The sequence below is a fragment of the Heterobasidion irregulare genome (genome assembly GCF_000320585.1).
Source record: "Heterobasidion irregulare TC 32-1 unplaced genomic scaffold scaffold_01, whole genome shotgun sequence".
NCBI lineage: Eukaryota > Fungi > Basidiomycota > Agaricomycetes > Russulales > Bondarzewiaceae > Heterobasidion > Heterobasidion irregulare.
The window spans coordinates 2,593,675-3,591,957 of record NW_009258197.1 but is presented as its reverse complement, the minus strand read 5'-3'; the positions used below and the strand labels follow the sequence as shown (position 1 = coordinate 3,591,957).

The following is a 998,283-nucleotide window of genomic DNA, read 5'->3' as shown; positions in this document are numbered from 1 at the left end:
TCGCCATTGTAAACGCATTTTTTGAACTCCGCTTGAACCTTGTCGTCGCTATCCTGCGAGCTAAGGCGAAAACACTGACACAGACAAGAGCTTCGCTCCATAACACCTAATCATCATTGTGATACCAGAGTCTAGCAAAACAAAGTCATCAAGATCCACTGCATATGCCATTATCCAATGTTATCGAAGCTGAACAGTAGATGGTGGGCTTGTGGTGTATCTGCGGTGGACTTATCCGTGCTGGCTGCATGGAGGCAGATCGTGATTGAAGCTCCGCTTATATCAAGTGCGTGGGTTCACCAAGTCATAGATGGTCTTATGGTTCTGTAAGATTTCTAGTTTCAAATCTAAAACAAGGTTCGACTCCGATTTATTAATCTAGAACTGCTCCAATACCTGTGGAAATGCATCCACTATGGAATCTGTTACTTGACGTGAGTCAGATTCTTTTGTTGTCCCGATTCGGATATCAGACTGAAGGTATCTTCTTCCTCTCGTTTTTTGAACATTCAGGGTTGCTCACACAGGTTTGGGGAATCATTCACCGGTTTAAATCTCTCTGACCCTTGTTCTAGTCGACACACGCACCGGCTTTTCTGTGAAGGTATTCAAAGCGAATATCTGATTGATTCGAAATCAACTTACGCAAAATTTGCAGTTGTACGTCGAACTTTACTCTGTATAACAAGCTACAACTCTTTGTGCAACAGCTGCCAGGATTATCTATGGTTTTATTCCATGTGGGCGTCACACAGCGACATTCAGGAAATCATATTATCACTACTGACGCGCCAAGTTATAGGGGGGGTGCAATTCTCTTTACCACTGCAATCAATGCAATCTTGGTCCTCCGACTTTATGCCCTTTTTGGACAAAGTTTCAGAGGCAAGTGGGAACTAGTAAATTCTTCGAATCACACACCTCCCTGACTCATTATTCGATAGTATTGGCAATTTTGATTGCAATCCTTACCAGTAAGCATTGATATGATTGATATCTTCTTACTGTCAACTCATCCAACTAACTGTATCCGCAGTCGAATTTGTAGTACGTACCTTTCAGTCTTGAATATACATTCGAAGAAGCTCACTCTTCGTGAAGACTGAGTTTTACATTTCCTTCAAGATCGGCTTGGTGACACAGGAAACCGCATTCGTTGCTCCACCCGGTGTTCCTTTGCCTGGCTGCCTGGCAACTGCCCCTACTCACTTCACACTGGCATCATGGTTAGTCAAGTAATCCCTTGAATCTGTGCACATCCTTTTCCCGTTTTCTTCTTCTAAATAAAATTTCACTTGAACAGGATCCCATGTTTGATAGCGGCTAGTGAGTCCATTCACAGTCTTGATGATTTTTATCTTGGTGTTGATTCCGCACAGCGATATTTTTCCTCATGGCCGCCTACATGATGCTTCAAAGTCTGGCTGATATGCGTAGAGGTGGAATTAGCTGGAGTATTTGGAATCAACATTCAAACTCTCGGATTTCCATTCATTGCTCACAGCCGATCCCAGCGTCCTCGATGATCCCGACTTTGCCCTTCTCGACTCCGTGGTGAAGGAGACGCTGCGCTTGTCCATTCTTCCTAGCACCGTGCGACAGGTACTGCACGACACCACGATCATCGGAGGAAACGGGCAGGAGTACCGCATCTACAAAGGGGAAGGCGTGTTAGTGGACGTTCGCGGCATGCATCTCGATTCGGACTATTTCCCTGATCCTGAAAGTTTCAAAGCGGATCGCTTCACGAACATCAAAGGGTACGGGGAACACAATGGTATGAAAACTCTGGTTCCTTGGGGAGGGGGCATGTATATGGTCGGTGTTCAAGCTCATTCCATGTTATGTGCGGCGCGACTGACTTCGTTGTAGTGCAAAGGACGAACTTTTGCTCAACACATGATCAAGATGTTTCTGATCATGTGTTTCCATCTGTATGACATCGACATGCATCCGAAGTCTTCCCCTCCTGCGGCGTCATCGGCGAAATCTATCTCAGTTGTTCGTCCTGATAGCGCGCTTAAGATTCGCCTTCGAAAACGACAGCTGTGATTTGAAGAAGCTTTGGTTGTGAGGTGAGCCGTGCTTACAATTCAAAATATGTTTATACTGTCCTGAGTTCATTGACATACGCGATTTTCAAGCCGAGATATGGATTTATGGCCATGTGCGCTTGATTGCAGTGTTATATGTACACTAGCATAGATGTGTTCGTTATTTGTTCCATGTGGAATGAAAGAGCACAAAATGAGAACCTGTAGATAGCACAGTCCTGAAAGCCGTATCAGCATTTCAGACTCTCATACTGAGTGCAAAGGTTTGACATACCAATAAGTATGAGGAAATTCATTGAGAGACTCAGATCGTACAGTAGACGCTCGAAACTGAACTAAATATCAGGTGAAACCTGGTGGTAAAAGATGGTGCACGATACGCGCCTCGTATCCACATTCGGTGAGCTCGTGCGACAAATCTCCAAATGAGATGGTCCACTTCCTGATTGAATTTTCAGAACAACGACGACGAGGTGGTGCGGGGATCAGGAAGATCACGTTCGCTTGCGTTTGAGCGTTTGAGCGCCTGAGCTCGAGCGCAGCAGCTGGATTGACGACTCGACAAGCTAGTGTGACAAATGAGAGGGAGCACTGTCCAATTCAACTTGAAAAGGCACTCACGACGGTGGTTGACGAAGTGAATAGACAAGGGAGGAGTACCGCTGAAGAAAAGAGGGTAGCAGAACATAAAATACAGACCCAAACCTCACAAATACAATGACAGACAAAGAAATCAATCCACCCTCTGCCGCTTCTCTCGTTCATGTACCACACCTAGCTCTCTAGACCGTGAACGCGATCTTCGCTTCTCCTTCCATCGCCTGTCGATGTCCTCACCATCTCTGGCCTGTTCTCTTCTGGGCGACCTCCCCTTGTTGTCGCCTCTCCAACCCTGCCCCCTCCCGTCATATCTATTGCTATCCCCCCTTCCGCCCTTAGCGTTCGTCAGTGTAGCAGCATTCGCGCCCGTTCCAGGCCGTCCCGGGGGCAGTCCAGTATTTTGCGGGCAATCTAAAACACAAGTGCCAATGAGCGTCAAGAAGCGCGCGCGAACAAACTACGTTACCTTTCTTGAGATGCGGCCCTCCGCAAAGAAAGCATCCGTTCCCTTCCGTGCCTTTTCCGCCGACTTTGACGGATCCAGCACCACCAAATCCCCCATTCCCTGCTGTGGTATCCTGGTCCAACAGATGCGTGTACTTTGTCCGCCCACGCTTCCCGAAGTTCTTCACCTGCATGACTGATGGGAGTGCCGACACGTCAACTGTCGACTCTGTTTTCTCAGTGAAGTCATGACGCTTCAATATTTCTTGATCCTAGGACCCAAATGCCCGCGAAGCACATTGCTGTGTTCAAACCCAGGAGTGGAAGACTGGGCAGAGAACGCACCTGATGGAAAGCACCCTTGTGCCAATATTTCTGTAGAAATACCTGCTGGCCTTTGGGCTTCTCGTCCCGCAGCTTCTGCGCGCGCTCTAGATCCTCCTTCATCCGCTGCTCCTCCGGCATTGCACGTCGACGCTCAATCTCCTCGCGCTCCAGCTCACGCGCCACCTCCGCCTCCTTGTCTCGCTTGATCCGCGCAAGCTCACGCAGACGCCATGCCTCGAACTCCGCCACCGGATCGAGCCCGTCCGTATCGTCGACTTCGGGAACCTCGTCTTCTTTTTGCTCTGCCATGAGAGCACGCGCTGTTATGAGATAGTCGACAGTGTCAGAAACAGTAGGGCGCACTTTCAGCTAATTCCCGACGAATACTATCTGCGACCATATCATGGCTCTGTTTTCGACGCTCTTCTGCCTCCAGCTCTTTTTTCTTTGTGGCCTCTTCGCTGTCGAGAGCTATGGCCTCTTTCTCAGAGACTGTGACACGACCGCGTCTATGAGAAATATGGAATCTAAGTGTACATATCATGGAAATATGATGAGACATACTTCGGCACAAAGACAGGTCGGAACTGTACTTTAGGTGCCTCTTCCTCCGATTCTTGTGACGAGCTTCCATCCGTTTGCGTACCATCCTCATCCTCATCCTCGTCTTCATCCTCATTCTCTTCCTCATCCTCTTCATCGTCCTCTCCCTCTGTCTTCCTGACCTCCTCTCGCCCGCCAAGAAGCACCTTTCCCTCCTTTGAGATGTTCACGTCCCGCAACGCGACGCTCATCTTGGTCACCGGCTTTCTCGTGGCGATCGCGCCCTCGTCATCGATATCCCTTCCGAGAAACTGCTCACCAGACATAGGGACATCCTCCTCCTCCTGGACCTCCTGCTCTTCCGCGTCCTCATCGTCGGATGAAGGTAGCTCTGCCGCTCCCTTGGGAGCTTTACCCTTCCAGTAACGACCTACTGGCCTTGCAGGACGCGGTGCCTGATTCCGAGCAACCCCAGACATCCTGATTAAGAGGTCGATTCTAAGAGAGTGGGCGAGGGAAGAGGGACTGAAGAGTGGCGGCAGCTCGTCGAGGCGGGCCCGGAAGATGCCGGGCGCAAGCGGCGTGCGGGACTGGCTGGCAGACTCTCTTCCTCCTCCTCGTCACGGCTGCACCATGTTCGCTGCGCTCCGCCGACTGCGAACGCTCAACGGCCCGCTGATACGCTTCAACACCACCGCAGCCGCTGCCCAGCAGCCAACCCCCCCGCCAGCCGCACCCAGCAGCTCACCCTCAGACGCAGACGCGACCGCCTCCGCGAAAAAGCGAAGACGGCCCCGCAAAAAATACGCCAGGCAGCGTCCCTCCATCACCCTCGAGCGACCGCGCGATTGGTGCCGCCCCGTCGCGCCGGGCGTGCTTCCCGCGTACGACGAGGCGCTGCGCTACATTGCCGTCGACTCGCGCAGCATCAAGCACGAGGCCCAGGCGCTCGCGGCGACCCTCGACGGCGGCAGCGTCCCGGCCGACGAGGCGCAAGACGCGCGCGCGCGCCTGGAGACACTTGAGATCATGTCCGAGGTGAACCTCCCGTGGGTCAGGTGGAAGGCCGCGAACGGAATGGGTGAGTCGCCGTGCCGCCTCTGCTGCAGCTGCGAGCTTTCGCCCTGATGACGTGCAGCGGACTTGAAGAAGCCCGTCTACAGGCACCTCGTCGAGAAGAGGTGGAGGGAGGACGGCGCGCTCGATCTTTTGGTTCGTTTTTTTTGGCTTGTTGCTTTTGCCGATCGAGTTGTGTTCTCACACTTGGGGCTGTCAGATGGAGCGTATTCACCAGATGAACGTCGTCCCCGATCTGATTCCAGACCTCCGCCCCGGATTTGACCTCCGCATCACGTTCCCCGAGCCCCCGCCCGAGAGCGTGTACCTCCGCACGCGTGTCAAGCGGCGCTACGTAGCCATCGAGCCCGGTATCTTCCTGCACAACGAGCAGGTGCGCGCCCCGCCCCACACCCGTCCATCGCAGCTCACGTTTGTGCGTCCATAGACCAAGAAGGCGCCGCGGCTCTACACAACCGTATTCCACACAGACGAGAGACTGTACACTATGATGCTAGTCGACCCAGGTCAGGCGCATCTCCCCCTCTCCCGCACTCCCCGCTCATACACTCTTCTCACAGATGTCCCGGACGAGGAAACCCGGTCGTTCACGACCTACCTCCACTGGCTCCAGTACGCCCCGCCATCCACCTTCCCCCGTGCCCACTGACACCCTCCCAGCCCGAACATCAGCCTCTCCAGCGGCGCGCCGACGCCCCTCCCGCTGACGGCCACGCACACGCCCTATGTCCCGCCGCACCCCGCGCAGGGCACGCCCTACCACCGCTACGTCCTGCTCTTCCTCCCACAGGCGTCCCCGACCGAGCGCATCCGCGTCCCGCAGCTCGAGCGCCGCGGGTTCAACGTGCGCGAGTTCGCGCAGACGCACGGACTCCAGCTCGAGGGCGGCGCCGCGCACATGTGGCGCGCGGTGTGGGACGAGGAGGCCGCGCGCGTGTGGGACCAGGTGCTCAGTGAGTGTCGCCGCTCCCTCTCCCTCGCGGCGTCCGCGCGCTCACGATCTCTTCTTTTGCGCGTCTCGCAGAGGTGCCCCAGCCGCGCTTCGGGCACCTGCCGAGGCCGGACCCATACGCGGAGGTCAAGAGCAAGGGCAAGTACATCGCGTAGCGCGCGCCAAGCCGCCTCGTTAATCTACACGCTTCCTACGCTGTTATTATACTACTACTTTGCCCGCCTCGCGCGGAGCGTTCTTCAACCAATAAATCTCCAAAATAAGGTAGGAACGAGCGCAGAGCAAGATGGGGTATCAAGAGACGTGTGTGCAGACGAGACAGCGAGACCAAATCACAGCCCCGAGAGAGGGGGTAAACAAACGTGCAGTATGCGAATCCGACCGCCGCCGCCGCCGCCGCCGCTACTTGAACTTTTCCTTGTATATCCACGCCAGCCCGACGTCGCTCGCGCCCTGGGCGACCTGCATGCGCGCGGTGAGAACGCACGGGATCGCGGAGCGGGGAGAGAAAAGCAACGTACCGCGTCGCGGTACCACTTGGCGGCCTCCTTGCGGTCCTTCTTGCAGCCCTTGCCGTTCGCGAGGCAGAACGCGAGCTCCTGCTGGGCGTCCGCGTCCCCGAGCTTCGCCGCGACCTGAAAGTAGCTCTGCACGCACGCACGCACGCACGTCAAAAGAGGTGAATGAGCCCCCGTGCGCGCACGGACGGACGGACGGACGGATAGGCAGACGGAAGGGACGGGACGCACCACGGCCATCTTCTGGTCCTTCTTCACGCCCCAGCCCTGGAAGAAGCACTGCCCGACCTCGTAGATCGCGAGCACGAGCTCGGAGCGGATGGCGGTGGTGTCCATGCCCTGGCGCGCGCGCTCGAGGTCGTCGACCGCGCTCTCCGCCGCGCGGCGCAGCCACGCGAACCCCTGCCGCTCGTTCTTCGCGCACCCCCAGCCGTGGCGCAGCGCGAGCCCCCACATGAGCATCCCGACGCCGCTCCCGCCCGGCAGCGTCGCGCTCTGCTCGAAGCACGCAGCGGATTCGGCGAGCCGGTTTGCTTCGTGGTGCTGGATCCCGAGCTGGAGGTAGTCCTCGGCCGTGCGCGGGTTGACCGTATTTGGCGCGGGCGCGAGCGCCGTGCGCGGGGGGGAGGGCGCGGGCGGGGCTGGGGGCGCGCCGGGGACGCGGAGCGTGTCGGTTGTCGGGGAGGGGACGGGGGTCTCGAGCTGATAGTACGAGTAGGAAGAGTAGAGACTCCCGGTGGGGGAGGTTGGAGGCGGTGGCGGGTCGCGGGAGAGGGTGATGGTCTGGGTGAGGGAGAAGTTGGTCGATGCTGGGGAGAGCGGGCTCGTGGGTGCTGGTTCGGAGAGGGGTGATCTTGGAGAGGGGGAGCGCGAGGTGGGGGCCGCAAATGAGGGTTCTTGAGGGCCCGCAGTAGGAGAGGGCGATGCGAGCGGCGAGCGCACGCGCGACAACGGCGTGGGGCCGCTCCGGCTTGCGGAATGGGGATCCAAAGGAGGCGCAGCCTGCATAGACTGGAATGTGCGGGCGCCAGACGCGCCCGTCGTCGGGGGCGTCCGGTACCCGTTGCGCTCCAGCACCATGCGCTTGTTATCGTCCGAGGACGGACGGACGGGCCGCGAGTAGTTGACGCCGTACGGGAGGGCAGACGGCGTGCGGCCGCTCGAGGAAAGCGAGGGGGTGACGTAGGACGCGGCCAGGGAGCGCGTGTCGCTGGTGTCTGCGGAGGATATGACGACGGTCGGGACGGACCTGGAGCTGTCTGCCTGGGGCATGCCGGTGAACGCGAAGGGGTCGACGTGCTGACTGTCGCTGCTGCGCCGGGGGCGGCCGTACTCCTGCTCCTGCTCCTGCGGGCGTGTCTCGGCAGGGCGGTAGCCGTCGAGCGAGGGGCGGTAGTCGGTGTACATCGACGGGATGCCGACGAAGGGGTCGCCTGGCTGTCTGCCCTGGTGCGCAGCACGCCCCGCAGACGGCTCGGGGTTATAGCGGGAGTCCGCAGAGCGGGGCGGGGTCGGGTGCATGCCGGCGCGGTACTGGGGCGAGACGGTCGCGCTCGAGTAGATGCTGTCGGCGTCGTTGTAGTAGATGTCCTGGCTGTCGTCGCCGGCTATCGAGGACGACGATTTGTTCAGCAGGTCGAGGGTGGTTGCGGTGGTCGCGGTGGAGCTCCGGAACTGGGTGTGCAGCAGCGGCGAGGAGGGGGGTCTTCCCTGACGCCTGCGCGGAGGGGTGCTGGTCTGTGCCGTGTAGGCTGCATCGTGGTCTATCACTGCGGCTTCAGCGTGTGATGACGATTCGCCAAGTCGAGAATTGGCTGAGAGCGAGGCTGGTGGTCTGCGCCGTGAGGAGGTGCGGCGGACGAGAGAATCGAGTGGGGAGGAGTGCTGGAGATGCTGGATGGGCTGGCGGCCGTAGTCGGTCATCGTCGTGAGCGTTGGCGAGGAAGCGTCGATGGAAATCGTTTAACGAGCGTCGGGGACGCCAAGGCCGTTGCGACCATCACTTATTTATTTATTTTACACCCGCAAGTCCCACCACAGTTCGACCGTGAGAAACTGGAGCGCGACGCGCCGACGTCGATCAAGACTTGTCGACCGACCTGCATCGACCAGGGAAAGTCAATCCATGGCGCCGCGTGAGCAAGGTTAGCATCGACTCTGCGCGGCGCTCGTGCCAGAAGTCAAGGGTACGCGTTCCCCCAGACAGAACCCCCCGCTGAACACGATGCGGTATCGACGAACACCGCCGGCTCCTTGCCTATGACTCAAGAGCAACTTTCATTCTAGGCTATAATTCTCAGGCTACTCATGTCAAGGGCCGCGGCTAGCCGCCATCGTTCGCAAGTTCCTGAAGATCCGTGTATATAATGCCATGATGCGTCCCAGTCTCAAGCTTGTACGTAGATATCGGCGCCTCTCACCAGCCCAGGCGCATCACCTCGCTCTCCATGCTCTCGTCCCACTCATAACCCAATGCAGGCGACTCTCCACCCCTCTCCACTATCGTAGTCGTCGTCGTCGTCGTCGTCGTCATCGTCGCCGTCGGCCCTGACCGCCTCCTCTCCTGCAGGCTCCTCCGCAGCGCAGACTCGTTTCTCGGCTCGCTCACACACGGCGCGTCCCCCCCGCCCGCGCCGGCGAGCCCGAGCTGCTGCGGCAGCACCAGCGGCCGCAGCCCCTTTGACTGCCGCCGCTCGGTGCACAGCGACGCCACCGACGTCCGCGGCGACGACTCGGGCGTGAAAAACGCGCGCGCGAGCGACCGCAGGTACTCCTTGTCCAGCAGCTCCTCCGCCTCCGCGATCGCCGCGACGCTCGCGCGCGCGACTCCCGTCCCCGGCGCGGCCTTGCTCTTCGCGCGCGCGGGGAGGGACGCAACGGACGCGGTGCGCGCGGGGCAAGCGACGGACGCGTGCCTCGTCGTCGCCGCCGCCACCGCCGCCGCGTCCGCATTGGACTTCCTGCGGCTCGGCGACGGCGCGCGCGCGTCGTACATCGACACGACGTACACGTTCACGCGCGACTTGCCCGCCTTGGCGCGCGGCGTCCGCGTCTCGCCCGTCCTGCGGCGCCTGTGGCGCGCGCGCGCGTACGCCGCCAGGTCGTAGATGTCCGCGAACGGGCCGGGCTCGGCGCGCGCGGTATAGTACGACTCGCCGTGCGTCGCGAACGGGTCGGGGGCCGTGCGGGCGCCCTGGTGCGCAGCGGCTGCGGCTGCGGCTGCGGCGGTGGCGGAGGGGGCGTGCGGGCCCCAGACGGCGTCAGAGATGCGGCGGAGGGCGGGGGCGCCGGCGAAGAGGGGTGAGCGGGGGCTGAGAGCGGTGGAGAGCGTGCGGAGGGGGTCGGCGGCGGTGAAGAGGCGTGCGCCGCGGAAGCCGCGCCGTTGGGCGAGCGCGCCGAGGTCGGCGTCGGACGTGGTGGCCGTGACGAGCTCGGCGATGGCGTATAGGTCGTTCGCGTCTGGGTACGGGGTGCTCGGATCGAGCGGTGTTTCGGGCGAGAAGGCGAGCGAGACGGTCGAGGGCGTGTTGGTGGTGTACGAGAGGGCGGGCGTCGGCGCGGAAGAGGACAGAGGCGGGAAGAGGGAGAGTGAGCCGCCGGATAGGCGCTGGCTGAAGCGGGACGCGGGCGGGGGAACGAGTCGCGGGGACGGCGGTCTGCCGCGCTCGCTCGCCGGTTCGCGCCCGCCGGTCGTGTGCCCCGTCGGCGGGGGCACCACGAGGAAGCGTGAGTCCGGCGGGACGGGCTCGGGCTCGGGCTGCGCGGCGGGGGCCTTGTGCAGGGCGGTGGACGAGGACGAGAAGCGGGCCTTGAAGGTGAACTTGCGCATGTTCGGCTGGGACTTGGACTTGTGCCGCAGGTCGCGCGCGAGGCCTGGGCGCTTGCGCGTGCCGTTCTCCGCTGTGCGCGCCGCGTTGGGTGCGGCGGCGGCGGCGGCGGCGTCAGCGGCGGGAGGGACGGCCGCGGTGTGCGGTTGGCGCGGGTTCCGGGCGTGTGCGTCTGCGTGTGCGTCTGCGGGGGGCTCGGGCGGGGAGGGCAGGAGGGAGGCGGCGCGGAGCCATAAGGAGCGGAAAAAGGAGCGGAGGTCTGGCTGCGGCATGTGCGCGGCGCTGGTCGCGGGCGGGGGACTCGTAAGGACAGTAACCAGTTGGCGGGAGAGATGGGGCCTGCACCGGCGCGTCGCGTCCAAGCATGATACCGCCGCCCCGCTGGGCACCGCCGCTTCCACATCGGGCCACCGCGGCCGGTGCGTCGGTACTCGAAGCACTCTCGCTCTCGTTTCCCTGTGCGAACAGGGAGTGTGGAACCAAGTCTCTCTTTCATTCAGGTTCACCGGGCAACGCACGACGGCATGTTATGCTAAGATCGTTGCCAGCGATGTCTACGTCTCGTGTCCTCCGAGATCTATAAGTTCGTGATGACGTCGTACATACTCGTTCAGAGCCACCGAGATCGGAAGCAGACAACAGTGAGATTGCACATGGAGTCGCAGGTGATAGTACAGAAAAGCAAGCGCGCGCGCCACATACCACATACACAGAAGAGAGCAGAGCGGAAAACGAAGCTGGCAAACTGCACGCACGCACAAACGCGGCGGGCCCCTCATTTGACGATCGGGTTCACGCCGCGCGCAGAGAGGTAGTTCTTCGCGGCGCTGGAGGACTGTCGGCGGGTCAGGTCTGCCAAGCGAGTGCGGCGCGCACGCGAGATCGAGGACGCACCAGGCCCTTGATCAGCTCGTAGATGCTTTTGTCGTGGTATCGCAGCCCGGTCACGGGGTCGGTGTAGGGAGCCTGTGGAGCATCAGCGACCCAGGCGAAGAGCAGAAGCGGGACGGGACTTGCCTCGAGGCCGGTGATGTCGCAGTAGTGCTTCTGGGGCAGCACGGAGGGTGGCGCCTCGATGGACAGGTCTAAGAGCCCACGCATCAGACGCACACGGCAACGACGGCGAACGAGAACAGGCGACGACGTACACGATGGGAGGTCTTCGTCCGCAAGCGCATCCGCGTCCGGCGGGCCGGCGCCGCCCTCGCCGTCGACGTCCATCGCCTGCTCCCGCTGCAGCCGCCTGCGCTCCCGCTCCTGGCGCTCGCGCTCGCGCTCCTGCCCGAGCATCGTCTTCACGTTCTTTGCGCGCCTGTTCACGTTCTTCGCGTAGCCCGGGTTCTTGAACGGGCGCGGGCTGCTGAGGTAGGACAGCTGCACCGAGAGCGTCTGCGTATCGGGGCTGGGGGTGAGCGCGCGGGCGCGGGGCGGAGGGAGTACGCACGGGTGCTTGGGGCGTCGCGGATCCCTCGTTGCTCGTCGACGGGACGACGGCTTTTCGCCTTGATCCACCCTTGGGCGGCCTGTGTGAGGAGTCGGCAGGGCGTGAGTGCGGGACGGGCGGGGTGTGCAGGGAGGGCAGACGAACATGGTGTGGTTGAGAGGCGTGTGGAGATAAGATAAGATCATGCGACGAGGCTTTCGGAGACTGAACATTCTGTACTTCCGTCTGAGTTTCTGGCAACAACATTCAGAGTACATTCAGTGTCTTCACTGCATCTGCTTCCGCACGCTCCTCTAGTGCTCTCATTGGTTGTATCGATGACACGCATTCCCCTCCCGTACCCTCAGCACGCGCTCCCTCTGCATCCGCGACGTCTGCGTTTGAGTGTGTAGGTGCAGCGTAGTGATCCACATCAAAAGCAACCCCTCATCCCAGTCAGAACGACTGTCCGGATGCGTAAGGACTGTGGAAGTGTGACCTTTAAGAAGGATATTGGGAGGCCCGAGGAGCAGGAAAGCATCTAGGTATGTTTGTTATCTCGGTTGGCCTGATCTTTTCGCTCACCTCCGTGTACTCCCTATCCCTCCAACCAAGACATACTGATGGTTCATCGGCCTCTATTTCTATGGAAGATAATAACATCAGCTCTTCAAAGACTGTCGATATTGGTATGTTGACGCTTCTCCACTCTGCTCTCATAGTTGAAGTCTTGAACGTTGCGTGCTCGCCTTGTTTGCCCGGCTCACCGTGACCGGGTTGCATTTCGTATTGTCCTGCCCGTTTCGCACCGGCAATATCCTGATAGCGTCAGAAACGCCCCGGAGAATGCTCGCATGCACTGAGTGCGAACTCGGCTTGCTTGGCTGCTGCGCGGATGTGACGAGCGAATTCTGACGTGCGGCTGGGCGGGTTCGGTATCGCGTTTAAGCCCTCAGTTTTGATTCTAGAGACTCGGCGAGGTGTGCAATGAAAGATATCAATAAAACAAGTGAGGTCGAAAATCTGGCGTTGAGGAGAAGAAGGTGGACGCATCGCATGCACTCTAGAAAATTCGCTGATAAGCATTTGCCAACGCAGCAAAAGAGACAAATCTCATTGTCGACTCTCGCCGACCATCCGACTGGGTCAGATAGTCCCGAATCTGGGGCCCCAAGTGGCAACTTTGCACCAGCGAATAGTAAACAAACCCATCTTTGACACGCCGCGTGGCAAGCTGCTTTTGGTCCCCCTAGTTGTGGACATAGGGGCCTTGTTTTCCCTTATGCTGCCAGAAACGACGGGAGTACTGCCCGCTGAACCTATGGCTAGGGTCAATGAATCGGAAGACAGCTCGCCGCTCAATCTACTGTGTCAAGTGGCGCAGACCCTATCGATGGTGAGTTTGGAGACGGCGTTTTTGCATACACAGGCCTCTCGTCTGACTCGATGCTCGCAGGCCTTAGCGAAGCTTCGGTGTGCTTATCTCGGCTGATATGCCAAATATACACACCCTTTGATTGGTGCCTATATTCGCAGTGACACAAAGTTCGCTGTCTAAAAGCCAAAATTATATTGTCTCCTCAGGCCTCTGGCCTCAGGTTCATCGATGAACTTCTATGGAGTTTCCTTGACGTCAAGAAGGTTATATGGCCTTTGATTCCATCCCTCGTTCTTCTAAGGTTGAGATCGGACATACTTATTCCAGCGTTTGCTTCCGATCCCGATTCGCGTTGTCACTCCTTAACAAATTGGACACAGAAGCATTACTTGGTCAGGTTGTTCTGCATTACTAAAGTCCTTTGGAAACTCGAAGCTAACCAGATATAGGGCGCAGTATTTCCGCAGACTGATTTCTCGAATATATATAATGCTGGAATCTAGCCGCACTTGAAGCACGCTGCGCTGCGACCTCTTACTGCTTGCCTCTTACCTCCCCAAATTCGACATTGGTCTGTCGTCGTCTTTGTGACTGTTCTGGTCCACTTATACTCCTACATTTTAGCAATGGCGTTTTCGTTGACTTCTCGCACAATCATACTCGAAGGCAGCATACTAAAGGCCCACTGTCGCAACCTCCAAGGCTTCTGGGTTCCATCCACTATTGATCTCGATAGGCATCTCGGAAACATCGATGGCTCTTTTAACATGAGTGGGACGAATTTCTCCCGGTCTGCTGAATCTGTACGCTTGGTCGGCACCATCATCACTGCATCTCTTATCCGCCAGGATTCGAAGAGGTTACAAGCCACTCTCGATCTCAATGTTTGCATTCAGAACATCGATGGTCAACTTCGGTTTAAAAAGCCGTAAGTCGTCCGTTTCCGACTCAGATGGTCTTGTCGTAACCTACTGATCACTGTCCTGAATAGACGTGACTCGCTTCTCCTGTCGTCTTCCTGCCTGCTTCTTGATGGAACTCGACTGAAGGGATTATGCCTTGGTATGGACGGGAAGATGCACGCGTCCGAGATTGATCTTAACGATCATTACGGGAATTCGAATGGAGAGTTCAAATCAGGCGACAAATCTTTCGTCTATACCGCCCGCAATCTTTCGCTTCACCTCACCACTAAATCAATCACCTTACGTGCCGAGTTGAGGGGCTGGGACAGTCAATATAAACAAGCAGAAGTCGACTTGTCCATATGTATAGTGAACCACTATGGGGGCTTGGTATTTGTGAAACAGTAAGTCACGCATCTCGCAGCCTCAAGGTGATGCATGGTTATTAACTATCGCAGTGATGGATGGTTTGACCGTGACGGGTTTTTCGCTTCATTCTTCGAAAAACTGCCGGTGGTGGGATTCATCGTCGCTGCTCTGCAATTTGCAGCTGGAAATGAGGTGTGTCTCATGGTCTTTTTGCGGGAGGACTTTTTGGGGCGTATCGGAGATCCTGATATTGATGTAGGACCATGCCGCTCGTGCTATCGCCTACTGTGCCAACTCTACCACGGTTATGGTCGGCATTACTATTGGTACATGTCTGGGAGGACCGATTGGTGCAATGATAAGAGCGGGTCTTGCGACGCCTATCGGAATCCTAGCCGAAATGGCTCTAGCTGGTTATCTTGTCCATGATCCTCGCTTGAAAGCGCAATTCGAGGAAGCTACCATCGGGCGGTTCTTGTACGAGTCCCTGCGTAACGCACTTGGCACCGGTGCCGCGGCGTACTTTGCAGCGTGGCTTGCTCACGCGATGGAAGGGCCAATTCAGGCTGCGTTAGGTGAAGTTTCCAAGATTTCGAAGGTAGCTGGAGAGGTGGTTGTGAATTTTGCAACGTACGCGATGTTGAAAAAGTACGTCTCTGAAGAAATCAATTGTTCCGATACTGAAGTCACATTTGATATAGGGTCCTCAATGCTCTTAAAGGTGGGAGTCCACTTGAAGAATGGAAAGAGGTCGAGGAAAGGGTCGCAATGGTAGAACATCTTGCATCGCATAAGAAGGGCATTGTCGGACAACATCGTCCAGTTTGTTTCTAATCAAGATGTTGGATGGCAATCTCCCACTTATGTTGGCTATTTGTGTAGAAAGCTGACAAATGTTAGCAATATCAGCGTTCTGCGCAGGCTCCTACCCACCACCGTGTCGAGGGCAAGGGAATGACTATTACTATGATAAAATAACGGAAAACATATGAGAAAACGTATGGCAAATAAATGACGTGATGAAAGAGCATTTTGAACCTTCATCCTCGAGCAATCCCAAGCCCTCCCCATTGGCGGCTGGCACAAAACATATACAAACACGCGCCAGCCATAGAAGACTTCCGCAAACTATCGCCTGCTTGTCGATTCAAATGTTGTATCGCATGCGCGGTGCTGAGAAGATTTGGCGACTGGTTGTCTTTGTACAGGGTTGGACAGCTGATTTCCCACTGCCTGTCCAAGGATAGCACTATATAACCTCGTGCACCAATGTATCGCACGGCACTCGTTTCCTTCCACTATCATCTAAAGAGACTCGTCCAACCACCCCCATTTGACCTATGTCTTCTGTGCCAAGCAAAGCTTCCGACTATGTCGTTCGAGAGGGTGCAACGGAGGAAGCACGGTGGGCACCACATACTTCTCGCCCTACCACTTTGCAAAACACATCTCAACGGTGCGGTCGCCCGCGCCCCCACGACCGCCACATAGGCTGGAACGCCAATACGCCATGATGAAACGGGTCTTCGGACGCACGTCCCCCGTCCCGCCCACCGTCGACCTCTCCCGCCTGTCGACCGTGCTGGACGTCGGCGCGGGCACCTGCGCATGGACGCTCGACCTCGCGCGCCAGCTTGAGATCCAGCCGCGCCTCGCGAATGCCTCGGTGCGCCTGTATGCGTGCGACCTCTCGCTCGCGAAGTTCCCGCCGCGGCAGGCCACCGACGCGCTCGGCATCACGGTGTTCGAGCAGGACGCGACGCAGGCGTTCCCCGCGGCGCTGCTGGGGACGTGCGACCTCGTGCACGCGAGCCTGCTCGTCGGCGCGCTGACTGCGGACGGATGGCGCGCGGCGCTGGGGAGCTATCGGGACTTGCTGAGTGAGTCCGCGCGTGCACGTGCGTAGGCTGTAGGGTTGAGGTGATGACGGCCGCCGTGGTACAGAGCCGGGCGGGACGCTGATCCTCTCGGAAATGGACGCGATGGTGTACACGGAGGCATGTCCTCCTCCTGCGGTCCGGAGCCTCGAGCGGGATGCCGAAGAGTGTATGGACGGCACGACCTGGCGGCACAAGCTGAACACCTTCTGGGCCACATTCGGCCTCTCGAGGGGACTCATGCCGTAGTGAGCCCGAGCTTTATTCCTCCGTTCCTGACGAGTGACGCGCTCTCGTATGGGACCGCAGCATCACGCTGCACCTGGCCTCCCTCCTCGAGGCCGCCTCGTTCGAGACGCCCGTCTGCCGATCGTACATCTCGCCGCTCGGCAGACTCTGCAGGCATCACAAGGGCGCGGACGGCGGCTCCCTCGCGAGCGAGGAAGAGTTCACTCTGAGCGGCTCGGAGATCCTGTTTGGGTCTCTGATCCAGGCTGCGTTCGAGCGGGGCGTGCTGGAGGCGCCGAGGGGCACGAGGATCACCACGGAAGAAGGGAGGGATGCGCTGCTCGAGGAGATTATCGACGGGTTGAGGGAGGAAGGCGGGTGTACTGTTTGGTCTGAGTTCGTGGCGAGGAAGATGTGAGGTAAGTCGAGTCGTGCCGATCCATCGCTGAGTATTCGATATTTGAGGTGAAGATGGGTCTTCACGCTTGTGTCATTATGTAGGCTGTTCTATGTATTTTATTATTGAATCCAGTTTATTGTCTGATCAGGGTAACAGAACCCTATGCTAGACATTACATAGACTAAGGACCATCCTCATCTCCCTACGTATCCGACTCCGCCTCCGAACCAGCTTCGGTCGATGAAGAATTGAGTGACTGAGTGTCGACAGGCCCGTTTGTATGAAGGAGGTAGGCTCGGTCGGGTATGATGCTCGCTCGCTTGCACGGCTGTTCTATGTATTTGTTGGTAACACAACATGCACACCGGAGCGTGGCTTCGAAGTTTTTGTCGCACACGGTTCTGAGCACCGACGATAGAAAATTCGCTCGGAGAGAGGGAATAGCTGAAGGGCGTCTCGCTGTTGATCATGGTCGTATTCTCGGCGTTGCTCCGCCCTGGAGGACAATCAGGAGCATGAAGTTCAATCTGTGTGCATCACAGTACGGATCGCCGTAACAGACTGCGCTGATGCTGGATACAATCGGGATGGTCTGCGTGGGGGTCTCATCGAGCGTCGCGCAGGTGATGCCGGACAACGCATTCAGGATGGCATAGACGATCGACGCGTTTGCAACTCGAGCGGCGAGCACAGCAGAGCGACTCGGAACGATCCAAGACAAGATCCCCCGGTTGTTGCCCGACCGCTATGACACTGGCCATTGTTCGTCGGTGGCGCGCGTCCGAAGCTCGTCTGCAGTCTTGGATCTCGTAGCGGGCCAGTCAAGCGTTTTGGCCGATAATGCGTAGACCAGGAGATATCGATCTAGGCCGTACATTCCAATACAAGAGGCGCGCCGCGCGACCGACTACCACTAGCTTGCTCACTGATACAGAATATCGCATTGGTACTACGGAGACATCAGGAAACGCGTGAGACGGAACTACATCGCGGACTCGAAGTTGATGGGATTCACACGAGCCTCGCAAAACCTGGATAGAGGAAGGAGAAGGATACACCACTCCCTTGGTAGTACGCGGGGGTTCAATAACATCCTGAAGCGAGGCACGGGTGAAAGAGACTGGAACAATCTAAGTGAAGGCCACTTGTCAGCGCAGGCTCACGTTCACGACAATTAGACTGACCTAAATCGTAGCATACATGCAGCCCTCCACAACACAACCTACCTCCGCTGCGTCGCGAGCAACAGCGGCGAATCCTCCAGCTCGGGACGCTTCGGGATGCCCCGCCCCATCAACGGGGACTCGGCGGATCGGCGGGGCAGCATAGCGATCGGCCGCGGGTCTGTCCTGTCGACGGGCGTGTCGTCCCAAGCGGGCAGGCCCGCCGTCGGGCTCGACGACGGCTGGAAGCCGCTGCTCGTGTCATCGTACAAAGCGTTCGCGGCGCTCGACGGCGCGTGGAGACGGCGCGGGAAGAGGGGTTTCGACGGCGTCGAGAACGGGCCGGTGGTGGGTATGCGCCCGGCCCACAGCGCGCTGCCGCCTTTTGGCGTCGCGAACGGCGCGCCGAAGCGGATCCCGCGCGAGGGCGTCGACGTCGGGTCAAACGGCGAGTCGTGCGGCTGAAACGGGTCGATCGCGTCCGGGGTCGTGTAAATCTGGACCCGGTGCGTCGATGTGCGCGGCGTGGACGGACCGTGGCGGGAGCTGTCGCCCCACGAGGAGCGCGTAGAGAGCTCGGTGCCGTCGCGGTTGTTCGTGGGCGTGGTAGGCGGGCGCGATGGGGCCCACGAAACGATGGGAGAGTCTGTCAGCGCGCCCTGGTAAAAAAGCGGGTCGTACGCGTGCCTCCGCGCCGCCACCGACGGATCGACGGTCGTCATCAGGATCATGGTCGGGTCGACAGGGCCATAGTCGTCGGCGCGAAGGCGCTCGGCCACACATCGGTGGCAGAACCACGGGTCCTCTTCCTGGCCGAGCTCGGAGATGTCTTTGACGCCGATGCATTCGAGATGGTACCACGTCCTGCACTCGTCGCACTGGACCAGCTCGCGACCATCGTCACGACCGTGGCAGACACAGACCACCTCATCTTCCGGAGTGTGTACGTCCATGCCCAGTTGGCGGCCGCTCGCCAGAGCGCGCACGCACCTCTTCGAGAGAAGCACCGCGCGGGCATCGGCAGGGTCGCATGGATTGAACACGAGCTTCCGCCCGCCTTCGTCCACAACCATCGCCTCCTCCTTTTCCTCCTCGCTCTCGTCTTCGTCACTCCCCGTCTCAAAGAAGCGCGCGATCGTCTTCATCCGCTCCGCGTGCTCTAGCTGTTCCCGCTCCCGCCGCTCGAACGTCCGCAGATACCACGGAAACTCCGAATCCGGCCAATCTGGCGCGAGCGCATCCCGCTCTGTCTCTCGTGCCTCTTCCTTCCACCTCCCCTTCCCACGCATCTTTCCGCTTCCCGCCTGCGCGCCCCTCCGCTTCCTCCGCCCGCCTCGTCTGCGCGTCGGAGAGTGGCCCAAGTCCTCTATCAGCTCCGGCAGCTCCTCTGCAGTCATATCCAGCAGCACGCGACCCTTCCCCTCCACCTCCACAGGATGCAGCGTGCGCTTCCGTGCGCCGTCCTCCCGCTCGAACGCCTCCAGCCGCCTCCGCTTCCGCAGCGCTTTGTCGCTACTATCCCCTTCCGCAGCCTCGGCCTCGGCCGGGATCGCAGAAGAAGACCCCGGGGGGCCTGGCGTGACGAAATTTGCCCACTCGAGCGCGCGGGACGCCGACACACGCTGCGGCGTTCGCGGCGGCTCGACAGACATCGCAGCCGCCGACGGACTGCCTGTGCTCCCGTATCCGCTGTACCCGCCCGCCATCAGCCGCTCTTCGAAGCTCTCCTCGCTCGTCTCGTGGATGCCCCACAGCTCTAGGCGCCGCCCGCGCACCGGCGTCTCGGTGATCCCGAGCCCGGGATCAGCAGAAGAGGCAGCAGCGGCGTCCGCAGGCGGGAGTGTGCGTCTAGCGCGGCGGAGGTACTCTGGACGGCGTGCTTCGGACTCGCGCATCTGGGCGGCAAGCGCGCGCGCATGCTCAGCGCGGATGCGGTCGATCTCACCGCCTGGGGGGCGGTCGGAAAGATCGGTTGCGGTGATTCGAGACGGGAATGGAGGAGTATTCGGGACTTGGATGGTCGAGCTCTCCGTGGGGGCTGGTCGAGGAGTGAATGGAGAAGACAATCGGGAGTGAGAATGGGGTGGCGAGACGGGGTCTCGATTTTGAGAGAACGGTTCTTGGAGAGATATAGATAGATCCGTCTTGATGGCACTGCTGCCGTTGGTGCTGCTGAGAGTGTGGTCATGTAAGCACGGCGTCATCGCTAAAAAGAAACTTGGCTGCTAACCCGAGGGGCAGTTGGGGAGTTTTGGGGGACGATGAACGTATTCTGGGGACAAACGTGCAGTTAGCATGTTGCTTAAACGTAATGCGAGCTCTTGCATATCTCCTTGTAACACCGTGCGAATGAGCAAGACGAGATCAGAGGTACTCACAAGTTTGCGGGCGTAGGATTCATAGACAAGGTGTTTATTCGCTTTCGCGAGGACATAGGGCTATGAGTGGTTTGATTCGGGGTAGATCTTCGATAGGAGATAATCATTGACATACCTTGAGTCGGGCGTGATCATCTGGCCTGATTGTGAAGCGGACGACGGGTCAAAATGTGGCCGCGAGAACTGGCCAGCGGACGAGGACGAAAGTGCGGAGGGCAGCATCCTGGGCAGTCTGGAAGATGAGACCGGGCGAGACGGTCGAGATTGAAATAATAGACGTACGGCTGGTGTGTCGGGGAGTGCTGATTGCCGTTCATGTATGGGGCGAGGTTGTTCGGGCTGAGGAGACGAGAATGAATCAGCATTGGGATGCGACGGGATCCCCGAGTTGTTCACTAATGGGAACGGGCTTCGGTCGGCTTCATCCGGGCTCACATACAACCCGTCTTCTAATTCTCGCATTGTAGAAAGTAGACAGAGTGCTCCCTGACCGATATGACGATGGGCTCGAGAAAAGACGCAGACTCACCTTAAAGGGGTGGGTAAATGGGCCACTCTGTTTAGACCGAACACCTGCCGCGAGCCATCGAGATGTGCTCTGTACAACCCGTCCATCCGCGCACGACAGAATCGATGAGCTTGGCAGATGTATGCCCAAAGAGATCCAACTCACTCGGGCGTCGACACGGTCTCAAGACCGCTGGGCTGACTGCTATTCTGCAGCGACTCGGAGAGGGCGTTTGAGGGGTCAGAGCGAGTGTCTGTATCGATATGCATAGCTGGTGTTTTGCAGAACGAGAATGGGGAGGATAAGGGGTTGGATTGAGATTGGGACGTCATGGGCGCAGACATGAGCGGGGGTGTCGCGGATGAACGTGCTCAGTGATAAGCTTGCGCGTCGGAGTCGGTGCAGGTAGTGTTTTGGGGTGAGCAAGCAGCCGGGGAGGAGGAAAGAGCAGCGGTGGCAAGCGAGGAGGAGGAGGAGGAGGAGGAGGAGGAGGAGGAGGAGGAGGAGAAGGAGGACAGAGAGGGTGTTTATATCGAAGTCAAGGTGAACGAGATCTCACTAATACAAGCCCTGGTTTCAGCCCAGTCCGTGGACCTTCGGGATAGCCGTGGGAGGCGGACCAATTAACAGCGGACCTCCTCGTTTTTGATCGCCGTCAGCTCCTGTTGACCTCCCTGGCCATGCAGCAACATGACGAGATCCGCGCCCTCGAGTTCTACAGCGGCATAGGCACGTCCGCGAGCTCGCTTCTCGACTATTCCAAAGTCCACGGCACTGACATTTTTTCTACGTTGCGTTCTAGGCGGGCTCCATCTTGCGCTGGAACGGAGCACCATTCGGGGAAAGGTCGTGCGCGCCTTTGACTGGGACCAGACTGCCTGCCAAGTCTACAGCGCGAACCGCGGTGCGGATGTCGTCCAAAAGGTGCAGTATATGATATATTTTCTATTCAGTTGAATCGGCTATTTTGGACCTTTTATTTGGGACCATCATGGACCAACAATGAGCTGTCTAATTTGCATTTGTCACCGCCGCTTCTGATGATCCTGATCTCTACATCCGAATATCCTGACACATCGTCTCTCTGCTTCTGAACAGGTCGATATCTCGACACTGGGGGCGGCCGAGCTGGCGCGGTACGCAGCTGATCTATGGTTGCTGTCGCCGTCCTGCCAGCCGTATACGGTACTGAACCCCCTCGCGAAGGGCGCGGCGGACCCCCGCGCGCGGTCTTTCTTGCACCTCGTAGAGAATGTGCTACCGCCGCTCGTCGCGTCCGGTGCCCACCCGCACTACCTGCTCATCGAGAACGTCGCAGGATTCGAGGTGCTGCCGACATCCATAGGCTTTGTTTCTGATTTGCTGAGATGCGCCGTCCTCACCTCAGACGTCGAGCACGAGGCAAGTGCTACTACAAACGCTCAAGGGCCTCGGATACGCCACGCTCGAGCTGCTCTTGACGCCATTGCAGCTCGGCATCCCGAACTCGCGCCTCCGGTATTACCTGCTCGCCAAAATGGCACCACTGACATTCAAGTTCCCTGCGGACGGCGAGCCTGAGCGCGATCGCGTATGGCGGCATATTCCCGGGCGCGGTGCAGACTGGGTGGATCCCCGAAACGGCGCGCCCGAAGGCGTGGAGAACCCCGTCGATGACGTGGGGAGCTATTTGGACATCGACGATGCAGAGGAGCTCGAGGACCAACGGCACCAGCACGCGATACCAGACAAGGTGCTGGAGAAGTGGGGCCGGTTGTTCGACATCGTGGTGCCGTCAGCACGCAGAACGTGCTGTTTCACGCGAGGTGCGTGGGTTATATGTGAACAGTGTATTCATCGAATTTTGGATTGACTCTACACGTCATACGCTCTCAATGTACATGCGTGTGTTAGGCTATACCCAGCTCGTTGAGCGGGCGGGATCGGTTTTGCAGGAGAACGAAGCCCTTGATGTAAGAACAAATTTTCATAAGCCTCGAACGCTGATGAATCTGGGCCCGCTTATTATGTAGACCACGGCGACGTTTGACTCGTTCTTGCGCGCCCAGGCGGCGGAAATTCCAGGAGCGGTTACGCTTCTGCATCCGCTGCGGCTCCGTTATTTCTCGCCCAAGGAGCTGTTGCGGCTGTTTTACTTCGAGAGCTGCAAGGATGGCGGGGAAGGGGTATTTCAGTGGCCAGAGAGGGTGTCGAGGAAGAGCCAGTACCGGCTGATAGGGAACAGTGTGAATGTGCGGGTTGTGCGGGAGCTAATAGACTTTCTGTTTGAGTGACTTTGGCTGGATATACGAGGGTCCTCCAATTGCCTGCTTTAGCTAGGCTGGTAGTCCGGGCCTTAACGGAACCCTTAATGTGCTACATAGTATATGGGGCTACATTCTCGTCTTTTCTTCAGCCGCCACTGGCCTTATGCCGCGTGGGATATAGATGCATTGGTTTATAAATAAAAAAAAGACTCGGGGGCGTGTGGAAGCAACGTGGACAAGCTCGGCGCGGAACGGGAAAAGCCGGGAACGTTGCATAAGTGCCGTCGGCGCGCAAATTGCTGGCTGACCACCGACCACCACCATCTCTCCCCACTCACCCACTCGCCCACGATTGCGCTCTACCTCGCCCTACCCCCTCAACTGGTCTTCTGTGCGAGCAGAGGATTCATGCTTCGACCCCCAATCACTGTCCCAGCAGTCCAGCGTTTCTTGCATCCCAACATATTTCCCTCAGCAGTCAGCCACCTTTCGTCTTTCTTGCCCTGGGATGCGTCCCGCTGACGTGCTCCTTTGCGCTTGCCACACAGCGTTGAAACCCGCCCAGCATGGCCTCCGGAGTCGTTAATATTCGTCGCGACGTCGATGACAAGTTCTACCGCTACCGGTGCGTAATCCCACGCTGCTGCCGCACGCCCACGGCGCTGCACAGCATGCATACCTGCATGCGTAGCTGACCTATTCCGCTCCCCTTCGCTTCATGTAGCATGCCACTTCTTCTCACGAAGATCGAAGGCAAAGGCAACGGCATCAAAACCGTGATCCCCAACATGTCCGACGTAGCGCGCGCACTTTCCCGCCCGCCCACCTACCCGACCAAATTCTTCGGCTCTGAGCTCGGTGCGCAGACGACCGTCGACGAGAAGAACGACCGTTACATCGTCAATGGCGCGCACGATGCCGCCCGCCTCCGCGAGCTCCTCGATGCGTTCATCGACAAGTTCGTGCTGTGCGGCGCGTGCAAGAACCCGGAGACGGACCTCATCCTGACCAAGGCCGAGATGATCGTGCGCGACTGCAAGGCATGTGGCGAGCGCAGCAGTGTCGACATGCGCCATCGCCTCACGACGTACATTATCAAGAATCCGCCGAAAAAGAAAGGCAAAGGGAAGAAGAATGGCGAGCACGCGGAGGCACCTGCAGTGCCCGGCGAGGCAAACGGCGCGGGTGACGGCGAGAATATGGAAGGTGAAGAGGAGGACGAGCTCACGAAGCGCATCAAGGCGGAGGCAGCCGAGTTGAACAGTGAGGCAGCGGTCCTAGCGAAGGAAGATTGGTCGGCGGACACTTCGCCCGACGCTGTCAAGGCGCGCGTGGTCGCGCTGCAGGGAGCCATGGCAACCATGTCGGTCGGCGGTGACGACGACAGCGACGAAGACGCAGACAGCCCATACGCGCAGCTGGGGCGATGGGCGGAGGTCAACCACGACGTCAGTGCAGTCGATGTGTACAAGAAGGTTCAGGAGCTTGGGATCGAGAAGAAGCACAAGGCAGTGCAGGTGCTCGCACAGGCGCTGTTCACAGAGAACGTGGTCGCGGAGATCACCAAGTACAACCCTGTATTCGTGAAGGTTCGTGCGTTTACTTTGTTTCTTAAACCTTGATGCTGACAGTGTTGTTCGCAGATGGTTACGTCGGAGAAGCACCAGAAGTCGCTGCTGGGAGGGATCGAGCGGCTTGTGGGGATGATGCACCCCGAGCTGATCCCTGCGATCCCCAAGATCTTGATGGCATTCTACCAGGCGGATATCTTGGACGAGGAGGTAGTGCAGCAGTGGGGCACGCACGTCAGCAAGAAGTACGTGGACAAGGAAACGAGCAAGAAGGTGCGCAAGGCGAGCGAGCCGTTCTTGAAGGTTAGTGTTCATCATATCCCTTGTCGATCGGGATTATGGCTGGTTGGCTGACGGTCGTTGGTTTTGCAGTGGTTGGACGAAGCTGAGGACGATGAGGAGGACGACGAAGACGAGGAGTAGAACCCCTGTCGTTTCATTTGTATACTATCGAAATTGTTTGTATATATATCTGGGCAATGCCAGGTGGTGATTGTAGCCCCCCTCTCTGCAGCTGGAAGATGTCCGCTCGTGGGTCATGCAGATTTCATAAGACGGAAGTCATGTCGATGTTGTGGGCGTCAGGTGGTGCTGAGGTGGGTGGGCTGACCCCGCAATTGCGGGGTAAATGGATTGTACGTGAGTGCCGGATAGCCGGTTCGGAGCGGTTCGGTCGCTGTGCGCGGCTTATAATCAACGCTTGACTATGCCTCATGCCGCCCGAATTCTTAGCTCTCCGTCGCATCCCACAGAACATACCCTAACTCGTTGCAGGAGACTGATCCCTTCCTAGACATGCCTCGCCCTCAGGAGAGAGTGTTTATCATCGGCGCGGGATGCACGGCGTTTATCAAGGTGCGTTGGACCCCAACGTTTTTTCCACTGCGATGTCATGGGCTGAGAATGGGTTTCTTTCTTTCTTTTGCTGTAGCCAAGGGGATTACGTTCGACGAATGATGTGAGTGACGTCTAGGAGTGCTTTCCAAGAGGTCCCTAGTCTGATGGCATTTATCTATAGATGGGTCTGGAGGCTGCAACCAAGGCGCTCCTCGACGCTGGTATGAGCCTTGCATAGGAGCTGGACGAAGGAAGGCTGATGGTTGGCATGTCAGGTATCACTTATGACCACATCGAACACGCGTTTGCGGGCTACTGCTACGGCGACTCCACCAGCGGCCAAGTGAGCGCCGTTCCCATGCGCAGCAGTAACTTCGCTCACAGAGTAACTGAATGCACCGTCTCCGTGTCCAGGCGGCGCTGTACAACCTCGGGCTGACCGGCATCCCCGTCACCAACGTGAACAACAACTGCTCGACGGGGAGCACCGCGCTGCTGCACGCCGCGAACCTCATCCGCGGCGGCCTCGCGCGCTGCACGCTCGCGCTCGGCTTTGAGCGCATGGCGCCCGGGAGCCTCGGCTCGCACTGGCCGGACCGCGAGAACCCGATGCAGGCGCTGAACGCGGCGGACGCGCGCGCGGAGGCGAGGCTGGGCAAGAATCACGGGCCTGGGGCGCCGCGGATGTTTTCGAACGGGGCGCAGGAGTATTTTGAGCTGTATGGGGGCGATATCACGCATCTGGCGAAGATTGGTGAGTGGGAGGGCTCTGGAGTGATGATGGGGAGGGCGCTGATCGAGTCGTGGGCGGCGCGCAGCGTCGAAGAATCATAAGCATTCCGTGAACAATCCGTACTCCCAATTTCGCGACGGGTGGTCGGAGGAGCAAGTACTCAATGCGCAGAAGATCACGAACCAGTTGACGAAGTATATGTGTAGCCCGACATCGGTAGGTCTATCCGGGATACAATATTTTGGTCGTTGTCACGATGCTCACTGCGGAGCTGGACAGGACGGCGCGGCGTGCTGCATCGTCGCCTCGGAGGACTTCGTGCATGAGCACGGGCTCGAGAACCAGGCGATCGAGATCGTCGCCCAGGCGCTGACGACGGACGGCCCGGACGCGTTCGACGGGAAGAGCGCGATGGACGTCGTCGGGTACGGTATGTCGAAGCGGTGTGCGGATGCGGTGTTCAAGCAGGCTGGGTTTGGGGAGGGCGAGGGCCGGGATCTGGTCGGTGTCGTCGAGTTGCACGATTGCTTTGCTGCGAACGAGGTGCGTTTCTGGATTGGGTGCTCTGCCTTTGTTGGGTGGGGAACTTACGGGGAGTGCGCAGCTCATCACGTACCCTGCGCTTGGCCTGTGCTCGCTCGAGGACGCGTACAAGTTTGTTGAACGCGCTGATAACACCGTGAGTTGTGAATTGTATCATGAAGCGATTTGGCTGGGCTCACTCGAGCGGCAGTATGGCGGCAAGTACGTTGTCAATCCCAGCGGCGGGCTCGAAGCGAAGGGCCATCCTCTGGGCGCGACCGGCGTCGGAATGCATTTCTATATCGCGAGTGAGCACGCTTTTCTTGACCACCGACGTTCGAGTGACTGACCTTCCCCTGCAGTGCAGCTGCGTAACTGTAAGTGTCCACACCTGGATCTTTATATTAATCCTCTGACGTTGCTGGTATGCGCGCAGGGGCAGGCCCGATGCAGGCTCCGGGGCTGTTCGATATCCCAGATAAGCGCGGGAAGTATGGGTTGGTGCACAACGTTGGCCTCGGCGGGGCTGTGGTCGTCAGCCTTCTCCGCCGACCAGAATTCTATAAGGAGGGAGGGAAGGACGGTAGGGATCGGTGCGTACCTCTACGTCACCTGCGCGCGCTGGGGCGCCGTTTCTTCTGGCGATCTAAACTTTGTGCTGACGGGGGGCTGTGTTATGATAGGTTGGGCTACAATCACGCACATGTTTGCAAGCCTATCACGCGGAGCGATTTTGACAAGGCGAAGGCGAAGAGCACCTCGGAGCAAGTGTTGCAGTTCGCAAAGCTGTAAGCACTGAGATGTAGGATCGGTTTTGGACCTTCCAAGTGTATGATCGGCTACCGAATGTCATCAATATGTGTAAGATTGGAAGATGATCGATTGGTTTCGCATGATCGAAATGTGGATGGCACGCTTCTTACAGCACGATCAGGACACGCGTCCGAGAAGGCGTCAGGACTGATTATCGCTACGCGAGATGGGACGCTTTGGCGACTTAAAAGTGGGACCTCAAAGCTTCCACGCCATGTTTCGTCCGCATTCGACAGGTTCCGTCCAGCCGTCTCCATCCATTTGCTCGACATGTGGTCGAATTACTCACGGCGAGATCTAGATCAGAGGCGGCGTACCTCAGCTGAGCGCACTGAATTACCGGAATTCACCGGGATTGCGTCCGATTCAACTGGGACCTCGAATCATTGTTTGCCATCGGCTGTATTTGTCTCCTTTTTGTCTCCATCTCATTCATAAATATGTGTCTATCTTGTTGACGACTGACCTGATCTTTCCAACAGAAACATGATCCGACCGTGCGGTAACCGTATCATGTCGGTGTCCTTGTTGTAGTAGCTATGGGCACATGTCATCTTTCGTGAATTTACCTGTTATCCGCTACACCCCTACCTGGCTGCTGACGCTCGGCGCCCTTGTTCTCAGTTGCCTTTTTTGATGTCACTTGCGCGAGCGTGCGCAGCCCCCCTCTCGATAAAATCACATCTCCCCCGCTTCTGACAGCGATCCATGGCAGCTCGGCTCTTCTCCGCCGTGTCCAAGAGCTAGATGCTCCCCTTAACCCTGTATCGCCCCCCGAACGCGTTGTGCCCCCCGGCAAGGCGTCGCCGTCACGTGGAAAGGCTGCCTCCGCGCACTCGCCGCCACTATAAATTCGGAGCCGTGCGTGGACCCGTATTCTTCCTGCTGACCATCACCACACACTTACCCCCCAGCTCTAAGTAAACAAGTCACTTGGAACGATGACAACTTTATACTATTCCGGATATGAAGCGACCTCAAATTACGCGTCGCAGGTATGCCTGACCGTGCTCCATTTATGTTGCCTAACATGTGGCTTAACTGCAATGTGTGGCATCAGTGGTCAGACGACCCTATGGACGTATACTATGGCGAAGACACCTCGTCATGGGCATATGCGTCTCAACGCATTGCTATTGAACAGGACGCGGTTATGTGGCATGCCACCTCCTTCGCTGACACACGAAGCCCGCCACCCGCATACGGTGTCCTGGTCGACGAGGACGAGGATCGCGAGTACGGATACGAGTACCGCCAACCTCAATTCGAGAACGCCTTGGAGGCGCTCCCGCCGCGCGCGCCGTCGCCGCCACCCCACGATGTCACACGCGAACCAGAGGACACGCGCGTGGTGCACGTCCTCATCCCTGCCTTTCGTGGCATGCGCGTCTCGGACGCGGATTCCGACGCCACCTGCACCCCAAAAACGAAGCGGCGCGACGTCGCGCGTACCAAGGCCCAGGACGCGATGCGGCTCAAAATCGCGAAGCAGCGCGGGGCACACGCGCACCCCCGCCCTCGCCCGAGCTCGCCACCCACCCCATCCCACCCCACCCCCCGCCCAGCCCGGCGCACCAAGGACGCCTGGGCGCGCCCCAGCACTCCGGCTACCCCCTCCCCCACCTACACATACAGCCGTCCTACCTCCTCCCTTCACACACCCTCGCCAGCTTCCTCCATATCCAGCGATCTGCAGACGCCACCCGCGGCTGCGCGCGAGAGAGTGCCCACGATCGTGGTGCCCGGGGGGAGGTCTGTGGCGTGGGCCGCGACGCAACTGGGCCACATGAGCCTGATCCCCGTGGAGCAGGATGGAGAGAGTGAAGATGAGGAGCCGGGAGCGGTGGCGTGGACTTCCACGCGCAAGTGGAAGGGTGAATGCAGGATGGTGTCGCCGCCCGACGCCGGGTCGGACCGCACGGACTCGGAGGATGAGGGCGACCGCAAGCCGGTGATCCTGCGCGTCAGCAAAGAGCAGAGGAGAAAGGCGATGGAAGAGGCACGCGCGGAAAGGGAGGAGAAGGAGGCGAGACGGAAGGCGCGCGCAGAGAGGCGGGCGGCGATGATGGCGGCGCGGAAGGCGGAGAGCGCGCGCGAACAATTGGAGAGCGCGCTCAATGCGATTGAGGGGTTGGATAGACCGCCGCATCGCAAGCATAGGAGGGCGGAGCGGGAGGGGTTGATGGTGATGCCGTATCGGCGGGGGGAGACCGTGACACGGCTTGAGAACATGAAGAAGCGGATCGCGTTGGAGTTGCAGGTGCGATAGACGTGGGATCGCAGGTGAGGACGAGTTTTGATAGGTGGGCGAGTGAGTGTGCGTACTCGACTGTTTGTCTTATTTTATTTTTTTCATTTTTTGTGTTTCATTTATTCCATCTCTCTCACTCTCACATAGCTGTTTCCGTAGCTCATCACCAGGCATATCTCGCATACCACGCGGGATGGGTTGGGTTGTTCTCTTGATATTAGGGTGACGTTGTTCACCCGCTGTATTGGTTACTTTCTCTCTCCCGGTCGTTTCCTCTGGCCCTCGTGTTTCTCATTTTCCCCCATCTTCTTTATCGCGCTATCTTGCTGTCTCGCTGTCTCGCTTTGTTACTCTATCAGTCATTGCTTTCATAGTCACTTATCGTTTAAGTAACCTACGGTACATGGTACATTTACTGGCATCGCAGCACGTACAGCATCGGGGGGGATCCGAAGTGCTTGGGCCCCCAATCAAATATTTTCCGTATTCGTCATTCTGGTGAATGGTCCAAAGCGCAGCGTTCGATGGTCGTCCACAGTATACCTACGAAAGTAACACAGCTGAGCGCTGATGAACGTTGAACAGCGCCCCCAATAGGTCTCGCCGGGGAAGTAAGATGAATCGCACGCGTTGTACACGTGAGCCAATGACACGATCACGTGCGGGCGAACCACTCTGCCGACAGGTGCCGACTAGAATACGATCGACGAGGGACGCGTCGAGTGCGATGCGACTTTCTCCAGGAGCAGTATTCGTACGTTATCACCGAGGGGGGCAGATGCATGACTGTCTCGGCCCCCGTATTAGCAGACATCATGTCTCGGATCATGGCATGCAAATCACAGCCAGAGCGGAAGGCATCCTTGATGAGGGGGGTTTGAGAGGCATGTGAGGACGTAGGACGGGTTTCGTCTCGTTTCTTACGGAGGACTCCATATGATTATTGGAGGAGTCGCCGCAGGAGCGGCCGTAGATAATTGTTGCGGTCACAAAAGAGATGTAGGACGGATGAAAGGGCGGGCACTGGGCAGCCACCAAGGGAGGGGCCACGTGGCGAGGACGCTAGCCAAAGTTTGGATCGCAGACGCTCTTGACCCGCTCAGCCTGCGCCCATCTCTTCCTCCCTCCTTCTCCTCGCTGTCCCCGACGTGGTCAGTGCAATACGGCTTACACTGTTGCTGCCGCTGCTCCACGTCCTCTCGCACCTCTCGTCATCTCTTTCACAAGCCCTGCTCCACGGATTGCTCTTGACTACCGCTGGCATACCCTGCTTTTCTCTGATCTTTCTCTTCGCCTGCTCGCCCTCGGCATTTTCAGATACTAATTGAGCTTTGCTGCTCTCATACCACACGCAATGACTACCCAGCACCGACACCAGCTCTCCCGGCTGCAGATACCTGGCCCCTCCTTCCACTCCCAGCAGCCCATGCAGCCCGTCTACTCTCCGGGACTCCCCACCGCGATACAGCACAGCTTTCACCCGCCCGTATTCAACCCACAGTCTGCCCTCCAGACCCCCATGCAGGCCGCGTTCTTCCAGGCGCCCCCCGGTGCCCCCGGTCGCCCGACGCACAGACAGCACCCGAGTCTGGCGCTTGCGGCCATGGGTGTTCACCCCCCTCCGGGTATTCCCATGACCCCCCTCGGTCAGGGCCAGTTCCCGCCTGGCATCATGCTGGGGGCGGGCCAGCCCTACGGCCAGCCATTCGTACCCAGGCGACGCCAACCGAGCGTGAGTATCGGTGGGCCCCCAAAGGCGCAGCTTGGCGGTCCGGGCAAAAATCATCGCCCTGTATCCCCTACCGCCGCCTCTGCCCCCGCAGCGGCAGCGGCTCCTGCAGCTGCGCCCCAAAAGAAGAAGGGCACGGTGTCGTTTCCGAAAGAGACGATATCGGGGAAGGACGGCGAGCCTGCGACTCGCGCGCCGTGGGCGCGTACACCGATTCCCACCCATCTCATCCCTGTGCATCCTGAAGTGGAAATGGTCGAGCTCACAACCGCCGAGGTGTACCCTCCCGATTATTGGAGATACGAAATACCTGCTACCGTCGATGTATTTCTCCCTGGAAAGGTGCAGCCGCTTCGGTCAATCTCATATGACGTGCTTCACTCACATCTTAATTCCTTAACGTCAAATGCGTTCTACAGGCCGCTTGGGATGATCTGAAGCAGCGTGTCATTGAAGAGAAGTTGGAGAAGTTGGGTGTGGAAAAGGGAGCTGGCAACTTCAGCAGCATACCTAACATACACGCTCCCCACGCCCGTGCTGCCTCGGTGTGTACAGTGCATGCTCTGCACGTGTCATTCACAGGCTAATGTGCTATTGCTTTTGTCAGATCTCTTCGCCTGCCGACCCCGCATTGCTATTGTTCAAACTGAATAAGCTCCAGGCGGCGCAGAGCGCATCTGCGACACAATCCGCCTCGACGTCACCCCAGCCGCCCTTCAGTACCTCACCGAACTCACAGTTACCGCCTCGCTTCCAAGGCAGACACGGGCAGAGTCTCTCGCTCGCGCAGCCTCCCTCGTTCCAGTCGGCGCCGTACAGTGCAGTCGCGTCGTTCAATCCGTTCGGCCCGAATGCCATCCTCGGCTCTGATGCCATCTTTCCACCCACGGCGAATATGGATAGCTCTGCCAAGTCTGATCCTGGCGCGCCGACCGAGCAGTCGCTTGCGCCCCCGGTACTCCCCTTGCGCGCGGACAGCCGCCCTGATTTTGTGCGCGGATTTGGAATCGACATTCCGGAAGAAGAAGAGCCGCTGGAGGACGAAGGTGCGGCAGATATTTCTCGTGCTGCGGACGAAACGCTAGACATGAGCTTGGACGAGGGACGTGTGGAGGTGGAACACGTGGACGAGGATGGAGAGGATCAGGGAAGTGTCACCACTGCCCCGCTCAGCCGCCTGCACTCGCGGCATGTGTCGCGTCTGTCGGCTGCCCTATCGCTTTTATCTGTGGGCGGTCTGGCCGATGCACCTCTAAATGGAGGGCACACGGATGATCGCAACTTAGGGCCGGACGTTGATGATCTTGATAGGGAAGCAGTGGGCGAATGGACAGGCTCTGAGGACCTACGCACCGGCGCAGAGACGACCGAGGACGAGGTACGTAATAGCCCTTCACGCGACAAACATGTGTTCGAGCGGCCTTTGTTCTGCAGGAGAGCATCGGGGAGTGGTCCAATCCATCTGATGAAGAGCGCGCGCGGCAGGCGCGTGTTCAGAGGCGGGTCTTGCGCAAATCTCAGCACGAGATACAGACGCCACGCCGCTTGCCCAATTTCCCTCATCCCCCGCACACCACTCCATACGACCTACTTAACAACAGCAACAGCAACACAATCCGTGAAGACGACATGCTTTCCAATCCGAGTGAAGAAGAAGGTCACCATCGCGCACCGCGTGCGGGTGTACATGGGCAGGGGAATCTGGACGAGGACATCGCCTACGCCAGACCATTGACAGGCTCCAGTGGTAATGCTTCTCGACCTCTTCCAGCTGTGCCTCCCTCACGGCCCATCTCAGCTCAGTTCTCGCTCCATGACCCCGCGCTCGCGCATTCCCGCCGCACGTCTGAGCAGTTCGCGTACCTTGCCTTGCATGCTCAACAGCAGCAGCAATCCGCGCCACCTGTCCCACCCATTCCCATCCAGGCGCCAATCCCGAAGCGTGAGGCTCTCAACCCTCTCGCGAAGCCATTCGTGTTTGGCTCTGCGCGTGGCAGCTCTGGATCTTGGTCTGTTGGCACCTTTGGCCCGGCGTCGGCGTCGGCGTCAGCCTCACCTGCGCACCAGCTGTCAATGTCCAACGGGAGCACGCCCGGCCACGAGCGTGCGCCGTCGCTCGGGAAGCCGCTCAACGCCACGGCAGCTGAGTTCAAGCCAGGTCAATTCACGTTCCGGGTGCCGACGAATATTCCGCCGATCCTGTCTCAGCCGGCGCTCTTGCAACCATCGTTGTCGCCTGCTATGCACACGGTCCCAGGGTCGCGCCCGCTGCCGTCACCGCCTGTAATAGTTACTTCTGTCCGGGCGACACAAGGGCGGGAGAAGCGGCAGCGCCGTGCGTCCGACACGTCGATGGAGCGCTCAGATGACGAGGAAGAGGACGAGGAAGAGAATAGCAGAGACATCGACAACATGACCTCCTTCAAGTTCCCCGCAGATTCGCCCCAGAGCACGCGACGGTCGGTGCCGGCGTCGCCTGTACAGAGGCACGTCGCGATAGACGCATTCGCGCGGCCGTATGGGCTGCCTGCTCGTGCCGCGCACGAGACCGCGCCGCAGAATGTGCACCCGCCGATGAGTCATAACCAGAGCCCCGACGAATTCGTAGAGAGCCCGGAAGGCGACGACGGTCAGAGTGCTATTGGCGATCAGGACTACGCGAACAACGGCATGGTGCGCGAGAAGGAGCTCCCAATTCCACCTTCAATGAAAGCACGGCGCGCGCCCATCCCTCTGGACTTCAAGCACCCCGTGTCGACGAACACGGTGCCTGCGGGATTATTCAAGGCGCTCGCGAACGCGGACGATGAGCGCACGCGCCGCTCGGTACGCTCGCGGCTCAGCTCGCGCGAGATATTCGAGCACGTGTCGCGGCCGTCGCTCGACGACCTCAACATGCCCGCGATATCGCGCAAGGCGTCCGGGACGCGGCTCGTCACCGATCCCGGGCGGTGGGACACGCCGCACCAGCGCAAGGACGTATTCGTGCCCCCGCTGAAGCCACGCCGGCGGTCGTCGTTGCCGCAACTCCGCAGCAGCTCGTCGATCTCTGGCGACTCGCTGCCTGCGGTGAGCATCTCGCGACGGTTGGAGATGCAGCAGTTCGAAGACAGGCTGGAGGCGCTATTGGACGAGAAGATTGAGAGCATACGATTGGAGATGCAGGAGCAGCGCTTGACATCGGACGGGACGTTGAACCCGTCGACGGAGGCGATGATCAACGAGGTGGTGTCGCTCTTCCGGGCACAATTGCAGGAGTCGGCCGCAAGGGGGTTGGACGACAGTCAGATGGATGCGCGGGGAGAGCTCGACTTCCAGCTTGTGAAGGACATTGTCGAACAGGGCCACGCGGATGCGCGCACGATGATGCACCAGGACTTGTCGGAGATCATGCGTCGGTTCGACTCGCAGACCCGCGAGAGTCAGGCATCGACGTCGTTCAACGTTCAGGGCGCCATCGAGGAGTTCCACAACAGGACCGTCAAGACCGTCATTAACAGCATCTCGCAGCTGGCTGCGCGCCTGGAAAGCATGGAGCGCGCGCGGACGCCGCACGGTGTTCCTGCGTTCGATCGCGAGGGTCTGGTCCGCGAGCTGCTCTCGGCGCTCTTGCCGCACATTTCCGTTCTGCGCGCCGAGCCGATTGATTATGAAACGCTCACGAATCAGCTCACGCAGGCCGTCAAGCCGCACATTTCGCAGCTCATCGACCTTGCATCGGACAAGCGGGAAACGGCGGGCCTCATAGTTGACAGGCTCATTCCCATCTTGCCGACGATATACCCACCGACGAATATCCCGGATACCAATGCTATAATTTCGCAGATCACGAATGAGGTGCGCAAGATTGTTGCGCCTGTCGACGCGCACGAGATCAAGGAGCAGGTGTCGGATCTCGTCGTCGAGCGGCTCGATTCGCGCCTCGCCGTGCGTGACCGGGTACTGGACAGTCTTCCAGGCAAGGTCGCAGATAACGTGGGGCAGCTGCTGGAGCCTGTGCGGGATGTGGCGGCGCAGATGGGTGCGTTGTCGCAGGGCCTCGCGTCGCAGACACGTGACTTGTCGTCTATACACCATGACGTGCTCGGCCTACTTTCTGACTTACCAGCCCGTTTGAGCGCCGCGACGGATGCGTTGGGTGTGGCACAAGCTGAAATGCGCTCGAGTGTCCCCGCTTCGGTGCAAAATCCTGCTGCCTACCTCAACATCTCCCAAATTGAATCTACGGTCAGCACACTTGCCAGCAGCCAACAGACACTCGAGGACAAGAATCAAGAATTGCTGGCACTCAACAAGGACATGCTCGCTCAGTTGAAGGCATTGCCAGAGACTTTGGCTGCCACCACGAAGGCGGTGTACGACACGCGCGCAGAGCTCCTTACGCGCGTGGCCTTGAAGCAAGACTTCGAGGAGGTACGCAGGTTGATGTCATCAAATTCGGATTCGCAGGTGCAGCTCGCAAAGGCGCGCGCCGCGCACGGTTCGATACGGGCAGAAAAGGACGTGCTCGCGGAACGTGTGGTGGCATCTGAGGCAGAGCGCGATCGACTGCGGGTGCAGGTGGACGAACTCCAGGCGAGCATCATCACGCGTGCCACGGAGGCGACAGCCGCGGAGGTGAAGAACGCCGAGCTGGAGGAGGCGCTCTCGCAGGCCTTGGGGCGGCTGAAGACGGCTGACGTTGCGACGCAGACGCAACACGAGCGGATCCTCGAGCTGGAAAGGGCGAACCGCGATGCTGCTGCGGAGGCACTGGGATTCAGAAACCAGGTTCGTGTATGCTCTATATGCTCATCTCTTTCTCACTCACTCATGTTTCCTCACAGCTCCAAACACTGGAGATGCGGGCAGGCTTCGCTGAACATGAGAAGGAAGCTGCTGTGCACGCTTTGGAGTCCCTTCAGAGAGAACACGACATCGTGCTCTCGCAGGAAGTTCACTGGGACGATCTTCGTCGTATGGCTGAGCAAGTTGAGACGCTCTCGCATCTCGTCAGCCACAACAACGAGCCAGAACTCAAGGACCTCCGGCGCATCCGCGATCGCAGCAAAGTATTGGAGGGCGAGTACGCTGCGCTGCAGAGGCGTTTCAAGGACCAGGAAAATAAGGCTACCAGCAGTGACCGCGCCGCCTCTGCTGCACGCCACAGCCTCACTCAGGCACAGCAGCGCTCGGCCGAGTGGGAGAAGCGCGCCAAGGAATACGAATCTGAGCTGGCAGAGACGCGCTCTATGTTCGATCAAGTCGAGGACAAGCATATGCAGCTGGATGCGGAACACTCTTTGGTGAAGCTGCAGCTTGAAGAAAAGGAGGCCGACGAGCGGCTGGCTCAGGTCAGTTTTTATCGACATCTGAATTTCGCACGGTGCTCATGTCCTTCATAGGACCGCGAGCACAAGCTTCGTGATCAAGTAGCGATGCTCGAATCGAAGATGGCTCGTCTCCAGGCTGAGGTAGACAAAGCCAAGAAAGCCGTCGCCGCACACTCACCTCCACGCCCGGACTCGCGAGCAAGCACCGTGTACCCTAGTCGTGCACCGACACCGACGGCGAACGGTCGCCCCGTCTCACGCGCTCTCAGTAGTATGAGCAAGCGCACAAACACTCCGCCACAAACATCGGTGTGGGATTCCATGCATGCACCGTCGGCGCGGCGGTACCCGAATCTCGGTCCCGGAACGCCAAAGGCTCGCCCGATGCATACAGGGCAGTCGTATTATCGCCCACAGATGGGTTCGCCGACACCCAGCGTCGTATCAGTGACGCCCACACAACGTGAAGACGGCTGGTGGTCATAGAAATTGAAGTACTGACTATTCGACTCGTTAATTTTTTCCTCCCATCTCTGACCAGGTATTTGAACGGATCTCCCTGGATGCTCTCGACTTATGCTACGTAATCTTCCATCCTCTTATTTTTGTCTATATCAAGGCTCGCTGCTCTTCCACCTTTCTTTTTGCTTACCCTTCTCGTCTCGACTCCAATCGCATTGTCCGTGCTGCATATACATCCCAACCCACACTTTTCCACTTGATGCATATACATCAGGGTTGATTTCTATACCCCCATTTGTTGCAACATCCATGATATTACTGTACACTTGGGAGGATTGAAATGCTCTGCCTATTTTGTTTTTCGAAGCCCAATACCAAACCATTTACTGATCACCATCGCTCTCTGATACCATACAAATTACGGTTGACTGAATTCCTCGAATCATGATATTGCCTCGCATCGAACTTGACTCCAAATATCGTGCTAACAAAGACAGGTAACATGTAAAGAAGAGTGTGTGAGGCCGCTTGCAAGTGAAAGAACAATGAGAACACAGTGCAATGGGTCGTAGGACATGAATATCGACCACCTAAGACAAAAGGCTCACAAGAAGATTTGCGATGATTAGTGTTTGCAAACCAAATCTGCATAAGGAGGTGAGCGTATGGGTGGGATCCCTTTTTATGTCCTTCTGGATTTCCTCAATCCCTTCCGCTTCACGTTTTCTGAATGTTGAGAAAGTCACGCCGTGTTCATACTATCGTGTGTGTAGACGACGGTAAAGCTGCCTGTCTTGTGGGGATCGCCAATGGGATATAAACTGCTCTGAAAAATTCTGAAGGAATAGTGAACTTGCTTCCTTGTTCTGATGGTGCCGCACTCAGCCTTGAACGATCAGGTGGGATAACACGGGTCTTCGGTGAACACTACAAGCATATACATTGACGAAGGCATATAGATTTGCGGAAGAGGATACTGGGACCACAAAAAGGGGCATGGTAGTGGGCACGATGGACGAGGATCTAGAGTAGACGGCATGGGCTTGGAGCAAGAGACGGATTCAACACACTCTGGTGAGGTCAATGGAAGAGGGGCCACGTACACACATACAGGTTGCCAACATTGGTATGACAGCCATCTTGTCATCTGCGCGCATGCTCTACCTGCTCCCACATCGTGCACCAGTTCGCACCGTAATCAACGATGCATCGGGCCATGCACAATACACTTGCTATTTTAAAATACCACCGAATGGTAGTTGTTAGAAAGATAACCCGCAGATGCACTGTAAGTATGGGACACAACAATATGAGGAAATTGCCCGTGATCACTTCCCGAGATCCCAATCATTATGGTCGACGACGGAAAGTTCCTTGTGCTACCAGGTTCTGCTGTAGGCCTGGAATACCCTCGATCGGCTCGGTCCGTACACTCGCAGCTCACAAAACCAAGAGGTCAGTGCAACGAAAAAGCCACCGGCCCAGAGATCACATCAAGGATGCTTTCTTCGAACCTTCATCCAAGAGTGATCTCAGGTATTAAAAGGCTGTATTGGTTCATATATCTGGTCATCGAGCCACCGTTCCAAGCGCTCTCCAATACTGCTCGATCTGCCAAGACGCTCCGACGTCGCATATGCCAAGTGGGAATAGCAGTAGTGGATGGACCAAAACAAGCCTGATCGAGGCCAAAGTCATTCCCTACATGATCCAGGTTCGACAGGCCAACACGGCCCAACAGCCAGTTAGCCTCTCGAGGCTGCGGCTCCGGTGGAATGACCGCAGCCCTATACGGCATTTGCACTAGTGAACTGTTAGCTAGCATTACACCGAGGAACGTACGTCTCTGTAGATTGTCGCATGAACCCTGCGACGAGGCCGAGCGCCGAACCAAAGGACTCTTCTCACAAGCAGTCTGTCAGATACACAGCAGAAACCGGGCCCGCACGCGCCCCGAAAAGAGAGCGTGCTTACTGGCTAGCGAACGTACACGTTCGACACGCGACCATCGGCGTCGGTCCCACGACCTCTCCCATGCTGGTTGGAGGAACAGAAGCCGGACACAGTCAGAAGCCAAGAACACTGCGCAGGCACCCGCCGCCCGATGCGCTCCTCAGCGCGCGTCGTTCGAAACCTTACCTCTCCACACACCCCTTCGCTCATTCATCGCACGAAGGGCATCTCGAAAAGATGCCACGGCGACGCGACCCTCGCAACACACCCTGGCGGTCCCGTGGACGGTCCCTGTCCATTCCCACATCGAGTTCTTCCCGAGACGCGGAAGCGCTGAGGCAGTTTCTCTGCTCCGACCGGCCTCAGACAGAAACCATGGCGCGAGACAGAACAGAAAGGACAGAGCAAAAATGGGCCGCGTGTCCACACATACACACGCGCTTATGCCCCCGGTACGCAAGAATCAGCATCTGACAACCCCCTGCCTATACCCACATCGGTGCTGATCAGTAAATTACCTGTCCACAATACAAACACACCCTGCCCAGAGCCCGACGACCGGCCCCGAAGAAACTCAATCATCGAAACGCACTGCGCAACACCCACGCGTCGGTCGCTCGCAGAGGCCGCCAGCGGGACGCGAATCAGCAGCATGATAGCCGCCGTCTGGCGTCTGCTGGCATCAGATGCGCCTGCTCCGATGTGCTTTACGGAGCCGCGCGCGCCCCATGGGGCAACGGTGCCCAGTGCGGGCATCTGCGATCTCGCGCTTTTCTTTTAAGCTTTTCGGCGGGAGCGAAGCTCGGATCGGGAAATGCCACGCCACCGAGTGCGCCACCGGAGAGCGAGCGGGTGGGTGCCTCGGAGATGGGAGCCACTCACTGCTTGTGGTCTGATGCATGCTTTTTGATCGTTTGATGCAATGTGCTGGCGGATGGGGTGGGCGTCGGAGAGATGTGGATGTGGCTGATGGAGATCCGTCTGGGGATAGACCTGATCCGTGATCCGTGTGCGTCTGATAAGCTGAGGAAACGGAGCCAGTGAGCCCACTGGAGCGCACAGGCGCATTATTGATCGGAACCAGCGCGCGGCCTCGACGCAAATCTGTCCTCTTGCTTGTCAGCTCCGCGCGCGCGCGCAGATGAACGGATCCTCACCCACAGAGATGCGCGACGCGCTCGCGATCATCAACGTCTGCGGCCCAGGATCCATTTGGCCATATTCACAGAGCGCGATGCAAGCGTGCGAGACGGCTCCTACAAACAGCGCGGAGCAGAGTCGCCCAGCCCCGCATAGACGAGCCCCAACTCCACGGGCTTGGACGCGCCGGAGCGGGCATGGACAAAGATCCGAGGCCGCACGCCGTGCAACAGCGCATGTATCCCACCGCTTTGCGCTGCACCGTCGGACGGCTGTGTGCGCCGCAACATAGCACACGACCGGCAGAGATCTGGAGATGGGCCCGACGCGTCGAGCTCAGCCCTCGAGCGGCCGCAACGTGTCGTCGTCAGCGGGCGAAGAAGCGCTTGAATTTCGTCTTGAGAATCCGGAGAGGACCAGGATCACGATGTGGGATCACTGGGATGACGAATTCGGAAGGGCGTGGCAATCGTGCGTGCAGTTGCGCCCTGAAAGCTGTACAGGTCCAGCACCCGATTGTGGTGGCCAATACCGTCTGAAGTACGAGATGATACTCTGGCCTTCGACCCTGTGCAAGAGCAAGTATGGCGAGATCACCGACCACACTTGTGCGCCACCACATCTGTAGCTCCTTGAAGCGAGCACACCAGTCAGCAGATGGCTATTTTATATCGAACAGGGCATGAGAGTTTACCCAGTACGTACAGCACGCGCCCAGCACATATACTTACGCTAGCCCACATCGCTGCCCATTCGCAGATACTGCAAGGACACTCGACGCCCAGAGGCGATTCGCGAAGCCTGCCTAGACGCGCCGTGTACAGCGTGCCGTGGGAGGACGCCCAAAGAGGTAACCCCACGTTGCAGGCCCATGTGCGCAATGCGATCTTCGCGCGAGGAGTCGTCGAGCAACCCTCGGTCGCCAGCTCACGTTTGGGCGTGCCGAGGCACCCAGATCAACGATGTTGCTACAGCGGAAGGGGGGCCTTGGGGGAATGTGCTGCGAGCCGCCCGTGTAGATGGGAGGCGGAATGTGCCGCGAAGCGCCCGACCAACCGACTTGAACCACGCGCAGGGCCGCGTTGCGTGCGAGATCCGCCTGGGATGGACAGGTACGGGGAAGTAGGATGGAGGTGGCCCTAGCAGGTTCGCGGCATCAGCGCCTCCGCGTCTGCGTGCAGTGGGCGGATATGCGTGTTCCGCGGATGTCGGCCGTGAGTCAATGGACGCGTCGGTGGGTGGCGCATAGGACGCGACGACGGCAGCATGTGGGTCTGACAAGCGGGCGAAGCAGCGTCGACGGTTCCCGTGAGAGGCGAACTCTAACCAGGGGCGCGCCCAAATGCGACTGCCCGCAACGCGCTAGCGTGTGCGGAAATGGCAAGTCGGATGCGGCCTGTGGGTCGAGCAGGGCGGTTACGAGAACGCGCGCGGCCGCTGCTCGTGCGCAGGGTGTCAGTGTCTTCGAGAGTCGTGGCGAGGACGACGATCGCATCGTCGAAGTTGCACAGCTGCCAGCGACGGGCGTGTGTTTCGAGGACGCCGCGGACAGAGACGGGAGAGAGGACGCAGATGCGCACGCGTTTAGGTTTCCCCCTCGACCAGGATTGGGATGGCGCGCGGCGCGCACGACCGCTCTAGGGGCGTCGTTCGCAGTGGAGCGGCATCTGTTGGATAGTGCAGAGACAGCAGCCGTGCAGACAAGAAGCGCTGCCGGCCGTCCACACGTGGCCACAGCCAATGCGGGGAGGCCCCTACGCTCGCCGGTGAATCAAACTCTAAGTGCAGACGACAAGGCCCGGCGTGGGAGAGCAGGGCCGCACATGCGCGTGATCCGGATGGACTCCTGCGCACAAGTATGGGCGCGCCGAGGACATTGGGCAGCGCTGCGCCAGTGGCGTCGAACAAAGTTCGATGCGCCGTGGACGCTAATCATCACGGTGATTGGCCTCGAAATAGAGACCAGCTCGACCTGGACTTCGCAGGGTCGCACGATGGTCGTGGCGACGTGCACAAGAACGACTGCGTTCTTCTGCGTTGCTGGCTCGACGCGGTCTTGGGCCCGCTCTGGATCTATCGGCACGGCAAGAACGGAGCGGCAGCGAAACAAGCTACACACGCTTCGCCCAATTGGACCACCGGCGATCAAAAGGCGTCGGTCTGCGTCGGTGCGGTGCGAAATCACGCGCCAACGTCGCGCCCCGAATCGAATGAGCTCGAGAGCAGTTGACAGCGAAGCGACAACAGCAGGCGGGCGTTGAGTTCAATCGGTCGGATTGGGCACGCAGACGTCTGCGGGGCCGTGCGCGCATCACAACACAGACAGGTCAGAAGGGAGGATCAGGGCTCTCGCTGGCAGGACCATGCATGAGGTTGCACAAAGTGCTGTACTGTATCTTGATCTTTGATCCGCGGGCAGCGAGTCGGAGTCTCCCCAGCAACATATTGCACAGAACAAACCAACAGGGATTTGCTTTAGAGAAAGAGAAGAAGAAGAACACGATCGTCCCCATCCTGGTCTCAACGTGCACTGCTATTGGAGCCTGCTGCGAGCACCGGATGCACGAATATCGAATGGTACTCAGGTGATCCGGTACCGACAAGCGACGAATCACCAGGACCAAGAGAAAACTAGAAGACATTCATGCGGGACCTGCAGGCAGCCAAAGACGGTCACGACTGCCCCCAAAAAAAAGAGAAAAAAAAAAGCCTGTCCAGTAGCTTCCAGTAGGAACGCGAAGAAAACACATGGATGCGCGATCCTGTGCCGCGCAGTGCCGTATCCGCGATTCGGAATTGTTGAACTTTGCCTGGTGGGTTCCAGGCACGCACGCTCATTCGCTCGCAGTTGCCCATTGGCAGCCCCGCGTTTTCCCCAGCGGGGCTCGCGTCCCCACCGCTCTCGGTACCGCACCGCCCGCGCTCCCCGGCATGGGCATGCGGAATTCATGGATGCCCTTTGCCCTCTCAAGGGCATACACGTATATACGCGGTCCCATCAGGCGCATCAGCAAATCTGCGAGTAAAGTATATGTGCGGAAATACTCCGTACGTCGGGGGTCACAGGGCCAATCTCAGGCGAGTGCTCCCTGTGATATTCTGCTTGTTCCCGGTGTGCGCACTGCAGCCGCGCACGCTCAGAGTGCGTCAGACGAGGCAGGGCCGTCAACATTCCCCGTTGTGGCCGACACTTTCTCCGAGGCTCGTGCGTGCGCGTGCACGCAAAGGGGAAACCTAACTCGCCGACGCCGCCAAAAACAGACCCATCGAGCACAGACGCGTCCAATTACGGACCACTTCGCGAGGCGTGAGCCGGCGCGAGTGCCAATCGGCGACATGGACGAAGAAATCCCAAGACTGAGCGTGTTCAGCAGCGGATCGTCGAACGGGAGGGGCTTGTCGGGCAACGCCGACTAACTGTGCGACGCGTTCAGCGCAGAGGGACGCGAAGGGGCGCAGGGACGGGCGATCGGGGCGCCGATACGGTTTGCGACGATGAAATGCCGAAACCTTGTCGGGCGTGAGCGTGCAGCTACCCAACGCGTCCGCATGCACACGCACCCACTGGTCCCTGCGCTTCCCTGCCGCGAGCGGATTCGTAAGCGTCGACGTGGGGGGGCGTCCGGGCGGAGAAGGAGAAGGAGAGTCGGGCGTTGGAAGGAAGGAAGGCTGACTCAACTGAGTGTGCGGGTGTCCGCTCGTGGGCGTCCCTGCACCGTTTTGGGCCGTAAGCAGCGTACGCTGGCGGCTTGCGCGTCGGCCTGGCCGGTAAGTGTCAACTGCTCACGAGCGCAGAGAGAAAGAGAAGACACGCACCGCGTCGCTTCGGTTGAGGGTCTCGACGGCCTCGCGCGACATCCTCGAACCTTGCCCTCCCATCGAGCGCCTCGCCCCATCAACGCCCCCCTCCCCCTCCCGATGCCCCCGCTGTCGAACAGCCTATACATGGTAGATGCGCCTCATCGCCCATCTGCCAACCCCAAGCGCGTGCATGTACATACGGAGTCGTCCAACCGCGTCGTTCTCTATGATTTCTCCCCGTCCTAGGACGCACCGCGCACTCCACGGTGCTTGGGTCTGACACCTCTAAACCTGAAAGATCGCGCGAAGCAGAAGGGAGCAAGGCCAGCGAGGGGGAGGGTGGGTGCGCAGGTGGAGTCTTGCGTTCCCCAGCGGGCCATAGTGTTCGGAACTCGGACCTGGCGCTGCAGCTCTTCGCGCACTAACATGGACCCACCCCGGCCGCGGGCCCCCGCTTGTACAAGCTCACTTACTACGAGCGCACCGACATCATCGCTGAACCCGGCCGCGTCCAGATCGCGTCGATGAGACCGCGATTTGCCTCGCAATTGCAATGCCATGGTCCGCCCGGAGAAGACGCGCGCTCGCCCTGGCTCGCTCCTTTCGAGTTCGCGCATCTGCGCGCTGGACGTCTTTGTTAGCCCGCGCCTTCTGCTTCTATTCCTCGCAGACTCGCGACGTCAGCCGTCCAGCGAGATGGGCGCCTCGCACTGCGTCCGGCTGCTCACTAATCGACAGTTCGCCTGCCTGACCACATTCCAATCACGCCCGGCCGTCCTCTGCGCGCGAGTTTCTGATTCGACGTCGCGGACGTCTATGGGCGTCGACGAGCGTCATCCTTTGTTACTTCTCGAAGCTCGGGCGCCCGGTATGACACGATGGACTGACGTATCGGGGGAGGATGGCCACAGTGTGCGCTCGCGGCCGTTCGGGGCAAAGATCTGGAGGATCGTTACGGCAGGGAGACGGGTCGGAGACATGGAACACAGACGTACGGCAAGTAATGTGGCCCTTTGTGAGTGGCTGCTCGTGGCGTGTTTCCGGGATCGACACGAGCTCGGCACTCGGTGGTATCACGTTCCCTTTGTGGCGTCAAGCGTGGGCATGGAGTGGGCACGGTCATTGCATGGACGCAACACCCGGGTGGTACGAGCGACGATGCTCGCTTTGCACAGGAAGCTCCACTAGGTAAAGATCGAATATCTGCCACGCTCGGGCTGGACGCGCATCCTACCTCGTCGAGCTCCGCTCCGCCCCAGCTGCACCGCACCGCCTCGCACTCGGCTGACCGACTGACAGCGCCCTCGATCGTCGCGCGCAGCACCGGCCGACCCTCGTTATTCCACGACACCGCACGGTCTGATCAACCGCGACATTGCACCGCACGCCCGACACCCGCGGCGGCGTCTCTGTTTTCCTGTGGCGGCTGGCGGTTTTTCGTCCGATCGACGTCGGTATGTACATTGGAGGCTGAACATGCAGCCTGGTTTCCGAGAGGTTCCAAGTCTGAGCATTAAGGGGAGTTCAAGGGGCCGAGGATAATTGCAGAAGGAGGCCGGGGCGAACTAGGGTGAGCTGCGCACGCGGTGGGGGCGGGGTAGTGAGTCTGCGCGGTCCTTCTTTGGTGCCTGCGCATCGATGCGGGCTTGGGAAGTGCTTGTGAGCGAATCTGGTCTGGCATCTCAGGTTCTCGGCTGGCTGGCGGCTGGCGGCTGGTCGAACCTCGCCTGGGCGACGTCGATCGACTCGGCACCGGTGGCCTCGTACGTCTGCGAACTGCGAACCCCAGCAGGTAGCAGGCTGCGCGTCGTTCGACGACTCTTCTCGACGACTGCGTCGTGTCACGAGTGCAACGTCGACGGCGCCCCCTGTACTCATTATTCACAAATAGGGGCCGGTGTGGCACATGTCCTCTTCTACGTCCTTGATGTTCTAGGATGTCATCCAAGCAGCCCTGGCGATGGCCATCATATCATATCGCATCTCATCGCATCGGTGCATCTTTACATACTTGCAGCGACGGCAAGCGTCGACCGCACGCGCGCGAATCAGAAGGAAGCGCGCGCGCGCGACGCTTCTTCGCATTTATTACGCTCGTCCCCAGAGTCGGTTATGTATGTATGTATGTACGTGCGTAAATCGAATCGGACGGAGTGCGGAGAAAGGAATGTGGTCGCTCACGTGTACATGCTGCACTATGCTATATGGCTGCGGGCGGGCGGCGGGGTGAGGCTGAGGCGGTGGTGCTGGCGTGGGCGACAGCTGTGCGACGTTCGCCGCGCCGTACCGAAGAAAATGAACGCGCATCGTCGCGTCCACGGAGCTTGGTAGCTTGGTGCACCAGCGATCACGCTGAGGAAGGAAGAGAGGGAAAAATAAAAGACAGGAGTCGTACCAGACCGCCGAGCTAGCGCGAGTGGATCAGGGGCGCGAGCGACAGCGGCGCACGCAGGCAGCGATCGACGACGATCGGCATGCGCGCGCACAGGCTGCACCTAGCTGCAGGTTGGTGATCGTATAATAGAGTCCCGCCGCGGCCACCGCCGCGTGCACGCGCACGGCCAATGCGCAGGCGGCACGCGGCACGTCGCGGCACAGGCGGCAGTGGCGGCGGCGGGCGGCGTGCGCAGCCAATTGGGCACCGCGGAGTACATAAGCGGGCACGCGCCACCGCGACGATTTTTGACTTGGCGATCGCCTAGGGGGGGTCAAGATCTGTGCTCGCTGCGTTTCATGCTGGCTCTCTTGATTTTTTTTTCTCTGATGTTTTTCCTGCGTACCACAAGGAGCGCAAATGATATTCGGTGGGTCAGAGGCTATCAAAGGCTCTAAGCGTTTTTCATTTTGTGTAGGGCGACGGCTAATGTGGGTGTGGTCCGCATCGCATCGTCAGGGGCGCGGGGAGAGGTTGAGAAGTCTGGCCAAGCGTAAGGGGGGGCACTTAATTTTGCGTCGCTGATCGTCGGGAACGGGGCCGGTGATCCCGATGGCGCAGCGCACGCTGGCCCATGCTCATAGGCCCACGCGCGCGCGACGTGCGTCGCGCGATGCGCCAGGGGGGTCGTCAGCGTTTGGCCCTTAGCTAGGTCGATGGAGGGGGCGTGGCGACGTGGCGACGTGGCGACGGGACGCGTGGTCGCGCGGGCAGACCTGGGTGGACGTAAGAGCGTCGAGGGGCGTACGTACGTGGACGCCGGGCTTGGGCTGGCGCATCAGTTTTGTTGGGGGGGCGCGAAGGCGAAGGCTGGGGCGACGACGGCGAGGCCGCGCGCTAGCCAGAATGGGAGTCCGCGGACGTGCGCGCGGGCGTCGTGTGCGAGGAGGCTCGAGGCGCGGGCTGGGGCTGGGGGCGTCTCGAATTCGCGGGGCACAATGGACGGCCGTGGATTCGCCGGGGGCAAGTGGACCGTGGCGCGGACGCGGACAGCCAATGATCGGTAGGGGAGACAACGAAGACCAATAGGGGAGGGGAGAGGGCCGGGCCGGGGGGTGTTGTGGCATGTTTGCCGCGTATGTTGTGTGTGCATTCCTTGTGGGATGAAGACGTGGCGGGGAGTTTAGCCGAGCGCGATCGATGGGTGGACAGGGGCTGGAGGATGTGGGATGGAGGAGGCGGGGGCGGACGATCGTCGGTGGAGGCGGGGGTGTCGGGGGACGAGTAGGCGCGGATCGGGTGGACGACAGGGAGGGAGGGAGGAGGGAAGGCTGGAGTGGGGAGGAGGGCCAGGGAGGGCAGGAGGGGTTGGGGGGCCGTGGCTGTTTTGGAAGGCTGGAGTGATCCGGATGGAAGTGGAGGAGTGGGTGGCTGGACGGCTCGAAAGGGTTCTGCCAGGGGCTCCGGGTGGACGGCGCACGGGAGCAGTTGCTGTGGCCACGGCGCCGAACTGCGGGAGGATCTGAGGGCGGCGGTGTGTTGGGTATAAAGCACAGAGCACCCGCTCCTCCTCCTCCTCCCACAGCCATGGCCTCCCCCGAACCCCTCCTCTCCCGCCCCATCGTTCCCGCCGTCGGCCAGCTCAGGGCTGCAATCCGCTCCCTCGACTCCCTCCACCCCGCCCCCGGTATGTCTCCCGCCTCCCCCGCCTCCCTTCCCGCCGCCATCGCGTGGCTCACCGGCTCGCGCCTAGTCCCCCGCTCCTCCCCCTCCTCGTCCTCCCTCCCCTCCCTCTCCGACGACGCCTCTTCTGCCACATCGTCGTCCCCCTCTTCTACCCCGCCCTCTGCCCTCGCCTCCCTTGCTTCCCTCCAGGCAGCCGATGCCACTCCTATCCGCCCGAACGAGCATCTCGCCGTCTTTCTCCCAAAGACCCACTGGAAGGTTCGATCGCGTCTTTTCTTCACTGTCTTTCAACTCGTCCTGACACAATCTTTTCCCAGTCCGACTCCCAGGCTTCATACTGCGAAACGTTTCTATGCCACAAGAAGTTCTCCGTCTTTGAGCGTAGACACGTAAGTCCCTCTTCCCCCTCGTCCCTTTCGTGTTCGCTCACGTACGCCCCTTCAGCACTGTCGCAAATGTGGTGGCATCTTCTGTCACAACTGCTCCTCTCGCACGACTGCCCTCCTCGACACCTCAACCCTCTCTTTCCTCTATCCTCCACGAAACGTCTCCATCTTCACTTACGCATCCCCAGAGTCCCCCGTATCCGATTCACGTGTCTGCGACGCCTGCTACGACATCATCTACGCCTGCCCAACCCCACGCTCGCCCCCTGTAATTAAACCTGCCCTGCCAGCACCTATCTCCGTTCGTACTTCCCCTGTCCGCTCTCGCAACAGCTCCACCTCTCGTAGCAGTTCCGTCCTCCTCACTCCCCCTGACGGACAGACCTTGCCTCCTGCTATTCGTCGTCGCCCGGCTCCTCGCAGACACATGACTCTCCCCGCTGTCCCCAATCCCCCCTCTGAGCCCGAGATCTACCTTCCCCAGGCCCCTGTTCCCACCAACGACCTCGATGCGTACCCCCTCCGCATCAAAAGCGAGGTCTGCAAGCGCAACGGCGGTGGACGTTGGACACCAAAACGTCTGCCGGTTGACGTAGCCGCTCGGGTCGCAGGAAGGAAGGCTGTGTACGAGCTGGAGATGGAGCGCGAGGAGGAGGAGATCCGAAGGGAACGCCTCAATCCCGTCATCAAGGACGGAGGTGCGTTCATCATTTCTGCTCGTGTGCTTGGACCACACGCTGATGGCCCCTGGCCCTCTTCAGACTTCCAATACCGCGCACCGCGCGAATTCCAGCCTAGTTCACCTGGCGGGCCGTATGTCCTGTCGACGTTCTGATTCACTTGTTCTGTTATCGCATGCACTGCTATCGACACTATCACCTGCGACACCCTATACACCCTCCTGTCGCTCTTCCCAGGGTCTGTCTCACCCGAACCTTTCTCCCGTATCTTATTGTGCATATATATCTCCCGTCATGCCCCCAACCCACTCGCCTCCTCGTTCTGTTGCACATATGTTATCTTATGCGCTCTCCTGTCGTACATGCTCCCCCCCTCCCTTGTCCCCCCTTTCCCTGTCCTCCCCGCGCACTGTTCATACGTATACCTTGTTGCTTGTTGCTATACCTGTCTGTTCTGCTATACCTGTTATTTGTTCTCGTCCACTCCTGTTGTGTTTATAATTCCCGATGCTCCATAGGAGGGTGTCGCGGTCGGGACCAAGAGGGTCCCTATATCTCTCTGTTCTCATCTCCCTATCCTTTTCCCTCTCCATGCTCGTTGAGTCCCCCTTGCTTGCTTGTTCCGTCTGCTTCTTTCTCACTACTTATTTACTTATCCCCTGTGTCTTACTCTTCCCAGAGGGAGACCCCCCGGTCTCTTGCCACATTTGGGTACTTAGCTAGGCATCCCTGCGTATAATCGATATAGAGATCATTGGTTCTGACACTCTGTTCGCGTACGCGCTGGCTGGCCGATGACATGACCGGTCTCGAACGCGTGGGAACGCCTAGTGACGAAGCAGGACGTCTCCGCGGTCATAGCTGGCCGCCCAGGCACGCGCGAGCGTCGCGATGCGGATAAGCAGCATTAATTGGTGCGTCCGGGGATAAAGTTGAGCGTTGGGCGCCTGCAGGCGCCCTACGAGCGCGTGACGCTGCAGCGCTGAATTTGGAATTGGAGGCGTGGTGCGTCTTTGATGCCACTCTGATGCCCCGTTTGGAGGGATCGGCTTTGCGCTTTTTACCTCTTTTTACGTGCTGCGTCGCGAGATTCGATGCGCCTCGAGCTCCAGCGGCGCCGCCGGTGAGCACGGCATCGTGCCACGCGGCGGAGGCTGCTCGGGTGGCTTTTTCCTTCCTCCCGGTGCGTTCTATTACTCAGATGCTTGCTTGCTGCTTGGTCCGTGTGCTGTTGATGCGTACGTAGGACTTCCCCTGGTCGTTGATGCGGGTGAACAGATGATCGATCGATGGGGCGATGGGGGGCGATGGCTGGCGATGGCAGATGGCAGATGGCAGATGGCAGATGGCGGGCGGGCGATGGGTGCAGTGATAATAGGGCCGTCAGTGTGGGACGATGATGCGGATGGGACTGGGCGATGGCGGGCCTTGCGTCAGTGCCGTGCCGTGCCATCAGCTAGAGGCCTATGAGGCCTATGAGGCCTTGAGGTCTTGAGGTCGGGCGATGGATATCTGGATATCGCGATGGGTTGGTGGCGCTCGCAGAGACTCGAAGTTAAAGTAAGTCGTGGTGAGTCTGTGCCGTTCAATGTTCTGTCACTCGCGTGCACGCTGCTGCCGGCGTCCACCTCCCCATCTCTAGCTCAAGGTGGGTTCAGCTTCCTTTGCCGTCTTCCATCGCGCGCGCGGCTTCGATGGTGCTTCGCGGGCTGCACTTCGCGGGGCGTGTACACACGTCCTCGTATTCGCACTCGCACTCGTGCTCATTGGCTCGAGAATCCGCGCGCGTTCTTCCTGCTATTGATGAAAACCGAGCCTCCCGAGACGCGAAGCTCGCAAGGATCGATGCGGCCGCGCCGTCCATCTCCGACCCGCGCGTTCCTTCCCTTCGGGCGGGGTCGTCAGCCGTCGACGGGCTCGCGGAGGCCCGTGCACGCTCCGGGTGAAGCCACGGCAATAGGTGCGTGCGTGCAGGTCGGCGCGCGTTCGGCCGACGCGTCTCGTGCAGAGACTGAAGGACAATCGCGATGATATGTAGTAAGCAAACCAAAGTGCTGCAGCCACTGTGCGTTGGGCTATTGTGAGTGCTCGGCCAACGTCAGTCATGTCTGATGTGTCGTCGCGTCTCTGGGCCTCAGCGGCCTCGTGTCTCGCATTAATGAACCCACAATTGGCTACGAGTCCGTTTATTGGAGCGGTGGGTACGGTAATACGCAGCAGCCAATTGCGGCGCCCCGAATCACCTGCCGTTCTATGAGGAAATCATGCGCGAGACGAGTAGACGGACAAGCGGGCAGGGAGCAGGACGCGAGGCGAAGAGGCATCTCAGTTTGCGACTAGACTCCAGAGGGCCCCAGCAGCTCCAGCAGGCGATTCGCGAATAAGCATGCATGTAAACCATTGAATTGAAATAGGCGCATAAATGGGAATATCGTGATATTGAGCGCCCCTCTGCCCTCGCACCAGAAGCGAGCGCGTCTGCCCCGACTCGCGATGCACGCTGATGCGCGTCGCGTTGCCCTGGGTGCGAGGGACCGAGACTGTAGTGCGGTGTGTGCTCGTGCGGCGCGATAGGTGCTTACCGCACGGTGTGGCCAGGGCGGCGGGCGGAACAGGCTCGCGATGGCAGGATCGGGCGAGGGACGCGTTTCAGGTGTGCGGCGGCGCGTATCACGACGGCGGCGACGTGGACGCCTGTGGTGGAGGGAGCGGCAGTGTGGAGGAGGACCTGGATCAGATGCAGCGGAGTCGGGGCTGTATCTTGGTTACTTGATGAGATCCTGCTCGCGTGAGGTAGACGGGCTGGCGAGTTGTTGGGATCACTGAACGCGATGGGTTGGGAGGATGGGTGATTGTTCTCCTCTCCGATTCGTCGCTCGGCGGCCCGAGTCAGCTTCCTCCAGCCCGCCCGCCCCGCCAGCCCACGTTGGCCTTTGCGCCCACATCCATCATCCAATCCAATTGAGTGCCCATTGCCGCTGTTGGACGATCCTCTTCATTCCTCTTCCCGCACGCGCCACGCGCCGAGGACTTTGAGCATGATGGTACGATCGTCTGACGGTCATTCCCACGTTCTTCGCGCGTGCGCTCACCATCGCACAGAACGGTACGTCGACGTCCCAGCTCCATTGCCGGCCCTGACCAGCGCAGCGTCTAACCTAATTCCCAGTCCGGCTTCTCCTTTGTCGTGGGGTCTGAGTCGCCGTCGCCGTCGACGTCGCGTCGCAGAAGTGCAAGACGCGCTCGCGCTTCTCGAAGCCTGCCATTCCAGTTCCGTTGGAGCAGCCAATCTTACGTGGCGTCGACTTCGGTTCCCTTCGAGCTGTGCGATTGCGCCGTGCGCGGTTCATGAATGGCAGGGGTGGGAGATCCAGCTTTCGAAAGGTCGGGCGTGTCTGGACACGTTCTGGCCGCGTCTCACAGTGCTTGTCCGCTTGCTCGCATTTGCATTTGCGGTGATCTATGAACTGCTGGCTTATTTCTAGATGAACCTAGTCCACTCGATGCCACGGCACGACGGCGAACGTCCTCGGAGGGAAGAGACACGCATGCACATGGCTCTCTGCGCTTCCTTTCCGAATCTTCAATATATCGAATCTTGACGCTGCCACCACCGGCACCACCACCACTCTCCCTTGCCGAAATTCATCTGCTTTCAGATTGATTCAGGTTCGAATTTATCAGCATTCTGCGCGGCACATATCTCGCCTGTGCGTGCCGACACGGAACGGCAATGAAATGTCGACAGGCTTGCGACACCGTTCGCGCTGCGCGAGGCGAGACAAGGTCCTCCAAGGCGCTACGCACCTAGCGATATCCGGCGGTGCCGGTGACTTCAGAAACCGTTGACGACGCGCTGACCGACTGCTGACCGGCTCCCTTGAAGCAAAAGGCGCCCGGCTGTCTAATTTTTGATCAACGGGCTTCCAGATCCAGCCACTTTTGGGAGAGCCTCAAGCAACGACGTGCAACTGGGCAGGGGCCCGATGTGCCTGCGCTCGTGCTTGTCAGAGAAAGGTCACCGGCACGTATTGTCTTAACTCGCCGTAAACATTCCTCACTTCAATATCAGTGTCTCTCAGTTCTTAGTCGCAGTGACGTATATCTGGCGACCCACTCACTCAGCGTGCCTCGTCTAACTGCATTTTCTTCCGAGATTCGACGGCACTCGATGGCCACAAACTTTATGTATTCGCAGGTCCCGGTTGCTTGTCAATCTTACTCTTCGGGCATGATCACCTCCGCATATATCAGGCGTGCGTGGGTGGAGAATGGACCCACATGCGGCCGCCGTAGATTTCAAGCGATTCACTTATGGTAATAGCCCGAGCGTCGACCGACATGCGCGGAGCATGGACGCACTGACACCGCGCTTACCTCTCGCCTGCTCTCGAAATCACGTACTGCAGCATTTATGGTGTGTGCGTGACACGCTTGTCGCTCGGAAAGATCGAGATGGGTAAGACGTTCTGCTCTTTCTTTCGCTTGCAGCACGATCGACAGCCCGGGCTGCAGCATGTCAATCGTATTCATTCGCGGAACAGTCCAGTGAGCCCAATGCGTGCAGCTCGAAGACCCCGTTGCATAACTCTAACGCTGCTCAGCCAGTGCCAGCGCCCTCCTTCCAGCGTTCTCCTATTTCACTCTATGCAGTACTTCGCCTTCCACCTTCGTATTAGCCTCACTATCGTGTTGAGAGACACGATCTCAGGTCGCTTGTGGGAATCGCAGAAACGTGTTCCTTCCTATCCGGGCTCCCTGTGCCGCCACGCCGCGACGCGCGTGCCCTCTGAAGGCGCAAAGCTGCTTCTCCAGCAGGACATCGGGTTCGCTGCTGTCGATCAGCATCATCGTGCACTTTCCCCTGCCTCCCGGTGTTGGTCGCTAGCTGCCCAACAGCGTGCGTGTGCGCGCGTGTGGACTAACTAGGCAGTAAGACCGTGCGATGCGTCATGCCCGCGGCGCAGCGTCTGCCTCTTCTTTTATTCGCACTGGCCCACAACGCCTCGATGGGCAAAGACCGACTTGCTTTGTTCGTGATCGTGGATCACGACTTCTGGGGCTACAGCGAGTATGAACGCAGCGTGGCTGGCTCATCTGCGGAGCTCCAACCTGCGCTGCCGATATGTCGAAGTGACGCTGTGATGATGCTAGTGATCGAATGCTGCATGCTTAGCATGATATCCTATGATATCACACGAGCAGGACAGAGCCCCGCGTGGCCAGGGCCCGAGTACGCGTCAGCTTGCACGTTTCCTCTGTCTATCCCCAACATGACCGCACAGGTCTTTGTTTCAGCAGCCAGCTCCTATCGTAGTTGCTCTCGCCCTCTCCACCCCAGGACCAGCAGCACACAGCTATTCACGCCCCCTGCCATCTAAAGACACCCTCCATCTCATAGCATTGACACGTTGCCTGTTGTCTCCGGCTTCTAAGCTCCAGCCTCATGTCGCAGATAGATATGACTCGAGCTAGAATCTCCCTGGGGCACGGTACTAAATCGTAAGCTTATATCCTCATGCATCTACCCCTGCCATGATGCTATGCCATTTCTTTGGGCGCAGCGGTCTCGGATCTTGGTAGAGCGCGCCTTGCGGAGGCTTTGGCAGCCCAGCCATCCGCATCAAGTCAGTCCGCGTCCCCGATGCTGCTTTGTCTAATATGTTGCTGCATGGGTCTTTCAGAAGTCGACGGCATCAGCAAAAGGCCCAGTGTCGTTCTTGCTGCTCCTTTTTCGCAGTGCAGCCTCTAGATATCGATCGCGCTTTACTCGCTCCTCTACATACTGCACGTCCCGATTTTAACGTTCGCCCGCCTGTGCTGCCTGTCTGTGTCTATATCCATATCTTTGTATGCCCGGTCGAGCGGTCGGACGCCCGATTCGACATCCAGAGGCGTTTGTGCGCCTACCCCTCCACTCGCGTGTGAACGCGCTCTGACCCACGCGCGCCCCTGCCGACCCGCAAAGCAAATGCTATCTCACCTGAACCTCGCAATTTCCCTTTCTCGCGGCTTTCCCGGCTTCCATTCTTCCACGCCGTCATCGATTAAGATTCTAGCTGGACGCGCCGCGCCGCGTGGCCGTGGTTCGTCCGTTCTGAGCCCTCATCTCTTGCTGGCTTCCGCTACCATTCCACCTGCCTGCATTGGATCCCGGCATTGCTGGCATAATGAAATGCTTTGCCAGAACAGGCGTGAGGAACACCCAGCGCCGCTGTCTCTCTATGCCCTCGCTCGCTCCGCGCATCAGCTCGCGCGGGCTGGTGGTAGGTTGGGATCACTGTTTACATCACGCTAGGTCCGAGCTTGGACGCGGGAGCTATGTTCGGGCTGGAGCACCAACAGCGGAGCGTTCGCGTTTCTGATACAGTGTACGTATATTACCCCATGGAGGTGTGTGTGCGTCTATCATTCGTGCTGAACAGCGCCTGGAGCCGTGGAACTCTTGCATCTCTCCGCCCGTCGTCAGCATCTCGGGGATCACCCGTCTAGCACTCAGCGTATCATAGATCACTGCGCGCACATGCGCGCGCATCAGAGGCGGATCTCTCCGTCAGGCTTGCGGTATTTCTGATACGCGCCGACGCTGTCGCCTAGCAAAGCAGCTGTGATTAACATCGTACGGCGGCAGAGTCACCATCATCTGTTGGCTACCATCTGCTGTGTCTTTCTGGCTTCACTGAGGCTTTCTCTTGTGATGCCGTCTGTTAGAGGCTCGAAAGACGCGTGAAGCTTATCGGGGGCGGTGTGTCAGGTTTCCGTGATGGTGTTTAGAAGTTCTATGTCTCTACCAGAACGGACGATGGTGGAGACTCGGAGACGGGCGGGAGAAGACTTCATGCACATGTGTGCGTCGTCGAGCAAGCGCTCGAGGCTTCGGATTGTACACGGGCGCAAAATGCGAGTCTTTCTCTGTGCACGATGTTGCTAAGCCTGCGAACATGGCCTTCCGTTTGAACTTCGCCTTCCCTTTCCTCGCTCCCCTTCTTCCACAATCGGGTCTCGTGCGGCGTTCACGCGTATACGGGTGTGCTCTGCCTATTCTTAGCGTGTGGGGCGATAATCGGGTGCCTTTTCTTGTAATGACTTCATTTACAGTCTTTCCACCCCCGCTTAACAGCTGCTCTATTGGGCGGCGCCAGCATCAGCGTCAGAAATGGATCTGTATCCTGTCTGTGGCGTTGTTCCCATGTCATCTCTCGCATTGCTGGAACGGAGCCAAGACGTACAGCAGCGCAGAGCGATGTCTGATGATGCACACCATTGGCGGATGCGCTGTCTGTCCCACCTCGACTTTCTTATCTCGACGACGCGCTGCCATCAGGTGGCCTGATGATCCTGATGGTCCTGATGGTCCTGATGCAGACGACGAGGAAGAACGCTCAGCGATTGGCCTAGACGAGGAGTGGGCAAGCTCAGACGCCGACACCATGTGCGCGGGCCTTGCGCACCAAAAGCGCGTCGACGCATAGCGCATTGGCTCCGTCGAAGAGTTTCGCATGGGCCTTGCCCCTCGCCCCACAGCCTCCACGGACGGTGCCCCTATCTTGACACGTTCACTCATGTTCGACAACCTGCGCAGAACGGAAGCAAAATGAGGAAGAGCTTACGCGATCGAGCTCGGTCGCCCGATTGGGACGATGGCGGGGTGACGCCTGGACGTCAGCTGCCAGCCTTCGGTGACAGACCAGCGTCGATGTCGGGAGTGTCGGCGTCCAAATCTGTCCTGCTCGTTTAGAAGCACGCGGGAGCGTCACGCGTGGCTGTCGTCCGTGCGGGGTGCCCAGAATGCCGACGCGCTCTGCTGTCCATCGAGCCATCATCGGCGACAGCGTCCTTGACGCCCTCTCGTGAACGTCCCCGCCTTGTTGCTATGACTCTGACCTGCTGGTGATGCTGCGTTTGTTCGACGTTCGGCAGCTCTTCTTTGGTCTAGCAAAATCTCTGACGGGGGTTTGTGCCTACCTCTGGAGTAAGTCGCGGGCTTTGCCGTCGTGCAGCTTGAGTCTTCTTTCGGGTTTTAACACTGCGCTCGATACTTTCTCCCGAGTCCATACCGCCACCGCTCTCTAGTGTCTTGGGAATCGGACACTTCGCTCTTGCTTTTGTCTAACGTCATCTGCAGCTTCCGTGGTGCTTCATTTGGCTAGTTTGAAGTTCTTAGGTCGTACTTGCATGGGATTTTCCTCTCTAGTGCTCGGATGTGCTTGGACGCTGTGCAATCGACGCCATCGATGCAATCAACTTGGGTAGAGCATTTCTCATCTCTCTCTCATCAGTAGCTCAAGCTGCAGGCAAAATGCCAGAGTCCTGGTCAACAGGCGCCAGTTGTAAGGCGCACTTCCTTCCTTACACTTGTCGTACCAGAGATCCAAGTCAGGGAGCGACGTTGTTTGGAATGCTTCGCTTTTCGCTCAACACACGTCTGCCTGGACCCTTTGCTCTTCTCGGAAGGCAAAAAAGGAGATGTCGCGACCAGACTAGGTGCACTGGTTGGTCGACGTGATCACGAGGTTGCACAGCCGTATCACGGCGAGATCTTGGATGGAGTGAGACAGTGCACGGCCCGGCACCTTACCTCCATCCATTGTTCTCAGAGTCAAAAACATCCAGGTTCAGCTCGACTGTGGATTCTTGGAATGACGAACCTTTCGAGAAGTCGTAGAAAACAACCATGACGATGCTTGCTGCTGGATCACATCATATAGGTTGCTCAGGGTGCAGTGTCCATGTGCGTGTTCCCAGTATACTTCTAATAGAACCAATGAGAATCTCAGGATTTCTTACGGCTTGTGTGCCATGTGGGCACGCTTGCTGCGATAGCCGACGCACAATCGAAGTCACTGTGGTATGTAGCCGTATATGCAATGCGTTTGAATTATAGAATCGACCTGATCATGCAGCCGCTTGGCAGCGTGGGCTTGTGGCACCACAACGTCACTTTCGCTCAAGTCCGGCGCGCACCGCCCGCCTGTCCCTTAGGCTTCGTCAGTGCCCTGGTCGACTTCAACCAGTTCAATGTTAAGGAAAACGCTTTCAGATATCTCTCCCGTGCCGCCAGCGTGGAACGATACTATCATGCGAGTCCCGAGCCCCGTATTGTCGATGTGGATCTATGTGTATTTTGGAAGAGAGGGGTTGGACGGACGAGAAGTGTGTACGCTACGCTACCGTAGGTGTGGGCCGCGTCTTCGCCTTCGCTTCGTCTATTGTATCTGCGCGTCGGACACCCGGCGAGGGTCTGGAGGGGCCCATCCAGCCAGAAATTCGAGGGTGGCTATCGGGGTGTGTGGGATGTCATGTCAGGTGGGCCGCGCGTGATTCACATGCCGGGAGCGTGTTCTGGTCGAAGACGACTTCGACTGATGGTTTGTAAGTGCAGCGAGTCGATGGCTGGCGGACGGACGACGGACGAGCCGTCTCCCCGCGCCCGTCCTTCTGTATGCGACTCCTCATTGAAGAAGGCCTCGAGTCGTCGAGTCCTTCGACGCGCGGGGTCGAGGATCCCTCGGAGCGGGGTAATGCAGTATCGATGGGATGAAGATCGATGTTGGGTGTTCTGACGTCATCTGACTTGGCCATCCGCAACGACGCGAAGGCTTCGCGGCGAGGCAGGAGGTGGGCTTTTCGGGGACGGGCTGACCTCATGATCCAGTGCAGGACATGCCGTGCTGGCCACGCAGAATGAAGAGGTGGACCTGGCGGTGAGTAGGCGTGCGCGGCGTCGACGAGGGGGCAGGTGGGCAGGTCTCAGCTGAGTCGACGGTACGTACATCGTATAGCCGCCCGCTCTCGTGGCCACCGCAGGCTGGGCTTCTTGCTGGGGCACAAAGCGCTCACATGCGATGGCGTAGTTGCATGATCGATCCGACACAAGCTACTTAGCCTCGAGGGGGCACAGTCGACTCGTGGCCCCCGGACCGATGCGCAACGAGTGTGAACATGCCTCAAAGCCTATCCTGGTCGATCGGGCCCACCAGGAGGAACAACGCCTTGATGTCATCTACTGACAATGCTGATGCCGACGTCAGCATGGGTAGTAAAGACTAGGTACGTGTGTGTCATGGGTCATGAGCACCCTGAGGACGACACGATCCAAAGTGTCGTGCTGGTCTCGGGGAAACATTGAAGAGAGTGGAGATCTGCGGAGAGCGGGACACGGAGCTCAGTCGACCGTCTACAATGGCGAACGACTGAATTACGGCCAAATTCATACAGGGTCTTGCATAATTTTCGAGAGAGTTGCATCGGAGAAAAACCGGGTTCCTGAACCAAGACTTGCCTAACTGGGCACCATGGGCCGGGATGATCGGCAAAACCTTGTCACACTCTCATGGCTCAGGGCTATTGCTTTGAGCACATTGTGTGCTCACCTTTTTGTAGTACTTTATTCAACTTTACCATGTCTACACCTATTCATTATTGAATTTGAGAGCTAATTATTGACTGGCACTATCAAAGACAGCAGTAGAGAGTGATTGTCACAGGTGGGTCACACAGGGGGGTCCGGTGCTTTTTTCTTATATCCACAATGAAGCACTCAGGAACCTATTTTTTTCTGGCGCGACTCTCTCAAAAATTATGCAAGACCCTGTAACGATGGACCTCAACAAGAAATAATATGCTTAGCAAAATGGGTCGGCGCGGGAATATTTTGGCTATAGCCGGTAGCTGCTGATATCTCCACTTGCTGTTTGCTCTCCCTCTCCTCAGTCGTATGCTGTCTGGATTTCAAATTTGACACTCTGACTAAGCCTGTTTTTCCGAAGCTAGGGCTTATCGTTATGAATCTGGCTGTAGGTCTACCTGCAGAGAGCGGGACATGGAGCTATAGGTAAAGTAAGTACAGGTCTGGTAAGTAGCTAAGGGACCACTTAGCTCAGTTGACTGTCTGTGATAGTGAATAACTGAGAAGAGTGAGACAACACTATTGAAAACAATATGCTCTCATAGCCTAATTAGGAAATGGGTAAGGGCAGTGGAGCAAAGGAGTGTGAGGTAATAAAGGAGTGTAGGAGTAATATAAGTAAATCAGTAAGGGATAAGGGGATCATATATTAACAAACATGAAAGAAGTTGGTGTAGTAGAAATAAAGAAGTTCTCAGAGTTGACCACATATAGAGAATAGTGGCTCAGTACTTAGTATATGACTCCATCATGCTTGCATTATCTAGAGCAAGCAAGAATGGTCTATCTTTTGATCAAGAAAAACAAGGCTCTAGGGATACACATGTGAATGGTCTTAATTATTGCCTCAGACAAAGTCTATGATCTTAGATAGGTAAAAATCTTATTCTTCTCCTTTATTAGGAATCTGACTGCCAAGACCTAGCTTTCACTAGAAGTATCTAGAGATAGCTGGTAATGACTCAATATTTTGGTCTCAGCTTGTGTAGATAATCCAAGCTTAATTCTTTCCAAAATAGGATAGTGGCTCTAGTTGAGTCTTGCAAGGCAAGGCAAATGTCTCTCAAGACATTATTATCTATGATTAGAGATAGCTCTAGAGTTATATTGTAAGATAATAGTAAACACAAAGCAAAGCATAAAATAGCTTGCTTATTATAGCTCTTTACTTCATCTGATGATTTTAAAAGGAAAGTTTGAAATTATCACAATATCAAAATCATTACAAGCTATACTAGAGTATACTATAGAATTGAGGACCCTTTGTATAAGAGCAAAGGGCCTGCAATAGAAAAGACAAAACTAGCACTGAATATGAGTAAAGGAGAGGACATATGAAACTAGTGCTAGAATAATAAGCCTATGCTTATTTTAATGAGCATGAGTGGAGAAAATGATTAGTAGTGGCAAGATAAGCCTATGCTTATCTTATACTAGCATGCATAGAGATGGTAGGAAAAGGACAGGCTTGTACTTATCTCAGATAAGTGTGGGCAGAGATAGTGGATAATAGTAGCAGTGTGATAAGATAAGATAAGGCCATACTCATCTTATATAAGCATGGATAAGGATAGATGAGTAAAAATAGAGGAGGAAGAACAGGCACTCATCTTGTATAAGCATAGGCAGAGATAGTTAGTAGGGATAGGAAAATGAGACAAGGTCACACTTGTCTTATATAAGTATGGGTATTAATGACAACCTTCCATTATTAGGCACTTGCTCTACTATCCTAAGAGTGTGGTGGAAGTTGGAGGTAAAACCAGCTTAAAGCTGGGGATGTATTGCCCACTATACTACTATATATATACTACTTGCCCTAAGCACAGACCATATAGATTAAGGACAAGTAGGTATATATTAGATGATTATTCAAGAGAGTGTGCCTAAATATGGAATATAGGAAAGTATTACATGAGTAAGACACATGAGTGACTAGCACATAATGATATAATTAAGTAAGAAGGAAAAAAGAAACATATGAATTTATAAATAAGTTATAACAATAGGCAGAAATATATGAGCAGTAGTAATAGAGAGATAAGAAGAGATGTGCCCATGCTCATCTTATATAAACATGGACAAAGATGGTTAGTAGTGGTGGTAGTATGAGCAATAAGGGGACAAGACAAGACAAGATAAGATAAGATTATGCTTATCTTGTACAAGTATGGGCAATAGTGGTAGTAGGTGGCAGTAATAGGGAAAAGAGCAAGTAAGTGGAAGCACAAGCTGCTAGTAATATGGTAGTGGCATATGCTAACATATGCTATTGCCATGTCAATGATTGTATATGCTGCTCTGTCTCTTGCTCTCACCACTTGTCAAAAAAAATAAACCTTGATAATAAACCCTTATAATAGATTATAAGGCCTTGATGTTATAAAACCCTTATAATACATTATAAGAAAGGAGATAGGATATTATGATGCCATCACAATGAGGATTACAATTGGATTGGTAATTTCAATTATGATTCTAGGCTGATATTTATTATAATGAGTTATAATGCTGATTTTAATATGAGTCATTATAAGATCAGGATCCTGACATAATAGAACCACAAAAGTATCTGGCCATAGCTAATTTAGTAAGCTTGCTTGTTTATTAGTAGTGCTAACTAGCTAACTTACTTACTTTACTTACTATGATACTGGTGCTTACTTACTTTACTTACTGTGGTACTTACTTACTTTACTTACCATGATACTGACTTACTTTACTTACCATGATGCTGACTTACTTTACTTATAGTGTTATTTACTTATAGAGCTTACAAAAGTCTACTACTGAGGTACTTACTATAGATTGATATTTGTACAGGCCAGAAATCAAACCTAAGTCATCTAGGTGCTACTGAGTTTGTATATGTACATTGTTATAATAAAACTGCTCTGCCAAAGAGCCATTTTTAGTTAGCCTATGTTTTTAAATATATTATAAAAAACTAAGCTACCATACAGCATGTAATAATCTCAATGTACATGCATAAAGATATTGTCCATGAGATCCAAGAAATTGATTAAGGATTCTTAAGAGCACTTTATTGATATGTCACAATCTATATATAAAACATAGTCTATATAAAAATGCTAAGATAATACACGAACCTTCATGGATTACTCTCTACCTGCCTATTTCTCTAAGGCTCTACATGATTATGTTGAGTAGACAGCTCTTACAGATGGCATAGTGGGAGCCTTGCTTTTTGCTAGTCTCTTCTTCTTTGAACCTTTATTTTCTGGATCTTGCAAGGCTGAGGGATGACTGCCATTGATAGGCTGAAGAGTAGGAATAGGCAGCACTGTAGCAGCCTGTCCTATACTAGATTGGTGGCAGCTGGCATTTAGAGATGTGATCATGGGTAGTGGAAGCATATTAATTGGAGGCAGTGCTATAAACTGCATAGGACATTGCATAGTAGTAGTAGCAGCAGCTATGGATATAGCAATAAGAGTAGTGATGTTAGGAGTACTTGTAGTAGGTGGTATAGCGGCATGCTATGCACTAGCTAGTAGGTGCATGATGGTAGGGTACATAGCTGCTAGAAGCCCACTATTTTTATTCTTCTTGCTATCTCTATTGTCAAACCTGCTGTTGTCTGTACTATAAGGGTCATCTTTTACTTTTTCAGCATCCTTGTCATTATTACCCTTGTCACCTATCTCACTATCCTAGTCTTCATCCTTAACACCAACCTCTCTATTGTCTCTAGTCTCACTGCCAATACTCTTTCTATACACTATAAAATTATCATTAGCAAGTTACATCTTCATCAATAATACTGATATGCCACTCCCAACTTGCTAGCCTCTATTGACAGAAATAGCCAATATTGAATTTGCTTATATGGTGGTTGAAAGAACATGCTAGTTCAAGTATACAAGTGTTGCATTAATAGTGGGACAAGTAGCATACAGAGGAGGATTCCCTTACGAGGATTGAATTTTGTTTTGTAGTTGATATTATTAGCATGCTGTCTATTTTTGTTGAAATAGAAATCTGTTGAAGAAAGAAAAAGTGCCTACATAATATTAGGAAGGCTATGCAATTGGACATATAATATTTAAACTTTACCATGATTGATGCAAAAACAATGGCACCTGGGGTAAGTATAATAATACCCTATTTCTATGTAACAGACAGTGTTTCTATAACCTTTATAGGTATAGAGCCATCTATGGCCATAGAGTTAGGGCCAAGGAGACTAATATAAAGGATCTAGAAAAAGGAATCAAAAAGGTTAGCCAGTGGCCCAGAACAATTTAGGAATAAGAGATATATGTACCCAAACAATAACCTCTAATCTAAATAAAAAAGAAATGTTGAAAGTATAAGGAGGAAATAATACCACAGCTAGTTCAGGAAATTCCTTAAGGCCAAACAGAATAGCAAGGAGCACTTAAGTGAAGGGTATGGATTTGTGGCTGTAGCCATCTTTAAGAAAACCACTGTCAATATTAGAAAATATCCTAATGATGAAGGCGTGCAATTTTATAATAGTGCTTGAGTATTGAGCAATAAGAGCTTTATTGAACTTTGTACTCCAGAGTCAAAATGTGAATTAAGAGTGAAAAATAAGGACAAACCTTTTGTGCAAAGGCATTATAGCCCATCATCATGGTATGGAGGTTCTGGGGAATAAAATTATAGAGGTCAGCCACAATGTCCTATTGGATGGCAAGCTACAATCCACAGCATTTATTGCTAGTTGCTGCTATAACAGGACAAGGTCATTTAAAGAAATTCTAATTGACCTACAGCTATTCTATTATACTCAACTTATGGCTGAGCTGCTTGATCTCCTTATTATGCTCTGTGGTCACATTCCTGCTACTACCACTTTGTCATTGCTTAGGCTGCTTGGAATACAGGGTTACAAGTTCTAGCTCTGCCTTGTGTAGCTTTATTCAAAGCCTTACTATTATTAGTTGAGCATTTTGGATGACCTTGGTAACAGATAAATCATGTCAGTTCAAGAAAAATGATCCACTTACAGCAAGATATTCTTCAGCTATTGCAAATGCCCTATGATTGTGGAGCACATTTGCATCATCTGAATTAGGTACATTGATATCCTTATCCAAAAATTGCTCTACCTTAGTGAGGTGAATTTCTTCCTGTTCCATAGCACTGATGAGAAGGAAGGTGTTACGAAACGCCTTACCTATGCTTACCTACTTTTCTCACCTTCTTGATAAGGACTCGTAGGACCTTTCTCCCGACTATACCTCGCGTTCCTGCTTCATTGATACTTGGTCCGTGCATCTGCTTGTACATATTTATAGATACTACGGCGCAGTGTGGAAGCCTTAGGCTATTCACTTCTGTCCAATCTAAGAACTGCTGTTCACACAGTCTTCTCTGATTCTGAGACATTAGTCTGATCAGTCCCGATCATCCTCTCTAATCCTCTCATATTATTTGTGGCCTAGGATCCTCTCGTCCCGAACAGCCGTTTGTGACATCTGGATAGCCCTCTCCACACACAATCCTACTCCACCTTTTTTCCTTGCAGCAGAACACCGGCTAGATACATACGGTGCTAGGCAGTCCCAAAAGACAAGCGTCCGTCGACCGTAGTAGTTACTATACACTTCGAGCGAACGGTTGGACGATTCCACTTCAGTGTGGGTCGTTTCAGGTTGTAGAATACTTCTATCTGGTAATCAACCCAGTGGAGGTATGACCGAAACAACTGCACTCGACGTTACGTATGGTACTATACCAGAAGCAGAAATACTGTACCCGGCCAGAACGAGCTGCTGTTGCCTTGACCCTCGAACCTTGATCAGGTCGAGACTAGCGCGGGCTCTTTGATCCAACAAGATGACTTCCAAAGGTTCAGGAAGGAGCGTAGGGCGAGTTCCACACGGAACCGACTACCTGAAACACTCCGACACATTTGTCCATTTCGGACAACCGATCAGAAGAACATCCAAGGGAAATTGGGTTTACGTAGGAGGACAGAACAGCGGAAAAACAGTCGACGCCCCGCTAGTACCCTGGGAAGACAGGAAGGCACCCCTCAGAACCGTAGATTCCCCCATCCGAACAAAACCGGTTCTATCACCGATCGATATTCCCAAAGAAGATATTGAAGAAACCCCAATTCCCGCGGGAGTATTAACCCCGGTCGACGAAGAAGACCCGGAACCTATAGCAGGGCCGAGTCAGCCAAACCCAAACCCAAATCCACAACCGAACCCTCCACCAACAACAGACACCACAGACAACGAAGACGAAATGTCGGACAGAGGAAACAAACCGAAAGATTTCGATGGCACAAGGTCAAAGTACAGAGAATGGATATATGAATGTCACATGTACATTCTCGCCAACCCGACCAAGTACGACACCGATAAGGATAAAACCCTGATGGTGTTGTCATACATGAGGGAAGGAACGGCATCACTCTTCGCTCAGAAATATTACTTCGACAGGGAACTTCGAGAATACAAGGCAACAGAAACAAGAAAAACATGGGGAACATTCAAGGACTTCCTGAAAGAACTGGCCGCCGCATTCAAAGATGAAAGTCTCGAACAGAAGGCGAGACAAAAACTATTCACAATGAGAATGGGAAAGCGGTCAGCAGACGAGTTTGTCACGGACTACCTCATGACGGCAGGAGAAAGTGGATTCGATCTCGAATCCACCGTCGACTACTTCCGTCGCGCCATACACCCGGAGATCCTCAAACAAATTTACAGACTCCCTGACATGCCGACGACAATGGACGATTGGGTAAAATACACCCGAAGGTTCGATAATCAATGGAGAGAGTTGCAGAGCATAAAAAGTTCCGTACCCTCCGCTGCTGTTCGATCCAGCAACCCTTTCCGCTACAACTCATCCAACGCTCCATCCTCCATGAATAACTCCGTCGTCCCCATGGCCGTAGACTCAGTCCGAACAACCCTCACAGACGAGGAACGCAACCGCCTCAGAATGGAGGGTGGGTGCTTTTACTGTTGCCAGAAAGGACATATGGCCAACCAATGCCCTGTCAGGGGTTCGTCTAGGGTACATGAAGGGTCAGCTAGATATGTTCAACAGAGTAGTGGAACGATGGGGAACCGCTCGGCTCAGACCGGCGGTAGGATGGGAGGCGGAGGAAGCGGCTATGGCCGAACGTTCTCGACAGGAGCTTCAAGCAGTCCTCAAAGAGGCGCTACGACGCAAGGTAGAAGCGTGGCGACGACTAACCCATTCCGAGCCCGACTCGCAGCTCGCCAGGCCCACGCACCCAGACCGGATGCGCCTGTATGTGAGACGGAGCCTGAGATTAGCCGAGAAGAGATCCAGAGGGTCATCAGGAAGATGAGGTGGGACGAACAAGAAGCACTTCTTCAAGAGTTAAGCGAGATAAGCAAGAAGAAGAAATCGGATTTTTAAATAGGCCTACGGCTCCGGTGTACCGTAGACCCGCTCCAGACCCTCCTGTAAAAACATTTGTACGACTCACAAAATCCAATCAGAAATCGTCTATGCGAATAAACGTGCATCTAAAACACAGGAAAGGAACCACCAAAGCCAGAGTGTTAATCGATTCAGGAGCGGAAGGACTTCTCATCGATAAGCAATTCTGCCTCAACAATGACATACCAACACAGAAAATCGACAAACCTATCCCTGTGTTTAACGTAGACGGCACAGCCAATGACGGAGGAAAAATCACCGACAAAGTCTGCGCGCTTATGAGAATAACAAACGAAGAAGGCGACTATCACGACGAACAATGCGAACTATTAGCCGCTAACCTAGGAGGCGAAAATATAATCCTAGGAACAGACTGGCTACATGAACATAACCCGCAAATCAATTGGGTAAAAAACAGCCTCACATTTTCAAACTGCGCCACCACGTGCCTAGTCAGCCGACCTAAGTTCACCATACAAGCGCTATTGTCTGTCTGGCAAAGAAAAAATAGAACGGTTGGGTATTTCAGGATAGAAGATAGCCCAGAAGAAGACGAAATCGAGGACACCTTCTTTTCCGAATTCTATGAGGAATGGTATTATCAAGACCCGCTAGAAGTACATCCCCTTGAAGCGATTCATATTGGCTCCGTCGGAAATAAGTCGCAACAACTAGCAGAAAAGGCAAACAAGGCAAAAACGGAACGACCTATCGAGGAAATAGTTCCAGCGTACGTCCTCAAACGATTTGCCAAAATCTTTAGCCAAGAAGCTTCGCAGCGACTCCCAGAACACTCGCAATGGGATCATAAAATCGATATGAAACCAGGGTGGGAACCGACGGGATGTAAACTATACCCATTAACCGAAGAAGAGGAAGATCAGTTGCATGAAATGCTCCAAGAACACCTAAAGCGAGGGACCATTCGGATATCTAAATCACCGCAAGCATCACCCTTTTTCTTCGTAAAAAAGAAAGAAGGAAGCCTACGACCGGTTCAAGACTACCGAAGACTGAACGAATGGACCATAAAAAACAAATACCCGCTACCCCTAATTGACGACGTAATAAGAACCATCGCCAAATCAAAGGCGAGAATCTTCTCCAAATTCGATGTCAAATGGGGATACAACAACATCCGCATCGCCAAAGGAGATGAATGGAAAACAGCCTTCATGACTAAATTTGGTCTGTTCGAATGCCTCGTAATGTTCTTCGGTCTCTGCAACTCACCTGCGACCTTCCAAACGATGATGAATATCATCTTCCACGACCTCATCGTGGCACGGGTCCTAGCAGTCTACATGGACGACATTTTGGTATTCACCAAAACCATCGAAGAACATCGCCGCATCACGACCCAAGTCATGCAAATACTCTTGGACAATGACTTATTCCTGAAGCCCTCCAAATGCACTTTCGAAACGGACACAGTTGAATATCTCGGATTTATTATTTCCGCGGACAACATATCCATGGACCCCGTCAAGGTCGATGGAATCGCCGCCTGGCCAACCCCGAAGAACCTGAAAGAAGTGCAATCCTTCTTAGGCTTTGGAAACTTCTATCGAAGGTTTATTAAAGACTTCGCCGCTACGGCCCGACCCCTCAACGACCTTACGAAGAAAGACGTCCCATTCGAATGGACTCCCGAAAGGAATGATGCATTTGAACGACTGAAGCACTGTTTCACATCGACTCCCGTCCTTGTCTATCCGGACGGTAATCGCCCATTCCGTCTTGAGACCGATGCATCAGACTTCGCTTCGGGAGCCATCCTATCACAAGAAACGCCCAACGACGGATGGCACCCCGTCGCTTACCTGTCCAAATCATTTAACGCGGCCGAACAGAATTACGACATCTTCGATAAGGAACTACTTGCTGTCATACACGCCCTGGATCACTGGCGCGTATACCTTGAAGGTGCACGGCACCCATTCGAGATCTGGTCCGATCACAAGAACCTTCTATACTTCTCTACGGCGAGGACCCTCTCTCGCCGTCAAGCACGTTGGTCCCTCTTCCTCTCCCACTTCGATTTCACCCTCGTCCACAAACCGGGCATTACCCACCGACCCGATGCTCTGTCCCGGCGTCCAGACCTGAAAGAGGGGGTAAAATTCGACAACGAAAACCAGGTACTACTACAACCTCAAATATTCGTCAAAAGTGCAACGGGACGAGGAACAATCGAAATGCTTGACAGCCAGCTGAGACGAAAGCTAAGAGAAGTCATAGCCAAAGATAAAGAAGTAACAGATGCGATGGAACTTATCAAAGCATCCGGACCCAGAGCACTTTCAAAAGGCCTACAAGAATGGAACTATGAAGACGATCTCATCTGGCACAGGGGAAAAATATACGTTCCACCAGACGACGGACTTAAAAGACAAATCACGAAAATGTACCACGATTCACCAGCAGCGGGACACCCGGGAAGATGGAAGACCTATGTCCTAGTGTCCGATAACTTCTGGTGGCCAGGAATGTCCACGTTCATAAAAGAGTACGTAACAGGATGTGCAACATGTCAATACACCAAGAATATTACACACCCCACACGCACTCCGCTCATTCCTAACGAAATACCAGAAGGACCCTGGCAGACAGTCACTATGGACTTCATTACGGATCTTCCACAAGTTGGACCATATAACGCAATACACGTAACAGTGGACAGAAGCACTAAAGGAGTCGTCTACACTCCGTGTGACAAAACCATAGATGCAGAAGGAACGGCCGACCTCTACATGAAAAACGTCTGGAGACGATTTGGACTCCCACAAAAGATCATCTCTGACAGAGGTCCACAATTTGCCGCTCGATTCACAAGAGAACTATGGAAGAAGCTAGGAGTCACGACAGCGTTATCAACCGCTTATCATCCCGAAACAGACGGTGAAACGGAAAGAGTAAATCAAGAGTTAGAACAATATCTACGAGCGTTCTGCAATTACGAACAAACGAATTGGCCTGAACTATTACCATACGCTGAATTCGCACACAACGTAAGGGAACACTCAGCCACGCACCAATTACCGTTTGAACTCATGTACGGCTACAACCCGACCTTTGTACCCCAGATCGCACCAAGGTCCGACATCCCCGGAGTGGAGCTAAGGCTGGAAAGGTTAGACCAACTCCGAAAAGAAACGAAGGCCAGCTTGGAAGTTGCGGCAGAACTAATGAAAAGAAAAACCGCTGAGAACGAAGTCAAACTAGAAGCAGGACAGAAAGTTTGGCTTTCGGGAAAAAACATTACCACCACACATCCAAAGGACAAACTAGCCCCTAAATTACACGGACCATTCCAAATAGAAGAAAAACTAGGGCCAATTACGTACCGATTAAAGCTCCCACCGACATGGAAAATACACCCCGTGTTCCATGCCTCCCTACTTATACCATATAAAGAAACAATAGCCCACGGCCCCAACTACAAACAGCCGCCACCTGACCTGATCGAGGGACAAGAGGAGTACGAAATAGAAAATATCCTCGACAGAAGGAAACGAGGATGGGGATATCAATACTTAGTACATTAGAAAGGATATCCGAGCTCGGCCGACGAATGGATCACAAGGGCAGATCTGGGGAACGCCAAAGAACTTTTGGAAGCCTTTGATCAAAGGCGTAACGCTCTGCCTCTACGAGAGGCCCTCATAAACATGGAATCACTAAAGCGCGAAACGTATAAAAACCCCAATTCGATCCTTGCGATCCCTCCAGCATTCTGACCACTCATTTCCAATCCACCCTCGAACAAACATGTCCTCCGACAACTCCCCCTCATCTGCTGAAAACACCCTCGTCAACGAACCAGCCTCGCTCCCTAGTTACCTCCGCTCTCCCACCGTATCAGAAGCAGGAGACTTCGAAGCCATACTCTACAACCAAGACGTTCCCATGCTCAGCGCGAGGGGACAAGAGTATCAAAGGTATCAGGCTCAACTCGACGCTGACGAGGCAGAAGAAGCAGCTGCGGCGCAAACCCCCAGATCCCCCGTCATAGATATATCCACATCATCGTCATCTTCCCCCTCGCCACCCCCTCTAATTCATGAAGCTAACGAAGGCGTCGTCTTCCCGGACAGGGAGACTTACCTCACAACTCCCGTCGCGTACATGATGGGACTTATTGAGGGGACGCCTAACACAGAGTTCGTGTCAGGACCGACTAGGCCGGAGATTCAGAGGGCGTTAGAGATCTTGGAAGAGGAAAGAAGTTTCGTTCGACACGCACAGCGAGCCCTACAGATCCGAGAGGGCACGATCATCGCCCGTATTAATGCTGGAGAGCGAAAACTCATGGGCTTGCAGAACCTTTGAGATTCCTTTCATCCTGCCGACGACCCCACCCCCTCTACCGAGTATCACATGCCTACCACGGCTGTGGTATCTCGTGCCTCGTCTTCGGCCTCAAATGGCGCTCCGCTTCGCCCAATGCCGGGGACTTACCCTACAAGGACTGACAGGGAGCGAGACGTCTATCGGTTCGCACAAGTCTCCCCCCGTTATCACATCATCCCCGCGCGTCTTGGCCTCGTCCGCTCTTCGACACGAACCCAACCTCCCCTCCCCTTCACTGAATACGACTCTAGCGAGTCCGACACCGCGCCCATTATACTCCGTCCTCGTGGAGCCTAGAAAGCGACAGACGCCCTCGTCTGGTATGACGTAAAACTGCCGGGGCAAACGACGGTTCGAATCCGTTGGGCCGGTACCCACTGCCATGATGAGAAGAGGGACTCGGCTCTAGAACGCAGTCCCCGCGTGGTTGGTAACGAGGTGGGGTATCATGACGTCCGTACTCAAGGGCTATTGCGTCATGACTCGACTGTGGGCAGCGAGAATTGGTGCCCTAAATATTATTTTGTATGACATGGCTCACGTGCATTGCTTATGTTTTTCCTGGACTATTACTTACCGTCTCTGGCACTGACGGCCTAGAGGGGGGGGTAATGTTACGAAACGCCTTACCTATGCTTACCTACTTTTCTCACCTTCTTGATAAGGACTCGTAGGACCTTTCTCCCGACTATACCTCGCGTTCCTGCTTCATTGATACTTGGTCCGTGCATCTGCTTGTACATATTTATAGATACTACGGCGCAGTGTGGAAGCCTTAGGCTATCCGCTTCTGTCCAATCTAAGAACTGCTGTTCACACAGTCTTCTCTGATTCTGAGACATTAGTCTGATCAGTCCCGATCATCCTCTCTAATCCTCTCATATTATTTGTGGCCTAGGATCCTCTTGTCCCGAACAGCCGTTCGTGACAGAAGGTAAGTGAGCTAGATGTGGAAAGGCTGCATGACTGACTATTTGAATATATTGCCTTGAGGGGAACTACAGGCAAAGGCATGTAGGTGTGTTATCCAAATCAATTATGCATATGTTGTGTCCTCAGGTGTTATCTTGATCAATGTCCATTTAAGAAGTCAACCCTTACAGGCCTTACCTAAGCAAGCTTAAGTGGGCACACATGATCATTGGTAAGTGGTTAATTTCTTTCTTTCACATATTATTTAGTTCTGTATCTAATGGAATAGCTAGTAGATTCAAAGGTTATCATATGAACACCTAGTCCAAGCTATTATAGGCCTGTCCATATTCTACCATTCCTGCTACCATCTCATCCTTACTAGTACCCTACTCTAGAATACCTTCCCAAGCTCTAGGTGCTGCACAACTTTGCCTTGCCCAAGATCTTCAATTCTATCAAGTTGTTCAATAAGTGGGATAATACCCCATTCACAAACTCTAGCACTGGTAACAAGATCAAGCTAAATAAACAAGAGGTACTGCTCATTACCTGCTACTTGCATAAGGTTCTCCATCTCTTCCTCTTGCACTATCTTGAGTAGACCATTGAGTCAGAGCTGTCCAACAAGGTCTTTATAGTAAGGGTGGGCATGCTATAAATACAGCTGTACAAGTAGAGGAAGAAGTACATAATGATTGTGGATGGAAAAGACAGCAAGTAAGCTTGATGCTAATAACTGAGATTGCACAAGGGTACATCCTTATCCCATCCTCCCATTCTATCCAAGTCATGCATCTTACCCTACCCTATTATATCTAGGATGTTTAACTTATGAGCACCCACCTCCCTGCTCTTGCCTGATTAGTTTCTAATGACCATACTTGAAAAGGTCAAAACTTCAACAAGATCATGCTGTGCATATACTTGCAGTTTATGGAGAAAAAAACATACTAATGGTAGCATATATACAAGGTGCTGCCCTTTCTTTTCTCTTTCTTTTTTGTTTTTCTCCTACCTTGACACTGTGGGCTTATAATCATGTAGGTACTCCAACTGCTTGAGTACCTCATCAAGCATAGTAGCAAGCACATTGTTGATTGTTATAAGCTGCTTATTCAATAACCCCAAGAATAAGAGGTTTCTCCCTAGGTTGCTTGATAAGGAAGAGTGGAATGATAGTCTCAATTGTATGTGCAGTACAGAAGTGAATGGTATTGCAGATGGGGATAGTGCTAGGGCTATTCAGGGAGTGTCCTACAGTAGGAAGACTATAGGGTAATGAAAGAGAATAGGCTAAAGATCCTTAGCCTATTCTATGGGCCTCTTATACTACTTTGGAAAGGGTGTGAGAATCCTGTATATATATACTATAGGTATTCTCTAAGTTGTTACTCTCTAAGAATGACTACTCTTCCAATAAAGAGGGCAAAGGGCTCTGTTTCCTATAGGTATATATGTATAAGCCTATGTTGGCCATCTGTGCATTGTCCTATAATACTTGACCAGTGACAGGTGCATCCACTGGGAGTGGATAAGCAAGGATAATACCTGTACCTTAGTGTACACCTTAGGATATGAGGCCACCTAATAGTTGTGATGATCCCATCAAAATAGACCACCATAAAGGCCTAATGAGTGTGATCATAAAAATACCCCCTTTCTATGTCCTATTCATCTAGTAGAACAATGCTATATACTCTATTACTATTTCATATATGATTTGCTTTTTTAATCCAATGTTGTAGACATCTGGAAAACCACCCCTTTGTATTAAGCTCTAATTAGTTCTATTTATGCATAATTAAGAATGATTAGGATTAGACATTTTTAGCTTACCCCCCCTCTAAACCTGTTCTAATTAGACATAATTTTCCTAAATTAGGAATCACTAGGATTGATTATAACTTGAAATTTCGGAAAAACCATAATAAATCAAGCATCACAGTTCCCATAGCCTTCTTATAGAGTCATGTCTATTAGAACACTAGTTCAATACCTAAACACAGAATATACCTTATAACAAACTTGCCTTCTGCCAGAGTTGAACCAACAACCTCATGTATGCAAGCACCTGAGACAGATGCTCTAAGCCACTAAGCCACAAGGTCTAAGATATGAACTTGGTAATCTAAATAAGTAGACATAATATAGGCAACCTCAACATCTCTGATTTTATTTAACATTTATCTTTCCTCTATCTTATAAATAAATAGGTCAATAAATACCTAAAAAGTCAGGTCTTTCAGGATTTAGTTTAAACACCAGCTAAGAAGATAACAAACCAATGGAAAATCAATAATACACTTTATATAGGATAAAAATAAATTATGGCACTTATACAATTTGGACTGAGAATGTGTAAAACTATGATTGAGTATAATATTCAATGGGACTCTACTAGTATAGACAATGCTACCTGAATTTGCAAATTTGATCAAAAACATGATTATGAATAATCAAGATCCAATAAGAGAGAAGGGTTTTCCAAATAGCCACTAATGAGGTAAAGGGTGGGGACAAGGGTATATGTATAGCATGCCTATATAAAAATAAGCACAAGATTGTTAGAGGTGATCTTAATATGCTTAATGCATATATTTCCTATATGGCAGGCAAATATATCATTCTGGCACCACATACCAATATGACTGTCTTTTCCACAGCCTAATAGCTAGAGGAAAACACCAAGTTTGAGCATCTTTTGTATAACAAGGCAATAAACAATATAAATAGTGCTAAAAATTGTAATATCAATAGTGATGATGATTGTGTGCTGCACAAGACAGTATTAGCCAATATGCTAATAGACTAGGTCTATAAGGCTGCATATAGCATATCCCTAAGTCCAACCCACATGTTGTATCCTATAATGACCAGTAACAGGCATTGGCTAACAATGACAACTTTGTTGATCTTGTGTGCAAGGACAAGGTACCTAGGTCTTCATAGCCTCTTGTGGCAGCTGCCAAGCTGCCAACAAAATGGCTGGGGGCATCAATGCACATTTCTCTATCCCTTATAAAAGCAGCTGGAAAATCAGCAAAAGAGCTATAAGATAATGGTATAGGCATATATGAAGGAGAGTAATATGCTGAAATAGTATAGAATGTGCCACATCTTTACCTTCTCACTGATAGAGCAGTAGTACTTACTATTTCCTACTAATAATTAAAGACTTCTTAGTATAGAATTAGTGCTAATATCATGAAATTAGAACCCAATCCAATGCTCACAATGTGTTGCTCCCAATTAGGAAATTAGATACTTTTAGATACTATTAACACTTTTAGATACTTTGAGACACTATTAGATATAATCTGGAGCTAATACAAGGGGGTGTTTTACCAGATGGAATGCTCCTAGTTTCTCAAGCTAGGTCATCTAAACCAGTTTGGCATCCTAGTATAGTGTCAAGAAAGGTGTATGAATGTAAATAGTAGTTGGATAAGTAAAAACTCATTCATGTGGGTTTTAGTCTATGTCATCATTTTCCCCCTCCTTTTCTAAGGACCAAACCTTAGTGTTTCTAAGATAGTTGTTCTATCCTTATGATTGTTGTTTCCTCTTGATGATAGTGCCATAGGGTTCACAGACAAGTAGGTTGATTACTTTACAAAAACTTAGGCCTACTTCTCCAAACTGGCATATATAACTATCCTGAGTAGTATTGCTCCCATATACTGAGCTCATCTCTGGTGAGGTTCTAGCCAATCCCAAGCAGTATTGCTCCTACATGGTGAGCTTATCTCTAGTGAGTTTGAGGCAAGGATATGAAGAGAATTAGATTTGAAGGGTACAGTAAGGAGAGAGGAGGAGTCTAACTCCTTCTTTAGCACTGCCTAATTACATGCACAAATAGACATCAAGACCACAAATGATTTATTAGTCAGGGTCACATAGAGTATATCCATAATAGTAGTTTTACTTCCTTCTGGAAGATCTCTAGTTTAACATTATGGCAAACAATTATGACTTTTGCTATTATGATGTAGTTTATATTAAGGTCATTTGTGACCTTTGTTATCATTAACATGGAACATTTGTAAATAAAGATGTTTCCGTATGCCAGATCATTCATTGGTGATGTGCATAGGGCCATAGACCAGACTTTGCTTTGCTAGATCCCACTGAGGCATAACGGGAATGGTTTATGCTATATCAAATCAGATAACTTATCATCTCAAGATTTAGAGACCACTTAGTTTAACACCATAAGGTAGATGACTGCTATTGTCTGACTATTATCCCTGAGTTATGATAAATGTGTCCCCCTAAGGATGAGGGTATTTTACTATCATTTCAGACTTGATTAACATATTTTTGTCAAAAATAATATTGATTGATAATCTCTGTGGAAAAAGAGACAGTAGTTTAATGTCATTCTGGATATGATGTTATTTCACTCCTGAAATGACATTTTATAATCCCTATGCATAAAAGAACAGTAGTTTAAAGTCAAAGTTATTGCAGACTGATTGATGATCAAGGTTATGGCCATTAATCACAACTTCTATTTAGTGAGGAGTGGGTAGTTTAGTGTCATTTTGGATGTATGCTGTCGTCTTGTGATTAATATGCCACCATATGATTCCTGTTTGTAAAGAGAAGGTAGTTTAAAGTCATTGTAGATGCTATGATGTCATCTTGTGATTTAAGATGATCCCATATGATCCCAATAAAGGAATGATAGTTTAAGGTTATTATGGATGTGTTCTGCTACAAATATTATAGCAAAACAATGGCTAGTTTAACAGTATCCTAGATGTGAAGGTGGGAAAGACATTAAGGTAAATGGTCAGTTTTTGTTGTTCTTCCACAATGAGAGACAATAGAGTCATGTGATCTAGTCACCTTGACTAGATGCTTAACTTGAGGCATATGTCTTAGTTGCCTTCTGACTAGGTCTTGGAGTGGAATTTCTTGTACTTTAGCTCTAAGACTAGACTAGGCATGCTATGAGGAAAAGCTGGTTTCTCTATATCCCTAGACTCCTCACTTGGATTTGAACTAAGATAACCTGATATTCTTTTAAGGAAAAGTGGTAGAATATTGAAGCACTTTGACTGCTTATAGGCAGGGTTTTGTAATATGGATGCTCAATGCCCATGCTTCACTAGAATACAACCACACTTCATGGGTTTATGGTAGTTGAATGTCATCTCAGACAGGGATAGTTTAATATCATTTCAAATAATGACTAGTTTTTCATTGTTGCAGATGCCTAGTAGTTTATAGTTATTGCAGACCAAGCCTTTGATAGTTTTACATCGTTCCAGATATGTTTTTAACCTTGTATTGCTATTAGGGCAATCATATTTTAGCAGAGGGATGGCCTTTACTATCTTATGTGTTAGAATCCCCTGATGTGGAAACAATCCTGTAAAACCAGAGATCCAAAGTGGGATGTCCAAATACTAGTCAGACCTTGACTGTGAGGGTCACTTTACTAAGTTATGCACCATAAATAGTCTTGGACCTTGGACTTGTACTAGTTATGTATAGGAACCTTTATCATACCAAAACAAAGGAGCCAACTTGTTGATACCCAGAGTATATCAAATTATAGAGAGTTCCCTAATATGGAAAAAACCCTGTAAAACTGGAAATCTAAATAGGATGCCTGAATTATCTATTAGATTAACCCCTTGACAGTGAGGGTGTAGAAATTCCATGCATATATTGCTATGTAAAATATGCCTGATATTGTACCATGTTCTTCCATTACAGGAATATGGGATGGTGGTTAGGTACTTCCCCTGCCTTCTTTTCTTTTCACAGTTTTAAGACATGCAAGTCCAATAGTTTTGATATTGTTTTGGATGTGGGTAGTTTAACATTGGTTTCAGATGAGGGTATATAGTTTAACATTATAAGGGATAATCATAGTTTTCAGTTGTTGTGGACCAGAGACTATAGTTTTAGGTCATTTAAGACTAAGCCTTTTAATAAGGCAACTTGTTCATAAAACTAGTAATGATATGATGGGGGTCCTTTCCTCTCTATTGCTATTATTTTCCTTGGGTAAGGAGTTCCTCAACTTCCTTACCCCTTTTCTACCTTTGTTACCACCATTCTTAGTAGTTATTGCCATGGTACCCATCTCTGCCCTTGTCAGGTCAGCAGTATGGGTCTGCATCATCATAATTTCTGGGGTCATCTAGTGCATCCTATGTGCCAAGTTCAGATTGAGTCTAGAAGCAATCTCTTCAAGTTTTCAAGTTAGTGCAGCAAGCTCATCAATTGTTTTGAGGATTTGAGCCCTTATCTGCGTAAAGTCAATGAGTAATAGCAGGTGCTCCATCTCATTGTCAAACATTCTTGCTAGTATGCACTCTATAGCAGTAGGGTGTCTGGGTTCCTTTGGTTTGTCTATCTTCATTTCTTTGAGAGACAGGCAGTTTCTCCTTATTGGTATTCCAAGTAGTATAAGGAACATCTTGTACTCTATGATGGGGAGTTAGGGGCTCCTATTTGACATATGAAGTATTTATAATTGTGGAGGAGGTTATTCCATGGCTAAATGTGGAATCCCATTAGAACCTGGAGTAGGTGTAGAGTGTTCCTCATAGTGAGGGGGTACAGTCTAGGTAACAATGTGGAAAGGATTAGTTTAGTGTGGTATAACAGGTCTAAGCTCTCCTAGAAAGAGAAGAGCTAGAAGGAGATCTTGGTTAACATACTGGATAAATTCATTAGAGTGGATAAGGAGGGCTTGTAGCCTTCTATCATTGTCTTTGTACCAGGATATAGTATCAGGATTGGTTTCAAGGGTGGGCTATCTAATTTGTTGACTCGCACTAGCCAATTGTTAAGGTACATTGTTATTCTCATTCCCTAGTTGTCCTGCCAAGAATTTAGCAAGGCATTGGAGTGCCATGGCAGTGGCCATTTGTATTACTATGGAGATGGTGTTTTGCTAGAGGAGAGTGTCTGCATGTCTTTCCAGTTCTCTGGGATAAGGATCTGAACCACTAATAAGTCTTTTCATAGCAGTGGAAATCTGTCTGCCAAGCAATACTGGCAGCTGTGAAGTTTCTAATAGAACTAGAACTGGGTAAGCCATTCCATGGCCTAATTGTTGACTTCCACTTCTTGGATGTAGTCCCTGGGTGTTCCTATTCTAGGAGGCGTCATGATTCTAGTAAGAGGTAGAACTTGAATTGTAGATCCACTAGGATTGTTAGGGTCTCTATCATTAGTGCCTTCATTCAGTAGTGGACTTTGGAAGTTTTTTCCATGTAGTTGCTTCTTGGTCATCATCCTTTTTTTTCTCTTGAACTCCTCATAATCTCTAGTGTCATTATCCAAGAAGCTGTTAAGATGTTTGGTAAGGATGGCAATGGCAGTGTCGGGCTTTGGTTGTGTCAAGCTTTCCCCTTTATTAGGTTGTCTAATGTCTGAATTTGTGACCATAAGAACAATGTCAGGCAAGGAGTTTCTTGAGGGAAATAAAGTGGGAGTATTATTGTAAAGAAGCATGTATGTGATTGAGGATGGGAAGAGAGGTGTGGTGAGTGGAGATGCTGGATATAGAGGGTGGTTTCTTGTCTCTTTATATCTTTATGATCTGGTCAACATGAGATGGAGTTTGTTAGGGTACTGGTCATGGAAATCTTTTAATGCTTCTTCTGCTGTTCCTTTTAGGAGGGTATAGGGTTCCTAGGTATTGTCAGCTTTAGGGTACCCTTTCTATTTGACCAGATATTTGGTTCCACATCCTTGTTGTTTCAAGTCCAAGATTATTTTTACTTCATAATGTTCTTTGTCATTTAATACCTCTAGTAGTGGTTTGACAAAGTTTGTTCCATGTGCTTCCATTTCCCAATATTTAGTGAGCATGGTGTTACGAAACGCCTTGCTTATGTTTACCTACTTTTCTCACCTTCTTGATAAGGACTCGTAGGACCTTTCTCCCGACCATACCTCGCGTTCCCGCTCCATTGATACTTGGTCCGTGCTCCTGTTTGTACATATTTATAGATACTGCAGCGCAGGGTGGAAGCCTTAGGCTATCCACTTCTATCCAATCTAAGGACTGCTGTTCATACAGTCTCCTCTGATTCCAAGGCATTAGTCTGATCAGTCCCTGGACTCCTTCTAAACTCTTTAGTATTGTTTGTGGCCTAGGATCTCCTCGTCTTGAACAGCCGTTTGTGACATCTGGATAGCCTCTCTTCACACAAATCTTACTCCACCCTTTTCTTGTAGCAGAACACTGGCTAGTTACACACGGCGCTAGGCAGTCCCAAAAGACAAGCGTCCGTCGACCGTAATAGTTACTATACACTTCGAGCGAACGATTGGATGATTCCACTTTAGTGTAGGTCGTTTCAGGTTGTAGAATACTTTTATCTGGTAATCAACCCAGTGGAGGTACAACTGAAACAATTGCACTCGACGTTACGTATGGTACTATACCAGAAGCAGAAATACTGTACCCGGCTAAGAAAAGCTGCTGTTGCCTTGACTCTTGAACCTTGATCAGGTCGAGACTAGCGCGGGCTCTTTGATCTAACAAGACGACTTCCCAAGGCCTAGGAAGACACGTAGGGCGAGTTCCGCACGGAACCAACTACTTGAAATACTCCGACACATACGTCCACTTCGGAAAACCTATTAGAAGAACCTCCAAAGGAAACTGGATCTACGTAGGAGGACAGAATAGCGGAAAAACAGTTGACGCCCCGCTAGTACCCTGGGAAGATTGGAAAGCACCCCTCAGAACTGTTGACTCCCCCACCCGAACGAGACCTGTCTTATCACCAGTCGATATCCCTAAAGAAGATATCGAAGACACCCCAATTCCTGCAGGAGTATTAACCCCAATCGACAAAGAAGACCCGGAACCTGTAGCAGGACCAAGTCAACCGAATCCGAACACGAATCCAAATCCACGACCAAACCCCTTACCAATTACAGGAACCACAGACGACGAAGACGAAATGTCGGATAAAGGAAATAAGCCGAAAGACTTCAATGGCACGAGGTCAAAATACAAAGAATGGATCTACGAATGTCACATGTACATTCTAACCAACCCAACCAAGTATGACACCGACAAGGATAAAACCTTAATGGTATTATCATACATGAGAGAAGGAACGGCATCGCTCTTTGCCCAGAAATATTACTTCGACAGGGAACTTCGAGAATACAAAGCAACGGAAACCAAAAAAACATGGGGAACGTTCAAAGACTTCTTAAAAGAATTAGCCGCCACATTCAAAGATGAAAGTCTCGAACAGAAGGCAAGACAGAAACTATTTACGATGAGAATGGGAAAACGATTAGCAGACGAGTTCGTCACGGACTACCTCATGACAGCGGGAGAAAGCGGATTCGATCTCAAATCCACCGTCAATTATTTCCGCCGAGCCATACACCCGGAGATTCTCAAACAAATCTACAGACTCCCTGATATGCCAACGACCATGGACGATTAGGTAAAATACACCCGAAGATTCGATAACCAATGGAGGAAACTACAGAGCATAAAAAGCTCCGTACCCTCTACCGCCATTCGACCAAACAATCCCTTCCATTACAACTCCTCCAACACTCCATCATCTATGAACAACTCCGTCGTCCCCATGGCCGTAGATACAGTCCGAACGACCCTTACAGACGAAGAGCGCAACCGCCTCAGGATGGAGGGTGGGTGCTTTTACTGTTGCCAGAAAGGACATATGGCAAATCAATGCTCTGTCAGGGGTTCATCTAGGGTATATGAAGGGTCAGCTGGACATGTTCAACAGAGTAGTGGAATGGTGGGGAACTGCTCGGCTCAGGCCAGCAGCAGGATGGGAGGCGGAGGAAGTGGCTATGGCCGAGCATTCTCAACAGGAACTCCAAGCAGTACTCAGGGAGGCACTGCGATGCAAGGTAGAAGCATGGCGACGACTAACCCATTCCGAGCCAGACTCGCAGCTCGCCAAGCCCACGCATCCGGACCAGATGTGCTTGTACGTGAGAAGGAGCCTGAGATTAGCCAAGAAGAGATCCAAAAGGTCATAGGAAAGATGAGATGGGATGAATAGGAAGCACTCCTTCAGGAGTTGAATAAAATGAGCAAGCAGAAAGAATCGGATTTTTAAATAGGCCTACAGCTCCGGTGTACCATAGACCTACTTCAAACTCCCCTGTAAAAACATTCATACAGCTTACCAAATCCAATCGGAAATCGTCTATGAGGATAAACGTGCATCTGAATCATAAGGAAGGAACCACCGAAGCCCGAGTATTGATTGATTCAGGAGCCGAAGGGCTTCTCATCAACAAACAGTTCTGCTTAAACAACAACATATCAATGCAGAAAATCAACAAACCTATCCCTGTGTTTAACGTGGACGGAACAGCCAATGATGGAGGAAAAATCACCGACAAAGCCTGCCTGCTTATGAGAATGACAAACGAAGAAGGCGATTATCACGACGAATGATGTGAACTATTAGCCGCCAACTTAGGAGGAGAAAGCGTAATCCTAGGAACGGATTGGCTACACGAACATAACCCGCAAATCAATTGGGTAAAGAACAGTCTTACGTTCTCCACCTGCACCACCACGTGTCTAGTCAGCCGACCTAAATTCACCATACAGGCACTAGCGCCCACCCAGCAGAAAAGAAACAGAACAGTTGGGTATTCCAGAATAGAAGATGATTTGGAAGAAGATGAAACTGAAGATACCTTCTTTTCCAAATTCTATGAAGAATGGTATTACCAAGATCCACTAGAAGTGCATCCCCTCGAAGCAATTCACATCGGCTCCATCGGAAACAAGTCACAACAACTGGCAGAAAAAGCGAACAAAACCAAAACGGAACGACCTATTGAGGAAATAGTCCTGGCATACGTTCTTAAACGATTCGCCAAAATCTTCAGCCAGGAGGCTTCGCAACGACTCCCAGAACATTCACAATGGGACCATAAAATCGACATGAAACCAGGATGGGAACCGACGGGATGTAAGTTATATCCCCTGACAGAAGAAGAAGAAGACCAGCTACACAAAATGCTTCAAGAACATTTGAAGCAAGGAACCATTAAAATATCCAAATCCCCACAAGTGTCACCCTTCTTCTTCGTAAAAAAGAAGGAAGGAAGCTTACGGCCAGTTTAAGACTATCGGAAACTGAACGAGTGGACGATAAAAAATAAATACCCACTACCCCTAATTGATAATGTAATATGAACCATTGCCAAATCGAAAGCAAGGATCTTCTCCAAATTCGACGTAAATTGAGGGTATAACAACATTCGCGTAGCAGAAGGTGACGAATGGAAAACAACCTTCATGACTAAATTTGGCCTGTTCGAATGCCTTGTGATGTTCTTTAGTCTTTGCAATTCACCTGCCACTTTCCAAACTATGATGAACATCATCTTCCATGACCTCATTGTTGCGCAGGTCCTTGCAGTCTACATGGATGACATCTTGGTGTTTACAAAGACCATAGAAGAGCACAGATGCATAATAACCCAAGTCATGCAAATACTCTTGGACAATGATTTATTCCTCAAACCTTCCAAGTGCACCTTCGAGACAGACACAGTCAAATACCTTGGGTTCATCATTTCCGTGGATAATATATCCATGGACCCGGTCAAGGTCGATGGAATCGCCGCCTGGCCAACCCCGAAGAACCTGAAAGAAGTACAGTCCTTCCTCGGCTTTGGAAACTTCTATCGCAGATTCATCGAAGACTTCGCGACCATGGCCCGACCTCTCAACGACCTCACAAAGAAGGATGTACCATTTGAATGGACTCACAAGACAAACAAGGCCTTTGAACGATTGAAGCATTGCTTCACATCCACTCCCGTCCTCATTTACCCAGACGGTAATTGCCCATTCCGCCTTGAGACCGATGTGTCAGACTTCGCTTCTGGCGCCATCCTCTCACAAGAAACGCCCAATGACGGATGGCACCCTGTCACTTACCTGTCCAAATCTTTCAATGCGGCCGAGCGGAATTACAATATCTTCAATAAGGAGTTACTTGCTGTCATATATGCCCTTCATCACTGGCGTGTATACCTCGAAGGTGCATGACACCCGTTCGAGATCTGGTCCGACCACAAGAACCTCCTGTACTTCTCTACTGCGAGAACTCTTTCCCACCGCCAAGCACATTGGTCACTCTTCCTCTCCCGCTTTGACTTCACCCTCGTCCACAAACCGGGCATTACCCACCAGCCCGATTGCTCTGTCCAGGCGTCCAGACCTAAAAGAGGGGGTAAAATCTGACAACAAAGATCAGGTGTTACTACAACCCCAAATGTTCGTCAAAAGCGCAATAGGACGAGGAACAATTAAAATGCTTGACAACCAGCTGAGACGAAAGTTAAAAGAAGTCACGGCCAAAGATAAAGAAGTAATGGACGCAATGGAGCTTATCAAAGCATCAGGACCTAGAGCACTCTCAAAAGGCTTACAAGAGTGGAATTACAAAGACGACCTCATCTGGCATAGAGGGAAAATATACATTCCACCAAACAACGAACTTAAAAGACAAATCACAAAAATATATCACGATTCACCAGCAACTGGACATCCAGGAAGATGGAAAACCTATGTCCTAGTGTCAGACAACTTCTGGTGGCCAGGAATGTCCACATTCATAAAGGAATACGTAACAGGATGCGCAACGTGTCAAAATACCAAAAACATTACGCACCCCACATGCACCCCGCTCATTCCAAACGAAATACCAGAAGGACCCTGGCAAACAGTCACAATGGACTTCATCACGGATCTTCCCCAAGTAGGACTGTACAATGCCATTCACGTGACAGTAGACAGAAGCACCAAGGGTGTTGTTTACACCCCATGTGATAAAACCATAGACGCCAAAGGAACCGCTGACCTCTATATGAAAAACATCTGGAAACAATATGGACTTCCAAAGAAGATTGTATCTGATAGAGGTCCACAATTCGCGGCCAGATTTACAAAGGAACTATGGAAAAAGCTAGGAGTAACAACAGCACTATCAACCACCTACCACCCAGAAACAGATGGAGAAACAGAAAGAGTCAATCAAGAGCTAGAACAGTACCTACGAGCATTCTGCAACTACGAACAAACGAATTGGCCCGAATTATTGCCATATGCAGAATTCGCACACAACGTCAGGGAACATTCAGCAACTCACCAATCACTGTTTGAACTCATGTATGGCTATAACCCAACCTTTGTACCTCCTATCACACCGAGATCCGACATCCCAGGCGTAGAACAAAGGTTGGAAAGGCTAGAACAATTACGGCAAGAAACGAAGGCCAGCCTAGAAGTTGCAGCTGAACTAATGAAAAGAAAAACAGCCGAAAACGAAGTCAAATTAGAAGCAGGACAGAAAGTTTGGCTATCGGGAAAAAACATCACCACCATGCACCCAAAAGACAAACTAGCCCCGAAACTACATGGACCATTCGAAATAGAAAGCAAACTAGGACCGGTAACGTACAAATTAAAGCTTCCGCCAACATGGAAAATACACCCCGTATTCCACGCCTCATTAATCTTACCCTATCAAGAAACAGCCGCACATGGCCCCAACTTTGAACAACCACCACCTGACCTCATAGATGGACAGGAGGAATACAAAGTCGAAGAAATTCTTGATAAGAGGAAATGAGGACGTGGGTATCAATACCTAGTGCACTGGAAAGGATACCCGAGCTCCGCGGTGATGAGCATGCACCCGCGCTAGGGTCCGAGGGAGGTATTCGTGAAGCTTTGGGGAGATACCGAACAGCGCTCGACAAGTACCGAAGACGCCGACTATTACCGAACACGGTCGGTCCCTACCCGACCGACGACAAGCCACCGAAGGACGTTCGGCAGCACTTGGGTCAGTTCGCCCACACTTCACGTACTTACCATGACCGCATAGGAGTGTTACGATAAGTGTTTACGAGATCGGAGCCAGTATTCCGTATCGGCCGATGTCCTCCGTGAGTCGGTCGGTCCTTATCGTTTATCTTCCCGACTTCCGCATGGTCGGTCAAACGCGATCTTGCACCATTGCTTGGCCACCCTGGTCGTACGATACCTCTTCTTTATTTTTCATTGGCTCTCCAACGCCTGTTCCTGCTACCTACGCTCGGGCGACGGATCCCGAACGTTCGGGATTTCGACATCACTGACTACCTTTTACCTTATCACCTTCGGAACCCATATGGACATCTCACCTACCTTCTTATCTTCTCTGATCGCTGGGGCTTGGCGCCCATTCGACATCTACTCTCATTTCTTGTTTAATATTTTACTTAGGGGCTCTGTTTACTATAAAAACCTACATACAACTCTGGAATAAACCAGCTTTCGCACCCCACAGTTCAGAGCTCATTCGCACTCGTCTCAACCATCGAAATCGTCTTCGTCGACTTCCGAAAAACTTGTCATCCTCGTCGTTCGGCCTCATTCGCGTTCGTACTCGTCTCTTCGCTCGTACCCCCCCGTCCTCCCTCGTATATTGTCAGAGTCCCGTGTGGCTCTTGAAGCACGTAGTTGTCGGTCGCGACACTACCTTCTCATTACCGACCGCATCGCCGACACGACCGACCGAACGTTCGGTCGGTGTTCGGCGCAGTCCCGAAACCGTTCGGGCGCTATAATCTCACACTCCCCGATTGCTTCTCAGTACGCCTTCAATTTCTAAAGTCATCACTTACAATTCCTTGTGTATCAGATACTAGCTCCAGCACCCCTGCCTTAGAGGTTGTTTTAGTGTTGTGCTCGGCACTTAGAGCCACCTCTAGCGTAACATTTTGGAGCCCACCGCGAGGGGTTAGTATTCAAAATTACCTCAAGGAATCTACGTCGCTCGTCCCGACCAACAGCGGAGCGCGAAGAACGACAAACAGTTATCGATAGCTTCAATACTCAGGAAACATCTGCCGACCGAAGTTTGTTCGGAGACGCCGATATAGTCCCAGAACACTTATCCCACCATCACTACCTTGATCTCGAATCCTCGCCATCGCTCTCACCACCACCCGACTCCACTTTCTTCTTAACCCCACCTTCGTCGCCGAACCGATCGTTACTCCCACCGATTTCCCCTATCCTCGACCTTGCACTCTTAGAACAATCACCCCCGTCTCCTATCCCATCTCTCCACGACTCCATCTCTCCGTTAATCCCACGCAGCCCCGTCTTCTGGACGCCGACCATCCGACCGACTTCACTAGAACGCTCCTTCGAACCAGCGACTCCATCCCCGATCACCTTAGAAAACAATACCTTCTCCCCCACCTTTGACTTTCTCACTATGGCGACCCCATCCATGCCCGCTCGTGGAGATCGAACGGCCCCGACCTTTGACCCCCATCAACCCCGCGAATTGAGACGATATTTCTCCGATCTGGACTTCCACTTCGTTCGGTCTGCGGTAGTGGACGAACAAGAAAGAAAGAAACACGCTTGCCGATTCCTAGATGTCGACACCTGTGAGCTTTGGGAATCGCTCACCACTTTCACCGACGCCACGAAGACCTTCAAGGAGTTCTGCGAAGAGGTCTACAGGCTATACCCCGGATCGGAGGAAGAACGCAAATGGTCGGTATCGGATATGGACAAGCTAGTCGGCGAAACGAGCAGGGTCGGCATCTTGTCTCTCAGCGAACTCGGCGACTATCATCGGCGATTCCTGGCGATCACGGTATTCCTCCTCAGCAAGGCACGGATCTCGGTCGCCGAACAAGGACGCGCCTTCGCTAGAGGATTCCAACCGGAGCTATGGGCAAGAATCTCTCAACGTCTACAACTCAAGTTCCCCGATCATTTCCCAGACGACCCATACAACCTCCAAGACATCCACGACGCGGCCCGATTCGTCTTGCACGGCACCACGTCCGCCTACAGCACGATCCCTACCGACATCTCTCGAGCAGCCCCCGCCGCGCCGCCCACCAACGCGATCAAGGCCGAAGACCTGGCGACCATGTTCGAACGGCTCACCGACACCTTTGTCAAGGCCATCACAGCTCAGGGGACAACCAGGCCAGCCGATCGACCATCCCGACAGCCAGGACAAGGCGGCGACAACTGCATGTTCTGCGGCAGTCCCGAACACTTCATGCGCGCCTGTCCCGAGGTCACCGAATACATTCGGATCGGCAAATGCAAGAGGAATATCGAGGGGAAGGTGGTATTGTCAAGTGGGGCATTCGTACCGAGAGAAATCACGGGTAGTAACCTGAAGGACCGAGTTGACGAATGGCATCGCAGGAATCCAGGCCAGTTGGCGACCGGACAGATGATGTTTACGGTAAACGCGGTGCCGACTCACCCGATGACGATAGCCTCCCGTCACGATTCACCCTCATTGCTGGATGTCACCCCAACTTACCAACTCACCGACGTCCAGCGAATCGCGAGCCTCGAACGCGAACTATTCGCGCTCCGAACGCGGGGCGCAAGGGCACGCGAAATGGCGCAGGCAGGACGTTCGGCACCTACCCCTTCACCGGCCCCCGAACGACGAGCGAGGACCGAAACTCCCGAACCCGAACCCCGACCGACCACCCCGACTCAGCGACCGCCCCCGGTACCAGCCAAGGACGATGCTCCGATCCACCCATATGCCAAAGCCCAGGACGCCACCTATGCACCGCCACACGACCGCAACATGGGAGCCCCGGCGAAGATACCATCGGCAAAGAAGGACGCTCCGGCCTACAAAACCACGGCGCCGATCTACGACGAGAAGGTAGCAGCTGAGGTCTACAACAGGGCAATGGCCACTCAGGTGACGCTTACCCAGCGCGAACTACTCTCTCTCTCCGCCGAAGTCCGTTCACAGGTCAGGGAAGCCACGTCGGCACGCCAATCGCCTGCCAGAGACGCCAGCAATGTTCGGACCTTCTACCAAGATGCCGATCTACCCTATGCCATCGACAACCTCGAACCACCGACTCGACCGACCGTCTCCTCCTTCGTCAATGTCCTGCACCAACCGGAAACACCCCCGCCGGGCGCGATCATCATCCCCGACATGTACGAAACGTACCTGAAGAATCTACAGCCCGGTCAGGTTCCTCAGCCATTGATAGTTGCTAAAGAATCGTCTGCCCTAAGGTCTATTGTTCCCCTCGTCGATCATCAGCAGGAAGTCGAATGCGTCATCGACCCGGGTTCACAAGTCATTGCCATGTCGGAAGGCATTTGCAACGAACTGGCGCTCATCTACGACCCCGAAATCGTCCTCAATATGCAGTCGGCGAACGGCGAAATCGACCGATCCTTGGGCCTGGCACGCAACGTGCCATTCCTCATCGGCGACATCACCCTGTACCTCCAAGTCCACATCATTCGGAACCCCGCCTATGACGTTCTCCTCGGTCGGCCATTCGACATCCTCACCGAAAGTATCGTCAAAAATTATTCAAACGAAGACCAGACGATCACCATCAGCGACCCGAACACGGGACGACGAGCCACCATTCCGACGATCAGACGAGGACCCCCTCGAGTCCTTCACCGAAGACAAGCGGGTTTTCGCGACTCGATGAATTGATCCGAGATCAAGGAGAAGTTGCACTGATCATTTCCACCGATCATGATACCCCCAATTTCCCACTTATCGAAGCGTCCTCAGATTTCCATTCTCCATTTCCCTCTCGTCGCGATCTCTGTCTCAAGTACATTATGGCCTCCGATTTGGGGCCCGAAAATCATCTCAAAAACAATCTCGATTCCGATATGTTGTCCTTATTCTCCTCATTCGTTCCCGGTTCTCTCCATTCCACTAATATCGCCGACCCGGTCGCCATTTTCGCCGCCAAGCGCAAGTACAAACCGGTCGCACAGAAAACACGACCAGTCTTGGCCGACCTCCCCGAACAGTTCCGAATCGTTCGGAACATCCTCGGTGACCCTCTCGCTGCCCTTCCGACGCTGACACCGAACCCCCCACCCTTCACGCCGACCGGCAGATACACAGCCGAACGACGCGACCTCATCGACAAAGTCCACTCGGACGACTTCCTTTGGCCGGCCGAACGACAGCTCATGCACCATTTCATGTGTCTACAAGAGATGGGATTTGCCTGGGACGATTCGGAACGCGGACGTTTCCGCGAGGATTTCTTTCCTCCAGTCAATATGCCGGTGGTCGAACACAAGCCCTGGGTTCAACGCAACATTCCGATTCCACCAGGCATCTACGACGAAGTGTGCCGACTTATCAAAACCAAGATCGCCGCTGGAGTCTATGAGCCGTCGAATTCGTCCTACCGATCGCGCTGGTTTACAGTCGTCAAGAAGACGAATAGCACCTCCACTGGCACCAAACTCCGAATCGTTCACAGCCTCGAACCCTTGAACGCCGTCACCATCCAGCATTCAGGTGTGCCCCCATATACCGATCAGATCGCTGAACAGTTTGCAGCTCGCGCTTGTGGCGGCATTCTGGATCTCTATGTCGGCTATGACGAACGAGGGCTCGCCGAATCATCTCGCGACTTCACCACGTTCCAGACCCCATTCGGCGCCCACCAACTCGTCACCCTGCCCATGGGATGGACAAATTCGGTCCCGATCTTCCACGACGACGTCACCCACATCCTCCAGCCAGAAATTCCAGACACCACCATTCCGTTCATCGACGATGTCCCGATTCGGGGCCCACCGACCCGATACGAAATTCCGAACGGCGGGTTCGAGACGCACCCCGACAACCCCGGCATACGACGATTTGTGTGGGAACACTTTCAAGGCCTCAATCGGGTGGTTCAGCGGATGAAGTACAGCGGAGGAACATTTTCGGGACACAAGGCGACACTCTGCGCAGCTGAAATCACGGTGGTTGGCCATCGCTGCACGTACGAAGGAAGATTACCCGACGAATCTAGGGTAGAGTCAATTATGAAGTGGGGACCTTGCAGGGATCTCTCAGATGTTCGGGCATTTTTGGGGACGATCGGTGTCGTTCGGATCTTCATTCGGAATTTTGCACACAGGGCGCATGCACTGACAATGTTAACACGCAAAGATTTTCCATTCGTGTTCGGCCCAGACCAGATAGCGGCCCAGGACGACCTCCGGTCGGCGCTTCTCGAATCGCCAGCCCTTCGGCCGATCGACTATGGGTCGGCAGCCAACGTCATCCTCGCCGTCGATACCTCACAAATCGCGGTCGGCTTCCACCTCTGTCAATGTGCGCTCGACAATCCCCGGGTTCGGTACTATGCCCGATTCGGCTCCATCACCCTTAACGACCGCGAATCGCGATTCTCCCAACCCAAGCTCGAACTCTACGGCCTCTTTCGCGCCCTCCGATCGCTCAAAATGTACCTCATCGGCGTTCGGAACCTGATAGTCGAAGTAGACGCACGCTACATCAAGGGCATGCTCACTAACCCGGATCTCGAACCCAGCGCTAGCATCAATCGGTGGATCGTCTCCATCCTCACCTTCCATTTCACACTTGTCCACGTCCCCGGCACCTCTCACGGCCCCGATGGACTCTCCCGACGACCACCACAACCCTCCGATCGACCCGAACCCGAAGACGACTTTGACGACTGGATCGACAATCTCTATGGCTTCCTCCATCAGATCAACAACACGTTCCCCACCTCCAACTCAACTTCGACCACCGCCATCTTCACCTCCTCGCTCGTAGGCGACCCCTCGACCGATACCGACTCCGACGACGAAGGCCCGACCATCGACTATTCGGATATCCCAAGATCGCAGAAAGCTTTGGAAGCCGAGGAACGCCTATGGTTGGTCCGCGACTGGCACCGAACATTGGTTCGGCCCCCTTCTCTCTCCAACTCCGAATATGCCACCTTCCTGCGATATTGCACTGAGTTCTTCATCGCAGCTGACAAGCTATGGAGAAAAGACTCGCACGGTCGACACAAGATCGTTGCAGCCCCCTCTAGTCGGATCACAATTCTCACTGCCGCCCACGACGACGTTGCTCACAAGGGATTCTACGCCACGACCGCCTTGGTCGCCGAACGCTTCTGGTGGCCGCACATGAGGCAAGACATTTCCTGGTTTGTTCGGACATGTCACCTTTGCCAGATTCGCCAGACTCGCAACGTCCTCATTCCCCCGACCGTCGCCACGCCTGCACCACTTTTCGCAAAGATGTATATGGACACTATGCATATGCCGACCGCTGGTGGTTTCAAGTATCTCGTTCAAGGCCGCTGTTCGGTATCGCACTACCCCGAATTCCGCATGCTCCGACGCGAAACAAGCTCAGCCCTCGCCGACTGGATCTTCGAGGATATCATGTGCCGATGGGGAACACTGGTAGAGATCGTCTCCGACAACGGACCAGCATTCGTCAAGGCGCTCGACCAGTTAGCGAAAAAGTACCACGTTCGGCACATCCGTATTTCGGGCTACAATTCCCGCGCCAACGGCATCGCCGAACGACCTCACTTCGACGTTCGGCAGGCTCTGTTCAAAACCGTTGATGGAGATCAGGCCAAGTGGAATCGTGCAGCTCATTTCGTATTCTGGGCTGATCGCATTACCGTTCGGCGCCGAATGGGTTGCTCGCCATACTTCGCAGCGACCGGAACCCATCCCCTTCTCCCCCTCGACATCGCCGAAGCCACCTACCTCCTGCCACCGCCGACCACAACCCTCAGCACCACCGACCTCATCGCCCGACGTGCCATAGCCTTGCAGAAACGCCGATCAGACCTCGCCCACCTTCGCAGCTCAGTAGTCGGCGCCCGTGTCCAGGCCGCCGTCCGATTCGAACAACAGCATTCGGCCACCCTTCGCGACTTCAATTTCCACCGAGGCTCGCTTGTCCTGATGCGCAACACAGCCATAGAGAAGGCACTCAATCGGAAGATGCGTCCACGGTATTTAGGGCCATTGCTAGTAATTTCTAGGAATTGGGGAGGGGCGTATATTTTGGCCGAACTCGACGGATCGGTCTTTGACCGGCCAGTGGCGGCATTCCGCATTATTCCTTATTTTGCTCGCAGGTCTCTGAAGCTCGCCGACATTGAAGCCCTCCTCGACATCTCACAAGAACGCCTTCGGGCCATGGAAGAATCCCGATCGAGCAACGACGATGCCGAAGACGACGATGCCGACGAGGAGAATACTGACACCAGCTCCATCCGATCAGCAGAAGACGACGATGCGGGGTCGGCGACTTCTGACTAGACCCACCCTCCCACCCTTCGCTCTCTTTGGTCGGTGACTGGGGACAGTCATGATTTCAGTAGGGAGGAGGATGCACAGATATACCCATTCCTTATTTCACCTATTCGTCACAGACATGGACTGACACCCAAGCATTTCCACATCTCTTAGTACTTTTGCTGCCGACCGATCGCCGACCGAATAGTCGGCACTCATTTTCCCCATCACTCCTTCAAGTACCAAGCCGCATTGAAGACTTCTTCCGATTTGCGCAAAACCATAGGGTTTTATGCCTGTGATGACATACTGAGGCTTCCCCTAAGATTCCAGTTTATTGTCTTCATTTCTGCCGAACGCTTCGCTTACAAGTACATTCACACACAGTCATTTCGCCGACCGATTTCCCGAGACGACACCTCTAGTCTTCGCCGAACGTCACATTTCATCCAGGACAGTTTTTTTTTCTTTTATTTACATTCTAACTACTGTACAAGGGCCTGAATTCATTCGCTGGGTACAAAATCCCCCGACTCGGACATCGCCGAACCTTCCGACTGCGACGAATCCTCGACCATCACCATGTCCGAAGTCGCAGGACCCGAACGCGCTTCGAGGGACTCTAGCTCGGCCTGCCACATCGCGATCGAACGCGCCAGAAAGGCACGCGAACCCTCGGCAACGGCAATCCGGTACCGAATCTCAGAAGCGATGCCTTGCGCAACGGTCGGCAACAGACGGGAAGAGTTGGAAAGGGAGGGAATGACGGACGGACGGGAGCGAGGAGGATGAGAAGAGGAAGGGACAGCCTGGGTGGTCACCAGCAGGCGCTTCACCGGCTTCCTGGTCCGAGCGGCTGTACAAATCGCGATGAGCCCCTCCAAAACTTTACCGAACGACAACTTACCTTTGTTTTGCGCGATGCTGTCCCCGACCGACCGTTCGGGAACAAGCACCTCCACCCTACGTCTCTTTGTTGGGCGGGATGGCCCCTCCTCCACCGACTTTTCGATCGACTTCGCCTTACTAGCCGACTTCGCCTTCCCGGTAGACTTCCCCTTCCCCTTCGACGCCCCCTTTCCCTTGTCTTTTGATGTCCACCCAGGCTGGAAACTGCAACCCTTCCGCTCCCCGGCGCATTTGATACACGATACTTGGCCGGGCCTCAGGTAGCAACGGAACGCCCTGGTGGTGAAGTTGTCGGCGCAGCGATGACAGGCATAGTCAGCCTAGAAACGAAAGAAGATCAGTATCAGGACGAGGCGGCAAGAGGGAGGGGACGTACCAAGACATCACCAGGAAGTAGTCCAGGAGGATCCTCAAGAACCTTACCAGCGCCGTTCCGTTCCACCGGGGGACGAACCGTCGACATTCGGCCTGTGCCAGGACCTAGAGGAAGCACAACCCGCCCAGCAGTCGGCGTCTGTTGGCGCGCGAACTCGACGATAACAGCAGCGGCCGATTTCTTGCCCTTCGCATCGGTCGGGGCGGTGGACGCGACCAGATCCACGCTCATTCGGTTCATAGCGGCGGTCGCGGAGGCGAGTTCAGGATCGGCGATTGGAGACCCGGGACGAGAAAGCGAGTCGGCGACGGAAGGAGCGGGATGGGAAGAGGACACGACGGGAGCGGAAGGAGAGGGAGAGCGAAGAAAAAGGGGGAAGGGTAGGACGGACTCTGCTTCTAGGGCGGCCATTTGACGGTCCCCTTCTTCCGGATCCATCGATCCATCGAACATGGCCTCCACCAAGGCCTCCCGGCGCCGCTGACGATCATCTTCGGCGATACGCAAGGCAGCAGCAGCCCGCGCTGCCTCAGCCTCCTCAGCCTCGCGTTCGGCAATGGCGACCCGTGCCGATTCCTCCTCCAGGGCCTGTGCTTCGGCCGCTTGTCGCTGTTGCTGCGTCGCAAAGTGCGCCGCCCGTTGCGGTAGGATACGCGTTCCCCAGGCCAGCCAGTCATCGGTGGCCATGTGGTCGAGGCCATGCTCGGCCTCGGTGATCCAGTCGGCGAGTTCGGGAAGGTCTTGCCCACGCGCTGAGCGATCTAAAACAGCCTGAAAAGACGTCAGCGAGCAGCAGGGACAAGAGAAAAGAGCCGACTTACCACTCGCTTGGCGAAACCTCTCGCCCAGGCCTCGTAGTCCTCGTATTCGGCGGCACCATCCGGAAGGGAGAGCATATACTCTCCGAGTTTCGTCTTCAGGGCGGAGAGGAGGGCTGACATGTCGGAAGAGACGAAGGAATTGAGCGGTAGGCAAGCGGCGATGAGGGACTTGGTCGCTGGAGAATCAACGATCGGCACGTGACTGTGGTCACCTGACAAAGCCACGAGCCACTGCGCGCGGCAGTAATTGCGATACGCGCCACCGCGCCTTGCCGACACGCTCTCACGCCACCGTCTAGTTGGGACACGCTAGGCTTTAGCCACTTCCTCACCTAATCAGTTGCCACGCCACAGGACTTTGCCGACTCAGCCCCGGTCTCTCTTGCGCGCCGACCCGGTTCTTTCTACGACATCTCTTTGCCGATTATTCACCTGTGCCACATCCCTCCCACGCACCCACTCCTTTCCACGCCACCGCTCATAGCCGATCTTTTTCCCACGAAACTTGCCACACCGCTCCATTTTCCACGCCACAGCTATTCTTTCCACGCTATCGCTTGTTACCAACTCTTTCCCACATCCACGCCACCACATTTTCTACACCATTTTTTTCCCGCTCCGACTCATAGCCGACGACCACTGACTGAGGACAGTCAGGATTTCAGTAGGGAGGAGATGATGAGCATGCACCCGCGCTAGGGTCCGAGGGAGGTATTCGTGAAGCTTTGGGGAGATACCGAACAGCGCTCGACAAGTACCGAAGACGCCGACTATTACCAAACACGGTCGGTCCCTACCCGACCGACGACAAGCCACCGAAGGACGTTCGGCAGCACTTGGGTCAGTTCGCCCACACTTCACGTACTTACCATGACCGCATAGGAGTGTTACGATAAGTGTTTACGAGATCGGAGCCAGTATTCCGTATCGGCCGATGTCCTCCGTGAGTCGGTCGGTCCTTATCGTTTATCTTCCCGACTTCCGCATGGTCGGTCAAACGCGATCTTGCACCATTGCTTGGCCACCCTGGTCGTACGATACCTCTTCTTTATTTTTCATTGGCTCTCCAACGCCTGTTCCTGCTACCTACGCTCGGGCGACGGATCCCGAACGTTCGGGATTTCGACATCACTGATTACCTTTTACCTTATCACCTTCGGAACCCATATGGACATCTCACCTACCTTCTTATCTTCTCTGATCGCTGGGGCTTGGCGCCCATTCGACATCTACTCTCATTTCTTGTTTAATATTTTACTTAGGGGCTCTGTTTACTATAAAAACCTACATACAACTCTGGAATAAACCAGCTTTCGCACCCCACAGTTCAGAGCTCATTCGCACTCGTCTCAACCATCGAAATCGTCTTCGTCGACTTCCGAAAAACTTGTCATCCTCGTCGTTCGGCCTCATTCGCGTTCGTACTCGTCTCTTCGCTCGTACCCCCCCGTCCTCCCTCGTATATTGTCAGAGTCCCGTGTGGCTCTTGAAGCACGTAGTTGTCGGTCGCGACACTACCTTCTCATTACCGACCGCATCGCCGACACGACCGACCGAACGTTCGGTCGGTGTTCGGCGCAGTCCCGAAACCGTTCGGGCGCTATAATCTCACACTCCCCGATTGCTTCTCAGTACGCCTTCAATTTCTAAAGTCATCACTTACAATTCCTTGTGTATCAGATACTAGCTCCAGCACCCCTGCCTTAGAGGTTGTTTTAGTGTTGTGCTCGGCACTTAGAGCCACCTCTAGCGTAACAGCGGATGAATGGGTCACAAGAGCAAACCTAGGGAATGCTAAAGAACTTTTAGAAGCATATGATGCGCGACATCATAACTTACCACTACGAGCAGCTCTCGCAAACATCAAACAAACAAAGTCCGAAATGTATAAAAACCCGAATTCAATTGTTGCAATTCCCTCATCCCTTCAATCGCTTATTCACTCCCCCAACAAACATGTCTTCCAGCGAATCCATATACCTCTCCTCTGAAGACACTCTCGTCGAACGACCTTACGAAGAAACACCTTCCACGGAACCCTCTATTCCCTCGACCCCCAAGATGTCTATAGTAGAAGAACGATCCGTACCATGGGACACAGATGAAGAACAAGTAGCGCAGGAAGCAGAAGAAGGATTCAGCGAGTATCTGGAGGTACTGGACGAGGACAAACGACGACAAGACGAGATGATCAGACAACTCACAGAGGACTTTGACAGACCCTCACCTTCCCGCTCTCCCTCTCCACCACCCCTTATCCGCACACAGAGCGAGGGGATCATATTCCCCGATAGAGAGACATACCTGACGACTTTTATTGCTTACATTATGGGACTCATCGAAGGAACACCAAACACTGAGTTTGTGTCAGGGCCCACACGACCAGAGATACAAAGGGCATTAGAGATTTTGGAAGAGGAAAGGAGCTTTGTCCAACATGCACAAAGGGCTCTGCAGATTCGGGAAGGAATACTCATTGCCCGTATCAATGCGGGCGAGAGAAGACTTATGGGTTTGAATCAAACTCCACACCTCCAAGACTCTTTTCATCCCGCTGATGACATCACCCCCGTCACTGAATATCACATGCCTACCACAGCTGTGGTATCTTGTGCCTCGTCTTCGGCCTCAAATGGAGCACCGCTTCGCCCAATGCCGGGGGCTTATCCCATGGAATGCAGCAGGGGAAGAGATATTTATAGATTCGCGCAGATTTCACCCTGCTACCACGTCATACCCGCGCGACTGGGAGTAATCCACTCCACTACCCGAACTTGACCTCCCCTCCCCTTCGTCGAGTATGACTCCAGCGAGTCCGACACCCAGCCCATCGTCCTCCGCCCTCGAGGTGCTTGAAGAACGAGATGATGACGTCTGGTACGACGTAAAACTGCTGGGGCAAACGACGGTTCGAATCCATTGGGCCGGTACCCACTGCCATAATGAGACGAGGGACTCGGTTTCAGAACGCAGTTCCCGCATGGTTGGTAACAAGGTGGGGTATCATGACGTCCGTACTCAAAAGCTATCGCGTCATGACTCGACTGTGGGCAGCGAGAATCTGTGCCCTAAGTATTATTTTGTATGACTCAGTTTACACGCATTGCTTATGTTTTTTTTCCTGGACTATTACTTACCGTCTCTGGCACTGACGGCCTAGAGGGTAGGGTAATGTTACGAAACACCTTGCTTATGTTTACCTACTTTTCTCACCTTCTTGATAAGGACTCGTAGGACCTTTCTCCCGACCATACCTCGCATTCCCGCTCCATTGATACTTGGTCCGTGCTCCTGTTTGTACATATTTATAGATACTGCAGCGCAGGGTGGAAGCCTTAGGCTATCCACTTCTATCCAATCTAAGGACTGCTGTTCATACAGTCTCCTCTGATTCCAAGGCATTAGTCTGATCAGTCCCTGGACTCCTTCTAAACTCTTTAGTATTGTTTGTGGCCTAGGATTTCCTCGTCTTGAACAGCCGTTTATGACATATGGTATCATGGAATATAAGGTTTATTTTCTAGTAATGTAGAATTAGTAGTTTGTATACTAATAATCCAACTTTGGCTAGAATTTTGAAAGGGCCATATCTTCTAGGGGTGAGTTTGAATTTGGGGTGTGTTATCTAAATATAGGTTTTTTCTAGCCATACTTGGTCCTCTTCTTCCCACTGGAGAAGTTTCTTGTTAATGTCCTGGTCTTTGGCATATTGCACCACTATTTATAAGCTAGCTGCAGCTTTTTCCTGTACTTGTGTAATCATCCATATGCATTCAGCTACTGTAGGTACCTTTGTCTCCAGTACTGTGTCTACTAAATAAGAAGGGTTAAAACTGTAGAGTGTTTCAAACAGTGATTTTCTAGTAGTGGAATGCTTCCATGTATTGTAGGAGAATTCTGCAAATGGCAACAGGTCCACCTAATTGTCTTGGTGGTAGTTGCAGAATGTTCTTAGAAACTGTCTGATTTCTTGGTTTACCCATTTTATTTCTCTTGTTTGAGGATAGTAGGCCATACTAAGTGCTATGGTAATGCCTAATTGTTTTCATAGTTCCTGTGTGAATTTGGCTGTAAATTGGGGGCCACATTCTGACACTGTCTTGGTTAGTAACCCATGCCTGTTGAAAATGTTATTTTGGAAGAGGCTGGTCATTTCTTCCACTGTAATGGTTTTCTTGCACAGAGTAATTATTATTCCTTTTGATAGCCCTTGATCAACCACCACATTGATTGAGTTGAAACTCTTGCTCTTGGATAAGTTTATGACAAAATCCATAGAGATAAAGCACCATGGCATATTAGTGGTTTCTAAGAGATGAATGGGTGGTCATGCTCAGTGTGTCAGGTTCTTCATGGATTGGCATGTAGCATACCCATTAATATAGTTGTGGACAAACTTGGTCATTTTCTGCCACTAGTAGTGTTGTTGTACTAATTCCAAGGTTTTAGCTTTTCCAGGATGTCTTATGGCTAGTGTGTTGTGATGTGTTTTGATAATAGTCCTTCAAATCAGGTCATCTTTTGGGATGTATATATAGCTGTTTTGTCTGGTAATTTTATTAAAGTGTGTCCATTTTTCTAAATCTCCTTTCATTGCTTAGAGGCCATCCCATAGTAACTTGGTAAGGGCCACATTAGGTAGTAGGTCATATTCTGACCATGAGTATTGGATGAGGGAGATAAGGTCTGAAGGGACAACTTTTGTTCATTTGACATGCATATTTTGGCTTGGTTTTGCTAGTGTTTCACTTGAATTGTTGAAAAGTCTGGCTAAGAGTAAAATTTGAGCTTTTTTGTCAAAAATCCACCCTCTGACTCAGATCTGGATGCCTAGACAGAGCATTGGAATAGTTGGTTAATCTAGCTTTATAGCTAAGCATAAAGTCAAATCTGCTCAAGTATAAGCACTAATGGATGTGTCTTTATGATAGGTCATGGGCTGTTTTAGAGTGTTCCAGATTTTTATGGTCCATCCAGATTTTAAAGAAGTGTTGAGCTTCTTTAAGGTAGTGATTCCAGTGTTCTAGGACTTTGATGATAGTGAATAGTTCACAGTCATAGATGTTATAGTTTTGTTCTGCCAGTGAGAACAAGCTAGAAAAATATGCCACAGGGTGCCAGTCACTATCTGTGCCTTCTTACAGAAGCAGGGCTCCATAAGCAATTAGTAATATATCTATTATAAGTCTGTACGGGTATATTAGGTCTAGGTAGTTTAGGACAGGTTGACTAATAAAGGCTTTTTTAAGTGTTCAAAAGCTTCTTGGCATTTGTTAGTCCAGTTCTATTTTTCATTATTTTAGTGAGGTTATGCAGGGGTCAGGCAATAAGTAAGAATTTATCAATAAATTACTTGTAGAAATTCACAAGACCTAAAAAAAGAGTAGATATTGCAAACTATGCATGGAATAAGCTAGTTTTTTTGGAAATGGTGTAACTGAGGTAGTTCAACTTTTTCTTATAGAACTTGTATTTTTCTGGTTTAAGGTAAAGGTCATTGTTGCTTAGGATTTGGAAAACTTGGTCAATAATGTGAATGTGTTCTGCCATAGATTGGGAGAAGATAAGAATGTCATCTACATCTGGAAAACCACCCCTTTGTATTAAGCTCTAATTATTTCTATTTATGCATAATTAAGAATGATTAGGATTAGACATTTTTAGCTTACCCCCCCTCTAAACCTGTTCTAATTAGACATAATTTTCCTAAATTAGGAATCACTAGGATTGATTATAACTTGAAATTTCGGAAAAATCATAATAAATCAAGCATCACAGTTCCCATAGCCTTCTTATAGAGTCATGTCTATTAGAACACTAGTTCAATACCTAAACACAGAATATACCTTATAACAAACTTGCCTTCTGCCAGAGTTGAACCAACAACCTCATGTATGCAAGCACCTGAGACAGATGCTCTAAGCCACTAAGCCACAAGGTCTAAGATATGAACTTGGTAATCTAAATAAGTAGACATAATATAGGCAACCTCAACATCTCTGATTTTATTTAACATTTATCTTTCCTCTATCTCATGAATAAATAGGTCAATAAATACCTAAAAAGTCAGGTCTTTTAGGATTTAGTTTAAACACCAGCTAATAAGATAATAAACCAGTGGAAAATCAATAATACACTTTATATAGGATAAAAATAAATTATGGCACTTATACAATTTGGACTGAGAATGTGTAAAACTATGATGGAGTGTAATACTCAATGGGACTCTAATAGTATAGACAATGCTGCCTGAATTTGCAAATTTGATCAAAAACATGATTATAAATAATCAAGATCCAATAAGAGAGAAGGGTTTTCCAAATAGCCACTAGTGAGGTAGAGGGTGGGGACAAGAGTATATGTATGGCATGCCTATATATAAATAAGCACAAGATTGTTAGAGGTGATCTTAATATGCTTAATGCATATATTTCCTATATGGCAGGCAAATATATCATTCTGGCACCACATACTAATATGACTGTCTTTTCCACAGCCTAATAGCTAGAGAAAAACACCAAGTTTGAGCATCTTTTGTATAACAAGGAAATAAACAATATAAATAGTGCTAAAAATTGTAATATCAATAGTGATGATGATTGTGTACTGCACAAGACAGTATTAGCCACTATACTAATAGACAAGGTCTATAAGGCTGCATATAGCATATCCCTAAGTCCAACCCACATATTGTGTCCTATAATGACCAGTAGCAGTCATTAGCTAACAATAACAACTTGAATGATCTTGTGTGCAAGGACAAGGTACCTAGGTCTTCATAGCCTCTTGTGGCAGCTGCCAAGCTGCCAACAAAGTGGCTGGGGGCATCAATGCACATTTCTCTATCCCTTATAAAAGCAGCTGGAAAATCAGCAAAAGAGCTATAAGATAATGGTATAGGCATATATGAAGGAGAGTAATATGCTGAAATAGTATAGAATGTGCCACATCTTTACCTTCTTATTGATAGAGCAGTAGTACTTACTATTTCCTACTAATAATTAAAGACTTCTTAATATAGAATTAGTGCTAATATCATGAAATTGAAACCCAATCCAATGCTCACAATGTTATGCTCCCAATTAGGAAATTAGATACTTTTAGATACTATTAACACTTTTAGATACTTTGAGACACTATTAGATATAATCCGGAGCTAATACAAGGGGGTGTTTTTCCGGGTATAGGACCTTTCTCCTGACTCTTCCTCACATTCTTAATCTATTGCTACTTAGTCTGTGCTCTTACTTGTATATATTTATAGCAGCTGCAGCGCAGCAGGAAAGCCTTAGACTATTCACTTCTGTCTAATCTAGGAACTGCTGTTAACCAGTCTTCTCTGATTCAAAGGCACTAGTCTGATTAGCTCAAACCCTTTGCATTTCACTCCATCTACACCATTATCAATCCAGTGGCCTAGGATCCCCTCATCCCAAACAGCCATTTGTAATACCTCATATATACAAGCATCTGGGACAGATGCTCTAAGCCACTAAGCCATAAGAGTCTAATATATTAATTTAGTAATCTAAATAAGTAACCATAATATACGCAACCTCAACATCTCAAATTTTATTCAACATTTATCTTTCCTCTATCTTATAAATAAATAGGTCAATAAATACCCAAAAAATCAGGTCTTTCAGGATTTATTTTAAACTAGCTAAGAAGATATAAACTAATGGAAAATAAATAATACACTTTATATAGAATAAAAACAAATTATATATCTGGAAAAACACCCCCTTGTATTAGCTCCGGATTATATCTAATAGTGTCTCAAAGTATCTAAAAGTGTTAATAGTATCTAAAAGTATCTAATTTCCTAATTGGGAGCATAACATTGTGAGCATTGGATTGGGTTTCAATTTCATGATATTAGCACTAATTCTATATTAAGAAGTCTTTAATTATTAGTAGGAAATAGTAAGTACTACTGCTCTATCAATAAGAAGGTAAAGATGTGGCACATTCTATACTATTTCAGCATATTACTCTCCTTCATATATGCCTATACCATTATCTTATAGCTCTTTTGCTGATTTTCCAGCTGCTTTTATAAGGGATAGAGAAATGTGCATTGATGCCCCCAGCCACTTTGTTGGCAGCTTGGCAGCTGCCACAAGAGGCTATGAAGACCTAGGTACCTTGTCCTTGCACACAAGATCATTCAAGTTGTTATTGTTAGCTAATGACTGCTACTGGTCATTATAGGACACAATATGTGGGTTGGACTTAGGGATATGCTATATGCAGCCTTATAGACCTTGTCTATTAGTATAGTGGCTAATACTGTCTTGTGCAGTACACAATCATCATCACTATTGATATTACAATTTTTAGCACTATTTATATTGTTTATTTCCTTGTTATACAAAAGATGCTCAAACTTGGTGTTTTTCTCTAGCTATTAGGCTGTGGAAAAGACAGTCATATTAGTATGTGGTGCCAGAATGATATATTTGCCTGCCATATAGGAAATATATGCATTAAGCATATTAAGATCACCTCTAACAATCTTGTGCTTATTTATATATAGGCATGCCATACATATACTCTTGTCCCCACCCTCTACCTCACTAGTGGCTATTTGGAAAACCCTTCTCTCTTATTGGATCTTGATTATTTATAATCATGTTTTTGATCAAATTTGCAAATTCAGGCAGCATTGTCTATACTATTAGAGTCCCATTGAGTATTACACTCCATCATAGTTTTACACATTCTCAGTCCAAATTGTATAAGTGCCATAATTTATTTTTATCCTATATAAAGTGTATTATTGATTTTCCACTGGTTTATTATCTTATTAGCTGGTGTTTAAACTAAATCCTAAAAGACCTGACTTTTTAGGTATTTATTGACCTATTTATTCATGAGATAGAGGAAAGATAAATGTTAAATAAAATCAGAGATGTTGAGGTTGCCTATATTATGTCTACTTATTTAGATTACCAAGTTCATATCTTAGACCTTGTGGCTTAGTGGCTTAGAGCATCTGTCTCAGGTGCTTGCATACATGAGGTTGTTGGTTCAACTCTGGCAGAAGGCAAGTTTGTTATAAGGTATATTCTGTGTTTAGGTATTGAACTAGTGTTCTAATAGACATGACTCTATAAGAAGGCTATGGGAACTGTGATGCTTGATTTATTATGATTTTTCCGAAATTTCAAGTTATAATCAATCCTAGTGATTCCTAATTTAGGAAAATTATGTCTAATTAGAACAGGTTTAGAGGGGGGGTAAGCTAAAAATGTCTAATCCTAATCATTCTTAATTATGCATAAATAGAAATAATTAGAGCTTAATACAAAGGGGTGGTTTTCCAGATGAACTCATGGTTAGGGATTTCTTTAATGAGTCCCATTAGGTAGGATACAGACATTGTAAAACAGGTTTCTCTATTAGAGAAGATAATGCCAGATGATGTTTAATAAAACAATAGTAGTAGAGAAAAGGATAAGTTGGTAGATTTAGCAATATTTCAGGGATATGGGATAGATGGTTGGACAGCATAGTCAATAGATTGGAAGTAACATACTATCTGTTCTTCAGCTATCAGTGTCTTATAATATTCATCTTTAATAAGCGTGCCAGATATACTTCTTTCTCTGAGTTAGACCACCTATTATTCTTATTGGGCCTATTTGGGTCATTCTTCTCTTATAGGTTCCCTATTTCATTAAGGTAGTTTATCTTAGTGCCATTTAGTTCCCATATCAGTATTCCTTCTTATGTTTTATTCTATATTTGCCTCATTGAGAGCTTCTTCTTCTACTACTATACAAAGAAGGTTCTTTCTTTTTTTGAAGACATCAGATTTAGTAAAGGGGAAAGGACAGGGCATAGTTTGTATAGAGCAGTTAATTATAGTAGAAAAGGATAGAATAGATGTGGAAGAAGCTGTAGTTTATTCAAAGTCTAACATAGTAAAGAGAGGCAAGACTAGATAAGAAGTTTTTAGAAGTATAGGAAGTTCAGATAAATAAGAGGATTAAGAGGATTAAGTTGGAGATTTTATATATTTTTTGATTTGTTTGTCTGATGTTTGTTAGTGTTGTTCTTAGTAAAATGATGGATAGGTGTTTTACATTTTAGGCTTCTACTAGTTCTTTGGTATTTACTAGGTTTGTCCTTATGATCTACTTGTTTGATGAGTCTAGATATCCTATTTATTATACTAGGTACTAATATCTGTGGCCTCATTTTTTCTTATTAAGGATTTCTTTAACTTTATATTCTTTTGGGCCCTCAACAAGGTTAGGAGGTGATTTTTCAAAGTTTAGACCATAGGCATTTGTTTCTTAATATAAAGTGAGGAGAGAAGCATAGAATACATAATGTATCTTCTATATTGGTAAAAGCTTTAGTTTGACTGTTATAGGTCCTAGCTTTTTTTCAATAAGGAATGGTCTATGTAGTTTTGGGGCTAGTTTGTCTTTTAAATGAGTTGTCATAATATTCTTTTCAGAAGGCCAGACTTTTGAACCTTTTTCAAGGCTAACCTTGGTTTTTGTAGTCTTCTTCTTTATTAACTCTGCCACAACTTTTAGGCTAGCTTTTATTTTTTCTCTTACCTAAGCTAATTTTTCTATCCTCTATTCTATACTAGAAATGCCTAACCTTGGTTTGATTTGTGGTACAAAGAAAAGGCTGGATCTATTGGAACAGCAATTAGTGTATTATAGAGTATTTGTATATATTATATACAAATTCCATATAGAAAAGAAGTTCTGGCCAATTTTTTTCATAGTTATAGAAGGCTCTAAGGTATTGTTTGGGTTTTTGGTTAACTCTTTCTATTTCTCTATCTGTTTCTAAATAGTATATGATGCTTAGCACAGTAGTAACTTCTAACTTCCTCCAAAGTTTTCTAGTAAATTTAGCGGTGAATTGTGGTCCTCTATTTGATATGATTTTTTCTAATAGTCCATATTATTTCCAAATATTTTTTATGTGGAGGTCAGCCACCTCTTCTATGTCTATAGTTTTGTATATAGTATATATATAATCCCTTTTGTGCTTTTGTCTACTATCACATGAATAAAGTTGTAAGGTTCCATTTATAGTAAGTCTGTAATAAAGTTCATTATGATTATTTGCCAAGGGCCTTTAGGTATTTTATTTGGTATTAGTAAACTTATATAGGGTATATGATGTTTTTAGTATTCTGGCATATTGTACATCCTATTATATAGTCTTTGACAATATGGACATTTCTAGCTACTAGAAGTTATTGGAGATTAGAATATAAGTCTTTTATTTTCCTGGGTGTCTAGTTGTGATAGAGTTATGGTATGTCTTAACTATGTTTTTTTTTAGGTTATTATTAGATGGTACATATATTTTCCCTTGGTACTAATACTCTTGGTTCCAATGCTTTTATGATGTCTATTACTTTTGTTACTTTGTCTCTTACTGTTACTCCCTTTAGCTTCAGTCGAGGTTGTTTGTCTATTAGTTTAATTATGCCTTGTCCTATTGTTCTTTTAATGAATAATTACAGATTTAGCAATGTTTGGTTTGTGTTATCCAATTTCACTCCTCATTTTAGGTTAGATACCAAAACAGAGTATTAGGGTGGTGGATAATACTGGGTTTATAAACTAATGTAAAATTGAACTAAGAGACTATTAGGCTTGTTGGCAGAATAGGGTTCTTAAAGTAGAGAAGTATGAGAGGTATTTGTGATTAGACTGGATTTCGAAGGGCCAGTGGGCACCTTTAAGACATACATGCTAATATTCAAGAGAGTGAATAATAGTGAAAATTTCTTTATCAAAGATGTTTTAATTATATTTAGCTATATTAAAGAATTTTAATAGGTAAGCAATTAAGTGCCATCCATTACTTAGTATTTCTTATAAGAGAATTGCACCAGATGCAAAGTCTGAGGCATCTGTCTTAAGCTAGAATAGATGTTTATAGTTGGAGTAGATAAGAATAAGTGAGGAGATAAGGGCTTATTTGAGAAGTATAAATGCCTAATAGTATAAATCAGTCTAAATAAATAGGGCATCTTTTTTTATTAGATCATTTAGGGGTCAAGCAAGTATGGCAGAGTCTTAAATAAATCTTTTATAAAAGTTTCCAAAGCTAAAAAAGAAATGGGATTTTTTCAGAGTAGTTAGAGTAGGCTATACAGAAATGCCATTGATTTTTACAGGGTATATAGCAATGTAATTAGCTGAGATGATAAATCCAAGGTATTCAACTATATCAACTTCAAAGTGACATTTTATTAGTTTGAGAAAAAGGCCATTGTCTAATAGGATCTACATAACTTAAATAATAACTTAGTAATATTCTTTGATTGTTTTGGTAGATACCAGAATATTATCTATATAGACAATAATAACTTGGGCAATAATAAGTTCATGGAAGATTGTGCTTATTATGGTTTGTAATATTGCTAGAGAGTTGCAAAGCCTAAAAAACATAATAAAACATTTATAAAGGCCATATTTGGTTAAAAAGGCTATCTACCATTCATTTTCTTTAGTTATATAAATATTATTATAACCCTATTTGATATTAAACTTAGAAAAGATTCTTATACTAGACTTGGCAATGGTTCTTATGATACTATTAATCAGGAATAAGAGGTATTTGTTTTTTTATAGTTTATTTGTTTAGCCAATAGTAGTTCTGGACAGATCCAAGATTACTTTCTTTCTTTTTCACAAAAAAGAATAAGAATGCTTATAGTGGTTTAAATATGCAAATAGTACCTTATTTTAGATGTTCTTATATGATTTTGTAAATTTTCTTATCTTTATATTCTGTTAAGAGGTATAATTTGCATTCTTTTAGTTCCTAGCCCAAAGTTTCATATCAATATAGTGGTTCTATAAATTATATTATGGTAGTTGTTGAGATACTTCTTGACTAAAAACTATCACAAAGTGTTTGAGAATATACTTGGGAATAATTTCTTTTATTATGCATATATTCTTTTGCTTGTTAGCCTCTTCTACTTGTTCCTGAGATTTGCTGTAAGTAGGCTAGAGATAAATTGTTCTGTCAAGGTTTGTTTTAAAAAAGCCTTTGTTATATCTATTTTCATATAACATTACAAGGAACTCATTAATTTATCTGGAAAACCCTTCTCTTTTATTAAATCATAATTATACATAACTATTGACAATACTAATTAGTGCTAATTATAATGTATTTTATCTAATTATTGATAAACATAATCATGATCAAATCTACAAATCAACCTAATACTGTCTATACTACTAGAGTCTTTTAAGAAAGCACTATCCTAATTGCTATGTTATATATTCAAATTTTAGATGGAATAAGTACCATAAATATTTTTTCCTAATATAAAGTGTATTCTCAATGTTATATTAGTTTTTGGTAGTAGTATCTGATATCTAGACTCATATTTTGAAAGCCTTAGTTTTCAGGGTATTTATCAACTTACTTATGAATAAAAAAATAAGAGACAAATATAGAATGAAACCAAATATATTAAAACTGTCTAAAATGTATCCACATATTTGAATTACTAAGCTAAGTAAGTTAGACCTTACGATTTAGTGGTTTAAAGTATCTTGCTAGAGTGCTTATATATATAAGGTTGTGGTTTTATTATGATCATGGTCTGCCAAGGTCGTTTGAGGCCTAGTCTAATTAGTAACTAATTATTACAAGTACTAGGCAGTGCCATTTACGGCACAGACATCATGGTCTAGGGTATAATTCTTAGGTCATTAATACCTAGTGGATATCATTATTGCTAGTTAAGTATTAGGAGATATATTCCAGAAGAAGTATCATGGAAGTGTTAACTACTACTTCATAAGGGAACCTGTCTTATTGGAACTCCTAGGTCAAAAGGAGACAATTGAGGAAGTACAAGAGTAGGTGCTAAGAAAAAGCAGCAGCCATTAGAAAATTCCTAGAGGAAGTATTAGAATTCTCATGACCTCCCAAAGTAATATAAAAGGCCCATAGAATAGGCTAAGGATCTCTAGTCTATTTTCTTTATTCACTAGAGTCTTAAAACTATAGTATTTCATCTTCTAATAGTACCTCTTTGTTTAATATTATTACTTAATGATACTAATACTATTGCCTTCTAGTATTGCTCAATACATACTATCTTCTTCAATATACACTTGTATAGCTAAGATCATTATTTTACCCTTCTTTATTGTGTTACCTAGGGAAAACCCTCTTATTCTTGTGATTACCAAATAAGCAGTTTATAACAGTTTTAACTTTAGCTTAGGGCAGGTTTATTGTAAAGTACAATTTTAGGTATAGATATTTAACTAATAGTCTTTGTAGCTAAGCTTTATCTAAAAGTGATAGATAACTGTAGTACTAGCAAGTAACCCTAATGCTTGGTTGGGTATTCTTTTCTGGAAAATTTGAATGGAAAATATGTATAATTAAAGCTAATTATGCATAATTCAAGATACTTAGCCTTTATAAGCTATAAATAAATAAAAAAGGAAGCTAAAAATTCATAATGATAATAAGTGGAAATTCTATATAACTATAGAGAATTTAAGCATAATCAAGGATGTGATTTTTTTAGATATTTCTTTTATATTATCATACTCTAGAAGTCCTTCTAGTTTGTCTTCTATTATCATATAATCAACCACTTTCCTTGGTCCAAGTCAGGTAAGTTTTTTCACAGATATAATAAGCTTTGGTTTGCTAATAATATAAAATAATGAATATAATACAAAGGCTAGGTAATTATCTACCTAATTAATTTGAGGGTTGTGTTTATGTAACTAGTCAGTTTCTAGGATGATGTTTTTTTCTTACAAGTTTATTGCTAGGGATTCATATTATCTATTATGGTAATCTCTTTTGGTATTGGTGATCATTATCTGTAGACATGCTTTGGTTATAATAGCTCCTTTATAATTAGCTAAGCCATCTATGTTGAAAATAAGGATTGGTACTAGTATTTCCTTGAGTTTTATTCCTTTGCCATGACAGAATCATTTGTTAATGAGTCTCTTCACTCCTTAGTCAGTTAGTATTTTTGCTTCAGTATTTTCATTTTTGTGTTTTAGCTAAATATTTATGTACATAGAAGATTTTTGATTTGATTTTGTGAGCTGTATAGATAATAGTACATATGAGAAGTAAGAAGATCCATTATATACTGATGATACAGATTATACTAAAGATTTGTGTCTAATTCTTTTCTTTTACTTTCTCTACTTAAGGCCTATAGTAGTGCTTCTTATTGAATCTAAGCTTTCCTACAAACATTTGGATCTTTTCTCAGCTAACCTTAGGCTTCTCCTAATATATAGCTATATTCTCACTAGGTAAGTTGGTTTGCTAAGCAATAAGTCTAGCCCAGAATGGGTTAGTTATTGCTATGCTTTTACTTTCTAAGTTGCTTTCTTACTACTATCTTGAGTGCATACTAAGAATGCTTTTTCATTGTTACTTTCTCATACAAATCCTAGCTTTTTTTATCTTAGTAAAAGGGATATAGAGTTAATTAACTATTATGGGTATAACAGAGTTATTTATACTAGCAGAAGATTGGAAAAGTTGTATTAGAAGGGATTGTTCTACTATGGTATGACTATGGGCATAAAGCTTTTTATACTTTGAAGCTCACTTAATTGGTTGTCAAAGCATTAGATATACTTTATCTAGTCTACTACCATTGCAAGCATGTTTAGGAGTTAGTAGATTTGTTTGAGGATTTCCAGGTATATTGCTTGGTAGAAATAATTAATTATGGATTCCATATCAAATCTGCTTTTTACCACAGTAAGTTAGAAATCTGCAACAAAGTTATCCATGGTTTTTTTTCCTATCTTTATAGTGAACAGTTTCTGCCATGTTTTTTGTTTGATTCCTTTATTCTTGAAGACCTTAGTAAGTTTTTCTAGAAAGTTAGAGAATTTGCCTCATATAAGTTTTATTTCTCCTGCTTTCTAGGTCCTGAGTTCTCAATTATAGTAGTATCTTTAAATGTATATTGAGGTGGTTCTTTTCCTCATATATGATAGTACAAACAGGATCTTAGCTTTGTCATCTGTGAATTTGATAAAATTAGCAATAATATACATATGGCATCTATAGATCCATTTCCTATACTTGCTTCTTGTTCTATTATAGCCTTTTGGTTTATTGAGTTTGTCCAACATATTATTAGAGTCATCAGAGTCATTAGGTAGGGTTATAACTAGAGCTAGAGCTAGATTTGAGGACAGAGACAGAGGTAGACATGCTAGTGGTAGTATGGGTTTTAGTCTGCTAGGTCTAGAGATTAGTAGTTTAGGAGGTATCGGTGGATTGTTCAGGTAGTCCCAGATTTTCTTTATTAATTGGTATCACAGCTTCTTTAGGGATAATTTCTTTGACAATATTTTTTAGTGGGATAGCTACTAGTCTTTGTTACAGTTCCTGTAATGGGGTTCTAGTAATTAGGAAAGGTGCCATTTGTATTGGTGTTCTCCTATCCTTCTAGGCTACTAATGGAGTATCTACTTATTTCTCACTTTTAACTCCTCCTATATATATATATTCAATTTTCTTTTGATGTTCATCTGATTGGTTGTCCTTAGTATATATGATATTATAGATGGTTTCAATAGTTGGTTCTGTATAGAACTCATCCTTTTACTTTTCTTCCTTTATTTTTGAAAGTTGTGGTAGATAATCTTAGAGGCATATTGGAAGCCTGTGCTAGTCTCAATTTGATTATAATTGAGGGCCAAGGTAGTATCAGCTTTTTCTAGTAAATCCTAATATGTAGTTTGTATATAATATTAGATGTGATTATGTTGGTTGTATCTTAGCTAGTTTGATTATTAGACAGAGATATTCTACAACCTAAAATAATCCATAGTGAACTTGTATTGTATAATTATTCCTTTGAAGTATATAGTAACCAATATAGTCAATAATAACCTATCTTTTGGAACTGTCTAGTACTATATGTATAAAGTCAGTGTTCTGCTCGAAGGGCATAAAGAAGAATTCAAAGAATGATTAAAAGAGACATGTTTGTAGAGTAAGTTTTTATAGAGTGGAGAGGCTATTTAGATCTTATAAACAACTTTGAGTAACAAAAAGACCTAGGCCATAAAAACAAAGAGATAAGAGCATATAAGTTGATAAAGAGGTCAGATAGGTTGATTAGACGAATAAATCAAACTAAAAAAGACTTGCAAATAGCAATTTCTAGATTGGACAAAAGTAGATAGCCTAAAGCTTTCCTACTATACATAATATATACAAATATATACAAGTAGATACATAGACCAAATAACTATAGAGTAGGAATATGAGGTATTAACTTGAGAAGGGTCTAATATATTCCTATATAGAAGATAAGAAAATATATGTAGGTAAGTAAGTTTGTAACAGACATTAATACTGCATTGGATATAGATTTTGGTGAAAAATATCCTTTTGGTAATATAGACATTAATAATATATTCAATAACAAATAAGAGAAATTTACTATTACCAATTATTCCATACTCAGATGCCTAAAATTGTCTTTAAAGTTTTGCAAAGTCTATTATGAATTCGAGAGGGGAAACAAGGCCTATCTCTTATAAAGAAACCTAAGGCTAGCTAAATGTCAGTTGCATAATATCTTTATGGATACCATCAAAAGATATCTAAAGGTTTTTATATACTCACAATTTCTAGAAACCTATGCCATAAAAGACCAAGGTTAGAGGGTAATATATAGTACTAGGAGCTCTGGTGTAGGTGGCTATGCAGTGGTGAGCAAGACTATAAAAGGGTTAGTAGAGTTAGACTAACGCCCTATATAAATAGGGGCTTTTAGAGGTAGGATATAACTATGCCCATAAGTATACAAGAGCTGCCCATCTCCTAGATTGAGTGCCAGACTTTGTTCTAAGATTTTAGGTAGCATAATAACCTTATTGGCAGCATTGTAGGCCTAGTATTAAAATAGGCTAAGTAGGAGAGCATTGGATATGCATTGATATAAGGATTAATAGACAAAGTCCCCACTAGGAGTCACAAGAGCATACTAGGCAAGCTACTTATCGCATCAATCTTAAAGACTGCTGCCTAAGAGAACACTAGGCAAAGATGTGGGTATATAGAGCTCAAATAGATTATATATCCCTAAGAATGAAAGAGAGGACTCTTTGCTAGAACTAGGTAGAGTGTAGGTGTGTTAAAGGTCACTTGGATGCTATAATGCCCAATCTAACACTGATTGAGTGCTATAACCCTATTAGCAATCAGGGCAGATATTGTCCTTCTTTTATAAAAGAGAACATGGGGCTTGATTATTGTGTCTTTAGGAAGAACCAGTATAAACAACACTACTAGGTAATCATATACATTCAAAGAATTAGGTCTTCAAAAAGACCTAATATAGTGGTCTCAGTTAGTGCTTAAAAGAGGGTATGTGATTAGATGGGTAAGTATTTCATCTTAGTATCATTGTAACCTAGTGAGAGCACTATAATAGGATTTTTGTAAAACTAGTCAGGTCCATAGGTTAGTCAACAATAATTGAATAATATACAGAGAATACCCAACTTACATTGGTAACAAATCAACTATGTTCATAACTTGTTCTTATCTGACATGTTATTTTGTGGCCTTATAGCTTAGTATATGCATACTGTCTTCTAGAACTGATGGAGCATTCCTATAGGCTCCTTAACAGTCTTGTTAGAATTAGCCAACTAATGTGTGATGTGGTCAGACAACTATTCAGTAACAGCCACAGAGCCTACTATCTAGTTTACCTTTTCTATATGCTAGCTAATAATATGGTCTAATATCACCTAGCTACAAGAAAGCCTAGGGTTTTCAAATACAATGGATTCTTATTGTTCATTGTACTAGGTCAATAATAGATTATGCAACTCCTCTTATTCCACCTTTGTGTAATAAACGGACAAGACTTTTGACTCTAAGTTACTAAGAGTTGAAAGAAAAAAATAAAGGATAAGACATAGCTACCAAGGTAAGATAATAATTCTTAAATCTGAGCCTAATCGTTAATAGATAGTAAACCAACAGGAGCATTGTCAAAAGTCCAGCATAAACAAGTACTATAACAAAGCCCCTCTTAAAGTTTTGGATAGCAAACTCTGCCCTTTCCACTTTATAGCATGTTGTATATTATTCTCATTCTCTAACCTATCTAAATCACTCACAACTAGACTAATTTAGAGACCTAGAATAGCAAGATTTATTCAAAAGTATTAGCATGTAAAGTTCCATAAGCATGTTCTAGAAATAGAGCACTTGACATAGGTACACTGATATACTAGCAATGACTCTGTATATGAAAATACAACACAAAACATAAAACACACTACTAAACATGGGGTAGGTAGAGAGTTGACTTTACTAGAATATTAAAGGACCTTTTTAAGTTGTAAGATGAGGTACAAGATATATACTGCTAGATATTAAGATTATTAAACAAAGTAATATGAGCATATGTGAGACATATGTGTATAATTAACAAGGATGCTCTTGGTAAGCCAAGATAACACAATAATAGTCTCATGTAGTACAAGGTAATGTACTATAGATTAAGGTCATAAGCAACCAAGTTGACTTTAAGGGTAGCAACAAAGGCTTTGATAACAGAGGCAACAAAAGAAGCAATAATAAGTTTAGCAAGATGAGGACAATGTTGATAAGAAGCAATATGAGCAATATCTTCTTGTGAAGTTGAGCTCTAAGTGGAGGGGTATTTGAAACTGGTATATTACAGTATTATAGGTGGGTATTTATAGTAAATTGAAATAAGTAGAGTGAGCATAAGATTATAAAATAAAGTAAAAGTAATATTATGCCAAAACTATAACATTAAGAAATAAACAAAATCATACATAAAAATACTTATAGACTACAAAGTTCTATTATGCTATAGTCAAAGAACAAAGAGATATTTTATAAAGAATATAGTAGAAAGATAAGGTAAACTTGGCAAGAAATAAGAAGGAGTGGATCACAAGACTTATACTATTGGGCACATACAATAAGCTTACTATAATATCATGCTATAGAGCTGCTTATAGGACTATCTATATAATTGATGCTTAAGGTACATATAGTAGGTGCTTAGTATATTGCATACCTCTTGAGCCTACCATTATTAACTAGAGCTTGAGTAGCAATATTTTAATGCTTGCTAATGAGTATTATCTCAATCTAGAGTGATGGTGTATCATATGATTTTATTTCCAAGAGATACAGTATATCTAGATATTTATGCTCTTAGTTATTATCATTACTGACTAGAACAGCATACTAATTTTCTATAAGAATTCTCCTTTCCTCACCCACTACTAATAGGAGAGACTTTAAAAATTCTTTCATTTACTAAATGCACAAATCTCTTTGGCTTTGTTCATGCTAAGCCCTATCATTATTTATTAGATATGAGCAATTTTTTGTGTTCTTTCTTCTTGTTTTTCTTTATTACTATCTTTTTCTTTTTGTATAGTGTGCATTATATGATATCTTGGCTAAAATCTTTTTCAGGATAGGAGAGGGAATCACTATTTGGATTGAGAGAAGCATCTATGCCTTATATGCCTAGGTTTTTTATAATAGAAGCATTTGTCTTTTTTGACAAGTCAATTTCTTTTTTTAGGTATAAGCTTCTTAAAGTAAGTGTGGATAGCATTAGCCTTTATTTTTGCTATGTCTATATTTATACATATTGAGATTTTTTTTCTTAATATAGAGATATAAAGTTTGAGTAATCATTGCTTGGGATAAAGACTTAACCTCTACCTGATTGAAAATTGTATGCTTAGGTTTCTTCAATGTGTATAGCTTTATGTTATTTGGCTTTAGATACTAGTTTGTCTTATGTATTGCTTTCTGTAGGGTCCTAATAGATTCCTTTTACTAATTCCTATTCAAGGCCTTTCAAGAAGTGTATCTTTTTGGTTTCCAGGTCCGCTTTAGCTAGTTTGGTGATTTGCTTGAAGAGCTAGAGATATGCATTGAAGGATTCTTTTCTTTGGTTTATTCTGGCCAGTTTGTCTCTAACATCTGCTTGCTTGTTAAATTCTTTAAAATTTATAGAGATTTTCTTATGGACTAAGGTCTTCCCTACTACTTCTTTCCATATGTATAAGTCCCAGTTGTCTTCTATGTTTCCAGCTTTAATAAAGTTTCTTGACCAAATGCTAGCCAATTCTTACTTCATATAAGATAGAGCATAAGTAATCTTAGTGAATTTATCTGGAAAATCCTTTTTATGAGCAAGGATCATTAGGTTGATTTTATAAAGGAACTGCTTACCCTTTTTCTCTGTAGAGATCATCAATCAATATTATTTTTGACAAAAATATGTTGATCAAGTCTAAAATAATGGTAAACTACCCTCATCATTAGAGAGCAACATCTATTGTAATCAAGGATAACAGTTAGACAATAGCAGTTGCCTACTTCATAGTGTTAAAATAAGCAGTCTTTAAATCTTGAGACAATATAAGTTATCCAGTTTAATATAGCATAAATCATTTCTATTATGCCTCAGTGGAATCTGGCAAAGTGAAGTCTAGTCTATGGCCCTATACACATTACTGACAAATGATCCAGTGTGCAAAAATACCTTCTTTTACAGATACTCCATAATAATGATAAAGAAGGTCTGAAACAACCTTAATATAAACTACCAAATGACAGCAAAAGTTGCCTCATCCATTACAGTTAAACTAGGGGACTTCTGGAATGAAGTAAAACTACCATTATGAATATACTCTACACAATCCCAACCAATAAATCATCTGTGGTCTTGATGTCTATTCTTGCATACAAATAAGCAATGCTTGGAAAAGGAGTCAGACTCCTTCTCTTTTCTCACTGTGCTGTTTAAGTCTAATTCTCTTCACATCCTTATCTTAAACCCAACACTACATGTGGTATTCCCCACTATAGGCCTACGCTTGTGACAAATAAACTCTAAATGCTGATTTGACCTCACTAGAGATAAGCTCACCATATAGGAGCAATACTACTTGGAATGATTATACATACCTTGGTCATCTAGAGAAGTAGGCCTAAGCCTTTGTAAAGCAATCAACCTACTTGTCTATGGACTCCATTCAGCACTGTCACCAAGAGGAAACAACAATCATGAGGATAGAACAATTATCCCAGAAACACTGAGGTTTGGCCCTCAGAGAAGGAAGAAGAAAAAATTGATGACACAAGCTAGAACCCACACAAATGAGTTTTTACTTATATCCAACCACCATTTGCATTCATACATCTTTCTTAACACTATACTAGAACACCAAACTAGTTTCGATGACCTAACTTAAGAAACCAAGAGCATTCCACAATAAAGCCAAGGGGTGAAGAGCATTCTACAAGGTGTAGGCTTGAAACTTTTGTGTGCCAACAAACAAACAGCTCAATAGGGATAAATAACTTCTTGGAAGACACATCTGGTTGATATATTGTTGGATCAAGAAAGCAAATTATATATAGAATGGTAATAAAGACAAGCAAGGCTTATTGTCCTACTAGGCAAACAGGATGTCGAAAGAGGATATTATTATAATTACGGCTTATCAGGCCTGTACAGTGGTCTATCTCATACAATCATCATAACTATCAAGTGGCCTCACATTATGAGGCATATATTATGATATAGATATTATCCTTGGTTATCCACTCCAAGCAGATGCACCCATTGCTGGTCAAGTATTATAGGGCATTGTATGGATGGCTGACACAGACTTATACATATATACTCATAGGGAACAGAGCTTCTTGCCTTTCTCATCAGAAGGAGACAAGTGTAAAACTAAGAGTAGTTGTTCTTAGAGAGTAACAACTCAGAAAATACCCAAAGTATATATATACAAGATTCTCACACCTTTTCCAAAGTAGTATAAGAGGCCCATGGAATAGGCTAAGGATCTTTAGTCTATTCTCTTCATTCTATTAGAGTCTTTATACTGCAACCTTTATTTTATAGTGATCTTCGAAATACTGTCCTTTGTTCAACTATAGTCTCCCTGCTGTACACTATCTGCAATAATATTGGCTCCTGTGCTATATATATAATCCAGACCATCATTCCACTCTTCCTCATTAAGCAACCTAGGAAAGAACATCCTACTCTCAGTATTATTGAACAAGCAATTTATAACAGTTGCTCGATGAGAAAGAGTGGATATGTTGTTTGTGGCCGTTCTAATTAATGTGGGATGTATGCCATATGTGCGCCACAATATGGACTCATTGATAACTTGCCCCTATAGCTAGGAGTGGCCCTACAGCCATTCCTAGAGTGGATATATTGCATTCTTTCTCCTTTTAGACACTTCTCACTTTCATTTCACCTTATCTCACTTTATTTTAGTTACTTTAATAGGAAGACCAGGTCAGGGTGGTCCTATATGATGCCATTAACACTCTAGACTTACCTATAGGTAGAGCTTTTGACTGTTTTATAAGGTAGACCACCTTTAATAACCTGTTGATGTCATACTTTTTTTATTTTGTTTCTTATTATTTTGTGTAGCTTAAATACCTATGGTCTGTGGTCCAGAGGGTAAGAGTCTTAGTAGATACAAAGAACAGAGGGGAGCGCACCTGTGGTCCAGAGGGTAAGAGTCTGAAGAAAGAATCACCCTCGGACCATGGGTATTTAAGCTACACAGAACAATAAGAAACGAAAAAGGAAGATATGACATCAATGGGTCATTACAGGCAAAACACCTTACAAAGCGGTCAAAAGCTCCACCTGGAGGTCGGTCCGGAGTGTTAATGACATCACACAGGACCACCTCAACCGGCTAATCTGGTGAAACAACTAAAACAAGGTGAGACAAGGTGAAAAAAAAGTGAGACAGTCCAAATGGAGAAAGAAAGCAATATACCCGCTCTGGGAACGGCTGTAGGGCCGCTCCAAGCTGTAGAGGCGAGTAATCAATGAGTCCCAAAGGTGGCACCCATGTGGCATGGATGCCACATCAACCAGAACGGCCACAAACAACACACCCTCTTGATTGCACGCCTTTACAGCGTCCAAAACACCCTCCTAATGCGGCAGATCCTCTAGTCCCATCAAACTGCAGCAAATCTTCACCTTCTCAGATGGAACAGCCTTCGTCAGGATGTCCGCAGCGTTGTCCGCAGTAGGAATGTAGGCTGGCGCAATCACACCAGCCTCTACCTGGTCCCTGAGCCAAAAGAAACGAAGATCAAGATGCTTCATGTGCCCATGGTGCTCTGGATTCTTGCTAACTGCAACAGCCGACTGGTTATCGACGCGGAGAATCGATGCCTCAGACAGGGAGTAGCCAAGTTCAGTTAGCAAATTGCGCATCCAGACAATCTCCCGGCCCGCCTCAACGGCAGCAATGAATTCGGCCTCTGTGGTCGACTGTGCAACCAGTCCCTGAAGCTTGGAGCTCCAGCTGATCGCTCCAGAGCCAATGCGCAACACATATCCACTCGTGGACCGTCCATTGTCCGGGTTGCCTGCATGATCAGCATCACAGAACGAGGTAAAGAGCTCCTTGGAGTCGGTGGGACCATAGACGAGTCGATAATCCAGGGTGCCTCTCAGATAGCGAAACAGATGCTTCACAGCCTTCCAGTGCGCAATCCCAGGATTTGAGTTGAAACGGCATAGAACAGAGACGGTGTGGGCGATGTCAGGACGAGTGGCGAGTGCAAGGAACAGCAGGGAACCGACAGCAGAGATGTAGGGAACCTTCTTCATGTACTCCTTGTCCTCAGTCGATACAGGAGCCATGGAGACAGAGAGATTGGTGCCAGGGACCATGGGGGTCTTCACAGGGGTCGACTCGGCCTGTCCGTAACGCTCCAGCATGTCTAGGATGTATTGGCGCTGGGAGAGCATCAGGCGACGATTGGGGCGATCCCTCGCAATCTCTATACCAAGAAGAGCGGTGGTGGGCCCCAAATTGCGAAGCTTGAACGACCTAGAGAGCTCAACAACAAGATCATTGAGCAGGGACAAGGAATTCAACGCAAAAGTGCAGTCATCCACAAAGACAGGCAGAATGACCTTGACCTGATCCTTGGCATAGATATAGATGCTGTTGTCAGGGTAGATCGCCTTGAATCCCATGCGCTCCAGTACCGCCTTGAGCTTCTTGTACCACAGCCGACTTGCCTGCTTCAACCCATACAAGCCCTTCATCAAGCGGCTCAGGTCCTCCCTGCTCAAATCCTTCAGGCTGCTCCATGTAGACCACAGTATCCAGATCGCCATTGATGAACGCATGGGAGATGTCGACAGAGCGCAGGTGAAAGTCCTCGAGGGCAGAGAGAGCAAGGATGGCGCGAATGGCTGCAAACTTGGCTGTGGGGGCGAATGTCTCGAAGTAATCAAACCCAGGGCGCTGACTGAAGCCCTTGGCGACGAGACGAGCCTTGTAGCGCTCGACAGAGCCATCCGTGTTATGCTTCACCTTGAAAACCCAACGAGAACCAATTGCCTTGCAGCCCTCAGGGAGTAGAACAATGTCCCAGGTGCGATTCCAAGCATGAGCCTCCATCTCTTCCTCTGCCGCCTTCTGCCACTCATCTGCGTCAGGGCGCTTCATTGCCTGACGATACGTCGAGGGCTCAGCCTTTTCAGCACCAGAGGTGAACAGGGCACGCTCGACTTCAGCCAGAAATGCGTCCTCAACAATGGGTTCCATCTCTGCCTCTCCAGAAGCATCAGGGGCGTCCTCAGCAGTGTCCGAATGAGCATCATTGTCTGCAGACAGTGTCCTAACCTTCCACCATTCCCCAGGAGCGCGACGAGTACGAGTGGAGCGTCGAGTAACAGATGGGCCTGGTTCAGGGGTAGCAGAGCGATTCCTGGAGCGCGTTCTAAGAGCAGGAGGTGGCGCTGGAATGATAGGAGGGGGAGCATCAGGAGGGACAACAACAGGAGCAAGAGGTAGAGGAGGTGCTGGGTCTGCCACAGGATGATCCTGATCGATGGGAGCATCTTCTAGATGACCAGCAGGAGGAGGAGTATCTGCTTCCCCCCCCCCCAGAACCGGCACCGGATCCACATCTGCATCCCAAAGACTGAACAGAGACGAAGGAGGAGGGGTGGCAGACTGGGTGTTAGCATCAAAGTTGCGAGTCCCAGGGAAGAATCGCTCATCAAAGTCTGCCCTTTCCGAAATGATGACCTTCTGAGTCACAGGATTGTAGAACTTCCACGCCTTGTAGCCCTCAGGATACCCAATAAACACGCACTTCTCCATATGCGATCCAAATCCATCCCTTTTGTCCCTCTGCACATGCACATAAGCCAAGCAGCCCCAGACCCGCAAGTGCGAAACGTCCGGCTTCTTCCCATGGACCATCTCAAATGGTGTCTTGCCCTTCAGGGTGGATGTCCAGAGTCGATTCCAGACGTGCACATAAGCGGCCAGAGCCTCGCCCCAGAAAGCAAGCGGCAAATGCAATTCAGAGAGCATGGCAGTGAGGGCCTCCATGATAGTGCGATTGGCACGCTCTGCCACGCCGTTCTGCTGTGGCCGATTGCGCGCCGTGTGCCTCCTAGCGATTCCATGCTCCAAACAAAACGAGTCCCAGGCATTGGACATGTACTCTCCTCCCTTGTCATCCTGCAAAGCCAAAATGCGCTGTCCAGTCAGGTTCTCCACATAGGCCTTGTAGCGCTTGAAAGCCTCAAACGCGTCGCTCTTCAAGCGCAGGACATAGACCACCTTGAGCTTGGTGAACTCATCAATGAAGGTGATCCAGTAGCGCATTCCAGAGTGAGTGGCGACAGGGAGAGGACCATGGAGATCAGAGTGGACGAGTTCAAGCGGTTTGGAGGTCACAGAGCCAGTGGAGGGGAAGGGGTGAGCGTGCATCTTGCCAGAGAGACAGGGCTCGCACACAGGGTCAGGCTGCACATCCGAATCGAGCTGTAGACCAGTAACGAGTTGTTCCTTCACCATCTTCTGCACTCCAGCATGGTGGTGGTGGCAGAGACGACGATGCCACAGGGACAAGTCAAGAGGGAGAGTAGAAGCGGCACCAGCAGACTGCAAAACAACGGTGGATGTGGTCCCTTGAAGATATGCGTTGTTGGAACCATCAGGAACGATTGCCATGAACCACACTGCACCATCCCGGGAGAAATGCATCGAAGATCCTTCTATTAGCACAGAGAAGTGCTTGTGCTGAGTCAAATACAGCACAGACAGGAGATTACAACCGAGATCAGGGACATGCAGGACGTTTGAGAACTCCACAGACTGCGCCCTCTTGCCTCCAACAACCGGATTGAACACCACAGTCCCAATACCAGCAGAATAGATGACAGACGAGTCTGCAAGACGAATGGGGACGACAAAGGGACGATAGTTGCGAAGCCAGTGGCGATGGGGCGTCATATGAGAGGTCGCACCTGTGTCCGCATTCCAATCAAGGTCAGTGACGAGTGAGGGGGCTGTGGATGAAGGGGATGGAGCAGGGGAACGAAAACTTGCATTGCCTGCAAACTGCATGGGACCAGAGGCTTCAGGGGCCTGAACCGAGTGGGCCTGCTGTGGCTTGGACTTCTTCAGCTCCTCATTGATCCTCTTGAAGCACCTGTCATCAGTGTGGCCAGTGGCACCGCAGAAGTCGCACTTGTACTGCTTCCTGGGTGGCCTAGAACGTCTGTAGGAGGTGGAGGAAGAGGTGGAGGACGAAGGAAAGGATGCCACAAGGGCCTGTGCAGAGTCTGTGGGATCAGAACGACGCGCACGATTCAAATCCTCGCGCCTGAACGCGTCCTCGAGCTTGGAGCGAGACAAGACGTCCATGAGACTGAGGGAGGAGCGGAAGGTGTCAAACTCGGAGGGAAGAGACCACAAGAGGGCCATGCAAGTGAGCTCCTCGTCCTGCTTCTTGAGATCGAAGCCAGAGTCGCGGAGGTTCTTCAAGACGCGCATAGACTCGTCGACACGATGAATGAGGGACTGGAGGGACTCATCGTTGTGCTTCTTGATCGAAAAGAGGTCCTCCATCGCGTTGAAACGCGATCCAGCAGACTTCTTATTGAACTGCTCCTCTAGTTTGGTCCAAATGGCAATGGGGTCGTCCTCAATGCCATCCAAGACGCCTCTGAACTGCTCCTCAACTGATAGTAAGAGCGCACCAGCAGCCTTCTGAGCATTCCTCTTCCACTCTGCCACCTCCCTTGCCTCAGCAGGCTTCTCCTTTGTGCCAACAGGGGCTGTCTCATCACCAGAGACTAGAAGCCACAGGCCTTTGAGACGAAGCCAGGCCTTGATCTCCTTGGACCAGGAAGGATAGTTGCGATTATTGAGAGGGGAGACAGAAGGGAGAGCGAATGAGGGGTCAGACATGGTGTGGCACGAGTGGCACAAGGAGGGAAAGGTGTTGGAAGCGATGTGGGACGATGGGAAAGGCAGGGAAAGCAATGGGGAAGATGTGGCAGCAATGGGGTGTGGCCAGAAAGGAGTGGCACAGCAGATGGGAGACCAGAAAGTGTGGATAAAACGATGTAGAGCAAAGTCGCTAGAGCTCAGGGCCCATAACCTGTTAAGCGCAGTGACAACGAAGCGACTGGCACAGAGAGAGTGCCAAAAAGAAGCTCTATAACGACAGGACTGTGGTCCAGAGGGTAAGAGTCTGAGGAAAGAATCGCCCTCGGACCACGGGTATTTAAGCTACACAAAACAATAAGAAACAAAATAGGAAGGCATGACATCAACGGGTCATTACAGGTGAAACACCTTACAAAGCGGTCAAAAGCTCCACCTGGAGGTCGGTCCGGAGTGTCAATGACATCACACAGGACTGCCTCAGCCGGCTAACCTAGTGAAACAACTGAAACAAGGTGAGACAAGGTGAAAACAAAGTGAGACAGTCCAAATGGAGAAAGAAAGCAATATACCCGCTCTGGGAACGGCTGTAGGGCCGCTCCCGGCTGTAGAGGCGAGTAATCAATGAGTCCCAAAGGGGGCACCCATGTGGCATCCATGCCACATCAACCAGAACGGCCAAAAACAACATTGTGACCAGTGGGAGCTGAGTGTTGTGGAAGGACGAAATGCACATTCTGAGACATGTTAGGGGCCCGGCCTCTCGTGGAGGCGGAAGGCCAGGCATGGGAGGGGCGGGGCGAGACAACTCGCACTCCGCCCAAGGAGTTAGGATAGTGGGTGGTAAACCACTCTTTCTGATGTTGGTGGGCGTAGAAGGTGCAGTCCCAGCTGGAGGCTCTGTGCGCTCCGCTGCAATTGGCACATTTCGGGGGGTAGGGGCACTGCATCCCCTCAGGCATGGGTTCGGCACCGTGGCAGCATTTGGCTTAGCCCTGGTGGAGATGGGTGTTGTGTGGACCACCCGCAGTGGTTGCAACGGTCATCGGACTGGCAACACGGGGCAGCGTGGCCCCACCTAAGGTAGATAGTACAGAGCCTTACCATCTTCCTCCCTTTGATCATAAATGGGCGGAGATAGTGGTTGTAGAAATGGACAGGTTGTTTCAGAGCACCCCGTCTTGCTGAACGTGCCCCATTGTCATGGAAGTCGACAAACAGGGTACCTGTGTGCATCCCATTGTGGGTGAGGAGGCAGGGGTTATTGAACACAGTGACAATGGAGCGACTGGCACAGAGAGAGTTGTTGAGTGCAGTGATAATGGAGCGACTGGCACAGAGAGAGTGCCAAAAAGAAGCTCTATAACGATAGGACTGTGGTCCAGAGGGTAAGAGTCTGAGGAAAGAATCGCCCTCGGACCACGGGTATTTAAGCTACACAGAACAATAAGAAATGAAATAGGAAGGTATGACATCAACAGGTCATTACAGGTGAAATACCTTACAAAGTGGTCACAAGCTCCACCTAGAGGTCGGTCCGGAGTGTCAATGACATTACACAGGACCGCCTCAGCCGGCTAACCTGGTGAAACAACTAAAACAAGGTGAGACAGTCCAAATGGAGAAAGAAAGCAATATACCCGCTCTGGGAATGGCTGTAGGGCCGCTCCCAGCTGTAGAGGCAAGTAATCAATGAGTCCCAAAGGTGGCACCCATATGGCATCCATGCCACATCAACCAAAACAGCCACAAACAACAAGAGTGCCCAAAGGAAGCTTCATAACGACAGGACTGTGGTCCAGAAGGTAAGAGTCTAAGTAGATACAAAAAACAAAAGGGAGCGCACCTGTGGTCCAGAGGGTAAGAGTCTGAGAAAAGAATCGCCCTCGGACCATGGGTATTTAAGCTACACCAAACAATAAGAAATAAAATAGGAAGGTATGACATCAATAGGTCATTACAGGTGAAATACCTTACAAAGTGGTCACAAGCTCCACCTGGAGGTCGGTCCGGAGTGTCAATGACATTACACAGGACCGCCTCAGCTGGCTAACCTGGTGAAACAGCTAAAACAAGGTGAGACAGTCCAAATAGAGAAAGAAAGCAATATACCCGCTCTGGGAATGGCTGTAGGGCCGCTCCCAGCTGTAGAGGCGAGTAATCAATGAGTCCCAAAGGTGGCACCCATGTGGCATGGATGCCATATCAACCAGAACGGCCACAAACAACAGGGGGGGGGGAGGGGGGGCAGGCCATCTCGATGCCTTCCTAGAAGGGATCGCTGGCGAGGCACCTGATATAGTCTTCCATAGTGATAGGGGTGCTGTCAAGCTGCTGCGAGGGGACCTTGCGGAACATGACAGATGACATAATATGGGGGCGGGCAAGGACAATGTTGTCTCTCGTGACTGTGAGAAACCTATCGGGCAGTACATTCTAGGTAAGGTTCAAGGCGTCCTCAGTGGAAGGGGAGGTAAATTGGAAGGAGATCCTCCCATTGGACCTTGCACTGCAACACTCTATACAGAGGTCAATGGACAGGGCGCGCAGGCGCGCATTGAGTTGTGACATTAGATCATGGATGTTAATAGCGGCCAGGTGTAGCCTAAACCGCCTAAAGAAGGTGGTGACTATGCGGTTGGCCCCTTTTGGAAGGGATGTGCGTTGCCGTTTGTTTGTGTGCATCTCCGTGATGTGCTGCTGCATATTGAAGAGGTCTGAGAAGGGAAGGTCAGGGAATGCTGAGGACAGGTGCAAAAGAGTTTCAGCTGCATTCCCGTTTGTTGAGACAGAGCAGGTGGATAGGGACCTTGTGGTGGGGCATTTGCTACGGCCGACCAATGTGGGTCATGCTGCTACCTGCGCGTAGGAGCGTGGAGTGGGGGCTGGCTGCTCCTCTGTCATTATGGCAGACAGGATGCGGGCCGGGATAGCCTGGATCAATTGTGGTTGGGCGAGTGGCGGTGCCGCATATTAGGGGGCAAGAGGGGGTGAGGGGGGCCTCACCATGTTCGCGAGGGAGGCACACCCTGCGAGGGCCTTGTTGATGAGTTACCTTAGTATGTGCCTTATAAACAAGCATATATAGCACTTACGATCATTGTTTAACAGGTGTGTGCATGCCACTACAAGACCCATGAACAGTGCAGGCAATCCAAGCAGCTGCACCTCCTTGCACTCCTTTCTACTATACAGCACTGTCTAGCTGCCCTTGACCTACATGTGTATTTGCATAATTCAATGCTAAATAGCACATCCACGTCATCATGTGTAATGCTCTCATATATTAGCTTATTTAGATGGAATGGGGCTAGGTTATCTGTTTGTATAAGTTAATGACTGAAAGTAATATTGTCATTCCATGACAATCATGACTAATCTTCAAAATCCAGTGCATCCCTCTTATTTTTCCCAGCCTTAGCTAATGCAAGTAATTCCCTTATTACCTTGCTATGTCACCATTTAGGTGTCCAAATTTGCAAACCAAACCCACAAATACACTTCTAGAGTTACTTAATTATTGCATAGCTATAAGCATATAGTATGGCACTATACATGCAAATCTATTCCTTAATGCTGCAAAGATACATTTGGAAAGAGACTAATTTAAGGAATAGGTAAATCTTGAGGATGATTTTGCTAATGTAATTTAGTAATCTAAATAAATATACATAATATAGGCAATCTCAACATCTCTGATTTTATTTAATATTTATCTTTTCTTTGTCTTATAAATAAACAGGTCAATAAATACCCAAGAAGGCAGGTCTTTCAGGATTTAGTTTAAACACTAGCTAAGAAAATAATAAAATAATGGAAAATAAATAATATAATTTATCTAGGGTAAAAACAAATTATGGCACTTACACAATTCAGATTGAGAATGTGTAAAACTATGGTTAAGTATAATATTCAATAGAACTCTACTAGTATAGACAATGCTACCTTAATTTGCAAATTTGATCAAAAACATGATTATAAATAATTAGCCATAATTGGCTCAAATTAGTATCATTAATAATTATCAATAATTAAGATCTAATAAGAGAAAGGGGTTTTCCAAATGGCCACTAGTAAGGTAGAGGATAAAGACAAGGGTATATATATATATAGCATGTCTATATAAAAATAAGCACAAGATTATTGGAGGTAATCTTTATATGCTTAATGCACATATTTCTTATATCACAGGCAAATATATTATTTTTGCACCATATACCAATATGACTGTCTTCTCCATAGCCTAATAGCTAGAGGAAAATACCAAGTTTGAGCATCTTTTATATAATAAGGTAATAAACAATATGGATAATGCTAAAAATTATAATATTAATAGTAATGATAATTGTGTGCTATATAAGACAGTATCAACCACTGCACTAATAGACAATGTCTGCAAGGCTACATATAGCACATTTCTAAGCCCAACCCACATATTGTGTCCTAGATTGACTAATAGCAGGCATTGGCTGACAATGACAACTTTAATAATCTTGTGTGCAAGACTAAGGTACTGAGGTTTTTATAGCCTCTTGTGGCAGCTGCCAAGCTGCCAACAAAGTGGCTGGGGGCATCAATCCACATTTTTCTCTTTCTATATCCCTTGTAAAGACAGCTAGAAAGTCAGCAGAAGAGCTATAAGATAATGGTGCAGGCATATATAAAGGAGAGTAATGTGCTGAAATAGCATAGAATATACCATATCTTTACCCTCTCACTGATAGGGCAGTAGTACTTACTATTTCCTACTATTAATTAAAGACTTCTTGGTATAGAATTAGTGCTAATATCATAAAATTAGAATCCAATCCAATACTCACAATATGTTGCTCCCAATTAGGAAATTAGATACTTTTAGATGCTATTAATACTTTTAGATACTTTTAGATGCTATTGAATATAATCCAGAGCTAATACAAGAGGGTGGTTTTCTAGATAGAGGTACTACTACCAATTCTATTAGCATGACTGAGCCTGTCAGAGTCATGGCTATCCTGACTTTTTCTGTACTTACCACTTGTTATGGGGAATTCTAAGACCTAATAACAACTTGCATCAACACTAAGGCATGCTATTACATATGACCCTACAAAGAAGAAATGAAGGATTTTGTTAGTATTACTCCTAAACCTATTACTGTTACAGATAGCAGAATCTTCATGGCAGCTGGACATAGGAACCTAAGGGTGGAGATCCCTAACAACAAGGGTAAAACATCCTCCATTATCCTATAAGATATGCTCTATGCCCCTGGCATAATATTTACTCTATTACTAGTTCTGTGCACAGACAAGAACAGCTGTGCTATATCATTCAGAGGGGGATAAGCCATAATTTAGAATTTCAATAACTACTAGATTGGCTATGTGCCTCTTATCACTGGGCTCTATACTTTTATGAGCCAGTGCAGGGTTCCCTTACAGGTCAATGTGGCTGCAAGCAAAGCAGTCACACTTATGCTAGCTTAGTTGTACTAGTGGTTAGATCATATTGGCACTTGACAATGCAAGGAACTTGTCCATAAGGGACTCATCCATTAAATCATACTAGTCCCTGTGGCTGATGGTAATAAGGATGGCAATGAGTAGTATAAGGCATGTACATATGCAAAAATCCACCACATACCATTTTTATAGGAGAGTTCAACTCTGCATGCCACAAACTATGGTGGACAATGCCACACTAATATATGGGGTCCCACACAGATACTGTCAATTGGGAGTGCACTATATTTCCTATCATACCTAGATGAAGAAACCATAAAGTTAGCCACAAAGTTTTAGAAGACAAAGGCAGAAACACTTACCTCATACCACACTTATAAGAAGTAGGTGGAAGTGCACCATGGCACATGCATCAGTGTTCTTCAGTCAGACCATGGTAGTGAGTATACCTGAAAAGAATTTAATGGCCATCTTGCAAGTCATGGGACATATTATAAGTTAACTGTCCATAACTCACCATAGCAGAATGGACACACCAAATGTCTAAATAGCATACTTGTTAGCTGTGCCATTGCAATGCTCTTAGATGCAGGTCTTCCAAACTACCTATGGGCAAAGGCAATTGGCCATTATGTTTGGATCTAGGACAGAACTAGAACCTGTTCACTCAAGGGAATGACTCTTCTCAAGGCCACAATAGGCAAGAAGCCAGATCTCCAGAACCTGCATAAGTAGGGTTGCAAGATTTGGGTCAAAATTGATGGGCAGAAGGAGCTGAGCCTAAAGGGGGATGAGGTCTGCTTTGTCAGATACAATATCACTAGAAAAGGCTATTATATCTACTAGCTATGGCAAACAATGTGTCAGTATTGAGCAGAACATCATTTTTATAGAGGAGGGATATCCCAATGCTGCAGATGCAACCATTTAGGTCAAGGGGGAGCCCAGGCCACATGACATTCCAAACATCCCACTTGTACTATGTCCAGATGCCTTATCATTATCTATGCTGTTTGCAATGTCTCCTACATTATTCACAATGCTCTTTGTATGTGCACTATTGCCTGTGCCATTCACGGCTGATTTGCACCTATCTAGCCCTCGAAACTCTAACTATGGGGAGGAACTCATTGAGAGGGAGCATCCAGATATCCTAGTGATGCCTTAGAATGCTCCTGGCATCCCTGTGCCTCTGGATTTGATCCCTGTTGCATCCTAGAATGCCCCTATCACTGCTGCCAATGCTTCTAATAATGAGATATTGATCTACAAGCACCAAAGACATCTCTATCAAAATATGTGGCTGTCTAAGTACATGCAACACCTTGAATAAGGGAAACATGTTGCAACTGGCCTTCTGAGGTCCCTCTTTCCAATAGCAGGTCTTGCAGCTAGTCTAAGTATAGTAGAGTTGAGTACCACACAGACAAAGGACAAGGATAATGCAGAAAAAGAGGAGGGACATACAGCTTTTGAGCACATAATGGCTATAAGTATGGGAGCAGACCCTGAACCTGGAAATTTTGAGAAAGCATGCTATAGAAAGGATTGGCCAAAGTGGAAGATAGCAATTCTTGAGGAACTGGCCATAATCAACCACTTTGGCACCTACATCCTTGTTGACTAGCTATCCCTAGGTATCAATATTGCTGGCAGCAAGCTCATTTTTAGAAAAAAAGCATGACACAAAGGGCAATATCACCAAATACAAAGTCTGGCTTATTGCACAGGGCTTTATCCAGGTCCTAGGACTTGGTTACACTAACACCTTTGTGCTAGCCAGCAAACTTAAGTCCTTGCATGTCCTGCTTGTACTTATGGCCTATAAAAACTAGAAGGTCAACCCGATAGATGTTAAAAATGCCTACTTCAACAAAGAGCTCAAAGAGGAGATTTATATAAAGCAACCACCAGGCTTTGCAAAACCAGATAAAGAATATAAGGTGTGTCTGCTCTACAAAACTATTTATGGCCTCAAGCAGTTGGGACATTGCTTTTTCAAAGCTAAAGCTCATGTACTGCTTTGTTAACTGTAGCATCTTTTGGTGCTGACTCAAAAATGGTATCATCATAGTCATAGCTTTAGTGGATAACCTGGTGATCTTTATAAGCTTGAGATAACATCACGAGAAAATCAAGGAGGGACTAAAGCAGATCTTTAAAATAATAGATCTCAGTCCAATCCACCAGTTACTTAGCATTGAGATCAAGCAAGACAGGCAGGCCTATACTCTTTTACTCTTACAGACTGCATGCATCAACATGGTCATTATGCTAATGAGCACTCCACCTTTCTAAGCACTAAGACCCTATTTTTGCAGTTCCACAAGCACTAGTGCACTAACCTTAGAGAGTACCCCAAATACTACCAGATAGCCCTACAGCCTAGAGTAATTCCCTCTGATATCCACTATGACCTTAGCATTATAGTATCAGGCTAACATGGTCTTTTTTTGTGTCTCATATTCATTACCTTGCATGATCTCACTCATCCCCATGCATATCACATGATAACATTGAGCCCTCTGCACCCACAAAGACCTTGCCAAGCTCTCACTATATGCTTTACAAGCATTGACCACAAGGTACTATAAGCAGCTCCATAATACAATGTTATAGCAAGCTTTATTATATGCACTTATTGGGTAGTACAGGTCCTATTCTCTATTTTCCCTCCACCTTTCTAAAGTTTACCTCATCTTACTACTAATATGCTAGAGGCATTTCTAAGTGCTGAGCACAATACCAAAACAACCTCTAGAGCAGGGGTACCTAGAGCTAGTATCTGATATACAAGGAACTGCCAGTGATGACTTTATAAATTGAAGGTGCACTGAGAAGCAATTAGGAGTGTGAGATTTAGAACACCTGAATAGTTTTGGGACTGTACCGAACACCAACCAAATATTTGGTTGGTCATGTCAGAGATTCAGTTAGTAACAAGAAGGTAGCATTGTAATTGATAACTACATGCTTCAAGAGCCACATAGGACTCTGACAATATATGAGAGAGGACAAGGGGTATGAGTAAAGAGATGAGTACAAATGTGAACAAGGCTAAATGACAAGAATAACAAGTTTTCGGGAGTTAACAAAGATGATTTCAATGGTTGAGATAAGTACAAATGAGCTCTGAACTGTGGGGTGTGAAATCTGGTTTATTCCAGAGTTGTATGTAGGTTTTTATAGTAAACAGAGCCCCTCAGTAAAATATCAAACAAGAAATAAGAGTAAATGTTGAATGAGTGCCAAGCCATAGTGAACAGAAAAGATAAGAAGGTAGGTGAGATGTCTATATGGGTTCCAAAGGTGATAGTGTAAAAGTTAATCAGCAATGGCAAAATTCTGAACATTTGGGATTTGTTGCCTAAGTGTAAGTAGCAGAAATATGTGTTGGCAAGCTAATAAAAATAAAAAAGAAGTAATGTATGACCAGGGTGGCCAAGTAATGGTGCAAAATTGCATTTAACTAACTATATGGAAGTTGGGAAGTATAAGCAATAAAGACTGACCGACTCACAGAGAACATTGGCTAACATAAAATACTAGCTCCAATCTTGTCAAAACCTATTGTAATACTCTTGTGTGGTCATGGTAAGTATGTGAAGTATGGGCAAACTGACCCAAGTGTTGCTAAATATCATTTGGTAGGTTGTGGTTGGTCAGTTTGGGAACCGACCCTGTTCGGTACAAGTTGGCATCTTCAGTACTCATCTAGTACGGTTCAGTATCTCCCAAAAGCTTTTTGAATACCTCTTTCGGACCCTTCCTTGGACCCTAGCTCAGGTACATGCTCACCACGATCCAGCTCTAAATAGCCTATACTATATATAGGGGAGCTAAGCTTTTTAGAAGATTAGCTCATTCACTTTGTATATATCTTGATCTTTGCACTGTGCCCAGCATCTAGCCCCTTCAGCCCATGCTTCATGGACCCTACCAGATCTATAGAACCATACTCAGTCTGATGAAGCACTGGACTTATCTCAAAGCTCTTACCATCCTCTTCTGCCTTCAACTTACCAAGGACTTGCCATTTACCAAGTCATCCATTGGAACCTATTGAAAGACATCTGTTGCATCAGAGAGAATCTCCTGATACCCAACAAACATCGCCCTGTTGTTAATTAACATCTTCTCTACTTATTCAAGGATCAAATTGACAATAATCAAGACTTCCTAGTACAAGCCCAAAAATATATAATAGTCTTTATCCATTGGGCTGTAACTATTAGCCTAGGGAACCCTTCTTAGTGCATTAAGTGCACATGACCAGCCTAGCAGCTTAACACTTAAATGAGCTTTTTATTCTCTGTCCTAACAAATCTTAAAATGACCTACTCTCCAATAACTAGCAGAGGTAGCTTAATAGATACTAGAAGAAAGATATCAAAGAACAATTACCACTATCTAAATTAACTAGGTGATTAACAAAGGAATCATCAGACTGGGAGCCACTATCCTAGTCATTCTTCAAAAATATCAGCCAGAACTAATACCACTGCCAGATACTCAGTAATAGGATGAGTATACACTAGAGTAGCCATTTACAAGCTACAACAAGTACAAGATTACTTCTCCAACTTTGACAGAAGAATCAGATTCCCGTTTTGGAGGCTTTGCTTCATCAATAAACCTAGGACACTAGTCTCCATGATTGGAGATCTAGGACTCAACTTTATTTATACCAGGAATACTGTTGATGTCAACAATAGAAGACTAAACCACTTCCCACAAGAACACATTGCAGTGCTTAGGAAGCACCTCACCAAGGACATTGATTCAGAAGGAATCAGACAGGAACTTATTGAACATGGTCAGCAGAGGAACAAATATGCCATCATTATCTTTTGGACCTACACCCTCTTGAACTAGGACACACTGGATCCTACTAGATACTCACCCTACAAAACTGAAATCTCTGGAACCATATTAGTTATCAGAAGAGGAGAGTTTACCCACAAAACTTATTATTTCAGAAACTTTATCATAGGACAAACCTTTGATAAGATCCTTATGTTTCTGAACCAAGTCAATAATAGAATTAACAAAATTATCCAAAGAGAGCCCATACTCCAACAAGGACTTAGGGCTGGAAAAAGACACAAGATCCCCTTTTACTTCACAGAATAAACAATTGAGCCAAAAATCCAGAAGGGATAATCACCCCTATACCACAACAATCCAATCTACATCTTTGAACACTTACCTGAAGACATTGACCCTGACACCATTTATCATGATAAGGAGAACAGGCACTTCTACCATAACAGAATCCTCTTGGGATTCTATACCAATAACAGAAAGGGGGAATTCTATAACAAACCATTTCTCAGAAAGAAAATTCATGCTATATCTGACTTATAGACAACTAAGCTTACAGACATCATTAGAGAGCTCAAATGACTTAAGCCTAAATCACCAACAAATAGGCATTGTAACTTACCAAGACCACATGTATATAACATACCTTGGGAAACAGCTAGTGGAAGTTGACTCTCTTGAAGAAACACGCCCACTACATCCCCAATACAAGAAACCTCTTTCTAAGCAAGCTTCAGAACTCCTTCATCAGTTAAAAGCCCCTAGAAAGAGCATACTCAAGAACCAGATTTAGGTGGAAAGCCTTCTGACAATCAGCAGCCCCCAGCCAGTGAAATGTCAACAAATACTAGAAATTCTGAGTCCAAAGAACTGGCTATAGCCAAACCCACTCTTTTTGATGGAAATAGGAAACAAACTGAGCAGTTCCTCTATGAAATTGACCTAATGATTCTTGCCAGGAAACACAACTTCCTAGATGAGTTTACCAAGATTGCTCATGCACTATCCTACATAAAAGGAGGATCAGCTAGAATATTGTCAAGGAACTTTACTAAAAGAAGAAACTCAAATGACAACTGGGACTTATATACATGGAAACCAATACATGACATGACCTCAGTCCACCAGAAAATCTCTACAGACTTTGAGGAGTTTGACAAGACAGCAGATGCCAAAGACAAGCTGGCTAGGATCAACCAAGGGAAGGCCTTTAATGCATACCTTCAGCTATTTGAGCAAATTGCCAAACTAGCAAGGGTTGATCTTGAAACCAAGAAGATGCACTTCTTGAGAGGCCTTAAATAAGAACTAACCAGAGAAATTTATCAAGACCCAGCTACACAAACTACCTAAGATGAACTAGTGGCCAAGGCCAAGAGACATAAAACAATGCACATAGAAGAAATGCAAGCATGAGACCTTAGGCAAGAGAAATATCAAGTCTTTACCCCAAGCAATTACTATTCAAACTTTGCCCTGCAACTGTGTCAAGAACAGGAGTCACAATATGTCCCAATAGATGTGGATGCTGCAAAAATGAATGTCGATGCCATCCACTTTAAGAAACTTATACCAGAAGAAAAAAATCAACTTGCCAAAGAAAGAAAGTGCTTCTATTGTGGAAAGCCTGGGCACATGGCATGCAGATGCCTCTTTCAACCTAAACAAAGATTCCCTTCACCTTTAAGAGGAAGGTTCTTTCCAAGACCCCACATGATGAGGGCTGTAGAAGAACAAGAAGAAGGAGGTAACAATGAAGAGCAAGAAAAAGGCAAACAAAGAGTGGCCCACATCTAACAAATGATGGTAGGGCTCAGTTTTGATAAAATTGCTGAAGTCCACACTTTTAGTGAATTGAAGAATTTTTAAGGTCTCTTCCACCAGCAACAAATGTCAAGAATAGGATTCTTAAAGGAAACCAGTATGCTCCCCTGGCCAGCAATGACACTGATCAAGAGCATAGACATCCAGATATATTGTATCTCTCTGAAATAAAATCATATGATGTACCATCACTTTAGATCAAGACAGAACTTATAGGCAAGAATCAGAAGGCTGCTACACAGGCTCTAGTTGACAGCAGAGCAACAGGAATATTCATGCATTCCAACTTCATGGAAAAGTATCAAATCTATAAATAGAAAATACCCCACCCCATACTAGTTAACACAGTCTAGAACACAAAATTCAAAGAAAGACCCATTACAAGATTTGTAGAACTAAAACTACAAGTTCTAGGCAAACAAGGGGAAATACACACTGAATTGGCAAAATTTCATATAGCTGAAATTGGGAAAGAAGATGTTATTTTAGAAACTGACTGGTTGTTAGAGCACAACCCAGAAGTCAACTGGCATACCTATGGATTACATTTTACTAGATGCCCACTATCCTGCCAAATCAAAAGAGGACTAATTAAAGCTAAAAAAGCTTTTAAGTAACTAGGACATCAAGAACCAGAAATACAGTGCATGATAGCAGTACCATGAAAGAGTAACTACTCAATCCCATTGCAGAAGCCAGGAAAAGCATAGCCAGGCCAGAAAGTGGGAAATACTAAAGTACCACATCTGCAGATAATACCTAAAATCCAAGGTTCATAACCTAAAGAAACAAAACTGGAGTACTACCTCAGGACCCAAGCCAAGCATTATACGGCACTCAGATGGGCCAAAGAAAAAACTTAAGAAGCTAGTGAACCATGATCAGCACTACCTTCTACAAATCTAGACAAAGATAAAGTATACCTTATTAGATGCCTAGACACAGGGCAATTAGAAGCCTTAGAGCTATACAATGACAAAGATGAAGGATTTGACATCCATCATGCAGAAACCTCTACCACTAATATACCAGCATGGAAAGTGGAACCTGCCAAAACAGTGGTAGGCAAACAGACAAAGCACACCAATTCACAAAAATTGGCAGAAGAAGCTTCAAAAGGAAAACCTGAACTATCCTTTGAAGAAATCATCCCCAAAGAATACTAGGAGTATAGGAAGGTTTTTGAAGGCTGAAAACCAGAAAAATTACCACCTAAATAACCTTGGGATCACAAGATAAAACTCAAAGATGAGACAGAATACCCACTCAGGCCCAAGTTATACAGCCTCAGCCCTATGGAACAAGAAGAACTCAAGAAGTTTATTGACAAAAGTCTCAAGAAGGGATTTATTAGAGAATCCAAATCACACATGACATCCCCATTCTTCTTCATTAAAAAGAAAAATAGAAAACTATGGCCAGTAATGGACTACTGGAAGCTCAACAAAATAACAATCAAGAACAAGTACCTGCTACTAATTATTTAAGAGTTACTAGATCTCTCAATAGATGTGGAATATTTCTCGCTAGTGAACATCAATACAGGATATAACAACATACTCATCAATGAAAAGGACATCCACAAAGCAGCATTTGCAACAAACTTGGAAATGTATGAACCACTGGTGATGTATTTTGGCCTAACCAACTCATCAGCAACATTCCAAACAATGATGAACTTGTTTTTTTAAAAACCTGATATATGCTGGAAAAGTGGCAATCTATATGGATGACATCTTGGTGTTTTCAAAGACTATGGAGGAACACATCAAAACAATGCAACAGGCTTTACAGATTTTATAGGATAATGACTTATACCTGCAACTATCAAAGTGTCATTTTCACAGGAAGAAATTTGATTATTTGGGATACATCATATCCCATGAATACCTGGAAATAGACCTAATTAAAATAGCCAGTATTACAGACCGGCCAACACTACCTAAAGTTAAGGAAGTCCAATTGTTTTTAGGATTCTGCATCATAGATTTATCAAGGACTACTCAAAAATAGCTAGGCTACTATATAAATTAACATAGAAGGAACACAGCTGGGATTCACCAGCATGTGAAGAAGCATTCCAAGCACTCAAGAAGACATTCATATCATCCCTAGTGCTTGTCATGCCAGAAACTAGGAATCCCTTCTGCATTGAATATGATGCCTCCAACTTTGCCTCTGGAGCAGTATTATCACAAATTGCCCAGATAAAAAATGGCACCCTTGCACCTATATTTCCAAATCACTCTCACCCACAGAATGCAACTATCCAATCTATGACAAAGAGTTGCTAGCAGTTGTTCGGGCCTTTAAAGCTTGGCAACATTACTTGGAGGGCGCCAAGAACCTGGTAGATGTCTAGATGGACCATAAGAACCTGGAATAGTTCTGTTTAAGCCAAAAGTTGAACCATTAGCAAGCTCAATTTTGACTATAAATTTATGCATAAGGTAAGAGTTACCAATAAATCCAACAGTCTGTCATAGCAACCAGACCATAAAGAGGCAGTGGAATTTGACAATTCAGGTGAAATGCTCTTGGAACCCAAACTTTTCACAGACATCAATGAAATTACCACAGAAGAAGAATTGGACCCTTACAGGTTATGGTATATCAGAGCCACAGGATGAGGAGGGGTCACTATAATTAATGAAGACCTTACAAAATAAATCACAGAGGCAAACCAGAAAGACAAGTGGCTAATCAAAACTCTAGCCAAAGTCAAGGAATTAGGACCTTGCAGCATAAAGAAAGGCCTACAGGAATAGAACAACAAAGAAAAACTTGTTCAACATAGAGGAAAAATCTACATTATCCAAAATAAATAACTTTGTCAAGAAATAATCAAGATAAATCATGACAATCTAGCAGTAGGACATCTAAGACAAAGAGGAACTCTAGCCTCAGTAAGACAAGAATTTACTTGGCTTGGAATATCAAACACAGTCTACCAATATATGGAAGGATGTGCAATCTGCCAATCCACCAAAAATAATACACACCTGACCATGGTCCCCCTCCAACCAATAGAAATTCCAGACTGGCCTTTTGGAATAATCACCATGGACTTTATTACAGATCTACCCAAGTTATAAGGATTTAACTCACTCTATGTGGTAACAGACAAATTCACTCAAGCAATGATAGTTACCCCATGTCTGAAAACCATTGACTCAGATGGAATGGTGCAACTACTACTAGACCACACTTGAAGAAGATATAGACTACCCAATAAAATCATATCGGATAGAAAAACACAATTTGTATCAAAAATAGCACAAGCCTTACTCAAGGAACTTGGAATCAAAAAGGCACTCAGCACAGCTTATCACCCACAGATAGACAACACTACTAAATGAATAAATCAAGAACTGGAGCAATATTTCAGAGCCTTTTGCAACTTGTCATAGGACAACTAGGCAACCCTGATTCTTTATGCAGAATATGCCTACAACACACATCAGCATTCAGCCACAAAGAAGTCACTATTTGAACTTCTACATGAATACTAACTGAGAGCATATCCAGCCACCATAGAAAACACAAATGTCCCCACTACCAATGCTCATCTTGAAGCTCTGCAACGTGCTAGGAAAAAAGCATAAGCCAGCCTCAAAATTGCAGCCAAAGCCATAAGAATATAATACGACTGTTTTGGAACAGACTTATTGCCCTTTAAGAAAGGAGACCAAGTATGGTTAGATGGAGAACATATCTATACAGACTACCCCTCAGAAAAACTAAGATCCAAATGCTTTGGGCCATTCAAGATTATTGACACTATTGGAATAGTTAATTTCAAGTTAAAACTGCTCCACAGCTGGCAGTAAATCCATGGTGTCTTCCATGCTAGTCAACTCACACCCCACAATGAGAATACAGTCTATGGGCCCAACTACCCTAAACTGGCCCTAGACCTGATCGAAGGGCAAGAATAATTTGAGGTTAAGAAGATTATCGGAGCTCAATACTTTAGATAATAAAAGACCCCATAGTACCTAATTAAATGGAAAGGTTATCTTGAATTAGATAACTCTTGGAAATTAGCAGTAAATGTCATTAATGCCAAGGAAGCTATTATGGAGTTTTACTAAAGATATCCCTCCACAGTTAAAGGAATGGAAGCATTGATCTTAGCCTTAATAATTGAACTAGAATATAATCGAGCAGTTAGAGAAGATCAAATCAAGAAAAAGCTCCAGACACACCCAATTAGAAAGAGCTCCAATCTATAGGACTAGGAATCCCATAGATCAAAGAAGCCCTAGACAATTAGATCAAAAAAAATCAAATCAAGAAGAAGCTCCTAAGAATCCCCATTGAGAGGACGCTTATTGCTATAGGATTTGAAGCACCAAAAATAATAAAAGCAGTGCAGAAACAAGCCAAGAAACTGAATGAAGCTAGAACCAAGGAAAAACTCAGGAACAATCCAATCAGAAAAAAGCTTCTTTCTGCAGGATTGAAAGTCCCTCAGATTATGGAAGAAGTTAACAAATGGATTGCTCAATTCAAAAAGCGATCCTTAGCATAGAATAGCACCCCAGATTTGGCGCCACAAATATACCATCAAGCAAACAGGAAGGCAACCACAGACACTTTATCAAACAAGGCCTAAGTGGGAAGCTCTTGGAGGATGCCCAAACACAAACCAATAGATAGCCCAAACTGGCATACTCAAGCATATTAAGAACTGCAAAGACAGATGAACCACGGTTTAGCATGGCCAAGCAAAAGATAGTAGATTATGAACAGAACCACTAGAACAGATAGCACACAATACACAATCTTTGCTAATACTACTATTCTTACCCTAATCTAAGCATTTGCTGCACCACTGTCACTACTCACTCAAAACTCAGAGGAAAGGAACTTATAAAGGAATAGTCATTAAGACCCAACCTTCTCCTTAACTCTTCAAACCACTTTTTCTCTACAAAGATATGACTTCCTCTTTACTTTCCTATCTCCTCAATGGCGCCATTTCCCTATCCCCACTTTCCCTGCCAGTGCCAGAACCCTTCCATGTCCTTCCTATGACCGACATCCACAACACCTTCCCCTATCCCTAAGCAGACCCTTTCCCCAGGACCGGCTTCCCCCCATCCCTGAATTTGATGATATGGGTCAGCCCATCTCTTGCTCTACAAGCCCTCCATATGACCCAGAACATGTAGCATGTGAGCATGAAGTGCATTACATGGTCAACATGCTATTGCCTTAACCTACGCTACTGTCCTCGCTGAACCACTGGCAGAATGGTGCATTTGCCTTGGAACAAGTCTGGCCTCCACTTCCAGCTCCCCTACTGATATGCTAGTGGTGCCTCTAAGTGCAAAACACACCCAAGAAACACCCTTACAAGCATAGGTAGGCAGGAGCTGTTATAGTATGCAAAAAACTATAACTTGTGCAACAACCAATAAGGGAGCATACTAAAAGTGTTTAGAGTATAGCAAACAAACAACTCCAAAATCAAAATATTCGATGTCGCACTTGCACATTGTTAGGCATCAAATAGTGACGGTAGAATAGAGGGCAGAATATCTGACTAGAAGGAAGAAAAGGGAAACGACCTAGAAGAGAAAGGACATTTAATTCCGATTTTCTACATATTTTTCGAGTATTTTACCACTTAAACTGGATTCCCTATCCTTTTTCATACTTATAATTTGCTTTTGGGACAGATTCCAGAGCCTAGGGTCTATTTCAAAAACGGCTAGACCATGGCAAGACAATAAGGAATGGAAAGAAAGCAGTGGAATCTGGTAGAATAGAGAGGAACTTTAGTGGAAGGATGGAGAATGTCTAGGAAAAGGGCAAGGTCTAGGCCATTCCAAGCTAAAAGGAGGGGAAGGTTATGAGCAGTTCTGAAGGAAGCTGAAGGAACATTCTACCACATTCTGAGTCTTTTCTTTTGCTTTCCTTTCTGTTCCTCTGCTTTCCTCCCTATTCTTTTTATTTCTACAGCATTCTTTGTGACTCACAATGACTCTACTCAGCCTGTATATACTAGGAAGGAGATTCCCACTTGAAATAGTATATAAGGAGGCTGATTGTCCTGCTTCAGGCAGAGACCATCTCTCCCTCTTACTTTTACTCAGTTAGTTAGTGCCAGTCAATACGTTCTTTGAGTGATATCAGTTGGAGATAAGCTGCAAGACTTGTAGGGATACTAGACGGACTAGTAGCTCGCCTTTAATCTGTGTAGCACCTCAGCAACTTGAATCACAAAGTTCTTAAGCCTCTCCTCATTATTCTCAACATTTACGGAGTATTGTCCTTGTTAGTGGTCCGGCACCACTTTAGAAATTCGCTAAATAGCTCAGGATATTCTCATCGTTGGTTATAACTGTGACCAACATCTGTGTATCGTGCCAACACCAGAAGGTATCATTTAGAATAGCAATCAAACGAACACTAGGTATATTCGGAAAAACAGGAAACCCTGATCGTATCTAGGAGTGAAACCATTCCTCACTGCGACATTGGTGAGTCAGTTGGTCAGTCAGTTGGTTGGTTGGTTGAGCAGTGTTTGATTGGGATTTTATTGGGATGCAAAGAGGAGGGAATGGGTGCAAGGCCATACTAGACACTGGCAGAGGATGACAAACTAGATGAGAGGGAGAGAGCAAGATGACAAGGGCTCTAATAGAGGGCTATAGAGGGCTACAATTGAATGCAACAACACAAACAAAGGGGCAAAACACAAACAAGGGTCAGAATGCAATAACTCAAAGTCTTATAGACACAAGTGCACAAATGGAATCAGAATGAGGGGGGAGCCAAAGCTGATGTATTGCAAGGCCATAGGTGTCCTTTTATAGTAAATCCAAATAGGTATAAGATAAGGAGATTGGCAGAGGCATAGAGCAATTAAAAATGTGTGCCAAGAGCAATCAAAGGTAAAAAAGATAAGGGAGTGATGTTGCAAACACTATAAAATAAGAAGCAATAACTCTAAAGTCTAAATAAGTGGAGAGATTGCCAAGATGAGTCCATATGGACCTGGAAATGGAAACCACATGCCACATGGGTAAACCATTTAGAAACTTGGGAGCTCTGAAGATAACAAAGGATAGGTCAACAGAAGGCATAAGGATGATAAGAAATAGAAAGACAGATCCATTCTGAGTCAACAAAGTGTTCAGCCACCTCTAATTTGGGACACCAAAGCCAACCAATGTGCTAACCATGTAAAGCATGCCGAACTGATCGGCAATTGGCTGTGACAGTCTATGAAGAGCCCTTAATGCTGAGAGTGATGATAGATGGATAAGATGACTATAAACAGCTCCAAACAACTGTGCGGAGGTCTAAATGAAAGGTTGGCACCTGACAAATAGCTGAGATTGCTGAAAAGATCGGAATTGGTCAGTCCTAAGTATGCCAAATGGTCAAAGAATACTAAAAAGCTGCAAAAGTGGAGTATTGGTGCCTGAAGAACACTTATGCTTATTACCACTCTTTCCCCCTTCCCTCATATTACTGCCACCTACTGCCAAGACTAGTATCTGCTAGGAGTGTGACCAACAAGGACATCTCCTTGCCAACTACCCTATCAAGCACATCCGCTGCCATCCCAATATTACTACTTAGAACTTCATGCACAACTACAATGCATACTATAAATTGGTTGACCTACTTTAGATATAGATGAACTATGTCATGGAAAATTTTGGATATTACAGGGCAGATTTGGGAAATGATGATTGACAATGCCAACTAGGAAAGACACCTGGTACACCACAACACCACAACCCTGTCATAGATATGACCCATCTCTAGGAACTCCCAACCACCAACTATGCTAACATCATATGCCAACAGCAAGTGTAAAAGAAAGGGTAGTGTTAGGGCTGCATCCTAACATATACTTTGCACATAGACAGAAGGAAAGGTTAGGTGTCTCATCCTTGACTAAATGTTGATGACTAGGACTATGGCTTGACACGTGTCTAGGCATGTGACTTAGGACATGGTCATGAGCTACACACATGACTTAGACTCAGACTGTTTACTAATTACATGCTAATGTATGAATGCTTACAACATTATGACTTGCCCTTCTCTCCCCCTTCTATATTGTTTACTAATGTCGATTGTGATCAAGCTTTATTTGATATTGCTATAGACAGACATTTGATATACTTACTATATATGGCTACATCAAGGAGCTGCAGGGTATGAACTATGACTGCAGATTACCTAGCAATCAGAAGCAGAGACCATATGTCCATTCAGCCCTAAATAGGCTGTACTGCACCTGGCATCTAGCTCCTTCAGCCCATGCTTCATGAACTCTGCCAGATCCATAGAACCATACTCAGTCTGATGAAGCACTGGACTTATCTCAAAGCTCTTACCATTCTCTTCTGCCTTTAACCTACCAAGGACTTGCCACTTACCAAGTCATCCATTGGAACCTATTGGAAGTCATCTATTGTATCGGAGAGAATCTCCTGGTACTCAACGAACATTGCCATGTTATCAATTAATATCTCTACTTATTCAAGGATCAGATTGACAGTAATCAAGACTTCCTAGTACAAGCCCAAAGATATATAATAGTCTTTATCCATTAGGCTATAACTATTAGCCTAGGGAACCCTTCTTAGTGTATTAAGTACATATGACCAGCCTAGCGGCTTGACACATGCTTTGAAGGAAGCTTTCAAGCTTGCTGCATTTCTTGCTAACATCTTTGGCACACCTCATACAATATCTATTCTACTATTTTGCAACAACCAGTCTGCAATTGCACTTGCATGTAACAATGCTTTTTATGCCTAAACAAAATATATTGATATCTATTATCACTTTACTTGCAAGGCCATTGATAAGGGCTACATTACTCTTGTCTACTACCCAACTAATAAGATAGTTGCTAATATCTTCACAAAGGCACTCTTACACCTGAAGATAGAGAAGATGGTTATACTCTTAGGGCTTTATGCAGTTTGAGGGAGAGTGTTGAGATTTACTATAGTGACAAACATGCATGAAGGCACAATGGTATGTTTTCAACTTCAAATGGACTATTATGTCATATGTTACCAGTTTCCTTTTATGGACTTACTTGGATCTGTTATCTTATAGAGTTAACACCTTAGTACTATATAGTTCCTATTTACACTCCAAATACACTATCATTACTATATATTTGTCATTATCAAGCACTTTAGTCATTGTCTATACATACTAAGATGAGCTACTATACTATTCATACCTCTGTAGACCTTTTACTAGCTTATTATAGTCACTTGTTTGCTCACACTTCTATTAGGTACTTATAATATATATTAGTTGTTGTCCATTAATCATATTGCTCTGGAACCTAATAAGATCTTTGTTATATGTGACACAAGCAACTAACAGACTAGTGCCATGCTCTCTTGTGGTCCTGTATAGGAATCAGCATGACCTATTATGTTTGACTCCCAATAACTGTCTGGGGCCTAGCTCAACTATTTTATACATGAAAAGGAGTTGCTTACAACTATCTAAGCATGCAAACAGTGGTAGTGTGATTTAGTAGGTGCCTCCCTTATTATCTCCACCAATTACTACATACTCAAATATTTTCACATATAACACAATCTTCCTAGTGGCAACTCTGCTAGTAGAAATTCTTGGCCCAATATGATTTCATCATTGAATATGTGCCCAGCACTAACAATATGTTTACTAACATGCTCTCTCATCTACTAGCTGATCCACTGTTTTCTGTTCCTACTGTTCCTATACTATCAGTACTAGATTCCTTACCTACTATGCTTGTTGCCCTCATACTTGCCATTTCTTTGAATCCTACCTTTTTATTGAACATATACAATATATTATCCATAGCCTTATTTATAATAAAAGCACTATGAAACTTGGCTTTTATATCTAGCACAATGATGTATAATAGTCTACTATTACTCAGGTCTTACATGGTACTGCCAGATATCCTGTGCCTATATAAGTGCTTCTTTTGCATTGCCCACAATAGTCTTGGCCATTTTGGCACCAACAAGTCATATTCTACATTACATAGCTCCTTCTATTGGATAAACATGTGCTATAATACTGAAATGGCTCTATAACAAAACCTCTCAGTTTCCTACATTCATTGCCCAGCCTTAAGGATTGTGAAAACAGCATAGCCATTAATTTCATAGGGCCCCTACTAAAAGAGTACAGTTTTAATGCCATTAAAATGTTTACAGACTAGGCTAGCACTAATATTTGTATCGTCCTTACTCACACAAGATGTTATAGCAGAAAAATTTGCTGTGCTTTTTTTTGAACATTAGTATACCAAAAATGGTCTGCGATTGGAGATTGTGTCCAATTGAGATAAGTTGTTCTTATCTTGCTTCTAGGCTTCCCTCTACAAGCTAATGGATATAAAGCTCAAGCTGTCTGCCTTTTTCCATTCATAAATAGATAGTTCCAGTGAATATATAAACAAGACATTAAATCAATGTCTTTACTTCTATGTTAACTATATCTAGAAAGGATGGATATGAGCTTTGCTCTTAGTGTATTTCTATCTGATGAATACTATAAACACCTCCACTAGTGTCTCCTCATTCATGCTTAGAATGGGCTATTTATTCTATATCCTACCACCACTTTTGCTATTGCCACAATCTACCTTACCAACTATATCTGATACTTGTGCTCAATCAATGGTGGCCCACATACTAGATATTGCCTAATTAGCTATAGATACACTTGTAGCTGCAAAGGTCATACAAGCTAACATGGTGAACTAGTATTATATTCCTGAATGCACCTACTATATTGGCAACAGAGTATACCTATCAACAATGCATTGCTAGCATCATTACAGAGTAGCTGGTTGAGCTCACATAGCCAAATTCATGCCTTATTTTGATGGTCCCTATACCATAATATGTGCTAACCATATATGCAATATCTATACTCTTAATATCCCTAACATACCATATAATGCCTATTTATCCTGAATGACTCTATGTATTTCTCCAACCATCAGCTCATTTGTTCTGGCTCTATTATTGATGAGTCTGGAATCACCAAGTGGGAAGTATAAGATATTATTAACAAGCAGCAACATAGCTACAAAATACAATACCTTGTGTATTGACAAGGCTGGGATTTTGAGAATATGTGGTAGCCTCTTATGGCCAGCATGTCCAATTCTGCCCTATTATAGCATTAGCAATAGCATGGGTATATGGCCTCCTAATTTTTTGCATAGTCTTGGGTAGCCTCCCTCTTTTCCCTTGCTTTATATGTTGCTCTAACCCTGTTCTCTAATATACTATGTCCCCTATGCCTGTTAGCTGCCCTTATACCCCTGGCCCTTCTAGCTGTGCAAACAAATCTATCTCTACTCTATGCACACCTCTTGTATACCTACTATCCTTATATCTGTTGGTTGCCTACTTATTTAAATCTCTAGCTATGTCACTGTTCTTTTTTAAGACATAGAAGAGTGTAAGCCTAGGCTTACCAACAACATACCACTAGCCTTCTACTTTAGGTTATTTACTTCCATTATCCATCTTAATACTTATATAATATATTGTGTTTTATTACCACCTTAATACTTATACTTATATTCTACTCATAATACTTATAATTCCACACATATTCACAGACACTTGTACATGATTCTCTGAGACTACCTTATAAGGCCCTATACCATTGACTTTAGATAGTCAGTTTACACCATCTCTTTTTTCTCTCTTGTCTCTTGGCTCTAGAACAAATTCCATATTTGGAGCTATTATATATGCTTCACTCTAAGTGTCTGGTGTATGATACCCTTTCACTATAATAATATGGCACACTTGCTTGGAAGTAGAATGACCAATTAGACACATATAAACAAATAGTCTAATTGACCTATTTTTGATGTATAGACATAATAAGCCAGTGAAATTTGGACAGGTAAATTGATGCTCTCTAAAAAGAGCACTATCAGAAAATAGGTATTATTTAGGATTAATGTACTAGAGTGTAACTAAGTTATATAACTGGTACAATTGTAATGGAGAACAAAAGATAAGGTAGATAGGTAGTAAGTTAGAGAGGAAGAGTCATAGTCTATTGGCAAAAGTGGTGAGTTGGCTATGTAAGAGTGCCTGTAAAAGAATAGAATCTTTGCAAATATATATCTTGAAGGCATCCAAGCTCTAGCAATCAAGTGCTTGTTTTTGGTTATTCAGCCACCCTATTAATGTGAAGAAGGTTACACTATCTAAGTGCAGAGAGTGCTTAATAAAGGAAGCAGACAAGTATGCATACAGATAGGAGAGAAATCATGAGTATATAGAAACAGACCCATTTTTACATAGCCAAAGTGATAGTTGCACTAGGTGGTAAATATTATAAAAGGCTAAGTACCAAAGAAACCAGCTGTGTAGATTAGAGGCACCATAGTAGTGAGCAATAAGAATAGTGCTACTATTGAAGAAGTTAGCTTTGTGTTTCAAGAGAGTGTACAAAAATGTCTAGAGTATGAGTGATATAGAACTATGTTTAATAAGTTTCTGATAGTCCTAAAGATCTATGTTATTAGGGTATGTTAGCTTTCTAAGATGGTAGAGGCCAGAGAAGCCACAAAGTGTTAGCATTATAAATAGAATATTATTGTGGTATGGGAAAGAGTATGAATTTATAAGTAGATATTTGGAAAAATCACACTCTTAATTATGCTTCAATTCTTTACAATTACATAGAATTTCCACTTATTATTATGATGAATTTTTAGCTTACTCCCCCTTTTTTTATCTATAGCTTATAAAGGCTAAATTATGTTGAATTATGCATAATTAGCTCTAATTATATATAATTTCTATTCAAATTTTCCAAAAAAAAAACTTAATCAAGCACTAGGATTACTTGCTAGTACTATGGTTATCCACAACTTTTGAATAGAGCCTAGCTATAAAGACTATTAGTTAAATATTTATATCTAAAATTATATTTTATAACATACCTGCCTTAAGCTAGAGCTGAACCTACAACCTCATGCCTGTAAGTACTCTAACAAAATGCTTTAAACCACTAAGTTATAAGGTCTAACTTATTTAGCTCAGTAATTCTAATATATAGACACATTTTGGATAGTCTCAACATATTTGGTTCTATTCCATATCAATCTCTTATTTCTTTTATTTATAAGTAAATTAATAAATATCCTAAAAAATAAGGCTTTTAGAATATAAGTCTAGATACCAGATACTACTATCAAAAACTAATAAAACATTGAGAATGCACTCTATATTAGAGAAGAATATCTATAGTACCCACTTAATCTGAAATTTAGGTATGTAAATAGCAATTAGGACAGTGCTTTTTTATAAGACTCTAGTAGTCTAGATAGTATTATATTAATTTTCAGATTTGGCCATGATTATAATTGTTGATAATTAGATAAAATACATCATAATTGGCACTGATTAGCATTGTTAATAATTATATATAATTATAATTGAATAAGAGAAAAGGGTTTTCTAGATAGAAGCAAGGTCTTGAGAAATAGTAATTCCTTTTGACTTGTCAGTATGCTAAGGTGTTTATGAGTGCTAGCCAAGGTTCATAAGACAAGTGTAGATACACAAACAGTCTGGATATAAGGGAAATAAGGCTCAAGCTAGTTGCAAATGCCCAAAAGGTATGAGGCAACCAAGTGTGGTTGGATATAGTAGTATATATAGGTGGTATAAAAGAAGAAAGTATTGGTAGTAGGTTTAATTAGGAGATTATAAAGCTTGTAAAATATTATATAATATTGTAAGGCAGATAGGTATGTAGCATATGTCAAGAGTTTAATAGACAAGTCAAGAACAATGGTATATTTACAGACAAGGTACTCTTTGATCTGGGCTATCTGCATAGGCTGCCTAGATGAGTAGGAAGCTGTTGTTATTAGAGTGCAGCCTTTAGTGTATCCTAATGGGGTTTAAATAGAGTAGTGGACACACTTGGCATATGCTACAATACAATATCAAATATGTGCTAAAAGATTACATCCACAACATAATTATGCTTGCCTGAGATGTAAAATACCTATAGGTCAATCTTAGAGGTTCAAAGGAGAACTTGTATCACAGACAACAAAATGAGATTATAAGTAACAGATGATGTACATAACAAGTTGAACATCTAGACTGTGTTTAGGCTATTAGTAAAAATAGCAAGATAATATGGTAGGGAGGGGAATACAAATGCCCAGTGTAAGGAAAACAGGACCATCAGGGCTTTGTACCAAAAGATGCCAGCATACAGAATAGCAATAGGTATGTCAGCTACAAAAGCTAGACAATATGTAGGACACTGAAAACTGAGTTCTATAAGTAAGGTATCATAGTATAAGCTTAGTGTGGCATTGAAAGGGCTCTATATACAAGCATACAGCATATATATACTAATCTAAGCTTCAAATATATTGGCAAACTATGAGAGATCTTTTATTACCTAATAATTGACGTAAATCAATTGATTTCTTTGAGACTTGCCAAATATCTTAATATAAGAGGACTCGAGAGCTATGCATATAAGTAGGGCCATGTTCAGTGCCTAATTGATCTAGCTAATCATGTGTTGCCACTCTATAAGCTAACAGCAGTGGCTAGTAGTGTTAGCAAGAAAGGATTATATGTGATTAATAAGAGCTGCCCTAGCTACATGATCTAGCAAGATAATCATGTTGCAAGAATCAACATAGAACCCAATGGCTCTTGTTTTGGCTTCTTGTTAGGAAGTCTAATCTCATCTTATAGCTAGAGCAGCTACACTTGCTTTTATAGATAGTAAGAGTTGTATGAAGCATAATATGTAAGACAAAGGTATAAGTCATTAGGGAAAGAGCCATCAATATAGGCAAGAAGATCACAAATAAGTTTGATCTAGATGGTGATCTATATGACCAAGCTTATGAAGGTATACTATATCTTGCTTATAGCCTAATTGCCAAAGTTGTTACAGTGGTCAACAAGGTGGATGCCACTTACTATAACAACCTAGCAGAGCTGCTAGAGAGGATGCAAGGATACTTAATAATAGGCCTAAGAAATATCTAACTTAAAAAGCTAGAGCAGAATATTGCCACAAGTATACTAAGCAGCCAAGAGATTATGACCCAGATCCTGGATATTATCAAGCTAAGTAGTTATTGATTCTTGTGGAACTACTATGTTAAGGTTAAAGGGACTAGTAGAATAGTCAATGACCATATACAGTTTTATAGAATTTAGTTTTGGGACTATATGTATAGACATACTAGTCATCAAGGAAATTACTCTCTTATATTATGCTCTAATTAGTTTTATTTATGCCTATGAAGAATAATTAGGATTAGAGATCATTTGCTTAACCCCCTTCTAAACCTGTTCTAATTACACATAATTTTCCTGAATTAAAAATTATTAGGATTGATTATAACTTGTAATTTTGGAAAAAATAGTAATAAATCAAGCATTACAGTTTTTATAGCCTTCTGATAGAATCATGTCTATTAGAGCACTAGCTAAATACCTAAACACAAAATATACCTTATAACAAACTTGTTTTTTGCCAGAGTTAAAACAACAACCTTATATATACAAGCACCTGAAACAAATGATCTAAGCTACTAGGCCACAAGGCCTAATATATTAACTTGGTAATCTAAATAAGTAAACATAATATAAGCAATCTTAATATCTCTAATTTTATTCAATATTTATCTTTTCTCTATCTTATATAAAGATAGGTCAATAAATACCCAAAAAGTCAGGTATTTTAGGATTTAGTTTAAATACTAGCTAAGAAGATGAAAACTAATTAAAAATAAACAATACACTTTATATAGGGTAAAAACAAATTATAGTACTTACATAATCTGGATTTAGAATGTGTGAAACTATGATTGAGTGTAATATTCAATAGGACACTACTAGTATAAACAATGCTACCTTAATTTGCAAATTTGATCAAAAACATAATTATAAATAATTGGCCATAATTAGCTCAAATTAGTATTATTAATAATTAGGATCCAATAAGAGAGAGGGGTTTTCCAAATGTTATGATCACAACTTATTGGGTTTTTATAGTGGTCTATACTGATATGATCATCACAACTATCAGGTGGCCTTATACCCTGAGGCTTATACTCAGGTACAGATATTATCCTTGGTCATCCATTGCAGTGGGCATCCTTTCCCACCTTATAAACTACTTACATATGGGCATAGAGCTTCTTGTCCTCTTAGTCAGAAGAAGACAAGCAAAAAAGCAAGAGTAGTCATTCTGAGAGAGAAACAACTTAGAAAATACCTATGAGTACATATACAGGATTCTCATGCCCTTTCCTAAAGTAGTATAAAAGGCCTATAGAATAGGCTAACATTCTTTAGTCTATTCTCTTCGTTTTATCGTAGTCTTCAAACCACAGTCTTTGTTCTACTGCAGTCCTCACACTGTAGTCTTTGTATTATGCAGTCTTCCTACTGCACACCCCTTATTCCTATTGCCATTGCTGCAATACATATCTGGCTCCTATGCTGCATATACAGTTGAAACCATTGTTTTACTCTTCCTTCATAAGCGGCCTAGGAAAGAACCTCCTACTCTTGGAATTATCAAACAAGCAGTTCATAACACCAAATGGCTACTAGTAAAGTATAAGGTAGGAACAAGGGTACATGTATAGCATACATGTATATAAATAAGCATAAGATTGTTGGAGATAATTTTCATATGCTTGGTATGCATATTTTCTGTAAAACAGGCAATAATATCACTCTAGCACCATATACCAACATGACTGTCTTTTTTACAGCCCAATAGCTAGAAGACAATACCAAGTTTGAGCATCTTCAATATAATAAGGCAATAGACAATACAGACAACACTAAAGATTATGATACCAATGGCAATAATGATTGTGCACCATACAAGACAGTATTGACCACTGCACTAATGGATAAGGTCTGTGAGGCCATATATAACATGTTCCTAAGCCTGACTTGTATATTGTATTCTATATTGACTAGCAGTAGGCACTGGCTAACAATGACAACTTCAGTGACCTTGTATGCAAGATTAAGGTACTAAGGTCTTTATAGCCTCTTATGATGACTGCCAAGCTACTAACAAAGTAGCTAGGGGCATTAATGTACATCCCTCTCTTTCTATGTCCCCTGTAAAAGCAGCTAGAAAGCTAGCAAAAGAGCTACAAGGTAACAGTATAGGCATACATAAAAGAGAACAATATGCTAAAGCAGCATATAATATGCCACATCTATACCTTTTCACTGATAGAGCAGTAGTACTTACTATTTCCTGCTGCTAATTAAAGGCTTCTTGGTATGGAATTAGTGCTAATATTATGAAATTAGAAATTGTCTTTTCAGCCATAGAAAGAGGTAGTTCCAAATTTGGAAATCCAACCCAATGCTTATAATGTGTTGCTTTCAATTAGGAAATTAAATACTTTTAGATGCTATTGACACTTTTAGATACTTTTGGATACTATTAGATATAATCCAGAGCTGATACAAGAGAGTAGTTTCCCAGATATAAAATATACACCTTTGTCTAAAAACAATGTTAAATTACCCATATTTAGAACAATATCAAAACTATTGGACCCACATGTTTTAAAACTATGAAATAAAAAGAAGATAGGAAAAGTACCTAACTGCTATTTCATATTGTATTATGACATAGCATGCCTTGTCACATAGCAGCATATATATAATAAGAGTGGTTTTATACTCTTACGATCAAAGGGTTAATCTGATAGATAATCAGGTATCCTATTTGGATTCCTAGTTTTACAAGGTTTTTATAATATTAGGAAACTCTTAATGGTTATTATTCAAGGTATTGACAAGCTATGCCTCACTTGGTACACAAGGCATATCATACTGGTGCTAGCAGTCTCAAGTCCAAGGTTATTTAAGATATATAACTCAGTGAAGTGAATTCTCACTGTCAAGGTCTAACAGGTATTTTGGACATTCTACTTTTAGTTTTATAGGGTTATTTCTGTATTAGGGGGCCCTTAATACTGATACAAGGATTAGTGGGAGCTGTACCCTACTAAGATACATTTAGGAAATGCTCCTCTTGTATTAAGCTCTAATTATTAATAATTTTATGAAATTTTACTAAAATAGCCCTAGCAATTTTTTGCTTATTCCTCCCTTTATTTAGCTAATTATAGCTAATTAAAGCTCATTAGCTGGATAGATTGTTAGAAAAATAGAATTTATTGTAGTGTCATTATTTCTTGCTATTATCACAATCTGTAACCTACAAATATCTATAAAGGTCACTATTTGAATATTTAAAGCTAAAGTCTTATCTCATAAAGAACTTGCCCTTGGCTAGAGTTGAACATACAATCTCATAGCTACATACTCCAAATAGATACTCTAAGCCACTTAGCCATAAGATCTAATATCTTGGTAATTCAAATATGTTCATATAATTTAAGCAATCTCAATATTTCTAATCCTATTACTCACTCATTTTTGATCTATTTCTAATCAATAAATATTCAAAAATTAGGGCTTTCATAATCTTAATTTACATACCAAATAAGAATATGATATGCTAAACAAAAATAAAGAATACACTCTATGTAGGGTAAAAAAATATTTTGGTACTCATATCATTTGGATTTAGAGTCTGTATTATTGTACTTAGGTTGTAGATTTTAAGTAAACTCTAGAATCATAATCAACATGGTATTTATTGTTAATTTGATTATAAATATAATCATGGATAATTATTCATAATTCATCCCAATTATCTTAGATGAGCATTATTAATCATTAGGTATAATTTGGATCTAATACAAGGAAGGGGTTTTCTAGATAACTATATATACTAAGAAGTAATAGTTTATCAACAGATGAAAATAGGGCTAAAAAGTGATCAAGCTATTCTTTCTTATAGCATTAGGCATTAAGAAATTCAAAGGCTTTAGATAAGATATTATGCTATAGCATGGACTTATCCCATGTATTAGAAAAACCCATTGAAAGAGGTATCAGCAAAAGCCAAAAGCCAGCTTAAAAACCCAATAGGACAGAATTAATAAGTAGTCAGTTTAGGTAACTGGAAAGAAGAGACTCAAAACACAGAATGTTAATTGGGGTTACAATATTAAAGAGAGTAGGATTGGCAAAAATAGTGCAGCAAGCAACATCATTTAGAAATTTAGAGACAGATGGCCTGGTAATATACTAGAGGCATCTCTGGATACTGTCATGAACTGCTGTTTAAGATGAGGAATCCTAGGCCACAAACAATACACTAGGGAACTGAGAGGATGATTGGGAATAATCAGACTTGTGTCTTAGAATCAGAGAAGACTGTTGTAAACAGCAGTTCTTAGATTGGACAGAAGTGGATAGCCTAAGGCTTCCACACTGTGCTGCAGTTCCTATAAATACATTCAGGCAAGAGCATGGACCAAGTAACAATGGATCAGGAGCACGAGGTAGAGTCGGGAGAAAGGTCCTACAAGTCCTTATATGGACGATGGGAAAAACGAGTAACATAAGCAAGGCGTTTTGTAACATTACCCCCTCCTCTAGCCCATCAGTGCTAGAGACGGTGATGAGCATGCACCCATGCTAGGGTCTGAGGGAGGTATTTGGGAAGCTTTTGGGAGATACCAAACAGTGCTCGACAAGTACCAAAGATGCCGACTTGCACCGAACATGGTCGGTCCCTGCCTGACCAACGACAAGCCACCGAAGGATGTTTGACAGCACTTGAGTCAGTTCGCCCACACTTCACATACTCACCATGACCACACAAGAGTGTTACAATAGGTGTTTACGAGATCGGAGCCAGTATTTTGTATCGGCCAATGTCCTCCGTGAGTCGGTCGGTCCTTATCACTTATCTTCCCGACTTCCACATGGTTGGTCAAACGTGATCTTGCACCATTACTTGGCCACCCTGATCATACGATACCTCTTCTTTATTTTTCATTGGTTCTCCAACGCCTGTTCCGTCTACCTACGCTCAGGCGATGGATCCCGAACATTCGGGATTTCGCCATAGCTGATTAACTTTTACCTTGTCACCTTTGGAACCCATATGGACATCTCACCTACCTTCTTATCTTCTCTAATCACTAAGGCTTGGTGCCCATTTGACATCTACTCTCATTTCTTGTTTAATATTTTACTTAGGGGCTCTGTTTACTATAAAAACCTACATACAACTCTGGAATAAACCAGCTTTCACACCCCACAGCTCAGAGCTCATTCGCACTTGTCCCAACCATTGAAATCATCTCCATTGACTCCCGAAAACTTGTCATCTTTGTCATTCGGCCTTGTTCACGTTTGTACTTATCTCTTTGCTCGTACACTTCGTCCTCCCTCCTGTATATTGTCAGAGTCCCGTGTGGCTCTTGAAGCATGTAGTTGTTGGTCGCAACACTACCTCCTCATTACCAACCAAATTGCCGACATGACCGACCGAACATTCAGTCGGCGTTCGGTGCAGTTCCGAAACTATTTGGTCGCTATAATCTCACACTCATCGCTTCTGCTCCAGTGTGCCATTGATTTCTAAAGTCCTCACTAACGATTCCTTGTGTATCAGATACTAGCTCTAGCCCCCCCTGCATTAGAGGTTGTTTTGGTATTGTGCTCGGCACTTAGAACTACCTCTAGTGTATCAACAGTAAGTAAGAGTCTAAGAAAAACATAAGCAATGCGTGTAGTTCGAGTCATAGAGCACATGAGAAAATAATATCTAGGGCACAAGTTCCTGCTGCCCACTGTCGAGTCATGACGCGATAGCCCTTGAGTATGGACGTCATGATACACTACCTTGCTAGAACTACGTGGGGACTTTGTCCTAGAGCCAAGTCCCTCTTCTCATTGTGGCAGTGGTTGCCAGCCCAATGGAGTCAAACCGTCCTTTGCCCTGGCAGTTTTATGTCGTACCAGACGAGGGCATCTTTATGCCTCAAGCTCCTTGAGGGCGGGGGATGACGGGTTGGGTGTCAGACTCGCTAGAGTCGTACTTAGTAAAGGGGAGAGGAGGTCGAGTTTGGGTGGATGAACGGACTATGCCAAGCCGTGCGGGGATGATGTGATAGCGGGGGGAGATCTGTGCAAACCTATAAACATCTTTCCCTCTGATGGGTCCCATGGTATAAGTCCCCAGCATTGGGCGAAGCAGTGCGCCATTTGATGCCAAAGATGAGGCATGAGATACCACAGCCGTGGTAGGCACGTGATACTCAGTGATGGGGGTAATGTCATCAGCGGGGTGAAAGAAGTCATGGAGGTGCATAGGTTGGTTCAGTCCTATGAGCCTCCTTTTGCCTGCATTGATGCGGGCGATGAGGGTTCCCTTTCTGATCTGCAAAGCCCTCTGCATATGCCAGACAAAAGCCCTTTCTTCTTCCAAGATCTCCAGTGCTCTTTGTATTTCCAGTCGCGTCGGTCCCGACATAAACTCGGTGTTTGGTGTGCCTTCAATGAGCCCCATCATATAGGCTACAGGAGTTGTTAGGTATATTTCTCTGTCGGGGAAGATGATCCCTTCATCTACTTTATGGATCAGGAGAGGGGGAGAAGGTGAATGGGAAGGTGAGGTTGTTGGTGGCATCATTATGTCTACTACTTGGGGGAAAGGAGGGTTAAGGGTGCATGCGACAGCCGCTTCTTCTGCTGCATTCGTGTCGACTCGGGCTTGGTATCTCCTATCAATTTCCTCTTGTTCATCTGCTAGCTCTCTCATACTCATCATGGGTCATCCTCTGCCCAGTCCTGCCTGCTCATATATTTCTGCTATCTGTTCATTAGTGAGGGATGATTCAGAAGAAGGGGAAGTCTGCATAGACCAGTTGACGAGGGTGTTCTTGACAGAAGAGAGGTAGAAGGATCTATTGGAGGACATGCTTATTGAAAGGAGGTTTGTTGTAAAATGGGAGGAGTGATTGGAGTGATGGTGGGATTACAAGGATTGAGTTTGAGTTTTTATACACTTTGGGTTTTATTTGTTCGATGTTTGCAAGGGCTGCTTGTAGTAGCAAGTTGTGGTGTCATGTGTCGTACGCTTCCAAAAGTTCTTTGGCATTCCCTAGGTTTGCCCTCATGATCCATTCATTTGCGGAGTCTGGGTACCCTTTCCAACATATCAGGTATTGGTACCCATGCCCTCGCTTCCTTTTGTCAAGAATTTCCTCAACTTTGTACTCTTCCTGCCCTTCTATTAGGTTAGGTGGTGGTTGTTCAAAGTTGGGGCCATGGGCAACTGTTTCTTGATAAGGTGTAATTGAAGAAGCATGGAACACGGGGTGTATTTTCTATGTGGGTAGGAGCTTTAGTCGATACGTTACTGGTCCTAGCTTTTTTTCTATTTCAAATAGTCTGTGTAACTTAGGGGCTAGTTTGTCCTTTGGGTGTGTGGTGTTTATATTTTTTCCTGAGAGCCAAACTTTCTGTCCTGCTTCTAGTTTGACTTCATTCTTGGCTGTTTTCCTTTTCATTAGATCTGCCGCGACTTCTAGGCTAGCTTTAGTCTCTTCTCATAGCTGTTCTAGCCTTTCTAGTCTCTGTTCTACACCAAGGATGTCAGATCTTGGCATTATTTGGGGTGCAAAGGACAGGTTGTAGCCATACATGAGTTTGAACAGAGATTGATGTGTAGCTGAGTGTTCTCTTATGTTATGTGCGAACTCTGCATATGGCAATAGTTCTGGCCAGTTCGTCTGCTCATAGTTACAGAACGCTCACAGGTATTGTTCTAATTCTTGATTGACTTGTTCTATTTCTCCATCTGTTTCTGAGTGGTATGCCATAGACAAGGCCATTGTTATTCCTAGCTTCCTCCATAGTTCTTTTGTGAATCTTGCGGTGAATTGCAGTCCTCTATCGGAAATGATCTTTCTTGGAAGTCTATATCATTTCCAGATGTTTTTCATGTAGAGGTCAGCTGTTCCTTCCGCGTCTATGGTTTTGGTGCATAGGGTGTAGACAACTCCTTTGGTGCTTCTGTCTACTGTTACGTGTATCGCATCATACAGCCCAACTCGGGAAAGATCCATAATGAAGTCCATAGTGACTGTCTGCCAGGGTCCTTCCGGTACTTTGTTTGGAATGAGTGGAGCATGCGTGGGATGTGTGACATTTTTTGTGTTTTGGCATGTTGCGCATTCTGTTACATATTCCTTTACAAACGTGGATATTCCTGGCCACCAAAAGTTATCCAATACTAAGACATAGGTCTTCCATTGCCCTGGATGTCCGGTGGTGGGCGAGTCATAGTACATTTTTGTTATCCTTTGTCTGAGTTCATTATCAGGCGGGACATATATTTTTCCTTTGTGCCAGATGAGGTCATTTTTGTAGTTCCATTCTTGTAGTCCTTTTGAAAGTACTCTGGGTCCCAATGCTTTAATAAGCTCCATTGCTTCTGTTACTTTTTTGTCTTTAGCTGTGACTTCCTTTAGCTTTTGTTTTAGCTGCTTATCTAGCATTTCAATCGTGCCTTTTCCTGTTGTGCTTTTGATGAACATTTGGGGTTTCAGTAAAACCTGGTCTTTGTTATCTATTTTATCCCTTCTTTTAGGTCTGGATGCCTGGACAGAGCATCCGGTCAATGGGAGACCCCAGGTTTGTGTACGAGTGTGAAATCAAAGCATGATAGGAAAAAGGACCATTGTGCTTGTCTTTGGGATAGAGTTCTTGCGGTGGAGAAATATAGAAGGTTTTTGTGATTGGACCATATTTTAAATGGGTGTCTTGTCCCTTCAAGGTAAACCTGCCAGTGATCGAGGGCATGTATTATGGCAAGTAGTTCTTTGTCAAAGATATCATAGTTTTGTTCAGCAGCATTGAAGAATTTTGATAGGTAGGCTACCGGGTGCTACCCATCGTTGGGAGTTTCTTGTGACAGAATAGCACCTGACGCAAAGTCTGATGCGTCGGTCTCAAGTCGGAAGGAGCAGTCACTATTGGGGTAAATGGGTACTGGTGTGGAGGTGAAGCAGTTTTTTAAGTTCTCAAAGGCTTCATTATGTTTGTTGGTCCAAATAAATGGTACATCTTTCTTTGTCAAGTCATTCAGAGGTTGTGCCGTTGTTGCAAAGTCTTCAATAAATCTTCTGTAGAAGTTTCTGAATCCGAGGAATGACTGTACTTCCTTCAGGTTCTTTGGCGTTAGCTATGCGGCAATTCCTTCGATTTTGACCAGGTCCATGGATATGTTGTCCGCAGAGATAATAAACCCAAGGTATTTAACTGTGTCCGTTTCGAAGGTGTATTTTGAGGGTTTTAAGAATAGGTTGTTGTCTAAGAGTATCTGCATAACTTGCGTTGTCACCCGCCGATGTTCTTCTTTGGTTTTTGTGAATACCAAGATGTCATCCATGTATACTGCCAGGACTTATGCAACAATGAGGTCGTGGAATATTATGTTCATCATGGTTTGGAATGTGGCAGGTGAGTTGCAAAGACCGAAGAACATGACTAAGCATTCAAATAGGCCAAACTTGGTCATAAAGGCCATTTTCCATTTGTCTCCTTCTGCTATATGGACATTGTTATATCCCTATTTGACATCAAATTTAGAGAAGATCCTTGTTTTTGATTTTGCGATGGTTCCTATTATGTCATCAATCAGGGGTAGTGGGTATTTGTTTTTTATCGTCTATTTGTTCAATCTTCAATAATCTTGAACCAGTCATAAATCCCTTTCTTTTTTCTTCACAAAGAAAAAAGGTGACACTTGTGGGGATTTGGATATTCTGATGGTTCCCCATTTCAGGTGTTCCTAAAGCATTTCATGCAGCTTGTCTTCTTCTTCTTCTGTTAGAGGGTATAGTTTACACCCCGTCAGTTCCCATCCCAGTTTCATATTGATTTTGTGGTCCCATTGTGAGTGTTCCGGGAGTCATTGCGAAGCTTCCTGGCTGAAGATTTTAGTGAATCATTTGAGGACATATGCTGGGACTATTTCTTCAATGGGTCGTTCTACCTTTTTTTTGTTCGCCATTTCTGCTAGTTTTTGTAACTTGTTTCCAATTGACCCGATGTAGATTGCTTCGAGTGGGTGCATCTTGAGCGGATCTTGGCAATACCATTCCTCATAGAATTTGGAGAAGAAGGTCTTGTCTGCTTCTTCTTCCAGTTCTTCTTCTATCCTAGAATATTTGACTGTTTTTTTGCTTCTTTGTTGTGGGAGCAGTTGCGCCTATATGGTAAACTCAGGCCAGCTGACTAGACACTTTGTGGCACAAGTCAAAAACATAAGACTATTTTTTACCCAATTGATTTGTAGGTTGTGTTCATGTAGCCAGTCCATTCCTATGATTATATTTTCTCCTCCTAGGTTAGCGGCCAGCAGCTTACATTGCTCATTGTGGTAGTCTTCTTCTTTGTTCATTATCCTCATTAGTAGGCAGGCTTTGTCTATGATTTTTCCTCCTTCATTGGCTGTTCTGTCTACGTTAAATACTGGAATGGGTCTGTTAATTTTCTGCACTGGTATCTTCTTTTCCAGGCAGAATTGTTTGTCAATGAGGAGGTTCTGGAGCGGGTCTATGGTACACCAGGGTCATAGACCTCTTTAAAAATCTGATTCCTTTCTCTTGCTTCCCTCGCTAAGCTCTTGTAGGAGCACTTCTTGCTTGTCCTATCTTAGTCTTCCTATGACCCTTTGGATCTCTTCTCAGCTAATCTCATGCTCCTCCTGACATACAGGCTCATCCAGCCCAGGTGCATAGGCCTGGCAAGCTGCAAGTCTGGCTCTGAACAGGTTAGTCGTCGCCACGCCTCTATTCTGGATCATAGTGCTTCTCTCATTACTGCCCTAAGCTCTTGCCAAGAACACTCAGCCATAGCCTCCTCTTCCTGTTGCCATCCTTCCACCGGCCTGAGCCGGGTGGTTCCCCATCTTTCCATCACCCTATTAAACATGTCCAGCTGACCCTTCATGTACCCTAGACAAATCCCTAGCAAGGCATTGGTTTGCTATATGTTCTTTTTGACAGTAGTAAAAACACCCACCCTCCATTCGTAACCTGTTTTGTTCTTCGTTGGTCAAGGCTGTGCGGACCATGTCTATGGCCATTGGGATGACGGAGTTATTCATAGAAGAAGGGGCGTTTGACGAGTTGTAGCGAAAGGGGTTGTTCTGTCAAACGATGGTGGAGGGTATGGAGCTTTTTATACTTTGCAGCTCTCTCCATTGGTTGTCAAATCTATGGGTATATTTTACCCAATCGTCCATGGTAGTCGGCATTTCCAGTAGCCGATAGATTTGTTTGAGAATTTCCAGGTGTATGGCTCGGTGGAAATAATCAATGGTGGATTCTAGATTGAATCCACTTTCTCCAGCTGTTATAAGGTAGTCTGTGACGAAATCATCTGCCGTTCGTTTTCCCATTCTCATGGTGAACATCTTCTGCCTCGCCTTTTGTTCAAGGCCCTTGTCTTTGAATGCAGTAGCTAGTTCCTTTAGAAATGCTTTGAACATTCCCCATGCTACTTTGGTCTCCGTTGCTTTGTATTCTTGGAGTTCTCTGTCAAAGTAATATTTTTGGGTGAACAGTGCAGCCGTTCCTTCTCTTATGTATGACAAGACTAGCAGCGTCTTGTTCATGTCCATATCGTATTTTGTTGGATTGGCCAAGATATACATATGGCATCTGTAGATCCATTCTCAGTACTTTGTCCTTGTTCCGTCAAAGTCCTTCAGTTTGTTTCCTTTGTCAGACATTTCATCTTCGTTGTCCGTGGTTCCTGTGTTGTTTGATGGGTTTGGGTTTGGGTCTGGGTATTTTGGGTCGCTTGGTCCTGCTATTGGTTCTGGGTCTTCTTCGTCGACTGGAGTTAATACTCCTATTGGGATGACTGTCTCTTCAATGTCTTTTTTTGGGATATTGATTGGTGGTAGGATGTGTTTGGTTTGTGTGGGGGTAGTGACTGTTCTGAGGGGTGCCTTCCTGTCTTCCCAGGCTACTAGCGGGGCATTAACGGTTTTTCCACTGTCCTGTCCTCCTACATAAACCCAGTTTCCTTTCGAGGTTCTCCTGATGTTCTGTCCAAAGTGGACGAATGTGTCCAAGTGCTGCAGGTAGTCGGTTCCATGTGGAACTCGCCTTACGCTTCTTCCTAAGCTTTTGGAAGTTGTCTTGATTTGATCAAAAGAGCCCGCACTAGTCTCGACCTGATCAAGGTTCGAGGGTCAAGGCAACAGCAGCTCTTCCTGGCTGGGTACAGTAGTTTCTACTTCTAGTATAGTATCATATGTAACATTGAGTGCAATTGTTTTGGTTATACCTCCACTGGGTTGATTACCAGATAGAGATATTCTACAACCTGAAATGACCCACACCAAAGTGGAATTGTCCAATCGTTCGCTCAAAGTGTATAGTAACTATTACGGTCGACGGACGCTTGTCTTTTGGGACTGCCTAGCGCTGTATGTAAATAGCTAGTGTTCTGCTGCAAAAGAAAAATAGAAACAGGGTGTGGAATAGGATTGTGAAGAGGCTATCCAGATGTCATGAATGGCTGTTCGAGATGAGGAAATCCTAGGCCACAAACAATACACTAGGGAACTGAGAGGATGATTGGGACTAATCAGACTAGTGTCTTAGAATCAGAGAAAACTGTTGTGAACAGCAGTTTTTAGATTGGATAAAAGTGGATAGCCTAAGGCTTCCACACTGCGCCGCAGTTCCTATAAATATATTCAGGCAAAAGCATAGACCAAGTAACAATGGATCAGGAGTGTGAGATAGTGTCAGGAGAAAGATCCTATGAGTCCTTATATGGACGATGGAAAAAATGAGTAACATAAGCAAGGCGTTTCGTAACAGATACTATGCATAATACCAAAACCACCTCTAAGATAAAATAGGCAGGACCTAGTATCTAAGGCACAAGAAATCATTAGTATAGACTTTAAAAGGCTAAGGTGTACTAAAAATAAGGCAGGGATAGTAGAGTTAAAGTACCCAAATAGTTTAGGACTATACCAAAGATTAATTAAATGTTTGGTTAATAACTGCAAGTGACTAATCAGTAGTAATAAAATAGTATCACAATCAATAACTACATACTTCAAAAGCTATATAGAGTTCTAACAAGATATAAGAAAAAATGAAGGTGACTAAGTGAATGATGTATAAACATAAACAAAGTCTAAATAACAATAGAAATAAGGTTAAGGGCAAGCAAAGGTGATTTCAATAGTTGAAATAAGTGCAAATAAGTTCTGAACTGTAGAGTGCTAAAAGCTACTCTATTCCAGAGTTGTGTGTAGGTTTTTATAGTAACAGGAGCCTCTAAGTAAAATATTGAACAAGAAATAAGAGTAAGTGCCAAATGGACACCAAGACCTAGCAAGTACCAAAGATAAGAAGATAGGAGAAATATTTATATAGATTTCAAAGGTGATAAGATAAAAGTCTATCAAAGATAATAAAATCCCAAATGATTAGTGTCCAGCATTTGAGCATAAGTAGCAAGAATATATGTTCCAAAGCCAATAAAATGAAATAAAGAGTAAATGTGCATCTTGTATGGTTAAGCAATAGTACAAGATTGTGTTCAACTAAACTATATGATGATTGTAAAGATAAGTGATAAGAACTAACTAGTAATAGATAATATCAGTTGATTGGCCTGTCTAGTCCCAATACTGTAATAGGATATTGTAAGGCTTTTGTGATGACTTTTATGTAGCAGTAAGCACATGAACTGTATACAAACTGACTAAGCTACTGCTAAACATTCTGTAGTGGTTTGCTGTTATTTAGGTCAAGGCTAATCATCTTTAGCCTGGGCTAGCATTTTTGGTACTCATCTAGAGTCATTTGGCTCCTATTCCAAAGCTCTCCAACTACTTTTCTTAGACCCTAGAGTAGATGCATGCTCATTACTAGATAATATAGGTATGGTCTCTATTGCCATAGCTGAGGGTATAATAGTAATTTTATGGTCTTTTCATAGCATACTATAGAACAACCATAAATGTTTACTTGTGCATATTATAAACATCTTGCTTAGTACCCAAGCATATGGGCCAAGTGTAGTCAATGGCTATATAAGTGCTAGCCTGACAATTAGAGCAGATATGGTGGAAGTGATAGTTGCTATAAATATTGTAGGCTCTAGTATTGAAACAATAGTATATCTCAGCAGACTATCCTCTCACTCCTTGTGTTTTTGAAGGTGTTGATATAGATGTAGCTCCCTTGTTTCTAATAAAAAGGTATAAAGATCACTAAAGAAATCTATAAGAAGTGTATTATTCCAACAAGTAACATAGGCATAAATGCTTTGTTGTAATTGATGATATGAGAAGTAAGAAAAGACTAGATAAACAAAAATGTCTAGGAGATATATTGCATATATACAGAGAGTTTGTCAGCTCTGTATAAGTAGAGATATCAGACAACTCTAGTATATCTATCCCAAGCCATCACTCATTCATCTTAGTTAGAGATAGTCTAGTTAACTTTGATACCCTTTATATGGAGTTCAATTCTATCTACCAATGTCTTGATTTGTGTGTTGGTAGTCCCAGTAGAATAGTGGCTTGTAAGAATTTTGTTAAAGTTGATATATTTGTGGAGAATAATATTCTTTTAGCATTTAGCAGGAAAGTCAGGGCAGTTATACTATGATAAGATATGACATTTGATGTACTTATAATCCTGGCTATAGTTTTCCTTGAGTCTAAGGGTAAAATAAATGTACCTGTTGACTAAGGGTTAATTCTTAAAATTTTCTGGCTTAGGAGTAAAAGGAATAAATTATCAACTTGTCTCTTTTCTTAGATGTCAACCCTATTCTCTTCCTCTTTATCATTACTATATGGTTATTTTGATCTGAGCTCAAGCCTAAACACAAGGGAAGGGATTGTGTTAGTATCAATAGGGCTACATTTTCAAGCATGCTCATCAACAGATTTTTTACCCACTAGTTGACCATTAGCAATGCTATAAACAGTGATATCCTATTAATTAATAGGATAGATTTGCCTTCTGGCATTATTGTAGGCAGGGATAGCACTATTGGTAATTACCACAGTCCAGGTTTGATCAATGTCCTCAAGTTGGGCAAAGAACTTGTTATAGGTATGGTTCTTCTATGCTATTATAAGAACTTGCTATAGGCACAGCTCTTCTATGCTGTTGTGAGAACATGTTCAGGATCTTCTACTCCAGCAGCATTAAGAATGTTAAGGAGATTGTATAAGGCAGTGGCCTTAGCACTTCTCCCTATTATATATTCCTTAATGATTAACTCACATACTTGAACTGTGTCACTGTTGAAGGCTAAGACATATTGGATTTGCTCAGATTGCTGGGTCTGAGAATTATTACTAATGGCAGTAGCAGAAGCTACATGGTCTGACATTGAGTAGAAAGATAGGAGTATGAATAACTGAATAGTAAGCTCTTGTATTGTATGTATAATGTACCTAGTATGATTATTACAAGGTTAGGAGCTATGTAGTTGCATACCTTGCTGCTTATATTGCTCTTACCATGACAAGAGCTGTCTTACATACTTATGTTATCCATGGCCAGATCAGTTATAACAAGAGTGGCTGCATTTTTATCACAGATCATATTGTATGGTATATGTGGCACTAATTCCATAGTAGCAAGTAAAGGCAGCTCAGAGTGGCTTATATGAGAGCACTGAAGCAATATGTGTCTTATACAAAAGCTATAGCTGCAAGCCATGAACAAGAGATGAGTGCTCCTTGTAAATTAAGAGTTGGATAATTAAACTAATGCAAACCTTGTTTTAAACCTAATTAATCACAAATAAGAGTGTAAAACCTTTCATATTTGGGCTTTTATAGCTATTTGCAAAATGATAGTCCTCTTAAACTGGAATACATGTCCGTGAGTTGATATTGACATTATGACATGCCTAGAACTTGCCTTAATCAGGCTTTATGTTTCTTATGCTGCTTACATATCTAGATATTCTCTATAGTTATTTTTATGATACTTTGTCAGGCCTGTGAGTAGTACTTAATATTTGAAAATGGCTTAGTCTGATTTTTTTATTGCTTTAGCAACATAAGAGCCCTATGTGATTTGCATAGTCTAAATATGAAAGTCTGTAGTGTCAGAGATTTAGTTGGTGCCTAGGTTTGCTCATATAGCAGTTATATAGCTATATAAACCACAAGCTCTTTCTATGGAGAGGAATCAAGGATATGTGTTATTAAGTCTCACTAATAGCCATAATAGAAGTGCATAAGATCTGAGGAAACTAGCCTCATCTAGACTCTAGTAGCTATGCAAAAATTGGTATATATAGCTATTCATAGTACTATATGTTTGGATTTGAGTAGACTATTGTTTTGCAAATAGCTTTAATATGGCAGAGAGCCATACTTATATAAACAAGGATGTTCTTACCAGAAATAAAGCTAGTAAAACCCAGTGAAAATATCCTCAAATATAAATAAATATGGTCAAATATGAGCTATATATACAACTATAAGCAAGGATATTTGACTATATGCATTTCCAGTCTGGAAATTGGCCATGCTCTAGAATACTATCAATTGTAGACAGATACTCAAATTTCTACTCTATCCTATTTGATAGCATTCAATGTAAAGCATATGCAGTCATATGTTAGCTATTATGTACAGATGTAAATGACATTAGGCACAAACAAATGCTGGTAATCACTATCAAATATGGTTGAATACACTAATACTAGTAAATACCAGTGAATACTAATAAATACCAATGAATACAGATCCAGCATTACATTTGTTTATACTTTCTATTTCTCCCATATCTCCTATTCCCACCACTTGTCCCACTTATTCTATTGCTCATTGTCCCACTTGTCTCACTCACTTTATTGCTCATTCTATCACTCATCCTTTCACCCCTCCTACCACTTCTTCTGCCATTCCTTGTCCCACTCATCCTACTACTCCCCTCCCTACCCCCCCTACTATCACTTCTGCTACTACTCTTGCTATTATCCCATACCTCTTCCAAATATGGCCACCATCCAGGTTATGTCCTCTTATAAAGAGGGTAGGGATTGAAGACAATGATAGGCCATTTAATAGGCATCAACCAAGGACTAGTAAGATATGTGGAGCATGAGGCTACCAAAGATGTAACACCTAGGCCACCTATCATCTTGTTAATCTCATCTTGGACCTAGTGAGCAAAGAAAAGAACAGAAAATAAACTACTTACTCTTTGTATGACAGGTGCACCTTGGTATGTACCTAGAAGAGGCTTATAACTAGGATAGTGCCATTAGTAGTAGTGATAGTAGTAGTGGCACTTGGTAACTGCTAGATTAGTAAGAGTGGCTAGTAGAGCAGGATTTTGAGTGTGAAGAGGGTAGAGGTAATGGCAGGGATAAGCATCAGCAAGAAAAAGATAGTGGTCTAGGAAGGCAAGAGTAAGGGCATGGACATAGACTGCTTAGATAATATAGAGGAGGATTAGTGTCACAAAGACAACATAGTACCATACACTGATGCTCCCCACCCCCAACTCTGACCTTATCCACATAAAGCCCCATATTAAAACACTTCTAGTTGATTTGTATAATCAGTACCCCAATCTTTGTGTCCACTGCTGACCACTAGATTACCACCACCTCATCCTCAATGTGCTTTTGCATATATAATCTCTAGCAACTTCTATAAACTGTGCTTCTGCCCACTCTGCCCACTCCTGCTTACACTCCCTAGCTTGTTATACTCTTGCCCCACCCCACTTACCATCTACCCTATCCAAATTTGTGCCTATACCTACTCTATACACAAGATCCTATACCAGAACCTCTACCATTATGTCCACTATAAGCACACCTACCCAGTTATTTAGTATAATAGCATACATAAGCCTCCACTCTTCCACAATTACCACATCTAACACTGCATATAGTAGCACATTATCTCTATATACCTTATACTACTTAAACTCTGTCTGCCTACTCTAGTGCACTACTGTGAGCACCCCACATAGTAGGCCCCCCTTATGCCTATGTATTTGTAGTCTTAGTGTAGCAATACATCTGGAAAAACCTCCTCTTTTAATTAGATCTAATTATTCAAATTACTAATCTGAGCTGATCAGAATATATTATCCATAATCAACTTTATAATCAAATCTGCAAGTAAAGATGACATTGTCTATACTACTATAGTCTTATTGGAATCTATAATCCAATTACAATTTTACACATTCCAAATCCAAATTGTATAAGTGCTACAATCTTATTTTTACTATATTCTTTATTTTTTATTAGTTCACTATATTATTGTCTAGTGCCCAAATTCAAATATTAGCCCTAATTTTTAGGGCATTTATTAACCTCTTTATATATAAAATAGATAAAAGATAAATGTGTAAGAAAATCAGAAATGTTGAGATTGCCTTATTCATATCAACATATTTAGGTTACCAGGTAAATAATCTAGACCTTGTGGCTTAGTAGTTTAGAGCACTGGTCCAGAGTGTATAGGTATAAGGTCATTGGTTCAATTCTAGTAATGGGCAAGTTTATAGTAAGGTATGACTTTAGTTTGATTAGTAAGCTCTATAGATACTCTATGATTAGAGGTATAGTAGTAGTAGAAAACCCATAGAGGTAGGTTGGTTGATATTTTTCCAAAAATCCATATAATAAATAAGCTTTAATCAGCTCTAATTAGATCTTATAATTTCAGGATTAGAGAGGGGGTAAGCTAGAAATCCTTAATGGTGATTGGTAAAAATATAGCTATATTTATGCTTAACTATGGTTAATTTGATATAGAGCTTTTCCCTAATGACTAATAGCATAACAAGCACCTTGCTCTACATAGGGCTTATTCCACATAGACACTATGCCTATATAGCAGGGAATATTGCCTACAGCCCACTGAACTATGTGCTAAAGCTTAAGCCAAGCCTGTGCCTGTCTAACACATCTGCAGTAGGATATACAGAGCTAGAGGGGTGTTCTATAACATTAGCCATTGACCTTGCCCTCCTCTTTGTTATTGGCCAACTCTACTTCAATCTTTTCTATGTACATGCTCCTAGCCATATGTATGGCAAGCTTAAGAATCTTACCTAGGAAGCACATATTGTTTTGTATATAATTAATAATGTTGACCTAGTTGAGAACTGTGCACAACTTAAGCACACTGAACATTAAGTTGTCAAGGATGTGTAGAAGGTCAATGCCCTTATAGGACTATTATTGGTAAGTCAATGGAAATTCTTAAGCAAACTTACTTACTATATTGACACAAGTTGGAAGTGCTTGGGTGCTCCATAGCTAATTTTTGCATCTATATTCTACTAAGAAGAGGGGGTTATACTTAAGGATACAAAAGTAGGTTGTGATATATATCTACTAATAACCCAATAAGACAACATGAAGTGAATATGATTTTGCCAAATATGAGCAAATAACATGCCTTATACCACCCTACATTATTGTTGTTATTAGCTATTATACTCATACCTATCACCTACTTTATGTATATCCTTAACTTACTCATACATGCCATATGCATGTTGTATCATCTGTATATGGCCTATGTAACCCTCATAATGTGCACACCTAGCACTAACTTATGTGTACATGCCTATGCCCATCCACACTATAAGATTACACATGCATACCCATACCCACTACCTATGTTTACCACTCATGCATATATGGCCCACACTATATATACTACCAACTTATTTACCCACACCTACTGCCCATAGGTTATACTATCTATGCATGACCCAGACTACTCTTATTTATACATATATACTACCCATATATATACACACTATCAAATTATTTGCCTATGCTTACTATCTATATAAAGGTTATGCCACTTACTTATAGCCTGCACTATCGATACATGTATATGCCCAATGCCCACTACACATTCCTACCACCTATGGCAAACTCATATATGTATGCCTACTGATCACTCACACATATATGCCCATTTTTTATATACAGGTCACACTGCCTATATATGGCTCATGCCACCTTTACACAAGCCCAACCACACTTGCACAAGCATTAGCTACCCTATATAGACTATTACTCATATATGGCCTATACCACACTCTTACCACCCCCATTATACCCACATAGTATCTGCCATACTTGCTGCCCCTGTTCTTACTAATATACAGGCTTCTACTATGCATGTCTATACAGCCACACTAATAGCATCTTAAATGGCTTCTAATAATTTATGATAGAATATATCCTATTTTTAATATATTTTGAGATTATCCAAACAAGTTTATGTTTTGAGTTTAAAATCCCCATCTCATAACTTGGGTTTTGCATAATTGTGCACCTTTGTCCTTTGATATTGATATTCTAATAAAAAGTAATACCATGATTTTAAACAAATAGAATAAAATAAAAAAAGAAGCAGAGAGTAAAGCATAAAAAAGAGTTTTATCACATGCTATGCAACTATATTTGCCTATATGGGTTGTAAAATAGGCCTTACTAATACTCAACAATATCACATGGTATAACTTAGTAATGATAGTTAGTAACAGTTCAGTGATAGATAATAGCTAACTAAGAGTTATTCAACAAAATAAGAGGGTACAATTATAAGACAATTCAATAATGTATAGTAACACAAAGACAATTCTGAATAATACTATTGGTATTAAAAACTAGGTTTGCCTAAGTGGTGAGAATTAGTAAAGAGCTCTTATATAAAGCTACTATCTCTAGACCATCGTTGAATAGTAGACTAGTAGTGAACAGCCACTATATCTTCTTCCATACTAAAGCAGCTGTCTCATAAATATTAGAGAGGTTTATATATGTATTTAGAATAACTATGTATTCTTTAAGACTTGTAAAAGCAGCACATAGAGTGGAAGAGAGAAAATAAAGGTAAATATAGATCTCTACCATATCTAAGAGTCTAGATCCCAAAGATTCCCTACTCTAAACCTCATATAAAAAATAAATTGGGAGATATATATAAGTATACATTCTGTGGAAAAAATCTGGGGTGGTCAGTAGGGAACTTATGCTCAAAATATCACCTTGATAAAAGAGGCTCAAAAGAAAGTAAGCAGACTAACTTTGGCCTTTGAAGAGGTGACTTTTTGAAGCTCTGATATGTATAAGTGGCAGACCTTGTAAGCTATAAGCTATCAGACTTCTAATCAGCATACATGACTTAGTGTGACTAAGTGCCCAGTTTAATAGTTCAACTCTAGGGTCTATACCATTTTTTAACTCTCTTTCATCAGTCACTACCTGATGCTTTTTCCTCTCCTTTAATAATTACAAGAAAATCAATGTAGTAAAATTCAGACAATATTTCAGGTATGTACATAAAATTTATAGTGGTTAGAGAGGCTATAGGAGCTAGGTGGCTTAAATGCCTAAACCCTATTCAACTATGGTCTAGGGATAGTATTGGGGTGCACTTTAATCCCTTAAGCTGAAATTTCATTGGAATCTCACTCACATTTTCCTCTTTTGAATCTGTTTCTAGAACCTTCCTTATATAGGTGTATTCTGAGGTTTGCAAGATTTCTCACGGAAACATGACTCCATTTGCACATAATACACCAAGCTTTCTCTCATTGCCACCATAGGCCTAGGCAAGCTGGCAGCTAGTATTAGGTAATAATGGGTTATTTATCCTAGTATTTACTCATATTTGTGTGATATCCCACATACTTCATTGCCTATCTCCTTGAAGACAAAGCTCTGATTCAAGATTTGGAGACCACAATTAATTCAGAAAATCACTTCTTACAAAAATTGTGGGAGCCGATTTCTCGAAAATGTGCTATGGCTGGAGGAGTTTACAAATGTAATGCTTTTCTCTGCCAAAGTGACACTCCTTGATCACGTGATGTTGTCGAGTATGAGTGAGGCCTACCTTAGTAGCCGCGTGCCGACGCGTATTCGCCAGGACTCGTTCACATTCGTTTACATTCGAGGGCGTTTTCACTGGGAGTAAAGACCTGCTCCCTACGGAATCAGGAATAACATGGGTAACATTATTACCCGCATCTCCCTTGCTCTCCGACTTCTTGTTGAACTCGATGAAGAATACCACGCCGTTGAAGCGCGCTTGAAGCATTCTCCTGGCTTGCCTGTCGCCAACCCCACAGTGCCACTCTGGACGGTCCCGCCATCGCCCATCGCGAAGCATCGCCCAGATGCGCTTCCCCGCCACGCAGATGTGGTTATCATTGGGTCCGGCATCACTGGGACATCTGTCGCGCGCACGCTGCTCGATCATGCATCCGAACGTGAAGAAAAGGGATCCGCGAGAAACGCTGACAGGCTCAGCGTCGTGATGCTAGAGGCGCGCGATGTTTGTTCAGGTGCTACAGGGCGGTTAGTTCCCTCGTACTCTCTTGTCGCAAAAGATTCCGTATGATTTACAATCCTCCACATAACCTGCTGGCGCTCTTCTTCAACGGAGTGACGCGGTCTCCTCTTAAGTCTAATCCATTGATGTAGGAATGGCGGACATATCAACCCGCCCCTCTTCCATGATTTTCCCGAGCTCGAATCACGTCACGGACTTGACGTCGCCCGTCAAATCATCCGCTTTCGCCTCGCGCACCTGCCTGCGCTCAGGCGCGTTGCTGAAGAAGAAGACGCGTTCGAGATCAGCCAGATCCGCGATGTCGAGAGCCTCGACGTTCATTACGAGCGGGCAACATTTGAGAAGGCCGTGGCGGCGCTGAACGTCTGGAAGAAGGACATGCCGGACGAGTCGCAGGGGGTGTATGTGTTGGAAGGCGGGGAAGCCATACAGGTGAGTGTCAAGGACCGCTGTGACCGTGTAACACCGCTTGTATTCTATACACTGCTTGTGCATTGGACTCAGTCGCCCTTTGTATGCAGCGATACATCTGTCTTGTACCTTTGTTTGCTGACCAACGTAACCAACCTATTTCAGAAGTTCGGTCTCGCATTACAAACGGTGGGATGCATCGTCACCCCCGCAGGCGCCGCGCACCCCTACCGTCTCGTCACATCTATCCTCTCCAACCTCCTCAAACGCTACCCGACTAAGTAAGCCATGCAATGAACTGACCTTTATACACGACATGTGCCAATGGTGCGCTACACCCGCTCAGTTTCCATCTGTCGACCCAAACGCCATGCACGCACATCGACGCGCCTTCGGCGACAACCCCCCTCTACACCGTCCATACGTCGCAAGGAACGTTAACGACGCCGCACATCGTGCACGCGACGAATGGGTGGACGCCTCACCTGCTCGCCCCCCTACGAACCAAGATCCTACCCGTACGCGGACTGATGTCTGCACAGCGCCCGGGCCAATCCCTCTCGACCCACAGCACACACCATGGCGCGCGCTCGCACATCTTCTACGCCGGACCCACCGGATACGACTACCTCACGCAGCTCCCCTTGGGCGAGCACGAGCTCATGTTCGGCGGCGGCGCGGCGCAAGGCGGACGGACGATCCTGCCCGAGGTGGGCAACGCCGACGATAGCGGATACAACATGGCGATCGCAAGCCACATATCGGGCGCCCTCCCGGAGTATTTCGGCGCGGACCACTGGGGCCGGGAGGGCACGCCGCAGGAGGACAATGACGCACAGGTCATGTGGAGGCGGGGAAGGGTCAAGGGGCTGTGGACCGGGATTCTGGGGATATCGGTGGACGGGCTGCCATGGGTGGGCCGCGTGCCTGAGAAAGTCTCTGGGCGGAGAGCGCCTTCGGGCGCCGCTGTGTCTGGCCCGAAGACAGGGACAGAGCTGGAGGGCGCACCACCGCCGATGACGCCACCAGGGGAGTGGATGTCGGCGGGCTACTCTGGGGAAGGAATGGTGAACGCCTGGATGTGCGGGCGCGCGCTGGCGTGCATGATGCTCGGCCGAGAGGCAGAGCGCGAGGCGCGGTTGAGAGAATGGTTCCCTGACGTGATGCGCGTCACGGAGAAGCGATGGCGCAAAGCATCGCTCGAAGATTTTGCTAGTCGTTTCTGATAGTGGGTTGTGCGTCTGATAAATGTAGGTTGTGCATATGCGCTTTGATTTATCTTATATAGGAATTATATGCTTCACTGATGCAAGCAGAAAGAAGGCGGACATCAATATAGCTGAGGATGGATTTATCACCGGCACTGAATACAATCAGATGTAAAGGCAGATGAGTAAACCCCAGGGAATTCGGGAGGATTGCGGAATCCGGATGCGCATCAGACCCTGCATGTGAGGAAGGTTGTTCTTTTTTGGCGTTTCTGCCGGGCGCGACTAGATTCTGATGCATGCTGGAAGCGAACTATGTCCAGATCCATCCAAGTACATGCCATGGCATTCGGCATCGATCAGAGACTGGCAACGTGCAAGCAAGGATGTAGAAGAATTGCAGGGATGAATGATGGCTTGGGCGGAACGCGGGAAGCGAGCTGGAGGAGGGTGTGAGCGGAGTCCAGAGTGGGGGAGATCCATGGGGATTGGAGCACGGGCAAGTGCACACGGCAACTGAGCACAGCTGGGTGAACATGGAGTGGAGCGGTTGCGAGCCACGCGATAAGGCCTAAGGGTTGGGTAAGAGGGTGTAAGGGCAAGAACACTCAAACCCGGCGAAACCTGCAGCTTGCAGGGTGTAGGATCGGTGGGTGTCAGCTTCAGGTTGGGTGCGCGGCAGGGCAGCTTGCGCGGTGTAAATAAAGGGCTTTGCGACTCGAAGGCCAACGTTGATGGTGGCGCAAGTCGGCAGCAGTGTCAGTTCATATTCTCGATCTGCCGCGCCGCGCAACGCTGCAACAGTGCAACACCCCAAACCGCTCTTGCGACGACTGCAGAGGCAACGATCAAGCCCCCCGTCGACCACGCACCCGTGCTGTCGGCGACAACAGATACGCGCGAACCGTCGAGGACAGCGAGGAGAGAGGCCAAGGGAGGCCGATACGGTCCGTGTGATTTGTTGTTGTTTGGGCAGGATACTTATGCCATCAACGGTCGTTGCTGCGTCGTCCTCGCTGCTCGTCCTCCTCTCTCCACACACTCCCTTACCCTCCTCCTCGATCTTGCCCTCCCTGCGTGCCGTAAAGACCAGCGGCGGGGCCCTCCAGACCACACCCCTGCTTTTCCCAATTCCGGTCTGTTCTCGTCGTGCGTGTGCTTGCCCACCTAATTGTTCGGCCTTCTGATCAACATCCGCGTCTCGCTTCGTTTCCCGCCTTTCCCAGTCGACAGTCACTAGTCCATGGCCGTTCTCGCTCCTCACGACTGGCACCCACCTAGAGATCATACCATGGATGCCCCTTCTCCGAATTCTTCAAACCCTTCCGTCCCTCGCCAGCGTTCTTCCCCAGCCAACGATCCTTCCCCATCCCCATCCCCGATCCCTACCCAACACTCCCAACCTTATCCTTACCCGGTGCAGCAACAGCAGGCCGGCTGGAATGCCCAGGCCCAGCCATTTTACCCCTCCTTTTATCAAAATCCTCACCAGCAACCCTATCCCATTCACCCTCACCCCAGCCACCCGTCCCAAGGCCAGATGCCTCCGCAGGGGGCCTACTTCGACCCCAACGCCCAATTCGCCCAATGGGCATACCAGCAAATGATGTTCAATGCACAGCAGCAGGCCCTCTCTCACGTCCCACAAGCTCCCTCGCCTCTATCTCAACGCGGTCGGTCTTCCAGCACCAGCGCGCCCGGCGAGTACTTCACCCAAAATCCGATGCCCGGTTTCAACGCGTTTCCCAGCGGTACCCCGCCACCTCACCCCAGCCAGCTCCCTCAATCCTACCGCAACAACCCCCCTGCGCAAGCACAGTACGATGGCTTCCATCCGTATCGGCGCCCAAACCAGAGACAGGGTTCTTACAACCCCGAGCCCCCACCATCGAATGGTCCCAGTGACTGGCGGGGACCCGGGGCATTTCAACCCCCCTACGCCCGTGCGGACGCTGCCGGCTCGTCCACGTCTGTCAACTCTACCTCGAGTCAACCTGGAGGCTCACGGCAACGCACCAGCAGTTTGCAAGGGTCCACCACCGGCAGTGCCGGCAACAGCGGCAGCGTGCGCAGTCGCAATCCGCCTCCGCCGGTTCACACGTCAGGCTCAGGCAATAGTACTCGTGGTGGACCTGGTTCCAGCCCCACCACCTCCAGCCCCGTCGTCCCCAGGCCACATCATCGTAACCCGTCCTCCTCCTCATCGTCATCAACGGGCACCGCCGCGCGTCCCCCCACCACCAGTATTGCACCGTCCGGCTCGTCCGCACCTGTCGCCCGTCCTGTCCGGCCGTCCCCCTTATCTCAAGGCAATATTACCGCTGCGGATAAACGCAAATCGCGCGATGACAGCGATCTCGCGGCGATGATGGAGCCAATCCCTTCCCAGAACATGCTCCGCAGTGGAGGGCTGAAGGGTCGACTGCGACGCGCTCTCTCTCTCAGTGCTGCGCAGGCAATGCACGAGGAGGAAAGTGACATCGCCGACTCCAAATCTGCATCGCATCCTAACGGGGCGGGATCGACGGCGTCAGGCTCAGTCGGGGGCTCAGCGTCTCCATCGCTGTCGGTTGCGCCCGACGCTGGCGACGCTGGTTCAACAGCTACCCGAAAGAAGAAGAAGTCGCGTACCGCGCTATTCAACTCTCGGCTCAATGCCTCGACCGATAACATATCTCTGTCTTCCACAATGTCCTCAGCCTCGGTCGTCATCCGCAAGCTTGGTTCCATCGGCAAGCTCGCTCGACGCAACTCCATCGCAGGGATTACGTCACTCTTCAAGGACAAGAAGGACAAGGAAGACGCGGAAGGAAGCGGTAAGAAGAGCAAGAAGAAAAAGGGCGACAAGGGCGAGGCTGCCGAAGCGAGCGTTTCCCATGTCACCGCGGAGCTCGACCGCTCAGGCAGTGAGTGGAGCGCCGAGCTCAACGGGTTGAGCCCGGCGGCGAAGCTAGCCCGACAGCATACGCTCAAGTCTAACGCGGAAGCAGCGGCAAGGGCCAAGGCTGTTGAGGAGGAGGCGGCGTCGGCAGCTCAGGCCGCCGAACATGTTCCAACGACGTGGGAGAAAAACACTACATCGAGGCATGGTGAGTCGCCGGCTCGGGCGGGCGGGTACCGCGTGAACGAGGAGGGCATGCGTGTGATCGTGGAGGACGACGACTCGGCCAGCGAAGGTGAAAGTGCACATGATTATTCATCCCATCTGGATGGCTGGGACGACGAGGACTGGAATCATATCGAAGAGGACGACGAAGACCTCACCATCCGGCAAGGACTCGAGCGCACGAGCTTTGGCTCCGAGGGTGAGACGGAACCATGGGCAGTCAACGTGCGTCGAAGCCTGGAGAGGAGCAAGACCCCTGCTAAGGGCATCCTCAAAAGTAGGATCCAAGATCACATGTAATTTGTGCTTATGTCTGATGTTGTCTTATCAGACGCAGACAAGTATGACCAGCATTCTTTCATGGGCTCAATGTCGGGCAGCGCTCGTGGACGGTCCAACTCCTACAACTCTCCTGCCGCTCAACAGTCGGAGCTTGGCCCCTTGGCCCGCATTCCATCACCTGACCCAGACCACATTGATGGGCTCCATAGGCATCCCTCTCATTCGTCGGCACATTCGAAAGATCCGTCTTCGAACACAATGCCCTTCGTTCCATCCTTTTCCTTTGACGGGACGGACTCGCCGGGGCAGATGTCCGATGCGGAGGACTCGCCGCGGCCTCAGCCTGAAAAGACGCTGTTTAACCACCCGAACCTCAATTCTTCCGCGCCAGCTTTGTCGACCATGCTCGGTAATACGCCTACCCTGTCCCATCGCTCAGCAACTGCCCCCTCTAAAAGGTTGGCGTTCGCGAGTAACCTTTCCGTTTATGACACGTTCCCGGCCACCGTGTACGATCGTCGGAGCGAGCCTGCTACATGGAGCAGGCTCACCCCTGCCCTCGCGCAGCGCATCAAGGAAGAACTCAATTCATACAAGATGGAAGAGATGGAAGTGCATGCCGCTAGTCGGATTCAGTGAGCACCCTTCACGTTCCCTCCCCAACGTCTTGCTGACCGCCGTGCCTATGACTTCTCTCTCGCAGCACCCAGTTCTTTGTCTGACACCTTGGTTTTGCTTTCGTTTATGTTATCACTTTCTTCGGCTTCGCACCGGCAATACTTCCTGTCCATGATCACGATTCTGTCCCGCTCTCTCCAGTCCCCATTTCTGACTACGTCATCCAATCCCCCCCCCCCCCTCGTTACCCCTCCCCCTCCCCCTCCCCTCACCGGCATACCTCTGCAGAGCACAAATCCTACAATTTTTTTGTCACCTTCGGCCCAGATATCCCCGTGATCTTCCATCTCAATCGAACCTATACCCTTTCAATTGTAATTCTAATGACACACAGTCATTTCGCTCGCTCCCTTCCGTGCGCATCGCTGCACCGTACATCAGCCAATCTCACTCACGCTCCTTTGCCTACGAGTCAATCTTGGACGGACTATGATTCCCAGTCAATATCAATCCTCTGAGGGGTCTTCTTCCCCGTCATGCTCCCTATCGACCTCCATTGTTCAACTACGTTGACCATGCTTTCTTTTACTTGTCGACTTTCTCGCTCATTTGATGGTTTCTTCTTTATCTCATCTTTTCTTTTGCATTGCAACCATAGTGGTGGGACGGGTTTTTTTTGGTGCATAGTGCATCACAGAGTTTGGTAACAAAGTTCTCATCTTGAGGAATGATCAGCATGTTCTCTGGATCGGACAATAGTTTATAACATATCTAGCAACAATACTTATATCAATGCTGTTATTCTACATGACTGCGAGGAGAGGCACGCTAGATAGTACGACGAATGCAGCCTTCGCAATGACATTAGAAGGACAAGGTTTACAAGAAAATGCATGGTCGAAATCAATCATAAGACGGCGAGGAGCTGTAAGCGTTCTTGCGGCCCGACGACGACGACCCGTTCTGGTAGGATGGACTCGATGGCGACCAATGTGGCGAGGTTGGGCTGTACGCGGGCGAGGCGGGAGCTGCACGCTGTCAGATAAGCAGTTGTAAGTTCGTGGCAGTGACTCACAATAAGCAGGTGCTGAATGAAAGCATGATTGTCAGCATGAAAGAACATGATAGCAAAATAAATGCACTCACACGCGGGAGAATAGGCGGGAGAAGTGGGAGCTAGAATACTACATTAGCAGATGCTATGCACAGACCATCTCAAACTCACAGTATTTTGGAGACGATGGTGAAGTCGGCGATGTTGGCGAATACTTTGGGGAGGATGGTGACATTTGTGCTGGAGCTTGAGGTAGGTTAGCATCACAGAATATGTGGAGTAAATGATATTCTTACAAGCTGGTGGCGAGGTTGAAGAGTAGACAAAGACAGATCAGCGTCGAGCATTGATTGATTCAAATTATACTTACTAGGAGAGTCTAGATACAACACGAATCAGCGGTCGTTTTTTCGCAATAGACAGAATGACTTACAGCGAGGAGAAGCTGGGCTGAAGGAAGGACTCGTAGGAGAATATCGAGGTGAAGTTGGGCTGAAAGATGGTGATTGTGGACTGTATCGAGGTGAGGTTGGAGAAAATGAAGGCGATGTGGGTGAATAGCGGGGACTGGTCGGTGAATATCCGGGAGAGGTTAAATTGAGACCAGGCGACGTTGGGGAGTAAGTGGGCGAGGTGGGCGCTCTACGAGGATCATAGAATGGAGATGTGGCACCGTATGGCGAAGTGCCTAGTGGGGATGTACCTCCACCATGGAATGGCGACTGCGGCATGTAGGGTGACGTAGGTGAATAGACGTTCGGTGAACTAGGACTGTAACCCGGAGCCGCGGGGGACATCCCTCCAGCACCAAGAGGACTGACACCAAATCCACGATAGGTGTAGTTCGTGGACTCGTCACGATTCCCTGCCAGTGGAGAGAATGCAGCCGTCTCGCCTTTGAACGATCCATCCTGCGACCAAGTTGGAGAGTTGCTGTCGTAGGGCGTCATTGCCACCTGTCCCGGCGTCATTCCATCGTCAACATGAGCGGCAAGCATACTCTGCATAGGCAAGCTTGGGTCGACGATGACGTCCTTTAACATGTCGATGTCCAACGCGACCTCGAAAGCACCCGTGCCCATGGGAGCCATTTGGCCGAACATGACGTTCTCAGCGATACCATGACAGTCATCCCGTTCTCCTACAGCCGCTGCCTCCATCAAGATCTCCACCGTCTCCTCGAAAGACGACCTCATCAACGCTCCCGTGTCTGCGCGATTGATACCATGTCGTGTGATGGCCATGAGATGTCCGCGGTGCGTCATCAAGTCACAAAGGAGGGCGAGGTGACGATAGTTCACGTAGGAACCATCGAACTCGATCACTCCACGCAACTCCTTCATGATCGCAGCACGAGCGGCCTCGATTCCAAGGACATTAAACACCTCGACGCAGCTATTCGAATAGGTGCGCGTGAAGTCGACACCGTCCAAGCACATCACGTTCTTCAAATTGACACCGTCCGTCTCCAGCACCCACTCCTTTTCTTGGCGTGCCTCGATGTTACCTTCATGGTCGATGATTACCTTGTCGTGTTCCAACAAGAAAACACGATCAATGCCCTTCATTCCACGCAGACTGACAGAGTTCAACATCGTGTTCTCCAGCTGTCGAAGGAAGATGTCCTCTTCGATGGTCTCCATACCGTCCTCATCCTTGTCTGCCCCACCTAGTATACGACAACGAATGACGAGTTTCTCCGAGTTGTCTTCACTCCAGATGACGAAAAGATCGGTTTTGAAACTCTCTGCAATCCTCCCTGCCACAAACTCCATGGTCAATTTTCTATCGATCATTTTTGCACGGTCCAGTTCCAGACGAAGCAACCAAGGCGACTGTAGGTGTAACTTAGATTCGACTTCATCATCGGGAATGGCGAAGAAGGCCTCGACGAATAATCGGTCCTCTTCGATGATTGTGGAGCTCGGATCCGGATCGTACCAGATCTCGACAGCGGCTGTGATGGTCCGTAAAGAAGTGTATGCCAACTCCTGTTGGACATCCTTTGCCTTGAAGCGGTCCTTCGCAATCTCTGGTTGGAGGTAGACAGAAAGCGATGGCGTTTTGATATTCGTCGCCACATTGATGATCTCCTTTAGACGTGGAACACCAAGCGTGACGTTCTTACTGGACACACCAGCATAATGGAATGTATTGAGTGTCATCTGTGTCGCTGGCTCTCCGATAGACTGAGCAGCTAGCGTTCCGCACATCTCGCCGGGGTTGGCAACAGATTGGTTAAACTTTGCCTCGACTTCGCCCAAGACCCAGTCGAATGCCTCTCGCGTGAGATGATATCTCTCCAAAACCCGTCGGGTGGCAAACGTCGCACGCAGATGCATGCGGAAGTTGAGCGTGGCATTGTCCTGGGCCTCTAAGCTCAGAGGATCATCACCACGTACGATGACTAAACGATTCGAGAGCTTCTGGACAGCCTCGATGATGTACGCAGGCTCGAGATCGCTAGGCTTCCGTCGATCGATGTGGAAGATTTGCATCGCATTTTGGACGATACGTTGCAGATTGACCGGAAGATAATGGGGAATGGTGGGATCCTGTTGGGGGAAGATGAATTCCCGAAGGACGCGACGGTCTTCGAGTAACTGCTGATATTCCTCGTCCAACTTCATCTGTAGCTCAGGTGAGCTGTCGTCAATCCCAATCTGGAGTGCTCCTGGCTGGAAGCGAGTTGATGGATCCATAACGTCCACCCGGTAATTGCGGTCGAAGTCTTTATCATTGAGGCCATACGTATCGATGTGCTGTCGCTCGATGAAAGCACCGTCCATGCCGTCCTCTCCGTAGACGAACTGGACCAGATCGCCCAAGGAATTACGAACAGTACCGTCATAATTGACCATGACATCCTCCAGTGCTTTGACGAGACGACGCTGAATGTATCCCGTTTCAGCAGTCTTCACAGCAGTATCGATAAGACCTTCACGACCAGCCATGGCGTGGAAGAAGAACTCTTGCGGCGTGAGCCCACGAAGATACGAGTTTTCCACGAATCCGCGGGCCTCGGGACTGTAGTCGTCCTTCGTGAAATGAGGTAGTGTCCGATGCCGGAAGCCAAAGGGTATACGCCGTCCTTCAACAGATTGTTGCCCGACACAGACGGACATCTGAGAGATATTGATGAAGGACCCCTTCGAACCCGCAACCACCATTTGCTTGACGTTGTTGTCTTCTTTCAAGTTCTTCTGCGCGTACTGGCCGGACGTATCACGAGCCAGGTTGAGCTCTCGCTCGACTCGACTCTCGAAAGATTCACGGATGGTCATACCAGGTGCGGCTTTGAGCCGGGCATGACTGGCGTCATCAATGATCTGCTGGACATTAGTCTTCCTCTCTGCAATATGCTGTGTGATGTATGCCATCGTTCCCTTATCAGCGATCGTGTCACCGATGCCTATGCTGAAGCCGTTATGGAATAGCCAGAAATTGACGACAGTTTGGAGCCCAGTGAAGAGCGTCCGCGTGGCCTCTGGACCTTTCTCCCGGAATACGACGTGGACCAATCCTCCCTGAGATGCTCCGACTGTCTTCTTCTCGACAATGCCGTAGATGATCTCGCCGTTCTCGATCATCATCCCGTCATCAAACACGGGGTTGAATGTCTTCGAATCTGACGACCTCTGGATATTTATTCCTCTCGGAATTGTCATGCTAAGAATCTGCTTGCCGGTCCAAAGAGGTTTTGGCTTAATGATAGCAGGGATAGGGACAGAGCCATCCCAATCGGGTACCCATAGAAGGATGTTCTGGACTTGATTCCAGTCCAAGAAAGTGTCACGGAGCGTGAACTTGCGAACACCACAAAGCGTGTCCTGGACGATACCCATAACGGGCTTGTTCGCTTGTGGCGAGATTATCTAGATAGAAGGTCAGTCATTGAACGATATGTTTGAAAGAAGAGACATGCCTGCCGTGGGACCCAGGCAATTTGACTGAGTTCAGCTCGTGTCTCTTCACTTTGAGGTACACTAGCAGAGAATGAAAATTTGAGATCTCTTGAAGATATGGATAGTTTATTTTTTAACATACTGCATGTTCATCTCGTCGCCGTCGAAATCGGCATTGTAAGGGGGCGTCACAGAAAGATTCAAGCGGAAAGCTGATATGAAAAGAACATTTAGAATAGAATAATTCTGTGCAAATTGTCAACTTACTTGAATACGGCATCAACCGTACTCGATGGCTCATCATACTCATTTTATGTAGTGACGGCTGTCGATTGAACAAGACAAAGCTGGAGGAGGGTTAGGATGAGCCGGTCAACCGGCTGAAAACGTTGAGAAAACTCACTCTCCGTTCTTGAGATGTCGTTCTACGATCCATCCGAACTGCAAAAATGTATCTGCGCGTTTGTTGTACCGCAGATCAATGCGTTCATTAGTATCTCTGACCACATAACGCGCTCCAGGATACGTTGAAGGGCCATTGCGCACGAGCTCTTGAAGATATTCGATGTTATAAGGCGTGACTGTAGTGACAAACTATCAACAAACCGCACGGGTAGAAATGACAGAAACAACCGTACCTCGTTCGGGGTAGGTCAAAGTCATTGCAATGCTCTTCGGTACACCAACTTCGTCGAGTTCCAGATTAGGATCACCTGTAATGACCGTCCTTGCGGAGAAGTCCACACGCTTTCCCATCAGGTTGCCACGCAAGCGGCCTTCCTTTCCCTTCAATCGGGCACGAATAGCCTTTACAGGGCGACCTGACTTTTGCAAAGCTTGCGGGATACCGGCAATGTCGTTGTCCATATACGTGGCAACGTGGAACTAGAGTGACGGATCAGTATCAGAACCCGATTGTATGCGGAATGCTATGAACCTGCAATAGCTGTTCGAACTCTGTGATGACATGAGCAGGTGCACCCTCTTGTTCACATCGACGAACGTTGGCGGATGCTTTAATGATATCGCCGAGCTTGTACGTGAGATCATCTTCGCTCCGCATCGCACCTCCATCAACAGCGATACTAGGCCGTACAGGGGGTGGCGGAACAGGCATGACTGTCAAGATCATCCACTCAGGGCGAGCGTACTCATCCGAAAGGCCAAGCAGATGCAAATCCGAATCGGAGATCTTCTTCAATGTATTGTAAACCTCTGAAGCGGTGAAAAGTCTTTTGTCCGGCTGCAGTGACTTAATCTCCTGAAAGTGTCACGCGTTAACAGCGATGTCAAAAAATGATACTCTTTCACCTGACCTCATCATCGTCCTTTGACCTCTTGTACTGGAGGAACAGCTTCAGTCCTTCTTTTCTCACCTGCGGCTGGGTGTGCCCACAACCGCCGTGTCCTTTCTTGTGCTCTTCGCTGTCCCCGCCTTCCCCTTCTTCCTTCGGTTCGTCTGGCTCGCAGATCATCTTACCTTTGCAATGACCCCATACGATGGACATGCGGGCCTTCGGATCACGCACATGCCGGATCTTGTCAGCGAAATTGGGATCCGTCTTACAACCAGACATCACAATTCACAGGCGAACAGCGGAAAGCAAAAAATGAGTAAAGGGTCAGCAAGGGTGTGTATGATGTGATCCAGCCTCGACTACCACCCCAAGGGAACAAAAAAAAAAAACAATATACACAAAAAGGTGGGCAATGAACATTGAGATTCAAAGTGCTAGCCGGGCCTGAGCCACTCAAGCTGCGTCACAGCGAGGGCCGCCCAGCAGTCCAACACAACAGTGCTGCCGGTATCGGCAAACGACTGCATATGGATACGTTTTCGCACTCCTCGCTCAGCCCCCATTTCACCACACAGCTGCGCGTCCAACCAGCACCGAGCGCATAAAGGTCAACGCGGCGATCAAGCGATCGAAAACGCGCGTCAACCACGCCACGGGTAGAAGAACGCCTCGCTTGTCGAGGAGCTAACGCAGTGTGGGTTTGGGGTTCTCCGTGTGATATGGAGAGAGCCCCCAGAAAATTGGGTGGTGGGGTGCGAAGCAAGTAGAGGGAAAAGACACACGACTCACGATGTCGGCTTTCAATTTTCCACAATTTACACAGATACTCTCCAGAATTTTCTTAACCTTCACGATAAACCCTATGGCATGGATTTATTTTGTTATGTCTCGTCAATAGAAAACGTTGAGTGGACACACCTGGATGAAAGACAGGCCTGGCCAACTCTATATGACCAAAATGACCTGGACACTCCGACATCCCCTCTCCACATGTCTGGCACTTAAAGTTCCGGTCGATGGTGCCAAGACGAGGGTCCATCAAGCCTCCCATCTTTGGCTTATGCGTGGCTTCGTCCATAACTTCGGGATGTTCAATCTTAGCTACGGAATACGCTTTCTGCAACTCAAAGTTAGAACACTGAGTGGATAGAGAATATATTGCTCACAATCTCTTCGGGCGAAAGAATACCGAACTGTACCTCCTTCACTTTGCGGATGGGCGCTGCCGAATGGGAAAACTGATGGCCCAACATGACTGAGAGGGGATGCTGTCGAGTAACAGGACAAGGTGTGGCTCTTTTGAGTAAAACAAGTCAAAAGCAAGGCAGGGATATAGAACAAGGCAGGGGAGGGAAACGGAGCGGTTCTGAGGAGTTGACCGCGGTTTTGTCGAGGAAGAAGGCCAAGAAGAATAGATAGACCGACTGCAGTCGCTACCAGATGGTATTGAGGCCCCTGTCTTTCAGCAGAAGTACAGAAGGGCTGTAGGAGTGTCTTGGGCGACGATCGGAGAAGAGGGAGTGAAAAACACGGGGAACACGCCGACGAGCAGCGACGACAAGGTGGTTGTTGAGGAACAACCGACAATGCTGAGCAGGTCCAAACTCCGACTCAATTACTCATTCGGTGCCGCCACCCCCGCCGACACTGCAGTCATCCCAAGTCTCGCAGCTCCCTTCATCTGTCTCGGCTCATCCTTCGGACTCTACCCACCCTTGCTTTATTCTCGCTCTAAGTGTACCTGCATCTCTTCTCTGATAATGTCCACGATTAGCAGCTGGCTGTGGGGCACATCCCAGCTTGACGATGCCGTCGGTACGTTGCTCGAGTTCTTCGCCCTCACGGTTTGATCCATCTCCGCCCCAGACAGAGCGACCTCGGAGCTCCTGCCCGCAGGTTCGGAAGACATCGCTCTCAACCTCGAAATATGCGACCAAATACGCTCAAAAAGCGCTCAACCCAAAGACGCTATGCGCGCACTCAAACGTCGGCTGAACCACAAGAATCCCAACGTACAACTGTTGGCGCTGAGTGTTTGTGCACTCACTCTCATAATCCCTTTCGTCTTTCACCATTAACCCGTTCATCCTTTAGCTAACCGACGTATGCCTCAAGAATGGTGGCGATCACTTCCTTAGTGAAATTGCTTCGAGGGAGTTCATGGACAACCTGGTGTCTATCCTGCACAGCCATGCCTTAAATCGTGACGTTAGGGATAAGACCTTGCGTTATATTCAATCTTGGGCTCTTGCATTCGAGGGCAAACCTAGCCTCAGCTATGCTGGCCAAGTCTACAAGACCCTCCAAGGTGAAGGTAAACAGTCCAAATTCATCCTCGGTGACGTAACTCTGATGTCCCCCAGGATTTAGCTTTCCTCCCGAAAGTTTGGCTTCTGCCAGCTCGGCCATGGTGGATACTCAAACTGCACCAGAGTGGATCGACTCGGATGTCTGTCTCCGATGTCGGACGTCCTTCAGCTTTACGAATCGCAAGCATCACTGTCGGAACTGTGGCCAAGTCTTCGATCAGCAATGTTCATCAAAGTCACTCCCTTTACCGCACTTTGGCATCACGCAGGAAGTCCGAGTATGTGATGGGTGTTATACCAAGCTAACGAGGCACAAGGACCAGGGGTAAGCATACTTCATCAGCCTCAATGCCACAGTGATAAACTATGTACAGTCTGGGCTCAGAGAGCAAGCGTCACCGTTCGTCCCATAGTGTGGGGAGTGTCCGACATCGTTCGACACGCGATCTTGCGGATGCAGAGCTTCAGCGCGCCATTCAACTCTCGCTTGAGGAAGTGAACGGTCACGGTCAGCATGGTCGCCCTGGCTATGTTCCTTATCGGCCAGATGCGTCTTCGTGGCAGGTTTCTGAGCCTCCCCTCGTGGATCGAAATACGCGACCGTTAGGGCAGGACGATGAAGAAGACCCTGACCTCAAAGCCGCGATCGAGGCTAGTCTCCGGGAAGCTAGTGGACCGAAACCAAGTGCCCCCGTCGTTGTTGAATCTTCACGCGGCGATACGACGCCTTTCGCATACTCCGGTGCTGGCTATTCACAATCATACCCTCCTACGACTGCCTTGGTACCAGCGCTACCTAATTATGACCTTGAGCCTTTGGAGGCCGACACGATCTTGACTTTCAGTCAAACAGTAGAGCAAGTACAGCAGCAAGGCGGACGAGATATGTCTCGCTATCCCGCGGTGACTCAGCTGTTTGATAAGGCTAACAGTTTGCGGCCGAAGTTGGCCATGAGTTTAGATGATACTGGGAGGAAAGAAGGTATGTCTGGCGCTTTTACGTCTCAGCCGATTGTTAACATCAACAATGTAGGAATGCTTGCGGAGATGAATGACAAGCTTTCGCAAGCTGTTAAGCTGTATGATAAAATACTAACTGAGCAATTGTCTCGTCCCTACCGAGCAGCGCCAGTGGCACCACCTCCACACCAATCTTCTTTCGCTTCTATTGAACCATCATATAGTCAATGGAGCCCTGCGCCCCAACAGACACCGCTTCCTCCGCGCACTAATTACGCTCCTCAGATGCAACAAGCCGCGTCTGTTTATCACCCTTCGGTTTCGCAAGTTTACTGGCCATCAGCTAGCACTCCTTCAGCCGAGCAATCCTTCACTCACCATCAACAAAGATCCCCCCAAGCATGGTCACAATATACCGAACCGCAGGGTATTTCACAACCGCCAGTCCTTCAACTCCCCACAAGTCCTGCTTCTGCTCACCCACAACCGGTCGCTCTGCATAATGCATATGACGCAGATGTGCAACAGTCTTACCAGACGAGAGCCACTCACCCTTCCCAACGGGAACCGTCCCAGTTACCTCAATCTTCGCCTCCCGTCCGCCACAACACCACCCAGGTGTACGCTGCTCCATCTCATCCTCCTGCCCAATTCACCCTCTCGCGAGCCAACACAGTTTTGCAACCCATTCAACAGCAGTATGCCCCCGTCGACCCCACTCCTCTACCTCATTTCCCCGCCGTGCCAACGGCACCTCCTCAGGAAGTGTATTCACCGTATAGCTCGAGCGTTTCTTCTGGTGTAGAGCAGACTGAAAGAAAAGAGGCTCTCTTGATTGAGTTTTAGATGGACTGTGTGTATACTTCGTGGACTTTGTATAAAGATGACTGGCTAGTGCACCGGTGGCTCTATTTATGTGCGACGTCTAAACATTTATGCAGAATATGGTTCAGTTTTCAGACTAATATTGAAATTAGCTGTTCAGCGCTTGGCACGGAAGACCAGCCCAACTTTGATCAAGCGATGCACAGGAATATTCTCTACACAACGTAGTATGTAAGGTGTATGGAAGCAATTGTGAGGTAGATACAAATTATCTGAGTGCCAGAGGGTTTCGGCCACTCAGAGATCAGGGGGTTAAAGAATGGGATAACGTAGCAGACTGTCACGAACGGCTGTTCGAGACAAGGAGATCCTAGGCCACAAACAATACTGAAGAGTTTTAGAAGGAGTCGAGGGACTGATCAGACTAATGTCTTGGAATCAGAGGAGACTGTATGAACAGCAGTCCTTAGATTGGACAGAAGTGGATAGCCTAAGGCTTCCACCCTGCGCCGCAGTATCTATAAATATGTACAAACAGGAGCACGGACCAAGTATCAATGGAGCGGGAATGCGAGGTATGGTCGGGAGAAAGGTCCTACAAGTCCTTATCAAGAAGGTGAGAAAAGTAGGTAAACATAAGCAAGGTGTTTCATAACATTACCCCCCCCTCTAGGCCGTCAGTGCCAGAGACGGTAAGTAATAGTCCAGGAAAAACATAAGCAATGCGTGTAAACCGAGTCATACAAAATAATACTTAGGGCACAGATTCTCGCTGCCCACAGTCAAGTCATGATGCGATAGCCCTTGAGTACGGACATCATGATACCCCACCTCGTTACCAACCATGCGGGGACTGCATTCTAGAGCCGAGTCCCTCGTCTCATCATGGCAGTGGGTACCGGCCCAACGGATTTGAACTGTCGTTTGCCCCGGCAGTTTTATGTCATACTGGACGTCAGCATCTCGTTCTTCAAGCACCTTGAGGGCGGAGGATGATGGGTTGGGTGTCGGACTTGCTGGAGTCATATTCGACGAAGGGGAGGGGAGGTCGGGTTCAGGTAGAGGAGTGGATTACTCCCAGCCACGTGGGTATGACGTGGTAGCAAGGTGAAATCTGCGCGAATCTGTAGGTATCCCTTCCCCTGCCACGTTCCATGGGATAAGCCCCCGGCATTGGGCGAAGCGGTACTCCATTTGAGGCCGAAGACGAGGCACAAGATACCACAGCCGTGGTAGGCATGTGATATTCAGTGACAGGGGTAATGTCATTGGCGGGATGAAAGGAGTCTTGGAGGCATGTAGTTTGATTCAAACCCATAAGCCTTCTCTCTCCCGCATTGATTCGGGCGATGAGTGTTCCTTCCCGGATCTGCAGAGCCCTCTGTGCATGTCGGACAAAGCTCCTCTCCTCTTCCAAAATCTCTAACGCCCTTTGTATCTCTGGTTGTGTGGGTCCTGACACAAACTCAGTGTTCGGTGTTCCTTCGATGAGTCCCATCATGTAGGCGACGGGAGTCGTCAGGTACGTCTCTCTATCGGGGAATATGATCCCCTTGCTCTGTGTGCAGATAAGGGGTGGTGGAGAGGGAGAGCGGGAAGGTGAGGGTCTGTCGAAGTCTTCTGTGAGTCGTCTGATCATCTCGTCTTCTCGTCGTTCGTTCTCGTCCAGTCCCTCCAGATACTCGCTGAATCCTTCTTCTGCTTTCCGCGCTGCTTGCTCTTCATCCATGTCCCATGGTACAGATCGTTCTTCTACTATAGACATCTCGGGAGTCGAGGGAATAGAGGGTTCAGTGGAGGGTGTTTCTTTGTAAGGTCGTTCGATGAGAGTGTCTTTAGAGGAGAGGTAGATGGATCCGCTGGAAGACATGCTTGCTGGGGGAGTGAATAAGCGATTGAAGGGATGAGGGAATTGCAATGATTGAATTTGGGTTTTTATACATTTCGGACTTTGTTTATTTGATGTTTGCGAGAGCTGCTCGTAGTGGTAAGTTATGATGTTGCGCATCATATGCTTCTAAAAGTTCTTTAGCATTCCCTAGGTTTGCTCTTGTGACCCATTCATCTGCGGAGCTCGGGTATCCTTTCCAGTGTACTAGGTATTGATACCCGCGTCCTCGTTTTCTCTTGTCAAGAATTTCTTCGACTTCGTATTCCTCCTGTCCATCTATGAGGTCAGGTGGTGGTTGTTCAAAGTTGGGGCCATGTGCGGCTGTTTCTTGATAAGGTAAGATTAATGAGGCGTGGAATACGGGGTGTATTTTCCACGTTGGCGGAAGCTTTAATTTGTACGTCACCAGTCCTAGTTTGCTTTCTATTTCAAATGGTCCATGCAGTTTCGGGGCTAGTTTGTCTTTTGGGTGCATGGTGGTGATATTTTTTCCCGATAGCCAAACTTTCTGTCCTGCTTCTAATTTGACTTCGTTTTTGGCTGTTTTCCTCTTCATTAGTTCAGCTGCAACTTCTAGGCTGGCCTTTGTTTCTTGCCGTAATTGTTCTAGCCTTTCCAACCTTTGTTCTACGCCTGGGATGTCGGATCTCGGCATGATCGGAGGTACGAAGGTTGGATTATAGCCATACATGAGTTCAAACAGTGATTGGTGAGTTGCTGAATGTTCCCTGACATTGTGTGCAAATTCTGCGTATGGCAATAATTCAGGCCAATTCGTTTGTTCATAGTTGCAGAATGCTCGTAGGTACTGTTCTAGCTCTTGATTGACTCTTTCTGTTTCTCCATCTGTTTCTGGGTGGTAGGTGGTTGATAGTGCTGTTGTTACTCCTAGCTTTTTCCATAGTTCCTTTGTGAATCTGGCCGCAAATTGTAGACCTCTATTGGATACGATCTTCCTTGGAAGTCCGTATTGTTTCCAGATGTTTTTCATATAAAGGTCAGCGGTTCCTTCGGCATCTATGGTTTTATCACATGGGGTGTAAACAACGCCCTTGGTGCTTCTGTCTACCGTTACGTGAATGGCGTTATACGGTCCTACTTGGGGAAGATCCGTAATGAAGTCCATTGTGACTGTTTGCCAGGGTCTTTCTGGTATTTCATTTGGAATAAGCGGGGTGCGTGTGGGATGCGTGATGTTTTTGGTATATTGACATGTTGCGCATCCCGTTACGTATTCCTTTATGAATGTGGACATTCCTGGCCACCAGAAGTTGTCTGATACTAGGACATAGGTCTTCCATCTTCCTAGGTGTCCAGCTGCTGGTGAATCATGGTACATTTTTGTGATTTGTCTTTTAAGTTCATCGTCTGGCGGAACGTATATTTTTCCTCTATGCCAGATAAGGTTGTCTTTGTAATTCCACTCTTGTAAGCCTTTTGAGAGTGCTCTAGGTCCTGATGCTTTGATAAGCTCCATTGCTTCCGTTACTTCTCTATCTTTAGCCATAACTTCTTTTAGCTTTCGTCCCAGCTGGCTGTCAAGCATTTCAACTGTTCTTCGTCCTGTCACACTTTTAACAAACATTTGGGGTTGTAGTATCACCTGATCTTTGTTGTCGGATTTTACCCCCTCTTTTAGGTCTGGACACCTGGACAGAGCATCGGGTTGGTGGGTAATGCCTGGTTTGTGGACGAGGGTGAAGTCGAAGTGGGAGAGGAAGAGTGACCAACGTGCTTGGCGGCGGGAAAGAGTTCTTGCAGTAGAGAAGTACAGGAGGTTCTTGTGGTCGGACCAAATCTTGAACGGGTGTCGTGCACCTTCGAGGTACACGCGCCAGTGATCGAGGGCATGTATAACAGCAAGTAGCTCCTTATCAAAGATATCGTAATTCCGCTTGGCCGCATTGAAAGATTTGGACAGGTAAGCGACAGGGTGCCATCCATCGTTAGGTGTTTCTTGCGATAGAATGGCGCCAGAGGCAAAGTCCGATGCATCAGTCTCAAGGCGGAATGGGTGATTACCGTCTGGGTAGATAAGGACGGGAGTAGATGTGAAGCAATGCTTCAACTGTTCAAAGGCTTCGTTCTATTCATGAGTCCACTCAAATGGTACATCCTTCTTTGTGAGGTCGTTGAGAGGTCGGGCCGTGGTAGCAAAGTCTTCGATGAATCTGCGATAGAAGTTTCCAAAGCCGAGGAAAGACTGTACGTCTCTCAGGTTCTTCGGGGTTGGCCAGGCGGCGATTCCATCAACCTTGACCAGGTCCATGGATATATTGTCCGTGGAAATGATAAATCCAAGGTATTCGACTGTGTCTGTTTCAAAGGTACATTTAGAAGGCTTCAGGAACAAGTCGTTGTCCAAAAGTATTTGCATGACCTGGGTTGTCACGCGCCTATGTTCTTCAATGGTCTTTGTGAACACCAGGATGTCATCCATGTAGACTGCAAGGACTTGCGCAACAATGAGGTCATGGAAGATGATGTTCATCATAGTTTGAAAGGTGGCGGGCAAGTTGCAAAGACCAAAGAACATTACAAGGCATTCAAACAGGCCGAATTTAGTCATGAAGGCTGTCTTCCATTCGTCACCTTCTGCTATTTTAACATTGTTATACCCTCATTTGACATCAAACTTGGAGAAGATCCTTGCTTTTGATTTGGCAATGGTTCTTATTACGTCATCAATCAGGGGCAGTGGGTATTTGTTTTTTATTGTCCACTCATTCAGTCTCCGATAATCTTGAACCGGTCATAGGCTTCCTTCCTTCTTTTTTATGAAGAAGAAGGGTGATGCTTGTGGGGATTTGGATATTCTAATGGTTCCCCGCTTCAAGTGTTCTTGAAGCATCTCGTGTAGCTGGTCCTCTTCTTCTTCTGTCAAGGGGTATAGCTTACATCCCGTCGGTTCCCATCCTGGTTTCATATCGATTTTATGGTCCCATCGTGAATGTTCTGGAAGTCATTGCAAAGCTTCCTGGCTGAAGATTTTGGCGAATCGTTTAAGAATGTATGCCGGGACTATTTCCTCAATAGGTCATTCCATTTTTGTTTTGTTTGCTTTTTCTGCCAGTTGTTGTGACTTGTTTCCAATGGAACCAATGTGAATTGCTTCGAGGGGATGCACTTCTAGTGGATCTTGGTAATACCATTCTTCGTAGAATTCGGAAAAGAAGGTATCTTCAGTTTCATCTTCTTCCAAATCATCTTCTATTCTGGAGTACCCAACTGTTCTGTTTTTTCTTTGCTGGGTAGGCGCTAATGCTTGTATGGTGAACTTAGGTTGGCTGACTAGGCACGTGGTAGCGCAAGTTAAAAACGTGAGACTATTCTTTACCCAGTTGATTTGTGGGTTATGTTCATGTAGCCAATCCGTTCCTAGGATTATATTTTCTCCTCCTAGGTTAGCGGCCAGTAGTTTGCATTGTTCGTCGTGATAATCGCCTTCTTTGTTTGTCATTCTCATAAGCAGGCAGGCTTTGTCGGTGATTTTTCCTCCATCATTGGCTGTTCCGTCCACATTAAACACAGGGATAGGTTTGTTGATTTTCTGCATCAGTATGTTATTGTCCAAACAAAATTGTTTGTCAATGAGAAGCCCTTCTGCTCCTGAATTGATTAATACTCGGGCTTCGGTGGTTCCTTCTTTGTGTTTCAAGTGCACGTTTATCCTCATAGATGATTTCTGATTGGATTTAGTAAGCTGTATGAATATTTTTACAGGAGGATTTGGAGTGGGTCTACAGTACACCGGAGCCGTAGGCCTATTTAAAAATCCGATTCTTTCCGCTTGCTTATCTCGCTTAACTCCTGAAGGAGTGCTTCCTGCTCGTCCCATCTCATCTTTCCTATAACCCTTTGGATCTCTTCTCGGCTAATCTCAGGCTCCTCCTCATGTACAGGCGCATCCGGTCCGGGTGCGTGGGCTTGGCAAGCTGCGAGTCTGGCCCGGAATGGGTTAGTCGTCGCCATGCTTCTACCTTGCGCCGTAGTGCCTCCCTGAGTACTGCCTGGAGTTCCTGCCAAGAATGCTTGGCCATAGCCGCTTCCTCCGCCTCCCATCCTGCTGCCGGCCTGAGCCGAGTGGTTCCCCATCGTTCTACTACCCTGTTGAACATGTCCAGTTGACCCTTCATATACCCTAGACGAACCCCTGACAGGGCATTGATTTGCCATGTGTCCTTTCTGGCGACAGTAAAAGCACCCACCCTCCATCCTGAGGCGGTTGCGCTCTTCATCTGTAAGGGTTGTTCAGACTGTATCTACGGCCATGGGGATGACAGAGTTGTTCATAGATGACGGAGCATTAGAGGAGTTGTAATGGAAGGGGTTGTTTGGTCGAACAGCAGCAGAGGGTACGGAGCTTTTTATGCTCTGTAGCTCCCTTCATTGGTTATCAAATCTTCGGGTGTATTTTACCCAATCATCCATGGTTGTTGGCATATCAGGGAGTCTGTAGATTTGTTTGAGAATTTCCGGGTGTATGGCTCAGCGGAAATAATCAACGGTAGATTCGAGATCAAATCCACTTTCTCCTGCTGTCATGAGGTAGTCCATGACGAACTCGTCCGCTGATTGCTTTCCCATTCTCATTGTGAATAATTTCTGTCTCGCCTTCTGTTTGAGACTTTCATCTTTGAATGCGGTGGCTAATTCTTTCAAGAAGTCTTTGAACGTTCCCCATGTTTTTTTGGTTTCCGTTGCTTTGTATTCCCGGAGCTCTCTGTCAAAGTAGTATTTTTGTGCAAACAGTGAAGCTGTTCCTTCCCTCATATATGACAGGACCATGAGTGTCTTGTTCATGTCCGAGTCGTACTTGGTCGGATTGGCTAGAATGTACATATGACATTCATAGATCCATTCTTTGTACTTTGACCTTGTTCCATCGAAGTCTTTCAGCTTATTTCCTTTATCTGATATTTTGTCTTCGTTGTCTGTGGTTCTTGTGATCAGTAAGGGGTTTGGTTGTGGATTTGGATTTGGGTCTGGATTCGGTTAACTCGGTCCTGCTACAAGCTCTGGGTCTTCTTCGTCGATTGGGGTTAATACTCCTGCGGGAATTGGGGTGTCTTTGATATCTTCTTTAGGGATATCGACTAGTGATAAGACGGGTCTCGTTTGGGTGGGGGAGTCAATGGTTCTGAGGGGTGCTTTCCTATCTTCCCAGGGTACTAGCGGGGCGTCAACTGTTTTTCCGCTATTCTGTCCTCCTACGTAGACCCAATTTCCCTTGGAAGTTCTTCTGATGGGTTGTCCAAAGTGGACAAATGTATCTGCGTGTTTCAGGTAGTCGGTTCCGTGTGGAACTCGCCCTACGTGTCTTCCTAAACCTTGGGAAGTTGTCTTGTTAGATCAAAGAGCCTGTGCTAGTCTCGACCTGATCAAGGTTCGAGGGTCAAGGCAACAGCAGCTCTTCCTAGTCGGGTATAGTATTTCTGCTTTTGGTATAGTACCGTACGTAATGTCGAGTGCAATTGTTTCAGTCGTACCTCCACTGGGTTGATTACCAGATAGAAGTATTCTACAACCTGAAACGACCCACACCAAAGTGGAATCGTCCAATTGTTCACTCGAAGTGTATAGTAACTATTATGGTCAATGGATGTTTGTCTTTTGGGACTGCCTAACGCCGTATGTAACTAGCCAGTGTTCTGCTGCAAGGAAAGGGTGGAGTAGGATTTGTGTGGAGAGAGGCTATCCAGATGTCACAAACGGCTGTTCGAGACAAGGAGATCCTAGGCCACAAACAATACTGAAGAGTTTTAGAAGGAGTCGAGGGACTGATCAGACTAATGTCTTAGAATCAGAGGAGACTGTGTGAACAGCAGTCCTTAGATTGGACAGAAGTGGATAGCCTAAGGCTTCCACCCTGTGCCACAGTATCTATAAATATGTACAAACAGGAGCACGGACCAAGTATCAATGGAGCAGGAATGCGAGGTATGGTCGGGAGAAAGGTCCTACGAGTCCTTATCAAGAAGGTGAGAAAAGTAGGTAAACATAAGCAAGGCGTTTCGTAACACAGACTATACAATAACACATAAGTGATAGTGAAATGCCGGATGATAACTCTGGCAGAGGTCAATCCTAGTCAACCTCCGTTGGAAGAAGGCTTCGAGGTACCAGAACGATAATCGAAGCGCTGATGCATGTTATCCGGATGAAACTCGATAGGTGGTTTTGCTGTACTAGGACCTGGGCGTAAACTATCGGTGAAGTCAGAAATTGGAAGCATGAGGAAGACACGATATATATGATAGGGTTGGAGAGGGTGAAAGCTCTCAACGACTCAAGTGTCGGTGCCAACATATACAGCTTAATCACCATGATGATTGTATGCTTACCTGGCCGTGGGATCACGGCGCATGCGGTATTTAATACAAATCCCGAGGAAGCGGTGACCATATTGTTCCCATTTCTTATCAGGTTCATCAGCATCGTCGCCATCCAAGGCATCTTTGAAACCGGCGAGGTCTAAGGTAATGGATCAGAGCCATGAAGGCACATCGCGCATTCGCGACCTACCTTCTGGAAGGATGAAACTCAACGCTTGAAGAGTCCCATCACCAAGTATCTCTTCCGCATCGACACCGTCATTTTCCGATATCTAGATGTATGCAGCAGTAAGTCGTGATCAGTTGTTCTTGAGCCATCAAACACTCCACCTGCAACCGAAGGTCCTTGAGCTCTCCGTAACAGCCCATAGCAGGACCCATAGAGTCTGTATGCAAGACAGCCCGTGTAGCCGCAGATCGAGGCGGGGGCCAAACAGACGACGCTGGGCCGGCCACATTATTGGTCTGTTCTACTTCATCGATGGGATCGTCTTCCAGGTCCTGATTTGGACCATTCCTCCTGGCGCGAGGGGCCTGACCTTTCTTAGAGGCGGGCTTTCGCCCAGTCTTCTGCGATGTGCGGAACTTCATAATGACTCGGGAGCCGACTCTCAAATAGTCGCGGTACGTTGGTCCCAACTTGGAATGTTGCTTAATATACAGCAGAGTAATGAATGCTAATAGACACACCGTTGTATAGGTTACAGGATAACCCCCATTGTTCGTTTCTGTTATAGATGCAAAAACCTGAAGACTGCTCAAGTGGTCGAATATGCGTTCAATGCGAGCTAATGGCAGATTCTTGCCAGCACCATAAGAGTCAAATCTGTTCAGTTTCTTGGCCAGGAACTCTTTCTTCGCGGAACCTTTGAAGACGTCAATAGCTTGAGGGCGCGTGATGTTGATCCTGCTTTTCTGCACCTCCTCCATCATATGAATGAGCGAAATTGCAGTCTCGGTCACATCTTCCGCGGTTGCTGGTATCGTAGATGTACAGTTATCGCAGGTGCCGCCGCAGTGCTGGGGATCGAATTGCTCGTCGAAATGTTTCAGCAACAGGACTCGACGGCAGTCGACATCATTTAAGCAGAATTGGATGACCTCTTGCATTTCGTTGATTTGACGTCGTTTATCCTCTGCCCCCAAGTCTTCGTTCTCGCGAATACGGTTGAAGTGAGATTGGCAATCGCCCCATGAGTAGTCTTTTTAAAATTTGATGATCAGTAGTATCAAGACTCGAGCAATAAATACTCGTACAGAGGATGCAGTCAGCAGGCTTTCCATCTCGACCGGCACGCCCGGTCTCTTGATAATACCTTGATGTAAAAAACGTCAGTAGACCGACCTTATTAGAACAACAATACAGACCCTATCAAAGTTGACGGGACGTCATAGTGAAGAACAAACCGAACTAAAAAAAATGTAAGAGAGAACAGTGAAACCCGCTGAAATTTTTGTCTACCATTTGCGTGATTGATGCCCATGCCAAACGCGATCTGTTGTGGATTTAGCCGGTGAATTCACAGTCTAGAGGATAAATCAAAACGTACTGTTCCCACGATAACATCTGTGCGACCATTCTTCCATGATTGCAAGACGTGCCTCTTGTCTTTTTCCGTCATTTTGGCATGAAAATGCTTAGCCTCGATGCCTTGCCCCCGAAGATCAGATGCAACCTTTTCGCACTTGTCCCTACCATTGCAGTAGATGACACCGCATTGCTTCGGATGTTCGTTCTGAATGTACTGGATTGCCGCTTTCGTGGTGTTGCTAGGCTTGCCACGCACAGTGTAACGAAGGTTGGCCCGATTGAAAGACTGCGATAAGAGAACGTAGCTTTTAAGTCCAAGCTGGTCCGCGACGTCTTTTTGAACTGAGGGGGTGGCAGAAGCGGTTAATGCTATGATGGGTACGTTTGGAAATGACTTTCTCAGGGTCCCCAGATTGATGTACTATAAGGCAGAGAACTTGAGTCGATGCTGACTACAACAGAAGCGAGTGGCATACTGAACCACGAAAATCACGTCCCCAGGTCGAGACTAGATGTGCCTCGTCAATTACGAACCTTGCTAACTCGTTTGCAGCGTGCAATTTCTCCATAGTCTTCATCATACTGTCGCTGGCTTGGAGCTTTTCTGGGGTGATGTACACCAGTCGCGGCTTCTCGCCTTGCCCGTTCAACCTATTGGTGGCTCGAATCCTTTCATCGGCTGCCATGTCACCTGTGAAGAGCACAACATCAACATGTTTTTCTTCGAGCTCCTTGACTTGATCCAGCATGAGCGCAATGAGAGGCGATATCACGAAGGTGACGCCCTGGGTCTTGCCGTTCCCACAAATAGCAGGTAATTGATAACATAAACTCTTCCCTCCACCTGTGGGCATCAAGACAAAGACATCTCTGCCATTTAACGTCGCAAGGACAGCTTCTAGTTGGTTCTTCCGAAAAGATGTTAGGCCGTAAGTCGTTTTGAGGACGTTCATAACTTCAGGATAGAGCGGATCAGTTTTTGGATCGTATCCTAGGGTCGTGTGGATCCCAGCAGAACGGGATTGGGAATCGAGAGGAGCTGGAGCAAATACAGGCGGCGATCGAGCTAGGGGTTTATATGGGAACGGTTCAGGAGGGGGTAATTGAAAGGAAGAAGACAGTGCAGGAGTAGATCGACGAGCAGGAACAGCAAGAGCACTTCGCGCAGGGACATCTTCCACCAGTGTAGGTTCATCGGGCTGGAAACTTCCCCATAATTCGTCGTCGCTCTCGATGATTTGAACCTCTTCCTTGTCATCATCCAGGTGGATGATATCCGATTCGTCGGTCAAGGGGGCTGCCGCAAAAAATTTGCTTCTGCTCACAATGCCACCGGTGTGTGAAGCTCCGGTATACATAGGCACGGAAGAACCAGACGAAGCATCGTCGACGGCCATACTGATAAGTGCAGGGGTAACGCCCCTTGTGGACTTGAGAAGAGATTGTATGGCTGCCGACCGCTGTTCTAGAAGTTGACTCGAATGGGGTAAGCATAGAAAAAGACTTTTGAAGGGAAAGACGACACACAGGATTGCCTCGATGATAACGATGTCGTGTTCTTCACTGACCCCCAGAGTGTAATCCAGTTTATCTCTGCGCAACCTCTCTGCATACGCATAATTAGACTTATAAAGAGAACGCAATCTATCGTCAGACAACTAATGTGTGCAATTCATGCTATATCAGCAATGAGTGTGCGAAGGGTAGAGACGAGACTTGCCGCCTGGAGGTCTGAATGATCATTGCAGCGAACAGCGGCCATCGTGCCCTCAGTTGCGCCACAAGCAGAGGTCTGCGATACGAGTGTACTCGAAGGGGTAGTAGGTGCGGTGATCTGGCGTTCCTTTCCTTTGCCCTTTTGATTCACGAGGACCTTTTCCTTATTACTTACAAAAAAAGTCCTCTGTCGCTTGGGCGAGATGGGTGGAGGAAGGTTCGCGTCCGAAGAAGTACGTTTGACAGAACGATTACGCATTGGACTGATGGGAGGAGAGTCGTTGGATGACAATATCTCGATGCAGTCGTTACTAGAAGCGGTACGCAGAGGAGCTAGCGCCGGAGTGGTGGGTTTGGCACGACCAAACCCCGGAGTGGAGAACGCCGGAAGCGATGTGGGAGGCGCTTTCCGGACTATGGATACAGCTTTTAAATTAGTGGTGACAGTATGACCCAACGCTACACACCTGGACCGGAGGCGGATGATGCAACCTTAGCAGGCTTAAATTTAGAAGACTAGGTGAGAGCATCAGATGAAGGGCTAAGGTTGAGAGCTTGTTTATGCCGACCTTATTTGTACTAGAGGGTGTCGCCGACATGGCTTGTGAAGCAGGGCCGGAGGCAGTCTTGCTAGCTGCTCTACGCTGCAGAGTGTCAAGATTATTCCTTGGCTGTGACATAGTTCCTCTACTATTGCCCCCTGCGTCGTTTCATGTACTGATACGCTGCACTTCGAAGACGATTAATAGCGTGGTCACCAGTGAATGTGATTCGATAATGTCAGAACAAGCTGGAAGGTGAAGTAGACTTCAACTTAGTGTCTGAACCGATAGATATAAGTGAGGAGAAGGGTATATATCCACTAGCGGGTGAAGAGGTCTCAGGGCCTGGAGATGGTGGTCAAAGGGATATTCAATGTCGCGACTTGAGGCCTCAGGTCTCGGTGAATGATATGTGAAAGCGATGTTCCCCATCCAATTACCAGGTTGAGATGCAACTGCGCCACAGACGCGATCTTTGCTTTTGTTTGCGTGGCACTCGTTCACAAGATCGTGGCTCGGCAATGCTGCTTCCAGACTCCAGTTGCGAGAGTAGACCATGTCGAGCAACATCCTCGTCTCCACTCACCTATCCTCTCTTTACTCACCTTCTCAAGTCCCGACCATATCAATTCACACATCCAGACGGAATACTCCACTACCGCCTTCTCGAAAAAACTCAGATCCTGCAGAGCATGCCTTGTCTTCATCTCTCTTCAACTCACCCGAGACTGGAACCATACTAGTCCGCCTAATCCACGACGGCCTCATTCTTGAACTAGTATCGCTTACTACGAATGTACCACCGATTCGCTTCGTCTTCCCCTCCCCCGTATCCCCATCCCCATCCGTCTTTCTCTTTGAATCTCGCGAGCTCCATCTGCTCGCAGTCACTACGTTCGGCTCCCTTTACCGTCTCGTGCTGCCCATTCGTGGCGGGACCCAGTTATGGAGTGAACAGATGTCTAATAATTGGTGCCGCGAGTACCAAATCAAAAATATGCAGGAAGCTACCCCGGGGATCGTCCAGGTTCAGGGCCCGCATTGCGTCGCTATTGCTCTTCACAATGGTTCATTGATACGACTCGATACCGACTTCATAGGAGACAATTCGCTTGATGGTGAGCCATGTGATAGCTGGAGTTCATCGTTTTTTCCCGCTCACACATCTGCTCGAAGACCAGTGGACAGAATCGCTGTTCCACCACACCTCATTCCTCTCTTCCCTCGCCTCATTTCTACCTGGCCACCAAGGCTCTGATGAAGGCTCTCACGTTGTATCCATCTGCAGCCACCCCCAACCGACTGACATGGGCCACATATGGACGCTCTCTAGGGATCGTACCCTCCGACTGTGGACCGCCCGGAGCGGCTGTGTTTCAACGAGAACGCTTCCCTCATCTTCTAGCAATGGAAGAGAAACAGCGCCCTTGCCTGGTTCATCAACGACAGGGAAAGCTACTGTTTTTCTTGACCCCGAACCTCAGAAGCTTTTGTCTGCATTTTCTGTTAAAGCGCAGTCCGAGGGTTTATATGTACTCGTCTTTATCCCAACACCTTCCTCTACGGTCTCTGGAGGTTTCTTCCAACTGTTCACAGCCGCTAACGATTCACTCTCGCTAGTCGAGACCATTGAAAGCCCCAAGGACAGTGTCCATTGCCACCTCCAAGATTTCTTCGTTGCCGAAGGGCGCTTATATACGCTGTGGGACTGTCAAGCCCGTTCTAGTGTCCACAGTCTCGACCTGCCCTTGTCCGATCATGACAATATCTCGGACAATATTCCAAACTGGCACACAGCAGCTTATCCTCCCGAGTCTGAATTGACGCCAACGTATCTAGACGAATTGCTCCTCTCTCCTGGGTCAATGACCGATAAATTCTTCTCTGCAATTATGCAACCTGGTGTCTTCTCCCCACTCACCCTTCGGACGGCGATTGATCAATATACGGACGCGTGCCTCTCCCTTCCTGGGGCCCCTGCACCACAACTAACGTCATCGTATGCCTCTGTTGCAGATAATATCACAGCAGTCGTAGGCTGCACCGTCAGCTTGTCGAAAGATCCTCTCACGGGCGCGCCTTTGTACGACCAGTACTGGATCAGCCTAAAACGTGATTGGGAGGGCTTCATAGCCAGGTGCCGGGAAATTGAGCGCAGCGCTCGATGGCCGCTCGCAATCGGCGTTGGAAACCCCGATGTGGGGGAAGTGGTGGTAATTGAACGTGAGCGAGCGGGTATACTCGCGCAAGAAGACCTGGCTCTTCAACTGCATCGCGCACTCTGCTCTGGAGTACCTCTGGAACCACTGTACGCTTTATCTGAAATCGCGTGGACTTTGCGCTCGAAACTCGGCGCTCGTCTTGTACAGATCCTCGAGGGTGACATCCATGGCCTCGTGCATGAAGAGATCGCATTTTCTCTCGCAGATGTCATTCACAATAAGGCACAACACTCCATAGAGGACATCGACGAAGGGTTGGAAAGTTGGATTTTGGGCGGCTTACAGAGTATCGACGATCTTGATGCTGCTACTCGACTCGTACTTGATATCGTTGGAGGATTCGATACAATCATCAAACGTGAGGAGGAAGACACAAGAAATCTACCACGGGCCACATGCAAATGGGCGCTTGGTTTGACCACTGCATATTTGACCTACACCATTCATGCTCGCTATGAGTTCAGCATTTGCTTGATCATCCTCATCTTCTTCCTCTCTGAAGAACTACCACAATGGGATCCTAGCCTTCTTGCCGAAATTTTCGCCGTGTTTCGTGGTGTCGCCATGTTGCGCTATACGAGCCAACAGTCCTCTGGAAACGGAGTCCCTTCAACAGCGGGCAGTCGAGGATCATTCAACCCCGATGACATCGTTTCACGTCTGCATAGCCTCGAGGTTTCTCGTGGTAGTACGACTTTCGCGAGTAATTCGCTCCTGCACAACATGTTAGCACGACTTGGTAGCAGTGGACTGTCCCTCCCGGGTGCTGCACATGAATTCTTGGATCGGACGGGCCTGCTTCAAGATACGTCGCCTGCCCATGCGTCGATGTTGAACGTCATATGGTGTGACCACCTAAGGCTGATGGGCAACTTCGATGCCGCACGAGAAATGCTCGAGTGGTTGCCAAGGACGCCAGCTGTCATGTACGTATGGGCACGGTTGTGGTTGAATGTTGGACGAGACGAGGATGCTGCAACTGCATTCGACAGCATTGCCGGCAGCTTTGGTCAGTGCGGCGCTTCAATATATATATATATCGATTCTTTTCTCACCAGTTTTTGCCAGGCCCCAATAACGCACTCTCCTATGAGGATTCCGGCGCTCTGCAGGCTGTTCTACCGGGAGCTAAGCTATTTGATTCCGACTTTGGCTTCTATGTTCACGCCTCCGCCCTCTTCAAGTCAGAGTCTCTGATCAAGCATGACATTCACTTTTCCCGCTTGGCTTTGTCAGTTGCACCTCCAGAATGGGAGACGGCGGAGTTGTGGTATTGTGTGATCAAGGGCTCGATCGACCTAGGCTACTATGATGATGCGTACAGTGCTCTTATGTCCGCTCCACACGACAGATTGTTTGTTTTTTCTGATCATTGGTGTGAGCATGCTTACTGATGATCATCATAGGAAGCGGGATTGTATACGCCAGCTAGTCTATCGCATGTGTGAAGAGCATGCTATCGAACAGCTTGTGTCATTCAATTTCGGCAAAATCGTGGATGAGGTTGAGGAGTCTCTCTCGTTCAAGGCTCGCAATGCAGATCCCCAAGTAAGGCCCTTCTATTCGAGGATCTTATATACATGGTATATTTCACGCGGCGACTACCGGAAAGGTATGTTCGCTCGCTCCTCTCTTGTTTTAAATGCTGAGTATTCCTTAGCCGCTCTTGTGATGTACCAACGGGCAACGAAGTTGTCAACCGTGACAACCGATCTATCGCAGTTCATATCAATTGTGGAGCAGCAGTTGGAGGCCTATGCTGTCTCTATGAACGCGCTAAGTCTTCTGGATCAGAAGAACGCGTGGATCGTTCTACCTATATCTTCCGAAACCAGCCAGCCAGCTCACAAACGGAGAAAACTCACAAAGCACATCCCTGAAACTTCTTTTTCTAACGGCAAACGGGACTCTGAAATTGTCGAACTTTCGGACATTGTGTACGAGTATACTTTGTTGTCGGCAAGACTTGAGCTTATCCGGAGAGATGGTTCTTTGCTTCCTACGAGCGGTGAGCAAGTCTGTTCGACTGCTCCTTGATTCCGTTACTTATGCCCAATTATTTGTAGAAGTCTTGTTGTCGCCATCATCGGTCGTGCTACGATTGGCACAAGCCAATCGATTCAATACGGCCATGGCAACTGCACGAATCCTCCAGGTAGACATGACAGATACCTTCTCACTTTTGACCCGACAATGTCTACGGCTGTCTCACAGCCCTGATGCAGTACTGTATGCAAAAAATCGTTTGTTTTGTCTAGTTTCCTCTCATATTTCACCAACAGGTCGGAGGACACGTCTGACTGGCTGCTCACGGACAAAGTAACTTCATGGCCCGGCACGCCTGCTGACCGCGGCTGGCGATACCTCAAACAGTGTCTAAAGTGTCACGATAGCGCTGAGACAGACATGAGCTACTCAAAGGTTGTCTTTGAGACGATACTGAGTTTCGACAGATCCTCTCCGCCACCGTGGCTTGTACAGTCCATAGAGGTGAAGATTTACCCGTTCTTGCCTCTCATTATCTCATCCTTGTAACAGGAATTTCATCCTGACTGGCTCATTCGGATATACTTTCGGTTTGGAATCTTTGAGTCTGTGCTTGATCACACGACATCCCTGATTCGGACTGTAAGTTCAATTTTTGCTCTGACTGCATTCTCTGATTCGCTTTCGCATGCAGGAGGACACTATGCTGTCTCGCAACCCACCAAAAACTGCGATGTCTACATGGCTACCGTACACCTTAATTGACCAGGTTTTGGTTGCCACTGCAGATGAATCGAGCCTATCTGCTCGAGCGCAGGCCCTTCGGCAAATTTTGCATACCGAGTTGTCGAACCGGACCAAACGCATGCAGAAACTCAGCCAGTTGTAATGAGTTATAATGAGTTCCCTTGAATCGTTTTTCGACTTGGGGATATATCCCTGCGTTGCTGGTTCTATTGCACGTTTGTTTGTTCGCTATTGCTTATACTTTAAGACGCTAGGAGTACAGGCTCCTACCCATCACCATGTCGAGGGCAAGGGTCTATTACTATGAGGAAACATAAAAAAACATATGACAAAACATATGACAAATAGATGACGTAATGAAGCAACATTTTGAACCTTATTCCTCGAGCAATCCCAAGCCCTCTCCATCGGCGGCTGGCAGGACCCCCGACAATCCCGCCAGAGGTATGTTTGGCGAAAAGGGGTAAACTACCGGACTTTTTTCGGGGCCTGCGGCCCTCTTTGACTACCGGGAATTAATCAGACCTTGAGTACAGGCCCTCCCGCTACCGGAGATATGATCAGACCTCCAAAAATCGGAAAAAAATCATGAGAAATCAAAAAAAAATCGCGTGATAGCACGATACATGTCAGGAATGCGGCGGACCTATCACGAAGTGCGTATAGTAGAGAACTAGTCCGTATCTTGTGCATCTTCCACCACTTTAGGCGACCGACCCTCAATCTCTTTGATGGTGCTCTCGATGCTCTCCCTCTTTCCCTTCAATGCTTTGTAGTACTCGTAGTCTTGTAGTGAAATAGCTATATTTTGGCCCAGCGGTGTGGGATTTGCCAGGAGAGCGGCAAGAAACGAGCTCGGTTTAATGAGCTTGAAAGTCGATACTTTGAGGCCTGTAGCGTGACGCATGGTTGATGAGAATTGACGTGCCGCAAAAGGCTTGAATAGCTGTGCAGCTATATAGGACACGGCCGAGATGTTCGAGGAATCAGTCACCCAGCTGTGGGGACTGTTCTTACCAGTCGATTTTGCGTAGATAGAGAGCACTGTTAACCAACACGTGAGTAAACAGATTGCAAGGAGGTTCAGAAGATAATAGACCTACCCTGAGCAAGCCAGATCTCTCGATTGTGGAAGACAAACCCGAAGGATGCCCCGGCACTAAGCTCAACATCATTACCTTGTTCCAAGGTATGACTTGCTTGCACAAGTGGAAGTGCCGGTGTGATATTGGCATTCTCTACGAAAGACGGCAGTTTATGCTTACGACAAATCGTCCTCCTTTGCATCTGCATCTGCGAGAAGTTAGCACACCTCACAACCAACGGATACGACGGAGAATCAACACTTACCTTCTTAGCTTTACTTGTAGAGACCTCGGCGGCATTTGCTGCTGCACCTGGCGCTGGTTCTTGGGCAGGTAATCCGTTGATGTGTCCTTGTCGTCCGCCAGGAGCTGGATGCCGCCACCTCGTCATGCGCTCCAAACCTGTACCTATGCCCCGATCTTCCCGAATCTTGAGAATTTCGTTGTACTGCCGCAGCAGTGCTTGCCGTTCTGATTCCTCCGGTGCCCGTGTCTTGCCCTTGCCCTGGGAACGAATGCCCTTGTCGGCTTGGATAGTCTGGTGAGCATCTCGAAGCTTGACCATCGTCGAGAAGTCGATAGTGGTGTAACGTTTGGCTGAAGATGTGTGCTGATTCGGGTCGTCGACAGCTGACAGACACTCCGCTAATGCTTCACCAAGCGCCGCAGCATCCCGCTTATACATCTGAGGAGGGTCTTCTGGAAGAGTTTGTCTTGAAATGAATCTACGTGAATAGAACACATCAGGAGAGAGTACCTGTAACTCACATATCCATGGTGTTCTGAACCGCGAGAGCCGTAGCAGCATATGCTAGGGAATTGACCTGCTGATCTTCTTGGACCGATGTGACTTCGTCTTCTAGGAACTCCATGGCGGATAGGAGTTGGTGCATTTCTGACTCTGTTCCGGTGGCATCCAATATTCCATCTAACGTATCATCACTGTCTGTAGAATCTTCAATTTTATCGTCGGTATCGCTGTCAGAATCTGGGTGCAATAGATGTGTAGCAAGGCCGTCGTGGTGAGAGTTAAGATCTGGATTGAACCATGATCTAACAGAGGGTAGACGAGGGACGAGAGCTTGATGGGTGCGAAGGTTGTCGGCTCCGAGAACCTCCCAGAGAGAGTGCGCTTCCTCGAAGGCCGCATTTGCTGCACGCTGGATTTCTGCGTCAGTTGGGTATGTCGCCAGAGCCCCCAGATTGATTTGACGGCTGTCAGTATAGGTATGATTATATCCGTTAGCACGAGCCTTGCCATCGGAGCTTTCTGAAAAGAAAAAATGTTCGCGCAGACGGACATTGAGCTTTGGTACCATATAATGAAATTCTTCAAGCGTGAAATCCTTGACTATCTGTCGACAGATCCCAAAGACGTGCTCGCAAGTGGCCGTGGAGAGAAGCCAAGGGAGGAGAGGGTAGACAGTACCATCAAAATAGTCACGATAGATGATGATGAGCTGGAGCAGAGCGCGCGTTGCAAAACGAATGATATCGCATGCTTCATGGGACAAGAGATGCTTTCCTTTTTGATAGCCAGCAGAATCCAAGAAATCTTCCCAAGCCTCCATAAAAAAATGTGCACGAAGCACCATGTGCGCGCGCTCGATCAATGTGAGGTGACGATTTTCGTAGGCATCTACGAGGTCACCAAAAACGAATACATATATGATGGGTCCCACCCACTCAGGCCGGTTTTTGACCATCCACTCGAGCGTATGCGATGAAAAGAATCGTGTGGCAGCATTGTCATCCTGCCGGTCGGTCTTCTCGACATCCCTGTTGTACAACGTACCATCGATTGCTTGCGCTACCTCTCGGAAGTGACAGTATAATACTGGAAAGTTGCCTAGGGTCAACAACCGCGCACCCGAGTAAGTATTGTTCCGAAGGGTTTTTCGCAGATGTGGCGGATCCTGGACCATTGCTATTGGGCGTCGTTGAGTCCCAAACCGCGAAATCCGAAGGTCTAGATCTCGACCTGAAGTGTTATTGGGATGGCGTATGATGTATGAATGAGTGCCTGTGGCTGTGTTACAGAATAGTCGTTGAAGCGAGCGCTCGGTCCCTGTTCCGTCGGCAGCATAAGAGACTACCTTGATGTCTTGTTTGAGCAGCCCATCAACAATTTCAAGGAGGTAAGGAAGTAAATCCTTGGCTGAAAGGCTGTCTGTAATACCAAGGGCAGCAGTGACAATGGCAGGGATGTTCGGCATTGGCACTTGTACACACCACACTCGAATCTAGGTATATCAGAGACCCTGGTTTTAATGTGATCTAGCGTACCACTGCAATAAAACTGACCTTCGTAGCCTTTTCGATCTCTCCTCGACGTATGGCATTGGTGAGGATGTTGGGTTCGGTCAAGAGCCTCGGAGGTCCGACACCTCCTACAACATAGTAATTACCGTCATGATCAAGATATGGCCGTAGAGCGGGCAGAAGTTTGGTGTCATCGCATGAGAGTCCAACAGGGCCTTTCCATCCGAGTTTGTCAAGATAATCCTTGATGAGCTTTGGTGTGCGGTCGGTGATACCAACTGGAAATCTTGCCTCAATGGCTCGATGCCTCCTAAGTGATAGAGTAATGAGAATTATGAGTAATGTGCAAAGAAGACAACATACTGGAGAGTCCGAGGGTCAGGAAGTGGTAGTGAATGTCGGATGGCCTGATATGCACGAGGGCTGTGAATATTGATGATGTGCGCAAACTGTACGACGTCGGGTGCATATCTGAATCCCTGCATTCCAATGCTTCGCAATTCTCTGTCCTTTTTTTGAACCATGGCGCTCACGAGATCGACAAAGACACTCTCATTGTCAAATGTGCCTTCTGTCACACCCTTCGCAAACAAGATGCATGGGCTAGAAGGATCCTGTAACAACGATAAGCTTTGAATAAGAGCAGCACGAAGATATACAAATCACACCTTTTTGAAGGCCGTGATGAGAGCTTGGATACCATGTGTTCTGCTCCATACTTCGACCGCACGAGCATCTGAGTCTGTATGTACAAGCGGTGTGAATTTACGGTTTCTGTCATCGGGAATAGGAAGCGATGAAGCTGTCTTAAAGGCAGCAATTTCAAGGATTGCCATGCATGAGGCGCATGCAGGAAGGCGAGCCTCCTTGATGTTCTTAGATACACGAACCAAGTTCAAACATGAAGTCGATACGACTCGCTCTAGGTCATGATGATTCTGCCATTGGTGTTGAGTGCGCTGCACCAATCGCACATTTTTCTTTGTGGCATCTGAGAGTTTTGAGTAGCCTTGAACCGAAGGATAGATCTCCTTCGTGATCTGGGACCACGACGGTCCTCCGCCACCTGATGCACGCGAGCGAGCAAGATATTTCTCAACTGCCGGAAAGTGCTGTGCTCGTAGACCAGGACATGGACGATCAATCAAGGGAGAAGCTTCTGATGAGGATTTTGGAGTGGGGGCAAAGTAGAGTGTCAATGGATGTGATCCACCGCTAGAGGGCAGAGTTTTGTGGGGTCCAGTGCATGGACGTTGTTTGTTCGTCCCTTTCACATGATTTTTGAAGGCAACCGTATTATATGGCTCCCTCATCTCAAGTTGACGACCACAGGGGAAGTGAGTGACGAAACGAACCTGCCATGGGTCCTCTGGAGTTACTCGAGGAAACACTGCCCTTGGATCAAGCTCGAGGATTGATTGTCGGAACTTCTCCCACTTGCGCAGATTCAAGACAAAACTATGGTCATTCAGAGACTGATTGACAAGACGAGTGTGAGTTTGGGTATTTGTGCTGCGCAGAGTGTTCATTTCGAGATCCCCATTGCGTGGGCGCTTCGTGTGGGAAGAGGCCGCGTGTCCTGAACTGGCTTCCCTCCCAGGTTGTGCTGCGGTGGATGCGCTCCGTGTGCGTTTCTTTGCTATTTCTTCGTTTTCTTGCTGATCTATTTGAACACCAGATGTCTCTTGCAACACCTGTCCCTTCCGAGCAAAGAAGTCATCAATCGTCAAGTGTTCCCGGCGCTTTGAGGCCCTGGTGAGTGTATTTTGAGCAGGACTGTGCGCAACAAGTGGTGATGTCGAATTTATAGTTGAAGATGAATCTCGTCCACCAATTACATTGTCGAGGGATGTCGTTGTGGATGTCGGGTGGGTCACAGTAGTCAGCTCATTGTCAGATAGCCAAGAGGCTTGCGATGGTTCCCAGTCAATATCGTCCTCAGATGTCTGCTCCCAAGTACGTTCCTGGTCTTCCCCTGCATCTGTATGGATCTGACGAGGTACGAGTTCTTCAAGCCTATCTTTTTCTGTGCCTTGAAGATTTGTATCTGCTGCGAGCGCCACAAGTGACACTGGATTCAGTGCTTCTTGACCGGGGGTGTCAATCTGCAGACACGATGCCAAGTTGAGATGGTGTCGAGAGCATGACAAGGTAAGTGCTCACCAATTCCAAGTGCAAGTCTACCAAACGACTGAACCAAACCAGTCGTTCTATGGCAGGCGGCACATCCTCCATCACAAAGCTTTTCAAGATAGCATAATGGATCGTGCTCGCAGCATAAAACCCACAGGATGTCCAATCGGGTTGATCAGCGTGGAACAGGGTGTCACCCATCCACTTGAATGTTCCCCCCAGTCGCGCCTCCGCCCACCACTGCACTTTGCGCACGATTTCGGCAGGGACTATGAAGCCTTGGTGATACAAGCTATCACCTGCAGGTCTGGTTCAGTCTTTGTTTCTTAAGATGATGCAAATGTGTAGATTTACCACTAACTATAGTATTCTCTTTACAGCACACTTGCATTGCGATAAAATGCTTCTCTTTTGCCAAAAACACCGGAAAGACCAAGCGGCGGTTTTCCGAACGTAGTGTCTGCTCCAGCTTATTGAGGAACCGCGGCGATGGTGATGAAGAGTAATAGGTCCGGTTCTTGGCCTTTTCGAGCTCATTCCAAAACTCGAGGCCCACGACGGTAACTTGCGCATCAACGTTCTCAGTTGACACTTTTTTGGCGACCCAATGGGCCATCATGTCGACAATAGCTGTACTGACCATTCTATTGGACAGGATTATCGCAAAATCTGCCGTACATGAATATGTCGAAGCACCGGGGATAGGAGTGGTAGCCGACCAGGAAAGGGTCCTCAGTTGAGTCGCGACCGATCGAGTGGTATTGCTGAATGGCTGATTCAACACCCATCTTTCAGCATCTTCCCATGCCCTCTGCTTTTCGAGAATTCGATCCATCTTGCGCCAGTATGTGACTGTCCATAAAGGCAGTCGCGCCCCTAGGTATCGTGGATCCTGAACCGCCTGTGCACCATCAAGGATGGCTTGACTAGCTAGTTTCACAGCGGCATGAATGAACTCTCGGTGTGGGATACTTCTATCAGACAAACAAGATGCTGATACATTTGGCAGGTCAGGTCGGAAGATGGTGCTTGCAGGCTGCTCTACGATGCTGTAATCTTGGTATGGTAAAGGGAGTTGAATGAACTGATGTATGGTAAGATGATCTCGAGGCAAGAGGTCAACTGCGTGGTGGTTGGGGATCTGCATGTGGTTGTCGATGTATGCCTGGAGCTCGGGAGGAATATCAATAGGGTTGGCAGGAAATTTTTGGCCAACACCGATCCATTGCTTAACATCCAGTGTAGGGATCTCGTCATCGTCAAGAATCAAGACTTCCATTCTGAGGTAAAGAAGCTGAGAAGCTGCGAAGCTGCGAGATGAGCGAGGCGATATAGGGTGTTGTGCAATGTGACGGACGCGAAGTGGGTTATGATGATTAAGGCAAACTTCATTGTACAGAATTTTGGCTAAAATCACAGTAAATATGGAGTATATTTTTTGTTTGAACCAGATTCTGACTACCGGAACTGTATCATACCTTACCGAAATGGGCAAAACTACCGGGAAATAGCATAGACCTATGGTCCCAAAATGGGCCTCTACACTACCGGAAATTTTCAGAGCTGCGGCGCTACGCGCCGCACCACTACCGTGGGAAAAACATACCTCTGGCGGGATTGTCGGGGGTCCTCGGCTGGCACAGAACATATACAAACACGCGCCACCCGGAAGATTCACCGGCGTCAGCCACAGAAGACCGGCCGCGCGCGAGATTTAGATCATTAGTAATGCGAGTGCGTGACATCATGAAATTTACTGAGTTGCACTTGGGGCTCTGGGCCAAAGATTTGAAGGGTTGAATAATGATATACAACACAATGGCTTTAAAAAGTCACTACAGGCCTCAAATGTCAGGGGTATAACTTGATTGCAAAGTGAATGCCAGAGCAAAAGGCAATAATCACTGGTTATATAGCACTGGTGAGGACATAAATAAATTAATGTGTTAGTGTAGTGGTTATGTTGCCACAATAAAATTTTACCCACTCACGAGGTCGCAAGTTCGAACCTGGCGTGATTTCTCTTTTGATCGGGTATGCTCCCTTCCTATATGATTCATCAAAAGCCTCAGTGCTTCCATTCTCATGAGACAGAATTAATAGTTTAAATAAAACATATATAATCATGCCAGGTTCAAACTTGCAACCTTGTGAGTGGGTAAAATTTTATTGTGGCAACATAACCACTACACTAACACATTAATTTATTTATGTCCTCACCAGTGCTATATAACCAGTGATTATTGCCTTTTGCTCTGGCATTCACTTTGCAATCAAGTTATACCCCTGACATTTGAGGCCTGTAGTGACTTTTTAAAGCCATTGTGTTGTATATCATTATTCAACCCTTCAAATCTTTGGCCCAGAGCCCCAAGTGCAACTCAGTAAATTTCATGATGTCACGCACTCGCATTACTAATGATCTAAATCTCGCGCGCGGCCGGTCTTCTGTGGCTGACGCCGGTGAATCTTCCGGGTGGCGCGTGTTTGTATATGTTCTGTGCCAGCCGCCGATGGAGAGGGCTTGGGATTGCTCGAGGAATAAGGTTCAAAATGTTGCTTCATTACGTCATCTATTTGTCATATGTTTTGTCATATGTTTTTTTATATTTCCTCATAGTAATAGACCCTTGCCCTCGACATGGTGATGGGTAGGAGCCTGCTAGGAGTAATGTATCTGACTATTGCTCACAATCAACGCAGTCATGAGTCTGTCAATTTTACAGTCTGCACAAGTGGCACAAAGACTATAAGGGAAGTGGGCTCTCTTCCATGAGAGTTCACAGGTGTAGGAGTCTATGCCGATGTCAAGACAGGTCAAAGCCAGAGAATCTAATCTGAACTTGTGGAGGAAGGAAATAGACACAGGAGAACTGGAAGACACTGGTCACTGCATTTAATCTGGCGTACCGGGCCAATAGTCATGCAGTCATAACTACCCTCCTTGCGCGCGAAATTTCAATGTTGCATAAATTCGATTTATGTGCAAACGAACTGTCGTGTAAGTATCAATTTCGAAGTCAGAGACTGACATCGAGGGCCACAACAATCTCTCTTTGGAAACGCTCGATATACGCTGCAAATTCGTCAATAGGGAGTGCCGAGTAGTCAAGGGCTTGCGCGAGCTGCTGGCGAAGCTGGCTCAAACAAGAGAGCGTAAGTGCGAATGCTTGAGGTAAGATGAATAGTCAAGATGGGAGCATTATTCACTCTGAGCAAAGCCTTTCGGCGAGCTGTGATCTTGGTAGAGTCACTCTTGTCATGACGTTGTGCTTCAAGCCTTGCTAAGCAGCTTGCGACTGAGTTGCTTTCCTCCAACACGTCTTTAGGCAAGTCTGCAAGGCGTGCGAGTTCGATCCCTGCGTGATTGTCAGTAGGTGCTTGTGTGTCAATATATAGTGCGGAGCGGAACCGTAGTGCCCCATGTTCTCGAGGATTCCATCAACTATTCTGTACATTGAATAGTGAGAATGGAACTGGATAAGAGATGAATCAATGCCGGAAGACTTTCTTGTATTGGAACACCATCCCAAAATTCGAACTTGAACGTCGACTTTTCTGAGTAACGTCAGAGTTATTGTAAAGCGCTGTACGTCGTAGATAGACCCTTACTTGAACCGAGAGATGCAGGCTAGTATACCATCGGAATAAATTAGCCATTTGGCGCTGAAACAAAGATTGAACGCACTTAACAACTGAAGGTTGTCGCGAAAGTGTGATTGACAACTGATGAAAATGCCTGCAAATGCAGATGAGCGTTAGAGCTTTGAAAGTTTGGACAACGAAAGATCCCAGGCTTCACGTCGCAAAAAATACAAAACACTGTTTGTATGGTCGACAATAAGTCAAAGTGATGGATATAAACCTCTTTGAACAGAGACAGACCTTTTTCTTGATCAAAGCTTCAGCGATTGCGTGCGAAATACCAACACCCTCTTTCGGAGAGGTCCCTCGGCCCAATTCATCGATCAAAACCAGCGAGTCAGAGTCTGCGAGTCCTAATATCATCGCAGAGGATGCCATTTCGTTGGCAAATGTGCTCAAATTTTTCTCCATGTCATCGTCATTTGAAAGACGAGTGAGAAGGGAATTATAAATCCTGGTGAAGTTGATATCATCCAGATCAAAGACAAAGGCGAGTTGCCTTACCGGAAGCTGGCATATTCGGCAGGGACAAAACATCCGCACATAGCCATGATCGTCAGAAGACCAATTTGTCTGAGATAGGTACTTTTTCCTGTTTCATGGGTCTGAGAATAACGACACTACATGATAATCATGGCAGCTCTGAATTTATTGACTCGCCTGACATACTAAAGCAGAGTTAGTCAAGACATTTCACTCCAACGAACGAAACATACTTGGGTCCCTGCACGATTTGGAAAGCAGATGACTCGCAGCAGTAAACATCGTTAGGCACGAGTATCCCGGATGATTGGACACCCTCAAGTATTGGATGCCGTCCAGCTTTGATGGCAAGCGTGTCCGTGAACTCAGGCCGGACTACAACGGAGTTTTGAGTGACCGTGGGTGCCAGATGGAATACTCCTCACTATAGTGCCGCACTGACACAGACACAAGAATCAGGACTTGCCGGTTAAGAAGACTGAGAACAGCTCACAGATTGAGATGTGGGCAAATGACCAAAGCATATCCAGAAGAGCGACCTAACAAATGACATTATTGTAGGTCAAAAGTTGGATTGACGTAGTAGATCTCACAGCTTCAGAGGCTTTGTACAAAGCCCCAATGTCACGAAGAGCCTCAATGACGAGGCCATGTATTGTCCTGATCGAAACTTGAGCGTCGTTGTCATAACCCAAACAAAATGATGGACAAACGCATCACTCAGAAGGAAGGTCTCATCCAGGGCATCCTTCATCCGTGAGTTCCTTTTTTTCTGTCGCAAGTCTTGGTCAATGGAATACGATGTTGCATGCACAATGAAACTCACCAACTCCATGCTACTGAAAATCCACTTGCCTTTCTTCAGGTTCGCGTCGATGAAGCCGATTGGAAGTTTTCCGTCGACGTAATTATTTCCGATCGTAAACACAAACCCAGAGCCCTGATATATCAGCATCAACGGAAGGTCATACTTCTCAACCAGAGCGCGTTGCAAGGCATAGATATCTCCAACGTTTTCTTTGTACGTTTCGCGAGCAACGTCCAAAAGGGGATTCCGATTGGCCTAGGAAAAATCAGCCATGCGTTAAGGGTCTACATAATTCTCACCTTGACTGCATATACGCGAGCGTTAACGGCACCGATCCCACCCTGCAACAAGATGAGATAACCAAGATATAGGGTAGTTCCTAGAATAATTGACCTTGTAAGGGCTTGCATCCTCATTCAAGCTATCGCACACGAGCGCTTCTATCGTAGCAAGCCTGTCATCAGAGATCATCTATAAAGAGTATTGACTCTAATCTCGGTTCACCAGCTCTCGGTCATAAGACATGCTCACCTCGCATATAATTTGAAGTAATTCGCTGCGGCTTCCAACTAATGCTTTCTGCAGCGCAGGCAAACTTTTCACCAAATTTCGAAGATTGAGCAGTTGAGAGACACGGTTACTCGCCGCCTTGGCTGTATTGATAGTTCTGGTATCGGATGCAGCGAGCTAGAATGGCAATTGTCATTCAGCCTCACATATCGCTGAGAAGAACGGACTTGCCATTGAGATCAACTTATCGAAATCCATTTTATTTATCTGCTTCAGAGCGTCTTTGACTTGAATGAAGAGTGATTCTGATCCAACGAGCTCTGCGACAGGTCAGAATTCATCCCGACGTTGCGAGATTAAGGGGCACATCACCTTCAACAACATCTAGCCGGGCATCAATGGTTGCTTGCACTGATTCTCGGCGTTAAAGCCAACAACGGATTGATGAGTGGTGAGATCTACCTGTGATAGGCGCCAGTATTGCAGCACGCAGAGACCTGCTAGCCATAGCGGTGTAGGTGTGGTTAAGTATCCTTTGGGTCCTTGAGCACAGAAACTACCTAATGGCCGATAAATAGACAAGCGTACCCGAATAATGAGTGAGGCGACTTCTTCCAGGTCATGTTTTCAACGAGCTCGAGATTACGAGCAGTTTCCGGGTCTATCAACATGGTTCCGTGAGGAGGCATGAAACGGATCCGAAGCGTATTTGCGGCAAAACGGGTGTTGAGTTTCATCTCGGCGTATTTGAAGAGCGCTGATGCAGCGGACAGCGCATAGTATCTAGATAGAGATTCAGATTTGTTCTTCTTCAAAAAAAATGGCGCATATATTCACTTGTTCGAGGCAGCAAGAAGAGTAGCGGCCCGCTCATCATCCTCAACACAAAGCTGACTGATGAAATTGAGGCCTAGTAGCAATTTCAACGTGAAGAATCAAACCAGAGAACTTCCAAACTCACCAACGTCCTCATTGAAATATTTTCGAAGAACGGGCTCGACGGGGACACTTAAAAATTCGTTCTGTATGCATTGCACGAGCAATGAGGTTTCAATCACTTTTTTGCCTGACGTCACAGTAAGGGACGAGTCCGTCGCAGACAGAAAGGTGTCAGGCACAAGGACGAGGGAAGGTGTATGCAGATGCATTTGGTGCAGTGTCTTCACATACGTCTGACAATCTGCGAGCTGACCCGGTATTCAGGTGAACCAAAACATCTCAAGGAGTTTGAAACACAGCATTTGACTGACCTGAACAAGCATCACTCTTCCTGTATCCCTGTCTAAGGCAGCCAAGCCGACTTCGCGAGAAACTCCGCGACCCTCCAGGACTGCGATGATAAAGCTGCCTTCATGTCGCGTCGATGCTGCTGTAGTTGGACGAGCGGTTCCGGGGCGAGACTGGGTTGTCCTTGGGCGGGCTGCTGTTGGGCGGGCTGCTGACGCTGTCAAGGATTGACCCGTCCATGGGCGAGAAGTACCAGCCCTTGACTGCGGTGTCGCAGAACGCGTAGAATTATACGCAGACCAAGGTCGAGACATTTACTGTTGAAGCACAATGGAAAAGATGTGCAACGGCGAGCGAGACACAAACGGAGGTCTAGCGCAGCGGAGTGTTCGGTTCGGTTCAGTGACAAAGAAAAGGTCCCGAAGCGTCAACGTACATATTAAGGCGCGTTTGACGCGTTGTTTGTGCGTTGTGTGGTGTTATGTGTCCCAAATTCCTACGCACCCACTCACTCAAACTGGAGTCGATTATCGAAGAAGAAATTTGTTTAGGTCGTCGACGCACGCTTGATCCACAATAATGTATCTCTAACCACGCTGTAGAATAATAGTGTAGTGCCCGAACTCATCCTGAAGCGACTGCATTCCTTACAGATTCATTTATAAATTCAATGATGAAAAACCACTCAACCTTCAGCCGAAAAGTCTCACGCGGATCCCATCCCACGCCCGCTTTCGTTCGGCTGCAGCCTGGCCGTCGCCGAGCACAGACTTGTTCTCAATGGCTCTGCGGCTGAGATATGGCATGACCTGCATGATGATGGGATATATTCATGTGAGTTGAAATGTTCCTGTCGGAGTATGGGACACGCGCGCACCTCTGACAAGGCCCCGTACGGGACATACTTGATCACGAACGGCGAGGACGATCTCGTTTTATCGACAAGATAGTCCGTGAGCGCATCGCTCATGCCTAAGAGCGAATCGTTGTCAACACCCTCCCATAGAACAAAACACATCTAAGCAATTGGCTCACCAAAAAGCTGCGCCAACGTCACCCTCTCTGTTGCCTCGTCACGGATCCTGACAACCTCGCGCGCGCCCTCTGTCTCGCGATGCGCGAGTCCGTGTCGTACGAGCTCGTCCAAAATCAAGTTGCAGCTGTCCCAGTTGTGCGAGCCGAACAGCACGCCGACGGTCGGCGGCGCGCCCGCGCCCGCGACGCCGGCAACATCATCATGGATCGCGGAGACGAGGAGGCGCGCACATGCGTTGTAGCAGCGATCCGTGTCGGGCTTGGATGGCCAGACGGGCGGATGAGGGTCGGGGGAGATGGAGAGCGAGTGGCTATTGCGACGGGGTCTGGTGCCGGAGACGGAAGACGAGGCAGCGGCAGCGGCATGAGCGGAGGTTTCGAGGGGATGGTAGGCGCCCCGGACGAGCTTCACGCCGAAAGCATAATTGCCGGCTTTAGCATCTGCAAGGGACTGTTGGAGATATTCGATGTTCCTGGAAAGGAGGATGTCAGAAAAGAGGTTCAAGTGCAAGATCCGGGCAGGATTAAAGGGTAACGCACCGACGGAGGTAGGCTTGGAATGTCGCATAAACGAGCGGTCGTACAGGAGTTGATTCGATCAAAGCGCGTTTCGGAAGCGCGTTGAACTCCCGCATGAGGGATAGCGTGACTGCGTCGATGGCGGGCTGCAGAGAATGGGCCCCGGTTGGTGAAGTAGTGCGATGAGAGTATGAGATGGGAACTATACTTGATACCAACTGTTCCTTGGAGTTAGTACGTGGAGGAACACGAGCATCGTGAGACTAAACTTGCCTATGCTCCGCGTCGATGATGATCCGGATGCCCCGCTCCTGAGCGCGTGCACATATTTTGACCAGATCCAAGTGAAGGTCCTTGATGTCGACAACGTCCTGTTCCGTTAAAGGTGACTCCGAGGGGAGCTTGCTCACAGCCAGACAGTCCATGTCGGACGCGCGCGGACATCCGGGGAACGCGATGGCTGGAGATAGGGCAGGCCGGGTCTTGGTGAGGTGCACAGAAAAACGGGTGAGAGCTTGCGCATCCGGAAGCAAGGCGGTCTGCAAAGAGCACAAACGAACCGAACGGATCTACAATGTGTGTATCAAAGGATGTATGGTGCTTACAAGCTTGACAGCGACCCACGTCCTTCTTCCTGCCGCGGTGGAGGATGATCCGGACGCGTGACGGTCTTCAAAATCGGCTGCGACGTCGATCGACCGGATCATTTCCTGTACAATGCGCTTATGGACCGGGACGGACGGCTTGTGGCCTTGGCCTGCGGCCTCATGTTCGTCCACCTCGACGCTGTAAGCGAAGAGAGCGCCCTTGTTTTCAGCACGGAATTGTTCTAGTAAGGGTACGCATTCGTGAGCCGTCTCGCCTCCCACGAACTGTACGATCGCGCGTGAATGCTGTGATGGGCTTGAATTAAGATGACACGCTTACCTGCGCAAAGAAGGTCCGACGAACGAATCCCTCAGTGACCTGTTTGAGACCTGGGACAGAGGAAAAGAAGGAAAGCATGGTCGGGGACCAGTCGACGAGGGTGGGGAAGGAGCACATCGTGTAGACGACATACGATCTCATCAGCGTCGAAAGAGGCGTCTGAGAGGTCTTTGAGGACACCTTTGCGCCTGCTTGCGCATCATCTGCATAGAGGGGTGCAATGGTATGTCCTATGAACAACGAGGCCCCGAGTACACCACCAGAGAGTAGGCCGAGTCGCATCCATCGATGAGATCGGAGAGTTGTCGGCGGCGAGGACGCCTTGAGACCTCTCGCGAGAGGTATCGTGGGGTAGACACGTCTGAGGAGACGTAAAGACATGAGGGGGCACTGGAGGGAGCGAGGGCCATCGCGGGAGGGATTTATATAGGGCAGGGGATGATAGCAGGTCGGTGTCCGGAGCCATGTCCGATCGCCTGCCCAAAAGAGCATCTCTCATCGCACTCTCTGCACCGGCACCACTCCCAATGTCAAAACGGAAGCAAGACGACCCAACCAACAACGACGACAGCGACGGCGAAGACATCGTGCGTATTTTCTCTGCCGTTCTTACAGCTCCATCCTTCCTGCTCATCGTTCCCACCACTAGTAGAACCTTGTCAACGTCGACTTTGAGTTTTTCGACCCCAATCCGGATGTCGACTTCATCGCCCTCAAGCGGCTCATCCTCCAGCTCTTCCAGACAGATGCAGAGCTCTTCCATCCCGACCAGCTCGCCGACCTCATCCTGTCCCAGCCCCTCGTTGGCTCTACCGTAAAAACAGACGGTCGCGAGACTGATCCGTATGCCTTCCTCACCGTGCTTAATATGCACGTCCACCAAGTCAGTATCACTCCTCCTCTCAACTTCCTTGACTGTACGATCATTTTTTTTTTTTTGTCTCAGAATCACCCGTCCATAAAAGCGTTGATCGAGTACGCCCTCGCCAAGTCTGCAAACAACATTCCCCTCCACTCGACACTCCAAAACATCCTAGGCAGTGCTGGCCTCGCATCCTCCAACCACGCCGGCTTCATCTTCTGCGAGCGCCTCGTCAACATGCCTGTCCAAGTCATCCCACACATGTACCGCATGCTAGTCGACGAAATAAAATGGGCCGTTGAGGAGGTCCGTCTTTCTTCCGTGATCTGCCTTGCCTTCCCACCCTCGCCTCTGCTTGTCCATGACTGACATCCGATTAACTTTCGGATTTCAGGATGAGCCCTACGTATTCACTCATTTCCTGATATTCTCGCGGACATACCGAATGTCCGCTGAAGAGCAGGCCGAGCTACAGGCCGCCGCGCCCCAGGCAAAGCGCCCGCGCAAATCTCTCCCCACCTCGTCCGCCGGGGGCGTCTTTTCGTTCCATCACGAAGACGAGCTCACGCAGCAGGTACGAAGGGCCATCGATCTGATCATTGAAACTTGAATTGAAACCATCACTCTCGGTCCAGGTCGCTCTGCATACGCTAGACTACACGTTCACCGGGGCGCCGCCGCGAGAGAAAGATTCGTTTGGTCTGGATGTGGGTGGCCGCATGATGCTTGTCCCCGCAGAGCAGCTCCCCGGGCTTGTCGCTCGCATGGCTGAGGTGTACGCCGTGCCGTCATGACAGGGTCATATGTATGTACTGTGCACTGTTGGATTCTCAGTCAAGTAGAGGCTTTTTGTAGCTCAAATGAAACGGCGCCGTGAGGAAGCGGCAAGTAAATAGAATAAACCTAAGCTGGATGTACACGCAGATCTCAAAACAGAATACAAAGACAAGGAGAACGGTATTGGGGTATCCGACACTGCGCGCTCCTCCAGGAACAGCCAGGAACAGCGAGAAGCCCTCTCAGAAAATTTGGGTTGTTGCATAGCTCATCACCGCGCGCCGAGACCCATCTTCAGTAGCGCACCAACGATGTCGACGTCGTCCCACCGCTTGTTTCCGTCCTCGGCGTCTGCGGTCGCTTTCTTCCGCTGGATGTACGCGAGCGTGTTGCGGAAGTGGCGCGTGATCATCTCTGGCGTCTGCACGCCCTCAAGCAGCCCCGGCGGTGCGCGCTGTGAGGGATGCACGTCTGGCGATGAGATGCTGTCGATGCTCGCTGTGATCAGCTCGACAAGGGAGTTGACAAATTTGGGCGTCACCTGGGACGGAAGATTAGATTCCCATGTTCAGAGACGAGAGATATAGCGTGGAGAAGTACACGTACAGCTGGCGCATTTCGGTCGAGGTAGAACAGGTATTGATCCAAGGTATCGACATACAACTGGATCGTGACAATCTCCTCAGTAGCGGAGTTTGCGATCCGGAGCGACTTCTGTAAGCATTCCAGCACGCGTTTGCTGTCTTGAAGAGGATACTAAGGCGGTAATATGGTGAGTCCACACGAGGAAACGCACTAAACATCATGGCTCACGGATTTCGCGTTCTCTGGGCCCTCCTCCTTCGGCACGGGCGACTTTTCCGGCTCTTCCTTCTCCGCTCCCTCCACCACGAGCTGGACTTCCTGCCACCACATGTGGCTCGCAAGATGTACCGCGGACGCTTGATGCGGCTTCTTTAAAAGCTTTGCGCCGTGGAGCGCTGCCTTGGTGATGAGCGTGTCGTAGTTGTCGACACCGAACACCTTAGCGCCCTGCAGCGTGCCGATGATAAGCGCGATCGCCTGCAGCTGCGCGCGCGACTCGGATATGCTCTCCTCGTACACGGTGAACGCCTCCACGTACAGATCGTACGTCAAGTCCTCGAACTCACACTCGTCTGCGATCTGGGCCGCCAGAAGGAACAGCCGCAGCGCGATCGACGGCGCTTCGACTTGGTTCGCAAGGATGCTGATGAGCTGGCGGATGAACTTCAGGATCGTTGACACTTTTGCCTCCCAGTCCTCCTCCTGAAGTTGTTTTGATCATGAAGTCAGCCTAAACGAATCGAGGAGAGATGAGAAGGCCACGCACGAGATGTTCACGGATCTTGTATCGACGGCAAAGTTTGATTGATGAGGTGATGAGAGCAGGGAAAGTGAAGCGCATGCGCTCGCCGCCCGCTTCGAAGTGTCTCCGCGCAGTTTGTAGGAGCTGATTGAGACAAAAATGACGTTAGATGGAAAGAGAAAGTATGGTGGGTTTTTAATACTTCAAACTGTGTGCTTAGTGACTCTGCTCTGAACAGATGCACCATCCGTGCAAGCCAACCTTGCTCCTCTGCCAAGTCCTCTCTCTCAGCACCGTATGGCCCATGCCTTCGCTGATCCTTTACAACTGCAGGCCCGGTGCTGCCGATCCCGACGCCAGCGTCTTGTTGTTCTTTGATCAGTACATGGCACAGCTCGAGAATACCGTTCACGTCCTCTGGTGCCTCGATGACGGTTTCATTCTTGAGCACCGAAGACACGATTGAGTGAGCGAGGGTACGTCGAGTGGAGAAGGTTTGGAGGTTGAGGAGGGGAACATAGTGAGTGAGCGCAAGCAATGTGAGAACGGACTGGTAGGAATTGATGGGGGCAACGAGAAGAGCAGCTAGGTTGGTTGTCGTCTGTTGGCTGTGAAGGTCTGGGCTGCAGACACTATCAGATACAGGAAAAGTATGACTAATGCCTCTTCCTACCTATCCTCGAACTCCTTAATCTTATCTCGAGCGAATCCAAGGACTTGGTCAACATACTCCAGACGGTCAGGATAACAGCTAAGGGAAAGGTTGGTGAGTGACACAAGGAGCGCGGTAACATCCTGGATTGACAAGTCTGGTCGAGCCTGTAGGGTAAGGTATAAAACGGCGAAAAGAATATGGTAGGGTAGAGCTCACCTTGATTAACTGAACTACCTGTTCCCAGAACACCTCAAACAGCTTCACGTCCTCTGGCACGCCTCTGAACTTCCGGACTTGGACGATGGTCTCCTTCTCCTTGCCTTTATCTGCTTTCTCCGAGTCATTTACCTCTACCGCGTCATCTGTTCCGTTTGTGCCGTTCGTGGATTGCACAACGACAGGTGTCGCAGGACTGGTAGGAGACCTCCAGGCATCAGCCTCCGTAGTGAGTTCGCCCACCGGGCTGGTAGGGTTTCCGTTCTCTCTTGTGCGCGCCCTTTGAACTTTCACCCTCTCAGCGAGACGTCGAGCCGCTGCCTCCTCCTGGCGTTTAGTCTCCTCTGGATCCTCATTTTCGGCTTCACGAGCGGCATACGCAGCGAGGCGATCAATAAGGGCGATGACAATCTGCTTGATGTTGACTTTGGGTTGTAATTGAGCAGTTGCAGATAGGAACGGCCCCAGTGTGTGCAGGTGAAAGTCGTCGGTAAACACCTTGTTCGGTATGCAAAGGTAAGGTTTGATTGAGAGGAGATAGGTCTGTACACACCTGGATGACCACTTCCATCAAATATTCTTGTGCAATCACGTCCTTACACTGGACCACTTGCTCCAGAACCGCAGGGAGTATTGTCCGTTGATACAGATCCAAATCGACACCGTCAAGCTGGCTCAGTCGGACAAGGTTGGTGCCGACCAGAATTCGAAGTTCCCGGCGCTCCATCTCGCGCTTTTCCCGATCGCGCGAGTGACCTTGGTGTTGTAGGCGGACCCAGAGCTTGTTCATTTCAATGAAGTTAGTGAGGACGAAGCTGATGGAGTCCTCTAGATTTCCAGTGGGCCTATAATAGATTTATGAGAAAGCGACAATGAGAGAACGTATAGGCCATACCCAGAGTCTAGTCCTATTGGTAAATGATCCCTTGTTTGCCCGCTCAAGTAGTGGCGCAGGAAGAGACCACGGATGGGATGCAGCACACCCCGAGACATCTCCATCATGTCCTTCATAATTTCCTTGACTGGGGCGTCGGGGACAGACATGTAGACTGAGCCGACGGTGATCATGAGATACAGGCGTGGTACAATGTTGCCGGCATATTGTACAAGCTCGTACAGGTCGGCGAGATGGTGCCGTGACTGGGTGTGTGCGTCATACAGATAATTCGAGAGGTGACGGAGAGCATCAAACACAGCCATATCTAATATAACATGCGTTCAGTAAGGGTCGTTCATAAAACAGAGGGACGAACAGAGTTCATAATATTGCTTCGGCGACAATGAGGACGTCCGCAGCTCTGCCAGCATTAGACTGGCACTCTTAAGCGCATCCATGAGCTGATCCAGTTCCTGTAAGCATAAAGATACGAGAATTAAATGCTCTCCTTTTCTCTATTTCATGCAACAGACACTGAATGCTACAATATGAGGTGAATTGACGCACCAGATGTCTCTTCATCTGCTGGACCTGTATTTTGACAGTGCTAAGAGCCTCGCTGAGCAGTTTGCCCTCCTCCATGACCATGTCCACCATTCAGGAGTATTTTCAGACGATGCGCACGCGCTCGTAGATGAGGAAGAGGGAGGTGGGAGCAGGGGATGAGGAGATATGAGCCTGTTCGCCTTTGGATGCAGAGGTCATGACGGTACCGTTGCGTATTTGGACACGAATTTCCTATATAGGCAACTTGCATTTGTCTTTCAAACCGAATCTCCGAGATCTGCTGTCCCATTAGCACTGTTAGCACGCAGACTACGTCTACTCTCCACGTCGATACCATGTCCACGGCCACCGCAAGAGCAGAGGCTCGTCGCAAAGCAATCCTGAACAGAGGCGCGGACAGACTTTCCAAACTCACGACCTCCGCTCGAGGCGAAGACGCCCCTGCTTTCGTTCACGATGGTGCCGTCGTACGTTTGACTTCCGCAGGATAACCTCTGACTTAGCATGAACGCAGATCCTCCGCTCCCCTCTTTACCTCTTACTCCGAGACCCAACCTAGATAGTTTTTTAGGAGAGGACTCTCCACGACCGCCGACCGCCGCTTCCAGGTCATCATCGCGCACCATACCAGATCCACACACGTCACCGTTCGGGGCCGCTGCCTTAAGCAGCACACCTCCAGATCCCTCGGTATGGTCGGAACAGCAGCAGCAGCAACTTCTGCGTGCTTTACTTGGTAGCACAGAACCTCCTTTGTCGTCTGATGATGCCCCTCCACTAGACGACCCCTTGCTGACCCTCGTGTCTTCCTTGGCCAAGGGTGTGCCCAACGGGCCTGGAAGCGATCCTGCTCTACCTTCATTCCCTATGGAACAGCCGAAATCGCGGGTAGAAAGGTTCATGCCCATTGTTCATGTGGTGGCCATGTGGTGTCTGGTTGCGTTTTTTGTAATATGGCAGGAGCCTCAAGCATTTTATGCTCAGACCTCGTCTGTGGTGTTGCAAGGCGGTCTCATGAGACGGTGGGCATCTCTGGGCAAGAGCCCCGTCTCCGCGGACATATGGACCGTCCAAGCTGTGGTGCGTTCTTCACGTGTCAGAATGTTCATAAAACTGAGCAATTACCCATAGCCTTTCTTTTGGGCATTCGTTTCCCTAGAAATTATGTTACATTCATTGCGCATATTTTCTGGCTCAGTGCGTGTCACTTCTATCGACTTATAAACACTTCTAATCATTTTTTTCCAGAATAAAGCGCAGCCACCTATGCTGGTCTCGCTTGCCTTACCTTTTCTCCCAAAATCTCTTTCAGCTGCTATCATACATGGACTTAAGTATCTTCACATGACGGGGAGGCTCCTTGATGACCTTGCTACTATAGTTGTGACTCTTGGGTTTCTCGTGGCCATCTCAGCTTACACTATAGTAATGTGAGATTAACGTAGTTTTCCTATTACTCATGAGTGGAAAACATGGTGACATTAGTGCGATGTGCATTCGAGAGCAAGCTTAGAATAACCGAATAATGGAATATGCTATGGGAGGACAGCGGCGGCACCTGTTTTTGCGCTGTTCAAAAACGGTAAAGGAGACGAGGGCGATGATGAGCGAAATTTTGATGGTTCATCGACGATGGGCAGGCCGGATGCTTCACGCTCAGCTTTCCATCGCGTCCACGACGCTCCTCCAGCAGCTTCCATCAGTTCCTTAAATATGTTCGAGGACCACTTGTCTTCTAGATCGAATGTTCGCGTTTTCCCATCACCTGTGCCATCATAAGAGACGGTCAGATGAGTATGCAACATTTGAGAAGGAGATATGAAACATACGGAATTCGAGCACCATCTCGGGCTTCCAAGTGTCTCCAACAGTCCTCGGAAGTTTGCTGACCTCAATGCTCAAGTTTGGATTCGCATACCGTATGCGGGGCATATCCTCTTTCAAGAAATGTCTAGAATATTGTGTATGATCAAAAACAGGAAGATTGGATAGCATGCTAGGTCGACGCACCGCGCGCCGAAATGGTCATTCCTGGCAGCCAGCGTCAACTTCAAGTTCTTTAATCCTGCCAGATGAGGTCTTGGTGCCTTATTTAGATGAAGCAGAATTTGTGAAAGACGTGAAGGGCCTGGTACTCCTCTTGGTCCCTTGCGAGCCATTGCGGATCTGGTAACGAACGCAGAGGTACGGGCGCTCGGAATGCAGACGGTTGTTTGGACTTGTTAGGATCGGAAGACTGCCTCCTACTAGCTCCTACTGCTTCGGGCTACCGGCAACCTCCTCATAGAAGACCATCGTTCTATTATCACGGTCGCCTTCATTATGGATCAAGATGATTCTTTGGTCAGGCGTAGGCCTCGACGCAGCACAGCGGGCAACCGGTACGCCTATGACCTTGGAACATCGGCGCTGTGTAGCTGATTGGGCTGCAGGATGGAGGCGGCCTTGGCTGAGCTTGCTCTAGAAGATGCAAATCAAGAGGCAGAAGAGGACAATGACTTTGTGATCGAGAAGGGTACGCAGTAGCACGCCTTCGGGACGGGGATATCACGTCTCTGACTTTCTATGTAGATGAGGAGGATGTATTTGGATCCGACTTCGAAAGCACGGACGACGAAGCAATCCAGGCTCTTGATGGCGGAGAATATGCTGTTCAATACGACGAACAGAAAGAGAGGAGGGTGAAATATACCTCGTATCAATCATACATTGACTGCAAACACTGACGATGATTCAGGTCGCCCGTTCACGATTAGAAAGAGTGACCGCAGCTGCTCATGCTCGTCAAAAGGTCACCTTCAACCCCATGGCTTACGAGGAGACTCCAGCAACCGAAAAACTTTCTGCGCTAGAGAAACGAAAGCGTCGGGTCTCATTAGGCGTAGCCGTTGATGCAGAGACAGGAAAGGTTATCAGGAACTCAAAGAGGCAAAGCCAACGAACGCATACCGTGGCAAACACATCTGCCACGTTCAACAGAATGATGGATGCAGAAGAGAAAAAAGTATGCCTTGCTATACATCCTTCGTCAATCTGGGTGTCGATGATCATCAATCTCAGTCCACCACTCCGAAGAAGGCCAAGGCTAAACTTCGCGCCTTAAACCAAGAGGAACTGATAGCCCGTGCGCTTGACATGGAGGAAGGTAACATGATCGATCACAGGGATTACCTTCGAAACGAGGAGGAGAAACGAAAACGTGCCCACGTTACCCGGACGGTCATCGAGGGCCCTCTATTGAGGTGGATCAGCAAACGCGAAGAACTCGCTGTTATTGTGGATCCGCCGGCTGTATCCAGTGACCCCGGCCATCATGCTAGCCAAGGGCAAACACTTGGCGACTCGTTGGATTCCACGTTAATTACTAACACGTCCCATGCACCGTATAGCTCTACAGGCCCATCACAATCTTCTGGTAAGACACGTTGCTTGCACTGACCATTCTACTATAACATTTGTTGTGACAGCATCTCCCTTTCAACCGTCCATATCTCACGCAACCGCCCGTCCTGTATCCCCTCTAGCCAGCTCATCATCTCACAGTAACCTTTCAAAGGTTGAGACGAAAGAAACAGTCGCAAAAAACTATGTTATACATGAAATACCGCGATCTAAGGATGGATCGAAACCGTCGTGGAGGGAGACCATGGCAGCAATGTTTGGCGACACAGTCAAATGGGATGAATTAAAAGTCTACACCAACAAAGGCCGACCTCTATGTACGAGTCTGCTTCGTTTTCTGTCTACTGTCCCATTATCTGAAATCATCTCTAGGCCGGCCCGTACAAAATTGTCTTATCACCGGCCTTCCAGCAAAGTATCTCGACCCGCGAACCAATGTACCTTATGCAACTGTCGACGCATATATCATCCTCACGAAGATTCTAAATCATGAGTTTGTATGGAGCAGAACTCTTGGATGTTATGTGTCCAACGAGTTCACAAACCTCCAAGATACTCGGCGGGAGAAGCGAAGACGTATTGACTCGACCGAGAGTGCCATGGACGTAGACGTTCATTGATATCTCGTATGCGTGTAGGGAAGCGCGTGTATCAACGGATACCTGTGTTCTAGTATGCACTGTCGAGCTTGTATCTGCGCATTCAAATTCATTCATTGGTGAGGTTTGCTTTAATTGAGCCACACAACCAATCTTGCTCAATGTCGATGTCGACAATTGTGAGGGAAACACCGATGCAATTTCCGAAATACGATTGCTCTAAACCCGTTCTTATGCTAGGCCATCACCGTCCCTGGAGGATTCTAATCAATCCGACGAAAGTAACTTTACGTTTTCCGGACAAGCATGAAAGACAGCCTCGCGAAAAACCATTGCTGTTCAAATCTAATACCCTTTCCATGTGCATTGCCGTGCAGGTTGCAGACCGCTCAAGCTCCAAGCAATACCAAAATGACTGTAATCAGCTCATTTGCCGACCTTCGTGGGTTCGAAGGTGAGGTACCGACCAGGTTCTTGTTGTATTGCTCGATCAGCCACCTCCTGTTCGATCTGCCGACGGTAAGCTTTTTCTTCTTCGTGACTAGGGCAACTTGGGGCAACCTCCTTGAAAGCCTCCGACGAGCTCCCACTGCTTGTCTCGACGATCATGAGATCCTCCCTTCCGATGCGATAGACTAACGAAATCTTAGTGCTTCGGTCTCAATCCACCTCTCGGGGGAATGCTTTTCAAACTCATTTCAAATCAGCAGTTCAAAACCAACGCCCATGTGTGTAGATTCGAATCAGAAACTGAAGCTCGCGCTTTTGATGAATATAATCCGAGTAAATGAGGGCTCGTACAAAAACACTTATCGAGGCATACAACACATCGCTACATCTTCGTTACATCTGTCTGCTTATCGTCTCGGTGCACACCTCGTCCTTCACTCTCATGCTCCTACCAGATCGTTCAGTTCGACACCCCACTGTGATGACTTGCGCAACTCTGCTAATAACGTGTCGAACCGGGACGATGTGCCTGCGCTGCTGATCTTGCTGAGTGCAGCAATGGCGCGGAGCGTGCTGCGCTGCAGCTCCGCCGCCCGTTCGAGTTCTTGCTTGACAGTGTCTTTGCCGATGTTTGGCCCCTTCATGGAGGCCTCCAGCAGGGGCGTCACCTCGTTTAGGTGCTGAGCGACGGCCGTCGGCGCGATCTGCGAGAGGCGGAAGAGCATCATGTGGCAGATGACTTTGATCTCATCCGAGTTATCTGCCAGCCCCACTAGGACATGCGAAATGAATTCAGTCAGGTCTATCTTCGACAAGCAAGTGTCGAGCTGAAGAAAATGGATGAAGGTGAGAACATTGAATTTCATACAGGCAAAAATAGTACTCACAAGTGTATACAGCGTTTCATACGCAGTCTTCCGCGCTTCGAGGCCGTCATCAACCTTGTGCGTCCAAGGGCCCATCTGAACAACACGAATGAGGTCAGGCTTCAATGCCGTTTCCTTATACAGCGTGGGCAGAAGAGTAGGAAGATGGTCGCGAATAAGATGGGGCTTCGTGCGGGCAGCTGCGTTGAATGCGGACAGGGCAAGCCGACGAACGTTCTGCAGCAAGGATGTTACCATTCTGAAACGAATCGATATAATATCGCCTTACCAGATCTTCATCAAGCATCAGTGACAAGAAGTCAAGGATATGCGGTGCAATCACTTCGTCGTAAGATTGTGACGGCTCAGCAAAAGTGTAGCGAACAGCAGACAAAACTGTTGCCCTCGTTGTGGCTTTCTCATCACGTAGTCGGGCCTGAGGGATAAATTAAGATATATCAATGTCAAGCGATCACCTCTACAGGGCCAGCCACTTACATGGATCTGAGGCAAGTATCGTGCAGGATGCATAGTGATCAGCTTCCCGATACAAGCTGCCGCAACGTTCCGGGTACTTTCTTCCGCGTTCTCAGAATTTTCAAACAGGGGACCCCATAGCAACTCGGTGATATTCTCGAGCTGACCGTGAGATGTATATGTCACAACTTCCTTCAAAGCATGCAATGCCAATAACCGTTTTTGATCATCAAGCTCCACGATTTTGACAAGAGCAGGGAGGAAGTGATGGAGATTTCCGACCGCAATGTTACCTGCAAAATCACATTAAACGTCGAGACCAGTATCCAAAATGTGACACCTACCGGACGCAAAGGATGCAGCAAAACGGACTTCTTCCTGCTCCGCATTAAACTCCTCAATAGCTCTGTTGAAGACATCTTGCTGAGGTGACATGTCGCTACATGTTTTGTCAAGAGTTTTCTGAGAACAGTGAATCGAATATACACATACATAAATCGGCCCACTTCTCCAAGGACGAGGAAACTGAGTACAACGCGCGATGGTGTTGCCTTCGACGAACTCTGTAAGCAGTATGAGTCACACACCAGATAGACAAGAATGATGTGGATTGGACCTTGATATGTCTTGAGAACTCGGCGATAGCACCAGCAGCCACACCATGGGCGCTCTTGACCACTTGGGCTACACATTTCGCAACGTTCGGAAGGGATACCTCACTTTTTGGTGCATTGTCCACCGAGCTCACAAGGGACGGGAGAACGTGTACTGCGATTTGCGAATCTGCTTCCACCAGAGTAGAAAAGAAAGACAGCAAAGCGTCGAGAGCGGCACCGGAGAGTAGCGGTGAGCGTGCGATGGCGTAGATATCTTTGAGGACTTCACGTTCAACTTCTGGGAACGTGACCTTTGGAGAAGATTGCAACAAAAGTGCAAGAATAGACAATGATTGTGACAAAAGGGAAATATCGGAAGTTGAGAGGTAAGACTTGAGTTGGGGTACAAGGACAACGGGAAGATCTGTGGGTACAGTCTCGTATCTATAGTGTCTGTTGGTGGCATCATCTTCATGAAGGAGATATCAACACTTACTGAGCAATGAGGACAGACAAACACTCGAACAGCTCGACTTTTCCGGCCCTTCCACTTCTCTTCAAAAGAGTCAAAGCCCACTCCACACTGTCGTTGATCCACTGGACTCCAACATCAACATCAGCAGCAACTTTAGCTACTGCCTTCACAGCGTTGTCCGTCCTTCCAGAGGTCCTGCAAATATACTCCCATTCTTTTTTATCCTTGCCCTTAACGACGTCTGTCGCGCAAATCCACAGATCCGCTATCACATCCTCAGCAGCAGCTCGTACCTCCGCATCCGTATCGTTTTTGCTCAGCCGTTGGATAGCTTCCGAGTAAACGGATTCGACCCAATCCTGGTTCTTGACGGGTTTCATTGCATTCAAGAGAGAAGAGAACAAACGGAACGTTTCGGAGGCTACACGAGGGTGTCGCTCGCCTAAAGCCTTTTGCAAAGCTGGTGTCAAGGTTGACAAAAATCCAGTGAAAGTAGGTGGCGGGTGTGTATAAAAGAACAAGGACAGAAATTGGAGACATGAGATGTGCAATGTGGCTGTGGAGTTCGTGGGGGGTTGAGACAACACCGACTTGGAGATCGTAACAATTGCGGCTGTCTGGTTGGAAAGGCAGCCAGGAAGCGCATTCAGCAACGTCCGAAGAAGAGCAAAAGCAGCCTGCAGGGTGACAGGGGACGTTTTCGGCGGCTTTAGCTGGTTCAAGAGGGCCTTCGCCAGAGAGGGAACCTGTGACTGCAGAAGACTATATGCGTTATCCTCGACGCTTAGCTCCCCTTCATCGCGCTTCCGCTTGACGCCTACGGCATCCTTGGACTGCGGTCCGCCGGCATATACACTAGTTTGCGTCAACAATGCAACGTACGTTGCCCATACCTCTAATCGGACCGTCTCTTCACGGTCACCGAAACGAGATATTAGGACGGGAGAAACCTCTTTGTAAAGTGAGATCAAAAGCTCTGGTCGTGTGCCAATGATAGCACCAAGGAGTTTGGTCGCAGAACGGCGAATCTTGTAAGAGGTATCCTCTTCATCCGAGTACCTGTTTGAGGAATCGTTGTACAGAGCCTGAGAGAGGATCGAAGAATACTCACTCATCGTCCAATTCAGCATCTTCATCGTCAGCATCCTCTGCCATTTCCTCGTCTTCGTCAACATCTCCTGTATAGTTCTGTGACGAGGGTGAGCACAGAAGTTAGAATTGATAGACTGAGCTGCTCACCGGATCGTACTTGATGAATTGGTTGGCCGCTTGAATGATGTTCGAGAGGAAGGGTGTTACTTCAGCTGGGCATTTCAAAACCAACGCATCCAGTGCCTGATATCTAGACATTAGATGTCATCCCATGCTGCGCGTACGCAGTAACTTCACCTGTAGCGATCCTTCACGAATCTCGTCATCATCCCTTCGAAGTGCATTGAGAATACCGGGCACGATGTCATTCGATGCGACTGCAACCAATTGGGGTGAAGCGCGCGCGATGGCCGCCACGAACTGGACAGTGGTCCTCTGTTTCTCCACGTTCGCAGAAGGTGCGAGATTAGGGCCAATTTCGGAAGCTGAAAGCGCGGCAAAGATCTGTGGCGAAGAAAGTGGAATAAAATGTGCAATGGTTGTGATGGCACGTTTGCGAACAGCAGGACGAGGATGGGATAGTAGAGGAGCTAGAATTTGTACGGGTGACGGTTCGATATTCAATTTGGCCACAAAAGTCGGGAAGCGAGTGACGAGGATGGAAAGAATAGATAATGATTCTATGAGTGTTTCGGGAGTCGTTTCGGACTGTAGAAATGACTGTGTCAGAACTCAAAGATTGAGAGATTTCATTGACGCGTACACTCGATCCTTGTGAGAGAAGTTTGGGGATGAGCTTTGCACATGCCATGGGTGCAATGGCTCCATCCTGCGGCAATTCGGATGTGATCGTTTTCAATGCTTGTGAAAATGTTATAAGTTGAGTGATAGGTAAAGCGTATTCTAGAATAGAACGGACCTAATCCCGCAATATCTCGCAATTCTTCATCCTTACTAGAAGTGAATTGGATCAGATTATCCACGACGAACTCCATCTGTGATTCACGGATGATCTTGATAAGCTGACCCAAACTGTACGAGAATCAGTTGGATATTGGAAGCAAGCGAAAGCAAACACACCACTTCACAGCTTGATTCTTGACTTCAGAAATCTTGTCTTCTACCAGGCTCAAGACTTGCCGGAGAACCTTCATCTCCATGGCCTCGTCTCCAAAATAAGACTGTGGATCTGCTTTGATCTCCTTCATCAGATCGCTCAGACCCATATATCTGTACAATGGCATAGCTTGAGTCCGGACAGACGCGTCTCGATCGACACCCTTGGTACACACCGAAAATCCTGGTCTTGCGATTGCATCTGAACGAGTTATTGCTCAATGACAATTGACGGCATGATATATTCTAGATACCTTTTCGATGAATCCATTCATGAGATACGTTTTCGTCATGACGAAGCAGAGGAAGCGGAAGAAGAGAAAGGAAATGAAGGTGGAAGTGGGAGTGGCGTGCGCGGATGAAAGGAGTCGTCGCGTGAGCGAATTCTGTGCGATTCTGCGTACGTGATCGCTCCTGATTCAATCTCGGTCGCGTCTTGTCGCGCCCAGGTCGCGTCCATCGACGCAGTCCTCAGCCAAAATCCAAGCGCTAGAACGCTGCGCAGCGTCCAGATATGTCCAGTACGAGGCATATGTACGAGCGGCCAACCTCTGACGTATTCCATTGACGTATATTTAGAGGTCGCTTCTGAGATTCCAAGCTTCAAAATACACTAGCGAATGCAATATATTACAACATCAACCAAAATTTCCCTACTGATCTTTACTCAAAGCCAGCCAGCCTCCCTCAATAATTTTCTTGTTCGTGATGTGTGGGGCTTGAGCTCTCCGTTCAACGGGGCAAAGTATCTTCGTATGTTCTTGTTACTCTTTCGGAAGACCACCGCGTAAAACAGGCCATCCTTCTACGAACCAAAACAATGCGGCGTCAGCATGTAAAGGAAAGAGGTGCAGGGAAGGCAAACCTGTCTTGTCATCCCCTTCTTCGTATGCTGGCCGGATACTTTTCCGCAATACCAGATATCGCCTTCCGACTTCACCCAGACAGCATCGCCTGACTGAAAGAGAAACTAGGCTCAGTACGGGTGCCTCCTGACGGCCTGATCAAGCATCCGGGAAGAAATCACCGACTTTGAAAGTATAGGGCCACGGCTCATCGAGATCGTCTGGACCAGGCTCGGCGTCATCATCCGATTCCTCGCCATCGCTTGAGACGGTCTCGTAGTCTGTCACATTTGACGAGTCGTTCTCGCTCGGGCTGAGAGTGTCGACCCCATATGGGCTCGATTCACGACCGACGTCACCTGCCCCACTCGATGCAGATGTCTCATCACTATCATATGCACGAGACGCTGTTGCTATCTTGCTATTGCGAGCTTTCGAGGAAAGACCTCGTGTGGAATGCGTTACGTTGCTCATCGTCAATCGAACAGAGGAAGGGGGAGAAGGCAAAAGATGAGCTCGTCGTAGTAGGGGAGGAGCAAATTGAAGAATGTGTTCCAGATAGTAGATCTTGGTGTTGTTGCAAGATGGCAGGACCGGCAGCTCTTTATATACACAAGGGCCGGCGTCCTAGACCTAATCCAGTGGAACAGGCCGAGAATTCGACGCATTGGCCTGTGATCAACAACAGGGCATCGCATCGCCCCACAAGTCTAACAAGAAGGTCGGGAAGAGTCTCTTTTAAGGAAACAATAACGAAGACTGGCCAGAGCGGAAAGATGGCAAGTATCGACCATCCATCCCTGGAATGATGAACCTTGCTCAGCCCCCGATGCTATGGCAGGTTGCCCGTCTTCAAAACAGGACACTGCAGTTCATGTCTTAGGAAAGCTAGGAAAGCATGAGCGTCGACGAGCGTCTCCTCGTCACTGCACTCACGAGCCATTCCTGTTGTGATTCTCACAATACTTGAGGCCTTGAGGTGTGAAGAGCCCCGATATCGATCAAGACAACGAGGCCGATACAAAGAGACCTGATCAGATTGACTCGTGGTCAGTTGTCTACAGTTGTACGCGAACAAGCGCACCGTGGGAACTTATACCGTTCTTATTTGAACGACTAAGTCGTTATGGTGTCAGTGGAAACAACAAGAATCAACCTCAACATGCATTCTTTTGTGTAAGTTACAATAGACCTGCTCTATTAGACACCCCTTAGTCAGTTGACGATGCCACAAGGGGGAAAGCCAATCAGGAGATACCTGAATGGCCATAAACGGAAAGTATAATGAGAGAAAAGGCAGACGGCACTGACCTCCGATATACAAGGGTATGGGACAATACAAAACAGAGGTTGTGCAGAATGAAAATAAAAACAAAGTGTCTGGAACTAGATGTGTCATCGTTTGTTCATGCCAATCTGGTTATAATCGAGGGTCTATTAATTCGTTATGCCCCATCGTTCCCTGAGAACAAAGTCAATGAGAGAAATATAAGAATGGCTGATCTACATACCGCTCTCCTTTGTCCAATCATCGTGCCTCTTGATGTCCTCCTCATTCACCGTCGGTCGTACATTGTCCAAGGATTTTAAAAAGTCTGCGAAACGCAGTGGAGGTTCCTGTAGTTCCTCGCTGCCAATGTCGTTCCAGCTTTTCTCCACAGCATCTGGATCCCCAGGAGAGCATGGCGTCCATTGCAGCACGTTGGGATCCGACTTCGAGGGCACTTGCTTGAAATGTGTCGCGGACAAAACTTTCCGGACAGGCTGCATGAGAGCATCTCGTACGACGATGGCAATATCAGAACCAGAGTACCTGTTGCACCCATGCCTCAGCCTCCTCCTGATATATATAATAACACGGTCAACACATACCCCTCAGAGTTATGCGCAAGTGTGCGATAATCCTTCTGCGAGAGCTCACACGGCGTAGACCCAACGTGAATCTCAAACATGCGTTTCCTCGCCTCAAGGCCAGGAAGTGGGATGTAGATTCGTTTCTCGAAACTATACAGGCGGTCAATAACATTTCAATGGTCGCACACTCTGAGAGTGACGCACCGACGCTTAATAGCAGGATCCAGTTGCCATGGGATATTCGTCGCACCAAGGACGAGCACACCTGTATCATCGTGTCCAACGCCATCCATCTGAACCAAGAACTCCGTCTTGATTCGGCGCGAGCCCTCCGACTCGCCCTCATTTCGTGAGCCCGCGAGCGAATCGACCTCGTCGATGAATATAATTGCAGGTTTCGACTCCCTTGCCATCTGGAACAGCTGCTTCACCAACCTGTCCTCGTCAAAGTCAGTCGCTTAAACATGTCCGCAGCAAACTCCGACAACGACCGTAATCGCGACCGGCAACCCAGAACATACACTCACCTTTCTGAATCTCCCTGCCATTTGCTAACGAGATCACTAGAGCTGACGCTGAAGAAAGTGCTCTTGGCCTCGGTCGCGACTGCCTTGGCGAGGTAACTCTTGCCTGTGCCTGGTGGGCCGTATAGCAGGATGCCGCGCCAGGGTGTGCGCTTCCCGGTAAATAGGTGCGGAAACTTGATCGGCAGGATGACCGCCTCCTTGAGCGACTCTTTCGCGCCCTCGAGCCCAGCAACGTCGTCCCAGCGCACGTTCGGTCTGTCGACCAATATTGCGCCCGTCAGCCCTGCGCGTAGCTTCTTCACCTCCGGGTCCTCGTCTCCACCATCTTCGTCTTTCCTGCCATCGAGATTCTGTCAGCACGCGCAGTGGCTTGCGAGCGAGATATGACAGAGGGCTCACTTCTTTCCCCCGGCCCCGATCCCGCCATTAGCGACCCCATTCGCACCCACAGCTTTCCTCGCTCGCTGCTCGTCCGCGTTCGCTAGATGAACCTTGAGTGTCTCCGCACGGCTTAGGTATTCTCCGATCTTGGACCGAATGAGCGTCTTTGATCGTTCGTTCTTCTCATCTGGTCATCGCAACGCAACGCGCGACTGGCGCTTCAGTAAGTGGGCCCCCATGGAATATCACGGCAGTGAGAGTGCACACACATTTCAGCCCAAGCATGAAGTAGTCCAGCGCATTCTGGTACTGCCTGTAAGCCTCGGGATAGTTCTGCTTCTGGTCCTCGTCGATGGCACGCTGCACGAGCTCGACTGCGCGCTATGCGCATACCAGGGAGTAGATCAGCGCGTTGTACTTTCAGCTTTTTGAAGTACCCACATCTATGTTTGTCCCAGACATGATGGAGATCGTGCAAGAAGCGGCACAGGGAGATTGATCAAGTGGAGGTGTCGAACAACAGTGCACAGACTAGTTTGTCCCTGTTAGGAATGGAACGATCCACGGTCAATTCCCGCAGCTTGATCAAACACACCAAGCACAAACGAATAGCGTTCGCCATCCAGGCCACGCTCGCCTTCCCTTCCAAGCCCCACGTTCTCCATTTGCATTTGCAAGTTGTTCATCCTAATGTTGCCAGAAACCGACACTGCGACAATCATTATGACGGGAGCTCTTTCCTACGCTATGTCTGCAATTCTGGATATCAGATCTTATTTACAGGCAGTCTAGGTAAACCTATTCAACCCATTTTGGATAATACTGGCAAACGAACGAACGAATATAGATGGCTGTGTCAGAGGTTATACATGCGCCACACAATGGTAGCTTGCTTGATTTTTGGACGAGGCCACTAAGCGATGGACAGATCCCTGAAGCAACCGGATCTCTTCTCGTATCTGACTGATCAATTTCCTTCTCATCAGCACGACTCGCACAAGCTTGCATAGTTGTAGATAGTTGTTTGGCCCTTCGGGACGGGTTATGAGCAACGTTGACGGCCAGTTGTAGCCCTCAGAAGCTCTTCAACACTCTTTCGACGTGATGGACCTATGGTCAGGAGCTTGTTGAACTGAAGACTGCCTTTGCTCGTCACACAAGGTTCGATGCGCTCTGGACCTTCATGGACTCTCGTCAATGAAGGGTGTCATGGTATCTAGACATTGGAATCGTGATCAGCGACTACGCTCGGCAACGCCAGGTGTCCGCACTATCTCCACTCATCAAAAAAGCCCATTCGACAGACACGCAAGCCGACAGGAAGGTACGACTTAACATGGTGCTGCGCCAGACAAAACACTAGCTGTGACCAGTGGCACAGCGAAGCCAGGTGTATCTCCGCATCATGTCTCCCTCGCTCTTCCCTCCGTGTATATCTAGTTCATGGCTTGCTCGTCTTCGTGGACACTACCACGGAGATGCGCGCGGTGCCGAAGGGACGGGAGGAGGTTTGTCACTGGGCGCTGCCTTCTGCTTGGAGGCCTCTGCATCGCTGATGTCGAGACATGTGTGAACTCGGCAGGAGCGCCACCGTGCAAGCTCTGGCGCTGACTGGCTAGATCCTTATCGCCGGCTCATCGCGCACGGAACTTGAAGAAGTTGAAACGGACCCGTCAGTCATTCCAACGCGCCCAAATTCGGACTACAAACGTGCGCGCGGTGATGAGTGCTGAAGTGATCGCCCTGACAGCGGCCCATCGAGCGCCCAGCCATGTACAACCGCTGCCGACTTTGCAGGGGTAATCACCATCTGTCATCATTCAAATAGTACGTTTCACTAGTGACTACATATCGCACAACCTCCGACCGCTGGATGTCGCAGGGACTCCAAAAAAATTGCCGACCGTACTGTGCAGTTCCGACCCCTAACTTATCAGCTTTCCTTCTCGTGGTCGTCAGACGAAGACGTACATAGGCATAGGCATAGAATCAGTTTCCTACTACAACAATGTCTGTCCTATACGCAAAATACAACCCAAACAAATATACCTGATGCTGCACTACCGATACGAGAAAGAAACAAAACAATGCGGTCGTATGAAGAAACACGCATTCCTGCAGATGCAAATTGATGGATCGAGATCGTTCGTTTCGTAAAAAAGCAGATTATATATCTGGATGACATTTCCTGGCATAATTAAGAAAAATTGGCGCGCGCCGAACCGTCCACGACGTCGCCGATCCCTCGAGGGCGGGGGTCGCGCACACGTACACACGCACGTAGGGGAATAGGGGTGGGGGGGCCGGCGAGTCATGGCCGACTCTGGCTGACTGGCGACCGCGGAGGAGTCGGGAGCCAACTACTAGAAGATCAAGTACAATCGAACGAGGCGAGGCGAAGGTTAAGCAAAACGAAACACCGGAACAGAGAGGAGAGAAAAAAACATGCGCGTGCTAAGGAGACAAAGGGAGCACCTGCCGCTCGACCGGCGCAGGGCGCTACGCAAAACAACTGAAGAAACACACGACGGGAATCCCGCCAAAAAAAGAATCAGAGTCCGAGTCCGACCGTAAGAGGCGCATCGTCCGACCGTCCTACTAATGCAGTGTCAGAGAGCCTGGACCTGCGCCTGGGCTAGGGACTGCGCGTGTACGTGCACGTGCGCTGGCGACGGCACGGCGTGGCAGACCTCGATGCTCTCTGTCCATGCATGTTGCATACACTCCTCGATGAGCGCGCGCTGCTTCGGATCGGGCTCGAGCATGCGCCGGATGAGCGGGCGGCACATACGCGGCGACAGGTTGTTGATCGTTGGCGGGCACGCGGTCTGCTGCGGATTGGCGCACGCGGCAGTGTACGCGGCGTAGAGCGCATCAGTCTGCTGCGCGACGCGCCACGGCAGCTCCTGGAAGTACAGGCAGTAGTACACAACACCAACGGCCCAGATGTCGACGAGGCGGGCGTCGTATGCTAGGTCAGAACAAGAGCAGAGACATTAGGCGCATGCCAGCGAGGACAGCCCACTGGGCTTACGTTTATTGAGGAACTGCTCTGGGGCGATGTAAGGTTCGCTCCCGCAGAGCCCCGTCGACATGTGTATGGTCGCCTCCCATGGCAAGCGGTACACGGTCGATGCGCCATAGTCCCCGATCTAACAAGATGGTTAAAAATTGTGGCAACAGAGCGGACAGAGAATGAAGGCACCTTCAAGTGACCCTTGGTGTCGAAGAATAAGTTCTCCGGTTTGATGTCGCGATGGGCTACACCTTGACTATGTAGATACGAGACGCCACATAGGATCTGCTTGAAGCAGCACTCGATCTCACTGGGTGACATATGGCCTTTCTTGATCGCTGCATATAGGTCGCCCCCGGGGCAAAACTCCATCACTTCGCACCAGTGCTGATTCTCATCTTGCACGAGATCGACGGTCTCGACGACGTTGATATGATGCAGTGTCGACGAAATGCAAAACTCGGCGGTCAGTTTCTTGACATATTCTTTTTCTGTCTCGTTCTTTCGCCTTTTGCGGAACTCCTGTTTCGAGTTATATATGTATGAAGAGACTCGAGAGCCAGGGGACGAACCTTGACGGCATACAATTTCTCCTCGGTTCTGTCCCATTTGTGAGCCAGGCGCACCACGGATGTGGCGCCCTTCCCGATGGCGACTCTTTCGCAGGTGCCGTACTTCTTCAACAAGCTGACGGTGGACTCTCCTCCAGTAGTCGACCGCGCACCTCCACCCTCCGAGTCCGACTTCTTACTGCTGGCCGTAGACCGGGCCGAGGACTTGCGCGCTAGTTTGGGACCAGACGCCAACAGTTCCTTGAGAGTGAACTTGTGGCCGCCGGTATCAGAGTGAACTGAGGGAGGACCCTTGGGACGCGGAGGCTCAACCGGGGTCGCGGGGGCCAGGGGAGTGTGAGCGCCCTTCTTCGAAAGCTTCTGAAACGCATGGGGTGTAACCTTGAGGAGAGATGCGTTGTCGGGCTTTGGGCCAGACATGCTGGGCGCTCGACTGGGGGCCTGGCTGGGCGGGCGAGTGGAGGGGAGGCTCCAGCCTCCACTCTCGGTAGGGGAGGGTGAGTCAGCGGGAGAGGGTGTTGACGATCCGGGAGTGGAGACAGAGCCATTGGCGACGGGAAGCACGAGCTTCTTGAGGCTGTCGACGGTGTGTCCAGGTTCCTTCCGATGTGATTTTGCGTCCGGCGGAGGGAGGGGGATGGAGGAGGAATGGGAGGGTGCGAGAGGAGGGTGCAAGCCGCTGGCGGGGTAAGCGGGATCGTGCTTGCGAGGGGAGGAGGGGACTGACGAAGCGGGGGTAGTGCGCTTCGCGGTGGAGGAGCCGTTGGGGTGCGACTTGTTCTGAGGGATAGGGGATTTAGATAGACGGGGTGATGGGGAGGATAAGTCACCGAGGGGTGGCTTATCCAAGCCGTCTAAACTCTCGCCCTCGTCGGAGGGTTGCGGTGCGTCGACGGCATCGGACACGGTCATGATGGAGTCGATGAATGTGGGGAGAGGGTGCGGATGGAGATGAGGATGGAGATGGCGATGGAGACGAGGAGAGGTGGGGACAGACTTGAGCAGCAGCGAGCGAGGGTAGATCGATGGGTGGGTCGGAGGTGCAGAGGAGGTGCTGCGTGGGGGTGCTGTCTATAGGGATATGGATATCATGACGGCGACGGGTGGGAGGGACGGTGGACGGTGCGGCGGACGGGGTTGGATCGGGGGGCGGGACACGGGGCTTGAGGGCAGCGAGCGGGCAGGACCCCGACGCTATCGCCCGTTGGGGAGAGGCTCTCGAGGAGAAGAAGGGAGTGAAGCAGAGGCGAGGGCGAGAGAGAGAAGCTCGAGAGGCCCGGTCCAAGTGGCTGCCTGCCCCTTCTTCAACCCACCAAAAGATTAGGTAACCCGCTTTCTCACCCGATCAGCCACAAGTCCTCTGCCACTCCCGTGGCCACCCACGCCACTCCTCTCCCTTCCCCCGCCGGTCCCCGGACGTTGACCCTTCAGCTGAGCAAGCTCCCTTCCCCGTCCTCCCCTCGGCCTCTCCGGCTTTCCCTTTTTGCTCCGAGCCCCTCGCCTTATCAGACACGAGGCCCTGCACTCCGTGCCCCTCGTGACGCAACGCCCTGCATCCCCACCGCCATCCCAGCGCATCCCAGCGCATCCCAGCCGCTCTCGCAGCCAGCACCTGCCACCTCCTCGTACCCTTTTTGGGCCTCTCGATCATCAGAACAGAACGACCCACTCGTCCACACGCCCTCGCTTGGCCTCCACTCTGGGCAATTCCACGACGACTCCCTGGCCAGCCAGCCAGCCAGCCAGCCAGCCAGCACACGGCATCTTTGAAATACAAGGATTTTATGTGTCTCTGACTTCCTACCTTCTTCCGAGGCGTTGTGGTTTGGCCTTCGATGATTCGCCCCATCCCAATCAAGCCTTGACTCTTGTCCTCAAACGCAGCAGAATATATCCCGAAGCGCTATCAATAACTCAAAACAGACCACACGCTGGCTCCTCTTCAGGCTGTTCTCGACCGCCGCAATGCAGTAATGTACGTACACCGCGAAATGAGGCGCAGGCCGCCGTGAATCAATTAGGTAGACTTTTGACACCTTGCGGCGATCGTTCGTCCGTGCAATACATGAAAATTATCGCGCGCCACAATTTCCATATTTCAGTCTCTGCTCCCGGCCAAAGCCGAAGTGTCCACGCAAGAACTGTAACAGTTGTGGCTGATAAGGTTCGGTGGCTTAGATTACGTAATGAATACGCGCACGGGCATCGTGCTTGGTAGTATAGGTCCCCTCCATCGACCGTAAACCCCCCTCAAGAACAAGGTCAGCCCGTTCACGCACCTTTTCTTACCGCCAGGCTCACCCTCCGCTAGACAACCGACGATGGTCAACCTTCGCTCGCAAAAGCGGCTTGCCGCATCCGTCGCCGGAGTCGGCAAGCGAAAAATTTGGCTCGACCCCAACGAGCAGTCTGAGATTGGCAACGCCAACTCGCGGACGCACGTAAAGAAGCTCATCAAGGACGGTCGCATCATCGTGAAGCCCACCGTCGTTCACTCGCGCGCACGCACACTCGACCTCCTTGCCGCGAAGCGCAAGGGCCGGCACACGGGTGTCGGTAAGCGAAAGGGTACCAGCGAGGCGAGGATGCCCAGCAAAGTGCTGTGGATGAGGAGACAGCGGGTGTTGAGGCGGTTGCTCCGGAAGTACCGTGAGGCGGGCAAGATCGACAAGCATCTGTGAGTCTTGTGTCCATATCTCGACATCTCTATGGTCATTCATCTCCCTTCCTATCGTGTCGTGTGTAGCTACCACTCGCTCTACCAGAAGTCGAAGGGTAACGTCTTCAAGAACAAGCGCGTGCTTATGGAGTACATCCACAAAGCCAAGGCTGAGAAGTCCCGTACAAAGGTCCTCACCGACCAGATGGAGGCGCGCCGTGTCAAGAACAAGGTACGTCTCATCCTCGTCCTTTTTCGATCTATTTCTCACATCGCGGACACGGAAACAGGCTGCCCGGGAACGTCGTGCCACCCGTGTTGCGGAGAAGAGGCAGGGTATCTTGGCTGTCGAGCACGTCGAGGCCAAGGAGTGATTATGATTTTTCTTTTGTCTTCCTTGTATCCTATGATATGCCGCATGCATCCACCCACACAATATCACGCCAGGCCCGGTCATGCTCGCATATAGTCTCCGTTTGCTTTGAGATGATTCGCACATTCTACTCGCACCTTATGGATGTTCAGGTTCTCGATCGTCGTGATTGTCGAAGCACGCATAGAGGCTTTGTGAAAGGCCGACGTTGTCCTACGCTATGTTTCGATTGTCTTTGTCGAAAGTATACAGTAAGAACACGGAAGCTATGATCATGTTTACCCCCACAACACTTGTCAAGGACCAACTGCGGCGCCGTCAGAGCCAGTGTCCACTCGACCTCGTGAAAATAATACGCTACTACTAGTAGGCCTCGCCACCGCCAGCAACGGCTTACGAACGTTGCGCTCCCGCGATCATGAACCCAGACAGCCAGCCGATTCACGTCGTCAAGAAGAACGGAGCAGACCGTACGTGTTCTCCACGTTCCACCCCTTCAGCACCGCAATTCTCTCACATGCCATCATTATATATGGTCTGCCAAATTGCTCTCAATGCTTCTAACCCGACATTTTGCATTTGTGTACGCAATGTGATGGACTAATCATGCGGCTTCCGCACGCCAGTCCTCGTACAGATCGTCGAGCGCCGCGCGGGCCAGGTGTACGTGCACTACGTCGACGCCGACAAGCGGCTAGACGAGTGGATCCCCGACACCAAGGTGCGGCTCAAATCGAAGTCGAAGTCGGCCTCGCCCTCGCGCGGCAGCAATGGCAACGGCAACGGCGCCGGCTACAGAAACAGGAACAGCGCAGGTAAGGACGGCGGCGACAACGGTGCTGGGAATGGGGCTGCCGCCGCCGAGGGCGGCGGGAGCAACGGGCGCAAGCGCCGCCGGGGTCGCTCGCCCGCGGTTCGGGAGGGCGATGGGCCTGGACTTCAGCATGGCGTTGCGGATGAATTTGGGGGCGACCAGCCGGACGAAAAGCCCTTGAATATCGTCGAGCCCGTAGTGACCGCATCGACGTCCACGTTGGCGGAGGCGGTGGCATCAGGGCCATCCGTGCCACCGGCGCGCGCGGCGAGTTCATCGAAGTTGAAGAAGTCAAAGGGCCTGCAGCGCAACAAGGACATGACGGAGGAGGAGTTTGATATTCAGCACCACAAGCAGATCACTGCCCGGCGGAACTTTGACAAGGTCAACTTTGGGCATTGGCAGATCAAGACGTGGTGCGTCCCGCCCGCTCTCTGAATTGTACTTTCGCTGGTTTATTCGCTCGTATTCGCCTAATTCTATGCTATTGAACGTCTGTTGATCATATGCGTTCTATTCCCCACGCGTGCCCGCCGCAGGTATTTCTCCCCGTATCCGCTCATCGAGACCGAGGACGACGCACCGACACCGAGCGCGAGTGCCAGCGGGCCAGTCGATAACACCTCCACCACGTCGGCGTCCGCACCGGCGCGCATTGCAGGGGTCGCGCGCGCGACGATCCGCTCACACGGGAGGACGTCGGACCTTCTTGCGGGAGGGCTCGGGCGCGAGCACTCGGGGCCCGGGGAGCGGAGCACGCTGTGGGTGTGCGACCGGTGTTTCAAGTATATGGCGGATGGGACGGCTTGGGAGGCTCACATCGTGCGTGTCGAATTTTTCTCATTCCTTCTATTTTCAGGGCCTTTTTCTTTCTTCCTGCTTGTCAAATTTTACACCCAAATTTCTTTCTGTTCTGTTCTTCTATTATGATCTCGGTCTTGGCAGCGGGCAGCTGACCGGTGCTAGATGTGCAGAAACGGTGCCCGCGGAAGCATCCGCCAGGAAGGAAGGTGTACCAGCGCGGTGCACACACGATCTGGGAGGTCGACGGCGCGAAGGAGAAGGTGCGCAGATCTTCTCGCTTCCTCGATCGTGTCGACTGATCGGGCTGGCCTGTCAGCTCTATTGCCAGAACCTATCCTTGTTCGGGAAGCTATTCATTGATATTAAGACCCTCTTTTTCGACTGCGATAACTGTGTGTTGCGATTTCGCTTCCTGCCTCGCTCTGCGCGCGGTTGACAATTCGCTCGCAGTTCTGTTCTACCTCCTGACGGACGCGGATTCGCAGCGAGACCATGTACTGGGATTCTTTTCGAAGGTATCTTTCTTGCAATCTCCCAGCGCATGGCCTTCTTTCGACACGCCCTTCCCAGGAAAAGGTCTCATACGACGACTACAACCTCGCGTGCATAATCGTCCTCCCGCCATACCAGCGCAAGGGCTATGGGATGCTCATGATCGAATTTAGTGCGCACGATCCAAAATTGTCAACCCCTTGACCAGCAACAACGTCATTTCCGGGCGTTCATCTGACCTTCTGACTGTCACCAGGCTACGAGCTGTCTCGACGCGCAGGCCGTGTGGGCACTCCAGAACGGCCTCTGTCCGACCTAGGGCTGCGCAGCTACCTTACCTATTGGGTATCAACTCTGCTCAGGTTCCTCCAGTGCGCCCTGCTTCCCCCTTGAACTCTCATACTCTTCGGTTTACTCACGCGCGGTCTCGGACCGCAGACGCCTGCTCTCCGTATTACCCCCCGAGCTTCCAAGGGTCGCCGGCCTTCCCCGCCCACCCGATCTCGCCCAACGCACCCCGTCCGCGGACGGGGACGAAGGAATGCCGAGGCTCAAGCGGCGGCGGCCGACCAAAGGCTGGGACGGTGAAGTGGAAGCCTCCGACTCCGCCTCGGTCACGCCGCACGCGCTTCCGTCACCGCCCTCGTTCGAGAGCCTTCGGCAGGTCGTGACGACGGCGAACGCGGACGGGAGCGCGACGACGCACGTCATCGTGCGGTGCACACTTGCGGAGCTCGCGCGCGCGACGAATCTGCGCGTGGACGACGCGGCGTTCGCGCTGAACGAGTGCGGGCTGCTGCTTCGGCGGCGGGCGAGCGAGGGAGACGAGAGCGCCGCGGGCGGTGGGAGCGGCGAGACGGTCGTCGTGTCGCGAGAGATGGTAGACGCGGTCGCGAAGGCGCGGAACGTGAAAAAGATGTGTATGGACCTGGCGCATGTGCTGTTGTAGCCCGGATCACCTCACAGCTTGCGAGGCTCGTACCCTGCACGTGTTGTATATCTCTATTTATCGCTCATTGTGAATTGATGTCGGTCCACTTGTGATCTTCTCTATCAAGGGCAGCATGTGTCCTATCGGAGGGCCCTGTCATCGGGTCGACGGGGTAGACTAGTATGGACTTGGGCATGGGTCGTTGCAGACGAGATATTCAAAGAGCATGCGGTTCAGCGATTGCCTCGTCCAGGGCACGGGCGCGCTCTTTCACAGTCCAAGCGCCTCAAATCCGCAGCCTGGGCGGCCCGAGACTCGAAATGGGCGATGGTCATGCTTGTGAGCGATGTTCAGCGCGCGCCACCACCAGTGAAGGCCCTGTCCTTGCAATGCAGCAAAGTTACATTGCACCCTGGAGTCGCCCGTGTCCCCATTTGGTGGACACAAAGGTCAGCTACATAGAATTGGGATGATTTCGGGCTCTTCGTGGTTTCAAATGTGCACTAGGGGTCATTCCATACAATTAAAATATGATGCGGGCTTTCGAGCGATCCTGATGTTTAAGAAAGTAGTATGACGTCATTCCAGACGGTTGTTTGGCAAGAGCTTCTGAAATAAACAAACGCTCGTAGCCGTGCCACGGGGCCAGCGTCAGTTCACGGTGGCGTTCAGCAATATACTTACAGTACATTCCGTCTGTACATTCGATCGCGCTCCATTCTCCGTGTAATGTTCTAGTCGCGACCATGTCGACCAACTCGCTCCCCTTCTCGGAATTCGAGTCCCTGCTGCCCAAGCTGCTCACCGTCTTGGAGCTCACGCAGCATCCAGAGGGCATCGCCACCCAAGAGGCCAGACAGAGGCTTCTCCAAGCTGTCCGTCTCGGGCCCGTCTAGCCCTTCTTATAACTGCGGAACGATGACCTGACGCTTCTGTCGTATCACAGACTAAAGACTTCAAAGCATCTTTGAACCACGCGAAGGAGCTCGCGAACGCCTTGCCAGGCGGTGAGCTGCTGATCAAGGAGCAGGACGAGGTCATCGCCATGCTGGGGAGATTGAGGGACAGAAAAAGGTTGGGATATTCTTCCGTCCTGTGGTCTCGAAGCGCTCACATGTGTCCAGAGAGCAGCTGGCCCAGTTCTCGAGCAGAGAGATCAGCGCGTCTATTAGTGTGAGCCAGAGCATGGCCATAGAAGTCGACTCGACGGCTTCTACGCCTGCATGATGTACAATATTATCTTATTTTAATCCCACACGTCGTTGTGGCGATTTGGATTCAGACCGATTGACTGCATCCCATGTTTTCCAATACCTTTCAGGGCTGTTGGTCCGTCTCCACTTGCCCATTCTTGCTGATCTCCACACCCTCCTCGAAACCTCCACATCGCCGCAGCCTGCACCGCCGGACGGGATAAGGTCTACACCAGGCAGAGCCTGCACCACGCTCTCTCCACCGCCGCCGCTCGTTCTCCACCTCCACCCTCCTCACTTTTTTTGTTAACCATGCTGAGCTTATCACCCCCAACCCTAAGCGCCCTCGCCGAATTCTCAGACCTCCTCGCGCGCGAATCCTCGTCCGCGCTGCACGTCGCCTGGATCAGCCCCGGCCCGAGCGACGTGTACGGCCCCGGCGACGTCATCGTCGGCAAGTGGCAGAGCGAGCAGAAGGTCGTCTCGCCCTCGTTCCGCCTCTGCTCCGGCGCGCACGGCGGGTGCGGCGACACGGTGTGGCCCGCGGTCGCAGAGAGCGCGGGGTCCTACGTCATATCTGTGTGAGTCCCCGCGCGGCTGCGATCACGGAATTCGACGTGCTCACGCTCGCGGATCCGCGCGTGCGTGCGTGCAGGACGGTGCCGAACGTGACGGCCGACATGGGGCTGTACCTGCAGATGAAGGACGACTTTGGACACACGGCCTCCTCGCCGACCTTCAACCTCAGTCGTGAGCCCACCTCGCCTCTTCACATCTGACACCCTCTACGTCCTCGCTCACCCCTCCCCCGCAGCCTCCCCACAAGCGGTAGCAGCAGCACCGCCCAACCCATCTCCTAGCACCTCCACCTCCGGATCCCCATCCAACGCCCCACCCGCCTCTCCCCCCGCCGCACACCCGACCCCGACCCCGGCGCCTTCCCCAAACGCGAACGCGAACCCCGCCTCCCAGCTCGCACCCGCAAGCCACCGCGCGCCCCCCGTCGCCGCGCTCGCCGTCCCCCTCGCGCTCGCCGGCCTCGTCCTCCTCGCCGCGTCCGTCCTCGCGATCCACCACCACCGCGCCCTCGCCGCCTCGCGCGCGCGCGACGCCCGCATCCTCCGCCGCGCCTCTACCACCTCCACCACCTCGTCCTCGTCCTCGTCCTCGTTCTCTTCCTCGTCTGCGGGCGCAGCATCGACGGACAAACGCGGGCTCGACCTCGCCGGCACCCACATCGGCAGACTCCACGCGACGCCCGCAGCATCGGCACCGGCACCGGCACCAGCGCCAGACGCCGACGCCGACGCCGACGTCGAGAAGGCCCTCCTCGTCGACGCGCTCCTCGCAAGCTGCCGCGCGCACGCGGGCACCGTCCACACCGTCCACGCCGTCCACGCCAACACGCAGCAGCAGCAGCAGCAGCAGCAGCGGCTGCGGCCTCCCTTCCTCCCGACTGCCCCGCCCCGCCACGACTCCGCACCGCGCGAGCGCACGCGCCAGCCCTTCGCGCAGGCCTACCGCGCCGCCGCCCCTCCACCGTCGTCGTCGTCCTCGTCCTCGACAGCAGCAGCAGCAGCAGCAGCAGGTGGAAGAGGAAGAAGAAGAGGAGGAGGGGGAGAAAGAAGAGGAAGGACGCCCTCGCCTCCGTCCGTCACGTCCTCCCTGCTCCCCTCCTACCTCCCCTCGCCCGCATTCTCCCACTCCAAATTAGGCGAATACGACGACGAAGACCACGAAGACCACGATGGCCACGACGGCCACGAACACGACCATGACGGCCACCATGACCACCACGTAGAACACGAGCGCGAGCTCCTCCAGCCCCTCCCCCTCCTCCACGTGCGCCCTCCAGCGCCCGCGAGCCGTCCCTCGTTCCCGTCCTCGGCGTCCTCGTCCTTCGCGTCCTTCGCGTCCGACCGCGACAAGCCGCTGCCGCTGTCGCTGCCGTCCGAGTCCCAGAGCGAGCTATACGCGGCTGTCGCCAAGGCCCTGGGGAGCGAGCCAAGTGCAGGTCGGTAGAGCATACGACCGCACCGACCCTCGATGCGCCACTGCCATGAATTTCTATGTACATGAACCGATCAGCGGGGTGTTGGAAATTTAGACCTGCTCAAGCATTTCCCATCTCATCGGCGCTCACTGGTGTATGGTGGATTCCTAGTACCGTATACAGCCCAAGAAATGTATTGTACATTATCACCCTCCATGGGACATCTCGCACGATCATACAGACGACAGGGACGTGTATAAACCAGAACAAAGTACAACAACAACAGGTTACAACAGGATGGAGGACAAATTTGGTAAACCACAACAAGCGTCGAAACAAACGAAGCGCAAAAGGAAGCAAAAATCTAAGTGACTAATGTAAGTAGTACGGATAATTCGAAGGTGAATAGAGAAGCATAAAGTAGGGTATATACTAAGTAGTGGACAGCGATCAGAACAGAAAGGATACTGCAATGGCGGAAATGACCACGGGAAAAAAAAAGCTCATGATGGTGGTACAACAGTAGATAAAACACGATGGTATAAGTAGGATATGGTGTGTGAAGAAGGGAAGAAGGGAGAGGAAAAAAGCGACGAAAAAAATCTAGAAATATATGGAACGGCAGGTTCGTCTCAACTGGAGTCGTACCACTCACTCGGCGCCATCGACGGCATCCCCAGCAATGGCACACCTTCACCTACGCCTCTCCCACCCGCACGCCTGACGATATCCCTCAGCGTTACCGGTGTCCGCGCCTCCATCACCAGGAGACAATGGCCCGCCTCCACACCTTCCCCGCGCTCGTCCTCAAGCTCATCACCCCTGTCCTCGTAGACAGACGACGCGCAGACGATCCGCCCACTCTTCAGCGGCGGCACTCCTTCCAAGCCCAGCGCGCTACCGACGCCGTCAGAAAGTTGTCTCTGTCTCCTGCTGTGCCGCATTGAGTGCCGAGGAAATGATCCGGGAATCCGGAACGGGCCGAGCTTGGCGCTGCTGTCCGAATCATCTTCGCCTTCGTCCTCATCGTCCCCGTCCTCTCCATTTACCCCGCCTAGAGCCTTCATGCTACCGACGACGGCAAGTCCGCTGGGCCTCAATCCTCTCAACACCATCTCCACGCCGCCCCTGCGTCCTTCCACGACTCGCGCCTCCACCCTTCCCACATCGGGTCCCGACCTGGACATCGGGCCAATCACGACTTGCCCTGCTTCTCCTTCCTCACATTCCTGCCTCAGGGCGCCCCAGCTCCGTGCGCCGACGACCAAGCGTTTTCCACGCGAGAGTTCAAGGGACGTAGGCAGTGTCAGAATGCGCTGGCCGTCTTGCACGGCGTAGAAGGATCTCTCAACGTCCTCTGGTCTGTCCTCCTCCACATCCAAGTCTGTTGCTGAGGTAGGCCTCGACCGCGCGCTGTAGAATGTGTCACGCACACCCGAGTCCTCGTCCCTCTCCACGCACAGATCGGGAGACGATAGGGCTGCATTAGTGGAGTGCGTGCAGGAAAGAGATGGCGATGTCGTGTTCGTCGCGTTCCCATCGAGCGTCGTCGCCGATGTGATTGTCAATAGCGATGACCGCGTCGACTCGCTCGTGCTCTCGCTCGACGTGACGATGTTCCTCCTCCTCCTTGTGCGCACCTAGAAACCGACGAAGCGAATGCATCAGTCTACTGGGTCATCGTAGCCAGCGGCGACACGTACCTCGACGTCCGCAAAGTCGGGCTCGACTTCTGAATCCGGCATAACGTCTCCCGCCTTCTCCATGCCTTCGATCCTCTCTCCAAGCACGCTGACGAACCCAACGCCGGCGCCGATCGCTGCCTGGACCGCCTCGATGCCCTCTCCCATCTCTATCTCGACATCCACATCGTCTTCGCTCGTGCTCAACTTGCCCCCGGTCGACAAATACAACGATCCTCCGACAGGCAGCCCCACAAAGCCATGTGGCCGCTCGGCCTTGAGCAGCACGCCTCGCCTGCGCCTCGTTGACGACCGAGACTGAGGGTGCGACTGCGCGCCGCCAAGAAGCCTATCCTCCCTCCTCAGCCGTGGCTTGCCGTGTCCGCCTCTGCGCGCGCCGCTCTCTTTCCGCGTTCTTGTCCCCCCTGACAGGTGCCGCACGCGCGGTAGAGGCGTGGGCGGGAGGGGGCCGTTGGGCGGGGGAGAGATGGGTGGCGGAAAGGCAGGGGGCGGGCCTGGAGGGGGCGTGGTGAGCGTGACGGTGAGACTGAGGCGTCTGTTTTCGTCCGTTGTGTCGTGCTGGGCTGGCGGGAGGGGAAAGGTAAGGGACATGGCTGGGGAGGATGACGGAAAGGAGACAGGCGGGTGTGCGAGCTTGAACGCAGACGAGTCGGAGCTGCCAATACCACGCGCCATTGTCGGACGGACGGACATGCGAGGCGTCGAATGCGAGTGGACGAGATGCCTCTCCGCTAGAGAGGGAAGGAGGAGGCCGCCGGCATCCTGTTGGGACTTGCGCTTTGCCTCGAAGCGAGGTGCGTCCTGGCCAGTGATGACGAGCATGCCTCGACGGAAGGGGTCGTGTTCCGGAGCGAGTGCGTGAGCGAGAGCGTCTGTGCGCGCATATGGGTCAAGAAAGGCGTCTGCCAGGGGCGAGGTGGGGGAGGGGGAAGGAGCAGGGGAGGACGAAGAGCAGGACAGGGCGGGGGTGGCGAGAGCTTCGGAGGGCGAGGGCGAGTGGAAGCCTGTGAAAACGTTCAGCCTCGAACGCAGGATGGAATTTGGGCTGGAGCGGGAGGAGGGCTGCTTTGAATGGTCGGGTATATGCTATGGCGAGTGCGCGTGAGAAGGAAGAGTCGGAGAGGACGAGGGACGGAGGGGGAACGTACGGGACGCGGGGTCGAGTCGGAGGCGGTGGACCTGGGAGAGTTGTTTGGGGTTGCGGCGGGGATGGGTGGAGGAGTGCGGGGAGCGAGGAAGGGGGCGTGGGGACTGGGGATGCGAACGCGGAGGCGCGAGGGCGTGCTTGGCGGGGAGTCGTCGTGGCTGTCGCTGTCGAAGAAGGAGTGGAGCGAGGGCTGGTGTGGGTGACGCGGGGGCGAGGCGGGCTTGAAGGAGATGCGGCTGAGCGAGCGCGTCGTGAAGGCGGGGGTGGGCGCGCGCGGAGGCATGAACGCGGACGGGGCGTGGGACACGGTCGCAGAAACAGAGGCGAAGTTGGAGGCGGTGGTGGAGGCGGTGGACGGGCGGTGGACAGCGTCGTGCACGTGCGACTTGACCTTGCGGAGGAGGGAGAGGGCGGAGTGGCGGGAGCGGCGGGGGCTGTTTCCCGTGTCGAGGACGTCGCCGTCGTCGTCGTCGTCGTCGTCTTCGAACACCGAGTGGGAGGGGGACACGGAGGCGGACGGCGGGTCGGTGTGTGGGAGATGGCCGAGGCCGAGGTCTGTGCGGCCGACCGAGTCGAAGGAGGCGGAGACGAGGTGTGTGAACTCCTCGAGGGAAAACACGGGGCTCTTCGCAGCGGCAGCGGGCATGGCTCAGACGCAGACTTGGACTGGGAGGAGACCCGGCGGCGAGGACGGGCTATAAGTACGCGGCGGGGGTCTGCGCCGGAGATCGCGCCCCCGGATCTGCACCGAGCCTCCGTCGCCCCATTCGGCCCCGATCCTCCTCGCAGTCCCGACCTTCCTGTCCGACCTGCCACTTCCACTGTCACTCTCCTTGCCGCTTCTGGCCTCGCTCCTTCCCTGCCCCCTTCTCTCTTCCCCTGCTTCCCAGTACCCCCAACCCCCAGTATCCCTACATGACTGCGCGACATACATATTGGTACGCGTTCCCCCCACACGAATGGGCCGAACAGATGTGGCGCTGGGACATGGAGCGCGGTAGTAGCAGCAGCCTAGCACCTGCGACTCCGAGCATCCGCAATCAATCGTCATCAATCCGCGCAGAGTCGCCTCTCTGTCTCACGTCACCCTAAGTACCAGTCCCGCAACAGACACAGACAGACATCTCGACGATCTGCGCACCCCCGTCTTCTGCTTCTGCTTCTGCTTCCCCATCCCCTCCTCAGCTAAATTCAAAGGAAAAACAAAGTGCATATCATCTGCGTACTACTACCGCCGGCCTAATGCGCAATTAGACCATACTCGTCTATCGCACTTCCTCGCTATGCGCCTCTCTCTGCTGTCCTCTCAGGCTCTCTCGCAGGGCGCGTGCGCGCACGTACGCACACCCGAGGACAGGCGTAGTCGTGCATTTGACGACCCTGGCGTGACGACATCTGTCTAGAGCAGCTGCCGTCCTAGCTTTCCCGATATCGACCAACGTACCCTCCATCCGACTTCCCATCTCCTCATCAACGCATATACGACGTGCGTGCATACCGTGCAACCATATCTACCAGGGCGCAGCACGAATACACATGCTACAAGCGCCCATCACCAACACACCTTCTAAAAGGACCCAACATGATAGTACCCCCACCCCATCTCCCCCCACCCGCACTCCCAACACCCCAAAAAACGCCTCGACGCTTGACGCCTGAAGGCCAAACACACAAAACGCCAGCCAAGACGCAATGAAGATCAGGGCCCCTCCCCGGGACCTCCGAATCCCCTACCCTACCAGACGCTACCTCCCTTCATCGATGATCGCCGAACGCACCCCCTCCGGCTCAATTCACGATCCCCGCCTCGACGTCGACGCGCCCGCACTCAGCGCGATCGACGGCGAGCACCGAGCAGCGGCGGAAGCAAAAAAAAAAAAAAACTGAGACTCCATGGCGGGCCACTATTACGTAACGCTTTCCCGACCTCCCCGACCGACCTGTCTATCGAGATCCGAGATCCGCGACCCGCCGAGACCGAGAATCGACGCCGGATCGAGATCGCGGGTGGCTTCTGACGCGCCTTCGTGCTCGCAATCCAACGCGTGCGCGCGCGCGCGCTAACTCTCTCGCATCTCGAGCTCAGCTGCTCGGTCAGAGGTGCACGGTCGTCTACTCGTTCTCGCCGCGTCGCTGTGCGTCAGCGGACGATGCCGACCCCGCCCGTGCCCCCGTGTACGCGCCGGGTGCGAAGGAACCTCTGAACGCGGCGCGCGCATGGGTCGAATGCTCCCCGGGCAGGCTTTGAACAAATGCACATCTCAATCGAAGCCCCCAGACTCCAGAGCCCAAAAGACCCGTTGCCCGTCGCCCGTCGCCCGTCGCCCACCTGACGAAGACTCGGAGCCTCGGACTCGGACTCGGACTCGGACTCGGACGAAGATCGAGGTCGCGCGCCGCCCACCTGCCCACCCGCCCACCCGCTCCTGCCTGCCTCTCCTCTCTCTACGCGATGCTCTCCTCGACGTCGTTGACCGCCGAGCACCCTCTCCACGACTCGAGCGTGCAGCCCGCGAACCACCAGGACCTCGCCATCTCGGCAGCCAGCCTACCCGCAAACCAGCCAACCAGCCTGCCAGTCAATCAGCCAGCCAGCCAGCCAACCGCACGCCAATCACTCGCCCACCACGACTCGACCCGACCCGACACGACACGACACGACGCGACGCGACGCGACATGAACATCAACACGGTACGATATGATACGATGCGCGCGCGCGCAGATCAGATCGAAGATCGCACGACCCGCGCTTTCTCTCGTCGACCTATTGATGTCAGCCACTCGATCCAAGTAAGTTACCTCGACGCGGGAGTAAACCGAGGACGTAATTAACTTGTAATTAACGAACACCGGAACCCAATCGAGATCTCCGATCTGCGAGATCCAAGATCCGATACTCACGCGTATCGCTCCCGTATTACACTCATTCACTACCTACTCACGATTGAATTTACCGTACGCGCGACGATTGATTGAATGCACGACGGTCAGCACACGCTCAAAGACGCAGCGCGGCGATCTGCACGAAACGCGATACGACGATGATCTGAAATTCGAGACGAGGGCGCGACGCCGTACACACAACCGAGTGCCGGTGGCTAGAGAGACGCTAAAGCTAAATCGCATCGGGAGGAGTGACAGAGACGTAACCGGTACTGGTAAAGATGGAGGTACACACAGACAAGTACACGACGAATGACAGGCTCTAATAAACTAAAATGCTCGTGGCTCTACAGTACTAGTACAGTATGGGGTCCGCGTCCGTAATAAAATACCGACTAACTAAAATAATACAGCCGTCGACGAACGGAGGATGATAGGGGGTAGCCAAGAACAGAGGGAACACATTGCAACACCACGCCGAGGAGAGTCCGAAGAAGAGGTGTCCGAAAATATGAGAGAGAGAACCAAAACCCGCGGGAGACCTGCTCGCCACAGCGACCACTACCAGCCCCCGTCGCCGCTGCTCGCGCTCCCGCTGCTGCCCACGCTACTGTCCCCCACCCACCCCGCCGTCGTCCTCGCCACCTCCCGCTTCCCAGCCCCCGTCCCCGCCCGCCTCCAAAAGCTCCCATAGCACCCGGGCACACCCTCGTCCCCCTCCACCCACCACCGCCCCGCCGCCCTCTTCTCGTCCCTCCCCGCCCCGGGCTTACGCACCGTGTACCCGATACCCCTTCCCGCCGTCCACACCCCCGCACCGAGTCCCAGCCCCGGGCTGCCCTCCCCTGCGCCTGCGCCTCCATCTGCACCTCCGCCTGCGCCGCCGTCGAACCCGACCGCGCACGGCCCCCCGACGCTGCCGATCTCCTTCAGCCGCCGCGTCAGCTTCCCCACTGCCCCGCTGCCCATCCGTGCCTTCGCCTTCGCCGACCGCATCTGCAGCTCCAGCTCCAGCGACACCGTGCTCCACCGGAACGTCGCGTCCGCGCGCTTCCCTGCGCCCTCCACCACCGCCATCCGCCTCGCGTTCGTGTTCTCCCGCCCGAGCCCCTCCACCCTGCTCATCGTCGCGGGCGCAGCCGCAGCCCTAGCGCCAGCGCCAACCCCAACCACACGCCCGTCCAGATCCAGTCCCCAGCCCGCTTCCTCCCGCGCCTCCACCACAGACGCGTACCCCGACTCCCCGCCCCACGACCACCCCCTACCCGCGCCCGCCCCCATGCTCACGCTCGACCCCGGCCGCCGCTTCTGCAGCTTCCGCCGCCTCCGGCGCGCCATCACCCCCGACCCCACCGAATCAGCGTGCCACAGCCCCGTCCGCGACCCGGCCGTCTCGCCGTCGCCGTTCTCGTCCCCGTCGGTCGACACCGCCGTATGCGCGGAGAACCCGCCGGGACCGAGGCCCATCCCGAGTCCCACGCACTGGCTGCTAGAAAATCTGTCCCGTGTCCTGTCCCCGCCGCGCGCGAGCAGCACCGGGATCGGGAGCGCCAGCGCGCCTTCCAGGCTCATCAGCTCGTCCGCCGCTTCGTCTTCATCCTCCTCCTCGTCCTCCTCACCGCCGCTCTCGCGACGTCGATGACGCTCTCGATCCCGACTCCGGCCCCCCTCCGACTCGTCCACCCACACCCCAAACTCATCCACCCCCGAAGCCTCCACCGCCTCTCCGCTCACCCCGCTCACCCCCTCTCCCTGCATCACCTCCCTCAACGCCGCGTCCGACAAGAACGACGGGCTCGCCCCAAACACGTCCTGCACCCGCCGCGTGCTGCGCCGCGCGGACGCGCTCGCCCTGATGACGCCGGGCAGCGCGCGCACGCTCCCGAGCTGCGGCATCGACGCCGACGCCGGCAACGACACCGACACCGACGCAGGCGGCGACGGGTTCCGCGGCCTCTCCATCTCCACCTCCATCTCCATCTCCATCTCCCGCCCGCGCGCCTGCTCGCCCTCCCTACCAGCGTCGTCCTGCACCTGCAGCCCTGCCATCATCCCCGCCCGGTCCAGAGACACCGACATCGGCCTCGACCCCGCCCTCCTCGCGCGCACCGCACGCCCCAGCACCGCCGGCGTATGCGTGTGCGAGCTCGAGCTCGAGCTCCCGCCCGAGCTCAGCCCCGCACTGACAACCCCGTCGCCGTCGCCGTCGCCGTGCGCGCTCGATCCCGTCCGCACGCTGAGGCCGGACGACGAGCCGCGGATGGACAGCTCAGACACCGGCTTCGGCTTCGGCTTGACGCGATACTTCGCTGGCTGGGCCAGGGGCGAAGGCGGGTGCCACGGCGACGCGAGGGTCGGCTGGGACGTCGGCGGCGGCGTGAACAACGCGGTCACGATCGACGCCGAGGTTGCAGTGGCGATGGTGGCCGATGTCGACGTCGACATCGACACCATCGCAGCCGGTTTCGTGCCCGTCGAGCTCATTCTGGACGAAGAAGCCCCCATGGGCGGCGCTGCACGGGCATCGGTTCCTTCATCGTCGGCACCCAGATCGAGGTTCCATTCTCTGCATAACACAGAACGGCTCAAATCGGAAGCCAGGCAAAGCCAGGTGAAACACGCACACATCGTCGAAAAACGCATGCCCCCTCACGCGTTCAAAATCTGCCCTCTTCGACGGGTTCCGCTCGAGGCACTGCACCGCACCGGCGCGTCAGAAACAACGACGTCACAGTGCCGGAATATCTCAAAGACAACGCGCACCTCCTCGACCAACCCCTTGACCGCTCCTTGCGCGATGTCCTCCGAACCACCACCCATCGCATCATCGGGCACCGGCCCCTTCAAAATCCGCGCGCGCATCGTTGCCGACGAGATCCTCCCCGCCCCGCGCTCACTCCTGCCAACGAAGGGATGCTAACACGTGCGTCATCAATACCAGCACTCCAAAAGCCAGACACGGAGAAAAGAAGGAACACAAAAAGTAAGTAAAGAAGATTCACCTGACCCCACGCCATCCAGCCAACCACGACACCATAGGCCCACCAGTCGACTTCGAGCCCGTGCGCCCACCCAAGCAGCACCTCCGGCGCCTCCTCCCACTCCCGCTCGCCCTCGTCTCGCGAGGGCGCCTCCCGCTCCACGGCGTCCAGTCCCAGCCCGAGGAGCGCCACGTCCCCCGCGGGCAATACCACGCTATCCCGACGCCCGCCGCGCGGCACAGCGCCCGTCGTGGACCCAGGGTCGACGCAGCACCTTCCCCGCACCGCGCGGTCCAAGCCCGCGATGCGTACGTGTCCGTCGGGAAGCACGAGCACGTGTGCGGGGCACAGCGCGTGATGAACGATGTCGAGCGCGTGCAGGGCTGCGAGGCCAGACGCCTGTGTGCGGTAGTTACGAAAGTCAGTCGGTGCCAGTGATGTAGATAGAGTGTAACACGCACGATCTCCCGCGTCCAGAGGCGCAGAATCGCCATACCCCCACCCCCTGCAGTCACAGGCCCGTGCGCCGCCATATGCGCTCGCAGCGTGGTGTACTCGTCCCTCAACCCGAGGCCCCCGTCCCCCTGCTCGCAACGAAGCGCGAACACGACGTGGAGGAAGGGCCTGCGGCGTGCGGGGAGAGATGCAAGGAAGTGTAGGACCTCGCTGTCTGCGAGGCGCGCCCGGCTCTGTGTCTGTGAACGAACTGTGGACGCCGCTTGGGATGGTCCCTCGACCCGACCGAGTCTCTTTTCAGCATTCGGTGAGTGAACTAGGGAGGCGGTGCGGACGGCACGGAAGGAGGTGAGCGATGCGGGGCGCAAGTCCAGATCGGAACGACTGCGCGCATGCAGGTCGGGGTGTTTCGGCGTGATCACCATGACCTCCTACATGCGCAAGGGCCGTGAACACATGAATTCCCAAATCTTGACAGAACGAAAAAGACCCACGTCGACGTCGTCGTCCTCCCACTCTGAATCGACGTCCCTGATATCGCTCACCTGCTGCACGTGCGTACGCACCAACGAAACAGACGTGAAGCGTCAGCGAACCCGCAGATAGGGGCCAGACAAAAGCGGGGGGTAACGCACGTCGATGTAGAAGCTGATGTCGCGCACGATCTCCGCCGCGGCGCCGCGGATGTCGGGGCTGGAGCGCACGGTCATAGGCGGGCTCGCGAGCGCGAGCAGCGCCTCCGCGTGTTCCTGTGCGCGGGCGAACCGCGCGGCGTCTTCGTCGCGCCTATATTCGTCGCCGCGCTCGCGGTCGTGCGCAGGCAGATGATAGATCGAGGGCTCGCGCTCGAGGTCGTGCGCCCGCCCCGCCTCCCCGTCCGGCTCGGCGTTGAGCTCGAGGAACGTAGAGAACGACTCCTGCGCGCGCCCGAAACGGACCAGTCAGTCAGCGCAGCGCACAAGTCCCAAGTCAGCGAGCCCGGAGGAGGGGGCGGGGGACGCACGGAGAAGGGCACGGTATCGAACGTGTCGGGGTCCAGGAGCGGGGTCGCGAGGTCGTACGGGGACGGGTGCGGGTATGGGTACGTGTGGCGCTTCGTCTTGGGGCCCCAAGACGCGCTGGGGTGCGGCGACTCGGGCGGGGAGAGCAGCGCGTGGGCGGGCGGGGCGAGCGAGTGCCGGTGCGCGTGCGCGTGGGCGGGTGGGCGGGGATCCTGATGCGACGCCGCATCGGAATGTGCGAGCGGGCCAGGCGCGCGGAGAGGGATGCGTGAGCGGCGCGCGGGCGCGGGCGCAAGTGGCATAGCTCGGGCGAGTTCAAGCCGTGTACACTGCGTAATATTCGCGGCGAGATCAGAGTCGCGCACCGCGGCGTGAACAAACAAAAAACAGGGAAAGAAAGAAAGAAAGAAAGAGCGGGCGAAAGAGAGAGGCGGGCAGAGAGAGAGGCAGAGACCGTCGAACCTTCAGCACGCGACCGTCGACGACGGTGACACTGGGGCCGCGGCTGGGCAGGAAGAGCACGCCCGATCCGTGGCGAGCCGCCGCCCACTGCCCAGCGTCCCAGCGTCCCAGCGTCCCAGCTCGACCCAGCCGCAGCGGCAGCCGTCCCCGAGACCCCCGCCCGCGTCCAGATCGAGCACGGTCGCGCGCAGGAGGATCGAGCAGGGCCCGCAAGTGTCGTCGAAGCGTCGTGCCAGTGTCGCGCCCCTCCACGAAGCTCGCAAACTCTGCCCGCCCGTCGCCCGCTCGACGTCCGTCGGTCCACGCACAGAACAGGCTCCATTCGGTCACCGATCCAATCCGCCATTGCTCTCAATTTGGCAGCCGCAGAGGAGGCATGCGCGACGCCCGTGCGACGTACGTTGTCAATGTCACGATCAAACTTGGAGTTCCGCGATACCTTCGGTCCGCGCGGCCCGCGTCCACACTTGACTTGGTACTACGAAATAACCTCCGAGTCCCGTCACTCCGAGACAACGCAGCAAGTCTATGATTCCATCTCCTCCTGGGCCAAAGTACACCTTGGTGAGTCGCAATGAAAAAAAAAACGTGAGCAATAGCAGATCCCATAATATACATTAGTACAAGATATCCCGGAGCATCGTCAACCGCCTGCTAGAGCCCACCTTCGCTACCCAGCCTAGCATGTGGAAACAAAAACAAAAACAAACATCAACTCACAGAAAGAGAAAAGATGTAACAGAGGCCCGAGATGGTATGACTAGATCGACCCGCTACATCCTACAACAACACCAACGACAACAACAACGCCCACGACGACGACAACAACAACAAGATCCCACGTCCGTTCACATTCACACCCACACACACCCATAGATCGTCCGTCACCACGTCTCCGGCCTGTAGGCAAAGCAAGTCGCGCACGCCGCCATCAGCAAACCTCACGCTCAAGCAAGGTACCACCACTCACCCAAACGGCTTCCCCCCGACCGGGATCGTGATCAGCGGCAGCGCCAGCTGGTCCGCCGTATCCATGTACACCGTGTTCCCCCACCAGCTCTCGATCGTGTCTCGCCCGATCGAGCCCGACCGCGGATACTGCAGGCTGCGTCCCCGCCGCGCGCATCAGATCAGATCGATCCCCAACTTGTGAGACGCTAACACGCAGGCACGCACCAGAAAAACACCAGCAGCGTCCCAATCGCCGTCCCGCAATCGAGCGCCGCGGACAACACATCTACGCGCGCGTTCAGGCAGGACCATCAAGTCAGCGCAGGGTCAAGCACCCGTCAGGGACGCGGTCGGACGGCGCGGGCGGACTCACAGTTGTATTTTGCCCACCAGCTAAAATGGCGCTTCCGCACGAGGTAGTTGAAGATGAACCCCGCGACCGCCCACGGGATGTAGTTCACCGCCGTTGCGGGCGGGATGAAGCTCGTGCCCGACAGGATCACCGGTACGCTGATGGAGGATACCAGGAGCGGCAAGTCAAGGTGAAACACGGCGAGACGGGAGAGAGATCAGCGAACGCTCGAGGGAACGGTGTACACGAACCGGGGCGCGACTCACTTGACGTAGCGGAAGAAGCTGCTCGGCCAGCGCTTGTTGATGAGCCATGCCAGCATGGGCGCAACAGCGCCGACGAGGAAAAACCACGTGAGCCCTATCGTACACGCCGTCCAGCTCGTCTCAGCCCCATGCGACAAACGTCAAAATTTATGTTTGAGCGAAGCGACTGACCGCTGGAAAGCATAGAATTTCCGATCAGATCCCGCTGACACCATCGGATCAGGAAGGAAGGCGTCACTCACTGATAAATCTGCCCCGACGAGAACTGTCTCTCTGGTCCAACGGCGCCTACGCGCAGACACCCATCGTCAACGATGTGATAAGCGAACGAGCAGACAGACGCACCCCAAACTATACTCGCGACAAAGAACGTCTCCGTGTTCGCACACACGAACCTGTCGCATCCAACCGTCAATAACCCCGGATCTGACCATGACGCGAGACAGCTCCACTCACATGTCCTTCTGGTCCGGCGTGCAAATCCCATCGATATGTCCTAGCATCCTACGCACGCGGGGACGCACCATGAGCATAACGTCAACACGGAGCCCTGGACGGAGAGAGAGAGAAAGTCAGACAAACCAATGTTGCACGCCGAGCTGTACCGTGCCGGCAACAGCTGTGGCAATGATCTAGCGGACGATTGAACATGAGCAATCACTAGGGGAGAGGCACGAGGTATCTGCTCACTTGACACCAGAACATCGTTCGTGGAGGAACCTTCATGTAATGCCCCAGCTTCACATCAGAGGTATACTGCAGCGCCTGCACCATCATCTACACAAACCTTATCAGATCAGCACTCAAATCCACCACGACCTCTTCCCCAAACCAAATCTGTGCGCAGCGGGAGAAAGCGAACACTCACGATATACCCGTACGTCTTGAACAGCATCATGGCCAACGGCTTGCCGGGGAGCGCATAGCCGACAATGAGCTCCGTGATGACGTTCAGCCCGATCTGCTGGTTCGTGATCGCCTGGATCATGCCCAGCGGGATGATGTAGAACGCCGCGATGAGCAGCGCGAGGAAGAGCGCCCAGATCGGCATCTGCGTGGGCCAAACCTCGACCACGACCGCGCTCATGATGAACATGACCACTGGGGGACGCGCGAGAAGCGGCGTAAGCGTCAGGCGGGAGAGACCGGGGGCCAAGGAAGACACGCACCGAAAATGCACATGTACCACCACTCAGGGACTGTTCGCGATTGCAGTCAGCGTGCAGACTCGGTATCACTTCCCAGGCGAATACACGTACCGGCTTTGTACCGTGCCATGAGCCTCGCGTGGACATCCGGCTGCTCATGCAGTGACCTCCGTGCCTGCGTCCATATCTGCTTCCGGAAGTACAATACCGAATGCACGAGCGTCGCCGTGATACTGGCGAAGCTCATGCCGTACGCGATAGCAAACGTCATCCTATAAACGGGCGCGACCGCAAGCCCCGTCGGTAAGATCGGTCACGAAATGGAATCACCAGAGCGAGCAGCACAAAGGACGCACGAGAGGAAGAGCGGGCTGTAGCTTTTGTATCCTTCGACGTCAAGGGTTCCGTCCGGCATGAGGATGCGCGAGACGTTGTATTCGCGTCCCGTATTGTCGAACGACAGTCGGGACATCATCCTGACCGTGACGCATCAGCTCTCCCCATCGGACCGATGAAAAGCGGTATCACTCACGGCATATACGTCGCATACCACACGTTCAAGTACTGCGTAATGTCTCAGAAATGGATCAAGGGTCTATATGGAGTAACACAAAACGCACGTAGAGCACCGGAGTGATGATCCCTGCAAAGATCCAGGGTAGTGGGTAATCTGTAACGCTCCATAATTTCGGCTTACTCACAGAAGAAAAAAACGAATCCGATCAGGACATTCGCTTCGGCCCACCCTGCACGCGTGGTATGTCAGCCTTCACGCACGACACCGTCGGTCAGATCGGCCAGGGACATACAAGGCGTGGCCAGCCTAGTGCCGACGGACCATCTGTCAGCGTCATGACACGCAAGGGATCTAACAACGGGAGCAGACTTACGGACTGCTTATGTAGGCAATATTGTTCCAGTCGAACGTGAGGATGGACATGCCTATCATGTTGACAGAGTTATACCCACCATAGCAAAACAGCGGAATGATCACTAACCGAGTCCAGAGCTGTAGCCGAACAGCTGGTTGATTTTCTGTAAACACGCGGAACGTGCGCTTTAGTGGAGTCTACACAAGCTAAAGGGTCATGCTGACGACTGAAATAGAGCGATGAACACACAATGAGGTGATGCTTGTCTATGAGTATCGACGGAAAAGGGAGACATACTGTTATTAGGTCTGATCCATGTCACCTACATACCCCGATCCGATGTAGAATACAAGTTTTGTTCAGCACGCCGACTCGGGTCATCAAGCATGCTACCACTCACCCAGGAGAACGTAGATAACGCCGTAAATAGATAACCAGGGAATATATCTGTACATGTGGCCCAGAGTCACGTCTCGCGTCAGGGACATCGGTGGCGCCGGCACCCAACTAGGTCACTCACACCAAATCATGGCCGCACAAAAGCCGTAAAGGAAAAAGCGCTCGCGGCTCATGCCGTAGTGCTTGCCATATGCTGCGTATTGCTGCGAATGGAGGGTGTTGAAAAGGGCACACGAGACCAGATTCGATGGCCATACTGATTTGGGCAAGGGGATCGTGCACAGCGTGATTATCAGGAGCCAACTTGCAAGACAAGTCCAGCAACTTACTCATCGATGGTGGGGAAACCAGGAACCGCTTGACGATGCCGCCGAGGGAGAATCCGATCAGCTGGGTAGATATGACGAGCATCCATTGGTAAAGAAAAGACCAGTTCTGCCCATAGTAGACGCGCTGCACAGCCAACACGTCGGTCTGAATGAGCGCCACTATCAGTAAGAAACCTAAGGACAATGGGTTCGATTCAGCACGTACGGCGTAGGCACTCGTCGACCCGACCGTGGCCATGATAGTAATCACGACATGTTCTTTGAGAGTGAACGGGCCAGGATTGAGGGAGACGCCGAAGATTTTGACGGATGGAAACAACCGAGCCCAGGCTTTGCCCAGAGGAAACGACAGCAGTTGTGCAACCAACTGAAAAGACGTGTCCGTTAAGATCCCCAAAAGCAACGGGCACCTGGCGACAGAAGCAAGAGAATTCTGTATCAAAGACTCACCGAGCCGATCGTTATGCTCGGATATCGGAAGTTCATGAATTGGTTGAGTCCTGGGATGAGAATTGACCACAGAAGCCCGATGGTCCAGGCGCGGATGGTGTTGACGGGCATGCTCATGTCGTCAGTATTTGAGACGGCGGCGCGCACTTCGGGATAAGGCGACTCGTCCTCCCATTCTGTATGTCGCGACGCATCCGAACATGAGGCTGACCCGGAGCGCTGATGATGTGTAGAAGAACACCCACCTAGGCTGTCCTCCGAAGCAAAGTCGATGTTCGGGTCGTCAAACTCCGACTCTTTCTCGACCACGTCCTCCACCTTCATCGCACGTCAATGATCACCGCCAACACTCGCAAAAACGGCGTGCTCACCACTACTCGATAAGGTGGGTGTCGATTGAGAGACGTCGCAGCTTCATAGAAAGATAAAAGGCTCACCGTCCTCCGCGCCCTCTGTCCCCTTCCATTTGGACTGAAAATTAGCGTCTCCTTCCTCGATCTCTCCCGGCTGCTGCTCCATGCTGAGCAGCTCTACAGAATTTTCAGCAATCGTCGGAGGTCGTGTGAAGTGGAGTCGTGGGGATTGTGCATGCAATGGCTCGTCGTCCGCAATCGGTGGGGTCGTGGTGGGTATCGCTGTGGTTGTGTGCGACGACGGGAGGTACGGAGGGGAGGACGACGGGGGAGTGCGATAGGCGGATCCGGGAAGCGACGATATAAGAGAGCAGTCGGGGCGGGGATCACACCTAAGCGCGCACATTTCATCAGGCACTCGTCAGGGGCACTTGTCCATAAAAATGGCTCTCTCTCCCTCGCCCCGTCGTAGCCCGTCGTCCGCTCCCCGTCTCCATCAACCCCGTCGGACGAATGCTGTCCGTCGACGTCGTCTAGCAGCATCGCCTGGCAGTCAGCATCGGGATCGCGATGGGAGCTGCAGCGCGACAATTTGATGCGAGTCTCCAAATCCATTCCACGCTGCTTTCCGGTTTGCCAAGGAAATCGCCTCATGCGGCCCTATATCATCCGAAAAGTCGCGCAACAGCGAGCTACTAGCCTGATACGTCTCTGCTCCCGAAGCCCAACTCTCACAAACTCCCGAATCCTCACAGCAGAGGACGTTTCTCTCAGACATGATTGAGATTGCATATTTTAAAAGACGGTGATGGTGAGTACATGATTTCCTGATTGGGTGCTTTCGCTGCAACCCGCCAACCGCTCGGCCAGTTGGCGCGCACAGCATCTTCCACAGAGTGGACAGCGAGGCGCTCTGTGCCCGCGACTTCCATATGCGATTCGCCTCGGTGTGCAGATGTGGATGTAGAATAATACAGTGGGTGCTTGCATATGCAAACTTTGCGGACCCGCGTGTTCACCGTAATCATTCGACGGACTTTGCAAGCAAAGCCCCAGAATGCTGACGCGCCTTCAGGCCGCGACGACTGACGGACAAGATGCTAGGGCAGATGCAATCAACAAATCCATCGCTCGAGATCTGCACATGTGGATTCTGAAGAGTAGACGCTGCCTCCGACGATAATCGGCCCAAAAAGAAAATGGTCAGCCGGCCCCAGATGAGCGCCTTGTCTACAGGTCCTTTGCCCAGCGCAGACCCGCTCTCGAAGACGAGCAGACTCTCGGCTGAACGGTCCCTTTTCCTTCATTCCCCGCCAGATGTCCTCCAGAGCCTCGACAGCCATAGTATTCCCCTCAGACGTCTCAAACGTCGCACGAGCAGCTTCTGAGGATCCACACCACAAAAGTTTAAATTTTACCAAATGAGCAGTCTTCTCATCAAAAGCATGGACTGTGCTCACACAATAGCCCCACGACAGCACCTCTGCACATACTCCGGTCTGAGAATACGGCGACATCATCTCTCTCCGCGTCAGCCTCTATCAACTAACAACCCGTCGCGGCCCATTGGCCATAGCTGGACGTGGTCTAGCAGACCTCACCGAGCGCCTTCATTATGCGTCAGTACCCGCAGCAGATAGAGGCGCGACTAGGTGCAGAGATAACCCGTCCCAAACGAGTCCTTACAGACCGCCATCCTCACCAAGAAGATCCCCGGCAATGTGGCCGTCTCATGAAAAGGATTTTGCAAAAACCGTCATACAATTTCGAGTCGGCCTCGAGTCAAGATCTGATTGACTCCTAAGAGCAGATATACATATCAAAGGTAAGAGAATGCTGGAGAATATGCGGCTCTCGCAACCCCTGCAGAAATGGGAGAAACTTCGTGATGTCGATGCACACTTCGGAAAGCTGTGCAACTGCGGACTTCGAGATGATGGACTGTGGACTCGTATTATCGAAGTCAGTGTCGCGCCTGTAACCCCGAATCTGACTGACCCCTCAAAAAAATCTCGTGAAAAAAAAACGGCACACAGTGCATAGCCCTGATTTTCTAATCACGCCGCTCCAAAAACGTCTTACGACGACCCGCACTTCCCCGCACGTGTCGACTTTCTTCGCGAGATAAAAATCAAACCTGCAGCTCGTATGCACGGTATGACCTGGTACGAGACGATTTGCTACGATGCTACATACTAAGCAGGTTACAGTTATCAATATATATTGTCTGTTATCATCGATATCTAGAAATCGCAATTTCACAAGCGATAAGATGTGCTCAGGTGCCTGCAGATATCTGCCCTGGTTTCACAGCGCCGCCGAGGTCGACAGGACCGCCCAGTCTCGACCGCTCCTGTCCAATAGCGCCTAACTCGTTCTGTCTCTGTCTGTCACCAGATAAAACAAAGCCAATCGGACCGATCAGGGGCACATATGAAGCTCCGATGTACGTTGATTGACCATGTACGCACGCATGCTCACAAACAGTTTCAGTCATCATTTACGCTCACAACTCAATTCAGAAACGCGACTGTCCCCCCGCCGCAGTTCGCAGCCTGAATTTCCTGTGTCTGCCGCCCGATCTGTACATGGTATGGCCTGTAAGCATGTCAAGACACAAAGGCGAGAACTGATGAGGCGCCTGTGCAAGTAATTAAACAACTGGCCCTGTCGAGTGCATCCAAACCTGGACCCTGGACATTACTCACGCTACCTAACACTACGGAGGCTCCCGGAGTTCTTCCCTCGGAAGCAGGAGCGTGCCAACTTAGCGTTGATAGATGGCTAGGGACTGGGCGGAGACTCGCAGCCATCGATGATGCTTCGTCCTCCCCGAGCGAGCCTGCGTGTAAGTAAGCGGCTGTCATTTCCCGAATTGAGGAGCTGAAACGCTGGCCGTGATCAGTTATGCACGCTAGTGATCGACCCCGAACCTTCTTCGGTGGCTTGAACGAGTGTCCCAGACGCATTCAATAGAATGTCATATATGCATGCAGTCCAGAGACCCACCTTGCTTCGAATACGAAGCAGACATCATTCCGCTCTTCGGCACTGGTATCATTATCGAAATCGGCTTGTGTCGGTCTCTTTTAACGACTCGCACACAATCATGTCACCATCGACCGACGAGAATGGCTCGTGGGCACGATTCGACCTGAGATTGGCGAGCTAAAAATCGACCGTTATCGGTCGAGTCGGAGCATCCCTCGTCCGCTTCTCCCTCGTGCTCTTATATTAACGCGCCCACACAAAGAATTTCTGGACGCACGGGAAGCACGCAAGCAGCGCATTGCGCCCGAGAAGCTCTTCAACTCCATCGACGTCACGTCGCCCGCACGACCGTGGATTCACCGACGTGGCCCCTCCAACAACATTGATAGCGCACGTCGAACCCGTCCACGTCCACGTCCAGAACTAGAGTCGAGATCGTGGCGATTCGTCCACCGCCGATCTGATAAAACCCTCGCCGACATCCGTTCATTGAAAGCATACGCCGCAATGGAATCAGACGGCGGCAGAATTCGAAGCGTCGACGCGCCTTCGACGCTCAATGAAGCATAGTTCACGATGCTGTGTGATGCCGTTCCTTGCCGATTGATACTAATATACCAAGGGCCGTGCTCTCGAAGCCCGGACGTCTCGAAACGACCCTCATTACGATTATGGACCTACAGTAGACAAGAACGTGCTTCGCAAGCCTAGGCGGGTATATATAGACGAACGACAGCCACCGAAAGCTAAAAAGGACAACAGATATACAACATATTATGCAGACGAAGCGATAACACATACTTAGACAAACGAAGTCAACGCAGAGCGTACTATCAGATCAGATCAAAGCGCAGAGTCAAACCCAGTAGTACAAAAACAGAATAAAGACGTAATCGCGTAGAGCAGCGCGATGGGGATCGGAGCGAACAGTATCGTGAATCAGGAAGGTATACAAGAAACGGGGTTTTCGTCAGTCGTCATATCAATTTCGTCGAGTGATCCGTCCAATCGCATCACGGTGGGCGCCGCCTATCGGCCTGGAGCACACACGAGAAGGCCTGCGGTCGTGGACAACCAGAGCGGTCGAATCGCGTTGAAGCCCACCGACACCGCATCAGAAGAGCACCAACCTTCCCACCGTCATACTCGTATTCATCACATCTTTCCCCAATAAGCCCGGGCCCGGTAGCCTCCCCTTCCAGCCCGACGGATGATAGGGATTCAATGGAGAATTCTGTTCGTACGAGTCACGCTCTTCCCACGCGTCTTGGTCGCGGAAGGGGAATACTGGTCCGAGCGGGACGGGGCACGCGACAGGGTACGGCGAGAGGTTGAAGCGCTTAAGACTGGGTGGGACCCATTGGACGGGCGAGGGCGCGCGGCGGCGGCGCTTGGTCGATCTGCCTGGCGAGCCGGACGACGACGGCGAGCCGACCGAGCCGACCGAGCCGCCGGCAGCCTCGATGGTGGAAGTGCGCACGCGTGTGCGGGAAGAGGGGGACTCGCGTTGCTGCGCGAGAGGGGACGCGACTGCAGCCGCCGGAGCAGGGGAGACGGAGGCATTTGGCGGGGACGCGGAAGCATCTGGCGGCGCGGATGCGGATGCCGGGGGGTTGGCATTCGCGTCGGGGCCTCGACCGCCGTTGATGAGTCTAAGGACGCATCTGCGGATGTGCCGATTCAGGTTGGAGGGGACGCCGAATCGCCGCCCACAAGTATCACAGGCGTAGGCTGGGGATCGCGCTCGCGTTCAGGGTCTGATGACTTAGATGACGCGGACTCGAGATGACGAACCTTTTTCGCCGGTGTGCACCAACATGTGCTGTGATTTGGAAGGTAAAGTCAGTTGTGAATCGGGTGTGGAGAGGGACTGGGACGGGGATCGGCACCTTTTTCAAAGTGCTTGGGCGATCGAAGCTCTTATGACACATCCAGCAAGCGTGTCGCTTATGTCGAACGCGCTGGGACGTTTGAGCCTCGCCTTCTCCTGGATTGTCGTCGAACGAGGCAGGAGGCAGGGGTGGGGGTGGGGGTGGGGGTGGAGCGGGAGGTGGTGGGAGGTGGTGTTGGGGCGGGATGGCCATTGTAGAAGGGAGAGCGGGGTTGGGATGGGGAGGAGGCAAAGGATTGTGGGGTGGATTATAATGGCTCGCGGTGGGAAGGGTTGCGAGTTGCGGCGACCAATACGATACAGAGGGGAGGCTGCCTTGTGAATACGACGCGTGATCGTAGCGCTCGATGGAGAGGGAGGATCCCTGTGCGAAGCGGGGCTCGTGGAGGAGGGGATCCTGTGGATAGCCCCTGTGCGTCGAGGGCGCGTGGTAAGAAGGGTGGAGGTAGTGGGAGTCGGCCATGGACACCACGGAGGCTTGCGATAATTAGGAAATAATGGGAGGCGGGCGGGCTCAGGGCTTATATATATTAACGCAGCGTTCAGCACAGATTGGCACAGATGACCCGTTGTGATCGATCCCACACCGGAGATCTCGCTGACTTGAATTCCTCTTCGAGGCAACGAATCGGCTACAATATCCCCTTTCCCAGGCTCGACTCTCCCTCCCTCTTCCATTGCGTCGTCGTCCTCGTCTCTGTATGGCCAAATGAGCAGCGATCCGGGCCCTCCCCACCCGCCGCCCCTTTGACTGCTCCTCCGGCTGCTCTCTCTCCAATACTACTACTAATCCTTTGCACAACACGTCCCTGCTCTGCGCTCAGCACCGCCTCGGGTCGATGGCACACCTCTACCCCTCGCCGCGTGCCCCGATTGGCTCCCAATTCTCGGCAGTCACAAGGCCAACACGCGCCCGGCTCCATGCACACGTTCCGATCCAATCACGTCACACATATTTATATGCCTCGCGCAGACTCAGCCAGACCCAGCGTTTTCTCCTTCCCGACATCGTCCGACATCCTGTCCTATCGCATACCTTGCCTTTAGCGCGCGAATGACGTGTCGCGGTAATAACACAACATCCCTTCAGACTCACTCAGTGCGAGTGATAGTCTGCTGCAGTTCAGAGTCCTCTGCGACTTATGCGGGCACATGAGACAGCCAGTCATCATCTGTCACTCAGCAGAGCATCCCGAAACGGTAAAAGAATGGCCCGTTCCACTGCCAGCGGCCGGCTGGACGTGCACAGCATGCGAGCCAGAATGATTCTTTCATTTACTCTCAGTCCCTTCATGCTTGTACCATCAGCTTGGTGGCGTTTACCCAATAGCGAGCGCCCATCAGCATGAGATTCGTTACTTCAGCCCATGTATCTCGCCTTCTTCGCCGCGAATGGCAGCCACCTCGGTGCAGCTGATCCCGCACCTTCGACACGCTCCAAGAAGACAGTGGGGAAGTGCGGTAAGAAGTGTCCCGCATCTCATCGCATCAAACGCCCGTGGCGGCTGGCCTTGATATCCTAGATGAGAAGATCTGGTGCCCAGACAAATTGCAAAGAGCCAAATTCAAGAAGCACCCAACCTCGGGGCGGCTAGAGGCGACCCCACATCTCAATTCCTGTCAAACTGCGCTGAAACACGGGAGAGAGTCCATCTGCTGAACGTGCGACCAAGAAGTCCTCGACGGCCTGCATGTAGTTCGCAGTCTGAATGAGCGAAGACAAGACAATAGAATGCTTAACCAGTAGTGAGTATAGAGCTCCCGAGCTCGGTGGATGAAACATCGACATGTCAATGGCTTCCATTCCTGTTGCCCTTCTGGCGACCGAGTGCCGGCGGTCTTGCGAAAGACCGCCCGAGACAATTCTGATTGATAGGTTGAGAGAAGATCGTTCAGACCTTTCCTCCATATCTGTCAAACAGCTATCAGTGTGCGTGCGAATGATGCGGGGGAGAGACAAACATAGTGGCGAGTATTTGAAATGGCGCGCGCACAGCGGCGTTGTTTGTGCGTTATTATTTTCAGAAGCTCTAGCCAAACAAGGAACAAACACCCTCCGACTCTGCGCGTCGAAGAGAGCGATTACCTCAGCCGTGGTTTTGTCAAGTCGAGTATGCCGGTAACAGCAGCGCAAAAGACCGCTATCGAGGGGGTCCTCAAAGCCATCACTGGGCTCACGAGCTCTAAGAAAAAACGACAGTTTGCGGAAATGTTCTTGGAGTTGGTGGATCGAGAGTCCTGGGCAGACTACTATGAGGTGCGTCCCGCTGCCAGTCCTATCGCGAACACATGTTCATAGAGCGCGTTGTCGAAGGTCATCCCGGAACCGAGATCTCTCAACGGCATCTCCGAAAAATTGAGGGCGAACAAATACAAGGATGCGTTGCAGGTGTACGAGGACCTGACGCTTGTGTTCCTCAACGCGCTCTACTACAATGAGCCGAGTAGTCAGATCGCCAAGGACGCACAAACGCTCAAGGTGAGTGATTGAAGCACAGGATCGTCGCCAGACCGCGCATGACCGAATCCTGCATATAGGCTTTGTTGGCCACGGAGTGGAGGCAGCACGCCGTCCTGCCCGCACCGCCCGAATCACCTCCACAATCGTCTGCCCAGAAACAGCACGCGGGCACTGGATCATCCGTAGCACCAGCACCTCCCGCAGTGGCAGCTGTAGCCGAGTCTGCAGCCGCAGTCGCACCTACACCATCTCCGGCGACAGTCTCCACACCTGCCACAATTACGCCCGCCCCTGCGCTGGTTCCAGCCCCAACCCTCGCTCCTGTAGCAGTGCTACCAAAGCCTACCTTGACCAAGTCCCCTCAGCGGCCCTTGACCCCTGACATCGAAATAGATGTGGGAGGGACGCCCGAGCCAGAGAGTATGGGCGTCGGCGAGCCGATGGCGCGTGATGTAGATGGTGATGCGATCGTGCAGCAATTGGAGCGCGGACTGCCACGCTGGGAAGGGCTGGCGGACGTTGCTTGGATGGCGCATGGCACTGCGGACCGGTGGTTGGAGGTCGTGTTGGCGATCAAAAGCCACAAGGATATCATGTAAGACGTGCTCTCTGAACTCTGATCGTCCAGAAGTTGACCCTGCGTGGTAGAGGCAATCGGTTGTCCGTTGCCTTGGAAGCCGTTCCGGAGGAGTCGACAATTCCCTATCTCTCGTACAATGTGAGTTTGACCATCTACTTCTCCAAGTGATCTTCTGACTTCGTAGGACAGTTTCCTCTTTCGCTTAAACTCATCGAGGTATGTCCCTGAGGATCCCTCATAGGAGCTATGTGATACTAGAGCGAGTTAATACGCTCTTCAGACTCGTGCTCGCAGTAAAGGTTACGACTCAGCTAAAGCCTTCGATAGAGAGATGATACAGCTGTTCGAAAAGGCTCGCAAATGGCATGATCCGGGCTCCGAAGCCTACGGACGGGTCCTTCTTCTCCAGGTAAACACACGTCTTCCCACAACATGCGGCTTCCTAACCCAGACGTCTTTCAGCGCCTGTATCAAGCAATCACGTCGCCAAATCCCCCCGCAGGGCCTCCATACGCATCCGCCACGAACTTTGCTTCCCTTCCTGCTGGCCCGGGCACTGCTCGGCCTTTGCACTCCTCTGACTCTGAGAAGCAGCCCGGCGTGACGACATTCCGGGTCTCTACAAAGGACAAGACGTTCGTAGACGAGGTTCAATACAAGGGCTGGACCATCAGACTTGCTGATTGGCTACATCTGAGCAACCCAGACGACCCTGCTAAGCCAATTATAGCTCAAGTGTTCAAGTGTTACGTTTCAGATGAGCCGTCAGTTTGTATCACACTCGATGGCATACTGTCACGCTAAACGTCTTCGTCAACCGCAGTTCAAAACGGGGCCAGCCGGGCGTGTCAGTTTGTTGGTATTACAGGCCGGAACAAACCTTCCACCCCGCGCACCGTCAATTCTGGGAAGGCGAGGTTTTCAAGACCAGTACGCAACCCCTATTTGCCTTCCCCCTGATCCTCCCTCAGCTCACCTCCCCCTTTCTCTCCGTCTTCTGCAGGCCATTTTGCAGATCACCCAGTCGAGGACATCATCGAGAAAATCGCCTGCCAGTTCACCGCCCGACATATTCGCGGACGGCCACGCCCGCCATATTGGTACCTGGGTTGGCCCTTATACGTGTGTGATTCGCGGTACAATGACCGTGAACGCATCTTCGTCAAAATCAAGAATTGGAACTCTTGCGTGCCCGAGGAAGTGCGCAAGTCGACGGAATTCATGCCTATATACCCGTTTGAGCGTCCCGTCCACCCGCGTCTGTTCGCCAGCCCGTTCTTGCAGGGCAAACTCAAGGGCCCCGGAGGCATCGGCGATTCCGTGGAGAAGGTAGAGGGTGAAAAGGTGGAGGGTGGTGGGACTGGGCGCAAGCGCTCAAAGAAGAGCCATCCGTCTGCTACTGATATCTCTGGCCCGAGCAAAGGCCTGTACGTTGGGATTCCAGGGACCAATATCACCTCTGCGACTCCAGCCATGGGATCGCTTGGAGGCTACTCTTCATACGCCGGTCAATACGGCCTTCCTTTGCAAGGACAGCGCGCGCAGAGCACACAACCTCGGCCGACGGAAGACAGGTCGATTGTCACCGCTGCTGGTGGGCTTGCCGCCCTTGGCAACTCCATCACGATAGAAAAGCTGCCTCCGGAGACCGGTACGTCCAGTCCTCGTTTGGGCCTCTAAGCTCTCGATAAATTGACTGTCGAGGGGCACATAGCGAGACACTTCGATCGCGACCCGGAGACAAACGAAGTGCTCTGGTTCTCTGCGCCCCCTATCAACGTCGCACATCAACGTGCGCCGACTTACAGCTTGAAGTACCTGCATTGGCTCGCTACAAAACGAAAGCGATCAGCACAGGGTGCCAACGCAACGGACGATGACCAGGAGGGCGGGCCTGCGCAGAAGAAGCAACGAGCTCGTCCCACAGTGTCCGAGTCAATAAATGCGCTTTGGGCTGATCTTCAGCTGGACGCGAGCAGTTGATCTACGCAAGAGGTAATGGAAGTCTTTGCCTTTGCTAATGGCTCCACTCGACGTAACTTATTCGCAGATGCTTGTCATGTACCTTACCTTTCGCGCTGTCTCATCCCAATGTGCTTAATATATACCACTTGTTGTATACCGCGTTCGGGTCGTGACAGAGCCAGCAACAGTTAAGTCGTCTTGGTCGTCGGCGATTCGCACTTTCCTAAGACCGGGGCTCCCACGGCGGTTCAATTGCCACCTTGGGACGCGGATGCCCGAGCGTGTCCATGCCGTGCTAACAAAAGTAAGTCCAGGTCTCAGAGCTTCGCTATCTTGATCGGCGAATAATCGATTCATGCAGATATCTTATGTAAAGTGTGCGCAATTCGACCCAAGGGCCGCTGCCAGCCTTCAGAACACTTCCTGTTACTGCCGGCTCTCAGATCCCAGATGCCCCACAGACTGTCGATGTCTTTGCTTTTTCTCGAGAACAGCGACCGACACCTCATAGACCGGAAGAGATACGAACGAGCTCCCGAGTCGCCGACACATCCGACCATCAAGCATCAAGCCCCCTCTTTCGCAAGTTTCCGCCAAAGCTGGAGTTAATTACAAGATGAGCTGAAGGCATCTTGCCCTTCTCAATATTTCATGGCTCCATGGCTCTTCTATTTAATCAACTCGGAATTCACGCACAACTACGCTGTGACGTTGTACACTCTGGAAGTCGACTGTCTCCATGTATCAGATGATCGTCTCACGGTCGCTATGCCGAAGTACAAAAGCGGTAGGCTCTCATGTTCCACGTCAAGTCGATGTCAAGTTGATCATGACAATCTTCCCGAAAGCGTTCACAGAGTCTTTACGAGGCCCCGCAATTGCATTGTATCTTCACAAAAGTCACCCCTTCCGCTGACATTCGGTTCGTTGTTTGCGTTCAAGATCGATAGCTATTGGATCTTCGATGCATACGTCAGACATCATGACCATCAATTGGGGAAATTCATTTTTGGCAGCCTACGACCGGGTCACGGCGCGCACTTGACGGGAATAATGAACCCATATAGACAGCTTGAGATCCTATTCCTGCCTCGATCTCCGGCATTAAAGCCTACACACACGAAGTCGAAGCAAAGCTTGGTGGAGAAGTTGATTCACCCAATTCATCAGTTATTAAACTATCCATAGTAGTATGAAATTGCTTATTTGACATGAGTTTATTTCTCAGATATGATACTCTAGACGGAGATAGTGTCCCAACGCTCTCTATGAGAAGAGTCCGAGAAAAAAAAGTAGTACATTCAGGGTCCGCACCTGCCTTGCGCTGTTTCACTTTGTAAATTTATTGAAGAACTTGCTACCCGCTGTAATAAAAATCAGTTCACGAGCGGTAAGGCAAGACGAGGTGGAGAAAAAAAATACTTTTTGTGATTCCCTCAAATCCTCTCTCAACCTGTCGTCTTCGCTCTTGTCCAGCAAACCTATCGACGGCGCCCCATGCGAGATTCAGGGGACCTGCAGGTTGTGCTGGGGCAGTGGGGTAGGCAGTCGGCCGCGGCGGGGGTTGGGCACTATGTACACCTATGGCCAGAAAGGTGTAAATGAAGCAGTAACTTGTGACATATGTGAAAGCTCACGAGGAGGCATTGACGGTGGAGGCGATGGAGTAGGAAATGTGCTGTGATTAGGCGAATGGGGTTGAGTGTACCCATAATTCAATCCAGAGTCTCCATAGCCGCTCCTACCGGCATCAAAGCTGGGATTAAAGCCGTAGCCGCTTCCAGCAAGTGATATATCAGCCTGTGGAAACTGTATCTCGGCCCCAAAACCACCGGGCATATTGGAGGCTGACCCGGGGATACTGTACGTGCTTTGATCCGGGTATGGCTGTTGATGCGGGTAGGTCGACTGAGGATGTGGAGCCTGTGATGCTCCGCCCCACTCGGGGGGTGGCCAGATGGGTTGCTGACGGGACCATGCGCCGTCGGTGGGCGGTAGCTCGGGGATAGGTATCGAAGGGCCGGCAGAGTGATCATGGTGCACGGGACGAGATGGGGGAAGGGGTGGAGGGCCGGCAATAGACGATGGACGAGATGATTGATGAACAGGCGGAGGCCCATCAGGATGAATACGAGGTGGAGGGATTGGAGGTGGGGAGAAGCTCTGTCGGGACAAATCGTCTGCCAGGACTGAGACGAGATCGACAGCGTGAGGACGGGAATTGCGCGGTAAGGCAGGAGGGCCTGCAGGTCGAGTGGCGAGCGGCGGCGCAGGACGTCCAGTAGGAATCGACTGCGTCCCCGAGTCTGCTTCTATGCTGTACGGCGGAGGTGGGAGCTCGTCGCCCTCTTTGGTCTGCTCGACGCTTACCAGCCATTGCTCATACGATTGTCCATTCCCTGCTTCCTGCCCCAAGCCAGAACCAGAGCCCGACGCAACGCCAGAGCCGGAAGATTGACCGAGCTCGTACTTAGGCCTCGTGCCCCACCAGTCTCTCAGCTCCTTCTCTGGAAAGTCCTCCACAATCTCCCTCTGGCCCTTGAATCCTTCAGCTGCCATCCCAGCGATGCGCATGTACCAATCACTCGGAAGGTCATACCCGTCCTCGTCAAGTGCCATTAATCGAAACCTTCCTTCCTCATCATGCGGAAGCTGGCGCTTATGGGAGACAACAGGGATGAAATTTGTCCCTTCATCGTACTCATCCCACATCGCCCCATACACAATTTTAGCCCCGTAACGTCGCGCATTGTAGAGCTGCCGCCACAGGAACCGACCTCCTTGCCGCGGTGCACCGTTGAATGCCCATTTACCTTGGGACATATTGAGTGCCTGAGACAGGTATGCATTCAGCTATTTGAAGGACCCGCTGCCTGTTGATCAACTCACCGATCCACCTGGATGCACGACTGGCACATAATCCACATGCCTCCCCTTTTGCTTCTCCCAATTCTCGATGAACTCCACATCTCCTTTGATGCGATCTTCCGCAAAACCATCCGCACTTTGTTGATCTGAATATCTTCCAATTGTCCACGGCGAGATAGCATCAAAGGACTCTATCCACGTCGGCACAAACTCAGGGTTCCGGTCAGCGTCGGACTGAGACGACCGCCAATGCGCAGGTGTGCCAGCCATTATGTAGGCACCTCCTGGCGTCGTGCTGCGCAAGTAATCCGTAACGGCCCGTAATTGTTCAGGTGTGTGGTTGCTGTCAGCGAACCCAAAGCCTGTGATAGCGATGATATGAGCTGTAAGTAAGAATGAAAGCTGGAAGGCTCCCTACCCCAAATTGCTATGACTGGTTTCCCATTCTCTCGTAGATAATTAGGACTATCTAGCACGCGCTGATCATAGAGAAGGTGATTCCAATCTTCTTCTATAATTTTCTGAACTCTGTCGGGCTGGACACCGGCAACGTCATACCTTTAGGAATGTTAGCATGCAACCCGAAAGGCCTCGAAGGCGTGATATGACAATGCATAGACAGTTTCCACGACTAGGGCCGGACAATGAGACTCACATTATGGCAAAGACTCGTCCTTCCTTCTCCGCAGATTCCTTGACGCGATCCCCCACTTCATCTCTAATCTTCCGAATCCCTTCGTTGCCTTGCTCCATGTCGCATTGTCCGACAAAGCGTTGCAAAAACGCGCCATCGATTCCGTTCTGCGCCATCCAGTGGAAATGCCTACACTATAAATCAGAGATGACATGATGGGTTCGACAAGATGTAGACCAATACCTTTGCACAGTCTTCGGGTGTCGGGACGAGAAGATGAAAGCTTGGTCTCCATTGGCGTGGGTGAAGCCGGGCGCAGGGTATAGCTCGGACGCGGAATACTCCGATGTATCAGGCCACAGATCGACATTGATATTCCCTCCGTCGGGCACAGGGTACGTGAACCAGTGCAGCCAGCCGTGGTGGCCTGCAAGGAAGGGTGAGTAGTTATGATGCGAATACTCGAGCCATCACTCACCTGGACCGACAGGCTCGCCATCGCCGTGGCAGGTGAACCTGAGGGCAAGAGGTCGATTGATATCGGAGATGTTTGAGAGAGATGTAACTCACCATCCTTGATACCCAACCAGAAACTTGTTCTGAATTGTCGAAGGATCTGATCTACGAAGATTCAGCCCATACACACCCTTTAATGTCGAGCTCTGGTACTTACCTCACGATATTGTTTTCCGTTGATAGAGCGGGTGGCATAGGAGTCTTGTGTAACGTTACGAACGTTTCACGCGTTTGTGATGGTGATGGGCGCTAAGACAAACCCTTGGACGAGGGGCTGTGGCCTGAACTCATGACGATTTATAAATAACTCTGTGCTTTCCGTTTCCGATGGCTGTGAAATGACAGAAGCTGAACCTGAACCTGAAAGGACGTGATGAGGCGTGTACTTGAGGAAGTTGTTCGACATAACGAACGCCTGGGGTAGTTGCTCTCATCTGCCAGTATTATGACGAATTCTCACAAGAAGCAAACACGCTCGGTGACTGTCGGTGACCAGAGGCGACGCTAGGCGACGATTACTCAAATTCTGCTAGTGCCAACAAATCAGAGCTCTTCAAATCCAGTGTCATCACTCCCACTGAGGGCTCCCAATCATCTGCGCTTCGGACGTAGGCAGCAGCGCCGAGAGAAATCGCAGAAGGACGGAGTTTGCCGAACAAGGTGCCGCCTTGTCTCTCTCTTGGCGGGGGCCTTGCTGACGACCATGGAGGCCATCGCAAACGACCTTGCTAAATACCTCGTTCATCGTCTCGAACAGTGAGCGCTGATGGTATCCATACTTTTCTCATGTACAAACAGCTAACTCAAACTTCTTCCGATGGTTGTGCAGTATATCTCTCGATGCACGGCTCCTCGTTGGAATTACGGGCATCCCTGCTTCTGGGAAGTCCACGCTCGCCGAACTAGTCACTGAGAAAATAAATGCATTGCTCGAACATGCCGTCACTGCTGAACAGCATAGTATCAGTAGTGGCGAATCTTCATCTGACAACGACGGTCCTTCTTCGAGTACTCCTACGCTCAGCGCGATCCTTGTAGGGCTCGATGGATGGCACCTTACTCGAGCTCAACTCGATGCATTCCCTGATCCCAAGCTTGCACACGATAGACGTGGAACTCACTGGACATTTGACGGCCCGGCCTATGTGTCATTTGTTAAATCTCTCCGTCGTCCTCTCAGTGAATTTACATATTCTACATCAGTGATCACCGCACCTTCCTTTGACCATGCCCTGAAGGATCCGACACCTCATGCCGTCAGTATCCTTCCACAGCACAGAATCGTTCTCATAGAGGGATTGTACACATTTCTATCTATTGCTCCGTGGGCGGAGGCTGGGATGTTGCTTGACGAACGCTGGTACATTCAGTTGGATGCCGAAGAGGCTTCTAGGAGGCTCGTCAAGAGACATGTATCAACTGGGGTTGCGAAGGATATGGAGGAGGCCCTGTGGAGATCGGAACAGAATGACATGCCAAGTACGTCTGGGCATAGACCACCCACTTGTCCTATCACACCTTCCCATGATGATAACCTTCGGATATTTTACAGATGGTAAATTTCTGATAGCAAACATGCTCGAGCCCACCAGGGTAATTCAAAGCATAGATGACGTTGTTTTTGCACCCCCACAGTGAAATATACCTCATTCTCCTGATAGATCTGGAGATGTTCTCGCCATCAGGCGATCGAAGCATTGTCATTGTCTATTCCGACAATTCAGCGTATGTATACCTCTGAAGCTTGGATCCCTGATATTGAGGGACGCTGTCCTTCAGCTGTTTGCTTTCTGCGTATGCGGCCGGCCCGACGTGTCCTAGTGACCAACGAAGTCCCTGGTTTGTTCTTTTTTTGCATCCGCCCCTCTACTGGCATAGTGCTCTGACCATGTGGCGCACTTTCGGTAACGTTTTTCGTGGCATCCTATGCAAGTGCTTCTGTGGTAGGCGCCGGCCTGGCCTTCTTTCACCTTCGTAACTTCGCATTTACTCCGCCAAATCAGTGAATTCCCGGCGCATATGACAATTTACATCTTGTACCACATGTACCCCTCGGACCGCCAAGGTTGTTGGCATCAGTACTTAAGCAGAGTGCTCGAGAAATCCTCTGCCAATCCGTGCTGCCGAACAAGGTAAATGCGCTTTCTCATCTCTATTCTCGCATTTTTTCCGCTCTCGGGATTTGCGCTTTCCCCGCCCTCTTCGCGCACTTCTCCACCCTCTGGTGCAAAGATCGTGCGAATCAATACTACCACTTCGGGGGAATATGCTACTCTTGCGGCGGCGGTAGCGGCGCTGCCCTCGGATTCGTCCTCCCAGATCATTTTCATTTATCCTGGAACGTACAATGGGCAGGTCAATATTCAGCGCTCGGGGCCTGTCACGGTGCGCGTTGCTCCAACATGATTTTGATGGTCATTAGACTGAATCTATTTCTTCTACCGTATGCATAGCTTCTTGGTTATACGACAGACCCAGGTAACTACTCTGCGAACCAGGTTAATTTGGTCGCCTCGGTTCCAGCCTCTACTGCGGGGTCCAACGACGCGTCCGGTACCTTGCGCATCCACACAAACGGGGCTAAGATATACAATATCAACATTCGGAACAACTTCGGACAGGGCTCTCAAGCGATTGCTCTGAGCCAGTACGGCAACCAAGTCGGCGTGTACGCATGTGGGCTGTTTGGGTTCCAAGACACGCTGCTCGCGAATCAGGGGACGCAGGTGTACCTACAAAGTTATATTGAAGGAGCAACCGATTTTATTTTCGGCAGACTTGGTTGGTTGAAGTGGCATCTAGGTCGCGTTCTCGACTGACAGTCCTTTTCGTCGATTCACGACAGGTCAGGCGTATTTTGAAGGAAACACCATTGGTGTGAAGAGTAACGGCTGGGTCACCGCGTCAGGAAGAGAAGCCGACAATGTGGCCATATGTGCGTCTCTGGGTCCTGCGTGCTAGGTCCATCTCTGTATAACGAGATTTCGCCCTGGCAGACGTCTTCAACCGTAACAATATCATCCTCGCTCCCAACCCCGGCTCGACGAGCGCGATTTATCTGGGCCGTCCATGGGGAGGTACGCCGACTGTCCATCGAGCATTCTCTGTTTCCCATCCTTCCCGTTCACAGATTATGCTCGCGTGATTTTCAAAAACACCTACGTCACGGCGCCACTCAACAAGGGAATCTGGTCCATCTGGAATACAGGCGACGAGCGAACAGACAACGTTCTTTTCGCTGATTACAACACGACCGGTCCTGGTGTCCCGAGTGGCGCCTCGCGGCCCAGCTTCGTGACGGTGTTCAACGCAAGCCAGGCGTCGGCTTACAACATATCTACTGCGGTTGGAAGTTCGTCATGGGTAGACGCAAATTATTTGTTCTGAGGCAGATGAAAAGACATACGCTTCGCCCTCGGGCGGACTGTTCACGATCAGAAGAAAAGAATGTTGTCTCAACTTGTCTACAAAATGCTCTTAATCCGAAAGGCCGACATTCACTTTTCGTCATGGGGGCGGAATTCCAGTCTTGTTATGATATTGTCAGTTATACATGCATGTGTGTCCGGCTTCATAATCATTACATATTGTCGAGGCTCGAGGGCATACCTGGCTCTACCATGAAGATGGTCTACAGATATCAACATCTAAAGTCAGGCCAAGCAACGTACACGCTGTTTGAGTGCTTACCCGAAGGTTTGTCCAGGCGCGAGCTGCTGTACTGGCGTCCCGAGGTTGTCCGCACCAGTAAACGGGACTGTATTACCCCACCAGCTCTGGATGTTGGTCAAGCCAATCTGTGAGATACCAGGCGGTCAGGTTTGATCTAACACAATTTGCAGCGCCTTCAAGAAAACTCACCGTTCCGTTCTTGGGGAATTCGAGACTGTAAATCGTTAGAACTACAGAAACAGACAAGCAAGTAGGAGTCTATGACGCACGTGAAAAATATCACGAGGATGGATACGGCGAGGCCAGAATCCAATGCCGCGGATAACACGTCTATTGCGACCAGATGAGCCTACGTTCCCTAAAAGCTATGAGGCAGTGCTCACAGTTATACTTCGTCCACCAAGAGAAATGGCGCCTGCAACAGAATGTGTTTGAGAAACACGTTCGCGAAGCCGATGCGTGAGCGCGAGTCGCTGCTTACTTCCTAATGACATATTGGAATATGAATCCAACGATGCTAAAGGGGCGTCTGTCAGATTTGGGGTTTGTATAGATGCTAGAGCTGCTCACGCCCAAGGCACGTAGTTGATCGCAGTGGCAGGAGGGATTAGGCCAGTGCCGTTGAAGATCACCGGGCTAACAAGGTAGATGCTCCTGGTAAGCTAAGGCATGTAGTATTACAGCAGGATTGCTTACAAGCTGTGGACAAAAGTTGAACGCCTTTAACGTGATGATTTTATCGATACACTTACTTGATATATTTAAGAATACTGTTCGGCCACTTCTTTGTGATGACCCACGGGATAGCTGGCGCGATGGCGCCGACCAGGAAGAAATACAGGAGCGCTATTTCATGACATGAGAAATCAATCCCGCCGACAACGCACCCTTCAACTCACGACTACAAAGGGCTCAGTCAGGCAACCGTCTAAACAAAAGCGGAAAACACTTACTAGTAAGTCTGGCCCTTGGAGAATTGAAGGGCTGGGCCAATGACACCTGAGATATATAGGGCACCGTCAGATGCTGTGCAGATTTGCTAGAATAAAACATGTCACCCCAGATAATGGACGCTGTTCCAAACACCTCAGTACTGGGACATATAAATCTGGCACGACCGCATGAGACTCTATCAGAATCTAGAGCAATTCACAGCCGCACCCATCTTTTTGCTCCGGTGAACACATGTCCCTTCGACGACAAGCATGAGTCAGCGTTCCGAGGCCCAAAGGCACCAACGGTGCAAGGGACATCTTACGGGATATTAGTGAACATCCATGCCTGAACCCCCAGTTGGACGGTGCCAGCAATTATTGTCGCGACCACTTGAGACCAGAACATCGGTTTGGGCGATATCTTCATGTAGTGACCGAGTTTGAAATCTGAGGCAAAAGTCAAGGCTTGCGCCATTGTCTGTCCGAGCGAGGTCAGTATGCTTCAGCCCGCCAAGGAATATGAAGGACATACGATGTATCCCCACGTCTTGAACATCATCATAGCGATGGGACGGCCAGGAAGAGCATAGCTTTTGTCAAAACAAAGGTCAGCGATAGAGTATTCTGCGAGCAGTCGACCATCGGACATACCCTATGATCAGCTCGGTAATGACGCTACAGAGATTGCGTGAACCGAAGTCAGACTCAAAACATGTCGACCATAACGCCCGAACGCTCACTTCAACCCAATTTGCTGGTTTGTGATGGCCTGAATCATACCGACCGGAATCACGTAGGTAAACGCTAAAAATAGGCCCTGGTCAATGACCTCGGAATTGCTTCATGGACATAGGACATACCGATAACGAGGGCAAGCACGAAGGCCCATACTGGCATCTCAGTGGGCCACGCCTCGATACTAATAATACCAAAGACGAACATGGACAAAAAGACGATAAGATACCACCATTCAGGAACTGTCCCAGCCCACGGGCACAGATCAATGAGGTTCCTGGGAACGAAGGGAGCCGCGTACCTTGAGGATATCGCGACATGAGTCGAGCGTGGACATCGGGTTGCTCGCTGAGCGAGCGACGCGATTGCACCCAGATCTGCTTCCGGAAGTAGAGCAAGGCGTGCATGAGGGTTGCTGAGTCGAGATTGGTCAGAGGAGAAATGGAACCAAAAGCACAAGTCATACCGGTGATCGAGGCGAACGAAAGCCTTCATAATCAGATGCTTCAGTGCTGCAATATACGCCGAGGCAACGGATATCTCTTACCCATATGACATCGCAAATGTCGTGCTAGCACCGCAGGCACCGATAAGCTTGTAAGTCGCGTGCAAAGAGCAAGAGCAGGACTGACGAGAGGAACAGAGGGCTATACGCATGATAGGCCTCAAGGTTGATGGTGGAGTCGGCGTTGAGAATACGCGAGACGTTGTATGTGTTTAACTGATTATCGTATGATGTTCGTGAAGAGATCCTGTGTGAAAGGGAGTGTGAGGTCGCTTGCGCTTCTGAAGCTCGCGCAGACTACTCACGGCATGAAGGCGCTGAACCACGTGTTCGTAAACTGCGGGAGGTTCGGTGAGAATATCCATGGAAAGTGGTAGAAGTGGGCCACGGACGTAGATAATAGGCGTGATGATCCCTGATGATTTCAACTTAGATGATACAAAGCCGTACAATCAAAAATGACTCACAGAAGAACAAGATGAAACCGCCAAATATGTTGGCTTCAGCCCACCCTATGTCAGCTGGGTTAGCGTCGTCGTATCATGCGTGCAACAAATAAACCATACATGGCGTCGCAAGAGGAGATCCGATGTAGCTGCGATGATGTCGTAAGGTTTCAAAAATCATAAAGCCTGCAACTCAACGCACGCGATCTGACTCCAATCAAACGTGACGACCGACATGCCCTAGAAAATTCCAGTCATGATCAAAACGGGATATACGATATCAATGTGGTGTCATTGTACCAAACCATGGACGTATCTTTAGGAGCCAGGTCAGCGACGAATTGTCTCCGATCGGAGAATATAATCACTCACCCAAACAACTGAGAGATAGCTGCTCCGTAGGGAGATCATAAGCGTGTGTAAAAATCATCATGGGAAATCGCGCACTGGTATCTTCTGGTCGAATCCAGGTAACCCAGGAAAAGAACGACAGTGCCTGGACTAGATATCGACGGCATCATGAGTGCGTGCAAAAGAATCATGGGATGATGTTTTTTACAGAGGTACCCGGGGATGAAATCTGGCAAAAACCGTATTGAAAAAAAATCAAGGCGATGGATAGTTATTTTGAAGCTTACACCAGGAAAACGACGCAAGGAAGCCGAACACGAAGAACCTCTCACGGCTGATGCCTCCACGGTTGCCGATACCTGCATACTGCTGCGAATGCAGCGTATTGAAGAGTGCGCAGCTGACCAGATTCGCGGGCCAGATCATGGACGGTGGGGAGACAAGGAACCTCCTTGCGATGCCTCCAATGGAGAAACCGATCAGCTGGGTGGACATTACCACCATCCACTGGTCTAATGGCGAGGATATAAGGTTTGGCCAATATCACTGGAGAGACAAATAAAATACATACAAATAAAGTTGTATTGCTGGTTATAATAAACCCGCTGAACGGCTATGATATCCGTCTGAAATTCCCAATCGCCAATGAGGGATTCGTTGTCGTTTTTCAGATAAGAGTATTCTTAGATGAACACTCACCGCATACGCAGAACCAGAACCGACGGATGCCATGATCTATCAACAAGTTAAACAAGCCAAACCTCGCTATCGCAGTGAACCCACTATACCCACCGTGATAAGGACATGTTCCTTCACCGAGAAAGGCCCAGGATTGAGCGACGTCCCAAAAATGCGCCACGCGGGAACGTAGGCGGCCCACGCACGACCGATGGGGAAACTCAACAGCTGCGCCACGATACCGCCAATGTTCACGGATGGGAACCGGAAGAAGAAGAACTGGTTCAGCCCAGGGATGAGGATCGCCCAGATGAGGCCGATGACCCAGGTGCGCAGCGTCGACACGGGCATGGTCGGGTCGTCCGTGTTGGCGACGGCGGACCGCACCTCGGGGTACGGTGATTCGTCGTCGAGATCGACGAGGTGGGCCTTGTCGAGGTTCGGGTCGTCGAATATGGCGCCTGACATCTCCTGCGCAACATCGTCAACGAAGTCATTGTAGAACTCTCACACTATCTAGCACTGACCTCGACGAACATCGCCGCTGTGTGGCCATGCCGTGTTGAATACCCGTCAGAAACGAGCACAGGAGCAAAACTCACTGTCAACGGCGTCCAAGCCGAGTTCTTCCTCCTTCTCATTGCGGAGCGAAGGGCTGTCTTTGCGTTCGGGTTCAATAGACACTGATGAGTCGGCCATGATGGATGGACGAAACGCTAGCAGCGTATCCAAACCCACCCCACCTTCCTATACGACTTTAAATGACGCAGGAAGCTCGTCTACGGAGCGTGGAACTCCCCGTCGGACTGAACCGCTTGAGCATCCACTCGTGCCTAGACAGAAGGACGGCCGTGGACGGCTCCAGTATGAGGTTTCCGAGAATGAACCTTGTGCGCACACGAGAGAGGAATGAAACGATGGCTAGATATAGAACACCGATGTGCGCCGTTCATGTGAAGGCAAGGCCTGTCTATGCATGATCGAATGGGCATCCATTCCGATGTTCCCAAGCCTGTTCCGAGAAGATGGATGGCAGCTGAGACGGAGGGGAGGAGATGAACGAGAAGAACAGCATGTATCAACTGGTGTGGTATGAGACACACCTACTATCTGTATCAGCAGATTGCGTGGGCTGAAAGGGAAAACACACAGACTGTGCACCGCGCCAAGTGTGCTATAGAAAGCGCGGCATCCTAGAGACACAGCACATTGAATGAGTTGGTAAAAACAGATAAATTCATCATCTGTTCTGCTGATGACAATGGCCTGCGCCATGAGCGTAGGCGGCAAACCGTGATTCTATCATTCGGTATTGCTCAGCTATGGTCTCGTTAAAGTCGCCGTGAAGAAAAGTACAGCGCAAAAGGAAAAGTGTTCTCGTTTGCTGCGCGAGCCCCGATATCGGCATCGAGTTCCACGTGTGGAGGGCGCATATCAGGCCACAGTGAGGGCCCTCGCGCCGAGCGACAGCCTCGGTGACGGTTCCGCGTGCGACGACGGCGGTGCTCGCGAACGGAGACGCGCCGGGAGACGGAGGGAAACAGAAATAACACGCTCACGTGAGCGACGTGTCGAGAGGCTGTTCCCACGCGCGTGGGTCTGCTCTGCATCTCTGCGGCCACTGTTCAGTTCCTGCTGAGACTCTCCCTCTCCCCGTTCTCTTCTTATCGCGTCCGCCGCTATTCCAGGAGATCCTCCGCGCGGAAAGCAAAATTCGGTTCTCAGGTCCTGTCGATCTCAACAATCAGCCTTCCGCGATCTGTCTGCCCTGCAGGGCTCGCGCTCTCCAGATCATGTCTCCCTCGCTGCGCTTGGCTCCCGTATCTCTCCCGTACAGACGTCTCGTCATGCTCGTGCTCTCTGTCCTCTTCGCTATCTTTCTGTTCCTAAGTACGACAGCGTGGTCTTCGCCGTCCGACTTGGCTCTCGCACGCCACCCCTGGCACACGAGCACCCAGCTCGACGCACCTGGTGTTCCGGATCCTCCCCCAGCCCGCGACAAGGCAGCAAACCCCGCGCTATCGCCCGCTATCTCCGATTCTGGCGTGGAGCGCGGCCACTCTGGGGCGCTGGGCGTCATGTCGCGCATCTATGTCGTCTCTCTTCCCCACCGCGCAGACAGGCGGGTGCAGATGGACCAGCTGGAGCGCGCACTCGGCCTGAACTGGACCTATGTGGACGCCATCGACGCAGACGACCCGCTTATCGCGAACGTCATGGACCAGGTACGCACCCTGCGCAACAACGTCGTCCTCAGCGCCGTCCCCTCCCTAGACGAGCTCAGCCCCCCCGCCGCGCCCATCAAGCCCACCTTCAGCTGGCCCGAAAACATCGACTCGCAAGCCAGCTCGGACGCCCTGTTGGAACCCGCCGGCTCTGACATCTGGACTCTCTCTGCTCTCTTCGGGCCTCTCGAACCCTATTTCCCCGGCGAAACGCCCGAACGATTCTCGCCCTCGGCGCGCCTGCAAGACCCGACCCGCCAACCGTCCGACCCGCCCCCAGACCTCGCCTGCACCGCGGACAACGACCTGCTCGCGCCCCTCGCGCCAGAGCACCCCGCGCACATGCTGCTCACGCCCGCCCGGATCGCATGCTGGCACTCGCACCTCCAAGTCATCCGCGCGATCGCGAATGGCAACGACGACGGCCCCGCGCTCGTCCTCGAGGACGACATCGACATGGAATGGGACACCCAAGCCCGCCTCGCCGCCCTCTGGAGCGCGCTCCCCGCCGCCTGGGACATCGTCTACCTAGGTGACCGTCCATCCCATCCGCGCTCTCATCCTCGCTCCTCGCGCATACACGCTCACCGGGGGAGTCGACAGGACACTGCTGGTCGGACGAAACGCAGCTCCCCGCCCTCCGCCGGGGCCCCTCCGCCTCCCTGCACCCCTCCGCCGCGCCCAAGTGCACGCACGCGTACGCGCTCTCGCGCCGCGGCGCGCGGCGCGCGCTGCTCCACCTGCGGCACCCGCCGTTCGCCTACTCGCGCGCGATCGACCAGGCGCTCGCGTGGCTCGTGCGCAGCGGCCGGCTGCGCGCGTTCAGCGTCGTGCCGCCGGTCGTCGTCCAGCGCAAGGACTCGAGCAGCGACGTCATGCCCGGCCGCGGGAGCGAGTGGCGGCAGGGGCTGGACAACGGGGTCCTGGACTCGATGAGGTCGCGGGGGGCAGAAAGCCGCCGTCAGCTGTAGCGGCGTGCGCGCGGCGCTTTTGTGTGTGGGTACTATTATTGGACATTATGTTACATTTTTTGGCAGTATGGCGGGCGATTCGTGGTGGGTGCAAGAGTACATGAGGGAAGAAAATCGAGAGAGCGTACAGAGATCGCGAGAGCGGGCGGATGCGGGGTATACGAACAAAGCGGGAGGTATATGGTGTGCGCGGCGAACAAGGCCGGCTCTAACCACCGTTCGTCGGCGGTGGGGCCACCTTTCTCTCCGCGGTGACTGTTGCGAGGCAAACAAAGATCAGCCGCCAGAGGGCGCGTGTCGGGCAGGACGGGTAAGAGGAACGAGCACGCACCCCACGGTCTGCGGTCCATCGGGCACTGCTGCTTCGACGCCGGCGTCCCGATCCACTTGAGCAGACAGTGCATATGAAAGACGTGGCTGCACTCGCCCCAGACTGCAATGCGCGCGCGAGCGAAGACGGGCGGACGGGCGGGCGGACGGACGGGTCAGCAAAGGGGCGCGGCGAGGGGCGCGCGGGGGAGAGCGGCACTCACTGAGCGGACAGTCGTCGCCGGGGACCTTGCACGACGGACAGCAGCCCTCGAACGGCACGCGGCAGATCCCGCACACGTCCTCCTCCTCCGCCGCGTCCCCCGCCTTGCCCGTGTCCCACTGCCACTGCGCGATCGCGTGCCACTGCCGGACGTGCACCTTCATGCTCGCGTGTGCGTGCGTGTGCGTGCGTGCGCGTATGTGTATGTGAGTGTGAGTGTGAGTTTGAGTGTGAGTGTGAGTGTGAGTGCCCCTCTTGGTGCGTATGTCTCTCGTGCGGGTGTGCGTCTGCGCGTCTCTCCGCCGACGCGCTGTGATCGTCGTCTGATCTACTTCGAGCCGTCAAATCCTCAGCCTCAGATGGCACTGTAGCTCCTTCTCTGTCGTGCGTGCGTCAATGCAGGCCGCGCTGGGCGATAGCAAGCGAGCAAGCAGGGTAGGAGGGCGGGAGGGCGGGAAGGAGGGAATCACGCGTCACGGGACAAGGCTCGTTGAGCGAGACGCGTCGAGCTGTTTACGCGTGTGTACGCGTACTGACAACCGCCCCGCCCAGCTCTCCTCGGAGGCCCTCGAAGACGGAAGATCCGCCCGGCTCTCACGTCCTCGCACCTTCCCTTCGCGAAGTGACGCTCGAAAGCTCGAAGCGTTCCTATACTCGTACAGTACTGCGCGAAGCTCGAAGAGCGCTCGTTCTCCGTCTATCGATACGTGTACAGTAGCAAATACAACTATAGTAGTAGTGGCGGCGGCGGCGGCGGCGGCGGCGGCACCAGCTGAGCTCAGGGCAGGGCAGCCCCGACCTGAGCTAACCCTCCAAACTCTAAGTCCCTCGTCTTTGTGTCGAATCCATCACTCGATTCGACCAGACCCGCCCGGCGCCGCCATCCGCCGACGAGCGCGCCCGATCCACTCTTTTTCGTCCGTCCAGCCAGCCAGCCGACCGACCTCTCTCTACCCCGACCGACGACCGACGCCCCGCTAGCTGCCTTGCCGAGCCTTGCCTTCGTTCTCGTTCTGGGCCTCCGGCATGCTAATAGATACTAGACAGTGGACACCGCGTCGCGCACCACAGCAAGGAACGCCAAAACAGACGGTGCCAGACAGACAGACAGACAGACGGACGGACAGACAGACAGACATGTAGACACGCAAACATAAACGGAAACACCACAAACAGAGGCACGGAAACAGACACTAACCAACAACCACAGGCAGAGAAAGAAAGAAAGTAAGAAAGAAAGAAAGGTAGAAAGACAAGTGTCACTGCGAGCCTGAAAATGAGCTAGTAAAAAAAAGAGCCGCGGGCGTCAACATATTACAGCGTGAGACGGACGAACGGACGGAGGAGAACGCGAACGAGTCCCGAGCGACGATACCGGGAATAGACCCGCGCGACATGGGGCATACAAATCGCAGAACCAAGCGAAACAAACGGCCAGCAAAGAAAAGAAAAGATAACAAAAGAAAAGAGAGTCACATCAGCATTCGACGGAGCACACGCACACGCGCGTCGCGATTTCGTACAGCATATACATAGGTTCGATGTAGATATGGGAGCAGCCAGGACCAGTGGGAAAAAAAAAAAATAGAGCGTGACGAGCACAGCACGGCGGACAGCAAGCGGCGGGCAACCAAGACAGCATGTCTACGCAAGGCAAGACGAGGCGAGACGACGAGGCGAGGGAGAAGGAGGGAGGGGTCTTGATAGGCTGTATGTATGTTGAGACGGCCGTAGTCGGTGGGCACTTTGGCAGCGTGGGCGTGGCAGCGTGGGCGGGCATGGCGGCGGCGGCGGCGGCGGCGCGAAGGCGGCAGGTGTGATGGCGGCAGGTGTGATGACGGCAGGTGTGGTGGCGGCAGGTGTGGTGGCGGCAGGTGTGGTGGCGGCGTGCAGGTGTGTGAAGTGGCGAAGGACGGCGGGAGCGAAAGAAACAGAGACCAAATGGCAAAACCAGAGGAGGAAAAACGCAGCGCGCTCGGCCGGCGCAAACCAGTCGCGTCTAACCGGGACCCCGTGCACGCACGCGTTCGCGCAGGCGTCGCGTATCGCGCGGGCTTTATTGCTGGTCGTACGCGGGGCCCTGCAGCGACGCCATCCAGATGCGCGTCTTGTACAGCCTGCACGTGCACGCCGCACCCGCGCCGGACGAGTCAGCAAACGCAGACGCAAGTTGCGGACGACGAGAGGGAGAAGCCGCGCACCGAAACAGCTCCCGCACGAGCTCCCGAAAATCGATCCTCTTCTCCGCCACGAAATAAAACGTCAGCTTGCGCCGGTCCCTGCGCGCGAGCAACCGATCGATCAGCAACGCGCCCCCGGCAGGACTGGACATAGACGCGCGCGCGCACGCGCGACTCACCACTGGTACTCCGCGTCGATGACCTCCATCGGCAGCTTCTTCTGGCGCACTTTCGTCTGGCACAGCTGCAGCGCCTTCATTTCGTCCTGGATCTTCGCCGCCAGCAGCCTGCGCGCGCCGCCGCCGAGCGAGCGGAACCCCAAAACGCAAAGATTCCATCAGCGCTCGCGTCCTCTAAGCATACGACGAAGACACGGGGAGGGAGAGAGAGAGAGACAGAGAGGAATATGAACGCACTGCGTGTCCTGCGGCTGCGCCTTTCCATAAATCATCTTCGGATTGATCTCCTTCTTCCCCGCCCCGCCCGCGCTCCCCCCAGGACTCAACGGCGCCCCTCCTTCTCCCCCTCCCCCTCCCCCACCCGCACCCCCACTCCCAAACCCCGCCCGCGCAACCTGCTCCCGCTGAAACGCCTCCACCTGCGCAAGCGTAATCGTATCGTTCACCACCGTCCCCAAGTCCTTCCCGCGGTCCGCCTCCACGATCACGAGGTCCCCCGCGCGCACGTCCAGCCCCGCCTCCGTCGCGTAGAACAGGTCCGTCCGCCCCGCCTTGAACTCCACGATGTACAGCGGGCACGAGGCCGGCACGGCGTGCAGCGGCACGCCCTTGCCCAGCTCGTGCGCGTACGCGCCCGGCCCCGCGCCCGCGTCAGAGGGCCGCCGCTGGATCGGCGACGAGAACATGCTTTGTTGTTGTTGGTGCTGCTGCTGCTGGTGGTGCATCCCCCGCGCGCCGCCAGGCGAGATCGGCGCGGCGAGCGCCGCGCGCGCGTACCCCGACACGGGGCCCTCGTTCAGCGCCTGCTGCGACAGATACTGGATGCCCTGGCCAGGGATGAACCGCGCCGTCAAGTTCCCGTCCCCCGCGCCGCCGCCGCCGCCGCCGCCGCCAAAGTACTCCGCCGCCGCATATTCGCGCTGCCCGCGCGACGGGCTGCTTCCCTGGTCGCTCGGAGACCCACGCGCGTGCTGCTGCCGCGCCGCTGCCGACGAGAACCCGCCCGCGCCCGCGCCCGCGCCGCCACCCCCGCCCGGGATGGACAAGTTCAGCGGGGAGTACAGCCCCGCGCCCGCGCGCTCCGACGCCGACGGCGGGCTGCGCGAGAGCGGCGCGTAGATCGGGAGGGACAACGGCTGGCTTGGGGGCGCGACGGACGCGAGGGGGCCGGGGCCGTCTTTCGCGCCTAGACTGAGGAGCCCGAGGTCGTCCGCGAGGTCCTCGTCCGTGAGCAGCAGCCCGCCGCCGCCGCCGCCGCCGCCGCTGCTGCGCGCGTGGCCGTACGCCGCCTGCGCGAAGGGGCGCGCGGGCTCCTCGGGGCTGTCGATGCCCGGCGCGTGGAAGCCGACGATGCCGCGGCGCGGCTGGACGACGCTGACGCTGTGGCGGCGGCTGGTCGTGCCGCTCCCGCCGCCGCCGTTCTCGTCGCGGGGCGGGTTCATGCCCGCCCAGAGCTCGCGAAAGGCGGAGCCGTCGTCGAGCAGGATCTGGCCGACGTCGCGCACAAAGGGGCTCATGTTGGAGATGTCGATGCTGGAGTAGCCGTTGCCGGCGCCACCGGCGGCGCCGAGGCCGTGGCCGTAGGTGTTGCCGCCGACGGGGATGGGGCCGGACGGGGACGAGGAAAAGGCGTTGGAGGGGGAGCGGGCGAGGGTGCCGAGGGAGCCGTAGCGGCTGCTGCCCGGGGGCTTGAGGTCGGCGTAGCGAGGTCCGGCAGGGATGTTGAGGGGGTTGGACGCGAGACCGCTCTCGGCCCAGCTGCCCAGGCCAGAAGATGCGTAAATCTGGCTGCCGATGGGGGCGGGCCGGGTGGTGGCGAGGGACTGGGAGCGGCTGCGGGTGAGGTCCGCGGCGTAGGAGCGGCCGCGGGCGGGGAGGGAGGGGGGGAGGTAGCGCTCGTCGTAGGTGTCGGACATGGCCTCGGACTCGTCGTCCTCGAAGGTGGAGGCGAATGTGCGGGACTCGCGGAGGGCGGAGAGGCTGCCCTGGAGGGAGGTGGCGGAGAAGGAGGAGCTGCGGGTGGGGACGGACTGGGGCAGGCCTTGGAAGGTGCCGGGGCTGAGGGCGGAGGGGAAGCGTTGCTGCTGCTGCTGCTGGACCAGCCACGGGGAGCCGGAGGTGCGGCCGAGGCTGGGGGAGTGGGCCTGCGGGGAGGAGAGGAAGGGCTGGTGGGAGGAGGAGCGCGGGGGCTGGCTGGCTGCTCTCTCGCGGAGGGAGGCGGGGCCGGAGGGGTCGGAGGGCTGGACGGAGACGAAGCGATTCCTGCGATCTGCGTCATCGGACGGCTGGCGGCGCAGGGCGTCGGACTGGGGCATCATGGCGGGGGACGGGACGAGGGGACGAGGCGGGTGAGGGTTGCGAAGCGTGGCCAGGACGGGACGGGACGGGACGTGGGGAGAACGGGGATGGAAGTGGGGGGTGGGGGTGGGGGTGGGGAGCAGGGCGGGGGAGCAGCGAAGGACGAGTCACGGCTCTTATTTTTGTGGTGTATCGGGAGAGTGTGTATAATCTAGACTGTATTGAGCAAACCAGCGGCGGGGGGGAGGCACGGTCGCGATGCGGGGGCGGGGGGAGGGAACGCACAGAATACAGATGTGGATGTTCGTGAGAGGTCGTGTACTGTGTCGCACGTGCAGGTCTAGTAGTCGGGCAGGGTCTAGAGGACGGAGGGGGCGAGGGTGGGACGGTCGTCTATGGGGAGGAGAGGAGAGAGGACGCGGGGGAGGAGACCATCCCAGCCGGCGCTTGCCCCCACGGCCAGCTGATCTCCCCTGCGCGCCGTCCCCTCGGCTCCCCTCCCGAGCCCCTTTCGGCCCCCCCGATCAACCCCCGACGCCCCCGCCCGGCGCACGCATACGCACCCTCACACTGCTAGTACGCGGCACGACGACCGGCGCACACGGCCGCCCGCCCTGCCCGCGCCCGCCGCGCGAACCACCGAACGCTCCCACCCCATCCCCACCCCACCGCATGACGCCCCCGCGTCACGGGGCCGACGGCGCTTGTAAACCCGCGTCGCGCGCCCCTTCATACACACAACACATACACTTCCTCGGTCCGACCCCGCGCGCGCGAATAACCACGTACGTACTCGCACGCACGCACGCACGCACGCTCGCTCGCGATCTTCGCGCTTCCCATCCACCCGCGCGCCCGCACGCAAGCGAATGAATACCGCACACACGCCCACTGTATCGTACACACACGCAACGCAACGCGTCTATCCAAGTACTGGCTCACACGTCGAACACCACCTCCATCGCCCGAAACGCAGTGTTCCCCGGCCACACCTTCACCGGCACCTCGCACTCCACCGTCTCCACCCGCACCGCCCGCCACCCCTCCTCCCCCGCACCCAGGTCCACCTCCCCATCCCCACCCTCGCCCCCATCTCCTTCCCCGTCCCCACCCCCGTCCGACCCCTCGTCCCCGTCGTGAAACCCACCCTCCGACGGCCCAAGGAACGCAGACGCAAAAAACGCAGCCCACGACGTCTTCCCCGCCGCCGCCCCTCTCTCCCCTCCCACCTTCGCCCCCGGCGCCTCCGCCTCCGCCGGCACCGGCACCGGCCCAGCCTCCAGATGCTCCAGCGGCGCAATCCCCCGCGTCGGCACCCACGAGCTGCCCCACTCCCCGCGCGGCCCGTCCCTCACGAGCTGCTTCACCCGCGCGCCCTCGATCCCCGCCCGCGCGTCGGGCGCAGCAACCGCCACCAGCAGGCACAGCCGCACCTTCCACTCCAAGCCCCCGCTCCCGCGTCGTGCGCCCTCGGGGTCCCCGAGCGCGAGCCCGAACGCGGGCGACGCGTCGGGCGGGATGTCCAGCGCGAACGTCGTCCGCAGCGCGCTCGCGACGAACGCGGCGTGGTGCTCCGCGTGCACCCGCCGCAGGTGCCGCGCGTCCGACCCGCCCGACAGCCCCGCGGGCAGCGCCTCGTGCGCCTCCAGCGCGGCCGACAGCTGCAACGAACCGCGTCCCCGCGTCAGCCACGAGGAGGACCCGCGCGCGCGCATGGACGCACACACACACGCACACACACGCACACACGCACCTTGAGCACCCGCGCGCGCCCCGCGCGCTCGTTCAGCTCCACGACGCCCAGCACCGTCTCCCCGAGGCGGTACGCCGCCTTGGTGAACGTCAGCACCGCGACCTTCACCCCGTCCTTGTTCACGTCGTACGACACCTTCTTCGGCACCCGCGTCAGCACCTCCACCGCCTCCCGGCACCCCTGCAGCGTCGCGCCCTCTTCGCGCTCGGGGCTGGGGCCGTCGCCGTCGCCGAGCAAAGGGAGCCCCGCGCGCGACGACGGCAGCGACGGCAGCGATGAGATCGCACCCGGCGTCGAGTGCAGGAGCCGCAGCGCGTACTCGCGCAGGTCCGCGATGGACCCCTTTTCGCGCGCGGCCGGAGCTGCGCCACGCCCTCGTCAGCGCCAGCGCCAGCGCACACGACCAGCGAAAACGACCCACATTGAAAATCCACCGCCCCCGCCCCCGCCCCCGCCCCCGCTCCCGCGTCCCCGCTCGCACCCGCGCGGGTCTCCACCACCTTCGCCTGCGGCCGCTCGCCCGCCGGCGCCGCGAACCGCATGAGATCGTACGGCGCCTGCGGCGTGTCCACTGCGTATACGCGCGCGCGCGATCAGTCAGCTCCGCGGCCACAACGCAACGAGACGCGACGGGGAGAGACGGCGCTCACCGGAGACGTGGTTGTACACCCTGATGGGCACCTTCATGACCCTGCTGTTGCTGCTCGCCCCGCTCGCCGGCGTGCCCTGCCCCCCCGCACCCGCGCCCGCGCCCGCGCCCAAGCCCGCGCGACACGTCCCGACCGACAGCTGGTACGTGAACTTGACCGTGCGGCCCTTATACGTCGGCGGCAAGTGCGCCGGCAGCCCGACGCTGTACGTATCTGCGCCACAGCCGCACCGCCGTCGTCAGAACACGCGACGGGCAACGGTAACCCGCGGGGAGCACTCACAGCTGCGCGACTCGCCCGGCGCGAGCGTCAGGTCCACCGCCAGCATCGCAGGCGGCACCTCGAACACCGGCACGGGCGTCTCCGGGTCCCACTCCTCCGTCTGCGGCACCCCGAGCCCCAGCCCGACCGCGCCCACGCCCACGCCCCCAAGCGCGTACGTCGACGTGCGCGCCCTGTGACCCGGGCGGAATCCACTGCTGCCACCGCCGCCGCCGCCCAACGTCGGCGACGCCGAAGCGGGCGCAGGCGCGGGCGACGCGAACGCGGGCGAGAGGAACGAAAATAGGCTCGCGGAGAGCGACGCGCTGCGCGCGTGCGGCGGCCTCCGCGCGCGGCCGTGCTGCTGCTGGTGCTGCAGCGACTGCGACTGCGACTGCGACTGCGCCAGCGGGCCGCCGGGCGGGGACGCGTCGGCGCCCTGGAGGGAGGACGTGATGTCCATGCTGCCGCCGCCGATGGGCGCGCGGCGGACGATGCGCGAGCGGAGGGCCATGAGCGCGGGGGCGCGGGCGGCGAGGGGCGGGGGCGCGAGGGTCGCGGTGCCGATGAGCTGGACGTAGGCGTATAGGACGAGCTCGCTGTGCGGCGGCGCGAAGGTCGTGCGGGCGGCGGGGGCGGTCGGCGGGGGGTCGAGGTTGGCATTGGCGGGTTTGGTGGTGGTGGGGAGGCGGGAGGGCGCGGGGTTGGGGGGCGGGCCGTGGCCGAGGCCGAGGAGGGAGGGGGCGCGCGGGGCGGGGGGTGCGCGGGGTGGGTAGGAGTGGGGTTCGAAGGGGGTGGTTTTGTGCGCGGTGGCGAGGGGGGAGAAGGGCGGCGGGGAGGGGGAGACGACGGTGGGGGTGGGCGGGATGAGGACGGGGGTGGGCGTTATCGGGGAGTTGGTCTCGGTGATGGTGTCGAGGGAAACGGAGAAGGACGACACGGAGGCGCTCTTGGGGATCGGGGGCTGCTGCTGCTGCTGCTGGGAGTCCAAGTCGACGGGGAGAGGGAGCTGTGCGTCGAGCACGGAGGGCTTGCGCGCGTGGGGGTGGTTGAGCGGCAAAGACGAGGCGCGGGCGAGCGGGGAGGATATGCGGGGCGAGGTGGGGTCTTGCGCAGGCGGGCGTGGTCAGTGCGCCCGGCACGGCGCGAATAGAAAACTGTATCGGTAGAGCACTCACTGAGCACCCGTCTCTCGTCTGAGCGGCGGGCGAGGACGGGCGAAAGTCGCTTGGCGTCGTCGGCCGCGCGGGTCTGCTCCTGCGGGAGGATGTGGACGGACAGCGACTTGCCCTGCACGCGGCGCTTGGCGTCGCGCGGCAGGACCTGCGGGAGCTCGTCCGCGCCCTTGGGAGCCCTCGCGACGCCGATAAGGCCCTTCCTGGCGGGGAGCTCCGCGGCGGCGGCGCCTGGCTTGGGGACGGCGGCCGAGGCGGAGCGCAGGAGGCCCGGGGAGGTCGGGGGGCGGGCGAGCGGGGCTGAGCTGACGGAGTGGGCGCTGCGCTTGTGGGTGTGGGTGTGGGTGCGGGGCGCGGGGGCGGACTGGGGGGAGCGGGTGTTTGTGATGGATATGGTCACGGAGAAGGGCTCGCCGGCGAAGTACGAGGACTGGGAGGGCGTGACGACGACGCGGAGGGCGGTGTCGGGGTCGGGGTCTGCGTTGGCGGCGGCTGGTGCGGACATGGTGGTGGTGGTGGTGGTGGGGGAGTGAGAGGGGACGAGGGCGGCAAGAGACTCGCAGGAGAAGCCGGGGCCTGGATGGGAGCGTCGCGGGACCGGCTGAAGAGGGGCGGCAGAGTTCTCACAGGGGCCCGGCGACGTCGAGCGCGGTTCTCATGCTCTCTCAAAGCGCTGCCCGTCGAGTCTGCGCGATGCCGTCGTATCACGCTTTACGTGGCCACAGTGCGCCCGGGCCCTCCTCGGCGGATCGACGCGAGAACACACGGGACTGATCAGGGTTTTCTCAGTCGACACGCCCGCTGCAGTCGTCTCACGCGCCTGCCACGGCTGCTGGCTGAAGCCTCGCCCCGATTGCCAATTCCGTTGTTTGGCAACACCCTCCGATCCAAACAACCGCTGTGGCGTGCCTCCCGCCGCGTTGCAAGCCCTAACCTAATAGCTACCACCGACCACCACCGACCACCACCGACCCTCACCCCCGCACCTCCTCAACATCAATGGAGCTCGGATCCCACTTCTCCGCAAAACTCGAGCCCTTCGTCCTCATGGCGAAATCCGCCAAGGGCGCAGCGGCCGCCAAGCTCGTCCAGGACGCCACCTCCGCCCCAGGCGTATACGTCTTCGCAGAGCTGCTCGACGCCCCCGGCGTCCAAGAAGTGCGTCGCGCGCTGCTCTCCCCCTCTCTCGCGTCCGTCCCATAATCCCGCACCCAGCTGTCGACCAGCGCCCAGCACGCCCCGTTCCACGCCCTGCTCCAGCTGTTCGCGTACAAGACCTACATCGACTACCTCCGTTGAGTCGCTCCCAGCCCTCTCCGCCGCTAGCACCCCATCTGATCTCGCGACTCGCGCACGGCAGAGCACAAAGACCAACTCCCGCCCCTGTCGCCGGCGCAGATCACAAAGCTCAAACACCTCTCCCTCATCTCCTTCGCAATGGAACGCCGCGTCCGTCCACCCTCCGCCCATTCACCCACCGTCTCACTCCATCCGACCTGACCATCGTCCCTAGATCCTGCCCTACACGGACCTCCTCCAGGCCCTCCAGATATCGACGATTCGCGAGCTCGAAGACCTCATCATCGACGCCATCTACCTCGACCTCCTCCGCGGCAAGCTCGACCAGAAGGAGCAGCAGTTCGAGGTCGAGTACACCATGGGCCGCGACATCGAGGCGGACAAGATTGGCTCGCTCCTGCAGGCGCTCGAAGACTGGTCTGCACCCTCTCCCGCACATTCTCCCTCTTTCTCCTTCCTCACCCCTCTTCATCCTCTCGATCATCTCGCCTTTCCCCGCCGCGCGACAGGTCCTCGACCACATCCTCCGTCCTCACCGCGCTCGACGCCAAGCTCTCCTCGCTCGCCTCCGAAGCCGTCGCGCGCGCGTCCCAGGACGCGGAGCACGACCGCATCCTCGCCGCCACCCTCAAGGAGGTCCTCGACCAGCGCGCCGAGAACAGGATCGCGCAGAACAAGCGCACGGGGTACCCCCGCAGGGACGACGACCGGATGGACGTCGACGAGCCCGAGAGCCTCAAGCCCAGGAACCGCAAGTGCGTGCGCCTCTCCCGACGCCTCACCCTCCCTCTCTCTCCCAAAATCTTGCCGGGTTGACTGCTGACTCGCGCACCTGTGCGTTATCGCCAGAACGCCCCTAGAACCCCTGTTCAAGCCGCGCAGCAGCAAGCGCAATCGCTTCTGATCGCTGTCCTCGACACCCTTCGTACGGAGAGAGCAGGACGTCGGGATCGGGCGTTGGCAGAGGGTTCCCTCCTTGTCTGTATTCATGGCTGCATTTCCACGCTTTCACGCATCTTCGCATATCTTTGTACACTACGCGGCGCTGCCGGTCGAACCAGAACCAGTTGTAGAATCCCTTCGATCTGAGTACTGTACTGTAGAGCGTGCACGTCGTTAACTTATGAAAAGGAGCTCGCTCATGGCCTGGAACCGTGGCCCTGGCCCACGCGCTGTCTCCTCGCACACCCGCCCTCGACCCCTCTCCCACACCCGCAACCAACGCCCCCTCCAAACCCGCACACACACACCGAACACCCAACCCCATCGCTGCCAGCCACCGCGCACCGCGCACCGCAACGCAAGCATGCAGCCCGTCCTCCTGCGCTTCGCGCCCTCCCCCACGGGCGCACTCCACCTCGGCGGCCTCCGCACCGCCCTCTTCAACCACGTCTTCGCGCGGAAGCACGGCGGGCGCTGGATCCTCCGCATCGAGGACACCGACGCGGTACGTGCGCCCCGCCCACTTCCCACTTCCCCCTTGTCTGTTGACCGTCGACCGCATCCGACTCGCTCGTTGCTGACGCGCGCGCTCGATTCTGTGTGCGCCGCGCGCTGCTGCTGCTGCTGCTGTAGACCCGCGCGGTGCCCGGCGCTGTGGAGGGCATACGCGAGATGTTGGGCTGGGCGGGGCTGGAGTACGACTTTGGTGCGTTGCGCGCTCGTTCCGTCGTTCGAAGTCGCTCACGGCTCGCTCGCGCAGGGCCTGGCAAGCATGGCCCGCACGGCCCCTACTTCCAGGTGCGCACCGCCGTCGCTCGTGGCCGCCTCTGAACTTAGGATCGTCTGACGCCCCACGCCCAGTCCGAGCGGCTCGACCTCTACCACTTCTACGCCAAGAAGCTCCTCGACGTGCGTCCCTCTCTCATTTACACGCACACACGATTGCTCAACGACGTCGGTCGGTCGGATGTTTGGATTCGCCAGTCAGGACACGCGTACCGCTGCTTCTGCTCGCCCGACCACCTGGCGGCGACGCGCGAGCGCCTCGCGCGCGCCGGCATGAACACGACGTACGACAAGGCGTGCTTGAACCTGACTGAAGAGGAGGTCGCGCGGCGCGTGCGCGCGGGCGAGAAGTCCATCGTTCGCCTCAACGTACGTCCCGTCCCGCCCAGCAGCCCTTCCCACTCGCCCCCTGCACCATCTGCACGCTCTTCGCGCGCGCGCACTCACCCGCGCCGGACTAGGACTCGAACCTCCCCCGCCGCACGACGCCGCCCGATCTTATCTTCGGGCACCTCCGCGACGCGCACGCGTCCCTCCCCACCGACCCTGTCCTCCTCAAGTCCGACCTCTTCCCGACGTACCACCTCGCGTCCGTCGTGGATGACTTCGAGATGGGCATCACGCACGTCCTGCGCGGCGAGGTGCGCCCGTCCTCCCCCCTCCCCTCTTCTTCCCTCTCCCTTCTCCCCCCTTCCCCACCCACCCCCACGCGCGCATGCCGAACACGCATCTCCTGACCGAGACCCGCCCCACGACAGGAATGGCTCCCGTCGCTCCCCCTCCACCTCGACCTGTACGCCTCCCTCGCGCTCGACCCGCCCAAGTTCGCGCACCTCCCGCTGCTCCTCAACGCAGACGGCACGAAGATGTCGAAGCGCAAGGGCGACGTCCAAGTCGAAGACTACATGGTGCGTTCCCTCCTGCGCGCTCCGGAACAGACGACTGAAGCCCCGCGCCGGTTCCAGCGACGCGGGTGGGAGCCGGGCGCGATCCTAAACTGGCTCGCGCTCGCCGGCTGGGGCGTCCACTCGCACGCGCAGCCAGCGCCGGCACCTGATTCCGAAACGCCCCCTCCTACCTCCACTCCGCCTCCACCTCCGCCGCCTCCACCTTCTCCTTCCGCGTCTTCTTCGTCCCCGCGCACTGCAGCCCCGGATAGCACCACCATTCTATCCCTCCCCGAAATAATCGCCCAGGTCCGTCCATCCGCCGCCGCCTCCGCCCGCCCACCCCTATCTCCCCGCGCTGCGTCCCTCGCGCCTGTCCCCTCGCGCCCCCTGATCCTGACCCTGATCCCCGCCAACAGTTCGACCTCGCCGCGCTAACCCACCGCCGCACCGTCCTCGATCCGGCCAAATTAGAGTACATCAACAAACACCACCTCATGCGCGCGTGGGCCACGGACGCCGGCCTGCAGAGCCTCGCCGAGCGCGCGCGCCCCCTCGTCGTGAGCGCGTTCCCGCAAAGGTGAGATGCACGCCCCACTCCACAGGACCCAGGGCGCGCGCGCCCGCTGTCGCTGACGCTGGCCCTTCTTTGTCCCGCGCGCTCGCTCGCTCGCACGCTCGCTCGCACGCACGCGACCTCCCAGCCAACACGCGTCCATTCCACACATCAAGGACGCCATCCTCGTCCTGCAGGTACGCGCTCCGGCCCCCGCCCCGCTCTTCCGCGCTTCCATCTCTGACCCCGCGCCCACGTCCCGCCCCAGGGCCGCCTCGCGAACATCCACGAGCTCCCCACATCCGCGCCCTACTTCTTCACCGCGCCCGCGTGGACGTCCCCCGAGGCGCGCGCCATGATCAACTCCACGTCCGCCGCCGACTACCGCGCCGTCCTCGCGGCGGCCCTCCGCCGGCTCGCGCCCGACGCGCCCGACGCGCCGGCGTGGGACGCAGTCGCCGTCGCCTCCGCGCTGCACGACGAGAACGCCAAGTCCGGCATGCGGCCCAAGGCGTTCATGACGGCGCTGCGGCACGCGCTCAGCGCTATGAAGGTGCGTGCGCCTTTGCTCCCAACCTCCTCGGAGCCCGGCGGCGCTCGCTCGTTTACCCACTCACCCTTTGTTCCGCGCCAGAGCGGGCCAAGCGTCCCGGAGATTATGTGCACGCTGGGTCGCGAGAGGACGGTTGCGCGGCTCCAAGCGGCGGAGGCGCAGTCAGGATCGTGGTTCGGCGCTCCGGCGCCTGCCAGTGCCAGTGCCAGTGCCAGTGCCAGTTAAGGTGATAGTGTACGAGTACGGAGCTTGTATCGGAAACAAAACAGCGATCTTGCCGCCTGCGTCCCTGCGTGGGTTCTGTGATGGTACGAGTACATACTACGGCTACAGCGGTGCCAAAACAGGCCGCGAGAACGGTGCACGAGGAAAGAGGCGCGCGACGTACGACAGGCAATCTACAAGGTTTGGTACATTACATTCAGCGCGCGGATCAGAGCCGAGGCGCGTCATAACCATATCCCTGCTGCGCGTGACCCTAGAGCGTCTCCCACCCGCCGCTGTCGACCGTGCCCTCCAGCTTCCTGGCGACGAGCGTCGGAATCCCGTGGTTGAGCCACGTTTTCCGCACTTCCTCCCACCGGGCGGGGTGCAAAAACTGTCGGCGGCCGCGGCTGGCCACACGGTCCGAGGGTCCATCAGTATCGCTCCACACACGCGCGGCCGAGAAGAGGCGAGGCTTACCGCATCGACATGTCCACCTCCCCGTGCACGTCCAGATACGGCGGCGGCGCGAACGTGCCGTTGCCGGCGTGCAGATACAGCAGCGAGCAGCGCTTGACCAGGAAGTACATTCCGACGACACCGCCGCACCTGCATTCGGCGGTCATCAGTTGTGCGTGGCAAGGATCGCGGAAGGACGTACTCCCGAGTATGCCAGTTGCACTCCCCTCTCTCCCCGTGATCGACGTCCTGGCAACAGTGGCTCTGGAAGCACACCGTCGTGCCGCAAATGAGGCAGACCGCGGCGTCCAGTGGGATGGTCTTGCAGCGCTGGCACACGAGGGCCGTCTCGTGTTCGCCGAAAAATGTGTCCAGCACGATGGGAAGGCTGGCGATGCGGTAGATGGTGGGGCATTCCAAGACGATCCCGCAGTTGAGCTGAGAAGCAGCGTGGGAGTGTCCGTAATGAGAACACCAGCCCGCTAGGGAAGTCTGCAGCGTGTCCTGGTTGGGAAGGTCCGCGAGCGGGGGTATGCCCAGCATGGTCAACAGCCTAGAGTACTCGCATGGTTCGTTGGCACTGAATGCAGGGGTCGGGAACGCCAAAGGCAATACGGTACGACAGAGTATGGCAGCCCTTCGAAGGAAGGGCAGGGTGAATGTGTAAAGCAGCTTCTCGATACGGGCTTCGCCAAAGGTCGAGAACACAATTTCAGAGGCGTGTTCCACGACAGGAGAGTGTCGGACCACGGACGTGAAGAACATCCGGACGTCGCCGAAGATATTCGAGTACGTGGGCTGCTTGGCATTCTGCAATGGCCAGCTTCTTGTCTTGTTCAAGACATAGATGAGACCGATGGCTGTCCGAGCGAGGCATGCGAAGTACGTGAGTGTCAGAACGTGTCGCAGCATTTCGGGCGCTATGGCGGCAGTTTCCACCAAAACCGTGAATGGGTCGCGAAGAAGGAGAGGGTATGATACCGGGTTCAACGTTGACATGCTCCACTCTGGAAGGACACGCTTGATGATCGCTTGCCGCAGCGCCTCGCGTCCTTCATCCGGCCTTGCCTTGAATGGCACCGCCGCCAATTTGCCTAGGCAAGTCAGGAGACCTCTGACGACCCGGGTGTGCGAATCTGTCAGGTTGTCAGCGATGGTGGTGCCAGGAGGCCCCAGCCCACGTTGGCTGATTTCCAAGGTGGCAATAGTGTACCCAACAAGGTCTTCAGGGAGGTAGAGCCCTGCACCTCGCTCGCCCGGTTCGGGTTCAGGCCGGTCACGAAGATGACGAGACTGCTGCGAGATCGCCCTCGCAATGTTCATGACGCTATCCACCATTTTGTGCATGTCCCTGTCCGCCCACTTTTCGGTCGACCGGAAGAAAGACACGTAGCTGGAATCTTGAGCCCCCCAAAACGCGAGCTCCCCAGTACCGTTCCTGACGAGTAACGAATCCAATAACGTATCGGCTTTGGACTTGAGGATGCTGATTCCTGCGGCCCGAGTCCAGTCGGCGAACGGAAGCGGGTTGAGTTCCACGGAACCCGGATGAGACATAGGTAAGATGACATTGCCTAAGCTTTTGCAAAGTGGGCATATGTACTCTTTCCGTTGCACGCTCTCCGGGTGGTTCCTTGTGGCCTGTGAGCGGTGTCGTTGCCGTATGGAGCTTGTGTAGACGTTGAAGCAGTCTAGATGCATTAGATGACTGCAGATAGAAGCATGCAGCCCAAAACGAGTGTTCTGAGGGGGCAAGACTTCGAAGCTGGAGGGAAGTGTTTGACAATCTGTCAACTCTTCCTGCCGTGGAGGAAATGACCAGGTTGGGGCCGATGGTTGGCTCCGGTCTAACGAGTAAGAGGTAGTCACCACTTCGTTCATGAAGCCGGTGTTCGTGTCGGAATGCCGCCGCACGAGCCTGCTTGGCTGGAGCAGCCCCAGCGCACCGAACGGATTTGAGGCGTTCAACTCTTCTTGACAGACTATGCAGGTCCCGAACGATGCGGGAAACTCAACACCGTCAACTGTCTCGCCTTCGTCCTCCTCTTCATCTTCAAAGTTGATCGCGAAGCTCGCTTGCTGGGCCTTCATCTGCCGCATGATTGCATCCTGTCTGGCTTTAGCCGCACGTTTCTTCGCCTCATCTACGTCCGAAGACTTGTCAGAGTCAGGAGTCCGTCGGCTGCGCACGTCCTCGGGAACATGCTTCTCGAGTTCGGTGAGTATCCATGCACAGCGAGCTTTGTACGTTCGATAGATGTCGTGATGCTCCAACGTGCATAGCACATCGATGAGATTTTTGCCCCCTTCGTATGACTTCACAGTGGTCAAGTGACTGAAAGCGGAGCCACGGTCGACAAGAGCTAGCATTGTTAAGTGTATCGCCTGGTCCAGTATTGCTTCTCCTGACGGAGGCGATGATCCAGCGGCCTCGGTCATGACGAGGAGGTTGTATATGGAGTAGAAGATAATCTGTAGAAGAACTTCGGATTCATATACATCAGGTAACGCAACAAACGCCCCATCAATAATGCCCAGGGGTTTCGGCACGATGACGGGGTCGGCAATCCCGAGCTTCTTGTAATGGTTCCGCAAGATAGCTTCCACCTCTTCACGCTTGTTCCGCGTGTAATGGTAGAAGAACGGATTTACCTCGTCATATGCCTCGACTTTGAGTTCGTATACTCCAGAATCCGCAGTCGACTCAGGAGGACGGAAGTTGGCCACTTCCTGCAAGACCCGTTCAAAACATGCATCGTCCACGAGACGTTCCGCGACGCGCTTAGTAAGGTCCGTGAATGTACAAGGGCCCACAGCCAGGGCGTGTATGATCTCCCGCCGGACTGCTAGTGATATGGATATCTTGCGCGCGTTCCCCGTCTCGCTGATGATCGTTATCAAGACGTAGAGGACCTCCTCGACCATACTGGTCAATCGCGAACCTTCGTACGCACCATCCATCAAGACGCCAGAGAAGAATCCGAGCAACGCAAAGCGGTCCAATATGCTCACGAGCACGAGATTGGGATCTAGAATGATGAGTGCCGATTGGAGGATGAAGAAATCTTGGTCGTAGCACAACTCTCGTAGCATGAAATCGCGGTAGTGCATTAGCTGAGCACGAATAGCGAATCCGTTCCGGACCCACAGCCCTGTGCGAATTTGTGCGATCATTGCAAGTGCTATTGGGCGTCATGATCAATAATAGATAGAAGGCCAGTGGAAGAGTTACTTACTCCGAAGAGGGTAATCAATGATGTTCAATATGCCCTGTTCGCTGACGTTCTGTAAGAGTATATCCCTGATAGTCCGGAGTCCGACTTGGCGAAGAGAAGGCTCGCTCAAGATATCGACATGTTTGAAAAGTTCGGCTAGAAGCCATTGAAGTGAGTGATGGAAGCTGACCCAGCCCTCCAAGATATCGAACTGAACAACAGTGTATGAGGAACCTCCGAATACCACAGTTTGAAACTTCACGAGCTCGAACTTGGTTCGATCGATTCGTTCGTCCGCGAGGCTGCAGACCATCATGATACCATGAACGACAGTCGAGATTGCTGAGACGAGCTCTGCTGGGCTTGCATGGGTGAAGGCCTCGCCGTAAACTTTGATAACTCGAGAGAGCGACAGTGTGACATTGAATACGCTGATCCAGCCTTCTGTCTCAAACTCGACATGGCTGTCTACCGCGCGCTTGTTCGGGTTAACGCACATGAAGAGCTGGCATATTTCTGCAAACCGAGCGATGTACTCATGCTTGTGAGCAATTAGCCGCTGAACGGGCGCGTTGTGACAGAGGTACCGTAGGTCACTGAAGACAGGCATGAAACGTTTCGATTTGAAAGGATCGCTATCAACGTCCACAGGGATATTTGGATTTGGGGGGCAAAGAATTCGCTTGTGTCGAATTTGGTTCGTGAAGAAGGCTGCGATGATATCCAGAAGACGAGATACGATGTCGTACTGACGGTTGATGTGCAGAGCAGCGGATGGAACGGTGAACAACTGTAAAGCGAAATATTTGATAGACGTTTCCGCCTCTCGATCGACCAGTAGATATGTATCGATGATGCGAGGGTAGACATTGGCGAAATGGGAGGCTGATTACAATCAGTAATTAAGCTTCATAATCATCGTGAGAGACATACCAATGGTCAAACGATGTTGATGGCTAAGATTCAAGATGCAAGCATAAATCTCCTTCAAGCTCAACCGAGTCCGCTTCCAGAGTTTTGCGTGATACAGAAACAGCCAGTCAAGACGGGCGAGATCAGTATGGTCTTGTGAGATACTAGCCACGTCAGGAGGTACGTTTGACAACCCGTTACTCCGTCGACGCATGGTCAGCAACTCTTCTGCAATAACTTCCTTCAAGATCAGTGTGTCGGTTCCTAGGCGACTGCGAGTAAGATCTAGCAGCCACTCGATGATGACACCGACAACTTGTTCACGGAAAGTGTCGTACGCGCGCCGGACCGTGACACCTATTTCAATCTGGGCTATCGTCTGTGCGATCCCAAGAAGACGAGGTAGATCAGCATCCATTTCAACGACTTCGCGACCCTGATCATCTATTTTGACTGCGATGGTCGAAGCATCCTCCGGAGTCCGAAGGGTGGTTTCGCACAGCAATTGAATTACCTCAGTGAAAGAGTGCTTGTCGTCGTTCCATAGAACGATGCAGAACTGATCTTTCATCATGGGATCTGCGGAGGGCTGCAGCCGTAAATCAGCTTCGTTAGAGGGGACGCAAGTCTCGTCGGGTGAATAATCCAATGTGTCGAGAATGAAGTCTAAAGCGTATGCTACCGTCTTGTTCATGCTTTCCCGAAGTTCATGAGGTACTGACACCCGATAGGGATAATTCTTCATTGGAGGCAGGCTTTGGCTCCATATGTGGGGTGATGTAGGTTGTGAAGGGCTATCTAGGGAGATTTCGTCTGGGGTGTCTTCGGCGAACGGATGGAAGGGGCAATTGAAAGCTTGTCTCCAGGCTTCTGCATCTCCACAGTCGCAACAACCGCCTGACTGTTGGGCAATAAAGAAGCTAACGTTATGGCCAGAGTGGTCCGTCGCATGAAAACACCGCGCACAGAGAACGCAGCTGTCGTCGAGGGCGCAGTCCCTAGTAGCGTGATAAGTCAGCGAGCGCAAAAATGACAGTGGCACCCCACGTACTTGCAACGAAAACAGCTTTCCCCCTTCTTAAAAATATGCCCGCATGGCTTTCCTGGCACCGGTGCCTCCTCTGCTGCAGCACCTGCAAAGTTTAGATGCGTCTGTACCTCGCTGAGAGTTGAGTGAAGGGGAAGACTTGAGTTGGAGTTTGGAAGGAAGAGGTACGCATAAGGTCCCCAGAATGCATCATAAAGCTCAGATATGATCTCTGCCCTCGTTGCTGCTGTAAATACATATTTCCTGGACCCTGGCATAGTCTCTAGAGCCAACCGAAGGCGGCCAACTGGATCGGGTGGCCGGTCGCGAGGATTCAAGGAGCTCAACGACTTGAAGGGCAAGAAGGATGACAGCCCAGACATTTCGCGGTGCTTTTCAGCGAGTTAGCGTTTGAGAGACAAGGATTGGAGTGTGTCGGAGAGAATACTGGTACCTTCAACGGTGGCTGGCACGCGATCTGAGTTGGTGGCGCCAAGATTCAATGATATAAACCCTTGTAGACCCTTGTACTAAACTGCTGTGGCAAGCACCTTCAACCTGTCCATAGACAGGGAATCTACAGATATCCTCTTTGCTCAGAGGGATTCACCTCACGATGAACACGTCGACCTCCTCGAGCTCGTCGTCATTATCTCTTCTTGCGGATCCCCTACCACGATCAATGGATGGACCAGCAATGGACTACTTCCTAATCGAAGTCGTTCAGACGTTGCGCCATTCCTCTAGCATTGCCGCCGCTCGTGCTAAAAAGGTAGAGGAAGAAATGATAGCGTCCGGTCTGATTACCGCTCCTCCCCCACCGCCTCCAACTCTCAAAGTCAAAAAGGAGGTTCAGCGAGAATCGTTGGGTAGCATCGTTTCGCAAACGCAAAATATCTCAGGAAAGGTCGCAATAGATGAAGAAGAAGAGGGTATACGGGCCAGACTAGAAGCAATCGGTCTACATGTAGGTGCAAATATCACAGAGCGGTAGATATCCCATCCTTTTCACCTCATATCCTGCCTCAATACTATCTCCAGTCTATGTCATGATCGACCCGTCTTCACGGACACGTTGGACATCATCAAATTCATATGCAAGGACCTATGGGCCATCTGTTGGGACAAGCAAGTTGATAATCTCCGAACGAATCACCGAGTGCGTTCTGCAACATGTGCGAGTCGATTGTCCATTAATCGATCGCCCTTGGTTAGGGAGTATATGTTTTGCAGGATAATACTTTCAAGCCTATATCTCGATTCTCCTCTTGGGAAGGTCGCCCCGACGCTACGAGACGAGCAAGACTCGTGTGTGATAACCTCCTCAGCTCGACATCGCTCTATTGATATTTGGCACTAGTATGTAGCTATGTCCGCGGGGATTCTTCGTGGAGCGCTAGCGAGACTGGGCATACAGGCTATGGTTGTCCCAGAGGTAAACTTACCGCAATGTGTGCTCGATTCTTCTCTTCAAAACGAACATGCACTGAGCCTCGATTTACAGGTACCTTTCAAGTCAAGTTACCGAAGAGCACTTGAAACAAGAACACCGCTCTCATGCTACGTATGTTCGAACGAGTCTTTTATCTACGACACAGTCTCCTTTGGCAGATGATACACCCTGTGGCATCAGTTTACAAGGCCTGTCAATTTGCTTCCTATCAAAGTATCGCTGAACGATTCCTTCTAGGTATATATATCCATTCTCCTGCTCGTCACTGATCGATGTACATGGAAGGAGGGTTAAGCATGACCTTGCATCTCTTTTGGACGGTCAGATAATTGGTGGATGTCCAAATATTTATAGGGTTGAAACTCGACTTGACCGATAATTCGAACGAGAAGACCAGCAGACAATCCGACGGAAGAGAGCGGCGAATTCTTGAGCACTCCGAGAATGAGCTATAAGCGTCCTCGACGACCCGCGTTAAGGACGCACGCTCTATGTTTCAAAAGATAAGCTTGAAAAGTCTTTGCATGATAGTGTACCGATTTCAGACAATTGTCTGGAAGCGGAGCGAATGATCAACGTTTGAATTGATATGTGTGTCCACATCGCCTCAGCAGCCAATCTCGATCGCGGGAGTATAATGGTACTACCAACCACGGGAATGTTCGAGAGCAATCAAATTCACGCGGTTAAGCTGAGGCAATGGCCGAAGAAGTAAAGCTTGAACTCATACGAATGGGTGAAGGACCCCTGAGAATCATCAATGAACTTTGACCATAACACTGTGGGATAAAATAGAAGCACATACTTTCTCCACCGCATCGTAGCCGCAAAGACACCGACTGGTGTCTGGGTACTAGGTAAGTCGTAGAAGGGGATAAATAAAGACGCTGAGGGGATGCTTACAAGCTTCCCAAACTGTTCGATCCGACTTTTGGCGCATCAGAAATATGTACCTTCTCTGCCGACTTGCACACCGCTCCGTCGTGCGAGATATACTTACCCACCGAGATCTAGCTCCCGAGGAGACTGGAGCTTGTTTGTCCGCACTCAAGAAAGAAGTAAGCTTCTATGCGCGTCTGCTAAGCTTATTCAATTTACATGCGGACCCATGACCGAAAGAACAACACCACAGTGCGGATTTAAGCCAAATGCCCACGCAATCGCCCAGTCAGATTCTAGCAAGGGGGTAAGAATAGAGACCTGCCTAGGGATATGGTTTGTAGTTAGTAGGGCGTAGAACAGGAGTACTCCGACGGCCGTTCTCGTTAAGGTCTCCCGAACTATACCAGATGGGCACTGCCCGAGAGATGTCGATTGACATTAGACTTAGTGGCTAGTTGGCTGGAGAGTAGAATTTGATGACAGTGAGTAAACATATGCATGTGCATATATAAATACGGACCCGAGGATGTCAGACCACACAGAAGTCTGAACCAGCACATGGCATCTAGCGGAGTATTGAGACGAGCATCCTCAATTCACGTCCTTCATTGGTCGATGAGTGTGAAAATCATGACCATTCAAAGTTGAAAATAACGATTGTCACCGTAGTGTGCGAGCAGCATATTCTAAGATGGCTTGACCTGTCAGTGATTCGGCCGCCGAGCTTTACGGATGAGACAAGATCTATTAGGAAACCTGAGCGCTTCGAATCAGGGATTCTGGCTCACCAAGTTGTTATCCATGACATGGTCACATGTATATCAATATATCTGGGTAATCCTTTTTTGGCCTCGAGGATGCTGGACGTGTCTGGCCATGCGATGACGACGCCAATGGTATGGGGTGATCTATCCATGTTTGTAGAATCCAGGACTCAGACCTCTCGGATCTCAGGACTCTACAGGAAGTTATACAAGGTTATACACGACTCACCTCGCCATTCTTATCCATTTGATTATGGCCACTTGTGTGTCAATCGGTGCACATGACATCTCGTGAGACTAATAACATGAGGGACAGGGCCGTACAGCCGCAAATCTAACACCTGCAGCCCGATGTCACGCTACATGTGCAGGACCTGGAGCGAAGCTCCCAAGGGGACTGTAGCTCAAGTGAGTTGAGCCTCAATCTAGTCTTCTAAAAGCAGCAACGTAGGCGATTCTCTTTCAACCTCCGACGTCGTAGTCTCCGGATGTAACCTCGATCTAGCCCGAGCCTTGAATGAACATTCTGAATGCTTGAGCGTTCGCTCGCACTATAGCTAGTCCGTGACGATGAATATAACTGATTATGACTCGTACCGTGTAGCCAGGAGCAGCCTCCGAACCCTGTCCGAGAGAACTGTTATTCGAGCTGCATGGCAACCCATATCACTGAGGGATATGGTATGGAAGTGCCAAATTATTTAGTCTTGTTCCAAGACCGCTCACGTTCATCCGGCGTTCGGGAGGGGGTCGGCGAGCCTACCAAAACATTGAGCTCACACGGATATCCCCCCCTCTTTTTTTTCTGCTTTACCAAGAAAAATTCCCCAGACGGGAAAAATAAACCCCAAAAGATGACATAATAAGTATGGTAAATTTCTCAGACCCCTCTCCAGCCTGAGTTGTGCCTCACCTCACGGCAAGTATTGACATTTCCGGCCCCCTTCCTCTCCATTCTCGATCATCGCCGCCGCTCCAGGCTGCTCCTGAAACCCGCAGTCAACAGTGCATGCGGCGGATTGAAAACCCCTGAAGACCTTCGCGCGGCTCCCGGAAGCTCCCGACAGGATGACGATCTAAAAGGTTAAATGGATTGTAGCTGGAGCAAGCTGCAGCGCAGGTCGCTGGTGAACATATTAATGTGACATAATCATTACTGCGGGACCGGTCGACGAGAAGCGCGGGAAATGAGTGGGAAATGGCTTTTGAGAGTTTGGATGCAAAAGAATTGGTGCGTATCTGGGCTCATTGAGTAGTGAATGTGTCATCAAGCCCGTAACTACCAGATCTCGTGCCATCGAGGCAAGGCCCTAAACAAAGGAGGCTGGATGAGACAATGATACCCACGCACCTTCAGAAACTGGTTACCGCACATCACAGGACCGTACAATATACACACTAAATGAAACAAGGGAAACGCTGAGCAGCGGCGGTATATATGGACCTAAGTGATGTATGTAATGCGTTTTACACAGCGGCATTCAAGAACGAAAAATGCGTAGCGGAAGATGTGATAATATCAACAAGGACGGAACAGAGGAGAGGAACACGATGTGTAGAGAAAGCGATGATGAAGAGAAAAGAGAAAAGAGATAACATGAACAACATACAGAACACCCACATACAGAACACCTCCGCCAAAACGGACACCAGTGCATGCTTGCAATATACTCGCCTGTATTCAGCAGGGTTGCATGCCCATCACTCCAGGACTACCACTGAGATTGTTGACGCCTTTGAGAATGTCTGCACCTGCGCGTAAAAACAATGTTTTTCTCGGAAGATGAAACGGCGACCGATGTCTTCCTGTATCAGGCGAAGAAGATGGCTGAGGGGGGGAAGTAGACGAATAAGACGGCGGAGTCATAGGAAATGGTATCTCTGGAGAAGAAGATGGCGAGGCTAGTGTGATCCCTTCTATGTTTGCCGAAGCGAGTCGATGTTCGTCGATGGTGATAAAGGACGGAACATCAACAAGTGCTCCTACATCGTCTGGCGAGGATCGTGAATCTGTTGAAGACAGGGGCAGATCGTCTGTAGAAGCATTTGTGCTTGGAATAGGTGAGAGCCGTTGACGGCGCGAAAGCATTGGCTGGAGAAATAGGTCGTCCGGCACATCGTCAGATCGCGGGCTTTGTCTCGAAGTTTCCCTCACGTCCTCGAGTGCGGGATATTCTGTGAAGAATGTTGAAGACTGTGCTGATCCGAATAGCGCTCGTACATCAAGAGCGGAAGTTTCTCGCTCAACTTCGGGATAATCTGGCTGCCCCTCTTTGTTTTTTTCGTCATCAACAACGACAGACCCAGATGCAGGAGGATTGTCGTGCGTCAAAGATTTCAACGGCAGCTTTGAGCGCTCAGCTTGACTGAGATCATGGCGAAGGCTTCCGAGGAGCAGTATTGGACGCTGATCAACGCTGGCACTGCGCCTCCTGCGCGCGGCACGGGTAAACTTCTCGGTCCAGTCATCGCCTTCCACCAAACAGCGCTCTGTCACTGTAAAGCAATTGGGGCAACATGGTCGTAGGGGAATAGTCACAACACCTGGAGGGAGAGGTTGCGGTAGTGATAGCCTTCGAGTCAGGGCGTGTGAGTTGCGGGGAGATCCTGGCTGGTGATGTACAAGACAAGGTGTCAAACCAGGTCCATCGATATCGTGAAAAGTGGACGTTGATTCCTTCCTTCTGGTTTATGTGTTAGATTATTCTGCCATGAAGACAGAGAGAGATAAAATAGACCTATGAAAAGACGGTCTGGATTGATGCGCGTCAGAATTTGAAGTGGAAAGATCTTTCCTCTTCCACAATGGAAGAGAGTACGACTTTGAAAGGAGCTTTGGGATCATCGAGTGTGGCCGTTGCGGTGGGTCGGGTATGAGCACACACTCATCGTCAAATCTGACAGCACGATCATCTGCCAGCGTCGGTAGAGCGAGTTCTGAGGGATGAAATGAAGGCGCGCCAGAACGCTCCATCGACAAAGTTATTGGTGAGTGCAAGGTGGGAAGTGGTTGCCCTTGTTGGCGGGTTCTCAGTGTGGAAGGCGATTCAGTCTAGAGGATGTCTAGAGCCGCTGCTATATTCGAAAGAAACCACGTGATTGCGGGGGTGGCTGTGTCGGAGGGTCTCGGCCCCGTAGCCGCATGATGATCCCGCCGGTAGCTTCTGAATTCTCCCGGCTCTCGCCGGACCTAATGACTACCTAATGCTACCCTTTGCTACCTAATGGCCAAACCCCTTGAGCCAAAAAATCACCAATCTATATCATAGCTTAGAAGCGAGATAACATGAACGACCTCTCCTTTGTCTGATACATGTGAAACGATACACGCCAAGACTTTGAAAAAGTCATCATAGGTTACATACGGTTGGTAGCCGCGCACTGTCGTCCCATGATGCCAATGACTGGGCCTTGCTTATGAGCCCGCTTCGCTAAGTAACAACAATGTTGACCTCGATTAAACTCCTGGTGTCACAGGTGGCAATGTACTTCGTAAAATCATTGTTCTCAGAATCGGAGGGACACATGCAAGCTCCTGCACTGCTCCTGCTCGCCTACGCTTGCCAAATCCGATTCCGAGGGCTACGGATTATCATGGGCGCCCGGCTTTCTTGCCTCCCGAACCGTGTTGTGTTGCCAGCTGTTGCCCCGCATAAGATGTCTGGACTTTTAGACCCCTCTCCTCCAACTCTTGTGTTTCATTCCTTTCATATTCAACATGGCTGCACGTCTGTCGCAAATCTCTGGCCATATCAGCAACAACTATGGGCGAGGCTTATTGAATGGTGAAGTCGCCATCATCACTGGTGAGTGACGTTTCCTGAAACGTGAAATAGATTACTGGAATGTGACATACAGGTGCTGCTCAGGTATGTGAATTCTGATGTCACGTAGTCTGACGTCTAATATGCGCACGTAGGGCATTGGACGCAGTGCAGCACTTCTTTTCGCAAAAGAAGGCGCGAAAGTGGTCGTCAGCGAGTAGGCATTCGAGTCGAGTCTGGTTGTTCTTGATTAACACAAGCGAAACGTGTATGCGCTAGCCTTGACGAGAAGAAAGCGCAGGCTGTTGTTGACGAAATCAAGGCGGCAGGTGGCGATGCCATCGCTGTCGGGGGAGACGTCGGTGCAGAGGACTTCCCCAAGAACATTCTTGAGGCAACGATCAAGTATGTTCACCACATCCTCCTCTTTTCTCACACTCACATCATTTCTGTAGGGCATATGGAAAACTCAACCACATTGTTAACAATGGTGCGGGTGCACATACGGACTATTTTCAGCTAAAACATGCCATGCTGATCGGTGATTTGACAGCTGGCTTTACGTACGATCGAATGCTTCACACAATGCCAGACGACGCCTGGGACATCATCATGAAAATTCACGTTCGCGCGCCTTTCCGCCTAATTCGCGCCGCAGCGCCTTACATGCGCATCAAGGTGCCCAGTTTCCGTAAACCTTACCTACGAGCAGCCGCTGAAATTTAAGTCCATTTAGGGTGAAGGACGCGAGAACAGAAGTATCACCAACGTGTCCTCTGTATCTGGTCTTCACGGGAACGTCGGCCAAGCCAACTACGCGGCGGCGAAGTCTGCCGTCGTAGGTCTGTCCAAGACGATCGCAAAAGAATGGGGCGCCTTCGGGGTCCGCGCAAATACTATCGCATTTGGCTACGTTCTCACTCGGTCCGTCACTCTGACCTTTTTATGTAGATGGTTGACGCACTGACGAGTTCCTCAGACTGACGGCGGCCAAAGAAGCAGGCGTGACTATTGAAATCGAGGGGAAAAAGGTCGCACTCGGTGTCCCCGGTGCTAAACCCCCGTCAGACTCCGATGCAAAGTCTTTTCCCCACATTCCACTTGCCCGACCTGGAACTGCCGATGAAGCTGCTGCTGCCATGTTGTTGTAAGTTCATGCGACTCCATTTTAAGCCTCTACTTTTCAACATTCATGCTGACTATCGAAAATGATAGCCTCGCATCGCCCTTGGCATCCTATGTGACAGGGCACACGCTCGAAGTGACTGGTGGGACCGGCATCTAAGTGTCTAGGCACCTGTATTTACAGCCCATGTGAATCCAAGCTTTTCTGTAACTATTAATTCACGCACTAGATCAATGATCTACAATTGCGCCCTCCATTGACATCGGCCGAACATCGAACGAGACAGTTTCTATAGCATTTTCCTACTTACCACCGATGCGGGAAACATCCGGACAGGAACACCCAATTCGGTTGCCTATGGTTTGAACCGCGACTCCATACTCATCTTAGCTACCCGTTCGATCTCTTGCTCTGAGAGTCCAAGACCAAGTGGCTTAGGGGCGATAAGAAGTGCGTACTCTCCCAGCATAGAGGTGCGGAAAGGAAGTATGTCATCCGTCTGGAGTGCAAGCGAACAGGAACATGTGGCGCCGAATGAAGAGCCGAGCAATGATGGAAAGGATAATGGTCAAGAAGCAAGCCATCAAGTCATCGCACGTTGACGAGACAAAATTGCCACTCACGCATATAGCGATGGGATGATCGTTCTTGAGATAGTAGCGAATGTGATGGTCCTCAAGGGTGCCCACTGTCTTGCACCTGCGTATGTGTTCGATGCGTTAGTGCCAAGAATACCCAGGAATGACGCCGCAAAGCAGATGTGAAGGATACAAAAGGAGTAAAGAAACTTTCACGCACAGAAGGTTCGATGTGAGACAAATCTCTATACATATCTTGTTCTTGAGCACGATTTCCTTTGCCTCCTCGTTCAGAAAGGTGGCATGACCCAACCTTTTTGGTTCACAGGAAAGAAGCTGCAAGGTCTCCGGCGCTGGATTTTTTTCCGTCTGTAAACCGAATCGTGATCACACGCACCGGCAAAGATAAGAATGTCGAATGACAGAAGGGTCCATAAAGAAAGAAGCGAAGATACCTCTGCAATGTGAAGCGTCACGCCCAATCCAGCCCTTCTGGCAGCCTTGAAGTGCTTGGAGAAAACAGCCATATCTCCCGCCTGATCCAAAGCAAATGAATCGCACAGAAAGATATAGGCATGTGAAAACAATCGTCACTCACCATCGGATCACCACAAAGATCGACACCGACAACCCTCCGGCCCTCTTGCTTTAGTTGGGCAGCCAAACTCACGACCTCCTCTGCCACATCTCCAGTCATCCTCCTGTCTAAGCTCACAACTAACGCTGCCTGCTCATCTGTGTATTTTTCGATTTCATCGAGCACGGTCTCCAAGTACACCCGCCGAGTCATGTGCTCATTGTGTTTAGGTGTAGTCCTAAGCTCTAGATAGGACACCTGGGGCTCATCTCCGCCCAAGAAATGTTCAAGGACAGAGCGAGTCGCGCGGCGCAGGGCAGGTGCAGTTGCAGTGAGAGCATAGATGGCTGGAAAGAGGCCGAAAAAATCTCCGATTTTGTCTAGTCGGACGCCCTCTTGAAGGCGCTTAATGCCTGCACTTACGTCTTCAGAGGGTGTGGACCGAGCAGCTGCGTGTTCTCGCGCTAGGTCTTGGAGAACGGGCAACGGAATGGATCCATTCAGATGGGCGTGAAGCTCAGCCTTTGGAAGACGGTGAAGAAAAGAAATCTGCGATGAGGAGAGGGCTTGAAGAGCCACTCTGGCAGGGCCTGCAATGGGAAGCATCGGCGTGGATTGGAATAGAGATCGACGACCTGATGTTCAGACGCTAAATAATGATCAGTAACATAAAGCGGCCGAGTCAGACCATGTTGACTCCTGCAGACCTTGATCTGATCTAATCGGGAGGGCCTGTTCAAAGCAAGGGGTATTTCCGGACCGGTGCTGACCTCAACGTTTAGTGCAACTCAAGCTGAGTAGACAGGTCAGTCGTATCCTGAGCCAGTTTAGACACATCTCCACGATGGCATCCATTGGGCCATATGTTCCCCCGAGCCTGTCGAATTCACCCGCGGCGCCCTCAACTGCCCCCTCGGTTGGCTTGCTTCAACGATACGAAGAAGAGGAAGAAGAGGAAGAAGATGACTATGCACCTGCTTTACCCCCAGATCTTGCAGCTGCGCGTATTAACGGCGGAGGACCTGCCACAGTGGGGCCCTCCCGACGTATATTCGGACCTTCAATGGGTCCCCAACGCCAGGAAGAAGAGGAGTCTGAGGACGAAGAAGTTGGGCCTGCACCGCTGCCTTCGAGCGCCACGCTTGACCCGCAAGATGGCATTAGAGAGTTCAGAGAGAAGGAGGAGCAGCGCCGGAAACATATCGAGGTGCGCACTTCGCATGAATTGCTGCTTCCCTCGCCGCTTTTCACAACCGTGTGCAGGCGTATGCTCATATACTTATGCGATATCTTCTCTTTTGTGGGCACCGTTGTAATTGTAGGAAGCAGCTAAGCCCAAAGCACTGCAGCGCGAAGAGTGGATGCTTGTGCCGCCCTCGTCTTCCGACCTTCTTGGTAGTAAGTCTCCCGACCATTCTGAAATGGCGTCCCGAATCAACGTTATAATTGCGGATCTGATTTTATAATAGCATTGGATCCCACAAAACTAAGCAAGCCGCGACAGTTCTCGCGCTCGACTGCACCGGCGAGAAAAGTTGATAATTCCTTGTGGACTGAGACACCCGCGGAGCGACAGCAGCGTTTAGCAGACGAAGTGTTAGGGAAGAAGCGGCGTATTGAAAACGCAGACGCTACTGAAGGCGACGAAGACGAGGCACGGAAGAAAAGAAAACGAGATGCTGAAATCAGGCGGGAAGTGGAAGAGCACACAGTAAGACCTGCGGCCCCCTCTAGAGTGCAAGGCTGATGTCCATTGCTATCGCAGCGGAAACACCGAGGCTCGTCGCTCCTCGATGCTCATGCCGACGCCGACTCTCGCAAGAAAAAAGACGACGATGGCGAGGGTCCTCCAGCTATCTGGGACCATTCGCGTGACATGTCGCTGGGAGGGCGATTGATGGACGAGAAAGACCGCCAGAAAATGATTCGAGATGCAAGAGGTCTTTCTGACCGATTTGGGACGGGCAGGAGTGGGGGCTTTTTGTAAGTTAGATCGCTGCAGCTTCGGGTCTAGTTTATGGACAAGCACCGCAAGACATGTGCACGTATTTGTCTTGCGCACTGCTGTATTTCTATGTCGATATATTTATTCTGTTCAAATTGAGGGGGAATAGAATAGCTTGGACAACGGTAGCAGTCCTTTTACCATAGGTTATTGGGAACTGGTCCCCTTGCGGAGATACAACACACTAGCCAGCTTACTAGCCTTCGTTATTGATTGCTGGTATCTAGATTATGGGGCCAGCTGAGGGGCTGACTGGGACGTTGAGTACTGTATGTGATGCGCTGCGTGCCGTACGAGGTGCTTGTCTAGGACCAGTTCGTCCCGTCGGTTCAGTTACCTGATTCGTATCACCTGCCCTGAAGAACATAGGATATATATTTCCTCCTTCCACTTTTTTGATCCCCATCTCTTGTGCTCGGGCATGTACTGTCGCCAGTGAGGTCTTTACCGAGGCACAGTCTTTTGCTGATTGCAAATTACACATCCGAACCCGTCTGTCAGCTTCGGCTCTCAGCAATTTTTGGAAAACTTATTTCATTGTTTCTTTTATTTCACTCGATGAAGATGCTGCCTATTGGCATTGGAGAGGTTAGCAATATCTGTAGTTAGACTTGAATGAAATTGTTCTGCTATTACTTCTGTGTGGTATTGTGCTCCATCTTGAAATGCCTTGTGATTGTTCCTTTATGAGTTTGTTCAAGGATTGTTATAAGTTGTTGATAACAATGATTAGAGGCCGAGGAGGGTATGATATTGTTCAACGCTGCGCATTCTACACGAATTGTCATGAAATGTTTCAAGAAATAGTACGTCGGAGCCATCATGCAAGCCACCAATTACTGCAGTCCATACCAGAACAAATTATTGTGCGACGTAGAAAGGGCAAAGAAAAGATGGCCAGAGGAGTCCATGATGTGCTCTCAAAGCCACTCAGTATCGCTCAGACGATGGTGGGTACCCGCGCCCACCATATCCTCCCTTCGAGTATAACTGCTGTCCGCTAACGCCACCGACAAGGCTAGCGGGGGCTCCATGGTAGTTGCTCGCTGTGTCCTCTTCGAAATCTCTCTCAGAGTTCTGGCCGGCAAGGAGAGGATCCTTGACTTCCCACACAGTAGCCTTGGAGCCGACAGAAAATTCGAGATCCTCGCGCTACACGGGTAGAGATGGTTACAATCGGTTGCACATCAATGAAAATCAGATGAAAACGAGGTCGCGTAGACGCACCGTAATGCTGTCCCAGTACTTATAAACCATCATGACGCTCAAGAGCATGCACAGCGTGAAAAAGAACAGGCCATCGATGTAGTGCTTGATGGCGTCACATATCGTCACGCTGAACGCGAAGAGGAGAATTTGCGCAATGGTGAAGAAGGCAGCCCCGAAGATGATATCACCGATCGGCCATCGGTCCTCGAGCGTGCGGAAGACGAGAACGAGTTGAGACACAACGTAAACGGCAGTGCAAATGAGCGGCCAGAGGATGTAAATGATCCACAGGCCGATCGGCTTCGTGTAATTGAAACTAGCAAACTTCTTGAAGGTGGCGATAGAGACGAAGAACGAGACGGCGAATACAACCAGGCAGGCAATACGAAGTAACTGTAATGGCAAACGAAACGCAAGTCCACCAGCTCACGACGAATGTAAAGGGATAAATGAAGTGAAAGAGACGTACCCATAACGACAGAGGCGTGCCATCCTCTGCGAACTGGAAGCCTACGAACCCATTGATAAGAAGACAACAATACGCCGCGGCTACGAAGCCTGTGTAGACAGCAGCAAACCACTGCGGGGCCAAGGGGCATGAGACCGATGGGGGCGTACCCAAAGAATGGTCCAACATCCGTGGACTTACCGGATAGCTAACGTTTGCAGTGGGTATGATGTTCGAGTCGAGGAAGATTGCCAACAGTTCGATGACGGCGTAGAGGTAGAAGAACATGACGATCTCCTTCCTGCCTGAGAAGATCACTGGATGAGACTCAACCATGATATCGATGTTCGGGAAAGTGCTCACCAACTGCTGTGTATTTACTACGTATGTGATAGATCATTATCGCGGTCATTATAATTGCAACGATATGAACAAAACATGTCGCTAAATGCAGCACAAAGAGTTAGTTCTGCTTCTTGTTCAAGACTGTGTATGCGGGAGACGCGTGAATACACATCTCCTTGCTGTGATGCTACCTGCCCTCTGAATCCAAAAGAGCCAAGCCAAGCCAGACGACTCACAGGGTTGGAAAATCAAGGTGCCTGCAATGTCCACATTTCTACTGTAACACGTGGGCTCGATGCCTTGATCGGTGCCCACGAGTGGGCAAATGACGAGCGCAGCAGTCTGGCAGATGCTGTTGAAGGAGCCGAATTGGACGCCCATGGCGGCCGAGCGGTATAGAAAGAAAAGGCTGAGAAGAGAACGAGTGAGAGGTATCAGGGGGTGGTGAGAGGTAGTGAGGAGAACAGCGTGACGGTCGTGGGGCTCAATGCCCGAGACTTTGCTAGAAAGAAATGTCGACGATGCGGATTTGGAGCTCTTTCCACGCAGCGACAACCAGGTGTCACAAAAAGTGACTTTCAGTCACGCATCCTCTTCAACTATCTGCACACCCGTGCTCGACCTGGTTGACTGGAATGGCGATACTGATGTACTCCCGACTATCCATTGTATGAGTGGGTTCAACCTTTCAATTACTCATTGGATTGCTGGACTATTTCGAGAGCGCTATCACAGAACACCGATGGACATTCGTCTGACAGCAAGGCATCTAACAGTCCAGAATCTATCGAAGCCTGAGAGCATCTGGGACTAGAGACAAGCAGCCCTCCCGCCTTTCACAACTGAAATGATAATAGCTGCCGAGCTGTAAGACAACAAACTCTACGACGCGTTAAGTGCGCAGATCTTGACGTTAGCACAACATGGTACCTCGCCGTTTAACGGCCGGCTGACTTTGAATCAGACCCGCCAGTGCTTTTCTCTATTCTTGGCCTGTATTGATTGGGGTACTGATCGCTTGTATTGTCTTCTTTCCCCTACACAGGGTTCACATCTCCATCCCTTCGTGATGAATGCATGATGCGCGAAGCCGCTACAAAGCCGTTTCAATTCCAAACCTCATTGGGCAACTCATCACGGGTTTTTTCCCGTAATTGTGCATGAGGCTTTTTGCCGCATCAAAGAGGTGCATTATGTTTATGCCCAGTATTTGACTTTTGCGCTCAATCTCCTCTTCTCAGCGCTGAACGGGCGGTTGTATCTCGATGCAGATCACAAAATTGCCATCGTTGACATCTTTTCGGCATGTATATAAAGACGATATCAGCTGTGATGATAGATTATTCTCTATAGATGTCTCGTATAATTGGCGATTTTGTCGCCACAAGATTTAGCTCCCACTGGTAAGCACTAGTATCACAGCCCGAAAGATCCAAGTCAGGTTTCATGTTGCACATCAACCGCCACTCGGATCACCATACCATCTTATTAGACAAAGCATACTGAGAGCCTGAGACCTCACGTATAGTGGCTTCTGATTGGTGTGCTGGTAGGGACTATGCTGCCTAATTGTGCTATACTGCCGGCGAACCCGGTCAACCTCCCTGGGACTGTAACGCCGCTTCGTGTCTTGTGCCACGAGCCAACTGCCGTCCAAGAACGGATATTGACAAAAATGAGACTGCGGCGGGCGACGCGTAAAGTGACGTGTATCAATTAGACACGCATCTTAAGGAGCAAGGTCACAAACGCGTGAACGCGTGAATGCAGAGGTAGTCGGTGCATTTTGCGTTCATTTCCCATGCAGGGTTTCAGCGGACGCAGCCTAATTGCCAATACAACAACTACTAACCTGGTGCCTCTGACAGCTGTAAGGGTGTTATGGCCTCCACTATACCGTCTTCTTCGATGCTTCGCTTGCGAAAACCTCGGAGACGTCGTCTGCAAGCGGGAGTGTCACACACCGCCCACCGTAATTTCCACTCCGTCTCACTGCGAAATGCTTTTGAACCAACTGTGTTTGTTCCAAGAAGTTTGGGCATCTCCGGCATTCTAGGGCCTTCTATAGGACTTGCATAGGCGCGCTAGATCTGGGTTTCAATCGTAATGCCGGCTCCGATGCGTGCCTAGCACCAATTGCATGTCCCCTTGTAAGCGTTGCTCCGGCCATGGGACTGCCATGGGTCGCGGTGTTTTTGACGGGCGGCCATAGCCGATCCACCGCGGCTGGCGAATGAGGTGCATCTATGATCATGATAATCTCGCAGATTCGATGACGCTGTCGCAGGGGTTGTTTGATCCCGGTGTGGTGTGGTGACGACGCCGAGTCGAACGCCGCGAACAGACCCGGAGTCTTCAGGGGGCGGAGTTCAGTTCGAGTGGCGGAAGGCGGCAGTGGCAGCAACAAGGAGATCTAGCTCCCGTATCATGTCGAGAGGCTGGCCGATCCGCGGAAAGCGCAGCGTGGCCTTGACCGCCGCAATGTCATATTCAGCCTGAAGGGGCGATGTCATATACAGCTGACTAATGTCAGGAGCTCCGGGCGAGGAACTCGCGATGAGATCCTCTCCAGATCCTCCCTTAAATCTGCCACGTCGGCGGTGACGCCGTGGGCCAGGAGAAAGGGGCGTCTATTCTTCCCGTATTGCCCAGAGCGAGAGATCAACGTGTTCAGAAGAGGCGCATCAGGGATAGTGACTGTGGCGAGACGCGAGATGTCAGTTGATGGCATCGATATCGCTGTGACAAATCCGAACCTTTACGACATTTTCCATCGGTGGGCGCGTCGCACTCTAGTCGGTGTTGGTGCGTGAGATTACTATTATTACTTCATCGTGCTCGGAGACCGCCGCAGACCGAATATTTTTTTTCGATGTCCTGACCACAACTCTAGTGATTGTCAGACGTACGGGCCGTTGGAACGATATTTATGGGGCATGAGTATTTTTTCTCAGGCAAAACAGATGCTGGAATGTCCTGTCTGACAAAATGTGCCAGGTACACTCAACGGCGTGCAAAAGTCTTGGGACAATTCAAATTTGCGGTAGTCCTCCATTCTTGGTTATGTTAGCCACAATAGGAGACTAGCACCATTTCTAGTTGAGTTTTCTAGCCAAACAGAGGAGAGATTTTAAAACTCCGCGACTCTGAGGCGTCAGCTTGTCAGTCTCCACGGCCTCGCAACGAGGACCGGCAGCCGGATTCATTGGCGAAGAACCCTAACCCTTTCCGGCACTAATCAAGTGGAAGAGCCGCGAGGCTCATCCGATGCCGAGGCGCAGCACTTTGGCAGGCTCAATCCGAAAACACTTTTCCGTGTCTCGCACATACAAATGTATTGGAGCCGCGAGCAGGTACAGCGCTTTGAGGTGGACATCTGGATACGCCGCAAGCTTGAATGGAATGATACTGTACCCTTCGAGAAGGGCATCAATCAATTATCACATGATTATCTGGAAAAGCTCAGTGTGGAGAGAAAGCAAGTTTCGTGGACAGTCCGAGGCCGCAAGGAACAAGACGATATCCATATCAGCGGAACGAGGTGGCGCAGATCAATTTTTGGAAGATGATGAGGATCAACATACGTTCAACTGTTCTCACTAACATTGCTATGGACGTCGCGGCGTGTACACATACACACACACAGCTGTATACTTATACATCATGATAGATAGGGAAGCTATGGTATGGGAATGACCGTATTCTAGGAGTCGGAAACGGAGAAAGCACGATCACGGACATACGAAGAAGATGTGGTATGAAGGTTGAGAGATACAGGAGAGAAGGAGGGGCCGGATTGAGATGTGGTGTCAAGCGGGTTGAGGCGTTAGCGAAAGAGAAAGGCGGTAACGAGGCGAGCCATTCCTGACGAGAAAGCCAGGATTGGAAATCGGGGCCGATTTGGCGTCGGAAGAGACAAAAAGCTTGACGGAGGGCGTGGCGGGACAATTAAGCAGGGGAAGTGGGACTGGGAGGACGACCGAAAGCGGGAGCGTGGGAGGACGAGGATGAGGTCAGCGTCCAGGGAAGGAGGTGGGCGAGGGTAAGGGAATGGGGAATCCCCTGGAAAGAGCCCCCTGCCGTGAGTGCCGAGAAGCGAGGCGAAGTGCGGCGGGGTGAGGCGAGGGGGGATCTGTGAGGCGAAGCGTAGATCTGGAACTGTGCTTGGACGGGGCAGGGCCACCTTCCGAATCCATCTTGAACGCCAACGGCATCGACCACGGTCCCCTGTCTGTCTCTAAGCGGAATATCCACCGCGGAATATCCAACAGTCCTTTTTTTTTTTCAAGCCAACCGAGTCGCTTTCGTCTCCTCTCCCCTTATTAAATCTCACTATGGACCCCAGCTCTCTTCCGATCTTTCTAAAACATTCCCGTCTTCAAATAACATACCGATGGCCCTCTACACTCTTCCCTCCCTTCCCCTCTCGCCACCGTCCTACGCCATGAACGACAATGACGCCCTCCCTTCGCTTCCTACTGAAATCCTCTCCGCCTGGGCTGCATGGCGGCCCACAAAACAGGAGCCCCTCACCCCCCCACTCACCGCCAACATCTCGCGCCGCACACGGAGGTCAAAACCGCAGGCCACCACCCTCCCGCCCATCGCAGACCTCCACCGTACGTCCTGCCTTCTCCTGACGCGTTTCTCGCATGCTCACCGCGCGTCCCCGTCCAGTGCCGCCAATTAACGCGCATGCAGACGCTTCCTCCTATCCTTACATGCCTCCTGTCATTCCTTCGTCGCGCTCTCCGCCGTATCAACACGCCGACGCGTCGTACGCAAAGCCGGCCACGCCTTCACCAACGCCCTCACCACGCATCTCCGATTGGTTCTCGGAGTCCCAGAACTGGTCGTCCCATTTCTTGGCAGAGAAGATGTGCGAGATGATCTGTTACGTCTGGTTCTCGAAAGCGTCCGACGCCTCTCCGCACTCGTCACATCCTAACCACTCCCCACCGCTGTCCTACTTTCCACATCGCAATTCGAAAACAGCATATCTCCAATTCTCTGTCTCTTCTGTCTTCGTCCACTTCATTCAAAAGTTACTCGAGACGACGCAAGTCAGTCAGTCGGTCATCGTCCTCGCCCTACACTATATCTACCGCCTCAAGGCGCGTAATAGCGTCACAATACCTCACCCGGGCAGTGAGTTTCGCGTCGCGGTCGCTGGCCTCATGATGGCAAATAAATTTGTAGATGAGTGAGTTTGAATCTCGTACTCAATGCATTTTTCATCTTTGACACCGAGCTTTCAGCAATACATACACGAACAAGACATGGTCTGAGGTATCGGGCATCGAGTTGACGGAGGTGAACAAGATGGAAAGGGAGTTCTTGTTGGGCATTGATTTTGGGCTCTACGTTGACAAGCAGATATTCGATTCGTGGTTAAACTTGCTGAAGGGTTTGGTCATGGCGAAGGAGAAGGACAGTCGGTTTTGGCGAAGGTTGCGACAAGGTCCGCGCATGGTGACCTCGAAGCCGCCTATGCCATTATCCGCCATGAACAGACATTGGTCGACTCGCGCGCGCTCGACATCTCCTGTTCAATCATCACGCCGACCATATCCCACCTCATTCGATTCGAACGCATCACAGGCTTACCACTCGCCGATTTACATGGACTCCGATTCACCTCTGCGTGTCAATCCGAAGCGCACCGCTGTCGACGCTTTCTCTCCTACTTCTGCCGCATTCGACATTCGCCCATGCAAGCGCCCATCAGGCTTGTCTCTGGACATTCCGAATACGGTGGTTGGGGGCAGTGCACACGCCCCGTCACCTCTCGAGTCGCTCCAGTTCGCGAAGCTCTCGCTTGGGGCGTCTCCTGTGAAGCACAGCACTGGTGAATTCGGAGGAGTACAGCATTCAAGACAGGTCTCGCCTCCAACGCTCGTCGCTGCGTATCGCCTCGATCCGACAAAACCACGACCGTTGCCCCAGGTGAGCTTTCCGCGTGCGCTGTTTTCAAATGTACGATGCTGACATCAACGTTGCGCCCCGCAGAACTTGTACTTTTATTCTCTCGCGTGCTCTCCGTTGGCCGAAGACAGTCGGACACGAAAAGCCCGACTCCGATACCATCAGCCGCCACCGCCCCCATATGCGCCGTTGGGCCAGTCATACTCGACACAAGCTTCTACATATGTCGTTCAGTCTGCGTCCACGAGCCCTCACGACATGTACACGACTCTCCCGCCTGTTTTCTATTCACATGATGGTCCATGGTCTCATCATAATTCCTTCGCACCGGTCCACTCGCAATCGTATGGAATCCCAGCTCCTGCTGCCGATCATCATGAAATGGTGGACAGTTCTGTACCCTCGGCACCCTTTGCGAACGCGGGACCACCCGGCGTGCAGTTCTATCCCCCTCCTAAGCCACCACAGCCTTCGTCCGATTACTACTGGCGCCGTGGCCGCCGCCTATAATTATTGTGTATATCATGTGCTCGGGCTGTCTTTGCATTGTCTCTCTATTTGGGTTTCTTTACGCTATGGGTCGAACTTTCCTGCCCTCTTCTGCATCTCAGCATTGCCTAATCTTATAGTGTATCACACATCACGCATCCATAGTTCGGCATTTGGACTTATTCATCCGGTACACTCGCATCGTCATTAGAAGTTAACATCTGTATCAATCTTTTCACACTTCCCCATCCTACGTTGATGTCCACTGCCACGTACTGTTCGGTTGGGGTATCGCGCGTCAAGTTCGCTTCAGCGTTCCACCCCATGTTCCGGCTGCCAAAATATAACATCATATGCAGCAGGATTGGTCGTGCCAAATGAGGTATCATGATGTTTATAAAAGCAATTCAGAAGGCAAGGGACGCGCATCGCTGTCTGAGCTTGATTTGACTGTTCTTCACATTTCAGGCGCAGGTGGTGCATACAAGAGATTGCTATTAGGGGGTGCTTCTACGATGGGCCTTGCCTTGTAAGTAAGGTTCCTAGCGAAAGGTACGCCCCTACACTTCGTTGCTGTAACTTAGGGTGGTATCACAGCGGAGTCTAGATACGTCAGAGTAATGAAAACCTTGAAGCTAGCGCCCGAATGGCCCGTACTAGTGCACAGGCTGAAATCTTTCGCATATCTCACAGATCCGTCCCAATACTTAGCAATCTGTTCCAGCCCCCGCGTGGCCCTACGATCCGGTCGCTTTTGCATCCATATGCTTGTGGAACACATTCGAATTCGAACTGTCAGGGCAGGGTCATTTGTCTTCGCTACTGGCACAGCCGGGTACGAACAAACGCCAGCATGCGCATTGACGCGGACGACGCAGTCAGGTCTGATTAGATCGTCTTGGAAGACACGCAGATGTCTCCAAATGTACGCGTTCGAGAACTGCATCGATTGGGTACGCTGTTTTCCTCTAAATCTTCTCCAAATCAGGTGCGTATCCACTTATGTAGCACTTCCCTATTACAGCCATCGGCTCAAACATCCAGCGGGATCGCTTTCTCCTTAAAGGGCAATAACACTTCTCGTCTGTTCTCGTACGCTGCATTGCATGTTCGTTGCGGGGGCTCCCTTTATTGGGAACTGCGGTCCGGCAGATTGACAGAGCCACTACGCGGTCGACGTCAACGGCGATGTTGTTGTTGTAGGCAGGTGCGGGTGTTGGTCGGGTGGTGATATTACTCGAAGAATCATCAAAGGGTCTCAAAAGCGCTGCGCCATGGGTGTTTTGATTTCGCACGAGATGATGCATTGACTGCATCCGTCTTACCGTCTTGGCTGACGAAGGCTGGGCTATGATCGAAAAACCTCAATCCCGTTTGACTGTGGAGCAGGGCACATACTCATTGGGGTCCAATAGACATGGAGGATCAAAGGGGGATGTGAATCCGAGACTCTATAAGTCAATCGGACTGGTTCATCCCCATGTTCCACGCACCCGAATGCGGCCGGGATCGCATCTTTTCTTCCGAGACGCGGGGGCATTGAATCCGATCCCGAAAAAACAACGGATGCCCGGTGGGCGTTGGAGGCAAGGAACAAATCTATGGGTGTCGTCAAGGATCACGTCACTCACTTAGGGCCAAGGACCAGCTCCCATCATGGAATTCTGCACGCAGGAGCTGATAGGGCGGTGATTAGTCGATCCCGCAAGATGTATTTGGTTTCTGTTTGCAAATGTAGGCAGTGGAGAGTTCGAACGCGTGGTTGCTCTCAGCCGGTCAATGATGCAAGACTGGCTCACGTAACGGGAATCCGCCCTTGAAATGGAAAGAATGATCCGAACAGAAAGCACCGACTGGACTGCGTTCAGCACGGGCTACAAAGACCCGTAGCGCTCTGGACAGATCGTCAGAATATCGCATACCGCTTAAAAGGGGAATGATGTGAATCTTCAATCAAGACATTGTACGTACAAGGAAAGGTCACGAAGACATGACTTATTGGGAAGCCAGATGAGACAGCAACCTGGACAATAATTGACTTGGCAGGATCCATAGACCCCCAATTATTGTTATAGGTCCGCAGCTTACACGCCTGGTCTACCGTTTCACTACTTTTCAGTGTCGCTTCGCTTTTCTAACGCAGCAACCTCCGCGCGGAGGATGGACATGTTTGAAGCGAGAAAACCTTGCGTGAATTCATACCCCGCCAGGATACCCGTAGCTGTTTCAAACGTCCCGACATTAGCATCATGAACGGCATATTATCAAGGCATAGCTATTCATCTGCATGCGACCGGAAAATCTGAAGGCGTGAGGCTCACCCAGACCAGCGACGATCGCCTTGTTTCTGTTCAGCCCTATACGGGTACCTATGATGGCTACAGGGGTGAGTGTAAATGGAGCAGAAACGGGGTTGGCTAAAAACGAAGTGGCGAACCTCCAAGCAAGCCTGCTGTTAGACCGGCAAAAGCGCCATCCCTTCGAGCGTGCTATCCGAGGTAATCAGACGGACCTTCCAGGGGTTCAGAAGGACAGGTAATTACAGTTGTAGCCCGCGCAACGGCATCTGCGGGGAGATTGGATGTCGAAGGAAAGCCTGGTTGAGCAGACATGGAAGCTGCTGGAAGCTTGGACCGAGAGCTACCGAGAGACTGAGAGTGTGACAAACCGCGACGCGTCGCATCACACTGAGTGACCTCATGTGATCGCGCGTCAAGTTGAGTGCGCGCTCTTCCTCTTCGCCACGCGTTTTCGTCCATCTTCCGCCCCACAATGGCCGCTCGGAACAGAAAAGATCCCACCGCATCCTTCCGGGAAACGTACGACAGCATACAAGGTGGTTCTGAGACTTGCTCATCATGATACATCGCACTAATGGGGCTTGCTTTTCGGGCCTCAAGACCTTCTCGTCAAGATCAAGGCAAACTCTAGCAGAAGCACCAAGGACGCTGAATCCTTGGTCCCACACCTTGATGAGCTCTCAGCACTGTGCGAAAAGCTCACCTTGCGGCATCCCAAGGTCCCACAGGATCTCGCAGACACGCTCGATCGAGAAGGTCGGCTGCTTTATCCCTGGGAATCATCGCTGGGACCTGTCTGACAACAACATACTGTTAGGAACCGATCTTTGGAATTCGGCCTCAAGTATCAGCTGTCCTGGAAGTGATGATAAAGCGACACTTATTTCTGCTGCGCGTATGTTTCCTGTTGCACATTCGTAATTGAATGATTTCGTCTCGAGTTTGACGCCTTGACTTTTCCCATCAGTGAGGTCATCTGGATTTCGCCTCATTGAGGCAGGCCTCCCCCACAAGCTTGAAATCGAAAGTGAACACAATTTTCATCAACTGTTTCCTGACACCGGTTCACACCCGGCGCTGCTTCTTTTTATAGCTTTGATTCACATGTTACAACTGGCCAGCAAAGCGGGCGTCGATTTGGCCAGTAAGTCAGCCTCATTCCGGCATTCATCCCTGGTTGGTTTGGACCAACAGACTTCTGATGTGGAGTGACATATCAGGCGTCGGAAGATTTGAAGTCGCAGCTAGCGTGTTGGGATCTGCGGCTGAGGTACGTCGTGTGAAAATCTCAATGATACAGGTGTTCGCTTAGCTTTCTCAGTACGAAGAGCGTCTGCGGGTTGCGAATGACCCACAAGGGGTTCACCAACAATCAAAGGCACAGGCCACCGTGGTCTACTACTGTAGCAGAATGGAAGTTGTAAGCATATGCATCGTAGTGCCGAGGATATTCTCGGTGGGTAATCGTGCTGACCCACGGAACTATACCCAGGCCTGGGAAGAGGGCAATGTCAGCCTCGCTCACTATATGCTTCAGAATATCACCGGTCAGTGACTCCTGAAGTGCCTTCCGAAGGACACGCTCACCTGATGGTCCCAGAAAGCGAAAATGAGCGTCTGGCTCTTTTACCCGCTCGTGACGTAAACACTTCACCTGCCTCGCGTGACTGAGGTTTTTTTTTGACAAACTACCCGCATATAGCACGAGTTATTAGCGTCCAAGCTTCTCCAGATAGGTAGATCCTTGTTGACCGGACATTACCGGAACAGAGAAACCGCGCCAGAGGAGGCAAAGGCTCCAGAAGCGGTGAAGTGGCTACAGAAGGCATTTGCACTTGCGGAACACCTGGACGACACGGTGACGGCCGGCTCTGCACAGCTCAAGGTGAGTAAGCAAGAATATCATCTTCGCAACATGTTCTCAACAGACGCTGATCCCCATCGAGAGGTGCATTCTGAGGAACTTGGGCAAGTCTCTCACGTTTCGTGAGATCGATGAAAGTCCGAACTGTAACATTCAGCTAGGGCCTACATCTTGTCCTCCACTGAAGCGCCGGACAATCTAAATCGTGCGGAGGCTTCTATCAAGGAGTTGCTCACATCGATTGAAGAGTCGGGAGATCACGTAAGCCCAACAACTGTAAGTTAAGACTCAATTGGATTCCACTTAACCGCTCTTCACTCCCAGGCATCTTCCGAACACGCGGAAATTCGATGGTGGATGCTTGCGGTTCGTAAACGGCGAAAAGCCACAGATGAGGCGCTGCTTGAAGGTTAGGATTCACGTTGACACGCAGATAGTCATCCCTTGATGAACTAATCATATTGCAATTGTATTCCAGCCTTCAGGTCTATCATTGATCACATGGATTTCACAGAAGAGACCGTGACCAAGTATATCTCCCTTTGTCTTTGCAACTCCACGGAACAAATAACTTCCCTTTTCGAAGCCTTCTACAAGAGCTCCGAACATCAAGTCAACAGCAGTATGTTACTATCCATCTGAGTAAAGGTGCTTCTTTCTCAATGTGAGACAGTGCGCTTGTTGCGTCTGTCCTGCAACAATGCCTCCAACGGGCGTTGCATATCCCTGACAGCTCGGGATTCCCTTTTGTGGACCGGCTCTTGTTGGCCACAATCTTTCAAAGCTCACGAGTCGACCACGCAAGGGCTATGCAGGATCTGAAAATGGCATTCGACAGTATGTGATGCACGTTGCACTCTTTGAATTGATTTTCATCCCATTACTGCAGTCGTACAGACAGCCGAATTTTCCCTCCCGAAAGTTCCTGCGACGTCGTGTTTGTCTGTATGTTACGATCGTCTCTCTGCTTATACTTTTCGAATTCACTGGCATCTAGCTTTTGTGGCAATTTGGTGAAAGAAAGTATAACGCTCGGCGGTATTCTGAGGCCGCAGACTGGTTCTTGCAGGGAATCCACCGGATCTTTCGGAGCATTGCAGGAAGCAGCGGAAAGTGCTATCGAAAGGCAGCGTTGTGTCATATACAGCAAGCAGAATACGCAAAAGCATCCGCCACTATCCGCTGCTGCCCTGGAGATGACGCCTCCACATACTATGTCATGCTCCTAGCTGCTGTTAAACAAGGTGGGCGTTACATCGGATATTGTCGCAGATGAAGCTCAAATGAACCGGTCCCGGAGGTTTGGAGGACGAAGGTATGTATTGAGGATATTTAAGAGTCAACTTGGAAAATAATTCGCAATTTCTAGCCATACAGGCAACGCAGAAGATGGTCCAGGCTCCTCGCTTCCGTAGAGAGATGTTGCTCATGGCCACGCGCCTTGCGCATGAATCCGATCTCAAAGGACTGCTTCTGACGGTCCTGCAGCAGCTGTCGCAGTCTGTTCAAAGTCGAGAAGGTCGAGAAGGCGACGTAGACGGCATTGCTGTACTGCGATGCCTAATCAGACTAACGGCGGACCTCATTGCTGACCCCACTACATGCAAGTGAGCGAAAACGCCTTCTGTTCGGACGAGGTCAGGTCTCACAATATTGGCCAGGGGCGACCTTATCGATAAATTGATCGGGCATTTTGAGCAAGGTAAGTTGATATATATTATGAGCCTTGTGACAGCAGGTTACAACAGGTCGCACTGATCATTCGTAAGCTAAAGTCCTGGTGCATTCCGCATGCATCGAGAAGCGAGCGCCAATAGCTATCAAGGACATTTCGTGGCTGTGGCGCACTGCTTATAATTGTGCCATACAAGGGTGTTCTGAATGGGAAAACGCAGAAGGGAAGGTTCCTGGTCTGTTTGATCTGTCGCGGGAGGTGGGAGATGCTCCGACGCCCGAGGACACAGATGCTGACCCTTACATTCTAGCTCTTGGAAGCATATTGTGAGGCTGCACTGATCGAGAAGGATGAAGATTACCTATGTATGGTCTATGCGTCTTTCGCCGCGACCTCGGGTAGGGGTACGTGGTGGGCTCCAGGCGTCGAATCTCGGTTTCCTTACTATGCTGTCACCCAGTGTTCGCAACGCGAAAGGTCCCACCCGATCCGGGCTCGAATCAGGTCACTCCCCTCGTGTTCGACTTCCGTTACTGGCTAACTCCCCTATAGGTCGACAGATTACAGGCGTTATCCTTGGAGATCCAGGCCTGCGAAGAGAGAATTAAAACTATCCTGAAAAAGGCTCCGCTGCGGGATGAAAATATCCCCCGTGTCATGATTTGTCTGCATGTCTTGCTAGTTTTCGAAGCAGAAGTTGCCTGTCGCCTACAGGACTGGGCACACTTACAGCAAGTCATCGAGGCACGCCACCCTAATTCTCGCCGCTCCAATGACCGCTGAATCTTTCCTATAGCGAGCAGCACGGAGCGAGGCTCTTCCTGCAGACACGTTTGAGATCATAGGAGATCTATTAGTGGGTACTCTTCGCGGGCTGTCAGGGTCAGAGTATTCAACTTTCATTGTGCATGCCGTAGTGGGCGGAAAAAGACTGTCCAGTCAATGGTGGGTCACGATGCAGCGTGCTTCACCAGATAGGAGTTAGCTGACAACCCCATAGTGCTGTTTCCGGCGCTAGAGGCAGGCTGATCCACTTTACCTTGACTTTCGAAGACTCACGTCGGTAAACTCTAGGCGATTCTGCATGCTAGCCTTGATCATCAATCGCTCTCAGTCGAAAAATTCTCTCGGTGGCTTCGGGCAATATGCACCAGCCTCTTGTCGCGAAACACAGCGCCTGATCGACTCAAAGCGGTAGGGTACATCGAACAGGCCATCTCGGTGTTGAAGGAGCACTGCGATTTGAGTGGCACATCTGACCAGGTCATTTGCTTGTGGTTGATATCTGCACTGCTCGGGCTGAAGCAGGTCGTTCATGCAGGTGTATCCGATCGACGAAAGATACTGGTTGATGGCTACCGCATACAACACCGGGATTGAATGTTTCCAGTACGTCGCAATCATGCCTTGTCTGCCATCGACCCTACTCTGCGATGTCATCTCAAATGAACCATCAGCGTCTCTTTACTCGAAGAAGCGAAGCGCTGGTTTGAGGCGAGCGCTGTCGTCTGCCGATATGTACCTGATGGCGAAAATCGGGCACGGAAGGTGCGTACATTGCATGGCTTGTTGTTTCACTAATACATACCCCGAGTGGTACTGTAGGTATCCGAGACGTACGCGAATCTGCTCGATCGGTTCGCCTCATGAGTGCCCACTACCCTAGATTCCGCGGTTCTTGTCCTTGTTGCTTTCTTGTCTCGCTTGCTGTCACTCTCTCTTGTTCTGTCAGCACCGGTCTCTTGATCCTCGAGCTTGGCGGCTTGCATGCTCCGACACCCTAGTGCTCACTCTATGCTGAAAGCCGTCAAGGAACCCTACCATATTTTGTACTTATCCCCATTTCAATTCTACCTTGCCCCGTCGCTTGTCTGCGAATATATGTTTCGATAACCTGCATAGTACGGAGTGCATGTGATCAATTAGATCATCGCTCATCGAGAACCAAAGTCCCGAAGGTGATACAGCAGCACGCGTCCTCTTGTGTTCCCAACAGCGATATATTCGCTCCCCACGGAAAAATCGACGCTCGTGACATGCCCGAGTGGCGTGCTCGAAGTTGGCCAATTAGAGAACGCAGTCAGTGATGGAAGGTGTATCTGGGCAAATGAAATGATGAGCATCCTGCATGTATGCATGTCTGCGTCAGGTCCGTACCAGGCGCATTTGGTCCTTTTTGACATTGCTAGCAACGGCAAGCAGCTGCGAGTCGTGATTGAACCGCGCGGCGGAGATCGAGGTCGTGAGGTTGCCGATGGCTTTGAGAGGCTTTGGCCGGACCTTCTCGGAGGACACTGCGTCAGAACTGTAGACGTTGACAATGCCGGACTTGGATCTACGAACGAGACTGTCAATTCAGCACGTCGATGATGCAGCTGGATGGGCAGTTGGACGCACCCAACCGAAACGTAATTTCCCGCCTGATCTCCGCAGAGCACTCGACTGCCATATCCCCCGTCGTCCTTCCATCGCCTCACACACTTGCGCTCACCCACGTCCCACACATAGATCTCCGCATCCTCTCCCAATGTCATCAACTCCCTCGCCCCTCCCCGCGGTCCGCGCGCCCACCAGAGCGCCTTGACCGACGCGTTTGCCTTGATGCTTCCGACAACCTGTCCCCCGCCGCTCGTCCAATCCACAAGGTGCACGTAACCTCTCCGCCCAGCGACAGCGAGGACCTGTCCTGTAGGATCAAACGCGCAGATATCCATGCTCTGGTCTTGGGCAGAGGGATTTGAGGCGTTGAAAGTCGTGCCCCACAGCCCTCGCGGGGAGCGTGTGGTAGCGCCTGACTGCAGGTCATATGTGTAGTAAAACGGGCGTTGTCCGGTTAGTAAGACAGACGACCCAGATGGGTGAAACTGTGCATTTGTGACAGGGAGCGAGGGTATATGGAGGGTTTGGAGGTGGGGGTTCGTGTGGCCGTCGACCTAATAAGAGCAGCGAGGGATTATGAATGTTGTTCAGAGCATCATCAAGTGACCAAAACTTACGTTGAAGAGGCGTACGCGCCTGTCCGCGCTTGCAGCCAAAAGGACGGAAACACTAGACGAGGGATGAAACTGAATCGACTTGATCTCCCCTTCCGCCTGCGCCGCCTGGTTCGCGTCTCTCAACCTCTCGATAGCCAACACCCCCGGCTCAATCCTTCCTTCCTTCCTGTCACTACTTAGAATCCCTCGCGTGGATGAAACCAGCTCATCGACACTTTCCTCCGCCTCATTGTCCCCCTGTTCCTCGCGGCGGCGTTTTGAACGCTTTTTGCGCGCGTCGGCGGCCCATTCTGGCGTGGGGTGGATTTTCTCGTATTGTCGCCGCAGGCGCCGTTCGTATTCGCGTCCGCCTAGTGTGTCCTCGGACGGAGCATCCCGAAGCTTGCGCAGGCGGGTGGAGGAGGTGAGGGATATTTCGAGGGTGTTGTCGTCTGGGTCTGTCCATGCCGGGGCCTTGCGACTTTTTGGGAGAGATGATCCGAGTAGGGAATGCTCATCTGGCGCGTTGATCTGGGGTGTTTCTTCGTTCCCGTCTTCATCCTCGTCCTCGTCCTCTTCCTCGTCTTCATCTCCATCCTCGTTCCCGTCCGCGTCTCCCCCCTGGTCCGCTTCATCCCCACTTTGCACCGAGCCCTGTGATGCTTCCAAGTCTACTATGTCCGGCTCCGCAATCGTATTATTGTTGGGCGGCGCAGCATTGTCTATAAAAAATAACTGTACGAGACAAACCTTCAGCGTAACTACAAGTTCGCATGGCGGTCACTCACATCATCGTCCAAAAGCCCCTCGAACTCTGCCGCACCACCGGCGTTCGCCTCATCTCCGCCGTCAGATTCGTTGCCCACTACAAGGATGGTCCCCTTGCCTTTCCCAGACGGCACGAACGGCGTCCCGAAAAGTAAACTCTCGAGCCGTCGCTCCTCGTCGTCTTTGCTTGCGTCGTCTGTGAGAGATGGCCGTGCACCCAGTGGTACAATGTCGCTTTCTGTCGCTTTTTCCAGACGCTGGCGTTTTCGAGAATGTTTTGCCATGGAGGGTAGTTTGCCGGCAGTGCTAGTGAGCCGAAAGAAACGAGGGACACTCGATATGGCAATATTCCCAGCACGTGATTTCGGCGCGTGCTCAATCGCAATGCAGTGGCGCAGTGAAGCAAGGATTGGAAATGGCAACTTGTCATCAATGTCAGCAAAAGACATCTCCAGACAGCTTCAGACACTGCAACCTGGAAGCATCCTCAAAGACATCTTCGATTCCTTCTCCCCCTCAGGCCTCAAGGCTGTCAACGTCGACGTTTGTTGACATCTCTTTAGCCGCGCTTGAGGGCTTAAGCACTTGAGCCTCTCAACATGACGACGCTGCGCAGTGTAAGAATAGGGAGGCTTTGACTTACTTTCGGATGCTGTTGGTCAACAATATCAATCTGGTTCCTTCGGTTCCACCCGCTACCCTACAATTCTAGTCGGATATGATTCCCTGGCGACCGAATTTATGGCAAAGCTTCGATTAAGACACGACACCCATAAAAATTGAATCGCCTACGTCCGCATTGCGATAGATCATATTGACTTCCTTAGAGCACGGATTCGCAGCCACTCGGGGATATTGAACGGTGATACTGCTGCAAGTGGATGCCGCATTGCGAGGATGTTTATGGCGGGTGTGCGCTAGCGAGTGCCGTTGACGGATGGCAAAGTTGGGCTGGAGCTGGGCAGCGATCCAGGAGTGTCTGAAACGCGCTCGAGGAGGCAAGAGAGAAGCGGGTGTGATAACTGTGTGATAGCCTCTGATGCTCTCCGTGCTAGCTCCGGTGTCAGTACTGCGGTGTCCTCAATGAAGCGGCCTCGGCCCGCTCTGCCCTCAAAATTGGCCCTTCCGGCGCCGAGGCACCCATCCTCCTACCGTTCTTTGACGGCCCCGCCCCGCGTGCTGCTCTAAACGCTCGCCACCGCCGCCGCCCACATCTCTTTCCCTCCTTCCCCTCATCCTCCCTCCCTTCGCTCTCTCTTTTATTTCTCCTTTTCTTTATTTCTTTCTCTTTTCCCTGTTTGTTATTGCTTGAGGCGCCTCGGCGCATCAGCCGTCTGATCACACTCCGCTTCCCTGTTGGTCAAGAACCTTGATCTCATCACACAAGGGTCGTCCTTTCTCAGCGCATTCCAGCCTCTGAACATACTCTTCCTGCCCCCGTTCCCTACCCCCACAGCCACTTTGTCTGGTTTGTGTCCTCTTTCCTTACCCGTTCCTCTTTTCTCTTTGCTCTCACAATGGGCCTGTGTATCTCTTCGGGGCCTGTCGATGTGACCGAGGAGGACAAGCGGCGGCATCGAGAAGCTGAGAAAGCGTTAAAAGATGTGAGTAAAGTATCCTACCACTCCCCTGGCCAGCATATATGCATTGTTAGCGCATATCATCAGTCCCGCCAGAGTCCTAATTAATTGTTTCATAGGCCAAAACAAAGATGAATGCTCAAGTGAAGGTGTGCGGTGATTGACATTTCTGCCCATCATCACAAGTGTGAAGTGACCTTTTCTCAGGTCCTCCTCCTAGGATCAGGCGATTCTGGAAAGTCCACGATCTTAAAGGTACCGCTTTCCCTTGAGAGATCATGCATGGTACTCATATCAGTTCCGTAGCAAATGCGCCTCATCCATCGCATTCCGTTCTCCAAGCAAGAGGTCGAGTCGTATCGGCAGCTTGTATTTAACAATTTGACACATGGTTTGAAGTATCTCCTGGACGCGATGGAGGATATGGGCCTTGAAGTCACTTCCGAGAACGTGGAGCATATCGAGAAAGTGGAGAATGCGGTCGACCTCCGTGACGGCGAGCCATTTCCAGAAAGCTACCTCGACCCGTTGAAGTTGCTGTGGGCCGACGAAAGTGTACAGAAAGCATGGGAGCGAGGAAATGAAGCGGCCTTGCCAGAGAAGTACGCGTTTCGTTGTAATCAATATCAACTGATGACCTTCACTGATTGTTCGTCATTTCAGTCTTTTGTATTTCTTCTCCGACTTAGATCGACTGTTTGCTCTGGATTACGTTCCCACGGAACAGGACATTGTTCGATGCCGGGCTCGGACGATCGGTATCACTGAGACGGTCTTCCAGCTGAAGGATCATGAAATGCTCATGGTCGATGTGGGTGGGCAGAAGAGCGAGCGGAGAAAGTGGATCCATTGTTTCCAGGATGTCACAAGCATACTGTTCTTGGTCAGCCTGAGTGGTTATGATCAGTGCTTGGTGGAAGACAAGGACGCAGTGAGTATCTCCCATCTACGCTCGCAAAGCTCTACTAAATATCATGCAGAACCAAATGCAAGACGCCATGACAATATGGGACTCAATATGTCATTCACAATGGTTCAAGTCGACTTCAATCGTATGACACCCTCCTCTTTTTGTTTGATGTGCTGAATGATGTTTCGTAGATCCTTTTCTTGAACAAGAACGACCTCTTTGAGGCGAAGGTTCAGCATTCTGACATCAAGAGCTTTTTCCCTGTACGTCCGCTCGTCCTTGTAGATACTCGTGTTCTCATCTGCGTATGCGTATAGGACTATGATGGTGAAGCGGCTGATGCTCGGGCGGGTCGAGATTACTTCAAGAAGCGGTTCGCAAGACTGGCTCAGAAGGCCGGTCGCTCCAAAGAGCGGGAAATCTACATCCAGTGCGTTGCCCTTCGAATAATCTCGGAATGAGACTGAACTTTCGCATGACAAGTATAACAACTGCAACGGATACAGCCCTATTGCGTGTAGTCATGGCAGCTGTCGAAGGCGAGTTATATGCTTTGTTCGTCTTCGTGTCCTCATTCTAATTGATCTCTTTCCTCTAGAGTGAGTCTTTGTCTTCATCATCCCTTTGCGTCCCCTCCACATTGCATACAACCTATCGCTCAAACTCATCCTAATTTCGTGTGTCCACTCCTCTTCCTTCAGCATCGTTCTTCGACAAAATCTTGAAGTAGCCGCGTTAATCTGACTGTTCCTTTTGTTTCATTTTCTATGCTTCATTTGCATATTTGCATATAATCTTTCTCTCGGCCGCCTCGTGGATTTGTTCCATGGCTGCCATTATTTCAACGCACGTCAACGTGGCCTTCTGTATCCACTCAACCTTGTCCATATGCCTATCTTTATCTGGACATGTTGTTTTCTAACCTCAACTGTTATCTATCAACTGTGCTTGTTCTATGTTCTGATCATTGCATTATCTTTTGTACCCGCGTCAACCCGCAACCTACGTCTCAATCTCCGAATCTTGTTTGCCCAATGTGTGCGGCATGTCGATCACATCGTGGTTTGAATAGTTCCATCATCAGCAAAAGCGTACGTCCATTTGCCTCCTACGTTCCCCACCCCTGTGTCATTACTTTTTTGTCATTTCACACGAATTGTGAGCTAGTGCTAACGCTTCCTGCCTTTGTGGGTTCGTTTTTAGATCCGTGAAATCATGCTATGAGTTCGGAGCCGACTCCACCCATTTGCCGCCATACCCATCTCAAGATACATAGGAACTTAGGGGTGCCGGCATTCCCACGTCGTTCCTAGGTCCTGTCTACCTCGATGGAGTGGATTTGCCCTCGCCGGCACTGGAGACTATGGATTGTATCAGTCCTTGCACTCGTTTAGCGGTGTTTATGCTCTGTTCCGCAGAACTGGTCGTATAATTGGTCGAGCGTCATCGGGGTTCAGTTTGTTTCTCCATCTTTTCGCTTTCGTTGCTCATTGACTTTTTTTTGCCCTGTGCTCTGCTCTTCTTTTCGCTCTGAATACGCACATCTGTAAATTTAGTTCCATACTGTCCAGAATTTTTTCCACATACATTTACGTTCCCTTTAATCGCCTTGTCTTGTGCAACCGTTTCGTAACCTATGATATTGACCTTGGCGAAATCCAATCGTCGAACGTCCCGCTCCCCATCACTCGATGGCTCAGAGGCATCAGAAATGTCTGATTCGACCTGAACTGAGATTCCATCCTTGTGCGAAGATATGCGAGAACGGGACAGGCTGGGTCAGCAGAGCGAGCCGTGTGAAATGATGTGCGTGTTCTGATCTCGTTGGCCGCACCATGCTTACGGCCATAGGCATTCCGAGGTTTGCGGACTCAAGCTGTAGCTCAAGCTCTGGGGCTGCGACGCAAGAGAGAAGCGCCAGGAGATGTCCGACAGGTAGATATGAGCCAACGAGGTCCTAGAGTAGAAGACATCACAGACAAAACGTCAGTTAGGCTTCTGCAGGTGCAGCGCCTGCACGCGAAACCCGCGTGGTCTTGATCTGCGTCAAGACGAAAGTACGAGTACGGCAGGGCACAGCAGGTAAGAAACAGAAGAGCATGCTGGTTAGAGACGCACTTGAGGATCGTGATGATGGATCGACAATAGTTTCCGTCAGGTTTCCCTCTGACATGATATCCCCATGCATTCGTGCGTCCATCCGGTGTTGCCTAGGGTTAGCCCCTTGGACATACAGACAGCCCTGACGCGCTTCCCTTCATCGACGTTCACGTTACACTGATTAGCCATCCGTCCAGGTGTTCATGTAATTGAAGTCGGACTTACGATTGACATCCCGCGCTGCTCGGTTGGCGCCTCTACGATTGTTGGGCTTTCGTCGCACCGAAAAGAGCTATTGGGCATTGGTTGGGCGCTGCGCTGGACAAGGATACCTGTGGGGATAGGACCAGGCAGTCTTGATGAGCAATTTTCGTATGTGAAGACAAGTGAAGTCAAACAGCCGCAAGATGAGGGCATTGCGTCTGAAACATCGGAGCATGTGGGCGGTAAGGATTTTGGGGAAAAATGATGCGACCGTCAGTCCGCAAGGATGTCGGTACTGGTTATCAGCAGCGCGCAAGGCAATTTAAATGATTGAAGAAAACTATGTAAGCCAGCCTATTTCTGTAAGATCTGATCCGAGTTTTCACGCAGCGCACAGGGTGATTTGGCAAAACAGGCCAGAACACTCTGCGAACGGAGCAGAGAACGCTTATACCGCAAAAATAAATTTTAGTCGGAGCGTTAGGTGGTCCGTTCCTTCCGTCGAATTATGGATCGTGTTCTGTGATGTTGCGGGTTAGTTCAAGAAAGGAAAGAGGCGCTACCTGGCGCTACGAACTGCGCTACGAGCGATATGCGATCGCAAGCGATATCAAGATCGTATTCGCGGAGTCAACGGCCGATGATGCCGCGGCCGGTACCATCGGCTGCCATTACACAGGGCACGTATAATCGAGATCTCCGCCAACTGAGTCAGTGTCCGTCTTGTCTCTGTCGGGTGGGACAATTTTCGTTGAAAAAGCCTCTACGACAGTACCGATTAGAAGTCTGTTGTAGTCTGTTGTTCAATTGTCTCTACTATCGCCGCACCGGAGTTGCAAAAAAAAAAGGATTTCTTCATGGCATCGTGGATTATACTTTCTTTCGCTCAAAATTTTTGTTTCACATGCGGAAACATCTTAAAATATGTCCCGCCATTTTTCTTATTTTTGATGCCATGGACAGAATTGTTATAAAATGTTTGAGAAGGAGAGTCCGACAACGAGCAAAACTTGAGAGTTGCAAATCTTTCTGACGATCGGGTCACGTCTTCACGTGCAAATTTGAACTCTGGTTGCGGGGCGAATTGCGAAGCGGCGTTTCAAAAAGATGACCAAGCATCACGCGGCCCGAGGCTCCTTGTCACTCTGCCTACCATCGGACACTGCCCGTCAAAAACAATTTGGTGAAGAGCATTGAAGTCTTCAAAGTTAAATCGAATGCTTTACATGTCTTCAGTGGTACCTGATTATCTTCCTTATTTTATTTTCTTGAAATTGAACTCAAGGATCTGAGGGATCTTGAGCATCTTTGAGAGAACTTTGTCCTAAAAACCATTATCCATTGCTTCCTCACTGCTGCACCCAGTTTCTGTTCTTAAAAAAACTAGCATACTTGAAGAGTACTTGAATGAACAACTGTGAATTTTTTCGAAATGTGCCGTCAAAAAATGCCACGAGGAGCTCGATTTTGAACCTCCCATCCCGTTTGCAACTCTGGTGCAACGATAGTAAAATATCAATCACTTATACAAACGTCTCTTTCTAGTAACTAGCATGTGGCAACGGCTGACGGGAATGTCTAGAAAAAAAAAGCCAAATATCACCAAACTGGGGCCCGAGACCTGAGGCCTGGAGCTTGAAGCCTGAGGCACATACAATGCACATTAGCATGGCAGAAGAAACCAGGTCTTGCGTGTGTCGAGGATGGTGTCAGTATGGTTGGCATCGGTATTTCTGTGAGTCCTTTTACGGTTACTGTACATGAGAATCCCCGTGTCTAGTCAGGTTCGATTTGCATGTAAAAGTTGCGATTGCCACTCTGAAGATCCTGTGACGGAGAATAACGAATCGACTTGGCTACCACCAGATTCCACAGGAACGGGGCAGTCTAACCATTCCCAGCTAATATTCGCTCATTGTCTAACAATAAGCTATCGGAATCTTTATGCGTAGATGTATGGTACACGGAGGTTTGTCCATCGCGGAATGTTCTGCATCGAAATCAGTCCTTGATGGTTCTCATTTGAAGCGAGGATAAATTCAAGCCAAAGTAGCGTATTGTCCTGAACGATAAAGTCCATCACAAAGCCCAAATTTTCACCATCGAGTCCCGGCCTCCTGACACAAGGTAACGGTCTATGTACCGCAACCGCTCAATGGGCCGAGTGTGTCCATTTGTGAGTAGCGTAGAATGCTGCATTGACGTCCGGTTGTACATCTGTGACGATGTCAAATTTGAAGTATCAGCAACGGGACTATTCAGACGCCCTGCGGAGACGCACCTTAACACCGTTCTCGCCAGCGGCGGCGACAATCTTTCGACTGTCGAACTGAAGCGCAGTGACCGCGTGATCGAACTTGATCGTTTCGAATATGCCACCAGTGCGCAGGTCCCATATCTACATTACAGGGCAGATAATATGTTCCGAAGTCAGCTGGCATCTTCTATCGGGAATGTTACATACCCTGATGGACTTATCCAAGCTTCCGCTGACAACATGCATCTCGTCGAACTGTAAGGAGGTGACTGGGCCTGTATGTCCCAAGAGTGTTCGATGTGCCTGTCCAGTACGCACTGCAGCCGAAGAATTTTTTCTTAACGTATACGTGGGAGGAGAAGATCGTACGCACTGTCCCACATCCTGACAGCACCATCTCCACTCCCACTTACAAGCGCATAACCCCAGAACTGCACCGCTCCTACAAAGTCCTGATACAGTTCCCAGCTGCCATCGCTATAAGGAGGCGTGGGCACTGCGAACGTCCCCGCAGCAGCCGCGGCACCAGTGAAGATGCTGTTGGGCAATTGTCCACCGTGGGCAGTGGCGGGATGTGAAATGGCCCACAGAATGTCCATGGTCATCACGCATTGTCCTGTGGTAAGGTCCCATTGTCGAAGTGTCTTATCCGAGGCACCGGTGACCTGTAAAGCGAGAAAGTTAAAGGATGTAACAGATCTGGGGACTCAAGACTGCTTGCCAGTGTATCATCCTCGAAATACAGCGTCGTCACGGCTTTACTATGCCCCTCCAACACCCGCATGGAAGCCCCTTGCCGCTCATGCTCCGACCCATGCTCGCTGTCCCTGATCCCATTCGGCTTCTCCACTACCACATCTCCCTCCGCATTTTCTTCCTCCGCCTCCTCTACTACATCACTCAAATGCACCATCCCGCCTTCCCAGTCATCTTCATCCACTTGTCTGAGATCCCACACTCTGATGTTTCCGTCTTCGCTCCCAGTAAGACATATGTGTTCCTCGATCTGTACACACTTGACTGGGCCAGTATGCCCTCTTAGGCGGCCCAACTCTTCGCCTGTGAGAAGGTCCCAAACTCGCGGTTGAGTGTCATCCTGAGTTGCGGAGACCAGTGTACCATACGGTTCCGATAAATCAAGAGCACATACGGGTGCGTTGCCGCATTCGAGAGTCTTGGATACAGGCCGAACGCATAATCAGAGACAGCGCTGAGACATGTATGACATCACTGACCATGAACGCGACCCCGGGTGGAAGTTCATCGTGTTCGGATGGTAAGAAGACTGGACCTATAACGCGCCTCCCAATCAGCAACTCTGTGCTAGACGATAGCGCATGCTACATACCTTTACGTCTCCGTGAACTTTGAATATGTGGTGGCTGCGAGGCTCCTCTTTGGTGACTAGCAGATTCTGCCTCTATACGTTCCTTAACCATTTCAACTACGCGACAGCATGTCGATCGCAAGGTAGTTTTTGATCTTTTAAAAGAAGCCACGCACGTTCATCGTCTAGCTCTAGCTCATCCTCGTGAAGTTTCAAAAGGTCATCTTCCAACTTTGCGCGAATGGCATCTAATACGTCGATTTTGTTGGTGATCTCTGTGATCTCGTTTGTCACAAGACTCTGGTTTTAATTGAACTGATTATGAGAGGGAGATATGAGAGGGATGGAACATGCATACGCACTCTGCGGACATGTAAATTTTCTTTATCCTTTAAGATTTCATGTGTCTGTCTCTCCAACTCATCCTTGCCGAACACTTTGTTCGCACTTAAACTCTCCCTGCCTCGCTTCTTCCGCCCCTTCTTTCCTCTTCCCCGGTCTCCCTGTCTGACCACCACCACATCTTCCTCGCTCTCTTCGTCCAACATTAACCCCCGCGCCCCCGCTCCCAACTTCTTCAGTCCTATCCGCGGCACCTCTACGCTTCTTGTCATCCTTCTCCTTGTCCGCCCACTGTCCGCGCTAGGAATTGTTGCCTCGAATCCGCGCAGCAAGCTTGGTGCCCCCCCGAATTCTTCCGACTTCGGCGACGGCGGTTCCGGGATTTCCACAGAGAGTAGCTCGCCTGCGGCTTCAACGATCTCGAGGTCTCGCGAAGTTATTCGCCGCGTCCCTAGCCCCAGCCGCAGAGGGGCCCTGCCAAGCGTCGCAAAGTCAATGCGTGAGCGTGGAGGTACTGCAGTTATTTCTCTCGGTCTATTTGAGACTGTCCGTGCGATCATCCTGGGGGTCATGATGGCTGGTGCCACTAGACTCGAGGATACTGCATTCAGTGGTTTCGTTGAAAGCAAAGCACAATGGACTCACAGTCAGAGAGAATTTTACTCGAGTCGCGTTTACGATGCTGAAACGGAGCAAGTAATGTCCTGGAGACAATGTCCAAACGGCTGCCACTTGCATTGCTTGAACTGGCTGTCACGAGAGGATCTGGTACTTGCTTGTTCCGCTTCTTCTCGTCCGAATGACCAGATGAAGATGCGGCCATGGAGACTGGTGGCAGACGAGAAGAACAGGATACAAGGAGTGGTCGAACTGCTGAATAGTGGTGACCAGCGAAACTACTACGCGTCGGACGTGTCGGACGCGGTCCGCAAAGTTCCCACTTAACACGTGACTGCGGAAACTATTGGCAGGGCAACTCGAAGACGACGCCAAATAGCATAAAAATACAGTATAGTGTAGGGGTAGCGCTGTCTACTTTCCAGCGTCCATGCGTGACGTCAACTATGCGCCTTGCCTTGACCACCCGAAATCAATGATCATGGCAAGCCCATACGGTCGAAGGTCATACTCTCGTCGCAACAGTGGACGCTTTTCGGTTAGTGGTGATGATATCGACGTAGTCTCAAGGATAGGAACGCTCTCCAGCGACTGTGAAACTGGCTTGGATAGATTGTGACCCAGGTCGACCGCGTGCCGGGGTAATGATAAGGAACGAAGGATGGATGTGATGCCTTTCCGCTTTACTACTTGTTCCTCCTGAGGGCGATCTGCTGATGGGGCACTTGTCTCCACTTTTGGACTCTGAGATCCTGCGGCGGCTAATTCCTCTCCAATCACGGCGCCTTCACTCTCTGTCGCGTCCCTCTCCTTCTCGTCATTCATGGACAGTCGGCGGGCCTCTCGTTCCTCCCGCTCCATGTCCTCTTTTACACGTTCCACGCTGGCACGTTCCCACCCCGCAATATCGAAGGGTTCAAACAGCTTGACTGACGACAAGTCGCACCAGCATCGGTCGAGAAGTCGCACCACTGTCGGTCGACCATCTTGGGGTATGGATAACGCAGATAGCGCGTGTGAGAACGTCGTTGTGTTATCGGACCAAGGGTATGCAAGGGAAGTATTGATCGGTACAGGCTGCCAATAGCATGACGAGAGGAAGAGTGCGGTTAGAAGCATGACGCAGTAAAAGCTAGGTAGATAACTTTATCAGTTCTCTGAACCCTCTTCGATGGTGTGAAAGCGCTTACCACGGGCGTGCATGGAGCGTCAAAGAGATCAGAAACAAGATCAGAAAAATTGGTGGTGCCGAAGGCAACGGCAGAAACAGAAGAGGAATGAACCAGCGTGTACACCTAGCAAAAGACCGACAATCAGTCCCAATGCTCGATTGTTCGCGGAGAAAAGCATACCACATTGCAAGGTGAAGCTTGATGGGAGAGAAGAAACCCCTACAGAGTTCTCGAAAGTCAAAGCTCAAGAACGCGAATGGCAAGCAGGAATAGCGTCGCACAACTTCACGCCACTCAGCGATCTGGGAAATCAGTTCCCACGTGATCTGCGCGCATTCTCCGCTGTTCTCGTCCTTTCCAAGTACGCCTCTTTTCAACCTCTTTCCAACTCCACTACCTCTCTATACGATGGCACAACACCCAGAAATTCTGTGGGCTCAGCGGAGCTCTGAGATTGATGAGGAGAAGGTGCGTCCTCGATGTCATCCTGCGACTTTGATCGCGGCATGCTTATAGGCTGTTATTCCTCTACCCTGGCCTCACGGCGCGTTTTGACACTACATGATGCCTTGATACGTGTGATCAGAACATCTTATTCGTCACCATCAACCTTCCAGATGTAATCGAGTCATCGCTCCAGTTCGACCTCAAGCCAACAGGCATCACCTTCAAGGCCCGCGTTGGAGAGTACGCATTCTTTAATATTATCTACAAATTCCATCTTTTGTGGCTCACAGTCGGTCCTGCAAAAATCAGCGCGTCCAAAGGAATCCAAGAGAAAGAGTATGCCTTCGATCTGGAATTTTTCAAGGAGATCGACCCCGAGGTCTGTTTTCTTGCCTTTTCATGCATCGGATCTTTCATAGTCATCAAAACATCTTTTTTCAAAGAAATCGGTAAAACGCGTCAGCTCCCGCGCATTGAATCTAACACTGCGCAAAGCTGAGAAAGCTGCCGAGTACTGGCCTCGCCTTACCAAGGACAAGACCAAAAAAGCTTTCATCAAGACCGACTTCAGTCGTTGGGTCGATGAAGATGAACAGGATGGTGAACCAGCCGCTCCTCAAGAAGAACCTGAGGGCATGCCTGGATTCCCTGGCATGGATATGGGCGGTATGGGTGGCATGGGTGGCATGGGCGGCATGGGTGGCATGGGCGACATGGGTGGTATGGGCGGCATGGGTGGTATGGATATCCAAAAGGTATGTAGTATCATGCGATTCAATGATAGCATGGCTCTTAACTGATGTGTTTCTTTGGTAGATGCTTGCGGAGATGGGTCAAGGCGGTGCGGGTCCCTCCTCTGGCGAGATCGGAGACGCGGAGGAATCGGACTCGGATGATGACGGTCCCCCGCCTCTGGAGGACGCCGAGCCTGCGAAGCCATAGGAAGCAGGTGCAACTCGTAAATGAAGGCTGAAGTACATTGGCTATGTGAATCAGAATGTGCGATGATGCTTTTGTCGCGTTGTAGTTTATTCAATCCTAAAGTGATCGTGTGCGTTGTTCCAAGATCTGGAGCGTCGCGATCCACAATTTCAGTCTGACAACGGCAATCAACTCTGTCCATCAGTCTATTGAAGATGATGTATTTTCGACAAGGAATTGTTAAGAAACGCCGTCGTTTGGGTCATTCACGGCGATTCATCTATCTCAACCACTAGCCTGCCATCCTTCCATGTTACCGATACACTGTCACGATGGTCTAGTCAGCATACAAGCTGACCGGAGTCCACCAAGAAGGGAGCAAACCGGGCGACTTACTGAGTCAGATCACTCACAACGAAATCTGGGTTTGAGCCTGAAGCCCTGATGAGCTCGCGAGTGTGTGAAGTGCATACTGCGAGTGTCTTTGCACCGGCTGCATGTCCTGATTTGAGTCCGGAGGGGGCATCCTCTACCACTAAGCCTAAAGTCAATGAATGAGTGGGTCAAAAATGGAGTGAAGCCAAAGGAACTGAAGAGCGCCAGTGGAGTGCGAGGACATATGTTGATACTTACATTTTGTGGGGTCGATGCCACATTTCTTCGCGCCCGCAAGGTATGGGTCAGGGTGCGGCTTTCCGTTTTGGATATCATTGGAGGTCACGTATCCTACTGAAGGGACGGGGACTTTACAGGCCGCAAGAGCTCGGGGCGTGTATATATTTGTAGCTGAAGGCCATTTCCAAGGTCATTTCCCAACGGAAGAATAGGGCGTAAGAAAGGTAACAAGTCGCAGAACGTAGATAAATCACATACCAGAAGTAACTATTGTCCAACCAGCTGCTGACGAGGTGCTTCCCGCGTTAATCTAGATATTAGCCTGAGTCACTGAAACACGAAAATAGAAGCTTGGCTGTAAGGAGGTACAATGCTCACCTGCTCAAGCAAATTTAATGCCCCGGGCAACACCACTGGTCCACCTTGGATCACCTCGTCTTCAAACCGGATGACTTCAGCCTGCTCGAATATATGATTTTTCACGAATCGCTGCTTATACTAACACAATTCTGAAAGGCTCGTTCACGCACCTCGAGCTTGTCAGAATCATTTATGTTACACCACTGTCCCAAAGTGTCGGCAAGTCGACGCCCATGGGAATCGTGAGCAGCAGCAGCCCCTTCGAACCCATAAATCTTTCCAAAAGAATCCCAAGCGCGTAGGACACCAGGGGTTGAGTCGATGAGCGTGCTACCGGTACATAGGAGCTGTGATGAGTCTCGTAGTGTACAGACGGCCACAAGCGAGCGTAGGTTGATGGGCTCATAATGGCTAGACGATGTGGAACGAAATCTAGATCACTGTCCAAGAGAAATCACTAACCCATCCATATCAAACAAAATCTGTTGATTCCAGGTTCGGTTTCAACATGATGTTCTGAAAATATAGACGTACCGCATCTACTGTGACACTCGGCATAGCGGATGGCGCTAAAGATCGAACTGAACAAGAATGAGGCAAGAGAGTGGCAGTCAATAAATGTTGACACCCAGCTAACGTTAGGCAGCTGATAACAACCGTCAGTCACGCAACGAGTTCAAACTTCGGGAGGTCGAAGGAAACCTCCCGTGGTAGATATGAGCTACACATCAAGATGAGATGGGCGATATCGCCTGATCACTGCTTTATCATTGATCATTCTCCAGTGAAGACGACTCGGGCACTCTCAATAATCAGAGTCTGTGAGCTCGAGTCTCTAGCTGCCAGCCTATTACAGGCCGATCGTGGAGTAACAGCCAATGACCAACACGTGATTACGTATGATTTGTTTTGAGTTGTAGCAAGCAGTTGGCAAGCTTGTTTGTGAATTCAATCACCAAAATTCAATGTCCACCGGCTCGAATACAATGCACAATCAGTGGTCATGGAACGCGCATCTGGTACACGCATGTTCGCTTTGATTTGTACCGCCAATGCTTATAAAGAAGGCTTTTATGCCACAACAGGCTTCTACATCCCCATTGTCCCTCCGCCTTTCTATTCTCCTCATCCTTCGCATATCAGAGGCTACTGGTAGTCCAGAATTGCTCCTCTCATCCCTTGCCTTGACCTGACCTGGTGTCTATTCACTCTCTCCTGCTAAGGATTGTCTACATCTCAGTCTTTTCTCTGCCACGACTAAATAAGATCCCGGTTTCCGACATGCAACTTCATACGTTTGTGGCTTTTGCTCTCGCACTCTCCGTCTCGGCCGCTCCTACGCGTCGCGCAGACTTTACACTACAGAATGGGAAAGATGCCATCGCTCTAAAGTGAGTTCATGAAGCCTTCGGTGCATATGCACTTAGTCTGACCTGGTTCTCATAGTGATAAATTCAAGACTCTCACTGCCAGTTCCTCTTGCATGGAAGGGGAAGATGCATGTGTCACGGAGAAGTTTGCTCAATGTGTCGGCGGTAAGTTTATTCTCCAGGCTTGCGGAGCTGGCACCCAGTGAGTTTATCTCGTCTAACATGCATCTCGTGGATTTACTGTACCCTATCTCTCGTAGGTGTGCTGCCCTTCCCCTCGTAAACAGCCCCGGCACTTCTATTACTTGTACGACTCAAGCCGATTTGGACGCTCGCATTGCTGCCACTGGCGCAACCGACGCTGGAAATAACGACTCAGGCGCATCCTCTGTTGCTACTGCTACTACCACCAAAGTTGCAACTACGACCTCAGCTCATGCGGTGAGAGACAGTCTGACAGTATCAAGGCTTGCTATTGATATCAAATCATTCAGAGTGCCACAAGCACCGCTGCCGGTGGCGGAAGCAATGCTGGTGGAGGTTCCACTGGGAGCAGCAATGGCAATCCCCAGACATCACTGACCCTACTGAACTCGGTTATCGCCAAGGGGTTTAAGTCCGACGGTCAGGAAACACCAGCGGCAGGCCAGTCTGCTTCCTTGACATCGACGAACAATTTCATCAATTTTTGTGCGACTGTCAAAAAACCCATCACAAACGGTCAACAGATTAAGAATGGAAGTTGCAATCCGGTAAATTTATTCTATCTTGCTATCCATCCCGAGTACACTAAACTCGTTTAACAGGCTCCGATGGGCGTCATTGCCGCGAGCACAAACATGCCCTCCTCGAAGTTTATCAACCCCAAGAATACACAGACCATCAAGGCCAACACCAACTTCACTATACAGATGGCTCTCAATAATCTACAGGCTGGGACGTTCGTAAATGCACAAGCGAACTACTACTCTGCACCGCAGCAGGTGAATGCGCGGGGTAATATCATCGGACATACACATATCGTCATCCAGAAGCTTGTCTCGATAGATCAAACCACGCCTCTTGACCCCAGTGTGTTCGCTTTCTTCAAAGGTGTCAACTCCCCCCAGAAGAATGGGGTCGTCTCCGCTGTTGTTGACAATGGCCTGCCTGCCGGTGTCTATCGTCTCGCTTCGATTAACTCTGCTGCGAACCATCAACCTGTCCTGGTTGCCATTGCGCAGCATGGTTCTTTGGACGATATGGTATATGTACGTGCCTTTCCTCCTTGACTTCTAATATCGACCTTGATTGTATCCATACTTGTGACAGTTCACTGTGACCAACAACGGACGGCCGAATGCTGGTCCGGCAACCAATTCGACCGTTAGGACCTGAACGAGAACCTCAATGTTTGTGCATGATACTTGTCTCAATATGCTTCGGTCCTTCGCCCGCCCTACTTTTCTGCATGACTCAATACGTGATAAATCTGGGTAAACTGGCTGATACGAGTAGTGTACCAACATTTGTGACATCATATTCTACCTGGTTGTATAATGGAGATGACAGTAATATACGAGGTTATTTCATACAAAAAAATTCTCCCGCCTCTGAGCTGTCGGCCGGATATCGGCCGGAGCGAGCCATTGATCAATATCAACGTTCGATCTGCAAGAGTAAAATCAAAACTTGTATATTTTTTCAGCCATCATTACTGTAATCATTGCTCTTCTCTCATCCTCATCCTCCGAAAGAGCCTCAGAACGAGGTCGCTTAAAATTCTGTTTATCTTCTCTGCACCATTAGGCATGTCTTCCAGGTCTAGGGTTTTCACTATCCGCGTGCCCGCCACCTCCGCCAATATTGGCCCTGGCTTTGACGTTGTTGGCCTCTCTTTATCTCTTTACCTCACCCTTACCGTGACGATCTCCACAGCATCTTCCGATAGCTCTTCCTCAAGCACCCCAGCCCCTCCGACTTTAGTCTATTCTGGGGAAGGTTCCGACGAAGTCCCCTTAGATGCCTACAAAAACCTCACCACTCGCGTTGCACTCTACGTCCTTCGCTGCCATGGTGTTTCTACCTTCCCCCAACACCTCACCATTCACGCGCACAACGAAATCCCCTTCGGCCGTGGCCTCGGATCTTCTGGTGCGGCTGTCATTGCCGGCGTGCTCTTGGGCAGCGAGTTGGGAGCCCTCTCTCTCTCCCGAGAACGCGCGCTAGATTTTGCACTCATGGTTGAGCGCCATCCGGATAACGTCACAGCGGCGCTCGTGGGTGGATTTGTTGGCTCGTACCTCAGGGAGCTTGCGCCCGAGGCCGCATTGGCGGCCAGCGTCCCGCTCAGCGAAGTGTTACCAGAGTTTCCACCAGATGCGGGACCGGACTGGGGCCGCGACCCGCCTGTCCCGCCGCCTGGGATCGGCCACTTCGTAAGATTTGGCTGGGCAAAGGAAATCAAAGCAGTCGCTATCATCCCACGATTCGAGCTGAGCACTGCCCGAGCGCGAGAGGTACTCCCAGAGTCATACTCTCGAAAAGACCTTGTGCGCCTGTTTTGGCTTTTCACATTTTATCCCAAAGATAAATTTTACTCGGGCACAGGTCTTCAATTTACAACGTCTGGCGGTCTTGACGACCGCCCTCGCACAATCGCCACCAAATGCTGAGCTCATCTACGAGGCAATGAAAGATCGCATACACCAGCCATACCGCAAATCGCTTGTTAGTGCCTCTCTCTATCAACCTTCCCTTACCCCGCTCCAATGACGACTGTCGCCCAGATTCCCGGATTGCCTGAAGTAACTTCTTCTATCACGCCAAACACGCATCCAGGGCTACTCGGTATCTGTCTCTCAGGAGCTGGTCCAACAATCTTAGCACTTGCCGTAGGGGGGTTCGAAGCAATTGCCGAGGATGCTCGGACGATTTTTAGAGAAAAGGGAATCGAGGTTGACTGGAAATTGTTGGATGTCGTGTCCGATGGGAGCCTGACAACTAACAAGCAAATTTCAAAGTAGGCTTCACGGTTAGTACCTTGCAGTCAACAGCCTGCATAGATGCTAGATTCAGTTCATTGCACGGCCGACATCGACACCTTTGATTGTCGGCTGATTTGCAGTTCTTTTGATCTCGAACAACCCCAAGACTTTCATATGTATTCGACAACCTGAACCCGAGCTCCCTCCACATGCGAAGAGGTGGAAGTGAAGGGAATTTATTGTCGACTTGTCTTTACACGCTTAGATTCACGTATTTTTGAACCTCTCAAAGTCTTGCTGGCTGACTCCTATGGACCGTCAACGTGCCACTCAAACCAACCTGAAGAATAAGCATCTAGTGCTGACCTTTCGTTTTCGCCGTGTCGTCTGCACAACGGCATCGGCATCCGAGTCAGGCAATGGCGTGAGGTCACTTTCGTCACCATCATCATTCTTGCATGTAATATCAGCGAAAACTTAAAACACTCAAGATTCGTTACATACCTCTTCATCAATAACTTCAGAAACAATCTTAGACTTTGGAAGATGCTGTAGCTCTGCTACATAGGCCGAAGTACGTCCACCGACGGTGATCCACTTGATCGTTGCCAACTCTCCGGAAGACTACAGAAATTCCATATTCTAGATTATGTAGACGCACGTGATAAGTTAGAAACTCACCAATCTCAATGGTTCTATGCCCTTCAACTTCTTCCCCTTGCCCTAATCAATGCTCAGGTAGGTCATTATTTTTTTATGCGGAAGAAGACTTACTAACCCAACGGTGCTTGAATAACCAGTCTTGAGGAAATTTGGCATCGTCGGCGTTGGCTTCGACAGCTATGCGGCAGACTTCGATAATTTGGTGATGTAAAGCGATTAACTGGTCTTCTGATAGGGTATTACAGCGCTGTTCTGGATGTACACGGGAGTGGTATAGAACTTCATCTAGCGTCGACAATCGACCTTGAGAAAATCGGCTCATCGACTTCGTGAGTGGACATACCAGCGACCCAGTTACCAATCCCAGCGCTGAAGGACTGATTTAAAAGCAAAGATTTGATAGGACACGACCTCTTAATGACGACCTTCTTGAATCCATCTATTCCAGGCATAGAGAGGATGGGGTCGAAGCCCATGGTTGAGATTGGCGGTTCATTGAAGGGTGATGTGACAAGGCGAATACGGCCAAGGCGGCGGGCGTCTGAATAGGCAATCTCAGTGACAACTTCTGACGAGGGTGACGAAATATGAAGGATGAACTAGCGCCAATGTCAGTCTCGCGAGTGATGAGGGAATTAGGTGAAGGTGCCTTCATGAAACGCGGTGGCCACTCTGTCGACACTTTGCGCAGACCCCCTTTATAGTACGTAGGCGCTTCTCCTTTCACCTACAGCGAGAATTCGATGAGCCCCGCATACTTCGCATCCTCGGCCAGCGCACCTGGAGCGTCCCGGTCATTCCAAAATGGAAGACAGGCATTCTCCCTTTTCCATCGAGTTCGAAGTAGAACACTTTGCCTTCGTTGTATACGAATCAGCATGCCATGCGACCGAGAAAATAATATGAAATCTGCGCACCATATCGCCCGACATTAGCAATCGTTCTTCCGACTAGTTCCTTGGCCTATACACGCCACAACATAGCACGAAGGATACAGCTCTAGTCCAATACTGTGTCAAGCTGGACCAAGTTGAGAGCGTACAAATTCCTGGTGGGAAATTCCAGAGAAAATTAAAGCATCTTCACTCGTGAGGACCTTTTCTATCTTCTTGTTTAGAGCGAGAGTGCGAACCAGAGCGGCAGCTCGTTCGACTTCTGCTTGCCACGAAACCATCTGAAGATTCAGTAAGTTGTCAGCCTTGGGGAAAACAACCCGGACCTGGAAGTTCCGGCATGTCTTATTGAAAGTACAGCTTGTGTACTTGAGCAGAGTAGAAATTTCGATGTCTTGGGTATTGTTAGTGAGTGCCCAAAGTAGGGCCGCTGGCTGCCGCTGGATGATGTTGACGTGAATCACTGTATTCGGACAATGCCGATTCCTGCCGCAACAGCTTGCTAGTGACTTGCCGTCCCCACGTTACAGCCTCGTTGGACATGAATCGGGACAGCCTGTCCGTTAAGTGCTCAATACCACATTCCTCCGAGCAACACCCCTCCGAGCAACATCTAGTTGCCATTATCTTATGCCGCCAGCTACATTATGTGGCTGTGTCAGCTTCATGCACAACGAGTAAGAACATCCGATATTTCGAAGACTCACTGAGGGTGGTCGCATTGATGCTTCAGCAACAGTTTCGGTTCTAAACTCAGCACTATGCCAAGTTTGGTGCATCTCAGAATCATTTTGACACTAATTCCATTTTTCACTCTCGAGTGACGAGTGATGCTGATCACAATTTCGAGCTCCAATCTCGGATCACTCATCGCGTTTGATTTCGGGGTATAGCTTACTGATTAGTTCTGCTTCTGAACCTTCACGGTACCAGAAACCTGCTGATCTTCAAGCTTCAAGCTTCCAATGTGTACCCAAGACTGTTTGTCAGAATGACAAAGAGGGCGCGGGAAGACTCGGTGTGGGTGTTTGTCAGCGACTCTGCGACGCATGTAGCAGGTATGTAGCAGCGTCCATTCGTTAGCCTCTCAAATCACCTCTGATACGAACGAGTAGTACTATTAGTGCTGTCAGCGCAGCCGTAATCGTCTCTAGATTCTTGGTTCAACCAGTACGCCACCAAAAAAGCTTTACTATTCCTTGTTCACTGATATCTTTTAAAAAATAACCACATCTACACATATGCTCTGTGAAGGGTGCTCCCTTACTGGTCGCAAGAGGTCATGACGCAACCAAATGTTTTTCGAGCCGGGCTTCGACCATTCGGGCTTAGGTGGAGGTCATCTATCTGGTTCATAACCCTCGGTGTGTTGACTGTGAGCTAATGCGAGGAGTCGATGACTCCTGACCGGGCGCAATTCAGTGGTCAGCACAGGTGCGACTGGATTGCATTATCTCGTCTGATTCTTGGTGCTCATGAGTACTACTCGAAAGGAATTGTCACGGATCTCATCATCTATTCCATCGTCATTCCAGTTCTTCCATATCAATTGGAATTGAAGGGGTATACCAGTGTATCTACTCTGGTTGGATACCTCTTATTTGCCTACGTATGTATCGACACCAAACTGCTGATGTCTGCTGTTGACGATAATGACCTCGGTGTATCTCAACACAAGTCTGGCGGGCTTCTCATATGCAAGTATATTGGCCTCTTCAATTCTAACCCCTTTTCATTGATCCCCTCAAATCAGCTACTCCGATCATTGCCTGGATATCTGAACGCTTTAGCGCGCGACAGATGCCGTTGATCTTTGGTCTTCTTGCGCTGACCGGCTCTCAGATAATGCTAATGGAAGCACCTTCTTATTTGGTCATGGCCTTGGCTCGGGTGATCCAGGGGATCAGCTCTTCTGCTGTATGGATTGTGGGCCTTGCGTTGCTGCAAGTTTTTCTGTTTGCAAGCTCATTGAGCTTTTTACTCATCTGTTATGCAGATGTGACACAACTCCTGAGCACCTCATTGGACGTAAGTTTTGTATATTCTACATGATCGATTTTCTCAAAAGAGCAACCACATAGAACAATTGGGATTGGCAATGTCTGGTTTATCTCTTGGGCGAGTGAGAGAGTGTGATCATGACACAGTCAAAGCTAATCTGTGTTTTTAGGATGCTCCTTGGACCTCCTATCGGTGGTGCACTTTACTCTCGTTTCGGTTTCCGTGCACCTTTCGTGTTTACCATAATCATCACGGTAGTTGACCTGATCGGTCGCCTGCTACTCATTGAACGCAATGATGCTTTGAAGTATGGTCATGATCCAGCCGAAGTTGCAGTGAAGGCCAAAGAAGAGCATCATCGGGCACATGCTATTGGAAAGAAGTCATGTTTAGAAGGTGAGTATCCGCGTGTACTTACTGATCGAATTATCCAGTGGCTAACGAGCTCGCAGTTTCACTTGTCGCTCAGCCATCGGAATACGAGGTTGCCAGAGAGTTGGCGCCCCCTCCTACGTTGGTCGCGCCACGTCTGTCGAACTTCAAGGTTGTATTGAAACTTGCAAGGTCATCTCGAGCACTGGTATCTTTGATGAGCACTCTGATCTATGGGTATGTACTCTTGGGATTTTACTGTGACTAAGTCCCCTGACTGTTCATCAGACTAGTATATACAAGTCAAGAGCCTACTTTGCCTCTTCATCTCCAACAGGTCTGGCGCTTGAACTCATCAAAGGTTGGACTTGTATTTATTGCTGCAGTTGTTCCGACACTATTTTGTCAGTGCTCTTTTTTGGCATCCTTACGTCCGACTGACATTTCTCTCACGAATATGTAGCGTCGCCGATTGCAGGATACTTTGCAGACCGTAGGGGGTCAGAGTGGATTACTACATCATGCATAGTCCTTACTATACCATGGTGGATAGTTATCACTATCGACGGCCCACTTGCACTCTTCATCACGGCATATGCCCTCCAGAGTCCGTCATCTTTGTCTTTACGCGGTTACTAAAATTTGACGTTTACCTCAGATCTCTTCATATCAGGGGTGCTCGCTCCGCTAACAGCAGAGTTGGCTTCGGTCGCACGGATGCTTCAAGGGGTCGGATGTAAGTCGAAGTTTTCAAGAATAACCAAGACTGTATTGACTATACGCAGATGCCCACATCTATGGCGCGTTTAACATGGCATATGGCATAGGATCCACCGGTTGGTGTTTATATTGGTTTTAAGGAGTTTTCTAACACATCGAATTACCAGTCGGACCAATTATCGGTAGCCAGGTCAGTAATCTCCTCATATTCTCTTCATTTATCTCACAAACATGGCCTGTTCACAGATGTACGAACACACAAAGCGTGGCTGGATGGCTTTAAACCTATTGGCCGTAGGCCTTCTTGCATTTGCGGCACTATCTACATTCATCTACACAGGAGAACGTCCGCTCTTAACTAGACTCGTCTCAAAGATCAGAAGCAGTTCACCGGAGGAAGCCCTACACAATCGATAGTCGTGTCAATACAAATGATTTTGAATCGTCACGATCTAATCTAGGGTGTCAAGCCACGACTTCCCCGATTCAAAACGCTGTAAGCCTAGACGACAATTACAAGACTCAATATTTACATCTATTGCTGCTTCGTCAATAGATCCACTACAGGCATTCATTATATCATCTGTCCTATCATATACGGGGTAGCATCTTAAGAGAGTCGAAAGGACACATTCAGAGTGTGGGTCCGTTTCTGTCTGTTTTCCGTGTTTGAGAATCGCACCTTCAGTCCGAGATGTCCAGAGTGAGAGCTATGTCATTACCAGTCGCCAACACAGCCATCGGCAAATGCCGAACGCCCGCGAACCCTATAAATTCCGGATGATTTCCTTTTTTTTTCAGCACACGCAAATCTGGCTCGCACCTGCCCGCCGAGCTCTGTATGATCCCCGCAGGGGTCCAGGTGTGCGGTTAGATGCTTTCCCCCTCCTTGCATGGCGTTCTCTTAGCTCAGCGCCTCAGGCTCAGAGGGGGTGGTTTGGCGTTGTCAAATGGAAATCCATCGGCGTCGGAAATCAACTTGCCTGCTTGAGCTCCCGATCACTTGGGAGAGCGATGGCGGGGAGGTCGTAGAGGATGCCGAACATGTTCACAAGTGTCATTTGTAGCGTACCCGAGATGTACCCCTCTGGAATGCACTATATGCATATAACGATGTTGACAAGCTGCACCGACAACCAAAGAGGCTGGTTCAATAAGTGCAGCTGTTGTTAATGCAGCAGTCCGCCATTGTAAAGTATATGTGAAATGCGCAGCCTAGGCGGAATGTACAATAATCTCTATCTCGAGCCGGATACAGAAGACACCATGACATAGACGCTACTGTGATATTCAATAATATCCAGGAGCCTATGGAACGGACCTGCGTGAACAAAAAAAACGAAGGCAAGAAAAAGAAGAAAAAACTAGACATTGATGGACTAAGAGAAAATCATGGACAGGACGGGCGAACGTTATACTTGCTACCGCTGTTCTGCCTGTGCTGGTTGTGGTTGATATCCACCATAATACTGATAACCTGCACCTGGTGGTGTCGGTGTCCCAGGCGGTTGAGCATTCGGCGTCGTGCGTATTGTGGTCGGCAATGTGGGCGTATAGCCACCTGTGCTTGCGCCTGCGCTCTGCCACGCGCCAGGAGCATAGGGCGGTTTTGCGACTGTGTTTGCAACGGCCCGCTGGGGCTGAGCGGCGTTAAAGAACGATGCATATGATGTCGGTAATCCTGCTGTAGGCTGTGGTGTCCCGGGTTTTTGCTGCGTGGGCGGTTGGTAGCTGAACCAAGAACCGTACGGATACTGTGTTTGCCCAGCACCAGCGTACTGTGGATTCACGTACTGCGACGAGGTCGCCCCTGTGGCGGATTGAGCATACGCATTAGGGTAGTATGCGTTGGTGGTAGCGGGAGTATAGCTGTACCCGCCGCGATATTGCCCGTTGGCGTAGGTTGGGTAGCTATATCCACCATAAGGTGTTGCAGGTGTATTCGGTTTGGCAGCGTAGGATGTAGAAGGGGCAGTGTAAGGTGTAGGGACAGCAGGCACTACTGGAGGTGCTGCCACAGCAGGCGCCGGGGTAGGAATGGAGGTTCCAGATTTCACAAGAAGCGTCGAGTCGTCTCGGAGGGCAGTGGTTTGTGTTGATGGAAGGGTCCCGTACCAGCCTTCTGAAGGGCTGGTGGGTAAGGTACGGTGAAGCTTTCGAAGAATAGACGGGGGTGGTATCAAAGTAGATGAATCTTTTGATGAGCATGGGCGAAGTGATGTGATCAATGTCAAGGAATCCATAATACTTTGTGCTATGAAATACGGCTGTCAGTCAAAAAAAACAAGTGACATAAAGAGCGACGTACCAACATCCCATTCTTCTGACCCAACTTCGACGCTACTTGAGCTCTCCTCGGCACCCCCCAATCGTCGCAATTGTAGCTCTTCCAATCTCCGTAGCGCTCGCGAATTGCGGTCCAAAAGCTCTTGAACTGCTTCCTCCATTTCCAAGCTTCCCAGTGCTCCCTTGATTGAAGCAACCTGCTCGAGAGTGAACAGAGACTGAAGGGCTTCATCTGAGGCTTCTGCTTGTCGTTCTGCCGTCGAATCCTGCACCTCGTCCGTAGTGTCCTGCATTTCGACATCCGCTATTACAAGAGGGACGTTGGTCGGTTTGAGTCTCGCTCGTTCCGCCAATGCCTCCTCTGTTCTCCGATCCTTCTCTCGAGACCAAAGCACCTCTCCAAGTCCCACTCTTCCAACTTCCACCCCTTCTTGATCAAATGCCGGGGCGAAACTAGAGTAGGGTCCATAGTCTAGAAATGCCCCAGTGCTTACCTGTCGTGGCCCAGGCACTGCCTGTTTTGTCTTTGAAAGCTGTTGAGTGTACGACCCCAGAGTGGGTGTCAATGAAACCGGCACTGCAGAGGTCGAGGCAGATGGAAGGATGGCTACGAGCTCCGCATGAGCAGTTGATAGGTCCTTGAGTTCTTTCCCATCCATATTGGACGGAAAATCAGAATTCAGCGAAGTCCACCACTTGCCCGTGGGCAATTTCTGCATTAGCGCGTATTTACGCTTTCGAGGTAGGTTGGCAGAAGAAAGAGAAGGTGCAATTCCCTTGCTTCCTTCGTGATCGGAGTCGTGTAAAGCATCAGGGCGGTCGGGAAGGATGCTCTCAAGGTTGAGCGCTGCGGGACAAGAGTTGAAAGATGCTTGGTCAAGAAGGGAGAGCGCAAGGTTGCAGAACTTAAGCTGCTGAGCTGCGGGAGCCGAAGGTCGAGAACGGGGGTGTGCAAAGACTGGAAGTAAGTGTTGGACGCCAGACTTGAGCGAGAAAAGACATAGATTTGAGTGTTGTGACGGCGAGGGATGCATTTTTGGAACTCACGCGAAGAACCCGTAAAGGATGTCGTGAAGACTCTTTGAGAAGGGTCCGGAAGGAATATGACTGTTGCTGGTGTGATTGTGGGCCGCTCAAGGAGGTAGAATCGGCGGGGTCAGCGGGTAGAGGAAATACTCGATCAAGGAGACCTTGAGTATCCACCCTGTAGTCAAAGCGTCAGCGATGGCATCATCGGGTAGGAACGCCCATACGCACATCTCGAGAATGTCGAGGATGTGTTGTGCATCTACAGAGTCCATTGGAATATCACCAGCACCTTGGGTTTCGGTGGATTTCTGCTCTGCGTTATGATCCTCGTCATGATCCTCTTCCTTGACCGCAGCATCACCATTGCGTGGCAGTTTGACGGCAGGTCGCTCGTCATTTTCAGCGATAGAGGTACGCTTGCGTTTCTTTGAAACAGCTTTGGCTCGAGTGGGAGCCGGAATTGGGACGTCGCTTGGCTTGCCCTTGGACTTGTCGTCCTGCTGTTTCGCAGAACGAGTTGCACGGGCCATGGAAGCTAAGAAGATTAGCGAGAAAAAGGAGGTGTATGGAAAGTGGTGGACGAGTGTGAGAAGAAATAGACGCGAGTGTGGCTATGGGCAAAAGCAGAGTTTGTACGCGTCTCGGGGACGCGTCGAATTACTCGAATGGTCTCCGCGTGCAGGTCTGCCAATTCTCAGAGCAAATCTCGTCCAAGTCAGCTTGACACAGCCCCCGGACTCCTCTGCTCCCTCAACACCGGTCACATGCCCAGTGCTCGGACCCCAGGCATCCCTCTCTAGTCGACACTCCTAGACGAGTTGACAACCCCATTGACCATGACCTTCAAGCTCACGCCAGTCACGAAACCACTTTTTCGAGCACAGCTAAGCTCGCGGCTCTCAAACGGCCATGTCGCTTTTACTCCCCAGATACGCAAGCTGGTCTTTGAGTACTGCGACAAGTGGGCCTCGTCTGCAAACACGCGGACATACCTACACAAATACTTAGAGGAACTCGCTTCCTCCAACCCACACGTGGAGGTCGTGGTCAGACAGCGGAATCAGAAGCAGCCTATCGTTCGAGGGTTCTATGGCATGTTCTACTCGTTTAGAATGAACGTGCCAAAACTGACTGCCTGTTGTTCATGCATCCGTCCAGTCAATAACAAGGACAAGGTTATCCCTCTGAACGGTCTGGAAGTCACTGGCGTTCAGAACAAGGTCAAGCTTCTGCTAGACTCGTCGGGTGCAAAAATAATGCCATTAAAGCGTAGGACTGTCGAGAGTACAACTGAGTCGGCGAGAGGAATCTGGAGTGGTCTTCACGTCGACGAACCTTTCAAGATCTGAGGAGCCCTCCATTCTTGGATTGGTCTCGCTTCGATACTCGCCGGGTGAGTCTTCAGCATACGCACTGTCGTGTTTTGTCTAGCCGCTCCTGAGAAAGCTAATACTTTTCTGTTAGTTATAGGACATTCGCTTATGTTTAAACCTCCACCGTAGTAATAGACGTGCATCTTCTACTCAGACCTCCAACTTAAGTCAAGCTCCAGACCTGAAAACGGCAGGGCATGGCCTTATCTGATTTTGTTGTAGTATGTTTTATGCACACCATAATACCTCCCTCGCAGCGTGAACAGTATCAATCCTCGGCTCACATCTACTCTAGGCTTAGATCCACATATCCTCTTGTTGTATGTTCTCGCAAGCTTTAAAATCTAATATAGTCCTCGACCCCTAAAAAGGCAATTACAGGACCGATAAGATCATCTTTCTGTGCGCGGCATCAGCATGCATCAAAGGCATGCCTGCCTGTTCCACATATGACTCAGTTCTGTGGAAGTCGGACGTGATGTTCCGTATCTTTCCACAGAAGGGACTAAGGTGTGTTGCACACGTGTTGAATGGTAGATATAGGTTTCGTTGAAGCCTCTTCCCCCATTTCGCCTCGCCAACATGCAATCGGTAGGATCTTTTCGACTGCCCCTTGAGTGTGGTTGACTGACTTTCACGATGAAGTCACAGCAATACACCCGTCATCAACTCCGCACCTCCCTCGACCATAACGAATCGATGGCCTTTGTCAAGCATCCACGAGTACATAGTCAAGCTGGCTCTGTGAGTACTTCGTCCGCGAATCCCATCCTCTTCTCGCCGAATCTGATTAAACAAGCAGATATCTAGCCAATTTTCAACCAGCTCCACTCTGGTCGACGTTGCGGTAGGCAGCATTGGTATGTCGTCGTCGATTTATACTGATCAACATTTTTGATCTAGGAGACTCCTGAGTCGCCGGGTGATGAGCATGTCATGATGCAACTGGATTATATACTCGTTCGTTTTTCCCAATCTCATCAGGTTGGATGATCTCTGACGCCTTCCGATACAGCCTGTGTGGGAATACCCCGGGAACTACATTCCATCTACCCCGTCTTCCATACTTCTTCCCGAACCTTCGACAACATCCCCTACGCCTTGTTCTTCTTCCCACCATCTTGTCTCCTCTGTCTCCACACGGGGATCTCGGTTATGGCTCCATCGACGCCGACGCCTGGCTACCGATAACCAGACCACGACCGCATCGAATACGCGCTCATCCTTCCTCACCTCTCTCTTGCACTCTCGCTGGCCGAAGTCGGAACTCGAGGATCCCATTTTTGGTCAGACAACGCCCCGTGCACTGTCTCCACATCGACAGCACTTTCATGACGAGCATGATCGAGATCTTCTGCCACCAGTGAGGGAGCGGCCGCCGTCGACTCTCTCAGCTCCGAGGAGTATTCTGACTCGCGTGGACTCGCGCGATAAGAGGTCTGTTAGATCTTTCAAAGGATCCGTCAAGTTCGTGGAGAAGCCAAAGTTGTGGGAATACGAGGAGTATTATGGAGATTATGGTTTTGATAACGAGCGGCAGAACCGGTGGAATGTTGGGCAGGTCAAGGATGACGTCGATGAGGCGGATTCGGTGATGACCCTTCCTCCATCCACAGCGCGGAGCAGGGCCAGGAGCGAATCAATCTTGCGGAGGTTCATCGGGTCGTCGGGAAAATCACACGCGCGCGGGCACGGCAAAGGGAAGAAAGTACAGGGTATAGGGGAGAAGCTGGTCATTTCGGGGCCAATGCCGCTTGTCAAGGCAGCGTCTATGCGAGATCTGAAGCAGTCGAGCGATCCGGATCGGAAGGGGAATGTCAAGGAGAAGGGCACGAATATGGCTTCAGGCGCGGGCGCTACGAAGAAAGGCAACAAGTTAAGGACATTCTGGGGAAGGTTGTACTGTGGTATGGGCGTAGCTTAGCGGTGTGGATTCGAGGTGTCGAATTGTGGAAGGGTGAGTAGCTCCTTTCCGTCATCGGCTTATAAACCTCTTGACGCTTCTCAGTTTCTTTCATAGAAGTATCATCACTAACTCGCTTGAGTTTTTTTGTCATAGAAATTCCGGTACGGACTTTTCTAGGCAGAGCACTAGCATCTCGTCCGCGCGAACTGTGCGTCTATGTTATGCATGCTGTCCTGCAGGTCGGTTGACGACAAAGGACGTGCTTTCTAATATGCGTGTACCGCACGCACCACTTTGGCAGCTTCGCTAAGCCCGGCAGGTTGCAATATTGTGATATGCATCTTTCGAAGACCTCAGTGTTTTACATGTCATCTTTGTATACCCACATATCTTTATACACAATGTCTTATATCTTCGTACTCCTTATCATTTTTTTGTGGTCCAGATCACACGACGTCTGAGCACAAACTGTGATGGGGATCATGACTCGGGCGGAAAAGCTGCGGACATGTGTGCGCGACATGCACTACAAGGGAGTTTTCTGTGCATACACAGGGGGGCGAGGTAAAGGGTAGTCTTGTCAATCACGGTTGACGCGAGCTTAGTCTCTGACGCTCAGCTTCCCATCGCGCGCGCATCTGCGACGCGCCCTCAGCGCGTGCACGAACCATCATCGGGAGCATTTGGAGACGGGCAGATTCAAGGTGAGGTGGGAGGACAGCGTCATTACGTATGACCTGGAAGGAAATGAGTCGAGGTTAGTGGAAATAGGTGGGGATAATTAAATAGGCGTCAGCACATACAGAGCCGACAGCAAGGAAAAAAGAGAATGTTGCTGCGCTGCTGAGCATATATTGAGAGAGCGTGGCCATAGCGCCACGAGGGCCTGCGCCGCCTCTATGTCACGTTTGGCAAGTCAACAAGACAGTCATTTATATTGAACGGTGAGCGTACCTGAGGATACTATAAGACCCGAAGATGAAGCCGATCGTGAGGCCTACGCCGCTGCCCATTAAGGCTCCCATCCTGTAGAAGGAGACCAGTATTCATAGAACAGTATCGCATGTTGAGAAGATTGCTGCGTACTTCACTAAAACATGAAGGCGTGTCAATAGCTGAAAGCAAGAGATTGGGAGATTGAAACATACGTTTCTCCCATACAGAGGGTTCACTTCGTCGTGGACCTGGATGTGCCATCGTTATTTAGAGATGAAGGAAATCCAGAGGAAAGGAATTGCAACCCTAACCTCAACTCACACTATACTCGCACTGACTTACACACTACTTACACACGTCGATCAGGCGGACCAGCGGCGACAACTTACGGATTTCTCAACCAGGACGTATGGATTCCTTCAGTCGGGTGCCCATCTTTCCTGCGGCACAACAAGCTCAGATTAGTGAGTGATAACACGGAATGTTGTCCCCTTGTTGAGTGAATGCATAAGAAATGGACAGTTCGGGCTCACCAGAGAGATTTGATCCATGTCTCATCCTTGAAGGAGCAGACAGAAAGTATACTCCGAGCACTACTAGGTGTGCAAATTGTACTTGGAACTTTCTAAATACCTATTGAATGTCACCGTCTTTGACAGGATCGCGTTGGCTCACTCGGTATGATAAGGAAGTTGAGCTGCTTGTCAAGATCACATATCAGGCGCTGACCACTGGCCGTGGTACGTTCCTTCATCTCTGTGCATGTTATTGTAAATAAACTATCTGAATATACCAATAGCTGTTCAATCTCTTGGGGAGGAGTATACTGATATATGGCCGCATCCCGGTCGCATACGCGTACCTTATATCCGAGCAACACTCGTTCTGCTACCAACCCTACCAGCGTACATCCTAGCACGCATGGCAGCAATGCTCCCTTCTACGAATGGACGCTTGAGGGGTATTGTGAAGGACATGACGAATGTGCTCGAGGTCCTAATGGAAATCAATCTTGCATTTTTCTACTTGCGGGGTACATATTACGATTTGATCAAGAGAGGGCTAGGCATGCGGCATGTGAGCATCTGTTCCTCGCTTTACCATGGGCAATGGTGTTCAAGAGTTTGTGGAGATTTCAGCGATACCAGAAGACCCCCATACAAGGCCGCCAACGTACTCACTACTCGGGGTGCTGATTCTGGTCAGATTGCTTTACCGAGGGATCAACGTCCTCCGTACCCATTCCTCAAAACACGCACCAGTTGACTTGGTCCCCAACAGCTCCAGCGGCTCTGAAGCTGTATACTCGGTCGACAACAACCCGCACATTGATGCACGCCCGATATCTTCACTTCTGGACACGGTCGAGGCAGATTCTGCTACCACACTCTCCGCAGAAGAAGATAAGCTAACTGTTATAGACATGAAAGCTATACCGCAGGAGATTCGGGCAGGACGCACTTGTACGCTTTGCCTTGAGGAGCGAACAGCAAGCTGTGCGACGGAATGCGGGCATCTGTTTTGTTGGACTTGTATTTATGGATGGGGGAGGGAAAAGGTGAGCGCTTTCCAATATCAACTGCTTGGTCTCTGATCGATATCGCAATAGTCAGAGTGCCCGCTTTGCAGGCAGTCGTTGGACTTAACGCGGCTACTACCCGTCTATAACTTGTAAGATATGTAGTTTGATGGCGACAAGTACCTCCCATCAGAGATCGAGAAAAAATGTCATTGTAGGATCCCAAATTATACAGTGGAACAGAGTCAATTTTACACAAGGGCAAAGAAAGTGAAGACCTATACAACTTGCTGAATTAGCGTGATATTGTCTCCTTTCAACATGATGCGTCCTGCAGATGCCAAACAATCTTGTAAGTAGATGAAGATTTTCCAAGATATGATGCTTACCTAGCTCCCGCCTTGGTTTAGCTTCTTTGACAAACACCTCGGCAGCCTCATCTATGACGATGTTCATGAATTCATCAAAACCCTAATGAAAGCAACAAAATGTCAGCGAACCGATGTTATGAAGGCCAGGATAACATGGTAAAATAATGGCATCAGTGTATGAGAGAGCAGATCGATGCGAAGAATGTAGACGGTCATCGCAACTTGAGGGCGAGACAAGTTCAACAACGGATGGGCTTGAACAAAAACAAGACACGCACAATGATTCTGCCTTCTATACGCATCTCGATATTGTCGTACAGCCAGACAACGACTTTAGCCCTCTATGAGCAAGGAATCAAACATGTAGATTGGGCACATGAGAAAGATGAACGGCGTACTTGTTGCAAGTTTTTGAAGATTACATTCTGAGTGGCGAGTTATTGTCATTAGTACGCCTTGAGATAGACACAGGGAAGCTATCTAGCTCACGATGGGTTGTACCATCACACGTTGTTGACGTCCCGACATCTTGAGCGAACTGAACTTGTATGTACGGGAAGGATATGTTGATGGACGCTTTTTGCAGGTCGGATCGCTCTGAGGGGAAGACTCACCAACTTAACGCTACTACTAAAGGCGATATGACGTTAGGGTTAGGGTTATCTCAATCGGGAGATTCAGTCGAGCAACGCGTTCAACGGACGCGTCCTTACATACCACACTGCCAAAGCGTCACCATGGAGGTATGTCAGATTTCTCACTGGCTTTTCAACTGATTTAACGGAGTATTACTTTACAGGCCTTGGCAGGTAATTCGTCTACCGCTGCGGCGGTGACTTTCATTACCTTCGTTCAAGACCTCAAACGAAAGACCAAGACATGGGGGCCAATGATTGAACTCTGCGCTTCGGGCGAAAAGACCCTTGAACGCTTTCGATACCAGTTCCCCGATGATTGGCTATACAGCGACCAGCTTCGTGGAGAATGGAGTGCATACAACGAGATCTTGAAGAGGAAGAATGATTCGATTCAAGAGCAGCTTGGTGCGTAGCCTCTGGATATGAATGTATTTTGATTTTGATTTTGAATTCAGCGGGGCTACAGTTGAAGATTGTTGCGGAAGACAAAATTGTGGAGAACAAGATCAATGATATCCTGACGGAGTGGGAACAGACGCGCCCTGTGCAAGGCAACATGCGTGCCGATACCGCCATGAATACCATCAATGTATTCGAAGGCAAGCTGAACCGCGTGCAAGAAGAGTACGATCTCGTCTGTCGTGCCAAAGAGGCTCTCGATCTCGAGCTTACCCGTCACACCCGCTTGGAGCCTGTGTTCGAGGAGCTCCGGGACCTCAAGGCCGTCTGGACAGCATTATCAGGGATTTGGAGCCAGATTAGCGAGCTGCGCGAGCTCACCTGGGCGACGGTGCAGCCGAGGAAGTTGAGACAACATATCGATGGACTGTTGAGCAGCACCAAGGATATGCCAACACGGATGAGGCAGTATGCCGCCTTTGAATACGTGCAGGATGTTCTGCGGGGGCTGTTAAAGTCGAATGCACTCATTGGGGAGATGAAGAGCGAAGCTCTGAAGGACAGACACTGGAAACAGTTGTTCAAGTCGCTGAGGATGCCATCCCAGCCTAGTCTGACGTTGTGAGTCGAGTTTTCTTATGTGGTACTAGCTTGTCCTCATTCATGTCCTGCAGAATGACACTGGGGAATGTCTATGATTTGGATTTGAAGAAGAATGAGAGCTTGATCAAGGAAGTCATCGTACAAGCTCAAGGAGAGGTAACGAGCGTCTATGGGATCCATCCTTACTTGCTTCTGATTTCTCTAACTTCAGATGGCTCTTGAGGAGTACATTAAACAAGTGAAGGAGATTTGGACCAACTATACCCTAGATCTTGTCAATTATCAGAATAAGTGTCGCCTTATTCGGCAAGTATCATTCAGTCTGTGTCGTCAGAGAGATCAAACTGACGCATTCATGCAGAGGCTGGGATGATCTTTTTAATAAATGTGGCGAAAATTTGAACTCGCTTGTCGCAATGAAGTTGTCGCCATATTATAAAGGTGAGTCTACTGGTATTCTTGCCATCGTGGTGAGACTGATCACCTTCTATTTCTAGTATTCGAGGAGGAGGTATGGACTGTGATATCGTTATGGAATTCTTGCTCATGTTCTTCCTCAGGCTAGCTCTTGGGAGGAAAAACTCAACCGCATTCATGTCCTCTTCGGTATGTGTTTTTCTTTTATGGCCAGGCTTCTTCTGAAGTGAGTCGACTGCAGATGTCTGGATCGATGTCCAACGGCAGTGGGTCTACCTGGAGGGTATCTTCTCGGGCAGTGCCGATATCAAGCATCTCCTCCCCGTTGAAAGCGCTCGGTTCCAGAACATCAATACCGAGTTTCTGACTGTCATGAAGAAGGTCTACAAATCGCCATTTGTCGTCGATGTCATGAACATTCCCGGTATCCAGAAGAGCCTCGAACGCCTTGCCGACCTCCTTAACAAGATACAGAAAGCGCTCGGAGAGTACCTTGAGCGCGAACGTGCATCGTTCCCTCGCTTCTACTTTGTCGGTGACGAGGATTTGCTCGAAATTATAGGAAACAGCAAGGATATCTTGCGTATCATGAAGCATCTCAAGAAGATGTTTGCTGGTATCTCCACCATCATGCTGGACGAGGAATTAACGCAGATTCAGGGCATGGCGTCGCGAGAGGGCGAGGAAGTTGTGTTCAGGGAGCCGATTCTGCTCAAGGACTTCCCGAAAATCAATGACTGGCTAGCCAAGATCGAGTCGTCGATGAGAGTATCCTTGGCACAGCTCCTGTGCGATGCTGTGGACGAGCTTCAAACCTTCTATGGTAATGGTGCTACTTTGCCTATGGACAGGTTCATCGAATGGGTGGAGAAATTCCCCGCTCAGCTTGTCACGCTTGCGATCCAGGTAGCATGGACTGCCTCTATCGAAGCTTCGTTTGAAGCTATCAACTCACTTGAAGGTCCGCTTGACACCATCCGTCAAAGCCTCGACCTTCTTGCAGATGTAGTTCTCACGGAATTGAGCTCCGTCACCCGCCGGAAATGCGAGCACCTCATCACCGAGCTTGTGCATCAGCGTGATGTTACCCGCCAGCTCATTCAGCAGAAGGCAACCGACAACAAGGCGTTCTCCTGGCTTTACCAGATGAGGTTCTACTTAGACCGCATGGCCGAAAATCCTTTGGACTGCCTTGCCATCCGCGTCGCCGACGCGTCCTTCCCTTATGGATGGGAGTACCTCGGAGTGACAGATCGCCTCGTGCAGACACCCCTTACAGATCGCTGCTATCTGACACTCACTCAAGCACTAGATAATCAACTGGGCGGTGCGCCGTTCGGGCCTGCAGGGACAGGCAAAACTGAGTCTGTCAAAGCGCTCGGAGTACAACTTGGACGATTCGTGCTCGTCTTCTGTTGCGATGAAACATTTGATTTCCAGGCGATGGGGCGCATATTCGTGGGGCTCTGTCAAGTTGGCGCATGGGGATGTTTCGACGAGTTCAATCGATTGGAAGAAAGAATTTTGAGTGCGGTCAGTCAGCAAGTACAAAGCATTCAGCAGGGGCTAGCGGCATTGGTGAAGAACCCGAACACGGAGATCGAGCTGGTTGGAAAAAGTTTGAAGATCAACAAGAACATCGGTATACATCTTTTTCAATATCAGACTGTTCTCGAATGCTGATTTTCGCATTCTCAGGTATATTCATCACCACCAACCCGAACTACGCTGGCCGCTCTCAGTTGCCACCTAACTTGACCAAGCTCTTCAGGCCGTGAGTTTCTGATGCATCTACATGGAGGGATGTGAAATCTGACCTTACGATCAAGTATGGCTATGACTCGTCCTGATCGCGAGCTCATTGCTCAGGTCATGTTATTCTCACAAGGTTTCCGTACCGCGGAGTCCCTGGCCTCAAAGATCGTACCCTTCTTCAACCTTTGTGATGAACAGCTATCACCTCAACCCCACTATGACTTCGGTCTGCGTGCTTTGAAGGCAGTCCTCGCTAGTGCTGGTATTCTGAAGCGTGAGCGCCTGCAAGCGGTTCGTGACTCTGGAGAAGCTGCGGATGTTGGAGGACTCTCGGATACCATCTCAGAACAAGTTATTTTAATCCAAAGCGTTACAGAAACCATTGTGCCGAAGTTGGTGGCTGACGACGTACCACTCTTAACAAGGTTCGTCGACTTCAAACACTATTCTATAAATTCATTGATCTCATTTTTATCCGATACATCAGTCTTCTGGCTGACGTATTTCCGGGCACTGATTATGTCCCAGTTAATCTCGACGCTTTGCGCGAACAGATTGGGAAGGTCTGCGAAGAACGTCGTCTCGTTCAAGGCGAGCGCTGGGTATCAAAAATCTTGCAACTGTATCAGATCCAGAAGATCCAGCACGGTCTCATGATGGTTGGATCATCGGGAAGTGGGAAGACAAATGCGTGGCAAGTACTCTTGGCTGCGTTGGAGCGTCTGGACGGTGTTGAAGGAGTCGCATATGTCATTGACCCCAAGGCGATGCATAAGGATGCTTTGTACGGGACGCTCGATCAAACGACGCGCGAATGGAACGATGGACTTTTCACGCACGTTCTGCGAAAGATCGTAGATGATGTCCGTGGCGAAAGCGGGAAGAGGCATTGGATCATTTTCGATGGTGATGTCGATCCCGAGTGGGTGGAAAACTTGAACAGGTGTGTTTCTAGCTTCATACCCAAACACCATCCTTAACATGTTTGCTAGTGTGTTGGACGACAATAAGCTCCTGACGCTGCCCAACGGCGAGCGACTTAATCTCCCTTCGAATGTCCGCATTATGTTCGAGGTCGAGCACCTCCGCTACGCGACTCTTGCTACCGTCAGTCGGTGTGGTATGATCTGGTTCAGCGAGGACATCGTGGAACCTTCCATGGTCTACCGCCAGTATCTTGACACCTTGGGTTCTGTCCCTCTTGATGCCGAAGATGACGACGCACTGGACATCCCTGGGCGGCGCGCAGACGATGCGAACTCTGACGCCATCAGTGCAAATATTATCACTCAGAAGCAAGTGGCCGGTATCCTTGAGCGATACTTCTCTGAGGGCGAGCTTGTCAGTATTGCACTAGAATATGCATCATCCATTGAGCACATTATGGACTTCACTACGACTCGCGCCCTCAACACTCTATTCTCCCTCCTCAACAAAACCGCCCGGAACATCCTCGAGTATAATGTCCAGCATTCCGACTTCCCGCTGCCTCCTGAGCCGCTCGAACAATACGTTAGCAAGCGACTTCTGATCAGCATCATATGGGCTTTCTCTGGTGATGCTAAGCTGGACTTGCGGGCAGAATTAGGCGATTTTCTCAGCAAGCAGACAGGGATCGACCTGCCTCCACTGGGCCCTGGAAGTTCACTCCTTGATTTCGATGTTCAGGTCGCGAACGGTGAATGGTCTGCTTGGGCAGCCAGGGTCCCGCAGATCGAAATCGAAGCTCAGGCCGTCACCGCCTCTGACGTAGTTGTTCCCACAATGGATACCGTTCGACATGAAGAAGTCCTTTATTCGTGGCTCTCAGAACACAAACCTCTTATGCTCTGTGGTCCTCCCGGTTCCGGCAAGACGATGACTCTGTTCAGTGCTCTTCGAAAACTTCCCGATATGGAAGTCGTAGGTCTGAACTTCTCCAGCGCGACGACTCCGGAGTTGATACTGAAGACCTTTGAGCAATATTGTGAGTATCGGAAAACTCCTAACGGCGTCATCCTGGCTCCTGTACAGCTGGGCCGATGGCTTGTCGTTTTCTGCGATGAGATCAACCTACCGGCCGCTGATAAGTACGGAACGCAGCGAGTTATCTCGTTCATCCGACAATTGGTCGAATCGGGCGGTTACTGGCGGACCTCCGACATGTCTTGGGTCAAAATGGAGCGCATTCAGTTCGTCGGTGCTTGTAATCCCCCAACGGATCCTGGCCGTGTCCCTCTCAGTCATAGATTTTTGCGACATGCGCCGTTGGTCATGGTTGACTATCCTGGCGAGGTATCGCTCAAACAGATCTACGGCACATACAATCGCGGAATTCTTAAGGTGGTTCCCAATCTGCGTACATACGCTGAACCCCTTACAGACGCCATGGTCGCGTTCTACCTGGCCTCGCAAAAACGCTTCACAACAGATATCCAGGCACACTACGTTTATAGTCCTCGTGAGCTGACACGCTGGGTCCGTGGTATCTACGAAGCCATCCGTCCGCTAGAAGTGCTCTCTGTGGAAGGCCTCGTTCGTGTTTGGGCACACGAAGCACTCCGCCTATTCCAAGATCGTCTAGTTGCAGAGGACGAGAGGCAGTGGACTGGCGACAACATTGATAACACTGCATTGGAGCATTTCCCTACGATCAACAGGGATGAGGCTCTCGCAAGGCCTATCTTATTCTCCAATTGGACTTCAAAGAACTATATTCCTGTGGATCGCGAGGTGCTACGTGAATATACCAAAGCCCGTCTACGCGTCTTTTACGAAGAAGAGTTAGATGTACCCCTCGTGCTTTTCAATGATGTCCTCGACCATGTCTTGCGAATCGATCGTGTTTTCCGTCAAATCCAAGGGCATCTCTTACTGATTGGTGTCAGTGGCAGTGGGAAGGTGAGGTTTGATTATCTTTCCAAATGAATCCAACTGATCTCTGTCTCTTAGACAACCCTATCTCGTTTCGTGGCATGGATGAACGGCCTCAGCATCTTCCAGATCAAGGTATCGAACAAGTATACAGGCGACGACTTTGACGAGGATCTGCGTACTGTTCTCCGACGTGCAGGCACCAAGGGAGAAAAAGTCTGTTTCATCATGGACGAGTCAAACGTCCTTGACTCTGGTTTCCTTGAGAGGATGAATACGCTCCTCGCCAATGCTGAAGTTCCTGGATTGTTTGAAGGCGACGAACACTCGGCCCTGATGACGGCCTGCAAGGAAGGCTCTCAACGGGATGGTTTGATGCTGGACTCGCATGAGGAACTTTATCGTTGGTTCACACAGCAAGTCGCCAAGAATCTACATGTTGTATTCACCATGAATCCGCCAGAGAATGGGCTCGCTTCCCGTGCAGCGACATCACCCGCTTTATTCAATCGCTGTGTCCTTGACTGGTTCGGTGACTGGTCCGACCAAGCCTTCTATCAAGTTGGCATGGAGTTCACACACACCTTAGACCTTGATCTATCTTCTTACCAGCCTCCTGCCATGTTCCCTATTGCGTATCGCGAGCTATCCATGCCACCGATCCACCGCACAGCGGTCGTCAACGCCCTTGTACATGTTCATATGTCTTTGTATCAGATCAATCTGCGACTCAGCCGGAGACAAGGCCGCTACAATTATGTGACCCCTCGTCATTATCTAGATTTGTGAGTCCCCATCCACTCATACTATCGCCTAGCCCTGAACTTCGATGACATAGCATCAATCATTATGTCCGTCTCTACAATGAGAAGCGCGACGAACTGGAAGAGCAGCAACGGCATCTTCACGTTGGGCTTGATAAGCTTCGCGATACCGTCACACAAGTCGAGGAGCTTCGGAAAAGTCTTGCCATCAAACGTACTCAGCTCGAGGCCAAGAATGCAGAGGCAAATGAAAAACTCAAACAAATGGTTTCTGACCAGCAGGAAGCCGAGCAGAAGAAGGCTGCCTCCATCGAGATTCAAGCCGCACTCGTGAAACAAGATAAGCATATTGAACAGCGTCGTTCGATCGTCATGGCGGACTTGGCCGATGCTGAACCGGCTGTCCTCGACGCTCAAGCAGCAGTCAGCAGCATCAAACGGCAACAACTCCAGGAAGTGCGGACGATGGCAAATCCTCCAGAGGCGGTCAAATTGGCCATGGAATCTGTTTGTACGATCTTGGGCCACAAGATTGACAGCTGGCGTACTGTTCAGGGCATTATCCGCCGCGACGACTTCATCCTCAGGATCGTTAACTTCGACACGACGAACCAAATGACCAAGCAACTACGGGAGGTGATGAAAAAAGACTTTCTTAGCCGGCCTTCGTTCAACTTTGAGACTGTGCAACATGCCAGTAAAGCTTGCGGACCTCTTGTCAAATGGGTGCTTGCGCAGGTCCGCTTTTCAGAAATCTTGGACAAGGTCGAACCACTGCGCAATGAGGTGCAGTCACTGGAGACTCAGGCGGAGCAGACTAAGCAACAGGCTGCAACAATCATCACAATGATCTCAGAGCTAGAAGCCTCGATCACGAAGTACAAGGAAGAATATGCATTTCTCATTAGCCAAACCCAGGCGATCAAGACCGAAATGGACCGCGTTCAAGGCAAGGTCGACCGCAGCATGAAGCTCCTGGAAAGCTTATCCTCGGAAAGAGCTCGTTGGGAGTCTGGCAGCCGAACTTTCGACGCGGAGATGAGTACTATTGTCGGCGATGTGTTATTGTCGGCGGCCTTCTTGGCGTATGGCGGATTCTTCGACCAGCATTATCGTGAAGTCATGTGGCAGGAATGGATGAATCATCTGGTTGAAGCGAATATCAAGTTCAAGCCGGAGCTCTCTTTCACCGAATACCTCTCGACTGCTGACGACCGTCTCAGTTGGCAATCGAAGGGATTGCCCTCCGACAACTTGTGCACAGAGAATGCGATTATGATGAGGCGATTTAGCCGCTACCCGTTAATCATTGATCCTACGGGTCAAGCCACTACGTTCTTACTAAACGAGTACAAGTTTCGCAAGATTACTGTAACAAGTTTCCTCGACGAAGCCTTCCTCAAGGTCCTGGAGAGTGCCCTCCGATTCGGGAACCCATTACTGATTCAGGATGTGGAGCATCTTGATCCAATTCTCAATGCTGTGTTAAACAAGGAGATTCGCCGGACTGGTGGCCGTGTTCTCATCCGTCTCGGAAGTCAAGATATCGACTTCTCTCCGTCTTTCACAATGTTCCTATCTACTAGGGATCCCTCCGTTGAGTTCTCGCCGGACATCTGCAGTCGTGTAACCTTCGTCAACTTCACCATGACTCGCAGCAGCTTGCAAAGCCAGTCCTTGGATCAGGTCTTGAAGGTCGAGAGGCCAGATACAGAGCAGAAACGAACAGATCTCATGAAGGTTCAGGGCGAGTTCCGTGTGCGTTTGCGGACGCTCGAGAAACTCTTATTGCAGGCTCTCAATGAGTCTTCAGGAAATATACTCGACGACGATAAGGTCATTGATACACTGGAGACTTTGAAGCGCGAAGCAGCGGAGATCACTCGGAAGGTAGAGGAAACCGACCTCGTCATGAGAGAAGTCGAACAAGTCACTGCTGAATATCTACCCTTAGCACAAGCGTGTAGCTCCGTCTTCTTCATCCTGGAGCAACTGAACTTAGTCAACCACTTCTATCAATTCTCATTGCGCTTTTTCCTCGATATCTTCGACTATGTGCTTCATCATAACCCCAATCTCCACGGCATCACTGATTATAGCGCCCGCCTCGATATTCTTTTGAAAGATCTCTTTCTCGTTGTTTACAGACGGACGTCTCGGGCACTTCTCCATCGCGACCACGTTATGCTTGCGGTACTTCTGGCCCAGGTCAAGCTCCGCGGTATGGAAGAGATCTCGGACGAACTAGAATTCTTGCTGGAGAGTGGGAACGGAGCCGTCACCGTTGGAGGCCAAGCGGGCGCGAAAATTGCGGTTTTGACTTCCGATCAACAGCAACGCCTCGATACTTATGCCAAACAGTCCCTCTTCAAGCCTGTTCAGGCACACATCCTGGAGCATGAAAGTGACTGGATTCCTTTCCTAGAGTCAGGCAACCCTGAGCTTTCTGTGCCTTCACCATGGAACCCTAGCACTCGTAAGTTTACATTTATCGGTATCTGTTTGTCTGTTTCTAATCTCATTGCTCGACAGCTGCCGTTGAATCGATTCGTTCATTATTGATCATCAAATGTTTGCGTCCTGACCGCCTATTGCAAGCTACCGCCGCTTTTGTGAAGGTTGTCTTCGAAACCGACATCTCCGTCGAGTCTGCTTATGACCTTGCCGCCATGGTCGCCAATGAAGTACCAGCTCAGACACCATTAGCACTAGTCTCTGTAGCTGGATACGATGCAAGCTACCGGATCGACAATCTCGTGTCCAACACCCAGACACGGTGCTCTTCTGTCGCGATGGGTTCACAAGAAGGATTTGCGCTAGCCGACCAAGCCATAGGCGTGGCATCGCGCCAAGGCACATGGGTCTTACTCAAGAATGTTCATCTTGCTCCACAATGGCTTGGACAGCTGGAGAAGAAATTGCAGACCCTCAATGCCCATCGCAACTTCCGCCTATTCCTTACCATGGAGGCTAACCCCTCCATCCCCGTCAATATACTTCGTCAGTCCCGTGTCATTATGAATGAACCTCCACCAGGTATCAAGGCAAACCTTCTCGATTCATTGCGCAGTATTACCTCTGCACGTCTGTCCCAGGGTCCTGTGGAGAAGGTCCGCTTATACTTCTTGCTTGCCTGGTTCCATGCGGTTGTCCAGGAACGTCTTCGATATGTCCCTCTCGGGTGGAGCAAATCCTATGACTTCAATGACTCGGACATGGCAGCAGCATTTACCACGATAGATGCTTGGCTGCACTCTATTGCCAAGGGGCGTGCGAACGTCGACCCGGAACAGATCCCTTGGGACGCCCTCCGAACACTCATCAAGCAATCCGTTTACGGAGGACGTGTTGATAGCGACTTCGATCAGAAAATCATTGATGCTTTCGTGGATGGGTTATTCACCTCTGCAGCTTATAACGTCGATTTCAACCTTGTCCCTAAAATCAATGGTACAGAGGTCCTGACTGCGCCGGAAGGGACGAAATTGGATCACTTTTTATCTTGGGTCAAGGGTCTACCAGAGCGTGAACCACCGTCATGGTTAAGCCTGCCGCCAACCGCTGAGCGAGTGATCGCTGTTGCACAAGGTATGCATATCACGGGTTTGCTTTGGAAAAATATTGATGAGCGTTGCAGGCAACGAGTTACTGGGAAAATTACGCAAGATGAGGACTTTGACTGACGATGATGATGACACCGCCTCTACTGCGGGACCTTCCAAGGGGCAAACGTCACAGCAGCCGGCCTGGATGCGAGCACTTCTTGAACGTTGCCGTGAATGGCTCACACAGCTGCCTTCTGTGAGGACCTCAGTTCCATATAAAATCATGTCTGACCTCTTTTTTGTAGACCTTCAATGTTCTACAAAAGCAATCAGGGGACAACTCGGATCCCTTGTATCGTCTGTTCTCTCGCGAGGGGAGTATTGGCCAAAAATTGCTCAATCAAGTCCGCAAGGATCTTATCGATGTAGTCAAGGTTTGTGGAGGCGAGCTGAAGCAGACTAACCATCTGCGAACGCTAATGAGTTCGCTGACGAAAGGCAAGAACTTCAATGGATCATTTCCTCTCGTGGACTGACTTCATTCTTTCATTAGGTACTATTCCTGATCACTGGCGGCGATACAAAGTAAAGAAGACGATGTCCGTGTCGGAGTGGATACCCGATCTAGGCCTCCGACTCGCCCAGCTGGACAATCTTGCGACTCTGGACAACTTGTCTAATGTCGAGATATGGCTTGGTGGGCTGTTCTTCCCAGAAGCCTATATCACCGCGACTAGGCAGGCAGTTGCCCACCGCAAGAAGTGGAGTCTGGAGACCTTGCATATGCGGCTGGACATTGAACGGGTCAACGATCCCAGCGCGTTCATTGTGGATGGTAAGCCAATTGCGAATGCATCTTCTACATGATTCTGACGCATATCATCGTTTAGGCCTTGCTCTGGAGGGCGCTTCGTGGATTGAAGAACAGCTCGTGCTCAATGATGGTGAATCTGTTCGCTTGAACCCTTCCCAGATCCGCTGGATCCAGGACGATGACTCTGATGTCGAAAAGGAGAAGTTCGTAAACTTGCCAGTATATCTCAACAACGATCGCAGCGACGTTCTCTTCACGGTTGACCTTCCATTCGATAATAGCGCAGGATCGTTAGTGGCTACGCGGGCGGTGTGCCTCACAGCAGGTGGCTAGATGTCTAGAGCAGTTAGTTCTGATGGACATTCTTGATGGATAATTTACTTAGTTTACCCTCGTTTACCCTCGTTTTTTTTGGATACTATACATGTATTTCACGACTTGCGATGATCTCTAATGAATTCAAAACTTCGTTTTCACTTAATGGGCGATTGCCCAAAGCTACCTCGACTTTTGAGCGTCAGGCATTCCAAATGTCATTCGAGATCGCAAGATCCACCGCGAGGCAGGTTTTATCAGGTCCCTATGATAGCTATTGGACATGGAGAAGATTGGGATTATGAGTTCTTGCGAGAGCATCACCTGCAAAATCGCGCCGTATACTGTGCCGTATACTCATACATTACCATAGACCAAAGAAGTTAATTTCACTCGCTCTCCTCACTATCATAGTCTTCCTCCGCCTCGTCGTCGATGAAACCATTCAACCTCGGCATGCCATCCTCCCCCTCCTCCTCCTCCTCATCTTCCTCCTCCTCCTCCTCATCGTCATCGTCGTCGTCGTCGTCTTCACTATCCAGCTCTTCGGCCTCGCTGTCTCCACCTAACTCAACATCCTCGATGCTCCCCGCGTCACTGCCTTCTTCCACTTCGACATCCATGCCGCCTTCCTCCCCGTCCTCGTCTGAACTCTCCCCTTCGACGTACCGCCTCGGCTCCCTCCCAGTGCCGCTGCGACCGTTTCCGTTTTGTTTACCCGTTCCCGCTTGCGATGACGCGGCGAGAGGTGCTGGTGCCGCTGACGACCGAAGCTCAATCTGTTGCAGGACCATGTCGAGCCGTCCAGAAAGAGAGAGCAGGGAGTCCTGTAGCGTCAGCCTAGTAGTCAGGGTAGCATGCAAGCCCGACAGGCGGGCGACTAAATCTGGCATCTGAAACATAGTAACGTTATGAGTTCTTCTGGTGGAGAGTTCAAATCAATAAGACTTACAGTCATCAGATGGCCACTATGCACCACTAATACGGTCTTGATCCACCTCACAAGCCCCGCGCCTCGTTGGCTCCCGGCTCCCGCCCCGCCACCCTTCCCTGCACCGGCACCCTTCCCCCTTCCAAGCCTCTCCGTACACGCAGTGAGCAGCGACACCGCGAGCTGCGGCGGCAGCCGCCGAACGGTGTTCATGATGAGGCTCGTGTCCGTGTGCGAGAGGCACATCTCCAACAGGCGCATATCGGACGAATGCAGTGCCTGTATGAGCGTGCGCGTCAGCGTAATCGACGACATTGCGGACCCAGCCACCGGCCGCCGTCTCCGCGCGCGCGACGAATGCGTATCTTCTTCATCGCCGTCATTGTCAGAAGGGGGGTCGGAGTCATTGGTACGGGCAGGCACGGCACCAGGCTCGAGGGCCGTCAGGCGCTGGCCAAGGCTCAGTTCGGCGAGGTCGACGTCGAGGACACCGTCTATGTCGCGCAGAGCGAGATCATCTGTGGCAGCATCCTGCCCGAGGTCGTTGCCGGAGCGCACAGCGAGGTTGGATGATTCGGCGTAACGTTTGTTGGGAGCGCCCTGGAACGATTGGTCGATAAGTATGGACTAGTATGATGTAATACAAACTCACAGGAATGTTGTCTCCTTCGCTGATTAGATTTGCACCGGCATCTTTGTGTACGATATTGATGTCTGGTATAAAGTTTCCAGAAGCATCCAAATATTGCTACAACACAGATTGAATGTTTTGTTGGTCGTCGATCATGCAAAAGATCCAAATTTCCACTTACAACGATGTCAAAGAAGGGCCTCACGCCACCTACTAGCCATGCAACTTGTATACTGTCCTCTACATCGTGAACAAAGGATACTCCAGTGACCTCAATTGGTGAGCTGGTCTGTTTCGAAGAGATGGTCACGATTGACACTGGATTGAGTGTTCGTACTCTCTGCTTCGATTTCTTCTGTGGGGTTGCGCTCGCCAGGTCAGAGGCCAAAGAATATACAGAGATTTTGCCAGAAGCGGATAGAACGAGGAGATTGGGATGTGACGATGCTGGAGAGAAAGAAATCTGGCGCGCATCTGAGTCCAAAGAAATCGACGCCACTAGCTTTCCTTCCAGCGCGGAGTCGTCGGGGACGTCCCAGAGATAGACGTGCCGATCAGCTTCCGCCATAGATGCAAAGCGCGTAGAGGGCTGAGACTCAGAACCTGCCCATTGTAAAGATGTAACATTGGAAGCATGGCCAATGAAGGATGCACGCTCTTTCGGTTTCGCAAATTCGGAGACGGGATAAGCATCCTGAGAGGTCGACAGTAGACGAATGCTGTGATGCGCAAGAAGTAGATCAACTGAGCCCGGTTCGGGACCGCCACGGACACTCATGGACGTGCATGGCATCCGTTCCTCGTTCTTCCAGCTGAAGATATGCTCTCCTTTCCGGGCGTCCCAGAAGCGTAGGGAGCTATCTCCGCCCGAAGTCCATAAGGAGGCTGTCTTTTGATGTGTGGAGGTAGAGATGGATAGGATTGACGAGGTGCTAGAGGGATGTGAAAGTGTGCGGACAACTCGTCCGTGGGAAGGGTCGAAAATGAGGAGAGAACCATTGGATAGACCCAAGGTGACGACCTCAGTCGTGTTGGAGAGCGGGTCGGTCGCACTCACCTGTGCGACGCTGTTCCTTTTTTTCCGCTTCTTTTTTGGGGATGCATCCTCCTCTTCCTCTACGGCTACTGGGTCCTTCGCAAGGTCGAACTGCGCCCAGGAAAGTGCAGTCACATGTGCAGATTCAACGACATGCTCTGCAACGCTCTGCCCCGTGGTGGTATTGTGTACGCGTAGTCTGTGCTTGTCTACTGAGAGGGAGAGAGATGCGAAGAGGTGCCCCTTTGGCGAGAAGGAAGACAGAGTAGTGAAGGAGGAAGCATCTTCGACCATGGGCTGGGAGAGTGCCGAGGACGATGCTGGTCGAGCACGCGAAGGTGCGGTGCGACTTTTTTTTGATTTTTGAGTTGGAGGAGCCATGGATAAGTCTCTGAGAGGGATGAGACCATGAGGAGAAGAGAGAGGATGAAGAGCTCACTGGATGCTCTTTGTGCTGTAGCCGACTCGCGACTGCCAAATTTTGTGCAACTTTCTCGCTGAGCTCTCCTCGGCCAATGCCGTCTTGCCGTGCCCGGCATCGCCACGTACGTATAGAGTACAACAACAGTCCGATCTCATCTTCTCCTCCCAACCTCCACCAGTTCCCGCCCCCTTGTTCCATCTCTGACTACGCTCCTCTCTCAATTATTTATTCTTTCACATCGCTCTTCACGATTCGAGTATTTGTTGTACACTATAACCCAGCATTGAACAGACAGACATCATGAATTATATCCAGGTGTGTACTACCTTCGTCCCTACTATTCACCCGCCTGACGTCGGGTTAAGCTTGAGAAACTAGGCATGTATCATCAACTGCATCATATTGTTCGGCTTGATGGAACTGGTATTGATCAGGTGAAGGGACATATGCCACTGTATACAAGGTTGGTCGTGTCTTCTAGGCATCCCAGCCTGTTACTCATTATCACGACAGGGTCGATCACGCACGACAAACGAGATCGTAGCGTTGAAGGAAATCCATCTCGATGCGGAAGAAGGCACCCCTTCGACAGCCATCCGCGAAATCTCCTTGATGAAGGAGCTCAAACATGTCAACATAGTCCGCCTGCACGATGTGATCCACACTGAAACCAAACTCGTGCTCATTTTCGAATACTGCGAGCGCGATCTGAAGAAGTACATGGACGCCAATGGGGATCGAGGCGCGCTGGACCCAGTGACAGTCCGCAGCTTCATGTACCAACTCTTGATGGGTACCGCTTTCTGCCACGAAAACAGGGTTTTGCATCGCGATCTAAAGCCGCAAAACTTGCTAATCAATAGAAAGGGGGAGCTGAAGCTGGGTGACTTTGGTCTTGCACGGGCATTCGGTGTGCCTGTTAACACGTTCTCGAACGAGGTATATTCAGTTATCTCTACATTTCCAAATGGATTTCTCACGGGCTGGGAAGGTCGTCACCCTTTGGTACCGCGCTCCGGACGTTCTTTTGGGCTCAAGGACCTACAGCACTTCTATCGATGTTTGGTCGTGCGGCTGTATATTCGCTGAGATGATCTCAGGAGTCCCTCTCTTTCGAGGTCGGGATAACAATGACCAACTCCTCCATATTATGAGAATTATCGGAACGCCAGACGACAGAACAGTCCGGAAGATGGCTGCAGAGTCGGTTAGTTAGGTTCCTCAAATCTACACGAGATAATGATGCTATTGAGGCTAAATCTCTCAGCCCGAGATCCAAGTGAAGCAGTGGCCAAGATATCCTAAAATTCCTTTCCAGCAAGTCCTTCCGAAAGCATCCCTCCAAGGTGATTGTCATTCAACGTATGTGTACCTTCGTCAAATTAATAGTGTATCATGGAACTAGCCATCGACCTCCTCGAACGCCTCCTCCAATTCGACCCTGCCAAGCGCATCACAGCGCAAGAGGCCCTTCAACACCCCTACTTTACAGCCTCTGCCATTGCCAACGTCGTCCCCGCGACTGTTCCTTTCCCACTCAACCCACAACAAAACGCCATGCCCCCGCCTCCATTCAACTACCCCCACCACTCGGCGCACGGGCAGCCCAACCCCGTATTCTCGAACTCACACATGGGCCACATGCAGTCACAGACACAAGGTCCCGCTCAAGCAGCGCAGGCGATGGCACAGGTTCAAGCGCAGGCGCAGGGGGCTTATGGACAGTACCCACCAGGGTATGGGAACCGGTGACCTGTCGCCCAATATTGAGCCTCATGAACACTTGTCCGAGCCGCTGCCGTACTGATCGCAGTCGGTTTTGCGCGCATCCCCCCGTAATTGTCCCACTCCGGTCGTTTTGTCCTACTACTTGAAATTCCATGTTTCGGAATGTTTTTTGGGTCCCATCGTGGACACTGTTGCATGTGTTTCTTCCATTGTTCACCGTTACACTATAGATGATAACTCACTCATTGTTCATTTTTTTTCCAACGACACCAAATAGTTGTTGCGTCGCCTAGTGAGTCCTCCACCAAGCATGGAATTGAACGCTACCAGACTCAATATGCTGTTTTCTATCCAAAAAACTTGATTCAAACAATCTGATGCGGCTAGAGTTGCGGATTCAACAGATTCTCACAGTTGTTAGCATTGTTGGGGAGATTGTGAAGCATCCGCTGCGAAATTCCGTTGTGACTAAATCCCATCATTCTCTTCGTCTTCACGGTCTCCTGTCCTCCTGCACCCCGTATCCCTGAACGCCCCTCAAAGCTTGGCTGTGATGTAGGCACATGCTCGACACTTATCCGTTTTGTCCCAAGGTCGTAATGCGGTTTCCTTCTTTATTGTGCACGGTGATCACTGCCGCCACGGGAATTTCGCGACTGCGCACGTCAAGAGTTGTCCTGAGCCTTCAGACGCCAGGACTGAGATCCAATTTCCGTAATCTAATTTGTATGTCGAGCATCTCTTTGACTAATTGATCGCAGAAACAGCCACCAAAGCAGCGGCAGTAGCACCCTCACCGACTTGTACCCTGCCACATGCGCTTCAACGTTTTGTATATATAAGGGCCTACTTCGACCAACCAAATATTTCGAAACTCCTCACCATGGTGAAATCTCTTCTGAAAGTCCGTCGGGGAACAGCTCCCAAATCATCACACACACGTTCGTCCAGTACATTGAGGAGCTCATGAGGAACAATAGCATCCCCGGTCTTGCATTGGCAGTCGTTGATAATACTGAGAAGGCTGAGCTCGGCGCGTGGGGCAACAGGACTGAGAATGGGGATCCTATGACGAGCGATATGAGCGTTCCCCTCCTCCTAAATCACGGTCAAATTCTCAATTCCGGCGAAGACATTGCTCGACCTAGCGTCTTGTTCCAAGGTTTTCTTGTCTGCGTCCATGGGTATTTTGATAGATGATTATGCTCATGGCCGTAACTCGACTCCTCTACCCCCAGGCGTGTGACTAGACTAAGATACAAAAATCGTAGACTTGTTGCCAGGACAGTGGGAGCTCATGGATGAATGGGCGACTAAGAAAGCGAACCTCAAGGACGTGCTGTCTCACGTGTCAGGACTACCCAGGTAAGTTCCGATCAAAAACCTCAAGTATCGATTGCTTATATTTCCGTCCTTGAGGCATGATTATTCTTATGCACCTTTGGACAGTGCGGAGGACATTGTGCAGAGGTTGCACTATCTGAGGCCCGCATTTGAACTGCGCGAGAGATACTCTTACAATAACCAGGTGAGGGCCTCCTTTTCACGCCGATTACATTCTTTGATCCATGACAGATGTATATGGTGAGAGCCTATAGAATTTCAACCTATACTGGCTCCTTCTCGAAATTCGTCGAGGACCGTATCTTTAAGCCACTGAATATGACTTCTACTACATACTCAACCGCTGCAGCAAACAGTACAGGAAGGCTAACACAGACATGGACGGATTCTGGACGCGGGATCCCGTAATGGTTCAACGATAGTGACTCTGCTATTCTGGATGGACCTGGCGGCGTTATTTCAAGCGCTAGGGACCCAGTGAGTCTTGTGTTTTGTGTTTCCAAGGATCTCGCGCTCATGGAATGTTAGACCAAGTGGGTTGGGACACTATTGAATGCTGGTGTCGATCCGGCCAGGAACGTCACAATTATGCCACGGTCCGCGTTTGACGAGGTTACTTCTGCGAATGCGATCATATCCGGAAATACGTCCGACCCTGCCTCCTCTATCATAGGATATGGGAGGGAATGGGAACGATACTCGCTCGCGGGCCATGATGTGCGTTTGAGCGTTTGATTCTCTGTGACGCAAACATCAAGGTGTCGACCCGCTCATTAGGTCTTGCAACACGATGGATCCGTACCTGGCATTTCTACCTTGGTCACTATTCTGCCATCCTCACGAATGCGGATAACAAATACCTACAGAATTTGGAAATCGCACAGACGATCGGCGCTCCTTCCTCTATAGGCAACACTGTCGCTGTTTCTGCGGGAGTACGGCGTCCCTCAGTCAGATCTGCTAAGGTAGGCCGCAAGCAAACACGACTACATCACGTGGCGTTACATTTACATGACATTGAGTGACCATGGAGTGACAAAAGACTTATTAAGTAGTTAATAAGTAGTATTTGTTGACAATAAGTGAGCTGGGGGATAGGAGAGACAGAAAGTGGGCGAGGAGTGGTATGTGTAATGAAAGTGATACTGCATAAGTATCTTACTCTATGTGATGTTCATCTAGCTGCTCCAAAATTGAGTCCGGAAGCCTGCGATGGCCGTGGTATCTTTTTGCTGCCCAAGATGCCAATAAACTTATGATTAAAAATATATATTCCACTTCCGGTCATAGCAACACTCAAAAACATTCAAAATGTATCTTCTCTTTAACCGAGTCCAAAATAGAAAAAGCGGCACGGAGCAAATGTCAGTAAAACCGATACGAAGGATCGCTCCGTGCCCGATTTCTCAATTTCTTCTCGGTGAGTGAGAAGATAGCGTTTTCTTGCGAATGTAACGCCTTCCCCCGCCAAATGTGACATCTGAGCATCACGTGATGTAGTCGCGTTTGCTTGCGGCCTACCTTACCATACTCCGATCCCGGGCGGAGGACAGCGCGCCACCCTTGGCCAACCTTGCTGGAACGTATGGCAATCGAGGCTATGGTGCTCCAATCACTCTTTGTGATAGCTCCAGCACATCGCGGTACTGTGCCCAAACGCTCGCAGCATTTCGAACCATAGATACCTATGCTGCAGCCAAGGACAACGGTTCAGAGCTTTACGCCACTTGGCCTTGAGCATGGTCGTCCCATGTCCGCTTCTCCCACCTTGAAAGCGACCACTTCGCGATCTCACCGACAACTTTGTATCCAAATGGGTACGGTAGAAACACAACACCATTCGAAGAAGTGGGACTGGACTAGCGGAATTTGTGGTGGAAAGTAGTAAAGTGATCGGGTTTGGTTTGAGCGGGACGGTCGGGGAAGAAACAGATTGGGAGAAGAAAGGTGGAAGCGTTGAAGAAATAGTTGATGTTTGGTTCATCAGAGAATGAACCAGTCGTTTTTGCTGTATATTGTTTGTAGCCATGCATGGCTGAACACACTTCAAACAGACACATTGGACGTTTCTGCCCTCTAGAATGATCGAGACGGGGCATTCCAACATTGTTATACGACATATACGACTGAAGCCCCAGAATGACCATTCATAACTAGGCAGAAAGGAGTATGATTACAAAAACTTCAAGGAGACGAGAGAGCAATTGACACTGAGAACATAACAAGGCAAGACAGATATTAAGAGGTCACTGTGAAAGGATTGTTAAAATTCGGTTATCGCCATTCACAGTAGATTGCTTACTGTAACTAGCGGGGTCGATGTGCTCAGGCAATTCCGGCACGGCCACTTCGAACCGAGACTGAATGGCACCCATGACTTGCTGATCTGCCTCGGACGAGACAAACGTTATCGCGAGACCCTTCGTTCCAAACCGACCAGCACGACTGTACAAACGTTGAAAACAGATAATTATGGAGAACGATGCATCAACGTACCCAACACGATGCAGGTAGCTATCAGCATCAGGAGGGCAATCGTAGTTAACGACGATGTTCACGCGCTCGACATCAATGCCACGACCGAAGATATCGGTGGCAGTGAGTATACGCTTTTCGAAAGCCTTGAAAGCAATGTAACGGTTGATACTTTGAGGGGAAGTGATATAAGACCCTTATTTAAGGATAACAGTGAAAAGACGTTACACACCGATCTTCTTGGGTAAGCCCCGAGTGAATACTGATGCTGGGGAAGTTGCAAGACACCAACAACTTGTCCAATTCAATGGCACGCGCAACTGACTTGACGAAGATTACAACCTAGGAGGGAAGTTGAGTTAGTGCTAACAGGTGATAGTATCAGGCAGCGTACCTGGTTGAACTCGAGTGTGTCAAGCAACTCGTTGAGCTTCCTGTTCTTGCCAACTTCCTCCAACTTGACATAGTGTTGTTGTAGCCCGTGAAGCGTGAGCTTGGTCTCATCGTCGACGAAGATCTCCAAAGGCTGTGAAGAGGTGTCAGGAACCGATGAAAAGTTTAAGAACATATAAAAGAAGACCTACATTGGCCATGAACTTTTTACACGTCACACGAATTTCCTTCGCCAACGTTGCGCTGAACATCATAACTTGTTTGTGATGAGGGGTCGCGCGGAAGATTTCTTGCACGTCGCGGCGCATGTCTGGTGAGCGATGTCGAAATGAGATATAAAGTCGACAAGTCAGGCATCGAGAAAAGAGAAGGACAAAAGAACCGCATCGGGAAGTGGTAATGCGGAACAAATGAAAGACGAAGCCAAATAAAGGGATGCAGCTCGAGGTGCTTGCCGCCGACATTTGTGGCGAATGCGTGGTGCCTTCCATCAAACAACGCTCGAGATTGGCCTCGTGTTCCTTTCTCCGTAGCTTGTCCTTTCCCAACGTGAATGACGCCAAAACCTTCCCAAACCGCATTTGAATCCCACATCGAAAATCCTAGCGACCAAACCCGGATCGAAGGAGGCACACATAGTGCGCGACAAGTGATGTGGACAAAGCGAAGCAAGAAGGGCGTGCAACCAGCTGGCCAATGACGCGACGAATATAAAGGAGGAGGGATGTGTAGGACGTCGAAGGCGTGGGACTAACCAAGCTGTTCTAGCATTTTATCGCACTCGTCCAACACGAAGTGCTTGACGTTTTTCGCATCCAGGACCTTATCCCTAACGAGGGCATTGAGACGACCGGGGGTTGCCACAACGATGTGAGGGCATTTGGTCTTGTCTTTAAGAAGCTCGGCGTCCTTGGCGACTGGCGTACCACCGAAGAAAGTGCCAACACGAACATCGGGCATGTACTTCGCAAAACGCGTGTACTCATTCCTGATCTGGAAGGCAAGTTCACGTGTGTGGCATAGCACAATGACAGAGACTTCGCCATTCACTGGCTCCAACTGCTGCAAAGTGGCCAACACAAAGACTGCCGTTTTTCCGTGACCAGATTTTGCCTGACAAAGGACATCCATTCCCAGCACGGCCTGAGGAATGCATTCCTGTTGAACTGAAATTTGGGTTAGCTTTGAAGCAATGCCTTCAAGTCGAAAAGCCTACCTTCTGATGGGTGCTCAAACCCAAGATCACTGATGGCACGCAACAACTCGGGTTTCAACAAGAAATCCCTGTTCGATGGCGTCAACGGAGAGTAGCCTAGAACGATACCGCTGTACACACCTGAAGCCCGTCGAATGAATTCCAGAGAAGTTCTTCTTGTCTTTGTCGTCCCCGTCTGCTGACACTGCGGGAGCCGCTGCCCCATTCGTGACAGATGCTACAGTGGCGCCATTAGGGGCAACATCATGCTCGTCCTCGTAGTCGATAAGTTCCTCGTTGTCGTGCGAGCTCATTTTGCAGATTGAAAGTGGGTGAAGGTGGAGAAAGAATCCAAGGAAAAGAGTCGAGGAGGTGTGAGTGGTCGGAAGTCAAAGACGGCGTCAAACAGCGCCACACGCCTTTCAACCTTATCCTCATGCACGGACCCCGGTCCCCCGCGTAGGCGGCCTTTGAATCCCTTGGACACCCTTACCTCATTGAATATTAGAACAGCAAAATTGAAATATGTTCTGACAACCTGAGGCAGCAAAGTACAGTTGCATTTTCAGACATTCCAAACTTCCCGCAAGCGACGGAGACCTTTAGATTTTGGGACGTGCATCTGCTCGTGAAAGTTGACCCACAGGCGGCATCGGCAGTTTGTATTTACGACTGCCCGGCCCGTTGTGTTACCGCTTGGTTTTTCTCGCAGACTCAGAATTATCTTTTATATGCTTCCAGCAGTGCTATCTTCATCTCAAGTTTCTGGCCAACGCGGTGACCGGTGAAGCTTCGCAATGACCAAGTCTCAGAGTGGATACCCTTTCTGGTAAGTTCTTAGCCTGCTCAGATATGAAGGTCTCTCCTCATGATTTTGGCAGGCTCGGAGGTTAGCATGAGACAACCATGATGCTGATCTGTCACTGACCCGAGTATCTCATACCATAAGGAGTGGCTGCATCCAGTGTGTTTCTATGCATAGACAATGCAACCAGAGTCATTGAACGCCTTCTTTAGTGGCTGCATGCTGTACCCATCCCTTGGACCTAACGAAAGTGTGCGTTCTTTATTCTGAGATGCAAACTTCGCTTGACTCACCCGCTATCTAAGTCGAATGCAGACCGTGCAGTTCGTATCTGGTTCGTCTCGAATATCGACCGTCACAGTCCTCCGTACGACCATTGCAGAGTCTGGCGTCCGCAGCCTGTACACTGGGCTTACCGCCTCTATCCTCCGACAAATGACTTATTCCCTCGTGCGCTTGGGGAGCTACGAGAAGATGAAGTTTAGCTTGTCAAGGGACAGACAACCGTCACCGTCTGAACTGCTATTAGCGGCTATGGCAGCGGGTGGTTTAGGCGGCGTTGCTGGCAATCCTGCTGGTGAGCACGGCTGGTTATCGTATTTGTAATATTCAATGACAACCGCCTAGATATTTTGTTGGTACGGATGACAAGCGACAGTACGCGTCCTCCAGAAAAGCGCTATAACTATTCCAACGCTCTGACTGGTCTCGTCAGTCTCATCCGAAATGAAGGCGTCGGTGGCCTAACAAGAGGACTCGGGACAAATACTGTAGGTCTTCATCTCGGTATCTTCTTATCCAGGATACTGAGGTCTAAGTTGTAGCTCAGAGCAATATTGATGAACGTGAGTGTTTTCAAAATTATGGGCTTTAAAAGAATCATAAAGTGGATATGCTATAGGGCTCGCAGGTCGGCTCGTAAGTATGTAGCTATCTTTAGATATCCAACGACCTCATATGATCTTCACAGTTACGATTTTTTCAAAGTCATCCTGCTCCATCGCTCTATACCAATTGTCAACTATCAGCTGCAAGATAATCTATTACTTCACACAATAGCAAGCTGCATGGCAGGGACGGTTGCGACTAGTCAGTGCATTTTCGTGACTGTTCTATTCTAACTAGCACGCTTACATGAGTTTAGCTGTCTGTGCTCCTGCCGATGTCATTCGATCTAGAATCATGTCCCAAGTTCGTCTACCTCTCTTCTTCTGTCTTTAAACAAATTATCCAAGTTTATCAAAGAGCGGGCAAGCTCGACCAATAGATGTCCTCCGGCAATCCTTACGGGATGAAGGTCCACGCTTTCTTTTTAAGGGCTGGACTCCAGCTTTCGTGCGCTTGGGTCCTAATACAGTATTTTTGTTTGTGTTCTATGAGGTAGGTTTTTCATTCTGTGATAAAGCGCAATGGTTAAAGGTCGTTCAAATATACAGCAACTTAAGAAGGGTTGGGATACCACCTTTGCTGCACGGTGATCGCTACCATGCTTATACATCTTAAGGATCGACGGCGCAATGGATTTACCTCCCTTGTGATAGTTTTGGGATTCATCTCTAGACGCATTTGGGGTTTATCGATTTATCAATAGATTTAGATGTGATAGGAATTTTGTCGTGGTATACAAGGCGTTTTCAATTTGAGTCAATGAGTCGCAAGACGATACATATTCTCTGTTGCTCGTCTGTTGGCCGCCGCTAAGGCACCATGCTACACAGCGGGAATATCCATACATCAAGTTATGATTCATCTTTACCACTAAGACTCCTGAAGAACTCTGCATAGGCATGGTCGACATCAAATAACAGCTGCTCGAGGGTTCAGATCTTTCAGATACGAGGAATATTGATTGTATCGGCCTTACTCACCTGACGAGATTGCTCCTCTGTAATCTCTTCGGATGCTTTCATGCCGTTCAATGTGATCAGCCTAGATCATGCGATTTCGTGATCTTGTCTATAGACACAGGGTGACATGATTATGACATACCAGCCCACCATCTTACTGCGTCCTTCCCAGTCCTTACTGCCCTTGAATCGCGCATACCCTGTCACTAATTCCTGAAGAATTGGGTGAAGTTGGTCTTTGGCACGCAAGCGGAGCTTAAGAGCGTCCATGAACGTGATGAAGCTCTATGATATTATGGTGAAAAGAGAGCAAATATAAGAAATCGGCAGACAACGTGCCTGCGTGGTTTCCGCTACCCATTTGCCCGTTTCCGGCCCAGCTTCACTTGAATGCTCGACTGTCGCAGGAACACCGACCTGAAGCCGATGCAGAGCAGCTGGATGGTCCATCTAGAACAGCTCAGCGTGACGATCGCTATTCTTCGATGGAGAGATGTCTCACTCACCCGATACCGAGCCATGAATTGTTCGATACTCGTTACGTCGTCGGCGACTAGCTTCAGCATTGTCTTATACTGAGATAGCAGCCGCGTGCATGCAGGAGAATACCTCTTCGTTTCAATCTCTTAGTCTATAAGCTCTGAAGCGTAGAGAATAACGCCCGTACTCGGCAGCAGTTACGGAATCGCGAACATATGCGCGCTCCAGGTAGTCGAGTGCTACAATGATGCCGTATAAAGTAGCGAGAGATTCATATTTCTCGCGCTCAGCATTGGTGGTGTAGAGGCGCACTTCTTCGTCCAAGGAGAGAGGTACAGACATAAGGCCAGAGGACCGGTGAAGCGCAGACTGTCGCCGTCTTTCGTGCGAATCTGATCTAGCCGATGAAGAGACCCCAGAGACCCCAGAGAATGCGCAAAACATACGCAAGACTGTCCAATCGCACTTCCGACGGTTCTTCCATTGTCCTCTCTTGCATCACGGCTTGCTTTGTATACTCTCGCATCTCGCTTTCGCTTTCATTAACGACGGCTTCTCATTTTCGATCCGTTGACTATCTCGTTCCTCCTTAATAGATCATGGAAGCATTCCGCTTGCTTTCGCGTGGAGGGGTTCAATTCAATAAGCAGAGGTTCCAGAACGAAATTGACTTGTTCAATGTGAGCGCTGCGCTTCGCGAACACGACTGACTTGGTCTGACCGCGTCAGTGCAGAAAACGAGGCCAAGAAGTACTCATGAAAAAGAGGCAGCGAAAGATCTGGATGCAGAGCTTCCAGCCGACTTAGATTTTTTCAAATATGCAAAAACCGGTGCTCCCAAGCGGAAGGCATCAGATTTGTCTGTAGCTGCTGAACATGGAGAAGTCTCAGAACGAAAGAGAAGGAAGCTCAGTGAAGGCGCCGACGAAGAAGAGAGTGAAGAGAGCGAAGGCGAACGCACTCCAGCTGAAGGCCCTACCCCCTCCAACCCCATCCAGAGACATAAAGTTACAGCAAAAGGCTCGAACGTCCCGAATTCAGCGGAAACATTCGAAGAGCTCAAGCAGCGGTATAATTTGCCGCCTCACCTAATGGCCAACTTGAAGCAGTATGAGTACAAGCATCCGACTGGCATACAATCGCATGGCATTCCAATATTGCTGGAGGTAGGTCGAGACCCTATACTTACAAGACGCTATGATGAATTTTCTCCACCAGTCTCGGGACCTTGCCGCAATATCTCCAACAGGTACAGGGAAAACGCTGTCATACCTCCTCCCCGTCATGGCCAGCCTGGCCGCACCTATATCGAGTTCCAAGTCAGAAAACGGGAAGGGCGTTCGAGCGGTTATTTTAGCTCCAACTCGAGAACTTGCACATCAAATTCATAACGAGTGTATGAAACTCGCCCAGGGACGAAAATGGCGGATCGTCTTGTTCAGCAAAGCCACGGCCGCTACTCTTGCAGATCCTAATGTGCGGAACAGAGTTGGTAAGTGACAGAAAGCACGCAAACGGAGTACTTTCTAAGTGTCTGGCAACAGATATCATCATCAGCACGCCTCTGAGGCTTGTTTCGAGCCTTCAGTCTGGCAACCTTGAATTGGAAAAGTACGTTTCAGCGCCTCAGATCCTACCGAAAACTGACTGGTGTATCAGTGTTCGACATCTCATATTAGACGAGGCGGATCGTATGTTGGACGCAGAGTTCCTCTCACAAGTTCAAGAAGTCGTTTCATCTTGCACACATGAAAACGTACAAAAGGCTGTTTTCAGTGCTACACTCCCCGCGAACGCCGAAAAGGTGGCAATGGATATGCTTCGCAACCCGATACGTGTAGTGGTCGGTCTAAAGTGCGTTCCAGCTCGACCTTGTGCACGGCAGGTTTATGCACACATTTACATTTTTGTGAACCTAGAGACACGCCTTTGCCACTCATTGCACAGTCCCTCACATATGTGTCCGATGACCCTTCAAAATTGCCGACGATCCTCACTTACTTGAATCAGCCGTATAACCCGCCAGTCCTCGTTTTCACATCCTCGCAGCCTCGTGCAACATCCCTTGCAGAGGAACTTGTTTTGAACGGCGTGCCCAATGTGGATTGCTTGCATGCCGGAATGAGTAAAAAAGAGCGTGAGGATGCAGTGAGTCGAATGCGGCGTGGAGAGAGCTGGATCATGGTCAGCACAGAAGTCATGGCGCGCGGCATGGATTTCAAGGGAGTGAGGGAGGTCATCAATTATGACTTTCCTCAAAGCGTACAAAGCTACATTCACCGAATCGGTAAGCAGTCATGCGTCATTTGATTTTTGCGGCATGCACCGAATGTTTGATCAGGGCGTACTGGTAGGGCGGGACGAGAGGGCAAAGCCATCACATATTTTACCAACGACGACGCACCATATCTAAAATCGTATGTTTTCACTGAATTGCATTGCCCTATGTCAGCTCTGATCGCCTTTCATAGGATTGCCAACGTCCTCCTTCAATCAGGATCTACAGTTCCTCAATGGATCCTCAAACTACCAAAGCCGTCCAAGCTGAAGCGAAGACAGATGGGGAAAGTCAAGCGCGCCGAGGCTGTCAATCCTGCACGGAAGATTGGTCGAAATGAAGCGATCAAGAAGCGGTACGTGTTGTCCGTGTGTTGGGCCATGAGGCGTAGAGCTAACTATCTCTTCCTGGATACCTGCAGGGACATGATTGCTGGTAGCAAGCGGCGGAAGGAAAAAGTCACAGTGGAAAAAAGCGATGTTTTGTGAATCAGATTGCTGGTAGTCACACGGGTTCTTCCGCCACAATGACGTAGACTGGAGATGCTTTGTCGAGGTAGTTGGACGGAACATTGGATCGGTATCTCCTTTCCGAGCGATACCATACTCCTAGGTTTGTAAATAAAGCTAGAGGTGTTCATTCTCCTCGTCGTTGTGTTGCCTTGTTGAACTTGCGTACAAGCGAGGACGAAGTTTCCGGTATCGATTCTTCGCGCAACAGACATGTGTCTTGACAGCCTGTGTCCTTGCACAAGGTATGTTCCTTTTTCCCACGCTTCCGGTCTACAAGGGGAGGACCCCTGAAAAGAAGGGGGGTAGGCCACCCCCCCTATCTGGACGAAAATTGAAAAAAAAGGTCGAAAAACCTCAGTCAGGTCCGGACGAAACGGCCTGACGAGGCCTGACCGCGGAAGGAGGCCTGAGTTGCAGTCCGGACATTGAGAGCCATTGTTGCTTCAAAACCTCGGGCTGAGTCCGAACACTTCCAAGCTGTCCGGACAAAATTTGGGTTTTTGGGGCCTTATCCCAGCAATCCGACCGAGTTGGGGCGTTGGCCCCGGGATGCCTGATGCTTCCGTCCGGCAAAAACAAGACCAATTGGCCCCAAAATCAGAGGCAGATCCGGACGTTTAGGGCAAAATTCTGCCTCTCTCCAAACTTTTGTTGGGATTTGCCAAAATGTTGACTGAGGCCTACCCCCCTACTTTCAGGGGTCCTGCAAGGGGCGGCTTCCCGATCTCTCGCGGGCCTTAGATTGCAGTCGATTGCAATTAGCCTTGTCTATATCGCTGTATTTAGTCGACTGGACGGCTTGAGACAGACTGATTTCTCTCTTACATGGTTAAGGGTACACAGAACTACCTCGTCAACATCATTGTTGATTTACCAAAGATTATCTAGAAGCTGGAGCAGTTCATGCACTCGTGCAGCAAGGGCCCAGTATACAGATGCTGAACTTTTGGCCTATCCGGAAAATTCCCTTAGAGTACGAAGGCCTGTGGGGAATGCCTCGTTGCCTCAAGCCAACGCATTGAAATCGCATGAATACTGGCCACACCTATATGCTGAATCTGTGCCGCGCTGTGCCGACTGTACTGTATGCGAGGTCATGCGCAAAGCTGTGAGACCCAACTCCGTGGGAAGATTCAGATCTCGAAGCTCTTCTGAACGGTATGCATCGATTTTGAGGTGAGGTCTTCACAAAGGTCAGGCTTGCACGATGAAGAAGGGTATGTCGACAGAAACATTTATAAGGGGCCGCATAAAGCAGCAGATGTGCCAACTTCACTCCCAACTCGAGTTCTCCCCGCTCCTGAATTCGCTCTGACACTGCTCTACCATGCCAGCCATTCGCAACGCCCTGGTCCGCCGATCGCGCCGGCTATCCAATCACCCATCGCAGGCTGGTATGCGCCTTGTTTGCCGGTGTTGGTGCTTGTGTGCCTTGCTCACTTGCCTCTTCGGGCCATCCAGCCATCGACCCCAACGTAGGATATGCTCCCAAGCCTGAATCTCACTCGCCCTCGGCGCAGACGCCGCCCACGTCGACCGGAGCCCCATCGCCGACCTCAGACCCGTCCTCGATCCTCTCCACTCCCCTCGCTCGCGAAGTCATCGCTGCCTCCCCTGCGCTAACTTGCCTCGTCAATGGCCAGTCCTACAACTTCGATGCCTCTCATGGTCGCAGGCGCAAGGAGGGATACATCCCTCGTCCCCCCAACTGCTTCATGGTATATAGGTCTCACTTCTGGGCGAAGGAGAAGGCTTTCAAAGATGCGGAGCGCAATCACAGCAACATCAGTTGCTTGGCAGGCGGCAGTTGGAGAGAGCTCACCAACACCCAGCGCGAGCTATACCAAGCGATTGCTCGGGAGGCTCAGCGTCTCCACTCCCAGCGCTATCCCGATTACAAGTACCAGCCCGCTTCTCGAAAGGATAAGACCTCGAGGAGAGCCAGGCGCACCGGCAAAGTGGACAAGGAGCGGCGCAACCAGGTCACTGCTTTGTTAATGAGTGACGGGAAGGGTGAGGACCTCGAGATAATGGTTGGGGAGCTGGATGCTGAAGGTGACGACTTCCCCGGCACCAAAGGCGCTGATCTGCCTCTTGGTCCCGAGCCCACTGCCACTGCCAGGCCCATCCCTACTTCCACTTCCACCCCCACCCCTACGTCCACTTCCACTTCCACTTCCACTCTGACTCCTACTCTTCAGTCACTGTCGGTTCACTCCGATCACCCTTCCCCGTTCATACCCACTTGCATCTCATATAATGGCGGCGATGACGACCGGTATGACGATCGGTTCATTCCGACCGCCGACATCTCACCTCTTGACCTCTCAATGTCGATCTTCGAGAACGAAACAGTGGTGAGACTTCATCTGCTAATGGAGGCTTGCTAGTCTGACGCTGAAACATTTGCTTGATCAGAATTACGAACAGTCGCCGCCCGATCCTTCTATCCGATCTTCTTACAGCGGAATCCCGGCCAGTGAGCTCTTCCCGGGGGTTATACGTCCTCAGTCCCACCATGCATCATACCTCTTTGGGGTGTTTGAGCTAGACGAATATCTATTCACGCCCCCTAGTTCCTCGACCCAGTCCGTGTCGTCTCCCTACGACATGTTCACCGATGGTCCAGTGTCATTCACCGATCCGTGGGCCAGTGCGCCGCTTCCATTTTCGATCAGGGATCTTATAGCACCGGCAGAAGATCACCTGCAAATTCCAGGCCCCGACGCCGTGCCCCTCGTTGATACCATTGGAGATGATCTACTCAAGCAGTGGACGAAGTTCGACTAACTTTTCCCTCTCATACTTATCACCGTTCGACTTGTTACTCAGTGTTTCTGTATCGCCTGCTTCGTCCACGTGTCTCCAAATTCGGGCCATGACTCAGCTCCACGCTTCCCATCCCCTTCCATCCGCCGTGCCATGTTTCCTCTGCTTTGTATCTTGCCGCTGTCTCCATCGCTTGTTATACCAAAATCTAAACCACTTACATTGTATGCTTCCACCACTTCACGACAATTACGCCACTCTGCTCCAGATCGAATCCCGATAATACTATTCATGGCCCCGATCATTCTCCGTCGGAGCGTCTCGAGACTGTTGTACGATATTATGGTCCGCTCATGATCAAGAATTGTATCATGTTCCAAGGAGTCGGCTACCGCACCGTTGCGTTAGAATTGTCTTGTCTTGTCAAGTCTCTTTGCAAGCGGACATCATTGCTCATCACTGTTTCAATTTCTTTGACACGGTTTCCTTGTCACCACCTTTCCCCCGCTTTCCGCTCACAGTCGACGGGTCGTCAACAATGCTCACTCTCCCCGAGGCATGCTCACCCTTGAGCCACTCGGCACACTGTTCTTTGGTCCCGTTAGGATGCTCCAACTGCCAATCGATCACAGTCGAGAGCACTTTGCCAGTCCACTGGCCTGCCTTCTTCGCACCGAGTACTTCGACGACCGCGCGACCCTGTGTTAAATGTGAGCGGAAAAGTTGTGAAGAACAACTGGACAGAAACTTGCGTCGATGATGGGTTTCATGTCTACCATTTTGTCTAAGCCCAGCTCCTCAACACGCACAACGAAGTTATTGTATACTCGTATGCATTCCGCGGCCTCTCGTACTGTGGAGCCTATGATCAAAACTAGCCTCGCAATGAGATGACACGGCGCACCATTGAAACCGTCCTCTCCAGGCGCATACAATGGGACAAGCTCCTGCACGAGTGAGAATAGCAGTGAAGATGTCCAGTGAGAATCCATCAAAGAATTGTGGACCGAGGTTTCTCGTAGTATACGACCTGAAAGTCAACACATGATTCACAACCATCGTTAGCATGTTTTGGCGATACTCGTACCGCCTCTCGTCAACGCACCGATCGCAACACGCTCGCTAGGGGTCTTGAATTTATCACTACCTACTATGGGAGACCTCAATCTTTCTGCCGCAATAAAAAGGGCAGGAATGCCATCAAGGTAGTGATTTTTTGTCCCGATTTTCAATCCTTCCCTGATCGCCGCCTCAACGGCGGGCCTCTCTCTCTTCTTACCGTCTTCATACAATATGCCTGTATATGGTGTAAGGGCGCATGCTAGATACAAGCGAGGGATGGTTGATGCGGATGACGAGCCAGAGAGCCGCGAGGTCAAAAGAGAGTGAAGGGGAGGATGATCAAAAGCTGCTGCTTTTGGATTCAGGAAGCCTTGTAGAATCGCTGCTGCAGCGACAGACGTGTAAGACGGGCGTGGAGAAGAGGATAACGTGGACACCAGTGTCGGCGGAATGTAGAATACTGTCGAGAATAATGATAGCGAATCGATGAATTGAATCGACCGAAGAGGATCCCGACCTAGACCGCGCTTATATGAGTCTCGGGGCGCGGGGGGCGTAGCTATGCTTGGAGCTTACCTGACATCATTTTATCTATCTCCTCTCCAACTCGCTCTCGAGTGATTTTTTGACTCAAAGCTTTCTGTCAAACACCAAGGAAAAGGTTGCTCGATTATGCCAGGTTTTGCTTCATTCAACAACAAAAGACAAACCTGAATTTCAGGGTCACGAGCGGAGTCTTCTAGTTCCGGTACCATTTCAAACCCGAACCTGCTCGCGAATCTGATGCAGCGAAGTACTCGTAAAGGATCGTCCAAGAAAGTCTGTTTGGGCGGCAAGGGTGTTCGGATGATACCGTTCTTCAAGTCTTCTAAGCCCTTGGGAGTTATTAAATCCAAGTACGCCACGACTCGATTAGTCAATATACCTTTCCACAGTGATCTTCGACAGCCCGCGTGTGGACGTTGTAAAACAGCGAGTTGATGGTGATGTCTCTTCGTAACGCGTCTTGAAGGGGTGTCCCATAAGTCTACATGACCACGGCGAGTGAGCGCACTGAGAATAAGGAGCATTTGTAGTAGGCATCGTCACTCACTACACTGGTCGGTATCCGACTGCCTTCGGCGTACTCTTCGTCTCTCAAGTTCACAAAATCCAGCTCGACGCCCAAGACCGATGTTTTGGCCGTTTCTAAATGCTTCGACTGGCCTGGATTGCCCTTCACTTTGGAAACTGCCTTGACCATGATGTGCTCTGTTTCGTTCGCGAATTCGTTGAACTCTAACGCGAATGGGTACCCCATCATGTCGGTCAGCGCAATGTCGATGTCATTGCTTTGTGAGCCTAGTAGCTGATATATATGAGTCAGACGGAACGAGAGAGTGCATGGCCAATGGAAATAGCAACTGAAGCAAGTAGAAAGAAAGAAAAGGAGATTGACCTTGTCTCGCACCCAACCGCCTGCAATTCTGCATGAAGTAGTGATGTCTTTTTGTCGGGCGAGATTCTTCGTACACTCATCCAAGAGTGTACAGATTTGTTCCTCGACCTCGGTCAGCCTGATCTCCATCTTCTCGGGTATATCAATACGCCCGGGAGAAATGGTTCTGAAAGAGTGTGACATCGAGATGGAATTATGTGCAATGTTTCGATAGATGGGATATACAGGTGCGAGGAAGCGGGTGCAGATCATGTATGGTGGCACATGCAGTCACTCAAGTATTCTGAGGCTCTAGAACAAGAGCTTCCCAAGGGGTTACTTGGAGAAGATGAAGTCAGAATCAGAGGGGTGAGAGCATAGTCCAAATCGGGATGGTAGCGAGATCTAATAGTGCTCAGCGAGTCCCATGTCATTGCTCGTCCTTTCCACACCCAACGCGAACTTCCCTCAACCGATGGCTAGTTCTGTAGACAACCCCCCTCGAACATCTCTCGAAGGTCCCCAAAGCGGCCCGATACCTTTGTTCGACTTTCATCTGCGAATTTTGGCAGACTCCTATATTAGCTTCTTCCAGGAGAGGTGCGCAAGATCTTGCGCGGTTGACTTTTGGCGTGCCACTGAGTTTTTCCCATCAGAAAGCGCATCGAAGAAATATAGTGCGCACATCCCTCTTTGTCGCGCCGTGATAGCAGACTCACGTCGCCGTGCCAGCATCGAATCTTTGAGTAGGCTACACCAGAAGTCGAAGGCGATTGACACTTACCTAGATGATCACGTCGAGATCAACTCGACAAGGAGAGCGTGGAGTGAAGTCAGAGACAATGTTGAGAGAGGTGTGCGTCATATTCAGTCATGCATTACGTTTCTAAAGATCAGTTCTCCAGAAACACAAGCACGGGAAGCTTTCTTAAATACTCTCTTGGTGGATGTCCTGAACCCGTTGATCAATATGAGAGTGAGTGAGTTTCTACTGTCCTTCATATGGTCATTGAGTGAGCAAGCGCAGGAAACCCAAGACCGCACTCGAAAAAGAGTCAAGGAGGAGTTGAAAGAGTCGACTGCAACGCACGCAGAGTTTGCAGAGAGCCAACTCCCCAAATTGAAGCGAGCGTATATACGAAAATGCCAAGAGGTTGAAGTATGTACCATTGCTATACTAATTACCTGCTGTGGTCTTTCTTATGTTCGTTATTGCGGCTCAGGAACACAAGGCAGCTTCCTTGGTATCACCCGCAGCTATATCGCCGACCGCCCACGACAGTCAGCCTCTAGCACCTTCCAGATCTAACCCGAGTCTTCCATCGAGGCCCACTGTCACTTCTCCTCAACCTCTGCGTCCCCTTGATCGACGACCGTCCGGGAGTATGCCACGCAATCGTTCGCCATCGTCCGCCTCGGCCGCTTTGCAGGATCTCGCGCATCAGGGTAATATTAGATCAATCAGTCATTCGCGGTTTTACTGAGTCTACGGTTACTTCACTTCTGTCTAGGAAAGAAGCAATTGAATCAACTTATCACCTTTCTAGATAAAGGTCAGAAGGAGAGTCTAGGAGGCCGCGGGCAGGACAGTGCCCTACGATCGGTTCGTGCCAAGCGTGAGGCCGATGAAGCGGGTGCGTCAAAGAATTCATAAGACCCGTCTTTTCTGATCATGAATCGTAGACAAGGAGTATCGCAAAGCCGTCCATTGGGCAGAGACGCTGCGATTGAGGAGAGTAAAGACATTGGAGGCAGGATACAGCGTTAGCCCTCCTGCGTTCAGCTGGCTAGTGCATTATTGAATCCTTACTTCCAGAGCTTGGAACGCTTTGTTCTTGAATCCACAGAGACCGTCAAGAGGGCTCTGATAACTTACACTGACAACATGCTGTAATTGTTTTCCTTGTCTCGTTACATGTGTACATTCTGACATTGCGACCGCTCTTCACAGGGCTACATCTGCGACCCAATCACAGCTAGCATCCCATGCTCGGCAGATGGTTGATCGAATTTCCCCTGGGCGAGATACATCTCGGGTATCCGCTCATATTCCTCGTTCTTTGGCGATGGCTATTCCCAAACCCATTTTATATTATAATTATCGTGTTGGGGAATGTCGAGACCTGATCTTTGGTGTAAGTATGGTCGATTATGCGACATCTCGAGGTCTAGTTGGAGATAGTATACCCAAGATTGTAAAAATTTGTATCGAGGAGATAGATCAACGAGGGCTTGAATGTGAAGGAATCTATAGGGTAAGCACGTAAAACTTATACTTGCGTCGATGCTTAGGATCTGACTTGGTTCGTATAGGTATCCGGTCGATTCGCAGTTGTTCAAGAGGTTAACGGATTGAATCACTTATTGTATCTTTCTCTTCTACTGACTTAGCGGCGTTACACAGCTTCAGCATAAGATCGAGCGGGACGAGCAAGTATTCCAATTGAACCCCGTGACGGATGACGTCTATTCTGTCTCTTCACTTTTGAAGGTATGTTACAATGTGATTTTTTGAGAAAGCGGAAAAACTTCAACCATCGAGTAGCTTTACTTGCGCGAACTTCCTGAGCCTTTGTTCAGGTTTCCTTTACAGGACAGGATACAGCATACCGCTGGCATTGGTGAGTCTTGTGGTCTCTGGAATGATAGGACCTTTCAGACTAAACTATATATAGCGGAACACACGTCGAACGGTTTCGTTCTCTTACGTGCCAAGATGCGACGATTGCCTCCAATCCATCGTGCTACGCTCAAGGCTTTGGTCGAACATCTCTCCCGTGTGGCTGCAAAGTGTGACAAAAACAAGATGGACGCGAAAAATCTAGCCATCGTGTTTGGTGGTGTAATATTTGGCGAAGATGAGATACCTCAGGGCACCGACTTGTTGAGCGTCCAGACGTGGAAGGTGATTTGTGTGACCTTTTCTTGATGTGAAGCTCATTAGCCTTTATTCTAGGATTCTTTGATGGAGGATCTTATAGAGAATGCTCAATTATTATATGACGATGGAGTACCTCCATCTTCGCCGCCGTTGCCCCCGGCTCCAGCAGGCGAGCCAGTGTCCTTGTTTCCATATGGTTCATCCCACACGAAAGTATCGAACGTCCCACTGCCTAACGCAGCTCCTCGGCGTCCGAACGAAAGTGACTTCACTCCGCAACTCCCACCGCGGCCTACGAGCAGCATTCATCCCTCCGCGCGCAACAGCGTTATGTCACCCCCGAAGCTGCCAATCGAACTTCCACCCAGTCTGCGAGCGTCTCAACGGCAAGAGGGATCAGACACCCCCATGGTCTCACGTGGCTCGACGCCGCCTTTCTCCGTCAGCCAGAGATCGGATGACTCTAGTATTCGCTCTGACCCCTCAGCATCGGAGAGGACAGGAGGGTCGACCGCTGCTACACCCATCACTCGTTCCTTCGCCTCCACACCTTCCTCTCTTCCTTCACCAACGTCCACGGCAAACCATGACGATTTTCCTCCCACTTCTGATCCCACTGACGCCATCAAAAGTCCAGCCAGCAGCTCGCATGGCCATCCGTGAACCCTACCCTTTTTCCAGTTTTGTATCGCTTGACTGTGGTCGATAATACGTTATGTTATACCCAGTCCCCCGTAATCGGTCTGTTCGCTGAAGCAGGTTTCGAAATGTAATAGTGTCAGATTGACGCCTGAGTTTTGCGATGTACTCGATGTGAACTCGGTTGAATGATCAAAAACGATACTCTGTAGAGTAAGCGGTGCCCAGCTGGCCTTTAAGATACGGTGTGGCTAAGATCTGAATTACTGAATAATGTTTAAATGTCCACATGATAACCCGCGACAGCTTCTTCACTGTCCATGAGATCGTCATCGATGTCATTGCGTTCATTGTACTGATCATACTCGTCGTACTCTTCGTCATGCTGGAGTTCCTGATTCCAATCTAGAACCCGCGGATGCGCCATGACCCTGAGGAAGATTCAAGTCAGTGACTACTTTGAGGAGATTTGGGATGAAGCAGACTTCGAGGGATTGAAGCTGAGCACTTGAAGGGTATCCATGTTCGTCGCTCGCGACAACGCCACATACGCTGTCGTGCGATGAATAACACAAAACGCCAAGAAGAATGTCTGCTCTCACCCTGCCCCTTCTCGAAAGTACGTCGAAGATCAACACGAACCCGTTCAAGCGTTTGTCCTTGCGATTTATGGACGCTGAGAGCCCACGCCAAAATCAATGGGATCTAATATGGGATAAGCTTACGTCCCTCGAGTTTGCTCCAGCCTATCGGTTACCTGCATGCGTGTGGCTTCTATTTCGCCCAATGCATCCTCGACAGTGAACTCCGCCGGCACGCATAATTTCGACAGCCCATTCGTGAACTTGACTAAGGGCCAGGGGAAAGGACTCTTCCGGATGTACTCAGAAACGTCCTGCCCATTTTCCTTGTCGCCTGGCACAGCGATAGGCAAATATCTCTCAACAGCTTCCTTATAGGTGATGAGCTCGACAACTTTGCCAACAGAGCCATTGACGAGAACGCCTTGGACTATGTTCTGAAGTGCATGCATCAGATAATAACATGATCGACGAGGGACATCACGCAGAATACCTTGATCATCATGACTTGCGCTCCGACCTGGATACATGGATTGAGTAGCCATAAACAAAACTGTCGGACATGTTCCAACTGACCTTCAAAGTTATAGTCTTTGGGGCCACGAGACGTTCCAAGAGACGAGTCATTTGTTCAAAAGTTAGTTTTGGGTTGCCGTTTTTGTCCCGTGCGGCTGTATCTTGAGCCTCATAAACCTTTGACACAGACTGTATTTGATTCAAGCGCGAGTGATTCGCCTCTTCAACCTCCCTACGCGTTGGATATCTGGAGAGAGACAGTCTCTATGATATCGTCTGACGGACGGATGAAATTGTAGATGCTTACAGTTCCGTTGGCTCGATGCCATCATGGTAGACGACGGGGCGAGACAATCCTGCAAACCGTTTGATTGTCTTCTCGTCGAGATCGCCATAACGCATAGCGTTGAGCATGTCGACAAATTCTTCAGCGGAACATCAGCTCGGTGGAATTAGATGGCAGATAATTAAGGTTCAAATAATGACCTTGATCTTTTTGTCGGAAAACTCGCTTCAGAGTGACAGGCAGGCCCATGCAACGCTTCCAACTCTTGGCGTCAAACGCAAATGTGGGAAGCACCGTTTGTCCGTTCGCATTGGTGCCGGGGACGGGCGGCAATTGGTAGAAATCCCCGGAAAGAACGAGCTACCAGTCGTGAGATGATGATTGGCTAACAAGGAGAATCCTTACTTGAATGCCGCCAAAGGGATCGGGATTAGGTTCGTCGTCTACCCCTGCAACACGTCCAGTACGAGCGGTCTTCAGGAACAGATAGACAACATACTGCGAATGTGCCTTCCGATGTATTCCTATAATGATATCTGATCAATGAATGAACATACAGCTCCGCATCGGACATACCAATTTATCGAACAAGGTCCCGTCAATCATTGAAACTAGAAAATGAGACTATGAGATAGTGAATACATGTGCTAAATGAGCACATACTCTCGTCTATGATCAGGGTTCTGACCGTCCTCCATCGTCTGGCAATTGTTGAGAGGTTCTTATTTCCTGCTATTTTACCAACAAGCTTTTCAGCGGGCTCTTTCCCCAAACCTATTCCCGCCCAGGAATGTAGAGTTGTGCCACCTATATTGACGGAGGCAATTCCAGTTGACGCTGTGATTGCTAGCTGTTCACGGGGAAAGACTTCGCAAAAAGACCGTATGATCTCGCGAAGTAAAACGGACTTTCCTGTGCCTGTACTTACCACATGTCAAGGAGGGTCCAAACCAAAAGAATGAAAGTCACGAACCGGCAGAACCGGTAAAGAACACATTTCTCCCATCCTTGACTTTTTCAAGGATGTCCCTTTGTTCTGGAGACAACTCAACCGCTGAGGGCGCAGTGGGAGGTGCACCAGGGACATCGACTGGAACAGACATAGGGTTAATTGGATTTACACTCATGGCTGGCGGCAGAGGAGGCGACGGAGGCAATGAATCGAAAATCTCTATTATTTCCACTTCTTGCTTTGGCTTTGCACATCGTACATTAGGGACTGAGTTCCTGGTGAAAGCTAAAATCGAATAGCTCGTCTGTTGATTTGAATATCTCGGTAACAAAAAGTGACTCATTACCATTGAATATAGGCTCAAGCCATGCTTCAGCAGCTTTCAGCGTCGTGAAGCTTTTGTGTATGGCGCCAGGATAGCGGGAGACCTAGACCAACCAACGCCTTCATATGAGAAATGGAGTAACACAGCGGTCTCAAGACACACATTCTCTTTGCACTGGGACCATGACAAGATTGATGAGGCTCAGCTGTATGTCTGTATTAGATATCATATACGGACCTCTTCCCACGTGTCGTATATCTTGGGCCCTTGGGCCCCTATTTTCACTGCGTAGTACTTGCGTTTCAATTGCGGTGCTTTGGGCATCGATGGAGGTTGAGATTCACGCGTAAGAAGATATGTTTCAGATCAAGATGCAGTATAAAACCCAAATGTTTGCGCGAGAGACTTGACGAGACACGAGTCGTCAGTCGCAACAGTTGTTGTCGCGCAGCGGAGTCGCAGCGATGGCCAGACGCGTCGATCGAACGCGTGCCGATCATGGGGCCTTTTGTTAACTCTGATTCGATGTCTTTAGATGCTGGCCGCAATCGCCACCATGCATCTTCTCTCATTCTCTCTCAATGGGCAACTCCACTGCGAACTCCTCGAAAACCTCAATCGAAAAGCCGACTTTTGAATGGAAAGAGTTTTTCCCGGACGCGCGTCTAGTCTATATTCGAAGTCTCGAAGAAGCAGATCTTGAAGTGTCGCGTTTAGATTCCCTCCACCCCGATGTCGTCGTCGGTCTGGATCTTGAATGGAGGTCGAACGACAGGAAAGGTGAACCGGAGAAACGTGTGGCTTTGATTCAGATAGGCTGTGAAGATACAATACTCCTCATCCAAATCAGTGCAATGCAAGGTAATGTGCCACTCTTTTGATTTTGTGGATCGTGACGAACAATTTGCGCGTAGCATTCCCCGACAAGCTTCGCCAATATTTAGAATCTCCCCAAAAGGTGAAAGTTGGAGTCGGGATTCAATGTGAGCCATGCTACTTGTTCTATCAAATGTCAAGCTAACGGATCGCCCGCTGATATTAGATGATTGCAAGAAGCTGTTCCGCGACTATCAATTATCCGTTCGAAGCTGTATAGATCTTTCCCTACTCGCACGTTCCGTTGATTCGAGATGGAAAGGCCCATTCAGAAATCCTATAGGGCTCTCTCGTTTGACAGAAACGTACCTTGATAGATCGCTTGCGAAGGGACTTGTGACTAGGAGTAATTGGGAGGCAGCTTTGTCTGAACCGCAGCTGGATTGTGCGTTTCACGGTTCCTTTTCACCAGTCACAGATCAGCCGCTGACTCGAACGGTACACTAGATGCTGCTAACGACTGCCAGTCAAGTTTGCTGATCTGTTATAAGCTGATAGCTCGGGAGATAGTCACAGAGCCGCCACCGGAGCCTGATTTCTACACCTTTGATGTCATCAGAGGGGTTCTTCGAGACGCCTTCGGCAGACCTTGGTTTCCACTTAATCCATTCTATGATCCCGGTCCTCCGCCACCCAGGCCAATTCCAAAGGAGACGAAGGATGGTGAACCTGCGACTGCTCGCAGAGCAGGTGTGACAAGAAAGAAGGACTGATCGCTCTGTAAAATGGTAGATAACCACAGTAGACGAGACTCATGGAGACTGTACAACAATACAATACCCATCGTGGAGCATGCCCAGTCACAGGATGGCAACGAGGAATAAGGGCGGAGCCGATAGACGACGGCTGGTTGCGACGGAGGATTAGACCTCCGGCGCTGCGCGATGTGCGCATTGCGGGGCGGAAGCGCGGGGACTAATAATTATTTACATACAAAGCCGTCCTGACCTCAGCTACTGGCTGTCTCTGACCTCCTTCCCTCCTATATTCATTCGTTTTCGCTCATTCGTTCGATCCGCATCCATCTCTTGCGTATGGGCCAGGTCGCACGTCTGTTCACGTTTCTCTGCTGGACCCTTTCCGCGTCCGTGTATGTTTCGGGTAAACAACCGGCGTACTTGGAACAGGTATGCGGAATAACATGATGCAAATACTACGTGTCCTTGACTAGCGACTTCCTTGTATGTAGGGTTTCTTCTTCGACTTCAACCCTGCAGGCACTAGCATTCCCATCCCCGTCACCAGTAATCGCTTCCTCTCGCGTCTTTTGCGAATTAGGCTCACCGTGTTCATGCAGCACAATGTGACACAATACATATCTCCTGGGAAAGAGGCCAGGCAACGGGGTGCGCCTCGCTCGGATTTGCATCCTTAGTGCATGCGTTCTTATCTCTGTACTAGGCCTAACCCAACAGCGCCATATTTTCTCTCAATATACACTTCGTGCGTTTTGCCTGTCTACACCAATCCGCGAGTCTTACTAAAGCCTCTTCTCAGAGCATTTATTGTACCATTTGTAGTTGCAGCAGGCTCAGGGACTAGTTTCGTGAGTCTTATATCATTATTTCTGGTATTCTGCATTGAAGCGCACGCAGGACTTCCCAGTCCCATTCTATCCTGGTACACAGGTGAGCAATGAGGGTCCGCGGGAGGTTGGGTAAACTTTGGCTGATGCTGGTAGATGATCAGTACCAGATTTGCATGGTGCGTGTATATCCGAAATACATCTGAATTGAATCAGTCATTCCCTCTGAAGTTCGATACCAATGGCGTTACGGGAGGATGCCAAGACATATACACAGTCATAGCAAACACGTCCTCATTTCATCCCACCTGTAACAACGTCACTTTTCCTGCCGGAGCCATGGACGTGAAGGCTGCAGTGTCCACCGGCTCATTCTCGCAATATGGATGGATTGATCAAGTGAGCACTCCACTTTCTTGTTATCCTGTCCTACGACGACCTGTGTGACCTATGCACGCCTTAGTGTCAAGATATATACATAACACCTCAAAATGGCACGCCGCCTTATACTCTCACTGTGAGCGGTATGCTAAGTAGAAACATGTCGCATGATCGAGAGCTAGTTTGTGACAGATCGCTCCCACTCTTCACCCCCCTCTCAACATCACTTCGGACTCTATGGACACAATTGACTGGAAGGTCTCGCTGGTCAGTTTGTTGATATGACTGCTGTCAAGCCTATAGAAAGCTAACGCCTTCGCAGACCTGGGGATTTTCATTTTTTATATCCCTCGTAGATTCACAAGGCAACAGATGGTCACAAGGACCACTACACAGTGGTGGAAATGGACCCACAGATTGTTTGGATTTAAATGCTGGGTACGTGCAGTCCATGTCATACCTTTCGTCGTTGATCGGATGACCTCAGTCTGCATCAGCGAGAAGACAGTAGCATCATCGGTAGCGGTGGGATCGGGCGTTGGCGGTCTCGTTCTTGGTCTCGTCGTCGGCGGCCTTGCAGCCTTCCTATGCTATCGCAAACATTCCCACCGCAAAACTAACTTCGCCCGACATTCTAACAATTCAAATACTCAGCTTAATTCGCGGTATGACGACTACCCTTCTGCGGACGCCATCGGGCTCGAGCACGGTGGCCTTTCCCTTGCTCTTTCCAACTCCCATTCCGCCCGCGAAGCCACCTCCAGCAGCCGGCGCACTGCCACGACCACGACGACAGGTTCGCTAGGCCAGAACTCAAGCTATCACATCGAGCCCTTCGTTCTTCCGTCCGAGCGCCCAACCCCCCATATCCATACACATTCTCTCAGCGATCCTTTATCTCCATTACTTTTTCCTCCCGGAGCCGCGACAAGCGCTACACTTCCCCCCCGAGCGTCCCCGTCCGCCGCTCTCTCCCCATCCGCCCATCAACGGGAGGGCTCAAATCCGGCGACTCCCTCCGACGCAAGACCATCAGGTTCCCATGTCTACGTCGTGCATCATGACGCAGGGCGACCTCCTGTCACTGTATACACCGACAGCGGCACGGAGGTGGTCGAGCTCCCTCCGCGATATATGGATGACCGAGCGCCGTCGCACCAGCCTACGAGACAGCCCGGCGCAGTCCCGCGGAAAGCACTACGGACGGGCCAGTCGGAGTCAAGTTGAAACGAAAGAACTGTACGCGAACAAACGTATGCGATCTACTCCCGGAGGTGGAGCTTTTACTGTACTCATCTAGTCATACAGAGCCGGGATGGCTTGATTTCTTTCCTCGCGACCTTTTTTCTCTTCACTAACCGACACTCGCTAGGCGCATATACTTTTTGCTACAATTGCTCGGATGGTCGCGTTACACGTATACCCTGAATGACCCCTCTTTCTTGCAGATAATTCGGGTTAGACTCCTCGCGAAGTGTCTTTTTTCACGTTACTAGCACCTATACTAATTCACCCACATATACTCCGATTGGGCACGGCTTCCACCCACTAGCTGGGTTCAATAACCGCCATCCTGACGGGAGCGAAGCAGAACCAGTGAGCGGTGCTGCCACTGTGGAGCCGTCGTCGTCCTCAGGATAGTCATTGTCTGTAATCGAGTCCAGAGAATTTTCAGTGCGCGTGGCGAGGATGATTTTGAGTCGTTCGTCCATGATCGCCATGGCATCGTCACTCCACAACTATAAACATCCACATCATGACAGGCATACAGAAGAGAACCGAGGAACTCACTCCTGCGGCGGGTGTGGGTGGCACGGTATCATGGTCACCGAGTATTGTGCTGGATAACTCGGCTAAATGAGGATCGCTCGCGCATAGGGCCCTAAAAAGGCTACGAGCTCTGCCAAGCCAGTAAGTTACATAGAATTACAGATGAAAGAGGGTTAGACACCCGTACCCCGCGCGGGCCTTGGACGCCCTATCCATTCGAGGACCGAGACCATTAGCGAGCATGACGAACGCGTCGTCTTTCCTTACCGCGCTCTCTGCATCTTGCTCACCCCCGTCGATGAGCCACATCGCCCAGCTCGCGAGACACAGGTCGTATGAAGGGTCATCCAGTCGGACGTCCGGATTGGCATCGGCATCGAAAGCGGAGGAAGCTGTCGATGCATCGGTAAGGAGGTGCGAGATGATGCGGGACATAAGGATCGAGGGAAGCGTAGGGTGGTGCAAACGGAGGTGGGCGAGGAGTGTCGTCCAGATCGCAAGGGATGAGGGGGGCGGGTGAAACGCGCTCTTCGAAGGCGTGCGTTTTCTGTCACGAAATACGGTCAAGACTCGGGCGCGAAAAAACGGATCGTAACACCGACTTCTTCGAGACGGGCACCAAGACGCCTCTCTCGAGCAGCGCGTCGCATAACCGCTCCAACGCCCACCGCTCCTTCCCGTCTTCTTCCGCGTCCTCGCCCGCTTCGTCCGCCGTCGCGCCGCCCATCTCCCACGCGAGGTCGCCGTCCGCTGCGACCATCGCCTCTGCGATCCACCGCTCGACATCCCGCAGCGCTTGTTCGATTTCCGTACGATGCTTCGCTCGGAGCGTCGCGTCGCGCGTTGTAAGCTTGAGCAGCGACTTGTACTGTTTTAGCGTGGATGTTAAAGGGTGCAACGAGGCGGTGGACTGTGCGGCCCTGTCCATAGAGGGATTGAGCGTCGGGAGGAAGTAGTTATGCAGGAGCCATGACATCGACTGCTCGCATGCAAAACACAATCAAAAGTGCGGAAACCATCACGGCCGTGGGTCAGCGTCCAAAAATCCAATTTAAAGATGGAGAAAAAGACCACCTCGCGCGCAGCATTCCTCAGCAGCTCCAAGCTAGGCAAGTCTTCGTGCGTAGCTGCATGTCGCAGCTCCACCAGCCACGCAGGAAGGCCGAGCTGCGCCGCGATCGCCGCGATAGAGCGCGCGTAGGCGCCGACCTGCAGCGGGTCGACGAGGCCATTGACGAGGCGAATGAGCGCGGCCGCATAGTCCTGGCGCACCGATAGCGCGTGAGCGCCACGCGGCTGTGACAACGGCGTCTCCGAGGACGAAGAGGGAGACAACGACGAAGACGAAAGGGCAGAAGCGTGGGCGTCGTGCAGGAGCGCGGTCAGGAGGGCGAGAAGAGACTCGAGTGCGTGCGGAAGCGCAGTGACGGCCTTCCAGGCTGCGAGCTTCGCTTGGGCGGGAAGGTGAATCTGTGTGAGCGGGGTATGGGCGCATGGGGAGAGACGGCGCTGCGCACTCTTTCGACGGCGAGGGTCTGTGCGACGAGGTCGTACTCGTCGGTGTAGACCCAGGCACAGATCTGGTCAAGCTCCGCGAGCGAGGCCCACGGTGTCCGGCGCGGTAGTTTCATCGAGGTAGCAGCTCCAAGCAGGCAGCCGCAAACTTTCCCTGTTATGCCTTCCCCGATCACGTGTGGCCGCATTGCAGGCAGACACTCAGGGATCCAGCGGCGCAAGCGTAATACATTCATGTACAGTGAAACACGAAGACGAAGACTAAGACGAACGACATAAAGATATGTAGAAATACACTAGATTCAACTAAGTCGCACCGCGGCGGGAGATAATATATAAGAAATGGCGTGCAGTGCGTAGCTTACAATGTACAGTTGCATGGGGTCTAGTATATGCTGGAGATGCCTGGCGAACATGTGTATGGAGCGGGATAGGTGATATCATAGGGCCGGTGGTTCTATGGGCCGATGGGGGGACTCCTAGATACATACTCGCTATGCATAACAACTGTCTCTGCTGTTACGCCGGAAGGAGGATCTCATGAGCAGAGCCGAAAGCAGGACAAGATCGCTGGTGTGTACACACATTCGCTCGTGCCATTCGTGATGGCGATCGTGTCGAATTCGATGTCGCCGCCCGTCTCCGACAAAGAACGGTCCTGCGGCGCGCACTTGCGGAGGTGTAGGATCAGGCGGTAGCCCTACGCGATACCCAGAATACGCGTGAGACCAAGCAAGATATGGGCGCGGTGAATCAGAGGGTAGACGTACCGCAAAGCCCGGAATCGCAATAGACCACCTTTGAATAGACAAATCTCAATGCTAGGTTCTGCATTCTTTAATGGAATGGCACACACGAAAACGCGACGGAAGAATATGCAGAATGCAAGAACATCATGCAAGCGATGTTGACGAGGGCAATCACTTCGAGACTAGCATTAGATGATAAGTCGCATGGGCAGACAATCATAGCACACGCACAAAGGGGGAGCAAGAAAGCCCAGACACCGTCCTGCATGAATCGGGTCACCCATGGTGGTGCGCGGATGTCACGCATGGACAGGAAGAATTTCTTCATCGTGAGGCTAAACAGCAGGATGTCTAGGCTGAGAGGCCCTATACTGATCCAAAAGTGTACCGAAAGAATGAGCAGTCAGCTACCATTTTTACGCCCTTGTGTGGCGCACAGTGGTGTGCTACAGGGAGCACCTACAGAAAGCCGATGGTCATGGTTGGGAACACGATAGGGACACACTGGTGTGTGAACGTGATGCGAGGGCCGGCAATGCTCAGGACGGTAGACATCATGGCAACCTCCACCATCCAGAAGCCCGCGAGGATGTATTTGAGGGACTTCCATTCGCTGTACAAAGCGATCACTAATCATCACAGTAATCAAGAAGCGTCAGACGCGTCGGTGATTATGTGGGGTCAAACAAAGTTGCATTTCATGTATCGTTAGAATTTAATATAAGCAGGCCTGAAGAGCGCGAACGCACCGCGGAGTGAGAGAATGATTTGAACACCCATCGTGAGCAGCTGGCTCGCGAAGCCTTGAAAGACGAGGAGCAAGCGACATTTGCTAGGTTCGACCACCGAGCCAAAGGTCGTCGCTTTCATCGTCAAGACCACGGCTGCCCTGTTTCCGGACAGAGTCAGCATGGAACCGCAGCTTAGCAAGCGCGGATTTTGTAGAGCACAGAAGTGAAAGAGAGGGACGCACATCTGTGAGCCGAAGGAGAAAAACCGCATGAGAATAGAAAGCCACGTCGTTTTGTTCCATTCTTTGCTAGTCGGTTAGAAGGAAGCCAGTCGACGATATTAATATCATCGTTACTGTGCCCGCGTTGGCAAGAGGAAGACGCACGTCCAGACATGTTCAATCTGAGGGAGTTTCCGCGAAGCCGTCAACATCTCTCTCTTTATGCTCGATAACACGAAGGAACTCACCATGTCGCCTAATGTGATCAACATATCCCATGACGAGAATATGAGGGCGGCCACTGTTTGGGGCGGAATAGGGGAGAGGACGTAGTAATGTAAATCTCCAAAAAAAAACATAGAAAGACAGACAAAAAACACGAACTGGAACTATAGTTACACGCGACGAGGCCCCTCAACGTCTGTTCACTCGGCCTGTGTGGCAGCGACATGCTGTGGGTGCGCGCCTCGCGATGTACGCATGCGTTCGGCGCGCTGCAGCCTGGCCAGAATGGTCGCACTGGAGCACCAGGGGAAAGGAAAGGGGGGTCGAGCCTGCAACGTTACGGCGGATAGAGAGTAGAAATAGAGCCGTGACGCGATCCCCAAGAAATAGAGTTCCGAGATTAGGGATGAGCGTAGCGCGTACTTTATTTGCAAACAAGTGGGGCTAAGAGGGCATGGCGATCGCGTTGGTCTGGCTGACTGCCTAGACGCCGTTCTTCTCCACGATCTGCAATCTCGCTAGTCGCTGGCATAGACGAGCATTCCAGGCTTCGTCTGCAACATGCTACCGCCTCGAGCGTTCCTCCCGGCTGACGACCTATGTCAGCTCTCGGAGGACTGCGCGCTTCCCCTCACGGCGATTCAGCTTCTCCCCCTCCTCTCCCCTTGCCCGACAGGTCTCGGGTGCAGAACCACCAATCTTCTTTCAGCCTGATCCGTAACGAATATACGTTGCTAACGACGCGAAGATATTTCAGATCAAAAAAGCCAGATTTACATCAGCGTCCAGGGTCCGAATAATAAGCAAGGTGAGGCTGCAGTGGGTAGCAATGGAACTTGGCCCTCCTGACCTCTCCTGACCCACTCTCAGTCTCGACTTGCCAACCTGGCAAACGTCAACGAGAGTTGAACAGACTCCGTGCGCCGGCTCTTTTACGATTTCACCCCATATCGCAAAACGGTGACCTACATATGACGGCAACGCTGGCTCCGTATTGCGACTACGACCACATGGACGCCCTTCCCTCACCATTCAATCATGGATAAAGACGTCAACAGATACGCGGATATTGTGTCAGGAACAAAACTGAATTCAGGGATGATGGTTGACATCAAGTGGGTAGCCTATTTGAGTGGAGAAATGTAATGGAGCGGTTGGTATGTGCGAGCTTCATAGTCAAGCACCTCCCATCCCACCGCCCTATGGAAGGAAACGGCAGGCACTGGTGGCCCAGAACTAGGAGGTGCTCCGGCTTAATTGAGCTCACGCTTTATCTCCCCATACCAGCTCGGTACCCTAAGCTCGAAGACAAAGAGTTGCCTCGCGATGTGACATGCAGGCTGTGGTGAGGGTGGATGAAGAGAGCCGACACAACGCGACGCAGAATTTTGCTTGCTGACGATGTTCCCACGGTCAGACGCTGTTGGGAATTTGCCTCCGGCTCATTCCGTCGACGTTGTGAAATGACGTCACCAGTGCAGTGAACACCATCGCCGCCCGATCGTCTGTGTCGGCGGCTTCAGCTTCAGCGCTTCAGTAACCAGGCTTAACAAGTACGTTCTCCGACTCGGTTGCGGCTAGTTGCTGTCATCGACTCTTCGCCGTTCCGCTAGCTGTGAATTTGTTCAGTTTGACATTTTGAAATCAGCATAATTCAAGGCAGACATGCTCCACCGCCTCCGAACCATCACCTCGCACCTCCCAAAAGCCGTATCTACACAGACCGTACACGCCATCGCCAGTATCTCGTCTACCACCGGCGTTGAGTACACCGTGCACAACGACAACGTCGCCTGTTGCACCGTACCTGCCGTTCAATCGGATTACAAGCCACAAGGGACCATCCGCCCCTATGCTGGCTTCGACAGGGCCTACATCACAGGCTCAGATAGCAGCGCGACCGCGCTCATCTGCGTATTCGATATCTTCGGGTACGCACACACATCGCACTTCCAACACTTGCTGGTCCGCCTGTCCTGATTCGCGGCTTTTTTGATTGTATCTGTGCCGCGCAGATTCAAGCCCCAGACCCAGCTCGGCGCCGACATGCTCGCACATGCGTTACGCGCGCGCGTCGTCATGCCTGACTTCTTTGAGCCGAGTGCGCCGTGGGACGCTGCGCGGCACCCGCCAAAGACCGACGCGGACCGCGCTGCGCTGCAGGCGTTTTTCGGCGGGCCTGCACGCCCACAGGATGCGGTCCCCAAGCTCGCGCGTGTCGGTGCTGCCCTGAGGGCAGACGGCGCGCGGCGTGTCGGGGCCTATGGCCTCTGTTGGGGTGAGTGCATACACGCATATACGTCATTCCGTGTGCGGAATCCAGGAAGGGTGGGGATGGAGTACTTTTACGTTTGCGTCCGTCCCCACCGCAGCGTGAACGGGTCGGATGCAGAGAATGTATTTTTGACGGCTGACGGCAGTGTGTCCGATTCTTAGGTGGGAAAGTTGTGATCCTTGCGGGTGGGGCGAAGGACACGGTGCTCGACTCAGTCGCGGCTGTTCATCCTGTGTAGGTGACGATACAAAAACTTCTTGTCTCCATAAAGGAATGCGGAGACGGACAGACCCTAGTCAACTAACTCGAGGTATGGTCGTTATAGCATGCTAAAGGTCGAGGACACGCACGCTCTTCGCATTCCGCTTGGGATATATCCGTCCAAGGATGAGCCGTTCGACGAGGTGAGGCTCACGATAACTTCCTCCCGGTTCACACACTTCTTACGCCGCATATCTGCCAATAGTACCAAAAGATCCTCGACATCATCAGGGTAAACCCATTTGCGAGCAAGAACGACCACAAGCTGTACGAAACGATGTGCGTGGCTGATTAACTATCCACTTATCTGCGATCCACGAACCATATGACCCCAGGTTCCACGGCTGGGCCGGGGCACGCGCTAACCTCGATGACCCAGAGAACAAGAAGCAGTGCGCCAATGAATCATCGAACTCTACCTCGTGGACTTATCTTTCCCTCCGTGACCCGTTCTTAGGTTTGAAGATATCTACGCTCGACTCGCCACCTTCTTTACAGCATCGATCGAGTAATAAAGCAATAAATCCACGATCAAATCCCAAGGTACGTCTATGAGTGTATGTACTTGGCAATCTCATCGATACAGCGGCTATCCGATGATGCCCGATATATATAGTACAGTGTATGGCAGCCAATAATACCAGAGCAGAGATGAAGATGAAAATGACATGATATCCTGTTCGAACACACATATACCCACGATTCCCTCCAGTTCATTGAGTAAAAATTGTCCTATGTGCCGGCTTCTGAGAATGGTTCTCTGGCCCTTCCCTCGACAGTCTTGAATAACCAGAACGGGCCTATAAGCAAAACGGAAGCTTCCGTTACTGATGCCGTCACGAAAACAGTGGGAAGAAAGTTGGCTAAAAAAAAAAATACGCGCCTGACGGATCGCCTGAAGAATAATTCGCAAGGAAGCTGTGAGTGTCGGGAACGGGAGTGGGCAATGTGGAAAAAGACGAACCGTGTTCGTGCAACGCGCCGCTCCACGCGCCCACGACGCCTGCTGCGCTGCAAACATTTCCTATCTGAACACCTTCTGAGCTGTGTATAAAGTCAGTCCAGTATGCTTCGCCAGCACCAAAACAAGAGAAAGACATGTAGAAAGCAAAGAGGAGAGGATCATGAAGAAAGAGAGAAACACTCACCTCCACTGATCGTGATTTTCATAGACCGAAACCTGTAAGCCGCCGTCCGCTGCTGTCAGACACAAAAGGGGGAACTACACACATAAGTTTCCAAGGCTGCGCTCACAAAGCTCCAGCGGATGTTCCCGTCCGGCATGACGCTGACCGTCCCCTTGACCGCGCGGTCGAGCACCTCGTCCGAGTTGAATCCGCGCATGGTGCCCCCGAATGTGATCGGCGGGCGCCGTGGATCGGGCAGCGTCGCGAGCACCGCCGGGTCAGACTCGACGCAGATGACGTGCAGGGAGAGCCGGAGCAGTCGCGAGGCTTCTTCATAGTTATCGTCGAAGAGGTCCGGATTCCAGCCATTCGACTGGCGAGAGGCGCTCAAGGGTTCGTCAGCTATAAAGAGCGATAGATAACGGAGACGCACATTGAATCCTAAGATATGATGGACGCGCGATATGAACGGAAGCAAAAAAGGGCAATTAGATCTACGCACTGATCAAGTCTCTGCAGAGGCGTGGATTCGTGAGCAGAGGGCGGCAGAGAGCAAACATGGCATTCACCGATAGTCGCAGAAGCATACAACGCGCATCCAATGGCCCTCTACGCCCGCCCAGTCCCTCTCTGAGCGCCTGGACATTTCCGGCGCGGAGTAGGCCCTCGTCGCCTCCAGGCCGCGCACCAACAACGGAGGCTGGAACGCCTTCGGCCAGTGCCTGCCGAACTCGCGCAGGTTCATGGTGATCACGATGATGTCTGCGCGCAGGTGCAGCCAGTTGACTGCCCGCCCGCCCTTCTGGTAAGGGCCCCATAAGCGCTCCTCAGTATAGTTGCGCAAGTCGTATACGAATGTACGTGCTGCACGCCGAGAAGTAATAGAGAACAAAATGTCGTCGCCGGGACTGAGGGTGAGGATGATAGGCATGAGGAAGGAGGAGAGCCGTGCGAACGGCGAAGCTTCTTCAAGAAGGGGGTCGGGCCTCCTGCAACAGTCGAGCTTTCTCCTGACCCATGCAAGGTTTGAGGAAGGCCTGTTCCAGCCACCAGGGATGATGGGGGCAGATGCGGCGATAGCGTCGCTGAGAACATTGTACACCTCGGCCATTTCGTCTAGAGTGCCCTCCACTCGTTTTGATGTGACGACCTCAGCATGCACTCGGCGCTTGAGCTGTGTTCTCCAGTCAATGGCAGACGAGTCTGGGGGTGCGTCAAGGGATTTGCGCAGGTCGTCGAAGGGGTAGGTGAGGAAAAGGGTGCGCCAGAGGTACTGGTCTGTTGAGTTATGTACGAGGGCGTGAGCGGTGCGACATGTGCGCGAGAAGGCAACGACGTCGCACGGATGGCAGAAAGTGAGGAGATATTGTGCAACCTCTGTAGGTATTGAGAAGAACGTCGTGTCGAACGACATCGGGGCAGGCGAGGAGATGAGCGCTCCTGAGGAGAAACACAAGGGCCTCTTCCGTTCTCACTCCGTCGACTGCCGGACAATTCGGCCCGACGCGTGATTTGCTTCCGTCTGCACCGTGGCCACGCCTTGCTCTGCACCTGCACCCAACTGACTCAACTACTCAATGCGTCGAGCAACTTCCTTGCTCCTCCTCGCGGGCTCCGCCTCTGCCGCCTTCCAGTTTCCCTTCAATCTCTGGCCAGCTACAAACCCACCCTCCCCCATCGAGGTCACAAACATCGTCAATCCCCAGTCGCCTCGCGTCGCCATCATAGGCGCGGGTGCAGGAGGCTCGTCTGCGGCGTTCTGGATTGCAAAAGCAAAAGAACGGTTTGGAATTGACGTGGAGGTAGACGTGTATGATCGATCAAATTACATCGGCGGCAGTGAGTTTCTTAGCTCCAATGACTTTGGTTGCCATGCGTTGGATTGGACTTATTGCTCGTCCGCATAGGGAGTACGACGGTATATCCATATAATGACTCGTCTTACCAGCCGGTAGAGCTGGGTGCGTCCATATTCGTGAACATCAACAAAAATCTATGGAGGGCGTCCGACGAGTTCAATCTTCCACGCTACGGGTTTGAGGACGAGGAAGGGGAGCTTGGTTTTTGGGATGGTGAATCATTCGTGTTTCGGGTATGCTCACACCATTATTTGGATGTCTACTGTCTCTGGGATGCTTAAAATATGATATCCAGCAAGGTGGCACGAAAGGCTTTTTCGGATCCTTCCTTGACAACATCAAAGTCCTATGGCGATACGGCTACTTCTCCCCCAAGAACACGCAAAATCTGTACGGTTTTCTCTCTGATCCGCGGAATGTCGTTTCCCTCATCGCTATTCTTATATTTTGGACATCCTTCTGCAGTGTCAAAGATATGGCTGACAAATTCGTCAAACTATACGCCCCAGAAGCTCTCAAGTGGGAGAATCTCACCGACATCTCCGACGCGTTTGAATGGGATGAGCTCATCTCTCAGACCGCCTCTGAGTACTTCCGTAGCCACGGGGTGTCGGAAAAGTTCACGAACGAAGTTATCGATGCCATGACACTGGTCAACTATGCGCAGGTGCGCATGAAACCTTCCTGTCTCGGGTATATTAGAGGAAGACGTTGCTGACTTACGGAACCATTGATTTCAGGATGTCGACAGTATCCACGCGTTGGAAGCCGCAGCCTCCATCGCCGCATCAGGTGCGGCGAGCATCAAAGGTGGCAACTGGCAGATCTTCGAGAACTTCGTGCATCGTTCCGGCGCGCGCGTATTCCTCAACACCAACGTTACCTCGATCTCCCGCAAGTCGCCCACCACGTGGACAGTCGCGACCTCGCAGGGCGCAGCCGACTACCTCGCCGTGATCCTCGCCGCGCCCTACCACACCTCCGACATCTCGATCCCAGAGGACCTCGCCGCGCTCATCCCGAAGCAGCCCTACGTCCACCTGCACGTCACGCTGCTCGCCACGACCGCGCCGACGCCGAACCCCGCGTACTTCGGGCTGCCTGCGGGCGCGGGCGTGCCGACGAGCGTGCTGACGACGCTCGCGGGCGCGCGCAAGGGAGGCAAGGCGCCCGAGTTCAACTCGCTGACCTACCATGGAAAGCTCGTCAAGGCCGAGGGCGCGCAGAAGAGCGCGGACGCGAGCGAGTCGGAGACGGCGGTGAAGGAATCTGAAGGCGCTTCTCTGGACAGCGGGACGTCGCCACTGGAAGCGAACGTGGAAGCCGAAGCCGAAGCCAGGGCCGAGACCGAGGCCGTGCCGGCACCGCCAGCACCTGCGCAGGACGAGTGGGTCGTCAAGATCTTCTCCATGGGGCCGATGTCAGACGAGTGGCTCGCGGACATATTCCAGGGCCAGGTCGGCTGGGTCCTCCGTAAAGAGGTGCGCGACCGCGCGATCGATCTCCACTTTGTACAATTTGAAACTGACAAAAATTTATCGCGTGCGGACAGTGGGACGCGTACCCGGTTCTCCCGCCCACAAACACCTTTGCGCCCGTCAAGCTCGACCGCGGGCTGTTCTACGTCAACGCTTTCGAGCCGTACGTGCCGCTCCCCCCTGCCCGACCATTGATAACCTGCTGACGTCCATCCGCGTGCTCGCGTGTTTGCTTGCAGGTTCATCTCGACGATGGAAACGGAGACGCTCGCGTCGCGCAACGTCGTCGACTGGCTCCTCAAAGAGGAATTCGGTGCCGGGATCTGCACACCGCCGCAGTCGCGCGCTGCCGCAGACGAAGCTACCATCGAGACCGACGAAATCGAGAAGGAGATCGAAACCGAGAGCAAGGCAGAGGACACGCCCGCAGCGGAACTCCAGCTTGAGCTCGAGCCAGAGACGAAGACGGAAGTCGAAGCGGATGCGGATGCGGCCGTCGCGGAGCCAGTCGCTATCGAAGAAAAGCCGAACGTCGCCGACTTTGTGTACGGCTGGGATTGCTGAGGCGCGGGCCCCTCGCCACGTTCGAATGTCTCGTTTAGCGGTGGATTCGGAAGGCGGTTGGCGATAGGGAGTCCGCGGCGCCGCGCAGGCACTTACTTACGCTCTCGGGGCTGACACACAGGATTCATTTGCCTCCTGCGGCGCGGTGCGTGCGCCCTATCGAGTACTTACTAATATTAGCCCTCGCCTTTGAATGACCGGGGCTATTCGTTTCTATTGATCTATCTCTCAAGCTTTTTGTTTCGGTTTCTTTATCCACTTGGCTACTTCTGCTCGACTCCAAACTCGATCGCACGCGTTACCATATCCTTGTTGCATGGCATGGCATGGCATGCTCGTATCTTAAGTCCTTTATTTAGAATATCTTGGGGTCTGCTCCACGAGGATCCAGAACGTAGCATGTACTAGTACCCGCATGTGCTCCGAGGTGACCTGGTCGAAATCGGTGTGCTTGCAACGTGCGGCGCGTCTCTCATAAACTATCCATGTTCTAGGATCCACAGAACCATCAGTAGCAAGTGACCTATCATTGATGGATCATCACTTGGTATGTACGCTACGTAGTCTGTCGCGCGCGCTCGCGGCGCTGTAACATGGATAGCGATGTTTTGTCCCCTCCCCATTCACGACCTCACGAGCCGGAGCATCCGGCGTGGCCAGCCGACCACAAACAGCGAAACAAAAATAATTACATTTCCGTCCTTTACCTTCCCGTCCGGTCCTGTCATCGACCGTTTACGGTACCCAGATGATGTGGTAGATAGTCAATAAAACCAACGTGCGCCCTCTCTATCCGTGAATCGCGAACCTCGGCCTAGCAGGATGCCCTAGCGCACTTTTTTTTTTCAGACGAGGAACCTGACTCCGCGTCGTGGTCGTCGACGGCGCCGTTGCCGTTGTTGTTGCCACTGCCGTGAGCGTAGAGTTGCGCGTCGGGGACGCCATGGCGGTCGCCCCCAACGACGGGGTGCGCGTGCGCGCCGACGTCCGCGGCGCCTGGGGGGATCTTTTCGGACGAGATCGCGAGGTCGGGGCGTGCGGTCCAGTCGGTGTAGTCGCGGCGCACTTCGATATAGTCCGTTGCGAACTCGCCGATCTGGTTCCCAATTCACGTAAGAAAGATACATCACAGGTCAACGCCGACCCGCAGAGACGGAGTGCGCTCATGAGAAAAACCGACGCACCTGGTCCTCGTCCATCCCGAGCGCCTCCGCCTCCTCGCTCGCGCGGAGGTGCAGGCCCGGGATTGAGTTGACGCACTTGGTGATGAGCGCGGTGACGACGAACGTGTACGAGCACGTCGCGCAGACGTACGCGAACTGGATGTACAGCTGCTTGTAGTTGTGGTCGAGCCACCCGCCCGGCACGGCGGTGTTCACGCCGTCGAGCGCGATGATGTCGCTCCGCGCGAAGAGCGCGTTGAAGAGCAGCCCGATGATCCCGCCGACCGCGTGCTCCGCGAACAAGTCCAGCGCGTCGTCGATGCGGACGAGAAATTTAACTGGAGGCGCCGCCGGCTGTCAATTTTCTACGCGCAAAGCGATGGGGGACAGACGGACCCTTCGTCGCATAGTTGCACACCGCGCCGGTGACGATGCCCATGATCACGGCGGCCCAGGTGGGGATGAAGCCCGACGCGGGCGTGGCGGCGACGAGCCCCGCGATGGTTCCGGAGCAGAAGCCGACCATGCTCCACTTGCGCTCGTAGCGGAAGTCGAGCAGGCACCAGACGAGGCCGCCGCACGCGGCCGCGAGCATGGAGTTCCACGCGGCGACGACGGCGCGCAGGTTCGCGCCGAAGGCGCTTCCGGCGTTGAAGCCGAGCCAGCCGAACCAGAGGATGAAGGTGCCGAGGTTGACCATGGAGACGTTGTGCGGGCGGAAGTTGAGGAGCTCCTTCTCGCCCCTACGACCGAGGACCCAGGAGTATGCGAGGCCGGCAACGCCGCTGCCGATCTCGACGGGGCCGCCGCCTGAATGGGCATTTCGTCGTAAATGGGGCTATCAATCCGAGGAAGAGGAGGGAGAGACGGACCGGCGTAATCGAGGACACCCCACGAGAGCCCCCAGCCGTGAGCGGACCAGGCCCAGCAGGCGAGCGGACAGTAGACAATCGTCATCCAAATGAAGGTAAAGACCATCGCGGGGAGGACGCGGCCGCGTTCTGCGAGACCGCCCATGAGGATGCAGACGGTGACACATGCGAACTCCATCTGGTAGAAGCTGTAGAGCAGCTCCGGGATAAGGGGCGAGCCGGGAGACGGGGCGTCGAGGACGTTCATGAGGCCGAAGTTCCCGAGGTTGCCAATGAAGCCATTCGTGGCCGAGCTGGAGAAGGCGAGGGAGTAGCCCCAGAAGAACCAGTGGAAGATGACGACGGCGTTGGCAGCCGAGACTGCCCAGATGAGGGAGAGAGCAGACTTGCGCCGCGAGAGGCCGGAGTAGAGGAACGCTGAGCGGGTGGTGAATCAGACAGGGAGGGCGGTAAGCGAGCGAGAGGGACGCACCGAGGCCGGGGATCATAAACGAGACCAAGGCGCCGGCGAGGATGATGAACGCGACATCGCCTCGGTCGAATCTGGGGAGACAGGCACGACATTGAGCACAGAGGGTGCCAGGGCTGCCATTGGACGTACTGCGACTGATCCCCTGTGGTTGCAATCAGCCATGAGCCGCGCCTTATCTTAATCTTATCGCGGCGTTACTCACGGGCAGATATAGACGGCGTCGCCGACATGGTGGGTGCGTTCCGCGCTTTCTCAAGATAGAAGGCGACCGACGAGAACGTTTGGCTGTGTGCGCACGCCTGCAGAGAGGACAGGGGCCGTGAAAACGAGAGTGAGCAGACGACGGCCGGAGAGCGCCAGCGTTGCCGATAATCCACTCGTCCGCCATTGGTCCGATACCCACCCGCCGCCCGCCACCCACGTCACAATTCCCTTTTCCATCCACACCGCCTGCCTCTTTCGGTCCCCCAAAGCCAGCCCGCTGCCAGCCCCTATCCCTCCACCTCTCTCTCGTGCGCACTCTCTCATCCCCTACGCCTTTTGACTTGGTATCATACCTGATGCACACGGTCCATCGCGGATCGCGCCGACTTGCGTCGCCTTGGTGGGTGGGGTACTCCCACGGTGGATGGGGATGTGATGGAGTCTGAATTCGGCCACCAGGCGTGGGCTGAAAGCGCCCTGATGGTCACCCGCTGCAATTAGAACACACCAGAGAAAGGCGATGAATACGACATCATTGAAGGTGCACTATGTGTCAGGAAACACCGGGCGAGGAGAAGTGAAAGTCGTATCATATTTCTGCTCGTACGCCGTCGAGGATAATCAGGCTCAGGCCTTTCGACTCTTTCGGTAGTCAAAGTCGTGCACCAGGCGCGCCGGAGTGGACTCTGGAAGGATCGAGACGAGCCCGCGTCCGCGGCAAGCAACGGAGACGGGCCGCGGCTCAATTGCACCCTCGTAAGCTGCACGATCACATGATGTCTAAAATCGCCCGATTTTGTGGTGGGCGACCAATCAGCGCCCGGGTGAAAGAGAGGTAAGAGACCGCCGTCCGAGATTTTCTGTCTGCGCTCGCCCACACACACGACCATGGCCACCCTCTTCAAGGACTACTCTGCGTCCGCATCCATGCCGTCGTCCACAGCGGCGTCGCAGCTATACAACATTCCCATCCCCTCTTTCCTCTCCTCCGTCACGGGCGCAGCGGCCTGGTGGTACACCACCGCCGCCATCGTCCTCGCTCTCCTGGCCCTCGAGCAATCCGTGTACCGTTGGAAGAAGCAGCACCTTCCTGGCGACAAATGGACAATCCCCATTATCGGCAAGTTTGCCGACTCGATGAAGCCCACCATGGAGGGTTACATGAAGCAATGGGAGTCCGGCGCATTGAGCGCAATCAGCGTCTTCAACATGTGAGTGTTGTCGCACCCCGCTTCATTTCTGGTTTCATCTTTGCACGGCTGACAACGCCGTTAAGCTTCATCGTCATGTCCTCTTCGAACGAGTACTCGCGTAAGATCCTCAACTCCCCAACGCATGCGGAGCCTTGTCTCGTCCACTCTGCCAAGCAGATCCTTCTGCCTGACAACTGGTACAACACTCGATCATTTTTGTTGTCTGCCGTACTGACGGTCGTTCAGGGTATTCCTCACAGGAAAGACCCACGTCGAGTACCGCCGTGGCCTGAACGCGCTGTTCACTCGCAAAGCCCTTGGGTATGTCTACTCATCAGCTGCCGTTCCTTGCGATCATAACTTGCGTCCTCTAGCATCTATGTACAGATCATGGACGACATCACTCGCGATCACCTCTCGCGCTGGCTCAAAGAGGCGGCTGAGGACCCCGAACCCAAACCCATTATGATGACTGTCCGCAACCTGAACATGGAAACCTCCCTGCGCGTCTTCTGTGGTAACCACATCCCCGCCCGCGCGACCCAGGAGATCAGCGAGAAGTACTGGTCCATCACCCTCGCCCTCGAGCTCGTCAACTTCCCGCTCGCCCTGCCCGGCACGAAGGTCTACCGCGCGATCCAGGCGCGCAAGGTCGCACTCGCGTGGCTCGAGCTCGCGGCGAAGAACAGCAAGATCGCGATGGCCGCCGGGCGCGAGTCGGAGTGCATGCTCGACGAGTGGGTCAAAATTCTCGCGGACCCTACGTATAAGGGCCGCCGTGAGTTCACCGACCACGAGATGGCGATGGTTGTCTTCTCGTTCTTGTTCGCGAGTCAGGACGCGATGAGCAGTGGGTTGATCTACGGCTTCCAGCACCTTGCGGACCACCCCGAGATCCTCGCCAAGGTGCGCGAGGAGCAGGACCGCGTGCGTGGTGGCGACAACGACAAGGCGATGACGCTCGAGATGCTCGACGAGATGCCGTACCTCAAGGCGGTCGTGAAAGAATCCCTCCGCGTCAAGCCCCCGGTCACGATGGTGCGTATCGTGTTTACCCCTCCTCCATCTCGACTGCGGAGTTCGCTGACCGTGGCATTTGACGTCCGCCAGGTTCCGTACAAGACGACCAAGGCATTCCCGATCGACAGCAGCTACACCGTCCCCGTCAACAGTATGCTCATCCCCTCGTTCTATAACTCGCTCCACGACCCCGAGGTCTTCCCCGACCACGATTCGCTGATCCCCGAGCGCTGGCTGGACCCGGAAAGCTCTGCAAACCAAAACCCGAAGAACTACCTCGTGTTCGGCAGCGGCCCCCACAAATGCATCGGCCTCGAGTACGCGACGATGAACATCGCGCAGGTGCTCGCGATCGCGAGCGTCATGATGGACTTTGAGCACGTGCTGACGCCGGAGAGCGAGAAGGTCCAGTGCGTATTCCTCTCCTGTCTCAATTGCGCTGTGTGTACAGACGCTGACGTGAATGTCTCGTTTTTATCAGGATTATCGCGACGCTGTTCCCGCAAGACGGCTGCCTGATGAAGTTCAGCCCGCGTTCGCACGCGTGAAAAGGTGCTTTCCGAGACCCACCAACCCCCTCCTCCCATCTCGTCCCCCGGCGTTCGTTCCACACCTACGGCACTCACCGACACCGACACCGACACCGACATTGGTATCTTATTATCAACGGTACCTTATATAGATGCGTCCGCGCGACGTTAAGCTACATCTTACACCTTGTTGCACGCGGCGGAGCGCGAGCAGCTCTGACCCGACCCCCCTTGTATCCCAGCCGAGCAGTGACGCACACACTAATTATACCCTATCGTAATGTTACGACGCTCTCGCATTGCATGGTCGAATTGATGACTTTTTTCATTGGACGTCTTGACTCGTGAATCTGTAGGTGTATGTGTGCCAGTTGATTTATTGAATCACGATACTAATGGATCGGCGGTGGTGATGCTGAGCGCCGAGTCCTTGAGTGGCCACAATAAAATGGTATGAGTTTTTGCTGCTGACTGTCGTTCATCGATTTATCGATCGTCTCAGTGCGCGCAAATACAGAAAAAGTAGTACGTAAGTATGGAAGCTGGGTGAGCTTGGGTGATGCAAAATAGAAGAGGACCCCTGGGACTGCTCATCATATATCTAATTTCTATATGCTATCTCCTAGTACTCCATGCACTATAAGCAATACTCAAATGATGTTTGTCCTTTTTTCAGTCCTTCCATAAGATTTTCATGGAAAATTTCAAGCTCTGCGCGCAGTATTTGGCAATACGCGAACACATCAGGCAGATATAGGACTCTATGAACAATGACTGAACCTCACAGGCACTCACTAGACATTACTGGCTGGTATGAGACATCGCGGGCGACTACTGTATGGGACTGTAATCCAAAAAACCAATTTAAGATTAAACATTGTGGGTGTCATCGCAACGCGACGGGTAGAAACCTCAACTTGAATCCACCAGCATGCACGTGGCAAGACCAGAAAAGGCAACGCGGGAAATACCAACGCCAAGCAGGCCGCACTGTCTGCCTCCATCATTTCTGGCACCCTTCTTGCCTCCCCTCCCGCCCTTTCTTTAGCCCGGTCTTGTCTCTGTTTTCAACCATGGGCAACATTACCAGCTGCTGTGACTCATGCTGTGCGCATCTCGCCACTTTCTGACTTAATACAGGATTGACTGATCTTTCCGTCCAGTCCACTCGCGCAGGTCACAGTCGTACGAGCCTCTCTTGCTTGAAAACGAGCGAGAGGCAGTGGCAGATCTTTTACAATATTTGGAGAGTGCGTATACGTCGACACCGATGTCGTGTTTGGGCTCCTAGGATGGCTAATACGAGATGGCATTGTAGATCGAACGACCACCAACTTCTTCACGGGATCCCCGCTTTCCGCGCTGACCACACTCTCATTTTCTGACAATGTCGACCTCCAACGCAGTGCGGCTCTCGCTTTCGCTGAAATCACCGAGAAGGAAGTGCGACCCGTCGGACGTGACACGCTTGATCCCATTTTATTCCTGCTCAGCAGCCTTGACACGGAGGTACAGCGGGCTGCGAGTGCTGCGCTTGGAAATTTGGCTGTGAATAGTGCGTCCTTTCTTTCTCTTCATAGCATGCGGATGTCTGAAAAGGTTGCATTTGGTGTGATAGCCGACAACAAGCTGCTCATCGTCAAACTTGGTGGCCTCGAGCCCCTCATCCGTCAAATGCTTAGCCCAAACGTAGAGGTGCAGTGCAATGCCGTTGGTTGTGTGACGAACTTGGCCACCCACGGTTCGTCAGCGGTGTTCTGCTGGAAGCAGGCAATTTTGACTTCTGATCTGATCGTGTTGTAGATGACAACAAGACGAAGATCGCCAAGTCAGGAGCTCTGGTTCCACTGACACGGTTAGCACGTTCAAAGGATATGCGGGTTCAACGGAACGCCACAGGTGCATTGTTGAACATGACACATTCAGGTGAGTATCTGGCACGTTTCTACTGCTGTATGCTCTTCGCTGCAACCCTATTTCTTCCAGACGAGAATAGACAACAACTCGTGAACGCTGGCGCTATCCCTGTCCTGGTCAGCTTGCTGAACTCGCCTGACACGGATGTTCAGTATTACTGCACAACTGCGTTGAGCAACATTGCCGTCGACGGTAGGCACTCTGCCTCGTGCACTTGATTGAAAATTAATCGCTGCGTCAGGCTCAAACCGGATGAAATTGGCCCAGAGCGAGCCCAAGCTAGTGACGAGCTTGGTCCAATTAATGGATAGCCCGAGTTTGAAAGTCCAGTGCCAAGCTGCGCTGGCGCTTCGAAATCTGGCCAGTGACGGTTAGTTGGATTTTTTTCTCCAAACTTCAGTAGCGCTTGACATCGTTGTTTTAGAGAAATATCAACTCGAGATCGTGAAGTCGGATGGACTCCAGCCTCTCTTACGCTTGCTTCAATCCACTTATCTACCCCTCATCCTCTCTTCAGCAGCATGCGTCCGGAACGTGTCTATCCACCCTCAGAATGAATCTCCCATCATCGAATCTGGGTTCCTACAGCCGCTAATCAACCTCTTGTCGTTCAAAGATAACGAGGAAGTGCAGTGCCATGCGATCTCCACCCTGCGTAACTTGGCTGCGAGCTCGGAGAAGAACAAGCAGGCAATTGTCAAGGCTGGCGCGGTGCACTCGATTAAGGAGCTCGTCTTGGAGGTACCCATGAATGTTCAAAGTGAAATGACGGCGTGTGTAGCTGTGTTGGCTTTGAGCGACGATTTGAAAGGACAGTTGTTGGAAATGGGTATATGTGAGGTGCTTATTCCTTTGACAAACTCGCCAAGTTCGGAAGTACAGGGCAACAGTGCCGCTGCGCTGGGTAACTTGTCATCGAAGGGTAAGTGTTTCTCGGGTGTATATTACTTGCTCCTGTCATGACATCTCAAAACACAGATGGAAGAGCAGCTACAGATGACTACTCAGCTTTCAATGACGTTTGGGACAAACCAGATGGTGGCATGCATCATTATCTCCATCGCTTCTTGAGTAGCCCAGACGCCACATTCCAGCACATCGCTGTGTGGACTATTGTGCAGCTTTTGGAATCAGGAGGTCAGTGTTTTTTGCCTTCTTAATAAGCTAAATAATGACGAAAGCAAACTTTATTTCAGATCCTCTGCTCATCACAAACATCCGCAGCTCAAACCTCTTGGTGCCGAACGTGCGCGAACTTGGCAGCTCACGTTCTGTCACCCCAACATCATCCGCTGGCGGAACACCGCGATCTCATCACTCCCAGGCTCATTCCTACTCAGAAACTGAGACAGGCGAGGGCCATGGCGAGATTCAGCTCCTGGCTCGCAAGATCTTGGAGTTTGTAGACGGAGATGAGCCTGTCATCCCTGCCAGCTTGGTACCGTCTCACATTCAGCCCGGCTCCTCTGTTGGGCGCGATTCAAATGTGAGCGGAAAGGACCACGAGGAGCTTAGACGGAGCGTGCGCGAGGCGTTCGGTTCCAGTTCATATGGGCATCAGTGATCTGCTCATGTGGAAGGACTCGCAGGCGGGTTTCGTGCATCGCGGACTGGACTTTGTTTTTTGTTAGGGAGGTTTGCATATCATTACTCGTTCATCTTGCCATATTACATCTCTAAAGTTTTCTCTTCCTCCTCACGCTCCGTCTCATTTCCTCGTTCTCGTCTTCGTTCTCGCTGTGTATTGATGTCCATGATTGGTCGGCTTCGTGGGCTCGGCATGTCGAATCTTCGATCCCCTTATATGCCTTCGTAACAATATCTCCGATGGTTATATCTCATTATCCCGCCGCTTGTCTCCTGATGTTGTCCTTTTTGCTTCCGTGAACTCGATTCGTGCTTTGCGGGTCTCGGTTTGTTGATGGGGCCATATAATTGTGTTTGTACATGATCACTGCAGCGATGCTGTAGCTTTTATTACGCTTTGTAAATACGTCGTATGCTACCTTCCTCTTTGTGGTTTGTGTGGCATTGAGATTTCTGTTATGGTCCTGTAGCTTGTTTACATCAGTTTTCAAGGGAGAAAGACCTTACGCCTGGAGTCCCTTGATAAGGCTTAGCCTGCGCAATGCGGAGGAACATGATGCGCAATAATATGGGTCCTTGCTGCACGGCTTTCGTCTTTACGCGTCGACAGTGGCTGCACGACATGGCGGCTTCAGCCAAAGCGGAGTCGGGTAGCTGGCGACAACTGTGGCGCGCGTCTATTGTCCTCGAGCCCTTCCTTGTGCCCCCCCGAACAAAGCGCGTTCGCCACCTGTCCACCGGCGATTCTCTTATAAATCGAGGCCAACATGACCAGGCGCTCCAGCAATCAAGCTTTGGGGTCTGCATTTCTGCAATCTTCCTGCCTCGTGTTGATAGTTCCGTTTCGCCGACGCGTCTCCTGCAGTTTTACAGCCCTCGCGCCTCCCTCCTCTCGCCCTCATCCGTGGAGATATAGACGAGGCTTAGGCTAGATCCCCCTGTGCATTCTTTCTTTCGCCTACGAAATTCACTGTCGTCCTCGGCTGCGCCTTGGCTATTCTCCCTGTCTGCGGCTCGTCTTCATCTCTAGGCCTTTTTCTTCTTCCCTTCCCCTCGGATCCTCTCCCCGTAACTTATCTAGTCCACCTCAGCCATGCGTCTTCCCTCCGCCCTTCTAGTTCTTGCCGTAGCACAGGCGCTCCCCGCCGATGCCGGCGTGATCAGGCATGCCACCAATCGTTTTCATCAAGTCGCTCTCGAGCACAGTGCCGGCCTCGCGCGCGATCTCCGTCTGGTCTTTGGAGAGACCATGTTCGCGCAGCAACCGAAGGCTCGCCTCGTCAATCAGAAGCCGTACTGCGTGAGCAAGTCCGGTGGCAGCTTCAGTGGCAGCTCCAGTAGCGGCCCTTCTCCCACTCCAGGCAATATAACGTCCAGTGCAGCTAGTGCAGCCCCGTCGACGAGCATGTTATCGACTAGAGCCCCTGTCACCAGCACCAGCTCCAGTGTCTCCCCGACCCCTGCGTTCACGTCGAATTGGCAGGTTGCACAGTCCTACGTGAGTCCTCGTGGATGTCATTTCGGTCGTTCGCTGTCTGATATTTGAATTCTCACTTTAGACCGGCAACTCTTTCTTTTCTGGTTGGGATTTCTTCACCGGCAACGATCCAACGAATGGTATCATCACATACGTGGACCAGAACACTGCGGTGAGACTCTCCTTGCATCCAAGCACGTATTCATGCATCTCATCATTCCTCGTTCATCTAGCAAACGAACAACCTTGTTTCAATTAATAGTGCAGGGAATGCAATCATGCGTGTCGACGACACTCCTCAGGTTTCCGGGAACGATCGGAAATCGGTACGCATCACCACTCAGTTCAGCTTCAACGGAGCACTCGTCATCATGGACTCCGTGCACATGCCGACTGGATGCGGAACATGGCCGTGAGTCTGAGATTTTCTGCACTCGCAAACATCTACTCATCTCAGCACCCTCAAATCAGAGCGTTCTGGACCGATGGTATGTCGTTATTTCAGCTATCGACATCCATTGCTCACTCACACCATATATGCAGGGCCCAACTGGCCAAATGGTGGTGAGATCGACATCGTTGAAGGCGTTAACGACTACACGAACAACCAAGCCACAATCCACACAAACTCTGGCTGCTCCCTCCCATCGTCGAACCTCACCTCGCTCGCGATTACAGGCACTGTCGTTGGCGGGACCAACTGTGCTGCCTTGGAGACGGGAAACCAGGGCTGTGGCGTTCGCGCTGCGAACGTGAACTCGTTCGGTGCCGCGTTCAATAATATCGGAGGCGGTGTCTATGCCAGTGAGTACTTTTATCCTGCTATGGCCTTTGGCCAAATTTTGCGAGATGCTGATGTGTGTCTGTGTAGTGCTTTGGGATGATGATGGCGTCTCGGTGTACTTCTTCCCTCGCAGCTCAATACCCGCAGACATCACCGCCGGCGCACCGCAGCCCAATGGCTGGGGTCTGCCCATGGCCCAGTGGCCTGCGAGCTCTTGCAACCCATCGACCTTCTTCCACGACCACTCGGCCATCTTCGACACGACCCTTTGGTGAGTCCACTTCTTATTCTTGCTCGTCATGGATGATCCTGACCCTCGTGCGTGCCCTAAAGCGGTGACTGGGCGAGCGGCGTGTGGTCCTCGACCGGGGTCCCCGGACAGGAGCAGAGCTGTGCTCAGCGCACGGGTGTGGCGACATGCGAAGACTTCGTGCGCAACAACGGTGCCGCGCTCCAGCAGGCTTGTGAGTCCCGGCCGGCCTCTTCCTCTGCGGCGTGCTGACAAGCTCTTCTCCTACACCGCAGACTGGGAGGTCAAGGGCGTCACGATCTACCAGCAGAAGTGACGAGTCGACACCCGCTATCTTTGACGGACCACGCGAACCGTGGACGCAATGTACGATCCTGTTTTTTATACTATGGTAAGCTCGCCGGGGCGACGCGGCGCTGTGTATTTGGTTCTTAGGGTCTTGTGTTAGATTATTGGATGAGAGACACGACATTCGCGGATTTCTTGCGGTGCGGATGCACCTTGCCAGAGGTGACTCGCCCACATCCTACGACCCCTTCTTCGAGGAAGGAATTTATTCCACGCTCTTTGTAATATCTAGACCGCTGCGCATTTATACGATTAGTTGAACTATGTATTTTGACGAGTGGACTGTGTTGCGAGTGAAGGATCTAGTGTGCCTCCACACGTGAGTGATACTGCGACAAGCCGGAGGATCAAGACAGCGTGCAAAGACAACTCGCGTACTTTTATCCTACATCAGCGGCCCTACCCCGCCCTCACTTCAAGGGAGAAGACCCCGGTATGTCCACCAAACGCTCCGCCGCCGCCGACCAACCGGCCGCACCGCTCATTTCTTCGTCTTCTTGCCCTCCACGAACAGCACCCGCTGCTTCACTGCGCGCCCACCACAGCGCCGCGCGGTATACATCTCTAATCAGCAGCAGCCCATCGAGTTGGCGGCGACGGGGGAGAGAGACGCACCTCGCGGGTCGTACTTGACCGCGGAGAGCTTCGGGCCCTGGCGCAGGCGCTGCGTGGTGTAGAAGAATCCCGTCTGCGCGGTCGAGATGAGGCGGACGATGAGGGTCCTAAGCCGGGGGATGGTGGGTGAGCAGGGCGTGAGCGGGCGGGGTCAGTACTCAGTGCAGGGGACGAGGCGCACCGGGCTTTCGACTTTGCTGCCATGTGTGGGTGCGCGACTGGAGGAGGGCCGTGGGAAAGCTGCCGAGGCGTTCTTCGAGGTTCTTCAGGTCGACGAGGTGCGGTCGATCTCTCTCGCGGTATGTTCGGGACAATGTTGCAGCGTTGAAGCAGGAGAGCGCGTTTGCGCGTCGTATCAACGACCAGAGTGCCTCGGGCTCACAGTTCCCCGGCACGTTCAATCAATATCATCCTTGATGCCTTTCGCACCGGCCCGGGAATATCGCAACATATAAGTTATGATGGACTGTATTGAGAAGAATGATCGCTATGAATTGAGGGCACATATGCATCGCTCCCGTCGCTCGTTGTGCAAGGAGCTTGTGGATGCCTGTGTTTCCGCCATTTTCTATCTACGCATGTTGTGATGGCGCGGCTGAGATCACGCCATGGACTCGAGCGACACGCCTCGGTCCTCGGGCGACAAATGCATTATTCATATGGCTCTCCCACCGCCAAGTCCTGTTCGTTGCTCGTGGGCGTGCGCAACAGCACTGCCGTGCCCTGTCGGACCTGATCCAATCACAGACTCACCGTTGTCGCCAGCCGTCCCAGGCCTTTTGCTCCGCGCACCCATCCGTCTCTTTCCCTGCTGTACCTACCCGCCTCGCGAGCCGCGCCTCGCATCCGCCTCATCCGCGACTAGTAACATACCCTCTTTCCGAGCAGCTCGGTGCTGAGCGCTAGTGGCCTCTGACCCGGTGTCCCCGATCCCCAAACAAAAGATTTTTCGACAGCTCAGCCCATTCTTGGTCCGCATCCCCACCCCATCTGCTCTTGTCCGCATGGCACACGAGACGGCCGCGAAGCGCGTCGTGAAGGTCGCCGTGGTGGGCAGCGGCCTCGCAGGCCTCACCGCGGCCTATCTGCTCTCGAACGCCCACACGCGGCGCGGCGAACGCACGTCGGGAGGCGAGGGCGTCGAGTTCGAGGTGCACATATTCGAAAAGGTACGTCCGGGGTGCTGATCCGTCGATCGGGGTCGGGCTGATGTTTGGTGGTGCTCTCGCCGTTTCTGGTGTTCGTGTGATCGGGGTGGGACGCGTCAGGCGGAGACGCTGGGCATGGACTCGCACTCGGTGTCGCTCGCGCCTCCAGGCCTCCCGTCCGACCTCGAATGGCGCGTCGACGTTCCGATGCGCTCCTTCCAAGGAGGTCAGCCTGCTGCCCCGCGCCCTCTCTCCCTGCTCCCGCCGCTCACGTCACACCCCACCCAGGCTATTACCCCCAGCTCATCGCCCTCTACAAGCACCTCGGCGTCTCCTTCCGACACACTGACTTTTCATACTCATTCTCCTACCTCCCGTCTCTCCCCCCGCCGTCCCCGCACCCATCAGCGAGACCGGACATCGCGCCGACGATGATCTACGACGGCGCCTCCGGGACCAAGGGGATCAGCGTCCCAACCGCCCTGCGCACATGGTCGACGCACCCCGTCGGCCCCGCGCGCCTCGTCGCCTACCTTGCCTTTCTGCTATCCTTCGCCCTCGCCACGCTCGTCCTCCTGCACAACTTCCTCCGCCTGCAGATCCTCGCGGCGCCGTGGTTCAGGAGCAAAGACGTCGCGCGCTTGAGCTGGGCGGCCTGGGTGGAGCGCGCGACCCCGAGAGGGCCGCTGGCGCGGTGGCTACGACTGGACGCGCGGTGGCGGGAGTTCACGCGGGACGTCTGCACGCCGCTGTTCTCGGCGGTGTGCACCGCGGCGCGCGAAGACGTGCAGGCGCACCCCGCAGAGGAGTTCCTCGGTACGTCGACCGCGCTCCGCCACCGCGCTCGGTCCCTGACGCCCTCCCCGCAGACTTCATCTGGCTCACGCTCTTCACGCACCACTACGTCGTCTCCCACGGCGTCCGCGACGTCGTCGCCCGCCTCACCGCCTCCATCCCGCCCGCGCAGATCCACCTCGGCGCCGCGACCACCGCCGTCCTCCCAGACGCACACGACCCCGCCCTCCTCGCCGTCGTCTGCACCCCCGCACACGGCGCGCCCGCCGCCCACGCGGGCTTCGCGCACGTCGTGCTCGCCGCGCAGGCGAACCACGCAGCGCCGCTCGTGCGCTCCTACGCGCGCGCGCTCGCGCCCGGCGGTGGCGGTGGCGGTGGCGCCGCCGCGCAGCGGGCGGACGCGCTCGCGGCGTGCCTCGCGCGGTTCGAGTACCGCCGCACGGTCGTCGTGAACCACACCGACGCGCAGCTGCTCCCCGCGCACCCGCGCGACCGGCGCGACCTCAACTTCGTCACCGTCACCGCGCGCACCGAAAAGAGCGTGCGCGACGAGTGCGAGAAGCCGGCTGAGGCGGCGGCGGTGGCGGGCGCGGGTTTGCTCGTCCCGCCGACGTATACGATGACGACGCAGATGCTGCTGCGGCCGGCGCACCTCCCGCCGGCGGCGCCTGGGGCGCCGGCGATCTACCAGACGACGAACCCGGTGTATGCGCCGGAGGAGGCGCGCGTGCTGTCGGTGGCGAGGATGGAGCGCGCGGTGCTGACGCGCGCGGGGAAGGAGGCGGTGCGGATGCTCTCGGTGCCGCCTGCGCGCGCGGCGTCGTGGGTGGACGACGTGCGGCGATGGGTGAAGGGGGGAGGCGCGAGCGCGGCAGAGGGAGAGACAGAAGGGGGGCTGGGTGCGTTGCAGGGGGCGGCGAGGAGGGAAGGAGGGGAGGTGCCGGGTGTGTGGGTCGTGGGATCTTACGCGTACAGGGGCATACCGCTGCTGGAGGGGTGCGTTGCGGGTGCGAGGGAGGTGGTGGAGCGGGGGATCATGGAGTGCGAGGGGGTGAGGGTGGCGGATGCGCCGTGGTAGGTGCGGGTGTATATATCGTCGCTTATTATCGTCTCTTGCTTTCGCTGTTGCCGGCGCGATGCCGTGGTGGTTTGTAGACTGACGTTACGTGTTGACGTTTGCCTGTGCGGATTGGGTGTACTACTGATATGCTTGGAGGCGCCCGATGGGGAGCGTCGCTCATCCATATGTCAGGACGCACATCGTGGACATTGACAAGAGTGTGTGCACGCTCTACTATGAATACAACGGATCTGCACATCGTACAGTACGGTCTCATACATCTGGTTCACCGCATGCGCAGCTTCTTCTCCATCTCCGCGTGGATGTCCATGGGAGGACCTGATTCCAATCCTGCGAAAAAGGGATCGAGATGAGTGCGTGAAGCCAGCGACGGGACGGGAGCGGAAACGCACCGCCAAAGATGTCGGCGACGTCGATGGTCTCGTCGCGGCCCATGAGGATGTCGAGATGGATGTTGGATTGGGGAAAGGAGGGCATGTGCGGGTTCTAGGGGATTGTGAGGCGAGATGGCGCTCTGGGGATGGGGAGGCACGCACGGCGGATACGAGCTTGCGCTCCATTAGCTGGCGCATGGGTAGGTGCAAGCCGTAGATCTCGCGCTGCATGGTTAGCTGGAGATTGTCCTGGGTCTCTTCCCACTGGGACGCGTAAGCGGCGGCGGGGATGGCCGAGTTCAGCCTGGGGACGTTGGTCAGTGACGAGCGGGGCGGGACTCACGTTTTCGAGGCGGCCCTGGAGCGAGTTGTGGGACTGGAGCTCGGCGACGAGAGTGCGTGTGCCGAAGCGGAGGGTGTCGTGGAGGCCGAAGGAGTTGGCGGTGTCGGCCACGGAGGCGGTCTTGGGCGCCTTGGAGGGCACGATGCGGTATGAGGGATCCTGTGGACGATGTCAGTGAGGGTGAACCGAGGAGGACGAGGACGGGCTGGACGGACCATGGGGGTCAAGTGGTGGGAGGGAGCGAGGAGGAACGCGTCACGCGTCTGATCTGTGTCTGGGGCTCGGCACTTGCCGTCGCATACCCTCGCATGGCCTGTTCGACCGCCTTGCTCGCCGTCCTCCCTCGTAGCCTCTCTGCTCGCGACCCTCTGTTCTACTCCCGACAGAGCATCCACCATTCAGAACACGCTTGATTTCCCTTGCTTTCGTCTGACCGCCCAGGCCGTGCGCCCGAGTCATCCCCAGATTGACCAGCAGCATGTCCGGACGACCCTCCCGCTCGTCCAGCATCCCAATACCCAGCGCCGCATCCACGTCCCTTCCCTCTCTCGACGATGTGATCTCGTTCCCCGCCTCGCCCCCTAACGTCACCCTGCCCCGCCCTCGCACGCCCTCTGGCGTCCTCCGTTTCCCCCCGCCTCTGGCCACAAGCCCCCCTCGCCTGCGATCCACCATGGTCCCCACCCTTCCCACTCACCGCCACCCAGGCGCCGCCATCGCCACCAGCCCCGTCCTCCCGCGCATCATACGCGCCAACACTAGTATTGCCTCGTCCACCGACGTCCCCTGCTCCCCTGCGCCCACCTCCCCCACTCGCTCCCGCAGAACAAGCACCGGCCCTGCCGCCTTTCGCCCCATCACCGTCACCCGCACAGCCAACCCCCACGGACACCCTGTCGCCCCACCCCAGTCCGCTCCGGCAGCGACCACCCCGTTCCCGCGCCCCGCCTACCTCAACCACTCCGCCCTCCGCCACCTCCTCCAGACAGAGCTCCCCGCAAACCTCCCGCTCTCGCGCTACTCTGTGCCCCCGCGGAACGTATGGCCCTACTCCGTGCGCCGCGAGCACTCCGCTAGCCCGAGCGACGACAGCGACGACGACAGCAACACCGGCCCCTTGCCTGTGCGCGCCCCCGGCCCTGCCGCGGCCCGCGATGCGCTCGAGAGCGTCGCCATGGTCGGGAGCAGCCCCATCTTCAGGCTGCCGACCAGGTGGAGCGAACAGGACCGCCATCCGTATCTGAGCGTGTCTGCTGATGGGAGGGACTTGACGTACAACGGTTCGCCCTTTCGTTTTGATGTTCTATCTGACCCACAGCTCTCAACGCGCGCTTCTGACCGATCCGCAGGCGCAGGATATCAAGGTGGGCAGTCTTGTGCTGACTTTCCATGTCCCGGCCACTCATCCTTATGCTTCAGGCGGTGCCAACCTCGACAACGCGGCTTTAGCTCGCACGAACCACCCTATACCTCCCGCGTGCGGCATCTATTACTACGAAATAGAGCTCCTTGGCAAGTCCCAGAAAGCGTGAGACTCTTGCCATCCTTTTATTCGCCCCCACGCTCACAACGTCTTTTCCTCCACAGCCATGTCAGCATAGGGTGAGTGATCGCCGCCCGCTTGGTCTGTTCATCAGATTCTAAAGATGATGATATTTTGCGTTTTGGCTTTGGTCGTCGCTCGCTCGCGCAGCTTTACATCGAGCGACAACCGCCTCAACAAGCTTCCAGGCTGGGACAAGAACTCCTGGGGATACCACGGCGATGATGGTTGCTCGTTCTCGGCCGAGAAGGCGGGGAACGCTTACGGCGAGACGTTCGGAGGTGATCCAGACCCCGGCCGCCCTCTCTCACACACACACAGGAACGTGCTCATCCATCATTTACGCTCACAGGTGGGGATACCGTCGGCGCCGGCATCGATTTCAGTCAGAATCGCGCCTTCTTCACCAAGAACGGGAACCTGATCGGTGAGCCTTCGTCCCTGTGTCGCGTCTGGCAGTTCTGGGCACCTACAACCGCGGCCGTGTGATCAGGCATGGTATTCGAGCACGTCGCGGAGGACATCGAGATCTATCCCTCGGTCGGACTTCGTCACACGCACGAGGCCATCCGCGTTAACTTCGGGCACGAGCCCTTTAAATACGACATCGACGACCACGTGCAGCAGCAGCGCGACGCGATCTGGGCGCGCATCCAGCAGACGAGCGTCGACTGGCGCGCGCTCGAGCCCGGGCGCACCGCCGCCGCCGCCGCGATCCCCGCCGCGCCGCTCGAGGAGCGGGAGAAGGGCGCGGGCCGCGCGGCGGCGGAGGACGACCAGGGGCGCGAGGAGGCTGGGCGGCTGGTGCTGAGCTACCTCGTGCACCACGGGTACGCGAAGACCGCGCACGCGTTCGAGACGCAGCTCGCGCGCACGGCCGCCGTACGCAGGCAGGCGGAGGAGCCCCTGCGCCCCGCGTCCCCCGCGCTGCCCGTGCCCCCTCGTTCTGGCCCCGAACCCGCGACGGCGGACGCCGATGCTGACGCGGATTCGCCGATGCCCGACGCAGACGATGACGATGACGACGACGCGGACGACGCGGACGACGTGGACGACGGGGCGACGCTTCTCGCGGGGGTGGCCAGCGCTGCACCGGCCGCGCGCGGCTCGAGCACGCGCGAGGCGCTCGAGCAGCGGCTCGCGATCGTGCACGCCGTGCAGCGCGGCGACATGGACACCGCGCTGTGGGCCGCCGAGGCGCGCTTCCCGGAGGTGCTCGCGCGCGAGCAGGGGCTCGTGCTGCTCAAGCTGCGCTGCCGCAAGTTCGTCGAGCTCGTGAACGAGGCGGCGGAGATGAAGCGCCGCGTCGGCGTCGTGGCCGCCGCCTCTGCCGCTGCCACTGGCGCCGGCGCTGATGGCGCTGGAGGGGGCGACGGGATGAACGCGGAGGACGGCGTGGAGGAGGGTGCTAACGAGGAGATGGAGGTCGACGACGGGTACGCCACAGCCACAGCCGCGGCGGCGACGGCGCCGGCGACGAAGGGCGCGGCGGAGGCGGCGCTGCGGGACGCGATCACGTATGGGCAGGCGCTGCAGAAGGACTACCGCCGGGACGCGCGGCGGGAGGTGCAGACGTACCTCGACCGCACGTTCAGCGTCGTCGCGTACCACTTCCCGCTCGAGGCGGGCGGCGCGGTGGGCGCGTGGGCGGGGCAGGAGGCGCGCGACGCGCTCGCGGCGGAGATCAACCAGGCCATCCTCGGTGCGTGCGTCCCTCCGTCGCCGCGGGGTTTTTTTTTTCTGATTTGATTTGATTTTACCACTCCTTTTCGTCGTCGGGCTCCGTTTGCTGACTCGCGTGTGGTTTGCTCTGGGTTTGCCTGCCTGTCCGCCCGCGCACGCAGAGTCGCAGGGGTGGCCGGCGCGCCCCGCGCTCGAGCGCGTGTACCGCCAGACGGCCGCGAGCCTCGTGCAGCTCGGCTACATGGGCATCGGCGCGGCCGTCTTCGCGGACCTGCAGCGCGAGCTGCTCGACGGCTGAGCGCGGAGCCGCGCGCGCCGCCTCCTGCTCCTCCCACGCGCACACCACGCATATGTACGCCGCCCCGCTCAGCCTTTCGGTCTTCCGGCCTCTTTGATGTTTTTTTTCTTTTTTCTTTTTTGTTCCGTGTCTTTTCTTTTCTTTCAGTCTCGCGTTTTTTTTTTTTTAGTTTGTATTTGTTTTTCAGCGCGCCCGTGCGGGCGTGCGGGGGGGTTCGCTGTACGAGAACGAGAAGGGGGTGGTGCTGTATGTAGTTGGGTTCCGTAACTGTGGACGAGAACAAATGAAGCGGCCCGGGGCGCCGCGGTGTTGAATATTCCCCCCTCTATCGACGCGAGCCTCTAATCACACGCAAAATCACGCGAGATCACAAAGTCGTATGTCCCGAGATAAATATTACAACAGGAGAGGCGGGGATGATCGTCATTCGATGCGATACGATGCGAAGTCTAAAGAGCAAGCGAGCGAGCGAGCGAGCGCTGGTCCTGTAGTACCAGATTACCAGCGGAGGGGAGGGACAGGTATGGATACATGCAGGAGGGGAGGGGTGGGTCGTCGTGGCGGTCGGGGCGGTGCTGGGGGAGATGCAGTACGGTATTAGGCGGTCCATGCATGCGGATAACGAAGAGCGTGCGTGAGTCGGATAGATACAGTGCGGGAGAGGGAGAAGCGGAAGGGTGGGGCGGAGAGGCTACGAGCCGACGGTGAAGGACTCGCCGCACCCGCACGCGTCCTTAATGTTCGGGTTCTTGAACGCGAACTTGGAGCTGCAAGCGGCAGAAACGGAGACGTGTGAGCACGGGTGGAAGAGGGTCATTGGCACGGCACGAACCTGAGCGCGTCCTCCTTCCAGTCCATCTCGCTGCCGATGATGGAGAAGAGGGCCTTGCTGTCGATGAGGACGCGGACGCCGTCCTGCTCGACGACCTCGTCGAACTTTGCGGGGCGGTCGACGTACTCGAGGTGGTAGGAGAGGCCGGCGCAGCCCTTGTTCCGGACGCCGATGCGGATGAGCTGGGGCGTCGGGCTGCGCATGAGGATGCGGAGGCGTTCGACGGCGGTGGATGTCTGTGCCGGGATGGCGCGGGTGGTATCGGAAGAGGCATGCGGGTGAAAGATATATATATATATATATTTCAAGAGTGGACGGTGCGGGGCGGGAACACGTACGATTGTCAGCGCGGCTTTCTTAGCGCGGAGGGCGGGCTTCGGGCGCTCTGCTCGCGGTGCGGGCGGGGGGCGCGCTGCGGTCTGCGGGGAGGCAGCGTCGGGGCTGAGGGGGGTGCTGGTGGTGGGTATGACGACGGACGGGGAGTCGTGCAGTAGAGGGTCGGAGATTGCGCTGGGTGCGGGTGCAGATGCGGGTGCGGGTGCGTTGCGGCCGGACCAGGCGGACATCATGGCGCGTCGGGATGGGGGCAGCGAGGGCCGCGACGGGGGGAGGTGGTGTGCGAGACGGTGGAGGCGGTGGAGGCGAGCGAGGGAGGCCATCGTGGAGGACGGCAGAGAGCAGCAGCGGGCCAGAGCTGACTTGCACAGACCGAGCAGGCATGACTCATCTGTTTGCCGCTGTTGCCCCCGCGTGGTGGCGCACCCCACCCGCCCCTCCGAAGCCAATCGCAGTCCGCCCGTTGCGCATCGACGCACTTTGATTTCCTTCCAGGAAAATCACCCGTCCCCTTGTCTGCATTGAGCCGTTCAGCCACCGGGACACCGTGATCAGTGCCCCAGTCGAGGTGTTTTAGCCACAAACCTCGCAGTGTACAAACTTGACTTCAACGGAAGGCACTTGTCTTCCAGGCCGGTATGTTCATTGTCAATCATACAGGGTATCTCAGAGAGTCGATTCTCTTGGTGCCGAGCTTCCATTCGCCAAACTGCTTGTGCTGTGCAGGCCTATACTCACCCCACGACCCTATTTCATTACATCTGTTTTCAATTGCTGCCGCATGAGGCCGCATTTCGCAGAGCGCGCGACCAGATGTCCGCCTCGAGGTGCTTCCAGGCAACTCTCGAGTGCCAATTGTCGAAGAAGCTCTCCACGTCGCGTTCCGAGCATGCTCACCACAGGGCATCTGTCTGATGACTTGAGCGTCAATTGCACTTTTGGGTATGTCTGCACCACATGCTCTACTCTCTGTCTGCGAATGGGTTTATTGCCTCGCCCGGCCGCCGCCCACGCTATCGCCCATACAGCATGAGCCCATTGTGCTGCTGTCCTTGCGCCGTCCACGCCCGCATAGCGCAGACGCAGAACCCTGTCTGTGGCCATCTCGTCATCCGTCCCAGAGTAGCCTAGCCTATCGTAGCCCATCCTGGTGAAATCAGTTGTGTGTTCTCGCCCATCTGCGATCGGCCAATATGACGCGCTGAGGTCGATATGCCAGAGGGCGTGGGTGCGCCGCCTTGCACAACGCTACTGCGTGCCCGTTCTTGCCCAGGCACGACCGCGTCGAGCTCAGGGATGAGTGACGCAGAGGCTGTGTGAGTCACGCCATGACAGAATCCGTGACGGTGCCTGCCGCTCCGGCTTGCGGCGGCCTACTACCGTCATCAGCTGCACCGTCTCAGTCTCTTCTCCAGCTACTATTTGAGCCTTGCGTTCTCTCGCACACTCTCTCCTCCCTCTCCCCGTCCCTTTCTCATCCTTTCGGCCCAGCTCATGCAAATTGAGCCCTCCTCCGCTCCTTTGATTCCTCAGTAGAAATGGTGAGCCTCGCCGCCTCCGTCCGAGCCCGCACAGGCGTCCTCACGGCCGACATCCCAGGTATACATCAACAGCCAGAAATTCGCCTGGTGCGTTTATTTCCTTTTTCGTTGCTACCTCGCTCAATTGCGTCCCAATCTCCCACACCGAACCCGCCCAACGACTCCCCTATCTCGCCATCGCGGTCTCATCCACTCAGCGAATCATGCATAAAGGGCCACCGCTCTTCCTCTTGCGCACACACCGACCGCCCGCTCTACGAGATCAAGAAGAAAGGACGCCCCGTCTCCCAGTGCGAGCGCTGCCGCGAACTGCGCAGCACAAAACGTGTCCATTCGAAATGCACATGCTCCGATGCACGGACCTCGAGAAGCCATGAAGCCGAGAAGTCATTTGGCACCAAGCGTGAGCCCATCTCCGCGCATCTGCCCATGCGATGAGCTGATCCATCTCAATTTCGCTCCTCGTTGCCCATCGGCTGCAGAAAAGCGATACATTCCCATTGTGCCCGCCTTGCCGAACGGTCTCAAGGACGCCTTGGCGCCCAGCTCTCGACCTGTGCGCCCGCCTGATCCGCGCCAGAGAGGTCTGTTCCCAACCTCCAATCAAAAGCTATCATTGTCCTCATCACGCGCTCGTTCCCGCCGCATGCAGTCGACTCGCTGCTCAACCCCTGCCCGTGCGAGGACGTGTGGAACTGTCAATGCCGAGCGAGCACCTCCGCAGCGGCGACGGCCGCCCTCGACCGCGGTGCCCTAAACAACGGTCTCGCCACGCTCGCACGCGCAGCCGCGCTATGTTGTGTCAACGACTCCGCATCGCCTCCCACACCCACACCCACACCCCCGCAGAGCACACACGGTGCGGCATCCCCCGCGCTGAAACATCCCCGCGCGCCCACGCCCACGGCCTCGCCCACCCAGTCCTCCCGTGCCCACCCCTGCGCCCACCCCCGCGCGCAGCCGAAACGCGCCAAGCGGGCCCAGTCGCCCGAGCGCGGGCCCGCCCTCCCGCCGCTGCTCTTCCCGCCCGCCGCATCCCCCTCTATGCCCGCCTTCCCGTTCTCCCCGCCCCATCTATACCCGTCCTCGCACGCGCCCGCGGGAGGAGGCGCGGCCCGGACCTTGATGCCCCCGTTCAGCGCGCTCACGCGGCTCGCGGGCTCGGGGTGCACGTGTGGGCTGCGGTGCGCGTGCCCGGACTGCGCCGAGCATCGGGGCGCGGACGACGCGCAGCCGGGGGAGGAGCACAGCGTCGGCGCGGCGTTCGAGGCCGCGATCAGCGGGCACGGTGCCGGCGTCGGTAGGGGTCGCGAGAGCAGGGAGGAGCACGCGGCGAGCGTCGACGGCCACGGTCACGGTCACGGCCATGGCCACGTCCGGCGGGACTGCGGAGACGGGTGCGGGAACTGCGTCGACGAAGACGTGATGGCGCTCGACCTGAGCAAAGTGAGCTTCGGGCTCGGTGCCGAACGCGCGTCGGCGGCGGCGGCGGCGCGCGGGCCTGTCCTCGGGCAGACGGTGCTGGATCGGTTTTTTGCGCAGGCGGCGCGCATCCCGCTGCCCGGCGCGGACGTCGAGCTGCCGAAGCTGTGCTGCGGCGGCGCGTGCGCGTGCGGCGGCGCGTGTGGGTGCGGGGGGAGCTGCCAGGGCTGCTGTGAGGACGAGAACAACGAGGAGGAGAGCCAGACGGCGGCGCGCGAGCGCGTGGAAGCGGCTGCGACGGGGTGTTGTGGCTAGATTGGGGAAATATCTCAGTTTTTTTATTTTCTTTTCCAGATCTTGCGTTGCGGTTTGTCTGCTTCTATTTTATTTTTTGTGTTACTTCTTTCGCCCTCTTGCTCACTTTTCACTTTTTTACTTTCTTCTGGCCCTCTGGTCTCTCACGAGGCGATGCATGCTCGGGCACATGCGCGGATGTATATCTATGGTTGCCACGATCTCTCTTCCACGCCCCCTCTTTTGTCGTTCGTTCCTGTTGCACGATATCACGCGTGTACGATGCGGTACCACTCAGGGAACAGGCGTTATTATCCCTCCTCTGCATTTGTTGACGCCGACGCCGAGGCGTCCGCGCACCGGCAGCGGGCGTACTCGAGAGCTCCGGAAATCAGCGCTCAGCATGGCGTGTCTAAAGTACAGCGTGAGGAAAGGCGGGTCGAGACTCGGGGGTGTGGTGTGATACAGGCCCGGGCGGGTGCAGCTTCGGAAAATCGTCGTGGTATGTGTATGTACAGCGCGCGCGCGTGCGTCGTGCGCGTCATACGCGTCATACGCTGTCGAAGGTGTGCAAAGTGGGAGGGAGGGGGATGCTCGGCCGTCAGAGGAGGACAGAGGGAGCGGGGAGGGCCGGACTCACGTGTCGTCTGCCGGGGCGTGGAGCGCGGAGAGAGCGAGTGAGCGAGTGGCGAGGAGGATCGGCGGTCGGCGGCAGCGCGTCACGTACCGTCGTATACCCACCGCGTCTGTGAGAGGCGGGGGCACGGCGAACAATTAGATGGGCGACGGGATATGGAATGAGGGGCGGCGCGCGCGTACCTTCTTCGGGTTGTCTGGCGCGGTGCGCACGTAGCGGTCGTTGCCCTCTGGTCTGCGAACACAAGAACGAGACAGACATCAAGGCAAGCACGGAGTAAGGGGGAGCAGGACGCAGATACGCACAGCTCTTTCTTCTGCGACGCGCACCGGGGCCGCGGCGATCGGTCAGGGGATGCGGTGGCGAGAGCGGGGAGGAGGGACGGGGATTACCTTGCAGGACGCGAGCATGCTCTGGAGGGAGATGCAGATCGTGATCACGCTCAGGACGGGCGACCACTCGTTGCCGAGGATGGACGCGCATATCTGGTAGTGGGGAGAACGCAGGTCAGGGACGGCGCCTGGCTTCGCGGTGGACCGTGGGAGGGGACGTGGGAAGGCGCGACTTACGTGGCCGTTGGTGTAGACGTGCTGTGGACGCCAGCGAGAGGGCCGTGCGGCGGTCAGATCAGCGCGCCCCGAAGCGAGGCGAAGCAGCGCCAGTGAGAAAAAAGAGTAGGGCGTACGGGATGCACGGGGGCCTTGTATTGGTCGTTCACCACGAACTGGACAGCCGGGGACGAGATCGGGTATTGCGAGTCGAACCTGAACTTGAGCGCGAACGCCTCGCCCTGGTGCGCGGATCGGGCCAGGAGGGGGCAGCGCGAGGCGCGGCAAAGCAAGCGGAGAGACGCCCTCAGCACGGTCCGGAAGAGAGAAAGGCGCTCGCGAGACGCGAGCGCGACGCGCACCTCGTATACGCTCTCGCCGAGGACCTCGAGCGAGAGCAGCCACGTCTCAAAGTCATCGGCTTGGAGGAGAGCGATGCCTGTAGCGATCGGGACGGACGGTGAGTGAGTGCGGGTCGGGCCTGCGCGCGCGCGCGCGCAGGGGCGGTGGCGCTGCGCACCTTTCGGGCACCCTTGGACGTGGATGTCGTTGAGCTCTTTGCGGAGCCTGCGTACCGATACGACTGACATCGTCTGGGTTTATGTGCGCGTACGACGGGCAGGAGAAGGAAACGGGTATGGTGGCGAGAGTCGGCTGGAGGATGCTTCGATCTCAAGAGCGCGCGCAGCAGATCAGTTCAGCCTGTATATAACGAGATATGAGATTTGCAGAGCAATGATACGGAGCAGAGCGTGTGTAGTGTCGGTGTGTGAGAGCAGGGCGACGAGAGCAGAGCAGAGGAAGGAGAGGACGAAGATGGAGCTGGAGTTGAGCTGGATATGATGTGATCGCTCGCTCGCGTGGGCGATCGGGGCACAACAAGCACAAACAACGTGCGCAGGTATATAATGCTGGGCTTGTTCCTCGTTTGCCCTCAAAATGTCAGCGTCTCCACCATAGAGTCACTTGGCTTCCCGTTACATTCAGAAGGGATTTACAGGCGCTCGTGGGGACGCAGATGAACTGCTCGCTCTGGTCTGAGTTGGCTGGTAGGATGAAGGCTGGTCCAACATGGCTTTAGTGGGGAACATTTTTTCTTCTCTTTGTACAATTCCATCTGCAGCGGCAATAAATTTTATGTCTTCGTTTGTTTGTTTGTTCGTTTCCTGCAACATACAACAGGTTCTACACGCGGACAACGATACAGCATACAGCGAGAGCAAAGCAATACTTATACAATCTAGGCTTCCTGCGCCTCCATCGCCGTTTCGATTCTCTTCACCTCCTCATCCGTCTTGCTCTCCCCAGCCCTCTTCTCCCTGTCCGCTACGATTTCATCCAAGATCTCCCGCCCACCCGTATTGATCAGCACCTTCGCCAAGCGCATACCCACGGACTCTGCCTCCTCCCGGCTGCTCACCTCCTCCACGATCTCGTGCTGCACATGTCGCGTACCTTCAATCGACGTGATCGTGCCGATGAGCTTCAACCGCGCGCTCGACTTCCCGTCGCCCGCATCCCTGAGCACATCTAGCGCACTGTGCACGCCCACGGGCACGCTGCACCCGCCCTCCAGCACGCGCAGGCACCCGCGCTCCGCGAGACACTGCCACTGCGTCTGCCAGTGCGTCAGCGCCGCGCACAGCCGCAGCGCCTCGGCGTCGTCCGCGCGCACCTCGACCCCGAGCGCGCCCTGCCCGACGGCGTGGAAGAGTGTCGGCGCACCGATGTCGGACGTGACGCGGTCCCCGAACCCGAGGCGCACGAGGCCAGCTTTCGCGAGGATGAGCGCGGCGTACGGCCCCTCGGGGTCGTCGAGCTTGGCGAGGCGGGTGTTACTGCGGCAGCTGTGAATCAATAGCCGCGCAACGCATCATGAGCGGTATTCGTGGGGCGGTACGCACAGGTTTCCGCGCTGTGATGGCCGAACGGCGTCAGATCGAAAGCGGCGACGATGTGCGTGATAGCGGAGGCGGCGTACCACATCCTTGAACGCAAGCCTTGGGTAGTTCCGCTTGAGTTGCGCGACCCTCCGCACGCTGCTCGTTCCGATCACGCTCCCATCTGGCAAATCGTCCAAAGTCTTTACGGGCTTCCCCGCGACCGTCAAGCCCTTCTTCGCAATGAAGCTGTCCAACGCATCCTCCCGATCCAAGATAGCGCCCAGCACGCATCCGTCGGGAAGCACGGTCGGGACGTCCTTCAGGCTGTGCACGAGCATGTCGACCGTGCCCTCGAGGAGCGCGACCTCGAGCTCCTTCGTCCACAGAGACTTGCCCCCGAGGAGGTAAAGCGCCTGGGATTGGTTTTTGTCGCCCCCGGTGGCTATGAAGGATGTGGAGAAGGAGTTTGTGGGGAAGGCGGATTGGAGCGTGGACAGGACGATGTTAGTTTGAGCCTGGGCGAGTGCGGATCCTCGCGATGCGAGGACGAAGGCGCGCGGTGCACCGGCAGAGGGAGGAGCAGCGGCCATGGTTTGTGGGGAGTGAGCAAGGTGAGAGACGGTGAATCCTGTGTCCCATTCTTACGGAGGCCCAATGACTGCCGTGGGAATGATGGAACTTATTAGGACTGCAGGATTCTGGAATCGCAGGCGCCCCATTTGCCCTCGTTTGCCTCCGGTCACTCACCATCCGCCTCGTCGTTCACGCCGGACATAGGGACATGTGAGGAACGCGGGAATGTACTAGATAGTTGGCATGGGTGCGTGGTAACAGCGGTCGAAGGTGAGTGCTGAATGTGTAGTATAAATACAGAAAGCGTGCTATTAGTCTATGTGATTGATACATGGGGAGAAAACAAGGATCAATCATACGCTCATGTACTGTGCCATACTAAAGGAAGATGAGGGTTGGATTGCGGTCATGCCGAGAAGAGTTGCTTACCTTGGATCACGCTTTTCAGCCTGGCTCTGCTTCTGAGCAAGCCGCTCTTCGAACTTGCTGAACTCCTCGATCGCGATGCTCTCTTCCTGGTCTAGTATCTGTCGGATTATGAAGCATCAGCGTCTTTCTTCAATCAACGCGCCATAGACGAGCACGCACCTGCTCCACGCCCTGCACCTCCGGAATATAATGCATGAGCATCCGTTCGATGCCCGACTTGAGCGTGACCGTGCTCGAATCGCACCCTCTACAGCTCCCCTTGAGCTTGACTTGTACGATCCCCTCATCCGTGAACCCACGGTACTCGATATCCCCTCCGTCTTCCATGATCGCCGGGCGCACCCGGGTATCAAGCAATTCCTTGATCATCGCAACAGTGTCCGAGTCTGTATCGAGGATGCGCGTGTCCTGTGGACCCGCGTTGTCTCGATCCGCGTCAGAGCGGAATAGTGGTTGCCCGGAGGAGAAGAACTCCATGAGAATGGAGTAGACCTCCGGCTTCAGTACGGACCACGGATTCTCGGAGTCTTTGGAGACCGTGACAAAGTCAGGCCCGAAGAAGACCGCGCGGACGCCCTCGATACCCATCAGGCGCAGCGCGAGGGGGGAGGTGAGCGCCGTGCGCGTGTCGAGGAATTCGGCGGAGCCTGTCTCCATGACAGAGACGCCAGGAATGAATTTGAGCGAGTCTTCGTTGGGAGTTGTCTCGGTTTGGATAAACATCGAGCGGGCTATCGCTCGCATAAGTAAATGCAAGTATGGAAAGTAATATTGAGACGCACTGAGTGATGGGTTTATGCGACTCGCTGATGCATGGCTCGTTGGACGAACACCAGCCGCAGTAGCAAGAGTACTTCCATGACCTGCCGACCGTTTCGCAGAGGCATGTATACTACGTGCGATGGTAAATGTAGCATGCGGTGGTCTCGACGACCGCGCGAGCTGCGTTCTGGATGTTCTCGCAATGGCCTTCAACGAAGACGAAGTGAATAGCGAAGACGACATGGTCGACAGTGAAGAATGGCGGAGTGACTAACCTCAACCTCACGCTTGTTCACTCTTGCGTCAGCTTACGTGGTATGCTTTTCTCTCACGTGAGAGGAAGTAGTAGCTAACAGGCGCGCTGCGGTCATTGGTCGAGGCATCCATCCTCTCCTGCTCCTCATCTCCCTTGCCGCGCTGTGACTTACCCACTCGACAGCAATGGGCGAAGTCTTCTTCGTGCCGTCGCTGCTCGCGTCTTCTTTCTTTGTGTTTCTGATATGGAAGTATTTGGGCAAACCACGCGAGAGCCCTGCTCTACGATCGGTCGCGATTCTCGTACTAGGTGACGTTGGTCGCAGCCCACGTATGATGTACCATGCGGAGAGCTTTGCGAAGCTCCAGTTCGAAACATACCTTGTTGGATACGAAGGTGCGCGCCCATCTCATGACATTCTGACCCGCTGTTGATCGCTGAATGCATGCGCGTGCAGGCTCTAAGCCCGTCCCCTCGCTCCTTTCTGTCCCCCACGTTCATTTCCTCTATCTCTACGAACCTCCGGCTGCACTTCGCAACCTCCCATTTTTAATTCTTGCTCCTTTCAAAATCTTACACCAGATTTATGCGATATTGTCTGCCCTACTCTGGCGCATGCCCCATCCACCGGAATTTATCCTCGTCCAGGTTCGTCGCCAGAATTATCCTTGATATTTATAGGGACAGAGCTGAAATATGTCCTGGGAGAAAGAATCCTCCAAGCATCCCGACTCTCGCGCTTGTGTACCTCGTGAGCAGGCTGCGGGGTAGCAAAGTCATCATCGACTGGCATAACCTTGGGTACAGCATCCTTGCGCTCAAGCTGGGCCAGTCGCATGTCTTCGTCAGAATAGCTAAGATGTGTGTCTACTGACGTCCCCTCGCAGTGCACCTGGATAGTGCTGAACGGTGTATCGACAGGTTTGAAGCGTACTTTGGCAGATCTGCGTACGCGCATCTCTTCGTAACGCGTGCAATGCGCGATTTCCTCGTGCGTGAATGGGGCCTCCAGTTCGTGTCGCGTAGCATGCATACTGGTGCACCATCTTGACTCTCCGTTGCTATTCTCAGAGGACAGAAGGCCGTCTTACACGATCGGCCACCTTCGCATTTCCACCGTGCGTCGCCTTCAGAAACTCACGAAGTACGTGCTTTCTTTAATGTCCATGTCTTCGGAACCATGATTTTGATATAATCATCCAGCTCTTCCTCCGCCTTGAACCCTCACTTCCCACTGCTTTCCTCCCACCACATACTGCCCCTTTTTCGACTGCACTCACGCATATAACTGACACCCCACCTTCCTCGCCCTCACGCACGACCGGCGAACTCAATATGCCCTCGCTGCGTGCGGATCGACCCGCCATCGTCGTGACTAGCACGAGCTGGACGGAGGACGAAGATTTCGGGATGATGATCGACGCGCTGGAGCAGTATGAGCTGCGCGCGCGAAAAGTCAACAAGCATGTCGGTGAATTAGCCCTCGACCAGGACGCTGTCGGAAAGGTCGAGGAAGGCGGCCTGGAGACAGCATCGTTACCAAAGCTGCTCATGATAGTCACGGGCAAGGGCCCGTTGAAGGAGAAGTATATGAGTAAGGTGCACACATTGCAGAATGCACGGGATGCTTGGAAATGGGTGCACTGCACGAGCCTCTGGCTTGAGCCAGAAGATTATCCGCTGCTCCTTGGTATGCTGCTTTGACGTCTCGTTTTTTTTTTGATCCCGTATACGAGTGCGGGTGTTCATTCATGGGGATCTGTATGCACTGCAGGATCGGCAGATCTTGGTATCTCACTGCACGCCAGCTCGTCGGCACTTGATCTCCCTATGAAGGTCGTCGACATGTTCGGCTGCGGGCTGCCAGTTTGTGCGCTTGACTTTGCGTGGTGCGTCTCCTTTCCTCTCGTTTCGATCGTGCAGCAGCGGCGCCGATCTCTAACCGCGTCGCTTTACCATGCGTCTCCCCCATCATTCAGTCTTTCGGAACTGGTCAAAGACGGTAAAAATGGACTCATTTTCACATCCGCCGCGGAGCTAGCAAAACAACTGGAGGTGCGTACATGCCGCGTCCTTGCGCTGCTTCGTCGACCGCCTTTTTATTTATAAATCCGTCCCTGCTCATATCGTCGCTCACTTGTTCGTTATCTGTGCTACACGCGTGCAGGACCTCCTCGGCGCCTTCCCGCACTCCCCTGCCCTCGCCACCCTCCGCGAGGCTCTGGACGTCTCTACTCCCCACTCTGCCTCTCCGCACTCGCACCTTTTTCCACAATATGCATCATACGCCACGCATAGCCAGGGCGGCGCCTCAGACGCCGGGAGCGACATAGACACCGATGGCCAGGAAGAGGAGGAAGAGGAGGAGGAGGAGTGGGACAGCTGGGATGCGAATTGGGCCCGCATTGTGGGCCCACTGGTGTTGAAGGACGCCGCGTGGGTGTCGTATTGATGATACATTGGACAGTACGGAGTTCCTTACTATCTTTCTTGCCGTCGTCGGGACTTACTGTCTCGCCCCAGATTTACAGGTGCTTGTGATTTTGGCTGTAGCCCCGACCGGCGGACTTTTTTTATTATCCTACATACCCATGCATGACATACTTGTTCGCCTGACCGTGCTGTCTTGTGCTGGGGTGCGCATGGCGTGCTGCGGCCCGCGCAGGCATCAAGTTTCTAGCACCACGGCAAGTGCCAACAGAGGGACGGTCGACGACGTCATGCCGCTCGCCCTGGTCCTTTCGTGACTCCGCCACGCCTCCACGTCCGGCTCTCGCCTGGTCTCCGTCGAATGGGTGAACACACGCACACACACGCGTACGTTATGCGCGTATCGTGCAATGGGGACGGACGCGGCGTGTAGCGTGTGATCTGTGTGATCTGCGACGCCCCGAAACGCTGACGCGACTCGACGCGACTGGGCCCGGCTGTGAACACAGGCTGCTATAGTTAGTCTCTGTGCAGGGCCAGAGGGGACGCTGCTGCTTGTGCTCGTTACGGCTGGGCGCAGCGGTGCTCTCTCACAGGCTTCTGGGCTGACGAGGGCGATGACGACGCGGGGTCGAGAGGGGGCTGCTCCACCGACGACGTATGTGGGCTGCTCGAGCGTTCGATCATGCGTGTTCTTTTACTTCCGCTGGTGAGTGAGTGGGTAGATAATGAAGTGGGCGGCGGGCGAGCGTGCTGGGCGATACAGAGCCCGGAGGGCCGGCGAGCGTGCTGATCCGCGCATCGCCGGCGATGGGGGGGGCAGGGCGTTTTTTGTGTCTGTGTGTCTGTGGTCTGGGGCTCCGAGATGAAGGAATTGGAGCTGGAGCCCGCCTTTGGATTGCTCACGGACGGACGGATGTGGGTGCGTGGACGCGGGTCATGGGCGAGCGGGCGCACGTTCGAAGAACTATGACGCGCGCTCCGGTGTCGTGTGCGTCTCGGGCTGCCGCGCTGGGTCGATCTGTCCTGGGCCTCGTGGCTCTGCTTGTATACCCTCCGGATCAGCGTCCTTGCCTTATCTGCCTCTGAGGCAGCTCGAATGCTTATTCTGGGCACACATCAGCGCATCGCTCTTTTTCGACCTCTCAGGGCTCGGGCTGGGTCAGCTGGTGCATCTGCTCGTGATCTGCGATCGGTCCTGCTGCGCTATACTATCATGGCAAGGCGTCACTGGACGTTCGAGAGAACCCGGGATGGGACTGAGATGGGCCGTTCGTATCGCTGCATCGCATTGCATAGGTGACCCCAGGCGCCGGGATGGGTCGTATCGTCGTATCGTGATGGGGGGTGTGGGTCGATCGTCGAGCGATGTCGAACTATCCCGCCACGCGGGCTGATCGACGCGAACCTCGACCGCAGCGGCCTTCTCGAGTCCTTCTCGTCGCAGGCTATGACCTCGCCGATCGGGATCGCGCGTCGTTCGTAGAACGTGGTGCTGGGATGTACTAGAGCGATCGGGATCGCGCAGCGGACTTCGCTGCACGACGTAGAGCTGGGATGGAGGATGACCGCATCGGCTGCGTTGGCCGCCGCCCAACCCTGTGCAGGTCGTGTGCGGCTGCTCGTCCGCGTCGGTCGGCGTGGATGGGTCTTGGGGGGCACGACGGTCTCCCACGGGAGACGGCAGGTCCTCGACGGGCACTCAGGAGTCAGATGGCCGGTGATGCAGCGCGGCACAAGTATAGCGAGCGAGGTTAAACCTGCCCTCTTTTCAGGCCTGACGGTCCCCTGAGAAGAGGCTGGAGGAGACTAGAGGCTGCTTCGCGATGCACGTCTACTCTCGTCCATTACCGGATGCGGCGCGCGCCCACCGTGCGCCCTCGTGCGCAGCGCGTGTCGTCCCTCGAACCAACGGCGTCTCTGGAAATATGAACGCCCTGAACCTTGTTGGCGAGAAGAACGCTGCCGCGCTAATATCTGCAGCAGCCAAAGACACCGAGGGCGCTGAGATACTGCTGAGATGTCGAGGTGGGCCCGGTGACCGGTGAGGCCCAGCCGCTCCACCGCTTTGAAATGCCGAAACCAAAACTCTCCGCCGCGCGAGCACGCCGTTGCGTGGCGCTTGGCTGGTGGCATTCGTGTCAGCTGGTATCGCTCCTCCTGCTTTGACCAATTGGCTGTTTGGCTGATGGGCTGATGGGCTGATGGGAGCCGATGGGCCGATTGGCTGCCTGATCAAAGCCGATGGATGGATGGATGGATGGAGTTTGGGGCAGAAACTGGTACGCAGCACGGCGCACGGACGGCTCGGGATGACCACAGGCGACCGCCGCGCGATCGAAAGCGACGATGGCGTTCGCGGTATCATCGTTCTCAGAGCGGCGGGGTACGCGCGACGAGCGGAGGCCCTGCGGTATCGATGTGTGAATAACGGAAACACGAGGCTCGCGACGTCGTCTGCTGCCCGAATCGAGACGCCCCGCGCGACGATGGCAGATTGGCGGCCGCTGAGCTGAGCCCGCGCGCGTTGGCGGGACGCGCGGACGAGGAGGGATGTAGCAGAGTGTTTCGGGCGGGGGGGAGCAGGGTCCGCGGGCGGACGCGACGGCTGCGGGCGCGCATACTGCATAGCTGCACAGCTGCACAGCTGCATAATCAATCACCACCGCGAACCGGCGAGCGGCAGAAATAGCGTGTGCGTGTGTGCGCGCGCGTCCGCGCAAACGGGGACCCACACCGCTTGTCACGCGCTATGAACGCGGCGATCCAGCCAGGTCGGAACGAAGGAACGGAGGAAAGAAGGAAAGAAAGAAAGAGATAAAGGGGCGCGCGGCAAAAAGGGGGCCTGAGCGCGTCGAAGCCTGTCTCGAGAGATGTCAGACGCCGGAGCGTCGGGGCCGGGGCCGTCGACTCAAGATCGCAGGGTTCTGCGATTCTGCAGGGTTCTACAAAGTTCTGTATGACTAGACTTTGGTAGTGCCGTGCTTACATGTATGCGTGCTTGAATGACTCGATTCGACGTGGCCGGGGTTCGGATAAGGAGCGTGTCGGCGGTGGTCGGTCTAGAGCGCACGTACACGCATACATACTTACCCACGCATCGGGATCGCGCAGACAGGCGCGTCCAAAACGCAGCAGCAGCAGCAGCCGGCCCCTCGCGAACCCCACGACTCCCCAAAGGGCGCACACTCGACGAGCGAAGCGGAGAGCCCATCCGGCCACCAGCCAGGCCTTCGCGCTTGTGCTTGGCACGCGGGAGCTCTCCACGAAGCCGGCGAGTTTATCGCGGGCGCCTGTGCGTCTTCACCGCAAAAGCTGCGCGGCCAGGGCTCTCGTCTTCGTCTTCGGGAACCGAGGCAGTCGCTGGACGTTGAGAACTGCGGGGGTCGTAATATTGTGTGCTGCTCAAGAAGAAGGCCTCCCGAGCGACGCGAAGCGCGAAATGAAACGAGAAGCGAGGGGGTGGGGCTCCTGAGGCCGCTGAGCGCTCGAGCGCTCCCGAGACGCGACGGCAGAAGCGAACCCAGCCAAGCCACGAACTCCTCGCGAGGAGGAGGAGGGACGGCCGCGGACGGCCGCGGACGGTCCAGACGCGCCAGCTGCGGGCGCGTACGCAGATACACCAGTGCGCTTCCTCGTGAGGCACAAAAATAGCGCGGCGCGCACAAATAGGGACCTACGGGGACCCATACGCACTTACGGCTCACGCGCTACGCGGGGTCGACAGGGGCCCCGTCGAAGCTTATTTTAGTCGCGAGATACGGGTGGACAGCTATAGACACCGGGGCGTCGGGGCCGGCGAGAGGCTCGAGAAGCTAAGATGCCGCTGATGCTGGTGCGGTTCGGATAAGCGGCGTGGCGGCGGCGGTCCAGAGCGCACGTACATGCATGTATGCGTGGATACACACGCGGGACGTGCGCGCACGACGCGACACGACACGACGCGTTGGGTGCGTATGTTTGGACGCGGGCGGGTCTTCCTCGAATCTGGAAGCGCGAATCGCGACTTGCCGCATCTGCACGCGCGCGCGAGCGAGCGAGCGGCATCGCGGGGGAACGTCGCGTCGTGCGCGCGTTGGTGACTCGCTCGGACGAACGCGTCGGAGGTCGTCCGGGCCAGCGTGGGAAATGCCGCGTGTACAGTGCAAGAGGGGGTGCCGAGCGTGCGAACGAGCAGCGCTCGCAATGAGGGCGCGGAGGCATGTGTCGAGTGCACAGAGGCCCGAGGCAGCGCGTCGGGGACGGACGGGCGGGCGGGCGGGCGGGATGGATAGATCGGCGAGGATGATCGCGGATGGAGCAGAAGCTTCCAGGGGACGTCGCGCGACAGGCAGCAGCAGGCAGCCAGCAGATCGAAGGGCGCGCGCGCGCGAAGTCGAAGCGGTGTCAGAGACGAATGGGGATGAAAAAGAAGTCTGGGAAGGAAGGGAAGGCTGACAGAGAGTGTGTAAGTGTGTGTTCTGGGGGCTGCCGAGAACAGGCGCGCGGGGTGGGTGCGTGGAGGCGTGTGTTGACGTGCACGCCGCACCGACAGTGGGCGGGGGCGTCGCGAGACCTGGGTGGTCGTCGATGGTGGGATGTCGGGGTGATGGGGGAGGTCTCGTGTCAGGGAGGGGCGGGGCGTGGACGGAATGGACTAGGGCGAATGGAAGGCTATGGAAGGGCAGCTGGCGAGCGCCGGGGGGAGCGTGGGGAATGGGGCCGGAGATAGCGACGGAGGGGGTCTGGGCCCGTGGGCGGTCTGAATGATGGAAGAGCTGCTTCGGAGATCGGAATCGAGGCAACGTGTTCGAAGGGGAGGCCCAAAGGGGATAGGATGGGCCTGAGCCTGGCCTGGGCGAGAGACGCTGGAGTGGGAGCGAGCGAGCGAGCGTGGCGATGGTGGTGGCCGTGGCGGTGGTGGTGGTGCTGGTGGTGGGACGGGTTGGCAGGAGAGCGATGGGACGAGATGGGAGAGGCGGAGAGAGCGATCGGGGTGGCGACGTAAGAGAGCAGCGGCTCGACGAGCAGCGGAGGGAGGAGTGTGTGTGCTGTGGGGCGGCCCTGGCTGGGCTCTGGACGCGGGGCCTCACGGACGGGGGACGGGGATTGGCTGGCGGTCACGTGGGCAGGTGGTCTAGACGGAGTGACGTCAGAGAGCTGGCTGGAGGAAAAGAGGCGGGGCGTTGTCGAGGACGGCTCAAGGCCATGGACTTCTTTTCCCAACACCATCCAGCCCGCGCCCTCCTCGACGACCAGCGCCCCTTCGTCGACGCCATCAACACCCGCTTCGCAGACAAATCATCCATGCCCCTCCTCTCCTCCGCCGTCCCCCGCGACGATCCCCAGCAGCGCCCCCAGCCCGTCGACCGTCCGACGCGCCCCGTCATCGTCCCACACACCCAGCCCCGTCCGTCCCAGCCCCAGCCCCAGCCCCAGCCCCCCTTCCCCTCCGTCGCGCCTGCAGACGTACAGCCCCTCCTCGACGACCCACACACCCTCGTCCTCGACCTCCGCCCCCTCGGCACACACCATGCCTCCCGCCTCCCCAACGCCATCCCCCTCTCCGTCCCCTCCACCCTCCTAAAACGCCCCCTCTACTCCACCGCCCGCCTCGCAGACATGCTCCCCACCCCCGCGACCCGCCGCAAGTTCTCCCAATGGCGCGCCGCGCGTCGCATCCTCGTCTACGACGCGGACGCCTCCCTCATCCCAGACGGCAGCAACATCCTCGGCTTGCTCCGCAAATTCCGCCTCGAGGGCGCACAGCCAGATCCCACAGCCGACCCCTCCCACCCTGCCCCGCCCGACTCCCACAATCGCGAGCTCGTATGGCTCAAGGGCGGATTCCAGGCCGTCTGGCGCGACAGACGCGACCTCATCGACACGTCCCCCCTCCCACTCGAAGACGACGACGACGACGGATCCCCCCCGCCCCCCACTTCCGTCCTCTCCCGCGCCGGCGACAAGCCCTCCGCTCCGCTCCCCCTCAACCCACCCCCCGTCCTCCGCACAAAGCATCTCCCCATGAGCGCCTTTGGCGTCGTCTCCACCACCTCCCTCCAGCGCCACTCTCCCGCCCTCGCAAGATCCCACCCCCAGGCATTTTCCCTCTCGCTCCCCATCTCCCGCGAGCCCTCCTCGCGCATCTACCCGGCTGCAGCCCCCTTGCCTACCGATTCCACACGTCCGTCTCACTTGCCCCCACAGACGCCCCGCGTCTCAGGCGCACCGTCCCACTCGCCCGCCCCGCTTCATCCCTCGGGGCCCCCCATCGCCACCCCGATCACCACTTCCTTCTCGCAGTCCTACGACCGCCCGCACCCGCCTGCCCCGCAGCAGGTCGCGTACAATCCCTTCTTCGACGCCGTCCGCCAGAACCTCGAGCTCTCGCACGGCATCACAGAGCGCATCCCCTTGCGCATCGGCCGCGCCGAGAAGCTCCGCGTCGGCGACCTGCCCTTTCAGTGGCTGAGGGAGATCGGCCGCTGGGCCGGCGTCGAGGATGAGGAGGATGGCCGCTTGGAAGGCGGTGGGGCGGACGCGCAAGGCGAGAACGTGGCCGCGAGCGGCAGCGGCAGCAGCAGCGAAAGCGAAAGCGAGAGCGAAGACGAGAGCGGAAGCGCGAGTGGGAGCGGGCAGGAAAAGGAAGATCAGAACGCCGAGATGGAGATGGAGCAGCGCGGCCGACCGCAGGCCGCCGCCCACGCGCACACGCACGTTCACTTTCCCTCCTCGTCCCCCTCCTCCAGCCCCGCCCCGGCCCCGCACGCGTCCGCGCGCCCGCGCACCACGTCGCACCCGCACGCGGTGGTCAAACCGGAGAGCGTCGTCGAGGGCTCCGAGGCGCTCGCCATGCAGTTCTATCGCATCGAGCTCGGCGAGCAGAGGCGGCTCATGGGCGTCATGGCGCACCACTCGCGCGAGAGCGGCACCGTCGTCGCCTCCGCCGCCGCCGCCGCCGCGGCGCTGCCCACGTCCCCGCTGTCAGCCGGTACGTCCGCCTCTGGCTTTGTCTCTTCCTCCGGGTCCGTGCCAGCGTCTGCATCTGGACCGTCGTCGGCGCTGCCTTCGTTCTCGCCGCCGCCTCCCGCGAGCGCGAGCGGGAAGAAGAAAAAGAAGGACAAGGCGCGGGCGAGCAAGGCAAAGGCGAGAGCCAAGGCCGAGTTCCCGTACAGCATCACGGCCGGGATCGAGAAGGGGGCGAAGAACAGGTGCGTTGTCTCACGCGTCTCCGGTCGTTCTCGTCATCGCGAGGCGATCGCCCGCGATCGCGTTCGTCATGTGGCCGTTTCTTCGAGATCGCCCCGTTCCTCCTGGCTCGCGGGGTCAGAGCTGAGGCTGACCTGTGACCGCCTCTCGTCAGATACCGCAACATCTGGCCGTTCGAGCACACGCGCGTGCGCCTGCAGAAGCAGAAACCAAAGTCGCAGTCGCAGCCGCCCGTGGCGCCGGTGGCCGGCGCGCCGTCCGCTGCGGGCGCGCTGCACTCGCTCTGGCTCCCCTCGCCCGCGCCGTTCCTGCCTGCGACGACTCTTGGAGCACCCCCGTCGGGGCTGGCGTCCCGTCTCCCACCGGCGCTCACCAAGAACCTGTCGTTGCCGGCTTCGCACCTCCAGTCGCAGTCGCTGCCGCCGCTCACGACGGGCGCGGAGGAGGACAGCGACGACTACGTGAACGCGTCGTACGTGCAGCCGCTGGGAACGCGCAAGCGGTACATCGCGACGCAGGGCCCCCTGCCCGAGACGTTTACGGATTTCTGGACGTGAGTGGCCTCCTCGAGGCGGTCGTTCGCGGCGTTCTAACCCGTCCGCGGTTGCAGGCTCGTGTGGGAGCAGAACGTGCATGTGATCGTGATGCTCACGCGCGAGGTCGAGGGCGCGACCGTCAAGTGCGGGAATTACTGGTCCGGCGAGGTGTTTGGCCCGCTCAGGCTCAAGCAGGTCGAGGTCACCGGCGCGGCGGAGGAGGCGGCGCAGAGCGATCGCATTCGCCCGGGCGAGAACTCGTTCTTCCCCGTGCCCTCCACCGCCTCCGCCGCCCGCACGGCCACATCTGGCGCGGACGACAAGGGAAAGAAGGGCGGCGCCACGGCGGGGCTGCCCGACTCGACGGTGAAGCGCGTGCTCGAGCTGTCGCACACGGGGTACCCGCACCTGCCCCCGCGGCGCGTCGTGCAGCTGCAGTACCTCGCGTGGCCGGACCTGAACGTGCCGGACGACGCGCGCGGGGTGCTCGATCTCGTCGACGCGGTCGAGCGCGAGGCGTCGCGCGCGGAGGAGTCGCGGGGCGCGTGGGAGCGCAGGCAGCCGCTGCGCTCGCCGCCGCCCGTGCTTGGGATGCGGATCGGGAAGCGGTCGGGGAGCGGGTCGGGGAGCGGGTCGGGGAACTCGAGCAGCAACGCGAGCGAGCGTGGAGGAGGAAGCGGCGGCGGCGGCGGGGCGAGGCGGAGCAGCGACGGGTGGGGCGGGCTGACGAGCGGGAGTAGCCGGAACGGATCGACGAGCCCTGGCCTGGACGAGGTGGATTCGGACACGGGGATCATGGCGCACGCGCTGGGCGAGCGGCCGCTGCTGCTGCACTGCTCGGCGGGAGTCGGGCGCACAGGCGGGTTCATCGCCGTCGACGCGGTGCTGGACGGGATCCGGCGGGAGATGCGCAAGCGGCGCGAGGCGCGCCTGCGGGTGAGCCGCGCGAACAGCGGGAGTGGGAGCGGGAGCGGGATCAACAGCAGCGGGAGCAATTCGGACGGGGACGAGAGCGGCGGTGGCGGAGGCGCGGTGAAGATGGATGTCGACGCGGGCGCGGTGGGCGCGGGTCCTGGGCTCGTCGCCCACGTGCCTGTCGTGGGCATCAGCACCGTCCCGCGCACGCCTGCCACCGAGGGCGTGCCGATGGACATCGACTCGCCGAGGAAGGGCGTCGGCGCGCTGCTGCCACTGCCCACCGGGCTCGACCGCCCGCCATCGTCGACCCTGTCGCTCGTATCGGTCCCGCCGTCGAGCGCATCGCCGGCCTCGCGCTCGCTGTCCCCAGAGGTCGTCTCCGAGGCGGGCTCGTCCGCGTCGTCGTCGAGCCTTCCGCTCGCCGCGGCGCCGCGCGGACACACGTCGCTGTCGCTGCCGTTTGGACGCCTGGGCACGCAAGCGCAGGAGGGGCAGCTGCAGCGTGGGGGAGTGGGTGGCCAGGGCCTGCAGGCGGCGCTCGCGGCGAATCTTCGGGCGCGCACGTTTTCGGCGCCGAGTTCGGGGCAGTCGGGGGGTAGGGTGCTCGTGCCGAGCGCGTCCACGCCGGCGCTCGGGCACGCGCCGACGTCCGCGTCGCCCCCGGCCCTGTCGCCGCCCACGCGCTCGTCGCTCGGGTTCGGGTTCACGATGGACTCGGACTCGCCATCGACGAGCTCGAAGCGGTCGACCGCCTCGTCGTCGTCTGTGTTCTCGGCGACGCGCGGCGGGAGCAGTAACGAGGGCGGGTGGCCGACGGACCCGTCGTCCGTGGAGGGCCTCGCGGCGAAGGGCAAGGGCGCGCTCGGCGCGCCGGTCTCGCTCGCGGCGCAGAGGGAGCGCGAGAGGACGGAGGACACGTCGCCGCCGCGCGTGAGCTCGCCCCTGTCGCCGCCGCCCTCGCACTCGCACTCGCACTCGCAAACACAATCTCACGCGGCGTCGCAATCGCGCTCGGGCTCGCAGTCGCAGGTGCAGTCTCCGCCGGCGTTCGACTACGCGGTGCCGCGGCGGCTGCACGACGGGAAGAGCGCGCCGACGCTGCTGTCGACGCTGGACGAGCCGATCCGGCGCGTGGTGGAGGACATGCGGGAGCAGCGGATGAGCCTGTGTCAGAGCCTGCGGCAGTACGTGTTCGTGCACCGCGCGGTGATCGAGGGCGCGCTGCGCATGGTCGACGAGGAGCGCGCGATGTATGGGGAGGCGTGGATGGACGTCGACGGCGAGGAGGATCGGCGCGAGGCGAGCGGGACTGGGAGCGGGAGCGCGACGGACGCGGACGACGCGGGGCTCGTTACGCCCGGGCCCGGGCGCCATCAGCACCCCCATGCGCACCGGGACCAGCACCGGGATCAGCATCGCGACGCGGAGATGCGGCTGATGGACGGGAGCGACGCGGCTTCCAGCCGGCGGAGCGCGAGCGCGAGCATCGCGGAGTCTATGGATGCCCCGCGCGCGTTTTACCCGTCGCACGCGACGCTGCCCGCGATGCAAGCCTTGACGATGCTCGGCGCCGGCGACGGCGGCAGCAGCAGCAGCAGCAGCATCAGCGGGGGCAACAGCCACTTTGGCGGCGGCGTTGGAGGCGGCTCGGGGTTGAAGGGGAAGCGCGGGGCGAGCCCGACGGAGCTGCCGAAGGAGGACAAGATGGGCGAGGTGCGGCTGTCGAAGCGGCCGAGCTTGAAGCGGCGGCAGCGGAGTAGCGACGAGGGCGCGTTGGCGCTGGCGCAGGCGCAGGCGCTGGGCGAGGGCGAGGGCGCGCCTGGGCTGTGGTAGGCGGGACGGACGCTAGTGGATAGTTGGTTGGGCGTGATTGTGAGTGTGCTTTCTGCTTCGGCCCCATCCCCCGTCATTGGCGGGCTTTTTGTGGCCCTTGTGGACGCCGGCTTCTCACGCGTCGTCCTCTCTCCTCCCATATCTAGGAACCGACTTCGCGCGTCGGTCACGCGTGGCCCTCTCGGTCAACGTTGAACCCTCGAGCGCGAGTCGCGAGCGCAGAACGAAAAGTCCCAGATCCGGATCCAGACCCTGTTCGTGATGTGGATGTGGACGGATCGTCTAGCTAGCGCCGGACGGACTTTTTTTCTCTCCGTCACCCTGTTTTGCGGATTCTCTCGCCTAGCCCTGATGTTGCTCGGTTTCGTTCGAACATCCTCCCGTCTCTCATCCCTCGCTCGTCCGTCCGTCCGCTCACCCTGCTGGGGTGTTTGCCGGGACATGCATCTGCTTTTTGCCTTCGGTTTTTTTTTTTCCTTTCTTCGTTTCCCTTGTTATTTATTACCCCCATACATACATCATACATACATACATTCATACATATATGCATTCCATTCCGCGCATCCTTATTCATTCCCGTTTCATCCCATCCATGCATCCACATCTCTCCGCGCCGTTCTTAGACCGTGGCCGTACTCTGTACTTTGTACCCCCGCCGCTCCAGCTTCTCGGTTTCGGTCTCGGTTTCGCACTGGACCTCGGACGGCTCGCCTCGTTTGCATCTGGTTTCGTGAATAGTCCGTTCCATCCGTCCGTCCGTCCGTCGGGGGGGTTTTTTTTCCCGTCACGCTTGCTTGCTCGTTCGTGTAGGACTTTGGAGTACTCGTCTTCTTCTCTCGATATCTTTTCGTGTCTTTTCGGTTTCGGTTTCGGTTTCGTTTCTGACTTGTCCCGTCGCGCGTCCGATTTGGACCGTCTGCCTCCCCTTTTCTTTTCTTCGAGTCTGTATGTACGTTTGGATGCAATGGCGTTGTCGTTGCCGGTATGATAGATAGACTGTGTGTCGTCGTGCAGCGTGGATTGTGCTATAGACGCGTCGGTGAAACAGCTACTGTACGCGTGAACATGTGCATAGAGACCCTATACACAGAGCGACCTTCTTCTGTGTAAGGTCAGCCACGGCGACTAATAGCGACCCATTTTTCCGCGCTGATCGATCATCAAACGTCGATTGCGACACTGCGAGCGGTCTATGTGGTGGGAGTTCCCCCACCCCCGGGGTGAATACAACGTACAGATTCTAACGATACACGCACGCGGCCGTGAATGCTACGGCCTGCTTACCACCACCACCATCGTCGCCACCACCGACAACAACACCGAGACCACTATCCAAAACGAGGCGAGAAATCCAAGAAAGACGCACGACATCGCAAGCTGCAAAGGCGTCGAGTGCGGCGCGGGGTGCTGGGTGCGGGCGGGGGTGTCGTCGTCAGTGGCCGGACGTGGCGGTCGCGGCGAAGGCGATGGTCTCGATGCGGCCGCGACCCTTGCACTCCTTGTTGAGCAGCTCGGTGAGCACGCGGAAGTTGGCGGGGTCGATGAGGAGCGTCTGTGTGGGGGGTGGGTGAGCGTGCTCAAGCAGAGGCGGGAGCACGGTGCGGCGTAGGGCATGGCGGGAGGAAGGGAGGGAGGGAACGAAGGGCTTACGGCGGACCACTCTTGTTGCTGCTCCGCGGGGGCGTCTTCGCGCTCGACGGTCTCTGCGCACGCGAGGATCTGGGCGCGTAGCTTGGGGGCGTCGGCGGCGGGGAGGGTCGCGCGGACGCGCATGCGTGCGCGCTGGATGGGGAGGGTGGAGTCGGACTGGAGGAGCTTGATGCACTCGGAGACCTGGCAGTGTCGGCGTCGGCGTCGGCATCGTTGAAGAGGGAGCGGACGGGGAGAGGGGAGGGTTACGCTACCTGGGACTTTGCGTTCTTGCCGGGGCGCACGCTGTAGCCGGCCTCGGTCATCGCCTTTTCGATGATGCTGACGGAGTAGGGCGCCTGTGTCGCGGGGTCGACGCATTTCTCGGCGACGAGGGTGGCGATCTCGCGGCGGAGGGCGGAGAGGTCGTGGTCGCGCTCCTTCTCGCCGACCTGGAGGTCGCCCTTGGAGAGGATCTGGGTGGAAGTCAGACGAGTAGGCAAGGGGGCGGGCGGCGGGCAGAGGGTGTGGGGGCGCGTACCTCTTTGACTACCGCGGCGGTGTCGGCGGTGCCGAAGGCTTTTTTGAGGTCGCCCGCCTTTGCAACCTCGCCCTTGGAGACGTTGACGAAGACGTTGCTGATCTGGAGCACGTCATCCAGATCGCTCTCGCTGCATAGACACGCGGGCGCGTGAATTTATGGGAGATCAGATGGGAGCGGCGAGGGGGAGGAAGGGGGAGACGGACACGCCGTTGCGCCATTCTTGGACCTTGTTCTTGTAGCATGCGATCTGCGGGGCGGGTCGCGATGAGGGCCTGGGGGCGGGCACAGTCGACGTACTCACCCACCTCGAACCGCTTTCCACCCTTTTTGAGGCGGACGACGGAGACGTTCGTGAGCCTGCGAACGTGCGCCGAGGTGAACGTCGGTCAGATACTGTCGAGGTGGTATAAGACGGACTTTATTTGATTGGAAGGCTGGTTGATGGGCATCGCGGTAGAGGAGAGTGGATGAGGAGGAGATGCAAGCCGATTACGAGATCAGGATGAGCTGATGATAGAGTCCGTCCAGCGAACACTGCCTCCTGTTCCTTTCCCTTTCCTTCCCCTCGTCCTCTACTCTCCACCGCGACATCATGAAGGGCTTCGCAAAGGCCATCAAGCGGTTTGCATTTCCCCGCGTTCGTTCTCCCTTTTGCCTGATTAGCATGCTCGACCAGGACACCGCACCTGGTGACCACCAAGGTCGGCATGTCTAAGAGTGCGTGATTCTTTCTGCGGCAGGATCCTTCTTCTATGATTGTCTGAACCGTCGCATTGCTACGCCATATTCTGATTGACCTCACCGACGACCGCGACCTCCGATTTTCAAATACGTCCGCTGTCCCTCTGTCCTCCCAGAGTCCACCGATCCCGAATTCGACGATTACCAGCGCAACTTTGCCATCCTCGAGACCGCCGTAGAGAAGTTTCTCAAGGACACGAGGGCGTTTACCGATGCCGTCAATTGTGCGTCCCCCCCCCCCCCCATCCGCTTCCTCCATCTCGTTCGCGCGGACGGGCGCGCACTGACTCACATGCGCGCCTCTTTCACATTACGCTCGCATCAGCCCTCTTCACGAGCGGCACCAGCTATGCCCAGCACTTCGCAACCATCTATCATCCCATTGGCACAGAGTATGACCTCCAGTCGAAGCACCCAGAGTCGACGGAGACCATTAAGAACGTCGATGGCTTCCACGGCGCGCTCGAGGAGCTCCGCTCTACCATCTTCCCCGAGCTCGAGCTCATCGACAGCAGGGTCGTCGGGCCCCTCAAGGAGTTCCAAGGCGTCATGAAGACTATCCGCAAGATGATCACAAAGAGGGATCACAAGGTGCGTCGTACCCTCACTGTCGCTCGGCGCGCTCGGGCGTCTGGGTTGAGCGGTTCCATGTTCTTGTTACGCATAGCTCGTCGACTACGACCGGTTCAACAACTCGTTGATCAAGCTGCGCGACAAGAAGGAGAAATCGCTCAGCGACGAGAAGAACTTGTTCAAGGTTCGTGTGCTTGTCCCTGCTGCCAGGCGGGCGCTGATGGGGAAGTGCGTCTGTACGCTCTTGTATCGTCCAGCTCGAACAAGACTTTGAAGTCGCCTCGAACGAGTATGACTACATCAACACCGCCATGAAGCAAGACATGCCCCGTTTCATGGTCCTCGCCACGCGCTTCATCGACCCGCTCTTCCACTCCTTCTTCTACATGCAGTGCGTGCTCCTCCTACCCGAGTTTCGTGCCTCGTCTTGTCTTGTCGGTCTGACAAGCGCGCAGGTTGAACATATTCTACATGCTACTCGAGAAGCTGAACGAGTTCGCCGAGGGCAAATACGACGTGTCGGTCACCCCCGCCCAGATCGCGCAAGAGTACGACGACAAGCGCTCAGACGCATGGCACGTCATCGAGGAGCTCAACATCACGAAGCGAATCATTTCCACATGTGCGTCCTTCGCGCCCCCACAGACTCACCATAACTCCCACTCACCCCACCGCCTATCTTCCTCCAGCCAAGATGCTCGCCAACCAGCGCGGCCTCTCCCCCGGCGCTCCGAGCCTCGGCCGCTCCCCCTCCGCCTCCTCCACCAGCACCTCCCGCACCATGCCCCCCTCCTCCGCCTCCGCCACCCCAAGCTTCAGCAAAAAACCGCCCCCGCCCCCGCCCTCCGCCTCCTCCTACAAGTCCACCTTCACCAAAACCTCCCCACCCCCGTCCGCCCCCGCCCCCGCCGCGCCCCCTCCATACACCCCGCCAGCCACCTCCAGCTCCGGCGGCGTCGCAGCGGCCGCCGCCGCCTTCAACGCCGCGGCAGCGAAGCGCGGGCCCCCGCCGCCGCCGCCGCTCAAGCCGAAGCCGAAGCCCGCGGCGCCCGCGCCGCAGTACGTCGTCGCGCTGTACGACTTTGACGCACAGGCGGACGGGGACCTCGATTTCAAGGCCGGGGATCGCATCGAGGTCGTCGAGCGCACGGGGAGCAGCGAGGACTGGTGGACGGGCCGCGTGGGCGGGCGGCAGGGCGTGTTCCCGGGTGAGTCTTGTCGCTCTCGTGGATTTATTTTATATTTTACGTCTCTACTTCGGTTGGCGGGGTTTATCTTTATCGTCGCCTTCTTGTTCGCCTCGATCCCATTCGTTGATCGTGGAATGTTGACGCGTGCGTTTGTTTGGTGTGGGGCGACAGGAAATTACGTGCAGGATGCTTGAGAGGCTTTAGGACGGGTGCGACGCGGAGCTCAATGCGCGGCTCGCGGCGTCGACGGACTCAGCTACTTATCAGTATAAACACAACATGGAAGAAGCGGCCGTGCGGCGTCGGGCCGGGCCAGAACGGAAACATGTGTACGATCATATCAGATTAACTCGTCCCAGCGACAGACATTCGTCTCGCTTGCCTCGTTCATTCGTTCGTTCGTCCGCCGACCGTTTATGCTAGCAGGAGGGCTCGCAGAGGGTGTCTCCCCGGATAACTCCTACACCATACCATACCACACCCCCCTCTCTCTCCCTGACCCGCTTTCTGTTCTTCTCATCATCATTATTCGGTCCTCCGTTCTTCGTTGTACCTACCTTTTCCGATTATCTCGCGGGTGCCCGTACACAAACGGGCCATAATCGCACATGCCTCGCGAGCGCGAGCGTTCTACAACCGTTTAATAATACACGACGGAGGTCTACTCGAACAAAAGGCTGCGTAAAAAGAGAGATAGAGAGAAAGTGCGACATGGATTAAGACGCTCGAGTGAACAAGGGGAAGATCAGAACCAAAAAGACCGAGCTTCCCAACAAGGGGAGGCCCACGCACCAACGCGCAGACGCACAGACGACGCACCACAACACAACGCGCAAGGAACAATAATATAGTAGATAGACCGTAAACTAAACCGCGCCGAGTCGAGTCCTCTCTAGCGACCCACGACCTCGACCACGCGTATCGAACACGACCGAATGCGCCCGCTAGTCGTCGTTGCTCGGCGTCAGATACTCGTCGTCGCTGACGATCTGCTTCCGCCCACTCTTCAGCTTGGGTAGTACCGGCCGCTCGTCCTCATCCATCGGCGTGAGCGCCTCGTCCATCCCGCCCGCCGCCGCCCCTGCCCCTGCCCCCGCCGCCTCGGGCGCCCCGGGCGCTACCCCGGGCGGCGAGGGCGCGGGCATGACGGCGTCCGCGCCGGGGAGGCCAGAGCCGATGACGGCGCGCTGGAAGACGTTGTTGAACACGCGCTCCATCTCGATCGCGTCGATGTACACCCAGGAGCCCTCCTGGTTGTACGTCCGCGCGTTGCTGAACATCAGCCGCGCGTCGTCGCGGAACTGCGTCACGGTCTTGTACTGGTGCGCGCTGATGCGCTTGCGCATGTGCGAGAGCGCGATCGGCGAGTGGATCACGCGGTAGTAGTCGGGGTAGTCCTGCGTCGCAAAACAAAAGGGGGATGTCAGGGCTCGTGTCGGCGGCGCGAGGAGAGAGGAGGGTTCGTACCCTCTTATCTGGCAGCTCTCTGAACAGCTCGCAGCGTTTTCGCCCGTTCTCGTCCGTACACGACAAGAGCGCCTTGTAGCACTCGTTGAACACCTTCTTCATCTTCTCTTTGACGGCGGGGGTCAACTCGGGTACCCGCGTCTTCCGGCGTTTCTGTCGCACGACGCAGACACGTCAGCACACCCGACCATTAGAAATCAAGAGAGTAAGGAACGCACCGAGTCCCGGTCGTCGTCGTCGTCGTCCTGCACAGATGGCGTCACCGACATGGACTTGATCCCCCGTTTCCGCTTGCCGTTGACGGGCTCAAAGTCCTCAACCGCCTTCGCCTTGCCCTTCCGCCCGCGGCCACGACCGTCGGACATCGGGGTGCCCGCCCCGGACTCGGTGTCTCGGAGCAGCTTGTTTGTCGCTCGCCGATCCTTCTTCTCCCGATTCCGTTCGGCGAGCTCGAACACGTCCTCGCCTTCCTCCAGAGCCTGTAGATAGGACGCATAAACAAACTGCCCAGCTCAGGACGGTCACGAGGGAGCACTCACCATCGCCCACTGATCGTCGCTGAGCCCGTCGTTGTAATTGACGATGGCCCGCCGACGATGCCCCCGGCCCTCCATCTCGTCCAGGTCCTCCTTGACGTCGAACGGCTCGTCGGTCTGGTAGCACTCCGGCAGCTCTTCGAGCTGCATGAGCGGCTGAGGCGGCTTGCCCCGGTTGCCCGCGGCCTTCCACGCCATCGCCAGCTCGCGCTCCCGCTGGATGTCGAGATCGGAGAAGAACTTCTCCTCCTCGTCCGTGCGCGCGATGATGCTGTTGATCTCGTCGTCGTTCATGTCGCCCGCCTCCTCGTTCTCTTCTTCCTGGTCGGCCTCCAAAATCGAGCGCTAAAAGGCACAGACTAAGTATCGCGTGTACACGAATAGACGGAGCCACGACGACGAACCAAAAACTCTTCCTGCTCCTCCTGCGTCGATTTGTTGTCGAATCGACCGGCTTGGATAACCTTGTCATCGATGTCGAGCTTGTAGCGCGCGCGCGCATACATGGCCTCCTCCACGCTCTTCTCCGTGATGAGACGCAAGATGCGCACGGCCTTGGTCTGGCCAATACGATGCGCACGATCCTGCGCTTGCAGATCAGCATGGGGATTCCTAAACCGAAGCGATCAGTCTACGCCAACACAGACACACGCAAGGGACCGACCAGTCGGAGTCGAAGATGATCACGGTGTCGGCAGTCTGCAAGTTCAGCCCGAGACCGCCAGCCCTCGTGGACAAGATGAAGACCATGATCTCTGAGTCCTTGGCATTGAACGCCTGCACGTGCCCCGCACGCTCGTCCGTCTTGGTGCCACCGTCGAGGCGAAGGTACTTGTAGCCCATCATCTTGAGGAAGTCCTCCATGATGTCCATCACCCGCGTCATCTGGAAGAAAATGAGGACCTGCGCAGAACGACCGGCGGTCAGAATGACAGGACAAGAGAGCGCAAGCCGAAAACCGTACTCTGTGGCCGCGTAGGAAAAACTTTGGCAAGACGCGAGACAGCAGCTCGATCTTGCCCGAGGAGCGGATCAGCTTGTCGTCGATGAGGCCGGCGGGGTTCATCTTGTCCTCGACGCTCTCGAACAGGAACGGGTGCTGGCATATCTTTCGCAGCTGCATCAGCTCGTTGCTCAGACCCTTGACCCCGCTTTGCTTGCTGCACGAATGCTCTCAGTAAGATTGGGAGGGAAACGGAGCGCAGATGTGCGTACCCCTTGCTGTCCTTTCCGTCGGCGATCATCTTGTACTTCTTCATCTGCTTGTACAGCTGCGTCTGCAGCGCGCTCATCCGCACCTTGACGACTTTCTCGACCTTGTCGGGCAACTCCGACTCGACGTCCTGCTTGAGACGGCGCAAGAGGAAGGGACGGAGCACCTTATGCAAGCGACGGATGATGAGCAGCGCCTCTTCTTCGTTCAGCTCGATCTTGTCGCCCGTGCCGGAGTTCGCGAACGGCGTGTTGAACCACTCGTCGAACGACTTGACCGAGTTGAAGATCTTGGGGAGGGCGAAGTTCAGCAGCGCCCAAAGTTCGGGGAGGTTGTTCTGGAGCGGGGTGCCGGTGAGGATGAGGCGATAGCGGGAGTGGTAGAACGTGGACAGGGTCTGCGAGAGCTTGGACTGGGTGTTCTTCATACGATGACCCTCGTCTACGAGCCACGTCAGACACGGAACCGAACGACACGCGAAGGAAACACCTACCGATGATCATGTGCACCCACTTGAGCTTGCTCAGGTGGGGTCGATCCTTGATGATGTACTCGTAGGTCGTCAGCAACACCTGGAAGTTGCCCGTCCTGATGTCACCCTGGAGCAACCGACGCTGCGCCGGGTTGCCCTTGTACGAGATCGTCCTGACCGCCGGCGCCCACTTGGCGAACTCGCCCGACCAGTTGGTGAGGGTCGACAACGGGACGATCACCAGGTAGGGACCGCGCTGCTTCTTAACTTCGATGAGGAAGGCGATGAGCGAGATCGTCTGGATCGTCTTTCCGAGACCCTGAAAGACAACGACAAGCGGTCAGGGCGGGCTCGAGCCGGGTTCAGACGAGGGCGCTCACCATCTCGTCTGCGAGGATACCGTTGAGCTTGTTGTTGTACAGGCTGACCATCCACTGCAAACCCTTGAGCTGGTAGTCCTTGAGCGTGCCGCCCACGAGCAGGCTCGGCTGCCGAGTGACCTTCTCCTTGATCTTGTGAGCGACGGCGTAATAGTCGATCTTCCCCTTATCGTCTTGCGAGTCGTCCAGGGACTTCTTTGCGCCGAACGTCTCCTCGGTGGCTGGGCCCTCCTCGGACTCGAACGGAATGGCGGGGCCCGTGTCGGCGTGCTCACTCTGCTGCGTCATGACCGCCTGGGCGAGCGAGTCAAGGTACGAGTCGGTCTGCTTGAGGAGGTGGGTGATGCGCGTGTCCTTGGCGGTGTCGATGAGCTTCATGTACGCCTCCTCGTCGTCCGCCTTGAGCGCCTTCAACCGCTCCTTGGAGATGCGCTCGATGCGCTTCTGCTCCTCGCGCTCGGCGTGGATATGGAATTGCAGCACGCTCTTGCCCAGGCGCGTCGCGCGGTCCTGGGCCGCGCGGTTCGCGGCGAGGACCTCGCGCCCGTGCGAGGTGATGATGTTGAGCTGCTCACGGTGCTTCTCCTTGGCGCGAGCCTCGCGATCCGAGCGCTGCTTCCGCTCGAGCTTCTCCGTCGTGACCGAGTCGCGCAGCGTCGGCTTGCGCGTGCGGCGGAAATCTGAGCGGTTGAGCGGCAGCAGCGAGCCGTGGGTGAGGCGCTCTGCAACGGACGCGCGCATGGCGCGCTGCTTGTCGAGGACGCGGAGCGAGCGGAGCTCGATCATGGCGCGCAGCTTGCCGTGGGCGGTGGAGGGCGGGTGGACGAGGTCGAGGTTGATCGCCTTGTGCGAAGACGGGCCAGCGGAGGGCTGGTCGTTCTCCTTGAACTGGTCGTCGTCCACGACGGGCTCGAGGTCGCCGTCGCCCATGGTCGCAGGCATGGCCATGAGCTCGTTGATCCGCTGCTGTATGCGGGCTTCAACGAAACGGTCGCGCTCGGAGAGGAGCTGGTAGGGGTCGAGGCCCAAGGGCATGATGGAGGGGACGAGGAGGCGCTGGAGGCGGGACGCATAGTCGGTGGTGGACTCGTTGCCGCGTTTGATGTAGGTAAAGGGATGGAGGTAGGCGTTGTAGGGGTATATGCTCGAGTCAGGATCTTCATCGACGATAGGACCCACGGGAACAATCTCGGGCTGGGTATCCTCCAGTTTGGGTGGGACATCGTCCTGGCCTGGAAGAGGCGTTTCTGGAGGGGCGGGAATGGGGATGGGGATGGGAAGGGGCGGGACGTCGCCTGGGCCCTTTTGGACCTTGACGGCGTCGTCGACGATCTGAGCATTGGGGTCCTGGATGGACAGCAGCTTCTCGAGGTCTGGGATGACCTGGTTGGGGGAGCGGATGGCCTGCTGGATCGTCTCTGGGACCGGAAAGCCACGCTGGAGCAGCTTGAATGCGTGGATCTGAGCGCGGAGGGCGTTGATCTGGTCTGGGGTGAAGGAGACGGGGGTGGATGGGGGATTGGGATAGGGCTGTTGCGGGAGCGGGCCAGTGGTGAGAGAGGGAGCAGCACCATTCATGCTGTTCTGGGGGATCAAGGAGGAGGGGGCATGGCCGTTGACGACGGGAGTATGGTCCGTCGTAGAGTGGTCCAGATGGGGTCTCGAGGAAGCTGTGAGGTGGGGGGTCAAGGGAAGAAAGTTGTGTAGGCTGGGGATGGATCATACCATGGTAGAGCTGAAATTGATGGAGAAACTTGAGGATCTTGTCGAGTTCGATGTTCGTCTCCGGGGTGAAGCCCTGGTTTTTGAGAGCGATCGCACGCTGAAGGAGGAAGGAGGATGAGAGAGGGGGAGGGAGGAGGAGGAGGAGGAGGAAGGAGAGAGCGAACCTGAGTGAGGTTCTGGAAGCGTTCCTTTGTGTAGAGGTTGCGCTGGGCCAAGAGGATGTTGTTTGGGTTTTGGAGGAGCTGATGTTGTTGTTGTTGAGGAAAGGAAGCGATGTTGGGCGCGGCCATTTGAGATCAGAGCTGTGGCGGGGCCGATTCAAAGTCGCGTCCAACGCCTCGCTGCTCTCCTCCGCCAGGTCACACAGCCTTCCCCCTCAGCCACTCCTTTCCAGCTCCGCTCGTCGCGTCACGTGCCCCGCCGCGTCTTTCTCTGGACCCTGCGACGCGCCGCCGCGCCCCCCCGTCTGCCACTCGTCACCCCCGCCATGCCTGCAGAGCGCGCAGGAGTGAGTGTTTCTTTTGCTCTTCCGACATGCCTATATGCTCACAGGCTGCACCAGTACACCGTCACCATGTTTCTCGTCGACGTCTCGCCGTCCATGGGCAAGACCCGCGTCGTCGACGGCCCCGACGGCCCAAACGGCCTGACGCGCACAACCGAAATGACCCACCTCGAGTGGGCACTGCAGTTCGTCATGCTCAAGGTCCAGGAAATGGTCCGTCTCTCCGTCTCTCTCCCGCTCCGCCTCTCACGCGTCCCCCGCCCAGATCTTCAATGGAAGGAAGACAGACAAATGCGGCGTCGTGCTCTTCGGCACGGAGGGTACGTCCGCTCTCGCTTCATGCGCGTCCCACCGCCGAAATAAATTCATAAGGCACCGACAACCTCATACACGACACAAACGGTGGCTACGAGCACGTCTCGGAGTACATCCAGATCGCGCAGCCCAACGCAGGCACCCTCGCAAAGCTCGCCGCCCTCCGCCCCTCCGACGAAACCGTCGGTGACCGTACGCACCTCCCCACCCTTCTCGGCCTTGCCGCTCTCTGACACTCACCCTCCAGCGATCGACGCGCTCATAGTCGGCGTCCACACCCAAGACAAGCACCTCGACGGCAAAAAAACGTGGACGAGGAAGGTCGTCCTCCTCACCGACGGCGACAACCCCATCGAGATCGAGGACTGGCAGGCCATCGTCCAGAAGATGTCCGCCCTCGACGTCAAGCTCACCGTAGTGTGCGCAACCACCCCCCGCCCGCCCGCCCACCCGCAGACCCGCCACTGACCACCGTCCCTCCACAGGGGCGTTGACTTTGACGACGAAGAGTTTGGCTTCGTGCAAGAGGACAAGTCCCATATCAAGGTGCGTCTCCCGTCGCCCCCGCGCGTCTGCGCTCGTCTCATTCCGCGCTCGTGCCACCGCCAGCGCGAGAACGAGGCCTTCTTCCACAAGTTCGTCGACGCCCTGCCCAACGCCGTCATGGGCACCCTCGAGTTTGCCCTCCAAGAAGTCACGAGGCCCGACATCAAGCAGACAAAGTCCGCGCTTATGGGTACCGTCCTCCGGCTGGGCGACCCGGACAACTACCCGAACGACTCCATGGAGATCCACGTCAAGTCGAGCAAGTGCACCGCCCTCGCGCGGCCCAAGAGCTGGAAGCGCTTTGCGAAGCGCGAGATGACGGAGGAAGAAAGTATGGACTTTGAGCGCGCCCGAGACGAGGGCGAAGACGAGGAAAAGACGAACGTGTTCGCGGAGCTCAAGATGCGCTCGGAATACGTCGTCGACACGAATCCAAACAAGGCCGACGAGGCCGACGAGGACCAGGACGAAGATGAGCACAAGGACGCGGATGACGAGACTCACCACCTGGAAAAGATCGAAAAGGAAGAGCTGGTGAGGGGGTTCAAGTACGGAGCCACTTACGTGCCGTGTCCGGACGGTCAATTCAAACGACTGCCAACAAAGAAAGGCATCGAGATCTGCGGGTTCTTCAAGGCAGATGGTGTACGCCCTCCACCATGCACTCACGCATCAACCTCCACTGATACATACTCACCGCAGTTCCGACGTGAACAAGCCATGGGTGAGGTACAGTACCTGTGGGCAGAGCCCACCTCCGGGAAGGACCAGGTCGCGCTGTCTTCGCTGGTGCAAGCCATGGATAAGCACCAAATGTACGCCGTGACCAAGTGGGTCTCCCGCGAGGGCATGGACCCCAGGATGGGCGTCCTCGCGCCCTGTCGCTTCGACAAAGTAGACTGCTTCCTCTGGGTGCAGGTATGTCCCCCTTCGCATCTGACCTCACGAAATGAATGCGGTGTGACGCCGCGCCGCGCCGCAGATGCCGTTCGCAGACGACATTAGGAAGTACACCTTCCCGCCGCTCGAGAACCTGATCAACAAGAAGGCCGAGCGCGTCGCGAAGCACCCGTACATCCCCACCGACGAGCAGATGGACGCCATGGGCCACTTCGTCGACGCAATGGACCTGATGCAGGCCGGCGAGAAGGACGAAGAAGGGTACGCGCTTCCTCCTCTCTCTTCCTCGCCGCGCACGCTTTGCTCATCAGCGCGGCTCGCAGAAACCGGGCGCCGTGGTTCGACACGCGCCTGTCCTACAACCCCGCGATCCACCGCATCAAGCAGGCGCTCTTCCACAGCGCGGTCGCCCAGGACCTCTCCTCCAACCCGCTCCCGCCCCCGCACCCCGAGCTCACGAAATACTTCAACCCGCCAAAGCGCGCGCTCAAGCGCGCCCGCGACGCCATCGACGACTGCAAGGCCGCGTTCCGCGTCAAAGAAGGTGCGCGCCCACGCCCACCCCCTTTCCCATCCCCTCTTCCCCTTTTTTCGTTTCCTGATCCGCGCCTGGCAGCCCCGAAGAAAGTCGCAAAGACGCGCAAGGACGGACACGTGCGCGCGCAGGGCAGCGACGACGACGCGTTGCTCCTCGACCGCGTCCCCAAGCTCGCGCGCGAGGCGACCCAGTCGCAGCGCGCCTTCGCCCCCGCCACCTCCACCGCCCGCGCGACCCGCATCACGCTCAAGAAGAACGACGTCGACAGCGGCTCCGAGACCGGATCAGACGACGACAGCGCAGAGCTCCTCCTCGGGCGCGCGCGGCGCCAGCTGCCGCTGCCGACGCCCGAGCCCGAGCCCACGCCCAAACTCGCGCCCAAATCCGAGCCCGAGCCCGAGCCCGAGCAGGACGCAGAGTCGGACGCGGAGACCGACTACGGGCGCGAGCCTGGGCGGATCGTCGGCACGCTGACGCCGCTGCGCGACTTCCGGCGGAACCTCGCGCGCGGGGACGTGGTGAGCAAGGCGGTGGAGGACATGGGCTGGGCGGTGCGCGAGGTCGTGCTGCGCCCGTTCGCGGCGCGCCGGCGCGCGGAGGTGCTCGAGTGCATGGCTGCGCTCAGGGAGGCGTGTCTGCTCGAGGACGAGATCGATGCCTGGAACAGGTGCGCGCGCCGTCTTGGTCTCTCAGTTTCTCCCCCTCCCCCCTCTCTTCCCCTCTCTTCTTCGGTTTTTCGAACTCCTCTCGCTCTCTTCCGTCCCCTTCCTTGCTTCTTCGTTCTCTTTTCCCGCGCGAGATCGGTGGAGATCGCGCGTATGTGGGGGGACCGCTTAGCGCTGACACACGTCTTCATTATCATCATCATCATCATCAGCTTCCTCAAGGGCCTCCGCGAGGCGTGTCTGGCCGACCCTGGGAACCCCTCGTTCTGGCAGGAGATCAGAAAGCAAGGCGCGAAGATGAGCCTGATTGGCAAGTCGGAGGCGAAGCGGCAGGGGGGCAGGTCGGATGTCCCGGATGACGTCGCGCACGATGTGAGTCGTTTTTGAATCAATAACGAGCAAGGGTCTCGTCGAGGCTGACGGTGCGACGCTTTCTCTAGTTCTTGAATCAGTGATTATCGTCGGCCGGATTTATTGCGTGCGCCTTTCTTGCATGATCGTGGACGGACACTGGCTGTGGCCGCTCTTTTCTCATATTACACAGCATATATCCATACTTCTATCTCTGTATCATATCGATTGTTCGAAGGTTGGTTTGTACTTACAATAGGCTTCCCTAGTTGTATGCTTTCCTCACATATTACTATCGCTTCGTTCTTGGTTGATCGACCATGACTGTATATTGGATTCGTATTCTCGACACTGATAATAATTCGAACAAAACAAAAGAAACTTCGGGTGACATGCTAGAGGGCGTACTGCGCCGATCACTGCCTCCCCCACCAGCCCCCTAATAAACTGCTCAGTCCTCCCTTGGCAGATGCGGTAGGCTCGGGCGTCGGCGCGCGCTGCTCTTCCAGCTTCGCTCTCGCGACCGGCTTTTTCTCCGGGGGCGGCTGGGCCCGCACGGCGACCGGGGCGGCGACGACGACGACGACGGGCTTCTTCCCGGCGCGCTCCTGCAGCCGGTCCATGTCGAGCTGCACGTAGTTGAGCGCGACGTCGAAGAAGAGCGGCTTCTTGTGCGCCGCGGCGTCCGCGTCGAGCGCGCCGCCGTTGTGGAGGAACCACGCGGTGCGGAAGCGGAGGCCGTCCGCGTCGAGCGCGCCCTCGAGCGCGTCGAGGTCGGCGGAGGGGGAGAGCGAGAAGAAGGGCGCGCTGGCGGCGGCGATGGGGTCGACGTCGATCGTGGAGAGCACGGAGCGCGTCTCGCGGAGGTGGATGCGCGCGTGCTGGACGAGCGCGAGGGCCTCGGCGTACCGCTTGGCGGGCGCGTAGCAGTGCGCGAGGTACAGACACCTGTGTGCGCCGGACATGGGTCAGCCTTCCGAGCGCGAGGCCGCCGCCGAGGCGGGCTACCACTGACCTGCGGGTGCTCGTGAACGATATCCGTGCGTCGACGGCGGTCGAGAGGTCCGGGCTCTCGTCGACGATCGACAGGGTGCGCATCTGGTTCAGGCTCTGCAGGACGGTGTCGAGGAGCTTGACCAGCGCCGGGTAGAGCCGCGAGTCGACTTGCTCCTTCGGCTGCTTGCTGGGGCGCTCGGCCTTGTTCTTCGCGTGGGCCGGCCGGCGGGTGGCTTGCGAGAGCAAGGTCGAGACGAGGAGGAGATCGCGCTGGATGCGGCGGGACAGGAGCTGGTACACGATGTAGGCGTGTACGAACTGCACGTCCCGTGTGCCAGCTGCCGATGAACTCGTTCCAGCCCCGCTGAGCTGCAGAGCCGTCAGCTGATGAGCGACCGACGACACGTCGCGAGCGCCTACTGACCTGCTGCGACTCGACTAATTTCCGCGCGACGTCTTCCGCATCGCTGAGGGCAAGCAGGATGCTGTCATAGGCCGCCACGCCACGCTTCGACTTGCCCCCCTTTGCCCTCTTCTCCCTCCTCGTCTGATCGCCGGCGTCAGCTGATTCCGACACGCTCGCGTTTTCCTGCCTCAGCTTCGCCTCGCCCTCCTGTACCTTCAGCAGCACGTCGACAAGCTCCGGGTTGCGGATCGGCACGGGCTCGCCTTCCCACATAAGCGTCCCCAGCTTCTTCTTCGCCTGGTCCTTAGCGACGACCTCCCCTTCGCTCTTCAACTTGGCCACTAGGCCGTCATAGCCCTCCACGATCTGGTTCTTGTGCTGCGACGAAAACTCGGCGACGATGCCGTCCACGTCGTACGCCTTAGCACGGCCAAGTTCGTGCGCGCAGTACCTGATCTCCGGGCCAATTTCGTCCGCAAAATAGACGGCCAGGGCCTGGTCCTTGCTGGTCACGGCCATGTTGGCCAGCTCGTCGAGGATCCCCCTCGCGACGCTCAATTGGACGAGCGCATCCTCAAACTCATCGCGATACTTCAGGAAGCGCCCGTTGAGAATGAGGGTGTAGGCGGTGATCTCCAGAAGGCTTTGGGCGGTGAGACGCGACGCGGCGAAGAGAGTTTGGCACTGGGAGAGCAGCCGAGTCGACCAGTGAACGGCACGGCGGAAGCGGCCCGTGGCGCTATGTCGTAAAGAGCTAGCATTCCCTTCATTTGTGGGCTGCGCGGAGAGGGTGCTCAGTTCCTGTGAGTACGCCCATGCGCGCTCCGCTTCGTAGAGCTGGAGCTGGAGACTGCGGACGGGGAATGAAGAAGCCGCGTCTGGTGAGATGACTATTCACTCACTGTCCGTCCTGGATGCTGGCCTGAGGAACCACGGGCAGCTTTTTGAACTCGCGGCCTTTCCCGTGCGTCAGCTTTAATGTCGACCGCAGGCGGTGGGTCCTGTTAGCACAGTGTTTCCTGCGTGATGGGGCGTTCGCTGTCAGCGTTCGAGAAGGCTATCAAGGTTTTGCGCAGACTTCATACCGGTACCGATTGTGATCGTTGTATCGCAGGCCATACATGGTCCGCTGCTCATTCGCGAGTTTGAGCGCTGCATTGCCGGATAGGACGCTTCACTGCGGCTGCACATTGACGACGAGTGAGGTAAAACTGACCTCGGAATGAAAGCGACGTGTCCGACATTGCTCGAGAGGCGGCGAACGTACGAGGATGTGACGGGGAACGCTGAAGCGCTGAAGCTGAAGGCGCTCGGAGTCTGTAGTGGACGCGTTCCTGTCCCAGTTTGGCGGCCACCAATATTACACTACGCGGCTCACTCACTCAGCATCTCCATCTTTCCGTCCATCCCCACATCACCTCTCAGCACCTCGATATTCGTCGACAGAATGGCCGAGGAGAACCTCCCACCGACCCTGCAGAACGTGCTGGACCAGAAGTCTCTCAAGTGGATCTTTTGCGGCACGTTTCCTCGCTGCTCTCCCGCACACACGCATCCGATGCTCATATACCTCGATCGCGAACAGGTGGCAAGGGTGGCGTCGGTATGCCAATTCACTTCCCTTCACGATGACGAACACGGTGCACATGGCATCTCACACCAGGAAAGACAACCACGTCCTGCTCCCTGGCCATCCAGCTCGCCCAGGCCCGCGAGTCTGTCCTGTTGATCGTACGTGCCCGCCGCATGCATCAGTCTTCCCCCCGCTCCTGACCCACGCATCGCGATCGCCAGTCTACGGACCCTGCCCACAACTTGTCCGACGCATTTGGCCAAAAGTTCTCCAAAGAAGCCACCAAGGTGAACGGCTTCGGCAACCTGTTCGCGATGGAGATCGACCCCACGAGCGCGATACAGGAGATGGTCGAACAGTGTACGTCCGTGTTGATACGTCCGTGATGAAGAGCCCGCGGTGCTCAGACGTTGTCTCGGGAGACCAGCGGACTCTAACGGGATGATGGGGACCATGATGCAGGACCTTGCGTTCGCCATTCCCGGCGTGGACGAGGCAATGAGTTTTGCCGAGATCATGAAGTGCGCGCGCACCCCTCTGATCCTGCTCGCGTCGGCCGCGTTTAATGTTCTCCTCCCCAGGCATGTCAAGTCCATGGAATATTCTGTCATCGTATTCGATACAGCCCCAACGGGGCACACCCTTCGCTTTCTCTCGTTCCCCACCGTCCTGGAGAAGGCTCTCGGCAAGCTGGCAACCCTCAGCGGCCGCATCGGGCCCATGCTCAATCAGGTCTACTCCCGTCACCCAGTCTGACCTCTATCACGCTTCTCACGAACAAAAAAAAAACAGATGTCAAGCCTCATGGGCGGCCAGGCGGATGCGACCGAGGACATGTTCTCGAAGCTCGAGTCGATGCGAGCAGTTATCACGGAAGTGAACACCCAGTTCAAGGACCCCGTTCGTCCCCCTCCCTTCGTCACACGCCGTGTTTTTTCTCCCTGCTCACGCACGGCGTCGCGAACGAACACGTACAGGAAAAGACGACGTTCATCTGCGTCTGCATATCCGAGTTCCTGTCCCTGTACGAGACGGAACGCCTCGTCCAGGAACTCACCGCGTACGAGATCGACACGCACAATATCGTCGTCAACCAGCTCCTCTTCCCCAAAGCCAGTACGTACGGGCCCCTGACCCCGCCTCTCCTTTCACCGCGTCCCCGTTCTACATCGCCCTTCTCGTGCCTCGCATTCTTCCAGAAATCTGAGCTCTCTCTCTCCGCAGGTTCTAACTGCGAGCACTGTCGGGTACGGAACAAAATGCAACAGAAATACCTGAACGAGGCGCACGAGCTCTACGACGAGTTCTTCCACATCGTACAGCTACCGCTGCTGACAGAGGAGGTCCGTGGCCCCGTGAAGCTGAAGGAGTTCAGCAAGATGCTCGTGGAGCCTTTCACACCAGATCTGGATTGATCGCGCTTGCAGCCTTCTCTCTGTATGCTCGCGCGAGCGGCATGTACATACCCGCTACTGAGGCTCAATGCGGATTTTGGGTTTGCTGTCGGCATGTACTACACCCCGCGCCAGACTCTTATTCACCTCCCAGCTTGTGAAACGATATGAATTTCCCAATATCAGGATACTCAGATAGAAGTGATCTCTGCAGTCTCCTGGACTATATAGCTCTCCCTGTTAATGAGGCTTGCTCCACTCGCATGGAGTCATCCCTGGTATCAATGTCCTCGTATGCGGGTGGTGCCTCTACATCCTCTGTAGCAGGTACATTCTTGCTTCGTGAATGAGGCTGTTTCCGTGTGGATGCTCCAGGAGGGCGTCGCCGCGAACGCGATGGAAGTGATGCTGTGAACGCTGAAGTTGATGTTAGGCTCGTTGATGACGAATCCGTGTGTATGGTGGCGACGGTTTGCGCACTGGGTACACTCCACAACGTAGAGTCAGTAACGGAATGACCCCTGCCATGACGCGAGCCTGACTGAACGGTGGAGGGATATGCAGAAGAGATGTCAGCATATGTGGAAATAGATGGGCGAGGGAGCGCTGAGGGGCCTGATGGAGAAGTGTAGGCATCTGGGAGAATTGGGTCGATGCGGAACGGGTCGTCGACGAATGGCATAGAACGAGGTGCTTGGGACATCAATCGCGAGGAGGGATCAAGATTTGGATAGGCGCTTTCGCCGGCCGGCAGGTTGACGGTGTTTCCAGAGTATTGCTGTCGTCTTCGGCGACGAAGGAACAAGAAGAGTCCTCCGAGGCCAAGGATGAATGCAAGCCCGCCAACAACTCCACCAATGATCGGTGCGTAGCTAACAGATGTGGAAGGATTCGAAGTGCCTGCAGGGGACATAGTGTTCGAGGGCAATGGGAATGCAAAGGTGCTTGATACACTCTTGCCATCATCCTGACTTTGATCCAACTACGATCAGCGGACGCTCATGAGATAAGTAGACCTGTTCACCCAAGGGTGAGGCTACTTACCTGTACATGACCTTGTCAAGCAGCAACAACGACTTCAAACCACCAAGTCGACCATTCTGTATCGTCAAATTGTGGAGCCCATTTGGGAGGGACTCGTTCACATATATAGGGACATTATAATCATAGACAGTGCTGCCAGTAGGCTGTAGCTGGAATTGCCCTACAACTTGACTGTCAATTAGAAACTGCTGGTCGGCGTTCGCGTTGGGTGAGGCGGAGGTGTGTGCGACGATGCCAAAAACATAGATCGCGGTGCCTGGTCATAATTGATATACTTTGGCTTAAATTCAAACAACCGGAAGTCATGACGCACCAGTGAACGGAACATATACATAAGTCACTGTGTTGCCTATAGCTGGATCAAAGGAAGAATCATGCCAAGTACCATCGAATGCCTGTGTTGGATCCGGATGCGCAGTGCATCCACTGCAAGGCTGTTCGGAGGGGTGCCAAAAAGTGAGGTTGGGTAGATATTGAATCAGCGCGCCGGTCACTGGATCTTTGCCCGAGTCGTCAATCGTAATATTGAAGAGCTTCGCAGCTATACAAGAGAAACGAAGAAAAAATGAAAGCACGAAGCAAAAGCGCGCTGCCGACGGTGGTAGCCCGACGAAAGACATATATAAGTCAATGTTGGGCGCAAACGTTGACGGTGATTAGACTGGCTGTGGAAGTGGCCACCTGGGACTTCGATGAGCGCATCGAGGGGGGAAAGAAGGCAGAGAGAAGACGGCTAGTATATATCAGATCGGAGGAATAGCAGTGCACGATTCAGATGCACCCAAGATGGTATATGCATGAGCCCGTCTGGCATGTGAGCTCAGTACGTCGCAACGTGCTGTGTAGGAAGCGTCAGTGATTTGGGTTGAGGATGTGGGAGCAATCAGGCGTGTCAGACGTACGTGTAGTTGATAGCATCTGAGAGGGAAAGAGATGCCATCAGCAAAATGTCTTCAAAAGTGATAACGCATGGTAAGGTTGACATGTTACCACTGGGTTTACTGACTGGGATCGGTGTTATTGACGATCACAAGTGAGAAATAACGCGATATCTAAAAGAGCAGTACTCCAAAGTAAAAATAAAAACAAATGCATCAATAGGTATCGCGAAAGGATCCCTCTACATTGTGCGCGCACGGCATCATCTTTGATGCAGCTGCCATCTTGAAAATTCAACATGCTTCCCAGTTTTCATCTCATTAATTATACGACAGAGCGACACACGAGCGGAATAAGTGATACACACATCAGTCGGTCATGGAACACGATATGAATCTGAGTAGGGGCAGGGGAAGGGGGGAGCAAGGAGAATGTGAACTTGAACGGGATATACAATAATAGAAAGGGGGAGATGCGAACGGACACACGACTCATAACTGCGTCGAGACTGCAACAATGATACACGCGGGCAGGCCCGAACGCACATGCGTCGTAGTTCTGTCTATGCTAGGGATAGGATGAATAGTACGGCCAAGTATTCGACGGACTGACAGACATGCGGAACGCGAATCGACCCACTGATGGGTTGACGGACGGACGAACGGACATAAGCGATGGCTAGAAAGACGTGGAATATATAGCTCGAGAAGAAAGGCGAATTAGACCAAAAATACAAAAGGACGATGCGGACTGATGCAAGAGGATAACAAAAAAAAACTCGACGGAGCCAGAGCGTTTGTGTGCTGTCGTACAAAATACAACATGGCCTGAGTACTGAGTGTCCAAAGCTTCGATAGGCTAGCGCCAGGCCACCGCCGCACCGTGCTCACGGTGAGAGCTTGGACGCGAGCTTCTCGAGTATCTGGTTGACCCCCTGCGGGTCCAGCACGACCTTCGTCCCGTCGCACCGTGCTTTGTCCGTAAACTCGGCACAGAGCTCATTGATGTCTATGTTCTGTTGTCCCTGTTCCGTCAGCGGATGGGCACAGCGAGCACTCCAAGAGATAAAGGCGGGGCTTACGCTGGTCTTGAAGTGTGGATGCGACGTAATGCTTCGCCATGCGCTCAGCACTTCGACGTTCTTCTCGCTCTTCTCGGTGATGGGGAAGGTGGCACCTTTACACGTCACCATCGGCCCTTTGTCTCCTTCGGACGCTTTCCGTACGGTCGCAAAGGACGAATCGGAGGCCGGCGGTGGTGCAAACATTGAACTGCCCGAGGCCTCGATGCGCCTTTCCAGATCCTCTTTTGTCTTCGGGCATGTATCAGGTGAATGGGCTGTGCTAGACTCTCCCTCTTTCGTGGCAGTAAATGGCGAGTTGGCGGCGGCGGAGCTCGCAGGGGAGGTGGATGAAGAGGGGGGCGAACGAGTGGTGGAATGCGAATGGAGCACGGGGCTGATGGACGATGTCGACGGACTTTTCATCAGGACGCTGAAGTCCACGGGCGCCTGTGTGCCAAACATACTGCCGCCAAAGAGCTCATCCAACGAACCAGAATGGTTCGACTGGCTGATTTCAGACTGTGGCGACTGTCCTGACCACAGGTTGAATGCCTGAAGGTCGAACGGAGTCGTCGCGCTGGATGTGGAAGCGCCGTTTGAAGTCCTGTTGGCGGTGAAGGCTCGGGAATCGAGAGGAGATGGATCGGCAAAGGACATGAACATAGGGTTGCTCGCGATAGTCTTGTAGGGAGTTTTGGTCGGAAGTACACCCTGTCCATGGCCAAAGTCGTAACTCATGCCGCCGAGTGATACCTGATTATCGTCAAGCATATTGATATCAAACGGCGTCAAAGAGCCGAAATCGATATCTGAAGGGAAACTCGAAGGCGTATCGAGCGACGGTGTAGGTGGTGTCGTCGAAGCTGGTAAGTTTGTTACGACATTTGTGGGGTTCGGGGGAGGATTGAATGAAGTAGTCGCCGCGTTCTTGAAGCTATTTCCGGACGAGGTGGATGCCCTTGGGACAGAGAATGTGAATGAAGACTGTTTGAGCACCAGGTTCTCATCCTGCAGACGACGAAGTAGCTCCTTGAGATGTTCATTTTCCGTCTGCGACATCTCGTTCTTCGTCTCTAGGTCTGCAACTTTGTCCTCCAGCTGAGGAGCAGGTGATTAGACGCCCAGTTCTTTACGTAGAACGATGACGAGGAGCTCGGCAAGACTCACGTCTTTGACATGTTTCTCTTTTCTCTCACGGAATGCTCTCTGGGCTGCCCGGTTCTGTTCCTTTCTCTTCAGCAGTCGGGACTCGTCCTGTGAATCGTCAGGTGGATCAATATGTTATATGTGGCGATAACGCTTCGACATCCCGTACCTGTGACGGGTTACCTGATTTACGGCGAGAGGACCCCTTCTTGTTGGCTGGTGCAATATGTTATGGTGACAAAACGCTGATAAGGTTCGAAGAAGACTGACCGGTGTGTTGAGTTTTGTGGCTGGGGCCCTCTTCGAGATCCTCATCACTCGCCTTGCGCTTCAGAGCATGATCGTCAGAATCTCCATCCCCAGCAGCGTAGGTGCCCGATTGCCTGCGAGAAGAAATGGAGTCATTGACGCTATGCATACTAGGGGGGCTTGGGCTACTGTCGTCACTGAGAGGAGGCGGTGGAGCAGGGGGAGGTAGGTTTGAGAGCTTAGAAGGGTCAACACCGTCATGAAGAGACCCAAGAGAGTTGAGTGCAGTGGTTCCGATATCAGGATTGAACTGCTTCTGCAGGAGAGCGAGGAAGTCGTCGTCGCCGAGCTGAGAGAAAGATGTTGGGGCCTGAGAAAAATCCCACAAAGGCGCTACCGAGTCGAAGCTGTCCATTGACTAGCAATGCGAAGAGATGAGAGGGAAAGGGTGTTTTGTGACGGAGAGGGGATGAGGGAGAGAGATAGGAGAGACGGTGTCGGGGGTAGGGGAGACGGCGTCGAGGAGGGATCGGAAGAGGGAGATCAGCAATTAGCCGCCTAGGTCTGTTTGGCACTCCGTAGACAAACCGGTCCGTGGGTCCGTGGACCTCGACCCACTTGCATAAGCGCGCTCGAAACAGTCTCGCACCACCCCGACCTGGCGGGGCGCCCGTCCTGTGACATTCTCTGCTTCTCGACAGCGCACAGACGCTGCCATGTTTATATCTTATGGTATGACTTTGAACATAGAGGGAACAAGCGGGTACATGGAGTCACGGACGCCAAGATCGCTCGAGTCATCCGCGCTAGTCGACTGCGAGGCACCGAAGGAGCTTGGTCAGGACCGCGTTACTCATCCATTCCCGCTCGTCCAGCGACCGCCGGCAAGACGGCGTACGTGTCCCCCCAGCGGCCTGCCGAAACACCGCTCCAATGTCAGACAACGACGGCCTTGTTTCCAACGGCCGTTCGATGCCCGTCCTGCACGAGATCATCGTGCGATGTCTGCCAGTCCGATCTTCCCCGGTCTCAAATCTTCTGCATCTCAGAGACACACAGCGCCGACGAGCAGATTCGGTCATCGGCATTTTCCGTCCCGCATACGAGACCCTACACACAAATACTTCTCAAACAGGCTCAATTTAGTCTTCCGTCCCTATCTTCCCCGCGATCGGAACTGGCGACCGCAGAGGTCGCGCTGCATTGCGGTCCGAGGGCGATCACAGACCGCGGTGCGGAGAGATAAGTACCAGACGTGTCCACGTGTCCAATCTAGAACGTAGCGATGAAGCCTACATCGAGGGTCGAGGAATCAGAGAAACCATCGTCGCTTCTTAGAGCAGCGACTAGGCGCCCGTATGGACAGGGACGCCAGCATCTCGCTCTGTTCCGTAAACAAAAGGGGCTGCACTGCAAGGCGCGAAGCGGAAACATAGGTTCCGCACATAAGGCCGCAAGGCCCGAACAGTCCCTCTCATCTAGGGCCAAGATTGCGCCCAATGTCATGGGAACAGTATCCACAGAAGTGATCCGTTCGCATTCGCGAAGAGCGAAGGGAGATCATGAAGTTCCGTTTGGTTCATCGAGCTGCGATATCATCGTCGCCCGCAGCCGCTGGCATCGACGAGGGCACCCACTGGGCACCCTACCCACATCTGAATCTGATGGCCCTAGAGCGCACGATCATCAACAGTTAGCCTTGCGTCGGTACGAAGCCGCTGATCTTACCCCGCTTTATTGACAAATCTATCCAGCGACGCCCCGATGATACGCCCCCAGATCTGCATGTTATCTAGACTTCGCTAGACTTCGCTTCGCTTTCTAGACACTATTCTGACCTATCTACTCAAAGTGGGCATGCTTTGCTAGACATCGTCGATATGATCGTGCCTTGGAATGAGGGCGCTGAACGTATGGAGCACGGTCGTCGTCCTATTTGCGCCAATCACGAGCGGTATTTGGTCGGTCTAGAGTAGACAAAGGCGTGCCATGCTACCATCCCGGATATGTCTGGTCGTGACAAGGCCATAAGCGCCGCGCCAACAACTGACAGGTGTTTGCGATCAACTGTATGCAGCGCTCCAATAGACGTAGACGGTGCACCGCCTGGTGCCCGTTCAGCGCTACGAGGACCCTGCGCTCATGAAAGAGGTTACATTTCAGAGCATGCCTCTCCGATCCGGTGGATTCCACTCACCATTGCGGATCCATCACGCCCGCTGTCCTCGGGCATCGGCACTGCAAGCCACACAAAGTCAGACCGTGCCGCGCAGGTGATGCTATGCGCGGCATCGCTTTCAGAGGCGTCTCGAGCGCAGAGCAAGGAGTTGCGTTACCGCATACATACATATGTAGCTCGTGCCAATGATGACGTTCAATTCCATTCCGGATGGAATCTCCATGTAGCCGCGGACTCGCACGCCGAAAACCAATACCTCAGAAGGACAGGGCATGGACTAGGAATGGACGCAAGTCCGATGGGTATATTGGAGCCACTTCATCTGGAAAGTGACTGGGCCGAAGACCCTGACAGGACGCTATGAACTGGATAGGTAAGCACAGAGCGGAACAGGGAGGTAAGGAGCGAACGACAACACAAAAAGTAATGATACGGATAGAGTATATGCAACGATCAGTCCGATAAGGATATGCGATGTATGCGGGGGAATAAGGTTTTACTATACAATTGACATGTAAGTTTGGAATATGACCGTCCAAATTGCCAGAGGAAACTCACGTAGTATTCAATTTCGAACTTTGAAATAAGATGAACAGATCAGCCAGGACGGAGGCTCTGATGAATATCACTACTCACGAACAAGAAGGCCACCTGACGTGGCCATAAAATGTTCAATCCTACAGGGTTATATAGCTCCTTGTTTATATCGTCGATGAGCCGACGCAGCCGGCTCATCTCCTACGATCGCCGCAGCCGCCGCAGCCTCAATCAGACAACCCACATGAGCCCAGGGTAAAACACCACTGACCTTGTCATAATGGGAGGATATCAAGAGCCTCGACAGATGTAATGAGAAGATATCAAGTGCATTGTCGAGGAGCGAGTGCCGGAGACTGTGCGCGGAAATGAGCAATTCATTGATCGCATTTATAGTCTCGAGGAACTGCGTTGGTGTGATCTGTCATCGCAGGGAGACATTAATCATGCTGTTGGAAAGCGGATAGACATCGAGAGTGTGCTTACGCGACCTTCGAGCTCCAGCGGGTATGTCGGCGAAAACTGCACGATCTCACCAACCGAGTAGTCCCTCTCCACCCTGACAATCTCTCGCGGGTGGTGCACTCCAATCTGCCCGATCGGCTCAGTGCCATACGCACAGTCCAAAGGCGGGGGCCCGAAGTAGTACGAAGAGATGGGTATGGAACGGCGGGTGGGTCTATAACCGACTGAGTCAGTCACAGTCTTCTTATCAAGCGAAGCAGTCCCCGGGAGACGTCAGAGATCGACGCGAAGGGAGTATAAACGCACTGTTTGTTGTTCATAAACGATGCTTCCCGTTTAAATTCCATATGATTGTCGTCTGGTGGTTCGGCGGTCTCCCATGGCGGGGGTGTGGGCGGCTGTATATCGAGGCGCAGCGGGTGTATATCGGTGCGCTGCGGGGACGTGGGCGAGCGCTCCTCGGTCTTTTCGCGCCATTCCAAGTTGTCTTCCTTCCCAATAGATCCTGTGTTTGACAGAGCGGGACTCACACGCCCGCCCGGAGGCTCATAGTTTACCCCGAGGATGCGCATTAATGGCGCGCCGTCCATACTCCCCTCCTTGATGGCGGATGACGAGTACGCAGCATTGTTGTCAGCTCGCGGTTCGTCGGCGGGCGCCACAACGAGAGCTTCCTCCTTGTCCAGCGAAGGGGAGATGTCGACGACAGATTCGGCGTCGACGAGTGATGGAGAAGAAGGGGAGAGGGTCATAGAGAGCGCTGCGGCTGAAGGAGAATACGGGAGCTCTGTAGGATGAGGAGGGCGTGGAGATGAGGGCGGAGAGAAACGTGTCGCAGCAGAGGCATCGTCAACAGAAGTCGATGGCATCGTCGCAGACTATGATCGCATCTGGCCTACTCGGATTTGAGACGAATGCAATGGGAAAAGGAAACGAAAGACGTCAGAAATGAATGGAGAGCGGAAGCGGAAATCCCTTGAACGCACCTGGCCTATGAGGCTGTCGGCAAGCAAGGTTTATGTATGAGGCGCCCGCGGTGCAAGCATGCATGACACATCGCGCGGTCGGTCCTGAAATGGCAATCCTTTGCTCTCAGAGATCTCAGCCGGAGGCACTTCAAGCAAGCTTGATTTTTGGGTCATAATGGTTCATAACAGGCGAGCGGCTATACTAGGGGCGCACAAAGCCTACAGGCATGACGGTTAAAATAACAGGACCTTCCAAAGCCAAATAATTATGTGTGTTGCGGAGAGAAAGAACAGAGGAAGAGAGATCGAGGATCATCTGCGAGGATACAAACACAAGAAAAGATACACCACTTTACGCTGACTTGTTGCATGTACTGTGCATAGGAGGAAAAAAGGAAAGGAGATAGTTCAATGTCACGAATGCTCGGACTTGTCAATGGAACCAGCACTCGACGCCGACATGGGGGCCATCTTTGACACAGGCGATCCTGCCGCAGGATTCATCACGTCGGATAGCTTGTTGCGAGAGGGCGGCTGGGCTGGCGGAGAATGTGATGGCGAACGCGAGTGTGTAGTGCGCTCGGTTTCGCGAGCTGGAGAAGGCGCGCTCGATGTCGGGGAAAGAGTGGCTATAGGTGGAAGTGCGACGTTGCCAGAATGCGAAAGACCAGCACCGATGGGCCGAGGATGGGGCGGCAGAACGGATGGTAATTGTGGACTAGATGGGTAGGAAGGGTGCTTGGCCTTCTCGATCTGTCGGTTCTCTGGCGAGCGGGAGGAGGGCTGTCCTCTGAACGGGACTGGAGATGGGTGCGAGGGTGGAGAAGCAGAAGACGCTCGGTGCTTTGGTGCCTCCATTTTTGAACGCTTCGCGTCGCCCTCCTCCGGCCCCGGACTCAGCGGTCGCTTCATTGACCCAGATGAGCCACGATCCGGCGGAGTGTTGCGCGACCGAGTCGAGGAGATGGACCCTCGGTGAGAGGCCAACGAAGGTGTGGGTGATGTTGGTCGAGGTCCACCGGGCGGCATAGCTGGCCCACTCGTGCTTCCAGAATACGGGACCTGCTGCTCTGGCGCACGATACGACGACAAGTTGATGAGTGCATCGGCAACTCCTTCATCATAGTCTTCGTCGACAACTCTCGCAGGCGGCATTGTAGTCGCGCTGGTCGGAGACTGCTGCACCGATCTGCTTGTCGATCCCGAACCATGCGAGCTCACCGGTTCAGGCGAGTCATTCGCCTTGTTCGTGTAGACGACTTTGAACGGAAGAGCCTGCTGCGGCGGTCGCTCTCCACCATACGGGTTCGGGGTCTCTGTACGGCCGCGATCATCCTTCGTGCGTTTTGTTCCAGCCCGGCGCCTCCGCTTCGGTGGCTCAGCAACGGGGGTCGAACCAGGACCTGTCATCGGGCGCTCTGCCTCCTTCTCCTTCACGCTTCGTCTTCGCCTATCCTTCTGTTCTGGAGCGACAGAACCGCGCTGTCCGTGGGGGCTCTCCGAGCCACGCACGTTACTACCCACGAAGGGGGGCGGGACATTGCGGTTGCCGCCACGCGCAGCATCCGGGGAGGTCTCATACATTCTGCTATTCCCCCGATGCTCTGGGACAATTTCACGATCGATCTGCATCGGCTCTGGCCGACGACCCATAGCAGCCGCAGGTGGCCGCTGAGGAGACGACGGCTGTGTATGGGATGGGGGTCCCGAGCGCATATCCCAATAAGCCCTTCCACCACTGGGGTGTGCGGAGACGGGGGAAGCCTCGCGTTCGCGCATGCGTGGGCTGATCACAGGATGGACCGGTGACACGGGTCGTGGAGGGTAGTAGGATGTTGAGTGTGCCGGATACTCACTACCAGGCCTGCCTCTCCGTTCGTGCTCGTGCTCCCATTCGCGACGTTCCCATGCTGCATCTCGAGAATCCCGGATGTCCCGAGGATCGCGGTCCACGGGGCGGGTGCTCATTTCTCGCCCGTAGGCACGAGGGGAACGAGAGTGGGTCTCAGACTGGCCCGGCCCCACAGGCAACCTCTCGCCTGGGTGATACCGTTGATACGGCGAAGCCCCGGGCGAATGTGGACGGCGGGAGTGGGGTGAGGGGGAGCCAGGAATAGAAGGAGCGTGAGAATGACGAGAGTAGTAAGGGTCGTGATGCGATGGCGCATTGCGCGCACTGTCTGGTTCATGCGAGGGCCCAGGGTGGTGCAAAAGCATATTGATGTGGCGACCTGGTGCAGAAGGGTAATTTGACCCAGGCTCACGTGTCGCAGGGATGTGATCGACATCCATAGGGGCAAGCGGAGTGTGAGAGGGCCCCTGGCGACTCTCGTCGAGTACGACTGGAGGTGGAGGCCCGCCCCTGAAAGGAGCAGGAGAACCCCGCGGTGCAATCTGAGGAGGTGGGGGAAGGCTGTGCTCACCAGGACCTCGCGAATCCGCTCTGAACATCGGGCGCGCACTGACGCCAGAGTGAAGCAGAAGGGAAGGCGTACCGAGGCCTGGAGGCGGTACAACCGCACTGGCATAGGCGGTGGGATGGACATCTTGTGGAGGAGGGGCAGCCGGCAGCTGAGCGCCTGTAGCTTGCGAATGCTTCAAGAGCTGCAGCCGCGAGGTCACGGATACATTCTGAGGGTCCAACTCAGCTGCGCGAGCGTATGCGTCGATGGCATCTGAGATCTGGTTGTTGCAGCTCTCGTAAAGGCTACCCAGGTCAAACCAAACCTCAGGGATGTAAGGGTTGATTCGAATCGCTCGAGAATACGCGTCCAGGGCATCGCGGAATTGATTTATCTGGAAGTACAGAACACCGATGGAGCACCAGAAAGTCGGATTGCGGCCATCGCGGTAGACGGCTTGCTGATATGCTTCGTAAGCCTTGTTGTATTTCTGCCCTGCCATATATGCGCGACCCAGAAGGTACCAACTTTGGGCATCAGCTGGATCTGGCGACAGGTCAGTCAAAGCTGTGAAATATCATGATGATTTAGACTCACCGGCTTCCAGGCTCTTCGTGAGATGATGGATAGCCACATCTTGATTCTGGAAGGGAGTGCCGTCCTGGTGGAATAGCCATCCCAGCTGCTGCAAGACTTTCGCGTGCACAGGATTCTCCGCTACTACACGCTCGTAGGCATCTCGCGCACGCACATGCTGTCGCAAAAATCAGGACGAATCAAGTATGCCTCATCCGTCGAACACTCACATCACCCTGTTGTTCATACACGTGTCCGATTTGGAACCAGATGTCCGCGTTCGCGAGAGGACTTGGTGGGTTTCGAAGTATTCTATCGAAGCAACGCAAGCTGTCGTCGTATTTTGACTGCTGTTTATAAATTATCCCGAGACGGAACAAGACTTCGTTGGATTTGTCGAAATCTTCTCAGAATCAGGATGATCAGTGATTTGAAGGCTTCTCGTGATGCGAGCGGTGTTACCTTTGTCCATTCTCAGGACGGATGAGAAGGCCTCTTCCGCATTGTCTAACGAGCCATATCGGTCGTAGAGGATCCCGATGCCGTACCACAGCTTAGGGTTTTCCTTGATGATTACGACAAAATTGAGAAGGAACAAAGTGGGAGGAGAAGCGCGTCACAAACCTTGGGGTTGGGAAGCGAATACAAGGCTTGCTGATACGCGGAGTAAGCCTTTTGCAAGTCGTCTTGCATGAGGTAACAATGCCCTAGAAGACATACAGGATCAATAAGGAAGCCTCGCTGGTGCCATGGAGTACGTACCGAGGGCGCTCCAAATTTCACCATTATCCTGTTGGAGATGAATCACGCGCTGGAAGTATTCGACCGCCTGGACAAGACGATGAGTCAGCACGTCGATTTGGTTCACAACAGGCCGGCCCAGGGCGCAACCGGCAAGCGCCGAGGAGACGTCGCCTAATTTGGCAGGTACGACTTACCATCGGGAAGTTTTCCTTGACCCGGGCGATGCCAGCAACCTGCGTCAGACCCGGAACGGACATCGGATTGTGGCGAAGGGCATTTTCGTAAGCGGAGAGGGCATGTTCCAGATCGCCCATTTGCTCAGCCACGTTGCCTGATCTGAAATGAGAGATGTGAAACCGCGCGCCAAGCGATAAGCGACGAACCTATTACGAGCCACGTCTGTTCGTTTGCATCAGCCAATTTTTGAATTGATGGCGGGATTGAGACGCCGTTGGAAGCGACGGTGGGGGCGACTTTCGGCGATATGGATGGGACGTGGCCATGGAGAGGGCCGTTTGGGATTGCGGTAGCTGCGGCGGGGACGACACCATTGCCGTTCAGGTGAGGGGGTGGGGGCTGGGGAACCTGGGGAGGGGCAAGGGGGACGGAATGGGGTTCGTGCAGGCGCAGGTCGCGCTCGGATTGTCGTGGGGTGTGTCTCATCATGCCTACTGGGAGGGAGGGGCCGGAGGGGGCACGTGTGGGGGAGAGGAGGAGGGGAGGGCGAAAAGACGACGAGGGAAGAAGAAACGCGATATATAAGGCGTGGAACGGTTGGATCAGGGCCTCGCACGATCAAGGCGATCGAAGATTGCTAGATGCCATACTAAATTTTTCTCCACCTTCTTCTCCACTTATCCGGCCAATTTGTGTATCGGTAACGAATCGAGATCCCCTTCCCCTTTCGGGATTAGTCATGAGCTTAAGAGCTTAACGGGTGCTGTTCTCTGCACGTTGCCCACGCCCCTTCACGCCCTCTCGTCCTCTCACGTCTTTCATCGAACCATGCATCCCAGCCGCCATCTGGGTCTCCGAACGCTGCGCTCAGGATCTAACAAGGTTTCACAAGCCCGACCGCTGGGCCACATTTCAACGCAGCACCTGCGGCTGTGGTGACGTCGAACCAGTCGCTCTATTTTGGTCCTCGCCGTCGGCAGTCGGCTCGGGATACATTACATATGGGATCGTCCGGAATCTGACTTGCCCTATGGCCATGTGTCACAGATGCCTGTCATCAAGGGGCCCGCAGCCGAGTTTCTGGCCTGTGTCATCGTGCCTTCTCTGTTTTTTTTAATTATCAGGCTGATCTGGCCCGGCCGTAGTGACGTGACTACCTCCGTTCGCATCTTATGGGGCGCTTGGCTGCGCCTGGATAACGTTACTGTCAGTTATGTGCACCTGCTCACATCTCCGTCGTGTTCGTAACTGTCCAACAGTCCAACACAAACAGGCGCTGCCAGTCCAGACAATCAACAAGCGTCTGTGGGTACCGCTTTCGATCACATCTAATCGGCCTCCGCACGCTTCCGGTAGGTCGGCCTACCAGCTGCGCATTTTGCCCACATTGCGATGTCTGGCGGACCAGCCCGGCTCGGGCTCGTCGCTTTTTTCGGAGTTGCAAAAGCAGTGCAGGTCAGCTTCCGATATCTCAGATCTTTCATGGAATTTGCTGGAAACTGCCCATTCGATATCTCATTCCAGCGGCGGCTAGTAAGATACCAGTTTCCCAACTCGGAGCGTTTACGATCTTCGTCTGGTGCACGAGCGTGAAGGAGGTGTTTCTATGCAAACGTCGTCTCCCCGTTTCACAGCACGGCCCGCTCGATCCAAACACCTCCTGACACGCTTGATCAATGTCCAATATTCAAACAAATCATCCGCATGTTCTGTCTCGCAGCGGACAAATCTCACTGGTTGAGAGGCGCCCACACGGCTTCGCAAATACGTTGCCACGGCGCGGAACGCCGAAGATGACGATAACGCCAGCGGATCTAAGTCGGTGCCAGTGCTTGGCGCCCGGTTCCTCGGGAGCCAGTCAGGTTCAATTCAATCACTACACACAGCCGGGCGTACGTGCAATGCGTGTCATCCAACGTCAACTGAATCATCGAAGAGGCTGCGTCTGTGCGATGAGACCGAGCATTCTACTTTTGAAGAACAGACATCTCATCTGAATCTACCTGTCTGTGATGATCCAGACCCTGGCGTCAATTCGAAATCATATCGCGTGCGCCGAGATCGATGTGCGCGATACATATCAAGCGAGACCGAGCGAGACTGGCAGCCGGCAACTTGCCAAACAGAAGCAACACCATGTTTCCGCATTCGTGCCAACGCTTTACTTCTAACCCAAGTGCTGCCGAACCCTCTGTGGAGGAGCGATCAACGCCGAAAACAGGGTCCCACAACATACTCACTTTGTTCGATGGATGTTTGACAGTTTGCTACGCGACCACAGCTGTGCCTTCTTCGCTACAGTGCCCACTGATCAGTTATCGCAGCCTTCCATAGCCGTGTGACATCCAGTCACAAATGTGTGACTATCGATCTTCCTCGCTGCAAACATCACCCACTTGCCTTTAACCTGAATCTGTATTGACATCAACTGCATAGACTTGGACTTGTGTGAAGCGACCTCGCGATGACTCGTAAGTGCCTCTAGATAGTGATCTTGTATGGTACTAAAGATATGCAACATGGTAGGTGGTAACCAGCGGGAGACGGATCGCGCAAAGGCGCAGAAGAAAGCGGCAGCGGCCAAAGGCAAGCCTAAAGAGAGCAATGCGAGCCTGCAGAAGCGGAAGGAGCAGTAAGTCCTCCCGTGTCTTTTCAGCACGCCTGCTCTTGTCCTAAAGCGGCATTGCCACAGCGATGCGGAGGTTTTACGCGCCAAGCAGAAAGTAAGTTTGCTGATGCTCTCGACGTGTTGTATCCTTTTGCAAGACTTGGTTCTGTAGAAAAAGGATGAGGAAAAGAGCACAGCGGGTGCGTCAGGAGGTGATGGTAAATAACATCCACTCAGGACCTGAGGCCCCGAGGGAGGTGAGTCGACACAATCAACCGTCGCTTGGATTATCAACGACAAAAAAAGACATCTGCACAGGGTCCCCGCCTGACTTGGCCCGTGTTCTCAGTCCGTCCTGGTTGCTCTGTACACTGATCGCGTCGTCACCCCCGTGTAATTACCTGTTTTCAACTTTGACATGGTGGACTCGTCTCAGCTAGGTGGATCACGTTGATTGGTCCGAGCGGCAGTGCGAACGTGATTCTGATTCAGCCACAGCGCCCGTCGCTCGTTCCATGCATAGGCTAAGAACTGATCCCGTACACCCGATGCCCCACATCTTTATCAGATCGCCACTTGGCCGCGATGCACCGCCGCTAGATAAATCCAAATGTGATGACTGCATCTTGATGGATGATCTTCTGACAGCAACACGCCACCGCCCCTATGTGCTGCGATGTGGAATGGATCGTGAGAAGGGACCCTGAAGAAGGCTCGCCATTACGGCTGTCGAGCTGATTTCCATTTTGACTGTCCATCACCCATTACCATCGCACGCAGGTCCAGAATAGGAACGATCGTGCCATCTTTTGGTATTCAAGCGGGCGAGAAGCTTGCGACTGATCTGGCGCGGAGAGGGTGGGGACGCACCAAGGGGCCGGCGAAAGGAGTCGATGTCACTGGCACGGGCGAGGAAGCCTAGTCGCGGGACTGGTCGAGTGGCATGGAGCCCTCTGGACCGACATCATTTTACGCGCAGAGAACCCACCTGAACCGCAACGAGAGGCAGACGAGAAGCCAGGAAGCGTTGCTGCCCGGCGAGGCGCGCGCGGGGTCCCGGTCGATTATCGCCCGGCACCTGTCAGCACGCGCTGCGTCCCGTGGACATCGACCCCTTCGCTCCCCTTCGCCCCTTCCAGCTTCCTCGCTCGAAGCCCACGCGCACATGGGCGGCTGCATGTCGGTGAAATCCAATGCTTGTTTCTCGAAGGCGGCGGATCTGGAAACCCGCGCCCCAAATGGCCAGGCTCGCTCACGGCCCGTCGCGCAATCACCACAGTCCCTTCTGCGTCGTTCGCATAGGCTCGTTCACATCACCGTATATCAGTACTAGTGCCCTCCCAGGGGTGGCGTTTGTACGGGAATAGACAAAGTGCATCTGTGCGTGTCATTGGCAGGCACGCTTCTGATCACGATGGGGTCTAACCTAGGACAGCGACTGCGGGAAGCAGCTCTGGGCATCAGGGGAGCGAAGCAGACACTTAGTAGGAAGCAACACATGAAAAGGTTCGATTTGAGTCTACATTTCAAAGACAGCGCACGCTATCGCCAAAGGGACCGCGGGATCACAGAACGAGCACACGCCGACAGGTGCCGGGCTTCTTCCGTGGGCATGTGTACGACCACCAGACGTATATCTGGGAGATGGAACGCGAAGGACGCTATATATATATATATATATACGGACCAGCGGGATTTGACGCATCGCACTTCCATCTGGAGCCGGGAGAGCCGCGGGGAAAAGGCGAATAGGAGCCACCGATGCGCGCGCAGTCTGTTCTCACTGATCAGCTGTGTCCTTGGATCACGAGGCGAGTGAGCGAATCCTGTCGGTTGTTACGCGAAAAAGACTCTCGGGAAGACATTGCCTGGCGCCCAACGAGCGTTGTGTATGCGTCAACCAGGGTTGGCGTTGTGACAGGCAAAAAGGGGCAGCGCTGGCCATCTTTGGGATCTGGGGCCACATGCATCTAGATCGGAACATCGATGATTGATCGATGACGCGTCGGGCTGCACATCAGCATCAGAACCTGCCCAAACAAGACGCTGACGGAGGGAAATAAGTAGGGACGCTGCATTCCCTTTGTCACCCCCGCGTCTCACGGTGGCCCTCCAGACCCATCGAACAAGGTCGCCTCCATCACCCGGCCCTGTCAACACTGTCAGGCCGGCAACTTAGATGGCCAATGCGACCGTTTCAATCCCTGTGTGCATGATGCATCGAAGTGCCTGTCAGACCCTGGCTCGCACGACCCTGCACGGATGCGCGGTCGGCGCTGGCCTCACCGACGGTGAGAGGCAAGCCGAGCTAAGCTTGCTCACAGACATTCAGCGCTTTCAGCATCAACCTCGGAGACAGTCCTCACAAGGCGCTGTTCCTATGATCCAGCTTACGCAAGTTCAGATTCTGTCAGCAGCGGACATCGAAACGCTAGATATTCGTGACACCCACCAGGACTTCTGCCAGAGAAAGGCCGCTCGATTTCACAAGGCACGAGGCGTCCTAAACGCGGGGCCGAAGAGCGCAGGACCCATTGGGATCCTGGCTGACACACGGGGAAGCCTGGGGAAGCCTTCACGAGGCACTCATGGAAACAGAGCAAAGAATCATATGTCCATCCGTAGCAAGGCATGAACTAAACATATAAGAATATACCCATGCACGCCTTCCCGTGGAGCCGCCGTGACACGATCGTCTACTTGATTTTGGCCGCTTCCCCGCTGTCCAGCCGTCTCCTCCGACTTGGCGTCTGCACTTCTTCGTCCTCCCGCCCGCTCCAAGCAGATCCCCATGAGGACGCAGGGAGATATTGCGGAGGAAACGGCGTCGGAGGCGCCAGGGTGTAAGACGGCTGGTGACGCAGAGGCGGCGTGCTCATCTCTGGGTGATGTCGCGATCGATAGAGCGAAAGCAGGGCGTTGATAAAAATAGTCAGGAACGCAAGCGACGTCAGCGTAAACACCTGCGCAAGGACACATGGTCCGAGTATAAGAACCATGACAGGGGCAGAACAGAGAGGGCGGGACATGCCAAGGTTTTCCAGCTGATGGGTTCCACGAATCCATTCACCACCTCTGCGATAAGCTCCGCCCCGACCCTCGCACGTCCAACGACCGTGGGGTCGCGATTCATGCACGTCTCCCAGGCGCCGCATTGGCGCATCATCGCCGGAATGGGGTTGGAACCGCACAGGTTCGCTTTATACTGAGCCGCGCAGTTGGAAATTTCCTGCACGATATCTACAAACCAGCAAGTCCGCGCGCCAGTGGTCAGCGGAAGTATTAATGGAACGATCCACGATACGATCGAAGGCTGACCCATTGAATACTCGGAGATTCGCTGCTCCACATCCCGCTGAACGGTAAGAATGAACTGCAGAACCAGATAGAGGAACACGAGGATGAGTGACAGGTTGAAGAAAAATTGAAGGTATCTGCGTAATTATAGACTCAGGGGTCAGTACGCGAACAGTTAAGCATTCTGGCTTCAGCGACCCGACTGACCCCAAAAGAATATAAGGCGTATCGGCATGCGGCGCGGAAGGCGAAGGCATGTTGAGCGTGTAATGGTGCGACGTCTTCTGCACCCGCGACTTCCTGGGACTCGACCGAACCGCGTCACGATCGCTCTCACTCTCGCCGTCATCGTCGCTCTCATCGCCGTCGTCATCTGACCTCTTCTTCACCAGCTGGAGCGCCCGTTCCCGGGCTTTCTGCCGTGACTTGAACACCCGCTTCATCCCGCCCAACGCCACCGCGCGCAGGCCGTCGGACGCCTCCTCGAGATTTGGCGGGCTAGCCTCTGCCATGTCGACATCCCTGATCTCTTCCTGGGGAAATGCCTTGATGGGGGAGAATTGGGGTGGCGGGGCCCAGGCATGCATGTAAGGTGTTTGTGGGGCCGGGGATTGGAATATGAACGGCACAGTCGGGTTTGAACCAAATGTTGGTAGTGACGGTGTGGAGGGGAAGGGCGGGGCAGGAGGGTTGAGGTCATTAAAAGGCCCTACACAATGCAGGTGAAGGAGGCGCAAGTGGTTGTGCGAACGAAGAGGCGCGTACGTTTCTGAGGCGTGTGAGGTTCATCACGATTCTCCACCCACACAGGTTTGATATTCGCGCTAGGACGAGATGTAAACTGGAAGTCCATGGGGGCCTCCGTTGACCTTTGACGGCTGGCCATCGCGAGTAGTATAGATTCAGAAAGAAACAACTAGACGCTCTGCCATACGACGTGGCTCGTTCTGTGTCACGCTGATGAAGACATACATACAAAGGCTCACCGATTACAGGGACTGCTGTAGATTACCAGAGCTCTGATAGCATTTGGTTATGCGGAATATGCTTCTGGAGAAGCGGTGGTGAGGTGCAGCGTGTCGTTGTAAAACAGAACTTGGCATGCTTGCGGTACGCGTCGGTCACGTCGCGTGACCTCTCACGGCGCGTGCCGCCAACACGCTCATTCAGCAGCTCTCGTCGCCTGCCTCATCTTCCTCTCAGACAAAAAATCAGGTTCAGCAGCATGAACGCGTTGCGCTCGGCTCTCCCATCACTACGCAGACAAATTCCACTTGGGGCTCGGCGTTTCCATCCACTAGCTTCATGGAGTGGTTCACAACCAGCAACGTCATCGTCGGCCTGGTCGCCTCCAACGGCGAACGGCTTGGTGCCCATAGTTATTGAACAGACAGTGTGTACATTCTAAGAACAAGAACCTGTTTGCTTAATACGCCATTCATATCTCAGGGAAGAGGAGAGCGATCTTACGACATATTCTCTCGTCTCCTGCGAGAGCGAGTCATCATGCTTTACGGCCCAGTCAGTCCTAATCTTTTTTTTGGCTTCCACTATGTTACACTTTAAACACTTCTCGCGGTTATAGATACGTGACACAGACTCTGCTCTGATAGTCGCACAGCTCCTGTTTCTTGAGGCCGAGGAAACCTCAAAGCCGATCCATCTATACATCAACTCTCCTGGAGGTAGTGTAACCGCAGGTCTCGCGATATATGATACAGTAAGAGCCAAATGACATCACACTTGACATCTTACCGACTGGTACAGATGCAGGTCGGATCAAATTAGCCACTGCACTTGATTAAACTAACTGGATGGCCACATCGAAATAGTACGTTTCATCACCAATCCACACATACTGTGTCGGCCAAGCAAGCTCGATGGGCTCTCTTCTCCTTGCTGCAGGTGCGGCTTCTCACACAGCCTATATATGCCTTCATGTGTCAAATTCGTTCTGACACAACCAATGTCCACCCTGCAGGCGAGAACGGCAAAAGGCACTGTCTTCCAAACGCCAGCATCATGATTCACCGTGAGCCTTTATGAACGCGATCGTGTCTCCGAGCACATGATCCACTAATGCGACATTCCGACCCCCTACTTCCGCCGCGCAGAGCCTTCGGGAGGCGCTTCAGGGCAAGCGTCAGACATCGCGATTCACGCCAAGGAGATCCTCCGCATCCGCAAGCTCTTGACTGGCATCTACCAGAAGCACTGTGCCCAGAGCGGCGAGTCGGAGGAAGCTGGAGTTCAGCGCTTCGGTACGTCCAGCGCACCGCCTCATCACGTAGACCCCTTCTATGCACCCGCCTTCCATACCACGCCATTTTGAGCCTCCGCGCCTCCCTACATCCCACTTCATATCCCTCGTCTCTATTTCTTCCGGAACGCACACGATCCGCTGACGTCGCACGTCTCCCATCGCTTGGGGTTGCTCGCTCGGTACAGAAACGGCGCTCGAGAGGGATTACTTCATGACGGGTACGTCACCGTTCTGCGTCCGTGGGCGCGCCGCGCTGGCGCGAGCGTAATAGTTTGACCGACCCTTGCTTGACAGCCCAAGAAGCGCTCGCATTTGGCATCGTCGACGGCATACTCGAGAAGCGCCCGAAGTTCGACGGTGACAGCCCCTAGCTGTCGGCATGCCCGCGCTGATTTGCTGTTTGTTCCGACGCGCACCTATCACCTTTTCGCGCTGGATCACGCGGTGCTTGCATCCGATGTACTTAATGCGAACATGCACGCCGTGCATTCATGCCTTGTTGATCCGATCGCCTGCCCAACTTTGTTGGGACAAGCACGTCCGAAGAAGGCCAATCAAAGCAATAGATATCTCTACGGGTAACATCGTACACATGATATCGAATGACCTCCACAAATCCCAAGCAAATACTTCCACCGATCACTCAGCGCTAACGTGATCGCCGGAGTCTCATAGCAAAGTGAATAGCAATAGTGAACGAAAAAAAAGCGCGAAACAAACTCAACACGTTCTATCTCCTAGGACCGTTCCACTGCGACTCGTCCACCCAATGGTCGCGGGCGTTTCGACCCCCGCTGCGCGCACTTGACCCAGATCCATTCCTATCGTGTGAACTGTTCTGTGCGGGCGCTCTGTGTTGTGCACAACAGGGTTTGATCAATCTGCCGTTTGTCTGAGCATAATATTTGTTCGAGGGCTTACCCAGAACGGAGCGCACGCGGGACAGCAGCCGCAGGTTGTGGAGCCCGTGCCACAGACGTGGGCGCGGTTCCCTGAAGGCTGGGAATCCGCTGCCCGCGGTATCCTGCGATGGCCGGAACGGAAGAGGGCGGCTTGTTGGCTCTGCTCGTGCAGTTCCGTTTTATGCCTGTGCACGCACACGATCGTCAGCACCCGCACCGCGCGAGCGAGGCACGAGGCAGGGAACGACGAGAAAGAAGAGGGCGACGTACACATTCCCAGGCCCCAGACGAGGAGTATCAAGATGATGCCGACGATGACAGTCACCGGGATGGAGATCTGCAGATTCGAAACGTACCATGCCTGTGTGAGAAGGGAAGCATGTCAGCGCCAGCATCTTCGCCCGCGCCCGTGTGCGTCGAAGCCTGGTCGCGCGGCGGAGAAAGACGACGACGAGAGACCGGGCACGCCGATAGACATACCTTTGCCGTATCGAGCAGGCTGCCTGCTTCACATGTTCCATTCTGGCAATTGCCTCCGTATCCTGCACACGTTCATTGATGAACAACGTATGAAGATGAGAATGCGAGAAGCCCCTACCGCAAGGAGACCCGTCGATGAGGGACGAGCCCAAGACGATGCATTGGTTCGTCGATTGAGGATCTTGGCACGATACCGAGCAGGATTTATCGTTCTGGCTGGGACACGCTTGCGATAAGCCCATGGAAGACCCCACCTGCTGACATTGCTCTGTCCACCCATGCTCGCTTAAGCGGACTCGCCTTCCAAACACAAGGAAATACACCAGACACTCACGACTCAAAGACGTACATTGCCCACTCGCGCATGCCAAGCCATCAGACCCACAGCTCTTCCCGTTTGGTGCGAAAATATCCGCGGGACAGCTCGACGATGAGCCGGTGCACATCTCCGCAGTGTCGCAGCTCGCATCCTTCGCGGGACGACACACCTGCGTCGATGGCGCGAACTGGCACGAGCTCAGGCAGCACGCGCTGCTGTCGGGGTCGCACACTGAACCCGACGTGAACTTGCACGTCGCCGAATTGCAGCACGTTGAGTTGCGACCCGGCCCGGGATCGCAGTCCTCGCCGTCCTCGACGATGCCGTTCCCGCACATCTGGAGCGAGATCGTCCGCCGAGATGCGTCAGGGTCGACGAGGCAGCTCGTCGTGACCTTCCCTGCGGAACTGGTGCCTGAGAGCAGCGAGCCTGAATGACCGCGATGCAGTTAGACAAGGTCGAGCGGAGCTGCACACAGGGCAAGCGGCGGGTGCAATCAATGTCGGAGCGACTTACAGATATTGCCGATAGTGCATGGGGAGAACTGCATTTCCCCATCCGTGGCTACGGGACTCATGATGAACTGGGCGTTGGCGTTGCACGAGCTTGCCGACATCGGACAGCACGGGCTGGTGCTGTTACAACCGCTCGCGCACTGCACCATAATCAAAGTCAACTAAACCCGCGCAACAGAAATGCACCGATCCTCACATCATGCTGACAACAGTGAGGATTTCGCTCGTCAGCGTCAAGAGCCCAACGGAAACATCACGCCAAGCGCGCGACTCACGATTGCACCGAAGTTATGCCCGATCTCGTGGGCGACGACCTGCCATTCCACACGCCCGGCGGTGGACACAGCCGTTCCGGACACTATCGAGGAGCCACTCCCACTCGCGGTCTGCTGGCAGAGAGTCGCAAGCCAGGCGATGCCGACCTCGGAACCGGTCGGGCAGCCGCTCATAAGATGCCACAGGCCCGCGCTATCGTTGCCCTTCTGCCCTCGCCATTGTGAGAACAGCGAGAGCCGCTGGTCGAGTTCGACGTTGCTGCAATCGACGTTCCAAGGAATCTTCGGGTCCGCAGTGGTAGGACACCTGTGGAATACACACGTTCAAAACCGTCCATACGCAAGAATTCTCCGCGCCTACGTTTCATTTTGTATTTGAAGCTCTACGATACCGAGGCTGATGTTAAACGTATTCTGATGCCGTGGTATTGAAATGCTGCAACGCTGAAAAAGACACAAATCAATCATACCTTGTAGAGGGCGCTAGCAGTGTTCCAGTCGTGCAATATTTGCTGAGTCGCATTTTGCGCCGAGCCATACTGTTGAACATATGTGCAGTCGGCCGCTACGCCCATGTAGATCTATAAAAACAACAGATCGCTGAGCCTCGGCATCCAACCGCGGCCGTGCAGCGTTTCCTGACGCACCACTTTCTGAGACTTGGGGCAGCCAGCGGTTTGCCCGATGACGTCCTTGAAGCTATGGCACAAGGGAAAGAAAGGCGTCAGCACCGGGATCGACGGTGCCGTCCGAACGTCCTCTCGACGACGCACTTGGTACTCATGCCCCCGCCCGCAACGTCGTCGCGCTTCACGAACGCATCTGCGTACGAAGACTCAACGAAACCAAAAGGGTCAGACCACGAGCTCACGGCCGGCTTACGCAGCACGGGATTGGACCACGGATCGCTGTTCCACTGCAGCCTGTCGTGCCCGCACATCTGCGGGGGCGCGTGCGCGGGCACGTCCTCGAGCAGCACCGGGTGCCCCGCGAGCGCAGCGGCGTGCTCGTGCACGCTCATCACGTCGGCGTCGCGCCATATCACGAGCGGGGCGTCGGGGTCGTCCTGCGCGAGCAAGACGTTCGGGTCCATGTCCATCTTGTTGCGGAGGTAGTTGTCCTTGGTCATGACGTGGTGCACGACGCCGTGCGCGGAGAACGCGCCCTCGAATACAGGCGCGAGCCCACGGTCGACGTCACCCTGGTGATGCATCATGATGCGGGCCCAGCCGAGTGCGGGGCTGGTCCCGGGGGGCAGGACGACGCCGGCGGTGTCCTCGCGCATGCGGTCGAGGGAGGACGCGGCGGGGACGACTTCGCCCCAGTAAGCTTTCACCGACGAGCGCAGAAGCGGCTCGGTGCGCGTGGGGACGCCGGTGCCGTCGGGGGCGGCGGTATAGTAGACCACGCGGGCTGCGGGGTGGATGAGGTGCTCGTTCGGGCGAAGGTGGAGATGGAAGGTGTCGCCGAAGGCGGAGAGGGTGAGGCGGAAGGAGTCTGTGTGGTGGAGTGTTTTGGAGTCGAGGGGGAAGGTGGGGACATCGTGAGCGCGGGCGGTGAGGCGGTTGCGGGGGAGGATTTCGACTGCGAGGGTGGATGGGTGGGAGATGCGCTTGAGGGGACGTGGAGGAGAACTGGAAGCTATCCCGCGCCGGAGCGGAGAACGAACGGTCACGCAAGCTGGGGCGCCATGGAGGCGAGGCGGACGAACCTGATACTAAAGAAAGAGAGGCCAGAAAGATGACGGCCAGCGCATAGAATCGATGGACGGGCGACATAAGACGCACAATAGCCCGGCCTGGGGAAAGGGCGCGCACCAAGTAATTCAGCAGACGGTGAGCTGAGGACGTGAGGCTATATAGGATGAAAGCGGTCACTGCACCTGCGGGAGCTGAAGGAAGGTCGGGTCGGGTCGAGCACGGCAAGGACCAAGGAGCAGCCAAGTGCTTATTCTGGTCGGCCAAGAGGAACAGGTGGCTCTGCCGGGCAGGAGAGGGCAATGCTGTGCGGCGCCCAACCTCGTCGTCACGCTCGACGTCTAGAGTGGACGTCGTAGATGTTACGACACCCGTTCCCCTTCTATCCGGGCTGCGCTTCCACTCTCGCAACGGAACTTTCTTACACATGCGCTCACTCGTTCAATACGTGTATACAGTCCCTCACTGACGCACGACTGCTTTTTACATCTCGCGAGGATCCAAACCCGCCTGAAATTCTGTGCGAAGCCAAGCGACTGTACAGCGGTATCACAAAGAGCAAAGCGTGGCGAATTATGCTAATGAAACAGCGGTAAAACAAGATATACAAGAACGAACATAGCAAGTCCCATCAGCGCTCAGCTAGTGTCCATCTAACGCGCCGACCCTATCGCACGCGCACCTAGTACGCATCGCGTGCAAGACGGCGGTTCTTCTTGCCATTGGTGTTGCCAGCAGCACCCTTGTTTGCGCTGGCGTTTCCGCCCTTCGCGGCAGCGGCAGCGGCAGCAGCACCTTTCCCGGTGGCCGCAGCAGCCTTCCCTGTAGCAGCGGCAGCTGTCGAGTTGGCCGCGGCGCCAGTAGCAGCAGCGACTTTGCCTCCAGCGGCTGCAGCACCGACGGTGAACTGCAAATGAACAGAGATCAGTCACGACGAACCAATATTGAGGAAGGAGATAAACACTGACGTAGGCGACATCATCGAGAGATCCGTGCTGGGCAACAGCGACCAATACTGGTTGATGGTTAGCGGCTGCGTTGATCGACGAGATCTTGTAAGTGCCAGCGGGGAGACCGGCGGTGACGTCGGCGGTAACGATGCCGTTCTGCGCTGCTCCGTTGATACCCTTGAAGAACGCGAACACGTTGGGGTCCGTGGGCGTCGTTTGGTCGAGCGAGGTAAGCTTCTCAATGACGACGTGTGTGTGGCCGATGATTTGACCCTGCGCGTTGACCTGTTGTGGGGCAGAGTAGTAGTTTGCCTGCGCGTTCACGAACGTGCCCGTCTGGATGTTCTTGATCGCCATCTGGATCGTGAAGGCCGTGTTCGGCTGAATCGAGGTATCCGTGTTCTTGGGGAAGACAAACTTGGACGATGGCATGTTGGTGGTCGCAGCAATAATACCCATTGGCGCCTGACGAGGGGAATTAGACAGCTGCGTCTCACGCGAAATAAAACAAAACGTACTGGGTTACACGAGCCAGTTTTGATCTGCTGGCCGTTTGTGATGGGCAGCTTTGTGGTCGCGCAGAAGTTGATAAAGTTGTTCGTCGACGTCAACGAAGCCGATTGGCCAGCAGTAGGCGTTTCCTGGCCATTGGAGGCAAATCCAGTCGCGATAACCGAGTTGAGGAGCGCTGGAAACAAATTCGAAGGCATTTAGATCATCGGAACGAAGTGAGCAGAGAGACAAGAAAGAAAGCTCACTCAAAGAGGTTTGGGGGTCCCCAGAAGCAGCGTTGTTCGCACCCTTTCCACTTGCGGCAGCGGCAGCGGCAGTCGAAGCAGCGGCAGCGGCCGCCGCCGTTGTTGTTGAACCCTTGTTGCCTGCCGCGGCGCCGGCCTTGCCCGCTGCGTTGTTAGCACCCTTAGCGGCTCCGCCCTTGCCGAAACCACCGAAACGGTTGTTGCCGGCACGGTCAACAACAGCAGCAGACGCAGACTCTGCAAAGAGAGGGAGAAGGACGGCGACAGAGGTGATAGCGGTAGAGAACTTCATGGTGAGGGCTGAACAGGAAAGTGACCAGACTTGGCTTCACAGAAGTCGAAATGAACGAGAGGGGAAGGGATCCTGAAGAAACTGCAGGACAAAGATGTCAGATGCACCGCAGCGCGCAAGAGGGCAAAAAAGACTTACAAAGAAAGAAAAAGCAGCGCTGCTGCGAATGTGGAGGGGGAATGTAGGGGGTGAGCGAGAAACTGGGGAAGAATGAACGGCATGAGGGAGGGATCTTATAAGGGGGAGTGTGTTCGGCAGCACCGGTGTTGTTTCTAGGGGAACAACATGGTGATTGGCTGATGGCAGGAGGTCTCTGTGGACCCTAAGAATAGAATCCCTCTAACGATTGGATCGTCCTGATGGCCGTGATGCCGCTGTCTCATTCGTTCACCACCCCTCGGGCCTCCCACCCCTTCCTCCCCGTGCTCGTCCAATATGTACACCAGCGCACCCCCGCGCTGCACTGCGCTACACCCGCCCTGCTTCGTCGCCCACGTCTCATTTCTACCGCTGTGCCCTCCTGGCACGCACCACCTTCACAAACTCGGCAACTGATTCGAATTCTCTCGCCGCGTGCGTCTCAAAATGCCGTCGCGCGATCGCAGCCAGCGCCACATCCACCTCCCCCACATCTGCCAGGATCGGCGTCCGCTGCGGCCCCTCCTCCACCAGCCGTGAGCTCCGCCGCCGGCTCTGCTCTCGCGACTCTCGTCGCGGCCGGTTCGCAGGCGTGATGCTCACCGGCGGGCTTACCCCCCGAGACGCGCTTCGGGGCGGGTTCACAAGCGAGGACGGTGGCGGTGGGTCGAGCGCCGAAAGGGGTGATGGGTGTATATGTGGTATCAGATCAAAATGGTTCAGGTATCGGTGAAGCGCAGCCGTATCCAGTGCCCCAAAGTCCATCTGTCAATTAAACGAGAATCAAAAATTGTCAAATCGTCGAGAGCGTGATGGGACGGGCAAATCGCGATCGAAATACGCGTCCCTCCCCACGCGGTGCGCGACAATGCACCGCGAAAGCACCGCCAGAGAAAACAGAACACCCACAACAGATGCTCGCCGCCCATCGTCCGACGCCCGGTCTACCGCCCTGCGTGCCAGCGCCGACATACCCGCACTGGCGCTCGCAACATCGACACGTTTCCTCTTCATGCGCGGTTCTCCGTCCGCCTTGTCCGCCGCTTGCCTCTTCGCGGGCCCCATATACGCCGCGTCGTCGTTCTGCCGCCTGCGCGCCTGGTTCCGTGGCCGCGAGCTCGACGGCTGCGTCGTGCCGCCTGCGTGGGTTCCTTGCGCGGACATTCTTTTTTTCAATCGAGGCTTCTTTCGATGTAAGGGTGTTGGAATGAGTAGCGAGGGAAAATGACGAGAGTGAAATCAGGGGTGTGACGCGCGCGCGCTCCCACGCGTTCCTTTAGACGCGTCCACATCACGCGCCTACAAATTAACTTTTCCATGCACTTGGTCCTCCTTGGTCCTCGATCCTCCTTTGTATTTGTGATCTGGGGCCAATGCCAATCGTCAGTTCTCGCGGATCTTACATGCGCATCCCAGATCCGCGAAGCGTTTTTTTTGTCACCATCCATTTTCCAGTTCGGTGCACGGACCTGCATCAAACACCTGACCGTTCCTCGAAACTCATGTGCCCTGCAAGCCCCTGCAGCATTTGGCATCACATACATCATGATGGAGGGCATCAACCATCAACCCATCAACAGTAGTCTGTCCCCTACAGCTGTACGAGCGGTATGCAGCCTTCACCGGCAATCAGTGCACGGCCTCCATCTTGCAGCCTCTTGCAGCGTGCTTGCAGACCTAACATGTCCCTGGAAGGGGCTCTCAGTGGCCCTGAATGACATTGAAACCGCAATTGCTTGATCCGAGCGCTATGGTAAGTATGAATCAGTTCTTGACCCACTTTGCATGTCTTGCTACAAGGTGCAGCTGACGTCCGAAGCGGACTTGACATGTTTTGTCCGAGTCCCAGGCTATGACACGCTTCGTCGTCGCACGGCTGCATAAGCCTTCCTCTGCTCCTGCACAGTCCGACACCAGACAACCGCTACTGAGGGCCATTCCCCTTCAGGCCGAAATCAGAAGGCATCTCGTCTGCCGAAGCACGAAAATAATAGCGAACCCCCTCCTCATGGGAAACCGCCCGGGGTGCGTATAAATAGCGCGACTTCGCTCGCCGCTCTCGACGTTGCTGCACAGTTCCATTCGGTGTCTTTTCCCTTGCCGGTCGGCCGAGTCGGACGAGTACCGACTGCTGTCTCGCGCGTTTTCCGCTCATGTGATGCGCGTTGAGGGGTTGAGGAGATGTATGCGCCTAATTGGGCGATTTGCCACTTGCGACGCACAGTCGAACCGGCGACGACAACGACGACGACTGACGACGACGACAACGGCTAGTTGCTCCAATTGGCAACATGAAAACCACACACCTTGATCGATCTTGCGTTCAATTCATTCACTGCGAAATGCTAGCGCCTGCCCCTCCTGCTACCACGATGGCTCTCAGATCCACGGTCCGATTTTATTGGCGACCAGAGCGCCTACTACGAAGACGATGGACATACCCCACTCAGACAATCAAGCACGGTGTATCCATAGGTACATCCACGCCCTCCCGGCCGAGGCGAAGGCTTGCCCTCCCAAAGTCACAATCCGCACCCCCACGCACGTCCATACCTCCACACAGGATATCGTACCTCGGTGCCTCGGGAAACAGTCCGTGGGTCCCATGTACACGCACGTGTTAGCTCGCCATTGTACCTTCAAGTAACACAGATGTCCTCCGTGGGTCCAGCCCACCTATTTCTTCTTGCATAAGTGCGCTCCTTCAGGGCGGCCGCGCCAATCGCACATCCACCCCCGCCTGTTCTTCTCGAATCCCAATCCAACCTCCGATGACTTACATGCGCGTGTAGGGACTGACGGTAACGAAGACGACAAGTGGCTGGCCGTCGCCATTGCCATTGCTGCTCGAATCGGGTTCGCGGTGTCATGTGCTCGTGGGCGCCTAGTTGAAGTCGAAGACACTGAAAGGAACCCGACGGGGCAGAAATCTGGAGCGCCTCGTTTTTTCTGTTTGTTCTTCTCCTTCCTGTCGGTCGGGGCCAGAATGAGCACGGAGCGGATTGAGCGGAAAGGACGCTCGGCGTCTTTTGGCGTCTCTGCACACGATGGACAGTTGAACGTCAGGTCTAGCAGGTTTGGTAGTTGTCCTGCGGTGCACGCGGTGGATGAGCATCATGAACACTCACAGTTGTCGCATGTTCTGCCATTTCGATGGCTTGGATGCACGACGTGGCTCGAGGAAGGTTCGACGGTAGGTCTCATGTTTACTACATCGACAAGCGGAGAGAAAACGACACACAGCAAGACTATGCCGATCCGCGAGCAACGCTGTTCCGGAGGAATGCGTAGATGCGTTGGCCAGCATACCAGACACGTACACGTGCCAGGCAGTCACCTTACCTTACCTTACCTTGCTCGGACTGAGGAGTGTCAAGGCAAACTCGGACATGCGTCCTCGTTGATCGTTGACGGTTCTATGTCGCGCCATCATTGCACTAGGATTGTCATCTTCAGGTGGTCGTCGAGGAGCCTGCAAGTGCCTGCAAGTGACAACGAGAGACCACAGATGAACGTATGGGAACACCATGGAATACCATAATAGTCACCATCCCTATTAGATTTCCGAGGTCTCCCTGTCGTCACGTCGTCATGGCTTTACGAGGCCTCACCGGCTCACCACTTGTTCTAGTGGAGTAATCCAGGAACCAACTTTGGGCTGATAAAGTCTGCATAGGTCTGCATCCGCAGATAGCAGATAGCACAGATCGATAAGCCTATTCCCTCCCTGGATGCCTAATCGCCACTCGTGTGTCAACCCTATACTACGCGGAGGAAAATCACAGACGGTCGTACATCTTCGTACATACATAAGTGGGGCATGGATATAAGCCAACTACGCGAAAAAGGATGTGTTAAGAAAACAGCACACTGGGTATACCCGGCACCGTGTCATAGCTATGAATCTTCCCTAGGTGAAATTCCTACACAGATCCACCCCTCATCCATCCTCCACGTCGGACTCGTCCAAACAGCAGCAGCAGAGCGTCGTCTCCATCTGCCACCACCACCACTACACAGCCAGCAGGCCCGGCCGTGAAGACTGCCATGAGAAATATCTAGATTCTAATAGAAGCTTTGGGCTTACATGTCTATCGAACGCCCTCCACGGCCACCTACCGAACGTGATGGCGCCGCCACTGCGCACCTCAGCAGACGACTCCTCGTCTTGGTCGTCTCCTTGGCGCATCACACGGTGTCGCCGTGCGTGCCTCTGCCCTGCACCGTACCCGGGCGAAGACTTCCCGCGCATCAGCGGCGTGCGCTCACTCGCGTTCGCATCAGCACGCAGACTGGCCCCTTGCCCGCCGCTCGCGTCATACTCAGCTTGCACGAACTGCCGCCTGTGCCAGGCATTCGAGGCGAGGAGCGAGAGGCGCTGCGCGAGCGGGCCGCGGACCGTCGACTCGCCCGCGTTGTACCGCAGCGGCGCGGATATCGAGGAGGAGGGCGAGCCCGAGCCCGACGAGTCGTCGATGGAGCCCGTGCGTTCGCGATGGCGGTGCAGCCCCGAAGTAATGCGCACGCGCGAGCGGAAGCGGACGCGGGCAGCGAGCGGGCGCGGGATATGAGCTGACGCTGTGTGAGAGGACGGATCGTCTATCTGCCCGTGTTCGGGGTCGTGGGTGCGGGCGTCATAAGCGCGCGGTGGGCTCGACTCGGGGGACGAGATGTAGGGGGAGACGGTAACGGTGTCGGCGCCGTATGCAAAGGACACGGGGTCGTCTAAGTCGTCGAGCTGGAGCTGGAGGGCATTGCCTGCGAGGATGACGGGCCCTGATTTTATGGATGAGGAGGGGAGGTTTGTGAGGTGGGAGAGATCGTCGTGATCCAGCCCGCCGTCATCCGCTCTCATGAGGTCAGAATTCTTGGCCATGCTGAGTCTTGCAGGCCAGATGAAATTGAGACAGGTTGCGCAGACACTTGCTGGCGCTTCAGCGCTTTAGCGGCGAGTGCGAGCTTGCGTTTGGAGCTGCAGTTTCTCCCCAAGACGGCGGTCGGATCGAGTGCGCTGTTTGGTTGCCTATTCTGGAGGCCGCATGACCTGCCCATGCCGTGACGCAGAACCCATCGTAGGAACCCGCTCCATCGAAGAGCTTCAGGCAAACTCTTCATGGACGCTTTCGAGCTCAAGCGTCCATCGAAAGGTGAGCACGCCGGCTGAAACGAAAGCACTGAGCTGCAGGCCCATAATTTCGCGTCAATTCATCGTGGGAAGGGGCAACTGAATGGCTGCCTTGCTCATGCATTCATACTAGGTTGCATCTGATGCGCACACTGCTATTCGTGGGTTTCATATATATCATCCGCCTTCTCTCTCTGTCTTCTCTTCTTGATGTGCTCCGCAAAGCTTGAAGCTTGAGGATTCATTGGCAATTTCCACCGCCACACTGATTAATGTCAACATCGACTGCTAACAGACTTTTCAATGTCTTTCCTCGGGCTACCACCATCGGCCGCGCTCTCTTGCGTCGTGTTTTCATTCCCTCTTTGTTTCTCTTGTGCAGCTGCCGAGCTCTTCAATATTACGATTGACGACTCGGGCGAAGATCCAGTGACCGGCGCGCTGATCCAATATCTACCCAACTTTAGTTTTGGTATGGTTCTGCAGAGGCTTGTAACACATGCGTAGCGCATCCGGATCCAGCACAAGCATTCAATGGCACTTGACATGATTCTGCCTTAGATCCGACTTTGAGCAATACAGTGACTGCTGCATATGTTCCATTTACTGGTGCGTCGTGCATGATTGCTACTTCCGGTTGTTTGAATCTAAACAAAATTTCTTCATGACCAGGCACCGCAAACCATGTTTTTTGCATCATCGCACATACCTCTTCCTCACCCGACGGGAACGCCGATCTACAATTTTTCATCGACAACGAAGTAGTAGGGAAATTCTAGCTACAGCCTACTGACAGCACTGTCTATGATTATGGTATCAGTGTATACATGAACGAGTCCCTTTCAAATGGGCTCTACGATTTGACGATACAGAACGGACGAATCGGGGGTCTGAAGTCGTTGTTGTTGCTAGACAAGGTCATGTACAGGTAAGTAGCCTCAGCCTTGATGTGGACAGGTTTACATCATGAGCGTCTGCTGATTGTAGTTGGATCAAAGTCAGGATGACAGCCGGAGCGTATCAAGCACCGTTGCTTTTACATCGCCTGCAGGCACTTCTACATTCCCTGCAGGCACTCCGAAAACTTCCAAATCCGTTAGCTACGCACCGATCGTTGGTGGAGTTGTTGGCGGACTCGCATTCATCCTTGCCCTTGGAGGACTCTTCTTGTTCCTTCGTCGCCAAAGACGACAGCAATACTCTGGAAACACCATCCACCTGCAGGCCAGCGAAAGCGCCCATCGAAATTCTGGTTCCTCCTCGCGATTGATGTCCCGAGCACCTCTCTCCAGGCCGTCCCTTGACAATCCGTTCCGCATCGACCCAATCCTCCCAGGTATCTACACTTCTCCGCTGGGCCCCTTGGCGCTCCCTCGCCCATTCACATCCACAGATGCTGCTATCTCTTCACAATCCAATCAGGCTCACGTCATGGCAGAGGCCATTCCGCTGCTGACTCCACGTCGTGGAGTCCCACTATCTCGAGTTTCTGGCAGTCCACGTCCGACGCACGTGTGCCCAGTGCGCGCACTGCCGCCACCACACTCACAGATTCGTCATTAACAAGCCCGACGTCAACTCCAGCGTCTACAGCATCACTTCCATCGTGTTCGCGACGACGCCCTCCTGGAGTCTCCACGCGAAAATGGCCTCATCTACGAAACGAGAATGCGGCTGCTACAGAGGATGTAGAGGCACCGCCCGCACACAAGGATATTGACACCAGGGATTGACTTTGCGCGAGTGTCGCAAGCCCCATTGACAAGAAGAGCTATATAGTCTAGGAGATCGCAGAGATATGAGTATGATACTGGGACAGTAGGGAGATGAATTGGGACGCTGATTGTTGTTTAAGATGACAACTGCATCAGTGACAACGTCGTGCGTGTGCAATGCAAAAGGATCCTGTTGCGACGCCTACTGATGTATTCATCCATGTTCGTGATACTGCTTTCTTGTTGGCTTGAAATCATGGGTGATACATACTCTCTAGGAGAGAGGATGAAGCCGTGGCTCTTGTCGGGCCACAGACTAGAACAGTGGTGGTGCCAGTCATATCTCGCTTGCGCAGTCTGATAATGGAGGGTTCTGCATAAAGAATCAAGGGCGTCAACATCCTATGTCTTCTGTCCGTAGAGCAAGATGCAAATGAATCATGAATAGACCCAATTGTGGCTGTCCTCTATAGATACAAAAGCAGGCAAGATACTATCAAAGCTTGACAAAGTCCTTAAGTCCGTCATGATCATTCGAGATCTACAGTATCTCGCTGCACGCGCTCCACACGTATAATATGCCGTTTCCGGAACCACTGCCTGAAATGAGTACGGGTGTCGCTGTACATTCCAGAACTCGGTTGGATGGTTGGTTGAGGAGCTAGCTCAGGTGAACCGACCATATGCCGAGTCTCTGCAACATCGTCCTTGGATGTCGCGTACGCTCTCTTCCAAGGCCATCGAAGGAGGATGATTTGCTGATAGAACGTGCGAAATCTGTTCTCCGGAACAGAAGGGGATGGCAGCTCTGGTTCTGGCGGACGGCGGACGGGGACAAGGGATAGTGGGCGTCGCTCCGCCTGGTCTGTGCTAGTAAACACAGTTGGAGACGCTGTTTGCTGCTCGGCTTGAAATGACTCTTTTGTGATCAACGGTGTAGTGTATGCCGGAGAGGACGGGGTTCCGTCGGGATTTTGATACATTTGGGGACGATGAGAGGAGAGGCGCTGGGGAGGATGTCTGCTCGAAAGCAGGTGTTACTCAAAATGTGATTGGTCGAGAGAACAATAAGACTCACATAGCGCTAAAAGGAATGCTTTATCCACGTTCTACCCCGAGGTCATCTCACGAGCAACTAAATCATGATAGAGTTCAGGATGGCTATCAAAAAGACCCGCAGTGAGTACCACACCTTATCCCTGAGCAGTCTGTTGTGTTCCCAAGATACGAGGTTTACCAGGATCCTTATATATATTTTATATGGGTAGTTTCCGCGACACAATAGTGGGTTACTACTATCATTGTGATGGAAATATGTTCGCTTCGAGTCAGCAACTCCAAAGATGGCTGTGATGTACCCATGAACGCCATCATGGATCCTCGGAGTACACCGATGGGCTAACATGAGATCCCAGTCCATCTGTCACCCGCATTCCGCAGCAATATTGCCGTGTTAAAGACTGCGAAGATCTGAAGCGAGTCGAGTTACTACCGTCAAGCAGAGCATAATTTGGCCAATGAATTGAGCCCTTGGTCGAGTGGTGTATATAAGACGGACATTATGGTTATCTGCATCAAGATTGCGGCCTATGCACACCGTCGCGATATAGCTTGACGGAGTCGCGGACGAAGCTCATGACTGGCCATGTACAACGGATTGATTTCAGGAGCCAGCTGCATGGCCAAGCGAAATTTCGGCCCACATCGTGCCGCCATTATTCAAGAAATGGTAGAGTGCCAGCAATGCAGCATCTTTTGAACCATCAACGGTACACAGCAGTACACGACCCACTTACATGACGACTGTCATTAGGATGCGGCTATCCCGAATCATGAACCCTTCGTAACCTTAGGTCTTTGCGATGCGGGCAAAGGTGAGTATCAATACCCCGGTTTGGCCATCCTTTGATGTGCGTGGCAGCAAGTCACAGCGTGCAATATCAGCCAACGGGTTGCTTCAAATACTAATCACTATCATTGCCGTGGGCTTGATGCGAAGGAAAACTTTCATTGCTTCATGATACACAGGAGACATCATCTCACAGCAGCTTACAGCTCCACCAAGCCTAACTATGCGTCCTCCAGCTCATTTTTTTTATTTCTCGCAGACCCAGATTTGTTAAAGTCACGAAGGTTTGTACAGGGATGTCGCAGTCTTCCTGATGATTTTACGAGGCACGTCGAAGTTGGGCTTTCTGTATCCTCTCTGATACCTTGATGCCGACCAGGATTCGCAGTCCCCAACATTTTCGTCGCAGGTGATGTCCAGGATATATAGCGAATGTCTTCACAGTACAGAAGGATTGGCTGTAGGAGGTATATTCTGTATACAGGCTTATTCTCTAGGTCCCCGATGGGCAAAATGAGTAGTCACTATCGACATGTTTGAGCATGATGTACACAGTCATCTTTGCAGTACCCAGAATCTGTGTTCACTCGGGACTTTTCAGGGCACACCATCGGCAGCAACTCCCCCTCGCTCCCCGTCCCAACCCAGCCCAGTCCCTTCCCATCATGATGGGCTTGCGAGTGGCTCCGATTTTACAAGGCGGTGCCCCGAGCGCATCATTGATAGCTCTAAAATATTTTGGCCGCCGTAAAATCCCCAGTGACTGGCGTGGATCGGACGACCGTTCTGCCTGTTTCACTACTGCCATTTTCGTTCCTCCATATTCATCACCATGGCTCTGCTGGCAGTCTTCAAGTTTCAAACATCAGCCATGTAACGTGTGAAGCCTTGTTCTTTCCTTGGTGCCAGTATCGTGCCTGCGCGCGCGCCAATGACAGCGATATCCCCCCCCTCTGTACTAGCGACCGCGTCGATGAACATGGCCCTTCTCCCTCGATGAGACTCATTGTTCTGCTCTCGCCGGCGCCCCCATCCCTCACGGCAGGACACCTTGCCCAGGAGCGCCCTTACCTCTGCGTCTAGCTCACCGACAGGTGTCATATGTCCCGCAAGCACAAAAGCGTGTTGGCAGACCCCTCTCCTACGCACAAGCGATGATTAACACAGTAACTTGGTCCAAAAGTATCATCGCTGAAACCGAGCCGAGCCGATGCCTTAAGGCGAGTATGAGCCATTTTCGAGAGCCTATGTAGCGCCACACCATTCGGTTATATTGCATTGTGCACAGAGCGTACAGTTTGAGTTCAACGAAATCATATCTTTTGATCACCCAAGAACGGCTCCTGTATAACATACACAGCTTACAAAGTCCTTGATTGTCTAAATCTGTATCCTGTTCTCTTTCCTAGACCTGGATATGAGGCGGGAAAGAAGAGGCCGCTCTCCTGTGAAGCTGAAAGCCAGTATAATAGCCAACGAGAGAATTCCGACATCCAAGAGGCTCAGTACCATCCAGCCCTTCTTGGCATGCTCGTATATCTATGATTAATTCAATTTAAAAGAGTGCAGTGTAGGAGAGATGGTGAGGACATGCGTACACGGCCGCCGACAATTGGGCCGACTGTTGAGATAATAACAGATCAGTATGCTCTTTTTGTGCATATACGAACACGACGGACTGGATGAGCCGATCCCGTACGCCAGGTTATATGCACCATACACATGGGCATCTGAAAAAATCGAATTAAGTATAATTCGCTCACTATAATGATGAACAGGACTTGCAGCCGACACCCTCCAATGTTTTCGACACCAAAGCCAATTCAGTCGTGAGTGGGGCAACCATGGCGGACGTGAACAAGTCTTATAATAGATGTATCAGTACCCTCGGGTTTTCTGTGGAACAAGAGAATGACGCACTTTCGAAAGAAAATGTCACAACAAAGAAAGGGAGTTTGCCCTCGATGGTGATGAGGATCCAAAATGGCAAGGCGAAGGCCATGCATAATATAGTTATCCACTCGGCGCCTTTGCGATCCGCAAACCATCCAGCAATTGGTGTGGCTGTTCAACAGAAAAATGGTAGAAATGTACCCATCGACGTATCACGCTAGTGCTTACAGAATAAAGTGGGCACAACAGCTGCTATAAAAACAAGGCCGACTCCGGACGAGTCAAGACCCCAAACGTCTTGAAGATGCAAGGGAAGAGCGGGTTCTTGACTACTGTAGAGCATACTGATGAGATACGTGACAAATAAATGAGTTATCCAGATCTGCCAGCCATGACGCCGCAAGTGGAACATACCCAAGGATGAGCGTGTTGATCATTGCTGTCAATGCTCTGGGAGACATCAAGAGACTCCAAATTGACGTCATTTGGGATATCTTTGGTCCCACAGAATCATCAGAAGTGTGTGCCGCAATGCTCGGGCGAAGTTCTGATTCGGATATCGTAGTTATGACACTACTGGAACTGACTGCCAGGTCGTCATTGTACAGCTCTGGGTGGTCTATGCTTGGGCTCGATTTTGATGCACCATTGACAGAGGCAGTATTGCTGTTTATGGAGGTTCGATGAGATTCTTCATCGGGTATTATGCAGACTGCAGGGCCCGTTCCCCACGAGAGGGCATCTTTACGCTCGATGATAAGTAGACGCCCAATCAAATCGAGGGCCGTAATTGTGATACTGAATATGAATGGTGCTCTGAAACCAAATCGCGAGTACAATCCCCCACCAACGGGAGGACCGATGAGGAGGCTGTAAGAAATTTATAAGTAATGCGGATATTTAGAGGTGTACCTAGTGTAAAGTCACCCTAAGGACAGCCCTGACGTTGCAAGGCCGAGTTGTTCTAAGTGACGTCATATGAAACTCGTATATAAGCTCAGCATTCATCCAGCATGGTGAGCAACGTACGACCAAGATAATGTTCTGGTGCAGTATCGCATCTAGAGAACCATGTGAAAATAAGACCATCAAATTTATCAGCAAAACTCACAATAATGCGAGTCCGACAGTCCACACCATGGAGGAACTCATTCCTTGGATGACTCGAGCGACTGCCATTACCCAGTAAGCTCGAGCTTCCATGAGCATCACTTGCGAGCATATAAGCGCGACCAGGCCACTGATTAAAGGCGCTTGCCGCGATGTCCAACGCTCAGAAATCCAAACAATCACCGGAGTGGCTGTAAAGGCAAATTGAATGATGATTTGAACAACCGAAGGTTGTTTCAGACACACACATATCACGAGGCCTCCTGACTATGAAACAAGAATTAGACTGACTAACAGGAAAAAACATCCAGACATAGCCACCTACGTATGCAAACAATAGGTATCCTACCAAGCTTGAGATGCCGCTGTATCCAAGATGTTCCAGGTGAAATGGGAGGACAGGAATGACAATCGAGTAGATGATCATGTCCGTAGCAACTCCTATTCTCACTCATTGAATAGTAGCACAAATATATCCGAAAATATGACGCACCAATGCCTACAACTGAATAAACGGAATAAAAGATTCAGACATTAGGAAGACGTAGAGACAGACTTCACACTGGCACACTGTGTCGAGAAACACCGACCGAGCGTTATAAACCAGACAGATGATCGCCACTTCAGTCCAATGGGGGTTTTGCTCTGAGGTCTTTCAGTATGAAGTGTAGAGGACATGGCGAGGAGCGCAGAGGTGGTGAACGTGTAGGCAGCCTGGTCGATCGATACTTGAAGGATCCATGGACGTCAGGAGATGTGAATGATGACACCACGACACGCCTGTTCAAGTGCATGGAATCATGCCTGGAGCCGAGCGCCATGCATCATGCATCAAGAGTTCAAAAGCCTCTCGTCTGATGTCTTTTTGAGCGCCGACGTATTTAACTGTCTTTCAACAGCACATGGATCTCGTCACCGACATTACCGGCCTGATCATTCTGCAAATGCTTCGATGCTACAGGCAACTATATGTCAAGACGAACAGGTAAGTATAGTGATGGTAAGGCTGCGTGTTTCCCATACAGCAGTCAGAAGAGTGAGTAGGTGAAGATCATGCCGCGCAGCGCTCGCAATTTTTCCACGACTAGGGTGTCGGACGCGCAGGATTTGTGCGAGGTGCGCGAGGTGCGAAGATGTAGATCAGTGCTGGGTGACCAGAGGACACAGATGACAAGAGCAGGCAGCAGAGGAAGATGCAAGCGAATTTGTGGGTTTGCTGCCAGTGTGAGACGCGCGCGTGAATTAGAGTGAGGTGATGTTTATATAGCCGCAGAGATAGGTGCTGTGGGGGCTTGGGCGATGCATAGGAGCGAGGCAGAAAGCGCAGCTGAACAATCGAGCGCTGCAGAGTGATTCAGTAAAGTTAGATTTTGGCAGCGCATGGCGCACGAATCTCTGTTCTCTTCATCGACTTCTCGACCTGCGCATACGGAGGTACATCAGGCGACCCACCTCTGTTTCGATGTCGATGGTCCATGTATGCTCCGCCTCGTGTGCAAAGCTGCCTTCATTGACATTCAAACCTACCTCGGCGAGCGCAGTCCACATCCTACACTGAACGTCCGGTGCGAGGGGCTGGAAAGTGACGCATTTGCGGAGCGACTTGTGAGAGAATGCGCTCGATGGCCGATCGATCTTGACAGTGGTGAGCGATAACGAGCTCGACGGCAAAGGATAGTAAAAGAGAACGTACCATGCACGCGCGCCATGTGCAGGTTCTCGCAAGGCCCAAATGCAGCTCCACCGAAGCGCGTAGATGAGGCAGATGTACATAGTGTGAGGCGTGCAAAGGACGGGTGACCAGACGACGTCGAAAGCAAAATGAAGACAAAAGATGGCGGGCTTGATTCTCGAGATGTACTAGGAAAAAAGAGAAAAAGAAGAGCGTACAGATGGGGGGTTATTGGGGGAGTGCGGCAAGCGATGGAAGGGGGTGTGGTAAAGATCAAGGAGAACGGAGAGAATCGAATACATTGCTCTGCGACGAGCGGGTGAGGTCGGTCCAACCAGCGCGGTCTTGACTCTTCACGCGTGCTTAGCCGATATTATGTTGATCGCGTCGATAAGCACTTTTAGTCACCGCAAACTTGGTTTTGACATTGACCACACGGTTCACGGAACCGTTGATTCGTTTTGAGTCACCCCGCTGTCACCCCTCCCTTGACCAGATAACAGGGTCTAGGAACGGTGACGCGTTGTTTGTCCCCTTCAGAGGTCTCCTTCCACACCACTCCATGGTCATGGAGTCCCAAGTCATCCTGGATTCGAGCCCTCTATTCTCCAGTCAGTCTAAGAAACATGCGTAAGTTCTTAGGCATCGTTTGACGCTGCCAACTTGCGCTGCCAACTGAATATTCGCTAATAAACAGTAGCGTCTGGCTGCATCCTTTCGTCATTCCTGCCTATGTAGCTGTCGCGTCGATAGCGCTACTTCTCCTTCAAACTATCTTATCGTACGGACCCCTGAAGGGGCTCCTACGCTCTTCTGAAAATGAGCTTGTAGAGGCGACAAGAACAAACACGCAAGCGGGCATCTTCTCCGAAACCAAGGAGCATGTGCAACGACTTGGGGGGTGGACTATTTTCTCCTTCAGGCTCGTCAGGCTGTTGTCCATCGTGACCCTTCTGGGGCTGTCCGTAACAAGTTTCGTCTTTGACGAGGAAGGTCTTTTGAACGGCCCGAACGTCGATTCGCTCAGCAAGCTTTGGGGTAAAGGGCACAAGGGAAAGCATCGAAGTGCTGATGCTCTTTCGTTCACAAGGCATGAACAGATTGAGCTTATCCAATGTTCGACATATGTAAGTCGATGCCGCATGAAATGATCAAAATAGCTCACGACTGTGCCCAGCTCTATGCATCCTTCCTCGCTCTTCTCTCTGTCACGGCTGGGGTAAAACGTGCTCGTACTGCAACAACGCATCTGGTTGTCATTCTGGGGACTGTTTTTGCGGTATACGCATATCGTGACCTGTGGCCATTATTGACATTCACAAAAACGCCTTCCGATCTACGCGACGGATCATTGCTATGGGCCAAATTGGCTGTCCTTGGACTGGTGGCTATCGTCATCCCTTTGACGGTCCCTCGCCAATATATTCCTCACGACCCACAGGCATGTCATTATTCCTGAACCTGATCACGCGACAAATCTTATGATTTATCCGCAGGAGCCTCATGATGATCCCAATCCTGAGCAAACGGCGTCTATCTTGTCGATGATGTTCTACAATTTCCTGGATCCGATCGTCTTCTTGGCTTACAGAATTACCCATCTATCCTTCGAGCAACTTCCTCCGCTAGCTGACTATGATTACACCAAGAACCTCGTGCGGAGAAGTTTTTCGGTGAGTGTCCATGAAACGACCTCATTGCTCACATACCAATCATGAACCATCTCAGCATTTGGACATCTTCTCGGGAGCTACGAGGCGCCACTTGTTTTGGGGGCTCATGACAGTATTTCGTGAGCTGCCTTTCCTCTCAGCCGTTCTTCCGATCGACTTGAAGGTGTTTAGGTCGCGAATACATGGGTCTGGCGATCAGCCTTATGATCAAGGTGTGTTCTGATAGTCGAAGTCGTGGCAATTGGCTTATACTTCCTTAGATGATCACTTCATTTTTCGGACCTCTAGCCATCTATAAACTCTTGCAGTAATCATTTCGACTGTCAAATCTACAAGGCATCGACTGATGCATACTTTTCTAGGTTTTTAGAAACCAAGGGGGCTGGTGCCGTTGTTCGCCCGTGGGTTTGGATTTCTGGTCTTTTCTTTGGCCCTGTGATAGGCACGCTCGCCATTCAGTGGTACATTTTCCTCGCAGTAAGTTTGCTTCATCCCTCAATCGGTTTCTTACATTAACTTATTGGACAGACTGGAATGCTTGTCCGCACGGAAGGCATCATAACCCAGTTGGTATTCGAACACGCTCTGCGAATCCGAATGAAGGCTGAGACCGATAAGTCGCCCGTGAAGCTTGAGGAGGCTTCAAGGGATTCCACGGTCGCGGGAGACACCCCTGAGTCTGCATCAGTTGAGGGAAGTAGCAGCGGAGACAGTAGATCAGGAAGTGGCGATGAGACGGCTCGCTCAAGTGCTATCAGTGTTAAGTCTCAAGGGAAGCAGCAAGCTAAGGCCGAGAGTGACGAAGATGATAAATTCAACAAGGATGGGACTGTGAAGGCGGACAACCTTGTTGGGAAAATCAACAATCTAGTCTCGGTTGATTTGGGCAATATCACGGAAGGGCGTGATTTCTTGATATTGAGTTCGGCTTTCTGCATCCTCCAAACTTGTTGATCCTAATTTCTCGTACGTAGTCTTATATCTGCCCGTGCAGATTGTCTTATGCGTCATTTTCTTGTATACCATTCTTGGTTGGAGGTAAGTTGCATTGTTCAAATACATAGGCGTGGTGATCTTACCGAATCTTCAGTGCGTTCGTTGGAATGGCCTCAATGGTCATCCTCTTCCCCGTCCCAGGATGGGTCTCAAACTTGATCCAACGGGCGCAGAAAGAAGGTATTAAACGTGTAAGTCGTATCGTCATCTATACCCCTCGGTCAAAGCTGACTGCCTTCCAAGACCGATGCACGTGTGCAAACTGTCACAGAAAGTACGAATACAAAATTGACACATCGTACGGCCTTCTGACACTACTCTTTTGTGCTGGATTTAGCGATGAATGTTCTGCGCATGGTCAAGCTGTTCGGCTGGGAACAAAAAATCAACGATAGGGTAGCCGAGAAGCGAGATGATGAACTCAAATTCATCAAACGTCGCCAGCTGCTCAACTTATTGAACAACGTGTTGAAGTAAGTCGAAGCCTAGTGTTGATTTGTGTGTTCGTTACTGATTCTGTTCAACTAAAAGTTTCATCATTCCCGTTGTTACAATGATGGTCACTTATGTTACATATGTGCGTAATCGTTGTGTTTGGGTGAATGCTGAATCTTACTAACATGTACTTGATAGACGGTCGTCATGAAGCAGATTTTGGCTCGTAAGTTATACAAATATTTAGAAACCCTCCACTATCTCAGCAATATTTCACAGCTTCCACCGTCTTCTCTTCAATGTCTGGTGCGTCTCTCAGCAAATATTGATACATCTGAGACACTGAATCATCTGTAGTATTCGATATTTTGCGAGATCAGCTCCATTCAGTGTTTTACATGATTCCAAGTCTCACACAAGGTTCATAGTCTCCGATCATCTACTATCGTGAAGAATGCTGACAATATTGATTTACAGCGAAGGTTTCCCTTGATCGAGTTACTGAATTTCTCCAGGAGGTAAATAATTCGTCAGTGTCTCATGGCTGTCGCTCACGTTTTTCAGACCGAGCTTTTGGACACCTATGCTGAAGAAGCAAAAGGGAAGACAAATGACCTCCTCACCAGGGCACACTCGAATCGGGACGTCATCGGGTTCCAGGATGCTACATTCACATGGGCGAACGATAGCTTAGACGACGGCGCTGTAACTCCGTCCAGACGGAAGTTCGTCCTGAACATCGAAGGGGAGTTGCTTTTCAAGCGCGCTTGCATAAATGTCATCATCGGCCCAACTGGGTCAGGAAAAACATCTTTGCTGATGGCCTTGCTAGGTAAGCCATATAACTCTTCAAGAGGATGCAGTCGCTCAATGAACGTATCAGGCGAGATGCATTTCGTGCCCTCTGGTCCTGGATCATGGTACAGTCTTCCTCGTGAGGGTGGTGTTGCGTACGCTGCCCAGGAGTCTTGGGTACAGAATGAAACTATCCGAGTAAGTGATGTATGTGCGCACCATTGACACAAGTCCTGAATGAAGTCAGGACAACATCCTATTTGGAGCACCGTACGACGCCGTTCGATACAGCAAAGGTCCGTTTTTTTGTCAAATGGGCCAGATAGCTGCTCACATACGTGACAGTGGTCTTCCAATGTGGACTCGAGCGGGATCTTACACTTTTCGAAGCCGGAGACCAGACCGAAGTCGGTGAAAAAGGACTGACGTTAAGGTTAGTTCATGTCCTCTCTAGTTCATTTTCGAACTGGCGGCTCATCTATTCTTCTTTCTTCTCATTGTCAGTGGTGGTCAAAAGGTATTTCACTCACATCGCATGCGTATGCGCGGGGCTGAATATGTTAATCGCACCAGGCTCGAGTTACTCTCGCCCGAGCAATATACTCTTCTGCCGAAATAATTCTACTAGACGATGTGGGTTCTTACTACTTGCATGCTATCTTCCTTCCCAACTTGGCCCCTAGGTACTTGCAGCTCTGGACGTACACACTGCCCGCTGGATCGTCGATAAATGCTTCAAGGGGGATCTCATCCGTGGACGAACAGTGTTACTAGTCGTGAGTCCTCCCTCTCCTTCGATCGATGTCAAAATACGGATGTGGTGGATTGCAGACTCACAATGTCGCGATGGCGAGTCCTATCGCGGAATACGTGGTCTCCCTCGGTCTCGACGGTAAGGTGGCGAGCCGTGGGTCTGTATTGGATGCACTTGCACATGACAATGCGCTGTCGAAAGAGGTCGCCGAAGAAGTTGTCGCGATCGAGAAAGCCGACACTGAAATAGACTCCGAGGAGCCAGACAACGCGAACAAAAAGGCAGACGGAAAACTTACTGTTGCTGAAGAGATCCATGAAGGCCACGTCAGTTGGGAAGCTAGTACGTTCGGCAGTGTCAAGAACCTTTGCTTGTAACTGATCGTGTGCGACGGTAGTGAGTCTGTACTTCAAGAGTTTGGGTGGCTCGCACACCACCTTGTTCTGGATCGTGTTCTTGGGCGGCATAACTTTGTGCGATCTGGCGAATTCCATTCAAACGTGGTTCTTGGGCTACTGGGCACAGCAATACGAAATATACCCTCCATCAGAAGTTCACGTCTCTTTGTAGGTTCAACCCAAATTGTTTAAGACATATGCTGATTGCAGTTGTTCAATCAGCTACCTGACCGTTTATGCCCTCCTCCTGTTGTTCGCCATCAGCGTGTATTCCATCGGTAGTGGTGTATACGTGTTTGGCTCCATACGAGCATCTAGGAGCATTCATCGAAGGCTCATAGAATCTGTACTCGGAACCACCTTAAGATGGCTTGATACGACACCCACATCACGAGTCATCACGCGTTGCACCCAGGACATCCGTGCCAGTGCGTCTGATAATTCATATAACCCGTCCGTTGTTGACATTCGTATCTACAGTCGATGGACCAGTTGTGAACAATCTGCTTTGGGTCATCGAAATTTCCGCCACATTGTTGATCAAGCTTGCCGCGGTCGTAGTGCTGACGCCGGTATTCGTCATTCCCGGCATCTTGGTGTCAATGTTGGGTGGCTGGTGCGGCCAGATCTACATGAGAGCACAACTATCTGTCAAACGAGAGATGAGTAACGCAAAGGCTCCGGTGATGGGTCATTTCGGCGCTGCCATAGCTGGCCTCAGTACGCATTTCATGCCTAGCTCACAATGTTCATCCGGTCTCATATGCATTCACAGCTTCGATACGTGCCTACGGTGCTCAGGCTGCGTTCCGGCAGGAATCTTATCGACGCATTGATCGCTACACGAGAGCAGGCCGGACCTTCTACAATCTCAACAGGTTAGTTGATGTTGTGAGTTCGTCGACATGAAGCTGACATGAGTCATCTGCAGATGGGTTTGTGTTCGGATTGACGCACTCGGTGGCTTATTCGCGGCAGCTCTCGGTGCATGGTTGGTCTACGGACCCGGACATAGCGATAATCTTCCTTCAGACACTGGATTCTCCCTCACAATGGCAGTGGGCTTTAGTGGTATGATTCTGTGGTGGGTACGTTGCTTGAACGAGTTTGAAGTCAGCGGCAACAGGTATGGCATGCTATCGTCCACTTTCCAAGTGCGTTTCTGATCGAGCCCTCTAGTTTGGAGCGGATCCAAGCATACATTAACATTGAACAAGAGCCGAAGGCAACGAAGGATGGAGTTCCTCCAGCCTATTGGCCGGCTAGCGGGGATGTCAAAGTGGAAAATCTGTCTGCTCGTTATTCGCAAGTGAGTCAAATTTGTGTGCCTGTTTATCCTTATAAGCTAACCGTGGGTATAGGATGGGCCGAACGTTCTGCACGATATATCATTCCACATTAAATCAGGCGAACGTGTCGGTGTTGGTCAGTGGATTGCATTCATCGTTGACATACAGATATGCTGACGGATTACCTAGTTGGGAGAACCGGAAGCGGAAAGGTGACGGGCACGAAATGCCATGACGAACAGACTTCTGACTATCTTTTGACCCTTTCAGAGCTCACTGACCTTATCACTTCTTCGTTGTCTCTTCACCGATGGCGCCATCTATTATGATGGGCTTCGCACCGATTCGGTCAATCTTGACTCCCTGCGCACAAACATCACGATTATCCCCCAAGTTGTGAGTAGCGTAGGGCCTCGCGATCTCGTCATCACTAATGCAACGCTGTGTAGCCTGAGCTTCTTAGTGGTACACTGAGGGAGAACCTGGATCCGTTCTCCGAACATGACGATGCAACATTGAATGGAGCTTTGCGAGCTGCCGGGCTCTTTTCACTCCAGAGCGATGACGACGAAGGTCGCATTACCTTGGACACCAAAATCTCGACGGGTGGGGGAAATCTTTCGGTTGGTCAACGGCAGATTCTCGCACTGGCAAGAGCCATTGTGCGTGGGAGCAAGCTGCTAATTCTCGACGAAGGTTTGTTCCTCTGTCAATTGTTTCTTGTTATCTTACTGATTGACCATTTTCTCTCTTTCCAGCTACCTCCGCAATAGGTATCTGATTCATGGTTTATTTCTATCATTAAGACCCCTCCCTCACTAACACACCTGCAGACTACGAGACAGATTCGGTCATTCAATCTTCATTGCGCCATGAACTCAGAGGCGACGTAACGTTGATCACGATAGCACATCGTCTGCAGACCATTATGGACGCAGACAAGATTGTGAGCACGTCCTCATTCTTACCGTTATTCGAGTATTCAAAATGCCATCTAGTTGGTCCTCGACGCAGGCCGCATCGTGAGGCTCAGTTCTGTTGATTGACTTGAATGAGAATTCTAACGTTCGTGCAGGTTGAGTTTGACACACCGAGTGCGCTTCTCAAGAACGACAAGGGGATATTGCGGGCTCTGGTCAATGAGAGTGGTGACAAAGAGACACTATACGCAATGGCAGAAGGAAAAGGAGCCTCTCGTTGATAGAGAGCACTAACGGACACTCTGGTTTTTCTTCACTTATCTGTATGTAGAAGGTCTGTTATACAATTGACAAAGTGAGACGATCGTTCATACGAAGCACAAGGAAGGTTTCAACGTTTTGGAAAGATCCAGAGACTACCTCAGATGTCGTCGCTTGAGAAGCCCAGTATAGATTACAATGAGCGGCGGAGAAAAGGCAAGCAAATCGATACGCGTCCAAGAAGTAGAACATATCCGATGTGGTACTAAGCCAATTGACACCTAAGATTTTGAACACAGGCAGATAGGACAGATGGATGATAGTTTGAGAAAACAGACCAAGCTCAAGTATCAACAGCATTAGGGCCTCCGGTAACTGCCGTTAGACTCTACTGCATCGCGTCCACCACGCGGAGGATAGTCGCGACTAGCCTTTGAGGGCCCAGCTGGAGCTGCAGCATATCCAGAAGAACCAGCATTATAGGAATCATAGCCAGTAGCAGATGTCCTAGGGTGGGGGCTTTGGGAGCGACGGCTAGATGAGAATCAGTGAGTAACAACATCGTCAAGCAATCGAAGTGACATACCGATAACGTCCCTCAGTAGCTGTAGGACGTGGAGGATAATCGGCATAACGAGAAGGCGGAGGCGTCAAAGGTCGTCCACGGTACTCAGGAGGAGGCGGGTAGTCCCTAGACAACAATATCTAAGTGGAATGTCATAGATACAGATGGGTGAACACTACCTAGCAGGTGGCCGATCGAACTCATCCCGGCCTCGGGGAGGACCAGGTGGCGTCCGAGGCCTAAAACTAGGCGGAGGGGGATACGGAGCAAATCTGTCGCCAGGAGGGGGCGGACGTCTGTCATAGCGATCATAGTCCCGAGGCGGTGGCGGAGGATAGCCACGAGGATACCCCGCACCCTCTTCAGGAGGATAGTAGCCAGCCCGAGATTCGTAACGAGAGGGAGGGGGACCACGCATACGATAGTCATCGACGTCGGCACGGCGCGGCGGAGGCGGGAAATAATCACGATGATCCCTTGGAGGTGAGACAGGCCGGCGAGGAGGAGGATACTCGTAGGCATATCGTGAGTCCCTCGCGGGAGGGTAGCGACCAGGGGCATGTTCTTCACGGTAAGATGGGTAGTCCCTAGAAGGGGGTGGAGGTGGATAATCACCTGCTGGCCGAATACGATCTATGAGGGGTGACTCCCCGGGAGCTGAGCGCCGTCCATTGCTGCCACCAGAATAAGTCGATATAATTACACTCAGAACACGAAAAGAACGAAACCACTAACGTTTGCATTACATGGTTTGGACACTCTCTGCATCGGCTAGATGAGCTTCATTAATATAATTTATCAGATATAGCGACTACATGCCTAGCCCAGTGGCCCATTAGGCCACATTTGAAGCAAGCACCGGGGTCGGCACTGTACTTTGCGTACCTGCCGCCGCCGCGTGACAGCTCGACACGTATTTTGTTCCCCATGAAGAAGCCTTCATGGTATTTTGCTACGCTCTCCTCAGCGGCTTCTCGGCTTTCGAACTCCTGCATGTAGGGTGAACAAACGCTGACAGCGCAATTGTGTTACATGGTCACATACAACGAACCCATATCCCACTCTGAGACCCATGATCAGCAAGTGTCGCACGAAACATATAGAAGAACATACTTCAACTCGATGTTGGTGATAGTCCCGATCTTTCCAAAGCAACTTTGCAAGTCCTCTTGACGGGTGTGTTCGGGTAAACCCCCGATATAGACCTTGTTTGGCTAGATGGTACAAAGTAAACACCCAGTAGAGCAATCGTAAAGGAGCAAACAAATCGGCAGCGCAGTGCTTGAGCAGAAAACAGGGGTAGCTAGCCTCCAAGCCAGGAGTAAAAATGGTGGGCCACATCGTGGGCAGGTACCATGTACATCACCCTTCGGACCACATGCAAAGTGCACAAGCAAAGGGAGACAAGAGACAGGAGAAGACCTAAGCACCTTGACCTGCTTTTCTCTGTAGACGACAGTGCCAGATTGGTTGGAGCCAGCATCGCCGCCCCCATTGCTGCGAGCGTACTCCGGATGAGCAGTGTCGGTTGCTGCCCGATCATCGCCAGCAGGACCGTTGTTTGGAGCAGCACCGTCGCCAGCAGGACCCATAGGCTCGCCGCTGTGGTCGCCTGAATTCACCCACTTGTCGTGGGACTGTAAATCACCGTGCTCTGTGTGCATAGGGGACGCAGCCATACTAGCTGGAAGTAGGTGGTAGTGGATCAAGCTGGTTTTCCTCGTCACGATTGGTCAAAAAACTCTGAACTCCATTTCAGACTCCGATGGTCAGTGCGCCACATCTAAGATCTCGAACGCAGGCGCAACTCTTGGGAAACAAATTTACTACTACTGTCCACTGCCGACAGGAAGTAGGTATCAACGGAGCGAATAAGCTGTTCGTGGCTACGAGGTATTGAGTAGTGATAGTACGGTATAAATGTCCATGGAAAATCAGCGCTCACAGTCCAATGAATATCACCAAAGTCATCAAGAGAAAAAGAAAAGAGATCCTGAAACCTAGGCAAGGGTCCACATTCCGCTTGCTACAGTGACTGCGAACACGACAGCAACGCTTAACAGGCCACGGGAATCAGCTGAGAAGAGAGCAACAGCCGCCCCTGAAGAACCTGAACTCCCGCTGCTGCCACTGCTGCCACTGCTGCCACTGCTGCCCGAAGATGAACTGCCAGTGGAGGCTGGTGCGGATGGAACCGATGTTCCAGTAGCGCTAGCCAGGCAAGAGCTGGCGGCTGCGTTCGCCGCAGAGACAGACGGCGAATTACTGTTCACGGTGCCATTGCCAGAGAAGCTGCAAGCCTGGGGGTCACGATTATTGGCCTCGTAGTACTGGCTCATAGCGAAAGACAGTTTGACAGCTGCGAGAGACAAAGAGCGTTAATGTCTGGTTATAGAAGCTCTATGGCAGGACAGCGTACAGGGATCACATTCTGATACTACTCCGTACTGCCCGGTCTGACCGTTGCTGGCGATTGCATCGCAATTTCCACCTTTAGTACCAATAAGAGAGCAGGCAGTGTCAAGAAGGGTACCGATGATGGCACTAGTGTTGGTCGTCTGGGGGTTGAATTGACAACTAAGGTTATTCTCCAAGCACTGGCAAGCCGAATTGCTCGGGGTCGGAGGAAGAGTGTTCGAGGCAAGGAACGTGGAATTTTGCGAGAAGCAGTTCGGGTAGGTACCAGAACCGGCATTGCTCTTCGAGGGAGTGTTGGGAGGGGAGACTTGGCCATACTGAGTCTTGAGATTGTTGAAGTCTGTACTGGTTTGCACGGTGCTTCCATCCGCGCTGATTGTCACCATCCCAAACTCCCCTTGACTACTTTCCGCTGGGAAGTAGGAGAAGGCAAGACCGCCTGACCAGACATCGGACATTTGGCTGCTGAAAAGTGCACTAACCTCCGTCCAAATGCGGGGACTGGGATCGTTACATCCAAACTCGCTGAAGTAGGCGACGACGTTGTAACCGGCAAAATCACCCGTCTTCCCAGCATACGAGCGCTGGAAGGTGGAATTGCCGCACCACTCGCTGTGATGAGCCAGTAAATCAATTTTTGTATGATTCAGAAACATCAAGCGCGTACTAATTGTTAAGACCGAAGAGATCGATGGATGAACCAGCCGAATTGCTGCCAGACGGGTCACAGGACAGGTAATTTGCGAGCGGATCAACCCAAGTCGAGTCACCGTCAATGGCAGCGTATCCGACGAGCGGACTCAATGACTTCGAATTTCTGTAGAGGGCCGGACCTCAGCTCTCCGAAGTGTCGTGGCATTACGAAACAAAATGGGCGCTCACAAGTAGGCTTTGGTATCCCGGGCGGCTGCCTTCACGAACGTGAGAGCGGCAGTCCCATTCGGATTGATGACGACCTCATTTCCGACGTTGTAAGCCAACACGTTGTCGTACTTCGCGAAAGCATCGATGGTCCCGATATATAGGTTGAGCAAGTTCGTGGTCCATGAAGGTGAATTACGGTCGATAGATCCGTTGACAGGGAGAGACAAATCGATACTAGTGACCAAGGATCAGCAGTGAAGACTTAAATAGGAGGCGATGGGAGTAACGAGTACATAGTGTAGATCCCAGCGTTGCTAAGCGCTTGCATGCATGAGTCGTGGTTCAGAGAGGAATTTACGCTGTATACACGGATGGTGTTGACACCCAGCTGCTGCAGGAAGGGCAGGTCACGAGAACATGCTGTCGCATTTGCCAACGGGTCAAAGAAGTTGGAGGGTTCCAGGAAAGGATTGTTCGGATCGGACGACACAGTACCTGCAAAGAGAGGACATACGATCAGCCTATGTTAGATGGAGGCGCGAGAGCCATATGATATACCTTGCTCCTGGTACGCAACACCCTTGATGTAGAAACGGCTCCCATCCTCGTTGTAGAGGTACCTGCCAGACCGGGTGATTTTTCCGATAGCATGAACCCCGGAGAGCAAGGACGCAGCGATCGTGCAGGCCGTAGCCAGACGAGAGATTGTGAACATTACTTTTCGTCACAGGCCAAAGGAAAGAAACCGAGGGGAAAGTGTGGTGATGGAGACAGAACGGGTGGAGGAAACGAGGAGAGTTGCACTCACGGCCTCTTGAGGCCTTCAGAGGGCATGGACAAACGTGGGAAGGCCTGTCGTGTTAACGTCAGTAGACGCCGACGTCGTGACATCATCATCATGACAATAGTGGGGAAATTCTGCAGAAAGGGCAGTCCATTCCCTTAGGACCCTCGCACGCTCCTCGCACACGTAGAACATGCTATCTACTTTCGCTCTTAAACCATGAGCGTCATACGGAGAGTGTTTTTTCATCGTGTTTGTGAGTACAACGGGGCACTAGTGGATCCACTCTGGGCGGCCTAGAATTTGCTAATTGCATCCTGATTTCTGATCCCAACTACCGATTGATATCAACGTATATCAAAACCTGTAACGTTTGTTGGTAGTGTCTAGAGGGTGCCCTATTCTTGATGGAAAGCTAGCAAACCTGTAGGCCGCTCTGGAACGTCCTTAGTAACTCAGTAACTGTCTCCGAGAAGATTGTCTCTTGTTTTAAACGATACCCGGCGGGCCGTTGGTACACCACGAGATGACCCACTGATACTTCATGTAGGATGCTTTGTGACTCAGAAGCAATTCACGAGTCGGCATCACACGCGATCAACCACAACTCCAGAATAGCGGAGAAATTTAGTGAGCACTGATCATGTGCAGATATCAACCCGAACGCCCTTCGATTGAAGCGCTAATCTCTACACGCCGTTCAACCGTTCGCCGATATCTGACCTTCTTCGAATCGTGCAGGCTTAGTTATTCAAAGTAGCTGGAACCCACATGGCAACTCTGGTGGATTCTCTTCCTTGAAGCATCACGAGCAGAGATGAATCGGACCGTATCTTCATATCTACTACTCTGCTCCAGGCATATAAAAGACCGCAGCGATGTCACTTCCCTCTGCGTCCGAATCATGATGTGGGCTTGTCGACTAACAATATCTCTGCTCGCTGCAAGCACCCTTGCACAGACCGGGCGTGCGTCTCAGATCTTACTAGTCCGTGATTTCTCTCACGTTGATTTCAGTTGCTCCGAAGGCGTATCTGAGTCTCCCGCTGGGGGCTATCAAGCCTGCTGGATGGTTACACGATCAGGTAGATTGCTTGTAGACCCTAGTCTTCTTATAGAGCCTATCTGAACTGATTGGCATCTAGTTGGTTGTTCAAACGAATGGTCTAGCGGGGCATGAACACGATTTCTACCATTAGTAAGTTCTTCTGAAGGATCCATAACTTGTTATATCTTATCGGTATTCAGTGTCTCGCAGAGTGACTGGATTGGGGGAACATCGTATTATTCGTACTTGGAAGAAGGCAGGCCCACTATTTGTTCACAGAGCCTGAAAATTAATGGGGCTTTTCCTAGCTGGGAGCTACTGGTTTGTGAGTGTCGGTGCGAACACATCCATCAGTCTGCTTAGCACAAGTTCGTATATCAGAATGCGATGGTCCCCAATGGGGTTTTACTCGATGATGCGACCATCAAGTCACAGACACAACAATTCTTGGATTATGTCCTAGATCACCAAGACGCGACTGGTTGGCTTGGGCCAGAGGTGAACACGACAAAACCGCGGTATCTTTGGGGAAGGTGGGCTTCGACGTTCTTGACTTTTTCACACTCCAAGTGTGTCCTTGCAGGTACCCTTTCTTCTTTGGCGCAATTCAAATGGTCGAGGCGGACCCAACTCAAGCCGATCGTGTCGTGACGGCATTATACAAATTTGTCTCACTTGCTAACTCGATGCTGCACAATGGTACTGGCCTCGAGGATTGGGCTAGGACACGCTGGGAGGACTTTGTCATGACCCTGGAATGGTTCGGCTGAAACTTCTGGAACGAAGGCAACTAACCCAACATCAATGATGTTGATATCAGGTTGTATGATTTCCATCCTAATGGCCAGGAAGATCTCTTGATAGACACCATGAAGATGCTGAAGTGGACTGGTGATCCTTGGGAGGATGTGTTCAATACAGAGGTCGGTGCAGCACCGTATCCTATGGTCACAACCATTGACCTATCAAACAGTATTTTCCCACAACGGCGGTGGAGAACCTTGAAAATCCTTTCCCAGTGTTGACCTGGCATGGTGTCAACATGGCTGAAGGGCTGAAGGCTTTGCCCTCAACCTATCGATTCACCCACAATCAATCCGGTAGAAAGTACTCTCTGTCCTCGTTGAACTTCCGGCTGAGATTGTCCATAGATCTTGACCGAGCGAGTGAAGGCTGGGATCTGCTCTTTAAGTACCATGGCCGGCCCTCTGGGATATATGCTGCAGATGAATACTTGGCTGGACTCGAGGCTGCTAGAGGGTGAGCGTGCTTTTTATGTTCAGCGTTTGATGTTGTCATCTTCTGACCGGAATCACCGATAGAACAGAGCTATGTTTAGTCGTGGTGAGTCTTATCTCCATCAGGAACCAATTCTGCTTCGACCAAGTTGAGATTTCCGTCAGGAAACCATGTTCTCGTGAGGCAACGATCTACCCAATTTGCGTAGCATACGATGTCTGAATCATGACACCAGCGGATCGTACTTATATCAAGTCATTGGAGACACAAAATTTGCCGACAGGGTACATCTTCGCTCCGTTTTCATCTGCGGTTTGAGGCTGATGTGCCAAAGGTCGAACGCATAACGTACAATGCCTTGCCTGCTACATTGACAGGGGGTATGATTTCTTTGATCTGTTTTCACGAAGGAAGTTAACACCTGCCATGATTTCAAGATATGTGGTCACGGCAGTATCTTCAACAACAAAACCAGATTGCTGCGCAAAATATGACACCGTGAGATACGCAATTGTCTTATCGAACGCTGTTCTCATGATCATCTACAGCAACCCGTTCCCAAACGATGGGTATGAGACTATTCTTATCATGCGACAAGTGTGATCTTATATTTCTTTCCCATAGGCCATATTCCAATGTGTTTGGCCTAGAACCTAACTATCCGTAAGCTCGAACTTCAAAGGCCAACAATGCATAGTATGCCTTACAGCCTTCTAGATGCTGCACTGTCAATCATCCGCAGGGCTGGCCCAAATTCATCACCAACTCTTTCGTGATGACTCCGGACCAGCAGTCGCTCGTACAAGTGTACCTTGGACCTTTCAGCGCAAGCACGACGCTCGCCGGCGGTCAGTCTCTACACACATGGATGGCATTGTGCTCACCGACTATCTACAACAGGTAACACGGTTTCGGCGAGCGTAGACACTATCTACCCTTTCAGCGATACCCTGACCACAACTATCAGTGCGGAGAAGGCATTTACCTATTATGTCCGGATTCCAAATTGGGTCACAAACGGGACGATAAAAATCAACGAGGGTGGCACTCAAGCATTGTCTCCGAAGAGCGGGCTGCAAGCTATTCGTCTGGGTGCTGGCGCCACGAAATTCGTCTTGAATCTTCCCGCGGAGATCACGACAGGTAAGATCAACATTTCGATGATATCCACACTCTAACATGCCGCATGCAGAGTCCCGCCCCCATGGGTCGATTGCTGTGCACCGTGGTCCCCTGCACTATGCTTTCGATATCGCGAGGAATCAAACTGTCCTTGCCCGCAACTCGCAGGAAAGTCGGGCAGTCGATTTACAGTTCGAAGCGACAAACAATTGGAAATACGCCATAGATCCGACAACACTGAAATTTCACAATACCTCACCGCCCTCTGGCTCTCTCCCATCGCCCATCTTTGATTCGGGTCTCCCTCCTATGACCATCACGGCCACAGCATGCCCTATTGATTGGCCTATCGCTGGCAATACCTTCGCCACATCCCCGCCTGAGAGCCCAACTTGCACAGGAGAGGCTACTGCGATAACTCTCTGGCCTTTTGGAGTAAGGCTTATGGTGCTGACTACTAGAGACATGCCAACTGATCTCGTACGTTTCCAACAGGCCACGAAACTTCGCATTGGCGAATTTCCAACGTTCAGTTCAGCTTGATCGGTTTGCCTCGTCTCCCACAGACAGCCGCAACGATGGCGATACTTCTTTTAATTTCCGACTCTGTACCTCGGGATGTGTCCGTATTTGACGATTTGTGGTCTAGTTGTCTGGCTCATACATCTCCTGCCACTCGGACAAGAATTGTTATACTTTGAATACTCTGGTTTTCCATCAATCATTGTGTAGTGTCTCGGAAATAAACTTGCCAAATGCATGTCGTAAATCCATACGGGTGTCTGTCACCCAATAGCAGAAGAGCCTCTGATAAGAGAGCGGGGGCGGGGTCTGTCTACGTGTAAACGAAGGGAAGCGAGGGACCATTACACCAGGCAACGTCAGGAACAAACCGGATGAAAGGGCATGGGCATCCCGCACAAGTCGCGTAGCATCGTGGTCGCGACGCGACGTGGTCACGTGATAGTATTTATACCAATGTGTCGGCTCGTCGAGAGTCCAGATGCCAACCCGTATTTGCCTCATCTTGATTCTCTAACGGTGAGCCTTGCTGTCATCTTCCTCACTCACTCGACATTCCTCAGACTCGTCTCCCAACCTTCCTTTGCTCACTCCTCGCTCCTTGTCCTCATGTCCGCGCAGCGCGCTATACCATCATCAAAACAGCCAAGGCAGCGCCGCAAGCTTACCGAGCAAAAGGACATGTCCCGAGGCGCGAAACTCGACGCGATGACGACTTCGTTGAATAGCATCCAGATTCAGCCTCGCACGCCTAGGTCATCGCGTCCTGGTCGCGATTGGGCAAGTGGAAGTGATGGCGGCACGGACGAAGTGGAGTTGACTTTGTTGAACGAAGATGAGAGGCGAGAGGCCGGCGCCGGGGTAGACGGATTCGGCCTTGAGTCAGGAGCCGAGAAGGCCAAGTCGACTTTGACCGCAGAGGATAAGAAAGCTATGGTACTGTTGTCAATTTTGTGTTCGTCTTTCTTCATGAGATTCAGCCCGCCACGTCACTTAAATCTTCATAACATCATGTAGACCTTATTCAAGGCGTCCCAGTGAGTTTGTCTTGTTTTTGTTCTTCATCCTAGTCACCATTCTGACACCTTGCTTTTTAGATAGGTCTCGCGTTGGGTATATCGATTTCTGCTATCAACTGTTCTGTTTGATTCTTATAATGTTCAGGATCCGTGCCATTCCTTCTGCGAGAACATCTATCCTATTCGCAACTAGCTGTGTTTGCCCTCTCAAGCTATCCTTATTCTTTGAAACTTCTTTGGTCCCCAATCGTCGATTCGAAGTTCTTGCCGTCCGTGGGCCGTCGGAAGTCTTGGATCATCCCAATGCAGAGTGTGATCGGTTCACTTATGCTCTATATATCATTTAACGTTGAGAGACTCATGGAACATGTCAGTTCGCCTCTGTCATCATCTCTTGGTTGTCGACTGATTTTGCATCCCACAGCCGGCAGACAATGTCTACACGTTAACTTTCGTATTCACTTCGCTCGTGCTCATTGCAGCAACGCAGGGTAAGTGGCATCATCTCTGAATTCTCACGGTGACTGACTAGTGTTTTTCAGACATCGCTGTCGATGGTTAGTACCCGAAACTAAGGATCTTGTCTGATGAGTTTTGATGAGTTTCACTATCAGGCTGGGCCCTCACTCTTTTGTCGCAAGAAAACTTATCTTACGCATCTACATGCCAGACCATCGGGCTCAACACAGGCTATTTCGCCTCATTCACAGTTTTCCTCGCCCTTAATAGCGAGGCTTTCAAGTACGTAGGCTGTGATATAGGATTTTGTGGGTACTAAAGTGTCGAATATAGTGAGAAGTGGGGCGTTCCTCACCTCGGCCTAGGTACCTATCTGCGTTTCTGGAGCGTCATATGCTTCTCCGTGACCATATGGCTGACGTTCTTCCAGACAGAGGTATTTCTTAAATACATCCAGGAACTGACTTGTTCTTACCTGGAAAAACTACAGCGGAATGAAGTCCTAGAAGAAAATGACGTGAGCGTCACCGGCGTTTACAAGACTATTTGGAGCATCATGAAACTGAAACGTATACATTATCGCCTCTATTCTGGAGACCCAATACTGATATTGCCTGCTGCAGACGTCCAAACCTTCATTTTAATGCATCTTTTCGCGAAAATAGGGTTTGCAGCAAATGAAGCGGTCACTTCCCTAAAGATCGTCGAGAAAGGTCTCGGCAAGGAAGATCTCGCCGTCGCGGTTCTGATAGACTTTCCCTTTCAAATTGTCGGGGGATGGCTGGCGGCAAAATGGTCCCGTGGGGACGCCCCTCTTCGGCCATGGCTTTGGGCATTCTGGCCTAGGCTAGGGTTTGCCCTGATAGCAACACTCATCGTGTATTGGTTCCCCACCCCGCCCATCTCGAACGGTTTCTTTGTATTCCTCATCATCCACACTGTATTACAGTCATTCTCCTCGTGAGTTCTCTATGCCCTTCAAACTGGTTGTCTCTTATCATTTACGTAGGACGATACAATTTGTCGGTATCTCAGCTTTCCATACTCAAATATCCGATCCAGTAATCGGTGGAACTTATATGACAGTCAGTCATCTCTTCACCATGAGACCTTAGACTGAACGTGCATTGTAGCTTCTTAATACCTTCACAAACTTGGGTGGAACGTGGCCGAAATATTTCGTGCTGAAAGGTGTGCCGTATTCTTGTCCACCTCTCGTGTTCTTGTTCTAATCTCGACATCAGGCGTGGACTTCTTCACTATTGCAACATGTGAAGTCAAGGAATCTCTCCTCACCATTCCCGGTTAGCATCGCAACACCTTTTCAACTTTCAATACTTATAGTTTTTCCACAGCTGCGGAGTGTGTCTCTGACCAAGGCAAAGCACATTGCACGGACATAGGAGGGCAGTGTGTCACTGAGCGGGACGGTTACTACATCGTATCGTCATTCTGCTTGACATTCGGCGTCATCTTCCTGATAGCCTTTATCATGCCTACGGCTCGTAAACTACAAGGTCAGTCTTGTCACGCCAGCTTTGATCATCCCCTAACTGTACGTACGCAGCACTTCCGATCAGTAAATGGCGCGTGTATAGCTAGATGGAACGAAAAGGGCTAGCGCCGCCTATGAGGGAGGTGTAGTACCAATTGAGGGAAATTTCTCGTGGAATCGGTGCATTTTATTCTACATAAAGGACGACGGACACTGGTGTAATTGATAGGAAGCACTCTAGCCTCTTTGTCTATTGACGTGAATTTTGTGGAAGAAAGGATGCAGTGGTGGCTGAGTATTTGAGTGCCGGCCCTGAAGTAGAGGGCTTCACGCAATTGTACGCTCGATAGGACCACAACTCTTTACAGAGAAATTCATCCTACGCACGTCCGACGCCACCTGCCAGCACTCTCCACTCGACCTCACACGTCTCAATCTCTTATTTCATCGGTAAAATGACGACCACAACTATGCACTTTGGTCCCGAATGGATGCGTCCCAAACATGCGCGCCCCCAGAACCCGCCTTCTCCTCCTCCTGTTACCTCTCATGCGTCTCCCGGGGCATCTTCTTATTCGTCTCTTGTGACCACCACTCTGAACATGCCCCAAGAAAAATCAGACACCGCTCACCCTTTCCGCTATTCCAAAGACGAGCTCCTCAAGATCTATAAGGAAGGAGGTGGCAGAGGCGGCCTTGGACTGGAGGTTGAACGATGGGAGGGCGTCGTACGCGAAGTTGGGAGCGAACCGATCGCCATGAAAGAATGGACTGACGCGGAGAGAAAGGTACGTTCCGTTTTCATGAACACACGTGTAGGTTGTTTGATGGTAAAAAATCACCGCGCTCTCCTTAGCTTTTTGTAGGCTCTCTCAACTCGGAGGTGCGCAGGCGTCAGTCGACTGACTACCTCTCACCTCTCGCCACTCCGTCAGGAGAAAGGACTAAACTACTTCACACTCCTTCTGGTGTTGCAAGCCCCATACGGGAGCGGTTTGGAAACCTCATTGCCAGGAGGAAAGACAGTTCGGGTTCGGGTGCGTGGTTTTGTTGAACCGAGTGCTAGAATCCAACATCGCTCTTTGCTAGAGCAACCCGCGTTGGGCGTACCAAGGAAATTGTCACTGTCTTCAATGCAGGGCGGGACGAACTCTCCGCGGGACAGTAGTCTCTCTTCTCCTCGCACTCGCATACCCACAACTCCTGGGTTTGATGGAATCTTAAACGCACCAGATTCTTGGACTTCGAGGAGGCGCGCTTCTGAAGCGGGCGCAAAATCCGCGACCGGCAATGAATACATAAATGACAAGGAGATAAAGGAGGAGGAAGAACCCCAGGGCGGCGGATGGGGTCATGCAGCTCAGAACGGCGATCTCAACGTTCACAATCACCAGGCTGCAGATGATCGCATGCACTCTGCTACCGTTGACGTTCCGGACGGTCTACCGTCAGAAGCTCGTGTCATTGACCGGGATATTGCGAACCATTCGTTAGGCGATCAGGGATTTGCAGGGCAGGCGCCTACAACGCCTTCGAGCTCTCACACAAATCCCGATACAGCGAATGCTGGGCCACCCCCAGGTATCGCCGACGTTGCAAGCGTCGAATGGTCCTACCTTGACCCTCAAGGACAGGTACAAGGCAAGTCACTTGGGATCTTCATATATGGCTTGGGGTTTTATTCATGGTTGATGCTCAGGTCCTTTCCGTGCTGATGTGATGCAGAAGTGGTATGACGAGGGCTACTTCGCGGCTGATCTTCTTATGAAGCGCACGAATATTGACCAAGATTGGACACCTGTTGGCGAGCTGGCTCATCGTGCGAATGGTGCACAGGTATTCCTCAGCCACTTTTCTAGTAACTCAGCACCTCCTGGTTTAGCTCGCCAGGTCGACTCTTCATTTGATGGTTTTGCGCAGTCTCAAGATGCCAGCGGATTGAATCCGCCTTACCAACCTATTCCCACACGTTCTTTACATCCTTCTGCCTTAGAACCATATCTTACTTCAGGATCTGTTGCATCCGACTCCCCCTCCTCCTCATTTGGTGCTGGTCGATTTGGGAACGGCTCTCCCGACCCAGCTGCATTTGGTGGCCATGCAGGCGGCCATCTTTACTCCACGAATGATTCGCCAGCAGGCTCTCGACACAGCACTTTCGCCGTTGACCCTTCATCTGCGTACGGGGTCGCGAGGAGGCCCATGTTCAATGATGGATCTCAGTACGATCCAAGTTTTGCCAATCGTTCTATCGGAAACGTCACCCCTATTCGAACATCGTCTATCGATAATTTCGGCCATGGTGCACCTTCACTACCTGTGCAGAATGCCTGGCCATCAACTGGGAGCGTTCATCCGGGTTTGAATGGCACAAGAGCAGGATCCACAGATCCCTTCGCACAAAGTCTTGCTCAAGGCGTGGACCCTACATATGTTTCACAGCCGTCGATGGTTCGGAACTTCAATAATGTCCGCGGTATCCAGGACAATATGTCTATGGGTTACACGAGTGCCCCTGCGATGAACCACCGGGATCTTTCACGCCTCGGGGTACGAGATCCGTATGCATCGGAAGAAAAGCTCGACCTTCGTGGTGGAATTGGCCTTGATGGTTACGCCAATGGCGTTTCCAGCTCACCGTTCGGATCTCAAACACTGGCTCAGCCTTTCAACCAGTCTCCAGCATTGCAGTATTCTATTGCTCCGACTCAGCCACTCCCTTCTCCTGTCACAACACAACCATCACCACATGTTATTGCTCCGAACCGAATCATGACCCCTCATCAGCCTTCACAAACACAGTCTCCATGGAACACTCTCGAGGAATCCGTACCCAAGCAATCTGCAGTGAACTCCAGTGTATTCCCTACCTCCGCCAACACTGTATCTACTAGGGTTGCTCCTCCGCCACCATCACCCTGGGCTCGTGCCAGCCAGGTTTCACAGCCCGTAACTGTTGCTATTGATCAATCACCATGGATCAACACCTCTATTGGCGCCTACGACAATCGGACACCGGCTTCTGGCCCCAGCAGCTTGACAGTCAGTAACCTTGGTCAGCACAATCAGCAGCAAGACCAAGAAGCCTCTGGGGGCACCCACGAAGCGCAATTGACTGTGGAAAGTCCAGTGGAACTCTCTGAAGTAGTCGGGACGCCGTCTTCACACGTACCTAGCCCAGAGCTTTCGCAACAGCAACAACCGAGGCCCCATCGCAAGTCCTCGACGCAGGGTGCAACCGTTGCTCCAACTGCGAAGTCTTCTACAAAGCCTCCTTCTCCAGTTCTTCCTACCACGGGTAAACCCGTCTGGTCTACCGAGGATGAAAAGAAGAAGGGCTTGTCTACGAGTCTCAGCTTGAGGGAAATCCAGGAGGCCGAGGCGAAGAAGCAGGAGGTGAAGAAAGCTGCTGAGAGGGAGAAGGAGCGGATTGCGCGGGCGGCAGCCGCTCAGGCCCCGTCTCAACCACTCGACGACGCGCAGACATTCACAGCCTCTTGGGGCCTTCCTACCTCTCAGGTTGGTGCCACCCGCCATACCTCGACCAAAGAGGCAGCGCCCTCTGCGGCCGCCACGCCATCTGCGCCGGGTGCGCCTGCACCTGTATGGACCAACGCGGTCAAACCCTCTACCTCTAAGAAGACCATGAAGGAAATTCAGGAAGAGGAGGAAAGACGGAAGAAGATGGCTGCAAAGGAGACGGCTGCGGCCGCGGCCGCTCGCCGTGCGTATGCGGAGACGACGACAAAGGTTTGCCATCTCAAGATTCGAGATAGAAAACATTGATTAACATTCACCTTAGAGTGCCACTTCTACACCTGCTGTTGGTGGTGCCTGGACTACTGTCGGTTCGAATGGTAAATTGTCCGCCCTGACAATTCCTGCTGGTGTGCGCCCTGTCAATCCGACAGCTACGTCTACTGCCGCAGTGACTACTTCTTCAACGCGCGCGCCAAATGGCACTGTTTCTGTCTCTCGATCACCAGCTCCTGCTGCGGTCAAAGTCGCATCTGCATCCAAGGTCGACGATACGCCTGTGGTTCCTTCGCCTGCTTTCATGAAGTGGTTGAATGACTCATTGAAGGGACTTAACAACTCTGTTAACTGTACGTTCATTTGTCGTTCCTTGCCTGTGCTGTCCAATTGTACAATGACTCACACTATGCAATAGGCGAAGAGATCATGTCAATGCTGCTCTCGTTCCCCCTGGACGTCGACCCTTCAACCATGGAGATCATTTCCGAACTCATCTATGCGAACAGCACGACGCTCGATGGGCGGCGTTTTGCTCAGGAGTTCGTGAGCAAACGTAAGACGGACGCGGCGTCGAGAAGAGGCATGACCACTCCAGGTAAGGGTCCTTCCATCGCGGATGTGGTGAAGGCGCAGCCGAAACCATCTCAACAATCGGAGTGGGGAGGCTTCAAAGTCGTCAACAAGAAGAAGAAAAGCGGTCGGGCGTAGGGATCGGGTCATATATAAGCGCTGGATCGGAGATGTCCAGTTAATACGTCTTCTATGCGTGCTTGTTGTCAGTTAATGTGTCTTATGACTAGTTGTGGAGTGCATCTCCTCTTATTTCCTACCGCTTTACCACTGCAGTCAGCCTTTCGAACCAACATCGTCAAAACGTCTCAGATCACTCAAATTTCGAGAGTCCTAAGCGCCGTTGTAGAGTCAATGAACAGGGAGCATACGATAACAGACAAAAATCAGTCCACCCTTTGCCGCTTCTCCCCTCGTTCATACGATCTTCAATCCTCCATCGATCGACTATCGATGTCCTACCATCTCTGACCCGTCTAGGCGACCTCTCCCTGTTCCCGCTTCTCCAGCCCATCCTCCCCCCGTCATGTACTGTGTCAAGTATGGTGGATGGTGAACATGCCAAAAAAATAAACACAGATCAACGCGTTGTAATTGTGCAAAACCCTCCCTCTACAGGCTAGGTGATTTTCCTGTGACCGAAGTCATCAATGCGGAACAAATGCTGGTTTCGGAAAGCAGGTCTGTGTGAAAAGGTGAAACTGCGCAATGGCTATGTTTAAACCTCCGTCTCCCTTCGAGTTATTTATGCCATAACTTCCTCATCTGTAAGCGACACCGATTCAAAAGCTTTCACCCCCTCTCTGCCAAGGATCGTCGCGCAGGCCACCACCCTTGCCCCAGCTTGACGCATTCGTCTGTGTGCCTCCTTCGTAGTGACCCCTCCAACGCCAATGACGATGATTGCACGGATCGACTCATCCTCGTGCTTGCCAAGAGCCCGTGTAAGCGAGTATACATTTCCAAGTGATAATGAGTGGATCGCTTCGCCGGCTAGACCGCCTAAGACAGTTGGGAGCGAGAATGTCCTCGTGTTTGCAAGGATCCCGTCCGCGTCGATATCTCCTCCATCACTATTGTCCCTCGACTCCTGAATAGGCTTTGACCACAATGCTTGATCTGCAAATAATAAGGAGTTTCCAAGTGTGTTTGTTGATGTGAAGAACGCGAACGGATTCAAGCGACACGTCTTGTCACTTGGATCCGGACGAGAAAATGAAGCTACGATCTCGATCAGCTCGTCGAACTGTGTTGCGTAGACGTAGGGTGGGAGCTTCAGTCCGATCACGAGCGTACGGTCCCTCCAGAAGTAGGAGGCAAGAGCAGAGAGTATAGGGGCGAGACGGGCGACGGTATACGCGGGCGGAGGTGAGCCTTTGATGTTTGGACAACTTGTATTGAGCTCTATGGCAACTCGCGAAATTGGACCCTGCGAGTCCTGCAATTTTGTGCGGAGCTCTTGGATAGCGTCCATCATGGAGGTGATGGAACTAGGAGACGATGACGTGATGCTAAGGATGATAGGCTTCGTAGAGCCCGAAGGGGCATTCGTAAGGATAGTATGAACATCTTTGATGTATGTCGCCAGTGGATGGGGCGAGTAGCCATACGAGTTCAACGATGACCGAGTGTCATGAGTGAAAGCAACCTATGATGCGTCACTTCAAAACCTGTCGACGACGCTTATCCGCGGACGTGAGGCGCACCGTATGCTCGGACGTTTCGATGAATCCCAACAGCGTCGTTGTACGAGTTGTCACAGCTCCTGTATGAGGAGAATCAAACAGTGTCTGCAGCTCGTGTAACTCGGATGACCATGCACAGGAACTGTTGATCAAAGGTGGCGAAATGCGGATTCGACGTATCGTTGTCATCGTCGTCCTGTTGGGTGGTCTTCAGGCAGGATGATAGGAGAAGTGGGTGTAAAGTGGCCTTAAGACACAGCTGTGAGATAAGGGAAACTGTCGAAAGCGGGAGAGATAAGATAATCTATTCGCGCGATGACCTCAGTGCGGCCAGGCTGGCGTTGACAGCCTAACAATGTGGTCGCTTCAGAGAGGAGAGGATCTTCATTTGGGCGAATGAATGCTACAAACTGTACCTATGGTTAAACATATTTACTTGAAGAGCTCCTCGCGTTCTAATACACTCTTTTCCAGTTTTATCAAAATGGTTGTCCGTGCAGGGTAGAGGTCGTTTGGTGTGTTATGTGCAGTGACACGGGCAGGCTAAAAAAAGGGGGGGAAATGAGATTGTACCAAGAAAAGCAGCAGATGCTCTCACAAATCCTAGACCATCAAGAACCGCTTCAACGATGCCGGCTGTGAACGATGAGCAGCTGAGCTGACTCATATCGCGAGGAATAGATATATTGCGAGTGATGATGGGGTCATTGTCAATGATCATGTCTGGAGGTTGCGTAAAGTAAGCAACCAAAAACCAAAAAGTATTCATTCGTACACTCGTCCTCATTTTCGACACTTTTCTCTATAGCATCGGCAGGCTTTCCGAACACAGCTTTCCAAACATTGGTATGTATGGACATGAGGGCTGGTAAAAAACGTATTTCTCGCTTCGGCATTTTAGACGCCGATTCTGCACGCCAAACCATGAGTTCAAGAACCCGCGTGCCGAGGCGGTAGCCGAGAGTGTTCAAACTGTAGAAGATGTTCAGAACGACCATGGTGCATAAGAGGTATCCAGACTAACCGGCGCTCAAGGTCATTGATACCACTGACGCGCTTTTGTGTGTACTGTACCACTTCGGAAAAGAGAAACGCGAACGCGGAAGAGGAGACCTCCGCGGTTCGTGTCTTGTTCAAGGGCCTGTCATAGATGTTGGGACGTGACAACGGTTTGGGCGTCCCGATAGTGGTGTTGATCGAGGGTGCAGAGGGAAGGGAAAAGCGAGTAGAGCTGTTTGTGGGGGAAAGGAGCTCCGCAGAAGAAAGAGAGGAAGAAGAAAGAACTGAAAAGCGAGGATGAGGCTGAGGCTGAGCGTAGTGGGACATGACAAGATGAAGGGGTCGCGGGGAAATCCAGTGCGGGGCAGACGGGCCGCCATGCGACTTGGCTCACGACAAATGCATCTAATCCGCCTCACGAGAGAAAAGTGATAACATGTCCCTCGGCCAATGGTGGGAAGACCCCCTTGATCTGCGTGCCCACACTGTCATTTCTTCCCCGCTTGCGTTCGGATCCCTACAGAACCCAGGAAATTCCGACATATATATGAATCCATCTGGACCGTCCTCGACAGATATTCAGGCTCATCTCTACAACTCGTTCCTGGAGGGGAAAGCTGCCGACGTCGTATTGAATGTTGATGGTACATGGAGAGCTATCTACCGGCTTCATCGCGTTGTCCTCATCCAAGCTGTGAGATTCTCGCGTCATACACGCTCGATGCTCGGTTGTGCTGATATCGTGTCTGCATCCGTCTTCAGGGTTTCTTCCGTTCCCTATTCACGGGAGGTTTTGTAGAGTCCACAAATAAGCGGAATACATCTAATCGGCACCAAGATCAGATCGACATCGTTTTCAACGATACAAACATCACTCGCGCAGCATTCGAGTACGCCCATGTTCGTGTTTGGCCAGGGGATCTTTAGTTGACGTACAGATAGGCTATGTATTGCTCGACTTTATGGAGGGGGACCGCAGCTATTCATCGATGCCATTATTCCCACTCCTGCTCAACCTCTGACTGCGTCGTTCTTGAACCAACTGCCTACCGCTGAAGTCCCTGCAGGCCAACAACCGGCTACCCCTCGCTTCCTTATGTCACTTCTTGCTGCTTCCATATACCTATCCATCCCTTCAGTTGCCTCACAAGCTCTGACCTCTATCCTGTCCTCCGTCGGACCACTCACAGTTGTACCCTACCTCAAATTTGCCATCGGTCAAGGCATCGGTCCCCCACAAGAAGATGACCTCGAGGCTGCTGTGGGCCTCGAGCAAGTTGCCCTTCCCGTCAAATTTGAGACTACAGATACTCTGACTTCAAGCCTTCGATCTTTCTCAATCAAGGATGAACCAACAGCCAACAAGCCCGCAGAGAAGGTATCTGCAGAGGACCTGCATATGAAGAAAGAAGACCCAGCGGATGCACTCTCGGATTCCGAGGATTCCGGCCATTCTTCCCAGACACATCTAAGTGAACCCGATGTCAACACCCTCTGTTTCTATTATGGTGCTGTATCGGACAAGATTGGCGAGGCAGCCGCATGTTGGCTAGCTCGTTGGGGTGCTGATATGTTAGGATACGAACAGCAATCGACGAACAGACGCAAGTCAGACTCACAGTCGGTCGCACCAGCATCTGGACAGTCTTCTGGACGTCGCTCTACTATGCCATCCAGCTGGAATTATGTCGGGCTTGATTTGAATAAGCCATCTCCGCCTGTCGTACCGGTTTTGTGGCGGAAAGATGGTTTAGATGCAAAATGGGTACGTGCGCTCGTGTCGTCGGATTCTTTTTTTGTCCGAGGAGAGAGAGAACGATACGATCTGGCAAAAGCGATCGTAGAGATGAGGCGGAATGAAGGCACCGACGAGAAGGAAGAGGCTGAATTCACGAAGATGTTTTCCGAAGGGATATATTATGCGAATATGGTATGTAAGGTCCTCTACTTCTTTGTTTCTGTCTACTGATGACGATAATATGTTGCCAGCTGCTGGACGATCTCGTATACATATCTCGAGATATATCGCCGACAAATGGACGAGCATATGTTCCAATACATGTCATCCAGGTAGCGCATTGGAGTCAATCTCTTCTGCAGCACACAATCACGGCACGCCCAACTGCGTCGCCGACTTCATCCCCTGGACTGCTCAATCATCGAGACGAGCTTGGTATTTCGGTCTCACAATCAGATATAGTGACCAGATTATCCTCTCCATTACAAGACACAGAAAGAAATCAGCCATATTGGCCAATTCCTAACGATTCATCTTTGCGTATCGGTGACAACACTGGCATTGAAGGAGCATCGATGGATGAACTTTTCAGTCGGTCCTTAGGCAGCAAACGTGCCGCAATTGTGGACACGTCCGAGTCCACGTTCTTTGGCCTGAAGAACGATCGTTGCGTCGCTGCGGATTTGGTTCAGAGAAATCTAAACGATCCTTCGCATCGTTTTTTGCCCCACCCGCCTTTTCGCTTTGCGGTCGAATTCTGGGACGTCGAAGCGTTACGGGAGAAATCACGATTACATTCCCAGACAATCTGGTATGCAGGTAACTTATTCAACGTGTACGTTCAGTTGGTGCGCAAGAAGGGCATTCAACTTGGTGTGTACCTTCATCGCCAGTCAAACATCGATCCCATCCCCCCTCCATCCGCACCTTTTGGTGTCCACCTTCCTGAGCAAAGCACTAAGACACACACACGCAGCCCATCCTCACCTCCTGCCATTCACCCTTCTGTCTCGACACCCACGATCCATCACTCACCTCCTGGCCATCCTATGCTTTCACCAATCCGGTCAATGACACCTACTGCTTCTTCTCCAGCGTCGTCACCTCCACCTAAGCTTCCCGCTACTGCATCACCCGTTGCACCAGTTCAGCCGTATCGTGACCCACGTTCTGCTGTATCTGCATACTTTACAATTTCGTGTGCGAGCGCAACAGGTTCTTCCCTGACACGGTTTACCAGTGCACCAGACGTGTTCAAAGTCAGTCAAAGCTGGGGGTGGAAAAGCAGTTCACTGCGAACTGAGGAATACCTTGAAGTTGTTGGGAACAGCGTAGAAACCATACCAATACCCAGCGAAAAAGAAGTGAGTTTGCGGGTGACCATCATTCTTGGTATCGTGTAACCTATTTGCGTTCTGTTATATATGTACACTTCATATCAGGCTCATATCATACATTCTCTTGCGCAGTCCGTTTATTTGTATACCATAATCGCCTTGAGTGCTTGAGTAATGATTGTTTGTGCAATCGCATATTATGGATTCTTACTATGCTTTCGATTATGGGGTTTCATTCAGAGCGTGCGGCCAGTATGTCATGCGTAGAGTTCCGGCGGCTTGTATTATCATTGATGTTATTTGCGACTGCTAAATGAGCTTTCACCGGGATCCTCTGGGACCATGATTTCGCAACTACAAGACTTGCCTATTTGGTTCAAGCTAACTTCTTCGTGATCCACTACGATCCATCACTCATTGCCACAGACCTTATACACAGAACGACTGTCTTCTGTGTAAAGGTCAGCCACGGAGACTACCACAGACCGTGAATTTGTGCCGCTCACCACACTCATCATTATACCCAAACAGACTTGCGACATGTCGCGGAAGGGTATAGTACTAACGCCTGTGAGACCCGAGCCGTTCTCGAGTCCATCCACGAGCAGCGCAAATCCTGCTGCTGCCTTCTTTACCCGCACCATGGGGATGCATCAAGCCGGCGCTTGACCATATCCTCATCACCCCCATAAATAATATCTCTAAGCATCCTGCGATCGACATCGGCTATCATATGGGCATCCATACCGCCGTCTATGACCATTTTACTAACTCTCAGTCTCCCAACTCCGATCTCATCCCCAGCTCTTTCTTGATGTCCATGCTTGCTTCCACATCTCCGTCCATACCATCGCACGACTCTCCTACTTCTCGGCAACATTCTGGAATGCCTCCATCGCAAACAGATCTATATCGGCATATAGATGGCTACTTCGCCGAAATCGGGCGCGAGTATCTTCTCAGCGCCCCCCAAGGTGACATAGCTCTGGTTCAAAATTTGATCCCTTGCTTCCACCGCTATTCATCAGGCGCGCAGGCTATCAGTCGTCTCTTGAATTACGTGAATCGGTAGGCTTATTCATTGAAATCTATACAATGACACGCCGCACTCAACAGGCATTATGTGAAGGGAGCTATAGATGAGGATAAAGGCTGGCTATGCCTTAGTGACATAATCAACGATCTCATTCATCCTTGTAACGAGACGGATTCGCACGATACCATTTCTATGAAGCCGCAACAACGCCGAGCTCGAAAAATGGGGTTACCGCGAAGGTGACCCCCCTGAGGACCTTGCGGTAGCGGAAGCGAGTGCGGAAGCCGCGAGTGGGTTGGAACGCATCGTACCGCTGACATCCCTTGCACACCGACGGTTCCGAACTGAGGTACTGGAACCAATGCTGACCGTCATCAAAGTAAAAGGTAAAACCAAGGCGAAAAACAAGGGCAAGCGACTCCTCCCAGCCCATGGCTCTCAGCCCCGTCTAATGCACGCGATGCAGAGACTGTGGGAACACGGACGGACCATCCGTTATGCAGGCGATTGTCCAAATTTTCTGCTTTGCCTTCAACGTAATCGGTATAAGCACAAACTCTGTGACGGCGATGCTTTTTTTCCCGACATATCTAATAGTTCCATTTCATTTTCGATACGTACAGATTGTTCTCACAGATGCCTCCGCAAAAGAAAAAAAAGAAAGCCCTATCACTGCCCTGGTTGCTATGCGATTCATGGCATACCAAGCACGCATCCACGTATTGTTCACTTTGCCGAATTCGGGCTAACCAGTATGCGTCAGCAAAGGCTCTCGACATTATTTCAGTCAAAATGCAGGGTGGTTGCGGAATACAGCCTACTTTATACACTCGTATTGTGAGGGAATGTACAATTCCAATGTGCCTACGCTTTTTCTGTAGAAGTCCCATTCATGTTCAAGAAAGCCTCCACTGCCAGCAAATGGTCCGCTCCCAGGGGCCCATCAAACGCGAAGTTCGCCGGGAAGTCTTCGAAGTCCATACCGTTCTCATCGAAAGAAGCGCCCGGACCAGAGGGCCCCTGGACGTTGGTGGATGAACTACTCCCTGCACCTGCAAGGCTCGCTAGAAGAGACCGTGGCGACGCAGCCGTCGGTTGACTAGTACTAGTGGATGTAGAAGGGGCAGCGACGGCGGGAAATAAATCCCCATTCATGTTCAATTGCTGCGAGCGGCCGAGGGAACCGAAGATATTACCACCATGGTTCTGCGCCGGACGAGAATTGGATAGAGCGTCTAAGACACCTACGTCCAATACAGTGTCAGATTTTTTTCCTGTGATAGCTGCAGGCTGCGTAAGCTGCGTGGACTGCTGGAACAGGCCGACATCACTAGTACTGGCATTGACGTTGGAACCAGTTTCGCCGAATAAACCTTCCATGCCAGACATGTCGATGTCCATGCCTTCCAGGTCCAGTTCGATAGGCCTATCAGCCGAACTTCCAGGGATAGGTTCTGTATTGATATTCAAGGCGCCAGCAGGCTTATCCGGAAGAATAGCGAGATCAACGGATCTATTTGCTGCAGTTGCTGCTTCTGTTGAAGCGAGCGCGGCCATGAAGTCGGGTGGAAGTTCATCTGTCGCGGTGAGCCGTCCGGACTTAGGTGCAAGCGTAACAGGAGAGGCTAAGCCCTGTGATAGCTCTTCTGGATTGATTCGCAATGCAGCGGCTGAGAGGTCAAGTTTATGGGGAAATTGAGGACGGTTCAAAGACGAAAGAGATATGGCGGAAGGGCGGCGACCGGTCAAAGAGCTACCAGAGACAGGGGCTGATGGGCTCCCTTGTGTGCCTGGCATGGTGACAGTGGGGAGTTCTGTGACCGTTGAGTCATTCGTCGGCACTGTTGCCGTTGCAGACACCGACAATATGTTTCCCTCCTGTAACTGAGTTTGTAGCGCCTGAGCCTCTTCAGCTTTCAGGCGAGCCCTTTCGCGCTCTAAGTCTCGTTGCAGAACAGAGATTGCTCGAGCCTGACAATATGAGGGGTGTTGGCAACAGTCAGGTCAATATAAAATACGACCAACCGTGTAAGACTCTATAGCATCGCACAACTGATCATACTTCTCTACTTCACGACCCAGTGCCGTAGTCAGGGATCGCGGGGGTTGTGCAGCATATTTATCGACACCTCTGGAAGAGATGTTTGAGAGAGCAGCGAAGGCTTGTATTGAGGACGTACATTCTCCGAGCATCAGCATAAAAAGCATAGATCTGCCCCGTCTTCACACCTGCATTCTGGACACGACCGGTCAGAGACAGATATGCTGGGTTAGTGATCGTTCAAAGAAGATGGGGGTAACGCACTTGCAGGCACCGGGACAGCGCAACGGCTTCCGATTCCAAAATAGCCTGAGGGGGAGGAGGATCTGGAGGGGGAGGCATTGCACCTACGTCCCTCACAGTTGGGCCATTGGCGTTTTTTATTGATGTGGAATTTTTGCGAACTATGCGTGCTTTCGGCGCCATTGTCACTCAACTCTAGATAGATCGCGATCAAAAAGGAGAAGACCTGCACTGTCATATAAGAAGTGCATACCAGTCAGAGCCAATATATAGTCACCACTGTAAGAGCCAGCGCTGACTGTGGGAGACTAGTCGACTACTAGTAAGCCATGGTGGCATTCAATCCACGCACACTAAGGACGTTCAACGTCCATAACTGTCTACAACCGCCTCCCTCGAGACACCATCTACCGTGTTACATTTCATTCAGCTGATCTATGTTTCAAAACTGACTTACCAACCTCCGCCCATCCCTCTGTTGGATTGAAGACACTTCTTAGACGACCAGGGTCGCATAGATAACATGGCTAATCCACGAGTAACTCCTGGTTCTGAGACATTCGAGGCGATTCATAACGAGGCATGGAACGTGCAAGTTGAGTTTTTTTTCAGCAGGTATCATGTCCTTTTCCAAATTGATCTTTGCCATTGCGTCTACCTCAGCCTCTCCTTAGACATATAACTCATGTCCAGATCAAAGACTTCACCCCATTTCCTGCTCGCGACGCGTTAGCATCTGCTCTCTCACAACCATCGGGACAATCACAATTCACAGCTGTCGGCAGTCTTTCTGATGACCTCGATATTGCTTTCGCTCGGAAACGTCCTCGCAAGATCTCTTCAGCTTCCGTAGCCACTGTTGAGAACCTCTCCATTAACAGTACGGGTGGTACAGAGCATAGTGGAGGAGCCGGAGATGGTGCAGTACAGGATTCTACGGGGCGGAGACGGACATTGTCACGAACAAGTGGGAATCAAGGCAGTGCGCTAGGCACTAGCTATAGTTTTGAACAGATACGACGCCCCCCGCCGGTCGCGGGTTCCGGTCCTACTATTCGTTCGCACCGCCCACGTACCACTTCAACTACATCACGCAGTAGTACCCACAATTCCTACGGGACTTCACTTCCATCTCTGGGTTTGTGGCCTGATCATTCTCAAAAAGCTCTAGAGAAAGCGCTACAGTCGCGTTTGGTCGAGACATTTATGACCATGACAATTCCTTCATCGTCTCACGCCGGAGATACATCTGCCACTGCTCTCACTTCGTCGTCCATGTCCTGTCGCAGCCCTTCTCCTGGCCCTCTGCCGTCTATGTCACCTCGTAGTGCACCGTCATTATCGCGAGACAAGCTTCCGAATCGCCAACAACACTCTTCGTCCATTGCTGTGGAATCATTCCCTATAACTATATCTGGGCCCGCTGAACCTTCGACGCAGAAGCGATTCTCCACGCGCAGCCATAATTTCAAAGTAGTACTGGGTGACGACCAACAGACCACAGGTTTCACCTCTTCTCGTGCATACACTGCATCTACTGCCTCAACATCTGGCCCACACAATAATGCAGCGAGTGAAAAAAGTCCTGAAGGGTTTGCCTCTGCTCCCGTTCCTAACTATATCTCTCCCATACATCGACCCAGTACCAGTCCGTCATTCTCGATAGATTCAGCCTCTGGGTATGACTTCGCAAAGTGGTCAAATTTGGCAGTTCAAAGGGTGACTATCAATCTATGGGGAAGGATGAACCTTCGCTCTAATTCCTCATATGGTAAAGGCAAGGAGAAGCAACGGGATGCGGGCGAATTTCTAAATGAGACGGACTCGCAGTGGAAGATGATGGGTGAATGGAATGTTGACTTGGCCAATTTGGTACCCGTGCCTGACGAGGTGAGCCAGCTTTGAAGAATGAGACGCTCAATTTGCACCGACAGAGCACTTATAGTTCGCAAACCCCACATTCCACCTTCCCTCCAACACTCTCCTCGTCACACTCTCCTCCACTGGTAAAACGTACTACTTGCCCCCGTACGCCCATACTTCGTCAGGCCGGCCACCATCTCCCAATGCTGGATACAGTTCCGATCCTGAAATTCGTAACTCGAAGCTAACTCTACAACTCAATTCATTCCCGAGATCATCGGAAAGTGATAGCACAATCTCTGTGAATCTCGACAACCGAATAACTCGACTACGAAAGGATCCACTACGAAGTGCAGGTTGGCAAGATCTCGTGAAGTAAGTTTCGATCTAATGAACTCTGTGCTATGTATTAACATAAGATCGTACCCCAGATTATTGACTTTACAGTCTGTTATTTTAGATACACAGCATTCTCTATTGAAGCTTGAACGGGACGTAGAGAAACTCGTCATCGAAGATTATGCGGGTCGTCTGGTGCGTGTTATCCTTCCGCAAATTACAACTGTGTGATCCTTCAAAACTGACCTTTGCCGCTGTGACCTTGATCATTCAGAGACGGGAAGTGTCCGAGCGAGAGGCAATGGTAGCCCAATGGCTGTCTAGCATATCCAAAGTGCGCACAGACAGCGACAATCGTGAGCCAATTCAAGGTGTCATCTTCCCCTTCTTACGTATGCCGAATCTTCAAAACCAGTATCCAATCGCATACAGGCTCGGCGGAATGATCTTCGCAAGCGACGAGAACTGCTCACCCAGGCGAGACAGATGCAGGAGCAAGATCTGCGCGGTACAGCTCAACGAGAAGAAGAGCTTGCCGAAGAACGGTGCGTCAATTTGTAACGCATCGCCTTATGATGACAACTAAAATTTCACGATTACAGAACGCGAGTCGCGAGCCTCCGCAAAAGTCTTACTCCCGTCCGAGTTGCCCTTGTTACAACCCTCGCCTCTATTTTCCCGATTGACCTCCTGTCCGGACCGGACCTCCTCTATACCATTCTTGACATACCCCTTCCTATACCTCTTGGAGTCACTGAACCTGCCCCCCCTCTCTCTTTGCCGTCACACAAGGAGGTGACCGAAGACGGGGTTGCCACCGCTCTAGGGTATGCGGCACATGTCGTGCAGCTGCTCGCTGCATACATGGGGCAAGGCCTTGTATATCCTATAACATATGTCGGTAGCAGGAGTCTGGTTCGGGATGGAATATCTGCAATGGTTGGTCCACGCATGTCAGTCGGAAATTCTCGGAGCTATTCTTGATCCTCATGCGCAACCGCGTTAGGTTTCCGTTGTTCTCTAGAGGCGTTGACACGTATAGGTTCGAGTACGCTGTGTTTCTGTTGAACAAGGACATCGATTTGGTGAGTACGATTTTCTCGCCTTGAGCATGTCGCTGATGGACTCGCATAGCTCATGTCGGACCGCAACCTACGCGCATTAGACATGCGGCACACATTACCCAATCTCAAGAACCTTCTGTTGACTCTGACGGCAGAATCAGGCAGAGGAGGTGCTCCGTCAATGTGAGTGTATTTGCTGAGGATCAGAGGCGATCACATTCAATGGTGACTATCTTCCTAATGTACGTAGGCTTCTCGGGTCTCCTGTGTTCTCTGTATCCGGATTGCTATCGCCCGCTCGACCGTCTTCCCCAACGAATTTGAGTTCCGCAACAGCACCTACCATCGACAACTCCGAAACACCCGCCGCTGAGGTATTGGCAGATGCCGATTCGCCGTTGCCGAGTGGCTCATCGACACCGTCGAAGTCTGGCAACGATGCATACCACCATTCTCTCTCCAGGATGTCGAAACCATTTTTCGGTCTGTCCGGTTTCCTTCGCGCCAGATACCCTTCCGGCGTCCAGCAGCCTTCTGTAAAGGTAGTCCCGGAGGTGGCCGAAGGAGGCAGCACTACTTCATTCGCTACGCCGGAGAGCGCGTCTCAGCCTCATTTAGAGGTTTTGGGTGCTGACAGGCCGGACGATGACGCGGAGGAGGATCGACGGACTCTTCGTGGCATTGCCGTCGGTGGCAGTGTCGAAGAAGAACCAAAGAAGACCGGGAATGGCCAAGTTCCTCACAACGTCTCGGCCGGGAATGCTGAGAAGACGGCCAATGGAGAGGAAGTGCCGACTCAGTTAACCCAGATTGTGACGCATATGCAATGACACCTCAAAGCTTGCTATGTATCGCGTTAGTCGAATATCAGAACTCGTACACGCGATCTGCCACGTCAACTAAGCAACTTAGCTCTGTCGAATATGGCATTTTGATTCTGGTCTATCTTTATGGTCTGTGAGCGTTCTCGTGCACTCACGAACCTCGAACGAAATTCTGATACTAGGTGTCCACCGTAAGCCGTGGCTTCCACGTTGGCCACGTTGGCCAAGTGGGCCAACAAGCCGGTGACGATGCTCCGTTTTTTTTAGTGGTAAACGCCACGTAATTTGGTAATAGTCAGAAATTTACCGAGTTGACGGACGTCCTGGATAGTTTGAACTGGAACCTGGATAATTGATTTCGGCTTTCTGAGTGCGGTCCTAGCTGGTCCTAGATATATTCTCGGAGGCGTATAGAGGCCGTTGCCGTGTCTTTTCGCCTGCTGAAAAGGCGCCAAACCTCTCGTAAACGAACTGATAGAAACTTCGAGGTCGACATGACGATAGTCTAAGGGGAACGTCGAGGCCATATTAGAGATCCATGTCGAGGACCGCAGACTGAAATGTGTATGCGGGCTTATAGACGGCTACCACACCGTCGAATCCTCAGCTTTGCGCTGAGGCCTGAGGCTGGCGAGATCAGAGGGGTTACGACGTATTAAGGGCTGCGTGTGCCTTCGTGTATGCATACATAACTTGCACGGACGATCGGACGACATCAGTGCGCCTGGATTATGGAAGAGCGAGAGGTCTAGGGCTTTTCCGGCAATGTTTTGAGATCGACATCTTGTACGAATCATTATTATTATAAAATGCATCGTGTGGTACGGTATACTGGGTGAAGGGCGGCAGAGGGGGCTATCAATCGCATGTATGGCGGAAATAAGGTATTACATAGACCGGTACGCTAGGACTTTTACCGTGGACAAGCGGACGGTGAAGCGCGTGGTCGAGCACGGCAAGCTTGGACAGACGCTGCGCGATCGTTGAGAGCGATGGCGGGGTAATTGGATAGAAAAAGACGAGGAAAATACGAGAAGAGAAGCGTTGTGTGAAGAGTTGGAGGAGTTTCAAGGGGCAATGATGCTCGGAATAGGCAACGCCGCTATGTAAGCGGAGCTCCAAAAAAAGAGGGTAACCTCCGTAATCTTTTAGAGTTCAGGTCCGTCGCTGCCCACGCGCGCAAGCGAGCCCCCATATAATTCACCGTCAATCTCTCCCTTCTCTCCACCTTGTCTCCCCATTTGCGTCGGAAACTGGAGAAAAAAACGGTGGGCACACACGCACCCTCGCCTCGCCATCCTTCTAACCTCCCTCTCCCGCCCAGCCCATTCAGCCGCATTGTAACAACAGTCCTTTCTAGACGGGCTCAAAATCGGCTTGCAGGTGTGTGCCGTCGGCCCATACACGTTCGTGTCCGTCTCTGACACGCCGTCGAACACCTCAGGATTACCCTTTGTGAAACTAGGCTTACTGCTTTCTTTTTCTTCGTCATCCCTCATTCTCTTCTCTGTCCTTCATCTTTCGGAAGCAAACCCTCTTAATTTGTCTGTCTAACAACCATGGCCACCACTTTGGAACCGTCTACCTCACCTACTGATTCTCGTTCCACCTCCGATGAGAGAAAGCAGAGTCCTCCGGCTTTCTTGGATCTTGCCGACTCCGTGCGTCATTTTCAATTCGTGCATCTCCTCTGTCTCATGAGCCGCTTTTGCATAGGCCGCGAGACTGGGAACTAATATGCCTGATATTTCCGCTGTGAGTCCTGCCTTGCCTTTGAGAATTACGGCGCCGAGTGTACTGAGCCTATCTCACTCTAGCGGGTTGAACTGAAGCGCATGGAGCACGAGCGGATGCGTGCCCTCCACCGGAAGATTTTCGAGGATCAAATGCGCGCTCTGGAACAGCAGCAGCAGCAGGAACTCTTGACACTTCCGTTGGACACTTCGGGCAATAGCTCCCTTCAGCACATGGCCATGTCTGCGCCAACGACGCCACCCCGTGTTAACGCCGTGCTGAATGAGGACATCTCTCCGAGTTTACGTACCAGCTTCGCGCAAGTCGGTGTGGACGTTGATGTCCTTTCCAGAGCGGTTGGTTCCGCAGTCGACAAACGGAAATCTGTAACTTACGCTCCGGTCACCCGTTCGCCTGAGATTCCGCCTGGTGCTGCGGCTGTCAATGGCAATCTGAGCCAGGGTTACGGTCGGGCTGGTGCCAAAAGTATGCCTGCTAGCAGGCGTACGTCGGCTAGTAGTCATGACGAAGACTTGGCTAGTCATCTGCATGAGCTGTCGTTGGCGGGTGAGAGGCATTCGCCTCTTCCTCCGCAGGACTCGATGATGATTCAGCGTGGGAATGGCAGGCGGGATGTTGAGGGTATGCGGTACGGTAATGCGTACAACGCTGGAATGTTGCTGGATGAGCAGCTTGACGAGGAAATGCACAGTGAGCTCCTCCCTCCATACCACATGATTTTGTCTGAACCATTTCAGATGCTATGCGTAATTTGCCGACGTCTGATGACGACAAGTATCAGGGGTCCCGTTTCAACAAGGTAGATTTACCACTGATAGCAGTCAACTCTTTGACTGATCGTATTACACAGTTGTCGACCTCGTCAGCAGCTTTGGACTTAGCACCGTTGTCTCAGACTCCGCCGCGTAATACCTTTGGTCGTACCATTGACTCTCGTGATAAGGCATCCGAATGGCCTCAGTTCACTGGTTCTCGCCCAGATTCTATGGGCGGACGCACCGATAGAAGGACCGTTACCAATCCGGCTCTTAACATTACTGCGTCTCTTAATGATCTATCGATCAACGGGAAACTTGTAGGAAGCGTCTCGGCCTCTGCTACGCCACATCTGGGTCAGCAGCAGCAGGGTCTGTCTCCACACGCTCATGCCCCTGGTTCTCGCCGGGGCTCTCCTCCTGGGTTGTCTGATGGTCTCTCGATCACTACTCGCTCCGTCCCTGCTACGCCTCTGTCTGGAATTCCGAACTCTGCTGCGCATCTCATTAAAGCTCCGGGCACACCATTGTCACCCGATACTCAGAATCTGAGTGGCCGCTTAACATCCCAGGGGGTTCATTCCCTGAACAATAGCCCTCTGGGTAGCGATCTCCAGTCTTCTCTGTCGAGGCTTCAGTCTGGGCAGTATGATAATGGGATGGGTTACAATTCCATTCCGTCTGGCTTCGACGACCAAGTATGTTCTATTTGTATTGTGCCTTGACAGTCATTGACGTGTTGGATAGCAGTCATACGTGACGGATTCGGTGTATGGCCTCGACAATTCTATGGACAATGGACGATACAACTCGTATGGTCATGATGCAAACCGCATGAATGGCGGTAGTCCTGTCGCGCTCAACGGCAGTACTGGCTCGACGGCGTTATACCATCACCATGGATCACGTTATGGCTTGGGTATGAATGGCCGTGCTAATGGTGCTGACAGCAAGATGAATGGGTTGCATGGTCCCAAACACAAGCGGGGCGACGTCGACCGTGAGTGTGAGTTGATCAATTTCGTTGCTTTGCATGCAAAATCCAATTGATTCTTCATAGTCAACCGTTTCACTGGCACTCGTTTGGAGGATCTGGTAGCGGATATTCCGAACCTGTGTAAAGATCAACACGGTTGCCGGTACCTGCAGAAGAAACTGGAGGAAAGCGTTCCTGAGCACAGGGATATCATCTTTCGTGAGACTTTCGGTCATTTTGCCGACCTTATGACTGGTAAGCACATTGTAAAGCGGTAGTCGCCTTGGCTTGACGAGTTGGCCCAGATCCCTTCGGCAATTATTTGTGCCAGAAGCTGCTGGAATATTCTACGGATGAACAGCGCAACATCATATGCGAATCGGTCGCTCAGGACCTGGTCAACATATCCTTGAACATGCATGGTACGCGTGCAGTACAGAAAATGATTGACTTTCTGTCGACTAGGAGACAGGCAAGTTCAATTTATAGTTTACTTCACCTCTGGCACTTACAGAGTGGCCGGGACACAGACTGATCATAGATACAATGGCCAGATTCATTCAATTATTGTTGCACTCAGCCTGCACGTCGTTGTACTCATCAAGGACCTGAACGGCAATCACGTCATTCAGAAGTGTTTGAACAAGTTGGCCCCCGAGGACAATCAGGTAAGCTTCCATGCCAGCCGACAATTGATCCATCTCTAACACAGTCGCCTTCTAGTTCATCTATAACGCAGTTGCCGCTAACTGTGTCGAGGTCGCCACTCACCGTCATGGCTGTTGCGTTCTTCAGCGATGCATTGACCACGCTTCGGACAGCCAGCGAATCCAGCTTGTAAATGAGATCACTTACAACGCTCTGACCCTAGTGCAAGATCCCTACGGCAACTATGTACGTGATTCCCTCAACATGTATCTCCCTTCTATGCTTATAACTTGACAGGTTGTACAATACATTCTGGATCTCAACGATAATCGGTTCAGCGATGCTGTCATCCGTCAGTTCACGGGGAACGTGTGTGCTTTATCCGTTCAGAAGTTTAGTTCCAACGTCATCGAGAAGGTTCGGGTGCTTTTCCTTGTAATTTTCATCAAGCCTCACGTTGTCCGCAGTGCGTCCGAGTTGCGGAACACGGCACGCGCAAGATGCTTATTGACGAGCTTCTGAACCGCACGAGGCTCGAGAAGTTGCTCCGCGATTCGTATGGCAATTACTGTGTTCAGGTAAGTCTGATGCACTGCTTTGTCACGCAAGGTAACTGATGGGGTCTTAGACCGCTTTGGACTATGCGGAGCCTGGTCAGCGTGCGCTTCTCGTGGAGGGCATTCGGCCGGTCTTGCCGTTAATCCGCAACACCCCATATGGCAAACGCATTCAAAACAAGTTACAACGGGAACAAATGGATCATTATGGCGGCTATCATAACCAGCAGGCGCTGGTCAACATGGCCATGGGTAATCAAGCAATGGGACTGGCGCCTCATGGTACCAGCCGCCACATACAAGCTAACCCCTTAGGTGATGTGTACAACAACCAGAACGGTCTGTACTCCATGCCTGGTAGCGGTCTTCAGGGTCAAGGTCAAGCTCTTGGACAATCTGGTCTTCATGCGCCTCTCCATGGTATGCAGCCTCAGTCGATCGATGGTTATATCCTCCAAGGGAGCTCTAGCCATAACCAAGGCTTGGCATCCCATGGCGGTTTCGCCGCTGCTTTCGGTGGCGTCAACTCATACCCTGGAGTTGGAGTCGCCGGAGGTCTCACCGATCCGTACCAGCGCAACTCCTTTGGATACGGAATGTAATTTACATCTTCGACATGTCGCAGCAAACATCGAATCGTCTTGGCAATGCTCTCGCAACTATGCCTATCACTGTCATTTCCCTTTGTCATTCCCGCATTATACCATCGCCCTATCTTACTCCCGTCACTTGGTCGACTCGTCTTATCCATTGTTCATTATGCTATCCCGCGGCACACCTAGCGATCGGGAATAACTCGTATGGCATACCACCATGGCGCATTGTATTCAAACCCGCATTTTATCGTCGCTTCATTTTCTGTGCTTTTTGTTGAACTTCTGTGAACAGTTTCTTGGTTGCCACATTTGTACAGCGTGTTCCCTCATCCATCGACCTCATACTCCATCTGTTTAATACTATCTCGTCGCACCACTACTTGTCAGTCATTCTGTAGTTATCCCATCAAATCTGAAATCGTTGCTTAGAGCATGTTTGGCTTCTTATTTTTGTTCGATATTTGGAATGTCGACTGTACACGATCGTATTATGTTGGGGGGTTGATCGTATTTGCTTGTATGTATCCTTCCGACAAAAACTGTGCACCTTTTGAATCCAGTTTGAATGTATTCACTTGTGTATATCGAGAATGAATTCTTTACTATGGACCATGAATGTCGTAGACTGCGCTTGTGGTCCGAACCTGTACATGTTATCGCGTCACGCTCAAGCATAGGATGAGCAAGAAGGGTTTATGTGTATCATATCATATCATATAGGATGCATACAGAATGAAACCCAACTTTTGCGTACGAGGGAGAAGAAAGCGACCGAAAGAAGATGCGTGTGAGAGCAGACGTTGAAGACAGGAAACGAGTTCACCGGTTCTAAACATCGGAACGCGAAAAGATTAGAGGCAAGGGAACCCCAAACCATGGGCTTTGGACGCACCTTCACGAAACCGATTGCGGCGGACTTCTCACGGAAGCATTGACGGCAGAGGTCAAGGCCGTACTTGCGAATGAGACCAGCTTGGTGCGCGCACAGACGGCTGAGGAATTGGGTCAAACAGGCCAGATATGGTTTCAACGACGTCTCCTGCGCGTAACTATGTGCACCACGCACCACTGACGGCTACCCTTGCCGAATTTGCGGGGACGAGAGAACCAAACGGCGTCGTGGGTCATTTTGATGGGGGATTTACTGCATAAGAACGAAATTTAAGGCGTTACGAACACGAGTCAAGGGTTGTAGTCGTACCTTGCCCGTTGCTCTTTCTTGCGATGGCGTCGATGGTGTTGGTGGACTAGTCTGACTCTGGAGCAGAATCTTGATTATGTAAACTGTACAGTTTGAGAGATAGAGTTTGATACTTAAAGCAGACCACCGATTACATAACATTTCTTCTCCAGGTATTTAGACATCAACTTCCTTCTCAGCAGTTCACTGCAACGGTACTATGATCGAACACCCTATAGTATTTTCGCATGTGTGCTGTGAGCCATAGTGTCCCATCTCTCTTCCATTGTAGACAGAAGTCTTCTCCAGGATGACGCAGCAATAGGCGTTCAGTATCGTACAATCATTTCTATAGGGTAAATAGAGTGCTCGGTATCGTAAAGTCCGTGTAGGGGAAGTTAGCGTTTCGTGTTCCGTTTCGTAAGTGCGCATCCGTGTACATAACTGCACCGATAAATGCCAACCAGTTAGTGGCGAGGCAATGAGAAAAATAATGAAACAAAGAATAGGGCATCCGGATGCCCTCAGCCTCGGTAGGTGCAGCAGCTGTGGGTTGGAGAAATCGATGTAAGACGACGTGATTCAGGAATACTAAGATGCATACCTGGACACGTAGGGTATCAAGGATACGAACAGGCAGGCAAACGCAGCCCACATGAGATATATGCCCGTGCCAGTGGACACGGTAATACCAAGTGAGACGGCTGTCGGTTCGCCTATGATGATCGTGTTTATATCCTGCGATTTATGCACGATGACCGTCCAGATAGCGGAACCTGCTAATAGAAATATCGTGCCAAGTATGGCAAAGCAAGCAGAGATGAGGAAAGCAACGGTATGTTTAATGACTCCGCTGAGGCGACCATTAGTCACAGACGAATTGGGGGAGCGCGACTACGAACGAACGTGAACAGGGCCAGAGCGGTACAAATCGTGCCCAGAAGGAGTAGATAGTAAGCAGACTTGGAGTTGCTTCCTAGATATTTAGAGTCCTTGAACGTCGTTCCTTGGATGATGAAATTGGTGAGTTGAGAGTAGTTGGCGCGCATGTCGGACGTAATGGTATCGTAAGGTTCGTATCTTCGCGCGGTGGTGTGGTTTGTGCATGTCCCGAGGACATCTGTCGTGTATCCGCAGTAGGAGTACAGACCAAATTCGTATGACTGTCGAAGTCCTGCGCCAGCCTGAAGGGGTGCCGAATCGTTCGTGGTATACAGGCCAGTGATGGCGTCTCCCAGGCCAACAGTTAGACCCTCACTGTACCAATCGTAAAAGGAGTATTTTCTACAGGTAAAATAGGAACTCACCCATATAGAGAGACATTGACCTTGGCCTGTCGCAATCGAGACGTTGACGTGATTCGCGGAAGTAAATTAGGCGAAGGACGTACCATGGCTATCTTTCGCGGGACTGATGAGACATTAGTTTGACCAACCTGTAGACAGTATGAGATAGAAGGCAGACCACGAGGCAGGAAGACGGAGGCATACATGCATGAAGATGAGTAGCAGGAGAGCTGCGAAGCTGATTAAAGACAGTCAGCATCAGTGCCGATATTGATGAGTAGATGAGCGCATTCACGAGAATATAGAGGCAGACCCGATGCATAATTCACCTCGCATCGTGGAAGCGATTGAAGATGTGAAAGAGGAGGAAGAGAGGAGATCCCCAACGTCCTGAGATTTTGAGTTGACCACGACCCGACAAGCAGGTTGGACGGAGGCTAAGTCGTGTTCGTGACGTAAGAACACGCGGTAAATGGTTCTCACGGTTCAGGTATTACGAGTGCGCCCGCCGAAGCCCCGCATAGCCGTCTGACCAGCCTGCGCTGCAGTGCGTCTTCCTCCATGTCCAGATTATCGAAATCCCAGGTGTCCACGCCAAAGGCGTCCGACATGCCCTCCATCAGTAGCTCGACTCGGCTCCCTGTACAGGCTGCGAAAGATGAGGCAGACGTTCCAGAGAAGTTGGGTGGCTCTTTGCCCAAGGAAATGGTTCGCCGAGCCATAAGTAGGACTGGACTTGGCGGCGGCAAGCCTGCGGAAAGCAAGGCCCAGCATGCAACTAGGCCAAAGTCCCCCATAAGCCCCAGGCGTATGTTTTCTCTCTCTCGCAAGGGTAAGGATAAACAGAACGCCAATGACGTCGGGAGCGGTGACGGTAGGTTCCCTTATTGTGCTTATCTCCCATCCCGTATTATACTAAATCATGGCCGTGGATCATACCCATAGAAAGCTCCGGAACTGTTCTCTATCCCTCATTGTCACATCCTGGGTCTCCCCGCTCGAAATCTACTGGTACAGTTCCAGACACCAACGATGAATCGCCATTCATCAGACCCCCTTCGCCGCCCCAACCCTTGTCCCGACCTTTGCTCCAATCTTTTCGTGGAGACGGCTCTGTACGTGCTCACCCTTACATTTGTCTTGAATCGCATGTAGGCCTAACTCCGTTGGTAGATGCGAGCTGGGACTCAGACACTTATCCAAGCTTTGCAAGCGCTTCCTTGGGCCCATGATCCTGATAATGATGACGATGCAATTAATCACGACCTAGTAGAATCCGACAGCGATGAAGACAAGCAGGGTGAGCTCCGCCAATTGTGCGCATTGATGGGCTAATGCAATTCATATGCCCTTAGATCAGCCTTTAGCGTCTTCTATACATACCATATATCGACCAGTAGCCTTGTCTCGTCGAGCTGAGTCTAGATCTCAGTTATCACCTGTCAGCAGCCACTCGGGCGATGAAGACGATGTTTCCCGAGATGTAGCGGAACTGGCTGCTCTCTCGGATGAGCCGATTGAGGAGGACGATTTTGAAGTATCTACGCCAGGAACAGTAAGTCTCGTAGGTTATCGACAAGGGGAGTCTGTCCGTCCGGGCTTGTCTCCTGTTTTGGAACATGTAGCCAGATCCGGAGCCCTGCGTACTCACTCCGCCCGCAAATCAAGCACAGCGACGGTGAAAACAATTAAACTGGATCGCAGAGCTCGCTTGGCCGCCAAGTTGGCAGATATCTTTGACCTGAACGGCATCACTGAAGTGATCGCAGGTCAGTATATCCCACTCACTGTAGAAGAAGATAATCTGACGCTGTTTATAATCTTCAGAAATGCCTTGTTGGCTGTTGAGGTCCATTCGTGAGTGAAGTATTCAGGCAATAGGGGTTGCCTCTTACGAGTGTGACAACAGTCCTTCAAGGCCAAATCTTTTTGACCAACTCTTATTTGTGCTTTTTTGCACATATGCCTGCTAGAGAAGTATAATAAATTCGTTACCTCTATAGACTCCATTACTAACAGAATCCTAACAGGATCAAGTACTGAAATCCGGGTCGCTCTACAAGAAAGCGCAACGCACGAAACGTTGGATCAAACATTGGTTCATCCTCAAGAACGACGTGCTCTCTTGGTATCAATCGTCATCCGTGAGTCTACATGCATATTCATTACTCATTTTGATCGTGACGAGCATACAACAGGACCCATATTTTCCGCACGGTGTGGTCGACTTGCGGTATGCGATTTCTTGTGATCCGGCTAATGAGAAAGACATACGGCTTCGCACAAATGCAAAGACGATACATCTATCTGCCGATTCAGTGCCTAACAGGGAAGAATGGGTCAAAGCCATCCGCAAGGTGATCTTCAAAGCACAGAATATGGGTGATACTGTCAAGGTTCGTCAGAACTCAGATTGTTTAGAACATGATCTATAACGACGTTCTAGATTGCCATCCCTTACTCGACAATCTTAGATGTCGATAAGTCCTACGCCATGGACTTCACTGAAACAATCGAGGTCAAAGTTATTGATGGTAGTGATGATCTTTCTGTGGATTCTTATTTCTTTGCGTACTTCCACGACATGGGAGCTGCTCTGGAGCAAATTCGTGATGCCGTGTCCGCCAGTCGCCACATCCTTCCAGAAGGCACAGAGCAACCTGCATTGGAACTCATAGACACCACAGCTTCTCGCCCAAGCCCCATTCCCCGCGTTGGAGACGAGCGCACACACAGCGCTCCAGAAGGACTTCCCAAAGCCAGTAGCACGTTCAGACTATCATCATTACTACGCCATACACTACCTATCGGTCGATCTGCCAGCGTTCAGGAGAATTTAGATGCTAGTGAAGACTTTACATACGTGCAGAAGAGAGATAATTCTTCGTTCATACCCATCACTGCTTCGCCAACTTCCGAAAATCCCCCTCTCCCCCCAGATTCGCGGATGACTGCCTCTCCTACGGGTGACCTTGCCCATAGCCATGGAAGCCTCACTCCAACACCTTCGCATGTTGGCCACACATATCCGCCTTCGACGTCCCCGAACGAACTCTTTCTGTCACCCACGCGCGAGTCGACTTTACCAAGCTGGAATGTCAGTGTTCCCTCTTGGCTGAAGATCCCCACGCGCAGGAGTCTTCTATTCAGTGGCGGAGCTGGTGCTGCGCACGCGAGCACGTTACCAGTCGATGGTAAGGCTATCACGGAAGTGTACTCATCCACTACCTCAAGTCCAACAAGCAATGCACCTGGCGAACTTGGCTTTAGTATCCTGGAAACGCCTGACAATACTGTCGACGTGGAAACGTCAGAGAAGTTTAAGGCGGCATTTGCATTTGACAATAAAGAAACATTGCTAGGCTGTAAGTGATCTATCATTTTTATGAGAGCATTTGTTGACTAGTTTTGATTCAGACTTTTCAGGATATATCTTCCGGTTGTTACCAGTATATGGGCGACTCTATGTTTCTACCAACTACTTGTGCTTCAAGAACAGCGGGCCGCTTGCTTCCAGAACTCGGGTAGGTTCAATCGCCTGCTTTGTAGCGTCTTGTGCTGATAAGTTGTCCAGTTGATACTTCCTATTCGAGATATTCTATCCACCGAGATCTCAAAGGCATTCCGGTTTGCACACTATGGGCTTATTGTGATCATCAAAGGCTACGAAGAGCTCTTTCTCGAATTCGGCCAGCAAGACCGTCGAGCAGCATTTGTTCGCATCCTTAACCGTCAGATAGAGGATGTTAGAAGGCGCGATGCAAGGGGTGAACCAGTAACGCCTAGTCAGGGTCAACGAGATGCCCTCATCCTCGAGGAGTTTGTTTCCAAAACCACATCCAAAGAGGATTCTGATCCTCCGCCCGCACCTGAGACTATGACAAATTCGCTTCCTGCTGTCATGTTCACGTCGACCTCTTCGACTTTCTTGACCTTCAAACCCAAGAATCCTCTGCGCTTCACTTTTCTGACTATTGGCTCGCGGGGCGACGTGCAACCATACATCGCCTTAGCGAAAGGTTTGATGGCCGATGGTCATCATGTCAAGATTGCCACTCACGGAGAATTTCAGAGCTGGGTTGAATCAGTAAGCGAGGCATCGTCGTGTGCATCGTTATGTCCATTGACTGGCTTATAGTATGGCATCGAATTCGGATATGTCGGTGGCGATCCAACAGAACTCATGCGTATATGTGTCGAGAATGGTACTTTCACAGTATCATTCTTGCGCGAGGGTATGCAGAAGGTGATCCAGAATGACCTTGTTCTTTCGACTGCTATTGATATCATCTCGACCCCATAGTTCCGTGGCTGGATTGACGACCTGCTGAAGACAGCATGGGACGCATGCCAGGATACCGATGTTCTCGTAGAGTCTCCTAGTGCTATGGCAGGATACCACATCGCCGAGGCTCTCCGTATTCCTTATTTCAAGGCGTTTACAATGACGTGGTCGAGGACCAGGTGGGTAATCAGTCTCTTGGATTTAAAATTTGGTTCAATCTTTGCAATCCAATCTCAGGGCCTATCCCCACGCTTTCGCTGTTCCTGAAAGGAAGATGGGAGGCAGTTATAACTATATGGTAACAAAAAGCTGTCGTCCTCATTGTCAGCTACACTTCTCAATTTATGGATAGACCTATGTCATGTTCGATCAAGTCTTCTGGAGAGGTACCGCCGGTCAAATCAATCGCTGGCGCCGGAACACTCTGGGTCTCCCAAGCACTTCTTTGGACAAGATGGAGCCTCATAAGATCCCTTTCTTGTACAACTTCAGTCCTATCGTAGTTCCACCCCCCCTCGATTGGCCTGAATGGATTCGCGTGACCGGTGTGTCTCACTTTTACCCTTGGGAGCGCGGCATCTGATCTTCATTCTCATTCTAGGATACTGGTTTCTTGACGATGCAAGTGTTGGCGCCAAGAAGTGGACGCCACCTCCTGACCTAGTCGAATTCATCGATTCTGCGCATAGCCAAGGGAAGAAGGTCGTGTACATAGGGTTTGGCAGCATCGTCGTCTCCGATCCCAAGGCCATGACCCGCTGTATCGTCGATAGCATCGTGCAGGGCGGCGTACATGCTATATTGTCCAAAGGCTGGTCCGACAGATTGACAAAGAACGTGGCCGAAGTTCCTGAGGCCGAAGAGCCACTGCCCAAATCGATCTATCCTCTTGCTTCCGTGCCACACGACTGGCTCTTCAAGCGCATTGATGCTGCATGCCATCATGGAGGAGCCGGGACCACTGGCGCGAGCTTACGAGGTTTGTCTTCGATCTTCACAAAGCAGGTGTAGCTGACGTCATTTCCGGTTCAGCTGGCATCCCAACAATCATCAGACCTTTCTTCGGAGATCAATTCTTCTGGGCTGATCGCGTTGAAGCACTGGGCGTCGGCACTGGTGTGCGGAAGTTGACAGTGGACAGCATGGCTGAGGCTCTTATCGCTGCCACGACAGATCACAAACAGATAGATCGGGCGAAACTAGTTGGCGAGCAAATCCGTTCAGTCAGTGATGTCTTCTTTGGACAAATTCACCCGCTGACGCCTTCATAGGAGAATGGTGTTGCCATTGCCATCGAAGCCATCTACCGTGATTTAGAATATGCCCGCTCACTCATTCGACGAACAGTCCACGAAGATGCTGTTGATGCAGAAGATAGCACCATTCGAGAGCACGACCAATCCCTTTCTTCACTTTCCAGTCGACCCGAAACACGATCTGAGGAAAGCTCTGGCAATGGTGCTCCCAGCGAGTCCGGTGGCGGTGCCCCTAGCGAGGATTGGAGCGTTATCTCTGATCAAGATAACACACGATCTTCGACGAGCTCGTCACGGCATAACGAAGGAAAGGATAGAACGTTGTCTCCCAAACGTAGCAGTCTCACTGCGGCCGTTCTATCTGTCCTACCTGACGCGCTAACAACATCAGGCCACCGCCGCTCTCGCTCGGCTTCATCCGTCTCCACTGGGTGATACAGAAGATATCCCTTGTCTCCTTGTGACAAGCCTAGACGCGCCAACATGCCTTAACTATTTTCACTATATCATTTCCACGTCGGGGTCGTTTTACAGTATTGTACATCTATCGTGTGCCAATTGTGGAATCAGTACTAGAGTCTCTTCCACGGACGGATACATGCCTTACTTTACTGTACAACATTCTCGCTATAATGTTTATCAAATATACGCTTGCTATATTGCCCGAACGTTTCCTCGACACTGATTTGCTGGTTGACTTCGGGCTGCATGAACAAGGCAAAGGTCTCTCTCGAAATCTTCTCTGCATCCTGGCCAGCACCGACACGGACGCAATGCGGAGTCGCACGAAGCTTTCCTCCCGTCGCTAGCTCGAGGGCTTCACCTGTCTGGAAGGCGAGGCAATCAAGAGGAATCGAGACCTTCGTGAGGTTCCCACCCCTACTGCGAATGTATAGCCCGGATGCAGAAGAAGGCGAAGATACGACAGCAGGAGCGGCACCCGCCTCGTGGCGAAGATACATGGCCTGCATAGCAAGAGATAATTAAGTCAGGTGAGAGACGCTCCACCTTCAAAAACATAATCACCGAGCATAATCCAGTCAGCAGAGAGTGATCCAAGTGAAACCCACACCAGCTGTCTATAGGCTCATCCTCGCGGGGAAGAGGGTTCTCGGGAGATGGCGGAAAATAGTGGAGAAGACGAGCCTTCGTTGTCTGTGAGGACCTGATGAGTTTCTCTAAGGAAATTGAGGAGTCCGTGAGGTGCGAAGAGGCTGAAGGTTGCTCAGCATCTTGATTTTAATGAGTTTTGCAACCGAACGTACCGAACGGCTGACAGGCGACAGCCAACTTGCATCCCACATCAAACACAAAGCTATAGACATCAGATTAGATCACATATATGCCATATATTCCATATATTCTTTCGGCATACCTTCCAAGTTCTTTGAATGCCTCTTCGAAACCCTCTACACCTTCCTGGTTTGTTGGCCCTGTTCGTAGGAGTTCAACAAAAACATATTTTCAGCCGATGGAGTCCTACGTACACACGTTGGCACCGTAGTACTCAGGATATGCTTTCTGTAAAGCAGCAGCAACCGTGGGTCGATCTACCACAGGGTTTGCATAGTAAGAGCCTTTCAGAGTATCTGCTCATATCGAAGGTAAGCATAACGGTTCGTCGTCTTCAGGGCTCAAGACTACGAACCAGGCTTCCCGTTCATAATTTCCTAAGAGAAACAATCAGTGTCAGTATTCCAATTGAATCATGTGACATCAACCTTTCCGTGAGACCAGCCGAAACTAGAATGATAGAAACGTCAATAGATGCTCTCTATAAGTTTGAGATAAAAGTTAAACCTGTATCGACTCTTGATATCAGCATATTTCTCTCTCGTAGGCTCGTCAAGGTGAGCAAATGAATATGCCAATTTCATGAGCTTCTCCCTCAGACTAGGGTACGTCGAAGGAAGATCCTTAACAATAATGATCCCCAAAGAATCAGGCTGCGATCCGAAAGCCTTCTCTAAGATAGTGTTCGATAGTTGTTAGTTTTTCAGTAGTGAATCGTGGATACATTGAGTACTGAGCGCCTACCGATGGATGCAGTCAAAGACGAGGATGATGCAACCAGCGTGGAGTAAGAAATCGAAACAGCACCTTCAGGAGTGAAGGCGATGGGCTCTGTTGTACGTGTCGCTGTAGCCATTGTACGAACAAATGACCTCACTGCAGCCATGGGCGTTTGAGTGTGAAAGAGTGATGGTGGTTTGAGAAGGAGAACAGTACTTTTAGTGCGCGCCATAGACAAACTTATCATCACATGTACCCTCATGTGCCTTACCAGTAACTAAACGATAGGCGTGCAGAGGCGTGCCTATCGCGTGGACTCAGTGCGAGGTTGAACCAGGTCGACCAGGGTCGACCTCACAGATGTTATGATACGGCTGCGCGGGACAAACGTCCCCACATGACTCAAGCGTGATTAAGTTGATACGACGACGCGGTCATTGGAACCAGTAGATTTACTGCGGATTTCTGGTCGACTGGTAGATCCCTGTAAATCCCTGTAGCTTCCCAGCATATGATTCCAAACAATCATATAAGTTATTTTAAATCTATAACTAATCCACAAATGTCATGAAAAGCTGAGGTAGGTGATACAAGGCAACAAGAGGTCATGGGTGCATTTCGCCGTTGCTTAAAGCACCATTCAACTCAGATCTGCCAGACATGAAGGGCTGAGCGAGCGCCTCCCTGAGCGCCTCCCCTGTGGTATCGATAGAATGGAAGAATCGCAAGAGCTCCCGACATAATTGCCAATCTTTGACTTCAACTGCACTGCAAAGCAATCGCAGCGCGCCATCATTGCCTGCCTCGAGCTGTTCAAGACTATGCAGGACCAGTAGATACGAGCCCGCCGTACGAAGTCGCTGCGACGAAAGGCATGTCTGTCCAATCTGTGAGACCAAGCGACCCGGAGTTTGGCAAAACACGGCACTGACCTCAAACAGAGATTGTGGGCTGCCCACAATGTCAAACAGATGAGGCCATCTTGCCATCTCAGTCTTTCGTGCGCAGCCGACGACGACATCCAGAGCAACATCGAAATGGTCCAAAAATTCCACAACCGCGCACAGGGTTTTGTCCAATGTTTCCGAGCTGTCGTCTCTTGACGTTGTCTCCGAATCAACAACAGTGTGTAGCAGAATTTCGAGAGCATGTGCGAAGAAGACCAAGTGCTGGTAATGTGAGGCAAATAGCACAGCTTCTTTCACCTGACCGGAGGTCAAGTGAACAAGCAGAATGTGGTGAAGGAAGAGATGTGACTGTAACAGGAAGGAATTCATTCGAGGCCATCGACCATACAGAAAGGAAATCGACCCACACTTGTAGCATGGCGGAACATCAAGAAAGGCAGATTCATCCGTGTGCTTATCTCGTGCTCAGCTCCCATGATGATTCCTTTATCCATGAGAACAGCTGTATGGTTTTGCATCTATGAGACCACGCCGCAAAGATGAGGCAATCACACCTACCCAACGGATAGAAGTCCAGAGGAATATTGACGCTTTCTTTAACTTCTCGGGCATTGGATGGCTCGTCAAGCTGAGGGGCTTCGATAGATAGAGCATTTAGCCACACTCGCATGCCTCGTCCGTCAAACCCCCACAGAGAATTCTCAAGACTGCCAATGCCGCGGAGATGGATCCAACAAAATTCAATACGGTCGGCCAATATTTGCATGTCATAGCGCACTTCTTGTTCGCCCGACTATATGTAGTTGTTAGATTTCACGTTGAAAAAGCGGCATGGAAGAAACACTTGCTTTTCTAGGCCGTAAAAGCACGAGCTGCCCACCGACCATCATCAAGACTGTAGCCACTGACAGGTCCTCTGCGGGATCACCGAGTTCTAAACATAAGAGGTCAAATCAGAATGGTTTTTACAAACAGAATGGGACTCACGCTTTTGAGCGGTCGGGATCAGCCAACTCAATACTCTGACTGCGTTGGGGTTAGCGATAATGCCTCCAAATGTGATGCTTCCACAGAGATGTAGTTTGATTGTATCCGACGTCGGAAGGATCAAGTAGTGCGACAACGTGTTATCGGCCGTATAGACAAGCAAGGAGTTGTCAACCAGTGACAATATGACAACCGGCGACGACAATATTTCGCGATGGAGGACGTTTTGATTGCTTAACTCGAGATCTCGAGAATACAATCGTATCTGGAAAACAGAATGTCAGATTTGAATGCAAGGACATACTACCGAAATCAATTGCCTGCCATGACTTCGCCACCTCAACTGTCGCGATCAGAACATGGTGAAACCAGAGAAGACCACCTTTCACTGTGAATGCTTGCTCCTGTAACTCGTCCGCAAACAGTTTCCACCGACCAGATGTCGAACTATAATGTGCTAGACCTCGCCGACCTGCGATAGCAACCAAACGGCCATCTGCACTGATGGTCGAGTATCGCACAGGCCAGTTGGCTGCTAGGTAGTCTTGCGGTATCTAGACGGAGTTAGCCAAGAAAAAAAGGGGGGCGTCTAACAACTTACCTTGATATGTTGCCACACATCCGACTCAGGATTGATCACGCTCATGTCAGGTTGATCTGCGCCTCTATACACCAGGACTCGATCGTCCATCTGCAGGAACGCATACTCTGTATTATCCTGTCTCATATTCAAGATGAGTGGACCCCAGTGATTTCTGGTCGTAGACCCCTCACCGGCGCATGGAGACCTGTGGTGGCGCTTTTCGCGAATGGTATTGTGAACAGTTGCCCATCTGACTCTGATATGCTCGCATTAACACACAACTCGGGAAACAATATTGTCAACGCACTATTCGGGCTGGAGCGCGCGAGAACTACGAGTTCAAAATTTCCTGCGACCCAAAACTAGCATGTGGTTTGAGATGACAGTTATATAAGACGGCTTGCAAGCTTACTAAATCGCATATACCAAACATGAAAGCATCTTGAAATCTGATTGATTTGGGCATTTAGTGTAATCCCAGTGGGAAAAGAGTAAGCCTTACCTGTCTTCATCTACCTGATCCTCCAAGCCAAAACCCCAAGCCAGACAGCGTCCGGCCACACTCCAAACAGCCCAGCCGTGCTGCCAACCTACCGCTAAGACGTATCCATCTGAACTCCATTCCATGGCACAGACGGATCCCTTCGCACTCCCCCTATACGAATAAGGGATCTGCAAGACCTGGGGCTTAGGATGGGGTTCTTCTGGCGACGGAAATGTAGTGTATTCCACGGTCCCGCTGTCTTTCATTTTAACAAGAGCCGACTAGATGAGTTGATCTCACGCACCTGTGCGTGCCCACTGCGATCAAAGAGAATCTAGTATTCACAGCAACTTTCACCGCTCGTCGAGGCTGATCATAATCATGTACATCGTCTTCAAAATCCGCCTGTCGACGTTTTTGTACCCATCGAGGAACTTCTACGTTGTGAATACATGTACCATGCCATTGCGAACTGGGTTGGGACGTTAAACTTTCGAGGGAAGTATGGGCTCGATCTTTCCCTTTGAGATCGCTCGCTATCGAATCCTAGCAAGATAAGATGACAAAAGCTATCAAAAATGTCGCAGGGTAAAGAGGACAGGTGTGCTTACTCGTGTTGCATTTTCGCTAGCCATGTCAGGGTTCGATGTGTTGGTGTCTGAATACGCGCTCTCGCTGAGCTGGACAAAGTACGCACGCCCATCCGAAGTGATCCATGACTCTACGTCCGATCCACGAAACCAGAATATATCAGAGACGGTGACTACAAGACGCTTAGTCCTCCGAACTTCTGCACATTGATGAATGACTAAATTACTGACCATCAGAGTCTTCGAGCCATGGAAAGTCCTCTTCATTGATGACCCAGCTATCATAACCATATTGCCTAGTACCACCTCGCCCGTAAAGTTCTGCATCTTGTGTTACAGGCCACGGTATTCGCTGGATCGAAGGAGGGCTCTTTGTAGAGAAGAGGATATAATGTCTTCGAGGTGACACACTAAAGCAGAGGTGAAGCGACTCAAGGCAATAGGATAGTGCGTGTACTCACCTCAAGAGGCTTCCCTCCACATGAATAACGCCTTCGAAGTGCAACACGATTGATTGCAAGGGTAGCGCTTCTCCAGGACCAGGTAAGAAATTGCGCTTGTTACCAGATGCAAGTTCAGGTGCTTCATACGGTGTTTCGTTGGGGTTGAACTGCACAGTCACCAGGACCAGATACGATTTCGCTGTCTGCCCATATCCCATGATGAATTCTGAGTTTGGAACGTTATGCACGCACTGCGCACCTGGATGACTATTCTAGTCCCATCCGTAGACCAGTGAAGTGCTCGGTTCTCTCCATGCTCAGCCAGTGATGTAGGCGTCCTTGACAAATAAGCCAATATCGCAGACGGCTTCGAGGAACCAACCCAGAATGCGCATATATCCACGTCAGTTCGGTGCGCCTACCTCGTGTAAACTATGGACTCACCCTAACACGCCATAAGGCTATACCATCACTGTTAAGGGTGCAGAATAAGGACCGGCGGGTACTGGGACAAAGAGATATAATTGGTTTTGTGATGGCATTAGGAAGGGCGGGCACTGTGCACAGTTGGCGAGCAGCGGAAGTTGGAAAGTACATGGTCCTTATTCACGCCTTTGACTTCACTTGTTCTGCGGGTAAAACGTTAACTTCACGGGGGGTGATGCCAACACGTCGCATGCTCCTTGTGAAGTGGGCTTAAGCTGCTTTGAGGGGGATGAGAAGAAGCCAGCTCTTGACCAGTTCTTTCCGTATCCTTGCTGAGCCGGCATATCACCGGTCTCGGGCATCTAACTGTCAGTACCACGAATCTCACGCAATTGGCAAGGGCGTGAATTGGTGAGTAGAGTGAGAGTAATGTTCGTGCGATGGTGATATACTACTGATACAACTGCTCAGAGACGAAAGCTAACCGAGAAACACAAGAACATGAAAATACCGAACAGGTACGAGAGAATCCTACGATTCATTAAAGAAGAAAGGTTGCCACCTTCACACTGCTAATTTTCTGAAAAACATCACGCATGATTCTGATTCCGTGAGCTTCTTGAACCAGAACGGAAAAGTTCTCCCTCTTCCTCTGAGCCTCCGGTCCCAGGACTGCTGCCGGACGAAACTTGGCGGGTGGCGAGACTGAGGTAGGACGCGCCCATGGTCATGGGATGGAGTCGAGACTGGCGTATGAGATCGAGAATGAGCGAGACTCCTTCCCGTGACTGTGGAAATGTAATGAGTATGGTCTCGTGGTTCACTTCTCGAAGACACTTACTCGCTGCATATTAGCCTTAAACCGAGCCAGACCGTGACTCTCGATCCGCTTCGTGAGGCCCCAACCGAAGCCAGAGACAATGCTTGCCCCTGTGGTCTGCAATGTTTTCCTAGTGGTATCATACGTGTTATAGTAGCGGTCTGAAAGGTGTATGAAGAGCGCGCACCCATCCTGAGTTTGCTTGAACGTCTGTGTCTCTTGCACCTGCATAACTTTGACATGATCGAGATTTTTTGTCCTGCATCGTACGACCTTGCCCTCAGGGTCAACCTCACTCTCCTCGATGACCCAAGTCTCTGCGCGAGTGATTATGCCTTTAGGTGCCCATCTTGGTAAGGCGCCACGCTTGAGGATAAGGCGTGTAGTGAGCAGCGACCCAGTTGACGAGAACTCGCGCGAGATGACGTCGCAGGAAAGCACATGGGATGCGTATGGGTTTGGGTATCGCAAAAAGAATGCGAGAGATACAATTGACCAGGGATCGCTTGATAATAGGAGGCCGTTATATGGATACAGAAGGTTTGTTTTACGCTACTTACTCGTACAAGAATGATTGAGAGAAGAATCTCATTGCCAACGACCCCGGTTCTTACTGTTCAGGTTAGCTTGAGGCTTGACAGTGCGGGGATTATGATCTGTGTGGTGGTAAAGGGTGGACAGCGGAATCGCGGACGCGAGCTCTCCCAAAACGACCAAATGACTGCATTACATAAAGCATGATGACGCATTCCATCTGCAGTTACCCTCGATGTGACACTCCCTTGCCATCCATCTCCCTCCGCTCCAGCCTACATACTATTCAGGGCCCTATCTGTAGCTGCAGAGTACATTAAGACAAGGTGCTTACGACTCCTTCTTGACAGTTCTGTGCAAATATCTGCATATATGTTTAGCCTGAAGAAGATTACTAGTGACACCCTTCCAGATGATATCATGTTCAGCGTGAGCACTGAGCACTCCTATGCGGCTACTCATCCACATATACCGTACTATACTTTGAAGAAGCAAGTTGATCATCGCTCAATTGAAGGTATTCCGTAGACGACGAGATTGCCTTCTCAAAGAGTCCGTGCGCCATCTCCATACCCCACCTTTCTTCATGCACGTGGAACCCAGCGGTCAATGTGATAGATTCCCTCTTTCGAAACTACTTCAACAACTCGGAGGAATCATTTGCCTTGATTGCGTGTGGCCAACTCTCCACGGGCTGTCTCTACAAAAACCCATGCAGGGTTCGTCGACCACGTCTCAAGCGAGAACTCTGTAAATTCTACTGCAAGCTCAGTGTCGGTATCTGTGGTGCAATAGAAGATAACAAGCTCGCTCGATGAGCGTCGAGAGCTCGCAGAGATCGGGTGCGTTGATCTTATGTTCGTCCTCTGTCTTCATCTCGCATCGCAGGAGATCTTTTACATTTCTGGTATACAAGTCTCGTCGTGGTTGTCAGTGTAGCTGGCTCACGACGTCCTTCGTACTCTTGCTTACTCTGGTACAGTTGCGCGCCACGTCCTCTCTCTCTTCGATCTTTATACATTCGCTCGCCGCTTATTGGACAGAAAGACTAGCAGTTAGACTGTTACCGCTGTCGGAATGCCAGTGCCCCATATCTAACGAGGCTCTATTTCCCTCTCTCCTTTCGCCATCACATATAGTGTCTCTTTGTCACTACTCTCATTGACCAGAGCCCGCAATATCCCCTTGTCGTTCTTGAGAAGCGCACTCGGTGTGTCAAACTCAACCTGCACGAACGTTAGAATTCTCATTCAAGTCAATCAACAGAACTGAGCCTCACGATGCGGCCTGCGTCGAGGACCAACTAGATGGCATTTTGAATACTCGAATAACGGTAAGAATGAGGACGTGCTCACAATCTTGTCTGCGTCCATAATGGTCTGCAGACGATGTGCTATCGTGATCAACGTTACGTCGCCTCTGAGTTCATGGCGCAATGAAGATTGAATGACCGAATCTGTCTCGTAGTCTGCAGGTGTGTTAGTGAGGGAGGGGTCTTAATGATAGAAATAAACCATGAATCAGATACCTATTGCGGAGGTAGCTGGAAAGAGAGAAAATGGTCAATCAGTAAGATAACAAGAAACAATTGACACAGGAACAAACCTTCGTCGAGAATTAGCAGCTTGCTCCCACGCACAATGGCTCTTGCCAGTGCGAGAATCTGCCGTTGACCAACCGAAAGATTTCCCCCACCCGTCGAGATTTTGGTGTCCAAGGTAATGCGACCTTCGTCGTCATCGCTCTGGAGTGAAAAGAGCCCGGCAGCTCGCAAAGCTCCATTCAATGTTGCATCGTCATGTTCGGAGAACGGATCCAGGTTCTCCCTCAGTGTACCACTAAGAAGCTCAGGCTACACAGCGTTGCATTAGTGATGACGAGATCGCGAGGCCCTACGCTACTCACAACTTGGGGGATAATCGTGATGTTTGTGCGCAGGGAGTCAAGATTGACCGAATCGGTGCGAAGCCCATCATAATAGATGGCGCCATCGGTGAAGAGACAACGAAGAAGTGATAAGGTCAGTGAGCTCTGAAAGGGTCAAAAGATAGTCAGAAGTCTGTTCGTCATGGCATTTCGTGCCTGTCACCTTTCCGCTTCCGGTTCTCCCGACTAGGTAATCCGTCAGCATATCTGTATGTCAACGATGAATGCAATCCACTGACCAACACCGACACGTTCGCCTGATTTAATGTGGAATGATATATCGTGCAGAACGTTCGGCCCATCCTATACCCACGGTTAGCTTATAAGGATAAACAGGCACACAAATTTGACTCACTTGCGAATAACGAGCAGACAGATTTTCCACTTTGACATCCCCGCTAGCCGGCCAATAGGCTGGAGGAACTCCATCCTTCGTTGCCTTCGGCTCTTGTTCAATGTTAATGTATGCTTGGATCCGCTCCAAACTAGAGGGCTCGATCAGAAACGCACTTGGAAAGTGGACGATAGCATGCCATACCTGTTGCCGCTGACTTCAAACTCGTTCAAGCAACGTACCCACCACAGAATCATACCACTAAAGCCCACTGCCATTGTGAGGGAGAATCCAGTGTCTGAAGGAAGATTATCGCTATGTCCGGGTCCGTAGACCAACCACGCGCCGAGAGCTGCCGCGAATAAGCCACCGAGCGCATCAATCCGAACACAAACCCATCTGCAGATGACTCATGTCAGCTTCATGTCGACGAACTCACAACATCAACTAACCTGTTGAGATTGTAGAAGGTCCGGCCTGCTCTCGTGTAGCGATCAATGCGTCGATAAGATTCCTGCCGGAACGCAGCCTGAGCACCGTAGGCACGTATCGAAGCTGTGAATGCATATGAGACCGGATGAACATTGTGAGCTAGACATGAAATGCGTACTGAGACCAGCTATGGCAGCGCCGAAATGCCCCATCACCGGAGCCTTTGCGTTACTCATCTCTCGTTTGACAGATAGTTGTGCTCTCATGTAGATATGACCGCACCAGCCGCCCAACAATGACACCAAGATGCCAGGAACGACGAATACTGGTGTCAATACTACGACCGCAGCAAGCTTGATCAATAATGTGGCGGAAATTTCAATGACCCGAAGGAGATTGTTCACAACTGGTCCATCGACTGTAGATACGAATGTCAACAACGGACGGGTTATATGAATTATCAGACGCACTGGCACCGATGTCCTGAGTACAACGCGTGATGACTCGTGATGTGGGTGTCATGTCAAGCCATCGTAGGGTTGTTCTAAGCACGGACTCTATGAGCCTTCGATGAATGATTCTAGATGCTCGTACGGCGCCAAACACGTATACACTACTACCGATGGAATACACGCCGATAGCAAACAACAAGAGGAGAGAGTAAACGGACAGGTAGCTGATCGAACAACGGCAATCAGTATATGTCTTGAACAATATGGTGAGTTGAACCTACAAAGAGACGTGAACTTCTGATGGAGGGTATATTTCGTATTGCTGTGCCCAGTAGCCCAAGAACCACGTTTGAATGGAATTCGCCAGATCGCACAAAGTTATGCCGCCCAAGAACACGATCCAGAACAAGGTGGTGTGCGAGCCACCCAAACTCTTGAAGTACAGGCCCACTACCGTCACACACGATCAGTTACAAGCAAAGGTTCTTGACACTGCCGAACGTACTAGCTTCCCAACTGACGTGGCCTTCATGGATCTCTTCAGCAACAGTAAGTTTTCCGTCTGCCTTTTTGTTCGCGTTGTCTGGCTCCTCGGAGTCTATTTCAGTGTCGGCTTTCTCGATCGCGACAACTTCTTCGGAGACCTCTTTCGACAGCGCATTGTCATGTGCAAGTGCATCCAATACAGACCCACGGCTCGCTACCTTACCGTCGAGACCGAGGGAGACCACGTATTCCGCGATAGGACTCGCCATTGCGACATTGTGAGTCTACAATCCACCACATCCGTATTTTGACATTGATCGAAGGAGGGGGAGGACTCACGACCAGTAATACTGTTCGTCCACGGATGAGATCCCCCTTGAAGCATTTATCGACGATCCAGCGGGCAGTGTGTACGTCCAGAGCTGCAAGTACCTAGAAGCCAAGTTGGGAAGGAAGATAGCATGCAAGTAGTAAGAACCCACATCGTCTAGTAAAATTATTTCGGCAGAAGAGTATATTGCTCGGGCGAGAGTAACTCGAGCCTGGTGCGATTAACATATTCAGCCCCGCGCATACGCATGCGATGTGAGTTAAATACCTTTTGACCACCACTGACAATGAGAAGAAAGAAGAATAGATGAGCCGCCAGTTCGAAAATGAACTAGAGAGGACATGAACTAACCTTAACGTCAGTCCTTTTTCACCGACTTCGGTCTGGTCTCCGGCCTCGAAAAGTGTAAGATCCCGCTCGAGTCCACATTGGAAGACCACTGTCACGTATGTGAGCAGCTATCTGGCCCATTTAACAAAAAAAACGGACCTTTGCTGTATCGAACGGCGTCGTACGGTGCTCCAAATAGGATGTTGTCCTGACTTCGTTCAGGACTTGTGTCAATGGTGCGCACATACACCACTTACTCGGATAGTTTCATTCTGTACCCAAGACTCCTGGGCAGCGTACGCAACACCACCTTCACGAGGAAGACTGTACCATGATCCAGGACCAGAGGGCACGAAGTGCATCTCGCCTGATACGTTCATTGAGCGACTGCATCCTCTTGAAGAGTTATATGGCTTACCTAGCAAGGCCATCAGCAAAGATGTTTTTCCTGACCCAGTTGGGCCGATGATGACATTTATGCAAGCGCGCTTGAAAAGCAACTCCCCTTCGATGTTCAGGACGAACTTCCGTCTGGACGGAGTTACAGCACCGTCGTCTAAGCTATCGTTCGCCCATGTGAATGTAGCATCCTGGAATCCGATAACATCCCGATTCGAGTGTGCTTCGGTGAGGGATTTATTTGTCTTCCCCTCTGCATCTTCAGCGTAGGAATCCAAAAGCTCGGCCTAGAAAAACATGAGCGACAGCCATTGAATACTGATGGATGGATTACCTGGTGGAGAAATTCAGTAATCCGGTCAAGGGAAACCTTCGCTATGGACCACAATCATCAGAGTCTCTTGGTCCAACGTATGTGACGAGACTACGAGCCTTGCGTAAAACGCGGGATCATAAGAAATACTGAACGGAGTTGATCTCGCAGAATATCAAACACTGCAGACAAATGAGTATTGCGAATATGTTCGAATCTGTAGAGAAACGCACCAGATATTGAAGAGAAAACAGTTGAAGCTGAGTAGTATCATTGAGACAGTGCGAAAGCTTCTAGCGCGTATGACTTACGTGCCAAGATCTGCTTCATGATGATTGTCTGTCAAAATGTCAGAAAGGCCCCGCATTCAATGAGAGATAAATCCGCACATATGTAACATAAGTGACTATCATTGTAACAACAGGAATAATGACACTTTATTGCTGGTGGCGTCAGCATCGAACAAGAAACAAGCTATTGACGTGAGGTTTAGGCCTACTTCAACACGTTGTTCAACAAGTTCAGCAGCTGGCGACGCTGGACGAAGTTGAGTTCATCGTCTCGTTTCTCCGCTAACCTTTCGATAAGTTTATGTTCCCAGCCAAATACTTTGACCATGCGCAAGACGTTCATGGCTAAAGTCAACGCATCAAAGTTGTGGAACGGTGAGAAGATTCAACGATGTTTTATGCGTACTTTCTGTGACAGTTTGCACACGTGCATCGGTCTAAGAAGTTTGTCAGTTATTGGCTTCTATTCAAAGACTTTGAACTGATATACCCGCTTGATACCTTCCTCCTGCGCCCGTTTGATCAAATTGGAGATGAATCCTGGGAAGGGGAAGAGGATGACCATTGAGGCCAATCCGACAAAAGCACTGGAGATTGATTGAGTCTATCACGTCCATTTTGTTTTGGTAATGCAACCTACCTCCAACCAAGAATGGTATACAAGAAGACGACGCACAAGACGATCTGCAGAGGCAGATACAAAACTACGCACCAGATATCAGGTACAACAAATTCTTAAGATGTCGAAAGAACGTACTCAAGAGTAAGAAATCACACCCATCCGCAGTATTGTTCAAGTCTACCGAGGCTAGATTATTGATTTTCCCAACAAGGTTGTCCGCTCCCATGGTATCGTCCTTGATGAATTCAGCATTCTCGTCCCCAGTATGCTGCTTTCCTTTGCTGTTTTGGGACTTGACCTTGACAAAACTCGAGTTAGCTGTCTCGTCACCACTCCCCGATCTACTGTCCCCGCTGCTACTTTCCTCAAGTGACGCGTTATTGGGGGTGCTGACTGTGACTGTGGAATCCTTCAAAGCCCCCTCAAGCTTCACAGGAGATTTATCGGTCTCAGCCTTCATTCGTATTCGCAGAGCATGTTCGAATAGCAAATGGGTAAAGATACCTTCCGTGCGGATACGAATCCAGCCCTACCGAATAACTCAATCCAAAAGGACGTTTGAAGGATGAAGCAAACTTACTGAGAGGAAGACGTACCGCTGCATCACGATTGTGCCTATCATAGGTCCAAAAAAAAGACCAGAAATCCAAACCCATGGGCGAACGACAGCGCCTCGCCCATCGATTTCCAAAGACCTAACAGAACCCAAACTCAGCCAACGCTCGATAGATCGCAAAACCCAAAATCTTACTGCAAGAGTTTATAGATTGCTAGAGGCCCAAGTAATAAAGTGTTCGTCTACCAGAAGACTTAGCAAAGCACGGTGGATTTTAACTAGTCATACCAACCCTAATGACGAGCATGATCGCCAGACCGATGTATTCACGACCTAAACTCATTTAGTCAATCGGAAGACGAGTGAGCGCGGAGCAGCTCACGAAATACTATCATAAGTCCCCAGAACAAGTGGCGCTTCCGAGCTCCAGAGAATAGATCCAGATGCTGGAATGTTTCAGAATCCACAGGTGAATGATGCGGTTTTCTTATTGACACTCACCGGAAAGCTTCTCCGCACCAAGTATTTGGTATAATCATAGTCAGCTAGCGGGGGAAGTTGCTCAAATGAGAGATGAGGGACTCTGTAGGCTGAGAAGACGACTGGATCAAGGAAGTTGTAGAGCATCATTGACAATATAGACGCCGTTTGTTCAGGATTGGGATTATCATGAGGCTCCTGCGGATAAATCATAAGATCCGTCGCGCGATCAGGTTCGGGAATGATAACATGCCTGTGGGTCGTGAGGAATATATTGGCGAGGGACCGTCAAAGGGATGACGATAGCCACCAGTCCAAGGACAGCCAATTTGGCCCATAGCAATGATTCGTCGCGTAGATCGGGAGGCGTTTTTGTGAATGTCAATAATGGCCACAGGTCACGATATACGTATACCGCAAAAACAGTCCCCAGAATGACAACCAGATGCGTTGTTGCAGGACGAGCACGTTTTACCCCAGCCGTGACAGAGAGAAGAGCGAGGAAGGATGCATAGAGCTGGGCACAGTCGTGAGCTATTTTGATCATTTCATGCGGCATCGACTTACATATGTCGAACATTGGATAAGCTCAATCTGTTCATGCCTTGTGAACGAAAGAGCATCAGCACTTCGATGCTTTTCCTTGTGCCCTTTACCCCAAAGCTTGCTGAGCGAATCGGCGTTCGGGCCGTTCAAAAGACCTTCCTCGTCAAAGACGAAACTTGTTACGGACAGCCCCAGAAGGGTCATGATGGACAACAGCCTGACGAGCCTGAAGGAGAAAATAGTCCACCCCCCAAGTCGTTGCACATGCTCCTTGGTTTCGGAGAAGATACCCGCTTGTGTGTTTGTTCTTGTCGCCTCTACAAGCTCATTTTCAGAAGAGCGTAGGAGCTTCTTCAGTGGTCTGTACGATAAGATAGTTTGAAGGAGGAGTAGCGCTATCGATGCGACAACTATGTAGGCAGGAATGGCGAGAGGATGGAGCCAGACGCTATTGCCGGGCAACGTCAGTCAAGGGGCCGCATGAACTCAACACCACCGAGCTCACACATGATTCTTGAGCTGAGTGGGTTGAGTGGAAGGTTGGGTACCTGTATCCAGTATGAATTGGGATTCCATGACCACGGAACGGTGTGGAAGCTTCAGGGAACCGGTGGCTGCTGTCTCTAGATACTGTTCTCTAACTAAGAAATCTGTAGAGTCAACTTAACCTGAACCAACGAGTCTAGGAACTGTGTCGTCAATAGTGTCGATACAACAGAACAACTGTCTTATGTTGAGGTCAGTACTAAAGACCTCAAATTGACCAACGCATGGCCCGACCTGCGAGGGCGCTTGCAATGCGGGCCGGGAATTGCCGCGCAGCTTTTGAGCCGAAAGCAACCAAGCCAAGTTGTATTCTACATCGTATGAAAAAGATCATTGCAATACAACTTACACGCAAGACGAGGAATAAACAGTGAAAATAAGATATGTGAGGTCTAGAATTCGTAGGTGCTGTCTTTTACCTTCCTGTTATCTGCCACAACCACCTGCAATCCATCATGCGCAGGGCGAAGCCATATCGACTTCCCCTTGTCCAACAAGCTGATACCTCTCCGTTCAACGGAAGACAAATTCGCATTCTGTACTTCTTTACCTCCCACGGCCTCTCCAATTGTGACGTACTCGTCATGAGAGACTTCATGGCCAAAACCAGTAAGATAGGTGCGTTGTGCGCCAAGTCGGCGAGCAATGTTGGTAGCGTCCTTGATCCCAAGATGTGATGTGTGCGGATGCAGTCGCAGACAGTCAAGCACAACGACGGCGTAGGGATGCCGTATAGCAGAATCGCTCTGACCGTTAACGAGGGGTTCCTCTAAAAGCGCCCAAGAATCATCGGGAATATGCGAGACGTCGGAGAGATATACTGCGATATCATTTATCTTGAATCCAAAACAAATGTAAGGATGGATCTTGGGAAGTAGTGTGGCGTTTTGATCGGGCGAGTGACGTGTGGGTGACGACGCTCCAGAGGTAGTCGTAGGGGTGGATGGCATGGTGGCGACTGGTGTAGGCACAAAGCCTGGAGGAGGCGCCACAGAGAATAAGCGACCATGATGCACTTCAAGTATTCAATAGAAAGTTCTTGTGAGAAATGGGATTTTAAAACGATCCTTGGCCAGGCTCACCGGCAAAAGGAGTGATCTCTATGCCTGTATCTTCAATTTCGAATGGAACCTTGTCTTCGATGATATGCCACTTGAACTCCGGTACCTAAAAATTGAATTAAGCAGTTTGAAAGCAATTCGAATATTAGGATACAACAGGTTCACTTACGTCTCCGCCGCCAGATGCGAACTCCTTCGCCACCATGTAAGGAAAAGACCTTTGGACCTCGGTGAACGTAGCCTTTGAAACGTAAACATCGATGTGCGGCTGTATCACTCCGTTCAAGGTCCACGCTGGTGTATTGTGTATCGGCTTAGTACGCGCACATGAGGTATAAATAAAGTTTGGTACCTCGTAGGTCATCCAACCCATTCATAGCTAAGATTGGTCAGTAGATGCACGGAAGTTGAGAAGAAGTCCATTACTGACCGTCAGCATGTGCATGTGTGATGAGAACGGCGTCTATTCTTCGCAGGCCATACTTCGGAAACCATTCGAGAGCGGCAGCCTGGAAGTTCTTGCCGACATCTATAACGATCATCCTGAGCACGAGACCATTCAGTCATCGAGCCAAAACACCATACTCCGAATCAGACACGCACCGCTGCTTCCCATCTTTCCCATTGATTCGCAGAGCGGCCGAGGTATTCCTCCTGATGTTCTTCTTCCCTTCTGGAGTGAGCGTCGAAAGACACGTCCGGCACGGACGATCGTCGGGTCCTGCAGTCAAGCATTCTATATGTGGCAGGCTCGACGAAGTGCCCGTTCCGAGAAAGATGACCTCCAAATTAGCTGAATGCATTCGATCCTGAGAGGTACGTCGTTCAGGCATCAGTCGGTACGGTGGGTCTGGTTCAAGTGGGGGGAGTGGGATGAAGTAGGATGATGAAGTCAAGATCAGATGTAGAAGATAAAGGGTGGCCAAGCATCAGCGTCAATGTGAGACGACCGCCAGTTTTTTAATTGAAGATGACCATGGCCACACGTGTGATTTGTTTGTGGTGCAGGATCAGTTCTGCGTATCACTGGGACTGTCATGCTGTCACCCTGTCGCTTTGAATGGAACAGACGTATAGTCCCTGAGTAGTCCCTAGTAGTCCCTGCCGGTGTTCTCATAAGGCACCAAGGCTACGTACAATCTTTCGATTCTATGCCAAATGTGGACAAGATCGCCTCGGAGACGTGGGAACAGTGGCCGTCATCCGTGGGTTCTTCCTCGACACTGTTTATCCTCAACCACCGACATTCATATCAATCATTCATCTTATTGACATCATGCAAATTTCGCCGCATATCTGACCTCGCGGGTAGCACGTCGCCGGGATTATCACTTCCAGGTTCACTCTGATACGAGTAAAATACAGCTTCAAAAATACAAACTATTCGGAAATCGTGTACTCATTTTGTGAAAACTGAATATGAGCATGTCAGTACCCGAATATAGCTGTGCATCGAATGGGAGTTCACTGACTCGAAACAACATCTTCGTCTTGTACCAGATGATTGAGACCGACCTTCTGTGCGTGCGGTGAGAATTTCGATGATTTCCCCTGTGAAAAGTCATCAACCATCTCTACATAGACACTGGAACCTTATTTCTCACCCTATAGACTACATCAGCGTGGGATCAAAGATCTCGGAAATGTATTAGACCTACCAGACCAATGCGTAACGAAAGTTGGCTACCAGAGATCTGTGGACACCATTACATACATCCTCGATGGTGGAGCCTCTCCGCATGCAAATCGGATCAGCCAAGTCGGGATGAGCGCCTCGCTTCTTCGTATATACTTTCACCAGGCCAAGGTCGTCCCATATGCGGTCGATGAGATAGTTCAAGCTGTATGTGGTCAGTCTACGTCCGATGAGTTAGGGGCAACCGCGCGCTCACTTCAAGTCCATCTCACAGCTGATCACGACGGTGTGGTCATCATGGGCCAGCTGGTCCATCCGTTCCAAGCTGATTGCGTCTATCTTGTTGTACACGTCTGTCCACAAGACGTGAGATCCGACCACAAAAGCTAGCATTGGAAAGCCTTACAGAGACAAGGAATATATTTTCTTGTTCCTTATTGTGCTGCAATCAGGCCATTGGTACATGAAGGTGATATATAAACCATACGTACCTATCAACACATCGATGAATTCATCAGTTGTTATCTGCTCAAAGTCGGTGAGCCCAGATGCTAGTCGATATTTTTGAGAACCGTACATCTTCCCTGATCATTACGTCGCAATTATGCAGTTTGTCTGACACGTATCCTGAATGAGATACAGGGCATCGTGTGGAATAGTAAATGACTGACAGCTTTGCAAGATGAGGCGAATGGTTCTCTCATCTGTCTTCGTCAACTTGACTGTGGCTGTGAACTGATCTATCACGCTGAGAAAGCGGTGGCGACAGCGACAGCAGAGACCAACTTACCGTAATCTAGAGAATGATGAGATATTGGATCATACATATTAACCACAAACTTACCCCTCCTGTTGTTCTTCGCTTGAAGACGACGTCAGGTCTCCTTTTGTTTAGTCGAATCCCAACAGAATCCAGCTCAATTTCCAGAAGTCGCCGCTGCTCCTCGGATTTTGTGGCGTCGAGCATAATCACGATCAAGTCAGCTGTCTTTGCGGTGGACACAACCTGACGTCCACGTCCGCGACCCTGACTAGCGCCTTCAACGATACCTGGAAGATCAAGCAGTTGAATCCGGGCGCCCTGATACTCAATGACACCGGGAATAGCCTGATACGAAGTCTAGTATACATGTCTTGAAATTAACCGCATGCAACGCACTGTCAACGTTGTGAATTCATAAGCTGCCGTTTCGGACGCCGTGTGGGTGACCTTGCTCAAGAGGGTAGACTAAAAAGGCTTGTGAGTTCCCAAACCACTCTAGGACGGCGCATGCGTTACTTTTCCGACGGAGGGGAAACCAATCAATGCAACTCTAGCATCTCCGGATTTCTGTACGTCAAAGCCAGTGCCTCCGCCACCTGATTTCGCCGCAGGTTCGAGGAGCTGGGCACGATAACGAGCGAGTTTGGCCTTCAAGAGGCCCAAATGATATTCCGTCGCCTACATGACCACATCCGTATTGACGTTCTGGGTTTCTGTGGAGTGGGAATATAATCACCTTGTTTTTTTGAGCTGAAAAGACGGTAAGATCTATAGAGGACCAGCATTTCGGCGGTAGACTCACTCCTTGCCATCTCCTCTGCAACACCATCAGCGTGAGGGTCTGAGGACATCAGCAATGAGGAGACTCACCCTCTATCTCCTTGATCTATCATGAATCGAGGTGAGCGCGCGCGCGGCGCAGAGAATACACAGCCAGCCTGAGAACGCACCTTCTCTACGACACCCATGTTGGAAAGCCGCTAATCTCCGGTGCGGTCGACGGTGGGCAGTTTGTGCAGAGAGACCTGATGAAAACCGAGTGGGGACGGTCACGGAGACTGGAAGTGGTTGAGGCCAGTTTGAGGCCAGAAGCCACGAATGGCAAGAGGACTGCCCGAACGCGCTCGTCAACACTACTACATAACCTAATACTAGTACCAACAATCTATTTGTATCATTGTGCGCCCTTTCTCGCTCGCCTCCTTGTACGGTCACCGTGTTTGCGTCGTGCTGTTCATCATACAGCGGGATGCCACGCCATACACCGACCTTACATCCTCACGCAGAGACAGGCGATGTCAATGAACCCGAAGCTGACAGGCCCATTCGGCCGCTCCCTTTCACAGCAAACTCTTCTTCAGGTAATGCCATTCCCAATCGCCTCAAAACTCGCCACAAGAACACATACTCCCCTGCCACCGGCGCGATCGGTGCTCCTACCGCTAATCCGTTTTCTACGTCCAATGTGCCCCAATACACCGCGAAGTACCATGACATCTACTCCCAATTCCTGCAGCGGTATAGATCTGGGCCCGAAGAGGATCCTAGGAATGATCCTGACAGCCACTACTTTCACAGAGGCCTTGGTCAGTTAGTCGATGCAGGAGGGGAGAGCGACGAGGAGGAGTTGGGCCGTCCTCTGTCCGGTGTTGCAGATGTCCACGATAAGTTCTCGTCTCTCATGCTCGACTCTGACCCTATCGAGCCCGAAACCGCCGAAGATTTGGAGCGTTTAGAGTGGCAGACGATGCTTGCTTCTGTGCTCGATGGTGATGTCCTCAAGTCTGAGAAAACACGCATAGCAGTGGCACTCGCATCATCCGACCAGGAGTCCAATAATTTCCATACAAATATTTGGATCGAAATGCGCGCTAAAGTCAGCGGAAGGTCGGAGGAAGAGGAGAGGAAGAAGTTGGAAGAACGTCGCCTGAGGACGGTCGACCATGTCATCCATGAGGTACTAACATTCCATACGAAGGACATATTTTCCTCCCCAGACCCAGGCACAGCAGCTTTGCAGCAGGTCAATGAGGTCATTCGTCACCTGGATGTCGTCCACTCTCTTTATCCAAATCTGAAGGCTTTTCAGCTTGATAAACCCGTTGTCGCAGATAGCGAGTTTCAAGCCTTGCGAGATGCACTCATCACTTGGTCTACGGTTTTCACGTCCCTGCGTTCACAAATCAATATTTTGCAGAGATGGACCGGCAGTGATACGTTGGATGTCACCGCCCCTGGCACCGGACCAAATCAGGACTCTGAGACACAGGCTGATGGGTCTTCGATGGCGGATGGGTCTACCTTTCTGGAACGTCTCCTGAAGGAAGAATCCATTCAGATGACTTTTGCCAAGGGCTTCATGACCACTGTTCATTCTCTCATTGGCACTGCTCGCGATGCTCAAGTAAATCTTGCCGCACAGTTCAAGAAACTGGGTCTTCCGACGTTCGAACGCGAACTCATCCCTCTCATCTCATTCCCGACACAACTCGCGCAGGCTAGTCTCCGCGTTCGTTTAGAATATGCTCAGAAGCTCAAGGATCCAGAAGTCATCATCATCGACCAGATGACCGATGATTTGAAGCTCAATATCGGAATCGCATGTACATTAAAGCGACAGTACGTGGCATTTCTGTCGCCGGACCCTGGCGGAAATTGGGCCTTGCCTCCGTGCATCAGCAAGGACTACGATACCTCAGTTCTTGAAGCTTTGTCATTTTTATTCCGGCTAGTGCACTGGAAGCTAAAGAGTGGTGCCAGAGATATCTACTTCAAGGAAACAGATGTTCTTGAAGCACAGTGGGCCACTTTCAATGACGTCGCCTTGACCTCTGCCGGTGGAGCTTCTATGGTTGCAGAACAACTCTGGTAGGTGCAGCACATCTTTATCCTTTGTCAAAACATGTTTGACAATATGTAGTGCGCTAACAAACAAACTCATGGTTCGTGTTACCAACTTCTTCGACACGCAATTGAAGGTCCCGACGGCGGAACATACGGAGTCACGCTCATCCACTAGTGGCAGGAAGGGTCCTGCGCCATTGAATGGCTCAAAAAACGGCATGACCGATGAGCAGATGGTCAGCTGGTATGGGAAGATTCTTGACAGTGTCCGGCTACGATACCGAAAGCTACAACGATTTGTTCGGTGGGTGCATCATAACACATGGCGTGTCAATATGACTTTGACGAAGGAACGAGTAGGGTCCTCAATCAAAGATTCAGCAACTCGGCTGAGTACACCCTGGAAGGTGTCCCGATCGATGCTTTCATATCGCACCTTGTCGAAACCGACCATTTTTTGGTATACACGCAAACATTTGAAGAGGAAGGCACATATATCGTGGCGTCACACACCCTGCGCGACCATCCCGACTATATTCGTCGAATTCTATTGGAGGCATTTCATGTCACCGAACTCTTAGAGGACGATGGCAAGAAAGTAGTGGAAATCTACGACCTCGACGCAGACTATCCTGACGAAGCAGGGTACCTCCTCGTGCTATCACCTCGAGATCGTTTCCTCTGGAATGGCCTCGTTCTCATGTTGGAGATTCCAAAGATCGAGCTGGACCTGCGGGATAACCGCGTGCGTCTTATCGCTGACGGAACGCAGCACCGATTGCTTTTGGCAAAGCAGGAGTTCACCGAGCTCTTCATTTCGGTGGATGAAGATGGACAACCTGTTGAGACAGGTCTCAAGCCTTTGACATGTCTCACCGACCAACAAGCCCACCTCCCTGCCGTGAACAGAGAACTACGGAAGATTGGGCGCGCGACCAATCGCTTAGCAGAATCCATCGTCGAGTCCGTGCACAGTGTGCGGGTAGCCCTTCGCGACGCAATCAAGCGGCAGGATTTGTTGGAGAATTGGTATCTATTTGCATCGGAACATGGCCAGCACGTACATAAATGGATGGACCGTTCTACGCTTGTCAAGTTCAACCGAATGCTGATCAAGCTCGCCATCTCCTGGGTGTCCTTCATCTGCGACGACTGCGACCCCAACGATCGCAAGACGTTCAAATGGGCCGTGAATGCTTTAGAATTCGCTCTCCAGCGCACGCGGCGTGACAGCATCCTTCAGCTGCCTGACGACCAGTTTGAGATGCTACGGCAGAAGGTCGCGACTTGTATGACCCTTCTCATCAGTCACTTCGATATCTTAGGCGCACGCTCCAGTGAGGCCTCGAGGGATCGGGAGCTTTGGTTGCGACAACCAGCAGAGGACTCGCTCGATGCTGATGACGAGCTGCTGCGCTCGGCTACCTATCCGTCGCTCAGAGGCCGAGCAGATCATGTTGTGTCATCTCAAGGTTATATAGATCCATCCATCATCAAGTTCTGGGAGCGAACCACGAGAGCTATCGAAAACTTGGATAACCAACGAGCTGCTATCACGACTGAGCAGCGCCTTGCAGGTCGTGTCCTTGATGACGAAAAATTGGGGGATCGCACATTGGTTTTCCTCGCCTCGTTCAGCTCCAATATATCAATACGATGGCAGCAAGGCAGATTTATTGGCGCAGGCGCCTTCGGTTCTGTATATCTTGCTGTCAACCTGGACTCCGGGTCCCTAATGGCCGTCAAGGAGATAAAATTCCAGGAGATGTCGGGCCTCCCGAACTTGTATACGCAGATTCGCGACGAACTGCGGGTTATGGAGATGTTGCATCATCCGAACATCGTCGAGTATTATGGAATCGAGGTGCACAGGGATAAGGTCTACATTTTCGAAGAATACTGCCAGGGCGGCAGTCTGGCAGCCCTGTTGGAATACGGACGGATAGAGGATGAGGGCATTATCCAAGTGTATACCATGCAAATGCTCGAGGGCCTGGCATACCTGCACTCCAAGGGAATTGTCCATCGCGATATCAAGCCTGACAGTGAGTGTTCATCAGTGCAAAATTGGATGTGAGAACTAACAGGTCTTGAGACATCCTTCTGGATCACCTCGGAGTGATCAAATTCGTCGACTTTGGTGCGGCCAAGATACTCGCGAAGAACCAGAGGTCGATGCAGCGCTCTCGTCGCTCGGCCGAAGGAGCTTTGGGTGGTGGTCTGGGAATGAACAGCCTTACTGGCACGCCCATGTACATGTCGCCTGAAGTCATCAAGAATGACAAACGTGGCCGTCACGGTGCTATGGACATTTGGTCCCTGGGCTGCGTTATTCTTGAGTTTGCGACAGGAAAGAAACCGTGGAGCAATCTTGACAATGAATGGTAAGCGCTTTGCGCTCGTGTCATCCATGATCGCTGGCTGAATCGTGACTTTGAGGGCAATTATGTTTCACATCGGCGTCGCTACACAGCACCCTCCGTTGCCAGAACCTGGCCAGCTGAGCGAACTCGGCATCGATTTCATTCGACAATGCCTCACGGTGGACCCGATCCAGCGACCTTCAGCGACAGAGCTAATGTATCACCCGTGGATGCTCGAGTTCCGGGAAGCCCTGCTTCATTACGAGGAAGCCGAGATGGCCACCAACCCACCCGCAGAAATGCCGTCCGAGGAAGTCTTTGAATCGGCCTCAGTCGCTCGTCAGGCCGCCATCATCCAGGAGAAAGAGGTCGAAGCAATCATGGTCATGTCCCCAAGCATGTCGCCTGTCGAGACTCCGATATCGAGAGATCCCCCCTTGCTCGAAACCCATGATACCTTACAAACGCCATCATGAACTCCCCCACACCTTTTATGTAGCCTAGTCCATCGTCCTCCACTCGCCGACCTGTAAGCCTCAAACGATTCCCTTTTGCCCAATTATCTTTATTCACGTACACGCGGTTTATGCTCGAGACTCGGGACGGAACAGTTGACATTATTTTTCATGCTCGATAACATCTAGAATCACAATGAACATGTAAAAAAACCGACAGAATAAAGCAAATGATACATTTCGGGGTAACAACAATCGAGACCACCCCGTGGTCTCGGACAACAGCTTCGAAAAAGAGAATAGTTCGGGCTACTCAATAACCCAGCGCGACCGTCCGCTTATTGACTCGTTTCCCCGAGACGCATTGCTCATCATCCTCGTAAGACCGTCTCCGCACGCCGATGGCTCGATGGTCGTCACGCTTGAAATACTGTGTTCGCTTCCGCTGCTCCCGTGGCGCACGAGCAGTCGGCGAGATGTAGGGCTGCCCGAGTATGCTGAAGGGGCAACGGAGCTAGGCAGTGAGCTGAAATGCGCCACGGGAGGGCTCTGGACTGGGCTCGTCTGGACGGGAGACTCGAAAGGCTGTGCTTGTGCATTGAAGAACCGGGGACCCATCTGGCGTGGGGCGAAGCGCATTTGACTGGGAGGCGGGACTTCAGTCCCAGATCCGAAGGCCGCGGAGAACGTCGGGACCGGGCGGTCGTTGGACGGAAAATCAACCTTCTCAGGGTCCTGGTCAAGTTGGCCAGGAACGACCGGCACAAAGTCGTCGCCAGGGAGCGGCTCCTGTGCGTTCACTACGAAGAGATGACGTCAGAATGATAGGAGATATCTCCGTAGCGGGATCAAATCGCACGTACGGTAGTGTGTAAGGCCGTGGCCAAAGTTGAACCAGCATACGACGCCGAGGATAAAGGTAAGGAGCGTCAATGTGATTGAGAGCACGATGATGACGCTGAAGAACCGCCACTGAACAAAAGTCCACCGAAAGGTAAGGGAGTCAAACATAGCGCCCCATCCGATGACAAGGACACCGGACAAGACGAGGAACACCGCCATCGGAATCTTGAGTTCTCTTCGAACTGCAAACCAACCCTAAAACAAGTGTCAGTAACAGACTGATGAATCAATACGGTAAAACTCACTGTTACAAGCCACGGAGCCAGGAGCTACGATTTGGAATGGACAGTGTCAAAAGTTGAACCATCCCACAATAGGCGCAGACATACTATGATGACAACGATACTCAAGGCCATGTACAGAGTGCCCTCAGTTGATAGGTGGGCAAAAGTGCCATTGCAAATTTGGTCGAGCCAGATACCTATCGACGCAACGACGAAGAACAGTGACAGCTGAATGGCGATAGAAAGCGTCAGAATGAGCTTGTAGATGCGATTGATGTTCAAAGAAGCCCCGATGCGCTTGAAAGTCTGCCAGCCGAATAACTGCAAATGACAGGTCAGCTTGGGCTACGAAAAAAAAAACTTGAATAGGAGAGACCTTAATCAATCTCCACGACAGGAATGCAGACACAAACAGAGCAACCGTGTTCAGTACCAGGCTGGGGATCTCTGCGTTTGCGCGGTCTTTCCAGTAGGAAGGCAAAAGGTTGATTTGGCAGGCACCGTTGGTTGCGATACGACGAAAGTCGTTGTGGAAGGCTGAGGTTGACCAGATCTGGAACCCTGCCCATGCCGTCGCGGACATGTGAGTGACGAGAGATGCGATGCTGCAAAAACGGAGGATCATCAATACTCCGAAAGAGTGCTCGCCTTGATGCACTTACATGTGAGGAATCGATTCGTTCAACAGCTGTGGACTTCTGTGAGGGGCAAGTCTCTTCACATTTGTGCAAAACGACACTTACTGCGGCAATAGACATTCCCAGAACCCAAAACTGGAACGCAATGAAAGTGATATCTTCGCGCTTCGTGTTGTGCAAACTGAGCACTTTGTCAAAAATGGACCAACGATGCGGTCTGAAGATGGCATGACTTACAGCTGCACTGGCCAGTTCAATGCGACCACGCATTTTTGATCCAAGACAGTTTCAGTATTGAAACCGAAGCCATTGAGAGCCACCTTCTTTTGTCCGTCCACATCGATGACCAGAATCGAGTTCCCCATCATCCCGCGTTTCTGCAACGCCTCGCGGGGTAGGTACCGCCTACGGTGGGCGAGATCATCGTCGTCATCATCGTCGTCGTCTGAAGAGGTAGCCGTGGCCGTCGGTTTTTGGACCACGATCTTTGTCACAGTGACCCTCGCCGCAGGTGTGCTCGAAGTAGCGCTGGACGCGATCCTGACCACCGGAGTGCTAGAAGCAGATGCCGAAATTGCAGATCTTACGGTAGTGCTGGATATCCCACTCGAAGGGAATGTGTCCAACGTTTTGAACGAGAAGGTCGTGTTGAACGTAGTAGTGAATGACGGCGCAGCTGACACCGACGAGGAGAGGGCAGAAGAGGAAGAGGAAGAGGAGCCATAGCTGTTCGAAGACGAATTGCCAGTTTGAACGGCACCCTGGGCGTTCGAGGATTGCACGCTTGTACCATTCCAGACGACTTGACATGAAGCCGCGCTGATCTTGTGTGGGACGTGGTCACAATATCTGAGAGTGTCCCCGACCACTTGAAAGAAGCCAGGAACCTGAGCGCCGCCTCCACGGACGATGCTATGAAGAAAGTCTGCGGCGCGCGCGTTTATGGCGAAAGCTTGCGTCTGGAACACGAGCTGGAGAATACAGTGCAAGAGCGAGAATACAAAATAAATGGTCGTGATACGGGAAACGGTCAGCCTGTCCCACTAATATAGGTTGAACGATCAGCTCTCAGTAGTGACACTTGCCCGAGCGACCTTGCGTGATGCAGATGCGAAGGCCGCACCGAACAGGGTTGACTGGGCGGAAGGCCGCTCGGACAGCTGGAAGGGAAATGACGCACGAGAAGTTTGGCCTTGGCCGGGAGAGGGACATAGTTCCAGATCTGCTTCACACGCATTGGAAGAAGAGTCTGCAATGCAACGGTCGCTGGTCAGGAAGCGCCGCATATAGGATGCGTTGTATTCACCACGAGAAAAAGGAGTCCGAAGCGGTCTCGAAACGAAGGCAAAGAGAGTAGTGCCGCTAGGGCAGACTATGAACGAGAGGAAAGACCAGCGCGTAACCCGGTCAGAGAGGCAAAAGGCAAGAGGACGGCTGCTGGCACGGTCCAGCCGAGCGCGATGAAGCTGCTGCCTGGAGGAAAGGGAGGAGGGGCCACGAAAGAAAGAAGGGAAGAAAGGGAGTCGGAGAGGCTGGCGCCCTGCCTGCGAATTCAGTCACTTCAAGTAAGACGCCTCGACGCTTGCGTTCGGGCAGCCATGACAACCTTTCGATCCGGCCTCGCGTGTTCCTCCCGCCGCCGACCGTAGCGTCCCTTGCCCGTTCCTCCGCCAGCCTCTGCCTGCTGCAAGGCGCTCGGGCGCTCAAGACAGCCCTCCCAATCCTCCCGCAATAATCTCATATACTTCGCAATCTCGCCTCGCCGCTTTGCATCTCGCTCAACGCCGCTCCATCGCCCCAGTCACGCTCCCATCATCACGCACGCCTCGAACCCAGCACAGCCTGTAGCACGGCCATGCGCACATGAGTACCTCACCGAGATATCCGACAAGCACCGCGAACCCGTTCATATATGTATTATATACATACCGAAGGCAACACCTACCAAAAGCCCACTGCAGCGCATCGCGATGAACGCGCGCCGATCGCTGGCCTCGCCAAGTACGTGATCTGAACAATCTCGATGCAATTGAAGAAAGCTGTACAGCCGGCAGCGAACAATGTAGGGCACATCACCCTTACTTACTCCGTTCCACTTCTCACCGGTTGTAACAACAATGATAAAAACCACGATGCATCACGTCTGATACCAATGGCGCTCGCCCAAAAACCAGTGCGTCCGCTTCTCCTCATCTTCATCAAGTGGGAAGAGTCCGCTTCCCAGCGACCTCATTTGCTCCGCCGTTCTCCGCTTGATAAAGCCCTCCTCAGACAGATATCTCACGGCCTCCATCACTTCCTGTCTGTCGTACACAGACCTCAGCCTCCAGCACACCTCAGCCTGCCGACACAAACCATCAGATAATGATGGGATCGGCGCGCTGTGATCGACTTACCTGGGAAATCCCCGGGCGATACACGATCGTTCCAATCACCGCCCGGAGTGCGGCGTCCCAAACATCAACCATTTTCCGCCCCGAAATGTCGATCCAGCGGCGCGGGAAAACCCTCATCGGCGGTTCCGCAGAGATGGTGACCGCCCATGCCCGTGCATATGCCGAGGAAACGACGCGTAGAGTAGCATAACCCGCGCAGAAAATCAGCGGTACAGTGTCTTCCATGAGTTGTTCCATCACGGACACGATATTGTCGGGGTCATATGCTGGTAATTGATCCTGTGCGTCCGAAGACGTGAATCACCCATGCACATTGAGAACTTGATCACTCACCAAAATACTTCTCTTCGATACGCCTGCCCCCTCAGCGGCTTGAACAACAGCCAAAATGCGCGCGCTTATGTCCCGGTCGCGTGCATTCAACCTAGCAAAAATCAATTCTCGTTCCGTTTGCAGACACGCTTGACAGTCCGTCACGCCCGTTCGACTTGTCAAGCTGCAGCAGGCAATATCACCGCTCATCGTCTGACCGTGCTGTCCTTCTTTACTGGAGGCGGCGCGCGGAATGAGCGCGGGGTCGATTTGAGAGACCGGGACGGGACTCTGCCCATCCGCTTCTGAGGCGATGTGAAACTGGACAAAAATGGCAGGCTCGATCTGATCATCATCTGAAATTGCTTCGTTTCAGTGAAATATCAGAAACACGTGAAGCGAGGGTGCTTGCCAGCCTTCTTGCTGTTCCAATCGATAGCGACTCGGGCGGCTCTTGGCTGCGAGGTATCAATCTTGAATTCGACCTGGTTTTGCTGGGTCAGCAGGATGTCGTGCATCGAAGAATCGGGTGATCACTTTGTCTTCCGACGTCGCCTGCACCAACGCTGCTAAATCGCCATCACTGCTGAGAAGATCCCATTCTCGCCAAACTATTTCTTGTTCTCCGTACGACGCCTCTAAAGAGGATGCGTCTTGAAAAGTATCATGAGGTATGGATCCGCCGATGGCATTCTGATTCCTGCAGTTCAGGATCAGCGAGACAAATTAAGGAATATCTGATATGTCTCGCAAAACTGACATCTCGGATATTTTGAATATTCTCCCTGGCTTTGATTTTTTTGGGTCCTTCACTAGCTTGGAAAGAACTCCCCGACTCAGGAGATTGGATCCGGCGATGGCCACGGGCTGCTCGCCGATACCATGAAGGAGGGCGGAAGCTTGATTGGAATCGTAATCTTCATGTGGGGTTCCAAAGACCATCTAGCATGAGAGTTTTAGTCAAAATCAGTTGAAGCGAATGAAGAATTTGGGGATGGAAGACCTTGAGGGCAGACTCGGCGACGTGAGTGGTGTCAGTGGCGAGGTGCGAAGTTGGAGGCATCTCTTCAACGTCAGTCGTGAAGGGATGCTGCAGCATAGCTTTCTCGCGACCCTCTTCAACGTTAAGGTTCCAGACGACATCCCATATAGGGGTTACAGTGAACTTTTCCTCAATTGCCCACTCACAACTTTGCCCCATGATGTCTGCTGGTAAAGCAAAACTTGCATCCCGTTCCACATATCCAACACGCCTGGGACAGTATCTCAGTTCGGTGTGACCACGATGGACTAACTCACGTACATGGCATTCTTGTCGATGTGTCTCCGCAGAAATTCTATGTGCTTCGCAAGGTCAAAATTGGACGTGCTTTTGGGATCAGCATCTGGCAACAGCTCTGTGCCTCGATGTTGCAGCCAAAGGGTGTACCATTTATCTTCAAGGCGCTTCAGGTAGGTCAACATACTCGGCGATTCTCGCATGTGGCCCACACGCTGTCTGACGGAATTTCTGGGAACAGCAGGGAATACCTGATCGAAGGCAGACAGATCCTGGCGCATGCCTCGGCAACGAGCATTGATAATGACGAATGCATCGCGGGCCAGTTCATCGAAGTCCCGATCCCATTGAAAGCGATGTCTGCGTCCGGGACGCTTGACTCCAGGCTGCTCCTCTCCTACTTTTTACATGATGTTAGATTGCATTCATCTCAGTTTGAGCTTGACGTACTAGGTTCATCAGCTTTCGTACTTCTCCTTTTGCGCTTTGATTCTTCTTTCTGACGCGGAGGCCCTTGCTTGGTGATCAATTCCTCGACCGACTTTTCTGGTGCATTGGTTACGACTGGAGGAACAGCTGCCCTCGCACCAACAGCAAAAGCTAGTATTGGGGCAGACATCAACACAGTCTCGGCTGCTATCTGCGCCTCCTTGATTGCCCGAGAAATTTCGCCATCCCAATTGGTTTTGCCGACAGTGAAGACATTCATATACTTTGTGCGAACTCGACCCACTCTGGAGGCTGCCGTGCCTTTTAGAACGTCAGGATGAACTCGGCGAAGGAGCTCGTCCCAGTCTTTAGCACGTTGCTCCTTGGCTATGGCAGCTTTCTTCGCTATCAAGCTCTTCGCTTCCGCGGCGGTTCTACGAGGTGCCCTGGCGCCAGATACATTCTCAGCATCCTGCTCCTTTTGTTTCTCGATTCGACGACGAGCCCGTTCCAGTTCATGTCTCCGTTTCGTGCGCGCCTTGTCTAAGAACTCCCGCACGACGACGATCGGGGCGCTGACAACCCAACATAACTTCTCTAAAGAATCCACCGTATTTTCCTGATCCTGCAAAGGATTCTCCAAGTGTATACCAAGAGAATTTTGCAAGTATGCACGCTGATGCCATGTAAGGTCATACGAGGCATCCCAGGACATTTTGCGACGTATCCAACCCTTTAATGCAGGATCGACAGACGCGGGCCCCGTTGAACTGGACATAGGGGGGCATGATGCATTCTTTGCAAATGCATAATCAGTGCATGCCCTTTGAAGTTCATCCCAGAATCGGGCAGCAGCAGCACTGGACTGAACAGGCATATCTCTCCAGAAGGGTGGGGATGTTCCCGAAAGGGTCCACAAATGGACAGGAGCGGTCGTATTGAAACGCCAATACAAAGGAGCTGACGCAAGGCTCCCCGGAATCCATTCATTGGCGAGCACATCGAAAGCCTGTGGATGTTCCCCGTTTGGTGCGCACCGAATAGTTGGGACCTCCGCATCTGAAACTTTTAGAGGAGACACCAATTTCAAGCACATGAGGGCATGGAGCATATCGAGGAACCGCGAACGTGGCCTCGATCGCCCGATCTGTAGAGATGTGTGGAGAGCAGGGGGTAGATGCCTGACCAACGCCTTCCTTCCTTCGCTGGTCTCCAGGAGTCGGGTCAATGCTTCTTCGTGTACCAAAGTCGAGACCAGGGAGCAGTACATATCTAGGGGAAGGTCGCTCGTGTAAAATGACAGATGGACAATTCGTAGATCCGTGGATACGATCCAAGGAGAATCAGGTTCAGTCTCAAATGCTTTGAGAGTAAAAAGGTGCATCGCGCGCATTCTCAACCCTTTGGCGAGAATGTATCCGTATTTCTGAGAAAGAGTTGACTTTTCTGTTAAAAGAACTTCGCGGATTGTAGCGTCATCGTATTCAAATAGTTGCATGGCTCTTTCTCCGTTCCTGTTCCAACGTTCCAAGTCAAGTGATGGCTTATCTCTTTGTAAGAGCTGAAGGGGAAGGGCAGGACGTTGGACGACCAGTGGTTTGGCAGTCATAAAGGTCGGTTCAGTTGTCTGTATGACAGGCTGTTGTGTGATAGAAAGGTTGCGTCCCAGAGCGGCGAGAAACGCATTGATTTGCTCTTGACTAACAGATGGTAGGTGAACGATACGGACAAGGCGGCTACTTCCTGTGGGTAAGACGACAGACGTTTTGAGGCTCTTGATATCTCCATGACTCTCCATAGTGTCGAGCGTGGCGTCTAGAGTGCGTTTGTCGACCCTAATACCAGGAAGACTGCTGGTTGCGTCCCCTGCAGACGCCATCGATTCGACAAGAGACATATGCGCATCCAGAAAATCCTTTGAGGTGGCGTTGCCAATACCCTGGAGCTCTTCAAGGACCTTCAGGAGTTCATTCTCCCGACGCAGTTGGGAGACATTGCCCTGAGTTCGAAGACGTTTTTGGATACCCTGAGTTTTCTGCCGCTTTGCAAGGTGTTGTACCCCACTATCATCGCCAGAGACCCGCTTGCCAGGTGCGACTGTATGTGGAGAGAGCAATGCGTGCGCATCGGCCGACGATCCGTTGGCCTTGAGTTAACAAATGAGCAAACGGAGCGTAGTGCGCAACCTATGTGGCTTACCGTGGAGGTTGTCGGGGCCTGTAATTCATGAGGGATTTCCGAGAGAAGTGCAGGATCGATGGGTATGTCAATACTCATCAAGTTGGACGAGCCACTGCATGTGGCAGCAGCTGAAGTCAGTACGGTGACTTCTCGACCGACAGGAGTAGTCGATTCAGCATGCATAAGAACTGGAGATGCCTCAAGAGCACTTGAGATTTCCTGCGAGGATGCATCGTTCACTTGTTGAGTGCGAGAAATCACCTGCACGGGAGTACGTGGTTCAGCTGGTAAATTTGGCGGATGGTCTGTAGGTCCTCTCCGTGCAACAACCTTTGTTTTCCTCGGCGAGCGCCGAAGGGGAATGTCGTCTGGAACATCTGCCACTGGCTGGTCGGTCGCTCGGGACATCAATGTGTCAACAATCTCAGATGGAAGCTTCGTCACGCCATCAGGTGGTACAGATAGCTTTACGTCCATGTTCTTTGTTGGAGACTGTCCGGGCTCCTTAGAGAAAATTTCGCTCGTTGTCCGATCAGTAGAGAAGATCGCCTTTTTGCGCGAACGACCACGCTTTTTCGGCGAAGTTTTTATTATCGCTACAGAATCGGATGGACCATCTGCCTGCGGCTCTGGTGCCGTTGCAATACTTGTTAACTGCCTAGTTTTCGGTGGGCGATCACGGACCTTGGGCAGTGGAGGGGCAGTAGGGCCCGAATTCTCTTCGTCGATTGTGTTGGGCAACTGCAGGCCTGCATCTCGATCTATCAACTCCTGAGTGAGGATCTCGTCGGCTTGAACGGGACGCCTTTTGGGTGGGCGTCCTCTCTTCTTTGGAGGTGGCTGAACGGAACTTGACCTCTCGACTGGACCGTCGTCTCTCTTTCGCTTTTTTCCCTTTTGGGTTTTACTAGGGCCCCTTGCGCCTGAACCTTTCTCCGACCTCCCTTTCTTAATGCCTCCTCCAACTGTAAGTTTGTTTTGTTGGGCAGTACTGCTTTTGCTCTGAAAGCCATCCATGAAGTCTTTGAGGGCCTCTTCGCTTTGGTAGAACATCTCTGCAGTAATCGGTGCGAACTCGCCTGCACCAGACCAATCAATAGAGCAATACTTGATCCGCGAAGCATCCAGTTTATCACGGATGACTACGGCTTGGCAGTGTGGGATCGTGTAGTAACGGAATCGACGTTCGCGAGCGTGAGACTCCATGAGCTGGGCAAGGCCAAGGTCACTGAGATGATATGGCGGTAAGTTAGCTTCCAGACGGCTTAATAAAAGCTCTATAGTGCGCTTGTCGAAGTTACATAATGCACATGAAATTTCCTAACAGAAATGGATAAGGTTTTTCGGTCCTTCCTGAAGAAAGGTACCACACAACTCACGCTTAGAGTCAGCCCGGACGCGCCAGTAGATTCAAGAACGTTGATGATCTGCTTGTGGAGCGTAATATTCAATTTGAGGCCTTCCTTCTCCGAGTCTGAAATGAGGGTTTAGATATACGTAGATTAATTGAACGGGTGAAGACGCACTCGCTATCCTCGCCATTTGTAGATTGACATCTGGCGTACCCTGAGGTACGTTGATGGCTTCTCCCTGCTGCGCGCTTCCCGCTTCGTCTTCCTGTACCAATCTGATACAGGCGATCTTCGCCTTTGGCAGGCGCTTATTACTACTTGCGACTAAGACTTTTTCTATCGAACCCTCTTCTACGAGCTCGCGGAGGCGGTTTTGAAAGAAACGACGATCGGTTTTGGTAGGATTAGAAAAGCCCTAAAAATTGGTGTGAGTTTGAAAGATGATAAAGGTAAGGGAGACATACGATGGTCACTAGCAGATTTTGAGCAGGATGAATTCTGTTATCTGAGGCCATCAATAGCTTAATGATCCTGGCCCGCACGAGCGGAAGACTTGACAGATGCCGAGCGTCCATGGGATCAAATTGAACACGTAAAGACGATGATTCCCCGCCTTGAACGTCATCTCCCTCTTCCACGAGTTGGAGAGATTCGTGTCCCGCAGTCGCGTGCGCCTCCTCATCACGGATCTCTCTCCATGATGAACTGCGTTCGAAGAAATGCTTGTGAATACAAAAATTCGAGCCGACACCACCTCGGCGGAGTTTGACGATGAGATCAAGGTCGATGAGCTGCTTGACAAGGTAAAAGCACGTCTTCTGGTCGTATTGAGTTTTTTTGCCGAGTTCTACGACGCTCAGGCCGCGTTCGCGACCGCGCGTGATTAATTGTAGCGCGGTATAAACCATGGGGCTTAGTTTGGATGGCTAGATGAGCTAGACGGATGAGCATCAACCCCCCTCTCTGCAATAGTGAAAACTGACTCTGTGATGCAGCCCAGTAATGGCGACAAATGATGATTCGCCATCGACGGCAATCCTCAAGGTATCTCCGTACTGAATCTTTAGCTCGGCCAACGATTTTGATTTCGCTTCAGGGATGATATCCAATTGCGTCACTTGTGCTGGTTCCGTGTCCCCGTCCCTTGCTTTTGTCTTGTTATTTTGCGGAGCGACAAATACTTCCGTTGGTACGCCCGGGGGGACCACTCCTATGCGCACAGTTGGCTGCTGTACAATTAGAGACCACACAAACACAAGATATGCCTCGTCGACATTCTGTGTAAGTGAGGCTATATGCTGCGAGAAGAAATCGCTGACAAAATCGCGAAGACGAGAAACATCACAGCCTGAAAGAAAAGTTTTAATTTTTTTTTCGAGAGTAAAGTGGAGGTGGGATGTGGGATACAGCAGGATTCGATCCCGAGCATCTCAACGTCGATAGTATGACCCAAGCGGCATCTATCACATGATGATAAAGACCTCACCTAGATCTCCATCGAAGGCAAGCTCACGGAGGCAATGATGCACGAGGCCGTCCATCGCAACTGATTGGTAGAAGAGGACAGGAAAACGCTGCTATATGCTTAAATCACGGGAGGGCTGGGTAACGTGAGTAGCGTATAATCTAACATCAGAACCAGACTCACAGAAGTAAAAGCTTGTTTATATGTGGAGAGGGACTGAACCGTTGCCTTGAGAAAATGATACAATGTCGTCGAATGGAGAACTACAAAGGGTTGCCGTTGTGCTCTTTCGTCGAGCGGCGTCGAAGGATTCGTCAAACGTGAGACTGCGTGATGCGTGACGTCACCAAATCTGAGTGTACACAATGCGCTTATTTCTAGAAACAATCTCCAATGCCAGAGCAGAGAGATATGATCGATGGATGATTGCGTTATATATGTAATGACAGACTCCATCATCGGCGACAAGCACCCCAAGTAAATCCAACTCATGTACTACGGGGGAAAAAGACATGAAATGTAGCGTAATGTCGTGGTATGGAGGGCGGAGGTGCGGGGCGCCAAGTGGTGACGCTTTTAAAAATCTAGGTGCGACGGTATAAAGTAGGTCTAAAGCATCACATAGAAACCCCATAAAAAGAGACGAGACTGTCCTCACGAATGGAACCAAGAAACAAGCACTCGTCTCTTACGCAGACACTCGTGCCGGCTGCGAGTCCTTCGCTTCCTCCCATAAGTTCCGCAGTACATCGGTGAACCCGACCTTGCCCAACTGTGCGTTCTGCTCGAATCGATGCGCTAACCAGTTTTCTAACTTGTCAGCCATACTCCGCCACATTGCCATTCGAGCCTGGATCTCGGCTGTTTGATGGAAATGTGTTCGACCATTGGGGGCAGGCGAGTATCGAATACTCTCGAAACATGTCGCGAATTGCGATAATGAGAGATTTACAGATGATATTGTGGTTGATTGTGTTGATGGGTCAACGAACGAAATTTCCCGCACAAACGCATCTTCAGAGCCACCAAAGAGCTGAGATGACAAGGTATCATGAGCAAGGCTAAGTACGTGATGATAGAAGTGAATGGATGTACCTTGACAATCCATCCTGGTGCTCGCTGTTTGCAACCAAGGATCCGTTCGGTGCGGATGATACCAGTTCGTGGATCAACAGAACGGTCTACGACATCGACAGTCACAACATGAGAGCAGTGTGGGTTGGGATACTTGTGCCACATCCCAATGATGACATGTGCCCATGAATGACTGAGCATTGGCGTCATGAGTCAGTGAAGGTGGAGGCTATAGAACTCGATACAACGCACTCATAGGTGAATGACTGCGAGAAGTAATGCATCTATCAATAACTCGACGACGGCCCCAAAAAGGAGGGAGGAGGCGAGTACAAGTACAAGGGAAGGGCGCCGGAGGTGGAGATTGTGTGGGAAAAGAGAAGAGCGGGGATGCAGGTTGTGCACCGGAACGTGATTGAAAATGGAGTATGGGGGAGTACACTGCTCCGACTCGACCCGTTCTTCTCACGGTATCTCCTAACCCTGAATTCAGTTTGCCACGCCAATCTCCGCGCGGCAGTCTCTGTCCTTGCCAGCGTTCTGCAGAGTGAGTTTCTTTCTTGTAATTTCGTAGCGGCCATTCTCAAAAGGCGTTGAACGAACAGAAAAGCCCCCGGTATGCCTCGCCCACACGACCTTTGTGCCAGGGTTCAGAATGCTTTCCGCGCACGTCATCAAAAAGTCTCAGTACCACATACCACGCAAAACCTCGGCATCCTCTCTATTCTCCTCCGCGCCGGCTTCATCTCTAACATATCACGCGGCACCATTGAATCGGCCTCTCCCAATAACTTCAATGCTGCAGGTCCTGCACAGCAGCGGATATGGGCTGATCTCAAGTACCGCAATGACCGGCCTGTGCTGGGCGGTATGGAACTCATCAGCAAGCCGAGCAAGCGCATCTTCATGGGAATTGACGAGATTCGTCGGATCTGTTCGGGCAGACGGGCACAAACAGTGAAGCCTTTGGGAATGGGTGAGATTGCGGTTGTACGGACGAAAAGCAAGGAGCACGAGTGGTTGGAAGCGAGGGAGGCTTTACGGCTCAACCTTGATGGCGAGGTTGTGTGCAGAGCTCATTGACTGGGTTCCTCCGTGAGCCTTTTTGACGTTCTCTGTTTATGATTCTCATATTAATAAGGCGCCACTAGTTCTCAGCATTAGCAGTTTGTTTGAGGGCTCAATACATGGTATTTCCAAGCCTCTATTCATTGTCGAATTCTTGATACTGCTCTTCAGCATAGCCATGGTGCTGAAGAACAGCACACTTAGATTCATAAGCTTTAAAATATCTACGATCCACCTGCTGGGTGTGTCAAATATCGTTATATCCGGTACGGTAATACACGCAAGCTGCCTCATGCGATTCTATACAGCCCATGTCATCATTACATTAGTTCGATGTATCGTCTTTCAGGACCCCTCAGTCGTCTCCAACAGTAACGACAAACGTGCCTTCATCTTCGGTCTGCAGCGGTTAGTGAATCAGCCGTCTAGTAGCGCATTATGGCATGGATGAAAACTTACACTTCAAGCAACTTGACCTCTAATGCTTGTTTCTCTTCTTGTAGAGCCAACCGCCTTTCAGCGTTCAGCTTAGTGCTGAATCAAACCGAAGGTTAGTGACATGTATGTCTTGGTGTAAAGGTCGCAATACATACAAGACATATCCGCCCTGCCCATCGTAATGCAAAATCATGGAATGGTATTTCCACAAGGAAGGTCGATGTGACACTGTCAGAAGCGTGATGCCGAGTTCTGTGGCGTGGTCCATCATCAACCCCTCTATATCTGCGGGGACTAATGATGTCGCTTCATCCAGAACGGCGTACTGTCAACAGAATACTGGTCAGCACCGACTAAGGCCGCAGGGAAGATAAATACCTTGGGTTTGTGATAGAATAACCTGGCCCACGCGATCTTTTGTTTATCCCCTCCACTCAGCGCATCACGCCATTCTCTAGCAGCATCCCAACCCCCCTCTCGCTCCACGACGCTCTCCATTCGCACGAAAGAGAGGATACGAAGAAGATCATGGTCGGTAATATGCCCTTGTGTCGAACATGTTTGTCAATAATTCTAGGTGAATCACAATGAACCGGGCTGACGTCTTTCCATGTCCACTTTAGAGTGAGGATAGATCACTTGGTCTCGAAGAGTCCCGATTGGGAGGTATGGCCGTTGAGGGATAAGTATGAAACGGTCCGCTGGTGGTTTGTAGACCGTCCCACCTGTGTATCACAAGCAAATTTAATGCGCTATCATCTGAATACACAAAATATTACGGTACCGTAGACGGGCCAGAGGCCCCCGAGGATGCGGAATAACGAGGATTTTCCACAGCCTATTATAGGTCAGCCTCGAAGGACCATTGCACATCGTAGAGAGTTACTGACCATTGGGTCCGACGATCAGCAGGTGTTGCTGTTACAAATTTGAGACAGCTAATGCCGGGAATGCAGAGTATGATACGCACGCCAGGTTTGACATGGAAACTTAAGCTCTTCACCAAGATGTCGCCATTAGGTGTGACGATGGGCACGCCCTCAAACCGTATCTCTTCTGATTCGATGATTTGTCCCCGGCCTTGCAGGACTGAATATAACATGAAATCTGAGCTCAACTATTTGACAAAAGAAACTTACTTTGAGCGTTCTCCTCCGTACTCGCGCTGCTAACCAACGTTTTTTCAAATTTGCCCTCCTTTGCGTCTTTCATCGTATCGAGAAGTGTAGACACGCGCGAAGTGTAGCCCGCGAGTTCCGCGAGATCTTTGTATGAGTACATGACACGACCAAAAGCATCTGATTTTATGTCTTTTTAGTTAGAATAGATGAGATAAATTCGAGAAACTTGCCCGATGCAGAGAGCAATAAGCGACGATTTGTTACGAAGCCTAAATGGGGTACAAGAAATCAGCGATTAATGGGGCAGTTTAATCGGTTGGCAGAAGTTCGAACCTTCTGTCCGGCTTCCGAGATCAACAGCATGCACTCCTGGAATTTTAAAGAATACCGGGATTGCACAAATAACCAGCTGCCAGAAATCAGGAGGCTTAGCCAGCGACTTCTAAGCGGTAATAGCAATTTTGTGCGACTTACTCCAAAGCTTCCCCACAGCCATTTCACAATCCCCTCTTCTACACAACCATGCCACCAACGACCCTGTAAGACCCGGTTCTCGTGCATGACAAGCCCAGCATATTCTCGGTCCACCAGCATTTTCTCAGCCTCTTCACCTCCGAAGAATGCAATTTCTTCTGCGAATTCAGCAATACGCGAATGTGTATGGCGCAAAGACCCAGATAATTGAGCGGACAGCGCTGTGTACGCGCCAAAAGGTGGAGTCATGCGACGAACTAAAGAGCAGGGATTAATAACAGCGCGGTCAACCTCGGAATTCTGACATACGCAAAGCAGCTGACAGTTGTACTAGCACTGTCAACAGAACGAGACCCTCGGCGCCGACATTTTGAGACAATTGATAATTGTACAAGATCACGTCAAGGACAGGTTTCGCCATGTTCGCGTAGATGGCAGCAAGATGCGAGGAGAAACGCTGGATGTCATGAGTGATCATTCTAGTGAAGGTTAGGTTATTGATCAGATTGATTAGATACAACATCTGCGGAAGGTAAGGGTTCTTACTGATCAGGATTCTTTATACGATCATCGAGGTTAGCTAACGGCAAGTAGCCCACTTAGGTATAAGACACTGCAGATCAGACTGTTTGGCTCACATAGTTTGTAATATACTTTGTCCTGGGGATCCTCTTGTTCGTTTCCAAGATATTCGTGAAGTACCTCCTTCGTGAGGCGCGTTCGATAGGCAATCGCAAGCTTATTCTGCACATAACTGAGCCAACTATTGGTCCATGTCGCAGGAATGGCGACAAGGAGCCAGCGCGAGATATTAAAGAGGAATGGCAGCGTTTCAGCACGCACGAGTGAAGCAACAATCCTGAATTGCAGGTGAGCGTTCAGCCAGGCTGCATCTGTCATTATTGATCGCACTCACTTTCCATCGAGAGCTGCTACATAAAGTGATATTGCTGTACGAAATATAAGCAGACTCGAATGCATGAAGAGTAGCAAAGCCTCTTTAGATCGCAAGCTGGGTATAACTATTCGAAGGATTTTCGATAAGCGTTCATAGAATACTGCATCTACCTGTATTGAGGACATCGTATGTGTGAATTGAATTTCAAGTTCTAAGTGTGCGGACGTACAGCGACTCTGGGAGGTTTGCCAGCATCTCCTCCCTTCCCTCCTTTGTTGTCTTTTCCTTTGCGGGAACTCGACGAGCTTTGTTTCGCTGAAAGACCTCGATAAGTGGTTCCGAGAACGTAGAGAATGAAGCTGGTGGTCAAAGCGCGTTGGATTATAGGACGATGGGAAGAGTACGACCTGGCAAGTTGACCGAGATAAGCCCTGCTTGGCCTCAAAGTCGACAATACTGGCATTGGGAGGTGTTCGTCGCGTCTATACGAAGAGTGGGCGACTAAGAGTGAGATGTGTGGTCCGAGGAGATTGACATGTGATTTTTCGAGAGGCCAAACGTGGGGTAACCACGTGGGCTGAATTGCCGCCGGCACTCAGGCTGCGAAGCACTACGAGCAAGTTGAACAATCAGGTCTTACGCTGTAAACCCACTATTGAGTACCATCTACAGCAGCTGAGACGTCCTCTTTCCGATAACGAAAAACTAGATCCAATTGATTTGTTGAGCGGCTCTTACCCACTCAATCACCTCGATCCAATTATGAACCCGCCAAATCGCATCGTTTGGTGTGAGCTCTACATCCTCCTCCTTCCACCACTCTCTACCTCCTTCTATGTCAAGCCTTTCGTGAAATGCCCACTCGTCGTCCGTGTTTACTCGCTTATTCCATTCGTAGTTACCGAAGAGAAGCACCGGTCTCCGCCCTTCCCTTCCGAAGGTGATGGCTGTTTCCATCAGATCGTCAATGAGGAGCTTTGCATCTATTAGGATGCATATCTGTGGAACGTGTAGTAAAATTTCGATGAACATCTGAGGGAATGTTAGCACAACTCTACCTGAAGCTTTTGCAAGGTCGTCCCGATGTAGCGACCATTGTTTCCAGTGGTTTCTTCAGGCTGAGAGGAGAACACAACACATTCAAACATCCCTTAGAAACCTATCCTTTAAGAATGTATATACTGATACTAACAGCATCCGTACCGTCGAAGTACTTCTCCAGCCATTTTACTGTACTATCAGCTTCACTAGCCATGATCCTCGCTGATACGACGATCAAACTGAATCCCATGTCGCGGAGAGTCTTAAGGCCATTGTGAGCCCCTGGGACGGGTTTCGCATGCTGCAATTCATCTGCTGCATAGAATTGTTTGACTTTATTGAGGGTTTCAGGTACGGTGCCCCATCCCGGATTCTACAGAATATTCAGTCAAAAGAGGTAAAATGCCAGGATAAATGAGGTGACCTTGTACCACATAGAGTCTAATATAGGCAAATACTTTGACTTAGAAGGACATTGGCATGCACGGAGAATGTCACTTACAATAGAATGAATCCAAAGACATATTGGTTTTGAAAACCTTGTTATGCCCTGGAGAATCTAGACTTTAAATCTGGCTTCAAGACTCGGGAACATAAAAACAACGCGCAGTCGGCCACACATTGACTTGTTTGACTGAGTACGTCGTCCAGGTCGACGGCGATCACAGGGCCCTTTCGCGAAACGATGGCTAACAAACTTTTGACGAGGTTAATTTGATGGCTCCCTGGGTTGAACTCGAGAGACATCATGGGCCAAGTCTGAGAAAGATGTTCCTCGCAGTTCGAAGTGACGTCGGTGTACACACTATACAGATGCAAACTTATCGTGCACGTGCTACATCCTACTACCGTCCAGAAATGCCCCACATCTCGCAATCGGAAACTGAATAGCATGGTCAAAACACCAATTGCGAAAACAGTCATCCATCGCATACAAAAAAAATTGCATGATCTCTTCCGGACCTCGCAAAGCTAGACTTGACCGAAGGGTAATCACCAAATGACGCCAGGCATTGAGTCCATGAATGATGACAGATGATGACCAAAAGTCGGCGAAGCCAGCAGCTGCGGCGACAGTTTTTGCGTCTGACAATAGTGCTTACATTCTGTAGAACAAGCTATGACAAAAAAAGCCCGTACGCCGAATTCAGGCTATAAGCGTGGACATTCACGCAACTTGTTGGATCTGTCAGTACCTAAATGTCAACATCCAGTCAGCGGCAAGAGATTGGGATGAATCACCTTGCCAGTCTCGACTGCATATAGCCATCCTGTCACTTTTGTTTCTTTCAACAGCAGGGGGTGGCTCTCCAGGAATGCCACGTCCTTCTTCACTGCTCCTTCCAGATCGTTAAACTCGTGGAAATGCAGATCGTTTACCAATTTCGCGACCTCATCATCTCCCGGAGAAGAAGACTTGATTATATCGCGCAAGTGCTCCGTCTCAAAAGTCAGCATGCCGCAGTCGGTGTGATGAAAGATGGCAATTTCGCGCGTCCCAAGAAGACGTTGAGAGATGACAATGCTCCGAATGGCATCTGCACTTTGGAAAATGTCAACTTACGAGCGATCGAAATTCGGTTGAGGAAAACTCACGCTACACCACCAGCATTGCGAATGATATGGGCATCGCCTTCATGAAGGCCCAGGTGAGCTTCAGGACTGAAGAAGTTGCAGCGTAAGTAAGAATTTCAAGCACGTTTCCAGGAGGCCTCACAGCAGGCGAGCATCCATGCATGTTACTAGAGCCGACATAAGGCGGTAAGGTCAGGTCACATACTGTGATAAGAAAAATCCTGCTTGCCTACGATAAGCTTCTTGGCAGGTGGGAGTGGTAAAGCACCTTTGTCGTCAAAAGTTGCGACGTACGCCTCATTGGCCTTTGCGAATTCAGTGTTGGCAGACATCGTCAAGAGTCTTGGATTTGTTCTTACTATTACAGACTTTATACAAATTGAGGCCCTGTATTCGGAGGATCCTGTATGCTGCCTTTACCACGTCAGCGATTGCGATCCATGACGCAATCACTGTCAAAGGTGAGAATGTGCTCACGCGTGAAGTGAATCCGCGGTCAATTCGGGCCAAGGTTCCCTTACCACCTGAGATTTCGAGAGTTAGTGGCGATGCGACCCCACATGCACCAGAATTAACAGCCGAGGGTCATGATAATTCGAATTTCAAGGGTGTGAATGGAGCAGAACCTCAAGAGGCGATTTCGCCTTATGCCAAGTGCGCTCGAGTACCTGAGAATAACGGATGGGTTCCGCATAGGCACACACACTTTCAAACATAATTGTGTACTCTGTGGGCATACGAGAACCAAGAGCGTTCAGAGTCGTTACACAATGTACGTCGAAAAGTCGGCAGACAAGTGATGGACGAGTCATGGTCCTCGATGGCTTACAATGTCTAGTTTCCATGGATGACACGGGTCCGCTCAGTATGTATTCGTGACTCGATTCACATCGAAGTCATGACATACCTGGGTCGTCCCTGACATACATACTCCCATGGCTCTTCAAACAATTCACTCAAAGCTGATGTCGCGAGATGTGCAAATGGTGGAATCATGCATAGGCGCATTTTGAGGCTGGAGTACGAAAGGTTCGTCAATGGAGCTGCCCATTCATGCGTTCATGCACGAAGCGGAGTACACGAAAAGAATCTCCACTCTCTGCTGAGGCGGCTAGTCATCTTTCCCACGGCTATGTGTAAGGTCCCAGTGCTCTGACTTGGCCAGTGACTCTCGCGCTATAAACAATGTCTGTCCTTCAGATTCACGATCTACTCAAGCCGGCCGACCTTGCCACATCACAACAACGGGCTCTAGGCATCTTGAATCTGAGGCACAATGACCCTGGAGATATCGATATCTCTACTCTCGTTGCCGCTGTAGATGACGCTCGTGTACAGCATGACAGCTTCTGGACTATAGTGCGTGCCCTCTATGAATAGCCAAATAATCACTCATCAAACATTCACAGCTTAGCTCGCTGCATCTAAGCAAAGCACAGACGAATTAATATCAACAACTCGCTTCACTGCGTCAGAACATCTACACACTGCGCAAGAGCTGTCACTCTTGCGCCATTCGCTCGCAGATGAACTCTCAACGATCACATCCGAGCTTGTTTCATCCATGTCAGATGGGCGGCCTACTCTGCTGGAAGACATTGAAGTTATGCATCGGAATCTGAAAGAGCTAGATAGCATGAAAACGTATGTGCACGTCATTGAGCGGGCACTAAGCATGAGGTATGATGAGCTTTTCCTGTCTATTCGGGTGTTCTGACTCGCGCCTAGTGAAGCCGCTATTGCAGAGATACGGGATAGCAATCCTATCACAGTGTCTGTCTATCGATCCTTGCGAACGTTTGTTTCATCTGTGAACACAACATGTTCTCAAGTATCAGATGTCACTGGCCAGCCCAGCAGCGATCTGCGTCTCGTCTCGTTTCTGGAGGAGCTTCAAGATAGAACCTGGTCAGCCATGAAAAGCACACTATCAGCGTATGTATTTTCACCTTCGTTTCTTGTGATCCAAGTCGTTGAATCTCTCTCAGTCTCCTTCTCGCTGTCATGGAACGACTTCATTGGCCAATGCCTGTCGACTTTTCGTTAGCCACTGAAGACGACAAAAGAACCTTTTCAAAAGCTTTTTCAAACCTAATCAAATTGCAAGTTTTGTGAGTCTGTCGCTTCTGTAACATGCTGTGCGGTCATTGAACCAGTCTCTTTGAAGTGGAGAGCAAATACACTCGTCTCAGGAGTCCTCAGAGAAGGATGCACTGTACCCCATCCAGGCCCTTGTTCAACCAGTCTCATTACGATTTAAGTATCATTTTGAGGGTTCACGGCAGACGAATAAATTAGACAAAGTAAGCACCAATCCATATGCAATCGGTTGAAGTATTGACCCCAGTTCCATGAAGCCCGAATGGTATTTTACCCATATTTTGAATGTTTCCCATGAACATCGTCCGTTCATGGAAGATGTCGTTCAACAACTTCTGTCGGCGACCCAGTATCGGGACGTCAACGCATGGGTACAGTGATTTGCAGTGTTTATCGACATGTCGTTGATTCCCTCATTTGCAGGCTGAGTTCACTCATGCTCTTCTGCCACTTCTTTCACGTCGTTTAAAGCGAACGATGTCGTCTCTTCTTTCTCATCCACCATTGCTTGCACACACGATATATCAGGCATTGTCGTTCGATGCAGCACTGAAGGAGGAAGGCTTCTCGCTCGCGGGAACGATGGTCGGGCGCAACGCCGGTGTAAAGTCATGGGACGGAATTAGCGAAGTTGTTCTAGGACGAAAGGAATGGTTCGACCGGTGGGTAGAAGGCGAGCGAGCATGTGAGCTGCCCGTTCGCGACTTCTACATCCTCGGGTTTAATGCGTCCAATTTTATCCACTAGTCGCCTTGGACCAGTATCACGATATCATCGGCTCTCCTGAGGCATGGCTCATTGCGGACGACGACGCTCACTCTGAAGAGAATCGTGTCGCTACCCGCGAGCTTCGCCCAACGAATTCCGCCCGACGACTGAAGGCATTGGTTGAACAGGTTACTGATCGCTACACCCCTATCCCGCAATTTAGCCAGCGGGCCCGCTTTCTGATCGATGTTCAGCTTCCACTTCTCGAATTGTATCACGGTAGGATCGGGTCTTCCTTGGATGCGTTCGAGACTTTGTCTAGCGCTCTCGTGAGAGCGGTTCCTGGTGCACTCACAAGTGATGGGAGAGAAAAAGGTCGCCTGACGAGTGGCGTCGAGGGCGTTGTGCGGTTGTGCAAAGCTTTGGTCAGTGCGAAGTGGATATCTGCTGCGATGGTGGGCTGGGGAGAAGACTTAGTAAGCGCTGGTTCTATTCAAATATGATTCCAGTGACTGAGCCCACTGCAGTTTTTCCTGGAGTTATGGACCGAGATTAATCGACGCGCCGCTCTTCGCGTCCGTGCAGAAACGCATCCTTCTCTGCCTGATCCAAAAGATTCTTCAAATGAGACTCCGGATGGTACCATATTTGAGGAGTTGGTGACTCAATACGAGAAGCTGGTTGCAAGAGTGGAAGACATGATTATTCAGCAAATATGCGGGGAGGTCGAAGGGGCATTGAAAGCCCATCTATTGAAGTATGAGCTTCCTCCTTTGTCTATTTCTCAGCTGAGGATCGTTCCATAGTCAGGGCATCCCAAACAGTTCTCCGGATCTTTCTGTATCCACCATCGCCATTTCGCCTGCACTGCTGCCAGCTCTGTCCACTCTCTCCTCACACTTATCCGTTCTAAGCCGCACTCTGCCGCATAGCACCACCATCTCTCTTTACCGCAACATTGCCACCAATCTTTCGACACATATTCTGCAGAGGAACATCTTGTATCGAGGTCACCATCGGCTTGCACCCGCGGAAGGTAAGATCCTCCACGGCGAGTGCGAACTTTGGGTGGAGACGTGCAGACAGGCGTTAGGCAGCATTAGCATGGGCCCGAGAGGCCGCGTTGAGGCTCCTTGGCGACGACTGCTTGAGGCGGGAAGAGTGGTAGGTGCGGAAGGCGAACGATGGGATGCGATCGTGGCCGCTTCGTTCGGGACTCTGAGTGACGATGAGTGGGGGGCCCGCATGACAGATCTGGTGGATGAAACAGAGCTGAGTAGGGGCGAAGTTTGTATGATTGCAAAGACTCGGACCGACTGCGATTACTGATTTGTGTAAGCAATCCATTAATCAGGCCCACTTCCGCTGTGTTTCCGCCTTCTCGTTATCCATGTGCCCTCTGGAGTTTTTCATGAGCGTGTATCAGAACTTCCTTTCATCCATCTGTTTGGAAGTTTTCGCGCCTGTCCAAATAGGCATCCGCCAGCTGAAAGAGGACAGCACACGTCATGCATCATGGACAGTCAGATTATTTTATAACGTGACCGCGGGGCCTATATATGAAAGTACACTGGGCATGTTATCGATTACACGGGAAAAGGCTCACGTCACAGCAAGAGATCGCAAACAGACGACAGTCAAAAAGCCAGCTATCAAAGCTTATATACGATGCCCTCGCTGAGCATGATTTCTTCCGCATCTGTCATGACCTGACAAGCCGCCGTGGCCTCGGCTGTCCCGAACAGCGAGTCTGTGTCTAGTCCGGTATTGACCGCAGTAACAAGATCCGCAAGGAATACTGTATCGTCATCCTGCATTGTCGTAGCCCAGAGTTTTGCCAACCTAGTCCGGAAGAGCTGAAGTCTGCAACGCCGGGTTCATTCATCGAGTTAATTGTGTTCAGAAGGCCATGCATGGTGTGATGGAAACCCCACCTTTCAGGGCGGATAGCCCCGGCTTCATTTGTTCCAGCTAGTGTCTCGTCGTCCATGTCTAGGTCTTGCGTGGTCCTATGTACAGTCTGCGAGCCTTCTCTGTCGACAGCACCTTGGTAACGAGGCGATCCCGGTCCCGAAGCAGCCGACTTGACAAGATCATCCTTGAGGGGCATCTCGGTCATCCGTTTAGGTTCCTCTTCGTCCTCCGTGGCCTCTTCCTCTTCGTCCTCTTCACCCTCTTCGCCGCTGTCGTTATCGCCCCGCCGTAAAGCTCCACCGTTATTGAGCTTTCGTTTTTTGCGCCGCTGCCGGTTGGGAACATCCTTAAACAGGGCATACCGCATAATTGCTTCCGCTGCCGATGCGTCTGTGCTCTCGACTTTGGGCGACAAGCGCGCTTTCGCGTGAGCAGTAGCCATGCGGATCAGCGTCTCCAGGGTACGCGCCGTAAGAGGCGATGTCTGTGGCGCAATCATGAAGTTCGAGTTTTTCCAAGAGAGATGATATGGACGCACCCGCTTCTTGCCTTCCTCCTCGCTCTGATTTCTCAGTTGTGCATACACAGTGACGATTAAGTCCGCCGCACCCTTCGTGAGCACCGGCTGTGGCTTGCTCTTCGCATACTGGATGTACTTTTTAATAAAAGCCATGCTGAGCACTCGCATCTTTTTGCTTTTTGCCCTTGTCTTTGGAGCGGCACCCTGTACGCCAATGTGGAGCAATGGATCAAATTTCTCAAAGGCGCTGGTCTCTACTGCTTCACCATCAGGATTGGTGCTTGGCCCATCGATAGACAGATGCTGTGAGAGGACGTCTTGCACCGGCGTGCCCTCTTCCACTCCAGGAGGGATATAACGATGCATCCGGAGGACATGATCAGCGATCATGCGATCTCGTACTTCTTCCACATCATCTGTGACGATGAAGAGCAAATCAAAACGAGACAGAAGCGAGTCCGGAAGGGCGATATTCTTGTGCGGATCTTTGTGAATGTCGTACTGAAAGAGATTATATCAAGAGATTATGAAACTTCAGGAAGAGAGCTAAATATACCTGGCCATAAATCGGGTTCGCCGCAGCAACGACACTACACCGTGCATTCAAACTGGTGTGAATGCCCGCCTTTGCGATCGTAACGGTCTGTTGCTCCATGACTTCATGGATGGCCACTCGGTCAATATCCGACATCTTGTCGAACTCGTCGATGCACACGACGCCTCTGTCGGCCAACACCATAGCCCCAGCTTCTAAGCGGCGTTCGCCGGTGTCCTTGTCGGTAGTAACAGCCGCTGTAAGACCGACGCCCGAGCTACCTCGTCCGGTCGTTGCAATGGCGAGTGGGGCGATGTTGAGCACGAAGCGCAGTAACTGCGACTTGGCAGTTGACGGATCGCCCACCATCAACAAGTTGATATCACCTCGGATATGTGTGCCATTTGGCAAATTTTTCTCTGCACCACCTAGAAGCAGGAGAAGGATGGCCCTCTTGATATAGTCGTGACCATAGATCGATGGAGCAAGTGACTGAGAAAGCAGCTCGAAAATGTTCTTCTCGTGCTTCGCTAGATGATTGATTGTCCGAATATCCGAATCCGTGAGAGGCGTCTGAGCGATGCCCCCTCCAGCTTTGGAGGACAGCAGTATGATGTTGCTCGCTAGGATGACGGTCCTATGAAGGTGTAATTTGACGTTGTACAACACAACGGATTATATGACGACATACCTGAACGTTCCATTCGTACCACCAGTACTGCGATAGACTCCAACCATCTGAATGCGATCGCCGGGTTTGCATTCATCCACGAGGTCATCATCCAGTATGACATCTGTGCTCCGGGGCAACTGCCCAGCGGGTGCTCGCTCGGGCATTTCTTGAATACTGATGCGCTGATGATCTCGAAAGGTGGAAAAGCCATACTCCATCTGCAAAGGATGTCCCTCATCATCTGTCTGTGGGGTCACAGCCGATGTCGGTGGAAGATTGGAAGTGGACGAGGTGGCATCACGATATTCCCGTGCATGAAAGAGGCTAGTGTCGGGGCAATAATGGACAGACCTCAGCATCTTTGGACGGACTAGAGAGCAACGCGTCACGATGCCCTCAAGGGAAATCATTTGTCCAAGATGTGATGCACGGAGGGTGCGTGGACTGACGTGATGGTCACCAAAAGATCCTCTGAAACCAATGCGATATCCCTTTCCCTCAATCTCGTGTTTTTCTGAGTCAAATACCTGCTGCACGACAGTGACGAGAGCATCATCAAAGGCGCTAAGATATTCGACTGGTTGCTTGAGAAGCCCGTCAGCAAATTCGCGTCGATAGTCACGGAGATCATCTATGTTAACGATGAGACGCGTCTGGTCCAGACGAAGCATGCGATGAATGTCATCTTTGTAGTTGTAGAGGGGAGACTCGGAGGTGAGAAATTCTTCAAAGATGCGCGTCCGGTCGCGCATCAAGTCATCTTGTGGGACAGGTTCATCGAGCAGTGACATGGCGGTGGTGAGGTAGAGGAAAGTACAATGATAGACATTGAATTGCACTATTGCAAACGCGTCGCGAAACGGCCTGCCCTAAAGCGCTGCCAACCCTAACCCTGAACGCTGCTGCTGCCCGATATGAGTATCTATCTTAACGGGTAGTGGCAGACCGTGGCCCATCTGCATCGGTCACTCTTCTGATTTTTGTGTTTTAGTGCTTCCCTGCATAAAAGTCCCATTCTCCGATGCAATCATGGAAGCGTTGCTCGCCATCGCTCTATGCCATGATTTCCCCTCATGATACTGCTTTCGTTCCCAAGGTTCTTCTCCCGTCATCCATCACGTCTCATCACGTCCGCTCTAACTTCGACCTGGCGATTCCCATGCACCACATCTCCGGAGGGCGCTCCCTTCGCTCTTCCGAGCAAACCGCCGGCCCTGCGATTCCCTCGGCATCCATTGACGCCTCTGTCTCATTAGATGGCTTATTTATGCGTTTCAGCGAGGATGTCCATGGCGTGTCCTTGATCCAATTCCATACGATGATCCGATTCAGAACAACTTTCTGCAGATCAAAAATTGACACTTCAGAATCCACGACCGTTGATGTGAGTTGCATTCACATCGGAAGCAGAGAGAAAATGAGCAAGCCTTCGTGCATAGTCAGATGGATCAATCCATTGCAAGCCAGATGCTGCGATACCACGGTAAAGAGACGAAATAAAGGAATGCCTATGTCCATCCAAAAATTCTCATCCTTGACGATGATTTCTCAGGCTGTCCGGCAGGGGAATTACGCGTGAATGACTGCAATGAATAACAGCCAAATTGGATGATGTACTGAACACTAACATACAGACGCCCTCGCCCCATCGCTTCCCAATACCAGCCAATAAGTAAATTACGATAACTGCAAGTGCGCGATGGCCAAGTAAACAATACACCTCCCAAGATAGATCGCCGAGAAAAGAAACAGTTCGAAGTGGTAGCGCAGCAAATAGGCCAAACGAATGTGAAGGGCATAACGCGATTCGTGAACGAAAGGAAGGGGAATGGATCATGCATGCATGACCCAAACACTCAAGAAACACGAGACAATGGGTGCAGGTGAGTCATCATCCATCTGGTCAGGGCAAGACTCAGTCAGGTCCAGGAGCAATTCGACAAAAATGCACGTACTTTGCGAGATGACCAGCTGACTACCAATCCACCGATCCAGCACCACCGCCACCGTTCGCTCTTCGCCAGTCGATAGAGCCACCGCCTCCACCCCCGTTGCCTCGCTTCCAATCGATAGATCCTCCTCCACCGCCACCATTGCCCCGTTTCCAGTCCACCGATCCTCCACCACCACCGCCGTTCCCTCTCTTCCAGTCCACCGACCCCGCTCCGCCCCCACCGTTTCCTCGCCTCCAGTCAACAGAGCCTGCACCTCCTCCACCATTCCCGCGCTTCCAGTCCACCGACCCAGCGCCGCCACCACCGTTCCCTCTCTTCCAGTCGATAGAACCACCACCGCCGCCACCGTTCCCGCGCTGAGAATAAAATTGAGGACGAAAACAGAGAAATCGAAGATCGGAATGAACTCACGGATTGAAGGTCCTCTGCCAAATCCGGCGCTGCTATCTGTTATCAACGGTGGGAGAATCAAGTCAGATACGGAGACAGAGCGGGAGGGGTGGAAGAAGAGACGGACTGGAGACGCGGAAACCAGAGGACTGCAGAGAATGAAAAACAAAGCGAGAGGGGTATATGTTGAGAGCAGCTTCATCGTGGAGCACGGAGTTGAGAGAAGGAGTGACGAGGGTCGGGACGTTCTTATAGGATGCACACAAGTAGGAACGCTTGGCCTGTTCGAGGCACACGTGTCAGGCATCCAGGCACACATTATTCATACAGCGTCGCAAAAATAAGAGGTCTCTGAGGACCGCTTGGACCCCTGGTCTCAGACAGCCTGTCGCTCTCTCCGACCCTGCCATCTCGTCACACAACAATCTTGTCTCGCGCAAACAAGCCAGAGACACAGACGACCCTCCCGCCGTACCCCCCTTTTGTCTTCTTTCTCAACACATCCAGCAAATATCTCTCACTGCCATCGCCCTTTCAAATTCGTCACCTGCCTCAGGCCATGAACGTTTCCGTGCGGGTCGCCGGAACCCCCTGCCGCCCGGTCCATTGATCATCCACACCGTTCTGTTGCGCCACCCCGTGGTGTATCCGGAATACTTAGACTTGGAAGAGTTCGGATATAGCCCTCAGGTTCCTGTGTTCGCAGGCCCATCCTACCTCCAGAAGGAACAATTGAGAAAGCTCCGAGCTCCTTCCTCTGGGTTCTCATCTATCTCGTCCCGCGCACCTGCCCGCCTTGGTCATAATCCATCCGTGCCTCACTAGAACATAGATGCGCGACAACGCACGTCCGCCAGCGTCCGCCTCATTCTCCTAGCATGTTGTCTAGGGCCCCCTCTTTTAATGCGGATCGTGCGATTCGTGTCGTGAAACAGCACTCGAGACTCGGGCTGCCGTCACTATGGCCCCGTAGCTCCCCGTAGTCAGGTCCCCTTGCAGGCACAATTGTGCACACCACTTATGAGAGCCGCCAAAAAGTCCGCGCATTGAATATTGAGAGTTCAATCATGTGCCTGACGGTGTCTTCCTGACCTGACAGTATTTCCGAATGGCCTGAGCGAACACAAAACTTCGCCCATTTCTAAGAGACATAAGTGAGGCTGCACATAGTCGAAAACATTCGGGTCGGGCACTGTAAACCCATGGGGCTCTATGACTAGACAACCGTGAGTAGTCGGCCAAGTTCCCATCGGCCGACGGCCGTCGCAAAGGCAGTGAAGGCACACAGCGGCGACCCAATCCACTGGGCCTGGCCTTTCCGCGCCCGATATCGACTGTGCGAAACTGGACATCCCCATTTGGATATGCGTTGAGCCCACGTTCCGTGCCTCCACGGCCATCCAGCGAATCCACGAGGCAAATCGGAGGGCAGAATGGCAGTGTCCAAGGCTTCGTCGTCGTTCTCCGAGGGACTCTAATTGATAATCGTCCGGAAAGCAGCAGGATTTGTGCATGTCGTACGTACTTGAGTAGCTTGTCTGAATGTGCCCTCGAATACTTGCCGATATCTCGAAGCCATCCGGTTCAGCAGCCGTTGTGTGTTCCTGTGTGTATGTCGTTTACTTGATAGACCTACCTTAACTTTAATCTTGTTGGCCTATTATCATTATCTCCACCACGCGTAGACATATAGCGTCTAGAAAGAGAACCGTTGCGCATGGACATATACCACGATATACCTCAGGCGAGAGCGAGAACGTAGAGAGAGAAAACGTGCCCGCTACCGACGTGTGCCGAGGCTCCTAGGACTCATATGAATCATGAGCATCTATATCCGATGAGAAGATGACTGAGCCTAAGGAGAGGGAAATCTGATCGAAGCCCCTCGCACCGAACTCACTGTGGATAGATCCGACCTACACAGAGGAAGTCGCAGCGCTTTATCGCTTCTTACAATGAATTCTACGTCCGTTGGCCTCGAGCATCCTCTGATTATAAAATCCAGGAACTCAAGCACTAACGCTTCGACACGAAATCGTGAGGCCTGGTTAAAGCAAACGAGGAGCCACGCGGGAACGCTTAGAGGCGTTGAAACGACGATCAATTTTGAAGAAAATTTTCAGTGATGGGTATTGTGCTATGTTCCTTGAGAGTCACATTAACCTCAGCGTGTAAGGTGACGTGAACCTGCCATCGGAGGCAAAATGCGCCAGCAATATCCAGTGTACCAGAAGTGTCAGTGCCCTGCCAGATGCGTTGAGGATACTCGGATCTATCAAGGGTTCGAAGATCGAAAGCTAAGGAATATGGAAAGCTATCGGGGATTTACCGCGACTCATGCACTTCAAACACCCAATATGGTCATTCATTTCCTTATGGTACTTGCTCGGCGGGGTTCGGAGAAATCAGTCGTGAAAGCCTAGCGCCTGATGATATCGCAAACAAGCGTGTACAAGTCAGGTGAATGGTGTCAATCCTGTGACATGACATGCAAATGATCAATTCACAATTACGAACTCCAGCAGAAGCTCCAGATACGTACCCAAAGTTTGATCAATCCGTCCCAAGATGCGGTCACAACCTTCGACTATCGCCATCGTTAGTAAGTGGAGGTTCATGGACCAGGTGTGGAGCATTCCTACCGATTCATGGGGAAGCCATTCGTGTGCAATGACCACCTTCGAATGTGCCTTGAGGCGTGATTTGATTCGCCCAGTCTTCCAGTCCCAGAACACCACGTTCCCCTCACCATCTCCACTGCTTATCCACTTGCCGTCTGGCGAAAAGCCAACCTGGCAAGCGTATCCAGCTACTGAGTGCCCAGCAAACCGTTTTTTGCGGTTTTGTCGGAAGTTATCGGTGCTATAGATCAGGATCTGATTGTCAAGCGACTGTGCAGCAAAATATTTTTCTGCGAACATGGGTAAGCAATTAATAATGGAATGAGGGATATGGCATACTGGAAGGATGGAGCGTGACTGCGGGCATAGAGTGCATGTGCGGCTCGGCGATGTATTTGATGACGACAGGGATGTCGTAGTCCCAGGCGCGGATAGTTTTGTCATCTGAAGTTGTGACGAACCGTCTATTCTCGTCGACAAATGTGATCGTATTTACAGGACCCAGGTGTTGGTCGTATTCTTGAGTGATTTCACCAGTGTTCATATCGTACTGCAGACAGGGGGCAAGTGAGCGGAAGCCTCAGAAATGAGGAAACCGGCAATACCTGAATGATCTTCTTATCGGACATACCAGCCAGGAATATATGCTGCTTATCCTCGTCGGGGTGAAACTTCACAACATAGGGGATCTTGCCGTTGCTGAAACGCTGCAGGCACTGGCCAGTCTCGGTGTCCCAAAGCTTCATTTGACGGTCATAACCACACGACAAGAATTTTCGCCCATCGTTTGAAAATGTTACATCTTTCACCGCTTTCACGTGCCCATGAAAGGTTCGCAGGCAGTTTCCATGAGTGTAAACATCCCAGAGCTAGTTGAAAAGTCAAAAAAGGACAAAAACGCGTTATATTAGCGCTCACCTTGATCTTGGTGTCCATAGACCCGCTAAGGAGGAGATGACCTGTATCAGGGAACAAGCGAATAACAGAGACGCCTTGAGTATGTCCTGTCCATGTATGAACGCAGACCTTCGGAATGAAAGATTCTTGAGACCCAGGCTCGGCTTGAAGATGAGGTGCTTCGCCGAGTGGAGGTGACATATATGTTCGGCCCTGGTAGTCTGACATAGACTTGCCGTGGAAGACCGAGGTCTCCTGCCCGTATGTCCCCCGCTTTGGCTTGGCCTTCTTCGTCACAATCTCCTCCTCTTCCTCTTCTTCGGGCTCCTCCTCAACATCCGCACCTTCCGGCACAAGATTTGTTGGCTCATCACCTTGCCACGATGCCCAGGGGCCAACATACGCTCCTTCTCCATCCACAACCTCGAGGTCCCCTGCAGCGTTTCGCTTTCGCTTTAATTCCTTCTTCTTCCCCTTCGGAGCACGAATCATGTTTATGGTCGCGAAACCATTACTTTCGGCAGCGTCCTTGGACCCCAAAAAAGCTGGTGCATTGAGATCGACAGACGGGTTGGCAGAGTAACCCAAGATAGCATGAGTCAGGTGTTGGGCACGGAAAGCGTGCTCTGTCATAGCCTGCTCTTCAACATGGCCCGCTAGCGCATTCTGGTTCTTGAAACGGTTACGATCGCCGAACGGATTCTCTGGACCCTGTACTGGAAGAGTCATCTCGCTATAGGGAATGTTCACATGCATCTGCGTGTCTGTGGGACGTGTAATAAGAGACGTTTGCTTCAGAGGATCCTAGGGTTCTTTCCGTTAGCGAACAAACTCGGCTTCAACCTGGTACTCACTTCGGCCAACACATCCGGGGCAGCCTGGAAAGCCGTCCGTGGTGGCGCAGACACCTCGACACGGGGTCGTTTAGCGGAGGGTAATGATGAGAGGTTGAATGCATCCTTGATGTGCGATATGTAGTCGTTGTCTTCGTCGGAAGAGTAGCCTGGAATCAAAGACATGATGAGAGGGGTTGTAGTCTCGCTGCAGCAGTAATCTCCAGAAGAAGCTGAACTTGATTAGGTAAGAGACAAAGAGTCTAGTGGGGATCTGAAAGCCTGAGGTCATCGACTTCTCTTGCCCTCAGACTAAGTCCTCCTGCTACGACTGGCTCGCTTTATTCTTCCACATCATGGCCGAGAAAAATGTGGGTCGACCATGGACGGCCTATGAAGATTCTTGTCTCTCAGAAGCAGTCGCTAGATACGGTGAGAATGCTGATTGGAAAACCATCGCGCTTCAAATTCCAGGCAGAACGAATAAAGCATGCCGAAAGGTGATATCCAAAAGTATACATTCTTGTCCAACGTAAATTAATATACTATCATAAAAACCAGAGGTGGCTTCATTCTCTCTCACCTACAATCAAGAAATCCGCTTGGGCACGAGAGGAAGACGAAGCACTCGTCTCACTATATGACATTCATGGGCCAAAATGGTCTTTAATTGCTAGACATATTCCAGGGAGGACCGACGATGCATGCTCCAAGCGGTATCGCGAGGCCCTGGACCCTCTCCTGAGGAAGGAAGACTGGGCTCCGGAGGAGGATGCTAAACTGCTCGAGATCAGTGCGAGGTTAGGCAGAAAATGGAAACAGGTGGGACAGGAGATGCAACGGAGTGGGTTGGGATGTAGGAATAGGTCTGTGAATTCATGGGTTGTTTTCATATCGATTTGATGGTTGATCCTCAACAGATGGAGACTTCTAGAGCGCAAGGGCATGCGAGCTCCGTTTGCGCAGCCCACAGTGGATTTGACAGCGACGATGTTACCCCCTTTCCCCCATCTTCCTTTAGGCATAGGGACATCAGGATCTTCTGAGTATTGGCACGATTTAACTATACACGGAATCAATGTGCAGGCTCATAGACCCCCCACTATGACTACTGGCACATCGGTAGACATCTGCAACGTGGAGAACAGCATTCATGTTCGACACCCATTACCCGCTTTTCAACCTAGCTCCTCGTCACTCAGCGCTGCACTCGCACTTGAGGACGCGAATGATTCACGTATGGATACCCCTTCCAGTTCATCTAGGCATCGCTCCCCGTCTCATCATTCTACCTCGGATGTAACATTGCAAGTGCAATCGGCCCAAGAAACTGGCGATCACACCTTGATTGACGTTGAATATGATTTCTCGTATTCTTCATTGACCTCATCTCGAGCGCTGTTGGACATTCCACAAGCCTACTCAATGGACAGACACGGCTCTCCTCAGGTCGACGCTGTCTGTAGTAGTCCTGTACCTAGTCAGTGTCTTGATTCCGGCTTACAATCTGCCACATCAACGCCTGTAATCGCCACTCCTCGTGCCCTTTCTGTCCTTTCTTCAGCTCCTTCAGAAGACGAATCTGCACTCGACAGTCAGTCAAATCAAAGTGTACCCTTCGTTCTGAACCCTTCGCCGTTGTCACTGGCATCTCCGAGAGCTGGCTCATCCCGTACCAATCACAGAATTGATGGCAGCAAGGTGTCTCTGCCAATCCTCTCGGCAACCTTACCTGCCAGTGAAGAGTAAGTTTTTTCGGCCAATCAAGGTAGAACTGGTATAGCGACCTCATTGCTCGTTTTTAGCCCCTCCATCCTTGGCTATTCTTGCGGATATTCACAATGCTGGCTACCTGATACATCTAAGAGCAAATTTTGTTTCGCTACATCCAAAGCTCTTTCTGAACATGTTCGAGTCCAACATCTGAACGATTTGGATGCTGACAGTAAGCCATATAGATGTGGATTGCAGGGATGTGGAAGGGGTTGGAAAGTCAGTGTTTTCTGCACCCCTTGCTTCTTCAGCTAAAATAGTGTCGTGAAAGAGCATCAATGGTCTTCAATACCATCTGCAAATGTAGGTCCCTCATTGCAAAGGTTTATCCGATACTTACTGTGCATGTAGATCCAAAGCTCATTTTCGACAAGCGATCTCTACACTTGCATCCGCCACTGCTACGGTCATAGAGCCTCTAGCTACTCAGCCATTCGAACAAGAGCCAGGTGCCAATATTGTCAAGAAAAAGAAGAAGACATATCCATGTCCTCACTCGAATTGTCTGCACGTGTACAAACAGCTCAGCGGTCTCAGGTATCATCTTGTTCATGTCAGTGTCTCTTCTTGTGAGAGTGCTTTGATCTCTACCCTGATGCATTTATTGGTGCAGGGACACCCTCGCGAGCCGCCTGCTCAGCTTCACCATGTTCCGCCTACGTTGGCACGAAAGGTTGCTGAAAAGATGCAGCGTGAAACAGGCGGGCCGTGATAGCCATCAGTCGTGCGATCTTCCTGAAGTTTCGCTCTATTATTGTACAGTACAGGCCGATCATAATATGTAAGGCAGTCTCGAACAATTGTAATCTAGTGGTGTTAATGCTGTCAGGCCCTATTCCATACCTCAAACGCGTGCATCAAGGCCAGGACTCTTCGAAGCCGTTAGCTGAATCAATTGTGCCCTGGATTTTGATTCCTGACAATGGTGTTCATTACATCTATTATTTACATCGTTCATCGTTCCAATCCGTGACCCTCGTTGCGTGTAAGTAATGTGAAACAACACTACCGACGCAGTCAAAAACAGTTCCATGCCACCCGTCACCTTATGCATGTATGCGATGTTGACTGTATCGTAGTCATTGGAAGGAGTTTTCTTGATGTCAATTCCGACTATCTCGCACCACCTGTGCCACCGCCGAACTGACTCGCGCTGTAGAAAGTTACCGCGATCAGTTGTCGTTTATAGGCGATGGTGAAGATGGAAACTTACAGATCTCTGAGAGTAGGATCGCCCATCAACTCGTCCATCGATGGCATGCCACCGCCACTCTGGACCCTGTTCATCTAGGAAATTTGTGAGACGTGTAACAACATGATATAAATATGTGAAACCTACCATGTTTGCGACGGAGGGATTAGACATCAACCGGTCCATACCGCCATTGGCCATCATCTGCTGTGCCATCTGCATCATCATCGGATTGTTCATGAGGCTTGCCAGATCAGGCATTCCGCCGCTAGCCCCACCGGGTGCCCCGCCTCTACCACCAAGATTCCTCAGCATGTCTGCCATACCGCCTAGACCCCCCGCACCTGCATCAGGAGAAGTCGCACGAGGGGCAGGGCTGTCCGACGTCGGTGAGTCGATACGCGCCTCAGAATTCTGTAATCCTGACTTGAGGCCGTTGTTTGTTGGATCAAGCTCCAAGCCGCGACGGAAAGCTGCTGCCGCCGCCGTGTAATCACCCAAAGAGTACTGGGCGTGGCTGCCAGGCAGTGGGCATCAGGGACGAGGTCGTCCGCAGAAAGGTGGAGAAAAGACACACCCTAGGCGATGATAGGCTTTGACAAAGTTTGCATCAACCTCGATGGCCCTCTCTGCATCGTCGATTGCTAAGAGATGATCACCCTTGCTCGAGTATGCAGCGGCGCGGTTGGAGAAGTAGATCGGGTTGAGAGAATCAAGCTCGATGGCCTTGGTATAGGCTTCGATGGCCTTTTCATAATTCTTTGCAGACATCAAGGCATTCCCATCCTGCTTGAATTTCTCCGCATTGGCTTTGTCCTCTGTCGAAGGGGACTGAGGTAGCGCGACGGGGGTGGATGCTGACGGAGCCGGAGTGGACCTAACTTTGTCTTTCGTCTTCAAAAAGACATCAAATATGGTAGGAAGGGTAGCGGGTTTAATGCTGAGGCGTTCAACCTGCTGCTCATTAGATAGGTCTACATCGAAAGCCTCGCCTATGCACTGGACTGTACCGAGCTTTGAGCATTTCACGAAAAAAATCCAAGAAACCCAGATACACACTTGCAATTTCCAGGCCCTCTTTATCGTCCTGCTTGACAGTGCCATCCTGGATGGACTGGTTCAGGAAGTCGATGATAGAGAGCACAAGACGTTGCTGCTTTTCTGAAGACATGTAGCACGCAGGACTAGTGGTCAGTAAACAAGGGTCAACAAACAAGCGCGTCTGGTTCATCCTGACCACAACCAAGCTCTGCAAGACCTTTACGCGCAAACTCAACGATGTTCTTTTGTGCAATCTCCGGAGAGCCTCCTCAGGACCCTGTAATCTCTTCCAAGTCCGGACATGTGTATGAGAGGCGTCTTATAGAGAAGTATATCACCGAAAATGGCACGGATCCCATCACGGGAGAAAAGTTGGAGGAGGGTGACCTTATATCGGTGAAAGCCAGTACGTCTTGGGCGCTGGGCCCTCACCTTGCAATCCTTGACAATCTTTTCTCTCACAGGCCCCAATGCGGCTCCTCCCCGGCCACCCACACACTCGTCCATTCCTGCACTCCTGACGGCTTTGCAGAGCGAGTGGGACGCCCTTGTACTTGAGACTTTCACCCTCAAGCAACAATACAACTCGACTCGCCAAGAATTGAGCTATGCACTATATGCACAGGATGCTGCTAGTCGCGTTGTGGCGCGTCTCATGAGAGAACGAGATGCAGCTAGAGAGTAAGTCGCGTCTTCGCTGTCGTCACCGCAATTGATGACCTGTTTCTCCTAGGGCTCTAGCAACCGTCCAAACGTCTATAGGCATCACTCCAGCAGCGCCAGGGGCCGATGTAGAGATGGGTGACGAGTCAGCACCCTCAGAAGGCATCCTTCCTGCAGCCGTCGTCGCCCAGATTGATGAGACGCACCAAACGCTCTCCGCCTCTCGCAAGAAACGTAAGGCGCCTGCCGATTATGCCACCCCTGCACAGGTCAAGACCTTCACCGCGAAGCACACCATATCATCCCTTCATTCTGCATCCCCCGCCGGTATCACATCTATCGCCATTTCGAGTGCCAATCCCTCGCAGTTTTTGACCGGTGGGAACGACAAAATTGTTCAGCTTTACGACCGAAGCACGGACAAGGTGTTGGCGTCACTGAAGGGCCATACCAAGAAGGTCAATCATGTAGCATTCAGGGAACACGAAGGTGATCCCACCTTGTTGCTTTCTGCGGGCGCAGACAAGATTGCTCGTGTTTGGTCTCACGACGCCGCTTCCGACGAGTATATCCCCAGGTCGACTATCAAAACGCACAAAGGCGATGTTACGGGCTTAGCTGTTCACCCCACGTCGACTCTTCTTGCTCTTGCTTCGCTAGACAAAACTTACTCACTCCACGACCTTACGACCTTCACTCAGTTATACCGCTCTTCAGCAGCCGAGGAATCATTCTCGTCCTTGGACGTCCACCCTGATGGGACCATTCTTGCCGTTGGTACACCTACGTCCACCATCCAGATATTTGACATCCGGTCCGGGGACGTTGCAGCAACCCTTGTTGCTCCCGATAGCACACCGTTCACAGTGAACACTCTCAGCTTCTCGGAGAATGGTTATCATCTTCTCGCCCCCGACTCTCTCTCGTCTGTGGGCATATGGGATCTGCGCAAACAAAAGCTTGGACATTCGATCCCGCTTGGAGATAATTTCAAAGTCAACAAGGTCGTGTACGACTACAGCGCGCGTCTCCTCGGTGTTGCAGGCAATGAGGGTGTTCGCGTATATGCACATAAGACGTGGGAAGAGCTGGCGAGGTTTGAAGAGGGAGGTGAGGCATCTGATTTGGTGTTCGGATCCAAGAGCTTGGAGATCTGGGGTACTAGTGGCAGGGAGGTTAGAATTTGGGGCTTGTCCGAGTAATCTTGTATCTCGACGTCCGCTCCAGGTGGAAGTACAGCCATCTGTATGCCTCACACTTTCACAATTCAGACATGGGCCTGGGACCAACCTCCGCGAATGAGCGCTATTTTTGAGTGCAAAAGTAAATGGTTGTCTCAAGTCATTGCTATTCGTCACTGCTAAGATACATCTGTATGAATGCGAGAAATATACAAGGGCAAGTACCAGTACCCGTGGGGAATCGAAGAAAAACTGTTCATACACTGACGTGTGGGCGTGAAACCTGAAAGGAAATAAAGAAAATGTTCTAAAATCTTCAAACTCTCAGGACCACGTCGTCGGTCCAAAAATATCGCCTGGCGCCACGGTGGAGAACGGCAAGCCCATGGCATCGGCCGTCTTCTGCCAGACAGTGTTTCCCCACCAATTCAGCGTCACTCCACCTTTCGGCAGCTGTACGGTGAAAAATATGATGAAAAGACCGAAGATAACTCCTGCATCCAAGCCAGACGACAGGAGATAGTTGTAACGCATCCACCAGCGGAAGTGGAAACGGCGGATGAACCACTGGAAGATGGCCCCGACGACGATCCATGATGAATAATTGATGCCGGAGGCAGGTGGGACGATGCTCAAGGCGTTGAGCGCAACAGGTATGTGTACGTATCTTAGGAACGACCGGGGGAAACGTCGGGCGAGGAAGTAAAATGGGATGGGCAGCAAGGCACCGATGAGGAAGAACCATACGATGGGATAATAGCTAATGCAACTGTTAAAATATGTCACCTCGAAAGGGAATGAATGGACATACACTGCGCCCGGAGAGAATAGTCGTTGTGGCCCAATGCCTCCCCAGATCAGCGAAGCTGTGCTGAAGGTCAACAGTCCAGGGCAAGTGAACATGTCTTTTTGGTTGGGTTGACAGATGTCCGGAAGACTAGTGAAGATCCATTCTTGGGTGCCGATCGAGACGAAGACGGCAATAACGGATGCGACGACCTGGCCCATGAACATCATGCGAGGAGGGATCTTCATATAGTGTCCCATTTTGAGATCGCTGACAAAATACAACGTTTGCTGCGTCGAGTTGTGCGAAACATATTTGAACACCATGGCAGCTAGGGGACGGCCAGGAACCATGTAGCCGACGACTATTTCGGCTAGGACGTTCAAGGTGAATTGTTGGTTGGTGATGGCTTGGACCATGCCGAGTGGGACTACGAAGACGAAAGCCATGATGACAGCCACGACGTATGCCCAGACGGGAAGCTTTGTGTCGCAGATCTCGATCCCAATAATGCCCATGACGAAGGAGAAGATACCGAGAACTGCATACCACCAGCGAGGCACTTCAGGATAGACTTTCATCAATCGCGAGTGCACATCCTTTTCGTCGGCCATGGATCTACGGAATTGGCGCATGATATCGTGGCGATACCAAACTGCGGAGCCTGTTAGAACTTTGAACTCTCGCTATTGATGATTACACTTACGGAAGGTGTGGACGACAACGGCAGTATAGGACGCGAAGCACGTTCCGTACGTGATCGCAAAAGTGATCGTCAGATACATAGGCGAATATGCCTGGTACTTCTGTTCATCGAACGCGCCATCCGTTAGTATGGCGGTAGGATCATAAGGCAAGCCTGTGTTGTCGAAGGACTGCGCGCTAGAAATGGGCATAAACTTGGCAAAGAAGACGTTCTTGGCTGTTTATCATGTGATAAGAACGCATGAACTAAAGAATTAGAGAGGAACTCTTACCCCAGAGGATCGGGATGACGAGCCAGATCCAGAACACGAACGAGACAAACGAGTTGAGCTGAGCCCACCACTACAGGCCAAGTAAATAAAGCTGAATATGTTGAATGAAGAACAGAGCACTCACAGGGACAACTAGCGGGCTGCCGACGTACGAAATCATCGCCCAGTCGAATGTGAGGAAACCCATACCCAAACCACTCGCGTAACCGAAAAGCGTATTAACGACAATGTTGTTCGGAGCAATCCAGCAGACCCAGTTGAAGATACTGAGCGCTGTGAACAAGAATCCAGGAACCCAATACCATATGAAACTGCAGAGACATGCAAAGAACAGGAACCTTTCGCGGGAAATATGCTTCGTTTCCTTTTTGCCGTAGTTCTTGTGCATCGTGTTCAGGAGTGCGGAGCGGACAAGAACGCCAGGCCAGATCATGCTAGAAGGCCAAACAAGGAACTGTCGCACTAGACCAGCAAAAGAAAACCCTAGTAACTGCACGGCAAGGCCCAAGACGAACTGCTTGCCGATTCCCCATGGAGTGTTATAGAAGAACGTCTGAGTGGCAATGATGTCGGTGACGGGAGCGCCATAGACGACGACGTTGGCCATCACAGATATGAGTGTGTGTTCCTTAACGTTGAAAGGTCCGGGGTTGAGCGACATCGAATAGCCAAATAAGGTGAGTCTCCAAGCCGGTAGAAACCTTTCCATGGACTTCCCAAAGGGAAGAACGATGATCTGAACGAAGAGCGAGTTGATAATGACGGTTGGGTCTGGAGGAGAAAATGTCAACCCTTTGGCAAAGACAAAGTCATACCGCCGACATACATCGAAGCCAAAAGACGGTGTTGAAGGCCGGGATGATGATTGACATAATAATTCCGATGAACCACCTTCGAATACCTTGAGCATATCGGTACGGCGTCAACACTCGATCACTCACATGCGAAACGTATTGACTGGCATTGAGGGATCATCCGTGTTGGATACAGCCGCTCGAACTTCTGGGTAAGGCGACTCGCTAAGAGATGATGAGATTAGGGTAGAGAAGAGAGCTGAAAGTAATACTCACTCATTGTAGGTGATCTCCCCGGAGGAAAGATAAGGCTTTGACTCTGCTGCACGAGAAGAGTCCCATGTAGTAGATGCGGTCTCCGATCCAGCCGACAATGAGACGTCATCCGAGGCAGACCACCGACTTCCTGCTTTCTTGCTACCTATCTCCATACTGTCGAACGTAGAGCCAGCAGTCGAGCTCCCTTCGAAGTCGTAATTTGGGTCATTGAAGTGTTCCATCAGCTCATCCTCGTCGACGTCTGAGGGCACGTCAGGGATCGATTTGCGATGCCTCAGCTGCGTCTCGCTAGGCGTTTCGAAGTGTTTGGCCTCCATTGCAAAGAACCTGCTCAACGGCAGAGACACCACAGCACAGAGTGGGGACGAGCGCCGACAGCTGGTTGGAGCAGGAGGACGAGGGATCGGGTAGAGGGGGAGGGGGTAGCGCGGAAATTCCTTTTGACGTAGAGAAGACAGTGAAGGTCCGCCTCGTCCAGGTCTTATAGTCTCGTGTGTAACTGAGAGGACTCACAGTTATCAGACGCTCGCCGAGGAAAACGGTATCAAGACGAGTGAGACAATTAGACCGGTGTGCGGTACAAAAGACGGTGGACAAGCCCAGGCCATCAGGTACAAGTGGCAGGGTGGCATCCATATATAAACTTCGATATATCTGTCGAAGAAAAGTGGCCTACCTCAAGGTAACTGGCCAAATCGACGTGGTAAGACCGTTTGAGCAGACAAGTGGGATAAGATGACATATTGTATCGACTTGCACGCAGATAGAAGCGAATGCGGGAATGCGTGCCCTGGGATTACAGGTCCATGTTCCGAGAGACTTGTTGTTTGAGACATTTCAATTGTCTTTGCGAGGGTCATGAGAGAGAGCAAGACAATAAGAATGGGCGCTAGCAGGACTTTGCAGTCTGATCTGATGTGGATCAGCATGGATCTCGGGGCTCCAAATTCATCTAAGTTACCACATCGGGTGTGAATGGTAATCTTATCAAGTTCGCTCGCTGGCCCGCTCTGGTCCGCGCGAGCCGCCCATTCCCACATCGTTTATAGGACAACCATCGTGGCGACCGAATACGACCGAATGACCTGCGATTGCGTACTTTGAACCGTAGATGGCGAACCGATGCTGCTTTCTTCCTCTAAATATGACGGGGTGAGCTGGTCGGAGGACGCTCCTGAGTCTTCTGCCTATCCCAATTTCGAAGCACACGCTCCTGGTTCGGACACATGGCGACAACCGTTGAGACAATAACCCAAAACCTTCCAGCGCTTGCGCTTATCCCTTCAGATCATGCTGGAGAAGCACGGGCTCCTTCATCATCCGAGACAGAAATCCAAAGATCTTATCGCTACACCCATCTTCTTCCTCACTTCTCTCCTGAAACATATCCGCCATTAGAGCCCTTTGAGCATTTGGATCCTGGATTCCGTGCACTGTCTCATCCGAACCCTACCTCCTTCTTGAATGATGCTTCGGCTGTGACCGAGTTGACACCGAATCTGGGGACTGAAATTCATGGCATCAGCCTAGCCCGATTGGATGCCGACGCTAGGGACCAACTTGCACTCCTAGTGAGCTCTGTTTCGAATTTAGTCCTATTGTTTGCTGATCATCGACGCCCTTCGCCAGGTTGCCAGGAGAGGTCTCGTCGTCTTCAGGGGTCAACAAGAATTTATCGACAGAGGTCCAGACTCCTACTTGGAATGGGGGAGGCACTTCGGACGGTGATCTTTTCTTACCTTTCGTGTCCTGTTTCATGACTGATATGATCTGTTCATAGCCTTCACGTTCATCCTACATCAGGACATCCTCAAGGATATCCCGAGCTGCATCTCGTTTTCAAGTGGGTAGTCATCTCACGTCCTCTGGACTGTGCTCTAATGCTAGCTGTATTCTAGGGAAGCAAACACCACCTTCAACTTTGAGAGGGACGAGAGCATCACATCCACTCTCTGGCACTCTGACGTCTCGTATGAGCTGCAACCTCCCGGACTCACCACGTTCTTTTTGGTCTCCCAGCCTTCGACTGGTGGGGATACACTCTTCATTTCTCAGGTAGCGGCCTTGAAAAAGCTTTCGCTCCCATTTGTCGCATTCCTGCGTACATTGAAGGCCATCCACTCGGGAGTCGAGCAGGCCAACTTCTCGCGTGCAGGTCGGAGAGGTGGAATTGTGAGGCGTGAGCCTGTCGAAAATGCCCATCCCATCGTCCGCCGGCATCCTGTAACGGGTGAAGAGGCATTGTATATCAATCGCCAATTCACGCGTCGCATTGTTGGTCTCAAACGCGAGGAATCGGGCAAGCGATGTCTTCCACCATTGATGCTCTGTCGTTACTTATACCCTTCCAGACAACCTCCTCGAATTCCTGTTCTCGCATATTGACAAGGCTGGCGATCTCCAAGCCCGCGTTAAGTGGAGCCCTAATACCGTTGTTCTCTGGGATAATCGGGTCACTGCACATGTAAGCGCTATAGTTGTCCACGGTCTGATTTGTTTCTTACTTTGACATAGTCCGCTATAGTGGATTACGGAGAGTCTAAGGAGCGCCGCCACGGTGCCAGAATCACCCCTCAAGCGGAGAGACCGATTCCTGCGCAAGAAGGTTTGAATCTGGACGTCTAGGTAGACATACGGCTTGATGATTCGAAGGGAGCGTGTGATTGTCTATAGCAGCTGGAAGGATGAAGCTTCTGTATAGTTAAATTTGTACGAAAGTCGTTGAACGTTCTTTGTCGTCGAAATCACTGTTAGCTGCAAGCTTCAATTCCCTTTTATGGGTTGGCGAAGGCAATACACAGTCAATACACGTCATGGCCGACTGTCGTTTACCGCGACTGTCGCGGATTTCAATCTACAACTCTTTGTTTTGCTCAGTACTATGCCTTCGTCTCTGGGGGCGACAGCATATGCTGTATTCGCCGTGATATGCGTATCTATCTTGAAGGAGCTCAATGCTCGTGTCACGGAGCCTTACATGGTAAAATCACTCCGGGCATCAAACCAACTTCGTCCTTGACAAGTGTTGTTCGGTACAGGACGAGCCATTCCATGTCCCACAGGCGCAGGCGTACTGTGAGAATAATTGGGCTTACTGGGATCCCAAAATTACGACACCACCAGGCCTGTGAGTCTAACATGTTTTGCCCATCGTTCTGAGCTGGCTAATTGCTTGACATGGAGACAGATACATCATAAGTGTCGGCTTGAAAAAGCTCTTTGTCTTCAAGTGCAACCTCGCTGTGCTTCGCCTGACACCTCTGCTAACACTCCTTCTCCTACCATTCGCATTGACGCGCCTTATATGCTACCACAGACGTGTCCGCTCACCATCATCCATCTTCGAAACCACTTTTGACGCGGTGGTCGTCTCTGCATTTCCGATTGCATGGTTCTTTGGATTTCTCTATTACACGGAAGTCCCCAGCTTGCTTTTTGTCATCACGACTATCGTCGCTGCTACTCAAGATAGGCACTGGTTAGCTGCTCTGGTACGGGCTGCTCTTATGTTTCGTGAGCAGTGGGGACACTGACCGACCTAGAATGGTAGCTAGGTATCGTCAGCTGTACATTTCGCCAGACGAACATCGTTTGGGTGCTCTATGCGTATGCGTCCAGCCAGCTGATGTACCTTCGCTGGAGGCGTGTTGATCATGCTCAAACTCCTCCGCCCAAACTCCACGATCCACCAGCGCTGTCAGCTGAGCCAGGTGCGACTCTCTAGCCTCTATATATTATCTAGCTCATGTTCATCGATAATGTACCATTTGCTGCAGCCGATATTCTTAGGTTGATGGCCAGCGCCCCCAAGGTCCTGCCTGACATCTTACTCGACTTCGTGCCCTACGCATTAGTGTGCACCATTTTCGGGGCGTTCGTCGTATGGAATGGGGGCATTGTGCTAGGTACGAATGACCGACGGCTCTCTCTGATCGACACATCTGAATGCAATCTCCATCAGGCGACAAGTCGAATCACATTCCTTCGTTTCATGTACCGCAGCTGTACTACTTCGTGGCCTTTGCAACGATGATGGGTTGGCCTATCTTGGTCACAAGTGAGGGTGGGCCCCAAAAAATGCTGCGGGATGTTGGATCGAGGATGTTTTCTAATCGAAGGCACGCCTTATTTGATTCTATCCTGCTCGGCGTCCTCACCCCTCGATCAGGCGTACTGTGATCACCCTGCTGGTTGCGGCGTTGATGGCTGCGAGCGTCCACCTCTTCACGTACGGCTTGACTTTTCCTCTTACGGGACTTCGTGATTCACATTCGGCTTCAGGATTCATCACCCTTTCTTGTTGTCGGATAACCGCCACTACACCTTTTATGTCTGGCGTCGCATATTCATGCTGCATCCTCTTGTGCCGTATCTGTTCATACCCGGATATATCGCATGCGCTTGGGCATGGTTCCTGCGTGCTGGCAAGTTCACCTTCTCTGATAGCCAGGTGATCAGCCGCTGACATGTTGTCAATGGCAGGACACGGGCAGTCGCTGTTGCAGACCCTGCTGCTCCCCGTATGCACTTTGCCGATCCTGCTCCCTACACCCCTTTTGGAGCCTCGCTACTTCCTGATACCGTACGTGCTCATGAGAGCGCAGATTGTGGACGTACCGACTTGGGGATTGGCTTTGGAAGTGGGATGGTATGGTGTGATTAACGCCGCGACGATGTGGGTGTTCCTCTTCAAGGAGAGGGACGGCGCAGTGCGATTCATGTGGTAGATAGACTTTGTTGTTGACTCTATATGGAGAACGACTGAGTGCATGTTCATCGCGGGTTTGATCGAGACACGCCTGGGGCGCAACAAGACCAAACAAGGCAGCTACGCGTGCGGCAACGCGACCGGTTCAAGTTGAGTTGAACTGGGCTTTACCGCATTCGTAGCAACCAACCACTCAACCACTCCAACCACGGCAGCCTTTCTCCCCTTTCTTAACCGCTCTCATGCCTGCCTCTTTTACGAGCAGCGCAAATAGCGCTAACAAACCAACTACTAGGTCCTCTAGCCGCTACTCCCTCAACCTCTCGTCGGTGAGCAAGGCCCTCGCGGACGTTATGAACAAGGATGCAAGGGAGTCCTCTGTCGACAAGGCGTCCAAAAAATCCAAGGATGCCAGCGCTCGTCGACTCAGCGTCGTCGCAGAGAGCGGGCCTAGCGCTCGTCGGAACTCTGTGGGCGAAAAGCCTGCAAGCGTTGTTTCTCCCTCCTCGACCGTCAGTCGCACGACGCGCCGACAGTCCACCCTCGTGAAGGTAACGGAGGCCCCCCCACCAGGGGAAATGGGAGTCAAAGATACGGCGTCGGGGGATCCGCTGTCTCTGGCTCCATCGTCCAGGAGGGCAACTTTACGACCCCGCAGCACCATCATACCCGCTACTGGGTCTGCCCTGCCTAAATTCCGACCTCGGTCCGTGCTCATCGAGCCAGCGAAGAAACCTTCTTCTCCTCCCCGTGTGGGGACCCGTAGACGCCTCAGCAGCTCGGGCGACGAGATTGAAGTGAAACCGGCGGGCAAGAGGACATCGCTGCTCAAAGCCACATCTCCCAAGGAGAGGGCGGAGAAAGCTGCAAGATCTATCAGCCCTCTTCCCCAGAGGGTTTTGAAACCCTCTGCAGCTATCACCGTATTGCCCCCGTCCCCATCTCGCAAAGTGAAGTCCCAGAGCCGTAATACCCCTTCGCCTGCACCTTCGCGGCCTCCGAGCAAGACCGCCAAGTCGACGAAGACCGTGTCACCCGCGGCTATCTCCATCCCTCGCCCTCCATCATCTTCGTCGTCCTCCAGCTCTCTTCGGACGCCCCGGACACCTCAGACGCCTACGCCTGTCAGGGATGTCAAGGGTAAAGGTTTGGCTTCTAGCAAGACTGGCAGCCCTCTCAAAAACCCGGTCAAGAAGGAGCCGGAGTCATCATTGGGCAAACGCCTCCAGAAACGCTCTATCAACAGTCTCAAGGACGATTCCGGGTCTGGAAGTACTACCTGCGTCTTCTTGACGGAGGGCAGTAGCATTGACAGCATGGAAGCCCGAGACGTTGAATTTATGCTCTCAACCATCTCTTCCCCGAGCGCTCCCACCCCGGTTTTGCCTCGAATTCGAATGGGCCGTCCGCCGCCTGATGACGAGCCTGTTACGCCTTCGCGCCCACCTGGCACCCTTCCGTCCCGTTCGAATCTATCATACCTTTCCCCCATGCCTGCATCTAGCGATCATTCGCCGTTTCCTCGGCTCAATCGACCGGGTGTCCACCGAATTGGATCTATACTTTCTTGGGAGCAACTAGTAGCTGCGGGGGAACACTCACTCGGGGAGGGGGAGGCTAACAGTATGATCATTGACATCACCGCGCCGTTCTCCGCCAATGCATCACCCGCACACAGCAATATCTCGCTTGACATACCAGACAGCCCCTCGCTCAGTGCGCTTCCGTCACCCGTAGGTTATGGATCTATTTCACAGATCCTCCTTCCAGAGGTGACACCGTCTCCTACCAAAATGATGTTGACGCCGGAGCGGCGGTCTCATGTCGACGGGGGGGTCGTCACGATGCTGCGGCTCCAGCTCGCGTCCATGGAGAACACTGCGAAAGAGCGCCTCGGGCAAATTCAGAGTCTCGAGCAGCAACTTGCTGCGGCGAAGCTCGCGCGCATCCGTGACGCAGACGAGCTCGCCGGACAGGTCGGTGCCTTGGAGCAGCAGATGCGCAACAGCCTCGCTGTGCGCGAGCGCAATGCAGAGGAGCAGACGGCACATATCATTTCATTGGAGGAGCAACTCAGTCGAGCGATCGCTGTGCGGGAGGAAGCTGTGCAACGAGCAGCGAAACAGGCGGCTGATAGCGTTATGCAGCTGCACACTGCGGCGGTGAGGGTGGAGACGCAAAAATGGGAATTCACGTGCGCCGCGCGTGTAGCATCGATGGAGTGGAGCTCTGTTCGGGCCATAGCGGAAGGCGAAATGGACTTTGTACGTTCAAACCGTGATATGTTGAATCTGTTGTTGGCTGGGCTGGACCAGAGCCAGCGGGAGCTACGATCCGCCATTGTCTTATGAACAGTGAGTCGTTTTATTGATGGATTGGAATGCCTGTTGACTGTCCTTACCTTGTGCAGTTTATGATTTATGATTTGCATGATTGTATCTATCCCATCTATCGCTTATGACATTTCCATGTGCGATGCTGCATTCATCCTCGGCACGCTGTATATAATGTACTTGACTATATAAATTGTGTATAAATTTGATGTGAGGAGATATTGCCTTCGATCACTGCTCATAAACCAAAGTCGCCTCAATGCATGCATCCAACAAACAAGCATGATGGTCATTAGGAGTGGCTTGCGAAATTCTCTCTCTGACTGCTTCTCGAAGACGCTTGGAACTGTAAACGAACACTATGTCAGGCCGACATCAACATGAGTAATTCAAACCGAGACGCACTCAGCTTCGCCATATGCGACTTTGATATCGTATTTCATGGAGGCTATTGACAATGGCCATCTAGCAAGGACATCAGAGTCCCATATGAAATAGATGTACACTTTGCTTTCAAGGCTGTCCAGCAACACCATAGCCTTCGCTCGGACTCCAGATATTCTGTCGTTACCGTCGTTCAGGGACATGGGCTCGATAGTCAACGGGAATTTAATGGACAGGAAGGTGAGCTGCGAGCGAAGCTGGTTGCATGCGGACCAGAAGTCTCCAAGGGACTGCACCACCTGTGTACGCAGTCAATGTTGTCCACGAACAAAAGGAACGAACAGCTGATTGAACGTACATGCTTCACCCCCAAATTTCGCATGGAGCGAGCTCGTTGCTGTGCCACCCTCATGGTGGTGTCCGTGAATATAGGAAAATGGTCCCTGAATCTGGGAGGCGACACCTTCGTGCGTGTGATCTCAATTTTCGGGAATATAGGCGAAAATTTCTCGCACGGGACGGTCACTCGGAACAGAGAAGCATACACTAGGTCAAATAGTTGAGGGCTGACTTTGGCCACGCGCCAGAGATTAATTTGTTCCAGAGCATCGAGCTCAGCTGCAGTCAGCAAGGTTAGGTCTATGGAAAGAATTCTCATGTGCTATTGGGGATGCACCTTTCAATCTGAATGCTTCAGCCTCGGTGCTATTGTTCTGTATGTCGATCAGTCTTTTCGATTCCTCAATAGCTTTCATTGCCTCCTTCTTCTCGGCTTCAATCTCGTCCAGCTTCTCTTGAAGACGGTCATGTTTAGCCTGCGTCTCAGCGACGTCCGCACGGAAAGCCTCCAGTGCCAAACTGTAAGTTGCGAGGTCAGATCGTTGGTAATGATATCACGGTTGGCAGACAGTGAGAATACCGCACGCTTGGTCGGAAATTGTGTTCTTCAATTCATTCAAGTAGTCTTGATCGCTGTTGTCAATTTCGTCTGCGATCGCCTGCTCCTCCTGAAGCTCTTGCATTAATTTTGCGTGCTCTGCGCGCATGGCAGGCAACATGTCTTGAGCCTCGGATATTACATTTTCGAGACTTTCGGCGTCCTGAACAGCGTTGCCGATGCAAAGCGTATCAGTCTTGCTGCAGATGTACATCACATGAATTGCATACCTTCTGCAGGTTGGAGAAGCCGCTATCCGCCGCAGCTTGTAACTGCTCGACCCATTGCAGTCTCCAGTCATACCACTGCGATCGAGCTGTGGCTTGGTTGTTCGATTTGATGAGTTTCAGTTGGTGCTACAGGAGTGGGAGATGAATGACATATATGAAGGTCATATAACAAGAAGTTGTCAGACCAGTAGCTCTTCTTTGACGTCCTCGTCTGCTTGAGAATACTCGCGGAAGAGTGCTGGCGTGATCTTGGCAGCTTCCTCCTCGGCTTGTTGATAAATATCCTTACTATGATCAATCCACGCTTGTAGGTCTTTTGCGACATGAGAGTAGAGTTCCAACTGCGGAACGTCCACTGTCATCGCCGCAAAATAGTCCGCTAGAGGTATGTTCGCTTCAGAAAGTGACGACCGTCTGCGACCTTGCAGCTGCGATGGAAAGACTGTCGATCGTCGGGGTGCAGCCAATTCGTCCATGAAACGGACACCAGTCATAGCGAAAAACTGTTCGATGGAGATCGGGGGCTAGTTGTGAAGAATGTCTCAGAAGGGAAGAAGAGGAATAGATACTGATATAGATATACCTCGTTATTTTCTTCCTCCAACTCATCATCAACGGGTACACCTGCCCTCCATCGTTCCGTCTGATCAACAGGATCTAATGTGCTACCAGTGACCTCCGCTTCAGGTGACCACCTCTGCTTCTCCAAAGCCCTTTTTGACATGGAAGGCGAGGCGCTTGGCGGGGGAACATATCCTGGAGGAGGTCTCATGGGTAGTGGCGACGCCAGGCTTTTCCTGGGAGTGTTTTGGCTAGCCTCAACTGTGTTTTGTACTTCCTGTTGGCCAGGAGGAGAAGGCGTTAGTCTGCTCTGGTCCCTTTCGAAGACAAGACTGCGCTCTGGGTCAAGTTCATTGACACTGCCTATGCTGGCCCTCCCAAGTCCCAAGCCTGGTTTCTTTTTGGGTGAGCTTGACTTCGCTGCATCGGCCGGCGCAGCTGACGGACCAAGGCTCTTACGTTGGGCAAAATACCCGGATGGACGACGTAAGCCACCCCCAAAGCTCGGACGTCTCACGGCGGCGGCAGGAATGGCTGCCTGTTTCGCATGAGCAGATTTACTCGGCTCTATAGACCCGATATCAGACGGTAAAGGACGTTTGGCACTCGGTTGTGGGCGCGCGACCGGAGGTGCAAAGGCAGCAGTACCCCCTTTGCGCGGTGAAGCGGAGGCCGTCATAGTCTTGACGGGCGGCGGAAGTTTAGGAGGGGCGGTTGCAGTTTCTGAGTCGGGGCTAGTGAACACGGGCTGGGACCGAGGTTCAATTGATCGAGAAGATGACGCCAGGGAGTTGGTGGGGTTGGGAGGTGACGGTTCAAAAATATTCGATCGGGGAAGGTTGGAAGCAGGAGGCTGTTTGAGGACGCTCGATTGAAGAGCATCCGTTGCCTCTTCCGAGGGCGCCCTGAAAACGCTAGAGTGGAAAACAGGAACCTGACCAGGTGGCTGCGGGGGGGAGGCGATTGATTGTTGCTTCGGAACCAAATTAGCCATGACTTCATCGGCGTGTCTTGGGTAAGTCGGCTGCACAGTGGTGAGGTCCATCGTAGAACTGGCGTCTCCCCCACCACCCAGACTTTGCCTCCAAAGCTTAGTTACATTGACAGTCTCGTTGCCGTTCATCTCTGCAGAGTCCCCCTCCGTGCTTGTGAAGGTATCATCGTCAAACTCCTGTTCTTGCTCTGCAGGAGGGCCATCATTTCCTAGACCAAGGGATTCGCGGGCACGCATTAGTCGGGTCTGAGCATCAGTTAAATCCATGTCATCCGTGCCAGTACTGACATGCCCAGCATTGAAGTCGTAAGTACCATCCTCGTCCTCGTCGCGCTCAAAAGGCATGTCGCCGGAATGAGTCATGGCGGCGAGTTGACGAAGAGCGTCGCTGGGGGGCTCGGGTTTACGGAGTGATTTATTGAGGGGTATGGTAAATTCCATTGGTTGTGTATGATCAGAGGAGGAATCGGCACCGGTGCTTCGAGAATTGTCCTGCGACATATCGCGCGATAAAGACATATCCTGGGAAAGCGAGCTTTCTTCCTGGGAAAACTGGTCTTCACCGCCATAGGATTCGTCTGCTTCTGGTGGCGAGACAGAAACTTCAGCGAGGGGTGGGCGGGGAATGACCGACGATCGTCTTTGTGAGGCCTCCCCAGAGGTTGGAGCAAACGAAACTCGTGATTTCCGTCGAACAGCGGCGTGGGCATTTATGGCCTGGGTAAGCTCCATGTCGTCGTCGTCGTCTCCGCTGAACTCCCCTTCATCAAATTCTTCATCCATGATTCCTGAGCCCTCATCCAAAAACCCAGCGGGAAGTGGAGAGCTGTTGGGATCGTAGTCCGAGTCGACATCCATTGAGGCTTCTCCATTCTCGGTGAACGCCACAGACATGCGCACAGAGCTGCGACGGCGAGCCAAGTTTGCGCCGGGGTAGTCATTCTCCTTATTCGTGTTGATCGCAGGGTCGGGGGTCACTTCGGGAGCATCACTGCCATTATCATCCTGGTTGGAGGACTGGGAGCCAGATATATCCGAGGCGTGGTCTTTGCGAAAGAGTCGAACGTGTGCACGATCTGCAAAGCTGACGCGTCGACTGAAGCTCCTGCGGGTATCGTTTCCATGGTCTTCGTTGCGGAGATCGCGGGTGAAATCCATAGATTGTGTACCATCGTCGGGTAATTCTGTAGAATCTGGGGAGGGCGGTTTGATAGAAGATTTGAGGATACTTTTCCTCGGCGCCTTGTCCGGTTAAGTGAGGGTGTAGGGACGCAAATACGGGGCACACCCACCAATAAACGACGCGCTTTGGAAGCAGGGCTCAGTTGTTTCAGCACAGAATCGCCTGGGGTGATGCTGTGAGGGCGGCGCCTGTGAGAGGGGCGTGCTGGTTTTGTGTGATGAGGAACAGCAATGGATTTCCGGCGGGTAGGGGTGGGGGCCATGTTTACAACTTTACGCGTCGAGTCGCTGCTGCCACCGCGGGGACCGCGTCGAGCATGAACCCGCACGTGGCAGCCCACACCGTAGCGCACGTGACAGACGCGACGCGGTCACCCACGTGTGGCGGCGATTCGCGAAGTTACCCCACGCCCATCGCGTTCGAATCACTTTGCCCCTACCTCACCGCTACGTCGACCTCTCCATTGACGGCTATGGCGAGCAAGTCGAAGCCGACAGCCCCCGCCACTCGCGCGTCAACTCGTGCTACCAGATCGTCGTCTCAAACTACCGCACCTTCACCCGCACCAGCAGCCGCGCGTGCCACCCGTACCACAGCCAAGACAGTCCCATCTCGTCCCCCATCTGTACAATCCAATGCCTTGCGAAAGCCCCTTGTTAATAGAGCCAATGCTACTGACATGAAACTCATGGCGAAGAACGCCGCGCCTGCTACCAAAGTTCCTTCTCAGGCTCCCAAAAATGTTACTGTGTTGACCGATGAAGACAGAGAACCAATCAAAGTATGTTTGCGCAACTACACTACTGACGGCCAGATGACTGAGATGCAACTGTCAGGCGTTTTTGCGCATACGCCCCCATTTGAACCAAGATGGCCCAACAACATCGCCCTATCTCGAGCACCTCTCCGATACGTCAGTGCGGATGACTGAACCCAATATTGACCAAGCTTCTGGCGTCGCCCCTCGCCCACGCTTTCGACCATCAGCTGTTTTGCCCTCATCGGTTTATACTTTCTCTCATGTCTTCCCAGCGGCCACTCAGCAGCCTGAGTTCTTCACAAAGACAACTTTGCCCCTGGTTAGAGGTCTACTCGACGGCGAAAATGGATTGCTGTTTGCGTATGGCGTTACAAACTCTGGGAAGACATTCACGATGCAAGGCGGCGCTCGCGAAGGGTCTGCAGGCATTCTTCCTAGGACTCTCGATGTGATCTTCAACAGCATCGAGGGATTGCACAGTGATTCACGCGTATGTCTTCCAAGATCTGTGACTTAGGTATCTTGTCTAAAGGCTCTCAAGTGCTCCCCTCTTCGCCTGCAAGGCGTGGAGTTAGGCGATGTCTCTTCCAAGGTGCACACCCATGCACCATCTTTGGACAACCTGTCTCTTCCAACCAATGAACCTGTCTTAGCTGAGGTTCTTGCTGAGCACCTCGACTCCACTGCGATTCTCGACACAGATATCGACGCAACTGTGCTGAGTGTCGACCGAAACTATGAGTACTCGATTTGGCTATCCTACGCGGAGGTGTACAATGAGAAAATCTACGATCTGTTAGCTGACGTCTCTGAGACCAGTGCCACTCCAACAAGCGCACATCCTCTTCTGCTCACGCGAAAAGCGTTGCCCATCAAGCCTTCCCCTCCACATGATAGCCCTGACGGGCCTCCGGGAACGTCGACAGGGAAATACATTTCTGGGATGAGACAGCTGCGAGTCAACAGTGCGAGCGAAGCGAAACGCTTAGTGAAGCTTGGACAGCTCCATCGGCGAGTGTTCGGAACCCTCGCGAACAGTCAAAGTAGCAGGAGTCACGGAGTCGTCACAATCAAGCTACTCAAGAGGCACCGAGGCGAGAAGGACGTGAGCTGCTCTTCCCCCTTTCCTTCCTCTCTGACACAGAGCGTGACGCTAATGGAATGTGAAGGTACCTTCGTCGTATACCACAGCTCGCCTGACTCTCATTGACCTCGCTGGATCTGAGCGGACCAAGCATACTCAGACGACCGGCGAGCGCCTGAGAGAAGCAGGTAACATTAACAAGTCGCTCATGGTCCTTGGACAGTGCATGGAGGTCATGCGTGCCAATCAGCGACGTGTGGCACAGAGTCTGGCAGCCCCGAGGAACGAACGATCAGATACACGGGACGTCAAGAAGACCCTGGCGGTCGTCCCCTTCAGACACAGTAAATTGACGGAGATCCTCATGGACTACTTCGTCGGAGACGGACGCGCTGTTCGTCGACAGCCTTCTCCCTCGTACTCAACATGCAAGTGCTGACGACCGACGTTATTCTGTAGGTCATGATCGTGAACGTGAACCCGTACGACACCGGTTTCGACGAGAACACGCATGTGATGCGATTTGCTGCCTTGGCGAAGGACGTCTTCACTCCTGCGCCCGCCCAGCGCGTGCCGCCGGTCCAGCGCAAGATCGGTCTGGGTGCGCCACCGCGACCAGGCGTCAGAAACAGCGAGGTCATCCCTCATTACCGCAAAGTGACCATATCTACCGGAGGCCATGATGGGCGCAAGGTCAGCAGAACTGAAGTCCAGGTCGCCGAAAGTGAGACGCTGCTCTCAAGTGTGAATATACCGAGGTGCTGAACACATTTCTTTCAGTGGACGAAGATCCGGGAGACTCTGGAGACGAGTACGAAGATGAGCCTCTAAACCCGCTCGTCGAAGCGCTGTTTGACGAACTCGAGACTCTCCGTATACAGGTTCGTTCACATATTCATTTATCAATCCGAGTTTTTCTTCTTAGCACATGAAACATAGCTGGTCGAATCCGAAATGCGCTGCGTCATTATCGAGGCCGAAACACGCGACGAGGTTATTCGCGAGATGGAAGTGCGCATGGCTGATATGCAGAAGACGTTCGCTCGCAGACTGATGAACGAGGCGAGCTTTCTTCGTTTTTTGATGTAAACGAGAAGGCTCAAATTTTACGTTTTAGGTCGAACAGAACGAAATGAAGACGGACGCGAAAATCGACATGCTTCATCGATCGGGCCTGTTCGGCAAGACGCCCGGCAAGGCAAAGGCTGACATTGAAGACATGCGTGAGGAGCACGACGTGGATATGAGTCTAGTAAGCATATCGTTCATGTCCAACTGTAAATTGAAGTGTTCTAAATTCGGTAACAGACGGCAGACGGTGATGGAATAACTGAGCAGGATCACGACAATCGTGACGAAGACGGAAGCGCGACCGAAGAGAGCTCGACAGAATCAGACTCGCGTTCTCCGCTTGCGAACAAGGTAAAAAGGGACGGAAAGCAAAAAGCGTCTGCCATGCCCTCGGAAATCAGGATTCCAGTGCCGGCAGGACCCCAGCACTTACCCCTGCCCTCGGAGCACTCTGATAGCGAGAGTGCGGACAGCGAGGCCGAGACGGAAAGCAAAGTCTCTGAGAGCGCTGGAGATGATGATTCCGAGGGCGGCGATGTCGATGACGATGACGATGATGATAATGATGAGGAAGACGACGAGGACGATGACGAAAGCTATGTGGACGACGAGACGGAGGCGGAAGAGACCGCACAGCAGACAGAGGATTCTGACGAATCTGAGCCGGAAGCGCCGATGCCTTCACAGCGCGAAAGCATCTCGTCCTCGTCCAGGTCCTCGCGTTCCCTCCATGCGAGCCAAACGTCGAAGCCACTTCCAGTCCCGCCTTCTCTCGTCTTCGAGGACGATGTCAAAGCAGCGCGCAAACAGGCGGAGAGCAAGAAACCTGTGCGCGGTGGTGGCAAGAAGGTATCGCACCTGGCGGACGACCTGAAGGCGCTGGACTTGTCAGGTGGCGCACCATCCTCGTCGGCTCGGACCACTCGAAAGTCTACGCGCGCATCTACGTCGCAGAAGATGGTTCTCGACGAGGAGTATGCTTGGGATCAGGCAGGGCCAGACGATTCAACAGTGATCGTGCCGAACACGCAGGGACCGAAAGGAAAAAAGAGGTAAGCTATCATGTCGGGGGGTTAATTTGACAGGCGCTGACACTGCTGATAGGCAACTGGGGAAGAAGCCTGTGATGACTGAGGAACAGATCGAGTTGGTGGTGGGCCAGGCGGAAAAGGTAGGCAATGGAAAACCCATACGACGGATGGCTAGGGGAAGTAAGTGAGGTTGCTATCTCTCTGGCTATACTTAGGACTTAGGAGGCGCCGGTTGAATGAGCGTGCTAAATTTGAATTTCATGGATCCGGCGATGGCATGGCGCCTAAAGTCTAAAATCGAGCCTGAGGAATATTTGATACCGTTTTCGTCTCCAAGAATGTTGGCACTAGAGTTGACAGCAAACATATAACCGCGACAGACGCCGAGGGATGCTAAGCATGGAAGGGCCTAAAGACTGCTCGTGATGCCGTCTGCATCCACAAATCGTTCAAGAGACGATCTTGTGAGATCTTGTGTGGCGAACAGGGGTAGGTACCTGCGGCCGGGCCGAAACAGTCGGCGGGACTGCCATATATGGGCCGGGCAATGACATCAGTCGTGGCAGGCGTATGGGGCTTGTCAACGGGCGAGTGAACTGCTTTGCTCAGTGTGCTGGCTGTGTCACACACCCTCTTTACCCTCATTACTCTCCCATCTCGCGCCAACTCATCCGCCCCTCTTTCTCACTCTTGTATACTTCTCCCCCTCGCCCATGTCCATGGCGAGCTCTCTTCCTCCTAATGGTGCCGCCTCTCGCGCTCACGACAAGGCGAACGAGATCTTGACGGACGACGCCGCAGCGAAAGCCAACACCACTGTGCACACCTTCGATCCAGATGCGACACCAGAGCAGAAGGCCAGTAGTGCTGGAAAGGGTAGCGCGCAACTCAAGTCCAAAACAGAGCCCTCTCAAGGACAAGTCGGCAATCGAGGTTCGTCGGTGTCCGCTTGATTCTCAAAATATCATCAGGTCTCATAACACACGCTGAGCAGAAGTTGCCATCGACACCGGAAGGACCGATGTTATACCCACCATCACCATCGAGGATATGGACAAGGAGGCCGAAGAAGGCAAGGAAGAGGACACCACTCCCTTTCCTGGCGCCATGCCGTCGCGAGCCGTGGCCGCCATTCCCGATTGGTACAAAGTCGGGTGGCGCGCATTTACCGACCTTGACAAGCCCGATGATCAGGACAAGAAAGATGAACGCATGCTGCATGCCTTCATCTCGGAGCAGTATTACGGCGACTGGTACCACAATGCTGGTATCATCATCTTCGTACGTGTACTCCCACATTTCCTTCCCCGGGCTCCTCACAGATGCCCCAAACGATAGGCCGTGTTTGCTTCACATTTCCTTACACGTTTTCACTTTGGCTGGGGCTGGCTATTGATCATACTCGCAATCTGCAACCAATACTACACCACTTCCATTTCACGCGTCCGACGGCGTGCACGGGACGATATTCAACGCGAGCTTGTCAAGACGCGTCTTGCCTCGGAACACGAGTCCGCCGAATGGCTAAACCACTTCCTCGAGCGTTTCTGGCTCATTTACGAGCCTGTCCTCTCTTCGACCATCGTGGCGTCCGTTGACCAAATCCTTAGCACCAACTGTCCACCATTCCTGGAATCTCTTCGTCTCAGCAGCTTCACTCTGGGCAGCAAGGCGCCACGCATCGACAAAGTGCGCACATTCCCTAAGACGGCGGAAGATATCGTTATGATGGACTGGGGCTTCTCTTTCACTCCCAATGATGATTCAGACATGACTCCCCGTCAGCTGGCCACCAAGAGCAACCCAAAAATTGTACTGACCATTCGGGTCGGTAAGGGTGTCGCGTCCGCAGGCATGCCCGTCTTGGTCGAGAACATGACCTTCAGCGGTCTCATGCGTATCCGCATGAAGCTTATGACTAACTTTCCTCATGTACAAGTCGTTGATCTATCTTTCCTCGAGAAACCTGTGATCGACTATGTCCTGAAACCTATCGGTGGCGAGTCGTTTGGATTCGATGTTGCCAACGTGAGTACAAACGCATACAAATGTGGATTGCCATACATTCATTGCCTTGTTGGATAGATTCCAGGCCTGTCTTCTTTCATCCGCGACATGGTCCATTCTATCCTCGGACCTATGATGTACGACCCCAACTGGTTCACACTCAATTTGGAACAACTGCTTTCGGGCGCTCCTCTGGATACCGCCATCGGCGTAGTCAAAGTGACCATTCATTCCGCGCGCAGTATCAAGGCTAGCAAAATTGGAGGAGGAACGCCGGACCCTTACGTGAGTCTCAACATCAACAACCGGCAAGAGCTCGCGAGGACGAAATACAAGCGCAGCACGTATGTCGCGCGCCATTTTTCTTGGTTTATATATATACGTCTTACGTGAATTGTCAGCCATAACCCCACATGGAACGAGACCAAGTTCCTTCTCGTCACCAACCTTTCGGAGAACCTCTCTCTTGCTGTTTTCGATTACAATGAACACCGCAAGAATACCGAGCTGGGGGCTGCTATGTTCGAATTATCGAAACTCGAGGAAGACGCGACTCAAGAAGATCTCGAAGCCCCTATTCTAAAAGACGGCAAGACTCGGGGTGACCTTCGTTTCGATGTATCCTACTTCCCGGTGTTGAAGCCTGTCACTAATGAGTCCGGCGTTGAAGCGCTGCCTGATTCTAGTGAGTCTTTTGCGATCGAAGGTATTCTAGCCGCTGACCACAGCGACATATCAGATGTGGGGATAGTTCGCCTGGTTCTGCATCAAGCGAAGGACCTAGATACCACGAAATCACATTCTGCCGACATGAACCCATTCGCAAAAGTCTTCCTCGGAAGCTCAAACTCGCCGGTCCATTCGACGCAGAAGGTGAAGCACACCGTCCAGCCCGTCTGGGAGTCCGCTACCGAGTTCTTGTGCACGGACCGCACGTCGTCCGTCATTACCGTCAAGATCATCGACGACCGCGATTTCCTCAAGGACCCCGTCGTCGGCTACACCTCTATCCGTCTGGAAGATCTACTCGCCACGCGCACCGAAGCAGGCAGGGACTGGTGGAGATTGAGCGGTTGCAAGAGTGGCCGGCTGCGCTTGAGCGCGGAATGGAAGCCGCTGAACATGGCAGGAGGCTTGCATGGCGCGGATCAATACACACCCCCTATCGGCGTCGTCCGGCTCTGGCTGCAGAAGGCGACGGACGTCAAGAATGTCGAGGCTGCGCTCGGCGGAAAGGTGAGCTACAGTCTTGTAGATGCAGAGGTTTCAAAGTCTCACCTGTCAAGTTCAAGAGCGACCCATATGTACGCGTCCTCGTCAATAACACGATTCAAGCTAGGACCGAGGTCGTCAATAACAGTGAGTCAAGCATGCGATCATGTACAATATAGTCCTTCTGAGCCTTCGCATAGATCTCAGCCCCGTATGGGATCAAATCATCTATACTCCTGGTAAGCCCGATCCGCGAGTGCAATGACAAGATTATATCATCTCATGACTTTTGAATATTCACTTGCCAGTTCACTCACTGCGAGAGACAATGTTATTGGAGGTTATGGATTACCAACACTTGACAAAAGATCGATCGCTTGGCACTGTCGAACTCAAGGTTGCCGATCTGGCACAGGAGTCCGATGACCCTCGATTCCACTATTCATCGTTGGGAAAGAAGGAGGTTGTGGATCCAATCCGTCTCGATCGCGGTAACTCCTACAAGGGACAGCTGCACTACGTCGCCGAGTTCGTGCCCGCCATCGCTCTCAAGGGTGTCAAGTTTGATACGTCTCCGAATGAGCTGCAAACCGCGATTGAGGGCGGCGGCGGCGAAGAGGATGGTGAAGTCGTGTCGGATGCTGCTTCGTCGATCTCAAGCTCGAGCGAGGAGGCTCAGGCCGTGCCACACGGCGTCACTGCGAGGGCACCCATGGGTGACAGGAGTCACACGAAGGGCGCATCGTCCACGGACACCACTGGTACGAAGGAGACAACCAAGTCGACCGAGCCGCAGAGCCCTATCGTGTCTTCGTCGAGCGTGAAGAACATATCTGAGAACGGGGCGAACGGCAATGGCAATGGGGCGTCAAAGGAGCCTGAGGACAAGGGCGTAGAAATGAGCAGGGAGGAGCTGCTTCGGCAACGTGCGTCATTGTCCATATTATCGTCAGCGCTGAGTTAAGGTCTCGGTCACCATGTGGCGATTGCTCACAGAATCTGGCATCATCATCTTCAACGTCAAGTCTGGTGAGCTGACGAAGAAGGCACGTCTGGAGGTTCTTCTGGACGAGGGCTACTGGCCAGCCTTCAGCACGGCGAAGGCACACGGCCATCGCGCGGCTTGGGAACATGTCGGTGAAGGGTTCCTCAAGGAGCTCGATTTTGGTCGTGTGTGGTTGAGGTTGAACGAGGCTGATGAAGGGGAGAAGGACGACATTGTCGGCGAGTGGAAGGGCGATGCGAAAGCATTCTTGGGACAGACTCTCGTGAGTCTTTCATGAATACTTGGACTATTTCCGGATTTTGTTGATCGTGTTTGTCAGGATGAGCCGGCTAAATTCGCCCTCTTGGATGAAGACGAGAAGGTTGTGGCCACCGTCGAAATTGAAGCACGCTATGTTCCCGTTCCTGTAACCCTGGAAGCTCGGGAAAGTGTCAACAGTAGGTATCTGCTCTATTGGGTGCGGATGGTCGTTGATTCAAATTCATTATAGATCAAGGTCTTTTGCGTGTGGGCTTGCTCGATGGACATGGCATTCGCGGCGTCGACAGAGGAGGTGTGTAATCTTATTGGGCTGCGTCCAAGGAATGCACTCATCTATGTACTAGGCAAATCCGACCCCTTCGCCGTATTCACCCTCAACGGCCAACGGGTCTTTAAATCCCAAACCAAGAAGAAGACACTCACACCCGAATGGTTTGAAGACTTTGTCGTGTCTGTGGTATGTACATCTCTGCCTTGGTCAAACCCTGTCTTGACCATCTATGTAGCCCTCGCGTGTCGGCGCAGACTTCCGGGTGGAGGTGTTTGACTGGAATCAAATTGAGCAAGCAAAATCTTTGGGCTCAGCGTCAATTGCCCTTGACGACCTCGATCCCTTTTCTGGCGTCGAGCGCACTGTGCAATTATCGCACGAAAAGCACGGCGACAAGGGCGAACTGCGGATGTCGCTCCTATTCCAACCGGAAATCATCGCCAAGTCGCGCAAGAACACGTCGACTTTTTCTGCTGCTGGGCGCGCGATGACACAGATCGGCTCAATCCCAGTGGGCGCAGGCAAGGGCGTGTTCCATGGAGTGACCGGGATCTTCAAGCACGACAAGGACGGCGACCTCGAGAACGGCGTTGTGTCTGGATCTCCTAAAGCCACATTGAACCAGGATCTTCCCGGCTCGCAGATGTCGCAGCCGGTTGGTGCGTCGGAACACATGGGCGGCGATGGTGCCGTCTTCCCTGCTATAGGCAAGCCGGACTCTGTTAAGGCCGAACCTGGGACGCTGAGAGTCACAGTCTTGAACGCGAAGGATTTGTTGGCGGGAGGCGACAGTGTGAAGCCATACGCTGTGATCAAGGTCGGAGACAAGGAGCAGAAGACGAAGCACGCGGGAAAGACACTGGCTCCTGAGTGGTAAATATGCCCCCGCTCTACTGATTATCGGCACATACTAAGCGTCTTGTTGTAGGAATGAGTCCCTTATATTTGCTGCTGGCCCTTTCACGCCCAAGCTCTATGCATACATCCATGATCACAAGACGCTTGGGAAAGACAAGCTCTTGGGTGAGGCAGAAGTCGACGTGAGTGGATTTCATAGCTCTCGTCATATTTTGAATCATCCTGACCTCGGGTCGGTAGATCTGGCGGCATATACAACCCGTCGGGACTTCCGCTGCCGATGTGTTTGTCGAATTGCGGGAAGGTCAAGGCCTCCTCCGACTACGGCTGGAGTTCGACGCAGACAGCAGCATTCCTACCGGCCGTCAGTCGACTGTATCATCTATGGAGCGTGGCCCAGCTCTAAGCTCACCGTCACGATTTAGCATAAGGGGACGCAGACCCGGTTCGGACAGGGATGATTGATTATTGGATTAGCGACTCTGCGCCCCTCATTTCTCCCTTCTATTTTAGTCGTACGCCACCACAATCTCTTTTTGAGATCGATTTCTCTTTGAATATAAAATATGGTAGGACCGAGCAGTGACGCCTGCGAAGGGCGTCGCCGTAATGGGGTTTGTCCATAATTTTCGGCGATGTTCTTGTTTACCTCTTTTTCGGCCATGTCATAGCCTCTGTCCTCGGACTTCTAGCTGTATTTCTCTGCATTTTCGTTCTTTGTACTAACAATATATATAATCCCATTTTACTGTTAGCGGCTCACTCGATAGTATAACCCGACCGAGAACCGCCAGCGCTGAATTTGATATGAAATGGAGCCAATATAACGAAGCAACAAAAAATCGTTCTCTTATCCATATGTTATCGGAAGAAACAGATGATGAAGAGATGTTCGTGACCTGCCCGTCGTTGAATCACAATCTAAAGACACGAGTTAGCATACTATTTAAAAGTCTGCAGGATCATGGCTTTACCTCGCTGCGCAGGCCGTGTTTTTCTTGCATACGTGCTTGTATCCCAGGAACATTGTTCTGTTTTACGGCCACAAGGTAGAAACGACCTTGCGGAGATAAAAGCTCCTGAACAATGGGTCTTTGTCCTGAGCTGTGTCCTCAGATATATTTGCTCACGAAAGGACTGACCTCCACCTGCCCAAGCAAACGATCGGTCACTCGCATGCCGTCCTCGCCACCTGCCCACGAGCCTGCAATATCAGCTCGATACTGTGCAATGTCAGCCTCCTCATCGAAAGTTGGTACATAAGGCGGGTTGAAGACTAGAATGTCGATAGAGCGAGCGAGGCGAGATGATAAAGGTTGTGTCAAGTATGCGGTGATAGGGTCGAGCGGGATCTACTAGGTGTCAGATATCACTGAAATATTAGTTTGAACAGGCGAGGACGGGCGAGACAATGACTCACCTTGTTTTGGGTCCCTGTGAGGAGCGTACAGTGAGATGCGTGAGGGTTGATATCGGTGCAGAGATAGACTGTCAAGGCTGCACTGAGTAAAGCTTCGAGAGGAAAAAAATAAGAGGGCGTACGGGCATTTGAAGGACCCAAGATGGTGCCGATAAAACCGGACACACACCCAGAGCCAGATCTGAACGATACATTAGGTGAAGATCCACACAACGAAATGTGAACGATCGTACGAACCCAATTTCAAGGCATATGCGAGGATTGAGGTCTCTCAGAGCCTGTGCATCCTGCTCGAGTGCATCCAGCAGGAGAAATGTATCCTCTCCAATTACAGAGTCTCAGAGAAGCAGTGAGCGGTTTCTTCAGACTATGACATACCTGCCGGTTCGTAAACGTGCTCAAAGTCAAATCTTGTCAGATGAGACGTGTCTGGTGTTGGAATCATAGTTGCATGTCAAGGTGCACAAGCCCTAACCCCATCCATGGGTTGTCTGAACTGAGCGCGCGGGCAGCAAACTTAGTTGGGTTCAGGCCCTCAGGGACACTCGTATCAATGTGTCGATGGAAGCCTCGATCACCGGCAACATCATTACTTTGGGGAGAAGAATAAAGATATATAGATATAGAAAGAGCTGTCGTAAAGGGAAGAAATTCCAGCAATTGTATGATGCGCTACAGATTGAAGAAAATGGTAGCGAACAAATTCCTCAGGTCCGTTCTGATGTGCGCCTACCGTCCCTAGCATCGAAAGCTCTACCTACTATATTGTCCAGAGTATGTCCCTGCGGAAGCCTTGCCTTGAGTATGTATGTCCAAAACCCGGGAGCAGCCCTGATATCATCAGACTTTGACGTCGTCAAAGCGGTACTTCTCAGAATAGAGCGGAACCTCTCCGAGACTAGGCGGCATGCCAGGTCCCGAGTTTTGATACGGATTGTAGGCAGGCGCAGCCTGTGAATCTACCGGTCCATTGATCCACTGTATAGTAGTCAGTAATGATGTTTCATTAGATGGAAACGAATATGCTTACAGATGGGAGGTAGGCGGCCGGGTGGAAGTTTGTAGCCATTTGGTTAGGGGGTAGGGACACCTTCAGTTTCTGCAAAATTCACACGTTAGCCCGAGGTTCTCTTGAGCAAGTCTGCAACCAGATTCGTTGACGTACAGTGCTCATCGTGAACACACCCGGCATGCTGACTGTCCACTTCGGTATGAATGCGCTGGGGCCTTTCATGCGCAGATCATCATCGGCCCAGCGTTTGACCAGCGCATTCGCACGACTTTGACCATTATACTTCCAGATGAAGAGAGGAATGTAGAAGAAGAGCATGATTCCAATGAAAACAGCGAATGAGATCGCACGAGCCTGGAAGAATGGTCCTTCACGATCGCCTGGGCGGCGGTGGTCCTTGGACATAGCGCGAAAGATGACGGGATAGACGGCCGTTGGAACCACGATGGAGGCGCTGGGGAGAGAAGGAGGTTGAGATGTTTTTGGACAGTGCGACCATTACTATGAACTCACAAGAAAGCGGCTAACATCCAGCAACCTTCGAAGACAGGATAAGAATACCGAGAGGCGAGGTTTGTCAGATTGGGGATACGGGTAGCCCAAGCATCCGGAGAGACCTAGGGGGAATGAGGTGATGGGCTAAGGAAAGATGATAAGATGCTTACATGGCCATGAAGCTCGTAAGGCAACACGGGGGGCGGTTGCTTGCGAGAAAGATACTGAACAACATGTCAGGGAAGCTAAAATACCGAATGCGAGCGTCTCTCACCAGGAGGATGTCGGAAGGCGTCCTCTGGGGCTGCGAAGTGGTGTACATGCTGGCCATTTCGAGAGAACTCCGGAAAGCAGCTTAGAAGACGACGTAGGAAGCAATTACAAGGAATAATGAACAACGACCAGGTTGCGACGGAAGGCTGAAAGAAAGCTAATTCGAGCCTGTCGAGAAGCAGCTACAGAGACCTGTCTGTGTAGAAAAGAAGGGAGAAAAGGAGGAGTAAACTGGCACAAAGGACAGTAGCAGGAATCAAATCTTGAACTGAGCAACCGTCTCCATCGGCGGGTACGGTCGGTACGGCGCCGACATCGCCCCGTCGGTTGGTATTGGGGCCCCGCGAACATCTCCAATCTCCTGGCGCAGACTTGACAGCAACTTTCGACCGATTGAGAGCGATCGCGTGAATGGAAATAATCGCATAGGTCACGCAGTGGTATTCTGCCTTGTACTTAAGTCTGTAATCACTCGATGAAAAGATGAATAAATCAAGAAGATATTCAACAATTGATTTAGTGAGCTGGATACATGGAAGAGTATAAAGCTACTCAATGCTGACAGACAACGCAATGGATACAGGATACGGTAAACAGGATACAGAGACGAAGGAGTATACAAATCGATTTGCACAACATAAAGCAGTCTGAGCTCGTCCTAACAGACACTGTCCACGAATAGGATTTACAAGACACAAAACTCTGCCATGGTCGTTCGGCAGAGGCAGTCTGTTTCTCGATGGAAACGCGAAGGGGAAAACAAGAGCAAAGGAGGAGGGGGAACAGGGAAAAAAAGGTTAGCATGGAATACTAGAGCGTCGAAGTAAGATGCAGGTGTAGTCTACAAAGTAGGTCAGCACTCGAAACAACATCTAGAATGATCATTCACCGACCTTGATTCGGTATTCACGAGTATCCCATGTCTTCTGACTCTCGTCTACGATGGCATCTGAAGCTCCGGCCAGAACCAGGCACCACCCTAAAAGAAAGAAGAAAACACTTCGGGTCGACATATCAACCAATTAGAACTGACGAGCAACGGAGTGTCAGCTATCGCTCGTAGGGCGGAAAAGCAGTGCGGCTTACCTCGAACTCGACATAGAGGCACAACCCATGCCAATTACCCCCGTCCGTGACAACGTCCAACCGGCCAGAGCCAGACGATATCACCGAAAAGGGCAGAGACCAGTTCGTGATCCTATCACCTTGAATACTTTACCCCAGAATTTCCATGTGTGCATAAAAATAAAAAAGAGAGAGAATGAGAGAAATGAGAGAATGAGAGAAATGAGATAGATGAGAGAAAGAAAGAAATGAGTGAAGAGAGAACGAGAGAAATAAAGAAAAGGAATAAATGATAAGAAAAGAGAAAGAAAAAAGAGAGCGAAAGAAAGAATCGAGAGAATGAGAGAAAGAGAAGACAGAGAAGACAGAGAGAGACAGAGAGAGAGAGACAGAGAGAGAGACAGAAAGACACAGAGAGAGAGAGACAGAGACAGAGAGACAGAGAGACAGAGAGACAGAGACAGAGACAGAATAAGAACGAGAGAAAGAGAGAGAGAGAGAGAGAGAGAGAGAGAGAGAGAGAGAGAGAGAGAGAGAACGAGAACGAGAATGAGAGAGAGGGAATAAGAACGAGAATGAGAGGGGTAACGAGAATGAGAATGAGAATGAGAATGAGAATGAGAATGAGAATGAGAATGAGAATGAGAATGAGAATGAGAATGAGAATGAGAATGAGAATGAGAATGAGAATGAGAATGAGAATGAGAATGAGAATGAGAATGAGAGTGAGATAACGAGAACGAGAAAGAGAAAGAGAGATAACGAGAACGAGAGAAAGAGAAAGAGAACGAGAACGAGAACGAGAACGAGAGAGAGAAAAAAATAGAGAGAACGAGAACGAGAACGAGAACAAGAGAGAAAAAAGAGAGAGACAGGCATACCTGCGCCCAGTCGTTCCCAGAAAACTGCCAATACCTACCTCGACGTCCCGAAAGGCTCAGAACCCTCACACAGTCAACCGAGCTCCCGTCTCGATCAGGATCCCGACCTCCACATGCTCAGAAACCCCTCCCCAAGACGTCCCCCAAGCGCCTCCTCAGAAGTAGGAGTAAAACGGACCGCGTTCGGCCTCGAGCGTCTGGAACGCGGACAGCTGCGGCATCATCCACTCCTCGTCCGGAACGGGAGTGTAGGTTTCCCAGTCGTAGAACGATGGACCCTCTAGGTCGAAATTGCACTCGTCCTCCTGGGGCTGGAAACAGACCTTCGCCACCTTGTTTGCCGCCTCTGCGTCTTCCACAGGCTTCTCCGCGTTCTCCACGGTCTCCTCCAGGTCTTCCATGCGCTGCTCCTCTTCATCCTGCTCCTCCCCAGCCGTCACGAGCAGTTCCACCTCGAGCTCCTCAATCTCGTCCTCCGAAAGCGACGCATCCGCACAGTCTGGCATCTCCCCCCTCTGCAGCGCGCGCGGCGTCGAGTCTCCTTCGTCGCTCCACTCGTCCTCCTCGATGCTGCGGACCAACATGTTCTGCACCTCGAACTCGTCGTGCTGGTCCTCTGAGAGCAGCGCGGACTCTTCGATGACCAACGGGAATCTCACGTTCCGGCGCGCAGACCAGGCTTCACTATCGGTTGGGATGCTGGCTCCTTCCTGCGGCAGTGGCTCCTGTCGCGCGTCCTCCAAGCTATGACTGGCGCTCCAGAACGTAAGGTCCACCTCTGGCTCTGGCTCCTCTTCCTCTTCAGCAACAGGACCGGGGGCACCGTCCTCGAGAAGCCACTCGCGCCGCGCATCCTCCAGGCTCAGGCTGCAGCTCCAGAACGTCAGGTCCACCTCAAACGCATCGTCCGCGTCCTCCGCGTCCTCTTCGACGGTCAGCATGCCCTCCACCTCCATGGCGTCGCGCGCGTCTTCGGCAGCCGTAGGGTCTACCTCCATATCGCACCCTCCGTCCTCTTTGACGACCTGCGCGACATCGACCTCCATGGCATCGAGCCCCGCATCGACGACGGGGGTCTGGGCCTCCTCCCCCCGCGCATCGCCGAGACTGCAGCTCGCGCTCCAACCCGACATGCCGACGTCCTCGACGGGGATCCCCAGCTCCTCGCGAGCCTCCTCCGCGAGAACGGGAGACGCGCGCGCCGCTTCTGCGCGCTGCAGGGCGATCGAGGCCAGCACGAAGCGCGGCGTGATCTTCACCGGCGCGGGCCTGTAAGTGGGGGTCGCGGGCACGGGGGGGCGCGGGCCAGGGCGCGGAACGGCCATGGGGGGGACGAGGCCCGGGAGCCTGCAGAGGGCCTGCGCGCGCGCATGCACGACGCGGCGGCGGAGCGCCCTATCGGCCCTGACGAGCGCGCGCATCGCGGTGCCGGGGTCGGCGAGCGCGAAGCCGGCGAGGCACCACGGGTCGGTGGGGTGGAAGATCTCGGCGGGCGCGTGGGCGGCGCCGTGCTCGCGGATAACGAGGCGCTGCGTGTCGGTGGAGAGGCGGAGGAGGAAGGTGCGCCCCTCGAGCTGGACGGAGTCTGTGATGGCGGGCTTGGTGGAGTGCGGGTGGAGAGAGAGGGAGGAGGACCACGGGGAGCGCCCGGCGCGGTCCTCGAGGTCGGTGTTCTGGAGCATTGAGAAGGGAACGCGGTAGGAGAAGGAGGATAACATGGTGATGGATGATAGAGTGTGAAGATAGTGTGAAGATAGAAGGTTTGGAGTTGTGTAGAAGAGCTCGGGGAGCAAGTAAGAGATGGTACGAAAGAACGTCTCTTGAGAGGAATTAGGCGACCAGGGCAGGGTTATATGGATGACCTACAGATTCAGACCAGGTCAGTCAGGAATAAAAGTCAGCAAGGGAGTCGAAGACGGCCAGATAGAAGTCACGGCTGTCTGGGCGTTTTCGAAAAGTATCAGCGTGAAGACAAAACAGCGGACTGGTTCTATTGAGCTGCTTTACAGCGAGTGTAAGAAAACAGTTTGGCTTAAGACCTCGTAAAAATAGACCCCAGCTGAGAAATTTTACTATTTAAATGCAAAGATATCGACATCTCTAGTCGCAGCTGCAAAGTCGGCAGTCAAGGGGTGCAAGGCTGCTGGTCGAAACTTTGATAGCTGCTAGGCCAGCACGAAACTCGAGCACCAGAGCATCTCCAAGCTAACTTGATGCCTCTTGATGCTGTGAGTGTAGGAAGGCGCAAACGAAGAAAGCTGAGAAGGAACAATGACGGAGGAAACAGACAAGCGCCCGTAGACGTCACGGAAGGCTCGGCACCTCTCGGCACTGGCTTGCAAGCCGGTGACTGCCACAGTGGAACAATCTCCTTGTCTCTCTCGACAAATCACTCTACTAACACCTGTACCACACACGGTCTCCAGACCGATCCCAACGCCCCCTTTCTCACAACTTCTTTTGATTCTGTTTCTACAACTAGTGACGCTGGCTCATCTGACCGCCCATCATGAGTAGCCCGTCCTCTTTGCGGGACCTCTACGGCACCTCATCGACCCCATGGACGTTTGTGCCCCCGCCCAGCCCAAACGGATCCTCTTCAGCGCCTCCCGCGGCCCCAAGCGTCTCCGCGCCGTCCTACACCTTCTCCTCGCGGCCCGCGCCGAACTCCATCTTCGAGCTCTCGCCGGGGCTCACGGAGCCGGGCGGTGCAGACGTGGTGCTGCTCCTCAAGACGCTCGTGGCGAGCACGGTCCTGCAGTACGCGACGACGGCGATCGCGATGCCGTGGGAGGTCGGCAAGTGCTTGCTGCAGGTGCAGTGGGTCCCGCGCGACGCGGGCGACGAGCCCCCTGAGGAGGACGCTGCCGCTGCCGCCGCCGCCGAGGAAGAGGTGCGTCCGCCCGCGTGCTGCGTGCTGCGCGTCGGGACGTGCATGGCTGACGGCGCTCTGCAGCTCAGCGACGAGTCGGGCGAGGACTCGGAGTCGTATTTCGCGGATCCTGGCAGCTCGGCGCGGTATCCTGCCCAGCGCCCGGCGGACGAGCAAGGGTACGTGATACGCAGGAGCCTGCTCGAGGAGAGCACGCAGCCGGAATACATCATTCCGCTCGGCAGCGCGGACGGCGTGTGGGGCATGATCAAGCGGGTGGGACGGTTTCGCAGCGAGGGATGGCTCGCGCTGTGGAAAGGTGCGCGGGGCGCGGACATGCAGATCGCGCGGCTGACAGCGATGCGAAACCGCACACAGGACTACTGACAGCATGCATCGCCGAATTCCTCTCGTCGACGCTGCAGCCGCTCATCCACGGTGCTCTCGAAGCGACGTTCGCACCCGCGTCGGCGTCGCCGTACGCCTTCCCCAGCCAGACGTCCTCGCTGCTGCTCCCCGTCGCGTCGCAGATGATCACGGGCTTCCTCCTCTCCCCGCTGGACCTGGTGCGCACGCGGCTGATCGTGCAGTCGTTCACGCAGCGGCACCGGACGTACAGCGGGCCGCTGGACGCGCTGCAAAAAATTGCGCAGGACGAGGGCGGGCTGCGCGGGATGTACCTGCACCCGCACCTACTCGTGCCGGCGCTGCTCGACAGCGCGCTGCGGCCGCTGATCGCGATCGCGCTGCCGCCGATCCTGGCGGCGCGGGTGTTCGGTAGCGCGGCGATCTCGGCGGACACGCACCCGGTGACGTGGGGCATGGTGGAGCTGGCGAGCAGCTGCGTGGGGCTGCTGGTGAGCATGCCGTTCGAGACGGTGCGGCGGCGGCTGCAGGTGCAGCCGCGGGGGCGGGCGGTGCGGATGCGGACGTGCGTGGAGACGCGGCCGGCGCCGTACAACGGGGTGGTGGACGCGCTTTGGCACATTGTGACGGAGGAGCGGTCTGACCTGCCGATCGAGCGGCGGCGGGGGGCGAGGCGGCGGGACAAGGGCAAGAGAAGGGAGAGCGGGGTGGAGGAGCGAGGGCGGGAGGAGGTTGGAGAGGGGGGCTGGTGGAGAAGCACTGGGCTGGGGCAGCTGTACCACGGGTTCGGGCTGAGGGTCGGTGCGAGTGCGATCATGGTGGTCCTGACGGTGTTGAGCGGGGGAGACGAGGGAGAAGCGGGGTGGGCTGAATTATAGGACGTGATACATATTACTTGGCAGGTAGCTCCGAATGCCGACGATTGTCTCTCCTGGCGGCACTGCAAAAATATGAGGCGCTACCAGGGCTCGAACCTGGGTTCCAGGAACAGAAGGGGGGTCAGAATCCTGAGTGATAACCACTACACTATAGCGCCGTGCGGGGTGGGACGCGGCGGGTGACTCGTAGTGCGGGGGTGGCGGTCGCGGATGCAGACCAGAGTCGACGCAGCTGCGAGACGGACTGCGAGCACGATGTCGACCACCGACAGCATCCCCCCGCACGCGTCGCCCGCAAGTGACCCAAAGTCCATCACAGGCCTCCTCTCCCGCGCTCTCCGCCGCATCCGCTCCACGCCCCCCAGGATCATCGCATCCCCCGCGACCCGTCCGTCTCTCGCTCCTCCCACCCAGCCGTTCGTTCGCTCACCCTCACCCTCTCTCTAGAGCCTCGCCGCGCAGCCGTCGCCCTCATCCTCCGCGTCGTGCCCCCGCCCAATGTGCCCCTCCCGCCCTCCCCGCCGCCCGCGCCCCCCTCTCTCACCGACTTTTTCGACCTCGACTGGGTAAAACACCCCGCCGCCCGCCCCGAGATCCTCTTCCTCCGCCGCGCAAAGGCAGACGCCTCCGAGGCCCACGCCAACACCCGCGACGCCCACGTCGCTTTTCCCGGCGGCAGGATGGAGGAGGGCGACGAGGGCGGCCTCTACACCGGTGAGCGCGCTCCCACTCGCCCACTGTCCGCCGTTTTGGTCTCACCCCTCTCCCGCGCCCTCGTGCAGCCATGCGCCAGACCTGGGAGGAGATTGGCCTCGATTTGGCAGAGGCCGACTACACCTGCATCGGCCAGCTCGACGACCGCGAGATCACCACCTCGCTCGGCAAGCGCCTTCTCATGATCCTCTCTCCCTACGGTGCGCCCGTCTCGTCCGCCTGTCCTGTCCGCCTCACGTGCTCACACGCCTCCCCACAGTCTTCCTGCAGCTCACCCCCACGGACCCGTCCACGGACCCGACCCCTGAGACGTCCCTGCACTGGATCCCGCTCACCGCCCTCTTCCCGTCCCCGACGTCCGTCATCGGGCCCTGCCCCGGCCCGCTCTGGTCCACCGTGACCGTCGACGCCGCCTCGCGCCTCGCCCCGCGCCACTCCACCGCCCTCCGCCTCCTCATGCGCGCCCTCGTCGGCAGCATGCAGTTCCCCGCCCTCGTCCTCGCGCCCCCCGCCGCCCCCATCGACCCCGACGCCAGCCCCGAAAAAGAGCCCCTCCCGCGCGGCTCGCTCGAAGTCGAGTCTGGCACCGCCCTCCTCCCCCACCGCGCCGCCCTCCACCGCCACCCGCACCACCCGCAGGCCCTCAAGCTCTGGGGCCTCTCGCTCGGCATGACCCTCGACCTCCTCGCCTACATGGCCCCCGCCCCCGGCGCCCCGCTCACCCCGTGGGACGCCGACGCCCTCATGGGCGTCTCGGGGCTCCCGCTCGGCGCGGACGAGGACATCGACTACGACGTCTGGAGCGCGAGCGGCAACGGCACCGGCGCCGACGCGGGCGGGATGCGCCGCCGCAAGTCGGGCAGGGGCGGCCGCCGCGGACGTGGGCGCATCAACGCGCCGCCGAGCTTGACCGCCGTGTTCCCGCGCTTCTCGTACCCGGACGTGAACTTCTGGATCTGGTGCGTCCCATTCTTTCTCGTGCGCGCGCGCGCGCGTTGTCTGGACGGTCGACTAACGCATCTGTTTTCGTTTTGCGTGCGCTAGGGTGTTCGGGAAGCGCTACCGCGAGGTGATCCGTGGATGGGAGACCTCCGTGCGCGCAGGCGGCACGAACGACAGACGGTACGTGTGCGCCGCTCCTCTGCCTCTCCGTCTCGATCTCACGCCCTGCGTTTTTCTTTCTGTCTCTCTTTCCTGCTTCGCCCGCTCGCCCCGGCGCGCAGGATAAACTGGACGGGTGCCGCACTGACGACGTTCTACGCCGCCGTGCGCAAGGCGCTCATCGTCGTGCTCGTGCTCCGCGCCATCGGCGTGCTCGTGAGCGTCACCGTCGGCCTCTGGTGGGCGTTCCGCTGAGACGCTCGCCGCGGCGCAAAAGCTGGCGCGCCGCCTTCCCTCCACACTCCGGCGCACCCCCGTTCACGAAGGCGGAGACGGAGACAGCCGCGATCTCGCTCCAAGTTTTCATTCCATTTCATTCTTCTTTCGTCCACATATTTTCCTGTCGGTACCGCACACTCTTCTTCGAACACGCCCGCGACGACCCCTCTCCCTCTCCTTTTCTCTCTTTTCATCTCCTTGCGGCTCTTCGCGTCGCGTGGCACGCATACGATTCTCAGCGCGAGCGGCAGCGACTCGCCCGTCTTTTTTTTTTCTTTCGCTTTTCTCTCACTTTTCTTCCCCTCGTCACGACGACGGCGCCGCGCGCGGCCCGCGATGGACACGAACTCTTGTGTTGACTCTCTCTACGCGCCACGTACGTACTGTCCATCCTGTTCACGCTACCCTCACACCCCACCTCACACACACATGCCTGTCGTCCTATCTCTGTCCTACCTTGTCCTATCCTGTCTTGTTCCTGTCCCTTTCCCTGTCCCTGTCCCTGTCCCTGTCCTTGTCCTCTCTAGCCACATGCGGATTCTCCCAAAGCTTTTCGTCCCGTCTCGACCGTGCGCCCGTATTACTACTCACTGTAAGCAAGCGAGCGCTCGGTGGATGCGCGCACGCCTGGATCGGCGACTCCTCGGACTCGGTATGTAGCAATGTACATACGCACAATGCACACGTCGCCCGGCAGCTTTTTTGCTGCCATCGGCTCACTATTTGCCGTCGCCACCTGCGCGAGTCCGTCTGCTTGCTTTGCTTGCCAGCTTCTGCTCGATGCTCGAGTGAGCGGCGCGTGGGCAGGACAGGACAGGGTCTCCCACTTTGAAAGGAGGAATCTGGCGTTCGCGCCACAGCGTACATTTCTTCGGCCCATTTGTCAAAGGTTACAAATAACAAAACTTCTTCCTGCGGGCTCAACTCTGCGGGGCTCGCCCACCTCATGCTATATACTCGTAACAGCTCCGCTGTGCACAGCGCCCTCTTACTCTACTCTACTCTACTCCGCTCTACTTCAGCTCAGCGGGAGCCCGCACACCTCGCAGTCGTGCCCTCCAGGCGCGTTCTCGAACGTGCAGTGCGGGCACACGCGCATGCCGCCGCTCCCGCCGGTATCCGCGATCTGATCGAAGAGCTCGGGCGGGATGTCTTCGTCCATGCGGTGCGACCCGGGGCCGGCGGACGATGGCGCGGCCTGGGACGGGCGCGGCGGGGCTGGAAGGGAGAAAAGCGTCGGAAAAGAGAGGACGGCGAAAAAGAGTGACGGGGTGCTCACGGGCGCTTTCTCGCGCGAAGGTCACCAGCGTGTGCCAGCTCTCGGTCGCGAGGATCGGGTCCAGGATCGCAGGGTCGTCTTTGTCGGGATTCGACGCGACGCGGATGAATATTTTCATGTCGTCCTGTACGGCGATTGCGTGTCAGCATACGTATACGTGCACGACGAGCAGAAGTAGACGGCGCACCTCGGAGACGAGCCCAGACGTCCCCAAGAACGCGATGAGATGCCAGTCGCTCAACCACTTTGCGAGCTCGAACCGCCGCGGCGTGTCCCCGTCGTGCCGGCTGTCGCTCACGTCAGGTGCGCGCTTGTCGTTCAACGTCCTCAGGACGCCCTCGATGCGCTGGTCCTCGAGCCCTGGCCTGTTCTCAATCGTGAATGCGGTCGAGTGGAAGACAGGCGACGGATTTTGCGGGAAGCCATGAGTCACCTGCGCGCGTCAAAATGAACGTAAACGATAAATGCTCGCGTCAAGATGCCACAGACGAGAGATGGGAGGTACGCACGTTGACGAGAAGGTACTCGACTGGGAACGCGGGCTTCGCGCTCTTCTTCACCTCGATCCCGTACTCGTTCTTGTATCTGAAAAACACGTCCGGGACGTACCGCGCATCGTTGCCGTCCTCGCCTCTGCTCTCATGCTTCACGAGCATCGTCCCTGGGTCAACGCTAGCCTCTATCATGTCCGCCTGCACCATCCCAACGGCTTGCTCGGACACTTGATACGCCGACACGTCGATCGCGCCGTCCTCGGTGCCGGTGAGTACCGCCGTGACGAGACGCGAAGAGAACTGGCCTGTGGGCGAGGACCGCGAGGACATGGGGTGGCTGGCCTGCATGTGTGCAGCAAAGATGACCTCGAGCGAGGAGAGGAAAAACGAGTTTGGATGCCGCTTGTAGACGTTCTTTGTGCGGTCCTCAGGCGTGGGGTCAAGATCAGTGAAGATGTATCCCACAATCTGGAGGGGCGTCGATGCGGATCTGGCAAGCTCTTTGATGCGAGGCTCGTCCTCCCAGGGAAGACCTAATGAAAGGCCATCGAGTTCGCCCTCTTGCGGTGGCTCGTGAATCGCTTCAACGACGGCTTTCACGCCCATCGGGACCTTGTCATAGGCTTCATAGCGTCCGATCAGCCACCCGAACCGTTGCAGACCTGTTACCCTCCAAGCTTGCAGGAAACGATCGACGATTTCCATGGACGCGATTTCAAGATGATCCACTGTTCTGAACGGTTGGCTCTGTAGGGTAATCGCTGAAGGTTGGCACGCCGTGCAGATTCCCGCAGGCCAGCTCGGGTGACCACCGGTCGGGCAAGGGACCTTGACTCGGTAATCTGGCGGCGTCAGAGGGGGCAAGGCGGCGGCGGCGGTCGATGAGGTCTTTGGAGTGAGTTTCTTGATATATGCGTGATATGAGAGGTGCTTAATGCTGTGTTCTGAATGGTAGGCCGTGTCGTATGGCTCGAGGGGCATGCAGTAATCGCACATCCCGCTGGGACCGTGTCGACAGAACTTGGAGTCTCTACTGCGAGGGATCTTGCCGTCCTGTGTCCGCCAGTACTGGTCGACGGGATCTTCTTGCACGATTTCCCATGGCCGTGGAATTGTTGTGGACGCAGAGGAGGGCGCCGGGGCAATCGCGGGGCCAGAGGCGGGTTCATGGGAGGTACTGGCAGAGGGACGTTGCTGGTATGTGACAAAAACAAGATCCCCGTGACTGCAAGCAAAACGACGAGTCAGACGACGAGATCGTGATACGAAGCAGAGGGGCGCACTTCAATCCCAGGTTAGCCAGATTTCTGCCCTTGAGCGTGGAGACGAGGGTCTCGTTCCCTCGGGGCTGATTTGAGATCGCAAGAGTGGAGGCATCTGCATCCGTGGTCGTTTCCAGGATCTAAGATAGCGAGCGAACGTGAGCTAGAACGCGAGACTAGGTGAGGTGTTCCAAATACGTACTTTGGCCACCAGCTCGGATATATCGGTTGTGGGCTGGACCTCGAAGCGAAAGTTGCCGTCTCTTGATCTGATCCTGACCAGCTTCAGCGTCTTCAGCGATTTTCGCGGGGCTGGAGACGGAGAAGGGACTGACCATCGTGGTTGTAGGATGAACAGCGCTGCTGTGCGATCCCTGCCAGCTGTGCTTGCTTTGAGGAAGGTGACGCGTCCAAAGACCTGCGTCATGCTGAGTCAGGGGGTGACTCGCGTGACGCTCGCGTGGCCAGCTGTGACCGACGCGTCTAACTTACAGTAACGCGGGGACCAAACTGGCGGGCATTCGGAATTGTGTTGAATTCCGAATAGTTTTGACTTCGTGTTCTCCAGATCTGCGGCGGCGCAGTGGCTGTCCAGCCCGACACCGCCATCGGTGCACATAGTGAGGCTGTCAGTTTGAGAAACCTGGCGGGAGTGCGAGACTCGCCATGCGTGATCCCATCCTTGGAGATGCCTCCACGTCCTCTTGAATCGCTTCACCCCCCACCTAGCTCCCTCCGCACATTGCACCCACGACCCCAATTCGTTCGCAGCCGTGCAACGACTGCACAAGAGCCTCGACGGACGCCGGTCGAGCTCCTCTCCCCCGCAAAGTGCACGCCCACACTGGAACAGACGCAATTGCAAAAAGCCGCGGCGGTGGCTGCCGTAGATCTGTAATGCCCGCGCTGTCGCCATCTTGTGTCTTTATGGCGAATCACCCACACCACCGTGCTCTCCTCCAATGCCTGCACTCCGCATGCCTGCTTTCCGCCCGTTTCGAAGCCATATCCTCTCTGACGCCCGTTAAACATGCTTGCATTGAGAACCGAGGCCGCGCCCGCCGAAGAAGCCCTCACTTCCTTCGACTTTGCAGGCGTGCAGAGCGAACTGGACCTCTGGGAAAACCTCTCTTTCTCCTTCGACATGGACAAGGATCGCTCCAACCCTTCGGGGCACGCTCCCCACACCACCACCCGTTCCCACAGAACCAGATCCGCAAGCACCTCCTCCGCCGCGCCGTCCAATTCGCGTCCCCAGTCGAGTATGGTGAGCCCGCCGTCCTGCGATCGCGCACATCGTGCCCGAGCTCACATAAAACTGCAGGGCCCTCCGCCGGTCCCCCACATGCCAGGACCGGGCGTGCAGGGCCCGCCTAATATGCAACTGCCTCCTGGGACACCCGTCGAAGGCTACGAGGCCCTTGCGCGCGCTCTGAGCGCGCTCCAAGAGGCGTACATGTACCTGCCCGTGCAGTCCGGCTTTCCGTCCGCCAATATCCCCAACGATCCAAACCGATACCCGCCACAAATCCCGCCGAGCCTCTACGCCCAGTTTCCTTCGCTCCTTAATGCGGCCGGCGCGCAGCAGCAGCAGCAACAACAACAGCACCCTCAGCAGGTGCCGATGCCCCAGCAGTTCCATGCGCCTCCCTTTCCTTTTGCGTTCTCCCAGGACGGACAGCCTCTGCCTTCGCTACAGCCGCTTCCTTCGCTGCCGCCGTTACCCCAGGCTCCCCTACCTCGCATCAATACCCAGCAGCAGCAGCAGCAGCAGCAGCCCGTCGCGTCTACGTCTCGAGCGACGAGGTCCGCGTCCCCGCAGGGCTCTCCCGACGCCGGCAGCCCCGTCGACCCCGAACTCGGCATGAGCGAAGAGAAGCGCAGGCGAAACACCGCCGCCTCCGGTAAGCCGTCGCCCTCGCCCCCGCGCGCGCCTCTCCCGGCCTGACGTCGAGCGCGCGCGCGCTCCTGTCTCCCCCACAGCGCGCTTCAGGATCAAGAAGAAACAAAAGACGCTGAACCTCGAGCGCACCGTGTCGGACCTGACCGGGCGCGTCGACGAGCTCGAGCAGGAGGCGTCGGACCTGCGCCGCGAGAACGGATGGCTGAAGGAGATCGTGATGCTGAAGAGTAAGCGCGCCACGGGCGACTTTCTGCCTCCCGCTTCTGACGCTGGGGGAGAAGGCAAGGACGGGACGGACAAATCCAAGGACAAGGGCGAAGGGAGCAGCAAGGACCGCGACACCTGAGCAGGCAGGTGTATTGCAGGAGGATGTAACATGGATGTACATGATCTCTCTCATCTCTACGACATGTCTGTATAATCGACTGGATGCGGATCGCCTGCAGAAGGCTTTTTTTTTTTTCGTAAAGTGGCCGTTCACCATCCGAAAGCGGCGAGCAGAGCGTTCGCATATGCCCAGCCCTTCCCCTGCCGAAATCCACGGGGGCCAACCGATTCCCTATGTGGGAGAGGGAGGAGACCACCGGGTCATGCAGCACCAACTGAGTTGTAAATTAAGTGCAAAGTTTCGACTCCGCGCGACGGAGCCGTCGGGTCCCGCTCGCTAACGCCATTCGGAGCAGGCGCGGACGTTGCTGTCTTCTCCGGGGCTTCACCGTGGCCTGCACCCAAAGAACGCATCGGGCCAGCATTCTATTCTCCCTGCCGCTGCGCACAAATACACGCGTGTGTGTGTCGTATACAAGACGTCGAAATAAGTTAACGACTCCCGTGAAAACGCGCGGGGGGGTCACCGCCCCCGCTGCTCGTGGACGACGACGTCCATGACGGACCTGTGCGGCGCGCGTCAGCGGGGCCCGCAGACGTCGCGCCGAAAAGCACAAAGAAAGCAGCACCACGCACCGGAGGTTGATGGAGTACCCCGTCTCGACGTCCGTCAGCGTCAGCGTCTCGATCGGGTGCACGCCCGGCGCGAGCGCGAGGAAGTCCATCCTCACCGACTGGCACGTCGACGGCCTCAGCGGGCTGTCGCGCACGGGCCGTCCGAGCGTCGATGTCAGCGCCCGGGGAGAACAGAGACGGACAAGAGACGCGCTCACCCCACGCGCACGCGGTTCTCCAGCGGCACGACGCCGTGGCCGTGCCCGCCCTTCCCCGCGCCGTCCACCTGCCGCCGCCTCCGCCGCTCCGGACAGCTCACCTCGAACCGCCGCGTCCACGAGCTCTGGTTGAACACGAACACGTCCAACGTGAACCGATCGTGCGGATATATCTTCGGCGGGCCCCCGCCGTCCGCCGCACCCACCCCCGCCTCGACGGCCTCATTCCGATGCGACAGCAGCCCAACCGACACGACCACCTTCTCGCCCTCCTGCGCCTGGTCGTGCTCCGCGCCGTGCGCGCCGCCGCCCACCCGCGGGCCGAGCGCGCTGGGGGACACGCCGCCCAGCCCCGCAGCCGACGCAGGCTCCGCGTGGCCGCGCGACCGCGGGATCTCGACCGTGGGGCCCACGCTCCCGCCCCAGCCGGCCACGGGCCCCTGCGCGCGCGGCGTGGGCGGCAGGGGCGCGGACGGGTACGCGGGATAGGCCGGGGTCGGCGGCGGCATCGCGTCGAAGAAGCCCTCGTCCGCGGCGCCGGTGGGCAGCATGGGGCTGAGCGGCGCCGGGGGCGGGATCCCGCCGAACCCGGACGTGGCCATGGGCGTCGGCGGGGGCGGCGCGAAGGTCGTGGTGGGCACCGTGGGCGTGCGCGCGTAGGACTGCACGGCGATGGAGGGAGGGGTGTAGGCGACTTTTGAGAGCGGGCTCGGGGACGTGGTCGGGTAGCTGTCGCGGCGGTTTGCGGGGTTGAGGAGCGAGGTCGAGGAGCGGTAGTTCATTGGCGGCTTGGGGACCCTGCCGGGAACGGTGGTGGGGAGCGTGTGCCGTTTGTTCCCTGCGACGGCGTTAGAGGTGGGATTGGTGGGTGGGTGATGCTGTTGCTGTGAAGCGAGGGACATGGCGGTGTAGGGCGTAGCGGTGGGGAACGGGGACGCGGGCTCCGGGAGCGCGTTGTGCGGGTCGACGCCTGTGCTCTTCCCGCTGGAAAGCAGCGCGGAGAACTCGTCGTCGACGGTCCGGGCGACGCTGAGCGAGTCGCGATTTCGCTGCAGCGACAGGTCGAGGATGCAGTTCCAGCGCGACACGAACGTCTGCGTCGGATACAGCACGCCGGACGCAGACACCTCGAACGGGCGCCCGTGCACGTTGATCGTCACCGCGCGCTGCATCTCCCCCTCCGCGGGGGGCTCCGCGCCCCCGAGCAGCGGCTGTTTCTCCGGGAGCGCGGACGCGAGGAACTCGACCGCGTAGAGCACGTTGTACTGTTCCATGCCCAACATCTTGATCGGGAAGACCTTGCCCTCGTCCCACGTGATGAGGCGCACGCGCGTGCCCTCTCCGCCGCTCACCCGCACGTCGATGTCGTCCACGGAGAACCCGTGCCCAGACTCGCCCGAGTTCTCGATCTCGACGCACAGCACGACGGTGCGCTCCGTGTGCCCGGCCGCGAGCTCGTCCAACTCGTCATCAAGGTCGCGCGGGCGCTCGGCGTCGGGCTGCGGGAGGAGGACGTACGGGACGAAGACGGTGCGCATGCGCACGCGGAAGCCGGATACGGTCTGGAGCGTCTTGCGGAAGGACTTTCGGAGCGTTGGGTGCACGGGTGCGGTCACCGTGGTCGGTGAAAGGGCGGACGCTGAGCGCGGCGACGGCGGCCGCACGGGCGAAGGCCCGAGCGCGAACTCCTTTCTGCGTGTGCGTGGGCCCAGCCTGGTGGTGGGCAGATCCAGAGGCTTGTCCGTCTGATGAGCGAACGTCGATCCTTGTCGCGGCGATCAGACCCAAGACAGAGACCAGAGGACAGATGCGCGCTCACCGGAGAGCAGACCCCCGAGTAGATTAACTTCGTCGAGTCCAGTTTGCTTCCTAGGCTCATCGTCGTCGTCGTCGGCGCCGTTGAGCACGGCGGGTGTTTTTGGGAGCCCGCCCGCTGCGGCGATGAGGGTCGCAAGGTGCTTGCGCGCAGGCGTGACGAATACCGGCTTCTCGCGCAATGTCATCGAGACCGTCAAGCACAGCAAAGGATCGTGCAAGTTCATGCGCAGAAAGACTGCGACAAAGTGAGATGGTCCGCGCGCGGGATGGAGCAGGCGAGGATCGCTCACCGACGTTGACGGACATCGAGTAGACGGCGACCCATTCTTTCGTCACGGCATCCCACAAGAGCGCGAAGGCCTCCTTGCCGTCTTTCGCGTCCCCCCACACGCCCGAGGCGAGCGGGGTGCCCTCTGCCTTGACGTATCTGCGGTCGTGCTCGGTGGTCAGAGGCGTTGGGTTCGGCGTTGTCGGCGGGACGATGTTGGGCGGGATGTGGACGCGGGGTTTGAGCGACGATGCGCGGGGGGGCGTGGAGATGCGGACCGCTGGGGTGAGGAAGCCCGGCGAGGGCGAGGAAGAAAGGGAGACCGGGGAGATGTAGGACGCGTCGTAAGAGACCTGGACGTGTGCGAGGAAGGAGAGGAGGGCGATGGGCGGGTGCGCCGGGTCTTCCAGCGAGTCCGCGAGGGACTGTACCCTGAGGATGAGCAGGAACTGCAGATGTTCGTCTGTCGAGGCGGCGCGGCGAGTGAGTGAGTTGCAAGGCAGTATGTTATGTAGAGACGCCGCGAGGGAGACGCACCGAAGAAGGCCAGCCTTCTGTCTACGGCGTGGGACTTGAGCTGTGCGAGCCATTTTTGAGGGGATATGTCGTGGGAGGGGAAGGCGAGTGCGGTGTTGGGGACGAGGACGTCGAGGGCGGAGGCGTTGACGAGCTGGGCCAACGACGCCATTTGCAAGGTATCGCGGCCTCGGGCACTCGAAGCGCGTCCCTAGACCCCGACCGGGACGACTCGCCGTCCAGTCATGAACCACGACCACAACTCCTACTAGCCCCCTCCTCGCTCACACATGTTCTGCTGCTGCTTTCGCACCCGCTCAGATAGCACGGTCAGTGTCTCCCCCGTGCTCCCCGCCGCTCGTCGCTCATCGCGTCCTGGCCAGTCGTCCCAGCCAGACGAGCGCACTCGCCTTATCCCCCAGACCGAAGAACCGGCGTGAGCTCCTTCGCCCCTCCTCAGCCGTCGCAGCGCTGACCCTCGCCTCCCGCAGACCCATCCGCAATGCCGTCGTCGTAGACCCCGAGCGCATGGCCGAGCGCCTCCGGGGCATCGTCCGCTCCAAAGAGGGGTGAGCCGCCCCTTATCCCGTCCCCCCCCTACCGCGCGCCGCTCACCTCCCCGTCTGTCCCCCGGCAGCAAGATGGTCAGCCTGAACACGCCCCTCCCCTTCAACCTCCGCAACAAGGCCCTCACGACCTACTCGGACCCGTCCACGTCCCGCTCAGGCCGCTTCCCGTCCCCGCAGCCGTCGGTCGAGACCGCGCAGACGTCCGACTCGGCGTCCCACGACCCCGATAACGGCGACGGCGAGGAGCGCTCGGCGCTCAACGTGCGCGTCGTCAGGGTCGTCGGGCCCTCCGCTGCCGGTGCGTTCGCAAGGCGCGGTCGGAGCCACGCGCGGGTGGGCGTCATCGACGAGCAGGGCGGCCCGTCTGCGGATGTGCCGGCAGAACGGCCGATGGGCGAAGAGGTGGGTGCACTCCTCTCGAGTCCGCGCGGCTATCTGACCGAGGAGGACGTCGGCGCTCTAGGTCGTCCGCGAAGGCAGCCCGCCCCTCAACAGCGCGTTCAGCGTCGACGGCGTCGGCTCGCTCTCGAAGAGCTGGGGAGACTGAGCTTCCTGATCCTCGTTCACGTATACCCCTCTCCACTCTACCACCTCCACTCTCTTTTTTATTTTCCGGCACCAGGCTTTTCTTTCCGTCTTTTTTGTTCGTCTTTTCCTTCATCTATCTTCAAGGACAAACCTATCGTCTCGTGCTTTCGAACGTGCCCGATAACATACCGCTCCTTCACTCGATGCATTTAGAATCCATCTGGCCGACATGTACTTGTATACGCGAGGTCGTCTACTACATATATTTTTAGGAGATCTGGCTGATGTTCCGGACTGGCGCGCCCGACGCCTTGAAAACGACGAATTGATCCGGGCGTTCCCACGCTCGCTCGCTCGCTCGCTCACTCACTCACTCACCTCCTTCGACGATGTCATTCGGACGCCCGCCCTCGATCTCGGGTGGATTCCAGGTGAACCCGCCCGACCGCGGCTCGTTCCCGCTAGACCACGACGGTTCGCACCCGCTGACCCTGACCCCGCCCACGCGCGCGACGCGCTGATGTGCCCCCGGGCCGTGACAGGGGAATGCAAAGAGGCGATGATGCGCTACCTCGACTGCCTGCGGAAGCACGCGAGCGCGTCGACGGAGTGCCGGCACCTGAACCGCGACTACCTGGGCTGTCGGATGAAGAAGTGCGTCTGCATCTGGTCTGTGTCTGCCGCGGTTGCTGAACGCGCGCTGCAGAGGCCTGATGGAGCCGGACGAGTGGAAGAACCTCGGCTTGTCGAATCTCAAGGGCGACGACCCTCCTGCGACGGCGAAGACGCCGTCGGCGGCGGGGGCACCAGACGGGGGGACGGGGGGCAAGAAATGAGCCCGTGCTTCGCATCTCAGCCAGTGTACTACAGTATATATCCCCCATGTAATGAATCGCGCACCGCGCACCGCGCACTATCGCTATCCCACCTCCTTCACGCCGAGGGCGAGTCGTGCCCCCTCCTGGCCGCGGCGAGACACTCGTCCTCGAGTCCCTTGACCCAGACGACCTCGATCCCGGCGTCGATCAACCTCTGGGCGCCCTCGCACTTGACAAAGTCGTCGGGCTCGCCGACGCCGACGAAGCAGCGGCGGACGCGGGCGGCGATGAGGGCGTCCGCGCAGGGCGCGAGGCCGGAGGTGCGCACGGAGCACGGCTCGAGGGTGGTGTAGACGTCCGCGGCGCGCAGCAGGTCGTCGGCGCTGGCGGGGGGCGGGGCGGCGGGGAAGAGGGCGGCGAGGGCTGCGGGGGAGAGGGCGCGGGCGTTTGCGAGGGCGTTGGCCTCTGCGTGGGTGTTGCCGGGGAGCTCGCGCGAGTGGCCGGTGGCGAGGACGACGCCGCGGACGACGAGGACGCAGCCGACGCAGAAGGCGGACGGGGACGGGGTGCACTTGTGTGCCTGTGCGAGGGCGCGACGGAGATGGCGAACATGCTCGTCTGCACGACGGGCACGCACGCACGCTCAGCATCAGCATCGGCGGGGTGGGCGAGGGCGAGGACGGGGCGGGGCGGGGACGGACCTGGGAGGGCCATGGTGGCTCGGGAGCAGCGGCTGCGGCCGGGACATGTCGGAACGTGCGGCGGCTGGCTGCCAAACTCCGCCCCGTCCGTTCCCGCGCGGTATCCCGCCTGCTTTCTCCCTCCACCGCATCCAGCACGCCCCGCCATGGCCGCCCTCCACGCCGCAAAAAAGTACGCAACCCTCGCACCCACCGTCCGCTCCCTCGCATCGGGCGTCCCCGCCGCCCCCTCTGTCAACCTCGCCGCACGTGCAGGCTCTGCTGGCCACGCCCACGACCACGCCCACGGCGCAGTCGGCCCCCGCTCTGACCTCCCCTCCAGGTGGGCCGGCGTCCTCAAGCTCGCCTCGAGCGGCCTCGTCAACCAGTCGTACTCCACCGGTAAGCCCGCCCTCGACCAAAAAGAGGGAAAAAAAAAGCGTTCGCGTCCTAACACCCCACCCCACCCCACCCCACCCACCCTCACCCTCCTAGCTCGCACCTCCACCGGCGCGCGCCTGCTGCACACCTCCGCCGCGCGCCGCGACGCCCCCAACGTGCCCGACTTCAGCGGCTACGCCCCGCAGTCCGACAGCACGAACCGCGCGCTCTCCTACTTCATGGTCGGCTCCATGGGCGTGCTCTCCGCCTCGGTCGCCAAGTCGACCGTGACCGAGTTCCTCGGCACGCTCTCCGCCTCCGCGGACGTCCTCGCGCTCGCCAAGGTCGAGGTCGAGCTCGGCGCCATCCCCGAGGGCAAGAACGTCGTCATCAAGTGGCGCGGCAAGCCCGTCTTCATCCGCCACCGCACCCCCGCAGAGATCGAGGAGGCCCGCCAGGTCGACTGGAAGGCCCTCCGCGACCCGCAGTCGGACGAGGACCGCGTCAAGAAGCCCGAGTGGCTCGTCATGCTCGGCGTCTGCACCCACCTCGGGTGCGTGCCCATCGGCGAGGCGGGCGACTACGGAGGATGGTGCGTTGCCCCGCGTCCTCTTTGCGTCCCCCCCCGCGCTCCCGCTCACGCTGTGCGTCGCTCCGCCCGCCAGGTTCTGCCCCTGCCACGGCTCCCACTACGACATCTGTGCGTGCGCCGCCTCCGCCCCGCCTATCCTCGCTGACCCCCTGTCTCCCCACAGCCGGCCGCGCCCGCAAGGGCCCCGCCCCCGTAAGCGCGCTTCGCTCCTCCATAACCCCCTCACTGATTGACTGACTGACTGACCGACCGACTGGCCACCCCCCGGCAGCTCAACCTCGAGGTCCCCGAACACGACTTCAACGAGGCCGAGGGCAAGCTCGTCATCGGCTGACCGCCGCCCCGCGGCCGTCCCTTCATCACGTACTTCGTTCTGTAGACCCGCGCCGCGCCGCGCCCTTCTGTGCACGCCAGATCCGTTCCCGTGCTCCATCGCAATAGACGCCGTCGCACCACGCAGAACGCACGCGCCTGCCTGCGGTGTGCCCGTTCCTCGTGCTCATGCGCATGCTCGTCCCGCGTCCGAACATCGGGCTTGCCGCGAACCCTTTGAGCTGCAGTGCGCGTACGCACCAGAGTCAGTCCAGACGGACGCATAGAGACAGACCGCGACGACACCAACGCAACGCTAATAAGAGCAACGTCGCGACGCGTCACTCGCCCTCGTGCATCTCTTATTTACGAAGAGCGGCAGATCACCATGACCATGACCATGACCATAACCGTAAATTAACCAAGTCAGGCCGGGCGCAGCGCTCGCCCGTGGCCGATCTTACTACCCCAACGCAGAACAACCCGACGCAGAACAACGTCGTACGTTCTCCGTACAACACGCTCAGCCCCCGATGCTCCAACGCCTCAAGGGCAGCGCGCCCCGGCGCAAGCCCAGAAACGCACCATAACGCACCATAACTTGGCTTAGCTTAGCTTAGCGCAGCCGCGCGCCGTGGGCCGTGGGCTCGTCCCGCGTGATAAGGTATAATGAAGCACCGTCAGATCGTGGCATTAAGTAGCATAGGCGGGGGCGTGGCGTGGCGTGGTGGCGTGGTGGGGGGTACGGTACGTGCGTGTGCTCGTGATGCTCGCCCGCGCGCGATTATAGTAAGCGGCGGGGGATGGGAGTGTATGCGTGCGTGGCGTGGTGTGGCGTGAGTGAGTGAGCGAGCGAGCGAGCGAGTATGTACAGGATCGTGCGGTGTGGTAGTAGAGGAGGAGGATGAGGAGGGGGGGATGGGAGAGAGTAATAAATGCGTGGCACGCGCGCGCAGGGGATGGTGGGTGGATGCGGAGGAGGATATGCGGGAGTAGCGGTGGTAGTGGCGGTAGCGGTGGTGGAGTGACAGTGGTGGTAGTAATGGTAGACGAGGGGCGGGACGAGCGTGCGACTGAAACCGTAACGAGACCGAGACCGAGACCGACAATTAAGAAAGCGACGACGGCGTACGAGAGAGGAACAGGAACAGTAAAAAAAAACAGGAAAAACGCGGCCAGGAAGGGGGGGGACAAGAGAGGGATCAAGGCGGGGCGGGATCAAGGCGGGGCGGGACTAGCGTGGGAGACATGCGAGACATGCGAGGCGTGCGAGGCGAGAGAAGAGGGAGGGAAGAAAAGGGGAAAGGCGAGCCGGGAATGCGATAGGGCGATAGGGCGATAGATAAATAATATGCACTGTAAGAGAGGACCATGCTGAATGCAGACGCGTCGACGACCGACGGGACCTATGAACACCAAACCACCACACCATACCACACCACACCACCACACCACACCAACGAGACGGAACGAGACGAAACAGAACAGTCTATGCGCGAGGTCACACCGCGCGAGTCGAGAGTCGAGGCACGGAAACCCGAGAAACCGAGAAACCGAAAAACGGAGAGGAGGCAGTAGGATACTTGAGGCGAGCGGGAGAGATTAAGAAAGCGCGCTGGAAAAAGAAAGAAAGAAAGAAAGAAAATAAAGCAGGACGGAGCGAACAGTCCAAAGCGTACGCCCGGCACACCCGTCATCGCGACCGCACAAAAAGAAACAGAAAAGAAGCCAGAACCGGAAGAGGAAGTGGGAGTGGGGGAAAAGTGAAAAGCCCGGACGGCCATCACCAAACGCACCGCTCGAGCGCCACGCCCTCCCGCTCCCAATCCACATCCAACCACGCATGCCGCGCGCCCTCCCCCGCCCGCACGCGCCTCCGCCCGTCCACGTCCAGCATCGGCTCAAGAAACGCACACAGCGCCCTGCTCTCGTCCTCCCCAAACAAATACTTCTCGCGCATCACGCGCGCGAGCGGCCACGGCTTGAGGTGGCGGATGTACCGCAGCGAGCCCGCCGCGTCGAACAGCTCGCGCGCGTGCCGCGCGCCGCGGCGCACGTGCGCGGGGACGGGCCCGAGCAGCTCGATGATCTGCGCCATGTGGTCGTCGTCCTTGGAGAACAGCTGCCCCTGCGACTGCGGCTCGAAGAGGTACTCGGCCGTGAGGAGCTCGAAGACCTGCGGGCGCGTGAGCTCCGGTGCGCCAAAGACGATAGGAGGGCACTCACCACACACGCGACGCTCCATATGTCCACCTCGCAGCCCCAGTCCGTCCGCCCCAGGATCGCCTCGGGCGAGCGATACTGCCGCGTCTGGATCTCCTCCGTGAAATGCCGCTTCGACGGCGTGGCGTTGCCCAGGTCCGCGATCTTGATCGTGAGCGGGTGCCACATGTGCGGGGATGATGGCGGCAGCTCGGGCTCGGACGTGGGTGCGGAGGAAGCGGAGGACGAAGCGCCGGGGGAGGAGGACGAGGAGGGCGAAGGGGTTGAGGACGGGGAGCGGTGATGCGGAGCGGTCTGTGCGAGGAGAGACGGTCCGGCGGGGGCTGCAGATGCGAGCGAAGGCTGCCTTGTCACCTCGGCCTCGTTGTCGGCAGACACGACCGTCGTCGTCCGCGGCGGATCGGCAGGTGCGCGGTCGCGTGAGCTCAGCTGGAGCTTGGACATCGCACTGCCGAGGCTCGTCGCAGGCGTCGTGACGGCGGTCATGGACAGACGCATGGCGGCGTCGGCGTCGCGCAGGAGCGAGCCCTGGTAGCTGCTCGCACACGTGCTCGCGCTGCCGGCGGCACCTGCGGAGAATGCGGAGAGGTGGGCGTGCATGTGGCGGCGGGAGGGGCTGGCAAGGGGCTGGGACTCGAAGATGTGGACGGAGCGGTCACGGGCGTGGGCCATGGCGAGGGCTGCTGCGGAGGAGGAAGTTGCGGCGGTGAGAGAGGAAAAGGAGGAGGCGACGGCTGCGGCTGCGGAGCGGCGGGAGCGGGCGGGGGGGATGGGAAGTTTGTGCGATTGGGGAGAGGGCGAGGCGGAGAGTTCGGAGAGGATGTGAGACTCGATGTCTGGGATGGAGATCACTGTAAAGGTGTGCGGAAAATAAGTTTTCGGAGGAAAAGGGGGGTTTTGAAAAAAAGAATAGGGGGAAGACGGACAGATGTTCTCGGGCTTGATGTCTGTGTGGACGAGGTCGCATGCCTCGTGTAGGAACTGGAGGCCGAGGAGGAGCTGGCGGGTGATGCTCTTGACGAGAGCGGGGGGGACGCCTGTGCGGCGGTTCTTCTCGATGAGGGAGAGGAGGTTTGCGCCGAGGGGCTCGAAGACGATGCAGACGTGTGTGTCGGAGGGGGAAGAGGAGTGGGCGAATGCATCGAGGAAGGAGACGAGGTGTGCGCGGCCGGGGTGAGTCGGGGCGGTGTCTGCGATCTGGTTGAGGAGCTTTATCTCGTCGCGTGCGGTCTCTGAGTAGCGGCCAGCGGACTTGACGACCTTGAGGGCGGAGTGACGGGAAGTTCTGCGAGTGGGTGCAGGGCATGAGGAAGAGGCGGGGAGGAGAGAGAGGGGACGTGAGCGCACCGGTGATCGCGTACTAGCCAGACTGTGGAAAAGTGGCCCCAGCTGGATGAGCAGAAGACGGGTGAGAAGGGTGGGTGGGAAGAGAAAAAAAGAAGAGAGAGGAGGGAAGGGCAGTTACCCTAGTTTGCGGACGACGGAGTACCTGCCGGAGTGGAAGGAGTCGTCGAGGTTGATCTGGAGATAGCCACCGGGGTTGTAATCTGCGGGAGACTCTTCGTCTCGCGGCGCCATGGAGGGGAGGGGGTGGTTGTGGCTTGCAGAGAGATGCTGGGGAGGGATGCTGGGGAGGGATGTGCGAGGTCGGGGTGTGGGCGGAGGGAGGACGAGGAGGAGGAGGGAGCGAGGGCAGGACGGAGGGGAGAGGGTGGGAGGGGATGGAAGCGGGCCTGTGAGAGGACGATAAGCGGACACCGCAGAGGCCACGTGTCCTGCGCCGCCACATGCCGAGACCACGCATCGATGTCCGTCGCGACCCGGTCACGTGCCTCGCCTCTACCCCGCGTACTGACCCCTCGTCCTGACCAGCCCCTGTCTGCCCGCACACACCAGCACAGCGACCGACGCTGCGATGCCGTCCACAGCGACGTCTGCCGCCGCGAACAGGTTCATCGGTGCCGTCGAGGACGAGTGGCAGCTCTACACGTGCGCCCCCTCCGTCTAGCTCCCGTCCACCGCGCCCCCGCTCACCGCAGCCCACCAGCGACAATGCCGCAGACTACACCATCGGGCCCCCCATCGGCTTCGGCGCCTCCTCCACCGTCTACGCCGCCATCCACCACCCCCCTCACACCCCCTCCTCCTCCTCCTCCTCCTCCTCCTCTTCCTCTCCTCTCTCCGCACGGCGCCCCGGTGTCCCCTGCGCCCTCAAGGTCCTCGACCTCGACTCCCTCCCCCAGAACGCGCTCACCCTCCTCCGCCGCGAGACACAGCTCATGTCCCTCTCCAAGCACCCCAACGTCCTCCGCGTCCGCGGCAGCTGGATCGACGGCCACAAGCTCTTCATCGCCCTCCGCCTCATGAACGCAGGCAGCGCAGCCGACGTCATGCGCTACGCCTGGCCCGGCGGCATGCACGAGGACGTCGTCCGCTGCATCCTCAACCAGGCCCTCCAGGGCCTCAAGTGCGTCCCCCCCCCCTCTCCTCCCCCCTCTTCTCCTCGCTTCTCCTTCCTCGCTTCCTCCGCCCCTCTCCCTGCTGACCCTCCCTTCGCCGCACCTCCGCGGACCCTACCCATATCAGCTACCTCCACATAAACGGCTTCATCCACCGCGACGTCAAAGCCGCTAACCTCCTCATCGACGACGACGGCACCGTCCTCCTCGGAGACCTCGGCGTCGCCGCACCCCTCCACGACGAGGACCACCCACACTCTCCCCCCCTCCCCTCTCCCTCACCCTCCCCCAAACCCCCCGCCCCGCGCCCCGACCGCGCGATCCACTTCGACCCCGCCGCCCGCCGCCCGCGCCCCGGCAAGCGCCGCTCCTTCGTCGGCACGGTGCGTCCCCCGCGTCCCCCGCGACCCCTCCCCTCTCTACCCCCTTACCCAGTGCGTGCTCACCCCCGCTCGCGCGCACAGCCCTGCTGGATGGCCCCCGAGCTCATCGCGGGAAAACACTACGACGCGAGCGCCGACATCTGGTCATTCGGCATCACCGCCCTCGAGCTCGCACAGGGCCGCGCCCCGCACTCCCGCGAGTCGTCCCGCACCGTCCTCCTCCGAACGTGCGTCTCTCTCTTCTCGGTCGCTGCGCATTCGTCATCGTTATCGTCGCGCGCGCGCGCGCGTGTGTGGCGCTTGCGCCGTGCTCGCTTTGGGCGCGGGCGCTGTGTGGCGCGGGGCCCGACTTGACGCGTGAACGCGGCTGCTCCCGGTAGACGAACGGTGCTGACCGGCGGCGTGGTTTGCTGCAGGGTGCAGGGCGCGCCGCCGACCCTGGACCGCGAGGGCGGCGTGCACAAGTACTCGCGCGCGTTCAAGGAGATGGTCGAGGGCTGCCTGGACAAAGACCCTGCGAACCGGTGCGTCCCCTCCCCCCCTCCCCCTCCTCTCCATCTCCTCCTCCCCACCCCCTCGCCGTTCCCTCGCCGCGTCGCCGTCCTCTGTGCGCTCCCGCGGCGGCTGACCGGTGTCGCGTGGAATTTCCGTCGCAAACGCAGGCCGACGGCCGAACAGCTCCTCCAGACGCCCTTCTTCCGCAACTCGAAGAAGAAATCATACCTCGTCGGCACGCTCCTCGGTCCGTCCCCACCCCCTCCCCACCCCACCCCCCCTCGTCCCTCCTCTCCACCCCCTCCACTGACCCCTCCCCCTATCCTCCCGCATCATCGCACACTCGACGTCCTCGCCCCCTCGCGCGCGCGCGCACGCCCACCAGTCGGCCTCCCGCCCATCGCCCAGCGCCTCGAGCGCCTCCGCCAGCCCTCGCTCCTCCCGCACGGCACCGTCGACGCGTGGGACTTCCCCGCCTCCGCCGCGCCCACCGTCTTGCACGCGTCCGCGGCGGGCCTCGGCGCGAGGGGCAGCGCGCGGGGCAGCCTGCGTGCGCTCGGCGGGGTGTTTGATGGGGAGGGCCGGGGCGAGGGCGGCGAGGGCGGCGAGGGGTCGAGCAGCGGCGAGGGCGGCAGTGGAAGTGGATCTGGATCTGGTAGCGGCAGTGGCAGCGCGAGCGCGAGCGAGCGGGAGGAAGACGGGGACACGTCCGCGGACGACGGCGGTGCGGCGGCGCGGGCGCAGGCGCAGGCGCCCCTAGGCTCGTCCGCCGCCTCGTCCTCGTCCTCGTCCCTGCCACCGTCGAAGCCGATCCCCGTCCCCGTCCCCGTCCCCGCCCCCATCTCCGCCTCCACACACGGCTCGCACCACCCGCCTCCGAGCCCCAGCACGCACGGCCATCGGGGCCACAGCCACAGCCACCACGCGCACGCGCACACGCACGCGCACGCGCAGCACCGGTCCCGCGCCGCATCGTCGCTGTCCTCTTCCGCGTCGCCCTCGCCCGCGCCATCGACCCCCGGCTCCGTCCACCTCTCCGCGTCCCCCGCGTCGAGCCCCGGCTCGGGCTCGGGCGCGGGCGCGGGCGCAGGCAGCCCCGGGTTCTGGAGGAAGTGGAAGGGCGCGGGCGCCGTGCGGAGCCGCGGCGCGGGCAAGGGCGCGCGGGGCGCGGCGTGAGCCCAGCCGCGGCGCTCGCTCTATTTCGGCTTCGCGCTCTTCGTCCCGCGTACCGTGTCCTGTGCTGTCTCTCGTGTTTTGTTTTCTTGGGACGCCCACGTCCGTCCGTCCGTCCGTCCGTCCGTCGTTCACGACGCCGCGGCCTCGCTATACCCGCGCCCTTTCTTGGTTCCTCGGGCGATCGCCCCCTTCCTCTTGATGTCTCCCGCTCACGTCCGTCCCGCCCCCACTACCCCGCCCGACTCGGACACACGCGGCCGCCTGTTGTACCCCATCCCCCACCTTTCGATGTATCACCGCCCACGCCTGCACTCACTCGCTATATCAATCCTCCCATCGCACCACCACCACCGCACAGTAGCCTACTCGTCCTCGTGTAGATAGCCTGTACTCGCTCGCTCACTCACGCAGCCACTCCCCGGTCCCGTCCCAGTTCATCCTTCGTACATAACTCCACCAGCCACAATAATATAGCACACTTGACCCACAACGATTTGTGGCTGCGCACAGCACGAGGCGCACACGAGCAAAGTCGGTGTAGATGCGCTCCGCGCGACTAGTGATTGATACTAACTAACTAGCTAATGTGGACCAGTCCGAGACGACAACATGGTATGGCAACAGGAGGTAAGCGACTGTGTGGGGCAGCCGGACAACAACGTATCGTTCACTGCCGCGCTGGGTAAAAGCACGAAGAGGCGAGAGGCAAGAGGAGAAGGAGGACGCAAAAAGGGCACAAGGAGGAGGATAACATAGAGAAACAAACAGGAACTGGATGAACGGCGATTGCGGGGAGGAGCAGAAGACGGGGAAGATGGGGCAGTCCGGTCGGGTGCGGGTGGAAAAGGGGGGGTGGGGGGTGGTCTATCCGACGGTGGGGTATGGGCAGGCGGGTAATAAGTGTCCGGCTCATCGTAAAGTGGGGGCGTAGATACGAGTACGCATGGGAGAAGATGTGTTAGCAGACGTCTGTTGCTTTCTTTGATCGGCGGGGTGCGTGGCGGCAGATGGGGGCCCTCAGAGGAAGAGCGCGCCGGACGCGCCGACGAGCGACGCGCCGAGGGCGAGCAGCAGCGCGGGGGCGGAGCTGCTGCTACCGGCGGCAGGGACGGCGCCGCTTGTGCTGTTGCTGTTCTTCGAGCCTCCCACGCCCGTGGCCTGCGCGGATCCGGTAGCCACCGTTGATGCTACCATCGCAAAACACACGTCAGCCACGCGGTCAAGGCGACGGGGTGCGGGAACTAGATCGCAATCGAAGGGATTGGGAGAGAAAGGACGGGCTCACCGGACACGGCGGGGGGGTTCGTCGAGTTGTCGTTCGTCTCGATGTACGCGTCGGACATGGGCAGGTGGTTGCACGTGATGATGGGCTCGATCGTGAACGCGGGCTGGTGCGCGAGGGCGTCGGGGAGGATGTAGCCCGTGGCGACCTCGACCGTCTGCTGGAACAGGTCGTGCTCGAGGACGATGAAGCCCGTGTTGATCGTCGTCGCGTTGCCGAGGATGTTCTCCCAGTTGAGGAGCACCTGCTGGACCGTCGTGGTTCCGCCGTGGATGTTGAAGTCTAGAGAGACGCGCGTGAGAGGGCAGAAGCAGGCAAGGGAAGATGGACGCGCACCGTCGGTGTCGAACGTGGCCATGGCACTGATTCGGGTCCACATGACGGGGGTCAAGCCCATCGCTTTCGCGATCGCACGCACCCGGTCGCTGATTCCGACACCAAATCAGCGATCGTCTCTTCGAAACGAACACGAAACGCACTCGATATCACCGTACGGAGGCCGCATCATGTTCGGGGTCACACCGAGCACATCCTTGATGATCTTTTTCGTCCATCCAAACTCGGCGATGATCTCCTCGGTCGACAGGGTGGACAGCGACGGGTGGCTCCAGGTGTGCACCGCGATCTGGTGGCCGGCGAGGTACTCCTGCTGGAGGAGCGCGGGGTAGGAGATCGCGCGCGAGCCGACGACGAAGAAGGTGGTCTTGAGGTTGTGCTGGTCGAGGTAGTTGAGGAGGTCCGGGGTATAGGGCGCGGGGCCGTCGTCGTAGGTCAGGCCCCAGGTGAGCTTGTCGGGGCAGTTGACGATGTCGGTCGAGCGGGTGCACCCGCCGCAGGTCCACCAGCAGCGCTCCGTGTCGTTCGCGATGGCGCCGGGGTTAGCGGGGCACCCGCCGGCGACGGTGGCGGAGAAAGTGGGGATCGATACGCCCGAGTTCTTGACGTCCTGGATCCATTGCAGGACCTCGGGGGAGTCCGTCGGGGGCGGCTTGTCGAGCGCGGGGTAGTTCGCGATGACGAGCTTGGACACTGCGCAGATAGCGCCCGTCAGACCACGTTGCGGAGACGCTCATGAGGCCCGAAAAGGACACAAAGGAAGACCTTACCGTCTGGAAGCCCTGGCGCGCTGGGGATGGCGCTGGGGGTGGTGCCTGCGCTGGGGGTTGTTATAATTGAAGTCGCTGCGGAAGGGGCATTGGCAACGATGGACTGCAGCGGCAGGGCGGTGGGGTTCGTCGACAAGAGGGAGATGGAGGGAAGGGAGGCCGAGGAGCTCGCCGCGACCGTGACCGACGACGCGCCCGATGCGGCTGAAGAGGCGGCGGCAGATGCGGACGAGGGCGCGGACGAAGAGGAAGAGGCAGTGGGGATTGCGCTGGAGGAAGCAGAAGCGGCGAGGACGACGGAGGCCTGTTGGCGGGCAGCGTGCTGGAAGGGCTTGTGGGCCAGTGCCAGGAGTGGCAAGGACGCGACGGAGATCGCAGAGACGAGCTTCATGGCCGTCTGGTTCGAGGGAGAGAAAGGGATGAAAGCAAAGAGCGAGAGCAGTGGGCTGGGGCAACACAGCGCAGAACAAGCGAGGTCAAGCCTCGACGGCTCAAGGCACTGCTCTCGGCACCTCTGCCGCTCCACTTCGTTTTCCCGCTGTCACTCTCCCACTCCCGCTCATGGCAACGCTCCAAAGGGAATCACCCGCGCAACATGTCATCCTCATAGTACCACACTCTCTACTACACGCGAACAACAATACACCGTGCATCATGCCTTTTTGGCCTTCTTCGCCAGAGGCTTTTCCAGGTCGATCTCCTCCTCGCTGTCGTCGTCCTCGCTGTCCTCCTCAAGGTCCGAATCGAACCCGTCTCCCCCGGCAGTCCCCAAAAAGTAGTCGATCGCATCAGGGAACACCTCGTTCGCGATGAGCACCCCGAGCTGATCCCCGTCGTCAGTCCGGGCATCCGCACGACAGACAACGGCGCCACTCACATCCGTGTAGTCCTGAGCGGTCTCGAAGAAATTGAAGAAGCTGCCAAACTCGGACGGCAGGTCGTCCTCGGGGTCGCTGTTGACCAGCGGGTACGACTTGGTGAGGTTTCTGGCGTCGTCCTTCCAGTTGATTTTGATGGCCTGCCATGATCCGTCAGTTTCGTTCCTCTGCGAACGAGAAATGTCGCGGGAGCGGTCCATACCTGGGGGGTCACGTCCCGCTCCCAGGAAAAGTCGAGCATCGACGGTGTGACGCCGTCCGCGTCGGGCGTCTCGTCGTCGGATGCATTCGACGGCTGGAAGCGGTATTCCTTCTTCAGGACGGAGTCTGAGAAGTACGGGTTCTCTTTGAAGTACTGCGTGCGTCCATAGTCAGCCCTATCCAGGCGGGCATAGCGCGGATACAAAGAAGCGTACGAATTCGAGCGTGAACACCTTGGGCTCTTTGGCGTCGCGCACGACCCACACGTCCTCGAGGTAGCTGAGCGCAACGCGGTCCGCCTCGTGCTGGGCGTGCACGGCGAACGAGCTGTGGTTCATGAGCGCGACTGGCCAGAACAGCTTAATCGTCTTGAGGACTTCGCGACGGTTCTGATATACAGGCGTGAGGGTTGCCTGCGCGCGGCGCTCTGCCCCATTCAAATAACCTCAGCGTCGTCCGAGTGTATGTATAAGAACAGGAAAGATGTACCGAGAATGAGCTCAGCGCGCTGGATATCCTTTTGAACGTCGGTCAGCTTCTTCGCGTCCTCATCCCCGATTTCGACGCCCTCCAGTGGGTTGATGCTCTTCTCGACGTCGGCACCGGGGGATGCGCGCTTTTTGCTGGTTTTTTCGGACATCGTGAACGAACGGAGGGAGGAAGGTTGCGAGAAGAGGAGAGTGAGAAAAAAGTGATATGAACAGGGACTGCTGCACTCCGGGGGCAGTGGCTGATGGACGTGCGACGCGTCGGCGGACTTTGAACATTTTTGTACCCCAAAGTCTCCCCCAAAATATACGATTATCAGGACCAAATGGGGAGAAGATAAGAGTCGACCGTACACTTATTTACAGGAAGAAGCGGCTCGCAAAAATAGCATATCGTGGAGAGCGGACCGCATTCAGTATATGTATCTGAGAAAGGGGTGAGCATAAATATCGAGTATGTGCCAATGTGCAGATATACATGGCCGCGCAGAATATCCAACAGACAGCTCGCAAACCGGGAGCGCGAATGGCTAGCGTGTACGGCCCTTAGCTAGACACTAGAAGGGGACAGCAGTCGAGAGGTCTACGAGTCCAGCGTGCGTGTTCACACGCGCGGCGCCTCAGTCCATCCGTTTCTTGGTGCCGAGCTCAATCTCCTCCATCTGCTTGTCCGTCCGTCGGGCTCCCCTCGCCAGCCATTGCGCGTTCGCACCAGCCTTCAGCTTCCCGACATCCACCCCGAGGCCCTTGCCCTTGTGCGCCGACCGGAAGCCCGGACCGCTGTAATGAATGACATCCGTCGGCGGGAGAAGCCTTGGCCACGCAACGTAGTCGATGCCATAGAGGAAAATGAAAGTGAGGGCCGAAGCGAAAATCATGAACCAGAAAATGAAATAATAGAAGAGAGAGTAGTCTGAAACGTGATGATCAGGCGCGATGGTCGTGAGACTGATTGATGGAAGAGACGAACCGGAAGAGCGGGGCAGCGTGAGACCTGCTAAGATCATGAACAAAGCGAACGAGAGCGCATAGGGGACCTGGGTATTCACGACATGCCCGTTAGCGAGACTCGAAGAGAGTTGCAATAAGAAGAGCCTTACAGATCGTATGATGAGAGGCCTGTTATCCGTGATGAGGAACAGGGCTGAAGAGGGGCCTTTCCGTGGAACCCAAGTGCCGGTGATAAGATCGAATGCATCCTGTTGGAAATAATCTTCAGCGCGAAACAAGAACTCAATCTAAAAGAAGACGGACCTGCCGAGCGCCGTCGAAGTAGTTGTTCTTGAAATAACGCATGACAGATTTCTTCAAATCATCAAAGGCACCGACGCGAGTGCGTTTGCCAGTACGAGTGAAGTCTGTCTTGAGGGCGCCTGTACCAGCGTACGCCCTCGAGATGTAGTCCGCATGGTCGGACCACACTGCACACATGGGGGTTGAGAATTTCAAAGGCGATAGAAAATAAACAATAAATCGTACTCTCGCGGAGGTACTGGTTAAACTCTTCGTGATTATCAACAGTGTCATTCTCAGCCAGTACACCGACGGCCTTCAGTTGACGGTTCAGCGTCCACTTGGCGGTAGCTGCTTGCGCGACGTTTGTGCGGTCCAGATTGTCCATGCAATTTGTTCTGACGACTCCAAGCTGCCAGTCGACGGGCTCTGGGTTGCCCGAATCCACCCGGAAATATCTAGCAGGTCCGCCCATGTCAACGACGATAGGAGTGCCAGAGAGGGATTACAAACCCGTCCCGTATCAAATCGTCAGCGACGCTGTCTAGGAGCAAGCTTATGCGGTCCCATCGCATATGCTTGCACTCGTTATGGAAATCGAAATATTGGTACTTGACCCCCGGTACATTTGCCTTCCAACGACGAGATTAGCTCTACTCATGGACAGCGTGAAGAATCTCACCTCAGAGACGTTCCGCTCGTACGCGTCTTTCACAGGCTTCTCGTATCCCTTCTGGTCGACCAAGTTCACCATTGTCTGCTCGCCGTACAAAGAGACTTGTTCTTGGAGATGTCGGCGAGTCGCGTCAACCTAGCACGCACCAGGCTCAGAACAGCCCGATCCGACGGTATACAACAGTGCCTACCGAGTCAGGGAGATCCATGATCTGCAAGTCCGGCTTGTACCTCAGCGTGTTCACCTCTGCCCAGAACACAGGCACGCTTCCACGAATCTGCACAAAGCTTAATTTATGCGTGAAGTCGTCGGCGTCAGGCGTCGTGCCACCAATGAGAACAATTTGCTCTGTCTCGTTGAAGTTTGCAACGTGGCCGTCGTGATCTACACCCCGTCTGAAATACCGCGTGCCTGCACGGAACCGCGATCGGCGGCTTATTAAACTGACTTGTATGTTTTGACCATTAATCGACGAGAGTCGGATATCAAAGGCTATGGTCAGGTGGTATGTTAAGGCAATTGCAGTATGAGAAACAAGAACGCATCACATACAGCCATAGATTATTGGGAGAATATAGGAACTTAGCTGCAAAGATGTCAAATACAAGCATCGATATATGTAAGAGAGACGGCTCACATCGTTTTTAGGATTTGAGATGCTGATGTCAATGAGCCTGGATTGCAAGTATCTGAGTGAAGGTGAAATAATGAGCAACAGTTCCGACATTACAGAGCTGTCTCCTACTTATTCCAGAAAAATCTGTCGTCGGCCTAGATGAGCGAGTCAGCAAAAGTCTACTGAATCACAAACACGCGGACTCACCACTTCCCAGAATGCCCTGCCTTCGTCTTTCTCTTGGGCTACCCACTGCGCTTGTAAACGCCGTGTCACGTCAAAGCCATAGCTGAACAAGAAGACTCCGCTTTTAAGATGTGAGCGGACGAGTGCTAGTAGGTGCGCCTCGACAGGATGTGGGGGACTTGATACAGATGCGGACGGATCCAGAGGAAGTATTTCGAAATCTACTGCACGATAGACAGCATGTCCTAGCAGGGTTCCTCGATGCTCACGGCCCGTGAAGACAATTAGATACTCCGCTAGAGGTCGAGATTACTGTGAGGGCGCATTATAAACGTGTTGACACGCAACTTACACATTGCCAGTGTAATGAGACCAAGGATGCCATAGACAGTTTTGCCTGAGCGTTTCGCATTGCTGGGTATAGGCGCGTTGGGTGCTGCATGTCTTCCTGTCAGATATAGAGAAATCAGATATATGCGATAAACACACCATCAAGTACAATATCTCCTGAGCTTCTATAAACTACCATCGGTCGTGCGCCAACAGGCTCCACAGGAACAAAAATATAGGATTCCTCTCCATTTAGGTAGCTGTTTGATGTCGTTAGATGTTCGCAAGTATCGTAAAGACGCAGTGATTCTCACAGGTTGAGACGTTGGTGGAGGGACTTCATGGTGGTGGTGGGTGGATAACACGCGTTCGCTAGCAAGTGTTTACAAGAACGCACAGTGGTCACTTCCGAGATGATCACGTTGAGGAGGCGCGCGCGGCGCGTTCGCCACAGACGAACCTGAGGCCTCCATCCACAATGAAACTTACGCCCGAGCTCATCGCACAAGCACCGTCTTCCTTGAATGCCCTTAAGGAACGGCAACTTGACCTTCGAGGTGTGTAAAGATCCCGTCTCAATCAAGGCGCTCACAAACCGGCTCACAGGCTATAAAATCCCTGCTATCGAAAACCTTGGTGTTACCAAGGTAAGGAGGTATTGCTGCTCTCGCGTTATATGGACTCGTTGACGATCGCTTTGATCATATGCAGGACCAGCATGATGCTATAGATTTGACAGATAACTCGATTGTCGCGCTCGGAAACTTCCCCCTACTCAGACGCCTCCACACACTTCTCATTGCGAACAATCGAATAGCATCCATATCCTCTTCGATCCACTTATCTACTCCAAACCTCACGACCCTCGTCCTCACCAATAACAACATACAGGAGTTGGGAGACCTGGAACCGTTGAGGGAGCTTAAGGGACTGAAGTATCTAACCTTGTTGGGAAATCCAGTGCAGGAAAAGAAATGGTATCGGGAATGGATTGCTTGGAGAATACCAGGGCTAAGAGTTCTAGATTTCCAGCGCATCCGGGATAAGGTACCGTCCCTGCCGCCTTTACATGTGTGTCTTGTGCAGAGCTGAACGGTCTCGGTCTCAGGAGCGCAAAGCAGCAAAAGGGTTGTTCTTAACGGCCGATGGACTGGAGAACTCGCTGGCGAGCTCACTATCAACAACAGCTTCTACCCAATCCACCAAGCAGACAATATCGACAGATGAGCCACGGCTAGCGGTCGCACCAGGGAAGGCAGGTCGGCTGATGTCAAAAGAAGAGGCGGACAAGGTGAAGGCGGCCATTGCAAAGGCTACTTCCATCGAAGAGATCAGAAGGCTCGAAAGGAGTCTGAAAGAGGGCTTCGTCCCAAGTCTGGAGGCTGTTGGTGCATAGCTGTACAGGCTATCAGGCTGTATTTTCTTGATCAACTATAGCAATCATCAATTGCCGATCAATGACATGATTGTGATGTATTGCAGGATTACGAGCAATAAACAACGACGATCTGTACAGTACATGGATTGAACGAATGTCGACGGGAGGGAGCAGGCGTTTCAGTAGAAGAGGGTACAAACTACCTAGACGACATTGACGCCGAAATTGCCCAGCCACAGGCCGTGGAACGTGAGAGCAATGACAGCTGAGAGATTTGCTAGAGAGCTCCAGCCGTGCAACTGAGAGAACTTCGCGTTCAATGCTTTCATAGCATCCGATACCTGGAAGAATGGTTGAAGTAAGAAAGAACCCGGACACCTGATCATTGTGTAAGCCTTACACCGGGCTCATTGTACGCCTTGCCCTCATCCTTTTCCAATTTGTGGCGGGCAAACATTGTCCTGATTGGTCGTCTTGAATCAGTAATTCAATATGAAGATCAATACAGGTACTGACTTGCTGGTAAGGGGACCGATGACAAAGGAGTTGAGAGCTTGCGTGAGAAGAACAGTGGCAAGACTATAGGCTTGGGCGACATCAGCGAGATAGGGGCGCTTGACATTATCGAGGATAGCAGGGTGAGAGTAAGTCCAGGCCGCAAGTAGGCCAGCAGAGATGGTGATGGTGGTGTTAAAGTACACAGGAAACGTGCGGTGTTGTAAGGCACCAAATTGATGTCTCGCTGTCTTCACCAGTTAACCAACCATCGACTAGCAGGTGCCTCGACGACTCACGCAAAGCCTTAAATGCGATGATCCCTGAAGAAGACATCGATTACATATACCTGGCATAGGACATCAATGATGCATACCTCCAAAGAAAGTCACCCATAGTGCTAGAGTAGAGCCGCGTCAGCTCCTCGTAGCCGCTCTGAGTATAAGATTACTCACACATTCCGAACAAGAAAGAGTATCCCATATAGTATGCACCATTGAGTGAGAACAACTGGGTGAGGTCTGCGAAGGACAGGATCTGAGCTTGGGACATGTTGGAGACGACGGTGAATGACCGATGATTGCCGGGAGACGAATGACCCTTATAAGCACCAGGAGGTCGAGAATCAGAGAAGGCGAGACCGGCGGAGAGTCAGCAAGGCAAGCTGCTCCCCGAATTTCCGGTCGAAGCGCGCTTCAAGTACGCGCGCATCACGTGACTACCGCGCGTCGCGTCAGCGACGAACTTGATGCCTCCATCATCCCAACATGGACGCGAGGCTGCCCTTCGACCTCGTCGATCAATGCTCACCTATCTTTCTGATTCTAAGACGCTGTCAGCAGCCATCCAAGTATTGAAGCTTATCTACAATGTGTTAAACACCGCCCGTCGTCCATCGTAATCGCTGTTGCGCTCAACGAGATCGGCTCTGCTCTGCCTCAGGCCATGAGGCTTACACCTTCTATATACCTTAGATTCTGTCTGAGGATGGCATCGTCGACGAGCGCGAGCTATCAAAATACCCCAACACGCGAGACTAAGGGGCTATCCCGTCCAAGAACGCCCATGTTGTGCGAGCATTGGAGAGCTTCTTCAGCCGAAGGGTGTCATCACATCTAACTCAACGTGTTGTGCAACTCAATGCTCCTTAATAACTGCAAGGATCATACATCTCCCGTCACTACTCTTTTTCCAATAGAATCTCAGCGTTTCCAACGAGCACTATATCGCTGGTGGTTGTACCGGTATCTGTCAGTGAAGACTGGAGATCATATATTGCTCATGACGACGAAGATAAGATAGCCGTCATGAGCAATGAGCAAAATCCCCTCATCGCACAGACACCATCTGGAGAACGCCTGGACTCTGTTGCCTTGTACCGATCCATACGAATAACTTCTGAATGGATTTGCGGAATGCTACGCAAATATGTTGAGATGTGAAGCTAACACTTACATATCCTAGGTCTTCAGCTCATCTACCTCCGGAATCTCAAGACTACAGCCCTGGTATTGTCGTATCCGCAGATATCGATGTTTTGGCAGGCTGTATTGACCTGCACCGTGGCGTTTTAGACTCTGAATTCTGGGGGAATGATTCCGCTGAGAACCCTTCTAAACATCAATTCTTTTTGGTTGATTCTTCTCTTCTCACTAATTCAAGATCGAGCACAGACAACGGCAACGATGGTATCCCGAATTCTATTTATCGGGCATTACTCGACGAAGTCAAGGGAGACGCCGATCAATGTAGCTCCCAAATGCTTGCTAACTCGCCTCTATGTAGGCAGTTTACACCTGTGAAATAATTCAAGTGTGTGCCATATGCCTATGTAATCGAAGAACGACATTCATCGCGTTCGAACAATGCTTTCAGTAGATCACCGTAGTTGAATGGAGTATGCATGAGCTTGTTGTGCATGTCAATAGTACTCTGCTTGATTGTCTTTTAGGTTTCCAGGATCTCCGAAGGCGCAATAAGCCCGCAGAGCATGTCCCAGTCTACTTCAACGAGAATTAGGACGACGGACGGCCGAAACAAGATTGGCTTTGCAAAGATTGCATCATGATTTCATGAAGCAGAATTTGTGTACTTGGTGGCTCAGTCGTAGGATGGACATGAGGTCCTCCATGTCCCCATCGGCAGTCTTTTAATCCGAAGCCTGAAAGAAGGGAAACCAGGTTTTGAAGAGTTGCTGGTAGGCCATGTATAATCCGTTGCAGATACGGCTGGAATTGCCGAACTTAAACCAGAAATTTACATCATGCCGTGAGTCATTTATGCAGAAAGTATACTCCCAAAAATCGATCGAATGTTTCAGCACTTTTTCACACCGAACGTGGGCAGTGATCGAGAGTCCATTGGGAATCGTGACATGATTCCAATACCTCAACTACTTACATTCAGTACAATTGTAAACAGATAGCCTCACTCGTTGATACAGAAATTGACTCACTTTCGAATCTTCTTGTAAAATGTTCACAAGCAATCCTTCAGAATCCGTACAGTTATGTCCTACAGTTGTGTACAAGGTGTCTTTGGGAAGCTCCCGTCGACGAGACCCTTCAGGTCTCAGTGAATACGATCCCAATCGAATTTTCCTCCCCTACGTCTTCCCGCACCTAGTGGTGTTCGGTCTTCCCGATTGCCAGCATTCGTTACAATATGCTTGTCAACGAGCTGGAGACAAAGGTAAGGTCAGATACCATATCTCTCCTGGTACGAACGACGTACATCATTCAATGTATTAGCTGATTTGGTCAGCGTGGACAAATATGCGGTCAATTGCACGTCTTCATATTCCTGATGCAGAGGTTGAGCGCAAAACTTTAGCCTGATGATGCATGCTTACGATATCGAACTCTTGTCGAAACGCCTTGTTTTCACTCGCAGGTAGGGATGCAAGCAAGGCGGTTAGTGAGCGAAGGGTGGCGCTATCCTTCGGCGCCTTGCCTGTGTGCAAAAGTTAGATAGCCATATAAGTATAGCAAGTCAAGCACGTACCTGCCATGACATCCTTGACATACTGGACTAGGATGACGATACGATCATGTAACATCTTCACTGCAGCGCGTTGAGTCTGCAGGTGAGATTCCACTGACAGTATTTCAGGAAGAGTAGAGAACGAAGTAAGGTTGCGTTGCACTCACAACTCGTACCCCCCTCTCCTCCTCGTGCTGTCCAATCAACAGCGATCCGCTCCGCTTCTCCCGTTTCAACACTGAAAGGTGCCTCGATGAACACGGAACGCGATGACCGATCGCGGATCTCTATTGTTGGTTCGTAGGCTTTCAGAGGCAGATTGGCGTTGGCATCGGAAGCCCCGACGGTCGAGGACGGTTGGAGGAGCAAGAGAAGTGGCGTTGAGCTATATGGGGTGAACTGAGTAGAAGCATAAGCGTCGCGCGAGAATGGTTTCGTGTGACAGGATATTGACCTGTTCATGAAGAGCGATGTGACGTGCGGTAGGTACTGGTGCCACCGTATACCATCCGATAAATTCGAGAGATGGAAAGACCTGCTTGTCTGAACAAGATATTAACACATCAAAGGATCCCCCGAGGTGGCCACACGCACATTGATCTCTTCGAGAAACTAGAAATTCATGATCGACTTTCTCTCCCTCCTTCACAACGAGCTCAAAACTATTGACAATATCGACATCACGTCCATTCTGTGTCCCCAGCAATGCACCCAGGACTAATATGGACTTGAGCAAACCTAGAGTAGTAAAGATGACCTTGAACTGACCGAAAGGAAGACTCGACTTCGTCTGCAATCTGAGGCGCGTTAAATGCTCTGAAATGTTCAAGATTGGAAGAGGATGCCTGAAGATGTTAGCCGCTATGAGCAGAGGAGGTAACTCTGTCTCAAATAAACTCACAGCGACAGTGCCAACCCAGACAGAGTGCTAGGGGGGAGGACTACGGGTAGTTCATCAGTGTCCATGCTCGTACTCATTGTATCGTGAATTGTGGTTTCAAGGATCCCAGTAATGGACTTCAGAACACTGCGGGGACGGGTGGGGTAAACTGATTATTTATGATTAACTCATATCTAAAGACTTGTCGACACTTCGTTTTGTCGGCCGTCTAACGGTATTTTTTTTAGATTTCAGGACGCTGAATGATGTCGCAAATGTTTCCAATGCTGCGTGTTCGATTTATTATGTAGCGAAATACTCCAACGACCGTGAATGAGGTTGGCTCCGACTTATCACATGCGAAAGTAACCGTTATTGGTATCATAATACCTTGACGCGTACAAGCCTGCCCTAAATCAATCCGTCGCGTAATTCTAGTGGAGTGTTCAGTGTCGCGTCCCACTGCATCTACTAGCTCTCTCTCGACATGTCTGGATTCGACGCAGACCGTGTATACTCTGTATCCGTTCATGATATCTCCAATCCTGCCTCCTTAGAATCTCCCTCGCAAACTGAGAAGCTGCTGCTTGACTTCCTGCTTCAATACCGGTTAGGAGGCGAATTTGTATACCGGTTCGTGGTTGCAATGTGTTCCAAAGTCTTTGTCCGAATTCATTGCCAACAGTGACAAACTTCGAGGGAATCTTCTTCTCAAGCATTATCAACTCGAAGTCGATCTAGGACACATCAGCCTGTACAATGACGAGATTGCTCATGCGATTCAAGATCGGCCAGCAGATGTTCTGCCCTTAGTGAGTTGATCAAATATCTCTATTTTCGCGGCTATCAATCATCGCAAAATTGAAGTTCGAAAACGCTGCAACGAAAGCATCTCGAAGTATCCTCTTCCCACTAGCAGGTGGCTCAGACGAGCGCGCGGAAGCCGCCTCGCAAACAATACCCAAGATACAGATCTCCATCAAGTCTGGCTTGAACCTATTACAGTTCCGTGGACTTACTGCAAATACCATCAACAAGCTAGTTCGAATACCGGGCATCGTCATCTCTGCATCTGTTCTTTCATCTCGTGCAACCAAGCTGCATCTCCAATGTCGTGCTTGCCGATCACCCAAGGTGATCTATCCTGCTAGTGGCCTTGGTGGTATTGGTGGTGGCTCTGATCGGGGCCTGCCTCGAGTCTGTGACGCACCAGAGGTAGAAGGTCAGAAGAAGGAATGTCCGATGGATCCGTATATCATTGTGCATTCAAAATCGACATTCGCCGACCACCAGACGCTGAAGCTTCAGGAGGCACCGGACATGGTTCCTGTGGGCGAACTTCCACAGCACATCATGCTTTCGGCAGACAGATATATCACTGGACATGTTGTCCCCGGCTCTAGAATCATCGCCACGGGCATATATTCTACGTACCAAGCGGCTAAAGATGTGGGTGATCAGCGTCGTGGATGACCTAGAGGTACTAAACTTCGCACAGAAATCAGCGGGAGCAGCGGCACTTCGTAAGCCCTATATCCGCTTGGTCCATCTGGAACTCTCCTCGCCATCTTCCGGGAGTCCTGGAGGACTTAATCCATTTGGATTACACTTTACGCCGGAGGAGGAAGAGGAGTTCGGAGAGATGGCCAGGAGCGATGGCTTTTACGAACGTTTTGCGAAGAGTGTGGCTCCAAGTATTTTTGGCAGTCTAGGCGCGTGTTTCAGTTGCTCGCTTGAGTCACAAACACGGACTGATCTTGCGTGCAGATATCAAAAAAGCAATCACCTGTCTCTTGTTTGGAGGCTCAAAAAAGATATTACCTGATGGTATGCGTCTTCGAGGAGACATCAATGTCCTTCTGCTGGGTGATCCCGGTACAGCAAAAAGTCAGCTGCTCAAATTTGTGGAAAAGGTATGGTTCATCATCCGTCAACTCAAAACATTATTTTTAACTTGTGCTCAAGGTTGCACCTATTGCTGTTTATACTTCTGGAAAAGGCTCCAGTGCAGCTGGCCTCACCGCATCAGTTCAGCGTGATGCCGTTTCCGTAGGTTTCGCTCCCTTGAATGACTTCTCCAAGGCTGATCTTTGGAATAGCGGGAATTTTACCTTGAAGGTGGTGCCATGGTCTTGGCAGATACTGGCGTGGTCTGTATAGATGAGTTTGACAAGATGCGTGATGAGGACCGTGTTGCTATACACGAAGCTATGGAGCAACAAACGATTTCCATCGCGAAAGCTGGAATTACCACTGTCCTGAACTCGCGAACAAGTGTCCTTGCAGCTGCCAACCCTGTATGGGGGCGATATGACGAAGGTCGGAGCCCAGGCGAGGCATGTGCTGGTCTTCTCTCCTCGGTCTTTTCACTGAATATTATTCCTCAGAACATCGACTTCCAGACCACTATTTTGTCTCGATTTGACATGATTTTCATTATCAAGGATGAACACAATGAACAGCGAGATCGGGTACTTTTTTTTGCCTTCCTATGGAGATATGCATTGAACTCATATTCTTGCAGATGATCGCAAAACATGTCATGAATATCCACATGAACCGCCCAAACAATAGTGCAGACGAAAACGGAGATGTCGTTGGGGAAATCGACATTGACAGGATGAAGCGATATATCTCGTACTGCAAATCGTGCGTTCCGGTGTGAGAAATCTTTCGTCGTGACTGATGTTCCGGATCATCCAAGGAAATGCGCTCCGCGGTTGTCCTCCGAAGCTCAAGAGATGCTCAGCAATCACTTCGTTGACCTGAGGAAACAAGTGCAGAAGGTTGAATTGGATAATGACGAACGAAGTTCCATTCCCATCACTGTTCGGTGCGTGTTGTACCTTGTTACCATTCGCCACTCGTACTGATATCTTTGATGCAGTCAATTGGAGGCCATCATCCGGATATCTGAATCGCTCGCGAAACTGGTGCTCTCGCCTGTGGTCCAATTGCACCATGTCGAGGAAGCCGTCCGGCTGTTCAAATTTTCCACTATGAATGCTGTCTCTGCGGGTTCTGTCGAGGGGCTGTCTCGCGGTGAGCTCAATAGTGAGATTACCAGGATCGAGAAGGAGATCCGCAGGCGTCTGCCCGTAGGATGGAGCACTAGCTACCAGAGCCTGGTCAAGGAGTTCGTGACGCAGCAAGGCTATTCAAGTCACGCGCTTGAACGGACGCTATTTGTCATGGAGAAGCGTGAGATCATTCGGTTCTCCGGGCAAAAGAAGGTGGTGCACAGGTCAGTCCAGATTTTCCGCTTTACATACTGACTGTTCTGAGACATTCTCTAGGGTGGGCGTTTAGCCGGTTTGTTGTTCATAGGGTCGGTCGTTCATCTGTATCATGTCGAGTTGTCGCTATGTGAGCTGTTGCGTTTTTCGCTGTCGTCACCAGGAAGCATTGTGAGTTTCGAAGGGAACTCAAGGAAATCTGCTCAATCGTTTGCCCGCAGAGAAATCTAAGCAAACAGGCGAAAGTCCTGCGCCGAACTTTGTTCCGAAGGCCCTTCGTTCAGGAATTAAATTCTGGCGACTCGCGACATTCTTTCCGCAGTTCTTCGACTATCAGCGTCGAAGCACCCAATGATGGTGATTGATCCCGACACTACCATGTTAATGAAAAGATGCGACGGGTATTTCATTGCCATGTATACTCTTCTCTATTGTCCTTGACATTGAACTCGGAGAAAGGTGTGTAGTTTCAACAAATCGGGCCCAATACAGCGACGATGAATTTGTGTTTTGTCCTGAGGGCAACGTTGACGAAATGGTATGCGCACCTTCCTCATACGATCACTGGACAACGACCTGCACCTCCACGGTGATGCTGTCCGAGGTAGATGGATTACGAGCGTGCTGATTATTGTCTGCAATCACTAATGCCTAACCTCAAGCTTTGACTAGAGCCCATGGCCTGTGGGAGCTTCGCAATCCATGGCACCTCGAATCCATCCACGCGATTGGACGTGGATATCACAAGGCTACTTTAGTAGCCACCACAAGCGCCTATACTCTAGGCTTTTCGAAGTTTGATACACAAGCGGTAAGATCCCATCGTCATATCATTTGATCTAGAGACTACCTTCCTGTCGTCGTGAGGAGTAGTACGAGTATTCATGGAAGCAGAAATGAGTCAGGGATCAAGGCCATGGTTCTCGATCAACATTTCTCTCCTATCAGTTGATGGCTCGCTGACGCCTTCCATCATCCAGTGCTTGGAGGAGGCGGCAGTGTGTTCCTACGCCCGCTCAGAACTTTCTAGAATCTCGCCGCCTCTAGACCTGATGGTCCCAAATACGTCGCTGTCGCTGACGGCTCTTCACAAGCGCACGGCAAACGCGCCGCAGGAGGCAGGACTGTAGGGATTTCGAAGCCCTCCTTTCCTCTTTCGCGGCACCTTACCTCGCGGCTTGCTCGAGGATCGGACACGCACAAGGGGCCTAGGGCAGACACCTAAACGTGTCCATGTATTTTCCAGGCCTGTTGCCATGGCGGTCCTACCCAGTCCTAGGTCAAATGTGATGGACGACTCCTTTGTTCTCTGGGCGGCTGCTATTTCAATCGGGTGGCGAAGGGTGATACTTGTCACCCATGCCTTCTGTCGCGCAACAGTAGTTGGATCATTCATCCAGATAGTGACTCGCGCTGGCTCTGTGTGGGAGGGAACTGATCTCGGCGTGATCACATTACGCAGGGAGCCAGCCCCGTTTTCGTACCCGTTGACTGCAACTCCAAGATTCGCCACTCTTCGACGTAGGACCGTGGATCTTGTGATATGGCCAGCGCGCTGACTTACGTGCTGTAAGGGAAGTTTAGCAAGCTTGTCGTGCCGTTGGAGCCGTTTTGTGCATTCGGCGGCGCCCACGTCAGATATCAATTTTGATTGTCTCGCCCGCCCACAGCCAACCATCTCCCGGCCTAAACACTGCTGACAATCATACTAGTAAGCACAATTCACTTCGACTCCTGCAATCCAGTGATATCATTTATGCGGCATGCACCCAGAAAGCCGTGGCCCTATAAGTCTAAACAATTGTCTGCTTCAGACCATGCCTACTGGCGCCGATAAACGCCCAATGTCGGCCTCCGTCCACGTATCCATGCCCATCATCAACATTGAGTTGACGGCCCCCACTTTAGGACGATGCAGCCGTTAAGTTTCTGTTATCAGGCGACGGCCCTCGCCATTAGCTTCTGTCATGCCCCGAGATACTGATTTGGTTTCGACCTCGTATTGATCGAATGATGACTACGGAGGAACTACGTGATTTCGGGATCGTTCCCTCAGCATGGATGTGACATGGTTGGGAATAATTGTAAGCGGTGTCAATGATGTAGGTATGTTGGATTTTGTCGAAAAATAGAAGAAGGCGACGTGTACTAATAACGTCACGGTATAGGGGGCTCGGAAAGTGCCTGACGATGTGAGTGTGCATGCGTGAAATCAGTCCATTGCTCGGAGGAACCAGCGCGGAGATCAAGCGGAGATTTGCAAGACTAGGAAAGCACGAGTAAAGGGTGCGGCTCGGAGCGCTGGTTTCAATAGTCAGGCTCGCTTGATGGTGTTGTCGTTGTCAACTCGGCACCAGGAAGTAGTAATCATCGACGGGAAGACACGGAGCACATATGAATGTCGTGATAGCGTCCGGCATGCAGTCGACGGAGGAGGGAGGAGACATATCTGAAGAAGAAATAAGACCACGTCAGATGGCTGACGCGAACCACGTATGGCCGCGGAGAGCGGAGGAGGGGGGCTGAAAGAGGAATGCTAGTAGCAGAGTCCAAGGAGACGGGCTGCAAGAGGGTTGTACTACCAAATCGGCGAAACTCGATCATGCATGATGAATCGAGGGGACTGTGAAGGGGCGGCGATGAGTACGAGCGCGCTAGCAACGTGCCCTGGCGATTTTGGACGTGCTGGGACCATATGGATCAATGCGTGCGGGGGTTCAGCGCTTCAGCGCTCAGCACGATGGTGTGCGGTGGAATATAATTTGGTGGTGTTCGGTCTGGGAGGGCAAATGGGCACCGCCTTGGGATGGGATGGGATGGGCTGCGGCGTCAGAATGCTTGATCCAGGCGAAGAGTGGAGGAAGAGCACTGAAGTAGCATCGAGCACAGCTTAGTACCCTGGCTTACCTTGCCGTGAGCGAGATGGAAGTGCGAGCGGTCGGCGGGCTAGATCGAGCCGGCAGGATCTGCCGACAAGGCGAACGCCGAGGGGTGGGAATTCTGTGGATATGTGCTCTGTTGCTGCGCACACTCCCTTCCTTCCTACTTTCGCCCTCCATCTCCCCTCGTACTTATAGCACCTGCTACGCCGTAGTCCCAACATGACGCACAACTTCTCCGAATTCGCTTTCGACTATATCAACCCCGATAACTCCAAGCCCTCCCAAGGCTACGACGTCCCCTTCTTCGACACTGCAGGCGAAGTCGTAGTACCCCCCGTCGAGTCTTTCGAGCTCCAGATCGACCACGACCTCGCCGCCTTCGACGAGGACCAGCTTCAGGTCCTCTTCGACACCGCCCAGTTTGCTGGTTATAGATCGAACGAGCCCGTCTTTGGCCCCGGCTCCATCACCGCGTCTTCCCACTCGGCCTACGACACCGTTTCCACCGTTTCAGAGTCCTTCTATAGTTTCCCCACCTCTCCCGCCTACGCTCCCAGCAGTTTCCCATTTCCCATCGAAATGGACTTCAGGTCCTTGACCGTCGGCTCCGACTACGGAGTAACCGATCCTTCGGCCAATCGCTACACGTCGGGCGCTTCTCCCGACATGGACCTCACCTCCTTCGGCGTGTTGCCTCCGTCTCCCCCCACTTCCCCTCCGGTGCATTACATGCCCAAAGCACGCTCGGAGTACACACCTGCAACAAGCTCAGGGAGGTACCATGTCCCGGCTATCTCCCAAAATGTCTCTCCACAACTGCCCACTGTCCCTCCGGTACCCTCTGTTCTTTCTGTCCACGATAGGAGCGAGATCGATTCGGAGGATCCGAGGCGTAGGCATCAGTGTCCCCAATGCAACCGAGGCGAGTCGCTCTTCGTTCTAGTCTTGCGTCGTATGCTTATTCGTTCTCATCTACAGCCTTTGCTCGTGCATATAACCTAAAGACCCATCTGGACACGCATAATCCAGAACGCCAGAAGTCGTTCATCTGCCCACATCGCAGCTGTGGACGAGCATTCTCGCGCAAACATGACCTCCAGAGGCATCGTGCAGCAATCCACCATGACACTGCTTCGTCAGCGTCATCGGTGTCGTCTATATCACCTAGCTCCCGCCCTTATCCTCAAAAGAATGGCATTAGCATCGTCAGTTCAGGACGGGAAAGGTGTCAGTCATGCGGCAAGAGCTGGTCGGGTCGAGAGAGGCGTTGCAGCTGCAATAACGATTTACGCGTCAAGTAGTTCACCATACTCAGCCTGCGTTGGGGTCTCGTTTGTCAGTCGCGAATTTCATGCTTATTGTCGTTGTGTCTGACTTCGATTTTCAGGTACGGATTCTATCCCACAGCCGCCCGTCCGGCCGCCTTGCTTCGAAAGTGCGCGATCGGCATGTCGTGCTACCCCTGAAGCGGGGTGAAAGCTTGGCTTCACTTTTCACCATGGCAATGTGACCCACGCGCGTCCATATGGTGATCTATGCTAGGCGTTGTCGGACGTGCTCGAGCTCGTAATGTACAGTAGTGTCGTTCCTGTTCGTCTTTCGTTTTGTGTCAGTGCCTTGACCTGTGTTGGTTGTTCTCTATTTTCTGCCCGGTGTCTCCTTCCGAATCTAATCAATTTTGTATTGTAACATAGCGGTGAATAGAAATTATTCTCAGTAAGTTTACAGTCTGATCAATCTGTCTAAATGTTCGATCCGGATCCGAAGGTGTGCAGCGAGTAATCGAAGTTGTGCTGCAGCCTGTGCTCTGCGCGCAGTAGCGCTGCACTTGTGCGAAGGCAGTATTAATAGAAAAGCGCTGCGAGCAGTGCGGCGCTCTGTTTGGGCAATGTTCTACGGCGAGTACACCATGCGCAGACACGCAGATCCTTGGCCCTCTCTCTCCTTCATCTCCTTCACCCCTCAAAAAAATGGATGATTGTCCTATCTTACCCAAATGCACGAACAGCGACGACGAGTCTCTGCACCCCGACCAATTCGACAAAGACATCGATGGACTGGAATTGGACACGCTAGACGTCACTGCGTTTCATTTCATTGTAAGCAGAATCATCGCGTTACCCAGTTCGTGCATTGACGAGCAGCATAAGGACATTACTCGTGCTACGAAAGCGCGTTCCGGTGCTGTCTATGTGCCAGCATGTGCGGGTAGCAGCTACGTCGCCGGTCCGGCAACGACGCTCACTGGTTCACTGAAGACCAGTGAACATCGTCGCCAGATGGCCAGGTCCCCTTCTACCGTCATAGGAGCTGAGACACTTACTGAAGAGAACGTCAGTGGCCCCAATCGTACGTGCTCAAATTCCTTCTCAGGATGGCCAAGCACTCAGTTGTCTAGCGCCCTTTTAAAAGCCTCTCGCAGCGACGTGGGAGCCGCTGCGTTGAGGAGACTGTGCAGGGCTGTAGGATGCCCTCGCGCGGAAGGCGGCGGCTCGACAGCCGTCACCCCGCGCGGAAGAACATAAGCAACGGCCGCAGGGCAGATGCGTCAGGGACTCCCAACCTACGCTGTTCAGTGGTGTAGGCTGGGAGCCCTTGACACATCTGCCTTTTCTTCGAAGTAGTTCTTAGATCAGCGGCCCGCGCGGTTACAACAGTCGATGTGAGTTCTCATGCTGACCGCTCTCTATATGCACTGACGCTTTTTTTCTCTATAGTCGGAAACATGCACGTCCGGCCATCCACTCTTAGAGGGAACCACTTGACCATCACGGTGTCCAAGTGGTATTCTTCGGGAGGCGGTTGTATGCAGCTCGCGCTGTGCCTCATGTAGCGACCTACCCGACTTCATCTACTCCCCAGGCCCCTCCCCATTTCCTGTCATGGTTGACTTTCAGACTGATTCGCTCGATGATCTGTTCTGCCTGACTCGGATCTCCTGCGATGACCTCTCAATCATGTTTGAGCTTGATATATCTTTTAACATCTCAACCTTCCCATTCTTTGACCAATCTGATGATTGTTTTCTTGGAAATTATCTTGTTATTAACTCGAAGATTGATTGTTCACGTAGAATGCTGTAGTGTTTTACCTTCGTTTTGAAATTACGTTTTGTTCCGAATACCATAGCAATAAATGCAGTTCTCACCATGTCGTCGTGCCGTATGCATCGCTACAACGCTCGCTCATGACAACACCGTGCGCAGCTCACTGGTGAGGCCTGTGAGGGTCTCTGCTCGAATGCGAGACTCTATCGCGATTATCCCGACAGCAGAAGACTCATCACAGCCCCCCGATCTCAGCTATCGTAGGATGGATTGCCGGTTGGTGGCTGTCCACTCACCGACACAATCGGAGGGTCATCATGGACTGCGAGAACCGCAGGCGGGCCTCGCAGATCTCTACGCGATGACAGACTGCACTCACAACAGCGCACAGCAACCGCCCTTGGACGTGGTGGTGCAGAGCTTCGCAGCTGCGGACCCCCATAGGAAATTCCCTGAACAGCCTGCTACGGGCAAGAGCACTATCCTGCGAGCCCCTATTCTCCGTGCCAGCTGGCTTATATACTTGCGCACAGATGGGCGTTCTGTGATCCGCGCATTCGCTGTCGTCAGAGAAGGAGGAAGAAACACCGCTCCGAGTCGGCTGTGCTTTGGTGCTGGGTTCCGGCTGGCAGACGCTGCCAATAGGCAGTTTTATGTAACTGCAGTGATCTGAGCATGCTGTCGAGATCAGCTGGCGATTCTCTGCAAGTAGTACGGCAGCGATCGTGTGCAACTGTTCCTCTGCTGCGCTGGGATATCCCAGGTGCAAGGGTTCATAGCAATCAACGTTTAATACCTCAATCGAGATGCGGGGCAGATTAGAGGGGACTGCGTAGAAGCTCGAGGAAGGTGGTCGGCGGTCGCACATTTCAACACTGCATATTTCAACACTCCTTCGGATCGTAGGATCGAAGCGGGGCCGAATCAGGATACTGTCAGGATACATTTGATAATCGGCGACTGTTGCTTACTCCTTGCTTTCGGCGAAGTGCCCGCTGTAAACAACCAAAGGAGAGCTCAACAGTGGAAGGATGGTGTGGAAATGGTTCATATAGTTGACTCGTCGTGCTGGCTAACTGCGTCGGCGAAAATGTGTGGAAGTAAATGGGAGTAGAATCTAGATGATCCATAGGTTGCAAGGACTCAAACGTCACGAAGGTTGAGCTTCGGGTTCGCTCTGCGGGGAACCATTGACAATTCTGTGAGGTCCAGTATGCACATATCCTTGCGCTGCGAGTAGTAGGAGGATCCGGGAGATACTTAAAAGCGGGGTTTTTTTTTTCGAACGAGCAAGAGACCAGGCGTTATGCGTTACGTCAGAGATAATTTGGATCTGTTACGTTAGATCTGGGAGGTCGCTGAGCAGCGTGAGACGGCGGGATCGAGACGATCATCATTCGACCCACTCATCCATGACGATGTTATTGACGTGGGTCCTCGACTCTTTCGATCCGACACTCCAACCCACCGACATATATATAAATTTCTCGATGGCAAACCCCGCCCCGGGCCATCTCTCTCAGCATGTCTTCTCGCACCGCTAAAATTGATGACCTTCAGCGAAATATTGTTCAGCCCACAGACGCCAGTAGGAATTATCTGACTACAGACCATGGCGTCAAAGTGTCCGACACCGATAACTGGTATGCTACCTCGATCTCAAGGCCTTCTATTCCCATTCTGACCTAGCTCTTACCTAGGCTGAAGATTTCAGACGGAACCCACATCGGACCTCACCTTCTTGAAGATCAAATTGGTCGTGAAAAAATATCTCATTTCGACCACGAGCGTATTCCCGAACGCGTCGTGCACGCTCGTGGCGCCGGTGCTTTTGGCTATTTCAAGCTTTTAAATGATCATGCGGCCAAGTACACTTCTGCGCCTGTGCTCACCGACACTTCATGCACGACGCCCGTGTTTGTGCGCTTTAGCACTGTCCAAGGCTCTCGTGGGAGTGCTGTAGGTTACTCACACACGCTGCTGTCACCGCCACTTACGTTTAAACAGGATACAGTCCGAGACGTCCGTGGATTCGCGATCAAGTTCTACACGCAGGAAGGAAACTGGGATATTGTCGGCAACAACATGCCCGTCTTCTTCATTCAGGAAGCAATTAAATTCCCAGATTTCGTTCATGCAGTCAAACCTGAACCTAATAACGAAGTTCCGACTGGGCAGAGCGCGCACAACAACTTTTGGGACTTTGTTGGACTACAGCCAGAAGGTGAGCAAATTTTGCGTGCAAATTTTTATTTTCGCGTTTTGACGACTAGTATCAGCGGCTCACATGGTTATGTGGGTCATGTCAGACCGCGGCACTCCACGCTCGTTCAGGATGATGCAGGGTTTTGGAGTCAATACGTACACGCTCTTCAAAGAATCAGGCGAGCAATACTTCGTGAAGTTCCACTTTATTCCGGAGCTCGGTGTCCACAGTCTCATGTGGGACGAGGCCCTCAAAGTTTGCGGTCAAGACCCAGGTAAGTCCCCTATTTTTATCTGTTTCGACAATTCTGAGTGTTTATATTTCAGACTTCCATCGCAAAGACCTCTTCGATGCCATCGACAGTGGCTGCCCGGCGAAGTGGAAATTCTGCATTCAAGTGATACCTCAATCCAGGGAGCATGACTTCGAGTTCGATATTTTGGACGCCACGAAAATTTGGCCAGAAGAGCTTGTTCCCCTTGAAGAGATTGGAGAGTTAGTTTTGGATCGTAACGTCGATGAGTATTTCCCGCAGGTTGAGCAGGCAGCGTTCTGCACCTCGCACGTCGTGCCCGGTATAGGTTTCAGCGACGATCCTCTCCTACAGGGCCGGAACTTCTCGTATCTCGATACGCAGATCACGCGGTTGGGTACCAATTGGCAGGAGGTGTGCGATATAAAGACATCCATTGTCCAGTTGGCCCATAATGTTTCACTAGCTCCCTGTAAATCGCCCTATCTGCCCTGTTCTCAATCATCAGCGCGACGGTCGATTGCGGCACCGAATAACGTCTGGTAGCATCAACTACTGGCCCAATCGCAAGGACCTTCTGCCGCCTGTTCCTCCAAAGGATGGTGGTTATCATACGTATGCTTTGGAGATAATATGTCGTTCGCTTTCTAATGCCCCTCGCCGCAGATTTCCTGCAAAGGCGGAAGGTATGAAACAACGCATCCGCGGCGCAAAATTCCAAGAGCACTTTGACCAAGCACAGCTGTTCTTCAATTCTCTCTCGGCTCACGAGCAACAGCACCTCATCAATGCCATCTCCTTCGAACTCGACCATTGCGACGATCCTGTTGTGTATGAGGGATATATCAAGGTTCTGAATTCCATCAATTTCGGACTTGCCAAGAAGGTTGCTATGAACGTTGGTGGTGTCATCCCTGACAAGCCAGCGAAGCAAGGCCATGGAAAGAAGAGCAAGGCGCTCTCACAGGGCTACTACATGCCAAAGGAACCTACCATCGCAACTCGTCGTATCGCGGTTTTGGTTGCTGATAACTTCAATCTCGATGAAGTGCGGGCCGTTCGCACGGTTCTCGAGAGTCTCAAGGCTTTGACGCTTGTCATCGGCCCTCGTCGTGGAGAAATCTATCCGGAGGGCGCCAAACACGAACCAGGCAAAGGATTGGCCGCCGACCACCATTATGAAGGCATGCGGTCGACCTTGTTCGATGCTGTGTATATCCCGTCTGGCAATCATGCATCGCAATTGGCAGGGAATGGGCGAGCAATACACTGGATTCGCGAGGCGTTCGGGCACTGCAAAGCCATCGGAGCTGTTGGTGAAGGTGAGTCTAACTTATTTCGCCTCACAATATCGCAGCACATTGATTTTGGTGTCACTCATAGCTGTCCATTTCCTCCGCCACTCCGTTCAGCTACCCGGCATCGATTTCGTGGACGACGACAGTGCGGTAGTCAAATGCTCCTACGGAGTCGTTACCACAGGTCATTACCATGCCAAGCCAGCGGACACGCTCCAAATCGGTCCGGACAAGGCGGAGTTTGTGGCCAGCTTCGCGTTTGCTGTCAGCCAGCACCGGTGCTTTGAACGGGAAATGGATGGGCTGACCGCGAAAGTCGCTTTTTGACCGGAAAGTCAGATCCTATCGTTGAAAGAGGTCAGGTTCATGCAATGTCTGAGGTGTACGATAGGAGTCTATGCTGTTGTATCATCATGTCAATAAATTATAATCCGGGTGTTGTATATGCAGGGCCAATGTACTGATCAGGTCCAAAGCGGAGCTTATGCTGCGTATTACCAAAGACACCGAAGATGAAGGATAAAATACAAAATAGATACACAGCAAGTGCAATCAGGTACAAAAGTTGTTTGGACAGCCATTCAGGCTGCAGGCTTAGTCTACTGTAAAATCACTTCCTATACGCCACTCCCCATGACCAACACTACCAAGACGTATGCGTTGGCAACAACGATCACGAGCCAAATGGCGTAGCCTAAACCCTTCAGCGGCAATCCATTGCTATAGTCAACTGACTGTCTGATTTCAGATATAGCAATATTTTCCTGCTTGTCGTCCACATGCTTCTCTTGACTGATCTCGACTTGCTCTTCTATAGCATGCACATCAATGTCGATCGTCCTCACCTCGACGTCGACCTCAGGGTCGACATCGGTGTCCCCCTCGCGCACTGTAGAGGGGGAGATTGACGTCGGCGAAGGCGTCGGCTTATTGACGGTCATGACAGCCGACGAAGACGTGAGCCACACAAGCGGAAGCACGACGAAGGGGAGCACGATCGAGAGGGTGACCTGCGAGGCGATGAGGAGGGTGTCGATGCCTTCGCGACCCACGGCGATTGCGACGACCATCGAGGGTATGAGGCCGATGAGTCGGGTTATGAGTCGTCGAAGGAAAGGCTGCGGTGACACGATGGATGGCTTAGCCTACGCAAAACAGCGGAGACAATAGTGCTGTTCGTGACTGACGGAGATTCTCCATTCTATGAATCCTTCCGAGACGATCTGGCCAGCGAGGGTGGCCGTGATGGAAGCAGTCTGTCCTGCACATAGGAGAGCAAGGGCGAACATAGAGGCAGCAGCTTGATAATTTATATCAAGTTGTGTATATGTTTTGCAGGAAAGAAGAGTGAAACCCACCCTTGCCAATATGATCTCTTATAAGGTCGTGGGCATCAAATAAGCCAGCGGGCGCGTCGTCGGGATCTCCGTCCTGGAAGAAGACAGTAGCGGCAATAACGAGAATTCTAAGCGAACAATATGATGTCAGATTTTACCGACTGCATACAGGAGAGACGCTTACGCAGAATTAATGGGCACCGCAACACCCAACAAGCTCATGACCATGTCGACGATGCCGTGTCCCAGATGAGCTTGGATGAACTCCAGACTATTGTTATCCGGACGACTAAATTTGTTGCGATGCTGCCGATCGGAGGAGATCCTTTCCGCGCGCGAGACAAAAAAGAGAGAAGAGAACGTTGATTTTAGCTTGCGACTGAGACGCGTCAGGCTCGACGCGGGACCAGTTGCGACGCTTGCGCTCACGGGCACAGGTATGGGAGGGAGCGCGGTCGACACCCGGTCTTGGGTAGCGAGGAAGGAACCTAAGAATATCGCATGCGGCATCACCGTTGCGCCCAAGATTCCCACCGCTTTTCCGACGCATCAGCAGACGAATCTTGATGGGTGGAACCGGCTGCTGTTACCTGTGTATATAGCATTAGGCTTGCTTTCGAACAGCTTCTTGGACGGCACGAAGCCCAGGAATACATGTGGCCAATCAGCGCCGATTTTGGCGAGCAAAATCAGGAAGCACACGAAAACTGCAGCAACCTAGACAAACTGTCAGTTGACTTATTTGGGGGAGATAGGAAACAGAGATACTCGACGAGGATGATGACCGAGAATTCAAACATCCTGACGGGGCGCCCATGTCCACGAGTGGGGTCGCCAATGATTAAAAATACAAGGACGTCTGTAGCCGTGAGCAGGACCGCTGACCACAACGGTAGTTTGGGAAACAGGAGGACGAGGCCGATAGCTGATCCGAGGAGCTCCGCGAGGTCTGTGCTTATGATAGCTATCTCACACAGGACATAGAGTGGGTATAATACGCCATAGCGGATCAGAAGGCGATGCTTGGGGCGGTTGTAGAGCAGTAGCCGGCAGTGAGAGGCTAAGTCTACGTCAAAATGATGTTGAGTGAGATAGTCTGATGGGAAGGTCTCATGACTACGGTATTACCTGCTCCAGTAACACAGCCCAATTTTGCGGCCATGGTCTGCACATGGTGTGGGGCGAATGAGTGCATGATCAAGAGGATCAAATCAAGTTTACCTGGAGTACAACAGCCCCCAGGCCTGCCATTAGAATGACAAAGAGCATAGGTCTGTATCCGAAGCTGGACCCAGCCTGCATATCGACACTCCAATTTCCTCTGATGTCGCGAAGAAAGCGTCAGCAGAGAGTCAGAGTGTGCAGCGAGACACGGGACTTACGGGTCAAAGTAGGCGACTGCACAAACGATGCCTACGCCAGCATGTTTCTTCACATGGTGGAATGCAGTCTGATATGTGGTCACCAGGCGGTGAGGTCTTCTTAAGTGCCTCTCGACCTCGCGGGAGGAGGTCGGCGGGTGATCATGCGTTTGGAGGGCGAGAGGCGGGGGCATACGGGCATGGAGGTGGGGACATGGGGAAGTAGAAAGGCGGAGACATAAGACGTGGAGGAGGAGCCCAGTGTAACGGGACGCTTGGTTGGTAAGGGCCGAGGTAGCTGCTCATCCTAACCGAACAATATATTCATTCGGTCGGCGTTCAGAGGTTCTCACTGGCGTGGGACAAGATGCAGTGTGAGTCCGAGTGCCCGGTGTGGCAACCTCGACGCGTCTCACTCCTCCCTCCCCCTCCCTCCTGCCACAACATGGACCTCAACGATTTGCACCCGCCAGACGACTACTCTCACCGCTTCTTTATATGGCACGAGTGGATTCAGGTATGCTCGTCGCATCGCCTCGAAATATCTCATCTCAACAACACCCACCATAGGCAAATGGACCGCTCACGTCCGACAATGTTTTTGAATACTTTGCGGCCTCCATGTTTTATGACAAGCAGAGCAACAATCAAGTTCTAAGAATGCAGACCATGCACACCGGCATGCCCATCGTCAACGAAGCAGAGGAGCTCAAGTAAGTTTCAAGCTTGGCCAATGACGTCCATCGCTGTTCATATCCAGCGTGTATCGTACCGTTCCGGCGGGTCTAAAGGCGCTTCACTGGCATCGAATTTGCCCTTGTCCATGCGCAGCCCCCTTCTTTATTTATCATTCACAAAAGGGAGCGGACTTCTCCCGAAGAGAGTGAGTCAAATCCCTTCTCACCAACAACAGCCTTTGATATCGCGGTATTAGCACGGCCGTTGGCAGCATATTTTATCATGAATAATCGCATATATCAATCTCCAGACATGTATTCAGTTCTGCAGAATCGGCTAGTAAGCACCGGCATTCTCTTCCGAATCGTTGGGACTGATGTAGATGCTCAGCTCACATCACTCTACTCGTTACAATCCTCTCTGGATATCCTGCGTAAACACAGACCAGACTACACCCCGAGAACAGGATTCGTCTGGCCGATCATGGAACCTCCCACGTCTGAGGATGGCAACAAGAAGAGTGCAACCGATGATGCCTCTGCTTCAGCAGAACCAGACCTGGCGCCTGGGCTAACGGCATCTCTCGAGAAGGAGAAAGAAATGTTATCATCTGGAACCTCGAAGAAGCTGCAGAACAATTTGCTGCTGCTCAATGCGATGCGAACAACTGCCGCACACACTCGCCAAACGTTCGCCTTGCAGACGCAACAGGTCGCTGCACAGAACCCTGCTCCAGAAATAGTACCTGTAGCCACGGCTGCCCGCCAGTCGATGACTCCGGCACCCCCTGGCATTCGTGCAGCCACCCCTCTCGCGGCTGCCACTACTTCGGGATCGCACGAGGCCGTTCCTGCGAAAGTTCCGCCAGGGGCAGGCAAAAAGAAGAAAAAACGTAAGTGGTGGTCCAGAATAGTTATCCTCGCACTGGTTGAATCCCTTGAGCAGGAATGTCGGTTCCTGCACTGCCAGCGTCGTGATCTTCAACCGGACATATCTATATGCCCTAAACTTGTATCTTGAGGTTGAAGATCGCAGGCGACTGCCGATACTGTCATCCTTGCAGCGTGACCTCAAGGATCGGATCCCGTATGAATGGCAAGCTATTATCAGACCTCCACAGCTTACAGAACAGTTAAGATCACTCAATCTTTTAACCAACCATGCTTAGGGATCATACTAACATCCACGGGCGGCGACAATGTAACACCATCTTCTTTTTTACGAACCAGCAGATCAATTACGACATGAACCTCCAAACGCGTCTATCGTACAATTAAGTTATATCATCGATAGTAAACCAGACAATATGAAGCATGGATGATAAAGTAGAGTCTCATCCCGCTCCAACTCCAGTCAGTTTGCCGGTAAGCCACCCGAGAGGTATCTGTAAACCTGCGCTCCGAGGACCAACACCTCCCACACCCAATGCCAAGGGGTTCGCAGAGGCAAATGACTGTTTGCGGGCTTGTGCAGCCTGCCTAACTATAAAAACGCGATTGGTCAGCGATAGTACCGTAATGCTGGCAAGATATGGAATGTGCAAGGGCGCCGCGCTCGCTATCAGTTGGGCGCAGGAAAGTTCCGGAGGAGAGGAGCACAAGCCGAATAGATGCGCGTACACATGTGCACGCGCACGAGGATGCGTACTGTTTCTCATCGCATGACGGGGATTTACCTGAGCCATCTATTTCCTCGAGATTTGTTTCGAGTACCAGGCCGCCCTGGATGATCTCTGCGAGTATGTGATGAACCTGCATAATCGTGAATGGGAGAGCGGTACAAACAGACCATCGCTTGAACCATACCTCATCAAAGTGGAAAACCAAATCGAGCTCGCAGACATTCTCGAATGCCCTGTCTAAGGACTCTACGAATACCTGAATACACATGACGCCGTCAGCGAAGCAAGACCATATATTGGAACGAAGTGAACACACCTGGATCAAATCGAGTATCCCAAGCTCACTTTCTGCCTCGTCGACCACGAGTACAAAATGTAAGGTCGCATAACTACGATAGACTACCCGCAACCTTTCACCCTCAGGCTCCTGCTGCCCAAGGAAGTCTTCGAGCTCAGGCGCGTCCAGAAAATTGCAGAGACTCGGCGAGCGTCCGCTAATTAGCTGGTATATCTTTTGCACTAGAGTTTGAGATGACCGATGAATTGGCGAGTAGAACTTTGTCAGGCGGGGGACACCGCTGGTGTTAACTGAGATCGGCATCAGTGAAGACCGAGGAGACGCAACGAAAAATGACCACACAAATGATGACGGCATGGATCATTGCGCTCGATTCGTTGGAAGAGGCCTTACAAAAGCCTGCAAAATTCCGGGGAGATCAGTGTTAGTAGAACGTCATGCATTAGAGAAGGAAGATATGGCGTCAAGTACTGCGCAAGGCATACGTTTGGAAAGGTCGAGAGCTGAAGGTTTGAAGAAATATTATCATAAATGGAAGCCTGGCCTTTTGATGTGGAGTTCAATGAAGGAAAGCTTGAGAATACTACTGGCTCGGTTGCTGCAGCAGACCGTCTGACAAGGTCTGACATCGGGTATTTCAGTTGGCACCGTCACTGCACCGTCATGTCGTGACTGGATGTCACGACTCCTCATTAGGAGCTTGCATTATATTTGCGACCGAGCGATTAGACACGATCAGAACTGATTGGGGTTTCAGTGCTTTCAGCTCGAACTGAGTTATCACTTTTTTCAGGTTCAATCAAGTATCCTGTTTTTTTCCTAGTATGAGGATTCCATCTACACCAGACAATGGCATGGTCCATGAGTGGTGTCAGGTTCGCCTGGAGGGCCGTGATATTTAGTATTCTATTGTCTCAAATTCTCTGATGAACGGAAGGGCTGCATTTATGTTGTTTCATGCAATTTGCTCTCGCTCCGAACGCCTCGAACGTCTCGCCGAGACATATATTTGAATCACACAGCTTGAACATTAGTGACTTGGCGTTAATCGGAGAATATGTGATGCGAATCGGTCTGAGCAGTCGATTAAGGCCAGACTCACAAGAACCAAATATCAAGCACCACGATGCTACGATTCGTCTCTTGGAAGACTCCATCCTGGCTGCAGCCTCCCCGCCAAACTACTGACTGGTCCCGAAAGCCCTCCTTGACTCTTGAAGCTCTCCAAGAAATTCTTGATCAAATTATAGTCCATCCCGCCCTCCGCATCCAAGTCGATATCCTTGTCTTCCTCGCCTTGTTCCAGGGCAGCTTGCAACTCAGCGTCCATGACCGTCTCTATGTCAGCATCATCATCGGCCGTGGTCGCATTTGCCTTTCCTTTGCCCTTATCTGCGCTTGGAACGGAGTTGGGCACTCCCTGTGATTTTTGAGATCGTGACCGTGCAAGCTCGGCATCCATTGCCTGCATGACCGCCTCAAAAGAGTCAAGGTTGGGGTTGGCATTCGGCCTTGGGCCAGGTTGGGGTTCTCTCAACCTCTGCTCAGATGTGTTGGCTTCAGTAGCAGACGAATTCGGGGCTTTCCCAGCCGAATGGCTCTCCGTCTTGATATGAGATGGTACAAATGCTATAAGACTCATCAGATGGCGATTGTTGGGAGTGATGAAGAGTGTCTTACCCCCTCGATTCTTTCTTTCACTGATTATTTCTGTCCACTGCTCGTCCGATATTCCAAGGGCTTGCCTTGAAAATTCCAAGAACTCATCCTCTTCTTCCTCCATGTCCACTTCGATTTCGCCAACGACTTGGGGCTGATCTTCCTCTTCTTCTTCATCGATCTCGTCTTCTTCGTCCGTCTCGTCATCGGAGTCTACACCCTCATACCTGTCCCGCATCAAGATTGGTGCACGGACAGGCTTCTGCTGCACTTGACCATCATCCTCGGCTCCACCAATGGTGTCTGTGGAAACAGTGGTGGGCGCAACTCTTTGAGAGTTGTTGCGAAACGAGATCGGCATTTTGCCATATTCTGAGGGATCGATACCTGGAACCAGTTTGTCCATTGCTTCGCGGCGGGCTAGTTTGGCAGCACCATCGTCCTGGTCGTCGTCATCGTCCGGATCGTCTGAATCGTCGTCCGAGAACTTCTCGTCGCTGAACTCATCCATCTCGTCCCCCGATGATTGTTCACTGCCAAGAAAGTATTAGTTTTGGCTATCAAGCGCAAATTAACGATTGACACACTCTTCAAACTCTGCACCCTCGATACCACCTTTCCCTTCAAGGAAAGTTTCGACCTTTTTAGCAAGGTCGTGCAATTTCGACGCCTGCTCTATCTCCGCTTTGCGCTCTTTTGCTAGTTCGCCTTCAGAGAGATCAACATCCATAGCGTCCGGATTGATTGGAACATCTGTCTTTGGAGCGCCCATCTTCTTCTCTAGCATGTCATCGAACGATTGTGAGTCGATGTTGAGCCATTCATCTGGGTCTTCAGTGTCCCGTGAAGGCTGCACGGCTTCTGTACCAGCTTGGAGTAAAGCCGTCGTCACAAGCGACGCGAATGACGCGCGCGAAGTGTCGCTAGTAGAAAAGGTCAATTTGATGATCCACAAAGGTCTATCATTAACTCACTCCTGACGCCGAGTTTGTAGGAAGATCTGAGCAGCTTTGTCTTCAAGCGAAGTCCACAGCTGAGAGCCTTCTAGCTCGCCTTGAAAATATCCAGCGAACACTAAACTTTGGATATATTTGGCGTAGTCGGGGTGGCGTCGTAAGGCGTCCTTCTGCGCATCCCTCTAGAGTTTCTCAAAAAGATAACTATGTGTGCAATATATATACGATAAAAACATTTACCACAGAATGGATACCCTCAATGGTTGTTTGTGACGCATCAGATCGATTTTTACTCTCCTGGAAAAGCATTTCGAACCCGCAAGCCTTGATACAAAGAAATTTTACTCAGTCACTTGAAAGAAAGATCGATAGCATACTGGGACTCACAATTTTCATGCCCACATCCCTCCATCGCCACTCGTTACTTCCCTCGTTTTCATGCCACTGACCAAATATCTTCGGAGGGTAGAATTTTTGCCCGACTAGCTGAGCGTACGCTGTTCGTGTCATTTTTACTGTACGAAGTACAGAAGGTTGAGGCGGGAACCGAGACATCTTGCGAGCTGCCTGTGCATTGAGGTGAGATGAATTTAACAGGAGGCTTCAGACGCGCCTACCCGCAGCTGAAGGGCATCACGAGTGTAGAAAGTTTCCACAGCCTTTTGAACAAGCGAGGGGTCCGACGACAGTGCTCTAGCTACATCTAGAGGTAGATCAGCCTTTGTCACATGGATGTGCTGTTTGAGAGCCGTCGGGTATCTAGTTCGGTAGACATCAATACCAAGGTTGCTATTCGCACAAACTTCTCGAATCTTACCCACTAAGTCTTTCCCAAATAGCTCGCTCTACCTCTGCTGGGGCTGCTGTGTAGGTAGATGAATCTCGCACCAAGCGTAGTCCGTCCTGTATACTTAGAAAACCTTCAGCGTCAAGACTGATGGCGTCCTCTCCATCACTTTCTTTTGAGCCTGGAAGTCGTCGATGTGTCTTTTTGTTAGAAGGCGGAGATATGTGTGAGAGGTCTATGAGGTGAATGTGGGATTTATAGATCCAGACCTGTAACGAAAAAGAAGGCGTGCCAAATGACTTACTGGCCACAACAAGTAAGGTCCTAGAAAGCGTACCCGATTTTCAGAGTTGGAGGGTGAGACCCATGATGGAAGATAGTCAGCAGCTTCGATGAGTAGAAACTCTCCATCAGAATCGCGGACGCTGTCGAATACGTAAGAAAAACACAGAAAGAAAAACAAATCGACAAAACCTTATGACAAGATCCCATTTTGCGCTCATTTCGCGCAGTAGATATACTGTGCACCATTCATCGTCTACAGAGTCTCCCACTCTCATATGACCCTCCAGCATCCATTCCTTGCTTTCGAGATTTTGCACAACCTTGAGCTCAAATGGATCTCGATGCCAGACGAAGCCTTGAAGGACATAATCGACAAACGACTGTATAGCCACAGCGATGGCTGTGACCGATGCTCGGTCTGATGATCCTTGAGGAGGATATATTGTATATTGTAGAGTGTCTTCAGATATAGCCGGCGGTTTATTGAGTATATTGTTCATGTTGTCCGTTTCGAAGAGACTGGAATCGTCAAATGGACGTTGCGTCATTGACAGGGCACAAATAACAGTAAGCAAACACATTGGTGTTCAGCTTCCATTTCAGGCGATAGCAGTGATCATGACTTCGACATCTTTCAAAGACCGGAATCTACTAGCGGTCATTGGTGATGAAGTGGGTTGTCTCTCGATTCTTCAGGATATCACGCTTATCCAAATGTTACTGTAGGACACAGTTACCGGTCTCCTACTTGCTGGTATCGGGCATATAACCCAACAACAGAAGAAGAACTTCCTTGTCGTAGACTCCAGTTCGTGTTTATGTCCAGCGACCAATGGAGGTTAATCTCACAGTGGCATTGTGGACACGCAGAAACTCAGGTATCTGCTATCGAGGCCGCTTTCCAGGAATACACCGAACGCAAGGACATCGCCATCCTTTTGATAAACCAACATGTCTGTGCTACCTTGAACTTAGTGGTATACAACTTACTTGATGCGGTACGACAGGTAGCAGAGAAAATCCGTCCAACAGTTGACCGATATCAACAAGCATTCCCCTCATTACTCGAGATACCCTCGAAGGACCATCCTTATGGTGAGCTTGACCTCGCTGATATCATGCTATAGCACTAATACCTTCGGGTCAGATCCGGCAAAGGACTCTGTGCTGAAGCGAGTACATAAATTATTCGGCGAATAATGTCACAATATCTATCGTTGAAGAGTCGAGTGCTGTTAATGCGTGATTGAGCCCGAGGTTCAATGACTGGTACAAGCGAGGTCCCTGACTGTAGTCTGTAGGACACTGTAGGTTCTTCGACGTTCAAATATTGGCTATGGGTCCTGTCATCCCCGACCACCCTGCTATGGCCGTTCTTGGAAACTGATTTGAGCCCGAGACTATGTGAGAACCGGAGACCACTTCAGAGCTACGGTATGCCTGTGTTCGGCTTTCCGACAAGGATCGAGTCTATATGATAGATCAAAGCTGCATCCAACCCTTTCTCTATACACTCGGGTATTTTTCTTTTGTTACGTACTGCATAATCACTTAGGTCAAGTTCATAGGAGTATCTGCTGACGCCAACGGTTGCAGAAATTCAGCAAACGTCCACCGTGTTTTACCTTCATAGAGTGCCAGACCCGATTGCAGCGCCCGACCATGTAAGAATAAGGCATTCTAGGAGAGTGCATTATGTATCCCACTTCATGATGGGCTCGTTCTCTCGCACGCCCACTGAACGCTCTACGAACACTCGCACAGGGTTCCGGCTGCTGGAATCTGGATAAATGATTCAACACGAGAGCTCCTATGTTTGAAGCAGGGTGACGTACTTGGAATGTCGATTAAGATGTAGCGGAAGACGAAGTAGCCCAAATCATCCTGTGCAATGCAGAGTGTTTAATAAGACTCCTTCAACGACATGATACATTTAGACAACATACCCTTATCAGTTCCGCATGCACCTCACCCTCTTGCCATACCTGCCTCACGGAATCCACACGAGCCTCTTCTACACGAGTTCGACTCGCCCCTTTTAACGAACCGAACAACCCTGTTATGTTCCCCCACATACTCTTATCCTCCTCTTTTGATGACTCCCTTCCTCTGCTTTCGGGCCCCATCTCTACCGTCATAGACTTCGGAGCCACTGGATCGCCCGTCAAATATCTGAATAACTCCTTCGCAGATTCTGCTACGTGAGCTGCATGCTCTTTTGACATAACTATGGCACCGTCCCATGTAAGATCGCCCAGTGCATCAGCGATATCTTTCGTCCACAGCAAGGCCATGTTGATATACGACTCTGATGAATCAGGTGTTGCGCCTGGGGAGCGCGCCTGGACATAGAAATTCAGGAGCATATGCTCTTTGCCGGATTGATCCACCGCGATTTGTGAGGAGACATGACGATTGCGGTGTCGTGGGCGAAGAACGGATGGCGGGTTATTGTGGAAGATCAACGGGCCTTGTAGGTATTTCGCGACCTATCAACATCTTGAGTTCTGAGATGGAAAATAACGCAGTTGTTCCGTGAAGGAAATTGAACATACCTGCGGCGACGCTTTGATACGCTCACACGCATCGTTGTAAAGAACTGTTGGGGAATTCTTCGAGAATAGCTCTGAGGTCAACGCGTAGACCAGAACACCTGTCAATCCTGCTCCAAAAAGTATGACGGTGAAGTTTGATGTCCGTGCAGTCGTTCGAAGCACTAGGATACATCACATACGCCGCCTGTCGCCTCAGCCCACGAGCTCATAAAAGAATGCTGTGTAGTCACGCACCCTTGCCTCCAGCACTCAATTCAGACCACTTCTTCACGTTCCCATCTGTCTTGGATTGCAATGTCCCAAGGCTAAATGGGCCGACAGTGTCTCTCCGAGATGTTCCCTGCTTTTGGTCGAGTGCCTGGGAGAGGAGTGACGAAGGGACATGATCGCGATGCGTAGCATATGCTCTCAATGCAGACGAAATCGCAAACCGAGAAGACGTCAGCTTTCTTGAGGAGTGGGGAGATGGTAGACATGTGTGAGCCTCAAACCCAAGCTGTCGTAGACAATGAGCTTTCATTTCCACCTGTCTTGTTCAAGACCAGTTCACTTGGATTTCAGGGCGAAGCGACGTCGGCAAATGCCGCCAGCGTCTAGACCGATTGAAGGAAAATTCAATGTCGCCACGAGCATACTTAAGTGTAGGTGCCAACACTAGTGCAAGAGGTGCCAGCTGTTCAGTATATTATGAAATTCCTGGCACTTTTACTTTTAGGCCCCAGCTTTGTCGACTAAAATTCAACAAGACTCATACACATAGCTAATCCGTCCCAAAATCCGCCAATTTCTGCACTACAGATTTCTTCAACTACGAAACATCGTTAGCCTGAGAAAGTAGGTATTTTAAGAAAGACTCACAGCAGGGCTGTTACCATCTCCTTCAAAGTAAGCGAGCATGACTTCTTGCGCAACCCAGTCATTTTGAATAGCGCCGAGGTCACGAACAATAAGTGTACGATGCCCTGCAGGGTCTGGAGGGGCTAGAAGGAGATCTAACGGCGTGTGCTTGAGAAGAGGGGCATTTGGAAAGATAGTCTTCAATTTGCCGATAGGTGATTGGACGCTCAATTGTTCCTCAGAGGACAGGGTGCCTCGTTGGTGTGCAAGTTGTTGGCGAGCATTGAGTGATCGGATGAATGCATCTCTTAAATGCGTGTACGACGTGTTGCGAGTGGGGACTGGTCATAGGCGTTACGGCAAGCGGAACCCGTGCAATATGGGAGGGTCGTTTCACTTACTGATACGAATAACACACGCTGTGTTATGGATAATGTGCTCTATTTTTTCTTGTGGAGTGGCGGATTTGGGTATCTTCGACCGGCATTTTAAGAGAAAGCCTTCAGGAGGATCAACAATCAGGACGTACATTCAAATTTGGGTTTGACAGGTCGGCGTAGAAGCCGACAGAGTAGACCTTGATCTTCAAGAAGGAGACTGTACGGACACCCACCCCTATCAGGGAGAATGTAGGCATGGGGACTTTCGAAGGTATCCTCAATGTGGTAGGAAAGGTAATAGATGTGTCTGGATCGACTTTATACGCAGGTCAAATCTAAGGAAGCACATAATTTTGGGCAGGTCCGGACGAACCAGTCGTGTGCTCAATTTCGGTAGCGTTCGCATCCAAATGAGTGATGGACTGTGAAGCAATTACAGCCGACAAAGCAAAGACAGAACCCCAGATCAACGGCCTGAATCGTGACATGGGGAAGGCCTTCGTATACGCTTGACGAGGGGATTGCGCCTCATGACAGAATAACGATGAGACAGGCGCCCTGGCAGCAAGCAGACGCAGTAAGGGATACATGATGACCAGTGACCGCTTGAATGGAGGGATGCCAACGAGCCTCAACCAAGAACCAAGCCGTTCAGTATGAGTTCAGTATGGCAGTGCAGAGACCTGGCACGCCCGAGGCACCGACACTGCAGCGCCCGGGGTTTTTCGTGTAAATGCTTCGGACAATTCCCTAAGTATGCTTTTTGTCAGAAGCTAATTATCAAAAGGGCAGAAAAGGACAGAAATATGTCCTTTTCATAAAACAATTCCATAGGATTCTTATGGAAAATTCCAAGCTGCGACGCGCAACCCTTGCCACGTGCCCACGACAGAGTTACGCGTCTCTTCCGACGTGTGAGAATTGGCACAGATTGACGCTTTCATATACGGAGTGCACCATTAGAGGACGCGTCATCGAAGGACTCGTCACCAAGAGTATATAAATCCGTGGTCTGCCTGTTTCTTTACTCTGTTCAGTACTTGATTTTGATCCGAACGCCCAACAATGGAAGCCTTTCTTGACTTGCATACTCTCCTAGGCTCCCAATCATCGTCGCTCAACGTGGACGACATCATGGAGGATGATGATATGTCCATCCCAGACTCCAGCGACGATCAGTTACTCATCGGAAGGCAGCATACCCAGCTGCAAAGATATCTGTCATCTGTTCCCTACCAATGCGAAAGCCCAGAGGAAATGGATGAGAAGCTTCAGGTTATCATAGGCAAGATTGGTGTTTGTGCCGAGACCAAGAATTGGCTTGTCCTTTCGTCTTGGAACGGAGCCTTACATTGGTGCGTTGAGACCCACAGCATCGAATTGGCTGAATTGACATTATTATCTTGTCAGTTGGCTGCTCATGCGCTATCCTATTTCAAAACCTCTGCGAGCCAGGTTATGCAGGCTCTACTACGAACTCTGTTTGTTGCCCGGGATCGAGCCTCGGGTTATACATAGCTGGGTTGATATGCTTGCTAGGCTTCTTCTAAATAAACCCAACAGCAAGCGCAAACTCGAGTCTGTGGATCTCCAGCTTCCGTGGAAGCCACTGTGGCGAGCTCTTCAAAAAGAGATCCCAATGAAAGGGAGACTGTACGACTCCTCGTAAGCTGTTTTCTGCATCCCGCAGATGTAAGAGCCTTACAGATATCTTGTAGGCGTAATCTAGTCAATATATTATTGTATCTAGCAGAAATGTGCAGGCGGTACTTCCCTGCCGAAGAAATCCCGGAAATGCTTTCTACGTTCGTCCCCCTTGTAACATCTGAGGTTTGTCATAATCGCGCAAGTGATGTGTACTGTCGTTTAACCAATGATTATCCAGTCGTACCTGGCTATGATCCCGGTCATAATATCGTTTATGCCACCTGCTCGGTGTCATCTTTACATGCCTGCCCTTTTCAGTTTATGGGAGGCGTTCAATTCCACCAAACTTGACGACAGACTCATCGAACTCGTTGGCGAGCTGTCCGAGGAACACGTCGCAGGTACGGCAGGACTAGAAGGAAGTGTCGCGTGGAAAGATGTCGGAATATGGAGCTCTAAACAATGGACTGTTCTCGTTGGAAAAGCTCTAGGCTCCATGAGTGCGCCTTTGTCTACCTCGATTTATTTTTGCACTGATCGGATTCGGCCTCAGATGTTCCTGTTGGAGGTAGCGGGGTAGGCTCTCAGCTGGACCGTCGACATTGTACTACGACGCTCAGTTATGTTTATAGGGCGCTAGTACTACGGGTCGATATGCTGATAGTAAAAGCAATGGTGCGTCTTCCAGAATCAAGAAGGTTATAGCTCGTTTTGGTGAGGCCGTTCATACCAACATACATCCAGTAGATAGATATTAATCTTGATTTGTTTTAGGTCCCTTGGCAAAAATGTTAGTTTATTCTATGGCAACGGATGCCCCTATTCGCGATGCTGCACCAACGTCTAGAGACCATCGTGCCATCGGAGAAGGCTACCTTGCCGGTTCAAGAGCTCTTGACTCGTTGGACAGACTGATGATCAGTACCGAATCATTCTTCCATCCGTCCAACCATGGTCTATGGTCGATCAGCGTACGGAAAACTCTTCGCTGTATTCGTCGGTTCGTTTTGATTGTATCACTTTGCAGCTGACAAGTTTCATATCACACTTGGCGTACGAGTTCACAAAGCGCTGTGAAGAAGAGCGGGATCCGAATTGCAAGACTCCAGCAGTTCGTTAACCTTCACTCAACAAGTATTGCAGACTCGCTGAGATTGTTTGCCACTAGGCTCGCCGACTCACCCTAGCAATTCGTCGCGCCTTTGTGACGACTCTTCGTACTCCAGCTTTGCTCTCAATGTTTTCGAAAGACCCGATGTCCATGAACTTCGCACAGAGTGCTTTGCGCGCCATGGCCGTTCTGGAGCCGAGCCTCATTATGCCCGACCTCCTCGATCGTGCTTATAGCGGCTTGGAAGTAGTAAATGAGACTCACAGGACGACTGCCGTTCTGACCATGCTGTCCGGAATCGCTTTACCTCTTGTATCAGAGAACATATGGCTGGGCGGCCAAAAGCATGTCGTGCCTCTTTTGGAGATGTGTATCCCTGGAATCGACCTTGTTCGTAACATTTCATGTTTTGACGTCTGGCTGTTAACTTGGATTGTCTCGCTAGAACGACCCCGTGAAGACGGTTTGCGCAACCATGTTTATCATCTCAGTAGTACAACACATCAAGGTCGGGGATCTTTCAATGGCCCAATCGGGCTTGTCTCTCTCAAGTGATGCTCCCTACGAGGATATCATGGATGTTGACCAGGATGTTCGTCTTCCTGATGGCACCGATTTGGGAGAAATGCCTGTCTTGAGCAGAGAAGAGGAAAGGATCCTAGTTAGAGAGTCTACCGCCTCATTTGCTGGTACAGATGCCTTTACCTCCGTATTAGTCAGCTGCTGACCTTTGCTCCTTCGAAGATTGGGTTACGTCCTTCTTTAGACGGATTTTCGCGCTCTACGAAAATTTGCCGGAAGAAGGAGGTAAGAAAAATATGACAGGTGGCAAGCAAGAAGAAAGTGTCCTAAAGTCTTTGAAAAGCACTTTGGATATCTTATGCCTGCATCTTTCGGACCCGCTGTTCGATCTCGTTTTGAAGCTTGTGTACGACTATGCCACCACGAATGCGAAGTCCAATGCAGTCAGAGCGTTTGGTCAGTTGGTGTCTACCCTTGCTAGGGCGAAGCCTGCGCAGACTATCGACAAATTCCTGCCATTCTGCATTAGGCAGATCAAGGAAGAATTGAGACACGGTGCATCGGGTATCCGTACGACGTCAAGTCATGCCGCCGTTCCGTCCGATACCACATTCCACTGGAGTAGGTCACTGCCATCGAAAATTCTCAGCTTTGCAGATGCATAACCGTTATCTGATAGATATGTCCATCATTCGTGGATGCTTCGGTTACGATGGAGCAGCCGTAAGACATTTCATTGACTCAAGTCTGCTGGGTTTACAGTATTGTCATTATCATTCTATCACTGCAGCTTCTCAAACACAAAACTCAAATCTTGGATCTCTTGTCGGTACTTGTTGAGAAAACGTTGAGTGAAAGAGGATACAGCGGAACTGGAGACTTGTTAGCTCGCATCCTAGCTACTCTCTCAGGAACATATCCGCTCAATAGCAGATTCGTCAATACTGATGCATGGAACAGCCCAGGTTTGTGCACCATTTTCTTCGAGTGAGCTCTGGCTAAATTTCTTATGTGACTAGAGTTTAACAAGGACCACAATATTCACTGGGGTAAGACTTTTGTGGCAGAAGAGGTGGAAATTGAATGGCACGGTAATTGCAATGCAGCACATATTTGAAAGGCTATTGATGGATTTTCCAGTTCCGTCTGAGGAGGAAATATCGTTTGTGCTCGAAATTCTAGATCATATTGTGGCGCCTGCTCTGGCCAAAGTCGAAGTTTTGTTAGAGAAATCTTCTGCCTGGACTAGTATAGATCGCAACGATTTCTGTCGGTAGGTCTCTTGTGTCTCCTTAGACTCATTCAATAATGTTGTTCATATCTATTCCTTAGATACCTCCAGGTTAGCAGATCTGCCTGGACTGGCTTGTACACCCTCTTCCAGGAAGGGCCCAAGGAAGTAGCCCAGTCGAACTTGGATGACAGCACTGAGGTTGAGGCTCTTGTTGTCTCTCCGCTCATGGTTCAAGCCGGGTTTGCCCTTTCGGATCCTGCAGATCCTCGATTCAAGAGGGCAGTCGCACACCGTGAACGTATGGGACATCTTATCCATCGTGCTGCAACGGCTTTGGGGCATGGCTACGAGGGCGAAGATCACATCGACGCTGTCCTTTCGGTCGCCAAGGCCATCGATGTGTACCTTCTAGGTTACGCTATGGGCAAAAGCGATTTTGACAACCTGCAGAAGAATTATACTCAGGCGAGAGAGTAAGTGCTCGATAAGCTCTACGGATGAGATACATCTGATCTCGAACACAGCTTGAGCCGAGCTTGGCCAAAGCAGAAGAGGGACTCTCGCCTTATCTTGATCAAGCGCGGACAAGTCTACCATGGCAGCCGCCTCTACATGCATTCCCTCTATCGACGTCGGTCTGCTCTAGATGATCAGTTGTTGAACGATCTAGTAGAGCTGTCTCTGTCGTCATACACTCGAGTGAGAAAGTGTGCCTCCAAATAACTTCAACTTGGATCTCGATTCTCATCTATTCTTAGGCATACTCAAGCTGTCCTTCGCAATGTGTGCGGAGTACGTATTCTCAACGATTTGGCTTATTTTCTTCCAGAATAATTTTCTTCTCAGTATTACGTACGATCTACAAGCATGATGTTGCCGACGCTATACAACTCGCTCGCGAGAGGGACAGACCCAGACCGCATGAAGGGTGCTCTGTATATCTTGTACGACAAAGAGATCGGTACGAAGGCCTCCTTTTACATTCAATCTGTCTCTCACACGATGGTTGTAACAGCGACGTACGCAATTGCAGGTACAATTTCCTAGAGCGACTTAGAGACCGATCCACTGATACATAACGCTGCAAGATCCCAAAACTCCTAATCTTTATGGACGCTACCTCATCGCCTTATTAAATTGCCAACATGAGGAAAAGGTATGTTTAGAAACTGCTTCTAACTAAATTGTCCGAATGATCATCATCTTGTCCTTTCTTTAAAGCCCTCGATTCAAAAACTAGTCACTTCTCTTGCCCAGGGATGCTTGTCTAATCTCACAGAGGAATCCAACCGAACTCACGCATATCCTGATGACATCCCTGGCGTCAAGGAAGCTATGCGTGCCTTAAGCTTTGAGTTTTCTCCTGCATTCATCGATAAAACGATACTTGAGGAAACGCTTCGCAAGGAGCCTGCGAGAGCCACAGCATGGAAGCTCAAATATGAACAAACTGTATGCGTTATCCTGATTCTGTATCTGTGCGAAGCTCACGCTCACAATTCAATTCGAGGTTTCGTCTATCATCGAAGTTGCTCTGAAACCGACTACCCATGTAAGATTCTATAATCACTGTATTAGCTGACCTCATCCCTCTTTTTCAGTGGAGATATATCCAGATTGCGCTCGACTTCTTGTACGGATTGCTTTGTCGCGATGTAGCACCTTCTTCTGCGATAGCAAAGTTATTTATAGATCACAGCACCAGCCCTCATCCACCATTGCGGGCCGTGGCACAAAAGTATGTGTCTCATCTTCTAGGATATATATTGTTTCTATAATTAGGATCATAGGGGAATCATCAAGTTGTGTGCGTTGGTGAAGATTCGTACCTACTCGAAATCGAATGAAGAACTTTGGCTGGACGAATATTCAAATCCGCTTCGGAGGAATGTTCCAATCAAGAGCGATGCTGAATTTTACGATTACGTTCAGCAACCTGTGCGCTACGACGGAGCCGCCGAGTAAGTCTGGATCATCAGTTCAGAGATGTATCGCTAAGACTTTTATAAGGTATCTGCTCATCGACAAGCCTGCCTCAGGCTTTCTTACTTGGGCACCGTTCACGAAGGCGTATGTTGCTGTGGCAAATGGAACTCCCCCATTCTCGTGGGACGTTGAATGTCAGCCAGCGCTAGAAGCTATCCAGTCTGTCATTAGTGGGAGCAGTTATTACGGTGACTTGACAGCCTTGTGGGGTCAAGAATCCAGCAAAAATACGGCAAAACCCCTTTTACGAGCAGACAATGTGTCATTCATCAAGACTATTGGTTTGTCTCCGCGTTGCAGGTATATAAGCATCGGACTTATCATTTCCTAGCGAAAACTTTTCAAGGCGATGGACTTGACAAGATACTGAGCACCATAGATCCTCTTCTATGGGAGACTGATCGGTTCAAGCAACGTGCGGGAGCGGAGGTACTGTCAGGGCTATTGCGAGGTATGATTTAGTTTCGATTGTTGAGTTCACCAATGTTCTCACGATCTGTATAGGAAGCAAGCATTGGCCGAAACAGCTTTCTGACCACATATGGTCTTGGGTATCATTTCGTTTAGATCGCATTTTCGCGCAGATCAAACCAGATACTATCGGTCTCTGGGAGGGTGTCGTCAATGTATGTCTTAATCTCGTATTACCCTTCGCCAGACCTCATCATGTGCGATGGTAGACGCAACTTGAATCGCGGGATCCCCGAAGGAATACTTTGCTGGTCGCTTGGATTCTTTCTCTTCCCCTCGACTTACAAAGTGATTCTGCTTTTGCTGGTGAGTTTTCATGTTATACCTTGCGAGGGGATATCCTGACCTCCTCCCTTAGTGACCAAGTCGTTGACCATGTTAGGGTGTTTCATGGATTATGTTGGGTATAGGAATCCGCAACTCGGAGACAAGTACTTCAAGATGTTCCTTGAGAACTGCAACGTCGGTTATGCTGAGGTGAGTGTACTCCGTATCCACGAGCAACAATGAGAGAAATGATCCCGCGTATAGATGAGGGTCAACATTGCTCAGCATTTCTATATGATTATCACCAATCGGTGGCGTCCTTCTTATCGCTCGGCTGAGGCATTCTTAGAAGCTTGTCAAACGACTGAAGACCCGTTGCATATCCAGTTCGTCATTCACATACATAACTGTCATAGATCACCTCTTAAACTTCTGAAACAAAACTCAGGCGAGCCTTCTATCTTCCTGGTGTCCTCGAGATTACCCGCCAGATGGCCAAATGGAAGCAGGAGCGCCTCCCCCCACCCAGAGTAAATCAATCCGAGTATGATAAAGTAGGACTGACTCGTAAGTCTGTCAGAAACTTTGATTCTCTTGTCTTTACCGAAGCGTTTTCAATGAAGTGCTGAGATGGATGTGGATCGCGTTCTACGCCCCGCATGCCCCGTTGATGTTCCCATATATTTTGCCAATGCTGTATGTACCTCATCCAATAGTTTACCTGCATCGTCTGACATAACCTCTAGGCCAGATTTCATTTGTATGTCGGAGCTTAGTGACAGTTCAGAATTGCAAACGCACAGCCAGGCGGTCATGTACATCCTTTCTGCTGTCGTTCCCCCTCCCGGATTGGTCAACTCTATTGTCACAAGCTTTGTCGACGCGATCAAGTCCGCAACGGTAATGATGTTCGCTATTGCCTACCATACTTCAAAACTCATCAACATATATGACAGTCATGGCGCACCCGATTGAATGCTCTGCCAGCGCTGGTTGTATTCTTCTACCGCAACCTCATTAGCATCTCTGATGTAGGTGTGATCATGGATGTCGTTATCAATTGTCTGTCGGATGACAACGTCGAAGTGCGAGAGATGGCCTCAAAGGTCCTGTCTGGCGTAGTCCGCGTATCTCAGCGACAAAGTATCATCCGCTTGAAGGTAAGACACACTTCCGCTAACATGGATTGATATGTCTGATATAATCGTCTGTAGAATCAGTTTTTATCTCTCGCGCACAAAGTCAAGCTACCTGCACGGCAGGATCCGAAATATGGAGATTCTCTGCGAACCCTGCATTCGGCCATTCTAGGCCTCTGCGCCCTTATCGAAAGCTTTCCGTATTCGGTAGAAACGTGGATGCCTTCCTTGACCGATAGTGCGTTCATTCAATCGTTTGTGCTAGACCGCGACAAATTTATCCTCATTTCCCTGAGTAGTATTGGCAATGCATGCAACGGATCCTCCTCCTATATCGACGACTATCAGGAAGTGTGCATCCGAATTCAAGAAGGTATGCATACATCCTGTCCTCGTATTAGCACAGTTACTTATATGTGCTTGATCAGACTCATCAGGTACTCTTGATTTCCTTCAGGTAGTTGACACGTTCACTCATGATATTTTTAGGACACTTGGCACAAAGATCAGCTATCCTTCAATGAGGATCAGCTACAGAATCTTTCGACTATGCTTGTGGGCACCTCTTACTGTGAGTTTAGCCTCAACCAAATTTTCTGATCGACTTGGCTGACATGTACTCTCCAGATGCTTGATGTCAGCAAACCGACCAAGAAGAACCCTTCACTTCGTTCTCCGTGTGTGTACTTGTATCGAATAAGACTCTGTGTTTTCTATGGACACCCAAGAATGAAATCATATTCCATCGAAGTCTGCGTCGTCCGAATGTCCGAAAGCAAAGCGGATTGTATCTTCCGATACTCCTCCAGCACCAGGCTCAATCGATAAAAGGACTTGTAGAAAACATGTTTCCGTAATATGCAAACCGCCAGCAAGGCGCCGCATCCAATGCCGTTGATGTTCGTCAGGTGAACGAACATGAACAACGCTAAGCTCAGCTCAGTAAGTAACTTAGACTGGAAAGCACAGCTCTTTGGCCATCTTGTCGCTGTCCGATGTTCTCCGACCACTCTGATCTCGTCGTTCATCTCGAACTAACCTTTGATATAACATCCCAAGACGTATAAGGATCTGTTCTCGCAGACTTCGCGAGTATCGATGGTCGTGGCGGCGTCTGCCGTTCTCGACCGAGACCACGATGACATACCATATTCCACTTGATAGATGATGACGAAAGAAAGATCCATGAGATCACCTCTCGCGAACGACGGCAGACGACGCCAAAAGGAATTTACCTCTGTCTATGCGCCGTCGGTGAGTGTAGCAGACACTGACAGACAGCGCAGACGTCCTTGTATTTGAGGCATAGGGAAAGATCAGTGAATCGAGGATCTGCACCATCAACAATCGCGGAGCCTCAAATTGACTGATCGACTACTTTTAGACTAGGTGGATGGATATTCCTCCGTCGACGGTCTCGTATACTCAAGTCGAAAACAAGTAGGATGAACGCAGTCGTTTCAGTTTGTACTCACAGAGGAACACGAGGTAAAATGGTATTCTATATAGGCAAACACAGCTGCCCGATGAGTGTAAGGTAATCTGCCGCACTTGATGTACGGTAATCTGGATAGCTTGTCGGCGGTTCCATTGAAGGCACATCTCAACAGTCCGACGATGAAAACACCAAACTTGACGTACAAACCCAGTCCGATGATTGTTTTAGTAAGGAACATCGAACACATCACTGCATAGATGATTTCTCCGCACCTACAATCAGTATACAGTTCTCCCCATTTTTCGCTGAGGTCATAGAACACGAGGCAGTGGCATAGTGATGTGTGATAACTTGGGGAGGCGGACAGGGGCCCTAGGTGCGGCCCGCAGGAGCGACGCCTGTTCGGGTGACACTCTGCAAGACGTTGAATCCAGTGTTCCCACAGAGCATTCTGATGCGGAGTCAGAGAGGCTGGGCTGGTACGTGCAGGCTGCGTGCAAAGCAAGGGGTGGAGCATGTTGGAGCACGGGACAAAAGGCACAGAGAGATGACTGGAGGAAACTGCACACAGCAATTCTCGTCTCCATCGCACGGACCATATTAGAAGGGGTGTATTAGAAGGGGTGAAGGGTCTACTGGGATCCAGTGGCCCAAGTGACTGGAGAACGCCTGATGGGCGCTAATCAAAAGTCCAGAAGCAGAAATTGCTGGTAGGAACGTTGCAATCGAGCCTACGTCCATCCGCTCTTGCCTGTGAAGAAAGAGGAGTACATATGGGAGAGAGGGCATGCTATGCCGTGTCGTCGGTAAATCGCGCTTGCATAGATGAACGAGGAGATGAGGGCAAAGAGGACCTTCTGCGGCTGCCACGGGCGGAATACACGTGTCTCGGATGGGCATCGGGAAGACGCCGTTGTCGATGGCTGACGTTTAAACTAGGTCAGCGGCTGCGGGGAGAACACACCATATACGTGGGAATGCTAGCTCATGCGAGCATGCCGGTAGTTGAGGCGGCTTACGCTGGTGTCAGTGTTTGGGGCGCAGTTGTGGTGTGGCTGATGGCGGGTCTGTAGGGCTGATGGGCGATGGCTGGAGGGGTGCAAGGCTCACCGCTGTATGTTATCTCGGGGATCTGGAGTCGAGGTGATGTGAGTGTGGGAGGATTGTGACCGAAGTGAAATTGGGGCTGGTCACGTACAAATACAATTGGTCGGGGGCGTACATAAGTTGTTGTTTCCGCTCTTCGCCGTCTACCACCTCCACGACGACCGATCTTTCTTGTGCTTGTCCACATCGCTCATCGATATAATCTCTAGATACACGACTCTTGGGCGTGTTCAATCCGCAAGCGAGTTTGGCCACGACGTCTGGTCCACGACAGAATACGGTATTTATTGGCAATTGCCACCGCGCGAAGGGCACGTTGTGATCAAAAGCTGGGACATCTTCCGTACGTGAGGCTTGCCTCGCCCCCATTCCTTGTTTATCGAGTCCATCCAACACCCTCAACCGCACTCATCTCCGTCTCCATCCCACACAGCTCTTCACTCATCCCATCTTCCTTTACATACTCGTCTCATTCTTCAACACGCGTCCTCTTGCAATCCTCCTCCCGGCCGCGCGCTGTCCGCATTGACCTCTTTTTTATAACATCCATCTTGCATCGCTACTAGACCCTTTGTCCGCTTCCAGCTCCCATCTGTGCTGCTCAGCGGCCAAAAGTTCACGACGTGGGCTATCTATTCAGTGTAGTGACGTCCACACGCACCCACATTTCCATCGGCAGCAATATCGTTCATCTTTCCCGCAACTCGATTATTCTCTCATACATCCTCAATCTTCTTTTTATCTCTCAAGCATTGGAGTCATTCCCCAATTTTATCGCTAACTGGTGAGTTGTTCCCTTCTTGTCGTCACCAACCTGAACTCACAATTCCCACCCAGTTTAAATGCACGACGCTGTCACGACCATATCCCCCGGCACTTTCCAATCGTCTGAAAATCCTCGTGCCTCTGCAGTGACGAAACAAGCAAAAATCGCCAAATCTGCTGATTGGACTCGAGATTCTGCTAATATGGAAGATACGGCCTCCGATGTAAGTTTCAAATGCGCTTTCATCGTTTTGTCGTCCTTGTGTCGCCATCTCAATTGTCCTTCCTGCACGCCTTACTACGATCTTCGTCTGACTCCTTGTTTGATTGGCTCGCTTAGCGCCGACAACACCAGATCAATTCTATGTACAGCAATCAACCTATGCAGACGAAGTACCAGCCTTCAGCTTTCCGCCACTCCCCTCTCGATCACAACACGGACATGACCTTATCGTCTGACGGTGTTGTTCAGAATGGTGGACGATGGCGCGTGAATCACAATGGTCAACTTGTCGACACCGATGCGGACACTTCGTGGGACCTTGCTAACGAGCTCGTCAGGTTGAACATTTCCAGTGGAATAGATGCTGGTGACGATTTGCATGGCCAAATGCGCACGCCTCCTAAATCGAAGCTTGCGGCTGCTGCCGTTGTCCAACTTCAAGAATCGAGCCCTCTTGAAACTTCATCCGACGCTAGCCTGGACTCTGGATCGTCCCCTCATGCTTCCGAACAACACCTCATTCTTCCTTCACATTCACGCGGCTCATCGACGGATACCACCTCGTCTAGTCAAATATCGGGCTCCGGGAATACCCTACAGACGTCAGCCCTGGGTTTAAATGTCGGCAGCGAACACAGGGATAGGCCCCACTCTTTCGACGGTGGGCTTTCGAGTGCCGACCTGCGCCGCCTTCAAAATGCTGGCTCGAGTGATTCGACAGACCAGTCCCATCAATGGTCCGGTCTGCTGGCAACTGCGGATAAACAAGCGCTGGCCGAGCAGACTGCCTATCCCTCACTCTCCGGATATCCTCGTCAACACGGCCACACGCACGGTTCTGCCTCATTCTCTCAGATTCCAGACGACATGCAGGTCAACTACGGCGTCCAGCAGCGTCAATACCAGCCTATCGCCGAGAATATGCACGTGGCTAACGCCTCCAATGGCTTCAATACTGGGCGATCCAACGCTAGTATGCCATCATATCGCCCCCAGCCTGCACGTGGCTACAACCCGCAGATGCAGTCCATGGTACCCAGTAATGCGACCCTGGGGTATGTTGCCCCTCCCACCCACACCACCCACTTGTCGCTCGGGAACACCCAACAGTTGTACGACATGATGATGCCCCTGCACGACAATCCGGCTGTTGCCCGCGTGCAACAGCAGCACAACGTGTTCCGCGCCTCTCACCAACACTCGACATCTGATCCCATTCATCTGCGTGAGGCGGCCGCTCTGCTGAACGGCGGTATGCCGCCCTACGCAGGGCCTGGAATGTACCCCGGCGCGATCGCCCCTGCTGCTATAGGCATGTATCCTGGTCAATTCTATCCTCAAGACCAGTACTCGGCCGCGAACGTTGCTGCTCAAGTCATGGCTGCTGCTCGACTGCAGTCACACTACGCAGCCCCATATGCTGTAGGGATCCCGAGCCACGATGTCAGCCAACCTATGGGAAGCTCTGTCAGCGCCATGAGTTCCAGCACTGGCGTTGCTGTTGATCCCAGTGGCAACGGACCCAGTGCGAACAATCGGAAGCTGGGCCTGTACAAGACGGAGTTGTGTAGGAGCTGGGAGGAAAAGGGTACTTGTCGTTACGGGCCTAAATGTCAGTTTGCGCATGGCGAAGATGAGATTCGCAAGGTGTCACGCCACCCGAAGGTAGGCGTCTGTTCCTTCTGTTCCGTTTATAATATAACTGACAACCATGCTTGGTGCAGTACAAGACCGAAATATGCAGGGTATGCTCCGTTCTTCATCGTTCTATTCCATTCATTTTAATCTGTCATTCGTAGACATTTTGGGTTTCTGGGTCCTGCCCTTACGGAAAGCGTTGCTGCTTTATTCACACTGAGCTTCCTGCGTCGGGTGCGCCGCCAGGCGCCGATGGCGCACCTCCGCCGAAGGTCAACCCAGAAACTCGTGGTCGGTCCGACAGTGACTCGGGCGAGGCTCCAGTCTCCCTTTTGGCTCGTATTTCCGCCAAGCGCAATCAGGATGCCGTGAACAGCGCACAGAACCCGGACTTGGCTCCTTCGCCCAGCTATCAACAAAACTCGCGCCCTGGGGCGCTCAGAGTCGACACATCTTCCCTTGATCAACCCAACATCAAGCAGAACAAATCAGCTTATCCTTCATTTGCTGCCAACGGGGTACTGTTTCCTAACGGAGAGACTTCAGGAAGTCTGTCCCCAGGACCCGTCACCGCCGGACCAGACCTCGGCAGGCAAAGGGCCGACTTCATCGGTTACGGCCAGGTGCGCCTGTCTCGTGCGACTGTTATACTCTCGCCTTCTAATGTAGCTTGCCTCTTTTTAGTCTCGCTTGAATACAAGGAGCTCTTCGACGGCGCGCCATTCTTTCAATGGTTCTGACATTAACTTGAACTTGAATACCCCGCCGCCTACGTCTGGGCAAACTTCGCCATTTGCGATGTCGACTTCGGAAACTCCGACCGCGCGTCAGGGTGGGCACGCGCGCGCAGGCAGCGCTGGAAACTGGGGCTCCTTCTCTAGGAGTGGGCACCTCGCTGCGCCGTCTCCTTTTCACGGTCCGCAATCGGCGAATCCAGGCAATGAGACGAGGATGAACACGCCTTGGTTGTCTCCCGACCTCGGAACCAGCTCTCGTTACGCTGAGAAAAGCTGGGTCTGAGTACTGAGCCCGCGAGGTTGAAATCGCCCATCCGGAGGACGGCGCAGGTACCCTTTCTCTCTTTTCTCTAATGATATTCCTCATGAATTGCATGTGACCGGACTTTGATTTATCCCCTTTTGATTCCCTGCTTGTTTGTATGTTTTCTCCAATGCCCAACAGGGGCAACGCTTTTCATGCCTCACGCTTGTTTGGTTGTTTTCTAACTTTGCCTAACGTTCTTCTTTTTCTCACTTGCTACCCCAAGTGCAGTTTTACCCTCCCCCTTCCGCAACACCCATCGTACACGTCTATGTCATCTCGTCTGCGCGTTGTCGAATCGTCTCACCTTTCCATCTCTCACCCCAATCTGACGCAAATTAGTAGCCTGATTTATTCTCTTGTTCATTCGTCCACAAATCCGGATCCCAGAAGGGGTAATCTCATTATTCCCTATACATCGCATCATTTGCTGTCTATTGTCATGTTCTTATTTCTATGAATGAATCCAGACTTGTCTCTTCAGCGTCTCAGCTACGACATTGATGAAATATTTGTATCGTCGGCCTCAATCAAATCGACTCTTGGCCTTTCCAATTCTATCGTATATGGTTTGTACTCAGATACAATGACTCGCTACAATAATTGTCAGTGCTGAAGCTTTTTTAGAAGACTGCACGAATGGGAAGTATATGCAGACCCAAGGAGAGAAAATGAGTAAATAACATAAGTAATAGCTTGTGTAAGCAGAGGTACTTTATATTTTCAAATCTTGAATCTCTCGATAAAATTCGGCCATACGACACCTGGTGTAACCAATGTAGTCAAACTCCGGTTCAGCCACATCCCCTTCAATATCATCTCGAGCTTGGACAAGTCCCCAAACAGCCCACAGAGCGTGAGATGCGGGGCTCCAAGCGCGGACCTGCTGTTCAAGCTTGGCTAGCTCATGCTCGCGAGCCTCTTTGGGTAGCGCAGAGAATGGCGTCGAGTCGGAAGAAGGAAGGGGTGGTTGACAGTGCGAGAGGTAAGCATTGTAGAATATGCGTCGCTGTTCAAAAGTCGGGTAGCACCTAGGCTGCAGGATATGTGGCGTGGAGGAATGATAATTCGCGGTCCACTCATGGAAGTGGTTGGCGATGTCATATGCAGCTGGGTTGGGCGAGGCGTACTCGAAGTCAACGACAATGATCTGTGATAAGAAAGGTCAGATGTCTAGATTTTTTCACACCAATGGGAAAAAGAGACGCACCTGGTGATGTTCGGGGATTCCTTCCTTCAATTTGTTCAGCTTCAGCAGATTCCCATATTGTGCATCATTGTGACAGAAGACCCGATTACTGGCCCCCTCCCGCTGCTCAAACTCGTGCAACCACTTTATGTACTTCTCCCATCTGGCTTGGAATACGTCCAGGTCAAGTTCCTTCCGAATCGTTTCAGAAATGGTTGGAAATGCAAGAACCAGACGCGCCGGTGGGAGCCAAGAGCGAATGTTCTTTTCGGCGCCAATCTGCCAGGAGGTTTCCACGCCCTGCGTTAGCGCAGAGGGTGCCTCAATAGCGGCGATGTCTACCCCATGCAACTCTGCCATCCGCGCACCGATGTATTCGCTGATTTTCTCCGCCCGGATATCGGCCGCGGTGAGCGTGACTGAGTCAAAATATTCCTCCACCCGGCCATTATCAAATGTTCCATAGATGCGCGGGCCCATGTGGTAAGAGGACGAGAGGACGTGCAAAGTGTGCAACTCTCGCGGTCGAGAAATAAGCGATCCGGAAGAAGGACCATATATTCTGAGTAGAAGAGTGCGGGTGGGTGTCAACGAGGAAGAAACGAAGAATACGGCATTGGTAAGAGAGCCGGAAACTTTATGGATCTTGAGCGCGTTAGGCGAGATGTCTGACTTGGACCATGACGGCACGCGAAGGACTTTAAAAATATCGAGCAGCTGCTGTGCGAAAAAAATTGATTTGTACTGTCTGTGGAGAAAGGGCCATGGCTTATTAGAACGATATGAACTGAGAAAGAGGCCGCGGGATGTCAGACCAAGAGACGGCGCTCATTATCTGCGCCTGCCGGCGGGGAGCCAGGACATTGTAAGCTGAATCGGCGATAGGAGAAGACAAGCTTACCTGGCATCTAGTCTAGCGTTTGCGTGTCGGATACCTTCCACCAATCCGTCTCCTGAGGGTGGTTCTTCGGAATACAACGTGCCGGCGAATGACGATGGGGAACAAGATAGGGTAGAGCCGGTTGGTGCGATCCCAGTCAAACTGTGTAGAGAGCTGGTGGAGGACCGCTTGATACTCCTCGGAAGAGAGATAGGAGTGGCAGGCGAATAGTCAGGACCGGCAACGTTGGGAGACATGGTTGAGCGAGAACAAGGTGGTAGGATATGGTGGTCACGGATGAAGATGAAGAAGGAAGGAGAGCGAGGGCGTCGATAAGGTCGTGTGATCAAAAACTTGGGGACCGCCATGTGCGCCGCCTTTCTCCGGCACGTTCGGGCTTCTTGTTGTGGGTGGTCGTCGTTGCTGTTCGTCGTCGCCGTTGTCGTACAGGGCGTCGCCGACGAATGCCGCAACCTACTTTCAGTACCACAAAAAAAGCCTCAGTGACATCACATACCCTCGTGATCGGCAATGAGGCCGGCCAACTCTACATCTCAACTCTCTTCCCACCCACTGCCGCACCTCCAATTCCCAGTTCCTTGACCATCTTTTTGCACACTTCTCGAGCGCCCATTCTTCTCTTGCAGACTATTCTTAATTGTGCCCCTCTCTTCGCCGTTCTGTCGCCTCAGGCCTCCACCGTTCACTCGCCTTTCTAGGATCGCGTTCTAGACACGGAATTTTTTCACACTCTGTTCAATCTCAACTATCTCTCTTCGATTGAAATGATCCCACCTCCCCAGACCTGAGTGCTATATTTCCCGCGGATCATAGAATGTTTCCACTTTTCTGCAATGCCTCGAGAGACTCTTGATTTGAAAAGGTCACCGCTCAGATCTCAATTCTCGGACCTCGGTTAGGCGCTGTCAAATTTCCCCAACGTTTGAAGGCTTTCTGTGTGCTCAGGTGCTCTGCCATGTTCGAGAATTCTCAACGGCACAGCCTGATAAGATCTTGCCGATGCTCTGAGAAAGGCATCGCAGCATCGATGCTGTTGGACTCGCGCCGGCATCGTTGTTGTCCAGGCTGCTGCGCAGCTGATCGCGGTCGAACACTCGTTGAGGTTGGGCTCTCTCGCTTTTTCTACTTTTGTCTAGGATCATCGGTCTCCGTTCGTAACCTTTGATTACGCGATGTTCTGGACCACCCCCTTCTGTTTTTGTCGGAGAAAGCGTTGACGTATGTCTAAGCTTGATGTACAATAATTTCCGGCTCTCCTAAACGTCATCTTCTCTCTCAACTCGATTGGCGTTTTTCATGGCCGTTTGGCAATAAACCATCGGATCCCGATGGAGAAGCAATTTTGCTCCAGTGTGCTCTACCAAGGTCTTGGAGGCTCTGCTTGTACCGCCCACACGGCTGTTCATGATAATGGCACCGTTCCTCCGACACCAAACCTTGCTCTTCCCTTGACCGAATTGTGTCAGATGGCGGACGTAAAACGTCGACCTTCTCGCTCAGCTTTGCCATGTCGGGCGCCTCCCAAATCGACCGTGTTCTGCTAGAACCAGTCGCCGCGTCTAGCTTGAGATTTGAAAATCGCAGGTCTCATGAACTACCCGGCCACTTTCGGGTATGTCATGAGCATCCTAACGATACCTTACCATTGCTGCAATAAAATCGGCTTTTGAGGCTGCCTTGCACATTATGGATAACCTGATCGACTTCTTTCTCACGCCTTGGCGCATCTGTGTCTTCTATCTTCCTACGGCACCGAAAAGGTGAGCCGAGAAATCTCATGTTCTTTGGTGTAACCCTGTATACAACGTCTTCCTAGAGCACGGTGTAGTGGGTAATCGTTTAGAATGCATGGGGTCAGTGTTGTCGCATACGAAGCTCACCACACGCTTCTCCTGTCAGCTGAAGACCGTTCGGGTCGCAGATTCGCACGGCTACCCCACATTGCTCTGAATCGATCCCAAGAGCTTCCCATTGCTGTCGTAAAGACAGATATAGTGACCCTCACAAGTCCCATGAATTGGGGCCGGCACATGTCGTGACATGCCGACCGCCCGGTGACTAACATCATTCCCAAAATGAATGGTTGAGGCAGCAGAACTGCCTGTAAGCCTGCCTCATTGTCGCTTTTTCGACTGTGACATCTGTTTTTCTCCGCTGAGCCTGACGCCAAAGTGCGCTAGTCCACTTTCTGATGTCCGTCTAGCATTGGTCCTTGCTTGTCAGAATCCCACGACAAGTCTCCGTGGGTAGCGCACGCATATGACGTTGATGGGCTGCATGGTCGCCTACTATGTCGCCTGTTTTTTCGCCTCTCTGCGATGTTGCGTGGCCATTGATGCCTCACTTCTGGCAGGGATCCTCAGGCCATGTCTTCATGTAATTAACACTACCAACACCAGTCCAATATCGGCCCAAGATGATTTAATTATAGGAAAGAATACATCTGGTGGTGCCTCATTCCAGATGCAATCTACCACCCCCGATCAGCGAGTCGAACTCGGTCGAATTCTGCAAATAGGATTTCAGAGGCTGGATCTAGACATGGGCCGCGTAAACGTACGATTTTGACCGCGACACTTCCACTTCATGTGCTCTTCGGCGTTCGGCTTTTCCTTTGAAGACGTAAGGCCTCAGTCTATTTGAATCAAAATTGGGGACACTAATAGGGCTCGCTTTTGTCATGTTTAACCTTTCGTAATGACGTGGAGGATGGTGGGTGGGTGGATTCAAGATCTACCCACTTTCTCGTAAAGGGACATAAAAGAACTGGCCAAAACAAACACTCTTATCTGTATTTCCACTCGTTTCATTTATGAGTAATACTATTCAGGGCCCAGGTCTCTACGCTTCGAAAACGTGTACAAGGTACAGCATCATCGACCCGGTTTGTTTCTCCTAGCCCACGATTGAGGCTTGCTTCAACAACAATATTTCGAGGCTCTATAGGTTCTGATATGACTACAAAGTACAATACAACACTATACTTTTGATTCTATGTCCACTTCAGATATTTTGGCAGGTGTCGGACCGGCAGACAGTATATCGACTGGCGGTGGTGCATCGTGGCTCTCTACCGATGATCGCCGCAGAAAAAGAGAGATCTAGCGATGACATAAGATAAGCACAAGCTGCCACGTGTTCGATGACCACACATGAACACACCATGAGGGCGAATCCCAAGCAGGGGGAGCAGAGTGTCCATATACTCTAGGAACGAGAGTTAGCTTTGGATAGACGGGCAGAGATCAAACGTAGCGTACTTGGACTGATAGCGCTACGGCATGCAATGCCTGTGATAGCTCCATGGGCGATGAGATGGAGTATAAGCTATCCATGTCGAACGACTCGAAGCCTTGCGCCTCAAAGGAAGGGGGGAGTGTGTGAGATAACTCGTTCTGGAAAACTGCCCCAGCGATAGCCTGACACCTCCCAGATCAGTTTCGTAACGAAAGGAAGAACGGAAAGCGTACTAGTCCAACTGTAGCGCCAGTGAATCTCACGAGAAAGAATGCGCTGGTGCCCGTTGCCAGCTCATGGGGCTTGAGAGCGTTCGTGAAGATTTGATAAGGCGCATGAAAGAGTAAGCCGAGACCGAAGCCAGCGATAATCGGCAGAAGAGATTGCATGTTGCGAGGAGTATTGTCCTCAAGTAAGTGCAAAAGGCCTGAGTTGTGATGGGTATCAGTAACGTCATGACATATTTTGGTGAATAAGATAGTGTGCCTACCAAAGCCCAGGCATGAGATTGCCAAGCCGATGCAGATAACTAGTTTCTGACCACTAGTATTGTTTGTTCGTTGCTGTCGGTAGTGAATGAACCAAGCAGCAGGGAAAGAGGCGAGTGACGAGCCGAGAGAGTATGGAAGCAACATCAATCCAGCTGTTAGGGGTGTGGAATTATTGACAGCCTAAGATTAGAAGTTCAACATGTAATCAGTACAATGATGCATCCCTCTTTACCTGGTAGTACAGAGCCAAATAAAATGTCCCGGCGTTGAATGCGAAATTGTGAAGAAAGTTGACGATTAGAATGATAACTAGAGATATCATCGACATATGATAATTTTGAGAAACAGTATGCCAATTTACCAATTGTGATATTTTTGAAAGCGGTTGGAGGGAAGAGAGCATCTCGCGAAGTGTTTAACTCATACCAGCCTGCACATGCAAGGAGCAAAGCTCCGACAATGATCAAAACCACTGTCGATGGTGCAGTCCCTAAGAAATAAAGGTCTCGGTGTAAGAAGATGAGAGAATCTCATCAGACGCACAACTATTTGAACTTGCGAAACTGAACCCCACAATGATACAACAAGACCCGGATATGAACAGAGCTCTGCATGACACCGAACCCCAGTGATGAGACAGCGTATAGATGGCAGGCAACTTGGTCACTTACAGTCCGATGAAGTCAAATCTTTGTAGGAAGACCTTCCATGATGCACCTTTCGGTCGCTTGGGTCCCGCACCATAGAGGGATAAAACCAGCACGATGGTGGCCACCAGGCACACGGGTAGGTTCAAGTAAACTGCGATAGATATTAGCAAAAACCAAACGGAAGCGTGATGCCGACACGTACATGCCCATCTCCAGCCTAGCGAAGAGTTTCCTTGACCTATGACGATAAGATGACGATAAGGAAGGTATATAGAGGCGAGAACGAGTGTACTGAACGCACTACTAAAAACACCTCCAAGAAGAGGGCCTGCTATTGCTGAACAGCTCCAAGTGATACTCAGAGCCTGAGACCATGTTGCCCTTTTGTGCACCTCCACAATTTCGGAGGTAATGACCCATACAGAGCTGACAATTCCGCCACCGCCGACTCCTGCCAAGCCGCGAGCAAGAATTAGCCATGTGATACTCTAAGAGTGCAGTGTCAGCGTGGACACCGATGAGAAGTAGAGTCCGAATACTTGAGCCGCCCCGCAAAGCAAAGATCCCAAGGCGAAGATGCTGATGCTGACATAGAGAACATTCTATAGACATTTTTATTGAAGGTGTGGCACATTGAGACGCGCGAAGACATACTTTTCTTCCCACCAGATCTGAGATGCTCCCGTAGAACGGCTGGCACACTGTTTGGGTGAGCATGTACGCCACGCTAACCCATGTATACTCGGTCTGAGAAGCCTCGAACTCATTAGCAATGGTGGGCAGGCTGGTCGAGACTATGGTCTGTCTCAAAAAGGAAAATTAGAAGGCGATGATGACTAAAATATCATGTACGTACGGAGTCCGTTGTAGCTAGGAATAAGGCCATGGCAGCACTGGCGCTCCGTATTAGTCTTGGTGTTTAAAATACACAATGAAATCATGTTATACCCAATATGAGCTATCAATATCCTCAGTGTCGATAGGCGAGGGGAAGAGGCGATACTGCGGAGCGTCGTGGTGCTGCTTGTAGGTGACTCTTTACCGCATAAAGATGGGGTGCTGCATGCTAGCGAACCGGAGAAAGAAAAAGGGGAAGCGCTACCTGCAAGCGTAGACTGTGGAGAGAGTACTTTCGCGTCTGTTTTTTTATCGCCCTGCGCTGATAACAGTACGGGGCTACAGCACTCAGCAGATGGTGCGCGGGAAGGGAAGTGTAGAGCCGAGTTCATCGTCATAGAACCGGAATATTCGAGGCTCGAGAAGATGAAGAGTGACGGTGGAGCCGACCACAGGAGAGACGATGGGATGGGTCATTATTCGTGTGGACATTCTTATATCGGCGGGGAGGTTGGATTTTGAATCACCCCGTCCCTCGTCCAGAATTCCATTGACTGGTCAAGGATCAGGGGCAACTCGCTGCAGAGACACTTTCGGCACTGTGAAATCCCATTGAAGGAGGAAGATCCTACAGAAGAGATCTTGGAAAACTTACCTTTAGACTCGAACGATGCCGATCGGGACAAATAATGTTTGTTTCTGTGACGCCTCTCAAGTCGTTGCGGGCCCAGGCAAGAGAAGAGAAGAAGCGGACATGTCTCATCATGACTCCTGATGCGAGCTTGACGAATCATGAAAAGGTAAAAGAACGCGTTTCCCAGAGACTGCCAGCGAGTTTGGCCACTCAATCACAGACAGGGTTCGGGGACCCCGACCCGAGTGCGCGTGGAGAGAACGCTATGGCCAAAGGTACGTAACAAGACATACAAAAAAGGGACGATCACGGACGATGTAAGTAGACAACGGTAAAAAAAAACAAGTAATGGCTCACAGCTGATTTACCGGCCCTAGCGGACCCATACGATGTCCTCGTGTCCACGGAGGCACTATAATACAAAATCGGAGACCTTGGTGCTACCTGGTAGCACACTATTTTATATGATCATGATGAACAACCGCATCTGGTCCAGTTGAAATCCGGGTTTGAACATAAAATTGGCCGGGAGTGAGAACATTATACCGAGTCAGATGTATGACTAAATAAGGAGCGAAGCCTTCTATGTCTACGATGCCGTCGCCCTCCTCTTCTCCTCTTGTATGGGGTCGGACTCGCTCGTCCGCTGCTCAGATCGTTGACCTGAGATGCCGGAGAGAGGTGAAAGCGATCGACAGATGTTCCAGGGAGAATATTATGCAATAATCAAGACCCAGTGAGCTCTCTTATTCTTCTCCATACGCGAGATAACCAACCATCGCCAATAGAATGGGACAATGGCGGTGTGAAAGGATCCCTACCGTTGTCATCATGAATTGAGGTCTTGGAAGGTCTGCTACTCGAAGACGGTGGGGCGTTTGAATCGTCTGAAGCATTTTTTGTCGGCCCTGGACTTCGGCCCTCCACATCGTCGGCATATTGTTGTAAGATGTCCCTTTGACGCGGAGATAGAGATCTGTTCAAAAACCAAAAGCCTGAGTAGAAGAAGTGGCACAATTCAACTCTGAGATGCTTCACCTCGGAAGTTTGACGTTAAATTGGACGAACAAATCCCCCTTCTCGCCATAGACTGGCGTGATGCCACGTTCTTTGAGTCGCATTTCCTCCCCTTGCTGTGTACCTCCAGGAACGCGGACATCGACTTCACCATCAAGAGTGGGAATGCGTACCCTCCCGCCTAAAAGGGCGGTGTGGAAAGGTATTCTAGCTTCGTGGTAGAGGTTCGCTCCCTGACGACGAAAGACCTTGGAAGCCGCGACATTGACTCGCACAAGTAAATCACCTGGCTGGCCTTTGCCTTCAATCGCCGCATCTCCTGCGTTAGGCACACGTATAGTCATACCATCCTCCACTCCTGCAAGGAAGAGACGGAAATCGTTGAAGGTTCTGTGGCATAGAAGACGATGAACGCACCAGCAGGGATGTCAACCTTGACGCTTTTCCTTTGACGAACCTTACCCACTCCACCACAATCTCCACACTGACTCCCATGAGGCACACTGGTTCCCGAACCATGACAAGCAGTACAAGTGCTAGCCATCCGGAACCCATTGTCTATGACATAAGACACAGAGCCCGAGCCTCCGCAGGTTTTGCAAGTCGTTCTCTTGGCTCCTGCTTTCAGCCCGCTCCCCGAACACGGCAAACAATCAACAACTGGCATCACATGGATTGTCCGGGACGTGCCCTTTGCGGCCTCTAGAAAGCTCACGCCAACAGTAGCCTCGAGATCCTCTCCACGAACATGTCCACCGAAAGGTGAACCCCGAGTACGAGCACGCCCTCCGAATGCACCGAACAGCTGTTCGAATATATCTGCTTGACCACGACTTCCAAACGCACCACTGAAGTCATGAAAGCCGCTGAAACCACCAGCACCGCCGAACGGATTACCCCCAGTCGCGTTGGGATCGAAGCCGGGCTGTTGTGACGCCGTGCCGTACTGATCGTAGGCCGCTCGTTTCTTGTCGTCTTTAAGGACCTGGATAGGTGTCATAAGCAGCATCTCTAACAGAACATTCATGTTGGTTGTACATCATAAGCCTCCTGTATTTCCACAAACTTCGCTTTTGCATTTTTGTCAGGGTTGGTATCAGGATGATACTTTCGAGCTAGCTGTGGGATGGTCATCAGCAGCGAGTTCCGTGTCATGGGAGGCTGAAATCAACCTACTGAGAAGTAAACTTTTTTTATTTCGGCCGCACTTGCATCCTTGCCCACCCCAAGAACTTCATATGGATTCTTTGCCGCGCGCGAGGGAGCAGATGCGTGGAATTGACGCTGATATGACCGGATATGAGACTTACAATGAGGAGAATTTGGTTATATACAACACCTTTCCTATTCCACTCAAGACTTGCTCGACTCGTTGAGCATTGTGACAACCTGCCTGAAGGCACAGCGTGCGATGATTCCCCAATGGCTTGCGTGGAATGGCTCCAGCCCGAGCGCAGGCATAGAAATGGATGAAGGAAGTTATGCCTTGCGAGGACAGACGTGGAGACATAAAGACACCTGATAAAGTTGATTCGAAATGTCCGCGCGTCTGCTATTGCAGTGGTCGGTGGTCGTGGTCAACAATGTGGAAATTTCATCTACGATGAGTCACATGCGACGGTCCAAATATCACGTGCTCATTGTCTGGACGCGTTACGCTTACCGCTAATCACTGGCCTTTCAACTGATTTGTCCGTCTTTCATGATGCTTGAGAGTTCGTTGACATATTGAATGGCACACATATTCGAGAAGGGAGCTTCTCCGCTGGCTGTAATCTAAATAGGAAATATGCACCCTTCCGTGACATGATTACATGGACCTAGATGAACCTACAATCGCGCAATCCACACCGTCCAAAGGCAACGATGCTTCACCGGCGAGTTAAATTCGGTCCGATGCCTTGAAAGCTAGTTCAATTGCTGAAAGAACATGTGCAACCTAGTGATCACCAACTTGACCTGAGAACGTTCCCATTTCCATATGACCTAACATGGCTCGCTGGTGTGTAAAGCTGTGACTACGGACATCAAATGTCGTGCCTTCTCAATCTTTCGTCACATACTCCTCAGTGCCAAAAGGTATGATATCTACTCAAAAGGCCACGTCTGATTTCCCCGTCCTCAAGATTTAGAAGCTTTCCTCAGGGTGCGGTGTAGCGAGCATTCGGGCCGTCACCTGAAACGGGCCAATGCAGTGACTATCAGGGAACACTGCTGATAGATACGCACAGGGTGCTGACCTTCTCGTTCACAGAGACCTCACAGAAACGTAGGGCCGGTGATCATCGTCGGGCTTTAACAATCAATCTCTGGTCATTCTAGCGTTCCACCACGCTTTGCCATACGATACCACAATCTCGTCCCCCTTCTTTATTGGCTCCGACAAGCTCCAAATGCTCATCCTCAACTCGCCCGAGACACTCCTCCCATCTCTAAATTCTGCGTTTGGTTTGGTCCGAATGCCCCGATAGTCATTGACGAATCTGGCCTCGTTTCCCATTCGACTGGCATCCGAACCGACACTGGTTCCGTCGTGAAATCGATAGAGCGACATATCGTAATCGGAGTCAGGCCTGTCATCGCAATGCACCTCTCCGATGTAATCGACTATGTGTACACGTGCAGCAATTTTTCCAGTGGCAAACAGACCGTACTGTCCACACACAGGATGAGATGGCTCGGATATGGGTTGGATTATGAAAGAAGACCGTAAGTTCTCTGCCTTTGTCGGTAAGTTGGCAACGGTGCCTTCTACGAAGGAACGGATAGCGCTTGAAACCGATGAGTGATACGACTGCGATTGAGTGTATTGGATATGAATCGGCCAGTTTTTGGGTGTATTCCGTTGATGCGGCATCGCCAGATGTCGACGTCGATAAAGTCGGGCATGAGATCGTATTTGTGAGCGTGGGATGTAATTTCTAAATATGATCAGAACAAGCGCTTGTTCTATCCTTCAGTGGGCTCAGCAACTGCTCAGCAGCGCCTCAACCATCCCCATCTACTCTACTGTACTACTGTTCAATGGGCCGTGTTGCCAATGCATCTGTCGCACGGATCTACGCTGATGTGAACGCCAAACTTGGGCCTTCATGGCACGAGTATGGTTAGTAAGGATCTCTTCATTAGCGTAGCTATGCTGATTTTGCTTTCATAGACAATCTTCAAGTGCAGTGGGGCTCGCAGGATCATTACGAAATTGTTAGGAAAGTTGGAAGAGGGAAATACTCAGAGGTGTGTCTGTGTCTCTCTCAAGCAGACTGAGTATATGTCCCTTCATATTCCTACGCAGGTCTTCGAGGGCGTGAATATCGTCAATGATGAGAAATGTGTGATCAAAGTATTGAAACCTGTCAAAAAGAAGAAAATCAAGAGAGAGATCAAGATCTTACAAAATCTGGCGGGTGGCCCAAATGTTGTTACCCTTCTGGATGTAGTTCGGGACCCGTCCTCCAAGATACCCAGCCTGATCACAGAAGCCGTGCACAACATTGATTTCAAGATACTGTATCCGCGGTTCACCGACCATGATGTACGATTCTACATGTTTGAGCTGTTGAAGGTAAGTGAATGCGAACTTGAGCTCTCCCTTAGCAGCTGAGTTTTATCTGCAGGCACTCGATTTCTGCCATTCTAAGGGAATCATGCACCGGGATGTGAAACCACACAACGTCATGATAGACCACGAACGTCGCAAAGTATGCGTTGGAATTCTGCATTCTTATACCGTGCATCAATTGACTTGCATATGCAGTTACGATTGATAGACTGGGGATTGGCCGAGTTCTATCACCCTAAAACTCAATACAATGTTCGTGTCGCCTCACGGTACTTTAAGGGTCCCGAGCTGCTTGTGGACTTTCAAGAATACGACTACAGCTTAGATATGTGGAGTTATGGCTGCATGTTTGCGTCAATGGTGAGTCTTTTGCGATGACGAATGCTTCGAGCTCACGTTCATTGTGTAGATCTTCCGGAAAGAACCTTTTTTCCATGGACACGACAACTACGATCAGTTGGTAAAGATTGCCAAGGTTCTAGGTACAGATGAGCTTTTCGCATACCTGGAGAAGTATGATATCGAGTTGGAGGCTCAGTACGATGAGATCCTCGCCAGGTATATATCAATTTCCCTCCCGACCGTCAAGGCTCTCTCAGCCACTGCTTCAATCCAGGCATTCGAGAAAGCCGTGGAGTCGCTTCATCACATCTGAGAATCAACGGTACATCTCTAATGAAGCGATCGATTTCTTGGATAAACTACTTCGCTACGACCATCAAGAACGGCTCACTGCACGCGAAGCACAAGCGCACGCTTACTTCGGTATGTTACGGAACTCATCTTTCTGAAAAACTCACAGTTCAATATTTCAATCGCAGAGCCGATTAGAAACGCTACAATTCCTATTGCAGAAAGCGAGATCACCCTGGCTTAATGCACTTCGAGCTACATGGGTTGTTCCTTTGTAATCTCAGCGTAAATAATCATTGTCCTCTGTTTCACTTTTCCGATGACGCGAGATAGTCACTTCTCGATTTAATTGGATGCCTACGCGTCAAGTCCAAATTGTATCCGAGGATCGACGCCCGAAATAGGTCATAAATAGTATAGTGTTTTCATACTTGGTCGTTAAGAACTTGCTAATCACCCTAAGAAGCTAGGTAGATCGATGGATGAGAATTAAATACGACTGCCATGATCAGAGACTATAAGGGCTCCTACATTGTATCTCAAGAATCCGATTTTTGGGGGCTGCCGAATTGGACTCACAGCTGATCCTTTGAAATGGCCAAACGTAGGTGATCACGGCATGAAGCTGGAGACATGTGGATGTCCTTCCTTACATCATTCATCTAAATTTGCTACATCACACTCGACCAAGAACGATGCCCAGGGTCCTTACACCGGAAATTTGCCATGCACAGTCGCATCGGCTCAATCGCTGTCGGGAGTTGTCGGCTACTTATCGGTTATAGAACTTTTACTGATCTATACATATTCGTAACGCCCAAGCAGGAGCGGCAGCGGTGGCGGCGATCTATCTTTGTTTGGTGGTCTACTCGAGCTTCGTAGACGCATGGCTACTACGATAGGGCATCACCGATAAGGTGTCGTCTGATCCCATAACGTTTATTTTTTAACCTCACTCCCGCCCGTAGACGGTCATGCACAGCCTGCCAGCAGTATATCTACGCGATGTACGATACCTCTTTTGAAAGTCACTAGTCCTCTCTTTTGCAGCAAGCCACTATGGGACCCTACGACCTGCTTATTTCGGGAGCTTTGCTGTTGTCAGCTCACATACAGAACGTTTTTGCTTATGACAATTCACGTTTCGATAACGTGGGTCATTTTTGTCCTTTGAACGGCTTTTCAGCAGGTTGTTCATCTCTGAGCTCCTAGGTTGCTGTGTGAGTTGAGGAAAGCGAGATTTCTCCGCGATGTCAAACCTGAATGAGTATCAATATAGCTACTGGGGTCAGAACTCGTACGGTGCTACACACTCTGATACGGCTAATTATCAGAAGAACCTAGCATACTATTGTCAAGTCAGTACTCATTCTACGGACATGTTACTCCACTAATGGAATTTTCGACTAGGATGATGCTATTGATGTCATTCCAGTGGCCTTTCTTAATGTGTTTTTCGGACCTGGGGGCCTTCCATCTATGAATTTGGCCAACGTAATGCCGAGATCATTTTTTGCTTATACACGCCTGCACTGATCGGGATTTACTTCTAGACGTGCAATCCTACCGATAACACCACTTTCTCAGGCTCTTCTCTGCCTAACTGCTCCGCATTGGCATCTGACATTGAATTTTGCCAGTCAAAGGGGAAGATCGTGACTCTGAGTTTGGGAGGTGCTGGTGGAGGCGTTGGGTTTACAGATGACACTCAAGGTCAGAGCTTTGCAGACACTATATGGAACCTTTTCCTCGGTGGCAGCAGCTCTACCCGACCTTTCGGCAGCGCTGTTCTTGATGGGTAAAAACTACGTTTCGCGAGTTCAGAACGCATGCTATTGCTTGCTGATGGTTTCCTTTAGGGTCGACTTGGACATCGAGGGCGGGACCTCTACGGGTTATGCCGCGTTCGTAAATAGAATACGCTCGCATGCTACCGGCGCTAGTAAACAGTAGGTTTGACACGATGCCCTCAAATTTATCTGATCGCTTCCTCCTTTTTTTAATGAAGATACTATATCTCGGCAGCCCCACAATGCGAGTATCCTGACGCATCATTGGGTGCAACTTTAGACGCTGCTAGCTTTGATGCTGTCTATGTACAATTTTGTATGTTTTGTGTTATTTTAACTGCTTCATGCATCATTGATACAATTGACGCCACCTCAAAGACAACAATCCGTGTGGTCTCCAAAATTTCAATACTAGTTCAGTAAGGATCTCTTTCTCTATGATCATTTCACTTGTCTGATAAATCTTAGGACTGGGACTTTGGACTCTGGTACGGTGGTTGCACATGATCATTTATCGACGTGATAAGCTAATGAAAATGTATCAGGGACTACTGGGCAAGGAATATTAGTCCCAACCCAGATGTCAAGATTTTCATCGGTGCTCCAGCATCGAGCACAGCGGCAGGAGGAGGATATCAGGATATCAACACGCTCAGCAACATTGCAACTCAAATGCGCAAGAGTTTCCCGTCCTTTGGTGGAGTGATGCTTTGGGACGCCTCACAAGCATACGGTAGGTCGGAATCAAATAGTTTATTCTTGTTGGGAAAATTCAGCGAACTTCAGTCAACAATCGATATGATCTCGCAATCAAGAATACGCTGACTGCCGCTGGTGGAACTGGGTTCTCGTTCCCTACTTGCTCGGCGCCTGCGTGGAGTTCTGGAAATACATATACTGAGGGTTCTCAGGTGTCCTACGGCGGGTGAGTAGGCGGTTTGTCTTATCGAGGCTGCCCAGATGCCCTCAATTCAAATTGGAAACACCATAATCACACAGCTATATATGGGAGGTAGGGCCATCCTGTGTGTCTATCAAAAAATATGTTCTAAAAGAATCGTGTCCACTCCACCAGGCGAAATGGTGGTCTGCCTCTCAGCCCTCTAGCAACACGAACAGCGACTGGAGCGCAAGTATGTCCCTTCTTTCAATGATTTCTGATCTCAAGAACGAACACCGTTCCCATTTTTACAGTTAGTGCCTGCTCGCAAGGGGGATCCTCCAGTACTTCTGCACCGACAACTTCTCAGTCTTCTACTTCTAAGCCACCCACTACCACTACGTCACCCCCCGTCACCAGCTCCACCAGCAGTGCACCGTCATCTACACCCACGTCTGGTGGTAACTGTGCCGGAATTGCTGCTTGGATAAGCTCCGTTGCGTACACTGGCGGGCAGCAGGTAATTTACAGGTATAGCTATAGTGATACCTTCATGATCAGGCATGCTGATGGCACAATTTAGCGGCCATCTGTGGACAGCCAAATGGTGGACAGAAAACGACACGCCCGGTGGTGGGTTTCGATAGTTTCTCGCTTGCAGTCGCTCATAGTTCAGCTCAGGCTCTGCGGGAGTTTGGACCGATGATGGCGAGTGTTCCGTCTCAGTGGCCGCATCTGTCACCAAGAACTCGACCGACCCTCCCTCAATTTTGAAAGCTGGAAATATTACGTGGACGGAGACCACAGGTTCTACGTCCCACCTGTCTCGCCCGGCCAAACCGGACTCCGAGCGAGACATCCAAGTCTAGACTTGTTATCCTCGGCCCTGACTCCGTTATGTGCACGGCATCAAGTGCTTTTTGGAATTGCAGTCACCTGTCTTGATTATTCGCTCACCTCGAGCGCTGAGTGGCGGTTTGATCACATCTAATTTTACGATTATGTATTTGAGGAATTTATGGCTGTGTGCTCACATTATATCATGATAGATGTTTTGTGAAAGGCAACTCACTGGCAACCCTCCGTGATTTCGATGACCACTAGGTCAGAGAATCCTTGCGCTTGATATCATGATCCTGGCGTAATTTTCAATCAAATAATGCGGGTGCGCTGCCTGTGATCGACAACCTATGCATGCAACTAAATAGCTTGTTTGAGTCATGGTCTGTATCTGGAAATCGTTGAAGACAATGCTTCACATCTCGAAAAAGTTGATTAACCATTGTGTGTGGTGTCACAAGTGCTGGTTTGGAAGTTCTGGCCTCTAGATGTTCATCAGCATAGCACGTTCGAACAAGATCATCTTTACCTTCGAGCCCGGATTGAGTTTTTGGTTTGCTCCTTGCTATATGACGTGCGTGCTGGGAGATTTGGCAGTCTCCGGGCCGCGAATTTCAGGTTCTTACTGGACCGGAAATCCGGTCTGAGCAGGAGTCTCGCTAAGCTCAAAGGCCGAGGTCGACAAAAAAAGTAAGTCAATGGTTCCAAATTGCGCAGATAGACAGAGATAGACTGGGCATTGGGTATCAAGATCGTCGTGTGACCACGAAGTCGTGAACGGCGGGCCGAATATACGGCCCTATTTTGCTGTTCATTGTACCGGTCGGGTCACTTATGTCGCGGTGAGGAGAATATCGGGCGTGTTTGGTCGGGTCGCTCTAAGTGGATTTGCGATGGAAGCTCCAGAAGGAACAGGTGAAGTGTTAAAAACGTCAACAAACACAAGAGGTCGCTAGACGCTCGATCAGTGCCCAACACATTGATTGTCCAATGCGCATTGCACAGCAGCGGCTGTAAAGAGCGCCCGCGATACAGTATAAACGCATAACCCTCGAGAACATGATACATCCCATCATGTCATGGGCCCTCACCCGTGAGGCCAAATCAATTCGCGAATTGGGCGCTTGCATTTGACTGTGGATATTCTACTAATATCCTGGCCAGTTGACTCCAGTTGACTGGTTTCGAAAGTTGAGCAGGTCAGAACCGATCAAATCTTATTACATAGCGCTGTTCCCCAGACTGGGAAATCGCGGAGCCAGATGAGCAAGCCTACTCTATTAATGGTGCAAAAGCCTGGGACATCACACAAATATAATATGTCACAGCGGCGCAGGCTGATGTTGCTGATGCGGTGTACAAGTACTCTCATAGCGCTGTGGCCCGAGGTGGGCAAGAGGCAGGAAGCAAATATAGAACAGGTCACATCGGGTTTCCATTCAAGCCAGACTGCTCAAGTGCCAAGACTTTGGACGAAAATAGCTGGGCGTCGCCAAACAAGTCACAACCACCACCTCCGTTAGATCCCAACACCATCTCTTCCGCTCTCATCGTCTGTGCCTGCACCACTCAGTCCATCCTGTTTATCAGCATCTCTCGTTTGTTGGATGCGTTCTCCTGTCGCCGATCTGTCATCTGGGGCTACGTGCGCTCGTCGAACAGAGCCCGGAACAGCAAAAAATAGTTCTTGGTCTTGGCATTCTAATTTTACCCCTGCCACGGAAGTGCAAAGATAGATTCTTGGACTTGGCTTTGCTCAAAAGCCCTGCCATCGTTCTGTCTGTCTTTCGTCAGCCTTTTTCGCCCCTTACCTCCTCTTGTTCGACTCGCTCATATGGGTTCCGTAGCTTCCCCTCCACCCCACTCCTCTGACCATCCCGCCATTGCCGAATATCCTCCCCAGTCGTTGAACAAACCGGAGAGGCTCATCTCTTCGACATGGCAAATTCTTGAACAGGTAACGCCGCATCTGCGCACTCCGCCAAGGCTGATAAGCTGAGATGTTACCTGATTTCCATCAGCCGCCCCCTCCAAGCTTGCGCGAGATTCTTGGAGCGTACCGTACACGCGGGGACGGTGACAGAGAGATGTTGATGGCCATGCTTAATGCGAAAAGCGCCGAAGATCAGGTATGGAACCCTACCAGTGAAGTCGAACGTTAATCACGGGTCTCATAATGTGACTGCTCCTCATTCAGCGGATAGCTTCTATGGCTTCCTTACATCGCTCAATGCTCGAGTATTATCAGCTCGTCCCACCCTCGGCCCATCAAAGCCCCAATGACCACCCCTATTTGGAGTCATTTGGTGCTTATTCTCATCCAGGGCTCTCTCCTCAATCGAATGGAAATCCTTCGTCATACTCTCCCCGTATCAACAAAGAGCCACATAGGTCCTCACATACAGTTCATCCGCGCAAACGCCATCGGACATCCGAGTCCCCACATGCAAATCATCACTCAGTCCCACGTGCTCCCACGCCATCGTCACCACCGCAGCTACCTTCGTCACCTTACTCGTCCACTCGAAGCGACTCTACACAACACTCGCCACATTCGCGGAGTGCTATGGACATCGGCTCTCTTCTATCTGCGGGCGCTCGCGAGGCGGCACGTGAGGAGGCAGAGAGACGGGGATCGCCCCGAGACGGCATCATGGACCGCGCTGCTCCTGTGCGAGGCCACCATTCAAACGCGAATTCTGTTGCAGTTGTTTCGGTTTGATGTACGATCATTGTATCAGTCCGTTTCTGTACTCCGTCCTGTAATCTGTGCTCATATTGTTTTCCTTTTCCCTATGTTCCCGAATGTTGTGTCCGTAGTTTCGTATTTATTTGTCCTATCGTCTATTCTTCTATAGTATCTTACAGTATGCCTCTCGGTTTGTTCGCGTCAACGTTCTGTTGTGGGATGACTGTGTTTTGTTTCAGATGAGATTTCTAGAAGTTCTTGATGATCATGGCGATGATTGAGGCATGAGGGACACACCCGCGAGCTTCGGGTATTCATACTGACAGCAGGATCGTGCGAATGCGAGGTCGATATGCGAACAAACCCGCTGCACATGTGTTTGTGAGACCTTAGAATAGACATGCCAAGGATTGCGCGAGCCGCTGGATGCTCTGCTGACCTGTCTCGTAGCTAGGCCATGCCCGAAGAAGTGTCGGATACTCCGCAAGCGGACTCTTGCGTGAACGAGGGCAGGACAATCGATGGGCATATGCAAAGGCCAAGACTCGAAGCTTGGGATGGTCGATAGTCGGTAGCATGTCGCGCATGGGTATCCGGTCCACTTAGATGCGCTTCTATACATTGACGCTTCACGGACTGGTTGAATTGTATTGGAGGGTTTCAGGGCTCTGCTCCTCGATGTCACGGTGCTTGGGATTTTTCATGGCAGGTGCTTAGAGTTTTGGCTTAAAATGAGCGCGACTCGTGACGGTGCCGTTACACCACGTGATGGCGCGTTCTTCCCATGCTGAATTTCTTACCAGCAGCGGCAACTCCCTTTCAGCGCGCAGCATTCGCCCAAACTCCTGCCGGGTCCTCGCAATATAGCTCAACAATCTCCGCCTGGGCCACCCATCGACTCATACGCCTTGCTGCGATCAACCGAGGCCAATGCCGCCACCCGGAGGTGACAGCGAAGACGAGTTCGACGCGCTCTTTGACCCCTTTGGGGGAATCGACTGGAATACAATTCCTGGCCTCGCTGACTGCAGCGAATCTAATCCATCTACGTCTCGTGCACGCCAGCAAAATTCAACTGTCACAGCGCCTGAAAACCCTGCGCCGTCAGCAGGGGTTGCGACGCCCGAAAGTGCGCAGGAGTACGAGTTCGACGATGTCGATGCCTCAGTTTTGGTTGAATTAGACGTGCTTGAAGAGAGGATGACGACAGGTGCGCTTCACTCATCCCATAAACGTTGATGTATGCACTACCGAACATTAACAACTGGGCTGTATGCTAAGGCCCGAGTGCCTTCAGACCATCGTCATCCGCACCACAATTGCTTTCTTCTCTAACTTCAAGCACCACGGCTTTGAGAGGCATACAGTGTGAGTGTTGCGTAAATAACTCAACGACAACGACAATGCATTTACGGACTTTCACGGAAACTATAGCCTTCACTGACAACTCGCGAATTTCACCTCAGGCCTTCTATAGCTCTCGACACGAGAATCACAGACGTCACTCGGAACACGTGCATGGCAATGCGCTCGTAGGTCCGAATGAATGTACGTGCGCTCAGCCCACTAATCCTAAACCTAACTAACGTTGGTAACTTATCACAGCCTCGTCTCCTCGAAGGACTCGTAAAGGAAGCAGGGTCGTCGAGGGAAATGTCTCAGTAGTTGTTGTGGATCCACAGACACCAAAGGGACAGGGTTCTGCGCATAAGCGGCTCAGACAAGCGTCATCGACCCCTGTCGCGGGGTCGTCATCGAAGAAGGCGAAGGGAAAGCAGAAAGAGTCACCTAACGCAGGGCTCAGAAAGATACTAAGCGATTTTGAAGATGAGTTGACATGTCCTATGTATGTCGGCTGCTCGTCACTGGATCGCTTTTCGTGAGGCTGGCTACTAATGTTTTCGTCTATCCAGATGCTGTGATATTTTGTGGGTTGTCTTGTTGACGCTAATGATTTGATCACCGATTGCTTCCAGTGCTGCTGCACATCTAGGAAATCCATGTGGACATACGTTCTGTGGGGATTGCGGATGGCAGTGGATTTCGAAAAGCGTTTGTGCTGACATTTTGAGCTCGATTCGCACTTTGAATATCGAATTTCTGATACAGCGAAAAGCTCCAACTTGCGCTGTCTGCAGATCAAAACTGTTCGTCAAGGCGCCGATGATACCGAACTTTGCCATGGACAACACGATCGACAAGCATATACAGGCTCTCGTGTCTAGCGGAGATGAGGGATGGCGAGAAGGTGGGTCTAAGCTAGCAGAATGGCAACGGCGAAAAAAGTGAGTGCGCAGGCCAGATGCGGCCCTCTTGAGACGTGGCTGATCGCGTGTCTTTAGTGCATGGAAAGCGCAAGCCACGGTGCGGGAGAGTAAAGCGAAGACCCCTGTTGCTCGTGCATTACCAGCGCTGGTCCTTGTGGATTCAGAAGATGAATACGCAGCAGACGACGCACTTCTGGCTCGCCTTATCGAAGCACAGGAGGCAGCCGATGTCGATTATGAAGGAAGTGACTTGGACAATGACGGAGAAGCCCAGGATGGAGAGCAAGAGAGTAGCCAGACTGAGCAACCGAGTAGCCCTGCTCCCGTGTCCCGTCACAATCGCGGACGAGGCGCACCTATTGTCGATAGGGGAGGTGGACGCGGGCAACGGGCACGGCGGCGGAGCCACAGGCGAGGCTCGCGGGGTGGAGGGGGCGGTGAAAGGGGCGGTGAAACTTACCGAGGTGGGAGAGGTGGTGCAGGGCACAGAGGAAATGGGGGTAGCAGAGGAAGGTGGCGAGGCCGAGGGGAATGATGGGCCTGATCGATGCGGAAAGGAGAGTGGGGAGGGGTGGCCATGTGTGTGCTGCGTTTTTTCAGTTGTTCGGCAGAATTTGCATTTGTTTCTTCTTCGGCTGACTCGATTCCTATTGACGTCTGTTCCGAGTGTGCTGCGATTGCGGCGTGCGCTGGAGCCACCATCGATGTCGATGTTCGGTCTCGGTCTCGCAGCACGGATCCGTTCTCGATGACGCGTTTCTCGTAAGTGTCGTCCCGACTTATCCTGGGCGCTTCCACGCCCGCCGTAAGCAGCAGCCTCGAGTCTCCAGTATGTCCTTCAGCTCCCGAATCAGTGCCACAGGTTCCATTATCACCTCCCTCTCCTTGTCTCTCACTCTCGACCCCCCACTTTCTTCCTCACAGTGTCCAGCGACGCCATGGGCCAGACACCGAGCTTTGCCTTCTTTCCTGCCTTGGGGAGCACGCACACCGTGCCGATTCCCACGCCCTCTGCATCTGATAACGATAGCAGAGACAAGATTCGTGAGGGGGCGGGCGTGCAACTGGTGTTCAGAGCACGCTTAAACAGGGAAGAGGCACTCGGTTGTCAACGTGATAGCGTGCAACTTCAGGCGTGGACGGATGCCCCGGTTGAGGGACGCGGGACAGGCGAATGGGCTGCCTACACTTTTTTGCAGCCCGATGTCGACCTCCCTTCCCATGGGCTGGTGGACTCCGAAGCCGCTCCGTTTGTGCCGTCGTCTGACGCTGTAGTGGAGCCAGAACCAGAGGGCCAGGCCTGCTGGACGCTCAAGCTGCGGCTGCGGCGGGACGCTCTAGGCGAAGGCGAGTCCGAGCGTCGGTTCTTGCTCACCTATAGGCTGCTCTATCCCAACGGGGAGGTGCGCTGGCTGGGCTCGCCGGGGCACGACGTTGTGTGTGTTCTCCAGCGGGCGGACCCTTGGCTCGATGTCTCGGACGCTTGGGCCGTAGCGCCGCGGGACGGTGGCCGTGATTTCGAAGCCCGCGGCCAGGCGGAGGCAGATTCTCACTCTGTAGAATTTGCTCGGGTGCGCCAGGCAGACCGCTGGGGCTGCTGGGCCATCGGGGATTCAAGGTATGCAGGTGCAGACCGCTGAGCGGCGGCACCCCAAATTATTTTCCGAGACTGTATACTAAATTTATCTTTCCGTTCCATTTACAGTGTTCGATATCACGAAACAGGATCAGAGGTGACAGGGGCAACCTTCATCGTGCTCCTCACTACCCCTGGACGCGGCACTTTCGCGCTGCAACAGCCCGTCGCACTGCACGCGCGTTCGGGTGGCACGCTCTCGCTCTCTGCCTCCGGCATCGTGACTTGCTCACCCAATACCCTCGTCCACGTCTGCTCGTTGGTGTTCTCGAGATTTATCCCTTCCCTCAATGCCGCCGCGTCCGCTCTCAATCTGCGTTGTCTCGGCACTCACTCAGGCCACGTCGTTCTATCTTCGACAGAGTACCCCGCGCTCGTCTCTTTCATCCCTCTTTCCAGCGACTTGGGCACCGCCGCGACCATGTCTTTCCACGCCCTGTTCGGTAATCTGGGGCCTTCCTGCGGCAGACGGCGTTGCCCTTTATGTGATGTACAGCCAATCTATGCTGCGCCTAGTAGAAGCCACAAAACCCGTCGCGTTCAGCGTGGGCCCGGCCGGCGGTGAGTGCATCGTGAGCTGCGTATATGAGGTCGAGGCGGACGTGCCGGAGGCTGAACCTGGAGATGCTCCATGGCAAGTGGCGATCCTGACGCCTCACACGTACGTCGAGCCTGAAATGGAGCCAAAATCGGAGCTCCCGTTGTCTTACGACGCGTCTGGGGCGATGGGGGAGGACACGCCTTCCGCGCCCAAAAGTGAGCCGGAGCCAACGTCGGAACCGCAGGAAGCTCAGAATGCACATTCCGATGACTCGGACTCGGAGCTCGAGACTCTGGCATCGCATAGCGTGTCCTCGAACCTCACGCTCACGATGCCTGGAGCACCGAGCAGCAATCAGTTGGGCGCGACGCCGGAGGTCGATGTCGCAGCGACGCTGCAGGGGCTCCTTGCGCTGCTCCTGCGCGCCTTTTTCGTCCTGCGGGTGCTCGCCGCGGTCCATGTGCTAGGTATCGTTGTCAATGCGGATAAGGAAAAAGTGAAGGAACGGAAGGAGAAGGAGGAGTGTCACGTGAAAGACGCACTCGCGTACGATGAAGACGAAGAGAATCGGGTGCCAGGGCGGTCCGACATCGACACGCTGAGCGTTATTAACGAATTGAACGAAGAGGAGGATCACTTCCATGTCGTAGACAACGACGACGAAGGAGCTGCTTCCGATTCGACTCTCGCCCCGAATTCTCCCTTGCTCACCACCGCCGTCATCTCCGACGGAAAATCTGCTCGTCGTCCCCCGATCTTCGAGGTCGAGAAGGGACCACTCTCCGCCGCCCTCTACCCGCCCACCCGGATTCGGGATCTAGAGGTGGATCTACAGCTAATCCTGGACGGCCAGCTGCAGCCCACAGCTAGGATGAGGGTTCAGGGCGCGCTGCTGGTACATGTCGAGGGCGGGGTGCAAGGTGGAAGGCTGACAGTGCGGGTCAATGGGCGTCCTGCCGCACAGGGATACGAGGAAGTTGACGTGTGAGCGGATCGAAGCCTATGTACGAGAGTCGCTGTAAGACATCGAGAGTCTCAGCCTCGCGAGTAAGCTGGCGCTGGTCGTCGCGCTCTGCACGCGCCCTCTTGGATGTGCTCGCATGCCGCGTTCGATCGGCCTTCCGCTGTCACGAATGATGTTGACGGCAGAGATGTACGACTGTAGACGTTCTATTGCTCCATAGGCCACGGTCGGTCTGTTTTTTCTCATGTTGTTGTTCTACTAGCCCTTGGATTGATCCGTCGAGGCTATTGTCTGTTGTTGTCGAGTTATCTGTTGTACTTCTGTTGTACCTTGTCGGTTTTTTTTCTTCCTCCCTTACATGATTTACGAAATACACGTGCTGCTACGACCTCTGTCCTGTGTTTTGTCCCTCACGCGCACTTACGCAGCTTCTGCACGGAATGTAATGAAATGTAATTATCATCCTCGCAACACTCAATCAACGAAAACCGGCGCAAGCGACGCGGTCTGAAATTGACTGAGCCTAGGGTACTAGTGCACATGTACAATGCATGGAGAGGCGAATAACCTATATCTCGGCCCTGCAGTTGTTTGTCTCTGCTTTGCTGTTTCTTTTGTTTTTGGAGGAGGACCTCCGACTCATGATTTTTAGTGGTCAAGGTCACGTTCGTCGTCGCTGTCGCCACCATGTCGATGGCGCTTGCGCGAAGAGGACGGATAGTCAGTGCCCCGGTCGGCCGGATGGCCGTGGCTGAACCGTGAGATGTGCCGCCCGACGATGTCGTCGAGCATCTCGGGGGGCAAGTCATATTCGGAAGAGCGCACGGTGATCGTGTAGGCGGCTAGGAAAGAGGGTCAGAAGAGACGAGAGCAAGACGGATGGCGCTAGTCGGATGGGTAGGCGGCGGAGAGCAGGGCCCGGACTGACCTTGTTCGATCTTGAGGAGGGATTGCTGGGTGACGTGCTGTTTCTTGGAGAGCTCGCGGACGTGCGGCGTGAAGCCATCGAAGTCTGCGCCAAATCGGCCAGTCCATACAAGTGAGCGAGTGCAGGGCGCGCGTCCACGGTCGCATGAAGAACGGGCCGGCTCACCGGCTTTGCATCCTCGCACGAAGCTGCTCACCTCGGAGGCCTTGGAACGGCCCGGGCCGCGTTTCGAGATGGAGGAGATGGCGAAGCGCATGAGCTCGCCTGTGAGGTCGGACACGCCCAGCAGGTAGTCTGACACTGGGAGCGGGAAGTACTGGGCCCGTAGACGATGAGTGCTGAGCACCGGCAGACAAGACGCAGATGCTCACGAGGCCGTCTTCTTCGTCGGACAGAGAGCGCTGCACGTCGGCGTACGTGATGAGCATCCCGTGCTCGATGTAGTATGCGAAGCTGAGGGCTTCGATGTACTCCTGGAGACCGGGCGAGACGCTGTGCTGGTAGCGCCAAAAGCGGTCGCCGGTAAGCTCGGGGCGCATGGCCTTGAAGAGGAGCTGGACCTCGCCGAGCTTCTTGCGGCCTTCCTGTGCTGCGTGGAGAGAGAGGGTGCGATCGTCTGAGGCAGAATCGGTGTTTATGACGCGATGCAGGAGAAATATGACCTTCTTGGAGAGGTTTGTGATATCGCGGCTGCTCTGCGAGTCCAAGGAGGGTCCAAGCGACGGTTAGATTAGGCGCGGGGAGTGATGGGAAGAACAACGGACCTTGATGAGCCGCTCACGTCTGTCGTTATAGTCATCGAGCTCCTCGCGAAACGCAACGAAGGTGCGAAGGATGGCGGACCTGGCGTTGTCGTCGTCGGGGACGGACATGGGGGGGTCGGAAGACAGGCACGTGATGAGGGTGGGGGTCGATTGCCGTCGGCAGCTGAGAGCAGCCGCTCTACTTACTGGCCGCTCAAGCACGGTCTCAGACGCCTGGAACCCACCCTCTCCACGACGACGACGACGACGACGACGAAGACGACAACAGCACCTGCCTACGATGAGTTTCACACCAAAGCCAGGATGCCCAATGTGCGGCATCGTCTCCGCCGCCCAGCGATCCGAGGTGGACTCACCCGTGTCGCCGACGTCGTTTCGCGAGCGGGCGAGTCAGCCTGAGATCCTGTGGCGGGACGAGAACTTCACTGCCTACCGCGAAAAGGCGAATCCTGTGTCGAGCAAGGGCCACGTTGTCATTGCATTCAAGTGCGCTCTCCTCTTCTCCCCTCTCCCCCGCCCTCCTCATCTCCCCACAGCCTTCACGTCCCCTCCCTCTACACCCTCGTACGTCCCTCTTCTTTCCTCCCCACTCCACATAGCCCTGAGTAGGCCCCGCACCCACCCAGTCGTCCAGCGACCTCCCCCTCCTCGCCTCCCTCCGCGACATCGGCATCCGCGTCCTCAACTCCCTCCTCTCGCCCTCCTCTCCCCTCCTCCAGCCCTCTCCCCTCGCGACAGTACCCTTCCAGACCCCGAACTCCAACTTCCATATCGGCTTCATCACGCCGCCCTTCCGCGACTCCAAAATTCCCGTCACCGACCATCTCCACGCTCACGCGTACATCGGGCCCGGCGACCTCATGGGGCTGGTGGCGCGGCTTGGCATTCAGCGGCGTCGCATGGTATGCGGTCGAAGACCTCATCGCCGAAATACGGTTCGTTCTATCCCCCTCCCCCTCCTCCTTCCTGCCCCGTACACCCACGCGCCGCTGACCCGTGAAACCGTTCTCCTGCATACCTCTTTGCACGCGTTTACGTATGAAACAGCGAGTCGACATCGAACAACCGCGTCAAGTCGGGCTACGAGAACCGCCTGAACGCGCCCATCGACAGAGTCCCCGGCGCCGGTTCCCGCGCAGGCCTTGCGAACGGCATGGAGACGACGGAGCCCTCTCTCGCCGCCCCCGACATCGAAGAGGGCCTCGCTTCGCCCTCTAGCTCCCGTCTCGCCTCGCTCTCAACCTCGACACTGCGCCCGTCGTCCTCGTCTGCGGCCCTCAGCCCCACCTCCTCTGCCCTCAGCCCCACTTCCGCGAGTGTCCTCCGCGGTCCATCGTCTTCGATACCCCATCTCTCGGTGTAGATTCTCCCGCCACGACCGCAGCCTTTTCTCCCTCTTAATCACCGCATATACATACATACATCGTGCCTGTTGCCCTGGTCATCGCCCCGTATTTTTCATTACTACTCATAGCATCTTTCGTTTGTTTTCCTCCCCTATTCCGCTTCGTGTGATAACAGCAGCGGGTCTGCCCCTGCTCGGGACTTCTTTCTGTCGCACTGCGTGACCGGGACCAAGAATGATATATACCGTGCATACAAACTTCGGTTCTCTCATTTATTCTCATTCCGGGATTTTATATGGTCCAGGTAGCGGTGTTACGTCCAACAACACATCATCCACGCATTAAAATCTGGGACTTGAGGATTGTGCACTGAATACATTGGCTAGGCGTGTCAAAAAAAGGGGGGGAAAGACCACGACGAGGCGAGAAAGACAAGATGAGAAGAATATTAAAGTTCTTACATATATTACTTAGATACTGCGCATGCGAAGGTCCGAGTCCTAAATAGTTTATTCTTCATGCACGTCGTCCTGGCAGCCCCTTGAAAAAGTCCGCGCCCGGCTCTGATCATCATTCCCATCGTTCCCCTATCAAGCGTCTGCCAGCATAAAAATAGCGTGTTGATCAGCTTGATTCTACATGAAAGGACACGGAAATACGCACAATAAGACGAGCCCGTCAGTAACGTCGACAGCGCGGTCAACTGATCCTCGCTGAACCGCTTCGAGTCCTCGTGCCAGGTATCCTGATGCGTCTTCTTGAAGTTGCTCGCGCACTTGCGGACCGTCGTCGAGATCGGGATCTGTTATATGAATTGCAAGGGGCCGTAGGCGTCAGCGAATTCGTCGGCACTGACATCGCTGAAGCGACTTACAGGGTCATATGTGTGCTCGGCAAGCACGCTCGTCAGCAACTCCGGCATCCACCGCTCTACCGTGTAAGGGTAGCTATCGACAAGCGCACATATACCCAGAATTGCCGCGTGGCGCTGGCGCACGGCCACGTTGTAAACGGGAGACTGCCTGCTGGGAAGGTCGGAGCGCTTCAAGAGGCGAACAAACCGTTCCTGTGGGACACAGCCGCGAGGCAGACGATGTCTCAAACGCAGTAGAAGAACATTGGAATGCGTTGACTCACCTTGAGCTTCAGGAGACTCCGTCGGGGAGAGAGACGGAGGACACCAGACAGTGTTCTGTAACCCAGATTCATTAGCTAACCATCGACACGCCCATTGCTGTACAAATCATACTCACGTTGCTGCCATCTCTCTGACCTCAACAACTTCATCGTCGAGGCACTTGCAGAGAACCTGCGCAGCCAAGCGTGATCAGCGACATAAATGAGACGTCATGGAAATTTTCGCAATGCACTTCTAGAATCTCTGTGATCTTCTTATCACTGATCAATGGCACCTGTCGGAAATAAAACACTATCGCACAATAATTAATCGAACTTCACGAAAAAGTCTTCGCGTGCTAACCTTGAACCAAAGGCAGCGCCTGCAAGCGGACTTTCCATGACTGAGCGCCCTCAAGGTCAGCAGCTGTCAAAAAAAACAGGAACTAGACAACTATACCGGTGAGTTCTGAATGACATTGAAAATTGCATCGAGGATGGGATCAATGAGCGGTCGTGGCGGTGTCACACCGCACATCCGTACGAGCAATAAACGAGCGCGTGACACAAGCTCCTCATTGTCATTGACTGGTAGATTCACCATCAGTGTCAATGATTGTTGAGGATGAATAGAAGGGCATACCTTCCGTAAAGCGTGTCAGCTCAGGCTAAAAAAGAAAAAAAGTGTAAGCAAGGGTCTGCAATCTCCAGATCTTGGTTCCGTTAGCCACGTACCACGAGCGGAAGAATGTAATCGAAAACAGAGACAGCATTTATGTCATGTACTGTCTGGAACAGCCATCGACAGATTGTCAACCCGACCCTGCAGATAAGAAATTGTTTCGTCACGCACGAAGCAGTAGATGAACGTCCAAAGGCTCACTTGTCATAAGTAGACTGGAATGCACGGGCACCCGGTAAGCGCTCTTCTCGCCACTGAGGGAAGCGTTTCACGAGCTCGGCGATACGTTCTTGATGGTACGAGGCCCGTATACCCATAATATCCAGATCTACTGATGTCGTCCGGCATTCACGGACGAAGGCTTCGGCGCTTGGGTCGGAGTTTTTGGGTTGCCACTGCACGCAAAAAAAGAAGATATGAGGATAAATCGTGCGAGATGCCCAGGGAAACACGCACCTTGACCTTGTCTACGAACCCTATCAGTTCACTAACATAGGCGCGGACCTATATGCCAAATGAGGATGAGTAGTCCCAGACTTACAGTGGCATTTACCAACCTCATCATGTTCGCTGGAAATTTCGGGCCAAACACGATCAATGGCCTCATCCGCCCAGGCAGAGAACTTCCAACTCTCTTCCTCATAGAACGCCCGGTAGAAAGACAACGATTTAACAGCGTTTAGTGACGACTCGCCGTTATAGTCTGTTAGGTGAAACTCTTCGATAATGTAGTCGACAAGGGCTTGGTATCGGCGGGGATCCCTATGATAGAACATGTACTGTGATGCGAACAATATGCGTAAGACAGGCAGCACTCTCAATCAGATGAAACAAACCTCTAAAAATGAAGTCCAAATAGGCAAGGTGTCCGTCTTGATCTTGGTGCTCATTGTATTTTTTATGAGAGGCATCGCCCAGTGCCAAAGTCGTCTCTGACTGATTAATGGCCAGTGCTTGGCACCTATGGACAAGTATTTGAGCCCTCCGGCCGAGACAACGCAAAACGTCCCATACCATTGAGCAGTCCGGCAAGAAGCTCTGCTGCCCCCCGCTGTTTGTTCTGGTCGGTGTTCGAGATGAGCTCCTCTATCAGTGTCTGCAGGGCTTCAAACGATTCGTCTTCAAGAGTTTGAACTACGAGAATATGAACAAACATGCTATGGTACCGAACTTAGGGCCACTGACCTATTGATTTGACGGAGGAAATGTTATCAGATGTGACCGATTCTGCGTGTGTCTCTGCGGTGAAGTGAATCGAAAGGCTTTTCCAATAAGTTGCATCCTTCGCAACTTCTCGAACAGCGGCAATGGCATCTTCGCTCTCTGCTTCCCACGGCTTTAAGATGGGATTGGATATATGCGGTGCAGAGTACCCAGACAGTGTCGAACCCCATACCACCCACCCGGAATCCACCCTCTCCACAAACATTCTAAAAGATGATGAGTTTTTGTTTTTACAGCAAGAAAAGTTCTTACACTTCCGGGTTCAAGTCCAGATCAAAAGGCTGCTTGAACGCTTCCAGAAATTCGGCGGTGAACTCGTGAGTTGGGTTAACTATTGAGACTTTCCGTTTCAGCAGATTGTTGTTCTTCTCGAACACGAGATCCATTGGCCCACGAGCAAAAGTTCGAAGTTTGATATACCGTAGACTTTTCATCACTGCACGTTGAGCATACTATTGTCCATGATGAATACACATCACAAAAATCATCAGATAAACTTACGTAGCGCTATAATACAGATGTTACTTAATAACATTTGGAAAGAACAATATCTACGCATCTACGCACCAGTGAGGGGTGATCATCATGAGTCTTGTCCAGAAAATAGCGCAAGTGAGAACCAGACATCGGGGCGTCTCGTCGAATGAGTGTCCGTAGACATCGCACAGCGAAGATGGCATATCGCCAGTGCGTGGATGGTGATCGAGCGACATCCAGAATGACAGACGTCTGCATTCTCATTAGAATCGGTATTGATTCGAAAGTGATCTGAAACGCACTGTCTGCCTGATGCCTTTGTTGTGCAAATGAATTCGTTGTATGCGCTCTTCTTTGCACCTAGAAACGACGAGATCTTGATCTTTCCTACTAAGTAATACGGTTTTGAAAGCTTCTACTTGTCGCTTCAGTGGAGGATGCTCAATGTCGAATACAAAGTAACAAGGCTCCACAAAACTGTTGATGGCTTCGAAGACGATTATACAGATTGTTATAGAAGGACAAATAGAAACGCACCATTTTCACAAACAGCCGAGACACAATCTTGTATTGAAGACTTGCAAAAACGAACGTCACTGACAGTGTCATGAATTGTGCGAAATCAACGTACCTTCTCATTGGATTGACATCCAAAAATCTTTTGGGCAAGGTCGGCAGCCAGAGTAGGCTCTGTTGTTTTCTTTAGCATTCGGTCTTCACCATGATGATCTGATCGCTGACCTGCTATAGCGTATTTGACTGCAGAGAAAACCTTGGGTCAGTCATGCCCATCATCAATGCCGACCAAAAAAATCACCAAAAGCGTTCATGTTGAGTGTCCAGAGAGCTCCCTTCATTCGATCATCATCGGTTCCAGGCTCCATTGCCTCATAGATGCGCGGCAGGCACCGGCGACGTATACCATCGTAAGTCTGGGATTATCATAAGCACCATGAACGAAAAATAATATAGACTTTGCTTACTCCGCACAGTGCCTCCAATAGCGATTGGCTAGACCTGTCGCATAAAAAATTAAAATGGATCTCTGTACTCAAATGTGGTTTTACATACTGTCTGACTGTATACAGTAATCAGTAGGTATTATTTGTGAGGGGAAAAAAACACACCAGTCGCATATTGCCACATAGACCACTCAACAACGTCGTCAATTAGATCATCTTCCACAGGACCACGTCGCCTTTCGATCGAATTCCATCTAAGACGAGCTGCGTGGTAAAGCCTACCAGATTGGTCGTATCAGATAGTAAAACACCGCGTTGAAAGTGAGAACCAACCGTGCTCTGCGCACGAAGACCGCTCTCGGCCAGGCCTTCTGCCCCGCGTATTGCCTAGCGTAGTTTAGTTCAGACGCGTATCGATCTAGCTGCATGTAATAGCTAAAACAAGATAAGTTGAGTATCGAGGACAGCGGTTGATATTGACTCAACCTGTCTTTGCTATCTCCATAATCGAGCATGAAGGTACGTATAGATTGAATCTACAAGATGGCTCAGTAAAAAAAAATCGAGATGCATCGCACTACTGACAAGAAGATAAACAGCATCGACCGTGTTTTCCTCCCCTTGTTGACGTAGAGAGACTGATGCGGCGTGCATGAATTTGCCAAATCGTATGCGTAAATTTCGGTAATATTGCAGTCGAGGATCCTCTGGATCGGAAAGTGCAAATCCGGCGTTGAGAGGATCAATTGACGCGATCATCTCCGGTATCTCGTTCCTGTGAATATGAGCAAGCTGTATATCCATAGGCTAGATGACAAAGGTCTCACAAGAGATCTGTTGTGGCTAGGGCATGTTGGGCATCTTCTTTCGAGATAGCCTCCTTGACCAAAGTAGGAGTGCCTGAAAAAGCGTTTCGAACGAAACTTAGACAGCTACGATGCCCCTTCAATGTGATGCCTATACATCGCAAAAGACATCAATAACACTAACCGACAGAAATCATTACGCCATACACTGTCACGCACGACCCCTGTCGAGAGAAGCTATTAGAAGCTGCTGAGCGTGCAAATGTTTCAGAAACTTGCCAGGATCGAGGAAACCTTCCAACTTCGTGAGCGAGGGTTCAATTATCTCCTTGAAAACATCAAGTGCGAAACCTATCTCCGCGTCATCGGGCACATGCCATGTAACCTGAGCAGGGATTTCAATGAGATGAAGCAGAAACAAGTCAAGATACACGAACTGTGACGTCTTCCGCCTTGTACAGCTTTCCCCAATGGAGGTGATGATTGTATCGGAATTCTAGAGGGAAGATATTTGGGATCCGTTATTGTTCACCATGCGAAGGCACGCACTGTTGCTGTTCCACTCATCGGGGTTCACAAATTTATCTTCGAGTGGATAGGTGTGCGTTAATGTCAGGAGAAGGCTGGAGAGTAGTTTCCCGCTCCAAGAGAACCCGCGCTTGGCAAACGTCTTGTCTCGCAGTCGACGCAACAGAGGTAATAGCTCGTCCTTGTATTTAAGGACCTATTTAAAATCATGAGCGTCACCGATTTGCACGTAACACTGGTCGACAACATACCGCCTTCCCATCACTGAAAAGAATTTGTAAGGGTTAATCTCGTACGGAAAATAGGCATACGACCCACTTGAACATTGTACCACGGAGAATCGCCAAGTCTACAATGGTATATCAGGATGAGACCCTTAGGAGGAAGGTATGCGCTTACTCCAATGGAAGGTTGCATCAGATGGCAAAGGTGTAGAGAACGTGGACGTAGTCCTCACAGAGCTAGCGCCGTTATCAAGTTCAAAGTAGAGGTTCTTGACACAAAACGGCAAGAACTTGGCTAGCGCTTTGGCGGGGTTCGCATTCGCAACACATTCAACAAGCTGATGCACGGCGCGCACCGCGTTTGGTCGCACGTTCGTGCTCGCATAGTCGAAGATCATGTTAAGTACGAGATCGAAGAGGGGGTCCGAAAGGTGAATGCATATTTGACTGCAGGCGTTGGTCACGGCGTCAACTAGTTGAGCTGCAAAATATATCAGAAGAGGAGAACGGGCATATCACGATAGATACAAACTTTCCGTTTCGCCGCCGGCCTCCTCCGGAAGATTGTCGAACAGAACAATCACACGCCGGATAAAGCTGGCGACCCAGTCGGGAAACTCTCCTGTGGTCTCTCTGAGTACTGCATCCTCTTCTTCCATGGTCAAAGCAGAGCTGCCGTTCATCTGACCATCCGTGAGGCGTTCTGCAGAGATCGTCGGAATGCCGTTGATACCGTGAAACACTTCTGATGAGGTTGGCATTCTTGAATCCATATCGGCGGACAGTGTATTTCCTACAGACGTAAGATCGCCAAATTTGACATACTGAGAGATCTCAATGAGGAATGTTGTGGTGCATAGCTGTGAACACTGTCAGCATGCAGCAGAAGAAGCAATATATTTAGCATACTGTCTTAGAAGGATCGTTCTGAAAATGCGCTTAATGATTGACGTCACTTCTGGAAGTTGACACGGGACTCACGAGGTCGATCCCAGGAAGCAAGAGTTGAAGAATGGATATCAAATGCTTCGCTCCAGGATAGTGAACCTCTCGGGAAACTAGAGCAGGCGCCACTGCACCCAATGCCTTGATTACTGCTATGGTGCGCTGAGTCTGTTGGTCCCAAAGCACTCAGGCATGAGCACATTTTCAATTACTTTGCATCAAGAGCTGCACGTACCTCGACGAGAGCTTCCAATGACGGGACTGCTCTCTCTAGAATGGGATAAAGGATAAGATCCGGCTCCATGAGACTCATCCACTTCAGGCAGCTCGAGATATTGGTGACCGTCATAGAATCTTCGGAGAACATTGCGAGTAGTGCCACGGTCCTGAAGCACTTCACAAGTTCGCGTTTCATCTCTCCCGTCAGCCGGCGATGCTGTGGAATATGATTGAGCCCTCAACAAGGCATGATATAACGACTTTGCGACAAACCACTGGCGTCTTGCATTCGGGCTTCTGCTCTTCGTGCCATCCTGATAATAAGCAACTGTGTGAGCACTGTGGAAAGACCGACGAATTTGTAGGGCGTGTTACGTTTGTTAAACTCATATGCCACGTATTTGATGAATGCACTGAGCTGCATGTCGAAGACCATCAAATCAGCATTCGCGTCGTGTTCAACCAGTTCTCACACCACACCACAGAAACGACACGATGAACGATTTAATAAATAGGAGGTAGACAATACATACATCAGCAGTCCAGGCTCCGGAGTTTGATGGATGAAAGAAGCTCTCCGTTGAAGCGATCAGCTTTACTAGAGAATCCAGGGCTTTCGATCCTCCAACGTAGGTTTTGTAGCTTGGAAGCGGCACCTTGCCTAGATGCACAGATAAGTAATCGCCAACGTTACCGTTCATCATGGAGCGGGGAGTGCCTATTCCGGGGGTGTTCATGCCCGAGGCTAGTGGTGTCATAAAAGGAGTCGGAGCATTTGAGGGAGCATGTGGAAGGCCGTCAGGGGACATTGAATATACGATGATTCTCGCTAGTGAGACTACATCTAATAGTTAGTTTTTGACTTTATAGGACATCACTTCAACTCACTGATTCTCCAAGTGGGCTTTGGAAGACGGCCAATCTCGAATCCTGCCTGGTTATCCGCGGATGGACCTGTAGTAAGAGAACCAGAGTCCGCCAAGGGTATTTCTGAGAAACGGAATATCAGTCCATATTTTGGATCAGTATTAATAGGTCAAGACGTACCCATTGAGGCAAGGCACTTGCACATGATGAAATGCCAATCATACTCGGTGAAGATACCGACATCTTTGATGAGACCCGTCCACAAACCTCCGCGCTTGATGTCATCTTGAGGCCAATTGGGGCGGGCTTCGCCTTCCGACAGGGCATCATCCGGTGTCTCTTGTATCTTGGCCGGATCACTGATGGAAGTGTCCAAGTGTATCTCTGTGATACGTGCTAAAAATTGAAGCATCCGCTCATCATACATGTAGGAGTTGACAGATTCCCATAGCCGGAAAAGCATGGGGAGGTAGGACTGGGGATGGCTTTGGGGAAGGAAGGTCAGCATATAATACTGTGATACTAAGAGACTCTGTAGGGAGTCATTGTGAGAGACAGATGTGCTCAAGGTTCAATGCCACAAACATACATTCAAGTCGGTTCCGTTGATCATCGGCACAAAAGTTGCGAGCATCTCATCGATGGCAGCAGGATGAAAGAACTTCCGCACAGTGGCAGCGATGAAGCCAGCGTAATAGGATGTTTGACTACAGACACATGCAACATTGACAATTCATTCTTCCATGAGCCCACAAGCGAGCGTGGACGCACCTGACTTCGAACTGGCGTCGGGTCAGGAACAGATCATGCACTAGAATATCAAACAGGGGGCGCCACGGCAGCCTGAGGTCCTCAATGGACAGTTTCTTCTTTGATCTCGTGAGGACGTCCAAAGCGTCTGAGCAGGTGGCGACGACGTGCAGGGGCATTCCCGGCGTCGTGGAGAGGTTGAAGTAAAGCAGAACAAGCATTATCCTCTTCTCTTTGGGGATAGGGTATTTGAGGTAGGACCAGCTAAAATATTGACCAGCAAAGTCAGTCTACGCTTGATTTAGAGGGGTGCCAAAAGACAAACTATGTGAGCATGCTGTCCCACTGCAAGAAACCGGGATCGTAATCTTTGGCTTCAACGCATTGGACGATGCGCATACAGATGAAATTGAGCATGTCCTGCATCTTCGAGTTCGACTCAATGGAGTACGGCAATGCCTTTGCATAGGACTTGATCTTTAAGAGGTAGGGATCCGTTGTATGATCGAAATCATCTTGAAGTGAATGAGAGACACCACTGGGTCCCGGATCGTCCAGGGTCAGTACGGACACGTCAGGGAAGGTCATAGGTGTAACAGAGGAGTAGCGCAAGACAGCGAGATGGAAAAAATTAGAGAAGAGAAAGGGGCTTGGAGGATATAAAGCTGATGGTGGCGCGTATCGGCATGACGCTGCCGCATCAGGCAAGGCGGAAACAGTTATCCCACCCCTATGACCACAATGGTACCCGCAAGTCGCGCGAGTACTTCGAGGGATATTACCGGCGCAAAAAATGGCGATTACAGTATCGTACATGTTGTCGGAACACCCTCGGATGACTCGTGGTGGATCGCCTCACATGGTAGACTCCGTCGCCATATTCTGCAACTCTCTCACTGCGTTCGTCCGCACCATCTTCCAGACTGCATCTCGCTGCGCACGAACATCACCCAGCCCCTCTCTTATCTCCTCTAATCGTTCGACGTATTCCCTTCCATCATCCTGCAACTCCCGCAGTGTCGCGAGCGACTTCGTCAGAGTGTCCAACTGCGTTTGTGGAATCGCGAAGTGAGACGGCTCGTACACAGGCGGACCATTGGGATAATTCATAATAAAGAGCTTATGGGTGGGTGGGGCGAGGTCCGGGGCGCGCGCGACCCTCCCCGCATTCCTATTCTGTGCATCTGCGTCCTCGTCCTCGTCCTCACGCTTTGGCACGACAGTGGCACCGTTTTTTGGCCGGTCTGGATCCTCACTGAGAACTTTCCATAGCCGCCCGAATGCGCGCTTCATCTTTGCCTCACCCTCGATGAGGCCATTCGTTGCGCGCTCTAAATCCTCCAGTAGGTGAGAGCGGAAAGATTGCGTGACGGCCACGTTCATGACGAATGATGAGTAATTGAGATGTTGTGGATTAGGCATGGGATAAGGTGCTGTGAGTGGTGGAGTAGGTGAGCGGAGATGGGGAAGGATTGGCGGTGGAGGGGAACGTTCGGAAGGCAACAGGAGTTTGAGACGCTTTCGAGCACGGTCCTCTGCCTTTGTTCACCCAGTCAATCCCATCGTTGACGATGTATATGAGTTGTAACACACCTCCCAGTCCTCTATCCCAGGTCCCCATGCAGAAAGCTTCCCTTTACGTGCCCATCTCGCATCCTTCATCATCTTACGCCCCCAATTGCCTAATGTCGCGCTCGTCGACGCGTCTTCCTCTTCCATATCAAGGCTTCGAGATGGATAGTACCACGAGTTGTTGTCATTTGAAGGCGCTGTGAAGTAGCTTTGCACGATATCAATGCATTGCTTCTAAGCACGTGAGAAATACTCACCTAGCCTCTTCAAAATAGCCAAGAGGACGCTTGTGTCCAGTCGTGTACATTGGCTGCTGATGACTTGTTGAGGGTCGTGATGGTGGTTGGCTTGTGTTCATATGATTTTGTGGATGTTCTGTTGCCATATTGATAGACATGGTGGAAAGAGAATGCAACTAGTGTGAAGTAACGGGGAGACTTGAGCGCATTGGCAGTGAACCCTAACCTTAGTGTCCATCAGAGCTTATGTAATCAAGTTCAGTTTTATAAATACCAGTGCTGCGGGAAGCTGCAAATATCATAGGACCCTGCAGTGACTTACAACAGATTCTGTTCACGTCCGCAGTAGAGACGAGGCCTAAGCCTAGGTAAGAGCTCAAGAGCTTGAGGCTCGGCCTGAGCCCAAATTTCATTGACATTACCGAAAATGTTTATTGGTCAAGCTAGACTGATAAGAACACAGGATCATAAGCTCAATGTGTCATGGAAGACATATGATGGCCCGTCTCAAAGCCAAACAATATGTCAAGAGAAACAGCTGGCGTATGCAGCTGGCGGCAAGGTGCAAGGCCAGGATCCCGAGTCGATGATCCCTTCCCAGAGCTCCTGACAAGTACGAAAGAGGTCAAGGGCGGCCCGTGCATTCTCTACCTGAGCATATCATTCAGCCGTTCAATTAACGGCTGCCTAATCTTGAAAAGAACGTACTGGGTGTTCATAGCCTAAACCAATATTCCGTCCCATAAGGCGATTAACAAGAATTGGGAGCGGCAGTATCTGTCGACATTGGAGGCTTCGACGGAATGGAAGAAAAATAGCGACGTCGCGAGTGTCTAATGCAGGATGGGCAATGCCGAAGACCTTGGGGACCAACATAGAATATTGAATCAGATACCAAGCTAAGGACTCGAAGAGGAAATAGGCTATACAGAAAAGAAATGCCAGAGGGCGTATCCGATTAGTATCTTCTCTTGGATCAAAGACATCACTCGCTGCTGCACGGTATGAAAGTAAGGCGCTGCGGGGAGTGTCGGCTAACTCAAAGAGGATGATTGAGAGTCAATGGACGGACCACTCGCGAGATAGGCGGGTTGCAAACCGGTCTCTTGATAACGATAGTCTGTGACTGGTTGTCTGAAGCATGGGATGATGGAAAGCTGTCGGCATGATTTATATAATGGGGTATCGCATGAAAACAACGCACGTAGGACGGACGAACGTGTCAAGGACGACAGATCCCTGGTAGTCAGTGATTGCGACGCGACTGATATCGTATATTATTAAGCGGTAGGAGAATGTTGAGATATGAATCAACACACGCAACCATTGGGATATTAACGTTCACGCCAATGGAGACAACCTGTACACAGACTGCAAGATAACTACGAGACAATACAATGAGATTGAATGTGAAGTCTCAGTCAACAAAACTCACTCAGAAGGAGGCCGAATATTTGCGACGTGATAGGGGGAAGGAAGCGTGAGGTTACTGTTTTTCTGCGGCGTTGGTGACCTAGAATACAAAGAACGAGTAATCAAACATGGCCAGGCTAAAGACTCGTAAACGCGTGGGACGAGAGAAGATCGGTAAAGCATTATACATCGCCGAGGAAATAAACAGCAGGTTGTGCCAAAACCTGCAGTTAATGACGCAAGACAGATGCATGGGATGAAGGAGGGGTGGAGCTGTTTTATTATTCGGCTTTCAGCCGCGGAAACCACCGACCTCCACCGACATCCTGAACTTTGGAATAACTTGCTGGATGCGGGGGAGATCTCTGTTCGCTCAAACATCGGAAGCTAATGGACTGAATTAAACGTTTGAACAGTCGATCTGGGAGCAGCAACAGCCAGAAGGCGACGTCGGCCTGAGTCAGTAGCAACGTTTCCATCGATAGACTAACAGTTAAAGCCTGGAGTGGATAAGATGCGCTATTTGGCATATGTGCGTGGTTGACCTGTCTCAAACGAGATTGACGTACGTTGACCTAGCGTGCACAAATGGCGAAAGTCGAAGTTTGGAACCGAACGAGTTCGCTGAGGTAATTTGAAGGAAGTTGGAAGGAGACGAAAGTCGTCTTTGATTCCTAATCGGGGTCGAATTCGGCCACTTTGGGCGACATGAAGTTGGCTGGCATGCAGTAAGCAAATGCACCTCTTATGATCGCTTCAATGAAAGTGTCCAATTCGGAGGGATCGTGCAAATGACAAAAGTATATGCTTCATGGAAGGCGGCGGCACTCGGGGAGAACAACCAAACGATCGAGTGCATGAGTCGCTCAATTTGAGCCGGACGTGACCGGATCCGTCCTTCCTGCAAATGTAAGATACTTTACACAAGGTTAGCATCGGGTTGTAACGTATAACAATGAATCAACTCAGTGGACCTGCCCACTCCATGTGTCTGAGTTCGTCGATATACTTTCTAGTCTACAGATATTCATTTCGTTTGGTAGCTTCTCCCAATTTGCCTCGTGACCAGATGCTGATATGTCACTGCGAGAAGAAGTATTGGATACCCACACATGTGGTCATAGATGTGTACCCACCGTTTGTTGCTCAGATCCCGCTTCCAAAGGTCCTGACGCGGGAGGCGGACGCTCGGTCTCTAGCCTCGAGCCCTCCTTCTGTGCCACATTGCTCTGTTCGAAACTCCGCATGCCCTCAAGTCCCCAACGGGACATCATGGCTTTGTCCTACACGGTAGATGTTCGAATCGGGCGTGCGAGAAGAGATGCAAAAACATCACATACCTCGTCCCATGGCGAACCTGTGGATCAAGAAAAGAATATGCGTCAGAAGCGTGTGATAATCATGAGTTCAAACAGGCCCACACGGTGTTGTCAACATCTGCTCTCCAGTGAATACGGCGTTTGCGCCGGCCATAAAGCACATTGCTTGCTCGTTTTCGCTCAGCGTTTGCCTACCGGCCGCTAGACGGATGATTGTGGTGGGAAGGACGATACGGGCAGTAGCTATAGTGCGAAGGAGTGTTTGGTGCTTCACTGGCTGTTTCCCGTTCACTATCGAGTTTCAACATAGCTGGAAGCTGATGCGAACCTCGTTGCCTTCTAGAGGTGTTCCAGGAATGGGGACCAAGGCGTTCACAGGGAATGATTCTGGATGTTCGGGCATGCTGAACACTTCACGTCAATGCTACGCCCGATCGTGACGTCTAATGGAGTGACCTACTTGGAAACCTCCCAGATGAGGCCCACCCGATCCGTATCAGCTTCACCCAAACCGAGTATACCACCCGAACAAACGCTGATGCCAGCCTCCCGGACAGCGGAAATCGTATCTAACCGGTCGTCGTAACTTCTTGTCGTGATCACCTTCCGAGATTATATGAAAATTGCTGGCAATATAAACAAACTAGTGATTATTAAACATACCTTCGGATAGAATTCTCGCGATGTGTCCAGATTGTGATTGTACGCAGTCAGACCGCTATTCGACGATGTCATAGGAAATCAGATGAGATGATTAAATGAAAACTTACGCCTCCTTCAGTTTCTGGGCCTGCTCGGGCGTCAACATACCCAAAGTGGTGCAAACCTCCATGTCCATTTTGCGTACTTCGCGTACCATCTCTAAGATGCGCTCAAATCCGCGTTTGCGACCCGCCAAATCTCTCCATGCGGCTCCCATGCAGAAACGCGTGCTTCCATTCTCCTTGGCTTTCCGTGCGGCTTCCAGGACAGGCTCAATGTTGACTAAGCGAGACGCTTCGGTTGGGGTGGAGTATCGGGAGGATTGAGAGCAGTATGAGCCTTCGAAATTCTGTCAGTACTCGTGATGACGACAAAGGGCTGCAAGACTCACAGTCTTCCGAACAACCACCAGCTGCAAGAAGCTTGATGTCAGTCTGCTTCGCTCTGGACTGACAGGTTAGACGTACTCTTGATATTCATCAGCGTACAGAGCTGGATTTTGTTGGGGTCATGGTGCTGTCTATGGACGGAAGCAGCTCTGTACAGAAGATCCAACAGTGGGCTGTCATAGACATTCTGGATCTCTTCTCTCGACCAATCGTGTCTGGTTGGGGGCGGAATCGACACATTCGATACTGTGACTGAAGCGTGTGTGGCGAGGGTACGCTTGAGGACGAGAAGGCGACTTTGAGCAAAGCAGAGACGTAGCATGGTCGTGGATGTGTAAAGGAGAGAAAGAGTGTGTACACGATGGGCTGCGACTTATCAAAGAAATCACGGACTTGGCGGAGGGATTCGTCGGATTTTACACACCAGATGCCCAAGTTCGCCAGAGTTCGCCAAGTCGACAGTCTCGACAATCTTAGATTGGAGCTTACGTCAGCCCCAAGACGTCGGCCCACGCCGCTTTTGCAGGCTCTAGTGGGTTACTATCCCTGGACCACAGTTGAACAGGGTTTAGGCATTTTAGCCGCCTAGCTCCTACAGCCTCTCTAACCACTATTAAATTTATGTACATACCTGAAAAAGCGTCTTAATTTTACTACGTTGATTTTCTTGTAATTATTGAGGGAGAGGAAAGGTTGTCGGGCAGTGACCGAGGAGGGAGATTCGAAAAATGGCGTAGACCCCAGAGTTGAACTATTAATCCGAGCACTCAGTCACACTGAGTCACGCGTGCCGATTAGAAGTCCAACGGCTTGCAGGTCGCAAGCTGCACCTCTCCGAAGGCCGAAGTCACTTTGCCCACCCTCTTTCGAGTCTCTTTAATCAAGGTTTTATTTTGAGCATAAGCTCTCTACTGACCACCCCCGGATTTTTTTCACAGGATGTATACTTACATATATCTCCTATTCCTATTTTATTTTCAATATGAGGTTCAGAGTGGGGGATCTTTGGGATCTGGACTCTTAGATGTGGCAGAGAGCCATACTTCCCTTTATTTTCTCTCTCCTGCTCCACACACTTCTTGTACAAGTCTCAAAGAATACACAGTCATTTTAAACACATATGTAAGCCTCCCCAAATATTTATAAGACAGCCACTCTAGTGTGAATAAAGATATAGCAGCTGTTCACCATCAGGAATCTGTATAGTAGCTTGAATGGTCTATACAGCTGCACTAGACCACTAGAGGCCAAAAGTAAGACCCTGGTTTGACAGTGCTCACTAGATGTGATTTACAGCTAGTGGTGCCTCCCTAGTCATTACTAGATCACCCTCTGCTTGTTTTAGACTTCACTTCTAGACAAATCTTGGAAGATACCTGTCTTCTAGACAATCTTGAGAGAATTCCTCATCTAGACAGTCTCTATAGACCACACTAATAATGACTATACCCAGAAAATTTATCCTGTTCCTGCCAATTAATCCTATAATTATAACTATGAAAATCACAGATAAAATTGTAATCAAAACAGGAACTTTACATGCTCTTGTATACAGGCCTTACTACTCTACAAAGTCAGTGCCAAAATAATAATAAGAAGTGAAAGGAAAAAGAAGAGACTAGCAAAGGTAGAGGTTGGCAGTGGTGATGAAAGAAGATGAGCTTATGCATGGGTGGAGGAGATAGACGGTGGCACAAGACAAGATGGGTGCAGGCAGAGGCAGACAGCGATGGCAAGAGAAGACAAGTTAGCCCACACTCATAAAAGACAAGCACAGGCAAAAGTAGACAACAGCAGCGAGAGCATATGAGCATGGGCCTAAGTGGGCAGTGGCAGCGAGAGGATCAGCAAGAGGGCACGGGCACAGGCAGAGGGCATCCAGAGAAGATGAGCCCACACTCGTCTTGTGCAAGCATGGGCAGAGATTGGCAGTGGCAGGTTAAGGGTATGGGTGTGGGCAGTATGCAGCTGTAGGTGGGCGGCGCCATCGAGAGATGACAAGCCAGCACTCATTCTGTATGAGACTATGAGTAGTGTGTGGTGGTGAGAGCAAGAGACAGAGCAGCGTGCACAATGACACATTAACATGGTGATGGCACATGCCACTGCCACGTCATATATCATGAGCCTTGGTATGTCTTATCTCCATCGACACCATCTAGCACAACCTCTGCTCATGCTCATCCAAGATGAGTGCTGCCTCATTTTGTCTCATCTTGTCTCACCAGCTTTGCCACCCATCATCTCTGACCACTCTCATACAAGATGAGTGCTGCCTCACCCCCGCCACCCACTATCACTGGCTGTGCTTGTACGAGATGAGCATGGCCTTGTCTCGTCTCATTTCACTGGCATTGCTATCCACTATCTCTTCCTACTCTTGTACAAGATGAGCATGGCCTTGCCTCGTCTCATCTCACTGCTGCCACCATCCATCACCACCTCTGCCCACACTTGTGTAAGATGAGTACAGGCCTGCTCTCCACTGTCTTTGCCCATGCTCATACAAGATAAGCACAGGCCCGTCCTATTTACCACCACCTCCGATCACCTTCTCCACCTGCGCTCATTCAAGACGAGCACAGATCCGTCATTCTAGTGCTGTTTTTGCCCGTGCTCTCCTCTGCTCACATTTGGTGTTGGTCATGTGGCTCTTGAACTGCTTCTTTGATGTGTAGCTGGTTCTTTCCATTGCAGGCCCTGTACTCTCATGCAGAGGGCCTTCAATCTTGTAGTGTACTCTAGTATAGTTTGTAAAGACCGATATCATGATAATTTCAGACTTTTTTTTCAAAAACATCAGATTGAGTAAAGAGCAATAATAAGCAAGGTATCCCATGCTTTTCATTATGCTCACTATTGTCTTACAAGATAATTGATAATCCTAGAGCTGTCTCTGGTCATAGATAGTGATGTCTCGAGAGTCTGCCTTGCCTCGCAAGACTCAACTAGAGTCACTATCCCATTTTGGAAAGGATCAAGCTTGGATTATCTATACAGACTGACACCAAGATATTGAGTCATTACTAGCTATCTCTAGATACTTCTAGCTCTAGTGGACCTAGTGAAAGCTAGGTCTCGGCAGCCAGATTCCTGATGACTACTGGTCCACTATTCAACTATGGTCCAGGGATAGTACATACTGGTCAATTTCCTCCACTAGATGGCATCATGATCAATTCTGTGTTTGAAGACCTTCAAAGGGTGGTAAACAGGAGAATTTGGAGACAGACATCCTAAGGGTCCAAGTCAGTCAATATCTTCCTACCATCTAGACTAGTTCCAGACTCCAATCACTGACCGTCACCAAGCTTGTACTTGTGCCTGCGAAAGTGTTTGAACAGCAATTGCAGAGCTGCCGCAATGGCACTTTTGAACATGGCGGCTGTATGTTAGCCTGTATGCTAACATACAGCCATGTTCAAAAGTGCCATTGCAGCAGCTCGGCAATTGCCGTTCAAACACTTCTCGCAGGCACGAGTACAAGACTATAACCCCTAGTGCTGACCGGTGGCCTCCACGGAAGACAGCTGTCAAGACCACGATAAGATAGATTGTTAGACGAGCTCCGATATGTGCAGGATTACCGAAGATATATTGTATGAGTTTCAAGCTTCAAGCTTGAAGAGCGCCCCGTCTAGTGAGTGAGGTGGATAACTTGACAAAGCTGAGGCAACATGCACTTTTCGAGGGAGGCAGCTTTTTTTCAACAAATAGACATACAAAAAAAGAAAGCAAATACGGGCTAATGAGACAATCCAAGGAATGAAAGAGACAAATATAACCAGGATGAAAGAATGCATAGAGATTAGCAGATGCATACATTACAAATTGGAGAAAGATAACAGTGTTCGACACAAAGTACGATGAAATGCTACACAATGGTGACCTATGAGACACTGGGGTAATCGCCGACTGATTGGTGAAGTGGATACAGCGGATTAAACAGTTGACAGAATAAATGAATACAGTAGATGATCAAAGCCATGTCAAGGCGATCGGTCCATTCGTGATATGTGCGTCGAGTGCGCTGCACCGGATCAATAAGTCGTAAATGAGAAGACATTGGAGGAACGGGTGTTTACACCGCTCATCACTAGTCGTTGCGCTTAACAGCGGAGGGAGCGCCAATTAGAACTGGAGCTGGGGCCGTGCCCAACACGGGGCTTCGCAACTGAGGCAGAATTTGTGCCGCTGGGGGTAGGAGGAGCAACGGGCTTCATCCTTGCGGGGGCTCCGAGCATGACTCCGCCAGTCAGGACTGTCGTCTTTCCACCGTCGTAATTTGTCACCTCGTTCTTGGAGGAGTCGACGAAGATACGAGCCTGGCGTGCTCGCTCACGGCGAGAAAGTTGAGACTTCTCGGTGGAGACAGATGAAATGGTCGTGACAGAGGAAGCATACTCGGAGGACGTGTCGACAGATGAAAAAGTCAAGCCAGAGCTGGAGTTCGACGAACGAGAACTAGACCGGGAATGGTTCGAAGTTGCAGAGACAGGGGAAGTGGACTTTGGGGGAGACACGATTTTCGGGAATGAGCCGAAGACTGGAGTCAACCGTGTAGGCTGACGAATCTCATCGGCGAGGATGGCAAAAAGCTCCTCTTCAGAGTCCTCGTCAAATTGCAGCAATTCCTGTTCGAAAGTCTTCATCGACGCATTCTCCCGCACCCTTGACTGCTCCTGCAAAAGAACCTTCGCTGCCGCTGCAGCCAAATCCAATTCGTCTGACCAAATTGTGATGAGCTTGCCGACCTGACCATTGCCCCAGTTGCCGAAGCGAACTGAGACACAACCAGGGTCAATGAATAGGTCGAATTCAAGACCGCCGAGCGCAGCTATCCACTCCGACCATTGGACATTGGCAGCCCTGCAGGAGGCGTGAACGGGGCGAGGGGGCTGCGTAGTCGTAAATGTGAGGCAGCGACGTCCGGAGCCACGGAGAGGATCGGTGGGGACCCAAGATCTAGCGCAATGAGCCGTCAAGTTCGCCTCGAGGGAGAGCTGTAACTTCAGGAGAGTGGCCGCGGGGTAACGGTTAACGAGAGGGCGCAGAATGTATACGATGGCATGGGCGAGGGTGGCGGGGAGGGACGTGGTGAGAGTGGTGAAAGTGGTGAAAGTGGCCATGACTGATGGATGAAAGATGAAAGCTGAGTTGAGATAAGGTTGGATAAATGGACGTGATCGACCGGCGATGAAAATGTGCGGGAGATGCTCGCAGAAGAGTCTAGAGTGAGTACGTGAAGGACGTCGAATAAGGGTGTAATTATGGAATACGTGAATGCAGAGATCGAATGTGTTGCAAGTAGAGGACTATTGGATCGACACTGAAGATAAAAGTTCTAGTATGGATAGTCAGCATTAGGATAACAGCAAAACGGCTGATAGGCTCACCTAACAAGCTGGAGTACAAGAAGACGTAGAGTAGAATAAGCGACAATCAGTAAGAGACTCTGCAACGATTGACTGGGCAATGTGGACATACCTCAACCGGAACTGAGTGGAGTAGGAGAGAGATGGATCGATCGAAACCCTGGTGAGGATGAAGAAACTAGAGAGGAGTACTTATACAAGAGAGCCATATGGGCGTCTAGAGACAAACAATGAGAGCGTCGGCTGTGAACGCCTTCTGGGGCATTACAGCGAGAAAACAAAAGAAAGTGGCGGCCAAGGAACAAAGCATCCTGTTGCCGTTTTCGGATACAATAATGCCTCATATCACGTGGCCGTGTTCTTGGTTCTGAACAATAGCCTCTGTACGCTCTTCTCTGCTGCTCGCCTCAACATAAACACAGCCCGTGTGTTGATGCATTTACGCTCTCCATGCTTTATCTACACAAGTGGACGTCCCCAAGCTTCTCAACAATCACAGCCCTCAAAAACAATAGTGTATCAGAGATCTTCTTCCACGACTTGCACATGTATCCGGATTCCGCTAAGATCTAGGTACATCAGAACGAATGTACATTTCTGAATCCCTCGAGAGCAGACGAAGCGGTTATACGAATACAACATAATTCCAGTGGTCAACAAGGCACAGTCTCGATCGAGGCCTCACACAAGGCTATGCAACATATACAGACCAGTAGCAAAGTCATCCGCCACCGCCAGCCACCATAATTTGAGGGTCCGCTTCAACTTTAACTCTAATCTTCATACCGACGAGTCCAATAAGCGTTCGTTTCCTTTTGTCGCTCACAGCGCTCCCTTCAAAATCTTGTCCTCGCCGCAAATTCCATCTCGTGCAAAAGCCAGGCCCAACCTTCAAAAGATCATTCTTTACAAATATGGTGCAGTGATACAATCCCTTAGGGGCAGAATCCATGTCGATTTACTTTTCGCCCACTGCGTACAGACTCTCGCTGTCGACCTTCTCAACCCTTCTGCTGAGCACGAGAAGAGGTCTCACAAGCTCAAGAGACTTGTACAGAGGTATGGAGAGGACTAAAATGGTCAAGGTTTGAAATTGATGTCGTTGGTATAGCCCGAACTCGTACTTCATGGACGTCAAGTGCCCAGGTACATCGCATTGTTTACATACCTTGGTCGGCTAGCTCATCACGAATGCTCGTTACGATCTAGGTTGCTTCGCCATCACGACTGTCTTCTCACATGCTCAAACTGTCGTTATCTGCGGTGCATGCGCTAGTGTTTTGTGCCAGCCAACTGGTGGTAAAGCGAGACTGACCGAGGGTGCGTGGCGTCCTTCATCTTCCTGTGACAGAATTCATCATATCTACATCTACAGGGAGCTCATACCGCCGGAAGAACTAAACATCCTTCTTGCTATATATCTACCTTATCTGCATCCGCACTTCGGTCGCTAGCATACACCGCCATCACCCTTACACACGCTCTTCGCATCGCTTTCAGTTCATGCCCTCATATCCCGTGAAATGCTGTTCTAGTTGGAGCTAGCCGCCCGCTTGAGTCGCCCACTTTACATTTCTCTCAAAATTCGCTATGTTGTAACCCCTAGGTCATCAAAGTATCACGATGGCGTGTGTGAGCAGATACTCTCGCCGATGATCCTCAGTGTGCTGCTTTGGCTTTCTTCCATCAACTCTCTACTCGGGTTTTTCGATAGCCTTCAGGCTAAAAAGATCGATGACATTCTGATGTTAAGGTGCTTGCCTACTGCATATGGTAGTCGATATCTCTATTGTACGTCTTGTATGCAAGGCATAGACGATCTATGTATCTATGTGGAAGCATCATCATAGCTTTCCCTTGGGAGGTGGGCGTATATCTGCACGCACAACGCCCTCCTGGGTTGTAACAGCCACAAGTGTTCCGCTCCGAGAATACATCTAAATAGGTCATCAGTCATCATTCTCACGGATATCAGGCCACTCACTCTTCCAATTACGACACCCCGACCTAAACCAGCAATTGGCGATACGGTCTAAAATGCCGAATAAGTCTACCGACTGAAGACGAAGTCTGAACCAGGAACACTCACCATGTACAAGATCCAGTCGCTACAATCAAAGGTATGACTGTGGTGATGTTGATCAGAGTGCACTCACGCAGATGGAAAGAAGAACAGCGACATACTCGTAGAAGAAGATAGAGTGATCGAGACTCGACTGATGTTACAGGTTAGCACCGACAGGAAGAATAACAGCGGATCTGCCATACCACCATTGCCAACGCATCAGGTCCTGCTGTATTTCTTTTCAACCCAAGAGTGTTGGCTGCTACAGGCAAGCTACGGAGACATCTTCAACTACTGGTGATAGTTTCAACATCCGGATAAGAGACGTACAAGTGAATATCGGACATGTATCCCAAAATACACTGTACAATAAGTAAGCGGTGTCAGCAAGCTTTCAGGTGCCAAAATGTATGGATTGACCTTTTGGAAAGGTGTTTCGTACAATACATTGTCTCGCGGCCTCATCCAGTACATGAATACCGGAGTACCTTCTGGGCCCATCTGCTCCTTGATACGTTTCACAGTTATTGGACTACGCGCCCGTTCCTAATGTTCGACAAACCACATGAATATTGCGCCTATCCATACTTATGCGTGAACGAACCTCGGCGTACTGTCTCAGGTAGTCCTTTGTACTCTCGTTCAACCCAGGCTTTTGCGCCATGGCAAGTAATATTTCTTCTTCGTCTTGGCAGTCGTCCGGACGCGGCACATCTGGCATCGGCCAATGATGTGAAGGTTGCCAGAATTCGGGAATTTGGAATGAACAGATGATAACAAAAACGGCACGACCACTCTGCACAGCCCGAACAGAGCGGGTAGTGTATGTCCGGCCTTCGCGCACGCGATCGACATAGTAGAGGATTGGGACTGAAGGGGATGCACTGAGGAGAAAGTAGGACTGCGAAAAGATCAGACGTTGTTACGATAGATGAAGAACATGCGAGCGTACATGTAGAGACTGATGCATAGTCCCATTTTTCCGCACAGGTTATCAGAGCCGTGAAACTACCATTGCTGCAGTGAAACACAGTGGAATATAGCAAAGTGCTTACGTGCAAAGCGTATTCCGGCTTCACGCACTTAGTTGCGGCGACAATCGCTTGCGATATTACCTGTCCTCCAAAGACACCCCTAGAACGAAAAGGAAGCCATAGAGATTTTGAACGGAACAAGTTGGTGTCGAGCTGCTCTATCTCCAGGGAGGTAGATATCTGTTCGTGCTCAGCTTGATCCGGGTCCGCTGTGTCCGTCATGAATATTGAATACGATGAAGACCGGATTTGAGAATCTGGCTGGTAGAAGGTGACGGATCCCGAGCGAGCCCGAATCCAACCTCTTATGCTTGCTAAATTATGACTGAGTTTGCAATGATAGAGTACTTAAGTAGAGGAGCCCGACGGTGTGGAGGGAATTACGACCGGCTACTTCGTTACCGACCCGCTATCCCCAGACTAACTGACGCGTTGAACGTTTATGTAGTTTTGAACTGCTCGCATGGTGATAAACGGATTCACGCAGAACAAATCCCTCACAATTGAAACATATGGCTACAATGCATACTGTGATGATAATTTATCCAGTCAAAGCTCCTCAACCTCGACTGTAAAGCCACATTCGTGACAAACCTGTGTTCCGATCCCATCTTTGCCAGGGTTAGGCTCACTGAACACATGCTTATGCTCTGCATCTTTCCGTTTCTGCCATACACCTTCCCCAGTCCGTCTCCTTAGCTCCTTCAAACCTTGTTCAAACTTTTTATTCTTTTTCTTTTTTGCCTCTACAGCGCGCCGTTCCCATTCGTCGTCAAGAGCCTCCGGAGAGCCCCATTTCTTCCAAGCAAACTCTTCTACCTGAAAGCGACAGAACAGCATCATGTTCGCAAACGTCGATTTATGTGGATTTGCCTTGAGAAGATGTGGTAATTCTTCTGCGTCTCTGAGTTCGGCTGCATGGATGGCCAATGAATTTGGTCAGAACATGTGGACATGAATAGGTATGTGCAGGGCTTACAGTCAGTTAAGAGGTAGTCCTACGATCCTTTGGAGTGAGCAATTTTTGACGCGAAGGACGAAGCAGACGTACCTCTTTACATTCCGTTTTCGTTAGAAGACCATACTTCTCTTGCATGTTGCTTTTGCACTGATTGCAGACGAGGCAGCGAAACATCTTCCTATATGTCTGGTCGATATCTATAGAACTGCATTCCTTGCATTTCGGATTTCGACTTGGATCTAAGGAAATGGCTGATGTATGGAGATTCTAATCAAGAACAAAGTCAACTAGGTCGAATCAGAGTTACTCACGAGGCTCTACATTCTGTGCCGCCCTCTGTCTCTCTCGTTCCCTCTCCTTAGCCCTCAGATCTTCATCGACCTCCTTATTGTCCTCAACCAAGAACCCTCCCTTTGAGTTAGTCATCTTGGACAGGTCATAGTCAAAGTATTTCCCCAAGCGCGAATCCCGCTTGAGCTTCGTAGGTTGTTTGGATGTCGTAGGTGATGTAGATGTAGCTGGAGTTACACCGAGCGGCCTCTTATTGTTCAGATTGATAGCAGACGAAGACGACGTAGAGGCTTCCTTCTCTCGTTGCTTCGCCTTGGCTGCATAAGATTGAAACCCATGAGTTCTGATCCTTCCCAGAATGGTATGATACTGGGCACAGCACCTTTCAAGCGATTGAGTTCTATGTGCCGGACTTGTTCAGGGGTAAGCTGCAAGTCAATGTCTGGTATAGCCCTGCGAGGAGGTGTTACAGGTCTACTTGGGCCAGGTTCCGACATTGTGGACTACAGAGATATTACAGGACAGAGATGTAGTCTGATGTAGAAAGCTTTAGGGCGCTGTGTAGAACTCCGCAGGACTTTCTAACAGGTTATTAACCAGGAGGTGTTAATAACGCGTTAATAACTAATGTTAATAACTACACATTGTGAGCGTGGGAGAATGAAAGTAAAATCGAGAAAATGGGTCAACAAAATGATGGCTCACAGCACTCACAGTTCACTCAGTTGTATACATACAGAAACTAAACCTAAATGGATTGGAGAGGCTCAGATAGCTAAGCATAAATAGGATGATTTGAGTGAGTGGTTGTGGAGTTGGGTTTCCTAGCCTAACCTTCCTAGTTTTTTCTCTTGTTCTGCCACAAGGGGAGGCAACTGCTCACTCAAATCTAGGGTTCCATGAGTAATTCACGGACAGTTGTTAACAAATGTTAATAACATTTGCCTCTCTGAGGAATTTCTAACATGAGTTAATAACAGATTAATGACAATTGTATATAAAGTGTTATTAACATGTTAAAAACTGATTTATTTACATGTTAATAAAGAAAGTGGTGTTAATAACAAGAAGTTACTAGCTCCATTCAATCTCAGAGCTGGGAATGGAAGGGGGAGCTTCAGGGGGGTAGGAGGGGTGAGGGGCTTATAGCAGTGTACCTAGGAGTATCAGATAGCAGATCTGCGAAGGCCTCCTTATGGATTGTGAACTCCTGCACGATATTGAGTACGGAAGCCTGGCATGGGGTCCTCTCTGTCAGCCATCTATGTCATTGTCTGAGTCGTCTAAGTCATCATTAGAATCGAAGCTATCCAAGGTGAAGGTAGTAGTGCCTGCCATGTTAGCGGTGCTCTTAGATGATAAATAAGAGATGGCAGCCTTGAGATCATCTTCAAGATTGCAGAACTTGATGGTCAAGTGCTTTTTTGGCACTTTGTCTTCAGTCTATAGAATAAATGAGCCACAGCATGGAAAGAAGATGGATGTACATACCGTATGGGTGCCATACCACTGTCCAATAATAGTCATATCCACAAGCAACTGTGCACGCTGGTGTCCTCACAGCACCAAATTGAGCCGAGTGAATCTTGAACCAGTGATACGCTAGAGGTGGCTCTCGGTGCCGAGCACAACACCAAAACAACCTCTAATGCAGGGGTGCTAGAGCTAGTATCTGATACACAAGGAATTGTTAGTGATGACTTTAGAAATCGATGGCGCACTGAGAAGTAGCGAGGAGTGTGAGATTATAGCGCCCGAACAGTTTCGGGACTGCACCGAACACTGACTGAACGTTCGGTCGGTTGTGTCGGGGATTCGGTCGGTAACGAGAAGGTAGTGTCGCGACCGACAACTACGTGCTTCAAGGGCCACACGGGACTCTGACAATATACGAGGGAGGACAAGGGGTATGAGCGAAGAGACGAGTACGAACGCGAACAAGGCCGAACGACAAGGATGACAAGTTTTCGGGAGCCGATGAAGACGATTTCGATGGTTGAGACTAGTGCGAGTGAGCTCTGAACTGTGGGGTGCGAAAGCTGGTTTATTCCAGAGTTGTATGTAGGTTTTTATAGTAAACCGAGCCTCTAAATAAAATATTTAAATAAGAAATGAGAGTGGATGTCAAATGGGCGCCAAGCCTTAGCGATCAGAGAAGATAAGAAGGTAGGTGAGATGTCCATATGGGTTCCGAAGGTGACAAGGTAAAAGTTAATCAGCGATGGCGAAATCCCGAACGTTCGGGATCCATCGCCCGAGTGTAGGTAGACGGAACAGGTGTTGGAGAACCAATGAAAAATAAAGAAGAGGTATCGTACGATCAGGGTGGCCAAGTAATGGTGCAAGATCACGTTTGACCGACCATGTGGAAGTTGGGAAGATAAGCAATAAGGAATGACCGACTCACGGAGGACATCGGCCGATATGAAATACTGGCTCCGATCTCATAAACACTTATCATAACACTCCTGTGTGGCCATGGTGAGTACGTGAAGTGTGGGCGAACTGACCCAAGTGCTGTTGAACGTCCTTCGGTGGCTTGTCGTTGGTCGGGCAGGGACCGACCGTGTTCGGTGCAAGTTGGCATCTTCGGTACTTGTCGAGCGCTGTTCGGTATCTCCCAAAAGCTTCCTGAATACCTCCCTCGGACCCTAGCACGGGTGCATGCTCATCACCGGTCTGCTTATCTGGCATTGAGTTCATGAGAATGGAAAAGACTCTCTCAGCAAGCATCTAAAAATGAAAAGGAAAGGTTAGTTGTAGGCAGAAGGAAGTGAGGAGCTGCAGCACACCATAAGAATGTCTGCTTCTGGATTGTTTGTGAATTGCCACCACTAGCCTAGGACATTGCTATCTTGGATGGGCTTGGCCCTGTCAAAGGGGGCCTTCTCCTGCCAATATGCATCAAGCTGCAACCAGAATTTTGTGATGGCCATGGCACCGCCAAGCCTTTTGAGTACAGGCATCCATACGCTCCACCATTGGCTTGAGCATCTCATCCCAAGGGAATGCTTTCATGCGGTTGAATAGATGAGGATGTGGAATGTTGAGGTCAGATCCCTATTTGGGAATCACAATAACAGGATTGGCAGCTGCAGAGTTGATTAAGAAGTCTGACCGTGGGTATCCTGTCACCAAAAATAAATGTGACATGAGAATCTATTTAGTTGAATCAGGAAAAAGGCACAAACGAGGATCTAATGTGAAAGCCGTGACATGAAAGTCCTTGCAGTCTTCAAAAAAGGTGTCAAAGTGCTCATTGATTATGCCTATGACTTCCTTGGCGAACTCCAGTGTAATGCCAGTCTTTTGCTGTCTGAGATCAAAAAGCTCGCGCAGCGTGGCACCCATTACTAGGTGGAATACATACACATTGGAAACATTGGCCTGTGTTGATTCAAGTGCCCAAAGAGACCAGATCAGGGGCTGGATGATCCTAATGTATTATAGCAGCCCAAGTTTGAGCCAGTGGTAATCTTCGGACACCCAGTGGGCAAATAAGTTTTGGACTTTCATGTACTATTGGAAGCATCAATGAATAGTAATATAACTATTTTTAGTCTAAGCATACCTTCAATTTGATGGTGCCAGATTGCATCAGGTGCCGAACTTGAGGTAAACTCATCTCAAATAAATGGCCACCAGACTAGTGGGTGCCAAATTGAGTCTTTCCAACATTCTGAAGTACACTAACATGTTTACCATTGTCATTTTCCTTGAATTGCATGCAAAGATGCACTTCGGCATATGTTGAAGTGCCAAAGGATGCCAAAATTGCTTTGAAGATCTTGATCATCTAAAAGGTGACATAAAAGAAGTTCAATTCAAAGAAGCACAGGCACACAGTACCTATCTAAATTGAAGCAGCTTAGTTATGGCATTGATGATGTTGTGGATATGATGGCATACATCTCGGAGATTTAATACAGTACTAATCTTAGCAGTGACTTCTCAACAAGTGGTGGCACAGGTGAAAACATTGTCAGAAATTGATGTGGTGATCTTCTCTGGACCAATCCACTGGATTATCTGCAAAGCCCTACACAAGTGCTAGCTAATTGAATTCAGATCAACTTATTTGCTTACTTTTAAAACCCTTGATAAGATCCATATAGAGATGTGCTAAGCATCTAAGCCAATATATGCATCAATAAAATAGGATTTATGTGCATCAGTTGTTGCATGCATGAAATATATTGAATCCCACCTTGTGTTAGTTCTATCGAAGCTGATAGTGGTATATGTGGAGTTCTTGATATGATCTTCTTGCAGGCTGTGGACTAGCATAGCTTCTTTTGGGATGTGCTTATTAACAAAGGTGCTTGAGGAGATGGGATGAATGCTGGGATTTAGAGTGGTCAGCAATTTCTTCCACTCCGAGGAATCAATGACATTGGGGACAAGACCATGCATGCAGATCAAGCACATAATGCAATGGTTGACCTGGCACTGGAGGTCTGCCTTTATCTCTGATTGCTTTTTGGTGGGAATCTTCTTTTCAGCATCCTTGGCAGCATGGATAACTGATGGCTGTTTTAGGTTGGGAGTGGTTTTGCTAACAGACAGTTCTTGGGAAAGTGAACCCCTTCCAGACTCAGAAGCAGTGTCATCGTGTTTCATGATCTTGGCTCCCAAAGAACTCCTTTTCTGGGCTAGACAGGCCTATTCCCACAAGGTTCTGTGCTCCATGGACTTAGAGTGCTAGAGGTGCTCATAGCTGGCAGCATGGCCGTACACTCAGGCCTCCACTCTGTTGCCCTACTTGGTCCATCGGCATCCTTCAGTAACACACCAGTAGCTTCTCACACCCTTGGAATCAGTACCTATCGCTGCAAGCTTTGGCATGAGCTCATCAGGGGGTCAACCTTGGCAGACACTCTTCCACAATAAATAAGCTTATGTCAATCCACTCAAAAACATTGCTTACCATTTTTGGAAGGTCTAGTATTCTACTGAGGAAGTCAGATCTTGAAGAAGCAACTACTTTGACTTCTGTGCCAGTAGATGCCATGAAAGCTAACCTTTTGCACTTTAAAGTGTTTGGCTTGGGATCCATTGACACCTGTGCTATCAATCAATTGAAGTGGAATCTGTCTAGGTGATCAATCTTGCACCAAAGGGTAATCTAGCCCCTTTTTTGCATAGATTTGTCTGACACCTCTCAGCACATCCCTTCCCCACTTCATAATGACTTCATTTGAGGGGTACTGATCATGATACTTCTAAAGCACATCAATGATAGCACATATCACTGGGCCGTGTTCCACAATCAGTATGATTCTATCTCTAGTTGACTGTGTTTGCCAGCTGAAAACTGACTTAAATTGTTCACTAAATACCCTAACCTCATCTTCAATCTTTTTCATCAGATTAGGGTCCAGAGAGAAGTTGAGGAAGCATGCATAATATGAGTCCTGAGAATTTTCCATGAAAGGCAGATTTGATTCTAGAGGTATTCCCAATAGCAGGTGATGCAGTTCCATGAGAATAGTCTCAAAGCTGACATTGTTTGACTCAGTGGACATGGCATGAGCAGGGGGAATAGGTAACGGAATGTTCAGAGTGGGAACCAATGCAGTCTGAGATTCTGCACTCCTAGACAAAATTATTATTTTGCAGGGAAGACATGATTGCACAGCCACAACCTTCAATATTTCTACCTAGCCCTTGCCCAAATATGTACATTATAATGTAAATTCAATTGCTGATCATTATATACAATTTTGAACATTATTAACATTATTAACATCAACATTGTGCCCCCTTGGAGGGGGCCTGTTAATAACAGTGTTAATAACAATGTTAATAACATAAGTTATCAACATATTAGCAATTCAGGGATTACTCATGGAACCCTACTCAAATCACCCCATTTGTGCTCCAGCCATCTGTACCTCTCCAGTCCATTTAGGTTTAGTTTATAGAGGTTTGAAAATTATTCAGAAACAGCTGTAACTTAGAGATTGCACTGAATAACAACAAACAAGATATATTGCTATTTTAGGAAATTAGTTATTAACCTTGAAAACCAAGGGGTCCGATAGGTGCCTGTTATTAACGCGTAATTAACGCGTAATTAACACCTGTTATTAACCCAGTCAAAAACTAGGAGTTCTACACAGCGCCCTAGAAAGCTTAGAGAGCGTCGGGGTTGAGTTACAGTGCTTTGCAATACCTCCTGGTTAATAACCGGTTAAAAAGTCCCGAGGAGTTCTACACAGTGCCCTATGTAGTACTTCATCTTACCATGGCTCTACCTATCCCTCTTTTACCATCTCCAGGACTTTTGCTCGGATGGAGATCACAAACAATCAAATCTCAAAGACAGCGGCGGAGCGTGATCGCCAGGCGGGTCACACAGGGAGGTCTGGCACTTTTCTCCCATTTCAGGGGCGAAGCGCTCAGGAATCCGGTTTTTTTCTGGCACGACACTCCAGAAAATTATGCAAGACCCTGTAGGATGCGCTCCAGTCGCGTTTCGCGTTCCTGGACAATTTTCCGTGATCTTCTCATCAAGATCTTTTTGTACATTTGAATGGGTATACCAACGTCCGGTGTCGTTGGCAATACGTCTGGCACTGCAGGGCACCGCCAACGTACTTCCGTAAATCATCTTAATAAAAACCCGTCGGAGTGCCGTGACTGCACAGACATGGGGGGAGAGGTGATTATAATGAAACTGATTTCCAGAACAGTTTATCCAGCTTCTGAGAGGTGCCGAGTAATCTATTCAAGAGCTGAAAATAACAAAATATGAAGATAAATGGGCAGTAGTGGGAGCTGACAAGTCGAAGTGACCCGGCTGTACACACAGCAAGTGCGTTGACAACACCGGACATTGGCATCCCCTTTGCCTTGACCCGCATCGAATGTAAACATAGATCCTGATGAGAAGATCCCGAAATTTTGTCTACGACGTTGCAAACAGAGTGTCTAAGCCTAGGTTAGCGGCAATGGAGACTACTGCACGTTCCACGGCGGGGATTTCCGTAGAAATCCTGGGTAAAACCCCTTGAAGTATTATCAAGAACGGTGCTTTTGCAAGACGAAATGCAAGAAAATGATGGCATCGAGTTGGAAACCCCCGGCTAATACAGGCTCTGTGCGCAGTGTCGAAGGAAACAGATTGGTTGGTAGACATCTCAGCAGTACAACAAAATGAGCATCGGCACAAAGGACACAGTAACAAAACATAGAACATCCACCAAGAAAAACGAGAACTTCATAACGTTACGCTCTCTATCATCGACCATTTCTCGAATCAGAGATCATTGGCTCATCACCGGTTTGCTCAGGCGTTACACGCCTGGATACAGCAGCCGAGTCCACGTCCATTGCTGAGATCCCGAGAGAAGCAGTGGTCATATGTCCGCTGGGTCCTGCACCGTGTGTTGAAGTGGTTCCAGGGGCCGTCATGATCCCGACGCCCATACCAAACTTTCGCGCTGGGCGGCTACCATTGCTGCTGGACGACTCACGATCAAGTTCCCGGTGCGAAGTCTGGTTCCGCCGTCTGGTTTCATCCTCCTCATCGGAGTCGTACAGCTCCCCAGTGGGTTGAACGTGCCTGTCAAGGTGGGATGTTGGTTGTCGGTCATCAGGATCTATCAAATCTTCATCTTGGTTCATATCGTCTATTTCGGCGTCGATGGGTAGTTGTGGGATATCTGTACATTTCCAATCATAAGGCTTTGCTGCTACCAGAAGATGAGATGAGTTGGACACACACCCATCATCTGAACGCTGGGCGGTCCCCCAACATTGCGTAGATGCTCCATAACGATATTCTTGACTCGCTCAAGATATGCAGGCGTGTTCATATCCTCCGTGTTGGAAGCCTTCACATCGAGCTGATAATCGGGCCCGAAGTATTCATAATATTCGTTCACTGGGATGTCTGCCCGAAAAGATATGATTGACGAATAGTTCGGGAGTAAATATAGGAAATATCGTTTACCAGGACCGAGTTCAACTCCTGTAGCTAGACCAGTCTCGTAGGCCCATGCCCGGCTGACATTGCGCATAGTATAACCGCCACCGCCGAGGAGAAGGAGTGGTTTGTTAAAGGATTTAACAAACTTTACGCAATTGGCATGTCCTTGAATATAGGAAGTCAGTACATCGATGACATCAACTGCAGGATCATCCAACCTCTCATAGATAGATTCAAACACCCGAGCTTATCGCCTGCCAATGAATCTGTACCGCATTGCAGCACAACTGCTGCGGGGTTGTAAGAAGCCATCACCTGACGAATGACCTGGAAGTCCCCATGAAGCAGTAAGTTTCTTGGTCGCTTGACAGATATCCACTTGGGAAGTTTGCCACACACCGGCTCAAATACACTTTTGTAATTTCCATCGTTGATTCCATCTCTAAGAGGAAAGTTCAGAGCATAATACTTCCCTTTTCCAATCCCCACATCCTAAACAGCCGACCGGTATGAGTTGGCATCAGTCATAATAGTGAAAGAGGCGATCCCCTTACCCGTAATTCACCAGTGCCGGGAAAATACTCCCCGTACTTATGAAAGCTGACGGTCATTACTCTGTCGGTCGTATAAAAAGCTTCTTCCACGCCGTCTCCGTGATGAACGTCAATGTCGATGTATAGAACTCGTGTATGATAACTAAACATCCTCGATTAATAGACACGTTGAAAAAGTCAGCGGCGTCTACTGACCGCAGAAGTTCTAGGATGCCCAAAACAATATCTGCGCGATATAAGAGTTGATGAACCATACAGCCAAGAGGCAGAGGATGATGAAGTCATACCATTCACATAACAGAATCCACTTGCTTCACTCTTCTTCGCGTGGTGGAGACCTCCAGCCCAATTAATCGCGATATCACACTTATCTCTACTTAGTCGAGCCGCACCCTCTGGAAAATTCAATCAAACGTATCTAGATGAAAGCGAGATGTACGCACCCATTGACCCTCCAGCAGATATTGAGCAGTAGTCAAACAAACCGTCAAATACAGGGCAATCGTCACCAACGTTGCCTGGTTCGTAAGTCACGAGTATTTATAAGTTATGGACGGTGTTCAAACAAATGTGGCGTGAGGCAGGAGTGACTCGCTCACACTTATGTTGCTCTTTGATGAACTGATTCATATTGCTCGGTGTAATACGGCTTAGGAAGTCAACGTATTCGTCGGAATGAAACTGCGTCATCTCGCGTTTGGTAGCGGGTTTCGCACGCTTCAATGTAAGCACAGGAGCAGAGTTATAAGACAGTAATCTTGTGAAAGGTGTGATTGTGCACTCACAAATATCTCCATCCTCTTGTACAGTCCGTAGTTCATAACTAAGGAATGGCACATCCGTATACGGGTGGGTTTCATTCTGAATTAGACAAAAAAAATCAAGCCATTATAACTGCTACTCTTCCAGATGAGCGTGGGACGTGATGACGCACGGATGACCAGGACCGTAGTGAAACCCTCCCACATCTGAGTCGAAGAAATAGCACTAAAACCGAACGATCAACGTTCCGCAGGTTATTGCACTGAAAAAGGATAAAAAACGCACCACACGTTTCTTCGCTTCTCCATCTATCTCAAATAGTTCACCAGGCATGATTTCTTGTCGAATGAAGGAGGATAGAAGAGGATAGAGGAAAGATACGAGTTTCTGAGACTATGTGGCAGACGTAATGCCGAGGACGAATCCTGATTGGGAAGAAGCCACGTGGGGCTGTTGTTCAACAGCCTTAGTTTCAAACAGAGTGCGTCATCGCATTGTCATCGCAATTCAGCGCTTTATTGGCTAGTAGATTATAATACAGTAGAATCCCGATGATATTTAAATGCCGGAGCACTCCAATCGAGATTTTCGCGAAGGCATTTCCCGTGCTACGATACTGCTACGATGCAAGAAACAAGAACATATCCGCTCGTCGCCAATCATTAGACAGTACGGTGTCATTTGAAATAGTGAATATTACAGCCCCGTTTTATGCGTATGTCTATAAGACCAAGGGGTAATGAACCGAGAGGGAGAATGTGTACCGATATTCCCTCGAACACTCGGAAATCATATCTTTGCTTTGCCCAGCGGTGCCTCTTTACCCTGGTGGACTAGTGTAGAGGGTGCGAAACCGAAAGATTCCTCCAGTTGGATGTTCTATGCACGGGTAAAGTCAATGAGGTGTTGAATGGAATGAATATAGCGAGACGGACGAGTTCTCCTGTGATTACGCGGACCTGCAAGCATCACACATATCAGTATGGCAAACACAGCAGGCGTAAGGAATATGATGTACCATTGACCAATGATGAACAGCATGCAGACCGGCAAACCACAGCTGCACAAAACGCACTCATACTTAATGACGTTCGATGATTTGATAGGAACCACGATTCTCACCTCCCTGCCGAACGTCGATTGGAAAGTCTGCTCGTACGGAGTGACAGCATCGAGGCTCAAAGGCGCATCCAATTTACTGTTTGGCACGACAGCCTTCAGCTTTGCAATTGTCTCTTGGATCGCCTCTCGCGCAGCTTGTCGACTCGACTCCATTGGCGTATTCCTCGATCGTTTATCATATGAAAGGACACGTGGTGGGGAAGAGGTTATGCACTCGAGAAGAAGAGAGAAATGGTCGCGTGCGTGCCGAAGGTGTTTACCTGAAGAACGATTGTTATAGGGTCATTCCAGATAAAAATACACGGGAATCACCAATGGTAGATCCAGGTAAGTACTTTGAGCTCACCGTGAGCTGATCGTCGGATGTAAGTGAATTGTCCAAAAGATCGATGGCTTGAGCTAGGACTTTCGTTGAGACGTCTAACAGCTGCTCAAGGCTTCGCATTTCAGCAATAGAATGAGCATTGCCATTAGGTTGGGTAACGTCGTAGGAAATTGAATCAGCTAGAGCAGGTATAGTAGCATGGCTTGGCTCAGGAGATATGTGATGACGCATGAGTGGAAGGAGAAGGCAGGCTAAGGGCAGGTTATTGAGGGTGAATGGCTGTAATTACTGGTACGTGACATTGACGGCCGGAATGGTGTCTGCAGGCAGACGCGAGGTTGGCCATGCCTCCCAAGTTACTCGTGATGAAGCTAACATATACGTAAACAATCTCCTGGATCAAAATGTATTGCATTCGAGGCAAAATGAAAAACAATAAGTGTCTCTCTACACAATTGTGGACAGCTCATTGAAAAGAGTAGCTGCCCTCACTCAAAGTGAGAATGACCATGTGCCAGAACTGTGCCCATATCCAAATTCAGAGAAAAAGGCGGGTGAGAGACAGGAAGATGAGTCTAATCAACCGTCGTCGTCGTTCTGGTCAAAGAAGAGGCATTGCGCACCACGCCTGAAAAAGAGGCGTGACGCTGACGTAAGGCATATATATCCTGCCTTCATTCCGGTTACCGCCTGCCATCTGCCGTATTGTCCCACATGCTTGCTTCACTCAGGAAAGCAGGTTCTTTCACCCGCGTACGTGCATTTGAGTCCGTATCAGAGCTTGTTCATATCATGTCTGACCTTTCCTAACTTCTATAGGCTGTGTCTGCGGGCCAGAGGCGCTTCCTCTCCATCCATGAATACCAGTCCGTAAATCTCCTCAATTCGGTAAGCCTGTTCCTCTTCTCAACCCTCCAGTCCGGGCGCTCATCGCCTGCTATTACAGTACGACATACCCACACCGAAAAGCATCGCTGCGAAAACACCACAGGAAGCTTTCGAAGCTGCTCGGGTCTTTGGTACTTTGTTTTGTTGTGCTTTAACAAACGTCAACGTTTATTCTTTATTCTTGTGCAGGAAAGGATGGGTCTGTCATCAAGGCGCAGGTGTTGGCTGGCGGCCGGGGGAAGGGAAAGTTCGATAATGGTCTTCAGGGAGGTGTGCACAAAGTTGAATCGTACGTCAATTTCCGTTTGCGCTTTCTGCACTGGACTGATTGTGAAATCGTGAATAGCCCTGAGCAAGCTAGGGATTATGCTTCCAAGATGCTCGGTGCCAAATTGATTACAAAACAAACTGGTGCTGGAGGCCGAGTCTGTAATGCTGTACGTTTACTTCAATCATCAAACCCTCAACCATCTGATGGCCTGCTGTAGGTAATGCTCGCGGAACGCCGTGATCCCGCGCACGAGTACTACGTCGCACTTCTCAACGATCGTGTTTCTCAAAACGTTGTCCTCGTGGCGTCTGCACAAGGTGGTATGAATATCGAAGAAGTCGCGGCGAAGGATCCCGATGCCATCATTACCACACCCATACCTCTCGCGACGGGTCTCAGCAAGGAGTCTGCCCTTGAAGTTGCCAACAAGCTGGGTTTCAAAACCCCTGAGGCCAAGCAAGAAGCAGCTGATATCTTCGTCAACCTGTATAAGATCTATAAGGACAAGGATGCCACGCAGATTGAGATTAACCCTCTTGCTGAGACCACGGACGGACATGTGTTATGGTAAGTTGTTCGTTCCGTTTGCACTTATCGCAGTGGCACTTATTTTATCATGTGATCAGTATGGATGCCAAGTTCGGCTTCGATGACAATGCGGAGTTCCGTCAGGGGGATATCTTTGCGCTTCGTGATATCTCGCAGGAAGAACCCTCTGAGGTCGAAGCTCAGAAGGCTAATCTGAACTTCATCAAGCTCGATGGCAATATTGGCTGCTTGGTTAACGGTGCAGGCCTTGCGATGGCCACAATGGACGTCCTCGCATTGCACGGTGGCCAACCCGCAAATTTCCTGGACGTTGGAGGGTTTGTTAGATATGTTTCGTGACTGGTGTCATTCAAATTGACCCTGTTTCTCGGCAGGGGTGCGACCCCAGAGACCGTCAAGAAGGCGTTCGAGATTCTCCTCTCTGATCCCAAAGTCAAGAGCATCTTCATCAACATTTTCGGCGGTAAGTGTTTTGACCTGGTCAGCATTGTATCCGCGCTGCAACGAGAAGCTAGGTATCATGCGTTGCGACTACATCGCCGAGGGAGTCATCAAAGCAACTAAGGAGCTATCTCTTAAAATCCCCTTGGTTGTTCGCTTGAAGGGTACGAAGGAGACTGAGGCTAAGGAGTACGTTCATATTCTTTCTTTTTAGGCGACTTTGACTCATTGGCTATTTTGTAATCTCAGAATGATCCGCCAGTCTGGCTTAAAGATCCTTCCTTTTGACAGCCTGGACGAGGCCGCAGAACGTGCAGCTCAGCTGGCCGCCGCATAGAAACTGTAGATCTCATGGTTTATAGACCTTGTTATCTTGCGGTCGCAATAGACTAATATTCGCAAACGTACGCTTGTACAAGGCGATCAGTCAGACTTAGCATGAAGATAAATGATTGAACGCAGAGTACGATAACGACAAGCGACAACGATAACAGATAAAGTTCAGCGTGTGAAGTAGACGATGGGAAAACATAAGGGACATTGTGGGGACATTGTTTAGCTACCATGGGGGCTGAACGTAATGATGTGGTGGGCCAGGAGTGTAGCCACTTTGATGTGGTGGGGGCAGTGGATGATTAGGGGGACCTTGTTGATGCATGCTTGGCATCATAGCATATAGGCTCCGGGGGTCCCCTCTTCCTGCCGGAGCAGGACCTGAATAATTCGGCTGCATCTGCATCATGGGTGCATTCGAATGTACCATTACAGGACTCGCTGGATACATCGATATTACTGGATGTGGGTGTGAATGCGGATGCGGATGCGAGATCCCTGCATGACTCATGACCGGGCTCATAAGCGAGGGAGTGCGATCACGAGTTTGCGAACCATTGGAAGGCCTTGGCTGCAACTGAGTATTCTGCATGACTGGAGACGCATACATCTGAGGTGGTGGACCCTGAGCAGGGTAAGCCATATACTGCGCAGGATACGGTGAAGGCACCGGACGCATCACTGCACCAGATGTCTGAGCTGTTGGACCAGAGACCGACATCCACAGTGGCTGCCCATACTGCGGTGACGGTCCATTCACTATCATGGGTGATGCAGGGCTGGGGCTCATGACGTGAGGATATATCATGGTTGGCACGGGCGAGTGGCTCATCATCGGTGACGGATACGCCATATAAGCAGGTCGCATGTTTGCATGGGGAGCAGAGGACGGATGAGAATAATTAGATGCGCGGGCGGAGCTTGAATTCGACATTGATGAAGAGGGCGGCGGGGGATTCGACGCCTTGTGTAATGATGCGGTAGGTGGCGACGGCACTTGTTGGAATGCGCGGGTGACATCGTGTAAAGACATCCGAGATGGACCGCTCGAGGTGGGAGGTCTCGAAGTCGTTGGCGGTGGCGTCTCTCCATCTTCTGATTTCACTTCTTGCAGGGTGAATGGCACTGAGGGCAGATCGTCTGCAATCCCCTTTAGTGAGTTGACAGCGGGAGCCTCGGCTTTTGAGGACGTTTGTGCCCAAAGAAGCTTTAAATGTTCAGGATCAGGAGCACGAGCAGAGGAATCCTTAATAGAAAAAGAGGCTGGCGGCTTTGTCCACGAAGCTAAAGCGGGTTGAGAGGGCGGAGTTATTGGAACCTGATCCGACTGAGGAAAAGGTCAGAAAGACGACACGCAAATGTGACACTATTTATGCGCACCGAATCGTTCGAACTTTTGCTTTCGGTCTTTTCTCTTGACAGAGAACCACTTCTTTGTTCTTGATGCGCAGATCCAATTTGATTATTCTTATCACCCATTCCGGCTACAAGCCCTGTTGGTGGAGACATACGCGCATCATCAGTGGCCAATAGGGAAATGGTTTGTCTTGGTGACTGTTCGTCTTCCAGCTCACTTGTGACAATGAACTGCACAGGCGACTTCACATGGACTCCATCAGATTGAGAATCACGATAGAAGGCAACACCCACTCCAGCAGGCATCTTCGGCTGTGTCCGCGGCTTTGAAGAGCCGTCAATAGACCCAGATACTACCACTGGGGAGTCTGCTTTCGACGAGATGTCTATAGTAGCAGTGGCGTCATTGTCTGGTGGTGGAGATCGGCTGACGGTCTCGAGCTGCTCAACCTCGAGACAATCCTGTGCCTTTTCCCCTGAGTCAGAGGCTGAAGGTCTCTGGCGCCAACTAGCTACATCATCAGCCTCTCGAGGTTTGCCGAAAGCACCGAATGCAAATTTATTGGCCGAGGGCTTTGCAGGAAGGGTGCCCTTGGGTTTGATCGGCTCCGAAATCCCAGACATACTCCTCAACAGAGTAGGCTTTGGTAGAACCACCTTATATCTGTGTCTGCCTTTCAATATCGGGAGCTTGCGGAACAGAATATCGTTAAGGGAGAAGTCCTTGCGTGTCATGTTTTCCACTGGCGGGTCGAATGACAAGATATCCCATCGGACTTGGGACGGTGGCGATTTCCAAAGATGCATCTGCTTTCTTGAGAGTGATTCGATGGGATATGAGGCTTCTGGGAATCGCACAGTATATGCCCATGGTGGCTTCGGAGACATAATGGGCTCGGTAGCCGTGACATCGAAACTTTCTTGTAGAGCTGAGGTCTCCGGGGCGAACCCTCGCGACCGTAGAGCCGGCGGGACCCATTTCGGTGGTTTTATGATTTCAGCCTTGTGCGGAGGCGATTGTGATACAAGTGTAAGTGGCTTTGAAGATGACAAGTCTGCAAAGCCATTTCTTTGTGATTCCCGATGGACGTCGTGAACCTGCATCCCGTCCAATGCTCCCTTGATCCTTGACATGGTGTCATCAAGCATGGACATTGAAACCTCGCGGTATACTGCTGAACGTGGCGAACGTTGTGACGAGGGGTGAGATGGTACAACCAACGTCTGTGGGAAAGAAGTGTTCGTCGGAGCATGCTCAGCTGAGGATGAAAGGTTTCTTGATGCGGGTAATGGAGCCTCCATAAAATCCGTAGACGACTTCGTTGTCGAAGATGGTAAAGATAATTTTGTATCCGGGCTACTGGCTTCTCCAGACTCTCGCACAGTTTCTAGTCCATGCTGAACGTCGAAAACCATGGCTGACGCATGCTCGCCCGAAGTACTGACAGATACTCTCCGTCTCCATGATGACGCTACATCGTTCCTTGTCGGCACGACTGATTCGCGTTGAAGCAATTCATTGTCAAAGAAATCGCTGGCCACAGGTCTAGTCGGCCGTCGGGGCGTTTCAGGATGTACGGATGTGTCGACAGATACGGTCGCAGGTTCCGCAATACCAACAAGTTTATCCAGCTCGGAAAAGTCCACTTCTTCTAAACTTTCTTCAGGTTCGAGAACGAATAGTTCAGATTCGGGGAATGCAAGTGGTGGAGGAAGAAGTGGGTTCGGGTGCGAAGGCTGCGAGCGGGGAAGTTGGCGAGGCGGCAAAGGTGGCAAAGGACCAGCTCTGCTTCGCCAGAACTCAGGTTCCAATGAGGACAAAACAGTACCAGAAACCGTCGTTCCCCGAAGGGACGCCGAACGCGTTATCCATGCACGAGATGGAACGTCTTGCTCTCGAGACATATGCTTAACAGATGGCGGTCGTGAGAGAGTTGGTTTCTCGGACATTGACGCTACAGGGGAATACACAGTGATTGCGTCTGTTGCGATTGCATTGTCCTTATCCGTTTCAGAAGGCTTTCGTTCTGGAGATATCTGCATAGAGATCGTGGATCAGCACATGGTGTTGTATAAATTGCATGCAGATGGCCTTGACCTCTTCTGTAACTGTCTCCTTTTCTTGCTTGGCAGCATTCATCTTGGCTTCCAGTTCGGCAGCTTTCTTACGGGCTCGCTCTCTCTCTCTCTCACGTTCCTCTTCTTCTTGCTGTCGTCGGAGCCTGGCACGTTCCGCTGCAGAATGCATGGCAGCTTTGCGCACTTCCTCTACGTCGACAAGGGGAACGGTCGATGATGCGGGAGTAGCCTCCGCGAGGGTATTGTTACTTGCGACGCTAGGTGAGCGAAGTGCATGACTTGTGACTGAAGACGCATCCTCTCTTGAAGATTGTTGATGCCACGATTCTCTATTCCCTTGCCGATGAGGGGCGGGCGGGGGGCGCACTGAGGATAGATGAGGGGGTAATTGCCTACCACCTTCGCTCGATACGTCGGGTCCGGATGTATGGGTGTCACCGGTGCTAGACAGCCGTCTGCCTCTTGGCTCATCGGACGAGCCAAATGCGGGAGCATCTCGCCGAAGTTCCCTTAACTCGTTGTGCTGGTCGTTGTCCACTCCAGAAAAGCTGCGCCGCGAACGCTCGGACCCAGTTTTCTCCAGCAGCCGCACATTGTGATGTGGTGGAACATCTCGGCCGTTTCTGCTGTCACCCGTAGTATCTTTGACGTATAAGCATACATACTCTGAGATATACATACAAAGGGGACAAACCATTTGGAGGATGTCGAGGGTGGGAATTAGAGTAAGGCTCCAACCTATTGGATCGCTCGTTGAAGAGAACCCTAGAAGACTCTTGAGGGGAGGAGGGCGAAGCGAATGATGCGGGGGAATGAGTTGGTGCGCCTCTGGCACGACCAAACGAGGATAATGTTCTCGAACGTGGCCAGCTTCTGTCGAAATCGTCTGCAAACCTGTCCTCTTTTTTAATGAGAGCCTGGGGATCACGATCCTTATTTGATGTGCCTCCAATGGAGTCTGCAGATATTGATGGATCTGTGGGCTGAATGGTGTACTGTCGACCATCACCAAACTCGATGACACCGCCCAAGAAATCATCATTATCTTCCTCCTCCTGCCAAGGCCAGTGAGACCAAACAATGATTGTTTTATCAGAAGAGCGTACCTCGTCCCAATGATGGGCATTTGGATTGAGATGAATGCCGCGAAATGTGTCTGCGTCCTGGTTTTGGACGGAAGGAATATCTGATGGTATTTTTTTCTCTAAGCTTCTAGCTGCACGACCTGATGAACACGAAGACGTCAACCACAAGTGTGTCCTCGCGAGATGAGTTTCGATACGCACTCTGTGCTGCCTCAGCTGCTGTAGGGAAATCTTCTTGTACCACTGCATCTGATTTCGTGACTGCGCTAGAACCAGATTTCATGTTAGCCCAGACAGGTTTGTTCGAACTACTAGGAGTCTCTTTCGTGGCTGCCACGAGGCTTGCCCCACGAGACTGAGGTTGGATGACCTTCCCTGCATGGGGAAGCTGCGGGGCGGCATGAATAGGTGCGGGTGAGGATGGATTCCCTGGTGGGATTGGGGAGGGTGCAATAGAAGGTGAGGCGGACGATGGACGGGACCATCCTGGTCCTGTGGTCGTAGAAGATTGTGGAAGAGCAGTAAGCTTGGTTGTGACCAGGCGGGAATGTGAGAGGGGTGGTTGTGGTGTAGGTTTTGCTGATCGGGCGCAAGGTGCATATATAAGTATTTCAAGGCCATCTTATAGATGAGAATAACAAGCCACGCACCAGTGACTCCAATCGACTTGGCTGGAGTAGATGTGGAAGACGGTTGACTAGACCCCGAACCTGAATAGTTCTTCTCCAAGAACTTCTTGTTGATATTCACAGCATTGAATTTCTTTGGATGAGGCGAGCCAACTGCAGATGCAGAAATCGCTCCCCCCGAACCCCCATACCCAGAACCTTTCGGTGCTGCGAGCTCGACAGGCGTACTTGTGGAACCCTGAGGTGCACTCCCGCTCGCCGTCGAGTCAGCCACAACAGGGGGACGCTCAAGCAGCTCGGACGTTGTTGAATAGAAAGTACTATCTGAGGTCCCCCCATTCCCATCCGCCAATACATTTGGTCCTGAAGTCCCCTGCGTCGAGGTATTCGTATTCTCCATAAACGCGTCACTAGACGCCACTTGTTTTCTTTGTGGTCTCGGCTTTCGTAGTAGTGCAGGACCTAGATTGTGTGCCGAAGAAGGATTTAAAAAAGCGTATTCTTGCTTGGATACAACATATACGCGTAGAGTGGTCGACTACGCACCTGGTGATAGTCTGCGCCCTCAAAAATCAGAACGGAAGAGGTAGAAGCAAGTACCACGATACCTGTTTCGGCCACATCGGCGGCGCAAATTCAAGAATAGGTAATTCTTCGGCTGCGGGTCGGCTCCCTCCCCAGATCTCTGAATCTTGCCGCGAATTCACTGTTCTATGGCAGGAATCTATAATCCTCTTTACTATCTGTTCAAGGGAAGGCACTAGATAGCTCCGAATTGAAACTCGTGATTTCGCCATTCGAATCTTGAAGTCGTCGTAACCCCTGCTCAGAATAGAAGATACAGCCTGCAGTGGAACTTGTCAAGTATCCCTGGTGCTACATGAACGAATCACAACAAGTAACAAACGTAGCATAAGAAATAGAGTGAGTATGTACACAAATCAAACTCTCTATAGTCTCACAAAACACCAGCCAGCTCGGTCTCTCTTGCATTCAGCTGGGCTACTTCTCCCTCAAGTGCAACATTTGCCATTTCGACCTGGAGAACGCTTGAGATGAGCTCGGTCCACCGAGTCTCAAGTGACGTGAGTTGATTCCCGATGCGAGTCTACAAATTGGGCGTGACTCGGCTGCTCGCTCTTCTGAAGACAAATATGTGCGAACCTGTGTATTCTTCCTCTCCCGATTGACTTCTGTCGTCTGCTCCTTCAGGTCCTCCAACATTTTCTCTGCCTTCTTAGTGTCCGCCTCCAACAGGAAATTATGTATTCGCCATGCATTGCTACCGTACTGTTGTAGTAGGGCCAAATTATTGTGCCTAGTCAAGCACGTTTGATATGAGCAAGGCAGCTACAGCGGGCCAGGGTGCCAATCAGCGTCGAACTCACCTTATACGTTGATGCTCCAGCTGAATGTGGGCGTTGTCCAATGCTGCTTTCCAGTCTTCGTCAGATCCCGGTGTAGACGTCGGAGCAGGTAGCTGGAATCGCGTAGTGTCTATTGCAGATAGTGGCTGCCGCGCTTCTACACGCTTCAGTTCAAGAGCAAGTAACGGGTGAGTCTGACAAGAGGGTATATCAGTATTACAACGAACGATGCTTTGTTTCGTACGAACGGAGAACAGCTTAAGTGGAGGTGGAATGCGCGGGTGCAGCTTCCCTTGTTCTAGTCTTTGTGTTTCTACAGCTAGCTCGTGCTGGACCTTTTCTCTGAGAACCGAGTGCACCTCCAGATCGTTATCATAATAAGGCAAGGAATCGAAAAATACAGGATCTTGTTGATTTTCTGAGGTCATGGTGGATGAGCGGGTAATACGCTGTGATACACCAAGCGGAGTTTGAACCCCTTCACAAGAGCTCGTTGGTCGTGACGGTGACCACAACCATGTCCCTACGCACCGCGGTTCGAGCGAGCAACTTGCTCAAAGTCGCTGCGCGGTCTGTTTCTTCGGCTGGAGCACAGCCTTTTCGATCCATTCACTCGACGCATCCTTACAGAGGTATATATAGTCCGCCATTTCCTGTTGACCGGATCGACTCAACCTTTCGTAGCATCAGCATCTCCCTTTGCCGAGGCTACATCACCCAACCCCACGATCACCAAATACGCTGAGACCACAGAAAAGCTTCACGACTACGGCTCGTATCTCATCCGATGTTTACCGAAATTCATCCAGCAGTTCTCTGTGCTCAAAGATGAACTCACACTATACATCTCTCCCTCTGGCGTCGTCCCCGTCCTCACATTTCTTCGCGATCATTCACAATGTCAGTTTAAATCGGTTATGGACCTTACTGGCGCGGACTTCCCTGAACGTGACAAGCGCTTTGAAGTCGTGTATAACCTGCTGAGCGTTAGACACATGGGAAGAATCAGAGTTAAGACGTATGCTGGGGAAGCTGATGCTGTTCCGAGCGCGGTCCCTGTTTTCAGGGGGGCTGATTGGTACGTATACCCATACACAATGCTGTATCCAACTCTCAACGTCGCAGGTACGAGAGAGAGACTTGGGATTTATTCGGTATCTTCTTCAAGGACCATCCGGATCTGTACGTACCGCATTTGACATATTCGTCACCATTCACTGATTTCAACCTAAGCCGTCGCATCTTGACCGACTATGGTGCGGCTACTGCGTTGAGAGACTTATAGACTGTTGACGATGTTGTAGGTTTTGAGGGCCATCCTCTTCGGAAAGATTTTCCCTTGACCGTACGTCCTACGGAAACTTTGAATTACATACGTTAACAACCCCAATGTATAGGGCTATACTGAGCTTCGATACGACGAAGAACGGAAACGTGTTGTCTACGAACCTCTGCAGCTCACTCAGGCTTTCCGGTGCGTGCTGACTTGCATCCGTCACTATTGCTTTGCTGACTGCAGTTCGTTCGGCATAGGAATTTCGAGTCTTTGTCGCCCTGGGAGCAGGTCGGTGATGGCACAGAGCCGCGCAAGCCGGATAATTTTAAGCCTGTGCCTTCACCAAAAGCCGAGGAGTCCCAGAAGAAGTGAAGGCTCGTTTGCTGGAGTAGGGCTGTCCAGTAGAGTCGTAAATTCGTATAGTTCATTCCACCTCCATGTCGCGATATGCTAGTACAATAGTCCGGCAGCGATCATGGGAAACAATCGGGGCGAAAACAATGTGTGAGCATCTACGCAGCCAGCGTAGTCGCTTGGTCTTCATTAATGACGTTCTTATCCTTATTCGTCCAACCCATCCGTGTGACAATATACTCTTGTCCGACCACTTCCACGCCAACTCTCAAAGCCTCCGCCACGAGGTCTTCTACCCAGTCGAAGTCATCCCATAAATCCATCCATTTGGACGGAACTGCCTGCGTAACAGTCGTGTGGACAAGTTGGTGTGCAGGATCAGATAGGTGGATGATAAACTGAAGATGAGATGATATCGTCGACGTTGGTTCAGGTATCGAGAGCTGGGTCGTGAATGGTTGTATCCGAAGGTAGACGTATGAATAGGTGATTGGATTCTGTAGAGAGGTCGGCTCTGTAGCGGGAGGGTTATTGTTGTTTTTGATCATCTCCTCAAGATTGGCCTGCCGACACGGTTGAGAAAAGTCATAGAATCTCGGAAGATACAAGCACCCTCACTTGGGCTAGTTTCAGCGCAGGTTCAATTCCCTCGACAGCATTCATCTCCCGTTTTGATGATCCAGAGCTTTCTTTCGGCTTCGATTCCTCTCCTTTATTCACAACAAGATCGCCACCTTCAACTTGTTCCATGATCTAGAAGAGCATTAAGAGAGCCAGTGGATACAAGTAACGAAAAAGCGTACTCTTGTGAGAGCGTTGTAAACCAGCGACTCGATGCCATCGTAGCCTTTCATGTCGTGGCTGAGCAATACCTGAATGACCTCGTGCTCGGAGATAGGAGGAGCCACAGCATTCAGAAGTTCTGTAAGGGTGGAAAGCCCGACGCGCTTGAAGTCCTGGCCTTGAGATTCATGAACGCAATGCGCCATCCAGCAATAGTGTACACAACGTACTGAGCTTGTCTAGCTGTGCGTTCTTGGCGTATTCCAGCATCCCTTCACTCCATTTCCGGGCTTGATCCTGCTTCGGCAGATGCTTTACTTGTTCATCCACAACCGTCTTCGCCTGCTGCAGCGCAGCTGATGCACTTGTCCACACATTGCCCCATCCCCAACCGCCAGACTGCGTGGAGCGTTGGGGTTCTTGGTGCGCCGCTGGCATTTCCACGTTGACAGAAGAAGTAGCAGGCGACGCGCCCCTAATAGATGACGATGTCGATGCTGCTAAGGAGGAAGGCGGGCCCACCTTGACTCTCTCGGCGCTCTTTCGGAGTGTTGGAGTTCCAGCCCGCGAAAGTGGTCGATCAATGTATGAAGTCGTCGTGCGTACAGGCTCTGAGCTCTTCTGGGTGATTTCATCAAGGAATGCGAGCACCTCCGCTGCTTCGCCCGGATTCGCTGGACTGGGTGCTGCGGTGGATGCGCTTCCACTAGCTGGAACGTCTGGAGAAAGGGAGTCGAGGTCATCGAGGAACTGTAAAGCTTCCTCTTGCTTGGACTTGGATCTCGTTGACATGATAGAGGGAATGTCGATCAGTGACGATGTTCTTTGTTGAATCGAACACTACTTGATAGTGGTTGCGACCAAATGCAGGCGTGAGACATATATGCCTAAACCGCATGAAGGTCTCCTACATTCGAGCCCGTAGATTAAGCTCGGGCAGTGAACGTGAACGGTCGCCCGAGGGTCTTGCACACAATATCCACTCCAATCAGCATGCCGGATCAAAGCGAACAGTCAGAGTCAGAGTCAGAGTCAGAAGAGGAGTTGTATCATGTCGGTGCGTCTGGTCGAGCTTTTTGATTCCGAAGCTCATTTCTGTGTGTACAACGTGCTAGAGGTCATCACAAAGGCCAGAGTGAGCGAAGATGGGGATTGGGTGAGTGATCCTCGTCGAAGTTCCCTGTGTACGCTCACGAGCAAGTGGCACGATCAGGAGTATCATGTCAAGGTGCGTTCAGGTATTCTGCTTTCGTTCTGGCTCACATATGGCTTCCATATTCAGTGGGCTGGGTATGGCTCCGACGCGGACAGGTAAGATTATTGGCTCTGTTATTTTCCCAATTATCCCCAAATAACTCGATGTGCAGCTGGGAACCCGAGAGAAACGTTCAAGGTTGCGAGCGACTGCTCTCAAGCTTTTGGGACAACGTAGGTATGGATGACGGGGACTACGATCCTGGTTATGTGACGGAAGCGAAACCAGCTTGGATAAGTGAGTATCTCTCTGGCGAGTCCTTCCTTCTGACCCTTTTTCAATACAATCCCTTTCCCGGCAGGGAAGGAACGAGAGTTCTTTCACAAAAACTTCGGCAAAAACGAACAAGAGAGAAAGAGGCTAAAGGAACTTGAAAAGAAGAAGAAGAAGCATAAAGGATTCAGTGTTGGTACTACTTCCCATTGCTACCCACAAACAACCATGTGAAGTGCATTGCAGGTATCGGCATCGAACTCAAAGCGTTCGACGGAAAAAGAGTCAGGTGCAGACAAGATCAAGAAACTCGTTCGGAAAATCAATGTACGCTCGAATCCTTTCATTTTGATCAGAATCACTCATCAATTGTTGCTGTTTTAAGGGAAGCGATGACGATTCGGATGACAGACCCCTATCCGGATCTATCAAACCAGGGTCGGGTTTGAAACGCAACCAAGGCCGGGATACAATATCTATTTCGGACTCTGAGTCTGACGCACCCCTGTCTACACAACGAAAGGCGTCGAGCTCTGGCATAGGAACGAAGCGAAAAGTGACGTCGACCTCACCTCTGCCCAATGTATGTCATTTTTATGATTGTATCCTACCGACTCTGAACTGTGTTTGATTCAGTCGACGCGCAAGGTATCACCGAGGGAGCGACCTCGAAAGCTGTTGAAAACGAACTCAAGTGCTCGTGATATCAGGCCACCTGAGACATCGGTGAGTGGACTATCCATGTTATCGGATTGTCATTTTAAGTTTTGGATCAGAGTCGAGGTGTGGACCGGGCAGTAACACCCTCCCACTCTGCGTCATCTAGTCCACCCGGTTCACCTACATCCCTTTTTTCCGCGAACAGCCCTTCTCATCCGCAGTCACCGCTGCCGCCAGCTCCTTCAGCACAGAGGACAGCTAAACTTTCGACAACGTATAAACCTCATATTACAGCCCGCAAGCCCATCAGAGGTACCTATAACGATAAGCACATCCCTGGTCGAATTCAACGATGGGATAATCCGCAGTTGGCCAGTGGAAGCACCCTTACGACAAAGCAGCGTGTCATTTCAGAAGGCTCAAAATCGTTCGGTAACGCTATAACTCCTCGTGCAGGGCTTTTAAGTCAACTGTCATTCAAGAAGAAACCTCCTAGGACGCAGGAGCTGATAGCGCAACCTACTTCTCAACCTCGACCGCTCCCTGCTGGTCCGCCCTCAGTCGCTACTACTCAACCTGAATCATCGCGTGTATACAATGCAGCTGACCCCATCCAGTCTCCAGTTCATACGGATGATCATCAAGATTATGGCGGGGGGATGGGTATGGATATACATCTTACAGAGCCAAGGAATACTCTCTTTACCTCTCGGTTCGGGCTTCGCCTCTTTTTTGCTTGCGTGGTACTGATCATCAGCCTTGCTTCAGCCAAACTCTCAGGGAACCGATGGCCACCGTACTGGAGTTTTTGGATTCAGTGCCAAAGTATGGTCCTCTGCGATATATCTTGACTCAAATCCATTCAACGCTTCGATATCAGGAATCCCTTGTCGCGCCCTTCTGCTCCTGCTTTTAAGTCAAGCACGAGCAGCACATATAGGTTTGATCTCATCGATGTTATATGTTTTTCATACTGATACGTTGTAGAGTACCGCGGAAATTCAAATGGGTTGGCGAGATTTTCATCAATACCGAGAGAGATCGTGCCGAACGACTATGTAATGCGATGTTATCTAATTTGACAGAGGGGATACCGAACGGGTCACGATTCAGTTATCACTTCGATGACGAGCGTCCGGTCGACTCCATGAAGTTGGCGAAGCTGCTACATATCTCCGACTTTTGTTTACTTCAATCAGCATGCATGCCCATCGCGCAAATGGCCAAGTTCGGACCTGTTGATGACAAGGATATCGAAGCATCCGAGGCATTTCAAACACTTAACAAGTATATGTCGCAGGGGAGATTGGTATGTACAAGAGACATCTTTTGTTCTGATACGTGTGATAATCCTCGAACGCAGGTAACCTATGTTATCCTGCATTCTCGTCAAACAGATCTATCGGCTCTCATGCTTGTTATACCCTCCACCTCCGCAGAATTGTGCCATGAGTTCAAAGTACCCATGCGGCTTCAAAATACTGGGGCCCTCATTGCAGCACTAATTCCATGGGCAATGTCTGAGAAGGAAGCCGTTGCTCTGCGAGTCTGGCGAACTCCTGAAGAGAAGAAAATGTTCACCCAGCTGATTCGCAATCCAGAGCCAATTTCAGATCCTCCCCGCGTTCTTCGTGATGATCCTATGTATCATCGCGCTCTACATATCCTCAAATTTCCGAAATGGCTTCATGACCATATGTCACAGCCCGATCGAAAGTATTGCATATGGAACTTTCGTAGCGACCACTCGCAGGAGGAGTTCGAAACAATAGCGTTGAGGTCAATTTTGAAACGCTGCGGTGCACCGGACGTCGCCCTCAATGCCCATGCTCGCATTGTTTTCGTGCACGTTGGCTCCTTGACTACTTTGTCCAAGTTACCAGCCCTTACCGAACGCCGCAAGAAATTTGCACACACGCAGTTCTTCACATATGGAACACATCAAACCGTATCTTCTAAACGATGGGGTGTACGCGAGATTTATCCACTAGGTCTGTTCGTCTCTGTTTTCCATGTAGTTCCTGATTTTGTTTTCCATGTAGTTCCTGATTTTTTTTACTGGTTTCAGGTGGCATCGTCACGTTCACGCCAGCTGCTTTCCAAGACTACCCATTTGCTGTGTACAGATTGATATCTATGATAGAAGAGCATCCTCTATGGGACTGTTACATCACTCCGTCGTTATTAGCCATGCTGGCTAGAGATACCTGTGGTTCTGAACCCCTTATCAATTTTGAGCAGTTCGTTCTCTTTCTATATCATTTTTTTTTGTTGTTGACTCAATCTCAGAGGGTCCTTTGCATATGCTGACCTGTTAAACATGATCGAGACAGGAGCACTGTCACTTCTGTCAACACCGCCTATCAGCCAATCTAACAGCAGACAAGTATCAACCTGGGTCTCCTGGCAAACAGAACTTCCTCTCCTGCAAGCTCGTGACATCTTAGAGCGGTGTTTGCGATCGTTCGTGGAACAACATACAGAGTTGCCGGAGGAGCAATGGTCTTCCTCTGTCGAAAGAGAGATCCTATCATCTCTCGCTTCTATCCAATTGCAACCGGCCATTATGGATAAATATCGACGGTTTGTCGTCTTAGATGGCCAACAGGGCGAAGGTCACACTCCAGGAGGCGTGAGTCCTTCATTTCAGGCCATCTTCTTCCGTTGATCTCATCTTTAATCTCTCTACAGGTTGAATGGACTCCCATGTCGCATTTCGATTTTCAAGACGACTTTTTCCCTCATATCAGTTCACAATTATTGTAGTTCAGCGTCGGTGGCGACAGGGACGAGCCAATCCATTGATAATTACCGCAGCTGGTTCTCAAAGTATTTTCTTGCCAGTTGAGAGTCGTATTTCATATTGCACCCCTATATCCTGCACTATCAAAAAATGAATTTACCTCTGTATCTATGTCTATTCGTTGCGTAGACGTCAAACAAACCAGGAAGTCATGTTTTCGAAGAGTAGAGGATGTATACTAGACTTGACACGAGTCGGCAGTGCCTAAAAGCATGTGATTGTGAATTCATCCGAACCCATTTGATCTCCAGGTAACCGGCCACTGGTTGGCTGGTTAGCTGCTCGTCATATTTGATACCCCACATCTCATCGTCTCTTCCCCACATACCGCATTGTACGAGTATACATGCCTAACATTGAAGAAATCCTTGCGAACCCACGCTATCATGACTACTTGGCCATCTTGAAGGGCGCGCGGAATGGGTTGGTGTATGGAGCTAAAGTGAGGTTCCCCCATGCCTTGATAATGGCTATTCTATTCGGGCGTGGAGAGTAAGTTCACTTTGCCTTTGGTAGTAGCTGGGGTAGATATTGATCAGATGGAACAGCTGGCAGACTCGTCTGCGGGTCATTTTTCGCGCTACCAAACATCATGCACTGAACCTCGCCAAATTCGTCTCGCTCTACAAGTCGTTTTTGCTCCTACAGAAGAAACTCAACGGCGGAAAGGAGAGATCGCATGATACGTTCTTTGCAGGTCTGCTCGGCGGCTACATTGTTTTTGGCGACCGAAACGCTATCAATGAACAAGTACGTATATTGCGCTGATCGTATGTACGGCTCAAGCTGATGTGGTACGTGTTTTTGACATAAAGATTGTACTGTACGTTTGCTCGCGCGTCGTAGCATCTTTCATACCCCGCGCTGGATCGCCTTACTCCATGTCATCCACGAGCCCCTCTGGCGTAAAGCCTGTCCCCCCAGACTCCCGCTACTTTTCCGTCTTCGCGGCCGTATCTTGGGGAATGGTCATGTGGTTATTCCAGCATCGGGGGGAGACCATTCAGCCCGGGATGTTCAACTCTATGAAATACCTGTATCGGGATTCCGAGCACTGGAACAGCCTGCGGACGTTGTTCTGGCATAACACATAATTGGTGATATGTTGTTAGACGTGTCTTTCAATGGTGGTAACCGGTTAAAGGCTAGAATTGGATGGGAGACTAGGTACCTGATTGTTCCACATTAGTTCTGTCCTTCCGAGTATCTGTTCTTTTTGCCCTCTTGTCCTCTATCACATTCCGATACTGTCAGGTCTCCACATGAAAATCCATAAAAGCGTATCAAATGATCAAAACGCAGCTTCCAACAGTGACGCCAATCTACGGTACGGGCTAGGATGCGAGTCCAGCTCACAAGCCCAGGCAAGCTCTATCTTTGTCCGATGGCTTCAGTCATTGTACCGAGTGTACAGAATGTATACAGAGTATTCGATACTGTGAGACTCTATCAATGAGTACACGAGTCACTCAAAGCCCCAGGGAATGTTCGAAAGCGTGAAGGTCGTAGCCGGCGGAAGAATAAGCACGTGAAGGAGAGATCAAAAAAGAAAACGTAGAAGGCATCTGACAGATCGTGCAAACGTGCATCCAACGCCGTAAGAACATCCCAATAGGCCAAACCAAATACACAGAAAGAAAAGGTGGTATCATCGGAGGCAGGTAAAAGCAGAGTATAGGGAGTCTAGTGTCCAGCAATCGTAGCGAGACGTATCCCTACATGATAATACATTTCCGCTTCTTCTCCTTCTCGAGTGGCCTCCCTGGGGTTGCCAATGCCTGCTCTGTCTGTTTCGTGTTACGAAGCATACGGACAAGGCTTGTGAAGAGACGCTCCACATTTTGAGCTGTTTTCGCGGATGTCTCCAGGAAATCGCAACCAAATTGCCGCGCCAGCGCTTGCCCCTCCTCTCGAGAAACCTCCCGTTCATATCCTTTGTCACACTTGTTGCCAACGAGCATAAAAATAGGCTTTTGACGTTTCACCCGCATCATTGATTGGCGGAAGACGTCCAGACGATCAAATGTCGCCCGCGACGCGATGGAATACACAAGGATGAATCCTTGACCCTCGCTGAGAAGGCGGTGAGGAAATAACATAGACGTGTAGCTGTCATCCCACAACTCACCGTACCCACTGGTCGCGTAAAGTTGCGTACTCCTCTTGATGATCGGTGAGCATAAGTAAAAAGAAATGTCGAGAGCAAGAGTCGTACCTTGACCCGCAGTGTCAATAACCTCTACAAAACACATCCGATTGTCGACTACAAGTTGCTTTCTATACGCATCCTCTATTGTAGGATCATAAGTCTAAGATCCGGCCGTCATTCCAGAAGTATTCAACGGTTGAAACCATCGCTTACCTCTACGAGAAGGAGGCGAGAAGATTGAAAGGCTCAGTCGCTCCCCCCTCTGATGTTCAAGATCAAGATGGACTTACCGACGAAGCAGTTAAGCGTGAACTATATAATCATGTTCATCCCTCGCGGCTTGAAAAAGATTATGCGGGACAGCGCACCTGAACAGCCAGCGCCGTTTTCCCGACACCACCGTCGCCCAGCACGGCTACTCTCCAACTGTCCATATCTGCTCTATAGTTTGAATCGAATTGTAAGCAAGCGCAGGGAGCCGAAAATAGACCAGAGGGTAAGTGACGCACTATTCAAATTGAAAGAGATAGTATAGAAACAGAGACTGATCATCAGGCGCACATGAGCGGATTGCTCGGGGTTGGAGGATCAAGGAGAATCACCTTCGAGAGAGACGAGAAATTTGACAAATAAGTCCGAAGATATTGAAGATAGAGCGCGCTGGCGGGGTGAATAGAAGAGCGACGAAATGCAGATAACAAAGCGAACGTCGTGCGGGGTCGTGTAAAGGTCGTGAGAGGAGGGAAGAAAAAGGTGGAGGAGGAGCAGACGAGGAGGGAGGAGACTTGCTGTGAAGTGTACTGACGCTTGTTCGAGCGATTTCCACCCGTTGCCCTATTTCTACCCGGCAGACACCGCTCGGCGCTTGCCCGTTTCGGTCTCCGGCCTCCTCCCCGGCACCAGTCGGTCTCCGTCCATCGGCCTTGCTGCCGGCCAGCGTCCAGCCGTCTCCGCACATGCCCGCAATGGCACCTTGGGACCTGCACTCCGGTCGGCCATGTCTCTCCCAGTGCTCGACACCCCCGGTCATCGCCGCATTTCGCCTCAGTGCACAACACCCACAAGGTGTTTTCTGTCTCCATCACGTCCGGCCTGCGCGGTGGATTGGGCCCCAACCGGAGACCCCCAATCTTACACGCCCTCTCCCATCACCGGACTCAAATCAGCAATCCTCCCAATCTCCCAACACCTGATATGATGAGGTTACCGTTAACCTCCTATGTCTGTACGCAAAATACATGACTACCTCGATACGACCTCCGCCCCACACTCCGAACAGGTCCATGTCCAGGTCACCGTGTTGGCCCACGCTCGTGTCGGCTCGTGCGGAATAGGGGCTTGCTTGGTCCAGCCCCGTGAACCTCTTGGTATTGCTCATATCCGTCTTTGAACATGCCAAAGAAGAGTCACAGACAACATTTCAGGGACGGAGTTCCCGAGATGAGCTCCGTTGATACAAATGTGGACGCCTACAGGCTTGACGCTATGACCAGACCAAGATAGACCACATACTTGAGGAGAGCGCGCATCTGGCCCGTATATATATACTCCATGTGTGAGGACCTGCCGTCATGACAGAGTCGTCTGCATGGTGCAAGGAACGGATCCAGAGAAGACTGATGATAGATGGGGGCGTGCACGGTTTGCGCAACAAGGCATTCAAAATGATGGCCGAGGAGCGCACGCCCAGAATCGCCTCGCCAGGATCATGCATGCGTAGCTGTCTGATAATCGCGTCAGATGCCATGAATGCTCGGCCTCGCTGTTCCTTACCCATTCCGACAGCCCTAGGAACAGACGCTCAGGCTATGCGCTAGCATCATGCATCCCTCCTCATTCCCACAGAATGAGAATATCCCGAACCCCTCAATGAACCCACGGAACGATACCGGTTCCGATACACAGATAATCTAATCCGATTCATGCCTTGGAAGCTGTGGACCGTGGAATTACCTGACTGGTCATCGAAATTCGCAGGCAGAACGACCGCGGCATCCACATAGACGCATTAAGACCCAAGAGGCGTCTCCGCAGAAGCATGTTCGTCAAGGAAATAGCCATGTGTAAGTTGAACGGCGTCTGGTAAGTGAATCCGCGCAAGGGACCTGTACAAGGAGCATCACTCCCGCATTGCTCGGGTCGTCCCGACGTGAATTGATATGGGCGCGTAACTATTAAGTTATGTTTTGAGCAGTGCTGCACTGATGACTCGGACGGAGGGGCAATTCCTTTTGGTGCTCAAAATGAACTGACATCAAGTTGGTCTGCATTGAGTTCCTTCATGTGTAGAACCAAGTTAGTCATGTCAAGGGACGCCTGGGAAAAAATGGCGGCCTCCTACCCTTTCCATCCATTGTGCATTGCTAAGGTTATCCGCATCGTTAAAGGGATGGGCGGTAACGCAATTGAACATTAGGATGAATGCCGATTCATATCAATTTGACCCATTTCAGGTTTTATACTCCAAGGGACTGACCTCGTCCAAATGGTTCTCCTCCGGTACTATCAAGTCGACGTCAGTCGCCGGATATGCCAAGGATAGCTTCTGCGATGATCAGTCGTCGCATCTGCGCCCGTCCGCTGCGACGAGTATAGACTTGCACGCCTACAGATAACGGAAAAGAGACCATCGATTCGAGACCGTACCGCTGAGTAAGAGAAATCCTCCCTGGAAGACGTGGAGAAAGTTCACCATTCAATGATCATTGGCTGTGAATATTAATAAATCCAGGTGCTGCACACGACCTTCTTTTGCTCACCTTGTTCAACTTCCGAGGAGTCAAAGCCACGTAAAACCACCGCACTATCCGGAGTGTTCTGAAAGGCATTCCAGGCTCGACCAGAAAAGCCCCCGCATATCCGACATGCGTACGCTGAACTTTGAAGGGGTACTTCTAACCTTGTTGGAAAAAAGTTCTCAGGATGGCGGACGCATGAGCAGGTGTGATGCCTGGAAGGCTAGCCATGGGTACGACAGTCCCATGGCGCCCAAATAAAGCGCACTTTCGTCGGCAATGAGTGGATTTAAAGCGCTTTCTCGCGACAGAAAACTCATACAGTGATATCAGTGAGCTGTGGACACACCACTACTTATTGTGAGGCAAAGGAATCCCAAGAAGGAAGAGCTCAAACTCCAGCCAAGATCGATCTGAATTACGTGATCAGATTGCAAGTCAGTGGACTTTGCATTTGAATAGTGTCGCAGAGTGTCTTGTGTCCTCTTGTGTCGCCATTCCAGAATCTAGCGCCTTCACCACAGCCTCGCGATTGTTCATCATTCCTTGACCATACTACGAATTGGGTGCATTTAACGCTGGCACACGGGATGAGATTGCGGCTGACAAGTTCAGCGCGACGCGGGATACTATTGGCTGACGAGGACGCATCTCATTTCTCTCGTCTGTCTCTAGGGTATGAGACATCATGCATTATGCATCATGAGTGCTTCACACTCTTCAAAAGCACACAGACCACCCACGCGCAGTGCAATTTGCTAATCGTGATCAAGATGGTAATGGGAGGGTTGTTCCTGAGACGTTCTACCCTGATTTACCGCTAACACATAGTTAACACATCTGCAGTTTCAAAAGCCGCCATCTCCTCAGAAAGGTTAGCCATACCAATGTCAGGCTTCCCCATAGATTTTGAACACAGTGAGAACTTTCACAACTCGTCCGCACAAGCTGGGTACACTTCGAAAACCTTGCGGCCAAGGCTTTCCTTTATGTCACGCTCAGTTGTTAGCAATAATTCACCAACAGGCAGCATGTTGTCAGACTTATAGAGAGCGACTGCGGCGCAGCATCGTCGGTGAGGATCGTCTTCTGCAATGAGTGTGCGCGCTCATTCTATACTTGTAGCTTTCCAGCGATCAGCCGCGAGTCCTCGAACACGCGTTCTAGTATTGGAACATATGTCCTTACAGTAACATCGCGAATGGACCTAGCAGATGGATTAATTAGTGACATCTTGGAATAATCAGCTATATCGAAAAACCGCCATACCATCGATTCAAATCAATTGATGAATTTGGAAGAATAACGGTCTAGCATGATGTCATTTGAAAGATTCGTTTATCGTTAGGAGCCTATCGACGTCATACAAAGGATGTGGTCCAAGCAAACATGATTCGCGATCTTTGTATTGTTATTACAAAAGAGAAGAAAACAATCATAGGCGGCATGATGCATGACATGAGGAAATGGTTGGAACAGCGGATAACCCGAGGTTGCTGCTGAGCCGAGAGATGCTCAAAAGTATGCTGCGAAGGGGGTGAAGAAAGCAAATAAGTGGATGTGATGCAGCGTTCGAATGGAGACGGGCAATCCTAGACCCAAGATAACGACACAACTGAGACAGGGAACCAAGAGGGAGAAAAAGGATAAGGCAATAATATAGTGCGGAACTTTTGATGAGACGGCGAATGAGGGCGTGTATGAATGTATAGGGCCCGGCGATACTGAAGGATATGGAAGAGACGCGAATGTGATGAAGAATGTACACTCGGTGGCAGGTATACAGAGAGACTCGAGACACAGGGAACGGTGCCAGCGGTGACAATACTGGTGGCGGCTGGGGGAGTGGGAGGAATGATGGCGAACTAGCAATAGCTGAGTGGATTAGCAGCAGACTCGGGGTCAGGTTTGTATCACTTTGTGAAGTTTTCTTCGTACGTCCCAGAGTGAGCGACATCCAACCCGCTCATATCTTCAATCATCTCTACGCAGCTCCGCCTGAGTGAGGTTAAGCACAAATGTGCCACCAGAGAAGTTCTTGGGCGGTTCAATGAGTTTTACGCTTTTCTTCGCGTCTGGGCGGGAAGCGCGCGACCCAGCGGGTGTGAACGACTGCGAGATGGAGGGGAACGGGCGTAGTGGACGAGATGTTGGAAATAACGATGCACGCTTTGGTAATGGGCGCGAATTTGTCGGGGAGGAAGGAGAGGCGAGGGGAGAGGAGATGGTGGGCAACGTTCGGGTGGCTACGGACAAAGACATGGTCGCTAAATTTGTGGGGATGAGCGCCGAATTTATGGAGGACTCGAAATAACTGACCCATAGTATGTTCGGACTGAGGAAAGAGCTTCGCGAGGGGCTTCAAGGAGTCAAGGAGAATGACGCTATGGTGACTGGATGATATGAATGTGGGGAATGGCGAGCGCGAAGGAGCGTGGTTATAAACGATCGTGAATTGCTCTGGTCGGTCTGTTGGGGTTGCCCGCAAGTTGGGGCATTTCGACAGCGTAATTCCGTTGCCTTGCCTGACGCCGGCTTCTCGGCATCTTTCTTGTACAGTTGCTTTTCTGAGCATTCCTCCTCCAGCCTACTCCCTCTCTCGCCCTCCACGGTACAAATGTGCTCGTCCCCGCGATTCTACGACTATCCCTACTTCGTGTGACGGCGCACATCTGCATGGCATTTACTCTTTCCTCGACTGTGATCACATTTCCCAATCCAGGATGATTATATTTATAGTTTAACGCCCCGATCAATTTTAAGAACCATATGTTCTCGGCCGTTCGAAGATGGCCTGCTGGCGGTTTCTACACAATCCACCTGTTGACCCAACAACATACATGTGCCATAAAGCACAGTAACAAAGCCCGTACTCTGCCGCCCTCGGTCACGGCGCTCATGCCATGTCAGGTAACGTAAGTCCACGATACCCTTGCACCCCAACCCCGTACAAAGCTGATCTGATTAAGGTCGATGCTTGCTAATACGCAATGCGCGTTGCCTCCACAGATTCTCCACAACCCCAACAGCGGTGTTATTGTCAAGATTCAAGTCCTCCTGACCAAATGGTTTGTAAAACGTGCTGCGAGAACCGTCGACAATATCGCTCCTTCGATCCTCAAGGCTTCTCATGCTCAACAATACTCCCCCAGCTATCTCAATTCCACTTTCTTTCTCACTGCAAGTCAGCGGACAAGCATTTCATCAATCCGCGCACCTACTCGATCCGTGTGAAGAGTTGCAGATTGCCATATATAAGCGCCGTCCTTCTTGATTCTTCAGCGAACAGGCTTGCGATTGACCGACATTGCTTGCGTACCCCAGAACTCTGACGGTGGGCCCACGCGAACTCTGCTGACATCTGATTCATCCAGCCTTCTCCACACTGCCTTCACTACTAGCTACGCCAGCCCAATGATCTCAAGTAGAGTAAATGATTTGCGGTACATTGCTTTGCCCCGACACACGCCTTCAAGACTTCCCCAACCAAAGCAAGGAATGAACGGGGTCCGATAGGGTCCGATTGCCGAGTGAACATCATAATCTTTGACTTTTTGAGTCATCGTCAGAATGTCATGGTAAATGCTTTCGGATCGTGTGAATTGTTGGATGTTGACGGGTTGATTGAGATTCTCAATACTAGCGCTCGAACCTGCAAGCACATCCCGAGTCTCCCCCCAGCGCTTTTGAAACCTTTCAAGGCGCTGGTACTCTTGCATCTTACCTTCTCATGGGAACGAGCACCGCCCCACAGTACTTGTTGTCAGCGTCAATGCTAGTTGGGCGCCTACCGGCGGTACATGACTCTGCGTTGGCTCGATGTCTGTTTGGCGCTATCATGTTTGCAGAGCGTCAAGAGATGCCATGAGAGTCTCCCATACACACGGAGACCTCATCTCCGAGACGCTCCTTCGCTTTCGCCTTCAATACCCAAAGAAAGACCTATCTCTATTGTTGGTCGTTCTCACTACAGGAAGGACATCGCATCTGTCGCCTAGCCTCGGCATATCTTTGTTAAGAACTCCTTTGCACGAGAAGCATCCAGGAAGCACCGATCGTCGTATCTACATCCTTTCGCATTCGCAATCGGGACGCTCTGGGCGACAGAACTCGCATCGTGAATACCTGAGGTCCTGCAACTAGAGGTGAACCGCCGGCCAGAAGAGAAGTCTCGCGGGGCTATCTCAATCAAACTTCTTTGTTTATTTTTTCATTCGCAGGACTGCTAGAGTACATCCATGAGTATCCGACATATCTAGCAGCGCGCTTACGATGCCAGCAAACCCTTCGGGAAGCCATCATCGAATGTACAAGGATAGCAGGTCTCACGCATCGTTGAAGATGGTAATGTCGGAAGGAGTGTGAGCCGGTGCGGGCTGCCTCCGTTGTTTATTGTATCGTTTTCGAGACTCGATCGAACGCAGTGTTTTCATGTCATGTTATGGGCGTGATGGTCTGGCCAAGTGTGTGGGACCGCTACATAGCAAGGGTCCATCCTCCAGAATTTGAAGTTGCGATGATATCATGAATGAGACTGGACATAAAGTAACTTACAATACACGTACTCCAAATGGGCAGTTGATGCAAAGGAGCTGTGAGCACAAGGATCAAAGGGGACATGCCTTGGCTATACACTGAGAGGATATAAAGTCGACGCATACGCCCGTTCGCGTTCTTTGCACAAACTGAGGACCCGTAATCGTGCCCACATAGATACAATCTAAACGTACATCCATTCATTTATTGTGTTGCCCGAGTGGGCAACGCACAAAGAAACACGCCATTGGCGTCTGAGGGCGAAAGAAAGAGAGAGAAATGAGGGAACAAGAGGATAACAACAGATGCTCGCGTACCAATAAAAAATATAAACCAAATGGAAAGGAAATGGAATTTAAATTAATGGTGATGGGAGACGAGCATTCTGGAAGGCGGGAAATGATGTGATGGGCCGCGCCGGGAGATATTCGAGTGCGAAACGAATACGCAGCAACCCGCGTGGGGAACGAACGGGTGCCGACGGAAGGAGCTTCTACATGGAAGGATGGCAAATGCGAAGGAGAAGATGGGATGGGATAGAACGGAATGAATCGGGGACCAGGAATATCATCCATAGATGGCGATGCGAAAAAGGCGGCGTTAGAAGGGGAGAGCGGGGAGAGCAAGGAGAAACCGAGCAAGACCCCATGCTGCGGAAGTTAGTGAGAGACTGGAACGACGGTGCCTTGCGGCCGACGGACAGATCGAACCACGTGGCCTCTCTAACCATGTACCCACCCAGACCCAACCCCGAGTAGCTCTGAATCTATATGGTTCTTCAACAAGATTCGACAACGAGATTGCCGCATGCGAGTGAAGGTGGGGCGTGCAGCACGGGGAATATGAGTTTGTAGGTGCAAAGGTGCGATCGTGCGATATGCGTTGCGCGACGCAAGATGCACGAGCGCGGTGTGAATGAGAGCGTGACGACTGCGTGCGACGGTGGGCTTTACGTCAAACGCTGCGAATGCTCGGAATCGGGATGGCCGCGTGCGGCCTGCCATTACTAGATATATACTTGATGCCTGATGCCTGTGACGGTGAGTGTATACGGAGGAACGTGCGCGGAAGACGGTGAGGGCGACTATTGCACGTCGACCAGGAGATTGCGTTCGAGGATGAATTTTCCTTCTTTATATCTCTGTGTGGGCTCGTATGCCTTGTCCTGCGAACATATGGCGTTAGTGTGAGGACCAAGAACAGACGACACGGAGGCAAAAGGCGGGCGCACGTATTTCCAGCCGAGGATTGTTTGACACTTGCAGCAGTAGATATCACGGACGGTGTGGTTGCCTGTGGTCATCTGGCGGTCGTTCGGTTCACCTTCAACCACGTTCACGCTGCGGTAGCAGGACCGGGAGTCAAAAAGCGTCTAGATTAGCGATCATCGCGTCGATCGAAATGGCAGAGAGCACTCACACATCTTCGAACAGGTATGCGCGGCCGTGCTGACCATTGAACGCCTGAAGGACAATCAGACCTCGCGGCGAGAACCTGGCTTGCGAAATCACTCACTCGAGAAATCATAGAATGAATAGTCGCGAGGTGTGTGCGACACTTTGAGCACCCGTATACGCGGGCCCCTGCGAGGTAACGACGGTAACTCATGCCCATGCTGGTTCAAGGACGATGTACTAATGGGGGAGTTTCAGGTTCAAAGCTGTTCAAAGGCTCCTATACACGAAGCAGCGCAAAAAGACAATGTCGGGGGAAATCACCAGGTACGTAGGAGAAAACAGCGGGGCGGTGGTGGGATGAGAGTTTGAGCGATTATATAGGGAGATGGAAGATAAGAGTGGGCGGGGTAGTTCGAAGGGGCAACCCGGGCAGGGGAGTTGTGCCCCGGCCCTTCGGCGGTCGGCCTGCTTCCGCGCGGCAACCTGCCTCCCGCGCTGTCTGCACACAGCGTTGTTTCCTCAACACTGAACAGTGCTGGGTCGCTGTCGCGCTCATGTACGAGAATGGTGCGTGGTGGTGCGTGCCATCCGTGTTTCAGCTCGACCGTGATCCAGGAGGCTTCCCATCCAAAACATCATCGCCCCTGCTCTTCGGCCCGCAATTATGCTTTATTTGCGCTCTATCCCCGTCCCATTCTCCGACGTTCTCTGTACGTTCCTTTTCGTAGCGGTCACCGAACCTTCGCCGCCGTCATATGTTAGACTGTGCTTGACTGCCGTATGAGGCTGGCCTAGACGGCGCCCCGCAAGTGGCATCGTGACGTATGCAGCCCATTAAGAGGTCTTGGGGACTGGATCTCGACTTTGTGGACGCTCGTGTCTGACATCGGTTCATGAAAAAAATCTATTTGAAGCTGTCTTTATGTTTTGTCACCAGCCATGCCCTAACATGTTCGACCTATCTCACTCAACATTCACAGGACTGTGAAACAGTACACGGATCAATATATTGTCCGATCGCGTGCCGCAAATTGCGTCTGTTACATGGTTCATGGTCCTCAGATGGATCGAGTTTTCCTGGCTGCCCTCACAGATGTTTCTTCGCATCATGCAGTGTCCCCATTGCCTACCACACCAGCCACAGAATCGCCATGCAACAGTTAATGCCGGCACACGCCAAGCCTTGCTCAAATGCTATAAGCCCTGTCATTGACCATCAGCTAACCCTGATGTGATGACAGCGCCGCATCCAACCGCGCAACTTGGAGCATGGGTATACGAGGAACATGCCAAGCAGCATAATACAAGGGATGTCAGACGGTAAACCGGTGCCTCTCATCGCTGAATGGGATGACACGCATGGACATGAAATTGGGTGATGCTAGTGACCTCAAGGCCTCAACTGTCGCCGGGCCTTGACATGTACATTCTCGACACTGTCGTCCGCTCCCTTCTTCGCTCAGAACCGCCACTCGCCCCCTTCGCAGGAGCGGTTGACTTCTCGTACTCGTTCATGCTTTTGAAGGATTGGGGCACCTCCCTGCAGGCAGTGAGCCACTAGGCCACATTGACTGATCACCATGGGCATCCAATCGAACGTGTAGATATCAGGCACGCCATAGAATCCGACACCTTAGAAGCAATTCAAGTACAATAATTGGAGGTTATAGCGTACGATAATCGAGCCCCAAAGAGCGCTCCTCCTAACGATGTTGCTCTGGACCGTCTCTGACATACAGACTGTCTGAACAAGGCACTTTCTCGAGTCCAAAGATGAAGAGCAAATGCTATGCGTTCACAGGGCAAAAATGTGCCCGGTGTGAGGGTCGAACTCACGACCTCAAGATTACGTGATTCAATGATCACTCATATGAACATATGAGACTTGCGCTCTAACCAACTGAGCCAACCAGGCCTGAAGATTGTGTGCTCAAGACAGCTGTGGTCACCTGCTGCGCGGGGCAGAGTGCACCTATACAAACTGACGCTACCTGTCCCGCGAATTCGAAGCAGAAGACGTGATCATGAGCACAGTGCCTGCAAGTGGACGGCGAATCGATCATTGAGGGATCGAGGGACAAAAACGTGCCCGGTGTGAGGGTCGAACTCACGACCTCAAGATTACGTGATTCAATGATCACTCATATGAGCATATGAGACTTGCGCTCTAACCAACTGAGCCAACCAGGCGTTGGGAAGGGGAGCGTTGAGTGCGAAGTGGGCGGCCGCTTGCGGGACATGTTGGGGCCTGCGATCGCGTCGAGGGCGTTGATCTGCCACACGGACCACGTGCAGCTCTCTCTGGCTGTTCTCCTCCGTGCCTGTGTCCCGACTCGTGTGCCTTCTCACCGATGCCTCTGCACGCCAGCCAGAAACGCCGCATAGCAGACGACTCTGACGCCATCCTCCCCGTCCGTGCGCCGAAGCACCCTCGCACATCCCGCACGGGCATGCTCGGCGGCGACCCCAGTCCATCCGAAGCGGAAGGCATCCTCTCTCGCTGGATACAACTCGCTCGTGACAGCCTCGTCCTCGGCAGAGATACCTTCCGCCAGGTCGCGGAAGGTGCGTCTCCCGCTCACTTGCCTCCTTCCCCGTCATACTGAACACTCGTCTGCCCCGCCGCGACGCAGCGATCAAGCACCTCGACTCCTCCCTCCCTCCTCCCTCCACCTCTCCCCAGTCCTCTTCCCTCCCTCAACACGGCCTGTCCTCCGGTCGCCTCCCTCATCGTCCACCAATACCGCTGCAGTATTATCGCTCCATGGCCCCTCCTCCCTCTCCCCGCCTCCCTTCGGCGCCGACACCGCGAAAAGTCGATCCCGCCATCGCAGCAAACCCTTCTTCACGATCGCTGCCAGTCCCCCCGACATCGCAGGACGTCGAATCCACGAACGTATCACAACCTCCTCCTCAAACCCTGCGACCACCTCAGTCGACGAAGCCCCCGCATTCAAAAGCCGTCGCCGTACCCCCAAAACTCCGGCGAGTCGCTCATCTGAATGTCAACGATCTGCTGGCGAAGCGCCAGCCCACGGCATCTACCTCTGCGTCAGTCCTTGCGAATGCCAAATCAGCCATGCCACCGCCTTCCATCGCGCCCTCCGCGCCCAAGGCATCCACGCAGCTATCAACATCGGTTCCAACGCATTGGCCCTACACGCGGCATGGCTACCCTCCAGAGCTGGCCGCAGCAATACAAGGCGCTGAACAGCGCCGCACACAGAAATACCTGGCACAGACGAAAAAACACGAGCACATCTTCGCCGCGGCTGTAAGTTTCTCCCGTTTCTGCGCTTACGCTCCTGGCAGTCGTTTCTCATCGCTCCTCGAAATACTATTATGATGTGATGTGTAGCACAAGGCCAAGGTGAAGGAGACGCGCAAGAAGGAAAGAGACGAGATGAATGAGCTGTACGCTCTCAAGCGCTCAGCCGGTAAGTGTAGTTCAATCTCGGGGACACGCATCTCTACAGCTGGGGGTCTCCGCATCGCAACAGGTTACTCGTCCGATCTGAACACCTTCAGAGGTGTGCTCATTTTGTTGTGATTCTTCATTCAGATATCTCACCTCTGGACAGAGTTTCTGGGTTACCGGGAACGCTTAGAGCTACTGGAACAGAAAGAGGCGCTTTCTCGTACGTGTACATCGCGGTCTGATACAACTTCAATACTCATGCATTATCACTGTAGCATCCCCTTCATTATGGGACTTGCGCATCCAGCCATTAGTTTCCTCGCCGAGCAGGAGACACTCGTTCTCAGAAGTGGGCAAAGTCCACAATATTACTTTTCACTTTTGACTCAAGCTGTCTGCAGGAAGCCAGCATCGCCTTCATGAAGCGCGCTCTCACCAAGGCGCGACAATCGCTCGAAGGGTTCGTCCGAGATCTCGAGCCATATACCTCCAACTGCTCCTCACTTCTTACTTCGATCCAGCCCGGCACCTCTCAAACCGTTCATCCCCTCTTACGAACAGCTTCGTTTGAACAAACGCAGAAAGGATGAAGAAATTGAGAGGCGCCTGCGACCCAAACCTCCGCCGCTTCCCCGGTCCCTACCGGCCGACGACGATGCGCAAGTCCAGTCATTCCTGTCCCAGCGCGGCGTCATCTCGCGCTGCGAGCGCGAGCAGGTGACGGACCGCGACCTGTCGCGCCTACTGCCGTCTCAATGGCTGAACGACGAGATTATCAACTTTTACGGCCAGATGATCCTGTCGCGCTCAAACACCGCCCAGAAGAAGAAGGGCCTCAGCATGGGAGCCAATGGGATCAATGGGGTCAATGGGGTCAATGGCTTCTCTAAAGGGTGCGCGACGCGGGGGAAGCTGGGATCGACGATCTTGGATGTGCATTACTTCAGCACGTTCTTCTGGTCTAAGTTGAAAGGGGATGGGTACGAAAAGGGACGGTTGGCCAAGTGGACGAAAAAGGTAAGCACTGCCTGCTGTCAGCCTGTACCACTCGCGGGTGTGTGCTTAACGAGGGACATGTATGCGCGCTGCCTGCCCAGTTCGACATATTTTCGAAGGACGTGCTCCTTATCCCCATCAACCACAACAACTCCCACTGGACCGGTGCGGCGATAAACTTCCGCAGGAAGCGGATAGAGTCCTACGACAGTATGAACATGGACCGTCAGAATGTGTACAGGGTAAGGATCGTCGTCCACTCCGTGGCGGGACGAGCCCGCGAGTTTTTGCGCTGACGGCAACTTCTTCCTCGCTCCCTTCAGCTTCTGCGCGAATACCTGAATGCGGAGCATAAAGACAAAAGGAAAAAGCCGTTCGATTTCACGGGGTGGATAGACTACACACATCCGGTAGGTCCCCGTTCCTCTGAAACATGGCTACCATCCACTGGTGTCTCCGGTCGCGAGCGGCCGCACCTTCGGCTTTCCGTCTTTCATCTCGAAACCCGATGGCTGACTTGCACGCATTGCCTCCGCAGGAGACGCCGCAGCAGGAGAACGGGTACGACTGTGGGGTGTTCACGTGTCAGTTCCTCGAGACACTCTCACGTGGGGAAGAGGCGTTCAACTTTACACAGCGCGACATGGCGTACCTGCGCCGGCGCATGATATGGGAGATCGGGAACGCGAGGCTGCGGGAAGAGTCGTAGCGTCTGCTGTTGCGTCTGCGCGTGTTTCGGTGCGGGTGCGGGTGCGGGTGATGGGACTGCGTAGATGGAGCTTGTCGGGGTGGGTTGGAGTTCGCCTGATCGTTTGCCCTAGTGCAAAGGGACTTCTTGTTTTGCTGTTGCTGTTGTGCTCGCTCCCTTCGTCGTCGGGTAGACAAGGACGGAGCCATTTTTTTCGAATTTTTTATTGTATTTTCTTAATGCTATCTTGCGCCGCACGGCCATTAGAATCGGTCTCTGTCGAAGCATCCCGAGCGTGTGTGGTCGTGCAAGGGCAACGGTGCATGGATGAGTGTTAATGCAGGTGTGCGTACAAACGGTCGATCGATTGATTGTGCAACGAAAGGTCCGCGGGGGACAGCAAGACGAAACAGAGCGTATGGTAAACAGAGGACATGGGAGAGAGAAACGAGCGCGGGGGCGGGCCGTGGTGGGGCCGTCACCGCCGAAACCACCACACGACGAGGAAAAACCAGAAGACGATGGCGAGGAAGACAATGTACCAGAGCCAGCGGCAGCCCTGGCGCGCGGCCATGTTGTTCATGCGCCGGAACGTGCCCGAGAGGATGCCGGACGTCTCTGCGAACGCGTCGTTCTAATGTGCGTGCATGCGCGGATGTAGACATGGGTGCGGAAGTTAGTGCGTGAGCGGAGCGAAATGCAGCGGGGGGACGACGGGTGGAGGGAAAGGACGGAGGAAGGGACTGGGGGCCGTCTTACGCACCATCTGGCTGAGTTGCACCGTCGACTCGCGCACCTCGTTCCCAATCCCGATCGTGATCTGTCCACAAGGGCCCGTCAGTTCTTTAGCACAGGTACGCCCGACGATGCCCGGGCGCACCCCGGCACATCGTCGCAGGACAAAGTGGGGAACGTCCACGCACGTCCTTCAGCAGCTTGACCTTGGCGCTTAGCCCCTCGAGCGCCTCGTCGTTCTGGCCCTCCAGATCATCCACGTACCGATGCCCGCTCGGTGTGTGTGCCTGCGCCTGTGGGTCGAAGGGCGATGAGCGGCCGGAGTGCGGGGGCGTGTGGAAGTACCCCGAGGAGGGCTCAGGGAGCCCGAGCGTGGCACGGTCACGAAGGGAGTGGCTGGACGATGGGCGGTATCTGGGTGATAATGTTGAGTGATTTCGTGGTCATTTGACTATAGGCGACATAAAAGTTGTGCAGTCGTACCTTTGAGACATGCTATACGTCGAGTATTGGAAGGTGCTGCGCAGCGACAACAGTTAGTATATGGGCCAGAGTGGCAAAGTAAGCGGCCCGGCGCGCGAGACGCTTGCAGACGACTGAGGTGACCATCCTCAGCAGGTGGTTTGTATGGTCTGCTTTCACTCATACCAAGAATTGATCACAGCAATCATCTAGCTCAAACCAATCGAAAGTACATACAGCCCACAAAATACGGGATATTAATTGGAAACCCTCCATTCACACCTGGCTCATGACTAGCAATACAAGTATAATCTGTCTCCTCCCACACCGCGCCCGTCTCGCCGAGTGAAAGATACGACCCACATCCCCGTACAGAGTCATGAAATAGGTGGCCTCTCGGCTGGGCCGACTGGACCCTCACGAGAAGAAGACCATAGGCATAGAGCCACGAGAAGGAGAAGCGGAAGTAGAGACATGGGGCCAGGCAAAAGAGAACGGCGGCGGAGAGGAGAGGGTGTTTGGGGACAGGCGGCTCGAAGGAAGAAGGGGTATGTAGGAAGGTATAGGTCACAAAGAAAAAGAGAGTAAATACGCTTGGATGTAGACCCAGCAACCATCGGTCAAGCGTGCAGATAATATATAAGATATACCAGTAAAAGGACGTGGCGGACGCGCGCGCGCCACAGAAGACTGTTAAGAAACTCAGGGTCAAAATGGGGGTGCAGGGATGTGGACGGCGTAGAATAAGCGGGCATGGAGACGAGCGATGGATAGCGTAGGTATCGGAGTCCGCGGTGGTATGTGAAGGGTTGTGTACGTATATAAGCTGCAGCGCGAGTGGCAGACGAGAGGACATTGAGGAGGAAGAGGAGATAGAGGCACAGAATACAAGTCCTTTGGGAAGGTGAAAAGCGTCGTACGGTCGGCGGTCGCTGCTGACCTTCATCAATCAATGCTCATCCGGTTTGCACGGACAGACATGGATGGATAGGCACCATGTTTCGATGTACCAAATGCTGTCTCCTGCTTCTTCGATACTAAGAAAGGACCCGATGAGACTAAAACCATTCATGGACGCGAACATGAAGAAAGAACACACTTTGCTCTTTAAGCCCACGGCCGAAGTTTCGCATGATGATGCATGCATAAATAAAAGTCGCGATGAGCAGCATTATTGCGATGATCGCTTTGAGGGAGCAGGTCAGTAAGAGAACAGACAAGTGTCGTGACCAGGCATACAAAATGTGGTGAGTGATTGCCAAACAGATGCGAAATCTGCAGTATTCTTCAAAATCAAGACTTTAACGAGCTGCAGGGCGCGTCAGCTGGGTCCCGTTGGCCGCACAGCGTGTCAGGACGAACAGACCTTGTAAAAGAAGTACACCATCGCGCTCACGCATCCAGACATGAAGGTCAGCATCATCCACTTATTCTCATAACGTGCCGCAAGATGTCCCTCCACAAGGAGCACGATCGACAGAGGGAGCGCCGCACATGTGACATAGAATTCCCAATCGTTGCTGCTGAGAACGAGCCAGATGAACTGGACGCAGAATCCCACCCAGAAGAACACATCAAACTTGACGAGACACTGGAAAATCTGGTAGTGCGCAAACATCTGCTTGATGCGCCGATCCGCGCCTAGGAACTTGTACACCTTCCAACCGAACTCTGTGTAGATTTTGTATCCCAGTCCAATGTAAGCAAGCTCGGAGATGGAGATGACGACAGGGAGGATGGTCGTGAGCACATCGACGGGGAGATGTGATATGCCCTGTTGATCGGAGACCGAGGCGAGGGAATTTCGTATTTCGGAGGATTGAATGATGGCGTATACGAGGAAGAGGCCGTTGAAGATGCTGAAGTGGGTTTAATTTAGAAAAATGGGATATCGGTTGCGAGGAGCTCACGTGAGGGAGATGAATTGAAGTGTATTTCGGGCGTAGACCGCATCGATGGCCATGCCAAGTTGAAAGACGCTGACGAGGACCACAAGGCTTAGCAATTTGCGGGGGAAAAGGCTAAGCGAAGGACGTACTGGGCGAGTGCGAAGATGCCAAGGTAGACGGGCATTTTTCGCGAGACCGTCTCGTCGTCTGCCTTGCCAGCTTCATGGAATCGGACGAGGAGGTCACTCTCGATACCGAGATCTACTGCTGTCTCCACAAGCACGATGAGAACGTAAAGACGGCATGCTATAGAGTCCGGAATCATCTAAGGAAATATGTGTGGAATGAAGTGAGTGTGTGCCCCGGGTGCATCCGCAGCACTTTTGAATGAGTGGACGAGACAAAGCAAGACAAACCTTCTTCCAAAAGTTAGGAGGGTCTTGCGGCGTTGTCTGTGGTAATGGTGGATATGCCATAGACCTTCGCGGATCGAAGTCGTCATCTGCCTCCTTCCTGCCGCTTTCAGCGGTCGAAAAAGACTGTTTCTATTTGGGTTGTCAGTGATTGCGTTTGAGGGTGTGGAGGAACGAAGGCATTGCGCACTGATGACGGATCGAATGTGAAGGACTTGTGCTTCGAGGTAACGGCGTATGGGGAAGCGTATTGGTCGATGAGATCGTCGTAAGACGCCTTTGAGTTGTCGGGAGGCTGGTGGTGAATGTAGGAGGACTGTCGAGACATGGCGTGTTTCGAGAGAATGAGCGGAGAGTAGGACCTGCCTGTGATGGTCGCACGAAAGGAAGGAGTGGACGGCTCGGGTGGGCAGACTGGACGAGGCTGAGCGGGGTCGCGAACTTCACGCTGGGAACACAATGACAACGACGGTCCTCCGGCCGGCTTCGGCCCCTCCGTCGTCTATATATATATTTCCACTACATTCCGAGCGCATCGCCTTCGGTCACCACCGCCATGCGCAAACTCACCTGGTCATCCTACTCCCCCTTCCCCACCTCCACGTGCCCCTCCTTCGTCCTCGTACCTTCCGCGACATCACCGCCGTCTCCGTCCCGCGTCGACTACGATCTTTCCGCACAGTACCACGTCTCTCGCAAAGGTACGGTGCTCCACTTCCGTCTGCCTGCGCCCCTCGTGTGACGTTCGGTCTACGCTCTGTCCCTATTCCACGCTCGTCCCAGCGGTCATCCTGTCAGCCATCGCCTTTACCGCCTTTCTCTTTCTTGGGATCTTTATCGCGCTCTTTACATCTTTTGTCCAATTTAAACACGATGTCGCTGCCGCCGCCTCGTCAAGCGCTGCAGCTGCCTCAGCAACGTCAACATCACACTAGCATCTCGCTTACTCCATTCATTGATCACAACGGTCCCAACTATCCTGTATCATGTTATTTTCCCCCCTGTCTCCCCTTGTACGCTGTATCATTTCAAATATAAACTTCAGAGCAGCCGCAGCTTGCCCGTCACCTGGTTTATCAACCGTGCAGGCCCTAAGCATCAGTATCGAAACAGCACCCAGTTAGCGAGATGCAGGCATGTACCGCATAGCGTCCTGATGGATAAAATGAACATCACCTGGGCCGATGCCAAGCACCGTTTTTGATCCCGTAGCAATCTGTGTTCGCCCCCTACAACAACACGGGTATCAACTCGTCGTGGACGAACAAGATTCAACAAACATCACGCCAGGGTGAGCGCTTTCGTTGAAGGGGACTTACGCATCTCGGATCGACTGCGCGGGGAGATTCAGGCTCTTCGCCTGTCTTTGCAGCGAATCCAGCTCGGCCTCGTTCGAGCAGCGCAGCGCAACCTTGGTTTGTCTGAGGTTGACCGACGATGAAACTGCTTGTAAGTTGCTATTTCAGATGTACGAGTGGGACGTACCCTGTCCATTCCCAGTGCCGGACCAACTGCGAGTGAAACAATTAGGGATAAATTGGCCGGATAACGCAGACGTACCGCGGGGTTGAATTTGGAGAGTGACTTATAACATGCAAGCGTTGCATGCCTGAATTGGTGCACGGTGCATGAGCGGCCGAGTCGTACTCGTCTCAGAATATAACAGACAAAGAGATTCAAATTCCCCTTACGAGCACCTATAGACCAGTATTTATTGGTAGTCAGTAGCTGATACTTCTCCAGAGCACACACTATATTCAAGGAGACCTCGACAAAAACTCACTGAGCAGCAATCTTGCCTTTTGTCATCTTCAGGTCATCCCTGACGACCAGCACCTATGGGGTCTAATTTTCAATCTTGACACTCAGTTATGAAAGACAGCACAGTGCGCACCAGCTTCGTCTCTTCCAGGAGGCTGGCCTTGACAGTCGCGAGACTCTCTTCTTCGTCGAAATTATGGGCACTGTGCGCCTTGGCCTTAGATTTGACAGAGGCCGGTGCATCTGAGTGTCGATAATATCCTATCCAGTATCCCAACAATGCACTACAGGCGGCAGTCGCAAAAAAGAGTGCTAAAGGAATGGATTTGACGTATAATTCCGTAGCATTTGATGGACACGACTAGCCTTGAGTATCTGCCAGCCATCCCGAACTTGTTAGTGGATCCATGAGTTGATCAAACAAGGTCCGAATCCGTCCAAATATGAGATGTCTTTATTACACTTACTATACGCAATGATCGAACTTTTGTTTACCTCTATTTGGTGAACTGTCCACGAACATGCTAACGCCGTGGGCAAAATTCCATGGGATCAGAATGATTACCTAATGATTTCTTGCCCAAAAGAATCACATTAGATCTATGGATAAATTTTGAGCAAAAAGGGAATGTGAAATCAGGCTGGAATTGATCAGAAATTTCATGAGTTCCACAACATGTGTCTATGGAGCACAAAAGGAAGAACATTTCAGCCTGATCTTATTCTGAAACAAAATTTTGATTGGATTATCATGTAATCCAAGTACACTTTGTGCAGAATTTGAGGAGCACATTGCCATTTTGTTCAAGATTTATCTATAAATATTATACTGATTCTTTTGGGCAAAAAATCATCAGGTAATTATCCTGGGATCGCCAATCCCATGGAACTTTGCCCCCAGTGTAAATTGGTGGCTGGATGAGTTGCACCCAACTGTGGCAATTTGCAACAATCATGGTTGGATATTGTCCACAATTGCTGACAAATGCTGGGAATTACCAGCGATTCCTAGCAATTGTCAGCACTTGTTGACAATGTCCGACAATTGACGGCATTTGCCAGGAATTGCCGAGATTTGTTGAAAAACAGGCGTTTTTGAGGTAAAAGTTTTGATTTTTGTCCGGGTTGGTCCCTCATCCCTGTCGCAGGAATAGCCCGTGAACAGCCCATCCGTTGTATCCATGACGAGGAGATGGTCAAAAAACTATGACTTGTGATTGCCCTCACCCTTATATCTTCTGCATTCAATAGACAATTGGTTTCTGTATATTCATGTGTGTTTTCTGTACGTTTTCTGTAACCTCGCATAGTGTGTTGAAATGAAAGTGGCTTGTGTTTCTGTGTGGTGAAACACTGTGTCAGTTCAAATCAAAACATGGAGCATGGATGCGAAGACAAGGCTGACATGACGAGCCTGTCCAGCTACAGACAGGCCCGTCATGTCAGCCTCGTATTGGCAGGGTCGAAACACAATATGCCACTGACACGCAGAGTTGCTCATGATGAGTCAAATGATTTGCATGAACCTCACGGAATGCGACAACTCGAGGTATTCCTATTCATGATTCAATTCATGAACTCTCCCTGATTCCAATGCAAGGCAATAATAGACGGAGCTTCCATTGTCCACAGTACAAGAATAAGTAACTATTCCGTGCATGCCGAATAGGTAATACAGAGCGAGCGAGAGCAACAGATAGCAAGTGAGATAAAACATAACATATCCGCTCAGCAAGAGATAAGAGAGATCTGATGAGGGGAGGAGTATAGTATGCGGATGGGCTATTTCCAATCCAAGGATTGGTTGAGGCGCAGTCTCCACTGGCAATTAATCACTGTCCGTGTCCGTTGACGACCCAGTCTCATCACCTTCGACGTCTATAGTACGCGTGTAATGGCAAAAATTCAGAGAAAAAAGGGAGGAATGCAGTATTCACACTCACCAACAAGATATTCCGTATCTGTCCTCCTGATCGGCGGCGCAGGCGGACTCGGCACCCTGGGCATCGCCTCACCCATCCCAGCACCCAAGCTTCCAGCCAGCCCTCCTAAGCTGTTGCCGAGGCCACTCAGCCCGTTCGTTGCTTGCCCGTTCCGCTTGCGTGCAGCGGGACTCTGTGCGGAGTGTCCTGATGACGGCGTGGCAGCACTGACAAGTAAAGCGCCAGGGGAGGAAGAGCGCGAATCGGGAGAGGATGAGTGTGAGGGCTCGCGTTCGAGGAAAGAGGCAGTGGACGATTCGCGAAGCCGGGACGGAACTTTGGAGTGGGAGTTTATCGGCGGGGCAAGGTGGTAATTCTAACGAGGAACAAGCAGGTATCACAATCAGATCATCCGGCCAGAAGGAAGAGAACTCACGGTGATTGGTGTTTTGGGTTCGGCTTTCACTCGAGTCGCGGCGGAACCTGAGATAAGGGTGAGCTGCGGCACAGAAGCTAGAATGAAGAAGGCTTACCAGTCGTTTTTTGCTTTTTCGACTTCTTCGGAGGTGAAAGTTGAGGTGACGCAGGCTGCCAGCAACAGCTTCAGTCATGCTAGATACAGCAACCCAGAACGAAGGAAAAAAGCCGCACCCGTTTCCGATTTGCCGCAGAATCTGCCGTCCCCGACCCTATGGACGTTGAGCAAGCGCTCACGATTACACGAATGACCCATATTTACACAAACCTTTCGGCCTGCCCTTAGGCTTCCCCTTGCTTTTCGCAGTTGTCTGTGAGAGAGCAACCGATCGTCGACTGTCATCTGACATATTACCGTTTTCGGATCCGGGGAATGGGGACGCCGATCTGCCAGCGTCTGAAGCCTGCCTACACAGGTTGATCAACGCCACATCTTGAAAGGTCCGCATAGATGGGTGACAAAAAGGAAGCGAACACAAGAAAGACACGTACTTCGACTTGGCCGCGCTCCGCGTAGTTCCCCTCCGATTCCCTGTCCCGAGGCCCATGCAACCACTTAGATGTGAAGCGTATCGATTCGACGCAACCTACGACAGTCATAAGCCCAAAATTGTATATGAACATCGCCCACGGGAAGAAGAGAGAGAAAGGCCACATACCTGCCTCCCACAGTTGACACAATCCAGATAAACATTCCCATCCTTCACATTGTTCGGCGTGTTCGCGCCCGCCCCCGTCGTTTTACCCTCGCCTACAGGTGTTCCCACACGAGACTCTACGCTCGAGCCTGCAACACCGTTCTGCGGCGTGTTGGATGACCCAAGATTATGAGCTGAACGAAGCACGGTGAGCGAATTGATACGTCGACCAAGGCCAAACGCGCTTACCCTGCCCGCATCTGGAACCGAATGAACCACCACACGCGTCGGGTAAGGTTCAGCCCCCGCCCTCGCATGAAGAAAGCGATGCCTCACCACGCACCTTGTATGGCAAACATTACACATCGATCTATTCCGCGCAACCTCGCTATGCGACTGAAGAGCCGCGTCCATGATGAACTCGTCCACCATGGCGGAGAAAATCCTAGATGCCTGCGCATTCAACACGAAGCGTCAGCATCTCACGTGTACCTCGGCTGGTTGCCAACACTCACCAGGGTAGATATGATATGTTCTCTGTCCGCTTTCGCCATTTCTGGCACGATATGAGTGGAAGTAGAGTCGCAGACGGCGAGGTTGCGGCAACACCTTAAGCGCCAAGCGCCCGGCCACCCAGAAATGACGTTATGAGTAAGGTTAAGGTTGGATTGTTTCATCCAAGACAAAAACATAGCGGCTCGTCATGCACTCATGCTTCATCTGTGCTCATCGATCCGGTTGCGGAGAAGCGGGTTATCACAAGTCATCAAGATATTCGTAGGTTCTAAGTGCACCAGAGGCAATTGTAAAGAGCGGCAGTGCAAGGTAGTCAATCGAATAGGTATATACGTAGGTTTGCAATCAAATAAGCCCTCCCTTCTCCATGTACGCTAAAGGTTGCAGTAACATAATCTTCGTATAAGTACTTTGGGGAAGAATTTGGATGGGTTGAACAGAAAAGCCTGATTCGAGGCTCTAGTCGCTCGTGAGGCGCGAGATGGTGAAGACGCCGATGATCACAGCCGCAAGCACACCGATGCTAGCGGGCAGTAGTAAGTCCCTCGGGATCCCGAACACGTCGCCCTCTGGCTCGGGAACAGGAACAGGGATGGGGGCGGGCGGGGTGTAGACAGTTTCAGGCAAAACGCTCTCTGCTTTCTCGACCTCCTTGTATTCCCTCGCAGCAGCAGCAGCGACCTCAGCAGCCTTTGCTTCGCTCTTGCCCGCACCGGCCTCTGTCCACCCACGGCCACCCTGAATCATTATCACAACCCTGTCCGCACCCGACGACCGTGCAATCTTGACCGAGTCCGCGATGTCGTTGTCCGACGTCATGAGCACAGTGTCGCCATCTGCATCCGTGTACGCAAGCTGGAAGTCGAGCGGGTCCGGAGCCGTGTCATCGGCGTGCACAGGTTTAAACTCGGAGAAGAAGGGGTCGATAGAGAGCTTGCCCGCCACGATATCACGCAGGTTTTCGACGTTGTCTTGTCGCGCCTGGAACCGGTGTGTGTTTCCGCTCGGTGTGCGGAATTTGAAAACATAGGTGCCATCGTCGACGGGGATAGACGCGCCGGCTCCGACGATCGACGGAATGCCATGACGGCCCCCCATTCTTGGAAATTCGGAAAGGGGTTCGTCATCCACCACCGAAGCAGAGTCGTTCGGATGGACTTCTGAATGAGGTGACTGTTGGAGATGGGACTGGCTGAATGACGACGGGTGTAGGTCCGTGGGTACGTGTGAGCCAGACATAACTGACTCCGTGTCTTCGTGACCACCAATGGAGTCAAAGAAACGACCCCACATGGGGCCTCCCTCGGCTTCATTCTGAATCTCCCCAGCAGCTTCCGTAGTCATTTGGTTCATCTATAGCAAGTATAGATCAATCATTACCAGCGGAATTTGAGAGGAGGACAGCGAACCTGTTCAAGAGTTGCATACGTCAATTTGAGCACATCGACGATGGCGATCAGCCTGCCATCAGCCTCGATGACAGGCAAGTTTAGATAGTGGCCGTCTGCAAAGATATTAATGCGTCGGCAACGGTAAGTATGCGGACAACGATGTATGGCTCGTACTGTGCATTTTCTTCAGTGCATCATGAACAGTGGTGGTAGGAGTCGCCGTGTCGGGATGAGGAGTCATGACACGAACAACACTACATCTGGTCGCATCCAGACCAGCAGCAATGACACGCAGGACGACGTCCTTGCTGGTGAAGATCCCGGCAATCCTTGGGACGTTTCCAATTCCGGTGGTTCCCTCCATTACACAAACCGCCGTTGTCCTGCGTTCCCGCATGAGTTTCGCAACCTCTTTCACGGTCGCTTTGGGTCCGACAGTCGCAGGCTGAGTCCGCGAGTCCATGACAGTCGTCAGATCTGGCAGCGCAGTCTTCTCGCGCAGCGCGTCAACATACGCAAGCATGGCCGCTGCCTGTGGGTTCGCCGCCACACCACCCCCAAGCTCATTCTGAACGCCGGCCAGCGCAGTGTATAATTTCTCCGAGGCTGAAGAGCTACGTTCAACCTTGTCCAGGGCCTCATGGAAAACTTTTGTGATGTCAAGAAGACCAACAACATTGCCTTCTTCGTTGCAGACCGGCTAAGATGACGCGTGAGATGCGTAGAACAGATGCAGCGGTATGACTGACCAGATGTCTGAAATGTCTTTGCACCATGAGCTGCAGTGCCTCAGTCGCGCTCGTCGTATCTCGCGTCACCATAGGATTGCGCGTCATGACTTGGGCAACAGTAGTAACATGAGCATCCAGTCCTTCCGCCGTAACCTATTTTTCCCGTGAGCACTATTGCATCCAGCAATGTTTCGATAGCTACGCACCCGGTATGCTAAATCTTTAGCGGTGAAGATGCCGCTCAAACCCTCCTCGTCGTCAACCACCAACACACAGTCCGTCCTCTTAGCGGCACACAGCTGACTAGCCTCGGCCACGGTGATGGTCTCCGGAACAGTGAGGGCTGGACTAGGCTTGAGCGCGGCGACTGTACCCTTTGCTACATTCGCCTTGCGGGATTTACGGCCGCTGGCTTGCTGTGTAGTGGATATGGTGCGTTTCCGCGAGAGCTCTGTCTCTATCCTCTTACGGAGAGCCTGTGGAAATGAGACGCGTAAGCATTGTATTTTTCTTGCAAGGACACGTCGTTTTGGGCAAGGAGTCTAGTCACATTGCTCCTGAGCTACCCATTCCGTTGACACTGGACGGTGTAAATGGGAGGGATTCGCACATGTCGTTGGGAGGCATGGACTGTTCATTTGACAAGTCTGCCATAAGAGACATGGAGAAAGTGCGAATTCACCTCATCACCCATTGCCCTCTTGGAGAGCTTCTTCTTGTCAGAGCCATGACCTGAGACGGACGACATTGAGGCAGAGGGCGAGGATGTGTGGCGGGGAGGAGGCAAGGGGGAGAGGGCGCGTTCGGAAGGGAAAGGGATGGGGGACGTCGCAGACTGTGCGGCGCTGGTGTTCCGTGCAACAGGGATTCGCGACATTCGGATCGACTTTTCGTCCTCAAACGTTTCTTTCCGCCACATCACCCTCAGCTTGCCCTTATTTGGCCCCATCGGCCGGGCGCTTCCACTCCCGGGAGCTGACGCCAATTTTGTTGACATCGTCCTTGCTTGTATATGTGCACAATATCTGCTAATCCGCCGCAGGTCTACTCCGGGAGAGACCATGCAAGCAGGATATACAACAACAAACGCGCAGGCCCCGCAGACCGTTCGGGTTCATTTCTGTGATCTGATCCTCGGTCCACCCCCCGTCCCAGTTCTGCCCTGCTTCCGCGAAGACCACCAATAGTATCCGCCTCCGAGAAGTGCGATAGCGAAGAAATTCGCTGTGAACGGCCGTCACCGGGTCACCGTCAGTCCAGGCATCGCACTCAGATATTCGACAACATTACCTGTCAGAAATCCTAAGGCACCTTTAAACACGTCCAACCCGAGAAGGATTACGGCCTGCACAAGATGCAGAACGCTGCTAACGATCGACTGTCCAAAAGCTAGGACGGCCATGAATAATGCTGTCACGGAGTGTGCGAAGGCAATTCCAATGGTGGAGATTGAACCGACGAAGTTCCCAAAAGCTGTTGAAATGTTCGATGCCATGACTGGGTAGGGTGATTGGCGATGCAGAAAGCGCTGTGAAGAGTTCAAGCCCTTGAGGAGAAGTATGAAACCGAACCGATCGTCCGTCATCCCATACGTACTACCCCACAGCGGAGGCTAAACAGGGAGCGTGACGTCAGAATAGGGGCAATGATCAGTCCGCCACTCCTAAGCCACTATCAGACTGACTGACACAGGTGAATATATGAATAGCATTTAGACTGGAGCACACCTATCTAGAATATTTGACGAGCGACAGTTCATAGAAACGCCAAATTATCACTGACGCGCCCTGATAGCCAAGATGAAAGAGCTAGCGAGAGAACTTATCACACCACATTTCCTATCATCTGATGTCCCCAGCCACCTTTCTCCTTCACCTCGCGGCAGCGGCTCCAGCAGCAGGCGTAGCTGGCAGTCTCGCACCCGTCCACCTGCCCACCAACCCTTGCGCCGTGGCCCAGCCTTGCTTGAGAACAGCTGGAGTTTCTGGTTTGTTGACATAGCCATCGACCCTGAAGATAGCATGGTGGATGGCATCCTTGGTGAACGCCGACTGGTAGTATCGCATACGGACGAAATGGACGTAAATGACAGGCGTCAGCAGAGAATTCTGCAACAGCACCGCTCCCACGATGACGCGGAACACAATGATGATTTCCGTGTAAGCCACGAGCCTCATGGCGGTGTCGTAGTTAGCTGGAACACGTGAATTAGATTTCAAAGGGGTATCACATCGTGTTGGACGTACACTTCACCCAGGCCTGTAACTTCTTAGCCAAGGGGTGGGGAGTAGGGGGGCCGTTGGGCGTAGCCGGAGGACCTTGGGGAAGGAGCTGGGGCATCAAGGTTGTGCGCGTGAATGTGAGCGCGTGGAAGAGAGAGAATATCGTATATGGGAGCAAGGAGACTAAACATTCAGAAGCTCAACATCGCGTAATTCGCTGGTTTGGGCGAAAGGCTCACCAGTGACTGGTCGCGAAGACCACCAGAAAACAGCAAGAAGCAGGTATTGAACGTTCTATGGCCAAGCGTGAGAGATTATGGTGACTAGTGAAGAGGGCCTCGTACTTCATCAGCGAGAGCTCTTTTGATGTAGCTTGCGTTCGGTTGAGGAGTCTGGAGGCGGATAAGCGGAAGCAAGAAGGTCTAGGAGCTCTCACTCTCACCCCAAGAGATTTGCTACATAGAATGGCCGACTGTCTTGAGCGGCGGAGAAGGGGCGGATGAAACGTGTCAACTCACTGGCAAACGATAGCATAGCTGACAAGAGCCCCTGTATAACTCGCTGAGCCACAGCGAAACCCTCAGTCAGAATCAGCAATACTGCATCGACATTTCAAGACGCACCTTTGTACCACCAAAGAGACGGGGTCTTGAATAATACCCAAGCTAGGATATACTTCAACGCGGAGATCAACAGAATGAAGTGTCCAGCGGCCCAGACATAATGCTGTCAAGTCCACTTCGTTCAGCCTTCCTTGTCTTCCTCATCAAAAGCATGAGAGATTCCAAAAATGCATACCTGTGTAGTAGCCATTGGTGCTATCGTACGAGAAGGTGCGCAAGATGGAGGATGAAGTCAAACGCGTGTCGTCCCGGTTTTCGTGCAGGTTGCTGGCTCCAAGCTGGCGGGTCATGACATAATCGAGCATAGCGTCACCACGTGGGCTTTAGGGCAGGCGCTTGGGGAGTTGCTCAGACTGACCCTGTCTAAACGTTCTCGGCTCGGGCCATGAGCGAAAACTCACTTTCGAAGAAGTAAAGCTGATGGAAAGCTTGTCCCTTCATGTACAGTGATGCAACTTCCGAACTTTTTCGGTACATTGTCGCTCGCCAGTGCACTCCGGGTCCTTCTCGGTTAGCCAGTCCTCATGTCGATGTTGAGTGTAAGGCATTCGGTGATCCATCTGGTCCTCGTGGTACACGCGTTTCAAGCATTGAATCCTCACATGCGTCATGTGGAAGAGGATAGACAGACAAGCTGTAATGATAAAAAAACGACCCGAGAAATAAAACATAGCGCAGGAAACTGAACCAAACACACAACGGAAGGTCATCGACTCCACTGACCCTGCGAACCTTGCTTTTGTATCGACTTTCTGTAGACTTCTTTATCGACTTTTTTCCTGCCTAACGTCTCTATCCGCCTGTCCTTGCCTCTCCGCCGCGGCGCATTCCGGCCCCCTTCATTTCGGTCTGATGCGCCATCTACATCTTCCCATTCGTCCTCATGGACGTCCGCATCTTCCCTTCTTCGCTTTACTCCAGTGCGGCCGGTACCGCCCTTACCACCACCAATGTTTACGTTTACACGAGGAGGGACGGAGAAGCCGAACGCTTTGCCGACTTTCGCGAGATCCAACTGATTTACGTCGAAAATTTTCTTGAGTGAATACGAAGCGTAAGACTGGAGGTATGATCGATAGCCATCTCTGGCCGACTGGTGTAGGAAATAATTTTTCTGCAAGAGCTTTTCGAGCTGTCAAAGATTCAATATCAATAAATAGTTTGATCCGTCAGGTTATCCGAGTGACGTACTTGCGATTGAACGTTAGCAATTCGTTCCGCCGGGAATGTAAACTCGTTCAATGGAACTTTAGCCTCTTTCAAGTATCGCAAGAAACCGAGCTCGCTTTCGAGGAGGAATAGCAAACTCTTGCCAACTTTCCCTGCGCGCGCCGTACGCCCAACACGATGGATGTAATCGCGGGGGTCATCCGGTGGGTCGAACTGAACAATCCAATCTACACGTGGAATATCGAGCCCACGGGCTGCGACATCTGTGCAAAGTAGGATACCAGTTTCAGCATTGCAGAATTCGAAGAATGTGTTCGTCCGCTTTTGTTGTTTTTGTTTTCCCTAATTGAAGAATCAGATTGAGCAAGTCGGAGACGTGTGATAGCACAAGAGCTCACATGAAGATCGAGTACTGGTACATCGATGTAGTTCAATAGTTCGCCATGGTACTTTACTGAATTACAGCTAGAGAAGAATACAACAACCTTCTTCTTCAAATTCTTCTTCAAGAAAGTGAATAGAAGAAGGAAACGACGGTCGGAGGGGCAAACAACGTAGCCTTGGGATAGTGTTGTCACGGTGCTTGTTGTTTCCGTTCCATCTACGTCGATATACAAGGGTCCTGGCCGTAACGATATCCGAGCAAGGTCTTGCACTTTCGTGGTTTGTGTCGCAGAGAAGAGCATGGATTGTCGGTCCTCTAGAAACACGAAATGTGTCAGTTAACAGGAGACGTTGATATGTTAAAACTCACCACTTGGAAGTATAGAGATGATTTTTTTCATCTGGTCTTCGAAACCAACCTCCAATATCCGGTCGGCCTCGTCAATAACGAGTGCTTTCAAGTTCCGGAACACAAATCCTGGAGTTTCCTAAAGACAGTTGTAGCCCTCCCACGAACTGACTATGCGATTCATGTGGCCTACCTGCAGATGGTCCATCAAACGACCTGGTGTTGCAACAAGCAAGTTGACACCCTTGTTCAATTTCTCAACCTCGGCCCTCCGAGTAGCCCCGCCCATAATAATACCAAAAGTCTGCGAGTGATGCGCCATCAGCTCCTTCGCGACGCCAAAAATCTGCAATGCTAGCTCTCGAGTCGGTGAAACAATGATGACCCCAGTTCCTGTAGATCCGAATGTTCATCATATTGCAAATTATTCAAAGAGTATGAGAGCGCACCATTCCGAGGCTTGAACTTCATTCTGTGCAGAAGCTCCACGGCAGGAATCAAGAACGCCAGAGTTTTTCCTGAGCCCGTACGTGCAGCACCCAGAACGTCCTTTCCAGCTAGTAGTGAAGGAATGGACTTGGCTTGCACCGGTGTCATCGTGCTGAAGCCCATGTCTTCCAGAGCCCGCATTGTAGGTTCCGACAACTCTAGGGTAGAGAACGGTGGTCTTCCGGGCTCGCTCTCCTGAGGTTTTGGAGCCGGGGCAGCTACCTCGTCGTCACTGGACATGATAGTTTTGAAAGGTGAGATTACAGATGTCGAGAAGAAAGGAAATCCTCAATGCTGCCCAAAGGTTTGGAATAAAGTAATATTTCGAGGTCCTTCAGGCCTCCAGGGGCGAAAAAGTGCCTCGGCATTTACCGACGCACTTCTTTTAAATGCATTCAACTCAGGCAGTTTCGGTATCACTCCGTTCGTGCAAAACTCCGAACCATTCGCGTTATTTGCTCCAACTTATGGTTCTTCTCATACTCAGTGGCCCTCGGCCTTGTTATATCTGCCGCTTCCGCGAGTCTTGGGTATGCGTTTGGAACAAGACAGGCTGCACAACCAATATCACGGGAGACAGTGGATTTACTGACGACAGAGCTTGTCATTGAGGCAAAGGATGAGGGAGATTCGAGCGAAGATGGAGAGGACTCTGCGGATGGTGACTTGGCTGCTATTCAAGCCGGTGTCTTTGAGCCTTGCAAGCTTGTAAATCTTGCCTTCATGTGCCCTAAAGGCGAGTTTCATGGATAGTCTTTCTGTAGGTCTTAATCGTCCGCACGGACCTAAAGATGACTTCGGGAAAAATCGCTGCACAGTATGTTCAATTTGCGCACATTCATATATCATCAACCCACTTTTGAATCCAGATGCGGGTCAGTAGCAGCTCAGATAGTCACTAGTCAATGCTCCCACACTCAGAGTCCGCTTTAGACACGCAACCTTAGCATGCTATAAAGCTCTGGCGAAAAAAAACCCGAAGGTGCCCATTCATATGTATCACAAGTTTCATCATCATATTGAATGTTTCCTCAGCTAGTACAACACTGGGAACGGACAGGGTAGGTTTCTACCCATCTTTCTACCTCTAGCTATGTTCTGATTGTCCGACGCACGATCATTTTCAAACAGTCAAGCCAAAATCGCTCTGAGAGGTTCGTCAGAGGATGAAATCTTAGAGCTGGAAGCGATTGCGAAAAGCCTGAATCTTTGTGCCCGGTCGATACAAGACGCGTGAGATTTTGCACTCTTCTGCATTCCTTGAGTTCTTCGAAGTAATGGCGCTTTGATCATAGGGGTAGGACTCAAGTGGAAGCAGGTTCCCGAACTGTCCTGGGCATAGGACCTGGTAAGTCAAATAATAATGTAGCGAGAAAGCTGAGACTAATAAGATGTCGCACAGCGCCCGTTTCACTGGTCAACCAAGTAACTGGACATCTCAAGCTACTATGATGAGCGTATCCCTTGAAATTCGGTGTCACGTTTCCTCGTAGTTGCTGCCAATGTTTCTTTGATCTTATATGTGAGTCTTACTCAGGCATGATCCGTCCATCACCAAAGCTTGCGTACAATTTCCACTCACAACAAATCGTCGTACAACAGAATCTCACTTCATGCGAACTGTTCGATCTCTAAGCACTTTCATTTGACCTTTTGCAAAGTCCTTGACAGGTTGAACGCCGCCGAGATTAACGTGACATGTCTGCAGACAGAGCAAGGTACGTAAGTTAGACTGAAAGATCCGGGAAAATAAGGGAAAATAAAACATACGTGAAGCCTTGAACAGCATTGCCCAGTCTAAGAGAAAATATCACATGAGAATGAAGGGCAGCTCTGGAGTCTAAGACTGAGACGCACCCTTCACCAGACGCTGATATTTCCTCAGTGCAAAGGCCAACGTGATTCGTGTACAGAAGAAAATCCTGTAGCCAAATCACAGTTAGATCATGCTTAAGTCACATTGTACAGGAAACCCACCTCGAACATAGACACTGCCTTAGTGAGCATCGCCTTGTCGTACTCCCCAGCTCGCGTTAAGGCCTCAATGCACCTTTGATTGAAACATGGTTTACAACGAGCACTCATCCACACGTATGAGGGAACTTACCACAGCGTACACAGACAAAACGTGCCTTCCTCACCGCCAACGCCATCATCCGATTCCTGCGTGTTGTAACGATACACGAGATTCTGAAGCAAGAACACACGCGTGATTAACAGGTCGTGGGGGAAAGGGCCGTGATACACACATTGGCCATCAGACCTCCGCGTTCCGGGGTTTTTAAGACTGCATTTAACGTGCTTAGGAAGCGTGGATCCGACTGTCATGATAAATCATGAGCAGAGAAGGCACAATTTATATGGTGGAGTCAGGCGCACCGCTGTGGCGAAGAATACGAGGGGCATGATGAGCACCGACGAGTCGAGGACGTGGGTAGCTTCATAGCTTTGTCCAAATATCTGCATCTCAGGATTCCACGCGTAATTCATCACCTGTTCATACAGATCATCGCGCGCCTCCAGCCATTTCAGACGCCTAGGGCAGGGAAGGGAGCGCTTGTCGGCGAGGCGAAGACCTCGATCTATAGCAACCCTGAGAAGTATCATGTATATCATGCTCTGAAGGCTCTGGAGGATGAGCTTACCACATCATGACCTTAATAAGATAGCGTCAGTAAAGTCACTGCCACTGCATGGTGTTGCCCACCTTCGAATACTGCACCCGATTGTGTATATCAGTTGTTTGCATCCTCCCAAAGTCGCATCGGAAGACGTACGGTGAAATGCCGTTCTCTGTTCCTCACTTCCCTGCCAGATCCACCATTCATAAGGAGACTCAAACGCATTTTTGATGATGATCTAACTGACCAGATAGACCTGTGAAGCATTCAAGTGCGTACCTGTTGAGTAATCGACCAGGGCGGGAAGGGGTTAAAACATAGACAAGAAACGTACAGATCTGTGTCGTTGTAGTGCGCGACGACAACTGTGCAGCACGAGGCAAGAGTGAGTGCGCGGTGCGAGTGAAGTAGGATTGGCGACGTACAATCCACTCTGAATAGTATCGAGATATTAGTCCGTTGCAAGATACTCATATGTTTGTTAGCTTACAGTTCTCGGACAGCAACCCTGAGGTATGTGATCCGTTCAGCAAAGACGAAAAGTGCGGAGTAACAGGGCTTTCACCATGTATCATATGACTGTTTTGTGACATTCTTTCAGTAACAAGATGTACTTCGTGAATTAGCAACGTACCAATGGGCGACCAAACTTGTCGTCAAGGATATACTTGTCAACGAAGGATGTATGGAACAAATTAGAGAGGGCCATACCTTCTGTCCCAGATAAATACAGTCCAATCTATAGATCAACATAAGAACCTTTCTGCTGAGAGGTGAAATCTAGTCTATCGGGTTATTGGTGAGTGACTCTTAGAAAAGAACACGGAAGAAGTGCTCACTGTCTTACAGTTCACCGTAAATATCCTTCAAAGAGACCATTTAAAAAAGACGACGATGCCAGATTTAAGGCCTACTCACCAATTGAATATGATCTATGGCACCATTTCCGATCCTGAGGCGGGTATGCATTAGCTAGCATAGACGATGCTATGTTAGACGTCAGACACACCTGACAGGCTTTGACCCTTTGTGGCCATCTAGATGCATGAGCTCTTCCTCTGGGAATATTTTTCCACCTGGAAATTCGTTCTCTCAGTACAAGACCCACGACAAGGCACATATCCAGTACTTACCGTGGATAGTGTACATGATTTGCAAAGATCCATCTGGGTTCTTGTCTTTTAGTCTCTCGAATATGAAATCCATGTAGGCTGAGATCAAAATATGAGCGAAAATGATGATGGAAGTCGGAAAAGGTGCAGACAATTGGCCTCATGAGTGAACCCGAGGCGAATGAGGGCATAGAGCGTGAATGACGAGTCACGAATCCAGGATGCACTGCACAACCGAGATGCATTGAGTTCCAGGTTTCAGCACTCCAAATCAGCTGTACATACCGATAATCCCTGTTTATCGTGTTCGACTGTCATATCTTCATTCAAAAGCAGGGAATCCACCTACCAGTTCCTTGTCCCACCGATGAACTCTGGCAGACTGAATGTAGGGCTGGCCACGATTGCACCTGAAAGGCAATGATCTGAGAGCTACTTTCACTGTAAGAAGCAACATAAACTTACCCGTAGGCTCATAGATGAGCAGCTTCAAAGCGAGCGCACTTCGATGCACTGCTTCTTTCCACGATCCATTGTAAGTAGACCTCCTTATCCATGCATTCCAATATCTATTGGTCCCTAACAAGAGCTCGTGGATGAGGTCCTGTCGGACATCGATTTTTGAGCGACTGTAAGACACTCGCATGTAAACATAGCAAACCTTGGTTAATAAGGGATCGTCCTTTTCCCTGAGGGATGAAGCACCGATAATCAACTCTATAAAGACAGGTAATTTAGCACTTGCTAATTGTATTGTTAGAATCTCGCAGAGCTGCAAACCTACTTTCAAGGGGCACACCCAATGCCTGCGCGCGGGCCTCACTTGGCCTAAGCTTTGCCTCGTTTCCATTCGCCTCCGGCGCAGTTCTCAAAATGAACGTCACCGCCTGGCCCTCTTCGAGCGCAAGGTCCACGCTGATTGCAGGACCTTTGTGCCCCCTCTTTGCCAGATCAAGTAATTGAAGTTCAACGTCCGGTACAGGGACATTCTCCACCGTAGATTCCGCGACAAAGCGGAGATCAAGCGAAAGCGAGTCAGATTCAAAGAGGGCTTTCTGTTGCTTTGGAGCACCGTCGTTCCCGCCACAGGGAATGGAGTGATCGTCGACGATGCTAGTGTGGTGTGGGACGCGAGCGTAATCAAACGCAGGGGCGCATTCCACTCGAAGAGGTAGTTTGCCGCGAATGACCTGAGATACATCAATGGCGAGTTAAGATACGAAAAATATTAGGAGCATACCTCCACACGACGAATGAGCCAGTGAAGAAGCGGCTTGTGCGCAGCCGCACTTGGATTGCGGGGAAGAAAGTCTATATCGGGTTTTAACTGAGGTAACTAATCCACGTTCAATATGTTTTACCTGTCACACTGATAACACCTTCATCATTGAGGAATCTATGTTCGAAAAATTTATTAGTCGGTGGTGAAAGTTGGCTGCATTGAATTCTTTACTTGGTTTGGAGGACCTGTTATTGACTTTAAGCGAGTTTTTGGAAGCTCGTAGATCAAGGGGCATACATTAGAGCTTGGCAAATAGTTCTGCTTGGTGGTGAATGGAACGGGGGGCGAGATCGAGAAATGACCACCCTATTTTGAGGTGTATGAGATACAGAGAAGTCAAAACGAGAATGTATAGCTACCTTGTCCTTGTCCAATATCCTAGCAAAGACAGATGGAGAGTCGAAGTTTGGGATGCAATAGCTCTCGACTTCGGCGGGATTCAGCACTCCACGGCTCTAGGCCTAACGGCACAGAGCATGCACTCACTAGAGCCATCGAGACTGACCTACGGGATAGAATCAGCTGACAAAAACTGCGTCATAATGATGGGACGTACGAGGGCTGCAGTCCTCAAGTTCCCAATGCTAGACAACACATTTCGTGAGGATGATCAAAACGATCAGTAAAGGAGTCACAACGAACAGGCCATGATCAGAAATCGCCACATAGTCTCTTTCTCCGGAGCCTTTGTAGTGGAATGTGTTCATATCAAACCGTATGTGGGAAGCGTGCGAGTGGATCGAGGGCAACGCGAATGTGTTCAACCCCGGTACTTATGGGACATCGATTCAGGGCGCCAAGTGACGAGCTGGGGAAGCCTGCTGATCGGGCCTCGGGGCGTCGGTGGCTGTGTCGCCCGAACCTGACTCCGACTTCTGTAGCAGTTCTGTAAGGTTCTGCAGCTCAACGTTCTTTGCCTTCCTTCTTCTAGGTTTGCTCTGCAACAAGCACTGACCTGCATTCATATCCTCCACAAGATCAGAGTACGTTCTGTTCAAGTTCCTGCGACACAACGCATCGATATCCTGTGAATTAATCTCACGACACGAGCGTCACGAGCAACCATCTTGAAATGTGAATATCCTCCCACACACCCCGTTGCTATCCGTCTCTTTCTCTCTGTCACAAAGCCCGAACTCTAAGGGATATCTGGGGACGACGCCATCTTACAATACCCGTGCTCTATCTGTTGCGAAGTTTATTCCGATTTATCGAGGAATCTCGATGTCTAAAATTCATGTTCTATATCATCCCGCTCCGATCGAGTTCTTTTCTGACCCTTTAGTAGCACAATCATTCGGCCAAGTTCCTAAGCATCTGCTTTCTCCGCATCTACGACGATGTCCGAGTTAAGATACGAGGTCAGTTCGTGAGCCTTCTTCCAAATCACATCCCTCGTTTTCAGTTCTCATCGTAAGCGTCACGTTAGATCGTACCAGGTTTCTTTATCCAGGATAATGCTAGATTAGAATTGGACCCGGCATCGATAGCACCGGTAAGCACCCCAACGTTCGCTGGTCCGAGTCCCCCCACGGCGAGCACAATTTTCCGCTCCAAACCACTCACCGCAAACTCCATAGACACCGCCTTCACTGGGGTTGCTATCAGGCTCTTGGTCAGAGTTCACGTCGAAAATCGAGCAGCTCAACTCTGCTTCTGCCAACAATTCCGGGATATTTTATAAAGTTTTGTTTCTTGGAAGGCATGGGCAGGGATACCGTTTGTTGACTCCTACAGGAAATCGAGAACTAGAGCAACTAATACTATTCCAGATAATGTTGCAGCCAGCAAGTATGGCGAACAGGTGAGGGTAGTTCAGTGAAGATTAAACTGACCTTAACTGATCTTTTAAAGGCCTGGGACGAGTGAGTTCGTTGTCGATTCAATTCTATAACGCTGATTCCTGGCCTTGGATAGCTACTGGTCTCTCCTCAACGGTGATGGGGAAATGATATGGGGCCGTAAGTTATGCGGATCCTTCAGTTGAATTTATTCTGATACTATTCTGCGACAGCGGATCCCTTTCTCACAGCATTGGGTGAAGACCAGGCGCGCAACGCAAACGCTGCATGGAAGGCTGAGGTGTCGAAAGGAATACCGCTCCCGCAAAAGCTCTATAGCAGTCCGATGCGGCGTGCTATGCGCACGCTTGTATTCACATTCGATGGCATCCTCACAGCAACAAGCCCCAAGCCCGTGGTGATCGAGGTATATCATGCCATCTAGCTGACCAGCATCGTCGTAACAATTCTCCTTCGTAACGACAGAACTGGCGCGAAGAGTACGGAGAACATACCTGCGACAAGCGCCGGACGCGTTCGGAGATCCACGCCGAATTCCCTGACTTCGAGTTCGAGAATGGATTCTCGGAACATGATGTACTTTGGACCCCCGAGCGTGAGACGAAAGCCCACGTAGACGAGCGCGCAAGAAATTTCTTGAATCGACTCTTCGCCCAAGATATCGACGACACCTGTGAGTCGCGACTAATTCTTGCCGGTTACATTCAGTGATGTTAGCTGCGATTTGAAAGATATATCAGTTACCGCGCACGGAGGTATTATCAACGGATTATTACGCGTTATAGGGCGAGGAAATTACAATATGCTCACCGGAGGTAAGTAGCTTCGGCAGGTGCCCTTCGAAAGATCCTGAATATTCTGACGGTCACAATTCCGCACTACAGGCATCATCGTTGTCGTAGTGAAGGGGACAAAGGTCGAAAGGAATTAGACATGATGCATGATGCATGATACACAGTCTTCGTCCTAAATATGTATATGAATTCTGTATTTTCGTAGTGACCCTATTTTGATGCATCAGCTAACTGGGTTTGGGAGGCGCGCTTTGGGTGACGCGTAGCGGTAGCGGTGACGTCACGCGACGGCTGAACTTGCTCCTGAACGACGCACAAAAACCCCACAAAAGTGGAAACCCGAGACAGTGCATGAATGCGATTCGGTTGGTCTTTGCCATGCACATATCCCTGCTCTAACCCTCAGAACAAATGCTTAGCATCGCTCTCGCCCGTGCTTACCAACAATCGTTCGAGTCTCATCCAAACGGCACACTCGCCATTGCCGGCGGTGCGCTCAATGCATTAGGGGATGTCGTCGCGCAGATGGTACAGCAGTTTGTGAGTCGTTTTGTTTTTGACTTTCTCGTCGTCCCACTGACATCTCGTCTGTGTCGGTGCTGGAAAGTCTGCATCTCACGACCCGCACAAAGAACGGATGCCATATGACCCCTTGCGCACTCTCCGTTTCTTCTGTTTCGGTGCTGGAATGAGTAAGAGCTAATTATATCCGATATCTGTGGAGCATATGCTGAGGGAATACTCTAGGTCCAATGATTGGTCGCTGGAATAGATTTCTCGAGGCTAGGTTTCCATTGCAAGCGCGTCAGCAGTCTGGCCACACTACCCCGCGTTGGGCTACGTTATGCAAACGAGTTGCCTGCGATCAGATAGTAATGTTCGTCGACAGTGCTGCAGCATGATTTTGATAGCTTGACATTTCATCATACAGGGCACCTATTGGCGTACGTGTCACTCGGGTGCAATTTTAACTCCTTTTTGAGGCCATTATTCTTGCAGCTCGCGGTGTTCCTTGGTTCAATGGGCGTGATGGAAGGACGTGATGGGGCGCACATTCGCGGCAAGTACAAAGATCTCTACCGCCCTGCACTCATCGCCAATTGGAAAGTCTGGCCAGCCGCACAGGTTCGCCTTCATCTTGGTCTACTTTCTTCATTGCTTGACAGCGGATATACGATTGTAGTTTGTGAACTTCCGTTTCATGCCCTTGGCCTATCGGGTACCCTTCCAGCAGTCTTGCGGGGTGTTCTGGACGCTTTACCTGTCTATCATCAACTCTAAGTGAGCATTGGTTCGTTCTCTTTATTATCGGACCTTTGGCTGATCGTCTTCTACAGCGAGGTCCGTAGGCAAGATCAGGAGGATGCTCTTCACCTTTAGACTTGCATTGAAAAGCTTTTCATCCCACCTCAACTCACCATTTATCTTATCATTGTTGTATCTTGTAGCCTTACAATCAGCTCTTACACTCAACTTCATTCGAGTAGAGGTGTTCGTTGCATCATTAGCCACTAGAATATTCTGCTCCAGACGACGTTGTACATACTTTCATTGGTAATACAGAACGGTCTTGTTGATTGTACCGCACATCACATATCACAACTGAATCGCCCTCGAAATGATCAAACAACAGTAAATTCAAATGAGGTACAATACTTTTAGATGGCCATCTATGAGGCTCCATATTTGGGCTTGAAATACGCTGGCGGAAGTTTGGCCAACACATCTACTAGAGGGCGCTCGACGACCAGCAGCTCACCCATATCCAAAAAGTCGACGAACAAGATTGGTCGGTAATGCGTAATCAACTTGAAGTTCTGTCCGTCTTCCTTCGTCGGGGCGCCAGGCGGGGCGTGCTGCTTCCGCCTGCGTTTCTTCCCAAACCCACCCCAGCCGGCAGGGGCATCCAACTGGACCTTGCATATCCAGGTCGAGCCCCAGAACAACGCCAGGCTCGTGGCCGTGCTGCCTGGTTCCGCTGCGGGCATGAGCGCAACGCCGAGGACCGGATCGTGTAGATGAGTGAACCGCTTCGGGAGGGACGCGCACAACTCGCGGGACCACGGGGGAAATTGTCGTGCTTCGACGTCGTACATTTCGATATTGTTGTTCGCAAAGGCAAGGAGAAGTAGAGAAGGGGTGCTTGGAGAGAAGGCGAGCGCATGGACAGGGTGTGGGAAGGTTGGAAGGACGGTGTGGTGTTGGATGGAGTCGAGGTTGAAAATGTGCGTGCGCCTGTGGTCGTCGGTAGTTGCAAGCCATTGACCATCAGGGCTGACCGCCATGCGAGTGACGGCCCCGATAACGGGCTTAGAGAATGCTGGCTCATCAATATCTGAGGTCACCATGCTGGGGGCGTCGTTTTGGGTATTTGTATCGACCTCGGTCATCTCAACATCCTCCACACCTTCGCTTCGTCTGCCCTTCACTGTCCTCTCACCAATGATGACATCCTTGACTCGATGTTGACTAAATCGACGCAGGACGCGAGGCTTCCCGGTGTCCATTCCGAGGTCAATCACGAGAATATATGACGAACCGGCAAGGGTCATCACAAGCTTTGACGAGTCAGGACTAAACACGAGCGAGGATGCACCAGTGGAGGTTGGCGAGCCTGCTATATGCTGCTGCAAGACTTCACCGAACTCACGAACACGTTTGGGTTTCAGATCACCAGATTTCTGCTCGATAAAGCTTTCTCAACAAGGATTGAGCAAGAGACGCGAAACACTCACGGTTGCTTCCAGTGAGAATAATTTGGTCTCGTAAAAATCGGAAACGACAAGCCATGCACCGTCGTCCGAGATTGCGCTAGCAATCAAATTAGTGCGAACATTGAGCACCATGTCCAACACCTGCTCCCAGCCTCCCGCCTGACCGTCCGCAGACAGCTCCTGATCTGCCTCCTCTACACGACTTTTCGGCAATATCCTCCAAACCGTCAAACTAGCTTCCCGCATGCACATGACCAGTCGCGTCTGCTTAGCCACTTTAATCGCGCTTGTAGAACTAGGCCCAGAAGAGTAAGCGAGTCGTCGATGATACGCATCTTCGAAGGTTGCGACCGTGCTTGTAGAGAGGGGGTTGATAATTTTGGCAGATGTTGTTGTTTGGGGGAGAGCGGCTGGTGTGAGGACTACTGACATATCGAGGCCGCCGGATGCGAGTATAGGTGCAACATCAATGGGGAAGCGTCGATGATGGGATGACGGTAGTGGGGTATGAGGAGGCCAGATCGCTAGAGTTCGCACGTCGTGTGAGTGCATTCGTTTGGAGGATGACTGGACCCAACGGCTTGCTGATGAAAGAAGGGACGATCCTGAGGTCTTGATGAGGGAGAACTGGGCTGTTTTCTGGTCCACTCCGGATGTATAGACCGTCGTGCCATCCTAGTTGTGTAGTCAGCCTTGGCAGCGGGTATATATAAACGAAAGTAAGCGCACAGAGCCAATTATGAGGCAAAGAACATCAGCACCATGCGCTTGAAAACTCTGCAGTTGCGTACAAGTTCGTGAATCCCAAAACTTGACCATACCAAGAGAGTCTCCCGATACGATTGTACCATCTCTGTAGGACATCAGTATCGTACACGCAATATCGAGTCAGGCGCTATACTTACCCTAGGGCACCAACTGTCCAGACCAATGTCCGCTCACCCCTCATTTTATCCGTTCCCATGCGATCAAGGACCCTTCCTGTCGCAATGTCCCACTTTCTCAAACTGCTATCAGAGCATCCAGCGACAATCCACGAATCCAACCATTCATCCTCATCGTCGTCACTATCGTCATTCTCTGACAAGGGCAAGTGTGGGCCTTTTTTTGCTTCACGCGGTACGGGGGGACCCCAAGCTACACTCAGAATGCGAGATTTGGAGCGGTCGAGATGGCGGAAATGACTAAGGCTGTCATCTTCTAGAGAACAGAGATGAATGGAGCCGTCTTCGCAGCCAAGTGCGAGGAGAGTAGATGATGGATTGGCAGCTATTGACCAGATGGAGCCTCCTTGGGACGAGATTGTTCTCTGTGCAAGAAAAGTGAGAACCATGGATGTGTTACACAAATCGAGACCGCTGCTTACCCGAATACATCCATTGAGAATATCCCATTCTAAAAGTTCACTTCCACCACCTGTACTGAAGAGACGGAGGTCTACAAGAGACGGGACGTCCTCTGGATCCATAGCGTGCCGAAGAGTGAGAGCCAGAGAATCAACTTTAGATTGATGAGGACCTGGTAGTGTCTAGAACGCGCCCGCGAATCAGATATGTCCCATTTCTGTGTCACTGCAGACGTACCTTTTGCACGACCCAAGCTTGAGGAGCCTGGACCTCAGCCTGTGAGCCCGTCCACTCACATATCTCTATATTGCCATTAGCTCTGCCAACGACGAGTGTCCCAACTTTTGGGACTTTTATAGAGAAATCTACTTTCTTTTTGCCTTTTAAAGACGGCAAAGGCAAAGGGGGAAAGGCCAGAGAGGTGATGGCGGACGGCAAGTAGTCGACAAAGCGGCAACGATGAACAGAGAGTGTAGTTGTCCCCCCCATGGTAACGCACCAGAAAGTCTACCTGGATTGTCGGTGAGGGTGTTCAGCTCTTGCGCTCAATCTAGAGTGAAGGAGTCAAATGCCGCGGAAGGAAGAGAACGCGAAAGTGTATTTTCCGCATCGCGAGCCGGATTTGGCGCGCGGTGGCGGACACTATTAGCGGACACTTCGTCTCTTGCCAACTCCCATTAGACTTTCTCTGCTTTCACCTCATCCTCAATCACACTCGAACTTGTTCATCGTGAGGACCGAATACTGCCAATTCCAATGTCTTTCCTTGGACGATCCAACGCGCCTTCAGGTGCCATCAACACAGAACGGATCGAGATGGCCGTCAGCGAGTATGTGCACCCCCATCCACGCGTGTCCCGTTGTATTTTACTCAATCATTTGCGCGTTTCGAATCAGATTGGATATGGTGACAGACGTCTTCAACAAAATAGTCACGTACGTGAAGCCTTTATTTATTCTTATGTTTCACTATGTTGATGAATGTTCATGCTGTCTCTTCAGGTCGTGTCACACGAAGTGCATCAGCACGCGCTATGCAGAGGGCGATTTGAACAAGGGCGAGAGCGTATGTATTGATAGATGCGTCGCGAAATTCTTCGAGGCGAACAAGAAGGTTGGGGAGCGGTTGCAGAGTGTAGGTGCAAACGCTATGGGATCGGGAGGCCCAATGGGCGTGTGAGGTGGAGGATGGCTTTGAGCATGACCAACAACAGATTCATGTTGATGAAGAGCGGCGTTGACGAAGACAGCGACGCACATTATCTGCCAGCTTAACTTATGCGCTCTTCTGACTCTAATTCGTAAATGGAATGCGTTCAACTTCGTTCGTGGCTTTACTTAAACCAATGCCATTGCAGGAGAAAGCTAGTCGACATCTATCAGCATCTATCCCACCATACCCTCCAAACTCTAAATCAGACCTAAAGGACATGAATACACGCCGGCACAAGTGAGAAAATCTGAAATCATCATTTCGCCGAACCAGGGAAGCAGTCGGCCATCGTTTTCGAGTGTTTATTCTGTGCGTGTTCTTCCAGACTGCGATTTGGAAAGCTTGTCAGCCAAGCCCTGAGATTGGTGAACAAACGAGGACTCACGCAGGTGCACGAGTGGTAGTCAGCTGGATACATGGATGATTAGCGATAGTGTTTACAACTTCCAGTAATGAGCACGTACGAAAGGTTGCTTGCAGACAGAGCACACGATATTCTTTGCCGCCTCGTTAACCTTGCTCTGGCTCTTCGACCCCTTGCCACCACTCTTTTCGGCGTTACGTTCGCGCTTCTGCTGTGCCTTTGCTCCCTGAACCAAGACAATACATTCAGCAGCCAGGAAGCCTGATAGAGACGTATCGGAGAGTAGTTACGTTGCCCATAGTGATTATAGTATACAGAGACGAAAGTTCTTGACAGAAAAGAAGTTGAAGATAATGAAAAAACAAGAGTGAGAGCGGTAAAGGCACGGTTGAGCTAAGAAGAGGCCATATACACGAGAGCGCACGTGAGGGATCGTCTAATTTCACGTGAGAAAGCAAATTGACGCGTCGACGCGTCGGATATGGCTGTAGGCTCATGGCCTTTTACGTGTATGAATGTCAAACATAGGCAGTTCATTATAAGATGATTCAGTATTATGCAGTCCAAAGACACATAAAAGCACAGCACTGCGTAATGTCAACGGTCACGAGGATTACGAGGCATCCGTCAACATTTACCACCAGCAACATCCACGGTAGGAAGCGTCTTAATGATGTCTGTATCATCGTAAATCCTGAAGCGGGTACTTGGAACGCCCTCAAAAGCAGCTGCAAACCGAGCATCGGTGTTGTTCGCACCATCTACACGGCGGATCCAGATGCAGGAGACGAAGTCAGCACCAAACTGGCGGAATCTGATGGACACGAGTCAGTCGAAGCTCAGACCGCCTGAAAGAAAAATACCAATCACATTTGACCATACGTCTCAGGGTCCTTCTGTGTCGAATCTCCAACAGTCAGGAACTTCTTGCCTGGATACATTCCATGGATCTTCTGAATTTGCCCGACTTTATAGTCGAAAACTTGGTTTTCGTTGGCAACGAGATCAGCAAGACCTTCGACGTTCGTGAAAGTGAGGTTCTGTAGGAAGATTGGGCCATTGGGAAACGTGGTAGTGATGAAATCGTTGAGGAAAGGGTAGAGCTGGAATGGTGATCCTGAGACGTAGAAGAAAGCCGGCTTGGACAGTGCAGTATTTAAATGACTGTAAAGCTCGGGCATCTAAGGGGAAATGCGTTACCGAATGACAGTGTGGAAAATTAGGCCATATAGACTTACTCCGGATACTGGAGTAGGGTCATCGAGCAGAGTCGCCTGGATGACTTTCAGCTTGTCCAGTGTATTGGTAATCTTGGATGTGGGTTTGTTAAACTGGATCCAGATACGCTATGCTTGAACATACCTTCACGGTGTCATCGATGTCTGAGGGAAACAAAATGAGACGAAGGGTTACTTGAAAGAAATGAATGAAGACTGACCAGAGATCACCCCAAAACCGTTCGCAGGGGACGGGAACACCTTTGCAGTGAATGACCTGTTGTCCGTGGACTTAACGGTCGCTACCAATGGTCCACTGCTACATGTGCCAAGGGATACATTCTGGAGGACGATTCCATGGTCACTCCCTAATCCGGCTGTACTATCCAACGTTGCCGTTCCTGGACTACACCCAGCAACGGTAACCGGGACCTCCTTCCCGCCTGATCCAACTGTTGCGAACAATTTGAGCCTGTCGCCGATCCTGTCTACGTCGGTGACATTGATGCCCAAACCCGAGATGAAGGATTCGGCGGCACTCAAGACCGGTGAGATGTTGAATGCGGCGAGGGAGACGTAGGCCTCCATTTGGGCTATCGTCGTCTTGCCGGAGGCATCAAGAAATCCGGGCGCATCGAAAAGGAGGACGTCATTGAGACTGGAAATTGTATCAAAAAGTCGGCGTGTCGGGGCGGCATTAGCGGAAGAAAGATGAAGGTAGAGCGTGAGGAGAGACGTGTATGAAACGCGCATGCTGGACGAGAAGGGAGAGGGGGGCACCGAGATACAGACGAGACTTGAGGGTGTTTAAATAAAACGAGTGACTTGAACGTTCAAAGGAAGTTGGCCTTGGAAACAAATTTAGTTACGAAGATAACAGAATCAAAAATATCTATAGAAAGAACGTGAAAAGGCCTCCAGGGCTCCGGGACAACAGGGTATTTGGGAGAAGGCGAAGAACGTTCGACGCAGAGCGCACCTTTTTAAACGAACGCACATGGGAGGTGACCCATAAATATACCAGACTGTGTTGTTTGGTTACTCGTTGATGATGATGAATGATACAGCCAAGGAATTTCAATTCAAGAGGCACACAGCAGCTCTTACCTCGAGACTACTCGCTGTAATACCATCTTTACCATTCCATAGCGTTTCATGTGGCCTGGAACAGTTCGCTTCATGGTCCGAGGCTTGACTCAAGCTGCATTGAGCTTCTCGGTGATAGCATTGTTATTGACGATGACGACGAGTGCTACCGAGTGTACCTCCAAATATGATCGAGCGCAGTCTAGTGGAGGCAGACAATGACAGACACTGACAGACACACATGTCTACACATGTACATACGGCCGAAGTTCCGATCCGCATAGTACACTTTGACTCACACGTGTCACAGATCTCAAAAAAGTCAACTTAGAGATATCATTTTCTATTCTGAAATGATCTGAAATGATACGACCATTTTTATGTGGGAGTCATATCCGATCCTGCAGATTCGTCCCACATCTTCGCCTAGCACCAATCCGCAGCAACACCACCATGACTGAAGACATCGAGGCCGCCAGGGCTAAGGTTGCCGAACTCGTCAAGTTCGACGTCCTGACCGACACTCAATCGGAAGACAATGCTCGTCAGGCTACAGACGTAGCCAGATGCTTCATATGTGAGTAGTTCAACTATCTTACTTTTTAATTTGTCTGAACGAGAGATAAAGCCGATACAATCACAGGTATACCGTTTACTTGTTGGCAGCTCGTGGAAGCATCCTGAAAGGGTCTCAGTTCCAAGCAGAGAGATGTACAAGTATGCTATACAAGCGTCCCTTGGCGACGACGTCTATCACGAACCGTCAACCATCGCCCTAGAAGCCCACATGGCCCGATTGACCGGGAAAGAGGCAGCTCTCTTCATGCCCTCGGGCACTATGTCCAACCAAATAGCCTTGAGGACACATCTCAAGCAGCCACCGTATTCGGTTCTATGTGACCATCGTGCGCACATAAACAAATACGAAGCAGGCGGTGCAGCTTTCCACTCTGGTGCTCATTTGATCACAGTCATTCCTTCAAACGGCGAGTTACACGAGATCTGAATCAAGGTACTTACTCGGGGATCATACAAACTAATGCTATGTTATGGTTTTTCAAGGTCATCATTTGACTTTGTCCGATATTCAAGAACACATCGTCACTGGCACCGATCTCCATTGGTACAACGAATTGTCTCTCCGCTTGACATCAGGACCGCTGACTTTGGCCACTTGTCAGCGCTCCAACTGAGATTATAGAACTTGAAAATACCTTGAACGGTACCATTATACCCCAGGAGGAAATCGTCCGCATCTCCGATTATGCTCACAGCCAGGGTGTAAAAATGCACCTTGATGGTGCTCGCATCTGGCATGTAGCTGCAGAAACAGGCAACCCCATCGCAGAACTGGCCTCACCATTCGATTCTGTCAGTCTTTGCTTTAGCAAAGGCCTCGGTACGTTTTCAGCAACTTGTCTTTGCTTAGCCCCATTGACCCCAGATCGATCTCGTTTCATTAGGCGCCCCCATCGGGTCTTGTCTTGTAGGCACGAAAGAGTTCATCACCAAAGCGCGCTGGTTCCGGAAACTCTTCGGCGGTGGAATGCGGCAGACTGGCATCCTTTCAGCCTCTGCGGCATATGCTCTCACCAATTACTTTGTGAAACTGCCGCATGTGCACTCGCTTGCTCGCCGACTTGAGCAGGGCCTCAAGGATATTGGGGCGCATATAACAAGCCCGGCCGAGACTTGCATGGTGCGCCATTCTCCACTCGACTCGTATGTGCGTACCTTACCCGAACCTAGGTTTTCTACGACCCATCGCCTCTTGGTTTGGATTACGCTGAGATCGCCGAGCGCGGTAGCCAGCTGAATGAGCGAATCATATTAGGCGGCTCTCGTCTGGTCGTGCACGTCCAGACTACTGAGAAGGCTGTAGAAGATTTCCTCGCCCTGATTCGCGAACTTGCCGAAGAGAAACGGAAAGCGGGGTTTGTTGCTCCTGAGGCTGAACAGGTGCCGGGCAAGTACAGAGATATCTATATCCGTCCTGTGAAGAAGGCATAGAGCTTCAGGGCGGTTTAAATCGCCTTGACGAAGATTTTCCAGCATGTGCGCACTCAAAGATCGTTGGGAAGGGGACGATTTGTCAAGGGTATACTTACCTGTTGTAATACTCTTGTACTCTTGTCTATTAGAGAGAACAATCACTGGGTCATCGTAAGCCAACCGACAAGCTTTTCAGGATATCATGCTTGTTTTCAGAGGTCTATTTTTGGATCAGCCTTTTCCGACATATTTCTGCTTCTCGTACTCCCTCCAGAGCTGCTTCATCGCCGTCTTACCGCCCGCATCTAATGCAGAAATCATCAATGCATCTCGTGCGTGCTCGCTTAGCATCCCACACAATATAAACAAGCCTGGCTGCAGCTCACGCCGCACCTCGGTCGACATCCCGCACAACGGATCGTTGAGCGCGTCGACATAGGCCTCGATGACATATGTTACGTGCTTCGCCAATGGACGGGAAAGTGACTCGTGTTTATGCGTGTCCTGCATGTGAGTACGGACGATACTTTTTGTAGCGAGCGTCGATAGCAGGCGAGCTAATGCCTTGCTCTCGTCTACTCCGAGCGGACGCGAGGGATCGATCCATTTAGGAAATGTGTCTGCGACGAGTTTGTGTTGCTTCATGCCGAGATGGGGTCGGGGGCTGCGAAGAGTTCGAATCAACTGGCTAAGCACTATGCATAGGTGGGGAAGCGTGATAGAGACGAGATCCCGGCGCAGGCGGACAAGTGCGCCAATAATCGCCGTGATGTCGTGGAACATATTGCTGTGAGTCTCTGCGTCGTGGGAATCGGAACCGGACAGGTACTTGGACAGGAGAGACCAGATGTTGGTGAGGTTTACAGGCCGCAACGAAGTCGGCTGTATAGATAAACGTTTAGTAGAATTTTGAAGACTATATCAAGAACTTACGTGATCCGTGCATTGCTGGCGTATAAAATCGAGGACCTGTTGGCGAAGCGATGGCGATCCAGCATAGAACATTGAATGGTTCACGAAAACATCGAGACTGCGAGTCATGCATGACTGCACGACTTTCAATGTCCCTGTCCCGAATCTTAGAAACTGGAAAATCTGATATGAAAGGCCTCAAACTCACCCTCAGGTGCCTCGCGTAACATTAATGCCATGATATGCACTAAATGCGTCATATCCTCGACATGGTCCTGGGTAGACAGTGGCTCCAATACCAGTTCTAGTGCATGAGAAAATTCTGTTACTGCCCACTTGCGACAGGTTTCAGCCAAGGTCACATCCATTAACTTCTGACCTTTTTGACCAGCGAACCAATGGTCAGGCTTCACGTACTTCAAAGCAGGCAGTTCTAAAGCTCACCCTCTTCCTCGCATGATCGGGCGAATAGAACATATGCAGCAACAATGACACCGATTTGAGATTCCCGGCTGATCTCGGTGCACCATTGAAGTTCAGTCAGCAGTACGGCCAAAATAGAATTGCATAGCGTGGAAGATATTTTCTGGTCTGGTTGTGCAGATAATACTTGTATCAATTGCCTTCCATGTCCTGCGGGAGGAAGGCCTAGCGAAGAGGAGGGTCAGCATTGATCAGATTGGAAAGCGAGTAAACACGCTGATGAGTACTTACTTGAAGAACCTATCCAGCGTCCAAATGCGATACATTGGCACCAACACTCGAGCACATCACAAGACCCGGATATGTCTCCGGAGTTCACGACGTTCTCGACAAGAGGGTGAACAATTCCCGCTATATGCTCATATAGTTTCATCAATGTCGCTAACAAGGCCTGCGACAATCTGCAACGCCATCGTCAAATTCGAAAGAAAACCTCAATCATTTGAAAGATTAGGCCGCTTACACAGAAACGGTCGTTCCTCCGGTTAACATACTCATTAACCGAAGCCCACTCAGGCGGGGGATTGCGGTCTGTGAGCCAAAGTCAAAAGGCAATCCGATTAGCCTCTTGACTGTTTGTATGAGGGCGTTGTCTGTCCCCTTCTCCGCGTCACGTATTATCGTGCTATGAGTTTCAGTAGTCAATACTCAGCTATTCATCGGAGAAAAGAAGATAAATCACATTAGATGCAAGTCAATGAGGTTGAGAGTGATGGAGTCGGAGTCAAATATGGCGGACGGTGTCGTTTCGATCATGTGCAGCACATACTCAAGGGTGAGCTATGAAATGAATTAAGTTTATAGATACATTCCAGTTTGCGAATGTCATAGACGTACCTGATGCTCAGCCGATCCCATGAAACTAAAGGTTTTGAGCAAAAAAGCCCTCAAGGAAACAACCAGCGAGACGTTATTTGCATCTTGATGTAGTGATGGTGAAACTCCGACGGCGATATCCAGAGAGATAGCTCGCTTGAGCAGATCATTTCGCGACGATCGCGAGAGGTATTCGCTCGGGCTATATAGTAAAAATCTATATGCTCCTGCAGCATCTTGAATCTGTGTGGTCGTCACAGAAACCCTTCGACTCCTTCTGCTATTTGAGCGTGCCAGAACGTGCGGGACATCTATTGCGTCGAGTGAAAACGTCTTCATCTGGAGCACTGTCAGCAGTGCAGCTGCGCGTGATGATCGCTATTAGAAAGCCACGGTGTGCGGCACATGTAACATCGCTCACCGCGAATGTTGCTCTTTTCCCAAAAGTCCGCCGAATGGAAGCATTCTAGGACGACTGCGAAGGGTGTAAGCTCTCGCGCTGTAGATGGGGTCGACAGTATTTTCTCGCTACCGCTGATTGAGAGCAATATACCAACGAGGCGTTCGTGTTCTACCGCAGAGCCAAAGATCCTACAATTAACAAGCAATTGTTAGCCGCTCAACGCATTCATATTGCCAAGCTCGCCTACATACTCGATGACGGATAACCACCTGTCCAACACCAGTCGCAGTAGACCGACTGCAGCCGTGGCGTGGCCGTGGTCTTCGAAGCCCAACTGAGAGGATCGGCCAGTCCACGTAGCAGGGCTCAATAATGCAGGGCTCGCAAAATATCTCTCGAGATATGTCAGAGCGGCGTTGATCACGGTTTGACGATGCGTGAAAGCAGGATAGGCCGATCGCTTGAATAGAGTACGGAACTGTGTAGTGTCGGGCACAGTCAGCCCTGAAAGATAAAGTTCTAGGGCGCGCACGTACTATTTCGATGCGATATTCGGGAAGGGCGTTTTCATTCGAGACAACGGCGACCATCCCTTCTTCTGCTTTTTCAAACGCAATGTCTCCAAAATCACCAGCGGCTTCCACGGCATATCTCAGCCTCAACGCAGTGGTGCCAACAACCTGTGCTGCCCACTCGTCTCCGTCGGCTCTCGCTCGGTCCTCTTCCGCTCGGCCAACCTGCTCTAAGCTTGTCTGTATTGCTTCGCTGACAAACCCTTCCATTGCGCTCCTTACTGTATGCCTTATCTCTTCTTGTCCTTCGTCCGTGACTAGATGAACGGGCAGTGCTGAAATTACTGATGACACGACTCTCGCCGCATGGGCAAAGCGTATTGCCCACGAGTCCACATTCAAGCTCGTAGATGCGACTTCCTCCTTTGGTGCGGACTTGCGCCTCTTTTTCCGAGCGCCGACTCCGCTGTGAGATAAATCTATTTTGTACGCGTCTAAAAATCCTTCCCATATTTTTTGTAGAGCACTGAGAACGTCTCGCGTCGTGCTAAGTAGCTGTCCGGGGGTAAAGAAGGCGTGGACAGATCGCGAGAGCTTTTCAAGATGGGAGGACATCAGGATGGGAGATGCAGCGGTGCTTGTGTACATTGTGCGCCAGGTGGATGAAGATTCAGGGCTGAGAGACAACGGAGATGCGAGAGCGGTGAGAACACATGCTATGTATGTTGGGAGCGTGCGTGTTTTTGTGTGGCTTGAGAGGAGCAGGAGAAGTAATTCGGAGGCGGGCGATGTGGTCGACGGCTGTACAGGTGTTGGAATTGTCAGCAGGTTCGGGAGAATGCGCGGGATGTAATCATCTATCAATTCGTAATCTATGCGGGTGATAATATATAGGACTTTGATAGACAGATCTGTTAGGGGTTTTCGGGACTCTGTAAGGTCTGAATGAGACTCTCCTGTCAATGAAAGGGTTAAAAAAAGCAAACCTTCCCAAGCATCGCCCAGAGCATGAATGGCCAAATCAATGTCCTCCTTCAACAAAGCTTCAGCCTCTTCCGACCCGACCACGAACAGATTCTCTTTCTCGACAACGGTCAGAATCTCCCCTCGCGCCTTCCATACCTGCGTCTGCTGCTTATTGTCCCCAAGATTTCTCAAGCTCTCTTCTAGAGCAGCAAAAAACTTCACAGAACTTGTGCGCGCGTCTAGCAGCGACGCGTCTCCTGGACCGAATATAGCTGAACGATGTTTTCGGACATTCTGCGCGAAAGAGGCTAGCAGGTGCGGCAATATAGGAAGAGAAATATTGGGCAAGGTGGTGATGATGGATTTGAAGGAACTGAAGAGAGATGCAGAGGCATTCGCATCGGAGAGTTGCCGTAGGGTATCGAGACTGAAGAGAAGTTCCACTCCAACCGCATATATGTCTGAGAGTAGTGGGGGTTGCAACATTCCGTCACCATCGCAAGGTGACTTCACCATACATCGAAGCCAGCTCTCAAGATGATTTTGCACAAAAATTTGGTGGAGCTAACACATGTGAGAGTAAGTCACCAGAGATGAACAACTTCGGTACAAAGCATACCTTCTTCTTATTCGAAGAGTTGCTCAACGCTGTTTTCAACGACAAGGTGACCATCGATCCAATTTTTTGGAAGCCATCGTCTGCTGATGGTGCCCCAAGAGCATCGAAGACAGCCAAGGGCCCGAGCAACGCCCCGAAGCAATCTAGCAAGGAGTCTGGGGTGATTTTTTGTACGGCGAGTGGCCAAAGCAAGGATATAGATCGACAAGATATTGAGTATATGTGACTCCTTTCATTCAAATCGAAGCTAGTCGATAGATTGAACAGAGAGATGACGATAGGCGCAATGGGAGTCCTATTGAGGAGAGGGAGGAGCCATGTCTTATGCATGCGGGTAGACTCTCCAATAGTTTGCGATGTTGAGCGCGGATATAAGACATCAGCAAGTAGCTCCCAATACCGCAGATCCAAGATAGGATTCGAAGTCCTGTGTAGTGTAAGCTCATGGGCATGCGAAGGAAATCCGAACTATGTGCACGTACGGTTCGTTTGCGCGGTCTTTCAACAACCGCGTCAGGGCCCAGTCCACAATTGTTTCTCCTTTGTTAGGGATGTGAAATGAAGGTGTGTCCCATGCCTCTTTCGCAACTTGTATCTTTGAGGGTTCGCCTGCGTCGGGGGTAGCCTTAAGGGCGCGGACAAAGTTTTGGGAAGATTGGAGGTAAGCCATGATAATCAAAGTCACTGTAAGCGCGGAGATTTTCGTTATATGTATTGGAATGACAAGTTTGGCATCATGAGTATGCTCTATGGGGAGGTCCGTAGACTTTTGTGGAGAACAGATGAAAGTTAGCCTATATTCAACCGCAAGCCTCAATTGATGGTCCCCGTGGGAATGTGTGTAAGCGTCATGTGATCAATTAATGCATGAACGCGTTAAACGACGCGTCGTAGTCCTTTAGATGAACGATGAAGCACCGCCGGAGCGGTTTCTTGTCGTCGATCAGCTCTCAATCCACCCTTCTTGCATCGAGTCTTTCACCATATTCTCCGGAAATGCCCTCATTTGGTTTCTCCTTTGCCAGAAGTTTGAAGACCCACATGATTTCCAGGTCCAGTGCATTTGCCAGCTGTTGGAAGGCACTGATGTCTTCACTATCACAGCTACAGGTGATGGCGAAAGCCAGCTGTTATCTATGTTTATTATAGTCTGCCAACTGCTTGCACAACATGCTCAATATTGGCCAAAGGGGTTCTGCCTCCCCAAGAATCCTATAATGATTGTTGCCATGCTAATGGTTGCTTGTTGATGAGAATGTTGTGGACTTTGTCTAGGGTCTTGGCACCAATCTCTGTCCACTTGACCTGACTTTCTTCACTTGTGCACTTGCTAACAAGGTGTAAACCACTGGATACCTTCACTACAGACTTTGCCTCTTAGATGAGCTGTTTTTCAATGAGCTATGCTGCCATTGGTGCAAGAGCTGAACAAGCATTTTTTATTTCAAGATAGCAAACAGAAGTAGAATACATGAGGTTGACCTGATCAGAGTGAGGCTTTGGTCAATTGTCAGGGCTTTGAAGCTAGTATTCAAGGATATGGGCTAGGATGTGAGCATTCTGACTATGAGGAAAACTTGCTGATGAGTAAGCAATGATCCTTTTGTTGTGAGACCCTTTTGTTTGAGTTATCAGTCTTGTACCAAAAGCAATACTGTAAGAATGTGCCAAAAGACCAGTTTTCTTGTTGTATTGCAGCAAAGATCCTTGAGAGTTTCTTTTGGACAAGCTTTTGAGAGGGTGGTAGATGAGAAAGTGATACTGTTGGGGTATTGGAAGAAGTGGATATAGGAGGGGGATTTGTTGAAGGAATGTATGCCAGAACATGAGAAGAAGTGGAGTTTTGACTGTAGTTTGAACCTAGGATGGGGGATGGGGAGTTGGCTGTCCATTGGGGGATGCTTGTATGCCATAGAGATGTTGCAGGAGCTATGAGCATGGTTGGAATCATGAATTCCATGGCTGAGAATGATGACAAGCAGAGCAGTCCATTGCTCAAAGCATTGAAAAAGCTGTAGGAGTAAATCAGCTATGGGAATGTTCTGACCATCAACCAAGGGGGCATGACTGAATGTAGACTGTATATAGGAGAGACCCATCCAATTGATTTGTCATCAACTATTTATCAGTCTGCTAAGGAGACTAGATAAAAGTAGTCTCCTCAGCAGTCTGGTAAATAGTTAATGACGAATCAATTGGGTGGGTCTCTCCTATATACTATCACTGGCCCTATATTTGGACAAACTGGACAAAAAAAATCCTGCCCCTATAGACTTTGCCTTTTACCCCCAATATTTGCATAAACTGTTACGACTGCTCGTCGGTAACCCCAAGAGTAGGAGGTTCTTCCCTAGGTCACTCGTGGAGGATGTGTGGAACAGTGGTCTCAACTGTACGTGTAGCACAGGAGCCAGAAGTGTATTGCGATGTAGCAATGAGGGTACTGTAGGAAGACAGTACTGAACGAGGTAGGCAGTATGAAGACTGCCTAAGAGCGAAGGGCTGTAGTAGGAAGACTACAGCGAACGAAGGGTACTGTAGGAAGACAGTACCAGAACGAAGAGAATAGACTGAAGATCGTCAGCCTATTCTATGGGCCTTTTATACTACTTTAGGAAGTAGGGCGTGAGAATACCGAATATGTATCTGTAGGTATTCTCTAAGTCGTCTCTCTCAATAACGACTACTCTTGTGCTTCTCCGTTGGTCTCCTTCCGGCCAGGAGAGAGTAGGAGGTTCACGCCCTGCGTGTGAGTAATTTATAAGGCGGCGTTCCATGCCCGCTAATACAAGGCCCGTGATACTCGACCAATGATTGATGATCCATTGGGAGTGGATGACCAAGGTTAATATCTGTACCTTGGTGTACGCCTCAATCTGTGAGGCCGCGTGATATTTGTGATGATCGTATTGGAATAGACCGCCGTGTAGGCCCGATAGAATGTGATCATAACAATACCCCCTTTCTACGTCCTATTCGCCTGGTAGGACCACGCCTTGCGTGTCATCGCCGCTCCATATATGATTTGCTTTCTTGATCCAATGATGGTCTCCAGATGCGACTTCCGAGACATGACTTCGTTTTCTGGGAGGAAGACCGACTTACGTCGTTTGATCCTCTAGGAGTTTTCCATCTCCGTTGAGCTGTTTGTTTGTTGTCGAGGCGCGAGGGTTCCAAACCTCCGCTTGGTAGGATGTTGTTCCTTCACCCATAAGGATTATTTTGCCATGGGAAAATGCGTCATGGTCTTACTCCAGCCTCTTCTGGAACGGCATCAAGAAAGGCGTATGAATGCGAGTGGTGTGTGGATGTGTAGAAATTCGAGCGTGTGGGTTCTAATTCGTGTCATCAGGTTCTTCTTCTTCCTTCTCCGAGGGCCAAACCTCAGTGTTTCCAGGATAGTCGTCTATCCTCATGATTTGTTGTTCCTCTTGACGACAGTGGATGGCGCCCATGGACAAGTAGGTTGATCGCTTACGAAGGCTTAGGCCTACTTCTCCAGGCTACCAGTCATGACGCCCCAAGCAGTATCGCTCCCATACGGTGAGCTCATCTCCGGTGAGGTTGCAGCCAAATCCCAAGCAGTATTGTCCCCATACGGTGGACTCATCTCCGGTGAGGCAGTTTACGGCGTCCAGAGTTTGTTTTTCACAAACGTGGGCCTATGGTGGGGAATACCACGTGTAGTGTTGGGTTCGAGGCAAGGATGTGAAGAGAATTAGACTTGAAGGGTGCAGCGAGGAATAAGGAGGAGTCTGACTCCTTTCCCAAGTCTGTCCGTTCGCTTGCACGAGTAGACATCAAGACCACAGCTGATATATTAATCGGGTTGCGAGATATATCCACGACTGGCAGTTTAAACGTCATGCGGGACGGTCCGTAGTTTACCGTCGTTTCGGACGATCCGTAGTTTAACGTCTTTGCGGACGTCAGTAGTTTTACATCGTTTCGGATGTTCTTCATCATCAACATGGAATATCTGTGAGGAAAGATGTTTCTGCACGCCGGAATTTCCATCGGTTGTGTGCATAGGGCCCTAGACCAGACTTTATCCCGCAGGTTTCCACTGAGGCATGATGGGAACGGTTTATGCTATATCAAACCGGATAACTTGTAACGCCTCAAGGTTATGAGACCGCTCAGTTTAACGCCGTGAGGTAGGCGGTCTCGCAGTTTAACGCCGTGCGATAGGCGGACTATCGTCTGACTGTGTCCCTCGAGTCACGATAGGTTTTTCCTCCGAGGATGAGGGTAGTTTAATGTCATTTCGGACATTGTTGACATATTCTCGTCAAGAATGACGTCGACCGATGATCCCTATACTAAAAGGGACAAATAGTTTAACGTCATCTCGGACGGTTGATGACCACGGTCTTGGTCAACAACCACAACTCCTATTCGGTAAGGAGCACGTAGTTTAATGTCATTGCGGACCGATTGACACCATGGCGGTCAATCCACGACTCCTATACGGTAAGGAGCAAATAGTTTTGTGTCATTGCGGACGATTCAGCACCAGAGTGATGAATCACAACTCCCATGCGATCGGGAGCAAGTAGTTTAACGTCATTGCGGACGCATTGATGTCCAGGGGATTGGACGTCAATGACAACCCCTAGGTCCAGGGGCACTAGTTTAACGTCGTTACGGACGCGCGGTATCTTGTCAAGATCGCCACGCATGATCCCTAGAACGAAGGGACGGTAGTTTTACATCGTCGCGGATGCCCGTAGTTTACCGTCGTTGCGGACGTGTCCTAGTTTTACGTCGTCGCGGACGAGTCCTAGTTTTTACGTCGTCGCGGACGAGTCCTAGTTTTTACGTCGTTGCGGACGAGTCCTAGTTTTTACGTCGTCGCGGACGATTGTGGCGGAATAGACTTTGGATGAGTGGCCCGCTCTTGTCGTTCTTCCGCTATGTGGGCCAGACGAGAGTCGTATGACCTAGTCCCTTCCTACTAGATCTTCGACTCGAGGCACGTGTCCTAGTTGCCTCCTGACTAGGTCTTGGAGCGGAATTTCTTGTACTTCGACTCCGAGACTAGACTGAGCGCTCCATGAAGAGATGCTTGCTCTTCCATGTCCCCAGACCCCTCGCTTGGATTTGAACCAAGACGACCCGATATTCTTTTACCGAAAAGCGAGTGAATATCGGAAGCGCTTCGACCTTTTATAGGCAGGGTTCTGTGACGCGAGTCCTTCCGCGCTTCGCCAGAATGCAACCACGCTCCTTTGGTCAATGGTAGTTTAACGTCGTCTCGGACGGGGATAGTTTTCCGTCGTTTCGGACGAGGACTAGTTTAACGTCATTGCGGACCCTAGTAGTTTATAGTCATTGCGGACCAAGCCTTTGGTAGTTTTACATCGTTCCGGATGTAATTTGTGGCCTCGCATCATTAGGAAGACTTGTGAGGTAGAGGCGGCCCGCTCTCTACATCATCTCATGCGCCAGCTGTAGGATCCCCTAATGCGGAAACGATCCTGTAAAACGGGAGATCCAAAGTGGGACGTCCCAAAACACCAGTCAGACCTTGACTGTGAGGGTTCACGATACGAGTTATGCATCATAATTTCTTGACTCGGACTTGCAACCGGTTATGTATGGGCACTTCGCTGTACCAAGGCGAAGGGCCTGCTTGTCGACACCTACGAGTAGAGTATATGTCATGTAGAGGGTTCCCTAATGCGGAAAAAACCCTGTAAAACTGAGGATCCAAATGGGACGCTCGATGCATCTGTCAGATTACTCCTTGACAGCGAGGATGTGAAAGGATTCCGCCGTAGGTCGTACGTGGAATTATGCCCGCTGTTGTCCTTGATTCGTACCATCATTTGAACCTAGGACTAATGGTCAGGTACTTCCCCTGCCTTCTTGTCTTTTCACAGTTTTAAGACATGCAGGTCTGATAGTTTAGACGTCATTCCGGACGCGGGGTAGTTTAACGTCTCTTTCGGACGAGGTCGTACAGTTTAACGTCTTGAGGGACGATCCTAGTTTTACGTCGTTGCGGACGATTCCTGTTTGTCAGGGGGAGGAGTTCCTCAACTTCCTTACCCCCTTTCTTCTCCTCGTGCCCTGTTATTAGTCCTTTTTAATAATCGAAGGGTCCCTGATAATCCCCGCCCCCTTCGTCAGGTCGATAATAGGGGTCCGCTTCGTCGTAATTCCCTGGATCGTCTAGAGCATCCCATGCATCGAGCTCGGATCTAGTCCAAGAGCTATTTCTTCGAGTCTCCGAATCAACGCGGCGAGTTCTGCGGCTACTTCGGTTATCCGGTCTCTCGTTCATACGAAATCGAGCACTAGGAGGAGGCGATCTAGGCCGGTGTCGAACACTCCGGCCAGCAGTTGTTCCGCGTCCGAGGGTCGCCTGGTTTCCTCGACTTCTCCTTCCCTCATTTCTTCGATAGACGGGCGGTTCCTCCTCGTTGGTATTTCCTTGGGATACGGGAAAACTTCGTACCCGGTGAGAGGAGGGAGTCGCGGTATGGCTATGCGCTGTAGGAATCTCTCGTTGTCCCGGTGGAGGGCGTTCCACGACCGTGCGCGGAACCCTCCTTGGATTTGGTACAGGCGCGGGATGTTCTCCGGGACGTGGTACGTTCCAAGTGACAACTCGGAAAGGATCGGTTCTGCTTGGTTGGACGTTTCCCAGTTCTCCTCCGAAGAGGAGAGCTGGAAGGAGCTCTCGGTTGACATATTGGGAGAACTCGTCAGGGTGGATGAGGAGGGCTCGGGGTCGCCCGTCATTGTGGGCGTACCAGGAGGCTGTGTCCGGGTCAGTTTGGAGGGCGAGCGTTCTGATCTGGAGACTGGCACTAGCCAGTCGTCGAGGTACGTCGCTATGTTCGTTCCCGGGTTGTCCTGCCGAGAAGTTAGCGAGTCTTTGGAGGGCCATGGCTGTGGCCATTTGTATTACCGCGGAGATGGTGTTCCGCTGGAGGAGCGCGTCCGCGTGTCGCTCCAGTTCTCCGGCGTGAGGATTTGTACGAGGGGTAGGTCCTCCCATGGAGCTGGGAATCGGTCCACTAGTTGGTACTGGCGGAGATGCAGTTTCTGATAGAACTGGTATTGGTTCAACTTCTCCATGGCTTGGGAGTTGAGCTGCCGTTCTTGCTCGAAATCCCGAGGGACCTGCAACTCCACTATTTGGCGTGCCTTCACTAGGAGGTGGAACTCCCACTGGTAATTGGCCAAGGCTCGGCTGGTTTCGGTCATCAGGGTTTTCATGCCGTGGTGCATCTCGTGAGGCCCTCTCCGGTGAGGGTCTTCGGGTTCTTTCCCTTTCTTTGAACTTGGCATAGTCTTCGGTGTCGTCGTCGGAGAAGTTGTTGTGATGAGGGGTGAGGAGGACGCCGGTAGATCCTGGTTGTTGAGGACTTGTTCCTCTATCAATTCGTCCAGCATCTGGTCGGTGAGGACTTGTTCCTCTTTCCACTCGTTCGACATCTGGATTGGCGACCATAAGGACGACATCGGGGGAGGAGTTTCTGGATGGAGACAAAGCATCGTGGTCGTCGTGGAGGAGCATTCGAATGGGGGATGTGTTTGAGAGGAGAAGAAGGTGAGAGGATGATCTTGTTGGAGTTCTCTTGTCGCTCCTTTTATAACCCTTGTCCTTCCTCTCAGGCTGTTCCCGGACGAGGTTTGTCAGGGTACTGGTCATGGAAATCCTTCATGGCTTCTTCCGCCGTTCCCTTTAGGAGAGCATAGGGCTCCCAGGTGTTGTCTGCTTCGGGATACCCCATCCATTTGACCAAGTATTTGGTTCCCCGTCCTTGCCGTTTTGAATCCACGATCATTTCTACTTCGTAATGTTCTTCATCGTTCAATACTTCCGGTATTGGTCGCGCGAAGTTTTCTCCGTGGGCTTCGGTCTCTCTATATTTAGTAAGCACTGCGGCGTGGAAAACCGGGTGGATTTTCCACTGCGGAGGAATTTGGAGTTTGTACGCCAGGGTTCCCACTTTTCCCAGTATCTTGAAAGGGCCATATCGCCTAGGGGCGAGTTTGAACTTAGGATGGGTTGTCCGAATATGGGTTCCTTCTAGCCATACTTGGTCTCCTTCTTCCCATTGGGGAAGTTTCCTGTGAAGATCCCGGTCTTTGGCGTAATTGCTGGCTATTTGTAGGCTAGCGGCGGCTTCTTCCTGAACTTCTGTGATCGTCTTAATGCGTTCAGCTACCGCAGGTACCTTTGTCTCCAGCGCCGTATCAGCTGAATAGGGAGGATTGAAACCGTATAGCACCTCGAAAGGGGATTTCCCGGTGGCCGAGTGTTTCCGTGTGTTATGTGAGAATTTGGCAAATGGCAAAAGGTCTACCCAATTGTCTTGATGGTAGTTGCAGAACGTTCTTAGGAATTGTTCGATCTCCTGGTTTACCCGTTCCGTTTCTCCATCTGTTTGGGGATGATAAGCCGTGCTGAGAGCGGCGGTGATCCCTAGCCGTTTCCAGAGTTCTCGGGTGAACTTGGCCGCAAATTGAGGGCCCTGATCGGATACTATTTTGGTCGGCAGTCCATGTCGATTGAAAACGTTATTCTGGAAAAGCACGGTTGTTTCTTCTGCCGTGATCGTTTTCTTGCATGGGGTGATGACTATGCCTTTCGACAGGCCTTGATCCACTACCACGTTAATTGAGTCGAAGCCTTTGCTTTCGGGTAGGTCTGTGATGAAATCCGTCGAGATGAATCGCCAAGGGACGTTGGTGGTTTCCAGAGGATGGATAGGTGGGTGTGTCTTGTGTGTCAAATTCTTTGTGGATTGGCATATAGCGCATCCATCCACGTATTCATGGACGAATTTGGTCATGTTTTGCCACCAATAGTGTCGTTGCACCATTTCCAGTGTTTTGGCTCTACCCGGGTGTCCTACCGCGGGTGCATCATGATGTGTTTTGACGATGAGTCTTCGGATGACGTCGTCTTTGGGGACGCATATGTGGCCGTTGCGTCTGGTGATTCCGTCTTCATATGTCCAATGTCCCAATAATCCCCTCATCCCTTGTGGTCCTACTCGTAAGAGTTTTGCGAGGGCTACCCTCGTTAAGGCGTCATGTTCCGATTTCGAGTGTCGGATGAGGGAAATGAGGTTTGAGGAGGCGATTTCCGTGGATTTTATGTGCCGTGTCGGAGATGGTTCTACCAATGTTTCGTCGGATTTGTTGAAAAGCTTGGCCGGGAGTAAAATTTGAGATTTGTTGTCAGATTCTACCCCCTCGCTTAGATCTGGACACCTGGACAGAGCATCGGAGTGATTTGTTGATCCTGCTTTATAGCTAAGCGTAAAGTCGAATCTGCTCAAATAAAGGCTCCAACGGGCGTGTCGTCGTGATAGGTCTCGCGCCGTTTGGAAATGTTCCAGGTTTTTATGATCTGTCCAAATCTCGAAAGGGTGTCGTGCGCCTTCGAGGTAGTGGTTCCAGTGTTCCAATGCTTTTATTATAGCCAAGAGTTCCCGGTCGTGAACATCGTAATTCCGCTCTGCTGGTGAAAACGATCCAGAGAGGAAAGCGACTGGGTGCCAGTCGCCATCTTTTCCTTCTTGTAGAAGGGTAGCTCCATAGGCGATTAGTGATGCGTCCGTTACTAATCGGTATGGGTGCATGGGATCTGGATAGTTCAAGACGGGTTTACTGATGAAAGCTTTCTTTAACTTTTCGAAAGCTTCTTGGCATTTTGCAGTCCAGTTCCATTTCTTGTCCTTTTTGGTGAGGTCATGTAGGGGGCGCGCGATGAGTGAGAACTTGTCAATAAAGCGCCTGTAAAAATTCCCTAGACCCAGGAAGGAGCGAATGTCGCGGACTGTGCGTGGGATTGGCCAATCTTTTATCGCGTCCACCTTTGAGTCCTCCATGGCGACATGGTCTTTTGAAATTGTGTATCCCAGATATTGGAGTTTTTCCTTGTAAAACTCACATTTTTCGGGTTTCAAATATAGATCGTTGTCGCGTAGGATTTGGAAAACCTGGTTTAGGATTTTAACATGTTCCGCCATGGTTTTGGAGAAGACGAGGATGTCGTCCATATATACGGTTATCTTCCGGGCTGTGATGAGCTCTCTGAAGATCATGTTCATCATAGCTTGGAAGGTGGCTGGTGAGTTGGTTAGGCCGAAAAACATCACCGTAGGTTCGTAAGAACCCAGCGGAGTGATGAAGCTCGCCTTCCACTCATCTCCTTCTTTGATGCGTATATTGTTGTATCCCCATCGCACATCCAATTTGCTAAAAACGATGGCCCCTTTTATCACGTCCAGTAGTTCTTGGATTAGTGGAAGGGGGCACACATTCGGGATGGTGTGCGAATTCAAGTGGCGATAGTCCTGTACCGGGCGTAGTTTTCCATCTTTTTTTCCTATAAAGAAAAATGGGGCTGCTGTTTGCGAGGTGGATCGACGGATAGTTCCTCTTTCCAGATGTTCCTTGATGAATTTTCCTAATTCGTCGTGTTTTTCTGGGCTCAGGGCGTAGATTTTGGGCACTTGAGGTTTGAAGGTTGGTTTTAAGTCGATGGCATGATCCCAGTAAGTGTGTTCTGGGAGTCGTTGCGACTTTCGTTCGCTAAAGATGTCCAAAAATTCGTGATGCGCCTTGGGAACTCTTTCCTTTAGATTGGTGACGATAATTTCGTCTTCCAGGTCTTAGTCGAAGCTGGCAAATCCTGACGGTTCGGGGGCCAGTTTCCGAATAACTGGGTCCCGGCTGGCCTGTTTTCCTGAGGGTTTGTCTGGGAGATCAGGTTCTCCCTCGTTTGGTGAAAGAGATGGCTTGTCTTGAGCCTTTCGTTTCTCTTCTGCATATTTCCTTATGTCCTTTAGGAGCCATTTCCTTATGAGGTATGCTCGTAGTCGGACACCAAACGTTCCGCTATGGTCGCGGAGTCCTACATCTTCCGATAGTCTTCGGAGATGTTCTAGGCGCTGTTTTTCGCGCTCATTGATGCGTGGTTTGTGCCGTGGCTCCACGTCTGATAACCGCCTGCTGTATGGCGGTTCTTCCCTTGCCCTGGTGAACCCATATGGTTGCTGGCATTTCTGGGGGCACCGATCAAAGTGCACTTCACGTCGCCTCCATTCGATGGAGGGATCGTGGTATTTCAACCAATCTGTTCCCAGGATAAGGTCGTCCTTCCCTAGATTGGAGATAAACATCTGGACGCGCTCAGTATGCGTTCGTCCACTGATGTCCCGAATGGTGAGGTTCACATCCAAGGCGGATCGGATGAGACCTGCTTTGTTAATGGTGTCATCGACGTTCCGGACGCGAATGGGGTTGTTGAGTGTATAGGTGGGGAAACGATGTTTCTTGACCCAAGTTTCGTTTACTATAACCCCTTCGCAGGCCGAGTCGATGGTTGCTTTTGCTCCAGCGTATTGACTCCTGTTTGATACTTTCACGTTCAGGCGTATGGGGGTGATGATACGGTCGTTCATTGCTCCGATACGAATACAAGTGCGGGCATCAAACTCGGGTCGTCCTTGACCTCTCTCCTTCGCTGGTGAGGGAGAGGTCAGGAAAAACGCTCCGCGTGTCCCAAGATTACTTCTCTGGCTTCATCTTCTCCTAATTCTCCGAGCACTGCTCCGATTCGAGCAGAATGACTGACGCCTCCGTCTCCCCGTCGTCCGTTAGGTAGCATAGTGCGCTGCCCATGGTTCGTCTGGGGTCGTCCGGATGGGGTAGAGTGAGGACGTTCCATCGAAGGACCAGGTTGTGGTACCCGCTGGTTGTTGCGATGAACATCCTCTGTCTCCATTCCTCGATATATTCCCGCTTGGTTTCCCATAGCGGGTGCGTCGTCTTCTCCCTCCAAATCAACCGCGTGGTTTCTTCTCCCTGTTGTACCCATGCGTCTTTTCGAGTTTCCTCGAATCGGTTGAACGCCTCTGCGTAATGATGGGCAGTCAGCATTCCAGTGTCCTGTTTTCTTGCAATGGTAACAGGCGCCAGGAGGCTTGCCGTCATGTTTCCGCTTCTGGCTAAGGGCATTGCACTTGCGTGTCGCGTCAATGTCCATGTCAACAACTTGGTTGTTCATTCTGCGAGGGGCGTTTGTGGAATTGTAGCGGGGAGAGATTTGGTTATGAAAACGATTCAGATAATCGCTTCGAAAGGAGGTGGAGTTGGCGAGGATGGCTTTTTGAGCTGTTCTGGCTCGAAGTCGTCCATCTATTTTGCAGGCTGTATTGATCCAGTCCTGAATCGTATCCTTTGGTTGAACTTCCTTGTCGTATATTTTGTCCATGACGCGCGGGTCTAACCCGCGTTGGAAGTAAGGGACTTGCTCTTTATCGGAGATGTCGGCATCGGCGGCGATGAGAATGAATTGGTTGGAGTATTCATCAACCGTCATTCGTCCTTGGGAGAAGGCCATAAGTGCGCTTCGCGCCTTGTCGGTCTTGCCCGTCTCCCTGAACTGTAATTTGAACTTGGCTAAAAAGTCCTTCCAGGTGCCTAGATTGGTAGGTGGATCTGCTCCTACTGATTTGAGGAGGAAGTTCTCCGCCCAAGCTCCCGCCGTGCCGTATCTCATGCATGAGAGCACAAGGGATATTTTGTCTTGATCGGTCTTGTACCGATTGGATTCTGCTGCGAAAAGAAGGAGGCATTGGAGCATGAATTTCTGGGATTCAATGCGGTCGCCTGTGTAATTGTCTGGGAGTTTGACTTTTCCTCTTCCGGGTTGTACTGTCGCGGAAGGGGTGTTTGTAGAAGTCGAAGCTTGTCCCGACATGTTGGCGAGTGGTTCGTTTCGGGTGTTGATCGGTGTTTGGTTTGGTGAGTCGGAGTCTGATTCCGAGGTTGTTTCCTCTTGCTCCGAGTCTTCGGGGATTACCGGCGCCGGTTCCCTGTATTGTGGGGCTAGTTCCCACTGAGCTTCTGTTTTGTTCCAAATATCCTCTTCTTCTGTTCCGTCTTCAAGGGTGAAGTAGTAACGCCCGTTTCGGTATGAGCAGTTATCGTAATTCGGAGGGGCAGTTCCGTTATTGTCTTCGTAGACCCAGAAATCCCCTTCGCGCCGGATAGGGCGATTGTTGTGACGGAGTTGGTTATTGATACGTCTAGTGCCGGGTGGATATTCCTGGCCTAGGTCTTGCTCCAGAGTGTGTGCAGTAACGCTTTCTCAATGGGGGTCTATATCCCCACTGAGCAAGGTTATGAGAGAGGGTGTGGCAGCAAGCTAGTGCGAGCAAGGTAGGGGCAGAAGAGTCTATTCTAGTGTTACGACTGCTCGTCGGTAACCCCAAGAGTAGGAGGTTCTTCCCTAGGTCACTCGTGGAGGATGTGTGGAACAGTGGTCTCGACTGTACGTGTAGCACAGGAGCCAGAAGTGTATTGCGATGTAGCAATGAGGGTACTGTAGGAAGACAGTACTGAACGAGGTAGGCAGTATGAAGACTGCCTAAGAGCGAAGGGCTGTAGTAGGAAGACTACAGCGAACGAAGGGTACTGTAGGAAGACAGTACCAGAACGAAGAGAATAGACTGAAGATCGTCAGCCTATTCTATGGGCCTTTTATACTACTTTAGGAAGTAGGGCGTGAGAATACCGAATATGTATCTGTAGGTATTCTCTAAGTCGTCTCTCTCAATAACGACTACTCTTGTGCTTCTCCGTTGGTCTCCTTCCGGCCAGGAGAGAGTAGGAGGTTCACGCCCTGCGTGTGAGTAATTTATAAGGCGGCGTTCCATGCCCGCTAATACAAGGCCCGTGATACTCGACCAATGATTGATGATCCATTGGGAGTGGATGACCAAGGTTAATATCTGTACCTTGGTGTACGCCTCAATCTGTGAGGCCGCGTGATATTTGTGATGATCGTATCGGAATAGACCGCCGTGTAGGCCCGATAGAACGTGATCATAACATAAACAATGCCTGCTAAACCTTTTTGAAGCCTATATACTTTATTCTAGTGGTAACAGGGAGAAAAGTAGAAATTTGTGAATGAGACCATTATTTGGACAGTCTGGTCACACTGGGTCATGAGTCCACATCGCACAGCTAAAGTGGCTGCCTCTAATTTTAGACTCTTACACTTGCACCTGTCTAAACTATTCAGACAAGGATCACAGTGCACACATGATCATGAATTCAAGGAGAGACATCATGTTTCTTCCCAGCCTTGCAAAGGCTGTGGCTGTCATTTCCTAGTTCTTTGACAGCTACTTGGGGTTGCTCTTCAGTGTACTAGATTTGAGGTTTATGCTTATTGCCACCCTACAGGGTTGGTATGGAGAACTGTTGTGAGACAAGGGTATTACCTTGGGTAAACATAGGAGTGGGGGAAAGTTTGTGACTTAGGAGGCTGTAGGTTTAGTATAGTCTGTGGCATGGTTAAGAAGGGGAGACAGTAGGGACAATATTTGGACATGCCTTGTTGGGATGCTAGCTGGTTGCTGGTAGAACTATGTATGGAGAACAAATTTGCACTCTTCTTCTTCAATGCTCCATGTCCAAATATCATGCTTGATACCTTGTATTTTCATATGAGTACAACAATACACCATGCATTTTCTTTACATACTAGAATCAATATATATGGGCTACATTAGACTACATTAAAAAAATTGGATTATCAGGATCCTTCCTTGTGTGCTCCAACTCATCTGAGGCATGACATTAGGCTTGCAAAGGCACATTTTCAACATTTAGGAATGTAAATCACCTTTAAAAAATCTCAAAGTTTCAGAAACCAAGTCTACACCATTTAACATGATTTATGGTCAAAATATTGAGGTTGATATATCAAGCAATGAGCAAGAAACACAGACTGTCCAAACATTGGTATTGTCCAAACATAGGGCCAGTAATAATATAGTCTGCATTTAGTCATGCCCTTTGGGTTGGTGGTCAGAATATTCCCATAGCTGATTTATTCCCATGGCTTTTTCAATGCTTTGAGCAATGGGCCACTCTGCTTGTCATCATCCTCAGCCATGGAATTCATGATTCCAATTAATATCAGGCTCTAATTATAGCCAAAATTCCACTCCTTCTCATATTTTAGCACGCATCCCTTCAACACATAACTCTCATCTATTTGCATCTTCTAGTACCCCTAGAGTGTTATCTTCTCATCTGTCACTATCTTAGAAGCTTATTCAAAGAAAGCTCACAAGTATTTTTGCAACAATTCAACAAGAAAACTGGTTTTTTGGCACCTTTTTGTGGTATTGCTTTTGGTATCAGACCAACAACATTAGGGAAAACCTCCCCTCCTAATTCAAATGCAATTAGATTCTAGCATATCTAATAGTGTCTAATTTTCTAATCAGGCTACATACATTGCAGATGCTAGATCATATTTCCTAATTAGGATATCTTGATTACTGACTCAGTTTCTCATTATTAGCACTAATTATATGCTATATTATAAGGACTCTGCTTAGTGAATACTATGCTTGCCCTTGCCAATCTTAAAACCTAATCATATCTACTTTTATACTACAGCCATTGATGAGCATGTTTGAGAGGGCAGTGCTCAGTAGTATGCTGGGTGGCCATATGGCATTAGTAAGGAGGGACATAATAGAGTGATTGGATCTAGAGGGACAGGGCTTGGAAGAGTGCATGCATATGCATGTGGTATAGAAGTAGCACAAGTAGCAGCCCGGTACAGCAAGATCATTGCAGTCATAGACAAGCACCACCCAGCATGTGGGGATAGTGTAGAGGGAAAGGATAACAACAGCTTGCCTGGATAAGATAGAGAAGAAGGAGGTTGATGGTGAGAGCAATAAGCTAGCCATGTTAAAAGAAGATAGGGTAGAGGATGGGATGGAGCCAATGCCAAACAATTTGGTATTGATAAGCATTAGTATATATTACTTCTAATTTAGTCTCCAATATACATATTTGTGTGTGCTATAAAGCTGAAAATCAAATGAACAATCTGTGATTATAGTTAAGTGTATGAAGGATAGACAAGAATAATTATGGAGATAATGTAAGTTCTAATAAAGCATAATTAGCTCTAATTAGACCTTATAATTTCAGGATTAGAAAGAGGGTAAGCTAAAAATCCTTAATAGTAATTGGCAAAAATCTAGCTAGATTTATGCTTAACTATGGTTAATTTGATGTGGAGCTTTTCCCTGATGAACCTGAATGAAAGGGCCTTATGATAAAAGGATTATCAGTTACTGGTTAGCAAGTTTCCTTATAGTCAGAACACTTATACCCTAGCCCAAATTCTCAAATGCTAGCCCCAAAGCCCTAATAGTCAACTGAAACCTTGCTTGGCTAAGATTGATCTTATGAAATAAAAAAAATGTTTATCCAGCCACTAAATCTATGATAGCATAGCTAGTTAAAAAGTAGCTGGTTTATGAGGCTAAGTCCACCATCAAGGTTTTGAGTGGATTACATCTTGATAGCAAGCCTGAGTAACAGAGTGTAATAGTGGACCTGGTTCCATTGTTGTGGTAATAGCTAGGAAGCACATAAATGACTCAAGCTGAGCATATATCAAGCCAATTTCTATGAATGCCTTGTGGAACATGGTGTTAGGACCATGTCCTAACATGTGCTTGGCATATAAACAGAAGGGAAGGTCAGGTGTTCCTTTGGACTTGGACAATTGACAACTAGGATTGTGACTTGACACGCATCTAGGCACGTGACTCAGGACATGGTCATGAGCTACATACATAACTCAGATTTGGACTGATTACTATTTACATGCTGATGCATGAACACTTACAATACTATGATCCCCTCTTTGCTATGGCTTCTGATGTTGATTGTGATCAAGTTCCATTTGATGTTGCTGTAGACAGACATTTGATATACTTACTATATATGATTACATCAAAGAGCCGTGGAGTACGAATGATGACTGCAGATTACTTAGTGTTTAGAAGCACGGACCATATATCCATCCTACCCTAAATAGCCTGTACTATATATAGGGAAATTGAGCTTCTTAGAAGATCAGCTCATTTACTTTGTATACATCTCAATCTTTGCACTGCACCCAGTGTCTGGCCCCTTCAGCCCATGCTTCGTGAACTCTGCCAGATTCATAGAACCATACTTAGTCTGATGAAGCACTGGACTCATCTCAGTGCTCTCATCATCCTCTCCTACCTTCAACCTATCAAGGACTTGCCGCATATTGAGTCATCCATTGGGATCCCTCTGAGGTCATCTGTTGCATTGGAGAAGATCTGTTCATACCAGACGAACAGCTACATCTAGTCAACTAGCACCTTCTCCATTTATTTGAGGATCACATTAATAGCAATTAAGACTTCCTGAATCAAGCCCAGAGACGAGCAGTCATCTTTATATGTTGGGCTGTCACTATTACGTTTAGCCCAGGGAACCCTTCTTAGTGCATCAAGTGCACACAATAAGCCTAGCAGCTTAACACATGGCACCCTATAATAAGATTAGGTATGCCTCATCCATAGCAAGACCTATAATTTGATGGTAGAACTTTCTATTCTTGAGCATGTCTTAGAAGTGCCATGTGTTGAGCTGTTCTAGTGAAAGAAAAATCAGTATGGCCTATGCTTTTGCCATAGCCCACGAATCATTGCTGCACTTCCAAGTAGCATGGATTGTATCTTTATTGATTACAACCATTACTAGCCTGTTCTTCAACATAGAGTTTGCCTGCAATCAGCTTTATTTTCTTAATTAGACACTGTTAGTTACATGCCATGTCCTCCTCAAGGCTTTTTGCAGGGCAGATAATAATCATGACAGGATTATTGGTAATATAGAAGCCTTTTGGCCAGTACTGTGCATGCTCTGAAAGGGCTTGGCATACTAGAATGAACATACAAAATAGCTGACTCTTGCTGTCACCTGTGGCTATGGTAGCAAAGACATCAGTGCCATCCAAGAGCTGGCAAATGTACTAGACCTGGAAGCCATATGGTTCCTTGGACTTTTGGCAAAGGAGATATCAAACAAGGGCATTTCCAGATGGTGTAGTGAAAGACCCGATGCAGTAATGGTGGAATGGGAGCTGATCAATGATAGTAAATTGCTCTGGTGGTGCTTCAGTGGTCATCTAAAGGACAACGACGCGTCATTTGATGTGGTCAATAGAGCGCGTTAATTGGTCATATAATGCTTACAAATGTTCACACAGGGACCATCAATTGAGGCTCGCGGTTGGATACAGACTACAGGGTCTTGCATAATTTTTGAGAGGGCCACGCCAGAAAAAAACAGGTTCCTGAGCGCTTCATTGTGGATATAAGAAAAAAGCACCGGACTTCCCTGTGTGACCCGTCTGTGACAACCACTCTCCACTGCTGTCTTTGATAGTGCCAGTCAATAATTAGCTCTCAAATTCAATGATCAATAGGTGGAGACGTAGTGAAGTTTAATAAGGTACTATAAAGAGGTGAGCACACAGTGTGCTCGAAACGATAGCCCTGAGCCATGAGAGCATGACAAGGTTTTGCCGATCGTCCCGGCCCACAGTGCCCAGTTAGGCAAGTCTTGGTTCAGGAACCCGGTTTTTCTCTGATGCAACTTTCTCGAAAATTATGCAAGACCCTGTAAGATGAAAGTGTTGCGAAAACCCGAAAGAGTAGACCTTAACCCTATTTCGGTTCTTAGTGAATCAGTCATCGGCATTCGGCATTCGCAGCTATTCGCAGTCACTCTGTTAGCAGCGCTAAATTGGATTGTATCGTATTTCTCTTTTATTTTGTCCCATTCAGGTCCACAACTATCCTCGACATGACTACCGACGACACGCTCACGCAATGTGCCATGCTCCAAGAGGAAGAGTGGCAGGTGCTCGAGGTGCGCCGCGGAAGGAACGCCACTTGCCAAAGCACTGACGCGATGCACCCAGTCCATTTATCCAGATTGCCTTTCGAGCAATCTTCCGGACAGGGTCAAGAAGCTTGAAATCCCTGTCGAATTTGGCGATGCGAGGACCGTGTCTGTCGTCGGTGACGGTAGTCTCGTTAGCGCAGAGCTTTTGCAGGACACTCCTATTCATCGACTCGATCCCATCTCGATCTCGATCGCTTCGCTTCCCCCTGTGCTGCTTTATCTCGTTCTACCGCCGACATATCCCTTGTTGGATCCACCTCAAATTGTTTCCCTTCATGTGACATGGCTTCCCCACACTGCACATTTTCAGGATAAGTTACTGGAGATGTGGGAGCCTGGAGATGGCACGCTTTATAATTGGATTGAGTGGATAAGGACCGCGGAATTTTTGAACTATTTCAGCTTTATAGACGGACAGACAATACGGTACGTTTTGTCTTGCCCAAGACTCAGTTACTCCCATTCGACGCGTCAACAGAATATTACATGAAGCCCCTCATCTGCTCGCGCCGTTGCTCACATCGCATGACGCGAACTCCAAGTCATCTCAATTCGCGCAAAATTCTTATACATGCTCCATCTGTTTAACATCACACAAGGGGGCGAAATGTCTAATGCTCGTTTGTGGTCATGTCTTCTGTCGCCCCTGTCTAGAAGACTATTGGAAGCTATTCATCAAAGAGGGGGACGTGGCGCGGGTCGGATGCCCGGATCCTGCCTGTGTCAAACAGGGTCGGGAATCCCACGAAGAGGAAGTCAGGAGGGTTGTCAGCGAGGACGAAGCGAGTCGGTGGAGATGGCTTCGGGAGAAGAGAGTGCTTGACCAAGGTGAGGCATCCGCTGGAAATTTAGCTTTTGCATTATTTTGTCTCCATTCTCATCACCTCGGAACTAGACCCGACCATCGTGCACTGTCCCATGGCCCTCTGCCAAGCAGCCGTACCGAAACCAAATAATGCGGACGAGCAGAGTTCAGGCTGGGAGAGGTTGCGGACGTGTCAGTCGTGCGATTATTCGTTTTGTGCATTCTGTAAACGTACATGGTGTGTGCTGGTCTCGCACCTCTTCCGAAACCTGTGCTGAGGCTCCATTTTCCAAGGCATGGGCCCCTGACGGACTGCCCGATACCCATCGCGGAAAATTTTGTTTTGGAGTACATGTCACTGGCGGATGGCTCACCATCGCGAGCGGTACTGGAGCAGCGGTATGGAAAGGCGAATATCACTCGGCTGGTCGCGAAATACAAGGAAGACCAGGCGAATCGAGAGTGGCTGGAGAGCAGCACGATGGCGTGTCCCGGTTGTCAGATCAAAGTGGAGAAGTCGATAGGCTGCAACCACGTAAGTAAATTCGAATGGAGGGGAGCGCATGCTAATGGTGATCGCGCATGGCGATGGACAGATGACATGCGCGAAATGCAAGCAGCACTTCTGCTACCGCTGTGGTGCGAAGCTGAACGCAAACAATCCGTACGAACATTTCTCGACGCCGGGGCGTCGGTGCTACTCGAAGCTGTTCGACTACCAGAGCGTGGATGATGAGTGGCAGCCGATGGAGGGGTTCGATGCGGCGGGGATATGATGTGGACCAGTATATTGTTGGATGAATGTAGCGCTATGCGGCGGGTACAGTACATACTACAGACATGTTTCGGCCGAGAATTGAGAGCCCGCCCGGATGGGGCGGAGTGCGAATCTGGAGCGGGAGAGACGAGCTGTTAGGAGCAGCACTGGGACGGTGTCATAGAGTGCAAGGCGGAGCCAAACAGGCTCCTATATATCCGCGATATATTCTACTTCTCCCTCTCCCTCTCCCTCTTTCTCTTTCCTTCACGACCACCAATACCACCTTGTCCAATACCCCCTTTCTTCATACCCGACCCATCCTTTTCCTGCACAACCTCTTCGTCCGCGCCTTGTATCATTTCCTAGCCTATGGATATTTACACAACCGCCTTCTCCTATCCTCGCCGGTCGCGTCACGTTCATTCCTCCTCCTCCTCCCTCGACTTCCCCACCCACCCCCAAACAGATCTCTTCCCTTCTCATTTTCAGCAGCACAACAGCGGTCATGTCGACTCTCACGTCGCCCCCTCGCAGGCTGATGCGGACGCAGTTCAAAAGCTCGCCATGATGACCATGGCCACCCAGAACTGCCATGTCTCTTATGCAGTCGCTGATCAGGGCACTGGTTGGAATTTCTGCATTTCCGGTTCTTACCAGCAGGTCCTCTTTGCCCGAGGTATGGTCCTCAAAGATTGCCCAATTCAGGTTTGCTTCATTTTCCTGTCCTCCTCCTATTCGTCCCCTCATTTCCCCCATTTTTCGCTTCACAGAACCGCTCGTCTATCAAAGTGACGCGCTCAGAACTTCTCGATTTTCCCTCGTCTAAGCCGGCGCTCAAACCAGAGGTCCGTCGACGTCTCGATGAAATTGCTTCGCAGACTCTCGCGCACATCGCCGTTGTAAACAGTCCTTTTTCCCTCTCCACTCGGACGCCGCCAGACGGCATCAGCAGTAGCGCAGGGTGGACTGGTCTTGAGACGGAGCGAGTATGTGAATTGGTCATCACCGGTCAGGGGGATTCGGTGGAGATCGCTCGAGTGCGACTTCTCGTGATGCTTGACGAATTGGTACGTCTTGCCTTGCCCCCCTCCTTCTCTCATTTAACGTCTTGTGCAGAATGGTCTCCATGCCGAATCGGTTGACATTGATCAGAAGTTGCAAGCCATCGTCGCTGGACGCAAGCGCCATGTCCTGCAGACCATTCAAGAGGAGACAGCGACAAATATATATTATCCCTCTCCTTTACAGGGTCTTGTTGGGCCTGATATCGCCAACATGAGCGCTGTTCCTTCAAGTCCCGGGAACCCACGACTTAACAAGAATGCTGTCTGGATCACAGGTGAATTTTTCGGTGTTCAGCGCGCGCGGGACACACTGCTTCAGATGGCTCTCAACAAGGTCCGCCCCCTCTTTCCCTCTGCATCTGGTTCATCATTTTGAAACTTAGAATTTGCAGAGCAAGGGAATCATTTCGAGAGACACCGCCATTCTGCCCCGTAAATTAGATTGGATGGTCACGGATCGCACCGAGGACCTCAAAATGATCATGAATGATAATTCCACATTTATTCAATTCCCGTCCATCGGCAGCTCGACAAGCTTGATAACTGTCTTTGGAGATCACAGGGTCCACATCCAGAGAACGATTCGCTCTGTCATGCAGCTCGTTCGTGATGCATTGCATTCGGCTTCAACCTTTTTCGCTAATATCGTGTTCTACAGGCTTGCCAATTTTACGTCGCTTCATTCTGGCTGCTCCCAACGCAGTTCAATGTCTTGTTACCTCCCTCCACGTTGAACGCGACTCAAGTGACCAATATCATCAAGCAGGTCTCAAATGCGACTGGTGCTGAGCTTGTCTTCAAAGGGATGTGCTTCGAGATGCACGGACTCGAGCATGAAGTTCGACACGCCGTCAATATGATCATGGATCTTGACATCGTCAAGGTCCGTGCTAATTTTCTTTTTATTCAATGTCCATGACATCCGATTGTACCCTCAGGCCTTTCATCATGAGATCCGCTTCCAAATCGAGTTGGCCAACGAGCATCGCGAGTTTATCAGTGGGAAGAAGAATGGCAAGATCAACAAGATCATGCAGACGACCAACGTGAAGATCAAGTTTGAGACATTCAATGATCACAATTTCCTCATCGACATCGCTGGGAGTGACGGCTCTGTTATCCAAGGACTCTCCCTTTTACAGGAAGAACTACCCGCGGAGATCTCGTTCCATGTTCCCGAGTCGTATCACAAACGCATCATCGGTGTTGGTGGACGCAGTATTCAACGGATTATGAAGAAGTACGGCGTCTACGTCAAATTCTCGAATGCCGAAGAGTTCGCCGCGCTGGGTGGGTATAACGATAACGAGGACAACGTCGTTGCGCGTACACCGGCCAAAAATGCCATTAATCTGGATAACTTAAAGCAATCCGTTATGGAGCTAGTCAACCCGAAGGTATGCTCACCATTCTTACCTATGGGGCCGTAGCGCTGATGTCAATAGGATAAGGATTATTTGAACGAAACGGTTTCTATTCCGCGAAAATATCACCGCACGCTGTTGGGCGAGAAGAGCATCTTCATCCATGATATTGAAAACAAGACAAATTCGCGAGTCAGGTTCCCTGACAAAGAGAGTGCGTCAGACGTCATCACGGTCTTTGGGCCAGAGAGCCAGATTCAAATTGCTGCCACGATGCTGTTGGTACGTTGCTCTGGGCCGCACTTACCGTTGTGTGCTTACATTCGCTCAGGATCACGTCCCGTTCGAAGCCGACATGGCTGTGCCCCCTCAGGCCGACTTGCCTCGTATCTGTTCTTCCCCTGAATTCGCCGCTTTCGTCGAGCAGATCAAGCACGACTGGCAGGTGGTCATCTCTCCCAATTTCAAGACTTTGGGGTCAGGCGCAGAGATTCCAATGGAGTGTTCGTTCAAGTTCCGTTGCCAGCGCAGTAACAGCGATTTCCTCGTCAGCGCGCGCGAACTGCTCGAGCAGTTTTTGCTCAATCACAACATTCATGTCTATCCGTCGCCCACGGCCCACACCCACAAGCGGGGTGACTCATTTGCCGAGGCGTTCCCCCATTTCGACAGTAAAGTTCTTTCGACCATGCCTCGCACCCGTGGTGAGTACCTTCATGAGTTTTAACGCCCTCCAAGCCGATCTGATCGTGTCCTGAGCAGGTTCTGCCGATTTGTCACGGCCTGAACCCATGATTGACAGGCGACTCAGGCTTGCCAACTCGTCTCCGGATGTGAAGGCCTTGTTCAATAACTCTCCTTCTTACATCTACCATCTAGAAGAGGCTCAAGATAGCCTTGATAGTCAAGCCAACTACGTGCCTGGCCCGTCTGTCAACGACTATTGGAATCCCCAGCCGCCGATTGGTCGTCATGGACGTTTCTTGTCAATGTCGCACGTCGCAGAGGATATGTCACCAAGGTCTGGCTTCCCATCTCATGTGTCTCAAATCGACGACGCGATGAAGCGAGGCTCGGACTCGCTGCTTGAAGCGAAGCTCAAAGACCAAATCTCGAAGCCTCGCTCGCTGACGAATCGCGCGCAGTCGCTCGACCTGACCCTCTCGCTCCAACGCATAAACGAGTCGTCCCGCCTCGGTCCCCCTGATTCTCCCACCAACTCCATCGGCGATACGGGGCCAAGCTCGAGTCCCACGTCGGCCACGGCACCTTCTTTCCCTAGCGTGTACGGCCCGCCATCTGTGCGGCCCGCTGTCGTGGCTGGCCACACCCACACCCTCCGCCGAACCGCACATAGTCTCGACGACGAAGCCGTCGACGAAGTAGCAAGAGTGATATCGAACTTGGGACTCTGATTACCAGGGATCTATTATTCTATGGTATGATAGTGATTAGCTATTCGCACGTATCGAGCGGTCGTTGGCAAGCAGAAGGGCCCGCCTGTAAAAATTCCTTTGTATCCGGAAGGACCGTGGACTTTTGTCTACAAAAGAGTCTCTCATCTCTTACTGCTGTTCGTTTCTCTTTTGTTTGTTTCCCTTCGCAACTGATCTCGTATCTCATCTCGTACACAATATTGAATACATATTACTACATCAGTCTCCTATTTCTATTCCCCCTCACTTCGCACTCCTCTCGCTCACCTGCTCTCCCAAATCTCAGCTGCTCGTGGCTTTCTTCAACATCGTTCTGATCCTCTGCACTTCTATTACATCTCACATGTAACATAGTATATGATGTTCCTACGCTAGTGGGCTGGTCATATCTTTATCTCATTTCTCCGCTATTGTTTTGTCTGGTGGTGAAGAACAGACGTAGACTTCGAGCCTTATTGGCCGTAAGTCGCAAAGTAAGACGATCAAGGACAGAAAAATAACACTATACAGACGACTATTCGGCTTCAATTCACGATCCACGGTACCTCGTACAAAACAAAATTGAAATATTCCTGTTCCAGCAACGTCTGGTATTCCCCCACGAAATCATCAGCGCCGACGCTAGCGCCGCTCGAATTCTTGCTGCCGGACCGCGGAGACAAGTAGGCGAAGTATTCATGTAAGAGGGCAAGCGTCCGCTTAGTCGCTTTGGGTTCGGGCTGAGGATATGAAACGTAGAATTGAATGGCCCCATCAGTCGATTACGCGGAGGGAGTACCATTTGAGCGCTCGAGAATGTGAATGTGCGAACGTACCTTGATGGCCAGCCCGATGTAGTTAGCTGGAAGGCCGTATCTGAGAACGCTCTCGATGTAGAGGCGGACGACTTTAAGGTGGACGAGGATCTGAAAGGATTCAGAGAAATTCGTCCGTGACAATCGCAGGAGCTCGGTCTTTGTGGAGTTGATGAGTTTCTGATGTGGGGATAAAACTGAAAATGGACAAACCCAAAGCTCTTTCTCTGTGGTGTCTGCCGTGACCAGATCCTCCCGCTCTTTCAAGAGCGACTCCTCGGAGAAATGGAACTCTCGCACAAGATATCTTTGAAAGGTAAAATTCAACGTATGATAAAGTGCGGAGCAAATACGGGCTTACTTGTTCTCTCTGCATTTCTGGACAAACTCGTCATGCACTCTCCGGAATATGACCACCGAAAATAGAGTATATTCGTCGTCTGATGAAACAGATCTACGGAGCCTATGTCAGAAAGAGAGTGACGGTTGAAAAAAGAGGACACGTACGATGCAGAGCGAGGTACGACCATTGACGTCAGTCGTTCGTATTTCGCGTTCCATTCTTTGATCAAGTTTCTGTACAATGTTGGATGAACGGTGCACGCTGTTAATAGAGCACCCACTTTGGAACGGCCACTAGCAGTGTCTCCAGGTATTCTGAGTCCTGGATGAAGTCTGCTTGTTTGACGACGTCCACAAGCGACCGCACAGATAGATTTCCTCTAATTCCAGAGATCAGCAAGAGAGGAAAACGCAGGCGTGATGATCTCACGTCTTCTTGCGCTGCATTTGTGTAAGGGAGCCCTTCGCAAGGTTGTAACTGTTCAGCTTTGTCTTCATGACATTATCAATGGAAGTCATCTCCTAAAGGTCCGTCCGAAATACCGTTAGCGTAGACGGCAACGGATACTTATGAGAGCGAAAGACCTTGTTCAATACTTCAACTATCTCCCTAAGCCCCCGTTGCACGCCATAGCGTCCATCATTCCATCTCCATTCCTTGAGTACATAATCATCTACGTTTCGTTCGTCCACTAAGATGTGCTGCGAGAGCTTGGCTGGATCATTGTTTAGCAAGTTACGCAGTGTCTCTACGATCTTCGCGACAGTTGCGGTGAAGAACGCTTCCTGTTTCGGAAGTTCTTCTGAGAGAGCAATTAGGGAGTCCAATGTCCCTGTCTATTACCGAGACGAAAAGTGAGGTGAGCGGTCGCGATACTATGAACTGAATTCGTTACCTTGAAGGATGGAATATATAATTGACCGATGTTGTTATAGGAGAAAGACTTGGACTGCTGTGAGAGCTTTGTGTGGAGTTCCTGCAGCAATCCATCTGAGTCACCATCCTGAGGTGCTGCGATGAGCCAAGTGCTCTGATCCGAAGGCATATTCAGAGAGAGGCTCTGTCCAAGGTTCTGTTCTCCAGAAAAGGCAATCGGTATGACGAGCGTTTCTCAACTTGCCTTGCACTTTAACCTCTCGCGCGACACAACCAGCTTGCAACGATGCTACCCTTGCGTCCGTCGGCCACCATCTTCAGCCGTGCTTTCTCATCAGTTCGGCACAAATCTACCCAGGCTCCGCTCCTCATTACTCCAAAAGAGCTTCAAGCCCTCAAATCGTCTTCCGATGTTTGCATTCTGGACGCCAGTTGGCACATGCCCAATTCACCGAGAAAAGCTCACGACGAGTTCCTGACTAGGCGCATTCCTGGCGCGCACTATTTCAGCCTCGACGAAGTTGCGAGTCTCAATGAGCTTGGGCTGATGCATATGATGCCGAGTGGACAGATCTTTGCCAAAGCCTTGGGTGCGTAGACAACCTGCAGGGCACGACGTTCTTCATGTTGAGCAAGCACGGCAGAGAGGCTCGGTATCAGCCCCTCATCCTACGTCGTCATGTAAGTATATGTCTGCATCGATACATATGCTCACTTACACGGAGTACAAGCTACGACTCCCTCGGAATATTCTCCGCCCCCCGCGCTCTCTTCACTTTCAAGGCCCTTGGACATGACAACTCTAGCGTTCTCGATGGTGGTCTTCCTAGGTGGGAGGCAGATGGACTGAAAATCGAAAGCGGGACGCTAGCCGAGGTGGACAAGGCCTCTTATTCCCCTCCTCCACTTAATCACAGCGTCATCAGAAGTGCGTCCTCATACGCCCTCTTCTTGATAGAGTCCAACCGCATATAAGGCTACGAGCAAATGGTAGCAAACTCCTCTGTCAAAATATCCGACCCCGTTGCCGAACTCGTTCTTGACGCGCGTGCTCGCGGACGGTGAGCCAATTCCTTCTAAAACACGGTGTCAGCCTCTCATCTCGATGCTCATTCTGTAGATATCTGGGTACCGACCCTGAACCAAGAGCTGGCCTTTCCTCTGGCCACATCCCACATTCATTTTCGCTACCCTTCAACCACTTCTTACGCACTCACACGGTCCCCGGTTCTAGTGCTTCTTACACGACCTACCTCTCCCCTCATGAGCTTCGTCAGAAGCTTGTTGACAGTGTTGGAGAAGCGAATGCCCAAGCGATCATTGAAGGCAAGAGGAATGTGATCACAACTTGCGGGAGCGGCATGACAGCAGGCATCATATGGCTTGGGCTCAAATTAATCAATGAATTCTCGAGTGTCTCTCTTTATGATGAGGTCCGTTGTCTATACTCATGGGTTGGGTCAGTAAGGCTGACGTCCATCATCATTTGTTAGTCTTGGACAGGGTATGCGTCCAGGAAGGAGAGTAAGATAGACAAGAGTGATGTGTAACCTGGATACCTCTATAGGACCGCAATCGTTATGCTAAGTGTCTCTGCACTGGAATTACATGCCTTCTCTATCTCTTGGTGACTATGTGATCACAGTGTTGCTGCTGGTTGAGACATCTAATCTTGGTAGGTTATGAACGTACTAACGGTATCTTATGTCCAACAAGGGACGCGCCTTATGACCACTGCGGTCGCTCGGTCGCTTGAGCGCACGGTGTCAGCCTGTACTTGTACGCGCAACATCTAGTTTGATGCCACAGGCTGCTTCTCACTCAAAGCGCATCTGCAGCATTTGAGACGCGGGTTTTCCGGAGGGCGGTGGACGGCCGTGGTAAGGTTCTAACTGTGGTTGAGTATATGTTCAATGCCCCATGTGAATAACATCTACAATTCCATCAGCTAAGATCAATGTGGATATGCACACACATCATCCATGACTTCTATCATGATTCTCGTTAGGTTGCTTTCGTCAGTAGAGGATATAATGTCTCTGCTAGCATACATGCACAGAAATGTTAGTATGTTGAAGGTGACCTCACTTGCAGCATTTGATAGCCCCATCAGTGTCAATACTGTACAAGCTTTGCACATCAAATACAACCAGACTATTTTGATATCTACCAGACCAGCCTCAAATATTCTTTAACAAATACCTTACCATTGCAGTGACTTTATGCTAATTTGTTACCACAACCAACATAGCTTTCATACCCAAGTCACATTCAAGAAATGCATTGTCTAGAAAACTAAGAACCACAACTATAAAGATCGAAAACAGAATATCAGATACAGAATATCAAAATCCAGATCATTTGCTGCTCCAAGTATTCATCAAATGACAAACAACATTAAAAAGCAGCAAAAGAAAAGGATAATGATCCCCGGACAACATAGGCCAATAGTGCAGTGGCAAAGTCATTACACCCTCGAGTTGCAAGCAGAGCTTAAGGGGCAAGGGCTTCAAAAATCAGAAAACCAATTAGGGAGGCGGTGCCTCCACTTTAGAGGTTAATCTAAAGAGAACAGATACTACACTTGATCTAAGCCAAAAGGCCAGAGTGGTAAGGAATAGGAATGCTCCCCGATTGCTTTTATAGCGGCCGAGAACGCACAGGCCAGGAAGAGTATTTCCTGCAGGAAGGGGGAGCGCGCTGGCAGCTTGCACTCCCCAATTAAGTCGTGGGAAGAGAGAGCTACATGTGCGTCATGCTATGGGCACGCACGGTAGCCGCATTGTATTCCTGACTGCGTGGCGATTGTTCGCTAGTTCTGGGGGCATGTGAGGGCGCGTAAGGCTTTGACCGTGCAACGCGAGTATGATAATAGATAGAAAGCACAAGGCGCAGCGGCTGAAATCGATGTCGCCACTTGTATCGCATTGACGTCGTGTAACAACGATAAGATGAGTGGATTAAGGATACAAATAACTGCAGTCAGCATAGGGTTAAGGCTCAGGATTCGCTTGACTGGATGAAAGATATCTCTGTATCATCATCCACCACAAAACTACCTAACGCGTATTCGTCCGAGCCACCGTCACCCTCTGGAGGCGGGGAGCTAGAGACGATCCTTCGGCGCGGCCTCGAGGAACCGCTGGCGGCATAGAAAGTTCCGCGCCTACGCACGGGGTTGGCAAACACAGGCACTTTTCCGCCTCGGGGAGCCTGCGAAAGTAGACTCAGGCGATAGGCCGCGAGCTGGTCGTACGACGGAGATATTTGCGTCTCTGGTGGCTCTTTCAGGAATAGCTGGTCAGACTCGCTTTCGAGCTCTATGTTCTCTGCGTCGGACGATCCTCCGCTGACCTCGCCTCCAGAATGGCCCGCCTCTACATCGATCCAGGGATTGACCTTCCCGGCGACGGCCATGTCCTGAATCTTGACCTTCTTACGCTTCATAGGACGAGGTGGAGTAGGGGACGTTGGTTCACGTGCGTGACGGAGGTGTTTCTGCGAAAGAGGGGGCATGTCGAGTGGGGAAGAGTCGACCGTAACGACACGTTTCCGGCCCTTTCCTGCAGCCCGAATAGCAAAACTCGGCTCTGGGGCCTCCTCCAGCAGTGAAGAAGTAGAACTTGAAAGGAGCGCACGCGCTGGAGTGAAAAGAGGTGGTGGCATTGCACATGCAGAGTTACTCCGCTCCAGAGGACCTGAGAATTTCGGTTCGGCCGGCGAGCTTGAGAGATTGGTGGAATCCAAGGTGACCTCAGCTGTACCATCGTAGACAATCTCGATATCAGAGTTGTCCGCAGGTGTCGACATCTGACGAGGAGAAGACTTGTGATTTGCGTCGAGATCGTCATCCGAGTCGGCAAGAAGCCAAGCGAGATCGCGTTCACTGTCGTCGGGAGTATTGGAAGGATTGCGATTCGACGAAGCAGTCGTGGATTGTTCAGGTGTTGGGAGACCGATAGAAACAACAGCAGATTTTTGAGAGCTTTGCGTGCCAACGATGACAGGCTCGACACTAAATTGCAATGATCTTGCCGGAACGCTAGCAGGAGAAGGCCTATCAAATCGTGTGTCCGGATCTGAGGAAGTGCAGATGTCGATGGTGGAGTACGAAAACGCCTGAGCCAAAGGAAGATCAGGAGAAGACGGTCGGCGCTCGTGCGACAGATACGGAGATGGAGACCGGGACTTGGTCTTACTTCGTGATCTGTCGAAGACAATGCCTTTCTCGATCTCGAAGTCTTCCGAGTCATCAGCGCCCGTAGCATCAAATTGGCTAAGAGTGAGCTTTGAAAGTGCTGACTTCGTAGCTTTACCCTTTTTACGCGCAGACGTCGATGTAACTTCTTTGGTCTTCTTTGGCTTGTCTGCTTTCCCTGCCATGGACTTCGCCCTCTTTGTCTTGCCCTTAGGTCTCGAAGGTCCTTCCACTGCGGTGATGGGGGTCGAGACGCTCCGTTTTGGCCCAAATACGCCTGCCTCAATTTCTTCATCCGTGGAATCATCCTTCCCGGCTGCAGGATCAAAATTGTACTCTTTTTCCGTTGTCTTGCGCTTCTTCCGGCCCTGCTTCGCAATCAAATCCGCCACGCTAACGAATCCAAGACTCGCTCCAGTCGGGATGTTTCTTTGAGCGTCATCGTTCCGCTTCCGCTTCTTCGCTCCTTGTTGTGTCGGCTTGGCTGTTTTCTCTCTCGTATCACGCTCATATTCCTCGATGTCCATCATCATAGGTAGCGCTTCTGGCTTGACGTGTTCGGGCAAGAGACGCTCGACATCGCTGTAGAACTCGAGTTGGTCGCCTTTGACAATGCTCTGCTGGACTTCTGCATAGGACTCTTGCGCTTTATTCCAATTCAGTTCTTCCCGACCTTGAGCAAGCAAAACATGAACAAAGCCGTCCCGTTTGCGACCAGTTCGTCCAACCCGTTGTAACTAGAAACAACATCGATATGGCTTCGAAAGCGAGGCAACAAAGAGTACTGACCATACGAATCGGCGTCTTCTGGGCCTCATAGCAGACAATCATATCAATCTCGCCAATGTCCAAACCCTCTTCTCCAATGGACGTGGATACGAGAACATTGAATTCACCGGCTTTGAATTGTTTGATCACCTATGATGTATAGCAGCGTCAGCAACGCCGCAGTACGAGGGGATGAAAGCAACGTACGCCTAACTGTTCCTTCTGGGCGAAACCTCTGTTTCCCCGCTTGTCGACGCCTTGCCCGATAAACCTCGTCGCTCTGATCAGCGGCGACTCTTGATTGAGAAACTCCACGATCTCGTCAACCGCTTCCCGAAATGACACAAAAACCATGACCTTCGTGTCCTGGGCTTGTTCCTCTTCGTTCACCTCAGCGTCTCCCATCCTCTGTCCGAAGTGTTGTATCACAAGCGTCTTGAGCTTCTCCATCTTCGGATGTACGGCAAATCCCTCGACCTTTTGCCTCTCCAATTCGGACATGAGCACCTGGAAATTAGGATCCTTGGCTAGTTTATTAGGTTTCGACGGTTTCCCCGAACCGGCTTCGGCGTCGCCCGATGCGGCTGTTTGGAGCGAGTTATAACACATCGACGGACTTGCCTCGAGCTGAAGGACATTTTTCATATGAGCAGACGTCGACAACAGTACAGGTATACTTGCCAGATAACCCATCGCCCTGGCCAAGGCTCCTATCGTTTTCAAAGTTGGGAATGCCCAAGTCAGTTGCCGACTATCTCTCCGAGAATTAATTTCCTGCATTGCCATCTGGGCGCGAAAGGGGTGAAACATGACGGGGTCAAGGTTGCCGCCATGGACTAGACCAACACTCGCTACTGAATCAAGAGGAGCCTGAAGACCGACAAATTAGTGTGAGCAGAAAAGGAAGGACGAGTGCCCTAACCTTCATTACTTTCGCCAGAAGATCGCGCAATTTGGCGATGCTCTCATTCATGGGTATAATGTGCTGTTCCACTTTCTACGAACCGTCATGAGTAGCTAGTCGATAATAACTATAAATCACATGCACCTTCTTGTTGACGTACGATCTTATGTCTAAGCTTTCTTCGTCTCTTAGTTCGATTCGACTTATATGCAGCGCGTCAATAATGGATTGCACAGCGTCTGGTGTGCTTCCAGGTGTTGCAGTCAGTGCTAGCACCCGGAAATGCGGATTCTTTGCCATGAGAATGCGGACCACTGTGGCATAAGCATAGTCGCCCGTGCCTTTATGAGCCTCGTCTATATATCACAAATGGTGGGAGATTGGATGAGTGCCCCATGTTCCGGCAAAGGAAACATACCGATGACAAGGAGAACTATGTCTCGTATGTCGCAATTTTCGGTCTTCAGGTCGTTAAATAGCGTTTGAGGAGTCATATAAAACACTCGTTTAGTCTCCCACTATCATAGCATTGAAGCGTCAACGTTCGAAGCTCGCAGGAGATGAGAAAACCCTACTGCTCGCGCTCTCATCGCTCTCGGGTTGTTACCGGTTAGCTCGACAGCATCCCGACCAGGAATACCACAGGTTCGATGGCAGGCTTCAACTTGTTGGGCAACGAGAGGCTTCGTAGGCGCTACGAACACGATCTTGCCTTCAGGAAACCAGCGATAATCTACTCAGGGCCGATGCTGTCACTTCCCAGCTGAATAAGAGCAGTGTGATTCTCACAATTGAGCATGACTACACCAGCAATGAAGGTTTTGCCCAAACCGGTCGGCAGTGCAACAAGCGTATTGTCGAAGAGACAGTGTTTCGCGATGTTGAACTGATAATCACGCCTAGGTTGGTTCAGAGGGAACAACCAGTGTTTCGTGGCGAGCAGATCCGGCTGCTGCTTCATCGGTGGGGTCTGACGAGAGGCGGAGAAACTGTTGAATGTTTCCCACACAAAAGGAGAGCTCGACCACTCACAAGGCTTTTGAACAAGTCTGAAGTTAGAGATTGCTAGACGAGGTCGAAGATGGCCACTCACCCGACTATTGATTGTAAAGGTGCTGGAAATTGCTCAAACTCAACTTCCTCCTCATGTTCGTCTACATCATCTCCAGCTTTCCCCTTCCCCTTGTCTGACTTTCGTTTCCTTGGCCCCGACTTCGCATAAGCAGTGTGATCCCATACCTTTGTCTTCTTGGGATGCAGTCCCGTGGACTTGGAACGTTGAAATGGGCGCTTGGACGACCCCTCGCATTTGCTTGGTGTTGACGTGTCCGCGATTCCGCCAAAGAGGGTAGTCTGTATGCCACCCTTCGAAGGCTGTCGACAGACACCGTTCGAGTGTGGTTTGGTCGCGGGTCGCGGGTGGTATGCGTGTTCGATTAGCACGTCGAGCTTCTGGAGCTCCTGCTCGTCGACATCAAAAGCCATGTCATAGTCCGAGTCATCTGCAACCACAGGGGCAGGTGGGCCACGGGCTCGTGCGCGCGCAGCTGGTGGGGCGGGGGTGGATGACGATGCGAGCTGAGAGGCTTCTATAACATCAAGCTGGTTCAAAATTTCCTGGTCAATATCATCCTCAAAGTACCCGTCTGATGACATGACGCGTAATGTGACGTGAGGAGCGAGGGGACGAGTCGAAGAGTCGAAGCGCAGGAGTTGAACGCGTCGCATACGCGTCACGTGGCGCGTTCTTCCCGGTCACGCCTTTGTTCGGTGTAACGTGTAACTGTCCCCACTGCTTTGTATTCCCCAGGTCCTCAGCCAGCCCGCCGCCGAGCGTCGATTGTCCAGCCAACCTCAACAATGTCCGAACAGTCCGTCGCACGATGGAATGCGATTTCGATGACCAGGCCAGACACAGACCCGGAGTACCATCCTAGTCTAAAGGTACTCTTTGCGCGCTCTCCCCGTCCTTCGTTCCCAAGCACTCCGTACTACCTTGCCGCCTTCCTTTCCTCTCCAGCGCCCGCACGAGGATGACGACGACGCCCAAATGGACGGAGAAGACAGCGACGACGATATCTCCCTCGTCTCTCGTTCTCCATCTCCCCACCCTAAAGACGCTATGGACGTGGACAAGTACGACGAATATGTCCCCGGTTCCATGCGAGAAGTCATCACCGTCGAGACCAAGATCAAAGATTCCAACAAAGGGTTTGCGATGCTTGCAAAGCTCGGATGGACCGAAGGCCAGCCCTTAGGGCTCTCTGGAGATGGTGCGTTTCTTCTACATGTCCTGATGGTCAAAAACCGAGCTCTATGTTACACAGGACGCGTTGAACCCGTTCCCTTCTACGTCAAGAGGGATCTTACTGGCCTCGGAAAGACAAACCAGGATGTGCGCATGATCGAAGAGACCGTTTCTCAACGCCGGGAACTCGACTCGGAGCGTCAGCAGAAAGAAACGGAAGAGCAGCGTCTAGCTCGCGAAGTTTGTCTCAAAAATAAGCTCTATCTCTCCTTCCCGAGCTCATCCTCTTCCAGAACTCCGTCGCCCGTCGTGTCGCAGTCCAGTCCGAGATCAGCGAGACCCTCCGCCCTTTCTACTGCAACGTCTGCGACAAGCAGTTCCAAAATGTCGCCCAGTACGACGAGCACACCAACTCCTATGCCCACCACCATAAAGTGCGCTTCCGTGACATGCAGATGGCTCAGCGGCAGAAGCAAAACACAGAGGAGGAGCTCAATAGGAGAAAGGAGAAGGAACGGAAGCGCGAGGAGAAAGAGCTGCGCAAGATAGCCGCCGCCGCCGGCATAAAAATAGCAAAACCCGCTGGGCCCACGTCGAGCATGCCCGCTCTCGCCTCCACGTCGAACGCCAACGCCAACCCGGAAGACACAACCGCCCAGGTTCTTGGGCCGAAGAAGGGCTGGGCCTCTGTCTCTGCTGGCGCCTCCGCAGTCGCAGCCGCGCGGCCAGCCACGGGTCTCCGAACAGCTCATGATGCCAATTGGGCAGAATCCAGTGCAAGGCCCCCAGCCCCGTCGTCATCAACAAGTGGATGGGCGGCTACAGCCACGTATGCACCTTCACAGCCCTTGCCTTCCCCACCTTCGATTCCGCCCCAAACATCTGTTTCCGCACAACAGCCACACGGCCATCACCCTGCACCGTCCTTCCGAGCAGGGGGTTGGTCGTCTCTTGAGACCACTACTTCCACCCCCCCTCCCCCTCCCTCTCCCCTCCCCCCTCAACCGCTAGCCGTTCCCTTACCAGCACCGTCTACTGGAGGATGGGCGCCTACGAGCTCGCAGCCCCTCTTTACACCGTCCGAACTGAGTGTCCCCCCTCCTACCCATCAGCAAGGCTGGGACGTTGGTCAACCTCCGCGCGCGATAGCTGCGCCTTCGCCGCAATCTACACCTCGGGAAGTGTCACCATCTTCAATCATTGTACCTGCGCCCGCCCCCACACCTCAGGCCTCCGCATCCAAGAAAGGCCGCAAAGACGCTGAGCGTGAGAAGGGCCGTTCCGGGTGGCAGGCGTTCCAGAAAGGAGGGCGACGCAAGTGATGCCGCCATGCACATGTACCAATGGAACGGATACTGCTCGCTTTTGAAGTTGCTTTGCTCTGATGGGGGGGTTCCCTACGTAATTACTCTATGTTTCACAATGCGAGAGGACTCTCGTGTTCGAGTAAAATACCAACTAGCTACAATCCCGATATCTTTATGTCTCGGTATACGATGAATAGAAAAAGACGATGCGGAGAGACAGAGATGAGACAATAAAAACACAAGATGAGACAATTGTCAAGGCAGAAAATGCGAAACAAAGCCATAAACAAAACAAAGCCACGAACCGAACGATCACTCTGAATCGCTCCCCGAACTGTCATCCGAACTTGAGTCCGAAGAATGCTCGCTATCGTTCGCTACAGCTGCAGCGGGAGCAGACTGACCATTCGCCTGCTGTTCGAATAATCGCATCCTCTCCTCAAGCTGTCGAATCTTCTCCGCCTCAACATCCTCATCCATACTCTTGCGCTTGAGACCGCCGGTGCCTGTGCCCTTGCCTGCACGATTGCGCTTCACGGGTGGCTGACGGAGTGGTCGCAACACGAAGTTATAGAGTTTCGTGAGGACATTTGGTGGAAGAAGGTCAATTTCAAGCTCGATCTCTTCCTGACTCTGTGGTCCATAATCGATCAGTACCGCGATTAAGAACCGCGCGTAAGGAAAAACTCACGTCTCGGATCTCAGGAACACCCTCGTGAATAATCGCAATGACCCTTTCCAACTTCGAACCATCTAGGTGTGAGATAGCCTCACTGAGATCCTTCTTCTGCTCGAAGGTCAACACATCGTCATCTGCGACAGGTGTCGGCTTCTTCCCCTTCTTCTTAGCAGGCTGCGATTTTGGCTCCTTCTTGACGACTTTTGAACTAGACGCGACAGGACCCGCAGGGTGCTTTTCCCGCTTCTTCTCTTTCTTCTCTTTCTTCACGGTGACAGACTTGTTGCTCTTTAAAGCTGCAACGGTCGCACGCATGGTCTCGATCTGTGACTCCATGGTAGCGATTGCCCCTAGATTGAGATTATGAGCCAAGTTCACGTTGAGGCCGTGCAGTACTCACTGTTGGTGTCGTCTTCCTCCTCCTCCTCTTCATCATCTTCCTCGTCCGAACCATCGGCCCGAAGCGGGGGCAAGCTCCTCCATTTTTCATCAAACAACCTTTGGAGGGTCATCCCAGCCTCTGACACGGGCGACTGCATACCGTTGTACTTGAAGCAGTTGTTGATCATGAGTTTGAAATCGTCGCGAAACTTCTCGGCCGTGAGATACTCATTATTGTCGAGCTTCCGTCGCATCGTCGACAAGTCCATGGGCTTCTTGATGATATTGAAGTAGTCGGGGATGTGGAGGGCAACGGGATCTTCGAACAAGATTGTTCAGACAAACCTTACCAAAAGCCTTTATCAAAGCGACTCACCGACAGGCTGAGCAAACGGCGCAACAATGGCCTGATTCTGCTTCCGGTAGAGTTGATCCAAGAGTTTACCACAAAACCTGAACTGCTCGTTGGAGTTCTTCTTCGAGCCCCGGACTCGGCGCTGCTTCTTCGGAACATCAGCATATGGCAAGTCCTTTGGCGGCGGCGGGTGTATCTCTCGCTTCGGTCGCCCAAGGCCTTCATTATCATTCCGGCGGATGACAGGCACCGATGTTGATGGGCGGCGGGGAGCTTTCTTGGGAATGGGGGCTGGTGGCGGCGGAGGAGGAGGGGTAGGTAGCTTCTTGACTACTGGGGGCTTTGGCTGGAAGACGTCATCGGCTGATCAGCGACGGTGGAGGAGATGAACGTACAGGCTCTGGCGTAGGCATTGCCCTCATCATCTTGTCAAACACCTCTTCCAGCCGTTTACCCTGAAGGGATATGATATGATCAATCCCATTGAAAGTCTCGCAGTTCCTGATGATGAGGCGGAAGTCGGTCTCAAACTCATCCGCGTTGTGGTAGCGATGGTTCGCGATGTTAGGGTCTGGTTTGACGGGATTCGACGACGCAAGCTTGTGCTCCATGGTTGAGAGATCCATGGGCTGCTTGATGATTTGCGGATAGTGGGGGATCTTCAACGCGTCGGGATCAACAGGCAACCTGAATGCCGCGGCGTCCTTCTGCTTTTTGAGCGTGCGGATGATGGAGAGGCAATACTTGAACTGCGCGTTTGAAAGCGTGGAGGCGCGAGGTTTAGAATCGATGACCATAGGAGATGTCGAAGCTGAGGAAGGAGCGGCAGCAGTCTTCAGAAGAGAACCCAAACAGATGCCATATTAGCACGCCTGTAAGGGCGTACAAAAAGAGATAGGCTTACATGAGCGGATGCCTGATTGGCATCAGAAAACTTCCTGGCCCTCTTCGCTGGCGGCTCCTGCTCGTGGCGATCGGGGACGGCATCGATGACGGTACTGGACGAAGCATCGGGAAGAGAGGTGGGGGTCGGGGTCGGCGACTGAGTCATGGGAAGGTCGGTTGATTCTGGTGCATGGCCATTGACTGGCGGATGCTGAACGTCGTCGGTCATGTCGACGTCGCCGTTGACGTGTGGCGTGAGTTCTGAAGCTACCTCCTCTGCCATGGGGACATCCTCCAACACATCTCCGGCTGGCGGTGGTGACAGCGTTGGCTTGATAGGGGCTGTGGGGGCGAGATCCGGACGATAAACAACGCGAACTGGATGTGCCACACGGCAGGAAACGCACCTGTGTCTATTGGGATACTGAGGGGCGGACGAGAGGACAGGTCGTCGTGCTTGACATAGTGGAGGACGGGCTCGTCGGGGAAACGGTCTGGGGAGTCGAGTTCTGTCTCAATGATTATTTTTGCCGAGTCGTGTGTGTTGACGGGAGTGTCCGGGGACTCGACGGCGGGGGAGTCAGCGGCAGAGAGGTCATGGGCAACAGTCGCGGTCGCGTCTTGCATGTTGAGGGGACGCGTGACAGTCACGAGGTGACAGAGAGAGGTGAGGGGAGGCAAGGGAAGATTTTGGGAGACAGGGGACCCGAAGCTGGCTAGTGCCTTTATAGCTGCTGAAAAATAAGGTTCGATCTCCCGCGCAGGGGCCACCCTTACTTGTCCGCCGCCTTCGTCCCCCGTCCTTGGCCCCCGTGTTTTCGTGGCTATACAGTCTGCATGTAGTGTACATCGAGGCCGTAGCTACGACCCGCCCTCTTCCTCGCCCTCCTCCTCGACGTTCGCAAACACCGGCTTGGGTTGGTTGGCACGCCAGGCTGTGGGAAAAAACGGCGGAGTATACACGTCAGCATCAAAGCGACAACAACAACAAATAATTTTCAGAGGGGCTCGGCAAGTCGCCTCCCCATCAACAACGGACAGCCTATGCGCTAGTGCTCACCTGAAGTCCATTGCGGATCCTGCTCGGCCCGCTCTGCATACTTGAGAAGCGCCTCGCGAGGCTGGACAGGGGTTAAAAAACGAGGGTCGCATCAGTATCAGTCAGTGCGAAGGAAAGAGACAGACGGTGGCGCCATGAGAAATTCGAATAAAGTTTAGCGTCCGCTACACGGCAGAAGGAGCCGGTTGTCACAGACTAAGCTGCTCCGTCGCGCGACGCGACACAAAGCACGGTCCAAGAACCGCCACATTTTCACCCACCCCTCACATACGAAGCCTTCAGCCTCGTCCATCTTCGTCAACGCGGTGGCTCACCGGAAGCCACAGCCCGCGATGGGCGGTCACAAATCAAGATTAGAATCAGCTGATCAACTGGTGGCAGTGGTTGATGTTCGAGGATAGCGCCGAAGCGACGAGAGCACAACACAGGCAAGAACCAAACATAGTAAACACGCACATCTTCGTCCCGAGTCGTGTCCCGAACCAAGTTCTGTACGACGTGCTGCGTAGCACTGGCACCCACCCGTCCTCCGCGACCTGGGCCAGTGACAGGCATATCAGGTCTTCGGCTCTTCCGAGGATCTTGTCTATCTTTCTCCCTCTTCCGTTTGCCCGTTCTGCCATCCTCACCATCACGGAACATGGGAAGGGCATGGGGTGTGATGATCGTTGGTGCGGCCAAAGCATCCGACACATCCTCGATCGTAAGTTTCTTTGCAGGCCCTTTGTTCAGAAGTAATTTCGCTCCATTCAAAGACGATTGGGCCGAATACAAGACATGGATTTGTCCGTTGGTGAGGCCGGCAACGATCTGAATCCACATCAATCAGCATGCATATTATGATACACAGAACAAGACGCACTTGATTGATCTTGGGGTGCCACTGCACCACGACGGGTGTCGCATCTACCTCCACTTCTTGTGCCACCTCCAAGTCTTCTCTGTTCAGGAAGAGTAATCTGCCTTTGCCACCTTTAGACGACGCTCCAGCCCCTGTCACGATGAACTTGTTGTCTGGGCTGAACACTGCGTTGGTCGTTGGATACAAAGTGAGGATGCCTGAGCGTGTAGCAACGGGCTGTTTGAAAGAACGAAGGTCCCAGACTGCGCCGCGGGTCTCAGAACGGAACGGAACGGAACCCATAGTGTATTGCCACGTACGCTTCACCGTGTCGTCACCTCCCCGAGTAAGCAACGTGTGCCCATCTACTGAGAATATCATCGAACCCGTTTCTGTTCCCTTTGTATGCGCATTTTGGATGGTCATGTCCGGCCGAACAAAATTGGAGTTGGTTTTCCACATATGTAACGCGCCGTCCAGGCATGCTGAACAAAAGAAATGAGAACTGAAAGGTAGAATGACAATGACAACGTACCCCCTCCTATGTACTTGCCGTCAGGTGAATAAGTGCACGCAGTGACCTTTGTACGTGCACCTCGTTCTTTCGACTTCACAACAATAACAGTCTTCTGCTTGCGCCTGTTCTCGACGTCCCATATTCTTTTGACCGATAGGTGAGCTCATCCATGGAAGGCAAGAAAATGCGGGACGTGCCGTATTGTCGAGTCCGCGGAACTCGTAATGAACAGCTGTGAGTCTTTCGGATGCCAGGCACAAGAGGTCAACTCGCCGACGTGACCCCTAACCCGAGAGATCTAATTAAAGAACGGCGGACGGCTATAGAAAGAGATGAACTCACGCAGTGTTCTTCATATCACGGATATAGGGGTCGCCTTTGATGTAAGTTGCCCTGCCAGTCAGGTCAGCCTATCCCCGCATGGATGGAAACTCGATAGACATACTTTTCCTCGCCGTCGCGTTCGTAGAGCTTCGCTTGGGTAGTTCCCGATATGACAAGGAAGTGCTGGCCATCGAGGGAGTATTTCAAGTCATGGATCTAGGAACATGGGATCAGTGAGGAGAGGTCGAGGAATAAAGACAGAGGAACAAAACGAACATAGTAGCTGCCATTCGGTTCCCAAGTCTTGAAGGGTTTACAGCGCATGTCCATGCCTCCAAAATCCCATAACTTACAGTCATAATCATGCGAGCCCGAAAGCACGCGCGCACCGGATGGGTCGAGCGCCAACGCCGACACCACCTTGGTGTGGTCCTTCAAAATCATCTCGTGCGTGGTCGGAAATTGAGGAGGTTCGCCATTGGCAAGGTCTGCGCCATCAGGATCGAATTCGGGTTCCTCGTCCTCTTGCTCGTTATTGGGAGGATGTGGACCAGATTCGTCTTGGTCCTCAGACGGCGATCGCGAAACTTTTCCTGTCGATGCTTGAGGAGAGACTTGCGAAGGAGCAGCCTCATTCTCCTTTGCCTTTACTGCAATCGCAGGCGCAGGTGCCTTTGGGAAGGCAGATGAAAATTGTGAATCGGAGAAATGACCAAAAAATACCTCTTGTCGTTGATGCTTATTGAACCTGCTAGCATCGAGCTGCCTCTTCTGAGTCTTTTTCCCGAAGCCAGCGATACCCATCGCAGCAAAGACATCGTCGTCCATGAAGAAGATATTGTAGGCAGTAAAGTTGCAGGTTTATCGTCGTCTCGTTGTGAACGCGTACCAGGGAGCTTACGTTTCTGCAGGCACGAGACTGTGATGTCATGTCCGGGGGAGCCCTCGAACACCGCAACGCGCAATTCCGAGGTGGCTGTCGTTGTGGTTATAACACAAGGTCCAACATAGTCTTGAACTTACCATCCACTATAAAGCCTGCAAGGCCTTGTTCATCTTGCAACCCTTCTGACCACGATATAAGGAGTTCTCAGAGTACCAACCGACGGCAATGTTGAAAAGACAGCGGCCTGTTTCGCCACCACCTTCTTTTCCTGACATCCCACTCTTGCCATCTGAACCCGTTTCATGCGACCTCAGTCGACACATTGTCAAGCGCCGCCGTGTACTTCCACCATCTCTAGATGGGCCATCTCGTGGCTGGGGGTCTCCCTTCGTATTTAACCAGAACGATGACGATGGAGAGGATGATGAAGATGATGATATGGGCGCTGCGATACAGAATGTGGATGGCGCTCCGACCGACATGGCAACGATTCAGACCCCATCAAGCGTAGCAGAATACAAGTCTGTGAATAGCTTGCTACACGATTTGCATGCGGAACATCAGTACAGGAGGGTTTCGTCGTCCACAGCTACAGCTTTCGCCCCGGATGACTACACTCGATTGCATCCTTTCCATCAAATGCCCATGTCAACTCTCGAAAAACAATTTCCCATCCAAGATTCGCAACCGCCACGAACAGGAATTTACTCTGAGCTCACGACAAAAATTGCGCCTTACTTTGGTCAGGAGTTATTACACGTTGGGGACGTCTTCTTGGGCGAAGGATTGTTGGTTAAGAAACACTATGAAGACACTAACAAGTACGTTGGCCACGCTTCCTCCTTGGCGTTCTCTGACTTCATGGTGTCCCCTTGCCTAGACTGTTGCGATCCCTTGTCCTCGGGCGGCGACGCGAGCTCACCGACCGCCCTTAGGTCTCCCCCGGTCTTCAAATCAGCCCCTCCCTCACCCCTTTTTCTTCATGCGCTCAACCCATAGATTCGTCATGTGCTGTCTGTCGCCCGCGACTCTTGTTTCCTCCAATTCTCAACCTCTCGCATCATTTCGCATTGCATTTGTATTCCTATTCTTCATCGCCCTGCATCTATTCTCCTTTCACTTCGGAACATTCCGTGATAGCATGTTTGTGTGGATGTATACTACTATATTGCTCTAGCCGTCTCAGCGGATTCGTTGACGATCGAATTTCTATGTGTCGTCCTCCAAAGTGGCCATAAGCAGTGCGCTTGCTATTGGCCATTGCGTCAAGTGATTGACCGCGTCTGTCTTTCTTGCTGACCACCACCACCATCACCCATAATAAACCAACCTATGTTTTCGAAAAATCTTGCACGTCTCTTGCCCAAACGCTCAATAGGTTCGACCCGCACAATCTCTTCACTTCGTGTATACAGCCGTCATGTTCCCTCCATGACATCTGAGCACAGACGGCACTATGCTACCCCTCCGCCGCAACTCAACGTTAGGTCTGACATTCTCATTTCGCGAGGCTTTTAGCATCGACGAAGACTGACGCTCGACTCCTCTTGTCCTATCTTTACGTGCTTCAAAGTGACTTATCCATGGAGCAGTATCACGCACTCTCAGACGCGACTATGGACACGATGTTAGACTCGCTTGAGAGTCTGCTAGACGACTTTGCTGACCCGGAGTATGAAGTGGAGTACCATGTGCGTGTTCCTACTGCTCTTCGTGCATGAACTGTTGATTTCATCTCGTTCTGGCGAACTTCAGAGTGGGGTTCTGACACTCAAACTGGGGCCACATGGAACGTATGTAGTTAACAAGCAACCACCAAATAAACAAATATGGTTGTCTTCGCCTTTAACGTGCGTCTCCTCCTACAACACTGCAACGGAGCTAATTCACGGTATCTGTCAAGTGGACCAAAGCGATATGACTACTCCCCGGCAGAAGATGACTGGTTCTACTCTCGCGACGGACAATCACTGGGGAGCTTGCTCAATAACGAGCTGTCCAAAATCATTGGACAGAACGTGGACTTGGGGCTGAGGGAGACGTCCAAACGCATTTGATGTAGCGGGGTCCATCCCCGCAGCCACATACGCAGTGTTTTCATGGTGTGTAGGTGGTAGATGTCCATGTCGCGCTTAGATGATGTTTGCTAATCTCTCTAGGTTTGTACAAGGTTGAATATTCATTGCGATCAAGACAAACAAAACAAACCCCAATACTAGACCAGTTGGTTTGGTGCATCGTGGAATAGGTTGAGAGCCATGAGACTTACATGCACAGACATCAGTTTTGGAATGACCTTCTCGTGCGCAAGTGCGATAGCCAAAGCGCCTATCGCTATAATACGTACCATCTACTCGAGTATCACACGTCCTGTGTTGATAGAGCTCGAATGGCATATGCCATATTGGCGTTACATGGCGAAACAAGGTCACCACCCATTGAAGAATGTCATGGGTGGTGATACATACAGTATCAAATTGCAACACAAGGTTTTCAATCAAGCAGAGGGCTTCCCTTCTCTTTCCACCCAGTCCAGCCAAGACCCCTTGTAGTTGAAGATACTATGACCGCAGTTAGGAACTGACGAGAAGGGCGAATGAACACATTGACGAACTTTGTGTATCCGTTCCGCTTCGCGACATCGCTAGCAGTAGCGCTTCGCTTCCCACTACGGCAGTAGAACACAATTTCTTGATCTAATCCCGGCTTGCTAAACCCATGTTTCTTGTGGAATTGTGTTGCGGGTAGCTGCAAGGAGCCAGATAGTACAGACAGCGGCAGATTGACGGAAGAGGGGATGTTGCCCTGAATAACTTCGTCTGGCTCCCGTACATCTATCAGATACGCGTGCTGGACAGATCGTCGGGTAAGTGTGAGAGTAATCATCACCAAATTGAAAAGCTCACTTCGCTGGGTTGGAGAGATTTCTGCTTGACCACCTCGTACTCGAGGACAGGAATCGCCCAGTCCTTCTGTAGTTCATCGCGCTTCTTAAGCGCCTCCCTGCGTGCTGCTGCTTCCTCCTTGGTCAGCTGAGGTTTAGAAGAGTTGTGCCGAACGAAGCTGATTTGCACTCGAGGCAATGAGAAGAGAGGGACCATGGATCTCGTTGCGCGCGATCCGACCACTGGAGGTCTGACCAGGCTTCGCGAACAGGTATTGATGGCAGAACGAAAAACAATTCGATGCATCATTTTGTCTGGGTATTTAAGCCAATACAGTCACTTCCATCATTCCTAAAACAACGTAAGTAGGCTGGGGAACATACCAGATAGTGATGCGAGTGAGACGATGAGTGTGCGCAAGTTGGACGCGAGCATTTCGCTTAGTGGTAACGCGACCTGCACGTGAGGCTTGCGTGATTACGGTCAATGATGGTCCTAGCGAGGTGTGCGGGGTCCTCAACAGATTCGTTCTCAGCCATTGGTCCAGCACAATTGCCGCAAATGAGGCTTTTCTCCCTCTAGCTCCTTCTCACGTCCCTTCGTCGCCGTATTTGCTTCTGACTCTGTTTTCCCCTCTCCTACTTGGGCACGTCTAACTCCTCTTAGCCGATTCTGTCATGGAAAATTCCTAGACAAGTGGGAGCGTAGTCCTCACCAAGCTTGTCTACGGTTTTGCAGGATGCGGGACCTGTCTTTGAGCTCTCTGCATGGTCCACTTTCCTTGACTGCTCGCCTCCCTTTGGTGACCGTGCTTCTACATCTATCTCATTCTGACTAGGGCCCTCGGTGGCTGAGTGCGAGCGTAGTTCTCTGAATCTCAGCTCACCGATGGATTCTTCGCCGGCAGTGCTCCGACGTCATCCAAATATTCTTCTCCTGCGTGAGCTCCTGGACAATACATTTCTAAATTTCAGCCTCTCACGGGCTTGATTGTTGACATCTTCACTCTGTGAGCATCAGAACTTCCCAAATGAGCTCACAAACCTTCACCCTTCGTTCTCGCATCTGGTCACCGGCGGATGCTCGAACTTGAGCGTGATCTCCGGTAAGTCTTCAATCAAAACATCGGTAATCTGTGTTAGAAAGCAGAAGACAAAATTATAGAGTAGAGGCCCCGAGGCATAACGTATCTCTGGTATTTTCGGTCTGTTTTCCTCATTGTCGATTCGATGTGTACAGCCACTCCTGCTGCATCGACCGCGTAGTTGCATGACTCAGCGATCCTTCACAGTTTATTTTTCCCACGCTCGGCTGTCACTTCGCGACATTCTTATTCACAGCTCAGTCCTCCGCCCACCGCCCGCCTTCCTGGTCTATCATTCCTTTCACTAGGAGACATTCACAGAAATGTCAAACTCTACCTCGTCAGTTGAAGTTTTGATGACCCCGTACCTCCATTTCGTCGGAGGCGACTACTTGCTTTTCAAGTCTTTGCGACCTGCCTCGCACGGTGCCATTGCCGGGGCTTGTATTGTACTTGTCCTCCTATCGATATTTGAGCGATTGCTTGCGGCAGGACGTGGTATTATGGAGGATCATTGGAAGCAAAGGTCACTTTCCTCTTATCTACTGTAGATCTGAAGTCTGATTCTATAGTTATATCAGGATCCTTGCCATGACTTCGCATCGCTTTGCGAGACCGACATCCGACGCTGGATTAGATAGCGACGGGAGCAGCGAAGGCAAGGAGAAAGTAGCTGCAGGCATCGAGCAAGTCCTGCTCAAGTCGGCCAGTAGTCGACCTGACCTTCGCAGAGCTCGCCTTATCGCCCCCTTCATTCCTTCCCATGACTTGACTCGTGGCGCTTTGTATACCCTTCAGGCGCTCCTGTCGTATGCTCTCATGTTGGTCGTCATGTGAGTCCACTTCTCCCTCGTGGTCCAGGCGCGGGGCTTCATGACTACATATATTCTCACAGGACATTTCAGGCTGCATACATCATTGCGATCATCGTGGGATTGGGTACAGGAGAAATCTTGTTTGGCCGCTTCAGCGGGCACTCCGTCCACTAAATGAGGCTTGATTGTTTGAATGGGCACCCACGACGATAAACTTATACGACAAGAGACATGGGATGTTTTCTCGAGATTCAATAAGGATTATCTGCATGTATACCTTGTACGAGCTGTTGCAGTGGATTTGGATGCTATTTTTTGTCTTGAATTGTCCACAAAACGTTCACCATATAATCGACCTCCGAAACGCGACTGCGTCTCAGAACTTGGAAACAAGGCACTCCAGGTACCCTAGCGGTCTCAAGATAAGCACGACCAAGCAAATGTGAAAAAGTTTTTTACACCTTCCGGATATAGCTCTGTGGCTGGAGAGTATAAATCTTGTAGCTCGACGGCAAAGTCTGCAGGCAAGCTCCCTCCTTCCAGCGGAACTCCTGACGACTTCACGATGCGTTTCGCTATTGCCGCCGCCCTTGCTGCCGTTGCCGCCGTTGCGAACGCGCATTTCCATCTCGAATACCCTTCACCCCGAGGGGCGTTCAATGAGGACAATGAAGTGAACTTCTGTGGTACGCGTTCTGCTCTTTGTATAAAGGGTCTGGTAACAAGAATTCACTGCATTTGGCCTTATAGATTCGTACACGAATGCCGGGAACCGCAGCGACTTCCCTCTCAGCGGTGGATTCATCTCTATTAACAGCGAACACCCGACCTGGACTTGTAAGTAGCCTGTCTGAGTTCCGACCCGAACAGGCCAATTTGACGCTAAAAAAATTGCTGTTACAGTCGGTGTATTAGTCTCCACTTCCGCGAACCCTACATCGTTCGACAACTTCCGGGACTCGTCTGGGAACGAGCAGTACGCTATTCAACTCAATCAGGTGACGGGCGAGGGCGCCTTTTGCTTCCCGATCGACCTGAGCAAAACGAACATTAGCGGGATCGCGAACGGCGGTAACGTCACCGTTCAGATTGTCTTCAATGGCGGTGACGACACGCTCTACCAGGTCGGCTTCACTGCCTCTCTTACACAGTACGATGTACTGAAATGATCAATCAATTCTAGTGCGCGGACCTTCGTCTGGAGAGCAACTTCACTGTTCCGTCAGACGTCAGTTGCTCGAATGCTACCGGATCCAGCAGCGCGAGTGGTTCGAGCACTGGGAGCGCGACCTCGGCAACACCATCTAGCACAGGGTCGAGCGGTGCATCTGCGGTCACAGTGGGCGGATTGACTGGTGTGCTGGGTGCCATCAGTGCGTTTGTTATGCTCATACTATGAAATCTGTAAACTGCAGTCTACGTTCATTGCGGAACATGTCTATAATGAAGGGCCCAAAACGTCCAGGAATCATGTTCGGACCTTTGTCTGGTGCTTTTCTCAGAGCTAGCCGCCTTCCATCTCGTACTGTCCTGAGCAGTCAGTAATCAAAGCATCACAGGACCAAAATGGGAGTTCACGATTCCAAGTAAGATGGGGTCTTTCAAACGTGTCGCAAGGTTCACCCCAAGTCTACGTTTTGCCCTTTCGGAATTCTCTAGGAATACAAGACGAGTATTAAAACGTAAGTTAATACCCGAACCGCGAGTCTGAATGATGTCCGTCATAGAAGTCAAGTGGCGTATGTGGCTGTGCTCCGAATCTTCGAACTCAGCGGGATCCGCCGAGGTCGGGTCTCGTCCTGCGAACCGAGGCGAGCGCTTGCTTGAGACAACGGATTGTTGAAGATTGTTGATCATGATGCATCCCTCGAGGATCTCGACAACAATAGGAATCTGCAGGACTGATGCAGATGCCCGTGATTGTTTCTTGATACTAGGACGCCCGTGGCCGTCCGGGGAGGCTCGATCCGATATCTATTGGTGACAGTATTGCCATGAGTCTGAAACGGCTGACGCAACCGGCGACGCGTTCAATTCCGAGGATGCCGTCGCCCGAGAGCCAATGACCACGGCCCGCTGAGGCTCGCTGTTGCCAAAAGCAGGAGCAGCGCGCGCCCCATCCCGAAAGTGAATTGTCTGAACATTTGAGCGATCGTAATGGGTCTAAATTCCCCTTTACGCCTTTCCCAGTCCTATTATTAATGATTCCGATCGAATCATAGGCCCTTCGCTTTCAAATCATTCCTGACAGATGTGTCTTACTGCGGGACATAGGAGGGTATCTTGCCGTGGCAGTGTAATCACTTTGTCGTGTTGACTTCTGATCTATCCATATAAACTCTGGATTGCCGCTGCCTCGCCTCATCCATGATACATTGTTACAAGTAGCCCTGCCTCGGTCGTATCCGTTAACTTTCACTCACCCACATCTTGACCGATGGGCCTCGCATCATCGTTCGCAGCCTTCGTCACACGGAGACAGGAGAGCCCCTGGGAAGTCGTCGACAGCAAGAGTGTCGAACCGGTCTCTATTTGGGATGACGAAGAGGGTGAGTGCTCAGTCTCGCCGAGGCTTCACAGCCCCTACCAGACCGCAGTGCTGAGTCCAGTCACGACCGTTCCCAGATCTGGAGATAATATATATTCATGACACTCCCGTCACCCGAACGTATGTTTTCGACATCAAAAAGGAGAAAGACTTCGAGAACGCCCTCTCCTTCGCCCAGCAGCAGCTTCTGCAGGAGGTGCGCACCAAGGGCTACAATGTGCTGTGGCATGAGAGGTAAGGCGCGCATTGACTCTCTGCTTGTCTCGTTGCTCACTTGTGCTGCGCTGCAGTTGGCGGGTGACCCTGTTCCGGAAGGGAAAGAAACATAGAGTCGAAGTTCGCTACTCGGGCAGACCTGCCTGTCTGTCATCGGACAAGCCCTTATTGTCACCATCCCCACCATTTCTCGGCGTCCTTAACGAGATGCGTCAGTCGAGCTGTAGCGCGTACGCTGCAGCATAGGTGTCCCCAGCGGTTGATGTTGTGCCACTAGACGTGTATTCTATGGCTGTATTGTAGTGTTGTTCATCATCGAGTTGTTGTATCCTCATCCTGCTCATAATAAGTTATTTTTTATGATTTTCTAGCTGCGAACCGATCTAGTAAGTGTCTTCCCTTGGGTGGTTGGGCCGCTAGGAGAATTCCCACCTGAGCGCTTGATGGAGCTCGCCTAGGATATTGCCTGGACAATCCTTCACATTTGTGCTCATGAGCGTGGGTGTCATCTACGCAGAGCGTTCGCATACCATACACGGGACCCCCAACACATCAGTGATGTAGGTGAGTCCACCGTAGTCGGTGCTTACCTCTATTACCGACAAGCCTCTATGGACACCGTAGCACCGTAGGTGTTCTCCGGAACGCGCGTTCATGTAGACGCCCCGGCAGGATCTCCAGATCGACATAGCGGGACTTTCGGGAAGGAGAACTCCTGATATGCAATATCGATGAATCGAGCCTGCTCTCACAATAGACCATGGTCCGCGCGATTGGCACTAGGTGCCTGCGTGGAAACGCAAGGATAGAGATACCTGAACGGCAAATACTTGAACATCACGCAAGGCAACGTTGATCGATGTGTCGAAAAGCCTCAAGGATGCGACATACCAAAAAAACAATAAGGCGCCAAAGCGCAAAGCACAATCCTTGCTTATGCAGCTGACGAGAGCTCAGGAAAAGTACAAAATAAAGAAATTCACGGCATGAAGGCCTCGCACATCAGATACGCGCCTCCGCGTCAGAGCATCCCCATACCGTCCTCATCCTCGCCGTCACCACCCCACCCACTGACAATCATCTCCTCTTCAGGGTCAATATCGAGTGGCTCAGGGCCAGGCCGATGAGCAACGTTCAGTTCGTGCCGCATGGATGAGCTCGATTCAGGCGTTGCAGCCGTCGAAGGCATGGGCTTTGAGGCGGACGGCTGGGTGGGTTGCGAGCCAGCGAACCAAAAGATCTGTTTTTGACCGGCGAGAGATATGTTGTTGCCTTTCGCAAAACCCTTGGAGATGACAAACGAATTCAGAAACAGACGCGCAATAAGGAATGACAGAAGCTTACCTGCTCAGCCCCACTGCGGCTCTTGAACGAGACTAATACGTCGCCACTTTCCATATGATCGATGGAATCGACCTGGCCTGTTGTCTCGAACCAGTCTCGCACTGCCTGAAGTGAATCTGCAGTGACGTCCTTGACGAGCAATTTTTTGGGACGATTGTCTAGTTTCATGCTGGAGCGAGGAGGCCCCCCGCGCATTGCGCCACGATAGTAACTCCGTGCGCCTCGTCCGCGACCACGGTATCCTCGATACGGAGAACCATATGCAGTCTCTGTGGCAGGGTCGATACCGAGGCTAGCAGCCTATATAATCGCGAGGGTCAATCAAAAGGATGAGGGAGATGATTGAACAATGCGTACTTCTGCTTTGAGTTTCGCTAGCTTCTCTTTTAAGGATTCCGTGGTGTCTTCGCCGCCATCTGAGGCAAGCGCAGCCGAATGTAATTCGAGCTCCTTGTCCAATCGCGCGCGCTCTTTCTGCTCGTGATCTTCTGAACGAGTCGTAGAGATTGACGGTCGCTTGCCAGTTGTCGACGTCGAAGGCACTGTTGCGGCCGATACGGGCGCAGATGCAGGCTTCATTTCCTCGCCTAGCTTGCGTAACCGGGTCAAAATCTCTTTCTTTTCTGCGGGGGACGCAGTAGACAGCTTGTCCATGAGAGACTTCTGCTCTGCTATCTGCTGTTCAAGCAAATGCTGCTTAGCAGCAAGGGCTGAGACAGTAGCGGACGAGACTGTGGAAGCTTTTCGAGCGTGGGCCGCGGGAGCAGGATGCGTCGACAATGAAGGAGATGGAACCTCGGCAGACACTGATGGTCCAGTCGATGCCGAGACGGCTTCTGGGTAGTCCCTTGACGCCATGTTTGCCACAAGGGGTGCCGAAGCGGCTAACATACGCTGTCCCGTTTGTCCGTGACCCTCTAGTGGCCGGTGCCAGAACAGCTTGACGAATCTATTGTTGAATACGGCCTCCTCTGACTTCCATGCCGCGTGTGCCTCTTCATGTGTGGAGAAACTGACGAGCGCCTTGGCACTCGACGCATCGATTGCGACGTTCGTCACCGTGCCGAATTGCTTAAACCACCCATTGACGGTTTCGAGCGACAGCTTGTCCTCCGGTATCTTCTCCACTACAAGCGTCTTGTCATTCCGTCTCTCTGGTCGGAACCGCTGTACATCTCCGTTGAAGGTTCCCGGCCGGCTCCCGCGTCCGCGTCCAATGCGCATTGGACGCATTCCTCGTGGTGTTTGATGAAGAGGTGCCGATTGACCGCTGGTGTCCATGTCAACCTCCATTTTGACGGGAAATGAGGGTGGGGCAGGTAGAGGGTACACCACCCCGTTAGTCATACCCTCCCTGCTCGGTCCTGGAGCGGCGGACGATCCATTCGGTTGCGAAGCGTTCTCATCTTTTGGTTCGCGCGGCGTGAGATCCTGAATGACCGGCAGTTCCCCTGACGTCTGAAGAGGCACCTTTGTGTCTCCATTTTCTCCCCTGACGCGGGGCATAATGGGCGGACGTGGGGGGTGTACGTCGATGTTAAGATTCGCCGTCGGCCGCATGTCCAGGTGAGCCTCATGAGGATCGTACGCAGCTGCAGGACCATTGCCCGAGCTGAATCCCATGCCTCCATTGGCGAACGGGGGCATGAACATCCCGCCCGTCATCTGAGGGGCATTCATTGGGAAAATTTGGCCGGGGACGAAGGCATCTTCGCCGTGACTGAACTTGCAGTAAGCTCCGCGAGCACAATAGCCGTTATCTTCGAGGTGTCAGCACGCGCCTATTGAGTGTGAAAAGCAAACTTGACATACTGTGATAATCCCGGCAGATTCCCTTCTTCTGATCTGGTGGACGATATTGCTGCTGTCCTCTCCCATTCATGCCCATCCCGCCCATGTTCACATCCATACCCATGTCTGCTCCGCCATACGCACCTCCACGTCCTCTACCGCCCCTTCCGTAGCCTCCGTTGCTCCAATTGTCGTGTCCCCTTGGATAACCGGCGTATTGTCCATCGTGGGTTAGTCGTGGGCCTTTCGCTGGCCGACCATCGCGGTCATCATACTCCATGTTGCGTTTTCGGCCTCGTTCTGGTGACGTAGACATGGAGGGGGACATAAAAGCATCAAGAGGGATGGGGATGCCGTTGTCGACTGGAGCATGAGAAGAGCTGGGTGGGGATGATGTGCTATATGGAAGGTATGACTTTGTGCGCAGGGTTGTGAACAGCATATCGATGAACGACGGTCCTTCTGTCAAACAAGCTTGTCTCGTGTTCTGGCTCGCGACGGCCTCGCGGTACTCACCTTTTTCGAGAAACTCGTCCAATTGCGAAGCCAATTCCTTCCGCAATTCAATCTCCGGAGCATTGTGTTTGAGAAGGGCCAATATATAGTCGGCCAGGGCGCCTGGCTCAGCATCGCATCTGAAATATCGCGATTGAATGGTTGTCAGTCGCCGAAGAGCCGAATGAATCAGTAAATGGGTACAGACATTGGTTCTAAAGTTTTCGTTAGCCATGGTTTCAAGTGGTCCGCGGTGGAAGGGTCAAAGAGCATGTCAGGATGCAAATTATATGGAGTATAAGGAGGTTAAGGAATCGTAAGGAGTAGGAGAGGTAAATTGTAGGTGTCGACGGCGTCGCCGACTAGGTTGAATGCCGTCAAGCAGACTGTTTGCTCTTCGTCACCCGTACCGTGACTGTAACAGATGCACCACATGAGTCAGCATCACATTCCCAGCAGCTGGACCGACGCAGAATCGTCGCAGACACCCTAATTTGAACGTTTTACAGTTGGGTGAGGGATATTTTATGGAAGCAGTCGTTTATTGTTTTGACTACAGCCGGGCTTGCGCAGGTCGAGGATTGTAAGGCATGCGGGAAACTGAAGGTGAGATTGCTTCAAGCTCCTAGTGCGTTTCCCAAGGGTAGGCTCAATCTATCAAGCGTACGGCTACAATGTGTCCTGATTGCAAAATCACCAACTTCTATTGAACGTCGCATACAACACTATACAACAGCATACATTCTCGTGCAATATCCAGAACAATGGCACCGAGAATGGATAAGGCACCCAAGGTGATCCTAACAAGCGCTATGCAAGGAGTGATGAGACGATAGTGACACAGATCCGAGCAGTAAATGAATCAGAATTTGTGAATCCACTTTCGTCCTGCCAAGGCACGGACAGCACCAAGAAAGGCCATTCTGAAGCAGAAGTCTGACTGAAATCCTTCCAGTATGACGTGGTGGACCCGAAAGTGACCCAACGCCGAGCATGCCGTCCAGGTGATACTTGATCATGTCTGATACAGTTCAGTGATAAGCCGTCCAGACAAACGCAACATGGGCCATACCTAACACCTGGCGCCTCATTGCCCAGAAGCGCACAAACAAGACCACAAAGCCCGCAGCGGCGTCACGACCACTCCCATACGAGCCATCCCCGACCGCCAGAGCGATGAGCAGCCGTAAACGTCGGAGATTTTCCAGAAGTTCCCGAGCCATCAGCGTGCGTTCCCCGAGCCATCGTAGAATGTCACATTGCCCGACCCCGTCCCACGTAACCGAGCGCGGCGCTTTCCATCCTTGACACGTTCGATAGGGCGAAATTGTGCCTGCGGAGTGGTCGGCGTGGGAACAGATGATGCGCTCGGGCCGGTGTATCATCGCATAGCAATGGGCAAAGGACATCGTCGGTGGGGCAGGCGGCGGCAAGGAGGGAGACAAAAAGGTATGGGATGGCATGATGAGGAAACGATGGAATGGTAACTAGTGCGGTGAGAGGAAGAAATACCAGGCCTAACGCTGTAAGCCCTTATGACAAGAGACAACGACATCCGGGTCGAAGTTTGGACGTGAAGATGGTCGAGGAAAAGATGCGAGGTAGACCAAAAAAAGAAGACAGAATCGACGAGACAGACATACTAGATCAGAGGCGTAAGTGAGATCTGCGGAGGGGGTTAAGACCACTCAATGTGGAACGAACGTAGGTACCGAAGTTCGACAAAGCATCTAGAAGGCCCTAGGTCATCATGATAAGTGCGAGACTGAAGAGAGACAGAGGGTGCGCAGATGACCCGTACGGCGAACGGGCCAACAGTAGAGTCGAGTACGTCTCCAAAGGGCAGGAAACCCAACCCAGCTAGAAGAAGTAGAGAAGAGAGCTTGGGAAGGGGAGGACGAGTGAGAGGGAGACCATGAGGGAAGGGAGAGGCGAGGAGAGAGGGAACAAGCCAAGGACAGGTTGCTGCGTGAGGCTTTTATACCGCGCCGAGAAGACGGTGAGCGAATTTAGCTGTCCGAAATTATGCCATTGGTCGTTGTATGGCCGCAGGACCCCAGACCCCGGGATATATGCCTCACCTTGGCGACATCAGGCGACATCTGACCACTCGAATGAGCCGGCTTTCCCGCGTTAGGGAACACACAAATGATTATGATGCATCGCAGAGACTCTATCTATGAATAATTATAAAACGTCGAAAAGAATAGCGTGGACTCTACAACCCTCTATGTAGATCGAAAGCAGAACGAGAGGACAAATCAAGCACACAGACTGCACAAATCACCGGAGGGGGGAGCGTTAGCGATACTTTAGCTTCGTCGATATCTAACAAGAAACTGCGTTCACCGCTTGAGATTTAAACCAGGGAGCGAGAACATCTATCCGAGTGACGTCTGAGGTGCACCAGGAGACACATCGGTGTAAAAGTAGGACGTACCTCGAAGATAGCTTCAGCCGGAACGCCCCAGCCACGAACGCCCTCTACCCTATTATCCATCCTTGTTCCAAGCATGACGCCGACGACTGCTCCCGTTTCCTCGTCAACAATAGGGCCGCCGCTCGATCCCGCTGTAGGTGGGGGCTTGAAGAGCATGTGTGAGAGGCTGTCGTACGTTCCTGGCTAGATCGTTCGAGTGATTGTATGAGGCCCTAGCGATACATACGGAAATGAAAGGCTCCGGACGCACCTGCGCTTCCCGTCCCGCAAAGTCTCTGTAGCCAAGGACAGTGCCTCTGACCCATTTGACCCACGACCCACCTATCCAGGGCACCCACCCTTCCCCGTCTTCGCCCTGCGGCCGCACATCGCTGAAAAAGTGTGCGCGAACAATTGTCCCTGGCTTAGCAGGGTATGGGGATACTGGTAATGGTGGTATGGAGGGCCCAGCCCTAGACAGGAGAAGGAGGTCGGAGCGATGTAAAGAGGAGAGCACAGCAGTGACCGGGTGAAGAGCTGGACCCGTGGGCGTCCCAGATAAGACAACAGTGCCGGAGGAGCGGGCGCCGGGCAGATCAGGGGGCGCCAAGAAGGGTTGCGAGCCTGGAGGTAAAACTAGGAGAGGGGACCATCGTATCTGTGTCAAATTTACTGCTGTATCAGCGCGCCGCGCAAACGGGGCTACATGATCCTACAACTAGGCACGTACCTCCTCAAGTGTATGAGCACATGTGACAATGACAGATTCATTCATGTGGTCTCCAGGTGCGTTCAAAGCAAAGCCAGAAGAAAGGGTCACTTTGTGTCGATTGCCTTCCTGTACGCAGTGCGCGATCAAATGGACGCCTCTGTCCTCAGACTGGCTAGCGTCAAAGTTGACGCGACGCGGCTGGGAGGGCTGGGGCTCGTAGGGTAATTGCTGGTCGAGCACGCGGCCAGAGCGCTCGAGGTACTGCTGAACGAGCTGCGGGAGACTCGTGCGCGAGCCGGACGGCTGGTGGGCGAGTGTGTTCAGCACGACGCTGTCGAGTGCAGAATGCACCACGCTTTCGGGCACTGGTGGAGGGGGCGGGGGCTTGGCGACGATGACAGGCGACTCGACGGTCGCGTATCTGCGAAAGCATGCACCGAGGAAAGCGCGGGTTGTTGGACGGGGAGGAAACATGGCGTGCACAGTGTAGGAGTGTAGGACCGATGACTGCTAAGCAGGCCCTGGAGGGCGTGGGGAAATGACGTCGCGTACCGGAGGCAAATACCGGAGGGGACCGTGCGACCGGCCGGAAGGAAGGGCTGCCACCAAACAAGGACCCTCTTCTCCTTCTCCAACCCAACGACTACATCCAGCCGTTTTCTCCAGTCCTCAGACATGGCCTCCCCTTCCAACCCTACTCACCGTAAGTTTATATATGCCCCTCGCTTATTGCTACCCCACTTACACGATGCTCACTATCTTCGGTCCAGTCTCTCCTGCTGCACGTAGTTCCCCACCGTCAGAACTGAGACACATTACCTCTAACGGGGCCCTCTCCCCGCAGAAGGACTCCCATCGCGACCACCGACTCACCACTCGTGCATCTCAGGGTCTGCAACATCGCCTTGGCTCGCGCTCGCCAGTTTCAATACCTTCATCTCCCACATCTGTGTAAGTCCGCTGTTTGACTTTGATCACCTCCTCGCGATGGCGTGATGAGTTGCTTTGTCGTATGATACCGTCCCCGCCCTCCCGGTTGTCTGCAGCATTTACATGAGAAACGCTATGCAGTCCTTGTCTTTTGCTCAAGGATTGTCATGGTAATTGCTGCGTTCAAAGGGGATAAACGCGACATAGACACTATCATCTCACAACTCGGTATCGCTTTGCAGCTTCTTGTGATTGATCTCCATCTTTTGTATAGCCACTCGTCGTCTTCTGCCATCTTCGAAAGAGATATCGAGCCCATCTCCCCCACTCCCCCGCAACCATCGCATCCGCATCGGACGCCCCGCGGTAAAATGACAGAACAACTTGATCACTCCGTTCCAACCGTGCTCGACTCCGCCGCTGCCGTACTCACATCCACATCTTCTCCTTCTGAAGAGCAGAACATTTCCATCGTCGCACCCGCGACGGATTTAGGAGGACTCAGTAGGTTCGGGAGCACGTCATCGCGCATGAACAGCCGTAGTCCCAGCCCGATAGGGGCCTTGGGCGGAAATAGAGCGAGCGCGATGATGAACTTGCCCAGTCCCAGCCCAAGTCTATCGCTCCCTCTCCCGCTTGTATCGAATAACGCTTCCACGATATCGTCATCACCCCCACAGCGGCCTACGGTGCTGACGCAGCAATTCGCCAGCGCGACCAGCACACTGACCACCAGCTCTGGTCCATACCCGCCGGGTGCTTTTCCGTCTTCGGTGCATACATCCACGTACTATTCGCCATCTTCATCCTCTGCCTCCTCTCCTACCACCACGACGCGCGAACATCCGCCCGAGCATCTGCTCACGCCAACACACATCACGAGTGATCCTTCCGATGCCGTGCCAATGGCCAGTTCGCCCTCGTCCATCTTGCCCTCAGCCACGGTCTCGCATCCACCTTCTCCGCGCGCGCACACCAAGCGCCTCTCGTTCATGTCGTACAACGACCTGTTGTCCAGCACGCCTTCCTCGACGCTTCCGCTCTCTTCGTTCACGACGTCTGTGTCCGATCCGCCGCCGCACCTGCCCTCCGTCCTGGGCGTGCCGCTGATGCACGCGGGTTCCGCCGGGTCGAGCATCCACGGCGACCGGCGCAGCAGTTACTATGGCGGCGGCGATGTGCGTGAGGGGCGCGAGGGACTGTTTGACGACGTCGGGGGTGAGTGGGAGCGCGAGGGCCTCGGCCAGGGATTGGAAGAACGTTTGGAGACGCTCATGGGGACGGGCACGGTCGGCGTTGGGAAAGCGTGACGCGAAAGGGGAGTGAAGCATACAGACAAGATGACCTCGCGGTGCGCAGGCGCGTACCATCGTCGGGGACGAAGACGAAGAAATGTAAGACGATATTTTACGGTGCAGTTTAATGAATCTGGCCGCATTCTTTCTACTATTCCTATGTATGATAAGTAATGGTCCGCTGTGTTTTGTGCCCTCCCTCATGCCCCTGTACAGTGTTATGCCTGGGGCTTGCCCCGCTTCATGCCATGATCTCCTGACTCTCTTCTCCTTTTAGGCTCTTCTCTTCGTCGTTCGCACCGGGTTGTTCATTGCATCGTTGATTCGATTCGTTTTGGCATGACAATGGGGACTTGTGAAATATACTTGATGTGACTGGACGTACGGTAGCGTACGGTCTTGCTGTGTGTGAGTAGCCGGAAAGGGGGGGGAAGACGTCATCGCCGTGGAAAGGGCCCGCGCGCGTCGGTGGCTTTGAATTGGAGCAAGCATTGCAGTGCCCCATCATATTGTGACTGTAATCTCACCCGCCAATCTTCACATTATCGTCATCGCCCCCATCGTACGTCCTCGCCGACAATGCACCCCGCCGCACACCCCCCCACCGTCTACGCCTTTCCCGACCCAGACGCCCTCTCTGCCGCCCTCGCCGACTATGTCCTAAAGGCGCAGAAAGAGTCCCTCGAGAAAAAGGGCAGATTCACCGTCGCCATCTCCGGCGGCTCCCTCCCCGACTCCCTCGCAGCCCTCGTCGGCAAGCCCGGCATCAAGTGGGACAAATGGTCCGTTTTGTCTGCGCACGCCGCCGGCCCCCTCTTTCTCGCGCACCGCTTGACCTTTTTTTTTTTCGTTTCCTTTTTTTTTTCCTCGGCGCGCGGCGCAGGCAAGTGTTTTACGCCGACGAGCGCGCCGTCCCGCTCGACCACGCCGACTCTAACCACCGCGCGCTCTCCGAGGCGCTCTACCGCCACGTCCCGATCCCCGCCGCGCACATCCACCCGATCGACGCCACGCTGCTCGGCGACCTCGACGAGCTCGCCGACGCCTACGAGCAAGAGCTCGTCCGCGAGTTCGCCCAGCGCGACGCCGCGCGCTTCCCCGTCTTCGACCTCGTCCTCCTCGGCCTCGGGCCGGACGGACACACCGCGTCGCTCTTCCCGGGCCACGCGCTGCTCTCCGAGGACGCGCGCTGGGTCGCGCACATCGCCGACAGCCCGAAGCCGCCCGCGCGCCGCGTCACGCTCACGTTCCCCGTGCTCAACCACGCCGCGCGCGTCGCGTTCGTCGCCGCGGGCGCGGGCAAGGCGGACGTGCTCGCGCGCGTGCTCGACGCGCCCGAGGAGGGCCTCCCCGCCGCGCGCGTGCGCCCCGCGAGCCCCGGCCAGCTCGTGTGGTTCGTCGACGCCGCCGCGGCCGCGCGCCTCGCGTTCCCGCGCTCCGCGTTCAAGCTGTGAGTTGGTATTTGTAGTGGGCGCCAAGGGCGGACGCGACGCGATCGGGCGATCGTGGCTCCGGTATGACGGAATCGAGGGCGAGGGGAGGTGCGGGCCCGTGGCGTGGGGCGTGGGGGCGTAGGGCGGAAGGGGCGAGGGGATTCGAAGGCCTTCGAGCCTCGCCGGGTCCGTGCAGCAGCTGCAGGGTGATCGCATCTAGATATCTCAATTTGTATCCCCCGTCTCGTGTTTCTTTGTTTGTTCGTCTGTATGTCGTCGTCGTGTCCCTTGTCCGGGGTCTGTTTTTTTATTAGCGATTGATGTCCCGTGCCCGGGTCCCCCGCCGTTCTCTTCGTCCACCTTGTTGTGAGCCATTCACGTGTAGCGTGCATATGCACGCATACAATCAGCTTCGTTAACGGTCCAAGCACGGGAGGACATCAAAACACGCGTGACAAGTCGTCGTGCTACTATTTGTAGTACATTCGTAGGCCCGCTCCTGGCCGCTCACGCACCAGACCCCGACCCGTCACCCGACGCCGCGCCCTCACCAATATGCCCACCATCGCCCTGCCCACCCTGTCCGCCCTGCCCGCCCTGGCCACCCTGGCCGCTGCCCACGCTGCCAGCCCCGCCGACGCCGAGCTCGGGAAAGAGCGCGAGCAGGACGCAGTCGAGGAGCATGACGACGAGGTGCGTGTTGCACGCGGGCGACGCGAGCGGGTCCAGCAGCGCATCGAGCGTGCGCGCGCGGTCCGCGGGCGTCGCGCCCAGCAGGACGGGCGCGAGCGCGGCTGGGGCGGGGCGCAGACGCGGGTAAAAAAAAATGAGAATGAAAGCCAAGGCGAGGCGAGGCGAGGCGAGCGGGCTCACCGGGCACCGTCCCCGCGAGGCGCCGCACGAGCGCGGCGCGCAGCGCGCGCTGCTCGTCTGGCGTCGGGTCGGGCGGGGCGGCGGCGGGGTATCCGTCCGGGAAGAGCGCGCGCTTGGCGGCGGACACGGTGCCCGCGATGCGCGCGGGCGCGAACACGTGCGTGCGGAGGAGGTACGGGAGGAGGCTGGGCGTGCGTGGGGGTCAGCGAGCGCGGTGCGGTGCGGTGCGGCGTGGGCGGGGACGCACCGGTCTAGGAATGGCCCGCAGGCGGCGGCGAGCATGCTGAGGAGGGCGAGGAGGGCGGCGCCGGCGAAGCGGTCGCGGAGGGAGAAGAGCGTGGCGAGGAGGGCGAGCGGTGCGCGGGCGAGGTCATGGGGCTGCTGTGAAGACGAGAGGGGGGCGTCGGGCGATGGAGAGGGCTGCGGGGAGGGCGCAGAAGAGGAGTACGGGGAGAGAGACGGGGGTGGAGAAGGGGAGAGAGGGGGTAGAGGGGCGTGCGAGGTGGACAGTGGGGAGGTACAGAAAGCAGGGGTGGGTGATGGATTGGATAGAGGGGGGATGGAGGGGTGCTCTGGCGGCGGTGGTAGTGGGGGAGAGGAAGGCAAAGAGAGAGAGCCAGGGGCGGCCCGATCGGATTGCGCACGGGACAGCGGGGGCGACGGCACGACTCCAAGGGCAGGCGCAGGTCCGGGCGAAGGCGGGCGCGAAGACTGGTTTACCTGCTGGATGGTGTGCAGGGTCTGCTTGTAGAGGTGGACGAGGGTGAGGGCGGCGGTCGAGACGGACTGGACGGCGGAGAGGAAGAAGACGAGGAGGGTGTGGAGGGATGGGAGCCCGGAGGCGGGGGTAGAGCTGGCGGGGTCGGGGATGGAAGGGGCGGGGGAGAGGAGGAGCTGCTCTGGAGGCTGCACGGGCAGCGGTCAGCGACGGATGACGTAGGGAGCGCGGGCATGGGACGGGCGCGAAGTCGTGCAATGTGAAATGCAAAAAAGCAAGAAAATGAAAATGGACGTCATGGTGGGAACAGAAGGGACGAAGGATGCAGCACGGGAGCGCAGCTGGCCTCTTCGCGCAGACGTGGACTTGACACGCTGACGGACAGACTGACGGACGGACACTCGACAGAGGACGCACCTTGACGTCGGTCAGCGGGGCGACTTCGGGGCCGAGGAGATCCAAGATGGACTTGTGGATGAACCATGGCTGGGTGATCTTGGGGACGACGGAGGAACAGACGACGTGGAGGACGATCTCGCGGACGATGTAGCGCTCTGGCTCCGCGTCCCAGTCCTCGGCGGGGAGGCAGGCGTTGAGGACGGCGTCGAGGACTGTGCGGACGTAGAGCTCGTCGAGGACACCATCGGGGCTGACGGCGATGTGCTGCTGGCGGGCGTGGAAGAGGGCGGGGAGGGAGAGGGCGCCGGCCTGGGCGCGGGAGGAGTGGAGGTCGCGTGCGGCTGCGCGGTAGTCGTCGTAGTGCTGTGCGAGGAGGGCGGGGACGTGGCGGCAGAGGAGGGGGGCGGGGTCCGTGGCGCGTATGCGGGCGTCGAGTGCGCGGAGGACTGCGGAGAGGATGTGTGTGATGTGTGGGAGGAACTCCTTGTCGTAGCGGGTGATCTTGGACCACCAGGGGGTGACGAAGGCGCGGAGGGCGAGGGCGAGGAAGTCGTAGAGCTCTGCGTCGAGTGCGGGGTCGGCGAGGAGGGGGGGGATGGGTGTGCCTGGGGGGAGGTGGGGGAAGAGGAGGCGCTTTGCGAGGGTGGCGGGGAGTGCCGGGGCGGGGCTGGGAGGCGGCTGGGGCTTTGCGGAGCGGGTGGAGGATGCGAGGGAGGGGGACGGGCGGGGCGGGGCTGCCCTGGAGGCGGGCATGGCGGGGCGCAGGCGGTGACTGACGTCAGCAGATGGGTGCCCGCTCGGTGTGTCCTCTCTCTCCTCTCGTCTATCTCCGCATCACGGGTGAACGCTAGCGTCCTGTCCCCGCCCGCCCTAGCCACACACCCGCCCATTCGATATTTATCTGCACCTGATGCACTAGCACGCTCCCTTTCTGCCGCTCCCTAGCCCGCCCACAGTACAGCCATGTATAATACTACCCGCACCCTCTCTCGCTTCGCCCCGCGCGCAGACCCGTCCTCCCCAAAGCTATCCCGCACCACAACCGTCATCGTCGCCGTCGTCGCCTCCCTCGTCGCCCTCGCCCTCGTGGCCTTCCTCGCCCGCCTCCTCCGCGGCCGCTGCACCCGCCGCACCAGCGCCGCACCGCTGCCCCCCGTCCAGCCCCTCGCCCACCGCCGCGAGCACACCCGCGCCGCATTCGCAGAGTACAAGGACCCCTCCCGCCCCCGCCTCCACCCCGCCGCCAGCGCAGCCTCCCTCCTCTACGGCCAGGGCCCCCCGCTGCGCCAGAGCTCCTTCAACACCGAGACCGCCGACGGCTCAGACGACATGTCCCCGCTCTCCCCCAACGCCTCCGACGCCGTCGCCCGCCCGCTCGCGCCCCCCGTCCCCTCCTTCTACCCCCCGAGCCGCTCAAACTCCTCCCTCGCCTCCGCACCCGCGACAGCGCCCCCCACCCGCTCCGCGTCCCCCACCGCCATCCTCCCCGCCTCCGCCTCCCACCCCACCGCCCGGCCCTCCCCGCGCCCCCGCCCGCGCCCCTACTCCACCCTCTCCACGACGACCTCCCACTCCGGCTCCGTCGCCGTCCGCGCCGCCCCGCACGCCCCGCACAACCACGTCCAGCTCGTCATGCCCGCCCCGCTCGCCCCCGAGGTCTACCCGTACATCCTCGCAGGCGCACACGCCGCCTCCATGTCCACCCTCGCCAGCGCGAGCAGCGACAGGCTCCCGCCCGTCGCCGTCGGCCTCACAGACAAGTGGGTCATGGTCGCGCGCACCACCGCCCAGGCGGGCGCCCGCGCGAGCGCAGAGGCCCGCCGCGGCGCTGCGGGTGAGTGCTTCCCGCAGACGTGCTTGAACTCTGGGCCCTGATTCTTTTTTTTTTTTTTTGCGTGCATGTGCGTGTGTGCGTGTGTGTATGTCTTTCATTTTTTTTGGCGCCTCGATAGCCGACGTGCCCGCGTCGCGACCGCCGCCCCGCCGGAGCTCGTCGAACCCGCCCCCGACCTCCCGCCTGCGCCACTCGACTAGCGGCTCTCCCCGTCAGCAGCAGCAGCAGCAGCAGCAGCAAGAGCCCGTCCCGCGCATGCCCTCGCTCTACTCGGCGGACGCGCTCGCGAGCAGCACAAACTTCAACGCGTCCAGCGCCGCCGGTAGCGCGTCGGACTCTCCGTCGTTCCCGCCGTCGTCCTTCTCGCTCCCCGACGCTGCGCGCAGGCCGAAGAAGCGCAGGCCGTCCACGGCCGGCTCCACACCCGCGTCGCCCGCGCGCTCGTCGTGAGGTGCGGCGGACCTGTACATACGCCCCCCCCCTCCTTCGTACGTACGTATGTATGAGGACCGCAGAGCCCGCAGGACGTGGTTTCGGTTTCCGTGAACATCCATTCTTTTTTTATTCGGTCGGTCGGTCGGTGCAAGGTCCCGAGGCAGCTTGGCAGCTTGGCGGGTCCGACGTACGGCGCGCCGCCGACAGGACCGGGACGCCGAGCACGCACGCGCTTTTATCGCACAGTGTCGCACATCGCATATATACCATACATCCCATCGCACGCAACACGCACACGTACACGTACACGTACACTCTCACATCGCACGCACGTATAGGCAGAGAAAATGGTGGTCCCGCCCCGTATATTCCGTATTTATCCATAAATCACGATCTCACGATCACTGACAATTTTACCCACACACCGCGCGATGAGCGCTGAGCGCTGAGCACCCCGTTCCTATTATGTAGCAGCGGTAATAGCTGGCCGGCACTGACATCCCGTAAAAACAAAAACAAAATAAAGATCCCCATGCCTACAGTACGACAGCCGCGCGCGGTCAATCCACGACGACGCTCCACTCGCTCGGGATCTCGCCCATCTGCCGCCCGACGAGCTCCGTCCACAGCGCGCGCGAGACGGGGCCCATCCCGTCCGCCGCAACGGGGATCTCCACGTCCGCGCCCTCGTACCCGATCCGGTCCACGGGGCTCACGACCGCCGCCGTGCCCGTCCCGAACAGCTCCACGAGGCGCCCCGCCTGCGCCGCGGCGCGCACCTCGCGCATCGTCACGCCGCGCTCGGAGACGGCGAGGTTCGGCGGGAGCGAGGGCAGGGGGTGTGCGCCGGAGGCGTGCGCGCGCGCGAGGGAGAGCACGGAGTCGCGCGTGACGCCCGGGAGGATCATGCCGTCTAGCGGCGGGGTGACGAGCTCGAGCGCGCCGTCGTCGCGGCGGAAGACGACGAAGAGGTTCATGGTGCCGACCTGCCGTGCGTGCGTGCGTGCGTGCGTGTGTGCGTGTGCGTGTGTGCATGTGCGCGTGGCTCGGCGGTCAGTATCTCGGGCGGGACGACGCGCGCGGGGGACGCACCTCGGTCAGGTTGTGCTCGGGGCCGTACAGCCAGAGGTTCTGCACGTACCCGAGGTGCGCGGCCTTTTTCTGCGGGTATATCCCCGGCGCGTAGTTCGCGCCGATCTTGAACTCGCCCGTGCCTGCGCGCGCACGCACGCACGGGTCAGGTTAGCGCGGCGACGGGCGCAGAGGAGGGGGCGGGGCGGGGAGAAGAGGCGGAAGGGGGGCGCACCTCCTGGGGACGCGCGGACGTGCTCCGTCGTGCCGTGCAGCGCGACGGGCTTGAAGCCGTCGGGGTAGTACGGCCCCACGGGGCTGCAGATCACGTAGAGCAGCGCCGAGTCGGGCGGCGTGATGCCGATCGTGTTTTGCGTGCCGACTGCGGGGCGCGCATACGCTCGCTCAGCATCTCACAGCGCGCGGGGGAGCTACATGAGCGGGGGTGCGGACGACGTACTGAGCACGGGGCGGATGTAGAGGCTGTGGCCCTTCTCCTGCGGGATCCAGTGCTTGTCGAGCCGGATGAGCTGCTTGAGGAGCTCGAGCAGCGCGTCGCCGTCAAACGTCTGTCATGGCGCGCGGCGCCGAGGGTCACCGGTCGGCTGTGGAAGAGCGTGCGAGGGGGGCGTACCGGCAGCGCGATCCTCTGCGCGCTCCGGTTCATGCGCTTCATGTTCATGTCCGGACGGAACATCGTGACCCTGCCGCTCGCGTCGCGGTACGCCTTGAGCCCCTCAAAGAGGCACTGCGCGTAGTGGAAGACGGTGCAGCTGGGGTCGAGGCTGAGCGGCCCGTCTGTCGCGGCGCGCGCCGATCGTCAGCGGGTGCTCGCTTGGGGGTGGGGAGTGAGGAACGACGGCGGCGGGGGACGTACAGGGCACGATCTTGGGCGCCGCCCAGCCCTCCTTTTGCGTCCACGGGATCGTCAACATGTGGTCCGTCTGTGCTCAACGCCGTTCAGCAGCCCGTCCCGTCGCCCATCGGCCACAATCGACGCGCGGGGGGACTCACGAAATTGTGCCCAAACTTGAGGTTCGCGGACGGCGGGAGCGGCTTGGGCGCGGTCGTCCTCTCGATCTGCAATTTTGCGGGCTGCGTCGTGCGAGGGCGCACGTCGGGCGTGAGCATCGCGGGCGGCGCTACCGAGCCCCAGCATCGAATAGACGTACGTCGATGTCCGCCAGCACGCGGGCCGCGGCGCTCGAGTCCCAGCGCGTGCTCAGGGTGCGACTCGCGACGGCCCAGGACGGCCCCTTGAGCAGCAGCAGCGTTCGCGCATGGTGCGCTCGTAGTGAGAAAGCCATGGGTGAGTGTGAGTGAGCGTGCGCGGAGAGATAAGGGCGATAGGGTGAGTGTGTGCAATGACTCCTGCTGGCGAGAAACTCTCAGCCGTCCGCGACTTACATACAACCCCTTTGCATAAAGCCGAAGCCGCTCGGGAGTCCGGCCGGAACGCGTGCGTCACGTGGAGGCCCCCGTGTTGTCCTCTGCTCCCAAGTTCCGCCCAGCAGTCTCAGACGGAGCCCGCGTGGCTCTTGTCTGGCCACCACGCTTGGATCTCATGCGGACGAAGGGAACAACAACAAAAATATACAAGTCAATGCAGCGACTCGTAGTCCTTCCTATAAAGCAGATTGCGTATACGAGAATGTACAAAGATCGTGAACAAGCAGTATGATATGGACATTACATTACTACTGTGACGGAGGTTGAGCCAGGGTATAGGGGACGTCAACACCTGGCACCGACAGTGAGGGGGCGTGGGAGGGAGGCGTATAAACAGGCGAACGGCGCCCAGTCGTGAAATAGAGAACGAGGCGGGTAAACGGTTGCCGGGCGACGCGAATCAGCAGTTGCAGCCGTAGGACTGTGACGACTCTGCGTTGATCTTGATTGGGTCGGGGTAGTCGACGTACCTGCCATACCGCCGGCGTGTCAGGTCACAAGCAGACGCAGATGAGAAGAGAGACGGGAGTGAAACGCAACGCACAGCTGCTCCTCCGCCTCCTGTTGGAGTGCGTTCTTGGCGACCGTCTGGAAAGCCTGCTCCACATTGATGGCTTCCTTTGCCGAGGTCTCAAAGTAAGGGATGTTGCCCTTGGACTGGCACCACGTCATTGCCCGCTTCTGCGTCACCTATTGATCGAACACACGATGAACGTGCCGACACAGCATGAGCATCGCCTCTCCGGTACGTGAGTTTTTTCACGCGAGGGCCGCCGCACCTGTCTCTTGTTCTCCTCCATGTCAATCTTGTTTCCGAGGACAACGAAAGGAAAATTCTCGGGATCATGAGGGCTGGCCTGGATCAGGAACTCGTCGCGCCAGCTGTCCAAAGTCTCGAAAGACTTGGAGCTGTTCACGTCGTACACGAGCACGCAGCAGTCTGCACCACGGTAGAATGCAACGCCGAGGGACTGGAAGCGCTCTTGGCCAGCAGTATCCCACAACTACGCGAGATCGAGTGAGTGACTCGATTGAGGATGATGAAGACAAGGTGACCCGCCGCGACGAACCTGCATAGTCACAAGGCGGTCGTCTACCATGACCTCCTTTGTGAGGCTGTAGTGATGTCGAGACCATGGATTATTAGGTTCAAACTTGAGATGAAAGAGCACTGGCACGCACAAGTCAGCGCCGATAGTGGCCTTGTACTGGTTGCTGAATCGCTTGTTGACATACTGATTCATGAGCGACGTCTTCCCGACCCTGGGAGATACCAACGGGTAGTTTTGTGAGCGTCACAGAGACCGTGTAGCCTTTCGACGCGCTGCGAACAAGACGCACCCACTGTCGCCCAATATGATAACCTATGTACGACGTCGCTACGTCAGCCTTTCGCATCGCCGCTTGTATATGCGGCGGACAAACCTTGAGCAGCACTCGGCCCATGATTGTAGTCGTCGAAAGGGAGGGTAATTGAACAAAATTGGGAAATGTGAGGAGGGACAACGAGCGCAGGAGCAAAGACGGGTACTTGAATGGCAACTGCACGGGTCTGTCTCTGTGGCGTCACCGGCGTGGACGGCGTCGATTCCGTAACGCCGGCGTCCTGGATAAGGAGGCACGGTTCCGGACCTCCTGCGGTTTCTCGACGAAATACTTTGTTACTGGTTCCAGCTTTCAGTCGTCTGGATCTATTACCTATTACTGGGCACTATCGCTGAGCAATGCCGATTCATGTCTTTCAGTTGATACCGCCTGCGTCTTTACCGGGGACACCCTGATAGGGAGCGACGTGCGCATTCGTAGATAGCTCATGTATCGAACGGCCGAGGAAAAAGACTCAAATATTTCTCAAACTTGATATCATCGTCAGGGATTGCAGCACACATTGGGAAATGACATGAGCCAGTGAATAAGCGTGCAACGCCGCCCACCCGCCAACGCAAAAAGGGATGGTGTCCGAGGGCCCGAGCAGGACGGTTGGCGGGAGCAGCCGATTGAGGAGAGCGTGAGCCTGATTCCATTCCAAAGGCCTGCTCGAGGTATCTCTCCATCTCCCCATCACCCCTTGCTGGCATGGCAGAACCAGCATGGCAGGAGCTCCTCCGCCTCCGCCTCGCCGAGCGGAATGCCAAAGAAACAGCGTTCGCGCCCATCATCGAGCAGTGTACGTTCCACCCCCCCGTTGGCCCCACATTTCAGACACGCTGAACATGGACTGCGACGGGCGCTGTGCACTTGACACCGATCTCACGTCGAGAAGATCGCAGGTTGGCCCAGCAGACGAAGCTGCTCAAGGAGAGAAATGCGTCGCTGCTCAGAGCCGTCGCGAGCGTCAAGCAGAACCCCAGCAGCTCAACCGTCTTCGTGCCAGGGTCAGGAGAAGAGTGAGCGTGCACCCCATGGCCTTCCTCGCAACCCTGCTCACGCTGTATCGCACAGGAACCCCGTTAGCGCCGCGTACATCAGCTCGCTAGAATCCCAAATATCCTCCCTTCGTGATGAACTGGCGACGGTGTACAAGACGCAGGGCCAGAATGCACAACGTCTACTGGCTATGAACGAGACCTTGCGAGAAAAGGAGGAGCTCTCCCGATTAGACTCAGAGGCTCTTAGAAAGTCGCGAGACGAGATCGCAAATCTACGGCGCAAGGTCGACCAGCACGCAGAGGTCATGGCCGAGAAGGATCGGACCGCACAGGTAAGCTTTATCCTATCTACAACGTTCCCAGCCTCGCTCACCTCAACCGACACGCTTCTCAGATCCTACACGACGAAATCAGCACGTTGCAACTCGAGCTCGGCCAGATCGAGGACCGAAACCAGAACCTCACGCGCGACAATGCGAAGCTCCTCCAGCGCTGGCTCGACGCCAAACAGGCCGAGGTCAACAAGATGAACGAGGCGAACGAGTTCTACCAGGACATGCGCACACGACACGAGGCCGTTCTCAATTGGCGCGACGGCTCCGAGGCGACGTCCAACGCGGGGGAGAACGTGGACACGCGCAGCGTCTCGCGGCGGAGTAGCGTGTCGGGAAACGGGAGCGCGAACGGGGAGGGGCGGGGGGCGGCGGGGAAGGATGGGATGAGATCTCAGCCGGAGAAGGGCGTGAGCTTGACGCCGAATGGCTAATCGTCGATGAGTAGATATGTTTATTATATTTTCATTTGTCCTAGGTCCTTCTGTGCAGCTCATCGTAATTGGTTCTCCATATCATCCATCGCTCTTCGTGTCAGTTCTATACCCATTGTTATCTCCTCCCAATATTCAACACAACTTCGAATAATAATCATGCACACTTTCTCTTACCCTAGAGACTACAATTAGGTCGCTTATTCGACCTAAACATATTTGACCAAAATGGCGCATCACTTCGACCTTACTATTGCATCCTCTCAGTTGGAAGGTTTATTTTTACCTATGCGGCATTTACAGACAAGCTAGTCAAGCCTCAGAACCGCTTTTGGCCATTATTCGAATGTCAGAACATGAGTACATTCGCTAGCACATACTGCAATGTTTGTGGGCTATTTAAGCCATTGAGAAAAGCACGTCGAAAATAATTAGAACAAAAGGGATGGGAAGAAGGCGTTTGAGAGTGGTCGATCGAAATCAGGAGCAAGATACCACGAGCAAAATATGAAAAACAACGAAGCGATTTCTTCATTTGGAGACATGAAAGCACACTTGGAAAATAGAAAGAGAAATAGAAATTGGAGGTCGGTGGGAAAAAGTAGAGAAACACTGACAGCAACATTGAGATGAGAGGAGACTATTGTACCTCAATCGTGGGAGTAATAGCACAATTCGAGGGAGATTGGATGGAACGAGTGCTACAATTAAAAAAAGATAGCAAGATCGGACACGATGCAAGGAATGTAATCGATTGCTTGATGCGTGATTAAGAGCCCTGCTGTTCCGCACCCTGCTGGCCAGCGCCGGGCTGTTGACCGTAATAACCTGTGATGAAAAGCTCGTTAGAATCCCTGTGGGGTAATGAAGCAATCGACATACCGCCCCAGTAATTGGAGTAGTAGGAGTTCGGGTCGCCTGCGGGCCATTGGCCTTGACCACCCTGTCCAGCTGCAGCGGCAGCGTCGGCGCCACCAGCCGCTTGGCCCACGCCAACATTCGAGCCAGCCCCAGCCGCACCAGGCTGGGGCATCCCGGGGGCAGCAGAGACTGGGCTACCTGCAGCACCTGCTCCTTGATTGGGGAAGCCGCCATAACCTGCGAAGCCGTATTGACCATAGGTGTTAGGCTGAGGCATGCCGTAGACGGGCTGTAAAAATGAGTTACTACTTGAAGAATGACATTGGGCAAGATTTACCATGTTGCCATAAGGCGTGGCGCTCGGAGCAGGGCTAAGCGGGCCGGCGGCAGATCCTCCGTCTGCTCTGTCCTTACCCCAGCTGCATTTGATAGGCCTTCCGTGCACCATCTGGCCTTGCAGCTGGATGATAGCCATAGCGGCATGCTCGTGGGTGTCGAGCTTGACGAATGCGAAGCCACGATCGGCCTGCATGCGGATCTCAGAGAGATAGCCGATGGACTGGAACAAGGGAATAAGATCCGCCTGCGTGCAGTAGGGCACAAGATTGCCGACATAGACAGTGGAGTTGTATGCGGGCGTCTGCTGGACGACGGATTCATACGAGAGTGGCCCACCCTGGAAGTTGATAGGAGCAGGGGCGCCGCCAGCCCCACTCTGACGGGGACTGCTGGCCATGGGTGCCCCTTGAGTCTTCTGGTTGGCCCAGTTGACGCGAATGGCACGCGACCCGAGCCATTCGCCGTTCATGGTGGCGATAGCTTGTTCGGCGTCGGTCTTGTCTCTGAAGGCAAGGAAACCGTAGCCACGAGACTTGCCAGAGTTCATGTCCCACATGACACGAGCATCAGACATGGTGCCGAAAGCACTGAAAGCCTTGGCCAAGACATCGTCGTTGACCTCTGGGGAAAGATCGCCAACAAAGACGTGGTAGTGACCAGACGTGTCCTCCTTGTTTTGTTGACCCTGGTAAGCCCAGTTGACGCGGATCTCGGTGTCAAAAATTTTGCGACCGTTGAGGGTCTGGAGAGCAGTCTCTGCAGAGCGCATGTCCATGTACTCGACGAAACCGTAGTTGAGACCGCCATGCTGGTAGTTACGGTCAGGGATGATTTTAACGTGCTGGACGGGACCAGCGACGGCGAAGATCTCGGTGAGCATGTACTCTGTCACTCGAGGACTCAAGTTCCCAACATAAAGATGGGCCCGCCTCTGTGACGCATGGACAGGATTTGAGGAGGAATGGCGGTATGTATGAATCAAGAGGGAATCAGGAAAATCATGCAAAGGAAAAGACATCCACGTACAGGAGCCTCAGCCGCTGACATAGGACCCATCGAGTTCATGCTTTAAGATATAACAGAGACGTAAGACCTTATAAGGATGATGGTCAGAGCTTTTTTAGGATAGATATGCAGAAACTCACGGGAAGATGTATAGCGAAAAACTGAGAATAGACAAGTCAATCCTAGGAGGAGACAGAAGAGAGAGAGGAGAGAGGAGAAAATGGAAGAGAGAGAGGACGAGAGGACGAGAGGAGAGAGAGAAAATAGAGACAAAGGAGAAAAGAGACCGGCGACGCTAGAGACGACGACGAGGAGCAGTATTTCGAGGGCGAACAAGAGACATCGTCAGCATAACCTCAGGCACCTCTTTCGGCTATCTCCGAAACTCAGTTAAGTGGCGATTATCATTCCGAGTATGCCGAACAACGGCACTAGGGCAGGTACATCGGGGAACATCCCTACGGTAAATACAGTCGCGCACTACTACGCATTCCTGTCCGTCGGGACATTGAGAAGCACGTTTCCTCCTGAACTCGGAATATACGTCACATTCCGGTTCGCAGACAGCGATTGCACGATCGCTTTGGCAGCTTCAATCTTCCTGAATGCCACGAACGCCTCACCGGCCTTGTCCAGCGCGCGGGAAATGGTCTCCGCTGCCTCAGCCTCTCCTTCAGCCCTGATGACTGCAGCCTGCCGCTCTTGCTCTGCCTGTGGAATCAAGTAACCAATGAGACACGTTTCAGAGGATTGAGCTCGTGCTTCGTACCTTTTCGACGATGAATTTAGCACGCTCAGCGTCTGAGCGTCTATCAGTATTGTGACTATCAAGTGTCCGTATTAGCACGTACCTTGCTGGGCAATTTGCTTGGCTTCGACGGCTTGTGTGAACTCCTATACTCACCACTTGTTAGAATTATGCATGAATGAGCAAAGAAAAGTTCTTGCCTTGCCGAAGGTCAAATGTGTGATGGAAACATCTTCCAGCTTGATGTTAAACTCCCCGGCGCGTTGCAGCAGGTCAGCGCGAATTCTCGAAGATACCTGTGAAAAAATAAGGAGACTTAGCGCCTTGATACTGGTCTAACACTCACCACTTCCCGCTGTGTAATCAACTCTGCTGCATCGAACTGTGCTACAATACTCTTGAGCACTTCATTTCCAATCGACGGAAGCACCCTTTCGTCATAATCGAGGCCTAGAGATTGGTAGATTTTGGATAGGTGTTCGACATCGGGACGTGAAAGGACGCGAAGTGTGATTGACACCATTTGAAGATCCTTGGAGCCCGTCGTCGTCGAAATGTTCTGAGTGAGAAGGATTTTTTTGAGTCATTGTCCGAGATGCTGAAGACAGATATGACGCACTCTAGGTTTGATACGGCAGTCGTAGAGGATAGCACGCTGCAACCATGGTACCAAGAAATGTGTCCCCTCGTCCGTAGCCTAGACAGGGTGAGTCCTTAGTTCCATACAGTATGCATCTTCTTCAGATGCACTGGTAAAGCAAGATATGTAACGTACGCGTTCTTTTACCCCTGCGAACCTGTCGAACATAACAGCCCGGTAGCCTCCAGGAACATCATATAAACTGGACTGGACCAGAGCGACTGCAACTGCGGCCGGAACTTTGGAACAATGTCACGAAGGCGGACGCAGCCATGTATTGAGAACCATACCTGCTAGCCGAGATATCGTCGAAGACAATGACATGGCAGACGTTGAGGAGCTTGTACCGTACAAGCTGGAATCGCTTGCAAGACGAGGTCACGAATACGTCACGCGCTGTCGCGTCTTGCCGGCCGCACTCACCAATTCTCATTTTCCTCAACATTTATTTGTTTCAGAGAAATGCTACAGCAGTTGCATGTCATCCAAAATCATGAGAGCAACAATTGTCCACCCCCATCCCCCACGCCCGCTTCCATCCTCGCCGAATGGCTCCCAAACTGCATCGCCCTTTTCTTCCGAGCGCTGGCCTCCACGAGTCCAACATCTCTCGCGGCCAACCTCAGCAACATCTTATCACCTACTCCAAGTTCTAGCCTTGGATCCATTTTTATATGGACTGGCAGGGCTGCCAGAAACGCGACGACGTTCAAGGAAAGGAAAGGGTGTCGTGTTTCTTTACCGTGAGAGGAGATGACACGGTCGTCTCGACCAAGGTTGCGCGTTGGGATGCGGTCTATCTCGAGTTGCAACTGCATTCAAAGTCAGGCAACCCATACTGACCTGACAGCCAAAATCGGGAAATGCTACCTCGTCTATTACTGCTTGCCAGCTGCCAGCTTGGAAAGCCGTGCGATGCCTGCCATATCCTCCCAATAGCTCATCTGACCCCAGCCCATTCAATAGCACTCGGGCGGGACTGGCATAAGGAACTGGGTCATCACTGGCAGTACTCCGCACTTGACCCACCCCTCGGGCTGCAAAGTACAGTGCCATTGCAAGGCTCTAAATCAAAATCCATGAATCTGCCTGCAGCTTGTAAAGGGGAGCGTTACTGACCAGGTCCATAACTGTCCGTCCTGGCCACATCAAGGCCTCAACCGTTGGGCGAGCGGCCTGGGACTCTGCATAAGGAACGTCCACCTCAACCTGCGTGATATCGGCTCAGTGTACAATTTATCCATCAGCCGCATCAAAGACGCACAAAATTCCACGTCCTACCAGGATATATACGTCGCAGCTCTTCAACCTCCGTCAAACCAGTCATTCTGTCGGGAACCAGATAATCTGGGTTATACTTTTCGTCGTGAACTGTCCCAGAGGCGTTGTCCCGCATCTTCTGCTTTTTCTGTTTTTTCTTCAAACCCCCGATATTGCCTTCTGTCTGTATCCGTAGCTTGCGTGGGTTCTCAAATGCTACGTTCAAAAGATCTATCGGTTCGTCTAGAGGGAGGTGTCTGGCAGGTTACGTTGAACTCTACTTCTGAAAAACACAGACAATGAGAGCCCACCTATGTGCTAAATAGGCAACAATGGTGGAATCAATTCCCCCGCTGAAAAGTACAGCGACACGAGCGATATTCGTAGCATCTCCCTTGACCCTGTAACGACCTGTCAATCGGAATGACATAGGGCTTTGAGACTACTACTTACTGCGCATGGTTTGCCAGCCGCCAAGGAATATCACGCACATGAAGCATCACGCTCTCACTAAGATGAGAGATGAGGCCGTCAACAGCAGCCCTCAGATGGCTCGGTATCTCGTCGAGAGACCGCAGCATTGGTAAATCTCCTGACGACGGTAGGACACGATTGACTCGGCTCGGCTCAGCCTGCAAAGGCTAGAAGTCAGTACCATCGTCGTTAAGCGCCTGGCACAATACGTACGAAGGTCGATGTGGAATTTGTGTTCGAATTGGGCACACGTGAGATGCTTTGCAAACTATCCCCAAAGTGTGATACGGGCTGGATCAAAAGCTCTAAGTATATTCTCCCAAAGTATCGTACAAAGATGAGAACGTACATCTTGCGAGTCGCTGAGGCGATTTAAATCGAGCACGTAGACACACTCAGTTGATACTTCTGTCAAATCGTATTCGGGACGGTTGCCGATGGATACAGAGGCTAACAAGAAATACGGATTCATGCTTGACGGCTTGTGGATGAGAAGAGAACGACGACCTAGAGGGTCGCGAGCAAAGAACAAGCGGCGCGAAGCATGCTGTTGCCAAAATAAAATCAGCCCTTAAGTGTCATAAACGCGAATCAAGTGAGAATCGCGTCCTACATGATAGTATACGAAGGCGTATCTGCATGGCAAAGTGAGAGATCGTTAACAGTGGGAACAGTGGTACTGACGGCCCCTCAATCGTTCCCAGAAGCTGTGGAATATCCTCTGGACTCTCAAGCCCGATGAATGAAGAGAATAGTTTCACACCATCGTTCTCGTCCGCACTGATCTGTTCGGAATATTTTGATCAACCGAATGGCAGCCTGCAATGAGTGACACCTACATTGAGACCTTCGAAGATCTTGCGCTAGATTCAGTAGCCACAATGCAAACAATTGAATCAAACAAGGCGTACCTCTCCGTTCCAGCACAACATATCACCCCTCTCTTCGTTCACATGAGGCTGTATGATAGACGCATCGCCCCTCAGACATAACTCAGACGCAAAGAATTCTAGATACATCTGGAGGCCTCCATCGTTTGCAACAGCTAGCTGACGCGTCTGCTGGGCGTCAGGTCCTATGTAACAGGTCCAGATCAGGGTTTTCTACTCAATTCTGAAGGGAAGAGACGTACCCCGGGTAGCATTTGCATTGTGAAGTCGCTGCTTGAGCTGTTGAAAGTCAAGGCGATCCTGACTCGAGCTAGCCGACTCATGTGTAGCCCATTGCGCGGAGAAGACAATCCCACACATGAAGTAAAAACGAAAAGATAGGCATATATTTCCATTCTGGGCGGGCTAGTTTCCAAGTCTGGCAGGCACTGGATGTAGCGAGTACTTCGAGTAGAATACATTTCATTGCGTGAAGGTAGTCTCTCACTCAGAAAAAAGGTATTGAAACAACAATGCTTTCTCCTATGATTGGACTACATGAATGGCGACTGCTACAATTCGATATCCTATCCTCTACATTTCTTTGATTGATTCACTGCATGCCAAAACGCGGCCCAAAGTCTATGGCGTCGTACATATGGCGTTACAAACCCGCGTTTGTGTCAGCCCTTTAAGCGGAGTAGGTAGACGCAGCGACATTGCCGCCACGGCCGGTCCAGTTGACGTCTAAGTGCCGAGTAGACTGGTGAGAAAGTGTCCGATAGCCAGGGTAAAGTAAGAGGAAAACACGCACGGATATCCTCGCCGGCCTGGAACTTCGCATTCTCCTTGCCGGGGAGCACACGGAACGTGTGGGCACCGAAGTAGTCACGCTGACCTTGGAGGAGGTTGGCAGGGACAATCTCGCTCCTGTAGCCATCGAAGAAGGCCAGGGCCGTGCTGAACGCGGGAGTGGGAATGCCCCAGAGGACAGCCTGGGCAATGACACGCCTCCAACCGGGCTGTGCCTTGTGGACAGCTGGAACATATATGACACATGAGAGTAGGTCCCACTGAGATGACAAAAATGGTACACACCCTTGTTGAAGAAGTCGTCAAAGAGTAAAGATTCTAGGTTCGTCGTCTTGGTGTAGGCAGCGGTGATATCGCCAAGGAAGACAGACTAGAAGGTCAAGGTGCACATGAGTCTCCATTTCTGAACTGCGCAGCAGAATAAGTTGTATACTTTGATGATGCAGCCACCTCGCCACATTTGGGCAATACCAGCATAGTTCAAGTTCCATTTCAGCTGTGAACAGTATCAGCCGAAGTCGAAGCAGCGGTAGCCTCGCTAGAGACACTAACCTCCTGAGCAGTCTCACGCATGAGCATGAAGCCCTGTGTATATGAGATAATCTTGGAGGCGTAGAGAGCCTGCTCAAGATCGTCGATGAACTGCTTCTTGTCACCACGGAAGGCCTCCTTCTGAGGACCGGCAATGACTTTGCTGGCGCGGATACGCTCGTCTTTGATGGCAGATAGGCAACGAGCGAAAACGGCTTCACCGATCAAAGTGACTGGAACGAACGCGTTTATTTCAGTCTTAGTTTCAGCGAGCACCTCACTCACCAGGCGTGCCAGCATCGAGAGCGTTGATGGCTGTCCACTTTCCGGTACCCTTCTGACCAGCCTTGTCAAGAATCTTGGTTACGACAGGCTCGCCATCATCATCCTTGAATCGAAGAATGTTGGTGGTGATCTCGATCAGAAAAGAGTCGAGGACACCCTTGTTCCACTTCTCGAAGATGTCCGCAATCTCATCTTCGTGGAGGCCAAGGCCGCGCTTGAGGATATCGTATGCCTCAGCAATCAGCTGCATGTCACCGTACTCGATACCTTCGGAGCAATTCAGTGTGTGTCTTCTCTTGATTGACAAGTTTGATACTGACCATTATGGACCATCTTGACGTAATGACCCGCACCAGTTTCGCCAACCCAGTCGCAGCAGGGCTCGCCGTTGACCTGAGCAGCGGTTTTCTGGAAGATTTCTTTAATGGCAGGCCAGGCGGCGGGGGAACCACCAGGCATGAGGGATGGACCAAAGCGAGCACCCTCCTCACCACCGGACACACCCGAACCAACAAACAAGAGGCCCTTGGACTCAAGAGTCTTGGTGCGACGGATGGAATCTGGGTAGTGAGAGTTACCGCCATCAATAATAATGTCGCCCTTCTCGAGAAAAGGCTCGAGCTGAGCGATGAAGTCATCGACGGCAGGTCCGGCCTTTACGAGGAGGATGATCTTGCGAGGGCGCTTCAACTTGGACACAAGCTCCTGGATGGAGTGTGCGCCTTGGATCTTTGTGCCTGTGGTCATGGGTCTAGAAAACTCTATATGATGTAACAAGAAGAGATGATCGTACCCTTGGCTTCATTTTGAAGGAAGGCGTCGACTTTGCTCGTTGTACGGTTGTACGCAACAACGGTGAACCCCTTGTCGTTCATGTTGAGGATCAAATTTTGACCCTGTGTTTGAGATGTAGATTTCACTCAGAGGAATCCGACAGCGGGATGGACGACAGCGACGCGTACCATGACGGCCAAGCCGATGAGACCGATATCGCCACTGCATTCGGACGATTGAGCAATGCATGGTACAAAATAAAAAGTAAGTATCGTACGTGGGTGCAGCCATTGTATGAAGGATAGCGCGAAGGCGAGGAAGTGCGATGGTGGGTAGAGGAAGAGGAGGGATTTCGAGTGGTGATCCCGATGCGATTACAGGGAGCGAGTTATATCGGCCGGTCCGTTGCGTGCGGGACCCTGTGGGACCCCTTCAGTCAGCACCCTCCAACCGGTCTGATCCACTCCTCCGTTGCGAGCAAGTTGAGAACCCATTTCATTGCTTGTTGTGGGCGACATATCCCAGGCATGGCCAGGGCGTGAGTTTCCGAACTGCTTGTATTTTCTGTGTGTGTTTTCTCGATGTGTGAATGGGCGGTACCTGGTCTTTGCCGAGATGCACACACCGGCCTCATCTATGACGTCGGGTGTCGACAAGGTGAGCCATGCAGGCAGGGCCTTACAAGCCATGCAGTCCAGAGAATGTCTGGAGGCTGCGTGCACAAGTTCCCCGTCTCTCGTCCCTGAGACTCGTGAAGCTGAGACGCGACACAGTGGCGATGCTGTTGACTTTTCGCGTCATTATGCTCTCACACTCAGTCCCCCAACTTTTCGTCCTCATCGCTCACCGTCATCCAGCTTCAACCTCCCCATCGGTTTGATGCCGTACGACTAGACCAGTTTACTTGTGACCTCCTTTAGGCGAGCTCGACGGCACAAGTGCATCGCTTACGGAGTATAAAATCACGCGTCCTTACCCTTTTCTCGACGTTCCGATATTCCACTCTTCTCTGGCACCCTAATACTTGCTACAAACGTTTGGTTACTTACCGGTGATCACCCTTCCAGCGCGCCATGCAAGTTGCACCTCATAAGCACACTGCGCTATTGGCTCTTCCTGCAGCCACGTCTCCAGTCGCCTTTCCCCCATCAACTGCCGTGATTCGAGAAGGATGGGTGTTGAAGAAGAGGCGCAAGAAAATGCAAGGTGCGTTCGGCTCGCTCAAGGATCCGCCCTTGAAATGCTTATCTTTCCGTGCGTTGCTAGGTTTTGCCCGTCGCTACTTTGTGCTATATCAATCTGGCCTCTTGTCTTACTCGTTTGAACCTGGAAAACCCTCTCGAGATCAGATTGAGCTCCCGCATGCTGCCATCTCGACTGCTCGTGGTCAGAAAGACATACATATTGACTCGAACAACGCCACATTTCACATCAAATGTTTGAACACTGAGGACTTTGATGAATGGATGGTCTCTTTTCGGTACTTAGCATGATTGATATCCAGGTCTGTCAATTCACATTCTCGCCACAGGCAGTTTATTGCGCCGCCAGCGGACGCGAGGTCATTGGGTCGACGTTCTTCGGTTGGACGGGGCATGTCGAGGCTTGGCCAAGCGGGTAAGACAGGAGCTATGGTAGAGGAGATGGGCGTTGTGAGTTCTCTTTTTAAGCTTCTGAACAAGCCTCCTTCCTCAAATCGTGGTTCGTAAGACTCTAGCGGAACTAGACAGCGCCATCCAAGTCTGGCAATTCGAGACCAAAAAGAGAATACCAAGCCTGTCGAAACAGAAGGAAGCATCAAAGGAGAGTTCGAAGTTCGGGCTTTTCAAGAAGGGTTCGTTTCGATATTCATCTTGCTGTGAATTCCTCTAAGATGTCTTGCAGCACATGCTCCCTCTGGTCCAACGACGCCGCCGGATCAATCCGACAGTCGTCCTTCGTCTACGCTATTACCTTTTGATCGTGTCCAGGCCGCCTTGGCTGCGCTAAAGTCACAGCAGGCAGCTCTGGCCAAGTTATTACCAGCTTTGCCTCAAATTGACACTACTAATCCGCCGACTGCACATGGATCACCACTTCCTACCACCGCCGAAGAAGAATATCGCCGTAGCCCAAGTCCCGTGAAGCTCAACAGCGCCATTGGACGGAGAAAACGAGCATCCACTGTAGCATCTGTCAGTGATGGTGGTAGTGTATTCTATGACGCCGAGGGCGAGACGGAGGGTGCGCAGGAGTTCGTTCTGGATACAACGCTGCCGACGGATTATGAAGCCGGCATGGATAGCAGGATCACCACTGCTGATAGCCGGAGCGATGATTATCACGGCTCAGATGCTTCTGATACGGATGAGGAACAAGTAGCTCACGGGCCATCACCATCAAAGGACGAGATGGAGCTCGCTCGCCCTTTGGAGATTGTACGACGAACTCAACTGCCTACGGGTCCTGTTGGTGACGAAGGCAGCTTGTTCGCTGTGCTCAAGAAAAACGTTGGAAAGGTCAGTAACTTCATCCTGTCTTGCGAACTTTCTTGATATCGAGGGCAGGATCTCACGAGCATTGCTTTCCCGGTAACATTCAATGAACCCTTGACACTTTTACAACGTGCAGCCGAGGAGGTGGAGTATCATAGTCTATTGTCCGAGGCTGCTCGCGCACAGGACCCTGTCGAACGCTTCTGTTATATTGCCGCGTTCGCGGTGTCTGGCTATGCGCATACAAAGCATCGTTCGAGCAGAAAGGGCTTGTGGGTGCTCAGATCATTGTGGTGTGTCGTTTGTCATGGTTGACCTCGTGTTTTCCAGCAACCCCATGCTTGCGGAAACATTTGAGGATCCGAGGATGAAGTTCATCTCTGAGAAAGTCTGTCATAATCCAGTCATCCTTGCATATCATGCCGAGGGCGACGGCTGGGAGATGTTTGCTACGTCCTCGGGAAAGACAAAATTCTGGGGTACGTGGCAGACCGAGAATCCAATACCCCGATGAATGACCGCTCGCCGATTTCCCCGGGCCTTCCAGGCAAGAGCCTGGAAATTATTCCTATTGGTACAAACCATGTCAAGATCGGTGATGATCATTATCAATGGTGAGCTGCCCCTCGGCGAGCTATTATTGGAGTCAATCTGTCACTTTGCTGACTTGATACGCACAGGAAGAAGCCTTCGTCATTTATGAGGAATCTCATGATGGGGACGAAGTACCTCGAGCATACGGGAAAGATGACTATTGAGAATGTCTCCACGGATGCGCGATGCATCGTCGAGTTCAAAGAGAACGGTTACTGGGGAATTTCGAACTTGGTGTCTGGCACTGTCCATTCGTCTTCCGGGGCGATCGATGCGATCATCGAAGGCAGATGGGATGAATCCCTCGCACGCAAGCTTGGTCCTTCGCATCTTCATGTCCTCTGGAAGATCTCCACTTTCCCGAAGAATGCCCTCGACTACTACGGCTTCACTTCTTGGGGAATTACGCTAAATGAGATTACCTCGGATTTAGCGGGTAAGCTGCCTCCTACAGATTCACGATATCGCCCAGATGTCCGGGCCCTTGAAGAGGGCAAGCTAGACTTAGCTGAATCCGAGAAAACACGGGTCGAAGAGTTGCAGAGAGAACGGCGAAGGCAAGGGATGAATCGGTCTCCAAAGTGGTTCAAGCAAGTGGGCGATGAATGGGAATATGTGGGCGGATACTGGGAACAACGTGCCAAGGGTTGGAAGGACATAGACCCTCTTTGGTAGCGTACAATCATTCCTACCCCGAAGTAATTGGATATCAGTATGGTATACTCTGTTGTCTAATTAACATATGTGAATACTAATCATAGACGATCGTTTTTATTGGGCGCGAACTTCGCTTGGTACACTCTGGACTCTTGTCTCAATCTCTCATCCCCACTTGCGCTCATTGACCTTCATTTGTTCATCACTCGCAAGCTAACGACATTTTTATTCCGAGACAGAATACGGCCGATTGCGAGGTCGTCGTTGATTCGTCTCGAACCAACACCCATATCTACAACCTTGGCAAGCCTTCTTCTATGTTGCGCGTCCTGTTGTATGTGACCGTCAATTCTCCGGTTCCACTCCGCATCTTTTCCGGGGGGGGGGGGGGGCACTGCTGTTCTAATGATGAGCTCTATTCCTGTTTTTCAAGGCCTTAAAAACGCTCGTTGGTGTGGTAGAGCAGAATCCTAGAGGCCCCACAGTACTAGTTTCGAGCATTTGCCCTACCATGAAGCTATTTTCGATTTATAATATCGTTTTGGCCTGCTTCACCTCTGTCTTCGCTCAACAATCGGGGTATGGGCAGTGCGGAGGCATAGGATGGTGAGATTGTCTTTTAGAGGCACAAAATTACACTCATACTTCTTGAAATCAGGACCGGCGCTACGACATGCATTGGTGGATGGACGTGCACAACGCTCAATGATTGTATGATTAAATTTTACGCACCATCTTTCTCTGCCCTCATGGATATGATTTTCAGATTATCATCAGTGTTTGCCTTCGTCCTCTTCTTCTTCGAGCACCGCTACTACGCCCACATCCGGCACTTCTGTCTCGACTACTGCAACTAGCTCGGCTCCAGCCTCGAGTAGCACAACCCCGGGTAGAGTTTGGTTTCATGTCTTTTCACGGGTACCTTTGAGCTAAACATACCACCAGCGAACATTTCCCCGGAATGGAAAGCTGCCTATGTGAAGGCAAGTATTTTCCTAAGCATCTACGTACATAACAAGTCACCTAAATTCCACCGCACAGGCTAAGGTCGCTGTGCCTAAGCTTTCACTTGAGGACAAGGTCAACCTTGCGACTGGTAGGTGTACACAGCAACTCATATGTGATCAAATCACTCACATTCCCTTACTCCTTCAGGTATCGGTTGGCAGCTGGGCAACTGTGTTGGAAATACACCGGCCATCTCTTCGATTAACTTTCCTGGTCTGTGTCTCCAAGGTGAGATCACAGATGCTAGCTCGATATCTGCAGAAGTACAAGCCCATGTGCAGATAGTCCCTTGGGCGTGAGATATGCCGATTTTGTTTCTGCATTTCCTGCGTGCGCACTTTTCCCTTTGCCTCTGTGTGTTTCATGTAACAGTGTCCTACAGCGCTATCAACGTTGCTGCTACGTCGGTCGAACCAAATTTTGTATACCATATCTGTGCTGAAGCCATCCAGATTCAACCGGACCCTCATGAACCAACGCGGTACTGCATTGGGTTCCGAATTCCGCGGCAAAGGAGTTAATGTTGCGCTGGGACCGATGATGTTAGGCTTGATCTTTGACAATGGAAACCAATCACCTTATACTTGCATAGGAATCTCATGCGCGCGCCGGCTGGTGGTCGCGTCTGGGAGGGGTGCGTTTTATTTATATCGAGGTGTAACTCAGGCTGATTGCTATTTCATATCATAGCTTCGGCGGAGATCCTTTCCTCGCTGGAGAAGGTGCCTACGAAACAATTATGGGCATACAGTCTAACGGCGTTCAAGCGTGTGCGAAGCACTACATTAACAAGTAAGTGGCCGACGACTTTCTAAAATAAAAACACCAAAGTTTAAAATTCGATTCACAAAAGTGAACAAGAGCATTCTCGCACGACGAGCTCATCGAACGTAGGCGATAGGTGCGTGTTTTACATGGCAAAGTATGAGGAACATGCTTCACTGAACGTTTTGGCGTTCAAGGGCGGTACGTCCTTTTCCAGTCGTATTGGTCGTTGAACGCGGACTAACCCTTCAGCTGGGCAGGAGCACGAACTTTACTCCCATCCAGTACGTGTTCTCAAAGCGTCGTGCATATTCCGTGGCTTAATCAAATCCCACTGTCCCTTTCTTCCAGTTCTTGCGAAGCGTTCAAGCCAACGTTGCATCTGTGATGTGTAGCTACAGTATGTTCAAGTCCAATTCGATCTTGAGAAAGACGCTGTCGACTCACATGCTATGGCCCCTTCCAGATCAAGGTGCGTAACTATATGACAAGTCCATCTCATAGACCCTTACTATGTCTTCCAGTCAATGGCAGTTTCTCTTGCGAGAACGACAAGACCTTGAACGGAATATTAAAAACAGAAATTGGGTTTCAAGGGTGTACGTCCATGAACATTTTGGAGCCGTCTCTTCTAGCCTTGACCTATTTCTTAACCAGATGTCCAGTCAGGTATGTCATACGGTTTATCTCTATTCCTTAAGTAGTGTGGTAGCTCAAATATATTGAAGATTGGTGGGCAACTCATTCAACAACTGCAGTCAACCAAGGTTTGGATGTGAGCAGCACCATGTTGTCGTCACTCTTTACATCCGCAATCTAACCACATCTCGCTCAATCTAGATGACTATGCCTGGAGATATCGCCGCTGGCTCGGGAACTACGTGAGCTGATTCTGTTTTCTGGTATGTTCAATCTCTAAACGCCGCTTAGTTATTTCGGGTCTTCTCTCGTAAACGCGGTTCAAAACGGCTCGGTCCCGCAGTCTCGCATCGATGTATGTCTGTCGTAACTAAACTCCTCAAGGACGAAACGATTAAGGACATGTGATTTCAGGATATGGCAACTCGTATACTTGCTGCTTGGTATATTATCCGTTTGTCGCAATGAAATCAGAATTGTGACTCATATCTCTTCAGGTACTTGTTGGGGCAGGATTCTGGGTTCCCCGCGGTCAACTTCAATTCCTGGAACCTGAACGCTCCTATCAACACGCATGCGGAGGTTCAAGGAGACCACGCGAGGCATGTCATTGTCATATCTCCTCAGGAGATTTCATCTCTTACTGTCAGGTGTACTGGTTTGTACAGCCTTATCAGGACGATAGGCGCTGCTTCCACGGTATTACTGAAGAACACCAATGGCGTTTTGCCCTTGCGTGCACCGAAGACTATCGCAATCGTTGGAAACGGTGCCGGACCATCCTCGAGAGGATTAAATGGGTACAAAATACCGAAAGTTTGCGATCCCGTACCTAACTATGTAAATCAGATATACCGACCAAGGTGGTGATGATGGCGTCCTCGCTATGGGATGGGGAAGCGGGTCAGTAGTTCACTTGATTCTATCTGCGCCTGTGGCTAGATCTTCCTTGTCTTCTAGAACTGATAACTTCCCCTATCTGATCACGGTGAATCATCTGTTCTCTCTGAGACCCCTCCCCTAACCTTTTCTAGCCCCTTGACGCCATCACCAATAGATCAAAGGCTGAAGGCACAACTGTCTCTTCTTCGTTGAGCGATACAGATCTCAACGCCGCTGGAACAACAGCATCTGGAAAAGATGTTGCCTTTGTATTCATCACAGCGGACAGTGGTGAAGGTTACATCACGGTCGAAGGGAATGAAGGGGACAGAAATGACCTCAATGCCTGGCATGGTGGCGTGAGTGTGGAAGTTGAATTTGGAATCATCTGCTTATTCTCAAGTTTCACAGGATGCTCTGGTGGAAAAGGTTGCAAGTATCAATAAAAACACGATTGTTGTCGTGAATAGCGTTGGCCCTATTCTTCTTGAGAACTGGATCGAGAATGAAAACGGTGAGTTCGTTTTACCCGTTTAAGTTCCATTGGCTGATCACGATGCATTTAGTGACTGCTGTGGTTCGTAGATTCACATCCTGTACACGAAGTGGCTATTCACTGCCCAAGTAGGTCTGGAGCGGGCTTCCCGGGCAAGAAGCAGGTACTTGTTCCTCAAAAAATCCCGGTATAGACTCTGATGACATTCATGTGGACAGGAAACTCACTCGTCGATGTTTTATATGGGGCATATAGCCCAAGGTTTGTGCCAACACTTCGTCGAAATCCACCTATTTGATCTCCAAGCGCCCCCATTAGTGGCCGATTGCCCTTCACCATCGGAAAGAGCATCAATGACTACTCCGCACAAGTCATCTATGTTGATAGCACTAACACGATCCTCCAGATACCTTACTCAGAAGGGTTGTTCATCGACTACAGGCATTTTGATGCGGTGAGCTTTCTGTTTTACCCTTGGAGAAGCTTGGAGATCGTTCATTGATCAGGCTATTAGGCTGGTATCAATCCAAGATTTGAGTTCGGGTTTGGACTGTCTTATACCACTTTCCAATACGCAGATTTGAAAATCACCGGTTCCGTTGGAAGTGGCACTCCGCCTTCCGGCCCTGGTTCGTCTCTTGATCCATGGTAAGAACTGCGTATGATCATCTGGAAGCGTGAATAATTTGCATCAGGTTGCATGACCCGGTCATTGCAGTCACATTCTCCCTCACGAACAACGGAACCATCGCTGGCCATGAGGTAGATTCACAAATACTGCGTGTATAATAGCATCTGACCTGATTTTTGATTCCAGAGTCCACAGCTTTACACGTCGCCGCCAAGCTCTGCTAACTCCGCTCCATTCAACCTAAAAGGCTTTGATAATGTCTACTTGACTCCTGGGCAAACCAAATCGGTCTCATTCAATCTTTCTCGATATGACCTTTCGATTTGGAACGTCGTTTCGCAACGTTGGGAGATTCCCCAAGGGACGACTGAGATTTCCATTGGAGCAAGTAGTCGTGATAGACGGTTGACAGGGTCTGTACAGAACTAGGCGTTTGATTCGTCTACAGCATCGATATCAGCTTTTGCAACTTCGAGTAATATCAACTTAAATAAACGCTTGACAACGGAGGACAACGGTGACTATATCGGTGACAGCCTGACATCCGTAGATCTGCGCATGCTCATTGAGGCAACCTCATGATGTCAAGGCACCGCCAGAAGGTCGTCGCAAGACGTGTGGGGGTGGATATCATCAAGTGCTGGTAGCATGTGACTGTGGGCCTTTATCAATCTTGGAGACTTTCCGAACTCGGACATTTCAGCACCCATGGCAATGGCAATATTATCGCCCTAGCCAAATTGCTAGAGCTTCGTGGACCTTCGTCAAACATCAAAAGCGTGTCTGCTGCTATGCTAGGGCTCACCCGAGGTATGGAACATGTCAGGCCGTGAGACATGAAAAGCATGTGCTGATTTCAGACCCCGGGACAGATCACTTCAAATGCTTCGAACGCGTTTGCCCGCGGCCGTAGAGAAGGAAGGGACGATATTATGGAAGCGTGTGAGCAGGGGGTAATATCAACACGGCCTTCACGGGGTTTCGCCCTTTAAAAGCATTGACTCACCGGTCTGATTTTTTGAGGTCCCTTTGAAAGTCAAGGGCAGACGCCACCATGAAGTGCCCTTCGTCTTTGCTCTTTTCTCTTTTCTGGATTTCTCTGGTGCATGCACAATGTAGTCAGTCATTATGATGTATGCCGATGGCGCGTGGATGCTGACAGTGAAGCAGAGTATCGCTTTGTCCGTCGACTCCGTCGCCTGACGGAATTTTACAAGTGAATTCAGCCTGGTCGACAGCATATGCCAAGGTGAGTCCATATTCAATATTCAAATCGGAATACAGACAGGTAAACTTTTGTGCACTGCAGGCCCGGCAGTCAATTGCGAATCTGACGTTGAGCGAGAAAGCAAGGATCACCACAGGTGAATTTCTTACCTATCACCCGGGAAACACAGGCTGACTGTTCACGTCCACATGCAGGTGTTGGCTTACTTGGATTTGGTATCTGCAAGCGCTTTCTCGTGTGAGGTATGATGCTGACATTGAACCAGCGACTTGTACTGGTCAAACCAAGTCGATCGACTCTATCAATTTTCCTGCACTGTGTCTTCAAGGTATTTATTATAGGTTCAGCTTATGACGGATGTACTCAGTGAACATATACGCCTTAGATAGCGCGTTGGGCGTCCGGAATACCAACGGAAATTCAGTATTCCCTGCGTATGATTTCATGTTCTCGGCTTACAGCAATCACTGAATGGACAATATATTCCAGAGGCATCAATGCTGCTGCAACGTGAATCATTCTCCGTTATTGATACGAACCAATGTCTGAAGTACTTTGTATGACAGCTTCAACAGGACGCTGATGAACAAGAAAGGCGTTGCAATGGGTCAAGAATTCCGAGGAAAGGGCATTCATGTACAATTGGGCCCAATGATGTCGGTGCTTTCAACTCTCTTCATTCATATGTTGACATCGTTGGAATCGGTTAGGAATCTCATGCGTATTCCTGCTTCCGGGAGAGCTTGGGAAGGGTACGTGAACATTTGTCTTGCCATGCGCGATACTTGGGTAACGAAAGTTAATGGAACAGATTCGGCGGAGATCCTTACTTATCAGGTGAAGGCGCATACGAGACGATCATTGGTATACAGTCCCAGGGCGTACAAGCCGTTGCGAAGCACTTGATAAACAAGTAAGCACTTTCCATTTTTCACCATCATATGGCACTCAAACTATACGGGATAGCGAGCAAGAACATAATCGCATGAAGTCTTCTTCCAATGTCGATGACAGGTGCATTCACACTCGTACAATTTTAATTCATGCATTTTCTGACACATTTACGCCAGAACGGTCAGTAGCGAGCATCAGTCGCGCACGCTAAAGGCTCACATGTCTATTAGCAACATGAATTATATCTGCATCCTGTGAGTCTTGTTCATGGGTTGCCTCGTCCTAAGGTGCTGATATGGCAGTGCTCAGTTCTTGCGGAGTATACAAGCCAACGTGGCTGCTGTTATGTGCAGTTACAGTGCGTGACATTGCGTGTTATTCGGAAGCCTCGTTTATGCAGACCATACATTCGACAAACAGATTTAGGTAACAAACCAGCTCAATACTATCCGTATCATCTGCTGACGCCATACAGTGAACGGAACGTATGCATGTGAAAACAATAGCACACTGAATGGGCTGTTGAAGACCGAATTAGCTTTCCAAGGATGTGAGTGGTTGCTATAGTGTTTCCTTGAGGATGATCTAATAGACTGTAGATGTCATGTCGGGTGTGTTTGATCAACCATTTTGAGCTCCAGCTCGCAAGCCTGACAATTCACGCCAGACTGGTATGCGACTCATTCGACGACGTCGGCCAATATGGGATTGGATGTAAGCATGCAAAGAGTTGATTGTTTTTCCCAAGCTTGGATCAATCATCATCACAGATGACCATGCCCGGCGACATGTTTCCTCTATCCATCGTCAGGTATGTCGAAACATTGGTCTTGCTGTGCCGATCTTTTGTATCAAATAAAGTTGCCATCAGTTACTTTGGAGACAGTCTGGTCTCTGCTGTGCAGAATGGGGATGTACCTCAGTCTCGTCTTGATGTTCGTGCATCCCCATCGCACAAAAATTCGGTTGTCAACTAATAAACGTCCTACAGGACATGGCAATCCGAATTCTTGCGGCATGGTATGGCCCCATTCGCTTGACAATTCTTTGAGTAACAGATTTCTAGGTACCTTGTGGGGCAGGATCAAGGCTATCCTGCCATCAACTTGAACACTGACGTTCAGAGCGATCATAAAAAGTAACCTCGCGCGATATCTTCCTTGCTGTCGCGTGGCAATTGACCGTACATCTGGCTAGTTTGATTCGAGAGATTGGCGCTGCATCTACAGTTCTTCTCAAAAACTCCCGCAATGTTCTTCCACTCAGAGCGCCGAAGTCGATCGCTGTCATTGGTACGAGCTAAGCTAATCTGATGAATATTATAGCGTCAACTGACCATGAGAACAGGAAGCGGAGCAGGCGCAAATGACCTTGGCCCTAACAGGTGCGCGAGTCTCGTTCGCTTTTACAGGCGTTTCTGACTCTCTACATAGCTGTCTCGACCACTCTTGTGATTCAGGCGTGCTCGCCGAGGGCTGGGGTAGTGGGTGAGCGATTCGAGCGAACGTGATGCTTTCCATCATCACTTAAAACCCATCGTTCACAGGACTTCGAATTTCCCTTATCTTATCACGGCAAGTCTAGAACAGTGCAGCGTTACGATGTACTCTACTAATTCTATTCCTTCAGCCATTGGATGCCATTAAGAATAGATCATCTGTTGATAACACCAGCGTCTATTCTTCCCTTAGCGATTCTGACACCGGTGCTGCAGCCTCTACAGCAGCTGGGAAGGATGTAGCTTTCGTCTTCATTACTGCCGATAGTGGAGAGGACGGCTATCTCGTTGAGGGGAACACTGGGGATAGGAACGATTTACAAGCTTGGCATAGCGGGGCATGTTCTGACATTGTGACTAAGATGCAGAGCTAACGTGAACTTCAGGATGCGCTAGTGCAAAAGGTTGCAAGTGTCAATAGCAACACGATCGTTGTCGTCAATTCTGTCGGACCAATTATTATGGAGGCATGGATCGACAGTCCAAACGGTATGTACAATAATGATCTATGCGGGTATTGTTTACTAAGATACGACTCGTCTAGTCACTGCTGTGGTAAAATCTTTCTTCAAATATCGACTCATTCGATTCACAATTTCTTTGGTTCTAGGTTTGGAGTGGCCTGCCTGGTCAAGAAGCAGGAAACTCTTTGGTCGATGTCCTGTATGGCGCGTATAACCCCAGGTAATTGTTGTTTACTCAAATGGGTGGAAATGTGCCTGATAGATGAAGGTATCAGTGGACGACTCCCGTACACCATTGCCAAGAGCGCAGATGATTATCCTGCGCAGATCGCGGACCAGTTCACTCTCGTCACCATTCCGATAAATTATACGGAAGGTCTTTTCATCGACTATCGCCATTTTGACGCGGTAGGTGGTTGCATAGTCGGTCTTGTAGATTATATCTCAGGTTTTCCGCAGGCAAACATTAGCCCGCGGTACGAGTTTGGATTTGGACTATCCTACACGACATTCGCGTACTCTGGCCTTCAAATCACAGGCTCCGCAGCAGGTGCCACTCCTCCAAGCGGACCAGGGTCATCCCTCGATCCGTCGTATGTTTACATCTATCTTGAGCCGGATATCTAGTCATCATTTCGACTAGGCTTCATGAGAAGGTCATAACTGTGACATTTACTCTTAAAAATACTGGCGTAGTTGCCGGTAACGAGGTGCGTCGTGACGATCATTCGTCTGAACTTATACTCATCGTTCCTCAGATCCCGCAACTATATATCTCATCTCCAGCATCCTCCAATTCTCCTCCCTATGTCCTGAAGGGTTTCGATAGTATTCACTTATCACCTGGACAGTCTACCCTAGTCACGCTACAGATTTCCAGGTATGATCTGTCTATTTGGAATGTTGTGACCCAGAGGTGGGAAATTCCCAGTGGGGCAACGAAGATCACTATTGGTGCCAGTAGCAGAGATCATCGCTTGACGGGTACAATTCAGAATTGATTTTAATATTAACACCTCGCGTTCAAGTACCTTTTTCCTTCCACCTTCTCGTGTATGTTCTGCTCTACTGTGGATTGGTGCATTGCGGTTTAATCTTATTATACATTGGTCAAAATCGTTGCGATTCAACTGGCTGACCTTTCGGCCGGATAAGTCCGACCCCGCTCAACGGAATGACTTGCTACGAGTTTGCGTTAACCTTGCCTTGAACACATCGCTATGTCTGTTGGCGCAGCGTTGAGACGTTGGGGCCCTGTCCATCGACATTTCACCTCTAGATCTTTGGCAACGCACGCCTCTCTGCCTGAGAAAGACTGTGCATCCATCACTCCCCCCTACGCTCTTTTAATTCAGAATCTGGCCCATGTTCGCGAGGCGCTGCAAGACAGACCGCTCACCCTCACGGAAAAGATACTATACAGCCATCTTTTCGATCCGGAGAATGGTGCAAATGGAGGGATTGTCAGAGGCGAAACGTACCTTCAACTTCGCCCTGAGAGAGTAGCTATGCAGGACGCATCTGCACAGTAAGACGAACCGTTACTTCCTTACTCTCTGATTCACCAAAAATTTCCGCACCCTTGGTGGATAGGATGGCATTGTGAGAGATTATGCACTCTTCCTTTGTTCGCTCACCGAGCTCATGCAGGCGTGCTACAGGTTGCAATTCATGAGTGCTGGCCTTGGGCGAACATCAGTTCCTTCTAGCATTCACTGTGATCATCTGATTCAAGCGTCTACTGGAGCTTATTCCGACCTGGAGGTAATATCTCTCCAATCTCAAAGAAAACTACCGTGTAACGTGAACATCAGCGGGCTATCATATCTAACAGAGAGGTATTTGACTTCCTCGAGAGCGCAGCCAAGAAATATGGAATCGAATTTTGGAGACCTGGCTCTGGCATCATTCATCAAATAGTGCTTGAGAATTACGCCGCTCCTGGTATGCTCATGTGAGTGCTGGAGGATCCTCATTCATGCTTTTGTTTCGCTCGTTTATCATAATATCGCTTCAACCAGGTTGGGCACAGGTAGTCGTCTCTTTTACTATGATGTATCTGTTGCTAAACCTCCGTTAGACTCACATACCCCTAATGCGGGTGGTCTGGGCTTGCTTGCAATTGGTGTCGGGGGTGCAGACGCTGTAGATGCCATGACGGGTACACCTTGGGAACTGAAGGCGCCGAACGTCGTCGGTGTGTGCATTCATATATACTCGCAATCCTATGAGCTATATTCATTGACCTTGCAGGTATTCACCTCACTGGAAAGATGAATGGATGGACGACGCCTAAGGATTTAATCCTTCACCTTGCCGGGAAGCTGACAGTCAAGGTCAACACTATTGAATTTCATGTGAGCTACCAACTCATCGAAGTCTCAGGGAGGAACGGGACGTATATTGGAATACTTTGGCCCTGGTGTCTTCGATCAATCTTGCACTGGTAGGACAATTACTTCTGAGGGATCCATAACTTGGTTCGATCATCTTGTATTCAGGTCTCGCAACAATGGCAAACATGGGCGCTGAGGTCGGGGCAACTACATCGACCTTCCCCTACACTTCCAATATGCGGGCATACCTTCACGCTACAGGCCGCGGGCCAGTGGCTCGCGCTGCTGACGAGGCGGCTTCCAAGGGTTTCCTGAGTGCAGATGAAGGCGCCGAGTACGACGAAGTCATTGAGATCGTGAGCATCTTCTCTTTTGTCACAAATTCCACTCCTTATATTCCTCGTAGAACCTGTCCGATCTCGAGCCTACTATCAACGGCCCATTCACACCCGACCTGGCGACTCCTTTGTCTAAATTTGGGTCCTTCGTTCAAGAGCAAGGGTGGAAAGACGAGATCTCTGCTGGACTCATTGGATCGTGTACCAACAGCTCATATGAAGATATGGTCAGATAAAGTTTTTTTTTTTTGCACATGAAAGATTTTGAAGGTATCACATGCAGACGCGTGTTGCAGACCTCGCTCGACAAGCAAAGGCTGCTGGCTTAACTTCGAAGGTGCGCACACATATACATTGTCTGCCTACAGAAACTTAATAGAGTCTTAGATCCCTTTCCTCTGCACTCCTGGATCAGAACAAATTCGTGCAACCATGGAGCGTGACCATGTGACTGAAGTCTTGGAAGATGTCGGTGCTGTTGTGCTCGCCAATGCCTGCGGACCTTGCATCGGTCAGGTAGGCCAAATTCCAAATTTCGACGCACAGTCCTGACGGTCTATCAGTGGAAACGGGAAGATAAAAAAGAAGAGGAGAACGGTTTGTGAGAGTCACTTCAAAACCGATCACATACTAATCCTACCACCAGCGATACTTACATCCTTCAATCGGTAAATATCCCTTTGCATTATAAGACAGCTCCTGCTAATGAAGGGACAGCAACTTCAAGTCGCGAAATGATGGCAACCGCCTGACCATGAACTTCCTGGCCTCCCCAACCGTTGTAACCGCCATGGCATTCTCCGGGAAACTCTCTTTCAACCCCATGACCGACTCGATCCCCTTGCCCTCAGGCAAATCTTTCACCTTCTCCCCGCCGTCGGGACAAGATCTTCCTACTGCGGGGTTCACTCCTGGAGAAACCTCATATTATCCGTCGCCGGTGCCTGAACCACAGCCCGAGACCGAAGTCGTCATCAAGGAGGACTCGCAGCGGCTGGAGGTGCTTGAACCCTTCAAAAGTCACTTTGATACAGATGGCACGAACAGCAGAGGTTTAGAACTTCCCAGTTTGAAGGTCTTGATGAGAGTGCGAGGCAAATGCACCACCGATCATATTTCTGCTGCGGTGTGTCCCAGTGATGGCCCCCCTCATCCATCTTTGAACTCAATCATTGCCTCCAGGGTCCGTGGTTGAAATACAAGGGGCATCTCACAAATATATCTGAGAATCTTCGTGAGTCGTCCCTAATATCTACCCCACGCTCTGCTAACGCAAGTGGGTATCCCAGTGATCACGGTAAGCGTGTCATTAGTTCGATCGGATAGGGAAACTCAAACAATTTCGTAGGCCGTGAATGATGAGGGCGGCAAGGTGAACGTGGCGTTTGATCACGATCATGATTCGGCGCAGGGCATGACAGATACTATCCCTGGTGTGGCCAAACGGTACAAGGCTCGGAGCGAGCCATGGGCGCTCATCGTTGACGAAAACTACGGCGAAGGCAGTGCCCGTGAACACGCTGCTCTGCAGCCGCGATTCTACGGTGAGTCGCGTCACTTTCTGCCATCTATCATCTCTAATCGTTGTCAGGTTGTGCTCTGATTATCGCGAGGTCATTCGCTCGGATCCACGAGACGAACCTCAAGGTTTGGCATCTCCAGCATCATTTGATGTTCTCGGCTCATGACATGACACAGAAACAAGGCGTCCTTCCTCTTTGGTTCGCCGACAAGGCCGATTACGCGCGTATCGGTGCTGGCGATGTCGTAGAGACTCACGGTCTCGCGAGCCTGTTCAACGGCGATCCCGGGGCCTCCATCACCGTCAAGGTCACCAAGCGCAACGGCGAGACCTTCGAGATCCCAACCAAGCACACCATGTCCAGTGATCAGCTCAAGTGGCTGAGGGCAGGCTCGGCTCTGAACCACATCCGCTCTCAATTCGATTAGGCGGTGCTGCCGCTACGACGGGAAAATTACATTAATGTCTCGGGTAATAATATTGTAGATGCTACAACGACACGTTCATGATCGCGACGCCAGTGATTGACCGAGGCTTTTAAGGTGGCCGGGGTGTATGGATGCGCTATCTGCGTCGCCTTTCAACCAGGCGAGGGCGTCTTTTGCTATCACGACCGCAGACGGCGGCATGCCCGCGAGCTGCGCTACCTTGAGACCGTGACTGTCGCGGTTCACCCCAGACCGCAGACGATGAGAATAGGCGAAGCGACCGTCCTGAGTTGTGTATGTGATAAGGCCGACGGCAGGAGACGAGAAGATGCGACGACTGACCTCCGTTTCGTCCACGTCTGTGCAGAAAAACCCGATGTGCTCAAAGGCGCCCTCGCCGCGGTGGTCGGCAGAGTACCCCAGCATGTCCGTCAGCTCGTGGAAATGGGTCGCGAACATGGCTCTGCAGCGGTTCTTGGCGTAGAGGTGATGAACGGTGGCAAAGGCGATGGCCAATCCATCCTTGACGGTCGTTCCCCGCCCGACCTCATCCATGATCACCTGAAGACGCGCGTCAGCGAACGATCTATAGATCCAACGGACCGGAACACCCCACCAGGCTGTTGGGCGTCGCGCGCTGGAGGATCTCGGCCGTCTCGAGCATCTCCACCATGAAGGTGCTCCGGTCGCGGAACAGGTCGTCCTTAGCGCCGACTCTCGAAAACAGGCGGTCCACCATGCCGATCACGGCGTGGTCCGCGGGGACGAAGGAGCCTGTCTGCGCCAGGACGGCGATGAGCGCTGTCTGCCGCAGCAGGGTCGACTTTCCGGCCATGTTGGGCCCCGTGATGACGTGCAGGCGCGAGTCGGGCGTGAAGGAGACGGTGTTGGGCGTGAAGACGCGGCCGTTGGAGAGGAGGCCGAGCTCGACGGTCGGGTGGCGGCCGTTGACGACGTGGAACGTGTTGCTGTGCGCGGGTGTCAGAATATGGCTGCATCGGGGATGTCTGGTTCGGCGCGACGTACTCGTCTGTCAGGGTGGGTCTCACGAAGCCCATCTCCGCCGCTAGGTTGGCGAAGCTCAGCGTCACGTCGAGCTCGTCCACGATGCACGCATTGCATCTCAGGAGACTTTCTTGCAGGATGACCTGATCGGAGTCAACGTCGTTCGTGGTGATTGCGTGCGGGATGCGATGGATGTACTTGCCTCGTTACGGAGCGTTTCGAACGCTTGCTTCTCAGCCGCGTGTATGGCGCTCGACGTTTCCAAGATCTGGCCACCGAGCTGCGACCATTCCTAGAGCGGCGTGAGCACGGTCATCGAACGGAACGAGGGAGCATGGTGATTACCGGGTAGAAAAAGCTGCTGGTGCTGTTGTTCTCCGAGACGAGCACGAAAGCGCCCGCCTGCCTGATCTTCGCGCCATCTCGTTTGGCTCGAGCGATGTGGACGTGCATCCCCTGGATCATCGAGGAGCGCAGAGTCAACGAGGGGGCATCTGCGCCGCGATTGAATACAGACCGTGCACACGGAACAGAGCTATACGCACCAAACTCGCGCTGGAGATGCTGTTCCAGCTCCAGCCTGCGAACAGCCAATTGGTTGAATCGAGAATGAAGCCGGCCTAGCTCGTCCGAAAATCTGGTAAGAGACGTCAGCACGCGAACACACGAAGAGAGAGGCCGCTCACTCTGGGTTGAATGTCCAGTTGTTGCCTACTTGCCATTTGAGGTCGCCCTCGGCACCGTCTTGGTTAGGAGGAATCACACTATCGGTGTCCATTTCGTCCAGTTCTTCCGCGTCGTCGGCCTGTGCGCGGAGCCCCTGCAGGGCCATCCCGATCCTGCTCTGCAACGCACTAAAGTCGTTCATGCGGGAGAGCAACGCGTCCAGGCTGCTCCATTCCTCTGCTACCAGGCCATCCCGCTCTTTGCCTTCCATGACTTTCTCCAGCTCGATCCGGCTGCGGATCGCGGCCCAGATGGAGATGCAGGCGCTCATGGCCGACAGGTCGCTGGCGTCGCCGCGGCCGAGAAGGAACTTCTGCACGATGCGCGTCGCATCCTCAAGGTCGCGCAGAGCTCCGACCAAGTCGCTCCTAAGATGTGGACGAGCGTGAAAGAACGCGACGAGGGACTGCCGCGCGTTGACCTCCGCTATGGACCCGCTCGGGGAACCTGGCACAGATATCAGACAAGGATGTGCGCGGATCATGAGAACAGAGTTTCCTACAGAGCCATCGAGCGAGAAGCCGCGTCCCGCCGTTCGTGACGGTCCTCTTCACGACGCTGAGCAGGCTGCCGGTCGTGCCTCCCTCGCGCATCCCCTCTCGGATCTCCAGGGCTTTGATGGTGTGCGAGTCGATCTGCATCCGCCCCTTGCTTGCTTCGCGGTTCGGTGAGGACAGGCGGGGCATGCTTTCCATCAGACTGGCGCGTAGGTACGTCGTGAGCAAGTACACGGCTGCGGTCTCGTGTGAGGAGAGCGTCAGCCCGACGGGCAACGCCTCAGCGCTCCCTAGGGCGCCGACGTTCTTTTCGATGCTAGAAGTGAGGTTTTCGGGCGCGGTGATGTAGGACGTGAAGCAGCCTTCTTCGAGGACGGCGGTGCGGATAGCGTGCGATGGGTCCTCTTCGAGATCTTTCGCCAACACGACTTCCCGGGGACCGATGCGAACTAGGTCGTCGCGGAAGCTTTCATAGCTCGACTCCTTCGTGAAGAACTCCCCGGTCGACACGTCGATCCAAGCGAGCCCCACCGTCCCCCTCCCCTCGTCCTCCCGCGGGCCGACGAGCCCTACGGACAGCAAGTAGTTGTTCTCGTACGGATTCAGGAACGGCTCGTCGATGAGCGTGCCGGGCGTGACGACGCGCGCGACGCGGCGGTCGAACGTGGGCTTCGCGCCGGGCGGCGCGGGGCGCATGAACTCCTCGCAGAGGGCGACGAAGCGCGTGTTCTGCTGCACGAGCGTCTTGAGGTGCTTCTGGAGGTGGATCACGGGGAAGCCGCACATGAGGATGCGGTGGCCGTCCCAGACCCTGGAGGTGAGCTTGATGTTGAGCAGGCGTGCGACCTCGTCGGCTTGGGCGAAGTAGGACTGGGGCGCGCGTGAGCGTGCGCCGAGGGGCTCTGCGGCAGGGGCGTACCTCGTAGAATTGGCCGACGCGGGTGAGCAGGATGCAGTGCGGGAATTTGGCGAGGTTTTCAAGGATCTCGGTGGCGAGCTGGTTCCGCGGCTGGCGAGGGCTGGGTTCATCTGGGGGGAATATGGCGGTCAGGACTGATCTCGTTTCGGCGAGGCTCGATACAACCTGTTGTCTGGTCGACCTGGTCCTTGGGCTTGCGTCCACGCTTCGCCTTGACCTCTGCTGGAGCGGGGTCGGACGGGGCGGCATCAGCTGGCGCTGGCTCTGTCCCGCAGTGGATGGCGGAGGCGGCGGCGTCATCCGACGCGTCGAGTTTCCTGACGCGTCTCTTTCGCGTCTTTTTGACGGGGGCGGGCGGGCGGTCGTCGGGGAGCATGTCCCCGGCCTTTGACGCGTCGATGAGGTACGACGCGTGCGCGGCGCTCACTTGGACTGTTTACGTGCACGACGGGGAGAACGGCGCGGTCAACGGGGGGCAGGGTGCGCGATGGCTGTTTGTGGGCGCACGTCTATGGGGCAGGTCGCGGGGGTCGGTGTCGGGGTCGAGCTCGAGGCCGCCCGTCCAGGGCCCGATGGGAGGGGCCGGCGTCCCATCGGGGAGGAGCTGGGATTTGGGGAGGGCGGAGTACTTTTTCTTAGTAATAGTGGGCGGCGGGATGCTGCCCTCCGCGGCGGGGTGTAAATAGCGGAGCAGAGCCGAGGGGCGGGCGGGACCTAATGGGCCAATATTCAGAGCATTGCGAAGGGGGCGGGTGGAGAGGAGCATGCGATTGAGCAAGGCGGCGGGGCTGGACGGACTGCTGGCCTGGGCGGGCTGACGGCGAATTCGCAGCGGGCGGAGTCTGAAACGGGCTGGACCAACTTCACGCGCCCGCCGTCCTCTCTCCACAAGCGGAGACCCAACACCACCACCACCTACCACCCCCCGCTTTTCACCATGTCGTTCGCAGGCAGACGCAGAGGAAACAAGGTCAAGAAGGGCGTCCAGTTCACGGTCATGGTAGTCGGTCAGTCCTCCCACCCCCCCACCGCCCCCTCGAACCGCCGTGGGTGCCCATTCTGACACGACGCCCCCCGTTTGGGCCTCCCAGGTGCTTCTGGCACTGGCCGCACGACGTTTGTGAACACCCTATGCGAGTCCGAGGTCCTCAACCACAAGGAGTCCGATAACCCGGAGACCGCACACGTCGAGGAGGGCATCAGGATCAAGCCCGCCAACGTCGGTGCGTCACGCTGCCTTGACCGCCGCGCGAGAGGCGGGAGTCTCACTTTGCACCACAGAACTCGAGGAGGACGGCGTCCGCATCGCCCTCACCATCGTAGATACCCCTGGGTTCGGCGACAACATCGACAACGAGTTCGCGTACGTCGGTTTTTGCTCGGCGGTTTTGTTCGCAGATAGTGAACCGTTCTTAGATTCCAAGAGATCGTCGGCTACCTCGAACGCCAATACGACGACATCCTGGCCGAGGAGTCTCGCATCAAGCGTAACCCCCGCTTCAGGGACAACCGCGTTCACGCGCTGCTCTACTTTGTTCCTCCCACGGGTCACTCGTGCGTGTCTGTCCAGATGTACCATGCGCGCACGTCTCACAATCTCCGTTAGCTTGAGAGAAATGGATATTGAGCTGATGCGCCGCCTTTCCCCGCGCGTCAACGTCATCCCCGTCATCGGTAAAGCCGACTCTTTGACCCCCAGCGAGCTCCGTGGGTTTAAGAAGAGGGTGCGCTTCCATTCCACGCGGCTCGGTGCGCCTGTTGATCTCGCTTTAGATCATGGAGGACATCGAGCACTATGACATCCCGGTGTACAATTTCCCCTACGACGTCGAGGAAGACGACGAGGAGACTATCCAGGACAACAGCGAGCTCCGGGTACGTGCCATTAATCCGCTTTTGGCCATCGCTCCGGACGTTGACCCGCGCCTCAGGCTCTCCTGCCCTTCGCCATCATTGGCTCCGAGGAGGAGATCGAGATCGACGGTCAGCCTGTTCGCGCGCGGATCTATCCCTGGGGTATCGCCGAGGTGGACAACCCCAAGCACTCTGACTTTAGCAGGCTGAGGAGCGCCCTCCTGAAGTAAGCTCTCGCCCCGAGGGATTCGTCGCGTTTGCTCACGTTTTCATCCAGCTCCCACTTGGCGGACTTGAAGTCGTTGACGCACGACGTGCTCTACGAGACTTACCGTACCGAGAAGCTCTCTCGGACCGTGCACACCGATACCCAGTACGTCGTCTGTGGGTGTCTGAGACTCGATGTACTGAGACGCGTTCCAGCGACTCGTCGATTCTTCCCGAGGAGCTCGCGACGCAGAGCGTGCGTCTCAAGGAAGAGCAACTCCGCAGGGAGGAGGAGAAGGTGGGTTTGTGGTTGCCTTGAAGAGCGAACGCGACTGACATGCAGTGCAGCTTCGGGAGATCGAGCTCAAGGTCCAGCGCGAGATCAACGAGAAGAGGCAAGAGCTGCTCGCGAAGGAAGAGTCGCTCAGGTACGTCATGCCGGACGGTGTCGTTGACCGTGATCGATGGCTGACGACGGGTGCTGTAGGAACTTGGAGAGCCGACTCGCCGCGCAGGGCTCGCAGCAGGAGTTCCGGGACTGAGATTAAAAGGAAAGCGGTGGCTGCCAAGCCGTGTGGGAGAAGTGAGCGCGTATATACCCCCGAGTCGAGTCGAGTCGAGTCGACAGCCTGCGTCTGCCTTCATGGGTTTCCCAGCCGGATATTTTTCTACTTTTTTTTTTTTACGTTTTTTTTCGACCTTTTTGACTGATGCATATCTTGTCGACGACGCTCGTTTAGTTGGTCTGTGTTGGCTGCTGTTCTCTTTTTGAAGAATACCTCGTCTCTTAAACTAGTTGACTATCGGATGATTTGCTTAGCACGGCGGTGGTGGTGGTGGTGGTGTTGACGACGGACTGTTCGCGACCTTAATGCGACGGACAGCGTGGTGGGGCATCATGATGAACAGGACGGACAAGGTTGAAACCGAGATGGGGAGCGTGAAACGTGATGCAGACCGACAAAGGCAGGATCCGATGGGATCAGTGCATCGGCGACAAGGGCACAAGCATCCAGCGTCAGTATATCTCTGCGTGCATCGCGCGAATCGAGGGGAAATTGAGACTCCGCCGAGGTCGCAGGCATCGTCGAGCTCAGAGAGGGTCGAACGGTTCTACAGCAACAGCGGCAGCAGCAGAGGCAGACCACGCACAGCGACGGTCCTGGGGTCGCGTCTTGCAGCGGTGAGCGAGACCGCGTGTGGAACCGAAAGGGGCAATCGCGCGTTGTTCCCACTGGCAGCAGCAGCAGCAGCGTCCTCGTCCCCCTTCGTCTCATCCGTTCATTAACATCAGCACCCGCCCGCTCCGCATCCTCGCCGGAAGCCACTCGCCCAGGCCACCTCGCCTCGCCCGCCGCCGCTTCTGATGCAGCTCGGTGAACCGCGTCCTTCCTCTGTCCTCGCTCAGGCAGGCGACTGGCAGCCTCGCTCCCTCATGGACCCCGGTCCCTCCTCGTCCTCGTCCTCGTCCTCGTCCGCCCCGCCCCCCTCCTCCTCCTTCCTCCCCTCCACATCCCTATCCCAGCGGAGGCGCTCCTCCGCCGCACACGCACCGCCCCCAGCGCCCCCGCCCACCCAGCCTATACCCAGTGTACCCATAATCGATACCACCCCCCCGGATTCCCTCGACCGCCTCGCAGACTACGACGACGGCGCCACCTACAACGGCATCGCAGCCTACAGCCCCTTCGTCCGCCCCGCCGTCTCCCCCGGCCTCGCCGCCGTCGCCGCCTTCTCCCAGGCCCGCCTCGCCGCCGCGTCCCAACCGGCCCCTCCAGCCCCGTACTACCACAATGGCCTCGACTCCCCGCCCCACCACCCCGTCGCTTACTCCCCGCCTCAGCCCCAGTCCGCCGTCCAACACCAGGACATCATCCCAGATCGCCTCCTCCTCTCGCCCCCAGATCAGGGTCTGGCCACCGAGCCTCGCCCGTCGTCGCGTCGGGCGCTCACCAGGGCCTTGGAGCTCGCACGCGAGGCCGTCAAGCTCGACTCCACCAACAATGATCCCCACGGCGCCGTCGTCGCCTACGGGAAGAGCGTGGCCCTGCTCAGCAAGGTCATGGAGCGCGTCATGCGGGGCGAGGACAGCACAGAATCCAACCGCAGGCGCGGCGGGCGCCGCAGGAGCGTCGTCGCACAAGAGGAAGAGGTCAAGAGGCTGAAAGCCATCGTGAGTCCCCGTCGCGCGGACGACGTCATCCCTCGGTCTCGACTCACACGTTTGTACTCGCAGCACGACACGTACGCCGATCGCATGAACATCCTCAGCGTCATCTACCACATCACACCCACCCCTCACTCCCCGACCTCCCTCTACGCCGCCTCCATGTCTGCCTCGACCGACACCACACAGCCGTCCTCCCCCGTCTCGGGCTCGCCGGATTCGGATTCCTCTGTCCAGACCTCCGTCCAGGCCCGCGCGAATCATTCGCTCGTCCCAGCGCAGACCATCGACACCCAGAGATATCTCGAAGACGCCACCGTCAGACTCAACGGCGGCGACATCTTCCCCATGGACGATCCAGAACCGGAAGGTAAACCGTCTTTCGCCCGTCGAGCGGCGTTTTGCTTGCCCCCGAAACTGACACGGTTATCTCCTCTTAGACCTCGCCGCCGCCTCGTCGTTCCACCCGTACGCCGCAGCGTCTATGCTGCAGTCGAACCAGTCACATGAGGTCCTCCCGCAGCCGTCTTCCGGCCGAACCTCCGCCTTACCTCCCGCGCGACCTCCCCCGGTCGGACACCCTCCCACGCGCCCGCGAGCCGCCTCTGTTCTCCCCCCCGCCGCCCCCCCGCCGCAGACGTCTCTGCCCCCCGCGCCCGACCAACATGGCGTCGTGAACAAGCACCTCAACGTCGTCACCCGTCCGCGAGGAAACTCGACAGGCCACATGCGAACGGGCTCGGGCAGCCGCCTCGAGTCGCTCACGGAGGAGGGCGACAGATACGACGACCGCACGCTGCAGACGCAGCAGCAGCATCACTTTGAGTACGAGGAGGACTTTCGGAGGCCGAGGACGCGGAGCATCGTGCAGGCGCAGCGGGAAGCGAACCGGGAATCCCATCCGCTGCCCCCGCTGCCGTCGCCATCAGAGTCCTCGGGCGCCTCGCTCGCCACCCCGCGAACGCTCGTCAACGAGCACGACCAGCTCTCGCCACCTTCGTCGGCCAAGTTCGTCACGCCGAGACCGCGCGGGATCTCCCAGACCTCCGCGCGCTCGGAGATCGTGCCGTCGACGACGCTCATCAACCACTCGACGACGATGGGCACCATCTACCAGAGACGGACGACCAAGGTGTCCGCGCCGCCGTCCACGTCCAGCTCGCCCAACCCGAGCGAGTCGATGGCTCCCTCTTCCATGAAAATCGCGCCGGTCGGCCTGCCCGTGTCGTCCACGTCGAGCCTCGGCTACGGGCGCAGCCGCGCAGCCTCGCAGCCGGGCCGCCGACCGAGCCTGACGGGGCTCCCGACGATGTCACTGGACCTCCCCGGGCGCACCTCGTCGTCGATGATCGCGACGATGCCGATGCCGCGCAAGGCGTCCGCCACCTCGTCGTCGTCGTCGTCCTTCAAGGGCGGCGCGCAGCTGCCGCAGATCGCGGTCGTCACGAGCCTGATGTCGCCCCCGCTGGGCACGCCTGCGATGCAGCTCGTCCCGCCGCCGCCGATCCTGCACAGCAACCTGCCGACGACGCCGACGTCGCCATTGCCGCCCGCGCCGCCACCGGACCCGCTGCGCAAGGCGTACCACATGATGAACCTCCTGCGGCACACGATGACGTCCAAGTCGGGCGGGTACGTGACGCGGCGGCTGCACGTCCCGCACGAGGTGTGGTCGCAGGGCGGCGCGAAGCTGCAGAACCTGCCGGAAAAGGTGCGCGTGGTGGAGGTGCTGTGCTCCGCGCTGGAAGAGGTGCAGACGACGAGCGTGGACATTTTCGGCGCAGGGAACGTGAGCAGCGGGATGGCGATGGGCATCGGGAGCATCGGGAGGCGCGAGGGCGACCTGTGGGCGCTCCGCCTGGAGGAGTTCTCGGCCGTGTGCGACGGCGTCGTCGCGAACTTTGGGAAGAAGCTCGGCGTCGGGGAGGGCTTCGTGGTGAAGAAGTCCACCGGGGTCACCTCGTGGGGCGGCAAGCTGACGCGCCAGATCGACAAGTTCACCAACGGAAAGAAGTGAGCACCCTCTCTCTCCCCCGTCTGCGTCTGCGTTACCGCGTGCACCGCGTGCTGAGCTCACCCAAGATCCCTGGACAGCCTCGACTCGCCCGCGTCGTACGTGCACGGGCTCAGCCGGCTCTTCCTGCAGGCGCAGCTGCTCGACGAGCACTCCAAGGCGGTCGCGATGCAGCCCGTCGCGCCGTCGTACGCGGCGCTGCCGCTGGAGCTGCGCGTCGCCGTCGAGAGCAAGCTCCGCCGCGCGTCCGAGTTCTTCGCGACGGTCGTGCTCACGTTCGTGATTCGCGACCTCGCGCAGCTGCTCGACAAGTACGTGAAGAAGTGCGAAAAGTGGCTCGCCGAGTGAGCGGGCGGGTGGGCTGTCGTTTCGCTGGGAGAAAATGGGGGTGCGGCACGGTCTTTCTTTTCTTTTTGAGCTTTCTTTTTTGCGCACCGACGGTTCTGGTTTCGTACCCCCTCCGACACGCCTTCTCCTCACCGCCTCTCGTTGTATTTTATGCTTCAGGATCACGCCGATCTCGATGCTGCACCGGATCTCTGACACCATCTCTCTCTCTCTCGCTCTCTCACATCCACACGCACGCACATATACATACACATCTCTCTCTCCCTGTGTCTTACCCCCGTTTTTGTGCCGGGCGTTCGCGACCGCCGCCTTCCCGCCCCCACTCTTCTTTTGTTTCTCCTTTTTTGACGGTGTGCCCCCAAATGACAGTTCTCGTTTTCCACTATGTTATACAATTCTCTCGATATCCTTTTCTCTGCCTTTCCGTCTCTCCGTCTTTGCCTGTCTTTGCCTGTCTCTGCCTGTCTCTGCCTGTCTTTGCATGTCTGTCTGTCTGTCTGTCTGTCTGCCTCTCCCGTTCTTCGCCCCCGCTTTTGGCCCGCCCGTGGCCTCCCCCCGCCTCCTCTTTTCCTTGTCCGCTTTTCTTCGCGTCTCTCTCTTGTTTTGACACATACAGGCAGGCAGGCAGGGATGCATACATACATTCGTAGATACATGCACGCACGCACGCATACATACCTTGGACGTCATCGTAGATAGTGTAGGAGTTTCGAGCTCGCCGCTCGCCGCTCGTCGACTCCTGGTGCATGCATGCGTGCGTGCATGTGTGCTTGCTTGCTCGCTGTCGTGCGTCGTCGGACGATCGTAGGGTTCCAGAGCAGCGACATGGGCAATGCAGGGAGGCAATGCAGGGAGGCTGAACATACACTGGGGGCCGCTCAACGTCCAATATCTCTGCTCCGCGTGTCTGCGTGTCTGCTTCTCTGGCCAAAACAAATAAACAAATAAATAGATGAACATAAACATAAACATAAACATAAACATAAACATAAACATAAACATGAGCATAAACATAAAAGACCTGGGCGCCTGGGCCGTCGTCCTCGCGGGTTCGGCCAAGTTCTCTGCAGGCTAGCTATGGATGTAGGAAGCCCTCGACGATGAGATCAGATCGCGTCGTCCAGGACGCGCCGCATCGCACCGCGGTATGCATTGACATTTGGCATGGGCACCGGCGTTCCGCGGGTGTGTACCACGTACGTTATTTACTCGATGGGTATGTGCAACTATGTATAAGCGTGTATATGTATTTATGTGTTTATGTATGCATGTATGTGAGACTGGGTAGGGGGGTGGAAAAGGGAGGAAAGGGGAGGAGAGGGGTAGGGGGTGGTGGTGTACAGGCGCGGGGCGGGCTCCGAGTGGACGAGGGAGCGCTCGCGGGTGGGGGAGCTGGGAGAGGGGGGCTGCGGGCGACGAGAAGGGGGATGGGAAGATGGAGGGCGGTGCGATTGTGGCGGCGTGCGAGACGCGAGCTGTGCCGTGCCGTGCTGTGCTGTGCTGTGACTGTCCACAGTCGGGGGGCCATATCCATATCCATATCCATATCCATATCCACATCCTAGGAGGCAAGAGTTCGAGGCGCGGATGCGACGGCTAGAGGAAGGTGAGAGCGAGAGAACGTGCGACGAACGAACGAGCTGAAGAGATAAACGCGGGCTAAACGAGCGAAGGGACAGAACACGCGCGACCGACCGACAACGCACAGCAACCAGATCGTCTTTTGGAGCAAAAAACAAACAAGGAAAAAGTCAGGGCTCGAGACGCGCCTCTGGGCCTACAATAAGCACCCTGCAACACGCCGCACCGACACCGACACCGACACCAGCACCACACCCCACACACACCCCACACTCCACACACCGAAACCGACCACGCGACGCAAATATGTACCGCGAAAAAAGAGAGCTATAAAACAGCTATAAACAGGGAATAAATTACCAACCGGGCGCACGGCCGCGCCGGGTCTCAGTGCGACTGCGGGCCCGTGCGCGGGTCGTTGTCGAGGGGGGGCAGGAGCGCGACGAGCCCCGGGGCCGACGCGGGGCCCGGCGTGGACGCGGACGCGAGGGCGAGGGCGAGGGCGGCGTCGGGCGCGGGGTAGTGCGGTGCCTGCTGGCGGCGCGCGACGGCGAGCATGTGCGCGTGCGCGCGGATGCCCTGGACGACCTCGAGGCGGGTGGCTGTGTGCGAGAGAGAGAGAGGGTGCGCGTGTGAGCCGGAAGAGACAAACTATGGGGATGTATGCGCGCGGAGAGGGCAGGGATGGGGGCGGGGGCGGGGGCGGGGGCGGGAGGCGGAGGACTCACAGTACTCGAGACGCGACCCCTCGTCCACGCCCTCCTCGTCCGAGTCCGCGAGCGGGTCGACGGTACTGATCACGTGCCACGCGTCTGTCAATCCGCAACAAGCCGTCAGTCGGTCGGTCGGTCGGTCGGTCGAGGGGCGGACGACGACGTACGCTGGAGCATCGTCCGCTGCGGACACACGTGCATCGCGACTCCGCGCGTCATCGTCGTCGTCGGCGGCAGCGGGGAGAGCACGCGCGGCGTCGCCGCGGGGACGCGACTCAGAGCGGGTCCGCGCGCGCGCGAACGTGCGGGCGCACGCGCGCTGGCTGCAGCGGTGGCGTTACCGTTACCGTTGGCGCTGGTGCTGGCACTAGCGCTCGCGGCGACGTTGGCGGCGGCTGCGGCGGCGCGAGCGGCGGCAGACAAGCGGGGGGCGCGCGTGCGTGGTGCGCGGCGGCGCGGGGCACGCGGTTTGGGGACCGGGGCCGATGCTGGTGCCGGAGGCGGCGCGGGCGGTGTGGGCGCGGGTGCGGGTGCGGATGCGGGTGCGGGGAACGGGGGCGGGGCGGGCGGGAGAATGGCCGGGGACGCGCGGTCCTGGATGATGTCTTGGGAAAGCTGGCGCCTCTGTGCTGGCGGCTCGCGCGTCGCTGGTGGACGGCAGCCGGTCGGTCCGTCAGAGTGTGCGGGATGGGGTAGAGAGGAAGAGAGGCGGCACGCACTGGACGAGGCCGAGTCGTCGTTGTCGGGGGCGGTGACGGCGATCGAGTCGTGGTCGTCGCCGTCGGCGGGCTCGATGGCGCTGTGGGCGCGCTTCTTGCCCTTCGGGGGTGCCGACGCGGGCGAGTCCTGCATGCCCGGGCTGTCGACGTCGACGCCGACGTCCATCTCGACGTCCGCCGCCTCCGCCCCCACCTCCGCCTCCGCCTCCTTTGCCCGTGCCCTCTCCTGTGCCCTCTCCTTCTCCTTCGCGCGGTCCCGCACGCGGCCCTTGGCGCTCTTCTTCTCTTCGCCGCCCTCGCCGGCGCCCTTGGCGCTCCCCGCGACGCTCCCGCCGCGCCCCGCGCCGGCGCCGGCGCCCGCGTTCGGGTTGGCGAGAAAGTCGAGGCGGTAGCGGGACATGCGCGCGCCCTGCGTGATCTCGTCCTCGGGGTCCACGTTCTCCGCCTCGAACTCGGGCAGCGGGAGATCGACGAGGGCGGGGACCATGCCCGGGTGCGCGCGGGCATGGGCGTCGGCGAAGGGGTTCGGGGTGCCCGAGGTGGCGTCGCCCGAGGGGGAGGTGGGCGCGGGGGTCGAGGCGGTCGAGGCGGTCGAGGCGGTGGAGGGCGCGGTGGAGGAGCGGGCGAGGCCGGAGCCTTCGTGGTAGTGGTGGACGAGCCAGAGGAAGGCGCGGGCGCGGGAGGCGGAGGAGACGTGGATGGGGAGGAAGAGGTCGAGAAAGTCGATGTCGAGGCGGCCAAAGTGCTCGTGTGCGACGTTCTGGGGGCGGGGCGGGGCGGGGCGGGGCGAGGTCAGGAGGAAGGGGTTGATGAAAAGCGGGAGGGGGAGAGACGCACGGTGAAGTTGTTCGAGAGGCAGAAGAGGACGTTGACGACGTTGGAGGTGGGCACGATGCCTCTGCCCTGTGGGATGGCTGGGATGAGCGGCCGATAGCCGGCACGGGCGACGGGAACTCACTGCGAGGACGCGGAGCTCGGACGGGGAGCCGGGGACGTTGTCGGTCTCGTGTGGGAGCTGGCAGGCCTTGAGGAGGTTCTTTATGCGCGGGGCGTCCTGGAGGTTCCCGTCTGTCTTTTGGAGGGAGGGGACGGGGTGGTAGGTGCGGAGGGAGGTGCGCATCTCTGGAAGGACTGCGCGGGAAGGTCAGAGGGGTGTGTGTGTGGGGGGGGGGAGGGGACAAAGGGAACGAGTGCGGGACGGACATGTCATGGTTGTGTTGACGCGGCCGACGTTTGCGAGCAGGGCGATCTTTGCAAAGTCTGTGGCGAACTCTGGGGAGTCCTGCATCTTCTCGCGGAGGGCGCGGGAGCAGCGTGGGGACTGGAGGAGGGCACGGACATAGAGGTCGCGGAAGGAGACCTTCTGGGGGGCGGGTGCGGCGAGGGAGGGAGCGGGTGCGGGTGCGTGGGGGTCGGTGAAGGCGCGGAGAGGGTTTGAGAAGATGGCGTGGAGAAGGTCGTACTGGATGTCGCGGCGGGTGAGGGGTTGTGCCTCGTCGTGCTTGATGGCGAAGAGCTTGCGGCGTGCGTAGAGGGAGCTGTGCGGGGGTGAGTGCGAGGCGGAGGCGGGGGACGGGGAGTGAGGGACGTACGTGGACGGCTTGTGTGAGGCCATCGTGTGTTGTGTGTCGGAGGGTGGCGAGTGGCGAGTGGGTTCAGAGCATCGCAGCGGCTTGCACCACGGGCTTGCTCAGCGGAACAGCCCTCGCTCGCTGCCCGGAGCGCCACCACGTCCACGCATCCGCTTCCGGTCCCCGGCACGGCGACGGCGACGGAAGGGCCGGTCGCGTGCCGGTTCGATGGTTACTACAGTAGTGTTATGTGCCCGAGCGATGCCGTGTGCGACGCCGGAGGAGAACATCATTCCCGGTCGACCACGTCCGGGTGCTGCAGCCTGTCCGCCCCTTGGCTCCTGGTCTGAGCTCTGCGTCCGGCCAAGGGATGCTGAGCGTCCCCCCTTCGTCTGCCTCCCTCCGCGATGCCCTCGCCTCCCCTTCTGCTCGTCCTCTTTCTCTTCGCTCTCTGCTTTCCACTCTCTGAAGCCGCAGGCGCGCCTCGTCCGCTCTCTCTTGCCCCCGCAGACCCTTCCATTTCTTTCTCTCAAGGATGGCAGACCGCGCCTTCCACCGCAGTCCCTGGTGGTCAGCTCGCTTTCACGGACGTCCTCGGCGCCACCGTGTCCGTCGTCCTCCCAGGTGCGTCCTGCCGCCACCCGCGCACGCCCTTTGTCCCACTCGCACTCACCCCCATGTCTCCCCCCCCCCCCCCCCCAGTCGGAGCAACGAGCGTGGATTACATCGGTTTCAGGGGCTCTGCAGGCGGCCGCGCCGTCGTCTGCATCGACTGCGACGCCTCAGGGAACGGCGGCGGCCCCTTCAAGCTCGTCAACTCCCAGCAGCCCGGAGTCGCCCAGAGCCAGCTCGCGGTCAGCCTCGCTCTCTTCCATTTATGTAACCATTTCGCACTTTGACCTCATCGACCCCCTCTCCTAGACCGTTCTCGTCGCGTTTGACGGCCTCGACACCTCCGTCCAGCACGTCCTCAGGGCCTTCAACGTGCAGACGACCGACGGCGCCGCGGGCCAGCTGACCTTTGGCGGCCTCCTCGTCTCCGTCGTTTCAAACGCAGGTGAGCTAGAATCCCCTTCCATCCGCCCCATTCCACCCGTTCGACTCCATTCCGTGCTTCCCCCGGCCCCCCTTCTCGCGTCCCGGTACGCCCCCGTGCATCGCGAACCGCGCTGACCCCACCTGTGCGTCTCCCACCTGTCAGCCGCATCCGCATCCGTGCCGGCGTTTTCATTCGCGAGCTCAGTCGCGACGCTCTCCTCGCCCTCGACCGCATCACTATCAGCATCGACATCAGCATCAGCATCAGCATCAGCGACCGTGTCCACACAATCCACCTCTGCGTCCGCAGCGTCCTCCGCTCCTTCCTCTTCGCCATCATCCTCTCCTTCTTCTACTTCTTCGAGCGCCTCCGGCTCAACACTCAACACCTTCTCGCCTTCCCGCTCCCCCTCCGCATCCTTCTTCCCCCCGACCGCCTCCTCGACCGCCACCGCCACCTCCGCAGCCGACAACTCCCGCACCTCGCGCCTCTCCGGCTCCACCATCGCCGTCATCGCCATCCTCTCCGTCCTCGGCGCCCTCTCCCTCATCCTCGGCGCAGCCGTCATCGTCGTCACCTGCGCACGCCGCCGCAACCCCTCCGCCCCACAAGACCCCTCCGCGCCCCCGCCCCCCTCGCCCCCACGCGGCCCCTCTCCCGCCCTCGCAGGCCTCCCGCCCTCCCTCGCGCCCCGCCCCACCTACATGCCCGCGCCCGTCCCCCTGTTCACCCCCGGCGCGAGCACCAGCTACGCGCCCGCGCGCCCACCGCCCTTCGCGGCACCCACGACCGCAGCACGCGCGATCTCGCGCCCCGTGCTCACCTTTTCGCCGTTCGACGACCCGCCCGGCGCGGCGGACTACGTCCCGCCGACCCCGACCTCGGGCCGCTCGCGCGACGACGGGCTGTCGTACCGCTCGCGCGGCGGCGCGTCGGACGCGTCGGGCGCGTACGAGTACGGATACGCGTATGGGTACGGGAACGGGAACGGGAACGGGAACGGGAACGGGAACGAGAACGCGCCCGGGCGCTCGGTGAGCCCCGGCGCGTTCAGCGCGTTTAGCGAGTTGAGCGGTGAGTGGTTCGCGTCGCGCTTACAAGGGAGGCGCGGTGGCTGATGAGTGACGTCGTGCGTGTGTGTGTGCATGGCTTTTCTTTTTTTTTTTGCGCGCGCGCCACAGCGTTCCCAAGGCCGCCGAGCAGGAACCCGCTCCCGCTCCCGCCGGTGCCCGCGAGCCCGAACAGCCAGCTGTGGATGGAGCGCCGAATACGAGACCTCGCGTGAGCGGCGCGCGCGCGCCTGCGCCTCCGACTGGTGTGTAGCTCTTAGCGCCAGACAGCGCCTGCCGATCGCCAGGTCGCGCGAGGTCGCATCGCGTCGCGTCGTGTTGTGTTGTGTTTTTACGATCTGCTGTGTTCACGCCGTGTTAGGATCTGGGACTCGCGGTTCCGTCGGATTGTACGAGTATGTAGCGCCTCCCCCCCTCCTCCTCCCATTTCCCTTATTACCTTTACTCTTCCCACCTTCGCCCTCACCGCCATGCCCTCGCTCTTCCCACCCTCCCCTCCGTAATCCGAGCGCATGCCTCTTCGCCACCCGATTCGCCCGTTCGACTTATTTTTTTATTTTTTTTATTCCTGTCTACTGATTAGAGTAATGGCAGCCGCGCGCCGCTCGACCGTGGATCTGCGCGCTCGCCGCTCGGTCGGCGCGGGGTCGAGGGCCCGCTTGTACCTAGACGTCGCGCGGCGCGATCCGCAGTACTTATAAGCTATACTTATGCGCGTGAGCCTAGTGGCTCGGTGCCTGTGAGTCGCGGTCGAGGGAAAGAGTGCCGCCGGTCGCAGGCCCTTTGCCCTTTTCTTCTCTTGACTTTTCGCGACGGCCCGACGTCTGCACACCAAGACGCACACGTTCTGCGACGCCCGAGCGCGCGCGATGCTGAGGCGCGCGGTGCCGCGCCGCGTCGGCACCGCGCTGTGGTATATACCGCGTCCGATATCTAAGTACACAGAGGACGAACGAGCGAGCGAACGAACGAGCGAACGAACGAACGAACAAGGAAGAGAGACAGACAGATAGAAATATCATAAAAAAGGCCTATTCAAGAAACAGGACGCCACGCACAAAAACAGGGAAGGAAAGTCGGACGAGGAGAAAACAGGGGACCCGCGCACGTATGACAACCTAGGCCGCCGAAACGGAAACGGAAACGGCGGACGGACGGACGGGGGCCCCGAAAAAACATGATTAATTCCAAAAGGGCGGTGGAGGTGTAATGGAGGACACAGCATTATACGGAACTCGAAGGTTGGGTCGCGCGGGCGGGGCGGACGGATAGAAACAGGCAAGCGAGGTGGGGGGAGTGGTATGGACGGAGCGATGGTACACTGAGCGAACGTAGGCGCGCGCGCGGCTGCAGTTGCGATATAGAGGTGAATGTGTATGTGTATGTGCGTGTGACAGGCGGGCAAAGGCACGGCGGCGCAGTGGCGGCGGATGTTCCGAGAGCGGTAATAAAAGGATATTTTAATTGATAAACAGCAGTGGGCGAAAGCAGTGCGGCGTCGAGGAGGTCGACCCGCGGGGGGGAGGGAGGGAGGGAGGGGGGGTCGCGCTAAGGGTCGTCTGCATGGCGAGTGCGCGCGCGCGCGTGAGTGTGAGAAGTGCGGATCGTCGACACGGGAGAGGGGAAAGGGGACGGGGACGGGGACGGGGACGGGGACAGGGACCGAGGCGACAACGCACCGTCAGCCCAGAAATCGCGCACGCGCTCCAGCACCTCGATGACAACGCTGCTGCGGTACATGAGCCCGTGGTCCGCGCCCTTGACGACCTTCACCTCGCAGCGGCCCTCGCCCATCGCGCGCTCCATCCACAGCACCGCGTTCTCCGCGATCTTCTCGTCCCGGTCGCCGTACCACACGCGGACGCGGTGCGGGTACGCAGAGTAGGAGAACCCCCACGGGTGCTGCTCGTGGTTCAGGATCTGCAGCAGGTCCCCGTGCGTCCCGCCCGCAGACTCGGCGTGCGCCGCCACGATCAGCGCGTTCCCCAGCGCGGCCTGGTACGCGCTCGACGCCGCGATCCCTGCCGACGGCGACGTCATCGTGCTCGGCGCCGGCGAGGACACCGACCCCGCCACCGACGCCGGCGCAGACCGCCCCGTGGCGCCGAACGAGACCGAGCGCCGCCCGCCCGCGCGTCGATTGTGCCCGTTGCTCTGCAGGTGCTCGTCCAACTTGAAGCGCTCCTGCCCGTCCGGCGTCCCGCTTGCGCTCGAGTTCGCCGACGAGTGGGCGGTGGGCGACCAGTCGATCGCGTCGAAGCCGAGGCCCACGTCCAGCTTGAGCGAGTGCGGCATCGCAGACGGCGGAGCGCTCATTTTGCGATGACTGGATCCCGAAGACGACTTGCCCTTGAGCGAGCCCATCGACCGCAGCGCCTTGAGTGTGCGTCCAGGGCCCCCCGATGGTGACTTGTCGCAGGGCGGAGTCTGCGGCGTCGTTTGTGCACCCTTCAATCGCCCAAGAAAGCCTCTCGAATTCTTCCTCTTGGGCATCGCCTGATCCTCGCTGGACGCGCGCTTCGCGGATCGGTCACCCTGCGGGCCGAGCGTGCTACGACTGTCAAATCGGCCGTCGAAGTCCCGAAGGTCATCGTACTCGCTGAACGCGCTAGAAGCGGTGCTAGGCCGTGGCAGCGCGTCGACGCTATGCATGCCGCTCGGAAAGCCAGAACTCGTTGAGGGCCTGGCATCGGACTTGTGACGCGTCCACGGGTTACGACTGCGATGCGGCTGCGCCGCGGAGGACGCGTCATAACCGATGCCTTTGTACTGAATAGTGGGAGGTTTTCCCAGCATCCACGCTTGTATCTTCCACTCTGCGGCCTGAGCCGTTTTGAGGAGGCCAGCGGGCACGTACTTCAGCCACTTGTAGCCAGCTGAATCAGACTATGAGGATCCGGCTCGTTCTCATGCTCACATTGGGATCTGCTCACCTCCTTCAACGCCTCCCACCCAAGGTGCGAGCAGAAGGACGTCTCCACGTATACGTTCGGGGAATTTGCTCGCAAACGAAAGCGCGTACGGTGCTCCGGCTGAGTGTGCCATGACGCTACAGTGATCGATGTTCAAAAGATCGAGAACCTCTTCTACTGCCGACGCCCACTCGGGGATTCCCCGCGCGGATTTTGACTTGGGGGCGTCGGTTCGACCAAGGCCCCATCTGATCCAAGTCTGCAAGTCAGTCCAGTCCCGCCGGAGATGGATGTTCACGAACCTATCGATCGTGATGATCCTGAGTCCCAGGCATTCTGCCATCTCGTCATAGAGGCCCATAACGTATCGTACACTTCCAAGCCCCAGGAATACCACGACAGGATAACCTGTCGGACTCCCCAAGTCGGACAAGCTCACATTGAGCGGAGAGCTTATTGAGGCATGTGGTGAACGGGTGAGTTTCAACAGCGTCGTCAGACGGGCGGAACGAAGGTACTGCGCGATGGCCTGTGATTGAGTCGCAGTTCCATTGGGCAGCTCCATAGGGAGAAGTGAAATGACATCTTCTGCAGGAGTGGAGTAGAACGATTGTGGACGGACACCTTCGAAGTTGGGCGAGTTAAGGTTCACGGCGCCCTCGGAAAGAACAGAGCGGCGGTACTGCAGACTTCGACCCTTGGGCGGGGTTGCCTGAGATATGGGAGATTCAGTTTGACGTTGAAGTGTTCGTCTAACTTCGTCGGCTATGCTGTCGACAGAGGACCGGGAAATTATGTCGGCTTCCTCCTCTGGAGACAGCGGTTCCGGCTCAGACTCTGGGTCCTCCGGAACGGTCTCATGACTGTGGCTTTGATTACTACTGTAGACGGACATACGACCTGCAGATCGCCGTGAACGGACGCGTTGCTCGGGAGGCGCGTACGCCTGAATAATTTCTGAGATGGAAGGCGCCACGGTGCGCGTAGAGGATTGGAAAGACAGCGGAGGAGACGCCGGTGGACTGAGGTCGTCTATCGTGGATCGCGAGTATGAAGAGTCGAGGGTGATGGTAGAGGAAGATGCCGTGCGGCTCGACGTGTATCGCTGGGTTTGATGCGAAGAGGATGGTGATGCCGGTAGCGGAGAATGGTCGCCCCTAGCACGTCGAGCCTTTTGCTTGGAAGACGCGTTCCGTGGGAGACCACCGCCCAAGGTGATGCCCGGAGGTGGAGTTGGCAGTGGGGGCTGGTAGAGCGGGTGAAACCTTTCCTTCCTGCGGCCAGAGCGCCCCGACATTCCGCCTCCTCCCATGAACATATCGTCCATTCCAAAGTCATTCATCCCATCTACCAAAGCATCCATCGTCTCCACTCCTGAAATGGGCGCGATGACGAGTGGATATGGCTCGACTGACGTCCGAGGGACGAAAAAATCGATTGGAGTTTGCGGCGGCGTCTCGAACTGAGTGTGACCAGACGATCCCGAGATGCGGAGGTAGGAGAGCTCCTGCGAGTCGTCGGGGTAGAATATGTCAGGGTTCGTGCGCGAGCGACGGCGAGCCGTGGATTTCGGCGTGAGTTCACCACCGTTGTAGCGTCGCGGGCTGAGGTCTGCGGTCTCCAGAGTGGGGAAGGTGTAAGACGTGCTCTCCGCGTCGTCCTCTGAGCGGTTTATGGAGCCCTCGTCCTCGCTCCAGCCATGCGAGTGAGACTTGGAGGTGTGTTGCGAGTGGGGAGGATGAGCCCGGCCGGTTGGATATTCCGAACGCGAATTGGAGCTGGAAGACTGTCGGGGATACCGGTCGAAGTATGCTTGCGTGTGACTGGGAGAGTAGAAGGAATCTGAGGGAGAAGGGGTATCGGGATAGGTGGTATGTTTTTCCTGCGCGCGCCGCAAGGACAGGAGAGACGGTTTCTTGGATGGAGTGCGTTGGGAGGTTCCGGCGGTGAAGGATGGCATCGCCGCAGAGCGGCAATCGGACGGG

At 52.2% G+C, this 998,283-nt stretch overlaps 381 protein-coding genes across 381 annotated transcripts; 172 read left to right on the top strand and 209 right to left on the bottom strand.

The window, feature by feature from the left end:
- Positions 1-1,393: 1,393 nt before the first annotated feature.
- cpm115 (cytochrome P450 monooxygenase 115) lies at positions 1,394-2,052 on the top strand (the record flags this gene model as incomplete). The annotated part of the gene is made up of 3 exons (XM_009543395.1): positions 1,394-1,433; positions 1,505-1,818; positions 1,873-2,052. 3 exons carry the CDS (start codon positions 1,394-1,396, stop codon positions 2,050-2,052), a joined length of 534 nt encoding a protein of 177 aa, XP_009541690.1.
- A 344-nt stretch (positions 2,053-2,396) lies between these two features.
- On the bottom strand, positions 2,397-2,742 carry HETIRDRAFT_306695 (uncharacterized protein; the record flags this gene model as incomplete). Its single annotated transcript, XM_009543394.1, has 2 exons — positions 2,397-2,620; positions 2,676-2,742. 2 exons carry the CDS (start codon positions 2,740-2,742, stop codon positions 2,397-2,399), a joined length of 291 nt encoding a protein of 96 aa, XP_009541689.1.
- Positions 2,743-2,787: 45 nt separating this feature from the next.
- HETIRDRAFT_305267 (uncharacterized protein) lies at positions 2,788-4,447 on the bottom strand (the record flags this gene model as incomplete). The annotated part of the gene is made up of 5 exons (XM_009543393.1): positions 2,788-3,065; positions 3,121-3,370; positions 3,444-3,727; positions 3,789-3,934; positions 3,990-4,447. 5 exons carry the CDS (start codon positions 4,445-4,447, stop codon positions 2,788-2,790), a joined length of 1,416 nt encoding a protein of 471 aa, XP_009541688.1.
- A 154-nt stretch (positions 4,448-4,601) lies between these two features.
- On the top strand, positions 4,602-6,266 carry HETIRDRAFT_470036 (uncharacterized protein; the record flags this gene model as incomplete). The annotated part of the gene is made up of 7 exons (XM_009543392.1): positions 4,602-5,026; positions 5,132-5,180; positions 5,245-5,418; positions 5,473-5,551; positions 5,606-5,657; positions 5,706-5,998; positions 6,070-6,266. The coding sequence occupies 7 exons, from the start codon at positions 4,602-4,604 to the stop codon at positions 6,150-6,152; spliced, it is 1,155 nt and encodes a 384-aa protein (XP_009541687.1). The 3' UTR covers positions 6,153-6,266.
- Positions 6,267-6,399: 133 nt separating this feature from the next.
- HETIRDRAFT_305255 (uncharacterized protein) lies at positions 6,400-7,004 on the bottom strand (the record flags this gene model as incomplete). The annotated part of the gene is made up of 3 exons (XM_009543391.1): positions 6,400-6,459; positions 6,519-6,644; positions 6,747-7,004. Coding segments are annotated over 3 exons (444 nt in total), but the record flags the coding sequence as incomplete, so codon positions are not given.
- Positions 7,005-8,931: 1,927 nt separating this feature from the next.
- On the bottom strand, positions 8,932-10,838 carry HETIRDRAFT_448242 (uncharacterized protein; the record flags this gene model as incomplete). The annotated part of the gene is made up of 2 exons (XM_009543390.1): positions 8,932-10,681; positions 10,732-10,838. 2 exons carry the CDS (start codon positions 10,836-10,838, stop codon positions 8,932-8,934), a joined length of 1,857 nt encoding a protein of 618 aa, XP_009541685.1.
- Positions 10,839-11,117: 279 nt separating this feature from the next.
- HETIRDRAFT_18299 (uncharacterized protein) lies at positions 11,118-11,695 on the bottom strand (the record flags this gene model as incomplete). The annotated part of the gene is made up of 4 exons (XM_009541963.2): positions 11,118-11,177; positions 11,237-11,308; positions 11,351-11,413; positions 11,558-11,695. Coding segments are annotated over 4 exons (333 nt in total), but the record flags the coding sequence as incomplete, so codon positions are not given.
- A 2,074-nt stretch (positions 11,696-13,769) lies between these two features.
- HETIRDRAFT_245866 (uncharacterized protein) lies at positions 13,770-14,913 on the top strand (the record flags this gene model as incomplete). The annotated part of the gene is made up of 4 exons (XM_009543389.1): positions 13,770-14,071; positions 14,135-14,452; positions 14,507-14,609; positions 14,677-14,913. Coding segments are annotated over 4 exons (960 nt in total), but the record flags the coding sequence as incomplete, so codon positions are not given.
- Positions 14,914-15,757: 844 nt separating this feature from the next.
- Positions 15,758-16,940, top strand: HETIRDRAFT_424471 (uncharacterized protein; the record flags this gene model as incomplete). Its single annotated transcript, XM_009543388.1, has 4 exons — positions 15,758-15,873; positions 15,909-16,297; positions 16,362-16,542; positions 16,604-16,940. The coding sequence occupies 4 exons, from the start codon at positions 15,758-15,760 to the stop codon at positions 16,938-16,940; spliced, it is 1,023 nt and encodes a 340-aa protein (XP_009541683.1).
- A 1,204-nt stretch (positions 16,941-18,144) lies between these two features.
- Positions 18,145-21,240, bottom strand: HETIRDRAFT_448239 (uncharacterized protein; the record flags this gene model as incomplete). The annotated part of the gene is made up of 6 exons (XM_009543387.1): positions 18,145-20,257; positions 20,316-20,357; positions 20,579-20,686; positions 20,746-20,802; positions 20,993-21,061; positions 21,137-21,240. The coding sequence occupies 6 exons, from the start codon at positions 21,238-21,240 to the stop codon at positions 18,145-18,147; spliced, it is 2,493 nt and encodes an 830-aa protein (XP_009541682.1).
- Positions 21,241-21,742: 502 nt separating this feature from the next.
- HETIRDRAFT_306746 (uncharacterized protein) lies at positions 21,743-23,244 on the top strand (the record flags this gene model as incomplete). Its single annotated transcript, XM_009543386.1, has 6 exons — positions 21,743-21,895; positions 22,070-22,297; positions 22,359-22,577; positions 22,671-22,776; positions 22,865-22,923; positions 23,020-23,244. Coding segments are annotated over 6 exons (990 nt in total), but the record flags the coding sequence as incomplete, so codon positions are not given.
- Positions 23,245-23,783: 539 nt separating this feature from the next.
- HETIRDRAFT_448237 (uncharacterized protein) lies at positions 23,784-25,211 on the top strand (the record flags this gene model as incomplete). The annotated part of the gene is made up of 4 exons (XM_009543385.1): positions 23,784-23,842; positions 23,942-24,806; positions 24,861-25,091; positions 25,161-25,211. 4 exons carry the CDS (start codon positions 23,784-23,786, stop codon positions 25,209-25,211), a joined length of 1,206 nt encoding a protein of 401 aa, XP_009541680.1.
- Positions 25,212-25,482: 271 nt separating this feature from the next.
- Positions 25,483-27,806, top strand: HETIRDRAFT_470027 (uncharacterized protein). Its single transcript, XM_009543384.1, has 12 exons — positions 25,483-25,643; positions 25,720-25,746; positions 25,807-25,846; positions 25,901-25,968; positions 26,040-26,379; positions 26,444-26,574; positions 26,638-26,901; positions 26,963-27,037; positions 27,092-27,188; positions 27,243-27,257; positions 27,317-27,473; positions 27,564-27,806. Exons 1-12 carry the CDS (start codon positions 25,584-25,586, stop codon positions 27,670-27,672), a joined length of 1,383 nt encoding a protein of 460 aa, XP_009541679.1. The 5' UTR covers positions 25,483-25,583; the 3' UTR covers positions 27,673-27,806.
- An 828-nt stretch (positions 27,807-28,634) lies between these two features.
- Positions 28,635-30,159, top strand: HETIRDRAFT_424467 (uncharacterized protein; the record flags this gene model as incomplete). The annotated part of the gene is made up of 4 exons (XM_009543383.1): positions 28,635-28,688; positions 28,754-29,953; positions 29,977-30,004; positions 30,092-30,159. The coding sequence occupies 4 exons, from the start codon at positions 28,635-28,637 to the stop codon at positions 30,157-30,159; spliced, it is 1,350 nt and encodes a 449-aa protein (XP_009541678.1).
- Positions 30,160-31,292: 1,133 nt separating this feature from the next.
- On the top strand, positions 31,293-37,841 carry HETIRDRAFT_470024 (uncharacterized protein). Its single transcript, XM_009543382.1, has 8 exons — positions 31,293-32,015; positions 32,117-32,218; positions 32,281-33,051; positions 33,108-33,354; positions 33,412-33,712; positions 33,761-36,443; positions 36,500-37,006; positions 37,058-37,841. The coding sequence occupies exons 1-8, from the start codon at positions 31,299-31,301 to the stop codon at positions 37,469-37,471; spliced, it is 5,742 nt and encodes a 1,913-aa protein (XP_009541677.1). The 5' UTR covers positions 31,293-31,298; the 3' UTR covers positions 37,472-37,841.
- A 487-nt stretch (positions 37,842-38,328) lies between these two features.
- HETIRDRAFT_234329 (uncharacterized protein) lies at positions 38,329-38,604 on the bottom strand (the record flags this gene model as incomplete). The annotated part of the gene is made up of 2 exons (XM_009543381.2): positions 38,329-38,489; positions 38,559-38,604. The coding sequence occupies 2 exons, from the start codon at positions 38,602-38,604 to the stop codon at positions 38,329-38,331; spliced, it is 207 nt and encodes a 68-aa protein (XP_009541676.1).
- On the bottom strand, positions 38,349-39,245 carry HETIRDRAFT_470021 (uncharacterized protein; the record flags this gene model as incomplete). The annotated part of the gene is made up of 2 exons (XM_009543380.1): positions 38,349-38,489; positions 38,551-39,245. The coding sequence occupies one exon, from the start codon at positions 39,243-39,245 to the stop codon at positions 38,964-38,966; it is 282 nt and encodes a 93-aa protein (XP_009541675.1). The 3' UTR covers positions 38,349-38,489; positions 38,551-38,963.
- A 62-nt stretch (positions 39,246-39,307) lies between these two features.
- HETIRDRAFT_448233 (uncharacterized protein) lies at positions 39,308-40,181 on the top strand (the record flags this gene model as incomplete). The annotated part of the gene is made up of 2 exons (XM_009543379.1): positions 39,308-39,852; positions 39,911-40,181. The coding sequence occupies 2 exons, from the start codon at positions 39,308-39,310 to the stop codon at positions 40,179-40,181; spliced, it is 816 nt and encodes a 271-aa protein (XP_009541674.1).
- Positions 40,182-43,490: 3,309 nt separating this feature from the next.
- On the top strand, positions 43,491-44,095 carry HETIRDRAFT_438114 (uncharacterized protein; the record flags this gene model as incomplete). The annotated part of the gene is made up of 1 exon (XM_009543378.1): positions 43,491-44,095. A coding segment is annotated over one exon (467 nt), but the record flags the coding sequence as incomplete, so codon positions are not given.
- On the bottom strand, positions 44,073-44,436 carry HETIRDRAFT_414096 (uncharacterized protein; the record flags this gene model as incomplete). The annotated part of the gene is made up of 2 exons (XM_009543415.1): positions 44,073-44,301; positions 44,357-44,436. 2 exons carry the CDS (start codon positions 44,434-44,436, stop codon positions 44,073-44,075), a joined length of 309 nt encoding a protein of 102 aa, XP_009541710.1.
- A 463-nt stretch (positions 44,437-44,899) lies between these two features.
- Positions 44,900-47,043, top strand: HETIRDRAFT_100100 (uncharacterized protein; the record flags this gene model as incomplete). The annotated part of the gene is made up of 4 exons (XM_009543377.1): positions 44,900-45,487; positions 45,517-45,795; positions 46,028-46,104; positions 46,914-47,043. The coding sequence occupies 4 exons, from the start codon at positions 44,900-44,902 to the stop codon at positions 47,041-47,043; spliced, it is 1,074 nt and encodes a 357-aa protein (XP_009541672.1).
- Positions 47,044-47,169: 126 nt separating this feature from the next.
- HETIRDRAFT_448228 (uncharacterized protein) lies at positions 47,170-48,304 on the bottom strand (the record flags this gene model as incomplete). The annotated part of the gene is made up of 4 exons (XM_009543376.1): positions 47,170-47,539; positions 47,638-48,146; positions 48,196-48,237; positions 48,299-48,304. 4 exons carry the CDS (start codon positions 48,302-48,304, stop codon positions 47,170-47,172), a joined length of 927 nt encoding a protein of 308 aa, XP_009541671.1.
- A 100-nt stretch (positions 48,305-48,404) lies between these two features.
- HETIRDRAFT_448227 (uncharacterized protein) lies at positions 48,405-49,622 on the top strand (the record flags this gene model as incomplete). The annotated part of the gene is made up of 4 exons (XM_009543375.1): positions 48,405-48,659; positions 48,719-48,790; positions 48,846-49,485; positions 49,549-49,622. 4 exons carry the CDS (start codon positions 48,405-48,407, stop codon positions 49,620-49,622), a joined length of 1,041 nt encoding a protein of 346 aa, XP_009541670.1.
- A 258-nt stretch (positions 49,623-49,880) lies between these two features.
- Positions 49,881-50,201, bottom strand: HETIRDRAFT_407293 (uncharacterized protein; the record flags this gene model as incomplete). The annotated part of the gene is made up of 1 exon (XM_009543374.1): positions 49,881-50,201. The coding sequence occupies exon 1, from the start codon at positions 50,058-50,060 to the stop codon at positions 49,881-49,883; it is 180 nt and encodes a 59-aa protein (XP_009541669.1). The 5' UTR covers positions 50,061-50,201.
- A 2,272-nt stretch (positions 50,202-52,473) lies between these two features.
- Positions 52,474-53,750, top strand: HETIRDRAFT_470016 (uncharacterized protein). The gene is made up of 3 exons (XM_009543373.1): positions 52,474-52,573; positions 52,637-52,895; positions 52,963-53,750. Exons 1-3 carry the CDS (start codon positions 52,506-52,508, stop codon positions 53,314-53,316), a joined length of 681 nt encoding a protein of 226 aa, XP_009541668.1. The 5' UTR covers positions 52,474-52,505; the 3' UTR covers positions 53,317-53,750.
- Positions 53,751-54,114: 364 nt separating this feature from the next.
- HETIRDRAFT_448225 (uncharacterized protein) lies at positions 54,115-56,939 on the top strand (the record flags this gene model as incomplete). Its single annotated transcript, XM_009543372.1, has 3 exons — positions 54,115-54,343; positions 54,397-54,700; positions 56,792-56,939. The coding sequence occupies 3 exons, from the start codon at positions 54,115-54,117 to the stop codon at positions 56,937-56,939; spliced, it is 681 nt and encodes a 226-aa protein (XP_009541667.1).
- An 84-nt stretch (positions 56,940-57,023) lies between these two features.
- HETIRDRAFT_448224 (uncharacterized protein) lies at positions 57,024-57,287 on the bottom strand (the record flags this gene model as incomplete). Its single annotated transcript, XM_009543371.1, has 2 exons — positions 57,024-57,041; positions 57,078-57,287. The coding sequence occupies 2 exons, from the start codon at positions 57,285-57,287 to the stop codon at positions 57,024-57,026; spliced, it is 228 nt and encodes a 75-aa protein (XP_009541666.1).
- A 1,077-nt stretch (positions 57,288-58,364) lies between these two features.
- Positions 58,365-59,918, top strand: HETIRDRAFT_457196 (uncharacterized protein; the record flags this gene model as incomplete). Its single annotated transcript, XM_009543370.1, has 4 exons — positions 58,365-58,586; positions 58,644-58,784; positions 58,850-58,985; positions 59,066-59,918. 4 exons carry the CDS (start codon positions 58,365-58,367, stop codon positions 59,107-59,109), a joined length of 543 nt encoding a protein of 180 aa, XP_009541665.1. The 3' UTR covers positions 59,110-59,918.
- A 3,631-nt stretch (positions 59,919-63,549) lies between these two features.
- Positions 63,550-65,004, bottom strand: HETIRDRAFT_424463 (uncharacterized protein; the record flags this gene model as incomplete). The annotated part of the gene is made up of 7 exons (XM_009543369.1): positions 63,550-63,617; positions 63,794-63,877; positions 63,953-63,978; positions 64,020-64,096; positions 64,465-64,509; positions 64,798-64,824; positions 64,873-65,004. The coding sequence occupies 7 exons, from the start codon at positions 65,002-65,004 to the stop codon at positions 63,550-63,552; spliced, it is 459 nt and encodes a 152-aa protein (XP_009541664.1).
- Positions 65,005-66,121: 1,117 nt separating this feature from the next.
- On the top strand, positions 66,122-67,273 carry HETIRDRAFT_307799 (uncharacterized protein; the record flags this gene model as incomplete). Its single annotated transcript, XM_009543368.1, has 1 exon — positions 66,122-67,273. The coding sequence occupies one exon, from the start codon at positions 66,122-66,124 to the stop codon at positions 67,271-67,273; it is 1,152 nt and encodes a 383-aa protein (XP_009541663.1).
- Positions 67,274-71,068: 3,795 nt separating this feature from the next.
- On the top strand, positions 71,069-71,981 carry HETIRDRAFT_448221 (uncharacterized protein; the record flags this gene model as incomplete). The annotated part of the gene is made up of 2 exons (XM_009543367.1): positions 71,069-71,460; positions 71,621-71,981. The coding sequence occupies 2 exons, from the start codon at positions 71,069-71,071 to the stop codon at positions 71,979-71,981; spliced, it is 753 nt and encodes a 250-aa protein (XP_009541662.1).
- Positions 71,982-80,254: 8,273 nt separating this feature from the next.
- Positions 80,255-80,404, bottom strand: HETIRDRAFT_306114 (uncharacterized protein; the record flags this gene model as incomplete). The annotated part of the gene is made up of 1 exon (XM_009543366.1): positions 80,255-80,404. One exon carries the CDS (start codon positions 80,402-80,404, stop codon positions 80,255-80,257), a length of 150 nt encoding a protein of 49 aa, XP_009541661.1.
- A 1,103-nt stretch (positions 80,405-81,507) lies between these two features.
- Positions 81,508-82,008, top strand: HETIRDRAFT_114757 (uncharacterized protein; the record flags this gene model as incomplete). Its single annotated transcript, XM_009543365.1, has 1 exon — positions 81,508-82,008. One exon carries the CDS (start codon positions 81,508-81,510, stop codon positions 82,006-82,008), a length of 501 nt encoding a protein of 166 aa, XP_009541660.1.
- Positions 82,009-84,074: 2,066 nt separating this feature from the next.
- On the bottom strand, positions 84,075-84,434 carry HETIRDRAFT_305615 (uncharacterized protein; the record flags this gene model as incomplete). The annotated part of the gene is made up of 1 exon (XM_009543364.1): positions 84,075-84,434. A coding segment is annotated over one exon (360 nt), but the record flags the coding sequence as incomplete, so codon positions are not given.
- Positions 84,435-86,198: 1,764 nt separating this feature from the next.
- HETIRDRAFT_307617 (uncharacterized protein) lies at positions 86,199-86,474 on the top strand (the record flags this gene model as incomplete). The annotated part of the gene is made up of 1 exon (XM_009543363.1): positions 86,199-86,474. The coding sequence occupies one exon, from the start codon at positions 86,199-86,201 to the stop codon at positions 86,472-86,474; it is 276 nt and encodes a 91-aa protein (XP_009541658.1).
- A 1,050-nt stretch (positions 86,475-87,524) lies between these two features.
- Positions 87,525-87,857, bottom strand: HETIRDRAFT_306454 (uncharacterized protein; the record flags this gene model as incomplete). Its single annotated transcript, XM_009543362.1, has 1 exon — positions 87,525-87,857. One exon carries the CDS (start codon positions 87,855-87,857, stop codon positions 87,525-87,527), a length of 333 nt encoding a protein of 110 aa, XP_009541657.1.
- Positions 87,856-88,242, top strand: HETIRDRAFT_27681 (uncharacterized protein; the record flags this gene model as incomplete). The annotated part of the gene is made up of 1 exon (XM_009541972.1): positions 87,856-88,242. A coding segment is annotated over one exon (387 nt), but the record flags the coding sequence as incomplete, so codon positions are not given.
- Positions 88,243-89,199: 957 nt separating this feature from the next.
- On the top strand, positions 89,200-90,087 carry HETIRDRAFT_40460 (uncharacterized protein; the record flags this gene model as incomplete). The annotated part of the gene is made up of 1 exon (XM_009542011.1): positions 89,200-90,087. The coding sequence occupies one exon, from the start codon at positions 89,200-89,202 to the stop codon at positions 90,085-90,087; it is 888 nt and encodes a 295-aa protein (XP_009540306.1).
- A 185-nt stretch (positions 90,088-90,272) lies between these two features.
- Positions 90,273-90,572, top strand: HETIRDRAFT_46171 (uncharacterized protein; the record flags this gene model as incomplete). The annotated part of the gene is made up of 1 exon (XM_009542072.1): positions 90,273-90,572. A coding segment is annotated over one exon (300 nt), but the record flags the coding sequence as incomplete, so codon positions are not given.
- A 513-nt stretch (positions 90,573-91,085) lies between these two features.
- HETIRDRAFT_307878 (uncharacterized protein) lies at positions 91,086-93,716 on the top strand (the record flags this gene model as incomplete). The annotated part of the gene is made up of 1 exon (XM_009543361.1): positions 91,086-93,716. One exon carries the CDS (start codon positions 91,086-91,088, stop codon positions 93,714-93,716), a length of 2,631 nt encoding a protein of 876 aa, XP_009541656.1.
- A 482-nt stretch (positions 93,717-94,198) lies between these two features.
- Positions 94,199-95,918, bottom strand: HETIRDRAFT_307154 (uncharacterized protein; the record flags this gene model as incomplete). Its single annotated transcript, XM_009543360.1, has 4 exons — positions 94,199-94,548; positions 94,600-94,921; positions 94,978-95,748; positions 95,799-95,918. The coding sequence occupies 4 exons, from the start codon at positions 95,916-95,918 to the stop codon at positions 94,199-94,201; spliced, it is 1,563 nt and encodes a 520-aa protein (XP_009541655.1).
- Positions 95,919-96,395: 477 nt separating this feature from the next.
- Positions 96,396-96,659, bottom strand: HETIRDRAFT_307980 (uncharacterized protein; the record flags this gene model as incomplete). Its single annotated transcript, XM_009543359.1, has 1 exon — positions 96,396-96,659. A coding segment is annotated over one exon (264 nt), but the record flags the coding sequence as incomplete, so codon positions are not given.
- Positions 96,660-97,754: 1,095 nt separating this feature from the next.
- On the top strand, positions 97,755-99,208 carry HETIRDRAFT_114754 (uncharacterized protein; the record flags this gene model as incomplete). The annotated part of the gene is made up of 4 exons (XM_009543358.1): positions 97,755-98,369; positions 98,398-98,549; positions 98,598-98,793; positions 99,110-99,208. The coding sequence occupies 4 exons, from the start codon at positions 97,755-97,757 to the stop codon at positions 99,206-99,208; spliced, it is 1,062 nt and encodes a 353-aa protein (XP_009541653.1).
- A 698-nt stretch (positions 99,209-99,906) lies between these two features.
- On the bottom strand, positions 99,907-100,098 carry HETIRDRAFT_14766 (uncharacterized protein; the record flags this gene model as incomplete). The annotated part of the gene is made up of 1 exon (XM_009541960.1): positions 99,907-100,098. A coding segment is annotated over one exon (192 nt), but the record flags the coding sequence as incomplete, so codon positions are not given.
- Positions 100,099-124,305: 24,207 nt separating this feature from the next.
- HETIRDRAFT_308375 (uncharacterized protein) lies at positions 124,306-124,764 on the bottom strand (the record flags this gene model as incomplete). The annotated part of the gene is made up of 3 exons (XM_009543357.1): positions 124,306-124,450; positions 124,522-124,598; positions 124,678-124,764. 3 exons carry the CDS (start codon positions 124,762-124,764, stop codon positions 124,306-124,308), a joined length of 309 nt encoding a protein of 102 aa, XP_009541652.1.
- Positions 124,765-125,271: 507 nt separating this feature from the next.
- Positions 125,272-125,580, bottom strand: HETIRDRAFT_305885 (uncharacterized protein; the record flags this gene model as incomplete). Its single annotated transcript, XM_009543356.1, has 1 exon — positions 125,272-125,580. The coding sequence occupies one exon, from the start codon at positions 125,578-125,580 to the stop codon at positions 125,272-125,274; it is 309 nt and encodes a 102-aa protein (XP_009541651.1).
- A 258-nt stretch (positions 125,581-125,838) lies between these two features.
- Positions 125,839-126,132, bottom strand: HETIRDRAFT_167349 (uncharacterized protein; the record flags this gene model as incomplete). The annotated part of the gene is made up of 3 exons (XM_009543355.1): positions 125,839-125,918; positions 125,974-126,011; positions 126,083-126,132. The coding sequence occupies 3 exons, from the start codon at positions 126,130-126,132 to the stop codon at positions 125,839-125,841; spliced, it is 168 nt and encodes a 55-aa protein (XP_009541650.1).
- Positions 126,133-131,225: 5,093 nt separating this feature from the next.
- Positions 131,226-131,384, top strand: HETIRDRAFT_307715 (uncharacterized protein; the record flags this gene model as incomplete). The annotated part of the gene is made up of 1 exon (XM_009543354.1): positions 131,226-131,384. A coding segment is annotated over one exon (159 nt), but the record flags the coding sequence as incomplete, so codon positions are not given.
- Positions 131,385-137,038: 5,654 nt separating this feature from the next.
- HETIRDRAFT_414086 (uncharacterized protein) lies at positions 137,039-137,888 on the top strand (the record flags this gene model as incomplete). The annotated part of the gene is made up of 3 exons (XM_009543353.1): positions 137,039-137,042; positions 137,455-137,618; positions 137,688-137,888. 3 exons carry the CDS (start codon positions 137,039-137,041, stop codon positions 137,886-137,888), a joined length of 369 nt encoding a protein of 122 aa, XP_009541648.1.
- A 7,105-nt stretch (positions 137,889-144,993) lies between these two features.
- Positions 144,994-145,161, top strand: HETIRDRAFT_305813 (uncharacterized protein; the record flags this gene model as incomplete). The annotated part of the gene is made up of 1 exon (XM_009543352.1): positions 144,994-145,161. A coding segment is annotated over one exon (168 nt), but the record flags the coding sequence as incomplete, so codon positions are not given.
- Positions 145,162-145,823: 662 nt separating this feature from the next.
- HETIRDRAFT_42361 (uncharacterized protein) lies at positions 145,824-146,072 on the top strand (the record flags this gene model as incomplete). The annotated part of the gene is made up of 1 exon (XM_009542066.1): positions 145,824-146,072. A coding segment is annotated over one exon (249 nt), but the record flags the coding sequence as incomplete, so codon positions are not given.
- A 27-nt stretch (positions 146,073-146,099) lies between these two features.
- Positions 146,100-146,285, top strand: HETIRDRAFT_305385 (uncharacterized protein; the record flags this gene model as incomplete). Its single annotated transcript, XM_009543351.1, has 1 exon — positions 146,100-146,285. One exon carries the CDS (start codon positions 146,100-146,102, stop codon positions 146,283-146,285), a length of 186 nt encoding a protein of 61 aa, XP_009541646.1.
- A 426-nt stretch (positions 146,286-146,711) lies between these two features.
- Positions 146,712-146,903, top strand: HETIRDRAFT_306991 (uncharacterized protein; the record flags this gene model as incomplete). Its single annotated transcript, XM_009543350.1, has 1 exon — positions 146,712-146,903. A coding segment is annotated over one exon (192 nt), but the record flags the coding sequence as incomplete, so codon positions are not given.
- A 3,439-nt stretch (positions 146,904-150,342) lies between these two features.
- Positions 150,343-150,576, bottom strand: HETIRDRAFT_307291 (uncharacterized protein; the record flags this gene model as incomplete). Its single annotated transcript, XM_009543349.1, has 1 exon — positions 150,343-150,576. A coding segment is annotated over one exon (234 nt), but the record flags the coding sequence as incomplete, so codon positions are not given.
- A 5,205-nt stretch (positions 150,577-155,781) lies between these two features.
- Positions 155,782-155,976, bottom strand: HETIRDRAFT_306643 (uncharacterized protein; the record flags this gene model as incomplete). Its single annotated transcript, XM_009543348.1, has 1 exon — positions 155,782-155,976. A coding segment is annotated over one exon (195 nt), but the record flags the coding sequence as incomplete, so codon positions are not given.
- Positions 155,977-157,164: 1,188 nt separating this feature from the next.
- HETIRDRAFT_100082 (uncharacterized protein) lies at positions 157,165-157,950 on the bottom strand (the record flags this gene model as incomplete). Its single annotated transcript, XM_009543347.1, has 1 exon — positions 157,165-157,950. One exon carries the CDS (start codon positions 157,948-157,950, stop codon positions 157,165-157,167), a length of 786 nt encoding a protein of 261 aa, XP_009541642.1.
- Positions 157,951-158,291: 341 nt separating this feature from the next.
- HETIRDRAFT_234446 (uncharacterized protein) lies at positions 158,292-158,471 on the top strand (the record flags this gene model as incomplete). Its single annotated transcript, XM_009543346.2, has 1 exon — positions 158,292-158,471. A coding segment is annotated over one exon (180 nt), but the record flags the coding sequence as incomplete, so codon positions are not given.
- A 2,929-nt stretch (positions 158,472-161,400) lies between these two features.
- Positions 161,401-161,730, bottom strand: HETIRDRAFT_41618 (uncharacterized protein; the record flags this gene model as incomplete). Its single annotated transcript, XM_009542047.1, has 1 exon — positions 161,401-161,730. A coding segment is annotated over one exon (330 nt), but the record flags the coding sequence as incomplete, so codon positions are not given.
- Positions 161,731-161,993: 263 nt separating this feature from the next.
- On the bottom strand, positions 161,994-162,849 carry HETIRDRAFT_424455 (uncharacterized protein; the record flags this gene model as incomplete). Its single annotated transcript, XM_009543345.1, has 3 exons — positions 161,994-162,148; positions 162,216-162,342; positions 162,427-162,849. 3 exons carry the CDS (start codon positions 162,847-162,849, stop codon positions 161,994-161,996), a joined length of 705 nt encoding a protein of 234 aa, XP_009541640.1.
- A 1,508-nt stretch (positions 162,850-164,357) lies between these two features.
- Positions 164,358-164,552, bottom strand: HETIRDRAFT_305489 (uncharacterized protein; the record flags this gene model as incomplete). The annotated part of the gene is made up of 1 exon (XM_009543344.1): positions 164,358-164,552. A coding segment is annotated over one exon (195 nt), but the record flags the coding sequence as incomplete, so codon positions are not given.
- Positions 164,553-173,205: 8,653 nt separating this feature from the next.
- On the top strand, positions 173,206-175,257 carry HETIRDRAFT_457195 (uncharacterized protein; the record flags this gene model as incomplete). The annotated part of the gene is made up of 5 exons (XM_009543343.1): positions 173,206-173,558; positions 173,685-173,985; positions 174,058-174,066; positions 174,130-174,245; positions 174,311-175,257. The coding sequence occupies 5 exons, from the start codon at positions 173,206-173,208 to the stop codon at positions 175,188-175,190; spliced, it is 1,659 nt and encodes a 552-aa protein (XP_009541638.1). The 3' UTR covers positions 175,191-175,257.
- Positions 175,258-176,463: 1,206 nt separating this feature from the next.
- On the top strand, positions 176,464-179,199 carry HETIRDRAFT_306543 (uncharacterized protein; the record flags this gene model as incomplete). Its single annotated transcript, XM_009543342.1, has 4 exons — positions 176,464-176,923; positions 177,482-178,555; positions 178,610-178,805; positions 179,019-179,199. 4 exons carry the CDS (start codon positions 176,464-176,466, stop codon positions 179,197-179,199), a joined length of 1,911 nt encoding a protein of 636 aa, XP_009541637.1.
- Positions 179,200-180,085: 886 nt separating this feature from the next.
- Positions 180,086-186,688, bottom strand: HETIRDRAFT_424453 (uncharacterized protein; the record flags this gene model as incomplete). Its single annotated transcript, XM_009543341.1, has 16 exons — positions 180,086-180,213; positions 180,254-180,265; positions 180,325-180,362; positions 180,404-180,478; positions 180,599-180,611; positions 180,666-184,107; positions 184,170-184,218; positions 184,280-184,349; positions 184,405-184,484; positions 184,541-184,718; positions 184,776-185,022; positions 185,075-185,398; positions 185,514-185,699; positions 186,225-186,295; positions 186,354-186,552; positions 186,602-186,688. 16 exons carry the CDS (start codon positions 186,686-186,688, stop codon positions 180,086-180,088), a joined length of 5,199 nt encoding a protein of 1,732 aa, XP_009541636.1.
- Positions 186,689-187,110: 422 nt separating this feature from the next.
- HETIRDRAFT_470008 (uncharacterized protein) lies at positions 187,111-189,746 on the top strand. The gene is made up of 6 exons (XM_009543340.1): positions 187,111-187,250; positions 187,302-187,468; positions 187,530-187,749; positions 187,799-188,069; positions 188,134-188,726; positions 188,778-189,746. The coding sequence occupies exons 1-6, from the start codon at positions 187,196-187,198 to the stop codon at positions 189,548-189,550; spliced, it is 2,079 nt and encodes a 692-aa protein (XP_009541635.1). The 5' UTR covers positions 187,111-187,195; the 3' UTR covers positions 189,551-189,746.
- Positions 189,747-190,583: 837 nt separating this feature from the next.
- HETIRDRAFT_100076 (uncharacterized protein) lies at positions 190,584-191,399 on the bottom strand (the record flags this gene model as incomplete). The annotated part of the gene is made up of 1 exon (XM_009543339.1): positions 190,584-191,399. The coding sequence occupies one exon, from the start codon at positions 191,397-191,399 to the stop codon at positions 190,584-190,586; it is 816 nt and encodes a 271-aa protein (XP_009541634.1).
- Positions 191,400-193,398: 1,999 nt separating this feature from the next.
- HETIRDRAFT_308492 (uncharacterized protein) lies at positions 193,399-194,079 on the top strand (the record flags this gene model as incomplete). Its single annotated transcript, XM_009543338.1, has 1 exon — positions 193,399-194,079. A coding segment is annotated over one exon (681 nt), but the record flags the coding sequence as incomplete, so codon positions are not given.
- Positions 194,080-194,757: 678 nt separating this feature from the next.
- Positions 194,758-195,060, bottom strand: HETIRDRAFT_244219 (uncharacterized protein; the record flags this gene model as incomplete). The annotated part of the gene is made up of 1 exon (XM_009543337.1): positions 194,758-195,060. A coding segment is annotated over one exon (303 nt), but the record flags the coding sequence as incomplete, so codon positions are not given.
- Positions 195,061-195,268: 208 nt separating this feature from the next.
- On the bottom strand, positions 195,269-195,658 carry HETIRDRAFT_424449 (uncharacterized protein; the record flags this gene model as incomplete). The annotated part of the gene is made up of 1 exon (XM_009543336.1): positions 195,269-195,658. One exon carries the CDS (start codon positions 195,656-195,658, stop codon positions 195,269-195,271), a length of 390 nt encoding a protein of 129 aa, XP_009541631.1.
- Positions 195,659-197,511: 1,853 nt separating this feature from the next.
- HETIRDRAFT_100074 (uncharacterized protein) lies at positions 197,512-200,683 on the bottom strand (the record flags this gene model as incomplete). The annotated part of the gene is made up of 10 exons (XM_009543335.1): positions 197,512-197,626; positions 197,765-197,894; positions 197,946-198,027; positions 198,086-198,394; positions 198,446-198,957; positions 199,013-199,071; positions 199,124-199,166; positions 199,218-199,251; positions 199,306-199,707; positions 199,763-200,683. 10 exons carry the CDS (start codon positions 200,681-200,683, stop codon positions 197,512-197,514), a joined length of 2,607 nt encoding a protein of 868 aa, XP_009541630.1.
- Positions 200,684-200,958: 275 nt separating this feature from the next.
- Positions 200,959-201,682, bottom strand: HETIRDRAFT_100073 (uncharacterized protein; the record flags this gene model as incomplete). Its single annotated transcript, XM_009543334.1, has 3 exons — positions 200,959-201,416; positions 201,470-201,518; positions 201,572-201,682. The coding sequence occupies 3 exons, from the start codon at positions 201,680-201,682 to the stop codon at positions 200,959-200,961; spliced, it is 618 nt and encodes a 205-aa protein (XP_009541629.1).
- A 418-nt stretch (positions 201,683-202,100) lies between these two features.
- HETIRDRAFT_378948 (uncharacterized protein) lies at positions 202,101-206,774 on the top strand (the record flags this gene model as incomplete). The annotated part of the gene is made up of 9 exons (XM_009543333.1): positions 202,101-202,662; positions 202,721-204,775; positions 204,835-205,120; positions 205,173-205,378; positions 205,427-205,774; positions 205,833-205,995; positions 206,049-206,256; positions 206,305-206,394; positions 206,447-206,774. The coding sequence occupies 9 exons, from the start codon at positions 202,101-202,103 to the stop codon at positions 206,639-206,641; spliced, it is 4,113 nt and encodes a 1,370-aa protein (XP_009541628.1). The 3' UTR covers positions 206,642-206,774.
- An 808-nt stretch (positions 206,775-207,582) lies between these two features.
- On the bottom strand, positions 207,583-210,382 carry HETIRDRAFT_306089 (uncharacterized protein; the record flags this gene model as incomplete). Its single annotated transcript, XM_009543332.1, has 4 exons — positions 207,583-208,140; positions 208,409-209,827; positions 209,889-210,098; positions 210,206-210,382. Coding segments are annotated over 4 exons (2,364 nt in total), but the record flags the coding sequence as incomplete, so codon positions are not given.
- Positions 210,383-211,854: 1,472 nt separating this feature from the next.
- On the bottom strand, positions 211,855-212,629 carry HETIRDRAFT_145630 (uncharacterized protein). The gene has a single exon (XM_009543331.1). It carries the CDS (start codon positions 212,620-212,622, stop codon positions 212,275-212,277), a length of 348 nt encoding a protein of 115 aa, XP_009541626.1. The 5' UTR covers positions 212,623-212,629; the 3' UTR covers positions 211,855-212,274.
- A 2,385-nt stretch (positions 212,630-215,014) lies between these two features.
- Positions 215,015-218,846, bottom strand: HETIRDRAFT_378942 (uncharacterized protein; the record flags this gene model as incomplete). The annotated part of the gene is made up of 24 exons (XM_009543330.1): positions 218,676-218,846; positions 218,387-218,612; positions 218,263-218,335; positions 218,014-218,208; positions 217,888-217,958; positions 217,798-217,836; positions 217,653-217,745; positions 217,447-217,568; positions 217,309-217,386; positions 217,215-217,256; positions 216,934-217,170; positions 216,821-216,879; positions 216,701-216,767; positions 216,601-216,646; positions 216,337-216,482; positions 216,129-216,229; positions 215,865-216,078; positions 215,782-215,801; positions 215,668-215,718; positions 215,592-215,610; positions 215,505-215,537; positions 215,392-215,455; positions 215,190-215,338; positions 215,015-215,116 (listed from the first exon to the last, which is right to left on the bottom strand). Coding segments are annotated over exons 1-24 (2,259 nt in total), but the record flags the coding sequence as incomplete, so codon positions are not given.
- Positions 218,847-219,344: 498 nt separating this feature from the next.
- On the bottom strand, positions 219,345-221,274 carry HETIRDRAFT_122039 (uncharacterized protein; the record flags this gene model as incomplete). Its single annotated transcript, XM_009543329.1, has 8 exons — positions 219,345-219,461; positions 219,530-219,624; positions 219,688-220,160; positions 220,228-220,352; positions 220,415-220,430; positions 220,486-220,745; positions 220,812-221,078; positions 221,134-221,274. The coding sequence occupies 8 exons, from the start codon at positions 221,272-221,274 to the stop codon at positions 219,345-219,347; spliced, it is 1,494 nt and encodes a 497-aa protein (XP_009541624.1).
- A 382-nt stretch (positions 221,275-221,656) lies between these two features.
- Positions 221,657-222,789, top strand: HETIRDRAFT_443367 (uncharacterized protein; the record flags this gene model as incomplete). The annotated part of the gene is made up of 5 exons (XM_009543328.1): positions 221,657-221,720; positions 221,786-222,016; positions 222,080-222,301; positions 222,390-222,569; positions 222,631-222,789. Exons 1-5 carry the CDS (start codon positions 221,661-221,663, stop codon positions 222,787-222,789), a joined length of 852 nt encoding a protein of 283 aa, XP_009541623.1. The 5' UTR covers positions 221,657-221,660.
- A 63-nt stretch (positions 222,790-222,852) lies between these two features.
- Positions 222,853-226,543, bottom strand: HETIRDRAFT_469988 (uncharacterized protein). The gene is made up of 11 exons (XM_009543327.1): positions 226,415-226,543; positions 226,224-226,320; positions 225,866-226,172; positions 225,524-225,815; positions 224,971-225,468; positions 224,773-224,918; positions 224,302-224,722; positions 224,124-224,243; positions 223,586-224,059; positions 223,379-223,528; positions 222,853-223,313 (listed from the first exon to the last, which is right to left on the bottom strand). The coding sequence occupies exons 1-11, from the start codon at positions 226,502-226,504 to the stop codon at positions 223,044-223,046; spliced, it is 2,865 nt and encodes a 954-aa protein (XP_009541622.1). The 5' UTR covers positions 226,505-226,543; the 3' UTR covers positions 222,853-223,043.
- Positions 226,544-226,704: 161 nt separating this feature from the next.
- On the top strand, positions 226,705-227,611 carry HETIRDRAFT_438103 (uncharacterized protein; the record flags this gene model as incomplete). The annotated part of the gene is made up of 3 exons (XM_009543326.1): positions 226,705-226,873; positions 226,929-227,494; positions 227,546-227,611. Coding segments are annotated over exons 1-3 (756 nt in total), but the record flags the coding sequence as incomplete, so codon positions are not given.
- Positions 227,612-228,042: 431 nt separating this feature from the next.
- Positions 228,043-228,543, bottom strand: HETIRDRAFT_247725 (uncharacterized protein; the record flags this gene model as incomplete). Its single annotated transcript, XM_009543325.1, has 3 exons — positions 228,043-228,179; positions 228,244-228,365; positions 228,425-228,543. Coding segments are annotated over 3 exons (378 nt in total), but the record flags the coding sequence as incomplete, so codon positions are not given.
- A 175-nt stretch (positions 228,544-228,718) lies between these two features.
- Positions 228,719-230,554, top strand: HETIRDRAFT_378930 (uncharacterized protein). Its single transcript, XM_009543324.1, has 7 exons — positions 228,719-228,795; positions 228,847-228,929; positions 228,986-229,095; positions 229,152-229,418; positions 229,475-229,829; positions 229,882-230,133; positions 230,189-230,554. Exons 1-7 carry the CDS (start codon positions 228,737-228,739, stop codon positions 230,434-230,436), a joined length of 1,374 nt encoding a protein of 457 aa, XP_009541619.1. The 5' UTR covers positions 228,719-228,736; the 3' UTR covers positions 230,437-230,554.
- A 600-nt stretch (positions 230,555-231,154) lies between these two features.
- Positions 231,155-235,810, bottom strand: HETIRDRAFT_469983 (uncharacterized protein). Its single transcript, XM_009543323.1, has 16 exons — positions 235,742-235,810; positions 235,664-235,689; positions 235,452-235,601; positions 235,291-235,403; positions 235,135-235,232; positions 234,669-235,079; positions 234,519-234,614; positions 234,391-234,467; positions 233,301-234,338; positions 232,825-233,248; positions 232,701-232,771; positions 232,553-232,647; positions 232,230-232,501; positions 232,021-232,167; positions 231,753-231,968; positions 231,155-231,692 (listed from the first exon to the last, which is right to left on the bottom strand). The coding sequence occupies exons 1-16, from the start codon at positions 235,778-235,780 to the stop codon at positions 231,306-231,308; spliced, it is 3,660 nt and encodes a 1,219-aa protein (XP_009541618.1). The 5' UTR covers positions 235,781-235,810; the 3' UTR covers positions 231,155-231,305.
- Positions 235,811-236,097: 287 nt separating this feature from the next.
- Positions 236,098-236,897, bottom strand: HETIRDRAFT_469980 (uncharacterized protein). Its single transcript, XM_009543322.1, has 3 exons — positions 236,519-236,897; positions 236,353-236,445; positions 236,098-236,292 (listed from the first exon to the last, which is right to left on the bottom strand). The coding sequence occupies exons 1-3, from the start codon at positions 236,804-236,806 to the stop codon at positions 236,155-236,157; spliced, it is 519 nt and encodes a 172-aa protein (XP_009541617.1). The 5' UTR covers positions 236,807-236,897; the 3' UTR covers positions 236,098-236,154.
- A 501-nt stretch (positions 236,898-237,398) lies between these two features.
- Positions 237,399-239,616, bottom strand: HETIRDRAFT_145621 (AAA+-type ATPase). The gene is made up of 9 exons (XM_009543321.1): positions 239,536-239,616; positions 239,364-239,475; positions 239,113-239,281; positions 238,714-239,049; positions 238,391-238,621; positions 238,205-238,336; positions 237,844-238,145; positions 237,644-237,794; positions 237,399-237,590 (listed from the first exon to the last, which is right to left on the bottom strand). The coding sequence occupies exons 1-8, from the start codon at positions 239,554-239,556 to the stop codon at positions 237,778-237,780; spliced, it is 1,320 nt and encodes a 439-aa protein (XP_009541616.1). The 5' UTR covers positions 239,557-239,616; the 3' UTR covers positions 237,399-237,590; positions 237,644-237,777.
- Positions 239,617-241,246: 1,630 nt separating this feature from the next.
- Positions 241,247-243,924, bottom strand: HETIRDRAFT_431988 (uncharacterized protein). Its single transcript, XM_009543414.1, has 6 exons — positions 242,683-243,924; positions 242,300-242,632; positions 242,129-242,246; positions 241,719-242,065; positions 241,515-241,548; positions 241,247-241,457 (listed from the first exon to the last, which is right to left on the bottom strand). The coding sequence occupies exons 1-6, from the start codon at positions 243,592-243,594 to the stop codon at positions 241,261-241,263; spliced, it is 1,941 nt and encodes a 646-aa protein (XP_009541709.1). The 5' UTR covers positions 243,595-243,924; the 3' UTR covers positions 241,247-241,260.
- A 1,079-nt stretch (positions 243,925-245,003) lies between these two features.
- On the top strand, positions 245,004-245,715 carry HETIRDRAFT_414063 (uncharacterized protein; the record flags this gene model as incomplete). Its single annotated transcript, XM_009543320.1, has 3 exons — positions 245,004-245,359; positions 245,429-245,573; positions 245,632-245,715. 3 exons carry the CDS (start codon positions 245,004-245,006, stop codon positions 245,713-245,715), a joined length of 585 nt encoding a protein of 194 aa, XP_009541615.1.
- A 1,131-nt stretch (positions 245,716-246,846) lies between these two features.
- HETIRDRAFT_305395 (uncharacterized protein) lies at positions 246,847-248,217 on the top strand (the record flags this gene model as incomplete). The annotated part of the gene is made up of 8 exons (XM_009543319.1): positions 246,847-246,944; positions 247,068-247,140; positions 247,279-247,350; positions 247,503-247,592; positions 247,649-247,724; positions 247,783-247,847; positions 247,903-247,996; positions 248,081-248,217. The coding sequence occupies 8 exons, from the start codon at positions 246,847-246,849 to the stop codon at positions 248,215-248,217; spliced, it is 705 nt and encodes a 234-aa protein (XP_009541614.1).
- A 46-nt stretch (positions 248,218-248,263) lies between these two features.
- On the top strand, positions 248,264-248,629 carry HETIRDRAFT_247523 (uncharacterized protein; the record flags this gene model as incomplete). The annotated part of the gene is made up of 1 exon (XM_009543318.1): positions 248,264-248,629. A coding segment is annotated over one exon (366 nt), but the record flags the coding sequence as incomplete, so codon positions are not given.
- An 872-nt stretch (positions 248,630-249,501) lies between these two features.
- Positions 249,502-249,982, top strand: HETIRDRAFT_306333 (uncharacterized protein; the record flags this gene model as incomplete). The annotated part of the gene is made up of 3 exons (XM_009543317.1): positions 249,502-249,630; positions 249,702-249,829; positions 249,880-249,982. The coding sequence occupies 3 exons, from the start codon at positions 249,502-249,504 to the stop codon at positions 249,980-249,982; spliced, it is 360 nt and encodes a 119-aa protein (XP_009541612.1).
- Positions 249,983-250,072: 90 nt separating this feature from the next.
- Positions 250,073-255,437, bottom strand: HETIRDRAFT_114733 (uncharacterized protein; the record flags this gene model as incomplete). The annotated part of the gene is made up of 10 exons (XM_009543316.1): positions 250,073-250,151; positions 250,198-250,514; positions 250,574-250,640; positions 250,750-251,277; positions 251,331-251,507; positions 251,629-252,002; positions 252,092-252,108; positions 252,597-253,581; positions 253,645-254,730; positions 254,793-255,437. 10 exons carry the CDS (start codon positions 255,435-255,437, stop codon positions 250,073-250,075), a joined length of 4,275 nt encoding a protein of 1,424 aa, XP_009541611.1.
- Positions 255,438-255,706: 269 nt separating this feature from the next.
- HETIRDRAFT_448189 (uncharacterized protein) lies at positions 255,707-256,194 on the top strand (the record flags this gene model as incomplete). The annotated part of the gene is made up of 2 exons (XM_009543315.1): positions 255,707-255,837; positions 255,891-256,194. 2 exons carry the CDS (start codon positions 255,707-255,709, stop codon positions 256,192-256,194), a joined length of 435 nt encoding a protein of 144 aa, XP_009541610.1.
- A 289-nt stretch (positions 256,195-256,483) lies between these two features.
- HETIRDRAFT_448188 (uncharacterized protein) lies at positions 256,484-260,290 on the top strand (the record flags this gene model as incomplete). Its single annotated transcript, XM_009543314.1, has 7 exons — positions 256,484-256,603; positions 256,878-257,012; positions 257,070-257,582; positions 258,244-258,339; positions 258,370-259,309; positions 259,388-260,202; positions 260,255-260,290. The coding sequence occupies 7 exons, from the start codon at positions 256,484-256,486 to the stop codon at positions 260,288-260,290; spliced, it is 2,655 nt and encodes an 884-aa protein (XP_009541609.1).
- Positions 260,291-260,324: 34 nt separating this feature from the next.
- On the bottom strand, positions 260,325-261,189 carry HETIRDRAFT_306379 (uncharacterized protein; the record flags this gene model as incomplete). The annotated part of the gene is made up of 3 exons (XM_009543313.1): positions 260,325-260,591; positions 260,678-261,055; positions 261,118-261,189. The coding sequence occupies 3 exons, from the start codon at positions 261,187-261,189 to the stop codon at positions 260,325-260,327; spliced, it is 717 nt and encodes a 238-aa protein (XP_009541608.1).
- A 1,897-nt stretch (positions 261,190-263,086) lies between these two features.
- On the bottom strand, positions 263,087-268,013 carry HETIRDRAFT_59902 (oligopeptide transporter). Its single transcript, XM_009542129.1, has 26 exons — positions 267,780-268,013; positions 267,588-267,662; positions 267,343-267,518; positions 267,098-267,259; positions 266,893-267,037; positions 266,685-266,819; positions 266,537-266,611; positions 266,183-266,285; positions 266,102-266,115; positions 265,994-266,038; positions 265,913-265,935; positions 265,825-265,856; positions 265,649-265,768; positions 265,404-265,564; positions 265,310-265,343; positions 265,013-265,226; positions 264,835-264,921; positions 264,727-264,776; positions 264,601-264,648; positions 264,490-264,539; positions 264,387-264,432; positions 264,145-264,258; positions 263,900-264,036; positions 263,752-263,812; positions 263,546-263,680; positions 263,087-263,475 (listed from the first exon to the last, which is right to left on the bottom strand). Exons 1-26 carry the CDS (start codon positions 267,859-267,861, stop codon positions 263,460-263,462), a joined length of 2,340 nt encoding a protein of 779 aa, XP_009540424.1. The 5' UTR covers positions 267,862-268,013; the 3' UTR covers positions 263,087-263,459.
- Positions 268,014-271,800: 3,787 nt separating this feature from the next.
- zfp2 (putative transcription regulator) lies at positions 271,801-273,040 on the bottom strand (the record flags this gene model as incomplete). The annotated part of the gene is made up of 3 exons (XM_009543312.1): positions 271,801-272,417; positions 272,481-272,508; positions 272,576-273,040. The coding sequence occupies 3 exons, from the start codon at positions 273,038-273,040 to the stop codon at positions 271,801-271,803; spliced, it is 1,110 nt and encodes a 369-aa protein (XP_009541607.1).
- A 1,650-nt stretch (positions 273,041-274,690) lies between these two features.
- HETIRDRAFT_469961 (uncharacterized protein) lies at positions 274,691-277,741 on the top strand (the record flags this gene model as incomplete). The annotated part of the gene is made up of 10 exons (XM_009543311.1): positions 274,691-274,834; positions 274,892-275,056; positions 275,116-275,633; positions 275,687-275,756; positions 275,808-275,834; positions 275,899-276,027; positions 276,081-276,382; positions 276,442-276,548; positions 276,622-277,269; positions 277,333-277,741. The coding sequence occupies 10 exons, from the start codon at positions 274,691-274,693 to the stop codon at positions 277,599-277,601; spliced, it is 2,379 nt and encodes a 792-aa protein (XP_009541606.1). The 3' UTR covers positions 277,602-277,741.
- A 1,009-nt stretch (positions 277,742-278,750) lies between these two features.
- Positions 278,751-279,624, bottom strand: HETIRDRAFT_438092 (uncharacterized protein). Its single transcript, XM_009543310.1, has 3 exons — positions 279,221-279,624; positions 279,006-279,164; positions 278,751-278,947 (listed from the first exon to the last, which is right to left on the bottom strand). Exons 1-3 carry the CDS (start codon positions 279,420-279,422, stop codon positions 278,913-278,915), a joined length of 396 nt encoding a protein of 131 aa, XP_009541605.1. The 5' UTR covers positions 279,423-279,624; the 3' UTR covers positions 278,751-278,912.
- Positions 279,625-279,812: 188 nt separating this feature from the next.
- Positions 279,813-281,714, bottom strand: HETIRDRAFT_245012 (uncharacterized protein; the record flags this gene model as incomplete). The annotated part of the gene is made up of 7 exons (XM_009543309.1): positions 279,813-280,415; positions 280,473-280,813; positions 280,870-281,009; positions 281,107-281,274; positions 281,329-281,512; positions 281,564-281,601; positions 281,656-281,714. Coding segments are annotated over 7 exons (1,533 nt in total), but the record flags the coding sequence as incomplete, so codon positions are not given.
- Positions 281,715-282,446: 732 nt separating this feature from the next.
- On the top strand, positions 282,447-283,239 carry HETIRDRAFT_307855 (uncharacterized protein; the record flags this gene model as incomplete). Its single annotated transcript, XM_009543308.1, has 2 exons — positions 282,447-283,080; positions 283,154-283,239. Coding segments are annotated over 2 exons (720 nt in total), but the record flags the coding sequence as incomplete, so codon positions are not given.
- Positions 283,240-283,800: 561 nt separating this feature from the next.
- Positions 283,801-284,982, top strand: HETIRDRAFT_24532 (carbohydrate esterase family 8 protein; the record flags this gene model as incomplete). Its single annotated transcript, XM_009541968.1, has 5 exons — positions 283,801-283,986; positions 284,055-284,382; positions 284,447-284,536; positions 284,598-284,678; positions 284,732-284,982. Coding segments are annotated over 5 exons (936 nt in total), but the record flags the coding sequence as incomplete, so codon positions are not given.
- A 305-nt stretch (positions 284,983-285,287) lies between these two features.
- HETIRDRAFT_42568 (oligopeptide transporter) lies at positions 285,288-289,391 on the bottom strand (the record flags this gene model as incomplete). Its single annotated transcript, XM_009542071.1, has 33 exons — positions 285,288-285,398; positions 285,463-285,487; positions 285,543-285,603; positions 285,657-285,688; positions 285,755-285,790; positions 285,844-285,909; positions 286,026-286,119; positions 286,173-286,174; positions 286,227-286,272; positions 286,332-286,381; positions 286,435-286,464; positions 286,532-286,686; positions 286,741-286,798; positions 286,860-286,883; positions 286,949-287,012; positions 287,069-287,185; positions 287,245-287,358; positions 287,410-287,432; positions 287,491-287,514; positions 287,576-287,695; positions 287,754-287,785; positions 287,841-287,863; positions 287,916-287,960; positions 288,015-288,043; positions 288,097-288,134; positions 288,195-288,210; positions 288,267-288,285; positions 288,342-288,395; positions 288,454-288,474; positions 288,533-288,757; positions 288,817-288,871; positions 288,945-288,980; positions 289,038-289,391. The coding sequence occupies 33 exons, from the start codon at positions 289,389-289,391 to the stop codon at positions 285,288-285,290; spliced, it is 2,199 nt and encodes a 732-aa protein (XP_009540366.1).
- Positions 289,392-290,992: 1,601 nt separating this feature from the next.
- On the top strand, positions 290,993-292,068 carry HETIRDRAFT_240238 (uncharacterized protein; the record flags this gene model as incomplete). The annotated part of the gene is made up of 3 exons (XM_009543307.1): positions 290,993-291,172; positions 291,230-291,680; positions 291,752-292,068. Coding segments are annotated over 3 exons (948 nt in total), but the record flags the coding sequence as incomplete, so codon positions are not given.
- A 259-nt stretch (positions 292,069-292,327) lies between these two features.
- On the bottom strand, positions 292,328-292,815 carry HETIRDRAFT_414046 (uncharacterized protein; the record flags this gene model as incomplete). Its single annotated transcript, XM_009543306.1, has 3 exons — positions 292,328-292,374; positions 292,451-292,552; positions 292,653-292,815. The coding sequence occupies 3 exons, from the start codon at positions 292,813-292,815 to the stop codon at positions 292,328-292,330; spliced, it is 312 nt and encodes a 103-aa protein (XP_009541601.1).
- A 232-nt stretch (positions 292,816-293,047) lies between these two features.
- Positions 293,048-293,632, top strand: HETIRDRAFT_448178 (uncharacterized protein; the record flags this gene model as incomplete). Its single annotated transcript, XM_009543305.1, has 1 exon — positions 293,048-293,632. One exon carries the CDS (start codon positions 293,048-293,050, stop codon positions 293,630-293,632), a length of 585 nt encoding a protein of 194 aa, XP_009541600.1.
- A 663-nt stretch (positions 293,633-294,295) lies between these two features.
- On the bottom strand, positions 294,296-297,328 carry HETIRDRAFT_448177 (uncharacterized protein; the record flags this gene model as incomplete). Its single annotated transcript, XM_009543304.1, has 4 exons — positions 294,296-294,650; positions 294,724-294,930; positions 295,011-295,118; positions 295,248-297,328. 4 exons carry the CDS (start codon positions 297,326-297,328, stop codon positions 294,296-294,298), a joined length of 2,751 nt encoding a protein of 916 aa, XP_009541599.1.
- A 238-nt stretch (positions 297,329-297,566) lies between these two features.
- On the top strand, positions 297,567-298,181 carry HETIRDRAFT_448176 (uncharacterized protein; the record flags this gene model as incomplete). Its single annotated transcript, XM_009543303.1, has 1 exon — positions 297,567-298,181. One exon carries the CDS (start codon positions 297,567-297,569, stop codon positions 298,179-298,181), a length of 615 nt encoding a protein of 204 aa, XP_009541598.1.
- Positions 298,182-298,246: 65 nt separating this feature from the next.
- Positions 298,247-301,652, bottom strand: HETIRDRAFT_457174 (uncharacterized protein; the record flags this gene model as incomplete). Its single annotated transcript, XM_009543302.1, has 6 exons — positions 298,247-298,969; positions 299,062-299,423; positions 299,483-299,632; positions 299,712-299,924; positions 299,994-301,079; positions 301,151-301,652. The coding sequence occupies 6 exons, from the start codon at positions 301,650-301,652 to the stop codon at positions 298,247-298,249; spliced, it is 3,036 nt and encodes a 1,011-aa protein (XP_009541597.1).
- A 506-nt stretch (positions 301,653-302,158) lies between these two features.
- Positions 302,159-302,864, top strand: HETIRDRAFT_243068 (uncharacterized protein; the record flags this gene model as incomplete). The annotated part of the gene is made up of 4 exons (XM_009543301.1): positions 302,159-302,305; positions 302,363-302,441; positions 302,508-302,596; positions 302,661-302,864. Coding segments are annotated over 4 exons (519 nt in total), but the record flags the coding sequence as incomplete, so codon positions are not given.
- An 888-nt stretch (positions 302,865-303,752) lies between these two features.
- On the top strand, positions 303,753-305,645 carry HETIRDRAFT_308400 (uncharacterized protein; the record flags this gene model as incomplete). The annotated part of the gene is made up of 9 exons (XM_009543300.1): positions 303,753-303,893; positions 304,022-304,094; positions 304,149-304,186; positions 304,250-304,297; positions 304,373-304,552; positions 304,636-304,815; positions 304,933-305,082; positions 305,140-305,370; positions 305,481-305,645. The coding sequence occupies 9 exons, from the start codon at positions 303,753-303,755 to the stop codon at positions 305,643-305,645; spliced, it is 1,206 nt and encodes a 401-aa protein (XP_009541595.1).
- A 1,003-nt stretch (positions 305,646-306,648) lies between these two features.
- On the bottom strand, positions 306,649-312,370 carry HETIRDRAFT_305875 (uncharacterized protein; the record flags this gene model as incomplete). The annotated part of the gene is made up of 6 exons (XM_009543299.1): positions 306,649-306,784; positions 306,855-306,983; positions 307,036-310,015; positions 310,070-310,933; positions 310,982-311,958; positions 312,012-312,370. The coding sequence occupies 6 exons, from the start codon at positions 312,368-312,370 to the stop codon at positions 306,649-306,651; spliced, it is 5,445 nt and encodes a 1,814-aa protein (XP_009541594.1).
- A 233-nt stretch (positions 312,371-312,603) lies between these two features.
- HETIRDRAFT_307952 (uncharacterized protein) lies at positions 312,604-313,526 on the top strand (the record flags this gene model as incomplete). The annotated part of the gene is made up of 5 exons (XM_009543298.1): positions 312,604-312,977; positions 313,029-313,146; positions 313,203-313,295; positions 313,348-313,438; positions 313,492-313,526. 5 exons carry the CDS (start codon positions 312,604-312,606, stop codon positions 313,524-313,526), a joined length of 711 nt encoding a protein of 236 aa, XP_009541593.1.
- Positions 313,527-316,767: 3,241 nt separating this feature from the next.
- HETIRDRAFT_100036 (uncharacterized protein) lies at positions 316,768-318,060 on the bottom strand (the record flags this gene model as incomplete). Its single annotated transcript, XM_009543297.1, has 2 exons — positions 316,768-317,518; positions 317,972-318,060. 2 exons carry the CDS (start codon positions 318,058-318,060, stop codon positions 316,768-316,770), a joined length of 840 nt encoding a protein of 279 aa, XP_009541592.1.
- Positions 318,061-318,804: 744 nt separating this feature from the next.
- Positions 318,805-320,190, top strand: HETIRDRAFT_378893 (uncharacterized protein; the record flags this gene model as incomplete). The annotated part of the gene is made up of 9 exons (XM_009543296.1): positions 318,805-318,892; positions 318,945-318,955; positions 319,006-319,067; positions 319,130-319,255; positions 319,306-319,340; positions 319,404-319,528; positions 319,587-319,774; positions 319,830-319,997; positions 320,066-320,190. 9 exons carry the CDS (start codon positions 318,805-318,807, stop codon positions 320,133-320,135), a joined length of 873 nt encoding a protein of 290 aa, XP_009541591.1. The 3' UTR covers positions 320,136-320,190.
- A 141-nt stretch (positions 320,191-320,331) lies between these two features.
- On the bottom strand, positions 320,332-321,737 carry HETIRDRAFT_122018 (uncharacterized protein; the record flags this gene model as incomplete). The annotated part of the gene is made up of 5 exons (XM_009543295.1): positions 320,332-320,475; positions 320,600-320,675; positions 320,775-320,923; positions 321,010-321,090; positions 321,153-321,737. 5 exons carry the CDS (start codon positions 321,735-321,737, stop codon positions 320,332-320,334), a joined length of 1,035 nt encoding a protein of 344 aa, XP_009541590.1.
- Positions 321,738-321,925: 188 nt separating this feature from the next.
- Positions 321,926-323,234, top strand: HETIRDRAFT_469948 (uncharacterized protein). Its single transcript, XM_009543294.1, has 4 exons — positions 321,926-322,338; positions 322,454-322,529; positions 322,601-322,842; positions 322,897-323,234. Exons 1-4 carry the CDS (start codon positions 321,976-321,978, stop codon positions 323,116-323,118), a joined length of 903 nt encoding a protein of 300 aa, XP_009541589.1. The 5' UTR covers positions 321,926-321,975; the 3' UTR covers positions 323,119-323,234.
- Positions 323,235-323,867: 633 nt separating this feature from the next.
- On the bottom strand, positions 323,868-325,770 carry HETIRDRAFT_407264 (uncharacterized protein). The gene is made up of 6 exons (XM_009543293.1): positions 325,375-325,770; positions 325,157-325,237; positions 324,995-325,098; positions 324,815-324,925; positions 324,364-324,738; positions 323,868-324,288 (listed from the first exon to the last, which is right to left on the bottom strand). The coding sequence occupies exons 1-6, from the start codon at positions 325,517-325,519 to the stop codon at positions 324,067-324,069; spliced, it is 1,038 nt and encodes a 345-aa protein (XP_009541588.1). The 5' UTR covers positions 325,520-325,770; the 3' UTR covers positions 323,868-324,066.
- A 1,737-nt stretch (positions 325,771-327,507) lies between these two features.
- Positions 327,508-327,869, bottom strand: HETIRDRAFT_424421 (uncharacterized protein; the record flags this gene model as incomplete). Its single annotated transcript, XM_009543292.1, has 2 exons — positions 327,508-327,633; positions 327,663-327,869. The coding sequence occupies 2 exons, from the start codon at positions 327,867-327,869 to the stop codon at positions 327,508-327,510; spliced, it is 333 nt and encodes a 110-aa protein (XP_009541587.1).
- A 1,676-nt stretch (positions 327,870-329,545) lies between these two features.
- HETIRDRAFT_407263 (uncharacterized protein) lies at positions 329,546-331,912 on the top strand. Its single transcript, XM_009543291.1, has 4 exons — positions 329,546-329,757; positions 329,816-330,341; positions 330,397-331,084; positions 331,148-331,912. Exons 1-4 carry the CDS (start codon positions 329,583-329,585, stop codon positions 331,571-331,573), a joined length of 1,815 nt encoding a protein of 604 aa, XP_009541586.1. The 5' UTR covers positions 329,546-329,582; the 3' UTR covers positions 331,574-331,912.
- An 888-nt stretch (positions 331,913-332,800) lies between these two features.
- HETIRDRAFT_424419 (uncharacterized protein) lies at positions 332,801-334,844 on the bottom strand (the record flags this gene model as incomplete). Its single annotated transcript, XM_009543290.1, has 10 exons — positions 332,801-332,930; positions 333,046-333,151; positions 333,184-333,216; positions 333,352-333,446; positions 333,665-333,773; positions 333,874-334,041; positions 334,065-334,359; positions 334,386-334,507; positions 334,556-334,624; positions 334,664-334,844. The coding sequence occupies 10 exons, from the start codon at positions 334,842-334,844 to the stop codon at positions 332,801-332,803; spliced, it is 1,308 nt and encodes a 435-aa protein (XP_009541585.1).
- Positions 334,845-335,053: 209 nt separating this feature from the next.
- Positions 335,054-339,175, top strand: HETIRDRAFT_443350 (uncharacterized protein; the record flags this gene model as incomplete). Its single annotated transcript, XM_009543289.1, has 25 exons — positions 335,054-335,122; positions 335,165-335,272; positions 335,345-335,362; positions 335,555-335,737; positions 335,781-335,838; positions 335,874-335,977; positions 336,041-336,125; positions 336,195-336,246; positions 336,303-336,338; positions 336,390-336,553; positions 336,606-336,661; positions 336,714-336,960; positions 337,017-337,031; positions 337,086-337,323; positions 337,378-337,418; positions 337,588-337,649; positions 337,702-337,795; positions 337,852-337,895; positions 337,944-338,126; positions 338,188-338,336; positions 338,546-338,654; positions 338,713-338,780; positions 338,849-338,939; positions 338,997-339,028; positions 339,124-339,175. 25 exons carry the CDS (start codon positions 335,054-335,056, stop codon positions 339,173-339,175), a joined length of 2,358 nt encoding a protein of 785 aa, XP_009541584.1.
- Positions 339,176-339,220: 45 nt separating this feature from the next.
- Positions 339,221-341,418, bottom strand: HETIRDRAFT_378881 (uncharacterized protein; the record flags this gene model as incomplete). Its single annotated transcript, XM_009543288.1, has 5 exons — positions 339,221-339,490; positions 339,549-339,726; positions 339,789-340,324; positions 340,388-341,101; positions 341,155-341,418. The coding sequence occupies 5 exons, from the start codon at positions 341,416-341,418 to the stop codon at positions 339,326-339,328; spliced, it is 1,857 nt and encodes a 618-aa protein (XP_009541583.1). The 3' UTR covers positions 339,221-339,325.
- Positions 341,419-342,356: 938 nt separating this feature from the next.
- Positions 342,357-344,605, top strand: HETIRDRAFT_378879 (uncharacterized protein). Its single transcript, XM_009543287.1, has 10 exons — positions 342,357-342,738; positions 342,834-342,863; positions 342,922-342,969; positions 343,021-343,316; positions 343,378-343,645; positions 343,695-343,766; positions 343,816-343,887; positions 343,942-344,054; positions 344,108-344,163; positions 344,326-344,605. The coding sequence occupies exons 1-10, from the start codon at positions 342,652-342,654 to the stop codon at positions 344,352-344,354; spliced, it is 1,071 nt and encodes a 356-aa protein (XP_009541582.1). The 5' UTR covers positions 342,357-342,651; the 3' UTR covers positions 344,355-344,605.
- A 239-nt stretch (positions 344,606-344,844) lies between these two features.
- HETIRDRAFT_469935 (uncharacterized protein) lies at positions 344,845-346,166 on the bottom strand. Its single transcript, XM_009543286.1, has 4 exons — positions 345,950-346,166; positions 345,743-345,879; positions 345,212-345,665; positions 344,845-345,154 (listed from the first exon to the last, which is right to left on the bottom strand). Exons 2-3 carry the CDS (start codon positions 345,822-345,824, stop codon positions 345,508-345,510), a joined length of 240 nt encoding a protein of 79 aa, XP_009541581.1. The 5' UTR covers positions 345,825-345,879; positions 345,950-346,166; the 3' UTR covers positions 344,845-345,154; positions 345,212-345,507.
- Positions 346,167-347,768: 1,602 nt separating this feature from the next.
- On the bottom strand, positions 347,769-350,677 carry HETIRDRAFT_431969 (uncharacterized protein; the record flags this gene model as incomplete). Its single annotated transcript, XM_009543285.1, has 10 exons — positions 347,769-348,145; positions 348,210-348,326; positions 348,393-348,502; positions 348,559-348,850; positions 348,907-349,359; positions 349,421-349,476; positions 349,534-349,629; positions 349,689-349,812; positions 349,875-350,368; positions 350,500-350,677. 10 exons carry the CDS (start codon positions 350,675-350,677, stop codon positions 348,008-348,010), a joined length of 2,058 nt encoding a protein of 685 aa, XP_009541580.1. The 3' UTR covers positions 347,769-348,007.
- Positions 350,678-350,916: 239 nt separating this feature from the next.
- Positions 350,917-351,591, bottom strand: HETIRDRAFT_100025 (uncharacterized protein; the record flags this gene model as incomplete). Its single annotated transcript, XM_009543284.1, has 1 exon — positions 350,917-351,591. The coding sequence occupies one exon, from the start codon at positions 351,589-351,591 to the stop codon at positions 350,917-350,919; it is 675 nt and encodes a 224-aa protein (XP_009541579.1).
- Positions 351,592-352,052: 461 nt separating this feature from the next.
- On the top strand, positions 352,053-353,033 carry HETIRDRAFT_42374 (uncharacterized protein; the record flags this gene model as incomplete). Its single annotated transcript, XM_009542067.1, has 5 exons — positions 352,053-352,112; positions 352,231-352,331; positions 352,401-352,470; positions 352,535-352,846; positions 352,908-353,033. 5 exons carry the CDS (start codon positions 352,053-352,055, stop codon positions 353,031-353,033), a joined length of 669 nt encoding a protein of 222 aa, XP_009540362.1.
- A 245-nt stretch (positions 353,034-353,278) lies between these two features.
- On the bottom strand, positions 353,279-354,307 carry HETIRDRAFT_308164 (uncharacterized protein; the record flags this gene model as incomplete). Its single annotated transcript, XM_009543283.1, has 6 exons — positions 353,279-353,336; positions 353,409-353,553; positions 353,646-353,798; positions 353,886-353,937; positions 354,006-354,089; positions 354,158-354,307. Coding segments are annotated over 6 exons (642 nt in total), but the record flags the coding sequence as incomplete, so codon positions are not given.
- A 1,033-nt stretch (positions 354,308-355,340) lies between these two features.
- Positions 355,341-356,607, top strand: HETIRDRAFT_246116 (uncharacterized protein; the record flags this gene model as incomplete). The annotated part of the gene is made up of 5 exons (XM_009543282.1): positions 355,341-355,378; positions 355,434-355,559; positions 355,618-355,798; positions 355,852-356,109; positions 356,164-356,607. Coding segments are annotated over 5 exons (1,047 nt in total), but the record flags the coding sequence as incomplete, so codon positions are not given.
- A 540-nt stretch (positions 356,608-357,147) lies between these two features.
- HETIRDRAFT_239849 (uncharacterized protein) lies at positions 357,148-358,320 on the top strand (the record flags this gene model as incomplete). The annotated part of the gene is made up of 3 exons (XM_009543281.1): positions 357,148-357,888; positions 357,947-358,066; positions 358,126-358,320. Coding segments are annotated over 3 exons (1,056 nt in total), but the record flags the coding sequence as incomplete, so codon positions are not given.
- A 174-nt stretch (positions 358,321-358,494) lies between these two features.
- On the bottom strand, positions 358,495-360,221 carry HETIRDRAFT_154087 (uncharacterized protein; the record flags this gene model as incomplete). Its single annotated transcript, XM_009543280.1, has 10 exons — positions 358,495-358,631; positions 358,690-358,756; positions 358,862-358,947; positions 359,102-359,271; positions 359,330-359,585; positions 359,636-359,713; positions 359,767-359,843; positions 359,904-359,949; positions 360,029-360,141; positions 360,206-360,221. The coding sequence occupies 10 exons, from the start codon at positions 360,219-360,221 to the stop codon at positions 358,560-358,562; spliced, it is 981 nt and encodes a 326-aa protein (XP_009541575.1). The 3' UTR covers positions 358,495-358,559.
- Positions 360,222-360,985: 764 nt separating this feature from the next.
- HETIRDRAFT_59879 (major facilitator superfamily) lies at positions 360,986-363,389 on the top strand (the record flags this gene model as incomplete). The annotated part of the gene is made up of 16 exons (XM_009542128.1): positions 360,986-361,049; positions 361,134-361,243; positions 361,302-361,313; positions 361,373-361,488; positions 361,558-361,576; positions 361,633-361,834; positions 361,876-361,907; positions 361,961-362,001; positions 362,027-362,290; positions 362,350-362,512; positions 362,546-362,656; positions 362,716-362,859; positions 362,911-362,988; positions 363,038-363,088; positions 363,140-363,162; positions 363,219-363,389. The coding sequence occupies exons 2-16, from the start codon at positions 361,162-361,164 to the stop codon at positions 363,387-363,389; spliced, it is 1,509 nt and encodes a 502-aa protein (XP_009540423.1). The 5' UTR covers positions 360,986-361,049; positions 361,134-361,161.
- Positions 363,390-364,195: 806 nt separating this feature from the next.
- HETIRDRAFT_378867 (uncharacterized protein) lies at positions 364,196-366,817 on the bottom strand (the record flags this gene model as incomplete). Its single annotated transcript, XM_009543279.1, has 4 exons — positions 364,196-365,226; positions 365,281-366,241; positions 366,306-366,462; positions 366,516-366,817. The coding sequence occupies 4 exons, from the start codon at positions 366,815-366,817 to the stop codon at positions 364,394-364,396; spliced, it is 2,253 nt and encodes a 750-aa protein (XP_009541574.1). The 3' UTR covers positions 364,196-364,393.
- A 299-nt stretch (positions 366,818-367,116) lies between these two features.
- HETIRDRAFT_154086 (uncharacterized protein) lies at positions 367,117-367,636 on the top strand (the record flags this gene model as incomplete). Its single annotated transcript, XM_009543278.1, has 2 exons — positions 367,117-367,379; positions 367,446-367,636. Exons 1-2 carry the CDS (start codon positions 367,124-367,126, stop codon positions 367,634-367,636), a joined length of 447 nt encoding a protein of 148 aa, XP_009541573.1. The 5' UTR covers positions 367,117-367,123.
- Positions 367,637-368,242: 606 nt separating this feature from the next.
- Positions 368,243-369,584, top strand: HETIRDRAFT_167279 (uncharacterized protein; the record flags this gene model as incomplete). The annotated part of the gene is made up of 5 exons (XM_009543277.1): positions 368,243-368,251; positions 368,306-368,404; positions 368,463-368,507; positions 368,564-368,620; positions 368,676-369,584. 5 exons carry the CDS (start codon positions 368,243-368,245, stop codon positions 369,582-369,584), a joined length of 1,119 nt encoding a protein of 372 aa, XP_009541572.1.
- Positions 369,585-370,150: 566 nt separating this feature from the next.
- HETIRDRAFT_167278 (uncharacterized protein) lies at positions 370,151-370,763 on the bottom strand (the record flags this gene model as incomplete). The annotated part of the gene is made up of 5 exons (XM_009543276.1): positions 370,151-370,303; positions 370,370-370,463; positions 370,521-370,592; positions 370,674-370,677; positions 370,715-370,763. 5 exons carry the CDS (start codon positions 370,761-370,763, stop codon positions 370,151-370,153), a joined length of 372 nt encoding a protein of 123 aa, XP_009541571.1.
- Positions 370,764-371,005: 242 nt separating this feature from the next.
- On the top strand, positions 371,006-372,177 carry HETIRDRAFT_167277 (peroxisome biogenesis factor Pex10; the record flags this gene model as incomplete). Its single annotated transcript, XM_009543275.1, has 5 exons — positions 371,006-371,102; positions 371,162-371,242; positions 371,302-371,579; positions 371,635-372,060; positions 372,112-372,177. 5 exons carry the CDS (start codon positions 371,006-371,008, stop codon positions 372,175-372,177), a joined length of 948 nt encoding a protein of 315 aa, XP_009541570.1.
- Positions 372,178-372,219: 42 nt separating this feature from the next.
- On the bottom strand, positions 372,220-372,981 carry HETIRDRAFT_378861 (uncharacterized protein). Its single transcript, XM_009543274.1, has 5 exons — positions 372,882-372,981; positions 372,791-372,817; positions 372,671-372,733; positions 372,411-372,492; positions 372,220-372,352 (listed from the first exon to the last, which is right to left on the bottom strand). The coding sequence occupies exons 1-5, from the start codon at positions 372,918-372,920 to the stop codon at positions 372,300-372,302; spliced, it is 264 nt and encodes an 87-aa protein (XP_009541569.1). The 5' UTR covers positions 372,921-372,981; the 3' UTR covers positions 372,220-372,299.
- A 148-nt stretch (positions 372,982-373,129) lies between these two features.
- HETIRDRAFT_457162 (uncharacterized protein) lies at positions 373,130-384,659 on the top strand (the record flags this gene model as incomplete). The annotated part of the gene is made up of 20 exons (XM_009543273.1): positions 373,130-373,135; positions 373,192-373,435; positions 373,486-374,050; positions 374,104-374,188; positions 374,244-374,323; positions 374,394-374,473; positions 374,530-374,543; positions 374,593-374,638; positions 374,691-376,091; positions 376,148-376,223; positions 376,279-376,629; positions 376,692-377,147; positions 377,197-379,084; positions 379,136-379,842; positions 379,896-382,297; positions 382,354-383,409; positions 383,459-383,622; positions 383,672-383,864; positions 383,920-384,201; positions 384,257-384,659. 20 exons carry the CDS (start codon positions 373,130-373,132, stop codon positions 384,511-384,513), a joined length of 10,353 nt encoding a protein of 3,450 aa, XP_009541568.1. The 3' UTR covers positions 384,514-384,659.
- Positions 384,660-384,718: 59 nt separating this feature from the next.
- HETIRDRAFT_469912 (uncharacterized protein) lies at positions 384,719-387,482 on the bottom strand. Its single transcript, XM_009543272.1, has 4 exons — positions 386,239-387,482; positions 386,079-386,174; positions 385,448-386,026; positions 384,719-385,388 (listed from the first exon to the last, which is right to left on the bottom strand). Exons 1-4 carry the CDS (start codon positions 387,472-387,474, stop codon positions 384,885-384,887), a joined length of 2,415 nt encoding a protein of 804 aa, XP_009541567.1. The 5' UTR covers positions 387,475-387,482; the 3' UTR covers positions 384,719-384,884.
- Positions 387,483-387,694: 212 nt separating this feature from the next.
- HETIRDRAFT_378853 (uncharacterized protein) lies at positions 387,695-389,005 on the top strand (the record flags this gene model as incomplete). The annotated part of the gene is made up of 7 exons (XM_009543271.1): positions 387,695-387,832; positions 387,883-387,895; positions 387,952-387,980; positions 388,031-388,456; positions 388,509-388,724; positions 388,791-388,863; positions 388,923-389,005. Coding segments are annotated over exons 1-7 (855 nt in total), but the record flags the coding sequence as incomplete, so codon positions are not given.
- A 9-nt stretch (positions 389,006-389,014) lies between these two features.
- HETIRDRAFT_407253 (uncharacterized protein) lies at positions 389,015-389,860 on the bottom strand. Its single transcript, XM_009543270.1, has 2 exons — positions 389,633-389,860; positions 389,015-389,537 (listed from the first exon to the last, which is right to left on the bottom strand). The coding sequence occupies exon 2, from the start codon at positions 389,397-389,399 to the stop codon at positions 389,091-389,093; it is 309 nt and encodes a 102-aa protein (XP_009541565.1). The 5' UTR covers positions 389,400-389,537; positions 389,633-389,860; the 3' UTR covers positions 389,015-389,090.
- Positions 389,861-390,542: 682 nt separating this feature from the next.
- On the top strand, positions 390,543-390,997 carry HETIRDRAFT_167272 (uncharacterized protein; the record flags this gene model as incomplete). Its single annotated transcript, XM_009543269.1, has 3 exons — positions 390,543-390,610; positions 390,665-390,773; positions 390,821-390,997. 3 exons carry the CDS (start codon positions 390,543-390,545, stop codon positions 390,995-390,997), a joined length of 354 nt encoding a protein of 117 aa, XP_009541564.1.
- Positions 390,998-392,626: 1,629 nt separating this feature from the next.
- On the bottom strand, positions 392,627-395,042 carry HETIRDRAFT_438078 (uncharacterized protein). The gene is made up of 9 exons (XM_009543268.1): positions 394,794-395,042; positions 394,674-394,741; positions 394,213-394,623; positions 393,649-393,767; positions 393,459-393,590; positions 393,297-393,406; positions 393,086-393,235; positions 392,892-393,034; positions 392,627-392,838 (listed from the first exon to the last, which is right to left on the bottom strand). Exons 1-9 carry the CDS (start codon positions 394,964-394,966, stop codon positions 392,828-392,830), a joined length of 1,317 nt encoding a protein of 438 aa, XP_009541563.1. The 5' UTR covers positions 394,967-395,042; the 3' UTR covers positions 392,627-392,827.
- Positions 395,043-395,504: 462 nt separating this feature from the next.
- Positions 395,505-396,935, top strand: HETIRDRAFT_121996 (mitochondrial substrate carrier; the record flags this gene model as incomplete). Its single annotated transcript, XM_009543267.1, has 10 exons — positions 395,505-395,541; positions 395,670-395,709; positions 395,763-396,034; positions 396,085-396,227; positions 396,282-396,302; positions 396,359-396,375; positions 396,428-396,546; positions 396,602-396,648; positions 396,703-396,837; positions 396,894-396,935. 10 exons carry the CDS (start codon positions 395,505-395,507, stop codon positions 396,933-396,935), a joined length of 873 nt encoding a protein of 290 aa, XP_009541562.1.
- Positions 396,936-397,196: 261 nt separating this feature from the next.
- Positions 397,197-398,126, bottom strand: HETIRDRAFT_121995 (uncharacterized protein; the record flags this gene model as incomplete). The annotated part of the gene is made up of 6 exons (XM_009543266.1): positions 397,197-397,265; positions 397,326-397,386; positions 397,447-397,589; positions 397,644-397,754; positions 397,811-397,913; positions 397,972-398,126. The coding sequence occupies 6 exons, from the start codon at positions 398,124-398,126 to the stop codon at positions 397,197-397,199; spliced, it is 642 nt and encodes a 213-aa protein (XP_009541561.1).
- A 257-nt stretch (positions 398,127-398,383) lies between these two features.
- On the top strand, positions 398,384-400,550 carry HETIRDRAFT_306455 (uncharacterized protein; the record flags this gene model as incomplete). The annotated part of the gene is made up of 9 exons (XM_009543265.1): positions 398,384-398,464; positions 398,519-398,950; positions 399,003-399,276; positions 399,329-399,395; positions 399,444-399,638; positions 399,704-400,071; positions 400,126-400,201; positions 400,256-400,417; positions 400,484-400,550. 9 exons carry the CDS (start codon positions 398,384-398,386, stop codon positions 400,548-400,550), a joined length of 1,722 nt encoding a protein of 573 aa, XP_009541560.1.
- Positions 400,551-402,265: 1,715 nt separating this feature from the next.
- On the top strand, positions 402,266-402,484 carry HETIRDRAFT_244598 (uncharacterized protein; the record flags this gene model as incomplete). The annotated part of the gene is made up of 1 exon (XM_009543264.1): positions 402,266-402,484. A coding segment is annotated over one exon (219 nt), but the record flags the coding sequence as incomplete, so codon positions are not given.
- Positions 402,485-402,997: 513 nt separating this feature from the next.
- HETIRDRAFT_154079 (uncharacterized protein) lies at positions 402,998-405,972 on the bottom strand (the record flags this gene model as incomplete). Its single annotated transcript, XM_009543263.1, has 9 exons — positions 402,998-403,663; positions 403,863-404,042; positions 404,096-404,373; positions 404,449-404,922; positions 404,982-405,045; positions 405,116-405,280; positions 405,331-405,432; positions 405,499-405,753; positions 405,856-405,972. 9 exons carry the CDS (start codon positions 405,970-405,972, stop codon positions 403,403-403,405), a joined length of 1,896 nt encoding a protein of 631 aa, XP_009541558.1. The 3' UTR covers positions 402,998-403,402.
- Positions 405,973-406,275: 303 nt separating this feature from the next.
- HETIRDRAFT_457156 (uncharacterized protein) lies at positions 406,276-409,552 on the top strand. Its single transcript, XM_009543262.1, has 15 exons — positions 406,276-406,422; positions 406,479-406,499; positions 406,555-406,676; positions 406,728-406,798; positions 406,850-406,981; positions 407,046-407,268; positions 407,334-407,456; positions 407,506-407,585; positions 407,639-407,712; positions 407,774-408,077; positions 408,136-408,165; positions 408,227-408,313; positions 408,368-408,443; positions 408,498-408,727; positions 408,779-409,552. The coding sequence occupies exons 1-15, from the start codon at positions 406,298-406,300 to the stop codon at positions 409,364-409,366; spliced, it is 2,286 nt and encodes a 761-aa protein (XP_009541557.1). The 5' UTR covers positions 406,276-406,297; the 3' UTR covers positions 409,367-409,552.
- Positions 409,553-412,529: 2,977 nt separating this feature from the next.
- Positions 412,530-413,882, top strand: HETIRDRAFT_407246 (uncharacterized protein). The gene is made up of 4 exons (XM_009543261.1): positions 412,530-412,863; positions 412,917-412,985; positions 413,045-413,263; positions 413,326-413,882. Exons 1-4 carry the CDS (start codon positions 412,584-412,586, stop codon positions 413,589-413,591), a joined length of 834 nt encoding a protein of 277 aa, XP_009541556.1. The 5' UTR covers positions 412,530-412,583; the 3' UTR covers positions 413,592-413,882.
- A 30-nt stretch (positions 413,883-413,912) lies between these two features.
- On the top strand, positions 413,913-416,011 carry HETIRDRAFT_100005 (uncharacterized protein; the record flags this gene model as incomplete). The annotated part of the gene is made up of 11 exons (XM_009543260.1): positions 413,913-414,005; positions 414,068-414,224; positions 414,280-414,321; positions 414,399-414,424; positions 414,474-414,506; positions 414,568-414,582; positions 414,620-414,802; positions 414,867-414,920; positions 414,977-415,051; positions 415,107-415,222; positions 415,282-416,011. 11 exons carry the CDS (start codon positions 413,913-413,915, stop codon positions 416,009-416,011), a joined length of 1,524 nt encoding a protein of 507 aa, XP_009541555.1.
- Positions 416,012-416,283: 272 nt separating this feature from the next.
- On the bottom strand, positions 416,284-418,185 carry HETIRDRAFT_308268 (uncharacterized protein; the record flags this gene model as incomplete). The annotated part of the gene is made up of 6 exons (XM_009543259.1): positions 416,284-416,523; positions 416,576-416,684; positions 416,742-417,101; positions 417,157-417,533; positions 417,629-418,000; positions 418,072-418,185. 6 exons carry the CDS (start codon positions 418,183-418,185, stop codon positions 416,284-416,286), a joined length of 1,572 nt encoding a protein of 523 aa, XP_009541554.1.
- A 93-nt stretch (positions 418,186-418,278) lies between these two features.
- Positions 418,279-419,374, bottom strand: HETIRDRAFT_431953 (uncharacterized protein; the record flags this gene model as incomplete). The annotated part of the gene is made up of 6 exons (XM_009543258.1): positions 418,279-418,585; positions 418,655-418,769; positions 418,840-418,867; positions 418,926-418,992; positions 419,050-419,189; positions 419,282-419,374. Coding segments are annotated over 6 exons (502 nt in total), but the record flags the coding sequence as incomplete, so codon positions are not given.
- A 276-nt stretch (positions 419,375-419,650) lies between these two features.
- Positions 419,651-419,851, bottom strand: HETIRDRAFT_306947 (uncharacterized protein; the record flags this gene model as incomplete). The annotated part of the gene is made up of 2 exons (XM_009543257.1): positions 419,651-419,740; positions 419,792-419,851. The coding sequence occupies 2 exons, from the start codon at positions 419,849-419,851 to the stop codon at positions 419,651-419,653; spliced, it is 150 nt and encodes a 49-aa protein (XP_009541552.1).
- Positions 419,852-421,660: 1,809 nt separating this feature from the next.
- Positions 421,661-423,043, top strand: HETIRDRAFT_424395 (uncharacterized protein; the record flags this gene model as incomplete). Its single annotated transcript, XM_009543256.1, has 7 exons — positions 421,661-421,926; positions 422,011-422,273; positions 422,432-422,504; positions 422,596-422,674; positions 422,737-422,810; positions 422,867-422,923; positions 422,989-423,043. 7 exons carry the CDS (start codon positions 421,661-421,663, stop codon positions 423,041-423,043), a joined length of 867 nt encoding a protein of 288 aa, XP_009541551.1.
- A 77-nt stretch (positions 423,044-423,120) lies between these two features.
- On the bottom strand, positions 423,121-425,072 carry HETIRDRAFT_167256 (uncharacterized protein; the record flags this gene model as incomplete). Its single annotated transcript, XM_009543255.1, has 7 exons — positions 423,121-423,449; positions 423,496-423,575; positions 423,680-423,711; positions 423,762-424,031; positions 424,092-424,099; positions 424,161-424,171; positions 424,228-425,072. The coding sequence occupies 7 exons, from the start codon at positions 425,070-425,072 to the stop codon at positions 423,121-423,123; spliced, it is 1,575 nt and encodes a 524-aa protein (XP_009541550.1).
- Positions 425,073-425,235: 163 nt separating this feature from the next.
- On the top strand, positions 425,236-427,559 carry HETIRDRAFT_308119 (uncharacterized protein; the record flags this gene model as incomplete). The annotated part of the gene is made up of 8 exons (XM_009543254.1): positions 425,236-425,497; positions 425,566-425,741; positions 425,813-425,907; positions 425,983-426,184; positions 426,258-426,722; positions 426,900-426,998; positions 427,070-427,158; positions 427,235-427,559. The coding sequence occupies 8 exons, from the start codon at positions 425,236-425,238 to the stop codon at positions 427,557-427,559; spliced, it is 1,713 nt and encodes a 570-aa protein (XP_009541549.1).
- Positions 427,560-428,373: 814 nt separating this feature from the next.
- HETIRDRAFT_99999 (ammonium transporter) lies at positions 428,374-430,296 on the bottom strand (the record flags this gene model as incomplete). Its single annotated transcript, XM_009543253.1, has 7 exons — positions 428,374-428,655; positions 428,744-429,060; positions 429,119-429,532; positions 429,595-430,011; positions 430,067-430,137; positions 430,196-430,208; positions 430,269-430,296. 7 exons carry the CDS (start codon positions 430,294-430,296, stop codon positions 428,374-428,376), a joined length of 1,542 nt encoding a protein of 513 aa, XP_009541548.1.
- Positions 430,297-431,140: 844 nt separating this feature from the next.
- On the top strand, positions 431,141-433,681 carry cpm111 (cytochrome P450 monooxygenase 111). Its single transcript, XM_009543252.1, has 6 exons — positions 431,141-431,481; positions 431,547-431,660; positions 431,710-431,784; positions 431,838-432,501; positions 432,574-432,893; positions 432,965-433,681. The coding sequence occupies exons 1-6, from the start codon at positions 431,159-431,161 to the stop codon at positions 433,029-433,031; spliced, it is 1,563 nt and encodes a 520-aa protein (XP_009541547.1). The 5' UTR covers positions 431,141-431,158; the 3' UTR covers positions 433,032-433,681.
- A 494-nt stretch (positions 433,682-434,175) lies between these two features.
- On the top strand, positions 434,176-436,494 carry HETIRDRAFT_308344 (uncharacterized protein; the record flags this gene model as incomplete). The annotated part of the gene is made up of 8 exons (XM_009543251.1): positions 434,176-434,263; positions 434,332-434,754; positions 434,817-434,939; positions 435,000-435,122; positions 435,172-435,300; positions 435,355-435,852; positions 435,921-436,067; positions 436,127-436,494. Coding segments are annotated over 8 exons (1,899 nt in total), but the record flags the coding sequence as incomplete, so codon positions are not given.
- A 1,428-nt stretch (positions 436,495-437,922) lies between these two features.
- On the top strand, positions 437,923-439,643 carry HETIRDRAFT_59845 (glycoside hydrolase family 16 protein; the record flags this gene model as incomplete). Its single annotated transcript, XM_009542127.1, has 8 exons — positions 437,923-438,015; positions 438,077-438,166; positions 438,228-438,406; positions 438,466-438,482; positions 438,538-438,798; positions 438,866-439,049; positions 439,112-439,242; positions 439,304-439,643. 8 exons carry the CDS (start codon positions 437,923-437,925, stop codon positions 439,342-439,344), a joined length of 996 nt encoding a protein of 331 aa, XP_009540422.1. The 3' UTR covers positions 439,345-439,643.
- A 138-nt stretch (positions 439,644-439,781) lies between these two features.
- Positions 439,782-440,308, bottom strand: HETIRDRAFT_141006 (uncharacterized protein). Its single transcript, XM_009543250.1, has 3 exons — positions 440,173-440,308; positions 439,992-440,098; positions 439,782-439,904 (listed from the first exon to the last, which is right to left on the bottom strand). Exons 1-3 carry the CDS (start codon positions 440,193-440,195, stop codon positions 439,858-439,860), a joined length of 177 nt encoding a protein of 58 aa, XP_009541545.1. The 5' UTR covers positions 440,196-440,308; the 3' UTR covers positions 439,782-439,857.
- A 711-nt stretch (positions 440,309-441,019) lies between these two features.
- Positions 441,020-443,012, top strand: HETIRDRAFT_237980 (uncharacterized protein; the record flags this gene model as incomplete). The annotated part of the gene is made up of 5 exons (XM_009543249.2): positions 441,020-441,160; positions 441,260-441,365; positions 441,428-441,708; positions 441,865-441,955; positions 442,009-443,012. Coding segments are annotated over 5 exons (1,623 nt in total), but the record flags the coding sequence as incomplete, so codon positions are not given.
- Positions 443,013-443,239: 227 nt separating this feature from the next.
- On the bottom strand, positions 443,240-443,974 carry HETIRDRAFT_438065 (uncharacterized protein). Its single transcript, XM_009543248.1, has 5 exons — positions 443,948-443,974; positions 443,733-443,891; positions 443,552-443,653; positions 443,408-443,501; positions 443,240-443,345 (listed from the first exon to the last, which is right to left on the bottom strand). The coding sequence occupies exons 1-5, from the start codon at positions 443,948-443,950 to the stop codon at positions 443,281-443,283; spliced, it is 423 nt and encodes a 140-aa protein (XP_009541543.1). The 5' UTR covers positions 443,951-443,974; the 3' UTR covers positions 443,240-443,280.
- Positions 443,975-444,906: 932 nt separating this feature from the next.
- HETIRDRAFT_306483 (uncharacterized protein) lies at positions 444,907-447,256 on the top strand (the record flags this gene model as incomplete). Its single annotated transcript, XM_009543247.1, has 8 exons — positions 444,907-445,024; positions 445,152-445,260; positions 445,320-445,334; positions 445,426-445,556; positions 445,628-445,702; positions 445,769-446,192; positions 446,361-446,977; positions 447,120-447,256. The coding sequence occupies 8 exons, from the start codon at positions 444,907-444,909 to the stop codon at positions 447,254-447,256; spliced, it is 1,626 nt and encodes a 541-aa protein (XP_009541542.1).
- Positions 447,257-447,947: 691 nt separating this feature from the next.
- HETIRDRAFT_41226 (uncharacterized protein) lies at positions 447,948-448,291 on the bottom strand (the record flags this gene model as incomplete). The annotated part of the gene is made up of 2 exons (XM_009542032.1): positions 447,948-448,023; positions 448,089-448,291. The coding sequence occupies 2 exons, from the start codon at positions 448,289-448,291 to the stop codon at positions 447,948-447,950; spliced, it is 279 nt and encodes a 92-aa protein (XP_009540327.1).
- Positions 448,292-449,856: 1,565 nt separating this feature from the next.
- Positions 449,857-452,004, top strand: ace2 (ACE transcription factor 2). Its single transcript, XM_009543246.1, has 5 exons — positions 449,857-449,965; positions 450,024-450,052; positions 450,163-450,368; positions 450,448-450,549; positions 450,618-452,004. The coding sequence occupies exons 1-5, from the start codon at positions 449,963-449,965 to the stop codon at positions 451,700-451,702; spliced, it is 1,425 nt and encodes a 474-aa protein (XP_009541541.1). The 5' UTR covers positions 449,857-449,962; the 3' UTR covers positions 451,703-452,004.
- On the bottom strand, positions 451,992-453,682 carry ubc2 (ubiquitin-conjugating enzyme2). Its single transcript, XM_009543245.1, has 9 exons — positions 453,387-453,682; positions 453,229-453,305; positions 453,004-453,108; positions 452,888-452,908; positions 452,711-452,803; positions 452,624-452,634; positions 452,501-452,552; positions 452,409-452,427; positions 451,992-452,245 (listed from the first exon to the last, which is right to left on the bottom strand). Exons 1-9 carry the CDS (start codon positions 453,454-453,456, stop codon positions 452,232-452,234), a joined length of 462 nt encoding a protein of 153 aa, XP_009541540.1. The 5' UTR covers positions 453,457-453,682; the 3' UTR covers positions 451,992-452,231.
- Positions 453,683-453,990: 308 nt separating this feature from the next.
- On the bottom strand, positions 453,991-455,339 carry HETIRDRAFT_457145 (uncharacterized protein; the record flags this gene model as incomplete). Its single annotated transcript, XM_009543244.1, has 3 exons — positions 453,991-454,704; positions 454,771-454,781; positions 454,848-455,339. 3 exons carry the CDS (start codon positions 455,337-455,339, stop codon positions 454,107-454,109), a joined length of 1,101 nt encoding a protein of 366 aa, XP_009541539.1. The 3' UTR covers positions 453,991-454,106.
- Positions 455,340-455,747: 408 nt separating this feature from the next.
- On the bottom strand, positions 455,748-456,474 carry HETIRDRAFT_307255 (uncharacterized protein; the record flags this gene model as incomplete). The annotated part of the gene is made up of 2 exons (XM_009543243.1): positions 455,748-455,849; positions 455,911-456,474. 2 exons carry the CDS (start codon positions 456,472-456,474, stop codon positions 455,748-455,750), a joined length of 666 nt encoding a protein of 221 aa, XP_009541538.1.
- Positions 456,475-456,905: 431 nt separating this feature from the next.
- Positions 456,906-459,386, top strand: HETIRDRAFT_31631 (glycosyltransferase family 33 protein). The gene is made up of 10 exons (XM_009542007.1): positions 456,906-457,165; positions 457,227-457,417; positions 457,482-457,630; positions 457,691-457,780; positions 457,841-457,913; positions 457,973-458,459; positions 458,544-458,658; positions 458,749-458,824; positions 458,937-459,235; positions 459,293-459,386. Exons 1-9 carry the CDS (start codon positions 456,955-456,957, stop codon positions 459,219-459,221), a joined length of 1,677 nt encoding a protein of 558 aa, XP_009540302.1. The 5' UTR covers positions 456,906-456,954; the 3' UTR covers positions 459,222-459,235; positions 459,293-459,386.
- A 377-nt stretch (positions 459,387-459,763) lies between these two features.
- On the bottom strand, positions 459,764-464,410 carry HETIRDRAFT_448127 (uncharacterized protein; the record flags this gene model as incomplete). Its single annotated transcript, XM_009543242.1, has 12 exons — positions 459,764-460,284; positions 460,504-460,987; positions 461,051-461,325; positions 461,370-461,607; positions 461,640-461,807; positions 461,873-462,109; positions 462,189-462,261; positions 462,316-462,443; positions 462,507-462,798; positions 462,914-463,014; positions 463,084-463,923; positions 463,985-464,410. The coding sequence occupies 12 exons, from the start codon at positions 464,408-464,410 to the stop codon at positions 459,764-459,766; spliced, it is 3,783 nt and encodes a 1,260-aa protein (XP_009541537.1).
- A 75-nt stretch (positions 464,411-464,485) lies between these two features.
- Positions 464,486-469,677, top strand: HETIRDRAFT_448126 (uncharacterized protein; the record flags this gene model as incomplete). The annotated part of the gene is made up of 3 exons (XM_009543241.1): positions 464,486-466,392; positions 466,545-466,943; positions 467,001-469,677. 3 exons carry the CDS (start codon positions 464,486-464,488, stop codon positions 469,675-469,677), a joined length of 4,983 nt encoding a protein of 1,660 aa, XP_009541536.1.
- On the top strand, positions 469,443-470,727 carry HETIRDRAFT_378805 (uncharacterized protein). The gene is made up of 3 exons (XM_009543240.1): positions 469,443-469,716; positions 469,824-470,140; positions 470,301-470,727. Exons 2-3 carry the CDS (start codon positions 469,939-469,941, stop codon positions 470,663-470,665), a joined length of 567 nt encoding a protein of 188 aa, XP_009541535.1. The 5' UTR covers positions 469,443-469,716; positions 469,824-469,938; the 3' UTR covers positions 470,666-470,727.
- A 382-nt stretch (positions 470,728-471,109) lies between these two features.
- On the bottom strand, positions 471,110-472,299 carry HETIRDRAFT_305676 (uncharacterized protein; the record flags this gene model as incomplete). Its single annotated transcript, XM_009543239.1, has 7 exons — positions 471,110-471,229; positions 471,328-471,510; positions 471,582-471,782; positions 471,848-471,977; positions 472,054-472,097; positions 472,156-472,207; positions 472,268-472,299. The coding sequence occupies 7 exons, from the start codon at positions 472,297-472,299 to the stop codon at positions 471,110-471,112; spliced, it is 762 nt and encodes a 253-aa protein (XP_009541534.1).
- Positions 472,300-472,442: 143 nt separating this feature from the next.
- On the top strand, positions 472,443-474,548 carry HETIRDRAFT_424381 (uncharacterized protein; the record flags this gene model as incomplete). The annotated part of the gene is made up of 9 exons (XM_009543238.1): positions 472,443-472,471; positions 472,527-472,567; positions 472,708-472,815; positions 472,917-473,182; positions 473,259-473,348; positions 473,422-473,555; positions 473,620-473,786; positions 473,854-474,372; positions 474,526-474,548. 9 exons carry the CDS (start codon positions 472,443-472,445, stop codon positions 474,546-474,548), a joined length of 1,377 nt encoding a protein of 458 aa, XP_009541533.1.
- A 428-nt stretch (positions 474,549-474,976) lies between these two features.
- Positions 474,977-480,437, bottom strand: HETIRDRAFT_443325 (uncharacterized protein; the record flags this gene model as incomplete). Its single annotated transcript, XM_009543237.1, has 12 exons — positions 474,977-475,751; positions 475,822-475,974; positions 476,040-476,300; positions 476,361-476,702; positions 476,762-476,941; positions 477,009-477,260; positions 477,322-477,517; positions 477,573-478,011; positions 478,064-478,361; positions 478,423-480,092; positions 480,148-480,244; positions 480,312-480,437. The coding sequence occupies 12 exons, from the start codon at positions 480,435-480,437 to the stop codon at positions 475,299-475,301; spliced, it is 4,467 nt and encodes a 1,488-aa protein (XP_009541532.1). The 3' UTR covers positions 474,977-475,298.
- A 197-nt stretch (positions 480,438-480,634) lies between these two features.
- HETIRDRAFT_41157 (uncharacterized protein) lies at positions 480,635-484,003 on the top strand (the record flags this gene model as incomplete). The annotated part of the gene is made up of 12 exons (XM_009542028.1): positions 480,635-480,655; positions 480,710-480,865; positions 480,918-480,972; positions 481,025-481,159; positions 481,215-481,386; positions 481,453-481,513; positions 481,577-482,158; positions 482,216-482,431; positions 482,496-482,674; positions 482,737-482,957; positions 483,030-483,618; positions 483,829-484,003. The coding sequence occupies 12 exons, from the start codon at positions 480,635-480,637 to the stop codon at positions 484,001-484,003; spliced, it is 2,562 nt and encodes an 853-aa protein (XP_009540323.1).
- Positions 484,004-484,383: 380 nt separating this feature from the next.
- HETIRDRAFT_424378 (uncharacterized protein) lies at positions 484,384-486,613 on the bottom strand (the record flags this gene model as incomplete). The annotated part of the gene is made up of 6 exons (XM_009543236.1): positions 484,384-484,915; positions 484,983-485,332; positions 485,388-486,219; positions 486,272-486,388; positions 486,455-486,521; positions 486,586-486,613. The coding sequence occupies 6 exons, from the start codon at positions 486,611-486,613 to the stop codon at positions 484,384-484,386; spliced, it is 1,926 nt and encodes a 641-aa protein (XP_009541531.1).
- A 203-nt stretch (positions 486,614-486,816) lies between these two features.
- On the top strand, positions 486,817-488,357 carry HETIRDRAFT_42000 (arsenite-translocating ATPase; the record flags this gene model as incomplete). The annotated part of the gene is made up of 9 exons (XM_009542054.1): positions 486,817-486,893; positions 486,955-486,968; positions 487,033-487,100; positions 487,164-487,302; positions 487,370-487,463; positions 487,524-487,674; positions 487,735-487,842; positions 487,920-488,058; positions 488,167-488,357. 9 exons carry the CDS (start codon positions 486,817-486,819, stop codon positions 488,355-488,357), a joined length of 981 nt encoding a protein of 326 aa, XP_009540349.1.
- Positions 488,358-488,559: 202 nt separating this feature from the next.
- Positions 488,560-489,249, bottom strand: HETIRDRAFT_407228 (uncharacterized protein; the record flags this gene model as incomplete). Its single annotated transcript, XM_009543235.1, has 1 exon — positions 488,560-489,249. The coding sequence occupies one exon, from the start codon at positions 489,247-489,249 to the stop codon at positions 488,560-488,562; it is 690 nt and encodes a 229-aa protein (XP_009541530.1).
- Positions 489,250-489,442: 193 nt separating this feature from the next.
- Positions 489,443-490,447, bottom strand: HETIRDRAFT_438056 (uncharacterized protein; the record flags this gene model as incomplete). The annotated part of the gene is made up of 4 exons (XM_009543234.1): positions 490,364-490,447; positions 490,283-490,298; positions 489,694-490,218; positions 489,443-489,636 (listed from the first exon to the last, which is right to left on the bottom strand). Coding segments are annotated over exons 3-4 (501 nt in total), but the record flags the coding sequence as incomplete, so codon positions are not given.
- Positions 490,448-490,594: 147 nt separating this feature from the next.
- On the bottom strand, positions 490,595-493,132 carry HETIRDRAFT_443323 (uncharacterized protein; the record flags this gene model as incomplete). Its single annotated transcript, XM_009543233.1, has 5 exons — positions 490,595-491,283; positions 491,341-492,420; positions 492,490-492,576; positions 492,638-492,684; positions 492,739-493,132. 5 exons carry the CDS (start codon positions 493,130-493,132, stop codon positions 491,146-491,148), a joined length of 1,746 nt encoding a protein of 581 aa, XP_009541528.1. The 3' UTR covers positions 490,595-491,145.
- A 658-nt stretch (positions 493,133-493,790) lies between these two features.
- On the bottom strand, positions 493,791-496,839 carry HETIRDRAFT_431933 (uncharacterized protein). Its single transcript, XM_009543232.1, has 8 exons — positions 496,205-496,839; positions 495,920-496,112; positions 495,705-495,854; positions 495,533-495,634; positions 495,455-495,472; positions 494,915-495,395; positions 494,446-494,851; positions 493,791-494,387 (listed from the first exon to the last, which is right to left on the bottom strand). The coding sequence occupies exons 1-6, from the start codon at positions 496,765-496,767 to the stop codon at positions 495,393-495,395; spliced, it is 1,029 nt and encodes a 342-aa protein (XP_009541527.1). The 5' UTR covers positions 496,768-496,839; the 3' UTR covers positions 493,791-494,387; positions 494,446-494,851; positions 494,915-495,392.
- A 169-nt stretch (positions 496,840-497,008) lies between these two features.
- Positions 497,009-497,801, bottom strand: HETIRDRAFT_438052 (uncharacterized protein). Its single transcript, XM_009543231.1, has one exon. It carries the CDS (start codon positions 497,776-497,778, stop codon positions 497,281-497,283), a length of 498 nt encoding a protein of 165 aa, XP_009541526.1. The 5' UTR covers positions 497,779-497,801; the 3' UTR covers positions 497,009-497,280.
- Positions 497,802-499,401: 1,600 nt separating this feature from the next.
- On the bottom strand, positions 499,402-500,920 carry HETIRDRAFT_246092 (uncharacterized protein; the record flags this gene model as incomplete). Its single annotated transcript, XM_009543230.1, has 7 exons — positions 499,402-499,814; positions 499,866-500,022; positions 500,075-500,250; positions 500,307-500,409; positions 500,469-500,551; positions 500,607-500,673; positions 500,783-500,920. Coding segments are annotated over 7 exons (1,137 nt in total), but the record flags the coding sequence as incomplete, so codon positions are not given.
- A 2,309-nt stretch (positions 500,921-503,229) lies between these two features.
- HETIRDRAFT_167219 (uncharacterized protein) lies at positions 503,230-503,599 on the top strand (the record flags this gene model as incomplete). The annotated part of the gene is made up of 4 exons (XM_009543229.1): positions 503,230-503,236; positions 503,292-503,397; positions 503,458-503,488; positions 503,546-503,599. 4 exons carry the CDS (start codon positions 503,230-503,232, stop codon positions 503,597-503,599), a joined length of 198 nt encoding a protein of 65 aa, XP_009541524.1.
- A 753-nt stretch (positions 503,600-504,352) lies between these two features.
- On the top strand, positions 504,353-504,675 carry HETIRDRAFT_457136 (uncharacterized protein; the record flags this gene model as incomplete). Its single annotated transcript, XM_009543228.1, has 1 exon — positions 504,353-504,675. A coding segment is annotated over one exon (323 nt), but the record flags the coding sequence as incomplete, so codon positions are not given.
- Positions 504,676-505,964: 1,289 nt separating this feature from the next.
- Positions 505,965-507,724, bottom strand: HETIRDRAFT_431929 (uncharacterized protein). Its single transcript, XM_009543227.1, has 6 exons — positions 507,657-507,724; positions 507,436-507,595; positions 506,878-507,379; positions 506,692-506,807; positions 506,405-506,613; positions 505,965-506,336 (listed from the first exon to the last, which is right to left on the bottom strand). The coding sequence occupies exons 2-6, from the start codon at positions 507,554-507,556 to the stop codon at positions 506,070-506,072; spliced, it is 1,215 nt and encodes a 404-aa protein (XP_009541522.1). The 5' UTR covers positions 507,557-507,595; positions 507,657-507,724; the 3' UTR covers positions 505,965-506,069.
- Positions 507,725-508,119: 395 nt separating this feature from the next.
- HETIRDRAFT_31617 (serine protease S14) lies at positions 508,120-509,429 on the top strand. Its single transcript, XM_009542006.1, has 7 exons — positions 508,120-508,191; positions 508,256-508,396; positions 508,503-508,575; positions 508,652-508,702; positions 508,785-508,931; positions 509,119-509,151; positions 509,228-509,429. The coding sequence occupies exons 1-7, from the start codon at positions 508,177-508,179 to the stop codon at positions 509,302-509,304; spliced, it is 537 nt and encodes a 178-aa protein (XP_009540301.1). The 5' UTR covers positions 508,120-508,176; the 3' UTR covers positions 509,305-509,429.
- A 47-nt stretch (positions 509,430-509,476) lies between these two features.
- HETIRDRAFT_31615 (Metallo peptidase M12B) lies at positions 509,477-512,005 on the bottom strand. Its single transcript, XM_009542005.1, has 11 exons — positions 511,895-512,005; positions 511,786-511,838; positions 511,425-511,731; positions 511,346-511,351; positions 511,151-511,289; positions 510,650-511,063; positions 510,434-510,583; positions 510,316-510,377; positions 510,106-510,196; positions 509,855-510,020; positions 509,477-509,784 (listed from the first exon to the last, which is right to left on the bottom strand). Exons 1-11 carry the CDS (start codon positions 511,997-511,999, stop codon positions 509,664-509,666), a joined length of 1,614 nt encoding a protein of 537 aa, XP_009540300.1. The 5' UTR covers positions 512,000-512,005; the 3' UTR covers positions 509,477-509,663.
- Positions 512,006-514,080: 2,075 nt separating this feature from the next.
- HETIRDRAFT_229777 (uncharacterized protein) lies at positions 514,081-515,001 on the bottom strand (the record flags this gene model as incomplete). The annotated part of the gene is made up of 3 exons (XM_009543226.1): positions 514,081-514,536; positions 514,590-514,759; positions 514,830-515,001. Coding segments are annotated over 3 exons (798 nt in total), but the record flags the coding sequence as incomplete, so codon positions are not given.
- A 624-nt stretch (positions 515,002-515,625) lies between these two features.
- Positions 515,626-516,423, bottom strand: HETIRDRAFT_413956 (uncharacterized protein; the record flags this gene model as incomplete). Its single annotated transcript, XM_009543225.1, has 2 exons — positions 515,626-516,024; positions 516,169-516,423. The coding sequence occupies 2 exons, from the start codon at positions 516,421-516,423 to the stop codon at positions 515,626-515,628; spliced, it is 654 nt and encodes a 217-aa protein (XP_009541520.1).
- Positions 516,424-519,199: 2,776 nt separating this feature from the next.
- On the bottom strand, positions 519,200-520,135 carry HETIRDRAFT_448109 (uncharacterized protein; the record flags this gene model as incomplete). The annotated part of the gene is made up of 2 exons (XM_009543224.1): positions 519,200-519,271; positions 519,347-520,135. The coding sequence occupies 2 exons, from the start codon at positions 520,133-520,135 to the stop codon at positions 519,200-519,202; spliced, it is 861 nt and encodes a 286-aa protein (XP_009541519.1).
- A 237-nt stretch (positions 520,136-520,372) lies between these two features.
- On the top strand, positions 520,373-522,076 carry HETIRDRAFT_99964 (uncharacterized protein; the record flags this gene model as incomplete). The annotated part of the gene is made up of 7 exons (XM_009543223.1): positions 520,373-520,406; positions 520,767-520,856; positions 520,946-520,993; positions 521,057-521,148; positions 521,205-521,312; positions 521,372-521,896; positions 521,969-522,076. 7 exons carry the CDS (start codon positions 520,373-520,375, stop codon positions 522,074-522,076), a joined length of 1,005 nt encoding a protein of 334 aa, XP_009541518.1.
- Positions 522,077-522,629: 553 nt separating this feature from the next.
- On the bottom strand, positions 522,630-523,082 carry HETIRDRAFT_307090 (uncharacterized protein; the record flags this gene model as incomplete). The annotated part of the gene is made up of 1 exon (XM_009543222.1): positions 522,630-523,082. The coding sequence occupies one exon, from the start codon at positions 523,080-523,082 to the stop codon at positions 522,630-522,632; it is 453 nt and encodes a 150-aa protein (XP_009541517.1).
- A 2,285-nt stretch (positions 523,083-525,367) lies between these two features.
- HETIRDRAFT_11797 (major facilitator superfamily) lies at positions 525,368-527,587 on the bottom strand (the record flags this gene model as incomplete). The annotated part of the gene is made up of 14 exons (XM_009541959.1): positions 525,368-525,487; positions 525,547-525,569; positions 525,628-525,678; positions 525,725-525,811; positions 525,869-526,012; positions 526,070-526,173; positions 526,238-526,375; positions 526,448-526,711; positions 526,769-526,805; positions 526,871-526,902; positions 526,953-527,142; positions 527,200-527,218; positions 527,277-527,392; positions 527,515-527,587. Coding segments are annotated over 14 exons (1,398 nt in total), but the record flags the coding sequence as incomplete, so codon positions are not given.
- A 768-nt stretch (positions 527,588-528,355) lies between these two features.
- HETIRDRAFT_413953 (uncharacterized protein) lies at positions 528,356-528,647 on the bottom strand (the record flags this gene model as incomplete). Its single annotated transcript, XM_009543221.1, has 2 exons — positions 528,356-528,586; positions 528,645-528,647. The coding sequence occupies 2 exons, from the start codon at positions 528,645-528,647 to the stop codon at positions 528,356-528,358; spliced, it is 234 nt and encodes a 77-aa protein (XP_009541516.1).
- Positions 528,648-529,770: 1,123 nt separating this feature from the next.
- HETIRDRAFT_154059 (ABC transporter) lies at positions 529,771-536,253 on the top strand (the record flags this gene model as incomplete). Its single annotated transcript, XM_009543220.1, has 37 exons — positions 529,771-530,064; positions 530,120-530,296; positions 530,352-530,510; positions 530,557-530,603; positions 530,659-530,773; positions 530,825-531,218; positions 531,271-531,334; positions 531,387-531,483; positions 531,536-531,566; positions 531,630-531,765; positions 531,824-531,869; positions 531,926-531,953; positions 532,007-532,033; positions 532,085-532,147; positions 532,205-532,245; positions 532,292-532,559; positions 532,611-532,720; positions 532,770-532,818; positions 532,868-532,955; positions 533,027-533,039; positions 533,096-533,155; positions 533,206-533,298; positions 533,354-533,618; positions 533,674-533,842; positions 533,897-534,102; positions 534,155-534,394; positions 534,450-534,552; positions 534,606-534,800; positions 534,854-534,983; positions 535,036-535,099; positions 535,153-535,175; positions 535,234-535,359; positions 535,413-535,659; positions 535,722-535,736; positions 535,797-535,909; positions 535,962-535,985; positions 536,039-536,253. The coding sequence occupies 37 exons, from the start codon at positions 529,771-529,773 to the stop codon at positions 536,162-536,164; spliced, it is 4,446 nt and encodes a 1,481-aa protein (XP_009541515.1). The 3' UTR covers positions 536,165-536,253.
- Positions 536,254-536,503: 250 nt separating this feature from the next.
- HETIRDRAFT_431924 (uncharacterized protein) lies at positions 536,504-538,388 on the bottom strand (the record flags this gene model as incomplete). The annotated part of the gene is made up of 8 exons (XM_009543219.1): positions 536,504-536,678; positions 536,731-536,835; positions 536,889-537,383; positions 537,451-537,471; positions 537,529-537,698; positions 537,754-537,772; positions 537,823-537,923; positions 538,140-538,388. The coding sequence occupies 8 exons, from the start codon at positions 538,386-538,388 to the stop codon at positions 536,504-536,506; spliced, it is 1,335 nt and encodes a 444-aa protein (XP_009541514.1).
- Positions 538,389-538,443: 55 nt separating this feature from the next.
- Positions 538,444-540,772, bottom strand: HETIRDRAFT_145578 (glycoside hydrolase family 72 protein). The gene is made up of 6 exons (XM_009543218.1): positions 540,550-540,772; positions 540,285-540,486; positions 540,010-540,225; positions 539,795-539,944; positions 539,129-539,739; positions 538,444-539,068 (listed from the first exon to the last, which is right to left on the bottom strand). The coding sequence occupies exons 1-6, from the start codon at positions 540,704-540,706 to the stop codon at positions 538,710-538,712; spliced, it is 1,695 nt and encodes a 564-aa protein (XP_009541513.1). The 5' UTR covers positions 540,707-540,772; the 3' UTR covers positions 538,444-538,709.
- Positions 540,773-541,788: 1,016 nt separating this feature from the next.
- HETIRDRAFT_305492 (uncharacterized protein) lies at positions 541,789-544,727 on the top strand (the record flags this gene model as incomplete). The annotated part of the gene is made up of 20 exons (XM_009543217.1): positions 541,789-541,860; positions 541,921-541,973; positions 542,024-542,094; positions 542,132-542,148; positions 542,205-542,356; positions 542,407-542,583; positions 542,644-542,746; positions 542,797-542,923; positions 542,975-543,083; positions 543,146-543,167; positions 543,227-543,240; positions 543,298-543,346; positions 543,397-543,442; positions 543,500-543,560; positions 543,611-543,631; positions 543,687-543,725; positions 543,780-543,910; positions 543,963-544,205; positions 544,255-544,619; positions 544,680-544,727. Coding segments are annotated over 20 exons (1,920 nt in total), but the record flags the coding sequence as incomplete, so codon positions are not given.
- A 588-nt stretch (positions 544,728-545,315) lies between these two features.
- HETIRDRAFT_99957 (mfs acetyl-CoA transporter) lies at positions 545,316-547,493 on the top strand (the record flags this gene model as incomplete). Its single annotated transcript, XM_009543216.1, has 13 exons — positions 545,316-545,661; positions 545,724-545,743; positions 545,804-545,819; positions 545,871-546,094; positions 546,150-546,216; positions 546,268-546,282; positions 546,340-546,466; positions 546,518-546,620; positions 546,675-546,753; positions 546,808-547,144; positions 547,194-547,269; positions 547,318-547,375; positions 547,429-547,493. The coding sequence occupies 13 exons, from the start codon at positions 545,316-545,318 to the stop codon at positions 547,491-547,493; spliced, it is 1,533 nt and encodes a 510-aa protein (XP_009541511.1).
- A 553-nt stretch (positions 547,494-548,046) lies between these two features.
- On the top strand, positions 548,047-552,143 carry HETIRDRAFT_431920 (uncharacterized protein; the record flags this gene model as incomplete). Its single annotated transcript, XM_009543215.1, has 6 exons — positions 548,047-548,467; positions 548,536-548,716; positions 548,769-549,313; positions 549,405-551,429; positions 551,482-551,785; positions 551,851-552,143. The coding sequence occupies exons 1-6, from the start codon at positions 548,135-548,137 to the stop codon at positions 552,141-552,143; spliced, it is 3,681 nt and encodes a 1,226-aa protein (XP_009541510.1). The 5' UTR covers positions 548,047-548,134.
- A 607-nt stretch (positions 552,144-552,750) lies between these two features.
- Positions 552,751-553,879, bottom strand: HETIRDRAFT_306992 (uncharacterized protein; the record flags this gene model as incomplete). The annotated part of the gene is made up of 2 exons (XM_009543214.1): positions 552,751-553,653; positions 553,712-553,879. 2 exons carry the CDS (start codon positions 553,877-553,879, stop codon positions 552,751-552,753), a joined length of 1,071 nt encoding a protein of 356 aa, XP_009541509.1.
- Positions 553,880-554,122: 243 nt separating this feature from the next.
- On the bottom strand, positions 554,123-555,016 carry HETIRDRAFT_307303 (uncharacterized protein; the record flags this gene model as incomplete). The annotated part of the gene is made up of 4 exons (XM_009543213.1): positions 554,123-554,233; positions 554,289-554,413; positions 554,466-554,662; positions 554,715-555,016. 4 exons carry the CDS (start codon positions 555,014-555,016, stop codon positions 554,123-554,125), a joined length of 735 nt encoding a protein of 244 aa, XP_009541508.1.
- A 220-nt stretch (positions 555,017-555,236) lies between these two features.
- HETIRDRAFT_59801 (uncharacterized protein) lies at positions 555,237-557,976 on the top strand (the record flags this gene model as incomplete). The annotated part of the gene is made up of 5 exons (XM_009542126.1): positions 555,237-555,333; positions 555,480-555,593; positions 555,628-555,965; positions 556,095-556,619; positions 556,679-557,976. 5 exons carry the CDS (start codon positions 555,237-555,239, stop codon positions 557,828-557,830), a joined length of 2,226 nt encoding a protein of 741 aa, XP_009540421.1. The 3' UTR covers positions 557,831-557,976.
- A 2,210-nt stretch (positions 557,977-560,186) lies between these two features.
- HETIRDRAFT_246583 (uncharacterized protein) lies at positions 560,187-561,033 on the bottom strand (the record flags this gene model as incomplete). Its single annotated transcript, XM_009543212.1, has 3 exons — positions 560,187-560,771; positions 560,826-560,931; positions 560,981-561,033. Coding segments are annotated over 3 exons (744 nt in total), but the record flags the coding sequence as incomplete, so codon positions are not given.
- A 417-nt stretch (positions 561,034-561,450) lies between these two features.
- On the top strand, positions 561,451-565,180 carry HETIRDRAFT_431916 (uncharacterized protein; the record flags this gene model as incomplete). Its single annotated transcript, XM_009543211.1, has 10 exons — positions 561,451-561,699; positions 561,759-562,974; positions 563,030-563,322; positions 563,379-563,481; positions 563,561-563,657; positions 563,702-563,831; positions 563,889-564,239; positions 564,293-564,371; positions 564,421-564,533; positions 564,601-565,180. Exons 1-10 carry the CDS (start codon positions 561,608-561,610, stop codon positions 565,178-565,180), a joined length of 3,054 nt encoding a protein of 1,017 aa, XP_009541506.1. The 5' UTR covers positions 561,451-561,607.
- A 1,553-nt stretch (positions 565,181-566,733) lies between these two features.
- HETIRDRAFT_443311 (uncharacterized protein) lies at positions 566,734-571,072 on the top strand (the record flags this gene model as incomplete). Its single annotated transcript, XM_009543210.1, has 13 exons — positions 566,734-566,835; positions 566,891-566,929; positions 566,992-567,619; positions 567,667-567,728; positions 567,780-568,382; positions 568,435-568,684; positions 568,745-568,915; positions 568,966-569,132; positions 569,191-569,328; positions 569,384-569,554; positions 569,606-569,725; positions 569,776-569,886; positions 569,937-571,072. 13 exons carry the CDS (start codon positions 566,734-566,736, stop codon positions 570,465-570,467), a joined length of 3,093 nt encoding a protein of 1,030 aa, XP_009541505.1. The 3' UTR covers positions 570,468-571,072.
- Positions 571,073-571,280: 208 nt separating this feature from the next.
- Positions 571,281-571,589, bottom strand: HETIRDRAFT_448097 (uncharacterized protein; the record flags this gene model as incomplete). Its single annotated transcript, XM_009543209.1, has 3 exons — positions 571,281-571,289; positions 571,354-571,453; positions 571,528-571,589. The coding sequence occupies 3 exons, from the start codon at positions 571,587-571,589 to the stop codon at positions 571,281-571,283; spliced, it is 171 nt and encodes a 56-aa protein (XP_009541504.1).
- A 318-nt stretch (positions 571,590-571,907) lies between these two features.
- On the bottom strand, positions 571,908-573,263 carry HETIRDRAFT_31593 (uncharacterized protein; the record flags this gene model as incomplete). The annotated part of the gene is made up of 7 exons (XM_009542004.1): positions 571,908-572,187; positions 572,246-572,494; positions 572,548-572,898; positions 572,949-572,974; positions 573,032-573,076; positions 573,132-573,165; positions 573,223-573,263. The coding sequence occupies 7 exons, from the start codon at positions 573,261-573,263 to the stop codon at positions 572,166-572,168; spliced, it is 768 nt and encodes a 255-aa protein (XP_009540299.1). The 3' UTR covers positions 571,908-572,165.
- Positions 573,264-576,355: 3,092 nt separating this feature from the next.
- On the top strand, positions 576,356-579,123 carry HETIRDRAFT_59790 (glycosyltransferase family 1 protein). Its single transcript, XM_009542125.1, has 9 exons — positions 576,356-576,451; positions 576,502-577,014; positions 577,066-577,173; positions 577,231-577,391; positions 577,450-577,510; positions 577,565-577,757; positions 577,814-578,191; positions 578,245-578,435; positions 578,484-579,123. Exons 2-9 carry the CDS (start codon positions 576,805-576,807, stop codon positions 578,901-578,903), a joined length of 1,722 nt encoding a protein of 573 aa, XP_009540420.1. The 5' UTR covers positions 576,356-576,451; positions 576,502-576,804; the 3' UTR covers positions 578,904-579,123.
- Positions 579,077-580,617, bottom strand: HETIRDRAFT_99947 (uncharacterized protein; the record flags this gene model as incomplete). The annotated part of the gene is made up of 9 exons (XM_009543208.1): positions 579,077-579,433; positions 579,495-579,682; positions 579,734-579,783; positions 579,844-579,901; positions 579,956-580,057; positions 580,117-580,138; positions 580,190-580,211; positions 580,269-580,434; positions 580,506-580,617. 9 exons carry the CDS (start codon positions 580,615-580,617, stop codon positions 579,077-579,079), a joined length of 1,077 nt encoding a protein of 358 aa, XP_009541503.1.
- Positions 580,618-580,996: 379 nt separating this feature from the next.
- On the bottom strand, positions 580,997-585,073 carry HETIRDRAFT_154043 (uncharacterized protein; the record flags this gene model as incomplete). Its single annotated transcript, XM_009543207.1, has 17 exons — positions 580,997-581,359; positions 581,414-581,737; positions 581,797-581,891; positions 581,948-582,182; positions 582,238-582,323; positions 582,377-582,641; positions 582,697-582,930; positions 582,978-583,094; positions 583,151-583,321; positions 583,372-583,408; positions 583,462-583,698; positions 583,748-583,989; positions 584,055-584,206; positions 584,265-584,443; positions 584,495-584,679; positions 584,736-584,843; positions 584,921-585,073. The coding sequence occupies 17 exons, from the start codon at positions 585,071-585,073 to the stop codon at positions 581,087-581,089; spliced, it is 3,093 nt and encodes a 1,030-aa protein (XP_009541502.1). The 3' UTR covers positions 580,997-581,086.
- Positions 585,074-585,462: 389 nt separating this feature from the next.
- HETIRDRAFT_31582 (uncharacterized protein) lies at positions 585,463-586,396 on the bottom strand. Its single transcript, XM_009542003.1, has 4 exons — positions 586,283-586,396; positions 585,910-586,227; positions 585,744-585,852; positions 585,463-585,690 (listed from the first exon to the last, which is right to left on the bottom strand). The coding sequence occupies exons 1-4, from the start codon at positions 586,312-586,314 to the stop codon at positions 585,493-585,495; spliced, it is 657 nt and encodes a 218-aa protein (XP_009540298.1). The 5' UTR covers positions 586,315-586,396; the 3' UTR covers positions 585,463-585,492.
- Positions 586,397-587,350: 954 nt separating this feature from the next.
- HETIRDRAFT_167188 (ABC transporter) lies at positions 587,351-594,329 on the bottom strand (the record flags this gene model as incomplete). Its single annotated transcript, XM_009543206.1, has 39 exons — positions 587,351-587,482; positions 587,536-587,559; positions 587,612-587,724; positions 587,785-587,799; positions 587,862-588,108; positions 588,162-588,287; positions 588,346-588,368; positions 588,422-588,485; positions 588,538-588,667; positions 588,721-588,915; positions 588,969-589,071; positions 589,127-589,366; positions 589,419-589,624; positions 589,682-589,850; positions 589,906-590,170; positions 590,226-590,318; positions 590,369-590,428; positions 590,485-590,497; positions 590,569-590,656; positions 590,707-590,755; positions 590,805-590,914; positions 590,966-591,233; positions 591,281-591,321; positions 591,493-591,519; positions 591,571-591,598; positions 591,649-591,694; positions 591,759-591,894; positions 591,956-591,986; positions 592,040-592,136; positions 592,190-592,253; positions 592,307-592,700; positions 592,752-592,866; positions 592,923-592,969; positions 593,020-593,060; positions 593,110-593,173; positions 593,229-593,405; positions 593,518-593,724; positions 593,775-594,201; positions 594,259-594,329. 39 exons carry the CDS (start codon positions 594,327-594,329, stop codon positions 587,351-587,353), a joined length of 4,746 nt encoding a protein of 1,581 aa, XP_009541501.1.
- Positions 594,330-594,691: 362 nt separating this feature from the next.
- On the bottom strand, positions 594,692-596,163 carry HETIRDRAFT_306066 (uncharacterized protein; the record flags this gene model as incomplete). The annotated part of the gene is made up of 6 exons (XM_009543205.1): positions 594,692-595,218; positions 595,382-595,466; positions 595,515-595,654; positions 595,713-595,739; positions 595,791-595,903; positions 595,964-596,163. The coding sequence occupies 6 exons, from the start codon at positions 596,161-596,163 to the stop codon at positions 594,692-594,694; spliced, it is 1,092 nt and encodes a 363-aa protein (XP_009541500.1).
- Positions 596,164-596,680: 517 nt separating this feature from the next.
- On the bottom strand, positions 596,681-598,828 carry HETIRDRAFT_438028 (uncharacterized protein). The gene is made up of 16 exons (XM_009543204.1): positions 598,710-598,828; positions 598,630-598,645; positions 598,562-598,576; positions 598,496-598,509; positions 598,276-598,437; positions 598,156-598,224; positions 597,841-598,104; positions 597,787-597,792; positions 597,668-597,731; positions 597,574-597,611; positions 597,488-597,521; positions 597,403-597,429; positions 597,253-597,349; positions 597,019-597,201; positions 596,833-596,912; positions 596,681-596,773 (listed from the first exon to the last, which is right to left on the bottom strand). Exons 1-16 carry the CDS (start codon positions 598,725-598,727, stop codon positions 596,760-596,762), a joined length of 1,101 nt encoding a protein of 366 aa, XP_009541499.1. The 5' UTR covers positions 598,728-598,828; the 3' UTR covers positions 596,681-596,759.
- A 180-nt stretch (positions 598,829-599,008) lies between these two features.
- On the top strand, positions 599,009-603,442 carry HETIRDRAFT_167185 (MAPKKK-like protein; the record flags this gene model as incomplete). Its single annotated transcript, XM_009543203.1, has 5 exons — positions 599,009-600,627; positions 600,680-600,907; positions 600,964-602,648; positions 602,699-602,987; positions 603,043-603,442. 5 exons carry the CDS (start codon positions 599,009-599,011, stop codon positions 603,440-603,442), a joined length of 4,221 nt encoding a protein of 1,406 aa, XP_009541498.1.
- Positions 603,443-603,730: 288 nt separating this feature from the next.
- Positions 603,731-606,423, bottom strand: HETIRDRAFT_308393 (uncharacterized protein; the record flags this gene model as incomplete). The annotated part of the gene is made up of 9 exons (XM_009543202.1): positions 603,731-604,221; positions 604,285-604,519; positions 604,570-604,593; positions 604,654-604,869; positions 604,925-605,153; positions 605,211-605,236; positions 605,292-605,367; positions 605,424-606,229; positions 606,367-606,423. The coding sequence occupies 9 exons, from the start codon at positions 606,421-606,423 to the stop codon at positions 603,731-603,733; spliced, it is 2,160 nt and encodes a 719-aa protein (XP_009541497.1).
- Positions 606,424-607,323: 900 nt separating this feature from the next.
- HETIRDRAFT_308274 (uncharacterized protein) lies at positions 607,324-607,807 on the bottom strand (the record flags this gene model as incomplete). Its single annotated transcript, XM_009543201.1, has 2 exons — positions 607,324-607,527; positions 607,583-607,807. 2 exons carry the CDS (start codon positions 607,805-607,807, stop codon positions 607,324-607,326), a joined length of 429 nt encoding a protein of 142 aa, XP_009541496.1.
- A 75-nt stretch (positions 607,808-607,882) lies between these two features.
- Positions 607,883-614,839, bottom strand: HETIRDRAFT_59772 (uncharacterized protein; the record flags this gene model as incomplete). The annotated part of the gene is made up of 15 exons (XM_009542124.1): positions 614,784-614,839; positions 614,622-614,736; positions 614,119-614,483; positions 613,600-614,061; positions 613,349-613,550; positions 613,163-613,257; positions 612,431-613,103; positions 611,802-612,151; positions 609,624-611,601; positions 609,198-609,570; positions 608,898-609,147; positions 608,655-608,683; positions 608,432-608,594; positions 608,286-608,379; positions 607,883-608,250 (listed from the first exon to the last, which is right to left on the bottom strand). Exons 2-15 carry the CDS (start codon positions 614,674-614,676, stop codon positions 607,883-607,885), a joined length of 5,457 nt encoding a protein of 1,818 aa, XP_009540419.1. The 5' UTR covers positions 614,677-614,736; positions 614,784-614,839.
- A 165-nt stretch (positions 614,840-615,004) lies between these two features.
- Positions 615,005-616,054, bottom strand: HETIRDRAFT_31570 (uncharacterized protein). Its single transcript, XM_009542002.1, has 3 exons — positions 615,927-616,054; positions 615,696-615,867; positions 615,005-615,633 (listed from the first exon to the last, which is right to left on the bottom strand). The coding sequence occupies exons 1-3, from the start codon at positions 615,956-615,958 to the stop codon at positions 615,289-615,291; spliced, it is 549 nt and encodes a 182-aa protein (XP_009540297.1). The 5' UTR covers positions 615,959-616,054; the 3' UTR covers positions 615,005-615,288.
- A 238-nt stretch (positions 616,055-616,292) lies between these two features.
- Positions 616,293-616,757, top strand: HETIRDRAFT_307517 (uncharacterized protein; the record flags this gene model as incomplete). The annotated part of the gene is made up of 1 exon (XM_009543200.1): positions 616,293-616,757. One exon carries the CDS (start codon positions 616,293-616,295, stop codon positions 616,755-616,757), a length of 465 nt encoding a protein of 154 aa, XP_009541495.1.
- Positions 616,758-616,982: 225 nt separating this feature from the next.
- On the bottom strand, positions 616,983-620,136 carry HETIRDRAFT_154035 (ABC transporter; the record flags this gene model as incomplete). The annotated part of the gene is made up of 17 exons (XM_009543199.1): positions 616,983-617,142; positions 617,202-617,276; positions 617,336-617,505; positions 617,559-617,725; positions 617,783-617,905; positions 617,965-618,018; positions 618,071-618,098; positions 618,151-618,269; positions 618,320-618,478; positions 618,532-618,570; positions 618,635-618,710; positions 618,776-619,032; positions 619,085-619,254; positions 619,322-619,355; positions 619,414-619,634; positions 619,692-619,843; positions 619,903-620,136. The coding sequence occupies 17 exons, from the start codon at positions 620,134-620,136 to the stop codon at positions 617,088-617,090; spliced, it is 2,133 nt and encodes a 710-aa protein (XP_009541494.1). The 3' UTR covers positions 616,983-617,087.
- A 266-nt stretch (positions 620,137-620,402) lies between these two features.
- On the bottom strand, positions 620,403-621,389 carry HETIRDRAFT_241060 (uncharacterized protein; the record flags this gene model as incomplete). Its single annotated transcript, XM_009543198.1, has 6 exons — positions 620,403-620,672; positions 620,732-620,823; positions 620,877-621,087; positions 621,139-621,155; positions 621,217-621,278; positions 621,319-621,389. Coding segments are annotated over 6 exons (723 nt in total), but the record flags the coding sequence as incomplete, so codon positions are not given.
- A 407-nt stretch (positions 621,390-621,796) lies between these two features.
- Positions 621,797-622,621, bottom strand: HETIRDRAFT_469770 (uncharacterized protein; the record flags this gene model as incomplete). Its single annotated transcript, XM_009543197.1, has 5 exons — positions 621,797-621,900; positions 621,957-622,257; positions 622,311-622,376; positions 622,432-622,456; positions 622,495-622,621. 5 exons carry the CDS (start codon positions 622,619-622,621, stop codon positions 621,883-621,885), a joined length of 537 nt encoding a protein of 178 aa, XP_009541492.1. The 3' UTR covers positions 621,797-621,882.
- An 853-nt stretch (positions 622,622-623,474) lies between these two features.
- HETIRDRAFT_469768 (uncharacterized protein) lies at positions 623,475-626,505 on the top strand (the record flags this gene model as incomplete). The annotated part of the gene is made up of 10 exons (XM_009543196.1): positions 623,475-623,648; positions 623,704-623,969; positions 624,018-624,224; positions 624,278-624,400; positions 624,457-624,592; positions 624,647-624,760; positions 624,813-625,074; positions 625,137-625,573; positions 625,625-625,854; positions 625,904-626,505. The coding sequence occupies 10 exons, from the start codon at positions 623,475-623,477 to the stop codon at positions 626,424-626,426; spliced, it is 2,472 nt and encodes an 823-aa protein (XP_009541491.1). The 3' UTR covers positions 626,427-626,505.
- A 244-nt stretch (positions 626,506-626,749) lies between these two features.
- On the bottom strand, positions 626,750-629,530 carry HETIRDRAFT_424354 (uncharacterized protein; the record flags this gene model as incomplete). The annotated part of the gene is made up of 6 exons (XM_009543195.1): positions 626,750-626,960; positions 627,032-627,495; positions 627,550-628,032; positions 628,088-628,703; positions 628,758-629,063; positions 629,091-629,530. 6 exons carry the CDS (start codon positions 629,528-629,530, stop codon positions 626,750-626,752), a joined length of 2,520 nt encoding a protein of 839 aa, XP_009541490.1.
- A 717-nt stretch (positions 629,531-630,247) lies between these two features.
- Positions 630,248-630,538, bottom strand: HETIRDRAFT_167173 (uncharacterized protein; the record flags this gene model as incomplete). Its single annotated transcript, XM_009543194.1, has 1 exon — positions 630,248-630,538. The coding sequence occupies one exon, from the start codon at positions 630,536-630,538 to the stop codon at positions 630,248-630,250; it is 291 nt and encodes a 96-aa protein (XP_009541489.1).
- Positions 630,539-630,630: 92 nt separating this feature from the next.
- On the bottom strand, positions 630,631-630,959 carry HETIRDRAFT_167172 (uncharacterized protein; the record flags this gene model as incomplete). Its single annotated transcript, XM_009543193.1, has 2 exons — positions 630,631-630,638; positions 630,695-630,959. The coding sequence occupies 2 exons, from the start codon at positions 630,957-630,959 to the stop codon at positions 630,631-630,633; spliced, it is 273 nt and encodes a 90-aa protein (XP_009541488.1).
- A 2,531-nt stretch (positions 630,960-633,490) lies between these two features.
- Positions 633,491-635,665, bottom strand: HETIRDRAFT_378704 (uncharacterized protein). The gene is made up of 7 exons (XM_009543192.1): positions 635,457-635,665; positions 634,624-635,406; positions 634,311-634,574; positions 634,045-634,255; positions 633,727-633,995; positions 633,627-633,671; positions 633,491-633,560 (listed from the first exon to the last, which is right to left on the bottom strand). The coding sequence occupies exons 1-7, from the start codon at positions 635,619-635,621 to the stop codon at positions 633,555-633,557; spliced, it is 1,743 nt and encodes a 580-aa protein (XP_009541487.1). The 5' UTR covers positions 635,622-635,665; the 3' UTR covers positions 633,491-633,554.
- A 126-nt stretch (positions 635,666-635,791) lies between these two features.
- HETIRDRAFT_413916 (uncharacterized protein) lies at positions 635,792-637,920 on the top strand (the record flags this gene model as incomplete). Its single annotated transcript, XM_009543191.1, has 7 exons — positions 635,792-635,935; positions 635,997-636,301; positions 636,356-637,180; positions 637,241-637,427; positions 637,480-637,511; positions 637,560-637,761; positions 637,822-637,920. 7 exons carry the CDS (start codon positions 635,792-635,794, stop codon positions 637,918-637,920), a joined length of 1,794 nt encoding a protein of 597 aa, XP_009541486.1.
- A 180-nt stretch (positions 637,921-638,100) lies between these two features.
- Positions 638,101-639,596, bottom strand: HETIRDRAFT_469758 (uncharacterized protein). Its single transcript, XM_009543190.1, has 5 exons — positions 639,460-639,596; positions 638,978-639,404; positions 638,548-638,917; positions 638,422-638,495; positions 638,101-638,361 (listed from the first exon to the last, which is right to left on the bottom strand). Exons 1-5 carry the CDS (start codon positions 639,569-639,571, stop codon positions 638,322-638,324), a joined length of 1,023 nt encoding a protein of 340 aa, XP_009541485.1. The 5' UTR covers positions 639,572-639,596; the 3' UTR covers positions 638,101-638,321.
- Positions 639,597-639,678: 82 nt separating this feature from the next.
- On the top strand, positions 639,679-641,306 carry HETIRDRAFT_307566 (uncharacterized protein; the record flags this gene model as incomplete). Its single annotated transcript, XM_009543189.1, has 3 exons — positions 639,679-639,847; positions 639,906-640,122; positions 640,175-641,306. The coding sequence occupies 3 exons, from the start codon at positions 639,679-639,681 to the stop codon at positions 641,304-641,306; spliced, it is 1,518 nt and encodes a 505-aa protein (XP_009541484.1).
- A 303-nt stretch (positions 641,307-641,609) lies between these two features.
- Positions 641,610-644,439, bottom strand: HETIRDRAFT_121927 (oligopeptide transporter; the record flags this gene model as incomplete). Its single annotated transcript, XM_009543188.1, has 8 exons — positions 641,610-642,045; positions 642,097-642,727; positions 642,779-642,994; positions 643,050-643,119; positions 643,174-643,820; positions 643,876-643,940; positions 643,991-644,068; positions 644,120-644,439. The coding sequence occupies 8 exons, from the start codon at positions 644,437-644,439 to the stop codon at positions 641,610-641,612; spliced, it is 2,463 nt and encodes an 820-aa protein (XP_009541483.1).
- Positions 644,440-644,799: 360 nt separating this feature from the next.
- HETIRDRAFT_167166 (uncharacterized protein) lies at positions 644,800-645,162 on the bottom strand (the record flags this gene model as incomplete). Its single annotated transcript, XM_009543187.1, has 1 exon — positions 644,800-645,162. The coding sequence occupies one exon, from the start codon at positions 645,160-645,162 to the stop codon at positions 644,800-644,802; it is 363 nt and encodes a 120-aa protein (XP_009541482.1).
- A 186-nt stretch (positions 645,163-645,348) lies between these two features.
- On the top strand, positions 645,349-646,935 carry HETIRDRAFT_469748 (uncharacterized protein; the record flags this gene model as incomplete). Its single annotated transcript, XM_009543186.1, has 6 exons — positions 645,349-645,714; positions 645,752-645,846; positions 645,903-645,965; positions 646,021-646,430; positions 646,474-646,586; positions 646,637-646,935. 6 exons carry the CDS (start codon positions 645,349-645,351, stop codon positions 646,745-646,747), a joined length of 1,158 nt encoding a protein of 385 aa, XP_009541481.1. The 3' UTR covers positions 646,748-646,935.
- Positions 646,936-647,003: 68 nt separating this feature from the next.
- On the top strand, positions 647,004-648,849 carry HETIRDRAFT_59746 (glycosyltransferase family 59 protein; the record flags this gene model as incomplete). The annotated part of the gene is made up of 9 exons (XM_009542123.1): positions 647,004-647,102; positions 647,161-647,249; positions 647,310-647,613; positions 647,673-647,832; positions 647,899-648,027; positions 648,084-648,225; positions 648,291-648,350; positions 648,404-648,572; positions 648,616-648,849. 9 exons carry the CDS (start codon positions 647,004-647,006, stop codon positions 648,847-648,849), a joined length of 1,386 nt encoding a protein of 461 aa, XP_009540418.1.
- Positions 648,850-649,072: 223 nt separating this feature from the next.
- HETIRDRAFT_307084 (uncharacterized protein) lies at positions 649,073-651,181 on the top strand (the record flags this gene model as incomplete). The annotated part of the gene is made up of 1 exon (XM_009543185.1): positions 649,073-651,181. One exon carries the CDS (start codon positions 649,073-649,075, stop codon positions 651,179-651,181), a length of 2,109 nt encoding a protein of 702 aa, XP_009541480.1.
- Positions 651,182-651,394: 213 nt separating this feature from the next.
- On the bottom strand, positions 651,395-655,714 carry HETIRDRAFT_121925 (uncharacterized protein; the record flags this gene model as incomplete). Its single annotated transcript, XM_009543184.1, has 11 exons — positions 651,395-651,509; positions 651,569-651,846; positions 651,906-652,165; positions 652,224-652,405; positions 652,472-652,647; positions 652,715-652,840; positions 652,900-653,238; positions 653,298-654,164; positions 654,237-654,920; positions 654,969-655,511; positions 655,607-655,714. 11 exons carry the CDS (start codon positions 655,712-655,714, stop codon positions 651,395-651,397), a joined length of 3,678 nt encoding a protein of 1,225 aa, XP_009541479.1.
- A 210-nt stretch (positions 655,715-655,924) lies between these two features.
- HETIRDRAFT_305254 (uncharacterized protein) lies at positions 655,925-659,423 on the top strand (the record flags this gene model as incomplete). Its single annotated transcript, XM_009543183.1, has 8 exons — positions 655,925-656,233; positions 656,289-656,702; positions 656,754-657,317; positions 657,382-657,690; positions 657,756-658,020; positions 658,077-658,207; positions 658,236-658,381; positions 658,832-659,423. The coding sequence occupies 8 exons, from the start codon at positions 655,925-655,927 to the stop codon at positions 659,421-659,423; spliced, it is 2,730 nt and encodes a 909-aa protein (XP_009541478.1).
- A 694-nt stretch (positions 659,424-660,117) lies between these two features.
- On the top strand, positions 660,118-665,779 carry HETIRDRAFT_59741 (lipid binding protein; the record flags this gene model as incomplete). Its single annotated transcript, XM_009542122.1, has 18 exons — positions 660,118-660,274; positions 660,390-660,679; positions 660,737-661,426; positions 661,484-661,749; positions 661,807-662,090; positions 662,145-662,641; positions 662,698-662,764; positions 662,818-662,856; positions 662,926-663,437; positions 663,492-663,543; positions 663,614-663,885; positions 663,943-664,060; positions 664,114-664,176; positions 664,229-664,341; positions 664,391-665,028; positions 665,084-665,195; positions 665,254-665,377; positions 665,439-665,779. The coding sequence occupies 18 exons, from the start codon at positions 660,118-660,120 to the stop codon at positions 665,441-665,443; spliced, it is 4,299 nt and encodes a 1,432-aa protein (XP_009540417.1). The 3' UTR covers positions 665,444-665,779.
- Positions 665,780-665,874: 95 nt separating this feature from the next.
- HETIRDRAFT_306115 (uncharacterized protein) lies at positions 665,875-666,878 on the bottom strand (the record flags this gene model as incomplete). Its single annotated transcript, XM_009543182.1, has 7 exons — positions 665,875-665,934; positions 665,988-666,092; positions 666,156-666,365; positions 666,434-666,501; positions 666,556-666,614; positions 666,671-666,755; positions 666,812-666,878. 7 exons carry the CDS (start codon positions 666,876-666,878, stop codon positions 665,875-665,877), a joined length of 654 nt encoding a protein of 217 aa, XP_009541477.1.
- Positions 666,879-667,273: 395 nt separating this feature from the next.
- Positions 667,274-668,271, bottom strand: HETIRDRAFT_413902 (uncharacterized protein; the record flags this gene model as incomplete). The annotated part of the gene is made up of 6 exons (XM_009543181.1): positions 667,274-667,411; positions 667,464-667,532; positions 667,599-667,899; positions 667,959-668,062; positions 668,111-668,164; positions 668,215-668,271. The coding sequence occupies 6 exons, from the start codon at positions 668,269-668,271 to the stop codon at positions 667,274-667,276; spliced, it is 723 nt and encodes a 240-aa protein (XP_009541476.1).
- Positions 668,272-670,314: 2,043 nt separating this feature from the next.
- On the bottom strand, positions 670,315-671,877 carry HETIRDRAFT_448074 (uncharacterized protein; the record flags this gene model as incomplete). The annotated part of the gene is made up of 1 exon (XM_009543180.1): positions 670,315-671,877. The coding sequence occupies one exon, from the start codon at positions 671,875-671,877 to the stop codon at positions 670,315-670,317; it is 1,563 nt and encodes a 520-aa protein (XP_009541475.1).
- Positions 671,878-672,668: 791 nt separating this feature from the next.
- On the top strand, positions 672,669-674,275 carry HETIRDRAFT_121920 (mitochondrial carrier protein; the record flags this gene model as incomplete). Its single annotated transcript, XM_009543179.1, has 3 exons — positions 672,669-673,052; positions 673,137-673,350; positions 673,410-674,275. The coding sequence occupies 3 exons, from the start codon at positions 672,669-672,671 to the stop codon at positions 674,273-674,275; spliced, it is 1,464 nt and encodes a 487-aa protein (XP_009541474.1).
- Positions 674,276-674,530: 255 nt separating this feature from the next.
- HETIRDRAFT_307211 (uncharacterized protein) lies at positions 674,531-676,345 on the top strand (the record flags this gene model as incomplete). Its single annotated transcript, XM_009543178.1, has 8 exons — positions 674,531-674,663; positions 674,723-674,989; positions 675,058-675,189; positions 675,249-675,562; positions 675,629-675,784; positions 675,845-675,948; positions 676,034-676,111; positions 676,213-676,345. 8 exons carry the CDS (start codon positions 674,531-674,533, stop codon positions 676,343-676,345), a joined length of 1,317 nt encoding a protein of 438 aa, XP_009541473.1.
- Positions 676,346-677,387: 1,042 nt separating this feature from the next.
- Positions 677,388-679,742, bottom strand: HETIRDRAFT_121918 (uncharacterized protein; the record flags this gene model as incomplete). The annotated part of the gene is made up of 7 exons (XM_009543177.1): positions 677,388-677,587; positions 677,649-677,772; positions 677,836-678,081; positions 678,158-679,367; positions 679,426-679,544; positions 679,607-679,687; positions 679,740-679,742. The coding sequence occupies 7 exons, from the start codon at positions 679,740-679,742 to the stop codon at positions 677,388-677,390; spliced, it is 1,983 nt and encodes a 660-aa protein (XP_009541472.1).
- A 1,532-nt stretch (positions 679,743-681,274) lies between these two features.
- Positions 681,275-681,527, top strand: HETIRDRAFT_244485 (uncharacterized protein; the record flags this gene model as incomplete). The annotated part of the gene is made up of 2 exons (XM_009543176.1): positions 681,275-681,308; positions 681,388-681,527. Coding segments are annotated over 2 exons (174 nt in total), but the record flags the coding sequence as incomplete, so codon positions are not given.
- A 630-nt stretch (positions 681,528-682,157) lies between these two features.
- Positions 682,158-685,241, bottom strand: HETIRDRAFT_448069 (uncharacterized protein; the record flags this gene model as incomplete). Its single annotated transcript, XM_009543175.1, has 6 exons — positions 682,158-682,200; positions 682,271-682,393; positions 682,468-684,232; positions 684,287-684,520; positions 684,576-685,016; positions 685,091-685,241. The coding sequence occupies 6 exons, from the start codon at positions 685,239-685,241 to the stop codon at positions 682,158-682,160; spliced, it is 2,757 nt and encodes a 918-aa protein (XP_009541470.1).
- A 118-nt stretch (positions 685,242-685,359) lies between these two features.
- On the top strand, positions 685,360-686,185 carry HETIRDRAFT_448068 (uncharacterized protein; the record flags this gene model as incomplete). The annotated part of the gene is made up of 4 exons (XM_009543174.1): positions 685,360-685,505; positions 685,561-685,638; positions 685,707-686,040; positions 686,102-686,185. 4 exons carry the CDS (start codon positions 685,360-685,362, stop codon positions 686,183-686,185), a joined length of 642 nt encoding a protein of 213 aa, XP_009541469.1.
- Positions 686,186-686,555: 370 nt separating this feature from the next.
- HETIRDRAFT_244376 (uncharacterized protein) lies at positions 686,556-686,939 on the top strand (the record flags this gene model as incomplete). The annotated part of the gene is made up of 3 exons (XM_009543173.1): positions 686,556-686,640; positions 686,709-686,820; positions 686,873-686,939. Coding segments are annotated over 3 exons (264 nt in total), but the record flags the coding sequence as incomplete, so codon positions are not given.
- Positions 686,940-687,099: 160 nt separating this feature from the next.
- HETIRDRAFT_407176 (uncharacterized protein) lies at positions 687,100-687,698 on the bottom strand (the record flags this gene model as incomplete). Its single annotated transcript, XM_009543172.1, has 2 exons — positions 687,100-687,602; positions 687,686-687,698. 2 exons carry the CDS (start codon positions 687,696-687,698, stop codon positions 687,100-687,102), a joined length of 516 nt encoding a protein of 171 aa, XP_009541467.1.
- A 586-nt stretch (positions 687,699-688,284) lies between these two features.
- Positions 688,285-688,971, top strand: HETIRDRAFT_306473 (uncharacterized protein; the record flags this gene model as incomplete). Its single annotated transcript, XM_009543171.1, has 4 exons — positions 688,285-688,637; positions 688,711-688,745; positions 688,801-688,829; positions 688,909-688,971. 4 exons carry the CDS (start codon positions 688,285-688,287, stop codon positions 688,969-688,971), a joined length of 480 nt encoding a protein of 159 aa, XP_009541466.1.
- A 639-nt stretch (positions 688,972-689,610) lies between these two features.
- HETIRDRAFT_457097 (uncharacterized protein) lies at positions 689,611-692,976 on the bottom strand (the record flags this gene model as incomplete). The annotated part of the gene is made up of 8 exons (XM_009543170.1): positions 689,611-690,022; positions 690,307-690,323; positions 690,746-691,125; positions 691,176-692,023; positions 692,099-692,457; positions 692,520-692,561; positions 692,638-692,905; positions 692,970-692,976. The coding sequence occupies 8 exons, from the start codon at positions 692,974-692,976 to the stop codon at positions 689,643-689,645; spliced, it is 2,301 nt and encodes a 766-aa protein (XP_009541465.1). The 3' UTR covers positions 689,611-689,642.
- A 475-nt stretch (positions 692,977-693,451) lies between these two features.
- HETIRDRAFT_246195 (uncharacterized protein) lies at positions 693,452-695,007 on the top strand (the record flags this gene model as incomplete). Its single annotated transcript, XM_009543169.1, has 6 exons — positions 693,452-693,639; positions 693,759-694,018; positions 694,067-694,241; positions 694,431-694,538; positions 694,677-694,756; positions 694,895-695,007. Coding segments are annotated over 6 exons (924 nt in total), but the record flags the coding sequence as incomplete, so codon positions are not given.
- A 73-nt stretch (positions 695,008-695,080) lies between these two features.
- HETIRDRAFT_167147 (uncharacterized protein) lies at positions 695,081-695,884 on the top strand (the record flags this gene model as incomplete). Its single annotated transcript, XM_009543168.1, has 2 exons — positions 695,081-695,253; positions 695,317-695,884. 2 exons carry the CDS (start codon positions 695,081-695,083, stop codon positions 695,882-695,884), a joined length of 741 nt encoding a protein of 246 aa, XP_009541463.1.
- Positions 695,885-696,181: 297 nt separating this feature from the next.
- On the bottom strand, positions 696,182-698,522 carry HETIRDRAFT_31529 (carbohydrate esterase family 4 protein; the record flags this gene model as incomplete). The annotated part of the gene is made up of 5 exons (XM_009542001.1): positions 698,074-698,522; positions 697,447-697,996; positions 697,304-697,392; positions 696,971-697,249; positions 696,182-696,872 (listed from the first exon to the last, which is right to left on the bottom strand). The coding sequence occupies exons 1-5, from the start codon at positions 698,462-698,464 to the stop codon at positions 696,703-696,705; spliced, it is 1,479 nt and encodes a 492-aa protein (XP_009540296.1). The 5' UTR covers positions 698,465-698,522.
- Positions 698,523-698,725: 203 nt separating this feature from the next.
- HETIRDRAFT_305647 (uncharacterized protein) lies at positions 698,726-699,792 on the bottom strand (the record flags this gene model as incomplete). Its single annotated transcript, XM_009543167.1, has 5 exons — positions 698,726-698,896; positions 698,951-699,091; positions 699,154-699,306; positions 699,368-699,579; positions 699,642-699,792. The coding sequence occupies 5 exons, from the start codon at positions 699,790-699,792 to the stop codon at positions 698,726-698,728; spliced, it is 828 nt and encodes a 275-aa protein (XP_009541462.1).
- Positions 699,793-700,034: 242 nt separating this feature from the next.
- On the bottom strand, positions 700,035-702,737 carry HETIRDRAFT_378661 (uncharacterized protein). The gene is made up of 13 exons (XM_009543166.1): positions 702,704-702,737; positions 702,361-702,647; positions 702,295-702,320; positions 702,187-702,238; positions 702,102-702,135; positions 701,740-702,041; positions 701,556-701,684; positions 701,387-701,505; positions 701,120-701,331; positions 700,895-701,061; positions 700,741-700,839; positions 700,611-700,677; positions 700,035-700,553 (listed from the first exon to the last, which is right to left on the bottom strand). Exons 1-13 carry the CDS (start codon positions 702,705-702,707, stop codon positions 700,261-700,263), a joined length of 1,791 nt encoding a protein of 596 aa, XP_009541461.1. The 5' UTR covers positions 702,708-702,737; the 3' UTR covers positions 700,035-700,260.
- Positions 702,738-703,159: 422 nt separating this feature from the next.
- HETIRDRAFT_443290 (uncharacterized protein) lies at positions 703,160-704,077 on the top strand (the record flags this gene model as incomplete). Its single annotated transcript, XM_009543165.1, has 4 exons — positions 703,160-703,238; positions 703,288-703,328; positions 703,393-703,752; positions 703,790-704,077. The coding sequence occupies 4 exons, from the start codon at positions 703,160-703,162 to the stop codon at positions 704,075-704,077; spliced, it is 768 nt and encodes a 255-aa protein (XP_009541460.1).
- A 29-nt stretch (positions 704,078-704,106) lies between these two features.
- Positions 704,107-705,106, bottom strand: HETIRDRAFT_469713 (uncharacterized protein; the record flags this gene model as incomplete). The annotated part of the gene is made up of 6 exons (XM_009543164.1): positions 704,107-704,400; positions 704,460-704,520; positions 704,576-704,801; positions 704,854-704,877; positions 704,931-704,954; positions 705,010-705,106. The coding sequence occupies 6 exons, from the start codon at positions 705,104-705,106 to the stop codon at positions 704,263-704,265; spliced, it is 570 nt and encodes a 189-aa protein (XP_009541459.1). The 3' UTR covers positions 704,107-704,262.
- A 2,019-nt stretch (positions 705,107-707,125) lies between these two features.
- HETIRDRAFT_413887 (uncharacterized protein) lies at positions 707,126-708,514 on the bottom strand (the record flags this gene model as incomplete). Its single annotated transcript, XM_009543163.1, has 9 exons — positions 707,126-707,233; positions 707,288-707,356; positions 707,406-707,506; positions 707,558-707,650; positions 707,704-707,935; positions 707,991-708,079; positions 708,131-708,253; positions 708,305-708,381; positions 708,438-708,514. The coding sequence occupies 9 exons, from the start codon at positions 708,512-708,514 to the stop codon at positions 707,126-707,128; spliced, it is 969 nt and encodes a 322-aa protein (XP_009541458.1).
- A 389-nt stretch (positions 708,515-708,903) lies between these two features.
- Positions 708,904-711,725, top strand: HETIRDRAFT_431874 (uncharacterized protein; the record flags this gene model as incomplete). The annotated part of the gene is made up of 12 exons (XM_009543162.1): positions 708,904-709,049; positions 709,102-709,228; positions 709,284-709,865; positions 709,915-710,128; positions 710,184-710,329; positions 710,382-710,465; positions 710,516-710,752; positions 710,804-710,887; positions 710,941-711,065; positions 711,121-711,249; positions 711,304-711,660; positions 711,713-711,725. 12 exons carry the CDS (start codon positions 708,904-708,906, stop codon positions 711,723-711,725), a joined length of 2,244 nt encoding a protein of 747 aa, XP_009541457.1.
- Positions 711,726-714,019: 2,294 nt separating this feature from the next.
- On the bottom strand, positions 714,020-714,256 carry HETIRDRAFT_413885 (uncharacterized protein; the record flags this gene model as incomplete). The annotated part of the gene is made up of 1 exon (XM_009543403.1): positions 714,020-714,256. The coding sequence occupies one exon, from the start codon at positions 714,254-714,256 to the stop codon at positions 714,020-714,022; it is 237 nt and encodes a 78-aa protein (XP_009541698.1).
- Positions 714,257-714,261: 5 nt separating this feature from the next.
- Positions 714,262-714,546, top strand: HETIRDRAFT_413884 (uncharacterized protein; the record flags this gene model as incomplete). Its single annotated transcript, XM_009543402.1, has 1 exon — positions 714,262-714,546. One exon carries the CDS (start codon positions 714,262-714,264, stop codon positions 714,544-714,546), a length of 285 nt encoding a protein of 94 aa, XP_009541697.1.
- A 161-nt stretch (positions 714,547-714,707) lies between these two features.
- HETIRDRAFT_431871 (uncharacterized protein) lies at positions 714,708-716,254 on the top strand. The gene is made up of 3 exons (XM_009543161.1): positions 714,708-715,456; positions 715,513-715,869; positions 715,922-716,254. Exons 1-2 carry the CDS (start codon positions 714,754-714,756, stop codon positions 715,833-715,835), a joined length of 1,026 nt encoding a protein of 341 aa, XP_009541456.1. The 5' UTR covers positions 714,708-714,753; the 3' UTR covers positions 715,836-715,869; positions 715,922-716,254.
- Positions 716,255-717,036: 782 nt separating this feature from the next.
- Positions 717,037-717,385, bottom strand: HETIRDRAFT_413881 (uncharacterized protein; the record flags this gene model as incomplete). Its single annotated transcript, XM_009543400.1, has 2 exons — positions 717,037-717,203; positions 717,235-717,385. 2 exons carry the CDS (start codon positions 717,383-717,385, stop codon positions 717,037-717,039), a joined length of 318 nt encoding a protein of 105 aa, XP_009541695.1.
- A 31-nt stretch (positions 717,386-717,416) lies between these two features.
- On the top strand, positions 717,417-717,617 carry HETIRDRAFT_413880 (uncharacterized protein; the record flags this gene model as incomplete). The annotated part of the gene is made up of 1 exon (XM_009543401.1): positions 717,417-717,617. One exon carries the CDS (start codon positions 717,417-717,419, stop codon positions 717,615-717,617), a length of 201 nt encoding a protein of 66 aa, XP_009541696.1.
- A 157-nt stretch (positions 717,618-717,774) lies between these two features.
- HETIRDRAFT_99901 (uncharacterized protein) lies at positions 717,775-718,254 on the top strand (the record flags this gene model as incomplete). The annotated part of the gene is made up of 1 exon (XM_009543160.1): positions 717,775-718,254. One exon carries the CDS (start codon positions 717,775-717,777, stop codon positions 718,252-718,254), a length of 480 nt encoding a protein of 159 aa, XP_009541455.1.
- Positions 718,255-719,105: 851 nt separating this feature from the next.
- Positions 719,106-721,665, top strand: HETIRDRAFT_41330 (catalase; the record flags this gene model as incomplete). Its single annotated transcript, XM_009542036.1, has 8 exons — positions 719,106-719,224; positions 719,282-719,540; positions 719,589-719,805; positions 719,861-720,061; positions 720,114-720,454; positions 720,507-720,655; positions 720,707-721,362; positions 721,424-721,665. The coding sequence occupies 8 exons, from the start codon at positions 719,106-719,108 to the stop codon at positions 721,663-721,665; spliced, it is 2,184 nt and encodes a 727-aa protein (XP_009540331.1).
- A 290-nt stretch (positions 721,666-721,955) lies between these two features.
- On the bottom strand, positions 721,956-724,230 carry HETIRDRAFT_41639 (Mn2+ and Fe2+ transporter of the NRAMP family; the record flags this gene model as incomplete). Its single annotated transcript, XM_009542049.1, has 11 exons — positions 721,956-722,130; positions 722,248-722,456; positions 722,526-722,638; positions 722,697-722,803; positions 722,860-722,964; positions 723,136-723,211; positions 723,266-723,392; positions 723,449-723,741; positions 723,804-723,840; positions 723,897-723,996; positions 724,058-724,230. The coding sequence occupies 11 exons, from the start codon at positions 724,228-724,230 to the stop codon at positions 721,956-721,958; spliced, it is 1,515 nt and encodes a 504-aa protein (XP_009540344.1).
- A 251-nt stretch (positions 724,231-724,481) lies between these two features.
- Positions 724,482-725,962, top strand: HETIRDRAFT_154012 (uncharacterized protein; the record flags this gene model as incomplete). The annotated part of the gene is made up of 6 exons (XM_009543159.1): positions 724,482-724,553; positions 724,607-724,749; positions 724,828-724,919; positions 724,971-725,053; positions 725,105-725,610; positions 725,947-725,962. 6 exons carry the CDS (start codon positions 724,482-724,484, stop codon positions 725,960-725,962), a joined length of 912 nt encoding a protein of 303 aa, XP_009541454.1.
- An 85-nt stretch (positions 725,963-726,047) lies between these two features.
- HETIRDRAFT_306375 (uncharacterized protein) lies at positions 726,048-726,936 on the bottom strand (the record flags this gene model as incomplete). The annotated part of the gene is made up of 4 exons (XM_009543158.1): positions 726,048-726,196; positions 726,390-726,465; positions 726,538-726,591; positions 726,652-726,936. 4 exons carry the CDS (start codon positions 726,934-726,936, stop codon positions 726,048-726,050), a joined length of 564 nt encoding a protein of 187 aa, XP_009541453.1.
- A 729-nt stretch (positions 726,937-727,665) lies between these two features.
- Positions 727,666-730,820, bottom strand: HETIRDRAFT_469700 (uncharacterized protein; the record flags this gene model as incomplete). Its single annotated transcript, XM_009543157.1, has 10 exons — positions 727,666-728,262; positions 728,314-728,825; positions 728,880-729,215; positions 729,267-729,430; positions 729,489-729,572; positions 729,636-729,815; positions 729,866-730,007; positions 730,066-730,304; positions 730,373-730,460; positions 730,510-730,820. The coding sequence occupies 10 exons, from the start codon at positions 730,818-730,820 to the stop codon at positions 727,763-727,765; spliced, it is 2,556 nt and encodes an 851-aa protein (XP_009541452.1). The 3' UTR covers positions 727,666-727,762.
- Positions 730,821-730,938: 118 nt separating this feature from the next.
- Positions 730,939-731,520, top strand: HETIRDRAFT_40619 (vacuolar H+-ATPase V1 sector, subunit F; the record flags this gene model as incomplete). The annotated part of the gene is made up of 5 exons (XM_009542015.1): positions 730,939-730,992; positions 731,047-731,128; positions 731,191-731,273; positions 731,328-731,415; positions 731,468-731,520. The coding sequence occupies 5 exons, from the start codon at positions 730,939-730,941 to the stop codon at positions 731,518-731,520; spliced, it is 360 nt and encodes a 119-aa protein (XP_009540310.1).
- A 396-nt stretch (positions 731,521-731,916) lies between these two features.
- On the bottom strand, positions 731,917-733,438 carry HETIRDRAFT_59706 (uncharacterized protein). The gene is made up of 5 exons (XM_009542121.1): positions 733,110-733,438; positions 732,876-733,036; positions 732,267-732,809; positions 732,156-732,204; positions 731,917-732,102 (listed from the first exon to the last, which is right to left on the bottom strand). Exons 1-5 carry the CDS (start codon positions 733,393-733,395, stop codon positions 732,014-732,016), a joined length of 1,128 nt encoding a protein of 375 aa, XP_009540416.1. The 5' UTR covers positions 733,396-733,438; the 3' UTR covers positions 731,917-732,013.
- Positions 733,439-733,635: 197 nt separating this feature from the next.
- Positions 733,636-734,409, bottom strand: HETIRDRAFT_306171 (uncharacterized protein; the record flags this gene model as incomplete). The annotated part of the gene is made up of 4 exons (XM_009543156.1): positions 733,636-733,683; positions 733,734-734,053; positions 734,114-734,186; positions 734,242-734,409. Coding segments are annotated over 4 exons (609 nt in total), but the record flags the coding sequence as incomplete, so codon positions are not given.
- A 748-nt stretch (positions 734,410-735,157) lies between these two features.
- Positions 735,158-743,194, top strand: HETIRDRAFT_469691 (uncharacterized protein; the record flags this gene model as incomplete). Its single annotated transcript, XM_009543155.1, has 40 exons — positions 735,158-735,447; positions 735,503-735,757; positions 735,811-735,922; positions 735,978-736,239; positions 736,293-736,315; positions 736,372-736,453; positions 736,514-736,710; positions 736,767-736,850; positions 736,908-737,240; positions 737,296-737,539; positions 737,595-737,993; positions 738,052-738,095; positions 738,163-738,337; positions 738,392-738,463; positions 738,513-738,645; positions 738,705-739,079; positions 739,131-739,313; positions 739,365-739,398; positions 739,453-739,567; positions 739,622-739,639; positions 739,695-739,762; positions 739,828-740,058; positions 740,117-740,158; positions 740,208-740,344; positions 740,397-740,567; positions 740,617-740,873; positions 740,924-741,043; positions 741,097-741,218; positions 741,273-741,369; positions 741,422-741,540; positions 741,595-741,716; positions 741,779-741,897; positions 741,954-742,026; positions 742,077-742,230; positions 742,287-742,490; positions 742,545-742,707; positions 742,769-742,842; positions 742,898-742,906; positions 742,959-743,040; positions 743,097-743,194. The coding sequence occupies 40 exons, from the start codon at positions 735,158-735,160 to the stop codon at positions 743,102-743,104; spliced, it is 5,802 nt and encodes a 1,933-aa protein (XP_009541450.1). The 3' UTR covers positions 743,105-743,194.
- A 1,791-nt stretch (positions 743,195-744,985) lies between these two features.
- HETIRDRAFT_413871 (uncharacterized protein) lies at positions 744,986-745,557 on the top strand (the record flags this gene model as incomplete). Its single annotated transcript, XM_009543154.1, has 3 exons — positions 744,986-745,021; positions 745,069-745,357; positions 745,448-745,557. 3 exons carry the CDS (start codon positions 744,986-744,988, stop codon positions 745,555-745,557), a joined length of 435 nt encoding a protein of 144 aa, XP_009541449.1.
- A 299-nt stretch (positions 745,558-745,856) lies between these two features.
- On the top strand, positions 745,857-748,660 carry HETIRDRAFT_181278 (uncharacterized protein; the record flags this gene model as incomplete). Its single annotated transcript, XM_009543153.1, has 5 exons — positions 745,857-746,003; positions 746,120-747,667; positions 747,727-747,747; positions 747,802-748,263; positions 748,325-748,660. 5 exons carry the CDS (start codon positions 745,857-745,859, stop codon positions 748,658-748,660), a joined length of 2,514 nt encoding a protein of 837 aa, XP_009541448.1.
- Positions 748,661-749,396: 736 nt separating this feature from the next.
- HETIRDRAFT_308224 (uncharacterized protein) lies at positions 749,397-751,007 on the bottom strand (the record flags this gene model as incomplete). The annotated part of the gene is made up of 3 exons (XM_009543152.1): positions 749,397-749,831; positions 749,871-750,618; positions 750,772-751,007. 3 exons carry the CDS (start codon positions 751,005-751,007, stop codon positions 749,397-749,399), a joined length of 1,419 nt encoding a protein of 472 aa, XP_009541447.1.
- Positions 751,008-753,774: 2,767 nt separating this feature from the next.
- HETIRDRAFT_42421 (major facilitator superfamily) lies at positions 753,775-756,044 on the bottom strand (the record flags this gene model as incomplete). Its single annotated transcript, XM_009542068.1, has 12 exons — positions 753,775-753,978; positions 754,032-754,190; positions 754,242-754,435; positions 754,499-754,679; positions 754,732-754,808; positions 754,861-754,989; positions 755,043-755,107; positions 755,171-755,300; positions 755,352-755,637; positions 755,689-755,751; positions 755,804-755,950; positions 756,006-756,044. Coding segments are annotated over 12 exons (1,674 nt in total), but the record flags the coding sequence as incomplete, so codon positions are not given.
- Positions 756,045-756,750: 706 nt separating this feature from the next.
- Positions 756,751-757,038, top strand: HETIRDRAFT_99888 (uncharacterized protein; the record flags this gene model as incomplete). Its single annotated transcript, XM_009543151.1, has 2 exons — positions 756,751-756,895; positions 756,998-757,038. 2 exons carry the CDS (start codon positions 756,751-756,753, stop codon positions 757,036-757,038), a joined length of 186 nt encoding a protein of 61 aa, XP_009541446.1.
- A 308-nt stretch (positions 757,039-757,346) lies between these two features.
- Positions 757,347-758,885, bottom strand: HETIRDRAFT_40696 (molecular chaperone, DnaJ superfamily; the record flags this gene model as incomplete). Its single annotated transcript, XM_009542018.1, has 5 exons — positions 757,347-757,596; positions 757,659-757,995; positions 758,055-758,622; positions 758,676-758,756; positions 758,814-758,885. Coding segments are annotated over 5 exons (1,308 nt in total), but the record flags the coding sequence as incomplete, so codon positions are not given.
- Positions 758,886-759,939: 1,054 nt separating this feature from the next.
- HETIRDRAFT_306877 (uncharacterized protein) lies at positions 759,940-760,494 on the bottom strand (the record flags this gene model as incomplete). Its single annotated transcript, XM_009543150.1, has 1 exon — positions 759,940-760,494. One exon carries the CDS (start codon positions 760,492-760,494, stop codon positions 759,940-759,942), a length of 555 nt encoding a protein of 184 aa, XP_009541445.1.
- A 140-nt stretch (positions 760,495-760,634) lies between these two features.
- Positions 760,635-762,145, top strand: HETIRDRAFT_469686 (uncharacterized protein). Its single transcript, XM_009543149.1, has 8 exons — positions 760,635-760,743; positions 760,795-760,871; positions 760,930-761,199; positions 761,252-761,335; positions 761,392-761,556; positions 761,606-761,754; positions 761,813-761,961; positions 762,018-762,145. Exons 1-8 carry the CDS (start codon positions 760,662-760,664, stop codon positions 762,071-762,073), a joined length of 1,032 nt encoding a protein of 343 aa, XP_009541444.1. The 5' UTR covers positions 760,635-760,661; the 3' UTR covers positions 762,074-762,145.
- Positions 762,146-762,870: 725 nt separating this feature from the next.
- HETIRDRAFT_149771 (glycoside hydrolase family 18 protein) lies at positions 762,871-765,533 on the top strand. The gene is made up of 16 exons (XM_009543148.1): positions 762,871-762,981; positions 763,042-763,049; positions 763,109-763,187; positions 763,240-763,323; positions 763,383-763,627; positions 763,689-763,778; positions 763,838-763,935; positions 763,998-764,038; positions 764,088-764,107; positions 764,165-764,352; positions 764,406-764,544; positions 764,619-764,631; positions 764,695-764,752; positions 764,814-765,030; positions 765,083-765,132; positions 765,181-765,533. The coding sequence occupies exons 1-16, from the start codon at positions 762,889-762,891 to the stop codon at positions 765,366-765,368; spliced, it is 1,611 nt and encodes a 536-aa protein (XP_009541443.1). The 5' UTR covers positions 762,871-762,888; the 3' UTR covers positions 765,369-765,533.
- A 1,640-nt stretch (positions 765,534-767,173) lies between these two features.
- HETIRDRAFT_413862 (uncharacterized protein) lies at positions 767,174-768,061 on the top strand (the record flags this gene model as incomplete). The annotated part of the gene is made up of 3 exons (XM_009543147.1): positions 767,174-767,296; positions 767,361-767,468; positions 767,537-768,061. The coding sequence occupies 3 exons, from the start codon at positions 767,174-767,176 to the stop codon at positions 768,059-768,061; spliced, it is 756 nt and encodes a 251-aa protein (XP_009541442.1).
- A 1,950-nt stretch (positions 768,062-770,011) lies between these two features.
- On the top strand, positions 770,012-770,317 carry HETIRDRAFT_307066 (uncharacterized protein; the record flags this gene model as incomplete). Its single annotated transcript, XM_009543146.1, has 2 exons — positions 770,012-770,080; positions 770,138-770,317. Coding segments are annotated over 2 exons (249 nt in total), but the record flags the coding sequence as incomplete, so codon positions are not given.
- An 895-nt stretch (positions 770,318-771,212) lies between these two features.
- On the top strand, positions 771,213-772,485 carry HETIRDRAFT_437991 (uncharacterized protein; the record flags this gene model as incomplete). Its single annotated transcript, XM_009543145.1, has 2 exons — positions 771,213-771,913; positions 772,001-772,485. Coding segments are annotated over exons 1-2 (1,164 nt in total), but the record flags the coding sequence as incomplete, so codon positions are not given.
- A 1,390-nt stretch (positions 772,486-773,875) lies between these two features.
- On the bottom strand, positions 773,876-775,236 carry HETIRDRAFT_469678 (uncharacterized protein; the record flags this gene model as incomplete). Its single annotated transcript, XM_009543144.1, has 5 exons — positions 773,876-774,278; positions 774,365-774,448; positions 774,530-774,680; positions 774,736-775,059; positions 775,129-775,236. The coding sequence occupies 5 exons, from the start codon at positions 775,234-775,236 to the stop codon at positions 774,085-774,087; spliced, it is 861 nt and encodes a 286-aa protein (XP_009541439.1). The 3' UTR covers positions 773,876-774,084.
- A 163-nt stretch (positions 775,237-775,399) lies between these two features.
- On the top strand, positions 775,400-776,603 carry HETIRDRAFT_437990 (uncharacterized protein). Its single transcript, XM_009543143.1, has 5 exons — positions 775,400-775,614; positions 775,665-775,692; positions 775,755-775,966; positions 776,019-776,063; positions 776,176-776,603. Exons 1-5 carry the CDS (start codon positions 775,409-775,411, stop codon positions 776,489-776,491), a joined length of 807 nt encoding a protein of 268 aa, XP_009541438.1. The 5' UTR covers positions 775,400-775,408; the 3' UTR covers positions 776,492-776,603.
- A 430-nt stretch (positions 776,604-777,033) lies between these two features.
- HETIRDRAFT_378614 (uncharacterized protein) lies at positions 777,034-785,862 on the bottom strand (the record flags this gene model as incomplete). Its single annotated transcript, XM_009543142.1, has 47 exons — positions 777,034-777,061; positions 777,138-777,276; positions 777,349-777,540; positions 777,612-777,666; positions 777,728-777,783; positions 777,845-777,903; positions 777,955-777,994; positions 778,051-778,178; positions 778,234-778,258; positions 778,326-778,413; positions 778,474-778,667; positions 778,729-778,776; positions 778,830-779,051; positions 779,109-779,233; positions 779,287-779,406; positions 779,458-779,702; positions 779,749-779,948; positions 779,998-780,003; positions 780,064-780,225; positions 780,276-780,460; positions 780,511-780,550; positions 780,605-780,663; positions 780,715-780,732; positions 780,791-780,905; positions 780,957-780,990; positions 781,097-781,213; positions 781,269-781,370; positions 781,422-781,471; positions 781,521-781,710; positions 781,763-781,892; positions 781,961-782,126; positions 782,185-782,237; positions 782,291-782,465; positions 782,521-782,533; positions 782,588-782,618; positions 782,669-782,974; positions 783,026-783,362; positions 783,466-783,606; positions 783,674-783,874; positions 783,931-783,971; positions 784,033-784,075; positions 784,191-784,495; positions 784,546-784,647; positions 784,705-785,056; positions 785,114-785,231; positions 785,296-785,538; positions 785,600-785,862. The coding sequence occupies 47 exons, from the start codon at positions 785,860-785,862 to the stop codon at positions 777,045-777,047; spliced, it is 6,051 nt and encodes a 2,016-aa protein (XP_009541437.1). The 3' UTR covers positions 777,034-777,044.
- A 267-nt stretch (positions 785,863-786,129) lies between these two features.
- On the bottom strand, positions 786,130-787,153 carry HETIRDRAFT_413857 (uncharacterized protein; the record flags this gene model as incomplete). Its single annotated transcript, XM_009543141.1, has 3 exons — positions 786,130-786,813; positions 786,868-787,054; positions 787,104-787,153. The coding sequence occupies 3 exons, from the start codon at positions 787,151-787,153 to the stop codon at positions 786,130-786,132; spliced, it is 921 nt and encodes a 306-aa protein (XP_009541436.1).
- Positions 787,154-787,610: 457 nt separating this feature from the next.
- Positions 787,611-788,351, bottom strand: HETIRDRAFT_305248 (uncharacterized protein; the record flags this gene model as incomplete). Its single annotated transcript, XM_009543140.1, has 5 exons — positions 787,611-787,736; positions 787,794-787,946; positions 788,015-788,103; positions 788,158-788,219; positions 788,290-788,351. Coding segments are annotated over 5 exons (492 nt in total), but the record flags the coding sequence as incomplete, so codon positions are not given.
- A 1,104-nt stretch (positions 788,352-789,455) lies between these two features.
- HETIRDRAFT_437988 (uncharacterized protein) lies at positions 789,456-791,301 on the bottom strand. Its single transcript, XM_009543139.1, has 10 exons — positions 790,987-791,301; positions 790,911-790,931; positions 790,588-790,858; positions 790,481-790,535; positions 790,278-790,420; positions 790,146-790,221; positions 789,920-790,094; positions 789,839-789,855; positions 789,635-789,781; positions 789,456-789,581 (listed from the first exon to the last, which is right to left on the bottom strand). The coding sequence occupies exons 1-10, from the start codon at positions 791,228-791,230 to the stop codon at positions 789,579-789,581; spliced, it is 1,152 nt and encodes a 383-aa protein (XP_009541434.1). The 5' UTR covers positions 791,231-791,301; the 3' UTR covers positions 789,456-789,578.
- Positions 791,302-794,587: 3,286 nt separating this feature from the next.
- HETIRDRAFT_407149 (uncharacterized protein) lies at positions 794,588-796,437 on the bottom strand. The gene is made up of 3 exons (XM_009543138.1): positions 796,396-796,437; positions 796,347-796,351; positions 794,588-796,255 (listed from the first exon to the last, which is right to left on the bottom strand). Exon 3 carries the CDS (start codon positions 796,035-796,037, stop codon positions 795,018-795,020), a length of 1,020 nt encoding a protein of 339 aa, XP_009541433.1. The 5' UTR covers positions 796,038-796,255; positions 796,347-796,351; positions 796,396-796,437; the 3' UTR covers positions 794,588-795,017.
- A 663-nt stretch (positions 796,438-797,100) lies between these two features.
- Positions 797,101-797,906, top strand: HETIRDRAFT_378607 (uncharacterized protein). The gene is made up of 5 exons (XM_009543137.1): positions 797,101-797,200; positions 797,266-797,342; positions 797,395-797,429; positions 797,493-797,603; positions 797,659-797,906. The coding sequence occupies exons 1-5, from the start codon at positions 797,198-797,200 to the stop codon at positions 797,682-797,684; spliced, it is 252 nt and encodes an 83-aa protein (XP_009541432.1). The 5' UTR covers positions 797,101-797,197; the 3' UTR covers positions 797,685-797,906.
- A 95-nt stretch (positions 797,907-798,001) lies between these two features.
- HETIRDRAFT_437983 (uncharacterized protein) lies at positions 798,002-799,636 on the bottom strand. Its single transcript, XM_009543136.1, has 10 exons — positions 799,404-799,636; positions 799,301-799,309; positions 798,953-799,249; positions 798,769-798,894; positions 798,679-798,710; positions 798,552-798,621; positions 798,468-798,499; positions 798,373-798,409; positions 798,268-798,315; positions 798,002-798,220 (listed from the first exon to the last, which is right to left on the bottom strand). The coding sequence occupies exons 1-10, from the start codon at positions 799,602-799,604 to the stop codon at positions 798,128-798,130; spliced, it is 945 nt and encodes a 314-aa protein (XP_009541431.1). The 5' UTR covers positions 799,605-799,636; the 3' UTR covers positions 798,002-798,127.
- Positions 799,637-799,931: 295 nt separating this feature from the next.
- On the bottom strand, positions 799,932-801,131 carry HETIRDRAFT_307602 (uncharacterized protein; the record flags this gene model as incomplete). Its single annotated transcript, XM_009543135.1, has 5 exons — positions 799,932-800,296; positions 800,362-800,380; positions 800,434-800,594; positions 800,655-800,951; positions 801,017-801,131. 5 exons carry the CDS (start codon positions 801,129-801,131, stop codon positions 799,932-799,934), a joined length of 957 nt encoding a protein of 318 aa, XP_009541430.1.
- Positions 801,132-801,888: 757 nt separating this feature from the next.
- HETIRDRAFT_413851 (uncharacterized protein) lies at positions 801,889-802,161 on the bottom strand (the record flags this gene model as incomplete). The annotated part of the gene is made up of 2 exons (XM_009543134.1): positions 801,889-802,077; positions 802,126-802,161. The coding sequence occupies 2 exons, from the start codon at positions 802,159-802,161 to the stop codon at positions 801,889-801,891; spliced, it is 225 nt and encodes a 74-aa protein (XP_009541429.1).
- Positions 802,162-803,091: 930 nt separating this feature from the next.
- On the bottom strand, positions 803,092-803,367 carry HETIRDRAFT_307368 (uncharacterized protein; the record flags this gene model as incomplete). The annotated part of the gene is made up of 1 exon (XM_009543133.1): positions 803,092-803,367. One exon carries the CDS (start codon positions 803,365-803,367, stop codon positions 803,092-803,094), a length of 276 nt encoding a protein of 91 aa, XP_009541428.1.
- A 1,249-nt stretch (positions 803,368-804,616) lies between these two features.
- Positions 804,617-805,254, bottom strand: HETIRDRAFT_413849 (uncharacterized protein; the record flags this gene model as incomplete). The annotated part of the gene is made up of 3 exons (XM_009543132.1): positions 804,617-804,663; positions 804,721-804,764; positions 804,842-805,254. 3 exons carry the CDS (start codon positions 805,252-805,254, stop codon positions 804,617-804,619), a joined length of 504 nt encoding a protein of 167 aa, XP_009541427.1.
- Positions 805,255-807,745: 2,491 nt separating this feature from the next.
- On the bottom strand, positions 807,746-810,216 carry HETIRDRAFT_149764 (uncharacterized protein; the record flags this gene model as incomplete). Its single annotated transcript, XM_009543131.1, has 12 exons — positions 807,746-808,301; positions 808,364-808,732; positions 808,786-808,894; positions 808,967-809,059; positions 809,122-809,263; positions 809,317-809,347; positions 809,409-809,516; positions 809,565-809,639; positions 809,721-809,838; positions 809,907-809,982; positions 810,056-810,108; positions 810,169-810,216. 12 exons carry the CDS (start codon positions 810,214-810,216, stop codon positions 807,877-807,879), a joined length of 1,647 nt encoding a protein of 548 aa, XP_009541426.1. The 3' UTR covers positions 807,746-807,876.
- Positions 810,217-810,672: 456 nt separating this feature from the next.
- HETIRDRAFT_121883 (uncharacterized protein) lies at positions 810,673-811,450 on the bottom strand (the record flags this gene model as incomplete). Its single annotated transcript, XM_009543130.1, has 5 exons — positions 810,673-810,762; positions 810,819-810,842; positions 810,902-810,943; positions 811,006-811,265; positions 811,318-811,450. 5 exons carry the CDS (start codon positions 811,448-811,450, stop codon positions 810,673-810,675), a joined length of 549 nt encoding a protein of 182 aa, XP_009541425.1.
- Positions 811,451-812,027: 577 nt separating this feature from the next.
- HETIRDRAFT_437981 (uncharacterized protein) lies at positions 812,028-813,899 on the top strand. The gene is made up of 10 exons (XM_009543129.1): positions 812,028-812,083; positions 812,150-812,218; positions 812,277-812,349; positions 812,408-812,507; positions 812,565-812,655; positions 812,707-813,056; positions 813,116-813,355; positions 813,413-813,501; positions 813,554-813,668; positions 813,729-813,899. The coding sequence occupies exons 1-10, from the start codon at positions 812,045-812,047 to the stop codon at positions 813,814-813,816; spliced, it is 1,254 nt and encodes a 417-aa protein (XP_009541424.1). The 5' UTR covers positions 812,028-812,044; the 3' UTR covers positions 813,817-813,899.
- Positions 813,900-813,914: 15 nt separating this feature from the next.
- Positions 813,915-820,756, bottom strand: HETIRDRAFT_443270 (uncharacterized protein; the record flags this gene model as incomplete). The annotated part of the gene is made up of 13 exons (XM_009543128.1): positions 813,915-814,193; positions 814,240-815,139; positions 815,193-817,205; positions 817,267-817,889; positions 817,942-818,302; positions 818,354-818,472; positions 818,534-818,911; positions 818,983-819,466; positions 819,508-819,569; positions 819,931-820,069; positions 820,126-820,279; positions 820,350-820,522; positions 820,556-820,756. 13 exons carry the CDS (start codon positions 820,754-820,756, stop codon positions 814,146-814,148), a joined length of 5,655 nt encoding a protein of 1,884 aa, XP_009541423.1. The 3' UTR covers positions 813,915-814,145.
- An 89-nt stretch (positions 820,757-820,845) lies between these two features.
- HETIRDRAFT_431849 (uncharacterized protein) lies at positions 820,846-821,976 on the top strand (the record flags this gene model as incomplete). Its single annotated transcript, XM_009543127.1, has 7 exons — positions 820,846-820,960; positions 821,013-821,406; positions 821,454-821,510; positions 821,562-821,584; positions 821,633-821,673; positions 821,726-821,802; positions 821,862-821,976. The coding sequence occupies 7 exons, from the start codon at positions 820,846-820,848 to the stop codon at positions 821,974-821,976; spliced, it is 822 nt and encodes a 273-aa protein (XP_009541422.1).
- Positions 821,977-822,116: 140 nt separating this feature from the next.
- Positions 822,117-823,533, bottom strand: HETIRDRAFT_448027 (uncharacterized protein; the record flags this gene model as incomplete). The annotated part of the gene is made up of 4 exons (XM_009543126.1): positions 822,117-822,521; positions 822,577-822,711; positions 822,762-822,919; positions 822,972-823,533. The coding sequence occupies 4 exons, from the start codon at positions 823,531-823,533 to the stop codon at positions 822,117-822,119; spliced, it is 1,260 nt and encodes a 419-aa protein (XP_009541421.1).
- Positions 823,534-823,734: 201 nt separating this feature from the next.
- HETIRDRAFT_306549 (uncharacterized protein) lies at positions 823,735-827,717 on the top strand (the record flags this gene model as incomplete). Its single annotated transcript, XM_009543125.1, has 18 exons — positions 823,735-823,798; positions 823,857-823,897; positions 823,943-823,969; positions 824,024-824,052; positions 824,109-824,233; positions 824,298-824,401; positions 824,456-824,536; positions 824,595-824,792; positions 824,846-824,935; positions 824,986-825,581; positions 825,638-825,694; positions 825,750-825,809; positions 825,857-826,178; positions 826,233-826,860; positions 826,938-827,109; positions 827,159-827,501; positions 827,561-827,577; positions 827,636-827,717. The coding sequence occupies 18 exons, from the start codon at positions 823,735-823,737 to the stop codon at positions 827,715-827,717; spliced, it is 3,036 nt and encodes a 1,011-aa protein (XP_009541420.1).
- A 301-nt stretch (positions 827,718-828,018) lies between these two features.
- On the top strand, positions 828,019-828,766 carry HETIRDRAFT_305909 (uncharacterized protein; the record flags this gene model as incomplete). The annotated part of the gene is made up of 3 exons (XM_009543124.1): positions 828,019-828,164; positions 828,221-828,422; positions 828,488-828,766. The coding sequence occupies 3 exons, from the start codon at positions 828,019-828,021 to the stop codon at positions 828,764-828,766; spliced, it is 627 nt and encodes a 208-aa protein (XP_009541419.1).
- A 621-nt stretch (positions 828,767-829,387) lies between these two features.
- On the bottom strand, positions 829,388-830,255 carry HETIRDRAFT_413838 (uncharacterized protein; the record flags this gene model as incomplete). The annotated part of the gene is made up of 5 exons (XM_009543123.1): positions 829,388-829,745; positions 829,801-829,834; positions 829,888-829,981; positions 830,116-830,133; positions 830,190-830,255. 5 exons carry the CDS (start codon positions 830,253-830,255, stop codon positions 829,388-829,390), a joined length of 570 nt encoding a protein of 189 aa, XP_009541418.1.
- Positions 830,256-834,322: 4,067 nt separating this feature from the next.
- HETIRDRAFT_431844 (uncharacterized protein) lies at positions 834,323-834,956 on the bottom strand. Its single transcript, XM_009543122.1, has 2 exons — positions 834,876-834,956; positions 834,323-834,823 (listed from the first exon to the last, which is right to left on the bottom strand). Exons 1-2 carry the CDS (start codon positions 834,877-834,879, stop codon positions 834,531-834,533), a joined length of 297 nt encoding a protein of 98 aa, XP_009541417.1. The 5' UTR covers positions 834,880-834,956; the 3' UTR covers positions 834,323-834,530.
- Positions 834,957-837,202: 2,246 nt separating this feature from the next.
- HETIRDRAFT_407138 (uncharacterized protein) lies at positions 837,203-838,792 on the bottom strand. Its single transcript, XM_009543413.1, has 4 exons — positions 838,608-838,792; positions 838,512-838,555; positions 838,324-838,432; positions 837,203-838,257 (listed from the first exon to the last, which is right to left on the bottom strand). The coding sequence occupies exons 1-4, from the start codon at positions 838,704-838,706 to the stop codon at positions 838,177-838,179; spliced, it is 333 nt and encodes a 110-aa protein (XP_009541708.1). The 5' UTR covers positions 838,707-838,792; the 3' UTR covers positions 837,203-838,176.
- Positions 838,793-840,619: 1,827 nt separating this feature from the next.
- HETIRDRAFT_167079 (uncharacterized protein) lies at positions 840,620-840,964 on the bottom strand (the record flags this gene model as incomplete). The annotated part of the gene is made up of 1 exon (XM_009543121.1): positions 840,620-840,964. The coding sequence occupies one exon, from the start codon at positions 840,962-840,964 to the stop codon at positions 840,620-840,622; it is 345 nt and encodes a 114-aa protein (XP_009541416.1).
- A 1,362-nt stretch (positions 840,965-842,326) lies between these two features.
- Positions 842,327-843,866, top strand: HETIRDRAFT_153994 (cysteine protease C48; the record flags this gene model as incomplete). The annotated part of the gene is made up of 5 exons (XM_009543120.1): positions 842,327-842,367; positions 842,489-842,924; positions 843,005-843,145; positions 843,227-843,313; positions 843,442-843,866. The coding sequence occupies 5 exons, from the start codon at positions 842,327-842,329 to the stop codon at positions 843,610-843,612; spliced, it is 876 nt and encodes a 291-aa protein (XP_009541415.1). The 3' UTR covers positions 843,613-843,866.
- Positions 843,867-844,069: 203 nt separating this feature from the next.
- HETIRDRAFT_448020 (uncharacterized protein) lies at positions 844,070-844,820 on the bottom strand (the record flags this gene model as incomplete). The annotated part of the gene is made up of 4 exons (XM_009543119.1): positions 844,070-844,225; positions 844,355-844,411; positions 844,515-844,740; positions 844,810-844,820. The coding sequence occupies 4 exons, from the start codon at positions 844,818-844,820 to the stop codon at positions 844,070-844,072; spliced, it is 450 nt and encodes a 149-aa protein (XP_009541414.1).
- Positions 844,821-845,846: 1,026 nt separating this feature from the next.
- Positions 845,847-847,002, bottom strand: HETIRDRAFT_306569 (uncharacterized protein; the record flags this gene model as incomplete). Its single annotated transcript, XM_009543118.1, has 5 exons — positions 845,847-845,974; positions 846,028-846,097; positions 846,155-846,647; positions 846,699-846,767; positions 846,827-847,002. 5 exons carry the CDS (start codon positions 847,000-847,002, stop codon positions 845,847-845,849), a joined length of 936 nt encoding a protein of 311 aa, XP_009541413.1.
- Positions 847,003-847,646: 644 nt separating this feature from the next.
- HETIRDRAFT_448018 (uncharacterized protein) lies at positions 847,647-848,025 on the top strand (the record flags this gene model as incomplete). The annotated part of the gene is made up of 2 exons (XM_009543117.1): positions 847,647-847,791; positions 847,874-848,025. 2 exons carry the CDS (start codon positions 847,647-847,649, stop codon positions 848,023-848,025), a joined length of 297 nt encoding a protein of 98 aa, XP_009541412.1.
- Positions 848,026-848,131: 106 nt separating this feature from the next.
- Positions 848,132-848,698, bottom strand: HETIRDRAFT_308236 (uncharacterized protein; the record flags this gene model as incomplete). Its single annotated transcript, XM_009543116.1, has 5 exons — positions 848,132-848,181; positions 848,267-848,319; positions 848,410-848,511; positions 848,576-848,601; positions 848,651-848,698. Coding segments are annotated over 5 exons (279 nt in total), but the record flags the coding sequence as incomplete, so codon positions are not given.
- Positions 848,699-850,679: 1,981 nt separating this feature from the next.
- On the bottom strand, positions 850,680-852,565 carry HETIRDRAFT_307724 (uncharacterized protein; the record flags this gene model as incomplete). Its single annotated transcript, XM_009543115.1, has 10 exons — positions 850,680-850,729; positions 850,795-851,149; positions 851,210-851,256; positions 851,307-851,361; positions 851,425-851,462; positions 851,519-851,683; positions 851,743-851,782; positions 851,910-852,050; positions 852,138-852,341; positions 852,404-852,565. The coding sequence occupies 10 exons, from the start codon at positions 852,563-852,565 to the stop codon at positions 850,680-850,682; spliced, it is 1,257 nt and encodes a 418-aa protein (XP_009541410.1).
- A 70-nt stretch (positions 852,566-852,635) lies between these two features.
- On the bottom strand, positions 852,636-855,289 carry HETIRDRAFT_378569 (uncharacterized protein). Its single transcript, XM_009543114.1, has 6 exons — positions 855,209-855,289; positions 854,733-855,002; positions 854,545-854,679; positions 853,970-854,495; positions 853,814-853,908; positions 852,636-853,757 (listed from the first exon to the last, which is right to left on the bottom strand). The coding sequence occupies exons 1-6, from the start codon at positions 855,272-855,274 to the stop codon at positions 852,864-852,866; spliced, it is 1,986 nt and encodes a 661-aa protein (XP_009541409.1). The 5' UTR covers positions 855,275-855,289; the 3' UTR covers positions 852,636-852,863.
- A 351-nt stretch (positions 855,290-855,640) lies between these two features.
- HETIRDRAFT_306956 (uncharacterized protein) lies at positions 855,641-856,021 on the bottom strand (the record flags this gene model as incomplete). Its single annotated transcript, XM_009543113.1, has 2 exons — positions 855,641-855,750; positions 855,817-856,021. The coding sequence occupies 2 exons, from the start codon at positions 856,019-856,021 to the stop codon at positions 855,641-855,643; spliced, it is 315 nt and encodes a 104-aa protein (XP_009541408.1).
- A 190-nt stretch (positions 856,022-856,211) lies between these two features.
- HETIRDRAFT_153991 (uncharacterized protein) lies at positions 856,212-857,561 on the bottom strand (the record flags this gene model as incomplete). The annotated part of the gene is made up of 7 exons (XM_009543112.1): positions 856,212-856,720; positions 856,773-856,931; positions 856,988-857,042; positions 857,093-857,140; positions 857,275-857,309; positions 857,372-857,474; positions 857,547-857,561. 7 exons carry the CDS (start codon positions 857,559-857,561, stop codon positions 856,398-856,400), a joined length of 738 nt encoding a protein of 245 aa, XP_009541407.1. The 3' UTR covers positions 856,212-856,397.
- A 396-nt stretch (positions 857,562-857,957) lies between these two features.
- On the bottom strand, positions 857,958-860,067 carry HETIRDRAFT_431836 (uncharacterized protein). The gene is made up of 6 exons (XM_009543111.1): positions 859,724-860,067; positions 859,468-859,667; positions 859,296-859,413; positions 858,940-859,241; positions 858,563-858,883; positions 857,958-858,503 (listed from the first exon to the last, which is right to left on the bottom strand). The coding sequence occupies exons 1-6, from the start codon at positions 860,001-860,003 to the stop codon at positions 858,078-858,080; spliced, it is 1,647 nt and encodes a 548-aa protein (XP_009541406.1). The 5' UTR covers positions 860,004-860,067; the 3' UTR covers positions 857,958-858,077.
- An 85-nt stretch (positions 860,068-860,152) lies between these two features.
- Positions 860,153-861,215, top strand: HETIRDRAFT_305697 (uncharacterized protein; the record flags this gene model as incomplete). The annotated part of the gene is made up of 8 exons (XM_009543110.1): positions 860,153-860,186; positions 860,251-860,471; positions 860,528-860,580; positions 860,697-860,745; positions 860,799-860,824; positions 860,895-860,996; positions 861,059-861,111; positions 861,166-861,215. 8 exons carry the CDS (start codon positions 860,153-860,155, stop codon positions 861,213-861,215), a joined length of 588 nt encoding a protein of 195 aa, XP_009541405.1.
- A 96-nt stretch (positions 861,216-861,311) lies between these two features.
- On the bottom strand, positions 861,312-865,567 carry HETIRDRAFT_145522 (glycoside hydrolase family 15 protein). The gene is made up of 35 exons (XM_009543109.1): positions 865,421-865,567; positions 865,335-865,362; positions 865,265-865,283; positions 865,138-865,205; positions 865,016-865,084; positions 864,950-864,963; positions 864,858-864,892; positions 864,737-864,807; positions 864,281-864,686; positions 864,158-864,213; positions 863,962-864,100; positions 863,846-863,906; positions 863,782-863,790; positions 863,649-863,722; positions 863,518-863,595; positions 863,394-863,460; positions 863,303-863,336; positions 863,232-863,248; positions 863,096-863,123; positions 863,019-863,033; positions 862,950-862,963; positions 862,875-862,892; positions 862,810-862,817; positions 862,719-862,749; positions 862,632-862,640; positions 862,541-862,571; positions 862,471-862,479; positions 862,409-862,419; positions 862,143-862,356; positions 862,013-862,084; positions 861,871-861,953; positions 861,741-861,813; positions 861,621-861,685; positions 861,534-861,560; positions 861,312-861,465 (listed from the first exon to the last, which is right to left on the bottom strand). Exons 1-35 carry the CDS (start codon positions 865,483-865,485, stop codon positions 861,405-861,407), a joined length of 2,079 nt encoding a protein of 692 aa, XP_009541404.1. The 5' UTR covers positions 865,486-865,567; the 3' UTR covers positions 861,312-861,404.
- A 138-nt stretch (positions 865,568-865,705) lies between these two features.
- HETIRDRAFT_469614 (uncharacterized protein) lies at positions 865,706-867,403 on the top strand (the record flags this gene model as incomplete). Its single annotated transcript, XM_009543108.1, has 10 exons — positions 865,706-865,852; positions 866,067-866,139; positions 866,208-866,273; positions 866,359-866,497; positions 866,551-866,582; positions 866,633-866,643; positions 866,696-866,739; positions 866,793-866,986; positions 867,046-867,253; positions 867,312-867,403. Exons 2-10 carry the CDS (start codon positions 866,119-866,121, stop codon positions 867,401-867,403), a joined length of 807 nt encoding a protein of 268 aa, XP_009541403.1. The 5' UTR covers positions 865,706-865,852; positions 866,067-866,118.
- A 382-nt stretch (positions 867,404-867,785) lies between these two features.
- Positions 867,786-868,659, top strand: HETIRDRAFT_306668 (uncharacterized protein; the record flags this gene model as incomplete). The annotated part of the gene is made up of 6 exons (XM_009543107.1): positions 867,786-867,914; positions 867,982-868,066; positions 868,122-868,251; positions 868,306-868,318; positions 868,374-868,499; positions 868,558-868,659. 6 exons carry the CDS (start codon positions 867,786-867,788, stop codon positions 868,657-868,659), a joined length of 585 nt encoding a protein of 194 aa, XP_009541402.1.
- Positions 868,660-869,044: 385 nt separating this feature from the next.
- HETIRDRAFT_167066 (uncharacterized protein) lies at positions 869,045-871,923 on the bottom strand (the record flags this gene model as incomplete). The annotated part of the gene is made up of 6 exons (XM_009543106.1): positions 869,045-870,055; positions 870,110-870,763; positions 870,818-870,941; positions 870,994-871,397; positions 871,455-871,616; positions 871,672-871,923. 6 exons carry the CDS (start codon positions 871,921-871,923, stop codon positions 869,045-869,047), a joined length of 2,607 nt encoding a protein of 868 aa, XP_009541401.1.
- A 267-nt stretch (positions 871,924-872,190) lies between these two features.
- On the top strand, positions 872,191-872,614 carry HETIRDRAFT_41588 (mitochondrial import inner membrane translocase; the record flags this gene model as incomplete). Its single annotated transcript, XM_009542044.1, has 3 exons — positions 872,191-872,264; positions 872,332-872,370; positions 872,437-872,614. The coding sequence occupies 3 exons, from the start codon at positions 872,191-872,193 to the stop codon at positions 872,612-872,614; spliced, it is 291 nt and encodes a 96-aa protein (XP_009540339.1).
- A 289-nt stretch (positions 872,615-872,903) lies between these two features.
- Positions 872,904-873,237, bottom strand: HETIRDRAFT_307252 (uncharacterized protein; the record flags this gene model as incomplete). Its single annotated transcript, XM_009543105.1, has 3 exons — positions 872,904-872,973; positions 873,033-873,055; positions 873,112-873,237. Coding segments are annotated over 3 exons (219 nt in total), but the record flags the coding sequence as incomplete, so codon positions are not given.
- Positions 873,238-873,524: 287 nt separating this feature from the next.
- HETIRDRAFT_145519 (uncharacterized protein) lies at positions 873,525-875,279 on the bottom strand. The gene is made up of 6 exons (XM_009543104.1): positions 875,208-875,279; positions 874,450-875,076; positions 874,374-874,393; positions 874,250-874,321; positions 873,882-874,192; positions 873,525-873,825 (listed from the first exon to the last, which is right to left on the bottom strand). Exons 2-6 carry the CDS (start codon positions 874,979-874,981, stop codon positions 873,639-873,641), a joined length of 1,122 nt encoding a protein of 373 aa, XP_009541399.1. The 5' UTR covers positions 874,982-875,076; positions 875,208-875,279; the 3' UTR covers positions 873,525-873,638.
- A 440-nt stretch (positions 875,280-875,719) lies between these two features.
- On the top strand, positions 875,720-877,324 carry HETIRDRAFT_153986 (uncharacterized protein; the record flags this gene model as incomplete). Its single annotated transcript, XM_009543103.1, has 7 exons — positions 875,720-875,891; positions 875,943-875,957; positions 876,010-876,300; positions 876,377-876,437; positions 876,496-876,713; positions 876,778-877,013; positions 877,064-877,324. The coding sequence occupies exons 1-7, from the start codon at positions 875,768-875,770 to the stop codon at positions 877,322-877,324; spliced, it is 1,206 nt and encodes a 401-aa protein (XP_009541398.1). The 5' UTR covers positions 875,720-875,767.
- Positions 877,325-877,492: 168 nt separating this feature from the next.
- On the bottom strand, positions 877,493-878,311 carry HETIRDRAFT_437965 (uncharacterized protein; the record flags this gene model as incomplete). The annotated part of the gene is made up of 2 exons (XM_009543102.1): positions 877,493-878,188; positions 878,240-878,311. 2 exons carry the CDS (start codon positions 878,309-878,311, stop codon positions 877,538-877,540), a joined length of 723 nt encoding a protein of 240 aa, XP_009541397.1. The 3' UTR covers positions 877,493-877,537.
- Positions 878,312-878,942: 631 nt separating this feature from the next.
- Positions 878,943-882,672, bottom strand: HETIRDRAFT_244958 (uncharacterized protein; the record flags this gene model as incomplete). Its single annotated transcript, XM_009543101.1, has 11 exons — positions 878,943-879,102; positions 879,165-879,326; positions 879,384-879,481; positions 879,539-879,879; positions 879,939-880,008; positions 880,201-880,398; positions 880,457-881,108; positions 881,232-881,364; positions 881,419-881,962; positions 882,018-882,444; positions 882,500-882,672. Coding segments are annotated over 11 exons (2,958 nt in total), but the record flags the coding sequence as incomplete, so codon positions are not given.
- Positions 882,673-888,108: 5,436 nt separating this feature from the next.
- Positions 888,109-889,548, bottom strand: HETIRDRAFT_167059 (uncharacterized protein; the record flags this gene model as incomplete). Its single annotated transcript, XM_009543100.1, has 1 exon — positions 888,109-889,548. The coding sequence occupies one exon, from the start codon at positions 889,546-889,548 to the stop codon at positions 888,109-888,111; it is 1,440 nt and encodes a 479-aa protein (XP_009541395.1).
- Positions 889,549-893,086: 3,538 nt separating this feature from the next.
- HETIRDRAFT_26137 (uncharacterized protein) lies at positions 893,087-893,371 on the bottom strand (the record flags this gene model as incomplete). The annotated part of the gene is made up of 1 exon (XM_009541970.1): positions 893,087-893,371. A coding segment is annotated over one exon (285 nt), but the record flags the coding sequence as incomplete, so codon positions are not given.
- Positions 893,372-893,529: 158 nt separating this feature from the next.
- HETIRDRAFT_306583 (uncharacterized protein) lies at positions 893,530-894,753 on the bottom strand (the record flags this gene model as incomplete). The annotated part of the gene is made up of 1 exon (XM_009543099.1): positions 893,530-894,753. One exon carries the CDS (start codon positions 894,751-894,753, stop codon positions 893,530-893,532), a length of 1,224 nt encoding a protein of 407 aa, XP_009541394.1.
- Positions 894,754-898,385: 3,632 nt separating this feature from the next.
- HETIRDRAFT_114591 (uncharacterized protein) lies at positions 898,386-899,138 on the bottom strand (the record flags this gene model as incomplete). The annotated part of the gene is made up of 4 exons (XM_009543098.1): positions 898,386-898,454; positions 898,673-898,688; positions 898,726-898,791; positions 898,969-899,138. The coding sequence occupies 4 exons, from the start codon at positions 899,136-899,138 to the stop codon at positions 898,386-898,388; spliced, it is 321 nt and encodes a 106-aa protein (XP_009541393.1).
- Positions 899,139-900,749: 1,611 nt separating this feature from the next.
- On the top strand, positions 900,750-902,486 carry HETIRDRAFT_378542 (uncharacterized protein). Its single transcript, XM_009543097.1, has 6 exons — positions 900,750-900,791; positions 900,844-901,253; positions 901,306-901,655; positions 901,723-901,870; positions 901,927-902,167; positions 902,229-902,486. The coding sequence occupies exons 1-6, from the start codon at positions 900,759-900,761 to the stop codon at positions 902,406-902,408; spliced, it is 1,362 nt and encodes a 453-aa protein (XP_009541392.1). The 5' UTR covers positions 900,750-900,758; the 3' UTR covers positions 902,409-902,486.
- Positions 902,487-902,761: 275 nt separating this feature from the next.
- HETIRDRAFT_469598 (uncharacterized protein) lies at positions 902,762-906,665 on the top strand (the record flags this gene model as incomplete). Its single annotated transcript, XM_009543096.1, has 9 exons — positions 902,762-903,097; positions 903,163-903,459; positions 903,509-903,790; positions 903,849-904,058; positions 904,115-904,339; positions 904,395-904,853; positions 904,902-905,102; positions 905,152-905,524; positions 905,580-906,665. 9 exons carry the CDS (start codon positions 902,762-902,764, stop codon positions 906,233-906,235), a joined length of 3,039 nt encoding a protein of 1,012 aa, XP_009541391.1. The 3' UTR covers positions 906,236-906,665.
- An 8-nt stretch (positions 906,666-906,673) lies between these two features.
- On the bottom strand, positions 906,674-908,458 carry HETIRDRAFT_145515 (vacuolar H+-ATPase V1 sector, subunit C). The gene is made up of 9 exons (XM_009543095.1): positions 908,289-908,458; positions 907,978-908,229; positions 907,823-907,914; positions 907,674-907,772; positions 907,558-907,626; positions 907,412-907,504; positions 907,264-907,357; positions 907,072-907,209; positions 906,674-906,975 (listed from the first exon to the last, which is right to left on the bottom strand). Exons 1-9 carry the CDS (start codon positions 908,436-908,438, stop codon positions 906,781-906,783), a joined length of 1,182 nt encoding a protein of 393 aa, XP_009541390.1. The 5' UTR covers positions 908,439-908,458; the 3' UTR covers positions 906,674-906,780.
- Positions 908,459-908,555: 97 nt separating this feature from the next.
- On the top strand, positions 908,556-909,854 carry HETIRDRAFT_457054 (uncharacterized protein; the record flags this gene model as incomplete). The annotated part of the gene is made up of 6 exons (XM_009543094.1): positions 908,556-908,859; positions 908,914-908,950; positions 909,001-909,197; positions 909,246-909,330; positions 909,390-909,702; positions 909,763-909,854. The coding sequence occupies 6 exons, from the start codon at positions 908,556-908,558 to the stop codon at positions 909,817-909,819; spliced, it is 993 nt and encodes a 330-aa protein (XP_009541389.1). The 3' UTR covers positions 909,820-909,854.
- Positions 909,855-911,144: 1,290 nt separating this feature from the next.
- HETIRDRAFT_153979 (uncharacterized protein) lies at positions 911,145-915,795 on the bottom strand (the record flags this gene model as incomplete). Its single annotated transcript, XM_009543093.1, has 10 exons — positions 911,145-913,204; positions 913,257-913,385; positions 913,443-913,862; positions 913,917-914,105; positions 914,158-914,232; positions 914,284-914,495; positions 914,558-914,657; positions 914,715-914,872; positions 914,929-915,128; positions 915,233-915,795. 10 exons carry the CDS (start codon positions 915,793-915,795, stop codon positions 911,270-911,272), a joined length of 3,981 nt encoding a protein of 1,326 aa, XP_009541388.1. The 3' UTR covers positions 911,145-911,269.
- A 128-nt stretch (positions 915,796-915,923) lies between these two features.
- On the top strand, positions 915,924-918,122 carry HETIRDRAFT_431824 (uncharacterized protein). The gene is made up of 4 exons (XM_009543092.1): positions 915,924-916,083; positions 916,160-916,412; positions 916,467-916,627; positions 916,681-918,122. Exons 1-4 carry the CDS (start codon positions 916,000-916,002, stop codon positions 917,707-917,709), a joined length of 1,527 nt encoding a protein of 508 aa, XP_009541387.1. The 5' UTR covers positions 915,924-915,999; the 3' UTR covers positions 917,710-918,122.
- Positions 916,899-923,568, bottom strand: HETIRDRAFT_457051 (uncharacterized protein). The gene is made up of 18 exons (XM_009543091.1): positions 923,460-923,568; positions 923,013-923,408; positions 922,858-922,952; positions 922,755-922,805; positions 922,610-922,696; positions 922,431-922,555; positions 922,216-922,380; positions 921,917-922,158; positions 921,511-921,864; positions 921,055-921,115; positions 920,860-920,929; positions 920,402-920,796; positions 920,014-920,336; positions 919,505-919,942; positions 919,131-919,455; positions 918,774-919,073; positions 918,386-918,723; positions 916,899-918,327 (listed from the first exon to the last, which is right to left on the bottom strand). Exons 1-18 carry the CDS (start codon positions 923,562-923,564, stop codon positions 918,007-918,009), a joined length of 4,191 nt encoding a protein of 1,396 aa, XP_009541386.1. The 5' UTR covers positions 923,565-923,568; the 3' UTR covers positions 916,899-918,006.
- A 279-nt stretch (positions 923,569-923,847) lies between these two features.
- Positions 923,848-924,557, top strand: HETIRDRAFT_424285 (uncharacterized protein; the record flags this gene model as incomplete). The annotated part of the gene is made up of 2 exons (XM_009543090.1): positions 923,848-924,443; positions 924,503-924,557. 2 exons carry the CDS (start codon positions 923,848-923,850, stop codon positions 924,555-924,557), a joined length of 651 nt encoding a protein of 216 aa, XP_009541385.1.
- An 82-nt stretch (positions 924,558-924,639) lies between these two features.
- Positions 924,640-925,679, top strand: HETIRDRAFT_457050 (uncharacterized protein; the record flags this gene model as incomplete). Its single annotated transcript, XM_009543089.1, has 3 exons — positions 924,640-925,313; positions 925,378-925,472; positions 925,526-925,679. The coding sequence occupies exons 1-3, from the start codon at positions 925,206-925,208 to the stop codon at positions 925,677-925,679; spliced, it is 357 nt and encodes a 118-aa protein (XP_009541384.1). The 5' UTR covers positions 924,640-925,205.
- A 440-nt stretch (positions 925,680-926,119) lies between these two features.
- On the bottom strand, positions 926,120-926,508 carry HETIRDRAFT_307739 (uncharacterized protein; the record flags this gene model as incomplete). The annotated part of the gene is made up of 2 exons (XM_009543088.1): positions 926,120-926,183; positions 926,237-926,508. The coding sequence occupies 2 exons, from the start codon at positions 926,506-926,508 to the stop codon at positions 926,120-926,122; spliced, it is 336 nt and encodes a 111-aa protein (XP_009541383.1).
- A 1,368-nt stretch (positions 926,509-927,876) lies between these two features.
- On the top strand, positions 927,877-928,729 carry HETIRDRAFT_145510 (copper transporter). Its single transcript, XM_009543087.1, has 3 exons — positions 927,877-928,117; positions 928,173-928,424; positions 928,487-928,729. The coding sequence occupies exons 1-3, from the start codon at positions 927,915-927,917 to the stop codon at positions 928,578-928,580; spliced, it is 549 nt and encodes a 182-aa protein (XP_009541382.1). The 5' UTR covers positions 927,877-927,914; the 3' UTR covers positions 928,581-928,729.
- Positions 928,730-928,971: 242 nt separating this feature from the next.
- Positions 928,972-929,805, top strand: HETIRDRAFT_305913 (uncharacterized protein; the record flags this gene model as incomplete). The annotated part of the gene is made up of 4 exons (XM_009543086.1): positions 928,972-929,092; positions 929,157-929,243; positions 929,310-929,530; positions 929,590-929,805. 4 exons carry the CDS (start codon positions 928,972-928,974, stop codon positions 929,803-929,805), a joined length of 645 nt encoding a protein of 214 aa, XP_009541381.1.
- Positions 929,806-930,879: 1,074 nt separating this feature from the next.
- On the top strand, positions 930,880-931,308 carry HETIRDRAFT_243376 (uncharacterized protein; the record flags this gene model as incomplete). Its single annotated transcript, XM_009543085.1, has 3 exons — positions 930,880-930,955; positions 931,011-931,188; positions 931,245-931,308. Coding segments are annotated over 3 exons (318 nt in total), but the record flags the coding sequence as incomplete, so codon positions are not given.
- A 759-nt stretch (positions 931,309-932,067) lies between these two features.
- Positions 932,068-935,134, bottom strand: HETIRDRAFT_469568 (uncharacterized protein). The gene is made up of 6 exons (XM_009543084.1): positions 935,009-935,134; positions 934,822-934,940; positions 934,327-934,767; positions 932,872-934,274; positions 932,515-932,814; positions 932,068-932,455 (listed from the first exon to the last, which is right to left on the bottom strand). Exons 1-6 carry the CDS (start codon positions 935,071-935,073, stop codon positions 932,192-932,194), a joined length of 2,592 nt encoding a protein of 863 aa, XP_009541379.1. The 5' UTR covers positions 935,074-935,134; the 3' UTR covers positions 932,068-932,191.
- A 466-nt stretch (positions 935,135-935,600) lies between these two features.
- Positions 935,601-936,263, bottom strand: HETIRDRAFT_308306 (uncharacterized protein; the record flags this gene model as incomplete). Its single annotated transcript, XM_009543399.1, has 2 exons — positions 935,601-935,821; positions 935,873-936,263. 2 exons carry the CDS (start codon positions 936,261-936,263, stop codon positions 935,601-935,603), a joined length of 612 nt encoding a protein of 203 aa, XP_009541694.1.
- Positions 936,264-936,280: 17 nt separating this feature from the next.
- On the top strand, positions 936,281-936,463 carry HETIRDRAFT_305556 (uncharacterized protein; the record flags this gene model as incomplete). The annotated part of the gene is made up of 1 exon (XM_009543398.1): positions 936,281-936,463. The coding sequence occupies one exon, from the start codon at positions 936,281-936,283 to the stop codon at positions 936,461-936,463; it is 183 nt and encodes a 60-aa protein (XP_009541693.1).
- Positions 936,464-937,145: 682 nt separating this feature from the next.
- Positions 937,146-938,608, bottom strand: HETIRDRAFT_99831 (uncharacterized protein; the record flags this gene model as incomplete). The annotated part of the gene is made up of 5 exons (XM_009543083.1): positions 937,146-937,181; positions 937,241-937,423; positions 937,491-937,877; positions 937,950-938,352; positions 938,484-938,608. The coding sequence occupies 5 exons, from the start codon at positions 938,606-938,608 to the stop codon at positions 937,146-937,148; spliced, it is 1,134 nt and encodes a 377-aa protein (XP_009541378.1).
- HETIRDRAFT_469564 (uncharacterized protein) lies at positions 938,582-940,309 on the top strand. Its single transcript, XM_009543082.1, has 3 exons — positions 938,582-938,634; positions 938,702-938,882; positions 939,136-940,309. The coding sequence occupies exons 1-3, from the start codon at positions 938,607-938,609 to the stop codon at positions 940,169-940,171; spliced, it is 1,245 nt and encodes a 414-aa protein (XP_009541377.1). The 5' UTR covers positions 938,582-938,606; the 3' UTR covers positions 940,172-940,309.
- Positions 940,310-940,735: 426 nt separating this feature from the next.
- HETIRDRAFT_307996 (uncharacterized protein) lies at positions 940,736-941,610 on the top strand (the record flags this gene model as incomplete). Its single annotated transcript, XM_009543081.1, has 2 exons — positions 940,736-940,938; positions 941,040-941,610. 2 exons carry the CDS (start codon positions 940,736-940,738, stop codon positions 941,608-941,610), a joined length of 774 nt encoding a protein of 257 aa, XP_009541376.1.
- Positions 941,611-943,100: 1,490 nt separating this feature from the next.
- HETIRDRAFT_469562 (uncharacterized protein) lies at positions 943,101-944,332 on the bottom strand (the record flags this gene model as incomplete). The annotated part of the gene is made up of 2 exons (XM_009543080.1): positions 943,101-943,368; positions 943,598-944,332. Coding segments are annotated over 2 exons (1,002 nt in total), but the record flags the coding sequence as incomplete, so codon positions are not given.
- Positions 944,333-945,091: 759 nt separating this feature from the next.
- HETIRDRAFT_99827 (uncharacterized protein) lies at positions 945,092-945,863 on the top strand (the record flags this gene model as incomplete). Its single annotated transcript, XM_009543079.1, has 2 exons — positions 945,092-945,413; positions 945,532-945,863. Coding segments are annotated over 2 exons (654 nt in total), but the record flags the coding sequence as incomplete, so codon positions are not given.
- Positions 945,864-946,292: 429 nt separating this feature from the next.
- HETIRDRAFT_59609 (uncharacterized protein) lies at positions 946,293-948,283 on the bottom strand. The gene is made up of 8 exons (XM_009542120.1): positions 948,092-948,283; positions 947,934-948,014; positions 947,797-947,863; positions 947,554-947,717; positions 947,380-947,488; positions 947,155-947,301; positions 946,941-947,062; positions 946,293-946,834 (listed from the first exon to the last, which is right to left on the bottom strand). The coding sequence occupies exons 1-8, from the start codon at positions 948,224-948,226 to the stop codon at positions 946,409-946,411; spliced, it is 1,251 nt and encodes a 416-aa protein (XP_009540415.1). The 5' UTR covers positions 948,227-948,283; the 3' UTR covers positions 946,293-946,408.
- A 485-nt stretch (positions 948,284-948,768) lies between these two features.
- HETIRDRAFT_413792 (uncharacterized protein) lies at positions 948,769-949,814 on the bottom strand (the record flags this gene model as incomplete). The annotated part of the gene is made up of 7 exons (XM_009543078.1): positions 948,769-948,838; positions 948,913-949,058; positions 949,148-949,372; positions 949,439-949,484; positions 949,551-949,631; positions 949,710-949,732; positions 949,794-949,814. The coding sequence occupies 7 exons, from the start codon at positions 949,812-949,814 to the stop codon at positions 948,769-948,771; spliced, it is 612 nt and encodes a 203-aa protein (XP_009541373.1).
- A 630-nt stretch (positions 949,815-950,444) lies between these two features.
- HETIRDRAFT_447981 (uncharacterized protein) lies at positions 950,445-951,503 on the top strand (the record flags this gene model as incomplete). The annotated part of the gene is made up of 4 exons (XM_009543077.1): positions 950,445-950,535; positions 950,632-950,755; positions 950,811-951,069; positions 951,132-951,503. The coding sequence occupies 4 exons, from the start codon at positions 950,445-950,447 to the stop codon at positions 951,501-951,503; spliced, it is 846 nt and encodes a 281-aa protein (XP_009541372.1).
- An 880-nt stretch (positions 951,504-952,383) lies between these two features.
- Positions 952,384-953,634, bottom strand: HETIRDRAFT_239010 (uncharacterized protein; the record flags this gene model as incomplete). Its single annotated transcript, XM_009543076.1, has 2 exons — positions 952,384-952,653; positions 952,702-953,634. Coding segments are annotated over 2 exons (1,203 nt in total), but the record flags the coding sequence as incomplete, so codon positions are not given.
- Positions 953,635-954,125: 491 nt separating this feature from the next.
- Positions 954,126-955,420, bottom strand: HETIRDRAFT_431808 (uncharacterized protein; the record flags this gene model as incomplete). Its single annotated transcript, XM_009543075.1, has 8 exons — positions 954,126-954,419; positions 954,478-954,509; positions 954,560-954,602; positions 954,657-954,752; positions 954,803-955,015; positions 955,076-955,153; positions 955,232-955,335; positions 955,387-955,420. The coding sequence occupies 8 exons, from the start codon at positions 955,418-955,420 to the stop codon at positions 954,192-954,194; spliced, it is 828 nt and encodes a 275-aa protein (XP_009541370.1). The 3' UTR covers positions 954,126-954,191.
- Positions 955,421-955,532: 112 nt separating this feature from the next.
- Positions 955,533-958,076, bottom strand: HETIRDRAFT_378489 (uncharacterized protein). Its single transcript, XM_009543074.1, has 13 exons — positions 957,963-958,076; positions 957,742-957,905; positions 957,670-957,687; positions 957,515-957,615; positions 957,444-957,465; positions 957,180-957,377; positions 957,044-957,121; positions 956,810-956,988; positions 956,668-956,757; positions 956,361-956,613; positions 956,216-956,305; positions 955,967-956,161; positions 955,533-955,908 (listed from the first exon to the last, which is right to left on the bottom strand). The coding sequence occupies exons 2-13, from the start codon at positions 957,847-957,849 to the stop codon at positions 955,588-955,590; spliced, it is 1,653 nt and encodes a 550-aa protein (XP_009541369.1). The 5' UTR covers positions 957,850-957,905; positions 957,963-958,076; the 3' UTR covers positions 955,533-955,587.
- A 135-nt stretch (positions 958,077-958,211) lies between these two features.
- Positions 958,212-960,455, bottom strand: HETIRDRAFT_145503 (uncharacterized protein). Its single transcript, XM_009543073.1, has 10 exons — positions 960,380-960,455; positions 960,291-960,324; positions 960,122-960,224; positions 959,649-960,065; positions 959,329-959,595; positions 959,065-959,276; positions 958,946-959,008; positions 958,798-958,882; positions 958,514-958,738; positions 958,212-958,446 (listed from the first exon to the last, which is right to left on the bottom strand). Exons 1-10 carry the CDS (start codon positions 960,391-960,393, stop codon positions 958,391-958,393), a joined length of 1,476 nt encoding a protein of 491 aa, XP_009541368.1. The 5' UTR covers positions 960,394-960,455; the 3' UTR covers positions 958,212-958,390.
- Positions 960,456-961,175: 720 nt separating this feature from the next.
- Positions 961,176-963,845, top strand: HETIRDRAFT_42129 (uncharacterized protein; the record flags this gene model as incomplete). The annotated part of the gene is made up of 8 exons (XM_009542057.1): positions 961,176-961,308; positions 961,369-961,582; positions 961,634-961,699; positions 961,976-962,600; positions 962,649-962,848; positions 962,907-963,055; positions 963,124-963,190; positions 963,257-963,845. 8 exons carry the CDS (start codon positions 961,176-961,178, stop codon positions 963,843-963,845), a joined length of 2,043 nt encoding a protein of 680 aa, XP_009540352.1.
- A 493-nt stretch (positions 963,846-964,338) lies between these two features.
- Positions 964,339-968,677, top strand: HETIRDRAFT_181259 (glycoside hydrolase family 3 protein; the record flags this gene model as incomplete). Its single annotated transcript, XM_009543072.1, has 31 exons — positions 964,339-964,433; positions 964,486-964,538; positions 964,594-964,721; positions 964,757-964,810; positions 964,869-964,923; positions 964,983-965,063; positions 965,117-965,165; positions 965,218-965,238; positions 965,288-965,377; positions 965,428-965,469; positions 965,526-965,627; positions 965,689-965,740; positions 965,861-965,884; positions 965,952-966,000; positions 966,125-966,199; positions 966,329-966,375; positions 966,441-966,481; positions 966,531-966,594; positions 966,654-966,682; positions 966,737-966,841; positions 966,908-967,039; positions 967,089-967,142; positions 967,200-967,227; positions 967,274-967,480; positions 967,533-967,643; positions 967,750-967,780; positions 967,836-967,878; positions 967,936-968,071; positions 968,132-968,265; positions 968,313-968,379; positions 968,435-968,677. The coding sequence occupies 31 exons, from the start codon at positions 964,339-964,341 to the stop codon at positions 968,675-968,677; spliced, it is 2,442 nt and encodes an 813-aa protein (XP_009541367.1).
- Positions 968,678-969,302: 625 nt separating this feature from the next.
- On the top strand, positions 969,303-973,333 carry HETIRDRAFT_482848 (glycoside hydrolase family 3 protein; the record flags this gene model as incomplete). Its single annotated transcript, XM_009543396.1, has 33 exons — positions 969,303-969,363; positions 969,466-969,497; positions 969,558-969,612; positions 969,671-969,691; positions 969,742-969,804; positions 969,862-969,910; positions 969,966-969,986; positions 970,043-970,132; positions 970,187-970,228; positions 970,288-970,389; positions 970,443-970,490; positions 970,547-970,550; positions 970,601-970,624; positions 970,680-970,728; positions 970,846-970,920; positions 970,970-970,981; positions 971,038-971,084; positions 971,141-971,181; positions 971,242-971,305; positions 971,362-971,390; positions 971,437-971,508; positions 971,568-971,662; positions 971,718-971,754; positions 971,804-971,857; positions 971,917-971,973; positions 972,023-972,206; positions 972,255-972,357; positions 972,413-972,423; positions 972,479-972,552; positions 972,608-972,740; positions 972,792-972,925; positions 972,976-973,042; positions 973,091-973,333. The coding sequence occupies 33 exons, from the start codon at positions 969,303-969,305 to the stop codon at positions 973,331-973,333; spliced, it is 2,193 nt and encodes a 730-aa protein (XP_009541691.1).
- A 3,698-nt stretch (positions 973,334-977,031) lies between these two features.
- On the bottom strand, positions 977,032-980,352 carry HETIRDRAFT_42313 (uncharacterized protein; the record flags this gene model as incomplete). Its single annotated transcript, XM_009542061.1, has 10 exons — positions 977,032-977,241; positions 977,299-977,517; positions 977,573-977,924; positions 977,983-978,091; positions 978,160-978,253; positions 978,307-978,455; positions 978,507-978,598; positions 978,648-979,134; positions 979,190-980,054; positions 980,104-980,352. The coding sequence occupies 10 exons, from the start codon at positions 980,350-980,352 to the stop codon at positions 977,032-977,034; spliced, it is 2,826 nt and encodes a 941-aa protein (XP_009540356.1).
- Positions 980,353-981,040: 688 nt separating this feature from the next.
- On the top strand, positions 981,041-982,706 carry HETIRDRAFT_306801 (uncharacterized protein; the record flags this gene model as incomplete). The annotated part of the gene is made up of 11 exons (XM_009543071.1): positions 981,041-981,110; positions 981,195-981,326; positions 981,385-981,466; positions 981,520-981,657; positions 981,710-981,827; positions 981,877-981,978; positions 982,035-982,183; positions 982,235-982,330; positions 982,381-982,462; positions 982,513-982,592; positions 982,652-982,706. The coding sequence occupies 11 exons, from the start codon at positions 981,041-981,043 to the stop codon at positions 982,704-982,706; spliced, it is 1,104 nt and encodes a 367-aa protein (XP_009541366.1).
- A 408-nt stretch (positions 982,707-983,114) lies between these two features.
- On the top strand, positions 983,115-983,986 carry HETIRDRAFT_99815 (uncharacterized protein; the record flags this gene model as incomplete). The annotated part of the gene is made up of 3 exons (XM_009543070.1): positions 983,115-983,181; positions 983,246-983,424; positions 983,459-983,986. Coding segments are annotated over 3 exons (774 nt in total), but the record flags the coding sequence as incomplete, so codon positions are not given.
- Positions 983,987-985,919: 1,933 nt separating this feature from the next.
- Positions 985,920-986,693, top strand: HETIRDRAFT_308233 (uncharacterized protein; the record flags this gene model as incomplete). The annotated part of the gene is made up of 2 exons (XM_009543069.1): positions 985,920-986,344; positions 986,426-986,693. 2 exons carry the CDS (start codon positions 985,920-985,922, stop codon positions 986,691-986,693), a joined length of 693 nt encoding a protein of 230 aa, XP_009541364.1.
- Positions 986,694-987,943: 1,250 nt separating this feature from the next.
- Positions 987,944-991,321, bottom strand: HETIRDRAFT_457033 (uncharacterized protein; the record flags this gene model as incomplete). Its single annotated transcript, XM_009543068.1, has 7 exons — positions 987,944-988,352; positions 988,672-988,876; positions 989,003-989,086; positions 989,155-990,466; positions 990,544-990,609; positions 990,665-990,837; positions 990,910-991,321. 7 exons carry the CDS (start codon positions 991,319-991,321, stop codon positions 987,944-987,946), a joined length of 2,661 nt encoding a protein of 886 aa, XP_009541363.1.
- A 1,699-nt stretch (positions 991,322-993,020) lies between these two features.
- HETIRDRAFT_99810 (uncharacterized protein) lies at positions 993,021-993,601 on the top strand (the record flags this gene model as incomplete). Its single annotated transcript, XM_009543067.1, has 2 exons — positions 993,021-993,390; positions 993,498-993,601. The coding sequence occupies 2 exons, from the start codon at positions 993,021-993,023 to the stop codon at positions 993,599-993,601; spliced, it is 474 nt and encodes a 157-aa protein (XP_009541362.1).
- An 803-nt stretch (positions 993,602-994,404) lies between these two features.
- On the bottom strand, positions 994,405-994,855 carry HETIRDRAFT_431800 (uncharacterized protein; the record flags this gene model as incomplete). The annotated part of the gene is made up of 2 exons (XM_009543066.1): positions 994,405-994,417; positions 994,445-994,855. A coding segment is annotated over one exon (245 nt), but the record flags the coding sequence as incomplete, so codon positions are not given.
- On the bottom strand, positions 994,822-996,863 carry HETIRDRAFT_59579 (Alpha/beta hydrolase; the record flags this gene model as incomplete). Its single annotated transcript, XM_009542119.1, has 4 exons — positions 994,822-994,945; positions 995,066-996,272; positions 996,330-996,546; positions 996,601-996,863. The coding sequence occupies 4 exons, from the start codon at positions 996,861-996,863 to the stop codon at positions 994,935-994,937; spliced, it is 1,698 nt and encodes a 565-aa protein (XP_009540414.1). The 3' UTR covers positions 994,822-994,934.
- Between the last annotated feature and the right edge of the window lie 1,420 nt (positions 996,864-998,283).

Excerpts from the sequence above, each read along its gene's own strand:
- HETIRDRAFT_470027 (XM_009543384.1), top strand. The coding sequence starts at position 25,584 with ATGCCTCGCCCTCAGGAGAGAGTGTTTATCATCGGCGCGGGATGCACG. Across the intron at positions 25,644-25,719 it reads GATGCACGGCGTTTATCAAG|CCAAGGGGATTACGTTCGAC; the intron begins GTGCGTTGGACC and ends CTTTTGCTGTAG. Across the intron at positions 27,474-27,563 it reads GGGAAGGACGGTAGGGATCG|GTTGGGCTACAATCACGCAC; the intron begins GTGCGTACCTCT and ends GTGTTATGATAG.
- HETIRDRAFT_470024 (XM_009543382.1), top strand. The coding sequence starts at position 31,299 with ATGACTACCCAGCACCGACACCAGCTCTCCCGGCTGCAGATACCTGGC. Across the intron at positions 32,219-32,280 it reads CCCACGCCCGTGCTGCCTCG|ATCTCTTCGCCTGCCGACCC; the intron begins GTGTGTACAGTG and ends TGCTTTTGTCAG. Across the intron at positions 36,444-36,499 it reads CACTGGGATTCAGAAACCAG|CTCCAAACACTGGAGATGCG; the intron begins GTTCGTGTATGC and ends GTTTCCTCACAG.
- HETIRDRAFT_470016 (XM_009543373.1), top strand. The coding sequence starts at position 52,506 with ATGATGGTACGATCGTCTGACGGTCATTCCCACGTTCTTCGCGCGTGC. Across the intron at positions 52,574-52,636 it reads GCTCACCATCGCACAGAACG|TCCGGCTTCTCCTTTGTCGT; the intron begins GTACGTCGACGT and ends CCTAATTCCCAG. Across the intron at positions 52,896-52,962 it reads GGCCGCGTCTCACAGTGCTT|TCCACTCGATGCCACGGCAC; the intron begins GTCCGCTTGCTC and ends AGATGAACCTAG.
- HETIRDRAFT_470008 (XM_009543340.1), top strand. The coding sequence starts at position 187,196 with ATGTCCACGATTAGCAGCTGGCTGTGGGGCACATCCCAGCTTGACGAT. Across the intron at positions 187,251-187,301 it reads CCAGCTTGACGATGCCGTCG|ACAGAGCGACCTCGGAGCTC; the intron begins GTACGTTGCTCG and ends TCTCCGCCCCAG. Across the intron at positions 187,469-187,529 it reads TACAACTGTTGGCGCTGAGT|CTAACCGACGTATGCCTCAA; the intron begins GTTTGTGCACTC and ends TTCATCCTTTAG.
- HETIRDRAFT_145630 (XM_009543331.1), bottom strand. The coding sequence starts at position 212,622 with ATGGTCAGTACAGCTATTGTCGACATGATGGCCCATTGGGTCGCCAAA.
- HETIRDRAFT_469988 (XM_009543327.1), bottom strand. The coding sequence starts at position 226,504 with ATGGTGGACATGGTCATGGAGGAGGGCAAACTGCTCAGCGAGGCTCTT. Across the intron at positions 225,469-225,523 it reads TGATGGAAGTGGTCATCCAG|GTGTTTACCGACGACTTTCA; the intron begins GTGTGTACAGAC and ends ATACCGAACAAG. Across the intron at positions 224,060-224,123 it reads ACAAGATCCGTGAACATCTC|GAGGAGGACTGGGAGGCAAA; the intron begins GTGCGTGGCCTT and ends AAACAACTTCAG.
- HETIRDRAFT_378930 (XM_009543324.1), top strand. The coding sequence starts at position 228,737 with ATGGATCAAGATGATTCTTTGGTCAGGCGTAGGCCTCGACGCAGCACA. Across the intron at positions 228,796-228,846 it reads CGCAGCACAGCGGGCAACCG|GATGGAGGCGGCCTTGGCTG; the intron begins GTACGCCTATGA and ends ATTGGGCTGCAG. Across the intron at positions 230,134-230,188 it reads CAACAAAGGCCGACCTCTAT|GCCGGCCCGTACAAAATTGT; the intron begins GTACGAGTCTGC and ends AATCATCTCTAG.
- HETIRDRAFT_469983 (XM_009543323.1), bottom strand. The coding sequence starts at position 235,780 with ATGACGAAAACGTATCTCATGAATGGATTCATCGAAAAG. Across the intron at positions 234,468-234,518 it reads AATTCATCAAGTACGATCCG|AACTATACAGGAGATGTTGA; the intron begins GTGAGCAGCTCA and ends CCCTCGTCACAG. Across the intron at positions 232,648-232,700 it reads GGAGAAGTGGGCCGATTTAT|CGACATGTCACCTCAGCAAG; the intron begins GTATGTGTATAT and ends CAAAACATGTAG.
- HETIRDRAFT_469980 (XM_009543322.1), bottom strand. The coding sequence starts at position 236,806 with ATGAGCAACGTAACGCATTCCACACGAGGTCTTTCCTCGAAAGCTCGC. Across the intron at positions 236,446-236,518 it reads CGTGGCCCTATACTTTCAAA|TCAGGCGATGCTGTCTGGGT; the intron begins GTCGGTGATTTC and ends TTTCTCTTTCAG. Across the intron at positions 236,293-236,352 it reads AGAAGGGGATGACAAGACAG|AAGGATGGCCTGTTTTACGC; the intron begins GTTTGCCTTCCC and ends TTTGGTTCGTAG.
- HETIRDRAFT_145621 (XM_009543321.1), bottom strand. The coding sequence starts at position 239,556 with ATGTCTGGGACAAACATAGAT. Across the intron at positions 239,476-239,535 it reads TGTCTGGGACAAACATAGAT|CGCGCAGTCGAGCTCGTGCA; the intron begins GTGGGTACTTCA and ends GTATGCGCATAG. Across the intron at positions 239,050-239,112 it reads ATCGGGGCCGGGGGAAAGAA|GAAAGACGAAGATGGTGGAG; the intron begins GTGAGCCCTCTG and ends TCTCGATGGCAG.
- HETIRDRAFT_431988 (XM_009543414.1), bottom strand. The coding sequence starts at position 243,594 with ATGACCGTGTCCGATGCCGTCGACGCACCGCAACCCTCCGACGAGGGC. Across the intron at positions 242,633-242,682 it reads AGAAATTGTATGCCGTCAAG|GAGTTCCGCAAAAGGCGAAA; the intron begins GTTCGTCCCCTG and ends AACTCGAAACAG. Across the intron at positions 241,458-241,514 it reads TTTCTCTCCTCTCTGTTCCG|TAGTTGGCTCCCGACTCCTC; the intron begins GTGTTTCGTTTT and ends TTGATCTTCTAG.
- HETIRDRAFT_59902 (XM_009542129.1), bottom strand. The coding sequence starts at position 267,861 with ATGGAGCAGCAGCCGGGAGAGATCGAGGAAGGAGACGCTAATTTTCAG. Across the intron at positions 265,936-265,993 it reads CGGATTCGTTTTTTTCTTCT|GGATCATCACTCCGGTGCTC; the intron begins GTGAGTAAGCCG and ends GGATCTTTGCAG. Across the intron at positions 264,037-264,144 it reads AGCTTCTTCCGCTACGTCAA|CGTACCGGTGATCCTGTCGG; the intron begins GTGAGTCGCGCC and ends ATCCTCCATCAG.
- HETIRDRAFT_438092 (XM_009543310.1), bottom strand. The coding sequence starts at position 279,422 with ATGCCCGGTGGTTTTGGGGCCGAGATACAGTTTCCACAGGCTGATATA. Across the intron at positions 279,165-279,220 it reads TCCACCGTCAATGCCTCCTC|GTGTACATAGTGCCCAACCC; the intron begins GTGAGCTTTCAC and ends TTCTGGCCATAG. Across the intron at positions 278,948-279,005 it reads ATTTGAGGGAATCACAAAAA|CGGGTAGCAAGTTCTTCAAT; the intron begins GTATTTTTTTTC and ends TTTTTATTACAG.
- HETIRDRAFT_469948 (XM_009543294.1), top strand. The coding sequence starts at position 321,976 with ATGGCATCCATTGGGCCATATGTTCCCCCGAGCCTGTCGAATTCACCC. Across the intron at positions 322,530-322,600 it reads GTCTTCCGACCTTCTTGGTA|CATTGGATCCCACAAAACTA; the intron begins GTAAGTCTCCCG and ends ATTTTATAATAG. Across the intron at positions 322,843-322,896 it reads GGGAAGTGGAAGAGCACACA|CGGAAACACCGAGGCTCGTC; the intron begins GTAAGACCTGCG and ends TTGCTATCGCAG.
- HETIRDRAFT_407264 (XM_009543293.1), bottom strand. The coding sequence starts at position 325,519 with ATGGGCGTCCAATTCGGCTCCTTCAACAGCATCTGCCAGACTGCTGCG. Across the intron at positions 325,099-325,156 it reads TAGTAAATACACAGCAGTTG|GCAGGAAGGAGATCGTCATG; the intron begins GTGAGCACTTTC and ends TGATCTTCTCAG. Across the intron at positions 324,926-324,994 it reads CTGCAAACGTTAGCTATCCG|TGGTTTGCTGCTGTCTACAC; the intron begins GTAAGTCCACGG and ends TTGGCCCCGCAG.
- HETIRDRAFT_407263 (XM_009543291.1), top strand. The coding sequence starts at position 329,583 with ATGAACGACAATGACGCCCTCCCTTCGCTTCCTACTGAAATCCTCTCC. Across the intron at positions 330,342-330,396 it reads GCAAATAAATTTGTAGATGA|CAATACATACACGAACAAGA; the intron begins GTGAGTTTGAAT and ends CCGAGCTTTCAG. Across the intron at positions 331,085-331,147 it reads AACCACGACCGTTGCCCCAG|AACTTGTACTTTTATTCTCT; the intron begins GTGAGCTTTCCG and ends TGCGCCCCGCAG.
- HETIRDRAFT_378879 (XM_009543287.1), top strand. The coding sequence starts at position 342,652 with ATGGGCCTGTGTATCTCTTCGGGGCCTGTCGATGTGACCGAGGAGGAC. Across the intron at positions 343,888-343,941 it reads ACATCAAGAGCTTTTTCCCT|GACTATGATGGTGAAGCGGC; the intron begins GTACGTCCGCTC and ends GTATGCGTATAG. Across the intron at positions 344,055-344,107 it reads GAGCGGGAAATCTACATCCA|TATAACAACTGCAACGGATA; the intron begins GTGCGTTGCCCT and ends TCGCATGACAAG.
- HETIRDRAFT_469935 (XM_009543286.1), bottom strand. The coding sequence starts at position 345,824 with ATGGACGCACGAATGCATGGGGATATCATGTCAGAGGGAAACCTGACG. Across the intron at positions 345,666-345,742 it reads TCCATCATCACGATCCTCAA|ATCAAGACCACGCGGGTTTC; the intron begins GTGCGTCTCTAA and ends GTCTTGACGCAG.
- HETIRDRAFT_378861 (XM_009543274.1), bottom strand. The coding sequence starts at position 372,920 with ATGTCGGGACGTCAACAACGTGTGATGGTACAACCCATC. Across the intron at positions 372,493-372,670 it reads GTATAGAAGGCAGAATCATT|GGTTTTGATGAATTCATGAA; the intron begins GTGCGTGTCTTG and ends TGCTTTCATTAG. Across the intron at positions 372,353-372,410 it reads TAAACCAAGGCGGGAGCTAG|GACGCATCATGTTGAAAGGA; the intron begins GTAAGCATCATA and ends TGGCATCTGCAG.
- HETIRDRAFT_469912 (XM_009543272.1), bottom strand. The coding sequence starts at position 387,474 with ATGGCTCCTCCAACTCAAAAATCAAAAAAAAGTCGCACCGCACCTTCG. Across the intron at positions 386,027-386,078 it reads GCGAAGGAGACAACATTCCT|GGCGCTCCCAACAAACGTTA; the intron begins GTGAGTTTGTAT and ends CAATCGTTCCAG. Across the intron at positions 385,389-385,447 it reads ATAGTGGCCATCTGATGACT|ATGCCAGATTTAGTCGCCCG; the intron begins GTAAGTCTTATT and ends ACTATGTTTCAG.
- HETIRDRAFT_407253 (XM_009543270.1), bottom strand. The coding sequence starts at position 389,399 with ATGGAATTTCAAGTAGTAGGACAAAACGACCGGAGTGGGACAATTACG.
- HETIRDRAFT_438078 (XM_009543268.1), bottom strand. The coding sequence starts at position 394,966 with ATGAGCTCGCACGACAACGAGGAACTTATCGACTACGAGGACGAGCAT. Across the intron at positions 394,624-394,673 it reads GTTTGAGCACCCATCAGAAG|TTCAACAGGAATGCATTCCT; the intron begins GTAGGCTTTTCG and ends CCCAAATTTCAG. Across the intron at positions 393,236-393,296 it reads GGGCTTACCCAAGAAGATCG|TATCAACCGTTACATTGCTT; the intron begins GTGTGTAACGTC and ends TTCCCCTCAAAG.
- HETIRDRAFT_457156 (XM_009543262.1), top strand. The coding sequence starts at position 406,298 with ATGGCTAGTTCTGTAGACAACCCCCCTCGAACATCTCTCGAAGGTCCC. Across the intron at positions 406,423-406,478 it reads ATTAGCTTCTTCCAGGAGAG|AAAGCGCATCGAAGAAATAT; the intron begins GTGCGCAAGATC and ends TTTTCCCATCAG. Across the intron at positions 408,166-408,226 it reads GATTCGCAGTTGTTCAAGAG|CTTCAGCATAAGATCGAGCG; the intron begins GTTAACGGATTG and ends GGCGTTACACAG.
- HETIRDRAFT_407246 (XM_009543261.1), top strand. The coding sequence starts at position 412,584 with ATGGGCAACTCCACTGCGAACTCCTCGAAAACCTCAATCGAAAAGCCG. Across the intron at positions 412,864-412,916 it reads CCAAATCAGTGCAATGCAAG|CATTCCCCGACAAGCTTCGC; the intron begins GTAATGTGCCAC and ends ATTTGCGCGTAG. Across the intron at positions 412,986-413,044 it reads AGTTGGAGTCGGGATTCAAT|ATGATTGCAAGAAGCTGTTC; the intron begins GTGAGCCATGCT and ends CGCTGATATTAG.
- cpm111 (XM_009543252.1), top strand. The coding sequence starts at position 431,159 with ATGGCCACCCTCTTCAAGGACTACTCTGCGTCCGCATCCATGCCGTCG. Across the intron at positions 431,785-431,837 it reads TTCACTCGCAAAGCCCTTGG|CATCTATGTACAGATCATGG; the intron begins GTATGTCTACTC and ends TGCGTCCTCTAG. Across the intron at positions 432,502-432,573 it reads TCAAGCCCCCGGTCACGATG|GTTCCGTACAAGACGACCAA; the intron begins GTGCGTATCGTG and ends GACGTCCGCCAG.
- HETIRDRAFT_141006 (XM_009543250.1), bottom strand. The coding sequence starts at position 440,195 with ATGGCAGCAAAGTCGAAAGCCCG. Across the intron at positions 440,099-440,172 it reads GCAGCAAAGTCGAAAGCCCG|GACCCTCATCGTCCGCCTCA; the intron begins GTGCGCCTCGTC and ends CCCCCGGCTTAG. Across the intron at positions 439,905-439,991 it reads GGTCAAGTACGACCCGCGAG|TGAAGCAGCGGGTGCTGTTC; the intron begins GTGCGTCTCTCT and ends GTGGGCGCGCAG.
- HETIRDRAFT_438065 (XM_009543248.1), bottom strand. Across the intron at positions 443,654-443,732 it reads TCCAGGGCCGCCTCGAAAAC|TGGGAAGAGACCCAGGACAA; the intron begins GTGAGTCCCGCC and ends TACGCGTCCCAG. Across the intron at positions 443,502-443,551 it reads AGCGCAAGCTCGTATCCGCC|AACCCGCACATGCCCTCCTT; the intron begins GTGCGTGCCTCC and ends ACAATCCCCTAG.
- ace2 (XM_009543246.1), top strand. Across the intron at positions 450,053-450,162 it reads AACAGCCAGAAATTCGCCTG|CGAATCATGCATAAAGGGCC; the intron begins GTGCGTTTATTT and ends TCATCCACTCAG. Across the intron at positions 450,550-450,617 it reads GCCTGATCCGCGCCAGAGAG|TCGACTCGCTGCTCAACCCC; the intron begins GTCTGTTCCCAA and ends CGCCGCATGCAG.
- ubc2 (XM_009543245.1), bottom strand. The coding sequence starts at position 453,456 with ATGTCAGTCGTATCGGTACGCAGGCTCCGCAAAGAGCTCAACGACATC. Across the intron at positions 452,909-453,003 it reads ACAAGGCCCCCGTGCATCCC|CACGTCTACACCAACGGCCA; the intron begins GTACGCCCTACT and ends TGGCGTCCACAG. Across the intron at positions 452,804-452,887 it reads ACGTCTACACCAACGGCCAC|ATATGCGCGTCCATCCTCGG; the intron begins GTAAGTCGCGCC and ends CCCCACTACCAG.
- HETIRDRAFT_31631 (XM_009542007.1), top strand. The coding sequence starts at position 456,955 with ATGGGCGAAGTCTTCTTCGTGCCGTCGCTGCTCGCGTCTTCTTTCTTT. Across the intron at positions 457,418-457,481 it reads CGGAATTTATCCTCGTCCAG|AATCCTCCAAGCATCCCGAC; the intron begins GTTCGTCGCCAG and ends CCTGGGAGAAAG. Across the intron at positions 457,631-457,690 it reads TTCGTCAGAATAGCTAAGAT|GTTTGAAGCGTACTTTGGCA; the intron begins GTGTGTCTACTG and ends GTGTATCGACAG.
- HETIRDRAFT_378805 (XM_009543240.1), top strand. The coding sequence starts at position 469,939 with ATGTGGATGTGGACGGATCGTCTAGCTAGCGCCGGACGGACTTTTTTT. Across the intron at positions 470,141-470,300 it reads GCATCTGCTTTTTGCCTTCG|ACCGTGGCCGTACTCTGTAC; the intron begins GTTTTTTTTTTT and ends CGCCGTTCTTAG.
- HETIRDRAFT_431933 (XM_009543232.1), bottom strand. The coding sequence starts at position 496,767 with ATGCCATCGACTTCTGTTGACGATGCCTCTGCTGCGACACGTTTCTCT. Across the intron at positions 496,113-496,204 it reads TCGTTTATGAACAACAAACA|ACCCACCCGCCGTTCCATAC; the intron begins GTGCGTTTATAC and ends AGTCGGTTATAG. Across the intron at positions 495,855-495,919 it reads CGCTGGAGCTCGAAGGTCGC|ATCACACCAACGCAGTTCCT; the intron begins GTAAGCACACTC and ends CTGCGATGACAG.
- HETIRDRAFT_438052 (XM_009543231.1), bottom strand. The coding sequence starts at position 497,778 with ATGAAGCGACCGCTGAGTCCGGGGCCGGAGGAGGGCGACGCGAAGCGT.
- HETIRDRAFT_431929 (XM_009543227.1), bottom strand. The coding sequence starts at position 507,556 with ATGGCCAGCCGTCAAAGGTCAACGGAGGCCCCCATGGACTTCCAGTTT. Across the intron at positions 507,380-507,435 it reads ACCTCACACGCCTCAGAAAC|GGCCTTTTAATGACCTCAAC; the intron begins GTACGCGCCTCT and ends TGCATTGTGTAG. Across the intron at positions 506,808-506,877 it reads ACGCCTTATATTCTTTTGGG|ATACCTTCAATTTTTCTTCA; the intron begins GTCAGTCGGGTC and ends ATAATTACGCAG.
- HETIRDRAFT_31617 (XM_009542006.1), top strand. Across the intron at positions 508,397-508,502 it reads CGATATATGATACAGTAAGA|TACGTTTCATCACCAATCCA; the intron begins GCCAAATGACAT and ends ACATCGAAATAG. Across the intron at positions 508,576-508,651 it reads CTCTCTTCTCCTTGCTGCAG|GCGAGAACGGCAAAAGGCAC; the intron begins GTGCGGCTTCTC and ends TCCACCCTGCAG.
- HETIRDRAFT_31615 (XM_009542005.1), bottom strand. The coding sequence starts at position 511,999 with ATGGGCGTAGCGGCCGACTGCACATATGTTCAACAGTATGGCTCGGCG. Across the intron at positions 510,021-510,105 it reads CGTCTGGGGCCTGGGAATGT|GCATAAAACGGAACTGCACG; the intron begins GTACGTCGCCCT and ends GTGCGTGCACAG. Across the intron at positions 509,785-509,854 it reads CCGCGTGCGCTCCGTTCTGG|AGCGCCCGCACAGAACAGTT; the intron begins GTAAGCCCTCGA and ends TGCACAACACAG.
- HETIRDRAFT_145578 (XM_009543218.1), bottom strand. The coding sequence starts at position 540,706 with ATGTTCACAATCTCTCGTCTGGCTACGGCCTGCACGATCGCTGCGTCC. Across the intron at positions 540,487-540,549 it reads TGTTGCGTACCAGGAGCAAG|GTACTGTGTCGTCCGATCCG; the intron begins GTATATCATATG and ends CTCTCTTTGCAG. Across the intron at positions 539,945-540,009 it reads CGGGATACCAAAGCCTACTT|AAATTCGAAGTCATTGAGTC; the intron begins GTGAGCGCCCAT and ends GGCCCTCTACAG.
- HETIRDRAFT_59790 (XM_009542125.1), top strand. The coding sequence starts at position 576,805 with ATGACAAATTCGCTTCCTGCTGTCATGTTCACGTCGACCTCTTCGACT. Across the intron at positions 577,758-577,813 it reads TGAATGGATTCGCGTGACCG|GATACTGGTTTCTTGACGAT; the intron begins GTGTGTCTCACT and ends TTCTCATTCTAG. Across the intron at positions 578,436-578,483 it reads TTGGCGAGCAAATCCGTTCA|GAGAATGGTGTTGCCATTGC; the intron begins GTCAGTGATGTC and ends ACGCCTTCATAG.
- HETIRDRAFT_31582 (XM_009542003.1), bottom strand. The coding sequence starts at position 586,314 with ATGAGATTCTTCTCTCAATCATTCTTGTACGA. Across the intron at positions 586,228-586,282 it reads TCTCAATCATTCTTGTACGA|CGATCCCTGGTCAATTGTAT; the intron begins GTAAGTAGCGTA and ends CCTATTATCAAG. Across the intron at positions 585,853-585,909 it reads TTCAAGCAAACTCAGGATGG|GAAAACATTGCAGACCACAG; the intron begins GTGCGCGCTCTT and ends TGATACCACTAG.
- HETIRDRAFT_438028 (XM_009543204.1), bottom strand. Across the intron at positions 597,430-597,487 it reads ATTCATCGATGTGTTGATAG|GAACAAGAAAATATATTCCT; the intron begins GTACGTATGGTT and ends CAGCACAATAAG. Across the intron at positions 597,202-597,252 it reads AGCTGTGAGATGGACTTGAA|CTTGAACTATCTCATCGACC; the intron begins GTGAGCGCGCGG and ends GACCACATACAG.
- HETIRDRAFT_31570 (XM_009542002.1), bottom strand. The coding sequence starts at position 615,958 with ATGCATTACTTCTCGCAGTCATTCACCTATGA. Across the intron at positions 615,868-615,926 it reads TCGCAGTCATTCACCTATGA|TCATTCATGGGCACATGTCA; the intron begins GTGCGTTGTATC and ends GCCAATGCTCAG. Across the intron at positions 615,634-615,695 it reads CACCAGGATGGATTGTCAAG|CTCTTTGGTGGCTCTGAAGA; the intron begins GTACATCCATTC and ends TTGTCATCTCAG.
- HETIRDRAFT_378704 (XM_009543192.1), bottom strand. The coding sequence starts at position 635,621 with ATGTCTTTGATTCCAGGCTACTCTTCCGACGAAGACAACGACTACATA. Across the intron at positions 635,407-635,456 it reads CCCCGGATGTGTTGGCCGAA|GATCCTCTGAAGCAAACGTC; the intron begins GTGAGTACCAGG and ends AAAGAACCCTAG. Across the intron at positions 634,256-634,310 it reads CCGATAAGAAGATCATTCAG|TACGATATGAACACTGGTGA; the intron begins GTATTGCCGGTT and ends CCCTGTCTGCAG.
- HETIRDRAFT_469758 (XM_009543190.1), bottom strand. The coding sequence starts at position 639,571 with ATGTCTTCAGAAAAGCAGCAACGTCTTGTGCTCTCTATCATCGACTTC. Across the intron at positions 639,405-639,459 it reads AGAGGGCCTGGAAATTGCAA|TCCAGTGCATAGGCGAGGCT; the intron begins GTGTGTATCTGG and ends AGCTCGGTACAG. Across the intron at positions 638,918-638,977 it reads AAAGCCTATCATCGCCTAGG|CCACGCCCAGTACTCTTTGG; the intron begins GTGTGTCTTTTC and ends ACTGCCTGGCAG.
- HETIRDRAFT_378661 (XM_009543166.1), bottom strand. Across the intron at positions 701,062-701,119 it reads TAACCAGTACCTCCGCGAGA|TGTGGTCCGACCATGCGGAC; the intron begins GTACGATTTATT and ends CCATGTGTGCAG. Across the intron at positions 700,554-700,610 it reads CACGCTGCCCCGCTCTTCCG|ACTACTCTCTCTTCTATTAT; the intron begins GTTCGTCTCTTC and ends ATCACGTTTCAG.
- HETIRDRAFT_431871 (XM_009543161.1), top strand. The coding sequence starts at position 714,754 with ATGACGCACAACTTCTCCGAATTCGCTTTCGACTATATCAACCCCGAT. Across the intron at positions 715,457-715,512 it reads GTGTCCCCAATGCAACCGAG|CCTTTGCTCGTGCATATAAC; the intron begins GCGAGTCGCTCT and ends TCTCATCTACAG.
- HETIRDRAFT_59706 (XM_009542121.1), bottom strand. The coding sequence starts at position 733,395 with ATGAAAGCTCATTGTCTACGACAGCTTGGGTTTGAGGCTCACACATGT. Across the intron at positions 733,037-733,109 it reads ATTGAGTGCTGGAGGCAAGG|TGCTTCGAACGACTGCACGG; the intron begins GTGCGTGACTAC and ends GATGTATCCTAG. Across the intron at positions 732,810-732,875 it reads GTATCAAAGCGTCGCCGCAG|GTCGCGAAATACCTACAAGG; the intron begins GTATGTTCAATT and ends AGATGTTGATAG.
- HETIRDRAFT_469686 (XM_009543149.1), top strand. The coding sequence starts at position 760,662 with ATGGGCCGTGTTGCCAATGCATCTGTCGCACGGATCTACGCTGATGTG. Across the intron at positions 760,872-760,929 it reads GAAGAGGGAAATACTCAGAG|GTCTTCGAGGGCGTGAATAT; the intron begins GTGTGTCTGTGT and ends ATTCCTACGCAG. Across the intron at positions 761,962-762,017 it reads ACAAGCGCACGCTTACTTCG|AGCCGATTAGAAACGCTACA; the intron begins GTATGTTACGGA and ends TTTCAATCGCAG.
- HETIRDRAFT_149771 (XM_009543148.1), top strand. The coding sequence starts at position 762,889 with ATGGGACCCTACGACCTGCTTATTTCGGGAGCTTTGCTGTTGTCAGCT. Across the intron at positions 763,779-763,837 it reads GCTACCGGCGCTAGTAAACA|ATACTATATCTCGGCAGCCC; the intron begins GTAGGTTTGACA and ends TTTTTAATGAAG. Across the intron at positions 764,108-764,164 it reads GACTGGGACTTTGGACTCTG|GGACTACTGGGCAAGGAATA; the intron begins GTACGGTGGTTG and ends AAAATGTATCAG.
- HETIRDRAFT_437990 (XM_009543143.1), top strand. The coding sequence starts at position 775,409 with ATGAGTTTCACACCAAAGCCAGGATGCCCAATGTGCGGCATCGTCTCC. Across the intron at positions 775,615-775,664 it reads CACGTTGTCATTGCATTCAA|CCTTCACGTCCCCTCCCTCT; the intron begins GTGCGCTCTCCT and ends ATCTCCCCACAG. Across the intron at positions 775,967-776,018 it reads GACCATCTCCACGCTCACGC|CGGCGTCGCATGGTATGCGG; the intron begins GTACATCGGGCC and ends CTTGGCATTCAG.
- HETIRDRAFT_437988 (XM_009543139.1), bottom strand. The coding sequence starts at position 791,230 with ATGCTACGTCTCTGCTTTGCTCAAAGTCGCCTTCTCGTCCTCAAGCGT. Across the intron at positions 790,932-790,986 it reads TACGCTGATGAATATCAAGA|CTGGTGGTTGTTCGGAAGAC; the intron begins GTACGTCTAACC and ends AGCTTCTTGCAG. Across the intron at positions 790,095-790,145 it reads CACCTCTAGAAGGCAACGAG|CCAGTGAAGCACCAAACACT; the intron begins GTTCGCATCAGC and ends AACGGGAAACAG.
- HETIRDRAFT_407149 (XM_009543138.1), bottom strand. The coding sequence starts at position 796,037 with ATGGCCACTTTCACCACTTTCACCACTCTCACCACGTCCCTCCCCGCC.
- HETIRDRAFT_378607 (XM_009543137.1), top strand. Across the intron at positions 797,343-797,394 it reads CTCAAGAGACTTGTACAGAG|CCCGAACTCGTACTTCATGG; the intron begins GTATGGAGAGGA and ends TCGTTGGTATAG. Across the intron at positions 797,604-797,658 it reads TAAAGCGAGACTGACCGAGG|GGAGCTCATACCGCCGGAAG; the intron begins GTGCGTGGCGTC and ends CTACATCTACAG.
- HETIRDRAFT_437983 (XM_009543136.1), bottom strand. The coding sequence starts at position 799,604 with ATGACGGACACAGCGGACCCGGATCAAGCTGAGCACGAACAGATATCT. Across the intron at positions 798,895-798,952 it reads ACCTGAGACAGTACGCCGAG|GAACGGGCGCGTAGTCCAAT; the intron begins GTTCGTTCACGC and ends GTCGAACATTAG. Across the intron at positions 798,622-798,678 it reads TACATGTCCGATATTCACTT|CTTGCCTGTAGCAGCCAACA; the intron begins GTACGTCTCTTA and ends ATGTCTCCGTAG.
- HETIRDRAFT_437981 (XM_009543129.1), top strand. The coding sequence starts at position 812,045 with ATGCTTGCTTCACTCAGGAAAGCAGGTTCTTTCACCCGC. Across the intron at positions 812,508-812,564 it reads GGTGTGCACAAAGTTGAATC|CCCTGAGCAAGCTAGGGATT; the intron begins GTACGTCAATTT and ends AATCGTGAATAG. Across the intron at positions 813,669-813,728 it reads AAGGAGACTGAGGCTAAGGA|AATGATCCGCCAGTCTGGCT; the intron begins GTACGTTCATAT and ends TTGTAATCTCAG.
- HETIRDRAFT_407138 (XM_009543413.1), bottom strand. The coding sequence starts at position 838,706 with ATGGGCATGAGTTACCGTCGTTACCTCGCAGGGGCCCGCGTATACGGG. Across the intron at positions 838,556-838,607 it reads TTCATTCTATGATTTCTCGA|GCGTTCAATGGTCAGCACGG; the intron begins GTGAGTGATTTC and ends ATTGTCCTTCAG. Across the intron at positions 838,258-838,323 it reads CAATCCTCGGCTGGAAATAC|GACAAGGCATACGAGCCCAC; the intron begins GTGCGCCCGCCT and ends ATATGTTCGCAG.
- HETIRDRAFT_378569 (XM_009543114.1), bottom strand. The coding sequence starts at position 855,274 with ATGTCGTCCGTCTCAGGTCATGGCTCTGACAAGAAGAAGCTCTCCAAG. Across the intron at positions 855,003-855,208 it reads AGAGGGCAATGGGTGATGAG|GCTCTCCGTAAGAGGATAGA; the intron begins GTGAATTCGCAC and ends TCATTTCCACAG. Across the intron at positions 853,758-853,813 it reads CGTATGCAACTCTTGAACAG|ATGAACCAAATGACTACGGA; the intron begins GTTCGCTGTCCT and ends TACTTGCTATAG.
- HETIRDRAFT_431836 (XM_009543111.1), bottom strand. The coding sequence starts at position 860,003 with ATGTCCAGTGACGACGAGGTAGCTGCCCCGGCTCCAAAACCTCAGGAG. Across the intron at positions 858,884-858,939 it reads TACCAGTACTCGATCTTCAT|GGAAAACAAAAACAACAAAA; the intron begins GTGAGCTCTTGT and ends TTCTTCAATTAG. Across the intron at positions 858,504-858,562 it reads TTGCTAACGTTCAATCGCAA|CTCGAAAAGCTCTTGCAGAA; the intron begins GTACGTCACTCG and ends AATCTTTGACAG.
- HETIRDRAFT_145522 (XM_009543109.1), bottom strand. The coding sequence starts at position 865,485 with ATGAACACATTCCACTACAAAGGCTCCGGAGAAAGAGACTATGTGGCG. Across the intron at positions 863,596-863,648 it reads GTTCACTCATGAGGCCAATT|CCTACATGGATTTCATATTC; the intron begins GTCTGCACCTTT and ends TTTTGATCTCAG. Across the intron at positions 861,954-862,012 it reads GCGGAGGTCTGATGGCCAAT|AATCTCGTGTATCGTTACAA; the intron begins GTGTGTATCACG and ends TTCTTGCTTCAG.
- HETIRDRAFT_145519 (XM_009543104.1), bottom strand. The coding sequence starts at position 874,981 with ATGCGCGTTTCATACACGTCTCTCCTCACGCTCTACCTTCATCTTTCT. Across the intron at positions 874,322-874,373 it reads ACATCGATGACACCGTGAAG|ATTACCAATACACTGGACAA; the intron begins GTATGTTCAAGC and ends CCCACATCCAAG. Across the intron at positions 874,193-874,249 it reads ACCCTACTCCAGTATCCGGA|ATGCCCGAGCTTTACAGTCA; the intron begins GTAAGTCTATAT and ends ATTTCCCCTTAG.
- HETIRDRAFT_378542 (XM_009543097.1), top strand. The coding sequence starts at position 900,759 with ATGCTCCAAGAGGAAGAGTGGCAGGTGCTCGAG. Across the intron at positions 901,254-901,305 it reads ATAGACGGACAGACAATACG|AATATTACATGAAGCCCCTC; the intron begins GTACGTTTTGTC and ends ACGCGTCAACAG. Across the intron at positions 901,871-901,926 it reads GCATTCTGTAAACGTACATG|GCATGGGCCCCTGACGGACT; the intron begins GTGTGTGCTGGT and ends CCATTTTCCAAG.
- HETIRDRAFT_145515 (XM_009543095.1), bottom strand. The coding sequence starts at position 908,438 with ATGCCTTCGGATCAGAGCACTTGGCTCATCGCAGCACCTCAGGATGGT. Across the intron at positions 907,210-907,263 it reads CCACAGAGAAAGAGCTTTGG|ACCGAGCTCCTGCGATTGTC; the intron begins GTTTGTCCATTT and ends AACTCCACAAAG. Across the intron at positions 906,976-907,071 it reads ACATCGGGCTGGCCATCAAG|CCCGAACCCAAAGCGACTAA; the intron begins GTACGTTCGCAC and ends TCATATCCTCAG.
- HETIRDRAFT_431824 (XM_009543092.1), top strand. The coding sequence starts at position 916,000 with ATGTCCGAACAGTCCGTCGCACGATGGAATGCGATTTCGATGACCAGG. Across the intron at positions 916,084-916,159 it reads AGTACCATCCTAGTCTAAAG|CGCCCGCACGAGGATGACGA; the intron begins GTACTCTTTGCG and ends TTTCCTCTCCAG. Across the intron at positions 916,413-916,466 it reads CTTAGGGCTCTCTGGAGATG|GACGCGTTGAACCCGTTCCC; the intron begins GTGCGTTTCTTC and ends TATGTTACACAG.
- HETIRDRAFT_457051 (XM_009543091.1), bottom strand. The coding sequence starts at position 923,564 with ATGGACGACGATGTCTTTGCTGCGATGGGTATCGCTGGCTTCGGGAAA. Across the intron at positions 922,381-922,430 it reads CGGCAAGTACATAGGAGGGG|CATGCCTGGACGGCGCGTTA; the intron begins GTACGTTGTCAT and ends TCTTTTGTTCAG. Across the intron at positions 919,943-920,013 it reads CCAATCAGGCATCCGCTCAT|ACTGCTGCCGCTCCTTCCTC; the intron begins GTAAGCCTATCT and ends TCTCTTCTGAAG.
- HETIRDRAFT_145510 (XM_009543087.1), top strand. The coding sequence starts at position 927,915 with ATGTCAAACTCTACCTCGTCAGTTGAAGTTTTGATGACCCCGTACCTC. Across the intron at positions 928,118-928,172 it reads GAGGATCATTGGAAGCAAAG|GATCCTTGCCATGACTTCGC; the intron begins GTCACTTTCCTC and ends TAGTTATATCAG. Across the intron at positions 928,425-928,486 it reads GCTCTCATGTTGGTCGTCAT|GACATTTCAGGCTGCATACA; the intron begins GTGAGTCCACTT and ends ATATTCTCACAG.
- HETIRDRAFT_469568 (XM_009543084.1), bottom strand. The coding sequence starts at position 935,073 with ATGCTCTTTGACCCTTCCACCGCGGACCACTTGAAACCATGGCTAACG. Across the intron at positions 932,815-932,871 it reads TAGCGAAACTCAAAGCAGAA|GCTGCTAGCCTCGGTATCGA; the intron begins GTACGCATTGTT and ends GCGATTATATAG. Across the intron at positions 932,456-932,514 it reads GCCGCAGTGGGGCTGAGCAG|GGTTTTGCGAAAGGCAACAA; the intron begins GTAAGCTTCTGT and ends GTCATCTCCAAG.
- HETIRDRAFT_469564 (XM_009543082.1), top strand. The coding sequence starts at position 938,607 with ATGGCCTCCCCTTCCAACCCTACTCACC. Across the intron at positions 938,635-938,701 it reads CCCTTCCAACCCTACTCACC|TCTCTCCTGCTGCACGTAGT; the intron begins GTAAGTTTATAT and ends TCTTCGGTCCAG. Across the intron at positions 938,883-939,135 it reads CCTTCATCTCCCACATCTGT|CCACTCGTCGTCTTCTGCCA; the intron begins GTAAGTCCGCTG and ends TCTTTTGTATAG.
- HETIRDRAFT_59609 (XM_009542120.1), bottom strand. The coding sequence starts at position 948,226 with ATGGCTTTCTCACTACGAGCGCACCATGCGCGAACGCTGCTGCTGCTC. Across the intron at positions 947,302-947,379 it reads CTACATCCGCCCCGTGCTCA|TCGGCACGCAAAACACGATC; the intron begins GTACGTCGTCCG and ends CGCGCCCCGCAG. Across the intron at positions 946,835-946,940 it reads CCGAGCACAACCTGACCGAG|GTCGGCACCATGAACCTCTT; the intron begins GTGCGTCCCCCG and ends CACGCACGGCAG.
- HETIRDRAFT_378489 (XM_009543074.1), bottom strand. The coding sequence starts at position 957,849 with ATGTATCTAGAATTCTTTGCGTCTGAGTTATGTCTGAGGGGCGATGCG. Across the intron at positions 956,306-956,360 it reads CTGGTAGGACGTGGAATTTT|GTTGAGGTGGACGTTCCTTA; the intron begins GTGCGTCTTTGA and ends GATATCACGCAG. Across the intron at positions 955,909-955,966 it reads GGCAAGCAGTAATAGACGAG|TTGCAACTCGAGATAGACCG; the intron begins GTAGCATTTCCC and ends CTTTGAATGCAG.
- HETIRDRAFT_145503 (XM_009543073.1), bottom strand. Across the intron at positions 959,277-959,328 it reads TCTCGATGCTGGCACGCCTG|TCACTTTGATCGGTGAAGCC; the intron begins GTGAGTGAGGTG and ends CGTTCGTTCCAG. Across the intron at positions 959,009-959,064 it reads TGCGTGAGACTGCTCAGGAG|CTGAAATGGAACTTGAACTA; the intron begins GTTAGTGTCTCT and ends TACTGTTCACAG.